Source organism: Dermacentor albipictus, chromosome 3 (genome assembly GCF_038994185.2).
Source record: "Dermacentor albipictus isolate Rhodes 1998 colony chromosome 3, USDA_Dalb.pri_finalv2, whole genome shotgun sequence".
Lineage (NCBI taxonomy): Eukaryota > Metazoa > Arthropoda > Arachnida > Ixodida > Ixodidae > Dermacentor > Dermacentor albipictus.
Window position 1 is genome coordinate 49,820,450 of NC_091823.1, and position 1,101,264 is coordinate 50,921,713.

General features: G+C 46.5%; 19 protein-coding genes, 3 long non-coding RNA genes, 1 other non-coding gene and 1 pseudogene across 37 annotated transcripts; 11 read left to right on the forward strand and 13 right to left on the reverse strand.

Annotated features, from left to right (window-relative positions):
- Window positions 1–6,691: 6,691 nt before the first annotated feature.
- Window positions 6,692–18,121, forward strand: LOC135898124 (acid ceramidase-like). Its single transcript, XM_065426872.2, has 13 exons — window positions 6,692–6,946; window positions 8,861–8,901; window positions 10,795–10,879; window positions 11,576–11,659; window positions 11,787–11,865; window positions 11,966–12,040; window positions 13,480–13,525; window positions 13,633–13,777; window positions 13,992–14,046; window positions 14,583–14,749; window positions 15,826–15,999; window positions 16,814–16,870; window positions 17,812–18,121. Exons 1-13 carry the CDS (start codon window positions 6,878–6,880, stop codon window positions 17,899–17,901), a joined length of 1,167 nt encoding a protein of 388 aa, XP_065282944.1. The 5' UTR covers window positions 6,692–6,877; the 3' UTR covers window positions 17,902–18,121.
- Window positions 12,806–12,936, forward strand: LOC135898221 (U2 spliceosomal RNA; annotated as a pseudogene).
- Window positions 18,122–20,116: 1,995 nt separating the features above from the next.
- rdgC (retinal degeneration C) lies at window positions 20,117–372,999 on the forward strand. Of its 3 annotated transcripts, none has more exons than XM_065426871.2 (15): window positions 20,117–20,368; window positions 285,801–285,928; window positions 301,978–302,074; window positions 308,637–308,803; window positions 313,327–313,488; window positions 323,002–323,168; window positions 331,185–331,221; window positions 333,290–333,439; window positions 334,194–334,256; window positions 337,484–337,669; window positions 353,582–353,727; window positions 356,306–356,412; window positions 358,958–359,124; window positions 360,839–360,923; window positions 368,251–372,999. In XM_065426871.2, exons 1-15 carry the CDS (start codon window positions 20,341–20,343, stop codon window positions 368,568–368,570), a joined length of 2,010 nt encoding a protein of 669 aa, XP_065282943.2. In that variant the 5' UTR covers window positions 20,117–20,340; the 3' UTR covers window positions 368,571–372,999. The 3 variants fall into 3 exon arrangements, with proteins under 3 accessions (XP_065282943.2, XP_065282942.2, XP_070391522.1); XM_065426870.2 differs by lacking the exon at window positions 20,117–20,368 and adding an exon at window positions 132,346–133,459; XM_070535421.1 differs by lacking the exon at window positions 20,117–20,368 and adding an exon at window positions 283,804–283,931.
- Window positions 23,666–27,300, forward strand: Atox1 (Antioxidant 1 copper chaperone). 2 transcript variants are annotated; one of them, XM_065426818.2, is made up of 4 exons: window positions 23,666–23,791; window positions 26,153–26,182; window positions 26,718–26,793; window positions 26,902–27,300. In XM_065426818.2, exons 2-4 carry the CDS (start codon window positions 26,171–26,173, stop codon window positions 27,036–27,038), a joined length of 225 nt encoding a protein of 74 aa, XP_065282890.1. In that variant the 5' UTR covers window positions 23,666–23,791; window positions 26,153–26,170; the 3' UTR covers window positions 27,039–27,300. The 2 variants fall into 2 exon arrangements, with proteins under 2 accessions (XP_065282890.1, XP_065282889.1); XM_065426817.1 differs by lacking the exon at window positions 23,666–23,791 and having other exon boundaries at window positions 26,026–26,182.
- On the reverse strand, window positions 42,533–90,157 carry LOC135898121 (PDZ domain-containing protein 8-like). The gene is made up of 24 exons (XM_065426868.1): window positions 90,062–90,157; window positions 88,571–88,755; window positions 86,157–86,275; window positions 85,495–85,573; window positions 85,334–85,426; window positions 83,202–83,378; window positions 82,227–82,307; window positions 81,188–81,392; window positions 79,672–79,781; window positions 78,099–78,185; window positions 74,536–74,618; window positions 73,944–74,025; window positions 71,191–71,251; window positions 63,989–64,095; window positions 63,198–63,335; window positions 62,023–62,129; window positions 58,368–58,550; window positions 52,479–52,566; window positions 50,807–50,901; window positions 50,584–50,621; window positions 50,479–50,501; window positions 47,937–48,047; window positions 43,925–44,110; window positions 42,533–43,130 (listed from the first exon to the last, which is right to left on the reverse strand). Exons 2-24 carry the CDS (start codon window positions 88,718–88,720, stop codon window positions 42,900–42,902), a joined length of 2,634 nt encoding a protein of 877 aa, XP_065282940.1. The 5' UTR covers window positions 88,721–88,755; window positions 90,062–90,157; the 3' UTR covers window positions 42,533–42,899.
- On the reverse strand, window positions 130,789–174,022 carry LOC135898125 (uncharacterized). Of its 2 annotated transcripts, XR_010563267.2 has the most exons (4): window positions 173,921–174,022; window positions 169,163–169,317; window positions 136,690–136,783; window positions 130,789–131,078 (listed from the first exon to the last, which is right to left on the reverse strand). It is a non-coding gene; the product is annotated as an uncharacterized lncRNA (long non-coding RNA). The 2 variants fall into 2 exon arrangements; XR_010563266.2 differs by lacking the exon at window positions 136,690–136,783.
- A 5,907-nt stretch (window positions 373,000–378,906) lies between the features above and the next one.
- Cpsf73 (cleavage and polyadenylation specificity factor 73) lies at window positions 378,907–385,840 on the reverse strand. The gene is made up of 2 exons (XM_065426869.2): window positions 384,190–385,840; window positions 378,907–379,505 (listed from the first exon to the last, which is right to left on the reverse strand). Exons 1-2 carry the CDS (start codon window positions 385,807–385,809, stop codon window positions 379,032–379,034), a joined length of 2,094 nt encoding a protein of 697 aa, XP_065282941.1. The 5' UTR covers window positions 385,810–385,840; the 3' UTR covers window positions 378,907–379,031.
- Window positions 385,841–390,959: 5,119 nt separating this feature from the next.
- LOC135898120 (serine/threonine-protein phosphatase 2A regulatory subunit B'' subunit alpha-like) lies at window positions 390,960–396,324 on the reverse strand. Its single transcript, XM_065426867.2, has 2 exons — window positions 396,147–396,324; window positions 390,960–392,650 (listed from the first exon to the last, which is right to left on the reverse strand). Exons 1-2 carry the CDS (start codon window positions 396,181–396,183, stop codon window positions 391,329–391,331), a joined length of 1,359 nt encoding a protein of 452 aa, XP_065282939.2. The 5' UTR covers window positions 396,184–396,324; the 3' UTR covers window positions 390,960–391,328.
- Window positions 396,325–396,827: 503 nt separating this feature from the next.
- LOC135898118 (uncharacterized) lies at window positions 396,828–415,223 on the forward strand. The gene is made up of 4 exons (XM_070536596.1): window positions 396,828–396,880; window positions 396,981–397,084; window positions 408,983–409,089; window positions 412,765–415,223. Exons 2-4 carry the CDS (start codon window positions 397,050–397,052, stop codon window positions 414,093–414,095), a joined length of 1,473 nt encoding a protein of 490 aa, XP_070392697.1. The 5' UTR covers window positions 396,828–396,880; window positions 396,981–397,049; the 3' UTR covers window positions 414,096–415,223.
- A 5,001-nt stretch (window positions 415,224–420,224) lies between these two features.
- Window positions 420,225–453,457, reverse strand: Septin2 (septin 2). The gene is made up of 11 exons (XM_065426863.2): window positions 453,279–453,457; window positions 452,730–452,856; window positions 450,315–450,428; window positions 448,728–448,809; window positions 444,542–444,682; window positions 442,218–442,335; window positions 439,984–440,073; window positions 439,753–439,849; window positions 435,486–435,697; window positions 431,325–431,414; window positions 420,225–426,639 (listed from the first exon to the last, which is right to left on the reverse strand). The coding sequence occupies exons 1-11, from the start codon at window positions 453,306–453,308 to the stop codon at window positions 426,460–426,462; spliced, it is 1,281 nt and encodes a 426-aa protein (XP_065282935.1). The 5' UTR covers window positions 453,309–453,457; the 3' UTR covers window positions 420,225–426,459.
- A 212-nt stretch (window positions 453,458–453,669) lies between these two features.
- On the forward strand, window positions 453,670–796,613 carry rg (A kinase anchor protein rugose). 2 transcript variants are annotated; one of them, XM_065426861.2, is made up of 55 exons: window positions 453,670–453,958; window positions 571,633–571,737; window positions 572,222–572,348; window positions 572,671–572,771; window positions 575,634–575,729; window positions 577,318–577,439; window positions 578,705–578,831; window positions 580,612–580,731; window positions 581,578–581,724; window positions 582,278–582,331; window positions 583,379–583,519; window positions 585,525–585,667; window positions 587,626–587,734; window positions 588,075–588,233; window positions 590,087–590,255; window positions 591,323–591,465; window positions 593,714–593,811; window positions 594,977–595,069; window positions 595,503–595,611; window positions 596,056–596,137; window positions 596,624–596,747; window positions 597,781–597,973; window positions 599,590–599,919; window positions 600,257–601,878; window positions 603,324–603,477; window positions 604,615–604,795; window positions 604,929–605,077; window positions 605,640–605,744; window positions 609,309–609,591; window positions 610,933–611,060; window positions 612,444–612,584; window positions 613,583–613,799; window positions 615,199–615,325; window positions 616,876–616,984; window positions 617,903–618,218; window positions 620,139–620,285; window positions 621,448–621,584; window positions 737,591–737,708; window positions 760,390–760,492; window positions 761,398–761,513; window positions 762,168–762,280; window positions 763,172–763,432; window positions 763,519–763,671; window positions 763,995–764,067; window positions 767,706–767,723; window positions 779,312–779,406; window positions 782,985–783,074; window positions 783,172–783,349; window positions 784,374–784,454; window positions 785,591–785,746; window positions 786,244–786,417; window positions 787,120–787,218; window positions 790,243–790,439; window positions 792,119–792,270; window positions 793,413–796,613. In XM_065426861.2, the coding sequence occupies exons 1-55, from the start codon at window positions 453,800–453,802 to the stop codon at window positions 793,501–793,503; spliced, it is 9,135 nt and encodes a 3,044-aa protein (XP_065282933.2). In that variant the 5' UTR covers window positions 453,670–453,799; the 3' UTR covers window positions 793,504–796,613. The 2 variants fall into 2 exon arrangements, with proteins under 2 accessions (XP_065282933.2, XP_065282934.2); XM_065426862.2 differs by lacking the exon at window positions 767,706–767,723.
- Window positions 685,712–687,598, reverse strand: mab-21 (nucleotidyltransferase mab-21). The gene has a single exon (XM_065426860.2). It carries the CDS (start codon window positions 687,474–687,476, stop codon window positions 686,379–686,381), a length of 1,098 nt encoding a protein of 365 aa, XP_065282932.1. The 5' UTR covers window positions 687,477–687,598; the 3' UTR covers window positions 685,712–686,378.
- Window positions 796,614–801,355: 4,742 nt separating the features above from the next.
- Window positions 801,356–804,911, reverse strand: LOC135898114 (putative nuclease HARBI1). Of its 2 annotated transcripts, none has more exons than XM_065426859.2 (4): window positions 804,595–804,911; window positions 804,339–804,481; window positions 802,800–802,968; window positions 801,356–802,257 (listed from the first exon to the last, which is right to left on the reverse strand). In XM_065426859.2, exons 1-4 carry the CDS (start codon window positions 804,790–804,792, stop codon window positions 801,598–801,600), a joined length of 1,170 nt encoding a protein of 389 aa, XP_065282931.1. In that variant the 5' UTR covers window positions 804,793–804,911; the 3' UTR covers window positions 801,356–801,597. The 2 variants fall into 2 exon arrangements, with proteins under 2 accessions (XP_065282931.1, XP_065282929.1); XM_065426857.2 differs by having other exon boundaries at window positions 804,339–804,484.
- An 18,984-nt stretch (window positions 804,912–823,895) lies between these two features.
- On the reverse strand, window positions 823,896–858,987 carry LOC135898113 (uncharacterized). The gene is made up of 6 exons (XM_065426856.2): window positions 858,765–858,987; window positions 850,907–851,012; window positions 842,618–842,703; window positions 834,298–834,399; window positions 828,104–828,160; window positions 823,896–825,808 (listed from the first exon to the last, which is right to left on the reverse strand). The coding sequence occupies exons 1-6, from the start codon at window positions 858,840–858,842 to the stop codon at window positions 825,605–825,607; spliced, it is 633 nt and encodes a 210-aa protein (XP_065282928.1). The 5' UTR covers window positions 858,843–858,987; the 3' UTR covers window positions 823,896–825,604.
- A 39,364-nt stretch (window positions 858,988–898,351) lies between these two features.
- On the reverse strand, window positions 898,352–958,279 carry Graf (GTPase regulator associated with FAK). Of its 2 annotated transcripts, none has more exons than XM_065426855.2 (26): window positions 958,030–958,279; window positions 954,672–954,767; window positions 950,353–950,414; window positions 942,213–942,284; window positions 941,341–941,442; window positions 937,806–937,916; window positions 937,670–937,712; window positions 936,963–937,024; window positions 935,605–935,667; window positions 933,215–933,284; window positions 932,098–932,195; window positions 931,864–931,901; window positions 929,477–929,615; window positions 927,191–927,230; window positions 925,662–925,799; window positions 924,384–924,471; window positions 923,285–923,343; window positions 920,870–920,975; window positions 919,329–919,488; window positions 914,200–914,382; window positions 912,205–912,364; window positions 906,352–906,471; window positions 902,065–902,110; window positions 901,935–901,979; window positions 901,772–901,851; window positions 898,352–900,205 (listed from the first exon to the last, which is right to left on the reverse strand). In XM_065426855.2, the coding sequence occupies exons 1-26, from the start codon at window positions 958,181–958,183 to the stop codon at window positions 900,114–900,116; spliced, it is 2,427 nt and encodes an 808-aa protein (XP_065282927.2). In that variant the 5' UTR covers window positions 958,184–958,279; the 3' UTR covers window positions 898,352–900,113. The 2 variants fall into 2 exon arrangements, with proteins under 2 accessions (XP_065282927.2, XP_065282926.2); XM_065426854.2 differs by having other exon boundaries at window positions 935,593–935,667.
- Window positions 958,280–958,478: 199 nt separating this feature from the next.
- Window positions 958,479–969,914, forward strand: Noa36 (zinc finger protein 330 homolog Noa36). 2 transcript variants are annotated; one of them, XM_065426852.2, is made up of 11 exons: window positions 958,479–958,632; window positions 958,751–958,873; window positions 958,964–958,983; window positions 959,090–959,160; window positions 959,309–959,388; window positions 960,352–960,478; window positions 960,796–960,900; window positions 962,639–962,685; window positions 965,546–965,663; window positions 968,100–968,204; window positions 969,733–969,914. In XM_065426852.2, exons 2-11 carry the CDS (start codon window positions 958,754–958,756, stop codon window positions 969,891–969,893), a joined length of 954 nt encoding a protein of 317 aa, XP_065282924.2. In that variant the 5' UTR covers window positions 958,479–958,632; window positions 958,751–958,753; the 3' UTR covers window positions 969,894–969,914. The 2 variants fall into 2 exon arrangements, with proteins under 2 accessions (XP_065282924.2, XP_065282925.2); XM_065426853.2 differs by lacking the exon at window positions 958,479–958,632 and adding an exon at window positions 958,664–958,682.
- Window positions 969,915–969,920: 6 nt separating this feature from the next.
- Window positions 969,921–1,047,561, reverse strand: nompC (no mechanoreceptor potential C). 4 transcript variants are annotated; one of them, XM_065426850.2, is made up of 28 exons: window positions 1,046,491–1,047,561; window positions 1,045,188–1,045,289; window positions 1,012,993–1,013,091; window positions 1,010,681–1,010,797; window positions 996,933–997,340; window positions 994,840–994,938; window positions 994,660–994,758; window positions 993,485–993,586; window positions 990,611–990,712; window positions 990,256–990,354; window positions 989,684–989,815; window positions 989,447–989,575; window positions 988,457–988,573; window positions 988,208–988,306; window positions 987,454–987,654; window positions 986,175–986,273; window positions 985,909–986,010; window positions 985,707–985,811; window positions 985,510–985,611; window positions 984,837–984,935; window positions 984,604–984,720; window positions 981,728–981,835; window positions 980,939–981,136; window positions 978,431–978,529; window positions 978,022–978,129; window positions 974,419–975,781; window positions 972,410–972,520; window positions 969,921–971,554 (listed from the first exon to the last, which is right to left on the reverse strand). In XM_065426850.2, exons 1-28 carry the CDS (start codon window positions 1,047,559–1,047,561, stop codon window positions 971,409–971,411), a joined length of 5,733 nt encoding a protein of 1,910 aa, XP_065282922.2. In that variant the 3' UTR covers window positions 969,921–971,408. The 4 variants fall into 4 exon arrangements, with proteins under 4 accessions (XP_065282922.2, XP_065282923.2, XP_070391523.1 ...); XM_065426851.2 differs by having other exon boundaries at window positions 969,922–971,557; XM_070535422.1 differs by lacking the exons at window positions 1,012,993–1,013,091; window positions 1,045,188–1,045,289; window positions 1,046,491–1,047,561 and adding an exon at window positions 1,010,861–1,010,960 and having other exon boundaries at window positions 969,930–971,557.
- LOC135898110 (uncharacterized) lies at window positions 998,530–1,004,364 on the forward strand. Its single transcript, XR_010563264.2, has 3 exons — window positions 998,530–998,625; window positions 1,002,009–1,002,930; window positions 1,004,009–1,004,364. It is a non-coding gene; the product is annotated as an uncharacterized lncRNA (long non-coding RNA).
- LOC135898109 (uncharacterized) lies at window positions 1,007,755–1,009,239 on the forward strand. The gene is made up of 2 exons (XR_010563263.2): window positions 1,007,755–1,007,974; window positions 1,008,884–1,009,239. It is a non-coding gene; the product is annotated as an uncharacterized lncRNA (long non-coding RNA).
- TRNAS-CGA (transfer RNA serine (anticodon CGA)) lies at window positions 1,021,088–1,021,160 on the reverse strand. Its single transcript has one exon. It is a non-coding gene; the product is annotated as a tRNA-Ser (tRNA).
- A 9,463-nt stretch (window positions 1,047,562–1,057,024) lies between the features above and the next one.
- Window positions 1,057,025–1,058,387, reverse strand: LOC135898073 (iripin-3-like). Its single transcript, XM_065426816.2, has one exon. It carries the CDS (start codon window positions 1,058,341–1,058,343, stop codon window positions 1,057,147–1,057,149), a length of 1,197 nt encoding a protein of 398 aa, XP_065282888.2. The 5' UTR covers window positions 1,058,344–1,058,387; the 3' UTR covers window positions 1,057,025–1,057,146.
- A 2,727-nt stretch (window positions 1,058,388–1,061,114) lies between these two features.
- On the reverse strand, window positions 1,061,115–1,062,472 carry LOC135898106 (iripin-2-like). The gene has a single exon (XM_065426849.2). The coding sequence runs from the start codon at window positions 1,062,430–1,062,432 to the stop codon at window positions 1,061,233–1,061,235; it is 1,200 nt and encodes a 399-aa protein (XP_065282921.2). The 5' UTR covers window positions 1,062,433–1,062,472; the 3' UTR covers window positions 1,061,115–1,061,232.
- Window positions 1,062,473–1,077,579: 15,107 nt separating this feature from the next.
- LOC135898105 (iripin-3-like) lies at window positions 1,077,580–1,081,413 on the forward strand. 2 transcript variants are annotated; one of them, XM_065426848.2, is made up of 3 exons: window positions 1,077,580–1,077,706; window positions 1,078,773–1,079,644; window positions 1,080,661–1,081,413. In XM_065426848.2, the coding sequence occupies exons 2-3, from the start codon at window positions 1,078,785–1,078,787 to the stop codon at window positions 1,080,977–1,080,979; spliced, it is 1,179 nt and encodes a 392-aa protein (XP_065282920.2). In that variant the 5' UTR covers window positions 1,077,580–1,077,706; window positions 1,078,773–1,078,784; the 3' UTR covers window positions 1,080,980–1,081,413. The 2 variants fall into 2 exon arrangements, with proteins under 2 accessions (XP_065282920.2, XP_065282917.2); XM_065426845.2 differs by having other exon boundaries at window positions 1,077,586–1,077,751.
- A 9,239-nt stretch (window positions 1,081,414–1,090,652) lies between these two features.
- Window positions 1,090,653–1,097,783, forward strand: LOC135898072 (iripin-3-like). Of its 3 annotated transcripts, none has more exons than XM_065426815.2 (3): window positions 1,090,653–1,090,748; window positions 1,092,762–1,093,638; window positions 1,097,458–1,097,783. In XM_065426815.2, exons 2-3 carry the CDS (start codon window positions 1,092,770–1,092,772, stop codon window positions 1,097,768–1,097,770), a joined length of 1,182 nt encoding a protein of 393 aa, XP_065282887.2. In that variant the 5' UTR covers window positions 1,090,653–1,090,748; window positions 1,092,762–1,092,769; the 3' UTR covers window positions 1,097,771–1,097,783. The 3 variants fall into 3 exon arrangements, with proteins under 3 accessions (XP_065282887.2, XP_070392698.1, XP_070392699.1); XM_070536597.1 differs by lacking the exon at window positions 1,090,653–1,090,748 and adding an exon at window positions 1,090,776–1,091,215; XM_070536598.1 differs by lacking the exon at window positions 1,090,653–1,090,748 and adding an exon at window positions 1,090,776–1,091,197.
- Window positions 1,097,784–1,101,264: the final 3,481 nt, after the last annotated feature.

Below are 1,101,264 nucleotides of genomic sequence, written 5' to 3' on the forward strand. Positions count from 1 at the left end.
TTCTTTGTGAGTGGCAGGGAACACTTTCAGAACTTAGCGTCCGTTCGGTTGTGGTCCTCGGTATTCAAAAGCTGGAATGCTCTCCCACACCTACAATCGAGTTCAAAGAGCTGCAACACTGTGCCCGTGATCGACGGGTCCCCAAGACTGTAGGGCAGTGCCGACGTACGAAAAAATTGTACAGCTAAACACCGTTCCAATTACTGCTATTGATTAAGCCAATTTTAGAGCGCAGCTCTTTGGCGTTCGTTCCTGGGTTTCGCGTCGTCGTCGGCGTCGTCGTCGGCGTTGTCGTCGGCCTCGTAACCAGCGCGCCAACGAATCTGCTCCGCCGCCGCGCATGCGCGCTGTTGGCTCTCCGGGCGAGGGAGGATGATGGAAGGGAGGAGGAGAGACTGTGGAGGAGGGCTGGCTACACAAATGGCTCTTTGGCGTCCGTTCCTGGGTTTCGCGTCGTCGTCGGCGTTGTCGTCGGCCTCGTAACCAGCTCCGCCCCCCTTTCAGCCCCCCAGCGCTAGCAGCGACCGACTGATACCGCTTTCGTGAGTCCGCTACTGCACTCACGAAAGACGTCGTGCACTTCCTGCAACTCGCATTAACCGTCCATCGATCCACACCGATGTTAGTAGTGGGGGACTTTAATGTTGACATAAAGACAAACAGCAATTTCCTAACACTTATGCGGGAGAACATCCCGTTCCTCTCGCTCGTAACGCGTCCCACGGCTGTGACAACCTCGCGAGGCACTTGTATAGATCTCGTCTTTGAGAATCAAGCATTGGTGTACCAAGTCGAACATATATCAGTCTATTTCTCCGACCACAAAGCTTCCTTCATGACTGTCAAGAACTGTTAGTGGAGTCTTTGTTAAAGGAATACGTGTGAAAAATAAAAAAAAAAATCTGTGATAGCGCATACATGTGTTGCTCGATTTCTTTGCCTCAATCTATCGAAAAGGTGAAACAGCTTATTTGCTGCGCTCAAATTTCGCATTAGGAAGTAACGTAATCGTCGGTAATTTTTTTCGTGTGTCGTCGGCACCGTCCGTGACTGTACGCGTGTTGTGACTCCGGCAGAGGGCCCGCAACGGCGCTGATACGTCGAAGATGCGTTCACCACGTGGAGGACGGAAACCATAGACCATAGTTCACCAGCAACCGCACGGAACTCTTCCTGCGCATTGAGGGCGCCGGTGGCGCCCGTTCTTATTATCTATGGCCATTATGCGCCGCATATCATGTGGTGCATGCAACTGGAGTAGTGAAAAAATATTCTGGGGTTTTACGTATACTCAGTGCATGGTACTTTGGTACACACATGGTACACACACCAGTGCATGGTGTGTGTGTGTGTGTGTGTGTGTGTGTGTGTGTGTGTGTGTGTGTGTGTGTGCCCCCATCGAAATGCAGCAGCCGTGGCTGGTAATGGATTGTGTGTGTGTGTGTGCCCCCATCGAAATGCAGCAGCCGTGGCTGGTAATGGATGCCACGCTCTGGGGTCTAGCAACGCAACACCAAATCCACTGCGCAATGACTACGCTGCGAAGGCGGGTACAACTCGATTAATATGGCCACTTATACAGGGTCCTGGTGTTAACAGGGCGAAACGTGAACGGGACACGAGACGAGAAGGCGGCACCACAAGCGTCGACTTTCAACAACGTCTATTTTGAAGCACGCCTCCTTATACCATTGCCCACACGTGTCGCAGTCACGTGATTGCACATCAACAAACCAACAAGCCCAAGCTGCTATTCTAGGAATATACACGATGTCCCAGCTAAATTTAGCCAGAGTTTAAAAATATGCTAATGCCACGTAGCTGGACAGAACCAAGGTAATGTTTGCCGTCGCTTGGACACACTCAGATTCTTTTTTCATTCCACCTAATTACATTAGTCCTAATTAATTACCTCAAATATTATAATTAGATGAAAAGTGTCGACGAGAAAATTCTAGAGCAACATGAAAACTCCCAATAGAACTTTCTGTTGCTCAAGACGTGCTACATGAAAGTTTTTCCGAGCGTGAAAGAAGCTCGCGAATACACGCAAAATGCCTCGAGCGGCCACTCACGCGGCAATTTTTCGTGCATTTGCGTGCTTAATTTCTTTCACGCTCGGAAAGACACTTTCATGTAGCACGTATTGAGAAAAAGAAAGCTGTATCGGGAGTTCTTCATGTCGCTCTAAAATTTTCTCATTGACACTTTTCGTATAATTATAATTGCGAAGTTGATTAAACAATTAAGACTAATTAAGTAATAGGTGGAACAAAAATATCATTTTAATATCTCCAATACACGGCAAACAATACCTTGGTTCTGTCCAGCTACATGGCATTCCCATATTTTTTAGCTCTGGCTAAAGTTAGCTGGGACACCCTGTGTAGAACGAACGCACTACAACGCTACAATCAGTGCTGAACAGTATCGAAGATACATCTACCTAAGATACTATCTTAGATACTCTTTGGATATCTTGTATCTATTTCCGATACACAAAATAATGTATCGTGCATCTTAAGATACTGGGGCTGTCGCAGGCACGTACCCAGGGGGGGGCCCGGGGGGGCCCGGGCCCCCCCCCCCCCCGAAATAAAGTGGCATACCCCCCCTCCCCACCCACGCCACCGCTCCTAACACATTCCTAAAGCGCCACCAGATCAATGTTGAGACTTCGCAGCTGATCATCGGTCAGCATTATGCTGCCTTTTTCACTCCTTTTAGATGGCGGTATTTATCGCCATCTCTTGTAATGTGAAGGACAGTTTTCTCGTAGATTCCGCACCCGCGTGATTAACGCGAGATGCGTTCAGTTGTCACCATCTATTCAACCGCCACGCGCGTAGCTGTTGCTTTTGTTAGTTCAACCTTCTTTGTTTAGGCTGATGCTGGGACCAGGATAGGGATGCGGCCGTTACTCAGCTGGCCTGCACTCTCATGGAACGAGTTGCGGCTGGAGAAAACTCCAATTTCGTTTAACTTATCCCTTTGCTTCATTATTTCCTTGAGTTACGGCTCGCCGCGACGCTGTCAGATGTCCGGAACCATACAGACGTGATATGGGTTAGGTAAGGTGGGAAATAAAATAATGTGCAAGAGCGTCCATCATGGAACCCTGCAATAACACTTAAACCCATAAGCAAGATGGGTTTAAGCAACCCATCCTCGCCCGTTACCTCGTCTGTTTTTCCCTAACTGTATAGCACTTTTCCTGCAAAATTGGCAACTGGAAACAAAAATCGCAAGGAGTTGAGAAATTAAGCGATCTACTAAGGGAGAGAGCCAAGGCAACAACCAAACTGCAAGCAAAAGCGAATAATAAGAAAGTTAACCGATGTTTATGAGAATATTTATGGATCAACATCTTTTTATTTAAAAAGGAAGTAGAGAAAAAACGCCGCCAGAAGTGGAGAACAATTGTTTTGAATGACGCTTCTACAGTTATCGGTCGAACTGCCTCACGTAGCCACTTCTCTGCTGTGCTTATGTGGGTGTTTTTCTAACCTTTCGCGGTGAGCGCAGTACGTCTAGAATCGCAGAGTCCTGCGCTCTACGCGGTTGTATGGGACTGGCGGCCGCACAGCGTTACGCAATTCGCGGAACTGTCAAAACTGATCGACAAGGCGAAAATAACTGATATTCGAAACTATAACATGACAAAGACTGAAGAAGCCGTAAAAAATGAACGCAGCCTGAAATCAGTAAAAAAGAAACCTGGCATAGGACAAACCATGATGTATGCACTAAAAGATAAGAAGGATAATATCATCAGCAATCTCGATGATACAGTAAAAGCAGCGGAAAAATTCTAAGCTGACCTGTATACAGTACCCAGAGGAGTCACGATAGTTCACATAGAAACAGTAATGAACAGGATACAGAAACTCTCCTATAACTAGCGATGAGGTCAGAAGGGCCCTGCAAGACATGAAACGATGAAGAGCGGGAGGATAAGGTGGGATAACAGTCGATTTAATCAAAGATGGAGGAGACATAATGCTTGGAAAACTGGCGGCTCTTTATACGAAATGTCTATCGACTGCAACGGTCCCAGAAAACTGGAAGAATGCAGACATTATACTAATTCACAAAAAAAGGAGGCGTTAAAGAATTGAACAATTATGGGACCAATAACTTGCTCCCAGTATTATGTAAAATATTTACCAAAATAATCTCCAATAGAATAAGGTTGACACTGGATTTTGTCAACCAAGGGAACAGGCTGGCTTCAGGAAGAGATACTTTACAACGGATCACATCCATGTCATCAATCAGGTTATCGCGAAATCTGCAGAGTACAATAAGCCTCTCTATGTGGCTTATATAGATTACGAAAATGCATTTTATTCAGCAGAGATACCAGCAATCGTAGAGGCACTACGTAATCAAGGAGTACAGAACGCTTACGTAAAAAGCTTGGAAAATATTGCTACATGCGTGAGGTATTTGTTTGAACGAGGCGCGTAGGCGCCGTCATTCCAGAAAAGAGGAGGAAGAACGAACTGGGCTCGCGCTGTGAATCTAACCGGTCAGCGCATCAACCGTTGTAAATATAATCTGTAAATAGTTTCTCGTCTTACTGACTCGTCTTTCGCGTTAGAATATCGATCTACAGCTACCTTAATTCTACACAAGAAAAGCAGGGAGATACCTATAGAGAAAGGGGTCAGACAGGGAGACACAATTTCTCCAAAGCTATTTTCTACGTGCTTAGAAGAATTCAAGCTATTAAACTGGGAAGGCTTAGGAGTAAAGATCGACGGCAAATATCTCAGCAACCTTTGGTTTGCCGATGACATTGTTCTATTCAACAACAATGCAGACGAGTTACAACAAATGATTGGAGACCTTAACAGAGAGAGTGTAAGAGTGGGGTTTAATATAATTATGCAGAAGATGGAGGTAATGATAATTAGCCCGGCAAAGGAACAAGAGATCAGGATGGCCTGTCGGCCACTAGAGACTTTTAAGGAGTACGTTTACCTAGGTCAATTAATCAGAGGGAACCCTGATCATGAGAAGGAAATTCACAGAAGAATAAAAATAGGTTGGATCGCATACGGCAGACATTGCCAGCTCCTGACTGGAAGCTTACCATTATTATTGAAAAGTAAGGTGTGTAATCAGTGCATTTTGCCAGTGCAATATGTCCAGTGCCAATGCATTTGCCAGTGCATTTTGCCAGTGCATATGGGGCAGAGACTTGAGAACAAGTTAAGGACCACGCAAAGAGCGATCGAACGAAGATTGCTAGGCATAACGTTAAGAGAGAAAGAGAGTGGTTTGGATCAGAGAGCGAACGGGTATAGATGATATTCTAATTGACATCAAGAGGAAAAAATGTAGCTGGGCAGGTCATGTATAGCGCCGGTTAGATAACCGTTGGACCATAAGGGTTACAGAATGGGTACCAAGAGAAGGGAAACGCAGTCGAGGACGACAAAACACTAGGTGGAGCGATGAAATTAGGAAATTCGCGGGCGCTAGATGGAATCGGTTGGCGCAGGACAGGGGTAATTGGAGATCGCAGGGAGAGGCCTTCGTCCTGCAGTGGACATAAAACAGGCTGGTGATGATGATGATGATGATGGAGGGGGTGGGCCCCCCCCGAATAAAAATCCTGGGTACGTGCCTGGGCTGTCGCAACATCACCGTGCGAAACTGTAAACATTGGCTGAACTCCGCTTCTAAAGCTCATGCCACTTAATCCACCTAAATGAAACCAAAGGCGGCAGAGGCATCGGCATTCTTCTATCTTTCCGCCAGAGTTCTCCACTGAGGGCAGGTGGAAAAACTCCGCAGTACTATTTGCGCCATCGTGGAGAGGTTTCTTATTGATGTTCGTGTAATTAAATGGCGACCCCCTAGTTGGTCAACAAGCAGGACAGCGACTCCCATCAGTTGTAAAAGCGACGAGCAAAAACCGCTGACGGCGCAGCGTATGAAAAGCTTTCATGTTAAGCAGCTAAAGCAACCCCAATAAACTTATTCGGAATAAAGATATTACATACTTTGAACAAGACAAATATCTTGAGTTACTAACATACATTTCATTCAAATGAAACAAGGTTGGTCAGAGTTAAGAAGTTTCCAAGCAAACGTTCTACGCATACGCGTTTGCTGCTACATTATAGATATTTGTAGATGTACCGAAATATCTTAAGGTACAAATGGAAAGTATTGTATCGGAGACAATATATAATTACGGCAGTATCTTTTATCTGTATCCCAAATACTTGTTGCCCGAGTATCTTGTATCGTATCATGATATATAATTCCAAAGTATCTTTGCCCAGCCCGGCTACGTACAATTTCCAGGGCTGCATATCGCGGCATAGAATTTAGTATAAGAGCTCTCCGCAACACGGTCATTGGGCATCTTAACATGTACTGACGCCGGGCGATGTAGCCCGAGCAATGCATAGGTCAGCCTACAGCATAAGAACGCGTTTCATGTCGCAGCTTAGAAAGGACGCATTGGTCACTCGACATGCACATGATACTTGACACGCACGTGATGACCGCTCGCTGGACGAGACAACGCGTTAGAAATCGTGACAAGGCTCGGCCGTCGCCGCACGGCTCTGGTGTTCGAAGTTGTGCGGGCTTAAATTAAGCGACCAATCAAGGCATCCGTCCGTCGCTCGTGCGTTCTAGAAACACGACACGCGCGCCAGCTTTTGTTTCGCTGACAGTCGAGCACAAGTGAAAACAGACGCGGTTTCAGCGACAGGCGTGATAGCCGGTATCGAGACGAGAGACGCCGCGGGCGCGTGCGCACCTTATCAAAAACGGTTGCACTGATTAACAGCGAGCCTTGGCCTGGAACAAGTTGCGGCCCCCGCTCGCTCAGCCGTTCAGTGTCCACCGCGATATGGCGCCCCTCCGTCTGGTCGTCTTTCTTGTGGTCCTCGGCCTGGCCAGCGCCAACGATGCCGGCAAGGTGAGGCTTCGACGACTACTGCGCATGCGCCAGGCCGCGCTGGCTCGCTCCGTGGGTTCGCGCGTTTTTTGTGACGAACGAGAAGCGCACGAGAGCGACGTCGCAGCCCAACGGGAAGGCATCGCTTTCGTTCATCTGTGGATCATCTATTGGAGGCGTGCAATGTGTTCAGGGAACCTAGACGGATGCACTGCATGATCCTGCACCGTTCATCATAGCCATACGTGATTTACAGTGTAGGATCACGCCAGTATTCCTCGCGCGTAGTCTTACGATCCTTTGCGCGCGTTAGGCCTAACGAACATCGATTGTGCAAGTCTACACCGTGAGCTTGACGGAGCCTTCCATTTCGTCGCTGTCGCGATCACACGTTCTGCTGCGCAGCTGTGATAAAGCATGTTACATCGTTAGCACATAAGCCAGACGAGAACACATGGCTCACTTAAGTGTTTTATATTGAGTCAAGCGTGAAGTGAAAACACCGTTTCGCGCGAGGAACGTCGTCAAAGGAGCCTCCCTGCACACAGTCCCTAAGTGAGTGTTGAAACGAGCCGGAAGTGCCAGTGCTACGAATTCCGTCTTTATCGTATAACAATCAGCACATGAAGAAAAATTGAAGAGCCGAATGTGGTGGTCCTGCTGGGCTCTCGTTCACGTGCAAAATAAAACATGGACAAGGACAGGATGGCCCTGCCCTCGCTGTGTACTTGATTTGGTGCGAGGAAAACTAGGGGGAGTATCGGCATTGCTTTCTCTACTGAGTCCTGCCAGGATAGATAAGAACTCGATTCCTAAAGAAGAGGAAAGAAAAAACGAAACTGCAGATTCCATTTACTATTGTTCAAAGAGTACACGGCGCGATAACGTCTCCATCGTTGCCTCTACTGAATTCCTGCAAAGCGCGCGTTTTCCTTCTTTTTCGTTCTTTTTTTCTTGTGCATGAGTGCGTTGTTGTTTTACGTTGCATTGAACTCGTGCATCTCTCAGGTCTCCTGTATTTAGTAATCCTGAACTGTAGCAGTTTAACGCGCGGGCTTGAAAATTAATATGCAGATTACTAGTGCGGTTGTATGTTCAGTAGCCTGTCGACTCAATATTTCGTCTTTTTCTTCTTTTTCTTTTTGGCTGTCGGCCTTTTTGTTATAGTGAACGAGCACATTTATCCGGGCTAAGTCGTCACTTCACGTCACTACGGCAGTTTATGCGCGTGCGCTTCCACATACATGCGTGGCCCGTGCGAAGAAAATTATAATGGTTGCAGTTAATTTGTCAGTCATTCAGAAGTCGTCAGCTGAGCTCAAATTAAGGGGCCCCAAATCATGAACAGCTAAAGTAAATCTGCATAGCCGCTAGGCAGCACATGTCCATGAATTTTGGACATTGCCTCTTCGGAGATCTGGTGAACTTCACCGCAATGCGCCAGCGTAACTCGATGGGCAGCATAAATGCTGCGATTGCTTATCCGTCTTGCCAGTCAGCCAGGTAGAAGTGTAGCAGAAGCGTAATGCGTAACCTTTTTCAAAGCACAATGGACGCTACGCATGCAATACTCGCACACGCAAAAAAAAAAAAAAGCACTACCAAGGTAATTTATTTCGCGAAAAATGTGTGTGGGCAGAACACTCAAACATGAGGTTTTCGAATCGGCCTCTACGCAGGAAAGTAGCACCGTTACATCAACTTTTACTGAAGCAAAAATTACTGGTCCATTTTTTTTTCCGTACAATGAACAGCTCCTTTTCGCCATCGCTGCTGCCAACATGTTGTAATTGCTATATGTCAGAATTATTTACTTCTCTATATATTTGTGCGTTTATTAAAATTGACATATATCGGAAATCGATCACTATGTCCACAGCTCGTGTACACTTGATTGCTGCCTCTGATTTTCTTGTTTTGTTTTGTTTGTCGCAGCGCAACATCAAGTGTGAACATGGTTTGGAACCACTAAATAGGTAGGTGATAAGTGTTAGCCATCTTTAAAACAAATAGCGAATATATATGTCACGAGCGTTTCAAAGCAGCAGTGCGACCTTTATTGCAACAACAGGAAGAATGATCTGTAGCGCTTTCTCGAATGAGGTGTTGTTAGCATGAGGCGCAGCATGGAGGGACATGAAAACGCTCATATTTATTTGCATATGCGACTATACGTTCCCATTTTACAAAAATTTGCACGCATGAACTTTTAACAGATAAGTAAACGGTCTGACGTCGTGTGGCATCCGATCGGGAAGTCTGCGGCAAGTGCACGTGGGTCGGATGCCACAAGCCATCGATAGCAGCCATAAGTTTTATACATGCTATATTGTCGTATGGACCTAAGTTTCACCTAACTTGAGCCAAGGATTTAGGAAAAGTGGTTAACCGCAGCTGAATGAAACCAACGTCATATATTTTACCGTCATGTGGTGCTCCTTAGCGTATACTTATATACCGCTATATTAAACTAAGATAAATTATGCAAAAATGTTAATATTCACCTAGGGCCAAGTGCGTTACGTTACGTTGTAGAGGGGTACAGAAACTACTGATCCAATTTTTTGTCGCAACGTGCATGCTGCGTGACAGACAGACAGACAATGAACTTTATTTGATCCTGAGGAGCTTCAGCGGAGGCCTCTATCGGGGACCCGCGGAAGCCGCTGGCCGCGTTCAAGTCGGGGCAGGAATACCGTGATGTTCCGTCCTTTCTCGGGCCCTCTGGATTGCCTCTAGTTGTGTCTGGAGCGATGGGCTCCGGAGTGCCTCTTCCCAGTCGGCTTCGCTGGAGAGAGGGCCGTTAGGTAACGCGGGGCATTGCCAGAGCATGTGTGCTAAGGAACAATAGGTCTCATTACAATCCGGACAGCTTGAATCGACGTCTGTGTAGATACGGCTGAGAAAGCCCAGCGAAGGGAATGAGCCCGTCTGGAGCATTCTAAGTAAAACTGACTGAGACCTGTCTAACTTCGGGTGAGGAAGAGGATAGGCCCTTCTGCTACGCCGATAGTGAGATGTTATCTCGTGAAAAGTAAGGAGCGGATCGTTCTGCTGGATTTCATCCTGTCCCCATAAGGCCTCCATGCTGCGTGAGAATTTTTTTTTTTCAGCGTTTAAAGAAATCCAGCAAAATATGAAATAAAGCCACGTGACTGCGTTCGTGCGCTATCCTAGCTATTGCATGTAGCGCTCTCAACCGTGCTTCGAGCGAAAGAACCGTGCGCACGGACCGTGGCGAAGTGGGCGGCCGAGGCATCGGCGTCACAGGGTCACAGTGCGTCAGCGTCACCGTGGTCAGCATCTTCGACGGTGGCACGCGGAAAGGGAGCGCCATCGTCCCTGATAAGCGATATAGGCTCGATGCAAGGTTGAGAGGGCGCTGCAATACGACAGTGCATGAGCGCACTCACGCTGTTTTATCCCCTTCAACTGCCCAATATAAACATGCCGTAAAGCGGCTAAATGGGAAGCCGCAATTTGTTTACTTAGTAAATGGGTTGCTTTGTCCTTTCTTGCAAATTATATCCGCCTGTAGTGACGTAATTAACTTTTGTACGCATCTAATAGAAAAGAAAAAGAACAGTGTATGCTAAACGGCGTTGTGAGGGACCGAAGCATCGGCTGAAGGGGTAGCGATGGGTGCGAGAATATACATTTCTGGGCACATATCAAAGCTGACCACATTGAAGCGTTTTCCAGGAAACTTTGGCATGCTCATGCCATATTGCTGGTCGGCCTACGATTATCTTTTTTTTTCTCTCTCTCTCTCCATCAATAAGCAATGTGTCAACTAACGTGCAAGCATACTGCGCTCGAGTCCATGCACCGGCACGCTGCAGGAGCTATATATTATCTGTCCATTGCAGCTCTTTCGTGCCGTCCTTCGTCATAAACCTGGATTTGCCACCGCGCGAACGATGGGTCGAAGTCGCCAAAGCCAAAGAAGCAGAGGTAACCTTCGGAAACCATTCACTTTTGTGATATTGGGGTACGGACGTTTCAGAGTGCTTCAGTCGCGCTTCGAAGGCCGTGGAGCTTCACTGCGAGCGTACAGGGGACTCCATTGGTGATAACGAAGCGCGACTGCCACTTTTCGACCCGCGTATACGTAATAGAGCTTTAAATTTGAATTGCACAACCTTGGCAGCGCTGTATGTCAAAGCGCTCTGAAAAGAGCGGTTGAATACATTTTCTTAGTTTGTCACAGCTCTGCCGAGTAACGTCGCTTGAAAAGCGCCAGCGTCTGAATCTGTAGCGTAAACGTTTTTGTATCCTTGGTGCTGGTTCGTCCCACGACAAATCGTTGATACCGACAAATGAAGTTTTAGGTCCCCGCTTCCGTAACCGCCAACCTTATTCGCTGGCTGGGTAAATGTGCCTCGATCAGCTCCTCGGCCATATTATGCACTGCTAGTTGTAGCAGGCCTTCAGCGGACGTACTCGTCGGCAGGCACATCGCTTGCTTATGTGCCTTTCTGATGATATTAAGCTGATTTTCTTTAACTCCGTCGCGTGGAGTAGTGCGTATGGAATAGCGTAAGTTATTATTTCGGAGCACCCAACTATGGCAATTCTATTAGTGAGTTGCATGGTTTGAAACGTTTAACCCTGTAACTTAATCTTTAATTACATGTGATACGATTTCAGGTCTACAAGATGCACGAAGCTCTGAAGAATTTGACTGTGAACATCCTGGGCGACAGAGTTCTGAAGCTGATTGACTCAGTTATGGTATCGTAAAACCTTTTTCTACGAATATGGCTAAAGGAACCACAAACTGGGCGATTAGAGGACTCAGAACAAAGGCCACGTTTAAAGCACGCGTTCAACTCGTTCCTTCTTTTTTTTTTCTGCTCAGCCAAGGCTTCTCAGCACTTTGCCCTGGCAATTCACCGAAGAGATGAAGTCACTTTCAGAAATAACAGGTTTGCCCTTAGGTAAGCATGGTGTTGATGTTCGTGATACCACCTTTTGTAGCACCGCGATGTTTTTAACTTGAGAAATCCACTAACAACTGCTTTACTCATTTTTTTAAAGGCGAAGTTGTTCTGTACAACGTGTTCTACGAATTCTTCACTGTATGTACTTCCATTGTTGCTCAAGATGCGAACGGTGAGTTCGACTTTGCTAAATATATCCCTGAAATCTGCCGTTCTGGACTTGTACGCTGACAGTAAACGTCAACAGTGTGTTTCCTTTCTTTTTGCTTTTTTGTCGTTGGCGCACCATAATATGTTGGTTTGATACGCAAAGGGACCTTATAGATATGACTAACGAGTTGAACATGAGTGATGGATTACACATATTACAAATGGGTTATGCTCACTGTAGACGGAAGTTGGTCGACCAGAAAGGATGTGCGCATAAAGGACGCAAAAAGGCCACTGAAATGTTTCCGCATCGCAGATTTTACATTTTCGCACTACACGACCTCATTATCCTCTGTCATCAAGCGCTTGGCTGGGATAGCTTATGAAAAAATATTTATGGCACTAAAGATAAAAAAAAAATGTCCTACTGGGCAACGGATTACCAGCGAAGTTTTTTATACTGCGTACATGGGCTGCACACGTAATGAAATCATACCTTTAAAAAAAAAAACGGCACCACACTACGCCGATACAAGCGCCGCCGCGGTCACCGCACCTGCCATGCATCTGCCGCAACCGCTGCTGCAGCGGCGCCGGCACCTCCGAAGCGCGTGACGTACGTTGTAACCAAAGAGGCAACGTGCACAGGCGCCGTCGCCACTCTCTTTCCCCCTCTCATTATTCGTCAGCCCGGACTTAAAACAAATAAAGCGCATGAAGGTCAACTTGCTACATTGAGCGCATCTTCTGATATATATATCATGTTTCTCTTACAACGCAACGGCGAATTTATGTGGTTTTACATGGACCCGAGGTATTAAACTTATTTTTGCAAGCTGGCGGAGTGCTTGAAGTCTGCTTCACCTCCGCCGCGGGTCGGCCCGGTATTTCACTAGTTTCGGGATTGGCCCACGCATGCCCACGCGTTAAGCCGGTCAGGGTACTCACCCCTCTCCCATGAACGGCCCGGTATTGGACAATCTCCGGGATCGGCGCACACATTCCTGTCGCCTATATACGGACATAAGCCGGCCATGGTGGGAACGCATGCGGAGGTTGCATACAGGGGCTAGAGGTAAACAGTTTCGCTGTGAAAATTCGTGACGTCCCAACGACGTCAGGTTTGCTGCGGTTTGGGCGCGATGGAGACACAAAAACAGAAGTTTCTCCTTCATTTTTATTTCGCTTCATTTGTTCCTAGTGATCCATATTTTTCCGACGCAGCAGTGAAGTTATGAAACAAAAAAAATTTCATGTCGGTACGATTTAGTGCGGGTGTCCTTCTAACCAATGAGCGCATCCCTCTTGATGTAAATGGTAACGTGTGCCTCTGTGTTGTGACAAACCGAACGTCGATGTTGAATAAGCGATCAAGGAACATTTTTTTTTGTTGCGTATGTTTTTATTTCAAAAAAGCACGCCTGTAAGCAATCTTCTGAGACGTTTGTTCCTCTCTGCTAGGTGAGATATACCATGCACGAAATATGGATTTCGGACTATTTCTTGGGCAAGTACCTTATTTTTGGACAGAAAAATGTTCGCATGCGATGCTCTTAACCTCTTCACGTCAGTTACTCTCAAGAGAAGTAAGTGTTCTCGCCCTTGCTTTTGCAGGTGGGACTCACAAAACCACACGTGGGCCATGACGGAAGTGTTGAGGCCGACGGTCATTAAGCTAGATTTCCAGAGGTCGCAAAAAACGGTGTTCAAAGCCGTCACCTTCGCGGGATACTTGGGTATCTTGACCGGCGTGAAGCAGGTACACAGATTGCAGCTGCCTTGCCACTGCAATTTACAAGCCGAATAACTTAAATGTTACTTTTTTTTGCTTGCCATGATTCATCGTTAGCTTTACGTTTTATTTATTGCAACAAACATTGCTTTAAGTGTAACTTATGCGACTTGTGCTGACGCTTACGGCGTCCACGAGTTAAATACTATAGTCTACATGTCCTCTTATTGCACGTTTGCAGGGGGCGTTTTCGATGACAGTCAACGAACGGTTCCAGCTGAATGGGGGATTTATTGGTGAGTTTCGCTTACTGCCGCAATATATGTCAGAGCTAGCTTCCTATACTCTGAAAGCTGTTGCTTCGTTTTGAGCCTGACGTGAATGGTAATGCTGCCGTGAACATTGTCGCTCAATGATTTGTTTATGCGGTTACGTGAGGATACTTCTTGCGCCGAAATAATCTGTGCAAAAGGCTGGTCCTAAGAACGTGCAAGAAATTGTGAGAGTTCTAAAGAGCTTGCTGGTCCACCATTAAGCAGCATGCGTACATTCAAAGATCTCGAGCTCTGCTACCACGAACGCGACTTTGATTACGAAGTGACGTTTTATGTATACATGGACCGCGAAACATCATTTTCTCAAGTTGGCTGAATCAGTGACCCCCGGCTTGCCAGTCTAGCCTCGCTAGTCTAGATGTACAGTTGGACGACTGTTTATCCCCAATGTATACCTACCATAGCGGGTGTAGGCGGATTGCGTAGGTGACGTGCAGCTGACAACCATGGCGCATACATATAACGTATACAAAAGCGCGTGAGAGCGTGCTTTGCAGGACTGCTGGAATGGATCCTCGGTGACCACAGTCAGCATTGGGTAGGCTTCCTCACCAGACAGCTGATGGAGAACGAGACCAGCTACGACACGGCCAAGACGATGCTTTCCACTTCCAAGCTGATTGCCCCCGTCTACTTCATTCTAGGAGGCACCAGGCCAGGCGAGGTAAGCGGACCATGCATGGTCGAACGCCCTGGTGCGTTTCGAATGTGCCTGTTGACAGGCTTCAATTGGAGTGCGCGGCAGCGCTGTACCGCTTCTTTATAGCTGACCATTGAAGCGTAGAGATCTGATAAAAAAAGGTATTTCCTACTGTCAGACGCCCAAGGTCATCCCTGTTTTCTTTTAATTCATTTTTTACATTTTGCCCCGCATTAACGAATGTCAGGTGCCATTGACAAGCGAGCCCACTGTAATGTGCACGTTGCACGCAACGCTGCACTGGGCAAAAGTATCTGTTCCCTCTGTTATGGTGTCTACCTCTGTCTCATTGCTTTGGCAAGAGCGATCTTGGTAGTTATGATTACAACTGAAGTGCATGTGGCTCCCCCAGTGACAATGAAGCTTCGGCACCACTATACATGCTGCAGCTATCCGTCGCTTTGGAACGTTGAAGACACCGAGAAAGCCTAATCAGGAGAGGCCTGAGCTCCAGGAATTTTGCGCGTCTGCTGATTTGTTCCGGGGCCCATTGCGCAAATCCCCCAGCTTTTCTTGTGGCTCACCAACTTCGCTGAATAAACGCAATGGATTTAAAACTGCGCGCATGTCTTAAACGTAGCCGCTGAAGCCGTGACCTGTCGCGCTTCATTCCTCGCTTAATAACAGAACAAAAACTACTTTAGACAACGAAGAGAAACATTACACACGTAATTTTTGAACTTTTATACGAACATGTGAGGTTTAAGGCTTGCAAGACGCGCTCGCGACAGTCCATGGCCTTCAGTGCGGCGGCGCACGCCATACCACCGGACCATGCAACTCCGTAGACAGCACAAAACTTGCATTCCCTGACTGTAAAGTCATCTAGGAGGCCGGCGTTACTATATATATATATATATATATATACACACACACACACACACACGCCTGCCCTTTGAAATGTATAAGTATTCGGCATTCCCTCGATCGTGTCGTCACATCCCAGAGCGCACACGCGGTTACTATCCTTCGTAAAAAAACATACACTGGCCGCCTTTCGGGCAAGTGTCTGTGCTCATGCGCGCGCACATTCTGGACAGGGCGCCATCATCACGCGGGACAGGAACAGCGACCAAGCGGACGTGTACACGCTGTCGGACGCCGCGGACAAGTGGTTCGTCCTGCAGACCAACTACGACCACTGGAAGCAACCGCCGTCGTACGACGACCGCCGCGGCCCCGGAATGCACTGCATGAGGAACCTGACGCAACAGGTATGTGGTAGGCATGCATACGGCGCGCGCACGGTGTCTGGGGGGCATGCGGCGGACAGGCCGTGAGCAGAGCGTACTGAAAAAAAGAAAGAAAGAAAGAAAAAACGAAGAAGAGAATAAGGTATTCTGTGGCAACTGTATGTATTCTGTATAGTAGTAGATGTCCTCTAATTCCTTGCCCTGCGACGCTCAAGAAACATGTAACGTATACCACGTCGGAAGCCCGCCCACCCCTTTGTGCACCACCTGAACCACCTAGCTTTTCTCGATGCTACACGCGTATGTTATATCCGATGCTACACACCCGCGTGTATATACGCAATGACAGGAGGTGTTCACTGGAGCAGAGCCTCTCGGAACAGTTCTCCGGCTCCAAATTGAATCTGGCGTGAACCGCGGCCGAATCGTGACCCACACTTTGGGAAACAGTGCTTAGGAAAATTAAATTCCGAGGCTATATGTGTCTGCAAACGCGATATGATTATGAGGCATGCCATAGTGGGGGACACTGGATTAATTTTGACCGCCTGGGATTCTTTAATTAACGTGCGTCCAATGTACGGTACACGGGCGTTTTCTGCATTTCGCCCCTATCGACATGCGGCCTCTGTGCTGCTTTAGAAAGTGCGCTCTGCTTTTGTCTCTGGTGTAGCTACACGTGAGTATTTATGCATGCGTAAAACGAGACTTCGGTGTATTTTTGTGGCATGCATGTCTTGATCATGACATCTAACGTGGGCGTCGCTAAGTGGCCATCCACAGCAGCGCTCACGTACATGATAGCGCTCAGAATAATTCTTGTTCTTTTTCGCAGAGCCTTGGCTTCAGTGGCCTCTACGACGTCTTGGGCACAAAGCCCGTTATCAACATGGTAAGAACGCCGCTTTTGCACGCGTCCTGTGTTGCAATGCAAAATGTCCGAAAATTTTGAGTGACAGAAAAAGGAAACCGCTATTTCTTTCGCTTCCCTTTTCCAGGAAATTTTAGAAAATTTGACAAAAATATAAACTCCAGTAAAAATAGCTTACATTTATTATTCCAGGAATAAAAATGATTATCCTTAAACACATGCGATAATTACGCAGAGAACGGGAAGACATAATGGAACGAACGCCTTGTTCTCTTCTACGAACGATTGATAATATGATAAGAGGAAAAACAAAACGTCACTCGGTGCTCGAATCACTCTCGCTGGACACACTCGCATTAGGATCGATCGTGGCTGCTTCCGCATTCAAACACGATTGCACGTAGACGAGTTCTAGGACGCGTTTACTTTTGACTCTGTTTCGGAGCTTGGTCTGAGCGTTTCCAAAGGAAGACCAGTTTCATTCAGAACTGGCAGATGGCGAAGGTACTTGCAGCAGCCTAGAAGCTACAGGCGTAAGCCGCTGATTAGCGCAAAGGCCTTGCCACCAGCTTGAAGCTTCCACCTGATTCGCAGAGTCCCAGACGCCAGTCCTGGACCAAAACCCAGAGGCCGTCCTGTATAACGCTACGTTTGAAAGCTAGCTGCGCTACGTTCTCAAAACCAAACTGGAAACATATAGCAAAGACTCCTGGAAACCGTGCTGTTGTTTTATTGTCGACGTCGTCGCTTTACAGGGTCGTATGCACCACAGCAGAGAATGTTAAGTACAACTGTATGTAGAAAATTCACTGCTTTCTTTAGCACTTTCTCTATGCTGAAAAACAGCAACAACAACGAAAGAAACCGTTTTGTTTTTCCGGTCCTTACATCTCTAGTGCTCCTGTGTCACACGTCAGAACGACGCTCTGACTGCTGACGCGAAACTGCCGGTTTCATTTCAGCTGACCGTCTACGCAGCGCTGATGCGTCCATCTACTGGCGAGCTCGACGCGTACCTCCAGTCCTGCAAGCCCCCGTGCCCTGCATGGTAGCCGTGGGTGCCATAAAACACGAAGGATGATGGCGGTGTTCTTCCGCTGATGACCTAGCTCAGTGAAGAGACGCCATTGTTTCTGTAAATACTCTAGTTGCGTTGTGAGTGATTTCGGGAAAAGGAAGATAATTGAAACAATAGAGGCCGTCTATTTGACGCTGTGTTAATTTCGGGAATGCGTGGAGTGTGGTAATGTGAATAAAAATAGAATCGGCCCATGGCGCGTTCTACTTCTGACGGCTTCTGGGCCAATATAGCGCCAAATTTGCTCACTCATGATCTCATGGTCATGGGACTATAGGGAAGGAAATGGCCAGTAGTGATGACATGCTTTACCGAGAATAGGGTGTCTTTGGTAGACTCTCGTGGACCTGAATGGGCCAGCACTCGCAAAGCAGTTCGCACGACATAATTATTCGTAAGAGAGCGCAACCTGCCAATCGCGCAGCGAGCGTGTCGTGCAGCCAAATCAATGAGCCATTTACAAAGAGTTCTTACGAACGAAAATATTTGTGGCTTGTGCGCACGTCGCAATGCATTGATTTTTTTTGTTTCCTTAGAGTTATTTGGGCGCACAATAACGTATGTTCGCGAAAAAAACAACAACAAACATTTAGACTTGAAGCAGAAGGCATGAACATGCACGTCGATATCGTGAACGCACCTAACTTTTTTACCAACTGTACGCCCACGACCACACGGAAGCGATTGATACTTCCAACAACTGTTTTTTCTATGCCATTGAAATTATTGGAAAGAGGCGCAAGTACAGACATACAAACGGATTCAAGTTGGCATGCTTGAGAGATAGTGCCAGAGAGGTGCACTTCTTTTCTTCTACATTTAGTGCAAAGGTAATGGCCTCTAAGATGACTGGTCTAGCGCAAATCTCGGAGGCTATGTATGTAATATTCAGGCTACTTGACATGGGGTGCTTTGTCATGACTTTGCCTTTAATCTCGGACGCCATGAAGTGGAGGCCCACAGAATATTTCTCCGCTTCTTCACAGTACATTATATTTTAGGATGATATTCGACAGGACGAGAGAGAGAACAAGCTTGGGAAGAAAAAACATTGCCCAGGCACTCGGTACAATGCTTAACCATTGAATCTGAAACGTGTGGCCTCGGTGTTTATCACTGGGTTAATCACGACGGTTCATTAAACGACGGCTTGGTAGGCTGCCAGGTCATCGGTACGCAGTTGCTGCTTGCGCCCGGCTGTACGAGCGTATTCTTGCGCCCGAGCCGCAGCATAGGCACGGTGTAGACGAGCTCGTTCCCGGTTCTGCTCGCGGCGTTGCTGATCGAAAGCTGCCTGCTCCACAGGAACACGTGTGACACGTGGCCTACCCATTTCGGAGCCGGAGAGAAACTGCAGCGTGCGCGCTCGGCTGCGACGGAAAGCAACGAAGTCACTACTGGCGCAGCCACTCGCGCGCCTCTCTCTCTCTTTTTTCTCGCTTGCGAATGGGGTTATGCCGGAGGAGTTTTCGGCGTACAGGCGACAGACGGACGGACGGGCGTATCGGCGAGCCATATATATCTTCGCTGTAAAAGTGTGTGTGTGTGGCGGGGGTGGAGGGGGGACTTGTTCCATGTATCGTGCCTGTCCTTGCAGTATGCAGCCAGTCAAAAGGAGGTCGCTTGCCTGTTGGGCGCGAAAATTGCAAAATATTAGGGAGACTTAATAATTGCGCAAATCACATAGCATTATTGGGGGCGTCTCCACGGCACACTGCTGCCGCATCATTGGGATGCTGAGTTTTTAGCTTGTCTTTTCGTTCTTTTAGCGACTCGTGTATCGTGTCATGTATAAGGGCATAGAGCAGACACAGCACCATTTTGTAAGCTATTTAAGACACGAAGTGAGTCTGATCAGTGCAACCGGAAATCAGTGAATGTCATTTCAATGCATACATTCATGTGTATTTCAATAGTGCTGGCTCAGGTGTCCATCTATGCACTTCCGGCGACTGCATCTATTGCCGCCTGCAAGTCTTGCTAAATGTAATCAGAGCATTAAAAATCTTTTTCTCTAACCTTCCCTACATGCGCGCTCACAAACATACACTACGCACGCACCACACCTACCAACACAATCATCATGTGTAACGTTTCGTTACACTTTGCATAAGTGATATGAAAATAAAGCGACTGTAGCTGAGATAAAAGGAAAAAAAAAAGGTGCTGATTCCACGCACAATGGGAATCGATGTTATGCGAAGCATTTTGCAGGCAGCTCGCTATGCAGCATTGTTCGGGATCCGGCTAAGCATTGCCAGGTTGACCAACATTTTCGCGTAAATCCAATTTGTGTGTGTCTGTGTGACGCGAGTACAGTGAACTAGAATTAACGCCTGTGCGTGTGTGTGACGACAACAGCAAGGCGACGGCGGTAACGACGATTGAATCATTTCTTTGAACGATCGCATTGATGGGACCGAGCGGCATGGAGGTGCGAGGTGAGTAAGGAAAGCAGAAACTAAAGGCTCACTGGCAGCTGCAGCTTGTAGTATCACTTAGAGTACGCAAACAGGTGACTAAAGCCTGGGTCCTTTTATAGCCATTCTGAGGAGTGGTGTGGTGCCGTTGCTGCTCGCCTTGGTCGAGCCGTGGTAACGCTGCCATAGTGGTATTCGATGCAGCATCGTCGTATTCGGACGCTAAGTGCACACGTAGCGCTCTTTTCTGGTATAAAATATCAACATCGAATCATCAGTGCGTATAAACTTTAATGTACTTTGTACCACTTCTAGAAAGTCATCTGTTGTGTGCTGCTGTACTATAAGTCAGTCGAGAACATTCAATTCTCGTATGGATCCATGTAAAAAAAGAATAATAAAACGTGTTGCACTTGCCCGAATACTCTTGAAGTGTGAGAGGGTGTGTCACGTAGGATCGAGGTACGCCTCAATATTTGATTAAGCGTCCTGGTAACGACAAGAAGGGCCGTGCAAATCCGGTACGAGCATTGCAAGGAATGAGGATGGCTCCGGCGCACAGAAATCGAGGCGCGTGTAAAACTCTTCATTCGCTGTTTTAACGGACGCAACCGCAACCCGGTTTTCTGCTTCCGAGATGCCGGGGTGTTCTTACTGGTGCCACCTGGCTCGAGCGCAGTTACTTTCGTGTTTGAACGCATAAAACGACGTTTCGTTAACAAAGTAACTGGAACGCCAACGCATTTCTCCGCAGAGTTCTGGAATTAATATGTCGAAACTGGTGCCACCTTGAAAATTCGTTCCAAGTGGATCCGCCTTGCGAACTCCACGGCTAGAATTTGTAAATTGCAATATGGACCATAAGGTAATTAGTTAAAACACAATTAGTGATTTTTCGTTAATTAGTTGATTGTGCATTTCATTTTTTTTGTGCAAGTAATGTCCGTCTCTTCGAGTAGAACAGCTCATTAAATTGAATTGTGCTATCTGCCACAAAGACTTGTTAATTTTTTTTCAAGTGTTCGCTGAAACACCCGCTATACGGCGCTCCGGTGCATATGTGCCCTGCCTCGCGCGGCGAGCTGCGAGATTAGAAGGAAATTGTAGGTGAATAATAATTTAAAAAAAAAAAAGCTTCTTCGGCTCCTGCCATCTGTCCGAACAGTTCTCAGGTTTTTCGCTCGCTCACAGACGTTGTTGCAGTGGATCTAACCTCCGTCCCTATACTGAGATAGATAGATAGATAGATAGATAGATAGATAGATAGATAGATAGATAGATAGATAGATAGATAGATAGATAGATAGATAGATAGATAGATAGATAGATAGATAGACATACAGACAGACAGACAGACAGACAGACAGACAGACAGATAGATAGATAGATAGATAGATAGATAGATAGATAGATAGATAGATAGATAGATAGATAGATAGATAGATAGATAGATAGATAGATAGATAGATTCAAAACGCTTGTAGTTCGCACAGAATGCTTCGCATTAACATTTTGAAGCGAGAAAAATAACAAGAATAACCATTGTTTATGTAAGCAAGCGTGGTAAGACTTTTTCATCGGGCGAGGAGGATAGGGCGCGCGGAGAGCCTTTCCTCCTCTCTGGCTTGGGCGATCCGGCGCGTCGTGCTTGAAAGTATTGCTGTCACGTGCTGCGGAACGATTTCGAGATGTTTTAGATCGTACTTTGTGAAATTTGCGCCATGTCCGTTCATATAAGGACTTCAGGGCAGCCTTTCGGTGCATCGGTAACTACAGTAGGCGGACATATCTCTTGGGGGCGCAAAAATGGGACGCGCTTTATCAGCCTTGGTGTACGCACATTATCAGTAGCGGTGTGTGTATGTGTTGTGAACTATTTTGCTTATATCAGTTTTAATTCAACAAAGAAAACCGGCGTCTCTGTATTAGCAGCATGAAATGGTAAATCTGCTCACTATCTGATCGCTTGGCGTAGGGAGTAAAACGTAAAGCATAAGAGCGCATGCTCGTGCACGGCCAACCTAAGGCAACCACGAAACATCTAAGCGGCAAGCGCTATCAAACATTTGTGATGCACCGGCATCGTTATCATGCATTTCAAGTCTAGTAGGCTTCAAATTATCATATGCCTACGCTAGCCTTCCTGCATGAGGCCGATCGTGCTGCTCAACACAGCGATCACTGCCACTGCGGTTGGTGAACCAGCACGATACATATGTAAGCTGTGCGCTTCGGCATTGCCTTTTTGGCCCGTATACAGCCATAATATGAGAAGGATCGCATAAAAAGAATGCGATGCCTATTTTTGAGGACAAAATTTTCGTAATGCGTGTGAGTGCGTCCTAGAGAACGGAACGAAAACAACCGAAAAGAAAATTCGCTTACCATCCTCTTTCTCGAAAAAAGAAGAGAAAACGGGCTAACGCCGCAATGCGACCTCGCATAGTCACGCCGCACAATGTTTATGAATATATAACCGCTGATGCCGCATGCTTGAACCATGCGGTATATAGAACGAAGAAATGTGTAATCCAGCACCTACCAATGCTTAGGACGCCCGTGCAGTTCGTAAACAGTCCCTTTGCTGGACAAGCTTAATTCAGACTAAGGTGTGCTGCTATTACTTGCCAAATTTATTTTATTCAGGGGCGGAAACCTCATCCATCGAACCAAGTAGTCACGCAATGTAACCTGCAGCGAACAGTTTGAACGCTTGTCAAAGTATAGCATCACAGCTCCTATCGTAGCAGAACGGTACCCACGCTGTTACGATCGTCGAGTATGTTTCATGGGTCCTAAACCACAGCTTATAAATACAGGATAATACTGCAATAAGGTCACATTAGTGATTGGAACATTCAGAAATACGCAATTGATTTCCGAGGCTGATCGTAGGCTCAAGTATGCGCGCACACATCGCGCTGCGTGTTCCGTCCACCTAAACGCCAGCAGAAATTCCGGCCATGACGCCTAAAACCACTTCAGCATGCCTCACAGAACCGTTTACCACGTAGAAGACGCACGTCATACTAAACAGACCGCATGACCGCGAAAACAAACGCCGGAACCTACCGCCGAGCGTACACCTGCCATGCAAAAGACCGCTTTCACCAAAGCCAGTATGGCGCTGCTCATAGGCGGCACCACTGCGTTCACAATATGGCGGCGCCTACGAAAAAAAAAAGTGCGAGTCGTACCGGCCCGTGTCGCGCTTTGAAAAGACGCTGAAATGCTCTCGCCGCCGTAACTTCCTCAGTGGAGGGCACGCTGTCGTCTGCTTGCATTGCGAAGAGTTGCGCAAGGAAGTCGCATGGGTCTGAGTCAGAGGGGGCGCCGCGTTCGCTGCTCTCTCCGTTTCATTCTGCGAGAGCCGGTCCACCCTGGCACGCGTCATTCGAGCACGGGACTCGGCAAAGGCCCTTCGCATTCGTGGAGAACCAAAAGGTAATTTCCGTTCACTTACCAATTAGTACCTTTCAACGTCGAAGCAGTTTATCAAAATGTGTGTGATTGACTCGGATAACGCGCAGTTATAGTAATTTGCCATCGATTTTCGTTGAGATTTGACAGGAATATAATATACAATGTCTGTCTGATGCATCACATGAGACACTTTTTTTCTTGTTTTTAACGATTATGCCGAACTGTTGCAGCTCCATGAACTTCATTACCATTTAGGTCTTTGACAGTTAGCGGGTTGGTTGTCGCGCACGAGAGGAAGATTTATTCATTGAATCATGTAGTAGTACATGCATGAGTGCATGTATATTGCATCGCGTAATTCACGCAGTGGAGTTAAAATATTCACGCAGGTGATCATTCAGTTTGCGATAATGTTATGTAAAATAATGGGTGCACTAATATTGCTTGGTGTTGCTAATATTACCATGCTATGAAAATAGTAATTTTCACAGCCCAATAAAACCTTTCTTTTTCCACGCAGTACTCATTCTGCTATAGTTTCGATATCGTAGTTCTGCTACCTTAACCTACAGTCGAGCCGGAAGACACTGCGTGCATAGGTTATTCTATCTGCCCTCACTTTCTTAGCGCAAGTTCCAGACTGTCTCTGTGTCATTTACGCGCATTCTTGTGAAACTGCCTGTTGAGAGTTCTAAAGCCAAGGGGCGTGAATGAAGTGAACTAGGGTGGTTGCATGGGCTAGTTGGTAATTCATGATCAAAAATAACGTACAGCGCAAAGGACAAGGACAATTATGAGGAAGCTTTAGCTCGGGCCCAGTTCCGATGCCGCCTATTAAAATACATGTAAAAACTCTGAAATAACCCCTTGGCCGATTTTAACTAAATTTGTTGCACTTGAGACAGAAAGCTTTAAGCGTAATTTTGATTTATGGCCTGGATGTTGCCGTAAATAATGGCCGTAAGTCGGCAAGTCTGAAATAAAATAGAAGCACGAAGTTTACAAATTCGTAGCTTTCGATCAAGAACAGATATCACAGTTCTGTAAACTGCATCCACTAGAGCATCCAAAGCGAACAAATTTGATGTATCATTTTATATCTTACGCGAATTTGTTACATTGTTTGCGAGGGTTTCGCAAAAGTCCTACTCACATATTAGTGGTGTATTTGAGAGCCGGTGTATAATACGTCAAATTTGCCCGCTTTAGAGGTAATATTTGATGCAATTTACAGAATTGTCATGTCATGTTTCATTACCGAGCTACAAAGTTGTAAACTTGATAGTGTCGTTTTATGAAAATGTACGATTCTGAACAATACTTATTAACAGATTGATGGCCTAAATCGAAAATTCGCTCTCAGTAGTAACCAAATTCGAACTTTTTCTCTTTAATTCAATAAAACTAATCAGATTTGGAGCTGTGGTTGCCGAGAAAAACGACTTCTAAACGTATTTAAACGTATTTCTTCTAAACTTCTAAACGTATTTAAATTTTCCTATTAAGCGTATTTAGATAGGAACCCCCGAGAAAGCTTCAGCTCGTGCCACCGTGGCTCGGACCCAACTCAGATGCCGTCTATTCGAATACATGTAAAACGCAGAAACGCTTTTCTGAGATAACCCCTGGACCGATTTTAATGAAGTTTGTCGCATTTGAGAGAGAAAGCTAAATTCTAGTGACTGTGCGAAGCGGAATTTCAATTTATGGCCTGAATTTTGTTAAAGGGATTTTCAGAAATTCGAAAGTTCGGAAAAGATAGGATCACAATGTTTACAAATTAATAGCTCTGCATGAAGAACAAATATCGTGGTTCTGTAAATGGCATCCATTAGATCATTCAAAGCGGATAAATTTGATATGTAAATGTTTATCTTACATGAATTTGTTACGTTGTGTACAAAGGTTCTGCAAAAGGTGCATTTGCATATTACTAAATTTTTTTCAGATTCATGTGTAACATATCAATTTGGCCGCTTTAGATATACTATTAGATGCAATTCACAGAGTTTTAATATCGTTTTTTATTGCCGAATTAAAGAGTTGTAAACTTGATAGTATTGTTTTCTGAAAATTTTCGCTTTTTGCCAATATTTTGTAAAAAATTGAAAACGTTAAACAAAAATTCAAAACAAACAGTCACTGAATTTTAAGTTTTTCTTTTAAATGCAACAAACCTCATCAAATTTGGTCTAGTGGTTGTCGAGGAAAACGAATTCGCCTTTTACACGTATTTAGCAACACCCGAGCTAACGCTACGAGCTGTGCTTGACGGAGTTCTGATTTTGCGCTGGCAACACTGAAAGAGCGTCTTTTTTGCTTTCTTTTCATCTCAAATCGTCACTTCTCTCCGTGTCTTCGCTGTACCGGCCGTATTGTCAGCTGCTTCGGTCACGGAACATGGCATCTCAGGTACGCGCGTTTCCATAGATCAAATGTTACATTCCTACACGCGCTGTGCGCATATTACGTAGTCCTAACTGCCGTAGGTGGCCATACGTGCTGGCTTATAAACGTGTCTGCATGCATGTTGTACTGCAACCGCTGGCCTTTAGGAATTCGCGTCTCCAAGGATGGATATAAGTGTGTGTGTTTACGTAACTATATCAGGAGTTACACAGCGTTTCGAAGCCAAGCGTAGTTTCATTTGCGTGTGCTGTAGCCACGGGCGAGCGTAGTTGGCACATCGCATTCCTGCGTGGGAATTCTGAGGCGTTGACCCATGGAATGCGTATCGCGTAACTGTACATTCGCCGATATGTACACACGTAACTGCAGAGGCTGCGGCTGCAGTCGCTCTGTCGTTTGCATCAAGTGGCATGCTGTTCGGATGAGCTACGACGATTGTATGGGAATAATTAGCTCGCGGCGCTTGCTCGTGGAATTTCCAAATTCCGCTGCATCTCGAACGCGTCGCAACCAATCTCATTTCTTCCCCCGCGCGCAGGTGCACGAATTTCACGTGGAAATGACCTGCGAGGGTTGTTCTGGCGCCGTGCAGCGAGTTCTCGGAAAGCTAGCAGGTAAGATGAGAGGAAAAAGAAAATTCGTGGTTGGGGTAGGGGAAACAATGCTCCTTTTGCGAGGAAAACGGAAGTGAGTAACTCTTGATCTTGCTTTGATTTACGCAGACCAAGGCGTGAACAAGGTTGACATCGACTTGAAGGAGCAGCGGGTCTTTGTCGATTCAACCCTGAGTTGTGAACAGCTGCTTGAAGTTCTGAAGAAAGCTGGCAAGACTTGCTCGTACGTTGGTGTGAAGAAGTAGGCGGGTCCACGGCGGCAGTGGTGCGCTGTCGAGTTGCAGCGAAGCGACTGACAGCCGTTGCCATGTGTTGACCAGAGCCTTTGTCAACTGTTTGCGAGCGTTTGTCTTACTCTCATAATGTATAAACCAGCGAGCTTTTGATTACCTACCCAGTTCCTAAGCTGCTATGGCCTGTTTTCGGTGTATCAATTTGTGTTTCGACTAATTATCCTGCTTTTTCCTCCCGCTTGTAGATGTTTTAAGAAATAAACGTACCTGTGCATTTCGCTTGTCCTTATTACTGTGTAAATATATCGCTTTCGCACCGACCATTCCGTATACGGCACAAGGCATACACATGGAAAACTTGTATTCGTGATACTGACGCGTTCACTAGCGTGGATACTTTGAATACATTGAGAAATTTTGCATTGATACCGATGTTTTAGAGGGCCTCAGTAGAATCGTCGCACCTGTGACCATGCATGCATTTCGTAGTAGCCGCGAAAATTTGCTGTACAGCTGAACACACACACACACACCTCATCTAATTTTCTGCCGTCCTCGAATACGCTTTCCTTGGCACCCATTCTGTAACTCCGACGGCTCACCTGATATCTGCCTTACGCATTACGCGGCCTGCATAGCTCCATTGTTTAAATGCATAAGCATTTCTATGCCTACCCAACGAGGAAACCCGTCCGTCCGTCCGTCAATTAAGACGAGATCGCTTTCAAGACAGGGGCCGCAGTGAGCGAATTGACCAAAGTGCTGCCTCCCGTATCAACGCGAACTAAGCGGCGACTCGAAGCTACCATCACTCGGCACACACTGTCCCCATCGCAGATTGGTTTCAAGATAGAAACCGCGCGGCCGCGCCTACGCAGCCGCCGTTTGAGTACTGTTGATAATGGTTCGCATCGAGAGGAGGCGATGCCATCGACCATGTCTACGTAGGAGGCCTACCAAACGTGACACTGTTCAGTTGCGTCACGTACAACAGCACGCATCGGCATCAGCCAAACGCACCATCATATAACATGAGTGAACAGCGATGTTGATGATGCTGATGATTATTTATTTATTTATAACAATACCCGCAGCCCCCGTAGGCATTACAGGGGGTGGGGGGGAAGAGAAAAAAAAAGGAACCAATAAATAACGCAGGTAAAACAAAACATGTGCCCGGGACACACTCTCTCTCTCTCTCTCTCTCTCTTCGGTGGGCTTATTTGAAAATACCCCGTTTGAGAGAATCGTTGGGGGAAAAAAAAAAACATTTTAAACGCTTCAGTTTTGCAGGCTATTTCTTTAATCTTATTTTCATGGTCCAGCCGTTGTGAAACGTAATCAGGCTTGGAAAAATATTTCCGGGTGTCTATACCTGTTAGAGAGTGGAATATGTTGTAAAAAAGTGTCATTAGGAGACATTCCCCGCGTTGCTGTAGTGGTTCCCAACCGAGGCTTTCTTTTGCTCTTGAAACACTGAAATCCCTGGTACAATTTGAACAAACAAAACGAACGGCTATGCTACGGCTATGCTTTGAATTCTTTCTAAACTGTTCACGTCATGTGCCAGTCACGGATCCTATGCAGCATAAGCATGATCCGGAACGGATCGGACATTTATTTGCACAATGGTACGTTTGTCTCAAGTGGCAATTTTTGCATTTCTGCGTAGGAAACATAGAACGCGGCATGCTTTAGTTGTGATATTGACATGTGTACTTGTTTATCTTTATCGGGTGACCACGTTTCACCGCCTAATATATGTTATCGCACAGCGCAGGACGCGCCTGCATGTATGGAAAGTTTCTGGAACGTTATCGATGGTTCCATCCGCTGTGTGGGGTCGCCGAACCTTGTCTAATCTAATTGCATGTATGCGCGACGCGAATAGTGTAGAACTTTCTGGAAGACACGCGGGTCCCAGCGATTACTCTGGAACATTCGACGGCTGGTGTATAAAAGCCGACGCGCTCGACCCGCTGATCAGATTCCGACGACCGCCGATCGTGTCCCTTTGAGTGTAACTTGCTTTTGTAGGCACAATTAAGTTCGCCCAATAAAACGCTGGTTTCGCCATTCACCCGTTTGCTTTCTTCACCGTCACTACCACGTGACATCTGGTGGAGGTGCTTGTTCGTTCATGTACTAGATGACCCCGTCAAGCCGTGAACCGCGCCCGGACCGCAAAGACAAAACCAATGTCGTCCCGGTTTATCGAGCAAGCCACCGAGTGCAACAGGTGCCCCCGGAGCACGGACACACAGTGATAGCGGCGAAGACGGTCGGCGATCGTCGAAACATTTCTCTATGGTCGAAATCTGATCTTCCGGTCAAACGCGTCGGCTTTTATACATGAGTTATCGAAGGCACAAAAGTAATCGCTGGTGCCCACGTGTCTTCCAGAAAGTTCTACACATTTCGCGTCGCACATGCAATCAGATTACACAAGCTTCGGTGACAATAACAGACAGCAAATAGAACCATCCATAACATCCGAGAAACTTCCTATAGATGCGGGCGCGTCCCGCGCTGAGCGATAACAATTTCTTATGCTCCTTTCCATACATGCAGTCAACGCTGTGGAAGCTACGCAAGAAATTCGGTCAAGAAACGTTGTCACTCTGCGCGTTCCGTTTATGCTTCGCTGCGCGCGAGCAGGCACGTGTGGTTCCTCGCGATGAGTTGGAAAAAAAAAAAAAAAACCCCGATAGGAACAACAAAAATAAAAATGAGCTAAAACAACGCATTAGCAGCAGTACACCACAGTGCGTTTGTTTCTAAGGATTAAAACTTGTTTCACTCAATACTGAGCCAATATAAGCAACTGTTGCGCCCAATTGCGGTAAAAAAAACATCAAACTGCATCCAAGTGCGAACGAAGCCACTTCAAGAAGTCTCTCTAGCTTCCACAGCGTTGACTGCTATGTATGGAACAGAGTATAGAAGGTGAAAAGCGGTCACCCGAAACAGATAACGAAGTACACGCGTCAATATCGTAAGACCAGCCCAGTTTAAACACAGGTTTAATGGGGGGATGCGCCAGCGTAATCTGGTGATCATTACTTCTGATTGTTTTGATGGACAGCACTGCGTTTGCCGCGCAAATTTTAGGTGCCGAAATTCGGTCCATGACGTTATTGTTTCAAATTATATCTCCGCGTATCAAAAATTTTCGATATCTAATTGCTGTTATCTGTGCCACTACTGGAAGAATCGATATTATCGGTCCATTCAAGGATTCTCGAGCTAATGAACTGGCCTTTTCATTTAAATGTAATCCACAGTGACCTGGTACCCATAATAGTTCTACAAAATTGAGCTGTTTAGGAACTAATGTTAGGACGTCATTAGGGCTGTTGAATTTTCTAAACATTGCTACTATTCGCCTGTTCTTCGCCGTCTCATGCTAGTCTACATCTATATACATCTATATACATCTACAACATTTTGATACTGCAACCGTGCTTCTCCGTTTCACGATTCTTTCGCGGCGTTTCTCGCTATTATACCAAACACAGCAGCATGCGGCGACGAAACAGCAGGTGATTAGTAGCAAATGCTTACGCATCATTTAGATAACTCCGACAGGAGACTCCGCGTGTATTTTTTTTCTTTTAATGTCAAACAGAACATCGGCTATTCTTGTTTGCTCTCTTATCCACATCGCTCACTTCCTGTCTCTTAATGTTACGCTTAACATTTTTCATTCCATCGCTCTTTGCGCGGTCCTCAACTTTTTGTCGACCTTCTTTGCTAACCTTCAAGTTTTTGCCCAATATGTTAGCACCGGTAGGAAGCAATGATTGTACACTTTACATTTCAACGACTGTGATAAGTTTCCAATTATGATTTGGTAATGCCTGCCCTGCGCACTCATTTTTGTTCTCCTGTAAGTTTCCTTCCCATGATCAGGGTTCCCTGTGTGTAATTGACCTAGATAAGCCTACTCCTGCACATGCTCAAGAGGCTGATTGGCGATCATGATGCCAGGCTACTTCATGTAGTACCTCTGCTGTGTTCTTGAAGCGTCAGCTGGTGCCGATTGTACTCCTACGACGCGAGTTTTCTTTCTTAAATACCTGTCGCGGTAGCTTTGTGGCTATGACAGTTTCTATTTACACGGCAGTTTACATTAAAAAAAAGAATACTCCGCCAAGGGTGTCCCTTATCACCTCTGCTATTTATCATTTAGGTTCAGTGGAAAGAAATCGGACATTATGGTGTTCAACATGTCTGTGATCATATACACAAAGCAGGGAAACAAAATCCCCAGGGTTCAGTACAAGAATAGCTAAGAATGCAGATTAAAGAGGAGAAGGATTACATGGAAAAGCAGGAACAAGTGCTCAAAGCGAAATGCAAGAGAAATGCAGCCGTAATCAAACATAGGTCGTCATGGGGGCACGACAAAGTTGAAGTATGGTACGAGACGTGTGGAAATGAATTATGGTTCCTGGACTTGCGTATGAAACCTCTGTGTTGTGTTTAAGATCCGAAGTGCAAACTGAGCTAGCGATTTGTCAAAGGATTGTTGGAAGGCTATATAGCTTAAGGGGCGCACGAAAAAAAAGAAAAGCACAACAACAACAACAAATAAGGCAGCGCAGGAAGTCAAATACTGGAGGCCCAAAGCGAAATCTGCTTCGAAAAACGACTGAAGAATATGACGAAAAATAATGCGTGGCTGAGGTCTTTAGTTACATATGTACACATAAAAAAAATCGACTCACAGTAGAGGAAGAGAACAAGAAAAATACGCGGTAAAGACTAAGTTAACAGTGGGGACGGAAAAAATGGCCAAACGTAAAGTTAGAGAGGCAAGCACAGCATACTGGATAGGATAAATGTAAACGTTTTCGAATGGCATCCGATCAATACATTTAAATTAATTTCCCACTCGTAGTCTACATCTAAGCTAAGTAAAAAAACAACACAGACGTCGCAACTTTGGTAGCTATATCGCCTTTGAGGTGTTGCAGCTAGTGCGTAACCAAAAGCGCATGACATTCCAACAGGTGTTTTAAATCGCTACAGATATACTTTACCCGTCTCTGTAAAATTATTAATTTATAATGCCTTATTCGTGTCTCACATACATTATGGGCATCTTGTATGGGGCACCACAACTGAATGTAACTTGAGTAAATTATTTCGTATGCAGAAGAAAATAATACGTGTCATCGCTAATGTACCGTTTGCCGCCCATACTGAAAACCTGTTCAAGAAATACAACATTGCGACAGCCAATAAAATCTATAACTGCAGACTATTGCGCGAGTATTACTTTAATACCAAACGTAACAATACTTTACTTGTAGAACTTGCAAATCTATCCCTCAATTCATACCGTTATTCAACTCGTACACCTGAAGTCTGGAAGGTTCCGCGCTCCAGAACTAACTACTGTTGTCAAATGTTGTGTAACAACCTTCCAAGATTACTGAATTTATACGACAGAGCAGGCTTCAATTTACAGGATTTATCACTGTCAGAATTTAAAACTCTATTGCTTTCACTTCAGAACACGTTTGTTAATGATTAATAATGTGTGTTATGTTCCTCTTTTTTTTGTCTGTTACCAAGTGTATATCATTTATTTATTTCAATGCCGCAGTGTGTTTTGCATTGTTATTGTGGAAACATTTCACTGTTCTTTCATATATTATATAATTGCAATGTTTCATGGCCACTAGATAAATGTAATTTATATGGCGCTTGATGTGTAACCCCATGCAGCCATATTGTACCTAAGGGGGTGAGGTTACCTCAAGCCGCGTCTGTGCGTCTTTTTTCCCTCATCCACCTCCATTTACCACTCCTCTGTACATGTGTGTGTGTAAATGGAAATCAATAAATCAAATCAAATCAAATCTCGCATACAGCGCTGCTGCGATTTCGCAAGGAACGAGTACAGGTAAACAGGAAACGAAACGCCGTTCATGTAGGTTTCGCAGCTCTGTCAGCGCAGCATCATTACAGGTCTGCAGGGTTTCTTCGAGATGTGCATGGGCGATCTCTCGGTTACATTGCGGAAAAAGATATAAAAAAAAAATGTGAACGATTTCTTATCGATACGCGATGACGGTGCCTGTGAAGAGCTGGTCATTCGGCATGAATGAATGTGCTCGCAGGCTTTCTTTAACGACACTTGTTGTTCACGGGCTTCAAGGATATAGTGACGGAGGTGTGTCTGATCAGATGGCGCGCGCGTCACGAATGTGTTGTATACACGGCCGGACTGCAGTATGTAGGCGCGCGTGGGCCCTTCAGCAATACACCTGGTAACGAAGCGTCCATGGGAGCCCATACGTTCAAAACATGGCGGTCCATCGGCGGTTCATGGGGGTTAGCGCCATTTGTACTTGGTGGGAACACTTCCGGCGGAAAAAAAAATAATGTGACGTCATGTCCGTTAAAAGCAGAAGTGACGTCATTTAGTTTTCGGAGGCACGAAATTTGTTTTGTTGGCCTGCCTTTGGAGTTATACATTAAAATGCCCCGCCATTCGACTTGATAGGCGTTTCGAGCTTTCAGCGCGGAAAGCGACGCAGGAAAAGGCCAGCCGTACGGTTGTCGAAATCACACCCCTGCACGGAACATACTTTCTTCGGAGGCCGACGAAAGCTTTAGGTGTGGAGTACTGATCCTATCGTCGGATGCCAAGCCCGTCGGCCAGCGCAGTCGCACGAAAACAACTACACATTTATCTGGTGGTCGTAACTCTCTAGTTTTGACTACAGATTAAGAAGCGATGGAGCTACCCGCGTCACCAAATTTAAACAAACTTCGACAAGCAAGAAAGCACAACGTGTGAGGTGGGCGTATTGCAACAAGTGAACTTTACGAGCGCGCCTCTCTGCTCATTTCAAGACGTGCATTGCATTGCGAGGGATAGTGGCGCCACCGCCCGCTGCAACGACGGGCGCTAAAAGGAAATGCATTTATTAATAACAATAAAATTAAATAAACTTGTATTTTCTTAACTCGTCACGGATATACAAAATTGACCAGGAATTTTATTTTCGTTGAATGAATCTAACTGTGTCTCGCTTGAATTAAAAAAAAAACGCCTTTTTCTTCCCCAATGTTTGTTTGCTCCAAACATAGTCGCGCTTCAATCGCTGCTCCCATAACCCCCCTTGCTGATATAGGTGACAATTCGTACTGAACCGCTTTTTGCCCGAAGCTTCGCGACCTATTTGGATCGACCTTGCCTTCAGTGCGGCCGTGTTGGCGTGTTCGCGAATGCACGCGAGCACCTGGGTTAATAATTTGAGACGTATACGTTGAGACACGCATAGCCGGCGCATGAGCTCGACACGGCGCATCAGGTTACGGCCGACGACTGCGTCGGCCGCTATCGTTGGGATTCGAGTGCTGCTTGTCGTATTGGGCAGAAGTTCGCCCAATAAAGAGCTATAGTCTAATAACTCGTACTTTTGGCAGTGCTTGGTTCTTGTCTGTCCCTACAAGGAGACAATGCACAGCATACCAATTAACTTGGCTTCATGTTTTCCACGATTGACCCTGCAATAGGGAGTGCGCGCCCAGTAGCTTCAAGGAACGACGAATGTGCGGTTGGGTAGTGTGACCATCTCGGGTGTCTCGAAAAAAAAAAAAAAGAGTTAAAATTTCCAAGCTGAAATCGGCATTCTCGCTATCAAGGCGTCAACGTGGAACTACGCCGGGCGACTCCTGAACTTTGACCTGGAACACGGTGGCGCAGTCACAATATTATGCTGCGCGCTGACGGTAAGGCAATTCAGTGCATTTTTGTCGGCTTTCGTTGTCCTCGCACCTTAATTCCCGTCTGTTCAGGCGTACAGAAACAAAGGGAAAGCTGGGCGCTCGTATAGCCGCCGTCGCCATTGCAGATGCCACGAACGGCCACTGGCCACTGGGCGGTGTCCACGTGTCTCGCAAGTACTGCCAAACGCGCTTGCGATTCTTGATAAAGCGGTGCTCGTTCGCATTGTGCTCGCCCGACCGACCTGGTACAGTTGCTATCGTGAGGTGTCTGCTTTGCATGCGCGCATACCGGAACAATTGCCTTGGGGCACGCGGCGCTTGCGCCAATCGGCCAACGACACGGCATAGACGAGCGAATGGCGCCAGTGCATATGCGTGCTTTCTGTGGTGTTGCTTTGGAGGGTAACTGAAAAGTACACAAACGACTCGTGTCTCCAGCTTTACACGCATTTTCTGTTGCCACAGTGAACAATAGGGTATAGAGTCGACAGGTTTTCATGCCTATTTCTGGCACTTTCTTCATATTTTTTTTTTGCTTTGCATACTAAATTATTGAATGTATATTGTCTGAGCTGGTACACCTGCGATTTTTCTTAAAGAAGAAGAAAAAGTTAACAGCTGGCGATTATGGGTTGTCCACTTTCAAAGGGAATATCCAATTGATACAATAGAGCTTATGTAACAGCAACGGTTCTTGATCAACTATATAGATGAACAAGGGACGCCTCAGCCTGAAGGAGCCTTTGTACAAGGGAACTTAACGATCAATCGCAACGAAATTTCAGTTGGGCTAAATTGGCTATAACTTCCTATAGCGTATACGCTCAAAGTAATCTTGGCAAAGCCGCACGACTGATAATTGTCTAATTTTGTTATTAGCAGTTCTTAAATAACGGCTGTGCAGACGACGCGCGCACCTTGCAGCAAAGCGGTAGCAATGCGGATATGGCGAACGTTGAACGGTACGCAACTGTCGATTCCTCAGTTGCGCCATGTTGCGCCTAGGCAGTCAGGCGCATTGCTCGCTCATAATTTTCGAGTTCACGGGAGTCTCTCTCGCCGTGCGTTCTCCTTGTTTCGCTCGTGATTTCAGCTGTTGCAAGAATGGAGACGCGTTGCGTGGCCGTCGGGTGCTCGAATACGTACTCGAGGACGAGCAATGACTATGCAGTACGCAACGCTGAGTAGAGGAAGGCCGAACACATCTTTCCTGTCCCATCTTTCAGAGCGAAAGCGTGCACCACGGCGCAGCAGGCAAGTGCGACACGGACGAGCCAACGCGCACAAAGCATGTGAACTGCAGTTGACGAAGCTACACAAGCTACATTTCAGCAGCACATTCACTTACCCATTAAGATTTGCTTGGAAGACGCTTTCTAGGGCGACTATAAGTACTATATGGCGCGATTGCGCACGAGAACCAAAGGTAACGTTCAAAGGTAAATTGTATTCTCAAGAGATCATTTACGGTAGAGCATGATCTCTTGAGGTGCATACGTGAGATATATCGTGTACAGGCAGATCCGCCTGACTGGTTGGGTAATCTTGATGAATTAGTGAATTTCAAGAAATTTTAGCTTGTCACGTTGGTCCAAGTAGTCCAACGTGTTTTTATGTATGTCATTTTGTGAATAAAGAAAAAAAAAGCAGCGGTGGCGTAGAGGTAGAACACCCGCCTCGCGTGCAAGAGGTCCGTGGTTCGAATCCCGGTGCCGGCAATTCTCCACCGGATTTAAACAAAAAAATCCGCGTGTTGATAAAAATTGCACAAACAGGCCTGGAGTGTGGCCTGATCCCGGTGACCAGAACCGGTAACCCACTCCCTCACCAGAGCAGGATTGGTCACCCTGGTGCAGTACTTGGCCACAACCTCCTATATGAACACAACAATCAAACGCCGGCCCTCAGTCCCCAGCAGCTGCGAAGCAACTGACCACGGCGGCGGTCAGACCTGCAACGCAGCAGAGGGTGCTAAGAATCACTGGCTCCGGACAGGCCGCCAATGGAATATGAACCTGGCAACGTTTAACGCTAGAACGTTATCTAGTGAGGCGAGTCTAGCAGTGCTATTGGAGGAATTAGAGGGAACTAAATGGGATATAATAGGGCTCAGTGAAGTTAGGAGGCCAAAAGACGCATATACAGTGCTAAAAAGCGGGCACGTCCTGTGCTACAGGGGCTTAGCGGAGAGAAGAGAACTAGGAGTCGGATTCCTGATTAATAAGAATATAGCTGGTAACATACAGGAATTCTATAGCATTAACGAGAGGGTGGCAGGTCTTGTTGTGAAACTTAATAAGAGGTACAAAATGAAGATTGTACAAGTCTACGCCCCTACATCGAGTCATGATGACCAGGAAGTCGAAAGCTTCTATGAAGACGTGGAATCGGCGATGGGTAGAGTGAAAACCAAATACACTATACTAACGGGCGACTTTAATGCCAAGGTAGGCAAGAAGCAGGCTGGAGACAAGGCAGTGGGGGAATATGGCATAGGCGCTAGGAATAGCAGGGGAGAGTTATTAGTAGAGTTTGCGGAACAGAATAATATGAGGATAATGAATACCTTCTTCCGCAAGCGGGATAGCCGAAAGTGGACGTGGAGGAGCCCGAACGGCGAGACTAGAAATGAAATAGACTTCATACTCTGCGCTAACCCTGGCATCATTCAAGATGTGGACGTGCTCGGCAAAGTGCGCTGCAGTGACCACAGGATGGTAAGAACTCGAATTAGCCTAGACCTGAGGAGAGAACGGAAGAAACTAGTACATAAGAAGCCGATTAATGAGTTAGCGGTAAGAGGGAAAATAGAAGAATTCCAGATCAAGCTACAAAACAGGTATTCAGCTTTAACTCAGGAAGAGGACCTTAGTGTTGAAACAATGAACGACAATCTTGTGGGCATCATTAAGGAGTGTGCAATGGAAGTCGGTGGTAACTCCATTAGGCAGGATACCGGCAAACTATCGCAGGAGACGAAAGATCTGATCAAGAAACGCCAATGTATGAAAGCCTCTAACCCTACAGCTAGAATAGAACTGGCAGAACTTTCGAAGTTAATCAACAAGCGTAAGACAGCTGACATAAGGAAGTATAATATGGATAGAATTGAACATGCTCTCAGCAACGAAGGAAGCCTAAAAACAGTGAAGAAGAAACTAGGAATCGGCAAGAATCAGATGTATGCGTTAAGAGACAAAGCCGGCAATATCATTACTAATATGGATGAGATAGTTCAAGTGGCTGAGGAGTTCTATAGAGATTTATACAGTACCAGTGGCACCCACGACGATAATGGAAGGGAAAATAGTCTAGCGGAATTCGAAATCCCAAAGGTAACACCGGAAGAAGTAAAGAAAGCCTTGGGAGATATGCAAAGGGGGAAGGCAGCTGGGGAGGATCAGGTAACAGCAGATTTGTTGAAGGATGGTGGACAGATTGTTCTAGAGAAACTGGCCACCCTGTATATGCAATGCCTCATGACCTCGAGCGTACCGGAATCTTGGAAGAACGCTAACATAAAAATAATTCATAAGAAAGGAGACGCCAAAGACTTGAAAAATTATAGACCGATCAGCTTACTGTCCGTTGCCTACAAACTATTTACTAAGGTAACCGCAAATAGAATCAGGAACACCTTAGACTTCTGTCAAGCAAAGGACCAGGCAGGATTCCGTAAAGGCTACTAAACAATAGATCATATTCACACTATCAATCAGGTGATAGAGAAATCTGCGGAATATAACCAACCCTTATATATAGCTTTCATTGATTACGAGAAAGCGTTTGATTCTGTCGAAACCTCAGCAGTCATGGAGGCATTACGGAATCAGGGTGTAGACGAGCCGTATGTAAAAATACTGAAAGATATCTATAGCGGCTCCACAGCCACCGTAGTCCTCCATAAAGCAAGCAACAAAATCCCAATAAAGAAAGGCGTCAGGCAGGGAGATACGATCTCTCCAATGCTATTCACAGCATGTTTACAGGAGGTATTCACAGACCTGGATTGGGAAGAATTGGGGATAAAAGTTAATGGAGAGTACCTTAGTAACTTGCGATTCGCTGATGATATTGCCTTGCTTAGTAACTCAGGGGGCCAATTGCAGTGCATGCTCACTGACCTGGAGAGGCAAAGCAGAAGAGTGGGTCTAAAAATTAATCTGCAGAAAACTAAAGTAATGTTTAACAGTCTGGGAAGAGAACAGCAATTTACAATAGGCAACGAGGCACTGGAAATTGTAAGGGAATACACCTACTTGGGGCAGGTAGTGACGGTGGATCCGGATCATGAGACGGAAATAATCAGGAGAATAAGAATGGGCTGGGGTGCGTTTGGCAGGCATTCTCAGATCATGAGCAGCAGGTTACCATTATCCCTCAAGAGAAAAGTATATAATAGCTGTGTCTTACCAGTACTCACCTACGGGGCAGAAACCTGGAGGCTTACGAAAAGAGTTCTACTCAAATTGAGGACGACGCAACGAGCTATGGAAAGAAGAATGATAGGTGTAACGTTAAGGGATAAGAAAAGAGCAGATTGGGTCAGGGAACAAACGCGAGTTAATGACATCTTAGTTGAAATCAAGAAAAAGAAATGGGCATGGGCAGGACATGTAATGAGGAGGGAAGATAACCGATGGTCATTAAGGGTTACGGACTGGATCCCAAGGGAAGGGAAGCGTAGCAGGGGGCGGCAGAAAGTTAGGTGGGCGGATGAGATTAAGAAGTTTGCCGGGATGGCGTGGCCACAATTAGTAGATGACCGGGGTTGTTGGAGAAATATGGGAGAGGCCTTTGCCCTGCAGTGGGCGTAACCAGGCTGATGATGATGATCTTCAACATATTTCGTGTGTCTCTACGTTGGACGCGCCGAAGTAGACTATCGAAATCCTTTCTGACACAGCGCCAGAAACGAGCAGGAACTACATGCTGTATTTGTCATGAAGGTGAACGCGACGCGGCGGCAATCCATGCAGGAATGCAATGCCGCCAGAGCGAAATGGGCACAGGTTTATTACCGCTGCAGTCCGGCCTGTCTGGCCGTGAGTTTACGCTAGAGTGTACTATAGGCAAACCTTATTCTAGCACACTCTAGTTTACGCAAAGTTAGCACCGAGCCCCTCTAGCGGGATGTGCCAAGCTTCAGCTACTTATTTAGCAAGCAAGCAAGCAAGCAAGCATGCCGGCATGCCTAGGGACAAACGCATGCAACACGCGCAAAGAAATTTCTCCACCGCAGTGCCTAGACAGTGATATATTCAAGGACCAAAGGCCCCCAAATTCTCTCTCTCTCTCTCTCATCCGCTCTTACTCGCGCCTGCGCAGAAACGTCGAGCGCCTCGCGAAACGCAACGCCCCGGTGTACTTACTAGCAATTGTGAAAATGCTTCCCGGTAAAGATTGCTGTTGCGCAAGCTGCCACGGCGACGGCAGCTTGTGACGTGGGGAGTGGCATCACTAACCTTTCGTATATAAAAGAACAAGCCTAGTAACTGATTTCATTGTCGTTGCAGCACCGTTATGTGTAGGTAACGCATAGTTAAGACTCCAGGGGAGCAGCATGAATAAGAGGAGCGGCAAGGAGAAAATTAAATGGCGATACGACCAGCGGCGGCGTGCTGTCAAAATTACCATTACTCCGTTTACTCCAAATAACCATTACTACCATTACTCTAAAGCAATGAAGCATTGCACACCCCCTTCAGCAGTTGTAGTGATGGTTTTCAACAACTTCGCTGGACATGCAGGGCTGGGATGGTCACTCGATTTTTTACGGTGCCTTTTTATCGTTACCGAAGTTAATGACTTCGATTTGCCCGATGTATATGAGTTTGCGCACCGTGACATCGCGTCGATAGTCCACAGATCACAGGTTTAGGCCAAACCGAGCTCCACGGGCAATGATTAAACAGGCTTGTGGATTCGGAGAGTGTACTGCGAACTCGTGTCTTCGAGTATCCACCTGTGTTTGCTTCTTGGAAGGCTCGGCTTCCTGCAAGCCACCGAACGTCCTGCATGCGCGCCACAGGTTATCGTGCAAGATGTCTTGAGTACTTTCTCTCCTGCCCCCCCCCCCCCCCCCAAGATTATGTAGAGCAAGTGGGCCATCGACTGTAGTAAGTGAACTTCACGCTTCTCTCTTATCGCTGTGAGCGTGAAGGCTGACTGATAGCTCCCGATCAACAACTTCGTTGCAAGGCTATAGGATGCATGCATGCTTGTGCCATGTTTGAGACATACCGCCGTGATCTGAAGCCGTATGTTTTGAGCGGCTGTAGCATCGCTTCAAGTGGTTGGGGCTTCCCTCTATATACGCGCTTTAGCTGATATAGAAGGTGCACGTATTTTATATTTCTTTTTGTATTCGTGTTCTTTGGGCAGAACGTCTTCTAAACCGCGGAAAAAGAAAATGCGTGCGTAAACGTCAAGACTTCTCAGCGGTTGCTTTTTTTTCTCTCTTTTTTCTTCTTCTTGGGAATCGGAAAGGCGGCGATCAAGTTGGCCACGGAATCGTGCAATTGAGGCACTTGTTTTGAGAACACAATGCCACCCCTTTAGGAGAGTATAAGTTGGCTTTTGGTATGACTAAGAAGGAAATTACTGGGCTCTTATACACAAAAACGATCGTGCACTGTTCGTGAGAGCGGGTGCCAGCCAATCGTGATGAGGGAACTATCGTTAACGAAGGCGGGCGGCCGATGGTAAACAGCCCTTGCAACCGAAAAGCATATTGAATTCGGCCCTCGAGAACTACGCATCTATGTTTGCAGGCGTATAAGCTAACAGGGTAAGTGTCGATAAATATGGCAAGACGTCTTCTTGCTCGTCGTCCTCTGGCTCATCTTAAGGCTTGCGTGCGTTGTGACAAGTGTGATCTCTCTTGGAAACTTGTACATACCTAATAAATATTGCCACAAGAACGTCTAAAGCCACAAGGCACCAAGACTAGACGAACCCATGTACTACCCATTCCCATTCTCATAATAGTTGGACGATGGTAGGGCCGGAGTAGTGACCTTGGGCAGGAAACTGTTTGGCTGACGCCGCTATAAGTATTTCGATCCTGTCACAATCATCTTGAAACTGAGAATGGACGGCGTTTTCTCTCGTCGCTGCAATTTGCTTAGCTACCTAGTCCGTAATCTGCGTTATCTTTTTCTCGACAGTATACGCGGATATTCTTGTACACAGCGTCAAAAGCCGCGGATAAAAATTAATAAATTTTATATGATTGCACACCTTGTGGAGTGCTATTCGACAACGTTTGTATTTGCTTTTCGAAATGTATTCAACATAGCAGCTTAATTTGTATAGTACAACAATATGGTGAGCGCACTATCGCAACGTGGGCGAATTTGAGGAAATCAAGTCACAGCCATGCGTATTCAGAGTCACAATTTAAGTTCGATTGACAGTAGCCAAGAAGAAAATTATTCCTTATAAAATATATTACCTCTCAAAATTCGCAATTGTCTAGTCGAGCAGTGGACGAATGGGTTGCTCACACGATATCAACAGTCGTCTTGCAATTTTCCCCTCTATAGCTTTGACCAGTTGACCACTTACAACTTCTCATGCTGGGAATTATAGCAGCTTTTATACAGAATAAGATGACTCACGCAACACTCTGATGACAATCACATCGTTGATATATAGATACGGTGGTAGGTATAATGTTTGTGGTTGTTCGAACCGCGGTCATCACCTCATTTACCCAGGTAAAACTTTTAGCATAAGAACTGAGGCGACACACGTTTCAGTTCGAGCCATTTATACGGTCAGCATGCAGCCAGTAAACAACTGCCACAATTCAGATTCGAGATTCAAAATCATTAGCCCTGTTTCGTTTCAACAGCCGAGCTACGGGGCTATTCGAAGTCTACGCTATCCAAACTATAAAGCATGTAACGCGAACGCTTACGGCTGCTCCTTTGCGAACGCGACGTTGTTATGCATTAATGTGAACACTACGTCGTTCCACTGTTTCCGATTCAACGCTGAAGACTCTATATGTATTCGACGAGGCTTCGTCATGGCTAGTGATGTCTAAAGTGGGCGAGTGTATATTTGGCCGCTTGGTGGGGAATGTATGTACATGTGCATGTGCGTGGGCACGCACTGCTAGGCGGGGGCCTCCGAGTGCCCCGAGCCTTCGTGCTCCTCGTAGATGTGCTTGAGGCCCGACGCGTAGTAGAGGAGGACCAGGTTGAGGCCCTTGAGCCGCTGTTCGCACTGTTCTAACAACGGGCGCAGCGCCTGGCGCGTAGCCTCGTCCGGGGCTTTCGTGAGCTGCTCTTCTAGCTTGTCCTTGCGCTGGCGCTCCGCCTCGTAGGAGACCTTCACCCTCTGGTACTGCAAGGCCAAGGAAAAAAAAAAAGCCCGGTGTGCGATACCATTGGCGCGCTTTGCAAACGGAAGTACGGTTATCCGTGAATATAATCGATAGTACGTCTGTTGCATACTGCCTCTTCGTAAATTCGCTCGTAACGCTAAAGCAGGTACTAATCATGTACCTTCAACGTATGCATGGTGTCCTGGACGCCATGCGCCGAGACAAAGAGGAAATCCGCGAAGCTTTTTATTCGTGCGGGCGTAAACAAGTGTACGTTGTCGACAGCCAACGGAAGCAGAATTTCTCTGTTCTCGCACTTAAGCAGATTGCACTATAGTTAATTATATAATTATATAAAATTGTTATTCTTCATTTACGGCAAATATGTCAATACTAAGTTTTAGAGCACGTTTGAAAACATCAGTTCCTGTTGTTTGTGGCGCGCTATTTCTAGAGCTTATGTTTATTTACCCGCGTTTTAAAGAAAGTCCATTGTTAAATCTTCGTTTCTGTTGCTGCCATGTTTGCAGGCAATAGCAACAACAACAACGACGGCGAAGACGACGACGATTAAAGAACGCTGATCCGTCGTCCCGCTTCTGTTTAAAACCTTGATGCATGCTAACGAGGATGATCTATATGCGTGTACATGAGCCCAATACAGATTTGTCTGCGTCTGACCATCACTATCCTTTTGCACGCAGTTATAACGCCCCTTTCTCAACTGGCTGCCCGTGGGTTCGCCACAGCGACCGCTTATAGTTGAAAACAGGCAAAAAATAAAAAAAAAACGCCTCGAGGCTGTCTCGCTTACGACGTTTCTGACGCGCTCCATGCGCGCCTGTGGCTTCAGATCGCTGTGCATGTGTTTGGCGGCGGTGACAGCCTTGGAGAAGAGCTCCATGCCGAACCCGCGGTGCGACAGGTGACGCAGCACTTCTTCCAACCGGCTCGCGTTGTCGGTCATCTCGAGCTGCTTGAAGAAGTCGTCTTCGTACTGCTAATTAAAAGGCAAGGCGCGCGCGACAACCGAATACATTGAAAGGAACCAAGGAACCAAATTTTTCGTTGCTTACATAATAACCCCATGCAAAGTCAACAGAGAGTGAAGTAAAAAAAAAAATAGCTGACGATTACGATACTCCCTATTGCGAAATTTGAGCGCAGCTCTATACGTGCTTTCATTTCGCGATATAGTGTGGCGCGGACATTCTGTCTCGTGCGGCGCGTTGCAAACAAAGCAAAGTGTGGCTAGGCTGCCTCGCTAATCGGAAGATCGCGAGAGGTAGCACGTGGGTGACGCGTGCTACCTGTCTGCGGCGGCTGCACAGCAGCCGCCGCAGACAGACCTCTGATCACGCATGCAGCGCTGCGTTTCCATATACGGTATCGATGGACGCGCTCGCCGTATTCCTTAACCTTATCGCTGACGTCATCGTTGAACAGACGAGGCGCGCTACTCTCACGCTTTCGCCATGCCCTCCTCCTCCGCTTTCCGCCTCACGGTTCCGCAGCACCGTCCTCCTCCACTTTGCTCCTCGCGCTCTCTTCACGTTCGCCGTCTTTCATCCCCAGTTGCGCTCAGCGTTCGCTCTTTCATCCTTCGTTATCTCGGTTACGCCGAGGGACGCTGACGGACGCCGACGCTCAACGCAGGAACGGGCGCTTAAAAAAAAAAAGTCAAAGGTCAAAAAGGAAGACGCCGACCACAAGAAGTTTCGGCTCCCATACAGGAGCTCCCGTGCAACTACCAATTGCTTGCTCTTTTGATGGAAATGTAGGATGTTGGAAAGGGGAAACGAAACTTGCGCGAAAAGACAACTTGCCGTCGATGAGAGTCCAACCTACGCCTTCCGCATTGCGCATGCTATAATTCTAGCATCGAGATACAGCGGCAGCCGTCCCTCCGTCGACTTTCTTATGTATTTGTGTATGCATGCTAGATCTAGCTCTGAGACAGTGTGTTAGCCAGCGCCACTATAAGTCATGCGGGAGGATGTGGAACATCCCTTAAACAGCGGACTTCTACATTTTACTGTAAGTAACAGTTAATTTTTTTTCCTGCGCTTTCATCGGCTTCACTTTCTGTTGGCTTCATGCGAAAAAGTATCGTGCTCGAGCCTGTCAGGTCGGTGATGCCCCTATACAGAGCGACGCAGAAATCAAAACAGGACGCGTAACCACCATGACGTGCACTTTCCTCACGCTGATATACGTCGCGTTCGGGCGGCCCAGCAGACCTGTATTACGTGCGCGCGCCGTGGCTCACGCAAATGCACTATTACGTTCTGATGCAGCTGCTATGGCGTCCCTCTGCACGTTGCCGCAGGGCCATGAGCTCCTTCCGATTCCCAGGGGCGGCGTTAGTATGCGAAGTTCTTTACTAGAATAGAAAGCTGGGTGATTTGGTGCGCATTTATTTTCTCGTAGATTTTAGCCTGAGCAATCGACAAGGGCACAAAAAAGAAAGGAACACAAACGCTGTCCTTGTGTCCGTGTGTTCTTTCTTTCTGACGATTGTGCGTGAAGTTATTCTTCGCCGTATGAGGGCGAAACTGGGGAGTTGACCTAACGAGGGTGACATGATGTCAGCGACTCGATGATGATGACAACGTAAAGGACAGGGTGGACGCATGTACACAGCAGACCCTGCTTCGGGCGTTTACTGTTGTACTAAAAGCGGTCGTGTAATGGTTTTTGGGCCGCACAACGGCGTATTTCACAACACACTGTAAGTGGTCTACTGCAAATAGCCCCCATATTCGTCTGTTTACTGTTCTCTCTCTTTCGCTCACTCCCTCTATCTACTCTCTCGTGTGTTGTTCACGTTTTAACCCACTACTTCCATCCATGCTTGTCGATGTTCAGGTGTCTGCCGCTAGCTAGACAGTTACGGTGCGGCAAGCACAATTCTGATCTCTATTTGATTCTGGTTAACCTCCCTGCCTTCTTCTTATCTCTTTCCCTCCTGATCTCTATTTCGTTTATTTCAAAGCCGCGAACAAACATAAATATCACAGTTTGAGAATTAAAATTTATGCGAAACCAGACACAAGATTGCCCCAAGGCGAGAGAGGTCTAGACCTTGTGGTTGAGCAATGTCCATCGCAAGGATCACACCACGACTGTAGGCGTGTATTGGCCTAAACGAGGGCTGTCTCTGGATTTTACCTAGTTCACTTTGCGAACCACCTGCTCACTCATTTTATCCTTCAAAGAGGCCATAGGCGTAGGGAGTCGTGTAACATATATATTGCGTATTGCTTCCTCCATGTTCACGCATTACAAGCAATAAAGACTCGGGAAAACCAACACTTGTCCAAAATAAATCCGTTCGTTTTATAGTATGTATCTAATTTTAGCGTCTCCGCTGTATGAAGGCTACTCTCGCACTTACCCGTCTATCATCTCAGAGAAAGCGTCATCTTTGAACTGTTCCTCAAATATATCCATCGTTTTCTACGTGAACAGTTATTCATATGTCCGCAGTACACATCCAGTCGCAAGACAGGGCTCCATAGCTATGCAACGCAAGTAATACCTTTTATTGCGATATCAATTATGTGGACCATCCAAAATGGGGGCTCGCTGCGACGGTGTCTTTCGCGCTCGCGAGGGAGGAAAGTGGGAAGGGTGGGCGCTGTCTTCTCACGCGCACAACGGGGCGATCAGGGGCTCGTCAGGAGGGGAGGGGAGAGGGGGCAGGCTAGTGCGCATCTCCTCTTTTACTCTAGCTGCGGCGGCCGCGCGCGTCCTGCATGTCTTGGAGGCAATCTGCGCTGGGTTCGAAGTCTAGCCGACCTCAGATAGCTGATGGCTTCGTGCGCGCTGTGCTCACGCACCCCCCCCTCTCTCTCTCTCTCTCTCTCTCTATATATATATATATATATATATATATACAAGCGGGAGGTGGCACGAAGAGGAATTCGCTCGACCAGCTCTGCTGCCACTTTTCATCACGCCAGCGTTCTGACCGCGAGCGGTCATCGAGCGAGATGTATCCGCGGTTGCCTGTGCGCGCGTGATAACGTGCTTGATAATTCAGTTTGAGAAATTTTACAACAGTTTACGCAGCTGACAAAACGGATAACCTTACTTCGTATATGTCTAACAATTTGCTGTCGGCAAGCAGTGCTTCGCCTGTCGAGTCAAACTACGACTTTTTCCGTTCATTTCTGCTTCGCATATCGTAGCAACGGAACCGACTTCCCGCGGACGTCTGTATCAGTGATAACCGCTACTTCAGTGAAGCTTTAGCTTAGATTGTTTACAAATGGAGCTCCTCTGCATAACTTACGTACACGTACTGTTTTCTGTTCATTTGTTTTATACCAGGAACTCACTCCCCTCTGCAATACAAATCGGCTTTGCGAGTGCGATAAATAAATAAATAAATAAATAAATAAATAAATAAATAAATAAATAAATAAATAAATAAATAAATAAATAAACGTGGCAGCTTTAGCCCCCACACCTTTCTCACAGCATAGGGACCGCCAATCTACTTCTAAATGTTAAATTAAGCCATACGCAAGGTACTTTGCCGAACCATGCGACAATTGCAATACATTCGCTAGTTTTCAGAGGCCGAATTCACAGATCTCTTCGCTTGTAAGTGCTCTTTGCCAGTGGCTGGCCGCTTTCACTAATGATATGTCTGGTATCGGGATTGGCTGGATTTTGCTGTTACGATCAATTCCGTTAAAAGAGCTTTTTGGGAATGCATGTACAGGTGGGCTTTCCTGTTGCCCGCGGGCACGAGAAATCGCTCAATAGCTTTGGAGCCCAAACACGTACGCGTGCGACTACGTGGCATGCATGCTTACCGTTGGCAAAGGCTGCACCACTGTCGTCACCGCTTTTGTCTTCGGAACGGGTGACTGGGCGGGCCTTTGGGCCTTGACTACGTTGGCGAGTAGTCGCATCTCCTGTTCTTCCTGCGTGGTATCATCATCATCATCATCATCATCATCATCATCATCATCATCATCATCATCATTTTTATTTTCACTCCTGAATACACAAGGTGAAAAAGGGAGAGCTGGAAAAAAGACGAAATTTCTTCGGCTTGACAGAGCTCCCGTCTCCCAGACAGGCACGGTAGCGGCTGGTGTATCAATACAATCACGCATAAAGTGTGGATATAAGAGTACTTTGAACACAAGTAGATGTGTTATATATAAATGCACAGAAGTGTCCAATAGACACAAGTTACCATCAGGAAACGCTGGTGTGTAAATACAAAACACGGAGGAAGGAAGGAATTAGGAAAGAGCATTGCGTAACACGACTGAAGCCGAACGCATACAGGCCTAACACGTGGTCGTCACGTCAGAGCGCGCGGTAGGTTTTAGTGCTTCCTGGTCTGCAGGCAAAGGTGCCGCCGGGCAGCCGAAAAACCGCGCCCCTATTAACAACTACAGGGAACGAAACAAGCCGGCCGAGACACCGAGTCTCAGAGGTCACACGTTCGGCCGATACTCTGAGAGAAAAAAGCGGTTCGCTTGCCAAGGCTCGCTGCGTGACGTAGTGCTCTCTCCTTGCTTATTTCCTTCCTGCCTGATAGAACGCACAGCACAGTGTCCCCAATATCACTTTTGTGTCAGCAGCAAAGTGTCGAACCAAAACTTTTTAAAGTGCAGCTCTCTTTGCCTCCTCTCCCCGTCCGCGCGCACACGCACGCACGCACGCACGCACGCACGCACGCACACAAACACGCGCGCGCACGATTATGCAACTTGGGCCACTGGGAATGTGACACTGAGTGCGTGAACATTCTTGGCCAATGCCAAAGAATGTGTACGTGCTACAGGTGCCCGGAGTTGACGAGCTGAACAAGAGGAAAGAAATGAACAAGTCCGACAACAGAAAATTAGAGTTGCCGTGGCTACAGAGAAGGGAAGTAGCCGCCATCAAAAACAGTCCAGCGTACAGAAAAAGGTGAAGAGATCGGAATGAGACGAGAACGTGCATCAGCCCGGGAGTCTGGCGCTACGGAGATGTCAGGAAAAAGCCGTTAACAGAAAATTGAAAAAGTCTGCTACACGTGAAGTGGATAAGAAATACCCAACATAAGCAGCAGAGTATGCAGAAAGAAGTCAACAAAATGGTACCAGAGCATGCATTGAACAAGGAGCGCTGGGCTGTACATATGAGTAAAGAAGGCAAGACATTTCAGTAAACATAAAAAAAAGCTTCGCTAATAACCTATTATTATATATGCGTGGAAGTTGCCGATAATTTTTTTTCATTCCGGTTTTCATTTTGGTGCAGCGAAAATGGCTCAGTTTTGGTTCAACTACGAAGCGATAAAAATAACGGTGCAAACGAGTTTGACCCGACTAATGCAAGATGCTCCTGAGCTTCGTGGAAAGACTGAAGCGATCTTCAATTACCCCTGTCTTGCGTAAGCTATAACCAATCCTGTGCCTGCAAATTTCCTAGTGACGGACTGTAACTGACGACGTGTGTGCTGTGCTATGTGTTCTCTCTCCTCCCCATTATTCATCCCCCCATCTCGCTCCCATGTGTAGGGTAGCAAACCGTTAGAGCTGAACTGCTTTACCTCCCTGTCTTTCCTTCTCCACTTTTTCCTTCCTTCCTTCCCAGTTTCATCACAGCACCTAAATCATCTGCCGTTGCCAACTGTATGTTTCACTTCCCTTAGTACCCATTAAAAGACCAACGGTTAAGTTCTGCGCATTACTTGACTCGCTCAAGTCGGCTTCTTATTACAATTATACAATATCAGCTACTACAGTTTGCGCTCTAATCCGCACAACCCTTTTGCTGTACCTTATACGTACATCGCTACCTCTATCATTTTTCGTTTCATCGCTCGTTGTGCTGCCCTTCCCCATTTTCGGGTGATAAATTCTATTACAGGTTTTTATTGTACAGAAAGTTGATGGTTACCAAATTGAAACAGTCACAGATTTTTACAAGAAATTACCGGGAGACAGCGAAAAAGCGAGAAAGCACTTCTTGCTTTGAAAGGCAAGAATAAATTGTCGCGATAACTACAGTTGAGGATGCATGAAATAGAAAATAAAGTTTGATTTCTTTCTGGGGAGGGGGAGGGGAGAGAGGAAGGGGGCGCACTGAGAGAAACCGCACCCGCAAAACGCAGCTTTCGCGCAGCCAAAAGAGCTCGAAATTATAAATACTGCACAAACTCGGCCCAGAATTATGGTGAAAGACCGCACCTCTGGTAATTTCCATGATAATAAGCTGAAACACAAGTCGGGGACAGTTAGGCGCGATATGGGACAAGCTCATCAAAAGCAGTGACTGGACATATACAAGCTGAAAAAAATAAATAAAAAGAAAACATAAACCAGAACAAACTAAATAACGACGTTTTCTCACCTTTGTGCTAGTTTCATGAACGCCTGGAATCAGGGGAAAAAAACGTTATATATGCGCAATCTCCCTTCGTAAAAAGATTTCAACATTAATGACAGGCGCGCTCACCTCCGACGGGCTCTGCCTCTTCCTCTGGCCACATTTTCCTGAAATGCGGGAGGAGTCATCAGTGTAACGGTCTAGCGAAAAAAAGCATTTTCGTTAAGGCGACCACGTACGACTTCAAGAGAGTCCCTGGGAAGCAGTGAACGTGGGAGTGAGTTTTCAATTAGACAGCCTTTTGTTTGTCAGTAAAAAAAGCATGTGCGCGTTGCGTATATTCTTCGCTTACTGCTTGCATAAGGTCAGCTGCATGGCCTTGTGGTGGCACTTGCTGTGGATGATCATTCTGCAGACCTTGCAACGCATTCCCCTGCTGAGCCAGATCTAATGAAGTCCGAAAACCAAAGAAAAGCGAAACAAGGAATGAACCTCTGCTGCAGAGATGAGTATATGAGCATCAGCTGTTGCATGTCCTATTCTGTGAGACAGCAATCAGACATAGAATGTATAAATAAAAAAAATCAAGTTTCACCCGAAAGGGACGCATCGATTGCGATAGCAAATTTGTGGACAGCTATACGAAGTAAGGACAGTAGCTTTATCGGCGGTATAAACTTGGAAACGTAGCCATACTAACTAAATTAAGAAGCACGGTGTGACGCGCGCACGCACGCACGCACACACACACACACACGCACACACGCACACACACACACACACACACACACACACACACACACACACACACACACACAAAATGGACAGATCTCACTCGATGACTGTCGAAACTCGCTGTCAAAACACCGCAGTGACGAAACGCGGCAGCAGCAGCGAGCGAATTGACCTTCGTGCTGCCGCTCGCATCAACGCAGCGCTGACTCTGTACCCGTCACAGATGGCTTTCAAGGTACAGTGGCCCGGCAGCCCGGAGTAGAACGCGTCCCCCCCTTCCTCTCCTCCTCTTGAAGCCTTGCGCGCGACAGAAGACGGCGCGCTTCCTCCTCGCTTTCCTTCGTTGTGTGCGCGAGCTTTAGCCGCGATCGCCGCCTCACCCTCGCACGTTTTCACTCGCACATACATATACGGAGCGCGGCGACTATTTTATCGCCCTTGGACTTCACACAGAACCTTACGGCAACGCCGACGCTGACGACAGACATGCGCCTGGAGTGTCCATATAATTGCTATCGCAATGAAAAGGAAAGAATGTACTGAGGTATGTAAATATGCACACAATCTCGTATCATGCTACTTGGGCATCTGTATGCTCACACGGTACGAGACTTACACCGTCCAAAGGATTAAGCAAAGTTATAACAAACAAACAAACAAACAAACAAACAAACAAACAAACAAACAAACAAACAAACAAACAAACAAGCAAGCAAGCAAGCAAGCAAGCAAGCAGACAGACAGACAGACAGACAGACAGACAGACAGACAGACAGACAGACAGACAGACAGACAGACAGACAGACAGACAGACGGACGGACGGACGGACGGACGGACGGACGGACGGACGGACGGACGGACGGACGGACGGACGGACGGACGGACGATAGATAGATAGATAGATAGATAGATAGATAGATAGATAGATAGATAGATAGATAGATAGATAGATAGATAGATAGATAGATAGATAGATAAACTTTACATTGTGAACTTGACTATCGACGATCGCTTCGTTTGTTCTTAAAATTTGACGACGTCGATTACCTGCGACAATCTATTCTTACAAGCTGTGTATACCTGCCCTCTTGGCGTTGAGGCGATGTCTTTTACGCTCTGTATTCTGCGCTCAGTCTGCCGGAAACTCTTGGAGTCCCCTGCTGGATACAAGACTACAAACTTTATTGAGCTCAATGTTACCCGCCAGCGAGGCAGCGTCGCTACCCGCCGTCAGTGATGATAAACAATTTCGCGACTGCTTCTAGTAATCAGTGTGGATAACACGTACCCTGTTGTTGCAGAACTTGCAAGTCGTCGCTTTCTTAAATATGACATCCTCGAAGTCGTGAGCCATGGACTTCATATCACCCACGGGCCTGCTTGCAGATGCGATAACGCGCACACTGTCAGTATTTCGAAATGATCGGGAGGCTTCATTGCAAATCGGAGTTGTAGAACAGGACATGCACGAATCAAGTTATTGCAGAGACTGGCTCTCGATGAGCGTGTTTAGCGATCACGATTACCAATCAGCGTAAGGTGTGCGTAGCTTCCACACTCGATACTTTTACAGCAGCAGAGTGAGTTAATTTTCGTTTTGCTTCAGGTTTTTATTAAAGGACTGCTGGTGAGTAAAGTGTCGCGTGTGATGTATGGTGTCGAAGAAAGCACGAATTCACATTGTATTACATAAATGATAACTTCGACCCTCTCGTCTAAAGCAATGAAAGCAGCCAGCATTTTTCATTTCTCAGTTTGTTGCTTCTTAAGAAGCAGTTGAGGACATTCATGCTTCCCAACGATGAACAAAGACGGTTTGTGCCGAATCATACGTCGATGTCCATATTTCCTGCGCATCTGCACCTGGCGAGTACTCCTGCGCTGGCCAACGGTGGACAAAGAAAAGCACGCACATTGTGCTCCCCGAATAATTTATACCTATCTAAGAACGATGTACTCTGCTTGGCTAAGCGCTAAACGTACGCTGAACCATGGTACGTAACAAACGGAGATCCCGCGTTCCGTTTACAGGCGCGGTTACCGCTCACTGAGAATGTGACGGTATTCATTAGCGACTGCAGTGTTATGGCTGCAATAAGTCATGCAGCTGAACTCGTTTATATACCTCCTCGAAGGCATCGTCCTTCCAGTTCTCCGTATTTAGCTTGTTTATCCAGTTTTGAGCAACAAGTTGACCTAATGGCCTTATTGGGAACTTCACCCGAAATGTTGATTCCGCGGAGCCTATTAAAACAACTTTTCTGCCATGGAACACAACTGGCATGGCCAACTTCAGAAATGCAAGCGTCTCTTCCCAGGTGGCCGTAGTTAACCAGCACATGTTCATCGTCTATCCCTATTCTCGCACACAACGCAAACTCGTGAGCCGCAACAATCTGCTAGTAGGGTATACGCCGAATGAATCGGTAGTTATTCGAACATACGTGCGAACTTTTGACCACCCGTTGTCGCCTCATACGCTTGAACTGTTTCGTGCCGAACCGTTATTTTTTCAGTTCAGGTTTGGTTCGGGTTCAGGTACGTACGTTCTGAAAATGTCGGTTCGCATTCGGGATCAGTTCCACCCAAAACTGCGGTCCGGGCACGGTTTTCGGATCGTGTTCGCGGGTTCGGTTTGAAATCCTGTTTACAATAACAAATATAAACTCCCCAATATAGTAGAAAATGCATTTAGGTTTTACTCAACACAGAGAAGTGCCTTTTGAAAGCACGTGACTTGAATAAACCTATTCAGGTCAAAGAACTTACGTAGCCTCTCACACTTACACGACATTGTAATCCCCCATTGAAATAGACTTCACTTCAAAAGACTTCACAATTTTTTTTTATTTGCGAGTTTTTTCCCCAGTAGCGCCCTATGCGTCTACAAATTATCCCTTCTAGAAGGGCACGTGCCGTAGTAGCCGTAGTCGCCGTAGTAGCCGTAGTGAAGTTTTAGCGGTCCACTATTAGAAAAGAAAGGTAGTAGTACTTACTAACTTCGGAGTAGTAACTGCTTGTCACATATGCTATTACCTTGCTAGTGTATTTAGTAGCGGAAAGGTTTGCAACATTTACTAAACCTTTGAATTAGTAATAGCCACTGCCCAGTTACCAACTGCAGTTAGTAATAGAAGGAATATGTAGTGTATATACCTGTTGTTTCTAAATTTAGACTGACAATTATTTTTAAATTCCTGCTGCAGATAATACACCCCTGGCTTTTCAGCTAGATTACATACAAGGGCGTACATTTATTGCTCGGCATATCGTACCAGAAACCTAGATAATTCACAAGAATGCATTTATTAAATTTTTGAAGTATGATGATTGTAATGCACACGTTGCACTCACAGGACCGTAGCCTGTTGGAACAAATATTCCGTTGAAACGAATTGTGTGCCCAGCACTGGTTTTCGGATATGTGCACCCAAAAGTGTGCGGCAAAATGCATTCGTGTCCATGTTATACTCCTCGTGCAGCGCGGATACCAGTGGATCACAGGGTGTCGAACCGAACCGGAACTGAAGCTTCAACCGGAGCTGAACCGTTATTTTCAGCCGAACCGAAGCGAACCGGTATGTTTTCTCTCATCGTGGTACCGAACCCGAACCGGGAACATTTTGGAGGAACCGTTCCGAACTGGTTCAATCACATGTTCAGCCCCAGAGCCATTTTCGCCGAAATTCTACGAGCGTGCGGGCCACTGCGCTGACGAGAATAGACGGCGTATAGTGTCAATTCATCGCGGCGCACATTTGTGAAAGTCATGTTGCTCGCCACTGTAATCTCAGTGGCTGACTCAACTGTACGCACTGTTGGCGTGTACTGTCTAGACCTATTAGCAGCCGTTAATGGATACGACATACTTATACTTCGCACCGCAGAAATGGCAGTAGCAGCGAAGTGCCCGCCTCCCGGTTGCAAATTTGTGATCATCGCAGTTAATGTACCGCCTCATTCCCCACTCGAACTATTTCTGGACAAGGTTCAAGTTTGCATCACTCACACATCGCGCACTCATTTGTAAACATTGCCGGCGACTCCAACGCCGAACACCGACTCTGGGACCCGGCTGACGGATGTACGCGTGGTGTAGAGCCATCACAACTCGCATCCGCCAATGATCTCGTATCAATAACCCTCGATCCCAACCCAGATTTCAATTGCACGCTGCTCCCCCTGGATTGATGGCACGTATGCATCTCTTGCTCTCGCCTCGTACTGGTTCGTTAGTGATTCAAAAAATTATTGTCATCAAAACCCTCAATTCTTTCTTACAGGAACAGAATCTTGAATCGCCCTATAATTATAATTGCTCCCAGTTGGTTTAAAAAAAAACTCCGCTCATTCTTAAGAAGCTCTGGAGTTTTCTGTTATAAATTTTATAGTAACTTCGAAGGCTTGCATTCAACTAATTTACGACCAGTTGTTCCGCGACCAGGTGCATGGGAGCAATTCCTGGTGTACGCCAGATTTGACGATTGAACATGAACGCATCTGACCAATGCGCAGACGTTTAAGGAAATAATGTGCATACGTAAAAATATAATGTGTCTACTGATATTACGAAACTGTTGACCTCCAAGCGGCTTTGCACACCGTTAAGGTGGCAAAGTATATTCGGCCTCCCATTACAAATCCAATTTGGAAAACGGCAAGCCACGCAACATCTGCCATTTGGTTTTACGCAGGGGAAGAGTGCGCCCCTCGCCTTGCACGCTCTCCCTAATACATTCGGGGAAATTAAACGTTAAAAGCTACACGCGTGACTCATATCCCTTGATTTGAAAGGTGCCTCCGACAGTGTTTTGCATTCTACAGCACTACAGTTATTCAGATCTCATAACTGCAAAAAATTACAGGGTCTCTTAAGATCTCTATTAAGAGGTGAGTGGCGAAAGCCTCCTCTTCCTCCTCTTATCATTAGCCTCTTTCTCTTTGCCTCTTCTCTTTCTCTTCTTTCTTTTGGTCATTACTGCTCACTACTAAGCATATTTAGTCATTTGGAATCAATTGTGGTCATTACAAGCCGTCGTTAGACATATTGGTCATTTCGTAGTCATTACAAGTCATTAGGAGTCATTTTAGTCATTACGACTCATTACTAGACATTCCTAGTAATTTCTAATCAATTGTGGTCGTTACAAGCCGTCGTTAGACATATTGGTTATTTCGGAATCATTAGTAGTCATTACAAGTCACTCTTAAGCTCTACCAATCTCTGTTATAACGTTATCATTCGCTAACTGTCCCTGTCAATTATTTTTCACTCTTTAATCTGTCTTTAATCTGTCTTCATATGGCGTGATGACGCTTCGGCGGGCACTCCGGCGATCAGATCTGCTGACACAAACTTCACCACGAGCCTAGAAAGAGTTTCGCCTTAATAACTTTGCCATCACTTAACAGAGCCAGCGAGGCGCAAACCACACCTTCAGCCGGAAGTCCTATGGGCTCGCTAGTAAGTCCTCTACTATGAAATATTATTACTCATAGACTTTTATATCTCCCCTTACCACGCGGCGTGTGGACACAGGCACACGCCGACGACAGGTTAGGTTGTCATTTCCGCAACCAACCGCTCTGATCAAGTAGCAGGTGCCCACGCAAGGCACTCCTGTTATCTACGGCTGGCGGAGTCGTGCAAAAGTCACCTTCAGCACAGAAAAAAGAGAAGTCATGCTCTCTATACTTCCCCAAGAAGCCATGCCAATACTTCTACCTGAATTTGCAACACCACTTTTCCTTTGAATAACCCAAACGTCAACAAAAAATAAAAATCCACGGCTTTATTTTGTATTCGAACCTAACCTTTTCTGAACGCGTAAACTACCTCAGGCCAAAATGAGAAATCATTTGCTCCCGTTTAGTGCTCATATTTCTTTTTCAAAAATTCATTATTCTGCAGCCCTAGTTGACACTCGCCTTTTATATTTATATATTTTATATTTATTTTATATTCGCATTTTTTTGTACCCCGCACCTCCACCAGTGTCGCGGTGCAACGCGGACAGAACACAGGGAGACGTTCTTCACGAACGACAGGACAATTTGTTCAAAAACAAACAGAGCAGAGACACGTCTTCTTCGTCATCACCCAATCTCACTTTGACCCACTAGGCGGAGTCCGTTAGTGTTCCCATCGTCGTCGTCGTCTGCATATAATACACGCCTCAATATGCATCGTCCCTTTTGGTAGACAACGTTTCTGACCCCTCAGTTCACCTGAAATCTCGCATTCATGCACAACGCACGCTCCTACTCACCGTCACAGGTGCGGAACTTGCAGCTATATTTATATGCTAGCAGAATGCAGTTGTGAGTCAATCAGTCCAGTCGCCTCACTCGTGCTGTCTTGTTTTCGAGCTCGGTATTCAGCTATGTACCAACTAGCTCAGGAGCCCGTTTTATTATCTAACTACATGTTCTCCTGGAACTAGGCGCCATATTAAAATAATATGACCACGTAATACACTGGCAGTTGACACTAGATTACATGTTCATTTTCAACAGTATATGAACAGTGAGCGCGGGGAACTCGAAGAATCTAACGAAGAAAAAAAAATTGGAGACTGGTATCGCGGTAAACTACTGCCACAAAGCTCACTGAATGTGCAAATTCCGACCCCGACATACAACTGTGTATCGCGCATAATACTTTTTGATAACCTTTTCAAGTTAGTGTCCGTGCAAAAGAAAGCGGTTGTGACACAGCTGATTGCTAAGGGAAATACGTTTCTCTAAAAGCATCGCACGTCTTTCAACCGCGCGAATGTTTATTTTTTTTCCTTCTTCGAACAGGAATGAACCGGTTCAGTATGCTGCGAACCGGTGCGAGCCGTTGGTATTTTAACGCGATAGCGTTAAGGAGCTCGTGTCGCAGAAAAGCCGGTGTCGTCGGCGTCGGTGTCGGCGTCGGCGTCCGCGGCGTTGACCGTGAGCGATAAATCACTGCAGGCACTTTTTTCCCTTCGAACAGGAATGAACCGGTTCGAACCGTTGATATTTTTGCTCCGGAGCTGAACCAGAACCGAAGCGAAAAAAGCGTGAATCGGAATGCGAACCGAATTACGCACACAATTCGGTTCGATACCCTGCTCATAACTGTTCTTCGCAATAAAATATGACGACGACAGAGAAATCCACGCGGTCGCGTACAGCAGCCGGATCTCACCGCATTTGGTCGCCGGCGAGGACAGGTCCCGCGGGCTCATCGTCCCTAGTATCGCGGGTGCGCTCGAAGCTGAGCTGGGAACCCTTGACCTTGTACTCGCCCTTGAACAGGAAGCGAAGCGTTATGTCGCCGTAGCAGTGACGCGGGTCGAAGCCCGACAGGGTGGCGTACTTGTGGAACTCCCTGCGCAGCGTGCACAACGCCCGAAAGTCAGGTCTGCGGAGTTTCCGTCGAACCGCTGTCCCGTAAATACTATCGCTGATGGGATGGCTAGCCTTGATGTAAAGGGCACAAAAAAAAGAAGAAAAACTAAATCAGTTTTGATTAATACCGATCTTTTATTATATTTTCATTAATTTCACTTAAAGCGTTGATTATTCGAAGACAAAAGAAAGGAGAAAGTTCATTTTTTTTTGCATATTGGTAGTACGTCAGTGTAACGTCACGGATTTCGAAGGTCTTCTTTTTCGTATTAGTGCCGTTGTGGCTCCGTAAATGTTCATGAAGTTTGTTAAAGTCAGTATTTACTTAATTTAGAATACAGTGTAGTCCGCCTCTACCAATAAAGAAAAAAAGACATCAACTACAGGGCCGCATAGGAGATGCTATGAAAGTTTATGACGTCACGGCGACCTGTTGCGGGAACTTCACGGTGGCGTCGCCACCTTTCCTTCGTTTTTGTTAGTTACCGTCCCTCCTCTCATGGTAAGAGCGGCTTCCTAATATTGTGGTAGAGTAATTTACTAATACGCACAAATTTATTATTCTCTTTAGCGTCCTTTGACACCTTTCATGTTGGGGAGCGGGCCCAAAATCATTCTAAATAATACTCGACGTAAACCGCTGCCGTGGATAAAGGAGAGGCATGAACTGAAATACGTGAAACCTTTGTAAAAGAAAGAAAGCCACTGGAAACATGAACGTTGTGCCGCATTCCAAAGCTCATAGGAAGCTTCAATAAATTGGCTAGGGCGTTACGCTGCTCAGCTCAAGGTCGCGGGTGCGATGCCGGCCGCAGTGGACGCAATTCGGTGGGGGCGAACTTAAAAGAAAAAAAAAACGCTCATGCACTTAGATTTAGATGCACGTTAAAGAACCTCAGGTGGTCAAGATTATTCCCGGGTCCTACCCCCCCCCCCCCCCCCTTTCTACGGTGCGCCTCATAATCGGATAGTGGTTTTAACACGTAAAATCTCATAATTAAACCTTTTAGGCAGCTTTTAGGCAGGAAGTATAATATGGATAGAACTGAACATGCTCTCAGGAACGGAGGAAGCCTAAAAACAGTGAAGAAGAAACTAGGAATTGGCAAGAATCAGATGTATGCGTTAAGAGACAAAGCCGGCAATATCATAACTAATATGGATGAGATAGTTCAAGTGGCTGAGGAGTTCTATAGAGATTTATACAGTACCAGTGGCACCCACGACGATAAAGGAAGAGAAAATAGTCTAGAGGAATTCGAAATCCCAAAGGTAACGCCGGAAGAAGTAAAGAAAGCCTTAGGAGATATGCAAAGGGGGAAGGCAGCTGGGGAGAATCAGGTAACAGCAGATTTGTTGAAGGATGGTGGGCAGATTGTTCTAGAGAAACTGGCCACCCTGTATACGCAATGCCTCATGACCTCGAGCGTGCCGGAATCTTGGAAGAACGCTAACATTATCCTAATCCATAAGAAAGGGGACGCCAAAGACTTGAAAAATTATAGACCGATCAGCTTACTGTCCGTTGCCTACAAACTATTCACTAAGGTAATCGCAAATAGAATCAGGAACACCTTAGACTTCTGTCAAGCAAAGGACCAGGCGGGATTCCGTAAAGGCTACTCAACAATAGATCATATTCACACTATCAATCAGGTGATAGAGAAATGTGCGGAATATAACCAACCCTTATATATAGCTTTCATTGATTACGAGAAAGCGTTTGATTCTGTCGAAACCTCAGCAGTCATGGAGGCATTACGGAATCAGGGTGTAGACGAGCCGTATGTAAAAATACTGAAAGATATCTATAGCGGCTCCACAGCCACCATAGTCCTCCATAAAGAAAGCAACAAAATCCCAATAAAGAAAGGCGTCAGACAGGGAGATACGATCTCTCCAATGCTATTCACTGCGTGTTTACAGGAGGTATTCAGAGACCTGGATTGGGAAGAATTGGGGATAAAAGTTAATGGAGAATACCTTAGTAACTTGCGATTCGCTGATGATATTGCCTTGCTTAGTAACTCAGGGGACCAATTGCAATGCATGCTCACTGACCTGGAGAGGCAAAGCAGAAGAGTGGGTTTAAAAATTTATCTGCAGAAAACTAAAGTAATGTTTAACAGTCTCGGAAGAGAACAGCAATTTACAATAGGCAGCGAGGCACTGGAAGTAGTATGGGAATACATCTACTGAGGGCAGGTAGTGACGGCAGATCCGGATCATGAGCCAGAAATAATCAGAAGAATAAGAATGGGCTGGGGTGCGTTTGGCAGGCATTCTCAGATCATGAACAGCAGGTTGCCATTATCCCTCAAGAGGAAAGTGTATAATAGCTGTGTCTTACCAGTACTCACCTACGGGGCAGAAACCTGGAGGCTTACGAAAAGGGTTCTACTCAAATTGAGGACGACGCAACGAGCTATGGAAAGAAGAATGATAGGTGTAACGTTAAGGGATAAGAAAAGAGCAGATTGGGTGAGGGAACAAACGCGAGTTAATGACATCTTAGTTGAAATCAAGAAAAAGAAATGGGCATGGGCAGGGCATGTAATGAGGAGGGAGGATAACCGATGGTCATTAAAGGTTACGGACTGGATCCCAAGGGAAGGGAAGCGTAGCAGGGGGCGGCAGAAAGTTAGATGGGCGGATGAGATAAAGAAGTTTGCAGGGACGGCATGGCCACAATTAGTACATGACCGGGGTTGTTGGAGAAGTATGGGAGAGGCCTTTGCCCTGCAGTGGGCGTAACCAGGCTGCTGCTGCTGATGATGATGATGATGGAGGGAGGGGATAGAGAGAGATCTTTAGCGCTTGGGATGCAACCTGAGGCTGCCCACACGTCCTCAAGTGAAATGCCGCCATGTATAGCCGGAGGCTTTGTTTTTTATAGACGAAGGCTGTACTTAAGCTAGTGGGGAGTGTGTAAAGAGGAGGAAGCTAACAAAAGGACACAGGCGGAACGGTACGAAAAAAAAAAGTCATGCGGTATATGCATACCTCGTACCTTAGGGAAATACGGATCTCCGATGGTATAGCACACATCATTGTTGTTCCTACAGCACCAGAAATATTTATAAGAAGACAATTCTAGAAGATGTAGTCTCAATGTTAACTTCTGAATTGTAATTTCTTTCTAGGTGAGAAAGGGTAAGATCGTTTCATAAGTGGACGAAACAAAAAATCGCGTAGCGCACAGCGTTCAACTATCTTTCAGCCCGTTTGCTACAACACCCAATATACTATGCTTTCGGGATAGTATATTACACATAGTAAATTACTTTGGACTTTCAATCTTCCTTGTTTTAATAGCGATTGGGAGAGAGTCTAGCGAAGGACCTTTCTGCAGAATAAAGGTTATACACTGACGTTAGTTCAGTTAAGTTTATCCTGTAAAACTAGTCACATTAAAAACTAACGGAAATGCGCGAACGATCGTGGTCGCTTACTTGGGAACCCGAGTGAAGTGGGGACACAAGAGCTTGACGACTTCACCGTGGTAACCTTCGGTGGTCTTGAGGCATTCCTCCAGCACGTGGGATACAGGGATGGCGGTCTGTGTGCGGTAATTATTGCAAGGTTTCACACAACGCCTTTAAATAGTTATGTAATCTGTATGAGTGCTTCAAACTTAAGAGATAAACAGCACGCAGTGTGTATGCATTCGCGCACAACGAAGAGTCAAATACGAATGAAAGCGGCACTGTTCAATGGTTGTTTTTTTTGAAAGCGCCACAAATTAGTTGTTTCCAGGACACAACAAGCCAACGAGCACCCTTTTTTTTAACGTAGCTAGTTCCTGCCAGTAGAAAGGCAGTGATGAGTTATTGTTAAAGCCCCCACATAGTACGACTCTTGAGTATAAAACAAGGCGGCACGAAAAGGCAGAAGAACAGAGGCTAGTTCACATGTAATAAGATGAAAAAGAAATCAGGTCTTAGTTCTTGGTGCCAGAATATAATTATGAGTACAGTGCCCTACCAACAAGCCCACATTTACATCCTGTGCAACAAAGCACAAATATATATCTTATCAAGATCAGGAGGTAAAGAATTTGTTACGTTTTTCTTTTCTGGTAAATGAAACAATCATCCGCAAAAATACATATTTTGAAAGTAATATGAGTGGGAAGATCAGGAATATACTTCGCAGTTCACAGTTGTCGCGCGTCCCATATGCACTATGCTAAGTTTATTAGAACTTTTTCACCCGCCGTAGTTGCTTAGTGGCTATGGTGTTGCGCTGCTAAGTACGAGGTCGCAGGATCAAATCCCGGCTACGGCGGCCGCATTTCGATGGGGGAGAAATGCAAGAACAGTAAAGTACACTGTACAACTGCTACACCTCGAACACTTGCTTCACGTCACGCGTGTACTTAGATGTAGGAGCATGCTAAGGAACCCCAGCTGGTCAAAATTAATCCGGCGTCAGTCACTATACGGCGTGTGTCACAATCAAATCATGGCTATAGCACGTGAAACCCCACAATTAAAAAATATTTCTCTACTTTTAATTATCATATCTTAAGTGCTGGCGCACACTACTGTAAACTTCACAAAGTGTTTTGCCCTGTTTTCGGTCAACACGACAGAGAGAGTAACGGCCCGCTCAGCCGCGCACTCACGTATCCGAGCATGGTGTCTATGCGGGGCTTCTTGACACCCTGCTGGCTGATGATCTGGCCCTTGCTCCAGACGCCGACGTTGATGAAGCGGTAGTGGTTCTTGACTTCAAAACTGAACGACTCCAAGAAAACGGGCTCCTACGAAAGAATTTGGTCGCGCGTTAACTGTTATACACCGTGAAGACAGTGTGAACGCGAACTGCCGCGAGGAGACAGAAAAGGAACATTATGACTCAACACACACGTTGGGATCTATGTACAGCACGTAGCTTTCGTGTAGCGGTTAATTACATGTTCCAAAGCTGTTCATCTGTTCATCTGTTCGTTTGTTCAGCTGCACCTCGTCTTGCAGCGTATCGATTACGTACGGGCCCTGCAAGACGCGGACGCCCCACCACTCGTCCCACGCGACCCAAGCGACCGCGGCCAGATTACACCCCCCCCCCCCCCAGGTATAGGTCCAAATTTCATTACATTTCACCGGTAGACTAGCCGAGATAAGCTGCTGGAGACCCTTATTGGTTAGCTCTACTAGTCATAGCTGAGCCGTGAGGGGGCTTTCACGTTTCGCTGCCTCAATGATTGGCTCCCTTACAAGGCACATCAAAATCCTTGCGAGGATATATATGGTGCACTGATATCAGGATCAGCCCACTAGGTCGCCATCTTTGAGTTATGTTATTAGACTGTCTCCGGAATCGATCCAGTTCAATTGGCCAGACAGCCGTCCCACGCAGAGTGGGTGGAAGAACGAGTGAAAGCTACGCTTTGAAACAACGTACGAAACGTACTCGGTTGGAGAGAACGTAGGTGGTCCGTTTTATCGGGAAGCCCTTGTTCTTGGCTCTCATGAGAATGGCCGCGCTGTCGCCCCTCTTCTCCGGCCGTTCGTTGGTGTCTGCGCCGTTGTCGCGCATGGAAAAGTCGGTTCGAGTAAACGGCACGTATTGCATGTCCAGCACTGGCATTCTAACATTAAAAGATGAGTTAGCGCTTACCGCTGCTTTGTTCTCGCTCAAATCTCGCAACAAAGCCGGGTTTCTTTCTTTCTCTCTTATTCTTTTAATGCCTCTCTCTTATTATTCTTATTGCCTGGATCTTTAGGGACAAACAAACAAACAAACAAACAAACAAACAAACAAACAAACAAACAAACAAACAAACAAACAAACAAACAAACAAACAAACAAACAAACAAACAAACAAACCAGACTGAAAACTATTGTATGCGCACTGTGTCGTAGAATAAACGAGCTGCTGCAGAGATGCAAACTGGTTTCGCTTCCTGCTGGTAACTATGGTCAATGGCAACCTCACAAATTTGCCAGATGTAAAGATGTGCCAGTCAATTACGTTACTCATTTTCGAGACGCCACTGCGGAGGCGGACTTCCTTTTTTTTTTTTAATATGTACGTCCTTGAGAACTGTGGTTAGGAGCGCTGAGGCCCAAAAGACACGTGTAGTGCGATTTGTGGGCTGAACTTCTGCTGAATTATCATATTGACGCCCAGCACCAAAAAATTCATATGAATCTGGCAGTGGTACCAACTTCAACGTATAAACTTCAACGATGCGTACTCAGCACAAAGAGAAATAAAACTGTTGCGAAGTTTGAGCGACAACAAGGCAGTTTATTTAGGATAAACACACACACACGCCGCTGTGTATTCACCATGGAGCACTGAAACTGCAATAGTCGCACACTGAAGGTACTTCAACGTCAAGTGTCGCCGTTTGACTGCCGTAATAAGTTACGACGGCATTTGACTAAACCTGCTCCGCCATGTCAGCATGTTGGGTCGCAAGAGTAGTTAAAACATGTTACTCATGATGCTACCGAATGAGGGAGAGAACGCAGGTGAGCATAAAAATTAAAATTAAAAAAAAGCCGAAGGTTGAAGAATGCAGGTGCGTCTTGGTGAAACGCTAGGTTAAACTTGAGTTAATTTAACCTATCGATAGAATTGATCGAATTCCAAAACGCAATGGAAAGATCAATAGTGTCTGTTGTGTATAAAGGCGGAGACAAAAATGTACCTAAAAGTTATCGATGGATATCCTTCATACCTATCTTTGCTAAAATATTTGAAAAAATCTTAGATTGGCGGTGTAACAGTATTTTTGATCATGATTCAACCGTTCTCAGATTTGCAATATGGTTTTCCTAAGGGGTGATCGACCGAATCCGTATTATCAGACATGAAAGAACGTATCCTATAAAATATTCAAAATATAATAATAAGTATAGCCTTATTTATTGATTTCAGGCAGGCATTTGATTCGCTCGACAATAAAATATCGGCACATAAGTTATAAATTTACGGAATATGCGGGTAAACATCTCGCTTTAGTACAGTGTTACCTATTCGGGACACACAAATCACCTTTGTTACCAATAACAACAGGTGTACCGCAGGGAAGCGTATTGGGACCGCTTCTGTTCAACGTTTACATAAACACAGCATTGTTAAAATCGATTCGACTGTAAAGTTCGTCATGTACGCCGATGATAGCACCGTCCTTCTTTCAGATCCTGACACGAACTCGAAATTGAATGTAACGGAGTACTTAATAAACTTGTTAACTGGTCCCTGTTTAATTAACTTGAAATTAATTCCTTAAAAACAAAAGTTACGTGTTTTCAAGCCAAAAACAAGGTAATGAGAACAGAACATGTCATTAAATATGGCGATGATCAAATTGAAATAATTGAGAGACATACACTGCTCGGTGTAGCATTTTACAGCGAAGCTGTATATTTTTCAAAATTTTCAATGGATTCATATACTTCACGGCTGTGTGAAAGTCTGGTGTCAGTCAGTGGTGCAACATCGTGGTGCCGTAGGTTTCTTCCTTTCAACGGTAAAATTAAAATATATTATGCATTCTTCGTTTCTCGAATTAATTATTGTAGCTCAGTCTGGCTAACAACAGCTAAATCAAACCTATGAAATATTCTAATAATGCAAAAAGAAAGTTATTCGACATTTTGCGGCCTTGAATGTTATGAATCTAATCTGAGCGCTTTTCGAAAATTGAACACAGTTAGCATAAAGAACACGTATGTCTATTGTGTCACATCGTATTTTTATTATTTAAACCAAATCTTTAGGTAGATATAAGAAAAAACGGCCGCCTTACGTTAATATAGACCTGTTATAAGTACGCGCAGCATGGACAGGTGGTGTCTATCACATTTTCGTACAGACTACAAACTACAAATGTTACAGCGTAAGCTTCCTCCAATCCTAAATAAACACAAACAAACACAGTACACGCGGAAACCTCAGTTGCGAGCACTTTTTGTGAAAATTCTGTGATAGTTGTTTGATATATGTCACTTATATTTGTATCTGTTTCGTGCTTCGGTTTCATATAGTTCTTGCTTTGTTTCATTTTTTGCTGATGCTGACTCTGTTAGCAGCAAATTTGCATTAGTACATCGGCTTCTTTTTGCATTTGCTTCTTGCTCGGTTGCTGTAGCTGCCTTGTAACGGCTGTCGGTTGTCAAGCTGTCTATGCAACTTTTAGCCCAGGTAGACATCCACTGCTATATTGTGAATGAATGAATGAATGAATGAATGAATGAATGAATGAATGAATGAATGAATGAATGAATGAATGAATGAATGAATGTGCTTCGCGTAACAATGGTTCTCACGCTAGATTAAATCTGCATAATTTTTTGTCGCAATCATTGCTCAGGGGAGGGCACTTTCGGCACCATGTTGGCGGAAAACCCCTTTCTAATTTTCGAAATTTCAGTTCAAGTCCGGTGAACAGATGGCTTTTCCAAACCAAGTGAAGGGATGAAGGGGTGAAGGGAGTTCCTGGTATTGCGTCGTCCTTGGAGTCTTCAAGGCCTTCCCGAAAACGCTGGACCACAGTACTTTCAGTTAAAGCATCCTTAAACTTCCACGGGCCTTTTGTAACATCTGGTAAATTTCGGCACCATTCTTGTTCAGTTTCACACGATATTTTTTAATGGTCCTTCGTTCCGTTTGTTCGCTGATGTTGCACAAAAAGTGGGCGCATAAAATTCTGCCGTGTCACACCAGTCCGCCAGGTACTAAAGGACAACCAAGTCCCTTTGAGCGGAGAGAGCGGCACCGTTACGCCCTCTCCCACTTTTTGCTGACTCACTGCATTAAACTTTCGGGACAGAACGTCTGCAAATGATATACCCAATCTGGACGCCATCGCCAAAGGCGCTTTGAGTGTTGAGTGTTCATATCATATCCTTTGAGTGTTCACATTGGAGCCAGGGCGTCACATATATCTCACGCCTGAATGTTGTCTCAAGCAAACTTCGTCCTCGGGCTGCTTTTCTAAATGATATTTTTCAATGTAACTTTTAGAATGCATCGCCGCCTTGCCAGTTAAGAAAACATAGGAAGGAGTTTTGTTAAAGGTTGTCTTTTATTCAAGTACGCTCGGGAACTCTTGGCAAATCAATTCGAAAAGCTCGGACTAATAGTAAAAACATGGCCTTTGGAACTTTTTACAGACTGCGAATTGCTTGCTTGAGCGCTCCTCTGTTCGTTCGTTCGTTCGCTCGCTCGCTCGCTCGTTCGTTCGTTCGTTCGTTCCTTCGTTCGTTCGTTCGTTCGTTCATTCGTTCGTTCGTTCGTTCGTTCGTTCGTTCGTTCGTTCGTTCGTTCGTTCGTTCGTTCGTTCGTTCGTTCGTTCGTTCGTTCGTTCGTTCGTTCGTTTGTTTTTCTTATTTTCTTTACCTTTTCCGTTCTTGCTGCCGCTGCTGTCATCAACCGTTAAAAATTGAAACCATTATGAACCCGTGAACTGGTTCAAACCGGTTCGAAAAATTATATTTTTGTTCCGGGGCTGAACCTCAGCCTAACCGAAAGATATGCAGAAGCCTGAACCCTAACCAGAACCAAATCCCGAAACTTCAGTTTGACACTTTGTGTTTGACTGAGGCTGAAATTTGTTTGTTCAATATGTTAAAAGACGGTTATACATTGCATTTTGAAGTAAACGCAAACGGAGCCTCGAAACATATGTATTGTTTTCCTGCACAAAGAGACACAAATAGGGGAGACTAGTGCCAATTGCATGTAGTCAGTAAATTGAACCTTCGGCATCGTGAATTACACATATGAAAATAAAAGGATAATTTCTAGTCGTAGTTCCCCTCAACCTAAATATGTGTTATTTGCCTTTTTTTTTCATTGTTTAAACGCAGTAGCTAAAAAAAAAAAATCTTAACCTCACGGCCTCGAATCCATCGTGCAAGGACATGTACATGCCATGCCAAAATCGCGTCTAGAATGCGTTCGAGGAATATTAATTGCAAGACCAAGTCTTGAGCGAGGCGATCTTTAATAAGCGCTTGGAATACAGCCTGGGTATCACTTGGGCTTGTGCAATCTATGAGCCCTTTGAGTCACGAATTTCAGCGGACTGTTAACTCTTTAATGAGTATATATGTCTTTTCCGGAAACATGGTGCGGATTTAAAGAAAAAAAAAACGCTTTCGTATTATGAATACCAAAGACACCTCCGGCCACTCTTCATAAGTACAATAGGTAATTGATTCTCAATATTGCGTTGTCATAGATGATGCACTGCTTCGAGAAGTGAAGGGAAATGTTTGTTACTTATTCGCAGTGCTGCACAAAGCGACATGCCCATCTTCTTGTCAGATCTAGCAGTGCCTCTTTATAACGTCATCGTTTGGGATTACTCTCTGCACCGAACATTGTTTCTCGTTATCAAAGCATGACACTTGTGTTCAGCGCGACGGAGGCACTTTTTTTTCTTCTGTGCCGTCGCTACTCAGAACAAGCAAAAATCATTCTCATTCCCATAAGACAGCGTGACTGAAGGGGCTCAGCCGATCACTGTTTCTTCCATTTTTCGGCTCCCCAAATCTGCCATATCGCCAATACCGCACAGCCCACTCGCTTGGTTTAATTAATCGGCAATATTGATCTGTGTTTCTTGTGGCGAGAGAACTAAGGGGCTCGATTTTTGGTTAGTTACAACCATAGAAGCAGACAGACAATGACGCCAGATAGGTCATAATGAAAACTAATTATTTGAAACGTAGAAATAATAAGGAAAATGGAAAGCGGTCGAAGAGCAGTCGAATGGCTAGTAGAGAGAGCGGGGGAGGGGGCAGTTGAAGGATGAGTCAGCTGGCCGATTTATACGATTGTGAATGCAGGAGTGCACGGACAGCTTGCTGTCTGCTCCAGAAATTGGAGGCGCCAGCAGCTTCCCCACCACTTTGCAACATCCACGCGTACCACACGGCGCCAATCTCGGAGGTAGTGCGAATCCATTTGTATTTCGTTGAGCATTCGGTTGATGGCGCCACCAATGCGACACAGCTAAAGACACAGCGCACAGCTTGAGGGTGTTCGAACGAACCGCGGAAATTTTCGAAGTAGAAGAAACGAATGTTTGCGATGTTCAGTTGCTTACCCTTTACGGGTGTTGATATAGCGAACATATCGAATCGAAACAATACGAATATTCGAGGAAAACGACTGTAGAATATCGAACCAAATGCTGAATATTTTCTCATTTCGAAACAAATTGGATTACAAAAGTTGCGTAAGGTCCACTTGGTGAGAGAGAGAGAGAGAGAGAGAGAGAGAGAGAGAGACTGATTTACAATATTTGATGCATTTAACGGTATTTACAACTGAACTTCGAGTCAACCGAGCAGACTGTAAATGAGGAACTGGCGATTGTACTTGGGGCACAGTGACAACGACAGCTATGGATCACTAGAGCACAACTTCAAGGAATGCAAACAGGGCGAGCTTACCCAAAGAATAAATTGCTTTGCCTAAATCTAGGAAAAGAAAAATTCATATGTCGTGTAAAGGCGAGGAACCCTTATAGAGTAACTGGAAGTTGTTCGGCAGAAGTTATCTACTCCAAGCGTTTACTCAGCAACCATAGTTCAGTCAGACGCGGCTTCCTCGCATACATTTGCGGCTGCCTTTGTCTCTGTAGACATCACTGATCGTTATCATATTATACGTGAACGGAAACTAGTATTAGACAACTTATACGAATACTGAATTCTCAAATAGAATACGAATCGAATAGCCAGGGCTATTCTATTCGTATTCGCAATTTCGAATATCCCCACATCCCTGTGTTCCCACATCCCTAAAATTAGAATAGAAGATTATTGGTCTTCTTTTATCAGCTGATGAATTTTGCATAGCTCTGCAGCGGTAACGGAGCCTTTTACGTTGCTTCATCCCGACGTAATGCGCAAAAGTTTTCACATAACCGCACGCCATAAGTATAAACGACCGGGTACTGCGTCGTACGCGCCGAGCAGCACGATTTCTTGCGCAAAAAAAAAAAAAAAAACATGTGCTGGAATTACTTTATCGAATATTAATTACGTCCCCCATACTGTACATTTCGTACCCTCGTCACCTTTTCGGTGATGACAGCTAGCAGCGTTAACAGACGTGAGACGGTGGCTCATCAAAAGCGGCATTTTGAATAGAAGGAAGAAATGAACCTTCCGTTTTGTATTGTCGACTAGAGCGTGACGCAAAAGCCTCTACCGTTGCGTGTGTGTTGTGTATGGCATGCCGTTGCTGCCACTTGTAGAGTGGTAGATCATCATCGACGAGTAATAGTGGTTTGTACCCGCATTTCACGGTTAAGTTGGGCAATATGTTGTAAAAGCCGATTCTTGCGAACATCATTGCTTTCGTAATTTTCACCAACGGCGCACAATTCGCGAAGCTCGGTGACGCGACCAATCGGTGCTCGTGTGACAACAAAACTTCAGTTTTATTGCAAAGTGTTTTTTCCTGTTCGGTAAAATTTAGTTGCCGCAAATCACCCCGAAACCTTAATGTCGGTTCAAAAAATAAAGCGTAAGAGAGCACGCTAAAGTCAATGGCCTCATTATGTCATATGGCGGGTGATGCGCTTAATTCTTTGGCCACCATATTAAGCAAGTGCATATTCACTAGAAGCGCGCGCACTTACTTAAGTCGGCAGTCTTGTTGCTGATCTTCGTTTTGTCGTCCTGAGTCACTGTGTGCTCTTCCTGCGCAGACCACCACCAATAACACTCGCGTTATCATGGAGTTAAGTTTTAGTGGCGCTTAATGCCAGCTTTATCAAGAGTTCTGGCCTTTGTCTGTGTCAAAAGCTTTAATGCCTACCGAATGATTTGGCAAGCAAGATTTCAGGGCTACAACTGCACGCCTGATTATCAGACGCTCAGGAAAGTAAGAAATGCCAACCATCCGAAGTTCGACCCAGGTAGCTTCACACCGACGAGGTTGCTAGAGAGGCCCTAGCGTGCGCCAAAACTACGGGTTTCATCGAATAAACGCGACTGACTGTAAAGAGGCGACCCCGAACATCAGTCGGCCGTCAGTGACCCCTGTGCATGCACAGCGTAGTATCTGAAGAGCTCGTAAATTTCATCACCAAAAAATTGATGGCATCAAAATACATAGGGAGTCATACCCTCGACATTTGGTGGAAGCCGAACCCATGACCTTTGGCGTTAATTAGGGCGAATTTAATTAAGGCCTTCGACCTTTGGTGGGAGTTGAACTCCCTTGGAGATTTTGGCGAACCGGCGATATCTGCAAATGTCTGCAAATTAAGTACTAAATAAAATATATATGCATGGACTATAGCAAATTCACTACACATTAATTGCTCTAAAACCAAGGCTGCACTGTGCCGTGCGAAATCCAAGTTATACGAAACGTCTCTTAAGCTAGCGCTTAATAATAACGAAATTGAATTTTACCTAACTTCTAAAACTCTCGGTGTTCTCTTTCACGAACATATGACATGGAATTGCCATACTGAACACATAAGCCATAAACTTTGCAGAATTTTAGGTGTGTTGCGCCGGTGTCAGAATATATTGCCTGTAAAATAAAAATTATTATTATATAACGTTCTTTTTTCTCACTCATATATTGTTAACTGGTTTGGTCCACAGGCTCTAAAGCATCATTAAATAATCTGGTCGTGCTGCAAAAATATGTGTTGCGGTGCGTTGAAGGTGTACCACATAACGCACACGCTGCTTCATTATTTATAAAGTATAGAATCTTAAGAGTAAACAATTATTGCAAATACCAGCTTTTAAGTCAGGAATACGCAGAGGAAGTACCCTCTTACGTACTTTGGCCGATCTGCAACCAAATCCGGCCATTCGCCTCACTCGACATACAGAGAATTTGTATGTACCATGTCCTCGTACTAATTATGGACTGCAAACATTACATTTCTGTCTTCCGAGTTTACTGAACGAGTTGAAATTAACAATTGGACGTTTATGTATCTCGTCCAAAACTGATATACTACATAGGATGTTCTGAATGTGCCATTCGCGTAATATTAGGTCTTTTTTGTGATGGTTAATTAGTGTCATGCAATTATATTTTGCTTCGTTATTCATTGTTTTTTTATATTTTAGATACTTTATTTTACGCTTTGATGTGACGGGCCACATGCGCATTCCATTCGCATTGTCGCTCTCCGCTGCCTGTAATGTTGTAATCTTGTTTCCCGGTTGACGGGGCCAGTCATGCTGCGAAACGCAGCTTTTTTTCCTATCACACCTAACCACGTCTATGTGCATTCTTATGTACCTGCCATACGGTTGAATAAACTCAAGCTGACATCTCCAAGTTGGATTCCAACTGATATCGTGAAGGATGAGATTCGAACCCATTGCCTTTGGTGTTAATTAAGACGAATTAAGTTACTTAAGCGGCAGTTAATTCAGATAGAGTTAATTTAGGCACTCGAACCTGCGACCTTTGGTGGGAGAAAACAGGTAATAGGAAGTAACAGCGCCTTAGAATGAAAATGTCAAGTAATGTAATGCAAGTCTCGTGAGCGGGCAGGCTTTCGTCTTCATCTTCTTTAGCGCATGTTGAACTGACTGTCGACTTTTGCTTTTGTGAAGCGTTACACTTTGCACCACAAGTTACACGCCGTTGCGTTGTTGAAGCCTGTATCGCAAATAGTATCTCAAATAGTGCGGACGGAAAAGGTCGCCTTTCAAAAATGTCTTCGCAGCTATAACATGTCACAGCTAAAATTAATGATATCCATGACATGTTCTCCACTTACTAAATTCAGGGGAGGGAGGAACTGTTCGTTTTGTCATCTTTGCATATACGAACGGGTGCTGGGATGTCTTGTAGCTCACGTAGGGACACATAAGGATCTCTTGAGGTTTCTGTAAGGATTATTGTTAAGAAGGGCTGGCAACGCTGTGTACACCACGCACGCAGTGGCCTTGAAACCCTTCACGAGGCCTGTACCTACAGCGCCGTACACAATTAGGAACACCTCATTATAGTATTTGACTTGACATGACCTTACATATATATATATATATATATATATATATATATATATATATATATATATATATATATATATATATATATATATATATATATATATATATATATATATATATATATATATATATATATTAATAAAGTATTAATGTGCAAATCTTCGTTCCAAGATTTGAGTTGGTTCGAGGCGTTGTATACTATTTAGGTGTCCCTGTTAAGAGTAAATTATTCTGCGTAATTATTTAAAAAAAAGAATGATGGGAATGTGACCGATGGCACAAGAACACCTTCCGAGCGAATTTTAAATACCGTCCGCACTTTTCTGCGTTACGCAGCAGCAAGCGCTGATATTAGATTGCACTGCATGAGTCGTGACCACACGTAATTTCAGCGCACGTGTTCTGGCGGCGGCGAGGAGCTCAGTGCCTTTAGCTTGTCCCACTTGAAATCCTTTTTCCTCTCGACGTTGATGACGACCCTGCAATGAGCGTTCAATAATAATAATATTTGGGGTTTTATGTGCCAAAACCACTTTCTGATTATGAGGCACGCCGTAGTGGAGGACCCCGGAAATTTTGACCACCTGGGGTTCTTTAACGTGCACCTAAATCTAAGCACACGGGTGTTTTCGCATTTCGCCCCCATCGAAATGCGGCCGCCGTGGCCGGGATTCGATCCCGCGACCTCGTGCTCAGCAGCCCAACACCATAGCCACTGAGCAACCACGGCGGGTAATGAGCGTTCAGTTCGTCGGTTTTCGCGGAGGCGAACGTTATGTTCTGCTCTCACGCGCACGAAGACACAAGACACAAGCACGGGATAAGGATAAACGCATGTTTACACAGCTCGTGGGCTTTGTTAAGTATCGCCCCTCACAGAGTACAAAAAGAAATACGTAATTGAATGCACGTTGGCTGCCTGCCAGTTTTCTTCTGCATCGAAGCAGCAAGCTACAACGACCATACAACGACGGCTAATAGGCACTTACTGCTCTCCGGCTTTGGATAGGACCTTGGCTGCTTGCTTGAAGTCGACTATTCGAACTCCTTCAATGGCAGCAATCAAGTCTCCCTAAAGACAGTGATAAGAAAGCAGTCAGTCTGCTCGCACATGCTTTCAAGACACTAATATAACGATGCTAGTGCCGCGCACCAATTACATACCTAGTTGGGAAATGCAGTGCAAGGGAGACAGGGACTAGGAAAACGTGGAGCACTGGACGAGCGCTGATTAGACAAGCGCTGGTCCAGTGTTCGGTGTTTTCTTTGTCCCTGTATTCCTCACGCTGCATTACCCAATTAACAATGAACCCACTCGCCCAAATTAAACTTCTGCTTGAATTAGATACCGACGTTATTTTTTGTTTCCTCGTTCCATCGCAAGGAAGCCTACTGAGAGTGAGAGCCAAAGATTCCTAGTGCAAGCAACGAGGAATGAAAAAAAAAAGAAAAAAGGAAACATGACTATTGCCATAGCCTGCAAGTGTTCCATGCTATATGCATATCAGATATACAGGGTGGCTTTCTTTTTTTTTCTTTTTTTTTGCGGCACCAAACGCTTTCCATAGCAGATAGCACAATTCTAACCCCTGGTCTACATCACTCGATGAGGCGGCGATTGCTTCTACAAGAAAGCAAATTAATAATTACCATAATTACGCTGAATAACTTTATAATTAATAATGTTATGCCAGCTGTATTTTAATCTATGAATTGTAGCTAATGAGTTTGTCAAGCGTATTCACTTGGAATGAATTCTGAGGACCGCACCTGTTTCGAGATATTAATGTTCGAAGTGTCCGACGGAATACATTGGCGTTCCAATTATTGTTGGGTTTCAATGCATAAAACAGCATTTTATTAAAGAAAGTAACTGGAACGCCATTGTATTTCGTCTGCGACAAATCTAGACCGTCAACACGTGGTGCGAGCGAACGTAGCGGCGCTCACACCGCGAATCTTGAACGTTGAGAAAATCACATCGCACTTAATCTAGGCACCCAATCTTGTTACGGCACAACAGGTTAACCACGTTCTCACATTGAAGAAAAGGCTCAACTCCGATCCGGCATTTCGATTCCGGCAGTTTTCCATGGCATTGCTCTCGGTTTCGCGCAAGCACATACCTACGACACATTAGCTGTCACTTGGAAAACGAATGGAATCACAGAAGCACGCTTCCCCGCAAAACATTCATATCTACAGTGAAGCTAACTTCGGCGGACTTCTAAGAACGTACAGAGCCCCCACGCTACGGCAAACACCTCATTAACATTCAAGCCTCAATCGCATCCAGAATCTCGAATCAAAAGCTGCAGATTCACAATCGTTTTATTGCGCAATAATGCAATAACAAATCTCCACAGTCAACTGATCCGACTGCAGGCCAAGACTGTGTCGATAGATATGCACGGTAGGCGTTACAGCACTCGTTTATGTCACGTAAACTGTAAGAGATATCCCTGTTTGTTACGTCAAACTGAGCACCAATCAGGTGCTTCGTCTAAGCGTGGACGGCCTTATACTTACATCTAATGGGGGTTCACACATACATTCTATGCCGGTTGAATAGGCGGACGCGGCTTCAGTAACGTAGGCGTGTTGAACACGGGCAGCAAAATCTTGGTGAACCTTTCCACCTAGTAACATTAAACATGCCGTTACTATCGTTGGACACAACTTAGAATTACCGATAGGGCTTCGAATTGTTATTATCATTTCTAGCTTTTTGTGTTCACCCTTTCGGTTTCCGGAATACAGCTGCGCTCATGACGTCGGTGAGACGAAAAATCTTGTGTAACAGATGACTGATCTGAAGCTGATCTCGTAGCTAACTCAAACGAAAACAAAGCGAGAGAAAAAAAACATTACTCGACATTTTAAGCTGCTTTGAAGCCATAAGTGTGTAAATGTTAGCGCCTGGTACGCATCACCACAGGAAATTGCGCACATGAAATCCAAATCGGTCAGTCAATCTCTATTTCATCTCTAAGGGAGAAAGGGCGATTGCGGAAAAAGCTGCCTAGGAACAGCTTGGCAAAGCCAGGTTCTCCCATGTACAGCTCGATGGCATCGAGCCGCCTTCTATGAACATGGCCGGAACAAAAAAACAAACAAACGAAAAAAAAAACAGAGATGCCGACAGCATGTGCTGCGCTCGCACATGCGGCATAAATAAAATGCGTACTGCCTTTCGTACAAGGTGATCTTGGTAAAAACGGAGAAAAAAAAACATAAGTGAGCAAAGAAGTGCAACTGGCAACAGATGCAAAGCACAGGTGTATATGCCTTGCGGTAACAAAAGCGAAATAAGGAGCTAAAGATAACAAAAGAAAGAGATAAGAATCACTCATTCTCTGTTTACAAAACCGATAAAGAATTAGAACGTATTCAGACCATGTTCTTCTCTCATAGAGAATACAACTGAAACGAATTGAAGGCCAGTCTCGCATAAACCGTGTCACAGAAACTTGTCGGGTAGGAAAAAAAGGCTGCATATCAAACGCACTTAATTTGTTAGGTGTGGCTAAGTATAAGTAATCTGATTGGGCAGATTGCACAGCCCTGTGTTTCTATAGCGATATATTGAGCCTTGACACAACCCGTTGGTTACAATGGACTTGGTAGTATCGTACAAACGAAGAACACATTTCGGACATTTCGGACATTTCACGATTTTCGCGTGGGTGGGTTACGTGCTCTGGATCATTGGAGTGGCTGGATCTTTGGAGTGGAGACCTTTGGAGTGGGTGGCTACATGAGCAGGCGTAAAGTAAGAGGTCCAGTATAAATTTAGATGCCTCGCTAGTACAAACGTTCGTGCTTTTTGTCGAGCTTAAATTTGTGCTAAAATTGATTGATTTCAACATTTATCGTGCCGTAAATGTGCCTAAGTTTGCCTTTTCAGAAAATTCTGGGGCCAAACTGAGAAAGATCTTTTTGTTCGTATGTGCTGCTGGCTATTGGCCAGCCGCCTTCGCTAATAATATGTCCATCATTTAGGATTGACTCTTACGAACAGTTTTTCCGTACGAACGCTTTTGTGAGTACGTGCCCTGTGGCCGAGTTTACAAACCCTTTGTTTCGGAAGTGCTCATCGCCATTGGCCTGTCGCCTTCGCCAGTAATAGTATTACGGGGATGCTGCCTTCGTTCCGTAACTATGTTTCCAGCTTTAGGATTGGCTGAATATTTTTTCTCGCGAACACTTCTGGCGTAAGACAACATTCACCGCACTCCAGAAGCTGCACATATCAGCGAAGGCGCTCGAGCAATTGCAAAGAGCAGCAATTAATAATAATAATAATAATAATATAGAAGAGAGAGAGAGAGAGAGAGAGAGAGAGAGAGAGAGAGAGAGAGAGAGAGAGAGATCTTTGCAACTTGGGCCTCTGGTTCCGAAAGGTACCCATTGTGTGGCTGTTGAAGGTGTTGCGATTCCATTTCATGAGTATAATAAGCTCTCATTTGCGGTCACTGCAGTCGTAAAGATAAGAGCGACTGACGTTAAAGACTCCGTGAGGTATTCGAATGCATGGTTACTTCATACTTACCTCCATCAGCCCGCCGGCGGCGAGTGGAGAGTTACGAGTGAGGCTTTCAACGTATACGACTTCGCGGCGTCTCCCTTCTACCGTTTTCTGATATGCAAAACGAAAAGAACAGACAAAAATCATGAGAGATGCGGAGTTGCATTTAGCATAACGTGAGAACTGGGCACAGATTACGCTGACACTGTATACACGTTGCTATTCCTGTGATATGCAATACATGCATTTTTTTTTTTAATTCGCGAACGCTTCACGAGTTCATATCATACACTGAAAGCGTGGAGCTCGGGAACTGCGGAAATAAGGTCTATGAAGACCGAGATGATCGATTCAGTGATAAGTGATTAAGCGATAAAGTCGCTTTACTTTGTCACTTAAAACTTCATTGTGTATGTTTGCGTCACATAGTTGATGATGATAGGTATATACATCGGTGGCGCTCCTTGGCTGATATAGTTATTTTTGGTTCGCCGCTTGAAACAAATGCCTGTCCATCAAATCAAACAAGAAGTCCACTAAGCCTTTGAATGTGTAACGAGTCAAGTTGAGCGTTGTTTTTTTCACGCCGCATACTTCAAATACAGTGCTCATTGGGCGAAAACTAGAGAATGCTCTTCTCGTGTAGTATACAGACTGCGAGAGAAAAGTATCCGAACAAAAATGCCTTCAAACAAAAATGCGTTCAAACAAAAAACCTTCAAAAGACGCAAAAATGTGGCCTGTTAGTTGCATAAACCATCTGTATAAACCTTAGGAAGCATCTCATGATGTTTTCTGGAGCGCGTTCACTTGCGGATAAAATTTACCCCGAAACGAAAGGCAGGAAACATCCTCGAGCTTTGAGAATTCGCTAGATTCAGATAATTATACAAAAGTTATAGGCATGCAATGCTATTGAATTGACTGCATAGTTTCCTGCTTTTTGTTTCCTTATTCATAATGAATGGTGCCCTACGAACTCTGTCCCTATACTTAGAATAGGCAGCTCACGACATGGCTGCGAGGGCAGACAAATTCTATAGAAGCGCCAACATAACTTGTGACCGAGACCCACAGTGTTCTTCTATATCAAAATACTTAGTACTGTCTTACTGCTAAGCCTTTCAGGTTTTCTTGGTTAAGTAGTCTGACACAAAATTCGAAACAAATGAACCTGAAGCAGGCCGAAATTTAGGCTTAGCGCTGATCCCGACCTCGAAGCCTTATCTGTCTCCAACGTAAAGGCGCTTTCTTAATGCGAAAAAGACGCGCTTTGCATTGGAGTTTCGTTAGGCTTAGGCTGTAGGCCTAGTGTGGTTGGTCTCTGTGATGCATGGCGGCGCGCTGGCACATATAGCACGACCATACGCTATATATGTCAACCTGCCGAATGGCTCTTAACGCAGACATACGCTAATTACTCTATCAAGGCTCGAACATGTGTGTGATAACGTTTATGCCGGTATTACGGTTGTATTCGTGACAACGCGAAAAACCTCAGAAATATAGCAGCCATGCGAGGTTATTTATTTATAATTAGCGCCGATTTAAACATTGCAAGACGCGTATATTAAAGAAATATTTGAAGGGTTCATACGTTCCTGAATTCGACTCCAATGGCTACGCCGACCGGCTTGAAGAGTTCGAGGCTGATGTTCTGCCACGGCGTTCCCAGCACTTCGTCCATGTCGATCCACTCCAGCTCGTCTGTGGCGGAGAAATGTAAATTGCTCCCTTTGTGAAACGGCCCGTGTTCGCAAAAGCGCTTTGTGCGTTAAAGTGGCTCGTAAAAGACAGGCGCTGGCCAAATGGTGATAGCAAACATATATTATTAACAAGCACAGACGGCCAATGACTGGGTGTTTTACGAAGAAAAGCGTTTATGGATTTGGTCAAAGCTACCTTTCTTTTTTTCTAAATTCGAAGGTTCAGAAGGTACAGACTTTCGTGGCGCTAAAGGATAAACGTCACACACACAAAAAAAGTCGACTTGACTAGTTCTGATGATTGGTACGAAGCAGAAAAGCAGTAGCTGTGTAGAACCGACGGGAAAAAGAGAGAAATGTTTAGAAACAGAAAATTATTTGAACCTGTGAAATATAAAGGTGATTAGAAGCAAAATTTAGGAATATTGCCATGGCAAAAAGGGTCGACGTCTTTTTGCAATATATAATTCAAGCAATACGAATAAATACCGACAAAAATCTGGTTCACTTGAGGAAACTGAAAATAACATTAGAAATTTGTGTAATTAATCCCTTGAGCATGTAAAGTTTGCGCAAAGCAGAGGGAGTACATTCATTAAGAGCGACTTTCTTTTTCGTCACAAGTAATCAGCAAGCGAGGAAGCTCATCATGTTTATTCTCGTGAAGGCAAACAGAACGAAAACAACTCTATATACTATACACTGGACGCGTTCTCTGAACTGAAGCCAAGAATAATCTTATCTTTAACAAAATTAAGGCATGCAGCATCTCAGAAAGGTGGCATGAGGAACAAATATCCGAACGTGGAACTTTTGAAGTGTTATAAAAATGGCTCAATTATCATAGAAGCTTTTTTGTCATATGTGGAAGCAATCGTCGAGTGTTTAGGTGAATTGGAGGGAGCTTGTGACACTTCAAGCACCCAAATTCACAATCACGACTGTTCAGAGAATGACAACATATTATTCGGAGAATATTTACATGGGGGCCACCAGTTAGCTGTAAAGATGCGGTACAGAGACGTAGTCACAGATTCCTTGAACTTGTGGGCTTTTGCGAAACTTCGGGAAAAACCACGGGGCCCGTGTTCACAAACGCTTCTTACTGCTAGAATTGTTCGTAAGAGAAAATTTCAGCCAATCCTGATGCTGGACATATTATTAGCGAAGGCGGTTGGTCAATAGCAAGGAACACCTTGTGTACGAACGAGTAGCTTTGCGATTTTGGCCGCAGAAATCGGTGTCACAAAGTCGGCATAACTTGTTCCATGCAGTGTTGCTGGCACTCACGTATGTTTACACCTTTGTTCTTAACCATGTCAACTATCCTTCAAGTATTCTTGATTATTGTAAAAATCACTGAACCAGGAGAACTTTAAGAAGATTAATGGCATCGTATCTCCTTACCCAGAGAGATCATGCAGTACAGCTGGAAAGAGCCTTCGCAGAGTACAAGTCTGGAGCACTCCACGACGGTTATCTCGAGGGTTCCGGTCTGGCTCAACTTCTCGTGGTGCGTGGAAAGAACGCGAAGTTCAGGGATCAGGAAGAAAGGCTTGATCGCAATCACGTAAGTCGGCAGGTTGAACTTCGAGCGAAGCTTGCGTCGCACCTGTTTTTCAAGAGGGAAACGTCGTCACCGGAAGCCGCGCGAATCGTCAAACTGAAATCTTCGTTTCTTTCTACGTCGACCACGGGAGAAAGACGATTGATTTTTAGACACACTCTTCACTGCGACTGCAATTAAGGCGTCATCGCTGTATTGAAAGTCGGCTGGTTGAATTTGGAACGAAGATTGTGTTGCGCCTGCTTTCAGAAGAACAACGTTGTCGGGCCGCAAACTTCAAACGAAAAGGTGTGCTTCATTTTGAATCGAATGCCGAGCGAAGTGATTGTGGTTAAAATAGATTTTTTTTTTACGTAGAGCATAGTGAGTTCGATGGCACAGCATTCGCAAGTAAGTTGCAGGCTCGAAATGTAACGCGACTTTTGACGAGAACTTAAACCGCTGAATCATGCACAACTACCTAGCCCAATCTTTGACTATAAGCTATAGAGCCACGTTTAATAACGTACTCGAAGATACGGCGTTATTACGTTTATACGTATGCACATACATTGCACACCTGTCGCTAAATCGTCAATGGCAAGTCAGCGCTTGTCCCGTCTCGTTTACGACCCTCTGTTGCATTTGCGCTGTTCGCGTTCAGTATGGATTACAAATGAGCCCAGTCAGCCACCTTGCTGAGTTATGTCCCTATATGTCACCGCGTAAATATATATAGCCGCAAGAAGTGGCAAGTTACAAAAGTAGGCTTCTAATTTGAAAAGCTAAACTTGTGGATTGGGCACAATGGACACACATTAAGAATTCTGTGAAAGCCCCAGAAAACATGAGAGTCGCCTTGTACACAAAGGGCGTTTCTTAACGCGAGCGCGCACTCACCAGTCCAGTCACCGCTCTCGCGAACTGCGGATAATTTTGGCCTTGAAGCGATGACTCTACTGTTATGGACACCTTCGGTTCCTGTAAAGCCCAGAAAAAAGAATGCACGTTCATCATTGACTTGATGGTTACGTCACTATGAATAGATACATGTAACCCTGCCCTTGCATTCTGGCATCGTTAAGCCGGGATGAAGTACGGCAGGGTGGGGCGTAATGACCGATGACAGGCTTTAGTTTGCAATGCCACGCCAAAGTGTTCGCTGCTTCGTGAATAGTTCTGAACAGCTTCGCGTGCTCGAAACCTAGTCGGGCTGCGAAAATCTTGTGCCGAATTCACGCAGCTTTTCATTCGTGGCTGCAAACAAAGCTTCGATATATAGTTGATGGCTGCGCATGTCACACCTTTTGCCACATCCATATTTTTTTTATAGTCACTCTTCCCAGCTGTCTCCTTCTGCTGCGACTCTACTATACTGCTGGAAATCGGTATACCTTCTTTCCCACGTAGCCTGCTTTCAGATACGAAACATCATGCGCATATGCTGCGTCACAACATCAGCTCAAATGGTCAGCACCAGCTTCGCGCGCAGAGTGCCTAAATTCTCGTATATATATTACTTTATGGCTCTCTTGCTTTGAGAGAGAAGAAAGGTACTATAGCGTAGTGGTTAGGCAGATTACGGAGTGGTGAATCGCGAGACTACGGCGATGACACTCGAGAAAGGCGGTGTAACGTTGCTACCAACTGCCGCGAGATGCGTTCAAGAGCAACGCCTCTTTTATAACGGAAACCTTGTCCGAATTAACGTGTGCAGTCACGCTAGAGCGCTGATAGCCAATGCACTTCAACGGGAAACACAGGTGACGATTAGTGTGAGAGTATAACGTTATTAGCTTGCAGTTACGCTGTTGTCTTAAGAGGCGTTGGCGAAGAGTGTCAGTATCTAATTGGCGCGTCAACGATGCAACTGACCTCGTACAAGGCGAAGGACCAGTGGGTGTATGGCTTCCGGGAAAATTGCAGGCGGCCTTTGGCTGCTAAGCGGTTTACCTTGATGACCACGGACGCCTGGGCCCCCACGTTGAGCTCCGCGTCAATGCCGATGGAGAAGCCGCCCGGATACTCGAAGCTGCAGAACATGTCCAGCTCCTGCAGGTTGACGAGGCGAGAACGTCGTATGCGTGATGTGAAACTATACAGGTGTCTCGATTTCGCGTTCCTGGAATTAACGGCAGCTCACGAGAAACGCCACGTGCCAACATGCGCGCACTGTGGAAGCCTAACACATTTTGCCTCAAGAGGACCGCGACTTCCAAGCTCAGCTGGTATACGTACTCAGCGCGCAAATTCAGAGATAAACAGTAACCGTCCATTGGCGTTAATACCAACGGCAAGAAAAGCGCGAGATTAATGGACACGATGAGACCGTGTAGTGCGGAGGCAGCCAACAAACACCTGTTTGTTGGCTTCTTATGATATGACTATATATATATATATGCACACACGGGAAGCACCCCACTGTGGCAATAGTTGTTATGCAAAGCATGTTACAGGTGGCTGTCCAACGAAAATGGACCAAAATATTTGCATAGGAGGAGCATTTGTGTGTGTAAATTACGTGTGTTTGCGGCGATAGCAGCAAGGAGGCATCGATAGTATGACGGCAGAAGGGGCGCAAACACTGACTTGTTTGTGCCTTCGGCGAGGAAACATTGCAACCTGTGCCAATACCGAAGAGGATTCAATGTTGGGAAAACGCTCTGTTTCATGAGCAACCGTGTTGCTGTGAACGAGATGCGCGCGACGGACCGTAGTAAGGTCGGCAATTATTTGGCGCACGCGGCTTGTGTCCTCGCTTGTTTTAAGGAAATTGTTCCTATGCCGTATAACGCAGGCGACGATCGCCTAAAAACTTTATTTAGCTTTGGTAGGGAAGAAGCCATATGCACGTGTCTGTGGTTTAATAAATAGAGCATCGGGCTTTTTGTGCTGGGCGACACGGTTTAGATCTCACCATCATACTCGTTTTTTTTTTCTTTGATAAGGCTCGGAACGATGCGAAATAGGAACCTCCCTATGGTGCCTCGTGTCAGGCACATAATGTTTCGCATTAAAAAGCCAGTACTTAATGCAAGAATGCCAAGGCAGTGGGCTCCTGATCAAACCGGACATAACGCACTGGGGGCGTTCTGCCACCTGCACTGGTACGTTGCAACTTATTTGCACTCGTGAATGAAAGTAGTTCCGATGCGTTTTTGTATAGCGTGCAAGGAAATTTGTACAATGTTATGTAGGGACGGGGACGAAAAAAAAAAAAAACAATACGCTGTCGCATCTCTACGTTGAAGTAAAAATGCCAATCTCTAATCACAGCTTTATAAGTGTTGACGCTACAGTAGCGGTTTATCTGTATACACTGTAAGATAATTCACACCCTTAAAAGTGAAAAAGGGTGTTCATTTATTTTACAGTGCACTCTAGGACGCGAAGAATGCCGTTCACTCGGGATGCCTGCCTTTACAGGCACCAAATGTGTTAGTCTCATTTTAGTGCTCACAGCGTATTTTGGGGTAGAGTTTTATTGACCTTTCTGCTCAATAAAGCCTGGCCTTCTGACCTAAGACGAAAAAAAGAACGATACGTGAGGCCTCTATGTGAGTCTATTTATCGCTAAAGACGCGCTTGTCGACTACTGGCGATAAGAAATCAAAATACACTTTTATAGACTTTCTTCCAAATGTTCGAGCTAAAGTTGTAACGAGCCTATAAGACTGTTGTCAATGTTTACTCAAAGGGGCTTCTTTTTGAGCGCAAGAGCGGTTATCCCAGAGCCCGTTAACGTACTCTCCACGACAAAAAAAAAAAAAAAAAAAAAAAAAACGCGAGCGAGCGAGAGAGAGAGAGTGCGACGTGACAGCAGTAGCAAAATGACGAAGTTCTTATAAATTTGAACTTGTGAATTTGTAGGTGACAGCTTAATGCCGTTGAGGCAAAGGGAACTGAGTGACAATAACTTGCAAGGACTATACCATTGGACTTTTTTGTCTGCCGGCCGTACGCCACCGCTTAAATGCCTGTGCGCCATATTCGAAGTGCGTACTCACCTCGATTGTCTTCCAAATCTCATGCAAAGTGACACTTTCCACTGCGATCTTGTTGACGCTCACAAAGTCGTTACCGAAGTCAATCTCTCGTATCTAAAGGCATAAAACAGGGAACGTGCTTTAGTACGTTTGCTTTCTTGCACTTTCATCTCGATCCTAACCTGTAGTTTGCTTAAGACTTTGCTAGCGGGACCACGAAGAACCGCACGAAAAGCCTTGTTTATTTTCGAAAAGGAGACGCTGAAAAAAATAAAAGAGAAAGAGAGGAAGGCGACAGAAGTTAGACGCACGTACGACAGCGTTATACTTCTTGCTTCGGTACGCGAGATCTCAAAGAACCCAAGAAACGCGTTTTATCGATGCCCTACGCAGCTCATTTCTTTCCGAGGCTGTCTGCATCCCAGTAAGTTACAACAAGAATGCTGAATAGTCAGTGTTCAAGAGACAGTGTTTTAAACCTTGGAGTCCTGGCACCAGGCCATTGGGCCTTGGAGCCCGTTACAATGTATGTATGGGAGGAGGGACCTTAGTCAGGCAGAGTTCATCTGCCTTTAGTCCTTCCAACCCAGGCAATGTATGTCTGAATGAACAAACTGAAAACTGAAAACTGAAAACAAAGGAAGCAATCACAAGATATATCAGCTTTCCGGCGTAGCAATACACGAGGCTTCATCGACGAAACAGTATGACTGAAACATACACAAAGGCCCCCAGTTGTCACCTTACTATCCTTGTAGACAACGCTAGACACAGCAGCTGCGAAACGTCGGTCCAAAATTAACGCAAGTGAGTTAGGCTTTCTACGCCTTGTCGGTTGACTTACCGACGAATCAGAGCAGATTCTTTCCACTCCCTGAATAGAAACTGGCTAGCGAGGTTGGCCACGAGCAATGTGTCGCGCTCTTTTTTCCAGTCTTCAGCTTTGACGGCTTTGAGAAGTTTCTGCGTACCAGAAAATTCAACCAGGAATTTTTTTCTTTTGCTTCAATACAAACGTACGAATTGCACAACCACGAATTGGCGTATCGGGAACATTCATATCTGGAAAACTTTCAGACTGTTTGTTGCCCATTGTGAAATTGAGTGGGCTTGCTGCAAACAAACAAACAAACAAACAAACAAACAAACAAACCGATGAAAGGCCTGCACTGGGAAAGAAATGCCTTGGTATAGTGACCTAGTGTCATCGCATGCCGCTTGCCTTGTAAGCTCATGTTTCATATCGTATGGAAGGTTCTAAAGCAGTTTGTGGTAGAGAAGGTGAATCTAGAGAGCTTGTGGGATATGCATGCGCATATCCATATGCGTTTATGATATACCGTTTATCCGTCTAAACTTACTGTATTGCTTTACTTTCCAAACGAGAGTTGACGACACGTTGATGAGTCACCTTCACAATACTATACACATGATTAATAAATATATTTTTTTTCGATTAAACATCCCAGCCTCACTTAGCAGCGTTTATATGTCACGAAATCATGACAATGAGTTAATTATGATATGATTATCAGTTCAGAGGGTTTCCGGCGACCGAAAACCAACCTTATTTTTCAGGTTGTGCGCAGAGAACTGCGGTTCCGTTATAAAATATACGACAGCATGGGTTTCCGTAGTTGAGGAGAACGCCAAACGCCACTGAACGGTATATACGTCGGTATGCCTTAATTGTGCATTATTTGATTTCCCTGTTGCTTGTCATCAGGCAATAAGCGACATTTTATTGTGGACCAGTTTTGCACGAATATAGATATAGATTTGTGTAATATATAGAACATAGAATATACATCAATACGAAATTCAAATATGCGATTAATGGAGCGAATCTGCACGCGTAAGCCGCGAAGAAACACATGCCGCTGTTTTCACGGCTGCCGTTGAATCCCCCGCTTTTTGCTGCTGGCAGTGCAGAGAGGCTGCAGCGCGTGACCTCACGAAGTTGAGGCTGCGCTGTCGTCGCATTCCGTGCGGGCAAAAAAACAAAAAACATATTGCCCGGCGCGTGACCTCACGAAGTTGAGGCTGCGTTGTCGTCGCATTCCGTGCGGGCAAAAAAACAAAAAAACATATTGCCCGGTGATTTTTTATTGCAGGTAAGGCTAATAGACATGGCCACATTTATAAAAGTTACCTTGCAAAGGTTGGCGTTCATTGGGAAGAGGGAATCTTGAGTGGTCGAAGAATAAATGTCGCTTGAGACAACGTTTAGACAAGGGTGACAAGGCAAGGGTGACCAAGTGCTGATTATTCGCAAATGTTTTTTTTGTTCAAAGCGGTGAATGGCGAAGAAGGAAAATGTCAACGTAGTCGTTTGTTATTTCTGCTTGTGTTATGTGCGTGTTTGTTATGCAGGTTTCTTATACGATTTGTCCTGGAGCTGCTGTTCGCCACAGCACCGGTATCCGCTTATTTTATTTTATTAGCAGAGACCAACACTACCAACTTTATCTAGCGTATCAAAAGGTAATTAGGAAATGATGATGAATACAGTAGCAGATTACTCGATAAAATTAGCCCTCGTTACGTCTGAGTACAGAATTGTCCGTGGCGATCGTTCAATTGACATAATAAATTGTCGCTGCTCGCTTACTGCGTCGATATATGTTAAAAACGATATCATTGTCGTTGAAAGCAACTCAAACGTCTGATGAAGAATACACAAGATAATGACTATACCATCGTGTCAGGCTTTCTCCCTGACACGCTGGAGTAGGTGCTTATGAGTTGTAACAAAATGTTACCTGCTCCAAATAGAGCGTTTGCAGTGCGTTTCACGAGATCTGACACATCTTAAAAATGGTGATGGGCGCTTGCTATTCATTTCGGGATGTTGTAGCCTTCTCGAAGCAGAAGGCAGGCACGTAAGTTCCTGTAATTCATCATACTGGGAACTTCTCAAGATACGAGGGTTGGACGATTTGGTTGAATTTCCTTATCTCGAAGATTTCCCGATACACATTAATGGTGGGGGGCTTGCTACGTCATCGAACGATTTTTCAAGAGCTCGTTCTTGGCTTAGCGCTTTTCATTCGCAAGTGCTGTGTTACATTGCCTAGCCGCTTTTGTCAATATTATGCCCAGCATCAGGATTGGCTGCAACTTCCTCTTACGAAGAGTTTTACAGCCGAAGAGCTTTTATGTGAATACGGGTCATGCTCTTCCTGGGTATATCGTACGGCACGACCTGCGGCTGGCACGGCGTGCTGCGTGTGTATGCAGCACGTGACCTGTCTTCACCTGAGGTATGGTGGCTGGCGCGTACTTCTTGCCGACCTTCTCGCGGGGCAACGCGGGTAACGCGAGGACACGGAAGATGTAGTAGGCCTGCACCAGGAGCACGACAGCTGCGCCGAATAGGAACCAGAACGCGAACACGGCAACCGCCATCGCGGCCGCACTTGCAGTGTACACGCAGTCGAGACCTGCGCACCGTTGCCGGCGTCAGCACCACATTTTTTTCGGTCTCGTTTATACTGTGAGTGACCACGATTCGGGCACATTTAACAAACGCTAAAAACATGCTATACGAAATTATTTTTGAGCCCACCGATATGCTGTCCCTCAAAGCCCGTGCTTATAGCTTCGGGACGTTAAACCCAGATAATCAATCGGTCAATCATACAATCGGTTTGTTCAGATTGCGGAGGTATACGTCCGGTGGCTCCACGGTGGGCGATGAGAGACACCATAATGGATAACTCTGTATTGACTTTGACCACGTGAGCAGCTAAAGTTGAGTACACTAACGTGTTTGCACCCGCATCCATTTGAATGTGGCAGGGACTCTAAGCCGCGACCTCGTACCCAGCAGTAGAGTACTGAACCCACACAGCCATGGCGGCGGGTACTAAAAAAAACGAACGTCTCATGGTCTGGTAGGAGAATAATCAACAAAATGGAAGACTTTAGCGATTGCATCACCACTCCGTTTTTCGTGATCCTTTTCCGACACATGCAGCTTGATTAACTTTCAGTTCTGTGAAAACCATTCCAAGGCTTTTGGTTTCGTATATAAAACCGAAAAAACGTGAAAAGGATCGCTGCAGAAGTTAGAAAAAAATAGGGTTGGGGGCATTTATATGTGGCTTAAAGGCTTACGAATGCCGAGCTGTTCTAAAGGGACATTCATAACTCCCGCCGCAGTTATGACATCTTAGAGTCTTGAAGTCTCAGCGCCTTTATCTATAGACAGGTGGATGTACCGGGTGCTTTAACATAAAAAGAAGCGCCTAACCGATATGCGAACAACTACCGCAGGAAATGCGTTAAATATTGAGCTCTGCATGCCGGCGTAGCGGCTCTAGTGTCGTATATTCGTCGTGACACCTCCTCCGGTTTCGCATTAACAAAAGCAACAATAGACAGCACTGATCTTAGCATTGGAGCCCCGTGTAGACGCTAGCACACTACAATCTTGGCGCATCTATTAAAGACGCCGATGCGAGCAGTCGCACGCCCTATTCAATCTAAATAACTCTCTCTTCCAGCGCATCATTGCACCCCAGAATTCACAATGTAGCAAGGCCTGATTCTTCAATGCACTGTCATGCAGCTGCGGTGAAATGACTGAAGATGCTGGGCTTGCCATTGCATCAAGCGTTGCATGCCACCACATCACGTCACGCGTGCGCAGACCAAAGCTTGAAGCGTTATGCAACCACGGGAAGGCAAACAAAGCGCTGTTGCTCTTGCAAGCAGTCGCTATATGACGGCATTGACGTTACTTACGCTGCGGTACCCGTTCGGCGAAGCTACGGTACTTGGTAGCAGCTAAGGCGGATACAACCCGTTCGACGGGTAGTGAAACCGAAGCACGAGACGGGTCGCTTCTTCTTCTTCTTTTCTTCTTCTTAACCTACAAAAATACGACAGATCGATATCAACAGCGGGGGAGCAGCCAGAGAGATATGTAAAGTTTCTTATACAAATTTAGGGCAAATATAAAAAAAAGAAGAAACAAGAAATGAGATGCGAACGCCACGTCTGAAGCCAAGTGGCACTTGCTAATTGACAGCACTTGCCGTCTTCGTCAAAATGGACGCGTGCCGCCACCACACCATCTTTGCAGCAGGCGACCTCTTCTGCGGGTAATCGCAGAGGCTCACCATGCTGGTTGATCCCAAGAGTCGTCACTTCGGCTAACAAGCATTGCACCCTGACGTTGTAACGAAGCTTTGTACGTCAACATTGTCTCATACTCGGGAATGTGGCAAGTGTGCGATCAGAGGAGACAGTTAACACTTTTAGAAACACAGAGTTCGTTCAGTTTTGTATGCGCACTTTCATGCGTGCCTCCAATTTTGATGTGTTTATTTCTTTAAAATTATGTTCAGTGTACTTTTTGAAAAGCTGTGATACGAAATCAATAATTGCACGACATCACGTCCTGTCTTGAAGTACCTTCAGCTAGCTGTCTTTATTTTTTTTTCGATGTAGATCATTCATGATGTGCGTTGGAACGAAGACTCTTATTTCATCAGACTGAAAGAAGCCATTCCTGCGAACAGTTAATTTATTCAAAACTTAATTAGATGTCGGCGCGTATTTCTGCAGAACGCTGGCGCTCCCGTCATTTCTGGGTGCCTTGCGAAAGCGGTTTGACTTTCAGGAAGAAAACTGGTCTGAAAATGACAGGAATGCTATTCGCATTAAAGAGAGAGAGAGAGAGAGAGAGAGAGAGAGAGAGAGAGAGAGAGAGAGAGAGAGAGAGAGAGAATACGCAGAAGGCAAATTAAAGTGATGTGGACCGCCTTGATCACTTTGGACCACACCACTTTATCGGTGTTTTGGTCTTTCCTTTCATTAATATAAGTTTTGATACGATCCTCGCTGACATATGCCCCTGATAAAACAGACAGTGGAGTGCGAAAGCGGTCACTGAAGGCGTGAATTTCCTCGGATGCGGCGGCGTACAATTTACTACCTCATTATGGCGACCTCCAGCTTTCACAACGTGGCATATAAGGTGTGCATTCAAGTGTGCTGACAGTGCGTGCTTTCAGTATGATGAAGTGCGAAGGGTCAAATACTTATTTTGGTGAGGGCACTATATTGATTACGAAAGAGTAAGATTGAAATACTGCATACAAAATAACGTTAACGTTTGTTAACCGTATACCAGCATATAGTTACCGCTTTATGGACAACTTCGTATGGTCTCTAACCACAGGGTGTCTACAAACCGGGAAAACTGGCAATTATCAGGGATGTTGAAGAGTCTGGAAGTACTCAGGGAAAACTCAGGGAATTTGTGCTTCTGTCAGGGAAAATTAGCTGCCATTTTATTGAAAGGGTACGAAAGTCGCTGTAATTCTGGCTTGAGTGACACAAAGGAATCGTAACGAGTCGTCTTTGACGCCGTGTCGTCGTCTGGAGGAGTTGCCAGTGTAAAGTCAATAACCGACTTTCCAGACGACCTATAATTCGCACGACTTTGCTGCACCATCCCGTACCCCATAGAGTCAATGTACAGGAATGTCTGAAATTTCGGACGCAAGAACCCTTCGCCGTCCGATTTTCCGAACATTTTACCGTGATCGCAAGTCCGAAACAGCATTAATCACAGCAGTGCATAGAGGAGACACTGACCAAAGCCACCACCACCGCATTTTTTATTATCTCGCTGCCTCGAACCGGCGCTCTCGCACGCAGATCCGCTGGCAGCCGTAGCCACTAACGCCGCAACGCTAGGCATATCTGCTTTGACGTCCGCTATTAAGCTTCTTGGCGTTCTGTGCCGTGTTTTTTCATTAAAAGAATTCACCGCTGTCAGCAATGGCACCAACTCCGCCTTTGTGGTCCGCGCGATTGGCTTCGAAGTTTGGAAGGCACGGCGCGTTGCATAAGCCGGTTCCCGAAAGTCATGTTCACCTCAATACGCATTTGTTACACGGTGAAGCATATGCAGAAGTATTGCGGTGAAGCAGAAGTGTGGGTAGGGACAATTCTCACGGCACGCAGCTAGTATTACTCCTTAATTCCACACGAGCGCACCTGCCATCTCCTGTCACAGTACGAGAACCGATATCCCTAATAAGTGTTTGACAGGGCTTCGGAGCTGTTTCGGATGTGCCTGTGGCGACTTGAGCTCTTAAGGGCAGTGAAAGACATGCATTCATTTTTTCGAACTGCCCGATTTTTCGGACGTTTTCGCAGCCCCTAAGGTGTCCGAGAAATCGGACGTTGACTGTGCAACTTACCAAGAGGATGTTTCAAACGGTCCGCGGGGCGGACGCGTGGCGCAAGGAGGACGAGAACAGGAAGGACCAACATATTGAGGAATGAACGGGAAAGGAAGCGTGCCGCCGCTTCGTTGAAGGAGCTTGAGCTAAAGAAAACAAAGTGTTGGCTGATACTGAGATGCAGGTGTCCCTCTGTTCAAACCAAAAGAAACTCTTTAACGCAGCAAAACGCAGCACTGAGACGTTGTGAGCGGACTGAGAGTATGTCAGGACACATCGTTCTCTTGATAACAGCGCAAAGGGACACGAACAAAAGGAAGAAACACGACAACATGCCACGGGTGCCCGTGTTGTCATGTTTCTTCCTTTTCTCCGTGTCCCTTTGCGCTGTTACCAAGAGAACGATGAATCTTAACCAACTCGGCCACCTTGCTATCTTGCTTCAGCATATGTCAGGACAGTTGAGGTTGACTTACCAGCGGTTGAGAGAGGATTTCACTTGGGACAAAGTTCGCGCCTTATGCCAATGAGCTTGCTATTAGTTGTTAGGAATGGCTCATGTTCGAAGATATCTGCTTGTGTATGCATATCCATTTTATTCGTATTTGAGAGTGTTAGACTCGATTTGCAATAGGTTTTACCATTTTTTGAAGATATTTTATTAGCTGTGCACTTTACTAACCCTTATCCAAAAAGGTGAGGCGTGCAAACAGGACACAAGAGAAGAGAAGTGGGCAACACGAACGCTGCGTTCGTGTTGCCCACTTCTCTTGTGTCCTGTCTGCACGCCTCACCTTTTTGCATAATGAATCCTTACCAACTAGCTCAGCTTTCTGTCGTTACTAACCATTCCTTTCTGTTTTCTTTTTGAATAAACTAAACACCACTCCTTAATATCCAAACTGGATTAAGTCGTTTTTCTTGTTTCTTTAACATACTTACTACAGAGTGAAAGCATTGGGTGACATGGTGTCAGCCCGTCTTGACATAAAACAGTTTTGTGTCACTCAGGGAATTTCGCAAAGGCACCCAGGGAAAACCTGGAAAACTAAGGAAATTTAGAGATGTCAACTTGGTAGGCACCCTGAACCAACATTAAGCGTCAAAGTGTTCTTGGTGAGACTGTGGCGGTATTAGATGCCCAGTGCTTCGGTCTCTGTGTGGGCTTCATTGCACATCAACAGTAGAAGCTTCAAGCCTATTTGCGCAGCCGATCACGTCATGACAGATTGAACGCGATCTGCTTTCTGCACAATCGACCGAACGCCTGAAAAGACCATGACAGGTTGTTCCGCGACAGAGGGGATCCACGTCAAGCAGTGCAGAGGACATTACTATATTTCCGAGTTAGGACCCGCTTTCCACCTAAAGGACGACGACAGTAGCGTTTTGGTCTGGCGTGATCGCAACTTGAGTGACACAAACTTCGGAAAGAACAGCCGAGATCAACGTAATGAGCTGGACACTTTGTTCATTTGGCTGCATGTCCTATTTTGGTGCAGCGTGCCGAATGTGATCTATATAAGAGAGCGGGCCTTCCACAATGCGATAGCTTACTGGTCGCTTTACATGTCAGGCGCTAAAGAATAAAAGTCTCTAACTGACTCGAACATTCGCGACCAGCGGCACAGGCTACCACCGTACTGTGGCTGAGAGACACATGACAGTATTGTTGGGGGCTGGGGTCTTTAGGGTGACAACTCAAGAAACGCTATCGCTTCTCTCACACTCATAAAATGGGGCTAGACTGTGTGCGTGTGTGCGCATGCGTGTACACCCACTGTTGCGACGCCAGTTACTTGAACTTCGGCCAGCGTTACTACTGGGTAGTGTGTCGGGGTCGGTACACCGCAGGCGTCCGGGAGACTATCGCGACCAAGCAGGGGCGAGACGATTTCTAGTGGGAAACTTGCACTATGTATTCCACGGTAACGAAGTAGGAAAGAAAGAAAAGAATACAAAAAGATACATTGCAGGGCCACTTAAATAGGCCCACTAAAACCGTAGTCAGGATATTGCTCATGCCAACGTCACATGGTATGTACTGAGTCCGGTCAGTGATTGGCGGCTGCTTCCTCTCTCCTATAAGGTGTTGCACGTGTGCTCGCCTTCACGTGGAGTAACCCGTTGGTCCCGTTTGGTCTGAGGAAGGATGGCCTCCCCTTGACTCGCACAGTTCGCAGCAATGTGCGCAGAAGGGTCCGTACTGTTCATAGAGTTCAGTAATGTGGAAAGTTGAGCTAGTTGGTGATTACTCATCATATCTCGGTGGTGAAGCGGCGCACTCACAAGGACAAGGCGAAGATACACAAGAATATGTGTGTCTAGTAGATGTTTGCAGCGAGTGTCGTGTATTCTTGTGTGTCTTCGCCTTGTCCTTGTCAGTGCGCTGCTTCACCACCAAGGTATCATAGAGTTCACTCGCACGGTTCATAGAGGAGGGCCTCCCCTTGACGCGCACTAACACCGAGGGGCCCGTAATCACTGCGGGGCGCCTGCCACATCGGGAGCCACCTGAGACACCCATAGGAATTTGGGATCTACCCTTCGTTTCCTGATTAGGCATGACACACACACACACACACACACACACACACACACACACACACACACACACACACACACACACACACACACACACACACACACACACACACACACACACACACACACACACACACACACACACACACACACACACACACACACACACACACACACACACACACACACACACACACACACACACACACACACACACACACACACACACACACACACACACACACACACACACACACACACACACACACACACACACACACACACACACACACACACACACACACACACACACACACACACACACACACACACACACACACACACACACACACACACACACACACACACACACACACACACACACACACACACACACACACACACACACACACACACACACACACACACACACACACACACACACACACACACACACACACACACACACACACACACACACACACACACACACACACACACACACACACACACACACACACACACACACACACACACACACACACACACACACACACACACACACACACACACACACACACACACACACACACACACACACATATCGATTTGCAAATTGCACGCATACAACAAAACATATTGCACCAACTTGCCTATTATAATGGCGAGTTGGGGCTGTATGACTTTCGTACAAGTGACTTTTCGTACAAGTGACGTACAAGTAGAATATTTATTAAATGAAAGAGAATTAAACGAACGGGTTGGAGATGAAGTGTTGAGCATCGTCGTTGCGTATACCGACCGGGCTGCATCACTTCTTTAGCCGTGCATGCATTTACGTCGGGACGTCGGTTCTCCGCCGCTGTCTACGAATTCCGACAAATATTCTCGATACCCGTGCCCACCGACGTACTGCTGCGCTTATTCGCTGCTTCCACAAGGCGAACTGAGCTTGCTGTAATATGTGTGAACGACGATCGCAAACGTCGTATCGTGCGTCGTAATGAACGGCAATTTGGGTGCTCCGGTTTTTGCCCGATCGCCTCCTGATGTTACTCGAGGCAGTGGTTACGGCAGTTGCGATAGCACTCTCAATTAAACAAGCCGTGCTTGCGCTACGGTCGTTATTACCAGATTGCCCGCTCGCTAGCAACTTTTGCAATCGGCCGGCACCGTATAGCGCCCTCCGCCTTTCGCGTGTGCGTCGTTATAATTGATCAGTCGTATTTCTTCTCCCGAACACGGAATTACCATTTCGCTGTCTTGTTTGTTCCGCACGTAAAGACGTTGCGGCGCTGTATGCCCATTTCTGCTGGCAAGGGTTTCCGTACGGCGGCGTTCACCACGGAACGTAAGATGTTGTCTTCGCACTTGCAAAGCAAAATAATGGAGGCCATGTGCCAAAGTAGGCGTGATCTCGAGGTGATTCATTATTTGCACACCAAACCCACGCAATAAATCGCGCATATTGCAGAGATAGTTGCTGCCATAACGACTATTCAGCTTCATCTCGAGGAGCTCCCATCACCTTTGTGTGTTCTTGCACTCCAATAACACCGTCAATAGGCGAGTTTACACTGATTAAGGCTTACGTCGGGGCTAGTCGGAATAGCATTATTGGGATACAGCGCTGCACGTGTTTAATGGACACACAACTATATCGCTCACTCGTTCATTATTGTGTTCTATGTATAGTTGTGTGTATATTACGCCTCTGCAGCGCTGTGTCTCAATAATGAGCTATGCGCTGGTAATTTTTAACTTATTTTGTTCGTAGGCCACTTGATTCCTCCGTCTGCTGCGCGCGAGTGGAAGGGAACGCACAACGACTGAGACATCAAATGGCCAATCTCGATTGCTTGGGCGACGCCGTCACGTTTCGTGCATTGCAGCGCCGAATGCTTCGCGTCGCGTGTTTGTTTTGCCGCTGCGCTCGTGTTAACGCGCTGCAACGCAAACGATCATCCTGCTCACCCCTCTGCCAATGGTGCGTTCTCCTCTGCACCTCTACTGCATCCTCTAACTCTTTGCACCCCCCCCCCTCTCTCTCTCTCTCTCTCTCTCTCTCTCTCGTCACACCTCCGCTAGCCGCTTGGTGAGCGCCATCGTGAGTGAGCTTGTTAGCGCAGTTGTCTGTGCGAGCCTGATTTATCACTGCGTCGTCGTTGGCCGGCTGGTGGTAGTGTTGCAAAAGGCGAGGCTTAAAACACCTGGATTTTATACAAGAAATGACAACTGCCGGCAGGGCCTCGTGGTTTGCGTCAGGAGAAGCATATCACCATTGCGCGCGCCTCACGCGTAGCGTTGCGTGGAGCGGGCGTGTAACATTAGGTGTAAAATCAGTTCTTCGCATCTTGCAAAGCCGTTCGCTCCTTGCGTTCCCTTTGCGTGAACCAGCGGCGAAGAGCCCGGCAACTGAGATGAGGCGGGTCGCCCTGTGCCGATCTATGGAGCTTTGCGATTGTGGAAGCTATGTAAGGACGTTCGCTGATTGGGTGCCAACGGAGAACGATTTCGTGCGCGTAAAAGTTAGACCTTTAGCACGGGTATTTCATCAAATGCTCATGAAATAAGGGCCTCGGAGAGCACTCAACAGGCGTAAAACTCGTTTGCTAATCAGTCCAGGCCTTTGGCGCTTCGTTCTAGTCACTTCATGTAAAACAATGGCACGCTAGCCTCTAAAGACACCCGCGCTATCTAAGCGGATCGTTGGGACAGGTATCGCTTTGAGAGCCCTGGCGGTAGTGTTATTACGAATTCAGTTCTACGAAGATGACATGTTCACGCATACTGTTCGAAACGAGGTATCGCTGCTGCTTTTGTAGCTATATTCTTGGGACATACGGGCTATGTTAAATGGTTGCCGTACCATGCGCATTATATTGCGATATGTGCTTTTATGCGAAGCATATTACGAGGGCTCAACTCAGCTCCTCAGGCGCAGCGGTGTCGCCATGAAACCACGTGACACCGTGACGTCACCACAGAGGAGAAGTGGCTTTGGCTCAACTCTTGCAAGATGGGCTGGGTGGGAATCGAACCAGGGTCTCCGGAGTGTGAGACGGAGACGCTACCACTGAGCCACGAGTACGAAGCTTCAAAGCGGTACAAAAGCGCCTCTAGTGAATGCGGTGTTGCCTTAGAAACGAGCTGTTTCTAAGGCTCAGGCGTGCGTCGCTTGCTCAGGCGCACATTTCGTTGCCGCGCCGAACGCTGCGTTGCTCGACGCTCACCGCGTCCAATGCGGGGCGTCCAAGGCGAAGCAGAGTAACGCATGAGTTGTTTCTTCGTCTAGCCGAACCAAATATAGCCAAGCAACAGCAGTTCACCAAGCTAAACAGTGGTTCAACAACTAAAATAAAGGCTAGTATGCTTCGCATCCTGGGCTTAACCTTACCTAAGCCACAGCCATTTTTTTTACAGCATTGCGTTTCGAGTGAGAGTGTCGCGTCTCTTTTTATAACATGTATGCCATATAACGGATCTCGTCAAGATATTGGCACTTAATTGAAGTTATCGGAGAAACAACCTAGGCGGAAGCCGCATACATACCCTCGGCAGCGCAGATACAGGGCTTGCATCGTGTTCGATGAGAAGGCGTCATCTTAGTGAAGCCATCACCAGGCTACCATTTTTTTTTTTCGGAGTCAGAACGCTGTATACGAGCAAAGGCAGTACCGGTTTCAATCGAACAAGCGCTCTGGTAGATATCAACACCTTTCGAGCTTAATGTAATCCTCAGGGATTATTAAAACTCTCGAAATGAGGGTTAAACATGGAACAAGCAATTGCTCATTTAATCGAAAATTAACTTCCAGTACTGCCGTCGTCCTTACAGTGCACAACAACCGCTTTCGTGCATCGTTGAAGTTTTCACACCGTCGTCCTTAACGTAGCGAAATTCATGGATAGGTTTTTCTAAAACCCTATTTCTATTATTCGGCTTTCACTTGCAGCTGCAACAGTACCGTGACCCGTATCGTGCCTGTTCTTCGATGCCATTTTCGAAAACGTGAACATGACAAGCTTGTTGTGGATTTCACTTCTTCATGCCCATCTTTGCCACCTCCTTGAGCGACAGGCCTTTGTGCAGGACACCCTCACGACCTAGAAAATTGAGTTCCTGGCCCTTACTACCACTCCTTATCAGACATCCCGTGCGGAAGAAATCTGTTTGTGTACTTGTAAAGACGTAGTTGAACAATGCCTGAAGGCAGGCATACAAACAAACAAACAAACAAACAAACAAACAAACAAACAAACAAACAAACAAACAAACAAACAAACAAACAAACAAACAAACAAACAAACAAACAAACAAACAAACAAACAAACAAACAAACAAACAAACAAACAAACAAACAAACAAACAAACAAACAAGCCCAAAACAAATCAAAAGAAAACAAATTCTCATTGATAACATAACGCTGTAAAAACTCCGCCTGTTTCAGGTGTTTCAGGCGCTGTCATACTGTGAAGAAAAAAAAAATCAGAACTGTCCGCAAGCAATATGTTGGTCACCCCGTCACCCACATAGTTGTATTACTAGTTATATTAACTATATTCACAAATTATATTAAAGAACATTGTGTCGCTTAATATACTGGCTATTGCATCAATGTCACCACAAACGCACTATGCGGAACCATAATTTCGTCTACACTGCACGGCGAGCTAAAACTCTATTATGCTATTTTTCTGCCCTTCAAGTTCATCTGCAACTCAAAAGAAAAACAAAGCTCACAATGTCGAATTGAATAAACAGCACATGGGGTTACATGCAGGCCTAGTTTTATGCAGACTTCCTCCAAGTACCAAAAAATGTGTTGCAGTACCACATTACATGGAATTGTGAATCACAACCGTTTGATAAAACACGCCACACAATGGAGCGATGGGAGGCATAGCTAACCAGCTCAGACCTGGCGGGACGTACAACAGTTCTTCATAAAACAGGTCAAGTGGGGGCTGAGACTGGTGGGGCCTCTGTACTAAAGGGGCTTGGTGAGCAATAAAAATTATCTTTCTCTCTCTCTCTCTCTCTCTCTCTCTCTAAATAGGGCTGGCGATACGATGGGATACAATATTAAGTGCCAAGCACGAAGAAAAGGGGCCACTATACAGGGCGGAGAAAACCAAGAATCTTCTTCGGCGCTGAACCATTCCTGTGAGCACGGCTTAGCCACGTCGTGGTCCTCCAAGCATCGTCGATCGTCGAACAGGGAAACAAGAATATATTATGTAAAAGCAAACTGCTGCGACGCTGATTGCGTCTTTACTCTCCTTATCCACGTGGGATCACAATTGAAATACAGGCAACTGCAAATGTAGTCCGCAGCCGCAACGGACTAAGTCTCCGCAAAACGCGAGATTTTTGGCGAAGCGAGGGTGAAAAAGACGGGCGATAAATTTGCTTCCCGCACTTAACCACCTCCGTCCTCGACTAACGCCTCAGATAGAAAAGTTCCCGAAAGCGTCGCATAAAATAATTTGTCGCACATGATGGTTCGAACGCGCTCTTGTGCATATTAAAAGAAAGCTTCATTTATCGCACTCTTTTGTCTTTCTCGCGGGACTGCAGCCCTCGACGATGGATTCTCCAAATGAACGCTTAGTCGCGGACCGCTGTGCGTAGTTCCTTCCGAGGCACTCAACTTTCCTTGTCAAAAGAGAGGCTCAGGTGGGCTTTTGAGACGTTCGCTGCAAATGCCGGCAGAACGAAGCCTTCCGCAGCGGCTGTTGCCCGGCAGGACATTAAATGACGATGACCAAGTGGGATTTTCATCTGCACGAACGGTCCCGACTGAGCTATTCACTGGTGTTTCTCTTATTTTACGAATGAAATGACACAGCTAGTCGAGTCGTTCCAGCTTCGCAAACTCGGGCTCTTGGTTCTTTTATGACTGTCTGACGACGTGCACCGCCGCCTCCCTATCAGCTTCTCATCATCTTTCTTTCTTTCTTTCTTCTAAATTTTTTTTATATTTCTTAGTGCTATCTGATACGGTCTTATTCGTCCTTTTCTCGGTGTTGGCTGTTCCCCGAAGTCGACGTTGGAAGCTCGTTTTTATATATCTCAATTTGACGTTCGGCGTAACAAACTGGAGACAGTGGTGCAGTACGAGAATGGGCAATCGAAGTATGGATTTACTTTCAGCGACATGCGTTGCTCAGCACGTGCGACTTTTTCGCTTTTAGGACGTGGGAATCTTTAGAAGACTGTCACCCCACCTCGTGCTCTTGCGCCAGAGTGTCTGTCTGTACAGCTCCTCCTATTGGCAAGAAGACCTGCACTTCTAGAGCTGTGACGTTGAGAGGAAAGATTGATAACCCGTACATTATTACGCTGTTAATTTCTAGAAAATATTCGCAGAATAGGTTACACTCACTGAGTTGAACTCGTGCGGAACGAGATTTAGACTGTATAAGCGTTGACAGGGGGCGCGGCGGGCGCAGGCGGCGCCTGCGCATTCTGTGATCTTCCGGCCAAAGCATGATTTTCGATTGGAGCTTAGGCATCCCTAGGCGACGTTGCAGAGCTCACATGTGTTCCGCTATCTAGCAGGTATTCGACCGTTGCGCTTTTCCTGTAGGTAGGAGACGGGTGTTCTTCTATCGCCCCCACCAGTCTTCGCGCACCGCCGCTCAATACGTGGATGCACTGCAGGGCAGCAGCTCCCGTTTTTGCTACAAGGCCCTCGGTCATCCCAAGTAGCAAGCTGGCAGTAGTTGCTTGCTGCACTACATGGTGATATTGTACAATTAAGTAGCGCAAAAGTACACGACACTCTCCAGTGTCTGTACCTTGTGCCATGCCCTCTTGCTCCGTTTAGTCAAAGCAAGCTGAGCTCAATGCTACGATGAGTGAGAGCTAGCTGGTTCAGGAATACACTGTGCTTGGCTAGCAGCTATAGGTGAAAAAAAAAAAAACAGAAACGCCAATTTTTCTTCGCTCAACCAGCAGGCAGCGGGCCCTAGTAATTGTGGTGGTTGTGGTGATCGTGTTCAGGTTCCGGCAGCGTCATGGCCTATCCTAGCCCATCCGTGTCATGGTAACAAGCACACATACATAAGCACACATACACTAAGTTCCAGCAAAATAGCGCACTAGCAAGATTTTCGCCTGTCGCCAAATAAGTGACCGAAGGCTAGTGGTAAGGGAACCGGTGCGACAGGAGCCCGACAAGGAGTGACCAAGAGACAACGAGACGGCGCAGCATCCGCGCATCCTAAGTTGTCGACCACTTATTGCTGATCCAGTGAGTGCGTTCAGCTTGTCACGTGCATGTGCGACATATACGCCGTCCTATAGGAAGGTTACAGTTCGCTTCTTCATGTTGCTACGGGGGAATAGAAAGTGAAGATGGCGCTTTAAAGGGAGGTGTCTGCGTTTTCTTCCTTGGTCGACCGTCTTTCATTTACTCTTCCTGCGATGCAAAAGGTCAGCAAAGGACGTTATAATATCGGAAGGAATAGAAAAATTACTCGTAATGAGTGGCTCCACTTGACGTCACAGTTCTCCCAGATGATAGTGCGTTAAATAATCTAATCTATCGAATAATGTATGTATGTATGTATGTATGTATGTATGTATGTATGTATGTATGTATGTATGTATGTATGTATGTATGTATGTATGTATGTATGTATGTATGTATGTATGTATGTATGTATGTATGTATGTATGTATGTATGTATGTATGTATGTATGTATGTATGTATGTATGTATGTATGTATGTATGTATGTATGTATGTATGTATGTATGTATGTATGTATGTACGCATGTATGTACGTATGTATGTACGCATGTATGTACGCATGTATGTATGTATGTACGCATGTATGTATGTATGTATGTATGTATGTATGTATGTATGTATGTATGTATGTATGTATGTATGTATGTATGTATGTATGTATGTATGTATGTATGTATGTATGTATGTATGTATGTATGTATGTATGTATGTATGTATGTATGTATGTATGTATGTATGTATGTATGTATGTATGTATGTATGTGATAGCAATGGTTATCTTTAAGGTTTCATGTTCCCAGCTTTTATTTTCCCCACAACTGAATCTGAAATATACACACTATTGCAAAAATACTAAAAAAGAAACCTTGGAGGACGCCTAAACTTCGCCTTTAAGAGTGGAATGCGATAGCATTCAAAGATCACCGACTGCTTCTTACGCTTCCCGGCAACCGCAGCTTATGTAACCGTAATGTTTGACGGGAAACGTTGGCGGTGAATTCTATGCACGAAGGCGAGCTTTCTGGTAAAAACGCGGCCTCTTGCGTGGGCCGATCCCGGAGGATGCGCCCATCCACGCAAAAAAACAAAACAAAAAACAATTACGTCATTTTCAGGTTTCTGTTATTGTTTCACACTTTTAATATTGCTAAGAAACAGCCACTACAGTGTGGCTGCACTGAAGAGGAGGAAGACGACGTCTGAGAAGATTTAACTGAAAGGCATGCGCAGGCGGTGTTTTGTTGCTTGACATTTCTTTGTAGCTGTCATTCTCAAAATTCCGATGAATAATTTTGTGAAAAATGTAAGACAAGGTATGCGCAACTTTAGTGATAGAATGGTGTGGCAGTATAACACAGATATACCGCCTGTCATATAGCAAGGCGTGGCATATGCATGCACCTAAATACATGCGGCAATTTTCGCTCACGGATAACTCCGTCGGCGCCTACACCGCATTTTATGCGGCACCGGGCCGTTAACGCTGTTGCGTTAACGAACGAACGAATGATCTTAAACAAAGAACAATAATTTCTGAACTGTGCATGCGGCGTTGATGAATTAAAACATCGGCCTGTTAAAGCACTTGCCCATATTCAGATAGATCAGTCGCTATTGCAAATATCTAACATAATGCTTAGTTCTGGTATTTTCCCTGATGATTTAAAGATCACAAGGGTGTCGGCTATTTTTAAGGACGGCAATAAAATGATTTTAATAATCAGAGGCCAATCTCTTTATCGCCTATATTCTCTGAAGTGGTTGAGCAGGTCATAAACTTACGACTTTGTAATTATTTACTAAAGGAAAAGATGATCACAAACCAACATTAAGTCCCCCCCCCCCAAAAAAAAATCTGCTGAACCGGCCCTACTAGATATTAAAGAAAAAATACTTGACAATTTTGAACATAAATTACTCAGTTTAGAAGGCTTTATTGATTTGAAGAAGGCTTTCGATTCACTTGTTGCTAAAATTTCCTAAACACAGAATTATAGGAATGACTTTAGAACTAATAAAAGGTTATCTGAGTGATCGTCAGCAATGTACTGTGGTTACTGACACTAAATCTAATATGGGTAAAATAACATGTGGCGTCCCACAAGGGTCAATCCTAGGCCCTTTGCTTTTTATTTATTTATGCTAACGACATTCCTAACATACCATTCACAGCCGACATATTTCTATGCGCTGATGACACTAATGCATGTATTCTTCCCTGGTAACGCGCTCATTCTCCTTGAACAACAGGCAAAGCTTTGGTTGTGACATCTACCTGACTGGCTCGAAAATTATAGTCTAGAACTAGACACTAACAAAACGTAATATGTTTTATTCTGTCCACGTAGTAAGACTATCACGAGAGAAGCTGACATGACTTTTGAGGGGCGAAAAATTGAACGTGTCACAGCACATAAATAACTTGGGGTACTTATTCAAGAGCACTTAGACTGGTCCTTGCACACCTATTATGTCCGTTGCATGTATTTCATGATCTACGGGTATTATTTGTAAATAACGACAACTGCTTTCACAATGATTAAAAAACAACTATATTTCACAATAGTGCATTCGCATGTCTGCTACTGTCTTCTTGTATGGAGGATTACGACTAAAGCAAACACAGATAGAATTCATGGCTTGCAAAAGAAAGCTATACGACTAATAGAAAGAGTATCACACAGGTTTCATACGGCGTCTCTTAAAAAGAAAAAGAAAAAAAGAAACATGGAGTACTAACCGTTAGAAACGTCGCGAAAAAAAAATGGTAGTAGTTATCTACAACCAAGTAAAATATAATCCCTCAGGTCTTTATTCGGAGGCATCTTGCGAGAGACCACTGTCACAACTTACGCCATAAGATTCTACTATTTACAGGACAGGAAAACCACGAGCCAATTACGGCGCCGGAAAACTAAGCTATCAGATTACGCATTTTTTAAAACCAACACATTTCTGTAGCTCCTTTGATTGGGGAGATCGGCTCATACCGTGTTTTTAAAAGAGAGGTACATTCATATTTATTAACAATACAAACATAAACCTTGTGCCATGTTGTCTAAAAGTATTCGCTGTTTGTCTATTTTACACTTTGTGTCATTTGGAAGTCGCGAAAATAAATCTTTCGCTGTCATTTGCCTGCATTAATATTGTCATCTTTTTGGCTCCACTTGTACAGTTTTTGTCACTCAAATGTAATAATTCTTAGTTACGTATATTTATGTTCAAAAGCGTTTCTCTACACAGCTACTCGTTGTGTCTTATGCTGTGTTTTTTTCTGCACTGTTATAGCTTTTGTGAAATTGTAACACTGAGCTTTGCGTCATTTTGGTGGTGAATATGGGCTTTCGGGGAGAAGGAGCCGCCCTGACCGGTTTTTCTGCCTTTTCGTTGGTCCCCTAGGCAACTGTTTATGCTTCGTCCTTCGTTGCCTGAAATTAAAAACTTCAAACTTCATTAGCTGCCGGAAAATTCGACAATGGGTTGGAAACTTCGCGTTTTTTTTTTGCTTTTTCCGACACTAAACGCTGCTATGATCTTACATTACTTTCTTCAGCTGTAAAATAAAAAATAAAATAAAAAGTAATAGGAAAATAACGTAGTAAACGTATAAAACGTATAAAACGTATATAACGAATAAAAGGTATAAAACGCATCAAAAACGTAGTAGTTTAAGGGAAACCAAACAATAAAAAATGAGATTCCAAGCTCCGGAGAAGAATCAGCAAGAGACCGTCTTGCGAGAAATTTGTCTCTCATTGCACTTTGGGCACAGACTAACTTCTACCCGAGCGGCCCGTTAACGACCTTCCAAGTTCACCCGTCCTAATTCCTTTACTGACCGGTTCTCTACTCATTAAAACGTTTTCGTTTTGTTTTTCTTTTATTCAGTGCGTTTTAACTCGCGTCCGATAGGCTAACTTAGAAATTAATTAATAAGGAACGAGAAAACAATTCGCTCCAACTGCATAAGTGAAATAAAACCTCGCCATGTCCTCGGTCAAGAAATGGGGCAGCCCGGGGAGGGGAGTAAGGCCTTAAAAAGAAAATGCAGTCTCCATTAAAAAGTAGGCAGAGCCCATATCATGCCACGAAGGAGCAAGCAGCCGAACGAACGTTTATGCGGCTGCTCGATCGATCTTTAATTCGGGCTGTAATAAAATCTGATAGCGTTCCGCCGGCAGCACATTTCTTTGTTCGGGGCTGCTGACCGCAGCCTCCGGCAGGATGGCCGATCAATAGGCACAGATGTGCTCAGCGGGAGACCACGAAACAAAAGCAGAGCTTCTCTAGAGCGCGCTTCCCAATCTGTATATTCGGCTAAACCTCTCCCATTCCCACCCTTCCTACTTTTTAAAGCCACCCACCCGAATCTTCCCTTTCTCCCGCGTCACGCTGTCCAATCACTGTCAGTGCCAGCAGCAACCGCGCGAGCCACATTAATGAGCGGTGATCGGAGTTATGACGTCGCTTCGGCGAAATCAGACTCACTGAACACATATTCATTTTACTGGCGCAACGACTTAACAAATAATCAACTTGGTATAGCTCGAAGCTGTGAAATATAATTCATACTTGTTCTCGCAGTCACTTCTTAAGAAAACCATCTGGATACATCAATGTTGCAACTATATAAAGCACTGTTTTTGGGCTTCCTGCGGTACAGCTTACCTGTAATAGGAAATACTTGCACCACGAATATTCGCAAACTACAGAGCGTGCAAGCCCAAGCACTCAGGACTTGTCTCGGTCTTCCCAAAACTACGTCATCGATTGCGACAGTGGCCATAGCCAGAGACGCTCCTTTGACAGTATACATTGATACAGATGTCCTGAGAGCGCACATCCGACACCTGACTCGGATTCCCTCACACCATCTTGCTTGCTTGCCTGCAAAGAGGCCACTTTCAACCTTTGCTACAACTATTGCAAGACATCAATCGTACTTGCCATCAGGATTTACGCCCGCTACACGATTGTCAGATCCATTGTGGTGTCTGCACCGGCCGCAAGTTGAACTGACAATTCCAGGTATCAGAAGGAAAGCTGGAGCGCCATTGCAAGCTTTGAAACAAGCAACTTTGGAGCACATTCACAACGTGCACAGATTCCGCCAACATGTATACACAGACGGTTCGGTAAAACTCAACAGCTCTGCTGCTGCAGTCATATTCCCGGCACAATCTGAGGAAATCAAATTAAGAACTTCATGTGTGACCACATCGACGGGTGCCGAACTCGCGGCGCTCCGTGCTGCACTTGATTTCATTAAGCAGAAGCCACCGCAACAATGGACAGTCTTTAGTGACTCCAAGGCAGCCCTTCAGTGCATACGAAGCCCAATGCGCCACGGACCCAATGAACAACTGGCCTCAGAAATTCGGCACATATATCACCAAAGCTATGACAAGGGACACAACATAATCTTTCAGTGGCTTCCAGGACATTGTAACATCAGCGGGAATGACCACGCCGACAAAGCCGCCCGTTCTGCACATGACAGTGGTCAACGAGTCTTCATTCCGCTTTCGCGAACAGACGCTGCGGCTCAGCTGCGATTGATGTCCCGTGAGTGTACTTTGCCCCTGTGGGACTCGAATGTTTTCACAATGTGTCGGTTGCGTTCGTTGTCTCCGGACATACGGATGCACCTCCCGCCTGGATTACCCCGACGTGAACAGACTATGCTCTACCGTCTGTGGCTAGGCGTTGCCTTTACAAACGCCTATGCTTTCCTCATAGGAATGGCCAACAGCCCCACGTGCGACACATGTAACATCGACGAGACGCTCGCACACATTATCTGTGTCTGCCCGCGATACAGTGCTGAGAGACAAGTGATGTGCAGAGTGCTGGACCAGTTGGACAATCGTCCACTTTCAGAACTAAAAGCTTTAGGCCAATGCTCCGAAAGAACATCCGCGTTGAAGGCCTTACTCGCGCTAGTAAGGTTCTTGCGGTCCGCGGGGCTTCACGACAGACTCTAAGAATGCCGCCCCCTACCGCTCTGTAGTGTACGCGCTTTGTTCGTGCTTGTCTCCCTTTCTTTCTATCTCCCCCTTCTACTCTGTTTCTCTTTTTATCCCTCTTAACCCTTCCCCCTGCGCAGGGTAGCCAACCGGAACTACCTCTGGTTAACCTCCCTGCCTTTCTCTACATTATTTTCTCTCTCTCTCTCATCTGGATAGGGCCACTTGCTTCTTTATTTTTGTTTTCTCCTAATCTGTACATGCATGAAGCGCCTCAAACTGACGCGATGCATCGGTTCGCCTACGCGGAGTGTTTCTTTTTATACGGGAGGCTTTACTTTAAAACAAGCTATTATAGTTAAGCCCCTGCCATTTTCGGATATATGTCTACGTAGCTGGGTGGACATTAGCAGCAAGAAAAATTTCCATGATAGTTTCACTAATTGCCTAAGGTGTGTTAAGAAGCGTTTATTTGCTAACTTTAGTACGCGTGTTCTAACTGCGATGTTGAAGTTGAGGAGTCCTGAAATCATGTCTACCAAGCAGAAATCCAAAGATTAGCACCACTAGCGAGATGTCCGTCCCAAATACCTGCTGAAATGTCTTGGCATTCTACCTAAGATGGTCCCAAACTTTTAGATGCACGCTTTTGGGAAAATGTTAACTGGAACACCAATTTATTTCATATCACATTTTAAGGCTGCACACATTGACAGTTGTACTAATTTCATACATGGTTTCTACTCCGCAGCTTCAATTTAGCAATTACACGTGCTCTAAAATTAGTAAATAGGAAGTTATTTCGCATAATTTAGTTCATTAGTGAGGCTATCGTTGAAGCTTTTCTCACCACTAATGTCCGCCTAACCACGCAGTCTATCAGCTAGAACGGCCAGGGTCTATCCCTGACCGGTAAAAAAAAGAAATGTTTTGTGTAAAGAGAAGCACCAGTTGTGTGTAGCCCATAGGCTACGGCGGGGTATCTCGTTGCCTGTTTCGGACATTGGATATAGGAATTTGGCAAGAGGCTTACGTTTTGTTTCACTAATCTGAGGCGCTGCAGTGGAACAGTGATGTTCAAAGACCTGGAAGAACGTGGGATTCATTACGCTAATCTTTATGACCGACTATAGCATTAACGTCAGCGCTGGAGAATAATCCGCAGCTGGCGTCGGCCTATCAGAAGTGCGTCAAGCGAAGGCACATCTCGCTACGCAGAAAGGCGTTAAAGCGCCGTCTGTGCCTTGTTCCGAGAACAGTTTCGGGCGCAGTTCTGCGCGCGAGCTCGTCTCACTTATACTATAGCCAGTTCTGCAGCACATTATTGTGAAACGGAGTACGCTTTATAGGTAACTTAGCGTGAAGACCCCGTAGGCTGCATACCACGGGCTTGCATAGCTTCCGAGCCGCCTATTCGAGGTTTCTCGCTTTGTACGTGATACTTTGTTACTTTTGTAAGCATCAAGTAAACGTTTGTGAAAGAGATCATTTGAGTCATCGGGAAACCTTGAATGCAGACGGCCCTAAAGTTACGCTTCTAACTTTCATTTGTATTTGTAAGGGAGGACGAGTGCTTAGAGGCGGACGTTGCAGGAATTACTGTACACTGCTTCATTGCCGGGGTCTCCGCAAGCGTATTTTGCAACCCCCCCCCCCCCCCCTGTCACCACCCCCACCCGAGAAAAGGACGATTTTGGGACGGGAAAGGCGGGGAAGGGGTACGGCGATCAGTGTTAGTAATGAGAGGGGGGTGGGGTGCACTGATCCTCATGCGATGGAACCAGTAAGGGGGCGCATCACCCACCGCGTGGTCTCCAATGGCAGTGTGCTCCAATTTCCTGCCAGCTTGCCAAGCTGCTGCGAGGTTCCAACGTGTCTTCGCAATTACATGTACATCCACTACGCGTAATTGCCGTAATCAGATCGTATACTAGTTGTCGGCAATTTAACGCGATCCGCTTCGCTAGCCCCCGCCTTCCATGCTAATAAGATGGCGTGAACGCTTGGCTGCTCTGCTAGAGGGTGCAACCCTGACGCGAAAACAGCGAGGTTATACTTTAACCCGCGTCATTCTCAATTATTCCACAAATTTTTCTTAACAATCGCCTGTTGCAGACAGCGGTGTTCCCTCCCTTCAGGTTTACTGCACATAATTGTGCGTCAAAATGCAATGCTTGGTTATCCAGTTATCTTAGATTCACTAATGAACCTACCATTTGGGCACATTTGCAACTGCGGATGTCTGTACTCTAATTTTGAAGGTCCACGTCAGTGAAATGTTCCTAGAAACACATTGGACTTCCACAAAGTCTTGTCCTACATTGCGTGTGAGATGTTTTCGCTGCGCCGAACTAATCAATGTACCTAACCTAAATTCTAACTATACGTCAGAAATGTTCAGAGAGGCAGAATGATAAGAAAGCTGCATCGCGTCCCACACTGTACGCTTCGAACCACGTCTGCTTTTTGTTTGGTTGTTCTATAGCATTGACAGTATGATTTAGTAATAGGGAATGTCTGTCTCTTTCTTTTCTGTCTCCATTTATTTCTGAGTATTGGAGATTTACTTTCTTATTAGAGGTTGATGATTAATGATCGAGTTCCTTGAAGTGGGTGTCGGCTACAGACGACTGCAATGTGTCAAAAGACGAAACGTTAAATAGAGCGTAAATGAGCGAACTGACGAAACTAATCAATCTTGCACAAAGGGCCTCATATTTCTACGTATATTGCGCCTGTAATTAAAGCGTCGAGCACAATCTCTGCAACCTTTGTTCGACTTCTGTTTAAGCTTTCCGTGCGTGGGCCTTCCGTCATTATCCTAAGATTCTTAGCCCGTATTCTTGAAATCATTTTACTAGGGTTGTGACGACCCATGTTAGATCCCCTGTCTCCTTGATCTCCGACCTAAATTAATTCTTAGCAGTGTCGCCAAAATTGTCGTGTCTTCTCGGTTTTCTCGACTAGCCAAATGTCGCGCTTCTCGTTTGCAAAAAAACGAGCAAGTCGTAGCGCAGCAAAACTTGTCCCCTCATTTGCATGAGAGCGTCCGAAAGGTCACGGCGTGGTAGCAGGTGTGCTTGCCACGTCGAGGGTTGGGCCCTCAGACAAGCCTCCAGCCTGAAACCATTTCGCGAACATCCGCGAACAGAGCCTGCCCGTGAAAGGAACGGAAACAAAGTTTCCGACAGGCAAAGTTTTGGGAGTTAATTTGCAGCCGCACATGCTTATACGTGCGTGCGCTGTTTTTGGTTTAATTTCGCTTGTAGCTGTTTATAGTTCGAGGCTACGCAAAATTTTGTAGCGCCCGACCCTTAGAGCTTGTGCAACCCACTCGCTTGTCTAAGAATCTCATATTCGCTATTTATCTCACGCCACTACACTTGGCAGTGCAGAGCGTATAAAAACTCTAACCTGCAAAACTGGGTCATTCGCAAGAAACAGTCACCCATTACGCTCGCACCAACGCATTCAAATTTAGAATATACTCAAGCCATCGTCGTCATACTGTCATCGTCACGTGATCTTCGTACCATCGTCACTATTTCAGAAACGTCGTGCCATATTGTCGTCGTGCCTTGTCGTCGTCATATCGCCTAGGCCGCTCCATCGACGTCATTCCTTCGTCATTCGATCGTAATCATGCTGTTGCCAATCAACAGTAATTACGCCGCCGTTGTGACCCACCACGTGATGTCATCGTGGTCGTTCCACCATTATCATTCCAGCTTTGTCATCCGATTCCTCTCCCACCGTCGTCGTCAGGCCATCAGCGTCATGCATGCACGTCTTGATCATTGCCAACCTTGGCGAGCGAGTGCCATGGGCTGACAGCAAAGTAATGGGCGATCCCAGAGTGTGCATGACGCGTACAGCCGAAGCAGCCGAAATTTCAGAATGACCACTACAGATTCTAAATAAAGCTCTCTTCCGCAATACGGCGTCTCACTACATGCTAATCACATTGACATCGACAGTCATAATGAGATGGGTTCTGTGGAATTTGTTTTCAATGCGAAAGTATTGTATGGCCCATTGAGCGAAAAGCCATGGTAGTCGGCGTGACCTAAACGTAATACCGAAAATGGCCGACAGCGCAAAGGGTAAAAGCACGTCAAAGGGTGCTCCGATTGACGTCACATTTCTCAGGGACGTTCCTGTAAGCAAAGTAAATTAATTACTTTGAAAAGAAAGTCTGATAAATATCGGTGCGGGTGCGAGACGAGCACGCTCCCCCAACGCGACGGCGGAGCCACGGTTCTGGCTGATTAAAGGTGTGTCTAGTGTGTGCGTCACTGGCACGTGACGTAAAGGCGCAGCCAATGAGGAGGAGGTGGTACCACGTCATGAGTGTATAACATGAGCGCGTTCAAGGCGTTCCGACGTTTACAAGCGGCACAATACTTTCGCATTCCCACACGTAAGCACTCTTGTCTCTGCCGAATTTTTTTTTGTCTCTACATATGGTTTGCCTAGTACTCTCACAACTGTAATAGCTCAATAAAGCGCTTCGAAGTATGAAAACAAATGAAGACTAACTAACTAACTAACTAACTAACTAACTAACTAACTAACTAACTAACTAACTAACTAACTAACTAACTAACTAACTAACTAACTAACTAACTAACTAACTAACTAACTAACTAACTAACTAACTAACTAACTAACTAACTAACTAAACAAATAAGCAAACAGAAATGAAGCGTGCGCGTTCTGAAAATCATGACTGTGGTGTTATGTCGGCAGCCAATGTTCTCATTGAAAACCATGCGCACCCTTTCGAAAAACAAAATATGATTATTCTAGGCGTAGCCCACGGCCGCCATTCAAATTTACGGACTCCCAGTGTCTCGACATGACGTCACCGCTCAAAGCGCGCAGGCTTTCTCTTGCATAGCCCGTGGTGCTGTAGGTCGCTCGCCATGTGTGTCATGCAGCTCGCTTTCTTCCAGACTTTGTTATCACTTTACCTCCCCCTCCCCTCTTTCCCTAGCGTAGGGTATTCAGTTCAGTTTATTTCTTTAATAAGGAGACATACATGTTTACATAAGTATAGAGAAGGAGGTCCCAGAGCATGTGGCTGAAAGGGGACCTCCTGACAGAAAATATATACGTTAAAGGAAATACAAGGCATAAAACAGCAATACAGTAGTCACTATGAGGAAGAATATTCAAAGTATAAGTACAAACTGTAAAGTAATATAAAGTCAATAGCTAGTCGTACAATTAAAACAGCAGTTTAGGGCATTCGCAACATAACAAACCAAAATACTTATAAAGGCTATAAATGAGAGAAAAAGAAAACTAAAGAAAAAAGAAAAAAAAACGGCAAGGAAATGAGCAGGAGTGAGGTGAATAGCTTAGATATGTGGATTATTTTGGATATCTAGTAGAAAAGTGAATAATGTTTTCTTGAAGCAACTCAAAGAAGAAGAGTGCTTGACATTTAATGGGAGGCTGTTCCAAGTGGATAATGCTGCGAAATATCCAGATTGTTTTCCATAATTAGTATGTATTAGTGGCAAAAAGAAATTGTTGTTAGCTGCAAACCTTGTGCGGTTCAAGTTAACCAAAGTAGCCGTAGAAAATATATTTACTGGAGAAGGATTACGTATTACCTTAAATAATGTTATGGCTAATTTATATTTAACAATATTTTTTACTGAAAGTATTCTGTGGTTGAAAAGCATATCAGAAGCACTGCAGTTGTATGAGCTGAATGACAATATCCGGATGGCTTGATCCTGCAAATGCTGTAGTGGTGCTATATGAGTTGGATATGTGTTACCCCATGCTGTAATGCAATAAGTAAGATGGCTGTGAATAAAAGAATAATACAAGGTCAGCAATGTTGGTTTGCTAAAACAACATCTAGATTTAAGTAAAATTCTAATACCGGGAGAAATTTTGCGCTTTAAATAGGCGATATGCTTCGTAAATTTTAAGTTTGAGTCAAGAATTATTCCAAGAAATGAGCATTCATTAACTGCACTAACCGCATTTTCCCCTCTAGTTAACCTCCCTGCCTTTACCCTTTCCTCTTTCTCTCTCTCTCTCCAGAACGTCAACATGCGTGCAGTTCTCAGAGGCAAGCGCGGGCGTATTTTGTGCATTGAAATGGTCCTCGTAAATAAAGAAACAAGAGACGAAAATGAGTAAGAAAGACTAGCATAAATTTGTGCAAGGGGAATTTCGGTGACTCGATGTGGTGAATGCTTTTAAGTTTTCACTGCTTCTATTCATACTTTGCCTTCCAAAAGGTAGACAGCAAAAAAAAAAACGTATGTTTATTAATTGTTTTCTTAGAATACATGAGTGGAAACAACGCTTGGATATTTGTTTTAAACAACCTAAGTGCCACGTATATATGTTGAGCAAAACGCGAACAAGATGAAAGCAGGAACGCGCTTTGCCCATAGTTTTGAATTTTCATTTACCGCATTCTACTTGTTTTCTACGTATATGAGTTACCACTTAAGCTGTAATGTTCCACCTCTTCTGAAAGCCATTTGATATACTGTAACAACGCATGCACGTTGACGGCATTTGTTGCTGTTGGTAAATAGGTAGTATTATAGTAGGCTCTTTATTTGACTTTAAAATAAAGGAAATGGAAATAAGAAAGTTACTGCTGTCCGCACTGTAAATTGCTATTACTACAAATGCTGACACCTGAATGGAGGTGAGCAGTTGGAGTGGGTTTAAGGCCTAAGAAGCACAAAGAGATCATTCGAGACAGTTGCTGCTTCGACAGGGAGAAATCGCATGTCGCACGCATCGTTAGGAAGGCTCTTGTTCGGTGTTCATTGATGGACATCCCTATAAAAAGAACAGCGTCCCGTCGGTCAATGAAGACTGGTTCTATGGCAGACGACAGGCATGTGGCGCTTAGAAACAAACTCATAGAGCTTACGACGAACCAGGACAGTTCAGTCTTTATCAGGAGGTTACTGTGTTTTTAAGCTGACAGATTATATTTTTCTTCCTGCGTTATATCTACGCGAGAAATAAGAAGTGAGTAAGAAAAGAAAAGGAATGCCGAGACAACGCCAACTCTGTCTGCTTAGAAGAAGAAATCGAATCGAAGGAAAACTGATCGATATTGGAGCGCCGTAAATGGGTGCAGGCCAGCGCTTCTTTGTAGCTTAAAGGGACACTAAGACAAAACACTAAATCAGTGTAAACTGATAAAGTATTGTTTGAAAACTCTATTGTTAGTCTCGTGATAATAGGTTGATCAATAGAAGAACAAATGAACCTCAACGTTCTCTCTTATTTATTGCGCGCCGAAACCCGAACGCCGGTGTACTGTCAGTGTGACGTCACGAATTTCAAAGTAGTTTTTTTTTTCATTCAGACCTAGCTCGCTGAGTAAAAAATTCCCGAAACTTGTCATGTTCAGTCCTTGGCTCATTTAGAATGCAGTGTAGTCCATTTTTACAGATAAAGAGTTACGCAAGACTCGTATCTGCCCGTCAAAATCCTTGACGTCACGGAATGCTGGTGGGGGAATTTGAAGGCGGCGTCGCTACCTGTATTTTGTTTTTACGCCTTTCCTGGCTCACCAAGCTCCTCGAAGTAAGAGTGGTGTTCGTGGTATTGTAGAAGGTTAATTTACTAACACATGGGAAATCATTTCTCTTTTTAGTGTATGTTTAACACGTAATTATATCCAGGGCGTAGCATGCATGTGTCGCGCAGAACAAAGGCCTAATAGCAAAATGTTATAAGAGAAGGAGGAGGAGGAGAAGTCTTTCAGTGAAGACCATTTTTTTCCAGCTTGAGGGCGTGTGAGTCCCATAAATTCAGTGCAAATGAGAGAAATACTAAAGCAGGAAGGAGCTTGATCGACATGGCTATAAATTTTGCGCCTTGACCTGGTCGCTGTGATGTCCTGCTATTGAATATAAGATGTCGCGGGTTCGATATCCGCAGTCTGATGAAGGCTCATCATTCCAAATAGCCTATGACTGAGATTTTTTGTACGCACTAAATATCTCTGTCCTCTTCGTGGATTTGTCGGCTCCAGCAGAGACAACGATGTTTCTATTGTTATGCATATCGGAGCCCAATTGAGCCTCGTAATAGAGTTCGGGCCATATATGGCTTATGTCGATTTCAATAGTGCTAATGAAGCGCTTGAAGCGACCTATTGGAGAAATTGCAAGAAATAAGGGAAGGAAGAAAAAGGATATTGTTGATTTAGACCTAATCTCCGTGAGTTCGAAATTCATATTTAGATCATCTAGGTAACGTAATATGTTCTGCTGTGTCGGTGTTGTGTAGTCGAATTCTTGCCGGTCGTCAGCTATTTCCGCGAGATTGAGCTTTGTGACAAGTTCGAACATCGCTGCAACGTTGTTCTTTCCTCGTGACAGCTCGCGCTCTGAGACGATGTGTTGGACTGCACCGTCTCCGAGATCGGCCCACATTCCTCAGTATACCTTCCTCGTAGCAGCCAATGCTCCGTAGAAACTGTGCGACGCTGTACCGCTTTCATGATCGGCTGATCGGCTCAGGCCGAACAGGTTTCAACGTTTCATCGCCGTAGTGCAAATGTCATTGTCCTTATAACAAACACCACATGGCACATCCTTATAGGCCACGACGCGTAGTACAGCGTACAATGCGTGTTTCTCTCGACTACGCTCGCCTAGTACCCATGTAGAACCCAACAATCGGCATGTCGTAAGCTCGCGTCGAAGCGACCGGAGCAGAAATCATGCCGTCGGCGTCACATGTTCGTCGTCACCCGTCGCGTCACTGCTGTCGCGACACACACGCTCGCGTCAGACACACAGCTGCCAGACTTGCGCAAACTCGTTGGTCCCCCTGGCAACGCTTTGCGTGATCCCGAACGATGCTTGGTGGCCAGATACTAGCAAGATGATTCGCATAACATCGATTCCCACGGTGCGCGGGATTCGCTTTATTCTCTTTTTGGTTGTTCAACGACCACGTGAAGAAGCCGTAAGTAAACGAGCCGCCCCGCACACGCCTGACAGCGCTGGGCCTCTCTGTGGCCGCGATCTCGCTCTTGACATTTGGCCCACCGCAGGGCAAAAGAAAGGCCTGCGCAGGCTGCTCGCAGTGGTATACGAGTAAAACGAGCTGGCCGGCATCAAGGGTACCCGTGGGATGCCGCGGAACAACCAGTGGATCCGGCTCCTTCCGAGGCGGAAGGAGAAGAGGAAGAAGCTGCACACACACGTCGCGGTGGCCGCTGCTCACTGCGCATGTGGTGTGTACACGCTGGCCCCGGAAGCTCTGGGCATCGGCAGAGAGCCGGAAGTGGGGGGAAGTAGGCCGCCATTGACGCGCGCGGCAGCTCTACGTGAGCGTATGGCGCCATCCCGTCTTTCTTCTACCGCGAACGCCGCACGTTCGCAGGACCGCCCAAACGTGCGGCGCCCTGATCTGTTCAGCCCTTTTCTTGCGTTTTCCTTCATTCTAGAGGTGTTTCTCTTCGAATCACTCTGAAGTGAAGTCTAATCGGGGAGAAATGTCGTGACAACTCGTGCATCGTGACTTTGCTCGAGTTGTGACGACTTACTTATTAGACTTATTCGCCGGGTTTCTTCACCACGATGGCGTCCTGGTGCTGGGCACAACGTCGTAGGATCGAGTCTCGCGGCCTTCACGTCCGCATTACTAGAAGAATTAAGTGCCGAAAAAGGATAAAAACAATTGCAAAAATGAATGAGTGGGGAAGAGGAAGCACGTGTGCTTGGATTTGGGTGCGCCGTAGATGGAATGGAAGCGGTCGAAATTAAATTGTTGTCAGGGACTGCGGCGTCCCTCGTAGACAAGCAAAGCAGAACAGCATATTTCGCAAGCGCCATTCAAAGTTCCGATGAAGTTCGCCCTCCCGCCCGAAGAACATGTCGCATGTTGCATTTAGAGAGAAAAATAGTCCGCTAAGTTAACTGCTGCGGTACGTATCTGCGGCTAGGATTACACCTCCCTAAATACGTTGCCATACGAAGGCTCCCTTAGAGAACCAGCAGACAAGCTCCGCTATGCACGGTATAGAGCCCGGCAAAGTTATTGCCATGGGTTGACGACTACCTCAGCGTCGAGTAAGCGACAAATGATAGACTATTGCGCAGTAGTTATCACGGATATCTTTCTCCTATATAGTTGGTAAATTTTCCAGTTTCCGTTCGAGGTCACACTTTTGTTCCTCGGCAGCCTGGCCGACGTGGAACAACACTGCATTTGGGCAGTAGAATTGTTGCAAATCGTGGTGTCTCGTGCTACCATAGTCTGCATTCAGCCGTGACCTTGTAAGAAAGGAGCTTGCTTCCCTCAGGGTTGTTACAAGCCCATTGTTCAACCGCATAGTGGCTTACGCTTTCCACTGAGTTAAGGGAAACCCACATGCAAGCGCTGTCCCGCGATTCTCTAGATAATGGCAGAACTTATTTGGCGTTACTGACTGCCTAGCAGGGGAAGTAACATAGTTTATCCTACGATACGGCTGGGTTGGGCCTTTCGTTCTTACGGTGCATTTTGTTTTCACTCCTCGTGATCGATGATAGATGATCGCTTTAGTGGCGTTGTGTGCAAGGAGGTGGAATCACGCCCGCTGTCACGAAGGAATGACGCGCCAACAGCGGAGTGCGTGGTTTTGTCCTCTAATTACGTTCTAATAAATTGCTGCCGTACGTGTATGCGATCGCACTCACGCACGCGCACAGGTACGCGCAACACATTCCCCTTACACGCGCAAACACTCTCCTACAGGCAGCCGTCGTTTGATTAAAAAAAATATTTCTCATATATTCATGTGTGTGCCTGGAGTATACGGAAGCGACCGTTATTGCATGTGAATGTCCAGCGGAGTTTATGCGAAGAAAAGCTCCTAACTTCTGACGTTCATGCTGATTGAAAATATGCGATATTCCAAGGGGTAAATTTAGAGCGACAGGTGTAACGTGCACCGCTTTATCAATCAGTTGGCGCAGCTGCGCTTTCAGCAAAGGTTTAATATTCGAGCCGCCGTTGTGGCATCGCGACCGCGCGATACGCGATCAACCGAACCACGATCTGCTGAACTGCGGGTGCCCTACTCAAACCGAACCGGTGCGTACATGTAAACATAGGTACTTACCATCTTTCTCGTACTGACAAAACGCAACTGCGTCAACCAACTAGACTGTAGAAAGCATCATCCCGAGAAAAAGCAGCGAAGCAACAGGAACGAAGAAAGACAAAACAACGTGCGTTGTCCCGTCTCTGTGCTCTTTTTCTCGGAACGATGCTAAACCAAGAAATGCAGCGTCGCACTCTTGTACAGCAGAACAGCAAGTGATTGGAGGAAAACGCGCATAACCACCAACGCCTCATTCTCTTCTAGGCGGCGCTTAGAAACTCCATGTCCTCGAATCTTAGTTCTAAGCCGTGTTCGTTGCTTGCCACCTTAGGTGACCAAGGCGACCATACTGCTTTGCTTTTGCGTCCTTCCGGTAGCGGCGTTCGGTGTGACATATGAGCCATTAAGCGTTGCCGGCGTTTTCTATTCATCACGCTACGTGTGGCCTCCCCCTTCAGCGTCTCCCTTATTGCTCTGTCTTGTGCCCATAAATTGTCTCTCTATGCAGACAAAAGTTTCGAGGCCATCAATCAAGTGGCCCTTGCCCGAAGCTCACTTTGTTGGCGGCAATATATGGCGTCGCTTGACCGAAAGTGGTAAGAGCGGGTGCTTTGTCGCTGATGAAGCGGAAAAGGGCAAAAAAAAAAGAGAAAAACACGCGATCAAATGACAGCGTGCTTTATTCTAAAATTAAAAAAGGCGAGAATGCGAAATGAGAAGGGCGGTAACGGAGCTCGAACGCTGTTGCTTCCTCCGCAAAAAAGCAGAGCCACGAAGTGCTTAAGTTCGGGCAATCAACGACGCCGCTTGAATGTAAATTTTCTGCCTTCAAGCGCAGTCATTTACTTGAATTGCTTAAGTTTTTCGAACGTGGGGCCCAAACGAATGACATCGAGGCCGGACGGCCCAGCTACCAAAATCGCCTTATTTTCCTTCTTTCGAAGGACGCTGAAGTGTGGCCACGCAGAAGTTAAGAAATATCCTTCTGTAATCAATATATATGCCTCCATACAGGCCTCAATATCACCGAGAAAAATCTGTCTCTCTGCCTCTCTTTATTTTACTGGTTTAGTGGTCCGCAAGTCTTCGAGCGGTGGTAAGGTCTGTTGCACCATCGTGAACGAGCCAGAACTTTCGATATGCAATTTTGGCGCAACGTCACTTGCAGCACGCCGGAAGAGAAGGGGGAAGGGTTATTATTGACAGAAAAAGTTGGGGAGGTCAGTTGCATATTATTTATTTATTTATTTATTTATTTATTTATTTATTTTACTTCTGCTGAGCTCCCTATCTTGGCGCGATCGAATTCCGGCACGGCGGCCGCATTTCGATGGGGGCGAAATGCGAAAACACCCGTCTACTTAGATTTAAGTGAACGTTAAGGAATCTCAGGTGGTTCAAATTTTCAGAGTCCCCCACTACGGCGTGCCTCATAAACAGATCGTGGTTTTGGCACGCAAAACCTCATAATCTCATTTTTTTCGGAATGTTGACAGATAAGACTAAAAAGGGAAAGAGACAGGAACGTGCCAGACAATGGTGACGTAATGTTTCAGTCAGGCGTACACGCGTAGTGTGAAATTCGCGCCACCGCAGTCATTATCTTGGACTAAAACAAACACGCCTTAAGGTTATGCTCGTTGCGCACGAACGTACCGTTGTTCTGTGATAGTGTCCTCCAAGTGCTAACGCTGTGTTGAATACTCCACTATCCACCACTAGAGCTGTCAACACTGTCAAAATAAAACAAAAGTGGAAACGACGTCCATGGTCACGGCGGTTCTTTCGCTCGGTGCTGCGTTCAAGTTTATCTCTTGTGGCGTCGAATCGAGGTGTTTCGTCGAAGCCGAAAGGCTCTCTGTGACCGATCAAAATAATGTGATCTGTCTCGAGAATTCGCGCGACCAAAGCGCGGAAATAGTTGCGCTGTGCGTGCAAACGCCCATTCTGCCTGGCGAGTTGCGTCAGGTTTTCTTTCTTTTTTTTTATGACAAAGAGCCTTTCAATCGAGCAGAAGGTTAAATAAGAGAAGTGTTTGTACGTATTGGGCTTCTACGAAAAGGCTTTCCACGGTACTCCACTGCTACAGGTACGATATTTGACTATTTTAGACCTTCATATAAGCAACTCCGCACTGCGACTTGTGTTGCAGTACATCACATAACATTGCCCAATATATGTTGGCAGTAACGCCTGTCATGCTTTCAGTAGCTAAATGGGCATATTGTGCTTTGATCGAACAAGGCTAAAGACTGTAAAGTTACCTGGTCAGTGTGCCTTGGGAAAACAAGTGAGAGTAGCGTTTGTGAGTCGGGGGGCACCTTTCTCTTTAGTTAGCTGGCCCGTGTGATAAGGTCATTTGCGTCCGATGACTATCGCTTGTTCGTTTTCGCAGTACGCAGTGTTCCAGGTAAGGGTCGCACTTGGGAAAACACACACACACACACACACACACACACACACACACACACACACACACACACACACACACACACACACACACACACACACACACACACACACACACACACACACGCGCACACGCACGCACACGCACACACACACACACACACACACACACACACACACACACACACACACACACACACACACACACACACACACACACACACACGCGCGCGCGCGCGCACACACACACACACACACACACACACACGCGCACACAGCAAAGGTTTACTCATCGGGGGGAAGAAAGGCGTTGTCCTGAGTGGAATGTTTTGAACAAACCAGTACAGTTTCAGTCAACTTTTCCCAATGCGCTAGTTTCTTGTGCATGTCGCTCTCCATTGCTCGCCATTTGATTCTTTCGACAAATGGTGAATCATACATTGCTGCCTTTCCATAGCGTTGACGCGCATAATGGAAACAGCAAAAGTATTTCTACATGTGTCCTCATCTTATTTTGGGGGTTCGTGCGCAGCAGCATCACGACGATTTGAAAGCTACGAGGCATGCGGTGATAGGAGACCCTCTTTCGTTTCGAGCCTGAACCTGGATCGGCTAGTGCTTGGCGCGGCCGCTAGGTGGCAAGCGATTACTTAGAGTCGCGAATAGGCCTTCGTTCTATAGCTACGTACCGACGTTTATTTACAGTACTAGAGTACCGTTCCCCACCGATCATCGGCTCAGAAGGCAATGAAGGCACTTTTGTGCTTTCTCAGACGTCTGGTTTTGCGCGAGCGGCTTTAACTCAAGTACTGTCCGTACACGTCTCTACACCTTCTCTCTTCCTTCTCTCTCTTCCTGTTCTCCCTTCCCCCAGCGTAGCGTAGCCAACCAGACCCTTGACTGGTTAACATCTCTGCCTTCCTATATTCCTCTCTCTCTCTCTCTCTCTCTGATTTATGCAAGGCGTGTCATGCAATGTTAATGCGTACCAATCCTGCCGCTTATGTTCCAACTAAGTTTGACGATGGTTGCGCACGCCACCAGTTTACTTTCTCATTTGGGCTTCAAAACGTGCGATCCATGACTCATCACTCACCAGAGTTGTACTTTAAATGTGCGCACAATATACAGGCATTACCTTCTTTAAGTACGGACGCCTGCTACTGCAGACATGTACTTTGCAGGTGCGAATCTGTGATAACTGAGGGCATATTAAGCAATCACGCATCTGTTCCCTTTCTTTTTATTTTTTGTTTTGTTTGCGAGGTTACGTACTGCTTATACGTGTGACGTGTAAAGGTTCTTTGTAGATTAGATAGATGATTTTGTTTACCGTCGTTCACTGACACGTTTAGGAGATCACTCATACTAAGTAAAGCAAGAAACCAGAGGTAATCTTCTGGGTATAGCTGTAAGGCCGAATAAGCAGAAAAACCCAAAGCTCGAGAGGTGTCTCGGAAATTGAAGGGTATTAATGTAAGTACAACCAGTCGCGAAAGATTGTCTTCGCTGCGCTAACGAGAAAAGCCAGATCCCTCATTAATTGTAATTGGTTCCCTCGTCAGAGAAGAATACAGCAAAATCAGCCCGTACTTATCCGCTTAAATTGCCGCTTTCTATATTTACAGCCGCTTTTGGGCGAGCCGCGGGTAATCTGGTATCTTTAAAGCGATGTCCGGACACTGTAGCTGAACAGTGAATTTTTAAAGAACATAAAAGAGAATGTGAAGGCACAGCTTCGTCGAATCCGCGGAGAAACGTCTGACTATAGCACAAAACGCTAAAACGCTTTCTATCAATAAAGAGAAGGTGTCCTTGGTCGAACAGTTTCTGCTGTAATCTGCCTCCCCAAAATTAAACTTTCCACTTTCCTGAGCAGTGAAAGGCCGAACCGAAGCAAATGGTGATTATAATCCAGAAGTTTAGCGTAATGAACGCGGGGTGATAAATGTCTTGGGAACGATAGCTAAAGCAAGGCTGATAAGGGAGGAGAAAGACGGGAGAAAGGGCAGGGAGGTCAATCATGAATAGAAAATCCGGTTTGCTGACCGGCACTGCTGCACGGAGGAAGGGGAGGTAAAAAGACGAGAAGCGAATGGAGGGACGCAGAGTTCAGTCACGCAATTATAGCCGGTCACGATCACAGCTCCCACCAGTCAGTGCTAAAGCCATTTGTGCAAGTATGTTACACTTAAGAATCATGCCTTCGTCGCCCTTTGCTACAACGGCTGGTGAGGTCGGCATTCAGAAGTCTTTCGCTCCAAATCAAGGTTGAGACAAATCCAAGAGCTACCAATATCCTCTCGAGTACAATATTATTGTGAGCTCTACTTATATTCAAAGCCTGATCTTTAGCTCTACTTGAACAACGACATTCGTGTATGCTCGTATGATAGGTGTTCTCATTCGACGCTGTTTTATTCGAACAGTGGACGTGAATTTCCGTTACATAACGCGGGTGCATTCGGATGGCTACCCGTGGTTAGTTTTTTATATGTTATTTGTTAACTTGTACACACTTACGATTTTTGTAGAATTAGTATGTTTGTGGTATGGGTGCGCGCGTGTTATTAAGAGAAACGGGCGACCTCAATTTCTTAATGATGTCTTGGAGTGGTTGGCTCTATGGTAGTCTACCTTCACATTCACCTATACAACAACAACAACAACTTGTCACTTGGCAAACGAAACAAATTTTACGCAAATTTGTTTCGTTCGCCAAGTGACAAGGAGTAGCCGGTGCCACCATAAAGGCGCCAACCTCTCCTAACATTCACTTCAACAACAACAACAACAACAACAACAACAACAACAACAACAACAACAACAACAACAACAGCAACAACAACAACAACAACAACAACAACAACAACAACAACAACAACAACAACAACAACAACAACAACAACAACAACAACAACAACAACAACAACAACAACAACAACAGTTCACATTTATAAGTCTTTTTTACGCAAAGAAAGCTTCAAGTTTTACCCATAACACGGGTATCTGGTCCAACTACGACGTAAACGGCACAATAGTGATGACGGCACAATGATGACGGGGACGACAGCGACAGCGAAGAAGGCAACAATGGCGATGGCAGCGCCGACGTCTGTACGACCAGCGCTGACCATTCGATGAACCCCAATCAAATCCTAACTATGGGTAAATGGCGCTTTCTGGCGACTTGTTCTGCCAGTAAAACGTTATGATGACACTTCCGCCACAACGTATTCACGAATTTACCGCAATCGCTCTAAATAATTGCGCGCAACAACGTACGCTCTCGATGCTGACGGCGCGAGTTCAAGCAAGGGGTGGAACGTCTCGTTTAGTAACGTGCGTCGCTGCTGGGAGTAACCCAGTCGTAAAGACTCCTAACGTGTCAACTTAGGTGCGCGGCTGTTATGCATGTCTTGCAAACCACATGAGTACCAGGGAAGCCATGGGAAGGAGTCAAATAGCGGCCGGCCTGTCTTTCGGCACGAGTATACTTACTGCTCGTATACTCGGAGCTGTGCGGCATGCAGGCTCTTCAAGGAACAATAGGCGCGTATTATCTGTTAACGAGCAAATATGTTTATTCGTTGCCCAAGCAGTCGCGGACGTTGTCCGGACGGTTTCCTCTCGCTCAAGTTGAACTGGGAGGAACGTATCGCCTCTGCACAAACACATGGCCTAGATAAAGCAAGGGCTCTCTTCTGTCCGTTGCATTGCGTTGTTATATTTGTCGAATCGAGTAGCCAGTACTGGTGGAGCGGAGGCGTGCGATATCAGGAGCTCTAAAGAACGAGCGTGGTGCAATATGCCACGTCCCGTTTCGAAGGAAATCACTATTATCATCAACTGTGAATAGCGATATGGGCACGCCGTCGTGGTGTTTGCACACACCTCACTTTCATTCTATGTGAAAGCGTATGCGAGAAACCACCGTATATATATATATATATATATATATATATATATATATATATATATATATATATATATATATATATATATATATATATATATATATATATATATATATATATATATATATATATATATATATATATATATATATATATATATATATATATATATATTGACACGTGTACTTATCTTTATCGGGCGACCACGTTTCACCGCTTAACTGTAAAATCGCACAGCGAGGGACGCGCCTGCATGTATCCGACGTTTCTGGAAAGTTATCGATGCTTCTACCCGGCTGTCTGTTGTCGCTGAACCTTGTGTTATCTGATTTCATCGCGTAACGCGAATGGTGTAGAACTTTGTGGAAGGCACGCGGGTCCAAACGATTAGTCTGGAACATTCGACGACTGCTCTATAAAAGCCGACGCGCTTGACCCGCTGATCAGATTTACGACGATCGCCGACTGTGTTCGCCGCTCTCGTTGTGCTTTAAGTGTAGCCTGTTTTGTGGGCACAGGTTCGCTCAATAAAAATTAGTTTTTGCCTTTCACAGTATTGCTACTGTGTTCTTTGACGTCACGACCACGTTACAATATATATAATCACCAGCGCTCCTAACCGCGGTCAGAAAACCTTTCGGGGAGGCACAGATTGTGCTCGGCTCTATCTTGTGAAGCCAGATTTCAGGGCCACTCTCGCGTTATCTCACGCTGCCTCCAACGTCATACCCCCGCGTTCGCTGAAGCGAAGCATTCGTTTTGCTTTGACGTTCACGAAAGCCTCCTTTCACTGAAAAAAAAAAATATTGGGTTTTACGTGCCAAAACCACTTTCTGATTATGAGGCACGCCGTAGTGGAGGACTCCGGAAATTTCGACCACCTGGGGTTCTTTAACGTGCACCTAAATCTAAGTACACGGGTGTTTTCGCATTTCGCCCCCATCGAAATGCGGCCGCCGTGGCCGGGATTCGATCCCGCGACGTCGTGCTCAGCAGCCTAACACCATAGCCACTGAGCAACCGCGGCGGGTAAATCCTTTCACTGAAACACGAAGCTGCAGAAAGCACTGGCCGCGATGTCTACACGTACGTGAACAGGGAACAGACGATCGGTCATGGTTTGTGTCCTCGCCCTGGCTTCATTAGATGCAGACGACGGCTTAGCAGGCAGAACGATAAGCAATCGACCATAGTGGATCATCCGTCATCGGTGCACATATCGACAAATGTGCCGCTCCACCCCTTCAGGCACGCGGTTCTTGGTTGACTTTCGGAGTACCGGGCAATATAGTACACTCTTATCGGGATCGGGTGTTGTGAGCCTTTCTTTCTCTCTCCCGGCATTCGAGCTATGTCACATTTTGCCACTGGATGCGGGGTGTCGCGGACTGAGTTCTGCTCAATGCTCCGCCAAATTGTGTGCTACAACGCCAACCTGCTTCTTTTTATGCTTTATGCTCACTGAACGCGGCTTCTTGTATACAATCACGAATAGGGCTTCTGTTCCGCCTTTGTGACCTCGTGGATTTGTACGCTTAGTTTACTGAATGTTGAATCATTAATTTCTGCTAAGGGCTGGTTACAAGAACATATAGAAACGATGGTATATAGGGTGTCCCAGTTAACGTTAGCCAAGCTGTTCAAAGAAAAAAAATGATTAAAAAACACAGTGCATGATAGGACTTGAAAACCTGTGATCTTCGGTCGCCAGAGGCCTGACGACCGAACATCACAGGTTTAAATATCGTACCTTGCACTGCGTTTTTCATTTATCTTTATTTTTTAATTTAAACAACTTGGCTGACGTTAGCTGGGACACACGGTATAGTGATATAACAGTGAGGGCTAACGTCAAAGCTTCAAGCTTTCAGCTGTTGCAGCGGAAGTTGAAGCGGGAGCCCGCAGGTGTTCGCAGACATGGTCACAACGCTCGACAGTACCGCGAAACTTTTGACAATTGGCGCTCCTACCCCGCTTTAAACTTTAGTTCATGTAAAACAGTTTCTCACGTTGTTTACCTTTCTTTGTGCGCAGAAGAGAGTGACAGAAAAACGATAGAATCAGAAAAAAAGTGATCAGCTTAATCAGAAATGAGTCCTGTTTCTGTTCTAAAAGCAGGACTTGCGGACACATGGACAGGACTTGCAAAGCAGGACTTGCGCAGGACTAAAAGCAGGACTTGCGGACACATGGACGAACACAAAAGTAGACAAACATCGTCTGCTATTGTGCTCGTCCTGGTGCGCAAAAGTGGGCTGCTTTTAGAACAGCGATGTCCAACGAGCTAGGCCAACGCTATCTCCTCGGCTAGACCTGTTTGTTATCCTGCACGGGAAAACGGGGATAGAAAGACAAAGTGAAAGAAAACACAAAAGCAGGAAGAACTGCTGGCCTGCCGGCAGGCAGGCAAGCGAATTATTTGGCCAGCAGCCTTCAGAGCACGCGTCCAGAGCTAACACTTTCCTGACATAATATTGTTCTTATAGTTGGCGACTGTTGCGTCCGTCGTGCGCAGTACATATTACTCGCACTGCCACGCGCTGTAACGCACTGTAACTGGGGCAGGTACAAAGCATCTGTGCGATTGGCTCGCGGCAGCTGAAGCTGTCACAGGTGGAGAGGTCGACGATCTCGTTAAAGGAACAATACCGATAGTGTAAGTGTGACACACTAGGCCACGCACGGCGAAGCAGAGATTCTTCACACCGGCGTAGTTGTTGCTCCGTCTGGCGCATAGAAGAGAGCGCTTCCTACTCAATACGGCTGTCGTAAGAATAAACATGCGTCGTACGGGGAGGCTCGATCGTTGCTTGCCAAAGAAAACTCTCGTGCAGCGAGGCAGCGCGGAGGAAGGACGCGATTCCCGAGACTTTTTGTGTGCGCAGATTGAAATGAAGAAGGATTACCGCGTAGTGGAGGCGACGCTGGCATGGCTGGGTTAGCGAGTCAAGTGGTTGCTGTCAGTTCCCATTTCGTGGGCCGCGGGCCTCCCGCAAAACGGAACTGGCGGCGCTTAGTTTAAACAAACGAACCCTTCGGCGAATCGCGGAACACGTGTTTCCAAGCGGCAGCATCCGCAGGCCCTGTATACATATAGCCGCAAGAAGAAGAAGAAGAAAAGAAAGAAGTTAAATATTTCCGAAGTGCATAAAGAATTGTTCATCTTGTATGTGTGGTACGTCGTCATTGTCATATACTCGCATATTGAATAAATCAGCGCAAAAGGGAGAATCGGACAGTTAATATCCTGCCCCCCTCTTTTTATGGCGAACTCGACGAAGCGACTTTGAGAAAGCAAAAAAAAAAGATAAAAAATCATGAAACAGCAATAAAGAGTAAATTACAAATCGATTGTCGACTACATTTGCCATTTATGTACCCGGGAGAAATACTAGAGGAAAACGGTTTTATCGCTAAAGAAACGCCGGTTTCACATGTGCTATTTTTCCCTTTCTTTCTTTATGTTTTATAGAGCGACAGGATGAAGCACATGAAAAAAGAAATGGTTCAGAAGCTGAGACTACGAAGATAGGCATTCTAAGCTGTATAGCTTGTACTATTTCAGTTCGACCACATTCCTTCCGTCGCAACGAAACTGTCGAAGTGTTGCAAATACGAAGTTTTAAACATGCTGTACAAATTGTTTTGGCATATCAGGAAAGGTAACGCAGCCTGCCGAAAACCTGGCCTATTACAATGGGTAGCATCTAGTGTTATACTACAAGGGAAAGCTTATGTGTTACTCTGTAGTTGTATCAAATAAAAGAAAGAAAAAAAAGCAGTTATAACACCAAAGATCCGAAGCCTTATCCTCCGTTCTTGACTAGCTATTGCAAGTTACTGTGATGTAATGCAAGTAAATAAAAATTGTGTTTACAGTCTAGCCCCGTTATAACAAACTGCTTCGTCGTGCAAAAAGTGTTCGTTATTGGATGATTTCGTTATGCTTGCACTTTCCCTCAAAGCAGCTCTTGGAAGAGTCAAAAGTCGCAAGATCATTGTTTCACAACTGAGAACAACGCTTACAGCATTTTTTCTCTCTCATTTCTGCTTTAAATGAGAAATATGTACTTTATATATTAGAGAGAGAGAGAGAGAGAATGTATCTTATTGGACTAGGTGAGAACTTAGTCAAGTAGATAGTAGCTTTTATTCTCACCACCTAAATCAACGTTGTATTAATTCAAATAATTATTGCTATATTATTAATAATTAACGTCTACACAATAATGGCACCACGTTACATGTTGCTGCCAAAATTCTGAGTGGTGATGGCGTCGCCTGAACTTCGCATGCCCACCGCATGTTGCTTAGCGTCGCTAATATCTGATAGCGCTACGCGCCAGACTTTTTGACCGCCTGAAACGTCAACTTTATTACTTCTCTCCTATTTCCGCTTAACTTATCGCTTGCTTGACGGTGATACTCCCTTCGGCAACCCGGTTCTCATGGCATCGCAGTCCTCATGCTCCCAATTAAAGGGACACTAAACACAAAATTATTTTACGCCCCCTGTGTTACCCTGGTGCAATACCCGTCCCCCCTTTAAGAAAGAAAAAAAATCTCAAAAGAAAAGAAAACACTAAAACACTCTTATCGTGAGAGGAGGTTTAGTGAGCCAGCAATCAGTCGTGGTTGCTTAGGGGCTGTGGCTGTGCTTAGGGGCTGAGCACGAGGTCGCGGGATCGAATCTTGGCCATGGCAGCCGCATTTCGAGGGAGGCGAAGTGCGAAAACACTCGTGTACTTAGATTTAGGTGCGCGTTAAAGAACCCCGCAAGGTGGTCCAAATTTCTGGAGTCCTCCACTACGGCCTGCCTCATAATCGGATCGAGGTTTTGGCACGTAAACCCCCATAATTTAATTTCTTTAAGCCAGCAAAGAGGCAATAAGACAGAAAGACGTGTGGCGACGCTGTCTGGAGGTTCCCGCACCAGTTCGCAGTGATGTCACGGATTTTGGCGGCGTCTGCGGGGGCCTAGTTTTTTTAATCGATAGGTATAGACTATATTGTATTGTCGAAGAGCCACAGAGTGAATATTAGGTAGTTTCAAAAATTTTACAAAGCCCACAACGTCCCAGAGAGAGAAAGAGAGAACATTTATTTGAACCATCGAGGTGGTTACTCTTGAGGTCGAGTGGGTGGTGCCCTCATTCCAGGACTCCACTGGCCATGGCTGCTCGACGTACTTGCTGGACGAGAGCTTCCTGTCCCACCAGGGTATCGCCGGTCAGCTGTACCTCCCACCGCTCAAATGACGTGCATTGAAATTCGTGGCGTGACACTGCCGTACTGGCGCTGAAGTACGAGCACAAAATTAAAGAAGTAGAACTTTTACCTTCATTTTCTTTTCTAATATTCCAGCCTGTAAAAGCGAAATTAACGGAATTAATGTTTTGAAAATACAGTTTATCAGCGTAAGTTATTGTAGTGTTTCTCTCCAGTGTCCCTACAACGCCAGAATGTTCGGCGCGTACGCTAAGTGACGCCCAACGTTGATGATTCAATGTTCGATGATAAATACTCGTCTGCATTGAACACGCTGCACAATTCAGCTAACTTTCGGGCGTGCAAGGTAACAGGCCGTCCTCTGCGCAACTCAGTAAGCATTATGCCGAAGCAGTGCAGTTCATTCTGTTCGCTTTAAGAGGAGCGGCATGTCACGAGACCGTTTTAAATGGCAGGCGCCCTAAGCTTCGCGCAATTATTATTGGACGATGAAAAACTCTTCGGACTAAGTGCAAGCTCCCTATAAGCGGGGGCGTTAAATAAATTGGCTCCACTGTGTCCACACTGCACATCGATAAGTTAAACAAGTTGTCTCCACTGTGTCCACACTGCACATCGATAAGTGATTAGGAAAACGTAAGGCATTTAATCAAACAAACAGACAAAGAAACGAATCCAGCGCACACCGACATCAACCACGGCACAAATGAAACGTTGTTTGGCTGGGCACATTCAGTGTGAAATTACATTTCGCTCGTGCGGATACAGTTCCAAGTGAAAACAAGAATGGCACAGCTTTCACTAGAACTGGAAATGAACAACGTAATTAGCGAACCGTGGAACAGTGAAGAGGCTATCCGAAATGAAAGAAAGAAATACGCGGACGCATTGCAAGCGGTACTGCTTCACTTAGCAAAAAAAAAAAAAACAGTAACAATGAAAGGAATCGAAAGAAACACTTCGCCACGGCGCCGTTTATCACCCAGAGAAGAAAAAAAAAGTTTGAACGAGAACTTGGAGAAAAGCGCCACTTCCAGTGCGGTGCACTATCAAATTGTCCGCGATTTCTAGTCTCATTTAGCGCTCGATTTCAGCGCTAACAAAAGCCCGCGACGAAAACACGCGAAAAGCGTTGCGATCTCAGAACGGGCGTGAGAGCGCAAGCGGATGAGCGAAAGATGCGCGCGCCCGCACAGACATTTTTTCTCTCCAAGGGCGCCCACTTTTCCACGAAGACGAAACAACAATCTTCGGCCCGGCCCCAGCAGCAGCGGCGGCGGCAAGCGGCGCGCTCGTTCCGAGCGTCGTCTGCTTAGCGCGAAAACGCGCCGCGCGGAGGCGCTATGCGCATGCGCGCTTCGAGCCCGTCCGGCCTCGCGCCGTTTTTCGGAGCGGCCGAGCAAGTGGCATCTCAAACCGCCTGCGAGCGGTGCTTCACCGAACACGTCGATCGCCGCTTCTCTCTCCTCAAGCATGTAGTGAGCGGCGGCACCGTCCTCCTGCGCGGACTTTTTGAGTTTGGTTCTTTTCTTTAGGTCCCACGTTTTTGGTGAGAGAGATATATATCTTTTTTTTTTCTTCCCTTCCGGCATTCTGTGCGCGAACTGTTCCAAATCCAATCTCCTCCCCAGCAGTTCCTCGCTTGCCTTCGGTTCTCCCAAACACCGTGAGAACACGTTATTTATTACCCGCTTCCCGCGCGAGTTCTTGTTGCGAGTTGCTCGCACTCTCATCGTGTCGAGACAAGAACGAGCCAAGAAAGTCTGCTTACAGCGCGGGGCACCCACCGTCGTCGGAGACCACCACTCGCAATCTCGTCAGAAGGTTTCGGGATCCCCATCCCCAGTGGACAAGCGGCCGCATCTCTTGAGTGACGGGGCTTGCGACGCGCCGTGTGTCGTCTTCGCCGCTTCGCTTCTCTACCGCGCGAGTGTTCATCCAAGCGTCACGCTTTCCCGCGCTACGCTTCCCGTGCCGGGAATGTCGTCACTCCACGCGGCGCTCCTTCACTTCGCGCCCGCTCGGCGCTGACAACGCACGGACGCACTCGTTATGCTCTTCGCAGTCGGCGACGGCAGCGACGCTTGGAAGCGTTGATACGACGTCGCCGCCTCCAGCGACAAACTCCGAATCGCCGCGAAACCCAGCGAGCGTGCCTCGAGTGTCCGCCACCGCCGGCACGTGTGAGGCGCCCGGCCAACGTCGCTCGTGAATTCGAGGCGTGCTTTGTTGTTTCTCCTCGGGGGGTGGGAGTGTCTGGTGGTGCATCGGAAAGGAGAGGGGGGGTCCCTGGCCCCGCGTGCTGTTTGTGTGGAATGCGCCCTCGCATCACTGTGTGAGAAGCGGGCGAGCGGCGTCTTATCACATTCGCTGTCCGGCGCGCGATAAGCGAGATCTTCGTCCCCGAGGTGAAGACAGCTTTCCAGGCCGGAGGAGAAATGGGCTGCACGGGCACCAAACAGAGCAGCGAGTGCGATTCGGTCGAGAGGGCCGAGGTCATGGGCAACGCCGAAAGGGGTGAGTGGGCCCACGTTCTTGACGTTCACGACTCGAACAGTGCGCTCTGCCATTGTTTCCGCGAGGCGAGTGAGAAGTTCTTGCAGTTACCGCACAGGTGCGGATTGTGTTAGTGATTAGATCTCTTTAAGAATGGAAATACCTTTCTTTCGTGCTTTTCTGTTCCTTTATATCCTTGAGTACTCGGTTGCGGCAGGCTTACTTTTCCGAGAGTAACCCTCACCGGCGTAACCAATTTAGGAAGAAAGTTACGCGACATACTGTTAGACAACTGTCAGCGTTCTATTCGTTCTTTCTCTAGTTTTTCCAGCCGCTATTAGCGATTAATACGCCTACCACTTCGAGCGCTCAACATTATTAAATTAAAGAGGATTTGCATAAAAGAAGAATGCTCTTAATGAGAAGAAATAGAATATTGTGGCGACAGTTGGCGCATACACGATGAAAGCCAGTCGCACGTAACTTACGGACAGTAATTAAACTGCACATGCCGTCCTTGAAGCAGCAGGTAGAAATGTCACTCCTCTGACCATCACCTCAGCTGGTCCTAACGCGTTGTAGTTAGACCACAGATCAAAAGCTTCCGAAAAACCACCGAACTTCTGGTGTACAAATCGACGCAGAAAAAAAACGAAGTTTGTTTCTACACTTGTAAGGCATTGTTCGTTTTTTTTTTTCCGTCGAGTAGTCATGAATTTTACGAAAATACATGGTTATTATGGCTCCGCTTGATGCGCTTCAGTTTATGTGCAATAACTAACGCGATTATTTCCGGGAACACCTTATCATAGCCGAAATTGATGGGCGGTAACAGTGAATGTTACGGATTATTTTGATACCAATTTTTAAATCTTTACATCACCAGACTGATATATATATATATATATATATATATATATATATATATATATATATATATATATATATATATATATATATATATATATATATATATATATATATGCACTCGCTCGGAAATATGAGCTTCGTGAATTCAGTTTGACAAGAAAAGAAGTTACCAGACTGAAGCCAAAAAATGCTTTCTTGCCCTGCAACACAACTGATTTATACATCGCAACTTACCTAAGGTCCATATCGATGCAAGTCTATTGAACGTACGGTAAGCGTACTAAACACTGCACCTGTTTTATTAGGTAATACAAAAGCGGCTCAGGTGTCCTCAAGCTCCCTGAAAGCCGCTGATGAATATTCCTCTCCACATCGCCTAGTTTTGTTAAATAATGGTTTAGAGTTGCTCAGTCTGCCTGACTATTTCGCGAGTGATCAATGTTCATTCTGATCGCACTGTGACTGTTAACTGACGCCACGAAACGGCAGTTGGATTTTCATTCCTCCCAACAAGCTCGGAAAAGGTTCCTGTATGCTTGCGTAGATATATTCATGCCATTCTACAAATATGTCTAGGTGCATCTTCTGCCTAGGGGTACCTAGCGTCCACCAAAAACATGTGCAATTAAAAAACGAGTAAAAAAAGAGTTTACTTTGGACATTAGTTGCTTTCGTTTGGGGCCATTGCATATTAACATTTCAAATAAAAGGCGTTTTGCTTTCTCCATTTTGTAGTTTTCCTTTTTTTTATGTGCCAGCCGAAGCGTTCCCTTTTGAAGACGACAGTTCAGGTTTATTCGGAGATTACGTTAAGATCAGAGGGGATTTCGAACTAGGCAGCGGCTTAGAGGACACGTTCCTTTTGAAGTGTTTTGTGCCTTTGAATACTTTAGGGAGGAGTAAAAACTTCAGCGACGACCCCTGAGCGTGAGCAGTTGGTGCGGGATTATATTCTCGTGGAGATGCGAATCTCACGACCAAGATGATATGAGCTACGTAGGCGATGAGGAGCTCCCTGCACCTTCAGGGTTAAGCTGTAGACAGCAAGAGAGAGATAATAAGGAAATAGCAGGGGCCTTTCAGCTGACTTAACCGGATTGGCTGCCCTGCGCTGAAGAAGCGGGAAAAGGGAGCGAAATATAAGAAGAAAGATAGAGAGAAAGTTCAAATTGTGCGCGCGCACACATTCAAAAGCGTCCATCGTTAATTCAATCTGCCATATACACTTTCACAGACATACAGACAGGCAGGCAGGCAGTCACAGACATACAAGCTGATGGACCTTGAGAAGAGCGGCAGGTAAACGCTCTGTGATATCCTACATGCTGCGTGTTGACTTTGAAGCCAGGCGCTCGCAGTGAAGATTAGAGCGGTGCTATTACGACTGTGTTTGCGGTGACGAAATCAAAGATGCACCTTTGGTGACATCAGCCATGTCTCTGCGATAAGTATTTCGCTTCGCGGGTACCCCGAGGCGCCTCTCTATAGCTGTATTTCTTTAACGAGTTCGCATACGTCGCAAATCGGTTTTCTCGTTGGAATCCCACATCTACAGCTCCTTCGACGAGGTGGCAGTGAGCCAAGTGCCACGGAATTCAGGTCGGACGCACAGAATGAAATGCGCGGTACTAATTCGAAATGCTAAACTGGCAGCTCCATACCCTCGGTCGTCCTGGCGACGGACCGAATTTGTGTCACATTCCACCGGTCGTTTTTCCGTATCGTTCCGACGTGTCCTCGTTATTGTTGTCAGTTGCGGCAGACCGCCGACAAAATAAACCAATACCCTAAATGATTTCTATATATTTATTACGAGCGCCAGTCAGTCTAAAACATTCCTTCAAGCAAACAGAATGACCTCGATACCGAAAGGAAATTTCATCTAATAGGTCGAACATTGGTGCGACCACAGAAACTCTGAAAAATCAATAGGTGCACAGTGACTTGGTTCACTTTGATTCGGCATTTAGGGGCTAAAAGAAAACGAGCCAACGTGGAAATTTCATTCTTAATGAAAGAATTAAATTGAATATTTTCAAAAAAGAAGAAGGAACGAAGCCCATAGATACCCGGCGCACAAATTGGAATCTATGTGAAAAGAATATTTAGTCAAGCTAATCAACTAACGGCCATGCGTTCAATTACGTTTAGTTTTATCCCCAGCACGAAAACTCACGCAATGTTTGTGTTTATCCAACACAAAGCTTAAAACTTTAGTATGCATGCGATTTAATGTTTAAGCACTACGCTGCGCTCACTAGCTATGCCGGAATGCATACTTTAAATCAGGCGGATGCAAGTCGACGCAGCGATGTCACGGGGGCGAAGACGATGACGGGTGCAAGCACAGACAAGTACGACACATATATGACTACACTCACTTGCGGATTCTCTTTCTCTTGTGGGCCACAGTGCCACATACGCATTCTGCAGCTGGGATTGACCAAGGACGCGCGAATACCCATTGTCGGATGGCTAAATAAAAGAAAATCGTATAAAGCAAATAATTCGTTCAATACGTTCAGCGCGCTATTCATTATAAGAAGTCGGTGTGCTATGAAACGACATTATATATTCAGGTTTTATTTAGGAATTAATTTCTTTTATTTCGCAGAACGGAGTTTTGCTTACGGGCAATGCTTTGTCGGTCAGCAAACAAGGGCTTGTAAGCCGGTTTTCTGACATTTGCAGTGGGCCCACATATAAAACATTCGCATGCAATATATCCACAAACACATCCGCGGAGATAGCGGCCGACCGGACAGCAACAGCAGCCACGACAAACCTGGGCGGGTAGGCCAAGAATACCTCATTTGACATACCAGGGAAACACGGTCATGCGACGTGGCACGTGTGTGTACACATGGCGAAAAGGTTCCGCATCATCACGGCGATGGCTTGAAGGAATGCCTCTGGCGTCTAATAATAGCGTTGCTTAAATCTATATCTTTCTTTTTTTTATTTAATGTCGCGCTTGATGACTTTCTCCGTTCAGTATACTCTGGGTGACCTGCGACGCTCACACATGAAGGTGTCTCCAAGAGACCACGAACTACGTGAATCACTGGACGTACTTTAATGTTCTGCTCAAGAGCACTTCCGGTCACGATTCCTTTTCTCGATGTAGGTTACGTTAGGTTAGGTTAAGGTCACCATGTCAGTCACCGTAAAAATCAGACCACCTGAACAAGAGGTCCTGGATACGTCGCGTCTCTGGGCAAGCCCACAGTAGGTGTTAAGCATCGGATGCCTAATGTGGCAGATTCATTAGTCGAATTACCAGTGGCGTCACACGACCAGTCCTTCGTACCGGGATTCTGGATGCTGCAGTGAAACTCTCGGTAACTTGCTTACACAACAGTCACGTATCAACAATGCTCTCTTTGTTTTGCTAAGCATGTTCCGCGTTCTTAGTCTTACGCGAACTTCGCTCACCGAATACTTGTTCCCAAACGTTCGAGCCTCCAATGGATACGAGGCCCGCAGAGTCGTTCCCGAATTCTTTTCGATTAGGGAGAAAGAGAGAGGGGAAATACAGGTTTGCTTCGGCAGGACGCCTGTATAGCTTGCTATACTCCTGGTCACTGCGATGATAAATGAACTGAGGCGCACGGCGCATAACAGACACGTATTATACACTCCACTCCCCTATGCGGTGCTCGCACAGAGAATGTCTGTGATGCTAGTAGCATGTTTCGCTGTGCCTTGTCCATTTTTTCAACATTTCTTTGTTTCCTTTTCTTCGAGCAGGCGCAGGTGGTTGATAATAATGTACCTTATTGGTGTTTCTCTTCTACTTCTCTTTCTCTGTGAAGTGGCTGTATAGTTCTTGCCACATAATATATATAGGGATAGAAAGAAAAAGAAACGGATGCTCGCACTTACAATAAGAGAGATTTACGACACAACGGTGTGTACCGCCGCATTTCCTATACATCCCACAGCGTCACGGCATTGCACAGATCGTGTGCGCGCCGCCTATACAGCAATATACAAAATAGTAATGATAATAATAACAAATAAGAACCCCCCGCACGAGTTGGCGAAACAAAAGCTCAGTGGAAATCCAGTCGTACAGTTTACCGTACCTTACGTTGCATACACAACTCACCGAGCGCGTGCACGATCGCGTGCCGCGACTTCGCCGCCCAGCAAGTTTCTTTACAAATGGGTCACTTCGCTCAGAGGGGGGGAGGGGGGGTAGGAGGGGGGGGGGATGTATAACAGGCCGGAATACGGGCGCTGCCCCGCAACACAGCAGCCACGCGTACCACCGTCCTCCACGGTGGCTCACTCTGCGCGCTCCCGCAACAGATTCATTCGTCCCCTGGCGTTGACCGCACGTGCGCGGCGGTGGGGGAGGGAGGACGGGGGCCGACCATTACCGCACCTTTGGCCACCGCCGCCGCCGCCGTGGCCGCCGTTCTTGAGCGATGATGTCCCGTGCGCGCACTCGATAGCATCTGGCAATTATTGCGTCTGCGCCACTCGGCGCGCGAAGCCTTCAAGCGCGCCTTCATTAAGACCGCTGTCGTCCGATTGCGCAAGTCGGCGCGTACGCAAGACGACCGCTTTTAATCATTCCCGCGGACGTACGTATACGCATACGCCCGTCTGTCGCCGATACCGCCCGCTTACAGGCTTAACGCGACCCGAGGATGGAAAGATAAGAGCAGCCTCGTTTTAGTGCCACCGATAAAGACGTGTACGAGATTTTTCTTTCTTTCTTTCTCTCTCTTTCTCTTTTATTTCTTTGGCCCCGTGGCGGCTCACGCGCGGCGGGTTCTATATATATATATATTTTCTTTCGAGCGCAATGAGAAAGATGAATTTTCGCGAGGCAGCGCGTTATATATATAGCGCACGTGAACAACCATACTCAATAAGGAGTCGACGACGTGGCCCGCGGGATTGAAGCAAACGAGTAGAAGAGCGAAGACCGTTATTGGTATCGTTAAAGACGTCTATGAGTTTTCCTTCTACCGTCGATGCGTGTTGTTACAAACCTCGATCTCTTTTATTGCTTTGTTTTGCCTTGTAGAGCCCGAAAACTATATCCCAAGGCAGTGCATATAGGTGAGCGCACGCGAGCCAATTTTGGAGATGCCGTTGTCGTGGGGCGAATCCAGGGTGTTTGGCCAGGGTGATGCCCTGTTACTCTTCCATCTCTGTGCTCTGGCGAGCGTCGGTGCAGATTTACCGCACCTTACAGGTGGCGCTCGGGTGGAGCGATTGCCGGCAGCTTTTGCGAGGCTATATATTCGCCCGCAGCTAGCGAGACACCCCTCCTCCCTCTCTTCTCATTAGCCGGATGACGCCGTATACGAAACTCTGGCCGTGCACTTATTGACGCGGAGGACGTCGACAAAGTAAAGGCTTAACGTCGCAACAACGCGTGCGGATGGGGCGGCTCGTCGCGAGCACTTCTGGCACCTTGCAAAACGGCTTTACCTTACTGTTTAACCGCCCACGCAGTGCGCACGCATACCATGGGGTGCACAACGTTATGTGCATGCACAGACGTCCATAAACTTCTGCCTATAGAACGTACGCTTCAGCGCAGCGCCAAAGTGCCCTATACGAGAGTACACAACACTAAAGCAGCGGCGGGGTTAAAGGAACAGTGACGAATGCTGTGTGACCTTCACGTCAGCTATATACGCCTGCTGCAGACGCCCCCAAGTATTGTCTCTCAAAGCTATGGGGCAAAACTCAACAAAAAATTGCATGCTTTGCTTCGCAGCGCACCGCTTAGACGCTTTTCGCAGAAGTGTAGATGTCGGCGCTCGTTAAGGTGTTCGTTCGGGATGGTTGGCACTGCATAGCTTACGACTGACAGCACGGAAAGAATAAAGGCGAACCCAGCGCATATTGAGCGTTGGCTCCCAGCTGAAGTTTAGTAGCGCACTACCCAAATATATACGAAGAAAGAATATGCGGAAGATATTCTTGAAACTTGGACTTCTCCAGACATTGCCAGGACGTCGTTGTGTACAGTGCAAGCTTTTTTTTGTTGCTGTTGCGCGTGACATAACTACAAAGAACCGACAGTGTGAGCGCATTCGTACCTGACAGAGCTGGGCATAGGTACTTTGCAATTGTATCACGATACGATGCAAGTTTCTCCGGAAACAAGTATTTGAGATACAGATACAGACTACTATCACAATTATTGTATCCGATACGATATTTTCCATTTATACCTTAACATGCTTCGATATACATTCGCAAATTTCTTATACATCTATATGACGTGGCAGCAAACGCGTATGCACAAAAATATTTAGTTGGATATTTCATAACTCCGACCACCTTGTTTCATTTGAATTAGATGTGTTTGTATCTCAAACTGCTTTTGTTTTTCTTGCTCAAAGCATAATATTTTAATTCCAAAATAATTTATTGGGGTTGCTTTAGCTGCTTAACATGAAAGCTCCTTATACGCTGCGCTGTCAGCGGTTTTCGCTCGTCGCTTTTGTAATTGATGGGAGTCGCTGCTCTGCTTGCAGACCAGCCAGCGGGTCCCCATCTAATTACAAGAACGTCAATGAGAATAAGCCCCTGCACGATGGCACAAATACCGCTGTGGAGTTTTACTTTGTCTGTAAACCTATTACCGTTTACTCAATACCAGATCACCGGACAGGTGTACAGCAGCAACAACCCTAGTAACGACATTTCCTGTGACGCATTGTCTATACAGAGAGCACATAAAGCTGCAATGACATTTCGCATTCTACTTATATCTTCTGGCGTAAAGTGTTCGTTAGCGTCACATTCATTAACGGGCAGTCCTTTTATGAGTTTTCTTCAACGAGAAAACTTCTGGTGCTTGCGAGCAACAAACAATCACGTACACAAGATAGCCGCCTCATGCGCAAGTCTCCGAGAAGCCGCGCCATCCGCGCTTTAGTTCACAATATATATATATATATATATATATATATATATAGAAAGAGAGAGAGAGAGAGAGAGAGCAAAGTTAGCTGTTTGAAGGATGTCGTGGATGTAAGCTTATATATATATATATATATATATATATATATATATATATATATATATATATAGAGAGAGAGAGAGAGAGAGAGAGAGAGAGCAAAGGTTCACAACAGCCAAGCTTACATCCACCACATCCTTCAAACCCCTGATTTGTGAAAGCCACTAGACGCAAGGCAACCTCATTGTTGCATTCTTCAGAGAAACTTCGATAACGAAACTATAGCGGCATCAAAATTTACGCGAAGGACACCGCACCCGATGGCGTACGCAGCACAGTACGGTGGCTACGGGCAAGTGTCATGGCACCGATGGAAGTAAAAAAAAAAATAGAGCAGGAAAGGTCGCATGCGCGCAGACGTTCGCGCGCTTGATTTTGTCGAGACGGTGCGAGCACTACCACATGACTCTGTTCCACCAATAGGGACGCGCAGACCTGAACGTCCGCCCTCGCTGAGGGGCTCTGGCGGAAAGATGAAAGAACGTCGCTGCCTTTAGCTTTATTCAGGTGGCATAGTGGCAGCAGTATCAGCTTCAGTAGTGGAGTTCAGCCAATGTTTATAGTTTCGCAAGGTGATGTTGCGATAGCCAGTATCTTGTATATTGAGATATACGATGCATTCGTTCATTTATCAGAAGTTCAGATACTGATACACGTCTTCCCAGACGTATTACGACGCAGATAGAGGATGCCCAAAGACTATCTGAGATGGTATCTAAGATGCATGTATCTTCGAAACTGCCCAGAACTGGTATCTGACTACCTTTGCTGTTCTTTTATTATTTATTGCTCGCGCTTAGGTGTGACTGCCTATTTCATCTTCCTTTCTTTCTTATTTTCTTCTCTATTCCAGTAGGTTTAGTTTGTCAGATCCAATACAGCTTTAATTGTTGTTTATTAGATGTATTTCGAGAATAGTTCGTGTCCGTAGGTGGCGCCAAGTACTCTTCTCTTGCAGGATGGGGCGTGTGTTCGCTGCGGCAAAAATAACGGAGACGACTCGGAACGTCCCAATGAAATGGCAAAATATTCACCCGGCAAAAACCGCATAGGGACGTCCATTCTCCAGTATCGTTGGGATCCAAAGTAGATGGAAGCCTTAATTGGTCAGCAGTCGAGATAAGCAACAGACATTTGGGCATCGGTGGGCAAGAAAAAAAAAAGCAGGGAATATATTGTAAGAGCCGGAATGGTTACTAGCATAGGTAATTCTACAATATAATGACATAGGTTTTTATGAAGAGAGATAAGATCAAGTATAGATATGAAATATGCTAGGCTGTAATAGATGTACACTGGCTGTGCCACGCAACTTTTGCCAAACGTTAAAAATTATGCAAGTGCCACGAAGCTGGGCAAAACCAAGGTAACGTTGTTTGCCGTCGCTTGGAGCAACTAACATATTATCTGTATCTCGCCCAATTACGTAACTAGTTCTTATTAATTAATCAGCTGCTCGAATATTATATCCAGAGCAAAAATGTAAATGAGACACCATCCTGAAAAATGCCCGATACACATTTCTGTCCCTAAAATACGTGCTACACAAATGTTTTTTCCCTAGCCTGAAAGAAAGCCCGCGCAATACGGTGAAGCTCCGTGAGATTGCGCGTGGCACTTTTTAGAATTGGTGAAAATAGAAAAAGATACAGATACATATTTGTCACGTCTGCAAATAAACCTTGGTTGGAAGTTAGAGGTCGCGCATGTCGGTGCGCGTTTTTTTCAGACCTAAAATGTCTAATGGTGTGGACCAGCCTATACGAGGTTTTTACAAAATATGCAGACTTCAGTAATTACTCCACCTCTTAACTCATTAACTGTGACAGCAGTACACGCTCTCACAGCGGAATCCGTCACGTTATCAGGAACAACGTCTTCTCTGCGATGCGCACTACATCGCCTAAGATTCGTTACAGTGCCTCCTGCTGGGGCCTCCATAATAAGTGCACACACACCGCCACTCTCCGAGTCTGCGTGACGTACAAAACACTGAACCAATTACCAAACCCCAAAGCTGCGTCATAGAGGGACATAGAGAGAAGTTGGGAGGGAAATGAAAGGAGGTTAACCAGGCTGAGCCCGGTCGGTGACCCTACATGCACTGGAGAAATGGGAGTGAAAGATCAGAAGGAGACCGCAAGTGCACGAGTACGAACACTGTGTAGTGGTATTAATGGGCAAAGTTTTCTTTTGTTTGCCATATAAGGTGAACGTTATAGCTCAGGGTGAACGGATCGCCTGACGACCGCAACGATGGCGTAACGGAAAGGGCACACAGACGGGACGGGCGTACAGGCATTGAGAATACAGATTCCAGCTCTGAACCGGCTGCCGCCGTAAAGGGGAAAAGAGAGAGAGGGTAACTAAGAGCGCGTAGTGGAAGGGGGGGGGGGCGCCCAGTCAATTTCAGGTCGCAATGCGAGTCTAACGAATCACTCTCCTAACGTTCTTAGAACAGCGAGAAAAGCCCACGGAAGCGCGGTCTCAACTAATGCACAGTTTACATTCATGAAGGCTCAATGTTTGTGTTCCGTGGGAAATTCGATTTACTCTGCGTAAACGTGTAATAGGGTCTACCCGCGAGGGAAATCGAGCAATTGTGGAGTCTTGCGTACAGGTGTGTCTGTCTATTGCATTGTTTTTTTTTTTTTTTACTGCCGCCAGTTTTCATTACTTGTGTTTATTGATTTTTGCTATACGACGAATTGCCTTGCGCGAGGCGAGCTTCCGTTGCTGTCGCTCATCGTTCATCCGAGCTCCAAATGTTTCGTCAGAGATAATTAAAATGGCGCCGAGTCCAGACGGCGCAAAAACACGCGCGAGACCTTGCCGCAGGCTAGGCGGTCCTCTCTAGGCAATACGCTTAATGGAATAGCCAGTGAGCCCTAAACCACAAACTTGAGGTTAGTCTACTAGCCATGCACCGCAAACTGCAGCTGGCTCGAGCACTCACCTTGTTGCACGGTGTTACGTAACGATAAAACTTATGTTTACTCGTTGCGTCTTGTTACGATCTTCTAGAATGCATAATATTACGTTCCCATCCCGCGTACTTTCAAATCAACTACGTCAGGTGAAACAGCCAATTTAGATGGAGAGAGAGGGGGAAAAGTAAAGGAAAGACTGGGAGGTCATCTAGACATTCGCCCGGCTTGCTTTTAACCCCCTGACTCTTCCCTCTCCACGCAGAGAGAAGGGATTAACGGATGGAAAGAAAGAGATAAAAGAAAAAAAGAAACACTAAAGCTGTCGCATTGTTCGGAGGTGCACGCCGAAACTACAGTCGCTCACCCAAGCGTGCGTCTCTGTCGCCTTTAACGCGGCCGTGGCTCGCTGAGGTCTGTCGGCTTCAGGAACTGCAGTAATTCAAAAGCACACCGTATAGGAATAAGGTCGGAAAACGTTGAATGCCGGCTCCGGCTTGTGTGGCCTTGTCGTGTTTGTTTTATACGGATAGTGTTCCATAGCAGTTGAGTACAGTCGGTGGTTACTGCGAGGACGTCATGCGACGTTGCTCACGCCGGCTGCTATCCGCGCATTTATTGAGAGTTGCTTGTAAATCGTCGAAATCTAACAAGCATTTTCTCTCGTTTTGGAATTAGGCTTTGGATATCTCCGTCACGTTTGTCGATTCCCAAGTGTCTAGGTGGACCGAGTGCAGGCACAATCGCAGAGCTTATTGCGCCCGTCTAAGTACAACGATTCAGTCCCATGTTGTATACTTACATCGCGCCGTGATCTAGTCGTATTAATATCCAGTTGTTGTGGAGAAAGACGGGGAAAGGGGGTGTTATCAGGGAGTCGACAGTTTCAACCTTGTGCCTGAGTTACGCTTAAATGGATAAACTATGAAGGCTGAATCACAGCTGGCATGTGAACTACGAACATTTCCACTATGCAACACGAGCTATTAATTTTTTTTCATTGCGTAATTTGCCGACTCTCCTAATTTTCTTTAAGTGTTTCTTCTTTTATTATTGAAAGCCGACTCTCGCAAAGTACCAAGCACTATCCACGAAAGAAAACAAAGACGAATCGAACACGATGAAATTGTCAAGCACTGCAAACGCTATAACAAGTCGCAAGCACGCGGTTATCGTCACCGCAGGTAAGAGCGTCGGAACCATGGTCTAGACATTTGGTGCAGTCACCACATCACACTGAGAGAGTGCCATACACAGTGGCGTAGCCAGGGGGTGGCACACTGGGTGTAGGGCATATGTAGCCAGGTGTTCAGGGTGTCTCGATGTCAGCGCCATTTCTCCCCACGGAGAAGCGTGGCATCGAGGGACCCTAATTGGGTGGCCCACTGAGCACGTGCGCCCTCCCACGCCCACCCGAAGGAAGGAAGGAAGGAAGGAAAAAATGGGAGACGGAAAGGCAGGGAGGTTAACCAGTGTAGCTTATCCGGTTTGCTACCCTACACATGGGAGCGGGATGGGGGGATGAAAGATGGGGAAGGGAGAGAGAGAGAGAGAGACAGAGCACATACGCCCACCTGAAATTTCTGTGTTAGTATGCAGCCTGCCCAGCGATCCCCCCCCCCCCAACCCTTTCACCTCCCCCTCTTCATTTCCGGTCAAGTGCGTGCGCACCTCCCTCCCACTCTCCCCCTGAAAAAAATTTCCAGCTAAGCCACTGGCCATGCAAACCTTGTGAAGTATAAGTGACCACTGAATTGGAGCATAAGCATAATAAGTGGTGATCATAACGCGGGACTGGCATTCAAACCTCCAAACTCTTTTCTTCCTTCTTTCTTAAATTTTATATGTATAAAATGGGAAGGTATGTTTCTTTAGCTCTGGCTATACCGAACTCAGTCACCCACAGGTAGTCCATAGGGTCATTAAGCAGTCCATTAAGAAGTTGCGAAGTCGCATGCCTCAGCTTATCAAGGCACTGGCACAGTCGAGTACAGGGTAGCAAACCAGACGCTCGCCTGGTTGACCTCCCTGCCTTTCTTCTCTTTGTTCTTTCTCTCTCTCTCTTTCGGTGCTAGTGTCCGTACATGAGACAGTCATTGTGCGCTCGTGTTCGTGCGTGTATCGTGCTTTTTGATATTTTGTTCTTGATGTCTTGTTCTTTCTTTTCCTTTTTTATTTTTGCTTTAGTAACAAATTTGAGATTTTGGGATAGCCGGCTTTGACGAATAGCCTACATTTCCATGCTTATAAATCAAAACATTTTTTTTTTGCGACCATCGTTGGGCGCGTCGAACAAGCTGCTACACAATTATCAAGACTGGGGACGCCAGCCCGGCCACGTACTCTACTCCGGTGTCAGCGAGGCGCCAGTCCGCCTGTGTTAGCAGAAGAAATGCGAACAGCGCCGGCGGTGCTCTCGAAAGGAGTTAAGCAAACAGGAAGGAGCAGCAGCTGGCCATCTTAGGTAAACGTGTGCAAAATATCGGCTGTAATTTGCATACTCGACGCTGGCTGTGTCTTTTAGCCTCGTAGCACACAGCATTGGGATCGTGATGACTATAGGGGGGGGCCGTGGGCGCACTAGAAGAGGAAACCAGACGATGAACTCATGCGGGCGCGTCTTAAAAATTAACTAGTTGAATTATTATAGCTCGTGTTGGGCGTCTCAAAGGTGAATCGCAAGAAATGAGAGACGGCGTAGCGGAAAGCTCCGGGTTAACTTTGACTGCACGGGGTTCTTTTAACCTATGTATAAATTGAAGTACATGATGGTTTTCTTGATTCCCGGCCCCTTCGGTATGCTGCGGTGAGTCGAAAGCGCGACCTAGTGCTCATCACATTCAACATGTACAGAGTACTCCACCACTAAGCCATCGCAGCGGAGAAGTGATAAATCACGTGAAACAGCTAGTCTCCATGCTTTTCCTATGCGTACGTTACTACTGACACCCACGTTAAGATTGAAGAAGATAACACGAATTTATAATTACAAGAGAGAGAGAGAAGAGAGAGAGAGAAGTCAATATGCCTTTTTCGGCGCCTCAACCCAGAGTATCGCCTTCTGGATGCCGCCGTAACGACACCTACGTTAAGCGCGTGGGGCAGTGCCCCTTGAAAGACCATGCCGATGCCTTTCAGTCACCCCACACATTGCACCGCAGACTCCTCGTCGCCACCTTAACTATTTCAAAATTACTCGACCTATTGCTTGACCGGCCGTTCTAATGCCTCAAAAACATGCCGCCAACGACTCCCCCTGAATACCTCCTAACCTTTCGCATCCCCAACACGCTCCCAAGCCCCCGTATTTCTTAAAGATTTCATTTTTCTCTTTCTTTTTCTTTCACCCCCTCCCCCCTTTGTTGCGTCTTGGTACGGCCCTGGCTCCCCCCTCCTTTTTTCCCTTTTTTCCCTTTTTTCTGCTTCTATTTCTTTTCTTTCCTCCCCGCGTGCCCACTCTCACGCTCTTGTCCCCTCGTCTTGAGAATGAGGCTCACAGACGTCGGACGACAGCGCCTGTTCCCTCTTGTAATCTCTCTCTTTAAAACCAGCCGCCAGCGACAACACCCGCACGTGACGTCACTGCACTAACCCTTTAAAACTAACACGCCGAGGATGACGAGGCCGCCTTTGACGAAGATAGGTCCACCTATCGAAACGTTGGCCAGCCTGTCTGAGGTACTCCAACCAGACGAGCGTCTGGTTTACACTGAGGATAAGGGAAAGGGAGTATAGAAAGAGGAAAAGAGGAAGAGAGTGAGCATTGAGTGCATGTGGGGAGATGTAGAGGCACACTCCAAGTAATCTCTCAAACCGGCGCACTTCAAGTGCTGTACTAGTGGCACGAATCGCCTTTTGTGCCACTGACGGACGCGGCCACGTACGGTCCGAGTATCTTCGACCCAGCGAACGATGTCGAGTCCATTTGGTTTAAAGTTGTCCGGAGAGAGAGGCGTCGCACATCGTAGCGAGGACAGTCGTATTCATTACGTATACTGGCGCTGACCATACTTTGCACGGTCTCGAGGGCTGTCCGCCACAGCGGCCCGTCAAGCGCCAGTCAAAGCTTGTAAACCGGTCCGAGTGCTATTGCATGAGCGCAGACGTCATGACGTGCTCCCACTTACCGGCGGTATATAATCACTCGCTAATGTGTCCCGTGCTTTTTTCACCTTCTCGGCCAGCGCGAACGATAAGGCGGGCCTCAATGAACCGAACAAGCCCGGAAGCGGAGGCCAGTTTCTCCGCAGCTAATCGCAAATTGCCGCCGCCGTCCGGAATGCACGACGACTGCTGCTCTTCGCGCGGGGCTGTCGTAAACACGGAATAATTGCGAGCTCGTATTTCAGCCGGATGCCCGGAAGCTCGCCTTGCTCACCCTGACACAACGTAACCTGAAAATCGCTGGCTGCTGCCATGCCTTCGTGACTGCACGTAATTTACTGCGGCCCTTTTGCCGCCACGTGTGTAGTGTATACAGCGGGTTCGACGCTTCCACGGCAATAAATCTGTCTTCCACGAAAGTTCGTGGCAAAGTTAGCGCATCGTTCGCACATTGTACGCGCGTGCCGCGAATTTGCATGTACCTGCCTATACATGCGCCCCGCGGTGGTGATTAGGGATGCAAGCTCGCCATCCAGCAGCAAAACGATGCGCAAATGTCATCGCGCTGTGTACACGGAAACGCCCTCCCGCACCGTGCCGGCGTGGCTCAGATGCCGCGGGAAAGCGTCGATTGAGTTAGCGGTGGGCAGGGCTGTAAGTATAAGGGTTGCATGCCTGCGCGCAAACTCGGAGAAAACAGAAAAAAAGAAGGAAGCCGTAGAGGACAGCGATACTGGCGGCACTACCAGCTATATTCCGGCCTGCTCGGCCAGCAGTGGAAGCCTGGCTCATCTATCATCATTTGCGAGGCTGCGACCGCGCCAAATCGGCCGTGCGCCCTAATCACTGACCACGAAAATCGGCCGGCTCGCCCGCTTCGTGAGGAGGCGCACCGCTCTACCCACGTCCCGTTCTACGCTACCGACATCGCGCGTCAAGGCGATGCGTGCCCCTCGTGCGTGCGGCCATCTTCGTCGTTTACCCGCAAATCCGGCTTAGTAACGGGCAGTTCTGTGCAGCTCCGTTGGCATACTGTGCCCAGTCCTTGCCGATCAGATATTTTATGTGCCGTTTCGCAATAGTAATAATATATTGGAGTGGGAACTACCAGCGTGCTACGGAGCGGAAAACTGGGATCGAGACAGCGGTGGAGGCTGCGCATGCAAGCCGGCCCTCTAATGCGCGCGAGTACTGTATACGTGGCGCTGACATGGGCACCATCCCTCCGTGACGGCGCTTCTGATTGGCTGCCGCCAGGTGCGGCTTTCACGGGAATTTCACGTGACTGCGAAGCTAAGTATAAGCGGCGGCACGCACGTCAGCTCCGCGGTCGTTCAGTGGCTAAGCTGTTCTGTTGATGAGCGCGAGGTAGCGGGTTCGTCTGCCGGCCGTCCTTACATGGCGGCGAACTGCAGAAACACTCGTTTACTCAGATTTAGGCGCGTGTTAGACAACCCCATGGTAATCAAAATAATTCGGAGTCCCCTGTTATGGCACACCTCCTAATCAGATCGTGGTTTAACATGCATGTCAAACTGTCAAACTCAATTTAATCTTGCCCCCCTCCCTCCCCCTCCCCCTTTCTCTCTCTCTCTTCTTTTGGTACTGTGACATTGACATTCTCGTATAATGCTGCGAACGTGTATTTTGCCTTTGTTAGCTGAAAATGTTGCTACGCTGCAGTTTTACTGGGACTTTCGGCAAGATTTTTGTAAATTTTTTCCGCGGCTAAAGATGCTCCGAGCAAGCGGTTCCGGGCCTCGAGTTATCGCGTGGCGTGAGCGGAGACTCCGCCGAGAGAAGCAAACACACATAATGGGGGGCGGTCTCGCGTGTAACTCTCCGCGCGCCCGTCGCCGATGTGCAGTCAGTTCGGGTGCGCGCACACAGGAAGCGTTTTACCGTCTCGAGATAAACGCGCGTTCCCCACGATAGCACGCGCGGGCGCCCCGACTGAAAAACACCTCTGATCGGTCGGTCGGCGCAGCCGATGAAGCGCGTTCCGTCGCGTCCGATGATGCTCGCGGCTTGTCCGCACTTGCGAGGCAATTTAGCGCGCAATTTACGGCGGGTTGCTTATAGCTGACCGCGGGAAGGTACGCTTGCCAACGCCGCGAAGTGTTTACATTAATCCCGACATCCGTGGGCGCATTTATGAACCCGATCTATGGGGCGATCGTCTCGTGCTTGCCCTTGCGCATTGGCGTGCCCGATCACGGGGTGCTTGCGTGGTGATAAATTATTCCTTTTGCTGGCGATAGCAGATGGGGACGGGGGGGGGGACCGAAGAAGATGCGAGAAGAAATAAGATCTCGTTAACGGTAATTTCGACAACTCGCATTTGCGCTGCCGCCCATTCCGAGCACAGAGTGTATCTGGGGAGCCTGCCGCTCGCAAATTGTAACAGCCTTTGGTGAGGACGTCTGACTGTTCTTTGAGGTGGTGTGTACGCTAGAGACGCTTCGATCTCGATATCCTCGCACGATAACCACCGCCAAAGAATGTCGCCATTGCACATCGACCGCTCGGTGAACAACTCGTCGGTAATCGAGTGAGGCGTACTTATTGCGCCTGTGTTTGTTTATAAAATTAAAGAGATAAGAAAAGCGAGAAGCCTGTTCGTATCTTGAGGTATTCAGCGTGTTGTAATTAATGTTGCCTCGTGAATGATGGCCGTTTTAATGGGGCAGTGCTATTTGGGGCGATATATAGCGTCCCCAATTTGAAGCCATCCACTTAGGGTCTCGCTGTACTCGCTATCGGGTACTTTGGCCCAAAGCGTTTAAGCTCTCAAACTGTTTTTTTTTTCTGGGTATTTCTTCCAGCACATGTATGCCACGAAAATTATTTGACGCCACCGCAAGGCGGCCAACGTTGGCCTGAAATTGTTGTAATAAAATTAAAGTCCGACGCTGCGCAAGGTTGATTTCCTTGAATTTGTGCTTGTTTATAGTACCGGAATCTTGGAAGAACGCCAACATAATCTTAATCCATAAGAAAGGAGACGCCAAAGACTTGAAAAATTATATACCGATCAGCTTACTGTCCGTTGCCTACAAAGTATTTACTGAGGTAATCGCAAATAGAATCAGGAACAACTTAGATTTCTGTCAATCAAAGGACCAGGCAGGATTTCGTAAAGGCTACTCAACAATAGACCATATTCACACTATCAATTAGGTGATAGAGAAATGTGCGCAATATAACCAACCCTTATATATAGCTTTCCTTGATTACGAGAAAGCGTTTCATTCAGTCGAAATATCAGCAGTCATGGAGGCATTACGGAATCAGGGTGTAGACGAGCCGTATGTAAGAATACTGAAAGACATCTACAGCGGCTCCACAGCCACCGTAGTCCTCCATAAAGAAAGCAACAAAATCCCAATAAAGAAAGGCGTCAAGCAGGGAGGTACGATCTCTCCAATGCTATTCACAGCGTGTTTACAGGGGGTATTCAGAAACCTCGATTGGAAAGAATTGAGGATAAGAGTTAATGGAGAATACCTTAGTAACCTGCGATTCGCTGATGATATTGCCTTGCTTAGTAACTCAGGGGACCAATTACAATGCATGCTCACTGACCTGGAGAAGCAAAGCAGAAGGACGCGTCTAAAAATTAATCTGCGGAAAACCAAAGTAATATTTAACAGTCTCGGAAGAGAACAGCAGTTTACGATAGGTAGCGAGGCACTGGAAGTGGTAAGGGAATACGTCTACTTAGGGCAGGTAGTGACCGCGGATCCGGATGATGAGACTGAAATAATCAGAAGAGTAAGAAGGGGCTGGGGTGCGTTTGGCAGGAATTCTCAGATCATGAACAGCAGGTTGCCATTATCCCTCAAGAGAAAAGTGTATAACAGCAGTGTCTTACCAGTACTCATGTACAGGGCAGAAACCTGGAGACTTACGAAAAGGGTTCTACTTAAATTGAGGACGGCGCAACGAGGTATGGAAAGAAGAATGATCGGAGGAACGTTAAGAGATAAGAAAAAAGCAGATTGGTTAAGGGAACGAACGCGAGTTAATGACGTCTAGCTTAGTTGAAGTTAAGAAAAAGAAATGGGAATGGACAGGACATGTAATCATTAGTGAAGAAAACCGATGGTCATTAAGGGTTACGGTCTGGATTCCAAGGGAAGGGAATCGTAGCAGGGGGTGGCAGAAATTTAGGTGGGCGGATGAGATTAATAAGTTTGCAGGGACAACATGGCCCCAATTAGCACACGACCGGGGTAGTTGGAGAAGTAAGGCCTTTGCCCTGCAGTGGGCGTAACCATGATGATGATGATGATGATGATGATGATAGTAGCTCATGTTGTTCATTAATAGAGATGTACATAGAAGACGGGCTGCAGCACATGAAGTTCACGAACATAAGCAGGCACCGAAGTACCGAATAAATGAGTAAACTCCAGGTGTTACCAAACGAGCACTGCTTTGTCAAGGAGTACTGAAAGCATACGTGAACGTATTAGCAAATATCTACATGTTTACATACCTCCATACATCTACATACCTCTACATACATCTACATAAATATTCCACAACTACTTTAATTCTTCACAGGAACAGCGGGAAAACACAGATTAAGAAGGACCATCAGGCAGGGAGACACAGACACTCCAAAGCTATTCACCGCAGTTTTAAAGAAGTATTCAGGATGTAAGGGTGGAACAGAATAGGGATGAATATTAATGTGCGACGCCTGAGCAACCTCAGGTTTGCAGGTGGCGTTGTCTCGTTCAGCAACGCTAGAGATGGCTTGCAACTAGTGATTGAGGGCCTTAAATGAGGAAGTGTAACAATAAGTCTGTATAATAATATCAAGAAGACCAAGGTAATGTTCAGTAGTCTATAGTAACATAACAATAACTCGTAATCGGCAGTCGTTTTCGATAATTTTTGCAAAAATAGGTTTATCTAAGCCAAATAGTCACAAGGTGCGCGGATCATGAGAACGAAATCTGTAGCAGAATAAAAATGTGTTGGAGGGCGTCACAGCAGGCAGTATACCAAGTCATGACCGGCAGCTTACCGCTGTGCTTGAAAAGAAAAGTTCAGAATCAGTGCATTCTGGCGGTACTAACACACGGGTAGAATTTGGAGGTTAACGAAGAAACTTGATAATGAGGTAAGGACCGCTCAACCAGCTATGTAAAGAAAAAATGGTAGGTGTAGCGTTAAGAGACAGTGAGGCAGGGGTGGGGATTGGAGAGAAAAAGGAGGTAGCCTATATTCTAGCTGCGATTAAGAGGAAGTAATGGAGTTGGGCAGGTCATGTAAGGCATAGGGTAGATAACTGGTGGTTCGTTAGAGTTACAGTATGGCTGCCAAAGGAAGGGAAGGCGTTGTGATAAAACGAGGAAATTTACAGACGCATGATGGAGTCAGCTGACGCAAGCAAGAAGGAATTGGAAATCGCTGAGAGAGGCCTTCGTCCTGCAGTAGGCGTAAAATTGGGTGATGATTATGATGATGATGATGATAGCTACCAAACGGGAAACATCAAAGTGTGTGCAGTGCACACACACACACACGCACACGCACGCACACAACGTGCGATCAAAACAAGGATCCACAACGTTTCCAATATAGGTCGTGTTGTGTGACGCAAGCGCAGGTGCACGGCGTCAGGACTTCCGAGCACGTGAGCAACCCCGTTCTTCTCACGATGCTGTCAACGCGCACAGGAGCTTTCGATTCTCCGAAGGCGCCCGCCATGAATTCATATGATAGACACGTGAGCAGCTGCGCGTTCACCGCCGCTGACGGGAGGTTTTTCGGACGAGCCCTGTGTCGACCACGAAAAGACGCTACGCGTACAAGCCGTAGCGGCAGCGAAACTCGAATCCCCTGGAATTGTACACGCTTTGCATACACCCTACATGTGCGAGCTCCGATAATTTCATCTTAAAGGTGAAGCTCTGCTGCCGCAAATTGTTGCGTGTGTCAGCATTCGGCGCCTAAAAATGAAGTGGTGTTCGTTGCGCCGGTAGTCAGAATATCATGGCACTGTGGTGACATGATATTCACAACACTCGACGAGAATTTCATGGCTAAATGGCGACAATTATATTCGAACTACGAGGTCCGCACTTACTGCTATTCAAGAGAAAGATAGAGAAAAAAAGTGAAGAAAAGACAGGGAGGTTAGCCAGTGTAGAGAGAGATTCTTGGTTGGGGTGAGAAAGGTGGGGTTAGGTGCAGCGTGGTAACTGTCTCTTAATATAGAATAGATGACACCTCAACCACACTGCACTTTAGGGAAGGTTAGCCAGTGTAAGTACCGGCCGGTTATCCTGTGCTGGGGAGAGGGCCAAGCGTCATTCGCACGGCGCTCGAGATACTTTGGATGTTGTTGCCGTGTTTCATGGAAACTTGGTCTCTTATCGCAAACTTTATGCTCTTCTTCTGTTATTTAGCATTTCTTTTCTTCTCGTCGTAAAAGCACACAGGTCACCAGAATGAGCTTGAAGGTTGTATGAACGAGTTATCGCGGTCCCATCGGACAACGGTGTGCAATCGACTATATTATACCATCAGCTGGCTAACGCCTGTCATGCATACAAGATCCGGTTCATGCATAGCCAAACTTGCGCCGAAATGAGCTTATGATAGCGATGTGCAAAAGAGGAGTGTTGTATAGAGTGCTGCCATATTAGTGCTTCTCTTCCTTCTCCCACCTTTCAGCTTTACGGCCGTTCTACACCATTGATTCGTCGTCCATTTATATCGTACCTATCACCTGAACGTCCCGAAGCAAAAATTTTATGAACGGTGTGGGGGTTCCAGCAGGCACAGACGCGAGCACGATAAAAATAAACGCACAGGACAACGCTGGTTGTGCGCGCCTCTGTAGCTGCTCGAACCCACACATGGCATCTTCATCATGCACCAACTGGGCTAGCAAGCCACACTACCAAAAATTTAATATTTAATGCAGAAATTTAAATCGCATGAACGTAAACACCGCTGTTGCCTGGCTTTCGAACGGCAGCCCCGTTTACAGCGCCGCGCTCTCAGCCAACGCGGTTACAAAGGCGAGGGATTGACGCCCTCCGGCTTCCCGACACACGTTCACAGCGGGGACGCGAGCCGCCAAGTCAGGCATGCATGCAACGTCGAGACACGTGTGGACACGCGTTCCCTCCAAGGGTGCGAAAGACAATGACAGCAAAACGGGTGAATAACGTCAAAAGAGCCTGCGAAGAGAGAGAGCGAGTTAGAGAGGAGGGGGGCGAGGCACGAGTGAACGCAGCACAGCCAGGAGAGCAGGCTGTGTGCGTGAACAATAGCGGCGTGATAGTCGGTAGCGTCAGCCAGCGGGCCTGACGCCTCGCACCGGCCGAGCCCTGAAACTGTCAAGCGGCGGCGAAACTGTCCGGCAACGGTGCGGAATGCGCGCGGTCCGGATGCGGGCCTCCCTCTCGCGCCTCTGTTGACGTCGTTGTCGCCGCCGCCGTATCGGCGGTGCCGGCTGCTGAACTGAGCCTCGCGAGCAGGCGCTGCAGAAGCGGTACGCCGCGCTGGTCGTGGCGGCGGTGGTCCGTCTCTCGCTCTCGTCTCGAGTGCCGCGCGGGCCATAAAAACGGCTTGCGCGCAAGTCGTGAAGCAAAACGGATCTCCTTTCGAAGCCCCCGGGGTCCGATAAGGAGGCGGGGGGGGGGGGGGCGACGCCGCACAGAGCGGCCCGACAAAGCTGCAAACGCGGAAGGCCGAGGCATATACGCTCCCGCGGCTTCCATATAGGCGAGAAGCGTCGACAGGCGGAGGAGTGGCTCGGCGAGGCCCGTCGTCTTCTGCCTGCCTACCACTACACATGATACCGCGCCAGCGCATTTCGGCGGCGCCGGCGTCAATCGGCAGCGTTTGCGGAGAAACTGTTTGTCGACTCGACGGGCCACTCCCGAAGTGAGGGCACTCGTCTCCGAGAGCCACCGCCGCGGCTTTATGTCTTTTCATCTTCCGTCGGCCCGAGAAATACATCCGCTCTTCACCGCTCTTTCCTCCCCCCTATATAGAAAGAATGTTGGTAAACAAGGAACGGAATGCACTAAAGGGAGCCCGGTCGCTGCTGGAGGACCGAACAATGCACTGTTATACGACCTCTCCCTATACAGAGAGAGATGCAGAATGAGGGCAGACTAAAGTGCGACGGAGATCCCAGCAAAACAAATTGTGGACGAACAAAGCGAGCGCAGAGCTCTTCGCTTCCGAGAGCGAATGCCGACGACTAAATCGACCGAATACAAGCGCGCCGCTGAAATACGCATCTGCTCCGTAAACGGATGATTCGTGGCATTGCCTTTATTATACGCAGCCGAGTGTTGTCGGTGCAATGAATGAAGTAACGACGTTGCTTACGTTACAATTGATTCCGTTGAATAACGTTTTCAAATTGCCTCCTCCTCCTTGGCTGCGTATAGAACACCCCCAAAACGCTTTGCTATCGATGAGTAATGAAATCGATACGCCTTAGATATCCGCCTTTCCACTGACGGTGGAAAGTCTGCCAAGAGCCCTTTCTATACCAGTGTCTTCATGGCCGAGAATTTCTCATTGAAAATTCGAATGTTTATATATACTGAGAATTCAGCTTTCTTAGCGATTCATGCTTTATCCTTGCGCTGTGTAGCAGCCCCTTTCATCGCCACTTTTGCCTAGAGATTTTTAGGTCACCAAGCATCAAGATAAAACCTTGTGATCTGCAAAATGATGGGGCACGACCAACGGGGTTCCTAACCCTGTAGTAGAGCTGGTACCGTTCATGCGCACGCTATGAGGACGCGTTTTGAGTTCACCGGAAGTCATAAAGCATAATTGTGACTCATTCGTACGTTTCTGGGATCTGTCTATTGAAATTATACTTTTTGTCAGAAGATGAGAGCACTTGCTTTCTGGGACCAACGATAACTTCAAGCCTTGGTGATAGACGTTCTATAAAGATTTACAAACGCTGCGCAGGGAGCAGTGCCGCCTTATAATACCTTTTGAAAGTACAGTCGCATTACCTATGCGCTTAGGCGCCGACCTTGTTGCGCTTTTATTTGCTTCTGATTGTTTGTATATTGCACTAGTTCATTTCTTTCTTTTTTACCTCTTGTACCTAGTTGCTTTTTTATCATCGTTAAGTCTTCCTTGGCGGGCTAAATGGAAATTTACTTTGATGTGTTAGATTTCTACTCAGTGTTTTATTGTGCTGATCGCATGTGATGCTAGAATTGTTTTTTTTTTGCGTTACTGTGTTGCTGTGTGCTGGGTTAGAGAGGAGAAACATGTCGCATTAGAAGTGTTTCAAGTCTGTCACTCTTTTCATTCCGCGTTTTTTATCCTCACGTCGTTTCCTGCCTTATATTCTTACGTTCAACTCTTTTGGCAAGGCAGGCAGCACAAGCTGGACAGCATTTGAAATACAATCAATCAATCAATCAATCAATCAATCAATCAATCAATCAATCAATCAATCAATCAATCAATCAATCAATCAATCAATCAATCAATCAATCAATCAATCAATCAATCAATCAATCAATCAATCAATCAATCAATCAATCAATCCTTGCGAAATTTGACCTATATACTTGAAAGCAATAGTAGTGTAAAAATTCAGAAAGGTTTTAGTGAATGGGCTCGCGAGCTATATTTGATCGATTGCTATAGTTGTGCCTGTACCACCGTGAGGCTGCAGTCATTAAATAAATATTTCGTCCCGGCATTTCCAAGCTGCTACTTGTAGTATAGATGTGGCACTGTCCAATGCACCACACTGGCCACGCTGAGATTTGCTCAAACGCCGTCTGGGTTCCAGCTTATGACGAGAAGTGCACCTGCACGTACTCGAACAGAGGCGTGCGGCGGAGTGCCGCGAGCACATTTACGTAGGGACATTATTGTTCCGCTCGCGTTTCCCACAGGCGGAGTTCTTCGATGCTGGTCATGTGCGGAACCCGTTCACCGACGCGTGAAGAAGGCTCGGCCAGACGCCGCTTGTGGTTGCGGCTGCTGCTGGACTTTTCTTTTTTTTTTTGCGCTGTCACGTGTGTGATTCACCTACAAGTGGAGCCCCGGTCACCTTGGTCGAAAACCCGCTCACGCCATTCCCGGTACCGGAGGCGGACAACGCATCGCGAATCGTAATTATAGCCGGCCGTGAGCTGTGAGCAGAGCAGTGCATATATTATGGGATTTTACGTGCCAAAACCACTTTCTGATTATAAGGCACGCCGTAGTGGAGGACTCCGGAAATTTCGACCACCTGGGGATCTTTAACGTGCACCTAAATCTAAGTACACGGATGGTTTCGCATTTCGCCCCCATCGAAATGCGGCCGCCATGGCCGGGATTCGATCCCGCGACCTCGTGCTCAGCAGCCCAACACCATAGCCACTGAGCAACCACGGCGGGTCAGAGCAGTGCAGGATGCGTCCATGCAAGGGGTGTTTGACGCTGCCACATACGTGCAGACGTGCCTGCGCAAATCATTTCGTGGTGTACCTTTGTTGCTTGATTAGTGGTATGCATAACAGAGTGCGCTAAGAACACCGCGTGGAACCGCCGGGATGTTAAGACACACGAATAGTAACCCGTCGATCCGTAGTCCTTTTCACAAGTTCGCAATGCAAAATTTAGGGTCGTTTTCCATTCATATTTCTGGGATCATTAGGAAGGTCATCATCTCGGCTGCTGCTTGAATATCACGCAGCATCTCTCAAAGGAGCTTTCGGACAATTAAGGCGCTCATTGAGAGTACACTGAACTTATTGTATAAGTGAGCGTCGACCGCGCATGCTAATAAACGCACACAAATCAAGTATTTCTCAAGCATATAATAGCACGTGCGCAATACCATCTTTCATTTCTGTTTCTGTAGTCCCAATATTATCACTGACATAATATCGTGGCCAGTATGATTGCTAATATATGCTGTCTTTTCGCGCTACGCAGGGTGCGAAATATTGCGGTTGTATCTGCCAATTCGCTGCCCATTTATGCATCAAGTTATCCCGATGTTAATGTATATCGACAAGCTTGGCTCAGCACATTACTGAGCACTTAGTGCATAATAGATGCCCGCTTCGTCGCGCAAGTTGATGATTCATTACGTGGAAGCTTCGGAGAGCCGCGCAATAGCATAAAATTTCGCGCAACCTTGTGAGTTGCTGTACCGCCTTGATGAAAGACTGTTCGACATCTGCTCAAAAAGGACTGCGAGAAAAAGAGTTGCTTGGAAGGGGCAGAACCTGCGTGCGGAGAGAGAGAGAGAGAGAGGGAAGGAGAAAAAGAAACGATAAACGCTAGAGCACCATATGCGTGTAGCAGTTAGAGACAAACAAAGGAACAAAAGAAAAAAAAAACAGTTTTATTGATGCCCTGAAACAAAGTACAGAAACAATACTTTCCGACGTGTGATGTTTTCAGGATTTAAAAAAAAAACGTTAAATGTTTGCGCTAACGAGTGAGATGAAGAAGTGCATTTGTTATATGCCTGAGGGCCTAGGGTGTATGAAGGACAAAATTATGTACAGTAACAGTCGTACTTAACCCAAACATGTCTTAAGTGCCTTTTTGCTTTTCTCGCTGAGCAGAAGGAGATCGCTCGTTAGCGTGCCTGCTTCAGTGTACTAGTTTAACGCGTACTATTTGCAATGTTTGCTCCTCACTGTCCGCGTTCGTTAAAGTTAAGCCGCTAAATAAGTCTTGGTCGACCGGTTAAAGCCTGTCGGTGGCTGCGCTCTTACATAAACGATTACTTGTCGTTCGTCGTGAGCAATTCAAGAAATTCTAAGGAAAATAATAACTGTGAACTACGTGACAGGAGCTCCAGCGTCCTCCATTCACAGCTTGAACTTCGCGGACCGACCACAGACTACAGTAAGCATCCGTGCAACACTCGCAAAATCTCAGCCGACAGTCACAAAGCAATTCGCATTTTCTCAGCTCGCAGCCAATGCTAATGAAGGAGGGCGTTCTGCTTTTCTTCCTTTATCATTATTTCTTTTCCTGCGAGTCGGGTTCAAATGTATGTATGCGCTGAGGCCACACGCAACTCGACGCGTCCTCGCCGTTCGCAATTCTCGGCGGGCGGATCTTGAAAGGAAGCCGGTGTGCGGCCGCGAGCAGGTATCTCACCGGGGCAAACACGACGAGACGCGGCTGGAGTCGGTCGTTGCAGGCGGCGGGCGTCTCACAACGATGCGGCCCCTCTGGCGCCGCGACTCGACAACGAGCACTTCCGCAGCCAAGGACGTACGACGCCGTGCACGCGCCAAAGCTGCAACGGCTACACGCGCGCGCTCCGCAAGTCGATTCTCCCCGCGCACGTTTCTTTGCCATCATCGTTTGCGCGGCAGTTTGATTTTTTTTTCATCCCCTTTATTTCTGTACGGATCCTTACCACCCTCTTCTCGAGCGTGGCAGACCGCCACCGCCGCTTCAAGTCGCTACGTACGGCGAGCTACAGAGACGCGCGCAGTCAGCGGATCGAGGTTCCAGAGAAGCAGAGAGAGAGAGAGAAAGAGGGAAAGGGAGACATTTATTGCCGCATAAAGATGTCGGCCCTCTCAATGCTGGGAGCCGGCTACTCGGAACCTTTCGATCCAAACTGATGCGTGTCTTCATTAACTGAGGAAACAACCGGACACAATCAGGTGCCACAGGATTGGGGTGGGTGGGGGGTGGTGGTGAAAATAAATAACAAGAACAAAACGAGAGCTCGAACATGAGATGTGCTTGTTCAAGTTGTACGATGCGCGCAGGTTAGAGCGACTGCATTGCGTGAGTGTGGTCGTCAGCCACCTTTCCTAGCCTTGGCCTGTACGAGTGACTTCATTCACAGCTTCGCGTTGTCGGGTTTGTCGAGCGTCAAGGAAGTGAGCGAGCTTTGTGAAACGCCCTGATCGGGGAATGCTGCTGTTGCGTCGCCCGAAGGGGAAGAAAAAAGTTGAATGCTTAGGGCTTCTTTTCGTCGTCAATTTCAACTGCTTAGCGAGATACAAAGTAGTCGTGGTACGTGAAGCGCTGGGCCACATCTTACGGCTGCAGCACGTACACGCAAATCGTCGCCTATACAGGACGTGGCTAAAATTGCACGGCGTGACACATTGCCGTCGTGGTAAACATTACTTGGGAGCTTTACGCAAGGGAGCAACGCTGTGGTTATGACGCAATTCGTATAGCGGGAGGCTGCTTCACTTTACGAAATGGCGCATGTGGTCCTCTTGTGGGTTCGTTTCCGAGATTTCGTGTTTAGTAACATTTCTCCTACGCATTCGCAAGTACCGCACGTATGGAAGAGCGTCATTGAAGTCAAAAGTCATCATCGGCAGCGTTTTTTTTCTTTTTTTTTCGATGGAGATCGGAGAAAGTTAGAGCAAATCACTGAGGGAGAGCGTGTGTGTATACGTGGTAATAACTTCAAATGATGAGGCCTTGCATCATAAATGGACAGCTCGGCTCTAGAGGACGTCGTATTATAATCGCCAAGGTCTACACGATTACTTGTCCTTATCACCTATAGGACGTTTACTCTACTAAGGAGATATGGGACCTGCAGGTTTTTTTCCTATTTATTTCTTTTCTATTCTTCTGTCCACCTGCTTCTGGGGTCTTTCGTCTTATTCGTCTCATTGCTTGCATAGTAGCATGTAGGTCGAATATAGGTCGGCTAAGCATACTGCTTTTCATTCTAAATATATTTCTCTCTCTTGTAATGGAGGGCTCTAAAATGATTTTGGCCTTATGATGTTCTTTAACATGCATCGCAATCTTTGTGTGTGAGTCTTTTCACATCCGAGCACGCCGGAATGCGTCCGCCGAGCTAGCAAATTGAACCCGTGAACTCGGGCCGATTCCACAAAGCTTTCTGTTCGTTAGGTGCAGTTTTTCATGACATGATCGCCTTCGCTAATAATATGTCTTACATCACTATTGGTTGGCACGGATGCCTTAGACGTAAGAACGTTTTGCGAATACTCGTGTTTATCGTGTGAATACTCGTGTTTGTCAACATGCAGAGAAAGGGCAAAATTTAAAACGAATTTTTTTTTATTCGGCCTATGGCTGGACACGTTAAGCTTTCTCATCGAGGATTTCCTCGAGTTCACGAAGGTTTGGTAAATTTCGAACTCTGCGCACCCTGGAGGTAGGATCCATTTTTCCCGCGGGAGTTGGTCAGGAGGGTCGTGGGTATCCCGTTTGTGTATTTCCTTCTTTTTTTGTTTTGTAATGTGTTTCAGGGAAGGACTTTCCCGGAATAAGCGTATGTTATTGAGCTCAGAAAAACGCTGAGATCTTCGAAACGTTGCAGCATTTCAAACGTTTGGGTGCTTAAGCGTGCGTCGATTAAGTGACAGTAAAGGCGCAGGAAAGCAAAGAAACGTTTGGGTCGTCGAAAGGCCATCCTACGTTCCTTTAACCAGTGCGCTGGGGCTTTTCTCATTATGCCGATATTTCCGCACTCAGGATACATACATTTCGCAGCGATGCTATTTGATATGGCTGGGGCATTTCCGTATTCCGCGAACCCGCGAACTAGCTCGTGCGTTCGTTGTCGTCGTCCCCTTCCACAGCTGGCTCCGTTGTCGTTCATTGCTTAAGGGGGTACGAGCATTCATTGGCAAGAGGAAACTATCATTGTCATCATCATCAACTATCATTATCAGCAATCGCTTGAGCATCTTCTTCCACAGCTGGCTCCGTTGCCGCTCATCATTCCAGCGTACAATTTCATTTCATTTCTGTCGTCGTAATGAGGAGGCCGCGTTAATTCTTTTTTTTTTTTTAACAGCGAAGCTGTTTACTGCTAGGTTCTCGCGGACCTCGTCTCCGTGGACACAAACCAGCAATTTTATGCGAAGCATATTACGAGAGCTCAACCCAGCTCCTCAGGCGCGGCGGTGTCGCCATGAAACCACGTGACACCGTGACGTCACGACAGAGGAGAAGTGGCTTTGGCTCAACTCTTGCAAGACGAGCTGGGTGGGAATCGAACCAGGGTCTCCGGAGTGTGGGACGGAGACGCTACCACTGAGTCACGAGTACGATGCTTCAAAGCGGTACAAAAGCGCCTCTAGTGAATGCGGTGTTGCCTTAGAAACGAGCTGTTTCTAAGGCGTGCGTCTCTTGCTCAGGCGCACATTTCGTTGCCGCGCCGAACGCTGCTTTGCTCGACGCTCACCGCGTCCAATGCGGGGCGCGTAGTCGCTGCCCTGTAGCCCATTGTCTTACACCCCTTGGCGGGTCGACGGGAACGCTGTCGCGTTCCACTCTTGAAGGCGAAGCAGTAATGCATGAGTTGTTTCTTCGTCTAGCCGAACCAAATATAGCCAAGCAACAGCAGTTCACCAGGCTAAACAGTGGTTCAACAACTAAAATAAAGGCTAGTATGCTTCGCATCCTGGGCTTAACCTTACCTAAGCCACAGCCATTTTTTTTCATACGTAGACCGATCCCGAAGGTAGTGCAATACCGGGCCAACCCCTGGCTGAAGTTGAGTTCGCCATTAAAGGGCCCACGTTCACAGCTTTTCTGGTCATCCTTCTTCATAGAGTGGAAGGGCACTGAATATTTATTTACGTTGGCATGCACCATTGCTCAAAGGGGTATGAGCCATTCATTGTCTTACTTGATGGACGCATTTAATAACGGTGGTGATACGAGAATGTGCGCGCATGCGTATCGTCACGATCACCACGGATCAGGACAATAAATATGTTCATACCTTAGTTCAAAATTCCATGCCACGTCTTTGTCGTGTGCTAAACAGCGTTAATGGTCATCCACCTTCACATCGTGGAACGGCTCATGATTTTTTGTCTGTGAGTTTTCCTACGACCAACTTAACAGCCGCATTCATCGTTTTGAGTGCACGGCAATAGCGCCTGCCCTGCCTTCCTCAGCTGCCCTAAGCCGTACATCCATGTGAGCGCAGCGGAATCGGATGTAAGGGAATAGGAGGTCGATCTGGAAGTTGAGTGTCCTTAAACATATTCTGGAGGCCATGGGAAAGTAACTAATGTGCCCCTCCTTCCAACACGCACCCAGAACTTCCGACATCCTTGGCTGAGCACACCAAAACGTAAACAAAATGCACGACAGACAAGCGAGCCCGCAGGTCTTGCTGGCTAGCACTTCAACCGTCTCGCGGGAGGCAGCTTCAGGAACTTTGCTTTTTGGGCACGGAAACAGTCCGGCAACTTCACCGCCCCTGGTGCGTCGTGGAACTCCATTTTCTCGCTTCGCGCGAGCGCGTTGGAGTGTTCCGCGTTTTCGTGTGCATAGTGCACCGGCATGGCACGAGAGCTGGAGCGGCCCGGACTGCATTCGGTGCAGTGGCCGGCGCGTGGCATTAACGGTACCCGCGCTGCGTTGAACGACTGCGGGGTGAAGGGAACGAACAGGTCCGACCCACTTAAGCCCCTGCCCGACCACGCGTGTGGGCACCGCCCAGAGCCTGGCGTTCCTCGTTCGGCTCGACACTTTCTCGCCGCAGCCGCGGCAAAGTGTTTCGCCATTCCCTTGGCAAACACGCCGTCGAAGAAAGAAGCCTTCGTCGAAGAAGGGGAAAGAAAAAAATGGGGGTGGCGTTTGTTTTCTTCGCGAGAGTGTCCATTGATTTGCCCCGCCGAACGAAGTGGGCCCGGAAGAGGACTTTTGTTTCGATGGAGCGGTGAGAGCCGGGCCCCATTCTGCCAGCCGTTGCACGGGGTCGCGACGCAGTTCCTTCAATCGTGCCGAGGGCGACGCGTGGATTCGATTCTCGCGCTCAAGGCTGTCACTCTGCAAGCAAGATAAGGAGATAAACTCGTCGACTGCGGTACTGTGTAAACATCAGGCGCTGAAGCAGGAACGCTACAGCAACGTAGAGAACGCGCAGCAAACTTCTGTAACGCTCGAATCATCTTAAGAAGGTCGGAGAGCGCCAGAGGAAAGCAATAAAGACAATGTACTTATCAAACCGCGCAACAACCATGCGGCCATAATTGTCCTAGTCTTTGCCTGTGTATATATGCAATTATTCATTTTTGATATCGGAGAGATGAGCGCAATGTAAATGGGGACACGGCCATAATGTGCTCTGTACTGATTGCGGAAGCAAGGGGAACGCCCAGATCGTTACGACTACAAAAGGATAGAAAGTTGGACGAGTTGGTATGGCAACATGATCTTGGATAACATGATCTTGGGTAACATGAGCTAACATGATCCAAGATGGCGTTGCGACTGCGCCACTGCGATCCATTGTATGACGCAAGTTTTCACATTTTTGTCAGCAGCTATATTAGAACAGCTGTAAACTAGAAGATCTGGCGCGCTCGCCGTGTTTCATTCATTCTTTTTATTTTATTTTTTTAATTCTCTGTGAGCAACGCAGTTTGCTCGTGCAAACAAAATGAAAGCCGCCGAGCGAGAATTCGTCTGAATTCACGCGAAAACATTTATTATGGTTTTAGTACGCGGTACGCTATAAGACTGCACCTCTGCAGTTTGTCCCTGTGGAGGCGCTGCGAAGATCTCTTCTTCAAACAAAAGGGGTTGTCTCTGTTAAGACTGTTCGGCTGAGAAATGCAAGATATTTGCCAAGGGCTGCTTTGTTTCGACTGAGCAAACGACCGTGCGTCCCACGCGAGAGGGATTTTGAATGCGTCGGCTCTTGTTTTATCAACCAGCCAGAGCAAGGCAGTCGGTTTTCATGCTTGGGTATAGTGTACACGGGGTAGTCGACTTTTAACGATATTCGTAGGGCCAACTGAGAAATCGCTTTCATCGCATAGCGCCAAGTGACATGCAAGGAGTGTGGCAGATTAAAAAAAAAAAGAGAAACCCTGGTCTCCTTTTGTCACATTGTCCTTATTTCCCTGCTACTGAACGAAGAGAAGGATATAACCACGAACTCGCTCAAACCGACATTTTCATTAGAAAATCACAAAGTCGACTCTGCATTTGTGCAAGTTTCGCATTTTCTTTATTCTATTTTTTGGTGGGGGGAAGGAGGGGAGGAGATGGTGGAAGGGAGCACTCATGGGGCATGGGAGGTAACGTCAAAAATGTTTGCCCTTTACACTTGTTTACTCGAAAGGCTATTTACTTAAAATTCATTTTTCGAGTTCGGCATTGTGTCCAACCTGTGAGCACACTTCGACCATCTAATTTGTATTTGCAACTGTTTTACAACTTCAAGGGCTGTCTTAAGGACCACTGAACACTTGCGTCGTGGACATTTCCCGGCTTTGATATGCACCCCACTGAGGAGCTTATAGCATCCCGCTCGAGGCAGGGTTCAATAAGACTGTAAGTAACTTGCGTACCGGTGCATATCGCGCACGTGCATGTGTGCGCGTTTCTCTCTCCCTTTCTTTCGCCGCTCACCATTCCACACGTGGCGTCCGCACGCAAAGCGTATCTCTAGCTCCAGATGCCATTAAACTTGACCTCTCTCTTCGAAGTGGCTATCTGCTGTTTCTCTCTGCTTGAAACAACATTTTCGATTAAAAGAAGCCACAGGCTGCTAATCAAACATAAAGAACAGAGAATTTGCATAAGCTAAATAAAACGACGCGTTAGCTATAAGCTGTAGGCACGCTGAACTTTCCTCTGAAGTTTTCAGATCGGTTACGTGGTAGGTGGCGAACGCGTATCTGTTTGTGTGTCGCATTCAGTCCCTGCAAGAAGGCTTCCCGAAGGCGTTCGAAACGGTGTCACATCGCTCGCACAATCACGGAGTGCGGTCACGCATCCGTTCGCGATGCGTTGAGCAATTTCGGTAGAGCTCGGTTACGTGGAGACTGCGCTGTATGTACTTTATGGCGTCCGGTGCGACGATATTCCCGCAAGAAGACCTTGGCATGTTTCGAGATTGGTCTTTGCATTTTATACATGTTAAATAACCTCGTTCACCATTACGAGAGCCAATGCCGGATGCCGGTGATCGGGTACTCGCTGTATGAACGATATATCGCGTTATGCCGCGTTGTAACGCAGTGTATAATAGTACGGAAGGATTTAGCCGCTCCTTTCATAAGTTGTTTTCTGGTGATTAACTTACAAAGTAATTCCTCGCAAAAAGCCATATTTCCACAATATATATATATACGACGTATTTACTTATTTCGGCTGGTGAACCAGCCTTCGTCAGAGTAGAGTAACGCATGAACAACCATACACAGCTTTAAAAAGCACCGTATCAAGAGCAGAGGACACACTATCTGTGCTGACTAGAACTTACACTGCGCATCATAAATCATTATCAATGACACGCACTTTGGAATACAAGAATGAAATGCAGATGTGTTCAGGATGCAATATATACAAACGTGACTCTCAGGTAAGTGTCAGCGATTACCATGATTATGCGTAGCGAAAACAAAACGACGTACATATAAAGGCGTGATGTCTAGAACATTGCATCTCTAAGTGCAACTTCGAATTATCCAAAAATTGAGGTGTTAAGCGTACAACTTCAACCCACATACATCAAAAAGCCACATGTAAGAAAAAACAAACAAACGTTGAAATTATACATGTACATTGTGTGGGAAGTGTATATTTGTGCTAATCTAAAGTTAGACAGGTTAGTTTTCCTTTGTTTTCATTTATTCCGGACGAGGCAGTGTTAAATTTATGAATGAGGTAAGGCTCGCGAAGCTCACGGTCATCGCTGGTTCGGAACCCCGATTCGAGTATGGTTACTTCGAGATTATTAAATAAGTTGCCCAGCATGTTAACATGTTTCGAGAGTGGTAGGTTTGGTTGGGATTTGGCATGCGATCTGTGGTTGTTAAAACGGATCCGGAAAGGTGCTTAAGTCTGGCCTATGTATTGCATGTGAGAAGCGCCGCACTCGAGCAAGTACACTACGTTACATGAATCACAGTTGAAACTGCCTTTAATTGTGAACATGACGTATATATATATATATACGTATATATATATATATGTACATATATATATATATATATGTACATACGTATATATATATATATCTGCACTGCTCAAGTTCCTAACATATACGGGCCCACAAAATAGACCGTAAGACCGCATGCATACTCTGTCACTGCACTGCCTAGTCGGTTTACTTTTTGTTGCTCCTCCCTCTCTCTCTCCCTTACCCCTTCCTATTGCTGCAGGGTAGCCGACCGGAACTGCGTCCGCTTAACTTTCTTTCCGTTCCAGATTTCATTTAATGCGCTGCGGTCGGGTCGGTTACTCGCGTCTCCTCCTTGAAGGGTTAATATTGCGGCAGAAGAGCCATATTTTATGCGTATAAGCGTAGTGCTACTCGCGATAACTAAATTTTGGCGGATCGTTTGATATACACCAGGTCGCGACCGCTGGTTCAGTAGGGTTAGTATAGTTGGTCTGACTGAGAATAGAAGAGGGGGAGAGGAGACAGGGGGGGGGGGGGTTGAGCGAACAACAGTAACTGGGACGCCGCGGAAGAGCGGCCGCACATTAATACCACCCAGTGCTCGGTTATTTGTAACGGGCGCGAACATCTCGGCACAAGCAAGGAAGTCGCGGAGTCGGGCGGCGCTTCGTGCATTCCAATTGCGTCATCAGTATGCGGCTCCCGAGGCCTGTTCCGGAACTCCGTCCCGAAGCTCAGCGCTCCGCCGCTGTTGCCCGCGTTCAGAATCATTTCAATTTAAAAGGTCGCCTGGTTTTTAGTTTTACGCCGCGCTAAGGACTCGCGGCTCATATTTCTAGGTTAAACGTTTCGGTTGAGAAACTTTTGACTCGAGACGCACCACGCAACGGTAAAAAAGGACGCGATCAGCGATAGTGGACGTTTTGATGCGTCCTTTCCCAACCGCGGGATGCGCTCACCAAAAAGCAGTTGGCAGTCAAGTCTGCGACCCATTTACAACTGCGTCTCCGTTTCGCAATTGGGATCGTAAGCGCCCTTCTCCGGAGGGTCGCCATGTGCATCGCATGTGGAACAGGCGCAGCTGAAGGAATCGTTGACAAACCGCCAGTTGCTGCTGAAGAAAGAAAGAAAGAAAATATCAGATAAAGAAGAAACCGAAGAGGCTGGCTCTTCCGTAATGGATGTAAACATGAAATGGCTACCGCCAAAGCAGAGAGAGAGAGAGAGAGAGAGAGAGCAAGGAGAGGAAAGGCAGGGAGGTCAACTAGACGACCGTCCTGTTTGCTACCCTACACTGGTGGAAGGGAAATGGGGAACAAAAAGAGGAAAGTGGGATAGAGGGAACACTGTGTGCTCAAACAGCAAAGCGCCTGGAAATGAGTCAAGTCCAAGCAAGTGTTCTGCCAATACTTTAGGCCGTCGTCATTCTGCTGTCTGAAGCAGACTGGTTGAAGATGATACTAGCCACAATCTTAAAATGGGTGCAGTGCATGGTCGCAACGCCATGCCCCACAACACCACACCACGCCCAACGGTGTGCACTGGTCCCTATGGACGTAATAGTTTCCTGTCACAGACAGGACCTCATTACTAGTGCAGTCTCGGTCAAACAGTCATCCGCGGTGCACCGGACGCTACGGGCACTGGCGGCGTGCCGGACGCGTTGGGAACCTCACGGACCGCTGGCTTTGAAAAAAGCACAGGCAACTCTGTCTCAGCGCCAAGAGATGACAATCAAGTGTATAGTGCCTTGTATCTGCCTTTTGAACGTCGATATCGGAAATGACAAGTAAAACTTTAGCGTACTAGAAGTTGCAGCTTGCGTGATACTGTGAGCAAACGTACGGAAGAACTGGGAAGCAATAGTTCTTGTAACTTGTTTGGGAAGTAACTAGCGTATGCAATGCGGTATTGACAGGTCAACCGGATGATCTCGTTTTGTTCTCGCAACTTACCCAGATGTCCCCGTTTGAGTGTCTGGATAACGGCTTTGGCTTTTGACTCAAGGTCACTTGAAAGTCGCCGACAATGGGAGCTGAAAGCATTTCATGCTTAGAAACACTAACCGTACTGAAACAAGATGCGTAAATTTCTCGTTTCAGTGTGGTTAGTGCCAATTTCGTGTTTTATTCTTTTCTATATGTATATGCAATGTCGTTTTTGTTTAGCGAGACAATGTGGGGCAGTCTTCTTTCAAATGAGAGGTTTGTAACACATTTGCGTACTAACTAAAATGAGCGCACTGCTAAATTTGTGCATTAATTCAGTTGCGCGAGCATTTTTTTTTTTTTGCCTATTCGGACAACCCTTACCCTCCCACCTATCATACTGCTCGCCAACTAGCCTTCTTCCGCAGCTATCTTGCTGCTATTCGACTCGCTGATTCGAAAGGTTGCCTACCGCTGCTTGGGACGCTAGAGTCGTTGTGATAGTCGCGATGATCGCGCCTGCAGAAGCAACGCCCCATAGTAGCCAGTTAAGTCTTGGGTGGTGGTAATAACAACTTTAAGATATTCTGCTCAGGTGGGGTCTGGCAAGCCCGAGTCTTTCAGCCCAGGCGACGAGGGCTTGCTGTTTGTTGTCTTTGACCTGGCGTTCTCAGGAGCTCTTCTCACGTTTGCTGTGAGGGAGCTGGCTGGAACGACCTTGGAGGGGGTAAACCCTCGCACCGACAAAGAATGCGTTTTGGGGCAGCCATTGTTTGATTTGTGCACTATTATCCATCGCCCATTGATAATTATGGCCAGCCTACGTGAGCCGGGGAACGAATTAGTTTGGATTCGACGCAAGATCGAGGCTTCTGGTCGCGTGAGGCTTGCGTTTGGAGGCGGATAGATTCACCTTTTGTCCCCGTCGCGTTTGTTATTTCGTGCTATGTCGTCTGTGCATAATCCATGGGATCCGAGTCTAAGGGCCTCGGGCTACCCAGTGGCCTCGGGCTACCCAGTGACTCGGGCTACCCAGTGCACCTCCTCACTCCCTGAATTGGTGGGGACCCATACGAGTTCAATTGCCTTTCCGTTTGTGAAGTCCCGTAGCACTCGTGCCCCTTCGGAGCAACTGTATTGACACGGCAATATCACGCCACAGTCGAACAGCGCTATATTTTGCATTCAAACTCCACGTCATACTCTCAGGTTCATTTCGTTCTTCCTTTCATTTTTTTTTCTCAGTTTCACTTTTCGTCTTCGTCGCCTTTTGTTCGTTACATTGTTCGCTACAGCCAGTGGTGCACTGGAAGAAACGTTACCGGTCGGCATCCGCGGGTGGCATCGTCAATGCCCTCGCGAAATCTACAGGCTTGTCGGGAGAGGAAGAAGCGGGGAACGAAAGACAGGCAGGTCAACCAGAGACACGTTCCCTTTGCTACCCTACAGAGGGCGAAGGGGTTTAATGTGGACACAAAGAAAGAATGGAGAAAGAAAGAAGCAAGGGAGAAAAAAATCTTGGTAGCCTACGAGATGCTTGTCGCGGTACACAGTACTGACACCTGTGCCGTCGGACTTGACGTCGCTTTCGTACTCGCTTCTCTCTGCAGCAATGTCAGCCTTGATAGGACTGCCCCGGAGATACTTTCTTGTGCTTTCCGCTCTCTTTTCTTTTTTTCTTTTTTTGTCATTGCCTTTTTATTTAGCTGGCGTCGACGCCTTCGTCATTGGTGCGTGAGGTAAAAAAAAAAAAAAAAAACAGCAGATCACTCGTTTCAAGCCGCAGGCACCGTCTCACCGACGCCCTGCGGCTCCTTGCGCACTGTTCTGCCGTCTTTGCTTTCGGTGCCTCTCCGGTTCTATAAGGACATCCCCCTTAGCTCGTTATGCACGGTCGCCTGATCCTCGGGAATGGTTTGGTCGAGAAGCTCTACACTGTGAATAACGCCAATGGCAACAGAATGCAGTCCCCCTGCTTCACCGTCAAATCGCGAAGCGTCTCTTCTAGCCTACTTTGCCGCCTGCGGTCAAATTATTCAAGTGCCTCCGCCTCGAGCGCTCATCACTTCGTCCTTGACTCGTTCCATTGTTCGGATCCCACCGCTCCCCACCAAAGATGCAAAGATGCCCGACAACCGTCGGGTAACGTTAACCTCGATTTAAAGCGGGCATATACGGTTCACCGCCATTCCTTTGGTGGTTTGGTTTTCTTTTACATTCCGGCAAACATTTTCATTTATTTCCCTACATCCGCTGTGTACACCGCCGTATTCTGCGATGCGGCTCGTAGCGGTATGTTTTTTCGTTTTCTTTCTAGCGTCTGTGCAGTTTGTGTGTAGGGGAAAGGGAGAAATGACGCATTCACAGAATGGGACTGCGAGTGGTTACAGAGGCCTTCCAGATAAGACAGAATGCCGGGTAGAATTTCTGAACCTCGAGGACATAGCGGGCAACGTTGATGAAATCTACAGCATTAAGGAGATGGCAACAGTCATCATAATAAAGTTAAATAAAGAGATACAGATTATAGGTAGTACAAGCATGCGTTCCAAAGTCCAGTCATATGATGATGAAGAAATATAAATTTGTGGGGATGTTGAATTAGCAATGAGAAAGGTGCAAACTCAGCTTACTGTAGTCATGGCGATTTCAATGCAAAAGTTGGGGGAAAGAAGGCTGGGGAGCAAACAATTGGCACCTACTGCATCGACTCTAGGAAGACTAGAATTTGTAGAATTTGTTGAATTTGCGGAAAGGAACAGATTTAGAATGACGGATACCTTCTTCCTGAAGTGCAGTAACAGGAAATGGACCTTGAAAAGCCCTAATGGAGAAAGAAGAAATGAAATAGATTTCATACTCTCTGCTCATCCCAGCACAGTGCAGGATGTGGAAGTGTTAGGTAGGGCTAACTGCAATGATCATAGGTTAGTGAGGTCGAGGATTTCTCTCAATTTGAAGAGAGAAAGAGTAAGATTAGTCAAGAGGAAACAGGTCAACCTACACGCAGTAAGGGTAAAAGCAGACGAATTCAGGCTGCTGTTCGCAAAAAAATATGCAAATTTACAACAGAAAGACGAAGGTAACATTGAGGTACTTAATGGATCTGTAACTAGGCTAATTCTGGGACCAGCAATTGAAGGGGCAGGTAAGGCACCAAGGCAAAGAGTATGTAAGCTCTTATAAGTAACAAACGATCTAACAAAAGAAACGAGAAAACATGAAAGTGTCTAACTCAAGTGGTCATATAGAATACGCTGAACTGTAAAAACTGGTCAACGGGAAGAAAGTAAGGGATGTTCGCAATTATAACGGGGAAAAGATTGAGGAGGCAGTAAAAAATTGCCGCAACAAGAAATCAGTAATAAGAAAACTTGAAATATGACAAGACAAGGTGTATGCATTGAAAGACACCCAGGGTAATGTCATCAGCAATTTGCGATATAGTAAAAGCAGTAGACGAATTCTATACGCACATGTGTAGTACCCAGAGCAGACACGCTACTTTCATTGGAAGTCGGGATGAACAGGATACAGAGGTTCCTCACATAACTAGCGATCAATTTAGAATGGCCTTGTTATACATGTCCCGAGTAAAAGCGCCAGGAAAAGATAACCGTCGATTTATTCAAAGATGGAGGAGATATGAGGCCTGAAAATCTCGCGGCCCTTTATACGCACTGCCTCACGACTTCAAGTGTACCAGAGAAATGAAAGAATGCCAACATTATACTAATCCATGAGAAGGGAGACGTAGAAACGTAAAGGGATGCAGAAATATTCATGTACCTTGATTTGGGTGCACGTTAAAGAACCCCAGGAAGCCAAAACGAATCCGGAGTCATCCACAACGGCGTCTCTCATAACCCACTCCGCAGTGTCGGGACATTATTAAACGCCACAATTTTAAAACCAGCGCAGCACTAAACAAAACGACAAAGTGGAAAGCATTCAGACAAACGCTAAACTCATAATTGAAGCCCGCTATTATCAAACGGCAAAAAGGACTGTTCGCGTGACATATCCACAAAAGAAACAACCAATATAATCTTTCTTTCTTTTTGTTTATTGTAATTGCAAACACCTGCGGCCTGCTTTTCAGTCGTTGTCTTTGTTTTCTTTGAACCCACCCGTCGAATCGCAGGCTTTGTTCTCATACATATAGTGTGAATTGCGCGGAAGTGCGCCTGGCACTACCATGCCCGAGTGCAGCTGTGTACCGTGTACGCAGCGCATGCATTGCGGGACTCATCTGCTCACGATAGTATGAGCTCCTCCGTGTATGAGTGCCCGGGCCAAACATATTTATCTTTGTATTTAATGTAGCTGTGTTTTATTGTAAGCTGGTACTGCATGATAGACTTCGTTGGTTATACTATAAGCGTAGAAATCACATTAACTACGGATACATATATTAAGTTATACATACAAATCTGTTTTCTCTCTCTGGTTGATCAGACGTCAGAGGGGTTGCTGTGAAAACGTTTCCAGAACTTGATCAGGCCTTACCAAGCAGCTTTTTCCAGTATATAATTGTATTCATTAAAGGGATAGTGAATAAAAAATTTGTTGCCGAGATTCCTGTCTCCAGTGATAGCTGTCGCACCGAGAGCGACCAAAACAACACTCTTTCTGAGGAGAAATGAGCGAAAAGTAATTATTTTTGTGAATATTTCTCAAATCACAGCACCTACCGGCCTCCTCCGAAAGCTCTGGCAAAACCGGATATCACGTCACGCTTACCCACCTCGAGGCCCATTGCGAGCGATCGTCCACACTAAGCGCGCGAAGGGGCGAGTTGACGTTTGCAGCAACGCGCTTTTTAACGCGATAGCGTTAAGGAGCTCGTGTCGCAGAAAAGCCGGTGTCGTCGGCGTCGGGTGTCGGCGTCGGCGGCGTTGACCGTGAGCGATAAATCACGGCAGGCGCTTCATAAATAAAAAGCAACTTCCAAGATTGGCCCGGCGGGAATCGAACCCAGGTCTCCGGAGTGTGAGACGGAGACGCTACCACTCAGCCACGAGTTCGATGCTTCCAAGCGGTGCAAACGCGCCTCTAGTGAATGCGGTGTTGCCTTCGAAACCAGCCGTGGAAAGTTATACTGCGGTGTATATCGGTAATTATGAACATGTAACGTACAGAAGTCACAATTACACGAGTTGCGAAGTGCCTTTCCGCTGCATTTCTTTTGCGCTTTTCGCACACGCAGAGCCATCTTGCGGCAAACACAGAAGACCCCCTCCTCTCAATGTACGGCGCTGCCCCGACAGGAGGCGCGCCGCGCGCGCATTGGGACCGCTGCCAGGCGCGTCGCGGGACTCCCTCTCCCCTGACGACGCTTCGCCGGGCTCCCGGTTTAGATTACTATCTATCTCTCTGCCCGTGCCGATCACGACGTTTGGCTGGCGTAGATCGTTTCCCCTCCGAGACACCGAGTTCTTTGGTTCGTTTCGTTCGCTCAGGCGCACGTTTCGTTGTCGCGCCGAACGCTGCGTTGCTCGACGTTCACCGCGTGATAGGTGGGCGCTAAGTCCGATGCGGGGCGCATCGTAAGTGATTGCTGTGCCGTAGCGCATTGTCTTATACCCCTTGGCGGGTCGACGGGAACGCTGTCGCGTCCCACTCTTGAAGGCGAAGCTTAAGCGTCCTCCAATTTTTTTTGTTCGACCGTCCTATTCGTACCGCTTCCTCGTGTGAGCTGTTCGAAAACCTCGCCTTTCATCTCGTGGATTTGTGGTTTGATGTGTGGAGCAGCCGTGTCAACGCCGCAAAATGCCGAGGGTCTGCTGTGCGCATGTGAAAACGGCCGGCAGCGGTAGTCTTTTTCTCGCGTACTTGTTCACCCTGTAATTTGGCGCACAGGTGCCGTTTGACCGTAATATGTCGTTTGCACGGCGTTCTGAGCCAGATGTTTGGCCAATTCTGCCAGAATGAATCGAAATCCGCATCGTCTAAAGCTACGCAAAAAAAAAAAATCGCCGACATGAGATCGGTGACGCCATCTCGTGTGCACCAAGCGAAGGGGTGCTCTGCTACGATGAAACAACGGGACGCTGAAACCGCTGCGCATGTACTCGTTCACTCTTTGAATAACAAGACGCTCCCTGCTTACAGAGGCGCATTTCAGTCGCTGCACATGCCTGGCTTCAATCTTCACCCGTTGCTTAATCGCATCTATTCTCAAAACAGCTACTTGCGCACATCAAGCACCTGCCGCGCGAGAGTCGGCAGCCGACTGTTATGCTCACGCCGCCGGCCACACCTGCTCCGATGGCGTAGGTACAGGGAGGTCTACACGCGTCAATATCTTCAACGATTTCTACAGTTTTTTTTTTTGTACAGTGTGTACTCACGGCACCTGTATTGTGCATTGGTGGCTTTCATGTTTTACGCGCTAGCAGCTACCCATCCAAGCGGGCGGAGCAAGCCGCTTTGCGCAGAACGCAGAGTAAATTCCTTACGTCGCCTGACATTGCATAGCCTGAGGCATAAGCATCCTCGCTGTGTTGAAGCCAAACATGGCAAAGCGTTTGCGTGAGCGAATCACGCTGGGCGCACCGCCACGGATGCAACACTGTCAATGAGGCGTGCGCCTCTCGTCTCGCTAACTCATTCGTGACAGGTGCGAACTTGCGATCCGAGCCGCAGGAATCGCGTTTATATCTAGTTTACACCTATGATGCCGCCCCTGATCTCTCGAGGCGAACGCGTGTACATGGAATGCACAGTCTAAACACCACTTTGCTGGTCCAGACTCTCTCGGCACCGCGGAGGGGGACTGCTGCAGCGGGTCGTCGTCAATTTTGCTTGACGACGCGGACGGATCGTAGGCATACGCCTTTATCGTTCGTGGTCGTTCAGTAGGCCGCTCATCCAAGTCGGAGTCATAAGTTCCGCTCATGCTATCGCTCTCACTAGAACTTTGCATTTTGCACTGCGCGGCGCGAGGAAAACAAAACTGCGCAGCCGACATCTCGCTCCGCGGCTGCTGAGGGTAGGTGTGACGTCAGATCCGCCGGCTTGTTGTCGGGAGCGCTTTGCGAGGGACGCGGTGGCCGCTCATAGAGAGTCAAAAATAAAGCCATCCGCTCAAAAGTAACCCGAATAATGACTATATACTATAGCAATCGTGTCTTAGGAATGCAATTGTGGGTCTTTCTCTATATTCTTCGATTTTTATTCTGTATCCCTTTAAGTGAGAATCTTGCCACGCAGATAGCAGGAGGTGCCGTAATCGATGAGTGTGCGCTCCTCGAGCCCCCACTCCCCACCCCCGTCACCTGAGACGGCATCGGGCATTCTTTTTTCCCGTAAATATTTGAATGTCGTAGAAAAAGGAATACAAGTTAAATGAACCCTTACACTGCGTCAAAGCAAGCAGCTCTGTTCAGTGCGGATTCCTATGGGGTGTTTGAGGTTCCCATGTTGTCATTTAGTTCACCGTCGTTATCGTCATGGTTCGTGCAGAAACACAACTTTCGCGCTGTTTGCGTACTAACTGCTTATCCGTAACTTCCCTTGCCGTTTTTTATTTATTTATTTTTATTTTTATGGGGGGTGGCAGGGGGATGGTGAGAGCGCTTTAGACGCGTCCCTTTGAAATGCCTAACTTTCTTGCCAGATGATCACATAGCTAAGAAATTGTAAACGATACTTTTGTAAAATGCTTACTCGCAACTTCATTGAAAATGATAGAGCTGCAGGCGTGCCACTGCGATAATATCTTTTTCTCAAAAGCGACACATCTTTTTTATTTCCTTCCGCTTAGAGAGTTCTATACCGAAAAATAGAAAGGAGAAAGCTTGCTTTACAAAAGAAAAATGCTTGCAAGAGGAGGAATTTGACGCCTAAAGCGTATTAACGTGTTTGTACTCTTTTTCGTTCTTGCGCTTGCCTCGAGGGCAATTCACCAGCCAAGAAAGCCCGATGGGAGAGGGGGGGAGGGGTCTCCTCTCCGTCTCTAGTGTGTTCCTTTGCACGAGTTGACACAGTCTTTCACTGCTCTAGTTCGCTATCAGCAAATGAAGCCACCTCCCTAAATTAGTCTCCGACATCACCAAGGCAATCATGATTATTCATGAAGTCGAGAAAGCGGCTTGGGAACGAATATATGCAGCAAGGATATAAAAATCAACCCTTCCTTCGCAGTACAGCTTTGCTGGTTTGCGTAAATACTTTGTGACTCAAACCCTTCTTTTTAATCTTTTTTTTCTGTGTGCGTGCGTTAGCGCGTGCGTGAAATACGTGTCGTGCAGTGATTGATGTTTTAACTCCCTGGAAATAACACTAAACGCTCTTTCTTGCTTGTATTTACGAGTGAATGTTGGCGGTATTTATTCTAATTGAATGCTTTCAACTCCCCAAGATTGTCGTACGCGCATAACTTTTCTTGGAAAACTGACAACGGCTTCACTATCTCGGTACAGTCTCTCACGATTAAATTCTCGACAGCTCGTTCGTGCAGCCTGCATTTCAAGGATTGACGCTTGAGTAGCTGTCTCCCTAATGCATTGGCTCCACATGCAATTGTCCACCTATCGTGTATATTGAATTAGATGCAAACATTAACTTAAATTATGGGGTTTTACGTGCCAAAACCACTTTCTAATTGTGAGGCACGCCGTAGTGGAGGACTCCGGAAATTTCGACCACCTGGGGTTCTTTAATGTGCACCGAAATCTAAGTACATGGGTATTTTTCGCATTTAGCCCCCAGCGAAATGCGGCCACCGTGTAAACATTAATTTAGTCGAGCATTAAGGGAGTGCATTTATTATACCACGTCTCCTTCTATGTGGTTGCTCCCATACACCATAAGACACAGTTTCAGACGCAGCAAGCTGCAGATTCTACCGAACTTCTCTCGCCGTGACGCAACTTTGCTGTACCGCCACTGGTTAGGGGTGGCTTTTACGAAAGCCTACTCGTTCCTTATTGGTGTGTCCGACACACCGATTTGTAACTCGTGCAAATGTGAAGAGACGATCGAGCACGAGTTGTGTTTTTGTATACTCTCTACGAGATCGAACGCGACGTTCTTTGGAGCGTGTTAAACCGATTAGATAGCAGACCAGTTTCAGGGACTAAGATTCCTAGACCATGGTCCTACGCGTCGCAAGCTGGAAAAGCGACGCGGGCGCTGCTACGCGTCATGAAATCGACTGGCCTCAGTGACCAAATCATAGGCGTGAAGTTATAGACAACCGCACGTGTTTTCACTCATAGTACGTTCTTCCCTCCTTCTCCTTTCTTTTCTTCCGTACACCCCCTCCCCTGTGTAGGGCAGCAAACCGGACGTGTGTCTGGTTGATCTCCCTACCTTTCCTTCCTTCTTTTCCTCCTCCTCCCTTAGACGCAACTAGGTACTTCAATGGACTTCAGGAAAGCGGGACGGAAAGAAATAAAGCAGCGAGATCAGCAGATGCACGAAGAATGAGCCTACACACACCTTCTTCACTCTCTGTAAATCCCGTAACCATTTTCCAAAATATTTCAACATAAGCTCTCATTTAGACCCCTATCAAAGAATAATTGCCCAGATTGTAGTTGCTGGTCTAGCCTATTCTATGGGAATTAATAGCTTGAAATCTTTGGAATCTTTGGAAGCGTTAGCGGCTGCGTTGCCGTTGCTTCTGTGAATTCAGTCCAAGGCATTTTAGCGCGCGATATTTGATTCGATATCGACTTTGACTACTAGTGCACCACTGCCAACTATATAGTGTTTCACGCAACTGCACAAAGAAAACGAGCGTCTATGCGCAACTGATATTGTTACAATGAAGGCAACGTTCTACGCCAATGAAACGACAACTAAGGCTCGCTGTTTGCAGATGTAGAAGCTTAAAAGTAAATTTTTCTAGTATTGGAGAAAAAAGAAAAAAGAAGAAGTGCGCAGTAGCAGAAGCGTGGCAAGAACCAATGCTGCGCTGTTCGCAGGTATCGACCACGCCGCGCTACAACGTGCGCGACGACGCGGGAGGTGCGGCCTGTGCAGCGAACCGTAAAATCCCGAAGCCCATCTTCCTTTCAACCCTTTTATCACCTCACCCCGGTACAGATGGGCCATGGGGTCCTTTTACTGCAATTAACGTCTCTGTCTTTCCATCTCGTCATCATCTGCTCTCTCCGAGCCAGCGGTTCTCCCTAACACCAGTTAAGGTCGACATTACGGGCAAATTCGTAACGTCCGTGTATGCCACGTCAGAATCCCCGATGTGGACGCAAGAGGGGCACCAGTGTCCACTTCGACGAGCGCGAACGAATATGGCTAATCCTCGCGCGCATCGGTGTCATTCGCTATTCGGGCCTCTGCTACCTTTCAATTACCCCGGAGCGGACAGAGTTGTCGAGAGAAAGTATGGCTGGGAGGAGGGGGTGTAAGGAGGCGGAATCCCTGAACCATGTGGTCGCGTACAAGGTAAGAGTCTGCGGGAGACTTATGCAAGCAGGAGGCAGCTCGTATAAACAGTATAACGGCACGATCGCATCGTGCCAGATTCGCGAGAAGCCCTGTATCTCACCGCCGCTTTTTGTCATCGGAGGAAGACGAACACACTGGCCTTCGCTGTTCTTTGGAACTCCAATGCAGGGCTCCGGGTGTCGCACCTATTTCGGATAGACCCAGATCGAGTTTACCGGAAAAGGGGAATAACCGACTTGAAAGTTCGTCAACCCTAGCTGTAGTGCTGCCCACACTGCTTTTGTTGAGTAATGAGGTGCCATACTGTAGCTGGAATGTAGCGACCGCACGGAATAAGTGAAGCTCAAGAAGAGCACAAAAATATGCGGTTTCTATTAAGAAAGTACGGTGATGTTAGAGTGCTATCGCTGCGAGCTATACAACCTGATCATATATCGCACTCGTAGGTCCTGCAAGAAACCAAACAGATCATTGTGAACTAAATCTGGGACCCAACTTTCTAACGATTCATTTATTTTTCCATAATTTTCGACCCTTCGTCATTCGTAAACTGCTTGCGTGCGTGTGAATAAACAAAAATGTGCGCCAGTATCTGCTAATAGAACTCCGTATAAAAATTTAAAGCAGCCGTGGCCACTTCACCCGTACGTAGGTGTAGCGTAAGAGGAGGCGTGCTTTTACGGGGGTCGCCATTAACTCGATGCTTTAGGGCATTATATCAACTTGTTCGCCTACGCGGATAGCTTCCTTCGTCTGACAGCAAAATGATAAGGTGCACAACCCGCTTCTTCGCAGCGCTTGCAAAACTCGAGCAACCGTACACCCCTTAAGCGTGTTAGATAATGCTGCAATACACTCCCGTTGACAGCGTAATAACTGGACTTCAAGAAGCGATGACCGAATGCGCCATTCCGAGAGAAACCACACGTTCCTTTCTTTTCCTTCTTTTTTTGAAGACCTCAAACGCGCTGACTTTTTACGCACTGTTCAACAGCAGGAACCAATATCGGAGAATCAATCAGTTTAGCGATGTAGACATTTATTTTGAACATATGGTCATATTACACTTATTTCTGTATATATATAGGTAAGAGAAATCGCGAAGCACAGAGCGCAAAGTAAAAGTGCCTTATTCCCATCTGTTTCTTTCAATTTTTTTTTGTTATGTAGTTTGTGTCATCCTTTTGTAGCGTACTGAAGGTTGAATTATTTCGGTTCGTCTAGGATGTCTAATATAAAAGGGCCTGATGTCTGATAAGATGTCAAACCATTATCTGACATGTCGTACATCCAGCACCATTTAAATTTAGACTCTGAGACACTCACGCTTTCTTTGGTGCATGCGCTTTCTTTCTCGTCTTTCTTTTCCATCTTATCCATCACACCTCACCCAGTGTAGGCTGGTAAGCCGAATATGTCTCTTTATCTCCCTTCTTTTCAATAACATTTCTGTCACTCTCTTAAATAGAACGTTTTTAGAACAAGCTGAATAAAATAACATTACTTGAAATTCCCGATGTACCATCCCACTCTCCCGCTTTCCGCGCCGCTGTTATCTGACTAAACACTCATTTTCTTCCACGTCTGTAGAATATTGGCCGTTAACGTATTTCGGTGGTTTAGCCAATCTGTTTTTTCATGCTATAGTCTTAACTCCCTTTTATTGAGCGCTAGCTGTTTTACGGAAGCGCAATCATTCCCACCACTATCTTTATTTCGCGTCTTTTGTTCTAATCTCCTTGGTTAGATTTCGTCGTTAAATATATGATTCAGGACCTTGAGAAGCATAAGAGCGTTAAGCGACCCAGAATTTACTAGAAAGTCGTTGCTATCAGTAGTCTTCTAAGGGCACGTTCCTAACGTGTGAAAACAAGAATGAAGAAAAAAGAAAGGACTGGTTCTAAATGACAAAGAGCGTTGAAATAAGAATTATCTGCAAGTAAGAAAGGATGAAACAAGGAAAAAAAGAAGGAGCGATAGACACACACTGTAAGAGCCCGCTCGACAACCAAGTGGACAAGTCCGGAAGTAGTATGCCCAGAAGCTGTCTAGCGAAGTCACTAAAAAGAAAAATTGGGAACAGAGTAAACACCGAAACTTCGCTCTACAGTCAACAGCAAGTAAAATTTTAAAACTCACTTAGGTTCTTCCGGGTCTGCACTAATATGCCAGTAGAAAGAAACCAAACAGCAAGTCTACATTCGCCACTTTGTGTGTTAGGAACAGTCAACAGAGATCACTCGCATGAAACAAGAAGAAACATCACGGAAAGTGATGTTTCTACTAACTACTTTTTCAGACGAGTTATTCGGCTTTCTTTTTCTCGGCGTGCCATATAGTGGCTGTACTGCAAGTCGCGAAATGTGTACAGTATTGCGCAGTCACGATCACCTTTCGAAACCACGCTGGTATAACGCAGTATATTTCTTAAGGGTATGTTCCCGGCAAGAGGACCATTTTCCCACGAGACAAACATCTACACTTTCTTTAAACAGCCTCCCTTTCCTTCCTTATCGTGTATCTCTCTCTCTCTCTCTCGTTCGCTCTTGTGAAGGCTGAAGACAGCGCCTACAATACCAAAGTTCCCGATTTGCAAAGCTCTTTAGCGTGGAAGCAGATCGGGACTGGTCTGAATGTTAGATGCTGTGTCATTGGTCTAAGCGAACTGATCAACGGAAGGGTCCCGCAGAGTTAACGCCTTGGTGAATTCAGGTAGTATGGATGATATCAGGTTAAGTTATCACAGTACTGCACAGCTTTATATAGCAGGTGTGTGCGGGTGAGAACGCGAGTAATGATAACCGTCTCGTTCTTTGGCGCGTAAATTGGATGACTTCATGCCCACCACCGCCACCAGCTCCAAGCCTTCGCTGCCCGTTACTCAGAATCGCTTCTGGCACAAGACCACAGACTCTTTCGAAAGGAACAACCAGAAATAGAATTAAAGATACGTAAAAGAGGAACCAAAAATCGCACTTTGGAAGCCACCGGAAAGGTTCATCTAGAGGTCGGATCAGAGAGATGAAAATTTATGGAGATTCAGTTAGGTTATTGGTTGGTATTTCTCTTCAACTCACCTAGCCAAACGAAAAAAAATATATAACGATCAGATCAAGCTTCTCACGTTCTGAGCACTAGGCCTCGGCATCAGCTAATCGATCCCAGCTCCGATTATGTTCCTCTTAAGCACTTTGATCCGCTTAATCCTAACAAAAAATATATATCGATACATAAATTTCGCTTTGACGTTATAACCAGAGAATGCAAATCACGTAAACTAAACCTAACTACTTGTGGGATGCGGAAACTTCGTGTGCCGTAAGTCTTTCTGCTCCAACGACGCATATTTCTTCCCTCGCTTATCCCGTCACAAGGACACCGCACAGAAAATATAGGAAAATGAACGCGACGCAGGACGCTGTCGTGTCATTTGTTCACGGGTTTGTTACTGTCTGTGAAAGCTGTCGCAGTAATGAGAAACCACCAACTACTTTAGCATAAGGCAACTTTATTATTGCATTTATTTGTTTCTCTTCTCGGCATGACCGGAGAACTAATTCCCCTCCCCCCCGCCCCCTTTATTTTTTTTATCTCTGGGACGAACGGTTTCTTTTTCCTCATATAGAGTCACGTCTCCCACAGAACGCGTTGACCTTGTCTTTGTCAATTCTTGACGACGGGTGATCGTTACTTAACTGAGTGGTTACCAAGACACGCGAGCAAAAAGCATAGGGAAGAGGAGAACAAGACAGAGCGATACGATCGCGTTATGGGGCAACGAATGAGTGAATTTACGGGGCTAATAGTACCGAGCGAGCCAGAGTCATATCCAACGTGTGGCATCGAGTCGTAAAACTTCCAGTACCTTTTATTGCGCCAGAATTTGTAGACAAGGTGTTTCTTTTTTAGCAGCACCAAATTTATTAAATATTGCCTATGGCAGATAGCACAATTCTAACCCTCGATCTACATTACTCGATGAGGCGGCCATTGTTTCTACGACACATCAAAATTTTCAACGGAATAATTAACACAATTACGTGGGTTAACTTTTTAATTAATTACTTTAACGTTACACATTCCCATCTACAAATTATATCCGTTGAGTTCGCACGGCGTATCCACTTAAAACGAATTCTCTGGACAGCACAAGTTCCGAGAGATTAATTTTCAATGTGTCCGTCGAAATGCATTGTGTTCCAGTTACTTTTGTGCTTCAGTGCATAAAATAGTAATTTCTTTAAAAACTAACTGAAATGCGAATGCGAATAATAAAGCCTCTGCCGAATTTAGACAAGAAATATTGTTCTGTAGCAGTTCGTACAAATCGATGAATGAAAAATCTTTAATTGGAAAGTATACTATAGGATTGACGTGCGGCCTAAGAGCGCGGTTATTTGGAAGGGGCTCACAGCGTTCCGACCAGTGGCCTAGCCAGATTTTTTTTTTTTCAGAGGTTGGGGGGGGGGGAGGGGGAGGGGGGAGTAGGTTGCAAGGAACTTGACTGGTGGAGTGGAGGGTGAGGGGTGAGGAAAAGGTGACTAAGCAGGCTCCATACTAACACAGAAATTTTGGGGAAGGATGGGATGGGGGTGGAGGGGGGAGGCTGTGCCACCCTTTCGATACGCCATTGGTTCAGACCACTGTTCTCATCCGAACCGGTCGCTGCTGGACCTAAGCACGAAGAAATTTATTCCCGTGGCGTGCCCGGAATGACAGTTGTCAGCGGAGCTTATTCAAAATACTAGCTTGCCTCGTTCCATCCATATTGGCGCTTCTCACGGTAAGAGACGCACGTCTCTGCAAAACACGGCCTTGAACAAGAGGACTCTTCAAAGCGTCGAGACTGCAATCAGCATACTGCGCACGCAGTCCGTACTTTTACTGCCCTTTTCCTACAGGCCTTATCTATCGCGCTTTTTTTTTGTACTGTAGAGGAGGGTCGAGGAAAGAGCTGCCGCGACCATATAGTTTATGCCGGATTCAGGCGGCAACGGTGCCTTTAGTCCCAGGAGTGGCAGGACTGATGCGGCCTCAGGCCGGGAACTCAAGTTTTATACGCCGTATATCTTCTGCTTTAGTTCTTTTCACAAGAGTCGCGTGCTAGGCCGAGTTAGCGGTCATCTTTGTCGGCAGTGCACGTGTCGATGGCGCACGACCATGGTGTCCTTCATTTTCTCTGCGCGTCTGTTAAATTATAACCAAGGGGGCAATTGTCGCCCACCCCACTGTAGCACATAGCTACAATGGAAACATATGCGGTTTTCCCATAAAGAAAAAAACGTCCGCACTGGGCTTAGATTGTAGCTGCATGCTACAGACGAGCGGATGACAATTTTCCTGAGCCTTCTTCCATCTTGCGGGTTTCTCTACAACTGATCTGCAATATTCGGTGTCTCAGTCCATCGATTTGCCGACTAATGCGGCCTTGCTGTGGCGATTTGCTAGCCTCCTGGTTAGCTCAGATGGTGGAGCGACGGCCCTGTGAGGCGTTGTTCCTTGGTTAAAAAAAAAGAGGACCGTCCGCATGCGTGCCTGCAACACCTTATATTTCCCGAGGGATCAGTCATAGCCCGCAAAGAAACTTCACGTCTCCTCATCGAATTCTTAAGAGAGACTGGTTTGATGGACATATGGTGAAACCCTTCAGCGGTATTGTGCGAGACGCTCGGGCGGAGCAATTGCCGGCCTTGATCGCCAGGCTAAGCCCGCCCGTTGCTACGATTCTCCACCACCACCACCACCACCACTGGGTTCAAATTGCGGAGAAGGATGAATTTTTCAACTGCGAAGCTTTCTTATGAGAAACTCGCATTTGTTTGCGGGTAGCTTCGTGCAACATTCACGCGGAGAACAATTTTTCGTTTCATGAACCTTCTTCGACCTTACGGGCTTCAGTAGAACTGATTTGCCGTAAATTATGAAGACTCTGTAGTGGTTGAAGCCGTGGAATTCCCACCCTGAAGGAGATCTGCACTTTACGTTTACTTCTTGAGGGGAATGGGAACACACACTAAACCACCACAAATAATGTCCTTGTCTACGAACCTTGCTCCTTGGCAACCGAGAAACCGTGGTGATAAGCCTGTGATGCGGAGCAGGTGCAACGTGACCTTCTGGCAATCGTGTCGCACTGCCACATGTGCTATATAAGCACAGTTGCTATAGGCTGAGGGGAATGGAGGTCCGGGAGGGAAAGATATCCAAATGTGCTAACACAAGCGGAGGCGCTTTCTATATATATATATATATATTTTTAGGTGCAAGGAAAGTAAATTTCTCCAGGCGAGTCCAAGAACGCTGGCTCTGACTTCTGTACGCAAGTTGAAAAGCTATATACCGAACGAACACAAGGCTTTCAAGAACATTTAGAACTGCATTCGCGCCGATATCTAATCGATACAGTCGTCCCCGTCGGGGGTGAGGTGGGGGGAGGGACTGAGAGTGCGCTCAGCTTTCGAACCGGGCAGCGCGGAGCCAGAAGGAGGGCCTTGTCGCTTCCGGTTAAGACAAACCAACTTCACTTCCCGAAAAGAAGATAAAAATAAATGGGATGCGAAAAATTGCTACGCCGTTCAAGCGCGAATAGCAACGCCACCCTCTGCTGCAAAGCTATAGGTGCGCAGAAGAGGTGCGAATCCACCCAGAACGCCTGAGGCGCGTAGTCTTTTTCGGTTTCACTCGAAATTTCTCGGGAGCGCACCTTCCAGCTTTTTTCTTCTTTTCTTCCTCATCGTTTCTTTCTTTCTTTCTTTCTTTCTTTCTTTCTTTCTTTCTTTCTTTCTTTCTTTCAATTTTCTTATCCGCGTACAAGTTCTACGGTGTCGCCTCCGCTAACCCAAAGGTATGTGCTCCACCCTGGGCGGCAGCTCCGGCGAGAAGAACTGTTTTTACGCACTGCGTGCCTTGGGGGCGCTGGATGCGCGGCGCCGCACGTGTGCCATTGCGCGAGAAAAGGGGGCGCTTGCACGGCCCAAAACGGGCAGAGAACCTGGAAGGCGTCATCCGTAACAAGCGTTTGTGCGCCTCAAACTGCTCCCATATATTTGCGCTTCGCACTATCATCCACACCGTTGAAGTTGCCGGCCGCAGCGCATAACCACGGGCCACCGTTGAAAAGTTCGCCGGTTGCCGCCTGTATACGCTCATTCAATTATGAAAACTCGGCGAAATAAAACTGCCTCACGGCCAGCCACATCCCGACGTCGTCGATTATACGCGCGCTTCGTGTGTCTGGAGCCGGGAGCTATGTGGTTATCGTGGGGACAAACTCTGGACGTTGCGCTGTACACGTTTGCTTCCTGCGTTGAAATGTGGATTGGTTCGGAAGGAAACACCGCCTTCGCCGATGCGAGCTACGATGCTACTTCTTGTGTTCTTGAGGACTAACAAACTTACGGAGGGTCTGCAAATAGGTTTACAGCGCACTTGCGTATTTTTACCGGTTGCGTTTGAGTACGCCATCTCTCACCCCTTGGCTGGATTAGCAGGCCGGTCCTTCTGCCAGGCTTATATCACCATCTGTCACCGTTGATAAAGGCAGGTGGTGAGGAAGGAAAGAGATGACATGGATGGATGCAAAACTTAAAGCGAGTATATATATATGTGTGCAGAAAGCTGTCATCACTCAGTTCATGATCCTGGCGACATGAGAACTCTGGTGGATTTATGCCGCAACCGGTTAGACAGCTAGTAGTGGATCGGCATTTGTACTAAGTGCATGTTGTTTTAATCACCAAACATACTTATAGAAACACATTTGCCGCCTTGTTGTATAGCTCTATGCTACCTTCCTCTCAGTATCCTGCTTGTGATTATCTTCTCTTTCTTATTTTCTTCCATCTTCCTTTCTTTTTCTATAGAGGCGAATATGTGTTCGTCCTACGCCTGCGAAATTGTGCGCTAATGTCATTGTCTTCAGACGGATGAATGCGCGTGTTCTTCATGCATATTAATTTCCGGGGCTAAAACCGTATACGATTAGGGGGTAACCGTTCTGATTCTCCTCAATTTCCTTGCCTTGTCTTGTTTACTATGATAGATTTCTCCCCGTTCTACGTTTAACCGTGGCGTCATTAACGTTTATTTGAAGGACGATTAAAACTGCGCTAAGTAAACGAGGACAAGCGGAAGGAACACACAGCACCACGAGCGTGCCTTCCATCCGCTCGTCCTCGTTTTTTTTGCGGAGTTTTAACCTTCCTTCAAGTATGAACTACCTAGCCCTTGAGAACGTCATAATAAAGTACCTTCCTACTAACGTTCATCACAGCAATGCGGTCGCCGACATTTATTGGCAAACGACACCAAGAAGTGATAATGCTCACGATGATGCTCATGGTAGTGCTAATGATAACCACGGATCATGCTTTGTTCAGAAAATCGTTATTTGCAGTTTTTCATTGTATTTTTTGTTGTTTTATTTCTTGTCTTCTGCCTTCATAGTTTCTGTATTAGCGTTTCTTTTGTATAACTTTCTATAACTTACCGTTCCTTTGTAGCCACTCCCCCTCTACAATGCATTGGCGTTTGAGGGTGGTTGAAATAAATAAATAAATAAATAAATAAATAAATAAATAAATAAATAAATAAATAAATAAATAAATAAATAAATAAGCCACTTCCTCTCAAAAACAAATATCTCTATTTCTCATTTCAACACAAGTATATTCAGCTATGTCCGCAAATGTTCACACGGCATTTAAAGCTTCACTCAGAAGTTCACTTGCTTCGGACGACAATTTCGGAAACGGGTTTTAAGCGAGTTCGAGCATGCTTTGCGAGGTTTATCAGCTTGTAGCTCATCGCGTTTCACACCCTTTTCAGTCCTTAAAACACGCACCGGTCGCGGATATCTCGTTTACACTTAGGGTTCGCAACAGCCTTTTCGTTTTATTTCTTTTTCTTTTAAATGTAACCTGCCTCTGTTGGTTTTCCTGTGGACTTCCTCGCCCGAACGAAGGACGGGACACAATGCAAATAAATACAGCAGAATAACGCTGTATACCGTTGTGTAAAAAGTATATAGAGGTAGAAATGCTGCGTACTTTTCTTTTCCTTTTTTCTTCTTCCTCTTTCTTAGGGTTATTAGCGACAAGATCGAAGAGTCCGTGCCGCTGCTACCGCGGTGGAATAGACTAATGACGTATGCCAGACTGGGAAAAATGTCGCTCACAGGCACGTTTCCGCTTCGTTTCGAAGAGTATTCTTGAGAGTGACGGGGTCGCTGCCGAGCAGTAGAGGAAAAACAAGTAAAATATATACAATAAAAGAGAGAAAAACGAGTGAGGTGATCGTGAAAGACAGGCAAGGACGAATTTCGAAACACGATAGAGCTCATGAATATCGAGCATAAAATCTGTGCAGGATCACGTTCCGTTTCCGGGTCGTTAGAGTAATGGTGTTAGCTAGTTTTGCGAGATATACTAATGGCATCTTCAACTGGGTCATTTAAAAATCCACATGCCCCCCCCCCCCCCCGCACTATAGAAGTCGTGTAAGACAGCATTGAATCTGTAATAATAATAGGGTGAGTAAACTCTTAGTAGCGGCAAACAGGATTCTTCATCGTCGTTGAAGCCAGCGTTCGCCCGCGTTTAATCCTTTAGTTACTGTTTCACGAGTCCCTGGAATTACCCGCGGAGCGTTCTGAAACGACCACTTGAAGATGCCATACGCCAGCATGCGACGAGTGGCTGTTTTACACGACCTTCGGAGCAATCTCGGAGCACTTTGACACGATGGCTCGAAGACGATATATGTAACTGCCCTTAGCAAGTACCACGTGAAATGAAGACACTCCCGTAAGGGGGGGGGGGGGCTTCCCACCGTCCTCCCACTCTCCCTTCCCTTGGTTAACCGACGCGCACAAAGGAGAGCGCTGTTTTCGAATCTTGCTGTAGTGCAAGCTTCACGGCGTGACGCCAGTGCGTCCTTACGTCTCGTTGTGATCTGGTTCTCGGGCTCGTGGTTTGGACTCAGGTGTAACTCGAAGGGACGCTTGCCTACGCCGCCGGGGAGCCTAAAACATGGTACAGCTGGACTGCGCTACACCGGGGCGTCGCGCTAAGCAGGCTAAGCGTGCCAACGCCGTCGTCCGTATCTATCGCCGAGAGGGGCCTGTTGGTGAGGAGATGAAGTCGGGAGGTTGAGGGACACGAGAAGTGGGTTTATTTTACACAACTAGCTCCTTATAGGGAAGCACGTTCCATGTCGGAGGGCATTACATGTCAGCACACACACACTGGACCAAGGATGTTAGTTTTTAAAACAGTCGTTTTCTCTAGGTAACTGTGGTAACTGCACGAGGGAATCTGACGACTGTGTCTCGGCCAATCATAATGATGGAACTGTTCGCAAAATCGCACCCATGGTCACAGCACCTTGCTGGGCTCCGCCTATGATCTACAACTTTGGAACCAAAGACGAGCCAGTCTGGAAATTGTTAAGAATGGCGAGCTGCAAGGCAAGATTGCCACCCAGTTACGACTGGGGGACACGACGCGCATCCCCCACTGTTAAGAATGACGAGCTGCAAGGCAAGATTGCCACCCAGTTACGACTGGGGGACACGACGCGCATCCCCCACTCACCGTCGCTGCAGCTAGGAGGCGTTCGAAGAAGCGGCCTTTGTGCTGAAAACCGCCTCCTTCCACCAGCCCCATCGACATTGTGACGGAACGAGTTCGGTGTGCGAACAATGGTTCCGGAGTTCTCCAGCGCGGACCTGATCTGATATGCATGAACAAGCTGCCGCGGGAAAGCCGTATTTTGGTGCTTCCCATGCCTCGGCCAGCCGCAGGACAACGAGCTACCCACGATTGGCACCGAAACTTCCCGGAACGGCACCCCTCCAACGCCGTCGTTTGCGCATCGGAATGTGTGTGCCTTTGTGTATGTAAACTGTTCTGTGGAGCGGCAGCAAGTTGGCGATGAGTAAACGGAAAGTCGCCGCCTCGTATGGCTGGCGGACCGAGTATATAAAAACTGTTGTTGTGCGAATGCTGGACACTTCTCTTGAGCAGTCATGTTAGACTGATACACTTCTCTCATGCAGTCATGTTAGACTGATACACTTCTCTCATGCAGTCATGTTGGGCTGACACTCTTCTTTTTCAAGCAGTCATGTTAGACTGATTTAATTTCTGTAAATAAACCCATATTCCTCGTTCTCGATGAGAAGCAGTTCTTCACTTCATCGACGTCCTCAGCGTAAATAAGTTGGACGACGGCATGGGCCAGCTACCTTCGAATTCATGTCGTACTCCAATCTTGGCAAAGGACCACGAGCGATGGGATTGAGCCCCCAATCCTGACAAAATAGGGATTCACGTTTCTTCTGTGAAAGTCGTCAACACTGGTTCCTTGCTCTCCGTGACGGTCAGCTTGTGAGGGTTATGAGACGGTGGTTGTTGTCGCTTTGAAGTGAGCTTGTTTGTTCGCACGTCACAGTCTGTGTAGGGCCCCGCCGCTATCTATGAGGGCGCTGAGGAAGGGGTTGACTCGTGGGGAGCCCCAAGGAATGCCCATTGCCGTTTTGGGACGCAACATCCTGTACTCTGCAGCCGGGACACTGCATTTTACGGGAATATAAGAAGGGAGCGCAGTATTCGAAAGAAGAAACTAAACAGCAGAATCAAACGACAAACTTACTAGTGAGCTATAGCTACCGCTATTTAAAGAAGAATAATAATAAGAGAAAAGACAAACTCTGTGCAACAGTTAATTTATACGTGTAGCGTCAAGATAACTTACTGTATGCTCGGAATGATTATCGGAGAGTGTCATGTAAAATGAACAAGCTTGGCTCTTTTTTGGATCGCCATTTATGATGACGAACTTATCGCAGCGTGAAAAAGAAAAGCAAAGAAGAAACATACAAGCCAAGAAAACGAAACGCAGGAAGCGAATAGGGTTGGCCTAAGCTAAATACATTTCTCCACGCAAGGAGTCTCCACCTAAAAAGCCATGTCGATATCTGAGGCCGAAAAACAGTGGTGGCGCCTCGGCTTTTATTTGATTCAATGTCTCTTCTTAAGGAACGAGTTGCTCGCCCTATACGCGCTGGGCACGAACGTAACGAGTGTTTGATGACGCAGCGAAGATTTCCCGCACGCAAGGAGCAGCGCGAGCTCCGGTCGAAGGCGTCGCCTCTTGTCGGGCTACATTTAAATGAAGTTTAAACCGCAAAGACAAAAAGAGAAAGAAAGAAACAAGCGCAAGAAAGCACTTTGAAATAAGCAGTGCGAGAACGCGACGTTTAAGAACTCGAAGGAAAAAAAAAAGAAAAGAAAATGTGCAAGATAAATGAAGCGACTGAACGGGACAGGTCGTTGTCTAGGCAAATGGAAAAAAAAAATAGGCGCTGGCACAAGGAAAGAGCGACACAAAGGAAACACGTGCAGGACAGCAGAATAAAATTGGTCGTGTCTTCGATCGCCGGTCTCAAAGAGCTCTGCGTGGATCGGTATCGATAGTTCACGGCGCATTGCGTGGACATCCGTCATGCAGAAACATTTTCGGCGCATGTTTGTAATTCGTGAGGTTGGTTTGGATAGGCGAGAAAGGTTTCAGGAATAGAGGTACGCTCGCAAAGTTCTTGTGTTGAGTTACCGAGTTATTCTTTCGCGATCCCTTGCCGTTTATTAGGGAGTGGATAGACGGAGAACGATAAATTAAAGGCAGGCAGTTTTAACCAGGAGTGAACCTAGTTGGCTGTCCTGCACTGTTGGCGGATAACAAGGAGAGGCACGTAATAAAATAAGGAGAGACAATCCAGTGTTAATGTTGCCAACGTAGTGAAGGTTTCTAGAAGAGAGGGGAAATCACGCCAGTTGGAACACACATGCTAAAGAGAAAGAGAGAGAGAGAGAGAGAGAGAGAGAGAGAGAGAGAGAGAGAGAGAAGCAAGGAAAAACAGAGAGGTTACGTGTGTCCGGTTTACTACCATGCGCATAACTTTTTGAGCGTCAATGTACAGTGAACCCCAAAAGATTACGGACAGCGTATTCTGGTAAAATATTTAATTTGCGAGCAGTCTGTGACCGTATCCAGTGAAACGGTACCACACGATGTTGCTCGCTTAAATACCCTAGAAATCCGAATACCAGGGACGCGTTTTTAGGATTCGGAGACATTCAGCTTTTTCTCAGCTTCCGCGGCCTGCAATTTTTTATGGTCGAATATAGGTATGTATAGCTGCAGACATCTGCGAAAATGATTAGCTATGGGGCGCCGTCCACGGCTTGAGGCGGAGAGCGCCAAATCAATTTCAGCCAGCAGGTGTCAATTATTTAATGCCCATGTGTCAGTCTATATTAAAGGAGCGTTCTCGCGTTCTGGCCCAATCGTAATGCGGCCTCTGCATCGAAAGCGCAGCCTCGCCCTGAACTTGCGTGCGCTCAGCCAAGATAACCTCGCAAAATAATTTGAGTTCCAGTTCCAATTATGAGTTTGAAAAGCACCTTCTGCAATTTATACTTACTAACATAAAGACCAAGCGTTCGACGTAGATTCTTGAAACAGCTCACGTAGCAGGTATTATTAGATTCCGAGCACGCGCACCACCTGGGACGGAAAGGCATAGTGTTTGTGGGCCGTTACGCGAAGAGCCAAAGCAAGACTGACATCATGCGCGTAAATAATTATTACGTGTTGAATAATGCTTTGCTCGAAGCGTTTGAATCGCGAGCTGCATAGTGAATGGCCTTTCATATTGCACGCGGCACCGCATTCCGGTCACATTCAACGCACGAGAGAAGAGGACAGCTTTCGAGCTCCACCCTATGCTGAACTCCTTCTCATGCAACGCAATTCTGCGTCGTCGAGTTAGTAATTGAATATGCTGTCGCTCACAGAAAACAATGTGGAACGAACGTGGAAGCCATGTCGGTATTCAGGGGCCGCCAACGGTGAAGCGTTCCATACAGAAATAGACAGTTTTGCGGGTCGGTTTGGGTTTCTACAAACACTTCTCAAAAGACAGCGGCAGGAGGAAATGAATGCAAAGGTCAGCGTTGATTGCCAACTGGCATTTCATTGAGCTGAAATGAAAACACGAGCAAAACCACGCTGGCTCCTCCATCGGTGATAGAATACCAGTATTTTGTTCGGACCTGAGCAAACAACCGTTATTAGATATGAGCAGTCAACGGTCAACATTACTAAAGGAGAGAGAGAGAGAGAGAGACGTTTATTATACGAAACAGTGTCCCGAGAGAGGCCCGGTATCACCCTAAGGTGGGAAGGCTCCTTAGTCCAGGAACCCTCTGGCTTCGACTGCCCTCTTGGCCCTGGCGACGAGTTGTCGTTGGTCTTCCAGGTCCCCGAGGGTTAGCTTGGCCTCCTACGTTTCGAATAGGTGGCTTGCTTCTTGTGCTCGTTGTCATACAGCGTTTCACATCGAGCTTTATTCACACAATAAATTTTATTTCCCAGCGTTTTCGTGCAGAATGAATTATTTATATATGTCAAGGGCAACCTAGTTACACAGAAAATTTTCAATAAAGCGACTTGAAGGAAAGTTTCTGTGATGTACCTTTCTGCATATTTTCCACGACTATCATGATGAGGAATTGTCGTGTTCATGAGCATTACGCACCACCCACATTCAAAATTTGTTTCCATCGTATCTGTTTCTTTCTGTTTCAAAGAACGAAGTCTCTACAATGGTGTCTTTCTTTGCGCAACGCCCATAATTACACCGAAAGCAGGAGCCTAAATATGTCACCACAGGCGTAACCATGCACGGCATCGATAACGAGCACCTAGGACGTCCTTGTTTTCTCACTTCTACGTCTTGGGGAATTGACAATCTTTCGTCGCTTCTTTTGCCCATATATCTAAGAGAAATATGGAATTTCTCGGTTTCCGTCGCCGTGTATAGGTTGTCAAGAATAGAGCGGTCACAAATGCCTCAGTAAAGAGCGAGAAAAAAGGCGCAGCACGCTTGCGAATGGCTGATTGGTTTTATCCGGTTGTGTACACTAAAGCTTCTCCTCATTGCGGTAAGACAGAAAGAGCGGTAAGACAAATATTGAGTTGAGCTAATATAGCAGACTTTAATTCATAAAATTGCAAACAAGTCATTGCCTTACTGGAGGCTTGGTGTGACAGACTGCACAGTGCGGTTCACTGTCAAATGAAACACGTGACTGTTCAACAAGTGCGAACTTCTCCAATAAGTGCACAATCGCCCGGCTTTGTAGCAGACGACTTGTAGCTGGCGGCGCTGGCACGTTCTACACACCGGCGCGGTGCAATGGCGTAAAGCTTCAACGGGCACTTGCGGCTACAGCGCCGGCAGTCGCACACAGTGGAGCGTTTAACAGTTGAACGCACTGTACATAAAAGAAAACGACGGAAGACAGCGCCCCCTTAACAAAGCCACCGTGGTTCTCGTAGCGTCCTACATTTTTCTTCGTGTAATTGTTCGTTTATTGGCTATAATATTACACTAAACTGCATCTTAAAATAAACGAGAACACACAAGAGCAACTTAGAGTATTGCTTGCACAATAAGGTTGCGAAGGGGCGAATATGTCGCGGAAATCGTAAGTCATCGAGACGTCATGAACGCTAAGTCAGACGCCAAATTAAAGAAAAAAAATGAGGTTGCCAAAGAAGGCTAGACCAGCGCGTCGTATATATGTCGAAAAGGCCGCGACTGCGGGGCCTCTCAGCGCCCACGTTTACAACGAAGTCACCGCCCTGCTCACTTTCAGTCAGCCGGCCCTGTGCGGCCGGGACGACGCTCCGCTATTTGCGTGGCTACGCTTCTGTGAAAACCAAAAGAAAGAAAAAGTAAGAGTAAAAGAAATCCCGGTGCGAGGAGAAGGCGCGCGTGTTGAGGCGCTGCGAAGCATGCAAGGGGGACGCGAGACTGTGGTTCGGCGCACCGCTCGTTTAAAGGTCCGGTGGTCGCAGCGGCGCCCGCGGAGGGTTTTTACGGCGCTAGCCTCCGTCCTTTACGGCAGGTGGTCTTGCGCGCCGCCTAACGAAGTGCGTCCCGCTCAGCTCCACTGCTCGGGCGTTTGCGGGTGTCGGTCCGCAACGACCGCGCTGACGCCATCAAGGCGGCGCCCCCGACGCTATGTCGTTCCGTTCCCGGCGAAAGGCGGATATGTAGTATTTCCGCCGCCTGCACACTGTACGCTCGGGTCAGCTATGTTTTTTTTTACTATTATTTCTTTTTCACCGCGCTTGATTTAATTCATTCTTTCTTACGCTTCGCGAGTTCTGCGGTGGCCCAAGATGATCTGCATGTTGTGACCTTTCGATCTTTTAGGCAGTTGAGGGGTCCTGTTCGTTCCCCTCACTTCTTTCCTTTGCTAGAGTGAGTGCTTATGAAGTGATAACTGCATGGAACGCGCATCTATTACGTATTTTAGGCATCCTGACGCCCGAAGTCGACGCGTAGATTTTAGGCCTCACCATATGTACGCTCTGTGATGCCGGCCAAAGCATGCACCGTGTAGGTTAAGGGTTAAAGCGGAAAACCCGTGGCCTTAGAAATTAGGCCACGTTGGCAGCGTGGCTGTTGCGCAGCCTGTAATCGACACATTACAGCACCAGGTGACGCCAGGCCGAAAGAAAGAAAGCGTCCGGAAATGCTTTCCACGTGATTGTCGCTTAAAAGTGACCAACTCTCGTTATTTCACGCATGCGTGTTGACTCACGCCCCTCTTTGGCTCCATTCGCGGAAAGCCGCAGGCTGCAGTGTAAGTAATAATCCTCAGCGATTCCTGCAAGCAGTCGCTTGAGAAACACTTTCCAAAGCCCGCGCAATTCAGTCGTAAAATGTCACCTGAGATACGGAAACATAGCGGAGGTGTAACCGAGGAGCGTTACCGAAGCGCATGTAATCACAGTTTAAACGGCAGCGCTTTACGCTCGACAGTATGGAGTACAGGAGTGTCGAATCGAGCCGTTGTTTCTGAAGACGACCTCAAAGGGCGAATGGCAAATGTGCCGAGCCTATAGGATATAATCTCCCCATTTCAACAAACTCTCCCTCTCTCTATCTTCATCTCTCAAGTTCACGCGCATTTTCCTGAATGACAACAAACAAACAAACAATTAAATAAATTAGCAGCAACCCTATGGGGCTGTTGTGGAGGTCCCTGTCGGAAATCCCATAGGTGTTGCCTGTTTACGAGCACTTCATTCAGTACGGCCATGCCAATGAACGCCCTGCGGGCACCCTAATGGAAATTTAGTGGCGAGGATATACAGCGCTGCGTGAAGTATAGACCTTGGAGATATCCAGGGGCAGACCTGACAGGATTCTTTTTTTCCTCTCCCTTTCTTTGTGTTCCGTTTAAGTATGGTCTAACCCATAGAAACAAACGTGTCGGAAACGCGCTTGCGACGATTGAACGTAACAAAAATGTAGCCATCAAACCGTATAGTGATCGCGTGGAACTAGAACACTTATTCATGTGCGGAGCTGTCATTCTCCTGCAGCGTAATCAACGCAACGCACCTCGACCAAAGCATCAAGCGCTCGCATCGTCGCATATATTCTTTTGCTGCCTCTCTCTATCTCTTCTCTCCATCTTTCATGCCCCCCATCCCACTCCCATGTTTAGGGTAGCAAACCGGTTAGGCTAAACTGGTTAACCTCCCTGCCTTCCTTCTCCACTTTTTCCTTCCTTGCTTCATTCGAAACGCTGCTCGTCATGGGCGGGCGGATTGAATTACGTCCGATGAATTTCGATTCCGAAACGCCGCTTTTGTGCGCGCCGAAAGGGTCGAGTAATAGCGGCGAGCGCGGCGTTTTAAAGAGGGCGATATCCCGGCTGGGGGCACGCGTCGTTTACGCAAACAGTATAACGCTAAGTTCGTTCGAAGAACTCGAAAAAAAAGACAGGAAAATAAGAGAAGACATCTCACGAGACTGTGCAGTTTCTCAGTTTTACGAATAGCGCTCAACGGCTGCGCCCTGCCAGATTACCAGTTACACGAGGTGCGCTGGCCGGCATTGTTATCTCGGTCACCACGTCTGTACTCCCGTGCTATCGGCCACCTGAGCGATGTGCTTTGAAACTGATGTGTTGAGCATCAACAAAAAATTGCGAGATAAATTGTATGCTCCGGAAAAACGCCCGCTCTCATTGGCAATATATATATTGGGGCTATATTTAACAGTTGAAGTGCAAATGCGCGTCGTTAGTGCCCTAAAAGAATTTTCGGAAGCGACAAGAATTACGGGTTAGCTAGAGCCTCTTAACATGTCCCCTGTTAATTATGTCACGCGGTTACGAGCTGCGGTTGCGAAGTGTCTTTTGATCTCGTTGTTTATTACAACCTGTGACATATAACCTTGTATTGTATTGCAGACTGTGCCTTCTTAAAATACAATAGAGTTGCAAGTGAGTGCTCTATGTTCTTAAATGACATTAATTGCTATGCAAAATTTTTGTGCTGTGGTGTCGCAAATTTTGCTAATTTGAGCTTGATGCGAACGCTTTGTTTCCGCTTTCGGAACACTGTGTACCTCTTATGTTGATATTTTATCTCGTTTGTGTATTTATTTTAACCGGGCTGATTTTGAGACGTGCACTGTAGTTTGCCTATAAGAGAAGGCGTAGCGAGCATCACCTATAATGAAAAGGCTTGGCCTGACAGTGCCAACGTGGGAGCGGCCCGCCTTGGCTTGAGAAGTCGAGCCTCCAGACCTGATTACAATAAAAGTTTTCACACACACACACATCACCTATAATGCCAACCTCTCCTATACACACATCTCATTAATGAAGGTTTAACTTAATTAACTGAAGTTTAATTTATTTTAGATTCGTTCCTTCATGCTGCTGCACCGGATGTTTCGACCCCGTAATATACTGACAAGCCTTTCCCGGAGTACAGCCGCTCGATTCAAAAATGGCCGTGTATACTGGGCACGAAAATAGGCGATATCTCCGTGCGCGCTCGCTCGCGAACCATTTACACTCTTCACTCGGGACCTTGACTTCTTCCTCAAGACCTCCCGAAGTCTCACTTAACCTTAGCCCCCACGTTGGGCGCCGGTTCCTCAGAGCCACTTCGTGCAACCTTGCCCCGAGAAGCGAGACCGTTCGCGGCTCGCGGGGCTCTCGCGGGCGTTGCTTCTTTCTCGTGACTCGACGTCGTTGCCGCCAACGCGACCTTTCTCTCGCTTTTCCTCCCGCCAGGACAGCGTGCGCCTGTCCATTTGGCCTGGCCATTCTCTTCTCGCGGAGCCCTTCCGCAACGCAACTCATTGTCGTCCGCGCAAAAGAAAAGCGAATCGATCGCTCCTGAGGTCGCCGCCGCCGCGACGGTCCTTGGCGGTCGAGTATTCATTAGCAAATCCATGGTGCTCGCGAGGCGCCGAATTAAGCGCCTCACGCGAGGCGCTGCGCGACGCCACCTTGTCGGAGGAGTTCTTCGTAGCTCGACTAACGTCAGTCCGTCAGACCGCTTCCGCGCGGTGCCGGAAAAGTCACCGCACACTTAGCCTTGACGGTAACGACGGCAGCGTTGTGTGACGTCAGCTTGTCCAGAATCATTAACTCGCCGCTGAGCTGCTGGTTCTTAGCGTGTAAACGCCTTTACATTGGTCCATTTCAAAACACTGATTGAAACGCACGTACAGTTAGTCGCAAAGGTTTGCAGGATCTCCAATGCGTGGCGGATCGACGCAAAACTGCATTGCTGTGCCGTTATACTGTCACACAGCGTTGTGTCGAGGCTCCCGGCACTTGCGCGATACTTCGGCGCCAGGCGCGCTTTGCGCAGCCTCGACACCACGTTGGGTGACATTAGACGGCGCAGCAGCGCAGTTTCGCGTCGCTCCGTCAAGCATTGGATATCCCGCAAACTTCTGCGGCTGACTGCACACACAAACGCACTCACGCATACCTGCGTGAATGCGCGCGTGAACGTTATTTAGTCAAGTATTTGTCAAAAGCGCTAAGCGCAGTATCAGCCGGTGCGTAGTTTGACTACTGGGTGCACCGTTGCCAAAGAACTGCTACACTAAGTCACTCTGAACGAGCGTCTGAGTACATAATGTAGTATGTAAGACTGGCTGGCTATAGGTATGTGATACGATGGCGACTCTAGCAAGCAAGCAAAGAAAACAAGGGAGAAAACAACATGGGACACGAGGACCAGCAGTGTCAATGACGGAATGACGCTGGTTTATAGGTTCCCTGCCTCCTCCTCTTCTTTGTATTCTGTTTTCTATTCTCTTGTCTTACCACCGAGTTCGCTTTGTCCTTCCTATACTCGATGATCTAATTGAAGCCGGAGAGGAAGTGTCTCGTTTAGCCATCACATGCTGCCTACAGCCGGATTATGTATTAGTCGACGAAGTGCACCTTGACGGCCCTATTTGTTTCCGCTACTTGACTTTGACGATAAGCGCTAACCGTGCCATGTGCAGCGAGCGCGTACGGGCACCTTCCCTCACAGGAGGTCGGCATTCGCGTCAGTGCTCTGAAGGCTACACACCCACTGAAACATCTACCGAATCTGTGTTCTTCCGTGTGGCTATCACGCTCGAGAAGTGGCTTGGACAACGGCCGTAATGCAACCGCGGCGTATACGCATGCGTCGCTCAGTTGCGGCGAGCAGATCGAAATGCCTGCTGCAGGTGCGCCCCAGGCAGAAATGTGTTCTATTTAAAAGCCGCCCAAACAAAGTATTGGCCCTCTCCTCTTTCCCACCCAGCACTCATCGACCTCGACCGTGTATCGCTGGCCGCGGATGGCCCCCGCTAATGCACTGTGTCAAAAAGAAAAGGGGGAACAAGAAGAAGATGCAGGACATGCTCTGTCTTCTCTCGTTCTTTTTCTTTTTTTCTTCGTTTTCTCTAAACGGTTATTCCTCAAGAAAATACTCGAACAGTAGATGGCAGTGTAGACATTACTGCGCAGTCGGTGCTGGCTCTTTTTTTTGTGTGTGTGTTTTGTTTTTCCTCAACAGGCGAGTCGTGAATGATTGCACCCAGCACGGAGCAATAGGCGAAGTGGCTACCGTTTACAGAAAGAAGGAAAACAAAGCAAGAACACCGCAGCTACACTCTGACTATTTTTCACTTGAGCCCAGATATTGCATTCGTGTTTTCGGTCGGACGGTCGGTCGGTCGGTCGTATTCGTTGTTTGCGTGGCTCATTTAATCAGGTTCATTAGGATCTGTCTCAACAAAAGATCCTGTAAAGCAGTTGTTGGCATTAAACCAATGTCAGCGCGCCTTTGCATCCTTAATACGTTATTACTGCGTGGCAGAAAGAATAAACTTTATTATAACATACACTTTTGTCTGGAGCTTTCGGTTTGCGCATAGTAGAGGTGTGGCTTTCGTATGCATGTGTAAAAAAAATTCTGAAATTTTCCGTAACTACGTGGACCATCATCAATCCAGGTTCTGACAGGACCGATATTTGACTAACGCTTCTTAATGTAGAAGATCATGACGGTGTACTGCAATACTGACACTGCTACCGAGTACAAGTAATCGAATAAGCCCTCATGGTGTTATCAGATCTGGAGGAAGGGAGAAGTAAAAAGGGAAAGTCAGACAAGTTAACCAGGCTGCATGAGCTCAGGTGACTATCCTGCTCTCAGGAAGTGGGTAAGGGGACTGAATAAATCAGAAGGAGAGAAGGTCATAGTATGCATGCGCACACACGCAATGAAGCGTGCAGAGGTTCCGTTCGTCAAAAGCGGTCATACAGGTTAATGCATCTCAAAAAAAAAAGAGAAAGAAGAACGCAGAAGCCAAATTACGGTCCCCTGATAAATCGCACTGACGAAAGAAAATCGAAAACAGGAAAAGAGTGAGCGAGATGCGGGTAGCTTAATTCAAAGCGCTGTCGCGAAGCAGTCGTGGTGATACGAAATCTTAAGTGTGAGGCCACTCCCACGGAACGGAGTTTCGAACACCCCGCTCGAGCTATACATATGTATATATATATAGATACGTGTGGTCGCATGCTCGCGCAGCCACTGTGTGCGTGTATCATTCCACGCCGGGCGATGCATATGTAGTCAGGCAATGCGTCGCATTCTGGTCGATCATTCGCGGTGGCCCGTGTCTTGTGGGTCGCTCGTTCCAACCCGAAACGCCGGTCGACGCGCCTCGGGAAAATGCGGTATTCGGAGGAGTATTTCGCTAGCCGCGCTACCGCCGCCAACCGCACCTTCCTTTCGCTCAAGGCCCGACAGGTCTTGGGAAAGAGCGCGCGAAGGCTGCGACTCGTGCCACTTTGACACGTGCCGCAAGGCCCGTCAAGACTCGCGAGATTCTCTCTTTCTCTCTCTCTCTCTCTCTCTCTCTCGGCTCCTTCCTCTTCCTTAAAGAGCAACTTGACGAGTCTTCTTGGTTGCACGCATCGAAGCGCGCGTCATGTAAACACGGCTTCGGGAAAAATGACACGATGACAATCACGAGATGATTAACTATACGCGTTTCGCCCTCTGGAATGCGTACGAGCTGCGGCAAGGGGTGCATGTGTAGAGCTGTCGGGCACTACTCGAATCACAAGTCTGGAACAAGTCCAGTGGCACCCGTTCACGAAGCTGTCTGCTCCGCGGCGTCTGTTCGTAAAAACTGACTCCGGCAAATTCGAATATCTGACACACATCTGTATCATTAGCCGAAGTTGGCTGACCAAAAGTAAGTGTACTCCTTGCAAACGGAAAACTTTGCCAATTCGTCTCCTGTAAAGCAGCTATCGACATTATTGTTTCCCGCGCAATATATACACAACATTAGGTGATGATAGACTGTCAATTGTAGTTCCTACACTCAGCTGGCGCTACTATTCGGCACGCGTTTCGGCAAAGAACACCTTTCCACTCCCTGCCACTCGTGACAGGTAACCTACAGGTATATTATTAGCCAAGGCGACCGGCGAAGGACAAATCATCCCCTGAAAAACTGCGTCATTTATGTGCTAGGAGGCGAATTTTCAACATTTCGTTCGTAAGATATGTTTCTCGTTGGCCAGCTGCCTCGACTAATAATATGTTAGATATCACGATTGGTCAGCACCTGTTGTTACAAACTACTTTACCTTGAGAACTGGGCCGCGAATTTGCAACGATGCCTTTCGCTCGATTCGATTCTATGCCACTCTTACCACCCACCGTTATCGGCTGGCTGATGGAACAGCATGGGAAAAGGCATTGCTATAGCGTAGCGACGCTGGGGCCGAATTCACGCTGATTTCTCGTTCGTAAGTGCTGTATATCTAGCGTTAAGCGGTCGCCTTTACTAATGAGATGTCCAAGTTCACAAATGGCGGACGGCTGTTCTTTCGAACTTTTCCGCGAATGCTGTCCCTGCGCTGTTGAAAGCGGATTCAGAGCCCGCAACAACGACAGTATTTTTTTCTTACGAGTATCTTCTGCGATTCGCCTTCACCGAGGGTCTAGTGCCGTTCCAACGCCACTTGTCATTTCCGCCAATCCGGGAATGCTTTTTAATACAGAGAGGTTTTATGATTACGGTTCCAATGGAAAATAAAGGGTGGGGGGGAGAAAAAGAAAGGCCGGGGTAGGAGTATTTTGCAATTTGGCAGTGGTTAATTTAATTTACCGTCCTTTTTTTTTTTGATCCCCCGTCTTGCCAAGTGGCCGATTCCGGCAATAAAGGTGGCACCGCGGTGTCCGAAGCAATGGAAATGAAGTTTGAGAAGAATGAAACAAAAAGGAAATGGATCGTTATATATATATATATATATATATATATATATATATATGATTGATAGCGTATAACATTGAAATGCAACACAAATGCTATGAGAGAGGCCGCTCTGGTGGAGCGCTCGTAATTAATTTCGACCACCTAGGGTTTCCACGTCCACTCAGATCTCGATAGAAGAACGCTTTATTCTTCCTTTATTTATTTATTATTTTTTTTTTATTCCGTCCCTATCAGGAAGCAGTTTCCGAGTCCGGGAATCCAAACCGCTATCTCGTGCTCAGTAGCAAGATGCCACGGCTACCTGCACCACTCGAGTAGCTCCATTTTTCTGAAGACACTTTATAACAGCTATCGATAGCTTAGCTGTACGTATATTTCCTTACCTCATGCTATACCCGCAATCCCTCATATTTCGTCATTGCAAACGCTTTCGCTTGGACCTGATGCAGCGCATGCGGCGCTTCCGATAGGTGGATAGTCACGAAGAACGATGTCCTCTCGCCGTCCTTAATTTCTATTTCGCCGGCAAGCCACCTGCAAATCATTGGCGGGTTTTGCTTGATGCGTTCAAACAGGTTCGCGAATAGCGCCTCTGGTATTCGGTGAAGGGACAGCCAACGTCGCGACTTGATATAAAGGAAACGAGCTGTCTCAAATCACTTAAACGAGGAACAGGACGAAGCTTTATTTTTCAGTGCACTCCACTTGAACCACAGATAGTGGGAATTGTAGAGAGATCGATCAATCTATGGCACCCTGCGTTACGCACTTAGTGAATAATAAGGATCGTTAAAAGAAAGTTCACGAGCGAATAATCGATTTCGACATTTTTTTCTGCCCTGTGAAGAGCAATGGTCGCGCCGTTCTCCCTCTCCCTTATTATTCCCTTGTGCAATAAGCGAGTAGAACAAGCAGTCACGCCAAGGTCATTTCTGAATATGCAGAGTGCCATGTAGTGCTTGCGTTGCACGAAGCTATTCTCTTTTAATGTAAGTCTCGATTGGGGCATGGTGGGCATTGAAAAAAAGAAGGTAGAAAAAACAAACTATACATGTACGGGCGAGACTTCGGACATCCTGTTCACATTCTGCTTCGCTTCTCTCGGCCTCGCTCGAGCGGCGAGCTCCCTAGCTGGGCGATCAGGCTGCCGTCGACGTTGCGGTCCCGGCCGCAGACAATGACGACAGAGCGCATTAGGAACGCGCCGCCAGACCCCGTAGTGGCAGATTCGCTGCATTTCACATTGCTCCGCGCGCCTAATAGTTGGCCGCCCTAGAAGCAGTATAGGCGCGTAAGTGTCTCTAGCGCTCAGTTCAAGATGAGAGAAAAAGAAGAAAAAAAAGAAATGCGGATAAAATGGGCAAACGTTATACTGTACAGCGCTAGGGTATAGCGTAATGAAGTCCGCGTGTCGTTGACCACCGCGACAGTTGCGCAATCGTGGCTGCAGTTACGGAGTCTGCTTCTCTCCGGACTATTGGCCTTCAAACTTCGAGCGGCTGTTTCCGAAACACCGCCAGTGGGCTGCGCCGCTCCCAAAAAACGCGCTTTTCTCTTCATTACTTTCTTTTTCTATCCCTCGAAAGCTTGCGACAGCAAAGGAACTGAGGAAAGGAAGGAAGGAAGGACGTCAGCACACGCAAAGTCCGTCTATCGCACTTACGCATTTACGTAGTCCCTTTCGCGCACCACACTAACTTTAAAGTGCAGTAAGCTTACCAAATGAATCCCGAACAATGGTGCAGAGTCTTCGAGAATATCGGAGGTCGGCAGTTGAGGCAGTCGGCTGTCGTTCGCCAAAAACTTTAATCGTTTTTCCTCGGTGGCCCCTTTTGCATACCAGAGAGTCTGAATATATAAAGTCAGTCAGGAGAGGGTGCTGCTACTTAAGCGATGACGCGGCACTTCTCGAGAAGGCTTTAGCGGGCAATTTATTCTTCATTTAGGCGCACAGGCGAAACCGTCGATGCCAGGCTCCAGCCGCGCGCAATCCAACGACAATGCACACTGCGCGGCAACCTAGTCTGAGAACGCGTCAGACGCCGTCGGAGCGAGTCGAGAAGGGCGCCGACTTTTTAAAACTGTTCTAAGTGTCGAACGCTGTCGCGCCGAGAGGGCGAGAAGGAAATGGGGAAGGGGGCGAAGCACAAAAGAATGCGGATCGGCCGCTTTTAATTGAAGGCGCCAATCTCCGCTGGCTGCCTCTTTGGTGCTGCCTTCTCTCCCTGCGGTTCCGGCGGGCGCGGCGCGCTTAATATGCATGCGACGACAAGCGATCCGGGCGGCTGCTTGTGTGCGGCGAGAGAGCCGGCGGTCGATCTTTTGTCGACGTTGTTTGCTTTAAAGGTTTTGCGGCGCTCCATATACCGGACACACCGATGGCTTCGTGCGCGTGTATACCCGCGAAGCCAGTGGAGCCCGTTCTCCCGTCTTCCGCTCGCCCTGGCTTGCCCTATCCCCTTTGCTAAAGAAAGGCCGCCCGTTGCCCAGCAGCTTGATAAGCCGGCCTGTCAGACCTCCTGCTCGCCTTGATTAGCTGCGCGCAGCCTTTGCGTCCCACTTTGGACCTGTGCGAGAAGAATGCTGTCATATGCCACTCCTAAAATAAAACAAATTAGAACAAAACAAAACAACTCCTGTTTTAGATTCTGTTCATTTCTTTCTCTTTTTGTCTTCCTTTTTTTTCTTTTCCTTGTGAGGAGACCAGTCTTCTGACGGAGACGAGTCTTCCTCTCTCCTTTCTTTTTTTTGTTTTTTGGTTATGTTGGTGCCCATGCCACAAGCAAATGTCGCAACGGGATAGACTCGTGTATAAAGCGCGAGAGAGGGCTCTCTTGTCTCTCTTAGTCACTGCTCAATTAAAAGAAAGCACACAAACGCGACCAAAGGATAAGCACGTGTCTCACTTGTTATGTAATAAAACCGCGTGTCGCTGCAAAATGCTGTACGACCAGAGTGTGCTTCAACATATACCTTCAGTAATGCCGCCTGAATGCTACCACGTCAAGAAACCTCAATTTATAATTTAGCTACGGTTTATTGCCATTTCACTGACGGGACAGTCTGATTGCAGAGAAAAACTATGCTAAGACGTGAAGCTCAGTGTCTGCGAAATTTTTTTGTTCATCTGTATCTGAATTCTCTTAAGTTTCTACCATATATCTGTAGGAGCGCGTCGGAAACGAGGGCAATGCCCTGGAGACCCGCCAGCGGAGATTACTTTATTGCGAGGCGAGAGAAAACAAACATTCCGGCTAGCGCTGACCGCACGCTCAAGCTCGTCCGCTCACACGCACGCACGTACGCCGCAGGCACGCCGCACACACACACAAGCACGTATGTTTACAGCCCGCAACTGCCCTCCTCGCCGCTATCGTATACGGAGTCGCGCGTCGTAGTCGGCTTGCAGTGGGCATGAGAGAGTTAATGAGCACCGAGGGCAACCACTTCCGTCACGTCGTTTCTAGTGCACGTCTCCGAGATCAACGCCTCGACATCAACAAGCAGCCCGTCGAGCAGGATATATATACTGCGGAATGTCTCTTTTCCCGCCGATGCGTGAGTATATTTGATGGTTTCACGTACTGCCCTCCTCGCTGCAGCAACGACCGAAAAACCTGAGCTACGCACTTTCGTGGTGGTTCAGTAGCTATAGCCTTCTATATTGCTGAGCACGAGGTATCAGATTCGACTCACGGCATCGGCGGTGGCATTCTGATAGCGCGGAACACGAAAACGCTCGTCTACTTATGTTCACGTACATGTTAGTTGGGCGTTCAATACGGTGTCCCTGAGCGCCCGCGTCCTGCTTTAGGGCCCGTTACAACCTAAAATCAATTAACCGCTTTGAGCATTGGTGTAACTCAAGAAGGTGGTCTATAGTCAGGAGACGACGCTGGAATACCAGGTCATCGCTTGGAAAGGGAGTGTGTGCTTTAGATACTGGTTGCCCCCTCTGCTGCCTGCTCTGGGGCGACCCTCATCGTCATATTCTTGTCCATACTGCGCGCCGCAAAAGTTATAAAGGGAACACGGTTCTCTGACCAAAGTATACAGACTGCAGCGCAATCCTATAAAATCAGCGAACACCGTAAACTTGTATGAGAAACAGTAACATAAACAGAACGCGACTCACGAAGTTACACGAAATAGTCAGATCTCGAGGCCATCTCTCATATATTTTTGGTGCGCATGGCACATTGCAACACACGTTGTCGCCAAAACACGGGTCCCCAAGCGTTGTACCTCGGTCGTCTATACGGGCCAGTGACGTTTTGTCAGCGCTTGCGCAACCGTCTGTTTCGCCCGAGCGGTTCGCTTCACGGCAGGCGTCAACGCACGAACGATTTCACGAGAAAAGATACTGAGAATTCGCAGCGGTACGAAAAAAGTACGACTGAGCCAGTTGAAACAAAGGCCATAGATGTGCCTTCTGCGATGACCTTTGGAAGAACCATGCTTTGTCTTGTAAAGCGCGCACATTGGAGCCGATTACGATTGGGCTTAGTGTATATTTTCATCTCACGTGCTCGGGTGTTCGTGTGTTCAGGGTGCGTACCATCTAATGTTTCGTGCAACATATGTGACACAACATTTCAGGATGTGAGCCAGGTGAAAGCTTCACTTTCTTATCAAAGCCAGAACTTTCCTCTGGATGTTCCGATTTGAGATCGGTCACGTACACACATGCCTTTTGGAGCGTGTTCGAGTTTGGCAATGCCTGACTTTGGATGTTGGGTGTCATCAGCGAATGGTCGTCCGCTCGAGTTACTTTTATTTCGCCGGAGCTCTCGTCGTCCCGTTTTATTGCGACACGAAAATCTTGGCACTTTTCCGAGACTCAGATAGGAGGACCATCGCGTGCTCAAAGAGCAAAACGGCCGACCAGCTACATCGTCGCGCAGACTGTGACGGGATGGTCGTTGAACCAGGGGTCCCCGAGACACTCTGACGGTAGCGGTACGGCAGCTTTTGCTGGCTTTAAGGGAATCAAGAGCAGCACGTTTGCGTAATTATGCAGGTCGTCCCGATAAATAGACCACGCACTCACTTTTAGAGAATTTCGGAGGATTCTATAATTTTATGAAACGAACTTTTCGTTGCTACCATTTATATACTTATCCGAAGCCCTAAGCATTTTGTCGTTTTGCCGAGTTGGTTGATGAACAAAAATAATTACCGGACTTATCAGTTACCTATTGAAAGATGGAGATCTCAGATGGAAAGTTCAAGTGTGTTGAGGAATGCTGAAAGTGTTTTTCACAGGCTAAGTTTCGTGCACTTCTTTTTTAAGGCCAGAAAAGTAGGGCTCCAATAAAGAAAAAGAAATGGTCCATCTAACAGAGCTCTTGGGCCTCGCATTAAGCACGTTTTGTGAACTGAAAGAAAGAAAAAGAAAACAAGAGAGAACTACGGAAAAGTTATCTCGTTAGAAACACTCTTGTTGAGCGTCGTTCAATGTACCTCGTCTACTGACAGTTCGTCCATGAGGTGCTTGCTTGCTTGCTTGCTTAATTGATTGATTGATTGATTGATTGATTGATTGATTGATTGATTGATTGATTGATTGATTGATTGATTGATTGATTGATTGATTGATTGATTGATTGATACAAAGAATGACAAAACACTCGTGGCAAGGTTAAATAAATACTGCCCACATACGGTTCGTGTTATTCGCGTTGACCGGCTCGTCATTCTCTTATGTTTTTTCCATTGGCATTCGATCGGACGAGGCTGTAAACAGGGTAAAACAACTACAGAATGATAGGAGTGACAAGGGTTACCAAATATTAGTTGTAACAGTTCAGCTCTTACCGTTTCTTTCCTAGTGCTTTCTCAGCACCTAACCTTTGCATCTAGCCTTTCTGTTTAAATCACGCATCCGAACTGGATCTAGATGCATGCATGACGAGACTACGGCACACATTAAATTTATTCACGTTATTAAAATTATTACGTCACTTTAACTGCGTTGTTCCTCAGTGAACAAGTGTAGCCCTGGGGTCATAAAAGTGGATTATTAAAAACACAGCTTCTACCTCCCCTCTCCCACACTCCCCTCCTTTTTTTCTTTCTTAATCACCAGTTTCCCGGAGACCCTGTTGTAAGTTCGCAAATCAAAGTGCTGTTCTAAACATCGTAGAGTCTCGCATTGTCATATTCGGCAGTCTTGAGGCAATCAGAGCTGGAAGGATGGCGCGTTCGCCATTATGGCAGAATTCGAGAATCTCCAGAACACTCTATCCCAGGGTTCGTATTCACAAGAAAAAAAAAATAAACGCAGATCCCACGCACGTGTGGGAATCGGTCATAAGTGAGGTTCTTTTACTTTCATACCACATTCAATTATTGTTTAATTAAATTGTTAACCCAAATGCCGACACAGGTTGGAGTAATCATAAGATAAGCTTCGAAGATCACTGTACATACACAAGCGCTGCACAAATCCGATTTGAAACAAGATATCCGCAGGTGTATTAATAGGAGCATTGCACCACAGATTCCGAACGCCACAAGAAACAACAGCTGTGCCATACAAAATCACATTTTCCGCATCATGCACAAGAACTTAGGCAACATCACGTTGAACCATTTCAAACCATGTCAGAATACGCGTGCCGCCTGCATCAGTGCACAAGGCAGCTAATAACGTTAAGCATGACTACACAGAATAATAATGGGCCACTGCCGATATTTCGAACTCTTCTGGAGAATCAGTTTTAGTTATGGTATGGGGCAGCACATTCCAATTTTCAATCGTTTTTTTGGAAAAGGGGGATTATTTAATGCGTCAACCTTTGCAGGGATGGGCATATATTGGTTTTCGTGGCTAGATCTAAGGAACCGTGAAATTCGTGACATTCTGTGTTGTGACGCAGATACTGGTGACCCACCTTTGAGGGTTAAAATTGAAGCAATTATGTTTCATTGAATAACTAAATTTTAGTGTAGCCACTTTTCTTCGCAATGAAAACTGTGGTAAGTTTACTTTAGTTAGCATTTCAGTCACTGAATCCGTGCAACTATATTTAGATATAGTAAGTCTTACTGCACGCCTCTGTATTTTCTCCATTTCGTTTACTTCGTTCTTCCTCCATGGACCTTAATTTATGCTAGCATATTCCAACGCGTGACGTACGAATGCCAGATATGCAGTAAGTTTAGCATCTCGGGGAGCAAGTCTAAGCCTATGCCTTACTGACCGAAGTTTAACCTCTGCGGCGTTACATAAATTAGTGATGTGTTTTTCCAAGATAAGTGATCCGATATTGTAAAGCCTAAATACCTGAAGTGACTCATTAATTTTATTGGTTTGCCGTATAGCTTGTAATTGAAAAGTAACACGCACGTTCCTTGTTTTTCTATACTATTCGCGTGTAGGCAGCTTATTTCATAATTGATTTTCATTTTTCATCTTGTGCATCAATCGATGATTGCTTCTAGTGCTGAACCTAATTCTAATTGTTCCTCATGACCTAAAATTTTAGAGTATGTTAAGCAAAGAGGGTTCGTTTATTAATGAACAATGATGTTGCTATTAAGGCCATTGTTCATGTTATTTATATTTCCTTTCACTTCCGATATTGCGTTCTGTTAGTAAGGTATGATTGAATCCACTTACCTATCTATAAATTAACTTCGAGATCGGCTAGTTTACCAATCAAGTCCGAGTAGGAAAAGTGGTCGAAAGCTTTTGATTAGTCTAGGCAAATTCCGTCTATATTGCTTGTTTCATTATTTCCTGAGAGAAGTTGTGTACTCTTTCCGCAGGTCGGTTGTTGTGGACAATCGGCTCCTGAACCCATGTTGGTTAAGAATAAGTATGCTCCAACTGTCAATATACATGTAATGGAAAGTGGTCTATAAATTTGTACTCTGTGTTTGTCCCTAGTTTTATGAACTGCTACGACTTGCGCCATTAACCAATCGTGCGGCAAATTAAGCTGTTCAAGAAGCACATGGAAATTTATCAGATAATACTTTGCGATCAATTCCGCGTGTCGTCGCAAGAATTCATTAGGGGTACTATCCGGGCCAGGTGATTTTTCTATTTAGCTTCTCACTCCAATGTCCGCTCTGGTCCTACTCTTTTCACTTAACCTTTTTCTCCACTCTCATGTGCTTGTGCTGTCGACTTTCGCTTCTTGTCTCTTGTTTCGCTTCTATATTTAACCACATTCCTAGTGATACATACCCTTTCTGGGGCATTGACCAAAGATGTTCATATGGGCAGTTGCACATACTATTGAGATCCAAGTTGTCTGCTAGAGCAAATACCCAGTGGCACACGCCCAGTTGCAAATACCCAGTGACACCCAGTTGTTTTATTATAACCAAGGCTGCAGCAGCAGCAGAAACAACAGCAGCAGGAAGAGGTGGAGCTAAGTAGCAGAGGCAGCGGACGGTTCGCTTTAAAGAAAAGTACTTTCATTAGAACTGTTCGTAAGAGCAGATGCAGCCAATCGTGCTGTTAGACATATTATTGGCGAAGGAGGCCGGCCAATGGCAAGCTCCATTAGCGAACGAGAAGATTTGTGAATTGGAACCCTTATACACTGGCGACTTGTCTGTCCCTTCTCGTTTCGTTACTTTTTTAATGCTTTCTCGCTGTCGATCGTTATAACGACAAATTAGTCAAGGACTGCGACGTGAAGGCTCACGTTGGTAACGAAGCAACACCAAGGGACGTCGTTAGTATAGCAAGGTGGAGCGTCATGGTCCCGCCTAAAGGCCGTACAACTTCTCGCGCGTCGCAGGAACAGCGCCTGTCGTGACAGCGTCCTCCGGTGTCGAAGGTTATACGAAAGGAGTGCCATTCTTTCCGAACGTGTCGTCCCCCCGCCCGAGAGATGGCCGGCACCATCTCTCCGGCGCTGGCATTGGCTGCCGTCTATCCGTGCCAAGACACGTAGAAATGGGAACGAGTGTCACTCGACTCCCGTGGGAAAAAGCCAGCTGGCGCCGCCGGCCAGTTCCGAGCGGTCACTGTGAGTGGTGTCTGTCCAGTGGCGAGCGAGTAGATACGTAACGGCACTTTGCCCGCCTATGGCCACGGGCGACACGCCATTTTCGGCGCCTGCAGCTCCATCGACGCAGAGAGCGTTGTGTACCTGCTTCCACATCCGCATGCGCAGACTTTCTCCAGTTACTCGGCCTTTTTCATTTTATACGTATTTATTGACCGTCGACTGGTTCCTTGGGAATTCGGTGTAAAGTGGATGGGTGCGCGAAGCAATTTAGTAAGGGTTTCCTGCAAATCCCAGCGACAGATTCGGTGCCTGCGGAACAAAACCCGGAGGAAAAGCATAGCGTGAAGTACAACAAAACAACGTGTAAGAAAAAAAAAACTTGGCTACATGTAGTTCCTAAAAGTTCTCCGGCAGTAGAGTTCTACGGCAGTAGTGCAACGCTTCGCGTTCTTGCTAAAACTAAAATAGCTTGAAGTAAACTGTCAAATTTAGCACCGGTATATACATATCGTCGCGAGAGCTCGTTATTCCTGGCAGAAAGCGCAGGGGAAAATTCACGCAGAAACTCCTCTGGGAGTTTTCTAAGTATGCGTAAGTATTCTGCCACTTGCTCATCTCCGCGACGCCTAGTGTCATTATCAACGTTATGAAACTTGATCGGAAAAGTATAAACCCTTATTAACCCTTATCGATCGTTCTCCACATTGTCGGACTCGATCCGAGCCGTATCAACCCTTATCGGTCGGTATCAACCTTATCGCAATCAATCCGATCCTTATTAGCACATATATCTCCTTGCCAACCTTATCAGACATGATCCGACCGTTATCAACTCTTATCGGTCCCTGAATTGCTATGACCAGTAGAAGCCCATATTGTTCTTTAGAACATTATCCATCCACGTCGAACCATTTTCAACGGTGATGGGACCCATATATAACTCCTAATCAATCCTTATCATCTTTATCAACTCATTGACTGCTTATCTATCTGTGTTACGAGACGCGAAGTGCATGAGCTCTCAGAAATAGGTGGCATTTCGGTCGTTGAAGGAATGCCCCAACGGAAGGCGCATCTGCGACCACCGAAACGCATCGGTATCTGGCGTTTTTGGCATTCAATTTTCGCAATATAAAAATGTTTTCTGATGTCTACAATGCTCCAAGTCGGCTCTACATGTGGTCCCAGCGATGGCGTTTATTCCACCATCCCCAAATCTTTCTATAAGCTGTTCTCCTTTGACATTTGTTTCGCACCGCCGGTACAACACATTCACATGGTTCAAATATATTCACGTTCCATAAGCGTGGTTGTTTAGCCCAGTTGGTAAAACACTCAGCTTCTAAGGGGTCGTAGGTTCAAAACTCACCACCGCCATTATATGTCTTTTCGAATTTATTCTGTTTTATGCTTTATTTTCTTTGTAACGATTCGTCTTACGGGACAAACGCACGGACGGACGGGTTTCCTCGTTGAGTACGCACTGAAATGTTTGCGCATTTAAATATCAAGGTAGCCTATTCCTTATACGATTGACTAATGAGAAAGCAGGAAAGGATCAGGGATGGCACAAGCCATAGAGGAAAAAAACAGTCATTAAAATTGATCGGTGGGCGGAAAACTTCAGAATAAACGCAATGTTGAACGGTGTGTCTCTGGCGTGCCTGACGTTCTGGTATTTCGTTACTTTTCTTTTTGCTTTTTGCTTGCGCTGGTCGAAAGTGACGTTTGTACGCTTGAAAATGCACCGATTAGGCGGATTCTTTGGCATTTTATCTCCCCCATGCCCTTACTAGGAAAAAATTGAGACTATTCCGAAACTGTTGTATATATTGCCCAAACTTTTGTGCCATAATTCCTCATTCTAATAGTACATGTGTTGCAAATGAGAGTTTGTAAGCGTAAGACAACATGGCCATCCGAATGTCTTGTCCAAGTTTCGTCTTCATCGCCTTTAAACTACATTCCGCCCCTCACATACACGAGTATATTACGTGTGCAGTCCATGCTATAATGATGAAAACTCCTCCCGCCAAAAAAGGTTTCTAGTGTCGTTGTTTGAACGAGTAACAAAAAAGAAGGAAATACTGATTTATTTATTTTATTCATTTCCAATACTGTTTAGCCTTGGGGGCTGTTACAGAGTCGGAAAAAAAAACATTTCAGACATGCTTACACAAAAAGTATTTCCAGCCTTTGCTAAAACAATTTGGAAGAGTGGCATCCTGTGAACACAGGGTGGGAGAAGAAACATTTCATTGACACTTATACACGGACAATTTCTGGAGTCTGCTGAAACATTTCGGCTGAGTTGCATCCTGTGAACACATTGGCGTTGACAATGTCTGTTCCATTCAACAATGGTTCGAGTGAGACATGACAATTTCAATGTGTCAACCCTTGGTGTGTAAGGCTGAATGGTAAGGGGTTTATTGGTACGAGCTGGCACGCGTACTGGACACCGTGGATACACGTCTCTACCGTAGATATACGTGTTGGGCGTCGCAGATATATGTGTTTTAGAATAAAAAGCACAAATGCCCAGAGTCAATCGTACGCGCTAATAGAATCGCAAATTTCGGCGAGCGAGAATAATGAACTGACGCTTGAGCGAGCGGAAACTGGTCTCAGTGAATATCCGCACAAACTGGAAAGAGGAGTGCGGATCGAACACAGAAATTGATGACTGTTTCTTTTATCTAAATTTTTAATAGAAGACGATGGCGCCTTTATGGCGGCACCGGCTGCTCCTTGTCACTTAGCAAAGAAAAAAAATATGCGCAGTAAGAGTGAATAACGTCAAAATAGATGGCACTATGTGGAACACTAGATGTGTAAGCACAATATAGTCCTACGATACACGAACAACGACGTATTGTGCATGAGATCAGTTCATGTGTTCTTATATAAAGTGAAATATATTGCGTGGCCAAAACACAGTACTCAAGTAATTTACACATGGCTCAAAAAACACGATCACCACATAAATCAAATTTGAGCACAGAACAACGTTTATATCACTCACTTAGTTTATTAGGACAAACTGACTTTTAATATATCCCCGAAATGTCTTTCTCTTGGAAAAGCTTTTGCGAAGCAAGACGCGCTTTTTTCTAAAGACCCACTGTTGGTCATGGACCAAGTATTAGTTTTAGAGTGAATAGTTTATAGTGAATCGTGTGTGTGTGTGTGTGAGAGAGAGAGAGAGAGAGAGCGTGTGTGTGTGTGTGTGTGCGTGTGTGCGTGCGTGCGTGCGTATGTCTGTGTGTGCGTGCACTCGAGGAATTAGCTAAGCCCTCCCAGAGGGGGACGTCACGCTGCCCACGCGAGCCTCTTCTTTCAGCTGATGCGCCGGCGGAGCTACGCCGGCGCACCGGGTCCGCAGGCCGCGCGTCTGTGGCCGGCGACACATTGCGCGTGCGGGAAGATAGCGCACGCTCACGTCCGCCCAGCGCGAGGACCGGAGGGCAACGCCTATGGCGGCCTCGGCCGGCAGCCCCGAGGGACCCATTGCGGCGCAATCTGGGTCAGCGCCGATCATGTGCGCCAGCCACTCCTCGTTGCCACCACGGCCGCGGTGGGCTTCCCCTCGTGCCGCCCCGGGAAACGAGCCCGCGGCGGGAACGCCTCGATGTCTTCTCGCCGCCGCCGGCTTTCGCGAAACCGCGATTAGACGGCCTGCGTCGGGGTGTCCCGGATCGACCAGAACCCCGCAGGGGGAACCTTAGCATCGACGTCACCGCGTCCGCGCTTAGCTGAGCGCAAGCCTCCGGCGGGCACCACACTTCGTACGCAAGTTATTTGAGCAGAATGCAACAGAAGAACGCGACATACGAAGAAGTAGATAACGGTGTGACAAAGATGACACAATGCCACTTTTTACCAACCTCCGTAGTGTGATATACACGGTCATTCTTGAAGAGAAACCGAGCAAAGCCCTCGTTCCGTCGTCTTCGACTTCTCTGTATGTTGCGTCTTCGGTTGGATTCGTCCCAGTTTATTCGTGCACCAACGGGCCTGCAGCTCATCTTGTTGTGTATACGCAAAGTTAAGCCTGTCGTGGTTGTTTAGGAAAGAGCAGGATGCCTGATGAAGTGGGGTTGAGGAGAACTCGTGAGTGACATGTAAGCAGCTGTGGTAGCGATAGACACAGAGCGCAGCCAAGCACTTCGCCAGACGCTGCGGAATTTGTCTCTTGAACAGGGTATGTGACAGTCACTCACGCACTTCACGCAATAGGAACGGTTATTGACTAACGGCAGCGCTGTCAGTCAGTAACCGGCCTACAGGCGAGCTGGTACAGCGCAAAATCTTAACAAGAGAATGTGCTCCCATCTAATGTTACTGCCTCTGGCTTTTCGCGCATGCTATGCGATGGCTAAGGTATCATATTACCTTGCGGCAGCAGAGAATACAGGATGTCCCACGTAATTTTAATAAAACTTTAAAACTATGCAAATGCCACGTAGCTGGACAGGACCAAGGTAATGTTGTTTGCCGTCGCTTGGAGTTACTGAGATTATCTTTTGGAATTCTGCCTCATTACATAACTATTCTTAATGAATTATTCAACTTCTCAAATACTGTAATTTCATGAAAAGTGTCAATGAGAAAATTGTGTTACATAAAAATGTTTTTTTTTTTTTTCGAGCGCGAAAGCATCTCGCGTCTACGCGCAAATTTGCCGCGTGCACCTGCGTGGCCGCTCGAGGCACTTTGCGTGTATTCGCGGGCATCTTTCACGCTCGGAAAAACACTTTAATGCAGCACGTATTGAGCAATAGAAAGCTGTATCGCGAGTTTTTCATGTTTATGTACAATTTTGTCATTGACACTTTTCATCCAATTAAATATTTGAGAAGTTAATTAATCTATTCAGACTAATTATGTAATTACGCGGAATGCAAAAAATAATCTGAGTATCTTCAAGCGACGGCAAACTACATTAACTTGGTTCTGTCCAGCTACGTGGAATTTGCATATTTTTAATATTTTATTACAATTACGTGGGACATCCCGCATATTGATATGGCTCATTGGCATTCCATTTGCATGGTGCCTGCACATCATTACTCCGCTTGAGGTATTTATATCTCACGAAATAAATGCAAATTTCTGGTTGATGTGCAAGAGCTTAGAGATATGTTATCACTTTATCTGCATGCTGCTATAGCGACGACCGCCAGATAATTTACAGCTCACATAAGCGTAATGTTACCGTGACGCATCTGTGAGAGCGCCTCTTATTCCGAAACGAACACTTCTAAGCCGCAGCCCAATCTTGCCTTGGGTGCAAGTTGCTCTGGCTTCGATCTGTGAGCTCCTACCAGCATCGCAAGATTTTTTTACGAACAAGTATTCGTTATTGCAATGAACAGTGTGACCGGGCATGAGAGCAAGAAGAAAGGAAAATATGAATGTACTGAATTACTAATGATCAAGTATCTATAGCCTACATCATATTATATATAGCCTTCACCACAACCGTCTCATGCAACTAACTGCCTGCCACTATCCCTGCACAAACTACACCGCTCCGCGAGTGCATCTGGCAGGGGCTGACACACCCTCGAGGCACTTGCATGTTCTGCCCATGGCGCGTTATATGCACAAAATTTTAGCGTCAGCGCTGCCATTATATACTATTAGTGTTGTAGCGCTTCATCGTGTCAATTAAAATTGTGTTCTATACTCCGCAGCCTTGCGAAGAGTTATCATGCTTTTCTGGACACGTTGCCACTGTCGGATTTGCCATCGTGCTGTCCACGTTTGTCTATCAGAGGGTGCCAGAGTCATCATTTAGTGCTTCCTTTCGCTTCCTCCCCCACACCGTGCAGGGTAGCCCCAACAAGAACATTCTGTTCAGCCTTCCTGCCTTTTAAACCCTAATTTGGTCCTCTTGCATTGAGTTTGAAGGAGGAATGCGATAACACGGCGGAATCCTCCATTACTCAAACCCGCACTTGGTGGCCAAGTATCCCACATACCTCCATCACTCGCCCACTCGGCCGTGAAGTGTTACGAGAGGCAAAACAGCTGCGCCCGCTCTCGGGTTCCCACCGCTGCGCAGCGAAACCGCGGAATGCTGCTGATATAGGCGCGGCGGCAGGAATTTGCGTACCCCGTGGCAGGCTGTGAGGCCGCGCCGAGGCCGTCGGAGCTGCCCCATTAGCGGCTCGTCGCGTCCACGTTTCTTTGCTCGCGCTTGAACCGCAAGACCTGCGCGTGCGGCAGCGCGCCGCGTCGTCTGTGAAGCTGTGGCGACGCGTGCTATGCCCACACGTGGCACGAGCCGACAGCTCTTGCCCTGGCTTTGTGATGACGTCCTCATTAGTTTACCGCGCCCCTTTGCCTCGGCAACTCGCTGCGGCCGAGTCTTCTAACCAGCGTCGGACGCGGTGACAGCGACAAATGAAAGAATGAGAAGGACGTAATGGTAACCAAGCTTTCTTCCTTTTGAGCGACGGGCATGTTTTAGCGCGAAATGACCGAACGTAATAACAACGGCCATAAAAATAAGACGACATGACTCTGAACCAATAATGTGGTCGGGTGTAACGCGCTTCGAAGACAGAACACCATGCCCACTGCGAGGCAAATCGTGGAGACACTGACGTAAATCTCCCTTAGAGAAGAGTGATGGCGTATGGAACAGAAGAGAAAGTATAGATCTATGGAGTGCACGAAAGGATGTTCAAAAAGCCGCGGAGTTGGGCTGGTTCGCCTTGATTTCGAACGACACGTACGTTGAGGTATACAAGTGAATAGAACTGTACAATATACATCGAAGACGACACACCCATCTGTGTCATCTTATTTTTACTTGTCGACGCGCTAAAAACTGCGGCGCAGAATGTGCGGTGGGCGAGTGCCATTGCGCACATCAAGTGCCTGATAACTTATCTTCCTAGCGTCAGTAGATGTGCTCTCTTATCCTAGTCAAGGAGGGTGTAATCACCTGTTCAATGCTCTTTCAGACCCTCAAGATTTTCTAAAACATTTTAGCGTAACATCTTGCTTTCGTTCTTCTCCTCCCTTTCTCTCATCGGGCACAGCCATCTTCTGTGGCATCATGTTAAGAGATTCCAAGGTACGGCGAGGAACTTCTAACGGTCCTTTCTTTTCTTTCTTTTAACCGTTTTTCGCTTGTCCCACACCGGCCGACTGTCTTCGGTGCAACTGTTCGTCCCGATTTCGGCTATAGAGCCAAGCGGGTCTACCTCGTAGCGCACAATAGGCTCGTTTGGAGAGAACGGCCTTGCTTTCTTCGACGGCGGGTGGTGACGCGCCAGGTCTCGAAAGTCGAGGTCACCTGCGCATCTGAGCGCAGACCGGGAAGAAAACGAAAAGCCAGCCCGCGCCTGGCCAGTATTAAATGGCTTTTCCGTCGCGGCCGAGACGCCGACGAGATGCTGCGACGCTCGGTCTACTGGCGCGGCAGCCGAAGTCGGCGAAGCCGCGCACTCGCTGTCTCATGACCGCGCAAATATGCTTCGGAGCTCGCATTTCGGGCACGGACCTGTCGAAGCTTTCTGGCCAGAGCCATCCCCTGACTAAATCGCCTCACAGGCGTGCGCGTGTGCGCACTTCAACACACTTGTATGTGTGTTTGTGTGTGCATTAGCCTTCTTTCCTTCTTTTTTGTCATCGTCTTTTACTTATTAGTTTATGTAAAGGGGCATGATGGGCAGGGGCTAAGCTATAGCTACCACTGAAGCCAGCCGAGCGTCCAATAGTCCTTCTGGACTCAAGTGAATGCGTTCGACTCGAATCGAATTTCGAAGTCGTCCCCCAGAGGGTTTCAAATGCCCACGTGAGTGCTACAGCCAATTCGACGGCGTTTCACGCTAGGTGTCTGCGTCTTCCGCCGGTCGCTCAAAAAAAAAAAAAAAAACAAGGTAGAAGTGGGCCATGCACTTGCCTAATCCGAACCTTTTACGAAAGGTCGCATATGGCGCGACGACTCAGCGTTCGCTTTCCACCTGCTTTTTTTTTCTATTTTATTTTGGTAACTGACCGAAAACAAAGGCGGCTTAAAGTCGGTGCGCGTCTGTAGTGGGGTCGCTCCCGAAAGCCTCTTTTTCTTGGATGGCCTCACTTTCAAATGTTGCGCCATAGGTGCTGCCTCTGCGCAACGCCTCATCGTCCCCCCCCCCCCTCCCCTCTCGGGCACTCTGCCTGTAGGAGACCGAGACAGACCAGTGCTGGCAGTTGACAACAAGCACCCGCAACTGTGAAAGCTTCAAGAAACTAAATGTGCGCAGAAACGAGGACCATAGCTAGGGGCAGAAATAAAACGTACACAGCGGGGCATGGGCTTTCGTCCATTGGCTTTCTTTCTTTCTTTTCTTCTATTTTTCCTTTCTATATATGCTTGTTTTGTCATTCCTGGTACATTGTCCTCGCTTCGCGATGAAGTAGCCGCGCGTTTTTTAATGCTGGAGGTTTAAAAAGCTGTTTCCGGCAAACTTTGTTTGATTTTTCGCCGTGTCACACAAACGCGGGAATGTTGGTCGTGATAAAAAAAAGAAGGAAAAATAATAATTTGAAAGTAATCTGAATGTACAAATGAAGAAATTACACTTCGCTTAACGCTGCGTCCTCAAGCAGGATACCCAATATTCCGCCATCAATTACAGCTGACATGGTATGAATGCATGCTGACTTCTTTTTTATGCGCGAATCTCAACTTATAGCTTATTAGCGTTCACATAATTACCTGTTGCGATGTCAGCCAATTGCGTAATTACTGGTCTATCAGCCGCAATTTTTTTTTCTTCAGTGAGGCGGCACAAATGTTCCAATAATGCAGGTTTTATTACCAGTCGGGTGTTCTCTTTAAAAGTGGACGATACTGTACATTTCACCATAGTTCAAATGCGCAAGATTCAGAGCAAAGCAAGTATATCGTGTACACACAGCTGCACGCGTCGTGTACAGCTGGCGTAAAAGACTTACGGACAGCTGTAATTGGAGATAAAGAATTGATTGATTGATTGATTGACTGACTGACTGATTGATTGATTGATTGATTGATTGATTGATTGATTGATTGATTGATTGATTGATTGATTGATTGATTGGTTGATTGGAGCTTGTTAGGATTGCTATAGGACGAAGACAGTCAGGCAAGTGATGTAAAGCGCTTCCACAGTAGCCTCGCACTGACTGTGCTTGCGAAAAAACCAAGCGCAGGTTCCGACTAGCGCACGTTCGAGTTCTGCGCGAGTATACGAGTGTCGCATCTAACGCTGAGTAAGGAAACCCTCGCCGACGTACGCACGCACGCAATGCAAACGAATAAACAAACAAACAAACAAACAAATGTACAAAAAGACAAAGGAATGACCGCCTCTACACAACGAGCCGCTAACAAGGCTCGACAATCCCATTACGCCAAGCAACTCGCTTGCATTTCCCTCTCTCCCTTGCCACTCATAAGTTCCGACCTCGGGAATTTACTGCTCAGGTCCCTGTGCCTCTCAGCACAATCCCGATGATAGAAGGTCGCTCGCGTGTTTTGCTCGTTTTCTGTATGCGACTCTTTTTACTCTCTCGCTGATTGATCAGTTTCTCGTCGAGCTCCTCCGCGGTCCTAGGCCTCTGGAGATCTGGTCACGGGAACCTGTCACGGGGTTCCCGCGCCCTCGCGTCATTGAATTTGGCGCAGCATTGGTCCGGCCGAAAGTGGGGGAATAGATGTGTCAGGACGTTTTGGTCTTGAAAGACAATGATTCAGTGTCTACATATTGAACCACGGCTTCTCAGCTTCTACGGCTGTCTTGCCGTTGACCTCGATTTGTTGCGGGCTGCTCTCCACTTTACCGATGGTTCAGTAACCTTCCTTCGTTTTCCATGTTGTCTTAACTAATCGCGTTTGGATGACCAATACGTTGGAACTACACAGGTCATGCACTTAGTCTTCATTTCGTTTACTTATACACAGGGTGTCCCAGTTAACGTTGTTAGATATGGAGCTGTTTCCTGCGATTACTTCGAGTTCCCCAAACCACTTCGAGTCGCAGCACAGCTAATTGAGGAATGCCGAAGCAGGAAAGCGCATTCCAGAGGAGCGGCCGAGCAAACAAGTTTAAGGCAACAAGTTCACGTGCCAACAAGTTCGTGCGCCGCCGGGATTAGCAGGTGGGCTTCGGACAATGGAGCATGAGCAGCCCTCCCCTTCTCCTCGTTAGAAGTGCATTGCCAGTCTGCGAGGCAAGACCGCAGAGAGCCGCCAGGTGTGACACCGCGACACGGGCGCCTACCATTGGCTGAAAGTGGCGTCATCGGAGCGGACTCTCCCACTGGTCAAACATGACGTGACTTACAGTGCTCGAAGGGTTTATAAGAAGCCTTCCAGAGAGACCTGAGCATTCTGGGACATGCCCTGATTCCCTGATTCACCTCTCTCGAACTTCTTGCCGCGGGCCGCAGCGTCCGAGTTGCTGCCGGCCCGTAATGACTGTACGAATGTTACTTGTCGCTCACCTCCTTGTACATAATGTAGAATAAATCCTCCCAAGTTGGGTTTTTCATCCCGAAGTCCCGTCCTCCAACCCCTACATCTGGTTGGCAGCGGTAGGATCGCCTCCGAATGCATCAGCTGGTGGCAGCGCTACGCATAAACCTTCGTCGTGAGGGATCCTAAGGAACCGGGAAGAGCGAAGAAGAGAGAGCCTTCGTCGAAAGAGGTCCGAAGAAACTGGGAGTAGCGAAGAAGGAGCGAGCCTTCGACCCAGGGAGTCCGGAGGAACCGGGAACAGCGGACGAATGAACCGGATGGCAGGGTGCTGTAACCGTAAGTGAGCGCGTGGTTTTTTTCCTTATGATTCGCCAGACTCAAAGGTTGTGTGTTCAATTTTGATAGTTCTGGGAATCGGGAATTTGTTGCATTGTGTGTTTGCACAAATTAATTAAGGAAAACAGTTTTAACCACCTGTCGGGGCAGCTGCCATGGATCTTAGAAGGTTGACGAGGTTAGACTTGTTGTTGGTGTGCGACGATTTGGGAGTTGAGGCGGACGAACGGATGAAAACGCCAGCTATCATAAAGGCGATTAATGATAGTGGCAATGATGGAAAAAGCATTGAGCTTGCTTGGGAAGTGATACAGGAGCCACGGGAGCGTCAGCGTCGTGTACGTTTGCGAGAGCGTCGTGAACTTAGGAGTGAGCGTCAGCGTGAGGAACGCGAGAATGAACGGAAGCATGAGCTTCAAGAACTTACTCTTAGGTGTCAGCGTCACGAACATGAGAATGAACGCAAACGTGAGTATCAGGAACGTGAGCGACAGCAAAAGTATGAGAGAGAGAAGGCAGCACTGATCAAAGAGATACAGCATTGTGATCAGTTATTGGCACAGAGACAACGGCTGTCTGAGAATTCGGCAGGTAGTACAGAGCGAAAGAATGAGGAAGTGTCTAGCGGACTTTCGCCAAAAGCCGACGAGAAGAGTAGTGCCTGTGAGATTGGCTGCCGATTGATAAGTGAAGGGAAACAGCTAGCTGCTAACGATGCCTTAGTGGCAACAGAGGCCGTTAATGGCCAGAGTGAGAGCGACGAGGTGCTGTGCCAACAGATGACTGTGGAGACAGCTAGGCCAGCTGCGAACAAATTGGCGCAGTTACCGAGCGTGTGCGTCGCTGGTAATGTTAGCGAGTTTGCTAGCGAAGAAAAGGGTACTGTTGACGCGACAGACGCGAGCACCTATGTCAGGTCAGATCTGCGTGCAGAAGTGAAGTGCGAACTGAGCGATGCAGTTGAGAATAGCTCTCGGGGTGGCGAGCTCCGTAGCTCACGAGAGAACAACTGCATTGTTCAGGGATCGGTGCGGCTCTCCGCCAGTCTAGATGGCCTAGATAGGGATGATTCAGTTAATCATTCGGACTGTGCGCGTGAGACAGCGATCGATACCGACGGGCTGTGTGCCGATGCACAGCGTGAGCTGGGCAATGCAGTAGAGGGCAGTTCGCTAGAGTGCGAGTGGTCTAACTCGAGTAAAGCCTGCTGCATTGTGCCAGAGTCGGTTGGGCTGTCCGCCAGTCGAGGCAAAGTGAGTGTTGATTTAAATGTAAATAAATCACTCAGACTGTGCGGGTAAGAGACCGATCCGGGCTGACGAAATGTGTACCGGCCAGCACGAGGCACGAGAAGGCGACATGAAAGCTAGTGCAAGGAGAAAGCGCCGTAAAAAGAAGCGCGGTAAAGACCGAAAGACGGTAATTAATGTAGCGCCGCCAAAGATGGCGAGAAACCCCAAATGGGCAGGGCGCGAGGAGAAGAAAGGTGCGGTCGTCACTGACGATGTTGACGCATCCTAAACGAGCGAGCCACAGGTCAAAGGGGGACCGCGAAGAATGTTCTGCACGGACGCGGACAAAGGGCACGAGGCAGTTAAACTCCTCGTCGTTCCGTAGTTCTTTTCATAGCTCAGCGTGCAGTTCGAAGAAACGCAAGGTGGCAGGACGAAACCAGGTGGGGAGTAGCGACGCGGTCAATCGAGTTCGTGTTGAAAGCGGGGCGGGAGGACGCAAATTGGCAGGAGACCGTAACGTCTTGGGGGAGCTGATAGTGAATCAGCCCTTTTGTTGTCTCTCGGCAGCCAGAGTAGCTTTCAAACTACGCCCACCGCGGGTTCGACTCAAAGTATGAGTCAGACGTAAGCGTTTGGAAAGGGAGGCCAAGAGCCCTTCCGTAGAAATGAAGTATTTTTTTTTTATTTTTGAGCATCGGAAAGTTTTCGTGATTTGAGACTAGGATTCCTTTCAATATGTAAACGTATGAGCTTTGTTTGTGTTTTCGTTCGAGAAGCTCGAGATTTGAAAGAGGCGTTTTAAGTAAACATGTAGTCTCGCGAGATGCTCATTAATAAGTAGATAGGCTTTTTTTTTGTGTGTGTGAGTAACCTGAGGGTCAAGGTTCTTGTTGAGAGGCCTATCGTAACGCGCGTGTGTTTTATTTAACCTTCTTTCTTTTTAAGTGTTGAATCTTCTAAGGTTAAGCGCGTAGATTTTCAGTGAGCGCATGATTTGCACGGAGAAGCGTTCTTAGTTCCATTAGCGCGTGTCCTGTGTGGACGGAAGGAAGCAGACTTTATGACTGGGTTGCTAGTGTGTGTGGAAGGCAGCCGTATTCTGACTTCTTTAGTGAGCGTGCGTGGAAAGAGTTAGTAGAAGACGCATCATTTTGAGGGTTCTGCGGAGTGTGTAAGTCCCGCATGTTTAATTGTTCGTTTACGTCACGTGTCCTGTAGGACTTTCAGGGAAGAAACGTGAGTAAGCGTAAATGAAAAGTTTGCCTACAACGCAAGTGCGCGTTTTGTTTAGTGACCACAAGGCTAGTGCGCTTGTGATTACGCACTTGTGAGGTTGACCAGATTGCTCAGTGGCACCAATACGTGCGAAAAGTACGCCACTGTGATAGATTGGAAACATGCTGTTCGTGTAGTTAGGCCACTTAAGTTATGTTCGGCTGTTTTCATTTGTTGTTTGCATCGTCAACGACCCTTTTGTTTTGCAACAACAATAGTACTCTGGTCTTGTCGGCAATCGAGGAGAAATGGATAGCTGTTTGGAAGGGTGGTTGGAACTGCTTTGTCAAAATTGGGGAAATAAAAGATCAGGGTTCATTTTGACTCAGTAATAGCCTGGCGAGTCAGGGGTGAAGAGCCTGCGCTTACACGTGGGGCAGCGCTGTGTTGTTTTGTTTGACGTCTGTTCTCCAGGGCCAAGGATCCCGAGGGTTGTCAAACGAGGCTCGACCCCAGTACCCTGCAGCTTCTTTCAGCGTTCCTCATGGCCAGCGAATTGAGTTCACCGGCCATTCAGAACAACCGGGGCGAGGACGAGCTGTTAGATATGGAGCTGTTTCCTACGATTACTTCGAGTTCCCCAAACCACTTCGAGTCGCAGCACAGCTAATTGAGGAATGCCGAAGCAGGAAAGCACATTCCAGAGGAGCGGCCGAGCAAACAAGTTTAAGGCAGCAAGTTCACGTGCCAACAAGTTCGTGCGCCGCCGGGATTAGCAGGTGGGCTTCGGACAGTGGAGCATGAGCAGCCCTCCCCTTCTCCTCGTTAGAAGTGCATTGCCAGTGTGCGAGGCAAGACCGCAGAGAGCCGCCAGGTGTGACACCGCGACACGGGCGCCTACCATTGGCTGAAAGTGGCGTCATCGGAGCGGACTCTCCCATTGGTCAAACATGACGTGACTTACAGTGCTCGAAGGGTTTATAAGAAGCCTTCCAGAGAGACCTGAGCATTCTGGGACATGCCCTGATTCCCTGATTCACCTCTCTCGAACTTCTTGCCGCGGGCCGCAGCGTCCGAGTTGCTGCCGGCCCGTAATGACTGTACGAATGTTACTTGTCGCTCACCTCCTTGTACATAATGTAGAATAAATCCTCCCAAGTTGGGTTTTTCATCCCGAAGTCCCGTCCTCCAACCCCAACAACGTTGACCAAGCTGTTCAATTACAGCAGCAAAAATGATTAAATAAGCATGGTGCAAGATGCGACTTTAGAACCTACGGCGTTCGGTCGTCAGATCTCTGACGAGAGAACGCCGTAGGTCTTATAATGACATCTTGCATTGTGTTTTTTTTATCTTTTTTTTCGTTGAACAGCTTTGCTAACATTCGCTGAGACACACTACATATAGATATTCTAACTACTCAGACTCTGCTCATGGTTTCGTGTAGGACCACTTTTATGCTTTTGTTGTTCTTGCGCAAGAATGCCGATGGTTATAAATGATTTCGATGCCTCATTTTGCCATACTAGTATCTCGCAATTTTTTTTTATTCCTGCGATAAATGGTTTATTTTACAAATATTCCCAACAAAAAACTTTATAACTTGCATAACCTCCTGCTCTCGTGACAGCAGAATCATACACTCATCTCTGATACGATTCTTATGTTAGAAAATTCCGATCATGTACGTGATAGCTCAGATTCTGCTTGGGGCAGCTCTGTCAACTTCGTCTTCATTGACGTTATAACTAATTCATTGTGTGGGTATATGCTCCCTCGCGTGTGTCACATAAAAGCTTTTGCCGCGGCATGGGTGAATCGACATGACATTGACGACGAGATGTACAACCACAAATGTACAAATTTTCGGAGCGAAAATTTTCGCGAGATTTGAGAAGTTTAAATTCTCTTTTTTTTTTCATCTTCGCAATGAAGTCTGAAATTTGGAGGTACATTGCGACTGTCGCATTCAGATGTATACACTCGACGATTCTCTTCTGTGTGCGACAAGGTATCCGTGACAAACCTCATCCCTCCCCCCTCGCCCCAGGGGGGGGGGGAGGGGGTTGTGCTTGCTTTGAAGAACTTTGACAGTCGGGTTCCGCGTCACTAATAGAAGCTTCACGAGTGCTGCTTCTTGTCCGAATTAGTAATCCACACGGCTTTCGTGTGTATTCCCGCACTGATATTTCACGTCGTGTTCTCGAAAAAACTTTGTCCGAGGGTGTACACATTTTACCTACCAGAATGCGCTTTGTATGTTTCACGAATGACCCGCCGTGCTTGCTCAGTGGCTATGGTGTTGGGCCGCTGAGCACAAGGTCGCGGAATCGAATCCCGGCCACGGCGGCCGTATTTCGATGGGGGCGAAATGCGAAAACACCCGTGTACTTAGATTTAAGTGCGCGCTGCATAGCGAACTAGCCATGGATGTGATTGATAATTGTGGAGGCTGTTCGACGCGGCGTCACTTTAATTCCGGCTGCAGAGTCGAAACTCGGCAGAACAACGTGCGTAGTGTACTGTGTTCTACTTTAGTCTTTAGATTTGTCCTGTTGCTCTTCTTTTCCTCCCCTTCTTCCTATCTTCCATTTCTGTATTGCTGTCACCTCCCTTCAGAAGAGTAGGAAGGCGTTGTGCCCCTTCCGGTGGCAATTGCCTGCCTGCTCCTCGCTTTCCCTTTCCTGTTAACTGTTTATATGTGTATATGTGTTCAAAACAAATAATAACAACCCCAGGCGGTCGAAATCTCCGGAGTCCTCCATTACGGCGTGCCTCATAATCAGAAAGTGGTTTTGGCACGTAAAACCCCATAATTAAAAAAAAAGGTTCACGAATGTTCCGCGAATAGCTTCAAGACCACTGGCGACGTAAAAGGCCCTCAGCAACAGGAGTGGACTCATCGGAGCGAGTTTTCGCAGACGGCGAGATTTACACAAACTCGACCGCGTCCGGCGTGCACCTGGCGAACTTCCTCTTCAGGACGACGCGCCGAACTCGGGTAGCCGACGTCCGTTTTATCCCGGGGGAAATCACGTGGCGTGCCCTTACCTCGCGCGCGTCTCAGCGCCAGGGTCAACTAGCGTTGCGGAGCCTAGCACGCCCACACGAGAGGCCACAGTTGTTTCGGAGAGCCTTTGTCATTTCCGTCATTGCTGTACAGGAAGCTTCGGGATCCCCCCTCGGCAACAGCAGTGGCAGTTCTGCCAATGCAACAGGAGCTTTCGTCGAGGAGCAACAAAAGAAGGAGGGAAGGAAATAGAAGTCCGAATTTGAGCTTTCCTCAGCGCTCAGTTCAGTTCGCTGAACAGTGTTTGAACACTGCCCAATTGTTCAGCGTGTTAAAATTTAATGAAAGAAAAAGGAAGAAGGAGAACAAATTCAAGGGGCTGGATTTGCTGGAGGCTTGTTTTGTTCTTTCGAGCACTTAGGGAAGGCCACATTTGTATTATTTTTGTCTGTCTGTTTCTTTGTATGTTTGTTTGTTTGTTTGTTTGTTTGCTTATCTGTTGGGTCGCAAGCTGAACATTGTTACCGTTTGTGCCACAAATCAGTCCTGCAATACCACTAGCTGCTCATTTACAACACGTTTTTTCTAATCTAGGTGCGTGATTTGCGACGCACGCGAAGAGTAACTGCTAAACTTCGATAAGCCAATTAGACTCGCTAGCGTCAACAATCAGTTAGTGTGCCGCAACCTGCCAGACGGTTCCGTTCTTACGTGTCTTGTCTTAACTAACAGGCAAACCATTCCTTGATTTAATAATCCTCGCAGTCAGGTGGTCACTGCTTCGCCATCTGCACTATCGTGGGAAACAGCGTGCAGATCCAACGCTCATGTTGGAGCCTATGCGTGGCGAAGATTTCATCAAGCGATCAGTTAAAACTTCAAAGCTAAATGCTACGCGCGCAAGTGTTTCGAGTGTCATCGTTTGCAGTGTCTAATCTCAGGCAATGTGTAATCTCATGCAATGTTTATGTTTTTGAACTATAGCGCTCACTTAGTCAGGTGGCTTTTAGTGCCGCCTTTTGCCTTGGCACCAAGACAAATTGAGCGTTGTTTTTTAAACAAACAAACAAACAAACAAACAATCTGTGTCGAAATGTATACAAACAGAACTTCATGCGGGTGTACACTGTGAGACTTAGACGCAGCGATGCCACAAGGACGAACCTTATGTTTGATGTTTGTTCGGGGAAGAATAGTAACGACATGTGCATGAGCAGGTACATATCAAAGCGTTCGATACAAACAAGCATTCAATACATATCAACGTACATTTAAGGGCTCTACACGCCTTGTGTCACAGTGGTGCCAAAAATGGGTACATACCCCGCGGCCCACTAATGTGGTAGCCCAAATATAGGAAATATAAAAAAAAATCAAGGAAACCCTGAAGAATTATGCGTTATTTCATTAAGAGAATCTACAGCGACGATGTTAGACTCTAGTTGGTCGGGATTTTTTCATGTCCGCATCCGTCAGTGAAAATGTGGGCGGATTCCGGCGGCAGTACAGGGCCAGGAGCCGTGGTTTGCATCCCCGTAAGGCAGAGCCTTCGATCACTCAGCAAAGTTTAGAGAACAGTGCGTACATTCTTTGTAATCACGTATACAACGTACAGAACAGCATGCGTTTCAATAAAGAACAAGCACAATATAATCATCAGAACCCCATAATTGATTATAAGCCGCTCCTGATAACAATGCGAACATGATAACAATGATAACAATGCACGTAGCGGTCCCCGCATACGTTTTCCGGTAAAGATACTGTTGCGCAAGCTGCCGCGGCTTGCGACGTGGGGAGTAACGTCAATAGCCTTTCATATATAACGGAACGAGTCTAGCAATTGATTTCAAAGACGCTGGAGCGTTTCTTGAAATGCACCAGCCTGTGTGACCGCCTGTGACTGACTCAGTGGTGCACGCTTGAGTGCGTAACAGTGGACACTCTGACCTTCTCTCTATCGATCCTTCTCCTCTTTCAATTCCCTGTCCCGCTTCCCCAGCTCAGGGTAGCCTACCGGCCTCAGCCTGGTTAACCTCCCTACCTTTCCCTCATGGCTTATCTCTCTTTTTCTCATTGTTGCAGCACCGCTATGGGTGGTGGCGCGCTGTCAAAATTGCAATTACTTCCATTACTCTAAATTAGCATTAATATCATTGCGCTAAAGCAATAAAGCATTGCATACCTCCCTCAGCAGTTGTAGTGATGGTTTTCAACAGCTTCGCTGGCCATTCACTTTTGCAGGGCCAGGATGACGAGTCAATTATTTTTATTATATGATGTTTAGATGTCGCACCTTTATTTCGCGCCATCTATTCTTTTTTTCACGGTAAACATGCAAGCAATGAATGGGAGGAGGGGAGGTATTCTGTAAGTGTCCACTTAGTGGACATGTCCATTTAGTTTGCTGCTGAAGTGCTGATCATTTGGGCCAAAGTAGGCATCAGAAGGGGAGAAGCGCCCCCAGCCAATCACTACTTCAGCAGCCGACGAAATGGACATGACCACTAGGTGGATACTTACGGTATACGCCCCCACCCCCCGCCTCCCTCCCCCACAAGGCCTGTGTGCTTTAGAGATACTTATGAGGCGATGTTATGCTTGCAAATCTAATGCGGTGATATATTGTTCGACTGAGCGGACCAGGGATACGTTCACTCGCATTGCTTTGTTGGCCACCACGCAGTCGTTACATATAGGCTGGTGACAGTGCCAGGTGCTGCCCAGAATAACTGACAATTTAACAAGCACGTTCTGTTTCACAGACCTGTACTTTGTTCTAATCCACATTAAACGCTTGTGAACGCTTTCGAAGCCGCCGTTTTCCGCGTAACTCCCTAAATATAGCTCCCCAGTCCATTCACTAAAACCTTTCTGAAGTCTTACACTACTATTGCTTTCAAGTAGGTAAAATTCAACAAATATTGATTGATTGATTGATTGATTGATTGATTGATTGATTGATTGATTGATTGGTTGATTGATTGATTGATTGATTGATTGATTGATTGAGTGAGTGAGTGAGTGAGTGAGTGAGTGAGTGAGTGAGTGAGTGAGTGAGTGAGTGAGTGAGGGAGGGAGGGAGGGAGGGAGGGAGGGAGGGAGGGAGGGAGGGAGGGAGGGAGGGAGGGAGGGAGGGAGAAACCGACCTACCTTAGCATCTTAAAAGTAACTCAGGGTCTGTGCCATAGGCAGTAATAGAGGGCTTCAGATTTACTTTCGCCGCGTGGGGTTCCTTAACGTGCAACCAAACTTCGATGACCGAGGGCTTTTCATTGCGCATCCGTCGGCTTCATACAGAGGCTCCTTTTCACCCCTCTTGATTTTCGTTTCATTTATTCAAGAGCCACAAAAGGAGCGTACGCTCCGCCACTCGCCACGGGCAAGGCCTGCGGGGGTGGCGGCGTCGGGCAGACACTCGCATCCACGGCACAGTCAGCTGCAGCATTGTTCCTTTCAAATTGTGCCGAAAGATACCCCGCCGGAGGCGCCTTCCCGAACAACAGAGATCGCATGCGGCGTTTCAGAAAAGCAATAATTGCGCTCTCAGCATACATACATGTAGGAGGAGTCGCTGCATCGGCGAACTATACGCGGCAACGGCGATACGGCAAACTCCCATACCGACTTCCCTACGCTGTACTTTCCCCCGTGTCATTTGCACATGGCCGCCAACAAAGGTGCTAGGCATATTCCTCACGGCTTGTTCTCAAGGTTCCAGCACTTTCTTTTTTCATTGTTTGTTGTGCATAGCACCGAAGACATCCCTCGCACACCGTATACCGCCTTGAAACAGCCCGAAGCATGAAGAAAGAAACAAAAATAAAAAAAGAAAATCAAATAGAAGAGCTCGCGGTCGATTCATCGTCTCGAACCGATTCGTACGCACTCCGACGATGACACCCGCTGCCGGGATTCAAGTCTTCCTTTCTTTTCTTTCTTAACCATTTGCGCACGCCCTCACACGTAATTCGCTCCGCTTCCGCCCCATGCGCAGAAAATTAACCTCCTCAGGCCCGCAGGCTGCAAGGTTCTTGCTTTCCTTTTTGAGGCGGGAATAAACGAGAACGTGATGAACTCGTTTTCCTTGTTTTCAATGGGAACGACGAGATCCTTTAACAAGACGGCCACGCTTTCCTGCGGAGCGAGATCACCCTTGGGATAGCGCTATTGTTGTAACGCGAAGGCTGAACCTTTTTTTTTTTCGCGCTTCCGTAATTATGCTCCTCACCTGCCCGAAACACTTGACCCTTAAGCAAACAGTCGGAAACCGGTTCCTCCTTTGTTCCCCAAACTTGTTCCCCATTTAATCCCCGCGCCTGGCGTGTTATTCGCGTGGGAGTTCGGCGACTCATCCACAGCAGCGCGCTGGGCCCCCATCGTTATCGCCGGCGTTGTAACGTGCCTTGTTTCGCCATTGCTGACCGGCGTGCGGGAAGCAATATATTGCCTTGCGTCACGCGTCCTTATTCAGAGCGTGCGATTTATTAATGCCCCATCGCGCTTTATCCTTCTCATTAAGAACTTCGCCAAAGTTTCGGAATTCTCATTCTTGCTTTATTGCCTGAGCGCGCGGGTTCCCGCAATGAATCTTAGCACTGTGTTAACTCCAGCGTGCAAACGAGCTAATGGAAAAACCTGTATGACCGCATCGACGGTAATAGAAACTCAACTGCAGAAAAAATCCGGCTGCGTTCGCAAAACTTTTCGTTCCCATGTGTTCGGTGCCTGTGGCGGGCCTTCGCTAATAATATGCCCAGCACAGGATCGGCTGAAGTTTTCCCTTACGGACAAGTCTTACCGTAACACGTTTTTGAGGATGCGGGCCCTGGTGATTCATTTAATAAAAGATAGTAAAGCCAGTTCCACGCAGCAAAAGCCGTTAAAACGGCGAAACTGGTGGTCGTTTTCTCAAATTTGAACTCGTGCTTAGCGCGATTTTCATGAAAGTCTTTTGTCTCGTTGTCCTCGTTTTGCTATAGATTCAGCTTCGGTTCCGAATTGCGCGCACTCTTCAGTTGCGCGAGGTTGTGACTAAACCACAGTCTGTCACACACCTTGCAGCATGGCCGCATTCACGGTCGAGGAGTTCTCTCTTGAACCGTTTACCGGCACCCTCCGTGACAGGAATCTCTCTGCGTCGACGACTTCTCGGCCTCCTCCTCTCGAAGTTGGGGGTTAGCTTGCCTCCACCGGCGCTTGGCTTGCGCTTCCCGTTCTCGATCCTCGGCGGCAGTGGCTTCCCTCCGCTGGCGCTTTGCTTGTGCTTCTCGCTCTCGAAGCTCAAGATCTGCGCGATGTCGGCGCTGCCGCTCGCGCCGAGCGGAATCCATGGGGCGAAAGAGCACGCGCCGGCGAAACACCTGCTCCTATACCCCTCTCCTCCTACCTCCACCGGCGCGCGCTCTGCCCCCTGCCCACGCTGCGTGACACCGGAGAACGGACGGCGAAGGCTCGACTTAGAACAGCTCTGCGGTTAAAAGCACTAACGCGGTGATGTTTTCATCGAGCAAGGTGTTCCTTTTCAACAAATGTCCACGCGGGGCAGTTGTCACATACTTTGTGGGGAATTCTGACTGATGCTCCGAATTATGTCGCCAGTGACGACTGTCGCAGTGTCTGTGCTTCGATGCTTCAATTTCTCTGCGCGCCATTCTCTCATTTTGCGCACAATGGGCCGAATTTACAAAGATTTTCGTTCTGCTTATTAATATTGGCCGACCGCCTTCGGTAATAATATGTCGAGCATCAGTACTAATTGGCTGAAACTCTTTCTTGCTAACGATTCTAGCGCAAGAGGGTTTTGCAATACGGTCAGTCAATGCTCTCATATACGTATACGTAACCGCACAAAGGGAGCGAGGATGTCACTGCCAAAACAAACCTGAAAGAATTCCGCAATATTACGGGGCAAACGCACGTACACACGCGCGCACGCTCTCTTTCTGCCTAAGAATAATGCGTGAACGTTTCCACAGAAGTACGGCACGGGAGCGCATGGCCAGCCACCAATTTTCTGCCAATATCTTCCGTACTCGCTATCGCTCTTTCGAACCAGTAACGCCCATGCAAGGATAAAAGTTCCTTGAAGGACGGCCTACTTTAGCCATACTAACTTAACCCGCCATTGCCTTGTAATTGTGACAACCGTTGACTAATTTTGTACGCTGCATTTCGCCTTGCTTTTCTTTCACAGATGACTAGCTCACTCGTCAAACTCTCTCTTTATCAGTGCCCATGCTCCTTCTCCTCACGTGCATACTTCTTAACTCAGAGTTGTTTGGCTATGCCTGTCACGTTCTGTTCGTCTAGAGGAATTGAATTACGTTCTTCTTTACTTTAGCTTCGTAGGCAGCGGGAGAGGGGAAGAGTTTGAGCATTTCCTCACGAGATGTCAAGCTACCACGTGTTTCCCTGCAGTTCCTTACAAAGTGCGTAGTTTATGCGTTCATCGTGGAGTTGTACCTCAAGTAATATATTTAACTCTTTATTTATTTTTTCCTGTTCTCTCCAGCTTCAACGCTTGAAAGAAGACTAAAAGTTATTTCTTAAAGTTATTTGTTATTTAAGAAGATTAAAGTTATTTCTTATTTCTGACGGTAAGATCAACGCTTTCTGCGTTGACCTTACCATAACTCAGTAAACTTCTTGGATTTTATTTTTCGTGAACTGCGGTTATGAAGGGTTGGCAACCCACGAGCACTTGGTATTCTCTAGAGACATCACTCAACTTCAGGGGGACGGGTGAGGTCACAGTGAGTAGCTCTGGCTCCTACAATTTGAGTCGTATTCCAAATGCAGGGGCGTTTCAGCGTTGTGGTAAATAGCACCGACACGCTGTGCACAAAGCCTGCAGACTCCCCTTATCATCTTTTGCTTTGTTCACAACAACAGCACGACGACGACGACAACAACGACGTCAACAACAACAACAACAACAACAACGACAACAACAGCAACAACAACAACAACGATAATAATAATAATAATAATAATAATAATAATAATAATACCCTATTGCAAAAACCAGCGTCTCCCAGCGTCTTCCAGCGTGAAACCAGCGCGCTTTTTGGCGCTGGGTCGCACTGGGTACGCTGGCACTCGCTGGGACTCACTGGGACACCAGTGAGAACGCTGGATAAGAGCTGGGTCACACTGGAAGAGACGCTGGTTCCACTGCCATGACGCTGGGGCGCACTGGTTTGTGCTGTACAGGCGCTGGTTCTCGCTGCAGTGCGCTGGTTCGCACTGGAAACTGCGCTGGTTGTGTTTGTGCCGCGCTGGTTCCATACGCATGGACGAGCGCTGCTGAATATTTAATACTTAATTTATACAATTTTATCGCTTGATACTAGTCTCTTGTCCCAAATAATGCTATATCTTGGGGTTATAAAACCCTATTTCGTGTCCCAGCTTGGAATAACGGTGCGTGAGCTGCCCATGTTTATTCATGCGCACTTGAAACTGAAAATCACTTTCGCTTTTTTTTATTTTCCCTTTGGACTTGGCGGATAGCTAAATTCTTGAACGAAACCACGTAAACGCAGAGGACGCCGCGTTTTTAAGTAGTTCGCACGTAACGTATGACTGGGAATTGTCGCAGTGTTGTGGAGTGGACATGAAATGCAGAGGTCGTTCAGACGCGCGACGGACCCCGAGTTCGAAGCTTATCGCTGAATGATATTATCGCACCGATAACAAAGCTGATGTGATTCGTGCGCTTCCACTTTCCCTATTGTACTGAAAAAAGTTTTGAGGCTAAAATACGCACTTCTTAGCTTTCGCTAGCTACCCGCGCCGAGATCGGTCCCCACCGAAGCTTAGGCCTAGCGTATCAGCCGAGTCCGTCCTCACGCTATCGGCGCGTCTAGGCTCAGGTATCAAGAAATATAACAAGGATAAATCACTCTATATTTAAGCTTTCGCATCGGTGTTCTTAAGTAAACAATTTTTTCATGTGTACAGTGTCAGCACAAGAAGCGATGACCGCTGATGTGACGCGTCATAAACACAGGTATATGTGCTATCGCCGAAGGCTCCCAGCACTAGCCTGCGCTTCTCTGACGAAGATATATGACTAGACAGGCGTGTTGACTGAAAGGCATCACTGAACTAAGGAAACGTTGCACATCCTTTGCGTGAAGAACAAGAAACGGCTATCGAAATCGGCAGAAACAGCCCATACACCGTCCCGGGTCGGCGGTTCATTTAGGACTTTTTTCGAAGTTAAAATAGCAATCGAAAGTGAAAATCGATGTTCTGGAACTTCCAAGCATACTGCTGAATACGGACAGCAACCTTTTCTTTCTGGTACAGGCGTGAGTTTTAGTTGCTGGGCGATAGCGCATCAACCATGCCTGTACAAGACGTAGCTTTGCGAAACAAACTGCTTCTCGGCTTTGACATGGTAAATTACGCTCGTGTTTCCGTCTGCTGGCGTGGCGTAGTGGTAAGGTGTCGGGCTTCGGATCTGTAGGTCGGACGTTCGAATCCTGGTCGTAGCGGTTTTATTTTTGGCGTTTTTTTTCCTTTTTTTTATTGCACTAAAACGCTCCTTGTTGCTTTCTATATTCAAAAATATATATACGGCGTCCAGGCATCGCATATTTAAGGCGCTAGAGCTGTTTTTCGCGCGAGTAGCCAGTGCCTCCCAGCACGCTGCGCGATCCCAGCGCCCCAGCATCCAGCGCGCTGCACTGGGCCCATAATCAGGCGCACTGGGTCCCAGTGGCACTGGGTTTTGCAATAGGGTAATAATAATAATAATAATAATAATAATAATAATAATAATAATAATAATAATAATAATAATAATAATAATAATAGAACCGCTTTAAAGACACTACAGTATGGCGCCAACAGGAACCCATGGATTCATCGCCAATGCTGAACTCGACTACCTTCTCTACCTCGCCTGCATGCTGGCACAGGCAACCGTTCAAACCGTTTCTGATTCGGTGGATGGTGCAGATAACGCGTGCCTTTTCTCGCTGCGCTCGCTTCATCTACCGCGCCGACCACGCGACAACAGAAAACTCCGTCGCAGAGGCCACATTGCATCTGCTGTCTGCAGTATTTTTCTTTTAAATTTCTTTTGCCGGAAACGTTCTCGCTTTCTAATCAATTCTGCAACCTCTTAACGCATTAAAAACATATTTAGCTCGTGTACGGGCGCCTATACTTTGTAAAATGAATGCTGTATCTCCTCGTTCGCAAAAGGATTTAAATTGATTGCTGCCTCGCGCAGCTGACAGCGTTCGCCGGCTCGGTGAAAACACATCGAAAAAGGACGCAAAAGGAAGGAACAAGTATTGACGATATACGGTGCGTGGAACAAAGAGGGCGTGGTTGTTTATCCCTGTGACGTGACCCCACGTACAGTTTCTGGGATGCTGCTGGCGTCAGCTTGCCAAACTGTGTTGCGGAGGGCGTTGTTTCCACGGTCACGGTCAGGTATGCGTCGGTTGAGCTTTTGCAATTTATTTAGCGCAACTCTGTCGGCATCGGTTCGCCCAGAAATGCGGGGGAAAAAAAGGAACTGTAGCGGTGAACTAGTTTTCTCCGGTTTCCCGCAGTGTTGAAGGGGCCAATAGGTATGCGGGCTGTTATGCTAGACTGCTCAACTTGCTTGTTCGTCGGGTTTGACTTTGCAAGATGCGTGAGTGAAATTAAGGCTTATATGCGGAAAGCGTTGAAGATACATGTTTGCACAGAAGGTTGCAATAACAACGAGAAGGAAACGCTGTCCCGCGCCGCTGACACGGAAAGACACGTGCAACTGGCAAAGAGGAATAATAAACGCATAATTAACGAAAAAAAAGAAAGAAACGGAGCAAGAACAACAGACCACCGTCACCGTGCACAACCACGTATGCTGTAGTTTTGAAACCCGAACACATGTCCGTACTGATCAAAAAATACTTTCAGGACAATGAGAAGTTCTCCGTTGTAGGCCTCCGGCCAGCGAGAGTGTATAACGTTCCATTCGCACTCAGACTAAGTGACTCAGGCGTTCAGGCGCACAGAAGACTGTAAACTCTGAGAGCCGCACATAGTGCACGAAGCAAATTAGTAACGAGTGATGGGCGCAACGCGAGCGTGCCCGTACCATACCCTTCACGGCCCTGTCCTAATTCGCCTGCCTTGCGTACTGCACCGGGCCACGCACTATATACACAGGACCACCGCAACTAGGATAGCGAGCGTGAATGGAGGACTTCGCGGCTCTAGTGGAAGTGCACTCGTAACAGCCGGATGCAGCTCTCCAGGCGCGGCACGCCGAAACGGATCGAGTGCCTCTGTTTTCTGCGCCACCCGAGATTCGGGCAAGAAGAGGACAGGCACGAAAAAAGCAAGACGCGTCTCGCCTCTACAGAGCGGCGCGTCCAGCGGTCCGCCGGGAGCCCCGTGGTCAGCAGCCGTGTTGATCTTGGCGCTTCGGGCACCGGCGTGTGTGTGTGTGCGCGCGCGCTCCTCTCCTCTTCCCCGGCACCCAAGCCGACCAAAACAAACAGACCCACCCCCGTCGCTCGACCAGTTCCGCGTACTCCTCGGCCCCTTGCTTCGCTTCGGGTTTCGAGTCGTTTACGGCGATCCGGACGCGCATGGCTTCCCAGCGTGCCACGCTCGCGCTGCTGTGCAGTGCGACGCTGTGCAAGCCGGCCGGAGCCAATCACGAGCGGGCGCGAGGAGAGAGCGCGCGCGCGTCCTTTCGTGGGTTTTCCACGTACAGCTTTCGGCCCCTTGCGGTCACCTAGAAAAAGGGTACGAACCTTAGACCTGAGATTGTTTGCTTTTGCTCTGCGACACCTCTCGCCGACTTCAATGCTTCTTCGTTTCCCCCTCCCGCTGTCCATTTTCTTTCGTGGCTGCGAATTCGTTCGTCCGAGTTCGGTGCAGCAGTGCTCGCGTTATTCGACCACTGACGAGCAATCGTGCTTCGCCTTTTCTCTTAAATTTCCTCGTGGACCAGCCTGTGAATGAGCTCCTTTGCACAGTTATAGCAAGCCCACCAACGCTGGGCTTTTTGTTCAGTGGCGGTATAACGGTCGTCGCGACGCCATATAGCAAACAAAACATTGCAAAGGACCAGGGTGCAGAGAAGAGGCAAAAAAGAGACCTTGCAGAGCATTTTTAGTGTCCTGCCTAGTTTCACGTGCGCATTCTTCTTTGTGTGGGCTGAAGCAAACAAAAAATGAAACATGTGAGCCCCTTCACATAGCAAAAGAAAAGTGGTAAGGTAGCACCTCAGTATACAGCATAAAACAATATTATACCGAGTGTTTCAGCGAACGATTTGAATTTTTTTTAATTACCTGTGGCAGAAAGCAGAACTTTAGTCCATGAGCTGGTCAAATCAAAGAGTCGGGCATTGCTCGCACAAATAATTAAAATGCATAATCGACTAATTAACAAATATTCGGTAATTAAGTTTTGAACAAGTTACCTTGTGGCGAATATTGAAATTTAGATATTCTAGCAGGAAAGTTTGCAAGGCGAATGCACTTGGAACGAATCCTCCGGATGACATCAGTTTTGAGATAATAATTGCCGAACTTTGCGGAGAGATGCATTGACATTCCAGTTACTTTTGTGGTTCAACGCATAAAACGACGATTTCTTGAGAAAGCAAGTGGAACGGCAGCGCATTTTACCGCAAGTTTTAAGGGGCATGTCTCGTACATGATGTCATCCACGCAATTCTATTCAACTGGGTATACCTTGGAGTCTCACCCGCAAGAATTTGTAAATTACAATATGTGCCACAAGGTAATTCGAAACAAAATTAGTGAATTTGTATTAGTTAGTCGATTATGCATTTCAGTTTTTCTGCAACTAATGTCCGCCTCTTCGACTAGACTAGCTCATCGACTATAATTGTGCTGTCTGCAACAGGCAATTTTTAAAAACTTTTGAAAGTGTTCGCCGAAACGTCTTGTATGCGCTGTCGCATGTGTATGTGGCGTTTCACCTGTGTGAGTGCTACTAATTGCGTTCAATACGCGGGTCCGCGAGCCCATTATAGGGCTCGGTTATCATGTTGGCCCACACTCTCGAAGTGTTTCGTTCGTATGATAAATATAGTGTTCGTTTTTACTGGCTACTTCGCAATCATCTCATTGTCTTTGACTTTGTCATTGACTTTATCTCGGGAACCGTGCAGATACGAACGGCTATTCGTACTGAGATAAAGCAAATTCAACCTAACAATGAGCATGCAGATCGACAGGTCGACGCCACGGCGCCTAATTATATGGTGCACAGAAGACCGCACGCTCAACTGGTCTCCGAGAAATCCCCGCATGAAAGGAGTTAATCGCGTCGCAATCGTAGACGGCCGAGCGGATCGGTAAAGGAGCGGATGATATCGTAAGCCCAGCAGCGTATGAATGGCTTTGACTGGTGCATATTGAATCTTTCCCCGACTCAGGCTCCATGGGTTGGTTTGGGACCGCCGATAAATGACACCCTCACACTTCTGTCCAAATTAATTTCAAGTCTACATGAACACGCATCCCATTATCAACTCCGTTCCAGCGATGTTTTCACAGACTTAATGAACCGGAGCCACTAGGCCGGAGGTCCAACCTCCGTCTCCCGATTCCAGTCTTTAGGTGCGTGCAATCGATCTGAATGAAGCCAAACAAAGCGGCGCGCCTCATCAAGGGGCACGCCGCTTTGTTTGAATTTGCCCCGAGCGTGTTAAATTCAGACAGGCAGATGTGTGGACAATAGAGGGCAGCTGTGTTGCATGCGTTATCAAGTGGTACAGGTAAAATAAAATCTAGCCTAATCAGATTAAGTGCACCTGCAGCTCTGCAAATTTCCTCTCCCCTCCACGCCGTTGCTGTGGAGAGAAAAATTGCTTTCATTTTTTTTTCAAGATTTGATAACACAAGATAACTGAACAGCTTCGGTGATACCATGAACTCCGAGATCGAACCATGTTGAGCTGCTGCCGCGCGCGTGAAATCGGGTCCCGTGATTTCGCAGAATTGAATGGTGTAATTCTGAAAATTCGTTATTGGCAAGAAACATTTGGTTGCTTATTTCGATATAATAAACATCCTGAGCATCGTGATCATAATGAACAACGGGATGCTCCCACAATTTGGGGGAAACTATTTAGCGGATGCCTCAATATGGCCGGCCTTCAGACGATCTCTTTGTCACACCAGATCGTTTATGCTATGGTTGCATTTTTTTTTTAAAGCCAAGAATCTGTGAACCTGAAAAAAAAAGCCTCACAATCCACTGCTGATTTTCAACAACTGAAATGACGCAAGGATGAGAAAAGAAAAGGCTATACGAGCGCAGGTGTTTAATATATTTTATTTCTGAAATAGGACAGGCTTTCAAAAATTGGGAGGCGATCGCAAGGTCTTTGTGGGAGTAATCTGAGTACAAGGAAAGAGCGTATTCGAGACATTCACGATACACCGCATGTGCAAGACTACTAACCACGACTACAAGCAGTATCTACCAGTATATCATCCCGCAAGACTTAACGCTTCCTCACCGGCATTTGCGTCTGGTTATCTCGGCAGCCTCAATGATCACGCACTAGTTCAGTCGGAGAATCTGGGGATAAACTCGAGGTGTGGCCGATTTCTGCCGTACGGTAACGCAACCGCAGGGAACCCAGAATGATTACTGACGACGTTGTGCATTCGATAGTCCTGCTCCAGAAATCGGCCGTTGGCACGCGAGCCCCAGTAATGTTCACGTGTTCTCTCCCACAACAGAAGAAATTTAAGTAAACAATCCCCGCAGCAGAATCAACAAATCGCGCCTTTTGCTTCCCCTGTAGCCATTGTTGTTGGTCCCCAAGACTACGGTTGACCTGCTCGCGCCTTCACCTTTCCTCATTTAGCCATCACATACGTGCCCATCTCACTTGGCTGGATCCACTACCAAGTCCTACACGGCTAACGATCATCACATGGGACGTTAGGGTATCTCCAGAGGAGGCTATATGTCGATCATCGCTGGGCACAGCTGAGCAAATTTAGCCAGGCGGGTCGATATCGTTGTCGAGCAAGCGGCTGAGCGGCATGCCCATCTTCCAAATAGAGCTCTTCCAAAAAAAAAGGAAAAAGAAAAGAAAAGCAGGACGTCGGAACATTTCGTGGGGAGCCGAGCCCGCGAGAGGGGTCCAGGAGTGGAAGAGGTGCTGATGATTTTGCGGTCGTCACACAGCACGCAGCGTCTGTCGGCGGCATGGCGGGGCGACCGCGGCGAGCTTATTTGCTCGGCACTTGCGAACGCCGAGCGAGGGTGGGACGCGGGTGGAAGGCGGAAAAAGCAGGCAGCGCCCGCGTAGCAAGCGCAGGATCTCTAGAACGCGTACATGCTCGTCTGTATACTGAAGAGGGAGATCGAGCGTTCTGTGGCCTATACCTTTCTGCGGTCTGTGGCTGCCTGTCGATGCTCGTCGGAGAATGTGGTCGCTCGAAGGGCAATGTGACTGAAAATTATGGGCGAGTTGGTAATGATTCACGACTAAACTGGAGCACATTTGGTGCGCTATAACGTAAATCTATTCCGAACCTTTCTATTCCAATTGTGCAATCAGTCCCTCCGCTATTGGTCAAAAACTTCTTTTAACCACCCCCACTTCGCCTGTCTGTCACGCGAGGTCACGAAAACCGCGATAGCTCCCCGTCTGATATTACGCGTACACACTGATTATGCCTTATTGGACCGAAAAAAAAAGAAGAATAGTTATTTCTGAGTCAAGGCCTTTTCGCCATTGGCTCGGCTATTGGTCAAAAGTTTCCGCGCTCCGCCCACTTCACCTGTCTTTCACGCGACATCACAAAACTCTGTAAACTCACCGCGTCAAAGTGACATCTACGTTAAAGATGCATTAATAGGCCGAACAAAACTGAATTTTTTTTCTGAATAGCCATAGAGTGCCCCGTTACGAAAGGAATAAAATATGGCTGCTGGCGATTGTTCAGGCACTGGCTACTCGCACCTGCCAGAGAAGCTGCGTTTATTTGCGTACAACAAAACTTTTTTGCGTGGCCGTGTAACGTTTTCAAGCATTTTCAGCACGTTTACGGCCTCGCTCTGCCAACTCTTCTTTGCTGAGGATCCCTTTTAGCGGCATTCTTAACCTCCCATTGCATGCTGCCGCGATTTTCGACTAGCTACCTCAAGCCAAGTAAGTGAAAGCGGACAAATCGCAGACGCTGGCGCCACCCTCTTCATCCTGTTATCGATTTTCAGTGCAGTAGCTCGGCCCCATCAAATCCCTCTCCACTTGAGTGTGCTCTTTGCCTCTTGTCACCCAATTAGGTAAGACAAGCCGTTCACTGTATGTAGTGTTATTCGTTTCTAACGCAAGCAGAAGTAACCTTCTATAACCGAGGAGCGCGTTTGATTGGTCTGTTCACACAACCATGCGAGTGACCACCCGATGCTTGCGTCGGCAGTTACACAAATTTGACATCAGGAGATTGTAATGAAGACATATTGGAATAGTTGTACCTTATAGCGCCCTTGTTTGCTTGTTAGCCTTTTACGTTGTCTGTCGTCATTCTGCGCGCTACAGTCTAGTGTTTGAAGTCCGAGGCTAGAACTTTCCACAGCAGCAAGTCCGTGCGTTAATGTTAAACAGCTACGAGTAGGCGCGTTCATTGCACACTCCGCGGGGACCACGCTATATAACCGCATTTGAAATGTCTTTTTCTGGTTGCACGTGAAAAGAAATACCTATGAGACCGCCATTTCATCTGGGCTAACATCGGCTTTATCGCGCCGCGTAAAACGTCGTACGTGCATAATATGTATGCGTGATACTTTGCGGCAAATGCCTCTGTGAAGTTCCATGTGGTTAGTGTATTCAGCACCAGAGCTAAAAAAAGAAAAGCAAGAGTCCTCTGTAAATAACAGTTACTCACGTAATCTTGTTCGAACCAGCCGGTCTGTATAAATATGACTGTATTTTCTTTTATTACGGTTAATTTCTTGGCACTGCTGCTGCGGCTCCACTTTCGTTCTTTTCAATTACTGTCCGGAGTCATCTCAAGGATTTACGCTATGCGTTCTTTGGAGCAAGTCGCTCCTCTTTCCAACGAATTGGACGTTAAGATGACACAGGTTGTTCGTTGCTGGCCTGTCCAGTCGGCTCTCTTCCACTTCTGGTGCTCTGCTTCGTTGTTGTTGTTTTTTCTGAATGAATAGGCCTTTGCAGCAACCTCTCCCCCCACTGCAAGGAAACAGCGCCACTAAATACCAGTCTGCGTTTCGGTTGATTGTTATCCCTCGCAGCGTTGCCCTGGGACCATCCTTAGGAAGAATAGGACGTTCCCTATAAATTCGGCCTTCGGCTTTATTGTCGTTATTTTACTTTCTATCTGCACTCGAGTTGCTCCGGCGAGTGTTCGAGAAAAGGCAGCCATGTGCGGAGTAGCACCAGCGTCCTGGGTGGGCTTAATTGCTTCCTCCACGCGCGGCTCTGGCAGTGACAGGTGGCGCGTGGCTGCGGCTAACGACGACTCACCTCGTTTGCCCTCAACGCAATCAGACTCGGCGAGCGTCTCGATCGTCGAGAGCCACATGCAGATAGATCCTTCACGAGAAGGCGTCCCAGTCACCTGTTCTTTGTGTGCGCTCCCAATTCGTCTCCCTAATGGATTTGTCCCGCAAGTCCAGCTCCGTTTTGCGCAAACGAATGGTGTGTCGCATAATGACCCAAGCACACACCTACGGAGCCAGTAATTTTCACGGACTGTCGTGAGCTATGGGAAAGGGCGCGCGCGAGAGCACGTGGGTTAGTTGTGGATTAGATGGGGAGAATGGGGATTAGTCCCCAAACACGGCGGCCAAGTTCAAAGCAAGAGGGGAGAGTGTTGCTGCTATGTCGACTGCCGATGCCCACTTCAGGCGAATATGTCTGTAGTTGGCGACAACAGATTGAAATGGCAAATGCACCGCAGTCCGACTCTATGCGAACTTGTATAGATGTGCCAACGAAATATATTTGCGCGTTTACACGACGTCACTTACGAGGCGACCTTCCTTCAATATCGACCTCTCTTGGGGAACTATATATGTTTCGGAGATTGGAGGTACATGGAGGGCAAGTTACAGTATAGTCTTGTTGGCGGAGCTTGTACAGAATCTTTACGTTTTCACCGATCGTAGAGGGCCTTGAAGAATGAAGCCCACTACGCTGCTCTGCAACAAATAATAATTGGTTCACGCTTTAAGTTACAGGCTAGGTGTAAAACCAAATGTTCATATTACAATTTTACAAGTCAACGTTCGAGGCATATTACGAGCAAAAAGTAGCATCTGTTGCCATCTAGTATACGCTCGCGCGTGGCATATATTGGAACGACACGAGGTATTAGAGGGGATCACAAATCCAACGATGGTAAGCCGGTGGGCGGCTTTGGTGTTTAACCGCTTTAAACAGCTATAGCTGCACTTTCATGCCATGGGAATACCCATGACGCGACAACTGCATAAGCTATCGCATATGGTGATAGCTTGTGCGAAAAATGAAAAATGAACTTTATGTTAGTGTATTTCGTTGGTGGCACACGTGTTCAAGCCCAGCAAACACGGAACGACGTCACGGGCACGTTCTTGTGGACGCGACGCCGCCGAAACAGAGCTCGCATTCTGTTGCTACCCTGAAGGCGGACAGGGCGAATCTCTTTGACGCCTCAGTGTCGCGAACGACAGGTATGTGACACGCGCTCCTGGCGGGCCGGCATGGTACGTGACAAAAAGCCGAAGCCTTGCGCGAGAACGAGCGGCAAGGAGGAAATGACAGCTGTTACTGCAGCGTTCCCTTCCATCTGGCGCCCCTCTTGCACGCGTAGCACCAAAACTTGTCGCACGGCTTCAGTTAGTGTTATAGATTCGCTCAGCAACGTGAATGTCGCGGGACGACTGGCGCTGCTGTAAGAGTGAATTAAAAGACGTGCGGAACAGGGCGGAAAGTTACTGTACAGCGCACAGCCTAAATTTACGAACAGGAGATGAAGGAGGAACACGACGCCTTCCTTGTGTCCTGTTCGTAAATTAAGGCTGTGCGCTATGCAGTAATCATTAAGCAACAGGCTTGGAGGAAAGAGCTGTCGAAAGACAGAAAATTTGGCTGTAGAATGGGCACACGGACTTCACCAACGACAACCGCGCATATATTGGGATTATTATTTAAGATCCCCAACCACATAGAACTAATTAAGGTGTTAGCTATAACACATTACCTATGTGCTTGCAACGTGGCTGCAAACAACAATGCACCAGTCTTAGCCGTGTTCGGGTTACAATCATGTTAAGAGCTCGGCTGGCGTTATCTAGGACAACCTCTATAATGACGGCGTCTGCGTAATTTTAAGATATCATAGGCGCTGCTATTCCGGCATTTCGACCTCGAATGTTTATTCCAATAATTAGATAGATAAGTAAAGAAAAAGGAAGGAAAGGATAGGGAAGGACACACACACACACACACACAAACACACACACACACACACACACACAAACACACACACACACGCACGCGCACGCACGCACGCACACACATACACGCACACACACACGCGCGCACACACGCACGCACACACACACACACACACAGTGTGAAGCAAACATAAGGCGCTGTAGGTCGACCTCATCAACGACAGATGCGAGTACCTAATGCACTACCTAAAGGTTCTTTCGTTCTTTCCTTCGTTCTGTATTTCTTGCCGTCTTTCCTTCTTTCTTCCTTCCTTCCTTTCTTTATTTCTTTCTTTCGTTATTTCATTCATATTCAGCCATTGCATCTTTGCTTGCTTACGCGGGTATGAGCCATTCCGGATGACGATATTTTTTTTTTGCATCACTGATTTTTTGCATCACTGGACTAGACGCCGCTTTTTCCGGGTATGAGCCATCGCAACGAGCCACCGAAAGCTATCGCCTTAAAATTTAGTCGAGTTGTGTCCAAAACGGAGCTGGAGAACATATTTGTCAGTCTCTCCGCCGTTCTGAATCGAGGAGCCGATTTTACCAAGATATCAGAGGACTGCAGAAAGAGATGCGCAGGGATATATTTTCTGGATACGGTTCTGAACGGGAGCAGCAAGGAGTCGGTGGATGAAAGGGTATATGGAGAGTGAAGAAAGGAAAAAAAAAAGTACGCAAGAATGTCTACCGTAACACGATCGTTCATCTACGGCAGCCGGCTTTAAAAGAAATAATAATAATAATAATAATAATAATAATAATAATAATAATAATAATAATAATAATAATAATAATAATAAAAAGTGGCTCGTAGTCTAAAGCAGAAAGGCTCCCGAAAGGGTTGTTTTGGGAGGCAGAGGGGGAGAAGCATGACGGACGAGGATCGTATTTGGAGTCCGAGACTTCTTTTGGAATCGCGGCGAGCCCGGCCACCTGCCGTCTCGCCCGATGGTCGAGCGTTTCCAGCGCATTTCCGATGCCCAACCGGCGGTCGGCGATATCTGAATCTCTAGCCTCACGCGAGAAACGCGCAGAAAAATAAGGGGGGCGAGAGCGATAACTCGGCTTTGGAGCAGTGCCCACCGCCTGCTGCACGCCTCTTGGATGATTCCGTAGTAGTATGTATTTATGCGCTATTGTGAAGGAACAGCAATGACAACAACACGTAACGTCAAGCGCACGTAGGCTGCATCCTGTCCTGTCCAGCTACTTGCATTTAGCTTTCTCAGCAAGAGGGTTACATCGGAGCGCGCGTGAGGCTTGAAACGGCAGGTTCACGCGTACTCGACGCTATAGCACCTTGCGTGGACTTCAGCGTATCGCGTCGTCCTGGCACGGCTGCCTGAACAATCTTACATATATAGCATGTTCAGTTTTTCTCCTTTCTGTTTCCACCACCTGAAACCACCTAAACCACCTGAACCACCTGAAACCACCTGAAAAGCTAGACGCTTTTCAGGTGGTCACTCCTGCGTTTTCTCTTTCTTTTCTCTCTCTGCCATTTGTCGCGCAGGTTAGAAAAAAGCTCGCATCTTTTATTTATTACATTCTTTTTTTTCTGTCGACAAAATGTTTTTGATTGGTCTGAGCTATACGCGATGATGAGCGCATACGAACATACGAAACAAACGTACAAAGTGACGAAGGCGGTCAACCGTCCGAGAATCGTTTACAACTCGCATGCAGGTTGAATGGAGCAGTTAGTATAGGTTATGCAAATACGCTTTTCTTTTTACGAGCTCTAGTGACGTGCCGCCTTTACGAGAATTGTTTATTTATGTGCCCAAAAACAGTATACATTAATAAGCCTTCTAATTTGATGCACAATGAAGATGAAAGAACAGCGCTGCACTGGGGAGTCCGAGTGAAGGGTGCGCTCTGCCTTTGTCTTCGACTTGCCATTTTTTCTTAGTGCGTGAGTTTCCGAATGCAAAAATGTTATTGCTCACTTGAAAATTGAGGCAGTAAAGGTCTTTTGCAGATTAAGTGTCAAGCTAGGTGCCGATGTTTTATATTTTCTCGATGTAAATATGGACCACCGTTGGAAGTGAGCATTTTCCCATCCTTTCTTCATTTCTTTTCTTTATTGACTCGAATAGTGCGGGGATTTTCGTACTCGCGAATAGTGCCGGCTACACCCTGTTGCATGGGAACAATGAAGATATGCCAGTTAAGCAATGAATACGAACGAGCGGAAACAAGTTTCGACAAACAACATAATAGTAAAGCACTTTTCGCTCCTTATGGCCGTTATGAAATGTCAGTACGTTATCGTTTGGATAATATTCTCTTTTATCACAGGCTATCACGCAGGCCTTTTGACGGAATACATACACAAAGCACTGGCAGTACCAGTATAGTAGCAGCCTGTTTACTCTTTCGTGAGCAGATCCGTAAAAATACTATATAAAGACGATATGCCCCTCATAGCCGCGAGATCTACTAGCTCCAGCTGAAGGCCTTCCTCTGGGCCATTTACTCCTTAACAAATTGCTTTTTTCCGAGCAGCATTTTGTAGTGCTTTTTATTTGTTTTCTTCTCGTTGTCCTGTTGTTCTTCCTTACGCGAAGGAATCACCTGCACCGTAGAAAACGGGCGGGAAGCCTTGACATTATCGTGACGGTATAGTGGACGACTCAAGGTGCTACGGTATTAATAACAAACAAACAACAGAGCGGATACAGAGCCAACGGGGAGTTGTGAGCGGCGTATAGAGCAACGTACAATCAGGGAGAAAGACGACGAGGCTCTGTGGCTCCCGGACGTCGGGGGGCCAATCAATTCGGTTCGCCAGAGGTAAATGTAAAGATGCCACGCAGCAAAGCAAGAAATGTCGAAGGAGAAAACACGCTTTGGCTTTCGCAATCAGTGGTGAAGACGGCGAACCAAGTAGCATGAATAGAGGGGCGCAGCGGCAACCCTACTTCCTCTTTTTTTATCTTTTTTTCTTGTCTCCCACTCTTTGCGCACATTTATCTGTCCACCGCGCACCGACTTCTGATCTTGGCGGAATAGCTTTGCCTGTACCGCTTCCCACAACCCTTCTCTTCCCCCTTCCTTTCGTAGAGACATTCGGGATAACGGCACTCCCCTCTGGCAGCAGTATAGTGCTAGTCGCATCGAGCGCATATCCGACGTGTTCCGAGAGAGTCGTGCGCTGGCGAGCTATACCCGGTTCGAGACTTGTACAATTTTCGTTGCAAGGGGGTTCCTGTCACAGTTATATAGACTGCTGCCACTGCTGCTGCTGCCGCTGCCTCTTGCTCTGTTGCCCGTAAAGATGGTTTCATAGTCTTACAGCTACAATTCGTGGTCTGACCTGGTCGTCAAGGACGAGATGCGCCAACTCCCGTCGTTTGCCTGGCCGGACCGTTAGCTTCGGCGATGCAGAATGGACATTCGCTGCCACGTCGTCGTCCCCTTCCTCACCCGGCTTCCTCTCGCTGCGAGTTCGCGCGACGTCACTTCTGCTTCTCGACGGCCAACTCTCATTCTGGTTCTCCGGGTCGCGCTTGCTATTGCGGCCTCGCGGGTCGCGAAAGAGGTGGTCTTTCTTCTCGCGGTCATGGTTGACGAGGTGCACAGCGTCGGCAGAGGCTGGCGCTTTGTGGGTCCGAGTTGCGACGGCGAGCCTCCTTCGCGTGCCTATAGGACTTCCGATCTGAAGTCCGAAATGCGTGCGGTGAGGCGAGGCAGCAGGCACACGCGACCCACAGCGAACCGTCTTGTGATCGAAATGTTGCCGCTTCTGCAGATGTGTCAATGTTTGAAATAACGAGGTTTTGGCGACTATTATTCGCGGAAGCAACGGCTCTTCTCGCGTTTAACTCCATTTTCGTGAGTTTTTTTTACACTCGGCGATGGAGTAGGTTTATCCTCCTCGTGCTTGATCCGAGAGAACGTATAGCCTGTTGGTAAAAGCGAGAATTTGGGAAACAAGGGTAAATGTGAAAGATTGGAGGCAAGGACCAGCTAAAGCACTGGCAGCACATCCTTTTCTCTCAGCGTGTTGTTTTCCTGCGATTGGAACAACATTCAATCTTCTGTGACAGAAGGCGCGCACAGCGCATCGGAGCACTGACTGCGGCTGTGGAACACTCGAACCGATTCAGATAACCAGGGAAGCAAGGAAAAGACGTTAGGTAACACAAATGCGTTGAATAAGATATATCTAAATATGAAATAAGGAAGAAAGTGTGACAGCAAGACTCAAAAGGAGGAAGGACCGTGAAATAGGAGTAACGAACCAGACGACATTCGATTTGCGAAATGTGGAGCGGCAGAAGTGCATTCATGTACTGAATCCCTAACTTGAAGGCCCAGCGGTCGTTTCCGATTTCCTAGGCTCAAACAGAGGCCGTGGGCCGGCGACAGCGATCTCCACACCGAGCTCTTTTTTATTGTCTGCGTATTGTATACTTCCATCGATTGCATCAGAACTTCAGAACACTTCCTGCGACAGCGCGGCATGAAGGAAGCTCTCTTTAAGACAAACCTCTTATGTCTTCAGCCTCCGCGGAAAACTTGTTCCCATCATCCCTGAGAGCCTTCGGGATTTCCCCCGAAGGCTATCAGTCCTTGCTTCCATGTCTCTTGAAAGTGTAGCTGTAGCATGTTGCATGCAGCTGGACCTGGCCAACTCAAGCAGGCTAGGTGACCGCTGTCCCCGCCACGTTTCAAAGGGGATGCAAATAAATTCGTCATCATCAACAGCAGCAGCAGCAGCATCGTATCATATCACGGGTCGACGGATGTGGCATGTGTGCCATGTAGTCTCGATACCTGTGTTTACCCTTCGGTACGCGTTATGGCGCCTCCTCGCAAGGTATGGCAGTGCGTGCGCTACCGGAAACGGAGCTCCCATGGAGGCGCTCCTCCAGCTTACGCAGTGACTGCGTTGCGTTTGCCGCCCAGGCCTGTGGCTTTCTAACTAGACGATTAAGTAGGGTACCTTCAAACACGCCACACCGTTTCTGTTTCTGTGGCGTTCTGTTTCTAAGCGCGATGTTGCGGGTTCGATATATACCCACCCCCGACGATCGCATCTGATATGGGCGCAAAGCAATGACGCTCGTGCACTCAGATTTCGGTGCAGGTAGGAAACGTCCGTCTAAATGATGAAATGTACTTTAAGCATAACCCGGACGATATTGCATGGCCCTTAATGTTTTCTGTCGAATTTCTCAAAAATTTCACCAGAATTAAAAAAAAGAACGATTGCTTGTAATTTTTTTTTTGATAGAGAGACAGAGGAAAGGGGAAAGGCAGGGAGGTTAACCAGAGGGAAAGATCCGGTTTGCTACCCTACGCCGGGGAGAGAAGGGAGAGGGAGGTAAAGTGATAACAAAGTAGAGATAAAGAAAGAAAGGAGCATAGACATACAATCCCAGTGGGTCACTGTCGTCGCATTCTGTCACCGCACAGCACAGTTATAGCACTTGCAGAGGCAGATGCATAGAGTGCTGTTGGAACCATTGATGACACTGTAGAAGAAAAAAAATATCAGTTACAGACACAAATTAGATTGTTGTATCTCTCTGGATGCAGGCACCGACACCCGAAACGCCATCCCCACGGCGTCTTCTGCGACCACGCAACGTGTGCAGTCCCCGTCATACTTAACCGTAACACACCTTACACACATCTGTACATCAGCTGCGGAGGGCGCTCGAAATTTTTAGTTAGCGTGCATGGAACGAGCGATCTTTAGTCAGTCTTCCTTCTATAATGCGTTGTACGTTTACTTCTTACAACCAGCATTTGTCAAAGTGAAACCGCTATTATATGTCTCTTCATTGTTTTATTTAAGTGTGGGGGTGGCTGATTAAATCTAGTGAGTTGCTGTTTTGCACTCTTACAGTAACAAGAGCGAAAGACAGCAAGTCACTGTAATAAGCAATTAATTATTGATAATTTAATTATAACAGCAAAGAACACGCAAGTAAAAAAAAAAAGCTGCTTGCAAAACAGTTTCCCGGGTCCCGGAGGCTCACTGACGGTGACAGTACCACGGTCGCGAGGAAAACAACAAGGCGCATTTCGACACAAAGATGGCATCCCTCGTGTCCGAGGGGAATGAATAGTGACAGTGAACAGCGATAAATGCTGCAAAAGTTTTCACAAGGCACGTGGTGACAAGAACAAGGAGATGCAGCAATTATGGCGGCCGACCTAAGATGCAGCTTTACTTCGAGAGTCGCCCAACCCACTCGGAAAGCAGCCCCGTCACACGGCCGTCGGAGGAATTGTCTTCATCTTAGAAAAAGAAAAATAGGAGGCGACAAGGGCCGTCATTTCCAGATGGCCAATATGTGTAGGTTCGCGGATGTCAAAGACTCAAGGCTGACATCAAGCGACGCGGGCGTTTTCCTTGAGTCTGATGTAATGTAGTCTTATAACAAAAAAAGAAATGTGTGCAAAAGATCGAAACATTTAAACGAAAGAACCCAAACCAACGCTTTTCTGACATTTTACTGATCTTTCCTATAGCACCAGTGTCGCTATAGAGGCAGGCGATACTTATGAAACGCCGGGCGTTTTTGTTGGAGTGAGGTTTAGCCACAGCACTCGCGAATATTCCCAACGTTGCGCCACCTAAGCGACGCGTGGAGCCACGGGCGCTTTCACTCGCATCGTAGCTTAGAATTGCAGATGCGCGAAGCGCAACGCGCGCGCGCGTGGTTGTACGTGTAAATGCAAATGGGCTCGTCTACGTCGTGTTGCGGTGCGTCTGCGAACTGTCGACGCAGAAACGCGCATTTTGTATTAGAACGTGGCACATGATATTAGAAGGCAAAGTACTATCTAGTTTTCGGTGCCCTGCCACGTGTGAAACATTTAGTGGAGTGGCTGGGGAGGCGTGACAAATGCTCGCAGTTAGACGGCCAGTATTTTAGTCATAGGGCTATAAGCGGTTGGAATCAGAAGGTTGAAATCACTCAGCCATTTGGTTTTGTCACCGCTCCATAACTTGAGGTACCCTTATTGAGAGCATAAGAGTACCGGCATTGAGTGCGTATAGGGCCAGAAGTACGGAGCAGCGTTTTCACGAAGTTGTGGGCAAAAAAGTCTCCTATAACAGTAAGCCAGCTAGGGGACATGATAGTCAAAGAGAATGATACCAGGGGCCCTATAACGTAAAACTATTCCAATATGTTTCTATTCCAATTTCCTGACGTCAAATTTGCGTAACCACCGACGCAAGCACCGGGCGGTCACCCATAGGGTTGTCTGAACAGACCAATCAAACGCTCTCCTCGTTCATAGGACGTCCCTTTTGTTTGCTTGAAAAACGAATAACATTGCCTACACTGAGCGGCTTGTTGTATCTAATTGGCTCACAAGAAGCGAGGAGAACGCTCAAGTGGAGAGGGATTCGATGGGGCCGAGCCACTGCACTGAAAACCGATAACCGGATGAAGAGGGTGGTGCTGGCGTCTGCGATTGGTCGGCTTTCCCTTACTTAGCTTGTGGTGGCTGGTCGAAAATCGCGGCGGCATGCAACGGAAGCTTAAGAATGACGCTAAAATTGACCCTCAGCAAAGAAGAGTTGGCAGAATGAGGTAGTAAACGTGCCGAAAGTGCTTGAAAACGTTACACGGTCACGCAAGAAGTTTTATTATACGCAAATACACCCATGCTCTCCGGCAGGTGCGAGTAGCCAGCGTCTCCGCGATCGGCGGCAGCTATCTTTTATTCCTTTCGGAACGGGGCAGCCTGCGGCTATTCCGAAAAAAATTCAGTTTTGTTCGGCATATTAATGCATCTTTATCGCGTACACGTCACTTTGAAGCGGTGAGTTCGTGCGGTTTTGTGACGTCGCGTGACAGGCAGGTGAAGTGGTTGCAGCCCGAAAACTTTTCACCAATAGCCGAGGGCTAATGGCGAAAAGGGGTCGAATCAGAAATAACTGTTTTTCTTTTTTCTGTCAAATCATGCATAATCAGTGTGCACACATCATATCAGATGGGGAGGTATTGCGGTTTTTGTAACGTCGCGTGACAGACAGGTGAAGTGGAGGGTGGTCGAAAAAAGTTTTTGACCAATCGCGGAGGGCTGATAGCAGAATTGGAATAGAAAAGTTTGGAATAGTTTTACGTTATAGCGCCCCAGATGTCCAGGCAAAGAGCATGAATTGTTTATGCATACGTGTTTATGCATACATGTTTATACATGCATGTTTATGCAGGATTTTATGCATACAATGCTTAAGAGAAGTGTAAAGAATAGAAGACATACGATTTATATATACACAGTGGGGAGAAGATAAAAAAAAAGGAAATTTACGTAATGAAGACTACATTATGCTATCTCTTGATGCAAAACACGAAATGTTATAACTAGTAACGTGTGATAAGCAGAAGGATACAGCAGTGCCTCTGAAATCAGTCTCAAACATTTGGGCAGGCACAAGGCATGATTTAAGCAACTAGATTGGAGAAGACTTTCCTCACAATGTTGTGAAATACACTCTACGTGCCATAACGAAGAGAGATCGAAGTCACCGGTGAGGAGCGCCTATCGGCACACGGAGTGCGCCAAATCACGAGCCTCACTAACGAGATGATTCGGAAACACGGCATTCGTGGATCTGCTTAGTGACCCGCTTCGCCAAGTCTTTATTTTTTTAATCGACAAACATCTCCCAGTAATGTAAATGAAATTAAAAATAAGCATGTGTACCCGCGATGAACGCTATAGGTACGTCGTTCTCTTTAAGCATTAAAATCATCAGCTTCGTTATCGCGTGCCGCTGCAAGCATGATCTGAAAAGGGTGTTTCCAAACATGCACTCACAGAGTTTACCACCGCCCTTTTCTTTCTTATTTTTTTACACGTCCTGCCACTTCCTTGCACTCTCTAGTGCTCGTTTCGAGACGATATCCAGGCATGCCCGGCCTGAAATCACCTCCCCTTCTCCCCTGTGTCGATGCATGCTACGCATGCTAATAGAAAGCAAAGCACGCAACTGCGCATCGCGATGAAGCCCCAAGGGATTCGGAGCTAAGCACAGAAAAGGAAAAGAAGCAAACGTTGCGAGAAGTGGCTTTCGTTTTGGCTAGTCTCGTCTTCTGTTCTTGTTGCTGACTACTTGTGTTCCGTGTCGCCGAACACCGGATCGCGTCGAGCCGTCACGACAGGTCTCTTCCAGGGGGCTGAGTGTTCCGCGAGCCCGTTACCGGGCTGGCCCTGCGATGCGAGGCACGCGCCCAGTGTGCTCGCTCTCGGCTCGTAACTTCCAGGGTCGGGCCCGGGTCGAGGGGCACCGTCACTTGGCTGCACTCCCAACAGCCGGCGTGGTGCGAAGGGGTGCCCCGCTGGCTCAGCAGAGCGCCCGCTTCGGGCCGACTCGTTAGGCACGCCAGTCTCGCGTCCGGCCGCCCCCCCGTCGGGTGCGTTAATTTGCCTCTGACTCAAGCGTTCAGACGCCTCGATTGCCGTGCGTGGCGACAAACATATGCTCAGACGTCGAACGCTGCCTTCTGTGTCAGCGGGTGCTCGAATTAGGAACGAGTGTAGTGGTGCGTCAGGCTGAGGTTTCTGTACGTGATTCGCGTGGCGCCTCTACATGCGGCCAACGTCCTGGGTAAACGAAAAATATAGCTGGCGACGGCACCGTGCTAAATGCTCAAAACAAGGCATTGGAGTGGCTGCCTGCGCTGTTTAGACGATCACAAACTGACACGAGCTCTTAATTTGCATCAACGTTGTACGCCAAAACGGTGGTGTACAAGCTTATAGGTTATACAGATGCACCTCGAAGAGCCCCGAATTGTTAGAAATATAGTTATTCTATATGCTACCAAAGGTTTGGGAGCCATATGCAGTAACTCTAGTCAGAAATAATCCTGAGTGCATCACTGCAGTGGCTTTCATGCAGTTTTTGCTTTACGGTGTTAAAATCAATCAATTCTCGTCATTCTCCTTACCATCTAAATAATCAGACTTTCTTTTTCTAGCAAGTTCTTACAAAGGAGTTCTTGAAGCAGGTGAAACTGGCAACAGCTTAGTCGCTTAAAACGTCACTGTGATCTAGAAAGAGTGTGTTGCTTGTCAGTATTTGCGGTTCCAAGTTTATTGCTATACTCGGTGCATTGCGTCTGAACTTAAATGTTCGTTACTCATGCGCGTATGCATCTTTGAAAAGACGTGCGCTCAGGACAAGCTTTAAAAAGAAATGAATGCTTAGTATCTTCCCTCTTGGACGTCAAACTAGGCTACCCACCTGTTTTGATGTCCAAGCTCACAGCACTGCATTCATAACGACGTTTCTCAACTCAGGGTAGCTGTTTGCGCGTTTCCACGACATTCGAATGTATCACCGACGATTAGGAAATTTCGGGCACTTTAGGTATACATATGGGTGCCTCAACGTATACGTCTTTCATTATTTGCCTAATTATGTTGAACCAACTCAAGGACCAATTCCTCTCAACGGAAGTGAAGCCAAGCCCAATGTTTTAGCTCCTCCACTTGCAGCGTACGCTGGCCACATTGTTTGAACATTCTGTGGAACAAATGCTGACCGTGAAAAGACACTCGGAGATGTCAGACCATTGCCTGACCAAACCAAAAACTATGCGGGGTGCATTACAGACAGTAAAGATTCCAAATCCCTCCTGCAATACCTTTAGGTAACTGGCCTTTACGCTCTTATTAACGCGACAGCGTTAAGGGCCCAGTGTCGCAGAAAATCTAGTATCGGCGTCGGCGTCCCCGTGAGCGAGAATTCCCGTGTAAAGTTAGGTATATGTATACGCACGCATGCTATAAGACATGCAGTATATGCAGGTTATATTGACACACCATTCTATCAGTAAAGTTTCTGATACCTTGTCTGACGTTCTTGACAATGTTATTCCTCGGAATTTTGAAAATGACAGCCCACGAACGAACGTCTTAAAACAAAACACCGACAGCGCATGACTTTTATGTTAAATCTTCTCAAACTGAAATATTTGAAGCGCGAAACAATAGCAGAAACCTGAAAATGATGGAACTTTTCTGGCGCGGCTTTGCACTACCTCCGGGATTGGCCCAACCAAGAGGCCGCGTTTCTATCAGAAAGCTCGCTTTCGTGCATACCGTTCGCCGCCAGCGTTTCCTGCTAAATATTAAGGTTACATAAGCTGCAGTTGCCCGGAAGCATGAGAAACAGTCAGGGCTCTCTGAATTCTATAGCGTTCCACTCGTAAAGGCGAAGCTTAAGCATTCTCCAAGTTTTCCAGCTTTTAAAGGGACACTAAAGGGAAACAAAAAATCAGTTTAGACTAATGGAGCATTGTTTGAGAACCCTGCAGGCAGTCATTTCAAATAAATAGTTTGATTATTAGATCGGAAAATGAAGGTCCAAGTATCAGCATTTGAATTTCGCTCCGCAACCCCAGCGCCGGTACTTCAGCGTGACGTCAGGGATTCCAAAGTATGTTTTCGCATTTGGGCCGCGTTGGCTGAATAACGGTTCCCGAAACTTGCCATATTTAACATTTGGTTCCTTTAGAACACAATGTAGTCAATCTGTACCGCTATATATCATTAGTAGGCCCTTGAACATGCCATCAAAATCCATGACATCACAGCCTCCTGGTGCGGGAACTCAAGTAGGTGTCGCCACCCGTATTTCGTTCTTGCGCTTTTTCTGGCTTACCAAACGTCTTAGCGTTGTAAGAGTGGTGTTTTTGGTGTTGTAGAACGGTAATCTACTGATGCAGAAGAAATCATTTTTCACTTTAGTGTCCCTTTAATTATTATGCCGTGTGACAACCCATGCGAATGACAAATGAAGACTTCCTACAATAAAGTTCCACGCGTAGTAAATATTTATCTCCAACTCCGCTGGTTAAGTTAAACATGACCTCAGTATAATAATAACAACATGGAGAAGACGCGAAAGTAAACTCGTTTTTCCTAAAAATAAGAAAATAATTTCGATTTCTTCTCAATAGCGGACGCTTTTAGGAGCAGTGTTTATTCATAAACCTTCTTAATATCTGATGAAGGAAACCGTACACTCTAGTACACTTATTTCTCTACTATATTTAGAGCATAGAAGGCATGTTTACAATTCCGGGCCTTACGGGAAGACATTGCAGTTGTTTCTCAATTACTCACCGAGACGCCTGCAGCATACGGTCTGTTCTACAGGAGAAGAAAATGGAGTCGTATCGCACAATCTCGCGCAGCCTGTCTCTCCTGCATCGTCAACAAACGACAGCACCAAAATAAATAATACTGGCATTCCTTCGTCGTACGGCGTCCTCGTGCAGCCCTTTATTGCGTTTGTACGCATTACACGATGCGCGCGCGCACGCGCACACATTCCCTTATATACACCGATCGTACACCGCAGCTGCGTCGTTGGGAAGGCGGAAACACTCCTTTTCCTCACAGGAAATTCCATGCATCGAAGTCGCAGCCTAAGAAAAGCAGCTTTGCCGCAACAAGAACCAGGAACATACTTTTCGATTGAAGTGCTGTTTAAGTAAAACGGAATATGGTTCATAATTTTCTCGGGCACTTTAACAGCTTATGATTGTTTGCTTATGGAGCAATGCTTGCCTCAAGAAAACTAAAGTGCCCCCCTCGGCGCCTCACGGGGTACTCTTCACGCTGCTTTCTATGAAATCTTGTGGCCCGGGAATCATTCATGATGGATTGATTATGGGAAACCTTGGGACTATGTGAAATCATGTTCTGCTCTATTTTGTTGCGTATGCTAGCTCCACTGAGCTAATGTGTTTCTCACGATTCTTTTTTCGGTTTTCAAATGAAGAGTTGTAACCTTCGTCGCACTGAACCGACAATGCGTCTCCTTTCTTTTACTTTCCTTTCATTAGAAACGCAGCTTAGTTCCTATACGTACACTCCCCAGTCTGTTTCCTGCAAGGACAGGGTCGAGGAGGGCCCCACGTTCGATCGGCCTGCACAAAAGTGCTCGTGTACCGAGCCGCACGCCCTCCTGACAAGTGGGCGTCGGCTGGCGGCAGCCGGTGCGTTGTTCGCCTGAAGGGTTGCCGGGACGGGCCTGGCGCGCGCCAGATTGGGGCACTTCTACGGACTCGTGCTCCGGCATCGGGCTTCAGGCCACCCCAGAAGCGAACACAGGGCTTGCCCATTTGGCCACACTGACGAGAAGGGGCCCTTATAAATGCACCTGCGGTCCGAGGTCAAGGCGCAGTGACAAAGAAAGAAAGAAAGAAAGAAAGAAAGAAAGAAAGAAAGAAAGAAAGAAAGAAAGAAAGAAAGAAAGAAAGAAAGAAAGAAAGAAAGAAAGAAAGAAAGAAAGAAAGAAAGAAAGAAAGAAAGAAAGAAAGAAAGAAAGAAAGAAAGAAAAAGGCATGTCGGTACAAGACCTAAAGCACGGTGCCCACATTTGAGACAGTTAACCGTGATGGTTAAACAGCTTTCATTGACTGCAGTGGTGACAGCCCGAAGATCAGCGATTGCTGGGTCATGGACATTGCGGCAGAAGGCTGTGTTACATAGTTCCTTAGTTCAGGAACGGTCGAAGTCGGATAGTTGGGCATTAATTTGGACATGTATTTTTTGCACTCTTATCGCCTTTCTTCTTACGTTTCCGAAAACTATAGAGTACAATTATAGGGGTCAGATTTCAGTTGGTTCGAACCGATAAGTGAGCAAATAATCGAAAACCCCAGCTTCCATTTTTTCCCGCAAACTTTGGAACTTAATGTACGGTGACGTGGCTGCTACATTAGTTATACGTTATTTAGACACGACGCAATTAAGAAGTGATCACGCAAAATTCAGAATACATTCTTTGAATGTTTGGTTTGTGCTATCTTCTGAATCGTCGACCTTTTCCTCGTCAAAGTCTCTATCCATGGTCTGTCAGGATAATTAATGTAAAGAACATCGAATTCTGAGGCCTTAAGAAATCTAGAAGCGCACATCTCGTCTCTTGCAATGACGCCACCTGTTTATTGCTTATTAGCTCGTGTGTCGATAACATAGCGCACAAAACGCTGCTCCAGTAGCGAGTCGTAACAGAAAACACCTATCACGGCTGTGATTACTGTGCAATTATGGCGCAAGTATTTGTCTTAAGGTGCACATTTCTTTATTGTCTTGTTCCGATCTTGACTTCATAAACTGCGGATATCTCTTTATCATTTTTATTTTGTTCGCTGCATGTAACTGAACCGCGTTTCTCAACGAGCAAGCTGTCGTTCTGCGCTACAGCCACTGGCAAATTCTTTACACCTGCTATCTAATTCAGCATTATGCCGCACCGCTCCCGATTACGGGACATAGGAGAGCGCATTCGGCAGCGCATCACGCCTCTACATAGAGCAACGTTGAAAATCTTAAGCGTTGCTTCTGCAGTACACACATCGCTACAGTGCTTCAGCCCGCTCGTAGTTGGGTTACATCGTGATACGTATCTTCAGCGCGCACTACACAGCCCAGCGTCATGTACAAGTGCCGATTTAAGTCATCAGTCGAGGGACTTAGAACCTAGAAATGTCACCCCCGCAGAATGGCCGCCGCTCTCCAGTTCTTTCCCCACGAGATGCTCTCAGTTAGCGGCGGGATCCGCGCGCTAATGCGATACACGAGCGAAGCGGCGGGGCGACTTGGCACACTTTCAACAAACGCTGCTACATTTTAGTGCGAGTCGCTGCGACCTTGAGAGTTCTTTTTTTTTCTCTGCGATTATTCTTTCTGCAAACTGTACCCGCCTGTCTCTACAATATATCTCACCGCCGTCACCTGCACGTATTTCCCCAGCACGCGCGCCTGCTTTGCAGACGGTGCGCGTCAGCTTGGCAGCGCAGTCATCCATACAGCGATCGCCGTACGCGAAGTGCGCCTCATAATAAGCTATAGCGACGCGCAAAAACGCTGACAGAAGATGGCGCGGTGGCGCGAACAATCTTTTTCAGCCGAGGAGGCTGCACTGAGAGCACGCCTGGCCGCCCGAGATTTGTTCGCCTTAAACGCGTCAGCGGTCTGGCTCGGTCGTCGCGCTGCCGAAATAACACATAGTTGTTTAGATGGCGCGACGAGCGTAAAGACTGTGCAGAAAGATGCTTTCTTTCCTTCTTTCTTGCTTTGTTTTCCTTTGTTTGTTTGTTTGTTTGTTTGTTTGTTTGTTTGTTTGTTTGTTTGTTTGTTTGTTTGTTTGTTTGTTTGTTTGTTTGTTTGTTTGTTTGTTTGTTTCAACCGCGCAAAGTTCCTGCGCATTATGTGATTTTTCGGAGCGAAGCTCTGAGTACTGGTCGTAAGCTCACCTTCGACGCAGACCCTTGAAAATTTAGGTGGCTAAAACAGACGTTGTCTCCTTCTCACGGGCTCTGTGGGCTGTATCGTTTAAGGACAATGACGGCCTTAAGTCTGCCCTCGCCACGTGCTTCAAATATATAGAAACGAGGAGAACGAGATAATATTTTTGACGCGCCCATTAACAAGAGTGTTCTAATTTTTTTAAGTCCCCCAATCGAGAGGCTTTGCCATTGTTCGCATTAGTTCGCAATAACAGAGCAATGACACTAAAATACGATGAACTACAATAAAAATAGTCATGAGCCCGACGCCGCATCCGCCTAATGCTTTCGGCCTGCATGAAACTGCCCCTGTGTCCCGAATTACCTCGCACAGAAATATTCTTTCGAAATCATTCTGTGCCAGCGAAACCTTTCATCCTGACCACTGTCATTATTTAGATGGGGTCTATTTTAGAACAAAGACCGCTTCCAAAGCTCTGAACTGTGATAACTCTTAATATGCGAATGCTAGTTATGGTAATGTGGCGACCGGCCTTTGGCTCTCTGTCTCCAATGACAGTGTTTTACAGTCATTCGCCTTAAAAAGAACACCGAGATGTTAGCAAGTCAACAGTTGTACTACACGGGCTTTGAAGCCATATTGCCTCTCCTGTGCAGTCATTCCTCATGCTCCCGCAGTTGCCGAATCATGCTCGACGCCGGCAGGGGCCACAGTCTATTCCTCTGATTCGAAATGTATGTGCGTGGCTTTGAAGACTAACCGCAATCAGCTGCAGGCAGGAAAGAAAAGATATTGACCGAGCCTTCGCGCAAGATTCGATACTGGGTCCACTGCGCTTGAATCCAACGGTCAGACGCACCGATAAAACTCTCGTGGTCGGCCTTATAGTGGACGGCTCAGCTACCGCCTCCTTCGGTGATACAACCGGCTCCGTTTCTTCGTTGAGTACTGCGGTCTGCAATTTTTTTTCTTTGCTTATGCGCGGATGAAAAACGAAACAAAAAATGGGCGGTATTGTTTAGATACTCATACGCTTACCGTAAAACTACACACATAACACAATGACGGCGTATCATAGACGTCTTGTACATTTTTCAAACCTGAACTTGCTTTCACAGATACGGAGGCCGTGTCCGAGTGCAACTGTAGGGGCCACAACGGTGACAAGATAATATGGGGTGTACTGGTGTGTTTTCGTGGAAAACAAATATTTAAAAAGTTCTATACGCCGCGCTCACTTCTATTGTAATACGGCCGTCTGTGTTTGTCGATTGTTGATAAGTCGCAAATAAAGGCGAATCCCGGGCGCTTTCAGTTCAATATGTCCTCTGGGCAATAAGAAACAAACAATTGATATCTCTATTTGATGCCCAAATCGTGCCTCGAGGGCTGTGGGATGTCTACTTTAAAGTTCGCAAGTGTACTAGTCTCCGAACACTCTTGATCGGATTTCGGCTCAAGTACCCACTCTAAAGAAGAATAATTCGATTCGAAACTCGGGAGTTCTTACGAGCACATACAATGTCGCCAGAAAACAAACGACGCTACAAAGCTGAAAGGACCGACATGAAAGATAGTGCGGAAGGGCAGGATCTCATAATCGATACAGCTATAGTGCGTCGTTTTTAACGACGTACCCACTCTGCTCTTTGACAGTACTCCTAAGTCTGTGCTTGTCCATCGCAGGAATGAAGACGTTAGACGTATTGTGGATTTTTTTTTTCATCATCGAAGATGGGAGATGGGTTCCTCGCAGTAACCAGAATCTTGCCTTCGCAGGACAAGGGCTCTCAGTTCACTGAAGAACAATGCCACTGGAGTCCAATGTGCATGCACGACCTCGATACCATGACAGAGGGAGACAACAACTCTTCGAACTGCTCCTTGTCTGAGCAGTTGACGGGTGGCTGTACCGTATTGAGAAGCAAGAGCTCTGTCTGGCTAGCTCGAAGCACATAGTTACTATAACGTCAGCCTCTGATGTTGCACAATTGATTGATTGTTTGATTGATTGATTGATTGATTGATTGATTGATTGATTGATTGATTGATTGATTGATTGATTGATTGATTGATTGATTGATTGATTGATTGATTGATTGATTGATTGATTGATCGCTTGGTCGGTTGATCGAACAGCAGAGAAACATGTTCGTGCGGCCACGACGACCAAGGATGTACTATACCGCCTACTACTCGATTGTCACAAGCACACTGCACATGACAGCGCCTTGAACAAGAACTGCGTTTAACTGACTCACACTGGCTTATTTCACTTGCCAATTTATTAGGCACATGGCCATTAAAAGTTCATCGCAAGCTATGGAAGCACTTAAACGCTTCTTTAAAAACGCCGTCATTTGTGACAATTATTCATTCTACTGCGTCGTGAGAAATTGCCTCATTTGTGCATCTGAAAGCGGTGTAGATTAGACAGCCACGGGGCATTGTTTCAATGACACTTTCCGAAAGAAACTTTCACTCTTAGTGTGTAAGACGCTTATCTGTTTAAGCATTACCTAGTGAATTTATTTGTACTTAAATTGCTCATCCTTTATAATCAATCAAGCGAAAAGGGGTAGCTGGCGCCGTTTTCTAGCGATGGCTCTGTTTATTTTAAAAGCGAAGCTTTGCGAACCTTGCCGGGTTTCGTGACCGTTGCTGCGGCCTGACTCTGAACTGTGATTGAACTGTGGTGAACTGTGATGAACTGTGAATTGTTTCCTCTTAAGAGGAAAAAAGCGGAATCAGGAAAGAAACAATTTATGATAACTCAAAGGAAAGCTCACTACTTTTCGAAGCTAGAACGGGATGCCTTAGAACACGCACCTACAAAGCGAGATATAAAAAGGAAGAAGAAGCATGTGCTTGCTGCGGTAAAGCTGGGGGAAACAATGGAGCATGTTTTATTAGAATGCGAAGACGTCTGCCCAGCGGTCAGTTTAGGCACCACTGGCCTCCTTGAAGCCCGTGGATTCAGCGAGAGAAGTGGAAAAGTAAACATTTCCGCAATAGAGATTAGTAAGAGGCGATAGGAAGATTGGTGGAAGAAAAGCAAAGAAACGACAAAAAACGGAGACGTACAAAAGCACAGTTCGCAATAGGGGTCCAGAAACTTTTGTATGGGAATTCATCGTTAATTCGTTTTCTTTTTTAACATAGGTAGGACATTAGGCTATAAAATAACAAGAGCTTGGTGGCGCAACCCACCACCCCGTTCCAAAGGGAACGCTCATAACATGCATCCACATCCATCCATCCATCTGATGTGCCGGTCATGTGGGGGAATGAAAAAAAGGAACCAGAAAGCTCCCCTTCGTGCATCCTCGACTGCACGGTAATGAGAAACGTTTTCTTGCGGACGGGATAGATTCGAGTTGTGCAATTCGAATTGTACGTATGCGCATGCTGCCTCTGAAACCATGATCCGTCATGATCGGTTCAAGGTGTCCGTCGTACTCGCTAGTAGTCAGCAACTGCGCTTATCAAAAGGCTCGGTATAATTTGTGTGCGCCCACACTTGTGCGTGCGTGCGAGTGTTTGTGTGAGTATGTGTGATCGCGATTCTTCATGCACTCACGCATAGCTTCGCTGTAAGATTCCACCTCGTTGGATCTGCTGCATTTTTAACTCAAGATGAAGAAAAGACCGACAGACCGACAGACCGACTGACCCGACCGACCGACCGACCGACCGACCGACCGACCGACCGACCGACCGACCGACCGACCGACCGACCGACCGACCGACCGACCGACCGACCGACCGACCGACCGACCGACCGACCGACCGACCGACCGACCGACTGACGGACGGACGGACGGACATGTGCATAAACAGCTTTGTGCTCATATCGCGGTAGGATTCATTCTCGGCATTCAAGCATATTCTGTGCTCTAGAAAAGCGGTGAAATGCGCACAGCGTCACAAACTACGCTGGAGCCCTCTAAGAAGAGCTAAAATTAGAATTCTCCGCTCAAAACTTTGCATACTGCTTGGCGCATTCTATGTTTTTCAAGCATGGATATATAAGGACGATGTCGCTATGTTCAGCAAAGCAGGCACCCGCTGTCTCTACCCCCGTCTTTCTCGTGGCAGAATCGCATCTGTGCCCTTACGTTTCCCTCTAAACCGCATCGATCGGGGTTCAGTCGTTCTCGCTTTTATAGCCGATTAAATGTCTCCGTGTGCCGATTCAGCAGACGTCGATGCCGTTCTTGCTTACTGTCGAATAAGTGAGCATAAAGAATCCGTTAAGGCACTCTTCGCCATGAGGGCGCTTGAGAAAGAGATAAGGTGAGGCTCAAAAAGATTTGGAATGGAGGCCTCGATGACCCGGTCGCACAAAACCATAACGTTTATTTTCAGTCAAATATAAAAACATCTTCATAATTACTACTGCGCAATAATACCAACTATAACCCAATTCACCGTTCTCATAAAAATGTCAATTCACATGTTTCGCCTCCACCCTCAAATTTCCCATAACAATTGACAAATTTGAATGTATACGCGTATAGACTTTGAGAGAAATGACCTCCTTATTAAAGACTGATGGGTATCGAAAATAAAGCCATGCAAGCGTGGATCTGGCCAGCCAACGGGCCTAATTGACTACGGACTGAATTTACAAAGCTTTGCGTTCGTGTGGCATACTAGCCATTGACCGACCGCCTTCGCTGACGATATGTCCAGCGTCAGCATTGGCTCGAATTTTCTCTTACGAACAATACCGGCATACGATATTTGTAATACCAGCGTAAGATATTGCAATCAGGAGTTGGCTGCAGTGAGAACTGCTCCCCCAACTCCAAACTTCATTCTCCTCAACAGCCTGAAATAAAATTACTAGTCTGAACTCGAGCAAAAGCTGCTGATGATGTACCCTAATCGAAAGTACACGCCATACGATCTTTGTCGTTATATCGCAACCTATTCGCTGCGTTCCTGCGCGTATGTTTCCTCCATTACAGAGCTAATAACCATCGAATATATAGATAGACGCACAGTATTGTTACAGTATTGTTACAAGGCCTTTGGGATACCAGAAATTAAGATACGTACTCTGTTGTGCTTCGGACCGAGTGTATCTTGTGTTTGCCGATGTAATGCATCATTATTAGACTATAGAAAAGTAAACACGCCACGGCCAGCTTGCCAAGGCAGTTCCACTTCACGTTGATTAAGTACGCTCCTTTTAACTGCTGTTTGCTTATGCAGCTACAGCACGTGGAGCATCATGGACACCCTTAAAGACTTGCACTAATTTATTCGGTAACACCGTTCCAAAAAGGTAGAGCAAGTTACTAGCTAATTGAATGCCCCTCCCGATAAAGAAGTTTGTCTAAAGGCCTTCTGAAGCAACGTCTCCGCTTATAGGCTACTGATCTAAATTTCGTTTCCCGACCACCTTGTTTGCGTCACATTAGTGTCGCGTGCCTGCGGTGCAAGGGAACAAACACCTCGTCGGTCTCGCAGCGTTGCTTATCTGAGAAACCAAGCAACCCAAAAGTTTTTTATTATCCCACTGGCTTAACAAGCCCAAGGAACTACGTTCCTCAAGAGCTTTAGCGTTGCCTCCGAGCTATCGATGCTGTAATTGACTCTAAAAACAAGTACATCACTGGCAAACCATATTGCTAACCCTAAGGCACGCTATACACCTCTGGGCCCGTATTCAAAATACTCTCTTAGGCAATGATTGTTCGTAAGGAAACATGCAAGCCAATCCTGGTGCTGGGCATATTATTAGTGAAGGAAGACGACGAATGGCAAAGAATATTTACTAGCAAAAAGCTTTGTCAGTTTGGTTTCTGGTTTTCAAGGAGATAAAACGTATTCCTTTGGTGTGGATACGGTAACCTCCAAAAGAGCCGTTGTGTGTGGGCAACCGGTTACTCCCGCAAAAAGAAGTCGTCAGAACGCCATTTGTTCTTAGAGGGTAGGTCATGTAGACATCAAGCAATACAAAAAGCAAGCAATGATGACGTTACCACGCGCTCAACGATAGCAGACTCAACACTGTGCCAATAATAACAAGCGCGTAACACGTCATCAAATGCGACGAGCGAGAGGGCTGAATATTTTAATTCGCGAGCACCAGTTTGTCGTTCCGTCCATTTCGGAGCACACTGACAATATCCGTGAGTCTATGGTCCCTACGACGACTATACGTGTATATACCTCGAGTATCCGGCGCACTATACGGTAATTACGTCGCGTTCACCTTATCGTCGTCTATGCGCAGGCGTGCAAGCACGCACAGGAGCTGCCTCATGCCTCTGTGTACACGTAAAGGCGACGGCGTTTCACCGAGTCAAAGATACTCGGACCGTGGCCACACCCGTCACTGGCTCGAAAAGCGATTCGTGCACTAGTGCAGTACTTGAAGTGCACGGCTTAACAGACCGTTTATAGTGTCCTTGTGTATGGTGTCCCTCCCACGCGTACTCAGTGTTTACTCTCTCCCTTTCTTCCGCTTTCTATTCCCCTTTCCCCCCACCCCCAGTGTAGGGTAGCAAACCGGATGCTGTTCTGGTTGACCTCCCTGCCTTTCCTACCCTTGTTTTTTCTCTCTCTCTCTCTAAAGGCGACGATGAAAGATTTCTCGCAATACATATGCCCACTACTACGACAGTTGCAACCAAAGCATCGCAATGACGCACCCGTCGGCGCTCGCGAACTTCGCGAACTTCGTGCCGTTCGCTCGGGACACGACCTCGTGGGTCCCATCAGTCAGGCAAAGACGCTCGCGGGCCTTTTGTTTGCGCCGCATCGATCCCTCCACCTTTCGCGCACGTCTTGGGTGCGCTTGCGAATGCGAAAGCGGTTGCGTGTCAGCCGGTGTCGGTTGCGTGTCCGTTGCGTCTAGGGGCACCCTGGCTGTGGGTGACCCGGTGAGCCCTGCACAAAGGAGATGTATACCAGAGAGCACCTACATATATCACCGCATACTCTGTCTGGGTATACGCCTTATTGGTTGCGCAGACTGTGTGGAATGCGAGGAGTGCTGTCTGTATGAGGGCGCGCATTTACCTTTTGTGCGTCCATTGCAGACTGTCTGCCCAGAACTCCTCGTATTTTCTGCATACGCTGAGATTGCACAACGGGACATTAGACGCTCTCGGAAGGATCGTTCAATAACTATAGAAGAGCACATTCCGATATTACGAAAAATATTACGTATAGACGCTGCCGCGTGAACTCGTTCAAGCCACTGTTCCCGGTCATGCCAGTCTAAGGCTACACGCTAACGGCCAAAAGCAGGTTGCAGGTCCAATGTGCTACTGCTCAAAATGGCAAGGCGACATTTGGCGACGTTTATATTCACGATTTCAGGATTGCGTTCTCTGCCGCAGGTCGGCACATAACTACTAACTCCACTGAATAGCACTGGTTGAAACATTTACCAAAAAATATACCTATATGCACGTATGCATGTACATATGCTCTAGTACCAATCCATGATATGTATATACTGGAGGTCGGCAATCACCAGCGCAGTATTTGGCGAGTTCGGACAACCAAACTTTGCCGTGAATGGTTATCCTGAGATGTAGACCAATACTTCGATGAGCCCAGCATGTTGCAAGAATATGCACTCTCCGTACAAGCGACGCGCCCCCGCAGGAGCAGTCTCTCCTTCACCCGAAATTCCGAAAACCTTTCGTACAGAATGTGAGCGCGGAAGAGAGATGTGAATTAGAGAAAGAAGGAACCTATACTTGCGCGCCCTGTGCACGGTTTCCGACCCTCAGTATTCGTGTATCGAAGGCCTCCAACAACTCGCTTGAGCTTTGGAGACGCGCGTTCGAAGGTTATTTACCGGTACAACTTCCGATATCGTCCCTTACGCACATCACATATGTTTGCATTACTGGCACCTTGCACAAAGCGTCTGTGGGAACGATGCTGTGATGCTGTGTTTGGCTCTCCATTAAAACTACGCTTTGGCGAAGAAACACGTCCGAGTGCTCTTGTCTCTAACTGATTTCCTCTGCCTCTGTTAATGAGGTAAAGCGGGACGAAAAATACCGCATCTGCCGAGTTGCTTTTAAACCAGGCACTGCTGCCTCAAGCTCGGCGCACGTGTCGTTCATTTCAATACATGAAGGTATACATATCACGCTGGCACTGCATTAAAGGAAGCCGCCTTAAGGCCTCTTGGTGGTTCTCGATCTCGCGATGATCAAAGCGCAGACCCCCCTCCCATTCAGCGTGCGCTCTCAAGTCTTCGCGTTCTCGAAAAATCCTGTCACGACCGCCCGTTGTCCGTGGTATACGTTTCGAGCGCTCTGCTGAATTTGGCATTTCGGGCTCCACTACGTAGTCTCCCACTCGCACCCGCCGCCCCTTTCTATGCGTTAACGAAAGCATGCAGAGCACGCCGGTGATCGCGACAGTGGGGTTTGACGGCGCATTCGTGGCGGCTCGTTGACGATTGCAGGCACGTTCTAACCGCGCGCGCTCACAAACATAGCGGTCTCTGAAGCAGATGTCGCCATTATGTATACACACTGCGGGAATCGGCATCGCGGAGCTCCGAAACCGTGAAGATGTTGCCGCCAACCGCATCCTAGTGAGGGAAACTGAAAAGATGCGAAAGGGAGCCAGGTTAGAAAATAATAATCGAATGCTCTCGACAGAACTATTTGCGTGAAAGCTGCGTGTTTGTTTTTATGCGAAGCATATTAACGTAGGTTTCGGGCCTTCGCGCGACGCCCGGCGGTGGCCACCATTGACCCTGAAGTGGGGTCACGTGACATGACGCCACGTGATGACGTCACACAGGCTGCAGATGGGGCCTCATATCGCGCCGTCGGACGTCGCCCGGCGGAGGCCTCCACGCTTCGGTTCGCGCCGTCGCGCGCGACGCGGCGGCGGCGCCACCATCGCTGCATCACGTGATATGTGACGTCACGCCAGGGATGAAGCGGCGCGCGCCCGCCGTCGCGTCAGTCTCTGTGCCCGCAACCGCGCCAGCGTCTTTGCGCCGGGCGTGTATGCGGTCAAGATGCCTCCAAACGCTAAGGATACGCTAAGGTTAAGCCCAGTGGATGCTTCGCATCCACTGGGCTTAACCATGATAAGCCTCCAATTTTTTTGTATTTTTGATTTTCAGCTGTCGTGTCCCACTGTGGTGTTTGTCTCATACATTGGGTAACGGGTCGTTCAATTCGTTGTGGCTTGAGCACTGTGCCACCGCCTAACTCGAATTTGAAAGGAAGTTGTCCGGATCATTATTCGCTCTTGCAGTCTCTGAAGCACGACCTATCGGCTTACGTAGAGCGTCTAAAAAAATGTGACGTTCTTTTTTTTGTGTGTGTGACCCATATACTATGAAATGCTATAAAACTTGATTGCGAGAGATGGGCGCTGTGGGAGGGAGTAACCCGTGGGCTCAAGAAAGAAAGTGCGAGTTCTCGAGCTTAAAACCAAAGTTAAAGGCTAACCTATCCTTCTCTATTCTTATGCTTGGCCGCTCTAGAAGAAGAGCGTCCGACCATGTTGCTTTGATCACCCGAACCATTGAAGAGAAGCTTTTTTTGCCTCTCCCCACACTTTATTTCTTTACTTATTTTTTCTTGAAGTTGCTGACAATTGGACGGTATACTCTAGAAATGCGAGACAGAAGAGGCTATGCCACGACTTAACTTTTAACGAGTTCCTGCCGCTTACAAGAGTTCCATGCATAAAATGTGTCGTCATAGTTATATGGCACTACTATTTTGAATATCCTGTTAGACAAACTATAGTTCTCACGAACGTTCCTAACCTCCTCTGTTTTTTTTTTCTCCTGCCTTTGCTTTTTCGCTTCGCTAGTCTTTCCGTCTTTTACCTTATCCTTCCCCCTGTACAGGGTAGCAAGCCATAATCTTATTCGGGTTAACCTCTCTCTTTCCCACCCCGTTTATCTCTCTGTCTCTCTCGCATACCTAATTAAGGAACGAATTACGGCACCGAATGAAGTGCTACTTTTTTTATCTCTGCATCGAACGCCTGCTTGGACACTCCTCACTGGTGTGTGCAATTTATTAGTTTTGTCACGGAATAAACCTTAATAACAAGTTAAGCTGCGGTCCGCACGATTGGTTTGGTTTGCTTTTCATGACTCTTGTGCGCTTCCTCTTCTTCTTCCTCCTTTTGATCGTTTATATTACGTGCCAAATGAGTTGCAAGCGAGACCAGAAACCGCATTTTTGCGAGTATCATTTGCCTGCTATCCCATTCGTAATTTATCGTCCACCTCGCCGAGCCGCTGAACCTGGGGCGACGCCTCCTGCGAGGCAGTGAAGATCAGAAAGAACGGGAAAATGGCAAACAATTGTTACAAAATTCGGCCCGGGTCCGGTAGAGGGAATAACGAGGCGAGAAACGCTAAACCTCTCCTTAGTTTGCGCGCGTGTTAAATCACTCGCACAAACAGGGTAGGGCGCGTGTAGTTAGGGAATGCACACGGAAGCGTCAGCCAGAAAATAAACGAACGGGCGCTCCCAGAAGCCGGGCTTCAACTTTCGAAAGCTGAAAAGATGCCGTTTAAGCATGACGGCGGACTACGCGCGCGCACGTCACCCCCTTCACGAGATGGCGAAGGAGGCTTCAATCACGCCGCGTTGTTCTGGTTGGAAGCGGCCCTACACCGGGGCGGGCGTGCAAAATTTCACGCGGGGATATAAAGCAGCACGCGCCACCCATGGTGGCGTCATGTTTACTTTGATAGGAAGGTCGAGAAAGATCGGAGATTTGTGCGGATGCGTTTGCGTCGGCCGTTCGATTGTTTTCTTTTTCTTTCGTTCTTTTGCCCAAATAAAGGAAGCGAAAGTAAGAACAGAGAAGGATGAACGGTGGGGTATGTGGACGAAATATTCAAATGAACAGACGACAGGAATGCAAAGAACAAGAAGTATCGGGAAAGAAAGTGGGAAAGAAAACGGGATGGAAGCCGAGAATACATTCAAAGAAAGAAAGAAAGAAGGGAAGTATAGTCAGGGAAGTAAGATAGGGCAAGAGGGAAAAAAAAAGAGAAAACAACGAGGACTGAAGAAAGGAACGACAGAAATAAAGCTAAGAAGTCAAAGAGAATACGGAAATGGGGAAGAGAAAAACACGAAATAGAAGCAGAGGAGGTAAGGGCGAGAAAGGGAAACAGCGTGCGCTCATGTAGCCGCAACTCTGCAGCACCGCTCGCCCTTCCCGTTCTGCCTCCATTTGGTGAGCTGGGGAAGCAAGAACGAACGAAGGGAAAGGCTCTCGCCTACGTCGGCGTGGTGGAACAGGAGAGCGAATCGTCCTATAGCGGCTTGCTGTGTGGCGTTGCCAGAGCCGGGAAAAAGCTACGTGGAAGTTTCGGGCGGGACAGCGAGTTTGGTCGATGGGGAATCGGAAAGACGAGATCTCGCTATGCGGTAAGAGCCGGGTCTTCAAGACGGGCTCTCCAATTGAAAGCTACCAGCGGCATGTCGTGGCTCTCCTCGCATTGTTTGCAAGCTATAAGTGGAGTCTCCATAATAAAGTTTTTCATCCATCCATCCATCCATAAGTGGAGTCTCCAGAAAAAGACTACGCGGACATAGACAGTCGTCGCTAAAGCACCACCGCTTCGTCGGGGCGGCGCCAGGCATGAAACTTTCCCGGTCGCGTATGTGTGTGTGTTAGAGAGAGAGAGAGAGAGAGAGAGAGAGAGAGAGACGCACGACCAGGCTCGTAAAAACAATATGAAAATCCCTCCAGTATCCCTCCACCTAACAGAACAGAATATTGCCTGGCAGAACCACATCTCCCAATTAAGCAAAAGGAAAATATATTCTGGTAGAGTGCACGTGCTTGCGTACTTGTAATCATGTATACCAATGTTTTCATAACATGCGTTTCTGCAAATCCAAACTCATACATGTTGACATTTTCCCCAGCCAAAAACAGTTATCGCTACATTAAAAAAAAAATATAAGTTAAGAATGTCAAACTTTCCAGCACTGGACTCTCGGTCTGGAATGTTTGCCCAAGATGATAGAGCTCCACGCGATCGTGTTTTCTCAACACGGAGTTGGCGTCTTTCCTCGAACATCTAACGAAACGAAATAAAATAGTGGTCATAACAGAGAGAAAGCCGACGGTTTCGAAAACCTAAAAGAAGAAAGCGAAAGAAATCTCGCTTCAATACAATAAAGAATCTCTGTTGACGTAAGCCTTCTCGGGTTTTTCCTTTTGTCGCACTGCTCTGAAACTCATGTTATCCTCTTCCATGCACAATATTTTGACAGCGGTTAGCACTCGCGAAATTGCCGAAAACAAGCAGTACATTTCCGTTGAGAAGTGACGTAGAGCTACGGACACGGTATACACTACAGTGGCGCGAATGAATTGCCAATCAGCTCCCTGCGTGTATGAACCGTTAAGTCCACACAATGTGTCGTCGGTACGCTAACTTTTTCTGAGAATGACAATACCGTTTGGCAATCTTTATCCGACGTGGCTCACAAGGCTCTGTTTTCTCGATATATGATATACGGCCGGCTTGTAACGCTTTATCTACGCCATTTTCTGCGTGCTTTCCAAAGAATTCTCGTTCACGAACAAACTGTCCGAAAAAAAAGCTCGTGCTGGCTGTGGCACTTCGGATTTCTTATTCTGTAATCCTCAATACAAAGGCACCGAACAGAAACTTGGCAAGTCAGCCTAATTAATTGTCCTGGTGGGGCCTAGTTAATGAGTTAATACGAAAGAGAAAACACATTAACGTGCGCACATTAGGTCGATAAGCAAAAGAAAAAAGAAGTCACTGTCCTACGGGAACTGAAATCGATTATTACGAAAAACGCATACGACGAAGGAGCGCTAGTACTTTGGGTCCGGCTTTATTAATAAATGAGCGGCAAGACATGAAGGTACCGAGGCATTTATATCTGGTTGCCTAAGAACATTTCTATATAAGCGATGACGTTATGCAAGAGTATCCTAATGGAATTCATGACTGCTCTTGGCAAAAGAATGGAAGCATATCCAGCTGTTACGTTTAGATGGTTAGGGGCCGAAGGTTAATCGTATGCTCTGTTCATAATAATGTCTTGTATCTTTCAAGACAGTCGCTAGCATTGTTATGCCGTTACAACTCGCTTTGCAAGAACAGTGCGCAAAGGATAAGAAAATATATTGACCTCGCCTGTGGTTTCAAATGGTCCATAAACAGATAGCAGGAAAGTTTATCATAGGGACAAATAAAGGGGAAAGAAAGGCTGACGGTGTCACTTCAAGGGATTCGCCAAGCTTAAACTGTAAGGTTAAAATGGCACGGCATCCACCTTCACAGGGGCAAGCTTGTTACGCAAGGCTCCCTTGTCCGTTACGCTTACCTTTCAGCGAACTTGAGAAAAGCGCAAGGTGAAAGAACTTTCGCTCAATAAAGAATTGTCGCACACCTAAATGTCGCAGATATCTACAAAATGACATATTTGAGCCTTCTCTACTGTCGGTGACAACCTAAGAATTACAAAAGCTGGGCCCACGAAACTGCAGTGAAGCTGCCCTTCATCTATGCAAGAGAGCCGAGACAGCTGAAATCCACTTACAGCTTAATCACTTTGCTGTAGTAATGTAAGTACCAGGCCAATTGGAAAATAAAAGCTCGTTGTTTCAAGCTGAAATATTAACTTTCACTAAGCACTGATTTCAGGATCTTCCATAAAATTGGCCCAGATTTTCAGGTTTCATCCTACAGTCAGTGACACAAAGACAAATCTGTACAAAGAGCCTTTTTAAGCACGCAGAAACGTTTGAAAAATCAGTGAAGCGGTTTTACGTGCGATGCGGTTTAATCCCGATCTGATTATGGGGCACGCCCTATGGGGGACACCGGAAGTTTGGTCCACCTGGGATTCTTTAACGTGCGCTTAAATCTAAGCACACGGGTGTTTCGGCATTTCGCCCGAAATCGCCGATTTCGCGAACGAAATGCGGCCGCCGTGGCCGGGACCATAGCCAATAAGCAACCACGGCGATTGACGTCGTGGAAATAAGCAAACCAATTGGCTGGCGCATCTATGCAAACTATGTTTAGTTGCACAGAGTACAAATAACCTTTTATTCTAAGGTTGGTCACCGGCTATACAGAAGCAAACTTCGTAGTTCAGGTATTCGTCCTGGTCCGAGGAGGAACTCGGAACCTGAAAGGCCGGCATCGATCCATCTTTTTGGAGCTATTGCTTCGCGGTTTCATATAACCACGCAGACGGTCGCACGAGGTCCAATTAATCGACAGCTCGTAGAGTTGAGACAGAGAGAGAGAGAGAATGAAGAGGAAAGGCAGGGAGGGTTAACCAGATATGATTCTCCGGTTTGCTACCCTACAATGGGGATGAGGGATAGGGGTTGCAAATATCGAACGATGAATTAACCAAACAAGTTCCGCGGAAACTCGCGACGTTTCGAACCTGACGTAGTGGAAGCAAATTCTGTTCAGTGCCTCTGTATTTTGTTCCTTGTGCGTTTTCATCGTCGTTACGTTATTTCTTTCGATTGTAGCTTCCCTATATTTCTCGACTGCGATAAATCGCCAAAGCGGATAAGCCGGCCTTTGTGTTCGTCTTTTATGTGTTCCACATGCGGTTTCGCGTTGTGACACCCATCCTTAAAATAGCCAATTCGAGTTTTCTTTTTCTTTTGTTATTCCAGAAGCGCGCACTCTCTGTTGCCGACACTGCAGAGTCGGTCCCCGCGTTCTCCCTGATTGCCATTTGTCTCGCATTCAACAGTCGTATACGCGCCTCAAAATAAATGTGCTACTTCCTTTATTGATTGTCAGAAAACATGCTTCGAATGCGAGTCGGCGCCAAGGCCACATCACATATGTGCTCACCATGGCAACCGATTTTACAACATTACCTCAGCGCAAACGGCATAGGTGAATCTGTCGCCACAAAGACGCATCCTTGCATCGCAGAGTGTTTACATCGTTTAATTATGGAATGGCAAGTTCGCCCGTCGCGCTGCCGGATTGGCGCGAGTGCTTTATCGCGTGCCATGTGGGCCCAGTTGATTGCGTTACAACACACGTGCGCTTACTGGAGACGGAAGCACTCAGGCGGAGCGCTATTCCCACCGACGGTGCGTTTCTTTTTTGCATCTGGAGCGCTATAATGTAACGCTGTTCCACATTTCTCTGTTCCAATTCTGCAATCAGTCCAGCAGGATTGGTCAAAAATTTCTGGGCCACCCCCACTTCGCCTGTCTATCTCGCGACGTCACGAAAACCGCGAGAACGTCGCATCTGATGTGATGTGCGCGCACTGATTATGCATGATTATACCGAACGAAATAAAAATAGTCATTTCTGATTCGACGCCTTTTTGGCCGTTTAGTACTTTGCCATTGATCAAAATTTTTCGGGCTGCGCCCACATCGCCTGTCTGTCACGCTACTTCACGAAACCGCGAAAACTCACCGCGTCAAAGTGACATGTACGCGTGAAAGACGTATTATTATGCCCAACAAAACAGATTTTTTTTTCTGAATAGCCGGAGGCTACCTCGTTCCGAAAGGAATAGAAAATGGCTGCCCGTCGATTGCTCTGGCACTAGTTGCTCGGAGCGGCCGGGGAGCATGGATTTATTTGCGTATAATAAACATTTTTCCTTGGCAGTATAACATTATTAAACCCTTTTGGCACATATACGACGTCACTGTGTCAACTCTTCTTGGCTTAGGATCCGTTCAAGCGCCATTTTTAACGTTCCTTTGCTCGCCGCCGCGATTTTCTACCAGCCACCGCATGTTAAGTAAGGGAAAGCGGACCAATCGCAGAAGCCAGCACCACCCTCCTCATCCGGTTATCTCTCACCTATAGCATCCCCTTGCCCCTCCCCCAGTACAGGGTAGCCAACCGGAGATAATCTCTGGTTAACCCTGTCTTTCCTTTGCCTTTCTCTCTTTTCTACTTTCACCGGGCTTGCTCGGCCCTATCAAAACCCTCTCAACTTGAGCGTGCTCCTCGCCTCTTTTCTGCCAATTCTATGAGACAATCCTCTCATTGTAGGCGATGATATTCCCTATTAAATAAAAAAAAAGTGGTCTCCTATAAACGAGGAGCGCGTTTGATTGGGCTTTTCAAACAACGCTGCGGATAACCGCCAATGGTTGCGTTGGTGGCTACGTAAATTTGACGTAAGGAAATCGAAACAAAAACAGATTGGAATAGCTTTACGTTATAGGACCCCCTGCACTTTTTCGTCGACACCGAAATCGAATCGCGTCCAGAAGTATTCGCGACTTTATTCGGCACGACTCGTCAATATGGTGTCGTGTAGGCAGCAAAAGAACACACGGAATGACCGTATCACTGCTGCTCGAAAAGACGTTTCTTCTTGCAATCAGGCAGCAAAGGAATGGCAGTTATGGACGTGGTTTAACCCAAGAAGAAAACCTGGGCGATGGCATATGCGTCAAGGTCTATTGACTATCTAGAATACTGCTCCTACGTCAGTCAAAGATACTCGGACCGTGGCCATACCCGTGACTGGCTCGAAAAGCGATTCGTGCACTAGTGCAGTACTTGAAGTGCACCGGCTTAAGAAACCGTTTATAGTGTCCTTGTGTATGGTGTCACTTCCACACGTACTCAATGCTTACTCTCTCCCTTTCTTCCTCTTTCTATTCCCCTTTCCCCGCCTCCAGTGTAGGGTAGCAAACCGGTTGCTGTTCTGGTTGACCTCCCTGCCTTTGCTATCCTTGTTTTCTCTTCTCTGCTCCTACGGCCATCGCAGCCAGAAACCAATCCCATGATTTGATCCATGTACTTTCCAAATACAATGACCCAACTTGCCCAACAACGCATCCTGCTAATCCCATGACGTTATGCAGAATATCAGTCACCGTAACCGCACAGCCACCGTAGTAAGAATTCATTCATTCATATAATAATTTATTTAAATGCGAGCGTGTAAGTAACAGTGCATCACAGAATAGTGTTTTGTATTTTGGCAGAATGAATCTAAAAAGCGTTTGCGAAAGTGCCCATATTCGTTAAGTATAAGTAACGAATACCAGCGTTGCAAAACAGCTTTAAGCGATCTGTCTTAAAGTGACACATGTGTCCAACATTGAGTGGTCATGCGCAGCATCGGTGACTGCTTCACCGACTGTTAGTTGCCAGAGATTCAGGTCTTGTTAGATACGGGGATTAGAAAGACGTTGTTCGGCTGTTTAAAGCCGCGGAACCTGACTATCGCGTGCAGTGTTCTTCCACTGTTTATTCGTGGTGTTCTGTGCTCTGCTATACTCTCTGTTCTTTTTTTCTCCTAATCTTCTTATTTCTTCAAGCAAGATAACCTAACATTTCTTTCAGGAAGCAAATGTTACGTTGTCTTTCATTGTTGCTATTGTGGTGGTTTTGCGGTTTTTCTGGACCAAAAATAAAGAAGCAGACACACACAGGCGCTAGCGCCTGTGTGTGTCTGCTTCTTTATTTTTTTTACGTCCTTGTGTTTTTCGCGCTACAAGAAAAACTGCAAATTTTACACCAACAAGCCCAAATATCTACAGTGATGGACTTTGTGGTGGTATTTGTATCTTTTGATGTTCGTGCAACAACGACAACTACAACGACAATGACGCCAACAATGCCAGGGTGTACTTTCACTGTATACACTCCCCTTCGTCTATATTCTTTCCATTCCTCACGTTTTCTGCGCATTAATTTTTCAACCTTGCATAGAAATCCACTCTCACTATCTTGTTATAGTACAAGTGTTCCCTAATACATAAGATTTCAGTACTTTTCGTTGCGCTTTCTTACGAAGCAGACTATGAAGTGTATGAGTAGATACAGAAGCTATACTTCTCGGTCATTTTGTGGTAAATGCAGCCAAACAGCATTTTTATTTACACAATGTGCGAGAGTAAAATGTTGCAACAGTAATGAGAAAGCATTTACCGTACAACGACTAACGTATAATGGTAGAAAATAGTCAAATGATAGAGTTAATACTGGCATAACGGAATAGCATCGCATACTTGACTGTTCAAAAAAAGTTGCTGTAAGGAATTTAAGCGTTTAACTGGACCCTAGAACCGCCAGCTGTGCTACCGTTACGGTTGTTCAAACGCATTTATCTATCTATCTATCTATCTATCTATCTATCTATCTATCTATCTATCTATCTATCTATCTATCTATCTATCTATCTATCTATCTATCTATCTATCTATCTATCTATCTATCTATCTATCTATCTATCTATCTATCTATCTATCTATCTATCTATCTATCTATCTATCTATCTATCTATCTATCTATCTATCTATCTATCTATCTATCTATCTATCTATCTATCTATCTATCTATCTATCTATCTATCTATCTATCTATCTATCTCTTTTTTCACTTTTTTTTACCTTGCTACCTACGACATGTGTGTAACACGTAACTGTTATATGAATGGTGTCATCTGCGCTGCTGAAATCGCACTACAACTTTTCGACCGTTTAAACATGAAAGACACGAAATTGAGGGTAGTTGTATTTTGCATATTTGGCCGGTTCTAGGTCTTCCACCACACTATTCAACACTTGTGTCATAGGTGCATACGTGAAAGTTTGACGGCGCTGTGTTTTGTGGGCAGTATCAAAGCACTTAACAGAAGAGCGAGATATTTCCGAAAAGTTCATGGCACCAATGAAATTAAATTCTTGGCCTTGCGAAAAATATACGCCCCGAGAAGTATCTCGACATTGTGGCACTTTTTCACGGCGGCACTGAAACAATTTTCTTTCCAGCTGACCTTGTAGAGATCCCAAGTGCCTCCATGCAGAACACGCGAAGATTCATTTGCTTGTTTAATTAAACCTCTAACTTTACTGCCCTACTTTGGGAGAAGGGAAAGAATATGGAGTAAAGTGCGAAGGGCCTGATACGCCTGGCCTTCTTTGGCGCACCCTGTTCATTCCCACAGGTGTCGAGCTACGAAGCTTTCGTTTCGGTAGCCATACATAATCGCCGCACCCACATACTGGAGTAGAGTACTGAAATGTCAGTAGTGACAATTGATGCCACGAAATCCAATTTCACGGAACGTTGCAGCGTGTTAACGCGTTCAGAAACGTCACGGGACCGGAAATGTGTGCAGGCCGCGACTTTGCGTAAAGTGGTGATGAACTGGGAGCTGTAGCTGACGTGGAGTGTCTTCTGTTACACCGCACCTGGTATAGCACGCCACGCCTTCAGCCAGGAAAACATCTCCACATTTTCATTGAAGGCAGCATCTTTCTCTTCTGTTGCACCTGATATCATGGCCTGTGTCCGTATTATGGGGACAACTGCAAAATGTGTCCTCCGTTGGCTCGGCAGGTTTGCGTGGACGGAGTCCCTATAGGAGCAGACGCGACGTCGACAGAGGTAACTGCTGCAAAGCGCTGCCAGAGGGAGCAGCAGACACACGTAGATCTGTAGCAGGCACACATGCACGACACGACCGCACGAGCGGCCACGTGACCATGCGGGATGGAGCATTCACTGTTGGAGACGCTCTGGACAAACTCTTCGCTGAACGTTTGAGCAGTTTTGACACAAATTCTGCACACTGTATTTCACAACAGCTTTCCTGCAATAATGCGACTACCTAAGTGATCGCTAAGAGCTTTGGACGGGCTCAGTAAAAGGGCGAGCGAAAGGCAACAGTCACGTGGCTGCCATTCTGCCGTCCGCACTCTATACGGGGATGATCTACAAGAGAGTCTACAAGAAAAGACACAAAAGTCTAGAGAAAACCAACCATAGTCTGTAAGGGAACTTAACAGGACCTGCAAGAGAAACTTTCCGAAGCGAAATGAAATGAGGGGTATGCGAGATATCACCCCACCCACCTTGCTAAACCTCCCAGCCACATTTTAACTTTCACGTCACTGGTATTTGCTTTGCTGGCTTGTAAACATTTAAACTTTTGTAACGATAGTAACTATAGGCGCCGCAAAGCGTACCTAACGCTCGCTGGCTGCTTCCTTCGTCCTCACCCTTTGCCCTGTTTCCCGTCTCGTAACAAGTGTCATCACAATACCGCTGTTTGCAGTCCAAAAATTCCTGGGCTGTCGTCCAACTGATGTTGAGCAAGAGATTAGCCAAATGAAATCTACATGCCACAGTTGGTCAAGAATTAGTAGGAAATCGCTTGTGCGTCTATAATGTATTTTCAGTACCAGTTACATAGCTGCCAGATATTACGCTAAAATGAGCGCCAAAAGCCCCCGCTGTCCTTGCGGGGATGAACGCCATTTTCTTTCTTCTTCGTGCCGGCAGCAGCGCTAGCTGCCACTTACATGGGACGCAAGTTTGAAGCGAGCGTGCAATGCGTCAGCAGAAATCGTAAATAACGCTATTCTTTACTCTCCACGCGTGCATTCATCGGCGAAAAACGTGACCGTAAGATTACACAGACAGGACGGCCATAGCCGTAATTCTCCCATATGGCCACAGATGGCTCAGCAAAGGAAATGGGCGGTCATTCGAGGTGAATGGGCTTCAGTGAGATGCAAGCGGTAGGCGCAACAAACCGCAATACCCCTGAGAAAAGAACATATCCCACATACTTCTAACCTGTACTCGTATTTCAAGGGGTTGGGAGTGAAGGCGAGGCTGCTTTACAATCACGTCAATTCACTCAAGACTCAGCATGCTTGGGGTCGCTCATTTATTGCCTCACATGTCCGCACCACACTCCTTCCACGCAAACACTGACTATTCCTTGACTCACACCTGGAATGAAAGCAATGGTAAGCTATATGGTAGAAATTGTTGTTACTTGTACACTGCTGTTGCGCGTCTTTGGTGGTAGGTGGGAGTGCACAGCCGTGTTTTTTTTAACTACAGCCTAACATACAGCCGGAGAAACGTCACGGAGTAATTACGATACCCTGCATAATTACTTTGGACATGTCCTCATTTCGAAGTCCACTAGCTACTACGCGCTCCTTTTATCGATATAGAAAGACCGTACAGCAGTTCATTTATGGCTCTACCCACTCCTGATAAATGTGAGCGCAATGATAACAAGTCCGGTCGTGATTAATTCATTCCATACTGACTGAGTATTGCTACCGAGAAGCACCTATGGACCGGTCGCATCCGAAGATAAATGAAGATTTGCATATATTTAATAGAAATGCTGGGGCTTCTCTGCAGCGTATCTACTACCGTTTGTACTTTGGGAAAGCAAACACCTTGTTAGGAATTAATATGGCGCGATAGCTCACAGTTTACATCGATAATCTCTTACTTTCAGGAGTGTTATCCTCCCAATAACTGTTGTGCATTGTCCTTAAGCTTCGTAATGTCGACTCGTGTGTACACGTCGACGTCAATACACTGCCTCAGCAGTTCAGCCAAAGAAACTGCATTTCTCTCTCTCTCTCTCTTACCAGGAAGGCACGCCACTATGAGATAACGACAAACAAAAGCCATTTCTGTAAAGGCGCCGTAGAAAGTAAAACGCATATCAGTCGCACTCGTGAAGCTCTGCTACATGTCGGGTATCTTAACGTGAACAGGTCCTGGAGACTGAAAGCGACTAAGTACGTTAATGGTCAGTTTCCAACTCATGCACCCTCGCTGGCGCATTCCTCTGACATGCTAATCCACTGCGAAGTGGCTGAGGAAAGCGTTTTCTCAGAGGGGAAAGTGCTCGCTTTCTTCCGTCGTATTTTATTTTATTTATTTATTTATTTTATTTAGAAATACTGTCAACCCTCAGTTGAGGGTCATAACAGGGAGGGATGTTACATATACGTTCATACAAAACAGCCAAATACAAAAGAAATATGCACATACACTACAGTGTCCTACGGATACAATACAAGATACTATATACAGACTGTAAGGCATGTATTCAAATGTTCAACCAGCTGCCGCACGCACACAAACAGAAAAAAAGGAAGAAGAGAAAAAAAAGAAAAGAAAAAACACTTCACAATATCCGCGTGGTACAGTTTTAGTAAAGAACATTGATTGCATTTGTAAACAATGCAGTATCAGAACTGCGAACAATTTCTGCAGGCAGCTTGTTCCACAGCTCTATTGAATCTGGGAAGAACGAACAACGAAAGGCGTTGGTTCGGGACAAGTACGGTTTAATAGCTTCACTATGACTTAAGCGGGAGCTCAGTCTGCCTGGAGGTTTTAAGTACAACTCTTTATTAATTTTTATTTCACCATGAATTATTTGAAATAACGTTTTTACTCTCTGCTTCTTGCACCGATCTTCCAATAGTTCAAGACCGCAAGACTTTAACATCGCCGAAACTGAGTCTGTCCTTCTATATTTCGAGCAAATAAAGCGCAGAGCAGTCAAAGAGCAGTCAAAGCGCACTCTCTCAAGTAAGTCGAGAGAAAGTTTGTCGGAACCTTTAAGGTAATCCGTGCTTATCCTTTAGACGGCGAGGGATTAGGCAAGCTCGTGTTTCATTCACGCGGCACGCTCGCACCGCACAGCGCACGGTGCACTAATCACGCTGCATGGACAAATAGTTGCCGCCAATCCGGCTGCTCAGAAGTCGCAGCACGCAAAGCCCTGGCCGATGTAGTGTCTGATTTCTTGGTTCTTTTTTCTCTCTCTCTTTCCTTTTTTTTTTCTTTTCTTACAACAGCAATCAAGGCGGCCCTGCTCATCCAACGCTGGTATCGCCGCTACCTGGCCCGTCAGGAGATTCGCAAGCGCTGCTCGTGGAATATATTCCAGAGCCTCGAATACGCCGGAGAACAGGATCAAATTAAGGTGAGTCCTCCATGCTGCCCTCTCCCCTTCAATGTTGTTTGCGCGCAGAGGCTCAAGTCTTCACGCTCTTCACTTAATCAAGAAGACGAGACGCTCGTGGGAAGGCTTGAGCCTTACTCGAGCTGTGTGTTTACGTATTCGCGAAGATTAGCGCTCGCCCGTCCCTCCTTGGTGCATCGGTGGGTAATCTTAGCGCGTCACCGGAACTCCGGTTACGGCGAAGGCAAGACTGGGCCTTCAGCCTTCAGCGGGGACGCCACTGCCTCGCTACACCTCTGTGAATTTTTTAACTGCAGGTGCCCCGTGAGCGTTTTAACTGGATACCTAAGGAGTTATCCAGGGAAGTTCTTCAGATGCTTCAACGTCGTTACTCATCTTCTATTGTTTAGGCTCCATTGGCGTGGCAGAAAGCACTTAAAAAAAATTACACGATGGGCGTGACACAACCGTGCAGCATGCCAAGGGACAAGTAACTTTGTTACAAGCACAAAGAAAATACGGGAGAAGTGAGGGGAGCGCTTCGGCGTGGTGCTAATGCATCGACAGGTTAATACATGAATTTGTTACGGGGACTTGAAGAAGTTCTCTCCGCCAAAGTGACCTAGCCATAGCGAGGCGTTGTTTAATGCACTAGGAATTCTTTGCCTAATTCAGGCGTATTCAGCCTGCGTATCAATCAATCAATCAATCAATCAATCAATCAATCAATCAATCAATCAATCTACCTACCTACCTATCTACGTACGCAGTGACCCAAGTTGTGTACGAGCCATGGCCGCTATAGTCGGCGACTACATACGACTTACAAGCTTTTGTGCGCGCACACTCCAGCTAAAACAAAATTTGCATCCAATTAGATTCTCTTATTTACCTGACGACAGGTTGTTTCGCCTGTTTGAAAGAACTATCTTCCCTGTACGGTTCAGCCTTTGTGTCACTGGTTTCGGGAAGAAACCTAAACGCCTGGGCACATATTATAGGGGATCGAGTCACTAGTCAGCCATATGTAATATTTTACATTGAAACAGCTAGCTTTTATTTTCTAATCGGCCTGCATTTACATTAGCCGACCAAAGTCATTAAGCTGTGAGCAGAATAGTGCAAGTCACCTTTCTTTCAGAGGTGAAGAACAGGTGTACTACATTTTTATGGGTGGAGCTTCTTTGGAATTCTTAGGTCGTCACCAACTACGGGTGTGTGCTCACGGCCCGGATGGCGTCGTGGTCGTCCCATGGCCATCATTCCAGCTTTGTCGTTTTACTCACGCCCTGCCGTCTTCGTCGTGCCTTCCACGCCAACCCAGCGACCCAAATTGTCTAGTAGCTTGGGCAACTGTAGGTATGTGCTTGGGGTCGCGATGCCGTCGTGTTCATTGCATCGTCGCCATTCCAGCTTGATTCGTCATTCGACTCCCGCCGTCGTCGCCGTCGTCGTCACTCGAGCGGCGTCGTCCGATCCTCGTCACGCCGGCGCCTTCCTGTCATCGTCGTCACACCTTCTTCGTGACACAGCCGTCATCACCCCATCGTCGTCATACCCTCGTAGTCATCTATCTCACTGTCCTCATTCTGCCGTCGTGCCATCGCCATCATTGCGTCCTCTTCATACGCACAGTCATCGTTACGCATTCGCTGTCATATACCATCGTTGTCATGCCATCGTGACCGTTCCATCGTCGTCGTTCTAAATGCGTCGTCGGACACTTGTCATGCCGTCGTTGTCACGTCATCGCCGTCACACAGTCATCGCCGTACCTACTTTGTCGTTATTCTATCGTAATCGTGCGGTCGTCGTTCAATTGGGATTATACCGTCATTATCATGTCTTCGTCTTCATTACGTCGTTGTGAAACGGCCGCTGTCATGCATCCTTTGTCAAACAGTCATCGATCACGCCACTGTCGTCACGCGTTCGTTGTCATCGCATTGTCCTCATGCCGTCATCAGGGCGCTGTGGTTGTTACACTATCGTCATCGTTTCAGAATCACCACCTCATCGACGCCATGCCGTCTTCGTCGTACTGTTTTCGTCGTTCCATCGACGTCATTTCATCGTCGTCACTTCGTCGTCGTCATACCGTCGTGCTCAGGGGCGACCTTCGCAAGTGAGTAGCATAGCAAAGTGGGTCGATACTGTAGGCAGTGCGTGTCGCATGTAGCCGAAGCAAGCGAAAGTCTCAGAACGACCACTGAGTATTTTAAATGAACGTGATTTCAGCAATAATGCGTGTCGCCACGTTGCTTGAATGCAAATCGCATTGCCGTCGACTGCCGTCGCGAGATGGGTTCTGTCTAATGTTTTATTAGATGATTGCAAGTGGAACTATAATTCCTTCCTGCCAATATCCAACTCTCGCAGAAGTGAAGCGACACAGGTGAAACAGTTCGAGTAGACTAACGCGATCCACCCGTATAGCTCCGCTAAACAAGTATTTCGCGTTTGGCTTGTTCTGGGGGAGGGCGGTAATAACCGCGAGCTCTCGAGGAGCCACCCAGCGCGTTCGCTGTACAACTGCTGACCAGTGCTGCGAGAGAGAGCGCACGCACTCTCATTAGACGCTGTCGGCTCTCCTCCACGCGGGAAGCGATGTTGCTGGTTACGAAGTTACGCGTGGGCTACAATTTACTCGTCTACAACGCGGGCCTAATTACCGCGCAGCGATTACGCCCAAGTCTCATTAACGAAGCTGTGCCTAGCCAATCAGGCCAAGCCGTCGTCCGGCAGTTCGAAAGTGATTTCTGTGCTACCCGCATACGCGAGGCGGCCGCCAGCCCACGCGTGGCTATCGGGTCAAGCCTATCCTCGACGCTGTCCGGATCGTTTGACGCGTCCGCTTATTAGGCAGCCTCGGTCGCGACCGGTTTTTCCGCGGCACGCTTTCGGCACGTAATTCATAGGCGTGGGGGCAAACCTCTCTGAAGGCAGGCACGTCGCTTCCTCTTAGCTCTGATGTTCCCGCAGCGGCCGCTAGTACGACGAGGCAAAACTTGATGAAATAAAGCCCGCATCTCGCATACTCGTATAGTTGAGCGTCCACTTGAGTGCTGGCAACACGCTTTGCCCATTTTCAGAATCCCCGTTTCGCATCGAGTAGAACGAAGAGAAGCAGAGAGCTTCTTCCAGGAGAAGCCACGCGTTGCAGGAATGTTTGACGACTGCGGCAGCCTGAGATGCTTCAGGCTGTCGCAATCTGGTCTTCGCGAAGAAAGAAAGAAAAAAAAAGAAAGCTTATCTGCGATGACCGAGTTGCATAGTATTCGAAAAGTTCGCGCTAATACTGACGGATCATTTCCCGCGCTAAGCTGAACGGTGCCGAGTTCCTTCTTTTCGTATAGTTGATTTTCCATTGGTCCAAATGTCACAGCGATGAAAGTTAACCGGCTGCGCAACGAGTGCATGCTTTCTTCCTGCGACAGCTCTATACTTTCCGTCAATAATGATTGCTACCAGTGCCCGCAGTATGCATTGTTCAAAGACGCTCATTTTCTGCTGTGCTCATCAGTTATACGACTGGCCTCTGCTAGTCCAGACAATTCTGCTACATCACGTGACATACGTACCATATCTAGGGCCTAAAGTCAGGGACATAGCCGTAGCTTGGGGAGGCCTTACGTGGGAGTCCCTTAAATGTCGGTGTTGGACGGGTCATGCAGGAGGCCATGGTCCCAAAATTTTCTGGGGCTGAATACACCACACTTCTCCTTCGTAAGTGCTCTTTTCCATTGGTCGCCCGCCTTCCTTAATTTAATGTGCATTATCATGATTGGCAGGAATTTTCTTTTACGAACGTAACAGAAAATTGTTACGTAAGCGTAAGAGCTTTTCTTGTTAATACAGGCCAGGTTCTGTAAACGGCTTTTTTCTCTTTGTTCGGGAATTTTTCCCAAGGCATGTGTAGCAAAAAAAAAGTAAAGAAAAACAGCGTCAAACAAACGCAGGCATCCTTGTGCTATGCAAGTAATGAGTCAGATCATTTTTGTGTCTATTATCGAACGGGTATACTTGTCTGGAACGTTACGATCTAGTTCAGCCTCCCTGAGCATCTTGACCCATATTCACGAAAAGCTCTTACGCTAGGCGTCCGTCTCGTTAACCTCGTTGCCTTTTCTTGTTTCTCTCTATCTCTATCTCTTTCTTACGCTAGAATCGCATGTAAGAAAAAAAATTTCAACGAATACTGATGAAGCTGGACGTATGCTTATCGAAGATGGCCGGTCAACGGCAGAGAGCACTTCTGAACAAAAAGCTTTGTGAATTCGGCTCTTTGACCCAATATCTTGAGTACCAGGGTTTATCGCAAACGGTAGTTAGGGTCCGTCGTAAAAAAAAAAAAAAAAAAGCCGGGCTTTTCGGACACAATGCAGTGTCGTCATTTGCAGATCTTCTGTCATCAAGTTTTATGTCATCAGATGGTAAGCCTCTGATTTTCGTACTATATGACCTATCCCACAACCGGCATTTTAGAGTGTCTTCTGTGCTACAATGTGACAGTTGGCACTGTTCTCCATTTAAATCAGAAATGAATAGGCGTTCGCAAAAGCACCACGTATGCGCCAGCGACGCAGTCAGGCATCCTCATGTGGAATAAGACCTGGTAAGAATTGTACTTTAATATATGGGATCATAGCGGCGCCTGTTAGTGAAATCCAGTGCATTTCGCTTCCTTAACGTTGTGATATGTGAACAAACAAAAAAGTTAAGGCACCGTTTTTCGTCCGTTCTGGACAACATAATCGTAGTGCTTTCGGCTTTTCCGTGTACCGCACGGGCAGGCTGCTTTGTCGGCACTTTCATAGACTCCTCAATACACTCGCTATCTTCGAGCAGCCACATCTACTTATCTCCAATATTGATATTCTAATGTTCATGTCATCTGCTCCTCGGCAGCTTTGCCACTTACTCCCGCCTCACGTTTGCACAGATTGACTTTTGGCCTGTTGCGGTGCACCAGCCTGGGTCAGCCAGAGGCTTGCGTGTGGCGGCGCGGCATGCTTAATTTGGGCGCGGCTCCTTGCGCTGGGGAACCCTCCGATGTTAGCCGCGTGACTGCATAGACTCATCTACGCGTTGCGCGGTTGGTTCGCCTTGAGCGCAGCGTAACGTCAGTTTGTTGCTCCACTAAAACCTGAACTTCCTATTACCAGCAGCCTGTGAGACGAGTCCAAGCTTACCTTAGGGCAAACTTCAATTTGGTAACACCATTAACGAAGAAACAAACAAGCAAAGCGAATGCAAGCGCGGTGGCTCCGTGCCTACGTTTGTTCCAAATTATCAAATTTGGTCGGTGTAGAAAAGAAAGTGAACTCAGGGTCCAAGGCACGGCTTCGGAGCGCGCGTGCGCGTCACGAACTTTGTGTCCCCTGCCACGTGACTACCAGGCGTGCGTGCCGCCTGCTGGAGCAGCCTACAGACGGCGGATTTCCAGCTGCACGCAACAACTCATAAGGTGGGCTGTGTGTGTGGGAGCAAGCACAGCTGGGCGGCCGCACGCTTTTCACCAATGCGAAGTGTACAGCTCGCGTTTGCGTCAGCGATCGAAGGAGTTTTCGGAAGAATTCTGCGCCTTTAGAGCCGACTACAGTCTGGATTCCGGAAGACGATGTAAACTGCAAATGGAGGGTGGCGGTGAAAGGGCAGGGGGGGGGGAGGGGGGGTTGAAGCGCAACTGGCCTTTGAAGCGAACTGCGCACGTCATCCATAGCACGTGGCGATTTAATGTGGGCTCGTTTCTTGGAGCCTACAAGGGGTGTGCAACTGCTTATTTTCCTTCTGTTCACCTTTTCACGTGGACGTGACGCTACGTTCCCGGCCTTACGAGGCGTGCTGAGCTTCTCTAGAAGCTGCCCTGAAGAATCCCTTTCGAGACACACAGGGTGACGCGCAGTGCAGGCGCATTCGTATATGATCGCGCGCTGCAGCCTATAGGCCCCAGTTGCATAGCTTCCACTCCAATACCACACTGTCGTGAAGTGGAGCCCTAGTGTAGTTCTCATCACACAGGGTATTGTGTCGGAGGGCTGCTGTAGAAGCCAACGTAAAATCTCGCAGGCGTTCTTGGTCGTCTCGATGCGGACCGTTGAATGCGTTAGCGCTCTTACTTGACGCTCTTCCAAATTTGTCAAGTGCGTATTGAGGTTCGGTCGCTGACGTGCGCTGCGTAATACTCAGAGTTGGCCACTGAGAACACGATAAGTGGATTCGTAGTCGTCGCCTACGTGCCCTCTTCCCTCGCCACCATCCAAGAAGAGGCGGCTGCACGTATAGGAGGACACAGTGCCCCTGGCCATGGCAGCACACCCCGACGACAGGCTCTGAAGTATTCCACTTTCGATGTTGAATTGATTTAAGGTGCCCTGTATATTATGAGTGGCACACATACACGTAACGTGCATTTCGTCTTGTACTCAAACTTATATCAATTCTATGAAAACAGACTTGAAAAATGTTCATTAATGTTTGTCTATCCACCGGAAACATTCAGAAAGTCACTAAGAAAGAGTAGAGTTACTTAGCAAGCATATGTTCGTTGGTGTAGCGCTGGTGCCACATGAGGAGAGTGCCGGATGTAAATGCCATTATTGACGCCGGTTTCGCTTGTTCTTACTCCTCATGAGAAGCGGACAACGTTCACAATATCTCTATGGAATTCACGCATGAATAATGTATTGTTAAAACAAGTGAAGGAAGGAAAACAAGAGGTGAAAGGCAGAAAGGTTAACTAGATGAAGTGTCCAGTTGGCTGCTCTACACAGGGGATGGGGTAAGGGCAGAAAAGGTAAGAAAACAAGAGAAAATACAAAGAAAGAGGGCATCAATTCGCATATTCTATAGTTTTTCAGTGAGTCCAGTATCCCTTAAAAAGCACACCAGCACGTTTAAGACAGTTCGGGCCGACGTCGGCTGGGCCTGAGAATTTTACCTTCCGTAGAACAAGTGAATGCACTCTATAATATATGGCACTAGAGAGAGACAAAGAAATTATATGAGAAAGGCAGGGAAGTTCACCGGAAGAGCTTCTGGTTTGCTATCCTGAACTTTAAGAAGGGTAAGGGCGAAAGAAAGATAGAAATAATAGCGGAGAAATAAAGCAAAGCGCCTCTATATAACACAAAATGACACCTATGAGCAGCACCTGCAGAAAGGATTCTACGTTTTGTTTATCTCTCTGCGTCTCTCACGGTTTTTTGAACAAAAGAGTTGAATGCAGAAGTACCTACCTTATGTTTACTGCGGTTAACTATAGCTGCAAAACAAAACCTCAACAGTGGCATTGGAGACCTTAGAGTACTGCATCGTCCACGTATTTAACAGGGCCTTTTGTCGCCACATATCCACGCTGTTCAATCAATAGCTAGTGCATACACTCCAGAGATATAGAAAACAACGCACAATGATCGGCTTCTATATGAGTCGCAGTAAAAAAATGGGCTCCGTCATCTGCGTATGTCATCATCCTCCCGGTGCTGCGTCAGTGTGACTCAAGATGTTTGTATCGTTTTGGTTGGAAACAACTGTGTCTACACAGAAACGTGCCATTATACAAAATGAGTCTTGCCTGATGATATTATGTTTCATGCCGCACAGCCCTCGCAGAAAAGTAAAAAAGTACGGTGGGAAAGAACTTTCTTAGTTATACTACATTTGTAGCGTTACCACAGTCGCACAACTGGTAACACAACTTCACCTAGACAAAGCGGGAAGCACGCAGGCAGAGAGGTTAGCTGGAATTTCACGAGGCGAAAATGCCACGGGACATTTTAAAATGACCTCCGAGACGAACCGTGACAGACCAATACGTATACGCTTCGTCCACCGAGCTTACTCCCATCGCCAGCCTTTGTCGCCGGGAATAACGAAAAACGTAAGGCCAATCACCGTGCCTCTATCCAAAGGTACGCAACTCAACGAAGAAGAATGCACACAGTGTTGCCGGCACCGCTAAGCCTTCGCCAGCGAGCTTACCTTCTCCCTTTGCGACTACAGCCATCATTTTTTTTTACTTTTCAGCGTACGCACTTTACATCGGGGAATGCACATTTCGAAGAACTTTCGAAAAGTGCAATGGCCCGCTTGTGACTCCTTGGAAGCAAGCGTCCGCATCCTAGACTGTGTTGACTTATTCATGAGGCGGGTGTCACTTCTTTCTCTATTGTTTCTTCAGAAAATCCGATTTGCTTCAGCTCGCAGAAGAGCGCGGCCATGTTTGTGTTTGTCGAAGACAACACGCCGGCGGGCGCACTGCACACTCTCGGGGTCGGCTCTGCCGACGTGCAAAGAGCTTCGTAAGGAAGCCTCCCTGCCATTCGCTCACAACGGCTTTCGTGAACTTCCAGGAGCGCCGTTTGTCGCGAGCTTGCTGTACCTGCTAGAAAATTGAGGCGGCCCACTTTCCGGGAATATATGCGAGGCCTCGAACGCCGGCAGAGTTTTCTGAAGATGTCTTCGGCAAATCTGCTCGCCGTCGCTGGCGCCACGGCCTAGACTTCTCTTTCCTAGACATGCACCGACCGTGCTTGCTTTGTAAGCGGGACCGCTGACGCCTACGTGCTCTCTAATGGTGTACCCGATAGCATGAATTACACCGGGGCAAAAAGAACATCGAGTTTATTCTGAGAGGTTTTTGTTGAACCCACAGGCTCGCGGAAAGTTTTGTGGGGTTAGGCAACGGCCAAGAGCTTTGTGCCGCTGTCCTATTAGCATAGACGACATTACCCGAAGCGAAGGAACTCAGACAACCGAGTTTCTTTTCTTTTCCTTTCTTTTTGGCATAAACTAGTAGTACAATACGTCCGACGAGCGGCACTCAAGCAAATATCTCACAAAAACTCACAGACTTCCGCCGCCAAGGTACGGGAGTGGTGGCGCTGGCTAACACTCCCAGGGCAGGGGCGTAGCCAAGGGGGGGGGGGCTTATGGGGCTTCAGCCCCCCCCCCGAAATTTTTTCGTGCTGTCCATGCACCGCAGACCAAAGCGACCCCCGGCGCCGGAAATCACTCTGGATTTTGTCTAGAATGTCTTTTTGACACTCGAAAAGACAATTAACCGCGAAAATTGCAAACTCGGGCTGGATTTCGTGGCAACGCCCATACACGGGGAGTCACATAACGCCAAGCAGTCCCATCCGAGCACAAAGTTTCAAGGGCGCTTTGATGGTGAGTGGGCTCGCCGCAGCATCTCACTGAGGCCACGGAATCTATGGAGCGCATGGATATCAATTGCGAAACTTTATGGGTATAAATCTCATAAGCTCTTGATGTGAAAGCTGCATTGACATTTCCAAAGTTGTGCTTTAGATTTTCAATTGCGGAACTTTGTGGGTTTAATGTTGTTATAAACATTTGACGCCAAAGGTCTATTGAGTTTTCTAAAGTCTTGCATCGGAACATACAACGAGACAAGCCAAATCAACACACTAGCAGACGCGTTGATAAAGCAGGCAGCGAGGTCCAATGAGACGAAGCGTTGGGGTGGTTCATTTGTGCCGTCATGTCACATATAAAAATGTCAACATTTTTTTTAACCTACGCCAGAACAGCCATGTCAAGACACTAAAGCCAGCCAAAGTAACTACGCTCTTATTTATTTTTTCTACTTTGACTTTTATTCGCGAGGACACATTGAGCCTCTTCAATTTTTGTTGTTGTTGTTGTTCTCGCTACCCCACCCGCGGGCTGCCAGAGCCAGCCAGAGCGCATACGTTTTTCTCGTATGGCCCCGACCACCGTGCGGTGCACTTCGGTGCGCGTTCGGTTTGCTCTGGCCGAGTGGATTTTCACCTGACAGAGTTTTGGACGCTTTCTGGCTAGCAGACGAGAAAAAAAAATGGTCGCTCGCCGCCATCACTGTGGGGACTCGAAGGATTGCACCGCATTCCTTGAGCGGAACCTTTCCGGAAAGTCTTGTTTCGCTGCTGTATACTGAGCAGTATGCGTATGGTTCTCAGTGGACCAAGCGTCTCATGTTTTCTTCGGTATTCCTTCCGTAGCCCCATTAGGTGCCCGAAGTAGGCATTCAATTCTGGCCAACATACTTTCCTATGCGTTTTTTTTTAATTTCGGTGCCTCCGCCTCACAGAAAAAGAAATACATTGTTGCGGCGCAGCGAATTGTCGCATGGTGAAAGTTCGATTTTGATACTTCTTTTGCGGAAAGTAATGGGCGACGGGACGCTTCAGTTGCCGGATACGTTTATTATATTATTGCGAAAGCAATTATATGGACACTCCAGGCGCATTCCTGCCATCGCCCTCATGTTTCGTATGAAGTCCAAGGGTGATAACATCGTGACCACGCGCTGCATGCTGTATGTGCGAGTGAAAGCGCAGGAGGGGAGGTGGAATGGGTGAGCCGACGATGGTGGCTCAGTCTTGTGTGCGCAAAGGAGAAAAGCGGGGAGCAAGCGCGCCGCCTTCCGTCGCGCGCAATACATCGGGGGGAGTGGACGGAATGGGGGCGGAATCTAGGATTCTGTGAATCTATGATTGTGCAACATGTTTATTTGCCTTGTTTGACGCATTATATACAATTACTTCTTCTTACATACATAGACTCATTGGAGACTTATACGTATACTTAAATATCTTGTTGCGAGGTTTAGTGTATACATGCAGTGAACTTTGTTTCCAGTGACACTTTTTTGTCCTTTATCAAGCATTTGTATATCCCATTGTATCTTTGCATTTCTAATGTACGAGGGCGAGTCAAATGAAAGTGAGCCTACCCTAACCGCGCAATAATGGTTCGGTTCATTATCTGCGAGGCATGCGCGTTGGAGAACGGCATGTCTCATTTACAAAAGTGACACGCAGGTGTGAAGATAAATGTTCTTTAACGCTCTCATACACTGGGTTGAATATGGTTGCGTCACATAATGGACACTTCAAAAGTTGAACAGCTCGGTGTCGCGAAGTTTTTGACAGCTGAAGGTGTTTCCAAAACAGAAATTTATCACCATATGACTGCCGTGTACGTTGAACACTTCATCGTTGGCGCAAACGGTTCAAAGGACGTTGCAAAGACATTCCAGGATCGGGCCAAAACCACCGTGCAAGCTCGGGCCCAATCCGACGCGGCCTATTCAAATACTTGTAAAACGCAGAAACGCTTTTCTGAGATAATCCTGCTAATCGCTTTCATTGAAATTGGTTGCATTTGAGAGAAAAAGTTAAATCCTAGTGTCTGTTGGAAACAGAACTTCGATTTAGGGCCTGAATTTTGTTTAAAATATTTTGAAAAATTCGAAAGTTTGAAAAAATAGAAGCATGACGTTTACAAACTAATAGCTATGCATGAAGAACAGATATTGTGGTTCTGTAAACGGCATTTATTATCACAGTCAAAGCGGACAAGTTTGCTATGTCAATTTGTATCTTACGTGAATTGGTTACGTTGTGTACAAGGGTTCTGCAAAAGCCGTATTTCCACAATACTAAATTTTTTTGAGATTAATGTGTAGCATATCTATTTTGTCCGCTGAAGATGTACTATTAGATGCAATTCACAGAAATGTGATATCATTTTTCATTGTTGAGTCACGGAGTTTTAAACTTAATAGTTTCGTTTCCTAAAAATTTTCAATTTTGGCCAATTTTTAATAAATAATTGACCACATAAATGAAAAATTCGAAACCAGTAGTCACTAGAATTAAACTTTTTCTTTTAAATGCAACAAACCTCCTCAAATTTCGTGAAGTAGTTGCAGGGAAAAACGAATTCCCCTTCTACATGTACTTAAATAGGAGCACCCGACCTAAAGCTTCCTCCTGAGGAGGCTGAGCTGCAACGTGCAGCTATATATATATATATATATATATATATATATATATATATATATATAACCGGACACCTAACCGGACACATCATTAACTGGGACTCGGCAGCCATCATCGCAACAGAAAAACACATATCTGCCCGTATGCTTTTCGAATCATTTCACATCCAATCAACTAGACACACGATAAACAGGACGCGGGGTAATCTTCCCGAGATGTACACACGAACACTGCGCCACCTCACCTATAAATAGCCGCGCGCCCATGCTTACATCTTCATTGTGATCAAGGGACCCGTACGGGGCCCGAAACGTCGGTTCTTTCTTTTTTTTTCTTTTCATTCTTGGCGTGTGCACGTTTTTTTGGCACCAACCTATATATATATATATATATATATATATATATATATATATATATATACATATGTTGGGCCAGTGGCGTAGCCCCCCCCCGAACAAAATTTCTGGCTACGCCACTGTCCCAGGGTTCTACTAGGAAACGTTGAAATACCCAAGAAAGTGGATGGGGAAGCGGCGCCGCGGTAGCTCAACTGGTTGAGCATCGTACGCAAAATTCGAAGGTTGTGGGATCGTACCCCACCTGCGGCGAGTTGTTTTTTCGTCCACTTTCATTACCATTAATTTATCCTTTCTTTTTTTCATTTATTAAGCACAAGTAATTTCCCCTATATCGTCCTTGGTGTCAGCGTTTGTTGGCTTCTTATGATACACTAAAAATCAGGGCACATAAGAAAGCACTGATTAGGCTCAAACGGAGGTACATGAATTTAGGCACTGAACTGACGAAGTCGGGTAAAAAAGAAATCCCATAGAGTGAACTTATTGTATATAACCACTCTACCCAATAGTTTCCGAGAATATTGGTCGCCTCTAGAAATATTTGGAGGGCCAGTAACATTCGTGTTTGCAATGAATATGTTGGCCGAGCACCTAAGATCTTCCTGAGGCTGGGTGGCCTGCGGTCTAATGCCACTAAATCACGTGCTATTTTTTTTCCCACGGGTTTTTCGTGCCTCCGACACGACATCCAATCCATTCACATTTATGGAAAGAGGAGACAATTGGCAAGACAGAGGGGGGAGGGTTAAATGAGAGAAGAGTGATGTTGATGACCAAGGAATGAAACTTAAGCAAAGCGACGCACCGTTTCCGACATTACTTTCGCAGAAGCGATACGGTCCGCGGAAGCACCGCTAATTAAAGTCGGCGCTTGCTTAAGCACATCGTATAGTAATTGTATGCGTCTCAGGGACCGCGACCCACTTTCAAGCGCGCACATTGGTCTCCAAGCATTCAGGAACGCAGAAATATTGGCTACAGAGCCGGTACTTGGTCGTTTTTGCTCCCTTCTTAGGCGAGTTATCGTAGGACCTTTCGTTTCTGTGGTCCAAGGTAGTCGAGCTGCCCGTCTTTCCGTGTTATTCTTCCATAACATCATTTCTTTTCTCTCATTTATATTCTGCGCTCTGCCTCCTTTCGCTGTTGTTGCCGACAAAATCGTTCAGTGTTTATTTGATGTTGTACGTTTGCCTGCACGTCTACACTGACGAAGCAGCCTGCTCCGCATGCCCAGCCGTGCAAGTGGACTCACATGATGACTTCCGCGCCGGCCCCTGCTGCTGCTACTGCTGGCGCATCCAATATGCATGGCAGTGGCGCGGCCGCAGCCCGTGAATGCGCAATGAGTGCGGGTGAAGGAGGAGGAGGGGACGAAGGGGGCAAGAGGGGTTAGCACCCAGGACGCCTGTCATGTTCGCAACGAACCTTCCCTCCTCCCTGACTGTCCGTTTGCTGTCTTGCGAACTTTCGTTAGGGTAGCCAACCAGACGCATTTCTGGTTAACGACCCTGCCTTGTGTCTTTAACCTCCTCCTCCTCCTCCTCCTCCTCCTCCTCCTTTGTTAGCCGAGCCAAACAGCGCCCGGCTAGCCGGTCTATGTTGCGCTCTTATGCCACGCTGCCTTCCTTGGTGCGGAGGTATAGAGAGATGACTGCTTTCCAAAGAGCAATCGAGCTGCTCGCCCTGATCACCTGGTGCCTGCACCTTCTTCCCACTTCTTCCCTACCTCTCCTTTCTTTTCTTTTCGTCTCTTAAACCCACTCCCCCCGTATAGTGTAGTAAGTCGGACGTGCGTCTGATTAACCTCTCTGCCTTTCCTTCCTTCTCTTCCTTCTCTTCCTCCTCCTCCTATGGCGTGCGTGAGGGCGCGAGCGGTGCTGTTGCTAAGCGCAAGTTCGCTGGTACGAACTACTAACAGCGGCTTATGTAGCTTCCTTTTTTTTTAATTTCAAACAGATCAATTTAGAAATCACATTGAGTACATTGCACGATTCGGCCTCGAGAGGTGGATTACCCGGAGGAGTGGCCGGCACTGCATGCACGACAAATCGCGACGGGCATTTAGCTAATTGCGGATATTCACTAAATGACTTTTCTTGTTAATCACATTACGGTACAAGTTGCAAGTGCGAAATTTATGCCAAGCTATGGTGAAGTCGAGTCAGCTTACTATAAATCATAGGACTAGCAACACTTTCGATATGTCTGTCCTCAAAATCTGCTAGATCGATCCGAACTGCTAAAGGGACGCTTTTGGTACATTGCAAACCGGGACAGCCAATGCATTTTGCGGTACATTTTAATAACGAATATCTCGATAGTGGTGCTAGTCTGAAGATTTTGTTAAGCAGACATGACTTGACGAAAATTTAGCAATAACACCCAGGGCCCTGAAGTAACAAGTTATCAAGAGTATTATTAAATTTTTAGTAGTGTACTCGTACATTGCGATTTCTCATACGGGCGATCTGGACCCAGGAAATTTCTAAGAAATCTGTTCAATCTAGAAGTAGTAGTTGTAAACTGTATTTGTTACACGAGCAGGCGACTTCACCTTGAAAAAAAAAAGTAAGCAGTGGGTGTGCTCGCCTTTACACTGATGGCGAAAGTATAATAAGCACTCAGAGATCTTGCCGTGCCTTCAGTTTCATATGAAACGTAAAGCATTAGTAGATGGACTGATGCGTAGAATCTCCCGTGCGTGCGCGCATGGGTCGTGTTCCCACAAGCATACTGGATATTAGGAGGAAGCTGTTTCGGATCCTCCACATATACCTCCGCGATCCACCAGAGCTGGAGTGTAGACGTTGCGCTGTGTGGGCTGGCTTTGCCTGGGTGGGCTGGGATGGCTGATACGCAGGCTAAAGTGACCTGATACACCTCCCCACTCCCCCCCGTTAGCATTGGCTGTATGTGTTGGGACGAGCTTCAGACTCTACCGCACTTGATAATAGATCCGTCTGCACGCATCAACGTTCCTCCCTCGCCTTGTTGCTGGCACTTCGAGGAAAAGAGGCAGAAACATCACGTGACTGCGCTATCTCATAGCAGTTCGAAGAAGAATTATTAAAAGAGAAAGAAAATGTGTTTTCTGTTTTGTTTTTGTTGATCTTTTTGTTTTTGTCATCGTCGGCGTTGTTGTTGTTGTTGTTGTTGTTGTTGTTGTTGTTGTTGTTGTTGTTGTTGTTGTTGTTGTTGTTGTTGTTGTTGTTGTTGTTGTTGTTGTTGTTGTTGTTGTTGTTGTTGTTGTTGTTGTTGTTGTTGTTGTTGTTGTTTAGATGTTATGGAATAAGTAATTGACTCTCGGTCGAGCACTGATCGAGTCAGTGGTGGTTCATCCTCCGTGGGAGCGTCAGCTGACGAATATCAGAGGCAGAGACCGCGGTCAGCGTCATACCGGGTGGCTTCATTTTTATGGACGTAGGTTATTTCGGGACGTCAGCTGATAAAACATCGCAAACGGGTGCTCCTTCCAGAAATTAATTATTGGATCGAAACAGTGGTCCCTGCGCAAATTTTGGACACGTACGAAGATACGGACGCACTTGTACAGAAATCAGGACAACGTTCATTTGGGCTAGATGGTGCATACTTGAATAGGAAGGAACAGCGCCAACTAAGACGATCACAAGTGGGGAGAACGACACAGGACAAGCGCCATTCTGTGTCATTGGCGCTTGTTCTGTGCCGTTCTCCCCACTTGTGATCGTCTTAGTTGGCGCTGTTCCTCCCTATGCAAGTTTGTACAGAGATGCACGTTTATTATAGATTAAGACATTTACTCTCCCATTTGCGATCTTTTGCCGCTTACTGACCTCACAGTTCGAGTATTATGTCTGGGATTGTGACGCTAGTTTGGTTCTCAGCACAGTTTTCGTGTACTGACGGACTCTCTTCTCTTTTTCTCTATTTTTTGCAGTTACACAATTTCTTTCATGACCTCCTAACCCACCTCTCCAACGTGAAGCCCTCCGTAGCAGCAGCAATATCAAACAGCCCGGCGCAGTCTCTCAGGGGTGAGCACATTCATTGCACTATAAGAAAGATAACGAGTGGAGGGGAATCCAGTGGGGAGCTAAATAGATAGTCCATCAAAAAATAGCCTATTATTAAATTTATAATCATTTTGTTAATATTTCTGCTCATTGTGCATGTACATTCGGCATTTGAGCCCTTATATTCACCATCTTTGTTCTTCTGCAATCATGCTTTCGGACTCTAGTCTGCACTCAACTGTGCTAGCAATGCCGCAGTTACTCTGGCTGCTAACTTTGAAAGCCCTTGTTCTGCTAAGTTCTTTCACACTGTAGAAGACAGTGACGTTAATTATTCGCGACCGAACGCGGTTTCTATACTTAAGATGGAATGGTTAATGCCCATTTGTCGCGTAATTACCTAGAGCTATACGTCTCGATTCGCGGGTCATACCTTGCTCATAGCAGCAGGAAAGCGAGAAGGTTGCGTGGTTCTAGCTCGTGAACTTTACTTAACGAAGAGCAAGCTTAAAATTTACGTAATGCACTGCAAAATAATTTACACCCTTAAAAGTGAAAGAAGTGCGTAAATCGGTCTATAATTCACGCCCTTCATCCTTTTTGGGTATAAGGTTGTAGGCTATAGAATTATTTGGCCCTTATTCACTTTTAAGAGTCCAAATTATGTTACAGTGTGTGGTGGCTAGAGAAAAGGATGCACTTTTTCTTTTTCTGCTCTGTATTCCGCTTTTTTTTAATTACTTCTAGGCTCCCGGTGCAGTCTCTAACTATGGGACCCTTGTCTGTATATCATTTCTTGTAACCAATTGTTATGAACGAATAATAAACTGAAACTGAAACTTAAGGGCTGATTCCGCTTTTTGACGCTCGCGGCGCAGCAAATCAGAGGATGAAGGAGCGTCCCAATGTCCAAATGCAAGTGCAGTATGACTGTTGATACATCAATAAACTCGGTAACGCTGAGAAAAGATGGTGAGAACTTTGTCCAAACCAAAAGCCGCACAAAGTGAGCAGAAAAAAAAAGAAAAAATAAAGCCATGGTGGCGGATTTAGTATCCATTCGAAGTGTGAGGGGGCGAGGTTGATGGGCGACGCAGCAGCAGTATGTGGACCGCAAGGAGTACGCGCGGCGGGACCCGATATCGAGGATGCCATTCGCAGTTATCGCCGAACTCTGGAGTCCATGGACTATAATATGACGGAGAGGGAAGTATGAAATATGCTAGCGTAGTTACAAGTGTTACGTACGCCACTTTCAGACTTTTTCATTCTCGGTTTCCTTTTTTTGTTGTTCTTATTCAATATTTATTATAATAAAGTGGGTAAATAAATGTAGCCATAATTACCGTATAAGGTGTCTAGCCCAGGTATTCCAAGAACGCACATACGCATGCCTACGCGAGCGCGTGAGCATGTGTGAAAAAGAAAAAAAAGAAAGTAGCGGAGAGTGCGTGCATCGAGGCAGCCTATATAAGAAGAAAGTGCAAGAAAGTGCAGCGCCACCCCGCGAGAGAACTGACACTCCGCGGCGATTTCTAAGCGAATCTTTGGTATAACTTCGAATGGAATCAGGGCGGATTCCTGAAGCGACTCCTCGCCTTAGTAATATAGTAGCGTTATACTGAACAGCATTTGGCTCCTTCAGTCGAAGGGCCGCACTGCCCTCCGCTCGGTAAAGTTGCTTAGATGCTTCCAGTTGAGGCCTGTTTTGTAAATACGGGATTAGTCTGTTCATCTTGTATTTCTTATTTCATTCAGATAAAACAGGGGAGATTCATTTCCAAATATGACACTGGAAAGAAAAGGGAAAGCTGGAAGGCAGGCAGGCTGACAAGGAAGGGGTCCAGTTTGCTGCCTTCCACATGGCCAAGAGGGAGAAATTTTGCATAACGTGAATCGAAGGGAAAGCTTTGAGCAGGGAAATGCAAATCGTGCGCGAAAATCGTAGGCGGCACGCGCCATCACTGTCACAGCCTATCTTGCAGGCCTTTAGCCCACAGGCGACATACCAGCGCGCTAGTGTAGCCTCCTCCTCCTCCGCGAACTTGAACTTTTTTCAATTTGTGTATGGCGTCCTTAAGCAGTGCCTGCCCGTTCGAGCACTGTATAGCTAACTGTGAAAATACTTACAATGTCGTGTCACATCGTTCTTCGTTGCTTTAGCTTCTCTTGTGGTGGAACTTGGTCGTAAAACATCGCTTCCTTAATGACTATATGCAGTAAGAAGCACGTAGGAATGGAGGCATGAGGGACGATATTAATTTTTAATTCGAAAAGCCGCTTTTAATATAAGTATAATAGCGGACGATAAATGTTTCACGACAATACGTATTTCCTGTCCACTTGTTACATGCGCGTTCTTTTCCTTCGATTGTGAAACGGCATAGCGCTGAGGATTAGCCAACCACACGAGTCTTTCCCGTGAGCTACGTTATTGTGTTATGGCCAGGTATATTTCCGCTCCAACAAAGCATGCGTATTAATGCAGCGTCATAAAGCTCCTTCAATGCGAGAGACGTACAAGACGTCGTGTTCCGAAACTTGCCGAAAAAAAAAACACTTTTAGTATGTGAAGGACGCGGCTCTTTCTTTTTTCAACCACTTTCATCGTTGTTGAAAACGGTAAAAGGCGTTTTCGTTCAGGTAGTATATAAGTGCGATTGGTGACCGGAAATGATGTCCTCCACAATGGGCCTCTGGTTGCCTCACAATGCCGAAATGCATACCCGCCGATTTACGGCCTTAAATGAAATCACAGGCGCGCTGTCATGCCGGATACAGCGAGAGCTCATTTCTCTGCCTTGGGCTTTCCAAGCGAAACGCGTTTCAGCTTCATGAGCAAGCGCTTCGCTGTTTGGCCCTCATTCGCTCTACCTTTGCGCCATCAGCCAATGACGCACGTTTCCAATCAAATGGCAGCTGTGCATACTTTATGGTGTGTTGCAACTCACCACGAGGCAGAGGTGCATTCCTGCCGCGACATAACGCTTGAATAGCGTTTTAGTTTTGGTTATTATTATTTAGGGTAAAGACATAAATAGACACAACAAAAATGAGATCAAGAATTGCGAGTTGGAAAAAGCCACCGGAAACGCGGCAGCACCTGTACCACACTCCTTGTAGTCTAGAGAATTAAGTGGGGCGCAGACGGGAGGGACGAGAGAAATGTTTCGTTCTTTGAAAATTTGCCTAGGTAAAGCACTTCTGTAATTTACATAATGCAAGGGTCAGGTAAAGGCCGCGGGTCGTGTTTTCGAGACCGAAGAGGCCCACTCTAATGTGCGTGTGTACAGTCGCAATCACCAGGGCGCTCTGTCGCCGCTTTATCCTGCCAGATAATCGTGTCAGCTCGCCGAGGGAAGAGTTCGTCAATCTATTGTTCGTCCCGCCATTCTCGCGTTTAAGCTCCGAACACTTTCGAAAGTCGAGAAAAATTGTTCGATGGCCGCCATGTACAGAGTGACCCGCGTGCCCGAGAAACCGCGGGTACAAAACGAAAAAAAGAAAAGAAAAGGTTGAAATGTCTTGCGCGGCAAAAAAAAAAAATAGATATCTGCGTGCGTTGGCATTGTTTTGGCGATACAGACTTACGTTCTCCATCAGCTACAATCCCCCGCGTCAGCAATAGAAATTTAAAAAAAAGTAAGCAGCGCTGAAAGAAGCAAACAACAAAGGTTTCGCGAGGGAGTTGAGAGGAGCAAATTTATTAAACGACCTGGAAGCTCGCGCTTCTCCACTTCGTTGCTTTAAAAAAAGAAAGTGGGCGCATGTGCACTTAACAAGTGGATGTTTTTGATCACTAAGCCACCCTGTTTTTCGTTTTTACCTTATTGTCCTTCGCACTCTAAGTTCCCAAAATGGTATTAACATTTCTTCGGACATTGTTCATTTCTAACACCATCCCATTAGTTAAAAATTTACTTTTCACTTTTACCGCGTAAAATGGTACGTAAGCCCTTTCCCGGTGCTTTTCGGATCATCAAACTTCATTAAGCCAGCACAGCAAAGCTATCCATTTCATGTTGCACTGCTGTTCTCTAAGGTTAAGTTAATTCTGCTAAGTGCGTGACCACTTAGGCGCCGTATGCGTCACCGCTAACACCATAAGGAGCTTGCACTTTCGTTATGGAGGTTGAATGCCTTCCATATTAACCTCACCAGTGTGTCTGTCATAACTTGCACATCCGGTGGACGTGTATGCAAAGCATTTAGATACGCGGCACAGCGACTCCTGCGGTCCTCAAATTGGTATCCGTCGCAGTGTGAGAAAACACGTACCATTTATAAGGAATAGCGAGGCCGTTGCTCTGTAATGAACGGAAAGTGAGAGGCCGACGCTGCAAGCGGTAATGTGGAGCCATCCAGAACGTGTTATAAGCAACTGGCGGTGAGGTGGCCATTGAGACTCTTCTGTCGACTAAGAACCGCTGCAGTCACCGTTGCGCGGTACATACATATATCCCGTCTCAACAATTCCGTGCAGTGTAGCCAAAGCTGCGGTTGGCGTCAGCCAACCAGAACGGAGAAAAAGAAGAACGATCGTAAATGTCCGCAAATGATCACCCTCCACTCTTCTCCGACTGAATTGAAGCTTCGCGGAAGGATTAGTAGCGCACAGTGGTAGCTCACGCAACCGGCTCTCGTCGCGAACTGGCTGACTCGTGAGTTAGACTTTGCCGCACTACACGAAGCGTGTGAGGCGTAGCATAGGCATAGCGGATCTGCGAGCCCGATAACACACCTGAGGCCGCCGCTGTGGAAAATCACTGGCATCTACACCAGGCGAATGCAGCTTGTGGACATGCAAGATATTTCTCGTAACCGCGCACCAATGTAGCTGCTTCCGAACGACTGCGCAGACTACTCTGAACGATGTCAGACTCCGCTATTTGAGCACCTCTGATTGGCTGTTGTTGGGGTCACATCCTCCCTGATTGACTCCAAAGAATATGGCGCAATTCAACGACATTTAAAAGTTTTAGATCGTCCATAACGGCAGCGAGCGTTCAAATTTGTCTCAATTCTTTGAACTCATCGCCGTCTGCAGTTAAAAATACAGTCACGGCCGCTCCGTGCACTGAACGTTCGTTTTCTTTGTTCATCTGTTTATTCGATAGTATACTCGTACGCTGCTTGTCTTTGATGAAAGCTGCAGCTCCAGGAAGCACCAAGCGCTTGGACCATCAGTCAAAGTAGTTACGGTTTCGCGTTAGCATCTGTGCAAGGCTCTGCTCTGCTATCGTCCACATCATCCAGTGGTGATAAACAAGGGATGGCTAAACTGAAGCTCGTGGCTGCTAATTTTCCACTCCAGTCTCGTACATACAGCATCGGTCCACCTTTTGTCTACCTAGAAACCGTTCACAACCTTGTCTATCGGCCATTACGGATACATTAGGGTAGACAACCGGAATTAGCCTTGCATAACCTTACTGCCTTTCTTCTTCTCCCTCCTATCTCTCTGTCTTAAGCCAGTCTCAGGAACGGGAAGCGATAGTCTAAATATTGTGTTCAAGCTTAAATCATCTGACAAATACAGTTTAATATACTGGCATGTGCGGCAGTCGACTGTTTGCTTTGACTCAACTTCTCAACATAAATTTTCTTATTCTTAGAGGCCTTTTAATACGTCACTCTGGACACCATTTAACGGTTCTTTGTATAGAGGGAAGACGCCAAATATTTCACGTTTCTAGCAGAGACTTCATTCAGTAGGTCGATCGATCGATCGATCGATAGATAGATAGATAGATAGATAGATAGATAGATAGATAGATAGATAGATAGATAGATAGATAGATAGATAGATAGATAGATAGATAGATAGATAGATAGATAGATAGATAGATAGATAGATAGATAGATAGATAGATAGATAGATAGATAGATAGATAGATAGATAGATAGATAGATAGATAGATAGATAGATAGATAGATAGATAGATAGATAGATAGATAGATAGATAGATAGATAGATAGATAGATAGATAGATAGATAGATAGATAGATAGATAGATAGATAGATAGATAGATAGATAGATAGATAGATAGATAGATAGATAGATAGATAGATAGATAGATAGATAGATAGATAGATAACGTTCTTCCATCTCATAGGTTTCATGGCTGCAGCACTGGAACTGGAACGTTTGCGTGTTGATTAATGATACCGCCCGGAGTAAAACTGTGCGTAGACAGGAGTGGACCGGTGTTCTGTCATTTCTTGTCTTCGTCTGCCGCGTCTCTCAAGCTGATTCGATCTCCAAAGTATAGCGGCTAAATGGAATCATCGGTAGGGCCGGTCTTTACCCCTTTCAAGCAAGAGTGATTTGTCTTTAGTTGTTTCTCGATTTTTCTTTTTTTTTTTTGAAAGCAGTGAACGCGGCCTATTGTTGGCATTGAAAGAGATTAATGGTGGTAGCGATGGCAAACGAATCCGTCATTAAAGCACGCCGCTGCTTCTTACGAGAAGGGGCGCCGTGGAAAAAGGGCACGCTGCTTGCTGCCCATCTGCACGTGGTTCGGAGGTGCGTGCAAACTAAACACGATCGGCGCGCGCACGCGCGCGACTGACGTTGAGCAGGTCGGCCGAAAGAAGTGGAGAAGAGCGAGCTGGCGGAGCAGGAGTTGTGGCGCAACACGAACCCCGACGAAGTGGTCATCGAGGAGGCGTACAGGGGTCCACACCTGCGGCTCCCGCTCACGACGAACCAGGTGGACGCGCTCATACAGGGCTTCAAGGACCGCAGGGTGAGCACCGCGTGCGTAAACTCTTACTCAAACGAGCACCCGCGAAAGTCCCGAGCGGGGCTATCGATTCACGAAAGACGATGTGGCCGTGAGCCTGAAACAACTGTGAAACTGCAAAAGTGACATCAAATGAGTATTTATTTGTAGCCTCGTGCAACATTAGTGGTGTTCGTAATACCTTAAGATAAGCAGGCATCACTTACCCGTTCGTTACCTATTGATTTGTTGCCATGTTTGTTGCGAGTGATTCGTGTTTCTATTTGTTATCTATGTTCGCTATATTTCTTGTTGTAATTGTATAATTGATCATTACTTATTGCGTTTGTATCTCTTGAATAAGGAGTTATTGTTTCTCCGTTTATTAATTTTTGATTTGTTGCCATGTCAATTGAATGTCAATTACTGTTTTGTCTGTCTGTCTGTCTGTTTTGTCTGTCTGTCTGTCTGTCTGTCTGTTTGTTTGTTTTATCCTGTCTCGGTCCTGAGTTCGACCGATATTAGACATAAATAAAATATACAATACATAGTGGAAACTTGTCTTATCTCTCGTTAGTATCGCTGAGAGAGAGAGAGACAAAAGGGAAGGAAAGACAGGGAGGTTAGCCAGTGTAAATACCGGCTGGCTACCCTGTGCTGGGGAAAGGGGTAAAGGGAATAAAAGGAGAAGGAAGAGAGAAGGGAAAAAAAGAAAAAAAGAGAAAAAAAATGCACATAGTAACGCGATGTTGCGCGCAACAATAGTCAAAGGTATCGCTGAAGCTAACAGGTAAATCAGTGCGTGATACCAACGAGGAACATTGCTCTTTAAATCGAATTGAGTGAGATGAAATGCATGCTAACATACTTTTTGTTTCTGTACTATATCGTCACAGGCTTGTGGAAAGCGTCCCTCCAATTTCGAGCCCTGGCACTTTCAGTGCGGAAAGTATTCCACTATGTTCCTATATCCACACATACGAGGCGGTCGTATGCACTTTGCAGTAAAAAATAATCAGTACAATCTGGATCAGCGCAGTCATCTGGGGGTCTTCGGTGAACAACACCAATTCTTGTAACTCTGTCTGTGCCGCAACAATGCTCACACGGAGTAGATACGTGCCTCACTGTTGATACTCAGTTGGCTATCGGCTCAAAACAATAGCGTTCCCTGGCACGGCATCCCGAGGGCCTCGTGTGCTCTTCGTAACCGGTTGCGAGGAGATAAGGGACGTGGGGCTCTGCGAAATGAAACGTAGTTTAAGTTGGAACGTGACGCTATAGCCTAGAGTGCAGTAAACCCTCGGCTCATTTAATATGAAGCCGAGAGCAATATATAGCCCACCGCTGCCGTTTGCTGCTCTTCGGACTGTAAAACTCAAAGGAAGCAAAAAAAAACAGGAGCTACATTACATTTGAGTTCCTAGGTTTCGTAAAATGGAGACAGAAACTTAAGACTTGCTTTTTTTTTGTAAAAACGAAACTGGAGGAGCCCATTCAGCGACGTCTGCTTTTTGACAATTACCGCGGTTGCTGCGCTTGGCAACCTTCCCGTTTGACTCGGTTGGCCTCTGCCTCTCTGCCCTCAGGCTATGTTTTTTTTTTCAACCATTCGAAAAAATATATATATATAGTGCTGTGCACGGCAGGCGTCTTCGCAGAAACGATTTGAGCATACTTTTTATGTTTATTTACGTAAAGCTCAACCAGAAATGTGCGCGTTTTTTTCATGCACGCTTGGTTGTGAATTTCAACACCTTTATTGCCAGGTTCGCGGGTCGCACTTAAAGAAAACGTACTCACAGCGACTCCGCTTAACAGCGATTACAAAAGTAAGGTTAAACTGAACGTTACGCTGCTCGCATGAATTTTCGTCGACGCAAAGAACGCGTTGTGTTGACTCTTTTATATAATACTGCGCATACCTTCACACATATGACCTTCTTCTCTATTTGACTTGTCATCAAAAGGCACACACATGGCTTGCCTACAAAGTGCGCGAGCTATAGACGACGTCGTGCTTGCGAGTTGGTGACCCGCAGAGGAAATATGGGAAAGGGGTGGCTAGGGAACGCTAGAAAAACTTCCGAGACACATTCGACACTCGACACATTCGAATTGTCCGATGCCTCAATTGGGCTAGAAGGCTTTCTCGCCTTTGAGCACTTTCTTTTTATTCATGCACCCTAAGGACGCGAGAGCATTACATTGAGCGGGGGATGGGTAGGGAGGAGGGGGGGAGGGTAGTTTACATTATTGAAGTCAATACATAAAGCAACGCATACACAAAGAAAAAACGTTAGCACGAACATTTATAAACTATTATAAAAGTATAATGCTCAAGTAAAATAGAAAACAGAACACTGAATCTGCAGCTAGCTATAAGCTGAACATTCATGTTGTGGGGATGCGCGACCCTCGCGCCTCCCCTGATGTTTTTCCCGCATAGCGCGTCTCCTGTGGTCCCGCTTCGCCGCGTGGCCTGCGTGACGTCAGCGCGGCCGATGTGGTTAAAGCGCAGTCCGAGAGATGGCGCTAGTGTTGCGCTGCTGCGGGGTTACCCTCGGCGGGAGAGACAAGGCGCTCTCTCTTGGGTTCCAGACAGGAAGCGGGACGGACGTGCCGCACGTGCAGCAACCCTCTTCCCCGGCGGGTCGCCGAACAGCGCGGACATTCCGCGCGCGCGGCGACCGATGCATCTGCGAGACCGCCTCGCGTGGCCGCCTTCGAACGCGCTACGATTCGCGTCACCATACACGCGAACGACCAGGCGTTGGGATCCAGCATGGGGCGAACATATTCGCTCGCGAGGACGCGGTGAGTCGGACTTCTAGATTTGTCGCGCGCCCATCGGCATGTTTTGTGGATAGCAACTCGGCTAGCAGGCATTGATGTATGAAAGGTGCAATAAATGCCCTTGTGATTGTTTGCACTACTGTGTTGTCGTTCCTTTGTCCCAAGAGTACGGTGTGAGATATCCCACATCAGACCCCACAATGTCAATAAAATATACGTAGTGTACAGTATAAGCAACACAAGCAATATTTAGAATTTCCCATCGTTGAACCATCACTTGGATCACTTGTCGACACATTCGAATTGAATTCAACTGTTACTTTTCCTTGTTCTCCCATACTTCCTGCACGTGTGCCCATTGGCCATGTCATGCTGAATATCGTATGTACATTGATGCTTTAGGCACCAGCAGCGACTGCGTATAACACGACCGGGCGCAAGAAGAACTGGCGATCGAAGCTCAATCTCGCGCGCGAAATGGAGGAAAGTGGGGAGGCGGCTCGAGAAAGAGGGAGGGCTTCTACTCCGTCAGCAGCTGCGTACTTCGAGCGGCGTCGCGCGGTCGCGCGCACCCTATATTGAAAGCGATCGGCAGACGGCTCATACCTTTGTGCGTGCTGTTTTCTCGCCGCTGAACTGGCTAACCTCCCTGTCTTTCCGTCCGTTTCTCCTCTTCCTCGTTTCTCGTTGTTGTTTGCGTTGAAGCGATAGACAGCACGAAGGTCACTCCGCTCGCTGCTGCTGCCGCGCTTGCTCACGCCAGCGTTTTGACAGCGAACGTCCGCGGTCATAGAGTGTGATGTGTTCATGTCTGCCTCTGCACGTTGACACCATGCTTCTTAGTTCAGTTAGCAAGCGAATGTTCCCATGTTTATATGGCCGATAAAACTACTATCCTTACTTAGTGTAACCATATAGTAATTTGATATTGCAATTGATGCTTGTCCTTTCGGGCGAAACTGCGACTTCGTTAAGAAGAACATACGGCTGGACTCGTCGGTGCATGTTAATAAACCACGGAACTTCAGCGTGAAAGTCAACGAGTACAAAGGAAAAGGAATAGGCACCTATAAGCGGGACGCGTAAAGTGTCCCGTATAAGTTATCGTGTGGCGGTGAAGGTCGGCGTGTGGCGGCATGCTCGGTACAATATGTCAATAAAAGAAAGCCAACAACGCAACCTGCGTGCGAGTCCCGACTTTTTGCTTTGAAACGTAATTCACCAGGATTATAATATAAAGAGTTACCTTGAGTATACCTCACTCAAATAGGCAACAACTTCATTCGGTGGTTTCTTCTTTTAGCCAGTAATCCGTAATTCTTGTTTCTCGTGTTGCTTCGTCTGCCCCTGCTGCTAAACGAGTGGCCCGAGCAGAAGCTGAGCGCTGCCGCCGAGAGCACCTTGTCCTTCAGGCTCACATTTTTTTTTGCCATAACATACCCTGAATTCAAAACACCTAAACAACGGCACTCGAAATTCCCATTAGGAAGTGTCGTAATCGTCGGTGATATTTTTTTTTCTTTTTACTTAAGAGGTTCGTGCTTCTAATAAGCACCATCCATCTGGTTCCTTCCTTCACGATTGATTGATTGATTGATTGATTGATTGATTGATTGATTGATTGATTGATTGATTGATTGATTGATTGATTGATTGATTGATTGATTGATTGATTGATTGATCTTTATTGTAACACAAAGTTCGCAAGCACTGGGCGGCCTTAAATTCTTCCCACTCGATGCCGCGCGCAGACGCTGCACGCCCGGTACGTGCTGCTGGTGCTGCACGAGGCGCGACGCTACCTGCAGACCAAGCCGAACGTGAGCGCCGCCTCGACAGCCTTCGCCAAGCAGATCACCGTGGTGGGCGACCTGCACGGAAAGCTCGACGACCTGCTCACCGTCTTCTACAAGGTGGGTGCGCGAGCGGAACAGCTTAACGCGCCGCGCCCACGAACAATCGCCCTTGCTTACTTATTTGAATCGTTATGGAGATGAAAACAAATAGAGGAGTGGTTGGAGTCACCGATTCCTATTGACGGCTTATCACTTGGTTATTAATATTGGGTAGAATAATAAAGAAATTACAAGAAACAAGAAATAACACTCATATGAAACAACAAGATGTTTTCAAGGTGGAAGTCTCTTTCGAAGAATTTCAATTGAAACAAAGTCCTCGGATATATGAGTTACAATAGGCTGCACGCCAGGATGAGACGAAATTCAGGCATAATTGACAAAATTGCGCAATGTGCTCCGCAGTCAGTAACAATAACGTGTGTCAGTGTCTTCCGGTATGCGTTGAAGTGATTTCACTGCTTTGCGATGCACGTCTTCTCAAGGCCATGTCTTTTGAAATCCATCAAACGGTGTTCCTTTTGCAGGTGGTTTGGGGGGCTGTCTATGTGTAACGATGTAACGTTGTATGTGTAATGATATGTGTATGATAATGATGTATGTGTAATGATGATGTGTAATGAAAGTAGAAGAAAAGGTAGTATACACGGCCTTCGTTCGATGTATTCAGTAGTTAGGTGTAGCCACTGCCCGCGTGAACAACGAAATCAGAGAATTGTTCCCCGCGCCATAGAACTTGGCGTACCAAATCAAAAGCCGAAAGTAATGCAGCCCACGAAATTACTCTTAAAAACGTGGATTTCAGTTGCAACTACTTACTAAGCGAGTACACTCTCTAAACTTTTCGAGCACGTTGTGTCGTTGAACTTAATAGATCATTTTCAAACTAAAGCTTTCGTCCACTAGTACGAATTTCGACGCCTATCATTGCGTGAGAGACAGATCACTGAGTTCATTCACGACATCCTATAATCCATCTTGATGACCAAACACAAATATACGAGGATTTCTTAAACCTATCAAATTCATTCGACTGCATACCGTACACTTATCTTATTGCGAAAATCTGTGATCGTCTTGGCTTACCGATGCTTTATTGGCTTACCTGCTTCTCTCGGTTTTTACCTCAACTGGCGTGTTCAGTTTACATTTGGCTAACGCAAAGATCCTCCTTTGAGTGATATGTATACGCACAGCGCTTTCCAAAGCGCAGTGTTATCACTGCTGATTTTCCATTATCGACAAAAAGCTGAGGGATACCAAGACAAACTTAGCACTGTTTCCTGACGGCTGAGTTGTCTACTGTGCTCTCCGCTGAGCTGATAACGTCGTAACTTTACATAATGACACCAAAAATTTCGCTACGCGGTGTGGAAAATGGCATCTGAAGCTTTCAAATTTTCACTCCATGACTCTTGCACGCAAGCGTACGACTCTCTGTATACCACATACCGTTTCAGTTCCCGTCACCAAAACGTCGTCGCATACGAATGTTAGCGGGTTTTAATTTTACACTCCTAGCCATATTGAAATGATATTTAAAACTATTTGCTTGGAGGCCTCACGCACGCTCGGTTATCTGTCACGAAGCATGTCGTATGTTGTACGATAAGTTAGAAAGTTTGCGTATAAGACGCACGCACTAAACTTGAATATGCGTCTGGCCTTTGGCACACCTCTCAAGCGTCGATTACTAACGAATTAAACAATGCATAATCATACCGTCTGATTTATCGCTTCTGAATGTGATCCGATATCTAACGCAACTGCAGTGAAAAGCAGCCACAACCTTCCATCGCTTCAATTCCACAGCAACATCTCCTACCCTCTACCTCTTAAATACACTTTCCTTATATATATATATATATATATATATATATATATATATATATATATATATATATATATATATATATATATATATATATATATATATATGTTTGTGTGTGTGTGTGTGCCCTTGAGCGCAGCTTCGTGTACAGACCAGGCATCTTTTCCGGCGACTGTCCAGCGTCATCACTTATGAAACACCCTTGCTTTTTTGTTACGACAGCGTCTACATCCCTTCGCCGTTAACACAACTCGTTAAGTGTTCATACCCTCCTTCTTTATTTACGGCTCCTTCTTTTTACATTTCATTTAATGTTGTTATTGCCTTACAGACTCACAATGCTTCGGTATGTCATACACAAGGTCATTCTTGTGCTTCTTGTTTACTCGGTTGATTAACCACTGAGTGCCACATGTGTTTCCTTATTACATCTTTATTGTTTCATCTACACCTGCTCTATATATATATATATATATATACTACCTTGCTGCTCGTCAGCGCGTCTTACATTCGTCGGCGGCCTTCGGGCCTTAGAAGCTACAGTGAATGGAAGGAAATGAAATGCTATACATAACCGCAAGCATGTCGATGCCAGGGCCTGCTTTCACAAGAATGCTCTTGCGATAAAGCTGTTCGTTAGAGCAGGCGCCCACCATTCGCAACGCAATTCTTCGTGGGCTAGGCCCCATATAGCCTAGAACTCTCCTTTCAGATCGCGGACGGTTGTCAAGCTCGTTGAGGGTGATGGAGAGTGTCCGCGAAACCAATGGCAGTGAAAGACGAGGTGCACAAGCACCTTATCACAGACATGTGTTTAGAAAACACTTAGAACTGTCTTTTATGTCAATGCGAAAAGCATTGACATATGAGCCAGGGGAGGGTAGGGAACCTCGGGCACGTGCCCCCCCCCCCCCCCCCCATTTCTGTGCTGGCATGCGGCCTGGTTAGCAAAGAAGTTTGACAACAAATTAAGGACAGCGTAAAGCTATGGAACAAAACATGATAGGCGTAACGTTGAGAGATAGGAAGAGAGTGGTGTGAGTCGGAGATCAAACGGGGGTAGCCGATATTCTAGTTGATATCGAGAGGAAAAAATTGGCTTGAGCAGGCAATGCAAGGCGTAAGGCAGATAAGCGGTTGTTTCTTATAGTTGCATAATGGTTTCGAAGGTAAGGGAAGCGCAGCCGAGGACGGCAGAAAATTGAGTGTGGCGATGAAATTAGGAAATTTGCACGCATTAATTCGAATCAGCTGGCGCAAGACAGGGTAATTGGAGATCGCGACATCAAAATAGGCTAGTGATGATGTGGCCTGCCCAGCCCCCCTCACCTTTCCTGTTGTTAAATGCGTGCTCAACACGTCCCCCCTCCGCCCCTGCGAAATAAATTTCAGGCTACGGCATTGGTAGCCAGTACATGTATGGCAGCCAGCCGGAGACTATTTGTAGTTAACATTCTTGTCTCCCTTTCCTTCTCTCTCTCTCTCTTGGTAGAGCACATGTACTCGTCACGACAAAGGTATATTTAATAGGAAGCTTTACCTCGGGGGATCCTGTCTAAATGCATGGTAAAGGAGAAATCGTTTTCCTCGGCAAACACTACACCAAATTTGATTAGGCTTCTTGCATTGAAAAGAAAAGAGTTAAAATCTAGTGACTGTTGGAAGCGTACTTTTGACTTAGACCGTCACCATTTTATAAAATATGTGAGAGCCGCAAATTTACAGGAAACGAAACTGTCATGTTTCTAACTCTGTGCCCCAGTAATGCAAGATGATATCGCAATTATGTAAATTGCATCTAATAGTAAATCTAAAAAGGACAAAACTTATGTATTATATATATCTCTGAAATGCACTACTAATGTCTGAGTAGGACTTTTGCAGAACCCTTGTAAACATTTGTAACAAATTCAAGTAAAATATAAGTTGATATATCGAATTTGTCCGCTTTGGATGCTCTAACGGGCGTAGTTTACAGAACTGCGATAACTGTTCTTAGTGCAGAGTTATGGATTTGTAAAGCGCGTGCTTCTATTTTATTTTGGACTTACCAATTTTATGCAATTCTTATTTAAAAGTTCAGTCGTCACTAGCTGGAATTTACCTGTGTCTTTCAAGTGCCCCAAACTCCATTAAAATCGGTCCAGGGGTTACCTCTGAAAAGCAATTACGCGTTTGGCATCGGAGAGGGCCCGAGCAACAGCTTCCATTTAACTGCCAGCGCTTTCACGCCCCTTCTGAGCTCTCCTCCGTCAGTTTCCCAAGAAACCGAGTAAATGGCAGGCAAATAGTCTGGAAGTGAGAGCAGACAGAATAATTTATGCACGCAGTGTCCTCCGGCTAGACTGTACTGGCTGCCCCGAGGCGGTGGCCGCGGTGACAAACCGCGCGTCAAGCCATAGCAACTAAAGGCGGTGCCATAAGGCGCCTGGTCCCGCGCGACCAATCAATTTTTCATCCTCGCCTTTGACGACAAGCGACGCAGAAAATGTTTCCTTCCCCACCGGTTGAGCCTTCTCTCCCCTGCCATATGCGCTGCACGCGCGGCGGCAACAGCGTGTAGCCGACAGCGCTAGCCGACAAGCGCAGGGCATACTGATAAGGGGAAGTTCGTGGTGTTTTCAAACAATATCGCCAACAAGATGGTCGGTACAGACCTAGTGTACACGTGTCTTGCAGAAAAGCTCGCAGCATAGAGGAGAGAGCTCACGTGGGGTGGAGAGGGTAGCCAAGGCGAGAGGGAAACCACTCTCTCGCCTTCGACATCAAAGCGGTTTAACTATGGAGGGGACCCTTTAACGCGTCATTTAGTTTGAACCAGAGTCTGTTCCTCGTGTTTCCATCAATTTAGCGCTGCCTGTAACCATAGGTCAAAAAATAGATTGTCAAATGAAGGTTATTACAGGGCGGCAAGACCGCTGCTGGGCGAAACGCTTCTTTTCTTTTCTCTCTCTCTCTCTCTCTCTCTATCTTTACTGCGATATCAATTATATGGACACTCCAGCCGCATTTTTGCCGTCGCCGTCGCAGTGATCTTCCATATAAACTACAGGGCGATAACGCCGTAGCCGCGCGTTGTGTGCTGTATATATGCGAGGGAAAGCACGCGACGGAAGCCGACGATCGCGGCTCAATTTGTCACGCGCGAGGAGACAAAGGGGAGAGCAAACGCACCGCCTCCTGTCGCGCGAAAGGTCGTGGGAGAATGGGAGGAGGGGGGGGGGGAGGGGGGGTCGGCTCCAGCAGCAACTGCGCATTTCGCGATCGGGAGCAAGGGGAACTAACGATCACGGCTCAATCTCGCGCGCCCTATGTGGAGGAAAGCGGGGAGGCAACGCGAGAGGGAGAGGGGGGGGGGCAGCTTCGACTCCGCCAACAAATGCGTACTTTGCACGGCCGCGCGCGGTCGCGCGCGCCGTATCTTGAAAGAGATATGCAGACGGCCCATACCTTTGTGCTCGCTGTGTTCTCGCCGCTCTTGCGTTGAAGCGATAGACCGCACGAAGGTCACTCCGCTCGCTGCAGCTGCCGCACTTTCTGGAACCAGCGTTTTGACAGCGAGGGTCCGCGCTCATCGAGTGCGACGTGTTCATGTTTGCCTGTGGCCGCCGACACCATGCTTTTTAATACAGTTCGTAAGCGAATCTTTCCACGTTTATACGGCCGATGAAACTACTTTCATTACTTCGTATAGCTGTATGCTAATTTGCTATCGCATTGGATGCTTCGCCTCTCGGGCGAAACTGCGACTTTCTTCAAATGAAAATGAATTGAAGCGATTTCATCGCCTTATCATGGTCATGGCTATATATTGTAAAATAAGAAGAAACGTGACAGGTTCAAAGGTTAGCCAAAGAGAATAAAATGAGGGCGATAAATTGGATTCATGCGACACTAAAGCGTAAGCATTAGCTTTCTTCGTAGAAGGCGCGGCGTCCATCATTACCTTTAACTATTCAACACAGAGAACACAAACGTAGCCACTAACGCAACTGTCGGAGCGGGCGACACGCGTCCGGGCTTGACCGGGAGCGAAGGTAGCCACCACAGCGAAGGGCTGACGGCTGAGCGCCAACTGGGGTCCGCATTCCAGCGCGCCGCGCGCGACGCCACCGTCAGGTGCCTCGTCCCCTTCCACCTGCGTCAGCCTCCTCTACGCTCCTCACCCTTCTTTTGCAGTACGAAAGCCGATAGACGGTTTAGCGTTCGCGTGACCGTTCTATGCAGACGCATCAAAATAAAGTCCGTGTGTAGCCCTGTAGACGCACTTGAACATAAAGACAAAAGGCAGCGACAGGCTGCACCACGCACTAAATTGGCATGTAACATATACGCGTTTGTTAAGTTCCGAATACGTACACTAGACCACGATGCGGGCCGATACGAACAGGCCCACGCAAGAGAAAAATACGCAGCTGACGTGATACACGCACAGAGAAACGGCAATAAAAACAGGCTTCATCACACGAGACGCACAAAAATTAGCACGGAACGCATGCTACACGAGCGCACATAAATGCAAATGATAAAAGAGGGTTGCGACTGCATAACTGTACCTTGTGTTTCATCTAGAGAGTGCTCGTTAAGTATTTATCTGTCCTCGAAAAGCTGTTCAGCTGTGTTCAGTCCTTTTCTGTGTTCTGTTTTCGATGGCCAAGGACAAAGGATACCCACATACCTTTCTCACACGCAAATAATTCTTTAGTTGCACTTATCTACCACATTCAGTTCTTTAGCATGGCGTTTAAAGATGAATTAAATTGTTGGACAGAGAATGAATGTCCAGTACGTGACCGCGGTGTTACGTGCAAAGATGATATCCCCGTAAGTATATATAGCACCAGGGCACCAGTAGATATAGCACCACACTAACAATGCCGTAGTTCCTCCTATTTCACACTGCAAATAAACGCACAGAACAAAGAAATGAACCAGCGACCAAACAAAAGCAAATCTAACATTGCTTTCGCGCAGCGCCTCCGGCTTTCTCCACAGTTCTCGACACAGCAAGCTCATAAGAAAACATTTCTTATGGACTTATAGTGACGGAACCTGTCAAATATTTATCCCGTTATCAACTTAGCAACCAATTTATGCCACTTATATGAACTTGCCGAAAGTTCTGCCAGCGAAATATGACGCCAAGCTGCGCCCTCTCTCTAGCCTGCTCTGACTCTCCGCTCGCAGTAACAGAAGCGCAAAAGTTCGGCGAAAAAGTTTCTTCCTAGACTTTATATATTTTTATCATTTTGCTCCTTCTTTCTTCTTCATATTGCCCGAAAACCGTCTCCACGGAACAGCCTTCGATTCCGATAGTTCCACAGTCTCTATTGGAGAAACGTTGTGGGACCGAGCGAGAAAAGAACGAAGAAAACAGCGAGGGAGCAGAAAAAGAGGGAGAAGGAAAAGGAAACGAAAGAAACGTCAGGCTGCGACGCTAGCCTAATTTGGAGCACCGTTCCGACAACCTCACTCCCAGACCGTCCTTCCAGCTCCGTTCTTACCTTATAGCACACAGCTCGCTTTGCGCCGGAGGGAGTCAGCCGCAAAAGGAGCGCGGTTCCCTTTGGCCTTTGCTTTTTTGGCGGGACCTGTTCCGCGGTCTGGCGTTTGGCGTTGATTTGTTCGTTTCCGAAGCTCCGACGAGCGCGAAAGAAACGGACGGAACGGTGCGTGACAGAGGGGGGGGGGGGCTTCCGCTATTTTCTTTGCGCCTGACCGGCTCTTATTTCGTTATGAAAGGCGGAGGTGATCTGTGGTTTGGCTCGCTTCCCTGATGTCGCGGTGACAGTTCCGTGGTCTCGTTCCCTCAGATTTGTTGCACTATACAGTTTTGTTTTGTGCAGTTCTGTCTTTCACACTCGCGTTGTTTGACGGCCTCCTTCGAGAACCGATGGCCATTTTTCCCTCAACAGGAAAGGTCTAGCCTGGCGCCCGAAAAAAACGCAGTGATGAGTGAAAAGGGACGGGGACAACAAACTTTTAATCAACGCTGTTTGCAAGAACGACGGTTGGCCTTCTTAATCATCTGTCGGCGGATGAAACAGGGTTATGCTTTTACGTATAGGCGCACTTTTTGTGTAGGCCTTATTCCATCCGCGGTCTCTCTGTTGAGGCAGCGCACAAAACATTGCCGAACCCGGGCGTCAGCGAAATAATGGATGTCAGTCAAATCGGCAGCGAATCCCGGACACGGATTAGACGGGTTATGCTGCAGCGGGTTAACCGAGTGGATAAAGAAATATGATGAGCCCGGGCGTATAGCGAGAGCAGCGGATCGATATTTTTCAGCCTTTGTTCGCGTGTGTATGTGTAGAACAACAAGCGGAACAATGTTCAGGTCGGCGTGACATATAATAGGGTCCCCGTTCAATCGGCGAGCTGATATCGAACCAGGAGTAACGACGGAGAGTCGGAAACAAGAAAAAACTGGAGAACGAAAATTCTGTAGCCTTCTCTGTCGTTCTCTTGCGATGTCAAATGAGTATCTGCACGGTGGCATTCGTGTATCCTGCACTCGCCTAATCACGGCTGCAGTGACCCACAATAATATTCACAGAAAATGACTTAGCTGTGAACAAATTACATTTTTTTTTTTGACGAAGATGGCTCGTGGTCTCAGGAAAGAAAGATTGGTTGGATTAGCTTCGGGTTAGCTTAGCTTAAATTCTCTTCGGGTGTGAGAGCGAACCTTAATCTCCTGCATGTATCACAGTCGCCTTTGTCGTAATAACGTGTGTCCTCGCCAGCGTGCGCCCCTAATACTTGCAAAAACGTGGACATCAATTGTCCTCACCAGATTGGCGCCTGCGGCTGGGTGATAAACCATTACGCATTTCTTGTACGAACAACGAAGCGTCTATCGTAGAAAAGCCCCGCAATTTCCAAATATTTTGTACATATATAAGACTAGCACTGGGAAATGAGCAGCATATAAGTAATTGCTTGAGAAGGTGTTGGGGCCGTATTTCGTTGCATTTCTTTTCTCATCACCCTTCACGCCGAGTGGCCGATCCCGGAGGTATGCGGCGGTTCGGCGCCGTCCGAGCCATGAAGAAGGGCGAAACGAATGAGAAATTCAAATGAACCTTTACAAAAGACGTCCCGAGGTTTCCTGCTCGCTTTATGGCCAGTTCCTTTCCGAAGTAGACATATGCTCGACACTTATTGACAACCTATCTGTCACGTAAGTGTCATTAACGCAGTAGGTCATCTCCGCATGGCGATCACACGTTGTCACGCCAGATCGCTGTCATGAGTGACGGACGCCAGAATGCCGGCCAATAAGAAAACTCTATTACCCAAGATAATTTTTTGTATGACAATGCTGTGGGGGACACGATTCGCAAAGCTCGCAAAGTCCGTAAGAGCTGTCTGTCATTGGGCGGCCGCCATCACTAATATCAAGTCTAACGTCACGATTGGGCAGCACCGGCCTGCTTTTACGTGCAGTTCCAGCGCGAAAATGTTTTCCGTGAATCATCATCATCATCATCACCCTGGTTACGCCCACTGCAGGGCAAAGGCCTCTCCCATACTTCTCCAACTACCCCGGTCATGTACCCCGGCTCCAACTACCCCGGTTCCGTGAATATGGGCCGTAAACGTTTCCTTTAGAGCCGTTGCTTACGTCGCTCGAACGCGCGATTGCGTTCACGAGCGCGGAAAGGGCGTGCTTGTGTGCGCGTGCGCGCAGCGGCTGCGTGTGTTGTGATCTTTCCTCGGTGGCGCATGCGCAGAACGGCCTGCCCTCGAGGGATAACCCGTACGTGTTCAATGGGGACTTCGTTGACCGTGGAATGCACTCGGTCGAAGTGCTCATGCTGCTGCTTGTCTGCATGCTCGTCTGGAGGGACGCCGTCTTCCTCAACCGGGGAAACCACGAAGACTTCAACGTCAACCTCAGGTGCGTTAACCTCAGCGCTATACCATGTACCTCTGCTGTCGAAAAAAAAAAAAAAGCGGTCCTCCGCTGGCATACCTAACGTTGAAGTGTTAAAGTAAACCTTTAAATTGTCTTGCTACGTGGTCGCACTGCGGCGCCACGAGATGAATTACGGCATTGTTCACTGCCCGCTCGGCGACATCTCGCCTCTGCTACGGATGGCGGCGTGCCTTTTAATTCCATGTCCGCCCGCGGTTTGGTAGAATTCGCAGGGTAGATGCGAAAGCGTATTTGTCTTTCCGCAACGCCAATTTTTAGCATCACATATAGTACATAATGCATATAGTCGTAAGGCCATAATACCCAAATAAATATAAATATAAATAATGTCATTTGTTAGTTCTCGTAGTCGTAAGAATTTTCTGTCTGAAAACTGTGCCCGTCCGTAGCGATATAACTCGAGTGCACATGTGCGGTCTTTGGGACGGCTGTAAAGCGTGTCTTACAAATATTTGAGAGCTTATCTTTCAGCACGTTGCATCTCTTGTCCCACGCCCTCCTTCTAGGCCACCTTTCGTGTCACTCCGACAACCAGCAGCCATTTCTAATTGTTTACTTCTACCTTGTAGTATGGATGGATGGATGAAAAACTTTATTAGGGTCCTTTAGGGCGCGCACTAGCGCGCAGCGGGCCGCTCCCACGTCGGGACAGAGAGGCCGAGTCTCTCCGCCGCGTCGCGGGCCCGTTGGACAGCCCATAACTGTTCTTCGAGGTTGGGGCTGTGTAGGACCGCATCCCAACGTGAAGAAGTGTTGTTTTTATCGCTGTGTAACGCGGGACATCGCCAGAGCATGTGAGGTAAACTCGCTAAATCATTGCAAAGTGCACATGCATTTGTTGTTTGAATTTCGGGGTACACCTTGTGAAGAAGTAGGGGGTTTGGGTAAACCCCCGTCTGTAGAAGCCTGAGTGTCAAAGCTTGAGGTCTATTGAGTTTGCAATGTGGGAGGGGGTAGATCCTCCGAGCCAAATAAAAGTGCTGAGTAATTTCGGTGTAGGATGAAGGAGAGTCCCGATTGTCAGTACCCCCAGCGTCAGGCTGCCCGGTAGCTACGCGGTTGATGATCCCTCGCGCAGCTCCGTGTGCCGACTCGTTGAGGTTGGGCGGGGCACCCTCGATCTGTCCCATGTGGGCTGGAAACCAGATCAATGTGTGTGGCTTGATCTCCTTGCTTCCTAGTATCCTTAGGGCCAGCTCGGATATGGTACCTTTGGCAAATGCCCTAACAGCTGATATGGAGTCACTGTAGACTGATGTCCTCTTGTCGTCCAATAAGGCCATCGCTATTGCAGCCTGTAGAGAGAGAGAGAGAGAAGGGAAGACGGAAAGGCAGGGAGGTTAACTAGACTGAGTCCAGTTTGCTACCCTACGCGTGGGGAGGGGAATGGGGAATGAAAGAGAAAGAGAGAGAACTTAAGTGTAGGTTGTCTATAGGCGGGCACTCAAGTCCGTTGCCTTCAGGTAGCGAAAAAGCGCTCTAACTGCTTTTTGGGCCAATGAGCTGTGAGGCCAGGCTCCCAAGATCTTCGCTTCCGTGAATGGCCTGTCATCCAGTCTATTTAATGCACACTGGAGAGTCTCACGTTGATTATCGAAGCGAGAACAGTGGCACAGAAGGTGACTAATGGTCTCTTCACACTTGCACTTAGCGCACATTGGTGAATCCGCCATTCCAATGCGGTAGCTGTAGGAGTTGGTGAATGCTACTCCTACCCACAGCCGACACAGCAGTGTTGCGTCACGTCGTGGAAGGTTCGCTGGTAATGTAAGTTTTAGTGATGGGTCGAGACTGTGTAAACGACACTTAGAGTTCTGTGGTGTATGCCAGCAACCTAACGTGATTGCACGAGCAAGACTGCGAAGCTCTCTTGCAGCGTCGACTCTGGATAAAGGTATAAGGACTGTCGGTGAGCCAGCCTGGGCACGTCGGGCAGCGTCATCGGCGAGGTGATTACCAACGATGCCACAGTGTCCCGGCAGCCACTGAAATATGATGTCATGTCCTCGTTCAGATGCGCAATGGCAGGTTTCGTTGATTTGTGACACCAGCTGTTCATAATTGTCACGTCGTAAGCTTCGCAAGCTCTGGAGGGCTGCTTTCGAGTCACAAAATATTGCCCATTTGTTGGGCGGTTCTTTTTCAATGTATTCGACAGCAGCGCGAAGAGCGGCCAGTTCAGAACCGGTAGATGTCGTTACGTGAGAAGTTTTGAACTTGATGACGACCGATTGAGATGGTAGAACAACGGCACCCGTAGAATTTTCGGACACGGAACCATCCGTGTAAACATGAATTCGGTTAGCATATGAAAAATGTAGAAGTTCCATTGTGGTCTGCTTGAGAGCCGCGGTGGGCAGGCTAGCTTTCTTCACTATTCCTGGAACAGTAAGGTACACAGGAGGCTTCTTCAAGCACCACATAGGGGATGGCGTTGTTGTTGCGGGTGAGTGCTTCAAAGACAAAGAGTGCCGGTTAGCCGCAATCGATCTGGAGAACGCTGCCTTGGGTCTTTTCTCAGGCAAGTGAGCGAGATGGTGGTCAGGGACTCTTGATACATGGCGAACATGCGCCCGGAGTGTGTCGATATCTATATAGGTCCTTATTAGGTTGTCTCTCGCGAGGGCAATTGTTGCCACGGTTGAAGCATTTCGAGGTAGCCCCAGACATGTTCGAAGGGCTTGGCCTTGAATGCTCTGTAGGACATGGATGCTAGTTTTGTTAGCATTGGACAGCACTGGTGTGCTGTATCGCAAGTATCCTAGGAAGAGCGTCCTGTATAGTTGAAGCATAGATGCCACGGATGTGCCCCACGTTTTACCGGCAAGAAACCTTAGTATATGGGAGATAGAAGTAAGCCTCTTCTTCAAGTATGAGATGTGGGGGCTCCATGAAAGGTCTCTGTCTATAATAACGCCTAGGAATCGGTGAGTTTTTGCGTACGAAATTGGTTGGTGGTCAATAGAAAAGGGGTACCAGGTCATGGGCTTGTGGGTAAATGCGACTAAGGCGCACTTCTCGGTCGAAATGCTTAGGCCTTGCGCACGCAGGTACGATGATGTTAGAGTCACTGCTTTTTGGAGCCGTGCACGCACCTGGAGACGTGTAACTGCCGAGGCCCATATGCATACGTCGTCAGCATATATTGAGAGGTTCACTGTATGCGGTAGAACGTCGGCAAGGCCAAGGATTGCAAGGTTGAACAAAGTGGGGCTAAGAACCCCACCCTGAGGGACGCCACGATAAGTGTAATGGTCAGTAGTTCGGCCATCTGCACTGTGCACAAAGAAGGATCTTTTGAATAGATAGCTCCGAATCCACCGAAACATGCGTCCACCAATTCCATTATTTTCCAGGGCATCAAGGATGGCTTCATGCGTTACATTGTCGTAGGCGCTTTTCACGTCGAGGAATAGTGCAACCGGTATACGCTTGTGGTGTTTTTCTTGTTGTACAGACGTGACTAGATCGATGACGTTGTCAATAGACGAACGGCCTCTTCTAAAACCAGCCATGGCATCGGGGTATACGTTGTGGCGCTCAAGATACCATTCTAGGCGGGTGAGAATCATTCTTTCCATGACCTTCCCAACACAGCTGGACAGCGCAATGGGTCGGTAGGACGCTAGGTCAAGTGGCGACTTTCCAGGCTTCAGGAGTGGTATCAAGCGGCTGGACTTCCACCGCTCAGGAACGACGCCATCAGTCCATGACTGGTTATAACATTCCAGAAGTCTGCTTCGGCCATCTTCACCTAGGTGGCATAAAGCAGCGTAGGTGATGCCGTCTGGTCCTGGCGACGATGAGCGCCTGCATGAGGCCAGAGCAGCGTCCAATTCCTCAAGTGAGAAGGACACATTCAATTCCGGGAAGCGTGTCGCAGGAACCTCACCCAGAATTTCGCCACTGATGGTGACCACACTGCCCGCAGTCTTCACACAGAAGTCTTCGGCTATATCGACCTGTGAGCGGCCTTGATAGAGGGCTAGGGATGAGAATGGGTGTCGTTGCTGTGGAGATGAGCCAAGGCCGCGCACCGTCCTCCATATGATAGACAGTGGCTTGCGGGGGTCAAGTGATTCGCAGAACGTCTTCCACCGTTGTTCCACCAGCCTGTCCATACGACGTTGGATTTTCTTCTGTATACGTCGAGCGACTCTAAGGTCATGAATTGACTTCGTGCGCCTGTATCGCCTCTCGGCTCTTCTGCGAATGGTTCGAAGTCGCTCAAGCTCCATGTCAAAATCCGTACGTTTTTTAGCGGATGTAAATGTGTACTTAGACGATTCCAGTACACTTGTAATAAGATTCTCAATGGTGCCGGTAAATCCTTCTTTGCATGCCTCTTCCACCTTTGTCTTATACGTTGACCACCTTATATATACTTGTCGGGAAGTACAAGAGGAGAAGCTTCCGAATCCAGTGATACTTAAGTAGGTGGGAATATGGTCACTACCATGAGTCTCGATGTCAGAGAACCATCGAACAGTTTGATCAAGTTGCCGTGACACCAAGGTCAAGTCTAAGCAACTGCTGTAGTTCGAACCACGCAAGTACGTCGGACTGCCATCGTTCATAATGCTAAGTTCATGGTCGGAAGCAAATTCCACAAGTTTCCGGCCCCTCGAATCTATTCTGGAGCTTCCCCAAGCCAAGTGATGAGCATTAAAGTCTCCCGTGATAATCCAGGGTCCAGTAGTCGCCGTCAGGATGTCTCGCAATCGGTCGCCGTCGAACCGACTATATGGGGATATGTAGGCGCCGATAAGGGTGAAGGCCACTTTATTCTTTGTAATGCGGAGACACACGTATTGGTTTCCATCATGAGGCTGCACGGAGTGGGGAATGTAAGTCAGTTCTGACTTACATTCAGATACTACAGCCTACAGATACTACAGCCTACTACAGCCTACTACAGATACAGCCTACAGCCTACTACAGATACAGCCTACAGATACTACAGCCTGTAGTATCTCTACATAAATCACTGCCTGAGTCAAATAGAAGGGCACAAACGAGATAAACCGCGTACGCAAACCAGCAGTAGCAATAGTATAAGACAGCGTTCTCAAATTCCATTGCATAGGGCCGTGGACTTCAGGAACTTCATAAACGCAGATAAATATTTCTGGGCGGAGTTTTTGAGAATGCATGGCCTAGCGCCTTTTGCTCTTGTGATTGGACGAATGTCCAATCTACCCAGCGCTGTGCGCTTCACTTGCCTCTCGGCATTATGTAGCGCGCACAGATACAAGAAGTTATGTGAATGTTTCGTCACAGCTGCATGTGTCGCACATATAGGGCTGTCAGCCATTCCAACGAAGAAGGCTTAGGGGCTAGTAAACGCGGCGCCGAGCCGCGAATCATCCTCCGCGAGCTTTGTTAACTGGTGGCAACGCCTTCCGTCCTGCCTCCTCGTCGCGTCTGTCGGCGCCATTGGATCACTTTTTTGTATTAAACTAACAGCACCAGTGCCCACCGTAAACGCAAATCAAACCGCTTCCACATCGACCATGGCGTTTTGAAAAGTGCCCCAGACCCGAAGGCGAAATAAAAAAAAAAACGTTACGAATGGCTCGCTCTACTCGACGGCGTATTGATGTACCGGTATCGAGGGGAGAAAGAAGGAAGGAGAAAGTGAAAGGAGGAAAAGAACGAGACGTAGACGCATTGGCCGAGACACATGTCTCTGCCGTGGCATCTTCGATCGTTCCGGCTGGCGTAAGTGGCATATCGAAACCATCGACGCACAGACATCTGGCGTTCTACCCCAGGCGTGGCCCCGCCGCGTGATGACCGTGTTCGAACGTGCGTCGGGCTTCCAAACACGGCTTTCTTTTTTTTTCTCCCCTCCTACTCCCAGCGGTGGCCTTGCGGTGACGAAATGCGTTTCGCAAATCATAGCGGATGTGTGTCTCGGCAGTGACAACAACAAAAAAAGCAAAAAAAAAAGACTGCGTTGCGCGAAGCACGAAGCCCTTGAACGAGGGAGGCGGTGTAAAGGGGATGTAAGGTATTCCCGAGGTCCGAAGAAAACGTTCAAGAAAATAAGAAAGCGACCCGTATTTTTTATGGGATTCCGGGCGAATTCGGCCTGTCGCAGCTCTGTTCGCGCGTACATATGATATTGTCGGGCTGAATTTGACGGCGTTTCACTCTCAAAGGGCGTCAAGTCCTCCGAAAGCGGAAACACGGAGGCCTGCACTGAGAGAAACACGGAGAGAAACGTCAAGATTTGACGGCCGTTTAAAAGTTCCATGCAGCCCGCGGCGTACCGAAGCCCCCGTTTGTCAGCGAAGGGGGGCGTTTGTTATGAGCAACACGAGTGAGAAAGCCCCCTGTCGAAAGAGAGGCTGGTGGCAAAAAAAAGAAAAGAAAAAGAGAACTGTGAAGCGGTTGTGTTGAAGATGCGCAGAAGCCTCGCGCAGTGCTCAAGGCCTCGCCGTGCTGAAACAAGAAGTCTGCTTTCCTGTTTTATATGAAGACGTCTGAGCTCTGCGACCGTCTTTGAATGCGCAGTGAACGCTCTTGTGTGCGCGCATGCACGCATTACTTGTTCTTCTTTTCTTTCTCCATTTGCTTATTTTTTTCCCGCCCGCTTCCTCCTGTCCCAGTGTAGGGTAGCAAACCAGGTGCAACCTAAATAACATCACTGGCTTTCCTTTTATTCATTTATTCATATATTTATTTATTCATTTATTCATTTATTCTCTCTCTCTCTCTCTCTCCTTCTTCCATCGCGCATTTGCTTGTCCTCGGTGCCTTATTACCATAATCCCTCATTTCAATTCGGCAATGACGAAGCGCAGCAAATCGATGGTATCTAGCGAGCGCGGCGGGATTCGTTAGCTCGAGGTGCCAGCCTCCGAGATCTCCGTAGTGGATTAACTCTCTGCATGCGCTGAAGGCGAGGCTTACTTAAGCGCAGCACAAGTACTGCAAACAGCTGATATCTTGCGCACGGCGTACAGCTCATATCTCGCGCATTACTGCGTTCCGTCGTTCAAAAAGAAAAAAGGAATAGAATGAAACAAGTAACGAGAAAAAAATTAATTATTCGCCGTAATGAAAGCGCCTAGTATACGCAGTTATACGCATGCACGAAACACGCACATTAACACGCGCACACTGGCATCCAGATCGCGCTTCATTTAAGTACGTGGATGCCAGTACGTGTCACGTCGCGTGATTATCTTCGAGTTTTGGGAGCAGTTGTAACACGTGCTATATTCCCCCGCACTTTCTTTTTGCCTTGCATAACCTAACGGAGACCCTGCGCTATTCTAATCGAACTGCTTAGTTCAATCACTTTACAAGGAAATGCAAATGCTTAACGATACCAGTAAGAATCCGCGTAACGTCGCTGTATCGTAACCAAAAAATAAAGAAAAGCTTGTAGCCCCGCAACGCATGTTCTGATAACGCGAACACTTTCGCTTCCCATAACATGTTTATCGTTCCTGACAGACGACACAGTTTGACGGAATCAGGTGCACATGGTAAACCCGCGCGAAAGCATTTCACCGTGATAAGCGTATTGGATAATGGCGTGCATCTTTTTTTCAAGTATATTATTCTTGTTCTGGTAGTTATTTCACATCTTAAGGGACAAGGGAACAATTACACATGTATTTAATTAAAAAAACAGTAAATCACGTCTAACGACGTTGCCAATTTCATTGCTGAGTACTAGTCACTTCCGACATGAATCACATAGGCTGCTCACAGCCAGCATAGTGACATTGCTAGGGTACTCCTTGCCTCCCGAGACTGTTATAGCCAGGTTTTCACATTGTCACATCTCTCAAACGGCCACGAACATATCACCTATTCGCAGTTACCGCGCTGATTTGCACAAAGCTGCTAGAGCAGTCTAGGCACGCTGCAGGTTGACAAGTCCTCATTTCGGGAAACCGCCGACTTTAAAAGTCTAGTTAACGTACTTGCCGTTGACGTTCTCTCTTTCTTTCCACTCAGGTATGGATTTCTCAAGGAAATAATGTTCAAATACACAGTAAGTACCTTTGCCCAGTTTATTTCTTTTTTAACTTGATACCTTTCCGAGTTTGTCGTTTTCTACAAGGGGTAGTATACGCTTAACGCTTGTTTTGGTGAAAACCCTCTGAGGCAGCCTTACACTGTGATGCATAGATAGCTCTTACGAAATGACTCACATGTGCGAGTCCCTTCCAACTAGTCCGCTCCACTGCGATTCCTGGCACGGGCATATACCTTTGCGTTGCTTGTAGCTCTGTCTAGGAAAATAATTTTGGTGGCGCTGCACTTGAAGCTTTCGTAGAATATGTGCACTCAACAAGTGCCGGAGTTTGAAAAAAATGTTTGTGACATTGTGAAACGTCTCACCTGCTTTTGTCCAGTCGACAGAAAGTGCTGCGATTCACGCATCTGCGCGTAAAGAAATACATTCGGAGGGAAGGTGTCGTTTCGACTATTACACAAACCACAAAAGCCGCTCTATGCAAAACAACAGATAAATTCTCAGAGTGGCCTGATGATAAAGTATCTCGGCATATCGTATCGTGCGCGTTTCTATTTTTTCTTTCTTAATTTAGCGAAATTTTCAACCATATTCGTATATTTTTTTGTGAATTAGCTAGGCCAAAGTCTTTACGTCATCTACGTTCTGAGATAACCCATCTTGCGTCGCTCTTTCTTCTAGTATTCGTCGTTATGTCTTCCTACAGTGTTCATTAAAAGTATGGGTAATCTTTCGAACCATTGTTACCAAAGCATATCTTCCATTACTTATTTCGGAAGGCAACTTCCCCGCACTACAGCTTTTGCTTCAACGCAGCAAGGGTGCCCGTCCTAGAATCGATGTTTCGGTACAACGTAAAATTCTAACCACTAGCAAGCGCTTACAAATGCGACGTGTACGCGCTGTGGACACATGGTAACGTAAGCAAGTTGGTTGAAATTTCCTTTCTTTCATTCTATTCTTGAGGGGGGGGGGGGAATAGCCAACTTAAAGAAACCAAGAAAAATGGCCAAAATGATGGAATAAACTAGCGCTTGTGCAGCCATATATTCTACCTTATTTTTTTCCTTGGTGTGTTGAGGCAGTTTATAACCTTTAAAATTTACGCTGTAGACAATGCAAGCCAGCTCTACTTCATTTTCATATCTAGAACGCAACAAACCGCCATGCTTGAAGGAAAATAGGTAACGTGGTGAAGGTGTCTTGTATGTTATCGACAAGGTTCATAGTGGTTTTATATACAAATATTCACACACGACAAGTTCCTTTTCTTTTTTTACTCATAGTTTTATTCGCTTTTGTAAATTTTCAAATGCTTCCTCGTTTTCTTTTTGTAGATATTGTATGTTTGATAATGTATTCTGCTTTGCCACCCTTGGCGATATATATCTGGAAATTTGTGTCCTATATGTCAGAAAGCTCGTAACATTTCGCTCTTCGTTTACCTTATCTTTTAGTTATTTTTATACACATATATCGCGTATCACAGAGAAATATCTTTCTGCTTGAATGGGTTCATTTCACCAGGTGTCATCGTACCTCAGTTCATTAAACAATTTATCGTTGTAGATATATACGGCAAGGAATGCTTGTTGACGGCGTCGTCTACACGCGCGAAATAAACCACCTGTTGAAAGTCAAGCGTTTTTCCTGCCGTCTTCTCTTCATTCGTTCATGTATAGTGTGGTATATCCGTTAAAGATAACACTCTAATATGCGGCTCTCATTTTGCTAGTGCTCTAGCGGAAAGCACCGGATAAAGCTATATCAATGCACTGCACAAAAATATATATAAAAGTGCCCGCGCAACCAACCACAACTCAACCGCTGCAAAGCCGGGCGATTGTTTGCACACTTGGCAGAGGTAAAAAGTCGCACTTGCTCTACACCCATGCGTTCCCCTTAACAATAGACCGCACTGCACTTTCTTTCACTAATACAGGGTTTATATATAGTCTTTCAACCAGAACCAACCAGCCAAGTTTCCGACACTCACACCTTTTTCCAATATCGTCCAAGTCTGTCAGCTAGTCGACCAGCCCCCGCGCTCACACCCACATACTTTCTCTGCATTCTGGCGCAGCGGCAGGCCTCCAAGATCGTGCAGCTGACCGAAGACCTGTACAGCTGGCTTCCCGTGGCGACGCTCATCGACAACCGCGTCTTTGTCGTTCACGGGGGCGTCTCCTCCGTCACAGACCTCAAGATCATCTCTGCCATTAACCGGCATCAAGTAAATAAGACTACACACGCCTATAAACATAGATATATGCTTAAAAAGAAAAAGGAACAGATCCTATAGGTCCGGCCATTGACTTATCGGAAGAATATGCAGATGGCGCAACAGTTAAAAAGGGTTCTTTTCTTTACTAACGATTGCCTATATATATATATATATATATATATATATATATATATATATATATATATATATATATATATATATATATATACATATATATATATATATATATATATATATATATATATATATATATATATATATATATATATATATATATATATATATATATATATATATATATATATATATATAGTCCATAGAGTTCTACTCTGGCGCTAGTGTTTACGGAAGCAGTGCAAGCATGGTGGTTCAGCCGAAATGGGAACAATGGGTAGCATACATAGACGTCCAAGCACCGAAATCCGCCGTGGTTGCTCAGTGGCTGTGGTGTTGGGCTGCTGAGCCCGAGGTCGCGGGATCGAATCCCAGCCACGGCGGCCACATTTCGATGGGGGCGAAAGGCGAAAACACCCGTGTGCTTAGATTTGGGTGCACGTTACAGAACCCCACGTGGTCGAAATTTCCGGAGTCCTCCACTACGGCGTGCCCCATAATCAGAAAGTGGTTTTGGCACGTAAAACCCCATGATTCTTAAATCTGATCAATGCCTAGTGCGTCTTGTCACGTGTATATCGCCAAGTTCACCGCATGCGGCAGCCTTCAATCAATTTTTCCATTGCAGTTCGTGACGGTGCTGCAACCACCGCTTCACCACGGTAGCTACAACGCCAACGAATGGAGGCAGGTGAGAGCGGCACTGCACGTGACTACGGTCTGCTCGCGTCTTCATTCCCTTTCCCTTCGGCCTTTCAGTTCTCCGCGCTCTGGTTAAAACAGTGTCGCGGAGTTGCCAGCTCTCCAAATTCTGAAAACTGTGCGTTTTCAGAGTATAATCGCAGCTCATACAGCCAGCTTTAGGGTGATATGCCAAAGTTAAGGTATGTCTTAAGTTAAAAGACGCCATAGAAGTGTAAGTGTTACTTTATTTTACTTCTCGTAATAGGCTTTAGGTGCAAACTTTTACTCAATTGTGCTTTTCACACCTATCATTACTTGCTACAAATTTAAGGTCACCTTAGATGGGGAGTCCGCCGTCTCGAATCGATCAGCTTGAATTTCAATTAAGGGGGCTTGAGCTTCGCTTTTAAGAATGGAACGCAATGGCATACAAAGATCCCTGACTACTTCTCGCGCTTCCCGGCAACTGCAGCTTACGTAACCGCAGTGTTTACCGGGAAACGCTGGCGGCGAACGCCATGCACGAAGGCGAACTTCCTGGAAGGAACGCTGCCTCTTGCGTGGGCCGATCCGGGAGGTAGTGCACAGCCGCGCCAAAAAAATTTGCATAATTGTGAGGTTTCTGTTATTGTTTCTCACTGTTAACATTCCAGTCTGAGAATATTTAACTTCAAGGGCATGCGCTGTCGGTGTTCTGTTTCATGACATTTGTTTGTGGACTGTCATTCTCAAAATTCCGACGAATAATAGCTTTGTCAAGAATTTAAGGCAAGGTATGAGCAACTTTAAGGATAGCGTGGTGTGGCCGTATAACCAGCATAAACCGCGTGTCATATAGCAAGGCGTAGCATAAACATGTACCTAAATACGTACGACAATTTTCGACGTCGGACGCCAACATCGGCTTTTCTGCGAAACCAGGATCTTAAAGCTGTCTCATTAATATAGGTTTTCGCCATCGACGCCGCGAAGGGCTTGCTTCTGCAGCATCCCGGGTTGTCCCGGAATTGTACTGCCGCCGAGTTTGTCCAAGCCTCTCCATGTGGGGCTCCCCAATCAATACGAAAACTAGCGACGAAGTACTGCCCTAGCCCTACAATTCATGTTTGATATCTTTGTGGGTATGTTCTGAAGAGGTTACACTAAAATTGGGACCATTGTGGATAAAGAAACCTTGCGAAACGCGTTCCACAGGACACATTATGCGAATCGTGGTTCGTTGTATAGCGTTTAATTAACCGCTTTACTAAAGTTACGCTTCACAGAGATTCCAACGTGTACGTTACATCTGCAATATATTCAATGAGAATAAAATTCTTGGCATTCTCGGGACAGTTTCTTTTGCGTTTCAGTGCAATATGCCTTTCGTTTTCGGGTAAAACCCTATAATTCTCGGATAAGTTTTATTCAAATCTGGTTATAAACACGATTTCTTCCCGATGTTTGCCCTTTCGCGAAGAGCAAGAATAAATGCAGGTGTCACAAAACTAATGAACCCTGCCCAAATTATGTAAAGTGGCCAAGATACGTCATATTGCTAAAATTGTTCGTAATGATGCATGCTTCCTTTTCGCTTAATACTCAAGCGAAAAAACGGCATATATGATATATCCAGTGCCTTTTAACTAATGATTATATGGCGCATGCCGCAATTTATGCATTTCAGCCGGTGCGTTTGCAACCATATCCATTTGAAATTAATTCTGATGATGGTACCGACTTCGACAAATGCGCCGTTTAACTTGCTGTTAAAATGAATTATTGTCACACTTAGATTTCCTGACAAAACGCCGTTTTATGCATTGAAGCACGAAATTCACTGCAATTCCAATGTATTTCATCGCCCATTTTTGGAATGAATGTATCCAAGCTGTGGTTATTTCGAGAATTCGGTGAGCCTTGCAATCTCACTGGCACTTCATTGAGTACACCGTAATATTTTCAGTTAAAGGCTTAATTAGTAAAAGTTTGTTATTCAGCAAATCCTTCATTTCCAATGCTTGTGCAAGCAATCTTCGCCTCGGGGAGTAATCTAGTTCAAAGATACGAATGGTGATATCTGCCACAGACATTTTCTTCTTTTTTTTTAATTCTATATAGTCGGTAAACACCATGTGTGTTCTTGTCAGTGATTCCTCACCGGTTTTCCTCTTTAAAGGTGTTGACCAGAGACGCCGTGAAGTCAAGTATTTATTCGGACAGCAACGTGAACGTAACAGACAGCAACGATTCAGTGGCTTCGCCTTATAAAGGGAGCATGGGTGCAGCCGAGGCATGCGATTGGCTAGCGATACAATAGCACATGTGAACAATGACCGCGTGCATCAGATACGCGGCACACAGTGACAAGAGAATACGCTTGATAAACGTTGCACAGATACAACAAAAGGTAACACCCGATCTTTACACCGTACCCCCCCCCCTCCCAAATTTTTAATCTTCGGAAACGTATAGACGATGCCAAAAGCCGCTCTGGGCCACTATGTTGTAGCGATGCCTTATGCCTTACTCTATGCAATTCTTATCATCCACCACACACGGCCGCCTGATCCCGTTGATAATGTGGGCAGACCGTCACTCTGACCACTGGCCAAGCGCGAAAAACCTGAAAAAGCATAGAATCGGGAAAAGGCATCGCTACAAAATATCGGCCCTGGCTTCTACATCGTTGCCTGCTGAGTACAAAGAACACGAGAATGCAGTTGAATCCCGGTACAACGAAATTCACGGTGCCCGAAAAAAATATTCGTTCTCGCGGAACTTCGTTATCACAAAAATTTGATATGAAACGCAGAAATAATTGCCCAAGCAGCAGCACTTGTTTCGGTTTCGATTTCGACCGCGAAAATTTCGTTGAAGCGGAAACACTCGCCAAAAATGGCTCGTTGTGCAGTGAAACTTAGGGCATTAATTTCTATGGGATACTGACGGGGAACTAAGAATAATTCGTTCTCCCGAAAATTTCGTTGTAGCGGTATTCGTTGTGGCCGGATTCAACTGTAGTCTTATGATATGACAGGCGCGGAGAGGTTGGCATGAAGAGCGTGTGCCTGGCCTGCTATACTGCAATTTGAGTTAAAGGGCAAGGGGAGCACGGATGAGAGTGTAGGCGGACAAGGAATGATGAAATGGAATTTAATACTCATCGCAATGCCCGTCATAAAATTGTGATCCGCATTCTGTGTGTCGTGCGTCGGTCACGCAACGCGCGACCATCGCGCCGCGCATGCGCAGTTGGTGGACCTGCTCTGGAGCGACCCGCGGCCCCAGCCCGGCTGCCGCCCGAACGAGATGCGTGGCGGCGGCAGCTTCTTCGGGCCGGACGTGACGCAGGCGTTCCTGCGGAAACACAAGCTCGACTGGATCATCCGCTCCCACGAGTGCAAGCCCGACGGCTTCGAGTACACGCACAACGGAAAGGTGCGTATTCGAGCACGCTCGATCCCCGTGGGCGCAGAGTGTACTATAGCCGCCTTTAGTTATCTTTCAGCCATCGAAATTTTTCTGTCCGCCTGTAGGTGGAGCTTAGGGCTGTTGCGCTTTGGGAACCCAGGTCCAAGTCCCTCCATCGAAAACGTGTATTTTCTTTTAAAGCAAATAGCTTTCTTTGTCTCTTTTCGGTCATTTTTGGGGTTGGTCGGAGGTCATTGAAGATCGATGGTCGGTGGTCGGGCACGGAAAGAGAAAGGTTCGTTCCTCCGTTTGTTTTCTTTAGTTAGCCCAGCTCTCTATCGTCCTTTCGTTTGCTTGATATATATATATTTGCTAAGTAAACAAAGCAAACGATAAAGACGAACTTCGCCAGAACCAGCGCTCGTCCTTTTCCCATTACTGGATCCTCGTTCTTCTTTGCGGATTTAATTTGAAGATGGACGCATTAGGCTCGTTCCGGCGTGGCGCCGGCGATCTCATCACGGCGGTGTCTGGGCTCAGCTAACAAGGTACACTACACCTGCAGATGCGTCGCGAACCAAGAATAACGTGCTGTTGGTTGGCGCGGTCAGCCGCGCTGCAGTGTCGTATATGCACCGCGTGTGGCGGCAGGCGCCGCCCCCTTCAATGATTCACTCGCGACCAACATTTGGCGCCGCCTGCGGTCGCGAGGCGCCTCGTCGCCATGCGTCGTTGCGACGTCTCCGCATTTCGGGGCACTTTGGACAATGAGCTGCGCTTTGTATCCAGGCCACGGTGGTCGCGAGGCTGTCACCTTACCTAAGCGAGAGTATCACAAGAGCATCAACGTTCTTGCTAGCCGCCCCAACTTTTACTGTTAATGCGACAGCGTTTACAGAGATCGCTAAGTGCTCTGCGGCTTTCGTCCTTTGCGCGAGGCGGGCCATAAAAGGAAGACGGGAGGACATAGTTATTGCCCGTGGTCCGCTCGAAATGATCGGGGGTTCTCACACATTACACAAAGTATTCGGCGCTCGCGGTTGATGGAGTAAGTAAAAACGTCGCTATTATATTAAGAAGCAACCGGAAGAGAGGAAGCGAGAGGGGTAGGAATTGCAGTTTAGGCGGTCGCTCGTGGGCCACCGCAGACTGACGATCTTCGGGGCTGTTTCTTCGTGAATGTTTGTTCCATGCGCCATACCGAGGGCGCGCGCTTCCGGAGCTGGTTGTGGAGACTTCAGGTCTGCCGACCTCAGGAAACTGCAGCAATATGGACGTATGGAGCTCTCGCGACGCATGTGGCCATGGCCTTAGCGCCTCTATCGGTCACCGTGATGGGTATTCAGGCCAGGTGACATAACGGGGCGCAGAGTAGGAGGCACTGATGTCACATCCTTTCATTCGTTTCATCCCTGAAACTCCTTTTTTTCTGCGTAATGTACCATGCCGGACTGGGTCTGGGTTGAACTCCCTGCACATCTCTCTCTCTCTCTCTCTCTCTCTCTCTCTCTCTCTCTCTCTCTCTCTCTCTCTCTCTCTCTCTCTCTCTATCTATCTATCTATCTATCTATCTATCTATCTATCTATCTATCTATCTATCACATGGCACACACGACAGCATATCGCCGTCATCATATGCATTGTCGTCAGGAAGAGGGGGTGCGTTAGAACGCTTTCGGTTTCGAGTACACCTTTTTTTTTTTTCGGTGTGCTGCTTTAAGTGATTCTCTCCGCTGCATTATGCCCTGTAGAGCTGCTAATGCAGTGGCGATGTACAAAGCTGTCGTGTTATTCTGCTCTACAATAACACGGAGCGCGCTCGGCCAATTAGGGCACTCGAATAAATCGCACGTCTCCATTCATTATGGAGACTGCGACGTTTTCACCCTCGTTGTTTTCCTTTCCCCTTTCCCCGCTTGTCCGACGCGTGTGCTGCACAGCGAGGCGCCGTCCCGTTCCTTCCCGCCACCGTCTCTCTCTTCGGGTCTCCCGCCGCTGATTCTATTTGGGCGAAGACACGGCCCGAAATCTTCGGCCTCTCCCATTCCAAACACGCGCGCGCGCTCACCAGAAATTTGCTTTTCGATGAATTCTTCGTCTCTGCGAGTTTAGTACTAAACTTGGCGCGCACATGACTCGGCGCCTTGCGGGATGGGAACCCTGGGCGGCCTGCCTGGGCGTTAATTAACTCGGTGCTCGAAGCGTGTCACAGTTCCGCCGTCTACACATCACCGCGTGCGATTTTACGTCTGAGCTCGCGCGACGAGTGCGCGCACCGCATGCCCGAGCGAAGATGCAGTTAAGTCTGTGCATCTGGGAAAACGTGACCCAGCGCCCGGGCGCTGTAGAGACAGTGGCAGCAGCGGCGGTCCTGTTTTACGGCCGCTCAGCGGTTGATTCATCCCCTCCCGCGTATTTATAACCGGCGCGTTTGCCACCGTAATTGCGAACTCCTCGTCGTCCAGAATCGCGAGCGAGCGAGCGAGAGCGAAAAAAAGTGGCGGTGATTTCGCTGGCCGCGGAAAGTGTGCATCTCGTTCGTGGGCCGCACATATATTATAGTCGCTCGCTCCGCTCCCTGGCAGAACCTGAAACTTTGAAAAGATTGAAAGTGTCTCGCTTATATGGAGAAAGGAAAGCGCACGTGCAAGAAGAAGAAACAGGAGCGGAAAGAGCGCATTCTCTTCGTCTTTCAGCGGGCGCGCGCCCGTATACATACCCAGAATTAAAATTAATCTCACCAGTGCCCTGTTTCGTCGTCCTCGTCTGTGTTTTTATTTATTTATTTATTTATCATACCCTCAAGGTACGGTTGTACATTGCAGAGGGGAGGGGCAAAGTAAGTAAATACAGAGGCAAATCACAAAATAAGAAAGGAAGGCAAACAACATGGCAAAAAACATCGTATACAAAATAATAATGGTAAAAAGAAACTTGTGAGCGTGGCAAAAATACATGGCATAACAAAATAAAGAAAGGAAAGAACATACGATATAAAAATACAAGCCAAAATGTAAAAACAATGACATAAGAGCAGTTATTATACAGAACAAGCAAACGCAACAATAATTTATAACATGAAGCTTTGAAGTGTGTTTTTAAAGTTATTGGTGTCAATAATGCTTGTAAGTAATGCGGGTAAGTTATTCCAATCTTTGCTCGTTTGGGGAAGAAATGAATATGAAAAGCCGACGGTGTTGCAGTGCGGAATGTTTACCTTTTGGCGGTGGTCTAAGCGAGATGAAATGTATGGTGGGGGTTGGACAAAGATAGAACGTAAATATGTGTTATGGTAGTAGATTTTATGGAAAAGACATATGCGAGATATTTTTCTACGGGTTGATAACAGCGGGAGGTGAAGGAGAGCTTTCATGTTAGTGACACTCGCAGTTCTTTGGTAGTTGGTGAGAATGAAACGGGCTGATCGATTCTGTATTGCCTCTAGAGACTGTATGAGGGTGTCATGACCGGGGTCCCATACTGATGACGCGTACTCTAGTTGTGGGCGAATGTAAGTTGTGTACAGTAAGAGTTTTAGTGATGATGGTGCTTGAGAAAATTTTCGACGAAAGTATCCTAGTGTGCGAGTGGCCTTAGATGTTATGTGATCAATGTGAGTTTTCCAGGATAGATTGCTGGCAATGTGAACCCCCAAGTATCGATATGACGTTACACATTCTAGTGGGATGTTATTTAGCGTATAGGTGGGGCAGATGACGTTAGTACGAGAAATCCTCATTGTCTTACACTTTCTAATGTTTAATTCCATGCGCCACGTACGACACCACTCATTTATGTTATTGAGATCCTCCTGAATTAGTAGAATATCTGAAGAATTAGTTATTTTACGATACAAGACGCAGTCATCCGCAAAAAGACAAATGTTCGAGGAAACGTGAGTGGGCAAGTCGTTAATATAAATTAGGAATAATAGAGGACCGAGCACAGACCCTTGCGGGACGCCGGAGTCAACAGGAGCTAAAGGTGAGTTAGCGTCATTAGTGGTTACAAATTGAACACGTGATGTCAGAAACGCGCGAATCCAATTAATTATGGAGGGGTCTATGTTTAGAACGCCTAATTTATGAAGAAGCAATGCATGGTTCACTTTGTCAAATGCTTTAGAGAAGTCGAGAAATATACAATCTGTTAAAAATCCAGAATCTAAATTGGCATGTAGGGCATTAGTGAAGAGGATAAGCTGAGTGTCACAAGAGAAGTTCTTACGGAATCCATGCTGCATAACTGTGAAGAAGTTGTTATTTTCAAGAAAATTAACCAGATGCGTGTATATTATATGCTCCATAACTTTGCATGGTACAGATGTAAGTGAAATAGGTCTATAGTTGAGTGGATCATGGGTTGGTCCGGTTTTGTGAATGGGGATTACTTTGCCAATTTTCCAATCGTACGGTAAGGTGCCAGAGTTGTAAGATTGTGAGTAAATGCATTCTAGTAGGATTGAACAGTATTCCGCTGTGTTTTGTAAGAATATAGTGTTAATTTCATCTACCCCACATGATGCTTTAGGTTTTAAGTTTTGTATTATGGCTTTGATACCAGTTGCGTCGAAAACGATGGGATCCATGAAATGGTAGTTAGTTGATTTTATCTCAGGCATCGGATCAGGGGTCTGAGGTGATGAGAATGACTGAGTGAAGGTATCGTTAAGTACAGTAGAACACAATAGGTCAGGTACTGGGTCCCCAGAAGTTGTTAGCAATGATATTCCAGTTTTATGGTTGTTTCCTCGTATGGCTTCCCAGAAGCGTTTTGGATTAGTCTTCAATAAATTTGGAAGTGTACAATTAAGGAATGAAAATTTGGATGACCTTAGGGCTTTAATATATGAAATTGCTGCGTGTTTATATGCTAGCCAATGTGTCTGTTTTGAGGAATGTTTCGCTGTACGGAATAAACGTTTTTTCCTGTTTGATAACCGATTAAGATATGTGCTGTACCATGGTGCTTTATTGTTGGCATAGACCAGTGCTGTTGTTTCTTTATTCTTTTTTTTTCGTACGCTCTGCTCTCAATATTTCCTGACACGCGCTCACATAGATTGAAATTGGTAAATCCGGCGCATTTCCCTTTCTTCTTTTCTTTCTTATTTTGTGGAGTGAGATGATCCGGGACAAGTTATGCGCGTATATTAGAAGAATAAGATGGCAAATTGCAACGTCCATATTACCACGTGCCTTCTTGTGTCTAGTCGCGCTTGATTTGGCAAAGTGTATGAGGAGGCAGAAGAGAGCACTGCGCGACAAGTTCTATGCACGCACCTCGTCATTGAAGACCAGTAATTTAGGCTTTCTTTCTTTCTTTCTTTCTTTCTTTCTTTCTTTCTTTCTTTCTTTCTTTCTTTCTTTCTTTCTTTCTTTCTTTCTTTCTTTCTTTCTTTCTTTCTTTCTCTCTTTCTTATTTCTTCTTTCTTTCTTTCTTCCTTTCTTTCTTTTTTTCCTTTCTTTCTTTCCTTCTTTCTTTCTTCCTTTCTTTCTTCCTTTCTTTCTTTCTTGCTTGCTATCTTTTTTACGCGTGCCGTCGATTTGCGCGTGCCGACAGCGATGGGTACGAAGCTTAAGTCCATAGAGTGCCGCTTCTCGCTTAGAAAGTAAGGTGCTGTTTTTACCTCGCATTTCGCGAGCGTCCGACGGCCAACAGCACCGGTCACTTCACTTCCGTCATGACCCACTTTTTTCTAAGCTTCAAGTTCTGAATTCAGCCAACTATGATAATTTACAGGCAGATTTTACGCCGACTCTTGTCAAGAAGAAGAAAAAAACATAAACACTTTAATATGGAACTGCAATTTAGGCAAATTGGTTAATTCTTCATTTTGATATTTAACAGCGCACAAACACGGGGACGGATAGAAAGAACGGCACACACCCACCGGCGCTGACTCGCAACTCAGCGACTCAGCTCAGCAGCTGCGAGTCAGCCGGTGCTTGTGGTGTGTGTCGCTCTTTCTATTCGTCCTCGTTTTCATGCGCTGTTAAATATCAGAATAATGTGGAACGTGCTCTAACGCGAGCCTTCGATGTGCACTCCCTAATTAAATTTTAATTAAGTTATGAGGTTTTTACGTGCCAAGACCACTTTCTGATTGTGAGGCACGCGGCGGTGGGGGACTCCGGAAATCTAGACCGCCTGGGGTTCTTTAACGTGCACCTAAATTTAAGTATGCGGGTGTCTTCGCATTTCGCCCCCCATCTAAATGCGGCCGCCGTGGCCGGGATCCGATCCCGCAACCTCGTGCCTAGCAGCCCAACACCATAGCCACTATGCAACCGCGGAGAATGTGCGATCCCTGTTCCAAGAATTGGGCAGAAGGTGTGAGCCGAATCAGGAGTGCAAACCCAGCAGAGGAACGCGGCAAGTCGCCGCTTCGGAGCGGGATCAGCATTCCCACAAGCAGGAAGCACGTCGCTACCAACCACTCGACCCGTTCTCAGAGTTAACCCTTACTCCATCTAGCCCTAGCCCGACTTTATCATCGTCGTGACCGTCAGCCGACTTAATTTTGTATACTACAGGACGACAGCATCAACCAGAGATTTCCAGTTACCGTTGTCCTTCGCCAGCCGATACCAATCCTATGCCTGCGAGTTTCCTCATTCGCTCGCTCCGTATAATGGTTTGAAGCCCTCAACTGTGTTTTCCTGCCCTCAGAAGCTGTTCTGTTGCTCTAACAAAACACGGATACGGCGTTTGACTCCTGAGCACGACGTCGCGGTTTGTTAACCGGCAGCGTTGGCCGCATTTCGATGGAGGCGAAACGGAAGAAAAGCTCGTGTATTTAAATTTGGGTACAGGTTGAGGAGCCCCCAAGAGGTGAAAATCAATCCGAGGAGCCCTCCACTATATATACGGAGTCTCTCTCACAGCCTCGCTGTTGCTTTGGGACGTTAAACCCAAGGAATCAATCGCTCAAATCTAAGAGACGAACATCTTTTTCTGCGTATTACACAACGTGGCCAAGTTCAAATTATGTCCAAGTCCAAATCAGCATTCTTAAACGGATAGTGAAGCGAAACACTAAGCTGTATTAGTAGGCTATGCATCTGGGGTTAAGCAGCCACTTTTATTGTGGCTGGAAGATTGGTAAGCCTGATTGGTCGCCCAGCTAGCTACTGTATTCCAAGCCTGAAAAGGCGCGAAATACGAAGGACTGGTGGCGACACCATCTTTCGGTTCCCAAAGCAGCTGATATCACAACTTCTTTCACACACAACCACACAAACATAAGAAGGGGAGGGGGGTAGCCGAGGGGGGGTGTAATAAATGAATGCTTATCAGCAAAGATGAACTACATTGCATTTTAAAGGAAAGAACGAATAAACTCATTAGGTTTCAAAGAGACATTTACTGCGCCAAAGTGTTAAAGGAAAGAACGAATAAACTCATTAGGTTTCAAAGAGACATTCACTGCGCCAAAGTGCGACATTTACTGCGCCCCCCCCCCCCCCACCTCTCACCAACCCACCCTCAAATAGGCGATAATACCTGTACTTTCAGATCCGTAACAAGGTGAAGGTTGGCTTTTATTTACTTGAGTGTAATATTCAGCGGTGTTTCTGTCATGTGAATGAAAACACTTTTTTTAATAATTCTTTACCAGTTTAAACGAATCTAGTCTTGCCATTTACTGTCTCTTTAAGTCTCGCTATAGAATAACGCGACTACCCGCGCTTTCTCTGTTATCTATGCTCTTGTCTTCCCGTCTCTTAAAGTTAGGTCTAATAATTTCCTTTAAATCGGTCGTTGCGCGGTCCTTAACTCGCCTTCAAGTTTCTTTCTTTTCCTTCGAGTATAGCTTGGTCCCCCCGATAGTTTAGTACCGGCAGAATACAGTGATTATATATTTTTCCTTCGCAAACTGATCCAAAGAAATTGCGAAGCGGGGTGGGCGCGTGCCAAAACCAAAAGAGCTTCATTCTGCATCTTCACACAGGCTTACGCTCGGCGTGTGTGCATGACACCTCGCCGAGTATATGCGCGTCTGTCTCGCCGTGATGAATTCACCGGCAAGTTAGTTTTCACGAGCTTTCTCCGGCAATACCTGTATGAAAAGGGCCTGCGCCGTTTTATTTATTTGCTGACTACCGTACGCCGCAGGGTGCAACCCGTACGAAATAAAATTGAAACAAGAGAGCTCTACTTTCTCAGACGGCCCAGCTGATGAACGTCTTTGATGACGGAGCGTTACAGAATTAATTCGTTCTCGCCACGCTGCAGCCTCTCCTCTTAGAAAGGCGGCAAATTATAATATTTCAAAGAATACTGGCACTTCGTTAGGCGCACGCATAGGCCTCCGTTCTCAATAACGAAAGAGACACGCGACCAGCATCGTTAAAGCTCACGCCCGTGTGGTGTTAGAAAACAAGCTTACAGTATCGGTTTGAAGAGCCGCGGTGCACGGGTGGGCTGTGCGCGCTGTTGTATTTAATCAAGCGTCTACCGTGCGCGTGTTACCATTGCGAGCCCATTTGGTAGAACGACAAACAAACACACGTTCCTGGGCTGCGTTCCAAACAGCTATTCGGCTACACATCGCAACGCCTGCGTTGTGGGAAATAGAAGCAAAAGTATTAAACAGCGCGCGTGCAGCAAGAGAACCGAGCACGCCGCGCCACTTCGCCTTTCCGAGGCAGCGTCTGCCTCGTTGGGCGGTGGCTTTTTTTTAAACTTGCAGCAGCCAGGCAGAGGCGGACGCTTAGCGCGCCTCTGCGTGACGCCCGCAGAAACGTTGGAGCCAAATGTGCGCCCGGGGAGCCAGAGCGAAAACGGCTGAAGAAGGGGGGCGTCCTCGTTGGCCACCCGTTTCACGGACAGCTTCCGCCGCGCATCTCCTGGAAGCGATAAAAAGTGCACATCGGGCGCGCGCGCAAGACGGCCAAATTGAAGGACACTTTTCTAACTGAGGAATTTTCTTTTTTCTGTAGGCTCTTAGACTCGTACGAACGCTGCTCATCTTGTTACACATATTGAATTAAAAACTCCACCAAACGTCGAGAGAAAAATTGTAGGTTGTCCAGTGAAGCAGGTTTCGAGCCTCTCTGGCTGGCTTTTCTGTAATGAGCTTGTGCTCACTGTAGAGACATCCTGAACTTGTTCGTTAGCAGGTGCTCGCTAACATTTGCTCGCACGAAGCGTATGGTCCTAAGTTTCTGAGCGAGGACATGGCATTATTATTAAGTGGCTGCCGGGACATTGTGGCATTGCTGGTAACCACCTCACCGACGACGCTGCCCGACGTGCTCATGGTGGCGCACCGACACTCCTTATACCTTTATCGAGAGAAGACGCCGCAAGAGAGCTTCGCAGTCTCGCTCGTACCATCACGTTCGGTTACTGGCATACACCACAGAACTCTAACCGTCGTTTATACGGCCTCGACCCATCACTGAAACTGAAATTACCAGCAAACCTTTCACGACGTGACGCAACACTGCTGTATCGGCTGTGGGTAGGAGTATCAATCAGTAACTCCTACAACTATCGTTTTGGAATGGCGGACTCACCGATGTGTGCTAAGCGCAAGTGTGAAGAGACCATTAGTCATCTTCTGTGCCACTGTTCTCGCTTCAGTAACCATCGTCAGGCTCTCCAGTGTGCCCTGAATAGACTGACTGGACGATAGGCCATTCACAGAAGCAAAGGTCTTGGGAGCCTGGCCTCACAGAAAGCCATTCAAGCACTTCTTCAGTACCTGAAGGCAACCGACTTGAGTGCCTGACTGTAGACATCCTGCACCTAACTTAATGCATGTGAAAGTGCGATATAGATTCATGTCTTCTCTCTATCTCTGTTTCACTCGGCCATCATCCTCCCCACGTGTAAGGTAGCAAACTGGTCTCAGCCTGGTTAATCTCTCTCTCTCTCTCTATCTCTCTCTCTCTCTCTCTCTCTCTCTCTCTCTCTCTATCTCTCTCTCTCTCTCTCTCTCTCTCTCTCTCTCTGCCTCAGGTAAAAAAGTTCGTAGCTTCGCTGCCACTTCCATCAGTTCTTTTCGTCAGTTCCCTAGAGGTAACAAGAAATTCGCGTTTTAAATCGGTACTTAGGCTTTTCAGAAAGTAAAGGCAGGGAACGTCATCTGACTGAGGCTTGCCGTCGAAGACGCGCATTCGTCAATTTCTTCAAGAATAGCACGCAATTCGAAGAAACATAAATTCTGGGGCTTTTCCGAGAATGTAGTACAGGCGGTAGCCATCAGCCTTTCGTAACTTCGTGCGCAAATCGCAGCGTTCCCACGTTATTACTTCGGTAGCAAACCTGCACGACTGCAGCTGCACTTAGATAACCTGTGACAACCTTTGGATTGCTTCTGTTATCCCTGAGTTTCGCCTCCTGTGCAACTTCAGACAACGGCCTTCATGGGAGGCCGCTCTTCGGGACACTTGCTCGGATGACGAGCTCTGGCTGGGGGACCGCGCTTGCCTAGAGATGTCGGCCAGGGGGCTCCCGGACGTCTAGGGGCCCAACCACATTTAAATAGATCCAATAAAGTTTTATCCATCCATCCATCCTATAGTTCCCAGTTAGGAGCACGCGTAATGCTTCCAATGTACTGCCGACCGTCTTGCTGCAGCGTCAAAAAAAACGCAAGTTGGCTTCCCCTCACACAATATCTTGTTGCTGAAAAGTCAGCTTTAAACCTGCGTCCGCCGCAACGTGCAGACGCATTCGAAACCTCTCGACGGTCCGACATGCGGACCAATGGAAGTTCAGCATTCCCGAATTTCTTCCGATGCCCATCTTCGCCTAGACTACTCGCACAACTAGAAACAATTTGTTGCCCTTTCTTCAAGCACAGTTTCTCGCGCATGAATTCGCTGTGACTGTGCTGAGCGTTCCGCGTAGTCCTTAGAGGCTATACTTTCCTTTTACCCACGCGATAAGGCGTAGTTGACACAACTAAATGGCGCCAACGACTCCATACACTTCATGTCATAAAAAAGAAAAACGGCATGCCGGGACTGAAGACGAAACTATAGTGCGCCAGAACCAGCTCTCGCTCCCTTCGGACTCCTGACTCGAGTAACGCATACGCTTACTTTCTTCACCACTGGTCCCTGTTTTCGTTGCATGCAGCGGGAAAGTTCCCGTCCTTTCTCTGTTCCCGCAGACTCGGCAAGGCGTATACGTCACTCGCGCCGCACGTAGTGAGCGCGAAGGACGAGTGCATTTCTTTTCAGTAAAGTGAGAGCGAGCGCACTTTTCCGTCGAGCGGCGCGCGCGCTTTCCCGCCAATTACAGCAGCGAGCGAGCAGTTGTTTGCCGCTTTTCAGTCGAGAAAAGGTGCGCCAACCACCTTCCATCCCCTACGTCGCCTTCCCTCGTTATCCTTTTACTTCCTTCATTAGGTGAGCCCTTTTCTCCCCTTCTCACTTTTTTTAATAGTGCGTCGCATTAAAACTGCTAATATCGTGCAGTGTGCTCGAAGCTAACGAGCTGACGTCAGCCAATCAGATTAATTCTCGAGACTAACCGCACCGTGAACGCAGCAAAGGTTCGCGAACAGCAGTCGCCTTTGCTAGCTCATCGTGAGCTATCTCGTTCGTCTGGCACACAAACAATGCCCTAACATTCAGCGTTCAGAGCACTTTACGCTCGAACGACTGTTTCCTGTTCTGCGAAACGTAGCAGTGCACGGTTTTAGTGATGCATGCCCTTGGAATTCTCTGCGCATCGGGGCACACCCGTTCCCTGGCTGCCGCGAGCATTGCGAGGCACTTGTGTGGCTGCATTCGGCTTTTAAGGGCGCGCACGCCGTTTCGTGAGCGCTGAGCTTTAACTGGGTGACACAGAATTCTCCGAGGAACGCGTGAGCAGTGTGGGCTCGCGAACCCTCGCGCAGTTGAATGTGATGGAGACAGGACGAGAGTGCAGGAGACGCCGTGTAACGTGCGTAGTACTTCTTTGACGGCGACGGGTTTTGCCAGTTCAGCTGCGCCCGCGTTCTTTTCAGTAGCCATTCACCTCGCGAAAGGCCGGTAGGGTGTGTCATCCGTGTTCTCTCAATGTAGCATATGCACACGGAGACAAAAAACACACGCCCGCACCCGCAAACACGCACGCAAACACAAAGACGCACGCACACGCGCACAAGCGCGCGTGCGTATGTGCAAAGAAACGAAGCATTTGGCATGTGGACGATCTTATATTCTGTAACAGCTGAAAAAATTCAACTTAATATGGCTCTTAGTATGTAGCATTAGAGTGTACACCCCTTTTAAATAAGGTAATTTCTTTAGCAACTGTGCGAGCGCAAGTTTTACGGACACGACAGCACGGACCCGCAGTGTTCTAGTAAAAAGAAACGTAGGACAAAATGATGAGGCACACGTCCTAAAAGATGAAACATATTTCTAAAAGTCTCCTTTGTTTTTTGCATGACATCAGAGCTTACAGTGACAAATCAGCACGTACTTGAGGGTGGTCAGGTGCCGGACAATCAATATGACGTGGGTTAGGTTAGCAACTTCAGCCTGCTAAATACGCTTCTTACGAGCCCAAAGCTTTCTCTGTGCCGGCCACTTGATATTCTCAAACATAATTAGCGCACGCTTGTGCGTTATATCATCGGGCTCCCATAAACGTGCCGCAGAAAGTTCGAAGGCAAATGTACTCTTCGTTCACCATTGATTCGACAGCTCGGCGGCACCGACGCAGTCGTGTCTGAACGGCACTCGGTGGCATCTCCGCATGACTGGGTGTCTGGTCGCGATTGCTGGGAGTGCGTTGTTCTGTACCGCAGCCGCCGAGTTCTTTGTTCGCTCGTCAGCAACGAATTCGGCCCACAAAAGACTCTTCGTCAGCAGGCCTTTGTCGAGTTTTGTCGTTGCCCCACGTGACCATACTGTCGAAGAATGCAGCGCGCGATGTTACTAGGCTCTGCACTCAAAATCTTGTCCATTGCCGTTCGGTTAAAAGAAATGTGAGGAAGAGACCGAGAGAACCAAGACACACAGGTGGGGAGGGGGGGGGAGGGGGGGGGGGGACTGTCTCTACCCTTGCTAACGCTAGGGCTCCTTATGTTATCTTTCAGAAAATATAGGGTAACTCTCCCGTACTGAGCAATCTCGATGTCTCCTGTAGCTCTTTATTTTTGTCGAGTGATGAAAGTCTGAAAGAACATGCCATTGAATAGCTGGCTATTCTAACTTTATCAGTGATAAATCCTCCACGGCGAAAGAAAGCGAAACCAATATAGCGTCACGTAAGCGAAAACCGAAAAATAAAATTTAGTACCCTTCCACTCTGCAAAGAAGCAGAACCAGCGAAGCTGTATTGGGATGACTATATTGACAACTACACTGATTTACATTGATTGCTGTAGAATTGCTACATTGATTAAATAAAGATACATAACTTCGCGGTTTTTATCACCTTTTACTTTGTCTCCTTCGTTACCACAGTCTTTGTGGTCGCTGTGGTACACCGCGATCGGCAGTACTGCTATGCTAGACAGGTTCTTGACAAAGGGTAAATCTATACACGACCGGTGACGCGTGGTCGGCACACTGACGTCCGCGTAGCACTCAATTCCAAACCATTCCAACAGGAAGGATACAATCCATTTGACGTGGGGGCGGGCTAGGTGGACGTTCAAATCGACGATTGGTGGTTACGCTGTTGCGTTTTATTATATATGCGTTTCGACCCTCCAATGGCAGCAAGGGGGCGCCGCAATCCTACGTTTTCTAATTGGCCATTAAGATCATGGGTCATCACATATGGTCTATAAGATGATAACATTCAGAGCGACCATCGCGACTGACAACATCACGCGGAAATAGTAATGCGCTTTATACATAGATGGAAGGATGATTATATTCAGAGCGACCGCCGCATGTGGTCGCGCCGGAGGAGTTTTCGGTGTACTGGCGACACGCGGACGGATGGACGGACGGACGAATCGGCAACCCATATAGAGCTTCGCTGTAAAAAGCGGAGAGAAAGCGCCTTGTGGTGTCCATGCTACTTCTCTGTCCTTGCGTTTCGCGCAACCTTCACTTTATCATGAAAAGTTAAGAGTGGCACGGCTGAGAAATGTAGTCCTCGGGCAATGCGCTCAGACACACACAAAAAAAGTAATAACAATAATGTTTTAAAAAATATTGCAGAATATTTTTTTGCACCAAACAAGAATCCATCCGTAACGTTGCATATATTGACACTACACACGACACTTCTGTCACACTGGGACGCGGTGCCGGGCTTTCAGCGTCACGGCACAGTGGCAGTGTGAGATGCGTTCCGGGAAACCGTGCGTTCTCTGGGTTGAATCGATCGATTTCCGTCCACTGCACTGATGCGCGTTTCGTGTCTAAACGTGCTTGCATACATTACTCTTGAGGCGACAGCGGCCGTTATTATTATGATCAAGTCGAAAAAAAGAAAACATAACGCAGAGAGTTACGAGCCACAACAATAAAAAGGGATTGGTCTTAGCAGCAGAGCACGTAATATACGCATAATGTCAGTAGCGTTCCTTGCAGCCGCAAATGTTGCGCTTCTCCATATAGATGTTACCACATGTCCTGTTCGATAAAAACATCATAATTCTAGAACTGTTCAGTCATGTGACCCACTCCTTCTGCCGGTCCCGCATCTTTGTCCTTAAATCCATTTTTTTTTTCCTTTTTCACTTTCTCTTGCTTTCAGGTCTTCGGCAACTTTTGTTTTTTCTTCCTTGCCGCATCACAAAGGCTGAATTCTCATTGATTATACTTTCAAAAACGCTTTCGGCTTTTCGTGGCGTAACATTCAACATTACGTATATTTCGAGAGACGAGTGTCCCGTCTGTTGGTTTGTCCAATTAATGAATTTGCACAGAAATTGATATGCTCAAAAGCGGTCAATGGAGAGTACGTTCCCGGAATTCGCGGGAATGGAATGAAGGAGCTACAAGGATAACAACGATTCGCGTTAGTGAACGTTCGCGCAAGAATCTTGGGGTGCGATCTTAATTGTACGCGTTCCAAAATAGAACGGAGGCGGTCCGTTCCACCGAGCCGCACACGATTGGTCAATTTGAACCGTGACGGACGCCATGACGTCACTTGTGACGTGATATCTGCTGTCAATCAGTCCGTGTTGTCTGCTATCGAACGAACGCTACGGAACGGACCACCTATTTCGTGAAATAAAGAACGGACCACCTCCGTTCGACTTTGGAATGCGCACAAGATCGCACCCTTGTTGTGCGTACCAAAATCTAAAGGTAAACTCGATTAGTTTATTTCTGCATAGCCAACGCGCGCATACCTTTTTTTTTTTCATCCAGTGGCAAAGGAACGTTTATCTTCGGTGACTACGCTTAGCTATGATTATCGGCAGAGTATCAACGTATCATTGAGGGTTGCGCAGGCTTCAACCGCTTCGATTTTTAAAGCTTCGCTTTAAAAAGCAATGTGGAGTTCGAGCGTAGTGCTTTGCAAAGCACCAATTAATTTCGTGGCGCATTTAGGGCCACATACATTGTGATTGGTGACAATTTCAGAATTTCTATACAAAGTGCCTTCGGCACCGACCAGATTTATTTTGCCATTTAAAGTGCGCCTTAACATGATATATACTTAAGCAAAATAACTAAACGTGTCATTAATAAAGATAAAAAAATTATAAAGTAAACGACATTTAAACTTTACGGCGATTCTCGCACACTGACGCTGCTGTAAATCTTGGAAGGCGAAAACGCTTCATGTGTTCGAAATCTCTTCATTAAAGCGCCTGTTTACAAGGCAAAAAAATAATAGAGTGAAAAATCAGGGCATGGTTCGTTTTTCGTTCTTGTGTCGTTTCTTTTCCCTTTATTTTCTTTCTTTTTTTTCCTTCTTTTGTATATGTGTATGTGCGTGTGCGTGTCAGCGCTGCCGCTCAATAAATCTCTACAGGGATATGGGCTAAGAAGCGCGCAAACTTGTCCGCAGGTGCTGACCATCTTCTCGGCATCCAACTACTACGACATCGGCAGCAACCGCGGGGCGTACGTCAAACTGGTAGGCCCCAAGCTGGTTCCGCACACCGTCATGTACGTCAGCACGGCGCAGACGCGGAAGGCCACCATCCAGCAGAGGTACATATGGACCATCTTATCCGCACTGTGGCAGCAATGTATTTGTGATCCCAGAAAACTTTCGGTATCAGGTTCGGTGTTGGCACCTGAGTTTGCCAGGAAAACTAAGTTTGTTTTACAGCGAAGCTGTATATGGCTGACGCCGAAAACTGACGCTGACGCCGAAACTCCTCCGACGCAAACCCATGCGCATGCGCGAAAACATAAATAGAAGGAGAGGCGTGCGATTGGCTGCGCCAGTAGTGACGTCGTTGCTCTCCGTCGCAGCCGAGCGCGCGTGGCAGTTTCTCTCAGGCTCCGAAATGGGTATGCCACGAGTCATGCGCACTCCTGAGGAGCAGGCAGCTTTCGATCAGCAATGCCGCGAGCAGAACCGGGAACGAGCTCGTCAATGCCGTACCGATGCTGCAACCCGGGCACAAGGACAGGCTCGTGCAGCCGAACGCAAGCAGCAACTGTGTAGCGAGGATCCGGCAGTCTACCAAGCCGTCGTTTAAGGAACCGTCGGGATTAACCCAGTGTTAAGCACCGGGGCCGCATGTTTCAGCTTCGCTGGTTAACCATCTGTACGGAGTGCTTGGGCGGTGATTTTTATTCAACTAAATGGATATGTTATTAACGTGTTAGTACAAGGAATACGCACCTGCATAGAGCTCATGTATGTAGTTGGCTTTCTTGTGCGTTTCCGTGTAAAATTTATGGAACAGCGTTTTAACCACGCAGCAATATTAGTGCGAAGCTGGACAACCGCGTTTGGCGCGTCGTAGGCGCCAACATCGGAAAAATCGGCGTCTACGTCAACATCCAAAATCAAATTTGAACTGCGCACCACGGTGATGTTCAGTAGGAGGAACGTTGTGGGCGCACGACGCCTTCGCATGCAGTGCAAGTCATTGAAGAAGGAGCGGAAGCTCCGCGAACGCGATGTTTGATTGCTAATAACTCTGTTGATGCAGAACCCACAGAAGTACTTCCTGGGGCAAATTATTTCTCAAACAGTCTCATTTAACTTCAAATGCAATTATCCGCTTCCGTAAAATGTGGCTCAGGGCCCCTTAAAGCAATTTGAAGCTGGAATAGACAGTGCCTGATTCTATAGAAGTACGGCCAGCAGACTGGAGAGAGAGACAATTAAAGAAGCACGAAGTGCAAGTCGAGCATTGTCCGTGTGCACTGCGTGGTCTTCTGTTTGAGCTCCTATAGTCCGATGACAGTATACTCGTATAAAATTCTAATTCTACGCTCGGTCGGCTAACGAACGTCCAGGTTTGCGTGTACTGTTTTTAAGTTCTCAGCTATCTTGAGTTGCCAGTGTTTAAGACATAGTGGTGGTATTAAAAATTGGTTCGAGTGTATTCAAAAATCTAGTAAGCACTGCACCGCAGAATCCGGATTATGCTTGCAAAATAATCTGTACAGGGTGTGGCCACACCCTGCACGGGATATTTTGCAGTGCAGTCAGAAACCCAATCTCAAGGTATTGCGTCTGGAGGGATCGGCCGCTCGTCAAAACGTGCTGACACTGCCGGTCAGCTATCGTCCCTACATTTTTGATCGAGAGCCATCCCGAGGGGGCACGTATACTACATATATGTAGGATCACGAAAGTCAGCATCATGTAACTCGTAAATGCGCGGCCTGGCTACTGCTGAAAGCCAAGGGCTCTGTTAACGCCTGGGCCTTTTCCCTCTTTTCTCTTCTTTATACCTCCTTCCTTCCCCAAGGCGCTGAGTGGTGCTTCCTAAATGGTAGCATAAAATAGCGCCTCTTCCTCTTCACAATCACTCTCACTCCCGAGGTAGTGCGTGAGCACAATCTGCTTCCTGGGGACGTATTCTGAAACGATCCACTTCGGCGATACTATCGCCGTTAGGCGCGCGCTGATTGGTTGGTTGAACAAAATCAAATTACGTAGTGCTCAATCAGCCGATCAGCTCATCCGATTGTGCTAAAACAGCCAATCAGCGCGCGCCGATGGTGAAGGCGTGGTCAAGGCGATGGTATCGGCGAAAGTGATCGTTTTAGACTACGGCTCTTGATTATCCCCAGATAGCAAATTGCAGCCCTTGTGTCTAGTGAACATGGCTCGCTAACATTTCTTCTCCACTTGTACACGCATGCGTCCACTCCTTGCATTGTAACACGGAAGAAGGAGGAAAAGAAACTTGCATAGAGACATGACATCAGGCAGCTAGCCTCGGCGAGGCAACCTCCCCTGGCGCTGCCATTCCTTTCCTTGGGCGCTCATCTGTGCGTTGACTATTGCGAAATAGGCCCTATGTGAATACCGCACGTTTGAATGCATTGTTTTGTTAGTGGTAGCTCGTAATGACCCCCTCGCTACGATGGGCCCTCGCTACCAGCTTTCCGCTCTGCTCTCTCACATACTCTCCGCACGATCGGCGGCTAGAAATTACCGCTTGCCAATCACAAAGTGAGGGCCTATTTCCCCGTAAGCCTTTCCATTATGTTTATTTTTTACCAGGCTTCAAGACTGTCAATTGAAGCTCCCTCCTAGTCAATTTCTCCACGCTTTGTAACAAGAGCAAAACTACTTTGTGACCTGATGCGTTTGCAGGAGCGGCTACATCGAACACAGCGCGCTCAGGGAGCTCAAGCAGCACATATATGCCTGCCAGACGCCTCTACGGGCAGAGTTCCACAAGTACGATCCAGAAGGAAAAGGTGACTCCTCTTCCTTTGACACGAATTGAAACCCCGTGCTCAAGTCACGAAAACTTTCCCGGGATGGAAAAGAAAGTAGGCCGCGGCACAATGAATTTTGAAGAAATATTTGCTTTACTAATATTTGGTATCGGCAAAATAGCTAGGCTAAACGACATTCGCCGATGATGAACTTATATGGTTGCAGTTGTTCTGCGCCTTTCACTGCTACTAATCATATATTTGACGAAAGACCGCGTACTGAACTTGAGCGTCGTATAAGGTTGTGTAAAGTAAAGCTTGAATAAAACAAAAGGAAGTTTAAAATTTGCTTATGTATGTCGCAATCCTTGCTTTCAATTATCAATATTATGTAAGTGTCCTCCTAGAGGACTGTGTTGAGTTCGAAGTGAGGAAGAATGTCTCTCTGGGATCCAGCCGTATCGCTTGCGAGAAACCGGCCAGGCATTCGCGCCGAACCCCAGGTAGAACCGCACAGAAAGCTTTGCTTTGAGAAAGTAATTATACGCTTGAAGGCGTATATTTGTTTCAGCGAGGATATTAATCTACCATCTGCTGCTTCATTGCGTAATTCCGCAGACAACAGAGCCGATCACCGGCACCACTGTAGAAGTAGTTCAGAAATGGTCGCAAATACCTTGCCACGGCTAATAAATTCTTACCTAGAAGCCGTCATTGACATCCATACCTTGACGCCATCGGAGCTCATCTGTCTGGTGAAAACTACCATTTAAATCGCCATGATTCCGTAAAACCATATGCATTCAATTAAAGAAATGTAATTTATTTCATGTAACCCACTGTTCTTTATTTTTTTCATTTCTGAAAGTGTTCTTTGCCACCGGTCTGCCAATATGTAAAGGGGGCCAGGGACCACTCAAGCTGCCAATAAGCAGCTTTTACCTTGGCCCCCTCCATTTGCTTGTAAATGGGCACAAATAAAATGAAATGAAATGACTATATATAAGTAGATATGCTATATGCATGCTCTCCTGTTTTGTCAACTATTCCGTTACACAGCAGCATCAGCAGCAGCCACGATCCGCAATGTCTGCGGGAGGGTTAACGAAGAACGCTTCGCTTTACCATGTTCAGGAGAACAATAGGGATTAACAAAAGGAAGCAAGAGGTATGCGCTTTCGTGGTCGATACAGGTAAAGTTGTAGCACTGGTCTGCTTTGGTAGGTATAAGGTCGTACGAAACTTTACGGTCAAGATAAGGATCGACGCTCCCAGTGGAGCAGTCGCCGAACGCTTAAATGTGAGGTTCGCGTGCCGTCGCGACTCGGTGGACGCTGTTCCATGCTAGCGCGACATAAATAAGTGTCCGAGCCAGCCAGACGTCGTTGGCGGCGTGTTCTCAGTCACAACAGCACGGAGAGGCGCACTCGGAAAAACGGCCGCTCGTCGAGCTGCGCCACGTGGTCGATAGGCGAGCGACCCGGCCGCTGCCATCTTCTCTGGCCCTCACGGGTGTCGTGGTTGTGCAATTGCCCGTGCCCGTTGCCTGTAGATGTAAACAAAGGTTATCGCCGCAGCTCCGGCCAAAGCAGAGTCGGGCACATTGTAACGAGGATTTATTGAGAAGCCAAGAAAAGGGTCCCTGCAGGCTGGCGTAGAGGGATGCGATCCCTCCGTTACAAGACCTAACTAAGAAATAAAGGAAAAAAAGGTAGCGTCTTCTATATCAGCTGAGAAGGGAGGAGGAAGCGTATTACGAGTGGAGCTCGCTGCCGGTGGAGGGAGCCTGGCAAGTAACTTGTGCCGATCGCTCCACCGAAGCGCCTTTCCAAATGACTGACATGCAGATCGCTCAGACATGAGGTCACGTAGTCACAAAGCGTTTTTTTTTTTTACTTTAAGTTAGGTCCGCCTGCGATTAGCCATGCGTGGACGTGCCGATCATGAGCAGCGGTCGCGGGGAACGCCGGCCAACAAGAAAAAGCTCTTTTAAACTGCGTAAGAGATGTGCTCCTTTAAAGACGAAGTCTTTTCTTTGTTTCTTGGGAGTTACTTTCACTTTTTCGTATACGGTATATGTTTTCCTAACCTCTTTCGTGGACGGACCCGAAAATAGTGCAGTTTAAATAGAAGTACCACTGGGGCCACTGGGTACGTGCCTCTTAGTATGTGAGTGGGTGTATGATGACTATGATGACGATAACTATAACTGATGGTGATGATCATGATGGTCATAATCATAATGAAGATGATCATAACTTAGGATGGTGATAGCAGATGACAGAATTTTGGAAGGCGATTTAACGTCTAGTTGACGTCGATCAAACTTTGTCGCTGTAGCGCGGCTCTCGCAATAAATTGTGGGATCTATAAACCTCGTTCTCACCCCCAACTCACTCAGCAAGACTTCGTCTTCCATCGACGTCAACTAGAGGTTGAGTCACCATCCATAACTTTCTTTCTTTCTTTGGTCAGACCCTTCCGCGAACGGTGCAAAACGACCTCCCGCCGACTTACCTCGATCGGTGTGCCTTCAAGCCATGCTCGCTTGCGCGAGCCCTATTAAACCGCCGTTGTCTCGCAGGTCAGGTGAGCCTGTCAGACTGGTGCACGGTGATGGAGAACGTGGTCGGCCTGCATGTCACGTGGCGCATACTGTGCCCCAAGATCGCTCAGTGCGATCCGGTCACCGGGGGCGTCCTTTACGAGTCCACCTTCGACGAGTACGCGCTCACCAACAAACTCGCTCAGGTCAGAACATGCAATCGTCCTTCTGGTGGTGCACAAAGCTTCTTTACAATTACGCTTAAGGAAAAGGCGGCAGTGCTGTGGCCATTATCGGAATACCAATATGAGAGGGGTAGGGGGGTTCTTCAGAATAGCATCTTCATAGAAAAGCCACAGCATACAGAAGGCGCGCCCGAAGAACAATATATTGTGGCTGTAATAGTGGTTTAGTGATAGTGCTTGCAGAGGCACGAATTGGCAACAGTTACTGAGCAGTGCACAATAGCGTTCAAGCGAAGGCCAACTTTGAGCATTGCTTACAAATGAAAACCTTCGTTTGGTTGTATGACTGTGGTTGCAGGGTCATGTGAAGAGGCACATTGCGATGGAAGCTACTTAGCGCAGTCGTTGACTCGAGTACCTGAGTCACTAACACATCAACACAGGCACTCAAGTATACAGTTATACGAGATGTTATTAGCCCCACTCGGATCGCCATATTTAGGAGACAAGAAGGTTCGCCGTTCACTGCGTGCCAGTTTCAATAATATCTACCCTTTTTTTGCTTTATTTCTTCTTCTTTTATTTTTCTAGTCGTGTAATATCTAAGCGCTTATGCTAGATGTGTTACATGGAAGCAAGCTGTACTGCGAGAGAGCCATGGTTTGTCTTGAAGGCCCAGTTCCAATAAAGCATTGTTTATGCACAGATTGCCGTGTCTTAGGCCAAGTCACCTTCAGAGACGCTTAACGTTCCCCTGTATATTCGGCATTCCCTAGGTAACGACGGCTCCCTTGGAGATACTCGCATGGACCGTGACGCAACACTTTTACCATTTGCGGTATTGTCAAAAAAAGTCACAGTTTCGCCCGACAGGCGAAGCATTGATTGCGATAGCAAATTATTACACACCTATACGAAGTAGCGTGCACTCGCGGGCACTCATTGTCAGTACGCTGGCGTGATGAAAAGCGGCAACATTAAAAACACAGTGCACACGAAGCCGCCGTGCTATATCCAGCCGCCTGCTTTTCGAACCCAGCGCAGATAATCCCCAAGGTAGAAAGCGCGCGGCCGCACTCAGCAGCCGCTGCTAGAGTGAGAGATGCTCACTAGCCTTCTCTCTTCCCCTCCCCCCCCCCCTTCTATGGGGGCGAAATGCAAAAATATCCATGTACTTAGACTTACATGCACGTTAAAGAACTCATGTGGTTGGAATTTCCGGAGCCCCCCACTACAGCGTGCCTCACAATCAGATCGTGGTTCTGACACGTAAAACGCCATACCCTCACCCCCTGTCCTGGTGCGCCCACATCTCCCCGCTACCCCTTTGCGCGCGTGAGAAGACGGCGCGCACCCTCCCCGCTTTCCTCCCTCGCGAGCGCGAGAAGACACCGCCGCATCAAACCACCATGCATATCGGCTCACTCTCGCAAGCTTTCGCTCGCACCTACAGCAAACGGTGCGCGGTTGCAATGTTATCACACTTTGTACGGAACACCACGGCGACGGCGGAAATTCGCCTGTAGTGTCCACACAACTGCTATCGCAATAAAGCTACGTGTTTTTTTGCCAGAGAGCTACTGAAACCTACCTAGGACTAAACAATGCTTCTAGTGCTCGTAGCTATAGGCTGCGAAACCGTGTCTTTATTTGAACAAAGACGCTGTCAGCGTTGAACTTTCAGTATTTATTGCTGGATGAGACTTCCATTGAAAGCTCTTCTGTTCATTTTCAGAATGGCCCGACCTTCCTCGAGTCGCTGTACAGAAACAAAGACAGCTTGGAAACAATATTCAGGATTATGGACAAGGATGGGTCCGGTAAGTCAATCTACAAATCATGTGTACGAAGGAACGACTATGTTGTGACGTTCGCGACTCACGGCGCAAACGACTTGGCAGGTTTCTAATTCTTGGCACGCTCGAAAAGATTAGTTACAGAAGAGTGCGCTTTTCGAATAATGATGAAATTAATCTTCACGCATCGTGAAACCAGGAGGCATACTGCGCAATGCAGCGTCTTCTGACATGACTCAGGCTGTATGTTTGCTTTTGACAGCTTCATATTGAAATATTGTAACACAAAGGAAAGAGACGCGTACAACTTTTCATCGGGCGAGGAGGAAACGTATGGCAATCGGCGCGCGACGAGCTTTTCCTCCTTTCTAGCCTGTGCGAGCCGATGCGGTGCTGCTTAAGTATGTTGCCGTTGTGTGGTGTGGAACGATTTCGGGGTAATTCAGTTCTTTTGGTAAAATAGTTTTGTGACGTCAGCTAACACAAGAATGTCGAGGAACCATTCCGCAGTCTGGCTGCAGTGATAACTACAGAAAGCGGAAGCTCTTTGCTGCGAAAACATGCGACGTGCGTCTCCAGCCATGGCGCGTGGTTTTTGGAAAAATTTGACTGCATCGGCTTCTGCTCGACGAAGACCAGCTGCATCTGCATGATTGCCACCGTGAACAGGGGAAAGAAATAGTCACCGATGATTACAACACTGCCTAAAGCGAAATTTGAGCGCAGCTCTATACGTGTTCTTATTTTACGATATATTGTCTGGCGTGGTCAATCTGTCTCGTACATCATCATCATCAGCCTGGTTACGCCCACTGCAGGGCAAAGGCCTCTCCCATACTACTCCAACAACCCCGGTCATGCACTAATTGTGGCCATGTCGTCCCTGCAAACTTCTTAATCTCATCCGCCCACCTAACTTTCTGCCGCCCCCTGCTACGCTTCCCTTCCCTTGGAATCCACTCCGTAACCCTTAATGACCATCGGTTATCTTCCCTCCTCATTACATGTCCTGCCCATGCCCGTTTCGCTTTCTTGATTTCAAGAAAAAGAAATGAGTATGGGCAGGACGTGTAATTTTATTTTTATTATCATACCCTCAGGGTCCAATGGGCATTACAGAGGGGGTGGGTACATGGTGTGGGGTCTGATGTGGGATATCTCACACCGTACTCTTGGGACAAAGGAACGACAACACAGTAGTGCAAACAGTCACAAGTGCATTTATTGCACCTTTCATACATCAATGCCTGCTAGCCGAGTTGCTATACACAAACATGCCGATGGGCGCGCGACAGATCTAGAAGTCCGACTCACCGCGACCGGAAGCGAGCGAATATGTTCGCTCCATGCTGGATCCCAGCGCCTGGTCGTTCGCGTGTACGGTCACGCGAATCGTGGCGCGTTCGATGGCGGCCACGCGAGGCGGTCTCGCAGATGCATCGGTCGCCGCGCACGCGGGATGTCCACGCTGTTCGGCGACCCACCGGGGAAGAGAGTTGCTGCACGTGCGGCACGCTCGCTGTCTCGAACCCAAGAGAGCAAGCGCCTTCCTTTCGGCGCCCAAGTAACTTCGCGGCCGCGCAACACTAGCGCCATCTCTCGCACTGCGCCTGTACCACTCGGACCGCCGCGTATGCGGCGAAGCCGCACTACAGGAGACGCGCTATGCGGGAAAAACATCAGGGGAGGCGCGAGGGTCGCGCATCCCCACATCCCCCCGACCTTAAATCTTATTCCGGCGAAACGTGACACGGTCTAACATTAACCAGTGCTTCGCGAACAGGGTGATACATGCAACAGTGGTCGCGCTGAGGAAATGTCTACACGCTGTCCATAACATGCGAGCCGACTGTTCTTGGGTACACCGCTGGCGTTCGCCGGTCACAGCAGCAGCTTTGTAGACTCGACGGCACGATTCCAGGCCAGGTCTCCGGAGACGACGACGACGCAGTAGTCGGTACGAGCAAGCGTCGCTCGCGCCAACTCGCCCTGCTGGCGGGAGCCGCAGTAGCTGTCGGTGACCGCTGTCCGCCGCCGAAGGTTGTGAGCTGGACACAGGAGGCCGCCGAAGTCGCCGCGCCGAACTGGCCACAGCATCACCATCGCCCGGGGTGGCTCGATCGTAGTCCGGGCAGCAGCGCAGACGATGTGCAGGTGACGGCAAACCAGGGGTGACTCCAATCACACTGCGTAAACTCAACACACTCGGCAAACACTAAAGTAGTGCAAGGGAGAGGAATTATGCATGCGCATCGCCCACGTGGTACGATGTTCAACTCGGCTAGCAAAAGATCGGGCAGCAACTCAGATGCTGAGTTCACGTGAACGAAGCTCGCTTCCTTGAGTCGAACGAGTAATTTCAATTCGTGCGAGGCTAAATAGAATGAGGGAAGCAAATTGCAACGCCTCAACGCCACGGTCCACCCGGTTGTGTCCCTCCACGTGCGACAGGCAGCTTCGTAAAGCCTTAGTCTTAAAGCGTCGCTACCCTGACAACAACCGGCATCCAAAAACAACACCCAAAATGGGCGCAAAACAGGCAGCCGCGAGGAGACGTCAGCTCTGTGAGGTGGTCCTACTCCGCTCGGTGCACACAGCATCCGAGTTGACGGCGCCCACCGTCCCAGACGGTGTCGGAGCGCCCGGTGCCAGGCCGCAATACCAGTCAGCCCGTAGTGGCACCTGTGGCCCGCGGCCACCCGGCTCCCAGAGCCGCGACTTCATCCGAGTCAAAGAGATAGAAGAAGCTATTTACATAAGAAATTCGGACCACCCACGAGGCTTCCGTACTCACTCGCTTCAGGCTTGCCACTGCTCCGCGGGCGCTCAGCCTCGCTCTCCCAGGATGCAGACCACGTGGCTCTCGTACCAACGAATGCCATTAAAAAAAACACTTGCGAAAAGGCTTAGCACGTTGACATGTTCAAACACACTACAACCACCGCCGCCTCGCTCAAGAAAGCACGCCGCTGACGCTAGCGATCAAAATCCACGCTAGGCCTACGCTTCGGTTCAAAGAAAGGTCTCGAACGAAGCAACACGTAAAATTATCGTCCGATGCCCCAAGAGCCCCACGTTGGGCGCCAGATGTGGGGTCTGATGTGGGATATCTCACACCGTACTCTTGGGACAAAGGAACGACAACACAGTAGTGCAAACAGTCACAAGTGAATTTATTGCACCTTTCATACATCAATGCCTGCTAGCCGAGTTGCCATCCACAAACATGCCGATGGGCGCGCGACAGATCTAGAAGTCCGACTCACCGCGACCGGAAGCGAGCGAATATGTTCGCTCCATGCTGGATCCCAGCGCCTGGTCGTTCGCGTGTACGGTCACGCGAATCGTGGCGCGTTCGATGGCGGCCACGCGAGGCGGTCTCGCAGATGCATCGGTCGCCGCGCACGCGGGATGTCCGCGCTGTTCGGCGACCCACCGGGGAAGAGAGTTGCTGCACGTGCGGCACGCTCGCTGTCTCGAACCCAAGAGAGCAAGCGCCTTCCTTTCGGCGCCCAAGTAACTTCGCGGCCGCGCAACACTAGCGCCATCTCTCGCACTGCGCCTGTACCACTCGGACCGCCGCGTGTGCGGCGAAGCCGCACTACAGGAGACGCGCTATGCGGGAAAAACATCAGGGGAGGCGCGAGGGTCGCGCATCCCCACAATGGTTTACAAACAAAAAGCATTCAAGCGTATAATACAAGGGCAAGATAAAGAGACAGTAAGAGCAGCAAAATGAAAGGGAAAAAAACAGCAAAATTCCAGTCATTTTAAAAGATAATCTGTCACAGCGGTCTTGAATGATGGCGCATCGGCTAAGGTGGCGATAGAAGAGGGAAGGCGGTTCCACTCGGAACAGGTTTTCGGCATAAAAGAATGCAGGAACAAGTCAGTGCGACAAAGAGGAACAGCTACCTTATTGCTGTGATCGATACGGGAGGATAAGTACACTGGCTGCGAAATGAGTTGCTGATTCAATGAATGTTGATGGAACACTTTGTGGAATAAACAAAGGCGCGAGATGTTGCGTCGAGTTTGAAGGTCAGGAAGGGTAAGTGACGATTTCATCTGCGAGACACTAGCGGTACGTGAATAGTTCGACATAATAAAACGAGCTGATCGATTTTGAAGGGATTCTATGGATGGAATGAGAGCGCGGTGTGCCGGATCCCAAACTGCACACGCGTATTCGAGTTTCGCACGAACGAAAGTTTGATAAAGCATTAATTTTAGGCGCTGTAGAGTTTGGAATAAATTGCGTCGGAAATAACCGAGAATGCGATTTGCATTACCTGTGATGTAGTCAATGTGAGTATGCCATGACAAGTCATCAGATATGTAGACACCGAGATACTTGTAGGCAGACACGCGCTCCAGTCCGATGTCATTAATTCTGTATTCTGACCATATATATGACTATGTCTCGTACGGCACGTTGCAAATGGAGCGAAGTGTGGCGCGACTGCTTCGCTAATCAGGAAGCGTATTTGCAATTGCTAGTAGGTACAGAGGAGCGTGGCACTTGCGGACACGACGGACGTTTGCGCGCATGCGCGACTAAGAGCGGGTGCGAGCGAGGAAATGTGGGGACTTTTGCTCCTTGAATATACGACTCTGCCTAGGCACTGCGGAGGAGTTTCTTAGCGCGTGTTGTATGCGCTTGTGCCTAGGCGTGCTGGCAGATGTCGCGGGGCGCGGTAGCGCTGAACTTAGCATCGCAAGTTGGCGGCTCGACGCAATTATATGTATTCAATCGTGTTTTTTACTCATTAAAAGAACGTGACATTATTTCGCATAATTGGCGGCGCCTCCAGGACACCAAAGCGGCAACGGGGACATATAAGGTAGAACCCGGACTGGTACGTGGGTTGGAGCTCGCCAAGGCCTGCGCGTGCCAGGAGTATATAAGATTGGCTGCCCGCTGTCGTGTACAGCCAATTTTTTATGCGAGTACCCCCTGGCACGCTTCGGCCTCCGCAGCCCCAACCCACGGGCTGCCCTGCTTCCGTCTTTGATCCCCCCGCTACCGCTTGGGTGCCCCGGAGATCCTGCGCCGCCTGCTTTAACTCAACCTCAGATGCTGTCCTGAGGCCTCCGTTTGCCGGTTACATGTGCACTCCTGGAGCAGTGCTTGTAAAAAATGCAATCTATCATCGCGACTAAAAAAGCTACCCGCGACTTATACAACAACAGTCCGTACCTTGCCCCATCAGACACAGCGATCACCAAATGGGGCGTCCGTGCCCACTCCCTAACCGCGCGGGCAGCCAGCGGCGGAGCAACAAACCGGACCGCACTCCGCAATGCCGACATACCTAGGGGACAAACGCATACAACACGCTTTCAAGGAGCAAGGCCCCAGATTTTCTCTCTCGCACCCGCTCACTCGCACCTGCGCAGAAACGTCGAGCGCCGCGAAAAGCGCCAAGCTCCGCTGCACCTACTAGCGTTTGTAAAAACCCGGAAAAACGCGAGAGCCAGCGCGTAGGACACGCGTTGGCGCAATTCACAGCAGCAGCCGCCGACGGACGGACGCGCGGACCTCCCAGACGACGCGCGCTAATCTGGCGTCATCTTGTAGCCATCGTCGCACTTCACTTTTCTTCGTAAACTTCCAACATACCCTCCTCCGCTTTCCACTTCCTCTGCACCCTCCTCTTCGCTTTCCTCCTCACGTCTTTCATCCCACTGCGCTCCGCGTTGGCTTTCATCATTCGCTGGCTCGTTCACTCGGTTAAGCGCTCGCGTCCACGCGCCCATGCATGCGCAGACAGTGCGGCACGGCTAGTACGCGTCGAAACGCGGCGCGACCTCGATGAAGCTCTCTACCGTACCTACGCTTGCGGGCGCGTGAGAGCTCGCGTCTGCCGCGCCTCGCGAGGAATGGCGGCTTGCATCCACAAGGGCGCGCGTTCACTGGGCTCACTCATAGACGCCTTAGCAGACGCCGCTTTGCACTTTGTGACATATCACGAGAAGCCAACAAACAAGGACGCCAACGCCCAAGGTAGCCCAAGCGCGCGATGACAGAGAGGAGTCCACGCCCCGAGATCACTCCGAGTTTCGACGAGTACGAGCCATGCCGTACCGTCTGTGCATGCGTTAACGCGCGGACGCGAGCTTGCGCGCGTTGTGACTTGCACTTGTGACGTGGCGTCGCAGCCACTGGCAATGGAAGCTTAGGTGTCGCTTCCCTGCTACAGCCAAAAGATGTGAGGCTTTTTCACTCAATGAGCCATTTGACGCTTTAGCATCAAAAATCGTTTTTCCAGCATAGATGACATCACATTATACTAAGTAAACTGTACCAACCCGAAAACAACCACCAGCAATTGCCACAGAGCCTATTCGCCAAAGCTAGTAGGGTGGCAAAACCAAATAGCTCATAGATTTTGACAATGCATATGCAATATGGCGGCACCCTGGAATGAAGATAATTTGTAGTTTGCAAAGTCAATGCATTGCTCAAGTATACAAGTTAAACACGGAACAGGCACGGCGCGAAGACGGACACAGCTCGCGTTTCTGTGTTCTGTGTCATTTCTGTGCTTGTGTGATGGTTGAACCATGCTAAATTCATATACCCACGTTTTGACTAAAAATGAATAAATAAAGAGAAAACAATCTAACCGCTTCAAAAGACAGCGAGACTAATTGGCGTAAGAGGAGCCTGCAGTCAAGTTGGTTGATTGTTTGTTTCAAGCAATATGGCGCAACCCATCGAGGGATAGGCCAGGAATCAGCCCAGGGCCACGATTTTGTAGCGATGCCTTTTCCAATGCTATTCCTTTCCATGCTTCGCCAGTGGTCAGAGCAACGCTCTGCCCGCGCATTATCAATGGGATTAGCTGGCCATGAACAGTGGATAAGAGTGGCATAACAGGCATACAGAATTGAGCAGAAGGCATCACTTGAAAATCACGGTCCAGCAAGCGATCATGACTTTCAAACGGTGGCAGAGAACACGAACGACAAATAGGAAGGCATCAAGATCATCACAAAGGACCTTATTTTGTGATCGTCTTGATGCCTTCCTATTTCTATGTTCTATGTCGCCATTTGTAGGCCATGACAATTGAACTAGCCCAACAATACATTCTGACCAGATCGCGAACTGATTCCTTGAGCAAACTTGCCCTATTTCATCGCCATTATTTCAGAAGTGCCTCATCATTATAACCACGGGGCTCTAACTGGACATCTGAATACCATGCCTGAACCTGTAAACATAGAGTCGAGATAAGTGTGAGATAGAACACCCATGCAGTAACAGTTGCGGTCGAATTGATCATTTTGAACCATTGAGAAGCTACCAATGTGTTAACTTCTTGTGGAAATGGTCAACTCGCAGGGCTGATCTCCATGGAGGAGTTCAAGGACGCGTGCGACCTCCTGTCCCAGCATGCCAACACACCCATGTCCGAGGAGCAAGTCGAGGAGCTGGCAAAGAGCATCGACATCAACAAAGATGGCTTCATCGACTTCAACGAGTTCCTCGAGGCCTTCCGCCTGGTGGACAAGAGGCCGCTCACGCCGCCGCCAGCCTCCAAGGAGAGCAACGGTGCACCATGCAACGGTGTGGCCAACACCGCGCCCGTGGCCACCATCGACGAAGACGAAGACACCGAAGAAGAAGAGGATGAACAGGAGTCCTACTGCACCAAGCTCTGAGGCGACAAGATGCAGTGTGTGGGTTGGGCGATAGGGGCTGTCTTTTATAGCCAAGGCCCTCCGGGACTCAATCGTGATGAAGGGTGTGCGCACATTCATCTCAACCATGGCCACTGTTGGAACGAACACTTGTTGCTGGGCTGATCCCACCGCCAGAGCGACAAGTTCTGTCATGCAGGCAAAAACGCATTGCCTGTATTTGTTGAGAACATCTTTTGCCACTTTTGCTGTCTCACGCCCGACAATGCAGACATTCTCTTTTCATGGGGAATGTGGGGAACGATGCCCTAATGTTGGAAAGAGCTGGTGCCACATCCAAGACAAAGGCTGGAAAGTTGCAACATGCAAAGTGAAACTGCCAGGTGCTAAATTGAGCTTAGGATTGTTGTAACATCATTTGTGCAAAAAAAAGGGTGGGCAAATTATTTCCATTTCGTTTGGAAGGAGAGGAGAGGGGGATGTAGATCATTACAAATCGTATGTGTAAAAGCAGGACTTGGCATTCCATATCTAGTTTTGTTATTTATAAAAACAGGTAAACTAAATATGACATGAAATCCTGCAGGATTTGTGAAATAAGATACTGAGCTAGCTTCAAACATAAATTATAGCACTGCTCTTCAGCCAATGAGCCTACAGGCTGGTCTTAGGTCCAGCAAAACTAGTAAAGCAGGTCACAGCATGAATGGAAAGCATAAGACAAGTAGTAACATACATACAGATGGACAAGCAGGCATGTCCAGCTATGCAATAGAAGGAATCTGCTGCTATTTCATTGGATGCGCTATGCCATTGTGACATTCATTCATGCAGGATAGTGCACTATTTACACCTATAAGCTCAGACCGCAAAATGGCTCCTGGCCCACCTGTAAGAGCTGAAGACAAAAGGCTAGCTGTCACATTGTTTTAGTGTTGAACGAGGCAGATCTCACGGACGACTTACTTTTTCACTATTTTACCACTGTTTTCAAAGCGGGCACAGCAGCCTCTAGAAAGAATTGGGAGTCGTCATCGTCGCCATATTGGTTCTTACCTTTGGCCAGAGCTCAAAGGAAATGAATATGCCAGACCTGTGCTGATGACAAGAGCGTATTTCAACCTGTGCGAGTATGTGTGGAAGTCTGACGGCCGTTCTTAGCCAGCAAAGTATGTTGCTCGCCTATTTTTCTTTCTGTATATATTTTCAAAACAGCATTTCACGAGCCTTACTGCTAACTTCTCCCCAGCCTCAGCCAAAGGAACAGGAAGCTCTTGGAGTTTCTTAGTTTTGATTTCAAGCTTACATTCCTGCATTGCCAGAGAATAGTAGTACCAACAAACCCGTTAGTTCTCCACTAAATCCTTACAAAATATTACGATGCCAAAGCAGCTGAAATCTGCAAGTTTGAATCTGAAGAGCACATGAAGCCACGTCATGCAGTTAACCTTCGTGGTATTTAATGAAGTAGACCAATGATGTATTGACTAGAGCACACCGCAACGCCTCATAATGTGAGTAACACCTTCTGTTCAAACACCGCGAAGTGGTAATTTTGGGGATGCTACACTACTTCGCATAATGTGGGAAGAGCTGCAGTAACAATGTCGTGATGAAATGTCAAAACACTCGCACACCATATACTGCTTCAACAGCTTAGTCTGATATGTGCACAACAATATAACTTGGAAACTTAGGGGTATTGCTTCCTGTTTCAGCAGCTGGTGCCACTCACCTTGCCAGACAAGGCAAAAGCCACCAATGTATTCTGGGTGCTTAGCTCCAGCCTGGCTTACCCTTTAATCCATTCACGTGGCTCTTCGCCACCCTCGAAGCATGAGACATACCATTTTCTTACACTTGCTTTCTTTAATATGAGACCAGCCAATAAATTTCAAAGCCATTATGCACGTGACTGGACCTGTCATCAGGTCACATGCCAGGACATCCTAGAAATTTTGTTGCCCCGAAGATTGAGAGAGACAGTACTCCAAGTTTTCCTGACCTTAAGAACACCAGTCATTTTACAGGATCTCAACAAGTTCTCGTGACTGACTTTCTCACTCTCGAAGTGGCTTTGGAACTTCCGACAGACTGTACATTGAATATGTTTAAGGTGCTTTATGGGCTCAGCAGCACACTTAGTGGGATAGGGGCAGTGCTTCATTGTGGGACTGAAAGCTCCTTGCTGCATTGATGATTGTGCTGACGGAAACTAAAGAAGCTTTGTGCAAATATTGGTGTCATCTGTAAAGGCTGAACTGCCTCTAATGAATGCATGTCTTAAATGTGCATGTAAGGTGATAATCTAGGCGGCTTGTAGAATTTGCTGCATTAAATAAGCTTAAATTAAACGGTTACCTATTCGGAGAACTCAGGCTTTCACTTCATGTATGTTAATGAAGAGCACAAAACAACCAACACAGGCAGCGCCTGTGCTGGCTTCCTTACATGTTTCTTATCCTCAACAATTCACAGTTACAGTGAGTACAAGTGCATCTTTGATTGCCAGCTGGGAAAAGTCAGCATCTTTGTTTTTTACTTCAGTACTTTTGCTGCATGCATGGCCCAACAGGTAACGTGCGGGGGCAAAATATTGTAATAGTTTGACAGCGCCACAAGTTTCGCATGATTTTTATGCAGAATATGGCAAGCATGTGCCTATATGCAGGGTCATGTAAGGGTCACTTAAGATTATCAGTTGCTTCACAGTGCCTGTAACAGACACTCAAGTGCAAAATGTTATTTCGCGACAGTGTCCTACATAAGGCACAGTATTGGGGCACTTGTACGTAATATAGGGAAATTTGTTAAGGTGTTGCGTGTCAGGTCTTTATGGTATGCATCTGTTTCTAACCCCAGCTCTATTCACATTGAGTGTGCTGGCCGATCCAGCTTCATGTGTATTCATTCAGTTCACAGGAGCTGTCACCACACCTTCGAAAGTTGGTGGAATCAGCTCAGCGAGACGTTAAATGGCACATTTAAGATCCTGGGATGTGGAACAAAGCAAGCTTCCACCCATTTTGGGGGCTAATGTTAACGCATTAGGCTTTTCACACTCATGCACACCGCAAGCATTGTTAACATCGCTATGTTTCAATGCCGCTCTGACTCTCACCACAAATCAGCCAAGTATGTTTCACCTCACTCCATTCTCACGCTTGTGCCATGCATCTCCTATATGTTGCATCCTACAAGAGAGACTTCTGAAAGTCGTCCTATTGATCATACTGTCCTTTTCACGTGCGTATACTAACACAATTCAATTGCCGAAGCACATGTAACGCTGTTCTTACAATTGCGCACTAATTATTGTTCCCATGTTGCACACTCCGCACTTATGTATAGCTGTGCCTCGCTGCAATGTGTGTTCTCAAGTGTGCTTGCACGCTGCGTTCTGTCTGGCGACTGTTTTCTGTGCTTGCTGTGTCCATGTATATGTCTGTATGTGTGCACGCATGTGTACCATCCCTGCACTTATACCATGTCTTATGATTTTACCAGCTGGTTTGAAACGGTGGTCCAGAGACTGAAATAGAAGGCATTCGCCTCAGGGTCCAACTTGCTGCCGAGCTCTACTCGAGATTCCCGTTCGCGCACTGCTCTGCATTTTCTGTCACTCCAAGGCCGAAAGAAAGCTGGCCGTAAAACCACCGGATGTTTCCATGCCAGACCTGATAAGAAAGGAATGTTATGTAATCATGGAACAAAGTGAAAGGGCAAGCAACCACCTTTTACAAACTATTTGCCTACTTGGGGGACATTCAAAAGACATCGTCAGCTTCATCACGAAATGCCATGTGGGGTGGCAATTTTCTTTTTATGGCTCTCTAAAAGGCGAGATGTTATATTATCTTGCTGGGCAATATTAAAGAGATTTAATATAGGACATCGCGGCCTACAATACAAGGAACATCCGCTGGTTTTGCACTGACAAGTGCGCATTTGTTTTCACTTTCACATACGCGCTTAAGCTGACCTGATAAATGCAACTTATCTCCCAATCGCCGCAGCCCACACAGCCTTCACGATTTCGTGATTTATAATCTGTAGACTAACTGCACACATAGTCACAGCACTTTATCTCTGCAGGAAAAAAATTTATAGGCATAAAATACAGGCAATTTAGGCCTAAATAAGGTGACCACATGATAAAGATGCGATGCCTTTTTCCTTAAGACAGACGTACAGGCGCGTCTATGTTTGCGCACATGGTTTACACGTTGGCGCATGATAACGATGATCTGCACTCAGACCCAGAGGTTTTGGAAACAAATCAAGTCCATCAAATCAAAGCCAGCAGCTAGGGCACTTGCTTACCTGCTACTGAAATGAATGGCCACCAGTTAACAGAAGAATGTTTCATATTGTGGTGGCAACTTCGTGTATGTCTCTTAATTTTTGCTTTTTTAGGAACCTTGAAATAAAGCAGTAGCTTATGCACAAACATATTGTCCACTGTAGTTAGTTCAGAATGCACACTTAGTGAGTACAGAGTTGCTGAATAATCGCACATGCTTAGCTAATGCTATATGGAAACGAGCATTGTGATCCATGTTTTGAGTAAGCAACAGCAAAAGAAACACGAGTACTTCACTATGACGGCTTCATTTTGAGGTTGTCTTCGTCGTCTTGGCTTAAGTCCTCTAGGAATTTCACAACAGAAAACATATGGTGAAACACTAAAGAATGACGCACGAGAATTCCTCTGTCAAATGAAGGCTGTGAGGGCTGTTGCCTTCGTGTGAATCTCGTGTCTGTGTGATAGTACCCTTTGTTGAAAAAGATATACTAGTACTAGGCTCTATTACACTCTTTTTCAGCACTCTTCATGGCATAATGTAGCTTCTTTAGATGTTGCCTTTTTTTGTACCATCACGATTACACAGCTGAATTTGCACATTTCTCACTGTGTGTGTCACGGCGCATATATTATAGGTAATGCCACTTTTTTCGCCATGCCATTGTTCTCCACTATTGTTCCTCATTCAACATGCGCTACCTCCGTAGCTGCGCCATCTAATGCTATCAATGCAACAAACCCGGTGCTCCTCAGCGGGACGCACATTTGTTTTTGACTGTTCCTGACATTTGTGCTATTGTATCTTGTGTATGATATGAGAGGTATAGCCCCCCTGATAGATTAGCAAACATTAGAAGGTGTAGTGCTCCCGAAATGTATATTGTGTAGAGTCCGCCAAGTTGGACAGCCATATGTTTTCTTTTCTAACGACTGCGTGCCAAGCCGTATGCATAGCACAGGTTTCAGAATGCGGCTCATTCTTCAGAGACACATATAAGGCCGCGGCCTGTTGCCTTCGTACTTCAGAAGTGTTCGGAATCCAGTAAAGAGGTTAGAAATCAAGTGGTAGAAAAGTAGTCACTCATCACATGCTCGCTGAAATGTGCTATCTGAATGCTCGCCTTATCGTCGTCACTCTAAATCAGTGCTCCAAGATGAAGTGTCAGAGGTCACAGTTGCGTGTGTGCTAGCTAGGTCCATTTAGATGTGTCCATATACTATCCACAACTCTGTTACCACATTGTTTGAAGAAACAGGTATGTCCCTGTTTCTATGCAGCTGTGAGAACAGACAATTACTTTGCTTACGCTCTTGTACAGATGTTTAATAACTTAAGCATACGACCATGAATGGTATTAACGTATATATTATACTTCATCTTATCTTTTCTTGCTTCTATGTCCCATCTTTTAGAGCTTAATTCCCAAAGCATTTACTCATTCCAGCTTGCCAAGCAGCCAGATGTTCCGCTAATATTGCCATTCCACAAATATTCTATATACCATAAGTGCTGTGCTTTAACATCGGCATTTAGCACACCCTTCCTATACGTACATTCTAATCAGTGGCAGCAATGTTGGATGAAGGTGCTAAACAAAATGAAATAGTGTTCGGGGAACCACTCGAACCTGCGAACGCACTGGTGGCATGCACACTGACAGCACAGAACTGGTTAAAAGTATGCAGGTCATGGGTGCATCATCATGAAGAGAAAAATTTTGTCTATTCAGAATTTCCACAGATATTTATCTTCATAAAGACTCTAGTCTTCAAACAGCTTCTATAGGCCCTCAAATCTTTCCATGAATGGGATCAATGGTCTGCTAGTCCATGTACAAGGCCAAACATATATACGGTCCAGGGGCGATATTCTCGCACGATCACTTTTGGAGATACTTTCACTTTTGTGAGCTCTCACGAGACTACCGTCAGACGCTTTCAGGGACTATGGACTACAGTGTTCTGGCAATCAGCACGCCAGGAACGCTGTCGCTCGCGGATGCCAACGCGTCAAGAACTAGTATCATGGAATCTCGCAAAAGTGAACGTGTCTCCGAAAGTGATCGCTTGAGAATGTTGCCCCAGTAGACAGCTTGTGGACTTGTGGTCTTATGCTAGTATCCATAAGATGTCTATATTATGCACAGGCAAAAGTAAATCTATGGGAATGGAAGTGGTGGATTTCTTGTTATGCTGTCAAGCTTATCCCCCCCCCCCTCCACCTTTTCATATTACTCTATAAAGACCACTATGTCCTCCACTATGCTCGGTGCACACAGGAGTAACCTACTGCACTTCCTGGAGGCTGTTCCATGCAAGAGAGGAGTGACCTGCACTCTTTCGACAATGACTGTATGCCAGTGATGGCTTGTTGAATCAGAGGAGGGAACATGCTCAAAGCTAGTTAGACCAGGTGGTAAAGATACCCACCCGCTTGAGTGGCGTGCTACTTCGCACCGACAATCGCTGTGGCAGGCCGGCGACGCCAAAAGCTCTATATGTGAGCTCCTGTGTTTCCATTCCACATTTTTTTCGTTGCCCTTACTTGATTGGTTGCGGATAATGGCAAAGGTGTGTGCGGGGGCCATCGGTATCGAGTATTCGATAATTCCGTGGTACTTAACCTAAGTGTCGTGTATGAGGTCAGCCTCGGGCGCAAGTCATGCTTTCGCCATTGCCACATGCACCTTTCTGCAGGCTCAGCTATCTTGCACATTCTGCATAATATGCCGGTTTTCACCAAGCTAAAGGTTTCTCTGTTAATTCTTTTTTTCATTCCTTGTGGCATTCATCAATCTTCATTTAGAAAAGACTGTCTCAGCCTTTCAAAATCGCTATATGAATGAAAGAGCAAAGGGTATATTATATAGTATTATGTAGCATTAAGGCAAAATCAAGTCAAGTGCACCTCTTCAACAAAACTTTTTGAATACCGGGTTGAACACATGCCTCAGGCAACGTCTAGAGGTTTTCTGGTTTTCAGTGCATACATTACAGCCCCAATTTGCAGTCTGCAAGTTGCTAGCAGCAGTGTCATCAAACTACGCAGTCCCTGGTCTTGACCAATTCCAAAAGTACCGTCAAATTATGAGGACATGGCAAATATCCCCAAATTATTTTCAGTGCATCACTGTTTCTGGCAGTCCTCTTCACTTGATGTGTGATCTACTGCACATTTCTTTAAAGATAGTCAAGAATACAATAGTGACAATTGGTAGCCTATACAAATGTAAGGTTATAAAACCCTTATGAATAAGGATGAAAGGAATACCAAAGAGAATCTTTGCCATGTACTTGCTTCGAAGTGGCGTATGTAACACCATATATTCTTTCCCTTTTTCTGATCTGACGCAGTTTTCTGGATGTAGGTCGACATGTCTCAGCAAAATTCCTTCTTGGTGCTATTTAGCTACCTTCTTGAAATATTATACAGATATAGCTCTAGTCAGATGCTGTCATATGGTACGAGCTTGAGCCAAACCACGCCACTTTAATGCTAAGTTTTATAGCGATTTGCCAAACTATTTCAGTCCTGCGCAGTTAGCTGAGTTTCGCAGAATAAATTAGTAGACCATTACAATGAATCAATGAATGCCAAGATCAACGTTTATAAAATCAAGGAAGGGGGTGAGGTGTTGAGGGAGACTACAATGCTCGTTTTGATCCAAACGTAAACGTGACACATAGCTCACGGACATAAGCTTTCTTAAAGAATGGCCATTGCTGCTATTGCACCATGTGTCACAGGGGCATGGGATCAATTTGTAGAAAGAGCTGCACATTGATACTGCTTTGCTATTTGTTTTTGTTAGCCCAAATATGAAAGCGCCGGTTTAATAATGAACTGAAGTGCACTGGCTGCGGCATGTTATACGTGCACAGAACCACTGGAAGCATGGAAAGTGTGCCGCGATGAGACACAAGTGTGTGACCCAAGTTTCCTGCTGTGTGCACATCTGTATGTACATACATCTCCCCAAGTTAAGCCAGTGAAGTGATACTGTGGTATGCACTATATGCACCCACATCCAGCACAAAGATAATAAACTTGTTATTTAAGCATAAACGTCTGACGTTTATCAATCAATGTCACAGAGCAATATTTTTCCATGGAAAAAAACTAAGCATACACAGTTGCCACATACCAGAAAATAACGCAAGGCACAAATTTTTTTCACGTCTTGATTTTGCCAATTCAGAATTTCTGTAGATATCTTAGCTTCACATCTCTAGAGATATTTAGTATTTTCATAAACAAGACACTCATGAATGCAATTTCTGTGTTATTTCCTGCCACACTAAAGAGAACACCACTGTGTAACTATTTATGCTTATTCTTAAAGCTGCTGAGTTATACATGATTTTTTAAATGGCACACTGTTTCTATATTTAAGCAAAGTGTACTCTATTCACACTGAAGATGCACACAAATAATGCAGCTGGCATTTGGAACATCACTGGCTGCCGAAACAAATGCTTAACCTCACTGAGGCCCTATTTTATGGAAAATAACAGCCCATTCCAAAGGCTCTACCAATCGCAGAAAGGCATAATACTCTCACCGCAGCATGCAATGTGAAGGCATAATGAAGACATCATGCACTACCCATTGGAGAAGGCAGAATCTGTGCTGTTCTAATGCTGCACAATACTGAACAAGTGTAAACTTCTTCTACAAGTTGTTTCATTCATTCTTCAGCTTTGCAATCTTTCTACATATTGTCTTGAAACATAAGTAATTCTTTTTTGCCTTCTTACCTAAGTAACCACTTTCTTTTCTGATTATATTCCAATCCGTTTACTTAGTGAATAATTTTATAATATTGACATTCACTTATAAATGTAGCAGTTCAAATCCTCGGTGAATGTTTTTGTTTCATTGAGTATTGGCTTAGCTGGAAATTGCATAGTAAATGAAGCCCTTCCTTTCCTCTTGCTCCATGTGTAAATAATGGAAACAAGTTGTTCAAACGAAAGATCCGGCTCTCCAACGGTACACTCAATAATGTATTATGACCACCAAATTTCATTGTAACATATGAAGCCACTGCCTGCAGGGAATATGTCGCAACTCACAAGCTGAGCCAGTTTGTGTAATTGATCTGCTGTCACCCTTCACATTTCAGAGAACAATGGTGACCAACAAACAAGCCGTGGCCACACCAACAAGTCCTCTATATTTAGCATTCATTCAGGCTTGCAACAAGGTTGCTGGACAATGACATGCGCAACTGTTTCTTGACTGCAGTACCTAACCATCTAAGTACAATCACTGATTGTACAAAGACACTCGCATTGACAGAATGTTCTTCAATGCACCTCATGAGTTACCTTAAACAATTAGTCATAAGAGGTTCTTGCACCATTAATCAGCACAAATACCTATGAAATTTCCTATCCTCGCAACTCAGTGGCTTGCAGCTCATGCAGCTAGACCAGATGCACTTCCATGGCTTAAGAGAAGTGATTAAAACAAAAGTAAAAACATGTAAAAACAGTAAAAACAAACATGCACACAAGCTAAAGTATTACAGCAAGATGCATGCCATTAACTACATTGCCTTTCCTAGACAGTAAAAAAATGAGAGCAACAAGCAAGACACCACCTACAATAAGTGTGCCTCATCACAAAGCCATAAAGAACGTCCTTATTTAACACCATGTCTGAACCAGTGTGTGGCTTTCAGAACTGCATAATGGTAACATTACCATGACTACCTCCTTTGAAGTGGGCAGCCAGTGGCTTTACCACACAATGTGGCTTCCTGACTCTTAGACTTATCAACCTATGTTGCTTCAAACCATCTTAGTAGCCCACATATGTGAAGTTCCAAGGACTGGCTGGCTAGCCAGGATGGAGTGTTTGTGGCCAACATTTACCATAGTCTGGTAGAAAAATAGTGCCTTTCAGCATCAAGTACACATAGCTGATACTGAGGGTGAGTGTCACACATTATGCTAAGGATTATTTAAAAGCACAAGCTCATCGCTTTACGAGAAGATGGCAGAGAAAAGGACTTCAAAGCAGCACTCAGGTCAGTGGAAAAAGAGTTGAACTAAGCACAAAAAGTTTAATGTTGAAATATTATTTACTGGTATGATGTGAAAATAACATCTGATGACACAAGAATGACGGAGAAAGGCAGTCAAGCTGCATTCAGTCCAGTATGTGAATATCACACCTTAAGTGGCGCCATGGAGTTGTACAACTTTGTGACTGCTGTTGAGACAATCTGTTGCAAAACGTCATCTCCTTCACATTGAACCTCAAGGCTCCTCAAGTTAATGTGTGCACACCTGTCATTGACAGTGACCATCATACGTTCCCCCTTGACCACTTTACCCACAGAGTCTTCGCCAAACATTTCAGCCAATGTCTCCATGAGGCACTCTGTGAAATGCATGCGGTCAACCTTCACCAGGGTGGAAGGCAGGCTTTTGGCAGGAACCGCTGAACACTGTGCACGCAGCACAACTGTGATGACAGCATCTGCAAACAGGTCGTTGACAGGACTAGAGTTCCACTCCAGAACGACCATGCTCGGAGACTCTTGGACGATTGTCACTTTTCCAAACACACGCAATGCCTTTTTCGAACCTTCCACGATTTCAACGTCCCCAGATAGCTGATTCAGAAAAAAGTGAAGCATCTGTAAAAAGAAAAGAGGGAGAGAAAACATTTTCAGCTTAGTCCTTTCTTTATTCACAATGGCATTATAACTAACATGTTAAGTTGCACATATGTTTTTACTGCTCCATAATTTCACACGTGCAGATGACTAACCAAAGCAGCAAGATGTAGTTGATAAGATGTAGTTGAGAACCGAACGTAAGGGTCTGCGCATGCACAGTAGTGTGGCCCCTAGTTCTTGCGCAAGCCACTTGCATCCCCTAATGTAAAACTGACTAATATGCCGATCAATGAAAATGAACACGTTAAAGCCAGTCAGTTGTTAAGTTAGATACATTGGCAAGGCAAACAGTATTCTGGCTATATATATTTGCTCTAAACAAAACTAAATTTACCTGACATAAAAAAAAAGCGAGCTCCCATGTAGGCAAGTACAATAAGGTACAACCAAAATATGAACCAACTTAGAGCAAACAAGAATGCATTCTATCGTTTTTGTTTTCACCAATATATGTAATATCATCATGGTTTCATCTTGTATTCTTGCTATGAGGCCTATACTATCTTTGGCAACCATGTAAGTAATGAAGTGAGAACATGCTCTCAAGTTATTACTTGCAAAGGGGTGTTCTTTCTACTTGTAATTCTATGATGAAGGTTGACATTAAGCTTTGCTGGTATAGCATTGAAACAGGTAGCATAGCTCCAAGTGCACTCATGTTGCGTCCTTCCTTCACATCCCCATCTTATTAAGCACTGACGAGGCGTTACAATGAAATTTATTCTTCGTGTTTCGGTTCTCTGTGACTGTGCACACAATATGAAGGCACTCTAAGATGTTCTCTGAAACTACAAACCTAGAAAAGTTATAGGTGCAACAAACCTCAAAAGCTTTGAACCAACATTATCAACCTTTAAATTCAAGTTGTAATTTGGTAATTCCAGCTTTCGGTGATGTTGCCAATAATATGGTTTAATGATATTCCATGTGCACGCTCACAGAATGGTTGTTAAATGCAAAGAAGTGCATAAAGGTTCTCAAGTGAAATAGAAATTGCTAATAACCACACACCATCAGTGCACCGTGCAGATAATCTGACACATACTCATGAGAACATTATCCGTTGGCATAAAAATGACAGGCAAGGGCTGTGATTTTTGTAGCGACGCCTTTTGCCAATGCCAATGCCTTTCGATGCTTTTTGCATTCGTGAGTCATCAGGCAACCCTTCACCCTTGGCGGTGCATTGAACACGAAAGGCATCGAAAGGAATCAGCATCGAAAAAGGCACTCCTACAAATAGCAACCTTTAGCAGGCTACATTTACCAACATTCAGCCATATTAGGTAAAAACTGGATTTAATAAGTGTGCCAAGCAGAAATAATGAATACTAAATTACAGATTATACATCATTTTCACAAGAGGGTGTTTACGTCCTGCCTCGCCAAAATACAAAAGGCATAGCTGCCGAGGCCACGCAGATGTTACTGCATATTCAGTTCATCACTTCGAAGCGCTCTGAGAAGTGGTAGTCAAAATAGAGTGGTTGAAATTGGCAATTCCAAATATGTTCCGATGGTTCTCTCAGAGCATCAGCCTACAACTCAAAGCCCTGCAGACTGACTCAAATTCAAAGTGAAAGCGCAGATGAGATCTGACCGAGAGGGAGTCACACAACACTGGCAGCCACTCCTGGCAACCGGTGAGCTACCAATACTGCAGTGATGCCTAACCAGCAGTCTGTCATAACAATATTTTGATGGTTGTGATGCTATGGGCTGCTTACATCCTGCAATGGCTGCAAGTTGTACCATGTTGAAATAAATATGGCTATTGACAGCTGGAGTGCCTTAGAGTTTACAGTGGCCGTGTGGGCACTGCCGCAGCACCACAAACTAACAGTGCTCTGACATTGGGTAAAGTGTTTGATTGGGGCACCATGTCCCACACATGAATTGCAAGCAGAGGATCGAGGCGAGCAACCGAATACGCCATTCAAAAAACTAACAAGGAATCTGGGTCAGTACTTGAACACCTCAATTAGTTTATAAGTGACATATCTGTGGTGACACCCAAGCAAAAGCAAAAGGGATAAAAGAGCAACAAGAGCAAACTGCCAAAGAGAAAAACAGGTGTAATGAAACATAAGAAGTTGGTGCAAGGCATGCATTGTGTACAATCCCTTATCCTGAGGACACAATTCTTGAGCAGGCATGTGATCTCTACGACTGCCTTCGTTAGCTGGGCTACAACATGCATCGAGGCTTCAGAGAGTATTCAGCTGGGCACTTTGGCAGCTGGAGACATAAAGCAGAATTTTACCACTGCGTGGTGTTGCACAGCAAGTTTGACCGGTGCACTTAAGAAATAGCAAAAAAAGCACAAATGGTATATGAAAATCCCTCATGTGCAAGCTTACCAACTCTATGTTACCTACTGATGAAAGAATCATAACTGTTTGCAGTTGCATAAAGTTAACTAATAAGTGCACCACATGCACTGCGACCTCTTTTCTGTTTTTGTGTTTTTCATGCTTTCCTTACAGATTTTTGTGTATGGTCTTTATCAATCACCATTCCTTCCCCATTGTGTCATGCATGCTCCAGAATAAACATAGTTTGGAGTAGCACTTGTGCACATTACCCTAACCTCATTCTTTGAGTCTATTTTGCATTAAGAGAAGAAAGAAACAAAGGTAGGTTGGTGGCAAGTTGGAGCAAGCAAAACACTCAGTAGGAGCTCGTCCACATTGCACCTCTCTGAAAAATAGCCTTTTCGATCTTTCAGTCAACCAGTGCAGCATTCAAAGTGCACTGCCTTTTTTTTAATGCTGTTTGGCCTATGCTTGCTCTGCATGGCAGCACTTGATCCTTGGTGTTTGCACCACCTGCACATGGCATTCCGCTCTGCTTTAACAATATTAGTCTTTTTTTAATCAGTACTTTAAAACCAACTTCAAGCAGCGTAGCACTTCTGTCACTATCTGTCCACGCTCCTCTTGAAACTACTTTCTGTGTTGCATAAGTGATCTTCCTTAAGAAAAACAGCAATGTCGGATTCTATAACGGAGTACTGACACAAAGCTTTTGTCTCATTTTTATTGCTTTACTGGATAGCCGTCGACCAAATGATTATGTTATGAAGCCTTAATTCCCCAAGAGCATGACAAGTAATTAATTATGTTACTTTTTAATGTGACCAGTTAAAAACACACACCAAGTGCAGTGCAGCTTCATACTCTTGAAAAAGGGGACACATCCCATCATTGAAACCTGCTGTGGTAATCTTGCGGTACTAGGTACCATTGACACATATACACACACACTATGGCAAACCAAGTCCATTCAACACTTGTTAGGAAAGGATAAAAAAGTAGAGGTTGTCCCGCTGTGGTTCCAAGAGAAATGAACAATCAGGCACATTTGGCAGCTCTCAGCGACACAGTCATTGTATGGCCTTCAACCATCACACCTGCATGCTCTTAAGTTGTTTGTGACTGTGATGTGATGAAGCTTCTTTTTCAAATCAGCACTGCACTTGATGCAACAGTTTGTATAAAAGCTGCTATAATAATAAATCATGGTGCTCTGAAGAAAGCAAGGCTTGGTACTATAATAATGAAGTAGACTGCTGTATAAATGAGCAGAAAAAAGCAGGACACAAAGTTCCAGGCAACTTAAGTGGTCTTTTAACATGGCCGATTGGTAACAAATTTTAAATTTCATCTGGTGAGATTCCCCTAACATAAACTAATATAAAATTCTTTACAGCATAAAATGGGCCACAAAATTCAAACTACTTGCACAACTTGAGCATCCCTTGCTGAGTCAGCAAGAGGAACACACAAAATAAGGCCTCTCACCAGGTTTGGGCATTGCAAACAGAGTAGGGCCATGTGTGGATCATGAGCTGACAATTGTGTCTGCAAAGTATCAAACTGCTGCACAATGTGAGAACAGCTGAAATATTAGACGAAAACTTGTGTGCTCTTATTCTAGAGGTAGCCCCACTTTATGTGTCTGAAATGCCACCGATTATGGCGCATGACTTCGGTAAAACATCCAATGCTGAGCATGCGTAGCCACACTGGAAGGGTGCTGCACAGCAGGAAAAGGGGTGGAGCTTGCAACGTGATGTGGTCCCTCAGCTCTGTTATAGGCGAATGCTGGGAAGAAATGTCACTTTCGGATGCTAGTAGAGGCAAAGGGAGAGGGTGTCTGTAGGTAGTGAAACTCGCTCGCGGGCAGCATGGTAACACATTTTGATTTTTCCTGTTTCCTTTAATAATGAACCAAATTTGAAAAATTGTTGCACTGAAACGATCCCCTGAATGACGCTTTACAACATCTAGTGTACAACTAAAATTTCAAATGGGGTCTGGTGAGGGGCCCTTTAATTTTGTTGTGGCAGATACACGTGCAGCTGTTTTTACAATGTGGACATACAAAGCTGCTCCAATTCTAGCCACTGCAAATTACTGCAGAGACACGAACTGCACAAAGAAACCAGCAAAACCTTTCCAGGGAAATTATCCAAAATCTGAATTCACAAAGGGACGGCATGTCAGTTTCACACTGACTATAAATCAGCAAGCCAAATTATAGAGGAAATTAGGCCACGACAGCACCGGGCGGGCACAGGAAGATATGCTTTCTAAAGGCACTCTGATGCATGTAAGCAAAACAATTCATTATAACATACCTGGAAAGAACCTGTGTAGCTAATGCTCATTCGCTGCCCCACGGTGCTCATGACCATGTCCGTGTACTTGCCAAGGTCAGTTGGAGCCAGTAGGTGGTAACTGAAGTTCCGTTTGACCAACACACCTGAAAGCGGATGTCCTGGCTCAGGCGGCTGCACAGCAAGTGAGCCCATCACCTTCGCAGTCTTTTCACCACGGAAGTGAAGTTCAACAGCTTGCGTGTTGCGTGGGTTGTGCACCTCAATGCGTGTCTCCAAATCATCCTCGTACTCGCGAACGATGGCCGCCTTCAAACGTCCCATCTCATTCTGTTCTCCATGCACGAGAACGATGTGCGGCGGTTTCAGTGTCCGAATAAACTCGCTTGTCTGCTGGTAGTCAGTGTGTGCTGAGAACGAGATGTAGTCCACACTCATCTTGAGTGGCAGCTTCTGGCCCACCATAGTGGTAATCTCTTCAGGCTCGGAGAGAATAGTTTTGGCCAGAGTTCCTTCGACGCAGTAACCTGCGATGATTACGCCATTCTTCGGGTCCGTACACCAGCTCTCGAAAAGCTCACGAGACAGGCCGCTCTGCATCATTCCCGGGCTCGCCATAACGACGCACGGCCCGATGTCCTCAAAGTGCTCAATACTCTTCAAGTTTGAAATGTGCTTGAACACGAACGGGTTGTTGATGGTGATCTGGCGTCGGATGCGCTCGTTCATGGCGTTTACGTACGTCTGATAGACGGCCATGCACTTCTTGGCCAGCGATGACGCGTAGTAGATGGGAATGTCGTGAAGCTCTGGGTGGTTGGACCAGTACTCATCCAAGATGAGAAGAAGCTCTTGTGCTCTACCCAGGGCGAACACAGGTATGAGGCAGCGACCGCCACGGTTGACGATATCGTGCACAAGACCCGTAAAGCGAGCTTCCCGCTCCTCACGTTTCTCGTGAATGTGAGTGCCATACGTGGACTCGATGATGAGCACGTCTGGGTGAATGTTCGGTATTTCGGCAGCCATCAAGTGCCGATCCTCCTGCCTCGAGAAGTCACCAGTGTAAAGCACCTTGACACCGGCGATTTCTATCATGAACATTGCAGCTCCCAAAACGTGGCCCGCGTTGTAACACCAGAAGCGGATCCCGTTCACGTCCTTTTCTTCATGAAAGTTAATTGTTTCAATCTTCTCCATGCTCGATTCCAGGTCCGATTCGGAGTAAAGCATTTGCTCGGTGCCGATGTTGCTCACTTTGATGTAGTCTGCGAGCAGCCACCGGTAGATAGCCTTCGTGGCATGCGTCATGAAGCAGCGACCTTTGAAAGTGGTCTTTTGCAAAAACCAAGGCAGTGCGCCACAATGATCTAAGTGGAAATGGCTCACAAGTAGCAGGTCAATTTCATCAGCCTCAATGAGATCAACATAAGGCAACGCATCCAAGCCGGACATGCCGGGGTGTATGCCGCAGTCCAGCATTATACGCTTGCCCTTAAATTCAAGCATAATGCATGACCTCCCTACTTCTTGGCCGGCACCGAGCGGTCGTATTAACAGTAGGTCACTTTCCTCAGCAGGAATTTGAGAATCTGCTTTTCTCTTCGGGCTGTCCACCGGCGTGTCCATAGAGGCAGCCATGTTTAAACAAGGTGGAATCTGCTAGCGCTCATCGCGCTATTTTGTGGCGACGGGCAATCACCGAACTACAGAGAAGTCAGTTTCGGTTTTGGTTATGAGGGCCTCTGCGTGCTGTTATGCGTCTGAAGAATGTAGCTGCTTGAAAATAATTGAATGATTTCACAATTAATGCATAATAATTAAAGATATTTAGGAGGAGTAGAGAGGTTTTGAGCTCCCAAACACATAGACTACGGAAAATCGATGAAATCCTGCGACTTCACGTTGTAAATTGCGTTCTTATATTCGAGACACTTTTAAACAATGCTTTGCACTTACCACTGCTTTGTTTTTGCTCAAATACAATGGCAAGATAGTATCTTTCGGTCCTAATGGTTCAATAAACGCGCTTGTGTGAAGAATTTTTCAGTGCAGTTCCCCATTTTTGTATTTATTTTGTTTTGTAATCTTACTCGTATACCACGCTGCTAAGATCTTGTTTAAGATCGCAGTATTTAAAAATAAATAAAAAATAGGACATTATGCAGATTCTACGCACTGTGAAAATTGATGTTATTCGAAGCACTTTGCAGCTATAGACATCCAGCGTCGTTTCGTTTGGGGCCCTGTAAAGCTCCTACCAGATGGGCGGACGAGCGTGTATATGACGACAGCAGCAAGGCGACGACGATAACATGACTATTTTGTAGTACTTCGGCGAAGAAACGTTGTCAGGTGTGGTGCCATAGGCCAAAACATTAATCTCATCCAAAGTTAATTTCTGTAACAAATATGAAAAATTAGATTATGGGGTTTTACGTGCTAAAACCACTTTCTGAATATGAGGCACGCCGTAGTGGAGGACTCCGGAAACTTCGACCACATTGGGTTCTTTAACGTGCACCTAAATCTAAGCACACGGGTGTTTTTGCATTTCGCCCTCATCGAAATGCGGCTGCCGTGGCCGGGATTCGATCCCGCGACCTTGTGCTCAGCAGCCGAACACCATAGCCACTGAGCAACCACGGCGGGTGCAAACACGAAGACACTCAAGGCGTGTTTCTGCCGTCGCCATCACCGTGATGTTCCGTATAAATACCAAGGGCGATAACATGGTCGCCGCACGTCGTATTCTGTATGTGCGAGTGAAGGCGTGCGAGGGTTAGCCGACAATGGCAGCTCAATCTCGCGCGCGCAAGGGATGTAAGCGGTGAGGAAGCATGCGGTCTACTGTAGCGCGCAAAGCACTGGGAGGAAAGGAGAGAGAGTGTGTGTGTAAGGAGGGGAGGGGGAGGGGGGTTCTACTCCGGTGGCTACGGCACGCGCGGGCCCTATCTTGAGGAGGAGATCTGCGAGGAGGAGAGAGTTCGCCGTGCACTGCGTTTTCGCCGCTGTTAGTGTCGAAGCGACAGGCAGCCCGAAGGGTCAATTTGTTCGTTGCTGCTGCTGGGCTTCCTCACTCCAGCGTTTTGACAGCGAGTTTCCGCGGTCATCGAGTGAGGTGTGCAAACGTTTGCTTGTGAGCGCGTTCTAACAGCTGTCTACTAATTTGCTATCGCAATCGATGCTTCACCTTTCGGGCGAATGATCAATATATATATATATATATATATATATATATATATATATATATATATATATATATATATATATATATATATATATATATATATATATATATATATATATATATACATACATATATATATATATATACATATATATATATATATATATATATATATATATATATATATATATATATATATATATATATATATATATATATATATATATATATATACACGGTGCTGACTGCAATCAGCACCGCGTCCAACTTCTCTGTCAAAATTAAACTTTACATGTAGCACCGCCAATGTGGTCTGTCTTTTTGAATGTACTACCTGCAATCAACAGTATATTGGTCAGACAGCGACACCTTTCAAGATACGATTGAATAACCACACGTCACACGAAAAAGCTCTTTTGAACCTACCGTATCCAATCATGTCAACGTTCCTGGTCACTCTTGCAGTGACTTAAAAGCGACATTATTAGAATAAGGCTTTCGCTCACACCGCGACCGGGAAATTCATGAGTCCTATCTTAATTATAAGTTTAATACCACCACCTGAAGTATAGATGGAAGCACTGGCAAAAATCACGTGCTTGCCTTCTGATTAGAACATAGTTGTTATAGTAGACAGGAAATCCTTTGTAATTTGACCACGACGCACGTAAAACGAACTTGCTTCGTGCTTCTTTGAGGGCGAGGACAAAACGTTTCCTCGTCCGTGACTCATCGAAGTCATCCATGTGTTGCGTTCTGTCCGGGTGTTATTCCCCTGTTTCGCCAAAAAAAAAGAAAATATGTATTTTAGTTATTTGTTATTTTTGTTTTCGTATTATCACATTGTTTGGAGCTACATGTCCTTTTCTCACGTCTTTTCCCTTACCAACACTTTGGGAACGAACGCCTTCTGTAGTCTCGTTCACTCCTATGAAGGCCGGGCTAACGACGGAAACATTAGTAAAATAGTATTGTTGTTGTTAAACGTACGTGTGAGTATTTCTTTAATCGCGTATATATGCTGCTTGCGTCAAAGTGGCATGAATAATTTTGGAGTATCGTTCAAGAATGGGCGCGTGCTACTGCCACACACAGTCAGTGACCCAAGAACAGAGGTGGGCATACAACTTCATTTTTGGTTTTCTTCCCTCACCTTCGCCCTGGCCACAAAAGATTTATCCGCCGTCCCTCACCCTCAATGTCGAAAAGGCTACTACCGTTCTCTTACCTTCGGTTTGTTATAATTTCAAACAAATCATTTACTCGTCCCATGGGCTTAGGTTACAAATATGATTGCCTGCCGTATGTAATTTCAGTTGCCCAAGAGTGCCACTAAACCTCAAGATTAAGCCGAATCCGTAATGCTCGCGAAGCGACCACCACCAGTATTATACCTGCAGATTTTTCTTTCTCTCTTTTTTTTGTTTATCTATTGGCAGAAAGCGCTATTTTTAACGTAGAAGTGAAAATGCGAAACAAGGCGCAGCCCGATATTCCCTCAATCGCAATAAATCACTGAAAAAATTGACAGTGGCTTAGCTCGGCTGTGCTAGGAAATACGTAGCGAAAGCTATAGCACAGCATGGTTAGCGTTGGTTAATCTTGATTGCAAGTCCAGGATAGTCTGGTTGTCTAGCTATGTTGCGGCGTTTAGCCAGTAGTTCGGCGCGCTCTTCGTCTGTTTCCTGGGTGATTCGTTTCCTTTTCATCTCATTCCGATGTCGATTCCAGGCCTCCTCCTGCTTGTCAGAATTGTCGCCGTCCATAGTGCCGCCTCAACTATGGTTGCGGCGCACTAAAGCTCTCCTTTTCAATCCTCCGACATGTTATCAGGCATGCGACGCAGCTGGCGAAGCGAGCGGAGGCGAGCGCAACGACGAGGAACGCGTGTGACGTCATACTAAACGGCGGTGGCAGAAAGGTGCGGCGCTGCGCAGCGGCGGAACACCTGTGGCTCGGTGCTACTAGTGGCGCATGCGCAGTGGTGACTAGGGAGCGAGAGCGAGAGAGAGAAATATAAGCGGCAAGGCGCGCGTTGTGACGTGTGTGCCTCCTCGGAGCCCCGCCACGGCGAAATCGCAAGTTCGCGGCCAGTAAAGCTTTCGCTTTAAAAAACACCGTCGTATGCGCGCTTTCTCACAGGAGAAGGGTTTTTCTAAAGAAGTGCACTGGCTTCGCTACGTGAATTCAATTGTAGACAGTCCAGGCAAACAGCTGGGCACAGTGTTTGATTCAACGGCGTGGAGCAAAAATGTGATTGTGTTACGAAATTTGAGCGAGAACAAGTTTGCGGCAAACGCAAAATCTCTTAGAGTTGTTAGACTAAAAATTCGATTGATCTGGCTAACCTGACGACAGTTATACGTGCGACGGCTTATGGTAAGCATATTTTAGAAGTCACTCCAGGAGAATGTGAAAGAAACCGACCCATAGCATACTTAATTTCTTACTTCCGTTATGCCGTGTGGCCGATTAATGCGGAAAAAGAAATCACGTTTTAAAGCGTATAGCATTCTTTGCCGAGTACCGCAGCAATTTTGATGGCAAAATGGTGTCTCTAACGCAAAAAGCGTGACACCTTTATGAATGCATAGGACTCCATAGAAAATGCATGGTGTTAGGGTGGGCGAATCTGAATTTTTGAGTGGGCTAACCTAAACTTGGAAGTTATGTGGGGGTGGGCCAGCCTGAATTTGGGGGTGATATGGCGGTGGGCCCACCGAAATTTCGAGGTGATATTAACTTCACATTTGGAGTGGACCAACCGAAATTTTGGGATGGGCAACTTGAATTTGGGAGTAGGTCAACCTAAATTTGGGGGTGATATGAGGGTGGCCCAACCTGAATTCGGGGGTGATATGCGGCTGGATAAACCTGAATTTGGGGGTGATATGGGGGTGGGCCAACTTAAATTTGGGAAACCGGCAACAGCTAACAGCCGAGTAAAGAACGCTACGCATTAGAACACAATTCTTTGAACTTCTGTAGCTTTTTCTTCTTGAAAAAAATCCGTCTTTCTAAAAATAATTTATATTCTGATATTATCTGTAGAATTTTCACATTACCTTGCCTTACCCCGTCTTGTGAGTTTTATCTCCTCCCTTGCGTTGAACCGCCGGCGCATTGGCCAACCTATTGTGGTGGTGGTGATAAACATTATTGAAAGGGGGAAGGGTAAAGAGGGACAATAGGTTGGGACACATACCCAACCTATTGTAGTTGGTAAACGTCATGAACTTGAAGAGGGGGCACACCGGGCACGTGCTTTCCTCCGAAATATCTGTGAACCGGGACTCCGCCTGCCAAGTCCCTCCTCCTCCCCCCCACAAAAAAAAAGAAGGGGAGGGGAGAAGAAAAAGAAATACAATCCTGGCTATACGACACTGCACCAGGCCTCGTGCTACCCGGCGGGTGGAGGAGCTGGCGCTTGATGCAAAATGTTTTAGAGCTTGTCACTTGTGGACCCGTACAACTTGCGGACTTACTCAATGCACATGCAGCAATGTTCTAGGAAGGTGGAAATCTTTCCGCCACAGTGCGATAACGCCTAAACAGCCGAGGAAATCCGCAAAGGCAGTTAGCCGAGCAATAATCTAAAACATACAGAAAATGTTCTTTATTTCCCCGGTGTTTTCTTATTCACTCTGTCTAAACAAAGACCTGCTTAAAATGCAGGTGTACCTTTGCAGAAGGCATCTTCACATAGTAAGTTAACTTGTTTGCAGAATATGTCTTATCAAATAAGCATGTGGGTAACAATGAACAATTTCAACAAGCACTGTTGTCCCCATCATCGCTGTTCTATTAGTTGCGGCGTCACAAAGGAGTGGCGCATATGCACTTGAGTCAAAGTCACACCACTTCGCGACCTGCCTTCTCATCCTTCATGCTATTTGCGTCACGCACGCACGACTCCGCCGTAAGCCAGCCAGATAGATGAGAATTTGTGCTCGAATGAGGCAGACTCCAATTAAGGCAGGTCGTCATCGGAGGAGTCATCCTTTTCGCCTTCTTCCATGAGAAGACTGAACGTCGACTTGGCAAACTGATCCCACTGTGTAGAACCATTGCGCGAGCGCTCTGTGTCGAAAGGGTCGAAGACCTCGTGATGAATGAACTCGAACGTGTTAATGAAAGTGTTAAAAAACACAGAGGCAAGCGCACACCGTTTAAGGTCGGACAGAGCGAAAATGCTAGATGACTTGGGTTTCACCAGATCAATCATTTGTCGATAGACGTCTTCGAAGGACACTGGATCGTTCATAAGCAGCGACACGCGGTCGTACTGCTCATGGAAGAACGTCTCGAGTTCGTACATCGTGATTTTACCGTCGCCATCGAGATCTAGCCGGTTGAACCAGTACTCTATGCTCCTTGGGTGCGACTTGTCCTTCTCAGCAAGCAGGAAGACGACGAAATCAACGTACGTCATAGCTGACGTGCTCAGTAAGTCAAACACTCGATCGATTGCCTTAGGCACTAGGGCGCCTTTTTCGTATCGCGTCAGGTCTACTCTGTTTAACAGACGATCGTTGTCCTTGTCTAGTGAGTTGAACATTGTGTGAATGACGTAGGCGTCTTTGTACGAAAATGCTCCTTCCACGTTCATGAAGTCGTTGTGGAGTTCCAAAGCGTCAAGCTGCGAGAGGAAGTCGCTGCGCCGGAGCTCTGCCATGCCGAGGCGCCACGTCCACGTCTTTCCGACCTCGAAGAACAGTCGAGCAACGACGGTATCAATGTACACGCTGTGTGACCTGGTCACTTCCTTCAGAAACGCGAGTCCACTGTGGGTGTCGATGAGGTCCTGAATGAGGTCCCTGAAGTCACAGGGCTGCAGGAAAGTACGACGGCCCTTGGTCAGCACGAACACCGCCTTGGACAGTCTGTCTTTACCGGCGACTTGGTGCATTTTGCGGCAGAACTCGAGTATAGCCTGTCTAGTGGGTGTCTTGGAGATGGCCTGGTACATGGGAAACTTGAGGTACAGGGGCAGCCTGCAGACCTTTATGATCCTCTCCATGTCTTGGGGTTTAAGCTGGCGCCGTCCGATCATACACAGTTCGGCGGACACGTTGGCGACCAGGTCAGAGTCTACTTCGGTCGAGAGCACGCTGAGGCTGGCGACTAGGGACGCTGCCCTGGCCACTCCTCCACCGCCACCCCCGCTGTCGTCCTGGTCGCCGGTCTTCTCGGCGGGGCCGCCGGCGCCATCGTTCGGGTGGGACGCCATGCAGAATGGCGTGCGGTGGCTGCATTTCAGGCGGTGTACTTCGACCTCCACGGGATGAGGAGCTGCGCACAGATTAAGATGACAGCTGTAGCGAGCACACTGAACTATCGGACACGCTTACCGACTGGCGGTGAAAGGTTAGTGATATGACCAGTAGCGCAACAAGAAAATTTTTCCGTTTCTGGCTACACCACATCGAGCTGGGGGCGGGGGAGGGGGGTGTCTTTGACCGGAGACGGGTAGGGTGATGGTGGGGCAGGCCGCATAATAACACACAAGTTTCGGGGAGGGGGACGAGTATGTGCCCCCCCCCCTCCGTCACCCTGGCTACGTCTCTGGACATGACACATATACAACTGCTTGCGAGAACATGAAAGTGGTAGGATATAAAATGGACTGCCTAAAAAAATATTATGGCCGCATATTCACCAATTAACACGCATGCAGTGTTAGCGGAATTATTAGTCTATGTTATTCGAAATAAAACAGCAGGCGGTCAGCGCATAAACCGCTTCCTCACTGAAGAAGAAGGGCCGGTATACTAAGTTCACTGCAATGGGGAAGGAGAGCTCTCCGTTAACAAAGTGGCTGTATAAGTATTGCGCGTTAACGGTCTCAGCACGGTGCTATAGTTTTAAGGGCCCCAAGATAGCAACGTCATTTTTCTTGAAATGAAACTCAGAAGCAGACTTTTGTATTAATTTTATACGTGCGGATGTCATCCGCAACGTGCCTAAATCGTCTCCTAAACGTTTTCCAGGTTAAAAATAAATCAGAAGCGAAAGTTCATAACGCTTGATCATCGTAAAAAGGGCCGGACTTTTTTTCTCTACCTCAGCTGGCTGGGAAGCAGAACTTTGTTCGCATGTTGCGCATGTTCCACCGTACATTGTTTCCAACGATAACGGCCCGTGCTTACGCACGTCACCTGTCATGTACATCACGTTTTCTGGGCATGTAGTCCGACGTTCACAAAGACCGGGTCCGTTAACGACGCTGCGGCTTATCCTGCGGATGCGTCTCGAAACTAAACCTCCACCGTGCGTCATGAATTTCATGAACTGTACAACTCTGCTAGGGAAATTGTTGAGGCGCGTATGATTAATCAGCATGAATACCTACAACGAACTGGCCGACAGGCTCTGTGAAACCTCGGAAAGGCGCTGACCGACAACGCCCTCACTGCGACCATACGAATACCAATAAACGTGAGAGAATGCGTTCGCATCATTGCCATCACACGCAACGTGCACCATAAGCATAACTCACTGCGTCATTCAGTGGCGTAGCTAGGTCGTCTGGCACCCGGGGCCCAAGGTCTTCTGTCACCTCCCACCCCCCCCCCCCCGGGTGTAGCCGGTGGAAAGAGGGGTGTCTTCAGACGTATATGACACCCCCCCCCACCCATTGGCCCCTTTCACCCGGGGCCCACGGCCCCCCGGCCCCCCTGTTCCTACGCTAGTGGCGTCAATACGATCGAGCACAAGCCCTCCAGCGCCGCTACAGCGACCAGCCCCATACACTTTACGTGGATGCAGCCAAGAAACTTCATAGTTCAGCCCACACGATGAGCGTCGAGGACAGCAACTTGCAGGAAGTGACCCAGCATTCTTTTGGAACACAACCACGCGTCGGCATCGGTAGAGGCGCTCATTGTCCTCGCCATCGTGTCACGCCCAAATGAAGACAGTGTAATCGTCATTTCGGACTCCCAGGAGGCAGGTAGCAGTTACTTCTGAAGCCAGCTCTACAGCCTATCGTATCTTCCCCAACGCGCCTTCCCTCCCACAGTACACAACATATAGTATGGACTCCTCCTGGTCACGGTTCCCTCAAAAGAAACCAAACGGGCTCACGCCATTGCCCGAGCTTATATCTGGGTTCCGCACAACGGAAAGTGGAGACCACATAGAACAGATATCTCTTGCAACACTACCGCCTGTCCCGCAGTCTACATCCCCATCCGCATAAAACCCTTACTCTGGAGGTCCAAAAACAAGAAAGGGGCTGGCAGATGGAATGGCACACTGTGGTATAAACTTTTTTAAAACAGGGTTGAAGTGCCTCAGACAGGCTGGCCAACGTTTCGATAGGTGGACCTATCTTCGTCAAAGGCGGCCTCGTCATCCTCGGCGTGTTAGTTTTAAAGGGTTAGTGCAGTGACGTCACGTGCGGGTGTTGTCGCTGGCGGCTGGTTTTAAAGACAGAGATTACAAGAGGGAACAGGCGTTGTCGTCCGACGTCTGTGAGCCTCATTCTCAAGACGAAGGGACAAGAGCGTGAGAGTGGGCACGCGGGGAGGAAAGAAAAGAAATAGAAGCAGAAAAAAGGGGGAAAAAGGAAAAAAAAAGGAGCAGGGGGGAGCACGGGCCGTACCAAGACACAACAAAGGGGGGGGGGGGGTGAAAGAAAAAGAAAGAGAAAAATGAAATCTTTTAAGAAATACGGGGGCTTGGGAGCGTGTTGGGGATGTGAAAGGTTAGGAGGTATTCCTCCTAACCTGAATACCTCCTAACCTTTCACATCCCCAACACGCTCCCAAGCCCCCGTATTTCTTAAAAGATTTCATTTTTCTCTTTCTTTTTCTTTCACCCCCCCCCCCCTTTGTTGTGTCTTGGTACGGCCCGTGCTCCCCCCTGCTTCTTTTTTTTTCCTTTTTTCCCCCTTTTTTCTGCTTCTATTTCTTTTCTTTCCTCCCCGCGTGCCCACTCTCACGCTCTTGTCCCTTCGTCTTGAGAATGAGGCTCACAGACGTCGGACGACAACGCCTGTTCCCTCTTGTAATCTCTGTCTTTAAAACCAGCCGCCAGCGACAACACCCGCACGTGACGTCACTGCACTAACCCTTTAAAACTAACACGCCGAGGATGACGAGGCCGCCTTTGACGAAGATAGGTCCACCTATCGAAACGTTGGCCAGCCTGTCTGAGGCACTTCAACCCTGTTTTAAAAAAAGTTTATTACTCTGGAGGAGGCAGTTGCGTGGCGGAAACTGAAAACGGAAAGCTGTCCTCATCTAAGCCTCTACATGCCGTACAACCCACATTATATACTCCCACAAGTGTCCGCACTGTGGAGAGTATGGCTCGCTCACTTGGCCTTGCCCCAAGGCTCCCAACCTACCCCTAATCGCAAACGCAACCCCCGAACACTGAGAGGCTGCTCTGTCCAGCTCAAACCCGCGTGACCAGCAGCAACTGGTTTGGCGGCCCGGGCGGGCGGCAGCCTTAAGCAGTCCCCTCATTAGCGCGACACTGAAGCAAGGAGAAGCAGAAGCTCTCATCACTCGTGTCTTTTCATTTCCTTTAATAAATGTTTTATCCTCCTCCTCCCGAGATGTACGTACTTCATCCCAACAGCCAATAACGACAACGAGCACGAAAGTGACTTTTGAAGTGCCGCAATAAGCCCTGCTGAGAATGTTTCGATCGGCCCGCCGCCGCGACCACGAGCGCGTATACTGCAGGGACGACGAGCGAGCCGTGGTAATTTCGTCTGCCGGGTTTCACGGCGAGTCTCAGGGCGAGGACCCCTCTTACGGCAGGGTGTCGTCCTTACCGTCGTGCAGCAGCAGCGGGCGGGCGGGCTCCGACATGGGAGGCGCATGAATGCAGTGCTGGAGAGGCGCTTCGGCGCGGTCAAAGAGTTGGGCCCCCGGCGTGCCTGGGGTCCAGCCCTGGCGCGGCCATGTCGATGCGTCAATGCTCGCGATCCACGCCCGTCGAAAAGGAGGAAGATGATGATGATGATGAGCCTTCTATACATGGCACGTACATCCAGCAGGGGATAGACCAAGAATCGGCGGGTTTCAACACAATGAGTTTTACAGAAGCGAATGAATGAACAGTCATTTGCTTCATCATCTCTGGCCATGGATGCGCGACGGACGGTATACATACTACAACACAGTAGCCTACGTTAATATAATCTAACAATTAAAAAAAGGTAGAGTCATTTCGCGTTCGCCGTTGCTTTGCTTTCGTTCAAATTTCGGATAAAGATCGCATTTTCCAATCCGCTTCGCTCAATACGAGACTCGGAATTTTTGTTTGTCTGATTAAATCGGGGGGGGGGGGGAATAATAAAAAAAGCACCACTCTATGTGCACTTGTTTGCACCTAAGTCTGTTACAAAAATTGTACGATATCCACGATACGTTTTCTAATCAGTTTATTTTTTCTCCCCTCCTCCATTTAACCGTCGAGTTCTTGGCAAATTTTCGGTAGTGGGCAAGCGCCATGGTAAAAGGAGCAAGCACGCAAGGCGAAAGCCGACCAATTTCCAGGCCTGGGGCAAGTATTCTTACTATCGTGCAACTACAACAATAATAACATTGGAGAGAAAGAGAAACATTTAATATCTCAGATGTCTGGTTTGGTGTTCGTTGCCCAGGATCGCCTTGGTTCAGGACCCACAACTGTTCCAGGCGAAGAGAGCTGCTTCAGAGACATTGAATGGCCTATGTGCGCCTTTCGGTATCTGCATGGTATAGCACGGTAACGTTTAAATTAATTTAAAGTTACAAGTAACCTAAAGCATAAAGGTTACTCCGTTCTAGAACAACTTGATTTTTGTGTTTTTGTTCATTTCCATCACGGCTAGAGGTTACATGTGTCGAATCGGCTATATTGAAGGTTACTTCAACGCCAAATGTGTTGTAATCTTTAGATTGTAACCTATAAATAGAGTGTCAAGTCGTAGTTCAAGGGACGTACCTATTGTGTGAATTGGAAGTATACTGATTATTGTATCGTGTTGCGATCCCGATATGGTGTTTTTAGCCGGGGCTAACCTGTACAATGTGGTGTGCGGCGGGGGACGGAGTCAGGTTGGACTTAAGATTTTATTGATAACAGTCGGGATGTTTGGTTTCGCAATGTCAAAAAGATTTAATTTTGCGCGAGCGCATGCTCAAGTCAGATAGCAGAAATTCATTGATCAACAAATTAGAGTGCATACGTGCCATTATAATCTAATGACAAGCCACAGAAACAATGAACATACATCGGTGAATATTGTGGCGAACGATGTTGTGGCATGAATTATAACTACGGTACAGTGTGGTGGAAAGCCCACCGCTACCACTGCAGGCATTCTAGGCTATGGTATAAAACGTATACCTGCACAATAACTAAAATCGGAGGCATTATGGTGGTGGAATATACATTTGTACCCAATATTTTTTTCCCCTTGCGTATCAATGCTCCCTTTAGTCGCGTTTGTTTAATCTTCTGAAATGTTACGCCCTTTGACAGCGGACGCACACTGAAGGGCGCACGCTGGTGTACTGTATAAAAGCTCTCCGATGGACAAAATAAAAGCGTCGAGCAGGCCGAATAACTATTCTGTAGGGCGAGAAAGATGTCTTGTACATAAGACTTATTGTACACTGCAGCGGAAAGTAATATGCCGCCAAGTTTTTTTTCTTTTTTGCATTTTTAACATGTAAGACCAAGTGGTTCTTAAATTGCAGCCCCTCCAGTAACGTCTTGTAGAGATATGAACCTGCGTTCACGGCATGAGGCCACAATGGCGGCCCGCCAAATGATCAGGGAGAAAATAGTACAAACGAACAGCAACATCTCTACACTATAGAATACTGTAATTTTGATATATCGTTCTGTGACATTTTGAGGGAACTGGAGCTTGATTACTATTTTTAGTTGCGCTAGATGCCTGGCATAATCAAACGCGCTTCAGCCAAACATGAGCGCAGTTTCCTTGAGCTTTTGTCGGGTTACCTGAGGTCAACTATCAATGGATGAAATGACATGGTTTTCATACAGAGGGCTGGTATTGGTATCGGATCCAGGGTGGCTCCCGTCCTGAGAAGCATTTTTTTTTTTTTTGCACACGTGGATGTGGCATTAGACCGACGACTTACTGGGTTAGCCATGATGACATTCAGATATGTTGATGATTTTCTGGTTTTAATTGACAAAGACGACTCTGCCAGCAAGATGGACGAATTAATAGATCTTTTTAAGGAGCTTGGCCAGGGTCCGAGGCTCACCTCGGAGCAAGCCAAAAAGGATAAATTACAATACCTAGACCTCATAAGACCACGTTTCTTTTATTAAATTATGGGGTTTTACTTGCCAAAACCACTTTCTGATTTTGAGGCACGCCGTAGTGGGCGACTCCGGAAATTTCGACCACCTGGGGTTCTTTAACGTGCACCTAAGTCTAAGTACACGGGCGTTTTCGCATTTCGCCCCCATCCAAATGCGGCCGCCGTGGCCGGGATTCGATCCCGCGACCTCGTGCTCAGCAGCCTAACACCATAGCCACTGAGCAACCACGACGGGTTACGTTCCTTTTTTTTTAGATGACCTTGTTTGCTGGGAATACTTACCCCGCTCTGCCAAGCCCCTGTTGAACTTTAGCGCAGTTCATTTCAAAGTACTTAAAAAACGTCATTTGTATTTCCAGACTTCGCGCTGCCTGGTGAATTCATATGTGCATACAGTGGGTGAAGCGTTTGCACATCAGGTACTCAGGATGGAGGAAGCTGGGTACCCGGGTAGCTTAGTATCGGGTAGCTGTGAAAAGTTCATTATATGGATGAAAAACTCGAGGAGGCAGAAGGTCGCAGGGAAGAAGCAGGAATAAAAGTGTGGTAGTTGTACCCTATGCACACAGCTTGTCACACGGCCTCAAGAACGTTGCAAGCCGTCATGGGGGTGCAGGTTCAGGTGAAGACACATTCAGAAAGATCCTGATCGTCTGCATGCGTAACTTACTGCAATCATCATCATCATCATCGTCATCATCAGCCTGGTTACGCCCACTGCAGGGCAAAGGCCTCTCCCATACTTCTCCAGCAACCCCGGTCATGTACTAATTGTGGCCATGCCGTCCCTGCAAACTTCTTAATCTTATCCGCCCACCTAACTTTCTGCCGCCCCCTGCTACGCTTCCCTTCCCTTGGGATCCAGTCCGTAACCCTTAATGACCATCGGTTATCCTCCCTCCTCATTTGCCATAATTAATTTCCTGTCTTCGACGTTTACTTGCATATTGCCCATAACACGCCCTTTATGTTCGCCAGTTATAAACAAAATATGTTGTTTAGTTCACCGAAGACATCGTTGAAACCGAGTCGGGGCGTGTGATGACGCCTGAAAATATGGAAAGAAAAACTGCTGCTCAGTAATTATTTGCAACGCTTCACCTGGTCTAGGAACGTAAAAATTTTCTCGCACATTGCAGTTACCATGTCCCCCATCCGCTTTCTACAAAATATAAACCTGTTGTAAACTACAGCTATATGTCGGGACACTGGGAAGCATAGCTGATAGCGGCCATATTACACGCTCTAACATTTGAATATATTTTTTTTACAAAGGCTATGTTTGATTCAACCATACTTCGCACAGAGTTTCCATAGCGTACCACCAATTTTCGCTAAATTTGGTCTTGGTGGCTTTTACAGTTCTACCAGCTGGGCCGCGAGCTCAATTCTTCAGCACTCGTTGGGCACGCTCATAACACACCAGATTTCTCGCATGCGTTTTTGTTGCGAAAGCTCCAATTACGCATGTGTGTTGAACGTCACCTACACTTCACCCATTAACTTGTTCTTACTGTCACTAAACACAACAAATCTGCCCCCTTTATTTCATTGAGGGCACTAGGTGAAACTAATATTTCACGCATGAAAAGTAAAAAGAAACAGATAAGGGTTCAATAATTATTCTTAACGCTTCTAATTAAGCCAGATACGTTAACACTACGCGACACAGTGCAATTAAAATACTACCTATTCCTTCAAAGTATAAAATACCTGAAACGCAGAGTTCGCTTAATGGGACATTGGGAAAACTAGCTAATAGCAGCGACGTGGTACTTTAAACGCCTGCTTACAATTCTTTTTAATTAACACTGTATTTGATCAACATGCATTTACCATCGCACATAACCTTGGCGTATTCTTCCCCTTATGTTCGCAAAATTTGACCTCAGTTGTAATTGTAATTATGCCAGCGCGGCTGTACAATTTTTACACCGCTCATTAAACAGTCTAATAACGCTATGGACCACTTGCCTAAGTATTCTACTGGAACATGTGCATTTAACCCACCCATTTCGAACATTGCCTACACATTGGCCATACCATGCCCCTAATTTTCCCCAGATATAAACAAGAAGCCTTGTTTAGCTCACCGAGGACAGTGGAGAAACAAACTACGAATATCGTATGATGCACGAAAACACACGAAAAAACAGGGTTTGGTAATTATCCGCAACCCTTGCATTCAAAGCAGGAAAGTGAAAGTTTCGCAACGCATTGACTTAAAAATTTTCTCTATTTTCACGGAATGCCAACTCTCTCTTGTGCTGTTGTTTTAGGAGTCTGGGAAACAAAGATTAGCGGCAATATGACACTCAGGTACGCTTCAATGAGTAATTTTCTATAAAAGCTGTGATGAACCTACACAAAATCAAAATACATCGCTCGTCACTCAGAACACTGCTTCGTACTTCGAATAAATATAAACACCGTGGCCCGCATATTTTACCGAGAATGCTGGGAGAAAACAACTAAATGCCGTGTATAACGCATAGAAAGCGACTATTCAATAACTATATTTTCAGATCACATAAGCAACCTACATAGTGAGAATTTTCGGTAAACTTCACCAAAAAGTGACCCTCATTTTTTCGAAATACGAAATAGCGGCGGTTCTTTTTCCTGTCCGGTAGCAAGTAACACTTATTTATAAATAGCCCGAAAATGAAATGGTCAAAGTCGGAAGTGACACGTGCCTTTCGAAAAAAATCAAGTCAGTGTTATTGAAACGGTTCTGCACGTTCGAGCAAGGTCATTTTCATGAGCATATCTACGATAACCATTGCTTACATGATGAAATTCGACAGTTATATTTGTAAGATGTTTGATTAGATTGTTGATGGTGATAAGATACTGAGACTGCAACGCTACGTAGGCTATCTCCAGACAGATATTATAGTTCCAGCATTTGATAATGCAATGATTTCATGCCGTAAGGCACACCCGTCGTTGGGCGCGACTGATTATAATACTTTATCCGGACCTCCCCCTCGCCGACAAGTTAAATGCAGCGAGATGATTGCGTTTTCGAATACGGAAATAGCGTTCCCCAAAAAATGGGCATGATGAAAGTTGCGCAAGCTGACATTTGTTAGGGCGGGAACTGCCCAGCGTCAGGCCTTCTCCGGAACGCGTGCGTGCACGTACGGCCAATCCCGCGCGCCTTCCGCTACAGGGCGTTCACAGAAGGCACAAAGGACAATCCTCGCTGTCCAAGTAGATATGCGTAGTAAAGAAAAGCATTACTTATGTGGCCACTCTATTAAGAAATAAAATTTAGCTTCAGCTGTAGTTGGACTTTCCAGCGTGCAGCCGAAAGGGCTCGCTTTCAAAAGTGCACCCCGCCCCCCACCTGTTAGATACGCCTATGACAGACGAGACCGAGAAACCGAAGCGTCTTCATTACGGAGTCTTCGAAATGAGTGTCCATGCACGTGCGAAATTTGAAGCTGATAGAATGGAGACAGCGAGAGAGTGAAAAGAAAAACGGGATAGGCAGGGAAGTTAACCAATTTGCACCTGGTTTGCTACCGTATACACTGGAGGAGCGGGCACCGGGCAGGAAAGTAGAGGACAGGAAGAACAAGCAACATTTTAGCGCATGCGGCGCACAGTCGTACCGGAATACAGGAAGGCATACCGCGAAACGATGTCTTGTGAAGCAGTGATTGACCATAACGCACTCAAATAGTTTTGATGCACGAATATTCTCTTCGATAGAGAAGGTATATACGAAATACTTTGTTTATGATAATTATTTTGCTAGTAAGTCAGTAAAGTCACAAATGAATTAAATGTGGTCAGTTATAGGAAATGAGATTGATAGCATATATTTGAAAGAGTAACTTTGGGACCTCTTTAAGGAAGGAAATAAAAGCTGTGAGCACTTAAGCTGAACAGAGGACGTCTTGCAAGATCGCGCCACCAGTGCCACCAACTCGTCTATACTATGGAGCCTATATGGAGCATATGTGCGCATTAAGGCTCCCTAATGTCTGCATCTTCCGATAGTCCATTGTGCGACTGGAAAGTACGTTTCTTCTGCGCTGAAACATCTAGCTTACGCCTCAGGCTCTGAGCTTGTCCGACAGTATACCATACGTGAGAGTACGCGATGGTGGTATATTTGGGGACACGATAAGGCGGACTGGCTACCGAGGAACATTCGGCCACAAAGGGAAGGCTTCCATTGTACGGTTTTGCGTGTCCCGGCCACGTGAAGGAAGGGGAAAGCAACGGAGCACTGGTAGTGTTCGCGGACGGTTGTAGCACAGTAAGCGTGATCCGGACCATTGATCCAAACCCTTGGGCACATTGTCCTCCCTTCTCGTCGGCACATCATTGCACCGAGGCACGAGAAGTCAGCTCGCACAAGGGGATTTTTTTCTTTTTGCCGCGTCATCTACGGGAGCGCGTCGCTCTGGCAACGTCCGCCGTCTACACAAGAAATGCGCTGCTATTGTGTCATGTTTCCCATGGCCATGCAAGGATTTCCAGTAACCCCTGGAAGCCGGGGAGATCAGACGCTCGCCAACCCGATGAGCTGCGGCGGCGTTCGAGGTAAGGGCGACGTATACTCAGCGGCCGTCTTCGTATACTTGGGCAAATTAATGTAGTTGGACTGCTTGATGTCCGATTGCCTGCACATCTAAGGGTGTGGTATATTTTTCTGTCACTTGCAAGCCAACGCGTGCTACATTCTATCGACCCGGAAGGGGCAGGGCGCCCCCAAGAAAAGAGAAATGCAAAGAGCTAGCGGCCTGTGCTTGCTATCTGGCCTGCTACTCTGCACTGGTAAGGAGGAAAGAGAACGATTTGACCAGGTAGCAAAGGAACCATATAACGTAATACTATTTCATTCTGATTTTATTCAAATCTCCTAACGAAGTATACGTAATCGCCGACGCAAGCTTCGGGCGGTGACCTGCACCATTGTTTGAACCGCCCACCCAAACGCTTCTCGTAATGCTTCGGGAGGTCCCTTTGTTTGTTTTGAAAGCAAATGGCATTGTCTACCTTGACAGGTTTTCCTTAACTAATTGGCTGACAAGAAGCGAGGAGACGCAGAAGTAGAGAGAATTTCGGTGGGTCCAGCTAGCGTTACAGCGTACTAGAATTAGAGTACACTGTACTAGCATAGTGAAAGCAGATTACCAGATGAGGAGGGAGGTGCCGGCTTATTGGTCCGTTTCCCTATGCTTTGCTTGAGGTGGTGCGGATCGGAAATCACGGTGGCGTGCAACGCAAGGTTTAAAAAAAAGTTCACCGACGATTGCGATACTCCCTAATGCGAAATTTGAGTGCAGCCCCGTATACGTGTTTTCATTTCGCGATGTATTGGCTGGCGCCGACAATCTGTCTCATGTGTCACGTTGCAAACGGACCGAAGTGTGGCGCGACTGCCTCGCTAATCTGGAGATCGCGAGAGCCAGTGCGTGGGTGACGCGTGGGCGCGTTCACAGCAGCGGCCACAAACAGACTTCTCAGACGACGCGCGCTACTCCGGCGCCATCTCGTAGTCATCGTCACCGCGCTATGCTTCTAATGCTTTCGTCATACCTTCCTCCGCTTTCCGCTTCCTGGTTCTTCTGCACCCTCCTCTTCGCTTTCCTCCTCACGTCTTCCATCCCCCACTACACTCCGCGTTGGCTTTAATCGTTCGCTGTGCTCGTTCGCTATAGTTACGCCGCCGCCGCCGCCGCTCGCCGCAGGAACGCGTGGGCCTATAAAATGCCGCTCGATCAGCGAAGAGTTGGCAGAGCGATGTCGTATACCTCCCGAAAGGGCTCGACAATGTTATATTGCCAGGCATCGCTCTGCCAACTCTTATATATATATAATGCATAGAAATCCACACCCCGGTGTAGCTCCAAGTAGCTGCAGTACCAGAGCGATCGGCGGGTAGCCATCTTCTATTCCTTTCGGAGCGCGCAGCCTCCGGCTACTCTGGAAATAAAATAAATAAAGGAAAGTAGAAGAAAAGGAAAAAAAGGAAAACATGAGTTTTGTTCGGCGTGTTAATGCATCTGCACTGAGTACATGCCACTTCGACGTGATGAGTCTCCACGGTTTTGAGACGTCACGTGACAGAAGATCCACCTTGTGGCAGACAGGCGAAGTGCGAGCGGTCAGAAAAATTGTGATCAATAGAGGAGGGCTATATATAAAAGGCGTAGAATCCGAGAAGAAATTATTTTAGAGCGCAGGTCTTAATGGCCCATTCCTGCGGTGAGCGTCGGCGGCGGTGATGGCATAACCGAGCGAACGAGCACAACAGCGAAGGATGAAAGTAGGGTGCCTCGATGCCCAGCACCGGCGCTGGCATCGTCGTCTGGCATCGTCGGCGCTAGCATCATCAAGATAGGCGACAACGAAGTACAGACCACATGTGGCTTCACTGATGAAGCGTTGAAAAGTTTGGCCTGCATTCCGTAACCCGAAAGGCATGCGGACGTATTCGAATAGGCCAAAAGGTGTCGTGATGGCAGTCTCCGGTATATCCGCTGGTTCCACAGGAATTTGATTATATGCCTTGACTAAGTCAATCTTGATAAATATGGTTGTTCCAGAAAGAGTGGTAGCGATAGAGAGAGAGAGAGAGAGAGAGAGAGAGAGAGGGAGGGAGGGGGGGGAATATATAGGAAGGCTGGGATGAAGAGTGGTAGCAAAGTCGTGAATGTGCGGAAGCGGGCACCGGTCGGAGGCGGTGCGAGCATTCAACGCACGGTAGTCTACACAAGTGCGCCAATCTCAAGGGTCACGCTTCGACACCATGCGCAAGGCAGATGACCAGCTGCTTGACGAAGGGCGCATGATGCCTAACTGCAGCATGTGGTCAAATTCTCTGCGAGCTGTGGCGAGGCGGTCTCCAGCAAGGCGTCGTGGCTTGCACGACAATGGAGGACCCGTGGTGACGATGTGGTGCGTCACAGTGTGTCACACCGGAAGTTCCAGGTTGCTAGGTTTGGTAAGTTCAGGAAATTCACTGAGGATCGAGGCAAATTCTGATTTTGGCGAATGCGGAGGTGCTTGCGTAGAGGCGGACAGAGGTGCGGAGAGGCTGCACGGAGAGGCTGGCCGTACAGTCCGCAAGTTGACGGGAGCGGATATTCACGTTCAAACCGAAATGGGTAAGAAAGTCCGCACCTATAGTGTGGCGAAGTGCACGTCGGCGAGGATGAGAATCCACCAAAATGTGCGACGCAGACCAAGTAAATGGTGAGCGAGCGTTGGTCATATGTTGCGATTGTGAATGTATTCACAGCTTGCAAAGGCGCAGTCCTCGGACAACGCTGTCGGTCGAGGCGGGAGGCAGGAATGACGATCACCATTGCACCAGTGTCCACTAGAAAGCGACGTCCTGCGATCCTGTCTGTGACGTAGAAGAGGCGGCTTCGCGTAGCGGTTGTCACGCGCCGCCATTAGTGACTCGCTTCCATCTTCCCTGCTAGCGACAAGGCTGTAGATATTTGGCAGCGCTGGCGCCGAACCTGGTGTGGTACCAGCAGCAGCCGTCGGAAACGTGTCTTGGGCGGGAACGCGAGCGTGAGCCACCCCTAACCAGTCGAGAGCGATGAGGCGTGTACATCTGCATTGCTGCCATGGCGTCCATCAGCCGGCCAGTTTTCTCCTCGAGGCGAGATTGCCGGGCCTCGAGGTCTGATGTGACAGTGGTCGAGGACACTGCGGAGCTTGCGCCGCAGTAGTCGTTGACGCGGTCCGTGAGCTCTGCCAGTTTGTCAAGAGGCATATCATCCGCAGCTGCCATAACCACGACAAGTGTCTGAGGCAACTGCTGCAGAAATAGCTCACGCAATAGTGGAATTCGGAGTCTTGGGTACGGTCGCCGAGTAGCTGTCGCATCTGATGTAATAGCTGTGACGGTCGGCGATCGTCAAGTTCTTCCGCGTTTAGGAGTTGCTGCAAGCGGCTTCTCTCGGACACGGTTTTGCGTATGAGCACTGTGGCCTTGAAAATGTCGTAGGGTACGGCCGGATGTGGGGCTCTCATGATGTCGTCGAACTCATCAACCACCTATAGGAGGAAAGTGCTGAGACTACGCGCAGGTACATCACGCGTCGCGATGTGATGTGCCGCAGATCGAAGAGGGCTTGTGTGAACCACACGGCGGGATTCTTCGGCCAAAACGCCGGCCAAAACGGCGGTAGCCGCACCTGGGCATTGGAAATGGCGTCCGTGGCTGCGCTGTGGGCAGGAATGTCGGCTGTCACTGTTGACTGGGGCTGAGGAGCCGGGGCGTCGTTGCTGGACGCTGTATAGTGCTCGTTTCGTCTTCCATCGAGTGTACTTGCTACGTGCGGGTCACCAGGCTATAGGAGCGCGCAATGTGTCCGCTACAGACAGACGCGCGCACAGTGAAGAGAGCAAACTTTTAAGTGCTACCGCCGGAGCAGCTGAGCGGCGGTAAAACTGATCATTTATTGTATACGTGCCTTCCGCGCCGAGGAGGCCGGCGCTGCAAACATAAACCGCTCATTGCGCAGACGTTCACGGTGCTGGGGGCGAAATCGAATCCTCTACAATAGGGCTCCTCTTTTTTTTTTTCTTTTTTTTTTGCCTACACTTGGTGCAGGCTCGTGAAGGCGAGTGAAGTGCCGGGCAGATGCTATGACGTCGTGTGCTGCACCTGGCTCGCTGGGCTGTAGCCAATTAAAGCTGACAGCGCGTTGCCTTCTGCACCAGCAGACGAAAAGCGCCTGACTCCGTACTTCGCCTCACTTCGCACTTACTGACTGCGTACATGTCCTCGGCTTAAACTAAACGCCAATCTACACAACTGCAGCGAAATACATCGCGAATGCACAGTGCACGAAGACAACTTCTATATGCGTATAATATGGCGGCGGAGTCTGTATCAGCCCGCACCATCCGTAAGTAAGACAATTTTATCTTCTTGGAAGGTTAGCTCATCTTCCTCTGTGACTCATGGTCCCACCAGCACTTCACTAACGTCCTTGCAGCGACTATTCACAATCGTCGCTACATCAGGGCCGACAGTCACAGACAAAATGGCGCCATGCATTTTGCAACAACAGCCTGCTTGTTTATCGTCTGCGGCTTACACTCATCGAAACCGCAGTGTAGAAAGTGCAGTTTTCATGCTACACCACGGCTATAAAAAACAGCTTCGTGTAGGTGGGCGGAGCTAGAATTTTCTGCGCCAAGTGAAATGAATGGCGACTTCCTGTACACTATAGCAACACTCGCGTAGCCAGTGTAGGTAAAAAGAAAAAAAAAAGATAGCTGGTTCGACGCACTGGCCCAGCCAACGTAACCGGACGCTGCCAACGCACTCCGAAGCGCCCGGCGTCGAGGGACGCTGGCCCGCGTAAACGCCAGCTGGGGCAGAAAACAGACACCCGCGCTATCATTACCGAGGTGACGCTGCGCTGGTGACTACGAGACCAACCGCGTTGACGTACTACATCCACTTATACGCACATCGCCGAAGTTCCAACGCCCATGGAGACGTCGGAGAACGTTCTCTGCAATTGCTGTGTCCAATTCTCTTCGCTTCGTCCAATTCTCTTCGCTTCGCTGGTAGGTCATGCATACTGGCTGAAAGCGACTCGGGCGTTCGCTGCGAAATTCCAGATATTGGTTGCGGTATGAGCGGTAGTGAACTATAGGTTAAACGCGCTCTTGGTTCATACGCGGTACGTATCGAGGGCATTGGGTTCCGGCTCAAACATGTAGTCCCACGATTTTTTTTTTCAATAGAGCTCGCAGGTTTATTTTATAAAGCGGAGGAAATTATTGAACAATAAGTTGAAACTTGAGAAGTGCTTAATGAAACGTTTCATAGAGCACTAAACTTTCTGAGCACGAGAGTTCTCCCTAAAATTTAGGACTGGTAAAGTTGATTAACTTAATGTGTGTCTGTGTACACGCGTGTGCGCGCGCGTGTCTGTGTGCAAGTGATATTTCACTGTTCCGGCAGAGCCTTGACAGTACAACAGCAAGCGCACAGATCGTGCAGCTGTTCGTTCAACGAGGCACATTTCAGCGTCGCTTCACTTTATGTTTGCCGCATTGACGCGAACTTAAGCAGCCAACTATTCTCAGTGCTAACTGGCCTTGGATGATTGTATCTCTTAAAAAAAGAACGAGCACGGAAATAAGAGTCAATCACCGAATTTAAACCCTCTGCCTATTGCTGGTTAAGAATGCGCGATATGAAAAAAGAGCAAAAGAAAGCTGCTTAAATCAGCGTTTATACGGTATTCCGAGAAAATTGAGCCCGAGACCGTATAACAAGCAAGAAACGGTTAACTCTTTATGTCAAAGCACTTCGTTGCAGGAAAGCAAGATGCGCCAACCGAGCCATCAAAAGGCTCGCACTACTGGCAGCGGCCCTGTCTCTTGCGCCGGCAGCGTACTTCCTTCTTCATTTGCTCGGGCGCAAAGGTAAGTCGGACTCCGCGCAACACAAGTTGCATACACAAATAGTGGGACAGTGTTCGAAGTACACTATATACGTACTAGAAGGTGAGCTGGGAACAGCATTTAAACGGTTTGTCCGTATATTGTTTGCGTTCACTATTTGTCAATCACGTGTGCTTTTCTGGGATTGAAGGCAGTTTTGTTGTGTTTATTCCTTTTCTATCTGTTCTTACTCTCAAGTTTGTCTGCAGCGAGAGAGAAAGGATTGCGAAACGATTTGCTTATATATATATATATATATATATATATATATATATATATATATATATATATATATATATATATATATATATATATATATATATATATATATATATATATATATATACGGTTAAGTGTACTCGGTTTTCTGTTTTCAAGAACTTTACCTGCTCTCTTCCGGTGTTTACACGTGTTTATTCATGATTACGTTGTCTTCCTGAAATTTTTGAGGCCCTTTTCATTAATGTGATGCACGATGGCCGCCATTTTTTTTCCCAGTGGGCGCGACATTACCGTACTAGTAAAAAAACAAGCATAACAAGGTTTGACGTAGCGTGGTCGTTAAACACATGCAACCGGCGTCTTAAAATTTATCAACAATTTTACTGAGCCGTGACGTGATGGTTGCAGTAAGGAACCTGTTTGGACGTCATTAAACTCTGTAGAAAGTGTAGGCGACTATTCGCATTGCCTCACTTAATTAGCAGTGACAGAGAAAATAGTGCTGCATATAATAGATTGCAAAGAGATTTTCGGGCTGCTTGGTGTGCTGGTTGCGTCGTGTGCACACGCAAGCCCGGATGCAACGCTCTATTGAATGGCCCCTATTGCATTAACAACCCAGGTATAACATAGGGACAAACCTGGTTACAACAAAGTAGCATCGAAAGGAACGCTGCATTCCTCATATTTTATATTTGCTATAATCGTAGAGATGGACAGACTTCGGTAGAAAAATAATAATAATAATATATGGGGTTTTACGTGCCAAAACCACTTTCTGATTATGAGGCACGCCGTAGTGGGGGACTCCGGAAATTTTGACCACCTCGGGTTCTTTAACGTGCACATAAATCTAAGTACACGGGTGTTTTCGCATTTCGCCCCCATCGAAATGCGGCCGCCGTGGCCGGGATTCGATCCCGCGACCTCGTGCTCAGCAGCCTAACACCATAGCCACTGAGCAACCACGGCGGGTACTTCGGTAGAAAAATACACTATATACAGGGTGATCATTTTTTAACTTTTACGGATTTTTTAAAAAGTAGCCTGTTCGGATAACATAATTCTAGTCCATGAGTTGGAATTTCCAGAGAGGCCAACGTTACTTCCACGGAAAATCGAAGCACGTATTCAACTAATTAACAAAATAGCACTAATTATCTTCTGAATTAATTACTTTTACGGCACATATTGCAATTTACGAGTTGTAGCTAGCGAGCTTGCAAGGCGTATCCACTTAGACTAAATTTCCAGAATGACGCCAATTTGGAGATATGCGCCATCAAACTCGCCGTAAAAATGCACTGTTGTACCACTTAATTTCTTTTATACAAAACGCTCTTTTATGCGTCGAAGCACAAAAGTAACTGAAAACGCCCATCTATTTCTTCCCACACTTTGGGAAATAATATCCCGCAACTGGCACCATCCTGGAAATTCATTTCAAGTGGATATGTCTTGCAAGCCTACTGGCTACGATTCGTAGGTTGCAGTATGTGTCGTAATTAGTTAAGAAGTTAGTGAATTCTTTGTTAATTAGTTAAATATGTGTTTCGATTCCTCGCTCTAGTAATGCCCGCCTCTTTGAGTAATCCAGCTCAAGGACAAGAAGTATGCTATTTGCTACAGGCGATGTTTAAAAATGCCATGAAACTTAAACATGATCACCCTGTATACATGGGGGCTCGGGCGAAAGTCATACAAACCCTGGCAATGTAGAAAGGTAAAATCAGGCTATAACCCGCCTTTTATTGTTAGTGACCTTAAGATTACTGGGGAGGGTATGGCTTAACAAGGAGTGGTTAGCTAGGAGAATATAGTGAACGACAACGATTGCGTAGATATGCATTAACAATTGGAAACTGAAGAACGGTGCTGAACTTGGGGGCTTTTTCCTACATTATTAGGCATGTATTTTTCTGTCTTAAGCAGCGCGGCACTTTTTGTGGGAGCTCTGCATATTTGTGCATGCGTCGCTTATGAATTTCGTATACGTGCAAATCTGAGGTGATCCGACACCCCTTCAAGACAACTTTCGCAGAAAGAAAGGGTAAATAATAAACAATCGGAGATAATGACCACACCACGCAGTGACGCTTTAGCTGGCTTCATTGAAATTATAATTTTAAAAAATTAGTTCAATATAAAAATAAGAAACAAGAATAACTCGCTATCTAACCGGACCTACAACTGCATTTTGGTGTTGTTAGAATAGTTCAACTTTATTTCCTGGGAACTACAGTAGAACAAACAACACGCACAAACCGCATTTTACTGAAGGTTATCATTCATTGCTAACATGTTTACGCCAGTAGATAAGGGAAATACCATCAATCATTGTAATAAAACTTCGCTTTAGATAGTTTTTAGAACAGGTTACCAATGACCTACTATACAGTAACACAAATGGATGACAATGAGGATTATATATATATATATATATATATATATATATATATATATATATATATATATATATATATATATATATATATATATATATATATATACATGAGTGGCAGAGCATTACTTGCATGAAACGATGAAATCAGAAAATTTCCAGTAGTAGCATGGTGACGGCTGACAAAGAACAGGTAACTGAGGTAACTGGTCATCGCTGGGAGATATCCTCGTTCGGTTTCAATGGACCCAAATATGCTTATGGTGCTGGTGATGATTCGCCAACTTGCTCTAGCGATTTAAGACTTTGTCGGCGATTTGCTGAACATGCACTGACGGAGCTACTGTCGGTTTTGGTGCAATAAACAAAAGGCGATTTCTTGAAAAACAAATTTTCAAAAGTTGTAAATTATTCAAAACAACGATGAGGCAGAAATCTGAAGTTTCAGTGTATCCGTCCGGTCCCTTTGCCTATGCAATATGCGTTAATATAGCCACACAAGTTTACCAATATGAAACATGCCTAACAGTGCTTGGCGATGTTTATTTAGCACAGCACAGACGTAATGAAGGCATGGACGGGAGCAGCACCTTGTGACGTACTATGTTCAGTCAACGCGCCCAGAATTATTGCAATGTCTATGTTCCTTATCTGGTTGTCGGTATAATCGTCGGGAAATTCGAGCACATTTTTCAAATGGAGGAGATGTGCAACATACGAGCGACTATAGTATGTCATGGTCCATCTCAGCGTCAGAGCTTCACCACAATAGCTGTCGTGCCCGGATAGTAGTAGTAGTATAGTTTATTATACATTCATTAGGGTATAAAGAAAGAAAGAAAAAGGCCGCGGGAATCGCAACTTCCTCACATTTCGGTGGGCACCTGCACTCCCCCGCAGTCATAGAGAAGATAAAAATAACGAGAGAAGGGACGGGAATGTGCATTCCGGTCCGAGCTTATAGCGCCTCCGCAGTGCTAAAGTTTCTCTAATTGCGAACCTGCGCAATTTACGTACCTCTCCGTTTATCGCAGCCAACAAGTCGCCGTACACGTGCCAAAACCGAAACCACGGAAACATCACAGCCACCATCCGAGCGTTCGACGCTCGGCTCGCCGGAAAGCTCCGCGAAAATGACTCCGGCCAGGAGACGGTGTACGAGGACGACGACTCGTGGGTCCGAGTTTTTCCGCGCACGTACGTCTACTCGGCTTACATGGACGACACGGAGCCGCACAACTGCCAGGTGCGACTCGTCGGCGTGGTGCCGAGAGACGCCGCCCAGCATACGGTGGCAGTACAGTGTTGGCTGAGCGTCGGGTCGGCCGTTTTCGTGTCCGAGGCGAGCCTGAAGGTCCTGCCCGAACACCACGATCTTCCGTACGCGGCGGCGTTCTTTCTGTGCCCAGTGAAATTCCCTTCCGAAGTGAGGAACCAGCCGAACATGAGGGTCGCCCTCGGCACCAACTGGAACATGACAACGCCCCAGTGGTTCAAAGTGCACAACCGCCGCCAGCGTGCCCTGAGGTTCTGCTCCGTCTGCGTTCGTCCGATAGTGGGTCTTTACAGCGCGCTTGCTTCGATCACCGAGTTTGTAGCCTATTACGTGTCTATGGGCGTCGCGCATTTTAACATCTACCTGTGCAAGGTGCCGCGGGAAGTGGAAGTCCTGTTGTCGCACCTGCGAGACCGCGGCAAGGTAGACATCCGACTTCACCGGTGGAACCTGCCGTTGGACAACTATTCCGTATTGGAGTACGGTCAAATGGCGGCTCTCCAGGACTGTCTTTACCGCTCCAGACTGACGTCGGAGTACGTCCTTAACGTTGACTTCGACGAGTTTCTGGTCTCCAAGACGAGGAACAGGCTGACCGACGCGCTACTGGAAATCGAGACCTCGGTCGGCAAGAGCTCCTTGGGTAGTGTTTTGGTTAAGAACCAGTTTTTCTGCTACGAGTATCCATACAATGCGGCTTACCTCCACCAGAAGCCGCCAATGCTCACTCGTATCCTGTTCTTCCGCGAAGCCAACGTCTGGAAGCATCGCGAGCGCTCAAAGTACGCCGCCAGAGCGATAGCAGTGGTCGCAGGCGGAGTGCACTTTGTCTGGGAGCACGCGAAAGGTGCGAGAGAAGTTGCCATCTCCGAGTCCGTCATGGTCATGCACCACTACAGGTCCTGCTGCGGCGTCGAGAGGAGCAACTTCTGGGGCACATCGTACCGGGAGTTTTTGGGCGACGAGGACGCGGTCGTTGACAAGTCGCTACACGCGGTTTCTGCGAGGCTTGTTAATTCGGACGTGATCGCGTCCGTCAAGGAACTGATGGAGGAATCGACAACCGAGCCGCCCCTCTACACCGACTGACGCGCAGGAATTCCTACGTTCGATTTCAAACAACCGCACGCACGCGTTGACCGCGCACGTCAATCGCCTTTGACTCGATCGGCCGGTGCGTATGCGCACCAAGTGGAACTGTGTGCGTGGTGGTTATACAGTGGGTGTTTATTATAGCACGGTGCGGGCACGGCGAGTCTATATGTAACGCCCTTGCGACATGCAAGCATATGCCATTCTCTTGCACGCACCATCTGGGCTTCGCATCAATCTGTAGCACAACTTCTGTAACCTCTCGGAGAACACTTCGTCCAACATTATATTGCGCTGTGTGAAACCGGACGCTGCGACGCCGGGCGTGACGCAACGTCTAAACTACCCCGCAAAGGCGTTCCTTGCGAGCCTCGCTAATCCCGGAATAGGTGTTCTCGTTTTACTGCACAGTATAAACGCGCGTGCTCGATGCTTTCGCTGTACTTCATTTCATAATCGCAATAAACCGTAAATTATGACCGCGACATCTAGGCTTCACGCACATAAACGCGACGAATAAAATACTGAAATTTGTCGGTCAGGCTCATGTGGACGCAAACAAATCCTAGTCAATAATATACCCGTACCACCACATGTCGTCCTTCGGTGCACTTATTCCTTCCCCTTTCACTCTCCGATCGTAAAATAGGAAGCACAGCTGTGATCATTCTATCAAATTATCAAGCTTGTGTGCCTATAGGAGGCCAGACGGCTATAGTCTCTACAGCTATAGCGGCAACATTCCGGGATCGTCGCCGCACACCTCTAGCCACGGCGTGACTAAGTCGACTGTGTGTGAACAACAATACGTGCGTCCTCGACTCTCCGCCGTTGCCGCCGAGTTTGACGAAGTCGCCATTGTAACTAAACGGGCTCGGCGGACCAACTATTGTTACTGAGCCGCGAGAACTTCTACTGACACCCCTTCCCACGCGCCAACCAAGACGCCAGACAATGGGCGGCTGGCGGGCGCGCTGCAGTTCGGGGAACAAATGTCCCTACGGTGCCTCGTTCTCCCCTACGGTGCTTAGACGGCCGTTTCCGTCACCTGGGTATCGGGAGAGGACCGAGTGTTTAAAAACCGCTGTTGTGCGGCTGCTCGGGACACACTCTCTCAAGCAGTCATGTTAGACTGATGTACTTTCTCAAACAGTCATGTTGGACTGATATAAATACTGTAAATAAACCCATATTCCTCGTTCTCGATGAGAAGCAGTCCTTCCCTTCATCAACCCTCAGAGTGGATAAGTTGGACGACGGCATGGGCCAGCTACCTTCTAATTCAAGCCCGACTCCAATCTTGACAACATATCTCGAGCGATGGGATTGAACCCTCAATCATAACAATGTCTACATATAACCCTGCACAGTTACTTCGATTCAGCCCGTTCGCCAAGGTAAGTGCAAGAACTGTCGAGTCAGTTAGGCGATGTGACGCTGCAGGTGCCACTACACGACCCTGCATAGCTGCGTTACCTATGGCGCCAACTTATTCCAACATGGCGAAAAGACGCCATCATGGAAGAGCGGTACAATATATATATATATATATATATATATATATATATATATATATATATATATATATATATATATATATATATTGCTGGAGTGGAGATGCTGTCTCAAACGTGAAGCCGAACCGCCGCCGTCTTACCATAGGCAAATAGCGGGGAATATACAAAGCACTTTCTTCTCCATGCTATTTAAGATGCTTAATTTAGCCGTACAGATATCGATGGACGTCTTGCTTTCTGTCATTGGTTTCATAAGGAAGCCCAAACGTTTCTGTTTCTTTATTCAAATTTTATGGCACACCATGATATCAGTACGCATCCAAACGTCACATTTTGGGCAATAACTTCCGAGTACAATTTTCAGGTACCCCTAGCATTTGCAATAACTGACCAAAAAGACGTGAGCTGTGAGAAGTTTCAGCTGCCGCGGCTTTCTTTCAGAGTAGAAGTATAGGGAAACTCTGGTTTAACCTGTGCTGGTAAGAAACTACGGGGGCTGTCACTCCAGCTTTTTTTTCTTATTTTTTTAATCTCCTTGGGAAGAGCGTCGCTGTTTTTAGGATTGTAGCAAAGATGCCCTTCAATGAGCGACGCATATTTTTTTTTCTATTTGTGAATTTACACGCACAGTCATTTTATCGCTGAAGCCGAACTAGATAAAGTCACCGAATTCAGTAGCAATTTCACCCAATATGATGGCGAGACGCCGCGGATCCGGCCAGAGGGCGGCGGCGACGCTGCCGTGATACTTTAGGCTCGTCAAAACATACGAAACATGGTCAGGTTAAGTTGTACCGTCCAGATTCTGGCTCGATCTACTCTCGTCAGAGCCACGTTTAAAAAAAATGGGTGTGGTTTAACTCTTGTAAACCTAATTATCACGAGCGAAAGGTTTGTTTGGCTTGATTTTGCAAAGACTATGCACACAGTGCTCCATTATAAAGTTAGGCCACAAGGTACTTCAGCATACGTGGAAAGGTGCAAAGGTTCCAGGACTCAAATTTAGAAATGCTGTTGTTTGCTTGAAGTCAGAGGTACAATAATGACTCGATGACAACCAAAGGTCAGTGAGACGCCTCGCATTGGGCACTCACTAAAAAACTACAAATGAAGCTGTACAGGGCGATACGAGCTGGACAAACTTTGCAGTGAGGGAAGGTCACAGTAAAATTGATTTTGAAGAATGAATGAGGAATATGAAAGAAAGTAAATGGGTTGCAAGGGTGTTGAAGTATTTGTACAAGAAAAATATTGACTCGCAGTGGAGTCAGAGAACTAGGAAGCTTACCTGCAAGTATGCGGCTGATATAGTAAGCAACATGGCAACAAAGAATGTTAAATGCGAAGTCAGTGAGGCTGAGGCAATCTCCTAGGTGGCGGCAATGAAAAAGAAACCAAGTATGAGTAACTACGTAATAGGTAAAAACAAATTCAGGAGAGAAACATAGTATAATAACTAAATGGGCAGCACTTTACTTTTCAAAGCGAGATCAGGATGCCTTAGAACACGTAGTCATAAAGTGAGGTACACCAAGGAAGAAGCTTTTGTTTGGTGCAGCAAAGCTAGAGAAATGATAGAACACATTTCATTAGAATGTGAAGATATCTACCTGGCTGCCGATTTAGGCTCCACTGGCCTCCTTGAAGCCTTTGGGTTCATGCTTAGCAGGGTAATTAAATATGTTTGCATCAGAGACTAGTAAAGTGCAGTTAGAGGTTTGGTGGCAGAAAAGTAAGGAGACCGCGAACAGAGGCGTGCCAAAGCAAAGTACCCAATTATGGCTTGGAAAGTTTGAGGATGGAAATTTTCGGTCTGTAAAAAAAGAGAGAGAAAAGGACACAGGCGAGACATTCGGCAAAATAAGAAAAAGAACTTGGTGGCGCAAGCCATCGTCTCGTTTCAAAGAGGATGCTCATAGCATCCTACCATCCATAGACGGTTCGCTGAAGAAACTCGACATGGCAAGCAACGTTGGTAGGACTGCGATTTACGTCACGGAATTTGTGCGTGTTATCTCTACTCTCTGGCTGGGAGTGGCGCTTCCTTGATAGGGAGGGACCATGGCATGTCATTTTAAATTTCAGCCATTTTCGTAGGCGCACAGTAATGTAATATTTTGCAGACACTATCATCAGTGCATGAAGTATGACCAAACCTGGTGAGGGGCCCTTTAAAAATACCCTCAGCAAGTGATTAATAAATCATTTACACTTAATTAGTAGCAGTGGATGGAGTTCCTGCACATGTGGTTTTGTTTGGTCATACACAAAATGATATGTTGGCAAAGTATTGTGTCCTTATGCAGTGCATATGGACACAACAGACTGATTTCATCATGTTCAGATTGCATGCGCAAGTGGCCCTGTCGATGCCATGACAAAATTAGACCTCAGTGCTTTCTTGTTGTACTTTGGTACAAGGGAACATTGAGCCTCGAGGGGAATGCTGAGGACGGTGCTATTGTGGATTTTTCCATTGCACTTTAGGGGGAAATGGAAGGTGCCTGCTCAACCCAATTCCTATTGCAGAATACTTTTGTTATCACTTCCCTCTGTTTGATCTTCAAGGAACACTTGATAAAATACTTTTTGAAAACCCTGTTGTCATTATTTTACAATTTGTCGATTATTACATGAGAAAATGAAGCTCAAGGTATAATTTTTGGAATTCCACACCAAAACCCCCACACCGGTACATTAGGGCAACATTGCAGATTTCAAAGTATTTTCAAGTATTTGTGCCGTGCCAGCTCAGCAAATTCACAAAACTTGCCATATTCAGTTTTCGGCTGCTTTAGAGCACAATGTAGTCTATCCTTACGGCTAAAGAATGGGCCTTAGTAGATGTTGCCAAAATCTGATATCATGGTGAGCTGGTATGGGAACTTCAAGGCAACGTCGCCACCTGTCTTTTGCGCTTTTAGATTTTTTCTGGCTTACCAAGCATCTTCTCACAGTAAGAATGGTGCTTTGGTATTGTGGAAGGGTGATTTACTGATACAGAAAATGATTTCTCTTTAGTGTCCCTTTAAAGGGAAAGCAGGTCTTCCATATTACACACACAATGCACTTAGTTTTTCAGCCAGCTAAGGACAACTATACTAATGGTATGCTTTGCGGCAGCATAGTGAAACTCTGCGTAGAATTTGTCTACTATTGGCCTCGAGCTTCACCACTGGAAAAGCTGGCGCCACCATCGGCGCGATGTGCTATTAGGGATCACGTGGACATAGTGGCCGCATTGGCTGCTTCGGGAGCACCGAAGCGAGCTGAAAACGATAGTTTAAATTCCCTCATACACTGGGGTCCTCATTTAGTGGCGAGATTTTCCCGCTTCGAGTGTCTCCTTTACAACGCTTGAAAGCACTACAACATACAGTGGCTGCCTTTGAAGGCGCGCAACATGGTAGGCTACTGCTCGGTGCCGCAGTGCCGGACGTACGCAACGGAGCCCGGTGTTAGCCTTATTCACACGTAGCCGCAGGACGAGAAGCTGCGTGGAGCTTGGCTCGCGAAACATAAAACCGGAAAACAGTCATCGGCTACAACTCGGATATGCAGCAAGCACAGACACTATGAAGATTTCTGCTACGGCGCCATGTCTGCGATGTTCGGAAAACGCGCACTGAGACGCTCGCCCAAGTCCGCTGCCCGAATAATATCATGATGGTTTGGTCTATGAACTTGTCGATGCTATAGATACTGGCAAGTTCATTGGAGTGGAAAGGGAGCGATAAGAAGCACATAAAAAAAGCATGGCATATGGTCATGTTTGATTTATGAATTAATGCACTGGATTCCAAAAAGAGAGAAGCAGTGGGAAATCGCACGCTGAGAACACCGATAAACATACAGTGCAAGGCAACTCGAGAAATATATTGAAACGTCCAAAAATTTAGAAAAAAAAAGATTGAATTGTCGCGACGGCACATTACAGTCTCCGTAGGTATCGAAATCTCTTCAATGAAATTATTTTTGAACAGCTCTGATAGCGCCCACGCAACAATGGTTGCTTGTATACTGTCAAATGCTCATATTCTGCGGCCTAAAACTCGTGGCACGGTGCGAAAACGCGCACGCGTTGAAAGCGAAACAGTGCACGGACAAGCATGCAGACGCGCAGTCGGTTGTTGCGAATCTGTGCCATCGCTGCATTGAGGCTTCATTCTATTGCGCTCCATTTAGTTATACAAAACCCTATAAGAACATAGTTCGCCCTCAGTGTTTACCTACCTTTCACGCAAGAAGCCGGTTCGGGAGACTCCATCGCGGCGACCGCGCGCAGTGGCATTCATTGTACGTATTCGGCAAAGAGATGGCGTCTAAATGATTCTATGCTTTCAGTTTGCCCAAGATTATTATTTAGGCACTAAAAAACTTCTCTCATTTCGAAAGTACTTACAGAAATGTCCGGGAGAGCTTGTGCATGGCGTTTTCAGTGAGCGCTGACAGGAAAACCTATGAGGAGCACGCTGCGTGATCCCTCATGCTACGCCAGCGAGACGCTTCTGATAGATGGAGACTCCGTAACTCCTCGCCGCGAATAGCCCCCAAGTTGACATGCACTAATATTTAGCACAGTAGTGCCTTGAACAGATAGAAAGCCATGTTCTGAGAGTTCCTTTAATAGCACAGTTTATACAGTGACTAGGTATGAAGCACACAGGATGACACAGAGCACAAGGACCAAGGACACTTAAGATCTGCAAGATAAATGCAAGCAGAATTTTAGGCTTTTAAATCTCAAGTTATATAGCTGGAGATTTTCCTTTTGTTTTGTACAAAAGTATACGTATCAGTACCACTCACACTCATGGTAGCAACACACGACCGTAAGGGAATGTCAAGGGAGATGAAAACAGTTTGTGAGCAATCTCCAGATAAAGTTTATACAAGCATGCAGTTCAGTGTATTATAAAGGAGACATGAAAAAATTCTACCTCTGTTACAACACATTTCTGGAATACCTATGTTAAACAGTACATCGTCCTTGTCCCAAGTTTGGCAAAACACTGAAAAACTATCAGGTCACTGTAAACTGTGAACCAATGACATTTTCAGCAACTACCATATGTTAGAACCACCTGCTAATGTTACAAAGGGCGAACTTTGATCACTTGCAATACAATAGAAAACAAATTGGACAATATCCAGGAGTGATATAGGCATTGATTAAGCGACCACAGAAAGAAAATGTCAGAAACCACAGAAAGGACCTCTGAATCATGATTCCTTTAAAGCACATATCATTTTTCGCGTGCAATGCTGAAAACACAGGTGTGCTTCAATTGAAGCTGTAAACTTGTCTGCCTTCATACCGCTTCACACAAACAAAGCAGCTGTGAAAACCACCAACAATGTACGCAAGGTCAACAGTCACTAAACATACACATTTCATGTGCAATCAGCTGTCTACCTGAGCCTTATAAGTGCAATCTGCACTAAGTGGACTACCTAGATTAACTGGTATGGCCACACGCGAAATGCAGGACAACGCAAGTGCACGTCCCATCTTCTCCACTGCAATTCAAGGTACCTTAATCCACTCAGCACAGATCACAACGAAAAGCGGGTGGTCAATCAATCATTTTCTGGGATATTTTCACCCTTCTGTGGCATAATATCCTTCATGATACCCAAGTGATAGTATGTACTATTCTGTCAATGTACTCAACTACACAATGTAAAAATGATGCTGAGCAGAGATGCACGATTCCTTTTAGGCGATCCTATTTGGCAAGACTAGCCAATTAACGAACACCGAAATAAAAAATCTGAGGACGCCTAAGCACTTCTTATGAGCTGTGAATGCAAAAGCATTAATGTCCTATTGAACGCCACTGAGTGGTCCTTCTAGTTTTGCACTGCGAGTAAAGTTTTTGAGTTTTGCTGCAAGGTATGTTATAGAGTTTTGCGATTAAATGGTGTGGGTTATTTCTTTTTTTTTTTTGTAAAGTTTCTACATTAGCATGTTGGCTGTAGGCCGCAGTCGCTTCGACAATATCGCTGAGAAATCAAGGACGCTGTATGCCACTGAAGTTCTGCATGACAAAACCGAGGAAGCAGCAACTGCCACCAAGGCCTGCAGGCCCACATGGCTGCTAAGCCCAGTATGGGCGAGAAAGATAGAAACCAGGCGCCACCTTCCGAGACCGAGACGGCGGCACTCTCATGCGCATGTCACTCGAGAAGCCTCACCGACGACAGGTCGTCTTGCCCCGCGGTGCCGCGTCGCTGTATCTGCTCCGTCGAAGTGCAATGGTGACGTGGTGTCACGGCAACGTCCTCTACCCTCATGCAACACCTTGTGCGATATCGCAGCAGGTGTTCCGATTCGCCCACTCTGCTCCATCCAGATGGCACTGTGACGTGGAATCTCAGCCAATGACAATGATAGCCAGAATTGATGAAAGGTATTCACCAATGAGCATATAGCTGTTTGTTACAGCAGTTTCCCACTGCAAGTGCATTTTTACAGCACACTGCTGCTGCAAGCAGCAGACATACTTTGTCCCTTGTGCTTTATATGTTTCCCACAGTGCGCTTGTGGAGCTCTTGGATTGCCACACATGATTGGTAGCAAACATACCATTCTAAATGCCCTGAACTAAGTTAAATGTAGCAAGAAGCACAGGCAACAATAGAAGTGCATAGCGAAAGAAGGATGCTGCTTACTTTGAACTGCGCAATATGAAAAATTTGTAATTGCCAGTGGTATAACAATTAAGTAGAAAATATTTGATAATTGGCCATTTCAGATAATCGGCCTTGCAGGAAAGTCTATAGAATAATGCTCTTTCTTCCTCTATGCCAACCTTAAGCATACACAATACAGGCAAGGTTTGTCATTCATTTTCAGCTCTCATCAATACCAACGTGTCACACAATACAAATCGTACCTGTCAAAACGAAAGGGTACAGCTGAGAACTTCAATGCATGAACACCAAACCAACACTGTTTTGGTTGTAGCCATGCTGAGCTCACTGTCTTAACCATGCAGTTGAATTTTCACAACTGACCTCGCACCACATGCCCCGCACCAGAAGGGTGAAGCAAACTATGCCTATTTCTCACATCACAATCAGCCCAGTAATTTTGCCGCCAGCACTTTTTCCACATGTGAACCTCTGCTGTTGCGTCAAGACAAAGAGGCAACCAACATTATGTAACAACAACCACGCTGGTACTTAGTAAGCATAACGCCTTGACTTTCTCTTTCTGAACTGTGGTATAGGAAGTTGATCAATTTCACTATGGGTTTTCAACATGCTGCCAACCATTCATTCACATAAAAATGTATCTACAAGGCACACTATTCCCTGTATAGCTTGAAGACTACACTTTGTGTTTGCCACGCTTATGAGTAAAAATCAAAAGTAAGTGGTTTTGTCAGTGCTCTTCTGAAGGTTTACAAAACATGTTTCGAAACACTGACTGATTACTTCTGCTTTATCTTAATTCAGCGCGACAACAATAAAGCTATGACTTGATATATGACAGTACATGTTGCAACAACTACTAGTTCACATAAAAATAAAACAAAACCAGTGAAAATCTGAATTTTTTTTAAGTGAAGAGAGAGTTAAGGTGGGCTTGATCTAGCAATTCCTTTTGCTTGATTCTATTCCTTTCTTATCATTCACTGCTCATGATTGGCCAATCCTGATAACATAGGTAGAGCATTGTGCAGACCATTGACAAAGCGCAAAATGGATTGAGTGCAATCGTTACGTTAACCAGAGCCAAGAATCAGTTCTATAGCAGAACACCAATTCCATAGACAGACCTAATATGTCAGACTCTAAAATCATATGCCAAAATGGCCAAATTCTAAAACTCACACGGTGAAATACAATGTTTCCATAATGAACATAAATGATCCTAGTGTTTTTAAAAATTAGCTATCAAGCCTGCTGCAAAACTACTGTATGATTGGTTATTTTTCCTGCTTTCTTTTAACTTTAAATGTGTAACCTGCTCTCTATGGTTATTTCTTTTTTTTCTGTTATTTCTTCTATGTATGCCCCCTCCCTCATGTAATGCATTTATACCCTGAGGGTACTGCAAAATAAAATCAATCAATCAATCAATCCTCACAAAGGAACACTTACTACATCTTCACATAAAGGGGGCAGCAGATTCCTTTCAAGATGTCTTAGTTCTAATGACTGAGGGAAGGGCTCAAGTGAAGGTCACTAAGCACACAGTTCTTTTATTTCCTCCCGTCTGCACTTTTCCCCTCCCTAGCAAAGTAGCATGTAGGTGAGTACTCCTTTGCCAGCAAACCTTTCCGTTTTCAAGTCAAGAGCACTCACTCTCTTATTTCAACCACCTGGCTCTTTAATGTGTGCCGATATCTCTGTATTCTGTCTCGCTGAAGTGTGGCTGCTTCAGCCACAATGCGAACCCGCAACCTCCAGTTTGGCAGCAGAATGCTACTGTCCCTGGCCAAGTGTACGAAGGACACAATTGATTAGTCCCCTGGATATACTCCTTGTGAAGGACCCACATAAATAGTATAAACATAAGTAAGTCACTGTGCGTCTCTTGTCCGCATAAAAGAAAACTGTTACTGGAAACTATCCTAACGTAAAACCTACAAAAAAAAACTCCTGCGGCAGAACGATACAACAAATGAAGCAACAAGTCTTTGGACCTAAAATGGCAAATTCCTGCTACATTAAATTCCCGTAGCTGTTGCCACCTTGCCCACTCATAAGTAGGCAGTCTACACAGCTATAATAATTTACTAGAACATAGAGACCTCCTCACCTGATGAGGAACTTAAGCAGCTAAAAAGTAGAGTGTCGCCTACCACAGCAGCATGTACAAGGCAGCCAGTATAATGCACTTCTAGCACTGGCATTGCAAAGTGGAACCGTGTGCTGTAAAATATTCGATACCCGACTTCACTACTACTAAACTCGCTTCCATGTTAGGGATCAACACAGTAGAACATGAAACAATACAAGTTAACAATAAAAAAATGGCAGTTGTAAATAAAATTCAATTTGATCTGAAAACACTCCATGTTTGCATCGGTTTTTCTGCAAGCTACAGCGTATGTTAGCCTTTGGATGCACACTGCATTTGCCTAGAGCACGGTACACTCATACTTGAGAGCTTATCAGCACAAGTAAACAGCTTTGAGAACATGGAATAAAGAACTCTCAATGCTAAAACAAGAGAATGGGTTAAGCTCTCATCAAACCACATGAGTTCAGATATTCTGAGAAGAATTACTAGCAGGTTCAACCTGCAGAGGTGCAAGATATGCCATTTAGGCAACACATTGCTACATCTGCTAGTGCTGAGGAAGTTCTCGCCTTCTGAGACAACCTCACGATTGACAAGGTGCAAGCAACAAAAGCTATTTAAAGAAAAGAAAAGCAATGAAAGGTACGTAGGAAGCATACGGTAGCCTCTGTTGATGTGGCACTCGTTATTTTCACCATCACTTCAGATTTTACCATGCTTTTTGAAGTTCCTACAATTTTGTTCGTCCCGCCAAGCTTAAGTTGACACATTCCAACTGGACTAAAAAGAAAGGAAAATTTGAAACAAAGTACATCCAGCCTGCCACATAACCTGCATTGTCTTAGTCCAGCTGAAAAGCAGCACTAGTGCCAATCTGGTTCAGCTGCTCTAAGGGGCTGGAGTTTCACAGAAAGGATCATACTCTCATTTGGTCACTTGCGGGGATAATTTCATTTTTGTGCGACGCAATGTCAAGTGCAATGCTTTGTTGGCAAGATGGGCACCCTGTCAAAGCAGCCAGGAACTACGCCACATGAAAATAACTGTGATGGAGAAATACGCCATTCTTTTCTAAAGGTCCACTTCTGCTGGCATAGCCAACCAAACCACACTGAAAGTTGTAGTTCCCAGAAGCTACTAATCAAGAATATGGCCACAGGTTCACATGCCGTAGTTGAAACTTTGGCCGACGATGGATGCCACAGCATTCACATTTCATATGTTGATACACTATAAGATGACAAAGGAAAGAGCATATATGTACATTCTGCAAAAGGAAAAAAATTCGAAACAATTCTCTCTCTCATGGATCTGTGTGATGATGTATAGAAAAACATGAATTTACTCAGTTGTGCACTTGTGACAAAGTCACAAGCTCCAGTTAAAGAAAACTCTAGCAGCTTACGCATTTACAAAAAAGGTGCTCACAAGTATAGTCTTACCCTCATTTCAAGAAAGAAAAAGAACACAAATTATTTGGGTTCGTTCAGCCTTCACTGTAAGCTGCTTGTTTCCAATGCGAACCACTTACACTGCACCAGTAAGCTAATATCACTATCAATGTGAACCTTTCCAAACCATTCACTCTCCACCATTGTAAGTTAGAAAAAACTGCATCGTCACTGACCGTTCAACCTGTTAATGTTGTCTAAGAACAGACATGCCATTTCATCAAAGAAGTTGCTTTCACAAGACAGGGCACTGACAACATTGCACCAGAGAGAGGACGGCACGCAAGGACGCTTTGACAAGACTATTAGAGTCGGCCATGAGCCATAGCTATGCCTCCTCCTCTCTTTGATGTGACATGCGGGATGAGACGAACTTGCCGAGGTTCACTTCAAAGAAGCAGCACTTACAAAAGAGCCACACCAACCGCGTTGTTACTTCGCACTCTAGAAAGACAGCACGCGAGGACATTTGGCAACATTACCAGGACCTGCCAACAGCCGCAGCCATAACTTACCCTCTGCTTGACACGATGGTGAGCAGAACAAAGAGCACACCCCAGAGTTTCGTCAAGCACCCTTGGTTCCCTTGGTGACAAGCAGAGTGGCGTGATGTGCCAGCCTGGTCTGAGCAGACATCACTTCTTCTTGCTTTTGCCCAGGGTGAGCGTGTGAGAGGAGTGGCTCTGCACCTGCTGCACCAGGGCTTTCTTGTCATTGAGCTGACGAATTTCGTCCTCGAGCCGTTTGCGCTCTTCTTCTAGCTTCCGTTTCTCCTCGGCGTGCTGTTTCTTCAATGCGTCAAACTTGGCGTGCAGCTTGGGAACGAAAAATGAAAGTGGTCGTTGAAAACTTTTGCAGATGCGAAATATCTGAAATCTAATTTTGTCCGTTGCAGAGTGTGACAAGCCTGAGAAAATATTTTTTAGCTGCACATCAGTCCCACGTGAAGACCACTTATTGTAGTAAAGACTACTTACAATGAATTCTGATACATTGAATTGTGGCCTATATTAGACTATGTTAACACACATTAAACAATGTCATCAAAGTATTACAGCAAAGCTAGAACATAATGGAAGGCTACAGTGTGAGACAAAGGATGTGCACAAAGTACACAGACACAGCGCTGACTTTCAACAAAAATGTTTTTTGCCGGTACACAGCTAGTTTCAAAGCAAACACTAGGCAAAAAAAACAAGATCACCAATGTGCACAGAACCTGCTTGTACCGCTATGCACCCTGGCATTTGAATCAAGGTAGGTCAGCTCTTTTGCACATAAAGCTATCAAGGGACAACTGACACAGTTACGTCCAGCACGTGAAATTGCGACAGCCTCGATAATTTCTCTAGTAAGGCTTGATTTTCTCCTAGATATAGCAATCTTGCATTTGTCGAAGACAGGTTTGCACCCACAGTCGCGACAGTGCACGCCTGGATGACCTTGAATAGTGTTGTTAACATTGTTGTGGTGTTCCTTAAGTTGATTGTTAATGCATTGGCCGATTTGCCTGATGTAGACTTTACCACATGAGATATGTAGCTCATATACGACACACTGGGCACACTGCGTCTGTGTACTTTGTGCGCCTCCTTAATCTCCGTCGGTTCTCGCACTGTAGCCTTCCACTATGTTCAATCAACAAGCCCAACTAGTCATTTTGCTCAATTAGAACATAACTGCCTACAGTAGAACCTCATTCATATGTTCTGTAGGAAATGTGAGAAAAAACATACTAACTGGGAAAACGTAACTGGGAACCCGAAGCCACTAAAAATTTTGGCAGATTCAGCTGTAGCTGACATTTATGTAAGGGAAGAGTTGTGTGAATCCTTGTGGCACAAGATGCTGACCCACATCGAGCTGGTATGGCCCGAGCGGCCATAGACGTGCATTTTAAGATGGCGATTGGGAAACCGAAATGAAATTGAGCTGGCAGGTGACGCCAGAGTGTGATGCTGCCAGAGCGTAACATGACGCTCTTGCCTTACCTGCAGCAGGGTACATGTGTGTTTAGGTTACCCGACTAAAAGCATGCAGTACACTTCCAGTTGTACTACACCATGTACACTGTAGCAGATAGGTTGTGAAGATGCTTATCGCAATAGGGTTGGCAGAAATACAGTTGAACCCGACAATGTCGAACCCATTTACATCGAACAATTTCTGAACACGGTATAGTCACAATGAGCATATGTGGCAAAAATTACGCTCACACAGAACAAAAATAGCAGCGACTCCCAATATATGGAACGTCAAGCGGTGCAAAAGCGCTCCTAGAAGTTGGCTTCCCCTTGCAGCAGTGGGGAAACCCGCCGACATATCTTAAAGGTGGTTTAGCCCGGTGATGCGGCTCCATCCACCCTCTCTCCCTACCATGACCGCGCCGCATAGAACAAGTCAGCGACACGCCCTGCAAAAAATGATCCTGGCCTACCCGCAGCGCTTGCTCAGACAGGCAATCAGAGGCTCTTGTGCCTTCGTCGTTCAAGATCCTGCAAGTCCGAGTTGCCTCGCTGTTTTTCTCGTTCATTGTGTTTGTGCCTTGTGGGCCTTCTCCTACAGTGTCGCCATAATGGCTAGCGTGAAGCGGCAGAATTTGCCTTTTGCCGTGAAGCTCGAAATCATAAACCAAGTCAAACGCGGTAAAAAGTCGTATGTTAGGGCTAAAGTAGACAAACGCCCAGTGCCCGTGGCGGCCGACGTGTATGCATGGTCGTGTACAAAATGTCAAGGTGGCCGTGTGCAAGTGGTTCATCCAAAACTGCTTCAGACGTGCCGGCTTCCGCATGCCTGGTGACGACTCTGAAAATGTTTGCGAGTGCGACGATGCCATTGCCAGTGTCGCTGAAGTTTGGAGCGAGCCGTCAGAATTTCCGGAAGCCTTTGACAGATCAATGGTCAAAGAGCTTGCGAGTGTGGATGATGGTGTCCCGACCACGGGTGAGCCCGAGAACGAGGACTACATTGCCGACATCGTACCGAGCACAAGTGAAAGTGGGCACAATGAGGAAAGCAACGACGATCCTTTGCCCACATCCGCTGAGGTGATTGGTGCTAGTCCAGCGCTTCTGCGCGAATGTGGAAGGTTGCGACCTCAACTGCTCCGACTCTTTAGTCAATGTAGAGAAGTGCGCGCTGTTGCAGGCAGCGAAGTTGCCCAAGCAGAAGATACAGGACTACTTCATGCGAAAACTAAGCTCTTTTCCTTAATAATGTGCTTTTATAGATGGTACGTGCTTTTATGATGTCCAATTCTTTAGCAGGGTTATATCGGAATTGTGCCCTGTATCAAACTGATTGAAGTTTTTTGGAAAGTTCGATATAACCGGGTTCGACTGTGGTGGTGAACACAATGTGCCATGACCTGCGAGATTTGCTGGTACTGGAATAGGAAACTGAATGCGTGCCGCCGTTTTCACGTGACATGGGCAGGTAAGTACAGTTGAACCTGACTATATCGAACCCGTTTACATCGAATTATTTTTCATATCGAACAATTTCTGAAAACGGTATAGTCACAATGAGTATATATAGCAAAAATTGCGCTTACATCGAACAAAAATAAGAGTGGCTCCCGATATATCGAACAAGTGGCGCAAAGTGCCTCCAGAAGTTGGCTCCATCCAACCACTCTCCCTACTGTGACCCCGCTGCATCGAGCGAGCCGTTGACACCCTCCTGCAAAAAATGATCTTGGCCCGTCCGCAGCGCTTGCTCGGACAGGCAATCAGAAGCTCTTGTGCATTCGTCATGCAAGATGGCACAAGTGCGAGTTATCTTGCAGCTTTTCTGGTTCATTGTGTTTGTGCCTTGTAGGCCTTCTCCCGCAGTGTTGCCATGATGAAGTGGCAGAATTTGCCTTTCGCCGTGAAGCTTGACATCATAAATCGGCCGAACGTGGTGAGAGGTCAGATGTCCCCGCAGTGTGCAAGATTCCGAGGAGCACTGTCAGCACGATCTTGAAATGTAAGGGGGATATTAGGGCTAAAGCGGACAAACTCGCAACCCGGAACCCGTGGCACCCGACGCGTACACATGGCCCTGTACAAGTGGTTCATTCGAAATTGCTTCAGACGTGCCGGCTTCCGCGTGCCCATTGATGACTTAAATTCTGATGAGCGCGATGAAGCCGTTGCCCGTGTTGCCGAAGTGTGGAGCGAGCTGTCAGTTTTCCGAAAGGCGTTGACGAATCAACAGTCGAGTTTGTGAGTGCAGATGAAGGTGTTGCGACCACAGGAGAGCCGAAGACGAGGACTACCTTGTAGACATCGTACCAAACACAAGTGAAAGTGGGCACAACGAGGAAAGCAACGATGGTCCTTTGCTCACATCCTCTGAGGTGATTGATGCACGCGCACTAGTCTGGTGCTTCTGCACGAATGTGGAAGGTTGCGGCCTCGGCTGCTCCGACTCTTTAGACAATGTAGCGAAGTGCGTGCGTCACAGGCAGCGAGATTGCCCAAGCAGAAGAAAATACCGGGCCATCTTCTGCAAAGCTAAGCTAGTTTTATCAATAAAGCAATTTTATAAATTTCATATGCTTTTATGAAATCCACTTCTTTAGCAGGCTTATATCGAATTATGCCCTATAGCGAACCGATAGGCATTTTTTTGCAAGTTCGATATAGCCGGGTTCGACTGTACTGCAAGGATGCTGCTGCAGCAGCTGGCTACTGCTCTAGACTGTGCGCCCCTCACACGTTTTCTAGTTTACATTGGATCTAGTGGCTGAAAAACATATCACACGATCACAGTGCGACAATGCACTTAATGTTGGTGAGGTTAGATTGTTTTCTGGGACTGTATCAATCGGTAAAAAAGAAGCGTAATGTTATAAGTAATTCTTTATGTTCTCGATCATGAACGTTAATGCTGGGAAATCGTACGAAACAGGACCTATCAATGAGGTTCTACTGCATGTAGTGAAGCTCCACGTACAGTAGAATGACGCACAGCAGTGGCATTGAGTTCTAACGAATTAATTAATTCCTGATTGAATTCCAACACTTTGTACGGCAAAATTAATATTCATGCAAAAAAAAAAAAACTTCGCTCAACAAACGCCCAAGGCCTCGGATGCACTATTTCTACACGAAGTCAACTTCAGAGTATCTGCTAGCCAGAAAGCCAATCATTGAGCTTATGCCCCACATTCAACAAACTCGCTCTTAGCTGCCATCGGCGACAAATGTTAAGAAAATCCAAGTGAATGCAACATGCAGTACCTTTCAGTCAGCAAAAATTGCTTGCAAACGATTTGCTGCAGAAACCGAACATACTTTGTAGACGTTTTGGCAGCTTGTGTGTGTTAAATAGCAGTGGGAAGAGGGGGGATGGGGGTGGAAGTAGTTTGGAACCTTTAGGATTGAGTTTTCAAACCTGGAATCCTCATCTATGAGTTTAAAAGAAATTGGGAGATAGTTGAGCACATAGTCTGCTATGTTTGGGTGGAACAAACCAAAGTGCAAATTTTAAGGTGCATGTATGGAAGACATACCTCCTTTTCAGCTTCCTTGAGCTCGGCTTCCTTGTCCTTGACCCGAACCACGAACATCTGGCGCATTTCATCCTCTTTTCGCTGCAGTTCCTGCACAGATGACAACAATATTTGAAATGCTGCTGCAAGTTCCGAGGAAACTGGGGGATGATACAGAGATGAGTACCGAAGTCATTCATAAGCCCTTCAACATATTGAAATAGCTCCACGCATTGCTCTGCAATCTGTGAGCCTCCTAGTTAGCTCAGATAGTTCCTACTGCACTGGAAAGGAGTTCGTTACAGTATGAATTTCTGGACTGGAAAAAATTTGCTTCAACTGTGAAGCCTTTCCGAGGAACCCATGTGGTTTTTCTTTGTAGTGTTATGCTACTGTCGTTTGGATGACAACTTTGCCTTAAAGGTGCACTGAGCAATATGAAAGTAAACTAGCTGGTTTACGTCCTTTTCTGTGCTGGTGCTCATCTCTTTCGTTAGCCTGCAAAATTCGACCAAACTTCTGATGCAGTGTTACATACCCTAGACTTCTGTTTATTCAACCCCAGTTACCACATTTGCCTCATTCTAATGTGCACCCAATTTTCGCAGGCTTAAAGAAATAAAAGTGCACCCAAACAAGATTTGCCTGAGTGTAACAAGCTCCCAATTTATAAAATAAAATATAGCGTGTCTCCATGTTCGCAACCAGAAAAAACAAGACGTGCAGAATTTACTTTCATAGAAAGGAGGAACATTTTTTTTAATGAGCTTGCAGACATGACGCATTGTCTCTTGCACTTCATTGGCCACAGATACCAAGCATGCAGTTGTGGTATTCTGGAGTGATCACATTTGGAAATACTATTGTCACTTTGCAAGCCTCTACATCGAACTTGCCGAAGTGTGTGACAGCACTCCTGACACCGACTGACAGCCGATTGCACCCGGTGAATCTGGTGTCGAGTCGTGTGACATCTCACAAAAGTAGTATCTGCAAAAGTTATTGGCCGAAAATACTGCCCAAGATAGTAGTTGAGTATAAAATGAACCGACATCAACCTTTACAGCATCGTATTCTGTCACCATTTTGTGATGACAAGGGTGCTTCATCCGACGGCGTGTTGTTGCCAATGCCGCGAAAGTGGTTTTGGTTTTGAATCCAATTGTAAGGTGCAGGCAATTTTCAGACACATTTTCTTTGAAAAAAAGGTGTGCGCTAGATTTGGGTAAATACAGCAATTCATTTTTTCGATTAATTCAATCTGGACAGAAGGTCCCAGCCCGCACCAACACATTTCTATGGGCCCAAACGTCCGTTATTTCGATCCCAACATTGGCTGTAGCTGGATAACTCGAACTTGACCAGACAGCATTTACGCACGTAACCCTTACGGTGACCCCAATGAAGACACCTATAGTGACCCCTTTAGTGGCAACATTCCTTGGCAGAGTTTAAGGAACTGTGAATGCGTAGAACACAAGTCGGTTTCTCGCCAAAAATGTATACTTTCAGACTGCCCTAGGAAGGTTTTCAAGCAATAATGATAGCGTACAATGTTTGATTAAGTTACTTGCTTCTAATGTGTACATTCTTCTTTTTAAAGAAAAATGGGCTGAAAATTGCCTGAGCGGTAAACAAAACTGCATTAGCGGCAATCATATGTATTACCGCACAACACAACTGCATCATGGCAAGGCTGACTTTAGGAAAGCGGGCGCCATTGTGCAACACATATTAGACCCCTGCCATTCATTCTTTCTTGCTAAAAAAATTATACACATTAGATTTTTGATTTCTTCAAGAGCTTTAATGTCAGTTCTAGGTTAGCTTTTTTTTTTTTTACTTTGTACGCGCAGAAAAAGGCCACACGCTTGATTCATGGCGTGCTAGAATTGGGCAAATACCATATTTACTCGCATAATGAACGCACTTTTCCAAAAAAATATGCGCAATGTTGGAGGGTGTGTTCATTATGCAAGGTAACATTTTGAGAGATTTTTCTTTTTTCCACGGCCACCTCTAAAGAGAAGTCTGTTTTGCCCGAAATGCGAACCATCGATTGCGATAACAAATGTGTAGACAGCTACGCGAAGTAAGGATGTGTAGTTTTATCGGCCGTATAAACTTGCAAACATTCGCTTCAATGCAAACTGAGCGGCGAGAATGCAGCCCGCACAGAGGTATGAGTCGCCATCAACTCGGCCGTGCAGTGCGCAGTTGAATACGCAGTTGCTGCGAAAGTACAACACCACTGTCGCCCCCCTTCCCCACCTCTGGGGCTTTGTGTGCGACGAAAGACTGCGCGCAAGATTGAGCCACGATCGTTGGCTTCCCTCGCGCACTTTCACTCGCACCTACACCATGCGGCGCTTGCCGCTGTCAACAAAAATGTGCCTGGAATGTCCCTATAATTGCTATCGCAATAAAAGTTGGAGACACGGTATGATTCGGTGTCCAACACCGCGTCGGACACAATCGTGCCCGCCGAACACCATATCGGACGCCGATTCGTATCGTGCGTCTCCTACTTCACGGCAACAAGTTTAGGGTGTGATCATTAAGCAAGAAAAAGAAAAAAGCACACTTCTTGATTGGAAAAGTGGGGGCTGCGTTCATTACGCAAGGATAATCAGATCAATTTCGTCAGTACCGTCAGGTTCAAATTGCCAGAAGTCTACTGTGCAGGTGTGGCCACAGCTAGCGGGAACATGGGAGCCCGTGGCATCACTCTGCACAGCCCCACCACAGGTTCCTCATGAAGCCTTGTGGCGCAGGCGCAATCAAAGAGATTGGCAAAACCCGCACGGCTTGTCTGCAATAGTTCCTCCCCTTCGCTGCACATGCTGGTATGCCGATTGCACACATTTGTAGCCCTGAGTTATCAAGATTGCATCCAGGCACACAACATGTGTGAGGAACTATAGCAGACAACGCGCATGTGCTGCAAGACTTCACGAGGCACTGGTGGTGGCGTTGCGTGGAATGATGCCATGGGCTCCCGTGTTCACGCTAGCAGTGGCCACGCCACACCTCTGCTTGTTTCAGTGCTCTGTCAGATGAAATGTCAGATAATGAATGGCTTATGTAATATAAATTCCAGGGTTGTATGTGCCAGAACCACGATCTGGTTACAAGTCATATCATAAGAAGCCAACAAACACTGACACCAAGGAAAACATAGGGGAAATTACTTGTGCTTAATAAATGCAAAGGTTGTGGGTTCGGTTCCCAACTGCGGCAAGTTGTTTTTTCATCCACTTTAATTTCCAATAATTTATCATTTATTTATTTCATTTATTAATCACAAGTAATTTCCCCTATGTTGTCCTTGGTGTCAGTGTTTGTTGGCTTCTTAATGATAGGACTAATAAAAATCGGGCCCCTCGGTTAACCCCCTTTCTTCTCGTTTATCTGGTTATGAGGCATTGTGTAGTAGGAAACTCCGGATTAATTTTGACCACCTGGAGTTCTTTAGTGTGCACCTAAGTTTAAGTACATAAGTATTTTTGCATTTTGCCCCCATTGAAATGAGGCCCCAAAGGCCGAGATCAAAACTGATACCTCGAGTTCATATCCCATATATTGAAAGACTTGAAGAATACTCAGTGTTTGCATCATTACCATTTTCTTTCAAATACTAAGGGTTTGGCTGAAGGTACTACAAAATGCAGCCCCTGGCACATGTCTACCTCAGCAAAGCTTGCAATTCACCTTTTTAGGAACAAACTTTTAGCAATACTGCTGCAACTCGCCCTCTTTAGCCACACTGGCTGCATATTTTTGCTTAGTCATTAAATAGCAGTGAATCACCAAAGTGGCAGTTTAGGCTACTATGTTTCATTTTGAGGCATTAGCCTTCAGTACATGCTCAGTTGCAAATTTTGTTTTAGTTTCATGTACTCGTATTACATCCACACTTTTCTTTTGAAGCGCTGAGTGATAAGCTTTAGATCTCCAGAGTCTACACCTCATAAGCAAGCTTTTTATTAGTTTCACATTGCAAATGTGTTAAAAGCGTATTTTTCTTCTGGGCGCTCAGTTATAAGCCGTAAATCTTTAGGCTCTTAATCTCATGAACAACTCTACCTGGTGCCATTTACAAGCTTCAAAATTCATTTACCATACGGCAAAAATCCTTCCTATGCAATCTAGTAGCAACAGATGCAGTGCTGCAGCACTCACAGTGAGGTGCTCTTGCCGCTTCTGTTCGTAGGTTTCTTGAAAGCTGATCGGCTTGTTGTCGGTGCCGATGTCTGTGAAGCCCATCTGCTCCAATCGCATGCGCCGATACAGTTCATAGTGGCGCGTGTGCGTCTGCTCCCTCAGGTCTTCCATGTTTGTCCGCAGAAGCATCTCACGAAGCTTCACAAAGTCGCAGTGGTTCTCATTCTCCACTGCAACGAGAAGTCCCAGTTCACATCTAGTTCAGAACACAAAAGCTGCATGTTCCCATAGGAGTCTCAAAAGTGCACTAAAGCCATTGTTTATCCTGGCTAGAACATTAAATAAACATGTCCTCAAGATTTGTCAGCATTTGTTCAGTGCAAAGGTATGACATACACCCCTGCCACACTGGACAGTTTAACGTCTTTACATTCTAATAACATTCGGTGCAACGAATGCCATTTGACACGTGGCAGAGCTACACATGCAAAATTAATGCTATTCGGTTGCGATATCAATGGCGATCATTTAAGAGAAACTGGCAGCTGAAGTGAACAAGCTGGGTATGAATGTTTGTTAAAGCAATCCATTTATTTTCAAACAATTCTGAGGCGTCACTTGACTAAAAAATGCACTTTAATAATGCATATAAACATTCTATTTCAGAATGTCTGGTCGCCATAAGTGAAGACAAGGCCTTGCCAGCATGGTAGCCGCTAAACAGCAAACCAACAATTTGGCTAACATGGCGGCACTGCAAGAGGACGCTTTAAGCTTCACCTGCTACAACTGAGCACTGCAGCAGCTGAGGCGATTAGTTACTGCATACTTTACATTACGAGCAAAGAGTGGTTAGACCTTCAAGTAGACCCACAAGAAAGTACTGAAAAGAAATTGAGCAGTGCATTCAAGCAAACTCGTTCACTGTTGCAGCTATGATGGCTACTGCTCTCACTGCTCACCGAGAATGTTGGACATTTCAAAGAGTCAGCATTGGTTTCAAGATCCTCTGCGAAACCTCGGAGCAAGTCACTTCAAGCAAGGCTTCAATGTGTCACTGAGTGTTCACAATGTGGCCAACTAGCAGAGCGATGACACCCAGATGCTACTGAGGTGGAGAGTAACATTTTGTGACAGCCTGCAATACAGCTTTTTTTCGCGAGTTAACACCTTAAAAATGCAAATTATATAAATGCAAAAGATTGCCTTTTCTATGCACAGCTGTCAAGTGACAAATGCATTATGTCTTATTTTACTGTCTCTGGAGTAGAGAGTAAACATTCGCTTTAAGTGCAAAGCCAAACGAGTTCTTAATTTATTCGGCTGCGAAAGTCATCAGATTCGAATGGCGTTAGTAAATACATATTCCTGTGCAGCAGTCAAATAATACAATTAGATGCTAATGTCACTAAATTTTGATGGCATTAAACTGTCCTGTGTGACAGTAACATTAGTCACCACAATAATCACAACAGAATAATGGCGGATTGTCTGAAAGGATCAGCAGCACATCGTCACGTCAGCAGCACAGGAATCCTGTGCTGTGCCAGTAAGCTCGAAGGTCATGCTCTGCCAAGGGCTATAATGGCCCTAGGAGAGTGAGGGCCACATAAAGAAAGCAACATGCTTAAAAAAATAGTCCTATCAGAGCAGTGTCAATAAGTTGTTCTGTAGGACCATCCAATGAAATTGGCTGAACTACATATTTATGTTCAAATGCAATGCAACTGCCTTAACATCAATGGTCTGCTTGCAATTTGCCCATTTTACAAAAAGACTTAGGATGCCATTAGGAGCTGGTTCTGTATTTCCAGTGGCGATGCCAATCTTAAATGGATTTGTGTTGTTTTCTTTTATGAAGTCTTCGTTTGTTGCAAAAGTGCAGCACTTTTCCGTATTTCTCAGGCTTTCTTTCAGGCTTGGAAAAAAACATATGTAGCGTGTACTGAGCAACTGAAAGCTAGATCGGAAATATTTCGGAATTGCCTACAACATTCTCATGGCACTTTTGCTCTGAATTATCATATTTGAGAAGTCGTTTAATAACTAATTATGTAATTAGAAAAAATACAAAGAATAGTCCAACTTGCTCCAAGCAAGCGCAAAAAAACCTTACGTTGGTTCTGTTCAGCTATGCGATACCTCATACTTTTTAACTTTGGCACAAGTTACATGGGACATATAGCATATTATACAACAGCAAAGGAAGTGAACATAGAAGTGGGGAATAAAGAAGAGAATAAAGACATGGACTGAACAGCAGGGGCCAAAAATGTAAGCATCAGATCACCTAGTCCTGTAAATCTGTCTGAATATCCATGAACAAGACTAATAATGTCTATAATTACATATGCTTTATGTAATTTTGTTACAGCTGGCATTGTCACCATATAGAATTGGAACTGCTCTATATGTATATTAACAAACTCGTGCAAGTTTTTCCAGATCTTCGGTATAACTTACACTTTCAATCTGACACAAAGCCAATGCTCCTACTTTATTACAAAAAAGTGGCTCACATGATGTTAAGTATAGGTATCCCTTAAAGGGCCCCTCACCAGGTCTGGCCATTCTGAGCTGACAAGCACAGAGCATACAATGAGCGATAACGATCGTGTCTACAAAGTATTACATCGCTATGCGCCAAAGAAAGATCTGAAATTTCAAACCGAACGCTGTTTTCCCTTCTCCTCGCGGCCGCCAGACTCCAAGCCGGAGGATCACGTACTTGTGCTAGTGCGCCTACTCACACGTGTTTGTGCTGTGGTGTCTCTTGTGCTGACATGCGACTTCGAGAATTATTCAAGTCAACATCTGTTATCTGTGTAATACGTTGCTAGAATAGACGAATTTATGCTTAGAGAAACAATAAAACACATAAACCAAACATCTGCATGTTTTTGTTTTACTTCGCACTGCAGCAAGAGAGATGTAGTTCAGTTTCGTCTGCTTGTTCCCATGTGGTGCAGTTGCATGTGCAGGCACTGAAACTAATAGTTTTCTACCGTGTGCCTGCACGGGATCATGCTCTGTAACCACTTGTGTCTGCCTCACTATTCGTGTATCACAGGCTTATACCGCTAGTCAGGTGTCCTCGAGCACAATGCACAAAATCGTATGCTGTGCGAAACAAGACAATCACAACAGCTCGCACATGACACCATCAGCAGAAATGCACCGTGCCACGAGAAAGCGAGGAAAAAAAAAAAAAAAAAGAAGGCGAGGCCCGTGACATATGCGTTATGCAATCCTTGAGGTCCAGTATGGGAGAACACAGGGAAGGAATTTTGCTTGCGGAGGCTAGCGGGGCAAGTGGAGAAAGATATTTGCAGTGAAGCCCGGCTCCTGAAATCATGGGTTTGCAACACTGAAATATTTCTACCTCGACTATCAATGAGCCGACTTGAAAAATTTTTGAGGCAGAACACTCCCTAGAGGACACATGACTTCCAGCATATAAACAAAATTTCTTATGGGGCCTGGTGAGGGGCCTTTTAATGAACGATCAATCTGAAGGCTTTCATTCCTACATTATAGAGAGACCCTAAACCAAAAAATTGGTAGAGCTGTGTTCAATAAATTGCCCTTCTACAACAGCAACGAGCCACTCCTACTAAGCCAGAAAAGATGCAAACATGAAAGATGGGTAATGGCACCGCCTTGAAGTTCCTGAACCAACTAGCCATGACTTCATGGATTGATGACATCTCCTCGGGCCCAGCTCAGCTATGCATCTATCAGTAAAGGGGGACTTCACCTAGTGTTGCCATTTTAGCAACGAAGTGGCTACTTTTCTGGCTACCTTTCGTTTTTGGACCTCGCAACCCTGGCTGCTATGTGCGTCTGTATAATAATAGTGTTTCCGCTTGAGTGGATGACTTTTTGCACAAAAACTATCTCTGGCAATGCCACACTGTAGTGTTGCTACGTTCTGCCTGAGCAAGGATGAGTAGACAACTGCAAAAATTAAATTCTGGGATTTGACATGCGAGAACCATCATCTGATTATATGGAGGACTCTGGATTGGAGTAGACTCTGGATTAGTGGGAGACTCTGGATTAATTTTGACCCCCCTGGGGTTCTTTAACGTGCTTCTAAATCTAAGTAAACGAGCGTTCTTGAATTTCATTTCCATAAAAATGCAGCAGCCACAGAAGGCATCGAAACTGCAACCTCGAGCTCACCGGCACAACGTCATAGACACTAAGCTATCCAGCGTGTAGACTAGGCCCCCCAAATGCATCAGCCTCTCCACTGAAGTCGAGAATAGCGATCTTGGTTTACCTTGAACAGTTCCCCAAGGATACTGGCGTGCTCGGACCATCTTGTTTCCAACTCGGACAAAATCTGTGCTCCCTACGACAGCCAGTGGAACGTGGGCCTGCAATTTCATTACAAGACACACTACACGAGATGCTTGCACAAGGACGGAAGTGGGCAAGAGGCTCATAATCAAATAGCACACTGAGGATGAAATGGCAATGCACAAGATGCAAGGCAAGGAAGCACACTTACATTCATGCTCTGATTTAGTTCGGCCGATGATTCATCGTCTGTTGGGAACTGGTAAATCTGAACTCCATTGCTGACGAGCTCACTCATTATCTGCAAGTCAAGACGAAAGATTAAAGTCACTCAAGATAGCTACTAATGCCACGTAAACTTTAGCAGAACTTGTTATGCAGAAGCATTTCTGTCACAGTGTTCCTCCAGCATACGGCAGAAATGAAAGATTCATGCCAGCTATCATATCTGATGTGTTAGCAGTGTGTTCAATGGGGCTGGTTGGTTCATCTTTAGAATAAAAACAGGAACAGCGCAACACAGGACAAGCGAGTAAACAGGACAGAGCGCTGACTAGCAGCCAAATGCTTTATTTGCAGAAGCAGCATAAGCTGCTTCTGCAAACAAATATGCTGCTTCTGCAAATAAAGCATTTGGCTGCTAGTCAGCGCTCTGTCCTGTTTACTCGCTCGTCCTGTGTTGCGCTGTTCCTGTTTTTATTCTAAATATCTGATTTGGATGTGCTTTAGAAGCCTCAAGGGTTCTTTATTTGCAGAGTTCAAGCAAAGTTCAAAAGTACGCGTGAATTAAGCACATTTACCTTTTGTTAATAAATGCAGTATTTTCTGACAGCATTGCGGATAGTTTATAAATAGCATGTTCCAAAAGAACTGCAGTACAAAAGCTGGTTATAAGGCTGGTACAGGAGCCCACTGGGAATGACACAATGAGAAGTTTTCATGGATTGTCACTTGTTAGGCTGTAACAAGTGTGACACAGTTTATCAGAACGTTATACTTAACAGTGAATAAATTATCCTCAAAAAAATGTTTTCCCACGAAAGTGTTTTGTCCCGAGGTCCATAGAAATCCAGTGCGCAGTACATACATCTCGCAAATTTCTTGGCTTCCCTAATAGATGGTGCCTCTTTGCCGTATTGTAAGGTAGTGGCAGCTGGGATGGGGGACACTTGGAGAATGGTAGGACATGGAGGCGAAAGGGTGGGGTCGCCCATGGCAGAGGGGAGGGGGGATCGCTAAGAGCAGATTGAAAGGGGAGGCGAACGAAAATCGTGCACTCGCATGTCTCTCGTTTTCATTGCACGCTCATTTTCAACCCAGAGATGCTGCTTGCCAAATACATATCTGCTCACCTTAGAACAAATATGAGCCCGTACACACAATGCATGCGTGTACAATTAAGGAATACATACTGTGTCCCGTGACAACTGATCCTTCTCACGCTTGTTATGCTTTACCGCAACACTTTCACGTATGCTTCAGAGCATAAGATTGCTGTATTGAGGTGAAGCTGACTTTCGAGAACCGGCATTATGGACCGCACCATTCTTTCCTAGCTTCAAAGCCAATCGCGAGGGCCACAAAGGCGGAGTCGGTGCCATTCCTGACAGCGGCAAATTCTTTCGAAGAAAAACACTGCACTCAACAGCAAAAAGCTTAATAGCGAACGTCTCTTGTCTTGCGCTCTCCCAAACAAACGAGAGCAGCACGCAAGGCTCCTCACGTACGCGCGCAAGAATCAGATGCGTGCGTACGTGGCGGCCGCTTACGCACGCGCGTTCGTGTTGCGCTCTGCACATGCGCACTTTGCAGAACGTAGCAATCTTACGTACGCATACTAAAACTGTAATCATTTGACCATCTGCGTCCGTGGAAGTTTCCATTTATTGTCTCGGCATTCCTTCGCGGCAGAAGCGAAATTTCGTTATACTGAAATTGCACACAAACCCACTTTGCTATATTGAGGTTCTAAATACATGGTGTCCTATGGCAAGAGGTTAAGAAAAGTTAAATACTTCGTTATATTGAGAATTTCATTATACCGAAGTTTATTATATCGAGTTTTAACTGTATATCCAATGGACTTACCGTTGCGTCAGATGTATCTACGACGCCTGGTAGCCTCCAGGGTTCTGTTACAGCTGTGCAGCAACACATGCATTGCATGCTTGCTATCGTTATTACTTCGTCCTTCCAGCAAAACCAAATAATAAAAGACTGTGCATGTTTATAGACTTGCTATTGTGATGTGCAAGAGGGCTGCCACTGCTCCTAGAATACATGTTTCCCCTTTGGGTCACGACAGATTTCTTTAAAAAAGGGTGCAACGAATTTTCTTCTCTCTCTTAGGATTTACCAACCCCTGTGAAACACTTACGCAGGGCCTCTGGCATAACCAAATATAACTGAGAAGAGGCTGGTGTTGAGGAAAGGACAAAAGCTCACCTTAATCTTGAACCTTTGCAGCTCTGTCTTGGAAATGGTGTCAGCCTTGGCAATTATGGGGATGATGTTCACCTTGCTGTCCAGTTTCTTCATGCATACCAGGTCAATGGACTTGAGCCTAAGGTCATGTGACAACAAGAAGTCAGTAAATGACAGCACTTGGCACTCAGAACCTGCATAAGCATGGTTTCAGATTCTATTAATTTGGTTGTGTAGGTACATATTTACATCACAAAGCACACAAATATACCGTGTTTATGAACATATACTGCATACTGTACCTAACCATCACAAACCCAATTACAGCCTTCAGAAAAGATGGAAGCACATGAATAAAAATACTTAATGGAACAAGCCTATAGAGTTATCGGTACAAAGAAAACTTCCAGGAAGAAATCCTAATGAGCTTTAATGCAAAACAGAATGACAGGAGAATGTGACAGGACAATGCGCTAGTCGCAAATGCTGAAAGTACAGTTAAACCTTGATATAACGAAATCAATAAAACTGGCAATTTGCTTCATTATATCGAGATTTCGTTCTATTGAAATTCGATCTTTTACGCAAATAAGTACAGTCGCCAATCAATTTTTCTTACACGGAAAGGGGCAGCAGAATTTTCCGAGTTATTGGGCAATATTAAAAAAAAAAGCAAATTTGATTGAGAAAGCAATTCATTTTGATAAAATTTGAGAGCCTGCGACGAATGATGCGGTCTCATGCCCCGTACGTCGACGATATCTTCTTGGCGGTGCGAATTAAACGAAGCCAGCCACGCTTTTACGTGCACTCCGCCCCCGTGGCTGATAGCATAGCTCGCACTGGGATGACGCTATCAGGAAAAGTGCCGGCAGCTATGAGGGAATGCTTCGACTGCCTGTCGCTCCAACAGGTCATCGAAACTCGAGATTATGCAACCTCCAATACTAAACGCTTGGTAAGACTGCTCACGTGGTGCCACGCCGTCTGTCTTGGCACGGCCACTCTTTGCATATGCGGCAGATTACCTTTAAAGCAGGGTGCGCGGCTGCGTATGCGCTCAGTTGCACTTAGAGCCATGTAAATGCGCAGCCACAACTGAGACGTATGAACTTAACCCCCTTCCCCCCCGGCCCCTTGTGCACGCTTGATCGCGTTACTGCAATTTCGCTCCCCTCCCCTTTTTTCACTGTGCTCGCTTGGGAAGGCAGCACTTTCGAAGCCACCATCTTTCTTGTCTCACCCTTGCACATTTTCACTCACACCTAAAGTGCGCGGGGCGTGAAAGGATTTTATCACACTTGGATTTTATACGGAACATGATGCGGCTCCATTTGGGCAGTCGCTCTTGTCACACAGTGTGCGATTTGAGGTGTGTTTGCAAACAGCGGCTCGTAATTAAATACTTTGACCATCTGCGTCCCTGGAAGTTTCCATTTGTTGTCTGGGCATTTCTTTGTGGCGGCAGTGAAATTTCGTTATATTGAAATGGCATACGAACACATTTCATTATGTTGAAGTTCTAAATAGATGGTGTTCTATGGACAAGAGGTTATGAAAAGTTGAATATTTTGTTATATCTAGAATTTCGTTATTTTGAAGCTCTTCATATCGAGGTTTAACTGTAGGAACTTGTCTTGTAGCCTTCCTGTGTCATTTTGTCTGCATTACAGCTCATTATGAATGTGCAACAATTTTGCCCATCAATGCAGCTTGATCCAGGCGTAAGTTTGTTTCCAACATTGGCATCACCACTCATTTATCCAGGCAGTGTGGGGCCTGGATTAATTTTATCCTACAAGGGTTCTTAAGCGCCTAAATCTAGCGTTTTTGCATTCTGTCACCACCAGAAAGTGGCCATGGTTGCCAGATATTCACCTCATGGCCTCACGATGAGCAGAATGTCATAGCTATTGGGCCACACCACAGCAGCAATGCGTGCGATAATTGAGCACACCTTCACAACTAGGCATTACAGTTGAAGCCTAGTAATGTGGCAATTTAGAAGAGTGCAACTGCCAAGTGTCAACACATACAAAAATAGCTTATATAACTGAAGCAGAATTCAAAAAGTAACAGCAGCAAAAACTTGAACATGATACATAAAAGACCAACAATGCCATGCAATATTTTTATATACTCGGCAATAAACATACAAACCTTAAACTCAGAAAATTTTAGGGCCTTTAAGAATCGCAAAACGCATTTAGTGAAGAATGTTGCAAGCTCTTCAAACTCAACTGTCAACTAAAAGTAAACTTGGCCCAGTTTTTATGGGACGCCTGAGGGAACTGCCTCAGAGGCATGCACCAAACCAGCCTTTCGCTAAAGTCAGCATTTCTTACCCATGTCCTGTTGGGCAAATGAAGTAGAGGCAAGCATGGACACGGGTATCGTGGTACAGTGACAGACAGCGCTTGATCTTAAGCTCTTCCTGAAGGTAGTTCTCAAATTGGGCATTGATGTAGTCCACAATGGCCTTGAAACTGTAAACAGAAAGGTTGCAAAGAGTAGGGAAAAAGAAGGAAATAAAAAACATTCACTAATTACCGAAAGCTACCCAAGGCAGCAGCCCCTACAGGACCCTGTGCAAGACCTTAAACAATTCCACTTTCACAATACGTATGCTAGTTGGTTATGGTGTGAAATGCAAATAGCACAAATTGCAGTGTCAACCAATCTACATTCCATCTTTAAGAGCACTCTGCTCCCTCCATGAAACCTAGGTTAGAAAAACACCTGTGCAGAACTGGAAATATCAAATACAGAAACCAGAGCAAGGCACCTGTGATTTTATGCTCCCCACTCAACGCATCTGGCATGGCTTTCAGGAAATGCCTTCAGTTGGGAACATAGTAGGCTCAAGTTCAGGCCCAACAAACAACAAATAAAAACCCAGCAACAGCGACTGCTGCAGAAATGAGCATGGCACCTGAAAATAGTGGCTACCATGCCACCGGACAGTACTACCTACGGATGAGCCAAGGTCATTTATTTACATCACCTAGAGTGCTTCATGTGTGGTCTGTGGTTAAAAGATGCTAATGACATTTCATACTACCACAGCATGTGGTAGACGAGTGCTTAAGGGTTGTACAGGGTTCCCCGTCATATTGAGCACAAGGCGAATGAAATGCATTGAGCCAACTCCCTGAGGCTGCCTTTGGTGTCTCCTTAACCCACAGAGGTTAACCTTTAGAGCAACAGTAAATCAGCTGACTCCCCTGGTATCTTTCAAAACTCTACATTCATTTGTTTAAATCGAAACGATTGGTTATTACTGCAAAAAATGAAGGGCAAACTTTCTTTTTGACTTAGTGTAGCACACAAATTGAACAAAAGGGCGGAGGACAAGTAATGTGGACAACTGCTTAAACTTTCCCTTTTTACTTTGCTTTGAGTTTCAACTAGGGGTGGGCAAATATTCTAAGTTTCAAATGGAAACAGAATATTATGCACTAACTATGCATTCACATTTGAAAAAGAAATATTCAGTATTTTCGAACAGAGTAAAACCCTTGTCAAACCATACCCACCTAAACAGTAGTGTCATTTTAAAAGCAGAAAAGTCAGATACCCGACTCAGCAGCCATTGAACATAATGAGTTTGGTATCCACATAAACCATACGAGCTTATTGCATACGTATAGGTTAAAACATAGTGTTTCCACTCTTTATCGTGCAATCACGGCGGTGCGTCGTCCACTCCAACCAGAGTGTACTCTTCTGCGAGTACACTCCGCTTGCGACATTTAGATTTGGGGAAGTGTACTTAAATCTGAGTGCACTTTCCGGAAGTGCACTTAACTTGCCCACTTGACAGGGGTATAACCCTTTTGTTGAGCAAAGTGAATAAATACTGCATGTTTTTGCCCTTTCATTGCACTCTCTCCGAGTTCCGTTTTTGAGAGGTAAGTGCTAATCTCATGAGAGGTGATCTCATGCTATCTCGGTTAAGCAGTACTGCCGTTTAGAGCGTACTTTTGCCGAGCTCCAGCCAACTACAGTTAAACGAGGTTTCACTGTACTGATAACTAACCAAATATTTTGCAACAACGGACTCTCAAAGTCTTGCCACTGTTCTCTGTCAGCTAAACAAAGTATCAAAAATCATCAGAAGTGAGACAACAAAAGATAACAATGTAATGCTGATACAAAACGGGTAATGCAAGCTTTGTTTTCGGCTTCACGGCAGAAGCCTACATGGCAACAGTGATTTCTTTTTTCTTGTGGTATGTCAATGTTTTTGGAAGTCAAGCCATGTGGTTGTTTTACCATTTGTTATGCTTTCCTTACAATGAGCTCATTTACACGTGTTTACGGCACACAAGTGCACACAAGGTATCTATTTTTTTGTACAACTTCTGATCCTTCGGTCGAAAGATGGTAATACAGCCGCCATTTATCCTTTGAATTCTTGTTTGCAGTCAGGTTCTTATAATGTTGGAAGGCTATTCATGAAGTTTTTTTGTGTGAAAGTTATATTCTGTAAAAAGCCGATCATTTGTTTCTAACAGTTACGTGTCTTTTTTTGCAATAGTTGGTACAGCCGTGGTACCTAATTATACCGAAATAAGTATTCTTGTAGTAAGTATTTGTGTCCTCCTTTGATACTTGACTATTTGATACTTGATACTTACTATTAGCACTCGATTCCTATTTGAAAAAGTTGATATTTGCCCACCTCTAGTTTCAGCCTGTCCTTTGTTCAATTTATGTGCTATTCTAAGTCAATGGAACGTCAAGTAGCCCACAACTGTGCATTTCTAAGTTCTTTTGATGATTCTGCCCCAAAACCTCAGAGGCGATACATCAGTATTACGTCACAAATGTGTGTGTTCCTGTACATGAGCCATTTTGGCAGAGAAATACTTCCCAAAACTTGCTAGGTTAAGCTTTTTGTTACTGTAGTTACTGTTACTGTGTATGTAATGTAGTCCGTTAACAGTAAGTAATTAACCATAATCCAGTGGACACTCTAAATCCAGGACGTCACAAGTAGTTGGTGCAGGAACATTGGGGCATCACTGCTAACCACTTCCCTTTTGAGTATCTCTTCTGGCCTGCCGAAGTTGTTTCTCGCACTAGAAGTTGTCAGTTTGCTTTTGCAAAAACTTAATTTACTAGGGCAACTTAACATTCAACTCTTGTGTCCCCTTAAACAGCGCAAATTAGTTAACACTGAATTGAATATTGGGGTTTGACATGCCAAAACCACAATTTAATTATGAGGCACATCGTAGTGGGGGAGTCCGGGTTAGTTTTGACCACCTGGGATTTTTTTAACATAAACCCAATGCATGGTACACGGGCGTTTCTGCATTTCACCCTCATCGAAATATGGCCGCCGTGGCCGGTATTCAATCCCATGCCCTCGGGCTTCGTAGCGCAACACCATAGCCACTACGCCACCACGGTGGGTTAACATTCATGTTAAAGGGACACTAAAGTGAAAAATGATTTCTCCTGCATCAGTAAATTACCGTTCTACAACACCAAAAACACCACTAAAAACACCACCAAAAACACCATGATAAGACGTTTGGTAAGCCCGAAAAAGCACAAGAACGAAATGTGGGTGGCGACGCCTACTTAAATTCCCGCGCCTGGGGGCTGTGACGTCTTGAATTTTGATGGCATCTTCTAGGGCCTACAAATTATATATAGCGGTACAGATCGACTACATTGTGTTCTAAAGGAACCGAATATTAAACATGGCAAGTTTCGGGAACCTTTATTCAGCCAACGCGGCCCAAATGCGAAAACATACTTTGGAATTCCCGACATCACGCTGACGTACCGGCGCTGGGGTTTCGGTGCGAAATTCAAATACTGATACTTGGACCTTCATTTTCTCATCTAATAATTAAACTATCTTTTTGAAATTACTGCCTTCAGGGTTCTCAAACAGTGCTTCATTAGTCTAAACTGATTTATTGTTTCGCTTTAGTGTCCCTTTAACTATTTCTGTGTCAGTGCGCTATGACATGCCCTATTCTTTTTTGTGTCATGCGATTGCTGCTACCAGAATTCTGCTGTTTAACAAGTTGCACTCCTGATTACTAGGGCACTCGTTTTTTTTTAACAGTACAGTCCTTTCAGTCACAGTATCTGACTGCTGACTTAAAAGATTTATGTTTGTGGTGTATTCTATATTTTGCATGACCACTGTGAGCAAATCTGGAAAATTTAATGACTGCGCTTGTTGCTATCACTGCTGCTGGGTTGTGCTTTGATTTAAAGGTCACAAGCTCACCTAATGGAGTGTTTACAGCCTGTCCATCACACATGTGACAATGTTGGTGCTACTGTGCAACATTATAAGAACAGTTATGCAACAGCTTAGTGCCCTCTGTGGCTCACTGCTTGCCTACAAAATTGCTATATTGTTGAGATAATTTTACTTATAGAAAAGACTTGCAAAAATGCACAAGGCAATTAAAATAATAGTAATTACACCAATTCCCATGTCCACCCAGGCAGCTGTCATGTACAGCACAAGACAGACAGACCAAACATTAAAAAGCAAACCTGTCTTCCTTGTTGATTTGATCCCCATAGCCAACAGTGTCCACAATTGTCAGCTTGAGCCTGACGTTGCTTTCTTGCAATTCTGAAAGATGCAGCATAACCCTCATAAGTACCGAATGAATACTTGAAGCTAAACATTTCGACAGAATTGCCTGTCTGGTTGGGAAATTGATTAGAACTTGAGACTGACTGACGAAACGTCGGGCTAATAAAATTCAGTTATTTGGTTGGAGTCAGTCTCAAGTTCGAATGAATACTATACGATTCTAATACAAGTGAATCCTATACAAAAGATATGTACACAAATATGCCGCAAGACATCTCTGCATAACACTTACTGCGGATGGCAGATGTGCATGACAGAAACATACAGCCAAGTTAGAAACTCTGTATACAGTCCTTCATTACATAGGTCACTTCGTAGTAAAGAGTGTGCACTGTACTGCTCACAATAGAGTAGGCTAAGCCCGCTCAAAAATAAAACCTTTATTTAACATGAGTTCAAGAAAAACTTAGTGAAGTAAGGTACTAATATTTTTTGTGCAAACTTTGCTTAGCAGAATATGAGACTGCAGCTGACATTATTGTGCCAATGTTTAGGGAATGGTTCACAACATAACATGGGAGTGACGTAAGGTAAAGCTGCAGTTCGTCGAAAGCTGCTATTGCCTCCCTTGCCCTCAAAATTCTTGGTTTGTTAACAGGTTCATCATTGTTGCCTTTCTTGACATTCGTATCCTTTCCATCCCGAGTGCTTTTGAAGAAGTCGTCGGTCGTCAGTTACAATTACATCATCCCATCGTCATCCACTGCGACGTAATTGTCAGCTATTGCACTTTGTGCTGTGCTACAACACTCGGCGAACGAGTTTAACAAGTACTGGAGCAGTGCATCAGGACTTGACACACGATTCATCGGCACGCTTGTCAAGTGTGTTATTAGTGCTGTAATTAGTGCTAGAGCAGAGGGCAGCTCAGTGGCGCCTGCGGAGAGCAGTGGTGGCACCACTATGTGATGTTCGTTGTAAAGCAACAATTCGGATGTCAGGTATGTCTAAATCTCTCCATTGTGCACGCCAATTCATTGTAGAGGAGTTTACTACAATACACATGAAAGGTAGGAATTAGGCTGGGATATATTTAGTCCTTCGCCATACAAGTCATTTCGTGTCGAGGCGATTGTTGTAGAGGCATTCAACTGTGCTAAACGGTGGGGTTTAGCACCGCAAAGTTCCACAGTGTGATATGAAGGATGCCAGAGTGGAGTGCTCTGGTTTTATTTAGACCATCAGGGTTGTTTAATAGGCACCCAAAGCATGGTACATAAGTGCTTCTGCCTTCCGCCTTCAGAGTACAGTCAGAGATAGAGCTTGTGACTTCATGTTCAGTATAGAAAAATGACGTTGGGTATTTGACGGCTGGTACAGAGAAATACGGTATATACTCGCATAAAACTCTATTATGAAGCAGTACATAGGTTTCAGAACAAACGGCTTGAAGGTAGCAAGTGAAGCCTTATTTGAACTGCTGTGTCACACCAAGTACTACTGTTTATGTTTTTACAATGACTTGATGAATGGATACTTACCAAAAGTCTTTGGCTTCAGCACCACATTGGATAAGTTGTGGGGGCTTTGCGTTGTTTCAAATGAACGATTGAACAGCGACTCCATCAAGGTTGACTTCCCTATACCAGTTTCACCTGCAAAAAAATGGGTGCCAAAGGACAAATTAAGTCAAAACTGGTTCCCGAAACATTAGGCGTACTGACTGATTTGTGGCAATAACCTCCAAGCATGCCAACCCTCACTTTAGTGGCAATCCTTATCACAGAGATGATCTTAAGATAAGGAATTTTCACAGATAGCACTTCTTTGAAAAAGCGAATAACACAATCATTGATATACACTGGAGTCATTACCCACTTGTACGTGGAAGAGCCATACCTTTAGTTGCACTACCTTAACTTGTAAAATTTGTACCTGCTTGCTTAGTTCCTTAAAAATTTGCTGAATTGCTACCACACACAATGACAAGGTACTCACTCCTGCCAACAGTTAAAATACCATATTTTCTGGGCTGCAAGTTGCAGTTTCTTTCCCTCAAAATTTTCCTCAATACAACGGTGCGACTTTTACATGCCTAAAGCCTTGCACGCTGATATGACCAGTATGAGGGTTGTTTTCCCAGAGCACCGCATGCTGCAAAAGGAATGCAAGCAACATGCCTACAAAGTTTCTAAATGCTTATTCGGAAGCTAGCAATAGTGACCCAGCAATGCTGCTGGCTGCAGTAGCTGAACTTTACGACTGCGTCATAGGATGAGGACTTCGCATAGAGTGAAAGAAATCTTGAAGTTTTTTTTTTTCTGAAATTTTGCAGCAAGCGTGAAATGCTGTGCACTGCAAAAGCGTACATTATTACGCTTCATCATGCCAAGCGAGTTAAAACAGACAACTTATACACCGGTGTGACTTATGTACCAATTCTTTCTATGAAAGTTGCAAGAAATGGGGCGTGCAGTTTATAGAGGTGCGATTTAGAGTTCGGAAAATAAGGTATATGCTTCTAAAAGAGGTAGAGTTCTGTAAATGTCTCCCATCTTGACAGCCAAGGAAACCATTGTTATCAAGGATTAAACACTTCACATTTGCAGCAGGAGTCAGGCTTGATGCAGCACCAGCAATGAGTGCTCACTAAATCTGCTTTATTTGCGATACTCATGCCCAATTAGCTTTATAAAAAAAAAAAATACATTTTAACAGTGAAAGTGGTTTCACAACAGACAGATATACCCTGTTGCATGTGCCAAGTGCGGGCTAACTTTGCGGTATTTTGCTGCTGAAAATGCATTCGTGCAAACTGCAGAAACAATTTTTGTTTTATTACGTTAGGGTTTGTTGCAAGGCATACATATTAAAAATTTGCAATAAATAATAAAAAACAACTGTCATTCAGCAAAGCTCCTACAGGAGGGAAAAAAAGTGTGCTGCCTCAAAATTTCCCACAGAACAAAAAAGAAATAATAAAAAATGTAACAAAGAAAAGAACCATTTGAGAACATGTTCAGGAATCGATGAACAAACGAGCTACTGCCCTTCAAAGAGGCAGCTGCACTGTTTACATCTAGCCGTGCCTTAGTGGCAGCTTCTATGCATGTGTAATTGCTTTTCTTTCAATCATGTGACTGTGTTCAGGGAAAGGAAGCCTCAGAAGCAGATGAAAAATAAATGTGCAAGCACGGCAGTAGTGCTGGTGGCGTCATCTGCTACCCAAGCACATCTTAGTGGCACTTGGTGCGACTGATTCTCTACTTTGAATTGCCATGTTTTTGACAGCACTTCTGGCTGTGTGTCCAAAGCAAGAAGACTGCAGTTTATATAATGCTCACAATTCACAGGAGAGGCCACGCTCATAGTTGCCCTTTCCTTTTCATTGACCCAATAGCTAAACCACTGAATTTAGGCTACATAAAAGCACCACTGATATTTATTTTAGTTTTAAGTGTAGGGGCTGCTTTCAGGTTTTGTTCACAGGAAAATGAAGCGCTATGAGACATCACACAGATGCCACAATAGTGCTGCCACCATACCAAGAAACACCAGCATGCTCAATTGTATATGTGAATACAGTACATCAGATGTTAATGTTAGCCCCTTAAAACACATGACAGTGTCTTCAGATACGTATTGTGTCATATCACACAGCCAACGTTAATTGTAAACAAACTTGTGGTACAACAGGCTGGCTTGTATGTTGAGCCACCCTTTCCCAGGAACAAGAAATTGAAAATAGGTCAATGTCAGGTTCACTTCATGTGACATTACTGCTTAGATGGGTTCAATTGCTTTAAACTATGGCACCTTCCCCCTGAAGTCTTCGCCGATCATGGCTCTCCGTGTATAGCTGCTGTAAACCTAAGTTGAATCAGGAATTAGCTTGTCTAAACATTAGTAAATGAAAACAACCAAGTTTCATCACAGCATTCGAGCCCTGCGCTCACCTATGCAAAGAATGTTGAAGTGGAAGCCCTGCTGCACGGATTTGCTAACCAGCTGTTCAGGGAGGCTGTCAAATCCGACATGGCTCTGCAACTTGAGTGTGCGAATGTGGTCATCGATGAAGTTTCCCTGCAAAAAATGAGCGTGTCACAGTGGTTTAGTTAGGAGAGGGGCGAACAAGGTAAGATATCGAAATAGTTCGTGCGATGAAGTATCATCTTTGGCCCTAAACTTTCCAATTAGGTTACATTTTAATCATCGCAATCTCTATTTAATACGAGGCCGGATGTTTATCTAGCCCATTTCCTGCGTGCCAATTACAACGTTCCCGGTTGCTCCGGGCGTGGCACCACATGAGTCAACGCCTACAGGTGCACGTTTCGCGCGCGGTACAACGCTTTTTTGAAAGAATTTCATCGTACGAAGCGCTGTCATAACAACAAAAGTCAACGGGTCTGCCGTTAGCTCGATATCTGCGCTAGGCTTACACGAGAGATTCACAGGAGTATCTTGAATTTTAAAATTGAGAACAGACTGGGTGCTCCACTTACGTTGGTCTGTTCGACTTCGGCCGCCGACATGGTGCTGAAACAATTGTTTTCAGCTTTGCTGCTGAAAGCTGTACAAGGACAGAGACAGAACGCTTTGCTTTTACTTTTGACAGATGCCGCTTACAAGCGCCAAGCTAGGGTTGCGATCGAAGCGCCGCTGTGGCGCCGCCTTGTATCTTCTGTAAGTCTAGTAGCGCCGCCACACTCGAAGCGTACACGCCCCAAAATTGCAGGGCCGCAGAAAACTTTTCGTCAAATATTTGCTACAATTTGTTTAATAATTTTTAACTTACTGCACTTATATGAAAAAATTATAAGTTATTCTGCTAAGCGCAAGTAATTGTATTGTTTAGATGTTTTAGGTACGTTTTTTTACGACGACTGCGAGTCTATTAAAATGATCCACTTAGCTTTAAACATGGCGAGAAGCCAGGGTGGGAGTGTACGCCTTTTCGGTGGATGTAATGTCTCGTAAATTGTTTTCGCCTCTTTCTGTGTGACAACATTCCCGTCGTGAAAGCATGGATGTGCCGCCAGACACAGCGATGGCCCAGGCCAAGCGTCCCGAGGATGTGATTAAGATGCCTTTGAACGACAATCTGAAATTCGCCGTACTGATCGGATTTGTCGAAGTCGGCCAAGTCTCCAACAAGGAGGTGGTAAACACCGTGTTACACTTGGTGAGTGTTCTCTGTCGCCGCGCCGCGTCTCAACGCCGGCATTTCTTGTCAGTCGCTTCGTGAAACGGATTTAATCCGCAATCTGCGATCAAATTGGTAGCAGCATACGCTTCAATCGGCGTAGTCTACTACGCTCGTGAGCGTGAGATCAACCGAAAGCTAAGCTGCGCATGCTTTTCTTTCACGTAAGCTGTGTGTTTAGTTTACGATTATCGTAGATGGTACAATGAAAGTGAAGAGGTGAAAAATAAAAATGCAATATTTGAGCCGAGGATGTTCTCGATTGTTGCATTATCAAGCTCCTATCATCGCCGTAAGAAAATTGCCGCGATCCTAAGTCGTCGCGGCAACGGCTTGCCGTAAAGATAAGGAATACTGCTATTCTCGAAGTATTCTCCTTTCGTCACATGATGTCGATGTTATCGCGGGAACCTGTGTTTCTGCGGCATTTTTTACTTCGCTATCATACTAGAGTAATTTTCAAGCAAAAGAAGTACCTTGCAGTCGGGATCATACGCAAACCCCTGCTGGCTGTTTCTGGTGCACAATACGGAAAAGGCAGGCCTGCAGACTTTTTTGAGTGGCTTTATTGCATGTGAAACTATCAGTCTGTGAGTTGCCAACCAGTGGTAACCGAGTTGCTAACCAGAGGGGAGGGAGAGGAAAGGCGCGGCTGCTTTTACTGGGCTTTCTTTTTCCTCTCCGCACATTTAAGTAAACATGTTTTGCTGGGTTTGTAAAGACCAGCAAAGCTAGTATCACACATTCCGAGCGCTCACTTCACACGTGTTCGCCTCTTGTACCTGCAAAAAAAAAAAAAAAATTGCATGGCAGTGTCCTACTGTGGTCAGGCTGACACGGAGAGGGAAACATGGGCGATCATTTTTGCTGTGCGTGCTCGTCGAAGCGAACGTGCCATGTCGCCTTTAAAAAAAAATATAATTTATTAGTAATCTTGGCCGGCAGTTTCAGGTCACTGACTACAGCCAGCTGCGTAGCGTCCTTGTTATCTCTCTCTGTTGAACGCGGCGCAAAGCCTGCGTGCACTTAACACAACGTGGGCTCGAAGGAGGTCACTGCCGCGAGTAAAGAGGTGTGTCGCATAGGTTCAACTCAGTGCGCCGGAATCTGTGCCGCTCTTAATTTAACGTGGCCTGTCGAGTCAGCGTAATCGAGCCAGTGATCGACGTGGCGAGGAGTTGAAATGCGTGGACCTTCCCTAGCGATATATCCCACGCATGGGCTGACGTTTTATCGGCATTATATTTATCGATTGTTCTCGCAGCGAGACTGCGATGATGTTTTTCTTTTTTTCTTCTTGCCAACCTATAAAAACAAAAAGACAGATAACGGTCGCTTTCGCACTCTTGAAGAGGCTGGCGAACTTGTGTTGGCCGAGGCAACCGCAAATTTCTTTGAATTGCGGGTGGATGCGCCGTAAGGTGTCACCTTCTCTCGTGCTGTGGCGTACGTACATGCACACACCAACCTTGTGGCAACAATGTAAGCGAATTCGTCATGCTCACTGGATTATTTTTGCAGCTCTCACGCGAGCGCCGATGCGCACCTCGCAGTCGGACTTCGAACCGAATCCTGATAACCTGGAGTCTTCGCTGTTCCACTGCGAAATGAAGTTAATCATAATTTTTTTTTCTGAATCCACGCAGTAGGTTTATTGCCGACGTATTGCCTGCTCATGCGTTGTTTTTTCCACACGTGGCCTTGAACCGAGCCGAATAGGCAGGTAATGTGCATAAGAAATGTGCAGCGGGGACATCTAGGCGTCTGGCTATATAATGGGTGCTATCGAATTCTCGTCTTTTCCGCTCCCATTCACCAGTAGACAGACACGCAGGGTACAGAAAAAAAAGGTGAGAAGCCTACATCGTGCGCTTTTGTGTGCGCCTATTGTTTTACGGACAGACCCTTGTACGGTGAGGAATTCGGTATCCGATATCGATATAACGTTGGGAGTCGCAGCACCTGTTGCTTAGCGTGGTTGCGTTATCATGTGGACACCCACACGCGCCGTCGCTAACAGAAACAACTATCCGTCTAAAAGCACGGCATACGGATATGGTTGCAGTGAGGCTCGCAAGCATAGATGAGTTTCAAACGCAGGGGCATTGCAGGGCTTCGTGAAACACCTGCAAATTGCTCGCCCGTGCCAGCAGTTCGCGATCATTGCGGTACAAACAGAGCCCGTCGCGTTACGTAACCGGTGCCAGCTGCCGTTGGTCAAGTTCCGACGAGCCATTATCTTGTAGAGATAGAGATACAACTTATTTACGCGCTTAGGATCGCAGAAGGCAGGTCGACTAGTCTTTCACTGTGTGTAATAATATTAGGTACAATCGACCTCAAAACTTTGCGGGACATGGTATTTGCGAAAAAGCTGAATTTCCCTCGAAGCATGAGCGAATAGCCTCGGTTGAATTGAATGTTTTGGTTTGCATTAGCCATTACGACACACACACACACACACACACACACACACACACACACACACACACACACACACACACACACACACACACACACACACACACACACACACACACACACACACACACACACACACACACACACACACACACACACACACATATATATATATATATATATATATATATATATATATAATGTTGCACTTTTATATTTTCCTAAAAAAAATCTGGAATATACATATGAAACAAGACATAAATACAGAAGGAGGTCTCATCGCCAAGAGACTGGGTGCGAGACCTCCTGTGCATAAATGCTTCGAAGAACAATAAATTTACAACGAATGAAATAAATACAACACTACAGTATTATTCAATAAACAGTACGTAGCCTGAAACAAAATTATAATGTGAACTCTATTCAACAGATGTGAACTCAAATTAGTGGAACCTTCTTTTGTACCTGTAGACAATGGACTACATAATGAAACGGATGAAAAACAAGCGGTGAACTTGCCGTAATTAGTCCTGGGCTATAGGTAGGAAATATGTATTTAATGAAGCGAAGCGGGTCGATGGAACACGAGGGAACTGCCTGTAATGCAGCAAAGGAAATGGATGGAAGCTTTCTAGTCACGTACCAATAGGCTATAGAAAACAGATGTTACACTCTTGCACTATGGTCTCTGTTAAATTAGAAGCGCCATATGGGCCTCTACAGGGCAGGAGTTCGCTTTTGTAGTGGAGCCCGTGTTTCGTAAGCATTTGTAGCCGATTGCACGTCTCCTATAGACAGTAAAAATTGAATTTGCTCAAGTTCGCGCTGGTCGAAACAAATTCGTGATGGTAACAAGCCCTTATGGAATGTAGATCTTTTTGTTAGTGTGTACCACTCTCCCGCAGGCTGAATAATAAATTTTCGAACGGTGCGCATTTTTCAGAATTTAAACGGACACTAAAGGGAGAAACGATTTCACCGCGGTGTTAGTCTACAACACCAGAAAACGCCGCTCTCTGCAAGAAGAGGCGGATTCAAAGAGGCTGCCAGTCAATCTTCGGTCAAAGTTCGGTCTGAAATCGACTGCGTGCTCTTTTATGAGTGAAAACCCCCACACGGAGGGGAGGATTGTTCGTAATAATTTGTACATACGCTCTCGAAACGCAGGCGGATAAAAGCAACCAACCGTGGTAAAAATAAAGTTGCACTTGATATTATAAATAGTCACAGAGATTTATCAAAGTAACACGCGTTCATGAGCATCTACCGTTGTTTGAGACATCGTTAATGCAGCCTAGACTTCGTATCGTAAAATTATACAATCCGAGAGAAGATTCTTTCTCTTCACTGCTGCTGTCATTTAAATATTATGTTGCCGAATCGACCAGAGCTCCAATTTCGCGTAGTTTTATCGAGTAAGTGTTAGGAGCGCTGGAGCTATAGTCTCGACGATACCTCCAGTCGAACTTTCATTTTTCCAGGCACCTCAGTCTGTCATATATTGCCGAATCTGACTGACAGTTAAAGTTTAGTCGTCATTTCAGACATTGCTTGAGGTTGCTGGTAGAATAATTTGAACGGAAATGTTTACCAATGTGTAAAAAAAAAAATACGTCGATCAAATTGGTCGATTTCAGAGATGGGTTTACGAACTACTGCTTAAACCGAACTGAAGCTTTCTGCCTATAGTTTGACGCCTATATGGATATATCTATTTCTCCAACTAAAAGCTGTCTTTTCGTTTATATCCTTAGTACGCTCTCTCTCTCTCTTTTAAAGAAAAGCCATTCGGTGAGATGCCAATTGGTATAGTAGTCGCTGGGGTAAACCTTCCGATCGCGCTTGTTTGTGGTAGCTGTAGCCTAGAACGCAAAAGAGAGAGAGAGAGAGAGAGCACGTTCACATGTGTTATGCTGTGAAGGGATTCCCGGAAACCATTATTGCTGCATACTCGCTGATCGTCTGTGGGAGCCCGGGAAAATGAACGTCGCACCTTTTTTTTTTTAGAAAGGGCGCGCAGCTGACCTTTTTCGCGCACCTGAGACGAGAGTGCGCAGTTGATTGATTGTCGGCGTAACGCAAATGAAGCTTCTCTGGTGTTGCAAAGGTCAGCGGCAAACAAGCAGACACGAAAGGTCAAGTTCACCTCGCGTGTGTTGTGGTGTGTTTTCTGCTCACGCGCGCCTTATATATGGTCTCACCTCGGTCGCGTGCCCCGTTGATCAAGTTCGTACTGAGTCGCAAATTAACTGGTTTACTGAACGAATTCCTACCTGTGCGTAGCCACCTGCCCCGGGGATCGCGTCGAATTCGGCGTGGGCTGCGAAGTAAGTCGGCGAATTTTAATGGGAGAGTAAATAACGCTGATGTCACACGGCACACTCTCGGTCCCGATCAAGCCCGATCTAAATGGAAACTCTCGACCGCGATTGGCTCCTTCCCGCCGCTTGCGCGAAGGAGCCAATTGCGACGGAGAAATCCGATCCCGATCGGACTCGATCGCGATCGAAAGTGTGCCGTGTGACGTGCGTATTAGTGACCCTTATTGAAAGCAAAATATTGACCGTAGACCAGCCACCCGAATTGCCGAAACGTCATACCATGTCAAGGAAAATTAGAACTCGGGCACGTTTATTACGGGTCACAGTGAGCACAGTCGTACCTAAAGGAAAAAGAAGTTGAATTTTAAATTAATTAGTAAGTGATTAATTAGTAATTGGTTTACTGAGCTATACACAGTAAAACTTTACTTCAGCGTGTCAAAAGCGCTATTAGAGGTTTTGCGTTAGCTTTTGAGTTGTCAAACTTAGCGTATCAAAAATGGCAAATTGGGCTTTGTGGTTTTAAAGGGCCACAATATAGAAACACTAAGTCAGTTTGTACTGATAACCTATTATTTCACACAATTTCACAAATTTCGCGGTGATAGGTTGAATATTAGGAGGCCCTGCGTTTTCAGGCTTGCAGCGCTACCCATGCATTCTGCTCAATAAGTCTTCTCATTTCGTTCCTTTTGGTGCGGCCGGTGATTTGAGAATAATCTTCTTTTCAGGCGCTATCAATATAACGATAAATACCCCCACATCCTGTGTTTCCAGCTTTTAAGCAGTCATTGAACACGTCTTCACAGTTTATTAGTAACAGGGAATCGCTAACGCAAAACAAGATGTATATATCCAACTCGTACTAACTCCAATTGGCTTTCAATTAAAATTTCGGTAAACATACATCGACTAATCCAAAATTGATCACTAACTCCGTAGCCATACTTCCTCATCGCTGGCGCAGCTCAGGCTATAATTCTATTTTCTTTTATCGGAAAATATTTCACGTTAATGTTTAGCCAGGTTAACTTATACAATTTTGTTTGATTAGCCCTGACGCAAGCCGAAGCTTTTTCTTATATATAGCTTCAACTTATGTCGATCTTTACGACGCCGCCACCGTGTTCCTGCTTTGGTGTAGCCATGGTCACGTGATTACCTACTCCGTGATAAATAGTGTCCGCCTCCGCTCACTGAGTCCGTATCGACTGCGAAAGGGGGTGCTGTTGCATGATTCATGTGGGCATGCGAAACCAGAAACTGCTGCTTGCGCAAAACAACCGTCTCTGTAGCACTGACGTTGCGCAATGCGTGGATGGCACACTGCGTTGCGTGTCTCGTTTCTTTCTTTCTTTCTTTCTTTCTTTCTTTCTTTCTTTCTTTCTTTCTTTCTTTCTTTCTTTCTTTCTTTCTTCTTCCTTTTTTTTCTTTCTTTCTTTCTTTCTTTTTTTTTCTTTCTGCAATCATAGGATCACAAAACAGCTGCTTGGTGCCGTGGCGATATCAGTGGCGAAGCATGTTTTGTTCACGAGTGTTGTGACGTGCTTTTTCCACAGTACACCACAACAACGGAAAATTTTCCTCGACACTGAATTCGAGAAAGAAAACAAAAAAAGAAGTGGAAACGAAATATATGGAAAGCGGAGCGCACTCTCCCGAGTATTGTCTGTTGAGCTGCGACTTCCTTTGTCACTGGTAATTAATTCCTTCGGATGAAGACAGATCCTCCATTTTTTTTAACAGACTGCAAAAAGTAGTTTTCTTGTGAACTTACACAGTTACTCACCTGTTACTAACCGTAATTACTCAGTTGTCGAAGTGCAGTCGAGCCAGCTGACACGCAACTATAAGCGCTCAGAGGTTTGCCCGATGAAAACCGCTGGTTCGATATATGGCCGCTTCCGTGTGAAAAATGCGTGACCTTTTTTTTTTATTATCGATAGTTATGCACGCCTTCTCGTTGTAAGAAAGAAGGGAAGAAAGAAAAGTGATAATAGGGCGTTCGAAACTTCCGGCGGAGTTTGCGAGCATATTAAAGCAGGAAATTAGAGGGAAGGGGGGACATGTACGCCAGTGGGAACGCAGCCGACTTCCGCGTCTTCTGTATTCAGGCTCACGATGGAGCTAATGTCGGTGCAGTCGTGAAGTGCCGAACAAAAGTAATGCAGAGCGTCCGTTTCCCGCCGCTGAGCGTCCTAACCGAGTATCTGCAGCATCCGTCATACCGAAGGTCTGGGAAGGCGGCCGCTCCCACTCGATCACCTGCATGCAGCAGTCCCTTCTCCCGACGTCGCTTAATTCTCCATCTGCTTGGGACGCGCGGGACGCTTGATCAAACGGCACGCAAATGGATTTCTATATGCGCCATGTATTACAGCCCGCGGAGGACATGATGCGAGTGCTGTATACGTAATGCGAAGCTGGCATGCAGTTGGGTGTGATGTTACATATTTTTTGCCACTGAGTTATACATGTTGTTGCGCTTACTGCGACCGCTGCCATATTGAGATACCTGCCTTATACGCTTAGCAATGTGCCTGCAGATCTGTTTCGACGTGCAACTGTGCTCTACACCTGTCTGCTTAGGTGAAGTTCCCGTTCGCCGTTACTTGCCCTTGAAAACGACTTGTTTGCACTAAAGTATACAATATATAGACTTCCTCGCCCGGAATTCTATCAATATCAGGAGCTATAGCTGTCACGTGCAAATGCCGCTTTGGAAGAAGGAAAAAAAATCTTTGTGGTAGTCACGCTCAAGAGAGTTCGTAATTACGTTCGCGACAGGAAAAGTGTGCCTGCCTTCGATCAGCGAGCGTCAACAAAACTCGCGCGCTTCAGCTCTGAAAACTCGCAGCTTCGATCGCCTGTCCTTGGGACACGTAATGCTGGGTTTGTGCGTGAAGCTTTGAGCGGTTCCGGACAGCTGACATGTATTCTTTTTTCTTGGGGAGAGAGATACAGTTAGTTACATTTAAGGGGCTTTATCCATATTTATCAGCGTCTGTATAAAGTCTACTACGGTGGCTGCTGCGTATGGCGCTGCCGCGCGCGGCCGCCCGGACCCTATCAGTCATTTGCGATGAGTACGGAGTCTATAGGTGGACCTAGGACTAATAGCTACGTGTGCGCTCTGTTTTTGACCCTTAGTTCGCGCTGAAGCGAGAGGCAGTACGAAAGTAAATTCGCTCGCTGCTGCTGCCGCGTTTCCTCACTCTGCAGCGTTTTGACAGCGAGTCTCCGCGGACATGGAGTGAGATGTGTTCATGTTTGCTTGTGCGCGCGTGAAACCATGCTTGCTAATTTAGTTAGTAGGCGAATGTTTACGAGTTTATACGCGTCCGATAAAACTACTGTCCTTAGTTCGTAAAGCTGTCTACTAATTTGCTATCGCAATCGATGTTTCACCTTTTGGGTGAAACTGCGACTTTTTTTCAAGTGTTATGTAATAAGGCTTGTTGTTGCACTGTATAAGCGACACAACTATTGCAGGGGCGCACAGTTTCGCAATTCTGCGCGTAAATTCTAAGCAAGAATTTAAGCGCGGCGGCCACGATTTTTCAGTTATTTCCAGTCGAACATGACAGCAGCATCGGGCGAAGCGGTTGTTGCCAGTGTCGAATACATAATAAAGTGTTAACAAGAGAGTACGAATCCTCAGCGTCCTCCTGAGGAGCGGTGACATGCGATTTCACCGGATTCTCATTTATCTCATTCAATGTATTCAAGGACGCCGCGGCGATTCAAATACGATTTCTGATACCATAGGGAACCATCTTTCAGATGGTGTTATTGTCCATGCTGCCATCTACTTATCTATACCGTGTAGTGTGCATGGTCAAATTCGCGTGGTTTGACGTCTTGCCAGGAGCTTTTATGACAGGATGTAGCGCCAACACATTTTACGGCGCCAGTTGAAGATGTGCGTGTGTGCGCACATATTCTGGCATGTATGTTCGCATGTGTTATAACATATTTCAGCATTTCTGTGGAGCACGTGTTGGACAATATGTGATTTTCGAGCGCCTCTGCGCGGTCAGGAAGGCCTGCTATAGAGGTGAACGTCCATAGCAGTGGCATGCGTGCGCAGCGCAAAAGACGAGTACTGAAAGGAAGAACACAACACATGTGTTCTTCCTTTCAGTCCTCGTCTTTTGCGCCGTGCACGCATGTCGATGTTGAATCACCAACTCGCCCAAGCTTCCACCTTATCGTTGCAGTGCACATTATCTCGGACAAAGCGAAGAATTCATAACGCAGAGGCGAAAAAATTGTTAAAAAGTTGTGGCAGAAACCATCGTAGATCGTTGTAAATATCAGCTATAGTTTTCTGAGGTGACCCTGTCTAGATCTCCACACCATCCTTTGGTTAACCTGGGGCCGTATTCTGAAACGATCCACGTCGGCGATACTATCGCCTCGGCGATAGTTCGCCGTCACCTAGCTAGGCGCGCGCTGATTGGCTGGTTGAGCAAAATCGGAAGACGTAGCTCACCCGATTTGCTAAGACAACCAATCTGCACGCGCTTGAGGGTGGACTATCGCTGCACCCGAAGTGGATCGTTTCAAAATACAACCCCTTATGTGCATGTAATCAGATCAGTGAGGACGCTATCGGTGCATAGAATCTAACCTAACAATCAAGACATTTCGATACAATAGCCGGACCTTGCGCCGAGCAACATCTGCATAATAATAACAAGTAATTCATCACATTATATAGCGTGTGATATAGTGATTCACGACGCGCGCTGCCGGTGAGGCGCTAAGTCAAGGCGTGATCTCGGTGACGTCATGCCATGCGCGGCTACCCAACCAATGAAGCGCCTCTTTATGTCCTCCAGCGCACTTGCGCTTCCTTCTCTGCTCTTCCGCTCTCCTCCTCCTTCTCCTCCACCTTATTTGTTACGCTCTTTAATTTTTGCCCTGTCTATAGTAATTATCGTGCATGCGAGAAGATCGTTCGCTTAAGCATACGAAACGCGTCAAGTAGGCAAAGATAGCTATAGCTATAATAAAACTGATTTTACACTGCTTCGACACAGTGTAAAAGTGCGACGAAAATTGGTGGCACATAAAAATGCCCTTAAGGCTTCAGGAGGATGTTACGACGTAAAACTAGGACGACACTGTTATTTTTTATATACGTGTCGTCCTCACGGCGCCGATTTGCCGTAATAATAATAATAATGCGGCCGAAACCGTGAGAGACGCAGTGGCAGCCGGGGTTTTTAAAGGTATGGCAGCGCCCCATGAAAGACTGAAATGGTTTCTTCGGCTTTAAAAGCTTTCGATTTTATTGCCTTCGTCCCCGTATCGTTCCTTCTGTCTGTTCAAGCGTCCGCTCAAATTTCGGCACACGCCATCGCGTCCCCGTTATTGCGCCGCTGCCCGAAACTGTGCCGGTATTCAGATCGTGTCGTATACTCGATGTACCGGCGGTGGCGTCTAGGTTTATTTTCTGCTTGCGCGGTTCAAAGTTATACAGTCGCTTTATTTGCCCGTGTTCTGTTTTGCTTCACTTCTTATATGGTCGTTCTGCGGTGCTCTCGAAACGGAATTGAAGTGCTTGCTCTTATGTAATCGCTTCGCAAGAAAGAATTTAAAGAAAGACGTCGACGTAGTACACGGGCAAGCGATACGGGAGGTATACACCGAATTTGTTTGTCGTGTGTGCGCTCGAGCTTAACGTGTGAATGAGCACCAAGCTGCTTTTCCGACTGAATGGACCATACATTTTGTCGAACACTTTTGCACGGCTTGGCACGATGGCTCGCGCTTTAGTATCTCTGTTGGAATTGTGTAAGTTCCGTTCAAACTTATAGCGAACATCGAACTAGTATTTGATGGTATTTGAGCGCAGATTACAGCTCAGATAAGACTTGTGAAGATCTGAAAATTGGGCTTCCATCGGCGAGGAGCAGATACGGCAACCACCATAGCAGAACGCAGTTGCGTTTTCTTTTTATGTTTACAGATTACCGACAAGCTCCCACGCCGATGCGCTGTAATGTCTGTCGCAATTCTAAGATCCTGTTAAAATCAGTGACCCCTCACTCGAAGTGAAATGTGGAGTGAATGCATATTGCATATTTACCTGTATATTTGGTTACCAGGTTGCATGCATAAATTTCAGGATTAGAGTGTGCGAAATTGTGGAAAACTTTAGCTCTCAATCGGCCGTACGGCCGTGCGCACTCACTCACTCACTCACTCACTCACTCACTCACTCACTCACTCACTCACTCACTCACTCACTCACTCACTCACTCACTCACTCACTCACTCACTCACTCACTCACTCACTCACTCACTCACTCACTCACTCACTCACACACACACACACACACACACGCACGCACGCACGCACGCACGCACGCACACACACACACACACACACACACACACACACACACACACACACACACACACACACACACACACACACACACACACACACACACACACACACACACTGAAGAAAACTGACAGAATATCTGTCTCCCCATCCTCACCCAGGATTGAAGAGTTATGTCGTTTCTTCGTAAAAGTCACAGTCCGTCTCAGCGTTTCATATGCACGCATAATCGTAATTGAGCTCGGACGCGTACCTGGATGCTAGCGTTGAAATAGTTCAACAGCGCGCCTTCTATATGTGCCCTTGACGCCCCTAAGCCAAAACCATGTTCGCTCTTTCCTCATATGAGTAAGCCTTATCTGCTGTTCAACGTTGGTCACAGCCAAATGGCGCTGCTGTGGAGAACACGCAGGGATACGGGTTCCTGAGGAGCACTGGATGTACGGCAGTTCGCTGGGTATGGTTCATGATGATGATGATGAATATAGTGTTTTGTAGCGCAGGGGCCAAGTATGACCAAAGAGCGCTAGTCTAATGTGAATGTGTTCAATGTGAAGCTATAAATTACGAACAAGGGATGTGACAGGGCTGTAAAGGGGCCTAAAAGACGGTCGCTGTCTCGCGTCTGGAGTGCCTTTCATTTTTAAAACTTAGGCTCAAGTTATGTGGGACAACCTGTATACTGCGGCGCCCAGATGCCTTTCACGTAATGCTATGTTCACACTACGGTCGTAACGCGCGTAACAGCTCTTTTGGCGTATCGAACGTAACGGCTGTAAAAAACGTTAAGGCAGTTAAGCCGGCACCTTTGTTCACATTTACTGCTGCTTAAATTACGGCTTTTACAACAGGCCAATCAAATTTGGAGCTGCAGAATCGACGTCACCAGCGGTCCAATATGGCTCCTTCCAACATGCGAGCGCTGGCCGAGATCGAAGAAATTCACGCTCAAAACAAACTTATACTCATGTATTCAATCGCCCAAAGACGACGAAGGCGACGCAGAAGGGTTTGGGTGCGGCAAGTATTTCTCGACAGGGCCGCGGACGGCGATTTTCACAACCTTTTCGCCAAGCTCCGAGTTGGTGACGCTGCGATGTTTCATAACATCATGCGCATGTCGCCCCAGCAGTTCCGCTTCCTTGAAAACCTAATGAGACCACTCATCGAAGTTCGGAGCACGCATCTGAGGCCATCGATTTCCTCGGCGGATAAACCAGATGAACTGAAAACAGTCTCGCAAGGCGCACTGCAAAAATTTTCACGAACACAGCCAATCGTGCGCACGGAATCGCGGAATGGCACTTCCCGCGCCCGGAGCGTTCTGCAGACGGGATGACAGAAGTGTCGTCACCGGTTGTTGAAAGCCGAAAGCTTATCGGTCATTGGCTGTGTCGCAACGGTCGTAACATAACAGTCGTAAATGTTGCCGACCCTTTAACACTCTCACCCACGATTTTTGCGAGAATTGCGCACGTTGGTACCTTTACGTTCGCAGTCTGAACTAGACGCATACGCTTGTTGCGCTTCCGCTTACGTATGTTACGAAAAATCGGCGCCTTACGAACGTAGTCTGAACATAGCATAATGCGCATATTATAAAAGCCGAGGCGCACGCTATCGCCGCCATCCACCGACGCTGCCTCCTGCATATGCGCGACACTGAGGACACTGCGAATGTTTGGTTGCCATTCGCCGCGCGTCGCTATAGCGCACGTATGTATACGTATTTCATAAGCGCTGTTTGTATGCGGTTGCCCGCTGCCGCGGCCGGATCACGCTATCGTGCTTTCCCGGTGCATTTGTCATTCGGCGCTCGTGTGGCGCTTTGTTGTTGTCGCTGTTCGATGTCACGTGAGGGCTAGGAAGAGAGAGAGCGCTGCTTGAAATAGGAACACTGAAACTGTGACGCTCTGCGAAAGCCATCATATGGGGAACATAAGGACGACGGATAGGAAGGAATACATATATATTGATGTATATTTCGCAAAACAATAAAAAAAAAACGGAAGAAGAAGCAATGACGTAAAAGAACGCATTCAGTTCTGCGTGATGCAGGAGCCACCACAATTAATTTGCGTATTTGTTCACTATTGTCGAACGGGCAAAGTCGCCTTCAACATTATGCTTGAATTTGGCCTCCCTATACAGCATCTCGTGCATAATATCACGAGTACCACGGCTACAGCCATCGTATAGGTGGTGAGTGTCCGCCGTAGGCATGGAGCCGGGCGCTTCGGTCACGTTGCAGGGATTTCATATGTAGACCCTCATGCCCACGTTACTACAACTGTCGGGCCCGACCCAGACCGAAGCCTCCGAAGACAGGCGTACTAATAATTAAAAAAAATTAAATTGTGGGGTTTTACGTGCCAAAACCACTTTCTAAATATGAGGCACGCCGTAGTGGAGGACCCCGGAAATTTTGACCAACTGGGGTTCTTTAACGTACACCTAAAGCTAAGTACACCGGTGTTTTCGCATTTCGCCCCCATCGAAATGCGGCCGCCGTGGCCGGGATTCGATCCCGCGATCTCGTGATTAGCAGCCCGACACCATAGCCACTGAGCAACCACGGCGGGTAGGCGTACTTATAATGGCGGACACAAAGGAATGGAACGACTATAATTAAGCGTAAAGTGAGAACTGGTAATGCGTGAATTGGTATTCAAATGCATGATAAATTTGCGTGAGGATCGGAATGACCACGATGGTCCGCAGCACGGGGAAAGAAGGAGAAAGGGGAGCACAGATGATCTAGAGAGCGGGATGTCGGGAGGAGGAGGAGGACAGGTGCACAACTCAGCAGGCATAATACGAAAAGTTTGCAGCGCAGATTGACTAAGGGTACGTTCGATTCGCCTGCACCACTTGAACCAGTTCACAAGGTGCTGCACCCTGCCATTCGTTTCAGCGGTGCAGCAATCACGCCCGCAGAACCACGACGTTCGTTTCAAAAGGTGCAGGAAAGGTGCAGGGCTGGTTCATGATTTTGCTGCACCCGCTCCACTGTCGGTGCCGACTTGGTGCAGGCATACAGGTGCGAAGAAGCGACGCAGCAGACGACGCAGCACACGGGCGCGAGCACCGTAAAAAGCCCGCTTACACACGTGTGATGCGTCTACGCAACTGTAGTGTGTATTTACGCCCCAGAAACCGATCATACCTGCAGTTCAGGACCTCTCAAACTTACGTACTCCGTGCACATTAGTCTGACATAGCATAACGTCTACACCGCGTCTGCACCTTTGCATTCGTTTCGAGTGTTTCGCTGGTCCTGCACCTCCGGAATCGAGCTGCACAGTTTATGAACTTCTCGTGAACCGCCGTGAACTGGTTCACAGTGGTGCAGGCGAATCGAACAGACCCTAAGTGTTACGCTTGCAGTCCACCAAACACGGGATGTAACGTATAACTTCTGCGCAACATATTCCCGTTTTGTTTAGCGTGCTCAATAGCTCTTGGCGGAAACGTTAAAACGGACAGTAATGAGAGGAAAAGAACGTGGATGGGAGTGGGGGGATTGGTCAACACTTTTACGGCGCCTGTAGACACACTCAGAAGCCTGATAGCCGCACTTTTGATCCGAGCGCGCTTACGGTTCTTTGTGCGTCCCTCATAGGCTGCGTTGCGTGTCAGCGTTGCAGCGACGTGGTGTCTGCAGCGCGTCGCTGTGTATACCGCGCTTCCCGAGCCTAAAAACGCGCGCGTTGTGTGCGCGCCACAGCTGCCGCCCTCGGGCGGCGACAGCGCCGGGGCTGTTTTATATTCCATTTGTGCTTTCTTTGTTTTTCTCACTCTCTCTCGCCGCCTTACCGATGCTGCAGCAGCAGCGCTTCCGCCGCCGCCGCATCTCTGTAGTATCAACGACCGTGCGGGAGTGTGCCGTTCCGCACGAGGCACATGGCATATGCGATTGCGCGTGCAGACGGACGTCCGAGGGCATCCCACTTAACGTCGGCCAGGATATATATATATATATATATATATATATATATATATATATATATATATATATATATATATATATATATATATATATATATAAAGAAGCAGTGAAGACAGGCTGCGTGCGAGATACTACCCAGCGGTGTTCCGTCGACAGTAGTTTTCCGCAAACTGGGGCATTTTTCTTTTCCGCCACGCTATGACTGATCAGCCACTTAGCCAAAGTCGCCTAAACGAAGTAATAGTTACTGTTCTAACGCCTTCAGTTCAAACGCCGAATTTTTCTTCCCAGTTGACGTTATAATTTTCAGAAATTGCCAGCCCCTGCTACTTCTTTCTTTTCTTTTATTTTCTTTTTTGAGTGGGCAGCCGCTCGCGTCGCGTGCGCGTCAGTAGATGCCGGTTTGAAACTAAACTCTACGAAATCGTTGGCTTGGTGACAGGGCGTGAAAGTGACAAGGCGTCAGTCTAACTGCTAGCTGCTGCTGCCAGCGAGCAGCTGCGGCACACTATACGACTGATAAGTGATAAGATATACCGTTGCTGCTATCAACAATCCAGCGTTCTTCCAACGGGTTACCGACACGACGCGTATTGTACCGGAAGACGTACTGTACCTGCCGGTGCACGGCCAAAGCTTCCATAGCGTCAACGTGAATGCGACGAAAAGGTGCCGAATCTGCTTGGCAGACTGAAGTCTGCCTGTCGAATCCGTGCAAATACTATAGGGCTGGATGTGTTGGCCTCCCTGCACGAAGTGGTTTTACTCAAGCTGACGCGACTGAGCCTATACGCTGTTTATGTATTTCGCGTCTAAAGCGGACGATGTACCACACGTTTGCAAATATACTGGAACTTTGTCTTGCTATACACCGATGCTTCTCGGAGAAAGTCACTGGTACATTTAATTGACAGATGTCAACAAGCGGAACTCTTGCATTGTATCTTGTGTCAAGTGTCCCGTTCACGTTGCGTCTACCACTTCATGCGCCGCTCACTACAGAATGCTTCCGCCGATCGCAGCGAGCAAGTTAATATTTTTTTGTGACTGTTGAACTCCGAAAACTTGGGAGCAGCGGTGCGTTCGACTCTCGAGGTAAGCTGACGCTCTTCAGTGCTTGTGTATTGAGGAACTTTGCGTTGCGGCGTTATTTCATTCCAGGTGATTAGCAGCCAATGTCCATTACCTTTTGTATCTGCTTTTTCTCCTTCTTTCCTTTTCTTTCTTTAAGTTAGTGTGCCTCGTTCACAGGTCTGATTGCTACTTTTTTTCCCCCCTTATATATATATATCCCAGTATATGAGCCGGGGTGGTTTGGGCAGGGAATGGTTCGAGGTTTCGTTCAGTCGCTGGAATGTGAGTAAACGCGACCACCGCGCGAAGGCGGCGGGGTGTGTTTCGATCGCGAACGGCCGTGTTCCGGGCGAGATGCCTCGCATGCGCCCTTGTACCGCTCGCGCGCGCGCAAACGGTGTGCACGCATATGTGTGCGGTGTCCCTTGTGAAACATTCTTTGCATTCTGGCCCGCGGCTCCGAAGCAGTGGAGCACGAAGACCCCGTGCGTTCCGCTATGGGACGTATCCGCAGCCAATATGCGGCCTTCCTTTCTTTTCCCTCTCTAGCTGTCTCTCTCTCTCTTTCGTACCGTCTCACACGAGAGCGAAAGCCGTCGCCATTCCGGTAGGCATCGCTTGCACGAGAGGCGCTTTGTATTCCGTGCGGAAGCCGCTGGATCTCGAAATTGCTGGTTGTACGTCCGCTGTGATTTCGGTGCCTGTGTGTGTGTGTGGGGGGGGGGTGAGTACGCGCGCGTGTATGTATGTATGTATGTATGTATGTATGTATGTATGTATGTATGTATGTATGTATGTATGTATGTATGTATGTATGTATGTATGTATGTATGTATGTATGTATGTGTGTGTATGTATGTATGTATGTATGTGTGTGTGTGTGTGTATGTATGTATGTATGTATGTATGTATGTATGTATGTATGTATGTATGTATTATGTATCAGGGGCGTAGCCAGGGGGGGGGCTTATGGGGCTTCAGCCCCCCCCGAAATTTTTTCGTGCTGTCCATGCACCGCCGACCAAAGCGACCCCCGGCGCCGGAAATCACTCTGGATTTTGTCTAGAATGTCTTTTTGACGCTCGAAAAGACATTTAACCGTAAAGATTGCGAACTCGGGCTGGATTTCGTGGCAACGCCCATACACCGGCAGTCACATAACGCCAAGCAGTCCCATCCGAGCACAAAGTTTCAAGGGCGCTTTGACTGTGAGCGGGCTCGCCGCGGCATCTCACTGAGGCCACGGAATCTATGGAGCGCATGGATATCAATTGCGAAACTTTATGGGGATAAATCTAATAAGCTCTTGATGTGAAACGTGCATTGACATTTCCAAAGTTGTGCTTTAAATTTTCAATTGCGGAACTTTGTGGGTTTAATGTTGTTTTAAACATTTGACGCCAAAGGTCCATTGACTTTTCTAAAGTCTTACATCGGAACATACACGAGACAAGCCAAATCAACACACTAGCAGACGAGTTGACAAAGCACGCAGCGAGGTCCAATGAGGCGATGCGTTGGGGTGGTTCATTTGTGCCGTCATGTCACATAAAAAATATCAACATTTTTTTTAACCTACGCCAGAACATCCATGTCAAGACACTAAAGCCAGCCAAAGTAACTACGTTCTTATTTATTTTTTCTACTTTGACTTTTATTCGCTGAGGACACATTGAGCCCCTTCATTTTTTTTTTTGTTCTCGCTACCCTACCCGCGGGCTGCCAGAGCGAGCCAGAGCGCATATGTTTTTCTCGTATGGCCCCGACCACCACGCGGTGCACTTCGGTGGGCGTTCGGTTTGCTCTGGCCGAGTGGATTTTCACCTGACAGAGTTTTGGAAGCTTTCTGGCTAGCAGACGAGAAAAAAAAAAAGAATGGTCGCTCGCCGCCATCACTGTGGGGACTCGAAGGATTGCACCGCGTTCCTTGAGCGGAACCTTTCTGGAAAGTCTTGTTTCGCCGGTGTAGGATACTGAGCAGTATGCGTATGGTTCTCAGTGGGCCAATCGTCTCATGTTTTCTTCGGTATTAATTCCGTGTCCCCATTAGGTGCCCGATGTAGGCATTCGATTCTGGCCAACATAGTTTCCTATGCGTTCTTTTTTTCATTTCGGTGCCTCCACCGCACAGAAAAAAAAAAATACATTGTTGCGGCGCAGCGAATTGTCGCATGGTGAAAGTTCGATTTTGATACTTCTTTTGCGGAAAGTAATGGGCGACGGGACGCTTCAGTTGCCGGATAGGTTTATCATATTATTGCGAAAGCAATTATATGGACACTCCAGGCGCATTCCTGCCATCGCCCTCATGCTTCGTATAAAGTCCAAGGGTGATAAAATCGTGACCACGCGCTGCATGCTGTATGTGCGAGTGAAAGCCTAGGAGGGGAGGTGGAATGGGTGAGCCGACGATGGTGGCTCAGTCTTGTGTGCGCAAAGGAGAAAAGCGGGGAGCAAGCGCGCCACCTTCCGTCGCGCGCAATACATCGGGGGGAGTGGATGGAATGGGGGCGGAATCTAGGATTCTGTGAATCTATGATTGTGCAACATGTTTATTTGCCTTGCTTGACGCATTAAATACAGTTACTTTTTCTTACATACATAGACTCATTGGAGACTTATACGTATACTTAAATATCTTGTTGCGAGGTTTTGTGTATACATGCAGTGAACTTTGTTTCCAGTGACACTTTTTTGTCCTTTATCAAGCCGTATTTTCGCATTTGTATATCCCATTGTATCTGCATTTCTAATGTACGAGGGCGAGTCAAATGAGAGTGCGCCTACCCTAACCGCGCAATAATGGTTCGGTTCATTATCTGCGAGGCATGCGCGTAGGAGAACGGCATGTCTCATTTACAAAAGTAACACGCAGGTGTGAAGATAACTGTTCCTTAATGCTCTCATACACTGGGTTGAATATGGTTGCGTCACATAATGGACACTTCAAAAGTTGAACAGCTCGGTGTCGCGAAGTTTTTGACAGCAAAAGGTGTTTCCAAAAGAGAAATTATTCGCCGTATGGCTGCCGTTTACGTTGAACACGGCATTTCATTGACCACTGTGAAGCGTTGGAGCAAACGGTTTAAAGGACGTTGTAAAGACATTCCAAAACCGGGCCAAAGCCATCGTGCAATCACCCCCCACACAATTTCAAAGGTTCAAGAGCTGATGAAACAAGAACGGAGGATAAGCATCGATGAACTGGCAGACCGTCTGAACATCAGTCACGGTTCGGTTCACGCCATAATTCATGAGCTTCTCGGTTATCGGCTCTTTGGTGCGCAATGGATCCCCATGATTTTGATCCATAGCGAGAAGACGGAGAAGTTTCGCGCTGCCTTGACTCATCTGATCGGGTATCACAATGAGGATGACGACTTCTTGTTTGCATTTGTGATCGGGGACGAACCTTGGTGCCACTACTACGAGCCTGAAACACGACGGCAAAGCTTACAGTGGAAACATTCGAATTTACCACGCCCAAAGAACGCAAAGGCCATCATTTCCGCTGAAAAGGTGTTGTTGACTTTTTTTTCGGTCGTCAGGGTCCATTACTGATAGAATTTGCTAAATCTTGAGAGGCTATCAATTGTTTCCGATATTGTGAAACGCCAGAACGGCAGTGTGTCGCAATCAAGAACGAACAACGTGGAAAATTGACGAATGGGGTCATCTTGTTCCACGACAATGCCTGTCCCCACGTCGCTTATGTGGTTAATACAAAACTGGCAAAGTTCGAGTGGGAAACGCTGCAGCATCCGGCATACAGCTCAGACCTGCCACCTTGCGACTTCTACATTTTGGGGCAACCGAAAAAAGAGCTCAAGGGAACCAGATACAGACTTCTTGAAGCAGCAACCCAAGGAGTTTTATAAGACGGGAATCACGCGACTCGTTAGTCAATGGGACAAATGTCTAAATTCTCATGAAGACTACTTTTAAATAAAGTACCCCGTTGTTGGCTCACATTAATTTGACTTGCCCTCGTATATCTTGCAGAATTCCTGCTTTTTATACGTGCCCTCTGTTGCGACTATGATTTCGGTGCAATTACTCACGATACACGATCGGTGACAGCTGCTCCTGCGTAATACATTAAAACAAATTACAGCGTCATTGAGATTTTTCACTGGCCATTGCATATATACAAGAATTTAAGCACGGTTCTTAAATGACAAAGTTTCGTTAACATATTTGTCCTCAACTTGTTCAGTTCATTGCCTTTTAATTTTTCATATCAGTGGCATGCACTGCTTTCCTGGTTTCGAACTGATATATTTCTAAAGTTCGTGTGATATTTTCTTTACTTAAACAGACAAAATATGGAAGCATTGATACCAGTTATTATGGGCAAAATTTTTGGCACATACGAGTATCTTCTTTTATGAAAAAATACATATTTTATTGTTTTGACTGTGCGTAGCGTTCAAGAATTCGTTTGCAGCATCTTTGGCAATAACAATGCAGTTATTATTCATGGATTTGACCCCTTGACAAATTGTTTAAGAGGAAGCTTTAGCTCGGGCCCAATCCGACGCGGCCTATTCAAATACTTGTAAAACGCAGAAACGCTTTTCTTAGATAATCCTGCTAATCGCTTTTGTTGAAATTCGTTGCATTTGAGAGAGAAAGTTAAATCCTAGTTCTGTTGGAAACACAACTTTGATTTAGGGCCTGAATTTTGTTTAAAATATTTTGAAAAATTCGGAAGTTTGAAAAAATAGAAGCACGACGTTTACAAACTAATAGCTATGCATGAAGAACAGACATTGTGGTTCTGTAAACGGCATCTATTATAACAGTCAAAGCAGACAAGTTTGCTATGTCAATTTGTATCTTACGTGAATTGGTTACGTTGTGTACAAGGGTTCTGCACAAGCCGTATTTCCACAATACTAAATTTTTTTTTAGATTCATGTGTAACATATCTATTTTGTCCGCTGTAGATGTACTATTATATGCAATGCACAGAATTGTGATATCATTTTTCGTGGTTGAGTCACGGAGTTTTAAACTTGATAGTTTCGTTTTCTGAAAATTTTAGAATTGCCCAATTTTTAATAAATAATTGACCACTTAAAGGAAAAATTCGAAACAAGTAGTCACTAGACTTAAACTTTTTCTTTTAAATGCAACAAACCTCCTCAAATTTGGTGAAGTGGTTGCAGGGAAAAACGAATTCCCCTTCTACATGTATTTAAATAGGAGCACCCGAGCTAAAGCTTCCTCGAACAAAATTTCTGGCTACGCCACTGGACCCATATTATATATATATATATATATATATATATATATATATATATATATATGGGGCCAGTGGCGTAGCCCCCCCCCGAACAAAATTTCTGGCTACGCCACTGGTATGTATGTATGTATGTATGTATGTATGTATGTATGTATGTGCGCGTGCGTGCGGGCGTGCGCGCGGCGCTTGGAGAGAGAAGAAAGTTTTCTGGTGGAATTGCAAGCCGCTGAAGATATTACCAGGGTATCGCACTTATCAGAGATTGTGTTTTCAACCGATGTCGTTTCCACATATTACAATGTTTCCAACCTATAATTTTCATAGTCCTCTCCCCAATGAGTCTCAATACCGACTCTGCAACGCTCAGCGATACTCGGAAGCGCCACACGGCTGCCGGCACTTATATTGCGCCGCCATTGGACGCCGTGGACATCGGCGGATATGTTGTGGCATAAAATGAAAGCGAGGGAGCACTGTGACTGCATTGCCCTTCACTCCCCGGGCGTTATCGATCGGACAGCGCTCACGGACCACCGGTGACGCAAAAATAATTAAAAAAAAAAGAGCATCGGCTCTCGTGGGGTCCGATTATACCGTTTGAATGACATAATTTCTGCGTAGTGTATAATCTTTAAGAAGCTTCCCAAAGCCGTCGCCCAGCATTTCAACCAACCAGGTCATAGCTTTGATGAACTTAAACTGTACATCCTACTGTCAACCGTTCTTCGCGAGACAGAGAATATCGAGAATCGTACCTCATTTATAAGTCGAAGACATTCCGACCAATAGGCATAAACTTTTCAAAGGGAGCCTTAGAATTTAAACATGACCTAACCTAGGCAATGTTGTTTGCCGTCCCTTGGAGATACTTATATATATATTGATACTGATATTGGAGATACTTATTTCATGCAGCGTATTTAGATAATTAGTCCTCATTAATTAATCAACTTCTCAAATGTTACAATTAGATTAAATGTGTCAATGAGAAAATTGCACAGCAGCATGAAAAACTCCCGATGCAGTTTTCTGTTGCTCGATAAAAAGTGTTTTTTCCGAGCGTGAAAGAAGCCCGCGATTACACGCAAAGTGCCCCGAGCGGCCAGTCGCGCGGCAATTTTGCGTGCATTTGCGGGATTATTTCACGCTCGGAAAAACACTTTTATGTAGCACGTAGTGAGTAAGAGAAAGCTGTATCGGTAGTTTTTCATGTCGCTCTACAAGTTCCTCGTTGACACTTTTCGTTTAATTATAATATTTGAGAAGTTGGTTAATTGATTATGAATAATTATCCAATTACGCAGAATGTATCTCCAAGCGACGGCAAACCTTGGTTCTGTCCAGCTACGTGGCATCTGCATATTGTTTTCATGTATTCCCTCGGCACAATATACAGGCGCACCCTCTATACTGTGCCGAGGAAGGCATATTTCGCCTTGAAAAAGACGTCCACTTGTCATAAACGAGAAGAAAGGGGGTTAACCGAGGGGTTCGATTTTTATTAGTCATATCATGAGAAGCCAACAAACACTAACACCAAGGACAACACCAGGGAAATTACTTGTGCTTAATAAATGGAATGAAGAAATTATAAATTAATGGAAATTAAAGTGGATGAGAAAACAACTTGCCGCAGGTGGGAACCGAACCCACAACCTTCGAATTTCGCGTGCGATGCTCTACCAATGCGATGCGATGCGATGCTCTACTGCGGCGCTGTTTCCCCATCCATTTTCTTGCATATTTATGTGTACTAGTAGAACCCTGGGAGTGTTAACCAGTGCCACCACTCACGGACCTTGGCGGCGGACGTGGAACGTCCTTGCTGCCGCAGGCGTCACGAGAGCGTGATCTTTTTGGGTGAAGTAACTGGTGAATAAACCCACATATGCTACCTGAAGGCATCAATGTTGCCGGATTGGAGACCCTCGTTTTTTGATCCACTTTAATTTCCATTAATTTATAATTTCTTCATTCCATTTATTAAGCACAAGTAATTTCCCCGGTGTTGTCCTTGGTGTCAGTGTTTGTTGGCTTCTCATGATAAGTCCACTTGTCGAAACTTTGGCTCCAGCTTTTACCTTGTTCTCATTTTGCTTATCGTCCTGAAGAATGACGACGTAGCGTACTGTCGTCTGTTACCGACGTGATGCTGACGCACTCGGGTCTCCGAAAGACGACTCCGTCGGTATTTCAACGTGAAACGAGCGCAAAAGTGTCGTCACCCGGGTTCGGCGTTGTCACAGCCTTCATTCTTCATCCGACCTCTCTCAAACATTGTCTCCCTCCCCCTCCCCCCCATTAATCATCCCGTTCGTATTAAGTTACCTCCCTTCAGACGATCACGCAGCTCATCTGCTGAGCGCTCTATGTATCTGCCAGTTGGCATCCTATCCAAGTGAAAGGGAGTCATTCAAATGTAAAAGAAACGTCGTGGTAAAAGTTATAGAGACGAGCTAACCACACGCGCACGGGTAACTGAACATCCGCGCGCATTCCGCAAACGGCAGCCGCAGAAGCCCTCGATGATCCCAAGGCGACCGTTCGGAGAGCGGGCCCTCATTAAGGGGGCTATAGCTTCTCGCATTTTCGCACTCAGGCGGGCCTCAGAACTGCTGCGACACTGCCAACGCCTCGAGCAATCGAGCCAGCGAACACGGAGTGCACAGCCATTCGCAGTTACTCGGCGTGTTTCCTATCCCCATCTATATCGTAGATATACCATACATAGCGTAGTAGCAGCTAGCTCGTATGCTACTTTACTGCTGCGACCTCGCGGTTCTCTGGGTCGGTGAGCTTCCGGATAATGCCCTCGCCAGAATCTCTCCGGCGCATCCCTTCTCGGTGTGTTTAGTTGGGGGTAAGGCCGAAGAAAGGCCACGGTGCGTTTGCTTGCGGATTCTTGCAGCTGCGCCGCGTCAGGGACGGGATTGCTGCCCTAATCGCGCTTCCTCCGTCGCCCGCGACGGGTTCATGTGCTTATGCGTACGCCCGCGCAGACGTCGGCGCTCGCTTTGTTGCCTTGTTTGCTCTCGGGCTCCGGAGCGCCGCGTGGGATGATGCCGCGTTCGGACTCTGCTCTCACCCTCGCTCGCCTCTTTCCACGCCCGTACTTCCCACCTAGGCCTTTCGCCGAGGCTCTTCCTGGCTTGGCGTGTACGCTGTACCGCTGGGCTTTCGTGCGTTATCTCGCATTTGCCGCCTCGGGCCGAAACGTTGGCGTTGTGCCGTTATGCGTTGAAGTATATGCGAGCAGGTGTGGGCTCAAGCCAACGCCGCCGCGCCTTGGGTGGTTTATTACGTGCGCTGCTGCTCTTCAGACGTCGGCTGCACTTGCTCGCTCTCGCGTGCAATAATGACTTTAGTTCGCGGGTCTAAGGAAAAACTGGAGTGGACGGTCAGGAACGTTGTGTGGGATTACGCCTTTTCTCTATAGGCAAGAAATGTTTCTGCATCCGGATGCGCGAGGGTCCAAACGTATAGCGCGTTTGAAAGATTTCCGGGCCCGAAATATCCGTCACCGTTTGTATGATATCACACATGGCGGAACCCGAAATGAATCGGTGTTCACCAGTGGCGTAGCCAGAAATTTTGTTCGGGGGGGGCTACGCCACTGGCCCCATATATATATATATATATATATATATATATATATATATATATATATATATATATATATATATATATATATATATATATAATATGGGTCCAGTGGCGTAGCCAGAAATTTTGTTCGAGGAAGCTTTAGCTCGGGTGCTCCTATTTAAATACATGTAGAAGGGGAATTCGTTTTTCCCTGCAACCACTTCACCAAATTTGAGGAGGTTTGTTGCATTTAAAAGAAAAAGTTTAAGTCTAGTGACTACTTGTTTCGAATTTTTCCTTTAAGTGGTCAATTATTTATTAAAAATTGGGCAATTCTAAAATTTTCAGAAAACGAAACTATCAAGTTTAAAACTCCGTGACTCAACCACGAAAAATGATATCACAATTCTGTGCATTGCATATAATAGTACATCTACAGCGGACAAAATAGATATGTTACACATGAATCTAAAAAAAAATTTAGTATTGTGGAAATACGGCTTGTGCAGAACCCTTGTACACAACGTAACCAATTCACGTAAGATACAAATTGACATAGCAAACTTGTCTGCTTTGACTGTTATAATAGATGCCGTTTACAGAACCACAATGTCTGTTCTTCATGCATAGCTATTAGTTTGTAAACGTCGTGCTTCTATTTTTTCAAACTTCCGAATTTTTCAAAATATTTTAAACAAAATTCAGGCCCTAAATCAAAGTTGTGTTTCCAACAGAACTAGGATTTAACTTTCTCTCTCAAATGCAACGAATTTCAACAAAAGCGATTAGCAGGATTATCTAAGAAAAGCGTTTCTGCGTTTTACAAGTATTTGAATAGGCCGCGTCGGATTGGGCCCGAGCTAAAGCTTCCTCTTAAACAATTTGTCAAGGGGTCAAATCCATGAATAATAACTGCATTGTTATTGCCAAAGATGCTGCAAACGAATTCTTGAACGCTACGCACAGTCAAAACAATAAAATATGTATTTTTTCATAAAAGAAGATACTCGTATGTGCCAAAAATTTTGCCCATAATAACTGGTATCAATGCTTCCATATTTTGTCTGTTTAAGTAAAGAAAATATCACACGAACTTTAGAAATATATCAGTTCGAAACCAGGAAAGCAGTGCATGCCACTGATATGAAAAATTAAAAGGCAATGAACTGAACAAGTTGAGGACAAATATGTTAACGAAACTTTGTCATTTAAGAACCGTGCTTAAATTCTTGTATATATGCAATGGCCAGTGAAAAATCTCAATGACGCTGTAATTTGTTTTAATGTATTACGCAGGAGCAGCTGTCACCGATCGTGTATCGTGAGTAATTGCACCGAAATCATAGTCGCAACAGAGGGCACGTATAAAAAGCAGGAATTCTGCAAGATATACGAGGGCAAGTCAAATTAATGTGAGCCAACAACGGGGTACTTTATTTAAAAGTAGTCTTCATGAGAATTTAGACATTTGTCCCATTGACTAACGAGTCGCGTGATTCCCGTCTTATAAAACTCCTTGGGTTGCTGCTTCAAGAAGTCTGTATCTGGTTCCCTTGAGCTCTTTTTTCGGTTGCCCCAAAATGTAGAAGTCGCAAGGTGGCAGGTCTGAGCTGTATGCCGGATGCTGCAGCGTTTCCCACTCGAACTTTGCCAGTTTTGTATTAACCACATAAGCGACGTGGGGACAGGCATTGTCGTGGAACAAGATGACCCCATTCGTCAATTTTCCACGTTGTTCGTTCTTGATTGCGACACACTGCCGTTCTGGCGTTTCACAATATCGGAAACAATTGATAGCCTCTCAAGATTTAGCAAATTCTATCAGTAATGGACCCTGACGACCGAAAAAAAAGTCAACAACACCTTTTCAGCGGAAATGATGGCCTTTGCGTTCTTTGGGCGTGGTAAATTCGAATGTTTCCACTGTAAGCTTTGCCGTCGTGTTTCAGGCTCGTAGTAGTGGCACCAAGGTTCGTCCCCGATCACAAATGCAAACAAGAAGTCGTCATCCTCATTGTGATACCCGATCAGATGAGTCAAGGCAGCGCGAAACTTCTCCGTCTTCTCGCTATGGATCAAAATCATGGGGATCCATTGCGCACCAAAGAGCCGATAACCGAGAAGCTCATGAATTATGGCGTGAACCGAACCGTGACTGATGTTCAGACGGTCTGCCAGTTCATCGATGCTTATCCTCCGTTCTTGTTTCATCAGCTCTTGAACCTTTGAAATTGTGTGGGGGGTGATTGCACGATGGCTTTGGCCCGGTTTTGGAATGTCTTTACAACGTCCTTTAAACCGTTTGCTCCAACGCTTCACAGTGGTCAATGAAATGCCGTGTTCAACGTAAACGGCAGCCATACGGCGAATAATTTCTCTTTTGGAAACACCTTTTGCTGTCAAAAACTTCGCGACACCGAGCTGTTCAACTTTTGAAGTGTCCATTATGTGACGCAACCATATTCAACCCAGTGTATGAGAGCATTAAGGAACAGTTATCTTCACACCTGCGTGTTACTTTTGTAAATGAGACATGCCGTTCTCCTACGCGCATGCCTCGCAGATAATGAACCGAACCATTATTGCGCGGTTAGGGTAGGCGCACTCTCATTTGACTCGCCCTCGTACATTAGAAATGCAGATACAATGGGATATACAAATGCGAAAATACGGCTTGATAAAGGACAAAAAAGTGTCACTGGAAACAAAGTTCACTGCATGTATACACAAAACCTCGCAACAAGATATTTAAGTATACGTATAAGTCTCCAATGAGTCTATGTATGTAAGAAAAAGTAACTGTATTTAATGCGTCAAGCAAGGCAAATAAACATGTTGCACAATCATAGATTCACAGAATCCTAGATTCCGCCCCCATTCCATCCACTCCCCCCGATGTATTGCGCGCGACGGAAGGTGGCGCGCTTGCTCCCCGCTTTTCTCCTTTGCGCACACAAGACTGAGCCACCATCGTCGGCTCACCCATTCCACCTCCCCTCCTAGGCTTTCACTCGCACATACAGCATGCAGCGCGTGGTCACGATTTTATCACCCTTGGACTTTATACGAAGCATGAGGGCGATGGCAGGAATGCGCCTGGAGTGTCCATATAATTGCTTTCGCAATAATATGATAAACCTATCCGGCAACTGAAGCGTCCCGTCGCCCATTACTTTCCGCAAAAGAAGTATCAAAATCGAACTTTCACCATGCGACAATTCGCTGCGCCGCAACAATGTATTTTTTTTTTTCTGTGCGGTGGAGGCACCGAAATGAAAAAAAGAACGCATAGGAAACTATGTTGGCCAGAATCGAATGCCTACATCGGGCACCTAATGGGGACACGGAATTAATACCGAAGAAAACATGAGACGATTGGCCCACTGAGAACCATACGCATACTGCTCAGTATCCTACACCGGCGAAACAAGACTTTCCAGAAAGGTTCCGCTCAAGGAACGCGGTGCAATCCTTCGAGTCCCCACAGTGATGGCGGCGAGCGACCATTCTTTTTTTTTTTCTCGTCTGCTAGCCAGAAAGCTTCCAAAACTCTGTCAGGTGAAAATCCACTCGGCCAGAGCAAACCGAACGCCCACCGAAGTGCACCGCGTGGTGGTCGGGGCCATACGAGAAAAACATATGCGCTCTGGCTCGCTCTGGCAGCCCGCGGGTAGGGTAGCGAGAACAAAAAAAAAAATGAAGGGGCTCAATGTGTCCTCAGCGAATAAAAGTCAAAGTAGAAAAAATAAATAAGAACGTAGTTACTTTGGCTGGCTTTAGTGTCTTGACATGGATGTTCTGGCGTAGGTTAAAAAAAATGTTGATATTTTTTATGTGACATGACGGCACAAATGAACCACCCCAACGCATCGCCTCATTGGACCTCGCTGCGTGCTTTGTCAACTCGTCTGCTAGTGTGTTGATTTGGCTTGTCTCGTGTATGTTCCGATGTAAGACTTTAGAAAAGTCAATGGACCTTTGGCGTCAAATGTTTAAAACAACATTAAACCCACAAAGTTCCGCAATTGAAAATTTAAAGCACAACTTTGGAAATGTCAATGCACGTTTCACATCAAGAGCTTATTAGATTTATCCCCATAAAGTTTCGCAATTGATATCCATGCGCTCCATAGATTCCGTGGCCTCAGTGAGATGCCGCGGCGAGCCCGCTCACAGTCAAAGCGCCCTTGAAACTTTGTGCTCGGATGGGACTGCTTGGCGTTATGTGACTGCCGGTGTATGGGCGTTGCCACGAAATCCAGCCCGAGTTCGCAATCTTTACGGTTAAATGTCTTTTCGAGCGTCAAAAAGACATTCTAGACAAAATCCAGAGTGATTTCCGGCGCCGGGGGTCGCTTTGGTCGGCGGTGCATGGACAGCACGAAAAAATTTCGGGGGGGGCTGAAGCCCCATAAGCCCCCCCCCTGGCTACGCCCCTGGTGTTCACAGAAAATGCGTGCGAGTAATTACGCATTGCATATACTTCAGCAGGGTAAAGTTGTCGGCCAGTTGGTGAGACATAGTGAGTAAAGCCGCTACAGGCACGGGACGGAGTTAGGACCGCCCTGTGTTGTCGTCTCCCTCCGTCTCGTGTCTGTAGCGGTTTTATTCACAATTGCACATACGTATACGAAGTGCTTTTGGAAGACGCAAATGATTAGACCGAGAAATGCGCTCTGTTGTAGTCTTCGATCGGGCATGTCTCAAGGACTGCGATTATATGGAAAGGAGGAAAACGGTCAGACCTCGTGCTTCGCTATATGTACGCTACCGCAGTGCGACTTCAGTTTCACATCTCGGTGTGATGCGTGTGGCTCCCCCGCGGCGTTAATGCCGAGCGGTCGCAGATTAAGCGCGTGGCCGGCAACATCGATGTCCGCCACACGTCGGCGCGATCAATCGCAACCTCACATCTGCCATTCGCGGTCGTGTTCTCTAGTCTGATCGATCGCGTGTTCTAATCGCGTTCCGGCGCCACGGCTCGCAGGCCTGCGCGCTTGCGAAGCTTCGTGTCCATATGGCAGGCACGCGAGGCGGACTCGTCACGGTGACACGGTTCCGAGTCTGCCGATCTCGGTAATGTGTGTACGTATACACGTAGCTCATGGATCGACGTTCCAGTCTTCATGTCATGCACGGACCAGCAGTCGCCTGAAAGGTCGTCGTATATAACAGAGCCGTCTTTCGCGCGAATCCGCACTCCTTTGTATCCGTGCTCGGTGATTGTCTGTATTGCGCATAAAATGATTAGATTACACGGGAAATGAGACGTGCAGCACATGTAGTACTCGAACAGTCTTGTACAGCCGTGCTTAGTTGCTTGCTTCTAAATTTTTTGTTTTCGCTTGTCAGCGAGCGAACGTGCTCCGCTGAAGCGTTTAAACAAATGATTCGATTGTCAGTGACGGCATGGCGCGGATCGAGACGTTATGAGGAACACGGGGCATGCCGAAGGCCTTGAGTCGGGGAGGCATAGAACGACGGGCGTTGAAGAATGGGCGGACGCCGGAGACTGCTCGCCGCACTTCATCGTTGTGAGATAGATGCACTAAAAAGAAGGACGCCTCCTTCGTCCCCCCCGACTCTATGCGGCTTCTTCCGAACCGGTCGTCTGTGAACCATCGCCGACGAGCATATCGGACGACGTTTAACATTTGCTAGGCATCGCACGTTCTTCGAAATTCGCGTTCTCTTCGTCGCTTTTTTCGTTTTCGTTGCCCGGCTTGCGGGACTCGACCGCTGTCGCACGTGCCAGCATTAGCTAACATGGCTTTAGTTCGTTCGTGTAGTACCGTCTTTGAACAGTGATCAGCGGAAAGCGGTTGAGCTGTTTATTTCAACCCGGGAAATTAGGGTGCCCGAAAAAAAGAAAGCTGTTTGCATATATCTTTACATAATAGTTTTGAGGAACACTTGAAGTTGTTGCAAAGTTTACATGAATTTTTTGATTGATTGATTGATTGATTGATTGATTGGTTGATTGATTGGTTGATTGATTGAAGTCATGAAGGCCACAGTGGCTTTGGAAGACGCTGTATACTAAGAGGGCGTGACATTAATTTTCACCACAAGGTCTTCTTTAACCCGCACCCAAAGCTTCGTGCGCGAGCGTTTTTGTATTCCGCCCCCATCGATTTATGCGGCTTTCGCACCAAACAATCTTACCCGCGACCTCCTTCTCGGCAACAGAGGCTGTTGTCACTTAATTTCTATAGGTTACAAATTACAAAGAAGAATTCGTTCTCATGCAGGGTCATAATGGAATCGCGTGTTGGCGTCAACTCATCTACCAATCGCTTATAATATTGAACGCTGGAAACGAGGGTGTTGTAGAGTTACCGTCGCTTGGTGCAACGCCACTTGAATGCAGAAGCCTTCGTATATAAATCGAAACTCTCTTCACCTCCAAGATTTAGCGTACTTTGAATATGAGATGAACCAAAAAAGGGCAAGACGTAGCTAAGGATTGCAAGAACATGCAGAACATGAACAAGCAGGAAACCAGTTCAATGCCATAACGGAACAGTGTCAAGTCGGTCATTATTGGTTACCTCTATTACTTTTTTTTAATGCGATATCTGCTGTGCAAATCCTGCATTGTAAATGCAAGCCTTGTATTGGATCACGCCATACAACAAAGTTCGAGCGATAAAAGTCATTACGATAGCCACCCTAAATATGGTTTCCAGGCAACCGGCACATTTATTTGCGAGCAGCCAAGCCATATATATTGCAGTCTTCGCCATCATGCAACTCGCGCTAGTCTGCTAGGCGAGGGAGGGCCCGTGCACAAAAGAAGCACTTAAGCCACGCACGTTTTGTTTTGGTATTTGCCTCTTCTGAACTGTGTACTGCATTAATGTTTTGAATTATTTTGCTAATTAACGCAAAGCTGGAGTATGGGGGCTTTTGCAGAAGCTAGCGCTTCTTTGATAGGCAGCGAGTTTTCGCTTTCACAAAATATCTGTTTCTTTATAGTGCACAATCAAAGTAACGTTCGTTCGTTCGTTAATAATTCGTTCGCTTGTTCGTTCGACTGCTTAGAGCTTCGAAGACAGCTCGCGCATTCACTCCAATGCATGTATACTCGATAATATTAAATTATGGGGTTTTGCGTACCAAAACTAGTTTCTGATTATGAGGCACGCTGTAGTGGATGACTCCGGAAATGTCGACCAGCTGGGGTTCCTTAACGTGCACCTAAATATAAGTATACGGGTGTTTTCACATTGTTACGGACTTTGCACCGCTGCACCACTATTACGACTTTGTGGTCCCGTAGCGCTCGTCACCCGTTTCGTGACAGAGCGTTGGTAGCGAAGACTCCGAGCCTGGCGTCGATGAGAATAACAAAAGGGACTTTATACATTATATACAGGTTATCATACAGGACATGAACGGGTCGGCACTGGGGCCGAGTGCTCACAACAAACGCGACTGTTCTCGCACGACGACGTCCGGCGAAAACGCGTGACACATCTCACCCCAGTCGGGAGCGACACTGTCTCCCGGTGGGTCGGCGGATCCTTCTTTCCGAGGCGGCCTCCTCGCCGCTTTATAATCCCCGAGAACCATTGTCACTCAAACGGCCCAATACAAAGTCAGCACACGACGGTCGTCCGAGGGGTCCAGCGACCGTCCGAGGGAACCAGCGACCGCGCTGGCCACCCGGTTCAAAGTTCGCGCGCGCGGTGACCTCCAGGCAAAGGGAGGTGCGGCGCCGGGCTGTCTGGCACACGCTGACACGTCCGAACACGCTGCTCGCCGAGGCTTCTCCCGCAGGACAGCGCTGCCTGACGGCTCAGCATCTTGCCTTTTCAAGGGAGAATTTGGGCGCTCGCAGGATAAATTCTGCATCTTGCAGATTCGGAATCCGGGCTTGTGGTAATGGCACAACAGCATCCCCGCCCTCAGATAAGGCGCCGGGAAGACGAGCTGCCTCCACGTGGCTCGGATGCCAGGCGCGCACGTTCGTCAGGCTCGTCCAAGTTCACGTCCAGTGTTGGGACGCCAGGTAACTTCACGTGCCCAGGTCCGACTCGCCAGGACAGGAGCTCTGCTCACCGCGTCGTCGCCAAGGCACCTTGACCAGCTCCGCTCGGGTCGTTCCTAAGACCTTGCTTCTCGCCACTGGTCCCGCTTGGTCGTTCTGCAGCTTGCAAAACCGACCGGCAAAAGGCAACACCCAACACGAACAAGTGCCCTCTGTCTCCCGTCAAACACCAGACAAGGCCATAATCCAAATCAACCTAACTAAATCGCTATCCCCTTTTGCTCCCGCTGCAACAAGAGGCAGGTGTACGATCTAGCACACAAGGCTCAAACAATCAGTTTTCAAATTAACAACGCAACAGAATAGACAAGGAACAATTATTAATCAGCAATAATAATTACATATGGAATGGTCCCCTTGAAATCACTTGGACCGAAAACATACCACTGAGGAAGCAAATGAGGTCATTCATTTTTCCCGGCGATATTTTCGCGGAATCCGAAGCTGCTTATATTTGCGACCCTGCTTATCCGTGTAGCGGCGGTACAATAAGCCAGATTCCTTGCCAAATGAAACCCTCTTTTTTTTCACTCCCCGTTTGACGCACTTCCTCAGATCGGCTAGTGAACAATCTTCCTGTTGCTCGCGAATCCGAGTCTCCCTTTCAACTGCAGCCTGCTCCTGCCAGCTGGCGGAAACCGGAGCGAGTGTGGAGCCCGCGTCGCCTAATTGCGGCGTCGCGTCTCTATCGCGGCTAGCACTGCACGCGTCACTCCCACTCACCTCCAGGACCCGCTCGCCTAGGCCAGCCTCCGAGCTCTGCCTCTCCCGTGCCTGCTCACCACTTAAGTTACCTTGATCGGTCCGTGTGCCGCACCGCTGTTCGCTCACCGACGCTAAGTCAAGTTCCCTCGACAGCGGGCGCGCTTTGGATCTCGGGAGGGCCATGTACGCCACGTCGGCAAAGAATGATTTGCCCTGATCCCTCAGCAGCTGCTCCGAGCTATTTGAGAAGAGGTAGGAAAATTGCTCCGGGAGGGCGGCTGACACAGCGGCTTCGGTGTTAAGTTTCCCAAACTCTCCTTCAATGATAACCGTTGCGATCGGTAAACAGACACTCTCCTTCTCGGCCACTTGCCGTATCCTAACGCACTCTCCAGTAAAATCACTCGAGGAGACGAAAGACGGGTGAACAACGTCCATAGTTGCTGCAGAGTCCCGCAGTGCTCGGCACTTCTTGCCGTTTACCTTAATTTCCTGCACATAGGGCTCCAATAGACGTATGTTTTTGTGAGTTTCCTGTATCGTTGCAAAAGCAATTCTCTCTGGGCAGCTTGCAGCGATGTGCCCTTGCTTTTTGCAATTGTAGCAGGTTAACGGTTTCCGTTTTTCAAAAGAACGCGTCATTTCGTTTCGCTGTTTCGGACCATCGTCATCATTCTGAGATGCATTCTGTCCTTCCCTTACAGTTTCTTTGGTAAGGGATTCGTCGTCCCGAAACTCGCGACGCGTGATTTGCTTCCGTTCGTCGGACTTCCCGGAAAACCAATCTCTCCTATCAGCTTTTTCTACGCGCACTGCCTTGCTGTGCAAGCTGCGGCGTGTGTAATACTCTTCCGCTAACTCTGCTGCCTTGTTTAGCTTAACATCCTTTAGCCTATCTTGCAGCCAGAGCCGGACATCCTCATCAATGCAACGGTAGAACTGCTCCAACGCGATGCATTCGACGATTTTGTCGCGGTCGTCGTAAACCTCTTCGCCCTTCAGCCATTCCACCAGGTCGGCTTTTAGACGAAACGCGAAGTCAACATTCGACTCCTTACCCTTTTTTGCATACCGGAACCTCTGCCGGAAAGCTTCGGGCGACAATTTGTACTTCCGCAGTAGCGCTTCCTTCACATCACTGTAGCTCTCAAACGCCTCTTTCGATAAGCAAGTTATTACGTCTGATGCCTCCCCAGGAAGCAAGGCTAACAGATTCTGTGCCCAAAGGGATCGCTCAATGCTATTCCGTTCACACACGTGCTCAAATTTCACGAGGTATTTGGCCATATCCTCTCCGACGACAAAGGGTGGAAGTTGATCGCGTATTCTTGGAACGTTAGAAGTGAGACTAGGCGCCGGCGATCTATTTCGGGTCTCCAACTCTTTCATTTTAAGCTCGTGCTCACGAATCTCTCTCCTTTCCTCCTTTTCCTCCTCGCGACGTTGCTGTTCTCTCCTTTCCTCCTTTTCCTCTTCGCGACGTTCATTGATACCCGCCAAGGCCTCTGCGGCTTCCTCAGCCGTTACGTCCCCAGTCCTCATGACCTCAAGGATCGCATTCTTTCTTTTGGTTGAGCCCAACTCAATGCCCAACTCCTCACAAATTTCGAGAAGTTCCTTCACCTTGTACTTCTCCATCGTTCACACTGTCCTCCTGCTGTTTACCCTTTTTGAATATACCTGCCGTACGCTACTATAACACTAGTAAGACATATGCAAGTATATCACACACTGCCCTGTTTACCCCCTCAGCATCCCCTGGTTTTCAAAACACTCTTACTAGGCTTGAAACACACAAGGTTATCACAATGCAACACCAAATCCTTCCCTAAGCTACTATAACCTGTGTCAAAGAAAGTCTGGTGTTTGAGGTAAACTTCAGGCACTCACCGCGCCGAGGTAGCTGATGCCGGTCAATCCCGTCGCTGCCATCCACTGTTACGAACTTCCAACCGGTGCCGCCAGTGTTACGACCTTTGCACCGCTGCACCACTATTACGACTTTGTGGTCCCGTAGCGCTCGTCACCCGTTTCGTGACAGAGCGTTGGTAGCGAAGACTCCGAGCCTGGCGTCGATGAGAATAACAAAAGGGACTTTATACATTATATACAGGTTATCATACAGGACATGAACGGGTCGGCACTGGGGCCGAGTGCTCACAACAAACGCGACTGTTCTCGCACGACGACGTCCGGCGAAAACGCGTGACACATCTCACCCCAGTCGGGAGCGACACTGTCTCCCGGTGGGTCGGCGGATCCTTCTTTCCGAGGCGGCCTCCTCGCCGCTTTATAATCCCCGAGAACCATTGTCACTCAAACGGCCCAATACAAAGTCAGCACACGACGGTCGTCCGAGGGGTCCAACCAGCGACCGCGCTGGCCACCCGGTTCAAAGTTCGCGCGCGCGGTGACCTCCAGGCAAAGGGAGGTGCGGCGCCGGGCTGTCTGGCACACGCTGACACGTCCGAACACGCTGCTCGCCGAGGCTTCTCCCGCAGGACAGCGCTGCCTGACGGCTCAGCATCTTGCCTTTTCAAGGGAGAATTTGGGCGCTCGCAGGATAAATTCTGCATCTTGCAGATTCGGAATCCGGGCTTGTGGTAATGGCACAACAACATTTCGCCCCTATATATATACTCGAGAATATTCTCGCAGCTGTGCGGCCTGACTGCAGCGGCGCATGGTGCGTTCTTTTGGATAGCCTATGACTTCGTTTTAATGCTTCATTCTTGTTGCACGTGGGTTTGCCAGCCCCGTCATATAGGCCTAACTCGCTTGGAAAGCCATGGCAGTACTGTAACCCGCAAGAGCAGTGAAAAGGAAGCTCCGAAGTGCTCTGCTAACCATGGTGGCAGCTGTGAGCGTCGCATCCGTTGACGAGTCGTGCATTCCGTTGCACCTGACTCAGAGCCTGAGAGAGAGAGAGAGAGAGAGAGAGAGAGAGAGAGAGAGAGAGCGCACACTTGGGGAAGCTGCAGATGCGGCTTTCTCTGTTTCATTATTTTACCTTTGACTCCTCCTCTACGTTCCGACGCCCATCCTCCTCTGGGCCTTGTCGCCAACCGAGCTTGGTTGAAACGACGGAGGAACGTTTCCTCGTTGTCCAGTTGCGCAGATGTACTTACCTTTAGGTCTTGCGAAATAGCGCGATAAGCGAATACGGCATTCGTTGTTCGTTCTGTCCGAGGTCTGTTGATAGATAAAGCGCGGAAATCCGCATTCCGGCTTGTGCAAAAAGCGCTCGAACGCGAGCGGCAGCAACATACAATAACGAGACATTGGGAAGCCTTTGGAGTTACAATTTGTTCTGACTGTGCACGTGTCCAGTGGCACAACGCTGCAGCTGCGACGCCGCTTCTCTCTCTCTCTCTTTCTCTCTCTCCGGTGTCTACAAATGTGCGTGTGTGCGCGAGCGCACCTTCGCGATCGTTCACTGTTAGGGAAAACACTTAAATATTCTTAATACAAATTCGAAGTTGCCTACAAGGAACGATTAGGTAAATTTACATAATTGAAACATTAGTCTGCAGACATTCGGGTTGAATTCGAACATCTACAGTGCTGGTGCGCTGTTGAGATGTTCCTCGTAACGTTGAAAGTGCCTCGTATACATTCGCCGTATTATATACAGTACACCACGAGTGCTTGCTTTTAGCCCTTGCGCGTGCTGCGGTTGTGCCATCCTCTCTGCTGCTTCCGACGCTGTTGACCGTGTGCTGTCAGCGACGCGGGGCCTGTGAGAGGAGAGGGGGCTCCTCTCCGGAAGTGGCCCGTTACGCGTCGATGGCGCACTTCCGTTTGGGCGCGCGCTGCATCGCTGCCTCGTTGTTGTGCGTGCGTGTGTGTTTGTGTGGCTGTGTGTGGCCTTCCTGCTGTCGTTCCCCGCCGGCTTTGAGCCGAACTGTTCCTCCCTCCTCCCCCACCCGCCCCCTCTTTTTTTTTCTTTCTATTCTTTTTGACTCCTTTGCCGCATCTTTATTTCCTCTTTATTTGTACCGGCACGCAGTTTGCCTTGCAGCTTCAAGTGTGGGGTGAAGGGGCTTTCGTGACAGGCCTTTGCGGTCAGGCTGTGGCGCGCGTATACGGTATAGCCAAACGAATGCAAGCCTGACCGCCGAAATCCCATCACGAACTTCACCACCGAGCGAGGGTTCTTGCGAGGCCCAGCCTTGGTTGCTTAGTCGCTACGGCCTTACGCTGCTAAGTACGAGGTCGCGGGATCAAGTGCCGGCCACAGCGGCCGCATTTCAATGGGGGCGAAATGCAGAAAACGCCCGTGGACCGTCCGTTGGGTGCATGCAGTGTTAAAAAACCCCGGATAGTCAAAATTAATCCGGCGTTCCCCCTCTACGGGGTGCCTCATAATCATCGTTTTGGCACGTAAAACCGTACAATTCAATTAATTTTTTCGTTCTTGAGGCCATTCGATCGGTGATGAATTTTGGCGTTATCGTTCTACACCTCAAGGCAGGCAGATATGTGTCTGCGAGGAGGTAGCCGGCGCTGGATAGCATTCCATCGCTGTCTGGTTGACTCATCGACGTGCTTCGACTCATGCATCGCTTGATCGAAGATGCGCGAAGTTTGCTATACACGTAATTTATCGTAGCTTCCACGACATTCCTAGCGCCCTTCTATTGTGGTTCGGCGTGTTGAGTCGTACACGGTTGCGTGTAGTGTCAGTTTTTCGTGCCGTTGTGGCGGGAAGCTGTTTGGGTCTGGCAAGAAACAAATAATGAAATAAAATGTAGGAGTGAAATATAACGCTTTCTTATGTGCAGCCGTATCGACGAAGCTTTTCCTGACGTTATTTACGTTTTGGGCTGGCTGCAGTTTAAATCTTGCTTGGTATCGTGCATCACACTCAGCGTGTGAATAGACTAGCCTCTGTAAGTGGAACAAGGAACGTCGCTGCACGGGACTGTATTTAAAAAAAGAAAAGAAAAAGAAACAAAAACGCGTAAAAGGCACCAGCACAGAAACTAGCGAACATGTGACGTCGCTCTTGATATTGTGTATTTCGGGGGTTAACTATCGTCGAATATTTGAAAAGCATGTTAAACCCTTTGTGACTCTCTTAAGTAAAGAAGGCACGAAGGTAAAAAAGAGCAATAACAATGAAACCCAGGCTGCAATCATGTAATGAGTCCGTTCCAATGTTATTCCTTTTCACACTTCGTCAATGTTCGCCGCTGACCACCGAGATCGGTTGGTCGTGAACACTGAATAAAATAAAAAAAATTGAATCGAGCAAAAGGGATCCACATCATGTCGGCTATATTTTGCAAAGTTTCGTACAAAAATTACTAGAGTTAACTCTGGCGCCACTGTCTTTCACATACCGCGCGGACTATGAGTAGTACGCGACCTTCGTGCCTGTGGCTTCACTCGTTCTTGCGCCGGTATTTTTTTGCACTCGCAAGAAACTAAAAAAAGACTCACGTTTTTTTTTTAAAGCAAATTTAAGACAGGAAGAAATCACTTTATTACCAGAAATCACGCATGAAAATTCACGCAATTGTATAAGCAAACTCTTTGAAGACCAGCTGAACGGATTAAAAAGAAGCCCGTAACATTCAGTGTAAATTAATGGCTTAACAAAGTTAATTGTTTAGCATGGGTTCGACAAAGGGAAGTGTAAGTTGATGCTGAAACGAAGGCATACATGACAGTAACCAACTTCACAAGTCTCTTCACGTGCAGACCCACTTCATGACCAGCTGCTTGTGCTGGCTTATAATTAGCTCACGAAAGGGCCAAATTTTCTAGCACTCTTGTGTGATCATTGTTTTGTAAATTCACGCTATGTTTCCCAAGTGAAAGTGGTAACCGCATCTTCCTGCAAACAAGTTTCTTTGTCTGTGGACTCTGCGGTGGTGTGCTGAGCGCATAGCCGCGCCTTTCGCACTTTGTGCTTTCACCTAGAAGGAGCAAAAAAGAAAGTAACGTACGAAAAAAACAAAGCTCACCAGCCATGATAGCCACTTTCCCGGGCCCGCTCTAGCAAGAGCGAGAGTGTCGGCTTCTGTCCCCTCCTGTTCTCGCCGAAGCCGCGTCTGCGCAAAGTTCAAATTGCTTGAACTCAGCTGACTCGGAAGTTAAGGAGGTGAAGAAAAATATGCACAGACGATTACGATACTCCCTAATGCGAAATTTGAGCGCAGCTCTATACGTGTTTTAATTTCGCGATATATTGTCTGGCGCGGGCAATCTGTCTCGTGCGGCGCGTTGCAAACGGAGCGAGCTGTGGCGCGACTGCGTCGCTGATCGGGAGTTCACGAGAGGGAACGCGTGGGTGACGCGTGAGCGCAATTCACAACAGCCGCCGCAGACAGACCTCCGCTCACGCAGCGCTTTGTTTCCATATAGAGTATCGGTGGCGCGTCATCGTTAAACGGACGACGCGCTCCACTCTGGCGCCATCTCGTAGCCATCGTCGCCGCAGAGCCTGTCTTGCGCGGCACTACGCTTTTCTTCTCACGCCTTCGCCGTACCCTCCTCCTCCTCCGCTTTCCTCCTCGCGTTCTTTTCGCTATCGCCGTCTTTCATTCCCCGCTGCGCTCCGCGTTGTTTCTGTGATCCTGCGCTGTGCTCTTTCGCTCGGTTACGCCGGGGACGCCGACGCTCGTCGAAGGAATGGGCGCCTAAGAGCTGTGCTCTAAAATAACGACAAGGCACTAAGTCTACGAGCACATGCATATGGATGATGATGGTGCTATATGGGTTTCATTGGCGCAAGGGCCAGGGACGACCAACAAACGCATAATCATTCGGAATTGGTGTATCTATATAATGTGGTATTTTATTGAAAATTACCAGTTTGCTAGTCGCAAAACTGTTCAGCCAAAGGGGAAAAGTTTAGCCTAATCCACGTATTGTCCGTCATTCGTATCATATGCTGACTGAACTGCAGTTCTAGTACGCTCAAACTGGATCGCTGTGCTAGCAGCTCCCATTGACACTCGCTAGAGTTCACCCTCGTAACTTTTGTAGGAAACGCTGCGCGATCTTATTCAATTGGGTGGCATGTGACAGCCAATATATATTTCTCAGTGGATCGAGCTTAAGTTGCGAGCTTGTCTTTTATGTTTTCTTTTTTTCGGCATGTTTTGCAAACCTTCTCACTTTTCGCTCGTTTCAAGTTCCCAGTTCCCGGCCCAACCTGCCCGCTATATACCCCCATCGCGGTTTCTTTGTCATCGTGGTGGCCTTTCCACAAAATAGCCGAAATTCTAATCTCCGCTTTCAAAGTTTCCTTTTCGGAGTGCCAGCGATCGCCGAAGGCGCACCAATCGAGCTGCGACGCCCCTGTCGTTAGCGTATCGAGATAGCCCCCCCCCTCCCCCTCCCCCCATTTTTTTCCCATTGTCCTTCGCTTGTATGCGTGTCGTCTGCGCGGCGTGCTGTACGGCCTATTACAGATACGTTTGTTGAGAACTCGCCTTGGGAACGCGTGATAATCGCGGCCTTCTCGCTCGTCGGGAATTCATTCCCACCGTCGGGGGGACCCTCCGGCCGGAGCAGCCGCGTATCCAATTGTCTCGGCACGAGTGGGCGCTATCTGAGTGCGTGCGACAAAGCCGTCGCCGCGTGTCGTCCTGTTCCCGCGCGGACGAAGGAAATAATGAACGAGTGTGATCTTTGGTAGCAGCGCGTGCGAGCCCGGTGATATGTCCTCATTAGCATTTGCTTACGTGTGCGTTGTTCGTGTGTTTGCTCGCGGCTTGTTTGCCTGTTCGTTTCTTTCTTTTGTACAAGATGTCGTGCCCTCGCCGCTTAGTGGATTTTACGGTTCCCGCAGAAGGCATTCATCACGCCCCGGCTTGGCTTCGGCCTCGCTGCGGCCTTATTAAAATGAGCGTACTGTGCAGTACAGAGAAGCCAACCGGGCATTTAATCGGGTTAACCCTTCTGCCTGTTATCTCTCTCTCTCTCTCCTTCTCTCAAGCTTTTTTTATGGACTTGCGCGCAAACCACATTCTCGTGGACTTGTCCTCTCGCTTATGTAGACAAATCGTTAACAAGTCTATTTTGTGTGGTTTGTTGTGGCTGTTTGTGGGAAGCCTGTAGACATTAATGGACATAATTTTAAAGCCATAAGTCTACGGGGTGTGTGTGAACAAATCTAGTGTATTTGAATGTTTGAATGCATTTGCGTTGCTACTTGTGTATAGAAAATATGGTAGCTCTGTAGAAAAAGTGAAGTACTTCACAGAGAAGCTTGTATGGGCTAGCTACAGAGTATAGAAGGATGGGTTCGCGCGAACGCGTGGCGCGGCACGAGGAGGCTTCACACAGACAGAGGCGAAATCTAGGTTGGCAGGCTGTAGCAGTGCTTTCGCACTAAAAGGAAAAAAAAAAAAAAGAACGCATGCACACTTTCCAACTCAGGCGGAAGTTGAGGGAGCTCGTGTACGGGAGAAACTGTGTGACGATTCTTTATTACTGTACTTTTCGTATTTCAAGTCGAAGGCAGGAGGAAAACGGGGTCGCCTATGGGTACTAAACAGATGGTTTAAATCCTTCAGATATTACGAGCAATGATGACCTTAGCATGAAGAACTCGTACTTCATAGTTCTCACGTGAGGTCGTTTTTTTACCTGGTGAAGTTCGGGGAAATGGCGAAGTACATTGCAACTTGGTCTTGCAGTGGACATAAAATAGGCTAATGATGGTAATGATGGTGGAGGTGGTGGTGATGCTGATGATGATGATGACATTGCAACTAGGCGCGCGTACACGTGATTACGGGAGCGTTTATACCGGCCACGGCAGCCACGTTCCGACGGTGGCGAAATGTTAAATAAATAAGAAAGAAAGAAAAGAAAAAGAAACCGCGCGTGTAGCGTGATTTCCGTACAGATTAAAGGCACGCTAAACGGCAACATAACTTCTGTATCAGTACATTGCGCTTCTGCATAGCACAGCGCCACGGCGAACTTTAGGAAGGCACTGACTGCACAGGCTTGCGTCACTTTCATCATTAGAGCAGGCTTGCTAATCCAGGAAACACGCAAAAGCGGAGGTATACAGACGGTTAGCGACACCTTCTTGAAGTTCGCCGTGACGACATGCATATTGAAAGCGTCTGCGTGCGCCTTATAGTTAATTATTTATTGGTAACGAAGGACTACATTGCATTCTATGGAATTAAGCGTAACTGAACCGAGTGAGTTTTGGGAACTATTGCGGCGCCATAAATTCCCAAATAAGAGGAAGCCATATTGAAATTTGTGACGTTGCACTGACATACCTGTGCAGGCGCTGAGTTCTCCGGAGCGAAATTCAGAAAGGTGACGCTTTGACTTGGTTAGTTCAGTAAATTACGTTAAATATACCCGGAGGGGGAACGTGTTACATACGGGGTGGTTACATGATAATTTACGTGAAGATAACAACGAGTCATGTTAAGTAGTGCCCCAATACAAAAAAGTGTAGTTTGTACAATGAGTAGGCCATTGTTATATACACTGTTGAACACGACAGCAAAAAACGTAACTATAACAATGACCCATGTTAAGTAATACAAAAATAAAAAAAAGTGTGAGCAATTCTTTTACACTGTTCACTTCCAGGTGTTCCGTCAGATGTTGCAAAAATAAAGATGTGCAATTAATGGCAATGATTTCTCCGGGAGGGCTGTTCCAGTCTGTGACTGTTCGAAGAGAGAAAGATGATCAGAAAGCAGTGGCCTTATCTGCAGTGACGCAGTTTCAAAGGATTATTTACCAGTCTCAAGTTGCATATAGTTTTGCTTCTTATCGGGTCCATCAAAGTTGCCACTGGGCCTAAAATGAATCCGTAATCAATGCTGCTTCTCTCGCGGACCGCGTTAAACCTGACCTTATGCAACATTAAATTCCATCTGTTAGCACTCTCAGCTTATGCGTGCCTATCACTCGGTGTTGCCATCGCGAATAATTTTTCTTGTCGCCGGCATTGGAGCGCTATAGCGTTGCTTCTACTCCTTCGCCTGTTAGCTTGCAAAAGCCGTGCTTTAACGTTAGACGACGACCCCATGCGGACGTCTTTATCTTTTGCGTGTCTTTATCTTTTAGTCTTTATCTTTCTTTAATCAGCTAGTGCTTCTTCACAGAACCACCGGCGGGCTGTCCGTTGTATGAGAATATCTTCTGCGCCTCTAGAAAACAAAAAAAAAGGAAAGAAAGGAAGGTAACCGAAAACTATCTTACAGCCATTTTTTAAGTTGTCTCATAAACGCCCTCGCACTAAGATTAATTTTGGACCTCGTTAGGCTCATCATCGTGAGCTCTTAATGACGTACGGCGACGATAGCGATATCCTTTCCGATCGTAAAACCAGCCACAGATGCGTACTTACTGCATACGTTATGTGCATGTATTTTCTCGGCGGTACACTTTGGCGGCTCCTCGTCGCGCCGGAATCGCAAGCAAATTAGTCTGAGGGTATGTATAGACCGTTTCGCCGTCTCCTAAGATGCGGGGATGAGTCACCGAGCGCACTGCACAAAGGCGATCGATGCACTGCAGCGACGTCGTGCATAATGTAAGCTTTTTTTTTCTCTTTTCCCGCATGTCTCCACATTTTGTCTTGCTTTCTCTCTCTCTCTCTCTCTCTCTCTCTCTCTCTCTCTCTCTCTACTTCTTTTTATCGAAATATCGAACGAGATTTTATGACCGCTTAACCTCTCTCTCACAGCCGCCGCTTTGCAAACATCGCTGTCGGCTAAAGACAAAGAAAGAAAGAAAGAAAGAAAGAAAGAAAGGAGAAGAACGATATTCCGCAGACACCATAATTACCCGCGGACGCGTATTCAGGCAAGCGGCTGGCGCGTTATCCACTGTAAAAAAAAAAATATTACAACCAAGCGTGCGCGCTGTCCTTGTCTCTGCTTCAGTTTTATATGTACGCTTGCACTTACTTTACTCCAGCGCCGCGTAACGGGCGTCTGTAGATCGCGTTCTCGAACTTTGCTTGCCGAGGGAGAAAAATCGAGAAACGGCAGACATTCCTCGCGTGTTTTATGAACCTTGTCTCTCATAGTCTCCTTTTTCTGTGCGTGCGTGCGTGCGTGCGTGTGTGTGCGTGTGCTCGCGCCGCTGTAAGTTCACTCTCAAAGTGCAGCTCGTTAGGCCTCGTCTGTGACGGCAGTATAGTAATCGTCCTGCAGGATGCGATTCGCGCTCGCTTCTTTAAGCGATTTGTGTTTCGTTGGCAGGACGCGCACGTGTACTTTTTTTGAGGAAGTGAGAATGCTCGTAAACATATGATGAGGGGCAGAACACGGCCCGCGCATTCTATTCCTGGACATCTCGGCGGCCAGAGTTCACCGGTGGTCGTGTTTGAGATGCTTATACACCGCGTTTCCACGCCTTCAGTGAAGTTTACTTCGCTGTTGCCGATTTGCGAAAAAAAAAAAAACGCGGTGAACGGACATGGTGACGGCCGTGAAGGACGTGGCGAAGGCCAAAAAAAAAAAAGAAGAAGAAGAAGAAGTAGAAGAAAGAAAAGAAAACGGAAATGAAAGGGGTCAAGTTAAATGTCAGAGGAGCAACTGTTCAAGGGCTGCCGCTCGTTTGCATTGCTGCGTACCCGCATATTACGAGAAAGCTTCATATTTCGAGCTATCAGCAGATTGCTGTTACAGATGAACAGCCATGGTATTACACGTTATGCAGTGAGGAACAGCGGTCGAGCAAGGATACCATCTCGGGCTGGAAACGAAGTTCTGACAAGTTGTAGCCCCGGCACAGACAAGTCCCATTGTTGAAACGTTCCTTAGCAAAAGCGCACATGGCATTCAATCGCATCGTAACAGAAAGTCTGTTGAATATATTAAAACTCATAGAAATGCAACATAATTCATAACAGAAACATTTCATAACAGAAAGTCTGTTGAATATATTAAAACTCATAGAAATGCAACATAATTTCTATGACGATTTCTGTAAGGGAATCGGCTGGACCTAGCCTGTGACTCTTTCGACCACTGACCCTCTGTCTAGTTTGAACGTTTTGCGGTTGGTGTAGGATAAAAAAAATGTTATATCTCGTAAATAGGCCAGTGGAACGGATGCTAACTATCACCATTATCACTAAATGAAAAATAAGATGAAGAAAACTATTGTCCTACTTTTTTTTTCACATTTACCTCTGTGTGTTGAGTAGTGTAGGCAGCCTCTCGTGGGCCTTTCCATTTTTACATATATGGAGAACACACACTGACACCACTGCAACGGCCACAACGTCGTGCAGCTGTCACGCGCTGAAAAACGCAGCGCGTTATATCGGCCCACTTATCCGCGGCAACCCTGCTGAAGCAGTGGATCGGAAAACAAATATGGCGTTCGCGACGTCACGCGAATGCTTTTTGTAGGAGGCTGTAAGGGCTTCTCTTTAGCAATCTTGCAACGACGGTATGGTAGCATGCCAAGTCAACCTATAGTTTCCATGTGCGTCTATGTACAAGTCTTTGTAGGACCTCATACTGTGCATTGTGGGCCGTATGCATCGTAACTGAAGCTAAAATAAATGAAGGAAAGAAGGGAGGAAAGAAGCTTCTGCCCTTAGAGGAATTTCTAGAGTATATATATGTTTTTCAGAGAGAGAGAGAGAGAGAGAGAGAGATTAAGTAAATCACATAGGTATGCTACAGGATTTACATACACCTATATAAAGCCCATATTAGGTAAATGCTGTAAGATAGTCAACGAAGAGTCTATAAAGCTACGACCTTACACATCTTATGTGATGTCAGCTTTGGCCTATGCCATTACACCATGGTTTTAAAGTACGATCGCAGGAACATTGCGTGTAATTCGGATGCGCGAGAAGGTGCGACGAGTACGTAGTGCGAGACGGGGCCTGCGAACGCGTGGCGCACGTGAGTCGGTGCCGCGCTGTCTCGGTGGTGTAAGGTCTCTCCCATTGTCTCCCGTGAGCCGCTGCCCCGTGACGAGTCGTTCCCATTGTCCGACTCGAAACGCGTTCGATCGTTTCGAACTTGGACGCGGCCGCCATCTGCACGGGGTTGACGACTTCCGACGTTCACCCGCGCTCTTGCCGACGCAGTGGGTGCTGCAGCACATGGGAAATTCGGAGTCGCTTTTTACGGTCGCTTCTGGCCGAACGCCGCAAGATGTACGCCTTCCTTCTTCCGGGGCGGCGATCGACTTTGTTCTTGCGCTTTGCTGTAACGTCGAGGGCTATGAGCGCGTTAGCATTTATTTATTTATTTACTTCGCGCCTGCAATTTATGTGTCTGGCTGAGTAGCGCTTTGCTCGCACTGCGGGCCTTGTTGCCTGTCTCGTTCTCTCTTTTTCTTGCGGGAAGATATAATGTAACATATATATGGCCGGCATTGTTCTTACGGTCCGTTCTTTCTGTCGGCTAGAACTGCTCCCTGGCGTCAGGCCAAGTGCAGAGTCCGCGCGTCCGTGAAACGTGCTGGAAGGCTGCAGCGGGTTGTTGGCCTGTTCCCGCCGTTTAGGGCCGACACATCTCGCAGAATGTGTGTATCCGTCGTTGCAGCACCATATCTTTCTCGGGCGGCGGAAGCGGCCGATATATGTGTATGACATCTTTACGGCCGGTGAAGGCTGCCGATGGGATATTTCATTCGGTGATGCTGACAAAGACTTCAGTACATGTGCGCAGTTTTGAATGAAAGAGCTTGAGCGCATACGGTGTATGATTAGCGAACGAAGCACAAACTGAGCGTTATTGTACGTATAAATTCAAGTAACGTGCACGTCACAACAGAGGTGCCACTGAGTTAAAGAGCGTCGTGTATACTGTTGCCATAGCGTGCCAAGCGCAGTTAGCTTGTGCGAGCACATTACGCATTAGCGCGACGTATACACTACGGAATTCGGTAGGCAACGTAATCTCGCGTCGTCAAGGTCTTCAGAGCAATCGTAAAGCGATCAAGCTAGCTGTGTGGCAGAACGCAAAAACGCATTCGTGCTTCGGGGCGTTCCCGTTGTGTCAACGCGACTTCTCGAAGCGACCACTGCATGCGAGGTGTTTGGGTTCATTGAGGTATCACTTGTACCTATAGCTATCCGTTACGAGGGGCACCTGCGCGTTTTGCGTTTAGGATACGAGAAGAGGCGTGTGGGTACATTGGCGCTGTACCGATCAGAATGTTTCGCGACTGTTTCATTTTCCTATACGGGCATTGCGGATACCGACCGCTTGGTCTAGCTTCGGGAGAAACCGGAACTCATCCCTTATGAACGCTTCCTTAGATGCTCGAGCAAAAGGTCTGCACGCAATGTTTGTCTTCGATGTCGTTTACGAATGCCAACGTTCCCATTAAATAGCGTGCGTTTGAAAGAATCTGGCATATATACTCCATCTCACAAGTCCTTTGCAGCCCTGCCGAAGGTACGAGCCGTACGCAGGCAATATCCTTGCGCAGCGGACCACAGTTCCGGGCGCAAGTATATCAGTAATTACGGGATTAGAGAGTCTAGTTTCTGCTTGGCACATGATACATTCCAGTGATATGTGACTTGTTAGGACCTTTGCGCGTGGACGTTGTATACGGCGTATTTAGCAGCATCTCGAGGGACATTTGGGCTTTCCTATTGGCTAAGGAGTCTTACAGCTTCCACAGTGCTATTTGGGTACACCATAACAGTGCTGCGAATGACTTGTGTGAAGAAGGATAGATGGGTGCTGCCCGTGTACCTCATTGAAATGTATTTTCGATACACATTCTCTGTCTTCGCGCACGACGACAGAGCCAGAAGCAGGCGTATTTTGTTACGTATACATATAATATATAGGTGATGAGCGAAGCTTTGCCCCGCCTACGGCGGCACTGGAGCATGGGGATGTTCGTGTTTCTGCTTTCGAGCGCTACGATACCCACTCATGCAGGACACCCGCATGTGTATGCATTAGCATAACGCCAGCGTTCTTATTTCGGGTGTAGGCGAAGGCGTGTGGTGGGCGACGCGAATACGTGGTGCGTCCCACAAAATCTTGCTTCCTCGTGTTCTGGCACGGTTGCCACTATACATGGGAAGCTTCCGGTGCACCTACAATAGTATGGTTGCAGGAATGTTGGGCCGATCGAGAGACTGCGTTTACATTCATTTGGATTCGTTTCAAGGCCCTCTGTTGTGGGTGCAATGTGCGCGGCTTGGCTGTGTCTCCCTTATTGCTTTAAAATTATTAATCGTCTTGGGTCATGCCGTGTGAGTGCATGTAAGAGTTTCATGGGTGCTGGTTTGGCGTGACTGGATTGGTTGCGGGCATGCCATCGCGCATCTGCGGGCACGCATAGCCGTATTTCTCAGGATTGCTGTCAGAAGGCGTAGCACTTCTAGCGTTTCCCGTATGTTTCGGTCTCGCAAACATGGCGTGAATCGTGTTCGCCATGTTGCTTCCATTTACTTGCCCGAGACTTATGGCGCGCGCGTTGAGTTTGAAGGAAGGCGCGAACTATGTTGTGCACGTGTGCTGATTTTCTTTCTTGTTTCTCTCCTCCGCGAGTACAGCGTCTGCTCACCACGACGAGCATTCCAACTGTGCTCCCTGGGCACGGGAACGTCTCAGCTGCAGGTGGCCGCAATACCGGCAAGAGCGATATATAATGCACTACGAGAAGAATGCAGGCTAATCGTATTCTGTTTTATTGAATATATCGCAGCAGCACCGCGTGAACGTGGAAGTGTATGCCACCGGGTCCTTCCCTTGTTCCGTCGCTCTTTAATGTCTCTCCGCATGCCGTCGCCCTCTATAGAGCTGGCATCGCGAAACTACACAGACGGAGGAAACTGCAGCAAAGCAAACGAATGATATGTCAGGTTCGCCCATATATAGTTCGGGGAAATCAGTTAAATGCGCCGTGTCACGCAAAAGGACTCGTGTTGTTTCGAGCAACGTTTCTCATCTTTGCTCGGACGATCTGCTCGAACAATTTGCCCGGCCACACCCAATCGCTAGACAAAGGGGAGCCGGACCAATACGAGGCTCATCGTACGCGCTGAACCGTGGTCGCCTGGAAATACTTTTGTGCGTGTGTGCGTGTGCGTGCGTGCGGGCGCGCCAGCTCCGACGTTGCAAATTAAACACTGAAAAGTCCCGATGAAACATCTTGTTGAACTAATGGCACGCGCTCTCTGTTCTTGTGCCTTTTGCTCGACGAATCCAATCCGTACTCGAATTTATAACGAGACAAGCCTCCTGACTGCAGCTCCACTCCGCGCGTCGCATCGTGACGTCTCTCTCCGGGTCCTTGGGTAAAGGCGCAACCTTGCGCAAGGCCCGTCCGCCATCTGACATACTGGAAGAGCAGCAGTGCCATGTGCGAGCATCTGTGACCATCCCCGTGTACGCCTACTCTTTCCCGTGCGCAATTGCCGCGAGATTAGATAGCGTGCGAGACCGACGCCTGGCTAGATAAGTAGGACCGCGCACTCCGTCCATGACGTACGCACGTATATATTGAACGAGCGGGAGAAACGTTTCTCGGACCGGCGGGTTGTCTCGTATAGCTCCCGTCTCTATCGTGGGGTATTTCGGTCGGTCGGTTATGTGCCAAGGCGGAAAAGTCGTGAAGCTCCTTCTTCTTTCAATCTGTCGTCGTACTTTGCTTCGTAATTGACGCTGCATGACGAGCAGACTCATAAAAGCTGTAAGTGTAACCTGCCGGGTGTGATCTGCTCTGCACACACAAACTCTTGCGTACTTCTTGCAACTCATCATCATCATCATCATCATCATCAGCCTGGTTACGCTCACTGCAGGGCAAAGGCCTCTCCCATACTTCTCCAACAACCCCGGTCATGTACTAATTGTGGCCATGCCATCCCTGCAAACTTCTTTATCTCATCCGCCCACCTAACTTTCTTCCGCCCCCTGCTACGCTTCCCTTCCCTTGGGATCCAGTCCGTAACCCTTAATGACCATCGGTTATCCTCCCTCCTCATTACATGTCCTGCCCATGCCCATTTCTTTTTCTTGATTTCAACTAAGATGTCATTAACTCGCGTTTGTTCCCTCACCCAATCTGCTCTTTTCTTATCCCTTAACGTTACAGCTATCATTCTTCTTTCCATAGCTCTTTGCGTCGTCCTCAATTTGAGTAGAAACCTTTTCGTAAGCCTCCAGGTTTCTGCCCCGTAGGTGAGTACTGGTAAGACGCAGCTATTATACACTTTCCTCTTGAGGGATAATGGCATCCTGCTGTTCATGATCTGAGAATGCCTGCCAAACGCACCCCAGCCCATTCTTATTCTTCTAATTATTTCTGGCTCATGATCCGGATCTGCCGTCACTACCTGCCCTAAGTAGATGTATTCCCTTACTACTTCCAGTGCCTCGCTGCCTATTGTAAATTGCTGTTCTCTTCCGAGACTGTTAAACATTACTTTAGGTTTCTGCAGATTAATTTTTAAACCCACTCTTCTGCTTTGCCTCTCTAGGTCAGTGAGCATGCATTGCAATTGGTCCCCTGAGTTACTAAGCAAGGCAATATCATCAGCGAATCGCAAGTTACTAAGGTATTCTCCATTAACTTTTATCCCCAATTTTATCCCCAATTTTATCCCTCTCAGATGAGCATTTTTTTCCTGCTGTGCTCAAGCAAGAAGTGCCATATCTCTCCAATCAACTCTGCCCGAGATATCGAGAAGCTCGGGCCTGTAGCGCCATGCTTCTTGTGCCACTAAGCACGGAATACCCGCCGCAGTGACTCTGAGGCTTTGGCGTTCTGCTGGCCGTGCGGGAGGTTGGCAATTCGTTACCCAGCCGAAGCGGCAACGTTATGATAGTGATGTAATACACGAACACGGATGTGCCTAGTTTTGCTTTCCTGTTAAACCACGACCACTCGACGGGAGCTTCGTACGGCCGTATGTTTAATAAATTCAGGCTGTCCGAAATAATGCGGAGCAGTATGGCCGCTGTGTTGCTTTGGGCCGTAAACACTGGGAGTCATTCCATCAACTTTATCGGCTGTCTTTCCAGCAATTTAACGTCCGTCAAGGCTGCGTGCTTTATGATGCTTCGTCTTCTCTCTTTTGGGAGGCGTCAATTGGCTTGCCCGAAGGGAGTCCACGGCTGCTCGTTGCAAGCGCGTGGCCTTGTGAGCTTTGATCTGACGGCCGTGGGGAGAACGAAGGACGGCGTGCGATGTAGTCGCTCAACCGTTCCTCCGCCTTTGGACCGAAGCGAAGGCCTGTTCGATGCGAGAAAGGCGCAATATCGCGTTTCTACGCAGGTGTCGGTTGCCGACAGCGACCGTTTGTTTATGTCGTTCAGTATAGCGCTCGATTACCGGCGAATACGAACTCAGTGCAGTTGAAATGCATCGTATAGAAGAAAAGAAGGGGGGGGGGGGGGAAGCAGAGGATAAAGTTTGTGTTTCTCTTGAGTAGGAAAGCTATAGGAAATAAAGTAACTCAGATAGACATAAAAGACTTGAAGCCAACCTCTTCGACTGTTTCCGCAGTGTATACCGTGGAAAGTTAATTATGCTCCGTGTACTTTTATTTAATCTACTTATCACGCTTGTACTACCGCATGGCAACGCGCCTGACACGGTAAGGCTATAATCCGCGGGCTCTGATCTGCTGCATTTTGGCGGACAGTAAGGTTTACCGCACTGGCTGTGTGTATACGATGGTACGGCGTGGCTAAAACTGTATTGTCCGCGAAGTACTACGCATGCATAATAAACCACGGCATCAGTCCTTGCTCTTTCTTCAAAGCGGGCGGTGTTTGTCTCATGTATAGTACTTTCCCGTTTCCGTTCTTTTTTTCGCTGACAAATGCCTCCGTCTGCAGGCCGTACTGTATACGCTACAAATGTTCTTTAAGACAAAGGATTACGTCAGCGTTGAATTCGCATCAAGAAAGCTAACGAGGGAAACCAGGTAAGAAAGCATGACCAGCCAGGGTGAACGCGCTGTTCGCACACATTCTCGTCTCCCAGCACAGGTGGCCGGTTGTTCCTGAAACGAAAGCGCTGCATACATTGTACTGCACGCGCGAGAAGTTTAGTGTGGTATGTGCTACGCTCGGCGTTGACCTTCGCAAGGGTGCATGACGAGCGCGTTCGCGGTTGCTGCTGCAACTGGGCGCGCTGCCGCGCTGGATTAGCGGTTGATGAGTTCTTCTGTGATCGCGACCTGGCGGGGTCTCGATACCCAGTAGCTATACTGCCTTGTTTTACGTGGTGTGCGTGGGACATATATTGCGCATGTGTAAAGAATGTGCGCTTGGCCAAATAAATCAGAGAAGTGTAAGTTTTCGACCGTTAAAATTTGGTGACGAGGCGCTTACGTATACCCACGGAGCCAGGGAATGCAGCGCCACCTCCTCTCTTGTTCTCGCTCTGTTTTTGAGTAGTACCTTCTCTTTCTGGTCAACTATTATGGGTCAGCGCAGAAACCTCATCTGCTGAGACTGATGCGTTCTGTGACATCCCTTTTTATTTGCACGTCCTTACTGCTTACAACAGTGATTATATCACTCTGCGTTGTTCCGTCATGTATAGAAGAATGAGCCATCTCATGTTGAATCGTTGGCGGTGACGTTGTCTCAACATGTTCGGATAATTTTGCTAAGATTAACCAAATCATTCGGAGTGACCTATAACACCCGGCTCACCCGCCGTGGTTTCTCAGTGGCTATGGTGTTGGGCTGCTGAGCACGAGGTCGCGGGATTGAATCCCGGCCACGGCGGCCGCATTTCGATGGGGGCGAAATGCGAAAACACACGTCTACTTAGATTTAGGTGCACATTAAAGAACCCCAGGTGGTCGAAATTTCCGGAGACCTCCACTACGGCGTGCCTCATAATCAGAAAGTGGTTTCGGCACGTAAAACCTCACAATTCATTCATAACACCCGGCTATGGACGTGAATTACATGAGACAGACGGTCTTTGACCTCCAGTAACAGTTTCAATGAGTGCTAAGTGCGAAAGACGTGCGCTGAATTTGTTAACGTTAGGCACAATGTAATCACTGTATAGACATGCAGCTGCTGGTGTCGTTCCTTTGTGATAGTCGAGCCTGCTGTCTTGAATTTGATACGGACAAGATACGATTGCCGGGTCGGCGACTCTCGGAAATGTGCGCCCTGCTTCGACGCCGGTCGAATGGTATGCATGCGCTGCTACTTTAAGCTTCATCCCTATATAGGTAGTACTTAGGTAATGCAGAAGTTATTGCTGACTGAGGTAGCCCCCTTTTTAATTGTTTATGAAGATGTGCTGAAACTTTCCCGAGTTCTTCAGAGACTGACTTCGAGGAACAAGGTGTGCATTTTGATAAACAGTGATCGAACAAATGAAATGTCGCTGAAGTCAACGTTCAGACAAGGGGATTTATGGACTGCTTACTCCATCTTACCGTGAACCTCTATCTCGCGAGGCGACTCTATATATATGTATATAAAAACGCACAATTTCAAGCGCACGTTTTAAGAAATTGCTTACTTTACAAAATTTGCATTGCCTGTTTGCGGGCTGGACGTGTTTTTACCGTTCGAAATTGTAGCGATGACGTACTTGCAACGCCAATGGCCAGTGATTTGAAACCTGGCGCTAACAGGAAACAGCGACTGACGCAGCAGGGTCAGGTGTGGCCAGTCGTTTGGACACGAGTTCGGTCTCGTCTGCTCTAGGCCGTATGCAGCCTATTCGCTTCGTATTCCCTTTCATTTATTTTCTCTTTTTATTTCAATTTTTTGTGTATGCGCGTGCGTGTGTGTGTCGTTTGCTCATTACTATATTTTACAGTCAAGCAATGTAACAGCGTTCGATACACAGACACAAGAGTTCAGCGCACCCAATCACTTACGTGTAGCACTAAATTAAACGATTCCCACCGCGCACCGAGGCGCGCCATCTTCCTTCCCGCCTGCTTTAACATAGTCCCGTTCGCCGCCAAGATAGTGAGGGCAATGTCACCAGTTCCACGCGAATCCACGTGAAATGTGTTGAAGCCTAACACTGTAAACATTTTCTTAGATCGAGAACGACGCTGTGCTGAAGCAGCGCAGTGGTACGGGTTGTACATATACTAAGGCGTAATTGATGATGTTCCTTCGAGGGCGTTTGTACTCAAGAAACGAAACAAGTCAGGAACATAAAAAAACGTCTTGTAAGTGCTAAAATATCTTCAGCTTCGTAAACCGTGCTTTTATCGTTCCTAATTAGAAGCATCGCGAATGTGCGCAACTGTACTTAATTAACCTTTAAATCTGTGTAATTACTGTTGACCCGCGGCGCCTTTTGTCGCTCGTATAATTAATTAGACTCTCCTGCAGAATCCTGGACACACGCACTTAACTCGAATGGCTCTTTCCCGGGCTCTTTATTCCCACAAGCGTGGCCTGCAAGGTTTAGCGCAGCTCTCTCGTTAACATAAAGTTAAACGAGCCCGTACACACCAGCGGCCCCGCTTTGTTTGACGACGTGGAGGACGAGGAGGTGTGTTTGCCCCCGCAGCTGTTTGATCTTGCGCGTCCCTTTCTCTGTACATGGGCGCTCGACGGCGACGACTCGCTTGTACGCCGTGCCGCGCGGGCGCGGACACAGTTTATCCGAGCGCTGGAACGGTTTAACCGGTTGGTTACTTTCTTTTCCCGCCGGCGGGAGCGCTGAATAAATGGAAGGCGGGGGTAGAGAGAGAGAGAGAGAGAGAGAGAGAGAGAGAGAGAGAGAGAGAGAGAGAGTTGTGTTCCGTGGTGTTAGCGCTGGCGCAAACGGTGCTGTCCAAACTTGCGTTTCTGCGGACGCCATTGTTTTCTGTATACCGATTGTCAAACATACCGTGCGTAGCTTTGGGCATGTAATACATGTTATGAAATTCATAGAACAAAGGCGTCTTTCTTTCTTTCTTATAGCGAAACTTTCTTTGTGAAATCGGGCGCATTTGATGCTGTGGTCAGTGTTTCGAATGGGTTACTGCGGAGGTTACATTTCTGCGCTGCGGAGATTACTTTTCTGCATCAATCTGGAGCCATCTGTAGTTCGGCATTTCTGTCCACTGTTCAGGTTTGTGCCGTAAAAGCCATTCGAATTGACGTATTTGCTGTTCTAAGGTTACCGTGGCCTCCCAGTAGCTACGGTAAGTGCAGTGGTTGTATGCAGGGTGCCCTAGTTAATTCTAGCCAGAGTTTAAAGGTATGCGCGAATGCCACGTAGCTGGACGGAACAAAGGTAATGTTGTTTTCCGTCGCTTGGAGATACTCAAGCTATATTTTCCTTCTGTCTAATGAGATAATTTGTCTAAATCAAATAATCGATTCTCTAATATTATAATTAGATTAAAAGTGCCAATGAGAAAATTGTAGAGCAACATGAAAAGCTCCCGATACAGCTTTCTGTTGCTCAATACGTGCTACATAAAAGTTTTTCCAAACGTGAAAGAAGCCCGCGAATACACGCGAAGTGCCTCCAGCGGCCAGTCGCGAGGCAATTTTGCGTGCATTTGCGGGCTTCTTTCGCGCTCGCAAAAACGCTTTTATGTCGAACAATTTTCTCATAGACACTTTTCATATAATCACAATATTTGAGAAACTCAATAATTAAGACTAATTATCTAATTACGCGGGATTAAAGAAATAGTTTGAGTATCTTTGAGCGACGGCGAACAACATTGCCTTTGTGCTGTCCAGCTACGTGGCATTCACATATTTTTAAACTCTGGCTGAAGTTACCTGAGACACCCTGTATACTTTGTTTGACATTGTCTTTCACTTTTTGAATGTAGTACAAGGTGTGCTGCAAAGCGTCCGGTCGTTTGTTTCTTGCCTAACGCGATCGTAGTTGCTAACTTCGTCCTTAAGGGCGCTTTCAGATCGAAATAAAATCTTCGTTAAAAAAAAAAGTTTTTTTCTATCGGAACTTTTCGTTCAGTCATTCCTGTGCTGTGTGTAGAAATGTAATCGCAATCTTGGTTGGATGATCAGACCGTAACCCGAGCCGCGTCGTTGCTATAGTGCTGGTAAGTAGGGTTCAAGGTCAGCAGACTCTGGTAACGGTGCCCGTACAAATGTCAGCGTGCAGTGGAATACCGTTTCTCCCCGTCCGGGTCGTAAAGACGACTCGTCTCCCCGTTTACGACGAAGCTGGGCGTGTATATCTACACATGCTGCAGTGCGTGGTCCTGCTGTTCGTCGTGCGTCGTTTCCTCGTGCGTCCTTGGGTTCTGCTAACGTAATGACGTCTTCCGTTTGCTCGTGGTGGGGCTTTTATGGAGCCGACCGGGTTGCGGCTCGCTCGATCGGCTTTGGTCTCCCCGCGTGTCTCGTCGTAGCATTGCTTTTGTCGCCTCCGATGTCTCCATGCCGCTTGATTCTGACCCCTTTGCGCCGAAGGCACATGTTCCCTGGTCGTCTGCATATATTGCACGACCTGGAAATCTTTGCTTAGGTTACCGGTATATAGAGCGACGTGCGTGTTGTGCGCGTTTGTAGGGGACATTAAGTAAGCCACGCGCTGAAAATGTGTTTCTGGAAGACAAGGCCGCCGCTTCGATTTACGGATACGGAAGCCGTACTTCGGTAGGGGCGGAATGTAAAAAGGAACATGCTCCTGTGCTTGGATTTGGGTTCACGTTAATAAGCCCGGGCGTCTAAGATTATTCCGGAGCACTCAAATGACATATCTCTCTCTAGGCCGAGGCGTAGCTTTTGGACGGTAGTCAGTCAAAACCTGTTTCGGTGACATGTTGGCAGGACGTGCGGAAGCCGGACGTTTGGTTTTGTGGGCCGCCGCTGCGAATAGATCGCATACGATATTTATTTTCTGTTGCGAACTTTAGTAGGTTGAAATTTGTTCCGTTTAGTTTTCCTGCAGGTTGAATTTCATCTTCTGGGCCCGTATTTGCAAAAACGTTGTTGTGCTAGAATGGTTCGTAAGCGTAGGTGTCAGCCAATCGTGATGTTGGACATATAATTAGCGAAGGTGGCTGGCTAATGGTAAACAACACTTACGAATGTAAAGCTTTGGGAATTCGAACCCTGATGGACACAATTACGACGCCGATTGAAATGTTAACGCAGGAGCTATGGGCTTTTGGTGCATGCCGTGCAGAGCTTACCTAAAAGCGATAGACTGGAGATTCCACGACCAACTCGCACTGGTCATGTGATCGTATTAAACTGGGACCATAACATCAAGCTTAGTAGTACTAGGAAAGCTTTCGTGAGGACTAAAATATCACGAATGAGCCCCGAGCATTTGGTTCATGTAAACGCAGTCTCAGCACCTGATGGCTTCCGCCATTAGAGCCAAGAGACACACCGTAGGGGGAAGAGCTCCGGATTAATTTTTTGACCACCTGTACGCAGATCTCTGACGTGCGCTTGGAACTCGACTACACGAGCGTTTGTAGCATTCCGTGGCCCCATCGGAATGTGGCCACTGTGGGTAGGAATCGAGCTCGCGACCTCGTGCTTAGCGCAGGGGACGCCACATAGGGCAAACGGGCAGGTGTTAGAATTAAAGTGCACGTGAACACAACTTGAATGTCAAAAATTGCTCCGGTGGGCATCTGCCGCACCATTGTAAGACCATCGCCACTGCACGTCGCTTCTGAAACAAACGGAAGTTTCTTAAGAAAATCCCACGATAAACTGCAGAGGGAAATACTAGAAGCTTACTTTGCTTGTTTGTTTGTCCCGTGCCCAAAGCAAACTCGGGCGTACAAGTAAGCTAAGCTTGTCAATCAGGCAGTGGGCACGCGCTTAAGCGTAGCTTAATTCTGTCGCCTTCCAGGATAAAAAAGAAACATTACATTTCAACATGGTAATGTTTGGTATAGGAGACGTGAAGGTACTGAAAAGCACATATGAAGACACAAGTGTTTTTTCACTAAAACCAGAGTTGGAAGCACCGCTTCATGTGGGTCCGTGTTATTCATGCGTATGTGTTATTTCGTCATTTTCGCGCTAAATTGCACGAGTCTCGGCAATCACCAGCTGGCCAAAGACAATTTGTGCCGTTATCACATAGCAGCTGTCTCCACCGCGCCCTGCGGTGCGCTTTTATGTGTCCAAGGAAGACTATAGCATGTCCTCACCATGGCTGCAGGCAGGCCCTTGGTCTTTATTGAGGTAGAGCAATTCTCTGTTCGGGAAGCGCCATTCCTTCTTTCGTATATTGCTGTCACGCCTTCAGGGGCGCAGTGCAGCGACGCGGTCGAGGTGAGCTCGTAGATGTCCCCTCTTTTCCTCGTCTTTCCTCTCGGGGCAGGTGTGCCCGCGCTTGTCGCGAGAGGCAATTTCAAGGGAATTGAAAAACGCTTACGCGAGGGCTCCGTTTCCGAGAGATAACGCGGTGGCCTTTCCTTTCGACGTTCCCCCCTTGGCGCTGCGCCCGCTGTACGATATCTACCCTCTTCTTCTTACCGATCGATTGTCCTTACGGCTCTGCGGGACGCCTACGTTTTCTGTTCTTCTTTCTTTTTTCCCTCGATTCCCCCCACCCCCCACCCTCTTGCTGTTCTCGCTTTGAGGTGGGAGGCGAGACGAGACGGTGAGCCGAAGAAGGGGAACTTATGTGCTTTTCCGGAAAGCGTTTGATCGGTACCTGAGAACGTCTCGGGCTCGTGTCATACGGGTGAGATTAGGGCTTTATTAATGTCGTTAATGCCAGCGATCCCATTCCCTTGCGGCGGCGCTGCAGTCGTCCGCGACGTGAGCCTGCCCTCCCTCGCGCTAGCGACACGTTTGACGCATTTGACGTTTGACACTTTTTCCATCCAGCGGTCGTGGTATGACAGATCCGCGCCACCGCTGCGAAGTTGTTGAGGCATTCACTGTTAGCGGGACATGTAAATGCTTCCCATGGTAACGAAAGAGCTGCGCGCGTGTTTGGCTGTGACTTCACTCGGGAAACGGCGACAGCCCGCGCGTTTGGCTGTTGTGAATGAGCGATGCCTACAGCGATCATCTTTCGTTCAAAACGTGCATATTCAAAAGTAAAGCCGGCCGTCTGCACTCGGGCGTCGCACTCTAACGTCGCAGCCTTATGCCACGTACCTAGCTAGCCGCTGTTGGAATAGTACGGGGGTCCACACCAGGTGCCTATTCTCCAGTATATACATCCTTCTCCGAGCTGTATACCTTGTGCCGCTGCGTTGGTTCCGCAGAAATTCACTCGGGACCAAACGGCGCTCTGCTCATTTATCAGAGCCGTTTACCTATTAACAAGGCTCTGTTTAGAGCCAATAAAACGGTTACGACTCTTTTATTGTACTACGCCCTTATAACTTGAGAAGCTGGTTAAAAGCCTTAAGCCCGCAGTGATCGTAGACGTTTACTACTGCTCCTCTGCGAAGCCACGTTAAGTGCCTCCGCTGTGCTCTTCCGCTTCTTAACTATAAGCCCGCCGGTACCTACTGCAGCAGTATCGTGCGTGTGCGACCAGTCCATAAAACAGCTTTACCGAACGGGGGCAGACGTGCGTGCACGGGAAAGCGCACACAGGAGGCTGCGGGAAAAAGCACTTGTGCGCTCTCTGCAAGCGAGCGCACATTCTTGTTGCACTTGCCTAGTTGGCACTGCTTATCTCGCAGCGGTATGCTCCGGCGACAATCCAGCCAGCCCTTGTAGGCTTTTCCGTCAATAAAGCTTATCTCCCCCCCTGCGTGTATACGTGAATTTCTTTTTTTTTTCGTTTTCTTCCTGTCCCGGCGAGACGCATCCAGTAAAACCTGACGGGCTACTCGTAAACTCTTTGACAAAGGGCGCTATAATCCTCGCGACGCTGAGAAACGCTACGCGCAGCGATGTTTTGTTTCTCGCGTGACTTATTTTGTTGTTGTTGTTGTTGTTGTTGTTGTCTTCCCGCTGTTTGTGACAGCAGTGCACTGTTCGAATGCGCGGGAGCGACGCCGCGGCTCGTTGCCCCATTCGGCCGCTGTGACTAATCACCCTGATGGATGGGGCGGAGGCTCGAGCGCGCACCTCTCGCGCTTCACACGCACAGCTATAGTCCCAGCGTGCGCCGTGTAAATTGCCGTGTCTCCGTTTTCCTTTTTGTTTTTTTCTTTCCCGCGTCTGTTTCTTCTGGACCCTCTCGGTTTCTGGCGCTGGCGCGTGCGGTCTTTCGCGCGACCCCCCGGCGCTCGCCATTCGTCACGGCAGCGCGTGATTGCGGCGGCCGCGCCTACCCCACTTCGCCGCCGCCGCCGTCGCCGCTGCTAACTGCCGCTGCTTGTGCTGCTGCGCTTTCGTCGCCGGCCGCGCTGACCGATAGCCGCGTGTTTGGACGCGCGCTGCGTCGGACGCCGACGTTGTGACCTCAGTGCGGCTATAGCTATTACTCGCTGTCGCTCCTTCCGCTTTTGTTTCGTACTCCACCGTGCGGCTTTTTGTTTGTTTGTTTGCTTGCGTGTTTGTACATACGCTTCATTTCTTATGGGTATGTAGTTGTGTCTGTACGGTTGTTCTCATGTTTGTATGTTCGGTTGCGGCTGTGGGGCGCGGAGTGCTTGGCTGGCTCGACGACGCGCGCCTGCGCGCGCTTCCCTGGGTTTGTCTTTGCGTGCTCGCGCGATGGTTGCTTCCTTGTGTGTGTGTGTGTATTTTACGTGCTCACGCGCCTCCTTTGCGTTGCTGATGCCGCCGCCGCTGCTGCGTCTGCTGTTCGGGCGCGTCACGCCCCTCGATTTCTCTTCGAGCGCCAGGTCACGGAGACCACCGTTGGCGCGCCGCTGGGCCTGTCGCGTCCGGGTCTCGTTTGTTATTTCAAGTCGGCAGCCGGAACGTGCCCCCCCTCCCCCTCACTCTTTCTGTCGACGTGGCTGCGGGCACCCTCTGGGAATGGCAGAGCGTGCGCGCGAGATATGCTTTTGTTTGTGGCTACCATTGTCATTGGCTTTGCGACGGAGGTGGGGGTACATAATGTAAAAAAACAAAAAAAAACGAAAGAAACTGAAGAATTACAAAGAAACAAACATGATAACGTCATTACGGACAGCTAGGAATGCATGAATGGTTCGATAGTCGTTGCGTTCGCGCGCTTGTAGAATTGATAATGCCGGCGCGCGAGGCACGCTCCGTTCAGTGGTTTCTCACAGGCGCAGACGTTGCAGTCGCGGTCTTCCATTGGTTTTGTTGGGATTCAGTGTTAACAAAGGGTAATAGAAGATGAAAAAGTGGCGCGTTGTTGCTGTAACGCATTGACATGCAGTTGACCTTCCTCTACACCGCACCGTTGATCTAAGCCTCCTTGAAGTGTGACTTTCCCTAGTGTGCTGAGTGCTTGCGGAGAAGCACTCGAAGTTGTGCGAGTGGGGAGCGGACAACCTTGATCCCCGTAGCCGTTTCAAAGAATTTATTTCGGCTTTAGTTCTGTAGCCCGACCGTCAGTCTAATTTCAGACGGGTATAAATCTAAAGAAAAAAAAGCTGGATTCCTTTCTTCTCGTTTCCAGAATGAACGGTTCATTTTTAGCTTAGCGAATTCGAAATTAATTTTTTTTCCTCTGCTATTCGCAAAATTACAGCGCCGCCTTTGATGATCGCCTTCTGCCGATCGTCGACACTGCGCCCGATCAGCTTGGATTTCAAACGCTCTGCTGTTTGGACGAATGAGAACCGTTTGAAGAATAAAAACATATGTGTAAAATACCGTGGCGGTCCGAATGCAGCGACTTGCTTTCAGTTTTATATAGCCTGCTTAGAGATCCGCATCATTAATTAGTACCGCGTGAAAATCTTCCCCGGCTGATTGGAACCGCTTTTCTGGCGTCGATCGACACAGGGAGGCTGAGGTTTCTTTCTCACTTTCTTTTGCCTGTTTTTGCTTTTTTATTATCTTTACTCCAGTAAAACGGGTCTGTGGAGTCTGTTTTGTTATCAGCAGAAATGCTCTCACTATAGAAGCGTATCAAAGTGGCGTGCCAAACTGTTAGGAGCAGTTTGCGCCAGGAACAGTGTTCAATTTTTGCCGTTCTTAAGTCTGTATAGTAGTAGAAGTTTTTCGTAAAGGACCTTTTCAAGAATGTTTTAATGATGTGTCTATTTTAATGGCAAATTTTACGTGCCGTCTTCCGTTACGACTGTTACCGTGGGTGTTTCTGCAGCCAACTGCGTAAGACACTGCGATGCAATTAAGGTCATAGGCTACGCAATGACGTTTGTTTTTTTCTTATTTGTCTATCAACGTGGATATCGGACGTGGTCCTTCGCAGCTTTCCTTATTTTGTCCTCGACTTTCAGCAAAGAAGAAAAAAATGCAGGGATTTGCCCCCCCCCCCCCCCCCCCTCTTCGTTCTCTTGCAGTTTCTCTACGAGGCGCGCGAATAGTTTCGCGAGGAAGTTGCTCTTCTTTCCGGCATAATGAACTCTACCATCAGGGCGACACGGGATCAAGCACCAAGGAGGGGTCGCAGGGCGCGAGACGGCTTATAAAGCATGCAGGAACTGCGCAATGCAGCCCGTGGGAAATGCGAGCTGGTACAGACATGCACAGACATACAGACCGCTTGGCTGGACTGCGCGCTTTGCGTTTCTTTTTTCTTCTTTTACTTGGCACCAGCGTCATGATTTGCCAGTCTCTTTTTATAGCGCGCCGCCCGCCGGCACATAGAGCGACAAGGCAATTGCCTGCGGAATGTCTTGGAGCCCTGCTTCGTCGTTCCGTTCCGCTTTACAAAGCACCTCGGTGCATGTATAGCGTGTCCCGAACTCGTAATACCGTCTCGCCCCGGCGCGCTAGCGTGTACGGAGTAATGCGTGCAGCCGTAAATGTGATTGTCGCCGAAGGCCCTTGCGCGGTATGGTACAGTTTTGCGACGTAGTGGTGCTCAAGCAAGAGAGAGGGAGAGTGTTATGTGTTGTGTGTGTGTGTTAAAGATGGAGATAATGAGGGCGCGCTTGCTGCAACCTTGCGCGATGAACCACTCCACGTCTAACTGCCGCCATTCTCTTGCATGAGAAAAACATTTTGTTTATAACGGCTACCCGGGTCTTCGTGAAGCCGCTTTTGCGTTCCGATGTGTGGCCTATAACCACACAATGTTCGGTAAATAAAGTGAATTTGAGCAGCGGTATAGCCGCCGCGTCGCAGCTGTATAGAAGCGCAGCATACGTGGACACCCGAATAAAGGCGGAACTGCAGCGCATCGCTTTCTAACCAGCCTGCTATAAGAGCTTATAACGCGCGGGCGCGCTGTGGCGTGCGCTCTTGCGTTGATAAGGTTCTGTGGCGCATGCCCTGAGCCGGCTGCGATGGCGCTGTATATAGAGAGAGCTTGCTGCGCCGTTACCGAGTGCATCGTCGCTCCCCACCTCCCCGCCCCACCTTGTAGCCCCGACGCGCGCGTCGCAGCTTACGGTCTTGCGCGCCCTGCGTGTTTAATTAAGGCCCCGCGGCGCGCAGCGGTGCAGGCCATTGATTTATTGATTGGCAACCGGCCAGGAGACCCCTCGGCTGAATTCTTGGAGCGCACGCGTCGAGCAAAGGACGCCGGCGATGCGCCTATGCCGTGGACTGCGCCGCGGTGTTCCCGACTGCGGGGCCAAGCAGCCGGCGGGCCCATCAGCCTCTTCCTCCGGCGTGTGTAGTCGCCTCGCTAATCAGGCTGGCTCCGTTTATCGCTCCAATATGGGGGGCAGCCAGGGGGCGAGCGAAGAGGAAGGGATCGAGCCGGGAGGTCTCTTGCTTCATTAGCGAGTTTCGATCAGCGTACACTTTCTTTTTCTTTGTTTGTTTCCTCTTCTTTTTTCGCGTGCGACAAAAATGATGGCAAGAACAGCGAACCAGAATATCCTTAGCAATGTATAAACATATGCGAAACTTCTGTAAATCAATATATCGCGCTTTTTATAGTTTATAACGCCTGCATTTTGCGAAATATTGTGTATGCAGTGTGAGTGCCCGCTACCGGGAATCCCCATATTTGTAGAAGAGCGCAGCACAGCGCCATATAGCCGTTGTCAGTGTAAGAGGATCCTCGGAGGTGATCCGTTCACGAACGTCTCCACCGTGTACGGCGTGGTATAGGCGAACTCGGTTCTGACACCACGGAGTCATGCGCACAGGAGGTCATCTTGGAGAATAGAAAATGGGCCGCGTAAGACGCGGAACTTCATACTTTTTGTTTGCATTGCTATACGAGCCTGCAAAGCAGGTGTTACAGCAGAGGTTAGTAAACAACGTGCAAAGTACACATCGTAAAGGCGAAACCTGTCCTCTCATCCCAACCTCCTTTTCCTTATGCGTGTTCAACATCGATCCGACTGCGAGAAAGCGGGAAAAATATGCTAGTTCTCTGCACAATCGCTAATAGGGTGCCTCAGGGCTATGTCTTTTGTCTTGCAAGAGGGCTACACAGTCGTGCTTTCCTCTTCCTCTTTCCACTTATTTTTATGTCGTATTGCTTCAGGTGTAAGGCGTAAATAGATGCGCATACGTTAACTGGTGTATCGCTCGAAAGCTACTTTACCGTTCCGCCTATAGTAAACGCGTACGTTTCTCGGCGCTCGTGACCATAGTTTTTTTATCTGCGCGAAAGATGGTCGTTTGTCTTTTTGTGCCTGATACATGAAATCCTTATGACGCTGAACGAGCAAGGACGGTAAGCGCCTTTTGTGCACTTACAGAGTGTACGTAAGAGGTGCTTCAAGCAGCGGAAATTGTTGTTTTAAAGAAACTGCTTGTAGTGAGCTGTAGTGTGTGCAATCTTTATACTGGGAAAACACGGGTTTCATCATATAAGAGACTCAAGAGATAAGGCTCTTGAAGCCCCTTTTCAGACTTGTTCACGTGGCAAGAGGTAGCCAATAAAGATTACTCTGCGCGTTAAGGACAAGAACAACAGAAAGAATCAAGTGGTGCACTCATGGCGCTCATAATAAAACCCGATTTCTTGTCACTTAGCGCGTGTGCATCCTTTGTTTCTTTCTGTTCTTTTCCGTGACGCGCTGCGTATCCTCTATAGGTTTGTAGTCCCCAGTTCCGTATTATATGCTTGACCCGCTCCCTCTCTCTTAACTTTCCTTTCCCCCTATAGAGAAGAAAGGTGGAATAAAATGGTTGCGGCTGTATCTTTCTTTGTTCAAACGTGCGTGTCTGGTGTTAATGAGCAGCTCCACACGCTATTGCCGCGCGATCCTTGTTCCACGCCTTTTCGTTGTCGGGTCCACTGCAGCAGCCGATGAAGCGGCGATCGAAGTACACCGAGATGGGGCGGAAACGGGAGTGAAGCGTACGACGGCGAGGCGGCCTGGTCGAATGCGCCGCACTGTAGGCCGTGGTCCCACGGTTTGCGTGTACCTCGTCGTCCTGGTTTCAAGGTCACGGTCGGGTGGACAGCGGCTCCGACAGGTCCCGCGCGGCGTCCGGTTGGGCTGAGGTGCAATAGACGGCTAGAGCGAGAGCAGAGAACAAAACGATCTTCCGTCCTGCCCGCCCGTTTGTCGTCTTTACTCGGGCTGTCTTGTCGTTAGGACATGCGGCAGTTCGTCGCAAGCATGCGTCAGGCGTTCATGTGTAGACTATCTGGCGAAGTATGCTGTTCCTGACCGTGTCTGGACAGTCTGATATACAACACACGCTTTAAGTCTGAAGCGGGGAAAATTGGAGTAATTGCAGCGATTGGTCCTTTAGATAAATATTTAGTCTACCAAGGAACTTCACTGAAATGAGCTGCGTGTCGTGTGTGAATCCCGCATTATACGAAATGAGTCGACTAATGGTTTGAACAACTGTCCCTTTGCCGGAGCTGCTGAATGTGTGTGACGCTGCTTTCTTTTGTTGCTTATACAGAGTAATCGTGCGCCATGTTATACGGGGTCTCCGCAGGATCTGCCGAGAAATTGGCGGCAATCGCACAGTGTTGGAAACGTACGCCACGATTTGGTGAAAGTAGTGGACACGGTTTAAATCAAGAACGCTTGAGGTGGCCATGTCACGGCACCTTGCGGTCACTCTGCATTCCACTAGAAGTGCTTGCTTATTCATATCGTATCCACGGGACAGGCAAGCTATATGTGACCATGTCCAGGAATCTTGGACATGGCCACTTCGAAAATCAGTTGAACTTCACCGCAATACACCAACATAACTCAATGGACAAATAAAAAAAATACATTTCAAAAGATTGGCCGTTTCAACAAGTTCCATTTAACTACGTCGAGAGGGTATTCCTTTCTAATAACATACGAATTTACGGCACTTGTCCTAACTTCACTTTTGCTTTATGACAGTGTTTTGTTCAGGACCAAATCACTGCTATAACGCAGCATTAAGTTCCAAGTGTCGTAAATGCGTAGGTTATTAGAAGGAAGTACCCTCGACGTTTGTAACAACTTGTTGAAACTAGCTCGATTATTAGAAATATTTTCGGAAGTGCTGCTCATTGTTACGTTGCTGTGTTGCGGCGAAGTTTAAAAGATTGCTAAAGGGAAATGTCCAAATTTCTGGGTATGTGCCTGCACGCCCTACTTAGATACAGAACGCTGTGAGACTCGCGCTCTGTTCGGTGGTTGTTGCTTCTTGTGCAAGCGCCCGAACTGTGTGTAGGTTAATACTGAAGATCGTCATCGCGTAACGCCTGCCTAAGCTGCTGTACCGGCCCGGTGGGGCAGAATTTGCGAAGCGACCGCATCGCGGGCTTAAGAGCAATGTCTGCGGCTTGTCGCTGTTTTTAGAACTACCTTTGCGGCAGTGTTATCGTTTTAGACGTCACGCATTCGTCACAGCATAAGAAGACCCGTTAACCGCACGCGGGCTTTGAAAGGTCAAAGAGCACGCGATGCGGTGTCCTTGCAGTCGTGCTGAAGGCGTGGAAGCCTTGCGCCGTTTTTGATGACTGGCTCGCTGTGTGGCTTCCCTTCAGCCAGCGGCGTGTGCACGCCCCCTTCCGTGACGAAGCACGGATGTGACTCGGGTATAGAGATCGATGCGTCCGGGGAAACCCTGTGCGGCGTTCGACTGATGCGACGTGTCCCGGCCTTGTACCATCGCGACGACCAGAGCGCGCGTCTCAATGCACCCTACACGTAGGTTGACGAATGCAAACGCTTTGACGCGTACATGCAGTTATGCAGCGCCGGATAATTGCCTTCACATTTTGGAAGCTGGTACGATTTATTTCGCCTTATTATCGTCCGCCGCCTCAGGGCGAGATAATTCTGATAACTTATGCGGGGTGCTGCCCGCGTGTCTGTGAAGTACGAGATGGAATATAATCGAAACACAAGCGTTACGTTACCACGGCCGATATTTCGCAAAACAGAGGCTCGGAGTCGGTTAGTAGAGATACGAGAACTATGAACGGGTGCCACAATAAGAGGAAATGGAAGGAAGGAACGTTACCGGATGCTCGGGGCGTCTGCTTTTAAGCGGCGCATAGGTACATCATTGCTAAAGGTCCTAGCGAATCTCTTGCCGATTGCAGCTGGATAATTTTGTTGACTGTATAACGCCGGCTTCGTCTATAATTTTCTCTCGTACCTGTTTACAATATGCATGCGCAGCTCTCAGGCGGCTAGTGGCGAGGTGGGCGGAAGCATGTTATATGCACGGAACAACGAACACTGCGCACCGTTATGCATTGATAACTTGTTAATTTCTAGCACGGTAAAAAGTTGTCAAGAAAGAACGCCACGACGTACCATTATATGCCAAGAGAAGGCGAGCACAGTAGAAACAATCACACATATTCGTTTAGTGGTATAGTCCTGCCTAATATGTGCAACAGGTAGCGCGTGCCGCAGAGCATTGCGATAGGAAATCGCGTGCCTAAACGTTAACGGCGCCCCGCCGCTGTTCTTTACTGCTCGCATCGCGGAAATTTGGTTAGAAACAGTTCGCGTCTCGCCATTGCAACGTACATCGTTTTCCATTTTCACCTAAATTCTTGCCGCTTGTAAACTGCAAGGAAGTGATCAGCATGCGTTAAAAGCTATATCGCGTGGCCGTTCATTCTTTTTTTTCTTTGAAGTATCAGCCCGTGTGCTTCCATTCGCTCGGTCGTCTGTTGCAAGCACTTGGCCAACCTACGAGATAAAACCGCGTTATTTGCACGTGGAGATTTTGTACTACCATGCTGCGGACCTATCTATCGGCAATCTCCGCCGTCCGTTTCGATCCATCATACGGCCGCCCCTTTGCGCGCGTAAGGCCGCAGTGAAGCTTTCTTTTGTTGCAACCGCATCGGGACCGAAGCTGATAGACGCATCTGAGGTAAAATGAGCTGAGCGAAAGCGTGTGTACGCATACGTCTAGAGCTGTGTTTGTCGCACTGAATGCATGCAATCTGGGATACCATCAACATGGCTGTGGTTCGTTGTGCAAGAACGCAGCGAACGACTAGTCCAGTTGAGCGACCCCCTCGGAAAGGGAGACAGTCACATATTTGCCGTTAAGAATTCATTACCGGAAGATATGATCTAAAACGCGCCAGACGGTGATACAACAGCCGCCGGTATAGTGGACGTGAAGCAGACGTTCTCTAATTGGCACTGCGAGATCAGTTGCATTCTGCTGCCGACCAAAAGGTCACGGGTGTGATTCCCAGCTACGGCCGGCGGCCGCATTTTGGTGGGATTGGGATGAAAAAAAGAAAAGGGTATGGTCGTGTACTTTGATTTAGGTTCTAGGAGCCTGGACGGCCAGAATTATTCCGCAGTCATACGTTCCTCATAGTCCACTGTATACATATTTGGGAGCGGGAAGCCACGTCATTTGGATCAGCGCTGTTCTCTCTTTTTATTTTATGTCGCGCAGATTTGCGGCACGACGTGTGAAGAGTACACGCGATCAGTAGCGAAAGAGGATCTGTGGCCTTGACAAGTTCCTGCCTTCCCCCGATCCTTATGGTGTTAATGTCCTCAAGTCGCAACACAGTAACGCGCGCTTGAGGAGACTTCTAGGGCTTCATGCATCCGTGACTGCATAGTCTCCCCCCCTCTTTCCACATACGCAGAAGACGTCTCCGGCGAGTCTCTTAAACGTTCCCATTTGATTAGCTTGCTTCTTTGAGGACGAAATGGCAGAGTTACATGAGGACAAGCGCCATCTTGTCGCCTCTCGTTTTAACTATTCGACTCCGAACTCGCGGCCGCGCTTCTAGAAACAGATCGCATTTTCCCAGCCGAAGTATTTTCTTTTTTTAAAATTTCTTTCCCGTCTTTGTTGCTTTTCATGCTCTTTCATTTTCTCTCTCCACAAGGCATTTTGTCACTTGCGCATCGACGACTGGTATATAACACTAACCGGCGAAATTGCCATATAGGGCGCCGCGCAAGGCGCAGACTGCAATCTAGTTCCTATACACCGAGCTGGTGTAGCGATATTCTTTATGTATACGCCCCCCCCCTTTCCCATTTTTTTTTCTCCGCTGTACATCCACTTGACGAGATTCATCTTTCTCTCGCCTCTGCCTGTGCAACCGCGACCACATATCTTATGCACGTAGCTCGCATATTCATTCGGCGCGGCGCCGTTCTCGCAAGGCGGTGCCGACAGCGGCAGTGGCAGAGCCGCATAGCATTCCGTGCACACAGCAGGGCGTACTAGACCCTCGCTCCGGCTCAGTACACGGGGCTTCGTAGCTGCCGTCTTTCCCACCTGTTCCTCTTCTCTCTCTTCTTCTTCTGTCGCTCCTCTCGCCCTTCATTGGCGTATTCCGCTCTTGAAAACCCTTTGGTACCGTCCTGATTTTTTTCTCTCTCTCTCTCGGGAGATTTCATTCGCCTGGGAAATCTTCAGCCGTTACTTTGGAGGCGAGAGAGGAAGGGGCGAAGTTCCGAGTATACGGGAGGCTAGGTCGATATATAAGTGACTTCGCCGCCCGCGGCGAGCTTATATAGCTGCTGCACGGCAGAAAAATAGATTACCGGAAAGGAAAACGGATGGGATGCATGCGAGGAAAGCGCTTGAATTCCCTTGGGAGAGGAAACGAACTCGCGGGTGGCGGCGGCGGAAGCTACACAGCGTTCTTCGTGGCGGCGCTAGCTCGCTGTATAAGTATACTTCATTATGTGCATTGACTCTCTCTCTCTTTCTCTCCTCCCCCCTCTCTCTCTGCACATTGCTGTTTTCGCGGCTTCTCTTGCTTGCGCGTATGACACCGTTTCGTCGTCGCTGTTATTTTATAGTAGCCGCGCCGTTGCTGCTGCTGCGTGCTCCGGGGATGACTAATGGTAGCGCTTCACGTCTTCTCGTGCTTCTTTAAACATTTTTTTTCTTTTCATTCTGAGTTACACTTGCTTACAAATGATGCATGGCACACGGGCTAGGCGTTATATATCTTTTAAGCCATCGGGGCGATCTATATTTAACGTTTATCGACTCGGGTTGATGAATCCTGCCATCGCATCGCTGCCGCCTTGACCTCGAGCGCCCATGTGCACGGTAGAGTCGAAGTGAATATTTAATGTCTGCATAAGCGGGAAATGGTGTAGCCTTATTTGCCGTTTATAATACAGTAATCGTCTGGAAGGCAACTGCAGTCAGCGTAGGAATAGCTTTCTCTCTTTTTTTTTTTTAAGCTGATGATCCTATACATTTTCTTCGCCCTGCATGCAGCGATACAAAAATGCGGCTGCGCTAATGCATAGCAATGCCCTCCTGAGCACGCATACCGATGCGTAGGCTAGTGATTTACGTGAAAGGCTGCATTTCTTAAAGTGGCATGTGGCGTTTCCCTATATGCTAAATGCGCGGCTGCGCGTCGTAGGAGTGGCTTACGGAGTCTCAGTCTCGTTAAGTATACCCGTTTATTTTAATACCTAAGTCGGTTTACTTTGTTAACCGCGCTGTCCGTGTCCCTGCTCTAGTTATTTATCAAGCAAGTAGTCGGTCCGCGTTGACCGCTTCATCGCTGTCTCTTACTTTTTGTTTGTTTGCACCTTTAGGATATTTGTCAGAGTAGAGCCGTTGCTAGGAGTACGCTTACGAAATTGTCGTATACGTACGTATTAAGCCAAAGCTTAGCAATGATCTTCACTGACAGCTTCATTATCATTTCAACGTCACCACCACGTCCATTGCAATACGAAGGCAGCTTTCAGCGACTTCCTGTTATTCCGGTCCAGTGACTTCATCGTACGCCTGATATTTTCTTAATTTCATACCCCCCCCCCCCGCCACCCCCTTTTCAGTAATTGTCTACCTTCCTCCGACTACTTTCGTCATTTGCATAGCCCTGATTCACTGCCTGTCCGGTCGACTCTCAAGGCAGACACTCGCCTTTTGTTCGTCGCTGTTTGTAACGCCCAGACCGCGAACGCACAATGCCCCTTGAAGCATCGCGTCACATCCTCGTAAACGAATCCTAACAGGTCGTTCGGGTGTTTCGAGCAGGATGCGTGGGACTAAGGCTTCTTTTATTTCACGCCGTTTATACGCAAGAGAGAGAGAGAGAGGGCCTATTTTGCGACCGCCGTCGCCACCGCTTCGCGGATACCTGCAGAAGAACAAAAAGAGAAAGGGAAGTAGAGGAACGCTTGAAGCCGAGCCGGTGTCCCGTAGCGCGGCCGATCCCGCTGCGTTGTAACGAGCTCGCCCTTAAGTGGCTATTGTGTGCGAGCCACAGTGAAGACTGCCGTGGCCGGCGCTGGCTACACTCCCTCCTCCACCCACTTCCGTTATATATATCTACGACGTGTGGCGAACTTTAATGCCTCTTTCTTGTCTGCCGCTCGTTTCCCTCGTGCCGTTTCCTCCCTATTTTTTTTCCCTCCTCTCCGCGAGACGTGGACGTTGAGGAGGGAGGACAGGGTGGACGACAGCGCTCTATAGCGGCGTGTCTCGTCGAGGCTGCACTATAGCGCGCCGGGCGGGTGTTATCCGCGCTGCCCATTACTCGGAGCGGCTGTGACAGCCGCGGTGGCAGCTCGCGCGCCGACCCCATACACGCACGCGTAACGGAGGAGCCGTGCGCTCGAGTGGCACTTCTCCTTCCCTCCCTCCCTCCTCTCTCTCTCTCTCTCTCTCTCTCTCTCTCTTGTGTCGCTATTACGTCCGTGGGCTCCGCGATATAACTGCCGTCGCCGTGGCAACGCCTGCGCCGAGTGCTCTTTCTCGGTTGCCGAATGACTTCGCCTCTGATCGTGGTGATGGACCCCGGGCAACCGTGACGGCCACCGAAGTGCGGCGGCCGCGGCACCCGCGTTTGCTGGACTCGGTCGTATTTTATTTGCTGTCCTTTTCATTTCCGCCTTCTGTTCGCGCTGGAACCCTTGAACTAAAAAACGAAAACGGGATACGCCGACGATTATGGTGGCGATGATAAAGGGGATCCGATTGAAGTGATGGCGAAGTCTTCACGATGGGATCGTCACCAAGTGATATATATATATATATATATATATATATATATATATATATATATATATATATATATATATATATATATATATATATATATATATATATAGAGAGAGAGAGAGAGAGAGAGAGAGAGAGATTTTTTTGTTGTGTAGTGGTATTTCACGCCACGCCAAGAGCCGTTTGATATCTGCTGTCCAACTTTGTTCTTTTTCTCTTCTGCTGCGTTGTGGCCGCATTCAGATATATACTGGATTGGAAATCACAGACGCGCGTCTGCCGAGTTTTAGGTGAACGTTAAACAACTATATAGGTGGGTTGAATGAATCTGGAGTCTTCGTTTGCGCGATGACCGAAGTTTGCATGCGTACCACGCACCCTGAGAGAGTTCACGTCGTGCTTTATCACTGCCTCGTGTCGCAGTTCGATGTTGAGAGGCGCGCTGCAGTTATTGCGAACAAGGTACACAGTGCAATTCAAAACAGGCGGCTGCGAGGGAAATTCGTCTGTTTAGTTGGTTTCGCCGGCACACGTATATTGAAAGTTTATGCATGCCTTATCCAGCCGAAAGACCTCAAGCGACCTTTTCACGAGTGATTAGCGCTCATCAAGAGTGCATACCGTCATCTTTTACACCGGCGACAAAGCCTTCATCTCCCCTGTGGTGCCTACGACAGCCTCAAGTGAATTTTGATATTCCTGGAATTACAAAAAAGTCCAATCATCCATCGCCGGCTCTGAAGCAACTTACGCTCCTATTACTAACCAGACGTATCATGACCGCATACATATATATACCGATGGTTCGACCTCACGTGCCAGCTCAGCTGCCGCATTCGTCGTTCCAGCCAAGACGGTTACAGTTCAATTCAAATTGTCGCACACGACTACATCGACATCAGCAGAGCTTGCAGCTCTCCATGCCGCTATGATGTACGTCACCGAAGAGCCCACAGAGAAATGGGTCGTATTTTGTGACTCTAAGGCAGCCCTTCACAGCATCAAGTCTGCATTACGTCACAGAGTATACGAGCAGATGATATCTGACATCAGGGAAGTACACCACCATGCTCTGGAAAGAGGGCACACCATTACATTTCAATGGATTCCTGCTCACTGTGGCATTGTCGGCAACAACCTATCAGACAAGGCTGCCCGGTCTGCCCACGAAGATACCCAGACGCGTTCCATACCTTTGGCGAGGTCTGACGCTGCCAGGGAACTTCGCCTACATGCACGCAAAAAGTCGCAAGAACTCTGGAGTTCAGGTGCCTTCAACTGCCGATTATATAAACTGGACCCCATGCTACAGCTACAAGTGCCATCTAGCCTTTCCCGCGGTGAAGCAACCTTGCTGTGCCGCTTGTGGCTGGGAGTAGCATTCACAAACTCATATTCCTTTCGTTTGGGAATGGCCGAGAGCCCGATGTGCGATTATTGTGGGTGCGAGGAGACCATCGAGCACCTATTGTGTACTTGCCCCCACTACGATGTACAACGCCTTTCTCTGCAGGAAACTTTACACCGACTAGACTTACGACCTTTCACCGAGTCAAAGATACTCGGACCGTGGCCACACCCGTCACTGGCACGAAAAGCGAATCGTGCATTACTGCAATACTTGAGGTACACCGGTTTAAGAGACCGTTTATAGTGTCCCTGTGCATAGTGTCCCTCCCACACGTACTCTGTGCTTACTCTCTCCCTTTCTTCTTCTTTCTATTCCCCTTTCCCCCACCCCCAGTGTAGGGTAGCAAACCGGATACTCTTCTGGTTGACCTCCCTACCTTTCCTGTCCTTGCTTTCTCTCTCTCTCTCTCTCTCTTATGCATGCCTTACACAAAACTAGTGCTTCACCGAAGCGTGTTTTGTTCTTTCGCTGAACGGTAAAAACATGAATACCTACCGGCGTCTGCCTGGAAAACTTCGGGAACATTGGCCTCGTAATTGAAAGCAGCGATTCGATTCGTCAGTCAGCGACATTATTCGGGGTCGTAAGATTGGAAGTGTAGCCTGATTTAATTTGTTTCGATCGGTGAAATGTGATGTCCGGTTGGCTACACGTTCTTTAGCCTCGAGACCTCAAGCCTTTGTCCCGAGCGGCGTTCCATGCTTCAGATTCATTTTTTTTGTCATTGTTCAGCGCGCAAATTGGAATAAAACGACATTTGGTTTATCTCATGCGCCACCAAATAGGCCATCTTTTCTTAAAATCTGTTACTTTTTCTTTTCACATTCATCGCGACTGACCGCTACGCAACCGCGGCGCCAGCTCGTTTCGTGAATCGCGTAAGACATCTTCGCCGCGCAGCGCCTGGAGTCGGTCGAGCGAAATCATCTGCAGTTGCGACCCGGCGACCCTCTCCGCCCCGTGCTCCTTCTAGACGACCGTCGTTCATCGCGATGGATGTTTCGGTCCGCTGCCCGCCGGCAAGCACGGCGGTAAGTCTCTTCCTGCAGCGCGGTCTATCAATGGCGGCGACGCGCAGCACACAATGGGAACGGCGACGTCGTCGTCGCTCTACGCTGCCGGCGCTGAAGGGGTGGTGGTGGCGGGTGGCGCGCGAGAGGAGAGCGGGCGCAGCGCGGCGGTTAGCGCCAGCAGCGCCCGGACGCCGTCGGCCGCGCGATAAGCATCCGGTCCATCCGAGAGCCCATTCTTCCGCGTTCACTCCATTCTCTCTCTCTCTCTCTCTCGCACGCACGAACGCACGCACAGGGAGCGAGCCCGCACCCCTTTTTTTTCCTAGCCCGAGTCTTCACTGCACCCCCTTCCGCGATACGCGCTCCGTTCGAGTCGCTGCTTTCTTCCGGGCGATGTCTCGCACAACGGAGTTCTCTTTCTTTTTCCTCGCCGCGCCCTTCCGTTCTCTCGTGTTTCCCTCCGGAAAGCGCCGAGATCGTCTCGTTCCCGGAGCTTCTCTTCTCATTCCTTTTTTTTCGGCCACTTCGGAGAACGCCAGGCGTCCACGTTGCGCGCCGCAAATGCTTTCGCGGGGTCGGCAGACAACCGGCTTGTTAATGCGCTTCAACGGGCCACCGACGCGCGCGCCTTCTCTGTTTGAATGTTTGCGGCTCCTAACGACGTTGACGACGTGCTCGTTCATGATGGCGTGTAGCACGCCGCAGACTCGCTTCATCTAATACTTATGAATCAGCTCGCCCGGTTACCCTTGTTGTCTTGATGAGCCGGAGTGCTGTACTTTCATTGAAGCGATAAATCACGCTCCCCGAGAGCAATGCATTTGTCATGAGTATGAACGCATTTGTCGTCACCCACGGAAAGTTAGTAATCGCGCCGACGGAGGTTTGGTCATTTGTGGCAACGCGCGCGTGCTTCCGATTCTTTCGTCTTCAGCGGTGATGCAGCGGTGAGTTGCATAAACTGGAGATCCTTACTAGGTGCCCCCGGTGGATTCGAAGTCTGGAGGCTGCTATGGCGGCGGTGTTTTAGCTCAATCCTTGGCTGTCGGCCTTTCCTTTTACAAGACTAAATCAATGTAGATTCGCCTCCACGCATCAATTACCCGTTTTATAGGGGAAAGCCACGGATTCACTCTTTTAATGTGAGTTTTTAATCAGTCTTTTTACGATTAAGCATTCTTTAGCGAGTCCCATGAGCCCTGTCACGCGGAAAGTGTAATGCCTTGTATCTGTGTAGAAATGCGTAATTTGCGAAGACGTTTAATCGTTATAGTAGTGTAAATGCAGATGATTGGTAGCTTTGTAAGCAACGGAAAACAATTTAAACCGTGAAAAAATAAATTCAAATGAGAATACTCATAGAGACACATGAGGCTCCATAGAAAATATGTGGGGATGCTTATTGTAGGGGGTAGGCCAACTGAAATTTGGGGGTGGGTCAACTTAAAATTTGGAGGTGGGCCGACTGAAATTTGTGGGTTGGCTAACTTGAAATTCGGGGGTGGGCCAACCTAAATTTGGCTGTGGGCATACTGAAATTTGTTGGTGAGCCCACCTAAAGTTTTTTGGTGGGGCCACTTCAAATTTGGGGGTGGCCCCATTTAAATTTTTGGGTAGGTCAACTTGAAAATTGTGGTTGGGCCAACTTGAAATTTGCATGTGAGACAACTTAAATTGAGGGGTGGGTTAAGTTGAGAAGTTCGGGGCTAGGGAGTGGCTCAACTTACATTTGGACCACTTCCACTTTAAAGCCTAAGCATTCTTTATTACCGGAAAGGCCATGGGTAGACGCGCACAAGCTAGGAAGAGGAAGTAAGGAAAAGCGAAGTCTCAGCCGAGTCAAGCAATGCTTACGAATCAGTAGACAATTCTCAGAATTTCTGTAGCTTTTTATTCCGGCTGTCGTGCAGAGCACAGGGGATGTATTCTGTAAGAGTCCACCTGGTGGACAAGTCCATTTTGTCTGCTGCTGAAATGCTGATTGGTTGTGGCGCCTCGCTGCCGTGGGTGCGCAGCCCAGCCCAGCCAATCACAATATCAACAGTAGACGAAATGGACTTGTCCACTAGGTGAACTCTTACAGAATACGTCCCCACGTCAGCATGGTTGCGGTGAATTCAAGCGTATACGAGTATAGGCGTTGACTGAAAATTAGATGAGCACATATATCTCTCAGATATAACAGCAATAGTGTGCGACGTATCCAGAACTAGTTTTAATTACACTTATATGCGCTGGCATAGCGTTGATACCACGTGCGTTTGTATTGTTGAGACATGATACGGTCTTACACGTGACATCACACGTCAGCACAACACGCATATATTCTCAATTATACTGTGTCACTGTGCCGGCTCGTTAGAGCTTCGTTCAGTTTTATTCTGGTGCGCTGTCACCTGTCGTACGTGGTAGTGAATTGCTCCTGCAAAACTAATTATGTCACGCATACTCCACCTTCCGAATCCTCTGAATGCACTCGTGCGGCATTAAGTTGCGCACTCTGCATTTCTAACCCTTGTTCCGGCTTCTACAGGCAGCGCACAGTAATTGGCGTCAACGTAGTCCTGCAACCGCGGAGGCCGCGCAGCTACGACCTTCGTTCCTGCCTCCGAGCGAATTCAATGCGGCAGTGTTGCGGGCGTTTGGTTGGCGCGTGCATGAGTGCCCCACTCTGCACACTGTACACGTGCTCGGGCCTTTATTGACTAGTTACCAGTCCGTAAAAAGGAAGAAAAAAAAAGAAACAAAGGAAACTGAGTGCGAGCAGCGAAGGCAAGGCTTTTCACAATAGCAGTACGCTGATAATGCGCTTCTTCGCTATCCAGAGCTTTGAATCATATTCATCGGCAGGAAACCTTATAAAAATTGCCAGCAACTATTATCCTACCAAGAGATGAATTCGGCAAAAGGAAAAAAAAAAAGACGAAGAAAGGAAAAAGAAGCTGATGCCAGTGGGACAGGGAAGTCACGGGAACTTACAAACTTGAAACGATCAACAGTGGGTACAACAGAGAAAGCCTCAGCCCGCACCTCTATGCCTATGATTTTTGCGTAATTTCGTTGCGTACGCATGCAGGCTCATTGGCGCGCCCATCGGGCACTGGAAATGGCTATCCCTTTTGCCTACGCACCAGCACACACCAACACGTCCGCTAGCGCCGCCGCATCTTCGTGACGTCACGTTCTACAGCTGCTTGTCCATGCTAAACGGGCAGTGGTGGGCGCCTTCTTGCACTTGCCGGCTCGCCGAGCTACGCGCGCCGAGCTCCCCTCCTCCTCCTCCCCTCCCCACACACATTCCCACCCCTCCAGCTCCAGCCGGGACTCTTGGCGCCGGCATCGATCCCACAGCGGGAGCCCGCGTCTCGCAGGCGCCTGGCTGCAATCCCCCCCTTCCCCTTTCCCTCAAACGCTCTTTCTTTCGCTTTTCTTTCTCTCCAGCAAGTGCTCCCAGTCTCCTCTCGCTCACTCGCCGTTTTCGCTTCATCTTCCTCGCTTTGCTTTGCGGCTCTCGCGTTTCTCTCTGGAAGGAGCGCTCCGCCACTATCCCTGGGCTGCTGCGTGGGATCGCGTTTTCTACATCGACGAGTTTCTCGCTCGCTCTCGTGCGCGCGCGCGCGTGCGTGCGTGCGCTCTTCTGCATATACGACGCTCCGGTGTTTGCTTATCGGTTCTGCAGCCACATTTTCTTTGCTCTCTCGGGTTATTTCTTACTCATTTAGAGCTTTTTGTCACTTCCAATTTGGCCGATTTATTCAAAGTTGCCGCCTCGCGCGCTGTATCGCGTTCCTGGCTTTCGTTTCAGCTTCTTCCTTCGTATCTCTATGTTCGAGGCGGCCGCTCTCTACGCTTCTGGTGCTCCCCCCCGCCCCCCCGTTTCTTATTCCGCCACTTGCCTTATCAAGCGAATTTCTTGCTCTTTTGCGCCCCTTATACGCGTCACCGAGATTCCGTCGCTTGCCGCACATTTTGCCCCAATTTGCATCCCCGAGTTTGAACGCTTCTATCTCTCGTTTTCTCCTTTTTTGCCCCCCCCCCGCGCTGAGAAGCCCTTCCCATCGCACCGGTCTGTGTTATCCCTTTCTGTCCTTACACCCGTTGACGTCGGCAGCCGAGTTTTCCCGAAGCGCCGACGCTCCACGTTCTCTTCCCTTTGCAAACCTGCCTACTCTGCTGCTGCTGCTGCCGCCTCGATAGTGCGCAAGATTTGCTGAGAATTTTCTTTTACGTCGTCTCGAACCTTGCCTCCATGTTTTTTCTTGCACGTTTGCTTTCCTGCAAGGGGAACATATACGCGCGTCGCGCGAGGTGCTGTTTACCCATATTTTCGCGCTGACTGCTTTTCACACTGACAGCCCTTGCATAAATTTGCGCTGACACAGGCTTCGTATAGAATGGGGCGTATTGAGAAGGTAGAATGTGTACAAAATTTCACTTTAGGTGTTTCTATGCGGGCGAGTTCCTCCGCCCTTTCGCGTCAGCACTGTCGCGCTCTTAAGTTCGCGTACGTTGCGCGCTCGCGCCCTGCTTTCGTTCCACGTTTCCGCGCGGTTGTGTTACAAAAGTCTATAGCGGTTGCGTCGGACCTTTCCCACGTTGAACGATAATGTCATGCTGAGCAGTGCAAGATCCACGAAATTTGGCGGCATTGAGAACACCCGCGAACCCGTACTGCTGATATTGCTTCCTTTCCTTCGGAATATCTCGGATGTTTGAGCTGAGTGAGACGACTGTAGTGACTGCGGCAGATAACTCCCCCCCCCCCCCCTTTTTTTTTTCCCACCTGCTATTGCGGCATATTCTGGTGGTCGTTCTGGTGGCATAGCTAAAAAGGTCACGCGAAAGAGCAACTAAGCTTCACTGCTAGCATAAACAGACTCCACTGAGGATAAGGAAGCACAACCTTCATTTCCATATTGGGTTATTCTTGAAAAACAGCTTTGAATCAGTTTTTCACCACCTTCGTAGCACCGGCCAGGGCTCCCTGAAGCGACTACCCGAACATGCCATTAGAACCATTTCTTCGCCCTTACCCCGAAAAATGCGTTATTTATAGTTGGCTTTGCCGCTATAAGAAGCTGTGTGAGGAGAAGCCCGCATTATTGTTTGTCGTATGACAAAGTGCAGCTTTCGTGAAACGGCAAAGGTCGCTGTCGCGCTCATTCGCGAGCGATGGCTGCAGGTGGCGCAAATTGCGGTAAGCGGCTTTACATTCAATATTGAACATTCGCGTTTCCCTGCTTCCGTGTAGTAAACGGTTGCGTTAAAGGGCCCCTCACCACGCCACGTAGCAAATTTTGGTTCTACGCTGGAAGTTGTTACGCGCCAGAGAAGGGTTCTACCGCAATAATTTTTTCACATTAGTTCTTTCATAGCAGAGACAGAAATAGTTGAAGTGCTGGGAAACCATTATTTCTGGAGGCGAGCGCCACCGCCAACATAAAACTCCACTCTCTCCACTTGTCACGCCTAGCCTCCGGAAGCGAAATTCCGTATCAGCGTTCTCCCATACCGGAGCCGGCGGACCGCGTCACGAATACGTCACGAGGCCCGACTTTTTCTTTCTCTCTCGTGTTTTTGCCGAGTGGCGGTCTTCAGGTGATGGTCTCGCGCGTGAGCTGTTGCGTTTGTCTCGTTTAGCGCAGCAGACGATCTTGCGCGCTCCGCACGTGAACACCTTGCTCTTTAGCGGCACAAGTCAGTGCCACAATCACGAGCACTGAAGCAGGTGCGAGAGAGTGAATGACCATGATCGCGGCGCTGGAACACGGTAGAAAAGGACGTAGTTTCGTTCTCTGCGCGTGCGACTGCACAATGCGGAAACAAGCAGACGAAACGGAAATACATCTCTCTTGCTATGGTACGAAAAAAAAACAGGAAAAAAAGAGACAAGCGGTTGTATGTTTTATTATTTCCCTATAAAGTTTAATTCGCCTATTGAAGCAACGGAATAAACAAATAAATGATGTTGCCTTGAATAATTCTCGAAGTCATCTGTCACTGTGAGTGACGTCACAGCACGGCAGTGTAGGTAGGCGCACTTGCGCAGATGACGTCGCCTCTCCGGCTTGGAGCGCGGCACCCGCGAGGAGAAGGGCAAGCGGCGTTTGATTTGAAATTTAAACTCTTTATACGGAGAGTAGGGATGTAATACTTAAACCACGATCGTTAGAGCGCATTGTATGCGCTGCGCTTATCATCTAAATATGGCCAGACCTAGTGAGGGGCTATTCTATGATTGCTTTCGCAGTTTCCAGACGCCGACGTACTTGTTAATTGAGAGACCTACCACCAGATAGTTGCAACACGGATGTTCTTGCATTATCACTCAAGCGGATTGATATCGGAGATTGAGCTGTGGGGTTAGCTGCTCTCGGTCAACCTTTGACGTGCGAACCAATGTCAAGCTCGAGCGCCCAAGCCTCGGGTAGAGCGAAGCGAACTGATTGACTCGCGACACCATTCGCCTCGTAGTTCTCGGCAATAGCTTGGTCTGCCGTGTGCAAAAGCGCTCACGTTGCCGTTACTTGGCGTAGTGGCATTGGCGTTGCGTTGCTAAGCCAGAGGGGCGCGGGTTCAAATCCCCGCTGCGGCGGCCGCATGTAAAACGCAAAATATAAAAGCGCCCGTATGCCCTGCATGTGGGTGCACATTAAAGAAGGCCAGGTGGTCAAAAATTAATCCCGACTCCCTCACTACGGCGTGCCGCATAATCATATCGTGGTTTTGGCACATAATGCCGCAGAATTTAGTTTAAGTTACCGCTACAACATTAGCGCTACAATTACCACTACAACATTACCGCTACAACCGCTATAATAACCAGAAAATGAAGCTTAACAAAAATAACGGGATGCTTGGTAGTCCGTGTCCATTGCCTCGCATTAACAGCCTCCTGGGCAGTATAAAAAAAAAAACCGATTTTCCGACAGCGGGCGGCAGGCGAACTCCGCCATGCGACGATCATCCAAGAGAGCAGGCGCAGATGGCCCAGCACAAATTTAGCTAAAGCAGTATCGAGACCGCTTCGAATATCATCGCGATCCACCGAACGGATATCTTGTGCCTTGCTGTTTCGCTCTCGTACAGCCAAATATACCTTCCATGCATACTGCAAAAACTAACGAGAAGCATGCGAAAAGTACCTTTGCGCAAACAGTTGGGGCTCTCCGGAATGTGCTTATCCTGATAGCAACGCGATTTGCCTCACATATCAATTAAGACTTTCAGCGCGCACGCCCGACGTAGCAACATGCAACATTGAAGATGCAAAAAAAAAAAATTGTCACATCATATATACTTTTGTCAAAAAGAAAAGCACAGCAGGGTTTGCGTAACGTACATTTAACAAATTCTGAAGTATACATCGGAAGCTGCAACATTCATGTTTGCCAGCTATTGTTAGGAAAATTTGATCGTCCGAAAATCAGCCACGTGAAGCAACGCAATACCCTACACGTATACAATTTCTTCTTTCCTTTTTCGTTTATTAGTACCTTTGTTTTTTTTAGTAGACAAGTATAAAACGGCGTTAAGGAGGAGCAGGAAAAGAAGAAAATACTCCGTCGGTCGACAGCAGTCCTAATTTAGATGGGACAGTTGCCGGCCACCATGAGACAATGCGCGGTAGCTGGTGAACGATCCGAGTTCGCCTGCAACTGCGCATAAGCCGGTCATGGCACTGCCGTCTCTCTCTCTTTCTCTCTCTTTCCTATACTGAGCGTGAACGAAATAGCAGGCTTACAGAAAGGAAGAGAGTAAACCAAGTGAAAATGAGAATTGGCGTGGTCGCGCCAGCGTATATGACCGACATCACTCCACGGTGCCGGGTCCCGTGTACTGGTTCGAAAAAATGTGGGAGCTGCGCCGAATCTCCAATTCGAAAAAGCGAAGGCTGCAGCAGGCACCTCCTACAGCCCTCCGGTCTGCAAACAAAATTTGGCCCCCTGATATCGGCTGGTGAGTCACGGCATTGTAAGGAACTTAGAGTATGGGCGGGGATTTGCGTTTCGCGCGCCCTCAACGTGCGGTCCTCCCTGTGCAGCGCCGACAGATGCCTGTCAGCACGGTGGCGTTGGTAACCTTGTTTCGAGCGGACTTCTGAGCTCGAGATCTTGTTTCGTCGACGGGCACGGCTTCCGCTCCTGTCCTTTTGAACAAAGAAACGACGTCGAACATTGATCTGAAACGAAAAAGAACAGGTTGAGAGAAAGAGAGAGAGAGAGAGAGAGAGAGAGAGAGAAATGCGCCGGAGAACGCAGCGTTCCCGTCTCTCGGAGAAACTTATGGAACGCGCAGCCTTTGAAAAACGACGCGGGCTGTCCCGACGCGCAAACTTATGTCGCCCTCCCTCGCACTCAGAATTCATTTGCCTTTTCTTTCTTTCTTTTTCTCTCTTTCTTTCTTTCTTTCTTGCTTGCTTGCTTTCTTTCTTTCCGTCCTTCCCTCTTTCTTTTTGACGCACTATCCGTTAGGTTCCCAATTTTCTTTAAAAACTTTCTTTTCGCTTTGGATGCGAGTTAGGTATAGTATTTTCGCTTTTCAGTATCACGTATTCTTCTTACATTTTCTTCCAGTTACCTTTTTTTTTTTCTGTCCTCGTCGTTCTTTCGAGCGCCATCGTCTATGTGGCGGGTGTTCTTTCCTTTATTTTCCCAATCATCTCCGTTTTCTTCTTCCTCATTCTGTTCAGCCGAGTCCCATCGAATAGTTGCCGTTTTCGATTTTCCCGCCATCCCGTTGCTTGCCCCATCTGCGTTCTTTCTTTCTTTTTCCCCCCGAGCGTCCCATTTCGCGTCCAGCAGCCAAGCGTGCACTTTCTTGTGGCGAGGAGCCGGCGGCATTCGGGGTCCCCCCGGATTGATGCGGGGCGCTCATTGCGACATAACGCCGGCGGCCCGACCGGCTGGTGTTCGTGTGTGCGTGCGTGCGCTCTTGTATAGTATATACGAGAGGAGGTAATCGTGAAATATGAGCTGAAAAACTGCCCCACCCTCTCTCTCTCTCTCCCCCTCTCCCCCCTCTCTCTCTCTGGGATGTAGAAAGATGTCTAGAAAACTAGAGAAGATGGAAGGGAGGGAGAGGGCGTAGCACGGGCTGCTGCGACGTGAGCTGTCGCGGCTGTACGTTTACCGCAGTGCGGCTAACGCCGGCTGAAGATGGACGACTACGCGAGCCGCTTTCCGGGCGACGACGCGCCTTTGCTGGACGCACCGGTGGCCGGCGACGGCATCTGCGCAACGCCGCGGGGCTCCCGCTGCTGCCGTGCGCCGGCTGGACGTTGCGCTGCGGGGCATGCGGCGAGCCTGTTGAGAGCGCGGTAGCCTCGCCGGCGGCTGCGCTGGTCCGCCCCCGAAAGTGTGCCCGCTTGCGAAAGCGATTCGTCCCTGAACTGGGCGAGGCTACTGAACTCGCCCTGGCCGACGTGAAAACACCCGAAAGCGAAATATTGAAAGAAGCGCTCCAACCCCTTTTGCGTTGACCGTGCAACGTTGGGCGCTCGAGCGATCGGACTGCTCGTCGGCGTCGGGTTAATTTAGGTCGCTTTAAAAGTTTTGTGGAGCCCGCTTAAATAACTCGTTTTGTTCCGTTGGGCAGCCGAAAGGCTGCTCGAGGAATGAAAGAAAAAAAAACAAAATAGCAAGAGAGATATATTTGGGTCAAGGTGATGCATCGCGATGCAATGCAGAAAACGCAGAACGAGTTTGTGATTGTGTTTTATGTAGACATGCCTGACCGACGCTGTTCGAATCATGCCTAGGAAAACCTTATGCCGCCTTTGTCAAAAGGTTCAATTGATGTAATGCGCCCATGGTAGCTTGTGTAGATTGAGGTTCTCCTAAGCCCCCGGGTATATTGACAAAAAGATATGTACACGCACTCCGTAGCCGTCTCGATCTGTTACTGCGGCGTCTAAGCGAGCTGCTTTTTTCATCGAGCCAGTCGCATTATGTATACCTAAAACGTAGGTATCAATTCCACACGTAACCTGTAACCCCACATGTATATTTTGACCTTGTAGGCGTGCTCTATTTGATGAATATGTACCATGATCTTTCTTTCTTTCTTTCTTTCTTTCTTTCTTTCTTTCGAAGCCTGCCGTGAGTCTCGTCCTCGACGCCATCCGTGACACTTGGCGTGCCTTCTCTCATTTGTACCGTTAGGCCTTGCGTTATAGAATGCTACTTGTTATCGTGACGTTCACCTTCGGGAAAGCCGGGTGCCACGTGCGCGCGGTTGAAACGAAGGAAACGCCGGTGCACTGCGGGGCGCCTTTGTCATGTCTGCCGGGTCTCTTGACTTCCCGTGTAAAGGGGGCGCAATCCTTCCTGAGCTGCGCGCCATCGCACCTAGCCACTCTTTCTGCCTGCCCCCCTCCGTCCTGCGGCCTTACTTCCTGCTCGCTTCGCGCGTACAATGCATTCCATGCACGCGCGCGCGCGCGCGCGCGCACACACGCACACACACACACACACACACACACACACACACACACACACAAATATATATATATATATATATATATATATATATATATATATATATATATATATATATATATATATATATATATATATATATATATATATATATATATAGCCTCCTGCGTATATAGCCTCCTGAAGGCGTAGGTCGCTTCCGGCGGGGTACGGCAGCGGCCACTGTGTATTGTCATGCATCACACACAAAAATGTGAAAGGGAATACTACAGTACTAGCGCTTAAACAGTGCGCTTGTTGGGAATAAATAAATGGTTGTCTAGTCCCTTATGAAAATGGTTATGTCCTTTATGTTTACTGTATGTTTCCCGCAGTTCACATGAGGAAATATCCTTTATGTTTCCTCCATGTTGAAATTTGGCCACTGCTTTTATGTTTCCTTCGTGTGTCCTCCCTTTATGTATCCCTTATGTTACCGTACTTTATGTTTCCTCCATGTTGAAATTTGGCCACTGATTTTATGTTTCCTTCGTGTGTCCTCCCTTTATGTATCCCTTATGTTACCGTACTTTATGTTTCCTCCATGTTGAAATTTGGCCACTGCTTTTATGTTTCCTTCGTGTGTCCTACCTTTATGCATCCTTTATGTGGCCGCAGTGACTAAATCCTGTATTTTACGTAGACATGCATAGATGAAGAGTTCCGTGTACACATTTTATATTTATAAATTTTTCCTGAGTTAAAAAGTTTTGCATTGGTTTTCATTGTAAGGTTACTGTTCCCTACATGATGCAGCGCATGGATTGAAACTCTGTTATGGCACAGAAATTCATGACAATTTGTTCTAAAATTGCAAACTAATTAGCCTTCATAGATTATTTCAGTATAACACTTGGAGAACCACTGTACGTTCCTCACTGCAGTGCTGCTGTTCTAGTTATGTCTTTGTGACTAATATAATATGTAATGTTTGGATGGAAAGATCAGGTTGGATCAGTGCTTGCACTTTTAAAAGAAAGTTTTGACTATACTTTGCAAAAGTTTGTCTGAAACTACGAACAGTTTATTGGACTATCTGAATGTTACTTCAGTTTGCCACGTCTGCTCACAGCAGACCTCTGGAATGTGTTGCTTGGGTGAGAGCTCACAAGGCACCTGAAAAACAAAACAAAAGCCAATCTTTTTCACTTATTCAAAAATATTCATTTAAGCAAGAACAGCCTGGCCTGTATGCACACAGCGAAGAAACGTGGAGAAGTCAAAAACAGATCATAAAAACATCAGGGCAACACAGAAGCTTTTAACTAATTGTTTGAAAGAGACTGACCTGCCAGTCCACTCAGGTATTAAATTGCTCACAAATTTTTTTAAACATTTCTGCAGCAGCTGCTAAGTAGTACATGACCTATAGGAGTAGGCAACTGGCCAACAAATCTTTGTGTGCCTGCTTGTACAGATGTCTCGTAGTTATATCTCAAGTGGTTACACTGTTATATGGTAAAATTCAGGCGGGAATAAAACCAGCCGCAAACATCAGACTACATGGGAAATTATCACCAAAACTTAAAGATCTAGTAAATCAAATGACCAATCGATTACGAAGGGTCTAAAAGCTAGACCGCGATTTTGTAGCGATCCCTTTTCCGATGCTACTCCTTTGCTCATTGATCTGACCGACATTCCGCTATCGTTATCAACTATAACAGCCAGCCGTGAAAGGTGGGTTATAAGAGTGGCAAACATCGAGCGCAAAGCATCGCAAGCAAATCGCATCCCTTATTGGGCAGTGCTACAAACCACTGTCTTTAACAATCGCAGGAACTCACATCCCGTTCTTCGGATGAAAATATTAATGAAAACGAGCGTCTGATTGAGATGCCTCGATTAAAAAGAAATTTCGCTGTTGTAATGTCGGTCTACATTTGCCCTACAATATAGAAGACAAATACACGAGCACGTCGAAGAACACAAACAATGCAGACAAGTTCTCGCGAAGCTGCACTTCAATCTGAACACTATCAATAAAGTAATCTTCACACAAGCTAATACCTGTTCAAGTGTCAAACATCGCAGTCGCGTGCCAACTCGCGATGCCCGTGACACATCGACATCCATTACAAACGTAACTTGCGGAAATTCATATCTACGGAAGAATTTCTTGCCGGGAAACTACCGAGAAAACAGTAACTTTCAGCGTTTAGGTAAATATTTGCCCATTAAGTCCCAACAATCGGCGGTGGTAGCACATCACTCCATAAAGCAAGTAAGCGGTAAGAAATGATACATTTCACGGAAACTCCCCTCGTGAAACGCTTTGCTAAATGTGCACAGCAACATGGTCAACGTACGCTCAGAAAGTGTTCTGTTGTCGTTCCACAAAGCTTACTACATGAACCAAAAGCTGCGAGAATGCGCGCAAGCGTCAGATCTGCTTACCTTCAATGTGGTCAGCAAACGGCTTCTTCGTCTCGCAGGCACCACGCGGCGACACTCTTTCCAGCGCGAACACTGTTGAATCGCCGATGAACACCAGCGCACGAAAGCACAACTGTCAACAAATTCTTTCACGCACCATAATTCGAAGCCACAGTATCAGGTATTCCACGAGCGAACGCGGACAGGCGAGAACAAAGGCCGCTCGGACGGGCGCTACACAAGACACTGGCGTATCACACGAAACATAAGGCGAACTAATGGCGTTACACGAGTCCAGAGGTTTCCTGATGGTTAATGCACACGGTACGGATCACAGTTTGTTTAGGCACTTCGAAAATATGATTAAATTACTGTGTAACGAACACTCTCACCGCTCACAGCAAAACAACGTGACCCAGCTCACCGTCAACCGTTACACTGCGGCAGCGCCGCACTGCGGTTAAAACGTGAATTTAGCCTCCGAGATCTACATTTTTCTTTAGGGCGTGAATTTTGGAAAAGCACGGCCTTCGAGATTTAAAAACGTCGTTGCTGGAAGGAAGGCTGGTATTTAAACACAAATTATTGATTTTAAAGTGTCTTGGTGCGCTGCCTTGTTTTTTTAAAGTATATGCAGAGATTTTAGACGAACTATGCGCGAACGCTTGTCCTGTGGTTTGTCGGCGGACACGAGCCAATCAGCGCGCATTATGTGCTGTTCCGTCGCTTGGGATGACGCACGGTGTGCGGGCAGCCGCGAGAGCTGTGACGCCTACCGATCAGAAATTCGGAATTGCCACACATATACACGCTTCTTATGGTGCCCAGTGGCGTGTTTTTGAGAATGTCAGGCTTTATCTTGCATAGGTGGCACCATATTTGCTCGTAGCGTAAGGAATGAAGGCGACAAAATGTGGCGATAGCTGGCTTGCAGCGGCAGCGGAACTTCGGCCAAAGTGAAACAGGCGTACTGCTTGCATGCTCGCGTAATCAAATACGGCCATACTCCGCACACAACTTTCATACTTAGCCAACTCACAATTATAAATTGTTCAGTTGTACGCCCAAGCAAGCATTTACGGGATCCGCGCTGCCCTGCTTCTACGCGTGCTAATATCGACACAGCAGTTACTCGTACTTGTGGTCAGCGCGAAAGCGACACGGACAAAAGGAAGAAACACAACAAGACGGCGCTGTTTCTTCGGAGTGTTCCTTGTTTCCGCGTTGCTTTTGCGCTGTTGCTAAAGGTACGATGAATCGTAACCAACTCGCCCACTATATGCTCTATGTTACCTACGTGTGTACTGAAGTGCACACCTAGGTAACATCCTGCCGTAAACACAAAGGACACATCCTACAAGAATTATAATAAGGGTTGTTTTCTTGGACCAAATGAAAGCATAAGTCAAGATTTAGTACTTACAATGACTCTGCTGAGTGTATCAATGCCTGTCACACAGTACAGATAGATCTGCCTATATTATATGTAAAGACAGTTGTTATGTGCACTCTATGTTACCTACATGTGCACTCAAGTGTACACTCAGGTAACACATAGTGCACATCCAGTTAACATCCTGCCGTAAACATAAAGGACACATCCTAGAGGCATAATAAAGGTAACTTCCTCGAGGTATACGTTAGGATGAGTAAACACGTAGTACACACAAAGTTCACATCCTGGAGGTCACACAAAGGACAAGGAAACATAAAGGTCACATAGGACACAAGAAGGAAACATAAAGGAAACATAAAGGCAATGGCCATTTCCATAGGGGGTTACTGATAGCAAGCTAAAGAGAACAGTGAGAGGAAGCGCAGCAGGAAAAAAATCACCGATCAGTTTTCACACAACGAGACAAAAGCGCGGCGCAAACTGATCTTTCTTTTTTTTTTCGCGTGTGTATATAATTATGATATTAGGGCAGGTTTTTTAAGAGATTCGAAGATTACAATATAAAAATTTGCTCAGGCGACTGAAGCGAAGTGAGCAGCAAGTGAAACGCTTTTCTTCTGTTTACGCACATAAGTTGTGTATATTTTAGGAACATTCTGACGCTTAACTCTTTTTTACATTCGCAGTTGGTTCTGTAAATGTTTGAATTTAGAATTAATTCCCTGTATCTGCCGCCAATATTCAGAGATGATATTGAACAAAAGCCTGTGGCCATCGTTAGGCACGAGGCGTGTCTTTCTTTTTAAGGCGACAGCGCCAAGGGCCCCCGTGTCGCATAAAAATCCGGTGTCCCGCGTCCAGCGTCGACCGTCTTTTACGCGAGGAATCATTCCGAACCACGCATACCCACCTACTGTTCTACCACCAAAGTTGCTCGTACCTTGTCTTTCATTGTTTACAAAGTTATTCCTCGGAATTATGAGAATGACAGCCCACAAGAAAACGCCATGAAAAAAAAAACACCGACAGCACGTACCTTTGTGCTAGGTCTTCTCAAACCGAAACACTGAAAGTGCGAAGCAGTAACGGACAGTCGGCCCACGCAAGAGCCCGCGTTTCTACCAGAAAGCTCTGTTACCTCTCAACACCACAAAGGCGTTAATTGGACGATTGGCACGCGTCAAAACCACTACCCCTTCTATCCAAACGTAAACGCAACGTGGGCACCGACCATTGAAGGGTCCTACGAAGGGAGATCGCCCCACCATTACCTCGGAACCTGAGCAAAGTATGAAAAGGAGGTAACCACGACAACGAATTGAGAGGCGTAGTTAATTAGACGGTTAACACAGGTCAAATCACCTCCCATCCCTCAGCGCTTATCCAGATGTCAACGCAGCGTGGACACCGACTTTTGCAGGGTTCCACGAAAGGTCCTCATCCTGCTCTTTACCTGGCAGCCTGGGTGAAGAAAAGAAGGGGGGACAACGACGACGAACGGGGTGTCGCCCTTTGCTTTCTTGATTCCAAACAAGTCTCTTCGGAGGCGGAGTTACTGCGGGTTATTGCGAGCATGGGTGTGGTATCGCAACGGATCCGAGTCGACGAGGGTAATTTGCTGCTGGACAGCTTTCAGATTCCCTAGTCGACTAGCCTAGGGAAAACGACGGTATTAAACGGAGACATTTCGAGAGTGGGGACAGAGGGTCCTGATGTGAGTGTGGACGTTTAACTTGCTCCTGCATGAAGTGGGCTTACGTAACTGGAGCCGTGTAACTAAGCTAAATAAACCCTTTTCCCTTCATTTTCTACAACCTGACGTATTATACGATGGGCTTGGTGGATTACACGTCCCTAAACGCCACGCCACTTTAGCCGCAACAGCTCGCCTTCGTGCGTAGCGTTCGCCGCCAGCGTTTCCCGGTAAGCATTACGGTTACATAAGCTGAAGTTGCCGGGAAGCGTGAAAAGCAGCCGAGGATCTTTGAATGCTACTGCTTTCCACTCCTAAATGCGAACCTTAAGCGTCCTCCAAGTTCTTCTTCCTCTTCTCTTTATTTTTTTATCTTGTTGTTTGGATTCTGGGAAGTTTCCGCATGGGGACCCACGGTTTGATATGTTTGCTGTATTCTGCAAAGACGGTTAGAATTATGCATCGATTCATCATAAATAAGGCTGCATTACACTCTGTCTGGTTACTGCTTTTGGTTGTGATCGCGCCAGTTGTCTTTCAGCCGTGGCTGCTCTGTAGGCATCGCCAATTTTCTGAAATATACGCAGTCACTTGCCGCAAAAGTACGCCATAAATGCATTCCGCGTGTCAACCGCCTGAGAAGGTATCCGGCACAGACCTCTCTACCCACGGGTTTTTGTGCTAATGGCTACGGAGTTTTGCTGCAGAAACGCGTCATACGGACTTGATTCCGGCCCTTCGCACCAGGAAATTGACGGTGCCTAAATAAATAAATCAGTAAAACAAAAACTCCCTTGTAGGTCGCAAGGGGTTCAGTTGCCGCCGCAACGCCTTCTCACTCGTTATTCGAACATACAAGAGACTCGCATGTATAGTTAGCTGTAGACTGAAACTTTGCTCTGACTGCGTATGCACGATGAAGCGATGAGTTGCATCTTGTAGCGAATACCTTTTTTTTATTAAAAAAAAATCCCGCTTCCGGGGAGTGTTTTACTGCAATTTGTCCCAGCACATTCGTAAACAAGGTTCGTTCTCGACTGCTCACATTTTGATTCTAATTACGTGAAATACCACATAAATAAAAAAAAAAACAGTAGGATATTGTAGACTCAGGACCTTAAGAGCTTTCAGAACTGCAGCGCGAGAGTTCTGTCCGCGCTGTGCCTTATAGCCACACTTACACGTACGCACCGCTGTGCGAAAAATTGCGTAGATTACGTAAAGCTCGTTTTCCTGCAGTCTCCTCTGCGTTTGCTTGCTTAATATGGCCGTTTATCTTCATGGACATTAGTATGGGCAATGCAATGAAGCTACATTAACTGAACTAAACCTCCCACTCGCCCCAATGGCTCGCATGGTCTTTCGGAAGATATATTGGCAGTGGAGAAGACGTAAGAGAGGTTGCGTCATTTGCGCAGCGGTGCTTCTTTCTTTAAATAAAGTGCGTGTGTGTGCGCGCGCGCGTCCGTGCGTGCGTGCGTGCGTGTGTGTGTGTGTGTGTGTGCGTGTGTGTGTGTGTGCGTGTGCGTGCGTGCGTGCGTGCGTGCGTGCGTGCGTGCGTGCGTGTGTGTGTGTGTGTGTGTGTGTGTGTGTGTGTGTGTGTGTGTGTGTGTGTGTGTGTGTGTGTGTGTGTGTGTGTGTGTGTGTGTGTGTGTGTGTGTGTGTGTGTGTGTGTGTGTGTGTGTGTGTGTGTGTGTGTGTGTGTGTGTGTGTGTGTGTGTGTGTGTGTGTGTGTGTGTGTGTGTGTGTGTGTGTGTGTGTGTGTGTGTGTGTGTGTGTGTGTGTGTGTGTGTGTGTGTGTGTGTGTGTGTGTGTGTGTGTGTGTGTGTGTGTGTGTGTGTGTGTGTGTGTGTGTGTGTGTGTGTGTGTGTGTGTGTGTGTGTGTGTGTGTGTGTGTGTGTGTGTGTGTGTGTGTGTGTGTGTGTGTGTGTGTGTGTGTGTGTGTGTGTGTGTGTGTGTGTGTGTGTGTGTGTGTGTGTGTGTGTGTGTGTGTGTGTGTGTGTGTGTGTGTGTGTGTGTGTGTGTGTGTGTGTGTGTGTGTGTGTGTGTGTGTGTGTGTGTGTGTGTGTGTGTGTGTGTGTGTGTGTGTGTGTGTGTGTGTGTGTGTGTGTGTGTGTGTGTGTGTGTGTGTGTGTGTGTGACAGAGAGGGAGCGCCCACCGGACTGCTGCTTCTGCAGTGTAGAGGACGCCGCGAATGAACCGAACTAAAGCTTAATCTATAACGTGTGGTGACGCATGCCGTCGCTCCACGAACAAAACAGTGGCTAGAGATATATATTCTCTGCATTTCCCCCCTCACTAGCTGTCTTTCATCTTTTCTTTCTCTGCGCCACCGGGCGCGCCTGACCGCCCGCTTGCTGCTGCCGCAGTCGATGTTGTGTGCGTGCGTCTGTATGAACGGCACCTGCGTGTAATCGTCCGCAACTCTGCGCCGTACGACGGCCAAGAAAAATAATGGGACGGTCTACGGGGGCACCCGTCGTCTGTGCTGTGCACTGCGCCGGGCCCATCGATCGCTCAGAACCTCCGTAATACCCCCATCCCCCCTGCCCCCCATCTTTTTTTCTCTCGACCTCCGGTCATTCCAGCGAAGGCTAAACATTAAAAAAAATAAAGAAGGAAGGAAGATAAGACAGAAAGCCAATTTCTGTCTGCGGCCCGTACTTCTGAATCATTCCTCTTCGTCTTCCTAGGGTCGAAGAAACATTGAAAAAGAACTTGCTACGCAGCAGTGGCTGCGATGTATCTATCGGGCCAGCAGCAAGCGCTGTGGTAAATGCAGCAGAAATTCAGCAATATTAGGCGACAGGTAACAAGATACGAGTGCGGTTCCGGTTGTCTTCACCGTCGTCGTTGATAACCTCTTGAAATGGCAAATACTCGTGGTGGGAGGGGGAAGGTTAGCGCCGGTAGCATTTAACAAGTATAGTAATAATAATACAAGGGAAACGGGATAGAGTAGGAAAAGGACTCTCTGAACTAGTAAGCAACCTTGCAGCAGTATCAAAATGAAAAAAAAAAACGCTTAGGCCAGTGCAACGAAGGAATATGAGATAGGGGATATTACAAATTCTGCGCACTAATTTTAGAAATATAGCAAAATGCATAAACCTTGTTTTATGAAACCTCTCACGGTTCATCGCGTGTGCACCAGTAAAGTGGTCGACATTTCAAAATTATAGTAAACCAAAAAAATTTAAATAGCAACAGGCCGTAAATGCAGTGACGGGCCATTTTTGCATGCTGAGTGGCCGGAAAATCTGTGCCACTTAAAAAGTTTGAATTATCTGTGTATATGTAGGCTAATTTTGGTGAGACGAATTTCAGTTTAAGCAGAAGAGGTAAAGCGTGCTCTGAGGTGTGAGGTTGTCTAAAAGCTTGATTAAACTTTTAGGTACTGCATCCTCAAAATATCATGGGCTAAGTTTTATGGTAATCTATTGAATTGGCACCTGCATTTGATCCAGGCTGTATCTCTCCGATTAGCCTACTTCTTTTGCCTGGCTCCACAAAGGGAAAATCGCGCGGCTTCAGTTAAGGCCTTCAAATACTTTATATCCGGGGCCAGCTGCGGGTGTTCCCACTTCCTACGCCTTGACAGTGTCGTTAGGGGAAACAAAAGGCTTTCCTTCGACTAGAGCAGCTTCGCGGTTTGCTGCCGCCTGCATGGCAACAAGGTCTTCTTTTCTATCTTTTAAAAGTTTGTTTTAGTGAAATGACTGCATAATTCTTCGAATTGTACGACGTCTGAAATAGGCATCGTGTTTTCGCGCACGCCGTGCGGAGATGCGCTGGAGGACACGGATGATTACTAAGACACATAAACACACATACGGCAGCGCATATGTATACGCCTTACTCAGAGTCTGTTTATTTTAGCGCATCCCCGCTTAGCATGAGTTGCCACTCACCCCAAGAAACAGCAGCCTTAAAGTATTTTTCGGACACTCTTCAGCGACGGCTGCTTGTAACCTACAGAGTTGTTTCCATCCATCCATCATTTATGGCCGCATTTATTTGTGTTACAAATTAATGGGTGCTTTCTTTTTCCCGGTTTATTAAGTTTTAAGCCTGTCATTCCTTGCAAGAAAGTCAGTCTACGGCGTCTGACTTTCTGCGCTCGTTTAGGAGCAAAATACAGCTTTGCTTCACTAAAATTGCGCATCAAGCCTATCAATCTTGCCTGCCCCGTTCTTCCAAGGAAAAAGAAGAAAACAAAGCCCGGCTGTCTTTCTCTTGGCGCTCTCGAGTTGCATGCATCCTTTGCTCGCATGACATTGGTTCGCACCTTTTTACGTGTTTCCTTCTTCTTAAATCTGGGAGAAAGGGTGCTTCGTGGCACGAGTAATAGTTTGTAACGCCTATGACATCTTAATAACGCTCTGCGCGTGAAATGGGCGTTAGGAAAGAGGGGAATTGAAGCGCGCGAAAATAAGGGAGGGTTCAGAAGAAGGGAGCGATGTCGAATGAGGCGTTCCAAAGTGCTGGTTTGATCGAGCAGCGCACTTTATGAACCGCGCCTTCATTGCAAAAGCGAAGGCAGCTCTCTCAAACTCCCCAACCCCATCTATGCCATTCTCTCTCTCTCTGTCTCTCTCTCCGTCACGTCGAGGCCGTCGAAGGCTAAATGATTTACGACATCGCTCGGGCGAGTTCGTTTTGCATGAAGCCGAGAACGACGACCCGCACCCTTCGTTTTCATTATTATTCTTTTTTTTCCTCTCCATTTCTTCATTTCCTTTGGGTCGAGGTTTCTTTCGCGAGGGTGACTCGCACCTACCATTTACGGCGCCTTTTTGAATGCCAAGAAACACCGTATCTCGAGCGCGCGAGAACGTTTCTACGGCGCTCGGTATCACTGTTTCCCCCGGCCTTATTTCGCCAAAATGGCTTTCCTCTAGTGCCGCGCCGGTGGAACATTCACTTTGCTCGAAACCAACCCGTGAAAGTGAACCGAAGCAATGATAATAAAGTGTGCGGTGCACTCCCGGCTAATGAAATTGTATGAATGAGCTCTTGTGTCCGTGCAGGAACATTCGTATGTATGCAGAGAAGCAGAAAATAACTGCTGTTGCCAACGGTTATTGTCATGGAGCCTACAATGAGCCTCTTCTTGTGTCCCCAGATGAAAGGAGGGCGCGGCTTAGGAGAGGTGATTCCGGGGAGCAATTTCGAGCGGTGCCACCCCCCCCCCCCCCCCCCGACCACCCGTACCACCTTTTCCTACAGCCTCGCAACCTTCTTTCGTCGCCGGCAGCGAAATGCCGCCGCTCCAACGCTGGGCAAACACGGCAAGCGTGCTTTCCTGCCGAGGCGGAAAGCGCGGGGAGAGGCGTGCTTTCCGGGGGCTTTGTCTAATAAAGAAACCTTGGCCTGTGTGTTTGCTGGAGAAGGGAAGTCTGCTGCAGCGTTTAATGGCTGATATTGAGTCTGCGTAAGCTGTCTTAAGCCGGACTCGGCTATTATTTATGCTCAGGCCGGTAGGGGATTCGGCTGCTTTGTTTTTGCTCTGCCCCCTCATATCCGCATCGTATGTGTTAGCTTCAGTCTTCGTCGCCCGCCTATAAGACGATTTGTTTGTTCTCTCTGCCGAGGCGTTGGTCTCGTACGCTGTGTTATGTGCAAGTGCTACAGGTTAGCTATATTTCTTGCACCTCCCCTCCCCGTTCTCTGTGCTGCCGTTACGTTAGACTGTTGATCGCATATTGTCACATTGCCGGTGGCTACGTGACCTACTTTCGCATGTCCTTGTGGTTGGCGCGAGGTGTTTTCATGATGGGAGAATTGTTTTCGCGTGTTTTCCGAGGCGGTTTTGTTCGTTACGTCCATTGCCCTCAACCATATACAATACACGATGCTCAATTTTCTATTTCATTGTCGTTTCACTTGCTTAGAATGATGGCTTATGTGAGATACATCGTCCCAAATAGTAGCTTTGTCAGAAAATATTTATTTGGTGCTGGATACACGAGCTTATCTAGTACGGGGGAGGTACTTGTTTTCTCCTTGGTGCATTTTGGGGAAGACCGTGCGTTTGAAAATGCTAGTAGTAGAGTATCTTCAGGCAATCATTTCCCCTTTTAACTTTGATAGTTCTGAGAAAGCGGCGCGCAAGACAAACACGTATGACCCGCAAGAAACTATGGATAACCGACGAGACCATTTGGACGCCGTGCTTTTGACTTGTAGTTGTCAAGCACTATCCTGCCGCTCACTGTCCAGTGTAATTGCAAGGAGGCATTTTGACGGCGCTGCCGCTTTGTGTTTGCCCTACAGCCGGACTTGACTGTAGTTTGACGGACAGCGCGAGATGGCGTTTCTGACGAACTTTCAGATTTCGTTATCAACCGTTTTACTGGAATTTTTCCCTTTACCTTCGAGCGAACATCCCTTTCTGAGCGCTCTCACACGCCTCGACCTGAATGTCTTTGTTTTTTTGTGTATTATCTTCTTTCATTGCGGTTTCAGGCGGATTAGGCCGCACTTGAAAAGCTCGACGTGTGTAATCAATTTCGTCCTACCCCGTTTCTGTCGCGTCGAGCAGCTGTGATGAAAGAATGAAAAAAAGGGAACAATCCTGGAGACCACATCCACGTTGTTCCTTATTTCGTTTTCTTTCTATTCTTGCTTCTGTTTTTGGCTTCGATGCCTGCGGGCGACCCGTAGCAGCGCAGACCAGCGGGCCGCGTAATTAGTTTTCTGCGGGGTCAACGCGTCCGTCCGGTCAACTTGATGTGGCGCGGTTGATGCAAGGCGGTCCGCTCGCTGAAGTTGAATCTTGCTGGGAGGCATATATATCATCTTGATTCCGTCATATAGGCGTTCGTGCGCGTCTTATGTGGACATTGCAGAGATTAATCTGGAAGCGACGTGGCGTTGATGATAGAGGGCGACAAGAGCGCGAAGAAATTCAATCAAAAAGCGTCCGTGCTTATCGCGTGCTGTGCGATGCTATTGCAGGGATTTGGCTCCCGTAGCTCCGGTAAACCGAAGTTGGCGCGTGGCCTTTGGTCTTCTCGGGTTGTGCAGGAGGATGTAACAATCAAGCACAGCAGCGTTGTCGTTTGCTGCTGGGTGAAGATGGCGTCGTCTGCGGGACTTTAGCGGATGTGTGAGACGGAGTAGGTGAGCGAGTGAGCGGCGCGTTGGAAGGAAAAGTAACCTGTAGAATGGCTGGGTCGGTGAGTGAGTGAGTGAGTGAAGGAGTGCGAGATGGAGCGAGCTAGCAACCACGTTTTCGTCTCGAAAAGAAGCACTGTCGACGAGAAGACGAGAATAAATCGCTAAACATGAAATTAGCTTTTGCGCTGTGCGACCCTAAGTACAACGATGGTGACGAAGGAGAATGATTTATGAGAGCGCCGAGATCTGTGTAAGGCACAGGTTCTTTGCATTGTTGCACTTTCTTCGCCTAACCTAAATGACCTTGCTTCTCTTTCTTTTTAATGTGCCTCGAATCGCGTGTCGAAGAGCCTCAAAGAGCCGCGTGTGCTTCATTGCTTCATCTGAAGATAACACACTGTGTCGCTAACAGCGATATGACATCCCTTGTTGGTGCCTCATTTTAGTGTTTTGGGCTGAATAAGTATGACCTGTTTCCTTCTGGTTTTTCCACTTACGGCTTTAAGTAGTAAGCATATTTGTTCGCACAGCTCGTCTGGCTAGGACGGTCTTTTTTGACCTCGACCAGATGCGTCAGCACTGATAATTGAAAATGCGAAACTGAAATATATGTAAAAAGTCGTCAGTGCTGCAGATAATCTCAGTTTCCGTCTTGACACTTAGTGAAAGTATTTGAGTAAAAAAATCAGAGACGGAAAATTGAAATGACAGTGAACGTGTTGCAAGATAACATGCAGGAACGGGAGGCCGCATTCTATAGCTCTGTCTTGTATATTTCCGTTTTACTTTTGTTTTGTTCGAGATATTGTCTTAACGACAACATCAGTGACAGCCGTCTGGCAACAATCCACTTAACGCTGTCGCATCGGCAGCGGAGGTACCTTCGTGAGCAGGCTTTTAGACCCGTCGTTTTCACTTTCCCACTTAAAGAGCAATTCGCTTTGATCGAAGAAGGGACGCTTCCATTTTAAAAGCCAGGTCCCATGAATCAATACGAGAAAGAAAATAAAGCCTCTTTCAGGTGCACTGTCTGTCGTAACGCCGCAGAAAACAACTTGGAAGCACCGCGGCGGCCAGTCCGCAGCTTGTTTCATATCGTTACGCTTCTTCTTCTTCTTCCTCTTCTTCTTCTTATCTTACGCTACGTTTGCCTTGTCACTTCGAGTATTTCCCATATGTCTAAGCTGCTTTTGTCAGACAGTTGTAAGAAGGCGACGTCCAGCAACAACGTCACTTTATTTTACGTCAGGCCGACGTCTCGAACTTCGTTCGCTCGTTGTTTTGCTTGTCTTTGTCTCCGTCCACTCTGATCTTACATGAAAGGAATAGGTATTGCAGTTGCTTTCTTTTCTGGACAGACAAAGGGAAGAGACAGAGTGAAGCGAAGGGACGTAAGGGAGCGAGCGCGCCTTAACATTTATCGCGTCCCCACTTCTCCAAGTAAAGTGGCACGATCGAAAGGACAGAAACGGTTTTTTAATTAAGAGCTCAGGCAAGAAGCGTCCAATTACGTTTCTTCTGCGGCGGCTCTGCGCTTGATTCGTAATTACCTGCGATGCACTGCTCATACTAATATCCGCCGCACGTTCGACTGGACGGAAAGAAGGAAAGCTCGGTTAATTATCTCTTGCTGCTTGATGGGCAGAGCGATAGCAGAGCCGAATGCGGAACTGACGGAGAGAGAGAGAGAGAGAGAGAGAGAGAGAGAGAGAGAGAGAGAGAGAGAGAGAGAGAGAGACGGAACCGCCCGCGCGCAGGGATGAAGAGGTGGGAAAGAGTGGCGTGGGATGTGGAAGGGGATTTTTCTTGTGGCGAGATGGTCAGCCGCGCGGGCACAGTTGCGTTCTTGGCGATGATCGAGTCGTCTTTCCTGCGGGCTCTGCGTTTCCGCCATGGTCGCCGAGTCTCGACGAACCGACGGCGCGATTGTGCTTGACTGCGGGGCTTCTTTCTCGTGGTGACCCCTCGCTTGTCATGAGCGCCGTGTTCTTTAGGTAAATCGAGGGGTGCTAGCCAGATCCTTTTGCTTGCGGGGGTTTTTTGAGGCGCCTCTCGGCAAAATAAATATACAGCGAGCTCTCTGCCGCGAACCTACCTCGAAAAAGAAAATAATGATGAAGGAACGAGAAATAGAACTTTGTACACAGGAAGTGGAGGAGGGAAGGAGGGTAATATTCTTATCTGCGCCATTTTCTCGACCTCGTCTTTTCTGCTGTACATTTTTCGCTAGTCACAGGGAACTTTAATAAAAGACAAAATATGGGGTTTCGCCTGCGAAAAGCACGATATGATTATGAGGGCCTCTAACTCTAGTTCGAAGGAAAACTGCCTGGATATTCATTTGGCGGTACGTAAAGCTAGGAGGAGGAGAAGGAGGAGGGAGGAAAATTCTAAAGCTTCTTTGTAGCAGATACACATGAAGACGGGGATGATGACGACAGATGATGAGATGAGCATTTCCTTTGAAACGGGGCGATAGTAATATCACCAAGCTCGTTCTTGAAAACTTTCGGGTGTACTTGAATTATTAAATGTATTTATACTCCAAGCCACATTATCCATTGTAGAAAGTTTGTTTCACTGCGTGTTATTTCTTCCTTTCTACCACCAATTTTCCTTTTGCTAGTCATCATAGCACTTTTATTTATGTTTACTTTACTGTCCTTAAATCTTTACGCCTTGGTCAAGCCTAATGCTGCCGCATTTATCGCTGGAGGGATGCGGCATTATAACAGGATGTACTCAATAGTTTCTGCACCGTATCCACAGGCAGTAAATATGAAACTGACGGTAGCTAGCGACAGAAACAGACCGTGCTGCTGTGCGTGCAGCTGCAGTCTCGCAAGCGCTTGAAGGCATAAATTAAAGGCTCGAGATTGAGTCACGAATGGTATATATCTTTCTTCTTTTAAATACCGTACGACGGTATTACGTCGGTAAATAGCTTTCTATCGTGTATTGTCATATCCGGTGAGGATATGACACAATAAAATCAGTAACGCTTTACACTGAACGTACACATCACACGCATCTATCATGCGTCTTCCTCGTCACGATCTAGCCGCTTCTTCTCGTTTTTATTTGGTTTTAATGACCGAGCTCGCCTCAGCTAGCCGAGTTCCAACATGTAGTACAAGTTAAACGTGCGCTCATTTCTTTATCTTTTGCTTGTTAGTCTGATTAGTAGTCGTAATCACGTGCCGCCTAATGACTTTCTAAGTGCAATCTGTATACGACCCGGGCGGCGAGCGAGGAGGGCAGAGCGCATCCGCCGCGCGGTGTTCGTCGGCCCATAGCCCGCGCCGAGGACCGCGTTTCGGTGGGGGAGCGCCTGCTAATTGAGTCTTCTTCTCCTCGCATCGTCGTCGGAGCCCAACGAGCCGGGTCCTCCGGGGTCCCGTTAGGGGCGGCCACGCTCGGCCGAATGCTCTCTGCCGCGCGCTCTATGTGGAGCGGCCGCCGGAGAGGGCGAGAGCGCCGCTTTGCCCAGCGTGGCGGAAAGGGCGTGCTCCTGCTGCCTTCTCTCGGCGTGTGTTTTTTTTTTCTTTTTCTGTGTCATTACCGCGTGCGTGTGACTGTGTGCGCGCCATATTGTGTGTTTCCTTCACCCTTCGCGTTTTCCTATGCATCCGTGTGTGTGCACGCGTGTCCGTTGGTGATGTAAGTACCTGGCTGTACGAGTTTCTCAGGGATGCGCGTGGTGCAAGTCTCTCTTCCTTGATATTACAGGCATCACGGAACGTTGTTGAGTATGGAGAATGCCGCTTATTCACTCTCTCAATAATACTTCTTCTACTCTCCGTGCGTGCGTGCGTGCGTGCGTGCGTGTGTGTGTGTGTGTGTGTGTGTGTGTGTGTGTGCGTGTGTGTGTGTGTGTGTGTGTGTGTGTGCGTGTGTGTGTGTGTGCGTGCGTGTGTGCGTGTGTGTGCGCGGGTGCGCGCGTTTGTTTGCCATCTGTTTTCAATCGTTCTGCTCCTTCTTTTTTTTCCGCACCTTCCTCAACTTGCAATCATCAATCCACACGCGGTGTCGCTTTTGCTCCTGCAGACGCAACGCGCGTTAGTTATAGGCGCTGTACCTTACGCTTCTTACACAGACGCTTCCTTTTTTTTTGTCATTGCGATGTTCAGTGTCTGCGACGACGCCCCTCTCTTGCCCACTCACAACCGCCCCCGCTCTTCTTCATCGTGATGAGCAGCGAGTCTCCAAGGCTCTTGTTGCGGTCGGATTTGACGGAGACGACTGTCTCTCGATGTCGTTACGATCGTGTCCGCCTCGTTACATTTTGCTCGATTCGCGCTGCCTTCGATAACCATATTGGTCTTGTTAGCGGTAGAGTAAGGATAGAATTCCGCTGTGATTGCGGAATTCCACGAGAAATTGTGCTTCTCTGTGTTCTGTGCCATCCTGAACTCTCTTTTCGTTTTTGATCCCCAGGACAGAAACGAAAGAATAAAAGTAAAAAGTGAGGAAGTGTACAAGTTCCATGCTAGAGTGCCTCAGCAAGAGCAAACTTTCTTGTCATCTGTCTATTGTCAACGTTGTTTGCTCAACGCTGTGCTCGCCCGAAAAGCCAAGCGTACAACGGGTGCAGTCGGACGCTCCGGCGGAAAGGCCGCTTGGCCCGATATTGAATTCCATCCGGTGGTCCTTCGGCAACGTTTGCCCGACAATCACACGAATCGATGTGTCTGGTATCCTTTCCCCTCTCTTTGGTTTCGACCGGGAACTTCGTGTGGATTCGTTATATGAAGTCCGAGAGAGCAGGAAAGCACCAGTCCCGTTTCTGGGTATTCCAGGAGCGTTCTGGCGGTTTCTGCGCGGCATGTCTTTTGGGAACTGCTTCCTTCGTTCGATTTCTTGTTTAACCATATGGTGCTGGATTTGACTATTTTTTATGCCCTCGTTCTCTGCTTCTTGCAACACACTCTCCCTGTCTCGTGCATTCCGCTTGCCAGGCATAGCAAAAATGCTGAGCCTGCTGGCCACATAACTCACTACAGCCTGGGCCATGACAGGTCCGCCGTCTGAGATGAGTAAATAACGGACATAAATATAAGCTGCGCGCTCCCCTTTTGTCCGGACTCGGTCGGGCTCCCGATGATGGGGGTTTATTGCGGACGGCACATCTCGCGAACGCTCGGCGCCCGCCGACTGCGCTTCGCGACGAGGCTCGGAAATTAAAGCGCGCGCTTAGGAGTCTCGTTCCCGGCCACGCTGGAGATGCGTTGCTTTGTTTGAATTGCCGCTGTCCAGCCGCGGTGAATTCGAGAGAGACATTCGCGGAAGAATCTGGGACGCAGGAGGAAGTGGGGCATAAATTATTCTCAACGCTGCAGCTCTGATAAGCGCATACTACAGTGTGCGTGCGTGTGTGTGTGTGCGCGTGTGTGTGTGTGCGCGCGTGTGTGCGCGTGTGAGTGAGTGAGTGAGTGAGTGAGTGAGTGAGTGAGTGAGTGAGTGAGTGAGTGAGTGAGTGAGTGAGTGAGTGAGTGAGTGAGTGAGTGAGTGAGTGGAGTGCGTGAGTGAGTGAGTGAGTGGAGTGCGTGCGTTTTAGATGTGGACTGCGCAACGCTCCGCCGTGTGCCCTTGCGACAGGTTGATCACCATGGGCGCGACAGTCGGCGAAAGCGCCTGAACGTGTCTCTAACCCGTGAGTCACTGAGCTGGACGTGCGTTTTGTCGAATTCAGCAAAACTCCAGTCGCTGCTTTCGTTTCTTTTTTTTTTTTGTCGGCCCTTGAATGTGCCTAGGCACATTGGGCACATGTTTTTATTTTTGGAGGTGTGCTACCGAGCGGCGCCTGTGAGAGCAGTTACTCCACTTTGACCGCCGCAACAACAACCACATAGTGCGGAAACTTATTCCCTTGCGCTGACAGTCGTGTCCAGTTTTCATCTTTGAGGGGTGCTGCTGCTTGGCGACGTGTTCTGCTTGCAACACACTGCAGAGAGAAAAAGAAAGGAAAAGCCGCGTTCTCGAAACGAGCATAGCCGGTTGCGAAAGCGAGTGGTGCAACACGCACCCTCGAAGATGTGTCGGTCTGCTGCTTGGATCCGCTATAGAACAGGACTCGTCGAAACAGCTCTTGGGGCGGTAGAGAAATAAACTGATAGAAATGGCGCCCAGCAGCATCCTCGGTTTTCGCCATCGCAACACTCCATGCATTTCCTCTCCACTCAGAAACTCGCTTGCCGAGGAGCCGCGAACGACACCGTGTTGCCTCGGGAGCTCAAGGCGCAAGCGTTTCTCCTTGAAGGCTTTCTTTGATTTCGAAGCGACGGATAGAAAAAGGCGACCAGGCTTTGAGAGAGGTAGCGGATAAAAGAAAAGTCTTTGGGGCTGAGATGGACTCAACAAAGTAAGCACGCTGCGCCATCCGGAGAAAAAAAAAAGTTTTGTATTCCGAGCGGGAACGACGGGCAGACAAACACTCGCTGTCTACTGCCTACGTACACTTGCGTTCCGCGCGCTTCTGTTTGTTTGGTTTGTGTTCCCGTCGAAGTCTGTGCTTTGCCGTGTCTGCATCTAGTTTCCCCCTTCTCGGGAGGAGGTGCGCTCCCGCTTTCCACTTTGCCCCCCCCCCCTTTCACGCTTTTGCTTTTCTCGCGTTAAAAAAAAAAAGCGGGAATACATTGCGTCGTCCTTCTTCGACCTTTGCGCCTGACGCACCGCGAAATCCCATAGAGTCGGCGTCACGCTTATGGCGCGATTCCGCCGGACAGTTTTTTCTTACTTTGGAGTCTGCGCGTGTCTTTGGCGCTCGTAGTTGCGAGCGCACAGCAAGAAATACGCACAGACATGCATGAGGCGCATAGACGGGTGAAGAGAGGGTGCGAGCGGAGCTTTAAAAAAGGTGTAAAAAAACATTCTCCTAAAAGATCGGTGCGCGCTTTTAGAAAACTGTGTATCCTAAACCGTAAATAATGTGTATGTCCTAAACAGCGAATAACCTTTTAATATATCGTTTATCTCGTAAATATGTGGCGCGGCGCGCTACTGCACTTCAGATATCTTGGAAGCTAACATGTGTAACTTTTTTATTTTGCCCTGACATAATGCTTCCGCCACGACGTCATTGTATTGCGCAGCAAAATACTGTCTGTGATCTGTGCTCTATAAAGGAACTACTCCCGCAGTTTTCGCTTTCATTGCTTGTCGGAACAGCTAAATCTAGGCCCAGTAATTGTTTTGCGCGCATTTGGTTGAGCCTCAAAACTCGGACTTACTTTGCTGGCACGCTAAGCATCGAAGCGTACGGCATTTGCATTACCGGTTTAGATTAAGCTTCGATGGTTAGCTTCCTCGGTTTCCGGCCGTTTATATATCTGGCGCTAATTAGCCTGAAAAAGAATGACGTAGTTCGGGTATTTAGCTAGCTATCTTCGTTATTTGTCCTTGTTATGCGCATGTAGAATGCTTGGATAACGTGTATCTATGAGGGCATATATCTGACAATATGCCTTCGACGTGATTTATCTAGTAATGCAGATTTTTTTTTTTGCATGAAGTTACCTGATACACGCAAACTGTGCGGCGGCACGCAGTTTTTTTTTTTTTTTACGAAACCTACCCAACAAGCACCATCCTATCTTGGATCCCCTGTTCATATTCAGAATCGTAGCTCTGCGTCAACGCTGAGAGAACACCGTTGGGGGCAGACGAGAGAGAAAAAGAAGAGCGTTCCATTCTTTGCTTCGGCTTAAAGATAAGGGAAGGTGGGTAAATTGAGTTTTCGATGCTGTATTTATATTGACGTAAGGCTCGACGCCTTCCACGTTCAGCAACATTGCGTTCTCTCCCACTTTCACCTTACCGCTCAGCGCAGAAGGCGTACACAACGTGATAGCTTCACGCTTCACGCTCCCGTGCTTGTGTTTTCTGCTGCGACCAGCTCTTTCCCGCCCATCCTTTTTTTTTTTATCTTCTGGGGTTGCCCTACAGCCACTTATCAAAAGAATCACGTTCCGTATCGGCCGCGGCCTCGGGAGAAAAGACGGACTGACGCTGTCTCCTGTAAAGCGTGCTTTGCCTGAGAAGCAGCTGCGTATTGCGAGAAAGCTGAGCGCGCGTGGGCCGGACTGCCTTTGCAGCGAGGAATTAAGGACCCAGCGACGTGCAGTAACTTCGTCTTGATGGCTGCGTTTGATCTTATTGAGCCGCGCGTGAGATAGTATTTCCTCGATCTAAAAAGTTTAATGTCTTATTATACTTTATTTATCCTATTTTGCCAGAAACTTGCAACTGTGTGTTGTGACGCTTGTTATATTGTTGTTTTTTCGTGAACCAAAAGCTGCGCAACAAGCAAGACTGGCGTACCTTTACTTATTTCATTGCTTAATTGTATTGTGCTGTTTTTTATCTGAAACCTAACGCGCCACAATGTAGAAAGACACCAACTTTGTTTCTGCGAAGACCGGAGCAATGCTTTTTCACGCTGTTAGTGTTCCAATACTGGTTGACTCAAGCACATTTGGATCCTTCTAAAGTTCAAAATGTCGATCTACCTTTTCTTCCTTTCTTTTTTTTTCTTTTGTTACGCACGCCATTTGATCCATGAACCCATCAGTGGGCCATCTGTGGCGTTTCTCCTAGGAGGAAATTTCATTCCCCGCCGTTTTTTGCGTGCAATGTCTTAAATGAAGTGGGTACTGTGGCAGCAAACACAAGGGATATATCCCAACCTACCTCTATCTCTTCCATGCCACCTCCGCAATGGTAGGCCCCCACGCTGTTCGCATTCGCAACTGAAATGGTCGGCACCCGAAGCAGTAGCATGCAGCAGCGTGCAGCAGCACCAGCGTGCAGCAATCCGCCTTGTATTGGCCCGGCTTGATCCAGGCCAGACCAGGCGTGCCGCGGGCGCAATCGTCCCGGGACGCGTATACGAACGTTAAGCCCGCGCGGATCGAACTGCAGGGGGAAGATTGCCCTCTTGTTAATCGAAATGTAGGACCTTCCTCCTAGGACTCTTCCGAGTAATCCGAGGGATGGCGGCCGCCGCTTCCTTTCATTCTTAATTCTTCTTTCGTTCCGTTGTCTCTCCCTATTGCAGAAAGAGGGAGCACTTAATTTCGTCTCTGCCGTTCGGAACCTCGCGTGCGCGGACACTCGTCCATTCAGCTGCGTTTGTGTTGATTCTTCGCGGCCCTGCAGTGTTACGCTGCGCCATCTCCGTCGCCGCGCTGTACAAATAAATAGAACGCGCACCTCGCTCTCTACGCGCCCTCTCTCCGGTGCTACTTTCTTCGAGACGGCGGCGTCTCCGCCGCCGGTGTAAGAGCCCCGTCTCTGCATTTTTTTTTTGCTTCATCTTCTTCAATCCGCAAGGAGGGAAGCTACCGCGAACGACCGTGTGATTAATCTTTCTCCCTCTTTTAATGCGACAATTTTTTCTCTTCCCTCCGTTTCGCGGAGGGCCTGCTGCCCTTTTCCCGATCGAGCTGCACGGCGTGGGCCGTGGAGTGTACGGAACAGATCTCTCCTGTCTTTGGGAAGGGGAAAAAAAAACGAAAGAAAATCGAACAGACCAAGACAAGGAAAGAAAGAAGTTCCAGAGCTCTTTGCTTTCTCGCAAGCACCGTGTGTGCACCCGTCAAGTGGCGGGCTATACGCGCGCGGTCGATGCGTGTACGCTATCTCTCAGCGGTTTTTCTTTGCGCTGTTCAATTGTCGGGGCTGCCGAAACAGCAGCAGCGGCCTGATTGCACTTTGATCCGTCGAGGCGTGCAGCGGCGGCGGCGGTGTCGTTCGCTCCTGATCCGGACATCTCTGGTGACGCCCAGTCCCGTATATTCTCGAGCGTGAAGGGGAGGCGAGGGGAGCTTACGCCTATTCCACAGGAACTCGGGAGATGTCCCCGCGTGCTCGGTACTGCAAGGGGGGAAGGGGGCGCTATCGACGCGTACAAGCCAGAACAAGTTTTGAACGCGTCCATTTCTTGCGCTCTCACGCGCACCTCGCTATAGCCTTGTGAGGCCGTTGGAGCCTGATTCAATCTCTCGCGCGGAACTGCAGGAAGTGTTATCGACGGGTTCACGCAGTAGAGGTGTGGTGGCCCACCACAACCTCCCGTAATAGAGTTTAGGTTGCGTTCTCTTTCGTTCTCTTTCGTTTCTGTTTTTGCAGCGTTCGTTTTTGTTTACTCTGCTGGTAACGCACCCCCCATTTGTAGGTAAGATGAGATAGTGCAGTTTGCGGATGTTGCAGGAGATAGATACATTTTTTTAAAAGTAAGTTTAGATAAGTTTAGTCTGTATTTGTGGTGGCGACCGTCAGGGAATTCGTGATACGCACAGCATGGCGACAAAATTAACAAGATTACTGTTTAAATATTACGTAACAGTGTTATAGAGCACATAATTTAACTGGAGAAAGAAGGAAAAAGAACAAAGGTGACATCCTCTTCTGTTTTTCTAGCTCCCTTTCGCACTGTGGGACAGCAAACCGCGAAAGCTCGTCTGGTAGGTTTCCGCTCTCAATCTTTAATGCAGACAATGCTGAATTTGCACGACCGTGTAGTGCAAATGTAGTTTTGAGAACATTTAGGTATAGTGGGACCAGCGTTGTCAAGTGTCCTCATTGTTGGCACTGTCGCATAACGCCGTGGCTAACGGTAGTCTTCAAGCCTCCTTCATTCAAATCAGCCGTGCGATGCAACTGTGTATTTTTTGTTCAGTTTCGAACCTTTACTCTGAAACACAAGACAGGTGTCAAACAGATTTTGCTTCAAAATAAATGCAGCAGATACAACGAGTTGGAATCTATTATATACATCCAATCTTTGTGTGAGTGCATAAAGAGTCGAAACACGACTTTCCGTTTATTGAAATGTCTGCACATAGTTACACGGGAGGCTTTATTCAAACATTTTGGAGAGGCTACTGTCATGCCGCTGCCGCGGAGGCTCGAAGGCGAGCTCTCTGGATTTTATTGCTTGCTCCCGCACGGCCGGCGCCGCCGCTGATGCGCGGAGGCGAGCGCGATCTGGTGGCGGTGCAAGGAACCCAGAAGCGCGCGCGGCCGCGCGTTCTCCGCTGTGATTGGTTGACCTTATTCGGTTATAGAACAACCAGGCCGCAGCACCTACGGTCACGAAAACCGGCGAGGTTCGCTAAGGAAAAACTTCGCTTTTAAAAAGGCACTTCTCATTTACGGACTTTATTGGCTCGCGGATGACATTAGATGCAAATCGGCTCGGTTGACTGCGTAATGTGTGCACTTTTCTGCGCAATTGCGCGAGCTGTCTGGGACGGCCGGAAAACGCGGATATGGCGTCATACATGGACGATTCAACCACACGTGTGATTTTATATGCGTTGCGTAGCTCGCTTTCATAGAAGTAGGCCTTCCTGTATTGTAGAAGATGACTTAACTGGCATCTGTCGTGACTTCTTGAGAAGAAATGATACAAGCCTATAAATTTGCGGATAGACAGGCGCACCGATATGCGCTGTGACCTTCTTGCCACACTGGCTGCACGTCTCCTTCGTGCACCGTACCCAGAAAACCTTGGACACGTAACGCTTTTCACCTATTATACTGTGGTCGCTAGCCAGCTAAGAAACGCATTCTCGTCACCAGAGCAGCTATGCAAAAACTTGGCCGATGGCAGCGTCGCGTGGTACATCGTCTCCCACAAGTGTACAGTTAAGTGCACCGAATGTCCAGACGTTGAGTAGTTCTTTAAAAGGACACTAAAGGCAAATACCAAGTCAAGCTAAAGTGATAAATTAGTGCTCGAGAATTTCTGAGGCGTCAATATTGTCGCGAACTAAGCCTTAATAATCGAGAAATTGAAGTAAATGCATGGCATGCTTAGAGACTCCCCCGGGACATTCAAGTACTTGCCCAATGACGAAAGCACTCCTCAGTTAAATTCTGTCATGAGTACTGAACCACTCGTTGCAAAAAATACCCTTGCATTGTATTATAAGTCGAAATCAAATGCTAGTTGTCCAGTTCTGTTTCATTTTTAGAAAAAAAAAAAGGACTCATTGAAATTACCATTGACAACAACGCGGGCGGTCGAAACGTTTCGTTTTCGCTCTACTCCGCAGCGTCCACGCTTTCCCGTTTCAGTAGTTTCGTTATCGCATAGTGCTGCGCTGGTTTCGCTGGCTCGCGAAACCCGCACAAACTGCAAGTAGTAGAGAATTGAACTTCCGTGTGATATCGCGGGATGCCTGATGGTACGCCCACACTAGCGACAAAAACGCGCGCGACACGCCGCACGCGGCAAGCGACCGCGCGGCAGACGCGTGCGGGCAAGTCCACAGTCGCGTTTTGCGGCACGCGGCAGCGGCCCGTGGAGTCCCGCGTTGTCTCGTTCCATTCGATACTTCTCGCGACAACGCGCTCTCCGTTTTGCCCATTTCGTCTTCCATCGGAACTGACTGTGTTTTTTTGCGCCACTGCCGGCCACGCTCAGGCATGTCGGATACGGACGAGGAGCTACTGGCGACTGTGAACACTATAATACTTGTTTGTTCTTTACTTGTGCGACGCCGACGTGCCAGACAGCGGACGAGAAAGTTTTGAGTGCGGTACAGGGACACTGAGGGCCAGGCGCGCACTCTGCTTCCCCACCTTCACCAATTACTCACCTGTCATGCCAAACTGCTGTCCATAATGTGCCAGCGGTTGGCGCGCAGCTCCTTGTCCGACGCTCGATTTATCATAGAGGTACGCATATCCGCGAACGGTTTCCGAAAACGCCTCCATTGCGAGGCGAATTCTTCGTCGACGCCTCAGTGGCGGTGTGGTTAAGGCTTAACAAAAACAGCCCCCTTGACTGGAAATGGCCTCTGAGATTTTACGGCGCGCGTGTCACTGTTCAGTCTCAGAGCCCATAGATTATGATTCTTTGCTTATGCGACAGGTGGCGCCACAACAGCGCGGCTCGTAAAGCGGCTCGCTTCTGATTGGTGGACGTTTCGCGTCTGCCGCGAAAAATGGGTCTCGCACCCATTCGCGCGTTTGCCGCGCGTTGCTGCCGCTTTTCGTGAATCTTGCCGCGCGCGACAGCACCGCTCGCCGCGCGCGTTGTGTCGCGCGCGTTTTTGTCGCTAGTGTGGACGTACCATGAACGGTCCACGCCACTTGACCAAAAACCAGCTGCAGCGGTGAGTCCACCGCTGCAGCTGGCTCGTCTTGCAGCTGGCTCAGCTGGCTCCGTCTTGGCTCGGTACCGCCGTCTGTCGGGCGCTGTTTTACTCACCGACGGCAGGCAGCAAAGGGTGGTGATGGCGTTTGCCACGTCACCACTCCCCCGTTTGGGTGGCGGGAGATTTGAATTTAGAAAAGGGTATTCGGACCCTTCAGATGCGATTTCCTCGTAAACCAAGTCTTTTCTTGGCACGAAACAAGGGTTGCAAGGTTTCTAGGATAGTATTTAAACAGTCCACGTCGACTTTGTATTTGCCTTTTGTGTCCCTTTAATGCTTTCTTGACTCTGGTAGTACGTGGGTGCGAGGGTCTTATGCAAGTTCCGGATAGGCGGATGTGCGTAAGTATGTTTTACCGCAGTATAAATGTGTGATGCGGTGAAGCACGTTGTACCAATCTTGTGCTTTATTGAAGCATATTAATAGCGGCAGGGGTGAACCTAGCAAGTAGGTTTAGTCCATTGCGTTCCCTAATTAATTTGTTTCTTGAGCGCTATATATACAGATCCTGAATCATTCTTAAATGTATCCGTGTTTTCGGTATGACAACCTTGTTGATAGTAGTTACTTATATACAGTACCAACAAAAAGAAAAGAATTGAAAAAAGAACAGCATAATCCAACTGCGCGTATTAGCCCAACGCGCTGCTTAAAACGAAAACGGATGACACCGGTCGCTCTTTTCATGTCTTGTACGTTAATATGGCTACAAATTCACCTCGTCGCCCAAGAAGTGCAGGAATGGCGCCGACCGATGACGTATGGGGCGAGAGTGCAGTGCACGGTAGTCGGGAAATTTCCTCCGGGACACTCATTGCGTTGACCGTGGCGCTGGCGTAGCTAAATTTTCCGTCCGAGAAAGTGGAGCCGGAGACTTGCGCGGCTTATCTCTTCACCGGGTCGTCAGTTTTATCGCAATTCTGTACGCTTCAGTATTTTTGTTTTGTTCTTTCTTTTCGCGCACCCAGAATCAAATAATTCAGCGATGTCGAAGCTATGGCACGTACACTACTGCCGCAGCCGTCTCGGGAACGAGAGGAAAGAGGAATGTCTGCGTGATTTGCTCGGCGCCGAGAGTCCGCCGCGCTGGAGGAGTTAAATTGATCGCCGTTGCGCCTCGCTTGTTTCGCCCTTTGGATTAAGTGGACGGCGGAGAGCGGAAGAAACAGCAGCCGCAAGCGACAACAGCAGCAGGAGACGAAGACACCGAAGAAGAAGAAGAAGAACCGTGGGAGCCGACGGCGTGTCTTTGCGCCGCCAAGGCGACGCGCGGTCTGTGTTCTCGGGGACAGCGTCGCCGCCGCGCTAATGAACGAGCCTGTCGTTCGCGCGCGTAGTAGCCCTGTGTTGCTTCAGCTGCGGGGAGCGCGCTCGATCGGCTGTTTGTTCGCCGCATCGATTGGGCCGCCGCCGATGCTTGCTTTGGTTGCTCGCGCGCGCGCGCGCGATTGCTTGTTGTTTCTCGGCCGGCGATTGCGCCCGTTTTTTTTCTTATTTCTCTGTATATTTATATATATATATATATATATATCCCGTTTCTCCGAAACCGTCGTCGCTACTCTTTTTGGGACGATCGCCCAGTCTCGCTTTCCAGAGCTGGGCAAATGACCCGTGCTTTAGTTCGGCCCGCTCCGTGCCCTTTCTCCCCTTCTGTGATTTCGGCTCATCTTTCCAACGCGAAGCACGGCGAGTTTTGGAAACGGATAGCCTCTCCTTTATTATCTTAGTTTTCCTTCTTTTTTTTTCTGGCGATGTTTATTCGTGTTGTCACCGGTGGGAGCGCGCTCTTTACATTACCCCCTGATGCGTGCCTGTCACTCGGTAATTGCCTTTCGAAATTTGCGGAAGATTGAAATCAATAAACTGATTTTTGAATTCAGCGCTGTCGCTAGCTTTTGTTTTATTTTAGTTGAATTTTTCTGCGTGATATGATGATGCCGAATTTTGATGTCGAAGGCATGTCGCTAAAAAGGATCTTAAAAAAATTTGTAATGTTTTACGACATTACAAGCTGCAGGGTTGTGTTATGAAACTCGGCCTGAAGCGTAGATGAACATGTATTTCAAGGTATGGCATGTTTGTGGTGTATTGCATTTTTATGGCACTACAGTTTCCCACTTGTGTTATCAGAATCTTCGATCGTCACAACATTTTTAACTTTTGAATTTGGTTGAGATTTTGGCAAGAAATCATGTTTTAGGAGGAAACATATACATATCAGTGGATCAGCTAGAAATTTTGTTTCGGGTGTGCTGTACGAGAGGAACTGCCACAATAGAAAAAAAAATATTATTTGACCGCGTGACAACACGTCCTTGCGCCGCAACAATGTCTTTTGGTTGGACAATACGAAAGGAAAGGAATGAAACAACGAAATGCGGGCATTGGCCGCAAGTGAGTATTTACTTTGGGTGTCTAATACCATGGCCGAACGACCGACCGTATGAAAAGAAATAGCAAGGCTTGGTCCACAGAGCATCATGCACATTTTGCCCATACACCGGTGAGACGAAAAAGAAAGAGGCACAGTATTTTTTCTCACCGGAGGTGGTGACCTCAGTCGTGCCTTGGGTGATTGCAGAATGAATAGAAAGAGAAAAAAAACTGTGAATGAAGAGGCAAGTACAGAGAGAGAGAGTGTGTGTGCGTGTTGAGAGTGAGTGTTGAAGTTATGAGGGGGCCACAGGGCCATGCTTGTGTACAGGCCATCAGATGACAGGTGCAGCATGTAGGCCGTGCTTGGGCAGGTCCCAGGCTGAGAGCGGCAACATGTTTCCAAACAATTTGTGTTTGTTCAGTGTGATAGGGTAAGCCATGTTGCCGCCGTACTGCAGATACAGAGGTGGCGAACTCTTTGTACAGTTTGAAATGACATTCTAGACAAAATCCTAGGAAGGTTTCCAGCACAGGTGGTTGTCTCGGTCGCCGTGCATGACATTGTGACAAAATTTCAGGGGGAAATGTATGTAATGTACATAGATGTAATATACATGTATGAATGTCATACGGACACATTGCCATACTAGCCACCTGCAATGTTGCCAAGTGTCATAAGTCAAGCTAATCTGTAATATTTCAAGAATTTTATTTGTAGTGTATCATTTTTAGACTGACTTTGTCATTTGGACAAAAGTTTGTGCAAGTAGGGACGAGGCAAGCCATTGCGCTCTCCTGTAATCGTGTTTAAGTTGTGATATCTTTTGTTCCTGTTTTTTCAGCGTTATTGTTTCTGTTTACTTTGCTAATTACGGGGCACCTCTCTTTAGCAGAAATAGTTGTGAAGTTTTCAAAATTTGCAGAAAACAGAGACATGTTTATCACATTTTTTGCGGTGTTGGACGCCAGGAAAGGCGGGATCTGCATAGCATATATAGGCGCCAAATTAGCAAGATTACTGTTTGACTGTTACATACAGGATAGGGTGTCTACCAACCGGGAAAACCGGGAATTTTCAGGTATTTTGAATAATCTGGAAATACTCAGGGAAGCCTCAGGGAATTTGTGCTTCTATCAGGGAAAATTAGGTGTTATTTTATTGAAAGGGAACGAAATTAGCGGTAATGCTGGCTGGACTAACAAAAAGGAATCTTAACAAATCTACTTTGACGCCTTGTCGTCGGCTGGAGGAGTTGCCAGTGTACAATCAACGACCGACTTTCCGCACGCCCGATAATTCGGACAGCTTCGCGGCACCACCACGTACCCCATAGAGTCGATGTATAAGAATGTCTAAAATTTTGGATGCAAGAACCCTCCGACGTCCGATTTTCCGGAAATTTTGCCATGACCGCAGGTCCGAAATGGCACTAATGAAACAAAGCCACCACCGCCGCCATTTTGATTACCTCGCCGCCTCGAACGGCGCTCTCGCACGCAGATCTACCTGCAGCCGTAGCCACCACCGCGGCAGCGATAGGCCTAGCTGCTTCGACGTTCGCTGTTAAGCTTTTTGCCGTTCGGTGCCGTGTTTTTCATTGAAAGAGTTCGCCACTGTCAGCAATGCTACTCCACCTTTGTGGTCCTCGCTATTAGTTTCGAAGCTCGGAAAACACGGCTCGTTGCATAATGCTAGTTTCTGAAGGTTATCTTCGCCTTAGTACAATAATCTTACGTGGTGAAGCAAACACGAAAGTATTGCGGTGAAGCATAACAAGCGCGGAAAGGGGCATTTGTCACGTGACGCAGTATGCATTCCTTAATTATACACGCGTGCACTCGCCATCTCTAGTCACAGTAGGAGCACCGATATGCCTAATAAGTGTACTGGCAAGCATTCAGAGCTTTTTCGGGTGTGCTTGTGGTGATTTGAGCCCTTAAGGGCAGTAAAAGACATGCATTCATTTTGTCGAACTTCCTAATTTTTCGGATGTTCTCGCGGCCCCTAGAGAGTACTAAAATCGTACCTTGACTGTGCAACTGACCAACAGGATGGTTCAAATGGTTCGCGAAGCGAGCGTGAGTTGGAAGGAGGACGAGAATAGAAAAGACCTACGCATTGAGGAATGAACGGGAAAGGAAGCTTGCTGCCACCGTTTTGAAGAAACTTGAGCTCAAGAAACAAAGTGTCGACTAGTGCTGAGATGCAGGTGCCCTCATCCAAACCAAAATAAACTCTTTCGAGCAGTAAAACGCAAGGCTGAGGCGTTTTGCGCGGGCTGATAGTATGTCTGGACAGTTGAGGGTGACTTAACAGCTGTTGAGAGAGAATCTTACTTGTGACAAAGTTCGGACATCTTCCAATGAGCTTGTAATGAATTGATAGAAATAGCTTGTATTCGAAAATATTTGCTTCTGTATGCATCTCCTTTTTATTCGTATTTGAGAACGTTCGACTCGATTTGTAATTGCTTTTGCCATTTTTTTAAGGTATTTTCTTTGCTGAGCATTTCACTATCCTCCCTGCCCTTTCCGTTTTATTATTGCATAAAATAAGCACTACTACTTATCATAAAAGCTGGATTATGTCGTTTTTTATTGTTAACATGCTTACTAGAGAGTGGCAGCATCGTCCGACATGGTGTCAGCCCGCCTTGACATAAAACAAAATTCTGTGTCAATCAGGAAATTTTGCAAGAACACCCAGAGAAAACCTGGAAAACTCAGGGAATTTGGAAATGTCAACTTGATAGACACCCTGTACATAGTAGCCTTATAAGGCATATATTTTAATTGAAAAAAGAAAGTGACATCTTCTGTTTTCTTGCTTCCCTTTCCTACTGTAGGATAGCAAACCATGGAAGATTGTTTGGTGGGCTTCTACTCTTATTGTACCCTTCTTTGTCTTTCTTCATTATTCTTCAAGCCAGACAATGCTGAACACATGTTCACATGGTAGAACTCTTGAATCATATGAACACGCATGAATCTCATTTACACACATAAATCAGTGTTGCTATCATCACATGCTGAAAAAGTACCTATATGTTTGGGTGTTCATATGGTACTGTTGAGAATACCTATTTTGTCTAGGCATCTGACATCAAACAATACTAACAAAGAAAAAATATAAGCTTAATTACTAATATTGCTAATTGAACAGATGAGTTGGAGAAAGGTCTGCACCACATTTTAATCTGTGCTGCTTAAATAGCCAGCCTTGTGCTGAAGGATTGTGTTATAAGCATGATTGCACAATCTGCAAATTTAGCATCTGGCAAATCAGTTCTGCGGAAGCTCGCAAGATGGAGGAAAGTTCATGAAAGAAAAAAAAGAATTGCCATCCACTCAACTGTAGCATGAGCTAATAAGCAAACCCAATCCTTTTTCATCTATGCTTAAGACCGAGATAACATAAAAACAAATAATTTTTAATTCCTCCCTTTCAACCCTGCAGTTGCAGGCTGTAAAACACGACATTTTCTTTCTGAGAAATAGTGTGTTTCCTTCGCAGTTTTGTGCTACAGTTGGGTAGACGACAATTTTACCGTTTCATAAACTCGGCATTGTAGCGTCTATAATATGTTATTTATGTGTCATTGCTATAGTTATTGTTTTCTTTGCGCCCTTAATCGTTTCTTTTTTTTTCTTTGTTGTTGCAGCTTGTTGGAGGCGAATTCGACATGGAGCTAAATTTTGTAATCCAACATCCCCAGAATATCCTTCATATGTTAGATTTATTGGACCACTGTCCATCCAGCCTACAGGTGAGCTTCAAGTTGATTGTGCTTTGACCTTCTTAGACTCTTACATCATTTTATGATACAGCACATCGTGTCAGCATACCAACATAATTGCACCTCTTTTAAATTGCAGAGGAGTATGATACACATAGCAGCCCAGCGCAAAAAGAAAAAAGAGCAGGTTTTTTTGCTTGCATGTTGAGATATGTTACTCTTTTATTGAACTAGGTCATTTTCATGTTTCGTTTCCTAGCTGTGTGTGAATACGATCTTTTTAATGAAGAAAATGTAGTTCAAATTGCACTAACTTTGTTTAGAACTCTAGTTCATCAAGAATAAACATGTCATAAAGTTATTCTTCATAGATTGCTTTCAGTGTTCATCATAGCCAAGGTGTAGCTTTAAGACACTCAGGCACATAAACTGTTTCATTAATCGCAATCTGTAAACATTGATGTAAATACAGAATTTTTTTTCTTTTAATCTTCATGCATTTTCTTGCTTACAGGCTGAAGTGTGGAGTGTATTTATTGCTATCCTTAAGAAAAGCATGAGAAACCTGCAGGCGTGCACTGAAGTTGGACTTATTGAGCATATCCTCCAGAGGTTCTCTCAAGTTGAAGAAGTTGTTGCAGGTGGGTGGCTTCTTGGCAATGACTGAGACTGGGTGCATTTCACTGATGTCTGTAAAGTGATACACTGCCTTTTCAGAATGAGAGGTTGTCTCTGTTAAAGTGTAAAAGCCCATTCAATTCCACTAGTGTCCTGATCACGACAGTCTTCTTTCGCTTTTTTTTGTAGAAGATTTATTTGTAATTTCCTGCTTTTTGAAGCTTTACAAAGCTGTCAAAGCTTACTAAGTTATATGCAGGCTCGCATGTATATTTTACCTGTGTTAACTGTCAACTTTTCATTTAGTGAATATGAAATTCACAGCATTCTCTGCTTTCTTTTCAGATCTTGTCATAGAAATGTTGGGGGTTTTGGCAAGTTACAGCATCACAGTGCGAGAGCTCAAGTTGTTAGTTGGGTGCATGAAGGCCACCGGAAACAAATGGGTCAGTCACTGCTTCAGCATTTCTTTTTTCCTTCTAGTGATGTTTAGCTCACTAATCATTGCTCACTTAGCTTCTGCTCAATTCATGGTCCTTGAGCATTATGGAGCATTACAGTGCATTATGGAGGTAGAAATAACAGTGTGCAAATCCATGTCGGGCTGAAACAACTTTGTATTTAATGTAATTTCTTGTCAAAACTGCAAAATGTGCCACAGGCCTTGTTTCTGTTTCTGCTCTTGTAGTGGACATGTTAAATTTATTTTTCTTGGCACCCTTCATTTATTTACACACTGTATGGTTCCAAATGCCACATGTATTAGAGACAGGCAGTACATTTTTGTTTAGACATCAATAGGTGTTTTCCTCTGTCAATTGTGGCACTGACTTCCATAAAGATATACTTTACTTCAGTGATCGAATATATCATAATTAAATGTAGCTACATGATATTGTTTCACTGAAAGGGCATGTTTTGCATCACTGCCCTCTCACTATTTGTCTCTCTGCTGCTGTATTTGTCTTTCAAAGTTATGGTCACATTGTTATGCGGAGCTCATAGTTCCAAAGTTTGTGCATATGCACACTGGGCTAGTTTTATGCAGTCATGTTGGCAACCTAACCATTTCATTGATTTTAATGTTGTTCCAGTAATGTACCACCTTGGAAGTCATTAGAAGCTACGTCAAAATGAATTGTAGTTTTGATCACTCATGCATGGTGAAAGTTGCAGCACATTAGTGACAGTGAACGAGACAAGAACACAGCTCATGCAAGACTAGGTCTCAGATTAGGGTTTCACTTTGAAGTTGCTTCTTGTCTAATAATTCTGTCTCAGATGCTTTGGCTGGCTCTTATGTTGTACTGTGAGTACACTTATTCTTGATGAAAACATCCGAGTTCAGTCACCAATTAACCCTTTCCCTATCGCAAAAAAAAAGAAAATTTTGCCAAATTTGCTGAAATCTTTTTTCGCTCACTTTGTAGAGCTTACTTTTCTGAATAATGTGACATCATTATTTTAATTTAATGGAGTTCCTCTATTTCACAAATTGTGTAAAAAGACAGTTTGACGAAGGCTTTACTGCATGTCCTTGGTGTCTTGCAAGAAAAAACGTTTTTGCAGGGCTCGATACACAATGGATAAAGAGAATACGAATAGAAAATAACCTAAATGGTGCAAAACATGCACATGAATTGTGAATACCTTTCCGCAGTTCCTAAAGCAGTTAGTAGGCCGTCTTCGTATGGCAGACTTCGAAGCAAGGCGTGGCACAGAGGCCAACTCCACCCTGTTCAGACTCTTCAGATGATAACACATCACTTTACGTTTCCATGCAAGACTCTACATAGCTGTTTTCCAATGCGGAGTCATCAAAATACTTTCCTTTGCGCATGCTTTCACTGCCTCGTGTCTACGCAGCAGCCATGTTTTATGTGGGGGTGTCAGAGGTGGCAATATAATGAAAGGTAAGACACAAATGGCACAACATGGGCACTTGTGGCTATCTAGTGTCAGGAATTGTAGCTAGATGCAATAGGGCTAGTATATTGGTCATAGGTTCACTGTGTGACAAATTTTTGTTTATGACGACTATAGTCGTGACTTCATCTTAAACTTTTTTGTGTGCAAACAAACGTTTTGCAGGGAAAAAGTTCCAACTAGGCCGACTCGCAGTTATGCTTCAGTCGTGACTTGTTGCATTGGTGCAAAATTGCATGACAGCTATACTCGTCAACGGGAGGCAAAGGGTTAATGCGCAGGCTAACAGTTGCCTTTGATTGACTTCTTCAGCACACACTTATTTGAGCAGGAACAGTTCCGCATATTTTATTTACTTGCTTATTGTTCCAGTCCTTTAATGGTATAGGGGCAGAAAATAGTCATGAAGAAGCGGTAAATTGCACTAAGCAAAGTACCTTTGCTGTGAGTAATCTGAAACAGGACTATGAAACAGCTCATGAGTTTGAGCATTCACAGTATTAGCAGGAAGACTATTCCAAATGCACTCTCCTGACAGAAAAAGAAATAACACTCTAAAAGGGGCGATGACACCAATCTTTCCAGCTTGAATTATGCTATGCACGTTAAACCGTATGCATCCTGCAGCAAGCTGGCAAAATTTGAGTGCATTCAGTGCAGTAGAAAATCGGTATGTGAAATTTTCTTTTATATCACAGTTTAACGGTACAGCAGAGTGAGAGCATTGACAGGTGAATAAATGAAGTGTGCTTTGCTCAGTCAAATGTGCTCGGTATGCATACGGTTTCGTTTTTGCCTGTTCGTCACAAAGGTCAGCTCAAAATGGTTTCTTCAGGCGTTCTCTGGTTTTTGCTGTTATTATTATGCGAGTGAAAGAATTGCTGTCGCTGTTGCAGGCACACTGCAAGAGTGACACCTTTGCTGTACTACTGGGCGCCATAGCATGTGGAGCAAGGAGAGTCTGGCGTGGTGTTTAGTTTTGGAAGGTTTCTGAGTCACTTAATGGCACTCAAGCCATGCCAAAATGGCAGTTGCTGTTAGTGGGAGGGGCTTAGAGGCAGAGATATCAAATTGAAATTTTGTGTCTAAATGTGTGCCAATGGCCCAGTTTTCTTCTATGTATAATCATATTGGCACCTCTGATCTCAGTTACAATGATAAACGGTGAGTACATGGACGACCAAGTTATGGCCCCTTCAAGCACATCACTTTGCATGTAGGCTACATTCATTAGTGGCTGTATCTACTGCAAATTCATTGATGTAGAAAGTCTGACCCACAAGAACTAACCCATTTCTCACACAGTGAAAGAAATTATGCTTTCTTTTTACTTTTCTCTGCTTGATAAAGCATTGTCACTTCAGCAACTCTCTGTTTTTCAGCCCAGGCACTCTGTGAAGCTGATGTCCGTCCTCCGCCAGATGCCCCACAGGCAGGGTCCAGATTGCTTTTTCAGCTTCTCCGGAAAGAAAGGGGCGGTGAGTACCTCAGCTCAGACATTGGCTGCTTCTTTTGCACATCTTGACAGTCAGTAGTTGTCAGAGCAAGCTAATCTTATTCCGTGGCAATGTTGTAAATCTAGCTATAGACCTACCAAAGCCTCATTTCACCTTTCATGGAGCATGGACTTGGACTCTATGATTTCACTGGGCTATGCTTGGTGTGCCCATCTCTTTTCCATCTGCATCATCACACATCACGCCCCTCTTTCTCCTGCTCTTCTGGTTAGCTGACTGATGTAGCTGAAGTCATCACTAGAGTATCCCTCTAAGGAAAAAAAAAAAAAGTGCGGAAGAGGGTTACAACTTACTGACATACAGACTGCTTTGGTGTGTTAGAGTAACTTTAGCGCAGTCTCGCACTTAAGCCTGTGCATTCGTGCTGCCCATTGCACCCAGAAAAAAAAGGTTGCTGACTGTTCCTTGTTTTCCAGGTATTATTGGACATTAGGCAACCTCATTGTCATATATTGTTAGCCATATACTGTATTCAGCTAGAAATAGTAGGAGAGATTGTCCTTAGGAAGGATGTAATGTCGCATGAAACCACTGACCTAACAGAGGCAACATAAGACAGCATGTATAGGCATACCTTTATATTAAGGTGGAATATAGTAATGAAAATGAATTGTTGCAAAAAATAATTCTGGCAAATTTACAATATTTGCTGAGCTCTAGTATCAATGGAACAGATTATTTGACGGCTCTTGCTCTATCACTCTGTGCAGTCATTGCCCTACAAACACTCTGGCTTACTGGTATAGCAGCTGACAAGCTACAGTAGAAAACTGGTGACAAACAATGGTAATAACGACCTTAACTTACTATAGAAGCAAGCCTAGCCACTAGACAAGGCTGTTGGGAACCCCCGAGCCAAATATTAATCCTATGCATGCAACAGAAACTCTACAGGGTAGCTCAAAATACTGCCTGCCATATTCTTCAACTTTTTTTAAGTTTGTGTCACGTATTGTGTTTATTGTGATGCACCAATTAGCATAGCAGCTGTAGGTCAGGTCGCTTTAGATGTTGCCACTTAGCAGTGCCTTTTGGTAAAGCGATAAATGGAGAAAGATCGTTACTCATAAGGCAGGGGCGCCATCTGGTGGCAAGGAACAGTATCACTGCACTGACACCATGGTATCTTACATTGGGAAGTATGTTGAACTGATCTTAGAGACGGTGATGATGCCAGTGCTTGGTGTGATCACTGGTGAAGCATGACGGCCATCATTTTGCATAAGTGCACAGCTTCGAGCACAGCATAAATAAAAATATGGAAGTAAACAGTGCAAGAGTATAGCAGGGGCAGCATTTGATAGTCATTAACTCGTAGCCTTTTTTGGAAAAGATGTGTGAGGTGGTAGTCGGTGAAAGGGAAAAAACAGTGAGCTTACATTCTAGCAATATAGCCACCCAAAAAATGCAGCAAGTCTTCTCCTCGGATAAATTCCAAAATAATGGTGGGAAGCTTTTTTCAATATTTAAACCAAGAACGTTGAGCTCTAATTAATAATGGTTTTAATAATTTGTCATACTATAGATGCTACATCTCTACCTCTTGCAGGCGATTGCACTGCCGCCATTGGCACGCTGGCCATATCAAAATGGCTGGACTCTCTACACGTGGTTCAGGCTCGACCCCATCAACAGTGTCAGTATAGAACGGGAAAAGCCATTTCTCTATTGGTAGGTTCTCGCATGGGATGTGGTGCTCTTGTTTGTCTTTATTTATGTGTTTGCATAATTAACGAATTCATCAAGCATATTTACATTCTGCCGAGTCAAAGGCATACGTGCCAACACTTAAGATTTTATGGTAAAATGCCCAAATTTTAGCGCTCATTTACAATTGTCGTATTGACATAAATATTTTACGATTTTTCATCTGCATGTTGTGTAGGGCAATACCAGTTTTCAAGAAGACAAGTATAGCCCCAGAGTGATTTTTTTTATGGACTAATATTTTGTGCCCATTGATTGTACAAACCTATATGCAGGGTAGCTACATCATCTAATAGACCCAGTGTATTACAACAGCCATATCTTCGACAGCTATTACATGAATATTTCATTAATAAAGTTTATCTGGATTTCTGCATGTCTGTGGCACAAGTCATTTTTGGTGCAACGATATAGAGCAGAGTTGCTGTTCACAGCATCTCTACAGAACAAAGTCTGTGAATCTTTAATCAACAGTCAACATGTTGAATAATCAAACAACTTTTAGTAATTTTTCACCAAATTTTAGTGCTTTTTTCGTTTGCATGTCGTGTTTATTCACTATTCAGATTGGCAGGTTTGTAAAGGAAAATAGTGGGCAAAAAGACCTTTCCAAGCAGGCTAAGACTTTATTGCTTTTGTTAATTACATAGTGTATTTATCAGCACAGTAGCACATCTAGAATCTTACTATAAAAATGAATGCGACACCTACTCTGCTTCTGTCAATATACGATTGATGATGCTTAGAGCTAAGCTAGAATAGGCAATGAAGCTGGGTTGAGCCATCATCTTGTTTGTTTCATCTTTATGAATCCTGTCTCTTGGTTCTGGAAGATACCAGGTCATTTGGCAAACACTGTAGTTATTAAAAATACAATATTCAAGACAGAAAGGTATTTTTTTTCTGACAGAAGCATATACAAGCTGCAAACATCAGAAGTTACTCTAGGATCACTAATAAGCACTGAAATAAAATAGATTAACTGAATAACCTGAATGAAGTTTTTATCAGGTGCATTTAGCACACATGCTGTACAAGGGAAGTTAAAGCAGATGAGTTGTCATGGCAGGTGAGGAGTCCTGAGAGGAGTTCTGAGACTAGCGTCAGTCTCGAAATATTTGTTCCGAAGACTTGTGGGGAAAATTAGTTAGTTTTCAGTGATCTCAACCAGACTGAAACAACTTGATCCTTCTCTGACACTTTGATGCCTTTTATAACCCTCCGCATAGCTTCCGGACCAGCAAGGGTGTGGGTTATTCGGCGCACTTTGTTGGTAACTGCCTCATCTTCACCTCCATGAAAGTCAAAGGAAAAGGCTACCAGCATTGTGTCAAGTATGAGTTCCAGCCAAGGAAGGTAAGCGAAGCCTTTAGTGGCACATTTTTGTTGCCACTTTTGTACAAGTTGGTAGTTTCTGCTCTTAAAAAGCTTGTGCAAAAGTGCGCTTGCCTTGTGCTACTCTGAAATAGTTAATGCATTTGTGTGCTTTTAAAGGAAGTATTTTTACAGGTGGCCTTAAATGATAGTACAGATCATAAATCAGAAGAAAGCGGGTTAACCGAGGGGCCCGATTTTTATTAGTCATATCGAAGGGTGTGGGATCGTTCCCCACATGCAGCAAGTTGTTTTGTCATCCACTTTCATTTCCATTAATTTATCGTTTCTTTATTTCATTTATTAGACACAAGTAATTTCCCCTACGTTCTCCTGGGTGTCAGTGTTTGTTGACTACAGATAATACTAAATCATGTTAAGATGATGCAACCAGCTTTAAGTTTCCCTGCGTAACTTTAGCAGAAAAAGGTAATGTGTATTGACAGAGGAACTTTACTTCGAACTATCCTTTTTAAATTTTTAAAGTCTATCTTAAAGTCTATTTTTACGTCATTTATTTCATGATTCGTAGTTGTCTTGAGCTGCATTTTACATGGAAAAACAAAAGCAGAGAACAAAACAAACAACATATAAACATGCTTCATGAGTTAAAAACACTCGGTAGTTTGAATTTGCATACCGTATTTGTCATTCCTTACTTTTTTTTTCCATGCAAAATTAAATGGAGGACAGCTTGAACGTGTACGAACTAGCTCCAATTTCTTGTATTGCCGATTTTACTATATTTTTTGTTCGTATATACATATTAGTATTTGGGTCCCTTTGTTGCTGTAGAAATTCATAAATATGGCCACAAGTTTGATACGCCTTTGAATGCAACATAACCACTTTCTAGTAATAAACATTTGGATAGGCAAGGCCATAAACTTATGACCTAGTGTAGGAGTGACGCAGGAGCATCAGAATGGTTCTCTGGTGAGACTGCAGTGACAAAAGGACAAAGAACACACAGCACACAGGACATACACAGGCTTGTGTGCTTTTATTTAGTTTTCTTTTTGTTCTTGTTCTTGTTGTTTCTGTGCTGCATTCTCACCAGATAGCTATGGACCAACCTGCTTGTGTCGAACTATTGCTCATTCAATTTGGCATTTCTATAGGTCTTCTGTTTATTACCAATGTGGTGTACCAAGCCTCCAGTCATAGTAACACCAACATATTTGTAATTCATTTACTCTAATTTTCTTATCTAGCCTAACTTTCAGTTACTTTCTTAGTCAGCTGTAATGTTGTCATTTGGGACTAGACTGTTCTGACAAGTTTCTTGCAGTGAGTTTGCTATGTTCCTTTACATTGTTATACTAATCAGACTGTTAATTTTCAACGTGATCTGAAGAAAGCCAGCAAGTCTATTCTCTATAGCGATGCAGTGTGCTTTCTTAGTAATGCAGGCTTGTAGAGAAATATTCAGTTGAGTTTGTGCTTTAAGCTTTCAAGGCATCTGCTACCACTTGTGTAGAAGCTGTCAGTATACTTGCTGGATATCTTGAAGGTTCAGGCAATTTCCTTGAACATTGTCTAAAAATGGGCACATGGCTTGAAGCATTGTTATGCAGAGTAGAATGTGCATAGTTTAGAATTGTTAATTATGGATTTAGTTAAGTACACTGGCTGTAATTTTTCAAGAATTAGCACCTTTCATAATTCTGATTGAATAGTTACTTTAACAGCCTTGCAACTTATTGCATACGGTAACAGCGAATGGGCATTGTCACTGCTATTTTGTTTCCTTTGTATGCAGTGGTATACCGTGGCCATAGTGTACATCTACAATCGTTGGAGCAAGAGCGAGATCAAGTGCTTTGTCAATGGCCAGCTAGCATCATCCACTGAGATGAGTTGGTTTGTCAGTACCAACGATGTGAGTGTTGACGTCATCTCTCAGCCTTTCTCGCACGTCTATTGACCACATGCTGAGAGCTCTAAGCTGTCCTGCCATCTTGTGTGCTTTTATTCATTACTTGTTCTTGATGCAAGACAGCTATTTCTATTTGGCCTTGTATTCCCTGGCAGCCGTAGTTCCTGAGGTACTTCGTCCTTCCTCGTGTTTCTTTTTTTCTGTTAGTATATCTGCACAATTTTAATTCTTTTTTTTTTATGCATACACACAAGGAACAATTCCTACTTAGAGCAATTCCAGGCACAATTTGGACTGATGCCTGATAGCATCTGCATGGAGGCAATAAATGGCAGATAAATCATGTTTTCCAGTGGTAAAAAAAGTTCATGAAGAAAAGAAAAGAGGCAGGAAAAATGGCGGTACATTATATGGTCGATCAAATAGCCTGCCCTTTTCTTTCTAGAAAATGGGGAGGGAGGTATTACACAGTCAACCAATTAGTAGTGCTTATTTCAGTGTAAGATAAATATATTTAATGAACGGTCTACAATAATACTATATTAATTGTAATATATTTAATAAATAAGAGGTCCACTGGCGCTGCAATGTTTCCAGTACTGTATGCACAGAAAGGTATGTAGTGAGTCATAAAGACTAAGGGTCATACATTTTGTGAATGTGAAAGAACTCGCAAAGAGAATGTGCTTGACAATGTATCAAAACAGCAGATGCAGCCAGCTCAAAATTTGAACATGCACTTGCTTCGTGCATTCAGTGTTCATGAAAGCTCAAGTGTTAATGCATGAAGAGTGGGCACCGTTTCTGTTTTCCATACCTTTTAATTTTGCCACTTTCTTGTTTCTTCAGCCTTTTGACAAGTGCTACATTGGAGCAGCTCCTGAGCTCGATGATGAGCACGTCTTCTGTGGCCAGATGTCAGCAGTGTACCTGTTTTCCGAAGCCTTGACTGCTCACCAAGTGTGTGCGATTCATCGATTGGGACCAGGCTACCAGGCAAGCCCTCTTTGTGCTACCTGAAAACAAAAAGACAAAATGAGTATTATTGAAAATTTAAATTTGTGTAGTAAAGTAAAAATTAAATGGATGCAGAAAAAATAATCTCGGGAAAACATGATCTGTCATTGTTTTATAAAACAGTACATTAACTTAACTATGTAAATTTTTCATACTAAAGGCCACATGTGTGACACGTCATGTACGTTGTGTAATTTACGTTGATTATTGGCACCATTTGGTCAATAGTGACATTGATCTCGATTAGCAATAATAATTGGCTTTAATATTATTGTAAGTTCATGTATACAAGAAGCTGACATGTGTTTATGTGTCCCTGAAGTAAGTGGGTGAAATAAAAGAAGGCATACTTCCTTTCTTTATGTATTGGTGAATCCCGCTCATCCAGATCACTGTTGCTTTTATTAAACATTGCCTATTGTCATAGACTTTTTTCTTTTTTTTTTCTGAGGGCAGTGGAGCTTGTTGCTGCTTCATGTGTTTCAATGGAGCAGTCTCAACAAATTGTGTTTTTTTTACATTTATTTTACAGAGTCAGTTTCGATTTGAAGGTGAAAGCGTGGCTCTGCCTGAAAGCCTAAAGCGCGTGAGTGCCATTCCATTTTTCTCCACCTGCACAATTTTTTTATAAGTGTCTACGATGCTTGCTTTTCCTACCTGCAATGCTTTATGCAACAAACTGCTATAAATGAATCAGATCAAACTGCTTGCTGCTGCAGGACCACTATCTCATCGTTGCCAGCACAGCACAAGAGAAAATACATAGTTAATATACATGGGTAATCTATTTTAATGTAAAGATATTTGTTAAATGTCTCCCTCGTTGGATATCACAATTCTGTCTCATGAACTGGATTACTTGAATAAGCAGACACTATTTGCAAGACAAATTGCAGACTTATATTAGCTGATTAACAAATTTTTACTAATGAACTTTTAGTAATCACTTTCGTTAGTCATTAACAGTGTAATTGAAGCCAAGCAGTAATGAAGCAATATTCATTTAGCAGAAATCCTGTACTTATCAATAATTTTGAGAAATATGTTTTCAAATTATTATTATTTTTTTTAATGTGCAGAAATAAGAAGGTAAGTCTCTTCAGGACCAGCTATAGTCCAATTCAAGATCAGTAGCAAATTGCATCAATGTTCCATTTAACATTTATCAGCACTCTCCAGTGTACAATAATGGTAAAATCTGCAACACAGGTGGCACATCTGAGACATTCACATGTTGTAGTTAGCAGTAGGGTTTCTTTGTTTTCTTTCTTCCTTTTTTTTTGTAATTAGGACTGTGCTCATACCGAGACAGGGCATATGTCCTCCTGAAGCAAGCAGCATAGTGAACGGTGCTTGCACTGGAGAATGCTTTCTTTGTGTCCTAGAGCGTACTCTTGCTGGTTTTACCACTACTAAGTGTTATAAAGCATTGACATGCCGTCATGTTGATGCTCGCATGATATTAATAAAGATCTGAAAGGCTGTATAGATAGGGCTACCTAAATCTTGAGCACAAGGCTCCCTCCCGCACAGGCTATCGCAGTCTAAAAAATCGCATGCCTCCATCACCACTTTTAGATTGGTAACAAGACTACAGTGAATGCCTATCTTGTTCCTTTTATTTTTTTAACAGGTGCTGTATGATGGCAAGTTATCCAGTGCACTTGTGTTCATGTACAATCCGGTTGCCACAGACAGCCAGCTGTGTCTCCAGGCAGCGCCCAAAGGAAATGTCTCCTACTACGTCCACACTCCGCACGCCCTGATGCTGCAGGTACGGATGCTAGTCATGAATGCACAAGCTGCTCCTGTGCTGTGTCTCACCTCAGTATCGCTGAAGATATTATTATCACTCCTGAAACCCTGCCTTTTCCTACTTTTCATGCCACACAAAGGGGGCATCTTGTTGCGTCCTTTGTTTAATAACACATATAAAGAAGCCCTGCATTACTTCCTATACAAGCTACAGAACGCTTTCATATCATAAGAAGCCAACAAACAGAGACACCAAGGAAAACATAGGGGAAATTACTTGTACTTACTAATTGAATGAAGGAAAGTATAAATTAATGGCAATGAAAGTGGATGAAAAAACAAACGCAGGTGGGGAACGATCCCACATCTTCGCATTACGCAGAGCATCGCACATGCAATGCAAAAAGGTGGTATCGTTCCCCTCCTGTGGCAAGTTGTTTTTTCAGCCACTTTCATTGCCATTAATTTATCATTTCCTTCATTCAATTAGTAAGTACAAGTAATTTCCCCTATGCTTTCCTTGGTGTCCTTGTTTGTTAACTTCTCATGACATGATTAATAAAAATCGGGCCCCTCGCTTAATCCCCTTTCTTCTAAGAATGCTTTCATAGTTTTTTGAGAAAGAGAGAGAGCATTTACTTCTGTTTCTTCACAGAAAATCGAGGCAAAGGTAAAGGCTGTTATGCCTGACGTGTCTCTGACCTAAGCAGAAGGAAAGCATCAGTGACTACATGAATGAAATACATACAGTGGCAATCAGCAGTTTATATAGTGTATATATAAGGCACCACTTCATTTAGTATAATTGTCACAATTTTGGACTCTTGGTTTCCATCTCTCTCCCTTTCTCTTTGACCAATGGCATCAACACATTTTTATGGATCTCTACTTGCTGTCCTGTTACTTTGAGTCATTACTGTATTATTGTTTACTGCAGACAAACAGCATGACCATAGTCGATTAGATATTGCATTGGACGAGGCTGTCTGCAACCATACTTATGCGTACTTTGCGCATTCTTTAACACCACTACGAAAGTGGTCTCTGAATATAATAAATTCTTAAAGGTATACAGATGACAAAATTTTGAAACCATTCTCTTCCTAAAGATATTTTGCATGCAGCCACATATTATAAATCGAAATTCAGAATTCCGCAATATTTAATAATTAACTTACAGAAGGATATTTCACAACATTGTTTCCTTTTCTAAGGCCCATGGAACCTATAGTGATTGACAAGCGTTGTGGAATTTGTAAGACTGATACGAAAATCCACTGAAGCACGCGAAAGTTGCTACAATTGGACATGATGCGAAAAGTGAAAAACTGAAATGAGTCTCCTGAGCAAGCAAGAAAAACAATAAGGCAGTGAGACACTTCACTAAAATGTGAACATAAGGTAACATTCAACGTTCTCTTAATTGCATTCACTCATTAAACATATACTCACCCCATGCACATTTGTACAGCGCTTACTACTGGGTGAACACCTAAGCTGCTTTCTCTAAATGGTGCACATTGCCGTTTGTCACAGTAGAGTGTGTAGATGTGTCTATGTGACTTGATAGATGCTAAGCACCGTGATGTCTTGCATATGCAGCCCCCCACATCGTGGCCCTTTCATTTGTGTGTGGTAGCGTTTGCTGACTCCACTTTTTTTGTGGTAACCCTGATAGCACCATTGTTGATAGTGTGACCTTGCCTCCCTAGCGTCAGAGCTGTTATGCGCACCACCATTGTTCCATCTGTGAGGGGGGGGGGGGGAGCATTTTCATACTAGCCGATTCACTTACGATTGCCACCAGCTAGAGCCAAACAACTTGCATATCTTGAGGTGACAGTCTGTCCTGCAATGACAGACTGTCACCTGTAGCAGTTCGGAGCATCATCAGGAATTGCGCTCTCTGATTAGCAACAGCATTTCTTTTTCTGTCATGGTAAGCAGGAAAGGAAACCAAAGCTCGAACTGTGACGTCTGTATGTCTGAAGAGTGATGCTCATTCCCACGTTCCTTTCATGCAGGACGTGAAGGCAGTGACCACGTACTCCATCCATAGCACTCTCAACTCGATTGGAGGCATCCAGGTGCTCTTTCCTCTTCTTGGCCAGCTGGACCTGCCCATGGGCTTGGTGCCTCTGCAGGAACCCCGCAGGCCCAGTATCTGGTATGTGCTAGTTGGTGCTTTCCTCCCTTATACTCCAAGGTGACTCAAAGGCTATGTCATTCTGCTGGTCAGCATGAGGTCGCAGATTTGTGTCCTGGCTGCTGCAGCCAGATTCTAACAGAGGAAGAATGCAAAAGTGCCCATGTGCTGATGTTCTTGTGCATGTTTAAAAACTCAAGGTTTTTGCACCACGTGTATGTGCATGTATGTGCATGGAAGTGCGTATCCGTGAGTCAAAATGAGCAGTGTACCTTGTAATCGCAGGCAGCACAAGTACTCATCAGAGTCAAGGATTGTGTGTATTGGAGACAAGGATCTAATAGTGCATTAATGCCATTTGAGATATTAATATCATTGTACACTTACGGAATACAAAAGAAAGAATACTTATCAATTTTTAAGTGCATCTGGTGATAGTCAAGGAAACAAGGTAGCTCCCTTTTTCGATTTATTGAAATTTGTCATTTACCAGTAGCCCTGAAAAATTTTATATGCTGTACTGAATGCTTCCATGTTTCAAAGTCGGAAAGCAAGAATTCAATGTATGTCCTCATTTCAGTGAGTGCGCATGTGTGTTTGCATGGACGAGCATAATGTGAAACAGTAAAAGAAATTAACATGGAAGGGTTTATGCAACCTGGACATTACACTTATTGTAATGTATATTTCTGGTATAGTTGTTGGTTCAGATTCATGGAAGCAATAGTGTCTTATTTATTTGTTTATGTATTTTTTTACCTAAATAAAATTATCAATGTATACAGAAGAATACACAAATTCAATAAAAACGAAAGACAGCATGAGGCCTATAGAATAAGGGCAAGTGATCACCATTCTGTTTTATTGTGTAGTTAATTAGATTCATGCCGTTTTATCTTCCTTGAGTGTGTATCGCCAAGAAAACCAAAAGGTAGTCAATATGCTGTCACTGCTGCATGTTGTGCGATGGTTAGCAATTACAGTTGTCTCTTTCTGCCTAACTTTCATTACTGTACTGAACGAATTGTGCGACTTACCTACTCAACCAGCAATAGATGAGTGAAGTGCCACATTCAATTATATTTGAAGTGCTCTTTACTGAAAAAATAATAATTTAACATTTTATGTTATATTTTCCACATGTCGTAGTCTTACTTTGCAGATACCATCCTACCTTTCTGAGCTAATATTGAGACTATTCTATTGAGGCTATTCGCTTCTTTTTTGTTTTCCTGCATTTGTCTGCTGGATGGCAAGGAGTGCTGTTCCTAGCATATTAAGTGTAGCAAAGGAGACCATACTCCAATAGTGGAGTTATTTTTAACATATTTAACAGATCTTTTGCACTGCAGTGCATCTACACGAAGTGAAAAAATCTTATACAACTTTTTTTGTACTCTAGTTGCATAATGAAACTTACTGCCAGTGGCATTTCACCACCTTAGACAAGAATGTATTGTTCTTTCTCTGCTCCCAAGTCCACTAGTTGGCCTGTTCAGTAAATGAGGGATCACCATTTCATATAAAAGCTCAAATGCTTTAGGGAAAAAAAGAAAGGCATGCAGATGCATTATGTGGTGTCCACACAATCTTTTTGGCTCTTGTGGTACCTTAACTAGTTCACTGTTCTGCCACTGGTTTTTGCCGGGTATCCCTGCTGTGTGGCTGCGAGTAGCTAGGTATCTGTTGTAGTTTGTAAGTTTCTACTATTCATGAAAATCAATAGAAGTGAAATTAATAGAAGTACTGAATTGCCTGTGATTGGCTTGATGAACCTTCAGGTGCACTTAATCGCCATGGTCTGCAACTGCACCACTAATGGACTGCAGCACAGCCGAGTCATGTAGCAAATGATCCGACAGTAGGCCATGCTGCCCAGAAATCAGAGCTTCAAAAAAAAAAAAAAGTGTTCAGTGAATGTGTAAACTGCAACCTGGATGGCCCTTTGGTATCTTAAGAACTTTGGGATGTTTTTGCAGTGCAACGCTGATTGGCTTCATCTGCGAGATGTGCGAAAGCAGCAACACCGTGCAGCAGCACATGATCCAGAACAAGGGCTTCTTAGTAATGAGCTACCAGCTACAGAGGGTATGTTGAGTCTGCGCTCATACTACAGCATTTTTCTCCCTCTTAAGATGTAGTCCCAAATGGTTAAGCGCATGCATTGTTTGTAACATTCTTAAGGTGTTATTCTCTGTTACATGATGCGACAGGCACAGCGCTTCTGTGTGTGTGTGTACAAACCAGCAAATGCCTGCTCCTTGTCTTTGTGTCTTGTCCCAGGACTTCTGTTTTGTCCAGCATATGGTATGCTGGCTATTCCAAGCATTGATACTACTTTAGCAGGCAATGACAGATAGGTGCACAACGTTTGCAGGCATCTCGGGACTTTAGCAGGCAATGACAGATAGGTGCACAACGTTTGCAGGCATCTCGGGACCACATAACAGACGAGGTTCTGCATTCCTTCCTCTCGCTGACCAAGCACTTGCTGACAGTGTACAGCAGCAATGGGGAGCTGCTGCTCAAGCACCTCCTGGACCACATTCTCTTCAACCCAGCTCTGTGGATCTACACACCAACTGCTGTAAGTGTCCTTTTGTTCTTTGCTCACAGGCTGTATACCAGCACAGCTTTTCTACATCTCTTGATAGGGAACTACTGCACCTTTAAACACACTTGCACATACTCTCATATATGTCTGCATCAGCAGGTAGTGCAGAGTGAGAGAGAACTTTGTGCAGATTAGTAAGGTTGCTAAGGTACGGAAAGGTCGCTCTTTCTTTTCTTCTCTTTTTTCCATTTCACCTAAGACAAGTACAATTGATTGTTCTCCTACAATTACTTTATAGCAAGGATCAATTCAGAGATTTCTTACTTTATACACCCCCATCGTTTACAAACTTTGAACAAGAGCTGTGCTTAAATGCTCACTCAGAAGAAGCAAAATATGTGCAGGGATGACAATAGTATTGTGCAGTCTTTGTACATTCACTGAATGTCTCTAGGATCATGTCCTGCCAGCAACGCAGCCCAATATGTTCACATGAAGACACCTACATCACATTAACAAAGGTTGTCAAGTTATTCTAGGTGAAAAATAAAAATACACTTGATTGGCCAAATCAATGGAAATAATGCACCTAGAATTCTGAGTTTCTGTAGATGAATTGCTCAAAATTTCTATGGGTAAGGATCCTGTGGATACCATTGAATTTGTTGGAAGGTGCAGAGCCCTGTTTATGATTCCCTCCTTATATGCAATGCTTCTTGGGTCCTGTGAGGTTATTTTAAGCCCTTCTATACCCTGTTTCATACATAGCAGGCAGCGCTGCAGAAGCTACACAAGCAGTGCGGTCATAGAGGTGCCACTGTGCACCTTTTGCAGGGCAGTTGCTTTTTATCTGCAGTGTCTTCTAGAGAAGGCCTACTTCATTTATTACAACCACAGATTGTAGAGATAAGTTTATGCCGAATCACGTATGACTTGTGCACGTTTGTACTTCCAGTATAGGCAAAGTACTATACCTTGGTCGCGAGTGCAGGTGATGCACTGTGGCTGCTGTTCACAGAAACATGTTGCTCCATTTGTTTGGGCGTACACCTACGTTCTGATCTCCGGCACCTTTCATGTACTAATAAGTATGACATATTTTGCGGCATAAAAGCATGAGTCTTCACTTCACATTGAATTACATGGCGCATACCTAGATAACTGTCTTTGATATTTGGAGCATGGATGTGAGAATTTAGAGAAGTCTCTATGGCCTTTGTAGCGTGGCTTGCTGTGTAGGAAATAGAGTGTAGATCGTTGTTTTGATTTCGCGATATGCTGAATCTGAGCTCCTAAATCCGAATGGGATGCTTATGCAAGAGCATCCATGATTATGATGTCATGTGTTGTCACCGACAAGAACATTTCAGCATGCCGCCATCTGTGAATTGGGAAAGAAATGCCCTGCACACAGAGTTTCCAAAAAGCGGGAACACTCCAAGAAACTTGCGTAGATGCATTGGTTGAGGCGCAAAAACTGCAGCTGTCATCTTTGCAGTAGTTGCTGTTTTACGTGCTACCATAATATGCGAAACAGTTAGGCTAAGAATTCCGAGTTTCGAAAATGTGTGAATGCAAATAATTTTGTTTTTTCGTCAGGCACCCATTTCAGTTTTTCGCAGTAAGCCCACAAATCTCTCCTAGCGGTAGGAAAAGGTGTAAAACTAAGTTTGGATGTTTTAAATACCCGTGCAGTTCAGTTGTTTTTCTTCAGCCAGAGCAATTCAGATTAAGTTCCTCTACTGCCCAAAAGCAGCATAACCACCACACTAACGGTGATGGGAGGGCAGCCATAGGCAGAGCAGGAAGGAGGGTGAAGAAATGGAGGTGTCGCATACCAGCATAGGTGTAGGTGCACTGTGCCTTCATATCAGTCTCTCTTCCAGGTGCAAACCAAGCTGTACGCATACCTGGCTACTGAGTTCCTGGGGGACACACAGATCTACAACAATGTTCGGCGTGTGAGCACCGTCCTGCAGACCATGCACACGCTCAAGTATTACTACTGGGTCGTGAACCCCCGCAACAAGAGTGGCATCACCCCCAAAGGCCTCGGTCAGCAACCTGGGCTTTTTCTTTGCTTCATCCCTAATCCTGTGTCACTGTTGCGTCTATTTATGTGCATGCAGTTGAACATTGGTACATTGAATTCTGAAATACCCTGGAATTATACATATTCATTTAGCATTCACATGAAAGCCCACAAAGCTTGCAGGAACTTCCATTTTTGATGCCAAATGACATCACATCATGGCATGGCACAAGTTATCAGGATTGCATGATTGTTTTGATGCCCTTTTTCACCTGCACTTTATGGAGGGGGTCATCTCATTAAAACGGATAGTTAGTGTTCCAGCTGAGGAGCATACCTTCTTTCATATTTATGAAATTATCCAATTGTTGTGAGTCAGTTACTGAGCAAAGACTTTATTGGAAAACAAGCTATTGACGGGTGACCTTGTAGTTAGACAGCCACGACCCCCTATGCCTGGGCGGCTTCTTCAGCTCTCTTGATGACCTTGACCTGCAGGTCAGGGTTGGAGCTAAGCACTATGGCCTCCCACTGCTCAGTATTACTTACTTCGTGATTTGTGTGATTTTCCACTGGGCACGACCACATAATATGGGTTCAATTGCTAAAAAATAGTTAGCACAGGACCCAGTGATCGTAGAAAAAATAGCAAATGAAGGTCTGAAGATAGCTGGCTGGTTCGAAACTGCAACCACTAGCACTAGTCTCAACTTATTTACTATATGAATATACTCCGGCTTCAATTCTTCAACTATGACATGATTCCTGAAGTGTATATGTAAAATATTAGTGTAGTTTTTTTATTAAAATATGAAGGTCATCAATGATAGCCTCATAATTTCTGTCTTCTGGTACAAACAGTGTGTTCACAAAAACAGAAACTGTTCATTTCTTCTTCACCGATTCTAAGAATTACTGAGTCTTTGTTAAAGCACTTGGTATAAGCACCTCTTTATTTTGTTTTATAAATTTTTTTATTTGTATATAGTTCTAAATTAACATGCCTTCAAACTAAACCTATCCTGACTGGAACTCTTACTTCTATCACGCATGATATTCTAATATTGCCTGATCTCTTCCCCTTCCCCAGATGGTCCCCGTCCAAACCAGAATGACATCCTGGCAATCCGAGCCTACATGCTGATCTTCCTCAAACAGCTAATCCTCAAAGGCAATGGCGTCAAAGAGGATGAACTACAGAGCATCCTTAACTACCTTACCACTGTGCACGAGGTACCCCGATCCCCAGCATTCCATTCAGGCTTTATAATAACTCGTATGTGGTACGCCAAGCGTGTTGATGATTTGTTTTTCTTGTGAAAATATTGCATCCCTGAAATCTTGGAAATGATGTCACGGTGCATGAGGTACTCTGATAGAGATCCCAACCATTTCGTTTGGGCTTTACAATAACTTGTATGTGCTGTGGCAAAGGCACTGATGAGGCTTGTATCTGTTGTGAAAGTATTGTGTACGCGACACATTAGCAGGTTATATAGAGTGTTCCAGCTAACATTAGCCAAGGTGTCCAACGAAAAAAACAAAAGAAACACACTGCAAGATTAGCGACAATTGAACACCATAGGGGTTATAATTGTATATTTCACTGTGTCCTTTTAATGCTTTTTTTTCGTTGAACAATTAGGCTAAATTAGCTGGGACACACGGTGTAAGAGAATGCTTTTACTTGAGGCTGAGCCGCACTCATAAACAAGTGAAATGCAGAAATGCTCTTTGCTCTTATTAGGCAAACACTGAATTTGTTTAAATAAAATTTTTTGCTGTTCGAAGTTAAACTTTGCGTGTTTACTTTTTCTGGCAAATAGAGAACACCCACGAAATTTGAAAAGCACCATATGACTGCGCGTCCATTTGCACAGGATAACAGTGCCATCAAGCAGTCTCGGTGAGAAAGCAAGCTGTTCATATGTTACTGGGCCAAAGGGCGGCCATAACACCAGGCATGTTCTTTCCATGGCACGTGAACAGCTGGCAGCAATTATTGCATATCAAGATCAAGGAAGTGCACTGCCCTGGACAGCAAGCCTGTGATGGACAACTTGCTTTTCCACTCAGACTGTTTGATGGCGCTGCTATGTGTGGTATTCTTCATATTTTGCAGGCTTTCGGTATTTGCGGGAAAAAGTGAATGCACAATGTGTACCTTGCTGTAAACACTTCATTTTTATGTCTCTCATGATTCTCTGCAATGACCTAAGTGGCATTGCACATTTAGAGCAACAGTTAACCCGTTCAGGGTCGATTTTTTTCTCCGTATGTGACCGCCCAGGGTCGATTTTTTTAATTGCAGATTTAAATTCTTCAGAGGACTCCCTTTTCGAAAAAATTTACCATAATTTTCCTAGGGTGACCGTGAAGTGAGAAAAACATATTTTGTGTTGGTATATATATATATATTGTTTATATATATCTATATATGTACTGTTTATTCATGAATGACAACAATACAATAAAAAAGAAAATAAACTTATAAGAATGAAAAATTTGATGCATTGTTATATGCATAGTGCAAGGCTTAGAAAATGCGCACATGAGAATATTTCTCAAGTCTCAAATGTCCCTGCTTTTGCACTAATATTTGCGTCCATAGCATAATCGAACTGTGTAGGTGAGCGCACTCAAGAAAACTGTGTGGTTGTGTGCCCGTCAAAAAAAGCAAAACGTGTGACAAACATCCGCTAATCTTCATCTTATCACCAACCAGAGGCGATTAGTTTTCACGAGTCTCAAAAAAAAAAAAAGAAAGGAAACACATGCACGGTGGCATCCTTCGTATGCACACCCCTGTGAGCAATAAATGAGCGAGTAACAGGCGGTCACCCTTTGAGCGATTAGTAACGAGATAGCGATCAGTTTTGTGAGTGCAAGAAGCCAAAATCGGCTGTGGAACAAAACTCAAAACTAACCGCAGCCCACCCACGTGCGTGCCAATTCACGAGCGGTGGTATATAGACATGCCGGAGCAAGCATGCTAGCTCTAAAGCAAACCATGCAGCGAAAACTGAGAGGGAGGTGCGAGAAAAAAATTCCCTGTATTCCTGCATAGTGGCAGCACATGCCAAGGAAGAAAAAATTTGGAAATTGGTGCACTCTTTAAACGTACAGATGGCGCTGTAAATATACAGCATCGACCATTGTGGACTTGTTCGTTGTGCCATATATCTACGTCATTGACCCTGAAAGGGTTAAAAATTTAGCTAACTGTTTTTGTTTACGAACTGAATGCCATTGATAGAAATTACTGATGGTTTTGCAACAAGACTCTAAACGACATGCACTTGGTCTTACGTAGAATGCTCCATGTGTTTTTAAACAAGGTGGATGGAAGCTGGGACATCCTTTATAGTGCCTTGTTGGCTGCCTTTCACTGCATAAAAAAAAAATGCGTTACACTCGAACTGTTTAGACATCAGCATGTTCGTCATTGTGAGCTCAGAAAGGAAAAAAATTATGCTTGCAGGATGAAAACCTTCATGATGTACTCCAAATGCTTATGAACCTGATGGCTGAGCATCCGGCATCTATGGTTCCAGCATTTGACTGTAAGAATGGTGTGAGGTAAGAGGACTCGCTCTTTTCAGGCTAGCATCATTGAGTAACCCTGCTGCAGCATGTGGTGCATAACGACATTCACCTGAGATGCATAGGAGAATTAAGCAATAGGCCTCCTGAAACAGTCTTTACGAACACCTGCACAAAGCACAGTGTGCATTGGGAATATGGGCTGAAATTGTGCTAAAAAAATTGGTGTTATTTGCTGTCCAAATGAGCAAATGTTGCTCAAGAGTAGTGCATTTATTCCTTAGAAGGCGAGGCTTTAAAAACAATTGATGCTAATCAGCAGATTATGAAGATTATTAAATTGGAACAACATTCTGAACGAGCACTTAGCATCTTCCCTAACTGCACATAAAAAGAAATAGAGAAGCACGAAATGCTTCTTTATTTTAAAGCTGCCACTTGATGTCTTATTCCATGTGGCATGGCCATAATGATGGCTGCTGTAGTGGTGTGGAAAGCGGTATTGCTATGGTTTTTCAGGCTATGGGAGTAACAACAAAGTCCACATGTTTGTATTCTGCACACAGCGTGATAGCTGCACTGTTATTAGGGCCAAAATGTGGTATGTAGTGTCGCTACTTTAATCAGTAACAACATGGAGCAAGTTATATCTTTTATTAAAGAGTGGTCTTTGTACTGCACAATACAGTCACCCTCACACTGGGCAACACCATGCTGAAAATGTGTTGAATATTGGCTATATTGTCGCTGAAAGCGTGAAGTCATTTGTAGCTTAAGCCTTCACTGCAAGCTTGAATGTTGTAGTAGTCCTTACTTTAAAAAAAATAGAACGGTTTAACTAGTGCACTTGCTTGGCATATTGGCAAATTATACTGCCTGTTTAATGACTACACTCACCTGGCTCCCCTGTAGAAGATGTGCTTAGATTTTATGTATGCTCAACAAAGCATTTTAGTAAGTCTGCTATATCTATTATACCTATTGTTACCAAAAATGTTTATTCTTTGTGAGTAGGCAAATAATGTAAACTTTGGTGCTACATGTAGTGCACTCTTGCTCTCTTACTATTAACCTGAAGGGATGTTATCCCAACTGTTCTGGGGAAGAAAACAAAAAAAGCACCTTTTCAATTTTGTTGACGCTAACTTCTCTTGGTGTTTGTTGGGGGCAACATCACAGTGTGTCACTGATTTATTTTTAGGGCAATCTTCAAACTTTTGGGCTCAACAAATGAGAGTATACGACTCCAGGCTCTGAAGCTGCTCGGCTACTTCCTCAGCAGAAGCACGCACAAGTAAGATAGCAATATCGATTTTGTGTAGAGTTTTATCGCTTGGTCATATGGGTTCTGAGGTCTTGGGGGATACTTGGCCTTGTGGGACCTCAGCCAGTCACCACCTGACCAGCTCAGGTAAAAAAATGTTGCTTCACTTTAGACAATCTTTCCTGTGTTCAAACGACCTGCTGTACTTTAGGTTAGGTTAGATTAGGCCGACTCACCGGCAATGCAAAAATGTTGCCTGCATTGCATCTTATGAAGGCACATTGGCCCGATGCAACCTATCTCAGGTCAAGGGGCCCTTGTGTTTTTCTGAGGCTTCTCGTGCATATACTTCACTTACATAAACTTAAGACACAGTGTACCTAAATCTGCAGGTACCGTTCACCACCTGCCAAGAGAACTTAAAAGAAATTACTGGTGTTGAAATGTGCCCCTGGCTTTTCAGACGGAAGCATGACGTGATGACTCCGCACAACCTGTACATGCTGCTGGCAGAACGGCTACTGTTGCACTCCGACCATCTGACTATGGCCACTTACAACGCCCTTTACGAGGCAAGTGCTAGGCATTTAGGTGTGCATGCATACTTGATGATATTCCACCTTTCTGGTTGAACCAGTTTACTTGATGTTGGCACTTGTACAAGTTGCATGGTGACTGGCACTTTGGTTTCACAAAACAATCTTCTCTAGAAGTCATTGAGACGAATTGCTTGTGGAAAATCAGCATCAATTACACAGCCAGATTTTTAAGCTTTCATTGATATTTAGTTTCTCTTTTAGAACATATAAAAACGAACTTGTGTAGGTTTCTGCAATTCAGTGCAAGAATGACAGTGATTCAGTGCGAGAATGACACCTTCAGTTGCAACATTCGCATACATTGCGACTACATGGACCTATGGACCTACAAGTATGAATGTGCACATTTGACGTTGTAATTTTCTTGTATGCGTAACGTTGTGTCACTTTGGTGTTGTGTTGATCTTTTTTGTGCAGATGCTGACGGAGCACATATCCAACCAGATCCTCTACACCAAGCACTCAGAGCCAGAGTCTCACTACCGGCTGGAAAACCCAAGTTAGTTGGCTGCTCACTTGTTTCTGGACAGTGCTTCCTACATTAAGAATGACTGTCAAGTTTGCCACTTTTTCATAAGACAACCTGGCATGGAGCCTTTCAAAATCTTTTAATTCTGGCTGCATTGATTTAACAGACAGCTAGAAATACTTCATCATGGAGTACCTTTTCTTTAAAGAAGAAAATTTGGCAAGCAACCAATGAGTAAATTATAGTGCCCAGCCAGCAGCAGAGCATGCTAGTGAAAAGTGTGGCAACCATCATTTGTCAGTCACCTAATAACTGCCACAGGATGTGATAATCACTAGGTGATTTGTGTAGTGACATTGGGGTAATTATTTTGGCATGTGCGAGTAAATTGGCTTCTCTAGTTATGAAGCAACAAAAGCCAGCTTTTCTATTGTGCAGCTAAACATAATTGTTAGACTAACTGCTTTAATTTGCTTTCCTGCCCTTCTGAAAACCTTGCTTCATTTTCCGATGCAGTGATCTTGAAGGTTGTGGCTACACTAATCCGTCAGTCAAAGCCATGCGAGGAGTTGATTGAGGTGAAGAAGCTCTTCCTGTCTGATATGACTCTGCTGTGTAACAACAACAGGGAAAACAGAAGGTAAGACGAAGTTACTGTATATGGTGGCCGGACCATAAGTCACCTGCTTATTTTTTACTTGAGTGTTAAGCTGGTCCTCATGCCATGGCTTTCTGTAGCATTCTATGTCGCTGAAAGGATGCTAATAAAGTTTTCAAAGACAGCGTGACACAACTGGTGCTTTGTGAAATGGCGCTAAATTTAAGGACCAACAAGGGCAGAACACATCCTGCATCTTGCTCCTTTTGCAATATGCTATCATTGGTCAGGCATTTAGCTTTTAACACATTTACAAGGTCTGAAAACCTGTGAGAGACCAGTGTTCTCAATGTGTAAAAAAAAAATAACACAAAGAAAGGGCACATGGAAGTATTATGCAGTTCTCCATATGCACCAAGGAAATATCCGCTTGAACAAAATAATTTTACAGTCTATAACATTTTCTTATGTTCAAAAACCACAATGATAAGCATACGTACAGTCTGAGTGGTGTGTTTCAAGCTTAAACGTGCAACCACTGATTAAGTGCCAATAAATATAAATTTAAATATTCATTTCTCCTGAGAACAAGTAGTTATTGGAACGCCTTACCCGTAAATTCCCATTGTTTGCAACTGACCACGTGACATATTTTGTTGACTGTATCATTACTTCTGTTTATGACCCTTGTGAATTTTTCTATCTTCACTTTTGGTTGTATGTACTTATGTTGTAACCCTCTCCTGCTTGGATATACGTCCGCAGTATCGTCAAAATAAAAAAAGAATACATGGAGGAATATAGGCTTTATCTCCTTGTATCATAGTCAAAAAAGCCTCTGAAGCTAGATAATGTGCACATCCCATGTGGAGTTTATCTATATCATCGTTAAAGTAAAATTACTTGCATGTGGCGTTGCTTTTTCCTGATGCCTGCTGGAAGAGTGCTCATTTGTGCCTTGAAAGCACTGGGCTGCTCCTGAAATTCCTGCGAAGCGCTACAGTTACATTAGAATGAAGTCACTAACATGCCAGATGGCGTAATTGTGTGTGATTGTTTTGTGTGAACCTTTCAGGACAGTGCTTCAAATGTCCGTGTGGCAAGAGTGGCTGGTGGCCATGGCATACATACATCCACGCAACGGGGAGGAGCAGAAGATCTCGGATATGGTCTACTCCCTATTCCGCATGCTTCTCCATCATGCCATCAAGTACGAGTATGGAGGATGGAGAGTTTGGGTCGACACACTTGCTATCGTTCATTCCAAGGTCAGTTACACACGGTTCTTTTTGAATACTATATTCCTCTGCATAGTGTTGCCTTTATGTGATAGTTTTTCTGCATTCTTAAAAGCATTTAACTTTCCATACACTTTAACTGGTGCCGAATGTTTTCAATTTTTTCTCCTTGGCCTTACTTCTCAAACCATGCATGCTTGCTAGCAAGTTGACACTCACTCTGTGCTGTCGTCCTTGGCTGCGTACAAGCATGTAAGCACAAGGCACGACATACAGCTTCTTACTAGGAACTTGCCTGTATTTGTTGTAATGATAGACATTGAATAAAATATTATAATATATAATTAGAACCAATAAATCGGTTAATTTATTAATCAAATTTGAATAATTACATATGTATGTGAGCTAACATAACCAAAACTGGTGCTTTATGTGCATAAACTTTGGAGAAAAATTTGCTGCAAATTGACAACAGTGGCCTTTACTATCATGTCAGTGACAGACTCAGCTAGTGAGAATATCAAGCATGTCAAACACACTAAGACACAGTCATAAGCTCAGCTGCTCAGCTGTAAAAAGTCGGAGAAGCTTGTTAATCTTGGAAGGATTGAAAAGTGGGCGAGTTGGAACCTATCCATTCTTGGGCAGCGCATATAAAAACGAAACACGGGAAAGAATGAACAACAAATGCTGGTTAACGTTGGCTGTCAAAAAGGAGCCCGAAGAACTTGTTAGTGTCGCTGACAATCTCATCACAGAATGTGCGAGCCTTGTTAGCATTTCCACTGTTTTTATTCAAAGCCTGTATTAGCAGCTACAGCAGAGACTGCATTTGTTTCTGTGCCCAATGAGAGTGCAGCGCACATGGGCATCGTCTTAGTTAGAAGATTGTAGCTCAATTTGCCGCTCCTTCCGTGCTGTTGAGAAAGAGAAGCAGCAACGTTGGTGCTGACTCTTGCCTGATTTTACTCATGTGACCTTTAATTATTATTTTTTATTATAATAATTGTGATTAAAGCATTGATTAAGTGGAAAGTTAATCGATGAATTGCCCAGCTCTAATTTGTTCACGTTCTTGTCTGCAGCCACCAGTTGAGTGAAAAAAACAGGCTAGACTGCAAAGAGAGCAAACCAGATAGTTCAATTAAGAACATAGTCTTTGTACTAAGCAGTATATTTCTCAGAGGTAAGCATTTCTAGAAAGTGGTTCTTCAATATCCAATGTGAGATTCTGTGTATGTTTAGTTTGGAAGCTGTTGACTGATTGTTGCAGGCAGTCCTCGTTGAAACAAATCCACCTTATTGGTTGGTTGAAGACATACTTAATTGATACTCTTAGCGCCTAGTGGCAATAGTGTTGGGCTGCTAAGCACGAGCTTGCGAGATCGAATCCTGGCCGCTGCGGCCGCATTTCGATGGCGGCAAAATGCGAAAACACCCATGTGCTTAGATTTAGGTGTACGTTAAAGAACCCCAGGTAGTCCAAATTTCCGTAGTCCCCACTACGGCATTCTTCATTCATAATCAGATCGTGATTTTATCATGTGAAACACCACAATTTAATTTTTTAAATATTCTTAGCTATGATAAAGACAAGTCCATTCAGAACTGGTTCATTCAGGACCTGAAATTTTTTGATCCTGCAGGTGTCTCTGGAAGAGTACAAGCTGCATTTTGCTCAGATGTATGAGCACTTTGACCAGCGACGTGTGGACCACATCACTGACCCTGCTGTGCGTCGCAAGCGACCAATTAGCACTATTTCGGGCCTTGACCGGTGTCCACCACCAGAGTCAGATCTCCCTGTTGCTCGCAGGGTATCTGAAGACCAAACTGTAGCCACCAGACCAGATATTGTGCAGGTCAGGGAAGGGCTGGGGGAAGAGGAGGAAGAAGCCACCAGGGGGACTGTGACTTTCCCGTCCATCGTACCGTCCACACCAAGTCAGCTGCCAGACCCTGTGCCGTCAGATGATGTGAGCAAGGCCACTTATAAGTTTACTTGCTGTACTCGCAAAAATAACGAGAGTCACTTTTGTTTAATTCCCAGCCTCAGAAGTTATCTTGCATCATATTCAGTATCAAGCTTCAGCACTGAGCATCTCTCTACATGTACTGTATGTCAATGCCATTGGCAGGACACGTAATGCATAGGGCAGCTAACTGGTTTGTGTAACTTTTAGAGTTACAGAAAGGGTGCGATGATGATGACTATGATGATGATGATGGGAAGCGCAACTGAGTGTAACGAGCCACTCATTGTGAATTCCTTCTGTTGCCTTGCGTCTGATTTTGTTAACATTTGTATTGCAGGTTGTTCCAGTTGTTGAAATCTCTGAAAGCCCAGTGGATGTTATGCAGCCAAATCAGACTGTTGTCTGTCCCGATGTGATTCCGGTCCAAGAGACTATCTCTGGCAAGTCTAGCCTTGAAGAGAAGCGCACCCCTGCAGAGGAAGATGCATCACCCACCCAAGAAAATGCTACACGAGAGCCTGGAACTTCCCCCGATGTTGTTCCCCACCCCAGCGACATGTCTTCTGGCAAGGATGTTCAAGAGAATTCACCTGAGCATGTTGAAAAAAATCTACCAAACACATTCACCGAGGATCCATGCTTGGCAGATAGGGAGTCTTCGGTTGCCTTGGGAGATCAGGTTAACACTGTTCAAGTTACCGCAAGTGCAGATTGTAAAACTGAAGAAGGAGTGAAGGAAGAATGTGCAGAACCGAATGCTGTCTTAGAACCTAGCAAGGAAGAGGACCCTGTTTTCACGATTGAGACATCTGCAGATAGAGATGAAGCAGGAGGAGGGGAAGTATCAGCTGAGTGTGATGTCTTTGAAGATGCCCAGGGTGGTGATGAAAGTGAAACCTCGGAAGGCACCTCTGCGCTCCCTGACGATGGTGTGGACAGCATGGAGAGAGACATTGCCAAAGGAGAAGCCAACGAAGTGTTGTTAGAAACAAATGCAGACAAGTTGGAGACAGCAACAGCACAAGCTGTGGCGGAGCCATCAAACACCACTGATGGGACCCTGAGTGCCGAGATTGAGCAATGGGAAGTTAAGGGTGACAGCCGGTCAGAACATTCTACATCTGGCTCTCCTGTGAAGTCTGTTGAGAGTAGTGGTGGTGGTGGTGGTGCGGATGCCAGCAGTCTTGAGGAATCGGCTGGAAACAGTCCTGTTCCCCCAACGCAACAAAAACTCATAGTGGCCTCTGAACAGTTGGTTAGCCACCTTCCTGCTATTGTGAACCCCACTGAGGAAGTGCCATTGCCACCACCAGCCATGGATTCTGAAGTGTTGTCGTCGCCTCAAGAATCACCCATGCACCCCAGTGTTGGAGTTACCGATGATGCCAGCACGGTGAGCAACATCAAAGATGAAATTGACAGCAATGGAAACTGCTGCACTGTCTCAGGCACAGCAGACAACGATGGTGGGGATGACATAGGTGATGAATGCATGGAAGCTAAGCGGACTATGGCACAAACAAACCTGCTGGATGGGGAAGGAGATGACACAACAGCAGCAGCTGAGGCAAGTGGCATCAGCACCATTGAGGCCCAAGTTGAGCGGCAGCGCAAGCACATGGCTGAGATGGGGCTGAGTGATGCGCCTCCTACAGAAGGCTCGGGTGAAGATGACGACGACGATGTTTGCGCGAACAATGCTGGACTTATTCGTCGTGCTCGTAGTGCTTCGCACGCGTCCTCTGCTACTGCTGCTGCTGCCGAGAAGGTGCCACCTTCAAGACCCAAGTCTGTGGAAATTGCCCCTGCTGGCTCGACTGCCAGTGGGAGGCAGCTGTTCAATGCCGGGCCTTCACGTCCGCCGTTTCGCATTCCAGAGTTTCGTTGGTCACCCATCCATCAGCGTCTCTTGTCTGACCTCCTTTTCTCCCTCGAGACAGACATCCAAGTGTGGCGCAGGTCAGTAGCTCATTGATTGATTTTAATGTCAGAAAAAACTATGTCTGCTGTGAGGCATGAGGTGGTGAAGTACCCTTCATCATTTGAGGCCATGCAAGGTATTTAGCATATGTTCAAGTGTTTTGCCCCCTAGTGCTTGGTTATCATGGCAAGAAATCAGTGGACCTTGTACTCGATAATAAGACACTACAGTTGCTTAGTCGATGTAGCAGATAGATGTCAAATAGGCCTTGTAGTTAAAATGCAATTGGAAATAACCATTATGCAATACAGTGACATCTTTCACTGTGGTTGATTATCAGATAAAATCTTTACAGTTGAAAGCATGTTTATCTGTGCGATGACCTGTCCCTGTGTGCAAATATAACTTGCTAAATTGTGCTCATCAAAGCTGGCTTCTCCACAGTAAGGAGCTTTACTAGGTGAAGTCCACTTCGTCATTCACATTGTTTTACAGGTTATGATAGCCTGTATATTAGAGATGTTTATATGTGTGGGTAACCAAGGATGTTAACATGACGAGAGTAAGTGCCATTATAACTTAATAAATGGTAAATGAGCAAGGGCACGCCGGAAGGGATGCAATCTGAACAGTTTTGTTTTTGAGACTGATGTTCAACCATTTGCACTTTCAGGACATTGGGTACAGGCATTTGCCAAATCTGGTGATCTGGTGATTCTTGACACAACCTGTGGTACATTTAATGCAGGCTGCATGCAGTTCAAATAATAATAAGCTAGAAAACAAAAGTCAGATCAGCTGCAGTCAGAATTCTAGTAAATATGCTGCATACAGTAAGGATAGGGTTAGCAAGAGGCTTAGTAAATAAAAGCATATTGTGGCTGAAAGAGAGCAGAATGCCTAATTAGTGGAAGTAGAGTAAATACAAGCTCACCTTTTGGCAAATTCACTGCATGGCAGGTCAGAAACCTAGGCAAAATGGGCCTGTGCTTCTTTGGTGTTGGCAGGATGCGCATATTAATCTCTTGATAATGAGCAGTGACAAAAGCAGTTACCATGGCAGTGGCTGTAGAAGTAGCTGATAATTGAAAATGAACACAATGTTAATGCCTCCACTTGTCAAGTTTCAAGAGCAGAGCTCCTGAGGTGCCTTGCATTTCCTTTGCTATCATGTCATATTGACAAGTTGGAATTGGCTTCAGTGTGCATCTCAATAAGTAATGCAGTTGTCAGTGGTGCTATTTGTAGTGATAGCCTTTGTTTTATATCACTGATTGTTTTCAAAGTACATTGTTGGTTTGTAAACAAAAACATGAAAGTAATAACACTTCTGCTTTAGGATTTCAGGACCTATGTGTCAATTTCAGAGAAATTTATTTACTCAAGTTTCCAGCCTGCACCTCCCCCCTCCCCCTCCCCCTTTTTCTTTCAAGGTGCAGTTATGACCAAAAAAAGCCTTTGTATCCTTCTTTTTCTTTTGCAGCCACAACACAAAGACAGTTATAGACTTTGTCAACAGTGGGGAGAATGCCATCTTCGTCATTAATACAGTGCACCTCATCTCTCAGCTAGCTGACAACATCATCATTGCCTGTGGAGGGCTGTTGCCTCTGCTAGCATCTGCAACTTCTCCAAATGTAAGCTGTGGCTTTCACCACTGTCTGAAATTGGAATGGACATTGTAAAACAATTACTTATTGGATACTCTGACTGTGCATGCCATTGGCTCTTTTTTTTTTTGCACTTGTTGCTATTTGTGGCTCAGTTTTTATTGTTTGTTTATTGAGTCTGTTGCATGCTTGTTTGATCTGCTTCAGCACTGATGGCCTTCTTTCAAGCTTTGTTTTGACACGGTGCATAGAAAAGGAGAGTAGTATGCCTTGAAGTATTTGCTGGTATGCCTTACCATTGAAGTATTTCAGTTATATAAGTACAATGTGCTCATTGCATCATGAAATGTGTGGAATGCTATAAAACATTACCATTTTCTCAGCACCAGACTTGCAGTTTAGAGCTAACTGCATTCACAACATACTTACAACAGAGTGGAAAATGTACTTAATAGGATACACTTCCTTGTACCTTATATATGATATAATCCTACAAATTATCTGCAGATAGTTAAGGTGGTGCCTAGCCAAGATCTCAGTGCCCACGGAAAGCTTCTAGTGCTTAATTTTGCTCTCAAAACTGCAAAAAATGAGGAAATATTTTGATACACGTTAATCGAACCGGTTTGGCTTGATTTTATTGGTGATTCAGCAACTGTATAGAGATGTCTGTGAATAAATATAGTAGAAGGTTTTTTTAATGAACAGACTTATCAAGATATCAATTTCTATGTAGTAAATATAAAGTTTCATTAGGCATCCTTGATTTCAATCTGATTTCCGAAAAAAAAATTGAAGATCACCAGATTTGTCAAGGAGTTGCCGAAATGTAGATCAGAATGAAAGATGTGAATGAACAACATGTATATTGTGTGCTTATTATGACCACTGCTTTTTCACTAAAATCTTTCCTATGGGGCTTGATCATTGATATGCTACTTGCAATATTTCTGTGCGTAGTTCTATAAACAGTATTGTATAATGAGCAACTTTCAGCTTCCAGCACTGCTGCTTTTTATCAGGCTTATATCAGTTCTACTTCATTATCCTGTTCAGTAGCAGTACATTTACATGCAGCGTTATGTTTGAATCCGAGCCTTGGGTTGCACTATGTCCATGTCTTCTTTATTGAACCTTGAGCATATTTTTCTTTAACCCATGCAGCATGAGCTGGACGTGATCGAGCCAACACAGGGCATGGCTATTGAGGTTGCTGTAGCATTCCTTCAGCGGCTGGTCTACATGACTGATGTGCTGGTCTTTGCCTCGTCTCTGAGCTTCTCAGACCTGGAGGCTGAGAAGAACATGTCCAGTGGAGGCATCCTCAGGCAGTGCCTCAGGCTAGGTGAGGTTGCTGTTGGCTTCATGCACTTGCACATGCACATGTCTGGGGGTTTCTCACATATCAGGGTTTCTCACTGCATGCTACCTCTTGCACATCATATGGTGAGGTTGTGTTGTGTTTGTGCTGGTTGCAGTCTGTACAGCAGCTGTTCGCAACTGCCTGGAATGTCGGGAAAGGAGCTGTCCCTTGACACCTGTGACACCACAGACTCCCACCACTAGGGACCCTCTGCGGCCTAACCCAATTCACGCACTCATCGGTGGTGTGCAGCCATCAGCTAAGGTTTGTCCACGCTGTTTGCTGGCTGGTTGTTTGATGGTAATATTTTTGTCGACAATGTGCGGCAGATTCAGTTGCCCTTCTGTCTGTGGTGAAAGCCAGCATAAGAGTTGTAAGAGTAGGGGCACTTTTTGGTGGGAAATGCAGCCATTTACAGAAGATGTTGCATTCTTGTCTTGTTTATCCATACTGAGTGCTTCATTACCCCTTGTATTGTATAACAGAATGTCTTATTAAGTTTTTAATTCTATTATCTTTCTTTTCAATATTGTAGCATGAAGGCATAAGGTATTTGTACATTTTTTTGTTTGTGATAGCAATTGTTTGATGTATCTTTCTCTCCAGTATTCTCTTACCCCATTTTGATTTGTCCAAGGAACCTCTTCAGAGCCCATGAACACAAGCTTAGGTCATGATCGCTGTTATATTCATCCAAAAGATCAACTTCACCAGCAGTGTTCATATTCATCAATGTCATCATCACTTTGTTACCTTGGGGTCATTGCAGACTCTTTTTTTCTTTTGCTGTGGCTCTAGAATGTGTCTCTCCTGCTATGCTCTGCAGAACATTGTGGAAAATCTTGGCGGTCAAAGCAGCCCCATACGAGACCCAGAGAAGCTGCTGCAGGACATGGATGTGAACCGTTTGCGAGCTGTCATCTACAGAGACGTATGTCACCTTTGCTTGTACCATTTGCACTAGATTCTCGCTGTTGGGGTAGTGCTTCTCAAACAATAGCTAGTTTAGAATTGGGGACCTAAGCACTTGGGGGGCCCATGAAAATAGGGGGCACGTGCGCAGAACCCAAGCCTAATCATGGGTTTTGTGTTCGTGTTGACTGAAGACCTGAAAATCAAAGAATAGCCTAGGGCACAGGGTCACCCAAAAAGCTTAGCATAAACTAACATGGCAGCAGCCATCGAACTGATGCCTCTCACCTACAGTAGAATCTCGATGATACGATTACGGGTGATCCGAATTTCGCGATGATACGAATTTCAAAAGTGTTTTGGATGGTCTACGTTATATAGAATACGCTATGATTTGGGATCATACGAACAGTTTCTCAAGCCTTCGCGGATGATACGAACGCGCCAATGACCGGCACACGCGAGCGGGGCGACGCGGCTGGTCTCGGAGGGGGAGAGTAGCCACCACGGCTAATGCGCGGTAGCTGGCCCTTTCCACGCCCGCTTCCCTTGCCCTCCAATCTCTGCTGGCTGAGCGGCCACTGACCCTCCTCTCCACACCGGTCTCCCTTCACCTCCACGTCTTTTCAAGCCCGCTTCCCTTCACCCTCTGCCGGCCGAGCGGCAGCGGCCACAGGCCCTCCTCTCCACACGCCTCCCTTCACCTCCACGTCGCCGCCGCCACCCATGCCGCCGCCGTAGCGTAAAGTGCGCTCGGCACATGGCTCGGCACGAAACCTGCCTAGCCAGGGCGAGTCACGTGCCTGACAACTCTGCGTCGCCCATTTCCTGGCAGCCATCGGCGTACGCTAGCTTTTTTTTTTTTTTTTCGCTACGCCGCGCTTTCGCGCAGGGTGACCTGATCTGAAAGGAAAAGCCGAATCGCCATCGCCATCACAGGAAGCTGCGCGCTGCTGCTGCATGCGTTTGTTCAGTGTTCGCTGCTGCTGCTGCCCTGTGCGTTTCGATAACTACGCTGCAACGTGGACTACCTGAACCTGACGGGCGGAAGTTTAGTGCGCGCGGAAAGACCGAAGCGTTTGCTGTTCGACATGTCGCGAAAACGGAAGGCCCTTTCGTTTAAGGAGAAAATTGAAATACTGAAGAAGGTCGACGACAACCCGAAGAAGAAACGTGTCGAGTTGGCGAAGGAGCTAGGCATAGCACCGTCGACGCTGTGCACCATTGTTGGGCAGCGAGACGTTGTGATGAAGAATGCCCAGCACTTCGGTGTGAACGTCAAAGAGGCGAAGACGGCTACACACGTGAAGCTGGAAGAGGTCCTGCTGACATGGTTTGGCGAAGTGACAGCGGCCGGCGTCAACGTGGACGGCAAGGTGCTACGCGAGAAGGCGGACAACATTGCGCTTTCCCTGGGAATCGAAAATTTCCAAGCTTCCGGAGGATGGCTGCATCGTTTTAAAGAGAGGCATGGACTTGCCTACAGAGTCGTTAGCGGTGAAGGAAAAAAAGTCGACCAGTCAGCTGTCAGCGACTGGCTGAGCACGCTGCCGGCGCTGATTTCGGACTATGCACCGCGCGACATATTTAATGCTGACGAGGCGGGCCTCTTTTTCAATTTACAACCAGAGAGGAGCTTGTGTGTGAAGGGCCAGGCTTGCCAGGGCGGCCAAAAAAGTAAGGAAAGAATCACCGTCCTTTTTTGCGTGAATGCCGACGGCTCAGAGAAACTTCAGCTTACCGTGATAGGCAAGTCCAAACAGCCGAGGTGCTTTCGATCGGCAGGACGTTTACCTTGCTTTTATAAAGGTAACAAGAAAGCATGGATGACAGCGGAAATTTTCCGCGAGTTCCTCACGATCCTGGATCGAAAAATGGCTGCAAAAAACCGAAAGATCTTGCTTTTCTTGGATCAGTGTTCGGCGCACCCAAAGGAAACGACCTTCAACAACGTAACCGTAAGGTTCCTGCCTGCCAACACTACCAGCCATTTGCAGCCATTGGACGCTGGAATAATTCGGAATGTGAAACATCATTTCAAAGGACTTTTAGTAAGGCGTCTCCTGGCAAAGATTGATCGCAAAGACGAGAATTTGCGGATCAGCCTGCTCGATGCGTTGCATTTTTTGGCCATGTCCTGGGATAATGTGACCTCGGACACTATCGCGAACTGTTTTCGCAAATGTGGGTTTAAAACGGGACGGGATGCGGCTCCGACGGGAGAAAATGAAGAGCCCGATGAGGACTTTATTGAAGGCTGGGGGAGTCTACAAACTGAAGCTTCCGCACACGACTTCGTCACCGCGGACGACAACGTCGCGACCTGCGGGTTAAGATCAATTGAAGAGTTGGTCGACGAAGTGAATGAAGTCGAGACAGAGAGTGATGGTGAAGACGCCGACGAGTGCGATCAGCTGCCGTCGACGTCAGAAAGCCTTAACGCGCTCGATGTTCTGCGCCGCACCGTAAGTGCCGGCAACGTGAGCGACGAAACCGCTGCACGATTTTATGCCTTTCAAGCGTGTCTCGTCAACGACCTCGAGGGCAAAAAAGTGCAAGCGTGCATAACTGACTTTTTCGGCCGGAAGTAGCTGTGGCCAATAAAGTTTGTGTTCATTATCATGTCGAGATTGGCTTGTTTTGGCTCATACGAATTCGGGATGATACGAATTTTCGCGTGCTCCCGAGGAATTCGTATCATCGAGATTCTACTGTAGCACCAAATCTGACCCAATTTTTATTAACTCATTATATTTGTAAGAAACAAATGATGATGACGTAGGCCATCACTTTCGTTCATCTCACATGAAAAAAATCCAATAATAAATCACTACTTTTTTTTATAGCGGTTGTCGATTCAAGAGCTCGTAGGCCTAAAGGGATAAGGTTTTGGCTGGCATACTAAAAAATAAAAAAACAAAGTGTGCATGCCGAAGGTTTCCCATTATTCTTAATCGATGATTCAAGATGGCAGAAGTGCATACACAAACTTGTTCCAAGATTCTTAATGGTAGCCCCTGGTTATGAAAAATCTCCTGCACAGCAAGGACATGCTTAAGTGTTTATTCGTCTTCCTATTTGTATTTGTATTGCAGTATCCACAAGCTTGTTAAAGCTGTGCTAAGCAACATTTTACATCGTCTCAAACATGGTATGCTTAGACAGATGCGTTCTGCAAGGGTTGATGAATGATGCACCTGCACTTTCTAAAGTTGGGGTAAAGAAGTAATACAGTTTTAGGACGTTTCTTTTTAAAAATTAGGCTATGCCTTTCCTAATATGTCTTATTGTTTTCATTTCTTATAAGCAGCAGCTCATCTTTTTCTCGTAAAGCTTTTTGTTTTCACTGCAGCAGCCCATCAGATGCATGGCCCAACACTACTGCATTTGCCTCAGTTCTAAAGCTCTATTCGTCCTCCGCACCTAAGGACTGCCAATGCAAGGCAACTTGGGAATGTGGAACTTTGGTACACGTAACATGCCCCCTCACCCCACTCCCCCCCCCCCTCCCCCAAAAAAGAAAAAGTGTCTTGGAAGAGCATGACACTGACTGCTACTTTCACTCCTTGTCCCCGTTCCACAGGATGAGACCAAACAGGCGCAGTTCCTGGCGTTGGCTGTGGTTTACTTCATCTCCGTGCTGATGGTGTCCAAGTACCGCGACATCCTGGAGCCCCCTTCGTCCTCCTCCTCTTCCTCGTCCACTTCCTCCTGCTGCTCGCAGCAGCCACAGACGCAGCAGCAGCAGCAGCAGCGAGCTGCAACTGTGGTTCCCCCTTCATCATCTTCAAATGTCACTCATCCCGCCCCCATGCCGCCCTCCGATGGCACAACAGCCGTGCGCCTTACTCAGTCCCAGGCGCAAGGTGACTGTCTCCTGACCCCCTTTTGCACATTGAATTTGCTGATACACCAGACAGCCACTATTTAGCATTAATTCTTTATTTTTCACATACATCTGCATCAGGAGGGGCTATAGAAGGTGCTACATCATCTGCTTTTGGTACCCCATAACAAATATCCTCTTCTTTTCTATAGTCTGCTTTTGGTTGGTGCAGCCCTTGTTAAGATTTGTCATAACGTGGTCTTTAATGCCATAAGCCTACATTCAGTCTGCACACATTTGTACATGGGGCCAACCTAAACTTTCCACTGTGCTGCATTTTCTGTGCCTCGTGGAATTGAGACAAGCTTCCTTGAATTGTCATAACAGTTTATGCACCCGCTAGCTCAGCGGATTGTCATGGGAAAATGTGCAAAACCACCTGGTGAACATCGCCAAGGGCAGTCGAGCAAACAGCATGTACCAATCAGCTAGTGCGATGCATATGTGGATATTCATGATGACGCTTGTTGTCGCGGGACTGCAACCATCAATTAAACCTACTAGAGATAAAGCAGAGCACAACAGTGAATGATGCGACTTCGGTTTATTTCTGTGGGCAAGGGCACAACCTGAAAGAAGACACACAGATGCATGTCACAGTCACTTATTGGAAGATCACAAGGTCACATGACCACCACAAGGTCACACTACTGCAAAAGTTTGGCATGCTAATGGCTGGTGCGTTATGGGAATTGTGTTTCATTGGTTCACTGTACAGCTTTGAGTGCAGTAAAAACATAGAAAAGTAGGAAAAGGCCATGTGGGTGTGCTAGTAGGTATATTTGGTTGTAGATAACTCAGTTTATAGAAAGCACAGTCACACCTTTTTGCTAAAAAATATTTGTGAGATGTATTATACCATACCAAAGACATTTTAGACCTTCCATAAACGTTGTTGGCTATCTGTAGTGCATCACTAGATGTGTGCCCTGTGTATAGATTTATGTGGTACTAAAGATAAATTACAACACATGAACACATGCCCTGTCATTCCCCTGTCCCCAGCTTTTTAGTTTCAGAAATGTTGCACTAGATAAAATTGTAAAACCATCTTCATGTGATCATGTTGGATGCATGTAACAATACCTGATTTTATTTTCTTAAATCACTGCCCAACTCTGTACTCCTGTACTAATGGTTTACTTCTTACACTCAATTCAGTCAGCGGCAGTTGCTGCTGTTGGGCTCTTGCTTTTTTCTAGTGGGGCTTCAAATGCATCTTTTGTCCAAGTTTCTACTGAATGCAGAGCATGTCATAGGTAAACATGAAATAAAATCGAAACATATAAACTACTGTGATCTCTATTCCATTATCATGCAGCCAATGAGAAGGCGTCCGTGCTATGGTCAGACGGTCAAGACGGGGAGCGGGATGAGGTGATCGTGGTCGAAGAGATGGACTCCAGTATCCTGGCCAACATTCACTCCTCTGCTGCCATCATTTCCACAGTGAGTAGAGGTCTTCTTTTGTTTTTGTTTTCACTACATTTTGCCCCTTAAGAATGCCGAAAGATCACTCAAGTAAGCAAGCAATGTGCTTTATTGTTGTGGATGACACACATGCTGAAGAGTGAAAAGGTTTCATAAAGCCAGTTTTGGCGTAAAATGCACAACTTTTTTTATGTTAAAAGTTTTTCTTCATTGAACAGTGGCGACCGGTACCTAGACATCAACGACTTCCATTATTGACTGCTGGGGCAAGATTATAACCACGATGATGGCAAGCCATGAACTGCATTTACGTCAAAGCAATGTGGTGCCCAGATGCCTTGCAATCGCCTGTTTTTCTTTCATTGCTCAGTCAATTAGGATGAAAGGTTCATGAAAAGATGTAGTTCCATATAAATCATTACTGTGCAGCTCGATAGATTCACTAAGTTACATGATGAAAAAGCTACCGGGGTTTTCACATGAAACTTAAATGGAATGTTACAATCAATAGCACTTGCGTGCAATTCAGGCAGCATGGGAGTGATGAAAGCTCGCTGCACAGATGTGCATACAAAGTGTGGAAACTCTTTTTGTGCAATTCACGCGCACTCAAAGTGATGCACTACGGTACACTGCTTACAAAAAGCAACGAACAGGGTTGCAAAGCGGAAAACCCAATGGAACAAGCCATGGGGCACTGGGATAGGAATTTCGTAATAATGCGTATGTTTAGATGACAAGCTCCCTTCTTGCAGACTATGCACTGTAGAGGCACCAAAAAGACATATTTATTTATTTATTTATTTATTTATTTATTTATTTATTCATTCATTCATTCATTTATTTATTCATTCATTTACAGGTGCAGCTCTTACGCAGTTGGGGCCTTTACACAGTAACATACAGTACTTAATGAAAAACTACCCATTCTCTCCTAATTTATGTCTGTTGAAATTTGCAAGGTATATTTTTTTCTTTGTAGTCTTGCAGAAAATCGCAAGGTGCAGAGTTACCCAGAGTAGCCATGTGTGTCTATTTCCTTATTGGGATGCTGGTGTTAGAGGGACACGTAGATTGAGGACATGTCTGTTTGCATCACTGCACATTTGACCAGCCCACATCATCTGTAGGTTGCACTCCAGCGCCAAATTCTTGCAAAACTTTGTGCACTGGCCATCTGGTCAACTCGTTTCATATAGTGACTGGATCAGTCTGCTGACGGTCACTGGTTGGATTTCCAGAACAGGACAGATTTCTTTGTCAAACATGTGGCTTGCCTTTCCTGGCTGCACACCTGTTACGATCCACGGAGTGTGTCAAGCTGCTTCATAGCATTGTTTTGCTATTGAAAGTGTTAGCCAGATCTTTCCTTGTAATTCCCATTGTCTTCTCGTCACGCAGTCTCCAGTGCCAAACCCTGCCCACCCTGTAGCAGCCACCACCTACCACCATGAAGCGGTAAATGGATCAGGGGAACCTCTGGACAACTACCAGGCTACGATCCTCGTGCCCCAGGAGCCAGCACTCAATGGCCTCAACAAGGTATGGCCCCAGAATGAAATTGTTGCCACTTTGTGCGTGGGAGTGCCTCTGCAGTGCTTTTTGCCTTCGAGCAGGTTACAGTGAAAGAGCTTGGGCTGGAGTCTGTACCATACAAATCCTTAAGAATAGCATGTTGCGTGTCATTCTTCCACTTTATTTGTTTTTGAACATGAGTTCACAGTTTCAGGTGTGAAAAGATTGACGTGAGACTTGTTCACATGTTTGCTGCAGCCTAAAGGATGTGTCTGTGGCAAGGTCCATGCACTCGCACCATTCACGAACAGTGCACCCACAGCTATGAACAGTTCAATCCTGTCAGAGAAATGAATGAGCTGCTGCATGCAAAATGCATGGAACATGTCGGGGGAGTGAAGCGGGAGCCAGAATAGGTTGGATATGTGCAGTGGTGGGGCACAGAAAAGGATAGCAATGACCAGATGGACCAGGTGTTCAATCACCAGATGAGGAAAAGAAGCCCATAGGTAGTGTCGAAACACACTGGACATTCTGTCATCAATCATATCTGGCACCTGTCATTTGCATATTGTTACCCTCTCAAGCTGATACAAATTGGTATTTTGAGAACTGGCTGTAAGTTGGGGGCAGTAGAATAAACACTGCTTTAGTTGTGCATTTCAGCTCGTGTACAGTGAGCTGCATTATAGCCGCAGTGTTCTACTGGGATCTCACAGGCCATGCAAAACGGTTGCACATGCAGAACTTTTTTACAGAGTTATGAAGTCGGATAGCACTTAATCATAATGGAATACTTTGCATACTGCTTATAAAATGCCATGAGCAAGTAATACCGTAACACAGAGCTGTACCTAAATCTTTTTCTCTCCTGTCAATACTTTGTGCCATAAGTATTCAAACACCGCCTATGGCAGCAATTTAGTAAATATTAATGGGATACAAAAGGAAGCCTATCATGCTTACTCCTGCTTGTGAGTGCATGTTAAGTGGTCATTTTCAACTCTGCCATCTTTTACATGAAGGTGCCTGAGAGCGGGATGACGCCAGTGGCTACCAGCAAAATAGGCGAGGAAAGTGGGCTGGCACCGAGCGCACGTGAGGCGAGCCTGACGCAGAAACTGGAGGGCGCGCTCGGCAGCGTGTGCCCGCTGCTTCGTGAGATCATGGTGGACTTCGCGCCCTTCCTATCGCGCACGCTCGTCGGCTCGCATGGGCAGGACCTTCTTGTCGAAGGCAAAGGTGAGCATCGAGTCTATTCAGCATGCTGAGAACTTTTGCCGAGTTTGTGTTGGAGAAGTCTCTAAGAAGCACAGTTACAAAAATGTTCGCTGCCTCACCTAAGCGTTTGTGGGCCGGCAAATGAAGTGCGTACAGTCATGGACAGATTAGCCCTTTTTTTAGTCCTGTGTCAGGTTCCTCAGGACACCAAAAGATATTGGTTCTGGACAGATGTACACTGTACAAGAGCCCTAGAATCAAAGAATATTTTCTGAAATAAATCAATATGTGTTGGTTCACAGGACTGCTTTTTATACATGGCATCCTAAACATGCGAATTCCTTCCTCACCAGAACAACTGCAAAGTGGGCAAATTCACATGGCTGCAAAGGGTTAATAGCCAACATGTTAAAGCTAACTATTAGAACAGGATCTTGCTTCCAACTTTTGCTACTTCGTAATATCTTAGCACCACTATGGCTTGTATGTTTAATTTATGGCTAATACATTTGACTTCCATTAATTCAATCCTGACGGGACTGATGAAATTGATCTAATTATTCAGCATGTCAAATTAAACAAGATACAGAAAAACATCAGAACACACCACTGATTAGTCTGGCAGTACTTGCCCATTTCTAACACGCCCCAGAATAAAACATGAGCCTGCTTCCTATGTGGCCAACGTAAAACCTAATGTAGAGATAACATTAAAGCTCCTAAACAAAGTAGAAATATATTGCACGCCCTATTTCTTAGCAAGAAAAAAGAGTCTAATATGTGCTGCACCAAGGCAGCCAGTTTTCTTAAGTCAGCTTTGCCACAATAAGTTTGTGTTAAGCATACAAACGCTGCAAGGACGGTTGTGATATTGTGTCTACTTGTACCATGCAGGCAATTTTCCACCGAATCTTCATGGAAAAAAAAAAAAAGAAAGCCATGGATTAGAATCGGGCAAATACAGTAGTCAGACATTGTGAGCTACGGTTATTGCTTGAAAATTTTCCTATGGCAGGCCGGAAACTAGTGTTTTCGGCGGTGGATGATGTATGTTCAATGCATTTGCTGTCTGCTAAGGTATGTGGTGCTGACTGGTCAAGTTCGAATTATCTGGCAAAGGTAATTTTTAGGATCGAAATAATTAAATTTTGGGCCCATAGAAATGCTTGGGCACGCTCGGGACCTTTGTTTAGGGTCGAATTAACGGAAGTTTATTGTACCATGTTTTATTACTAGATGCATAGTAGTTCAAAGTATGAGTCTTCAAATTATAACACAAGAGAGGCATGCTACTTCATACTCTTTAATTAGTGCTTCACTTGTCTCTTATAATGCAATAATATATGTAAGTGTGTCATGTTATGGCAGAAATAATCAGGCCCTGATGTCTTTGCTTTTCCCAACAACCAACCTATGGCAGGGCTTAGCACGTTCAAGAACAGCACCTCAGTGGTGGAGCTAGTGATGCTTCTGTGCTCCCAGGAGTGGCAGAACTCACTGCAGAAACATGCTGGCCTTGCCTTTATCGAGCTCATCAACGAAGGAAGGTCAGTACAGATATCATGTACCTTTCTGCACTTGCAGGAAAGATTCATCTTTGGGTTTTCTTTTCTTCTTACCATAAGCTCAAGACAAATGACATGCCAAGTATTGAGAAAAAGAAATTCTGCAGAAACTATCTATGATGATTGTCAATGCAAGCGAAAAGCTGAACCCTTCAAGAAAGTTATTTGCTTTATTAAAGAAAATATGCGCTTGTAGGCATGTATGTTGCGGTGACGATATTTAGGTAGTGTTTCGAGTTTCATTGAATAATTATTTAGTGAATAGAGCTGCTAACCAGTGCATCAGAGGTGGTCGTATAGATGGTGCGTCTTATAAACTATAATACATAGTTGGCTTTCGGTGATGAACATGCCCTGCAAAATGCTTTTGCAAGATATGTGCCCATTGCAAGTCCAACCACCACAACCAACCTTCAACCACCATCTAAGAAAATAGGCGAAAGAGCCAGAGAAAGCTATTCACTTTAATAACTAGCTGCTTTAGGAACACTTACTTTTGGGTAATGCTAATATCGTGCAAAACTGCATTTTCTGAGCAGTCTGATACCCATGAAAATAAACGTCAGTACAACTCATTGTGGCTACTCTGGCACATGTGAGCAATTGAAACTGGTGTCATTCAGCTTGGCATGTGGCCTCTTTCTGCTAAAAAGATGCAGAAATATGTGCCATGGCTGCTTGCCTTTGCAGCTATTATTTTTTTCTATCTTGTTCAGTTGCAGCTGCCACATTCTGCCACATTTCAGCAACCAAATAGCTTTTGACATCAATAATCGTAAAACATAATATTGTCAAACCCAACTATATCAAACCCATTTCCATTATAGTATAGAACTATTTCTAAACATTTTGAAGCTTCAGCAAAAAAACATAGCAAGAATGTACATTTAACATTGAACGAAAATCTTGTCCACACTCAATAAATAGAACTCCATGCTGCGCCAAATGGCTCTGTAAGTTGGGTTTTCTGCAGGAAAAAGCTACAACCACGCATGCAGTGAAGGAAGTAAAAACAAAAGTTTTTCTTCCACCGCACCGTAGTGAAAGAAAAAGTTCTTTTTCCATGCATGCGTGGATGCATGCATGTGCATGTGTGTGTGTGTTTGTGTGTGTTTGTGTGTTTGTGTGTGTGTTTGTGTGTGTGTGTGTGTGGGTGTGTGTGTGTGTGCGCGCGCGCGTGCATGCGTGTGTGTTTATTGTTGATGCTGATGACCACTGAACTTGTTTGATCTGTTGACAGCCATGTGGCAATGAGCATGTGGGTGTCCAAGCACACTTTAGGAAGTACATTGGAAATGGCAACCTTGCAAAGAGTTTCACTACTTCTGTTTACAAAACTTACCAGAGGACTTCAAGACAGCCTGGAGTCCATTGAAATGTTCTTTTTAAGCAATTTTTAACATTCGATAGGATTACACAATAGATGATAGTTGGATATTTTCTCTCGCTCCATTATCATTGAAACTCATTGGTGGTATATATGTTTGTTTGAACTTATGCTGTTTTGTTTTTTTTCTTTCAAATGTGCTCAGGCTGCTTTCCCACGCCATGAAAGACCACATTGTCAGGGTGGCCAACGAAGCGGAGTTCATCCTCAACCGCATGCGAGCGGACGACGTTCTCAAGCACGCTGAATTTGAGGTACCTGTTGCTGTGTGCTGTCGAGTTATTTTGTCATTCACCATGTGGTGAAATTGGGCATAATAGTACAGTATTACACATGCCTGCCTGCATTTCTCTGTGCTTCTGCCATTCTTTAAGCGCATGTTTGCCCTGTCGGCATTGCCTACATTTAGAATCGCGCTTCGTCGGCCCTTGCCGTCTTTGTTCCATTAACCGGGTACCTCGGCACGTTTCTCGGAGGGCTGTTTTGCTCGCTTTAAACGTTAGACGTTCGTTTCTACGTTCACGAAAAGCTGTGGAAGCAGCACGAAAAATAAAAGCGGGGGCAATTTTTTTGCAAGAAAAGGTGGTATTCTTTCTCCACTGCACCCTCGAAAAAAGCATGGGGATTGCACCATTTCTTCAAATAAACGTGTGCATTCATTTCTGAATACTCGGTGCTTTTTTCCGTGCTTTTAGACATTTACGCGTTTGCGGATGCGTTCCCAGCAAAGGTTGGCGACTGCTTTTGTTGCATTTACGATTTTCCATGAGAATAAGATTTTTTTCAATATTACGATTTTATCGGTTCCTTGAGATTCATTGTATTGAGGTTTGACTGTATATGTCATAATCTTCTTATCTGCAAATTCGTTCTTTGTGATACTTTATGCACATGTAAACAACCACCACTCTTTCATATTGCTTGAACAAAGTACTGATGAGATGCTGACACATTCTTACTCTTTTGACAAGGGCACAAGTTTTCGCTGAGCAAGCTTGCCCCTGATTAAATGGGCTCCCACTAAAGATTTCACTTCTAACTAAACTTCAGTTCCTCATTTAGTGCCCTGCATGATCCATGACCATGATATAATGCTACCAGTGGAAATTGAAATTTCCATGTTCTAACTAGGTGTCAGATGTGTCTCACGGTATGTGTCCTATTTCTCGCAGTCGTTGTGTGCACAGACTGCTGTGGACCGCAAGGAGGAAGAGATGATGTGTGACCACCTTATCACGGCAGCACGGCGTCGTGATTCCCTAGTTGCTGCACGGGCACTTGAGAAGGTGCTGAACATTCTGACCAACCGCCATGGAGCTTGGGGTCAGAACTCCAAAGGGAGCTCACATCGAATCACAGAGAATGGCCAGGTGGAGTTTCTCCGGCTAGATGCTTGGGAAGATGATGCGCGACGCCGCAAGCGGCTTGTGCGAAACCCTCATGGCTCTTGCCATCCTGAGGGCACTCTCAAGGCAGCCATCGAGCATGGTACGTGCAATTAAAAGCTTTGCAATTGTGGTAAAAAACTTGCGTGCAGTACAACCGTGCCGTGAATTCCTCGTGAATATTCCTCGTGAATTTTTTTCAGTCACAACATTGTATTAGATGAAGTTCTGCTGAATTTCTAAGCGGTCCTACTTTTTTGTTATGGGTTGTTTGGACAATTACGTAATTTTCTGTCATGTAATGTAGGGTAGAACAGTGTGCACACGGTTTTGGAAAAAAAAACACGAGAGAAGACATACTACCTGGGAAAACATACGAGTCGAATTCGCTTAAAAATTTTGCTGCCTCAACTGTAGTTGACATCTACGTAATACGAAGCATTGTGTGAATCACTGCAGCACAAGACACCAACATGAGCTGAGCTGGTGGGGCCCAAGTGGCTCAAGATGTGCATTGTCATTTTTGCGGCTTCGACAAGCTTACACTTGTGCACCTCGAACTTGGCCAGGTTGAGCAGCTCCTTCAGTCAGGCAATTTTGGCAGGAACATTTTATGAGCCCATTTGGTGAGAATCGTTGCAACATGAAAAACTGGCTCATGTTGAGCTCGTGAGTCCCGATCAGTGCAATACACCCTTTGTTGTTTTTCTATCATTTAGTTTTTTTAAACAGCAACAGGAAACCGAAACAAAATCAAGCTGGTGGGCGACGTCAGAATAAAATCCTGCCAGAGCAATGCGTGACACTCAGTTTGTGCCATCTGCAACAGGGAACAGCAGCACGCTTCGGTTATCGCCTACATAAAGCATGCAGTACACTTCCAACGGTGCTATGCCATGAGCACTGTGAAACAGACAGGTGGAGATACTTATTGCGATAGGATTGGTAGCGATAGCTGTGGATGCGACATGTGATGATGCGAGGACATTTGCTGGTACTGGAAGGGGAAACCGAATTTGTGCCGGCATTTTCACATGACGTGGGCAGGCGTGTACTGCAGAGAAGCTGCCAAGCCGGGCACCTACTGCTCTCGATCGTGCATGCTACGCACTTTTTCTTGGATCTAGCAGCCAGAAAACATATCATGCAATTGCAGTTTGGTGATGTTCTGAACGTTGGTGTTGAAAGATAATGTTTTCTGAGAACGTATTAACCGATACAAAGGAAGGATAAGTGTATTGAGTTGTTTTTTGCATTTCCAAATGTTGGCGCTGGGAAATTGTATCAACCAGGTTCTACTGCAGTGGCATATTTATTTATTTATTTATTTATTTACTTATATATGTATATGCTGTTGAAATTCTGCAGGCCACTTATGTGTGGCCCTCACACATGTGGGTACAATTCAAAGATGTATTTTGCACAGAATATTTAATACATAACACCATCATAAAGCTACAAAGAACACTCAAGGCAAGATTTAAAAGAACAATGCACATTAAAACAAAGGGGAATAAATGGCCTTTGTCACACACACACACAAAATAACACTGTTACTGTTCATGAGTACTTGTAATTGCTCATTCATGTGAGTAGAGGTGATAAACTGTGTGGATAATGATGCCATGTAATTCTAGTTGATAATTGTTGGAGATAAGATATGAGATCAGGACTAAGATTACAATGCCATAGTAGGTATAGGAATTTCAGTCTTCAAGTTTATGCATGTTTTAAGAAAGGCAGTATTTTTGCATTTCAGATGAACACCATTTGTTGTTGGTCTTCTTATTCCTCTTGTTTGATGATCAGATTGACACTTGATAATCGGCTCTGGCTGTTTAGGTCGATAGTTGATTTTGTTCACAATTGCCTGTTGGCAGTTGATCTTGTTAGTAGCGAATCATTAGTGGATCCTGTTGGTGTTTACTTGCATAAAAAGTTGATGCGGTTGACAACTGAAACTGTTTGATCTCTTTGTAGTCTTGTGTGTGGCAATGAGCATGATGATGTGCACTGTGTGTAGGGGCCCCCGAGGATGCAATCTTGCAAGCCCGTGAAGAGCTCCACCGTCAACTGGCCATGACTCGGCGGCAGCACCAGCTACAGAGCACTGACCTCTTGGATGACAGCGACTTCTGGGACGACAAAGACCTCGACTCCGAACTTGCAGGTACTGAATGGGTCATAGAATGATTTCCCAATGCACAGCTGTTAAAGACTAGCTGTATGGGTATTGTGTCGCTACTTAATGCACACTTAATCGCTCCTTTATGCACACATCATGCGTTGTTAACATTTAATCACCCCATATTTTGTAGCCTTGTACTACAATTCGGGTGGATGCCAATTTTTTCCCTTTCATGCACTTACCTCCACCTTGCGGGCTTCCACAGAGCTGATTTGCCGTATTCATTGTCCCACTGCCTCGAGTTGTCAAATAATTCGCCCTCGCTCTGTGATCAGCTAGCCTCCTAGTTAGCTCAAATGGCAGAGTGACCGCCCCAAAAAGCTATTGGTCCCGAGTTCGAATCCTGGACCAGGACAATTTTTTCTTCAACTGCAAGCTTTTCTTTCTGAGAAACCCGTGTGGGTGTCCTTTGTAGCTTCATGCTGCAATTCGGATAGATGTCGATTGTTCCCTTTCATGTACGTTCCTCCACCTTGCAGGCTTCTGCAGAACTTGTTTGCTATATTTAGTGTCCCAGTGGTTCGAGCTGTTGATTAATTCGCCCTTGCTCTGCGATCAGCTAGCTTCCTGGTTAGCTCAGATGGTAGAGCGACCACCCCGAAAGGCGTTGGTCCCGGGTTTGAGTCCCGGACTAGGACGAATTTTTCTTCAACTGCGAGGCTTTTCTTTTCTTTCTTTCTTTTTTTTTTGAGAAATCCATATGAACTTCTTATATAGCTTCGTGCTACAATTCGGATGGATGCAAATTTTTCCTTTTCACAAAATTTCGTGCTAGACATGTCCTTCAGTCGATTCTGAACCATTAACCGCAGGCTCGTAATACCCTTGCACGCACGCCTATGAGAAATCGCTCATCCAGATATCTATGGACACTGCTAATTCACTTCAACTGATAAGGAATGGGATTACACCAAAGCACAGACCAATCTGGTAATTCATTCTCTTCCATAGTTTTGTCATGCATGTTGTTAAATATATATTCATATTAAGTAACACTACTCTATAAACAGAAAGTTGGGATGGTGGTTACCAGCAGTGCGACACTTGGCAAAAGGTGGGAGTGTTTTTGAAGCTGTTGCACTGTATTTGAACAAAAATTAAGTCAGCTGTAGTAAAGCATGCAATCATTCCCTCCTCTGTGCAGGGTCCGTAAGTCTTAGCACGAGATGTCGTCTGATAGCTCCAGGAATCATTGCTCCAGGCATGCTCTCCATCACCCAATCTGAACTCTTCTTCGAAGTGGACGAGGATGACATAGAGTTCAAGAAGAACGACAATGAGGTAGGGAAGTGCAGCTGCATGAGTTTCTTGCCCGTTCTTTGCATCTGTTATGTTGTATATTCATGTATCAGAATATACTGTTCGATAGTGGCTGGAAGTGTCAACATCAACACTTCCATAAGATAAGGAAAGGCCATGGCTAACCTGTTTTAGCCTGACAATTTATGCAACTTCTAGTTTGACAAGTTAAAAATACACGTTCTCAGAAGAGCACAGAAGTTTCATCTTATTAGGTGCAGTTGAGCAAAGTAAAAACAGGAGCTTTCGTCTTCATGTTCCAAAGTTTTAGCACAAGGAAAGTTGGGTGCAGCACACTTCTGGCACATTATATATGATGAACATATGCCCAAATAAATAAGTGTGCAGTCTTTTTTTTTTTCATTCTTGTCCTTTTATTACTATCCTATGAAATTTTAACCTCAAAAATTGTACTAGGAAAAAGAGTTATCCTCTATAGATGCAGCACATTTCAACTATCAGGCTCTCTACCGCCAAGGCTGCCATTGTCACTGTTCTCATGTAAAATGGGTAAGCTGATTGTTGTGTAGGGCCTGATTAGCCCACAGCCAAGCTAATGCCACACTCAGTATCAAAGCAGCAAATGTTTTGCTGAACAGTAGATTGTAAGGCTGGCATGCATTGGACTATGTGACATGTGCTTGATGTGGAGCTCTCTGGGTAGTTGGAACAGCAGAGAAGCCGATCTCCAAAGAGTGGAATGCGACACCTTCAGCTGGATGACGTCCTTTCTTTCCAGTCAGACGCTCTTAAAACTGAAATTCAGGAGCCCTGTGATGCACAGCCTCAGGAGTTCACATCTCCCATATGGTACTGGCAGCCTCAGAAAATCATGTGTGACATACTAAAAATGAATTTTCAGTGTGCCACAGGGTTTGCATGCCGTGTGCTTATCCATGGCTTATGTGTGCTAGCTGAGAAAACAGAGCTTCAGTTTTGGTCTCTGCTCAGATACAGAAGCAGAGAAGGTTCTGAAGCATGCATATCTTTCATATGCATGATTAACTTGTACCACTTTTGACCATACTCTTGAGAAGTTAAACCATCTTTTCTTTTGTCGTGTGTGAATTCACATTATACATTAGATTCCTATGGCAGTAAACCAACTAACATTGACTCTTCTTTTACTTCACTGGTATTTTGTAAAAAGGAGGAGGTAATAATGGCAGCTTAAAGCATTTACCTAATTAGTGTGGTACTTGCTAATAAACATTTCAGTACTATGGGGGTGTATAGGAAAGGAAGTATACATACACCAAAGTGTAGCTATTACAGCAGACAGTAAATTAAAATAGATAGCAGTAATGTAAAAGAAAAGGGAAGAAATAGTGACAAAGGCCACTCTAAGGTGAGAAGAATGTTAACACTGATAAAACATCTGCAAACTACCAACAATGGCATATCAGTGATAATGTCCACCATAATCTACTTGCGCTGCTCACTTGCACATATCATTTGCATATTAGATACGGATACAAGCAGTTTGCATTGGCATACTGTATTTACTCGATTCTAATGCGCCCTTGATTGTAACGCGCACCCGTTTTCCGTGATAAAAAAAAAGTCCTTTGAAGTACCGCGCACCTCATTCTTTCATACAGAAATACAACTTTCTTTCATTTGGAAAAAACAAAAGATGTACTCCCAATGCACTAAAGTTGCGATAGATTAAAAAAGTCGCAGTTTTGCCTGAAAGGCGGAGCATCTATTACGATAGGAAATTAGCAGACAGCTATACGAAAAGTAAAGATAGTAGTTTTATCAGCCGTATGAACTTTTAAACATTCGCTTACTAACTAAACTAACAAGCATGGTGTCACGCGCGCACAAGCAAACGTGGACACGTCTCACTCAATGACCGTGGAAACTCTTTAAACGCTGGAGTGAGGAAGCGCGGTAGCAGGAGCGAGGGAATTGACTTTAGTGAGGTTTCTCGCTTCGACGCGAACTAAGCGACGAGAACACAGTGCGGTGCCCCTAGATGCGTCGACTCTTGTCTCCCTCGCAGATCGCTTTCAAGATAGGGGCCGCGCGGCCGCGCAATACGTATATAGCAGCCGCCGCTGTAGAATGAAATGCCTCTTCCTGCACGCAAGTTTCGGGAACTCCTAACGGCCGTGATTCGGCCCGACTTCCGTCCGTCTCCGCACACGTGATCGCTTTTCTTTTAATTGCGACATCATGATGAACTCGGCATGTCTTTGCAGTCAACACTTCTATGCTGATAGAACAAACGTAGAGAACAGGAAGACAGACGGTGCACTAACCTGAGCCAAAGGACGCATTGTCTAAGTACACGTACTACAGCACATGGAGAACGCTGCGTTAGCTAGGCTCGAAGCGCAAACGAGGCGGCCATTTTTAAATGCCGATGCGGATGTGGTAACGCAGATTCAGGGTCGTACTCGATTCTAACGCGCACGCAATTTTCGGACCCGTTTTGTCGGAAAAAAAGTGCGCGTTAGATTCGAGTAAATAAGGTGCCAACTTCACCTTCCTTCACATGTGCAAAACTGCCTAAGACTAAGGACAAGAGCGCCTTTCAGTATTTGTGGTTCTTGTCCCGCTGATTGGAACCGTATTCAGAAGGCGACAGTTGGCATATCTGCATGCTGCTGTCTTGCAGAAACAGGTGGGTCAGTATATGCATTGGCACGTGTGTTTCATTCCGATATGCTGCGTGGAATTCTACTGAAATCTATCACGCTCTACGGATTCCGTACATCACTGAGGGTGCTGCCTTCCTGAAAAAAGGGCATATTTTTGTTCTGTGCATCGTTAACGCATGGCAACATTGTACTGTTTTAGCAAAGTAGACAGCAATGGAAGAAGACAAATAAGAGAAGGCTAGTGCCAAATGATTAACTATGTAGTACGGCTTGTATAGGCCACGGACAAATGATAAATGAACGGAATGATACTTCGTTCATTGTCTCTGCGCGCTGTATAACTGTAACATACCTAACTGTATCAAATAAAGTTGCTTTAATATATCAGCCATTTTAGAGTTGTGTGTTACCAGTTGTGAGGGACATCATTTGGATGTCCATTGCGTTTCTTGCCTTTGCATTTCCTGTTGCCTTTTTCGCACCTGGGTGTCGTGCTTTGGAGAAGCTTTGGCTGCTCATGCAGCAGTCAGCACACAACTCGGATTGATTTTTCCAAAATGTGGTGTTCAAGGTGCCGTTACATCCTCCTCAGACCCGAAGGTAGCTGACGGGTGTAATTCAAGTCAGTTCTTAGTACCGAATGGTACATTATAAATGCAAAAGACCCATCGCATTGTTTAATTACCGCGGTTAGAGGCTGAAGGCAGCATCTTCATGTAAGTATCAAAAGTAGCTGTCTCCTCATGTTTCTTGGTATAAAAGCAGTTCTCATTGTCTCATCGTCTTAAGCACAGAGATGAAGTTGTGGCATTTGATGGTGGGTTTGCATGTCGATGCTGCTTCCTGGATTTCCACGTTAACTCGCAGTATTGGAAACGCACTTCACAGGTGATTTTCCTTTTTATGAGAATGCACTGCTCTAGATAAAATTGATGCCAGTTTTTCACAAAATCTGATGGCGATAACGGGCTTACCCAACTTCCATTGAGTATGCATGCATCCGCCTTTATATACGGGATGAAAATTTTGTGTAATCAATCCCGAGTTATTTCGACAGAAACTAAAGACAAGGTACCCAATTGGGTATCAAGGCACCGCGAAAGATGTGAGGCTCGCTTACTCTATTTTCTTCTTCTTTTACATTGTTGGACAGTAAGCTGACACATTTTGCTTGAGAAAAGCAGAGCACAAAAAAAAAAGGAAACGAGGAGCAGCAGCAGACGAGCGCAAATATGGCCGACATGTGGCAAAGGAATTTAAAAGTACACCAAACAGTTTTGTAAAGCCATGCGCCGACAGGCCCACGTTAACACAATTTTACGATGCATAGTGTTACCGTGGCTAGTCGGGCTTCGTTCCTCTGCCGGGCAGACCACAGGGTCAGCACTTCTCTGCGCTGCACCGAATCATTGCCGTAATTCAATGTTAACACAATTTTACGGTGTATAGTGTTACCGTGGCTTGTCGGGCTTCGTTCCTCTGCCGGGCAGACCACAGGGTCAGCACTTCTCTGCGCTGCACCGAATCATTGCCGTAATTCAATGTTAACACAATTTTACGGTGTATAGTGTTACCGTGGCTTGTCGGGCTTCGTTCCTCTGCCGGGCAGACCACAGGGTCAGCACTTCTCTGCGCTGCACCGAATCATCGCCGTAATTCAATGCAGCACGACTGCGTGCAGTATCATCTTCGCCGCGCCGCGTTTGGTCAACCGCGGGCTGCCTGCGCAGTCACGCCGGACCTGTCCGACCCGTCACGGGCGGCGTCTGGAGCGACGTGCACGCGCGTGTGGTCTGCGCGGCTACAGCGCCGTGTCGGACGACGCCGCTTGTCTTTTGCGCTCGCAGTAAGCACTCGCGCTTGCTGGGCGCGCGTTCGTCGATCGCCGCGATGCTGTGGAAGCGCACGGTCGGTGACCCGGTGTCACGCGCCCCGGTAGTTCCACTAGTTTGGGCCGTTCTGTGTTGAAGACGAGATTGCCGACTGGATTTTTGTTTCCGCGAACCCACGCTGGAGTCGAACGCAGCCGAACTGTGTGTAACCGCAAGTTTTCCAAGGCCGTACTCTACGGCGTCCATCGAAGTACTAGTCGATCGCAAAAGTTTGCGGGACACGGTTTCTACGACAGATGTGAACTTCTGCTCTGTCAAGGCATGATGCTTCTAACATAACGAATCACTGTCTCAAGTATTCGCGGGAATCCGCGCTTTTTTCTCAACTCCCCTGTCTCTTAAACTTTTGTGACCAACTGTCCGTGGAGCGAAACTGCTCAAGAACAAACAGGAGTATTGGCGACTCCTTTTGCTGGAGTGAGTGCGTGCTCCGTACCCAACCTCGTTCTCGAGAGCTTTGTACACCGTGATGGACTGGCGTTCCTCTCTATGGGCTCACGCTCTTTAAACAATTTACACCCTTTAGGGCTCATCTTGTCCCACAACGATAATGGTCATCTGTCTTTTCCGCATTTTCCTTTTTCCTTTTAACGCTGCGAGTCCGGTACGTCCAAGTCACGAACGGCTTGCGCGTTATCAGCGTGACACAGCATTGTCGACAGGAAAGTAGCGAGCGCTGAGTTTCCAAGAAAGGGAACGCAAGCGAGGCAGATGATTATTGTTGTGGGACAAATATACACCTCAAAGGCTGCAACTGTTTTAAGAGCGCAAGCGTAGTTTGTACCAGCAGGGTGTTAATAAATATCACTACCAGTTAGTCCTGCAAAAAGGAGTTTTCGGCGCGCCGTGTATGGATCTTCGTCCGCACTAATATCGAAGTACGCTGCCACTTCCTACGTTTACCGTTCAAATACTCTGCGTAGAACCACGCTGGAAAAAAAAAGGAAAAGAAGGAAAGGAAGAAAATGTTGCTTTAGAAACGTCGTGCCCAAGCATGTTATTGTTGATGCAGATGAGCTTAATTTTAGGCTTCATTTACCTAACAAAGAGCAATGGTAAGCCCTTCGACGCTCAAATAGCGTTGCTACCATTGGCGTGGCCAAAGGAGAGACTGTCACGGCATTGGTCAATGGTTGATTTGGTGAAGCGCGCTCGTGCGTGTAAACAAAACGCCTGAGACAGGGCGTTTTCTCTCTCTCTGACGCGGTGTGCTCGCCGCCTTGACAGCGCCTACTTGGCAGCTCAAAGTGCGGAGGCGCACTTGGTTTCCACACAGGGAAGGAGGATCTGCCCCGTAAGCAGAAGCGCATCGCGGAGAATGACGTCAGGGCCTATCCTAATCGACGCAGTGAAAAAAATAGAAGCAAATAGCTAGCCAAAGCAGATGACCAGACTGATGTGGACACCGCACTCGTGTCTAAGTGTTAACTCCACACTACGGAACGTCTGCTCCCGCGCATATCGTGGAGCATGGAAGTCGGTGGGGGGGGAGAAAGGTGTGCTGACAGTATTAGCGCGTCCAGCTTCCTCGACTACAGCTAACGAGGCGAGGATACTCTCTGGAAAAGACACCTGACAGCGAGGAGCGAGCTGAGACGGGAGTGCCGAAGGCTGGGGGGTGCCGTAGCGAGTAGGTTCGAGAGAAGGAGGAGGATGGCGACGGCGTTGACTGCCCGTCCGTCAGCCGCCGCCCGCATCGCGCGTCGCTCGGCCGAGGCGTCCATTTGTCCGTCATGCGGCGCCCGAGTGGACGGCAGCCGGTGCTCAACAGCTCGGCGGCTTCCGTGGCGTCCCGCTCACTCCGTCCGTCGCCGCGGCGATGATATGATTGACGCCGCCTTCGGAGTGTTGTTCGAGCTCGGCAGGCCAGGCGATCCGTGCTCCTGTCGCGATAACTTGCATGCACTGCTAAAATAACCGCTACCGAGTGTAGCACGGTGTGTTTGGCACGTGCAGCCTGTAGACGGTATTCCGAGTGTCCTGGCCTGTGGTTGACTTCCGTAGCTGTCACCGCGTTTTTGATTAAACGAGCTTTCTTGCTTCTTGCTTGCGCTTGTTTGTTTGTTTGTACTTGCGTGTGCGCGTGCGTGTTGCGCGGCTTAATTCGAAGAGAACGTATCCATTTTATTAAATAAATGGTGTCTGGAGGCGGCATACATGTGGCGCTAGTGTATGGCGTTGATATATGACTCTTCGACGTCATCAGTATGCTCGATCGCTCATCACTGCCTATTCTTCTCTAACGGATTGCAAAATGAAGGCACAGCCACAAGAAATAAGCTACTAAGGTTCGCGGTCTTCCCCGCCTTCTCCACGCATAGCTAATGCGAGACTATAGTACTGCGCTAGTACAGCAGTCGGCTTGAAACGTGTGGGTAGGACCGCTCCGGGTTTGCACACATGCCTTGCTACATGCTATTTCTCGGGCTGATGCCGCGGAGCGTTTTCACAAGCAAACAAGGTGAGCCTACGGCGATAGTAACCTTGCAGAGTTTGTTGGTCCATTATACCCATGAATGAGCCAAGGTCAAGCACCACAAGACGGCGGATGTGCAGATCACAGTGTACAGTGCCGGATGGAAAACGGACACGCTCGCCCGGTACGACGTGCGTAAATCTATATCGTCTGTTAGTCAGGAAAAAAACAGTATTGCAGGAATGAGCTTTAGACCTTCATGGGATGAGAATGAACTCTAGCCCTGTAAGCGCAAGTGAGCTTGAGCTAATTTCGCGACACGGATATATGGCTAGTAAGGACGGGCAATCTAAAAACAAAGGTATACTCGAGAAAGAATAGTTATGCTGCCCACTTTCTCGTTTCACAGCGAAGCATTCTTTGGCTCATTCGGAAACTTTGCGGTATGTACAGTTTTCTGCTCGCATTGTTTCGGGTCTCCCCAATAAAAAAATATGGAGGGCGCCGAAGCTTCGCCTTCAAGAGTGGAACGCGATAGCATTCAAAGATCCCTGACTGCTTCTCACGGTTCCCGGCAACTGCAGCTTACGTAACCGCAGTGTTTACCGGGAAACGCTCACAGCGAACGCCATGCACGAAGGCGAGCTTTCTGGTAGAAACGCGGCATCTTGCGTGTGCCGCGGATGCGTGGAGGCGAGCGCCATCAGGGGAAGTATTCTGCAAGAGTCCGCCTAGTTGACATGTCCATTTCGTCTACTGCTGAAGTTCTGATTTGCTGGACTGGGCCTGCGCCTTCACAGCAGCAAGACGCCACAGCCAATCAGAACTTCACAAGAGCAGACGAAGTGGACATGTCCACTAGGTGGACTCTTACAGACTACCAGAACACCTCCCCTGGATGGTGTTGCAAGGAACCGGGCGCACCGCTCTATGAATGGTAGAAACGCTGGAAAAAGGTTTTGTGTTTCAGTTTCCGCGTAACGAAAGTATGTTTTCTCGTATATTCAAACTACAGTCCGACGCCATCATATCTGTAGGTTGTGTGTAGGTCGTACTTTTTTAGGATTTTTGTGACTCATCTTACTTTGAGAAATTCAGTTATTTCGGTAGCGTCTAGCGCCTACGTAGTTGGGTATGCGTGGTTCGGAATTGACATTTCGCTCACACGATGGTCGATGCTGGACGCGACACGCCGACGCCGGATATTCTGCGACCTCGCGTTAAAATTTAAGCGTCCGATGGTGGGATCGCCCACGCATGCTTCTCTCGTGCGAAGGCACGTGCGTGCACGCCAGTTTTCGACCGCAGACAGATATACCAATGTGTTTCGCGTCGAGTATCAATAAGCGGAGCGTGCTAGTTCCTCCCACTCTCTGCTCGCAGCAGTTAGCGCTTTGACACGCTGTGTTACAGCACCACCTTAATTGGGATCGACCCGCATTCCCCAGGCAGTCCTTCCTTAGCAGCAGCTAACGCTGCGTATAGAGGCTGTGCATGCGAAATTTTATACCGCCTTCGGGATCGATCCAGCTCGTAACGGAACGTTTTGTTGCGTTTCCTCACCGGAGCGGGGCCAAAAAAAAAAAGTTGTGCCGTCATAATGTCGTCGTTACTCGCCTCACACCCTTACAGAACACGTTGGTTCAACACGCTTTGCAGAACACCAAATGGTGCTAGATATAACCTGTAATATGTGTCGCATAACGTTAATACCCACAGTGCGTGGAATTTGCTTTTCTCTCTCTCTCTCACACTCTCTGAGAAACGTGTTGTAAGTGCTAGTCTCGGTTTGGCCCTGCTTATTAATTATACCCAAAGCAGTGACCAAGGCCGTAACCAGGGGAAGGATTAACGTATTCTGACAACCCCTGAAATTATCGAGGATGTGACATATACTGTTTAGCGCAACGTACATGTGTGTTGTTATAAGTAATGTCAAAATATATAATATCTCTGTACTGTTATGAGATCTGATGTGCTTGATTCGCGCGCAGAAAAGTGATTGAATATTTCCATATGGCCGCCGCTGTCTCCGCAATGCCTCTCCCGAAAATGCCTAATTCCTGGGCACCGTTCGTTCTGGTGGTTCACGTGCGGAACGGCGAATGCGAGTGGCAGCCGTATTTTATTTTTATTTTCGATACTATACCAGTCTTAGCGCTACCAAAGCAGGTGGGAATTGTTGCTTTCGACGTTGCTGTACATCTGCACTCGTTCTTGAGGATTTTTTTTTCTTTCAGTGCGCAACGACAGGCATCTTTCCGGACGTAAGGGCACGAAGCTGAGGCTTAGCTTAGATTCTTGGCGAATATGCATGTGCTGCCTTTGTGCTGAGCGTCACTATTTCGACTACACTCAGCAATAACTTCCATCTCTGCACCACTTTGAGTTTGGACGAAAACTGCGTTGGCGTGCTCATGCATGTATCCATTTCTTTAAATATGCATGTGCTGCCTTCGTGCTGAGCGTCACTATTTAGACAACGCTCAGCAATAACTTCCATCTCTGCACCCCTGTATGTTTGGACGTAATTTGCGTTGGCGTATCGATTTCTCTATCGCCACATCCCGTTTCATTGCGCCGCTACTTCACCGTCACGTGCCAACGGGTTGATCGCAATTTGACCGGATGTGACCTTCTGACTGGACTGGACTGCGCGGCCATTCTATCCGCGATGCATTCAACTTCCGCCTCGTGGACCGCACGGTTGCTCGCCCGGCGCTGACTGTGACAGGAGTCCTGTTCCAGAGATGGAGGCGGCGCGCGTACGTAGCACTCCTCGGAGGAGCAGCCGCCTTCTCTGGCGCCAAGTTTGCTTTGGAGGCGATACGTGTAATCAGCGGCACCGGCGCGCTTCGGTGGCGTCACCCGGTGCACGTGCGCGAGCGGTCTGCATGCGGCGCTCTCGCTTGCCTGCTCCTTTCGCGGTACATCGCGCGCGGGGAGGGGCCGGCGACTGCCGGTCCACTTCGTGCGATGCTGCCCGGCCGAGTGGGCGCCGTTTCGCATGCGCCACACTCGCACACGCTCGCTGCGGTGGCGGTTCCTGTTGCTCTTCACCCGCGTTACGCGGGTGATTGACTGCTGCGCCCCGCTCGGAGCTGGAGCGGTCGCCGGGAGCTGCGGGCGCCTGGCCTCCTCCTTCCCCCCCCCTCCTATCGTTTCGCTCGTGATGGGCGCCTGACGCCCTAAGCGCCCGTTGTCACGGCCGATCACGGAGCGCTGCGGCCACCGAGCGCCGTCCACCGCTGGCGTTCTGCGGTGGTGGTGGTCCGGTTTGGGCCGGACACTCCCTCCTCCACCCCGTTCTCCATTCTCTGTCGCCCTGTCTCCTTCTGTGTACTTACTGCGAGCTTCCTTCTGTGCGTCCCGGGACCCCTCTCAGACGCGCGTCGAGGGAGAAAAAGCTAGGTGGAGGCTGTGTGTGAATTGTCGTTAATACGGGTTGCGCGTCGCGGCTTCGGAAGTTTCACCCCACCCGCGCCGTAGCGAAGTCTCTTTCGGGCGATTCTCCGCCGTATATTCCAAGATCTGCACATAGCCGGCTATATCTAACAGGGCTGGAGTGTGTATAAGTAAGTAAATAAATAAATAAATAAATGAATAAATAAATAAATAAATAAATAAATAAATAAATAAATAAATAAATAAATAAATAAATATGGTATTTGTGTGATAGAGGTAGAGAGCGATTACTTGAAGACAAGCACGACTGACACAAGCGTGGAAACACAATCCTCGAACTACGCGTCTGCGGGTGGCATCTTGAGGGCACTACTCGCCAGAGGCTATATATAGCTGCTGCCGTTTGGTCGTCGGGTAGAATGCTGTCGTGTGTGTACGCGCTGGAATACATAAGAGGCAGCGGGGGCATCCTTGCATGGAAAGCGGGCTCCGCCTGCGGACCATTAATCAATACGTTGCTCTTCTGGCGCCGCAGGACCACGTACGTAGTTGTGTGCGCAGGCCGAGAGATGCTATAGCGAGTGCCTACCTGTGAGGCTGGCGCCGCCTTCGACGTCGGACATCCGTCCGGTGCGCGACGTCCGTCGGGTTGCTCGCTGCGCCGCATTCCGCAACTCGAGCGCGCTTGACCCGTGCCCCGCGCTGAGGCGGAGTAAGCGCTCACGTAGGTCGGATGACTAACGAGCGCACGCCCGGAAAATCCATTTCACGGCGGGCCTCTTCATACTTCGGGGGTCGCCACCGATGGTCTCGCGACAGCGACCCGCGACGTGCCGAATGATTTCGGTTACGAGTCAATTCGGTGTTGTTTGTCTTCGCACTCGTTGTGCAAGCTGTCGGTTTTGAGACGAATCGTACGTAAATTATTTCTGCTGTTAGGAACTCAGGCGCGCGCGTAGCATTTGCATAGACTAAGAATGTTGACTTTTTTTTTTTTCCCCTAGTGAACCAATAAACAAAATATATGGAATTCTGATGCGTGTACGGAATGCGACCAGTGTAAATGCCGCGAACTTACAAGCAGAACACGCGGGTATGCTGCCACCATACTCTGTGCGCCGCCACGTCTCGACTTTCGTGTTTGTGTCCGTCATATCTTAACCGTGGCGTGCGGGGTGGGCACTAACCACCGGACGTGCGCCTTACAAGAAACGCCTATATAGGAACGATTGTTGGAGAGGAAAACGCAGCCAGTGATGTCGGGTTCGACCTATTCAGCTCGTCATGTAGACAGGGTACGGTCGAATTATGAATTCATGAAATACCCTGTGGGTATAGTGCATGAAGAGGCGCTTCTGGACTGCTGTAATAGTCACTTTGGGGCACGTTGCCCCCCCCCCCCTTTTTTTTTCCCTCCATGCGAAGGATCCGCACACGTCTTTGGCGGACAGAGGCGCGGGGAATCGAAAGTGGCTCTCTGCCCAGTTGAAGTTCCGCTCGTGGCCGCTCGCGTCATGGAGCAGTGTACGAGGGAAGCGCTCGGTGTACCCCCACCACGGGTGGCAGAAAGGTGAGCGGTGGCGTGGGGAGGGCAGGTCAACAACGAGAAGACGGAGCATGAAGAATGGGGCCCGCTCGCTCGCCTTGTCTCCCGGTGCGCCTCCACTGGTTCGCCCCCTCTCCCCCTCCTCTCCTCTCCCCCTCTTGTGTTTGTATACAGTCATCCTTGCTGTAGCTCGGCGGCGACGACGTCTGCGTGGACGATGGAGCGCACAGACGCCCACCACATCGCGAGCACGCCGCATCCGCGTTCCCTGACTTCATGCTCGCTCTTGTCGTCACGTGTTCCGGACTGTTCTCGCCCCCCTGCGCCTTCCGCTGCGGTGTGCTCGCACCGATCGGCTCAACGTCGTGTGCTCTCTTTGTCAAAAGTTTCTGAGCCACTCCGCAGTGGACAAGAGCTCTAGCCTGGCCCTGTTTCAGGATAACCTGCAGCACGCCTATAAAGAGCTCCGTCTTTCGGAAGAGTTAGGAGTAATGACCCTCTCAGCATTTTTGACCCTCACAGTGCATGGCCCGGCAACATACACGTATAGCTCTGGTCACGTGTGCGGAGTACCGAGGCTTATGACAAAAGCTCTAGCTGTGCGCTTGAGGCACACCGGCAAGCCTACCAACCCTCTCTCCTTCTTCTTTTCTTTCTTACCTTGCGCACCCTTATATCAGCGTACCTATTTTCACCGAGGTTTGAATCACTTTGAACTTCTTTAGGCCAAGGAGGAGTCAGTGAACTACTTACCACGAAAAGGGGAATCGGACGCGTGGGTGACGCAATTTTATTTTTATTGGTCGACTGTCGAGAGGAATGAAGAAAAAAGCGGTTAAGTCGTTTTTTTTTTTTATAGGCCTGTAGCCATTAGTTCAGGAATTTAAAAAATAATGGCGAAGCAATTTGTGCACCGTTGTAGAGAAGCTTGCCTTCGGGATCAGGCTTCGCTTTCACATGACTTTGAGTTAATGGTATACACCGTATTTATAGTATGCGCGTCTTTATTTGCCCACTTCCGGATCAGTAGTATTAACCTTGTTAGTATTGCGTGGTTCGGCAAGCATTTCTACATAGTCATGTACAATGATTTTTATCGCATTCATGCAACTTTAAAAGCATTCATCCAACTTTAATTATACCATTAATTCAACTAATCTCTCAAAAGTTAAGGAGCGTAAATACCTAGGCGTCACATTGTCACAAGACTTACGATAGGATTCTCATATTCAATGCATCACATCATGTGCACTAAAAAGACTGCTTTTTCTAAAAAGATGATTACAGCTAGCACCACCAGACACAAAGTTACTGGTCTATAACACACTTATGAGACCCATCATTATGTACGCAAACACTGCTTGATTTCCGTATAATAAACTAACAAGCTCAAAGGAGTTCAAAGGAAAGCGCTTAGAGTCATTTTTTAACAAATTTAACCGAACAGATTCGCCCACAGAACTTAACATCTTAAGCAGAACTGCTTAAGATGGCTGGATTACTTACCATAAAAACCGGGCGAAATTGGCACGCTTAAAGCTAATGTACCAACTATTACACATCCACCTAAATATGGAATAGTCGCGTTATATTAAGCAATCCACAGCAAGAACTACCCGCCAGAAACACTGCCATACCCTTGATTCTTACAAATAATTCTACACCGATGCCCTCAAATTCTCTTTTTTTTTTCAAGAAATCAGAGAATGGAATAGCCTGACCCTCTCCATTACCACTAGCACATCTTTAGCCCGTTTCTCTAAACTAATTGAAAGCGATTTGCTAGCCTCGCAATTTTAAAACAGTGTTATATTTTTGCCTTTGCGCTCATATAGGTCAATTGCCTATGTCATTTTGTCTGTGGAATTTACTTTTGTGGAGTTTGTTGTATGCCTTAAGTCTCATTCACACTAGGCCAACACGACACCGATTTCGGTCCGCCGTCTGTCGGCGACAGCGTTATTTCCTTCGTGTCGGCGACCCCGACACGAAGTAAAAAACGCTGTCGCCGACAGACGGCAGACCGAAATCGGTGTCGTGTTGGCGTGAATGAGCCTTTACAGCCAAAAATTGGACGACATTTGGTTGTAAAATGTTTCATTTTATTGCCTTGTACTAAATGCCTGTCTCTTCTTTGTCCTTCCGTTGTAATTCCTATTGGGATTGACAGTATGTATAAATAAATAAAAAATAATTACGGGGACCTATGAGGCTGCACCTAAGTTTAGCGTTTACTGCAGTTACGCACAGTTTCAAGATTGGCTCGCTCCTTTAAAACAGCTGTACTGCAATAATTACTGCTTTTAGGTTGGCCACTTAGATCGGGGACATAACTGGGACTCCTTAGGATAACCGCGCGGCTTAAGACGCAACGTGCACGGTGTTTCCTTTCGCGAAGCTCTTGCCACGGATTCCACGCGTTGTACGTGGCGGTGTTTCCTCGATGTATGTACACATAGGGAGCCTTCGCACGCACTATACACGCGCTATACACGCGCTATACGCGCACGCCCTGCGATATATAGAGAGCGCGTGCGCGTATATGAAAGCAGTGCATGCAGTGCCGGCTCCAGGCAACGCCTCGGACTTCTATGGATACCACGGTGTGGACTGTATATAGTATGTAGCGTGTGATGGGAGAGACCTCCCCCAGCAAACGGAAGACGGAGGAGGCCCTGCATCCATCTACGCCTCCCTCCGCGCGCCGCGCGCGTGCGTTTTTGCGTCGGCGCTGCTGTCGCTGATGAAGTGGATCGCCGCGATTGCGCGAGCGATACACGCTCGAGACGGCGGCTCGGGCGCGGGCACGCAGTCCGCGCGGAGAAAATAGAATAAAGGCTGCTCGGGTCACGGCTCGACGTGACGTGAAGTTGATGAGAAGTTGTGTACACTCGTCCGTGATAGATGCGTTCTTTCTTTTTTTTTTTTTTTCTTAATGGGGCACGCGCATGCGAGGGGACGGGCGCCCTCGCAGCTGTACGTTTGCATGGGCGCTCAGATACACGGGGCCCTGTGTATACCTCTGACTCTCTTTCGGTGGCCCGGGCCCGTGGGTCGGGTTCTCTCGTATCGTTACTCTACGGAGCCACGCCCCGGGCCCCGCTTGGATGACTCTAATCTGTTCCTGTCTCGTTTCCTTCTCGGCGTGCTTCGCATGTTTGCGAGCGCAGCGTTTTGGAGCACGGGCGGTCTGAACGAACTACGCGGAGGATGAACGACTTTGAAGATGATAATGGAGAGCGGCGCGCTCCGTGCGTTCACCGCGCGTATCGTGGCAACTTTTTGTTCTATAGCAACCGTAACTCGGGCCACCGTCGTGATTTCCGCAAACGGCCCGTACTCTGTGCACGTACGTATTGTAGGAATGAGAGCGCGGCGCAATTGAGGCCTCTCTACATCTGTCATTGTATGCTTGCCGGGCTCGCTCTGTGTGTTAGGCGATATTCTGTTTCAGTATAATGCGGCATTGACGCATGGAGCAGCTGGCGTCAGGCCATTAGGAGTGCAGTTATGCCAATGCACGTGTCCGTGTGTCCAGAGTATACCCTGCTTCAGAGCGCGGCCTCTGAGGTCGCGGAGGCCGTGTACAGACCGTCTCGTGATCGTTCTATAGAGCTCCAGAGCGCGCTTCGTAGAGCGCCCGCTCCAGTGCCTCATTACACGTTTGTTATATATTTATTTATTCATTTATTCCAAATACCTTCAAATGCAAATGCATTGTAGAGATGAGTGGTTACAAAGGAATGGTAAAGTATTCAAAGTTTTACAAAATAAACAGTAATACAAAAACTACTAAGGCAGAACACAAGAAATAACAGCAACAAAAAAAACAGCTTGATACAAACAAAATGACTCGCAATATGGCACAGTTAGTTACAACGAAAAAATGCAAATAAGGATTATCTGAACAAAACATGATCCGTGACGGAAACAAGATTGGTAGGAAGGTGGCTCCAGTCACTTGGGGTGTTCGGTATGAAAGAGTAGAAATATGTTTGTGCGAGAGGTTGCATACCCTACGTTACTTATGTTGTCAGCCCGCGATGAAAGGTATGTAGGTGGAGGAATGAGCTCAGCGTGTAGATGATGATGGTAGTCTTTCTGAAGTAAGCATAAGCGAAAAACTTTTCTGCGTAGCGATAACTGAGACAACGCTAAGATGACTTTCGTTGCTGTTATGCTGGATTTACTAAAATAATTGGCTTGTATGAAACATGTGGCGTTATTCTGGATCAGTTCAATTGCACTAATAGGGTTATCATGTTGTTTCATTATATACCTGAACCTCAAAGCGTGATCGGTTGTGGAAGGCAACACTCGCTGCTCTGTCCGCGAACCTGACGTCACTCTTGCAGGTCTCGATCTTGCAGTGGAACAAATTTAAAAAAAAATGGGAAGAGCTTGTAGGTTGTAGGGAAGGGGGCGATTGAGAACTTGCATGAGTAGTCGGGCGTAAGTTGTCGTGCCTGCAAAACGGCCAGTATTCCGTGTGAGGTGACAGGCTTCGCATTGTGTCGCTCTGAACGGCAAGTCATGCACAAAGGTAACTTTGGTACCCACTCACTCTCTCAATACTTGCCGTCAAGCCTTGCTAGCTGGATTAATGGAGAACATGCTTTGTTTCTGGCACCTATGGTTGCTGTTATTCCTGATGACGGTGGCAGAGGGAATCAAGCGTACTCGGCTCGTAGTCAACCTACGTGCCCTATACTAACTTTCATTGCCATGCATATATGACCGTCGTGTTTATGAATATAAACAAAAAGTTGGAGGACGCTTAACCTTCGCTTTTAAGAGTGGGACACGATAGCATTAAAAATATCCCTGACTGCTTCTCACGCTCCCGGCAACTGCAGCTTCTGTAACCGTAATACAGACCTAGGCAGCTGGAAAAGAGGTTTTTGTTTGAGTTTCCGTGTAATAGCATTATGTTTTCTCGTATATTCAGATTAAGATACGACGCTGTCATGTCTGTAAGTAGTGTGCAAGTCTTGCTTTACGAATTTTCTGAAGCATTTTACTTCGAGAAATTCATTTATTTCAGTAACGCCTATGCGCCACGCGGAGGGCCTGCGTGGATCAGCATGCGTGGGTCGGGATGATTTTTCTTATGCGAACACCGACGCGGGATTCTCTGCTGCACGGGGCCGTTAACGCTATGACGTTAATAAAATAATATTTTGCTGTTGATAGGAGAGGTGCGCTTTATGTTCGTAATTTCCCTATTTCCCATATGTTGGCGTATGTTGCTGAAAAATCGCGAAGGCATACTGGCAGGTGAGACGCCCATCCTTCGCCGACTCGCCGTGCGCTGACCGTTGCGAAAATTCAGCGGGCAAGTTTCAGCTACAGCGAGGTCTAAAGTCGAGGGACACGAACCATGCAGCGTAAACGCACATGCATGGGTGCATGTGTTGTGTTGCACCGATTCAAGCTGTTTTACATGTAGCACAATCTAAGTCAAACTCCAGCCCCTGCGGGCGGAGACTGCCTTGGAGCAAAAGCTAGCACTTTGCTGGTGGCGCTACACGGCGGGACACACGTGTTGCGCGACTACCATGTATCCTTCGACGAGCTTGGACGCGTGCTGGCGTTCGACTGCATATTTTACACTCTGCGCCTCAGATTCCTGTGTCTTCGTGGCCCGGCACAGTCTATAAATTCCATTATTTTTTCAAGTTCTCGAGTGTACATTTTCTAGATTCACGTCAGGTAATTCCTTTGGGCGATTTTAATTGTGTGCTCGATTCGGACGCAGTTGTCCAGTGCTCCGGTAGGGCCAGGCCTAACTGAAACGCCATAGGGATAGGAAGCTGGGTGGCCTGGCGCAGCAGTTCGCACTTCTTATAGCGCGTATGAACTGCTTCACGAAAGCACGTATGTTTAGACAACGTCTCGGCGCATCACCAAGTAGGATATAGACAGAGCTTATGTACCGCGGGGTCTAGCAGGTCATGTCCGTGTTGCTGGAGTACGCACATGCATGCCTCGGGGCTCAGCCAACGTTCGGACCCCCGCTCCGCCCCGTGGGGGTCCCCCCCCCACCCCCCCGGACAAAGAAAAAAATGTTAGTACAATATAGTTATGCGACTGTATGCCGACTGGTGTTGTTAGATTTCCGATGCCGATTCAGTGACGCAACCGGGCGCAGCGGCCCAATCTGCGTGTCTCCACACGGGTACGAGTTGGCGGACTCTCAGCAGCCTCTCGAGGAAGCGTTCGTGAACGTTTTGCCTTGGTATAGCCAGGGGTATCACATTGTCGACGCGCTTTCAAGAAGAACAAAAAAATCACCGCCCCTTCCAGTCCGTGAAGATGGTCGAACAGCGAAGCTGTGTTAGTTACACCGAGTGTTACACCATGCAAGTCAAACTTCGGAAGCAGCCTATATTGTAAATCTTTTGTTTCACCATTCTTTCACCTCATTTTCGCGTTCGCGCGCTTCACGTGGTGACCATGCTTGAGGAGTGCTTTTCTTTGTTTTGTTTTTTTTTCGGTTCTCCCAGTGGTTATTATATATATATATATTTTTTTTTTGCGTTTCAATCGTTGGGCACTGTTCGCTGGCCGCAAACCGCCAGCATAACATTAAATTCGATGCCGATCTGGCTCGATCGCCGGAAATGCAGCGCGTGACACCCGTATAAGATTCGCGTATAATATAGCATTCTCACAGGGTGGGAAGGGGTCACTCGAACCCCTTTCTCCCTGATGATCTCTTCTTTTCCTCTCCCGCTAGGTCACGTGGCCCCTGTTTAGCGAGGTCCGACACCGACGTCACAGAGTCCGCAAAAACAGCTTAATCATTTATTTGTGGCGACGCCTTGTCCGCATTGCCATTCATAGAAGGCCGTTGTCTCGACGAGATGTTAGCTCCAGCCTGTGACATCCGTTGCTTGACCTCTGTTGTTCACTTCGTCTCGACCTTCCAGTGAGCCTCTAGTTTCGGGTGGCTTGGATATTCTTGGTGTCTTCGCCTGTTGTAGTGCGTTGCACAAGCTTACTTTTCAGATAAAATCGCAGCACTTCCGCAATAGAATCACGCGGCAAACATGCAAGTTCGAATCGGTGTCGTAACATGCAACTTCCCAGAATAGGATCACCAACGTTGCGTATGCCGGAATCGAGCACGCGATAAGTGTCGAGCCTTAAAGCGATAACCTTTAGGACCCCGTTGCGCCGCGATCACGGGGTAAGCGGCGTTGAGCGAGTTGACCGTGAGCGGAACATGTCAATCAATCACACAGCGGCGCGCGCTCTCTACCAATCACAGCGCGGCGTGCCGCGTTTCTACCCCCCGTAGCAGCGGCGGCGCTGGCCGGGCGGGGGAAAGAAAAAGAAAGAACCAGAAAGCTCACCTTCACGCAAGCGTGCCCCTCAAGCGTTTCCCGGTAAAGATGATACGGTTTCATAAGCCGCAGTTGCTGGGAAGCGGCAGCTGTGGCATACGAAGCAGGGAGTGACGTAACTACACTTTCACGTGTATTTGATCGCGCTGTGTGTGGCGCGTGTCCCGTTTTAAATTACGTGTGTGTGAAGCACCTGGTTTATACGAGTCAATGCATACCCACTTTTGTCCTAGTTGCAGCCGTAGCTACTTGTAGTTATATGACGCACTTTTACCGCAACAGCGAGTATATAGTTTCGCTGTAAATTGACGCGTGGGACGGCGTCGCAACCCCGAGTTTGCCAGGACGCGCGCTTGTGCAAACCGCCGCACGCACATTAGAACAGCGTATATACTTCGCTCGGCGCTGCTCAATTCAAACGAAAAAACAAGCTAACGAACATCGGTGGCTCGCGCAGAATCCGCGGGCAAAGTCATACTTCTTTCCACTGCGAGCCTTCTATCGCGGTTGTCCCTGGCGTCTCCGCGCAGGAGCATTTGTTTGCGCCCGCTGGAACGGAGGGACTGCGTGAACGCGCGTAGCGGAAAGCCTTCGGTGACCTCTGCTGGCGCTGCGGCGGCCGCCCGGCCAGCCGGCGCCGCTCCCGGGGTGCGCGACATTCAAAAAACGAAGCGACTATACTGTAGCGATGAGACGAGGTGCTGCTCCGTTTAGGAGAGGAATGGCGTGTAGTCCTCCTCCCCATCTTCACGTTTACCCATACAGAGCCACGGTGTGCGTGGCGTAGTGTACTAGAAAATTATAAAGAAAAAAATGCTGCTGAGAGAGAGAGAGAGAGAGAGAGAGAGAGAGAGAGACGCGCTCTCTGTCCCGACACGGAAGAATAATGTTCCGATGCGACGAGAGATGAGTTTTACTACTCTGCGCGCGCTTCATTTCGAGGCCCATAGGAGCGCTGAATGACTGGCTAGCGCGAAGCTCTCCCTCTCCGCACTGGCGCACCACGCAGCCGCGGAGCCCTCCGGCTCTACTTTTTGCGTTGCTAAATCTGTGCAGCCTTGTGGAGTCTTGTGGGGGCGCTATAGGTAAACTTGGTCAGTGCCCCTAAACCACACGCCACTTATATAACCGCGGGGTCAGGCGCTTGCTTGCATCCGCGTGCATATTGCGCTGCTGAGCTCGAAGCTTGTTGCGGATTCGATCCAGCTGCCGCGGCGGCCGCATTTCAAAGGGTGGGAGGGTGGCAATCTTGGGAAATGTAAAAAAACGCTCGCGTATACTTCTCGGTGTACGTTAAAGAACCCAATGTGGTCCAAATTAATGTGGAGTCGGCCACTATGTGCCGCGACTCATAATAATGTCGCGGTTTCGGCACCTAACGCCCGAGAATTCTTTTTTTTTTTTTCGCGTCCTGGACGTGTTGCGAAAGTGAACCGACGCTGACAATTAAGCATGGCGGAATCTACGAAAACACGAACGCTATTGGCACCGCAGCTTGCTCTTGTCATTGTGTCCATTTCATTCTATAGTCTGTCGGTCGATCACTGCGACGTCACGGCTCAAAACGCCAATGCTGTTGGTCATGTATAGCTATACACCGTTACCGGAGCTATCTCACGTACCAGTTTGCTAGCCGACGATTACTCGACTGCCTTGGCGTTTTTTGCATTGCTGACCGTCGGGGCCAGTCTGTATGTAAGAATGTGTCAAATGTAGGTGTAAACTCAGTAGGTGCCTTCTGGCTTTGTGTGAAAATTTGTCGTTTAGTCCGAGGGCTACATTACCGCCAGTCTGCTGCCATATATGCAGAAGGCCGAGAGTTGCACTGTCGTAAGCTGAGCACCAGTCGTCGTTCACCCTGTGCTAGATTGAAAAAAAAAAAAATCGTAGGCTTCCCTATATGTTTGCGCGCAGGCCACGAATCGCTAACTCACATTATGTACACAAACTGTGGTTGTCATAGTATACAGGAGATGTATAATCAGATCGGTACCTGGTTGGCTGACCCCATGCTTCACAAGATTTCCGAAGGGGGCGTGTGCGCTACATTTATCCTCTCGACTTCGATCTTCAAGAAACGCTTCATTATGATGTCCCTTCCTGCGCCTTCATAACTGGGCGCTTGTCCGCAACATTAATTAAAGCTGGGCTGTTCACCTGAAATGAATGATTAGACGCAACAAAAAGCTACTCACGACCGTATACACGCGAAGCTGGCTTTAGTAACGCTAGAGTTGGTTCCACTCGTACGGATACAGTCTATCCTCGTTTTTATAATCGACTTCTACCGGTAAACATCTCCCCCCGCTTATTCACTGCACGGTTTTCGCCGGGCAGCGCATATATGTTTATACCTTCTCGAACCGGACGGTGCGCGAGAGGAGCTCTCGGCCGAGAGGAGCCGGCCCTGACGCCGCGGGAAACCGAGTCCCCGCGCAGGATCGCGGCGAGAAGGAAGCGAAGAGCGATCGCCCCGTCGAGGCCTGTGTACACACACTGCGCGCCCAGCATCTGGGAGGGGTGGCAGTGGCGGCGGCGGCGGTCGGCGGTGCTGGAGGACGCGCGCTGTTCTCTTCGCGGGAGCCAATTAACAAATGGCTTCCTCATCTCCGGGGTGGCCCGTCTCGAGACTCTTTCAATTACGGCGTCGCCTCCCCTCCCTCTCCTCCCTTCCTTTACGTTCCGAGTCTCGCCCCAAGGTGTGCGCGCATGTTCCTGCTCGCTGCAGAGAAAGAAAAAAGAAAGGGGGTATATGCGGCGACGAGTTTGTGTTGTTTCGCTTTGTTCACTGCGTGGAAAAAAAGAAATGCTACGCCGACAGGATGGATATCCCAGCTCCGCCTCGCTCTGCACGCGAGCCCGCCTCGTGTGTGCCGTGGACACGCCGTGAAGAAAGCACACGTCATCACGTTCCGTGTTCTTTTGACTGGGCGGGCGTTCTTATCTTTGGTGCTCGTAGCTTCTTGTAGGTGAGTCACGTTGTCGTGTGCGAAACGGCCCCGGGTTATGAACCCAAACGACTTCGCTGCGTTCAGAGGCTGGTCTACTTTTTACGGTCTGTTGGTGACGTACGGGACGCACAGATGTAGGGCCCGCGAAGCTCGTTAAGTCGACCGTACTGATAGATTGAAAGACCCGGCGAAGCTTTCAGTTCAGTATACTCCTACACATGCTGCTCGATGAGTACTGCGGTCGTAAGCGATTCCTTGCATGTATACGTCAGTAATTGCTGTCCCGTGAATTCAGCATTCCTATAGCGTCGAGTTCGAAATAAACTCTGGAAGGAAATGAAACGAAATCTGACGATATTTACCGAACAATCTCGATGATATATGGCGTGGTGTTCGCGTGGTGGAAGGCGCAGCACCGTCGCAGCCTGCGGTGTGTGCGATCGGCAGCGGCAGCCGTTGTTATGAAAGTCACTCAGAACCCCTGAGCGGCAGTATACGTCGGTATATACGAAGAAATTAAATTTTGCGACCTTTCTTTGGCGGTGTGAAGGGAGAGTAAAGTGGTTAATACTTTTCTCTCTTTTTCTTTTTTTGCATAAAACTTGTTATCCTCTTCCGGCTAATTGCTCAGTTTTATTACGCTTTCCTGACAGGTTAATAGCGCTGGAATTGCATGTTCTCACGTCAGCTCGCCCTTGATATTTCTTCCCATGGTGCATGATCACGTGTGTGTGTGTGTGTGTGTGTGTGTGTGTGTGTGTGTGTGTGTGTGTGTGTGTGTGTGTGTGTGTGTGTGTGTGTGTGTGTGTGTGTGTGTGTGTGTGTTTAGTGTGTGTGTGTGTTTAGTGTGCAGTCACGTGCTGCGAGCGAAACACGCGTGCAGCATTGAGTGAAACGTGATCCGCGGCATAGCCGTAACGCCCGCCGCGCCGCCAAGCTTCGTTGCAACCACAATGGGCCATTCATCCTGCACATCACTTCAAACGAGCTGCGCGCGTGTTATATAAGCCTGCATGCCGCTCCGCCCTTCTATAGGCCTATAGCCCGACTTCGAACGCACCTGACCTTGCATGCTCCCTCGACGCGACCCTGCTTGCAGGCGCTCTTGGCGAGTCCGCGGCGACATTTCAGCGCGCAGGGCCTAAGTGAAATTTCTCTTTAATAAATGTCCCGCACACCCTTTCCCTCTTTCATTGGCAACGAAGATCGGGGCAAGCATGTTTCGTGTCGCGCACGCGTGCATGCATGCACGTGCGTTGACGCGCACGGGCCCGTGGTGTATCATCGGCTCTTGCTTTCTTTCGCGGCGTTCGGTGCATCGTACGTATAGTCCGTGCCCGCAAGAACTGCCCCGGCCGGGTTCGGTGGCGCAACAAGAGTGCATGCTCGCTTGCTTGCTTCCTCGTTGATTAGCAGCCATGATAAATGCCCGGCTAAATTGACGCCGAGCTCCAATATAGACCGGAGCTGCATTAATTGGGACGCCGCGCTTAATTAAAAGCGCAAACGAGTTGCTCCTCTCGCCAACTGAGCCAGGTATAATGATAATACCGCTCGCCACGAAAATAAAATAGAGAGAGAGGGAGGAGGCTGTATACGCTCGCCGTATAGAGTATAGTATACTATGCGCCCGTGGGTTCTTCTTCCTATCTCCGGTACTCATCTGCTGCTGCTGTTGCTGGCCTGTAGTGCCTCGCTTGACCCTCTAATGGTTTTCTCTCTGCTTGCTTCGTTCGGCGTGATTCCTCCCCGAGCCGCCTCCCTCCCCACCTGAGGTTCAATTTTTTTTTTCTTTAACTTCTCATTTCGCCTCTCATTCGCAACAACCACGTCTTCATGAGCTACGGCCCGACTCATGTGTGTGCGTATGTGTGCGCGCCACGCGGTCATGGGATCTCCCACCCACTTTACCTCCCCCCCTACACTGCCACCCCCCCCCCCCCCCCCCCCTCGAGCGTGCTCTAAGCGATGCCTTCTCGTTAATCGGCTTTCTTACCGTGCGCGCGCGCCTAGGGACCTGCGTGCGTTGCAGCCCACGACGCCAGATTTCGTGCGCGGACCCGAGATGAGGCAGGATGTGCTTTCTTTCTTCGGGTGAATTTTTCTTGCTCTCGTTGCTGTCGTTATTATTCTTACGACGTTAATGACTCGCTCTCCTGGGGCCATATCGCGTGGCTGATTAGCATAAAAATGTCGTCTCTAATGGCCTCCTCTGATTACTTTTGTCAACATGTACGCGGGAGTCCGTGTTGGTCGATTGTTTGGTGCAGGTTCGCACCCCCTTTGCGCTCGCTCTCCGACCTGTTATCCAGGGTGCGCACAAAATGAAGGTCCTGCCGCGGTTTACAGTGCGCAAGCTTGTAAAGAGGGGCGGCTTGTTCTTTATCTTCCCCCTTCCCTTCCGGCTTCGACGGCACACTGTCGATTCCAGAATCTTTTTTTTTTTATAAGTACCGACGTAACATTTTTTTTTTGCGTTGAATGAAGGTTCTAAACATCAAAAGCCTTGAAAAAAATTCTTGCTAGCCTGAATAATTTGCTGTAATAGCTTTTGAACGAAGCACTTCTGGCTTCGCTTCTTAGGAAGTGTATGTGTCACGACGCAGAATGTGGTCATGTGCGAATGGGACATCGCAACGTTTCGACACTCGCTTCGCCTCGCTCCGTTGTGCGGCCCGATGTAGCAGCACAAACACGTGAAAAAGAAAAGGCTACGAAAATGCGGAAACAGCGTGAATTTTTTTTCTCACCTGGACATGCCGAAATGTACTATATGAAGCGGGTATATATGTCGCTTAGATGCGCACGAGTATATACATGGTCTATTCGCTTCCCAGTACAGGCAGTGTACGCGGTCGTCGCTGCTTGTTGTTCCCGGGTGCGCACGATCTCCGCGTCGGCGACGCGGGGATGTCCCTGCAGTAGCCGACTTCATCGAATATAGTTGCCCAACCTTGTAATGAGCGGGGCACGTTATCATTAAATGAATCGCGCGGGGCATTAACGTCCTCCCTCGGCCACTTATGTAAACTAGGTGTCCCGTTCTGAACGCGTGTATAGCGCAGGGAGCAACCAGGATTGCTTCCGCGCCCATGGCGAAGAGTCATCGCGCCCTCGCATAGGTATATACGTGCGTTACGCTCGCACTGGCTGATTTTGTGTTTTCTTTCGCGACCGTCGCTTATTACGAGCGCATAGACCTCGGTACGCTCTGCGTCATTAGCTGTACTTGCATGCGCTTCCTCGGTACACCTCCGAGCTTGGCGGCCGGTGGCTTAGCGCGCGGAGCTGCAGTGTCGGTTACACAATCCCGATGGGAGGACGTCATTCGGCATAGGCAAACGTGCTGTGCGCATGTGCAGTTTGGGCTGTTCTGGCATACCATCGACGTATTACTGTAAAAGATGTGAAAGGCGTCGCTGGTGGTGTCTATTTGTGATGCTGTATACTCAATCATGGCCCTCTAGAAACATTTTTTGTGTTGCACGACTCTTCCCTTCAAAAAGGAAGAAACGATAGAAGGGGAAGTCGCATAGATACCTGCGCGACAGGTACATCGCTGTTGTTACGTTTAAACTTTCGTTTACGTTGTTACGTTTGGACTCTTAAACCTCGGCGAAGGCTCTCAATCATTTCACATGCAACAAACGATTGACGACCTAGAAAATATCGAAGTAGGTTTGAATATGTAGAAAACTAATGTGATGTTCAACAGCCTGACAAGAGAAGGATAATTCGTGATTGGTTGTCGCCCCCTAGAATTTCTCCAAGAGCACGTTTATCTGGGCCAATTAGTCACAGGGGAGGCGGATCATGAGAAGCAAATCTACGGTAAAGTGAAAATTGGTTGAAGCGCATACAACAGGCGCGTCCACGTCACGGCTGGCAGATTGCTGTTATCTTTGAAAAGTACATTCACTGCGTTCTACTGGTATAGTAACATATGGGGCAGGAACCTTACAGGTTAACAAAGAAGCTTGGGAAGAAGATGTATGGACTGTGCAACGAGCGATGAGACAGAAGGCAGCAGCAGTGGGGGTTAGAGGGCAAACGGAGGTAGGCGATATTCTAGTTGAGATTAACAAGAAAGGAAATTGGGCAGGCCACGTAATGCGAAGAGCAGACAACCGGGGGTCTATAAAAATTTAGCAATGGGTGTCAAGGGAAGGAAAGCCCAGTCGAGGACGACAGAGAACTATGTAGTGCGTTGAAATCATGAAATTTGCAGGCATAAGATGGAGTAAACTGCCGCCAGACAGGTGCAGTTGGAGTTCGCTGGGAAAGGCCTTCGTCCTGCAGTGGGCATAAAACTTGATGATGATGATGATGATGATGATGATGATGTCCGGGGTAGTCATGACCGTGACTTGTCACGACATGGTGTTAGTGTTTCTGTGGCCGGACTTCCAAGCCCGCCACTGAAAGCAGTTGTAACAAATATCGACGTATGCTAGCACAGGATGCTCTAAACTTAGTTCCGACGCGTTGTATCTCGGCGTCCTTTTTAGTGCGGGTCTTCGGTGGGGCATAGAAGTGCCGATGACGTGCACTAGACGACCAGCGTTTTTATTCCGTCGTGCTTAAAGTACACCGCTCTTACCTCCTGGGAGGCAACGAGTTGCCACCCTTTCTGGTGTTTGAAGTGTACACGCATGTGTCCGTGGTCGTTCTCCCTATTTCCTCACGTTCGTTCTCTTCCTCATCGCGTCTGGCTGGTGACGCATTCTTTCTCCGGGGGAGGGCGCTGCTTCGCTTTCACGCGCAGGCGGTGGCGCGCGTCCAGCCGCCATGATTGGTCGCGCTTGGCAGGTGATGCGGCGCGCGTCTCCCCCCAAAGTTCGATCGGCGCGCATCTGTCGGCTGGGGCTCGTCTCTCCCGGCTCTTCCCTCTGACTCGCGAGATGACTCGCCTCGCACGCGTCTCTCCGTGTGCGCTGGCCAGCATGCAAGGGTACTTCTCGGCGGGCTTCCTGGCGGTCGTGTGCATTGGTTTAGTTTTAAGAAACGCCAAGATCGCCTGGTTGTTAGACAACGTAGTTCAGCGGAAGTATGTAGGATAAAAATAGTCCCATTATTCCAAACTCTGTCGCAACTGGTAGAGGGGGCTTCGTAAGCCCGGCAATATATACTCGCAAGTTGTTATCACGGAATGGGGTGCTCCTTGGGTTTCTGTTATATATATCTTCACATGTGAAGTTTCATTTGAGAAATCAGACTCAACCGAGGCTGCTCTCTTTTTGATACCGCGTGATTGCAATGTGTTGTGTCGCACGTTTCATGTCCCTCCAATAGCCTTAGTAAAGAGGTAAAATGAGCAAGCAAATACTCCCGCCATATAGCGCCAGAGAGAAGAAAAAAGAAAATAAAGAAAAGCAAATTGAAAGCATAGAGTCCACAATGGACTGTTTTCTCTTCAACTTGTGTAAGCACTGTAGATACACTTCGTGTCTCAACGCAACGACCGTGGCATTTTATTTTAGATGGTGCAAAGGAGAATTGTCTCGTTTGATCATTAATGGGACATTCATGGGGTTCTTAAGGTTTGGTGTCCTGGATTTTCTCACAAGCAAAAACAATAAGGCGTCTCGTTTTCGATCTCCGCGAGGGTTTGCGCTTGCATACGGCAGTCGCATGCTAGTTTACGTTGATAATCGTGTCTGCTTGGACATTCTTTTTGGAACCAAGCACACCACTTCCTTTGTCACCTCAGATGCTTCAGTGACCGAAGCGGGCAGCGGGCCTTCTGAAGCGTTTTGCCTTCCATAACCCTTTCTAAATGTGACTCACTGTGATCCTCCTTTGCCTCTCATCTATTGATGCGCCATGTGTTTCATTCAAGCTTACTATCGACCCTTTCACTGTTTACTAACATTGGCCCTGTACGACTTCCGGTTTTTCTCACCGACTTAGCCCGCTAAATTTAGCGACAAAGAAAAGCATTGGTCGCTATATCAAGTAGGAACACTGCGTTAAAATCTAAGCCCGCAGATTTTCAACACTTTTCCTCTGTACATAACGACAATTTTACAAGTCAACATTACCGCAAGTTATACGATAAATTTTATGTGGTAACATTAAGGCGTAATGCGCATGTCTTTTTTCTCAAAACTTAAAAATAGACTTTCCGCACAGTGGAAGAACTTAAAAACGCGCTTTGTGTTCCGGCGCAGCATACTGATGAGGCCCGTGAACGGAAGTTCCTTGAGGTCGCTCTCTCGCTGCTGTTATCACGCGACTGAAAACGTCTATAAGGAAAACGTATTGCGTTTAACCACTATGGGAACGATAGCATTCGGATCGGAATTCGTTGAATCGGGCGCTCTGCCATACAGATTCGCTTCCGAGCCTTTATGAGTTGTAGTTTTCTTCTGCTCGGATCTCTAGTTATCTCGTACCTTCGCGTATGCATGCGACTGGCTCAAGCAACTGCGCATATTTTTAAATGTTTTCCCAACCCGCCCGCGGCCGCCGCGTTTAGATGGGGCCGAAATGCAAAAACGCCCGTGTCCCATGCATTGGGGGCACGTTAAGTATCCCCTCGGGGTTCAAAAGTAATATAGAGTCCTTCACCACGGCGTGCCTCACAATCAAATCGCGGTTCTGGCAGGTAAAACCCCAGAATTCAACATGTTTTCAGATTTTATACAGGCTTCATCAGTGTCATGGAAATGATATGGCGCTGCCGTCGGTAGTGGCGATTATTCTGTCGGCTCATTATCGGCGTTTACGAAAAAGAAACTTACTCTTCTGTAAGTTCGCCGTGCCTTATACAACGGGTGTGGCGTTTATGGCTGCAGCTTAACTCGTGCAGTAAAACGTTTTAGTAGTGTGTCGTGACTGCACGTACCATGGCGGAGAAAAAGAAAATACCCGTCGAAAGTCGCGTCGCCCGCGAAGGAATCAGCCAAACCAAAGAGACGGAAACTAACGGAGTGGCAACACTAGATTTTGTTCTTGCTAAGCTTGTTTCAAATGACGTCCGGACGTAGGCTCTCGCATTCATTTTTCCCTTTCCGTAGTTTAGCTAGCATCTGGCATGTAAAGTGAGGAGCGCGTTATTAGGCAGTTGGTTAAGAACATCTCTACCGCGAGCCAACTGCTCAGGGTAGTAAAAGATAATTTGCTGCCGCAACGCCGGCATATCTCGATGGGGGTGGACTGCAAGAGCGCTCGCGGACCGTGCACGTTAAAGAAAACTCCATGTCGTCAAAATTAATGCTGAGCTCTCTACTACGGCGTCCCTCAAAACACGTTTTTACAGTTTGGAGACGTTAAACAGCACCATTTATTTTAAATTAAAAATGTCTTTTGTTGTTGTTTTGTAAAGTGCGCTTTACCTCACGAAAGGTCTTATTGCAAAAAAGCCAGACTTCGGAAACATTGTCTTGAAAGTATGAGGCCCGTGCTCGCGTTCAACGATTTTCGTTTTTTGTGGTCTACTTTCCGTTTTATTTGAGAGCAGATTCGGCTCTCTTCTGATTTCAGTAAAGCCTGTTTACGAGCGCACACACTACAAAGAAAATATATGTTTTGTTTTTTTTTTTCCTTATTTTGCCATTGAAACAAGCTGCATCAAAATCGTTTGTGCCGAGTCCTGAGTACCGAACCTTTAATCCAGCGCGTGAGCTGGTGTAACATTTTTTTTTATCCAATCATATTTTGATCTCGCCTTAGAGCGAGGCCTGTTTTTTGCTCTGCTACGTGCTGCGACCAGACTACAACCACTTGTCCGCCTGAGTCAGAGGCCCTCTGCCCCGTCTCCGTTTTAAATAAAAGACAAATTGAGAGAGGTGCACATGGGGGGTGCTGTGGAAGCGGGGTGATTTAGTCGGTGGCGGGGGACGAGTGAGGTTTATGTTTCCCTAAAACAACTCTCCTCGCCTTGCCCAGTGAATATTGATCCCGTGTCCCCATACGCGCCATCCTCTTCCCGAGCGGATTAAGTCGCATTAAGGGCGGATTACGAGTTGGGCGGGGGTGGGGTTCCCGAAAGCACCTGCTCGGGAGATTATACTCGAGCGGTGTTTGGTTGAGAGGGTCAGGAAGGAGAGGGGGGGTTGCGGGATGGGGGCGATGTCAAAGTACGTGGAGGGGCGCGATTTCCGATCGGCCTCCTCTTCACTCTCTGCACGCGACTCTCTTGGCGCGTGACGGCAGGCGTCGTGGGGTTCTGTCCCTCGCTATTCTTCACTGCCCTCCCCCTCTCCCCGGCCAATCACGCCCCCTCTCCCGCATAGCGCGTGCCGCTCGCTTCTCTGCCGGCGGCGGCGTGTGCGCCCTCTTTGTTTCCTCGTTACTCGAGGGTGATGTAAGCCGGGCGTTGCGTTTATACGTCGTGTGTCCCGAAGGCAACGCGTCGTCCATCGGCCCGTAATAGCCACGCGCTCTCTGGCGCCGGTTAATCCGCAGCCCGTTGGAGGCCCAGACGCGTCGCCCAGCGGTGCAGGGTAAACTGAAGGCGACGCCTTCGCACGGCGACGTACCCGGGTTGCGTGCGGAGGCTTCCTCTGAGAGATCCCTGGCGGCGGAGAACACGCGCGGAGATTTACTCGGTTTGCGCGTCGATGCTCTCCGCGGTGTACAGCGGTTGCGTGTTGCATGCAGACCGCGGCGCGGCGTCCTTCTTTGATTTGCAGTCCCTCGTGCTGGCTTTATTCTTTGTGCGCGTTTTTTGTTTTCGATAACAGCTGCGTAGTTTATTACTTGTGATTAGCTATTGCTTATAAGTGGGTTCCGTTTGATGTACTCTGACCGAAAACGTCTTTTGCTATGTTTGGATCGTTAGTGACGGAGGATGTCGCCGGCTCGTTTTTGGCGTGAGCACTTTAGGAAGGAACTAGTCAGCCTTGATTTTGGACGTATGTGGCGGCGAGCCTATGTAAAGTGACAGGCGACGTCCTTGACAAGCCATCTTCATTTCTGCTGCAGCTTCGTGCCAAGAGTAGCCCCTATAGCCTTGCGAGCAAACAGTGAGTGCGTAACTTAATTGTTTTGGAAAGCTTTCTTTTTGCCCTGGCCAATACACGGCCGTTCTCTTGACCCAAGCTAGCACGAACGACGCGCCACTTTCCAACTTTTGCGGATTGCGTGGAAAGATGCGTCGTATTCTTAATTCGCCTTATGAGTTGGGCACCCTGTCCAGTCTGAACACAGTTGCACATCAAGAAAAATTGGAACAACTTGTTCGCCTTTATTTCTGGCCACAGAGAGTATATTTGTACAAGAAGGATCGATGGAATGCTATTTGAAGAAAGGAAAGAAAAAAAACTAATATCGTAGTTAAATAATTAGCAATTTGTTTGACGAACTATCTACAACTGAAAACTCGCTCCAACGTATCAGAAACGCTACAATAGGCCGCGTGGAAATCTTCCCGCGCTTAAATTTGAAGTTGTAGGAATCAAACGCGGCGTAGCAGAAATGATACGTACGGCATTACAGAGTTAAGACGTGGTTTTTTTGCTTTGCGACATTTGTGTGTGGGAATGCGTTGCACACCACGTAGCTTTGCACCGACTTGCCGCGAACAGCGACCGATTAAGGGATAGAATCTCACGGCGTTCATTTTCAAACAGTCGGACAACGACACTTTTGTACAGTCGGGAGCAAAAGTCTAGAGACCACGGCGTCATCATTCTTTTTTTTCTAACAGCCGTACAACGCCGAATTACCTCAGTGCATTGCATCGCGGTAGAACAGCGTACGTAGGCTGTACCACTTGATGTCAGCCCACATGCATAGGTTGCGATGAAGAAAACATTTTTTTTTTTTGTCCGTGGTTATACTAGACATTTGAACATGACTGTCCATAACGGATCTGCCTCTGCTGGCCCTGCCGACAAAGAACGCCGAATACCCGACGTTTTCGGTGCATATACAGCATTCGGCGACACCCCCCCCTCCCGAGATGCGGGCAAAGGAAAATCGCTGGTGTAGGACACGGTGGCCTGCTTTGAATTGAGTGCGCTAAGGACAACGCCACAACGATATACCGTGCTGTGTTCGCTGTAGTGAAACACCGCTCCGAATAAACGCATTTGCTTATTTCGATAGGCATTATAATCTGCTATTTAAGATATCTGCATGCGGTACAGATACGACATCCTAGTGCATGTACTAGCGTATTACGAAACACTGTCAACCTATAGAAAGCGCACTGTGTGTAGATATAGCGAGACGCGACATACGAGATAAAAAGAATTCATGAAACACAGCTTTAACAGTTTATAATGAAGTAAAAAACACGGTGTAAAATAATATATGAGGTAAACAAAGATTTATTAGGGAAGGATGCGTGTTCCTAAAGAGCATGCAGTGCACTGTATTACAGTTTTTTTTTAAACAAGTGTGCGTCACGTGTAATAAACTTTGTGCTCAAACTGTTGACTCCGAACGCTAAATTAATACCTGATCCGTACTTACCTTTGCTTTAGCATCTCGGTAGCTAAATGAGAGAGAAAAACCACACCATCCGTTGGTACTCTATGCGCATTTCCTATCAGAACAGGAACTAAGAAGTAACTTGACGAGGATTAGCCTTGCGGGAGATAAACGAGAAGCTTCTCAGGGCGGACTTTGATATCTTCCTATATCCGCCGTTCTTTGTCCGGGACGGCGCTGCAGAGACCACGCGCGCTTTTCCCGCGTCACCGAAGCCCGATTAGTCCGCCGGTCACTTAGTCCCTGCGAGACACTCACATTTGTCGTGCGCTGCCGCTAGAGAGTGCGATTGTGAGGAGGAAGAGGCGCTATTTTCTGCAGCCCTTTAGGGAGCACGACTCAGCTCCTTGTACCAGGCCCCGTACACTCTCAAGTTCAACAAATGGCCACAGAGGGCGAAAAATCAATCGAGGCGCGTTTCAGCGTAAGCGCGCAAGTGGAGTTACTGTAATTTGGTCGAATACTTTAATTTGTGCTTTCTCTGCTAGGGGCGCTAAACATGGTGAATTTTTTTACTTTACACAAACCATTGACATAAACAATCGAGGTGTCTAAAGATGTTTTGTTACCTCAGGCAAATAGGCAGTTGATTTTTTTTAAATTTGATTGTTGAAGCTGCTTTTTAGTCATAGCGTCAAGGTTTTTGTACTTGATTAACCACCGACAGCCGACAGCCTATTGGCATCGATGTGTTTCCTGGCCGTTGGCGTTCGAATACTACGGCGGTAAAACATTTTCGAAAGCATGCTGGTTTCGTCTGCGAGTCATTACATAGACTTGCTGTAAAGAGGTCTACTCTTGGCAAAAAATAGTGCCTCATTTTGTTTAGGCGTTGATTATCATGATAAATGCGGCGGAGGTTGAGGGAGTACGCTTGAAGGTACGTTTTTATGCCGTTGATCTCCATAACACCGTAAATACGCAAAGCGATGCCATAGAACACCCGATCATTGTGTGTTCTCCGTCATCGCTTGTTTGCTGTACGCCTACTAATTCTTCATTTCTTCAAGTGTTGTATCCTCCTTTTGTCCTTGTTCTCTTGTGCTTCACTTACAGTATGTCGTTCCGTCAGCTGTAATGCGCATTTGCAAAACCCATACGTTTGATAAGACGCAGTGGTTGTCATAATTTCACTACACATGTATTAAGCTGGCACATATATGGTTCAGATACAGATGCCTGTATGCGGACTTGCACGACGTTGATGCGGAGATTAGGATAATTATGACAGAGGCAGCTGACGGCCGTAAGCTGTTGCATTCTTTCCGCCAAACTACCCGGCCTGGTAGTGCTGTAAAGATGCTGTATAAAAGTGACACGCGGTGACAGGGAAATTATTATACTTAGCAGCCGACCGTACGTTTTGTAGCTTAGGTCTTCTTTCTGGTGCGTTTGTGCTACCCTTATTAATGAGCCATTTCTTGCCTATGTTCTTGACTATGTAACCGCGTTGGTGTGGATGCGTAGACGTGTGCTTTTTGTTGTACTTGTAAAATGCAAATAAAATATTTTCAGGCTTACTCAATCTTTGGTGTCGTGTGCGTTTATTCCAGTCGAGGCCATCGTGCCACCTGGAAACCGCATTTTGTCAGTAGCCCTACACGAAATGCAACAGCTGGAGCGCGGCGGCACAACTCGGCGTAACGGCGGCGTAATAAACGAAAACCCGCTCGGGATGCCCTTAAAAGTCAGTTCAGAGTGTGCCTTAACTCGATATGACTCAGCGCTACATGTATTCTGCGCCTCGATCGTGCTCCCGCCAGTTTGGTTGCTGTGTGGCAAACGTAGCGCCTACTTAATATAGGCGCTACGTTTTCTACACAGCAACTAAACTGGCGGGAGCACGATCGAGGCGCGGAAGCCAGAAACCCAGTAAAGCCACAGAACACCTGGTAAAGCGTGTGCAAAACCCCGTTTCCGTTTCCTGTCGTACAGCGCCACCCGTGGTCACATACTTTAGTTCACGACGCCACCGCTACGCTTATTTCCGTAGCACTGTGGAAGGTACAGTTTCCCTTCTCTAGGTTTGTATAGGTGTTCTGTGCTTGTACGCTGCCGCACTCGTCGTCCGCTTCGCGCGGCTTCGGAGAGGAGGATGAATCTCCGGGCCGAGTGAGAGGGGGAAAGGCAGAGGGGGGTCGGAAAGGATATGTCTCCAGACGGCGGGCGTGGGCCAGCCAATGGCGGGGCCTCGGGCCCGATCGATAGCACCGCCTTATAACGTCACGAAGGAGTTTCACCTATCCACCGCGAGGAAGTCTCCCGGCTTTATTTATTGCGCGGGGATCCAGCGCTGCTTTGGTTATGTATCCCGTTGCAGGAAAGTCTTGGCCGCTAACCTTAAGTTTCCTTTTTTTTTTCGCTCTCTCTCTCTCTTCGTTCGCGACGCCGAGGAGGAATACAGGAGTTTTCTAACCAGGGGGGGTCTCCTGTTGAGTTGAGACCGAGAGACGTTGATGCGTGTTATTCTCGGGGCCCCCTGTCCCTCGGCGCCGCGCCTTTCACTCCCGACACCTATATATACGTACAACCACGACAGCGGCCGGCGTGATGCGACGGTGCGCTGAAAGACGAGCACAGCGGCTGCCTTCGCTGCATGCGTGCAGGTGCGACATGAGTGACGCGTGCATGGGCGCCCGTTGACGCGTCCTTCCCTGCACTCAGCAACGGCGCCGCCGTCGGTGTCTTTTTCTCCCGCGCGATTCTTCGAGAGCCTTCGCGAAACACGAGAGGAGAGAGGCCAGCGGACGTTGTGAGCTACGCTTTGTTGTAATACTATGAGAACACCGTCTGACAACCGGTGGAAGATATGGACGCACCAGCGGACATCGGCAAGGATGCGGCCGGAACGCGATGTATACTTTCGGAGCCGAAATCTTGCGAGGCGCCGATTGGGCTGTCGAAGGTTGGGCTTGAATTCCATAATTGGCGGTGTAAAAATTCAGTTGTATCTGCCCGGACTTCACCAAAACGTTTTTTTTTTTTTTTTTGAAGCCTTATTTAGCGTCCCGTATACTGTTAAAGCCAACAGCAATACGCCAAAATTGAACTGAACACTTCCATACATTGCGAGCTAGTCCGCAAGCTACTCCGGAGCAGAGCCGTCTGCTCCGGACTTACTGACTGGTGTAAGTGGAAATATCGCCTTAAGATCGCTTGCTGATGCTATGATACTCTCTCTCTCTCTCTCTTCAAGGGAGTATTTTCGTGTCTGCCACTTCTGTGATGGTAATACGAAGTGTTCTGTTCTGTAACGGAGGCAAGACATACGTGTTTCTCACGGCCATTGTAGGAAAAACGAAGCGTTCTTGCTGTTGCTCACAAACTTGGTGCTCGTCAAGCTGTATGAACTCCACCGTTTCCTGCGTCAGTGCGAGGGAGGGAAAGAATTTTTGAAAATAATTCCGTTTGAACAACAACCAGCCGCCTGTTGACGCTCGAGCGGGCTGCCTTAACGCGACCGCTTTTACGATATATAGCACGTTTCATCTTTCTATACGCAGATCGTCTTAGTTCTTACTAACAAGATGCAAAAACTCCCAGCTTCCCAACACTATAGGTCCACGATAGGAAATATGTGGGCATGGTTACCCACGACTATATGCATACGTCCGTATGACGAGGATGTGAAAAGTAAAGTGTTTGCTTCGTTATACCGATTGTGCCAACGGTACACCATCAGCACATATTCGCTGCTTTGCCGACCTTGCAAGTGTTGCACAAAAGCACATACCCCAGGTTGCGAACGGCACGTCAGTCGTCGAGCGTGTCTCTGTCAAGCGCGACCACCTGCTTCGAAGCCATATATCTATGTAACGATACAGGAGTGCTCGCACCTGCGCTCTTGCCGATTTTGTGTACTGGCGTTCAGCATTACTTCAGTGGCATTTCTGGTACTGCTTGCTTATGTATAGGCAAGTGCGTCATTTCAGTTCGCACGAAACAGTCAAGCCTGAGTCTGGGTTTCGGCTCAATTTGCGGGAGATCAGAATCTGTCCAGAATCGGAAACCATATATCTTTCGGGCCATCATTGGCATGTCCTTACTTTGAGATTGCCCACTACATATATTGCTCACCTCCCACGGTGCCAGCAGATACTGTGGATATACAAGGTGTTGTTTTTGTTTTAGCTGCATCAAATGCTTTAAAATTAGAAAAATGTAAATCACGGTAATGTTATGTTTACCATTCGAGTGTACAGATTGGTGGCCTGTAGATACAAAGCAATTGCCGTAGTTACGTGCGTAGTTAGCGAAGTTATGGTAATTAACTTTCTAATTATCATTAATAGGTGGCTACAGCAAATGAGTACTTTGGGGCCCCTCCTCGTCACTATCTATCCCGACGATTGAATATTGATTAGCGAATTCATGTGGGAGCTACGCAAACAATTAGTTCCCCTTGGCAGGCTCCTTGAAACCGAAACTGGCTGGAAAAGAAGCGTCTGTGCCGTCGATGTCGCCGCCCCCCCCCCCCTCCCGCCTTTCGTCACGTCTCCGAGGTCACCGCCAGTCCGGCCCGCTAGCAGCTTGCGTTATCTCGTTGCTGTCTGCGGCGTTGGCCTAGTGCTTCAATGCCGGCAGTCCGCCAAATTTACTTCGTCATTCCTTTGGGCATCGTGTGCCGACTTCAATCGACGAAGGGCCGTTTCAGGGGCCCAACGGAATGACGAAGCAAATTTGGCGGACTGCCGGCATTGAAGCGCTAGGCCAATGCCGCAGACAGCACAGAGATAACGCAAGCTGCTCGCGGGCCGGACCGGCGGTGACCTCGGAGACGTGACGAAAGGCAGGGGGGGGGGGGCGACATCGACGGCACAGACGCTCCTTTTCCAGCCTGTTTCGGTTTCAAGGAGCCTGCCAAGGAGAACTAATTGTTCGCGTAGCTCTCACATGAAATCCGCTATTCAAAATTTAATCGTTGGGATATGTAGTGTCGAGGACGGGCCCCAAAGTACTCATTTGCTGTGGTTACCTATTGATAATTAGAAAGTTAATTACCGTAACTTAAGTAATTACGCACGTAATTGCGGAAATCGCCATGTACCTAGAGGCTGCTTATCCGTACACTCGAATGGTAAACATAGCGTTACCGTGATTTATATTTTTCTAATTTTAAATATTTGGTGCAGCTAAAAGATAAACAGAGAAACTGCAGATAGTTCTCCCATTCTTCCAAGAGACTTAATTTATAGTGAAAGAATGTATTATGAAAACATTCTCGTTAGAAAAAAAAAGTGGCTCTTTATACACAGCTTGTTTTAAGGTTCCTTGCATAAAAAGTCTGAGTCAATTTAGTTCAGCAATGATGCCAAAGCCCGACGTATAGTTTTATCGTATAGTCCTTGTGTACTACAGCGCCCTTGTATTTAATCTATGTGTTATGATGCTATACTTCGCTGATAATTAAGTTTCTTGAACCGATTGGACAACCAGTACCGATTTCTACTCTTTCACTTGCACTTCTGTTTGCTCCACCTAACTCCGCAGCTGTGGGTGAAGCCCAACTCTAGCTATTGGTTAAATACACGTAATGATCGACGTTCGAATGCCCCATCCGGTTGTGGCTAGTAAACATACAATAGCCGTTAAAAGCTTACTGTGTACGGGATGTGGGGAAAAAGGACTTCACATCCTAGAAACCTCGGCATTATAGCGTATAGAATTGATAATGACTTCATGCATTTATACGTGTGACCACCTCGGTGTTGTCCAATCATTTAGAGGCTTCTTGCCTGAACTGAGAGGGAAAAAAAAGATACTGTACCTTACCTCGAAATCCTGGCCCCTCGATCTTACTAAGCTGATGAATTGTCTCCACGAGGCTGTCGTGTAACGTGGCGTTTATACTTCCTGGTGTTACCGCTTGCTTCCTGGTGGCGCCTGGCGAGGTTTTTCGATCCGCCCGTGCATGGACGGCGGACGAGCACTCGCCGTCGTTTCGCCGTCGTCCTCGTCATCGCCGCGCGTGCGTGTTCTCCTATAGTGCGTTGCTCTCCCCCGCTTTGCGCAACTCTCCCCCCCCCCTTACATGTCCTCCCCTGTGTACCGACTCCCTCCCCTCGTGCCGTCATCTCGCTAATGGACATGTTGTGCGAGACCCTGCGGCTCGCTCTATGCTGGCTGCGCTTTTGTCGGGGAGAGGAAAAAGAAGGCCACTCGGAAATCTATTACGGGGGCCGCCGCCCTCTTCTGCGTCGTCCCTGGGGGGAGAGGCGTCCCCGTGTAACGACGGCAGCCGCACGCGTCCGCGCTGCCCTTAAAGTGTGCATAGACTGCGCGGGACCGCTTTTGGCGATGAATATTGCAGAGAGAAGCCACCGGCGATGAGTCCTTGCCGCGAGCGGTTCGTTTATCCGTTTTTATTCGTTTATTTTTTTTTTCCTTCGAGTCGGTAGGAGACTCGCCTCGCCTCCTCGTTGTGGTGTTGCTGCTGCTTCCGGGAGCGCTTGACACCGATGTGTTCGGATGTTCGATCGGACGTTGGCGTCCCGCACGCATGCACGGTCGCCGCCCTCTGTTTGGCGGTCGGCTCGCGCGTGCATACTATACGAGGGGGCACCGGTATTTGAGAGCGGACACGTATATGCGCGTACGCTATGTCTCGCCTCTTTTCACGAGCATGCGCATTTGCTGCATGGATCGCCATCTTGAGCTCTTCTGGCACATTCACTACGATGTATATTGAAGGAGGGCAGGTTTTAACACTTACGCAGTCGTGAGCAACGTGGAAGGGATTACTGTATTCGCTTTTAAGCAAAGGTTACTCCTGGTAACCCGACGTGTGAATTTTTTAACAAGCAGGTTTCCGGTTGAACATGTTGAACATGTGTTCGGCCACTACGGTTTCTTGGAACCAATTTAATTGTTACCGTTCCTATTACTAGAGGGGGGAGGGGGGGAGCACACGTGACTGTGAGACCCGCCATGGTTGCTTAGTGGTATTGGCGTTGCGCTGCTATAAGCACGAGGTCGCGGGATCAAATCCCGGATGCGGCGGCCGCATTTCGATTATGGCGAAATGCAAGAACGCCCGTGAACCGTGCAATAATTAGGCACACTTTAAATAAATTTAGGTGGTGAAAACTAATCCAGAGTATTCCACTATGGCGTGCCTCAAAATCAAATTGTGGTTTTGACGCGTAAAGCCCCATAATTTCATTCCGGTCACGTGACTTGTGAAAGGCCGCGGTTCTTCACTTCAGCGCTGCGATTTGTGAATCGTATAGCGCTGGATTCTGGAGCCGCGGTTTGTCCTGTTGAAAATTGGCAGAGTAGTGTGACGCATGCACCGTTATACGCACGTGAGCAATGCATGGCAACTAAAATTTAGAAAATAGCTCGTCAGTCTGTGTGTATGTATGTATGTGTGTATATAGATAGACGGGCGGACGGACGGACGGACGGACGGAATTCAGCGCGCAGGACCCGCCGTAACATACGCAGGAAAGGGACGACGAACTTTTAGGAATACTTATTTACTGAACGTTTTCGACTGGTGGACCAGCCTTCGTCAGAGTATAGTGTACTCTCAAGAAGGCTGGTCCACCAGCCGAAAACGTTCAGTAAGTATGTCTTCCTAAAAGTTCGTCGTCTCTTTCCTGCCTATATATATAATGTCGCTTCCTTTTTGGTCCATTCACACATGTCTCCAGCTTGAATTAAAGGAAGGAATGCTCATTCCGCACTCTATACGTATATCATAAGAGCATATTACACACACACACACACAAAAAAAGAAAGATAGCAGAGCTAGCTAGGTCAGCAGCACGGTTGCACCGTGGTCAGTAGTGAGCTGTGTCCTTTCGACACATCGCTCGCATGACTTAATGCGTGCTTAGTTTCTATGTTGATTAATGCCATTGTTCATAAAACATGGCCCATATTAGTTTACGCTGGGATGGAAAACGCAAGTCGATATTATTGTGCGGGTGCGGTGGATAGTATTTTTGCGGAACCTACTACGCGCGTTGAGACAATTTTCTCATACGTATACCCGCAGGGACCGTTACAGCGGCGTTCGTATATACTTGTTTCCAACGGGAAAAACGTGGCAGTCTAGATGACGCGTACGCACGAACATTCAACACGCGTGTTCGTGTGTTCTGTCGGGCTTCCACGTGTTTCATCAATTGCGCTGACACCCCTTTCCCTCCCCCGACATTCTTTATTTTTAATTTTTTAGGGAAAGTTTTTTATGAGGAAAGCTAACGAAAGCAGTGCCAACTGACATGTCTTCCAGTTCTTCGTGAGAGGCGAGCGACAACAGCTGTGTAGTAACAGGATGCTGGGCCTGCTATGCTTGCGTCAGCGACATTTGCTTTCTCGCGGGCACATGCTGTGCAATAAACTGCTCCACTAAGCGTCTCTGTCAGTATATAGTGGTTAGGAGTTTCAGCAGAGATAAAACGGCGTGTTGTTTTCGATGACTATGTATACCGGGTGTTTCAGCTAACTTTAGCCAGAGTTTAAAGGGGTTGGGACACCAAATTTTGAGGCTATAAAAAGCATGTTGTAGGCTGCTTCCGTATGCAAGGACACCCAGAACGAGGTATCGGACGCTGCAAACATTTCAAAATAATTTTAATTCAGCTCCAAAAAGTCATTAAAAACTCCTTCTCGTAGTCGAGACCCATCGCTACCGCGGCAGCTACTACGTCACAGAGGAGGAACGAAAATATTGACGTCATAGCACACCAGCACAAAAACGTGACGTATGATGAGTAGCGATGAAATGCCGATTACGGAGCCTGCTGAGCTATGCGACCGAGCATAACCTCCACTATGACCGAGCTACAGGCATATAGAAATCCTTTCTTAATGCAAAGAAGGGGTAAGGCGTGCAGACACGGACACTGGAGGAGAGAAGTGGACAACACGAACGCCGCACGGCGGCCCGCGAATGGCAAACTGCGTGCGGCGAGTTGCCGTGCCGACGGGCCTTTGCACGTTTGAGTGTAAAACAGTAGCCGGCCGACTCCGAAAGGGACCAGGATATGCGGCGTTCGTGTTGTCCGCTTCTCTCCTCGCATAGTCGCATAGTTCGGCAGTTCGGAGCGGTCTCTCCTTCGCTTGGCCTTTCTCAATAAAGGCCCGTCCACGTTACCGGCACGGAAACTCGCCGCACGCCGTTTGCCGTTCGCGGGCCCCCGTGCGACGGCGGTTTTGTTCGCGAACGGCGAGATTTCCTAGCCGTAGAGAGCACGGGCCCGGGACACATTTGTGCGGCAGCCGTACGGCGAAGCGGCCAATCAGCGTCCGAGGAGTGGTCACTCTGTGCACCGACGGCAGCTTCACCGCCTCTGATCGTTCGGCGCCGCCGATATCGTGGCTAGGCCTTTTCCGGTTCACTTCGAAGCTAAAGCTTACGGCGCTTCGGGATGAATCACCGACTCTCACAAGCCGCAATATTTTCTTACTGTTGCTGTCGCTCTTCGCAATAATTATAATAATCGCGACATGCACTTCGAATCGCCAGTTGACCTCTGCTGGCAGAGCACGCGTATGCGCGAGCAGACGACGCAGTATAGTTTTACGTCACTATTTTTTGTGGCCCACGTGACCAAGCCATGTTGCGTTTCCTCCTCTGTGACGTCATAGCATCCCCAGGAGCCCAGAAACCGAAACCGAAATCGCTCGGTATAATAATGCTATTATTAAATTATTTATCGGATATATATGAATCCCGCTGTGTGTATCGTGCTCCCTGAAGCATGACGCAACGTTTGAATCAACAAACGCATGAACGAAAATTTTGATGTCTCCACCCCTTTAAAGATATGCCGATGCACTTTAAGACGACGCGACCAAATGCAACGTTGCTCACTTTTGTATGTAGTTTGTCCCGCTATGTCTCGTATTTTGCTTAATCATATAATTAGTCAAGATTAATTAACGAACTTATGAAGCAAGGAAGCTAGGGAAAAAATTCAAATTACGGCGCCTTGTATATAGGCGCCGTAATTCCGCAAGTGCTGGCGGCGAACTTGAAATAGCTAAGCTACCTGTTTGAACTATGCACATGGGCGCAGGAATCTGACCCGCAGCCTCGTCCTCTTAACGAGTTTGCGAACACGTCTTCCCTTCACAATTCGCGTTTCTAGTCTGAAAGGCTTCTTTTTTTTTTTTTTTTTGTCCCCCTAATAGGCAGTGCTGAATTCGCTCGACTTGTGCAAGCGTTTCCACACGGCTGCCCGTATTAGTAGATACCGTGGAGAAGAGTGCCGAGTTGATGCGTGTGCGTCATCGCTGCGTGGGCGCCGCGCCGTTCCCTCCACTTCAGCGTTGCCGACGGTTAACGGGTGCCCCCGCACCCACGCGAGAGAGAGCGCGCGCGCCGGTAGCGCGCCGCGTACTGCACTCGCTCGCACGTCAGTTCGACGAGAGCGTGCAGCAGCAGCACTCAGGCCGCGGGAGTCCCTCTCGTTCGGCAAGCGCGCACGCGACTCTCGAGAGAGTGCGTGACCGGGACCCATTCGGCTCGCTGAAGCCGGCCGGCGCTGCTGTTGCGGCGCGCACACAAACGGCGGCAGAGAAAAGACGACGGGCCGCGAGCTCGAAGCGTGATGCCCCGACTGCACACTCCACCCCACCACCGCACACACCGCCGTTATTTAGAATGGCTGCTGCTAAGCGAGCACTTAGTACATACACAACGCTCGATGTTATTGTATATGGAGCCGCGCCGCTGCTTCTTCGTCTTCTTCGTGATGTGTATATGTATGTCTCTCTCTTATTATTATTATTTTTTTGCTATAGTGTCGTTCCTTGCGCGGTGCTTCCCTTCGATTTCTGGTGGAAAGGCAGCGTTGAATCTAATCGCGTCGTGTGTGTCGAGTGCCCATTATCACGTGTCGCAGTCTGGCACGCGCTCGCTTATGTAACGATGAACGTGACTCACTGCATCGCTGCGAGACCGAGTCGGAGCGCTCATTGTTTTGGTTCGCACCGCGGGTACCTACCGAGGTCTTTCAGCCGTCGTGGTGTTTGAAACAGGCGAACGCTATGAAGATATGTGTTGAAGGGGCGTGTACACGGTGGTGTCTAATGTGAGCTGTATTACCAGTCGCCCGCGGAAATTCTCTAGAAGGAAGACGAGCGTCTTCCTTCCCGGCGATGTCGGTTTAGTAGAGCGCCATCGTGGGTGGAAGTGTTTGCTGGTGCGTGTGGTCAAGAAGTCCGTGCGTGGTGAAGCGGTATAGTGTGTGACACAGCGGGACGTCTATAAATGTCGACCACGCCGCCTATTCTGGGCGGCGCAAAGCGCGCTTATAAATCTCACTGGTTTGGTATAGGCAACCTTAATCGGCTATTTCAGAAGCGCCGATACGCGCCCCTCTGTGTAGCTGCATTGTTATCGGTATATGTTTTCTTTGTATGTACAGAACAATAATTGTCATTCTGTCATTTTGAACGTTAACATTTTCATCCGCCTCACGACTAGGTAACAGCTATAAAGTGCATTTCGACTTTCTGTTTTCTTTTTCTGTTTTTAGCTCGCTGGGGCTGCTCGTTCTTCAAACAAACATGTGTTCCTGTCGCTGACGTTGAGTTGTTTGTTTGCTCATTTAGGCTTGTCAGCATTCGTGTTTCTTCATATTGTATTACTGGCAACAAGTGTATAGCGAACCGATGCACGCCCTGTGAAAAAACGCAGTTTTATCTACGTGAATTTACAGCGCGGAGTTACAAACATTAGCGCAGCACAGTAAATGAGCTTGTTATATACTTTGCCATATATGGTGTTGCGCAGTGACTTTGGTAAGATTAATTTGTCGGAAATTCTACAGGCTGTGCATTGTGAACGGTTTTCGTAGGGCAAGCTGCTTGCTTAAGAAACACGTCATCGCTTTGTGCTTTTCCGCCGGTCGCTCTACGGACGCAGTGCTCGCTGCAGGGTATCTGAACCGAATGTGTTGCTTTACGTGAAACCCACCGGCTTCCCAAAGGTACCCTTCTCGTTGGCTCGATTCGCCACCGCAGCATTCTTTCTCTATTTTACTGCTGCTTTGTATATTGCAACTCCTTTGTTTCCCTCTTATCTCCTGCTTCCTTTTACTTTATTCTCTTTGATTTGTGTGACCTTTATATTGGCCGTCGGTCATACTTTATTATTCTACTGCATTCTTTACCTGTTGTAACGACGTTTAATCAGTATGCTATATGATTCCTTACTCCTGCTTCTTACAATTGGATTGCGCATTGATTAATTATGCTGCACAAGGGTGAGGTACTCTTCTGTTTTTTTTTTTGTTCGTTTGTGCCCGTTTGTGACCGTCTATTGCACCGGTATAGCTTCCGCATATCCCGTGCCGAGTGCTGTTGCACACGAACTTCGTATAGATTGGGCGTGGTCTCCACGCGTCTATATACGTTTTATGCTCTCGTGAATGTTGTATGTCGCACGGCGTCGATCTGGTCAGTGAGAACGCACCCGTCGGCAGAGATAGAGTCGGCAGCACGCGGTGCCGCGCGCGGCACTGCACCCACACGGGAAACGTATGTATACGTACAATCGTTATGAGCCGGACGCTCGCACGCCGCCGTCTGTGCCCAATCGAATATGCTAACGAGGTGGTGGCGGCGGCGTCGAGCCGCTTCAGCATTGAGCTCGACCGCATCGAGCCGCGGCTCCCGTGCTTTCTATATAGCTTACCCGTGGCGGTGGCTCGGCGGCTACGTGACGGTTCTGCTGCTGAGCCCGAAGTCGCCGATTCGATTGGCCGCAGCGCGGCCGCATTTCGACGAGACTCCATGGAGTGGGGAGAACGCTCGTGTGTGCATATTTAGGTGCACTGTTAAGGAGCTCCAGGCGGTCAAAATTAATCCGGAGCCCTCCACTACGGCGTCCCTCGTGTAACCTTTTGTGCGGTTTCGGAACGTTAATAAACGACGCCGTATAGTTTAATTTCCGTCTCGTTGCAACTCGCGGGCCCAACTGCGGTGCCTTGCGAATGGAATGGAATGGTACACAGGAATATGTGGTTGATGTCTTGAGTCTTTTCTTTGATGTTCTGCGAAGGTCTCACCCCCATTCTCACTTCTCTTCGTATTCTCTCGCTCTCATTCTTTTTTTATTATTATTGCTTTGTCTCTATAGTCTTCAATCATGTCTTGCAGCATTGCTACGTTACGCAGCAAGAGTGTATATCGGCTGTTTTAACTAAACCGTAAATGCACAATGACGAAGTGACTGCGCTGTCCCGTATTATCACTTTGTCGTTGTGTGTTCGCGCTTCATAGTTTTAATAGTGCTGTGCCAACAACATCAATCCTCCACGCTTGCTAACTTTATGCAAAGTTATCATCAAAATTATTGACAGGACAAGAGAGAGAGAAGAAAGTTTTGCCCTACTTATGGTTGACTGGACAGCGGCAGGATGTATTGATATCGTAATCTCATCACCTTGTTTAGAAATGCGGCTCTTAGTTTGTGCGTGTTCCCCGCGGATTTCGCTCAAGTCAGGACATGGTCAGGACGGAGTAACGATTCATTTGGAACTTATGAACTATCGTACGTACATGACTTGGCTGAGTTATATATAGCTCTTATCTAGGACCCGCGCTAATTAATATCTGTTGGTTAGGTGATCGAATCATGTATACACATGCACACTTGGCTGAACGTTTCTATTTGTTTCCCATACACAGTTCTGGCAGCTCTGCGCTTAGCGTATGTGGTTGCTAAGTGTGTATACACGGTCATGTTGAAGCACGTAATGCGGACACTTTTCATGGTACCCCAGCCATACGAGTCATTTTCGATCGCGATCAAGCTTGATAGAGATCGAATTCCTCGATTGCGATTAGTAGTTTCCTTCTGCAGTTTGCACAAAGGAGCCAATCGCGGATAAATTTGATCCCGATCGGGCTCGATGGCGATCGAAAATGCCTCATGTGGCTGGTGTATGACTCGCCTCATATTTTCATCTATACTCGTCTCTCTCTCTCTCTCTCTCTCTCTCTCTCTCTCTCTCTCTCTCTCTCTCTCTCTCTCTCTCTCTCTCTCTCTGTAATTTGTGTAATGTGTGTATGTGTATATGTGAATTGCGTTGTTGCGTGAGTGCGCGTGTTGAGCGCGGTATTGACCGAGTTTCGCCCTTTGATGGATCTTTACCGCGTACCCTCTTGGGTGCACGCTCTGCATGAATTTCAGAGAAGCTGAGAGTCTGAATGTTGTAGCTTTATCAGAACTGCATTTACTCCGATGGACGTGAAAGAAATAATGCTGTCACTTCTTTTTTTCTCGTTTCTTGCGGCTTGTAAACGACAGCTGATACTGGCCGCGGTGCCGCTGCTGAGCACAAGCAAGGTCATGTGTTCGATTTTCGAGTGCTATGGCCGCGTGCCCACAAGAACGAAATAAAAGACCCCCGTTTATATAAGATTTAAACGCCTATATATACGTACCTAGGAATGCACGTCGGACGGCCGGTGACTCCGCCGACGGAGAATATGGCAGCTTGCGCTTCGAACGAAACCGTTTCGAAGTGAACCGACTCGCGTCAGCGGGACTATTTCTTTAGTCGCGGAGGCAAACGGCTGCCGCGCTTCGCTCATCTGGGAGGGGCCTCTCCTGCCTTCTTAAGCTGTACGCGACTATAGTAATTTATACTGTATACTATATTCAGTAGTTGTGTTTGGTTTTGTATTGATGAAGCTTACCGCAGAGCGCTTGCGAAGATGTTTGGAGAAATAGGTTAACGACGTATGGCAGCGATTGTTGTTGTTGTTGTTTATTGTCGAAGTGGCGTTTACCGCTGTCGGTACGTCAACGTATATACATTTTCGTCGTTTACGAACGGAGACAGACGAGAATGAAGACGTCCCGTGGTAGCTTTCCTGTTGCAGGCCCTTCCGCGTTAGCGCGCTCCCCTTGGAACCAGATGATAGGAGGCCGGCTATATACGGGACGCGAAGAAGTTTTCTCGCGCTATTCTTCGTCAGAACGAATAAGGAAAACCTCAGCCTGGAGCCAGTGTCTCGAGAAGGCGCGCTCGTCTTCGTGATGGCGCTGGCGAGGACAAGTTTCCGGCCTCAACAGCCATCCCTCGTTTGCCCACTAGCTGTTTCCCTAACTAAATAGTGTGCACGCCATACAATTGGAACTCAACGGAAGTTGTATAGAAAACAATACATACTCAATAGAAATTCGACAGTATTTCTATGACGACTCGCGTAAGGGTTTGGCTTCAAGTCTCCACGTCCCCCTGAGCCCTCCGTCTTGCGAATAAATGTAGTGGCCAACTGGCTGTTCGAGCTGGAAGCATGACGGGTATTGCGCATCATTTTACAAATCCGCAGGTGCATAAGGGAAATGCCTCCCACTTTAGCGCAGCACAAAACGCGTTTCTCTCGTGGGCGTGAGCGCCTCGGCTTGTGTACACGCTGTGGTGCGGAATCACGCGGACGAGTGGCTCTTTTTCAGCTGGCCATGGGAACGAGAATTGCGGGCCTTATATATCGGGCGAGTGACTGCGGTTTTACCGCCACGTCGTCGTGTCCCGGCCCTGGCGTCGCTCGTGTGCGACTCTGCGGCATGCACGTGCCGTTGTCAGGCGAGGGGCCCAAAAAACAGGAGGGCGCGTCAGTGGCGAGGCACTCTGACAGGACACGTGCGTGGTAGGCCCGGGGGTGTGCAGTGCACGCAGGGTCGATCCGGCTCCCCGGTACCTCGACAGGCTGGTGTACTCGTCGACTTGCACTCAACGGCAGCTCGCCTGTATGTGTGCAGTATTTGCGTCTCTGCTACAGTGGTTGTAAGTGGTTGTTTATTGCCCCTTGTGAATGCCCCAGGTATAGTTGGTGGAAAGATGGCTATCCTTAAATGCTATACATGCATGTGCACAAAAGCGACAGAGTATGGTGCTTTAGTGATTTGTTCACGAATCCCCAAAGCGTATGTTTGGCAGCAGTGCAAAGGTATTAGAAAAAAAAGAAAGAAAGAAGAAGAAAAGCGAGACTTTGAGACACTGCGCTGGAGCATCAACGCCGTATTTTCACCTTATCGCTACCTCGCGACAGTGACGAGAAACCATGCAACTAACCCATTAGTTAGTCCTCGTGGAACTGTTAATACCAAGTACGGTTCGGTGGTGAACAAAATAAAGAAAGTTCGCTTTATTCTATTGCACATTAATCACTTCGTTGCGCCGCAATCCCGTATATTGGTATGCCGCTCCTCTGCTTGTTGCAGAAACGAAATAAAGAAAGAAATACAGCTGCCCGCGGCGTTGATGGATCCGCGTATTATGGGCACCGAACTTGTGAATAGTTGCATTCGTCAAACAATTGTTCTTTTTTTTTTTTGGCCCCCGTTTTACGTTTGCTCTAGCATACATATATATTTCTGTTGTAAAACTATTGCCTTGCCACCTGTTCAGCGCATTCTCAACCGCAGCCGAGCTCCGGAGGGCGTCTTCATGAGCCGCATAATGGAAAGTGATGCGTTGGAAAGTTGAATCGGACGCGAGGGATCTATTACGGGGAAAATGATTTGCGCGTCCCAGCACGTACAGACGTTCGAAGCGATCGGGCGTTTTCTCAATGCACACAGTCGCCTGCATACGCTTCCCTCAAGACGGATCGCCGTACAGCAAAGCGGAAGGTATACTTCTCCCCCCCTTCCTTGCACGAACGGCCGGCGAAACCTCGCGCGGAGGTCGTCTAGAATTTCTTATTAGGCGAAGCGGATGAGCCGGGCGCGCGCGTTCGTGCCCTCGCAGATGTCCACATCGTGCCGAACACAAACGACGCTTTCCCGCACCGTGGCCGTGGCTCGCCGCTTCTTCTTGCTGCTGCTGCCGCTGAGGGTTGGTTCCGCGGGCCTCGACGCCCACGTCTATATGTGCATACGCCGTATACACCCTGTGTACACGGTTCCACGCGCCCAGTTTATTATTATTTTTTTTAATATAAGAAAGACTGGCGTCATTTCGTTTTCTTGAGTAAGCGGGTGTCACGGCGCCCGTGCGTGCATGCTGTATGTGTCTCCGTTGTCGGTGATTTGTTGTCGAAGAATTTCTTTCTTTCTTTCTTTCTTTCTTTCTTTCTTTCTTTCTTTCTTTCTTTCTTTCTTTTTTTTTCTTTGTTACGGAATGGCGGGGCCCCTCCGCCGCTGAAGAGTGGCTGCTGGCATCGGCCGAGGCCCCACGCTGTGTTGTGCTATCACCTGGCTGATTAATCGCGCCACGCCAAGGCCTTTCCGCGAAGACTTCCCTTCCCCGCCTCGCTGTTGCGACACGACCGAAGTCCACGGAGGCTGTGTTGTCGTTGTAGCCTTGTTTCGCGCGATGCTGCGGCGTTACCTCGGGTTGGCGTTCGTGCCTATGTGTGTGTACTGTACCAACATCAATTCCAACGCGAAGAATTCGAAACTACTCCAGTGCGTTGTTCCGTCTCTAGACCGGTTCACCTGCAGCACTTCTAACAACGGCCTAACTCGGACCACAAAACGTACACTTCTAACTGCTTTATGCTTAGAAATCGTCTACAAAGCGATTGAATGTCACATTTCCATGGCATAGACTTACGCATGACAGGCGTTCTGATCAGTTACCTTCCTGTTCGCCTTTCAATTTATGTCATAATGGCACGCGTGTGTGTGCATTCCGGTGGTTGCTGCACTATGGTATAGAGACTGAGATGTTCCCATGTCAATTCAGCATCGGTGCTTGTTTGTCTCGGACCTGGTAGCGCGACCTGCCGGCTGCGAACGTCCTTTCGCTGTGGTTTGTTGTGACGCACGTCCGCTTTACGTGGAAAGACAGCTGTTGACCAGATGCGTGGCGCCGCCGAACGGTCGTCTCCTGTAAAGGCACCGCTCTGGTTACCTGAAGTGCCCGGCGTTGTACGAGGGCATTGGTCATCCGCTGAGTCTTTTAACCGTGCGTCCTAAATCTATCGAAAAGAACACCTGCCCGATCCTCCGTGGCGTTGGCGGTAGCCGCATGGCTACTGACTGCCCCGCCTGATACTGGCACCGGTGCAGTTGAAGTCTGATTCGGGAGCCAGAATACCAGCAGGACGTAAAGGTCGCGATTCGTTGGGGGGAAAAAAAAAGAAGAGAAAAAGAAACTTCTTGGCATCTTTCCCGTTTCGGACCCTTTGTGCCGCCTTCTCTGCGGCGTTTGTAGGCGTTACGTGTACTCATTTCGTGTGCGTGAAACATCCGCGTGCGACTGCGGTGCTGTGTCGCAGGGAACGTCTGTCTTTCGGGGGGCGGCAGTCTCTCCTCTATTGGCTGCCGCCGCAGAAGCGGGCGCCGCTCCGCCCCCTCGGCGGATGTCGCGGCGCGGGCCGATGATGTTTATAGCCGAGGCGGCACTCTCAAGGCCCTCGACGACGCGAGGACATCCCGCGAGAACCGCGTATATAAATTCCCGGCGTGAGACAGAGCCGGCGGCGAGTGTGTGTGTGTTATGTAGGTGCGCGCGTGGTGCTCTCTATGCATATGTACGGTTACGTGTCACCTGCCCCGCCGGCGGCATACCGGCGATGCTCTGGCGGTCGCGGCTATGGGGTTCGTGGATATTTCGTATTACGTTGCGCTTGTTACGTAACGTAAATTGTTTGCTGCGCTGCCGCGATGACCAGGCGGTTCGATGCAAGAGGAAGAGATGCGGCGTGCCACCCTGCCAGGAGCACAGTAACCGTCTCGGTCAGGGCGGACAGCTGCAGAACTGGCTCGAAGAAGATAACCATCGGTCTACGTAGGACTAACCGAGTTTTCGCTGCCACTATAGCTTCGGTGATCTCTCGTCATCATTACGTGGCCGATGGCCGGTGTAAGAAGGCCGACGTTGAGAATGTGATATCAGAGCGACGCCTCCTTTCGGCCGTAATGCTTCTTCGCCCGATGGCGCATACCGCGCGTGGGCCGCCCGCGCCTCAGAAGTGCACCTCCCCGCGCGCGGCTCTGAGCGATTTCGTGCCGTGGAGCCGGCTTTCCAGGAGGCGACTGACGTCGTCTTATCTTCTCTTCGCCTCTGTCGCTAGCTCTCGTCGTTCCGAGAAAGAGAAAAAGAAGAGAGAAAGGGAGAGAGAAGAGAAATGCTGTTTCTTAAAAAGAGCGGGAGGGGGGTGGGGTAGGGGGGGCATGCGGGGGAGCTGGCTGCATGCCGCACGCTTTCGTCGGCACAGCGGCGACAAACTGGCAGCGATGAAAATGAGATAACGAAAAAGAGGGCAGACCTGACGGACCGTGCGTTTGGCGGGTGCGGTGTGCGCCCTTTGCCAGTTTAGGCTGCCCTCCTTTCTGTCCTTACGTTTTCTTTTATTATTATTTTTTATTTTTCTGATCGCGGCTGTACGTGCGTTGCCAGGAGCTGACCGACCGGCAGTGCAGGCTGAGAATTGCGCGGCGACTTGCGTCGAGTCCCTCGAGGCCGTGGACTGTGTTCGTTTTCTTTTGATTGTTTTGGACTTGCGGCGTCTATCTGTGTGGCAGTCTGTCCTCTGCACTTAGATAAGCGGCGAATGTCAAAACATGGGAGAGGCGCATAGGAGCAACAGCGGAGCGCGGTAAGGGAACGGCGAATGGAAAGAGCGCAAACTTGAGAATTCGAGTCGCTCATTTGGGCGAGCGACCTGTCGATCTCCCCGCTAAGCTGGATCGGCGAGACAGCCGAAACCTTATATGTGACAAGTTTACTGCCGGTCTTTCCTTGTTTCTGCTTCGTGCATTTTGCACCGAGAACCCGTGCCGTATCTGTAGGTCTCTTTCGCTTCCGATAACATACCAGTCTGCCTTAAAATGGCAGCCGTGTCGGCACCAAACTATATCTCCACTTAGGCGCGCGAGCTCCTCGCCTCTGTGCGTCCTTCGTTATAACTGGCCGTGACACGCCGCACTGTATGTCTCCTGGCCTCGCGCATGCGACATGGTTCGCCGACGAGTGTGTGAGTTGGGATGTTGAATTTAGCGCCGATCCAGACGATGATTTCGCTAGTTAGTTCACCGCTTACCATAGCGCGGTGCAAGCATCTGTCGTTGCTGCTCTCCTAAATTCACGTGCGAAATGCGAAAACACCCGCGTACTTAGATTTAGGTGCACGTTAAAGAACCCCAGGTGGTCGAAATTTCCGGAGTCCCCCACTACGGCGTGCCTCATAATCAGAAAGTTGTTTTGGCACGTAAAACCCCATAATTTAATTTTTAATTTAAATTCACGCGTTACGTGACGCCATCGGGCAAAAAAAAATGAAAAAAAATGAAATAAATTACATTGCACATCCGCCCACCATGGCTTTGAGTGGCGTTGGCTAACACTCCCATGGTTAGATTTACAGTAAAAATAAGTACCCAAGTGGACGGTTTGATAGTCGCCGCCGTAGCACATGTTTGTAATGCAACGCGAGCGCAAGCACACACACATCTTCGTTTCTCACGTGTGTAGCCACCTCACCGTTGTCGTCATCAGGTCGAATTCAAGCTGCTTTCGACGTCACCGGCGCTGTTTCGACTAGACTTTGGAACGAGCGACAGCCGTGCGTTCACTCCGTATGGGCGAATGTATATGTACACGGCAGACTGCGCGTGCGCTTGGTTATCGAACAGCAAGGAGCAGCCGCCGCCGCGGAGCGACAGAATCGCGGCCTGCACATGCGCGAAATCCGACGGCTGCACGTAGGCAGCGGCGCCGATCTCGTTCGCGAGTGTATGTGGGAGCTCGGCCCGCGCGCGACGCTTTCCGCGGCGCGAGCGAGGGCCCTGACCCCGCCCTGCCACTTCTTCGGCCGTGCGCGCGCCGCCGGATCGATTTCCAGCCGCAGCGCGCGCGCGTGTGTTTAGTGTATATACGTCGAGCTGTCTGCGTCGTGCCGCCGCGCCGCGCGCTGCTGCAGGCCTCTCTTGTTCCTGTGTGTGCGCATGTGCGCGCGCGCACAGCCTCACGTGTGTGCAACATTGCTCGGCGAGTGGGTTGGCATTGCGGGCGGGTCGATTCACGCTTTATTTTTCATTTTTATTCTACTGTTAAGACTAGACAGGTATACGTGACTGACGAGGACCTCACGGGCCACCGTGCATGGGGCTGTTATCTCGATGCAAACAGTGCAGTGCATTCCCGCGTCCGATCAATCTGTTGATATCTTTCAGCGCCTTTTAGTCCACTTCAAGGTCGCAGTATAATGCACTCGCGCATTCTTTTCGCTCGATTCTATTACTTTCTTATCACCCACCGTTCACGACCGGCCGATCCCGTTGATAACGTACAGGGGGAGCGCGAAAGGGGATAGTATTGAAATAGAAATCGTTCCATTAACCCTGACGATGTTGGAAATTTTCCTCTGCGTATACGATAAACTCGGCGTATAGATTCTTGCTGCGCGGTTTGAATGGCAAGCGTACTATTTGAGTTTGCCGTGTTTTGAATCCGGTGGACTCATATGCATCAGATATGTATATTCGCAGTGTCTTTGTTAACATCGTCCTGGTATAATTTCCGCCGCAGTTCATTGCCACGGAATGTATGGAGATGGTCCCTTGCTGCAATTTTGGTGACTTGTAATATCTGCAAGGGAGACAGCTTCTCAGCCCCTCTAGTTGAGCGTATATTCCGTTGTGAGTACAGTACTCATACACGAGCCTCGCCGTACGGGCAGGAAATAGTCCTTGGTTGCCACGCGTGCGGTAGCTCTGAAAAAAATGTGTGACACCGCTGCGTGCCGACCTTGTCACTTTTGTAGTACAAGGATGCATGGGGCCTTCGACGAAGCTCTGCATGGCTGATCATCCCGAGCACGTTTTAGAGGCACTATACATAGTGAGCAAGATGCAGCAGCTGGTGTGAGCTATAGTGTGCGTGCAAGAAGTGGCTCTCCCATTGATTAGGATCCGCAATTGAGATTGTGAATTTGATGAGAAGAAGTACAAAAAAAAAAAAACTTGAGTTTGCGCCTGGTGGTTAGTTCAAGTTTCTCTTCAAGGCAAGTGCTCCTTCGAAGCGTCAGATAGCAAACAAGGCGTTGAAAGTAATTGCGTGTATTATTCATCCTGTTTTCGAGATTTGCTTGCATGCATGCCCCGTTTAACTCTTTACATACAGATGCTTTTCTGTATACACTACATCCTCATTGAGAGCGCTCTTTGCTTTGAAAAGCACAACTTTGCCAAATAACTATACACCATGTAAACCGACGAGCGCGCGCTGTTGACTGTCCCTTCTCTCGTGTCCTGTTCTTTTGCGTTGTTTCCAGTCAATTAATAGAACCAACCAGTCCGAATGCGTGCGCTTCTGATGGCCGAGGAGTTGTGCTTCCCGCGAGCCTTGTGACGCAAGTTGCCTGTTAATTATCCCAAACGCTGCATTTTAAGCCCCGTACGTGTCGACGAGGAAAGCCCGACGGTTAACGATTCTCACGCGTCTCCATACGGAGTGAACGTGATTTCCTCGTGTGTACTATATATATACACTCTACCGCTCCTAAACATTAAGGTTGTCATTACAGTTAGTTCTATCAATGACGCTAACGGCGATTGCGTCCGTGCATGCATAATATATATTTCTCGAACATGTGCAACCCTCTGGTATACGGTCCGTCTCGTCTTCCCGCTGCCGAGGACGAAGTTCTACGCGGGAGGTCTTGCGTGCCTAATTTCATACGTTTTTTTCTTTGCATTCCTGCAGTTCCTCGTGTTTCTTCATAATGTTTTAGCTCGTGTAGATCATGTAATAAATCCGTGTCTCTATTCCCTACGTATATATATACTAAAGACGAATGTAACTATATATGGCACTGTACCCTCTCAAGCAATACGGAAGGGGACATCCAAATTGCCTTCAAAATGCCGTAGTATCTAAATACACGTCCTCTAATAAGTGTGTTCGATGAGACGAAATGTTCGACGGGAACGCTTCTTGTTACATGTTACGATGTCACGTTGGAATTCACACATCACGAGTGTATAATCTTTGCTTAAAAAATGAATTCGGTGTTTGTAATTTTGATCACGACCGCATGCGCGTACACAACTAGTTCGAGCCGTTTTCTTTCTTTCTTTTTTCGATAAAAGTGTTTCCTTCGCACGAGCGCTTCCAATGCCTCATATATTTGTTTGCACTGGGCGACTGTCTGAGTTGGTTGCAAGATATATGCGTGTTGTGAAAAGCATATGTGCATTTATGCATGCTGTTAAATCGGTTTGCGCTGGTAACGCTTTTTCTTGGTTCCATTCTATTCCTTTGTCTCCAAAGTGCACCTTGCTGTGATTTGGATTCCAAAATTCGCCGCTCGCAAGCGTCGTCTTGAATGCATAATTTTTTTGCAATGCTGTCTGTTTGACACAGCGCGTCGTCGGTCGCATATTGCAGAGCACCGTGTGCAAAAGTGCGGAAAGTGCGCTTAACACTTGTGTCCCAGAAATATATAGTCTGCATGCACGTACAGCAGCTGTTGCCTGTTTTGGTATATATGTACACGCGGATTCGGCGTGCTGTGTTCGCAGTGTTGTTCATTATAGTGAGTAGCAGCCAGCGCATACATGCATGCATGCGTAATTTCGTGCATGTTCCGCAATGACGTATACTATAAAGCATCCCTGCACGTCAGTCTTTTTTTTTTTCCGTCGCGTTCGTTCCTTCGTTGCGTATACAGCGTGAAGGAACTCTTGTGTAAAACAGAGCTGAACTCTCCTTCCTGTTGGTTTCACTTCTCTGACGTCATTGCACTAACGTATGCACTGTATCGCAAGGCAAATGCGAAAACCGTTCACGATAACAAGCTGCGTGCGCGCCCTTATAAGTGGTCCGGTGCGGATTATAAAGCACGAGAAGGGGACTTCCGCGATATTGGACTGCGTACACTATTTGTCGCATTGTTGTCGCTGCCTCAAGCCATGCGTAGTACTACTGCTGCTTGCGTTGTCGCGTATCTGCGATTAAGTTTACGTTTTTAACCAATCGCCTCTGGTCTTCCAGGTTCACCCTCTCCCGCACTTTCCTTCCGCCATTCGTGGTGCCACTAGCGTTTCGGTCTCAGTGCACGCATAGAATTCTGTTCAATCTGATGCTGTACAGCCCGCAAACGACGATTGTAATCGTCCGTGTTTTTGCTTCCTCTATATAGCGTCATGTGCCTGGTATACATTCCTGTCGAAAATGCTATTGTTCCTATGGAATTCGAGACAGTAAAGAACATTAACAGAGGTGAAATATGGAGGAAAAGGATGGTAACTGTTGTTGTGGAGGCTAAAATTTTTCGCTAAAAGGCGTAACATTTTAAGAGTAATATATGTAGACACGTTCCTTGTATATATCCCTCGTTCTTGTGCTTGTGAGCATATCCTACGCCGTTCGGTGTCCTCGATCGCCCCCCCCCCTCTTTTTCTTTCCTTTTTTTTAATAAACAGTAGGTAGCAGCCCAGTATGATGCGTCAGCGCAGCATCATTTTGCTCAAACCCTTATCATGCAGTTCTCGTCTCACTACATAGTACTGTGAAGTGCGCGCCCTCTGTAATCGTGTGGCAAGAAAGCACAGGCGTTTTGTGCGAACTCCGAGCGTTTTCAATTCATCACATCTATAGTTTGTTTTAAAGAGACTTTCTCTTTTTTTAATTCATTTGGATCTGAGGTCAGTGCAAGTGTGAAGATATGAAAGGCGGCCATTCATTACCATTTACACCAAACACCCCGGAAGTTGTCACGAGCGACGGCAACGTGTTCGTTTTATAGATGACGGGGCCGCGGTCTGAATTGCGCATTTACTGCGTGAGAACATCACGAACATCAGTCTTTTATTGTGGAAAAAATAAGTGCGAATTTTTTTTTCGACTTTTATTTTTTAACTCTCGCGTTTCACAGCTGCATTCTCTCGCATGGGCAGCGCGGCACGCCGTGTGTGAGAGGGTTCCACGGGGCCCGTATATTCAGAAAAACACTCTTACGTTGAAATAGTTCTTAAGAACGAATACCGGCCAATCCAGCTCTGGACATACCATATTAGTGAAGTTGTCCGGCCAACGGCACTGAACACTTGTACGAAAAAAAAGCTTCGCGAATTCGGATCCAGAATACTCTATATAGAAACATGCGCCGAGTGCCCTATTCTCGGTCAATCACTTGCGGGCATATTTGCCACTTTTTTTTTTTTTTTGCGTGGAGTAACGTTCAGCGCAACAACCCTATGGAACGGCAGTTCGTGCTGTCCGCTGCCTTATCCAATGAACGCGCATCTGAAAGTGATATCCCCGACGGTGACCGGTAGACAACTTCGCCTCTGCTGGTTAAAATTAATCATCCGTAGTCCCCCACTAAGGCATGCCTCATAATCACATTGTGCTTTTGGGACAAAATTACGCTCAAGTTTAGTTTTAGTTTTACGCTCAAGTTTAGACTACAAATATTTTCTGTAATGTTATCTCACGTGTGTCACGCCAAATATGCCATCGCTCTATCTTGTATCAGGTGTTGCCGCAAGGATATCTATAGGCATCTATATAGAAACTGCCCATACTGGGTGTTTCTACGAAGACCTTAACCAATTTTTAAAGCTCGCTTGTGGCGAACAGCTAATTTCTAAACTTTGAGCTATACAAGTCCATATATATATATATATATCCATACTCGACTATCTAACGAAAATCGCTAATTACCTTCTTAATTACTTTATGGCGCATATTGCAATTTACAAATGTTAGCCGGTGAGTTTCCAAGGCGTATCCACATGAAACGAATTTTCAAAATGTCACCAGTTTCGAGATTTTAATTCCAGAATTATGGCGACTAAATACATGGACGTCGTCCCATTCACTTTCGTGCTTCAATGCATAAGATGGCGTTTTCCTCAAAAGGCAAGTGGAGCGACAGTTCATCTTTACTTCAAGCTTGACTGCGCTTATATCGAAACCATCCTTCGTGCCCGCTCCAAGTGGATGTGCCTTGCAAACTCGCTGGCTACGATTCGCAATCTACAATTTATGCTGTAAATTAAGTAAGAAATGAGCATTTTTTAATAATTATTCGTTATGCATTTCCATTTCTCGGGCGAGGTATGGCTCCCCCTCTTCGATTGGACCAGCAGCTCAATGACTAGAGTTGTGCTGTCTGCCACAGGCACTTTTCAAAAAATAGCGAAAATTTCTCGCAGGAACACCGGGTGTGTGTGTGTGTGTGTGTGTATATATATATATATATATATATATATATATATATATATATATTGAAAACACATCGCAAACTTGAAAACTACAGTCGGCAATTTGCATTCTGAGCTGACAACGAACTGAAGTTGCTATATATATATACATAGTCAACCGCGTGTTCTGCGTTTGGCTCTGTGTTTTCGTCTTCCTTGATATGTATTCCACATTTAAGTTCTACGGGCTCCCCTGATTTGCCGCATCGATGCGTGGTATACACAGTCGCCGGATAGCTCCGATACCGTGTTGGTTTTGGGGAACGCGTGTAATGCATGTGATTCACTGTCGGCGTGCACAAATTGAGTGGCGGGCGAGTCGAGATAAATGAGAACGCGTATGTGTCCGTTTCCATGTTCGCAGTATTTGTGAATTGACGCGATTCAGCAGGGGGCCGGACGTTCAAAGCTATATACGAGCGCGTGTAGCATGTTCAGCGCGCCCGATCGCTTGACGTCGAGTGGCTCATGCATTCAATGTCAAATCGGGCGCATAAAAATGTCATTTCTTTTTACTTTCTCTGTGGTGTTGTGATTTCGCATCATGCCGACGCTATTGTCATCCAGGGCTGGCATTCACAGAAAACGTCTCCTATAATATGTAAGTGCCCTCCACGATTAGCCATGTCGGCGCGGATCGACTTTTTTATGCCATGCTATAATGTCTGTCATGAGTGGCAGGCGCCCGAACGCCGACCAGTCGGGAAGCGATTTTCTGCAAAGTGACGTTTTGTGAATGCGCACCCTGATTTTCTTGTGGTACATCGCGTGTCACTTGCAGATTAAATTTGTTACGGCGAACGCAACCAAGCTATACTCCGGTATGGATATATCTATATTTGAATCAGGATGCGAGTCGCACCGTACATACGGTTAACGAAAGAGGCACGATAACATCTCACAAGACTTGCAAAGATAGTCTTGAACGTATTTTTTTGTCTACAATACAGAACGGGGAAAAAAATGCTTTTTCTTAGCTTTGTCGAGTGCGTCGATAATAACAGCTGCATCACAGTGCGAGTGCGCTCTGAACGTTCGGTTAAGACGCATCGAGGAGCTGTCGAATAAGGGATGAGAACTGTGCAGCTTCAAAAAACGATGCGGCTTAATCGTTCTCACGTAACCTGTACTTGTGAGGTGTGCAAACATGGCGCTTTTGCTCTGCGCACGCTGCCGTTGCCTAAGTCAGCCGGCGCCCCCACCGTATATATGCCCCCGTGCCACGCGCCATGACGGGCGAGGCGGGAGGATGCTCCGCTGTTATCGATCCAAGATGGCTGGCTCGTGTTTCGCGTGGGTTGTGGTCACGGCGCGCTTTGCTGGCACGATCTCCTCATCGTTGACACCTTTCCTCGGGCACAAGGAAATGCTTTCAAGGTTGGAGCCTCATCCAGTGTCGTTACCTCCGAAAATTTTGGCTGCGTGGCATTTGGCTATAGATCGAAATGCTATTGAAAGGAGCTGTTTACAGCTGGAGACAGAGGAAATCGCGTTGTGAATGCCACTGTACAATTGCCGGTTGTGTTTTGTAGTTAACCTTAATTTTGCCGTACAGTTTAAACTGAACAGGACATGTTCTGTTATATGCATCGCATGCAAGCCAATGAGAACTCGTATATTAAAAGTGCTTGTCCAAATATTGTGCTCATGTTATCTCTCTTAAGCTGATTCATTCAGCACAGTGTAATTCGTGTCTGATTATAGGTTCTTGCGACTCTAGACGTCTACACACATTATGTACGTAAATGTGCATTGTTATTATAATGTGTAATTCTACGCGTTGTGTTTTAATAATTTTAGCAGTGAGGGATCTAAGTGTTCTATTATATATTATGAATGGACGACCGTAGCAAGATGATGTACGCGTGAGGGCTTCCAAGTTGAATTCACTATACCCCCTCTCTCTTCCCTCTCTCCCGCACACTTCAGCACACAGTTCATTTGCACACATTCGCGTTCTGGCAGTGCGCTATACTTTGTTGCACTATGTATATATGCATACCCAGGCGATGAGGTAGCCTCATAAATCTTACGCATAAAGTGTATTAACCGTAATTACACGGGATTGAATATATCTATATGAATTTCGCTTCGTCCTCAGCGCCTAGTTTTTGCTCTTCATTAGAATAGCAAGTTCCATAGATGAATTTCTTGCTTTTATGTTGAAGATTGCATTCTTTGGGATGGCACGTCACTTGATTTTGGCTTGCAATTGGAATGTTTTCTTTGTAAGTGACGTCTACGTATACTGTAATCTAGCTATATATAGCTATAACAAGCGTTGTATGCTTTCTTTCACGATTCTCCGAGAAAACTTCTATTTCAAAAATTTTGTCACTCTTGCCTCGGTAAGCCCTGAAACGCACACAGGTAATGTGCAATATAGATCTTTTAAGTACAAGCTACTATGGCTACAAATTTGGCTTGGTATATGAACCTGGTCTCTGTGGCTTTCCGGTGCATTTATCGCGACTGTCATAAGGAAATGTAGCGTCAGTATAGTTCGCGCACGTGACCACGTATCAGGAATGCCACAGTCGCTTCCACCCGTCGCTTCAGCTCTTCGACACGGTAAGAGGCTGCTCCCCAACCCTTTCGTGTTAATGGTTCGAAGTGTCTCAGCGAATGATTAAACAATGCAGTACTTCTTTAGAAGTATGACGGCAAAATGAGGCGCATATATATATCCTCCCTGGGTTAAAATGGAGACGAGGCATTTGACTTAGTCAAAGTCCCTTGATGAAGTTTACCCATGGCAATTCACTGACTATTTACGTCATTAAGAAATGTCACTAGAATAGTGGCTAGGACTTCAGAGTTGTCGTTAAGGTGACTGAAATCCCGCTAAATTTAGCGACTTTCTCGCAATGTTACCAACAGGGTTTTTGAGGCTGCATATAAATTGAAAATGCCGCGGAGTTGCATCGTTATATCCTTCCCCCGAACGCGACGTTTTCTTCTTCATTTCTCTACGTCTCCATGAGTTTCTCCTAATGTTCAGATTTTCGTACTGAGAGATCTGTTCTCATGCATGCATGTGCGCCTGACTCTGGCTACTGCCATGGCTTTCACATTGAATCGCATACGCGTTGGGAACACACCAACGTAAACGTTATCGACCGTGGAGCCCCGTAATGCTTCTCTAAACGGCGTGGGATGGCCTGTGTCTCATCCGTCACATCGTGCAGAAAAACGACGACACAGGCACTATGCGGAACTCTGCACTTGATACGAAGCCCATCGTGGAAAGTTCGCTCGCGGTGAACCCGCATTTTTGATCTATCGCTTTTGAAGGATGTATATACTTTCACTTCGGCATGCCATCCCGTCTATATCGCGATTGCTCACGGGAGCCGCTTGTACCTGTCACTCCAAGGCTAATAACCCTGGCACGGGAACTGCGTCATTTGATTTGTCACATCCGCTTCCGCGTGCATATGTATAACCTATCGGCGTACACTGATATTGACATCCCGGTGAGTGATCGATCGATGTTATGGCCTCGTGCCTTGCCTGCATGCGCTTCGTGAAGTATACAGTATACATGGGTTCACGAGCACGACGATGCCCCGCTTGTGATGGGAATTAAAAAGGCACAGGCGTATGAAAACAGAGGATTCGTATTCTAGCAAGTTTTATTTTTCATTATATAGTATTTCTTTTTCTCGCTTTTCTTTTTTCTTCACAACAAGTTTGAAAGATGCCAACACGACAAACACATGTAAGGACAACAAAGAATAAAAGCTGTTGCACACTTTTGTTTTCCCTAGCCTTTGAACGCACGCTTGCACGACAAGAGAGAGACGTGGTCGGACAAAATACTCACGTTCTAGCTAAATGAGCTATATATCATGGCACCAATGAATGCGGCTGTACATCCTGCAGTAACGATAACAGGCATGAAGGTGAACTGGGATATAGGTAACAGAAGATGAATGAGAATGTGCTTTTTCAACCAGAAGCTGTGACGCCACTGTTGTTATTCTGTGAAGTCTGTGTAATTAATTCATTGTTCGTTCTGAAGGAGACGCGACATACTCGCATGCTTGCTTCTTCCGAAAGAGTTCGCTAAACGGGAAAACAGCTGCACTGTACACCCGCATGCGAACGCAGTTTGGCCTGAGTGCGCAATTGACGTAAGTAGGTCGAGCGCAATATGCTAAATGTATACGGCGATTTTAAAGCTGCAAGCCTTCAGTTACAATTAACTCGTTCAGAGGGGTGACCCTCCCAGACGTGTGTGTATATATATATATATATATATATATATATATATACGAAAGAAATCACCTTGTCCCTCTTGTTCAACGAAAATTAGTCTTCGCTGTTGTATAGATGGGGGAGCTGCCACGTCCCGCGTGTTGCACATGCTATATATACGCATCACAATGACACATCTAAATTGGAGGGTTGTCGCGTGAGCTTCATGCCTGCGACGCACTGTTCTATTTTCCATTCCCATATATGACGCTGTCATGTCGCGACGCGGCTGTGTATATATATATATATACATATATATATATATATATATATATATATATATATATATATATATATATATATATATATATATATATATATAATATATATATATATATATATATATATATATATATATATATATATATATATATATATATATATATATATATATATCCAGACAGTGTTGGTATAAGTACACGGGCTCTGAGTATGTTAGACTGTGGCTGACTGACAGGCTCTCGGCAGCTTGTATAGGTCGACGGCCGGGACAAGCCAAGTGATAAACGATTGACCGGTATCAGGTGTAAACATGCCAAGCTATAGCCTCAGGTGTTGAACTACATATTGTTTAGACGGTATATCTATACAGCGCACTGCTACGACAGATGTAAGTGTAATGATGCGTGGCAGCCACAGTTGCTGCTGCAGTCTCGCTCTTGTTTCGCCGTAAGTGAAAGGCCAACATTTTTCGTTGCCGATTTCTGCACGGTAGACTAAAAGCACGTTTCGTTTCTTCTGGCGATGTACTTAAGGTGAATACAAATTAGTATATTTCTCTGCATTGCTCTCTAAGTAGTTTTTCGGCAATGTAGAATAGGTTCAACGTTACACTGAGCTATAGCACGTGCATGCCTTCTGCGCCTACGAACTATAGGAATTTTCGCATCAAATTGTTTCTGGAACAGCAGTTATTCCTGGAGTATTACAAGGCTGGATAGAATAAATTACATCATATATTTCGGCCTACGACAATGCTATTAGTCGTTTAAAACTAAATGTTAGATTCACTCTTGATTTTTTTTCAGTGCTTGCGTAGTCTGTCCGGTCGCTAACATCTGTCGTATAACATCATTAAGGACATATCCCACTGTAGTGACTCGTCTATTGCATGGCATCGTCCTTGCGTTTATTTTTGCTAAGAACGACACTCTTCGAAAAGTATAAATCGAGGACAGCTCAGAAATGTCACACACAGACAGTCAGCGTATACACATGCGGCCTCTCTCGGTGACCATGGTAAAACTATCGAGCCTTATCGGGACTAGCCTGGTGAGAGACCACGTTTATACATACATCTATATAGCACAGGGATGCGACTTCGACAATAAATACCTACAGCGGGCGTGCGGAGCGACTACTCTGAAGGTTGGAACAGAGCGCGATGTCCTTCCTGCAGTCGTCTTGGTCCATTCGTTGCCGTTTCGCTGGTCGCGAGGTGGGGAGCACACGCACACAGCGCTGCTTGGCGCCGCGCTACGGCCACCGTTGCATTTTAATGGCCCACCCGCGGACACGCGGAGACACTGCGTTGAACAACAAGAAACCGTATGGTCATCGCACTCCGGGACACACGGACACCGCGCTGGGGTCTGAGAACGCGAAACCGGTCGGGGACCACTGCGTCCGGCAGGTTGGAGACATGTCCCGAGTGGCGCACCGTGGGGAGCGCGCTGACCAGGGGAGTGGTGGGTTGCACGATCACAGGCTCTTCATTCGACGGCCCTATGCGGCGCCGCCTGAATGTACACTTTATGTTAGCAGCGTCTTCAGTTCAGAGCTTCTCCAGCGACCTGGGATTCGTGAGCAGCTCGCGCGTGAGCCTCCACGTCTGCTTGGCCGCGTTCTCCAGCGCCCCGGCCGACTTTCCCTTGAAGAGGTCCAGGTGGGGCAGGAAGTAGTGCGGGCAGCGGCGGCACTGCAGGCACGAGATGAGCTGCAGCAGGATGCCGTTGAGCCGGTCGCCGAGGCACGCGTCGTCCCACTCGAGTTCGCGCGGGTGCTTCTCGCACTCGTAGAGCAGCAGCGTCTTGAGGTGGTACGCGGACACCGGGTTTCCCGGCAGGTCCAGGTGCCGGTCGCGCAGAGTCTTGAGCACGCTCAGGCAGCGCCGGCGGCAGCCGCCGGACAGGAGCCTGTTCTCGGCGTCCAGGAAGCAGAGCACCCACGCGTCGCCCTCCATGGACGACTGCTTGCCCTGTAGGGTGGCGCACTCCTTGGAGAGCAGGTCGAACCCTTCGGCCTTCACCTCGGCCACCAGGTTCGGGTTCGGCCATGGGATGTGCGCCACGGGCCAGTGGGCCGCCGACCGGGGCCAGAGTCCCGCGCAGCGGAATGCCGGCGTGATCTGGACCACGTAGCGCTCGCGGATCCGCAGCCGCACCTCGCTCGTGTCGGCCAGCATCTTGACGCTGTCGCGGTAGCTGCACTTGTCGCACGCCTGCGCCACGAGCGTCTGGAACCGCGAGCGGATCTTGCGCGCCGAGAGGTAGCCGGAGGCGGTGATGAACTCCACCCAGAGCGACATGGAGCGCTTGCGGCCGTCGCTCAGCTTGAGCACGGCGCAGCCGGGCAGCGTGCCGTCGTCCACGAAGTTGAACACGCCCATCTGGTTCAGGTAGAGCACGGCCTCGAACTCGGTGGGCGATATTACCTCCATGCCCTCGAAGTGGCCGTTGCAGTCGTTCAGCGACGAGATGAACCGCGGCTCCTGCACCTCGACCTCCTTGAGCACGTCCTGCACGACGCGGCACACCTCGCGCAGCGTCTTGGCGACGCCCGCCTTGCGCGTCTGCACGCGCTCGCCGTAGAACTTGTTCAGCTGGTAGAGTAGCTTGGACTGGGCGCCCATCATGTCCGACGGAACCAGCATGGTGCGCCTGGGTTGCTGGCCGCGGTGCCGCGAGCAGCCACGAACTCACGCGCCTGCTGCTGCTGCCTCTCGTGCGTCTCCGGCCGGCGTGCTCGTCGCGCTGCGTTTCGACATGGAACGCGACGGCGGGAGGCAGCAGCGATCGCGGCGCGGGCGAGGCCTGCCTCTCCCGAACGACCGGCCCGCTCCGCCCATGACTCCGCCTCCGTGGCTGGCGCACAGCCGCCGGGGGTCGCACTCCTCCTCCTCCGCCGCCGCCCGTGCCGCGCGCCGGACGGCCGGCGTTGCCGCTGGCGCGCTGAGCGCGGCGCGACGTGGTTCGCACGCCTCCCCGCCGCCACTTCGCGGTCGCGATAGGGCTCTGCTGTTCGCTGCCCTCGGCTAGGGCTCCGGCTGCTGGTCAGTGCAGCCTGGGGCTGGCTGTGTCTATTACCTGGGGATATCCGTGCCAACCGCGTGTCTCATCAGTGGCCTTGCCCCTTTCAGTCGCTCCTTCAAAAGTGACACGGCGTCAACTGTCGACGGATGCCAAGGTTCCGTGTTGATCACTGGCAGCATGCAGCATTCATATTCGCCAAGTCTGCCAATGAGCAGGAGCAGCAAGAACGGGCGCGTTCTGGTTTCGGGCCAGCATCATCGGTGCACGCGTATAATAACCGGAAACAGCCTGCATTGAATTCAAAGACCGCATTGCATCCCCGTTTCTGCATCTGTTGTCTTTGCAGGAACGGCGAAAAAGAGAGAACACTGCCGTCGTACACCATGAGAAGAGGCTTAGTGAAGCCAAGCTTCTGTTGGTTGGCGGACGTCGTGACGCTATTACCGCACAGCGTCGGCATGCTGAAATGGCTTATAAAAAAAAAAATGGCTTATTATAGGTACTTTGTGCTCCAAACTGTTTCGCTTCGTTCACTTGTCAGCGGCCTTCTGCTCCTTATGACGGCAATGTAGACACTTCTGCAACGCCACCCTGATAAAGACGCTCTCGATCAGCACATAAGGGGTGCGATCTTGTACGCGTTCCAAAATAGAACGGAGGTGGTCCGTTCCACCGAGCCGCACGCGGTTGGCCAGTTTGAACGGTGAAGAATGCCATGACGTCAATTGTGAAGTGATATCTGCTGTCAATCATTCCGTGTTGTCTGCTATCGGACAAACGCAACGGAGCGGACCGCCAATTTCGCGACGGAAAGAACGGACCGCCTCCGTTCGAGTTTGGAACGCGTACAAGATCGCACCCAAGGTTTCCCGCCACGCCAAGGCGTGTATTGCATCCAAGACGCACTGCTATACTCATTGGCGCCGTATATGGACTAAGGATCAAATTCAAATTGTTTTTACACCCGAACAAGCTTTCTGAAACAACTTGTTAGGTGTCTTTTATGAAATGCGCAACTTTTCATATTTTTGGGCCGAACACGTGACAAAATTGCAGTTTTTAGACTTTGAGATCATTGTTCTCCAACATTTCATGGTTGTAGCATGTAAAAATGTTCCAGCTAAATATTTGGCCGCAAGACTACCTAGAATAGTTAACAGAACAGCTTAGGATTAATCTGAAGTTCTCGTTTTTAAAAATCACGGGAATGCCCCAATTTGCTTTTTTGCTCGCACTATACATACATAAAAATCAAGTTGGGGCCTACGATCGCGAAGAAGAGTGCGTAAAGAAGTACTATATTTCTAAGTTAATGACACGGAATTTTCACTTTCTGTGAATTAAGATTATTTTTTGTGTGATTTTCTTCTCGTACATCATGTGTATACTTTGCTTTAAAATCAGCAGAATTCAAATGGCGCTCAGGCGGACAAGTTTTTCTTTTTTTACCGCATGAAATATTTTGAGAGTACGTTTCTTTGAACCTACTATAAATTGCCCACAATTTAAAAAAAAATAGAGAGATAGAAATCGGAGAGGTTGTATAGTTCCTGGCTGGTGCGCTTGTGAATGACCTCTCTGCACGTACAGATTGTCAAGTAATATTGGCATACGGGCCTACATGTTACATGTTATGATCGACCTGTCAGGTGTGAGAAGCATTCAGACGGGCTTCCCAACGTCAACATAATTGTCCTCTCTCTCCTCTGATTCGACGCCACCTCGTTTTCCACGAACTGACACAAAAGGATAGAAGCAGAAACCAAAGGTCAAGACGACGTCACCCCTATTCCCCGAGCTGACACTAAGGATGGGCAAAAGGGAAAGACAGGCTCCGGAAGAAGACGGCAACGACGACAGGAACGCCAGAGGTTATTTAGGGCTGTGCTGGCCCACGTGTCAATAAGAACCGCTCGAGAATCAGACGAGAATCACTTCCATGTAGTCATCTTCCCATCTGACAACTGCACCAATGAAGTGAATACAATCTTTTCTACTTTTTTCATCATCACGATGCCTGGCTTCGTCGTTTCCTGATCCTTGCGGTGAAGACCCACCTCTCACGCTGTCGAGATTATATCATTACCTTGAAGCACATGCCCTATGTACCACAGATGCGCTCCTTGTCAGTATACATTGTAGTACAAAAAATGTAATTGTATAAGGGAACGATATTGTTTTATCCAGTTGGATTTAACCAACGTTCTACTGCACACAATTTTATTTATGGATAATATTATTCGTTGTAAATTGGGCAACCACCGCAGTCATTGTACGTGGGTAGAAAACCTGTCTCCACGTTGCGCACAGTTTATATGGCAGAAAGAAGAAAACATGTCTGTTAACATGTATAAGAGCCGGAATGTTTGGGGAGAGTGCAGAAAAAAAAAAACGCTATATGCAATGTTTTATATTTAGGTATAGCTCTCGAGAAAAATCGAACATTAGTGCGATTAAAGAGAATTCAACTGATCTTGCTTGCTGAAGAAAGCTGGGCTCCACGTTTCGAGCAGTTACACAGAATTTCAGATCTGTATCACCGCAGCTTTTGTTTACGAAGCGACAATTTCTATACGTGAGGAAGCGTATAAGATGATCATTCGGTGCGCTCTAAGAGGAAGCGATTGTCCTTGCAAGCAGAAGTATGCGTTCTACACTTCGAGCAGTAGCTCGTGCAGAACCCTTACACCCGGGAAACTTCACCCCTGCCTCTTTTGGCACGTCAACAAATTCAGTAACCTGCTTGGGTCAGGAGAAGAAATATGTGTATCGAAGGAATCCTGACAAATTTACACACAACACCTGACTGCTTCTGACCATTCATAATGCGCAAGCTATATCTGGAGGGGTCCTTTTCTTCATTTGGATAGTGTTCTTTACTAATTCATCGCTCGGGCTTTCTCGAGTTTCTTTTTATTTTTTATACAGTGGTGTACATAGCGTGCTTCCTCTTTCAACGCTACCAGGGTGAAAAGCTTCTGTGTCGGTTCATCAGAGTTGCCCACTGTATTTCTCTTATATAGTCCTACACACATCAACTTAAAACAGCTTTCGCAAGCACTTTATCTCCATGGAACCGAAATGAAGATGCAGTCGGGGTCATCGCCACGTCTCTATAGAAGTCCCTGTCGTTATGGTCAGATGGCACTCGGCACCCATAGGATTAAGAGCTTGGAATACGTTTCACTCGCTGTGTGGTAAAGAGCCCTCGTGGCGATTATTGTTGCCTTTTTTTCAGCATAAATTGCTTTCCACCACCGCAAACAATATCATTCTTATATGGTAACGCTGATAAGCATCTATACTCAATCGAAAAGTTGTATAGACAACTGGAGATATAATGTCTTGCTTCATTATAGGGAGCCCAGATATTAATTTACATCTGCCAGAACGTACTTGAATCACTGACGGTGCGGGCTCTCGTGAGACGTCTGCCATAATTGTCTGGGTTTAGCTCTGTGGCAGCAGGTGATGTCACGATATTCAGAGATACACCGGGTGTTTCTGCGAAGTGTTTCAGTAATTAAAAAAAAATTATCTGTGGCAGATAGCGCACTTATAACCTTTGAGCTGGACTGCCCAAACAGGGTAACATTATCTGGGTGAGAAATCAAAATGAATAATTGAATAATTAACAAAATTTCACTAAATATGGTTTTGCCAATTACTTTACAGCGCATTATAGATTATGGCCTGGGAGATAGCAGGGAACATCCAATCGGAACAAATTCTGTGGATGACAACATTTTCTATATATGCACCATCAAACTAGCTGTAAAAATGCACTTTCGTCTCACTTTATTTATTAACAAAACGCAGTTCTATGCATTGAAGCACAAAAGTAACTGGACCACCAACGTATTTCTTCGCAAAGTTCGCCAATTAATATTTAGAAACTGGTGTCATCCTGCCAACTGGGGATGGGAAGGAAGTGAATGGGAAAACGGCGCCACGGTAAAGCTCAGTTGGCAATCATCGCACGCGTAATGCGAAGACATTGGTTCGTATCCCACCTGCGGCAAGTTGTATTTATCCACCTTAATTTCTGTTTTATTTATCGTTTCTTTATTTTAGTTAAGAGCTGCAGATAATGTCCCCTGTGCTGTCCTTGGTGTCATTGTTGGTTGGCTTCTCATGATATGACTAATAAAAATCGGGCCTCTATGCTTCTTTTCTTCTCGTACGTAGTATGTTTTCACCTATAGACGCAAGAAAGCTCTCTTACCATTCGGTTATGCACACTCAAAGATTGCAAAAAAAAAAAGGGGGGGGGGGGGTATTGCAAGGAATTGTTCCGGCAATGCACCGGAAAAAAAGCTGTCACCAGGCTATTAAAAGTAGCTTTGACATACAATTCCAACATTTGGAAGCCACAGGGTTACCTCAGCCCCTTTTGAACGCGGTGGCCGAATCGCTGCTTAAGAGGCTTAAGAAAGAACGTACGAAGCTGGCAGATGTTGGGGCAACTTAACGTAGAAAACTCGAAGTCATGCCGTATGTGCATAAAGTGAGCCATGGAACGTCAAAAAGGTTGCGGCCAAGCAGGGAGTAAGCGTAGTGTTCTCCGCTCCTTGCAATCTTTCGGGTCTGTGCTCGCGCATTTCTCGATGCGGGCCAAGGAACCACGTTTGCACAACGCAGCACGAAAACCGTTTCACGGCGTGTGTCGCACGGGTGGTGTATAAGTTCCCTCTCACATGCGAAAGAGTTTGCATAGGCGAAACCGGTCGATGTATTAATTGACCGCCTGCGTGAGCACCACTCTTCCCTGCAGGGGTCCGATGACGGTGCAAACTTGCCTCGCCATTGCAATGAATGTGGCTGTTACCCATTGTTCAGTTTATCAGGTGACGACTGCATTAGTACAACCTCGGTGCGTTTAATTGATAAAGAATTTGCTTCTTTAGGTTGGTCACGATAGATGTCAAATCTTGTCTCTTCAATGCTCTGTGATTAGTGACGTTGCTGTTGCGCATGCTCTGCTGGCCTTGCTAGGACTATGCCGTTTCTGATAAAGCTCAATTGATCGACCAGTCGTTGTGGTGTGGACATTTCTTCTTGTCCTCTGTCTTTTGTGACTGGTCTTTCTCTTGTAAATATATGTGCCAACTGGCCCGTATGTCAACCCTTCTGGGATAAGAGTCACAAAAATGTACCAATGAAGTGAACACAATCTTTTCTACTTTTATTTTTCATCATCGCTATGCCCGGCTTCGTCGTCGTTTCCTGATTCCTGCGGTGAAGACCCACCTCACCCGATCGAAATCGTATAGCACCACACACACGTTATGTGGATGGTACTGGAGGGGTGAGCTTATCTCGGTCCCTCTCCCCTTCAAGAGGACAGAAGTAGTGTCGTGTGGTATATATGCTTGGAAGGCATGGGCAACTGTTGCATCTTGCTCAAGTTATGGTCTTAGAGTATTTTGCAAACTTGAGTCATCTTTCGACCCGGAACATGGGGTACATGCATCACTTTATGTGGCACCCGGCCGGAACGCCTTTTAATCAACTCGCGCTATATGGCACCAGCGTTGCCATCCGTGCACATTTAGCGACAACGTTGTAAGAAGCGTTGTCGTGTGCTAGAACCTCCGTGTCCACCGCTTCATTAATGTACGCTTCGTCATTCACAGGTTCATTCCGTAATGGAAACCGCCGTTGTTCCTTTCGCTATGCGCCATACTTTCTCTTGGGGCTCTTCGCAGACCTTGCGCTCAAATGAGCGATGTGTTCATGTGTGAACATCGTTCACACATGTGTTCATCGTTCATGTGTGAATACCCATCGCGTGGTGTTCAACCTGTATAATTTACATATACCTTTACACCCTGCCCTATTACCCTATTATTGGCAGATGACCCGCTAGTGCCATTTTACTAGCTTGTTCGACTTTTTGGAGGCAACTTGTTACTTACACCAATTATAATGCAACGCAGGCTTACCTGCTTTAACGTTGCCTTTGCTTGTGACTGGCGCAGCATGGCCTTTATAGTCGCCTTTGCGCCATTAAACACGAATTAACCGACCAACCATCGTGGTGTTGTGATAATGTGTTGTAATATAAAGCAGACGGTTAAGGTTGCAAAGCGACGATGCAGAACCGGCGCCAAGACGAATAAAAGCGTATATGGAGTGTACAATATCATGATGCTTACATTTTATATACATGTCGGCCACACCGTCTTCATTCTTAGATTGCAACTGCCTTTTTTACAATGTCCCTCCGTGCAACTTCCGTCAATAACAACTTCGGGAATTGGACCCGTATTCATAAAGAACAGTTCTTACGCTAGAATTGTTCTTTTCGTAAGAGCACAAGCCAGCCAGTCGTGATGCTGAACATATCGAAAGCGACTGGCCAATGCAGCCAGCGGCAAACATGTAGCGTGCACTTATACGAATGAAACGCTTTATGATTTCGGCCTTTGGTTATTTGCATTAGATCAACATGAGCAGCTTGCCCTTCATCCTCTGTCTCTGTCGAACCGCCGATATATATATATATATATATATATATATATATATATATATATATATATATATATATATATATATATATTCAGTGCATGAAACGACGTTTTGTTCACAAATTAACTGGAACGCCAATGCATTTCTCCGCACAGTTCGGGAATTTATATCTCGAAACTGGTGTCATCTTGAAAATTCGTTCCAAGTGGATCCGCCTTGCGAACTCTACGGCTGGAATTTGTAAATAGCAATGTGGGCCATAATGCAATTGGGTAAAAACTTACTTAGTGAACTTTTATTAATTAGTCATTTTGCATCTCAATCATTTGTGCAAGTATTGTCCGCCGCTTCGATTAGACCAGCTCATGAACTAGAATTACGATATCTGCCACAGGCAGCTCTTAAAGATTGTTCAAAGTGTTTGCTGAAACACCCTGTATTTTCGTGCCATGTTTTGCTGATACTTGCAGCCTTGTCACTCAACTTGCAACCCTATACATGTCGCCGTATACATACAACCTCATAGATGCTTTCAGCCTTGCCGCACTCAACCTTGGCACTCACGCCAGGCTGCATGCCTCCACAACGCAAGCGAAATGGCCAAGCAGTTGAGCAAGTCACAGACAGCATCAAGCTATGAAAACACCGCTTAAAGTGGGCAGTGCAAGAAAACTTGTCTATACTGCGCTTCATCTAAGCGATAAAAATGGTATACGCGGCTCCCTGGGGAGGCTTACGCGTTTCTATCGACCACAAAAGCATGAGGGAGCGAATTCGAACAGCTTTTATTTCGTAAGAGCTTTCGGCGACTGTCGCTAACATATAGAATACGTCAGACATATGATTCGCCAGCACCTGCTCTTACGTAGTACATACAGTTGTAAACTTAACTCTTTTTTTCGAATAGGAGCCAGAGGCTCTTCTTCACTACGGCGTCATCTCTCGAGCGCGACAAGCAGTCTCAAAACTTACCCGATCACGCGATTGCAGGTATATCCCCGCGTATACTGCGTGTCCCTCGACGTCAAAACTCCGTCAGGCGATATCTCGAGCGTATATGTGGAGTCTCGTATTTTCCACTCCAATGCAACATTATATATTTTCGAAACAAGAGTTTGAGTGCATCGTGCCCCCTTGTGTGTACGGCGCACATGTGTACAGCTAGCCGAAATCACTTGGGTCTTCGGCCACCGTCGACAGGAAGTAGTATATATATACTTTATTAATACGCTCAATCTGGCGGCGAAGCGAGCGTGTTGTGCGTGAAATCGTTCACTAACTCCGAATCACCGGTTTCTTCCTGGCTCCCAAACGTCTGGTAAAGTCATTCGATGTGGAGTTAATTACGACTGTTATACGAGCGCGAACTCTTGTCTTATCTTGGAGGCAGGCGCTCGTGAGCCGTGGACACGGGCGCATGGGTACATAGTGCACGGCGTCACTAACACAAAGGGCTGTTATACCGCCCTCTGTTCTGTAGCGTGAACCTCCACGCCAGAGGAAATTATTTCCACTGGTGCGGTGCCTGCTTATGTCCACCTGACAGTCAACCTAAGGATGCTCGGATGTATGCAAGGTTTGCGACTGCCGGCTCAGCTGGTATCCTCGTCCCCGCCTCCCAAGTGCCGGTGACGCTTTCCTTTCACACATAAGCGTCGTCGCAGTGTTGTGTACCTGGTGGGCGGGTAGTTCGCTACGCCCCCTACCCCCCCTACGCAACAACCACCCCCCACCCCTTGCTCTCTATCCTTTAGTATTATTATTTTTTAAAATAAAAACGCACCGCGCCACCCTACTTAGCTCAGAATTTTTCCGTTGGCCGGTAACCCTCGTGCGATCGTCCTACCGCAGTTTTTTTGCACGAACGGGTTATCTCGGTGGGCGGAGCGTCCAAGTTTGCCAGCGACGCCTATTTACAACCCCTTTCTATAAGCCGACCCCCCCCCCCTCCCCCTTCGTTCCCCCCTCGTTCCCACCTCTTCTTTGCTGCAAGTATAGCAAACGCCCACAAAGCGTATAACAGCCTTGCTGCTGTGCCAATCCTTTGCGCAAGAAAGTGGAACGTTCCGCTTCTTTCTGCGCTCGACACTTCAACCTCCCCCCCCCCCCCCACTTCCGACAACCCTCTCACACACACACACGTACGCACACAGCCTCACTCCACTGCAGATCGTGCTTTTCCGCTCACGCCAGCATCCACAGGCAGCTGAGCGTCTCCGACTATGCCTTGCGAAGAGTTCACATGTTTCCGCACGCGCAGCTTCTCAGTGCAGAGCTCGTGCCAGCTTGTCTGTCTCCACTCGTTCGCCTCTGCCTGACAAGCTGCAGGCTGTGCTCTCTGCCACAGCCAGCGGTTGAGCCCTTTTAGACCATTCCGCTGACCAATGCCAGGGTAGTGAAAGGAAGTAGTTTCTTTGGTTTAGAAAAGGCGTACGACACAACATGGAGGTATGGTATTTTAAGGGATTTAGCGGATTTAGGGATCCGCGGTAGAATGCTTAAATGTCTTGCTGATTTCATGTCCGATCGAACATTTCAAGTGCGTTTAGGAACGGTGCTCTTCCGCGTATTTATTCAAGAAAACGGTGTACCTCAGGGATGCGTATTAAGCACAACATTGTTTGTCGTGAAAATGAACTCGCTCAATAATGTAATTCCATCCTCTGTAATTCTGCGCTCTTCAAAACAAGTATAAAGATTACATTGAATTTTATACTGATGGCTCCAAAACGAAAAAAACACGTGGGTGTGGGGCCGTAACAGAAAATTGTGAAACAGGTATTCGACTACCTCAGCATGCCTCTGTCTACACAGCCGAAGTGTACGCAATATGGACGGTAGTTCAAGAGATCACTGCTGACAAACTTTAACACTATCACTGAAAACATTGAAAACACTGATTCATTAAGCGTACTGAAGGCTCTACACATTAAATCCCAAAGTGAACCCTTGTTAGGCGATATTTTGAACGCATTATCGCCAAACAAATATGGCAGATCAATTAGGCTTTGCTGGGTACCAAGCCATGTTGGGATACTGGGTAACGAAGTAGCGGATAAATGCGCATCAATGGCAGCTTACAAAAACATTCAAAATACAGCACTTCCATATAAAGACAGTGTCAATGCGATTCGGAAGGTATTACGAACTTCAACCGGTGCCACCAGTGTTACGACATCCAACCGGTGCCACCAGTGATACGAACTTGTACCGCTGCACCACGATTACGGCTTTGTGGTCCCGTAGCGCTCTTCACCCGTTTCGTGACAGAGCGTTGGTAGCGAAGACTCCGAGCCTGGCGTCGATGAGAATAACAAAAGGGACTTTATACATTATATACAGGTTATCATACAGGACATAAACGGATCGGCACTGGGGCCGAGAGCTCACACAAACGCGACTGTTCTCGCACGACGGCGTCCGGCGAAAACGCGTGACACATCTCACCCCAGTCGGGAGCGACCCTCTCTCCAGGTGGGGTCAGCGGATCCTGTTTTCGAGCGGCGTGTTGCTGCTTTTATAATCCCCGAGGCCCATTGTCACTCAAACGGCCCAATACAAAGTCAGCACACGACGGTCGTCCGAGGGGTCCAACCAGCGACCGCGCTGGCCACTCGGTTCAAAGTTCGCGCGCGCGGTGACCTCCAGGCAAGGGAGGTGCGGCGCCGGGCCGTCGGGCACACGCGGACACGTCAAAACACGCTGCTCCGCCGACGCTTCTCCCGCACGAAGGCGCAGCATCTTGACTTGTGAAGGGAGAATTATGGCGCTCGCAGGATAGATTCTGCATCTTGCAGATTCGGGATCCGGGCTTGTGGTAATGGCACAACAGCATCCCCGCCCTCAGATAAGGCGCCGGGAAGACGAGCTGCCTCCACGTGGCTCGGATGCCAGGCGCGCACGTTCGTCAGGCTCGTCCAAGTTCACGTCCAGTGTCGGGACGCCAGGTAACCTCACGTGCCCAGGTCCGACTCGCCAGGACAGGAGCTCTGCTCACCACGTCGTCGCCAAGGCACCTTGACCAGCTCCGCTCGGGTCGTTCCTAAGACCTTGCTTCTCGCCACTGGTCCCGCTTGGTCGTTCTGCAGCTTGCAAAACCGACCGGCAAAAGGCAACACCCAACACGAACAAGTGCCCTCTGTCTCCCGTCAAACACCAGACAAGGCCATAATTCAAATCAACCTAACTAAATTGTTTTCCCCTTTTTTTCTCCCGCTGCACAAGAGGCAGGTGTACGATCTAGCACACAAGGCTTAAACAATCAGTTTTCAAATCATCAACATAACAAAATAGAAACAATTAATAATCAGCAATAATAATGACAAATAGAATGGTCCCCTTGAAATCGCTTTGGACCGAAAACATACTACTGAGGAAGCAAATGAGGCCATTCATTTTTCCCGGCGATATTTTCGCGGAATCCGAAGCTGCTTATATTTGCGACCCTGCTTATCCGTGTAGCGGCGGTACAATAAGCCAGATTCCTTGCCAAATGAAACCCCCTTTTTTTTCACTCCCCGTTTGACGCTCTTCCTCAGATCGGCTAATGAACAGCCTTCCTGTTGCTCGCGAATCAGACTTTTTCTTTCAACTGCAGCCTGCTCCTGCCGGCTGGCGGAAACCGGAGCGAGTGTGGAGCCCGCGTCGCCTAATTGCGGCGTCGAGTCTATATCGCGGCTAGCACTGCACGCGTCACTCCCACTCACTTCCAGGACCCGCTCGTCTAGGCCAGCCTCCGAGCTCTGCCTCTCCCGTGACTGCTCGCCACTCAAGTTACCCTGATCAGTCCGTGTGCCGCACCGCCTTTCGCTCACCGACGCTAAGTCAAGTTCCCTCGACAGCGGGCGCGCTTTGGATCGCGTGGGGGCCATGTACGCCACGTCGGCAAAGAATGATTTGCCCTGATCCCTCAGCAGCTGCTCCGAGCTATTTGAGAAGAGGTAGGAAAATTGCTCCGGGAGGGCGGCTGACACAGCGGCTTCGGTGTTAAGTTTTCCAAACTCTCCTTCAATGATAACCGCTGCGATCGGTAAACAGACACTCTCCTTCTCGGCCACTTGCCGTATCCTCACGCACTCTCCCGTAAAATCACTCGAGGAGACGAAAGACGGGTGAACAACGTCCATAGTTGCTGCAGAGTCCCGCAGTGCTCGGCACTTCTTGCCGTTTACCTTAATTTCCTGCACATAGGGCTCCAATAGACGTATGTTTTTGTGAGTTTCCTGTATCGTTGCAAAAGCAATTCTCTCTGGGCAGCTTGCAGCGATGTGCCCTTGCTTTTTGCAATTGTAGCAGGTTAACGGTCTCCGTTTTTCAAAAGAACGCGTCATTTCGTTTCGCTGTTTCGGACCATCGTCATCATTCTGAGATGCATTCTGTCCATCCCTTACAGTTTCTTTGGGAAGGGACTCGTCGTCCCGAAACTCGCGACGCGTGATTTCCTTCCGTTCGTCGGGCTTCCCGTAAAACCCATCTCTTCTATCTGCTTTTTCTATGCGCACTGCCTTGCTGTGCAAGCTGCGGCGGGTGTAATACTCTTCCGCTAACTCTGCTGCCTTGTTTAGCTTAACCTCCTTTAGCCTATCTTGCAGCCAGAGCCGGACATCCTCATCAATGCAACGGTAGAACTGCTCCAACGCGATGCATTCGACAATTTTGTCGCGGTCGTCGTAAACCTCTTCGCCCTTCAGCCATTCCACCAAGTCGGCTTTTAGACGAAACGCGAAGTCAACATTCGACTCCTTACCCTTTTTTGCATACCGGAACCTCTGCCGGAAAGCTTCGGGCGACAATTTGTACTTCCGCAGTAGCGCTTCCTTCACATCACTGTAGCTCTCAAACGCCTCTTTCGATAAGCAAGTTATTACGTCTGATGCCTCCCCAGGAAGCAACGCTAACAGATTCTGTGCCCAAAGGGATCGCTCAATGCTATTCCGTTCACACACGTGCTCAAATTTCACGAGGTATTTGGCCATATCCTCTCCGACGACAAAGGGTGGAAGTTGATCGCGTATTCTTGGAACATTAGAAGTGAGACTAGGCGCCGGCGAGTTATTTCGGATCTCCAACTCTTTCATTTTAAGCTCGTGCTCACGGATCTCTCTCCTTTCCTCCATGCAACGTTCCTTCTCCCTCTTTTCCTCCTCGCGACGTTGCTGTTCTCTCCTTTCCTCCTTTTCCTCCTCGCGACGTTGCTGTTCTCTCCTTTCCTCCTTTTCCTCCTCGCGACGTTGCTGTTCTCTCCTTTCCTCCTTTTCCTCCTCGCGACGTTGCTGTTCTCTCCGTTCCTGGTCGCAACGTTCCTTCTCCTCCCTTTCCCGACGTTCATTGATACCCGCCAAGGCCTCAGCGGCTTCCTCAGCCGTTACGTCCCCGGTCCTCATGACCTCAAGGATCGCATTCTTTCTTTTGGTTGAGCCCAACTCAATGCCCAACTCCTCACAAATTTCGAGAAGTTCCTTCACCTTGTACTTCTCCATCGTTCACACTGTCCTCCTGCTGTTTACCCTTTTTGAAAATACCTGCCGTACGCTACTATAACACTACTAGTAAGACATATGCAAGTATTTCACACACTGCCCTGTTTACCCCCTCAGCATCCCCTGGATTTCAAAACACTCTTACTAGGCTTGAAACACACAAGGTTATCACAATGCAACACCAAATCCTTCCCTAAGCTACTATAACCTGTGTCAGAGAAAGTCTGGTGTTTGAGGTAAACTTCAGGCACTCACCGCGCCGAGGTAGCTGATGCCGGTCAATCCCGTAGCTGCCATCCAGTATTACGAACTTCAACCGGTGCCACCAGTGTTACGACATCCAACCGGTGCCACCAGTGATACGAACTTGTACCGCTGCACCACGATTACGGCTTTGTGGTCCCGTAGCGCTCTTCACCCGTTTCGTGACAGAGCGTTGGTAGCGAAGACTCCGAGCCTGGCGTCGATGAGAATAACAAAAGGGACTTTATACATTATATACAGGTTATCATACAGGACATAAACGGATCGGCACTGGGGCCGAGAGCTCACACAAACGCGACTGTTCTCGCACGACGGCGTCCGGCGAAAACGCGTGACACATCTCACCCCAGTCGGGAGCGACCCTCTCTCCAGGTGGGGTCAGCGGATCCTGTTTTCGAGCGGCGTGTTGCTGCTTTTATAATCCCCGAGGCCCATTGTCACTCAAACGGCCCAATACAAAGTCAGCACACGACGGTCGTCCGAGGGGTCCAACCAGCGACCGCGCTGGCCACTCGGTTCAAAGTTCGCGCGCGCGGTGACCTCCAGGCAAGGGAGGTGCGGCGCCGGGCCGTCGGGCACACGCGGACACGTCAAAACACGCTGCTCCGCCGACGCTTCTCCCGCACGAAGGCGCAGCATCTTGACTTGTGAAGGGAGAATTATGGCGCTCGCAGGATAGATTCTGCATCTTGCAGATTCGGGATCCGGGCTTGTGGTAATGGCACAACAAAGGCCTTGACGTCAAAATGGCAACGCGATTGGGACAATTGTTTAAGCAACAAGCTACATCTTATTAAACCTGTAATTGGCGAGTGGAAATCATCCAGTCACCAGCAACGGTTCTACGAGGTGATCTTGTGTCGACTTCGAATTGGACACACACATCTCACCCACAATTTCCTTCTCTTACGGTCATGCACTTACTCTTACGGTCATGCACATCCTAATAACATGTCCACACATCGACACACTGAGACGGAGGTTTTTACACAGCCTGTATAATTTGCACACTCCATTACACCCTGCCCTAGTACTAGCAGTCCCATTTGCTAACCTGTTCGACTTTTTAGAAAACACTTGTTATTTACACCAACTATAATGTAATGCAGGTTTACCTGCTCTAACGTTGCGTTTCATTTGTCTTGTGTCTGGCGCAGTATGACCTTAGTTGCCTTTGTGCCATTAAACCCAAACTAACTAACTAACTGAAAGGAAGTAGTGAGAGATAAAATAACTCGCGTTCTCTTATTTGGAACGCAGCATGTCGGAGCGGCTCTTCTGCGAAATGTATGATCACACTTTGTGCCAATCCAGTGGATGGATGAATGCAAGCCACATCGTGTGAAGCTGCAGGGTGTAGTTGAGGCTCTCACTAAAAAGTAGAGGAGCACCTTCATAAATGCCGGTGACACCGCGTTCCTTGTTTTTCTTCTTCTTCATTTACAGTTCGACCTGTAGGTCGAGTAGCGAAAGTACTTTCTGACGGTTGCATTATGTGCCTGTCAGCTAGGGTCGACCGGTACTTGATAGCATAGTTTTTCGAAGAAAAAAAGGACTATAATGATAGTATCGGCTGAACATTTTTGCTCGAATCAAGGCGTCGAGGTGACGGAGAATCCTACAGATAGTCGCTCGTAGTTTAGTCAACACACCCCTACCACTGCCACCATGTGCCTTAGAATAAGACAGCATCCCCATTCTGAACTGAAGGGAGATTCAATTTCCACCGTGAACGTAATTTTTTTTCTTGGTTATATTTTTTGGAGCATTCGTAAGGATGAGCTGTTATAAAAACTAAAAGGGCAATAGTATAATTTTTCAGTACTTACTCAAAATTAAAAAAAAAACAATTGTGGTTACACACTCAAGTTCAAAAAATACTGGTCTGTCATCCTTTTTAGCATTTTCGTCGTGTGCATGGCGCCCTTCAATGAGAGTTCCTCCATCAGAGGACACCGTGGAAAAACCCGGCTGTACGCCGGTTTGTTCATGGTTCAATAAGTGTGACCTCCAATTATATATCGGACTAATGTTTTCATTGCGGGAGCACTGTCGCCCGTGCCTCCCAGGTCGCACCTATGCCATCGCATTATACGATAAAAGGCGCTCGTATTATGAGTGCTAGGATCCAAAGCCGATGGGACCTTTAACGGTCAGCGGTCGAGATAACCAAGAGAGCTGTATAGCGTATTCCTGGGGGAAAAAAATAGGATATCTGTATAATGTGAAGATTTGTGTTTTGGTGAAGGGAGAGAGGATATAGGTGGTGTGCGGGACGCTGGATGGCGGTAAATGTGGTGAAGCCGGATGACTATGTGTCGCCGCCCCGATTTAAAAGTGTTGCCACTAGACATGGTCATCATCATGCTGGTTCATATATGCATCACGCCTCCGCGTTGTGTGTTTATTTATTTACTTTCGGTCTCCAGTTAGCCAATGACGTGGTGTTGAATAAACTTACGTTGAGTATTAGTATAAGAATCCGAGCTGAGGGGCGGTGGCAACTACACAGTGTTCGACATTTTGTCAGTTAATCCAGGCTCGTGCATCGCTATCGTCGAAACATGAACAGAATCACTGTTCATTTTGCTGTCTTGAAGTTTTGCCGAGTGTCAACTGGCCTCCTAAGGCACTATAACTCTTGGAGATTTTCCATGAGATGTCCATATATAGGTAACGGCTGGAATTATGAGAGGCTCGACATCAATGTATCCAACTCCAACAGGTTTCTGAAGCCATGCCCTTGTTTTGCTGATTTGCTCCTCATTATCTTTCTCGGCTGTTCCACTGCAGACGTTTAATAGCCGGATTCCTTGTGAGTGGAAGCACCGCACAGGCATTGCACAGCACTATACGATTATGAGAGGCTCGACATCAATTTACCCAACTCCAACAGGTTTCTGAAGCCATGCCCTTGCCTTGCTGATTTGCTCCTCCTTATATTTCTCGGCTATTCGAGTGCAGACGTTTAATAGCCGGATTCCTTGTGAGTGGAAGCACCGCGCAAGCCTTGCACAGCACTACACTCCTTGTCAGACGTAGCAATAGTGACCAAGTACGAACGCAACTCGACAGAGAAATTAATCTAATAGCCGCTTCGAAGATTCGCGCTTGCACAAGTAGGAGTTTTGCCAAGGCATATGTAATATAGCCGCGTTCATAACTTCGCTCGGAGCTTTGTGTTTACCCTCGAAAAAGTTACATGTCCAAATGACTGTATCGGGTGTCAGAACGCCAAGCGTAAAGAATACACGGAAAGAATACAACGGAATTGTGCGTCAGTGGGATCGAACATGTTTCGTGGCGCTTCTAGTTTACATAACGGTTCCAGAGACCTATTTTTCTCGCGCTTTGGCTCTCTTTATGTGTGCACGTGTGTGTTTCCGATTTGAAAGCGCGCGACCTTGTTGCGCATCGATAGCTCGTGTGGGCCGTTTCACGCTATATCCACGCGCCTTCCGCACAGCCTTCCGCACAGCCTCTCGCACAGCCTTCCGCACAGCCTTCCGCACAGCCTTCCGCACGGCCTTCCGCACGCGTATACGGATGTGTGAAAAATTACACATGTCGCACACAGCTGCACAAATTTCACTTTACACTGGGTCCGCACGAACAGTGTAAACCGAAATTTGTGCACCTTTGTGCGACACGTGCAGTCTTCCGCACCTCAGCACGCGTGCGGAAGGCCTTGCGGATTGAGCGTACCCTCTAGCAGCGTCTTCCCTTCTCGTCATGCGCCGCGTGAAGAGCAGAAATAACTGCACCGCTATGCGAGCGGCGCGCTGTAATGACAGGAGAGCGGCGGTGAGGGCGCAAACAAGAGGGCCCTCGCCACGCGACACTTCGCGGGGCAAATTAGCAGCCCGTTATGTGACGCGTGCGCTTGCCAGCTTGGCCGAGATGCTCTCGTGACACGCACGCACACGCGCGCCCGCTCGTTCTCCCTTTCTGTATCGGCTCGCGGGAGCGCGGCTATCAAAACTGTTCTGTGGTGCCTCTCCGCGTACACACATACGCACGCACGCACGCACGCACGCGCACGCAAACGCACACACACACTGCCAGCCAGGCGCCCCGCGCTCTCTCTGATCGCTGTCCGCGCGGACCGGGAGAAGTGCACGGTTGCAGAGGCCGGCATCACCGTATAGCCGATCGAGAGGGGGGCTCAGCGGGAGCACGCCCATGTTTGCAGAGCCCCCCGTCGCGATCGCTGCGGGTACCCCACTCGACTGGATCCCCCCCCCCCCCTTCGCTCGCCTGCCCCCTTCCCCAAAGCGATACCCCCCACCCGTCCGCTTGACCCCTCGTTCCGCCGGGGCAGCATGCGCCGAGCACGAATTCCCCGCCGCCGAGTCGCCTTCGAACTCGCTCACTCCCGTTCGCTTCTGCTGCTGCTTGCTGCTGCCGCCGATGCGCCCGCGCTGGGCAACTGGGCGACGCAGTGCGTCGAAGGCAACGAACGAACCAAGCAAGGCGGCTCGATACTCTCTTCGAGGCGGAGAAACAACTCGCAGGTCTGTCTCGTCGTATTGCGCCTTCCGCCTCCTCCTTCTGCCTTGGTGTCCGAGCGCGGAAACTTCGGCTCGCCGGTGACCCTGGCTGCCACCCTGCGGGGCCGAGTAGCTTCTTGTTGCGTCAAGGCCTCCGTGGCGCTCGCCCCCCCTCTTAAACTCCCTCCTTGCTGATCTGTCTTGCCGAGCCTAAGACAAACAGAAGAAAACGACGCGCTCGTCGATCGATTCTCAACGCTCGAAACCGGAGGCACGCGCACCATGCAGCGCGCCACTGCGTGCTGCGTATGATGCGTCGTGTTCGACTCCGGGCAAGAGCTTACGTTTTTATGCTTTTTCATCCGCGTCGCCCAACGTATCCTTGCTTAGCTGTACGTAAGACGATTATATTCTTCTTCGGAAGGTCGCGGGAATCCCATCTGGAGGCTTTTAAGATTTGGCGTTTAATAGTTCTCTAACTGGAGCTAGTGCCGAAAATATGTGTCAGCACACATCGCCAAACGTGTCGTTCATCGCGCCTAGCGTTAAGCAAATCATTATCGCGTAGTTAGGAGCGATATATTTCTCTTTCCTCATTTCTCTAGACCGTAAATTATATCACTTCTGTCTTCTTTGTCGTCGTCTACCATTGCTGTGATGCGCAAGCAACCACGTGCGATAGCGCGTTAAAGCATAAGTTGACCCTTGACGAGCATCACGGAAAGGTATGCGCCCGCTCTTATGTATATATAAGTCGTCGTGCGCTATACTATCAAGGCCGCAACTATGACCCTAATCAGCTGGCGATCGCCCTGTCTTAAACATCGATGCATGGTTTTCTCTACATGGTACAAGTAAGTATAGGCACTGCAAATCCGTGCACCATCCGATCCTGCCTGTATTCACTGACCGTTTGTAATTTTTCTCCTTGTGATTCCTTCTGAAACCTGCGCGAAAGAAGGGCACGCTATTTTCACCACCTTCACCTCTAATTTGTTCTCGCTGTATACATGAACAGCTCCTATACGGTGTTGTTGAGCCAAGTGCCACAGAGCGCTCTCCTTGACACTTCGCCCTTCTTTAACTGTCTTCCTACGTACTGCTTCTTATTCTGTACACCTTCCCTCGTCCTGCAAAGAACACTCAGAAAAAAAAAAACACAGTTCGATGCATACACGCGCATCTACGAGCAGCAGAGTCAGTGACATCCAGCAAATATCAACTGACAAAAAGGAGGGAAAAAAAGAGATGTGTCTAGACAAGCCGCTGAGCTTGCATGCGGGGCGTGCGCATTTGCGTACGTCGCCTCTTTCTTTTTTTAATCCCCGCGCACCATGTACATGCTCTGCAAGTGGTAGCCAGTGCTGGTGTTGCCCTTCTTCGTCCCGCACAGGTGGGCGTGTCCCACGTGCACCTCGGATGCTGCGACGGCGCGCCACGCGACCACAAAGGAGAGGCGACCGCACTTGACAGCGCGGTGGCATCGTCGGGTGGTGGCACACCGCTGCTCAAGCCTTCGCGCGCTACGCGTACACGTGCGTGCGCTGGCGTTCTCCGAAAAAACCCCTCTGCTGCCGGTGCGCCCCCCCGCTACCGTCACGACCCACACCACCACCACAAGCGGCAGCAGCCTCTGCACGCCGGCTTCCTTCCCATCGGTGTTCAGAGGCGCGTGCATGTTTAATGCATGCTGCGGTCTGAACACGAATGTATATATGTGTGTGCGGAGGATGCTCTCGGCGTTGGCTGGGATGAAAACGCGGTTGACCGAGAGAGAAGCCCAGCTGCGCTTCGTAAGACACGACGCGAGAGCTTCGTTTTCCTTATTCTTCGAGGGTGCGGTCCCTGTCTCCTGTGGTGCGCTAGCTCTGTTCCTCGTTATCAGATTTAGAGAGAACGCAAACTAAGGAGAAAAAAACAATTCTCGGAAAGGGATTTCTGTCTCACTTCGCGACATCTACAATGGCGAAGAGCCGACTTGGGGCCTACTGATCGCTGTTGATTAATCTCAAAACATTTCTGGTACTCTTACTTGCAAGACGATCTGATTGGCATAGCGCAATCTTTTCGCCCGGTTGCGCCGTGGCCCGATGGTTAGGACGTCCGGCTGCCTTTGGGCTTGGCTTCTATCTTCGCGATGGCGGTGGACAAAGTTTCGTTTTGTGATCCTCTCCGCGTCGTGACGTCCATATATATACTCCACGTAACTTCGAACCTTCGAAACTTCCGCCTTGTAAATTCGGCCAGTTAACGTTGTCATTCGCGCCGAACTCGGTGCAAGGAGCGGACGCCAACTGCAGAGTCATACGTGCGTTGCACGCGTAGGCTCTCCGCTGCATGCGAAAGAAAAAAGGTAAGAGAAATGAAGAAAAGCCGAAGCTTCGCATGCAGAGAATTATGTTGTTTACCCTCGGAGTGATAGATGCCTAGATATTTATCTTATCGACCCGTGGGGGGCTCTGCATTTGCCCCCACGGTTTCGAAGGACGAATGAAGGAACAGCAAGAAAGGCAGCGAGGATATCGCGCTTGCGCGTGCGGTCAGTGGGCTCCTCCTTTCCCTCTTCGGTATTTACGCGCGGCGGCGCGCGTATATCTTCTCCGATTATGGTTGGCGAAAGACAGCGCAAGTGACACGCACGCCTCTCCGATCTCGCGGACCCCTTATACGTGTATATAAACGGGCGATTAAGGGGGGCTCATTGAGCTGGCTACATTGACATCGTGCGAGCCGCCCCTCGCCCGTCGCCTCTCCCGCTCCCCCGCGAAATTCGCTGCGCTTTCGCGCGCCGACTGGCCTCCGTGTGGGTTGCATGGGTGCGCGAGCGTCTCTGTGTCGCCGGGCGCCCATTCGCGCGGTATAAATCTCTCGCGTCGGCGGCGGCGCTGCGGGAAGAGACGGGGGCCATGTCGGCTGGCGACGCCGTGTGTCTTGGAGGCCCGGCGTCGATGGCGACGCTTCTAGCGCGCGCCGGTCCCGGCGGTCTCGGCGGCGGCGGCGCGAGTGATGAATATCCGGTCGCATAAATCAGGCTGCCGCTGCACACAGCGGCATCGCGGTGCGCCACTCTGGTCGCGCGGAGACCCGCCCCGCTCCTTTTTCTGCGCGAGGGTGAGAGCCGAAAGTGGGGGAGGGGGGGTGGAGGAATGGGACTGAGTGCACGACGACTGCACGACGCGCGTTCCCTTTATTTTGAGCTCGGCAGACGCGTGCAGGACGTGGCATGCATCGCTACGCGGTCTCTTGTCGCGCGTGTTTCTGTGCGAGGTGTTGCAGCGGTATGTAGAAGCATATGCGTGGTTGAGAAGGGGGTCCCGTAAGTGGCTTTAACACTCACGTAGTCTCTAAAACAGCGACCGGCTGCTAAACTGTCTGCGAGGATACTGGTCGATTGGCCTCGAATAAAAATCGATCTCTGCGCGGCAATCCGTCGAACAGGGATGTTGGCGGGCTGCTAGGCTGATCGCGCTGACTGAACTCTTCTTCGGAATTTTCGCCCGTCCTGTCGTATGTGTTATTTTGGTCTTCGTCTCTACATAGCTGTTTTAATTGCGAACACTGTCAAGATCAACCAACTCGCCCAAATCGCAGCATCTTTGAATATGCCCTGAGAGCGCGGTCCTCATGAGGAACAGTGCTTCGAATTGGACTTGCAGTGCTGTCATGGGGACTCGAGTCTGCTTTGGGAGCGTTGACGGCGGCCTTCGTTCACACACGGCTGGGTATTAGGTCGACTCGGTGTATACGCCGCTACAGCGTTTCGAAGCTCTTTATCGTTGGAGATAAGTGAACAACACCCGGACCGCTGTGCTGATTTGCAGTCAGAAGCCCATCGACTGACTCGGGTTGCAATTTTGTGCTGTCGAGCCCGAGGTGGCTGTCGTCGACGTCGGGTATCGGCGGAGGAACAAGCGATGGCTGTGTTATCGCCGATTGCAATGCAGCGTTGTTCGGCAGCCGTGACACACCAGACGTCAGTGCTAGTCCGTGGTGCGATATGCGACGCGTGATTACCTCGCCAACAGAATAAAGACTGCTTGCACAGGAAGGGCTTAGACGGGCCAGAGAGGAGGTCGCAGGTGGCTGCAAAGGAGCGGCTCTCTCTTGCGGCCGTTGTGCGCCCCTCGGCTGTCTCTGGCGGATGTGGAGAGTTCCCATTCTGGGAGTCTCTTCGAGGCGCGTCCGTCGCCATCTTGGCTACTAAACCGCAGGACCCCAGGCCGGGTCGAGTTCGCTCCGTGCACATACCGGAAACACTTTGCGCTGCTTAAGTGCTTGGCTTGCCTCTTTGCTCAGTCTGTGACGGTATCTTCGAGTACGTGTCGCGGCGGGTGACAGTGCAGGCGTCCGAAAACGAGCTGCGAAGAATCGAGGAAATGGCGCAGGAAGGAGCTCCTATATAGGAGATGGCCATGCTCAAGACGAAGGCCAGAAAGCTATGACGTGCTGCCGTTGCTTCCCTCTGCGGATACCTTGTCCGATATTTGCTTCGTGAGCCATGCCGGATGTGAAGGTCATCGCTGGGACAAACGAGACTTCCGCTCCGGTCATGTTCTGTGCCTACATGTGCGCTGCATCCCCCTCCATATTAGCGTCCCGTGTATATATATAGCCCACACACTTACCAAGCAGTCACGTTTTATGGTACGCACGAGAAGCATCGAATAATGTATCGAAAAATGTATACGTCCTGAAGTGGGTGCAGTCCATCACCTCATACATTCAGCATAACATTCTCCTTCAGTGTTCCGTTATGTAGGACCGCACGATCAGCTCCATACGTGCTACTCCTCTTCATAGTCGACCATGTTATGTTGTAGGCACTGCCAGAAGGAAGAGAGACTTCTCAGAGTGAAAAAAGAAAAGAAAATATTCCCTCGTTAACTGATTTCGTGTTGTTTCTTTACAAAGAGACCATTTAATTGTTTCGTCCCGTGCAGCAGAGAAGCGACATGTGGAGCCTCATTACATCTATTTCTAGCCGAGCACTTAATCGTGGCACCTCTTCCAATGTCTGCGCTAAGGAACCGGTACGCCAGGTTGTTTAGGCAAACGGCGGTTGTTGTGCACATTCGCTTGCGTGCGTGCATGTGAGCCCGGTGCTCGCCGCTGTCGTATACGTATACATACGCAGAGATGTACGGCCGTGCCGCTCGACCTGCAGGGACGCCGGTGTCCGCGCGGGTGAGCGCATCTGCCCGCCTCGTACAAGGAGCCATTGTATCGCGCATCTGTCTCCGCGAGAGGAATTTATCGGCCCATTTTCCGCGTGGTAGCGGCGTTGGCCACCCGGCTGCGGCGAACGGAGAGAGAGAGAGAGAGAGAGAGAGACTTTACGCTGACCGAACACCGGCGGCGGCCGCGGGGTTTGCGGCGAGCACGCGCGTGAGCGCCAGCGAACGCGAAGCTGCGACTGTGCGGTGGCGTGGCTTGTGCCTTGAGACACCGCGGCAGCTGCGCTGTCGGTCGTTTGCGGAAAAAAAAAAGAAAAAAAAAACACCGGCAGCTATAGCTTGGCCGCGTATACGGGGGGACGGCTTGGCAATCTTTTGCGGGATCTGTTTGCCCCGCGGCGAAATTATGCGCGCATTGTCTTTCGACCGTCTTTGAACGCGCGTATATGCGCACGTGGCCGGGTGGCGGTGGCGCGCGCGCTGTTTTCCGCAGGCACGGTCCACCGAAGCAGGGTGTAACAGTCGTCGAATGTTTTGCGCGTGACGTCGTGCGTCCTTGCGCCAGATGCCACGCGCTCGTGTTGCGTTGAAGGTCTGTAAAAAAAAAAAATTAATCACTGTTGTCGTGTTTATATCGCGCGATGCGTGAGTGAGCGATGAGTGTCGATGCGTTGGCTTACCTGAGTGATTGACCATGTGTTGGGTGGGGAACCAACGTTGGCCAGCTAGGAGAGGAGCAACACCTCTTTTAGTGTATAGAACTAAAATATGCCGACACCGTCGTTGGCTGTATGTAGCGACGGTGTCAGCGTGTGTCGCCGACGCTGAGTCTGTAGAACTGAAACATGCCGACACCCGTAGGGAGTCCACGAAGGTGGCACGACATTTTCAGTGACATAACAGACGGCATGCCTGCGTTGATGGTTGCTTTAGACCGGTACGCCCATATTGAGCTTCATACAATTACTAGAAAGAACTCTGACGTTTTAGTGTCTAATCTATACGGGAGCTGCAATACACAGCGCTTGGCCGCGGCCATCACCGCTATTCCTCCGCCATATATACCTATATAGCGTGAAAGGAGCCTCGCATAATATCTTATTCGTTTTTTTCCTTCTTTTTAGGCTCGGTTTTCGGCAGTGCCCGGCGCGTCCGCCTGTGGTTTTATGACGCAGCCGGCCGCACGCTGATCTCCGATGTCGCCCCTCTCTGAGCCACATTTGCGTGTGTCCCAACAGGCCCATTTACGGCGCCGTAAAAGCGCCCTTACACGATAGAATGTATCGCGAACTCGTCGCGGTATGCACGTTTCAAGTGGACCGCCCGCGCATGGAGTCTTGCAGGTTGTAAACATGCACGTTAATGGCCGTTTTAACGACACATTATGGTGATACTGATATGTGTATACATGCAACCAGGTGGCATGTGTTGAGGTTTCTTGTCCTTGTACGTTTCCTTTTAGTGTTTCTTTGATTGCTTTTCTTCCCGTATATATGTGTCAGTCAGTCGACGTCGCGTCTTCCAAGCGATCAACTCTTTGGTTGCCGCGAGAAAAGTGCTCATTTTCAGTGGTCTTACACTGAAGCTGCTAGCCTCTAGTTGGTGGGGATTTTTTGTGACGCGCTAACCCCAAAAAACGGCATCTAGCAAAGGGGGTTCGTGTTTGAGTTTTCGCGTAACAGAATTATGTTTTCTCGTATATTCGAATTACAATCCGGTGCTATCACGTCTGCAGGGTTGTGCGTAAGTCGCACTTTACGATTTTTCTGACACATCTTACTTTGAGAAATTCAGTTCGTTCAATAACGCACTTGCTCCAGGCGGAGGGCCTACAAGAATCAGGATGTATGCTGTGCTGACGGTACCGCCACCTAGCTGCCGCGGCCACTTAGACAGACCTCAAACAGCAGCTGGAAAAGAACTATCTTTCAGTTTCCGTGTAGTAGGTTTATGTTTTCTCGTATTTTCCAATTAGAAGCCGGCTACATCACGTCTGCAGCTCGTGTGCAAGTCGTACTTCACGCGTTTTCTGACGCAATTCATTTTTATGTTCTAACATTTTATTTCAACACGTATTAGTCGCAACGTATACCGCGATGCATACAATTATAGCCTTATCACTGATGTCTCGAATGAATGTACAGCAGTAATAATTGCTCAGACAATATATTTAAGAATTCTTACGTGAAACCTCAAAGAAGCACCTCAAGGAGTCCACAAATGAAAGTAATGATTTGCAGTGTTTAGCTTAAGTACTGAGAGTAAAATACATCCGAAATATACAAGATCTGATTCCTAGTTTCCAATTTCTTGTTGGTTAAATCACGCAAAAAAATTATTATGAAGATTTGTTGGCGTGAACACTCGCTCTAGCGATGCGAAGCCATGCGGGAAAGCAGTAGCTTCGAAAATGTGAAAACGGGCAAGTTCATATATAGTGTAGGGAGCGTTTGTTTTTGCTAATTGCAGCCTGTACCTGGTACGTTCTTTTAATGCATTCTTTATACGCTCGCCAAACACGGCTGTCAGGCCAGGGAGCATGTAGAAGGCTCCTCATACTTGATAATTTCGTTCGATGAGCTTTTCTGTACAGGCGAGATTGTCTAGTGCGCGTTCAGCTTTCGCTGGAGCCTCCACATGCGCATTGATCAGTTCCTGTGCAGCGCTTCACAGTAATGTGGAACGTTGCACAGTATTGTACAGCAATGAATAAGGGCACTAGCACAGGCGGTGTTCAAAATTTAAGAGCTTATAGACAGCTAGCCAAGCTTTGGTCGAAGGTCTGTCTGTAATCGACCGCGTGCTCTTGTGTGGGTGAAAACCCCAACACGACGGGAAGGATTGCTCGTAATAGTGTGTGCATGTGCTGTCGAAGCGAATATGAATAAAAGCAACCAACAAGGGGAGGGTGGATAAAGGTGCACTTGATACTTCTGTGTCTTGCACTTCTATGTCTTGCGCCTCTATGTCTTCGCTGCTGCTGTCATTTGAACATTGTCTTACTGAGTTGACTGAAGCGCATATTTTGAGTCTTTTTATTGTAGAAGCTCTAGGAGGACCGGAAGCCAATCTCAGCGATGCCTTCGAAGTTTTATTTTTTGCAGACTCCCCAAATCTTCTAAGAATTGTCATATCTGGCAAATAGCTAACGTTCACTTGTTCAGTTGCCAGAGAGTGCATGATGTTGCTGGTAGAAGAATTCCAACAGAAGTGCAAAACAGCGCGTAGAAAAACTGTCGATCGAATTGATCGATTTCCATAGACGTTGTTACGAAAGAGTTAATACATCGTGAATGCATCCGCCGCGTGGTTGCTGGGTGGATGCGGCGTGCGGCGGCTGCTGAGCACGAGGCCGCAGGTTCGATGCCCGGCAGCGCCGATCGCATTTCGAGAGGGACGGAACGCAAGAACGTTAGCGTATACCACGTGATTCGAGTGCACGTTGAAGAACCAGCTGGCCTCTCATATAGCCCGTCAATTTCGGACTTAAACTCCATAATTTAATTAACGCTGAGAGTTCGCTCACTCGCTCGACGCGAAGGTATAATCCTGTGGCTAGGTCATCCTGGCGCAGTTTTTATTGCTTTGTAGGCCCATACTTATAGCAAACGCTATCGCCGTTCAGCCCTTTCTTGTTTGTTCGATCAATATGTAAGAAGCGCATGACATATACTTGAGGACAAAGCTTCGGAGGTGGCATTACTGCACATATAGCTTCTACACGATTACAGCTTCCGGTTTGATAAAAGAAATTAAACATCATCCATGAATCATTACTGCCTTACCTACGGACCAAAACCGAGCCGCTATATATATATATATATATATATATATATATATATATATATGAGAGAGCAAAAACCGCTGCTCTGAAATTGATAAAAACAAACAGGAACGAAGACGGAAGTTTTAAAAAAAAGAACAAAAGGCGCGACGCTGCGTGTGTGTGTGTGTGTGTGTGTGTGTGTGTGTGTGTGTGTGTGTGTGTGTGTGTGTGTGTGTGTGTGTGTGTGTGTGTGTGTGTGTGTGTGTGTGTGTGTGTGTGTGTGTGTGTGTGTGTGTGTGTGTGTGTGTGTGTGTGTGTGTGTGTGTGTGTGTGTGTGTGTGTGTGTGTGTGTGTGTGTGTGTGTGTGTGTGTGTGTGTGTGTGTGTGTGTGTGTGTGTGTGTGTGTGTGTGTGTGTGTGTGTGTGTGTGTGTGTGTGTGTGTGTGTGTGTGTGTGTGTGTGTGTGTGTGTGTGTGTGTGTGTGTGTGTGTGTGTGTGTGTGTGTGTGTGTGTGTGTGTGTGTGTGTGTGTGTGTGTGTGTGTGTGTGTGTGTGTGTGTGTGTGTGTGTGTGTGTGTGTGTGTGTGTGTGTGTGTGTGTGTGTGTGTGTGTGTGTGTGTGTGTGTGTGTGTGTGCGTGCGCGCGTGTGTGTGCGCGCGCGCGCGAGTTTTGCTACCAACAGCTAGAAACAAGATGGCGATTACAATTATGGCTCTCATGGTGGGATATACGTTCGAACTCGTGATATTTAAACTGCGAGCCAGGGACCGAAGTCACAAAAACCATTCGTTGAAAGGGTTGTCTACACCTTTCGGCGGCCGGCTACGATAACTATGTGCCTATTATCGCGATTGGCTGGTCTGTTTTCGCGATACGAACAGTTCTAACTTAAGAACCTCTTTCGTGAACACAGACCCAGACGTTTTCATCACTGTTATATGCATCTCGAGACACTTTCGGTGAGGCACGCCACTTCGCGCGCCATGGACTTCACACGTTTCTCGTGGAATACCGTGAGTGGCGTTGCAAGTGTTGTGACACTATATGCGCAAAAGCGTATAGGTTAACTTCTTTTTGATGCACGCCAAAGGCCTCGTGTGATAAATGATAAGTACCTGAAACACTTTCCATAGAGGATGTCAGTGAATCGGCAGTCTGCACACATCGTATTCTGTCGACACACTGTAAATTACATAAACGCGGTGTAAGGTGCCCGCGTAAACGCGCTTATCGAAGAAGTTACATCTCGTTCGGGCTCTAAAGCAAGTTCTCTCGCAATATCTTCGTCCTTCCATCGCACGATCATCGCAATTAAGTGCTCAATTATGCCGACACACGGCGAGTGCCTGTGTACGTAATATACAGGATATATAGGAAATCGGCACAATCGCTCAGCACGTGGGAGACGCGTTTTCGTCTTACTTTCAGTCCTGGACCAAAGTCGCGGGATGCCTGCCCTCGTGGTTCGTTTTCCCCCGTACGTGATCTGCGTGTATCGACCCGCTGCCGGCGTGTGTATAGGCAAGTTCGCACTGCATGCGCGCCGCTTCTGTCGACCACCGCGCCCGCGGCCAAGCGAGACAGCAGCAGCAGTGCCTGCGCGGGGCCTCGCCCGGTGCGTATACTTGCTGCTTCGCCCCAGAGAGCCGTAAATACACGGCGGCGCGAGCCGAGAGCGCGCCTGAGCTAGGACTGTCATCGAACCTTCTGGCTTGCCTATCTCGACGCCCGATGCGTCTTCCGTGCTCGCTCGGAAGCGCGCTCGTAGCGGACGACGATCTCCTTCCCTCCCGGCTCTGTCAGGAAGGCGATTATCGACGGAGGTGGAAGGGGGGTGCGCTGAACGGCCCGATGCGCCGAATTCGGCCTCTTTCGCTCCCTCCTCCTTTCTTCCTCCCCGACGATTACCCGCGGATATGTACTCGGGCTTGGCTGCTCGAGCTGCAATCCGCGATTGTTTGTGCCTCGGTCGCGTAAACTTTTTGCCCGAGAAACGAGCTTTTCGCGGAGTAACGGACGGCAGAGCGAAGCGATAAATACTGCCCCGACGCGCTCTTGCTCTCGGCGCGTTGAACGTTTTGGCCGGGCGCCGGCCCTGGTGACGGCGCCGTGGAATCGGCATGAGGTCTCATGGTTGGTACGAAGGTGTGGAGACGAGGGATGTGAACGGAGAAATCGCTCTGCGATGTGTGTGCACCTCAGTTTTCATTTGCGAGTCGTGCGCAGGGTTGTCGGCGCATTTTGGGGTCGTAATCAAAGCGTTGAAGTGGCTTCTCCGCACGCATGGTGTCCTTCCTTTTGACGATACATCGCTTTCGGACTCCGCAGTTGGATCACTTGCACTCCATATACTCGGGGCGAATGCTCTTGAAGCGGCTCGCCAGAGGTGCTGTATAGGCTTGAGAGAAAGCTTATGTAACGTCTCGACCAAACGGACATGATTGCGTGATTGACGCGTGTACGACCCGGTTGGGTCGTGGGCACGTATTTACCAAGCAGTTCGCACATTCTATATAGCGGTTGTTATAAATAATAGGCGATTTGATCAACGGCGAAATGTCTTGAACGAAAATCTGTGAATTCGGGCCCTGTTTACTCCTGCCACTATCCCGCTTCTTTATTTTTTCTCCATACAACCACGAGATGGTTTGATGAAGCATATGTGCGTGTATATGATGTGTCCGTCCTTAGTAGAACCCAATTTCTGATGTTGTGCGGACCGCGGCTCGGGCATTCTTAATCTCTGCGAGACGAGGCGTTACTGTAACTCCGCATCTGCACGTGACCGGGCGCACCCGCGGGCGAGGCGCTGTACACAGGAAACTGCATTCTTATGAATAGTTTTCGTCATTTCCTCGACGTGGCCATGTGTTGTATGTGCACCGGAAGTAAAACTATATTCGTATACACTTTCGTTCCTTGCATGCCGTGATGCACTTTGGTCCGTTTTGTGCGGATCCATTTGTGCTAACACAATGATCGATTGTCATGCCGGCTCCTCGGACTGTGTGAGTGCATAATGACATATTGGTATATTGAGATGTACTGTCTTCGCGATTACAGTTTTACTGCCTTATGTGAATTAAGTCATACTAAATTCCTATCTTCTTTCGTCTCCACTTTAGCGATTTCGAAATGCTGTTCTTATTTTACAATAGGGGCGCGCGAATAGCGATTTTTCAGACCGAGTACGAACCGAATAGTGCCAGAAGCGGATCGAATCGAATAACAAATAGTTCTAGAATATTTTTTGAATAATGAACAGCCGTTATCAAAACGATGTTACAAAACGATGTTCAAATCCTATAGTATTCCTAAAGCTGGCAATTTTCTGTCTTAATACATTATGAAGCAGTATTAATTATAAGCACAAACTAAGTATTGGGAGCGTTAGGAGCAAATGAGTAGTTTAATCGCATGCACAGGGCGCTTAAGAGAGTGCGATGATCGCGGTGTAGCCTGTAAAATATGGCTACCTAAACGACTTATATAGCCTGTTCCACTACCTAAGTTCTCATGCTTTCTGTCTATATGCTATTCCCGCGGTGGTGAAAATATATCGTAATCTTGCTCCACATTTATATTTAATTGGGCGAAGTGAACGTTTTGAAATATTCGAAAAGTATTCGAAAGATAGTCGCATTTGCGAATAGTGACTATTCGATTCTAAGAGCCTATCGAATTGCATACTATTCGATTCGTTATTTGAAGATTTGCAATATTCGTCCACCCCTATTTTATATTGATGTCGTATTTCTAATACTGACTAGTATGTTGGTTGCACGCTGGCGTGAGGCAGAGGATGCTCGCATGCCTTCGGGCTTGCCCTAGAAGGTCGTGATTAAGTTTGAAATGCCAAAAAAAAAAAAGTAAACGGCCAGCGCTGGTAACGGGTTGTTTCGCTAGAAGGACATCACAGACACCGATGTCCAACGGCGAAACGCGGTGTAGTATACAATGGCTTGTTCTAGACTTTTTTTTTTTCTTCCGTTTTGTTTCCTCTGGGTTCAGCGGCGTTTGTCACTTCCGGTTCCAGTCGCGCGCTTGACTAACTGCCTTCGCGAGCTGTTAACGCTACACTCTTCTCTCCCCTCCCTCTCTCCCCCTCTCTCTTTATCTCTCTCTCTCTCTCTCTCTCCAGTTCTTACGCGCACGCTAAAGCGCGCCGCTAAGTGTCGCTAATTGGTGACGAAGCAACTGTAACGCTGCGGCGTGTGTATAGGGTTTCTACCAGGTCGGAGTTGTGCCAGCTGCGCTTTGAGTCTTACACTTTGCTGCAGTTCTTTTCCATTCCACAAAGTGCTTTCTCGCGCACTCGCGCGTGGGAGTTCATTCGGTTGAGCGCCCGTTCCGCGAATAGTGCATGGCTCTATACACCGGCGTTAAGCTGAAATGTGTAGGGGAACCGTGGTCGGGGTCGGCCAAAAGAGGCGCCGAACGCGTGTGGACGCGCTTCGGAAGAAGCCGGCTCGGGTTGCGGTGTCGTGGCATGAACGACGCACTACTCAGCCGCGACTCCGCCGTCTCCGCGCCCCAGGATGTTCCGTGCAGCGCGGTGAAGCCCGCACCCGCACCGCCGAGAAGCTGCGATGTGAGAGGAGAGGTCAATGGGCCCGCTTCCAGCTAAGTAGTCGCAACGCGTAGGTATTGCACTGGTTTCGCCTTATTTAAACGGCGCACTAGTGCACGCAAGTATATGCAGATCGGGCATGCGTAAACCTATAGAACTGGCGAGAACGCATGCAGCCTAATTTGAATCGGCCTCGAGCGCGGAGCTACTTCGCAGGGATTCGAATTCGTGACCACGGTGACTCGAAGAGAAATTCTCCTTGGCATTTTTCTTTCTTTTCTTCGGTGAGTGTAGGGCTTCGTCGTACAGTCGTGCACCGCACTGTCGTGGTGTGCGCTCTCCGCGCTTCGCCCACCGCGCGCAGCGGTCCGCTAATGACCGGATCTGCACACACGTGGTGGCGTGAACGTCGCCGTGTCAGCACCCGATACGCGCTCTCCGGTGTACTAATTGCCTGCCCGCCGAGTTGGTCCGCTGATGGACGACTTCCGAAAGACGACGACGACGACGCGCTCGCGCGAACGCGCCCCGGGTGAGCCTCCGACTTCGTGTGCACCCAACTTTGACGCTTTTGAGTTTATACGGCGCAGTGCGCAGCTGACGCCTCTTGCGTGGACGCATTTATGTCAACGTTCTCAAGCAGACTGTGTACACGGCCACTAGGTGTGTTGCGCGGCCTGTTTTGTTCAGTCTCCGACCCTCATGTAAGCGGACCTATATATCACTCTATAAGAAGAAAAGAAGGAAGTGGGGTATTGAGGTTACTCCTTTAGGGATCGAGAAACTGACCTGCCACAACGATTCCTCCCCTTAGGGGTAAGTGCGAGGGGCTGTATTGTTACTCCCCATGCGGTTACGCAACTGTTAGTCCTCCTTCGAGGACTAACAGTTGCCCATTTTTGATACTCCTCAATGGAGTAGCGGTCATTCTTTGCGTTGCTCCGCAAATGTGGAATTAATGAAGTCAGGTACCTATACCCTGATAAAAATGTTGCTGAGCTGAAAAAAAAAAAGTGCCTGAAAGTAAGATTCGAACTAACGTCCTCGCGGCCACATGTCAGATGATATAACCATTTCACCAGGGCAGTTTTGTTTTCTTTATTACCTTCATTAGAACACCACGCAAACACCTACAAAGTAGGTCGCTTGGTGCACATAAATAATATTAGATCATTTCGAGAGACTGTACATATTTAAAATGCCCTCAAAGAGGATATCACAGACATCAAAGTGTCAAGCTCCTGAAACCACTCTGGCGGTTCAGTGAACGGCAGGTACGTTGACAGGATAGGATATTGAGACAAGGTTAAGCATCGGAACACAGGTGCGGCAGTATAAAAGTGACTCGGTATTTTGTGTATGATATGCGGAGAGAGTCACGTTGAGTGTACTTGCAACCATAAGCGACTGCGAAAAGAAATCTGCCCGAGTATGTTTGGGGTGATTTGAACTGAGGCACTATACGCGATGTATACGTGTAGCGAGCTCAAGCGGGGCCACCAAGACGACATAGAAGGACAATTTCTCTCTCGCTTAGCGCGTCCCATTTTAGCTACACATCGATTCAGTTAAGTTCGTAACCTCCTTGGAACGGAAGGAACTTAGGTACTATTGACCAAGGAAATACAGCAGTCTATCGATTACTTGCGCGTTTAACGTGTATCGCTCACTTATGGTGTGCGCACGAAGGGCATGGCTCTTCACATTGCAGCTTTTAGTTCACGCAATTTACTCACGAAGAGGCAATGTGCCGCTTTGCATGTAGTTCAGTAGACAGTGCGCGAACTTCGAACTATTCACGATTTCTATTCACAATTTATAGGCAATACCGTTTTCGCCGCATTACTCCACGACACGGACGAAAACGGCGGAGTGCGTGGGGAGTAACTGTTGTCGTTCGTCTTCCCGTTGCTCTCTTTTCGACCAGGGACTTACGGCCAGGGACTTGCGCACTTACTCTCCGAAATTTGCACACGGCGCGCGTATTCATGCAGCTAGTCCCTTGAGGGACGAAATCGCCCTTTTTAGGACTAACTGTGCAGTTACTCTCGTTTTCCCCGATATTTTCCTTAGAGTGTAGCTGCTGCCTGGGGCGATAAAGCTCGCTGCATACTCTTTCATATAAAGTCTTTTCGCGCACAAGCAGAAGACGCAGAACTCTGAAAGGCGGCACTACATGGCGAGACGAGATAGGAACGAGCACAGATACCCTACGCTATAACAACTTTGTTAGCTCAATGTCTGTGCACTCCTTTCCCATATTGTCCCGTCTTCGAGCGGTGCTTTTCGGTGTTCTGCAGCGCGTCTTCTGCTTGGGAGCGAAAAGTCAAGCTGATGAGGCAGATATGAGAGGCGGAAGGCCTCGGCCTCCTGCTTATTATCCTTTTCCATCAGTTTGCTTCTGGACTTCTCTGTAATGTATTCTGATTTCTATTATAAAAGGGAAGATGTTACGGGTCAGTAAAATGTGTAATTCTAAACGGTTGCGCAGACTATCCGCAAACTAAAAACAGAAGTATGCTTTTTTTTCTCGTTATTATTATTATTTGTGTGTGTGTGTGGGGGGGGGGGGGGGGTCTCGCTAATTTTTAAGTTCGGATTCAGTATTATACTACCGCGAATGCTGAGCCGAAGTCAGTGTCGATAGCAGTCGATAGTAACAGCGGATAGAAAAAGTCCTTTCAATGCTGCGCATGTCTGTGCAAATCTATAGTTTCAGTTTCAGTACATACATTTTAATTCTGTGCAACCGCTCATTTCGTCGCGGGGCATTGCCGCGAGCGCACGGACAGTACGGCGCAAACCCGTTTCCGATATAGCTCACAACTGCTGTCGCAACTTGTGAGAAATTTTTCGCGCGAGTTTCGGCGGGCTTTTGTTTATCTTATTTATCATCGTGTGCACGTTCAGACTACATCTATAGTTGGAGAAGACACGAGTCGCACAAACTACAGCTGCGCTTAAGCACCGGCTTTATCAGTATATAGTGCCCTCATTTTGCGCTGCGAACACAGCGAAGTTCGCGTCAGGCTTATAGTCGTATACACTCGGTTCGCCAGAGCCATATAGCGCGCGCATATCGCGCAATTACTTAACTGCAGGCGTCCGTTGCCACGTCGTAAACTGTACGGGGCACTTTGCGCGGTTAGAGGGAGAGAGAGCGAGGAGACGGAAGCTTCTCGTTGCATGCACAGCCGCCTATACAGTCTTCCGAAGTGCCAGCGTAGGCCAGACGCTCTCGCAAATCCTGCGCGCGCGCGCGCGCGGCTGCCGCACGTGCGAGCATATCGTCGGAGATCAAATATAGTAGCTTTTTTACGACCGCCGTCGCGGTCTGCCCCCGGGCTCCTTGTCTACTCGCGCATCGCGAAAAACCGCGAGTTTTTGTGGGAGCGTGCAGCAGAACCGCGCGGGCGCGCCTTGTCGCGCTTGCGAAGCAAGCGTGGGAAACAGCTGTTCCTCGCCGGCAGCTACGGCGTCGTCTCGTCCGATGCGCCTGTTTGTTTGCGCGCGTCTCATCCCTAGTCTTCTCGAGCACGCGCATCTCTACACAGCCTGCATGCGTGGCTCGTGAAAGGTCCTTCCGTATAGGGCTTCGTCCGTTCCGGAGAGCGGGAGTGGCGTGTTCGCGCAAGTACGTCACGCTTGTGAATGAGCCTCCTTAGGGCGACCGTTATCGGCGAGACGGGAGCCATGCGCGGTCATGTAACCCGTGGCCTGACTGCCTGCAGTGGCGCACAGACACATACAGGCTGCACCCACGGTTCGTCGAGACAGTAGCGAGGTCGCAAGTCGCAAGCAGCTACTGTATGTCGTACGCCTGCTACAAAACCGTGCACTGTTACAGAACGTACCGCTATACGGCTGTCTGACGTAAACAGCTGGATTCACGCAGCCAGCCGTGATTGACTGGCGGTGGCGCAGCGAGTGTCGAGCACATCTTTTGCAAGGAAGGTGCCCGTGGACCGACGCCTACAGCGATAGCCAACTATACGCGACAAGCTATAGGTTACCGAGTTAGCTGACACCGGAATTAGCTTTACCGGACACTGCACAGTTTTTTGTAAAGGCTCCCTGCGGCTCTCAGTCAGTGGACCGGAGCGTGCTTCCGCGACGCGCTACAGACCGGTGTGGAGGTCCCGCGGAAGCTGCCTTAAAGCACAGGGCGACGATGCGCGCGTTGTGTCGTGCTCCCCCTCGTCTGCTCTCCTATCCGGGCACTTGACGATCTCCAGGTGGAAGCGCTCGCCCGGACTTGGACCCGCTGTCGGAACGAGAGCAGGGCTTCCTTCCGGTCTCCTTATCTCCCGCGTGTCTGCTTTCAGATAGGCGTGGCCTCATGAGGTCCTAGTCTGCCAGGTCTTGGCCCACTAGCGAATGATGAAAGTAAAAAAAGAAAATTCAGGAAAGTATCGCTCGCTAAAACAGACGCGGCTCAATCACTGGCTGTGTTCGTCTTTGGCTCAGATTTTTGGGAGAGGAAAAATGCGACCGAAGGAGTTTTCATCTTCCCTTCGCACATAGGTGCGCTGACTCAGATTTTTCTGTTCGGAGCCTTACACCGATCTATTCTGTGATTATGAATGTCCTCGGATGGGTTGGTAGGCTTCAGTATTTAGTCAGTCTATACATATCCCATACTATACATGCGTATATACTGGTGGTCATTTTCCAGAACGCCTGCCCTTCGCAGCGCCAGTCCGCGTTCATACATTTATTATGTCCGCAGCAGCGAGCACGCCCGAGGTAATGTTCCCTCCCCTCTTTCTACCGCGGAGAGAAAGGGAAGCCAAAGACCAGTCTGACGACAAAGCTTGCGAAGCGCTGGCGCCATCCTCCGCGAGAATGTATGCACCACACGCAGCGGCAGCGGAGGGCCTCCCTCTCCTCCGCGCGGACGGGTCTTTGGCGACCATCGAGGCCGAAGTAATGAAAGTGACGTGCCGTCTGGTGGGCTGCCGGAGGATTAGGTTTCCCCTTGGGCCCCGCCGGTGTGTGTATGCATGCATGCGCTGCGGCCGCTTTTGTTCCGCCCGTCTCCCGGCCTCGGCCGGCCGTCCACCGTGCCCCCTAGATGCTGGGCTTTATAGCTGCTGCAGCGCGCACAGTCTGACTCGCTGCATACTCGTGTCTGTGTCTTTTCCTTGTTGGCGGAAAGTCAAGCGGTAGTCGATGGAGGCATATAGACGCAAGAAGACGATAAGGCGGCTCCTGTCCCGTCTTTTTGTTTTCATATTGCCCCTACCTTTTTTTTCTTTTTTGGTATGTTTTAACGCTTCTATGCAACGTATCCTGCTATCTTATTTAAAAAGAAAAAGGGAGGGGGACCTTTTTCAAAAGCTCACAAACCCGGAGAAGCTATTCGGCTCTTCTTATCTTTTCTGTTCGCTCACCCTGCTTTCTATTGGTTGATCAGTCTCCTTCTCCCTTTCATGTTATGTGCATTGTTGCTTATTTGTTTATTGTGTAGACTGATTTGAACAAGTGGACAATGTTCTCAAACGAGCAGCGAGCCAAAATGTATGGTTTCCGTTCTACCTCTCTTCCCTTTCTTACCTCGGGTCCCGTCTTGTCGCGCCGTTTGTATCGGCGTACGGTTTGATGGACCCTTCTCTGCCGTGTACAGCACTCGTTGTCCTCTCTCTCGCTTTCTATCGTCGTCCCCGGATCGCGGTGTTTTTGGCTGTCCTCACGACGGCACGTCTTCGAAATCACTCATCCGCGTAAACCGTGCCCCCTTCCTTTTTTTCCCCGTCGTCGGGTCTTGTCATCTTTCCCTCTGCCGCCAGGCGGCTCCGATCGTTCTGATCGGGGCGGCAGCGAATCGCTGGTCGGTCGAGCGGAATGCCTTTCAAGGAGCGCGCGGTTCTCCAAGCTATGAGGGCAAGTGGAGTAACCGCGCATGTAGATATTTACGTACGTACACACATGTTTCTTCGGCGACTTGGCAAGCGTCAACGCTACTCACTGTTCTCTCTTCTCCGCCGCGCTCTCGACAACAATGACCTCGACCGCGCGTATTTCTCTCAACTCTCGGCTTCACCACTTCATATAGGTGGGTCACCTAAGTGCACTCCACGCACATACGACTCCCAAAAGGTGTCAACACCTTATCGGCGGCGCTTTGCGCCTACTCGCCGAATACTACGTCTCACCCACAAAACGCGCGAACGCCCTGTCTCTATGTGTCTTGCGCGGAGGTATACTACAAGCTTGAAATCTGAGCGTATGCGCCGAGCGATTGCGCTCCGACGCCTGCGAAGAAGCGCGGTATCGGGGGCACCCAAAGCATTCCTCGGTCTCACCCCCGCGGCGCCTCCTCGCAACACCTCCATTGTCGCGATTTGCACTCGCGTATGGTCCTGTATTTGCACCAACCGGCGAGGCGAGGAAAGGACGAGAGGCACCCAGAAAGGAACAATGAAAAGCGAGGGTGTTCCAGCGACACCTTGTTCACTGCGGTTTCCGCCTCTCTTTGAGAGAGCCGTATCGATTGCTCGCTCGATCGGGCCGCTCGCCGACAATGGGCGCGTTGTTGTGCTCCCGGTGGAGTGGGCCGCGTCGAGTGGATCCTTGAGGTGGAGGCGCGCACGCGCGTTCTCGTTGAGAGCTGTTTGCACTGCTCCATCAAAAGGCGGCTCCCGAACTACGTGCAAACACGCCGCCGCGGCGGCTTTCACGCACTGTCGCCCTCCGTGTGTGGCTGCAGCCTCACGCTGCGCAAAGGCCGCGAACGAGTCGTTTTCACCCCTTCTTGTACGCCCTTTTTTTTTTTTTTCATTCTTGCCTTTGCGACAATATGCCGCGTCTGTAGCGTCATACTCCTTCCGTGTCTGTTTTTATTTTTGTTTCGAACCTCCTTGTCTCTGACTTGAGGACAGGCGTTTATACGGCCGCACTACATTCGATCTTCAAATGCTTCCTCGCTACGTACGCAGTTCGTGGATTCCATAACACTCATCTGGTCTTTGATTCACTTAAGTCATTAGTGCTTGTACCTTGCTATCTCGTGCAGTTTATTCTAATTTGAAACGCATATAATATATGTGGAATTCTGCATTTTGTTTAAATCATGGTGTGCTTGTTCGCAGTTCACCCCGACTCTTTCACATCACGGACAACATACGGGGTTGTTGCTTATATCGTACTCGCACTCAGGCCGAAGACTACCGCTGGCGTGCATTCCAGCAAGCATTCATTAAAGCGCGCTCACATTTTCCACGTTCTTTTTGTTTTGTTTTTAGTGGGTAAAGAGGTATGGCGCTGTTAATGCCGGCAGTGGCTCCAAAAATGACACTGTCGCTGGAAATGCTACAGGTTACTTCTGCCAGATGTTGTTATTTTGGCGCTCACTGGAAATGTATTGTGGCACGTAACTTAAATTGCGAGAACGTATACATTTAACGAAGCGCTCTTCTTTTCCCGTGTGCGCCAGGAACGATGTTGTAGTGACCCAAAGAGGTGTGCACATGTCTTTGGCTGGACTGTATAACACGTGCGTCGTGGAGTTAGGGATGGACAGATATGGTCTGTGTTTGCTCAAAAGTGAGATACGAAAAATTCGCTGTTTAGTGACAAAGGGTTACAGAACCCTGTGTCACATAGGTTACAGAACAAACCAAAACAGAAGTCCGGGGGACACGACCTTAGACTATATACACTTCTCGCCGAAGTATATATGCTCAGTGGCTTGCTTGCCTTCGTCATATGGCGAGATAGATCGGGATGCCACGGTTTCAACTTTGTTCTCGACTTTGCCTGCAAAACTTCGCTTCAGAGACCTATTGGGACCCTCGCTTGGCGAAAAGATATTATAAGTGTCATCGCCTCTGTAACTTGACGTTGGCGTGACACCAGGTGCATCGAATCTGTTCAAACTAAGCAAAACGTTCAATTGTTCCCCTTGCTCGTCGTTTGCTTCTGCGGGCACGGTCAATTGGAACTCGACGCCACACCCTGTATACCTTGGACGCATAACCGTATACGTGGAGAAGGCGCGTAACACAGCACACCACACCCGTTGTCCGGAAGCAATGGATGCGGGAGCTGTGGCGATTAGCGAACCCCCCTCCCCCCCCCCCCCCCCTTCCAACCCATTTCGCTGCCTCGCGCTTAGCTGAAAGCCGATTACGGAGGGGTTCACGCGAGTATAGCGAGAGAAAGATGGGGTTCAAAGCGGCATGGGGTGTTTGCGGGGGGACCCGCAGTGGTTCTGTTGCCACAAGGCGGCCCCTCTCGAGTGCAGCGGTCAGTATCTCTTCCTATGCACGCGGTGATTGCGTCAATATAGCCCGGTTTTAAGATCTCGACGTGTTTGCGGAGGGCGGTCTGTTCGGCTCGAGATTACAGAGCTATAGGGACTACAACTCGTGATCGGGGTGCTTACGTTCGTGGCCGATCCCGACGCCCCGTTCTTTTTAACTCGTGTCAACTCGTGTTCTTTTGTGCTCGCATTCGTTGCTGCACTAAAACGCCCTGTTTGCAGAGCGTCGAATCAGCTGGCGATCGTCTAGCTCGTATATAAAGAGTCGCGTGTACGTTAAACGGCGCCTCTCGCGAGTTTATACGAACAAGTGGCTGTGTAACGGCAACGGGACGCATTTTTCAGTCGCCAGACGGAAGGCTGCGTTCTTTCTCTTCTTTTGCCTGTCAAAGCTCTTCCATGCCGTATTTTGTTACCGTCACCGTTAAAGTGAATCGGAGTGCGTGCCTGGCGAGGCCGTTCCACCGTATAGCGCCACAGCTGCAGTTGTCTCATAAAGCATAGCGTAAAACATAAAACGTGCCATGCGGTATACAAAGAGCGCAGTTCAACGCATATATAGCGATAAGCTAGCGGCTGGACTGTCAAACTATTTTATTCGCGATTTCTTTTCTCCCTCGACTGAGGTCTGAAAATGCGACGACAGGTGCTTGGTGTGACGCCGCCGTATGAAATATTTTACTTGAGACACTGCTGTCAGCAGCCGTGCGACACTGTATACTGGACGCGTGAAGAATTGCCCGCAGCTACGCGCGTGCGCGACTTTGACCCTGCACGTGTTTCCTTTCGTTGTTGAACTCATAACCATGTCGAGACGACGCGGCATCGGAGAGAGACGGTGTACAGACAGGCAGTATGCAGATATTTAGATGGACATGCAGCGGGCGTCCGCACGGATAGTATAATCACATCATTTGTTGGTTGACCGATCGAATGCCGACTTGAGACGACTTAGCTCGTATACGTATAGGAGACTAGTGCAGATCTATATACTCGTGTTCATAAAGGTGCGCCGGTTGTGAAGAGTTTAGTTCATCGCGATCACGACCGCTTATACCGGCCGTCTATGCAAGGTTCCTACGCAGTTTGTCATTGCTACTTTAAATTAAAAATAATTAAATTATGGGGTTTTACGTGCCAAAACCACTTTCTGATTATGAGGCACGCCGTAGTGGAGGACTCCAGAAATTTCGACCACCTGGGGTTCTTTAACGTGCACCTAAATCTAAGCACACGCATGTTTTCGCATTTCACCCCCATCGAAATGCGGCCGCCGTGGCCGGGATTCGATCCCGCGACCTCGTGCTCAGCAGCCTAACACCATAGCCACTGAGCAACCACGGCGGGTGTCATTACTACTTTATAAATCTATTCAACCGAGAGGCGAAAACTAATACCTCGCGCACAGTTTATGCACAGCCGTCGTAAGGGTTTATCCTTTTAGCTATGTTAAGTGTACACGTGTACTCTCCGCAGACAGACTCGTTTTAGCAAGTCTATTAACAAGTCCGTTGGCCCATACACTTCTGAGTGGGTTGTTTGCAGAGTCTGTTGACGTTATCCGACAAAAACAGGAAGATCATAAGTCAACAGGCAGTTTGTATACTCTACAGACTTGCCAGGGAAAAAAGAAACCTGGTGAATTTTCAAAAATAATTTTGAATTATTATTATTTTCTCTCTCTCTCTCTTTTTTTTTTAATGGCTTGAGCAAGCTGGCACTCATTGCCAACTTTCTCATTAGGTTTGGTTCCAAGAGTCGCTCGCTATAACTCAGAACGTGCTCATTGTATTCGGGACACGATTGTAATATATTCATGAAGTAGTGGGTTCGACTGCCTGCCTCTTCGGCCATATTCTGATGGGGGACGGAACGAAAAAAAAACGTTGATGCACCGCTGCGCTTTTGGCGCATGTTCAAGAACCCCTAGATGGTCTAAATTAATTCGGAGCTGTCTGCTGTATAGCATCATGTGGCGTCCCTCATAATTAACCCACTGCACAGTTTCTAAAAGTTAAACCACAGATTTCTTTTATTTTCTTTACCATTCCAGCTCCAGCTTGGTGAGAAACATTAGTCAGTGTTTGTCACCTTTTGAAGTTGCTTCTGCACTTCACACCATCTCTCATTTAAGCTTCGTGGCGCTCGTCTGATATCTTCTGTATGGGGCGCTAACCTCTCTCTCTCTCTCTCTCTCTCTCTCTCTCTCGCTCGCTCGCCCTTCTTTCTTTCTACGGGCACTTGAAGCCGATAGCTTGCCTATACACTCTAACATTGGACAAAACAGAAACTGCGCATTGCGCTGTTCTATATATGATTGATTCGCTGCCGGCGCATGACGTATATCCGACCCGAATGAATAATCGCGAGCTTCCATACTTTCCGGAAGAGGAGGAGGGGGAAGAGGAGGGAGAGGGGTGCACGTTCGTCTTGACCAGAACGTAATATACCAGTTGCCGCGCGGTTAAGATTCACTGCGCTTCTCGAGCGCGATTTTTCTTTCCGAACTCGAGAGCAAGGTAAACTGATCCCGTCTCTCGAGCGTCGCGATTTCTACGCAAGACTAAGAAGAGCCCCCCGGGAGAAGAGAATCGCTTCCCCTCTTTCGGGCTATTTGGAGGCGAAGAGAGAAGGCATATGGGCAAGAAAATATTCCGGTGGTCGTCGCGCGCGCAATTCCCTGTTGTTTCTGTTTCGCTCAACCAAGTAGGGGGCGATGCAGGGGCGAGAGATAGAGTCGCAGATTGGGCGTCGCGTCCCCCTCTCCTTCTCTCTCTCCTTCCTCCCGCGGTGCATTCTGTGGTCGCGCAGGCAGCGGCCGGCGCCTATACTTCTCCTGCTCATGAGGCCGAGACTAACAAGGGGAAGAAGAAGACGAAGAAAGACCCTGCGAACTTTTCTCTGCAGCGGGATGCCGGGCCCCGATAAGGGCTCGCGGCTCATGCATGGGAAGGAATAGCGCGGACGACGTGCCTTGTCTTTCTCGGTTCGCCATTTCTTTCTTTATTTCTTCATGTTTTTTTTTCTTTCTTGAGCTCAACTGCACCCGAGGTGCAGTCAGTCTTTCGTCGTGGACACTGAGTCCTCCTCCTCGTCGTCTTTTTTATCTGATGAGCCCGCGCCGTTTTTCAGCGGCCCTCGACTCCGAGGCTGTCCCCGCAGCGCCGATGTGGCAGTGTCCGTGCGAGCGCAAGTCTGCCCCAATCGTCCAAACATACATACGCCAAACGGCCTCCTCGTCCGTTAATTTCCTCTCTCTCTCCCTCTCTCTCTCTCTGCGGTTTCGCTTCTTCTTCATCTTCTTCTTCTTCTTTGTCTTTTACAATTTCGAGATTCTAAACTCCATCGATTCCCGCGGAAACGTTCGCTCGTGTATAGGGAGCTGCATATACAGACGTGCGTCCTCTTCTCGGCGTGCCCGTCTCAGTCTTTGTCTCCGCGCTCGATCGGAGAGCGTTTGTCTTCCGACGCGCTCGGTCATCCGATCGCAATGATAGGAGCTCCATCGTGGCGAATTTACGGTTGACTTATCGGAAATGCATACAAACGAGGAGCGCGCTCATGGGAGCTCGCATGCGAGGAGATGCAGCCGGCTCTCCATCACGCTTGGCCTTCGCGAGTGGCCAGCGTCGACCGTGTTCGGGTGTATACTTCTGGGACCTAAGCGGTGGCACTTAGCCCCCCGATGTATAAGTCTGTGATGACCGGACTGGCAAAGGCACCCGGGAAAGAGCAGTGTGATGGCGCGCGCCTTCCCATAATTAAATACTGTGTTGTTTGTTTGGCTGAGTTTGCTGATAAGCTTCTGCTTTTCTCGGTCGCTTTTCCCATAATTTGGTATGCAGCTTTACCGCATACGAACACGTTCACCTGCAGGTTCGAAAGCAGGTTGTGGGCTGTGCTGGTTGGATCTGTGCGAAAGTTCCTTTAGTGGCTTTTTCTGGTGTCATTGGCTACGGCTTGCTCTCGCTACAAGCGCCGACTTCATACGTGCACGCACTCGTTCGTGCGACTAATGCGGACAACTTTTCTCAGAGATATTCCGTCGACCTTGCGCATGCGTCACCGAACCTGCTTGCTGGGATGAAAGGGGGTCTTGTTCAACAAGAACAGAGCAGCATTGCAGTAATCTGGTAATATTGTTGTTCGACAACTACTTGTGCGAAATTGCTATAGCAGTTTTTTTTTCTCGCTATCCTTTTTCGTTTATTGCTCCTTTTCACGTATGTAGAAAGAAAGGGAAATGACGGTAGGCGTTAAATATTATTGGTTGGAAAATATCCTGCCGCCGAGCAGGTCGTTTCCTGCAGATGATCCAGTAATGCTCCGTGCACCTATCAGGTGCCATGGCTCACAGAGGATCACCGCATACGCGCCCACACCACAAGCGAACGTGTTCGTCATGGGTGCAGGGCTCAGTAAAAAAATTTAGGCGGGTTTTGTGGACGACATATTTGCCGCGAATAGAACACATGCGCACAAAAAGAAAGGTACTTTGACCATGGCACGGGCGGCGTCCACGTCGTCGTCAGTATGCGTCTTTATTTTTGGGTATGTTCCATTCGCTGCGTATGTGTGTTTCAGCACATACCGACTAGGCCAGGAAGGAGTTCTCTCGAGGTGGTCGTGGTGGTGAAAACTTTTAATTGCTGCAAGAGAGTTTGGGAGCCACAGAGTGGCCCCGCTACATGGTCGGCGTCCCTAGTCCGGGACATCGCATGACAATGCCCCGTCTCTCGCCCGTTTCACCAGAGCCCTTTGGGACTCAAGCGAGGAGCAGTTGAGGAGGGCAGTCTCCCATGCCTCTCTAGAAGGGGTAGGGGAAGGGGGGAGGTGGGGATTTTGAGTACATGCCCACACCATGTGGAAGATATCACAGGTCTCCCCACAGTGCGGGCATCGCCCATCCGTGTTAGGATCGTAATGCTTTAAGATTGCAGGACAGAGCAGAGTACCTGTCTGCAGGCGCCTTAAAGTTCGCTCCTCCGTCATACTCAGCCCCTTGGCAGGGGCCGGGAAAAGGCGGTGGTTGTCGCTATAATGCGTTATTATTTCCCTGAATCGCAGCAGCGGCTGGTTAGTCTCCGAGCCTGAAGAGCTGGGATGAGGAGCCCGGTAAATAAGCGCTCGGGCAGCCGCGTCAGCGGCCTTATTACCTCGTACGCCCTGATCGCCAGGAGCCCAAATGATTCTTTTCGGTGTTGGATCAGTGGCAGTCCGTCTTAGACTGCAAGCAGCTAAAGGGGAGATCTCCCCAGCCAAATAATGATCACATGCTTTTTTTTTTTTGAAATTGCAGGATCGCAACGCGAATTCCACCAAGCGAAGCAGAGTTCGAGACGAAAATGCTGTGGATTGCACGTTTGCTCGATAAGAAGGCATTCCTCGTTATTCAGCTACCTTTTCGCAGCTCCTCGACGGCTCCACGCACTTGATACTTCTGAACTTTTATATATACTCATCAGTTACCGATGGTAAAGAAAGAAATTCTCTAGTATACATCTCCAAAGCTTCCGGTGGTGCCACTGACAAGAAGGCGCTTATTTGTTTCTCCATCGTGTTATTTCCCACATACTTCTATGTAATGGTGTACGTAATAATATTTACGCCAGGTGTAGTTCGGAGACGAATGTTTTATTTATCGGGCAAGTGGAAGTGGAAGAAAACATCAATTCGCGCAACTTTAATAATTTCCCGTATCTCGGCCCGAGTACTTAAATTTGCCCTGCATGTTCCTCCTGCAGCGCACTTTATTCCTACCAATTTTCATCGTGACACGCCTGAGACACGTACCTCTATAACGGCGCATTGTTGAGTGTACGAATAACAGAATTTCTCCCAACGGCGCCTTCATTTACCTCACACACATTTTCCTTTTCCACGCATGCGTAACATTAATTCCTTTCGCACACGTGCGCAACATACCTTCGGATATTTCATCGCGCCTGGCTTTAATGATGCTCTCAATAAGCTAGTTTTCGTCGACACTTGAAGTGGGAATTTCGGAGCGGACATCATCTTGGTGAAAGCCAGTTGGTTCATCTTTAGGGTAAGCTGGAACAGCTCGTCTGAACAGTAACAAAGATGCAAACCGAAAGAAGTGATGCGTTGTCCTTGTTTAGTTACACTATATATTTCGATCGGCTTATCTTGTAGCGGACATTCTCCACCGCATTTGTATATATTGGGCTCAAAAATCTTCATTTGCGTTCGCTTAGCCTTCTTCCGGTATTACAATATGAAATCGCGAGACAAATCGTTAGTTTTAGTTTGTCATAGTTTTATTATGCAATTTCGAAACGCCATATTGGACTCGCGAGGTGTGTGAAGGCTTCGGCTGGCCGCGTTATACGTTTCTTCGCTAGATTGTTCGTGCTTGTAAATTATAACAACACGCTTGTAGCGTGCAACAGCTTCCCGGTCCATTGTGCGTGGGAGGCAGACAGTGGTATTACAGCGCGTGCACGCGCACACGACTTCTTCAAGAGGTTCGTGCGTCGTCTTTATCCGGGGCTAAGTGTAGCTTGCTGATCTGTACATATACATCCGTGCACTATAGTGCACGGATGCATGCATCTGTTGTTTTGTGATGTTCAAGCGCCAGAAATGCCACGGATTCACGCGAAGCGAAGCAGGGGTTGCGACGACTTTTGCTCCAACGTCGCGTGGTCCTGTCCAATCGCACATGTTGAGAGGCGAATATCTGTATATAGTGGGTCCCGCTTTTCCAGCGTCCGCCGCAGGCCTCTCTGGCGGCGTCGCACGCGCGTGCGTAGCGTTTCTCTGGCTAATGTGATTTGGATGGGGATTCGCAATCGAATTAGAGACCCCGCTGTATATCGATCACGTGATTGCGCCCTTGCGCGCGCCGCCCACTGGCGTCGGGCCGCGCAGAACGGCGCCCTAAACGGATTAGTGCGCGCGGCTAAGTGCGCGACTCGTCCTGTATGCGCGCGCTCGGTCGAACAACGGCTAACGGCGACCCTTCCCATTTTGAGTTTCAAGCGTGCGTGCTTCTGTACGGCAGGGGCGCCATCGGCGTGGGGACGTAATGGACGCTTGCCGCCGGGCAAGAACGCGCGTATACGCCGAGAGACGCGTCGCGGCGCGCGCCGCTGGAGGCCCCTTGCGGAGTGGTGCGACGGCCGCCCCGCCTGGCGCACGCTTCCTTTCCGATTGGATTCGCTTGATGCGCTTCATCCACGGAGGGGCTTCGTCCTCTGATGTCAGAACAGCGACGGCTTGTCCGTTCTGCGCAGCTGCCTGAAGCTCCTCGCGATTCTCGCGCGCTCGTAGGGCAGCCACGATGCAGCCGAGCGTGTCCCATTCTTTCTTCCTTTCTTTTTCGAATAACATCTTCGCTTTCTGAGTTTGGATTCGGTTATAAAATGGTTAAAGTGTGTATTGAGGGTGGCCTGCACGATAAGATTAAATTATCATTTCGGTCGCCTCTCTAAGTGCGGTATAAGTACATAATTAAGCTCGGACTGTGGCTACTATTCACTTCGCGTAGAACACAAGACAGAAATGTTACATAAATGAATTCCCAGATTTCTGTGTTAGACGATGGTAGTTCTGGGGAAACGTGAGAAGCCGCTGCCATTCTTATGTCCTTCCGACTTGCTTCTTGGGCCGTCGACACTGTTCCGAGTACATAGCGCATGCATATATATACATACTCATTTTTTTTTAGAGCTTTGCAGACTGCGCAGCCCCGTGTGAAGCCTGTTTACGTTCTTGCAAACATCCGCCGCCTGCCAGACTATCACATATCGTTATTGTTCTTTATTCATTTCATCGGCTTCTTTCCGTCGTTCCGCGGCCGTGCACGCGTGAGAAAGCGAACACGCAAACGTTGTTCATATCGCAGTGCGCGCCGTACGGCGCCGTTCATTCGCATGACGCGCTGTAGTCTAGAGATGGACGCGGCGCTGAGTGGGGCTATTGTAGACCCCCCCCCCCCTCAGTGCCTCAGCGTGTGTGTGTGGGGGGGGGGGGGGGGTGTACCGTATACCGTAGCTACCGCGCGCGGGATATGCGCTCGCGGGACACCGCCGCCGAGGGAGTGCTGCCGCCCGGCGGGTGGAGGGGGGCTTCGCTGCGGGCGCCGATGAACGGGAACGATTACGCGCTGCGCAGGTTCCAGTTACGATTGCTATCGTCGCTGCCGCCGTCCCATATGGAGTGCCTAATGAAGGCCCGCGAGCCCGGGACTATGTACACGCGTGCGTCGGGGGACAACACCCCCTAGCTCCGCGGGTCTGCTTGCGGCTGCTGAATCGTTGCGTCTGAGTCGCGTGCTAAGTTCGGAGCTGTGGGCGCGATAGGCGGAGCTTCCGCTGTAGCCGCGGCCGGGGGCCAGATCTGGCCGCCGCATCTCGAAACTGTGTGTGTGGCGCGCGGTTCCAACAGAGTAACGCCACCGCGACGTGTTGAACGTTTCAGACAGGCGGAAGAGGGACGGAGTACGTATGGTGGGGAGCATGTAGTAGGAATTAAAATACAGAACGCGGGTGGTGAACACGTTTTAACGCCTCCCGTGAAGTGGCGGGCCACCGGTCCGGAACATCTATGCCATGCGAAGGGGCTGCGCCCTCTACGGCGCCGGGCGCTCCGCCGAGGCTGTCATGTGCCTATAGTACATGTAATCGCGCTTCCCCGCACGGTTCGCGTGCTGTGCTACAAATACACGTTTCCAGGAGCAAGGGCGCGATGTATACGCACTTTGGCGGAGCGCGCGCTCGTGCCGCTGATTGATGCCCCTCCGCGATTAGAAAATTGCCGCACTGCTTCCTCTTCCTCCGTGCATCACTCGGCAGCCGCTTCTGCCACGCTGCGTGGGCGACGGAGCGGGGTGCGGTTGTTCGCAGCGCGTTTCAATCTGCGACCGGTCACTGGGGAAAATGAGCGGCCGTCGCCGCAGCACAGCCCCCTTCGGCGGCGCCGACGGCTTGTGTCTCACGCGTACGTGGGGTGTGCGGGATCACGGGAGGGCTTCGTTTATCTCCATTCTGCTCTCTGCTTGAGCTGGCTTGGCCACCATCATTCCGCTTTCCTTACTGTCGTGCCGTCGGTGTGCTATTGTGGGCGCTTAGTGCCCGCCTGGACACGCGTTTTCCGGCCTACGTGCACGATCATAAAATGAGTATGTGACGTATGTAGGATAGTTCGAACATCGGCCTGACCGCGAGCAGAGGGAACGCATACGAACTCGTCGCAGTTTTAATGGATGGCGCCTGCAACAGATCTGCAATAAAGTTTGCAGTTCATTATCATCTATACTGAACCTTTAGTTGCTAATCATGATTCTTTTTTCTTTCTTTTTCTTTCACGGTATCCATGACGACAGTGCTTCGAAAATTCGCAACTGTAAAGGAAGTAACGCGAACGCTACCTCAAGGGCTGTTTCTTCAGAAATAGCTCTACGTATTGTATAACGCTTGTAGCTATAATGTTCGCTGGGTGTGCGCGTGGTCGTTTACGTACTTAACCTGTGCAAGGAAGTCCTTCTTTGAGCGTCCTTTTCAAGCAAGTGCACCTTTTTCATATCCTTTAATTACCGACGTATTACCCTTCTCTTTTTTCTTGGCAAGACTCTGAAACTTAGCTATGTGCGTCACTGGAAGTACCTATAATTATTGAAATAGGCTAATTGAAACACACACACACACGTATATATATATATATATATATATATATATATATATATATATATATATATATATATATATATATATAGCCAGCGCCACCACTCGCAAACCTTGGCGGTTGGCACTAACACGCCCAGGGTTAGTTCTTGTTGCAAAACATTCATACCCGAGAAAGTGGATGTGAAAACGGCGCCGCGGTAGCTGAGTTGGTAAAAGCATCGCGCGCGTAATGCGAAGGCGTGGGATCGTTCTCCACGTGTAGCAAGTTCTTTTTTCATCTGCCTTCGCTTCCATTGATTATCATTTCTTTAATTCAATTAGTAAGCACAAGTAATTTCCCCTATGTGGTCCTTGGTGTCTTTGGTTGTTGGCGCAGGACAGGGGTAATTGGAGATCGCAGGGAGAGGCCTTCATCCTGCAGTGGACATAGAATAGGCCGATGGTGTTATGTAATCCCACGACGCGTGTTCTGCCTTCTTTCCAGGAATTGCAGTCAACGCCACCCGTAGTGGCGCATTTGTTGTTATGACTGTGGTGTCGCACTGTGCTAGTATAGCTTCAGCAGAGCCCTCGCATTGACACATGCCTCGACGTTGCCTTGTGTGCGCAGGCGATCAAGTACTGCGACCACGTGCATGGCAAGTGGCACTTCTCCGAGATCCGGGCCATCTTTTCGAGGCGCTACCTCCTGCAGAACATCGCGCTCGAGATCTTCCTGGCTTCACGAAGTGAGTGCAGCTGGCTTGCAGTTTGTTTATATTTTTGTTTGTCACATCATTGTTACAACTATAGCGCTTCACATCGCCGGCTGATCAAGTCGGGGCATGCATGCTCATATAATTACTTTTTTTAAGAATCCTCGCAAACTGTACCATGCCAATCTCCCCGATTTGGAAAAAAGAATAGATAGAGCTCTCCTTTGTAATTGCACCTCTTCCGTTACTGCACTGGCTTTTGTGAGATTGAGTCGTCATTGCTCGTGTCAGAACACCGTTGTTTGCCAGGGATTCGGCAATTCTTGGTGCATTGCAGCTAATTAAGAATATAAAGGGGCATCCCTTCTGAAGAATTCCGGTGAAACCTTTGAACCGGTTTCCCTATATATACAAAAACGCCTCACTGTTCGTAAATGATCGACGTTTGTAAGAACTCTGATGCGCAAACGACATAACAGCCGCGTTAATGATAGAGGCGCGATATGTTAGCGTGAATGTTTAGCAAAGCGCTGTGTAGGATACGTTACTTACTACATGTGGCTAGGCATTACACGTTCAAGTTCGACGATGGGTCGAACGTTCTCGGTTTGAAAACAGATATAGCTTGGTTTAGTTAAATACGGAATTGTGACATTTGCTTTGGGTTCTCCGAAAATATCACGTGTTTCCGCAAAGCCGATGAGCGGTAACGGTCGCTTCCTCCTGACATCATTGCATGTAAAGGAGAATACCCTCTTATGATTTGCCCTGATGGTTCATATACTAGTTGACGTCACCATACCGCCACGCGAGCAGCTAAAAATTGCGCCAAATTTGCGCCAAATTGGATAGCGGTGTTTGCGTCAGCTTTGAGGCGTTCTTCTGTATACGTTTGCCTCCTCATGGCCGCTGGAGACGTATATAGACGGTAAGTGTAATTTGTAGGGGCTAAGAGAATTCACCAATCACGCACGATTACTATTCTTTCCTACCTTGAGAAGCTCTTGGACTTCACATTTAGTACAAATACATGTAATGACGTTAGGGCCAGACTTGCAAACAAGGTTCGCAAGTCTTGCTTTTCCCAAGCTGTCATTCTTTCGGTTGTCCGCTTGTCTTCTCCCCACCACAGTTTTTACAAACCATTGCTTCATTGGTTATCGTCGAATGTTATGCGAACATGCAAGCCCCTCGTTGCTAGAATTTATTTGCATGCATGAAGAAAAAAACATTTCAATTGCCCTTAGAAATACTTTTAAACGAAGTTAGAACATCCAAAATTAGTTTCACACCATTTGATAGGCACTGATTGTGTTTTGTGGGCTCGTTATGAAAAACTGGAATGAGTGTCTATTGGTTATCGTCGAATGTTATGCGAACATGCAAGCCCCTCGTTGCTAGAATTTATTTGCATGCATGAAGAAAAAAACATTTCAATTGCCCTTAGAAATACTTTTAAACGAAGTTAGAACATCCAAAATTAGTTTCACACCATTTGATAGGCACTGATTGTGTTTTGTGGGCTCGTTATGAAAAACTGGAATGAGTGTCTAGCACTTTATGCTTATATATTTTTGTATTTGCACATTTTCGCACTGAGCAAGCTGCGCAACATATATGACCACTGCAATTTTCGCACCTGAATGCACTGCGTGAATTTCTTGAAGCGCTCACCCTCCTTGTAAACTCCGCGTGCAAAGTTTCCTCATTATTATTTTCTTTTTCAAAGTTCGAGATGGTGGCACGTCGACATGTTTTTGTCGTTTGACTACACATGACGTCAGAATCGGGCTCTCTCGCTTAAGCGTACGATTCGGGTTTAGGAGTTCAGATGTGGTATATATGTCGCAAAGTCGCGACAGTATACACTTAGAAGGGGTTAGTTCTTGGCAGTCTCACATGATGCACGTATACCCTCAGAATTGATCGTGCCGCCTTTGTGTTGACGAATGGCCTGACGAGAATGTATGGCGGAGAAATACTTTGCCGTGGGCGCCGTAACTTATTGGTCACGGCTGTGAAGTAAACTATATTTCGCGGCAGTAGAGAGAAGCCATCGTCGCTCAACGCTTCCAGGCGGCCTCTTTCTAAAAAATTCAACGAACTGCCTCGGTGATCTGATGACGATACGCTTTTATACGGCTTGGCACGGCTGGTAGCCGCGCTGCCCATTCGCCGAAATTAATATGGTCCTTATCAGGCACGTACCCAGGATTTTTTTTCGGGGGGGGGGGGGGCACCACCTTCATCATCATCATCGTCGTCGTCGTCATCATCATCATCATCATCATCAGCCTGTTTTAAGTCCACTGCAGAACGAAGGCCTCTCCCTGCGATCTCCAATTACCCCTGTCCTGCGCCAACCGATTCCGACTATAGCGCCCGCGAATTTCCTAATTTCATCGCTCCACCTAGTCTTTTGTCATCCTCGATTGCGTTTTCCGTCTCCTGGTACCCATTCTGCAACCCTAATGGTCCACGGTTATCTAACCAGCGCATTACATGACCTGCCCAGCTCCATTTTTTTTTTCTTGATGTCAATTAGAATATCGTCTATACCCGTTTGCTCTCTGATCCAAACAACTGTCTTTCTGTATCTTAATGTTATGCCTAGCCATCTTCGTTCCATCGCTCTTTGCGTGGTCCTTGCTCTCAAACATCTTTGTCAGTCTCCGACTCTCTGCCCCATATGTCCGCATTGGCAAAATGCACTGATTGCACATCTTACTTTTCAGTGATAATGGCAAGCTTCCAGTCAGGAGCTGGCAATGTCTGCCGTATGCGATCCAACCCATTTTTATTCTTCTGTGAATTTCCTTCTCATAATCAGGGTTCCCTGTGATTAATTGACCTAGGTAAGCGTGCTCCTTCACAGTCTCCAGAGGCCCACTGGTGATCCTGATCTCTTGTTCCTTTGCCCGGCTATTTATCATTATCTTTATCTTCTGCATATTAATATTCAACCCCACTCTTACACTCTCTCTGTTAAGGTCTCCAATGATTTGTTGTAACTCGTCTGCATTGTTGTTGAATAGAACAACGTCATCGGCAAACCAAAAGTTGCTGAGATATTCGCCGTCGATCTTTACTCCTAAGCCGTCCCAGCTTAATAGCTTGAATTCTTCTAAGCAAGCAGTGAATAGCTTTGGAGAAATTGTGTCTCCCTGTCTGACCCCTTTCTCTATAGGTATCTCCCTGCTTTTCTTGTGTAGAATTAAGGTAGCTGTAGAACCTCTGTAGGTATTCTTACGCGAAAGACGAGTCAGTAAGACGAGAAACTATTTATAGGATATATTTACAACAACGCTTGCAGCGCTGACCGGTTAGATTCACAGCGCGAGCCCAGTTCGTTCTTCCTCCTCTTTTCTGGAGTGATGGCACCCACGCGCCTCGTTCAAACAAATACCACACGCATGTAGCAATATTACTCCGCCAGTTAATCACAGAAGCAAACAAAATCATCGTCATGCGGCCTTATCAAGATGGCGTCGTGCTTGATAGCTCCGGACCGTCCGCTGTTCTTGAAGAGTTTTTCCATCGGCGGAACCAATGAGGTATGCAACAGACATGGACAAAGTGTACGGAGTCTAAGTATATTTCACTCTTCAAAAGTCTGCGGTACAGTTCTTTTCACTGCTGAGCCGGTTTACTCATGAAACTTCACTGCCAACTGAAGTGAAGCTTGACAATAAATAGTTGCAGCGAAGCAAGCATTTCAGTTCAATAAAGAATTAGGCTTTCGTCATTCCACTGTAATAGGCGAGGGAAAACGTGTAAAATTAAGCGCTAATAATTTTACTTTTTTGTGGTTACCGCCTTATTTGGGTAACAGGAAAAGTTTGAAGTACGGATTATTTGCAGCCTCGTGAAGGCTGCTGGTTGTAAATAGGGCGTGGGCGAGGCTTCACTGTAGACTTAAGTTGTCTCCGACTATAGTAGCATTTTTTTGTATTAGCTCTGCAAGAATTACAGCGAAATATATATTTGCGGAACAATCACAGTTCTTTTGGATTCCTCGTTTACTGCTCCAAGTGCGAAAACGACTCGTGTAGTTATTTGGGAAGTTGCGTACCGCTGTGTGGCCGCCAGTCCCATACAACCGCGTAGAGCGCAGGATACTGCGATTGTAGACGTACTGCGGCCACCGCGAAAGGTTAGAAAAACACCCACATAAGCACAATAGAGAAGTGGCTACGTGAGGCGGTTCGACCGATAACTGTAGAAGCGTCATTCAAAACACGTAATTGTTCTCCGCTTCCGACGGCGTTTTCTCTACTTCCTATTTAAATAAAAATATGTTGATCCATAAATATTTTATGAAGCAACGGTTATATTTGTTAGATTTGTTGTTAAATTCGCTTTTCCTTGCAGTTTGGTTGTTGCCTTGGCTCTCTCCCTTAGTAGATCGCTTGATTTCTCAACTCCTTGCGATTTTTGTTTCCAGTTGCCAATTTAGCACGAAAAGTGCTATACAATTAGTGAAAAACCAGACGAGGTTACGGGCGACAGTCATCTTGATTATGGGTTTGAGGGTTATTGCAGGTTTTTGTGATGGACGCTGTTTCACATTATTTTATTTCCCGCCTTATCTAACCCATATCACGTAATATTGTATATGATTCCGGGCATCTGGCAGCGTCGGGACGAGCTGTCATTCAAGGAAATAATGAAGCAAAAGGAAAAGTTAATCGCAATTGGCGTTTTCTCCGCCCGCAACTTGTTCCACGAGAGTACAGACCAGCTGGCTAACAGCCGCATCCCTTTCGTGGTCCCAGGATGAGCCTAAACAAAGAAGGTTGAATTAACAAAAGCAACAGCTATGCGCGTAACAGTTGAATGGATGGTGACAAATGAACGCATCTCGAGTTAATCTCGCGGGCGCCGAATCTATGAGAAAACTGGCCTTCACATCCCAAGAGATGCTGATAACTACCGCCATCCAAAAGGAGTGAAAAAGGCAGCATAATGCTGACCGATGAATAGCTGCCAAGTCTCAACATTGATCTGGCAGCGCTTTAGGAATGTGTGAGGAGTGGTGGCGTGGGTGGCGAGGGGGGGGGGAGGGGGAGGGTATGCCATCTGATTTGGGGGGGGGGGCCGGGCCCCGCCCGGGCCCCCCCCCTGGGTACGTGCCTGGTCCTTATATAGGACCGTGTAAGCTGCAACTGCTGCGACTACAGAATGTGCAGCGATGGACGACTAGCCTCAGTCGCCTTTTTTCTCGGTCGCATTTTCTCATTATATTGTTTATGTGTGTGCTATACAGGGTGGAAATGTATAATAAAGTGGTGATCCTATAGACCGGCGCTGTTACTCCTATGTCGGACTCATCTCTTGTTTATTAAAGCATTGTTGCGAGCATAGAGAATGCCTTAATAAGTCGCACTTTCCTGGATAAATCACTAAGCAATGGCATAACCCTACCGTGCCCGGTGGCTTGTAGTTATTTGGCACCAGTTTACCCGCATTAAACTTAGTCACACTTTCAATTTTAATTCGCGGCCGAAAGGTTGGAACGCTTTCTTCTTTTCTTTCCTTTCCTTTTTTTTTTAATTCGGCACGCAACTATATGAAGCTATAGGCATGCATCTGTAGGGAAAAAAGAGAAGATATAGCAGCACTGTCGCTCCAGCGGCAGCTGTATCGCTCCTAAAATAGTGTAACGTACAGTTTGCAGCCTCCCGATCCGCGCGATTGTTGCAGGGCTGTGGGAGGGAGCCAGGACACCACGCGGGCACCCGGCAATCTTCTCGCGCCATCGCCTACATACTCTTTCATAGCTGAACCCCTCTCCCGTACTTAGGTTGCGGTCGGTTCCTTTGGGAAGAACGTGGGGGGTTGTACAGAGGGGAGGGGTTGGGAGGCAGGGGGAGGGTGCAGCTGTATAGGCGTTGATTTAAGGGGCGCGCCTTTCTGTCGCGGCGCCGGAGATGCGAGCTCCGCGCGAAGCGGCGAGATTTACGGCGCACGCCGGGCGTCGTCGCGTCACCGTGTCGCGCACACACAGACGCGGCCGCCGTCGCGATGTGCGACCCTGCCGCGTTGGCCGAGGCTTGGAGCTAAAACGTTGACCGCTAGCTCACCGCGACCTGCTGTATACGCGGTGCAGTGCGTGTGTGCTTCTTCAGTGGTGAGAGTTGTGTTTGCGGCGTGCTGGGCATGCGGAACGGCGGGCCTTGCCTCTGAGAACAACAGGCATGGCGTGTCATTCGACGTGACTGCGCTCCACAGAATGGAGAGAAGCTTCGCTCGGCCAGGGTATCGCGATGTCGACGCGCGATCCGTGAAGGCCTTTCCCAGCACTCTTGTCCGCACGCGTTGCACTTCACCTAGCCATCGTATTGCGTCGCATAACAGTTAGCTCCTATGATCTCACGATTGCGTTTATATGTGACAAAGAATAAAATGCAATTGCTAAGGCGATAGCGTTAAGAGCCACATCTCGCAGGAAATCCGGCGTCCGGCGTAGGCCGTCTTTTCGCGAAAAATCAATCCGAACCATGCCTGTTCTATATATGTATATATGGCTCTAAAGTTGCTCATACATTTTCTTTTACGTTCTTTACAAAGTTATTCCTCGGAATTTTGAGAACGGTAGCCCATAAGCAAATGTGAAACAAAACACCGACAACGCATACCTTTTATTTTAAACTTCTCAGACTGAGATATCAAAAGTGCGAAACAATAACAGAAAATCTGCCCACGCAAGAGGCCGTGTTTCTACTAAAAAGCTCGCCTTCGTGCATAGATTTCGCCGCCAGCGTTTCCCGGTAAACATTGCGGTTACATAAGCTGCATTGCCCGGGAGCGTGAGAAGCAGTCAGGGATGTTTGAATGCTATCGCGTTCCACATTTAAAGGCGAAGCTTAAGCCTCCTCCGAATTTTTAACTGTAGGACCTATAGTCAGGGGCGCAGTCGCCTATGTGCGTTCGGGCATAAGGTTTCGCGCAAATGGCAATAACTCTTGTCTAACCTCTAGCACACGATATTGTTCGTAACTGCATGTCCTTGTATAGCGTACCGCTACAAAATCAATTTCCAGCCGATCGAAGGAAATTCAATGTTCGTGTTTGATCGGGCAACGCACAGGAAGCACACGGTTCGCGAGTTTGATGCGGACGGTAGTTCTGCTCATGTTCTCATTTATTATACTATCCCAAAATCTGACATGCTATACCAAGGGTCAGTATTCCTCAGTGTTGTTATAATCACTCCGCGTGCACGAGTTCTGTTGCCGTGCCCTGTTCCGCGGCTTCCGTCGCAGGCCTCGTGATTTGAAGCTTTGGGCAGTTAACGCACTATATTCGTAAGGATTTAGAACAACAGAGGTTTTACAGAGTTTCTATAGTGCACTACTATACAACAGTTCCGGTCACGCGCGCAGTCGTTTCCGAACTCTTTAACAAAAACCGTGTATATATATACGCCGGCTAACCACGTGGTAAATTAATGGTTTGTTCCCGTTTACGTGTCGTGGCGCTAAACGGTCACTATAGACGGCCCTTTTAGTTCGTTTATAGGACCTAGAAAGGCTGTCTAATTTATTACTTTAGGGGCGCATTCTTTCGCGCCGTTAATTTTTTTTCGGAAACGTTCTTTCTGGCGCTTGTATAGAAACTCTCTTGCGTGGGCTCCGCGTTGCCTAGTTATTGCACAGAGGAGAGGGGGGGTCTATCAGCTCGTGGTGTAGTATACACATGTCGTAAACCAGCGCTTAAGTGGTTGGTTAAAACCCCGGCGCGCGCGGCCCGAACCCGGGCCGGCCTGCACCGCGGCGCGGGGCCATCAGTCAAGCTCCCCGAGTTGGCGGATGCTGCCCGCTCGTGGTGTTTACGAAAGTCGCGCGACTATACTATTCGTCTCTCGGCTCTGCGGCAGCAGAGACGAGTCGCGCGTGCACCACTATACCCTACGCAGCTGTGGCACTCGCAAAAGAGGCGCGGGTAAACAGGCCCGCTCGGAGAGAGAGAAAGGCTGCGGCGGCTGCGCCTTTTTAAGAACGTCGGCCCTTGCAGGAGGAGTGGAAGAACGCGGGAGCCTTGAATGCGTAAAAAGTCGGGTTGAATAACGAGCCACGCTGGAGATAAATAAGGAACGCGCTGCTTATCATCCGTTCTCGCTAAAACCGTGCATTGTCGTGACGTTTGGGGAAAATGAAGTATGTTTCTAAGTATGTTTAAAGTATGCTTCTCCGTTGCTGAAGAGAGGAAATTTCCGTTCTGATTACCGCGTTTTCAGTATCTGGAACCGTTGTTGGTGCGTGCTCCTTACATCCGTATTCATGTAACGCGTACTCCCCGTTTCCATCCTCGTAACACACGCGTGTACTCTATGTCTTCGACCTCCATTCCTGCTGCGTATACTCCCATCTCGTTACCATCTCGGCGGGGCATATATACTTTGTGTCCCTAGATCACATCCTTGTAAAGTGGTTCTCCCATTACCGTCTCCTATATATCTCGCTCCTTGCACGGTCGTCCTCCTTGTTGCACTGGGTCTCTTACCGCGGACCTTTCTCTGCATGCGTTGTCGTCTTGTTACATAGCGTATGTTTGAGCTAATTGCGCGGGGTCAGTCTCTGATTCGCGGGCGTCCGCATACGCTGGGCAATCGCGACGCCCAGTGATCTGGCGCCCGTGGCGTATACCCGCCGGTTACAACCCGTTCTCAGATAACTGCGCGAACGTACGGCCCTGCGATTTCTGTTCCTTGTACCGTTCTTGGTATAGGTCCTCGTCATTTCCTGATGTCATTGCCTTTTGTCGTTGGTCGCACGCCGTTTTCCCCGGTATCAGTCACCGCGCAAGGCTGATCGAAAATGGCTGGAATCTGGGAAAAAAAAGGACCTTATAATCATACGAACACTTCATTGAATTCCCTTCGTATACTCCGCGGCTGCTGCGTCTTTCCCTGCGATGCACCGATTTAGTGCGACGACTGCAGGCGCAGCACACGTGCTGCCTGCAGCCTTTTCGAGAGCAAAGCGTTTCGAGCCGCGAGCGAGCGGGCAGGAGGACCGGAGGCGGAGCGACAGTTCTTTGGCAGTCGTCGCGACGCGCGCGCGCGCTCGTTCTCTGCTGCGCCCTAACGTCTCCGCGCCCGAAGTGCTGGCGCGACGGAAGACGAGAGCGAAAGAGAAGACGCGCTGAAAGGCAAACACACATAACGCGCATACTTTTCGCCGGTGCGGTTTCGTGCGGCGTTTTGAAAAGCGACGGCGTCATGCCGGGCTTCTCCGCAGCGCACTTTCTAACGTTCCCTGGGGGTGCCGTATATATATCCCACCAGACGCGGTGCCTCCCCGTCCCACCATCTTCGCTCGCCTGCGAGAAAGTCGTCGTTGTGTGCACTGGGTCGGCAGGCTCGTGGATACTATATGGCCGGTTGGGCAGCGGTCATATGCAACGCTCACCGCTGCATAGCATCTGGCCGGAATATGTTATTACACGCGAAACGTTCAGCTAACTGGCGGGCGTGGGAAAGGAGGTATACCTGCCTACCCTAACCCTCACTCCCGCTTTTCCTTCCTTCTCTTTACGCCGCTTTCGGCGGTCTGTAGTATCTTACGTGCTCCACTTTTCTAAAAAAGAACAGACGGAAAGAAAAGAGAAATGAAATGTGGCATTTCACTGGAATATTCGCTAAGTGTTCCTATTAAGTGTGACGCTGGCTGCACGTGCTGTGTAGAACGTATTGCTTCTTTAACTATAAGGGCACCTTAAGGGCGCGTTTCAAAGCGATTGCGTATACTGCACCAACTCCCTGTCGTCACCGTCGAAGGCCTCGTTGACGGATGTGCAATAGGGGGATACGAAAGAAGCTGCCGCCGCCTGTCGTTGCCATATCGCTCTGCGCTGCATGGTCCATATAGGTCGTTTGGACAGTCGTCGCTTGTCAGCAGGACGCGTCGAATGTGTCATGTGACGTACGTGGTCATTGCCAGAATTTGCCACGTTAGTTCTTTACTTGTCCCAGCATCTACTTGACAAATAGTACTTCTTATTAACCTTCCGTTTATTCAGTCTTAGCGTTAGTTTTTGCAGGCAGTATGTATCTTAGAGCACGTGCACGCAATATTGAAAATGTTTGCATCGAAAACTCGGTAGTTCTTGAAACGAGCTAGTGTAGGACGTATTGTTTCCGTGACCCCTTTCTTTTTTTTTTTTCCCGAGCTCCTTAGCTGTTCGTCACGCTGCGTCGGGTTTCTCTAACCAGTAATCGCCAAAGCAGCATGAAACGACACCCTGCTATAGAAGACGTACCGAAGCCTCAGCGCCGTTTCGAAAATATTAATGTTGCCATGTTCGTATATTACCGCTACGGGTTTTCATAATCCCACCGTCCCGTTCTTCGCAGCGTATCATCAGGCAAAAGACTGAAAGTGCGTCATATATAGGAGAACTCGTTCGCATGCAGTTAATGCACTCTGTCCTAACAGAACGCGGGTGTAGAGACTTTAAATTCGGAGGAATACGCGAAAGCTGCGAGTTGTAACAATAATTTCGAGTTCTCATCAACTCGTTATAAAACGACATTTCACACTCAAAAGAGACGCATATTAAAACGTTTACCCCCCTTGTTCTTTGTATTATTTATTTTTGGAAATGGCATCCAAGCCCACTTGCAAGAAGTCCGATCTCGGATGATTCGAATTTCTGTTAATCCAAACAAACCTCAAAAGCCTCTGTGCTTTCTATGCATTTTGAAACCGCTTCATTCGTGCAAGTATTGCTGTTAGTTCAAGCTTTTTGGCTTCATGAGCAAAGCAACTCGGCTGAAGCAGCTAGGTGGGTTCAGATAAGCACCGGTCACAGGGCGGTCCCTTATATTTATTTATTTCAACGAAATCTTTAATCGATATGGCAGAATCCTTAATCGAAACCGAGCTTATTTTTTCAACGCACGCCTTTGTTCTAGCGTGATTTTTTTTTTTTCTGAGACAAGGTAGAAAATGCGGCTTACGCAATTGCGTACTCTGTAAATTAGCTCTCTTGTCACGAATTTCGGGGATTTTTGTACGTCCTAATGCAGACATTTACGGCATTGTGAGATCACTCGAATATCTCGCCCGCCCAACCAATCTTCAAGCATTTTTTAGACACCTCAACCGAAGCACACTTTATAGGATAGCTTGGTCGTCGTCACCTGAAGGTGGCGCAGTATACGCTGTCGTACGCAGTACCTGAAGGTGACGCAGTCATTGCTGCGCAGTACGCTCGCCAAACGCACGCGCTCTTATACGCGGCCTTTCAGCCCCATTACTCGCGTCGGCGAAGGCTGCCTCGTTTCGTGGCATCGGCGGAGCTTCCGTCCGCCGTTTTCTGTCGCGGCGCTCGTCTTCTCGGGCCGACGGAAACGCGCCGAAACCCGATAGCCGCATCGTTGTCGCCGAGCGTCGTGCCGAGCTCGGCTCATTGAGCGCCACAGCTGGCGCCAATCGGACCGTGCCCCGTAACTTAGACGCGCGGGGTAAAAGCGCGGGCGCCCTCGCTCCTTTTTGCCGGCGATTTAGAGGAAGGAGAGGTCGCTGTATCCCGACACGGGGCAGGGAGGAAGGAATGCCCCGCGACGACAGCGGCGCAACTCTCCGCGCGTTTTGCATTTCTTTGCCATTGTAGCTTTAAAAAGGTGGATGGGGCAGAAGTCGGCGATCCCGGCGCTGCTGTCGTTTAGCGCCGCCCTCCTTCTCCTCCTCCTCCGTGAATATGATTGAGAGGAGGCCTTGCCTTTCGACTTGATGCACGCGTTCGCTCTCTTCCGTCTGGGAAGTTGCGTCGACGGCGCGTACTCGCGAGATGCGTTGATTTATGGGTGTGCACGACCAGTTGTTTCTGCGTATACGCGTCGATCGTGCCTCAGTCTTCGTTTCTTAGGCACTGAATCGCCAAAATCGCTCTTGCTTTAAATATGGGGAAAGTGTTCCGAGACACGATATCAGTTCAGTTTATTTCTTTTATAAGGAGAGACACATGTTCACATAAGTATACAGAAGGAGGTCTCTATATCGGGCTCTATGAGGCGAATGCGTGGTGGTCTGGCTATTTACGAATTTACGTGTAAGTGTCACTAAATGTTCCAATGGCTGTACTGTGCCGCAGACTAGTTGGTTCACACTGAAAAAAAAATTAGCGCACTGGGCGAAGTACGATAACAATATAAGGAACATAATTGTGTATTGCGTTCTGTACTATCTCTCTCGTACCTTCTTACACAGACTTGATGCGAAACCTGATTGCGGCTTCATGGATGACATTTGTGAATGTTTATCATCAGAGTGTTGAACTTGCTTTCACCTTTGCGCATCCCTCTTGCTCTGTCATCATCATCCCTCCTCACATCTTTATGTCCCCGTTCCCCCTCCCCCTGTGCGGAGTAGCAGGCTAGAGCACCTTAGCTCAGGCCGACCTCTCTGCTTTCTTTCAATTAAATTATCTCTCTCTCTACACATTTTGAGCAACGCGTCACAAAAACTGTTCACTATGTACCAAGTAGTCGGCAACAGAGTGCTTCTGCAACATATATAGTCCTATAGTTCGATGGATTTTTTTCTATGACACCAGCTATGTTCTTTTTTCTATGGCACCAGCTCCTCCCTTTCTCTTTTCTTCTTTCTTTCTTATCTTTCTTGTTGTTGTTTTTTTGGCGGGGGGGGGGGGGATTTTTCCTGTATACATTGCCAAATGCATGAAGAAGGCAAGAGAAGTGTCAGTTACCACAGCAGCAGTCACGCCACGACTATATGCCCAGCTTAGATGACTGAGTTAGAGGACTTAGATGAATGAGTTAGATACGCTGTCATATTTAGCGGTCGAGGTATCAAACTGCTGGCCGCACTCAGACGGTCACTTTGAGTTCATTTCAGCCCGAAAGATGGCCGTCATTTCAAATCGGCCTATATAGTGCGCTTCCTCAATTTCCTGGAGTATGTGGTTCAATATTTCCAGTTCCGTGCATCCGGAGCAGCTCTGTGCATCTTCGACCGTTCTCGAAGCATACGTGCGTCGCTGCCACATACCTTGCGCAAAATTATTGATTATGCCACGCGTGAAGGCCGGGGCCACAAAATGACGGTGACGGTGTACACGAATGCCTCCAGTGCATGCCGTCGGGTGGCTATGTTTCACACCTGCGCATATCTTCAATCGGGCGCATATAATCCACGTAAGCGACAGTACTGCATATAGTTTACCGTTGCCGATTTCATTTGTGAGCCTTCCGTGCCTCCCGCAATACAGCTGACGTCTCCAGGTGCGAATCTGGGGCTGGATTAATTAGGCTTTTAGGTCGCAAGTGCTCTTTGCCATTGGTCGGTGACCTTCGCTAATGATGTGTCCAGCACAAGGATTAGCTGGAATATGTTCTTACGAACGGTTCTAGCGTAAGAGCTTTTTTGTGAATACGGGCCCTGGGGCTGAACTCACAAAGCGTTTTGTTGTTAAGAGTCCTTAGCCATTGGACGACCGCCTTCACTAATAATTATTTATGTTCAACATCGCAATTGGCTGAAATATGCAGTTTTAGTTTAAGAATAACTTTTTGTGAATACGGACCCTGTATTGCAAGCCGGCGTAAATGGAATCAATCTTAAAAGAAAAAAATTTAATAAAGAAAGAAAGACATCCGCCCTGATTGTGGTTACGTGTTCTGTCACCAATAACGACGACTTTTCCTTACCTGTCGCGTTGTTTCTGACTGTGCACTTGAATGCCAGTTGAGCAGATTTCAAAATTACACAGCGTGGCCGCTTTCGCAAATCCGAAGGCGTATTCGCAGAACGCTATAAATAATTTGACCGTAGGAGGAATTTCTAGCCAGTCCCGATGCTGGAGACAGTATTAGCGAAGGCGGCCAGCCGGTGAATGGGTCAGAGCACTTGCGAACGAAAAGCCTTGTGAATACGGACCCCGGTGACTACAAAGTCGAACGCGTGCCAACAATTGGGCCCGGCTAACGACTGTATCGTCGGCTGCTTGAGCGTGAGAGATGTCCCCCGTTTTAGTGCGGTATTCGCTGCATTTGATGCGGGTAGGGTGCCACCGTTTTGAAGAGAGCTCCTTTATCACTTCGTGGGCCCTGATATGCTACATATTAAGGGACGCGCTATGGCAAATGTAACGTGCACGCCATCTTTCGGCCGAACCTTCGCGCGGCCGGGGTCACGCGTGTAAGCGATGGGACCGGAAAGAGGATGGTGCTCACCCGCGCTCGGCCGAGAACACCGCAGTTCCTGCCTCGTGCTGGGATCGCGGTTTCCACGGCGCGGCAATTAGTCGCGGCTCGCTGTTGTTTATAAAAAGACACCCGCGCGGAGTGGTGGCGTCCTGAGGCTTCGCCCCACGCACCTTCCCACACTGTGACATCCCAAGAAGCCGCAGCACCCTCTCGCCCGCACTCCCCAGATGATTTGGGTGCCGTGTTTACGCGGGTATAGTACGGCGTCGAGTGTGGTCACCTGGAAGGCCGCGTTCGGAGTTGACGTGCAGGGAAGCCTGGACAGCGAGCGATGTGTGTCGGCGTAATACTCGAGTGTGTGTGTGTGAAGTGACTTTTAAAGAGAATGGAAGAGATAAGTGTAGTGCCGTAACTGACTGTCACAAGAGGACACCTCAACAGCACTGCACGGTGAAAGGGGTGTGGGGAGAAAAATATGGAGAGAAAAAAAGAAGGCGGCAAAAAAAAAACGTAAGCGAATGCGGGGCTCAGAGCCGCGCTCTTAGTTGCGTCACACTGCAAAAGTCAACTAGTGCCGCAAGCGCGCTCTTGACGATAGACGAGTGGGCTGCAGGAAAAAGCAGCGTGTCGCAAGGCAGTCCCAAACGCCGATATGAGGAACACTAAATCCGTGCGCTCCACACTGAAAGCAGGACAGGGAAGCAGGAGGTGCCCGAGCGTCTCCACATCGGCGCAGTTGCTGCACACGGGACTGCCTTTTCCCTGCAGCCTGTGTAGTCAGGCGACAAATGCCAGCGGTCATCGAAAATCTGTCCTTGTGGAACTTGCCGAGTTCTTAGTCGCACGTGTGATGTGTCCGCCCTTCCACGTGACGCAGTTGCGAGAAGCGTTCGCGCTGCACGCTGTAAGGCAGTGATACAAAAATGAAAAGAACGTCGTGTAGGAAATTTAAGAACATGTGGTATAAGTATCGCAGGGAAATAACAGTTTTGCCGATGTTTCCATGGGATGGCGGGCGGTGCAAAAAGTCGATTTCTTTTTTCGAAGGCACAATTTTAAATGCAATATGACATTCTAAGTATCGGGTACTCGCTTCAAGCATAATTTGCGAAATAAGAGGTAATATAACCGAATTTGACTAAGCTCCGAAGGTATATAATGCGTCGAGTGCGGTGCGGCTATGCGGAACAGTTTACGTGAGAGTAGCTTGAAAAGGAAGCTATAGCTGGCTGCCTAAAGTTGCGGCTCTTCGGTACATCCCGGAAGGGTGGCGCGTTTTCCGCGCTGCGCTCAGCCCGCGGTGTCTTTCACGCTTTCTTTGCCTCTTCCGCCGCGCGCTTGTTGCGATTTCGCGCCCGAAGTCGCCGTACGCATACGCACCATTCTGCTTCTGCCGTGAAGGCTTGGGCGGATTGGAGAGGTTGGGGGCGGCGAGCGTCTGGGGACGAGAGCGGCCGCTCGTTAATCCACTTCGCCCTGGCTTCTTGCTGCGGAACGCACGCCGACCTCGGCTTGCTCCCTCAAATGTGACGTCGCTTTCTTGTCGTTCGTTCTTTCTCCGAGAGCATGTTGGGCGAATGTCGCAGCGTCTGCCGGCTGCAGTCCGTCACGGCGCATAATGCCCGCGACACTGACGCTGTCTCTCTTCTTTTTTTTTTTTTTTCTCCTTTAACCGCGAGGATCAGTTTCGCCTCCAGTCCACGTTGGCTGCCCTCCTGCTTCGAATGTAGCGGTGTATTTACATTCTGAAGCACTCGAATGTTTGGATAAGCGGGGAACCAAAAACGCTCCTCTCTTCAGTCGTCACGCTCTTTTTTTTTTTTTTTAGATCCTTGTCGTCGCCGTTACTGTCATCTTCAGAGCAGGCTGCGTAAGTTTGCAGAGCCTTTAGAGGAGGGTAATGGGAACAGAAACTCTCGGCAGAAAGTTTGCTGCCATCGAGTTTATTTCGAAGATTCCTGTTTTGCCGAGTGTCAGCACATATTTGTCAGACATGCAGGATGTGGGCGCCGGATGTGCAGCGTAGACTGCTTAGGAGTTTATCAGCTTTGGAGCGGCACCGAATAGAGCACAACGTTTCCGGACAGACGCTTTGCATCCCGCAGAACTAATTGTGTAAATGCAGCCCGCTTGTGGTGCGCTTCCTTGAATCATGGCCGGTACAATGTAAGTATTCATTTCGCTCCATTCTATTCCTTTCTAATTATCCACCGTTCACGGCCAAACGATCCCAGTGATATAAAGTTCGCGAAGCGCCGCTTGAACCACTGATAAAGTGCGAAAAGGAATGGCATTGAAGTAGAATCGTTCTGTTATACCGGGGCCGCGATTTTGTAGCGATGCCTACTCCCATGCCATTCCTTCTCGCTCTTCGTCAGTGGCCAGGTCAACGCTCCACCCGCGTTACCGGTGAGATAATATCGTTATCAATGAATGAACAGTGGATGATAAGAAAGAGTGGCATAGAGTCGAGTGGAAGGCTTCGATATACGAAATCGCGGCCGAGACCAGCGCGCAAATCGGGCGGCGCGTCAAAGATGCTTCTTTGCATGACACCGCTGCTTGTAGGCGAAGCCGATGGGAAAGATTGTCTATAAAGCATTTTCTAAACCCTGGATTCTAATAAACTCGCTCAGCCCTCTGTCATTCGAAAGCGATTAGTGTGGAATGCGGTTGAGTGGTGGCGAGAAGCCGGTGTGTACTAAGGAAAATAGAGAAGATGAATGAGATGAAGTGCGAAGGTTATCCGAGCCTTTAGGTTTACGATCCGCCGCCAGCCTATCTAAGTTCACTTCACGAAAAAAAAAAAGCGTCCTTCAAGAGCTCAATGAGAACACTCTTGCGGTGTGGTTGCATATGGCAAGCAGGTTGGCCACATAGACGCTTACGCGTTAGTCGAGCTTGCACTGTATCGCGTTATCGCAAGATGGCGGCTTCTCTTGAAACCACATTCATTGCCGAGCCAGACTCCGAGCGTGTGATTTGCCATAGACCGTGCGAAACAGCGCACACGGAACATTTCCTTTTTTTTATTTTCGGGCAGTCCACGCAGCCGATCCGCGCTGCTCCTGCCTCCCACGTCGCTTTCAAGACTCGCGATCCCCTGCGCGGGTCGTGCCAGAGTCCCTCTGATCACGGGGCGAATCACTGTGATTTCGCGCACTGGCCGGCCGCCCCCGTCGTCAGCGACTCGGTTCGGGCCCCCCCTCCCTCTTCGTGCTCGGTCCCTCCTCGGTGTTTTGCGTTTTGCCGCTGTAGCCTGACGCCGGTCGAACGGTGACAACGTTCATCCCAACTACGCCCGTTCGTTCGTGCGGCCATTGTCAAGAACGAGTATGGAAAAGCTGTTCTCAAGTTGCTTTTTCGTTTGTCTTTCCTGTTGGCCCGGTACCTGTTCCTTCTTTTGATGTTTTGTCCATTGTAAGCTTCTTCGCTTCGGCTGTAGGGTTACGAAGTGACCTTCACCCGTTTGTCTTTTTTCTTTCCCATTCGTACCCGTTTACATTTACTGAAGGTGAGCGTAATTGTTTGCTCGCTGAAACTGTTGACTGCTTGCTCACTGAAATGAAACTGGGACATGCATTAAAATTTCGATCGCAGTCACCATGGAGAATGTTCACATGCAGGTTTTGTTGTGTATGTCGCTCCATTTCACTTGCTCCAGAGTGAAAAGTGAAAAGCTAGCATCATTGTTGCTTGCTTAAATGCTTAGACATTTAGCCGCTATTGCAGTGCAGGCGGCGAACGTCTGTAGTGTTTTCAGTTGTATGTGAACGTTGAGGCCGTCGAAAGAGCCAGCTACTGCTTCTGCGCCTGGAAGAGTGTGCCAGTGTAAATTCCCAGTGCAGCTCCGCATTTTTTCTTGGCTTTAATCTTTGTCGATTTCTCCGCTTGTTTCTCTCTCGGACACTCGGTAGTATAGAGTTCCATGGCAGTTTGTCTCTAACCAAAAAGAGAAAGAAAAAAATATTTCTGTTATAACTGCTTGAGCAGCACGGTTAAGCCACCGTGGTAGATAAAAGGCCTTCCGGATTGTGCGGAAGCGGTAGACAGCTGTTCACTGCCTCCGTTCGCGCGCTTCTACGGTATCCAGCGGTGTCTCACGATGCGTGAACGAGATCCACGAAGCACACCGCGCTATCCGCTGCACAGTCTCGGCTGTTTTCTTCGCAGACAGCCAAGCCGCCGCTTTGAGCTCCGAGATGCGCTCACAGCGGCCGATGGAGGAGAATGGGTGGAATGAAGGGGTGTGCGGTGTGTGTGAGGCTGTGTGTTTGTGCAGGAATGAGCGTGCTTCGAGGGGGGCTTGGGGGGCGGGGGCGCACGAGCTTTCTTCGTGCTTTCTATCCGTCACGGCGTAAAAGGGGGGGTCGAGGCACCCAACAGAGAACGCGGCAGGAAGGGAGGCCTCCCTCGTCGAAGATGAGAGCGTGATGATCGCTCCGAGGAGAGGCGCCCGTCCGCGCAGTGTTTACACAACGCGTCACGCCCGTGCCCTGGCCTCACGCCGATAGTGCCGGCTCCTCTCGGCGGCGGCGGCGGATCACGGCGGCCTTCCTCGCTGTGGCTCGGCGATGCCTTGAGCTCTTTGTGTGCGCGATATATTACCGTATTTGCTCGAACCTAAGCGTCTCCCCCCCCCTTTCCCTTTACTTTGTTTAAATTTAGTTTTTCATGTCCATGGTTGATGATATCAAAATGGGGGAGCACCGGTTCTTAAGATTCGAAGCAAATAAGGTAGTCGACCATGCCGAAGTCGGGACGAGGAAAATTTTAATGTAGAGAAACTGAACACGGAAGCAGTCCGTAATTATTTAATATATGATATGGTCATCTTGGTACTAATGTGTTACATGCTTGCCGTCGCCCACGGTTTTGTAGTTTCTCGCTCATACCGTCTCTTATCGCGGCGCCATTCGCGTGGCCGTTCGAGCTGCTCTCTCCAACTGCCGTCGGCATCCAGTAACAAGCTGTCCCTCGTTTTGTCGAGCCTGTTCGCGACGCCATCGGCATTCGTAGCGCATGCTTTCACCAGGGGTAGCTGTAGCGACGTCAGCGTTTTGCAGAGCACGTGCCTTCAGGCCGTCGTATTCAAGGGCACTGGTGAAGCGGTGCAGCGCTACTGGCATTGACATATTTTGGCATATCATCCTTTGTAACATATATTTTATGGTCATAGCACACTACACTGATCTTTGTCATTATCTTAATACTTACATATTGTTACGCGCGTTACAGCGAATGTTTTTAGGCCACTATGCACCCACGTCACATCTGTACTCCTTGTCGTTGACCTTACCATCGATTACATCATACCATTTCTTGACGATCTTTGGTCAACATTGGCCTTGGCACCTTAAAACCGCATGGATCAACATCGCGACGTCATATTTTTAATAGTGCGTGCACCGCGACGTCGACTCGAACGGTGACGTACAGCCCACACTTGCAGAGCAAGAGGTATGCTCGTAATTTCATGCGCAGCCTTTCTTTTTTTTCTTTTGCTGCTGCTGCTGCTGTCACTCCCTCGTGAAAACAGGCGCTTGGCGACAGAGGTGTTTCCGTTCTGAGTGATGCTTAAGTTTGAGAAAGTGCGATATACAGTGCCGAAGACCACGTGTACTTTCTCCATGGCATGGTTTATACTGTCTTCTTTTGGTGACGCGTAATTTCATATTTGCCGTCCACGCATGCTCGCCTTTCCACAGGTGTTTGTTGTGTCAGACCCTCGGGAAATGTTTGCTGAGCAATGGTTTTGTTGGTGTTTGCTATTACCCATAGATTTGATGCACGAACTTCTCCGGCGGGTGTTTGCAATTTGGTTGCCGTTACTGACCAGTTTCGAGTTTGTATAGGGCTCAGCTTTGATTTTATGTCAAACGACATCGATGAGTGCCTGAATTTTTTTACTTTTGCTTATCCAGTATCTTCGCTATTGGCACGGGCACACCGCCGCTTCACCGTTATCTCTGTATATGATCAGCCATTGGACGAGACGCATAAAAAAGAACTGGAATCTAACGCAAAATAAAAAAATGCAATGTTAGGACCCTGCTTTCGTATACAGCAGCAGCTTTTAACAAGGCTGTGAAGGAAATTTGTAGTATGGTATACGTGATTGTCTTGCAAAACGCACTGCTGCTTAGAATGTAAGGCATACACACGTTGAACATCTACTCATTGGTACGAATCTAAGCTTTGCTTGTCACGTACTTAAGGGGACGCAGTAAAGAGAAGTGTTGAGCAGTGTTAGTAAATTACTCTCCAGCATTAGCAAAGCGTCCACTCTTACCGTGAGAGGAGGACATAAATATATGGTCAGCCAACGAAGGCGCGGAAACAAAATACGGGTGGCGACGCCACAAGGAAGTTCTCGCATTAATGCGCCGTGACGTCATGGGTTGTGACAGCGCCTACTCGGGTTTGTAGAAATACAGAAATACTTCATTCTATTCTAACCACACCAGAGTCAACCAGTGTCTATATTTCTGTGCTGAAACAGCCAAAAGGCGGGACATTTAACGTCATTGACGTCAGATATACCAGCGCTGAGGCAGAGGCGCGATGCCACAACCATGCTGAATTGTGCGTGCGTATTTGTGTGCGTGTGCTCATGCGCATGCGCGTGTGCGTGCGTGCGTGCGTGTGTGTGTGTGTGTGCGTGCGCGCGCGCGCGCGTGTGTGTGTGTGTGTGTGTGTGTGTGTGTGTGTGTGTGTGTGTGTGTGTGTGTGTGTGTGTGTGTGTATTTGTAAATTTATTGTAAACTTCATCACGACAATGTGCGGCGTACTTATTGCGGTAAGCTGCAGTTTGATATCGTAGTTATTTCATGATACGCACATATCAGACTTACGGCCGGCACGGAGTTCGGATATCGGTTTAAATCACGAAGATCAAACGTGTAATCGAAGTGCTAATTTCTATTACTGTGGCTCATATTCGATTTAACTGAATGTAACATTATTGTCTAGTACACGCTTTCGTCTTAAACTCCGGTGAAACATTTGCCGTTGAGAAGCTTCACTTGCGTATTCGCTTTGTGTAGATGAGGTTTTTTGCCATTCTGTATAATGCCTCAGAAAGACAGTGTGTTGGCACGGCTTCGTGAAACCGCTATGCCGTTTAAATTAAAGTGATCGTGTGCATTCGGACGGCTCGCCATCGAGTGGATGACCCTGTGAACGGCTCTATTTTAGCCGGCTGTTAAGAGCCGTGGTTTATGTTTTTTTTTTTTTTCGAGAAGAGCTGCTTTCGAGAATATCACTAACTCAATATCACTAACTGTAACCATGTACGTTATGGCGTTAATGAAGTTTGACGAAAGAGACCTGTGGCACTTATTGCTGTAATGTGTGTTGTATTGTTTCTATACTTTTTCATTTACTAAGATTATGATTACTGAATTATGGTGGGTGATTATGTATTTATCGTCCACTACACGGACTAAATTACTCTTTTTATATTCCTGCATTAGCCCGTTGAACTGTTTGTCGTTCTACTCGCATAACGTTCATTTGCAATATGCGGATGTAGTATTTATTATCCTGCATCAATTTCAGCAGCTCACTGTATACCTTCTTTTGCAAGATCTCACAGGAGGCCTTCCCGAAATTTCATGCTTTCGAACTTCCTCCCGAATTCATTTCCTTTACGCATACCGCGAAGGAAAATAAATACTTGAGCTTAACTTAGAAACGTGTGTTGTTGATGGCACCAAGGTGGAACGTTCGTTGGGTAGCAGCACCGCTATTGTAAAGTTTAAGAGAGTTAAATAGGCACTGACAATGATATTTCCGACTATGCCTTTTCTTTTTTTTTTTGGGGGGGGGGGGGGTGACGGACTTCCTAAACCTTTATATTCTAAAAAGAAAAAGGGACAATCCTCAGGGCACCGTAAATAATTTAATATAATAGCTTGCTTACATTCAGTTTTGCTTTCCTTTCTACTGTGTGGTGACGTCACGACACACTGTGAGGTCACGTGTGAGCAGGAGATCACGTGGGGGTCTCGACGTCTTGGCACTCGCTCCTGCTCGCTCGATGGTCTTGTATACGCCGCTATATTCGTTGCGAGGGGCTGTGTGTGTGTGACTGTGCGTGTCAGCGAGCCAGAGTGTGTGTCAAAACGTCGCAGTGCACTGCTCCCACGTGACGACACGTTGTGTCTTGACGTCACCATCTAGTAGAAACGAAAGCGAAACTGACTGTAGGAAACGTATTATATTAAATTGTTTAAGGCGCTGTGGTGAGGCTTAACAGTACATTTTCTGAGGTTTAGAGCTACCGAACTCTCATTTAAAGCAAAATGAAAAAAATAACAATAAATAAAGACTCGCAATTATTGTGTCAGTATTCCTTTGAGACAACTTTGCCATGTTTAATGGTTTTGGCCGCATTGCACCCCTTTCATGCGCGAGTGAAGCGTTTCTCGTCGCGCTTGTCGTCGTACTTGTCGCCGAGAGAACGTGCATAATACCAGTGCGTGAAAAGAGCTGCATGTGCTCTAACGAAGCCCGTCTTTCTCTCTTTTCTTTGTGCAGCCTCCATAATGTTCGCATTCGACAGCCAGAAGACGGTGAAGCGAGTCGTCAAGGCGCTGCCGTGCGTCGGAGTGGGCATCAAGTACGGCATTCCGCAGACCAGGTGGGCCGGCTTTGCGCTGCGTTCGATACCCCGAGTGATGCAAGGACTCGGGCTAAAACGAAGCACGCCCTTGCAAAAAATCAGTAGATGATAGTCTGCTGCATCTCAGCAGAATATCTGTTAAAGGCACCAATAAGTCGACTGAGCGACAAGATATTTTCTATAAGAATGTTTGTAACAGTACGTTTCCATGCTGCGCTGCGCTGCAGCATTCTTGGCCGGGCACTCAATATACTTGTCAAATATATATCTTTGTTGCGTTCAAGGAATTCCTTAGATGGCGTTTTGAGAAGCACCGTCTATAGATAAAATCTTGCAATAATTTGCACATCGTAACCCGTATCTGCTGGTAAACAACTGTAATGTATCCAAGACGAAACACAGTATCTCTTCTAGACAATAGAAATAACAAGTTAACAGGTGACGTGAGAAAAACAAAAAGCGAATTCGTAATTAAACAGATAGGGCAACTCTTATTGTCATCGTAAAGTTGTTTTTGCCGGTCAACTGAAAGGAAGGGCTGAGAAACAGTACACACTGAGTATACCCTTTTCTCCGCAATTAAATTAAAAGTAATCGCACAATAAACATACGAAGGAAATACGCATTTATAGAAACGACGGGAAGAAAAGCGGACGATATTTTCACAAGAAGGATCGTCTTGTCGAGATATGACTCGCCGTCTCGCACAGTGCAATCGCTGTTCGTGCTTTCATTATATATATATATATATATATATATATATATATATATATATATATATATATATATATATATATATATATATATATATATATATATATATAAAAAAGTACCATATGTCGTGTAGTATTCGGATAGTATTTTGATATCCCGTGTGTACGTGGCTGACGGTGACCGCCTGTTGGTCTCCGGCGCTGCTGCAGGCGTGCCTCGCTCATGTCTCCGCGGCAGATCTTCCAGCAGTCCAACATGACCCAGAAGTGGCAGAGGCGGGAGATTAGCAACTTCGAGTACCTCATGTTCCTAAACACCATCGCCGGTACGTGAACCGTTCTATCTTAGCGTTGGTGCTCGAGTGAAATGTGTGCTGCATCCGAACGCGCTTGCGAGAGCATTCAAAGAGCGTGTGCAGTTATGCTATATGGTTTTCTTTTTCTTTTTTTGACGAATACCGGGCACCTTTTGTCGTTTTTTGTCAGTCTATGTGGACCAACTTCTTTAGTCTATCGTGAACCTATTTCGCTTATTTGATTAATCCGCTCGAGCTTTCGCGAGAATGCAGAAATAAGCTATGTATTTACGTTCTCCTATCCTTTTCTCCATTCTTCAGTAACACGAGTTAAGCAGAGGGTAGCAAAACATTTAAGCGTTGAGTATTCTAAACGTCGCTCCCATGTCTGGCACAAATGTCTTGGCAAGCGGCTTCTGTTGGTTTCATTAATAACTTGCAGTGGACAAATGCGGCTTGCTTAAGTGAAACCTGGCCCACCAATCCCCTCGGACCGTCAGAATTCGAGCACTCTTTCTCTTTTGAACAGACATATTTTCGGATTCCTTGACGCGCTTTCGCCGAAAAGGAGCAACCCACTCTTTAAGCACACAAAGTTGGCTATAGATCGATGCCGTAACTAAAGCGCTCTCTGTTGCGACGAGATTTCGCGAACTGCAGTCTGCGTGCATCCGCCATCTGCAGGGCGCACCTACAACGACCTGAACCAGTATCCCGTGTTTCCGTGGGTGCTCACCAACTACGAGTCTCCAGAACTGGACCTCAGCCTCCCCAGCAACTACAGGGATCTGTCCAAGGTAAGTAAATCTTTGTATCCTCGGGCACTGTCTAAACTCTTCTAGCATGCTACACAGTCGGCCACGGCGCTATATCAATGAACGCATGTTAACGAGGTGCGTTCCAGCTTAGAGAACACGCCTCGATAGCATGCAGTAATAAAGTAGAACAATTACATGACATCGTGCGATAAAGTGATTAATGACTCCTCATGCACATTTGTGTTGAAAAAATTCGCCGGCAGGTTTTCATATCGGATTTAAAGGGACTGACAACTGGCCAGAATGTGTTATGAGACGTTGATGGAAATGAAATGAGCATAATTTATAGTGATTAGAATCCAGCTCGTTGTTCGCGATTTAAGTAAGAATTTTAATTTTAAATTGGCAAAGAAAGTCTCAAAAATCAGTAAGTGGCAAGGCCTGGCGGTAAAATCTTCGTATTTCGGATGTATGCTATGAGATTACTGCACGAAAGTCAACTATTATTAAGTAGAGCATAATTGCTTAAGGTTGTAGTTGTATATTATTAGGCAACCGTGCTTTATTCTATGCTTCGGAAATCGAAAGCGCTTTGCTGCGTGGACACGCAGTATTCCCCTCTATCCCGCTTTCCTCTTTCTCTTCCCCCTTTCCCTTCCAAAGTGTAGGGTGGTTAACCGGACGCTCGTCTGGTTGACATCCCTGCCTTTTCTCTCTTTGCTATATCTCTATATCTCTCTTATGTAATGTCACCTGGTACATTGCGCAATCCTTCTATAGTTTCGTACTATACGTATACGTGCAATGTCTCGATATCGATCGACTTCCACTGCGCGAGCTCTGCCGAAGCTCTGTCGAGTGCAGAGTGGCTCTCTCGGGTCCGATGCGCGGGACCGGACCGGACTGACGACGTCTCCGCGATATGCGCAGCCCATCGGCGCGCTGAACCCGAGCCGGCGGGCGTTCTTCGAGGAGCGCTACGAGACGTGGGAGCACGAGGTGATCCCGCCCTTCCACTACGGCACCCACTACTCCACGGCCGCGTTCACGCTCAACTGGCTGGTGCGCGTCGAGCCCTTCACCACGCTCTTCCTGGCGCTCCAAGGGGGAAAGTTCGACCACGCGAACCGCATGTTCGCTTCCATCGCCCAGTCATGGAAGAACTGCCAGCGCGACACCTCCGATGTCAAGGTGCGCCGCTTGGGTCTTGTTGGTTGTCCTCGGTCCGAGTGTCTGTGCGACAGAATTGACGGCTCTTTGCCTTCGAACGCGTGCAGGAGCTGATCCCGGAGTTCTTCTACCTGCCCGAGATGCTGGTGAACAAGAACGGCTACCAGCTGGGCCGCCAGGAGGACGGCACGCCCGTCGGCGACGTCATTCTGCCCCCGTGGGCCGCCTCGCCCGAGGAGTTCGTGCGCATCAACCGCATGGCGAGTAGCTGCGTCTCTCTGTCTCACTGTTCACATTAAATTTAAACGTGAATCGTATGTACTCGTAAAAGAATAAGTTGCATTGTCTGCGTAAGCAAACAGCGCGGACTTAGAAAGCTCCTTGTCCCGCGAGGGATCACCACCGCGACTGTTTCGCGAAATGCAGGCACCGCGTGTGGGCCTTTTTACCTCTGCTACCTTCCAGAGTTGCCGAATATCGTTATCAATCTTGTCGTTGACCAAAAAAGCAGTTTCACGAGGCGGTGACGCGCGCTCGATCCAGTGTTTTAATTCGCCTATGCGGTCATTTTCATGCTCCGCAGGCCCTGGAATCCGAGTTCGTCTCCTGCCAGTTGCACCAGTGGATCGACCTCATCTTCGGTTACAAGCAGCGGGGTGAGTCGTCTATCTCAACATCAGCAAATGTGGTGAAAAGGAATCGTTGAATTTCCAACACGCGTCATCTGTGACGTTTTCCAATCCGTCTTCTCTTGCGTCCTACGAGAAGCCGATCGATTTTTCATATCCGCTATTGCCCCCAGCCCCCCTTACCCCACCCTGAGGGCTCCCAGACGACGTATCGGTGCGACGAGTCGAATTTATGTTACAATTGTTACTCGGCGAGTATCCGCACAGAACACCTATACAAACTTAGAGAAGGGAAACTGTACCTTCCACAGTGCTACGAAAATAAGCGTAGCGGTGGCGTCGTGAACTAAAGTATGTGACCACGGGTGGCGCTGTACAACAGGAAACGGAAACGCGGTTTTGCGCAGTTTACCAGGTGTTCTGTGGCTTTACTGGGTTTCTAGCTGGTGCGCCTCGATCGTGCTCCCGCCAGTTTAGTTGCTGTGTAGAAAACGTAGCGCCTATATTAAGTAGGCGCTACGTTTGCCACACAGCAACCAAACTGGCGGGAGCACGATCGAGGCGCAGAATACATGTAGCGCTGAGTCATATCGAGTTAAGGCACACTCTGAACTGACTTTTAAGGGCATCCCGAGCGGGTTTTCGTTTATTACGCCGCCGTTACGCCGAGTTGTGCCGCCGCGCTCCAGCTGTTGCATTTCGTGTAGGGCTACTGACAAAATGCGGTTTCCAGGTGGCACGATGGCCTCGACTGGAATAAACGCACACGACACCAAAGATTGAGTAAGCCTGAAAATATTTTATTTGCATTTTACAAGTACAACAAAAAGCACACGTCTACGCATCCACACCAACGCGGTTACATAGTCAAGAACATAGGCAAGAAATGGCTCATTAATAAGGGTAGCACAAACGCACCAGAAAGAAGACCTAAGCTACAAAACGTACGGTCGGCTGCTAAGTATAATAATTTCCCTGTCACCGCGTGTCACTTTTATACAGCATCTTTACAGCACTACCAGGCCGGGTAGTTTGGCCGAAAGAACGCAACAGCTTACGGCCGTCAGCTGCCTCTTCCTTACGGGTGTCATAATTATCCTAATGTCCGCATCAACGTCGTGCAAGTCCGCATACAGGTATCCGTATCTGAACCATATGTGCCAGCTTATACACGCGTAGTGAAATTATGATAACCACTGCGTCTTATCAAACGTATTGGTTTTGCGAATGCGCGTTACAGCTGACGGAACGACATACTGTAACTGAAGCACAAGAGAACAAGGACAAAAGGAGGATACAACACTTGAAGAAATGAAGAATTAGTAGGCGTACAGCAAACAAGCGATGACGGAGAACACACAATGATGCATCGGGTGTTCTGTGATATCGGTTTGCGTACTTACGGTGTTATGGAGATCAACGGCATAAAAACGTACCTTCAAGCGTACTCCCTCAACCTCCGCCGCATTCATTACGATAATCAACGCCTAAACAAAATGAGGCACTATTTTTTGCCAAGAGTAGACCTCTTTACAGCAAGTCTATGTAATGACTCGCAGACGAAACCAGCATGCTTTCGAAAATGTTTTACCGCCGCAGTATTCGAACGCCAACGGCCAGGAAACACATCGATACCAATAGGCTGTCGGTGGTTAATCAAGTACAAAAACCTTGACGCTATGACTAAACAGCAGCTTCAACAATCAAATTTTAAAAAATCAACTGCCTACTTGCCTGAGGTAACAAAACGTCCTTAGACGCCTCGATTGTTTATGTCAATGGTTTGTGTAAAGTAAAAAATTCAGCATGTTCAGCGCCCCTAGCAGAGAAAGCACAAATTAAAGTATTCGACCAAATTACAGTAGCTCCACTTGCACGCTTACGCTGAAACGCGCCTCGATTGATTTTTCGCCCTCTGTGGCCATTTGTTGAACTTGAGAGTGTACGGGGCCTGGTATCCGTTGCGGGCGTAGGAACGATGGATGCTGGGGGGAATGCGCGCGCCATCTCTCGTCCGCAGACCGCACCGAGCCGGGCACTGGCATCGCGCAGCAGTCGGGCGAGCAGCAGCAGCGCGGCTGCCCTCTCCTACTACGCGGTCGCCCGAGGTGGCGGCTAATTAAAATCGTGATCGCGGGGCGTGGCTCTGTTTGCGTTGCGGCCTCCGCGTCGTCGACGACGTCTCGGCGGAGGAGACGGGCGGGGGGGGAGGCGCCCACGGCGGCCCGCGCGTAACTCGACCTGCGTGCGTGCGTGCGTGCTCGCGGCGTTTCGCGATGAACGCCGGCCGGCTCCCTGCTCGAGTTTCGATTAGGCGCTCGGCCCATGAGCCCTCGCTTAATGGGCCCGGGATACGTATCCCGCCCCGTCCCCACGCTCACCGTGCGTCGCTTGTTAATGACCTTATTCGTCTTGGGCGCTGCTCATCTTACCCCTGTGCCACCCGGCTAGCTCGTAGTCCGCTGTCGAGCACTCGCGACCGGCGAGGGCTTATAGCATCATCAGCGCGCCGCTGCGTGGCCCCGTGCTCTCTCCCTCTCTCTCCGTTAATCTTTGTTTCTATTTCAACATAGGCAAGCGCGAGAACAAAGGGCAGAATGCAGAGCGAGGATGCCAACTCTTTCCGTCATGGAGGCTCGGCTGGCTTCCTCCGCACTCCGTCTCGCTGATTGTACCGCGCCAACATTCGCCTGTGTATACGCGCAGGTATATGTATACGTGCGCAGTGCACGTCGTGGGAAAGATGGAAAACAGCGCGCGTTTTGTGCGCAGAGGCGCTGCGCAGTGTGGCCCCGCCTTTAGGCGGAGTACGCAAACGATTCCTTTTAGTGAGGTGCCTCGTGGTGCAAGCGCCTACACAGGTAGCGTTGAAAGATTGGGAAGCGTATACGAAACGTTGCGAAAGGAAAGGAGTTGCGAAAGAAAGAAGAGGTGAGCCACGGCGCTGCGTGGTGCTCCCTTTATTTTGACGACGTTTCTCCGTTCTGATTTGTTTCGTCGTGCCTCCTTTACCCCGTGCGGATATAGCTTCAACGAGAGTTCTGCAGCGAAAGCCTATAGAAAGGCTTGCGAATAGTAACCTTTTAAACCGGGTCGAATGCTAATCGAGTAATTCTCGAACGATAAGACAGCTTCTTTCATTACGGTGCTCGAGTTCCGTGTAGAGTACCGCCGTGAGCCTGGGCACGTCTCTTTGACCACGCAGACGAGTGCCCCTGACCGCCTAGCTTTCATGCGTGCGAACTATTATGAATAGTTAGACTACACGATTTTGAGAGAACACTATCGTTAACCGTATTTTGTGTCCTTATGTCATTGAAGGCCGATTATTTCTCTCTATATATCCAACCACTTCATATCGTGCCAGTTGTACGCACGTTGTTCGTATATGCATAAAATACAAGTGGTCACTGTATCTATTTAATTTAAAAGCGTTATACCAGTGAGCAGAAGGAATCAATCGTCAGCTAAGATAACGGCCCGAAATTCAGGTTCTCTCGATTACCATGCAAACTTGTCGCGCGATGATTCTCGCTTTTGATCTGTTTTCGGTTGCCGCAAGCGCTTGTTGCTCTTTGTCTTGCGTTTTACATTTGTTTGTGTTGCCTTGTGTAACCCTTGTTTGCTTTGTGTGCTTCTGTTTTATTCCCTTGTGGTGTCTTTAGGTCCCGGCAGGAGAGCGAGTAAGTTTACGCTTGCACGCGGCTTGGCATTTGGGAATGAAATTGTGTGGTGGTGGAGGTGAACCTATGTATAATGGAAAATGTCTTTGTGATACTTTGTGATACTTTCTAATGCGCGCATCGCGCGACATCTCCGCGAGTCTGAGTACTGTAGATGAACGCTGACGTTCACTGTGTTACCGTTCGTATCGCTGTAGCAAAATATGGGCAGCTGTGACATAAGGCCTCACGGCAATGCAAATGGCCGAAAGGAAATGCATTTTGAGAAGATGCATTGCTGGACGAAAGAGTTAGGATTAATCTTTAAAATAAACAGTGCACACGAGTAGTACATGTTATCGCACGGACGAATTATATTATTATGATGTTACCGCGATGAAAAGCAACGCCGCTATCTCAATCGCTAAACAACTTGATTCTCCCGAGGAGGTAACTTTCGCGAATGGTTCAAAAATTACAGGAAAAAAAAAGTGAATTAGTCATTTCACACCCGGGGGGGGGGGGGGGGGGGGTTCATTATTAGCGCATCGGATCCTTGCATCTAGCGAAATTTAGTACCGGTAAATTATTAAGGCGAAAGTATTAAGTGGCTCTCGTTGCACGATGGCCTTGAAAGAAACGCAGCGTCTATCGAGCGGTACAAAAAGAAAAAAAAAAAGCGTCACCTTCTCCGAGCGAGCGGAGGGGTGGAAGGATAAGGAGAGGCGCGCACACACTCCTAAAAAAGTTAACACCCTTTTGGGGCGTATCTTGTCCCACAACAATAATCGCCATCTGTCTTGCTCGCGTTTCCTTCGCTCTAAAAAACGTTTACACTCCTTGGGGTGTATATTTGCCACACAACAATAATCGTTTTCTGTCTCGCCCGCATTTCCTTTCTTGAAAACGCTGCGCTCGTTACTTTCTTGTCGAGAATGCTCTGTCATGCTTATAACCGCATGCTGTTCGTGACTTGGAAATACCGGGCTCGCAGCGTTAAAAAACAGTAAATGCGGGCAAGACACATGACGATTATCGTTATGTGGCAAATATACACCCCAGAGGGTGCAACTGTTTTTATAGTGTTTCTTTGACGCTGCGAGCCCGGTACTTCCCAGTCATGAACGGCACGCGCGTCATCAGCGTGACGTAGCATTCTCGGCGGGTAAGTGGCGAGCGCAGCATTTTCAAGAAAGGGAGCGCAAGCAGGGCAGATGGCGATTATTGCTGTGGGACAAATGTACGCCCCAAAGGGTACTACTGTTTTTCTGTCTGCAGACAGAAAAACAGGTGTTGCGTCGCTGACGTCATGCGGCGGCGGCGGTTGTGGCGGCAGTTGACTGCGAAGCGAGAGAAACGGCGATGGAGGACGTTTGCCCGGGACCTAGCGGTTTGCGCGGTAGACCTCAGAAGTATACACAACGTCTGACACTCTTAGAAAAATTTACACCCTTTGGGGCTTATCTTGTCCCACAACAATAATCGTCATCCGTCTTGCCCGCGTTTCCTTTCTTTAACGCTGCGAGCGCGGTACTTCCCAGTCACGAACGGCACGCGCGTTATCAGTGTGACGCAGCATTCTCGACAGGAAAGTAGCGAGCGCCGAGTTTTCAAGAGAGGAAACGCAAGCTAGGCAGATAACGATTATTGTTGTGGGACAAATTTACACCCCAAAGGGTGCAACAGTTTTAAGAGTGTAGAGTGTTTCTTTGACGCTGCGAGCCCGGTACTTCCCAGTCATGAACGGCACGCGCGTCATCAGCGTGACGTAGCATTCTGGCCGGGTAAGTGGCGAGCGCAGCATTTTCAAGAAAGGGAGCGCAAGCAGGGCAGATGGCGATTATTGCTGTGGGACAAATGTACGCCCCAAAGGGTGCTACTGTTTTTCTGTCTGCAGACAGAAAAACAGGTGTTGCGTCGCTGACGTCATGCGGCGGCGGCGGTGGCGGTTGTGGCGGCAGTTGACTGCGAAGCGAGAGAAACGGCGATCGAGGACGCTTGCCCGGGACCTAGCGGATTGCGCGGTAGACCTCAGGAGTATACACTACGTCCGAGGACGTTCGCCAAGCGCGAAACGAGATGCGACGTGCGAAGCGGTGGGAGCAAGGCGTCGCGACCGCGAGCGTTGCTTTGCAGCGTAATTGTGTTTGGCGTGTGTTACACATTTGTAGCACTTACTGGCTGCACGATTAGGTAGTGCGTTAAGTGCTCGCATGTGTCGTTGAGGAGGTCGACCTATAGAGAGCTACACGTTTGCTTCACGCTGCGGCTCGTTATGTCTTGCAAGAAGTCTGACCCCTCCGATCGTATGACTTGATGCATTACCAAGTGTGCAGCAGGCTTTCGCATTCACGTGTTACAGGAGTGTAACACGCTGCCGAACTTTTCCTAAACTTAAAATACTCGGTAAAGTCGTTTACACCCGAAGATGTAGCATCGGATCGCCGGCCGTCGCGGCCGCATTTCAATGGGAGTGAAATGCAGAAGTGTCCGTGTACTGTGCATTGGGTGCACGTTAAAGAATCCCAGGTGGTCAAAATTAATCCGGAGTCCCTCGCTATGGCGTGGCTCATAATCAAATCGTGGTTTCGGCACGTAAAACCTGTGAATTTAAATTTTGACGCCGTTTACAGTATCTCCAGTTGTCCCGAGGAAGTTGTGGCGATTCTCTGACGTCGTCACAGCTGTCATGTTCTATGATTACGGTATTGCCTCATCGAAAACTGCGCCTTTACTAAGCCGCTCGCGTTCAGCAGGGCAGTGAGAGCTGTGAATCACATGCGTTCCAGTGTGGCGTTCGTGACGGTATGTGCAAAGTATTTGAGTATAGTGTGTTCGAACGAACGTTAACTGCTCTTCACTTTCTTTGTACCTTGGACAAGTTAGTTAGTTAGTTAGTTAGTTAGTTAGTTAGTTAGTTAGTTAGTTAGTTAGTTAGTTAGTTAGTTAGTTAGTTAGTTAGTTAGTTAGTTAGTTAGTTAGTTAGTTAGTTAGTTAGTTTTTTATGGTGTAGGATCAACTCGAGAAGCATCGGTCCCGTTGTTTATTTACTGCATACTGGGCAAATCCGGTCCCGACTCGGCGCCCGGACCGCTTTAACATGCCTATTGTTCTTGACCAGACGTTCATTTTCATTCTCGCCTCTACTGTACGAAACTGCTGGTGCGTGACGCCTGTCTGCGGGTGCCCTAAGCAATTTGTCGACGCTGTCGAGGCCCCGTGCGAGCCTCGGCGAAAGAGTGGCGCCGCGCGTCCGGTTCGGCTCCTCCGCTGCACGCTCGCCCTCCGTGCTCGCGCAGCGGGGTGTCGTGGGGAGGAAGCGCGCTTAGGGGGCAGAAATCCCCGTCGGGGCCAAAGTATTCCGCGCGGCCATCCGTCTTGGTGGTTTTCGGGGGGCATCTCGCGACCACTGCAGGACCGACTCTTAAAGAGGCTTTTGCGGTGGGCGCGGTCACATCTCCTTGCTGCGCATGCGCAGTCGTCCGGCACTCAGGTCATTGCTCTCCCTAGTCGACTCGGAGCGACGTTGCCAAACGTTGCCAGAAGTCGCACCAATCGCCAGTGGCAGTGCATCCTTTAGATCGTGTATACAACGAAACATCAGGTCAAATGTAACATCCGGAAAGTATTTTTGTTTGGCAGGGGCGTTCGGATAGGTTATAGATGGAGCGAGGGCATTCCGATTTTGTATAAACTTTTTAAGTGTCAGCACTGCAATAGTTGGTTGGCGGGTGGGTTGCGGTATAATATTTTTAGACAGTCCACGTATAGCACCAGGTTCAATGTGCATGTACCACATTGAACTACATCTTTGTCGCGCTCATCGATCAGCGCGAGCGCTTGGTGGCGCTAATCGTCGAGTGGGGCTAAAATGCCCTGTTAACGTACTTGAGGAGGCTTTATGTATAATTGCATCTTCTTGTGACCTCCTTGAGTAACGTGGGCATTTATGGCCTATTGGAAATGGTTCATTATAACTTAAGGATAGCGCAACAAACCAGGACATAGGAAGACAGAAGTAGGAGCTTGCGGACTTTTTTTTTTCATATTTCATCTGAGCTTGTCCTGCTTCCGTTATATATGAACCTCCTTGACTTCCTCCTGGCTTCCGCATTTCCTCTCTTCACTTTGTCGTTGTTTCGTCGCACTTACGTGTTAAAAATTGTATACTTTCAGTTTAAGAGAGAGGTGCGCGTGGCGCTGTAGTCAAAACGGATATATTTTGCCCAGCCTTATTCACACGGTCCTCTGTCTCCCTTTTGTTTCGGTTGCGCTTACGTCCGCATGTTTCGTTCACCCTTTGCGCTGTTGGGCGACTGCTTTTCAGTCTGTCTCGGGCGCGCCACTCCTGGGCCCGTCTCTCTCTCTCTCTTTCTCTCTCTCTGGATGTCTGTAGAGAACCAGCGTGCCCACGTGTCACACAGTTTTAAGCAGGGCCCATTAGGAATCAACCTGCGGGTCGCCGCTTCTCGAGCGGTGATCGATTAAGCGCGCTGCCGAAGCCAGGAAGAGGCCAGCCGTGGTGGCGCCGAGGGAGCGGCATACGTGTGGCATGGCAGCATCACTAGTTCCGTGCAGTGCGTGGCATTCGGGGCAGCGCGGTTTGTATACAGTCACGCCCCGGTAGTCGCGCAACGCGCTGCACCTTCTCGTGGCCTGCGCGTTCGAAAGGATTTCACGGAGCTTTCTTTGGTGACGCGCATTTATTGAAGTATTTAGGTGGTAAAGATAACGAATAACGCAATCGTCTTGCTCGCAGCATTGTTTTCTTTGTGCTGTATAGTTTTGCGCCAATTTGCGCATTATAGGTGGCTCATTGTGTAAAATGCCTTGTGTCGAGGCTTGTTTGGTTCATGTGAAAAAAAAAAACGAAAAAGCTATGTTTGCCGCGCGCACCGTCGTAGCTGCACCGTCGGAAAAACACGGCGAGAACGCCCGCCGAAAACAGCCGAAAAATAGATGGTGTCGCCCTCTGCATAGAGTTTCCTACAAAATCTTTTGCAGGAAACTCTATGCACAGCAGGATTGCAAGGCCCTGCAGATCTCGCTTCTTTTTGATGGCCCAGTGCGCATTTGGCGTAGGCTTTCTTTCTATCCTATTTTCTAGACGTACTAGGCAGGCATGCCGATAACGTGTTTTACTTTACAATGCAGGCCCTCTAGGTGCAAAATCTGAAGATTAGCAAAGCGGCTGTAAGCATCTTCTTTTTTTTAATGAACAATATAACTGCTTGTTTGAATTGCAATGAATCGTACGTTAAATTGCCATATCGCGAGACCGTTATAAGATCAGGACAATGATTTTCTTCATTTTTGCGTAAACAATGGGACATAGTTGAAAAAGGCTCATCAAAAGCGGTGTACCTGCGTTAAAAATTTCCTCAATACTCTTTGTAGATTGTAAGAAACGCTAATAAACCTGCGCAATCGCTAGGTAGTGTTGTCATGAACCATCTAAGCCAAATTATTCCTTTCACGTGCAGCTGTGAGTCCAGAATTTCGCTTGAAAGGCTGCCCGATCTTTACTTCAACTTTTCGAAACCCTGCCACATTTTCTTTTACGCATAGGCGAGAATAAACATGGTGGCTATTGGGCGAATTTCTCAATACCCTTCCGACAGAAGTAAAATGGGATAAATTTCATGATGATGAGTGATAGATAGCATCCCCATTGAAGCACTGCGGGCGAGGGTGCCAAATAATTGCCTATCCTGCGTGAGATACTACATACGTCTAGCATTCTACACATCTCACACATATAGCACATATATTTACACATCTTACACATTCTACACATAGCATTCTACACATCTCTGCTTTATCTCGTAAAATTACGTATGTTGAACTTTGAACTTTATTGCTTAGCTTTACATGATGCAGGAGAGCGAACAGAAAAAGCGTATTCATGACAGCTTGACAGAGCCGCGGGTCACCCTTTACTGTCAGAGGCAGCGCACAAAAGGGACAAGGTATATAATGCACATAATACACAATAAATACATGCATATAGCACATGATAACAAGTAGCCGCAGAACTTGCGCGCATGCTAAAGACAAATAACATAGAATGTAGGTAATTTGGATGAATACAAGCTACATAGAGCATGTAAATGTAGTATATGAATGCAGTGTAGGAAACGAAACAAAGATCCAACTAATAGAAATATTACACAGAAAGCAACATAAACACCAAGAAAAAAAATAGTGTGACATCATAATAAAAGGAGGAGTTTGCAATATTTATCAACGTTATATATACATATGCTATTTTAGTAAATATTACATATTTCTCGAAAAGAGAGGGTTTCAATGTTCGCTGCTCTACTGTGTAATGTGTTTAATATTTGAGGAAGTATGTTTTGTAATGTTCGAAAGCCGTATGTAGTTCTGAATGTAGCAACCATTCACTGTTCAACGTTGTGTGTGTGATACATGGTGACATTTTCTTGTAGATTCGCGATTAGTCGTGAAAATGTGTTTTATTTTTATTACTTGTTTGAAGACAATGCAAAGGCGATAGCCGTACATTTTGGAAACAGGCATGACAATATATTTAATTAATAACTTCTGAGTATGGAATCTTGATGGCACGTCATTTTCCACAGCACGTAAAACCTCTTTTTGAATTTCAGGTATTTTGTCTAAATTCTCTTTAGTCGTTTAGCCCCTTACCAGGTGACAGTAGTTAAGCATGTAAAGTTAATATGTTGTATACTATCATCATAACTCTGCATGGTAGTATTTGACGATTCCAGTATATCAATTCGACGATTTGCGACAGTTTGTTTTCGAGAAGAATTATATGCTCATCCCAAAACACGTTTTCCTGAACAACTGCAACTAACGATTTAGTATTGCGCACACTTTAAATGGAGCTAGACTGAACAAAAAATACTTTCTTTGTAATAGCATCTTTGTTTTTAGCATGCAATATGATCGCTTTCGTCTTGGCAATTTTTATGCTTTGGCAATCCGGATGGTTTAATCACTGACATGTTATGACGGTATATAAGTTCGTCTGTAGTTTCTGTTAAAAATAAGCTAGTGTCGTCTGCATAGGTTATGAATTTAGCGATAGAAGCGGTTGAAACGGTCCCGTCCCCATCATTCCGACGTTTATCTTCATCTCTGAGCAGTTATCACTTCCATTAGATATAAACCCCAGTGCTTTTGCAAGGCAGTCATTTTCCTGCTGTTCTGGGATATCTGCGCATTCCACCGTAATCTGCAGAGTCGTGTACGAATTTTTTTTCTGCAGCAGACTCGTGTTACCGTGCTCAGAAAATTTGTTTCTATATGTATCAGTCGTCAGACAGCCAGCTTGAGTCCCCAAAAAGCAAGACGCTATCCTCTGCGTTATCGTCCAAAATTTATTTTTATTGCCGCCCTTGTAAACTCCATGCTCTTCTGTTTGTTTATTTGTTTCCATCATCCAATTTAACGTCTCCGTTTCTCTCTCTTACTTTTTTTTTTTTTTCTACGACTCGGGATCGCCTTCTTATACTACCAATCACTTTACTTGCTTGCTGTTTACGGTAGAGGTGATGCCCGTGCTCTCTATAGCCGTGCATTTCTTATCCATGTTTCCAAGTCTTTCCTCAAAACTAATTTCGCTCCGCGCTTTCGATGTTGACGAGGAGGATGATTTCATTTGACATCCCCTTCAGAGCAGGGCGGCGATAAAATAGTCATCTAGCCTGCTTGAGCTAATCAGGCTTTTCTACGTCTATTGCAGTCTAGCAGTTTTGCCTATCTCTCCTTTTTTGTTTGTTTGTTTGTTTGGTACCCGCTTTGCCATTGCAAGCATTACTGCAGGGCGGAGGGGGGTATAATTCAAGAACAAAACACTTTTATTTCTTAATTGAAACCTCTTTCTCTATATCTTACAGTTAGTTATCTGTGCCTGTAACATGGAGGCCTGTAACAACTCCGGCTCCATTGATTTCTTTCCTGCGTTCTTTTCGCCCACCAATACTGTTGGAGCGGTCGCGCCATCTGGAGAGAGAGAACGACACCACTGCGGTATGGGCGGCGTTATTTTCAGTGTACCTCTGTATGGCAGGAACACTAAGAGATGCAACTGAAGTCGCCGCGCGGCTGAGCATCGGGAAGGAAGTTTGGCAAGCGGCGCAGTGAAGGGGGGAGGCGGGGCACGCTGAGCACGTGCCTCCCGCCCCTCGAAATTTTATGATGGAATGTGGCCGGCCCAGTTCCCTTCCCCCCCTCCCCCCAAGAAAAGAAATATTCTGGCTATGCTACTGCTGGCAAGGGCTTTATATGCGTTCCATAACGGCTTTGCCGCTGTACACACATGTAATTGGTGAAGCATACTCGTATTGACACTTTCACTGCTTTTTCGGTGCCCTGGAGATCTTGCGCCGCCAGCTTGTATTCTCAGGCGCTCTTCTGGGGCCTCCGTTTGCCGGTATTATTGTTGTTTTCGCATATAAAGGGAACTCGCCACAGTACAATGGCGAATTGCGGTGAAGCGGACTAAAACACATTCGCCATTATTCGCCATTATAGACACTTGCCGGAAATCTTTGTTACATGTTGGTCACAGCACACAGCTTTCAGTGCAGTAGGAACGACGAAAAGGAGAGGAAGGCTGCAAGGGCATGGCAGTGTCAGCAGTGCGAATGGTTCGTAGGGAGATGCTCCGACACCAGACCACAGCAGACATATTCGACAGTTTTCATAAAAAGGCGTTGCATGGCCTTTTTAAAATGAGGCAGAACTGTTCGAGGAAGTAGTGGCGAACATGGCTATGTTGTCTCTCTGGTTTTTATATATATATATATATATATATATATATATATATATATATATATATATATATATATATATATATATATATATATATATATATATATATGGGAACTGGCCATTTCTTTTATTGCGGTCAATTATGTGGACACTCCAGGCGAATTTTTACCGTCGCCGTAATGCTCGGTATGAAGTGCAAGTGCGATAAGATCCTTTCGCGCCTCGCGCGTAGTGTGCTCTAGTTGCGAGGGAAAGCCTGCGAAGGTGAGCTGAGATGGGAGTCTTCCTGCGCGTCCAATGATGGAGGTCGCGTGATCAAGCGGGGGGTGGTGGGCGGGTTGAAGGCAGGTGAGCGCGCGTCTTCTCTACGCCGGATGTGGCTGTACATGGCTGTCCGTGTGGCTGAGCGCATACACGGGCACAGGCTACGCGCCCAATCTTGGAGGTAAACCGCAGCGGGTGCAAATAAGGGCGAGCCGACATGGCTGGTGCCTTAACGCGCACTGTGTTCCCGCACGCCTAGCGTTCGAAGTCCCGTACTCGCAAGTTTCCGAGAAGCGCTGAAGCGAGAGGCTGCACAAAGCGTTCACGCATCGTTACTGGCACTCTTCATCACGCCAGCATAGTGACAGTGAGCGTTCTTGGTCATCGAGTAAGATCTGCTCATGCTTTCCTGTGTGCGCGTGATATCATACTTGTTAATTTAATGAGTAATCGAGTGTTTACTACAGATCATACGGCCCATGAAACTGAAAGCTTCATTTCGTGTTGGTGTCCAGTACTTTCCTATTACTATCAGTGCTTCGCCTTTCGGGCGATACTGCAATTTCTTTTTCTCGAATGAGTGATCATTTGCAAAGAGAAGGAGACCTTCAGTTTTCTTTTCTAGGCCGCTGTGACAATAATTCAGCACTAGTGTTCATAGTCCTCAAGCATTGCAGAGGCAGGGCCTGCGCAATGATTAGGTTAGCAACGAGAACATAAAATGCAGAAGGCATAGCCGAAAATGCTTGTACCTGTGAAATTTCCAGGATGGGTCTGCTCTGAGTTAGTTTTATTTTTTTATTTTTTTGAATGAAAACAATGCATCCTAGAACAATCACATGCTTGGTCCATTTGTTAAGCAATGTATGGGGTTTTACGTGCCAAACCCACGATCTGATTATGAGGCAAGCCGTAGTAGGGGGCTCCGGAAATTTGGACCAACTGGGGTTCTTTAACGTGCATCTAAAACTAAGTTCACGGGTGTTTTCGCTTTTCGCCCTCATCTAAATGCGGCGGCCGTGGCCGGGATTCGACCCCGCAACCTCGAGCTTAGCAGCCCAACACCATAGCCACTAAGCAACCACCTCTAATTCTCTAAATGATTTATGTAAATCATCTAAGTGATTTATGCGATACTGACTTTGCATGTTTGTCATGTTTTGCATGCACTATATTACTTTTGTTTTCTTTCGTTTTGCTGTTGTGTCTGTCGGGTATATTGTCAATTCCAGGAATTGCGCTGATCACTGTATTTCGATGAAAAGTAAGAGCTTTCTGTCAGAGTTACCAGCCTGAGAGCTCAGCCACTAAGCGACTAAGGTGAGCGAGAAAGCCCGCTTCTCGAAGGCAGGAGGCGTGTTGGAATAGCGAGAGCGTGAACTATGCGCACAGAAAGGAAATGGGGAGGTGGTACTGGCGTGGGGTCCGGCTACTGTATGGCTCATCAGGCTAGCTTTAGTTCCCTTTTCAAGTTTTGGTGACTCGTACGCTCACAGTAGTACCGATCACTGCGGGTTAGGGCTTATAGCGAGCTGCCAGGGCCTTGTCAGCCCGGTCGCATGCACACCTCTAAAGGGCACCGAGTGATGCGCTGCAGAAAAACACAGCATTACCGCAAGTTAACGAAGACAGGTTTATTTGCCTTAGGATGGCACCCAACACTGCACAGGCAACCGGGCCCGAGCGGCACGGGTAGCAAAGAGGCTCCCGCGCCAAGAGCGACTACACAAAAAAGATGCTGCTAGCACGTCGCTGCGGGAGGATGGCTCCCCATGATACTCCACTAAGAGAAATGTGTCCCTGCGACTATACTACGTACTTTTGCGGTAACCAGCGGATCAGGTCGTGAGAGCGTAGAGCAGTCTTCGTCAGCTTGAGTCTCCAATGAGTACGGCTCGACATTGCGGTCACACGCAAGCACCAGGCACCAAACTGTGGCTTAGCATTTGTAAAAAGGAGCAACACAATATATGTGTTCACCGTAGGTGCAAGGCACCGTAGACGAGCTCAATTTCGAGGGACCCCCAAGGGGCCTGTGGGCAAGAGGAAGCAATGTGCACACACCTCGCGCTGTCCCGTAGATGTCTCTCTCTCTCTCTCTCTCTCTGCACTAGCTCTTGCGGTCGCGCCCCACACCGGTTGCGCCGCCCGCGGCTGTCACAGCGAGAGTCAATACCGCGCAACTGTTCCGTGTAACACTACCCACCAGACCCTCTGGGGGGAGAGGGGGGAAGTGACGGTTCTGTAACAGCCCGGCCATCACTCCGTCCCGCAGAGGTGGGAAAAGGAGAGGCGCAGCGAAGGCAGAATAGCCAAAATGCTAGGTGGTTCCCACAATCCCCATAAAGTTCGTGGATGTCATTACATTATGCCTCTTTAGTTCGTGCTATAGTCATGAATTTTCTTCCCTTTCTCTTCTCCTTTAACCAAGTTGTCAAATGCACCGTCCCCTGCCTTTACTTGCTCATCGAGTTACATTTGTGGTCGCATTGTACATATGCGAGTTTTTAGGTATTTCATAGCGCATGCTTTAACTTTTGTGCAAATTGTCACGTATGTACATGCCTTTCTGCATGCAGGTCCAGAAGCTGTGAGAAGTACCAATGTGTTTTACTACCTGACCTATGAAGGCAGCGTAGATCTTGAGAACATGAAGGACACTGTCATGAAGGAGGTTAGTGTGTGCACTGGTCAGGTCTTCACACTAGTGTTCATTGGCTGTCATAGTGCGGCTGCGTGGCTCTTGTCGAGTGTGCAGCCGGGCTTCGTGACCACGCTTACATATTGGGGCTTACTTCGTTGTTCTACGTGCTTGGGTTACCTGATATTTACGCGACACCGGTGGGAGCACTGACGGTTCTACCTAACATAAATGAATTTGGCCGTTTTGCTGTTGCCTGTTTGCTTCTAATTTTTTTTATCTGTACTTCAGAGTTTAAAGGCATTCAGACTTTCTTCATTACGGTTGACTTCCTTTAATTCGACACCGGTTAATTCGATCCCGACCGAATGGCCCGGCCGGCGCCCATAGATTTCTATGTGCCCAAACTTCTGTTATTTAGATATCAGTTGGCCTTCGCCGGATAATTCGAACTTGACTTGTCTTCACCGCAATACAGCCCTGTTATGCGGTGAAGCGTACCAAGAATGAAACAAGGCCACTGTCACGCATTTTTTTTTTTCTTTTTTTGAAGGGTATTTAGATATCTGTTTTAAAGTCGCGTTCTGAGGTACAAAAAACGGAGCGCGCCGGGAAAGGGAAACAGCAGCGCCGGAGGCAGCTACTGAGAAAGGGCGACTGAGCGCAATCGGAAAGTTGAGGGAAATGTCAGCGGCGGCGCTGAAGGGCGTTGAGGGAAAAGGCAACAGCGGCGCTGGAGAAGGATATGTCAGCAGCAGTCCAGTAAGGTCTTTGAGGGCAAGCGTGGTGGCGGCTCTGGGGAGGATGAAGGAAATGTCAGCAGCAGGGCAGTAGGCCCCCCGTTGAGGGCAAGTGCGGTGGCGGCGCTGGGCAAGAGGAGGGAAATGTCAACGGCAGCTCCCGTAGAACGTTCTGGAAACGGCGGCAGCACGCTCGCCTTGTATACGTCGCCATGTGGGCTCAGAGTTTTATTCCACATCGCTATAGGTGACATCGCACCAGTGCCTAGTTGCGGGCGTGGAAGACTGAGGAAGTATGCCGCGGCGGAAGAGGCTAGAGCAGCTCTAAATGCCACTCGTCGTAATCGCCGTCGGGAGGAAGCGGCTATAGATGAAGATGCGGCAGCGGTCCGACGAGAGCAAAATGCCGCCCTCATGCGATGCAGGCCCTCTGGGAATGCAGAATTGGTGGAGAGAGAGAGGCCACCGGCGCACTTGCAAGAGGAGCCGCAAACTTCAGCAGCAGATCAACAGAATGTCCAACTAGGCTTTTGCCTTCACATTCTTAGACAGTTCTAAGCATCCTCCGTAATTCTCTTTTTTAATTATGCAGGTGCGCACGTTCTGTCTCTGGCCACAGTACAAGCACCGAAATGCCTAATAAGCATACCAGCAGCCATTCAGAGCCGTCTCTGACGTTACTGAGGCGATTTGAGCCCTTGTTTCGCTCGCCATACGCATCTCGTATACGAGACAGTTAACGGGGCCTATTATGCGTTCCTTAATTATACGTGTGAAGAAAAACAATCAGTTTTTTGGCAAAGCTACCGAAAAAGAAGGCCGTAAAATGAAAAAAGAAAAACTCAGTCGAAGGGACGTTTAAAGCCATTAAAAGAGCGGGGGTCAGGCTAAAACTCTTAAGGCCTGCCAGTAAACTTATTTGGCATCTCGGTGCTCTTACTGTGACCGGAGATGGCGCATGTGCGTGCGTAAATTAAGGAACACGTGCTATGTTCCGCAACATTGACACATATTCCGCTTGGTATGCTTCGCCGCTTAGCGCAGCCGCATTGCGGCGAAGGTAACCTTAAAGGCAATATGGCCAAGTGAATCAACGGCATGTTTCGTTTTTGTTGTTTTTTTTTGTCTATTTCGACCCGCTGGGTAATTCGACTAGCTTCGTCCGTTTCACCAGGATCAAATTAACGCAAGTCGACTGTACAAAAATTTTAATTTGATATACATAGATCCTCTATCCATGAGCCCTTCAGCACAGCCAGATTTCTAAGTCGGCATGTACTGGAACTTTCATATATACCTGCAACTTTCATCAGCGATGAGAGCGGAAATTCGGAAGACATCAAAATTGTTGTTTAGCACAAGGTAGCGTGTTCATTGCATAAATGATGACAGCTGGAACTTGGCCATGTTTATTCTAGATTTTTGAAAGGCTAGGCCACATTCCTGGAATATACTTTGCCATCTGTACCCATTATAAATGGTATAAAGAGGAGTGTAAGAAGTAAATTTAATAAGAAGCAGCGAAATTTTAGGATACCTTGGATGAAATATTTCGCTTATTTGTACTTGCTTTTAGAGTCCTAGCCACGCATTGGCCTGAAGTCACCTGGTCGCACTGGGTGGCAGAATGTAGAGGTATGTTTGGAGCAGTAGTGCCAGAGAACTACTCGGGAGGGATGGACAAGCAATGGCAATTGATAATTAGATCAGAAAGAGGGTGCCCACTAAGCAATTAACAGTGAAGGGGAACCAAAATTTTGGAAAATTTGTAATTTTATTATTTGAAATTATAGGACCAAGAAATGGCAGACTGATGAAAGCAAGGAACAGGCAGCAGCCCTTACTTGTCCCACCTTCCTCTGTATTGTTCTTTAACAGTGTGAATTCTAGTCTGAACATACATGAACTTGCCAAAATTTCAGTTCCTCTGCAGTGATGCATGCATGTCTGTCAGTCGGCATTAGTAAGTGTTCTTCTACAAGGTTTAGACAGCTAAAAAAAATGTAGTGTTCTATACAAGCTCTGCACATGTTCTGCATTCTGGCCTAGGTGTGCTTGTGAAACATTGTGTCTGCCTGAAAAAAATGGCAGAGACTGAATATTGAAGGAGTAACAGTGAGATTTCAACAATGCACTGATATAACTCATGGTGTAAGAGAGTGAAGTTTCTTAACAGCTTGTCACACCAGCTGCACATCTGCAATGGTGACAGAAATTTATTGTGATTCAGGCACAGCACTCTCTGTTACTGGTGGTAGGTATAGAATTATGTCCAATGATCGAAACATTGTTAGTGAACTGCCCCAGCTTTTATAGGGGAATAATTTCACACACAATTATTTCATCCTGTTCATGATCTGCGGGCAAATGCCTGTGCATACTTTAAAAGCTTGAATGACATGTTATGCTTATAAAGCCAACAGATAATAATAGCACTCATCTTTTTAAAGCTTGCTTTGAATGTGCGCACCTTTTCAGGGTTAAGTATGCACTTTATTGACGAGGATTTAAGTTTAGACACACCACTAAAGCAGCAATAAACTTGGCACAGTAAATACTAACAAGTAAAACATTGTTTCTAGTGTCACAGCGAGTTTGCTGTTGCCGATTTTGCTTGCTTCAGGAACTTGTCTATGTAAACTTGCTCTAAGCAGGTACCCCGCTTTTGCCCTTTCACCGTCAAAGAACTGTCAATGTAGAGTTCCGAGACGGACTAGCAATACTTTTCCCGCGATTGGTATTTTTCATAAAACTTGACTTGACATTCATAAAATCATAAATCAATCCCGAATTTGTAAACTCAATGAAAAATTCTGTAAAGTTGGCAAGTATGTAACTTGCAATCCTTTGCTTTGTCTCTCTTTCTGAAAGGCTATTGAGAACCAGATCAAGAACTTCGGCCAGACTCCGTCGCAGCTTTTAATGGAACCACATCCTCCTCGCAGCTCAGCGATGCACATTGTAAGTGCTAGTAGAGCAGTAATAAGTGTTCTCAGAGCAGGAGTGTACGAGTGATGTCGTGCATCAGACTGATGTGCTTCTTGACCATTTCGTACAGAGCCCAATGATGTTCTCACCAGTGACGGAGGAGCTGTGCATGATTATGAAGTTCCTGTCCAACTCGCCCATCTGCCACATCTCGGCCAATACGTACCCACAGTTGCCACTACCTTCCGTTGTTACTGTTACCTGCAACCAGAACTTTGCTGTCAACCGGTGGAATTGCAATTACTCTGGTATGTGCTCATAGTGCTTAGTTCTTGTTAAATGCTTGCCGCTTATAGGTCAGTGTCTAAGCATGTGGATGCATCCCCCCTTCATTTATATATTAATGTGCTACCATGGCAACTTGGTCAGAAGTGTCTTGTTCGAGCAGCCATTGTACAAACACATGTCAAGTAACACTGAAGAACAGAAATGTGAAATGAACAGAAAGAGAAACTACTGCAGCTACCTCGAACCTGTAGAGAGAGGATGAAAGAAAATACCCATTCACGTGTGTTCTGTTCTGTTGATGGCTCATGCAACTTCTGTGTTAAGTTGTTGCAACCGCCTCATTTAGTTGCCATGGTATCCATGAGAAGTGAGCAACTATGGTCAGTGAATTAGGTTGCCAAGAAGTTAGTTCTTGTAAGTTAGAACTTGTCCTTGAGGCACAGAAATAAGAGAGAATGGATCATGGTCACTGATTTAAAAAGCATGATGGTTCTCTGTATAAGCATAAGCTGCTACTCTCTTGCAACAGTCTATTGTAGTGTTGCTTCATTTACGGCAGTCAAAGGCAGTAAATGACAGCATGACACCTCAGTAATGCCACAATATCTAATTGACAACATGCAGCTCTGCACTTCTAACCTAATGACAGACCTGACATATGTGTTGTGATGGGCAAAATCAGCAATGACCTCTGCTTGAAAAGTTAGTTTTTTTCTTAAATGTATTCTTGCTATTTGGTCTCTTGTTAGCAATTCAACACTGCACCATTTAAATGAGCTTTGGCCATGAATTCGACTTAATAGAACAGTTTTCCATGAAGTAGGGTGTTGTGCTTTGATGCTAGCAGAGGCTGGTGGCTTGCACTGCATTCAAAGAAACCACAACTCTTTAGTGGGCATGAGCCAAGCACACCAGCCATCTTGCAAATTATACTGAAGAAAAAGAAAGCTGTATCCAGGAAGAATCTGTGTGCATGTTACTATTGTTGGTGGTCATTTTACCACTAATATCACTTATACAGCTACCTGTTTACCATTCTCGCAGCACCCATGCATTCACCAACTTACTCTGACTCAAACCAGCCACAGGCCAATCAACTGCCCCTCGCCATGGACCCTTTGCTTAGTAAGTGACACACTCTCTACAGTAACTGTAACTGAGTTGGTTTTTTTTTTGTGTGTGTATGCATAGCCACATAGGCTTAAAGCTTGGTTGTGATGGTGCTTTTTGTTGTTTAGACAGTGGCACAAGTCAAAATTTGTGGGCAGCTGCATTTCTTTATCTTTTACCTGATGTACAGCTGACCACACAAGTTTTGAAAGCACGAAAATTTCAACAAGTTCAATTTCCTTATAGCTGCGCCACAAAGTGTAATTTAGGTGAGCGGTAAGATGAATGTATGCAGAAGTGTCTACTGTACCTTTTAAGAGGTTAAGGTCGGGTGTACAGGCTATGACAAAATGTTGTTTCTAGTTGGATTCTGTACTCTGGACACAAAAACAGTCAGCATTACTGTCAGCTTGAAAACTACACAGCAACCTTCATGCAGCTTTGATAAAGAACTTTTGCAGCAGTAGCACAGGTACAGTGCGTGTTAGCTGAAGCAACTTAGTTACCCTGAGTACTTTATTATTTGCATATTAGTTGACGGCTGCCCGCGCATAAAACCACAACGTGTGAAGTCGTAATTTGAGTGGCCAGTGGACTTGCAGGTTATGAGTGGATTTGGGACGGTTGCTTTTTTTATCATTCTCTAGTCACCTTGGAGTTCCTCTCTTTAACTATGGTAATTTCATATATGTTTTGCTCTTCTTAATTGTATTTCTTTCCTAGCAGTTTAGTTAGCTTTCTTGGAATAGCTCAGCCTAAAAGATCTCATTATTGTCGTAGTAAAAGATTAGCAAAGTGACATATGCTTACAAGAATGCAGTGACTAGGCTAGGACTTTACGATCTCCTGTCTGATGAACAGAATTCACTTGTGTACTGTCTGGCCATCACAACCATTTTTTCTTTTGTCTTGTATGAGCTTATTATGACATGGGAAGTTGAAAGCTACCATTGCTTACGAGGTTATGTATATACCTGTGTGCTCACTGGCATCGCTAAATCTATAGCCAATGAGAATTTTCAACTCCAGAGCTTTTCAGTTGACTCAGCTTACTTACGTGTAGGCAGCAGATCTAAAAGCTGGCATGGACCATAGTGGAGACGGAGTAAGGATACAAACTTTCCTGAACAGCATATTGTGGTGTCTTGCAGTGATGAACGTGGCACCGCATAAGCGGCACCTGGGTGACACGTTCAGCCAACACGTGCGCATGCGCAGCAGCTGTTTCGTCACCACAGTTGACAGCCGGTTTCTCGTCGCCTGTGGTTTCTGGGACAAGAGCTTTCGTGTCTTTGCCACTGAGTCAGGTCAGTGCTTTTGTGTAGTTACTTTTTTGAAGCATAGCTAAAGACTGGCCAGTAGCGTGCTTGCATCATTAGGGTAATAGGTGTGCACAGATGCACCCACGAGAGGAGCAGGAGTCTCAACGTTACAGCAGCATGTCCTCTTTCCCATTTATCCCTATGAATTACCAGCTAGCTGTTGCCAATTAAAAGTGCCGAATGGATCCACCAAAACACTTAATCAGAAATAGTGGAGCAGAAAACTTGTGCGCTCGGGCACTCTTAGCTGAATCAGCAAGCCATATAGTAACGCAGTATTTGGCTGTATTACCTGTGTTTAGTTATTCATTGCTAGCATCATTTGTGCATAAAGCATTCTTTAAAATAAGAGTTCATACCACGACTAACTTGAAGTGCTGCATTCAGTATGGTACTAACTGTAACTAAGATATCCAGGGTGTGGCAAGCAATTATCTGCAATAACTGAATAACTAAGAGTAGCTTTAATTGTTTTATTGTAGCCAAGATCATCCAGATAGTGTACGGACACTTTGGTGTGGTGACGTGCTTGGCGAGGTCCGAGTGTAACATCACCTCCGACTGCTACATTGCATCCGGCTCTGAGGACTGCACTGTGCTGCTCTGGCACTGGAATGCCCGAACACAGACCATAGCTGGAGACAACGCGAACCCTGGTGAGTACATTTTATTGCGGACATTCCGGTGCTTGAACTGCAACATTCTGTTAAGCTAAAATGGTCTTCTATCTAAATATTGTTGCCTTCGACCTGCCACAATGGCTCAGTGGCTATGCAGTTGACTGCTGATCATATTGTTGGTGACATTCCAGTGGGAGCAAAGTGCATAAACGCCTCTGTACTTAAATTTGTGTTCTTGTTAAACAAACCCAAGCAGCCAAGATGAATTCAGACCCTTGTTCTACATTGGCTCAGTGTATATGGTAGTTTGCAGCACAGTTCGCAGATGTAAAAACCTTATCAATTCATTTGGTGCCTTCAATGTGTTATCTGTAGTGGGCACGTCAAAATAATTTGCTACGTTCTTTTATACTTTGCTCTCTGTGCTTACAATTTGAACCTTGGCATGTTCTGTAACTGAAGTGCAATGTTATTCAGTGTTGTGCTTTCAACAAAAAAGAGAAAGTTGTTTGCTAGATATAATTGTCTTAGTGACATCTAACTGAAAGAAAGGATGAGGATGTTGAGATGATGATTTGGTCTTGCTGGATTCGAAGCAGAGCACTAATAAGGCATATTCATTCTTTTAAGAAATCATAAAAGGCTTAAGTGAGTATTGTCTAAAATCATTTTTCTCACAGCACTATTGCACTGTTTTAAATTGTAGAATGTGCATTCTCTGTTTCACTGTCATTCCAGACATCCCAACGCCACGAGCTACCCTCACTGGTCATGAGAATGAGGTCACCTGCATCGTTGTTTCTGCTGAACTTGGCCTGGTCGTCAGCGGATCGAAATGTATGCAAAATTCTGGCGACCTTTTTGCTAAGTACCCCTGTGGACCCCAGAAAAGTAACTCTATGGCTGTCATTTGCAGGATGCAGCTCTCTGACCTTTCACACTCTTGCTTCTATTACTCTGCCTATTTTCTAATTTGCTTCCCCCTAGTTTTTAATGATGCATAAAAAAGCAATGCTAAGTGTGTGTGTGTGTGCATGCGGCCTAAAAGTGAAATGCACAGTCTCCGTGCTTCTCTCAACACCTTCCTTGTTGTGCCCTTTTTTTCTCTTATTGTCTGGAATTTCCTCATCTACTTGCGCCTGGAATTTTCGCACCTACATAACAAATTCTGCAAGTGCACAACTCAGCCTATCATGCTGCCCATATTTGACTTTACCTTGTGGTCATGAAAACAGAAAATAGTTTCAGCTTGCACCATGTTTTTCATGTTTCAAGCCCTGAGATACTTCTTGAACCTGGTAAATTAATCCAAACCAATTGTTCATGGCATTGTCATGACATTCAAGGCTCAGTATTGTTCATATTTAACCTGATAAATGGGCTCATCCAATGTTAGACAATGCTGTCACGGACATCTGAGGCAGATATTATTTAGCTTCATTTAACTAAGACATTACAATCTAGCGTGAAGCTTAATCTATATCGTGTTTTGTTGCCTGCACATTGTTTGCTCTTTTTTGGGGGTCATGCATCCTTTGGGACTGTTGCTCAGGTGCTCATGCATTGTGCCTTCCCAATCATTGTACTTGTTCTGGATCACAAACTGAGAGACCACATCGAACTGTGCACTGAAAACCAGCCATAACTGGCTCAGGCATGCAGGAAAAGCAAAACATGGAAGATGCAAGGCCAAGAAGTTGACTACAGAAGCTAGCAATAGTAGTAGTGATGTTTCAACTCCCATACAACTTTGTGTAGGAACAGTTGAGTTCATTGTGGTTCCTTTCCCTACCTGAACACTCTCCTATTCTTTCTATCAAAGACCCATAAGGAGAGAGGTTTCTTTTAAAGGGACCCTGAAACGATTTTGACAATCTTGTACAAACATACTGAGTCGTTGGAGTAGGTCCTTTTGATCATTAATTGACGCATCTAAGTGCTCCACGTAAAGCCTGTAATTTATTATAAGGTTTTAAAAATGTACATCGCTGCCAGTCGCAGCACACTGCTCGGCAGAATTTTCAGCCGCCCCTACCCATGTGACATAAATCACCCAATTGATGTCATTAGGGCGAGCTATCCGATTGGCTGCCCAGGGCGCACCATGGATAATTTTTCCACCTTTATGGCGAACAAATGATGTTCGTAATAGTTGGAATGTTAGTTAAGTTGTTTCTATAAAAAGAAAGTGACAGAAAGAGAATGCACAAGAACAATTTCTCACTACGCTTAGGCACTTCCGGCATGGAGCAAGCATCGTATTGCGTTAGAACATGCTCCATTTTGACGAGAGCCCCGCAGTCAGAGTCGGTCTCAGTCTTTTCATTTCATTTCGTTTATTGTACCTTCAAGGCCCGAAGGCGTTACAGAAGGGAGCGGAACTATATACAGAGCATGTGCAGATAACAGGGCATAATAATAACAAGCACGAGCATTATGATTCGACTTTGTTGCATTGTGGACTGCAAACGTAGCGACTGGCAATATGTCAAGCTGCGACATCATGTCCCTCTGCAAGGCAGCAGATGAGCGGACTGGCTGCAGCGCATTAGACTGCCGCTATCCGATCGGCGCCAGGATTAGCGCGTTTGTGGCTGTCACTTTACATCGGAAGATTACTAACGCAGTAGCGTTTCACGAGTCCATTATAAGGGTGAACGCAAGCGCAAGAGGACAGAGCCTGGCCGCTTAATCGTGTAATTTCACGAGATGAGCAGAAACGTAAATGTGAATGGTATGCATGGTGCAGCCACCTGGTGGCACAGAGCTCAACCACACACAGTAGCAATAACGAAATATATTCTTCTTTGCTGCTCGTGTACATTTTTCGCAGGAGTGTAGTCGTTTACACGTTGTTTTTGTAAATGTTTAAAATGTTTTACACTTGGTTAGAGCAACATCAGCTCATTGTTTGGCTGGTTAAGCTCTGCGCCAATGGGTGGCTGGACCGTGGAGACCGATCAGGCAGCTCACGTATGTCTACGCTAAAGTTCCTTCATCAGCTTGAGTTTATGCCTCCACTGTTCTGTCGAAACGCCCAACTCGCCTGTGGTTACCGGAATACCAGACACGTTCGGCGCTGTGACAGAATGCTCACAACGCACGCTGCTTCAATAGCTCTCGCTTGGTATCGACTGCCAAGCAGCTGGCGGAGAGTTTGGAGAGGCTTCGCGCGTGCGCTCCTAGAGAACCGGAAGTCGACGACACGACGTGCCATCATGACGCAGAGCCAGTGAAGGCGGAGCTTAGCCCCGATCACTCGGTGAACGAGTTGAGGAGAAAATGCATGTCTGTAAAGGAGGGTAACTTGTAATCATCCGTAACTCTCCTAATACGAGATGTTTCACACAAATTGTGGTGCGAATGATCAACTTTAGGTGTACCCTATGTGTCTATAAAATTTGTCCGAACCGTTTCAGGGACCCTTTAAAACTGTATGACAAAAGTTGTCTCAATGCATTGTGCTTTCTTCACACTAACAGCATTCTTTGGACTTTAGTGTTAAAAAGTATGTAAGCTTGTCATTGCTATCGCTTAGGTCAATAGAACAGTCAGTTTTGCAATTGCACAAGTCTGAATTGATCAGAAGCATCTATATTCTGACACTCTTCAAGAAGGCAGTTTATCTCTTGCGCTCATCTGCCATGCAATAGAGCTGAAAGCTGTTTTGGAAATGAAGTGTCATCAATGACTTGCACTGAAAGCTATCAAGCAGGAAGCTGCAGCAAATGAACAAAAAATGTAGAAAAAGTATGTAAAACTAGTTGCAGATCTCAAAGAGCTGATCTCTTGTGTGCTCTCCACCATCTTCAGTTGTGTTTAACACTTTTAGGCCTAACATATCACTGCACTCACCCGCAGCTGGCCCGGTGCTAGTCCACACAACCAGTGGTGACTTGCTACGGTCCCTCGAGGCACCTGACCGCTTCGGCACCCCAGAGCTCTGTGCCCTGTCACGTGAAGGCATGGTGGTTGTCTGCTATGGTCTTGGCAACCTCTGCAACTTCACCATCAATGGCCGTCGGTTGCGCTCCGAGTCCCATCACGACAACATTCAGGTGTCATGACAATTCCAAATCTGAAAAGAATGCTTGCATCAAAATTTCAATTTTCACCTATTTACACTTGTGATGATAGGAAATGACATCCTGGGGCGATATTCTCAAGCGATGACTTTCTGTGACAGACCACTTTCACACAATTTCACGTGACTCGGCACTGTACGTGTCAGCATATACAACAAACAGCATTCTTGGAACTGTGCGAAAATGGTTAGCTTGGCACAGTGCTACTAACACTGTCAGCCATATACCCTTGTGCGTCCAGTGCGGAGTCACATAAAATCTTGTGAAATTGACTGCATCCCTGAAAATGATCATTCGAGAATACCACTCCTGGTTCACAGAACTGTTGTTAGAAAGATAAAGAGCAAACATATGTTGCAAATACTGATATAAGTGGCATAGTGTTAAACTATCAAGTATTTTGAAAGCACTAAGAATGTCTGATATCAGAGCTTGATTTTGCTGTACGCTCCTTTAGATGAAACGTTTTCATATCCTAAGCACATTGCTTCTTAAGCTGAACAGAGAAATTAAATGCATTTATAACACACAGCTAGAGCAAGGTTGCTGAATGAAATTTCATTGGCATTTGGCTCTGCGTGCTGTCCAAGTTTGTTTCAAAATGGACGTGGCGAAATGGTACCATTCCGAAGTTGTTGAGCAACCATATCCTGCCTACAGTTTGTCGAATAGTTGAACCTACAGTTTGTTCCGTGCCTTGTTGTATGTCTCACCCTTTTTCTTGATGTGAGTCATAAGTCAGCCTTGCACAACTTGTGCTTTGGTACCGATCCTGTGTGGACAAAAGCATGGCCTAAATCTCCAGTGCCATTTTGTAGATCACTGAGGACCAGCATGTCAAACAGGGCATATGTGTTGCATAAACTAAGTGTGGCCATGCTATTAATAAAGTTAGAGACTGGTGGTTACTCAGTATGGGATGCTATCAGTGGAGTAGCCAGGAATATTTTTTCCTCGGGATGAGGACAGGAGGGGGTGAGGGGGCTGGGCAGACGACGTGGTGAACAAAATTTTAGGGGAGGGGCTAGCACCCAATGTGACCCTACCCCTTGCGCCCCTGGTTTCTGTGAATGAACCTTATTTGTGAGCTTTCTTCAAGCGTATGTGACTAAGCAGACTAGTTAAGTCAGCCTTTCAGTTCACAAATAGGAGTGTCAATTGCGTGAGGGTGTGCGCATGCACTGCATCACTGCAAACGGCTCTCGTTGTTTGTCTTAAATGGGACTGCCCAAAAGTAAACCTATTCAGAACACTGCCTTAGCACCTTCATTAACTAATGAATTGTTATGACAACAAATAATTGTCTGTAATTGTCACTGCAGGTAGGAATGGCGTGTTAAGACCATTTGTCTGTTGCTGTACTACTACACCACCACCTAGCCCTTAAGAGCTTGGGCAGATTGTTTACCATTTAGTTACTTGCCATGCTTCCTTTAGTGTATTGTACAAGCAGTGGTGCAAACTAGGGAGAGAGAGAGAAAAACATGGTGATTTAAACATCTCACAACATTTTTACTCATACTGTATGACTCATAATCTCATAATATGACCTCACTGTGCTAGGAACACAGGTAATTAGCCATTCAGCCATCTGATGCAAATAACTACTTGTGGCCTCGGCTCAATTCCTGGCATTGTCTGACTGCTTGCAGTGTCTGACATTGAGTCGCGATGGCGAGTACATGGTGACTGGCTCGGAGAGCGGCGTGGTCGAAGTATGGCGTTCATTCAACCTGGCACTGCTCTATGCCTTCCCTGCCTGTGAAGGTGGCGTCCGGTCCCTAGCCCTGTCCCATGATCAGAAGTAAGTGGTCTTACAGAGTTTGCTGATGAAAAGAATACGGCTTTTCCTCAAAGTCACTCATCATGGGAAACCAGTGCTGAAAGCAACAAAGGGGCAGAAACCTCGCATGCCCAGTGTGTGCCCTTTTTTTCCTTCCGCCCGGCATTGTCTGTGGGAAGTGATCCGTACAGTATGTGTAACGTGGTATGTGTACCTGCAGTACGTGTCTCCTTTGCAATTGCTACCCCATCAGCGCCGATGCCCCGACAACAACGGAAGCTACACTGCTGTAAACATGTGTATAACTTCTCCTGTGATTGCTGCAGTAGATGTTCTTTTTTCGCATATTTTACTCCAAAGCCTGCCAAGGGGAGCGGAGCAACCCCATGTATAGCATAGGGGAGGTGGTTAAGTAGATGCCGTTTTAGCAGCCGCAGGACTGATAAACAATGACACATTCTTTTATTTAATGTGTTAATGACATGTTGATTTATTGTAAAATATCCATTTGGAGGTTTGCTTAAGTTTATTTCCATGATGGGCCAGAGCATATGCAGAGTGGGTCCAGGTGCCAGGTACTGTTAAGATCGCCTCCCATTGTTTGTAGCTCCCGTTTCCCGATAATGAATGCAAAACAACTCATCCACGTTTCAGCTTGTTTTACAAACCTAAGGCATGCACTAAAAGACTGGCTTTCTTTGCTCTCATTGTTTTTAACAGTATCAGATAAGCTAAAGCAAGAAATGAAAAGAACAAGAAAAAGCTTTCATATCTATGTGCAAATCTGAGCAACTCATGCATAAATACAGGGAATCTGTATAAGGGAAGTTCTCACATACTATGTAAATCCACTACTTAAGGTATACTGGTGAATTTACAAATACCTTATTAAATGTGGTGCAGTTCCTTCACTTTACGCTTATTTATATTTGCGCTCAATACTTGTATACTCTTCACAAGATCCGATGCATGTTCCTGCATCCTTCACCAGCTCTACTGCACCAGCTCCACTCTGTACAATGTGCCTGTGCCTCTTCTATTTTGGCCGCACGCTTACATGATATTGCCTCTAGAAAAACATTATGGAACTTCCCTATATATAGCCTTGCTGTAAAAGGTGACGATGGAAACATGGTTAATGAACTGGATGAACCTTGTTGCAGGTTCCTGCTGGCAGGGCTGACCAATGGTTCCATCTCGGTGTTCTACATTGATTTCAACCGATGGCATCATGAATTCCAGCAGCGCTACTAGACAGCCATTTTTAGCGTGAACATTCTCTCCATCAGACAGGGAGGATCTGTTGTCATTCCAGGTTATAATGACATTTGCTCAAACAGACAACTATCACCGAAACTATCCTCCCCTCACTTCCCTTCATTGCACCCCAGTTCCTCGCAGACTTCCATACCACTGGCTTCCCTGGCTCCTGCAAAGTGATCAAGAGCACGCAGAATGAGCCATATGAGACAAGCACACACGTAGGAGGCAGCATGCTGCCAGCACAGCAGTAGCAGGTTGTCCCCTGTGCAAAAATACAGTGGCTCTCTGCATTTGTGCATCGCGTGTTGGGGTTCAATTATTAGTTGGTATGCATTTGAGCAGTGGCAAATATTGATATGGCAAAAATGCTTATCACCCCTGCGATGACAAGGTACGCTGTCTGAGCAATGTTTTCTCATGCCCAAGCAGTGACGCAAAGCATCATAGTTCCACTATGTATTCATAGGCATCGGCGAAGCAGCAGCTGCAACAAAGCTTATTGGCCCTCCCCACATTGCAGGAGTCAACTGGTGAATGTTGTCGCAGCCTCCTATGGATTTTTTGTGCTTCTTGGTGAAGGCAGCGCAAAAAAAAAAAGTGAAGTGTGTCAAACATGCACGCAGGATCGTGGCCCCGGAGAGCTATTGTGCTTGCATGGTTTTTAAAAAAATGCACTTTTGATCAGCAATCCATCCAGTTAAGATATAGCTGTTGTAGTATGTGCCATTTCTGTTACCCCTGAGGCAAAGTCACTGTTGTAAATTGTTGCGGCGCTGTTGCGTGCGAGTGAGGTTAAGAGCAGTTTATATATGTTCTCCTTCATTTACCGAAGCTTTGTCTTTTCAAGTGGCTGGAGCCATAGGGTTTGTCAAAATTGCTCTGTAGTTTTCATTCGTAAGCTACCAATGTATGAATGGTCCATCATGCCCTTATGTGCAAAGAGGAGAAGAACTGGCTTTTCTTATTTTCTGAAATGTAAAATTTGATCTTATGAGTTTTCTCTTTATTTTTTTGATACTACACCCCTCTGTGTCACTGTCTGCAGATAAACCAGGCCCGACTCAAGCAGCTATTGTGATTGATTTTATGAATTCACTTCGTGTCATTCTTGGCCCTCTGATTCTTTTTACCGGTAATGAAAACTTCAAGTTTCCTGTGTTTCTTTGTTTGAGCTTTGTTGCCTTTCCGGATGTGGACAGCATTGAAGGGCAGCATTTCTGACATCTCATTTTAATGTCCTGAGATTGACAGGTGTCAGAACAGCTCGCAAGTATACAAACTATACATATATACATAAATATATATACATACAAATATATATAGAGACAGAGACACACACACATGCATACTATATATATGTAAACATAAGCACACAAGCAGCAGCTGCGTTAGTGGCATGATACGTCCTGTTTTCCATTTGTGTAGGCTGCGTCGTTTTTATAACCTTGATTAATCCATCCCAGAACCTATGAACATGAATGCTGATAAGAAATACTGCTCCTGCCATTTTTGTCCATGTCCAATCAACCAGGTTCAAAGAGCTGTCTCCGACTGCCCTGACCTCAAGGTTGAGACCATTTAGTTTGGTCGCTCTTTGTGTTTGCGCATTTCTGGACACTTACAAGGTTCAGCAGAAAGTTGTCATCTGTGCAGTGTATCTTAACCAAACATGTTCTGCAGTTATAGCCAACTGCTATTTGCCACAGAAATTCCCAGGTCAAAGCATGAATGGTTGGAGTGGACAAAGCAATGTGGTGACCCCATGTTCACTACCAGAGGCTTATAGAAGCCTAAGAATTTGCTGTACAGTTATGGCAAAGTTTTACTCATTGTCTTGATGGAGCTGCCTAAATCCTCTAGCAAGCATTCGAATGTCGCTCATAGTTCATGAATTTGTATTTACCAGAGGAAAACAATGCTGTTTGCTGGGCCATAGAGAGAAAGTAGTCGCACATAGCTGGCAGAAGTCATGTGATGCTCGCTGGGACTTTGTATCTGTGCCCCCATGACGGAGCATGAGAGAGCAACCTGCTGCAGAGGAAGATTATTTTGCAAAATCCTGCAGAAGATATGAACTCAATCTGAATCAGTCAGTGGAAAGCAGATTTTTCACCACCAGAGGAAAGCACCTGCTCTAGATCAGTTAGCGAACTAACCATTAGATCAAGCCTGTGGCTGTGGCTCCAGTACTGTCACATTGCTTTACCATCTGATCTCATTGAGACTGCTGTGGCCTAAAAATTTTTGCTACAGATAGTATGTGGTTATGTAATGGCATCAAGCCACTTCAGGAATAGCAGGGCAGGTAGAATGCATTGCACTGAAAATTCTTACTAAGATGTTTCCAGGGTGTGCATTTTCAGCACATGCAGTGTGCAGGTGGCTGCTTCCAGGTTGGCATAAAAGTTGTTTCTTTATTGTGCAGTTGTAAATCCTGCCATTTAATGAGAGAAATTCGCGCATACACTGCGACCATGTCAATTCTAGTCAGCCTTAATTGCAAGATGGAAGATCACTGATGTGAACGGACTGAATGTTTGCCTGTCGCCAGATGAATGTGGTGCCCATGTACTTAAGGGAACATACTGTGCACTAACTTGTGCTGCAATGTGAAAGGTTTTTTTTAAAGTACATACTGGCTGCAGTTCAGATGTACAAGTTACTGTTATCTTTTCTATTTCCCTGACCTGCCTTATATGTTATTGGTTCAAGTGCCCCCACACCTTTTGAGTTTTCCCCGTTAACTCTTGTGGCATCTGAATGGATTCTGACATTGGAGTGCATGTGATTTTTGTGTGCAGTATTTTGTTCTTGTCTTACATATATAATTATATGCATATACACATTTGAAAGGTTGTGCTGGTTGCCTGGTGTTTTTTTTTTTCTTTCTTTCTTTTCCCAAGTGGAATTTAGTGGTGGTTGAAAAAGCATCTAGATTTTTGCTATGTGCTCACTTTTTGCATTCCTTTTTTTGCAGCTACACTTACTGTAGACAAAGCTTTCATTTAGGAAAAGACAATAAGATATTACATTCCATTGAGCTTACGGTTATGCCAGCCTGTAAACATCGGTAGAAAATAAAACTATGAATCCAATATCAAGCAGTTGTTTGTGTATGTGGACAAGCACCTTTCTTCCTATCACAACACCTCCACAAGTTGTCACAAGTTGTGGGGTCACATTCATGCCTCTCTAACACGCCCCAGGACATATGCCTAGCTACAGCAGAAACATTTGTGGCATGTCGGTATATCATGAAAACTCGTCAACATGAAAAGCACTGCAGCACGAACTAGGATAACAATGATGCTGTGCTTGCCGTACTAGCACAGTATACATTGTGCTATGATTGCACTACGACAGTTAACGAGAGAACAGAAACTGCATTGTTTTGTTATCGAGAACAGAAATTGTTCACAGTGAGCTCAGTTAAAGCTTGCATCTAATAATTTCTTTTGTGACTGCAAATAAGTCGGGAATTAACTGTCAACAGATTTTTGCTTGCATGCCCTGTACCACAAATATAATCTCTGGATAGAATGGTGGTTCCATCATATAAAGCAGAATGAAAGAAGTAAAGAAGAAAAGAAAGAAAGAGAACAGCCATGTCAATCCATTCTTCTTGCAAAACATGGTGTCACCATTCCTTAATTCACAAAGAAAACCTGCATTCCAGGTCAAATATTGTTGCAGGTGATGCATGCTTCAGGTCAATTCTGGATTAAATGAGCCAAGAATGTACCCAGATGTGCTATTAAACTGAATGGAAGTGCTAACCTTATGTGAAGCTAGAGCGACAGATTAGTGCTGCAAGATGTGCAAACCTTTACACTTACTGCAAACAAAGCTCTTGTAAGACACAAGTAAATGTAAAATTAGACTGGTGCCACCACCATGACTTAAACCGGCTTCCAATAACTTGCTATGTCCTGCTTATAATTTGCAAACAGTAGTTGATCATCAATAATAAATAATAGGCACACATACATTCAGCATGATGGTAATGAAATTCAGCCAATTTTACCACATTTCTCTACTGAAAGAACTTAATGACGCCATTCTTGCACACTTCTTCGTCAATGCTGTTTGCATGAGTGTGACAACCTTTCCCCGTTTCTTAGCTCTAGAAGTTTTAAAAAATTAAATTATAGGTATTATGTGCCTAAACCAGGATTCGATTAGGAACCTTGCCATAGCGGGGGACTCCAGATTATTATGCGAAGCATATTACGAGGGCTCAACCCAGCTCCTCAGGCGCGGCGGTGACCATGAAATCACGTGACACCGTGACGTCACGACAGAGGAGAACCGGCGCTCCAACTCCCGCCGTCGCTCGCGGCGTCGCGCCCCGCATCGGACGCGGTGCGCGTCGAGCAACGCAGCGTTCGGCGCGACAACGAAATGTGCGCCTGAGCAAGCGCCGCACGCCTGAGCCGACGTTATGCGAAGCATATTACGAGGGCTCAACCCAGCTCCTCAGGCGCGGCGGTGACCATGAAATCACGTGACACCGTGACGTCACGACAGAGGAGAACCGGCGCTCCAACTCCCGCCGTCGCTCGCGGCGTCGCGCCCCGCATCGGACGCGGTGCGCGTCGAGCAACGCAGCGTTCGGCGCGACAACGAAATGTGCGCCTGAGCAAGCGCCGCACGCCTGAGCCGACGCCGACGACACCGGCTTTTCTGCGACACGAGCTCCTTAACGCTGTCGCGTTAAAATAAAGGCTAGTATGCTTCGCATCCTGGGCTTAACCTTAGCTAAGCCACAGCCATTTTTTTTACCCACCTGGGTTCCTCCATGTGCACTTAAATCTAAGTACACAAGTGTTTTTGCATTTCACGCACATTGAAATGCGGCTGCCGCAGCTGGTACCGCACCCGCGCCCTTGAACTCACCAGTGCAACACCATAACCACTGGGTTACCATTCCAGGCATCGCTGGAAATCTGCTGGCCGTACCCTGTTGCGATATTTTAGAGACTTAAAGGGGTACCGAAAAGAAAATGTCTTGTTTTTATATCTTTATTGGACAGCTCTGGACCAAGCAATTACACTATAAGGCCTCAGTTCCTTGAGGGTGCAACAAAGTAATTACATTACATTTTAATGAAGACAGTTCCAAACATGCTCGAAGAGTAGCATGGCTTTGAATGTGAAGCAGGAGACTAGCCATGTCACCAAAACATTATGTGGCAGTCTTGCAGTACCAGAGACCACCAACAAGTAGGCACACAATGGCCATGTTGCCGAAAGTTATGACCATTGATCACTCAATGCTATAACAGGGGCAAGAGGCTCCCCACTGCATTCCCAAGAGAAGGACGCAATAGGAAGGGCCAATTTGACAGCTTTTGTTGACATGTTTGTTGTATGGCCTTCAGCCACACTACCGGGCTGACTGGCGGGCACTTGAGTTGTTTGTTGTACCACATAACAGCCACCTTCAGTTTCAGTGTTGTGAATAGCCTCCCATTACATGTCTGAAGCCACACTACACTTCAAGCACATTCTGTACAGCCATACAACATAAAGGTCATTTCACTTATTTTTGGTGTTCTTGAAGAATTGAGCTTTATACCGTAGTATGGAGTTGACACCAATCTAAAGAAGCAATAACTTGGACACGAGATTTTTCCGACATGCTAGAGAAAAGCTCAACAGCTTTTATTGCTCAATCCTGTTCGCAAGTTCAGGAGCATAAAAAGGCAGTAAAATCATGAGTGTACTACCATAAAAACCCGAGCAAGTGCCGCTACCTGTGCAAGCGCCCCCTCCCATATTTAGTGATTTGAATTTGGCCCAACGAGAAAGCGGAGGAGGGTATGGCAAAAGCTCAAGAAGCATAGTGCTGTGCAAGACGGGCTTTGCAGTGACATGGCTACAAGATGGCGCTAGGGTAGCGCGCATCATCTGTGTGGAAACAAAGCGCTGCATGAGCAGAGTTTGCGGCGGCTGCTGTGAATTGTGCCCTCGCGTCACCCACGCGCTGCCTCTCACTCGCGACTGTCTCGCAATCTCCCGATTAGCAAGGCAGTTGCGCCACACATCGCTCCGTTTGCAACATGCCGCATCAGACAGATTGTCCGCACCAGCCAATATATCGCGAAATGAAAACACTTATACAGCTGCATTCAAATTTTGCACTAGGGAGTGTAGGGCTTAGTGTGACCACCACCACTGGTCAACGCAGCAGTACTGCTTGCTGTGGGAATGCCACAAATTGAAAAAACAATCCTTAGGTCCTTTTCTGGCCTTTCTGGTGCCTCCTTTGTGCACCGTGATTTCAACAGGGAGCTCCAGGTAACGTGAGCAAGGTAACAGTTGTCGATTGGGGAGGTCTTCGAGGGGCGAAAGTGCCAACATGACAAGAGGCGATTGTGCATTCCGAGAATGGAGGGGGGCTTGCCCATTGTGTGCCACCAAACCTTTTCAGAAGCTTCCATTCAGTCAGCTTCACACGGAGAGCGACTGGGAATGGGCAGTGATGGAGCCTTTCTCCTTGTTTCCTTACGCAACTTGTACATTTTGCTATACTGCATAGAGTTGGTGAGCCTATGCAGCAAGCAGGAGAGAGAGAGGCTCTATGTTCATTCCAGACTAGCGCACATCATCAGCCGCTATGTATAACTAATTTTCGAGCTGAAGGTTGTTTAGGGGCCCTTTAAATAAAAAAAAGCCAGTGGTCTGCCTGGAGTAGGGTTGGTAACATCGATGAATTATTAATCGATTAAATGTATCCCACAAAATGATTGATCTTCATTGATATGCACCTTTGATTTAATCAACCTAATCGGACCTGTTAGATTACATTGTGTACAGGTTGCCACTGTTGCATGGGAAGGTTTATGTGGACTAGACCGGTCGCTTTGTGAACATTAGATTAAAGGAGCCTTTGTCATCATTAAAAGTTACTTGCCATTGCATTGTAGAGTGTGTGGGTGTGGGTGCCCACTGATAGGGGGCAGAAAAAACTGATTGTTCGTTCTGGCACGAGGATCACACCACAAGGGAGCTTATGGAAGCCTTTCATATTGATCAGGAAGGGGAAAGATGTGTTAGCAAGCCACCTGTCGCTCTTAGTAATAAAGAGTTGAGATATTTGCAAGAAAGTGTATCACGGTACATTTTCTTAAGTTCGAAAAGGAAAGTCTTCTATCGGTTTTATTTTGTTTTTGGTTTTTGCTATGGCGCACTGGTTTGTTCCACGTGACGACATACTGGTTTATTCCACATGTGGTTCGACACTTACCAGAATGGTTCCTGTTGCACATGTACAGTCGCATAGTTGTTGCCCTGTCGGCCTGTATTTATCAATGTGGTTTTCCCTGAACTAAACTTCATTTGTGAGTCAGCACCAGTGTCGTGTACCTTTTTGCCCAAGTCTGTCTGTTTAGCGCTATTACTTTTCAAAACACCACAGTTAGACCAAACACTCTTCCCAACTTGCTTTGAAGTGGCAGCATACTAGCGGAGGAAAATAACAGCAATACTACTAGATAGCTATAGGATAACAGACTGGAAATCCATGCCCGATACTGCGCTTAGAAGTGGAACAGGATTTTGAGCACAAACATATAATATATATATATATATATATATATATATATATATATATATATATATATATATATATATATATATATATATATATATATATATATATATATATATATGGCCCAGTTGTGCTATGCACAGTGGCATTAGGCAAGTGCTAGGTCAGGAACTAGGTATAATGCAACTCTCTCTTAGAGGCTTAAATATATTAAAAAGAGTGACCAAAGAACATCTACACTTTTTTTTTCAATGACAGGCAGCACCAGTGCACATGAAAGACATATAAAGTAAAAAAAAAATGCAAAGCAATGTGTTAATTTCATATTGTGTGTGTAAATGAAATAAAATATGCACAGGATTAACAAGCGTCGCAAAGTCCTCTGAAAGCCTTTCTGCTCAACTATCAGCTTAGCTTTCATCATAATCTTTTATGTGTTTCGCTGCATGTCATTACGACACTATAAACATCCATACGCTCACTAACGTTCCGTATTTACTGTACAATTAGGAAATTTACAGCAAAAAGAGCAATTATGTGATGAAACTTTGAGCAAGTTTGTCTCGCTTCAAACTGCCAAGCTCCCTCTCGTCTTCTTCCTCTGCCTCTGTGTCTAACTCGCTGCATGCGCTTACAAAACCACTATCGGTGTCCAGGCACTCAAAATCCAGTTCAACATCTCCAGCTTGCACACAGAGATTATGGAGAACACAGCAAGCGATGATAAACCTGCGCATCTTGTTTGCTGTCACAAATTCCAGGAAGTGCAGCTGCTTGAATCGCTGCCTCAGGAGCATGAAGGTGTCGGCAATCTTGGTCCTAGTTTTGTCATGTCGCTTGTTGAATACCATTTCAGGAGTTTCAGCGCAGTCTGTGGCATTACTGTCATAGGGGGTGAGCAAGTATTCGCGCAGTGGGTAGCCCCCACCACCCAAAAGGTGGTACTTGTCCTGGCACCAGTACGGAAGCTCTTCAGCTAAAGGTGATGCAAGGAAGACACTTTCTAGTTCAAAATCTCCAGGCGGTCCAACGAAGACATCCATAAAACGGCAGCTGCTGTCACATACTGCTTGCAGAATGACAGATGCAGAGCCCTGCCCATTGCTTGCAGATGCTCTTTGGGAGTGGGCTGGACTGCGCGTATTGATGCGCATCCCTCCAATGCAGCCAACAACTCCAGGAAAGTCGGCAAGCTGCATGGCACAACAAAGTGGTTATCACTGGCTGCACTACTGTTTCATAATAATGGAAGGTCCTCAAAGTACTTTCTACCCAAAAAATCGCAAAACAGGAGCGGTTTGACTCAACACCAAATATAGTGAAACCCTTCGAGTAAAGTTGAAGATTGAATTTAATTAATAGCAGAAATCGGGTCTCAATGTTTTCTTGAAAGGCTGAGAACTTATTTGGATGAATTTGTTTGTAAAACGGACAATTAAGTGAACTCGCACCAAAATCTCATGAAATTAGTTTTTTTATCAAAGGCTAGGCATACGCAGGCTGCCAGAACAGCAAAAACTGCTGGTGGCAATTCACCAGCATGTTTTCATCATGAGAATTACATTTAATTTTCACTGTAATAAATCTAATATTGTGCCCTGCAATAAAAGTGATATCAGGTGAAAAGCTTTCCAACTTTGGAAGCAACCAATATTAGCACAAAAAATTGGAAACCAAGCTCGAAGCATGCAAATGATAACAGCTTAGCCATGCAAACAGCCTTGTTTCATCGCACCTGCTCAAAGCCGTCTACGAGTGAGTCCAGGTCTTCAGGAAAACATATTTCTTTTGGAAGGAGGCTGCACAAGTAATCTAGCAACCTCTCCGTAATACCATGAACTGTGCTTTCACTTATGCCAAAGCGAATGGCAACTTCTTTGATGCAAACCTTGTTGGTAGCGTACCTGTAACACAAAGTAAGGCATATCCCATTGCTAAGTGCTTAGTATCTTTCTCCAATTATGCCACGCTCTTGAAATGAAACTGACAATGCTTCTGCTTCTGCATCATGAAGGCTTTTTGGTATAGCACAACTAGTACATGGACTCAGAGGAAGAATAAAACACAGACACAATGCTAACCTCCAACAACTATTTTATTTCTGGGAAAGAACAGCACTTATACCTCCTGCATTTTACGTCAGACATACATCTATTCGCAGAGTTAAGCAGTGAAAGGAAATAGTTAAAAATTGGTAAAACAAACCAAACGATCACTATTATCACTGGATGACGAAGGTGGATGATGAAATTGTTGCAATGTGGTTTTCTTGCCCTTCATTGCCATAAGTGTGGTTGCGTTCCCCACTTTCAAGATACAGTTATCACCGGAAAGAAAATGTGCACTGACTCACAAGCTGGTCATGGACCCACCTAAATAATGAAAGTACTCACATTGAGTCGTACAGTAAAGCAAGTGTCTCAATGACACTGTCAAAGAAAGAAATTGATTTTCTATGCATGTGTTAGTGACAATAGAAACAGTTTGCTTTGCCATGTTGTAACTATTGGCGCTCATTTTTTAACACTCTGACCGGACATGTGTCTGCGTGGGAGATATAAGTGTCATTCTTTTCCGTAAATAAAATCTAAGTTGGAAGTTAGCGGCTGTATGCGTGTCCTTCTTTTTTTTTCTTTCTTCCTCAGCAGGTATGTAATAGTTGGGCTACACCGAAAAGCCTTAACTCATGATGGAGTACCAACAAGCCCAAATCTCAACACTGATTGACATGCACGACCCCTGTAACACGGGATCACGTATGTACGTGACGCGAATCTTTATTCACACATATATCACAATGCTAGGGATGTAGTGAAAAAAAAAAAAAAGAAGCCTTTCGATTTGATTAACTGCTTCTTCTGCCTTAGCTCCAAAGACACATGACATGGGTTTGTACAGTCATATATGAAAAATCAAAATAGTACCAGTGATGGTAATACAGCAACGTGCGAAAATACATAACTCACTCAGCAGCTATGTATTACACACACGCGCAGGCACACAGAGGAGAGAGAGACGAGTACAGATTTGGGATATGAGGAGAGTCAAACCCCATGCCACACGGTGCAATTTCTTTCCCGATCGAGTCCGATCGGGATCATATTGCTCCTTTGCGCAAGCTTCAGATGGGAACTAATCGCAATCAAGAAATTCGCTCTCGATCAGGCTTGATCGCAATCGAAAGTGCCGCGTGTGAGTGGGGCATCACGAACAATGACCGTGTATATATAGCAGCAATACGATTAGCGCAGGGCTGCCAAAACAGAACACTCACCAAAGAAAGCAAAGAATGTGTTCTTCGGGGCTTTTCTGCGGACATCCACCGTGATCAGCACGCGGGACATAGAAACTTGACTGCGCGTACCGTTCAATGAGTAGCAGAACGACGTTACGACGTATCCGGAAATCCTGGAAGAACTGCTTCACGGCAATGGGGGAATGGGCACAATTATATTGAAAACGTCAAATGCGTAGCGCTCAGTAACAGTTACATGAGAACTGAAATGAAGTAAATTTGTGTGTGAACTTGCCTCTTCGTCTGAGTATTTTAACAGAGCTTTCTCGACGCATTCACCCAGCCTCAGTACGTGAGTTTCATTGGCGACACTCAAGAGTTCATGCAGTAAAAGTTCTTCCTCACTGTCGCTACTGCTACTACTACTGCTACTGTCTAGAATGCCCGTTACAAGCGTCGCCACGACGGCGCTTAAAGCACGTCGTTGGTCCATGCTAGCCGATGGTCACATAAAATGTAAACAAGTGCACATGGCGCGTTTTTCAAAGGAGGCGTTGGAAAGGCCGTGACATTCCCATAAGACCACCAACCGAGTATCGCAGCCGACGCTAGCACCACCTGGAGTCTAACGGTGATTGCACTGATACCAGAAAAATTTTCACCTGATAATAATAGATAATGTTATGAATATTATTCATATACAATCTAAATTTAAATATGATAGGCTACGTCTGAATAATTTCCAGAGGCTTCGAAAGTTAAATGTGTATCGAAAGCGCACGCCTGTACGTGCTACCTGTGCGCCTGTATATGGCCTCGAGCTCCACCAGTGGAAAAGCTGGCGCCACCGTCGGCGTGACGTGATAGGAGGGATCACGTGGACATATCGGCCGCGTCGGCTGCTTCGGGCGCGCCGAAGCGAGCTGAAAACGAGTTTAAATTCCCTCGTACGCTGCGGTCCTCATTTAGTGGCGAAATTTTCCCGCTTCGAATGTCTCCTTTACAACGCTTGAAAGCACTACAATAGGTAGTGGCTGCCTTTGAAGGCGCGCAACATGGTAGGCTACTGCTCGGTGCTGCAGGGGAGAGAGAGAGAGAGTAAAACTTTATTAATATAAATAAAACAAGGCACGATGGTTGGAGCCCCTATTCCAGGGCCCCACTGGCACGAGCGGCTCGCTGGGCTTGGTCCAGAAGAGCCAACTGGCTCTCCCGACCCTCGTCCGCAAGCCATGCCTCCCACTGCCTATTCCTCATTAGTGGATGTTCGTGTAATATGGGACTGTCTATGTGCGGAGGCCTCCTGGGACACTCCCATGTGATGTGTTTTAGTGTGGGTGTGTCTGTGCACCACGGGCACTCGTCAGTGAACCTCGTGGGGTGTATTCTGTGTAGGTGGTGCAGGTTGGGGTATGTATTCGTCTGAATACGACGCCAGTCCCTCTCCTGTTGGCTGTTTAAATCGGAGTGAGGATGTCCAAAACGTCTCCGCTCCTGCCTTTGCTGTAGGAGGATGTCACGAGAATTCGGTGGAAGGTCATCGCTAGGCCATGCCGTTGCTCGGACGTTCAAACCTCGAGCAATACGGTCTGCCCTAGCGTTTCCTGCCAGTCGCTCGTGTGCCGGACACCAGACGATAGTGTGGTGCCCCTCCAGTTGAGTGCCTAAAATTTTGATTACTGATTTGGGTGCCGTTCCTTGCAAAAACAGGCGGCAAGCCGCTTGTGAATCGGATAATATGACAGCCGAATTGGTTTGGCGCTCGGCGTCCTGAATGGCCAAGGCGATGGCTGCAGCCTCTGCCACGCATGCCGAGGCGGTTTTGAAGGATGCCGTTGTTATGTTGTTGTTGCATGTAGAAACTATGCTGAAAGTGTCTGAGCTGGCTCGACTGGCATCCGTATAATACACCCCCGGTCCCATGCCGAAACGTTTGTGAAGGGTCTTTACCCTTGCTCTGCGTCGTCCGGGATGGTACTTGGGGTGCATGTTTTTGGGAATTGGGGCCACCGCGATGTGCGATCGAACATTGCGGTCTATCTGTGCCGTTTCCTCTCCGCAATACTGGGGTCTCAGGGGAAAGCCTAACCTCGCCAATACTTCCCTGCCCTGAGTTGAAGAACAAAGTCGTTCTTTCTGGGCATATAACGTCGCGACTGCGTACTCGTCAAAAGTATTGTGCAGGCCCAGTCCCTCGAATCTCTCTGTGCTAGCGCATTCCGGAAGACCAAGGGCGGCTTTGAAGGCTTTTCTTATTATTGCGTTTGCCTGTTTATTCTCTTGGTTTGTCAAGGCCTGATATGGAAGGGCGTATGTGAGTCGGCTAATTACGAATGCGTGAACCAGGCTGATGGTCTCTCCCTCAGTTAGGCTGTCTCTGCTTTTTGCCACTCTCCTTATCATTCTGGCCACGTTTCCTGTGACCGCCTTTAGTTTTTGTAGGGTGTGAGATGTTCCAGCATTCTGCTGTATCCACATCCCCAATATTCGGAGTGTCTCCACTTCACGAATCGGCGCCCCGTCGAGAGTCAGAGTGAGCGGGACCCAGTCCTTCTTTCTTGCGTATTTCGCACGCACTCGAATGAATTCCGATTTTTCGGGTGCGCATACCATGTCCGCCGCCCTCGCGTATTCCACGACTGCGTCTATGGCCTTTTGAAGGGTTTCTTGCTTGTCCCCGTAGGACCCCTGGTGAGCCCAGAACGTAATACCATCGGCATATATCGCACAACCGAGATTCGGGTGTTTATCTAGCTCCAGGGCTAGCTTTCTCATCCCTACATTGAAAAGCAGTGGAGAGAGTATAGCTCCCTGAGGGGTACCTCTGTCGGGACAGTTGAAGGTGTCGGACCTCGTGGAGCCTAATCCGATTGTGGCCGTGCGGTGGCTGAGGAACGAGCGCACGTAGTTATAAATTCGCGTTCCGCAGTTCACCGCTTCCAGTCCCTCCAGAATAGCGTGGTGGGAGATGCTGTCGAAGGCCTTTTTGATGTCCAATGCCAATACAAATTTATCTTCCGACCCTCTGTTGGGGTGCAGGACTTCGTGTTTTAGTAGTAGAAAAACGTCCTGCGCTGACACGTGGGGTCGGAAACCGAACATGTTGGAGGGGAACATGTTGTTTAGCTCTATGTGGTTCGAGAGCCGGACCTGCACAACCTTTTCAAAGAGTTTCCCCGCGCACGACGTTAGGGAGATGGGTCGAAGGTTGTTGATGTTACGAGGCTTACCTGGTTTTGGAATAAGAATAATTTTTGCTTCCTTCCATTCTTTCGGAAGGACGCCGTCCTCTGTCCAGACCGTGTCGTTAAAGAATTTGGTCAAGCTTTTTAGCGTGTCATCACTTAGATTGCGAATCATTGCGTTCGTGACCTGATCTACCCCTGGGGTCGTGTTTTTCTTGAAGGAGTGTGCCGCTGCGTAAACCTCTTCAAAGGTTATGGGGGCGTCCAGTTCCGGTTGGTCCTGACCTTCGTAAACGGGTTTGGTGGATTGCCCGGTCGGTACAGTTCCTACGTATATCTCTTTAATTTTGTCTATCATGTCAGCTTCCCGGCCTTCAAACTCGTTTTCAAGTAGCTTGAGTGTGCGATTCGCGACTGTTTTTGTTCCTCCCGGGTCAATCATACTTCGAAGAATGCGCCATGTTTTCTTTGTAGTCAACGTGCCCCGAAGCGAGTCACTGAACTGACGCCAATTGCTGTCGCTTAACTTTTGTGCGTATTCGTTAGCTTCCTGCGCTAGCTGAGCTATCCGTGTCCGGAGTTTGCGATTAAGCTTCTGCCTTTTCCACCTTTTTGTGAGGCCTCTCCGGGCTTCCCAGAGATGCAAGAGGTGACGATCCACGGCTGGAGCCTCCGTTGTCGTTTCAAATGTTTTTGTGACCCTAGAGTGAATAACTCGGATCCGCTCGGCCCATTCTCCTACGTCTGTTATGCTGCCGATTGTTTCCTGTTTTTCCCGAAATTTGGTCCAGTCGGATAGCCTTGCCTTGCCAATAGCTCTTCGAATCCTGGCTGCATTAACCGATATGCTTAAGATATAGTGATCGCTTCCTAGGTTTTCACCTAGGTTCGTCCATCGCATCTCACTTTCGTTGTTGGTGAACGTGAGGTCGGGGGAAGTGTCGTGGGACACGCTGTTCCCGATTCGCGTTGGGAGATCTGGTTGAGTTAGCTGGAAAAGTCCGTAGCGCTCTACAACGTCTGCTAACAATATGCCCTTGGGATTGTCTCTATTGTAGCCCCAGTTTGAGTGTTGTGCGTTAAAGTCGCCTAATAATATTAATTTGTCCCTACCTTGAGCGAGTCGCACCGCGGTGGCCACCACGTTTTCAAAGTCCGCCTGTTTTTCTCTGGGAGAACTGTAAACGTTGACAATAATTGTTTTAGGTTTGCCCCTTTTCTGCGGCCAAATCGTGATTATCTGATGCTGAATAGGTTCCCGAAAAGAATAATTTACGCTTATCGTGACATCCTTCTTGGCAAAGGTGGCTACATGAGGGTAGTCAGGGTGAGCATAAAGCTCGTACCCTTTGAGTTTTGGATTTTGTTTGCCTATTTCCTGAATACAGATAACGTCGGGAGGGATTGGCGCCGATTCTATGTAGTGCGTGAAATTAGCCAATTTAGTCCGTAGCGTGCAGCAATTCCATTGCCAGATTTCAATGTGTCCGGTCTTTGTGTTGTTTGCCATATTATCCATGGATATTACTGTCGCTATCAGTGTGCTCTATAGCTTTCGGTGTCCTGGTAGGAGCTCCCGGACTTTGACTGACCCTCTTTCGGGGGACAGCCGCGGCTTTTGTTTGCACATCCTCTACCATTCGTTTGAGTTTGTGTAGCTCTGCAAACATTAGTTGCATGTTTTGTGCTAACTGTTCCAGCGTTAACGAATGAGCGCTGGAGGCGGTACTTTGTTGCAGTGATGTCTGCGGTGGTGATTTGGAAGTGTGGTCTGCAATTGGTGTGGGTTGCTGTGATGTGCTGTTGTTTGCCATGCGCTTAAAAGCTTCAAACTCGGCTCGTAGCTCGGCTAAACTGTTTCGAAGTATTTTGTTTTCTTCTGCTATTTTCTTGTACTCTGGGTTTTGTGTGATTGGTGTAGGTGTATTCTTAGGATTGGCAGTGGGAGATGCGACTTGCGCCCAGCTCACCTGATTATTTTGTGGGGTGCTGCATGCCAGTAGGATCCCTGGTGACTTGCTTCTTGGGGCCTCTTTCTTTTTCGTCTGATCTTGCTGCTGAGGCACCTTGGGTCGGGATGCCGAACGTCTCCTCTGGCCCGGCTGCCCGGAACAAGATCGGCTCCTCGACGGCGAGCGGGTTCTGGAGCGGCTGCGACGATCCATGGCCGGAAGGAACTCCAGCTCGGAGTCCTCGTCTTCGGTGGCGAACCACCGTAGCTGGGTCTTCGTTGGTTTCTTTGGCCGTGGTCTTGATATCTGCCTGACTGGCTTTAGTCTTTTGGGACATCGGCGGTCACCCGTTGGATGATCACTCCCACAAATGGCGCATTTGGGGGTGCACGTGTGTCCATCGGCAGGCTCCCGCACCCCGCACGAGCGGCACACATGCGCGTCGGGCTGTGGACATACGTCGGTGCGGTGTCCCACGGTGCCACAGGTACGGCAGAATTGTACCGCATTTCGGTAGGGTGTGCAGAGTTTCTCTCCCCCGAAGTAATAAACACACCTTGGCACTCGGCTGCCGTAGAAGGTGAGCAAGGCGCTTTGTGATTCGCCCATCATTCTTGCGTCGATCAACTCCAGTCCCTGCGTTCGGATACGTAGGTTCGATCGCAGCACGTCAGAAGGGGTGTGTGCTTCTATCCCGTGGATTACTCCCCGCGTCGTGTCTTCTCCTGCCGTAACGTACGCATTGACCGGGTGTTGTCGTCCGTTGATGTTCAAGGATTTGATGGCTTGCATGACCTTGGCCGTATCCCGATTCGGGGTGGATATCACTGCAATGTTCGAGCCTGACTTGATTCTTAGAATAAAATCGTTGTCAGTGGTTCTGTCCTCGCACCCCTCCATGACGGCTCTTGCCAGTGCCTGACTGGTAACATTCTTGAGTGGTAGCCCTTGGTGTGGTCTGATGACCACCTTCAGGTCACTCTTCGGTAGCGGCGGAAGACGCTTGAGTCGTGGGCGCCCGCGATGTGCCATGGGTTTAGACGAGTTGGTAGTCGGACCTGATGGCAGTGCGCTTCCTTGCGCGGAGCGGCGCTGCTGAGCGAGATTTTTCTTTTCCTTCAGGGAAAGAACGCGCTCCCATCCGGCTTCTGCGGTCGTTTCGTTGACCACGGTAGCGCTTTGCATGTTGTTGTTGATCTTGGCTGCCTCATTGCATTCGTGGTGCGGTACGTGTTGCATCACCCACCTGAGATGCAGTGAAATCCATCTGTTCTTCAAGGCGCGACGTTGTAATAAGTCGCGGGTTCGATGTCGCAGCCGGAGTTCTTAAGGCCGCCATGTTCAATTGCGCGCGCGCCCGCCGGCGCCGCTCTTTAACTGAAGGTAGCTCGCCACGTTCTGAAGGTGGAAAATCGGCCGTAAGATGCCGAAATATGGTCCGACTGACCTGCAGTTGGTCTCCACAGGCGCCGCACTACTTCTTGGAGATGGTGGTGATCGTTTCGGGCCGGTCCCAGAAGGTGGTCCGCCCGAAAAACCAAACATGCGTAGCCCGATGTGAGCGCAGCCGTTTCGAACGGCCGGTGCTGCAGGGCCGGACGCACATAACGGAGGCCGGTGTCAGCCTTATTCACACGTAGCCGCAGGACAAGAAGCTGCGTGAAGCTTGGCTCGCGAAACGTAAAACCGGAAAACAGTCATCGGCTACAACTCGGGTATGCAGCAAGCACAGACGCGAGGAAGATTTCTGCTACGGCGCCCGGTCTGCGATGTTCTGAAAACGCGCACTGAGACGCTCGCCCGAGTCCGCTGCCCGACTAATGTCATGACGGTTTGGTCTATGAACTTGTCGATGCTGTAGATACTGGCAAGTTCAGTGGAGTGGAAAGGCAGCGGTAAGAAGCACATTTAAAAAAAGCATGGTATACGGTCATGTTTGTGTTATGAATTAATGCATTGGATTACAAAAAAAGGAGCAGCGGGAAATTGCACGCTGAGGACACCGATAAACACACAGTGCGACGCAACTCGAGAAATAGTACTGAAAGGTCAAAGAATTTAGAAAAAAAGAAAGACTGAATCGTCGCGACGGTACATCACAGGCGTCGAAGTCTCTACAATGAAATTATTTTTGAACAGCTCTGATAGCGCCCACGCAACAATGGTTGCTTGTATATTGTCAAATGCTCATGTTCTGCGACCTAAAGCTCATGGCACGGTGCGAAAACGCGCGCGCGGGGAAAGCGAAACAGTGCGCGGACAAGCATGCAGACGCGAAGTCGGTCGCTGCGAATCTGCGCGATCGCTGCATTGAGTCTTCGTTCTATTACGCTCCATTTAGTTATAAAAACGCTATAAGAACATATTTCACATAGTTTGCTCTCAGCGTTTATCTACCTTTCACGCAAGAAGCCGGTTCGGGAGATTCCATCGCTGCGACCGCGCGCAGTGGCGTTCAATGTACTACGTATTCGGTGAAGAGGTAGCGTCTGTAAACGATTGTGTGCTTTCAGTTTGCCCAAGATTATTATTTAGACAGTAAGAAACTTCTCTTGTTTCGAAAGTACTTACAGAAATGTCCGGGAGAGCTCGCGCGTGGTGTTTTCAGTGAGCGCTGACAGCAAAACCTATGAGGAGCGCGCCACGTGATCCCTCATACTACGCCAGCGAGGCGCTTCCGATAGATGGCGACTCCGTAACTCCTCGCCGCCAATACCTTTGGTAGCACCCCGTGGATCCCCGTGATCTTGCTGCGCATGGTCCGATGACCTGCCTGATGGCTTTTACTGATATGACCGACATGCGCGCTGAACAACAGACAGTCTATCATCGCCGGAGTGCAATCTGGCAGCACTGACGGCACGTGTCGCATGTTCGTGCTGCACGATGGCATCATCTACCGGCGCAATATCAACCCTGACGGCCCTAAGTTGCTCCTTGTACTTCCTTGTCATCTGTGATCCGTCGAACAACTTCACGATGCACCGACGGCGGGACACCTTGGCGTTTTGCGTACGTACGACCGCATACGGCGCCGGTTCTTCTGGCTGGGTCTCTACCGCTCTGTACGTCGTTATGTCAACTTGCAAATTGTGTCAGGGCCGGAACAAACCTCCCCTGCCACCTGTCGGACGACTCCATCCAATTGAAGTTCCCTCTGAACCGTTCTTTCGCGTAGGCCTTGACCTGCTTGGCCCGTTTTCGACAACTAGAGGGAATAAGTGGAACGCCGTCGCTACTGATTACGCGATAACAAAGGCGTTGTCGATTAGTTGCGCAACAGACGTCGCCGATTTTCTCCTCCACGACGTCATTCTCCACCACGGTGCACCTCGACAGTTACTTACAGACTGCGGCCGCTCGTTCTTATCTCGAGTTGTCGACGACCTACTCCGCTCTTGTGCTACTGAGCACAAACTGTCCACCGCCTACCACCCACAAGCAAACGGTCTTACGGAACATCTCAACCGAACAATCACAGAGATGCTGTCGATGTACGTCTCCAACGATCACCGCGACTGGGACGCCAAGCTGGCCTACGTGACGTTCGCGTATAACTCGTCCCGACATGACACCGCAGGATATTCACCCTTTTATATCTTGTATGGTCGCGACCCCACATTGCCGTTTGACACCATCCTCCCTTGTGTGCCACGTGTTGCAACTGAGTACGCTCGTGAAGTCATCGATCGCGCTCACATGGCACGTCAAATCGCCCGATCTCGTTTATTAGCCTCGCAGGATACACAAAAAGAGCGTTATGAGCGGTGCCATCGCTATGTTAAATTCGCACCTGGTGCTTAGGTGCACCTTTGGTCACCATGTCGTCGGGTTGGCCTCTCCCAGAAGCTACATAGGGCCTTATATGAAGTCCGACGTTAACGACGTAAATTACGAGATTTCGCCGCTACAGTTTGATGCATCCGCAAGTCAGATGCATGTTGACGTCGTGCATGTTTCGCGACTAAAGCCATACTTCGCTCTCAATTCTTCGCATACCATGCGCCGAGATGGCGCTTCACCACCCGGGGGTCCTGTTACGCAAGGATGAAAAAAGAGCGGAAGAAGAAGATCGCGGGACGCTGGCTGCTGCATGTTGTTGGTGGTCAGCCATCTTTACTCTGAGTCATTTTGTATATATTTTGTATATATTTATATATATTTATATAAAAATATATAAAAATATATATTTTTATATATTTGTATATTTTGTATTTTGTTATATTTGTATTTTGTATTATTTATTTATTAAATGTATATATGTATATATATACATTTTGTATATTCTAAATACAATCTTCTATACTCCCAACATCCCCGTAACAATATCTTGTCTTACCTTCTAATTACAGGTGCCAAATCTGAGGTCAAGCAACATTAGGAACAAGCTACATTGTTTGTGCATCAGGCTGCCGAACTGTCTAAGCCCGCTTCCTGAATCATGAAGTGATCAATGTGTGTAAAAGAAAGCAAATGTCTAAAAGTGGCATTAGAAACATTTTGCTTATGTAGTGGTGTTGATTTATCAAAAATTCTTTGAAAACTTTGGCCACTTTAGCGCTTCATTTGCGTGATTAATCATGCTTTATGTTAAGCATGGCTTTAACATGTGTTATCATTTTTGTGGCCTTGCCAATATTTCAGTGGTGCTATGGTGGGTTGTAAGAAATGGGCCATAGGCACTGCTGCTGTGGGTACAGCCATTCTTTTTTTCAATGTTGCGAGAATTAGGAACATTCCCATTAATTTGTCCATCTAACAAGTATCAGGAGACATTCTTTTATAATTAATACTACTGTGGAAAGGTGTATTGTGTTCCTAAATTCATGTGTGCCAGACATCCATGTAAGAAAAGCTTCCGTGGTAGTTTTTCTGAAGTCCTTGATATTCCATCCGCAAATCTCGAACAATGTTAACTAGGTAAGGAAAATGATCTTGGGTCTTCCCAGACTATCGCATGTGTGTAGTGTATGCCGTTTCTAGCCAGATCACTGAAGCTCAGTAACATTTCGTTGGACAGTTGATCTGGAAAGAGACACTCTGGATTGCAACGTTATGACTGAATTTTAGCGTATAGAGACTACTTAAATGTTATCTTTGTGCTAGTGCTTCTTCTAACAATAGTGTTCCCGCTGTAAATCGGCAGGTTTGGACATCTTGCTGTCATTTTTGCAACTAATCCCTAGCCCAATGAACAAGTGCATTTCGACACAGCTTTAAGATGCTGACGCTTGCAATGAGTGTTCCTGCGTAGGAGTGCCGTCACTTTTTAAGGAGCTTTCGATGGTTTGTACGCACGTCACCTTGGGCCCTAAATGACCTGTTACTCAACAAATTGCTTTACTAAATTATAGGGCTACATTACACAAAGATTGACTAGGAGGTGTCGTACCTTGCTAATAAAAAATCTGTTTATTCAGGAAAGCATTTTTTAAACGGCCACACAATGTCTCAAAATTTTCTTACAGCCATTTTTAAAACGGCTATATGACGTTTTGCAAGACATAACCGCTTCTAAAACGGCTACAAAATGTCTCGCAACACGTCTTATAGTCGTTTTTAAAACGCCTACAAGATGTCCTGCAAAACTTGTTTTTTGGTGGTGCATTACACGGTCTTCAAGACGGCTACAAGACGTTCTAAGACGTTCTAGAAAGTTTGGTAAGACATCTTCAAGATGTCTTAAGCATCTTGTAAAGACGTCTTGAAGATGTCTTATAAACGTTTATAATGATTTTCAAGACTTGTCTCGGTGATCTTGCCAAGACATATTGTGGACGGCTAACAGACCAATGTGTTTTCGGTGGGGTGGTTTCCTCGCTTGTCTAATCATGTTATCACAAATATTCGGCCGAGTGACCTAGCTGTAGCCATGAACCTTTGACCATATGCCTTAAAAGATTTTGGGCCGAGAGAGAGAGAGAGAGAATAAACATTTTTATTGGGCCGAACCACTCATATGGTGGCCAGCGAATCTGTCGATAGTAGGTCGAGCAACTATGGCCAAACTCCACGTCCGGAAACATTCTCTTGAATTTGGAATTCGCCCCGGCGAAACTCGAAGGAGGTGGCAACTCGCACTTCTGCCGCTTGGGCGCAGATTCGAACGACCTAGCTTGACGCTTACGAACGGCCTCCAGTGCGCGATCTTCATCGATAACTAATGGCGCTCGACGCCGACAATTAGACTCTCGCATCTGCTCTCGCTGACGTTATTCGGAGGCAAATTCATTGGCCGCATTATCCGCTTTCGCACGGGTACGTTGTTGGTTGTAGTCGCGTGTCTGCTGTCAACGCCTCTCCTCGAATTTGGCTTGTTCGGCCGTGCAGTGCACAATATGTGGTCTTCCCACATTTCCCATTTTAGTTGGGAGTTGTAACTGTTGCTGTGGTCAACCTCTGCAATGCACAATCCGGTTCTTATACAGCGCGGCGGCTACCGTGACGCACATCCCCATGTTTTCCCGCCACAACTACCGCGCCGTTGTATTAATGGAAGACGAAAACAGACGCAGGGGGGGGGGGGGGAGCAACGGCGGCCAGCGAGGGTGCACCCCCCCCCCCCCCACTCCGCAGGTGCGGCGCGTGGTGAAATAGTGTGTCGTTTCTTCTCGGCTGCACTATCGTTCGTTCTTCCCTATTCGGCGCTCGCGCCGCTATCTTTCTGGTTCACTTTCTGGACGTTAGCCAGCGCAGATACACATACGAGAGCATGCGTGCTGTTCCGCCATCTTTTTTGTTCACTTTACGTATGTTAGCCAGAGATAGCCCCCGCTACGGGACCGCGCATACAACTCATCCATACAGGTCCGTCAAATAAAGTTTTTCTGTAAAAAACAAGATGGCGTTTACGAAAGATTAATTGCACTGGATGAAACATGCGCTCAAAATTATGACACCAGAAACTAAATTTGAGTCTGGGCAATGATAGCACTACAACTCACCACCCTAAAAGACACATGCAAACCTCAGCTAGCAATGCGATGCTGACCGTTTTTGGGATCAGCAATGAGTGGCGATGACAGATTTCCTGTTGCAAGGTGTCAACGTAATGGAGACCTATTACGCTAACTTGCTGACAAAATTCGGAGATTCCAACAAAATCAGCAGATGCACTGGCATGCTGTCAATGGCAACCTGCTTCTATTGCAAGACAATGCTCCTGCTCACAACTCACATGTTGCACAAAAAGAAGCAACCTTCTGTAAATATTAAATTCTTTGCCGTACCCCATGCTTATACCCCGACTTTGTGCATTAAAATTTCCCTCTTTCCATCTATGAAGTTATTTCTTTTAAAGCAGGTAGTTTCCTGATGATGACACGTTCATCGCCGAAATCAAGTCATGGATCCAAGGCCAATCTGCAAGGTTGGTATCTGCAGCTGCGTAAAACAATGATAGAAGTATGTGGCTCTCAATGGTGCAGCTACATAGCAAATAAATAAATAAATATGTCCCAACTTTCGTGCTCCTCAGCCCAGCGGAAGTGGTTCAGGGGAAATCTTCATTGAACGCCACTCGCAAGTGGAAGAATGAGCTCAGCGCCAACTTCGATTTGCCTAATCAAATGAATGTAAAGCGCAGAAATGCTCGAGACAATCGTTGGACCGACTTGAATTTGTTGCATTTGAGAGAGACAGTTGAATTCTAGAAACTGTCGGAAACAGAATCTTTATTTAGGACCACATACTTTTTACAAGAATTGGCAAAATAGGTAAGCTCTAAAAAATTCACTGGCAATTTACATAGCACCTCGTTCAGGTCCCGTTGCAGTGTTGTTTAGGAGCTCACAGGACACACGTCCTCTTCTAGGAGTGAAGTGCAACTGTCAATTGCACCACACACACACATATGCACACACATTTGTTTTGACACCCCCAATACTAATGCAATAAAAAACGAAGCACAATGTTTACAAATTTGTAACTCTACACCTAAGGCAGATATAGCAGTTCTGTACACTGCATCTATTGGAGCATCTAAAGTGGACCAATTCAATATACAAGTTCACAGAAATTGTTGCGATGCTTATGAGGGTTTTATGAAAGCTGTACTCACAATTAAGAGGTACATTTGAGCGCAGAGTATATATACAGTAAAAGCTCTTTAATTCGAACCGCAAGGGGAAGCCGCTTCAGTTCGAATTAACGAAAGTTCGAACTAACGAAAATGAAGGAGGGCAACATTACACTGCGATTTGGAAGCAGTAGGGCATGTCAGAAATTTGGCGTGTCAGACAGTGATGGCGTGTGCCGCGGGCACACGCCATCTTCAAGTCGAAGCTCTGGGTCCGACTGTGCCACACCACCGATGTCCACCGAAACGAACGTTAGCCGAGGCTTAACACCATCACAATGAATCGCGACGGCCGATACCTCCTAAGCTGAAAACAGAGGTGCACAACCGACGAAGACTGCCGAGACAAAGACGCTGAACATGTGAAGGTGGCGAAGGCCCTGATTCGTTGGTTCTTGATTGCAAGCGCAGCTGCGACGTACTTGATTCGCTGTGTTTTGGAGCTTGCCGTGCCATCTCCGCACAACATTAGCAGCTGTACAAGATTTGCAAAGCCTCCGAGGTTCGCAACGGGCAAGAAGCCTCGGAGGTTACATAGAACGGAGAGGCGGCAGCCGCCGCTGCCTTCTGGCTGACCCCGCGTCGGTTAGATTTTTTTTCCGGTTCTGCCTTTTCTCGGCGTTCTCTCCGTTTCGGAGGCAATACAGCCTTGTGTGTAGGCAGTATAGGCGCGTTTCTCTGGCCGTGTGCCAGGCGAGCGTAGTTCGAATTATCCCTGAGGGAACCTTCTCGCGTTCGAATTAACGGACATTTTTATACATAGACTTCTGTGGAGCTTGGCCGGACCAAATCGTGCAGTTCGAATTATCCATAAATTCGAATTATTGAAGTTCGAACTAACGAGCTTTCACTGTATATATATATATATATATATATATATATATATATATATATATATATATATATATATATGTTAAATTACATCAATTTTGTAAAAAAAAACATCGTAAATAAAAATTTGCTTCCTAAAATCACAAGACTTTTTCTTTTTAAGTGCAACAAACCTCTCCAAATTTAGTGCAGTGGATGCCGAGCAAAATGGTTTCCCCATTCCCACGTATGTATATATATAGGAGTTCCCGAGGTAAAGCTTCATTCTAATACTCAGCACAGAGAGAAGCCCTGACTGACCTCTCTCTCCGGCAAAAGCTGGTGGTATAAACTATGGCAGTACCAGCGATGATCTGAATTCACGCAGGGATGATACCATGGAAGCATAGAGGAGGTCCTCCACAATGCATTTGCAAGCCGATGTAGCAATTACAATACTGCCCAGGATATGCATGAACAAGTGGTCCTCATAAATGATGTCAGCAGACAATGTCCCAAATACTCTGGTGCATTATTGCACAAGGGCACTGGACATTTTGTCAATATTTTATACTTAGTTGCATCTAGACATTGCACTTTTCTGCGATGACATCTGTAACTCTTTCATGCACAGTTTATTTTGCGAGTAAAACTGAACTTTATTTAGAACATGGTAAACATCTGGTAAGAAAATGCTGTTCTCACAACAGATTTTTTTTTTCACTCTTCAGTCGGAGAGTGCCCACCATGCACTAAGGGTCTAACAGTCACTTTTGATGGAGGCCAGCAAAACAGACCCAGCTTTTTAGCATAGCACAAGGGTACATAGCATGTCTTGCATGTTCATGTCATCCTTGAAGGTTGGGGTTCTGTACAGTTGTGAGCAGCCTCGTCTAGAGCGCGGCGACAGTGCTCTGCGGTAGAGTTACTGCATATACAGTAACTCTACTCTGCGGTGCAAATCAGCGCCACCTAACGTTACGCTCTGGGTTTGAGATAGGCTTCCCGCGCGCATGCGCGGCAGAAACAGAGGCATGCCTGCTCATCGCTTCCTTGTACAGCCACCGCCTTGCGAGTTCGTTTCGTGCCGCCAGGGACGCGCTGCCTGCAATTGTGACCCTTTGACGGCGGCGAGGGCGTCGCTATGCCGCCGTGTTTCACGAGTGTAACGAGTACGGCCAGGCAAGCAAGCGCGAGTGATAGCAGATCACCGCGCATTTCTGCACAGGCACCACTCGCCGCGGCCATAATGTCTTTCGGCGTGTATCTGCACTGCGTATTTAGCTAAGGGCCACAGCCGACGAAAATAGGCGACGAAAATAGACACCAAACAACCACATAGGCCCAATTCTCGCACTCTTCGCCTGGTCTGCGCCTGAAACGCGCGATCACCCGCTATCACTAGGACGTGCTTCAGAAACGCGCGATCACCCGATATCATTTGCACTTGCTTGCCTAGCCGCCCCGTGATACGCGCGAAACGCGTTGGTTTTCCGGCCGCTGTTACATATCGTTCAGCGCGACCCTGGCGGACTGAAGCGCAAGCACTGAGGCCGAGAACCCACGAGCAGGCACCGCCTTATTTTGGCCGCGCATGCGCACGAGACGCATAGCTCAAACCCAGAGCGTAACGTTAGGTGGCGCTGACTTGCTCCGCAGAGCACCGTCGCCGCGCTCTAGACAAGGCTGCTCACCACCGTACTGTAAACAGCACACCTCCACAAAATCCACGTTTTGGCTGCTTCTTGCAGTAAAGTGTGTGTATTATAGTGCAAACATAAGGCTTTGATTTCATCTAGGGCTACCTTACTGATGAAGCCTCAGAAAAGAACACACTGCACAAACGTAGTTGGCATGTGCAATTTTCACCTTTGCCGAATGTAGGCATTTGTTAAGGACAGCCTTAAGAAAAAGTTGAATTAGATGTCACTTGGATTTGTCTCTGTTCTTATTGGTAAATGACACTCTACTGTACAATAAATGGTTTGACAGTGGTGAATATTGTAGAATGGACTCCATATATAAGGCACCTTTGCAATCATGAGAGGAACATAATCTTCATAAGCCCCGTCAGGACACTCAAACAAAGTGCGAAGGGCTGTAGTTACTATACAGTAACCACGTAAAAAAAAAATTACCTTATAATCATGCAAATACAATTTCTGATTGTTCATTTGTACTGGAATCAACCTTTTAAGCTTGCATGAGCAAAAGCAATGACAAAAATTCCATTAGAAGCCACCGATGATTGTTAGACAGCGCTGGCTTCTTCAATATAACCTGGAATTCTGGCGCGTTGCGACTACAGCATGCAACTTCTCCATCTTGGCAGACCAGAAGCATCCTAGATGGCGGTGTGTGTATATATATATATATATATATATATATATATATATATATATTACAGTTTTCAAGTGCACGGTTTGGCACACAGCATTTTAAATCAATATGTGCAGTTCTTTGTCAAGAAGCTGCTTAATAAGTTCCACAGGCCACTTATGCAGCATTTTATATAAACCACCTAAAGGACAAAACAAAGACAAGTGGGTAACACACACTGGAAGATAGTCGCATGATACACAATGACTTGCATGCCAAAGCAAGAGGAATTGAATTAGCGCCGTAGATCCCCGCCGACTGGGCAAAAGAGTTTGGCACGATACGAAGTGACGCGCACCTACTGATGCACTGCCCTGTCAAGTGTGCATCTCTTCCTTAGGTTATACAGTCAACGTCCATTAATTTGACCCCAACAGGATCGACAATATTGATTGAATTATCCGGCAGGTTGAAATAAAACAACATTCAGAAAAAAATGACAAAACACATTGCAGATTCATTTGGCAGTACATGTTCAATTCTAATACGCCTTTAAATCAAACGCGTGCCCACTTATTACGAGTCCAAATGAGAAAACAAACGTAGAAATTACATTAATACTCTTAAAGTAAAAAAATTTAAAGCACATCCGATGTTTCAACAAGGAAATGGGCAAGGATTTAATATGTGTTGAACATTGGCGGCCAGTTTAATAAAGTCAGCTTCACCGCACAGTTTTTCCGTGTTATGTCAACATCCGTGCTATGCGGTTAAGCATACAAATGCCGCAAAGGTGGTTTTGTGTCAGATTGCACCATGCAGGCAATTTCTGGCATATTTTCCAGAAAGAATGCAGGCGCGCCTTAAAACCTGGTACACATCCTGATCAGATCTTGTGAACTGTGTCTATTGCTCGAAAAGCTTCCCAGGGCATGCCTAAAATAAGAGTTTGCTGCTCTTTTCGGGACATAATACAGGTCAAACACATGCATTCAGGGTGTCTACCAAGTTGACATTTCCAAGTTCCCCGAGTGCCTCTGCAAAATGCCCTGGGTGTCGCAGGACTGTTTTATGTCAAGATGGGCTGAAACCATGTCGCCCGATGCTGTCAGTCTATAAGCATGTGAAAAAGGATGACTTAATCCAGTTTGATTACAGTTTGAATACTAAGGAGTTGTGTTTATGTTATTCAAGAAGAGAACAGAAGGGAGGGGTTAGTAAAATGCACAGCAAATAAAATGTTTTCGAAAAAAATTGCAAATCCAGTCGGACATCCTCAAATAAAAAGGAGATACATACAGAAGCAAATATTTTCGAATATGAACTATTTATATCAACATTTAGCAAGCTCAGTGGTAAGAGGCCCGAACTTTGTCACAATTGACATTCACTCTCAACAGCTTGCAAGTCAACCTGAACTATTCCGACTTACTCCCAGCCCGTGCACAACGCCTCTGTGTTTCCCTGCTTTAAAGAGTTTATTTTGGTTTGGATGAGGTACACCTGCATCTCAGCATCAGCCAACACTTCGTTTTTTTTGAGCAAGAGCTCCTTCAAAACGGCGGCAGCACGCTTCCTTCCCCATTCATTCTTCAATGCGTAGTTCCTTTCTCTTTTCGTCCTTCTTCCGTCGCTCGTTCGCCCAATGAACCATTTGAAGCATCTTCTTGGTCAGTTGCACAGTCAACGTCCGATTTTTCGAACTCCCTAGAGGCCGCGAAAACATGCGAAATATTGGCCAGTTGGAAAAAATGAATGCATGTCTTTTACTGCCGTTGAGGGCTGAAACCGCCACAGGCACATTCGAAAACGCTCTGAAGGCCTGTCGTACACGTATTAGGCATATCGGTGCTTGTACTGCGACAGCAGATACCGGGTGCACGAGTGTATAATTAAGGAATACATACTGTGTCTCGTGGCAATAGTCCCTTCCCACGGTCGTTATGCTTTACTGCAATACTTTTATACTCTTTTACTCTTGGCGAGTGCACCTTTTTTGGCAACGATATGTTTCCTCGCCAGACGAGTTTTCGTCAAACACTTGACTATTTTGCGTATGCTTCACCAAGTAACATTTGTGTACAGAAGCGAAGCTGACTTTCAGAAATTGGAATTATGCAACGCACCGTGCTTTCCCAGCTTCGAAGCCAATAGCGAGGACCACAAAGGTGGGATCAGTGCCATTGCTGACAGCAACAAATTCTTTCAATGAAAAATCCGGCACCCAATGGCAAAACGTCGAAGGAGCTAGGCCTAGCGTTGCCGCAGTGGTGGCTATGGCTGCCAGCGGATCTGCATGCGAGAGCCGGTTTGAGACGGTGTGGTAATCAATACAGTAGCAGTGGTGGATGGCTTTGACTAATGCCGTTTTGGACCTGCAGTCATGGCAAAAGGTCCGGAAAATCGTATGGCGAAGGGTTCTTGCGTCTGAAATTTTAGACGTTCTGATACATTGACTATGGGGTACGTGATGGTGCCGCGAAGCCATCCGAATTATCGGGCATCCGGAAAATCGGTCGTTGACTGTACACTGGCAACTCTTCCAGCTGACGACAGGGCGTCAAAGACGATTTTTTACGATTCCTGTCCATTACTCGAGCCAGCATTACTGCGACTTCAGTTACCGTTTAATAAAATTGCAGCTAATTTTCCTTGATAGGAGCACAATTTCCCCCAGGTTATCCCAGACTACTCAAAATCCCCAAGAATTGCCGGTTGGTAGACACCCTGGCATTGTCCCCTAAGCTACACCGAGGCACATGCTGCCACTAAAGGGGTCACCATAGGGGGCAGGCATGTGTACGCCGACTGGTCAAGTTTCAATTATCCGGCAAAAGATAATTTTAGGATTGATACAACAAATGTTTGGTCCCATAGAAATGCACGAGCAAGAGCCGGGATCTAATTAACCAGTCAAATTAACAAAAGCCTACTGTTATGGCTTCACCAGCGGCGAGCGCAATTGGAGGCGCTAAATTTTTCCCTCTCGCTTCTCTCCGACATGCATGCAGCTGTTCCACCCTTGCACTGCTACAGACCTGACCATGTGCTGAACAATCGGATTGTTGATACAAAGCTAATGCTTAAAACTTTTCTCCGACTTGCCTCGTTTGCTATGGGACTGGTAGCTACAATTTGGCTCCAGATGTTATGTGCACCAAAAAGCATTCAAACTATTTTTGTGTGACACAAAGCAAATGCCGAATGCTAGAAATGCACAAAAAATTATCTAGCCGTTACGAAGACAAAAAGATTTGGGAAACAGATTTCCATTTTATTAATGTATCAAATAAATGCAAACAAAGCACAATCTTCGTGCTTAACAAAGAATTGCTTTGTAAAAATAAGTTGTGGTAGCTGCACCACACAAAAATGCATAAAATGGCAACCTCAAAGGTTGCAGAGAGCAAAATGCACAAGGAAAATAAAACAGGGACATGAGTACGTTCATGAAAGAAGAAACAACAACGCAACAGACTTGCATTTACCACAACTTAAGAAAAAGAAAAATTCACATCAAGTGGCCCTTGATGCCTCAACAGTGGCTTCACAATTCAACAAGTGCCACTGGAAAAGCATGGTGTAACATTTCATAGGCTGTTGTATGTTACAATACAAGTACGCTGTAACTGCTGTAAGCTGGACATTGCAAGGCACGTCGCTTATGTAAATAGGGCTCCCATTATATTCAGGAGCTTACAAAATTCTTGAATGATGCCAAAGAAGTAGAAGAAATCCAAGAACTCTCATGAAAGACTAGAAAATCGCAGAAATACAAGCGCAAAAAAGTGCCGAGGCAGAGTAGGCGTAAGTACACTTGATGTTTCAAGCAATGAGAAGTGTGACATGCAAGTTGTCGCCTGCTGCACTCAAATGTGATACCAAATAAGCACATTAAAGTTAAATTATGTACAATCTACGTGCAAATATAGCACAAATTATGAGAAAACATATCATGAGAAGCCCCTTTCTTCTCTTTCTTAAATTATGAGAAAAAGTATGCTTTGAAGTGACAGATTCAAGGTCACATCACAAATTTCAAGAGCTGTTGCAGATTATAGTTACATGATAAGCATAAAGTGGAAATTCAAATTTCACGCAATGCAACATTGCCTAATACGATACCAAATAAGCACTTTAAATTCAAATTATGTAGAATCTACATGTAAATATAGCACAAATTAAGACAAAAAGGATGTTTTCAAATGACATTTGTGACAGGACCTTCAATCTGACAAGAGCTGTTGCAAAGATAGTTCCATGATAATAAGCATAAAGTGGAAATTCAAACTCGAGTCAAGGCAACACTGCCTAAACAATTTCCCAAATAAAAAAAAAGGCTAAAACAAGTAACAAAGTGATCCCCTCAACCCAAGAGGGTAAAATAAAAGGAAAACCAAAACAATGTCAGGGGCAAACCTGAACTTGTACTCTGTGCAGTGGGAAATATATGCTCTGCTATACAGCACAGCAATAAATTTGAATGGACCCAGTTTACAATTCTCTGGAATGTGCAAATTCGGTTTAACCTGTTTGCAAATTGCACATTCTTATTTTTTTCACCGAGTAAGCGGCGGAACGAGTACCATACACTTTTTTTCTTAAGCTGAGAAAAGAGCTTTAAAATATAGTTACATTATTGCAGCTTTCAATGGAATTCGTGAAGAAAGTCGTTGGCTACCCAAAATTTTCCTGCATCCGCCGCTCAAACTTCAACAGCTTCCAAACCAGACTAGAAGCGAATGAAGATGCACCGGATATCCACCGAGTGAGGTCAAAACAAAAAAAAATAGTAACCAATGGCAACAATAACTGCCTTTGGAAAGTGCAGCAGGTACAACTTCAGCACTGCAGAAAAAATGTCTGCAAGCAGTCACATGGCCACACAGCAGCTAGCTGTGCAGGCTTGCAGCTGGCACTACAACAACCTGTAAAACACTGCCGCTGTTCAAAGTGGCCCTTTTACACCATGCCCATCTTGCCATCAGGTGCAGATGGTTGGTACTGTGGCTGGTACTGTGGCGGGGCATCAGGGTATCCTGGCTGTGCCACATAACCACTGGGAACCAAAACAGCACCTTGAGTCATCATACCCCCCTGTCCTGGGTTCTGGCTGAGAAAGGCCAACTGCTTGTAGAACGACAGCACCACCATGAAAAAGTAGATCTGTAAAAATAAGGGCCCAAATGTATGTATAAATGATTTGGCATGGAAAAGATTGCCGTCTTTAGGGGTGCCACTCCACTTTAAAACAATATATTTTATTTATGGGCACATTTTGATCAAATGCACCACCTGTGTATTTTGACATGATTTCAATTATGCAACTGATTTTTCTGTGTAAAACATCACTTTTAAAATATTAAGAAATTTACATAAATTGTGTGGGCTAGCTTAAAGGTGAGCTCAGTATCAAATTCTCGTTATGAAGAAGGCTGGCATTTCAAAAGGATATTAAATGATCAGACTCTGAAGTGCTGCAAGAATAAATGTTCTAGACGATTTGGGCCTAAGTTATACTAAGTCAAACCTTTTAAAAGTAAGAACCCATAGTAACACCCAGGACAAATTATTACTTCAAAATTTCTGCGATACAGTCTACGCTCAAATTACAATGGACCCACGTACAACAGACTTTCGGTTCTAACAGACCATATTTCAGCACTGGATTGTTCTACCTATTAATGCAACAATGTTCACTTTTAATGGACCACCCTACAACGGACTATTGGCTACAGCGGTCGAAATTAGCAGCAATTTGTTTCAAGATCTGGTGCACAAAATGAACTTTTGCTGTGTTGACACAAGCTGACAACTGACTTGCGAGGGTCAGCTGATGATCGCGGCTCAGTATCATGCATGAGGGGGAGGCCGGGGCGGAAACCCACCACCTTCTTTAAGGCTCGATACATAGGGGGGCGGGTATACTCTGGCGGCTGATGCTTGCAGCGCAGCTACTGTATCTTGAAAGTGGTCTGTGATGTAGACAAAGTGCGCCCAGTGCCACTTCGCTTCGTATGCGCTGTGCTTTCGACGTTCGCATTGGAGCGAGAGAAAGCACGAAGGTCAATTTGTTCGCTGCTGCCGCCGCACTTATTTTGCTTAATTTGCTATCGTAATCGATGTTTCGCCTTTCGGGCGAAACTGTGTGGGGATGCGAGACACTCACACGTTCCCTGATACATTGTTTTCCTGCATAGCTCCAGTCTCCTGTAATCCGGCTTCACCGTGTGGCCTGGGGCCCATGGTGGTCGGTGTGGTTGAAGCACAGTACGAGAGATGGCGCGAGTGTTGCGCTGCTAAACGCCGCCTCAACGCGGGGTTACTTGGGCGCGGAAACGAGACGGTGCTTCCTCTTTGGCTTGGAGTCGGCAAGCGACGCGGACGTCCTGCATGTGCGCCAATCCATCCTTCTGCGAGAACGTCTTGCGAGGCCTTATCAAACGCGCCACCGTTCGTGTGACCGTACGCGCGAACGACCAGGCATTGGAGTCCAGCATGGGGCGAAGATATTCACTCGTTATCCGGTCGCGGTGAGTCGACTTTCGGGAATAGGCGCGCGCCCTTCGGCATGTTTTGTGGATAGCAACTCGGCTTCAATTTCAGCAGGCTTATGAAAGGTGCAAAGGATCTATGAAAGGTGCAATAAATGCCATTGTGACTGTTTGCACTAGTGTGTTGTTATTCCTTTGTCCCAAGAGCACGAGTGAGAACCACACAACCGCGACTTTTTTTTTTTGTTTACTTTGGACGTTCGCCACTCACTTTTTGCAATAAAGTTGTTAGACATCGTGACGAAAGTTTGGGAAGCAAGGCATTTCGGATATTATGTACTTTGGATAAAATGGGCTTTTGTCGGATTATCCGGATCCATTGTAACAAGAGTTGATTTTCTATTTTAGGCCTTCTTTGTAACTTTCTTCACCTACCTTTCTAACAAAAATGAATTATTGCAATAGTGTAAGCAGAACAAGAGAAATCGCCACTCCAAAACCGCAACAAAAATGCTCTTTTGAGAAAATGAGGAAAAGTATTCAACATGTCACGGTGACTATGACAAGGGCTAAATTGGGCAACGCATAATAAGGCTCTTCACTGTGTTATGGTTATTACTTACTTAAGCAGAATAGTGCTAAAAATGCATTAAGACAAAAACGTGCTCCAGCATGTGTAAATATAGAACTTTATGGCCCCTTTCCCTTTTATACTAGGAACACAAAGTAAATGCGTGCCTATTGCAAAATGCTAGTATCAATGTATCCTGTTGTCCCCTGCAAGCTACTGCAACATGGCACTTGGTTGTCTTGCATTCAGCTTGCTGAACAAAAGCATGACTTTCTCCCTGCATAACTGTGACTGAAAAAGCCCCCAAACATGTACTTGAATGGCTCTGTGCTCAGTTAAAAAAAATGGAAGGGAGACAGATATGCATGCTTTGCATATGCTGCAAACCAGCCTTACCTGCAAGGCCAGGGAAAGCATGAGTGAGCAGAGGAGTACAAGGAATTGAGTGGCACCCTGAAAAAGAAGCCAAGGACAAAAGGAAGGTCACCCCAATATCATGAGCATCTGTACCAAGAATATAGTGTTAGGCACAAGGTGCCAGGAAAGCATACAGTGCTTGTGTATCACATCAAATTTCATAGCAATCAATCAATCATCAAAGCAGATGTCAGCAAACAGCAAGTTACGCTATGAAATAAGTGTTGGCTCTTTAGATTGCCAGAACTATACAAGGGATGTTACAAGCTTCTGTATATGCACTGCTCAAAGTTGGTAATGCAACAATGGTTGCCTGGTTTCTAGAAACAGTAACTTAGATAATGTTTGTGAAGTCTACAGTGGGCTCTGATTATCAGTGACACTTGTGCCATTTCAGAGGCTACTAGAAAAAATAAAATTTTACATACTGGATGATTCAGTGACAACTAGTCTCTAAAAAAATACTTGATTCAAGACAAGGCAAGTGTTGCAGACCAAGCACTACTGACGCGCCCGTGCATTGTGTCAGGTATTATTTAATAAAAATTATTTAGTCATCTTACTGGCAATAGTAACACAAATTCTGATACCAATTAGTGATGAAATCTTGGCCACAAAACATTATCTTCTAGCCTCAAATGGCATTTTCAATAATGGGAGTCAGTCACTGCTGAAACACACCCTGACACACCCCCTATGCAAGAAAAATGGCAGTACTTTGTGCAAGAGACTTGACCAGCCAGAAACAATCCATAAACGAGACATGGCAAGCAAAGACGTTTCGCACTAGCTTCTCATGATGTCCTATATTTGACAGTATCTGCTCAGGACTAGTTAACAGTTTATAGACAAACAACGATTTCATTGCATTCTTAATAAGGCCAAGGACTGAACCAACAGTTTTTTTAGATTTCTTCATTAAAAAATAACAAACACTTGAAAATACAGCCGAACTCCTTTCCGAACGATTGAGTTTCGTGGAAGGTGGTCATTACATAAATAATTTGATATATGTGGACTTGCCCTTTAGAACATGAAAAAATGAACACCAAAATTGATGTCAGCAGCTACAGTAAGCTATACCTTATTTACTTGCATAATGATCGCACTTGTTTAATGATCGTGCCCCTGAATTTTGTCGTCAAAATTAGATTTTTGTTCTTTTCCGTGTAATGATCGCCCCTTGAGCTTGCCGCAGCGATATGTTGTGTGCCAAGTCTAGCTAATGATGACCGTGCTTACCATCTGTCGAATGCTGTCAAATGCTACGCGAACGACTCTTCAAGACATACCAAGCGGTCTGCACGCAGCAAACATTCTAAGCAGATGCCCCATTTCATTCCTTTCATCACTTTCCGCACTTCCATGAAAAAAAAAAAAAAAGAGCTACAGTAAAACCTCGTTAAACCGTACCCGCTTAAACAGTAGTTTCGGTTTAAAAGTAGTAAAGTCAATTCCCCCACTCAGCGGCCATTGAACATAATGTATTTTGTATCCGCATAAACCGTACCAGCTTATTGCGTACGCATCGGTTAAAACGTAGCGTTTCCACTTTTCGTCGCGCAAACACGGCGGTGCGTCGTCTCCATCGGGCGGCCCGGCAGAACAACAAGCCTCAGAGATCGGTACAACGGCCTCCAAGCGCCCTGTGCGTTTGCACGTGAAGCCGCATCAACATCAACATCATTTCGACGCCGCATGGACGCCGTGCCAGGGAGCGTTGTGGCGTCGTGCAAGCGAGGACTCGCGTCATGCCGAAGCTAGGATAAAAAAGACGCCGGGTGCTCAGCATAGAAGAAAAATTAGACATCGTCCGTGTTACCGAACGTGACACGAAGAACTCGGAGCTGGCCCGCGACATGGATCTGCTGTTGACTACAGTGTGTGGCATTTGGAATGCGAAGTTGCTCGGCAGCGCTGCTGAGACCGCGAAGAGATATGTCGGCTACGAGGATCGACTTTTCACCATCGTTGCCGCTGTTGTTGCCGAAGTGTCAACTAGCGACAGTGATGAGGACGACACGGAAAGCGACAGCACGGGCTGCGCGTTACGCCAGCCTCATGAATGCGATCGTCGCAAGGAGAACAGGGGCGCGATAACGTAACTATTCCAAACGAAAAGTTTTCCGAACTCCGGCACCCGGCAATGAAAAAGGCGCCCCGGGACTTACGCAGCACTGCTGCGCGCGTGCACGGAGAATAGGTAACGCCGACGAGGAATCTGCCGTGCGAGTGTTTGCCGAGAGGAGGGGGGCTGGCTGAGAAGCTGGCACGCAGCTTCAGTAAGTTTGAGGCCGCTGTCGTCGTGCTAGGCCGCCGCGACATCAAATGAAAATAACACTTACGTCCCGCGAAGTGAATAAATACAGCATGTTTTTTCCCCCTTTCATCGCACTCTCTCTGAGTTCCGTTTTCGACAGGTAAGTGGGCGATCTCATGCTATTTCGCTTAAACAGTACTACCGTTTAGTACGTACTTTTTCCGAGCTCCGGCCGACTACGGTTTAACGAGGTTTCACTGTACAACCAAACTTGCCTTGGCTTTATTATTTGTAGGCTTTATAATGGTTGTGCTCAACGACAACAACAACAAAAAAAGGCGCCTTTCGATTCTTCTCGTCTGCACTCATGGGCATACAACAAATCGCAAGCGGCAACGACAGTAGTCACATTTGCACTGATACATTAGAAGTGTACCCTATTCACACAGACACTTGTAACACAGCTCAGATATTTGCCCACCCTTAGCGGAGACGTGCCATATTGGGATAGTAGTGAAGACAAATGCCACAGTTTTCGCAGCATGCCCGCAATGTGTATGTCACTGGCAGCCAAGCGAGCCCATCTCCGTTTCTCTCCCCTCAAAGTGGACATGGCTATGCCATTGCCGCAAACTTGCCGGTACTATTTATTACTGATATGGAAGAAACTGTTTTAATGCATATAATGTACTTACGAGAAGAAAAAAAAATCGCGTTGAGCAAGTTCGGCTTGCTCCACTGGCCGCCATTTTTATTTTGGTGTCTCACACTGTTACAGCGGCAGCTGCCTGTTTTGTTGACCTGTTGTCATCCCACAGCAAATGTGCGATGAAAAAAATTTTTTTCTTTTCACGGAAAATTTATCCCACATAATGATCGCACCCCTGAATTTGCATCAATTCTTGTAACAAAAAAGTGCAATCATTATGCAAGTAAATACGATATGTAGCACAATAACACAAGTTCCACAATTCTGTGGAATTTCTGTCACTGTGCTACATACTGTACATGGGGGATTTTTCCCATGTCCTCTAATGGCGGCTTGTGGGGGCACCTCAGTGTCATCTATATCTCATGGGGCAGACTGCTCAACTGTGGCTTTTTCGGAATGGCGTACTGTTATGCACATTAATTTTTGGTGGAAAAAATAGTTACCATACATATTGTAAGAACTTTTATGCCCATACATAAACTTCTGGCAACGTTACAGTGTCAAATACAGTAATACCATTTCAGCATGCACTGCCATGAAAGGCAAAATGACCATTATTGTTCACGGATAGAAGCAAACAGAGCGTGACCAACATTTTCTATGTTCTAGATTCATTGTCTGTGCATTCAGCAATATTCCCATGAGAGGTACAATGGATGTACAATTTTCATGAACTTGTGTTCGCCCCGCGAAATGTAGCTGCACTGTATTCGCACGTAAGAACTCTATGGCAATAGCAATCAGTTCCAGCACGTATTTTGGCCTCACCTTCATGACCAGTGTGAATAGTCCTTTGGTTACAATTCGACACCACTTCAGTTTGAAAACTGGATTTTCAGTGTTTCTTTTTGTTTAAGGCACCTTCCTGCACCTAGCTCCAAACAAATTAAAGTTTTTTTTTTAATGCCCAATTTATACGCAATGCAATCTAAAGAATAATCCGGCATTGTAGCTGTTTAAAATAGCACCCAGTTCCAATCCATTGTTATGTCGAACCTGTGGGGGCAGCTGCTGCCATTTCTTTTCTTCAAGAGCTTGTTGTACAAAGCCTGTCCCAGAAGTATGTGCATTATGTTAAATAAAAAGTTCATTTCAAAATCTTTCAGGTATAAATGTGGTGACATTCAAAATACTCCCCCATCAAACAATACACTGGTTCTACCTCTTATTCCATTGCTTGAAGCACCCTTGGAAGTCCTCTCCTGTTAAGCACTTTAGCAGTGATGTTTCCTTTTGAATTATCTTCACGTCTTGAAATGTTTCCAGGTTTATATGGCCAATAAAACTGCTATCCTTGCTTTGTTTAGCTGTCTACTAATTTGCTATCACAATCAATGCTTCGCCTTTCGGGTAAACCTGCTGACTTTTTCCAATCAATCCAACTTTCTTTTCATCACAACTTTTGCTCAGGAGTCGGCGCTTCCAGCACCATCTTGGCATAAACCTTTTTCATTTCCAAATTTTCAGTGAAAATTCAGTGAGTGGGCAACTTTCCTAAACCAAGTGCTTAAGACATCATTTTGACAGTCCTTTAGCGGTGACTGGGAATCAGAGTGCATATGATTAATATTTTCATCTTTGGGGTTTGCTGACCTTGGGGGCCTTCACAGCCTTCCTGAAAGCACTGTACCCACTTCAATTCGGTTTCTTTTCTTTAGGGCGTCCCTTCGGTGGGAATTTTGAATTGATTAATTTCTACTCTATTCTTGCCCAATTTCACGAGAAATTTAATATTTATCTTTTGTTTCATCTTTCTCTTGATCTCCATTTCAACAAATAAAAATGGGTTGCACATATGCACAAACAAAATTCTGCCTTGTCACAAAGCAGCCTGGCTCGTAGAGAGGTAAACCAGATCCTTCTGAGTGGAGCAAGCAAAAAAGCGGTGCTGCTGCACTCTCCCACTTTTCTGCTGACTCACTGCACGAACTTTATGGACAGACTTCATATGTTCTACCATATATTACAATCAGTGGGTCTTGAGTGGATTCTGGATACGAGAGTGAAGCATTCTAGTCAGTAGGAAGTGCAAAGTACTACTCTACTGCAGCATATCACCACTTCGCAAAGGTCTGCTTGTTACGGCTGCGGACATCAGCCACGTGACACTGAGCACACTGACAGCCGAGAAGCTACGTTTTCTGTTTCACTTGGGCGTAAAAGTTTGAAAGGTAGAATATCGTCATGACCCATATTAGCAACACTGTACATTAAAAGTGACGAACCGTGATTTCCGAATAACAGTGTAGTTAACTCTCAACATTTTGCACATATGCACAGTAGTGAAGCAAAGCGAACCAAGCTTGAGAAACTTCCATGTAGTGACCGATGGGGAGCTGCACAAAAGCCACCACCTTCTATGCCTTCCTCATGGTTTCCAAGATTGGGCAGACCATAAACAACCCGATTTCAGAGGATATGACTACTTAATGGTTTCTCAAATCCAAGTGCAAGACTCGCTCACTCATCCTGGAGGTCATATCTTCATTGTGGTTGGATAGGAGCTGGGTGCATGCCTCTATACAACCAGTTCAGTCGCCTCCTTGTACTTCGTAAAGTCTATTACAATACTTTTTTCACGTTGTGGGCACCCTCTCTTTACTGAGACTAACTTTGAAGCATTCATTGTAACAGTACAGAGCTTTAAAATAGTGTATGTTATATAGCTGGGTAGCTATATATATATATATATATATATATATAGCTAGGTTTCGCTAGCCAGGGTAAAAAAGAACATTAAATGTGCTGAAACGTGGTTGTTATAATGAATCAATTGTTATATCTAGGGTTGTTATAAGTAGGTCCGACTGTACATAATGGCGATGCAGTTTGCATGAAAAATTTTTTTCTGCCAAATGAATGCATGAGTGCCAAAGGATAGATTACCAGACGAACCTGATACATTGTTACTCTTAGTGTTTCAGTCACTTAGCCTAAAAGAATAGTCCGCAGTCGAACCTTGTTATATATTATTTGTTACGTGAAGATATTGGCTATATACATATTAGATTTATTTTGTTATATCCTGTAATTTGTTATACCAGTGCTCGTTATATCGAGGTGCGACTGTTGTTGCATAAACGATTTACTTTTGCTGTTACAGTTAGGAAACAAACAAAAAGGTAATAGAGGTGACAATAAATAATTGTATGGAACATAATAAACCAAAGCATGTTCTCTGACAAGGGAATATGCACTCACACTGGCGACAATTGCAATAATGACAATGATGATAGTCACAGCCTGGACGAGCATCAACAGTCCTTCAAACACCAAGTATGGGAGCAGCAGGTGTCGTTGGTCCTGCAAAGATAATCAAATAGCTCAGAAGACATTCAAAGCACAAGGCATCACTAAAAAATCACTGCAGTAGCGGACTTGAGAGCATTGAACTGATTAAAGAAACAGTAAAGGCAAATACTAAGTCGATTGACGCGGATAATTTAAATACCATTCCAGAAACCTCATGATGCCTGTTTCATGCCAACATTTAGTTAAGAAAATTGCATCTGAAGGGCCCAAATACCTTTGGCGCAATTCAATTCTCTCTTCACCCAACCAGGGAGTGGTGACATTGCATACACCATCACTGCCCTTTGCTGCTGTCTGTGAGTAACAAGGCACCTGACAGACGGTGATACAGTTTTTTGCGAAAAACGCAAACTAGCGGCCATGGAGAAACCTAGCCAAGACACAGCAGCGGGTTCGCCGCTGCAGCTGCTTTTGGTTAAGTGGTGTGGACCGTTCGGGCATCCCGCAACATCGCATGGAAGTTTGTGCGAGTTTTGCGAGGCAGCAAAACCAGTGCAGCACTACGTGATAACAATGCTACCGAAACGCACAAGCGCAGAGTCGAGCGAAAATGAAACCGTTCGACTGCCCTCGTCATTGTCAAGGCTAATGTCAACGAGTTCTTTTATATAAAAGTGAAATAGAACTGGCCAAGTAGCATATTCTTCAGTCTTATAATGTAATACTATGATGTTTCTATGACGAGTGGTTGGGTACTAATGACAGAATTTAAATGAGCAGCGCCTTCATCACTGGGCAAGTACTTGAGTGTGCCAGGGGAATCTTTAGTTGTCTTCTGCATTTACCTCAATTTCTCGGTTACTAAGGCTCTGTATGCAATAATATTGATTCCTTATTCTCAAGCACTAATCTGTCACTTTAGCTTGGCTTAATATTTGCCTCTAGTGTTCCTTTAAGTACACCTGCACAGCCTGCAGCCTGCAGGCTTCAGGGCATGAGTTGAGAAAACCATGTGAATAGCAAAGGCACAGCTAATATGTGGTAGTCAAACATTCAGCTTGTTTAGTTCAGTATTATGCATAGCTCTAGGGCATTGATGATGCCAATTCACTCACTGCACTACTAGGATTCCCGAAGTTGACCTTTAAGAACAGTAATTTGTGACCTCGGCCAAATGACGCAGGAGACTAAGAACAACTTCTGCATGCGTGCACACAGGGCATACCTTTATAAAGTCGAATCTTGATAATTACAACTTGAAGGGGTCCCAAAACTTTTTCAAATTAAAAGGAGGACTTGTTCTTCAGTATTCATGCACCATTGCACGATGCACGACCGGTGTGAGTTGTGAAATATCACAACGCATGAGAACCACGAAACTGCCCACACCGGCCAATGCTCGATTCCTGATAAAAGCAGAAAACAAATGTTCAAGGAGCAGGCTAAGCTGGCGCCAGGCTGGCTGGGCTGGCGGTGCCAGCATGGAGAACATCAAAAGTGAAAGTGTCATGAGGGAGTTGCGAGGAAGGGCGCGAGGGAAGCGTATTTGCTTTCCTGCCAGCTTGCTGGATAGCACTACTTACCTCTGCTGCCTACTGAAACCGAAGCAGCAGAGCTGCTGAGGCCAGACTGGGCCTCTGCTGCTGTTTGCCTCTGCTAGAGTATGCTAGACAATGGTCGAGTGTGCTGAACAACCCTTTCCCGCTGAGGTGCCACGTCTGGAAAAATTGTGTGAGGGCGCTGCGAGCGAGCTGGATAGGACGGAGACCCGCTACGCAGCATATTCAATGCAATTTCACTGTGGCCGCTGAGACCGATTTTGTGCGCATGCTCTTATAATGGTGCTTTATTTCAACTGCAATTTTTTATTGACACCTCCATGCTACGTATACATATTTGAGGCATGGGTTATACAACCTGACGTTTTCAGTCTTGCTGTCATTGTCAAGTGCGTCGTTTGCTAGGGAGTGTGCATTCATTGCGCAGACGCTGGCGGAGGCCCAGTTTTTCTCTCTGAAAGTCTGTGCAGTACAATTTTTTATGGTTTTACTTGCTTTAATGCGGCCGTGACTCTTGTCTGGCATTTCTGGCATTTTACGACTGATGATACAATTATAAGGCACCCTGCTATGTTCTCACCAGATGGGGTTCTTTAACATCCACCTAAACAGAAGTAAGTACACGAGTTTTTCCATTTTGTTCCCATCGAATTTCACGATCTGGTTTGTACCCGTGAGCTCGAGTTTAGCAGCGCAACACCATATCCACTATGTAGCCACTAATTAGGCTACCACCTCGCTTTTTACAGCGAAGCTGTTAGCTCTTTCGTTGCCGTGAGAAAATGCTTGTTTTTTATAGGTCGAGGAAAAGAATTATTTACCACTACAAATAATATTCCAGCACACGTTGCAGCATAGCGTATTGTGCATAATGAAATGCTCTTTCCAAAAACATACGTTGCCAAACAAAAAGTTTTACTACGTAAAACAAAAATTCTAGAACGTGCCATTTTTGCTGCCAGTTGATAAAAGCAACAATAAAAAATTATGATATTTACAAAAAGATTGACATCAAAGGAAATTCAGAATATACATTTCAAAGATAAATAACCCAGAAATAGTGTGAAAAAAAAATGCCTAGTACACCACCGTTCTTAGGATACAAAAAAAAGAAACTAAGACCAGTTCATCACTCATGCCATGCAGTGAAGCAGTTCCTGGATTTTGTGAAGCATGGGTGAACTCCGCACTTTTCCCACAACATGTCTGGTTTTTGTTCTGGTTTTTGTTCAGCTTTGCAGTCCTCATAGCACATTCTGCAGTTTTGCCTTCTCAGCATCTTCTGAGGATGGTCTGATGAGAAGTCTAAGGAACTTACTTCACCAGTTCATCTAGAGTCATATACCTCTTCCAGGACCGATCAGCGTAGCTGGGCAACTACAAGATGATGCAACCAAGCATATCTGTTTGCATTTTCGCAGATTGTCTTTAACAACTCTGCAGAGTAGAGTAGAAATAAATCCCACACTGGTTGTAAACTGTCTTGCGCTGATCTGTAGTGTTCGGCCTAGATGTGCTACCGGTGGCCTTCTTGGTAAGTTTCTCTGCTGCCAATGGCAGCACGTCCTAACCAAACGAAGTATGCACACTGAAGATAATCAGTACAGCTCTCAGGTCGTGCAAAAAGATTGGCAGATAAGTGCGCACAAGGAAGGAGACCGCTCAAGGCCATAAAGGAAACCCGCCAGTGAACAGCTGTGGATGTCTCATGCTGAATCAAAACACAGTCGCTGTCAGAGCTTGAATATGCTTTCCTGTCATCTTCGGAATCATAATCGAGTCCTCATCACTAAATTGAAGTGCAGGTGCAGCAGAGTTTCCAGCACAATGCTTTTCTTGCGACACAGCCGTGCGGGACGACGCCATGGGAGCTACTTTCGATAACTGTGCAGCAACACCGGCAGTGCCTCTTGCCTGAATGAATTAATATGTGGTGTTCATTGGCACAAGGGCCAGATATGGCCAAAGAGCGCTATTGCCGTGGTAATGACTTCGCCGTCTAGTTATGCGTTCTATGAAGTTGATGTCACGTGGCTGTAAAGGGGCCTTAAAAGTAGTCGCTATAAAGTGCATAAAATCTATCTGTAATAAGATTATGGCGATGACATATGACGTGTACTATGAGCATTAAGATGCATTGCAAGAGAATGAGACGATGTATAAATTATGTCATTCTAAAATTGGCTAGAGCCCTATTGCCTCGTTAGAGCCCTTGAAACACAAGGGCCAGGAGGCATGTGCTATGCAAAACAATTATTGCAGCGGCATCCTCTGGAACGAGGATGCTCTACGAATTTAATGGACTTACAACATGTAAGATAACATCCTTCAAGAAACAGAGGACTGCTTTGGTGTTAAAGAGGGGCTCTTAAGTGCCCCTTGCCTGGAATTTACAAGAGAAGCAAAACCGAAACTCTTTGAAATTGGTTGAAAATGCCAGATCCAGATGTTGGACATGGCTGGACCTTCAGAAATACAATTTGGCAAAATAACACGACTTGGACTCATAACCAAAGCTCACTAGTGAACAGTTGGCATCACTTTCTGTTAATTATCACCACTCAGCACTGTTGGATGTACGGCAAAGCCAGTGATACAATTTAATTCTTGACTTGCTGGGAGTTATGTGATTACAAAATTTTGATGCTAGTGCAGCGTAATCATGAGTGGCATGCTTTTTACTGGAGCGCAGCAGACGGTGACAGCCACGCTTCTTTTCGTTACAACATGTGCACATTAGTTCACAAAAAGGTCTGCCAAAAATCACATCGCCGAAGCGAAAAAATTTACACTGGTTTTGAAAGTTCAGTGCCTGTAATAACTATTGGATGGCCTTAAGTGGATAAGAAACAGCTCCAACTTGTCAAAATCGGCGATCTAAAGCATCGATCACCAGTGATCAATTTGAATAGGCGTGGTAACGAAAGAGTTAAGGGCTACTTGCCCCAGGATCATGTCCGTGTGTTAATACAACACTATCATCACGATTGGCTCCAGCGTCGTCTTCTTCCAAAGCTGGTTCGGTGGCGCCCCTTGGCGCTACCGCGCGCACATGCTCGTGCCAGTGCTCCCGCGTTCATCATCATTAGGAACGCGAAGACTTACCAATTTTACGGCAAAGTTGTTAACGGCCAGTTCCCCCGGGATTGTGTGTAGACACGAGAACTCCCCATACCTGGGTTGATCCCGAATATAGTAAAATGCCGGGCTGACCCGCGGCAGAGGCAAAGAAGGCATGAAACACTCCCCATTTGTGGGCCAATCCCGAAGCTAGTGCCATAATGGGCCGCCCCGCAACAGAGGTTAAGCACGCGTTAAGCACGCCATATACATTATTTACAAAATTTTCACGCGCCTTCGATTGTAATGCGCACCTGTTTCGTGACTTAAAAAAAGTCCTTCACAGTACTGCTCACCTCATTATTTCATACAGAAATTAAACTCATTTGGAAAAACAAAGATTTACTCCCAATGCATTAAAGTTGCGACAAATAAAAAAATTCGTAGTTTCGCCCGAAAGGCGAAGCATCGATTGCGAGAGCAAATTAGTAGACATCTATACGAAAAGTAAGGATAGTAGTTTTATTGGTCGTATAAACTTTTAAACATTTGCTTACTAACTAAACTAACAAGAAGCATGTCAAGCGTGCACAAGCAAACATGAACACGTCTCACTCAATCACCGCAGAAACTTTTTATCAGAATGCTGGAGTGAGGAAGTGCGGTGGCAGAAGTGAGTGAATTGACCTTTGTGTGGCCTCTCGCTTCAACGTGAACTAAGCAACGGGAACAAAGCATGGTGCATCTAGATGCATAGACTGTCTCCATTGCAGATCCACTTTTAAGATAGGGGCCCCACGGGTGTGCCTACATAGCAGCCGCCGGAGAAGAACGCCTCTCCTGTTTGCGCCAGTCCCGCACGCAAGTTTTGGGGACTCCGAACGCCCGTGATGCAGCCCAATTTCCGCCCGTCTCCGCACACATGATCACTTTCCCTTCAATTGCATCATCATGATGAATCCTCGGCATATCTTCACAGTTGACACTGCCATGCTAAGAGCAAACGCAGAAAATGGGAAGACTGACGGTGGACTAACCTAAGCATACACACTACAGTGCATGGAGGAAGCTTTGGCAGCTAGGCTCAAAGCGCGTACGACACGGTCATATTGAAATGCCAATGGCGATATGGTAAAACAGATTTAGGGGTGTACTATTTTAATGCGCAGGCACATTTTGAACCAGTTTTATCGGGAAAAAAGTGAGTATTAGAGTCGAGTAAATACAGCACGTGGGGAGATACTGAAGATAGTGCAATGCCGGGCCGAGCCATGGCAGAGGTGCAGCAGGCGTTAAGCATGCTATACGTGGGCCAATCCTGGAGATAGTGAAATACCAAGCCAACCCGTGGTGGAGGCGCAGTTCGTCATTAAGGGGCCCACATACACAGCTTCGCTGGTCATCTTTCTCTACAGAGCAGAAGGGCACTGAGCGTTTCTTTTTTTTTTTTAGTTTCTTTTCGTTAAGCATGGACCGGACAAAAAGTTCCCACGTCTTACAGGCCAAAGATTAGCCTATATAATGGCTACTTAAAACTGTTTTCAGCACCCGAGGTCCGACTGCAATAAAAGAGCCCGTACCATTTACTCTGCATTCTGTTATGCAAGGAAGACAGAAACATGAATGGAAAGCTACACTGCAGTTTTTTTCTTTTTCGATAAGAATACTTCCCCTAAAATTGAGTACAGGGCGCCGGGATTGAGTACTGGACTGGAAAACATTATTATGTTATTGCAGGACGCGCTTAGCGCGTAGCGGGCGTCTCCCACGTAGGGACCAACTAGATGTGGCAGATATGTTTTATTTGTTTGAAGCAGCAAGCAGGAAGATTACACATGTTTTTCCGTCTGTATTTCAAGAGTGATGGAAAACTATATGCGTAAAAATACACATGAGAGATACACGCTGCTTGAAGAACAAGAAAAATTTTTGTTCTCCAAAGAGAACCATACAATAACACAGCAGAATGAAAGCCGACGCTGCGGCCGCAATGCACACGCTAGCACCGGGAGGCATTAAAAAAAAAATGAAATAAAGAATAGAAAGGAAGGTATCTATTTTTAAGGCATAAATACGTCATTCATAAAGGGAAAGTCAGACATCCACCCAATAGTAGCAATTGCTACAAAGGAAGCCCATACGGGTTCCTCGAAAGAAAAGCCTCAGAGTTGAAGAAAAATCCACCTTAGGGGTTCTGCAAATCTCCACGTTGCGGGTTTCCGCAGAGCTACTATGTCAAATAGATGTCAAATGCAATTGTAAACACCGTTTGAGAGGTCTGAATGCATATACCAGCGTGCCAAGTGGTTCGAATGACCCTTCCGAGAAGTTTCGCCAGCAGTTTCCAACGACGCAACCTTGATGTCACCCAATTCACTTCGATTGCAGCGCCGCCACAGTATTTTTCATCGTCGCGCACCTCACTGCAAAGTCCGCACTGCCCCAGTCGCTTGTCCCACTAAACTGTATTCTAATACACTCCACCTCTGCATGTTCGCGTGTTTTTTCCTTCGTCTGCTGACAGATCAGTGCTGTGTTTACCTTCTTCATCCTGCGTTCTAACGCCAGTCATGCCTTGTTAAGACGACAAAGTCGTTACCACTGATCATAACCATGTTGGTGTGCTCCCTTCAGTTGCGGCGTCGCCACGTCCAAAGACAAGGAGAGTGAGGTACTGGGTGTCGCCTTCGCGTCCCTGTATTCAGGGTCTGTATTGTCATACAGAATCAGATATGACGCACTGTTTCCAACAACCTTTCCATAGGCACGCCTCAGTTTAGACGCATCATTGCAAAAGAATATATATATATACAATAAATTTTTTTTAAAAACATCTGCGAGCAAGCGTCGACGCAAGCAGACGACAGTGTGAAACAAGTGGTCCAGCAGACATGAGTATGAATAGAGTGGTTGGGCGGATCCGCATGATGCTAGTTTCCTGTGTGTACGTCACTGTAGGGGCCCCTCTTATGGGTCTCCTCCATTTGTGGCAAGCCACGTAAAACTGGCCCAGGACTGATCCCTCCCGTAGTGCGCGTTTAGCCATCGCTAGTGTGGCTGGGGCATTACGGTGCAACGCAGAAACGGCGACCTTGCCATTCGAGAGGGTGAAATTTCCGCCACGTTTTTCTTTTTTCTTCTTTTTTTTTTTCCTCACGCGGCGTTGAGGAGTCTCTCCTAAGCCTTTCCTCTATGGCGGGGTCACAGCAACGCTAGTCGGAGGCGCCGCCGTGTGATTTGGCGTGCTGCTGAGAACATTGTCGGAGCGCGGTATGTTTGAATTAACCATCGCAAATGCTTGCCCGTTCGAATTACCGGTCATTTTCACCCATTAGAATACACATACCTTAGAAGGGACCATGGCGTTAGTCCGAATAAACTGGATGTTCGAATTAAGCGTGCTCGAATTAGAGATTCGACTGTACATAACTTGCATGCTAATGCTAGTGTACTCAGTGTTGCTTTGCGTTACTGGAAGCTACTGTAATATTTATGTGTATTATTTGACCAAAGGAAGTTAAGTACAAGATTGCAGTATGCTGACAGTATTTATCGGTATTAATGTGACAAAACAAAGTTCCACAAAATTACAAAGTATCAAATTACACCACACTGACAATTTCTGCAAAACGGTCAACAATAGAACTCACAGTGTAAGCTCCCCTGATGCAAAGGCAGGCTGCCACAAAGCCAATGGCACTGATGACTGCATAGGCTACGAAAAGCCCATAGGTCGCTGAAAAGACATAGCAAGGCAAAAGCATACAACAATCTCAACCATAGAACACACATGACTTCATACACTGTTCACGGGAACAGGTTGCCTGCTAGCAAGCAATCACGCCCCTCACGTTCCCTATAGCAAGGAGCAAAAGCACTCAAGACAAGGAGCTCACTGCTTGTACCAGTGCAGGGGGGCAGCCACAAATGTACATTCTGACATATACTCAAACCATTATCATATTGGATATAAGATATATATATGGAAACAGCAGTCTTGTGGCAACATCCTACGATTGTCAAATGGAAACGCGTCAGAAAAGTTGTGTTGCATAGATAAACAAAAGCAGGACCTCCGGCTGAAACGTCAGTAAAAACATATCATAATGTTCAGTCTTTTTTATTTCTTTTTTGAATCATATGTATATACATATATAACCTCTAATAACAGTTGCACTTGAAGAAACTTTGTGCGACCTCAAAGAAATGTTCACTGAAGTGACGACCTTATATGTGTATAAGACCTCATAGTAGGACACAGTTCAATTTCACAGCCAGAGTCCACTCAGGTGTTTTGCGGTGGTGTAATCTGCCTTCACGTAAGTGTCTTATACTTCACTATCATTATCACTCCTTTGCCTTTCTGAAGAAACTGCAGCCTCTTCTTTTTTTTGTGCTTTTTTGTGTGCAAGTTCGAGTATAAGTGCTGCTGCACACGACTGCTGTTGATACCGATTTCAAGTGAATCCGGCTTGGCCTCATTTTGGTTGCTGAGTGAATTATACAGGGTTTCCCAACTATCATGCACCAAGATTTAAAAAGAAAAAAAAAAGCAATTGCGCTACTCAAAGAAAACCTAGTGCATATGTTTCCAGTACAATATAGAGTACCCGCCAGTTACTTCTTCGTTACTGAGATTTAATAATATAATTGTAATTAATTACTTAAGTTGAGAAGCAGTCCTAATTATCGAAATGTCAATCAGGCATTTGTAGATGCCCCCAAATGACAATTAAATGCAGCAATTTCCCCAACATAATTATTACATATTTTTTTCTGACTGGTAAAGAAACTCCGCAAAATATGAAAAATACCATACGAGTGCCCTCCCACCCAAATTGTTAAGCAGCGCCTTCAAATAAGCTGATTGAAAGCAACTTCTTTGACACAAACCTGAAGAGACAGCACATCACTTTGATAATGGTACGGAAGAAGCACCAACAGCAGGTTTCCCGGCTTCGCAGCTATTCCGTCCTCTCATTTCTACGTCACACTTATTATCCATCTTTCAAGACAGATCACATCGATACCAAAAGCCCCTTTATAACGCAGCCAAAGTGCTGCTATGACCCAGCACGAAGCGCAAGAAGCAACGCAATAAGAAAGAATGTTTCAAAATTCCAGCTCTGCTTGCACCGCATCAAAAGAGTGCATGCGCAGCGATATTTCGTGCCAGAAACTTGCTTTGGACTAAAGGCAAATTAAATTAATGGTTTTATTTTTCATGAGAGTGTATGCACGCTGCAAAATTAGGTTTATGGAAAAAAATAGTAAAAGTGAAATAAACAGACCAGGAAGCAACCCACATGCAGAGAAAAGGCAAAACCAATGTGTTCAAGAAAGTAAATGTACCACTTCTAACACCTGTGCCATATGGGCACAGAAAATGGCATAAACTTCCTAATGCCTTATTATTTAATGTCATTTGCGTGGTGCCACATGAGCAAAACAAATAACAAATGGCATTTGCCTTAATGCCATTCGTCACCGAAGACCAGAACTCATTCAACTGAGAAATGCATACTCTTGAGGCCATAGCTTGCTCAGTGCGGTTTACTTAAATTATTTGAAACGACGTCCTATTTAGCTGGAAACAAATTTTTCAGGTGTTTAAGCCATGCAGCACACACAAACAAGCACATCAAGTTTTGTATAATGCAAAAAAATAGACAAAAAACACGAGAAGAGATGCTGGTGCAAGTGGAGCTGTGTTAAATGTTGGCAACATGCACACAGCAAGACAGCAACAAACTAAACTAGCGGCACTATAGTATGCTTAATTCTACATTTCACTAGCCTTCTAGGCAGGTTAAACTTGCAAATGCATGTTTATATTTTTATTATTACCATAAAATTTCATGCTTCAGAAGACGCTGTTATCGGCATCATTGGGTCAAATGTCATTAAAATTGGACATGTGGCAGCTCTGCCAAAAAAAGTTTCATTCAGGAATTCAAGGCCCTAACTACTGAATGCCACTTTCTGTGCACATGTGGCATGGGTGTAAATGTGCCAAATTGGCAATTGGGATGTCAGAAAAGAAGCACCAGCTTTCAGTGTGCCCTTACTATCTGTGTATTCGTAAGCGCTGTTGAACGCCAGCTGCCACCTAGAGGACGTATTCGAATAGGCTTTCTGCAGATATGCAGTACTCAGTCCGCTTTATCACATCATTAGTGGCTTTCTTGATGACCGACGCTGGAATTCTATGGCAGACATCCATTATCCTTTCCTTGAGCTCATCTGAAGTCATCTAGATAATGTAAACAAAATCTTTCACATAACCCCAAAAAAATAAACCGAGTGGGGAGAGGTCAGGTGACCTAGCCGGTCAATTTACAGGCCCATGCCTTCCAATCCATCGCACATTAAAAGTTGCATCCAACCAGTTTTGTGTTCGGCTGCTACTGTGTGCTGGCACCCAACATCTTGCTGATACCACAGAAGTGGAAGACGTGACAGCAGGACTTCGCTAAGAAACTCATCCACCACTCCAAGAATTTCGTCCACGTAATGCAGTCCAGTCTTTGTGTGATCGAAGAAGATGGGACCAATTATAACGCCGGCATAAATTCCGCACCACACACTGGACGACCACTGGAACTGGTGCTTAATGCGCTTTACCCAGTGTGGACTGGAGTCACTCCAAGTGTGCATTATGCAAATTTACCTGGCCATTTCTGCAAAAATTGCTTACTCTGTCCACATGACGTTGCTAAAAAAGTCCGGTGACTCATTGGCTTCTGTGAGGACCCAATTCCAGAAATCTAGACGATTCTACAGCTCCCTATCTTCAAAGCATTAATGCTGGTTAAGGTGGTGTGGGTGAAAGGCTGAGTGATGTAGAATCCTCCGAACTGATGACTTGGAAATAAGTACCTAGGCGGCCACGTCCTGCACGCTAGCATGAGGTTTTAAGGCCATAAATTCTAGAACATCTGTGTGTAGGCTAAGACTCAAAATGGAGTCTTTCACCACTGTTTTTGGAAGTTGCCAGTTTGTCTCATGTTTTTATAATTTCTGATGATTGCCGATGTGTTTGGTCTACTGCCAGGCTTCCATGACATATATATAGTATGTGGCCTTCCTCTTGATGCCATTTGCAGCTCCCAAGGCAAGGATGATCTTTGCCTTCTGCTCATGGGGACATGGGGACAAAGACATGGGGACTGGGACAAAAAACGCACCCTTAAGCCTTTGCATTGACATTGCCAATTTGCTTTTGTAGCGATAGGTTCTGTGGCAGAAAAAAAAAAAGGACCACCCGTGGACTCTATCTATGCTAAGACAACAGATATCACAGCTTGTTCCCAACAAAATATGCGATGTGTTACTTCAGCTGGGGCACGGCAGATAAGGCACTGGCTCGATCACATTGTTGTTCTTTATTTCCTTTATTTCATTCTGGCTGGAGGGAGCCTGTTCAAGGGCGCTACTTTATGATGCGAGTAGTAGCACAGTCACGTGGTATTTTTCATATTTCGTGGGGTTTATCAAGTGTAAAAAATTGTATCCAATTAGTGCGTCGCTGAAAATACTGCAGTTAGATGTCATTTGGGGGTGCCTGCAAATTCCTTGGTGACATTTTGATAATTAGGACAGTGCTTCACGAGTTAAATAATTAATCACAGTTACGTAATTAAATCTCAGTAACGAAAAAATAACTGGCAGCTACTCCACTCTACTGGAAACAATACGCACTAGGCTTTCTTCAAGTAATGCAATTGCAATTTTTTATAATTTTAGTGCACAATAGTTGGAACACCCTGTATACATTTGTGATCTCTGCATGCGAGTAGCGATGTTTCCATCTGATGGATGTAAATTATTAGAAGAGTTTTTTTTTTTTAATGAATCGTTAGTACTGCTTACTGGAAAGAGAAGTAATACCGAAAAACATATAATTCACGTGCATTTCTCACGCCATTGATGAAAGAGTCTGCCGAAAGGGTCACTGAAATCGGTAGTTTTTTTTCACGGCCAAGAAAGCACGCAAAGCAATTTGAAGCCAGGGGAACATACCGCAACATATTCATTCTCAAAGCATAGGCTATCCATATCTTTATAAAGTATTGTTAATAGGCTACCTGCTCTTTCAAAAATATATTAAACTTTTTCCTGTGTACATATTTAAGTATATTCTGGATGTATACGATGTTTGCAGTAGAAATTTAAAACAATGTTGAAGTGAGAAAATATGGATGAGGCAGCCGCCGCTGGTGCTTCTAATGCGCTTTCCCTCCTATTTTCAGGATTTGCAGAAATAAAATGAAAGTATGAATTAAAAGTCGTGCACGTCCGCGCCAACATTGATGCAGTAAGCTATTGGCCACAATGAAATATTAAGTCAAAAGGCAGAGGCAACTCAATAGAAACCTCAAATGATATGGGTGACAAAACTCTGGTAATGACATTTTAGGGTTGGGGGGGAGGGGGTGTAGCCTTTGGCATCGCCGGGACCCGAACGCCCCGGAACACCCCCCGTAGTCACCCCCCGTAGTTTCGGCACCTATGGGCTTTGCATTGCCTGATGTGCTTGGGATGGGATCTGACCACAACAAAGTACAGTCTTTCCCTTGATTTTTCTTGTTCCATTATCTAATGAATGATGTATGGTCTCGAATGTAATGCACGCATAGTTACACACCACCACGATAAACTATGTTTACAGCTGGCTCTACCGGTTTGAATGACAGGGTCAAACAACCTATGGCTTCAGTTCCTTCAGAGCCTTCTCAAAATACAACTCGGAATATTTTCGGTCACTTTCACGCGCACCGGCACCAGAGACGTCGGCGTCTACAGCCAACGGCATTACTGGCACTGTGCCAAGACAGCATGCTTTGAAGCTAGTCATTCTGGCATAACCGTTTTACGACATTAAAAAATTGACCCCGCAGCTTTCTGCATCGTAATGAATTCTGGGCAATTTCACTTCGAAAACCGAAACGCCTTCAGGCGCCCACGAGTGGCACGGCATTTTACGCTTCACTGTCGCGCGAGCATGAAGCAGGCGTCCTTTATCAAGCCGCGATCTCGCTGAAACACTGCGGGCTCGCATGTTCGCTACTTCTGGGCGCAGCGCATCGACTGATCGCGCCGCGCCTGCTCATAGGTGCCGATGAGCTTGCACAAGGTCACAATTAGCACGCTGTGACCACATTGATGCGTCACTGACAGCATCCTTAATAAGGGAAAAAAAAAATCAAAAGACCAATTCCCAGCCTACCGCTGCTGCGCGAGGCCTCAACAAGGAGGCAGCGAGCTGCTCGAGCAAGTGCGCGCAAGCGGCGATAGAAAGATAAGCGGGAAGCACGGCTTTCACACGGCGTCTGGCTCGGCTAGCAAGCTGCCACTGGGTACAACACGAGTGCCTGGGCTAGGCTGCTGACACTGCCCCGTTGCCTTAACACGACAACGTTATGAAGCAGCTTTAGCTCGGGTGCTCCTATCTAAATGCATGTAAAAGGAGAATTAGTTTTTCTCGGCAACCACCGCACTAAATTTGAGGAGGTTTGTTTCATTTAAAAGAAAAACTTAAAATCTAGTGACTGCTGGTTTCGAATTTTTTTATGTAGATGGTAAATTTCTAATTAAAAATTGGCAGAAATCGAACATTTTCAGAAAACGAAACTAAAGTTTACAACTCTAACACAGCAAGCAACAACAATATCACAATTCTGTGAATTGCATCCCATAGTATACGTCTAAAGTGGACAAAATTGATTATGTTACACGTGAACCTAAAAAAATTCAATAATATGGAAATACAGCTTTTGCAGAACCCTCGTACACAACGTAACAATTACACGTATATAAATTGACATATCAAATTTGTCCGCTTTGAATGATCTAATGGATACCGTTTATAGAACCGTGATATCTGTTTTTGATGCAGAGCTATTAATTTATAAACTTTTTGCGTCTATATTTTTCGAACTTTAGAATTTTTGAAAATTCTTTTCACATAAATAAGGCCACAAATCGAAATTCTGCTTCCAACAGACACTAGAATTTAACTTTCTTTTTAACTCAGGCAGGGGTGCCCTTTATCCCCGCTGTTGTTTATGATGTACATGGTGAGGATGGAGAGGGCGCTAGAAGGAAGTAATATCGGGTTTAATCTCTCATACAAACAGGCGGGTACAGTAATAGAGCAGCAACTCCCAGGTTTATTTTATGCGGACGACATTGTGTCGCTAGCTAACAAGCAAACTGATTTGCAACGTCTGGCTAATATCTGTGGACAGGAAGGCAATGATTTAGGTTTTAGTGTTAGAAAATCAGGTGTTATGGTGTTCAATGAAAACAGTGAAAAGACAGTGGAGATACAGGGCCAAGAAATACCTCGGGTAACAGAATATAAATACCTTGGTATATGGATAAACGAAGGCAATGGATATATGGAAACATAGGAAAAAGCCATAACAGTAAAAGGGAAGAGAAATGCAGCCATAATGAAGCACAGAGCGCTATGGGGATACAATAGGTACGAGGTCCTCCGAGGTATGTGGAAAGGTGTAATGGTTCCAGGACTTACTTTTGGAAATGCGGTTGTTTGCTATAAATCAGGGGTACAATCAGGACTCGACAGGAACCAAAGGTCAGTGGGTCGCCTCGCATTGGGCGCTCACGGGAAGACTACAAATGAAGCTGTGCAGGGTGATATGGGCTGGACTAGTTTTGAAGTGAGGGAAGCTTGCAGTAAAATTGAGTATGAAGAACGGCTGAGGAATATGGAAGAAAGTAAATGGGCTGGGAGAGTGTTCAGGTATCTGTACAGGAAAAACATTGATTCACAGTGGAGGAAAAGAACTAGGAAGCTTACCAGCAAGTATGCGGCCTGTAGGGTGGACAACACAACAACAAAGGTCAAGCGGAAAGTCAGAGAAGCTGAACTAATCTCATGGGTGGCGGCAATGTAAAAGAAACCTGCCATGAGCAACTACTTAAGAGGAAAAAACGAAATCAGAAAAGAAACCATTTATGATAACTCAAAGGGAAGCTCATTACTTTTCGAAGCGAGATCAAGATGCCTTAGAACACGCACCTATAAAGCGAGATATAAGAAGGAAGAAGAAGCATGTGCTTGCTGTGGTAAAGCTAGGGAAACTACGGAGCATGTTTTATTAGAATGTGAAGACGTCTACCCAGCGGTCGATTTAGGCACCACTGGCCTCCTTGAAGCCCTTGGGTTCAGAGGGAGCAGTGGTAAAGCAAACATGTCCGCAATAGACATTAGCAAGAGGTGACTGGAGGATTGGTGGAAGAAAAGTAGGGAAACAACAAAAGACGGAGACGTACAAAAGCACAGTTCGCAATAGGGGATCAGAAAATTTGGGCGTGGTAGTTCATAGTGTTTTTTATGTGTCTTTTTTCATTGTTTAACCTAGGTAGAATATTAGGCCGTATAGGAGCAAGAGCTTGGTGGCGCAACCCACCGCCCCGTTCCAAAGGGGACGCTCATAACATCCATCCATCAATCCATCGCGGCTTTTCCTACCAGAAAGCTCGTCTTTGGGAATAGCGCTCGCCGCCCTCGTTTCCAGGTAAACATTACGGTTATATAAGCTGCATTTGCCAGGAACTATGAGGAATGCTATGAAGGCGAAGCTTAAGTATCTTCCAAATTTTCCCAGGTATTTTCGAAGTCGAGATTTAGATATCCGGAGTCCTGCGCAAGAACTTTTGAGATAAGGGGTGAAAAACGTGAGTTAGAACCATGGCCAGAAAAAAAAAAAAATTTAATTTGCCCAATATTTCGAAATAATAGAGTTCCTGGTAACGAGGGCTTCAATAAATTTGTAGTGCTACCCATAGAACGAATACTACGGCATGGAGACAAAGGAACTACCAGCAATGCTGAAATGCCCACGATCTACGTATCTACTTCAAATTCGCAAAAGCTAAACTTCAATATATTTCATATTTATACTCACACTTCACGGCATCCCGCAGCTCTGGGAGGTCATCGTACATCTCCAAGACTTTGTCAAAGTTTGCGGAGACTGCCGAGTAGGTCACCAAACCAATTGCAAAACCAATCTGCAATAAAAAATTCCCAGACAAGAATGGAATTGAGTCCTTTCAGTACACATTCCCGCTACTAATTATATTAAGCATAGGCGCATTCAGATTCTATGAGCAAGAGGTTGGAATTCGGAAGTATTCTCTGTAGATATTTCAGCAACAATATTACAGTGGGGGGTGCGCAAATATTTGGAACTTTCGAATAACGAATTGAATAGTGTTCTATTCAATTCGAAGACCTAATTGAATAGTCACTATTTGCAAATGCAAATATTTTCATAGTAACTTTAGAATATTTTAAAACATCAAAAAAAAACATCATGCACTAAAATTAAACATAATATTGCAGCAAAAGTATGGTAAATTTTTGCACCCATGGGCATAGTATAGACAAAACATAAGAACTGGCGTAGTGGAGCAGGCTGCATTGCTTAGGTGCAGAGGTGTAGCAGGGGGAGGGGGGAGATTATGGGGTTTCAGCCCCCACCCCGATATTTTTTCGTGCTGTCATGCATCGCCAGCCAAAGCAACCCCCGCCATGGAAATTATTCTCGTCTAGAATATCTTTCACACTCAAAAAGACATCTCAGCGTGGACACTGCGAACTAGGGCTGGATTTTGCGGCAACACCTATGCACCGTGAGTCACATAACGCAAGGAGCCCCATCCAAGCACAATCTTTTCAAGGGCATTTCGATGGCGAGTGGGCTCGTCGCAGCATCTTGCGGAAGCCGCGAAATCTACGGAGTTCATGGATTACAATTTTGAAACTTTATGGGTATAAAGTTCTATAAACTTTGATGCGAAAGGTGCACTGACATTTCCAAAGTCGTTCTTTAGATTTTCAATTCTGGAACCTTGTGGGTTTAATGTTGTTATAAACATTTGACGCCAAAGGTGCATTACGCAAAACAAAAGTGAGGCGTGCAGACAGGACACAAGAGTAGAGAAGTGAACAACACGAACGCCGTTTTTTTTTTTATGGTTGAAGAAAGCCGCACATCATTTGAACTTCCAATGAGACGACACGATTATGACTAAACCACGACATGCTTCTAGCGCGGAACATACATATCGCAATTAAGGAAGCTAACGAAGCAGGATTGTGCAGATAAGTAGGGGAACATGGAAAAGGGCTCAGAGCACACTTCTCTACTCTTGTGTCCTGTCTGCACGCCTCACTTCTATTTTGCATAATGAATCCTTACCAACTAGCTCAGCTTTCTGTCGTTTTTAGGTGCATTACATTTTCTAAAGTCGTACATCGGATCATACAACGAGACAAGCCAAATCAGCGCACTATCAGACAAGTTGACAAAGCGCCCAGCAAGGCCTGATGAGACGAAGCATTGTGATGGTTCATCTGTGCCGTCATGTCACGGAAAAGAACATCAACATATTTTTCACCAGCGCCAAAGCATCCATGTGAAGACACTAAAGCCAGCAAAGGTAACTACGTTCTTATCTATTTTTTTTCTCCTTTGACTTTTATTCGCAAGGACACATTGAGCCTCTTCAATTTTCCTGTTCTCACTACCCGCGGGCTGCCAGAGCCAGCAAGAGCGCATGCGTTTTTCTCGTGCTGTCCCGACCACTGTGCGGCACACTTCCCTGGAAAAGTAAATTTTCACCTGACAGAGTTTTGGATGCTTTCTGGCTAGCAGACATGAAAATGAAACAATGGTCACTCGCCGCCATCACTGTGGCTACTCCACGGATTGCACCGCGTTCGCTATGAGCGCAACCTCTCCAGAAAGTCTGGTCTTGTCAGAGTAGGATGCCGAGCAATATGCGCATGTTTCTCTGGGGACCAAGCGTCTCACGTTTTGTTCGATATTCCGTCGGTAGGTGCCCAAAGTAGGCATTTGATCGTGGCCAACATGCTTTCCTTTGTGTTTTTTCAATTCGGTGCCCCTACCCACAAAAGAAAAAGACATTGTTGCGAAGCAGCGAATTGTCACATTGTGAAAGCTCGATTTTGTTAGTTCTTTTGCGGAAAGTAAAGGGCCATGGGACGCTTCAGTTGCCAGAAACTCATTATATTATTGCGATAGCAATTATGTGGACACTCTAGGCGCGTTCCTGCCATCTCCCTCAAGTTCTGTATAAAGTCCAAGGGTGATGCCATCATGACCGCGCGCCGCATGCTGTATGTGCGAGTGAAAGTGTAGGGGAGGGGAGGGGGGCATGGGTGAGCCGACGATGGTGGCTCAGTATTGTGTGCGCAAGGGAGAAAAGCGGGGACGAAGCGTGCCGTCTTCCGTCCCGCGCAATTATCAGGGGGAATGGAGGGAGGGGCGGGGTGGGCCTTATGATTCTGTGATCTGTGATTTCGCAACATGTTTATTTGCCTTGTTTGGAGCATTACAGACAGCAACTTTTTCTTAGATACCCAGATTTATTGGAGACTTATAAGCATATGCAATTTTCTTGTTGCGAGGTTTTGTGTATACGTACAGTGAACTTCGTTTCCAGTGACACTCTTTTGCCCTTTATCAAGCTGTATCTTCGCATTTCTAGTGTACGAGGGCGAGTCAAATGAAAGTGAGCCAACCCAGCCCGCGCAATAATGGTCCGGTTCATTATCTGCGGGGTATTTGCTTAACACACAGGCATCTCTCATTTACAAAAGTGACATGCAGGTGTGAGGATAAATGTTCTTTAGTGCTCTCATACACTGGGTTGAACATAGTTGCGTGACATAATGGACGCTTCAAAAGTTGAACAGCGTGGTATCGTGAGGTTTTTGACAGCTGAACGCGTTTCCCAAAAAGAAATTATTTGCCGTATGGCTGCCTTTTACGTTGAACATAGCACTTCATTGGCCACTGTGGAGCATTCGAGCAAACAGTTCAAAGAAGAACGTGAAAGTTGCAAAGACGATCCAAGACTGGGCCAAAGCCACCGTGCAATCACCCCCATCATAATTCCAAAGGTTAATGAGCTGATTAGACAAGAACGGAGGATGAGCACCGATAAACTGGCAGAGTGTGTGAACATCAGTCGTGGTTTGGTTCATACCATAATTCATGAACATCTTGGTTACTGGCTCTTCTGTGCGCAATGGATGCCCAAGATTTTGAACCACCGCCAGAAAATTGAGAAGTCTGGTGCTGCCTTGACTCATCTAATCTGGTAACACAATGAGGGTAACGAGTTCTTGTCTGCAACTGTGGCCGCGGACGAGTCATGGTGCCAGTACTACAAGCTTGAAACACGATGGCAAAGCTTACATTGGAAACATTCGAATTCACCACGCCAAAGAAAGCAAACGCCGTCACTTCCGCCGGAAAGATCTGGCTGAGTTTTTTTTTTCTCCCCCCCCCCCTCTTGATCATCAGGGGCCATTACTGATCGAAATTGCTAAACCTAGAGAATATAAATCGTTTCTGGTACTCTTAAATGCCGGATTGGCTGCGTGTTGCAATCAAGATCAAACGACGTGAAAAATTGACTAATGGGGTCATCTTGCTCCCCGACAATGCCCGTCACAACGTAGCTGATGTGGTTAACACAACACTGGCAAAGTTCAAGTGGGAAACAATGCAACATCTGCCATACAAGCCCTGACCTGTCCCCTTGGGACTTCCACGTTTTGGGGCAATTGAAAAAACAGCTCAAGGGAACCTGATTCCTGTCGGACGACAACATGAAAGTTAGTTAGACTTCTTGGAGCAGCAACTCAAGGAGCTTTACGAGACAGGAATCACACGGCTCATTAGTCGCTGGGTCAAATGTCTAAATGCTCATGGAGGCTACTTTTATATAAAACGCCTCATTTGTCATATATTCGCACTGGCTCACTTTCATTTGCCTCGCCTTCATATATTTTGCAGAACTGCTGCTTTTTATGTGCGCTCTCTGTTGAGACTAATTTCAGCACAATTACTCACAATACACAACTGATGATAGCTGATCCTGCACAATACATTGGAACAAAGGGCAGCGCCACTGAGATTTTCCCCTGGCCATTGCATATGTACAAAAATGTAAACAAGGATCTTGAATGACAGTTTCATTAAAATATTCGTCCTCAACTTGTTCATTTAATGGGCTTTACATTTTTCATAACAGCGGCGTGCACTACTTTGCTGGTTTCGAACTGATATAGTTCTAGAGTTCGTGCGATATTTTCTTTACTTATTAAATAGACAAAAAACAGAAGCATTGATATCAGTTACTTCAAGCACAATTTTTGGGACATACGAGCATATTCTCTTATGAAAAATTACATGTTTTGCTTGTCTTTACAGTGCGTAGTGTTCAAGAATTTGTTTGCAGCATCTTTGGCGATGGCAATGCAGTTATTGCATGTATTTGATCGCTCAACAAATTCCATAAGGAGCAGACCGAGCTGCAACGTGAGCCTCCCCCCCGAAAGAAATTTCTGGCTACGCCACTGCTTAGGTTGCCATACTTTACAGGCTATACAGCAATCGTTAGCACACTCTGAAGAGTCCTGTGCATGTAAATAAACTACCAGTTTGCTCCTAATGCTTCATTTGTGTTTTTAATAAACAATGCTTCATAACGTACTATGTAATGACAGAAACTTGCTAACTTTAATACTAGGATGCTAACATTGTTTTATAGTAATTTTGTTAATGGTTGTTCATTCTTCAAAAGCTATTTGATATTCAATTCACTTCTGTGACTATTAGATTTGTATTAGATTCGGTCTCAAAAGTCCCTATTCCCACACCTCTATTACAGAGCTTACAGCCAGCAGTAGCTTCTGTGCTTTCTGGTTAATAGCTACTGATGTGTCAGTGAGATTAGGCGCTGCAAGCGGTATGTGCTCCATCTATACTCTGAAGAAATTTACTGCATGAGTTGTACAGTGCTGCAGCATGCCTCTCGTGCAGGCTGGCACATTCGATTGCATGCTCTAGGTACAGCAGCATGTCCCCTTTTTTTCCTTCACAAGTAACCCCACTTTGCGTAAACTTATATCCATTCGGGCTAGCATATTTGTTTATCCACAATTTAAATATTCATTTACCTGCAATGGAGTCTGCTAAGCCAATTGGAAGCAGCATGCTTATATAAAGGTTACTCAGCAACAATAATCACATGCTGCGACATAGGTACCTTGCAATAAAAAGCTAATAACAAAATTATTTACTATTTGTTGCATTCGCTTACAGTGCGGGAGGTGCACAGAGTCAATAACCAATTCAATTCCATGTCGCAAAGCTGTAGCGGAAAAGCTCTGGACTAACCATGACCCGTTGGGGCCTTTATTCCATGTGCAAGGCTAAGTTCACAGGAATTCATGCATTCCAAGGCTAATGAAATTTAGCTACCTAGGCTGAAAATCAAATGTGCAGCCCAGTGTTTAACACGAGGAAGCTACAACGACAGTTTCCAAAGTGGGCAAAATGCGAACAGGAGGGAATGCAGACACAGAAAGTGATGGTGCAACAAGCCCAGAATAAGCCAACTAATCTGCACAGTCACAAGAGCCGCGTCACAATTTGCCTTCCGTAACGACCTGACACAGCTACGTCACTTCACCACTGTAAAAGAAGTACTCCTCATGTAATTTTAGAGTATGCTAAAGCTAGCTCACATGCAAATAAATACTGGTTCGATGAAGTACTTGCATTCACCTTTTCGGTACCTTTGTTTTCTGTGAAGCACTTCAATACAAACGTTCAATCCAGGTTCTTGTACGACTCTCTTTGCAAACATAAGGGGGGAGGGGGAATAAAATGAGAGCCCCTTAACTCACAGGCTGCTGCAGATAATTGGAACTCTTTCATGGAAGCAGCTCCAAATAGGCCTGATAAGAAAATAAAGAGTTGTTTCTACTTTAGAACCCATAACGTGAGAACTCTGTTGAATACCGCCACCATGGTCATTCTATGTCCCCTGCATGATGGACTTTCCCAGAGATCTCTGCCAGGGTCTTTGATTAGCCAACTACATATTATGCCCTACAAATTTTCTAATCATATCAGCTGTTAATCCGCTGCCACTGTCATCTGTTTCCTTTCTCTTAGCACCAATTCTGTTGCTTTCATAGGGCACCAGCTATCTGTTCTATGCATTATATTACCTCGCCAACTCCGCGTGTTCATCTTAATATCACCTATGGCATCTGTCTGTGCCGACTCTCTAATTCATACTGCAGCTTTATAATTACATCACTGGTTATCAATGCCACTTCCTCTTGTGCAGTCCTTAGCTTCCCAAGTTTCCTTTTTTTATCATACATATTTCTACTCCATGAGTTAGTTCTGGCAGGATGCATCAATTACATGCTTTTCAGGAACAGCGCCATACAGTGCTGTTCACAACTTGAGAATTCCTGCCTGTGTGGTTCAACCCATTTTTATTTGTTAAGAAATTTCACTCTCGTCATCTGGTTCTACTGCGATTACATGGCATTGACAAACAAACAAGCTCCTTGACAGTTTCAAGATGCTGATTGCCAAGTGTTACTGATAGATACGCATATAGGTGAATTACAACATGCTGGTGTAATGACGTATCACACAACCACCACTGCACACACAAACAAATACTAAGGAAATCTACGAAAGGCCTTGCATGAAGTTTTTGTAGCCACATAAGGCCCTTGTTTTCATGTTTTTCTTTTCTGTGCATCACACACAAAGCAGTAAAACATTAATAGCTAAGTTGGTGCCATAAAAGAAAAAAAGTAAAAGATTGCTCTGAGAAACAAGCTTTTTCTCATACGCGAAGTGCGTGATGTTTCTCGGAAGTGAAGCACAGCACAGTACAACGCTGAAAACCAGCCTACACGCAACCGTGCGCAATACTTCGAAGGGTAAGAGTCACGGATGGGGTTGAATTAACGCCCTCCACAAATAGCTTGATCGCTTTAACTGGACAGCACATACGCTTTAAAACTGTGCGATTCGTCTATCTCAGGGCACTAGTGACAGCTCGGAGCAGATTGGACGACGAAGCAACAACGTCGTTTCTCGGCCAGCGCCCATAACGCGCGCCCGCCGCGCCTCCCGAAGCTCGGTTTACCAGACAAGTACAAGAAAGGCTAGGCGCGAAGGGCGCGACGAGCCGGATGGAGCAGCGTGCTCCGCCTCGTGAAAATCGTTGCACGCCGTTGCGCAACCACTTGTGGCGGCCTTCAACTGCAGACTGGCGAGCAGGGAGAGCGGTACAGTCCGAGCGCTTGCAATACGCTGCAATGTTCGAAATGCTCAGAACGTGCATAGCAGTTAGGAGACGCCGGGATGAACGCCGCAAACTACTAAGAATGCGAACGACGCTAGCTGCGGCGTGTTCTTTGTGGATACAAGGCAAGCGAGAGCATTAAGGCGCGATTATCTAAAGAAAACAAGGAGGCTGCACGTAGCGCGTGCCGAGACAGACTGAGAAAGGAGGAAACACCAAAACATCAACCGTGACTATTTACGCAGAGCACGCCGCGCGCTGCTACGGTTCACCCGGCAGCGTGGCGTTTACACTGAGGAGCGAGAGGCGTCAGGTTGCGTCCAAGGCAACGCCTACAATGTTGACGCTCAAATACACTACAGTGCCGGATTACTGGGGACATATAAGGGCGAGGAGGCGTTTCGCGACACGGTGTAATCACGTCGGAGGCTAACATGTTTATCAGTTATATAAACTTTGACAAAATGGAAGGAGAAATAAAACATTTCTTCAAGGCAGTACAGCTCCAACAGACGACATACAAGATGGAGGCTGCTGCACCTCCGCATACTGCTGCGACGCTCCCGAAGCGCACTTAACGCAGAATGCACGACAGCCACTCACCACACTCAGAATTGCCAGCACTTTGGTGCCAGTCCTGACAGTCATACAGCCACAGCAGCAATGGGTAAAGTAAGCCATGATGAATATTTGGTCCGGTTGATATTTTCTCGACAATTTAAATTGGCGAACTCAAACCAAAACACTCGTTCGTACACGTGCGGCAACAGCTACGCCCCGGCTTCTCTGCGGCAGACAACACGGTCAGGGAGAGCACGGGGAACGGGGAGAGGAAAACAAACATTTCTCATAGCCTGATGTAAACGTGCAAGATTGAGTTTAAGTATAGCTGCGCGCCCTCTAGAGAAAGGAGACGCAAGAAACAGCGTACAACGCGGTCTGGAGCCTCCGTGATTGCCGTCGCTGCCATAAAGGCATGGTGGAAGGAAACTCTTTTCTCCATACATAAAGGATCAACCAAAGCGCATTATTTTCCTTCAATAATCAACATTTGCCTTCTCAAACGTGCCGACACCGACAGAATCTCGTAATGATCACAAAGATATGTTTGTGCTTTTCTTAATGCGAATCATTCTTCGCCGTGCCAACTCAGTTTTTGGCGAGAATCTAAAATACGGGTATCATACGGCGTACATTTGATCCGGATGGAATTCCTCAGTCGTGATTGGCTCCTTCGCGCAGCTTGACGCGAAGATCTCCAAGAGAGTGCAGTAACAAAGAAAAAATGGCTGTGGCTTAGCTAAGGTTAAGCCCAGGATGCGAAGCATACTAGCCTTTATTTTAACGCGACAGCGTTAAGGAGCTCGTGTCGCAGAAAAGCCGGTGTCGTCGGCGTCGGCTCAGGCGTGCGGCGCTTGCTCAGGCGCACATTTCGTTGCCGCGCCGAACGCTGCATTGCTCGACGCTCACCGCGTCCGATGCGGGGCGCGTAGTCGCTGCGCCGTAGCAAAGCCACCTAGAAACAGTCTCTGTAGCACGCCGCAACCTTCGCTTCTCATTCCAACGAGCAGCTCTGTCTCCAGGAGGCATCTCACCTCGTGAGTGTCTAGCAGAGGCAAGCGCAGCTGCTTATATACCGCCGCGACGCCGCGAGCGACGGCGCGAGTTGGAGCCCCGTTTCTCCTCTGTCATGACGTCACGGTGTCACGTGGTCAGCCTTGAAGGCGACGGCGCGAGTTAGAGCCCCGTTTCTCCTCTGTCGTGACGTCACGGTGTCACGTGGTATTGAAGGCGACACCGCCGCGCCTGAGGAGCTGGGTTGAGCTCTAGTAATATGCTTCGCATAAAAAATGAAGAAAAGAAGAGAAAAGGGAAAACAAGTCAGTAAAAAGAAAGAAACCTTTGTTTCGCTAGTCATAGTACATTACTTCTGCCCAATTTAAATTAGAATCTTTAGGCCCCAAAAGAAAGTGCGTAGAATTGAATTACACGTCATCTCACCATTGCTGTCTTTGCATCAAAGGCCGGGCATCCCTTGCTTTAGATTTGCGTTCGTACTTGGTACAGCGCCAAGGTCCGCACCACTGTGGGAAGCCAGTGCGTGGCCTCCGAAATGCGTGGCGCGCCGGTGCGTGCCAACGCCGAGAAACGCGTCATGCGGCAACCGGGCTCCTCTCTCGCACGTCTTTCTACATTAAGCATTATTATTTCCTGTAGAAGTAATGGGCACTTCATTGAGTAACTTATATCAAGGGTTAGAATTGTGCTGTCACAGGCAATTTTTAAAAAATTTTGTGAAGCTAAAGAAAGAAAAGACATCGTGTAAGTACAAACTCGTCTGAATGTTATATTCACAGAAGCGCCTCGAGCTTACTTACACGGCGGCGCCAGTGGCGTAGCCAGAAATTTCGTTCGAGGGGGAGGGGGAGGGGGGGGCTCACAATGCAGCTCGGCCTCCTCCTAAGAGGAAACATTAGGTCGGATGCTCCTATCTAAATACATGTAGAAGGAGAATTCGTTTTTCTCGGCAACCACTTCAAAAAATTTGATGAGGTTTGTTGCATTTCAAAGAAAAACTTAAATTCTAGTGATTGTTTGTTTCGAATTTTCGATTTAGGTCGTCAATATTTTATTGAAAAGTGGCAAAAATCGAAAATTTTCAAAAAAAACGAAAAAATGAAGTTTACAACTCTGTAAATCAGCAATGAAAATTGATACCACGATTTTGTGAATTGCACATAATAGTACATCTACAGCGGACAAAATTGATGTTACACATGAGTCTCAAAAAATCAAGTATTATGGAAATACGGCTTTTGCAGAACCCTTGTACATAACATAACCAATTCACATAAGATACAAATAGACATATCGAATTTGTTCGCTTTGAATGGTGTAATGGATGCCGTTTACAGAACCACGATATCTGTTCTTGATGCAGAGCTATTAATTTGTAAACTTCGTGCTTCTATTTTTTTCGAAGTTTCGAATTTTTCAAAATATTTTAAACAAAGTTCTGGCCCTAAATATAAATTCCGCTTCCAACAGACACTAGAATCTAACTCTCTCAAATGCAACAAATTTCATTAAAAGCGATCCAGGAGTTATCTCAGAAACGCGTTTCTGCGTTTTACATGTATCTGGATCCGGCGCGTCGGAGTTGGGCCCGAGCTAAAGCTTCCTCTTAAACAATTCGCCTAGGCATCAAATACATGAATAATAACTGCATTGCCATTGCCACAGATGCTGCAAACCAAGTCTCGAACGCTACGCACTGTCAATACAAGTAAAATATGTATTTTTTCATAAAATATTATACTCGTATGTGCCAAAAATTGTGCCCAACGTAACTGATGCCAATGCTTCCATGTTTTTTGTCTATTTAGTAAGCAAAGAAAATATCACACGAACTTTAGAACTACATCAGTTCAAAACCAGCAAAGTAGTGCATGCCGCTGATATGAAAAATGTAAAGGGCATGAAATGAACAAATTTAGGACAAATATGTTAATGAAACTGTCATTCAAGATCCTTGTTCAAATTCTTGTACATATGCAACGGCGCCAGTGAAAAATCTCAATGACGCTGTCATTTGTTCCAATGTATTACGCATGAGCAGCTGTCACCGGTCGTGTATCGTGAGTAATTGCACCGAAATTATAGTCGCGACAGAGAGCACGTATAAAAAGCAGGAGTTCTGCAGAATATACGAGGGCGAGTCAAATGAAAGTGAGCCATTGCGAATATATGACAAACGAGGTACTTTATTTAAAACTAGCCTCCATGAGCATTTAGACATTTGTCCCATTGACTAACGAGTCGCGTAATTCCCGTCTCATAAAGCTCCTTGGGTTGTTCCTTCAAAATGTCTGCAACTGGCTTTCACGTCATCGTCCGAGACGAATCTTGTTCCCTTGAGCTGTTTTTTCGGTTGCCCCAAAATGTGGAAGTCGCAAGGCGACAGGTCTGAGCTGTGTAGTGGATGTTGCAGCGTTTCCCGCTCGAACTTTGCCAGTTTTGCATTAACCACATCAGCGACGTGGGGACGGGCATTGTCGTGTAACAAGATGACCCCATTCGTCAATTTTTCACGTAGTTTGTTCTTGATTGCGACATGCAGCCGATCCGGCGTTTCACAATATCGGAAACAATTGATAGTCTCTCAACATTTAGCAAATTCTATCAGTAATGGCCCCCGACGATCGAAAAAGTCAACAAAACCTTTCCGGCGGAAATGACGGCCTTTGCTTTCTTTGGGGGTGGTGAATTCGAATGTTTCCATGGTAAGCTTTGCCGCCCTGTTTCAGGCTCGTAGTAGTGGCATGATGGTTCTTCTCCTATCACAATTTTAGACAAGAAATCGTCACCCTTATTGTGATACCGGATCAGATGAGTAAAGGCAGCGCCGAACTTCTCCGTATTCTGGCGGTGGTTCAAAATCTTGGGCATCCGCGCACACAAGAGCCGATAACCGAGATTTTCATGAATTATGGCGTGAACGGTGACGGTGAACCCAGCCGTGACTGATGTTGACACGCTCTGCCAGTTCATCGATGCTTATGCTCTGTTCTTGTGTCATCAGCTTATCAACCTTTGCAATTTTGTTAGGGGTAATTGCACGATGGCTTTGGTCCTGTCTGGGATCACTTTTGCGACTTTCACGTCCCTCTTTGAACGGTTTGTTCTAACGCTTCACAGTGGCCAATGAAATGAAATGTTCATAGTACACGGCAGCCATACGGTGACTAATTTCTTTTTGAGGAACACCTTCAGCCGTCAAAAACCTCACGGCACCACGCTGCTCAACTTCTGGAGCGCCCATTACGTCACGCAACCATTTTCAACCCAGTGTATGAGCGCATTAGAGAACATTTATCCTCACACCTGCATGTCACTTTTGTAAATGAGAGATGCCTGTGTGCTAAGCAAATACCTCACAGATAATGAACCGGACCATTATTGCGCGGGCTGGGTAAATGAGATATGATATGATATGAGATATGAGATATACTTTTGTAAATGAGATATGCCTGTGTGCTACGCGCAGGCCTTGCAGATAATGAACAGAACCATAATTGCGCACGGTGGGTAGGCTCACTTTCATTTGACTTGCCCTCGTACATTAGAAATGCGAAGATACAATGGAATATACAAATGCGAAGATGCGGCTTGATAAAGGGCAAAAAAGTGCCACTGGAAACAAAGTTCACTGCACGTATGCACAAAACCTCGCAACAAGATATCAAAACATACGTATGTCTTTAATAAATATACGTATCTAAGAAAAAGTCACGGTATATAATGAGTCAAACAAGGCAAATAAACATGTTGCGCAATCACAGATTCACAAAATCCTAGATCCCTCCCCCATTCCATTCACTCCCCCCGATGTATCGCGCGCGACGGAAAGCGGCGCGCTTGCTCCTCACTTTTCTCCCTTGCGCACACAAGACTGAGCCACCATCGTCGGCTCACCCATTCCCCTCCACCCCCCACCCCCCCACGCTTTCACTCGCACATACAGCGTGCGGCGCGCGGTCATGGTGTTATCGCCATTGGACTTTATGCGGAACATGAGGGCGACGGCGACGACAGGAATGCGCCTAGAGTGTCCACATAATTGCTGTCGCAATAATATAATAAGAGCATCCGGCAGCTGAAGCGCCCCATGGCCAATTACTTTCCGCAAAAGAAGTAACAAAATAGAACTTTCACCATGCGACAATTCGCTGCGCCGCAACAACGTTCTTTTTTTTCCCCCCTTTTGTGGAGCGGGGGCACCGTAATGAAAAAAAACCCAAAGGAAAGTATGTTGGTCACATCCGAATGCCTACTTTGGGCAACTAATGTGGCTGTCAAAGGAATATCGAAGAAAACACGAGACGCTTGGTCCACCAAAAACCATGCGCATACTGCTCGGTATCCTACACCGGCGAGACAAGACTTTCTGGAGAGGTTGCGCTCAAGCGAACGCGGTGCAATCCGTCGAGTCCCCAAAGTGATGGCGGCGAGCGACCAGCCGACCAAATACGGCTGCTGGACTGGGCTCTGAGGGTCGCCGAGGGCCACAAACTCCCGGACACCCTACGCGCTCCTGAGCCCCCTCACAAGTAATGTTGTAAAAAGGCTCAGGTAATAAATTTTAACCACCACCACCAGCGACCATTGTTTCTTTTTCTCGTCTGCTAGCTAGAAAGCGTCCAAAACTCTGCCAGGCGAAAATGCACTCGGCCAGAGAACACCTAACGCGCACCGAAGTGCGCCGCGCGGTGGTCGGGGCAACACGAGAAAAACGCATGCGCTCTGGCTGGCTCTCGCAGCCCGCGGGTAGCGAGAACAAAAAGATTGAAGAGGCTCAATGTGTCCTCGCGATTAAAAGTCAAAGCGGAAAAAATAAATAAGAACGTAGTTACCGTGGCTGGCTTTAGTGTTTTCACTGGATGCTTTGGCGCAGGTGAAAAAAAAAAAATGTTGATATTTTTTTATGTGGCATGACGGCACGAATGAACCACCACAACGCTTCGTCTCATCGGGCCTCGCTGCGGGCTTCGTCAACTTGTCTGATAGTGTGGTGATTTGGCTTGTCTCGTTGTATGGCCCGATGTACGACTTTGGAAAAGTTAATGAACCTTTGGCGTCAAATATTTATGGGAACATTAAACTTACAAATTTTCACAATTGAAAATCTAAAGCATACGCTTGGAAATGTCAATGCACCTTTCACATCAAAAGTTTATGCGAACTTTATACCCATAAAGTTTCGGAATTGACATCCACGCGTTCCGTAGATTCCATGATAGAGTATTCCGCGGCCTCCGCGAATGCCGCGGCGAGCCCGTTCACCATCAAAACGTCCTTGAAACATTGTGCTCGGATGGTGCTGCTTGCGATATGTGACTCCCGGTGCATGGGCGTTGCCGCAAAATCCAGCCCGTGTTCGCAATTTTTGCGGTGAAATGGCTTTTCGAGCGTGAAAAAGACGTTCTAGTCAAAATCCAGAATGATTTCCGGTGCCGGGAGTTGCTTTGGTCGGCGGTGCATGGACAGCCCGAAAAAATTTCGGGGGGGGGGGGTGCTGAAGCCCCGTAAGCCTCCCCCCCCTCTCCGTGGCTACGCCCCTGGGCGGCACCGCTGAATCATTTGTATAGAGTGCCCAGAGGGAAGCGCCAGAGAGGTGGCCGGCTGCATACAAGCCCCACACATGACGTTTATATGCGGTGACAATACGGTGTGTCGTTACATTGCTTCATTATTGTTAATTGCAACGCCTACATTCACCGTGAGATGAGTCCTACCACAACTTTTCTTTTTTAATACTGAAATACCAACTGTTACCTAGGCTTGGCGGTCGGCAAGATACGAAAAAGGAACGTGCCCTAAGTGCTCGGCTCTTTTGGCAACGTCAGATGCTTGACACCTGCTCTGGATGCTGGACAATCAGATTGCAAATAAATTGCTGCAGTTCCTGTATGATGCAGAGTTAGAAGCTCTTGTTACTCCCGAATAAAAAAAAAATGGCTGCGGCTTAGCTCAGCTAACCCTGGATATGTAAAGTGAAAGCTTGGTTTAGCCTGGTTAAGTCTTGGTCCCACTTGGTTAACCTTTGATTTAGCTGCGATTATTCTACTTAGTTATACAATAATCGTTAAGCCAGGTATGACGGCTGTGGTTAGGTCGGTGTCTAGACCGGCGTTTTTTAGATCTAAATACGTTGGGCTAGACATGACTGTGATTAGGCTTGGGTAGACACGCATCGTTCGACGGTGCGACGCCTGTTGTGCCACAGGGAAGCGTTGCACAGGGAAAGCGCAAGTGCGAGACATGCAAAGAGACACCGCGAGCAGGCGCAGCGTCCGAGCACAAATGGACAGGGCGCGAATGCGGTCGCTACAGTGATCTCGATGGTGCGACGCCGAATTTGCATTCCGGACCCTCTCCAGTGAAGCACTTCGCCGGGCGATATCCGCGGGGTGGTCAGACGCCGCTGGGCGACGACGACGCAAAGCCTCCTGCTCCCGCTCAACGCTCAGAGAAGACGGCCCGGCCTCGCTCTTATCCATGGCCAAGCTCGCAGTAGCGCGCCGCTGCTCTTAAATTAGCCAGGCACGCGGTGAGTCACGTGGTCAGGCGGCGGTTAGCGCACGCGGCGGAGCCGGATCTCATCAGCCACGGTCATGGACGTACTGGCTCACTCCACCACTCCATGCAACTAACATTCTCATGTCGCTGCTTATCCGGCACGTCAAAGAGGTGTTGGGTGAGGACTGGTAGCTGACCGGCCAGGGGTGTGCGCTGGACGCTGGCGTAAAAATAAAAGTTTTTCTCTGTCCCGGCGCGGCGAGTCCCGTGATGCGTTGCCAAAGCTACGGCGCAGCTGCGGTCAAATGAAGGTTAAATTTGCAGCGAGGGTGAAACTCGGTTCGACGAGGTTAGTAAAGCTTTCGCTTTAAAAAATTCGGCAATGACACTTAAGACTGTTTACGTGCGGAACTTTGGTGAAATGTTTCTTTCCGCGTGTTCCTTGTACGCGCAAGCTCTCGCCTGCGTTTTAACTGCATCTCGGTAAGGCCAAATGAAAACGCGCCAAGCATCTCAACGCGCTCGCCTGCCCACAAGGAGTTCATAACTCGAAGGAGCGCGGTATTCAATCGGATAATAATGCTCTTTATTTTATCCACTCATTTTATACACTCATGACGTGGCGCCACCTCCCACCCATTGCCTGCGCGCGCGATGATGTCGCCACGCACACGTTTAGCCAGCCAAATGGCTGCCACGTGACGTACGTGGGCAATGACCCCCACACTAAGCCAAAGCCACCTAGAGACTAAGCACACATTCGTCAACCAGGGCAAAGCCACCTTTGACCAGGGTCGTGGAGCCGCCGTGGCGTCGGGGAAGCACGCTCGTCTTGCACTTAGATCGAAATTCGCCTAGTAGTATTTTCAAAGGCATTAATTTACCTTGTTTACGGGAACCTCCCTGATAAATTTGACGTCAATTTGAGTTCTTTTTATGTGGTTTTACTCTTTGCCGTCGGTCATTTTTGATACCATTGTCCGGTCACGCCACCGACTACAACGCCGGATTTTCTCGTAAGGGAGCACATAATGATTTCGCGTTTAAGGGACCCCTCACCAGGTCTGGCCATTTTGAGCTGACAAGCGCAGAGCATACATTGCGTGACAACGATCGTGTCTGCAAAGTATTGCATCGCTACGCGCCGCGGAAAGATATGAAATTGCAAACCGAACGCCTTTTTTCCTTCTCGCGGCCGCCGCGCTGGTGTTGGCTTCAAGCCGGAGGATGACGTACTTCACTCTAAGAACAGTTTACACCCTTTGGCTTGCCCCTTCTGCCACACAAAAATAATCGTCATCTGCCTTGATGCGTTTCCTTTCTTTATCGCTGCGAACCCGGAACTTTCCAGTAACGAACGGCACGCGCGTTATCAGCATAGAACAGTTTACACCCTTTGGAGTGCCTCTTCTGATAACGCGGGGGCGGGGGATGAAAGATGATAATGCGGGCGGGGGATGAAAGATGAGGGGATAGAGGAGGAAAGGGAGAGTAGGTTTCAGGCAGCATACACCAGCATCATCCAGGGGCTGTAGCAGAGGCTAGACGGGGAGAGTGGAGAGGGAGTCTCGCTATGCAGTGGAGCCCGCCTGCTGAAATCACGCATTCGCGGCACTGAAATATTTCTATCTATAGGCTATTATTAGCCGACTTGAAAAATTTTTGCGGCAGAACGCTCCCTAGACGACACGTAACAACTTCCAGCGTATAACCAAAATTTGCTATGGGGCCTTGTGAGGGGCGCTTTAAAAGTGGATTACATGCAGTAGACCGTTGCAGTAACAGTTGTGCACGTTTTTGTTAGACATATCATCACAAAGTACTGCCGCATTAGCCTCTATAGCTACGTTATTCGTATACGGACTCTACCATCGTTGTTACACGTCGATTTGCAGAGCCGAGACATAGGGGCTAACGGCCGTATTGGATTACGTGGGTGCGCATGCATGAATGACCTTATGGGCCTCGTGCGTGTGTCACGGTCGCACACTACAATGGACCCATGGTATCGTCTGGTGCCCCGGGCACGAAGGCCTGCGGGGCAACGAAGAGCTGGACTGCGCAGCTCGAGGTCTCACTACCCGAGCGGCAGACCACACCGTTCTTCAGCCCCCGACAGACCGACGAGCGACCCACGAGTTATTAACGACAGGTCAACAAATACTACAGGACCAACGGCTCGGAAGAATGCAATACGCTCCCCCACACAAAGCTCTCAATAAACTCCAGGCAAGGGATTGGCGCCGCCTGCAAACTAACACATACCCACACTTGTCTCGTCTACACGCAATCTACCCAGACAGTTATACGTCCCGAACATGTCCCTGGTGTAGCAACCACACAGCGACACTCGCGCACATAACACACGAATGCACCGACCGTCTGGGCGACGCAATTTCGCCACGAGTCACAACACACACACTCACTACGTGGTCTTGGGAGGCGAGGCTCTCCGAACTGGACCTGGGAAGCCAACTGGCGACCCTCGACCAGGCCCGGCGAGCCGCGATCGCCAGTGGAGCCCTGTCAGAGGGAACCACCCAGGAATAAACCGCGCAACGGTTTCTGCAATAATAAAGTTTCTCCTCCTCCTCCTCCTCCTCCTCCTCCTCCTCTCCGGAGACTTCGAGCCGGGGCGGCTTTTACACTATATATGTTCATTTTACGCTTTATATTCGTTCGTTTTACTTGGGGTCGACCGTGAAGACAATGTCCAGTGTCCGAAGTGATCCGCTCTTTCGTCTGCATCTGATGCCCGCCATCTACTTTGGACGTGCCCTGGGACAAAGACAGTTCGCGAAAGTTTACTTAGCGGTGCGAAGTTGGGAAGTGACCAACCTGAAGACTATGAACGACGGCTTATGGACAATACATTTTATAAGTCGCTTTTGCAATATCTGCATGGAACGGGCTAAATACGTTGGCGGGCTAGTTGGTTAGAATCCATGGTAGAGTGTATAAGCGCGACAGTACAGGGGACGTAGGAATAGGACATACGTGTATCTGTTTTTTTCCTACGTCCTCGTACTGTCGCGTTTATACACTCTACCATGGAACAGGTTTATATTATGCTTATACTTATTTTCATTGTGACGTACGTTATGCCGCGTAGCAACCCAAGTGTTAAAAAAGAAAAAGAATGCACGGCTAAAACAAAATAGCGCGTTTAGAAAGTACCAAAGATAGACGCCGAAAACGGGGAAGCATACAAACTGATTAAGCACAATACGTACGTGTATATATTATCGATTATTTGTCATTTCAATTAATGCTCACAATTTGTGGTATGTTTATTGATCGCCCTTGTCGTGCTGTGTGTATGTGTTCTTTTCTACAGCAGACCCAAATAATTGCCCGAAACTCGTGGTCGCGTGATGCCCGTGCTCACGTCGCCACATGTGCGCAACGGATCTAGTTGCCCAACGTTGCCACAGCTCATGGCCATACTGGAACTCGCGCACGTCCGGTCCGGCCGTATATAGTGATACAGAAAAGACGACAGAAGATGACAGAAGGCGGTGGTCCCGGGTTCGAGCCCCGGACCAGGACGAATTTTTCTTCAACTGCGAGGCTTTTCTTTCGAGGAACCCGTAGGGGTTTCCTTTGTAGCATTTGCTACGAACGGGTGGATGTCTGATTTTCCCTTTATTAATTACTTCTCTCCACCTTGCGGGTTTCCGCAGAACTATTAGGTCAGAAGACGAAAGTGTAGAGGAGAGCACAGGGCGCGATCAACGTGTGTTGGCGTCATCTTAGAACTTACATTGTTCTTAAGTGATGTCGTATAATTCGGGCAGTAATAAAGTCGCTGCCCACACAACTGTTTCAAGGTTTATGAGAACAAGAAGATGCGAACGAGGTACTGAATGCTGCGATCTGTGCGAAGTGATCCGTGAATCTGTGCATCACTGCATGTCAAAATTAGATTATGGGGCTTTATGGCACGCCGTAGTGGGGGACTTCGGAAATTTGGATCACCAGGAGTTCTTTGACGGGCAACTAAATCTAAGTATACACGGGTATTTTCACATTTCGCCCCCATCGAAATGCGGCCGCCGTGGCCGGGATTCGATCCCGCGACCTCGTGCTTAGCAACTCCACACTAAGCAACCACGGCGGGTTGCATCACCGAATGTGCCTGCAAGGATGGAACCGTGTTATGTCGGAAGGGTATTTCCAAGGTTCAAAAATGCGTGCAGAGAAGTGAAGACGATATGTAAAAATGAACTCGTGTCTGAAAGTATAAGGTGAAGAAGCTTTGTTTTCACTAATGCTGCTAATAAACCACCCTATTCCCCCGCACTCGAGCGGAAAGCACCATATATAGTTTAAGGCCAAGGAAAGATGCTTATTAAATTAAACTCGATCCTTAGTTCAATAGAGTTTGATCATCACTTGCAAAAAGTTGTTCATTGCATTCTGTTTGATTTCATTTAGCGCGCGGCCGTCGTCTACCTGCACCTCTGAAATGATCGCTCAGAATGCGGTGTCCCTAAGCACGCGTTCATCTCGCGACCACGTAATCATGCAGTGGAGCGGAAAGCAGCATATATAATGCTTGAAGCCCAGGAAAGATGCTTATGAAGATTAACTCCAATACTGCGGCACAACAATATACGATTGCGTACCGAGCTCAGCACTTCGGATTGTCGTCCGCCTCACATGCCACGGATAAAACCCTCGGCATTGGTGGCTCTGTTCACTCGCCGTCCTTCTACCTGTCCTCAGGGCTGTGTATACACACGGGAGCCATATGCAGTGACACTATAGGCGTCCTTGACTCATAGCCGTCTAACTGCGCCTTCGATATGCTCGAGACTCTACACAGTGCCCTACTACGCCGTTTTATAGAGTGAGCATATTCGAACGGCAGGTGAACACATCCAGGTGAAGAGTTTTTTGTGACTCTGCATCATCCAGAAGTACGGCCGCATGCGAAAGCTTCACGGTCCTATACTTCACGCCCCCCCCCCCCCCCCCAATATAATTATGGGGTTTTACGTGCCAAAACCACGATCTAATTATAAGGCACGGCAAAAATTTTGCTGATGCGTTTTATCTTTTGTGTTTTTGTTTGTGTATAACGTCGCTCGGCAATGAAGGAGACAGAAATTGAAGCGCGGCGCTCAAGCATCGGACAGCTGCGTTTGAGAAAACCGCTTGATTCCGCCAAGCCCTAGATAAATCTTAAAGGACCTTCCTTTTAAAGACTGTGGTATATCCCATTCTGGAGGATTGACCAAGAATGGTTACATACCCAGTGATCCAAGGGCTCATACTGAGTGGTCCAAGTTGTGGCGGGAAAGAGGTTAGATACAAACATAACGCGCAATGTGTCCAAAGTTCCAAAATATAGTGTTAATTGCATTAAAATGATCGTCATTATAATTTCTGTTCTTATACGTGTATTGCTCGTTTTTCCTCTTCTTGATATATGATCAATAATTGTTCGACCGGACTGTTTGCGTGGATATAAATAAATGCGCGAACTTTGATAAGTCACGATCTTTCACTCTGTCGTTACTGATTTCTGTCTTGATTCGCAAAAAAAAGGAAAACGTAGCGTTTCGCTGGCTCTAAGCATGCGCAATCTTATGAGTAGCGGAAGCATATCATCATCATCATCATCATCATCATCATCATCATCATCGTCGTCGTCGTCGTCGGTGTGCTCTGGGATTTTTTCACAGGATCCTTCAGCTGCAAGTTTGGTGCTTGTGCTGTTCCGTGTATATTGCGCTGCCTCAATCATTTCAGTGGTATCCCATTGCGTTTCTTCGCCAGCGTATACATAAAAGGGAAAGTGGAGATGGGGAGGAAGGCATCGCAATGAAGCGCCCTATAGACAAGACATGAATGACGAAATGCACCGCAGTACTAACTGCCTGACAACATCGTAAGTTGGCCCGCGACGCTGCTGCCAACGATTGCGCCAATTATATGAGTTTATGTGCGATCGCTCTGTTTGTAAAGTTTCGAGAAGATTGCAAAATTCGAAGCGCGAGCAAGTGCTAGGCACTCCGTCTTGGACGTCAGTGTGCACTTCAACGGCTCCAAAGCGATAAGAAAGAACAGAGTGTCGGACGTGCAGCGGAAGCTTTCATTTCAATGTGACCTCGTCGGCGTTGCCCTTGCCGGATCTTTCTTGACTGAGTCGTTGCGAGGAGGCATGCCAACGCCACTGGAGGATCACAGAGGAACAGAATCGGAGCTCCCTGATCCATGCTTTGTGCGCTCTTTTAGTGCTCTTGCAGAATTAAGCTTCTGACACATAGTATACTGTGGCAGTTAACATCAGCGCTTTCATCATGGCTCGACGCAAAGTGCTCACACCAACTTTAAAGGTATATACGTATATACTATATATGCCTGTACGGGTTGATAATTTTTAAATTTTACGGACTTTTTGAAAATCGACTGTAGCAGATAACATAAATGTTGTCCTTGAGCTGGACTATGCACGAAGAGGCGGACAATACTAGCACGAGAAATCAAAACTCATATTCAACTAATAAACGAAAATTTACTATAAGTACCTTCTTAATTATTACTTTAGGGCGCATATTGAAATTTACAAATTGTATAGCTGGTGAGTTTGCAAGACGTATCCACTTGAAATGAATTTCCAGGATGACATAAGTTTCGAGATACATTTCCCAAAGTGTGGGACGAAGACATGGGAGTTCCAGTTACTTTTGTGCTTCGATGCATAAAAGGGTGTTTTGTTAAAAAAAAAAGTAGAGCAACAGTGCATGTTTATGGCGAGTTCGATAGCACATATGTCCAAACTCATCACATTCTGAAAATTCATTTCAATTGAATAGGCCTTGCAAACTCACCCACTACAATTCGTAAATTGCAGTTTGTGCTGTAAGTTATTTAATTAATAAGTTAGTTGAATATGTGTTTCAGTTTCTCCAGCAAGCAATGTCCGCCTCTCTGGATGCACTAATCCAGCTCGACTAGAATTACATTATCTGCAACACGCAATTTTAAAAATTCCGTAGAACTTAAATATGATCTGAAGAACAGCAGATTGGGCGAGTTGGTGGTTTTCCATATTGTTTACAAACAACGCTAAAGACACAGGATACAGAAAAGAAGATGGGACACATTCGGCGCTGTCTTACAACTGCGTTTATTGGAAAAACACGTTTGCTTATTGAAGCCTTATACATTAAGCGTGCGCGCATGCTCAATGTCGACAAAAACACTTGTCATCCCCAAAACATTGCCTCGTGGTCGCGGGTGAGATTAACACCACTGTTCATCCCTGTTCGAAGAGCCCATTTCCTTCGAAGATAAGGCTACGGAAGGCTGACTAACACAGCCACTACCTTTTCTCATTATGCGAAATGCTTCCGCACCTTCTCTTATACTGCTATCAGTGTGCACAAACATGACTTTTGTGTCATCAAAGAACAGTTTACACTCGTATTCGAAACAGTGCTTGGCAAGATTTGTGGATTTCTTGTCTAAATAATTCGGGTGCTCCGATTAATGCATCGGCATGTGTGCCCAATGTATGTAAGGCCAGGGCAAACGGATTTGGTAGACAACAGCATACTTACAGGGGACGGGCTTTTTTCCATGATTTATTTCACTGCCTGTGTTCTTTCCCGTTCTTTCTCTCTCTCTTTGGACAGCTGGGGTGGTATTCTGTAACAGTCCACTTAGTGTAGTGGACTGTCCATTTCAGCCGCTGCTGATTGGATGCAGCTGTACTAGCGAGGAGGAGACGAGCGGCCCTAGCAAATCAGGAACGGCCGAAATGGACAGTCCATTAGGTGGACTCTTACAGAATACCTCCCTTGCTCCCACCTTACCAAATTTATTATATAGAGCCGTAAACAAATGTTAGACGCCATATCTGGTCCCTACTTTTTAAGAAATATGTGTGAGAGAGAATGAACGTAGGGCATTACCTCTCGCTACCTTTTTACTCCTTTCAACCGGACTCCAAGTTTCACTGTTCCAAGTCGCGTTTGGAGGGTTTTAATTTCCTGAGATTTTACCCGCACATGAGACAAGGACCGAGTCCCTGAAACCGGTCTCCTTGCATCGATGTACCTGTGCCTCGATACTACTGCTCATCTTATGACGACAAGACTTCTTGACAACCATGCACATGCAGATGGGAACTATCCCATTTTTTACAAGTTTTGAGTGCATGAACTGTAGTTTAACAAGCGCTTCTCGCTCCTAGGGGAGTACTGCCAGCACAGGTGGTCTCGTTTGAAGGTTTGCTTTAAACCTAAGTATTGCAGTATGCTATGTGTTGAAACTTTATGTGTGAATTTGAGTCCGCAACCGTTTTGCTTGAAAACATCAAGAGCATGCGGCACACTTTCATGCTCGTGGCATTCGACAAGCACAAAAAAAAAAATCATCTATATACCTGAAGGAGCGTATAAAATCACCGGCCAAGTCTTTCTTCACTTTTTGTCAACGTGGCTAAGAAAAATGTTACTTAGGACTGGGGCTACCTATACACACACCAGACTTTTCCATGAATGTTTGAGGTAGAAAAACAGGATATCTAGAAGGGATCCAGTGTTAATTCCTGATTCGCTTTGAAATACACGCTCATAATTTTCCTCTTCAATGCATTCCTTAACACGCTGAAGGAGCGTGTTGTTCTGGAAGGCAAAAGAACAAATCTACGTCCATGCTGAAACCGTCCACGCTGAACCGATCTCCTCCGAATCAGGAACCAAGAGCGGGTCTGTCACATTCGTCGACATATGTTTGTTTAAGTTTAATTTGGCAGTGTCCAATCCCCACCCAGTATCAGGTAGTATACCAGGTCGTTTCCACTTGCATAGTCCAATAAGCCTTCCGTATATGCAATGATTGTGCCGACAATTCCATCTGGAGTGCGGTACCTTACAGCTACAATATATTTATGTGACACAATAGCAAGGCACCCTGCATCACGTGTTACAAAATCAAATCCAGGATGTTGGTCAGAAGTAATGCACGTTTTGATATTCAGTAACACTCCTCCAACACGTTTATCCCAGCGACTTAGACGAAACGTGTTGTAATTAGTATTCACTGTGGTGTCGCAGTCCGAATTCAGCCACGTTTCAGTTGGCATAATTATGTCAAAATTAAAACAAAATTGACCCAAGTAAAGGCTTAGCAAGTCTTGTTTATGGTAGGCAGATCTGTTGTTTAGATGGAAGCGCGTTAGTCCAATAACGTTTTCGGAAGCTGCAAGACTGTTAACATCTTCGGGTTGCGATGTTATTGTGGGCAGGAGATCTAACCGGTTTCAAGCCATCTTGGGCCACAGTTTATGTGCAACTGGGCATGTGACACTAGGTATGCGAACATCCTTGGCCAGTTTTCCAGAATGGGTGTGTACCACTGGCTGGGTGACCGGATAGACAAGCACAACAAGAGGCAAGAAGGGAAGAAATCGGCAGCAGAAAATTGAACCGGTCAGCCACAGAGAAGTGAAATAGTCGGCACCAAGAACTCCTGAGTGTGTAGAAACGAAGTGATGTGAACAGAATGGGGGGACCGGAATTGTGTACGCTCTGGTCCCATTCTGTTCACTTTCTGTTCAGATTCACTTTCTGTCTACATTCTGTCCACTCCACGATCGTAGTGTTGAGCTACAGAGAAAACACGATGTCGGCAAAAGAAAATTGAAGAAGCTGCCTGCACAGAAGTGAACGATTTGGCAACACGGTGCGTCGCTACATTGCTTCAATGCAAATCGCATTAACGTCGACGTTCCTCAGGAAATAGGTTCTGCTTAAAAAACCTAAATAGTGCCCCCCCCCCCCCAATTGGTGTTAGACCGCAACGACGCTCTATTGGTATTCACGACTGCAATCCGCGCACGTGTGGTAGATTAAAGATCGCAAATGACGTAGAGGACACAGGAGCAGACGCAATTGGTCAGAACGCTCGTAAACACACTACGCGAGGGCGAACTGGCGGAAACGCTGCAGACAGGCTCGGCTCTATCTCGAGCCAGTTGCAAGTGTCCTTGAGCCAAGCGAACGGCACAGACAGCGCGAGCCCTATCGGTCGCGATCCAGGGAAATGGTGCCCGCATGGCGTCACGTCTCTCTCCGCTTTTTTTTTTTTTTGCACCGTTTCCATTATCAGGTGCTTGTGCAGTCGCTGTGTTTGGGAAGAGTTGAGTGCGACACAGCTGGTAATGCTGCTTCCATTCCACGAAACGAGGAACTGTATTGTACTCATTCTGATTCTTTGGACGATCGAGAACGTGAGATAATTCTCATTCCTGGGATATTGATAGTTCCGTTACATTCCACTTCAATTCCGGAATACTTGGCGCGCTCGATAAGATCCCCTTTACTGATGAAAAATATGATTTACTTAGCGGTTTAGAAAATGAACGGAAGCACGGTTTTGACTGATTGAATGAGTTGAACACATCAAAGCAATAAATGCAGCGAGAAACGCTGTAACGGAAGGCCCCAGATTGACTTCTTGGAGGTACTTACATGTGCAAATATAGCACTCTACGCGAACGTTTTTACATTGCGACCGCTACCGCGGCCGAGTACCGAAGTCTCGTGATAATCATATATGCGTATATCAACGTGCTAATAAATGCAAGGGAGTCAGGTGCAGATTATTATTGGCGCAACACCGCTCGCGCCACACACACACACACACACACACACACACACACACACACACACACACACACACACACACACACACACACACACATATATATATATATATATATATATATATATATATATATATATATATATATATATATATATATATATATATATATATATATATATATATATATTATACCACAGACGCAGTCATCTCTGACAGGAGGCTAATCTAAGTCGAGAGCATTCCCAAGGGCGCTCTTTACACCCAGTTACAAATTAGGAAACGAGCTAAAAGCTGATGACGTCAACAATAAAATACCAGCATGTAGTTAACTTGCAAAACATGGTTCCGAAGATGTGCTTCAGTTATGTGCTAATTACTTCCATGGTTTTAACTCAAAGGCACATCTCACGCTCTATAGCAGCAGATATTATATAGCGGCATCTGCTCCTCTATACAACAAATAAAGCATACTCTTTTATCGTTATATACAGGGTGTCTCAGCTAACTTTAGCCTTAGTTTAAAATTATGCGAATTCCACGTGTTCTTTGCCACCGCTTGAAGCTATACTCAAATTATTACTTCCATTCCGCCTAAATATATAATTGGTCTTAATTAATTGATTAATTAATCAACTTCTCAAACATTATAATTGGATGAAAAGTGTAAAGTAGAAAATCGCAGAGCGACATGAAAAACTACCGATACAGCTTTATGCTGCTCAATACGTGCTACATAAAAGTGTTTTTCCGAGCGTGAAAGAAGCTCGCAAATGCAGGCAAGATTGCCGCGCGACTGGTGTTAGATATGGCGCCGTTTCCTGAGGCTACTTCGAGTTCCCCAAACCACTTTGAATCGCAGCACAGCTAATTGAGGAATGCAGCAGCAGGGGTGCCACATTCCTGAGGCAACCACTTGCAAACAAGTTCGTAAGCCGCCGGGATTAGAAGGGGCCCTTGGACAATGGAGCCAAATCATCCCCCTTCGCCTTTGAAGAAGACATTTGCTACCGCTGCGCGGCCGTAGCACCGGGAGCAGGTGGGTCCTAGGACAATGGAGCATGAGCATCCCCCCTCCCCTTCTCCTCCTTGGAAGAAGCGCATTGCCAGTCTGCGAGGCAAGATCGCAGGGGGATCAAGTGATCAAGAGAGGAGGACCAAGCGCCGACTCTCTTCGCCGGGTATGACACCATCGCACGGGCGCCTACCATTGGCTGAAAATGGCGTCATCTGAGCGGACTCTCCCATTGGCCAAACATGACGCGACTTCCAGTGCTCGAAGGGTTTATAAGAAGCATTCCAGAGAGACCAGAGCATTCCCTGATTCCCTGATTCACCTCTCTCGAACTTCTTGCCGCGGGCCGCAGCGTCCGAGTTGCTGCCGGCCCGTAATGACAGTACGAATGTTACTTGAGTCTCACCTCTCTGTATATAATGTAGAATAAAACCTCCCAAGTTTTGGTTTTCATCCCGAAGTCCGTCCTCCAACCCCTACACTGGCCGCTCGAGACAATTTGCGTGTATTCGCGGGCTTTTCACGCTTGGGAAAACACTTTTATGCAGCACGTATTGAGCAGCATAAAGCTGTATCGGTAGTTTTTCATGTCGCTCTGCGATTTTCTACTTGACACTTTTCATCCAATTATAATGTTTGAGAAGTTGATTAATTAATCAATTAATTAAGACCAATTATATATTTAGGCGGAATGGAAGTAATAATTTGAATATAGCTTCAAGCGGTGGCAAAGAACATTACTTTGGTTCTGTCCAGCCACGTGGAATTCGCATAATTTTAAACTAAGGCTAAAGTTAGCTGGGACACCCTGTATGGATAATAGCTTAATTATACCGCGGTTACCTACTCTATGCATTTCATGGTTACTTAACGCCATTCTACCTCATAATCTGCTGCTGCTGCTGCGCACGAGTTCGCTTCATGCGCCCGCATTTCGACGGAGATTAAATGCAAAAAAAGAAGAAAAAGAAAAGAAAGTAAGAAAAAAAAGCGCTCGTGCACTTCACCCACGGTGATGAAAGTAATTTCGGAGCCCTGTACTATATACAGCGTCCCTCATAGCCCCATTGACAGACTCGATTGATTAAGATTTACTTCAATATCAGCTGCACCCGCTTGCTCTCCGGTCCACACTGCCTTGTTACTTAATCTTTCAATATATGCACTGTTTTCCGCTCTATCGAACGTGTGTTGTTTTGGCACGTTAACCATATCAATCAATCAAGAAGCTAGTTGTTTTTTTTCCCAATGGCGTGATCGAGACGGTATATGCGTGGAATAACACTGCAAATCGAATTCGACGTTGGTCTCGTGGTGTTTTTTTTAAAAATGTGCGAAGATATCCTGTGCCTGTCAAAGCCATTGCCCAATATATCAAAAATTTGTCTCTCCAAGAACAAATCAATAAATGGGCGTGCTCGAAAGTAATTATTTATGGAGGCAAATAAAAAAACGCGGATGGCAGGCCGCCTGCTCACAGTGCAGTTTGTTCTACATATCATTCGTACGCAGCCCTTTTTCTTTTACCATATAGCATTTGAAGTGGATGTCTTCTGATACCTTGGTAAAGGGCTACAATGCTGTACACACCTCGGCAGGTCATTTCTATCATCTATAGTGTTGTACAGACAAAGGAAATGAAGCTGAAATAGCGGAGTCAGCGTGGAGAATGTTTGCGACGATATATTACATACACCTTATGGGTTCAGAGTGAATGGCGGCAAACGCAAACGATGTAAGGAAACACGCGCAAGTGGCTGTCCGCCCGGTTCCCGGAAGTGCGCCAGCACTTACGGGAAGCACGCTCGCATAGTCAGCTAGGCCTTGTAACACACGAACGGATGCTAGCGCGGACCGAGCGACTCTGCCGTCGCCAGGGGAAGCGCTAAAACCCCTTAAACTTCGTAAAGTACTGCCACGCTTTGAAGAATGCCGCCTCCTCCTCGCGCGTTCTGGCCGAGGCCGACGCCGCGTCACTATTGGCCTAATAGCATCATGTGGGCCCTCGCGCCGAGCATCAGCGCCATTTTTGCTCGAGAAGTGTCTACGGAGTGGCGAGGAGCGTATGTTGGCGCCGTTGCTATGCTCGAGCAGTGTAGGCAGCGCCACGGTCGAGGAGGGAGCGTGAAAGAGAGGAGAAACAAGGAGGAGTGAAGGCGGAGGAGGAGAGTGTCACTACTTTACGAAGTTTAAGGTGCTTTAGGAAGCGCAAGTGTGTGCTGCCCTCTGACGCACGCTGCTGGAAACGTTTTGGAAGGGTGTCGGGGATTTCGCTGGTTGATTTGCGTACCTGCGCCCATGTTGAGTGTACGTTGATTGTGCGGTTCGTGGATCGCGATTAATTATTACTGGTTTCTCCGGGACAGCATGTCGTTCACCCATCGAGTATAGTGGGTGAACAGGCCCGAGTGCGCTGTTGTGGTAACAGCGCGGCCGATAAAGGCACGCTGAGTTCCGTCTGCCGACGCGGCTGCCTTGAGTTCGTTGTCGCTGGTGTCTGCGCTTGGACATCGCTTTCTGTATTCCTTTTACATATTCACTAAACATTTCGCATATTCAAGAAGCCTTAGAGCGCAGCCTTCCACGTGGGATTCGCCAAAGCGGTGCATTTGTTTACCTCTACAGCTTCAGATCGCTGTAAGCTTCGGTTATTGTAGAAACGGTGCATCGCTGATGTGAAATAATCTCAAAACGTAGCAAAACACACAGACGAGTCAGTATGAGCGGCCGAGTCCCTTAAATAACTGCAACTGTGATCCAGACACATACATATTAAGGGCTGCTACTACTGATTCTCGCTTTTGTTTAACTTCATCATACTTACAGTTTGCGCGTGCTATAAAGTATTATTAAAGGCAACTGTGCTCAGCATAAGTCCCCACTTATATGCCATGTAGTTCTCTCGCAAAGAGGCGGATGCCATCGCTGACACCGTTGGCAACTGAGCGAGTTTATGCTGCTGTATCGAATGCACTGTCTCTCCTTTCCTGTTTGACGCAGAGGTAAACAATGCTTCTTTGGAGTTAAGAAATGTCAGCATAACAACACACACAGATCCACCGTCTACGGGAATGCGACCGGCAGCGTTCAGGTACGGTGACCAAAGTATAAAATGTTGGCACAGCGCTGTGTCGCCGCTTGCCGCTTATTGCGTACGTGCTGTGCGAAATGAAGAGTAGTTATCAAATCGCTATAGGGCCGCAACCTAACTATAAGAGCGGTTTCCTTCGTCCTGACTGCTTATTTTTTAAGTCCAGCTTCTTCGGTAGCGGGTGAACGAACTCGACGGGGTCAGGCCTAACCCAAACTTCGCTAAACAGGATCAACATTGACTCAAACTTCACGTGCACGGCTTGAGAGGACTGAAACGCGTGCATTGCAACTCCGAAGGCATGTCGACGCATTTTGAGCGCGAATAATTACATTTACAAGTGAATGAGGTGCAGCTATCGCTGCACCTATGTTGGTTCGACGGCTGATCACGTAGAGTGTGGTCAAGCTATCACGGTCGTCACACTGACTTTGTCGGTGCTGTCGACACGAAAGCCCGTCGCGTTATATGACAACTCGCACCCGTCGGTTGCGTCTTGTCGGCCTATTACGATCAAGTGGTCTCAATGACACAGTGCTGAATAGTCGGCCAATCGTCGGCGTCAGCCTCTTGTCGGTCTCGTATAGACCAATTGTTACTACGCCTTAAAACAGTACATGAAGTCAGGCACGCGCTGCCACCACCAGCAACAGTGGGCCGACGCTGCAGGAAGACTGCGTCAGCAACGTGTTTTTGAAGTGTCGCCCACAAGTAAGGACTTGTAACGCAGTGGTTTACCTCAAGTGCAACGCAGGGGTTTATCGATAAATTTGACAGCCGTCAATGCAAGGCGGCAACTACGTGCTTCACGGTGCAGTCCGGATGAAGCCCTGGCCCTTTTCTGTTTCAAAGTGGAGTGACAGTCTTACGTAGGTTTTCGGCACCGCACCGACGTCGAGCTACCAGTAGAGTTTCAACGCGGTATACATGGCAGGAGCGTTTGCAACAGCGCGCGTCCAAAAGCTTTCTTCTTATTTTTTTTTTCAGGGTACTTCCCCCCCCGATATCTGGCCGCGCGGCCGCGCGCGCGTCCCTTCCAAAACGTTTTGCGACTAATCCGCTAGGGCAGGGCGCATGCGCTGTCGCGCCGTGAAAGACGCGGATTGCGCATAGGCCCGCCAGTATGTTCCAGCTATAATATACAGTGAAGCCACTCCTAGCGCGCGCAGGAGGCAAATGCCGCATGGTGTTCCGCTCGGTTTTTTGTCTGCTGGTTGCGAGCTATAGCTACATGCGCCGATTGTTCGCAAGCGCTGAACAAAATGGCACTTTTTAGTGCAGGCTACGCTAGAACCATTGGCGCAGCCGGAATGGGTTAGAGTTCCTACCCCCGTAATTTTGTTTGTATGTACGTATATACACGTACAAATACAAGAACACACACGAACGTACGTATAGGGGATAGGACCCACCTCGATCCCCTGAAATATCCTAACTGCGCCCTTGTCTGCAACAGCTCAAAAGTTCGCGCGCAAACGCACTGCACCTTTCAACAAAAAAGCGGAGTAATGTTTTCGAGCATGCACACGAAGTTTTCTCACCGAATCCGGAATGCAGGAAAGTTTTAAGGGGTGTTTAAAGAAAACTTCATACACGTAAAATGAACAATTGTGTAAGGTCATTTTGGCTCCCGAAAGCAGTCAATTAATGATCGTCGCCAAGAGAAATATCATGCTTGCAGTTATTTCAGTGATCGTTAACAGAGCGTCATTTATATGTAACCGTCGTTCACAGCAGCTCCACGTTTTCGATATATGTCGTGCAGACACGTAGATTTAAACGCATTTCAAATGTTCACATGAGCACATTTTATGCAAGGCTTACTTTTACGATTCCATTCATACCACAGACTAGCCAGCTGCTTCGTAGCAGCAAATCTTCAAGTGTAAGAAGATTCAAGATGGACAAGCTTCTAGATCAAATTTATCTCGTACAAGGGAAAGAATGACCAATGGCTGCTGGTAGCAGGGCAATAGTGCTGGTTCTCGGAGCTTTTTTTTTTGGGGGGGGGGGGGGGGGTGCACAATTCAAAGCAACTGGAAAGGCAACAAGCTATTAAAAGTAACAAGAGCTTATTTTTATTGCACTAATCACATCAAGATGGCAAACTTGCAAAGAAATTATTCACACGTTGCAGACTGTAATACGACAGCGCATTTTTCTCGATCTCTTCCTACTACTCAGGTCATTTTACTATAACAGAGCGCTTATTAAGCGTACAGGCAGAATTACACATTCCTCACGTCGACAAACGCCGATCGAACAAGCAAGATATTGCGGGCGGTACATGTTGAAGCTATCAAAGTTGTCTTATAAGCGAAAGCGCACGAAGTTTTCACTTACCAGAAAACAATGAACATTATCACATCATTGAACGCTACATGGAAAATCGTAACGTTGAAAAAAAAAACATACAGAGGAGCGAAACACCAGGGGGCAGCGGGCAAATTGTATCCGTTAGTACTTAGTTTCTTTTTTTTTAAAATAGACTGTTCTAGAGCCGCACAGTGAGACCAATCGTACAAGCGACACAGCGAATTGGGCTTGCTGGTAAGTTAACATTCTTGGCGTATGTCTGCAGCGCAACACAGACGTGTCGTTCATTCTTTGTCCCACGTCTGTGTCGCGCTTCACATATACGCCAAAAATCGTACAAGTGAACAATCTTTTGTGCCACCCATACGCATCTCAGCGCAAGCAAGGCAAACTCACCTCTGTAAACAAGGCGAACGCATCTCGCATATCCTGGTCCCTTTCGGAGCCCCAGTTTCGGCCCATACACAGTAGCCATACCAGTCGCCGGCGCACGTCTGTCCGTCCGCAGGCACCCCGTAAAAAAAATTTTGCCACCCTTTATGTGGTTTGTGCAATTCGGTGCGCAACATCCCGTCATACTGGTATACAAGTGTCAATATGATGTGTTTCGTCTCACTTCACCAACGCCCTTGACTTAATATCGCCGAATACCGTACACACAACACAGAGCCGACGAATGCAACCAAGAATGCAGCGCACGCTCGACAGTATGCTGTCGATGGCACTAACGGAAACGGCGAGTTGGCATCGAGTCCGCAAAGTTCGCTTCGCAGCGGCGCAGTTGAAAGTTTGACGTCATTTTCCACCACGCTATAGCGCTCGGCGAATAGCGATGCGAGCGGCGCCGGAAAAGTTATGCGCAACTCTGTTTCTTGCGAGAGCACATACAGGAACACTATGCGAGATAGCGACTGCTAGGAAGTCGCTATGCGAGATAGCGACTTCCTAGCAAATATTTGCTAATATTTGCATGACAGCGCTATCAAGGCAACTATCCACAATCCCTAACCTCCACCACACTTTCTGCGCCGACGATATTACCCTATGGTGCGAAACCGGATCTCCAGGGAACGTCGAAACGACCCTCCAGGAAGGCGTCGACAACATAGTCGCCGGACTATGTTGTCAAAGCCGGACTCCAACCCAACCTTCAGCAGAAAAGTTGGAACTTCTCCTCATGAATCGAACACAATACCAAAGGAAAACAAACGCCATGATACGACTCACCTTATTAGGCAAACAGATACCAAAGGTTACATCGTGTCGAATACTCGGATTTATCATAAATCACAACAACAATGCTAATTCTAACGTTATACAATATCAAAACAACTGCCGAAATCTCACGCACCTAATGCGAAGGATCATTAGCAATAAACACGAGAGAAGAACAAGCAACACAGCTCGTGACTACGCCCGTGTATAGTAGGCTTCTGTACACCACGCCATTCCTAACACTGACACAAACACAAACTCGAAAACTCTAGACTTCACTTAACGCCCTTCACAAGGCCGCCCTGGGTCTACCGATATACACCTCAAATCATCGCCTTCAACACACGGGCCTCTTTCACACTTTCGCAGAACTAGCACAACAACACCGAGACAAACAAGTAGCGCGCTAGTCTTGTACCGAGCAAGGATGCGACATTCTGAAACGAGCAGGGATCGCTCCTATCCAGTTGACACTAGTTAGTCAAAGCCCTCCGCTACCACGCAACATTACATTTACAAACATACCAAACAATATGACGCCACACCTACATGACGGTCGACGTCAAGCACAAGCTAAACATCACCTCATAGACACCACATCATACGCGTATGCAATATATACACCTGGACAGACAGCACAGATCATCCAAACAGCTGGGTCATTTTCCAACCTTCCCAACATGGCCACTCTGGAAACTCACGCGATAATATATGCCATACAAGAAGCCTCTCTACTCACCAAGCACCAGTCCAGCAATATCAACCTTTATACCGACTCCAGCAAAGCCATTCGCAACATACAACACCGACTGTTGGAAACACACCTACATGACATCTTAATGGAATCGTGTAACCGCAAACCGAACATTACAATCCCCCTGCGTTGGGTGCCTGGTGTTAGATACGGGGCCGTTTCCTGAGCCTACTTCGAGTTCACCAGACCACATCGAATCGCACCACAGCTAATTAAGGACGCAGAAGCACGGATACCACATTCCTGAGGCGCGGCACGTGCAAACAAGTTGGCGGCCACCACTTCGTGTGCCGCAGGTGGAGCTATTCACTGCTTGACTCTTCCCGAAAGTGAAGCGAGGGCCTGGCACTCTTGCGGGTAAAGTGGGTCCCGAAGCAAGACGGCTGTACTGCGCCGTGAAAACATGGCAGCATCGCCCCCCATCCGTCTATTGTGACGGCGCATTGCAAGTCAGCAAGGCAAGACCGCAGGGAGAAGTAAGCCCTCGGACAATTGGGGACCCAGCGGCGACTCTCTTCGCCGGGTATGACACCATCGCACGGGCGCCTACCATTGGCACTTGAGCGACACTTGAGACACTTGGCACTACCACGACACTTGAGCGGGCTCGCCGATTGGCCGAAAATGGCGTCATATGAGCGGGCTCGCCCATTGGCCGAACGTGACGTGTCTTCGAGACACTGAAGGGCTTAAAAGACGCAGACCGGGAGCAGCAGAGAGAGCATTCCTTGATTCATCTCTTTCGAGCTTCTTGCCACGGGCCGCAGGGTCCGAGTTGCTGCCGGCCCGTAATGACTGTAAGACTGTTAATTGATTCTCACTGTAAATAATGTAAATAAACCTCCCAACTTTTTCATCCCGACGTCCTCCTCAACTCTTACAACTGGTGGCAGCGGTGGGATCGCCTCCAAATGCAACACTGGTCATGTTGGGATCGAGGGAAATGAGTTGGTTCATCAACGTGCCTGCGAAATTAACCTCTGGGCGCCCTCGATTCCCTGGCCAAATCCAACGACAGTGGAAGACGCTGCTATGTACAAAGAGCTAATAGCTCAACACAAGAACATAATGAAAAACCGCACTATTTTGCCCCAACCTCATCCTCCACTCATAACGGAACAAGCCTATGTCCTTCGCAAAGTTCAAACGAACACTCTTCTCACGCCACTAATCCTCTACAACTTCGTTTGGCGTATATAGCACAGCTCACTGCCCCAACTGTCGGGAAATAAGGGCGGGCACAGAACACATTCTGTACTCATGTAACACTGCCGTTACGTCTCATTATTTACGTTACCCTCCTTTCTGGAGTGCCTGATTTCACTCGGACTCGGCGGATGAACAGCGGGCCAAGCGCTCTACATTACTGGGCTTTCGTGTTGGCCTTAAATAATTTTTTTTCCTCCTCCTCCTCCTCTGAAATATGCCGCTTTCTCTCTCGCCTGCCACGCCTCCGGAGAGTCGACCCTTCTATTGGTCGAAGCGCCGTGGCCACGTGGTAGCGCGTGCGTTTTTGGTTCGTAGCAGACGGGTGCGTAACGAAATCGCGCTTCGGTTGGTTTCTGACGGCGGAGTTTTGGCGGGAAGTGCTTCGCAAGCCCAGGCGCCATTTACGTATTGCAGCGTTGCCTAGCTTATGTTGTGCTTATGGGTGCAACAACTCAGGAGGCTAGGGGAACATACTTTTCGTTATTCCATCCGGAAGAAGCAACGCCACTTGCCGAATGATTTGGCTGCACAGGATCGGCCGGGCAAACTTTGAATATGCGCGGGACCCGGCCGCACCTATGTGAGGACAGTGGCCGTTCATCAGAAGTCCCTCGTATTTCTTCGGACGATCTGGTGAGAAGCGCGAGCGTCAGCAGCCTTTCTTCGCACTAAATAACGTTCGACATGGCTGTAGTTGGAAACCTTCACTCGCTGCTACGAAAACCGTGCTTCGCAGTTCACGCTTCTGGTTCGGCAGGCTTCATTATGATGTTGTGCACATTGCTTGGCGCACTCGTTTCGTTGTAGTTGAAACCGTTGCTGGGCTCAGACACGAAAGTTGCGCTTCATACGTTAATTAGACCTGCCGTTCAGTGAAGCGTATTGCATACAGATGTGACGTGATTGCTAGATGTATTTTTTGTTCGTTTGTTTGAGTTGGACTCCGCTGACGAACTCGAGACTAAAACGGCGGTTGTCATCGTTTGAGCTCCCGCTGTTTATGCTACTCGCGGTGCAGGTCTAGCTTTTATGTAGCGCGCATTGGTGCACGTATTTGTATTTGCGGGGTTGTTACCAAAGTCGGCAGTTACTGTGCCTAGGCGCAGAAATGGCAGCGATATCCTGAGTACGCCATATCTGCGCGCATAATAAATCAGAATGCAGATATCTGCTAAACACAGCCGAAATTATATTGTGTTCAAAGATGTCGTGCAAATCTAAGCTGGTTGAAACATTTTAACGCGGATAGTTCGGGTAAAAGAAACTTTAACGAAGTGGCACGCACTGGCCCAGACCATTTTCAACGTTCGACGTTTATAAAATTGTTATGGCCACGCACACGGCGGGCTGACATATCAACAGTTCTTATTTTCGAAACTATATTTGTGAAATGCCGCGGTGTACATTTTCTTCCGTGTGGTATGGTATATGAACTTTATTTAGATCCTGAGGGATCAGTCTGGGACTGATCGGGACAGAGCGGCCGTGCCAATTGTACCATTTTCCAAAAAGTTGTGCCATACGATATCTTAATTCATTCATCTTAGGATCACTTCACCGAAGACCAATTTGAAAGACAAATCCTTAGGAATTACGGCATCAAGAAATTAAGGCCAGATGCGTTACCAAGCCTTCTTGTAGTATGAGCAAACGAGCCTTTGACAGAACATATTATAGAAGTGCCACGATCGGTTAATAAAGCTTAGAGCACACGTCTGTCTCTAAAGAAGTAAAAGGTATCCACATGCAAAGCGCATGTTGTTCCAATTTCTCTTGGCGTCGTTGAAGTTCAAATGACGCTGATTAAAAGACGCCGCTCGAGAAAAAAACACTCCGTTAGCTAACTTGCGCCCACCTCCACCGTTGACACCGTGATCGCAGTGGAAGGAGCTTCGATAAAGCAGTGCAACGTGGATCCCGGCAGTTATTGGAGTTTTTTTTTCTTTATTACCGGCTTGGAAAGTACATACAAATATTGTCAAATAAAACCGAATGTTAAAACGTCTAGTCTTTACTAAGACTGACGTGTCATGTTAAAATGGCTTCATCGAAGCCAAACTGTCCAACACTGAAAGCCAATTTGGCGGATCACTTAGCAGTTTCAACACTTCGCTTGTATAATTAACATTCTCGGTAAAATAATACATTGCTGGCCTTGCATCAACATCAGCATTGCGTACAGCCATACGAGTTCGCCACACACTTTGCATACACAATAGCATCAACATGTCCACCGGCACACCGTCAGGTTCATCACATGGCAAAAACCTTATTCCGAACGCAGTGATAGGAAGCTCCTTTTTTAATGTTCTTTGCAGGATGTCCCAAAGAAAGCCACGAGTTCGATGCTTCAAAGCGGGACAAAAGCGCCTCTAGTGAATGCAGTGTTGCCTTAGAAACGTGCCGTAGAAAGTTGTACTGCGGTGTATATCGGTAATTATAAGAAGTAAATTACAGAAGTCGCAGTTAAACGCGTAGCGAAGTACGTTTCCGCTACATTTCTTCTGCACTTGGCGCGCATGCAGAGCCATCTTGCGGCATACACAGAAGACCTCTTCATCGCAATGTACGGCGCTGCCCCGACAGGTGGTGTGCCACTCGCCTGCTTCTCCGTCTCGTTTGAGCACATTGAGGCCGTGCGGGGACCGGTGCGAGGATGCCTCAATACCCTTCGTTTAATACGTTTTCGCGCTCTCTCCCTTTCCAACTTTCAGCGTGCGTCACTCGAACCCTCGTGTTTAGGCGATGCGGCTCCTCTTTCCGCTCACAGCGCGATTCCTAGGTGCAGCGTCCGATGCGGGACGCGTCTGACGTGATCGCTGCGCCGTAGCGCGTCTGGTAAAGCGTCCCCTGCCGTGCTGCTGGCAAGGAGCCGTGCGTCTGCGTGGTGCTCCCAAGCGAGATAGAGGACGATCCTATCGAGGCGTCAGCCCCATGACCGCGTCCGCCTTCATGGCGCGTCGCGGCCCGGCTGTCCATGCTGATCACGTTTGGCTCGCGTAGATTGTTTCTCCCTCTGAGACACCGAATTCTTTGATGCGTTCCGCTTGCTCAGGCGCATGTTTCGTCTTTGTGAGACTCAAGAGCATGCCGAGCGAATGAGTGCACGGTGCAAATGGGGTGCGATAACGCTATCCACTCTTGAAGGCGAAACTTAAGCGTCCTCCAAGTTTTTATGCGCGGCATCGCGCATGTTTAACTATTGATAGTTGCTTAATGCAGAAATGTTTTTGCGCCCATTTTATGCGTGGCTTCGCGCATGTTTATCTATTGCTTGTTGCTTCATGCAGAAATGTTGATTTTTCTAAGTGCGAGGTTTTCACCTTGCATCGTTTGTAAAGGGCCTAAATCACGCCGTGTCTTATCGGAATGTTAACAGGCAAGTGCTTCTTTAACAGCTTTATTATTTTAACCTGAGGTCATCTTAGATATTGTGGTTTCTTGGGAATGTGTTAAGCAAATAGGTATTCAAAACGAGAATTGCTAATAGTTGCTGCGTATGGTATTTCTGTTCCATTTTCGCTGAAAAGTTCGCATTACATGTGGGAAACTTTTACACCTCGATGCTGTCTGAGCAGACTTAACACACCGAGTGATTTGTTTGTTTTACAACGTAGCCCCTTTTTTGCATGTGAATATTGTACTCAACTGCATTCTTTCCTATTATGCTTACACCGCAGAGGACTAAACCCGGCCTTGCTGCCAGCGCTCATCAACTTTGACTGGCGCTGCTCTGCCTTTAAATATATCATGTCGCATCTCTCTCAAGTAACATTAAAAAAGAAAGTACTGAAAAGTTCTTCAAACTTTAGCTTTGTTCGTTTACAAGCAGCTCCCTTGGGGAATATAAATTGCAAAAACTGCAGCGGTAACGACACTTCATCGGCATAAGAAGCAGAATTGCATCGGCGGTACAGTGCTAACACGCGCTCTTATGTTAACCCGTGCGTTTGATGATATTACTTTAAGTTAGCAGTGGTGGTCCTGTGTGTTTACGCTGTAGACCACCGAGAAAGAGAAGGCCGGTCCCAAGCCGGAACTGTTGCGAAACTGAAGTACTCACATATACAGAGTGTTTCAGCGAACACTTTCAAACATTTTTAAAGGTTCCTTGTGGCAGGTAGCACAATTCTAGTTAGTGAGCTGGTCTACTCGAAGAGGCAGACATTATTTGCACAAAAAATTGAAGTGTATGATAGAATATATAACAAAATTCACTAATTCAGTTTAAAGTCATTACCTTATGGGCCATGAGGTAACTACAAAGATACACCATAAGATACACCTTTTGGGATGTATATCTGCCACACAACAACAATCGTCATCTGCCTTGCTTGCGTTTCCTTTCTTGAAAACGCTGCGCCCACTACTTTCCAGTCAGCAATGCTATGTCATGCTGATAATGCACATATGCCGTTCGTTACCGGGAAGTACCGGGCTCACAGCGTTAAAAAAAGGAAATGTGGACAAGACAGATGGCGTTTATTGTTGTGTGGCAAGATACGACTCAAAGGATGTACAGTCGACCAAAAAAGTTTACGGACCACTGGATCTCAGAAAATTCAAAATATACGAGCAGCCTTTAAAAGCAGCCAGTAAAATTGTGCATCCCAATGTTGTTCGCATATGCCACAAAAGGCTGGAAATGGAAATAACAGTCTGTGTTTTGAGACTGAGGAGATATTCAGCTTTTTGTCAGATCTCTTGGTCCGTAAACTTTTTTGGTCGACTGTACACTATTTTTAGGGTGTAGTTATAAACACAGAGAAAATAAGTATACTCAAAACAAAACGTTGCGTAAGGTTTCTTTAAAACGGTTGGTATCACTTATGGAGATAATAGTCACAGGAAGGTGATTCCACTCATAAGCTGTCTGCGGGACAAATGAGTGTAAGGAGGAGGAGGATCTACAAGATGGAATACCAACTTTGTGTTGGTGATCAAGCCGATATATGTAATGTCGTGCCGAAAGAAGCTCGTTTCGTAGTATGGGATGATGATATATCTTATGAAAGAGAGAGAGCCGCAAGTGTTAATGCCGCAATCCTAACACTGCTAACTGGAGGTTAGACTTAATTGTGGTGAAGCTGGCTGACCTGTTATAGTTGGAAAATATGTATCGTGTGGAATTGTTCTGCACCATTTCCACTGAATAAATTAAATTATTTCGACTAGGAACCCAAACTGAGGCGGCATATTCGAGTTTAGTCTGGATGAGTGTTTTATAGAGCATCAGTTTGAGAGACTGTGGTGCATGTGAAAAAATTGCGTCGGCGGTAACCTAACAATCTATTAGCATTGTTTATTACGTTTGCAATGTGTGTCTTCCATGTAAGGTCAGATGAGACGTGAACACCGAGGTATTTATAGAATGAAGCACAATCGAGTGGGATGTTATCGATGTATCAGGCTGGTGAAGTGTTACCACATCTGGATTCTTGCATTGACTTACATTTGCTTATGTTTAGTTCTATGTGCGATGTTTTGCACCATGCACTGATAGCATCAAGATTAGATTGAAGAGTGGCTGTATCATAGTATTAGTTACTTCTCGAAATATTATGCAGTCGTAAGCCAATAGATGAATATGAGATGTTATACAAGGTAAGTCATTAACATAAATTAGATATAGCAGCGCTCCAAGGACAGAGCTTTGCGGCACGCCTGAGAAAACCAGATTAGAGGGAGAGTCAACGCTGTTAGCAGACACGAACTGAGAACGGCCCGAAAGGAAACACTCAAACCAAATAAGTAATTGGGGATCAAGGTTAAGCATATGCAATTTATACATTAGTAGATTATGACATATTTTATCAAATGCTTTTGACAAATCTAGAGATATACAATTTGCAAGAAAAGAACGATCAAGAATGGCATGCAGCTTATGTGTAAACGATATTAGCTCTGTTTCACATGAATAAGTTTTGCGAAAGCCATGTTGCGAGTGTGTGAAGAAGGAATTAGATTCGAGAAATTTAGCAAGATTAGACAATAAGGTATGCTCAAGAAGTTTGCATGGGATACTAGCGAGCGAAATGGGATTATAGTTCTGTAGAGAGTGCCTACTACCTGTTTTATGAAGTGGAATCATCTTTCCCATCTTCCATTCCACAGGGATGGAATCCATGTCAAGTGACGGTTCAAAAATTTTGGTTAATATAATTGAACTACATATACTCGCTCATGCTTTTCGAAAACTGATTCAAAAACTGATGCAAAACTGATCGCATCGCAACTTCGGGAAGTAGAAAGTTTCAATTTATTAATTAGATGTTCTACGCCACACCGGTCTACTGTAATCGGAAACAATGAAGTGGAATATTGGTACTGTATAAGCGCTGGCGAAACACTTGTCACTGATGAAAAGTTAGAAACAAAAACATCGTTAAGGGCAGATGCGCACTGTTCAGAAGGTATACGGTCTCCTGCATTATCCACAAGGCTTATAGCGTCATCCTCTCTTGGGTTTATGACGCGCCAGAATTTTTTAGTGTAGGTAGTGAGCATGAACGGGAGAGTACTTTCCAAAAAGTGCTGTTGCGCAACGAAGTGCAGATACATATTCATCAGAAGCGAGTTTATGCGCATTCCAGTGATAGTCACAAGGACAACGTTTCACTGATCTGTAGACACGCTTCTTTTTGTTTGATAGACGCTTTATGTGGCTGTTGTGCTATAGCGGTGATTTGTTTGAAGTCTTCAAGCGAATGGTTACATATTTCTCAAGTAAGGCTTTAACTTTGTTCATAAATAAATCCCAGTTGCTTTGAATGCTACGGCTGTCCAAGTTGGTCAGAAAAGTATCAATAAACGCACACAATTCTCTGTTGATTGCGTCAAAGTTTGCATGTTTGAAATTAGAAATAGTTTTGCTTTTGTTTTTGTACTTAGGCCATAATAACTATTTCGAACATTAAGATGAAAGGATTGCTTCAAACCTGGCAGTAAAGCTATAGTGGAAGCAAGATTGAGATGAGTGGTGAGTATTAAAGGGACCCTGAAACGATTCTGACGATTTTCTGCAAACTTACTGAGTCGTTAGAGTAGGTCCTTCTGATAATTAATTGACGCATCTAAGTGCTCTGCGTAAAGCATGTAATTTATTGTAAGGTTTTAAAAATGTACATCGCTGCTGATCCCAGCATGCTGCTCAGCGGAATTTTCAGCCGCCCCTACCCATATGATCAAAACCACCCAATTGACGTCATGCGGGCGAGCTATCCGACTGGCTGCCCAGGGCGTGCCATCTATAATTTTTCCACCTTTATGGTGAACAAATGATGTTCGTAATAGTTGGAATGTTAGTTAATTTGTTTCTATAAGAAGAAAGTAACAGAAAAAGAATGCACAAGAATAGTCTCTCACTACACTTAAGCACTTCGGGCGCACAACAAGCGTCATCTGCTTGTGTTACAACGTGCTCCATTTTGACGAGAACTCGGCGGTCAGAGTCGGTCTCGGCCTTTTTTGCGAGCACTATGATTAGACTTTGTTGCGCTGTGGATTGCAAACGTAGCGACTGGCAATATGTCAAGCTGCGACATCGTGTTCCACTGCAAGGCAGCAAACGAGCGGACTGCCGCTATTCGATCGGCGTCACGATTTGCGCATTTGCGGCCGTCACTTTACACCGGAAGATTGCAAACGCAATAGCGTTTCGCGAATACGGTATTAGGGTAAACGCAAGCACGGATGAGCTTCTGCTCATCCTGTGAAACAACACACAAGGGGACAGGGCCAGGCCCTGTCCCTTGTGTGTCGTTTCACAGGATGAGCAGAAGCGCAAATGTGAATGTTCTGCACGGTGCAGCCACCTCGTGGTACAGAGCTCAACCACACACAGTAGCAGTAACAACATGCGTTCTTCTTTGCTGCTGGTGCGAATTTTCTGCAGGAGTGTAATCGTGAACACATTGTTTTTGTAAATGTTTAAAATGTTTTACACTTGGTTAGAGCAATACCAGCACTTTGTTTGGCTGGTTAAGCTCTGCACCAACGGGTGGCTGGACCGTGGAGACCGATCAGGCAGCTCATGTACGTCTGCGCTAAAGTTCCTTCATCAGCTTGAGTTTATGCCTCCACCGTTCCGTCGAAATGCCCAGCTAGCCTGTGGTTACCAGAATACTAAACACGTTCGGCGCTGTGACAGAATGCTCGCAACACACACTGCTTTGATAGCTCTCGCTTGGGGTCGAATGCCAAGCAGCTGGCAGACAGTTTGGAGAGGCTTCGCGTGCTTGCTCCTAGAGAATCGGAAGTTGACGTGCCATCATGAAGCAGAGCCACTGAAGGCGGAGCTTAGCCCCGATCACTCGGCGAACGAGTTGAGGAGAAAATGCATGTCTATGGAAGAAGGTAACTTGTAATCATCCGTAGCTCTCTTAATATGAAACGTTTCACACAAATTGTGGTGCGAATTATTAACTTTAGCTGTACCCTATGCGTCTACAATATTTGTCTGAACCGTTTCAGGGGCCCTTTAAATCAAGGGTATTGGCAGAAGAAATTGTCATCCTGGTGGGTTTTTTTACATGCTGTGAAAAGGAAAAAAAAAAAAACGTTACACATGTCAAGAAACTCTTTTGCAAGCATCAATGAAGCATTCATGCTGGGTGCACATGGATCACACACAGTCCAATGTGAGATTAAGGATATTAAAATCACCGAGAAGGATCAAAGGTAGTGTGGGGCATCGTGACAAAACCATTAGTGACATAATGTAATTCGTTTACAAAGCTGGAGGAAAATGCGGGTGTGCGATACCAAGCTCGATAATTATTTTTTTTGTTTTTAACTTCAACAAGAGACCAAACTGTCTCAAGTTCACTACAAACTTGAATCCGCTGAGACGGAAATGTGTTAGATAGTCCAATGAGAACACCACTGCCTTTCCGCGTGGCATGGTCACAACGAAAAAGAGAGAAGTTTTCCAAGAATGGTTCATTGTCGTTTATTAGTGGGTGTAGCCATGTTGCAGTGAGTTATTATTTCAACATTACAGGTATCAATGGCTGAATTCTGAAGGTCATGTTTGTTATTATTGCTCCGTATATTACAAAAGAAGGCATGAAGCAGAGTAAAATCGTGCCTACCACCCCTCTGAATTTCCTATTAATTTGCGTGTGGCGTGCTACTCGCATGACGATCATCTGATGCCTCATCCTGCGCATGCTCTACTACAGTGGCATCAGCGGCATCGTACACATACTCATTTTTGTTAAGCTTCTTGTAACGGAGCTGAAAATGCGGCACACCACGTTACTTTCCAGCAAATTGAATTAATTTGCTCCTAATAATATGCACGGCAGGCGAGAAATCCTCACTGACGGTGATGCCTTTGTCTTTAAGCTTACTACGCCAGAAAAGCACCATTTCTTTTATTTTGTGATATGAAAATTTAACCATGATAGGACGGATTTTGTTGGGTTCAAAGCGCCCTAAGCTGTGAGCACGTTGGACTACATTATCTAATGGGCTTTCGAGCACGCCAGTATAAAGGCATCAATTACAAGTGCCTCAGACTTTGCCCATGTTTCACGCAAATCAGGCAAGCCTTGAAAAAGTAGGTTTTGGTTAACCTTTTTTCAATGGAAACTATCTGTTTCAATATTTTTTGGCTAGCCTTGATGGCTTTAACGTCCATAACAAGTTCACTTTGGCCCTTTGATGACTGCATTGCATGCATTTTTTAAATCTTTGAGTAACTGAAAGATGATGGTCATCTGTTCAGTAGGATCATCAGGCAGCTTATCAAGTTCTAACAATGCAGACTGCCTAGTACCAGGTCCTGAGTTTGTTTCAACATCACCAGATGTTAACAGCAAGAAACTTTAAAAGCACTCGGGCAACATCAGAAAGCACGATGACGTTCAAATTATGGGATTTTACATGCCAAAACCACACTCTGATAATGAGGCACGGTGTAGTGGGGGACTCCGGAAATTTGGAGCACCTAAATTTAAATACACGGGTGTTTTCGCATTTCGTCCTCGTCGAAACGCGGCTGCCATGGCTGGGATTTGATCCCGCAACCTCGTGCTTAGCAGCCCAACACCATAGCCACTATGCGACCATGGCGTGGCAAAGGTGTTGAGCGATGAACAAAAACGACGAGTTTGTGTTTCCCGTGAGATGCAGTTAGAAAGTGAACGGGACTTTTTAGATGGCGTAATAACAGGTGACGAATCACGGGTGTTCCAGTACGACCCCGAAACCAAGCACAGAAGTACAGAGTGACACACCGTGAACGCCCCGTGCCCCAAGAAAGTGAGAATGTCGAAAGTCAAGGAAAAGACAATGTTCATTGTCCTTTCTGATAAGTGTGGGGTAGTCTGCAAAGGAATTGTGCCCCTGGGACGAACTGTCAACGCCGTGCTCTACAAACAAGTTGTCGAGCGCTTTCACAGAACTGTCAAATGGAAATGACTGGAGATTGCCGATCGGTGGGATCTCCACCATGACAAGCTTCAGCCCACACCGTCTTTGTTGTGAACAGATAGGGGTTGGAACCATGCTGCAACCACCGTACAGCCCTGACATGAGCCCAGCAGGCGTTTTCTAGTTTTCAAAGTTCAAGAGAAGCCTGAAAGGTCAGCATTTCAACGATGTTCCCGTCATCCAACGGGCTGTCACAGAGTCCCTGAAAGAGGCTATGGCAGCTGACTTCCAGGCAGCCTTTGTGGCATGGAAATTGTGTTCGTCACGGTGTATTGACTCCCGAGAAGGCTATTTTGAAGAATTTTAATATGTACCAATTGGATCAATAAATTCTTTTTATCAGATGCAGTCTCATTACTTTACGAACTAAACCTGTATGTGGTACCACCTGTGTGGTTATGTAAATTGTTGTCGAAATTTCAACCCTCTCCCCAAGAAAAATATCCTTAGTGCACTAATGGACTCACTTATTACTGCATTTCTAAGTTGCATTCTTGCATTTGGGCGCTGTTATTTATAATTTTTTTTGTAGCACTGATACATATCAGCCCGTTTATTTTTAAACATTGTAGCTGCCCATCTGAGTACTATTTCAGGTCTATTACAATTTTATGAGTGCAGCCTAGAATGCATATTAGTTTCCTTGTATCTTCTGCTTTGCTCACTAGTTCACATTTATTTTGTGAAGAGGTTTCAGGAACTGGCATGCACTTGATCAGATGCAATTGAGAAACATATTTGAGATCAAATTGAACAACGTATATAGCCTGTTCTTCCAAAGTGATAAGCATTTTACATGTGTGCCATTGCATTTGTGACCATTTTACTTTTGCCTTTTGTTTCTTTCCTTGCATATTAAGTGCATTGTTATTTGCTTGTGTATTCTCTGTATAGTATACCCACTCCTATTATAAGTCCCAGGAGCCCATGGAAAAGGAAAGTGTCTGATAGTGAACTAAGAAATTGTTCCTGCACATACAGGTACGTTATAACCACTAACTTACATACTGAAATAAACTGCAAAACATCAATATTCAGCATCAACCTACATGGATAGGAGATTACATGTTACTGCAAATTACGAGTCTAAGCACAAGACAAAAATGGCTTCGATGTAATATTGTTTCTTGATTGAGATATACTTGATGCAATGACAGTTGGAACACCTATAAATCAAACAGTACATTTTTTTGCTAGTACTTTACATTGTAATCTGCTGAAAAACGAAGTGAACTAGCTGCTTGCAGTATTGAAAGTGATCTGTTGGTGGGATCCTTTACCTTGCAAGAGTTCCACATAGAAGCTGTGTCTTGCAGCAGATGGCCAGGTTTCTAGTGATAAGATCCTGCATGAAGAGCTACTTTGATATGCACTTTGCTAGGAAACACATAAATGGCTCTAATAACACTGACTTTGGACAGATACTTCGCCTTTTGTCACACAACTCATAGGAATGCTGCTTGTAAAAAAACACTCACGGCAATAATTTATTTGACAATTTTGCACAACCGTGACATCAACTTGGTCATGACAGTGAGTGGTTCGATGTTTGGTCTAAAAAGCATACATTTCGTCCAATAAACTGGCAACAAAGTCCCAACCATTCTGTGCTTCATGCAAAAGAACGAAAATTTTTGCCAACACAAAACTCACAACATCATTTCAAAGCAAAACCAACATAGAGCTAAAATGCAACATCAACAGCAAGGCCATGCAAGTCATGGGTATCCAAGAAATAAATTCGTTGCAAGAAATTCATGTATGACATTCATAGCATGAACATATGCGAGGCATGTATGCATTACTAATTTTTATGCAAAAAGAAAGAGTTGAGTAAAAATAAAAGATGAGGGCTTTAACTAGATGCTTTAGAGAAGAAAGTAAAAAATAAACAGCTATAACTTCAGATTTTTAACAAGATATGCTCTCACTATATACACCAGGCTCCACGAGTGTGATTTTGGCAACCCCACTTTGCAAGATGTGCACCACAGTTAAAGAATGGTGAAATCTGTGCTGCATTATGTACAGAAGAACAGCCACTGTACAAATACAGAATGAGGAGAGTTAATGGCGCATTGAAACACATCATTTGGCATGTTCGACATCGAGACGAACTTCACAGAGTATCATCTATTCCACAGGGCATTCAATGGAGGCACACTAGAGAGAAACAGTAAGTCAATTGAGAATGGTAGATCATAATTTCAAAACTCTAATTGTATTTCTTTGGCAGGAAAGCGCTATTATTAGCAGACAGGTTTCTCCTCTTGAATTTCATACCCGAACAGCGGTGCCATTGACACCAGCATGAATCATGAAATGTTACGTGTTTTAATATATTGTGGCTCCGTTTGTGCATGAAATGTCTGAAGAATTTGCTAGATTGATTCTTTGCTTACTTCTAAATGTGAAAGATGTATCAAAAATATTTGACATCCCAAAGTCACTAGAAATTTCAAAGACCACTTGTACTCTGTTTTTTTCATTATTTCTGGCTATCTGCAATAAGATGTACAATCATCTACCAATGTAGCTTAATTTAATATTTCTCTTTAGTATTCCTTCAGTTAATGATAAAAACATACTCTTCAACGACTTAAAAGCAAGAAATGCACCCTATTGCACTGGACATTCGGTGTGTGCATCGTCCTTTCCCTGCGAATGGCTGGCAGCAGAGAAATTGAGGTGGGAAGAAAAAGAAAACACTTTGAGAGGAAGCCAAGCAACAATTACTACTGGCACAACAAGCATTTGTACATGTACAGAGGACATGGACGACACACCACTGAGAGAGAGAGAAAACACATCCCTTCTAAACCAACATCACTGCCATTTGGGCTAAAATACGGAGCAAACATGTGCTTCTATTCAGAACAAGAGAAAATAATAACGGACCTAAAGCCACACTTCTGTTTGCCACTGTTGTAGTCAACGTGCAGGCAAAGTCCTCAAGAAAGCATGGAGTCCAGTTATTGTTTTGAGCTTCTGAGCAACTTGATGCCTTGGCATATGGAAGGGGAAGCACTGTCACTGCGCTTCTAGTCACGCGAAAGTCACACATTTTTCATTTTTTCTTACGGTCAATAAAAATATCTCACAGGTGAGTTGGAGGGCACACTGAATCACTGTAGTATGTGGTATGCACTGTCCTTTTGTAGAGGTGCTTTCATACCACAATCAAGAGGTTTGCTTCTCTTGAAGAGCTTGGCCTGTTCACGGCAGGAATTCAACATAGTTTTCAGGCACAAGACCACAGCGCCCATTCAGGTAGCCTTCAAGCCAGCCTCTCTCCCTTGATGGCCGGACTGGAAACACAAAATTGCACAGTTTAAAGCAAGCTCTAAACTTGTATTTACAAAACTGTCTATGCTGTTCCGAGAAGTGAAGGGTAAGGAGACAAAGGATGATAAAGGAACAAACAGAAAGGAAATGATCAGCCACAACACCTGACACTAAGAGCGGCAATAACTCTTTTTCATGCTTGGCATGCAAAGCTGCAGAGGCTATGTGGGTAGCAACATTGTGAAATGCAATACTGATCAGTGATTTCTGGTGTCTGGTGGGTCAATGTAACGTGCCTGCCAATGAGACCTGGAGTCTTTCCACAGGGTTGAATTTTCACACCCTTTCATATTTTTTTAACTTGTTGTAGACAAAATTTAATCCACGACAATTTTCTATGGCTGCAGCAAGACAAAAGAAATACTATGCAAGGCTTCAAGCAAGAGCAACATAAAGGCACAAGCAAAAACTAATCGCATTGAAGTTATTGGATGCCTAAGACATCAAACAAGCACATGTTGCCTTGGCATTACAATTCCAAGCAGCCTGTTCACCAGTGAGAGACTGTACCTTGTGGTTTGTGACAGCACTTGCCTGCACTAGAGTTTCACAGCCTTGTATAAAGGTTAACAAGGGTTGATGCAAAAAAGTGTTCCTGACTGTTGAAAAAGCTATTTTCTCGTAGCTATGGGGGTGCCAGGCTTGATATGTGCCAAAATTGACAGCAGCAATTTTACAGCAGTAGCCAAAGCCAGAAAAAAATGGTGTAAAGTAATCACACTAGAACTTCATTATACTGGATATGAATGTAACCATCTATATCTAGAATGTTTCTTGGCAATACCAATATACTATGAATATGTGCTTATACCAAATAAGGACTAACTCTACCTAGTACAGTAATAATGCATCTGCTAATATTGGATCCAAATAATTTTCTGGCATTTTTTGCTTGGAGTTACACATGCACACTTTTTTTATTGTTATGCAGGCAGTGTGAAAAGTCATGCTATTATTCACAGCAATCCATGCTAAGTGTGAAATAAAGTGCACCATGACATAGGTTGTCATTTCAATGATCCAGATGGTCAAACTTAATTTGTAGCTCTTATTTCATGGCTCTTATAGCAGAGGTATAATAGATCTGGGTGACAAAATTCAATTAATTAAATTGATGGTGTTACCAATCAATTTAAATGATCAATCAAACAATAAACCAATGACTACATAATATAGTAAGTGTATTGCTGCCAAAATAAGAAAGCTTAAAGCCATTTTTTTATCCGAGATTCCTTTTGCACAAGATGTCACAGCTCAAATACATGGGGAGCCTTTTAGGCTTTGCGCACTGGAAATTATGGGACGGAAACCGCATAGTGTAAAAAAGAATGTAAAAATGAGGTACACACAAGAATGCAAGCAGGGCTTTGGGTACATAAAGACACTTGGGTGTGCTATTTCTTAAACTCCCTATTGCTTTGAATCTTACTGAAGAACAGGTTTGAGGCAACGAAAAAAGCTGAAAAAGGAAAAGTGAGAAAACGTCTACTGCACTGTGAAGCAACACAGTATAAAGCTGTGCAGCTTACCATTATCAATGATCTGGTTGGGTTCGAATGAAAGTTCGGAGTTATTTTCCCCGACGCACGCGTACAGGGTCCTCACTTTTCTGCAAAGACAAGACGGTGCAGTGTTGTATTCTTTGTTTCAATATGCCAGTTTAATTTGCCATATGAAACAATGCAAGCTTACCTTCCACCTGTGTAGTGATGGGTTGGAGTGGACGACTGACTAGACCTGGACAAAAAGAGCCAATGAAATTTAGTAAAATTGAGGCATCTCACCAGCTTATGGCTCTGGAGGTGGCAATAGGTTTACTCACTTTGATGCATCTAGGACACGTGATGATGAGTGAAATTCTCTTGTAGCTGCAACAAAAATATTAGACAATCAATGTTGCATCAAAAGCTGGCTGTGAAAATAGTGTTCACATGTACACAGCACAGCAAATCTTTGCACAGTTAAATCGTAAAACTACATTACATACATGGGGACTAAAAAGAAATGTGAGTGCCAGTGCATGCTGCCTGCAAGCTTTGCCAAGCAGTCTACCAGCAGGTTTAGAAAATTGCATGGAACAGCTTACACTGCAAGCTATCTTTAGCATGCTATATGAGCAACAAGATCCCCCCCCACCCCCCCAAAGGTTTTTTTGGAATCTGTGACCAGCAAGAAAAACTCAAATTATGACAACCTGAGCATGCAGCCTGGAGTTCATAGGTGAACAGTGTGGGCCGTGAAGCCAAGCACAGAACGTGCTGCTGAACTACAGGCTGCATATTTAGGCCACGAAGTGTTTGAGCTGTTCATAGTCTTTGCAGTAAAAAAAATTCTGTGTACACAGCTGTAAACGGGAACTTAAAAAAAATTTTGAATGCTTGAATGTGCAACCTGAAATCATCAGCATGCCCTCTACCTGCCAGCTCCGAAAGTCTAGGCTGTAGTGTGACTAGGTCCTTATGTTGGATAAACCAGAAGAAGAAACATGAAATGCCAAGCCAAAAAGAAAACATGAAAGATGGCTTAGGGTGAGAGTGTCAGGCTAAGGAAAGTGAGAAGGTGTGCACTGTCAATGACCAATTTTTCGGACATGCCTGATCATTCTGATGCCTTTGTGGCACCACCAAGTACCTTAAAGAGATAATGTGTAAGGAAGTCTGAAATTTGAGACACGGAAGCCCTTTATGGTCCAAACTTTTTGGGATTTTTTTGCCGTGACTGCGCTAATTGACGTCTCAACTGCAGGAATTAATTTTGATTATCTCACAGCCTCAAACCACCGCACTCGCAAGCCGATCCACTGGCAGCTGGAGTAGTCGTTTTGTGCTGTTGTTAGACCTAACTGTTTCTTGGCGTTCATTATCAAGCTTCCTGTTGTTCGGTGCTATGTTTCTAATTTAAAAGATTAGCCGCATTTGGCAATGGCGCCGGATCCGCCTTCGTAATCCACACTGGTGAAGTTGAAGCGCGGAAAGCACGGCAAAAGTTTAAAGCATTGCATAATGCCGGTTCCGAAAGTTAGCTTAGCCGCAAAGCAGCGGTGATAATAGGTCAAGCATATGCAATGTATTGCGATGAAGCATACCAAAAAAACCCACTGTCATGGGACATAAAATGTGTTCCTTAATTATAAATGTGCACACCCACCATATCCTGTCACAGTATGAGCACCGAGATGTCTAACAATTTTACTGGAAGGCCTTTAAAGCTATTTTGGGCACGGCTGTGGCGATTTGAGCCCTTTAGGGCAGTTAAAGGCATGCACTCGTTTTTTTTTGGACTGCCAGATTTTTTTACGTTTTGCAGTCCCCAGGAGTTTAAAAAGAAAGGAAAAAACTGACGTTGACTGAATTTTTATCTTGAATGTCGCATTTCTACGGTTTCACCAATTATTATATCGCACCAAATACTACAATAAAAAAAAGAGAATGTTCTGTCCCACATGCAGAAGTAAGCTTGAGCATGATATGCCCCTTTGAACAATGTAAGCATAAACATTTTTATGGCATGCTGGCTACTATGTGATTGCTTCAGTACACGCATTTTGTCAGGGGAGGTATTCTGTAAGAGTCCACCTAGTGAACATGTCCATTTCGTCTTCTGCTTAAGTGCTGATTGGTTGTGGCACCTCGCTGCTGGGGTCGCACCAGCCCAACCCAGCCACAATCAGAACTTCAACAGTAGACGAAATGGACACGTCCACTAGGTGGACTCTTACAGAATACTTCCCCAGGTGTCTGAACACCTGGACACATAATAGGAAGCTCTCCCTACTTAATTCATTACCGCGTATAGTTATTAGAGACCTTGCTGATAAGACTTGTATTGTAGGGATATCCTGTTTGTGAAACCTTCAACATTATTGTGTATGCAGGCTATAGAAAAAGGAATTTTCATTGCATCAATACTCCCTCAAATACTAGGCACTCATATTACAAGTAGCAACAACTTGATCTTGGTGAGTTGGTGCATCTTGAGTATAACTTGAAGCAGCTCAAAGAGGACAGAGACGGGAATCAAATCGTCCTGTTGCATTTGTTTTCGATTACTGTACTTGTCTTCGCATCACTTCAAGTTACACTCACTTTACAAGTTTTGGACATTGCCAGCAATACCTGTGTGAAAGTACTATTTGCTGTTGCTTTCAGAATACATGCGAACATGAGGCCCTTTTCTCAGTGTGTTGCAAACGTTATATACATACAGCATGAACTGCCCAGTGTGCAATTTGGGTGATAGCGCTTGGCACTTAAACTGTGCGTCTTCAAGCACTTTCCTACAGTATCATGGGTCCAATTCCTACTGGCACTGGCGAGCAAAATCTCATTTTTCTTGAATTCAATGTAAACATTGAACTTTACTAACTACATATTCATTCATATCTCACTAAATTCACAGGTGCTTTCATTGGATTGTGCATTCCCCCTCTGAAACTGTGCACAATGAAATGAGACACTTTCCATACTTAAAATGAAAGTCAAAGCAAAAGACTGTATCCTTGAGTAAGCAGTCTTGTAGCGCAACGGAATTAGTGCTTTATTATGTTTTTGTTCATTCTCATATTAACTATAACATTGAATCACGGGGAAACACTTATAACAGTCACTTAACTTTGTTGCAAGTCATTCAGAATCGAGCTATTCACCTAATAACATTTTCACCTCGTAGCATTAGCGCAAATCAGCTATTACATGCACATAATATTTTGAATGTGACTGATCTTGTTATACATAACCTGGTCATGTTTATTTTTAGGGCATTAAACAATGATATTCCAGTAACCATCACACCAAAGACATCCCTTGCAAATATAAACAATACTAGATTTGCAGGCAATATGAACTTCATTTAACCCTTTGTTCGCACCAACTATGGTAAGCAGTCATTACACTTTTCAACTTTATTTATCTGAAACACATTACCATTTCCTTTAAAATTGTTCAAAGCGAACAGATTTCATACAGAATATAAGAGGAAGCTTTAGCTCGAGCCCAACTACGACACGGCCTATTCAAATACATGTAAGACGAAAAAACGTTTTTCTGATTTTAATGAAATTTGTCGCATTTGAGAGAGAAAGGTAAATTCTAGTGACTGCTGGAAGCGGAATTTCGATTTAGGGCCTAAATTTTGTTAAAAAGATTTTCAAAAATTTGAAGGTTTGAAAAAAAAAAATGAAGCACAAAGTTTACGAATTAATAGCTCTGCATCAAGAACAAATATTGCAGTCCTGTAAATGGCATCCATCAGATAATTGAAAGCGGACAAATTTAATATGTCAATTTATATGTTACCTGAATTCGTTAGGTTGTGTACAAGGGTTCTGCAAAAGCTGTATTTCAATATTACTAAATTTTAAAAGATTTATGTGTAACATCAATTTTGTATGCATTAGATGTACTATTATATGCAATTCACAGAATTGTGATATGACTTTTCATTGTTGAGTTACAACTCTTAAACTTGATAGTTTTGTTTTCTAAAAATTTTCTATATGTGCCAATCTTTAACAAAAAATTGATGACCTAAATTAAAAATGCAAAACCAACAGTCACTGGATTTAAAGTTTTTCTTTTATATGCAACAAACTTTGTCAAATTTGGTGCAGTGGTTGGCGAGAAAGACGATTTCTCCTTTTACATGTATTTAGATAGGAGCACCCGAGCTAAAGCTTCCTCTTAAGCACTTTCTTTTAGCTCCCTCCTACTTTCCTATTTGAGTGTAGTATGTGTTCTAGTTTTTAACTTTAACTTTGTTTTTACATTTGTCTTCCGCATTTTTTTTTCCCTTTAAGCTGCCTTTGTAGTTTCACCTTTTGTTGACTAATCTAAAGCCTTGTTATTGTTTAATGCATTCATCTGCTGCTTTTCTGTTCATTTACGCCTTGTATCCTAGAAACTTTTTTTATAGTAAATTTTACATGTTGCCATTGTTTGTATTATTAATTCTTGTCATGATGCACAGGAGGTCTCATTTTAGTTTCTAATTATGGGACCTCCTTCTGTATATATACTTATCATGTAATTATCCCCATTTTCGTCATAAACAAATTGATTCTGATTGCAGGAAGTGTGCCTTGAATAAGCATTGCCTTGTGCGCAGCACTCACCGGGAACTGGTGATTGGTGGCTGATGGAAGCATTTGAACGTGAGCTTAGGGACTCTGTGCTGCTGCTGTTCGAGTTCACATTGTGACTATTGTCCCTGGGCCCATAACCTCCAGTGGGAGCTGCAACAGAAGCAGGGAGAAAAATTCAAACAAGTCCAAAAGCACCTCCTATGCTTTGTCTCTGGATGAAACATAAACGACGAGTTGCTTGTGGGTTGGCTATGACACACATTTATGGCACACATTTATGGCACACAAAGCAATGCATACATGTATAATGGGAAATCAAAAAACGATCAATAAACCACCAAATGATTAGCCTGTGAGCTGCTCCACTAGCAAAGCATCACCACCGCATTAATTCTATGAGCTCGGTCATCATAGCAGACCTGATAAACAGAGCAAAACAAGCAATACAAAATGAAAAGGGTCACAGTTTCAGCTGAAAGGTGAAGCATCGATTGCAATAGCAAATTAGTGGATAGATATATGAAGTAAGGACAATAGTTTTATCGGCCATATAAACTCGTAAGAATAGGCATACAAAGCATTGTGCCATGCGCACACAAGCATACATGAACACATCTCACTCGATGACCACGGGAACTTGCTGTCAGAACGCTGAGGAAGCGTGGCAGCAGCGAATGAATTGACCTTCGTGCTGCATCTCACATGAATGCAAACTAATCCACGAAAACACAGCGTGGAGTACACTCTGTCCCTATCACAGTTGACTTTCAAGATACAGCGACCTGGACAGGTGTGCCCAGGTCGCCCGGAGTAGAATGTGCTCCCCCCCCCATCTCCCCCCAGAGCCTTGCATGCAACAAAAGACTACCTCGCTTTCCTCTCGTGCGTGTGTGAGATTGAGCCGCGATTGCCGGCTCACCCTTGCACGCTTTTAATCACACATACAGCATATGGTGCATGGCTATGATTTCATGACCCTTGGACTTCATACGGAACCTCAAGGCGACGGCAATGGCAGAGATATGCCTGGAGTATCCCGCAATAAAAAAAGTTGCACTGCATATTCAAAAAGGAATGAACAGCCTATGCAGGAGTGGTTTGCATTTTGTTCTGTGTATTTGTTTTCTTTTCTAGTTACTGTTGCCTCATCTATGTGGGTAAAATAAGTATATTTTAATGTTTCTCTGTTTCCTCTCCATAGTGTTTGTTGCTGACACACTAAGGCTTCATTAACAAATCGATTCCGCAAGATAAACCAAGGTGAGTGTATCTGCACTACTGCTTTTCTGAGTTTCCTCCCCTGAAGTTTTGGATTCCTTAATATGTTCTGCTTTTACAGTACTCCTGTGACCATGAGGTTAGAAGAATTACAAATGGGCACACGAACACTTTCGCACCACAACCACCCACTGTCCCCTTACAATATTTTAGTATTTTGCATGCATGGACCACTCACCACTGCTGAAGGATTTCATTTTGGCTCTAAGTTTTCAATAACATGGAGATAATATAAAGAAGAAAGATCTTTTTTTTCGCAAATGCTGCCGACTATGTTAAAATATACCCCCTAAAATACTGGAAGGTTATTAACCCTAATAACTCCCAGCCATTAGCTCTGTTTGATGAACAAAATCGCTGCATTCTCAATCATGAAACTGCTGAACAATTTAACCGTGCTTTTTCATCCATTTTCACCATTGAACCTGATAACATATTACCTTCCTTCCCTTATTTCGATCATGCAGTCGTTCCTGATATTACCTTTTGTCCTAACGGCATTGAGAAACTCACTGATTCATTAAAACTTAAGTCTTTGTCTGGTGTCAACGAAATAAATGCAAAAACGCTCAAAAACACCAAAACTGTAAGCGCAATCTTATGTGCTATTTTATAGCAATCATTGTCATCAGGAGTGGTGCTAGAAGACTGGAGAGTAGGCAGGATTTTTCCAGTCCCGAAAAAAGGTCCTCCATCATTGTGCAGTAGCTGCAGTCCCATTTCTCTAACCAGTGTCTGTTGCAAATTAATGGAACATGTTATTTACTCACAAGTTGTAAACTTTCTAGTATCCAATAACCTATTTCATCCTGCTCAACATGGCTTTTGTAAAGGTCTTTCATGTGACACTCAACTAGCTTTATTTTTTCACAATTTAAGTTCTAACGACGATTTGGACGTACCTGCAGATGTTCTATTCTTAAGACTGAAAAGGTGTTCAGCAAAGTTCCACACCAACAGCTACTTCTAAAACTTTCCCATCTCAACATTAATACATTTGTACTAGACTGGATATGTAGCTTTCTCACTAACTGGCAGCAGTTTGTATTTGCTAACACTCATCATCAATATGATCATCTGTACTATCGGGCATACCACGAGGCCCAGTTCTCAGGCCACTACTCTTTCTAATTTACATTAATGCCCTTTTTACTGAGACATATTCTAATATTCGATTGTTCACAAACGACTGTGTAATTTATCGACGAGTAACTAACAGTACAGATATGAACTTGCTTCAAAATGACCTCAAACATATTGAATTATGGTGTAACGAATGGCTGATGGCATTAAATACTAAAAAAAAACCTCACTAGTTTCTTTCCATCACAGACAGTATCACCAACCAGGGAAATATACCATATACGGTTCCAAAATATAATCCGCTGAATCATATAAATACCTCGGCATTATCTTTTCAACTACCCTAACTTGGTCACATCACGTCTTTAACATAACCAATGCCGCGAATCGAACTCTCAGTTTTCTACGCCGGAACCTAACACTTGCTCCCCCATCAGTAAAATTACTAGCTTACGTTTCATATGTCCGTCCTAAGTTAGAATGTGCATGCTCTCTTTGGTATACTCATCAACATAACCTATCTAACACACTTGAATCAATTCAACACCGTGTAGTCCAGTTTATTTACTCTGAATATTCTTGTTATGCAAGCGTTTCTGAACTAAAAGCCCGTGCCAGTTTTGCTAATCTCGAATCTCGACGTCATATTTCCAGACTGTGTCTTTTTAACAAACTCTATCACTTGCCACTTCAAATTTCAGCTATAATACTAGCTCATTTCCAGTCCAGCCACATTAACAACAGAAAAATTGTGTATCCACCGCTTGCGCAGACTACTGGCCATCTATGCTCACTTTTTGTGACAACTGCAAGGGGCTGGAATGGTCTGCCTGCCAACGCCATGCACCACTCTGATGCACATAAATTCAAGGCTGTTCTCGAATTACTGTTTTGTTAAACTCAGCCCATCCAATACCCCATCTCTGGGCACTTTGAGCTGTAATAAATAAATAAAATAAAAAACGTAGCAGCAGTACTAGAAAGGCTATGTTACCCTCGACTAAACACTAGACTGAATGTTCTCAATAACATGTGGTAGCAGTGACTACAAAGGCTATTTTGCGCTCTTTACTAAACACAACACTGAATGGAATGACATAGCTCATCATAGAAGCAAACCGTATAATCGAACCAAAAGAATGGTGCATTATCAAGACATTTCTTGCCTGAGACCTATCCGGAAAAGAGAAGACAGAGAGGCAGAGAGAGATAAAGAAAAAAAAGAATTGTGCATGTGTTGAATACTCTGTTGATATTTATTATGGTAGGTGCTGTCTAAAGATACCTGGTTTTGCTTGCTTCCATTAGCAATGAATGCATGTCTCTGCTATCTTCAGGTTATGTGGGATCATAATATGACCGGCATAGTTTCATAATAAATATTTATTGGAAAGAGGTTCTTTATGTGTTTGTCTTTTTCTGCATCTACATATTTCTTTGTGCATACTTAAACAAGAATGGAAGATGCCATGCCAACAAGTTGAAGCAGCTTGCTTTACCAAACTGAACTCGTAGCTCTAGCAGTGATGCAGCAATTGTGCACTTATAAAGTATATACGCACCTTCTTCTTTTCGTCCAAATTCCTTAGCACTCCTTTCGTTTGCAATTCTCCAAAGCAGAGTACCATAAAAAGTCGAATATAATTTTTTCCTATTATTAGCGTCCCAAATTTTCACCTCGTACTACATGCAAATCCGAACAAAAATTTCAGTAAGAAATTTGGGCTAGAAGTTTTGGTTTCGTTATTGCTGCATGGCTATGGCTTGGTTTCTTTATAATTGAGTGCACACCATGGCAGCACACGTTTAACCACCATAACAAGTGCAAACCACGGTTCGCGAAATGCATCTTTTTTATTGCGCATTGAAGGACCAAGATGTCCGGACCATGAAAACAGTACTCAGCTGCTTTCAAGAGAAAGGTTATTTTAGCCACACAGGACATCGGTGACAGTGCTGCCGGGAAGCAGTTTGGTGTCAACGAGGGAAGCATTCACGGATGGTGTCGACAGAAGGAAGCATGCAGCGGAATGCGAAGCAGCTTTCATGGCCCGAAGAGTGGGACATTCCCAGAAATTGAACTTGCCTTGACAGAGTACGTACGCCAACAGTGAGCCGCGCATCTAGCTGTGAGCGTGGAGCTTATGCAGGCAAAAGCTAAGGAGCTTGCAAGAGAAAAGGGGCTACCGAGCTCCGCCTTCAAAGCAAGCAAGCACTGGATTTATCGCTATATGTGTCGTGCTGGATTTTCCTTACGCTGCCGCCGAACTTCATTTCACAAAAGCTGCCCGAATCATTCAAACAGCTGCTTGTGGCTTTCCTGTGCCACATTATTTCGCTGCACAAGTCTAAGAACTTCCAGCTAGGGCAAATCGGCAATGCTGGCCAAATCCCAGTTTATCTGGAGATGCCATCGCCCCTCACCATGCACAAAAAGGGCTCTAAACAAGTTTATGTCTGGTCCATTGGCAATGAGAAAATGCGAGTTACCGTCATATTGTCATGCACAGCAGACGGATGCAAGCTCCCGCCCTATGTCGTTTTCAAGAGCAAGACAGTGCCTAAAGGTGAAGAGCTGGCAAAAAATGTGGTCGGGAGATGCCATGAGAAAGGCTGGATGAACGAGAATCTTGAGCTTGACTGGATAAAGTCTGTGTGGCGTAGGCAGCCCAGCGCACTGTTGTGGTTCCCGTCCATGGGAAGAGTACCTCTGGGAAGATATGTCCGACAAAGAACTATCTGAAGAGAGTGCGGCTGAGGAGGACAGCAAGTGGAGTGCGGAGTGCAATTTAAATAAATGTTTTCCTATCTTGTATTGTCTGTGCATAAAGCTTTTTTTTTATCCATTTTGCGTCCCACAAATTTCACCTCGTACTATATGCGGGTTCGTATTATACGCGGGTTTTTACGGTAGCATGACAGATCATGCTGGCTGAGACTGACTTCTCTGCTTTTCTCTAATGATTTCACTCTCTCTCTCTTTTGGTGAAGGAGACACAGAGAGGAAAAGCAGGCAGGTTAACAACAGAAGCCGTCTGTTGGTTACCTTATCATACAGTGGGAGAATAGAAAAAGGACAAAGAATAGTGGGAAATGGAAAGAGTATGGTCACTAAATGTACATATGAGCAGCCACTGCACAGCAACAGATGGTTGCATGGCCCTCAAGACATTAAGAATAACAGCAGCATTCCACTATTTGCCTGCATAAAAACTTCTAAGGGCAGGGTCCCAAGACTTTTTTTCTACATAAATGGTCTGCTAACTAATTGACTTAAGTCCAAAGGGAGGCTCTTTGCTCATCACATGATAGGGTCATGGCATAAAATGTCGCTCCCCTTATGAGAATCTGTAGCATACTGCACATTTCATGCACCTCCTTTGTATCTCCGACAGTGTAGGAGATACAAAATTGAAAAACGCAGCACTCTGCGTAGTGAAGATGGAGAATATTTTAAATTCCAGCATCACAATTCATTGACCTTTCCATATTGGTTGTCGTATAATATACGAGGACACACACCTGACCGGGAAGCACTGAAAGCTGTGACAGCAGCTGGATGGGACAGAACAGTCGACATCTGGCTGGCACGGATTGCTTGGGTGGCCGCTGCCAATGAATTGAATCGCTTGGCCTCCACGTGAGGCTGGGAAGAGTAGGGCCTTCCTGGGTAGACCCGCTGCTGCAAATGAAATGGCATCGTCATTGACACGAAGAGCATGTGCCACCTTATTCTGGAACAATCCCACAATTAGTACTTATAATAAAGAGATTGTCTGGTCACTTGGCTTTATCATGGGGTCCTGCCTGCAGTTTTTACTTTGAGACCCTTTCCTGTATACAACTGCTTCTGTACTAATTTATTCATCAATAAAATTGGATTGATTGATTGACTGATGGATTATTGAGGTACTAAGGGTCACATATGAAAGGGACACTAAAAAGCAACTCGAAAGAAGATTTGATTGGTAAATTATTCTTTCAAACTCAATATTCAATTCAACAATAAAATTCAACAACTGGCGGAGCAAATTAAGACCAAACTTGAATTCTGCGCCGAAAGCACAGTGTTGGTACATCACTTTGATGTCAGTGATCTCAAAGTATTTTCTTGTGTTCAGGCTGTTTTTGCATGGGAGTACTGTATTTACCTGGATAATGAACGCACTTTTTTTCCCAATATACCGAAGCAAAGTTGGGCGTGTGTGTCTATTATGCAAGGTAAATTTCATGGAAGAATTTTCAAAACAGAAAAAATTGAAAATTAGGACGATAACGATTTGGAACATGCATTAGATAACTTATCTTAGCAGTAAAAATTCCTGTGTACCACTTGCAAACTGAAACTTCACTCAGCATTGAAACCACACCTGCTGTTCAGGCCGCTGGCTGCTTGACCTACATCGTGGTTACACCAAGGAATAAACAACCGACGCGTCAGCTGTGCGAAGTTGGCACGGCCTAGACCAATTGCGCACAGTGAAACTGAATATGTGCTCCAAACAGTGATCTGTGATTGTGCCCCAGCTCATCCTTGCAGCCGCTTCCGGCCGTTTGCCATTATCGCAAGCATCACATTGAAATGCGCACCTGTTTTGACAAGCACGCAATGTGCATCTCTTTCCTTGACCGTTCTGCTCATCGGCATGTCAAAGTTTATCGGTGTTTGATCGTCGTTTCCGTTTTATGGGCAGATAAACTCAATGTCCTGCAGCAGGTGTATAACTCTACTTAAGGCCCATCACACACATCGTAACCCAAGGCAGGCATAAAAGCGAGCCACAGACACATGAATTAGAGACTGCGCCCGAATATGACCACTATGCCAACCAAGTGTTAGCCGCCCCTTCTTCACTTCAACTCTTTCGTGCACCACGCCATCCTGTGCGCGTGCTCTCCTATTACGTCAGCCTAATGCACGTAAACTGCGTATGTTGCTGAGAGCCAGTTGCATTTTTTCCTCTCTCTCGAATCTGCGAGGTGCCTTTTGGCTGGCACTGGCAAAAGGATGCGTTAAGCATTAAGTGCGCTTGCTTTAAACACACGTGCGAGAGGCAAAGATTGTAGTCTCTCTGAAAAACTACAGCATGGCCGTTCAATCATGGGACTGCGTAGTGGCAAAGTTGGGGGTGCGTTCATTATACGAGTAAGTACGGTAGTTCTCAAAGCTGTCACTCAAAGCTGTCACAATGCCATATACTGATGTACTGGCACTGTGATGCAGGTGCAAAATTCAGGAAGGGAAACATTGCCCTACATTTCCTTTGTCAATAATCAACCACATCACACCAATGAAAAACAAACTGAGTTAAAGAAAGAAAAGCTCCACTCGGCTAATTTAGGATTAATTTTTGGTGACCTTTTAACCCCCACCAAGCCCGAACACCATTCCGCATCAAAGAAAATGAAAACAAATCGTTGACATTTATTTGCGGTTATGGAAAGTGCATTTGTAAGGAAAATTGAGCAGATTTAATTAGTATGGTAATCAAGTTGATAGCCAAGTGGTACGCTTACCAGCTCTGTTAGAGGTGAGGTGTAGCCAGGGCCTTCGGTGAAGTGTGCACGTGAGGAGTGACGTGCTGACGATCGTTCTCTCAGGACTACTTCCGACGGTGTTGCTGCCTGCCCACTATCTAACGACCGGGATGCTGGAGTGGACACTTTAGCCTCTTCTTTATGCGGGAAAGCTTTGAATATCTGCACCACAGAGTTAAATGAGACAAAAGTGTTCAGCTCATTAGAAAATGCATAAAAATGATTTTCTGATGAATACGATAAGAGTACATGAATGTTGAGAAACTGCACCTTCATTGTACATGCATCAAGATTATAACGGTACTGTCTTATGTCTGCAAAATCACATGCACACTTATGTATGCATATGTTTTTCCAGGTATCAGAAGCACTGCATAGGGGAAATTATGAAAGACTGGACTTCCGTCGGCGCGCAACATTCGAAACCTAAAATTTGAAAACTGCACACTGCAAAACACAATGGCACTGCAGGGCAATGAGCATGTTCTAAATCTGTGACTATTTTTCCAGTTGCCATGCGCGTCCTCTTCACTGTTGCTGCATAGTGACCCAGTGTGTGCTATGCCTAAGTGCTGCAACATGCAGCCTGCCAAGGCACGCAAAAGGCATACGTCGAAGCTCAATCTTTCTGTTCTCCCGTAAGCAGTTGGAAAGACTGCAGGGAGCCACTTCACTGAAAATGATTTGCAATGTTTCTGCAATAAGTGTGCAAACTTTTCATTGCTGCATCGGAAAGTGAGGCCTTCAGCAGCTTTAACCAAAGGACGAAGTTTATATTCTGTGCTTACATGGTGTGCTGACTGAATATTTATTTTTCTGCAATAACAGATAGGAAAAATGCTTTTAGGGAAATGCTGAAATGCTTCTGCATTGTTCAGTGACAATGTTTAATCTGTGTACGTATACCTTGGCTCATGCATATGTGACCGATCAAGGGCATGTATTACAATATGTCAACACACTTCATTTGCAGCAAGAAAATTGGGCCAGAAATTGCCTGCGTCATGCAAAAAACATGAAATCAAAACAGCCTTCATGGCACTTGCATGCGTTACTGCATAAAATGGATATATTGTGGCTAACCTGATTTTAGGAAACAGGCCACCGTAGCAATATGTATTAGACCGTTACCCATTTTTCTTGCTAAAGAATCAGATGCGCATTGGATTTCTACTGTGTTTAGGAGATGTAATGTCATTTCTGCTTTAGTTTTCTGCTTTAGACACATAAAAAGTGAGCACGCATTTGATTCGAGGGCATCTTACAATAGGACAAATACTGCCAAATGATCAGCAGTGTGTTTTGGCGTCTTTGTTTACTGCACCTTGTTTAATTCAACTGCCGAATAATTCGATTAGTTTCGTCGGTCCTGTCAGGGTCAAATTAATGGAAGTCGACTGTATTGGTTTTCCAGATATCGAATAGAGCTTTTGTAAGTTCGCTTCAACTAAAAAAAAAAAAGAAGTTGGAATTGGAACGTTATTATCCTAAAGGGTATTAATTTATCAGTGTGAAAATGTAGAATTTTGCATAGTAATGCCGTTACATTTTTAATTTTTTGCATGGTAATGCCTGTACATTTCGAATTTGTCATTAAAGCTATGTATATTCTTTTTTTTTCTATGTGCATGAGTTGCTCTTTTAAATTTTCGTGTTTATTTGGTCTCTAAAATACACTTAAGCCTCGATATAACGAAGTAGATAAAATCGGCAATTTCCCTCGTTATATCAAAATTTCGTTGTATAGAAATTTGACCTTTTATGCAAATAAGTATAGTCACTGATAGATTTTTCTTACAAGGAAAGGGGCCGTAGAATTTTTCAAATTATCGGGCAATCAGAAAAAGTGAATTTGAATGAGAAAACACTTTATATTGATGAATTTGGAAGTGTGCAACAAAGGATACGATTTCATGCCACGTCGAGGATACCTTCACATCAGCCGTATCAATTACGTGAAGCCAGCTACGCTTTGTGAGCACTCTGTCCCCACAGCTGATAGTGTCGCCCGCACTGGGATGAGGCATTCATGAAACACGCTGGCAGCGGGCGAATGCTTTGTCTGCCTCTTGCTCCAACGATTCTCCGAAACTCGAGATTATGCAACCTCCAATACTAAACCAGCGGGAAGACAGCTAACATGATGTCGCACCGTCTCGGCATGCCCACTATTTGCATACGCAGCAGATTACTTCTAAACCAGGGTGGGTGGCTGCGTATGCGCTCAGTTGCGCCAGAGTCCTTCCATGTTTTTCTGGTCGCGAAACTCCGCCGTCACGCTATGGGTGAGGTTCATAAGCTGCCCAAAGGTGCCGCGACGTGGCGCCACTGTGGCACAGAGGGCATGGTTCGCGTACCAAAACGCATGCGCAGTTCGAGGCGAGCTGAGTAATCGGGTGCGTTCTGTGCATGTGCTACGCTATTTTTTGAGTGCTGGGCTGTTTAGTTGAAGTGGCAGGATGGGACAATGATGCCAAACACGTGTTGCAAGTAACAGCTGAAGAAGTAGAATGGTGGTATCTCTAACAAGCCATTAAAAAAAATATTGCTGTATTTGTGATGTGGCTACTTGTGTTCGTTTGAGAGTTGTTTTGCCATGTGTTATGAAATGCTTATGCTTTACACTTTCTTGTTTACAGAAACAATCGATTATGCATTCTGTATTTATTGCCATTTGTTTGCTGGTGTTTGTTTCCTGCCCCCCAATGCATATCTCTCACGTTTGATGTTATTTCTTTATGCTTATTATATCAGTGTCATGCTTTTAACAAAATCGAATTATAAAGCTTTTAACATATTGTAAATAGTTGCGCATTAAGAACCAAAATACCTAGTCTCGTCGTTTCTGCGTCAAAACCACGAGCAGCGTGAATAAGTGCTGGGCTTACTGGCGCTTCTAAACAACTGCTTGCTAAGGCAATTGCCTAATTACAATACAGCTAGTTTCAACTGCGCAAGGTCCTAACACTTCACGTTTGCCTTAATCCGTTGCTAAAAGCCGCACCGAAGATATTTAGTAGCGAAGTTTGTCTTGCATTAATCCTACCTAAATCTCATTCAGAAATGGCATCGCTTCGCAGAAAAATCTTAAGCGCACGGAGCAGCTCAATTTCCTTTTCCTTGTCATTAAGTATTCTATGATAGCAGCCCTTTGCAATAACAATTTGATTCTTTCGATCTCCTTATAAGATACTGCCCACAGTCAGAGTCCTTCTCTAGCACAGTTTAACAGAAAGTTAACAGCTGTGTTCGGCAAACAATCTGGCGCTATGAGCAATGGAGAGTTGGCGCTTACTTACTGGTAAGGGGGGTGACAGCCTATATGTTTGCATCTGGTGATAAGTGGGACCACTGGCGCTTTGTTGCGAATGCGCGGTGTTTAATTTCAGGCAAATATTAAAAAGCGGAGCCCACTGAAGTGTTGAGGTGAACGGCCATGATGTAGAAATCTGGACCGAGACCACCCGGCCGTGCACAGCGGCATCATTTCGCCCCCGGCGAAATGCAAAACACCAGTTTATTTAAATTTAGGATCATTTTAAAGACATTTAGTAGCAAAGTTTGTCTTGCATTAATCCTAGCTAAATGTCATATAGAAATGGCATCGCTTTGCAGACCTTTAGGTGCATTTAAAGACATCTAGTAGCGAGGTTTGTCTTGCATTAATCCTACCTAAATCTCATTCAGACATTTATTTACGTTTATTTAAATTTAGGTGCATTTTAAAGGATCCCAGGTGGTCAAAATTAATTATGAGTCCCCCACTACGGCGTGCCTCATAGTCGTATCCCGGTTCTGGCTCTTAAAATCCCAGATTCTTTCTTTTTTTCTTTTTGTCTGAGACCACCGCAAGCTCCATGTTATATGCGGCTTTTTTTTTTTCGTGCCGGGCGCTCATATCATAGCAGAAGACGCACTCAGGCAGTAATTTAAGCATATTCAATGTTAAAAATAGTTACGTGAAACTAAAGCGACGGTTGAGGAAGTTGAGAAAGCTAGAATACCGTGTCTGCCCCGCACACAACCTCAGCGGTAGTGGCGTTCGCATGCCCTCTGATGCACGATTGCACCTCTAGCGGCGGGCGCTGGCTCTATATGAAACTGAGGCGGCAGTTTCGTGACCAGAAAAAAAAAAAAAAAGGAAGGACTCTGGCTGCGCTTACAGCTATGCGCAGTCATGGCCAAGACAAATGCATGCAGCGCCAGCAACAACTTACCTCCCCCCCCCCCCTTCCTGCATGCTAGTTTGAGTTGGGCGAGCTCCCCTCCCGCTCTCTCTTTCGCCTTGCTCCATGAGAAGGCGGTACTCATGAAGCCATCATCTTTCTTGTCTCACCCTCGCACACTTTCACTCACATGTAAAGCACAAAGTGTGGGCCCTGATAGGATCTTATCGCACTTTATACGGAACATGATGCGGCTCCACTTCAGAGGTCCCCTTAGGGCCGATTTGAGAGGTGCACAATTTGAGAGGTACGTTTTCAAGCAGCCACTTGTAATTCAATCATTTGACCATCTGCGTCTGCAGAAGTTTCCATTTATTGTCTAGGCATTACTTTGCAAATTTCGTTATATTGAAATAGCATACAAACACACTTTGTAATACTGAGGTTCTAGGCATTACTTTGCAAATTTGCAATTTGTCTAGGCATTACTTTGCAATTTTCGTTATATTGAAATAGCATACAAACACACTTTGTAATACTGAGGTTCTAAATAGATGGTGTTTATGGACAAGAGGTTACGAAAAGTTAAATACTTCATTATATCGAGAATTTTGTTATACCGAAGTTCAACTTATATGCTTTACTTTGTTCTTTCCTTCATTTCACATTTTTGTAATTTTTAATAATGATCATGAAATAATCTCATAATGTGTATCCCCGCTGTACCCTGTCAAATGTTTTCCAAGGCCCTAGACTTACTCGTCAAGCTGCATTGTTTGTTACTTTTTGTAAGGCATCCTTTAGCCACTGAAGTGGAACAAATAATGTAAAAATTCTACCAATCTGTATTGAAGGGGAAAGAGCTGCAATATTACGAAACAAGTAGTTTTGCCATGTTTTTACTTTGCCGTAATTGTGAATGAATTTCTGGTTGAACTTTACCTTATCACAGTTTTCGATGAGGATTTCAACAACCACATTGCAGAACTTTATGTCCATGATGGCTGCCATAGTTTCCTCTTCAGGCCGAAGTAATGTTGGACCAAAGCAAACACCCAGGTTTGACACGGTCATCAAATTCGATGATGCATAGTCAGAGACCCTGAAAATTGAAGGAAAATGTGCAGTATACAAAACAATTTGCCTGCATCCTTTTCATATGAAAGCAAAGTAAACAGAACTTACTTAGACTCGCTCGCAAAATGTACTTTTTGCTTGGGGCTCACTCAGGCTCAGACTCACTAGAATTCTAAACAGCCAAGCTTACTTGGACTGAAACTCACCAAAATGCAATTCAGCTGCGTTCGCTCAGACTCGCAGGTTGGTATGAGTTTGAGGGGGTCGATTCGCGAGTGTTTGCTGACCTATGATCCTTTCACCTCACAGCCCAAAAATGTGCCCTTTCAGTGAATTAGCATCAAAGCACACATTTATCGTATATATTTGAATGATTGCAACATAAGTCTTTCTTTTTACGTGTGTGCGCATGAAAATATGAGTATGAAGGAACACCTGATGTAGTCAAAAGTTCTACTTTGCATTATATTCATGAAGTTTAGTAACGCAACAAACACTAGGCCTGACAACCTACGAAGCTCCTGGTCTTTTTTTTTCTTTCTTACCTTTTTCTTGCTTATCAAATGAGCCTTCAGCAAACTTTTAAAGCCTAGTGTTCCTAATAATTTTCTTTTGTGTCCTAATGATACCTACCGCAAATGAAAACAAGATATCAAATTGAACAGCAAATATAGTACAATAACTCTGTGGCAAGCCATGCTGAAAATGCTGTATTTTGATTTGAAACCTTCCTGCAGCCTTCAGTATCAAACGACACCACATATGCTTCCACGGCATCTTCAATGAACAAAGTCAAATAAAAAACTTGCTCACTGTGTTTTGTCCCTATGTACACCAGAACTGATTGCATAAATGAATATAGAATTAATTATTTGCAATGTTCCTTTGCTACAAAGTTCATTGACAGGGTGACTGGGTAAGGAGACACCTGTGACAAAATGTTAACAACAAAAGTCCACCATTTGACTAGATGAGTTATTCTAACCTTTGGAATTCACAGATATTGATTGATTGACTGATTTGTTTATTTTTTAATTTCTGGAGTTTCACGTGCCAATACCATGATCTGATTATGAGGCATGCCACAGCGGAGGACTGCGGATAAATTTTTACCATCTAGGGTTCTCTAACGTGCACCTAAACTTAAGTATGCTGGTGTTATTGCATTTTGCCTTTATCGAAACGCCGCCACCGTGGCTGGGATTTTATCCCGTGACCTCGTGCTTAGCAGCACAACACCATAGCCACTAAGCAACCATGGCGGGTACTACATATTCATTGGTAATTATGAAGAGCTGATCAAGAGTTCAATATCATTTCTTAAGATTTGGTTTTGACTGTGACATTATTACATTTAATTATAGGAATCAAAGCAAAGAGGAAACTGATAACCCAATCAAGCTTACTTCTGCAAGTGCCGTATCAGCAGTGCAGCCATGCGTTGATTATCAGGTGGCAGCTGAGAGACTAGCTCTTCTATAGCTGCCGTCCTTTTGGCCTTGTTTTCTTGTTCTAAAACCAAGTTCAAGAAAATGGCATGTCAGGTGGGACACTTGAGCGTGAAACACAGACTACGAGAAACACAGTAGACTCCCTTTAATATGAACTCTATTGAGCTGCATACTCCGATAGGATGAACAGTCAGCTCAATAGCCTGAAGCGATGCAGCTAAAGCAAATTATTTTCATTCATTTTCCCACAACTTCAGCAGATTCTTCTAAGCAAACTTCTGATTAGATTAACAAGTTCCCAAGCTGCCTTCATGGTCACTTTGAATGGAGCCTACTGTATTTACTGCAAACTACACTGTAGTGCTAAATTGCAATTCATTAAAAGTTATGGTCCCACAACCCATATGGACATCTCAGCATATAGCAAGTCCCACAGAATACATGTAATGAATAAAGGGAAAATCAGACTTTGTAGAATCAGATTCCTTTGTAGCTATTGCTACGAACGGGTGGATGTCTGATTTTCCGTTTATTAATTACTTCTCTCCACCCTGTGGGTTTCCACAGAACTAGTACATCAGAATACATGTAATACATGCATGCAAGAATACATGCAGTAACAGTTCATGTCTACTTCATTAAGTTATTAATTGCAAATGTTCTGGTGCTACGCCAGGATATTAGGTGCACTTGGAGAGGTTGTGACTTGCTCAGCAGTGCAATTACATAGTAACCCCTGAGCCACCGTGGCAAGTCTAATCTCAGGTTTGAAGGTTCTACTGAAAACTGAAACACTATCTTAAAACATGGGTTCACAGTGACCAGACTTGCCACAGAACCTCTCCACCTTGCTTGTCACCTTGTATAACACTATGCAATTCCAGGCTACTTAACAAAGCCATAAAATAAACTCCTTGTTAAAAAAAATGACAATGTTAGTTTGTCGCTACATTTCCTAGATGTTAAAATATGCGATATTTACATATTTACATATAATTTTGGTAAAATAAGTGCGAAGCACTTCTGTGTATCAGAAAGTGGTACTAAATTGCTTGCAATGTGAATGTTTCCATAGCTTGATCTGAGAACAACAGCACAACTTAATTTACAAACAATCCCAACTTACAATTTATAGATGAGCACCAGACCACTAGAAACTACAAAAAGAATACTATGACACATAATGGCACACTGTAGTAGTATGTCCTGCAACTCTTGCACTAGCTTAGAGCAAACAAATGAGATTTATTGTGTAAGTACTCTCAAACTTGCCTGCAAAAGGCATGCAAAAAACAGCCTCAGCACAGCAACAGACATACAGTGCAGGGCATTACAATGTGTCATGCATAACTAATTAAGGGCTGGCGCAATTAACAATGCTGAAAAATGCATGGAGGCGTCATCTGAGATTTACATGAACTATTCATCACTGGTGTACCAAACTATAATTAGAACTCTCTGCAGCATAAATAAGTCAAGGCTTACGAGCCACCATTTCAGCAGACTAGTGGTTCTCAAACTTTTGTCATGGTCTCTCTATGGATCCTGCACTAATCTTAAATACCAAAAAGCATGAAAAGAAAAGCATGCTTCGTATGCATGCTTTGTATGCACGCCTTTAAGAAAATGCGCACACCATTGTGCTTGGACTGTAGCAGGATTCGTATATGACCCTTTCCACCCTACTCCACTTTGTACTTAACACTTTCCATATCGCAAAAATGGATGAAAATAGCAGTACCGAATTTCCTAGAAATTTCTCAGAAATGCGGTGCACAGGCAGCCATGTTTCCAATGCAAGCATTTAAGCAGTCCATAATAAAGAGGAATACTACACACAAATCCACTAGCAATGAAAAGTGCAGCCACCTAGTATCATTGAAAGCTGCAGCTAGAAGCAAGCTGATGAATATACTTGTTACTGGTCCACATTGCGAGGCACTTTATTTATGACTACACTCGTCACTGGCTATGCTGGTACAAAACTACAAAAGCTTCCAGTGACTACTATATATACTCAGCAACAAAGAAAGTTAAACTTACTAAACTTTCTAAACATTTAATGTGGGTCATACATGCAAGGATATGGTAACTGCAAGTTTTGTTTTGCTCTGCCTTTGATAAACAATGCCTGTCAATGGCATGTCTCTGTAACACGTCAGCTGTGAATGCCCTAGAATTGTCTCAGCAACTTCTGGGAGCACGCAAACTAAAGTTTGAGAAACACTGCACCAGAGAATGCAGCCTGCGATGGGAACATCAAACTGCAATGGCCACTCTCTGAAGCACTACAGCCCTGCATGATGCAGGCACAGGGCGAGCTGTATGCAGCCAGCAGCGGGTTTGTTAATGCAGAGCAAGGGGACTTACTCGCTGCGCTAATAAAGGCAGTGTGCAAACGAAACGTCATCAGTGGTTCAGGCAGGTTTCTGAAAGGAGGCACAGGAAATTATTGGCTATGGGATGCACCACACGATGCTCAATCAATTGGCGGCATTGTCCTGGCATACAGGAACGCATAACTGTATTCACCTCTAGCAAATTTCAGGCAGAGGTGAAGGAAACAAAGCTTAAAAAGCAGCAGGTCACAGCATGGCATGTAGCCAAGAGAAAACAACATACTAGTATGGAGCATATGTTAATGAAAAAGAGCTGTCGACACCTTAACAGAATTTTCTTAAAGTAAGTAAAAGCTGAAGTGTGAGAGTTCTCAGAAAATCACAGCTTGAGATTAAATGCCTAGGTGAAATGAAGCACAAGACAGCATTATAAAGTATTTTTATCGAGTACACTCACAGACCTATCAACACAACAGACTGTTATGTGAAACTTGAAAAGTTGCATAATGTTCTTATGCTTGTCTCTACACAAAGGAAACAGCAAAATCTTGTAACATTTCAAAAGAGACAAAGGATATCTGAAATTCTACTGAATAAGATGACGATGCTTGATAACTGCAAAGGCATATTTGAAAGGTGACTGTTTGTACCTCAGTGTTTAGCATGTTAGTATGAGCTCCCATGATCGAAATATGCCACAGTTATGATATATGCTGTTAAGCCCTAAAAATTAACTACCATAGCCTCACAAGTGTGACTGCAGAAAAAGATCCAACAGTAAGCATAACTTCAGCTTTTATTAAGACAATCAATTTCAATGCTTAATAATGGTAAGAGTTGCAAAACTCCCTGTGCTGTGGCAACTAGGCCAGCCCATTCCCTATGAAACAATAGCGGTGCCAAAACACTTCCACATTTCAGTATATGTTCCTACTGTTCGTATAACTGGTATAGAGAAACTGACCACTACAACTCAATAATTGATCTCCCTCTGCTGAAAGCCCCCATGTATGCAAAACTATGATGTTAAGCATTAGCACATAGAGCCATTTGCTCTGCTAACATGCCCAAGCAGGTAGGTCTACACTACAAGTCCAGCACGTGCATAGCAGGCATTGCAATACACTTACCTGAAATAATTCTTAAGCGCACTCGTAATTGTCTTGACCTCCCACTCCTCGGAGTTCATGAAATCAGGGTTTTCCGTTCGTTTTGGGTCTGCAGAGTGCAAAAAACAAAAGCACCAATATAAATGATAAACTAAGAAAACACATCAATCTGCTGGTCAAGTTGTTGGTCCAATCTGTACTGTGTGCGGCAAAAAGCACAATTTGTCAAATAAAAGGAGAGAAAGAAAGAAAAAAAAGAAAGAAAGAAAGAAAGAAAAGGGAAGAAGAACTTCAACTAGCATAACGCTGGCATTTTACATGTGGTTTAAACACATATTACTGAAAATTTGACATTCATTTCTTTTCAATTTCTTACAAACCTTATTAAGTTATGGTCCACACTACTCTCTTATGACTCTTTCATCAAACGAAAAAATACAGACTGGAATGATGAATGTACAAGTTTTAAAGGCTACAAGAAAATGCTGCAGAACTTCCAAGTCATTCAACAGAGTAAGTAATAGTTTCAACTGCCTCTTTTAGATTCAAGCAAGAAATCATGCACACAACTCCTAAACTATAACCTCTAACTGAATAATGTAGGTACAAATGTTAAAGGCTTCTCTTAGCAGCCCTTGTAAGATATTTAGGTTTTTCACTAGAAGATGTAGCACTGTCCGAGGAGTGTTCTATTGCAAGAATTTTTGAAAAGGGTTTAATAGTAGCCAAGAGCGGAGCAAATGAAATGTTGCGACGAAATGTTGCGAGGAGGCAAAGTAGTCTCCTCGCGCATTCTGTGCTTCACGGAAATCCGTGAGTTGCTTGTACTGCTGTTGGCCATTCATACACTGTAGGAAGCATTCATGTGACATGGAAATGCCATTCGTGTAATGTTATCACTGTTCATGGGGAAACAGGAGAGCTGACCCTCCAAGAGCAGTGCAATGCTTTGCAGACATGATACTTTGCAGACATGATCAACCTCGCTTTATATTTGCACTAATCGCTTGTCTGTCTGCCCTGGTGCAGGGCCGTTTAAGTCCAGCATGCCTTCTGAAGAAGTACTACAATTTTACGGTAATTGAGGCACAATCACAAGAATGTTTAATTAACTGGACATTATGATCTGTAAAAGCTATGTTGCCCTTTAGCCAAAGGTAATCAAACAGAAGTGACAGCATGTATGTGAAATTTACCTTAATCTCACATTTTTTTGCACTGCACAAACATGACATCCAGAACCAGTATTCCAGTACTGCTAGCAAAATATTAGAGCTTATGAAGAACAAGAAGTCTCACCAAATGCCATCTGTGTGAGCTTGGTAACCTTTGAATTCACACCCACAATTCGATAGAGGCCCTGATCTTCCAAGCCCCTTGCCTCTATAGCTTCAATGCAGCTCCGGACAAATGCAAAGCCAGTTTCATCTAGCAGGCCTGCAAGCAAAAAATCAGCGTTTCATTAAATTTTTCCATTCACTGACAATGGGCAATCCTTGAAGTACACATAAATTTACAATGGCAACCATGGTTACACTCAAAATAACTGCTGAGGGACTACAGCGACTACTAGGTGAGCTAAATAATTAAAACAATAACACATTATAGCCAAGTGCTGCCTATTCAATGCATTCGACGGCACCGAGGACGACATTGTTTGGGATGCCAAGGATACCTACGAAGCATCCAACTAGGCTGGCTGCTCTGGCAGTACCGATGAAGATGCAGCTTGTGGCATTGACTAGCAAGATTTAGCAGCCGAGCTTACGGTAAATAAAGGTGCGTCATGTTCAAGGCTTCCATTTCTTTTAGAAATATATGGGTCGACCTATATTGGTATAGCTTTTTAGCTCTCTGCAAGTTCAATATACAGCGCTCAACCTACATTCGAGTAAATAGGGTAGCTTAAGTGGAGTGGAGACTATATTTATATCGAGGCAGACCTGGTGAAGGCATATAAGAGAGTTGGCAGCTCCTGCATAGAAAGGAGGAGAGTATGCTGCACGAGGCACACAGTGAGGGAACATGCTCTGCGAAAACAAATGGAGTGAAGTGCTAAGATTATAAGAGACAAAGCATCAAGTCAGGAGCATAAATGAGTCCAGAGCTACCTGGGTCCACCTTAAGGGTGAAACACTTGTTCAAACCGTAAAGCCTCCACAGAGATTACAGCCGATGCAATCCCACCTGGTTAATTAGTTAATCAGGCCCTGCCATGCTTTTTTTGTTATGCCTGTGACCAAAATAATTATTTTGTGTTTTGAAGACTGACAGCATTCCAGACAAAGTTGCAGAAGTGCAATTTACTGAGGAGATAATAGAGTGAAATTCAGTCGGTGTGTCGATACACGTACTGGCTTTGCTTTGCCTCGCCGCATGCTATGATTCTGTGTTTTTCCCTTTAACATCAAACCTGCAATTTGGAATCACTAGGAGTGCAACGGCACATAGCCACATCTTTATTACCCTTTATCTGTCAATGTTGGATGAGCATCACATACTGACAGCCTGCAACATGAAGCAGTTGCGTCCTGCTAACATTTCCCTCTAAATTTTTATGCTGACACTATAATGCTGCTACCAGTTGATCAATGTACGGAACCAAAGGGTTCATGTGTGACCAAAGAGTTCATGTGTTTTCATGTGTGAAACATGACAAGCAGGCATAGCTACGATGGACGAGCTGTACTTATACAAAAACATATTAGTATCAATAAAACTGTGCAGGTGAGCTACGTTTGCCAAAGCCCTGGACGACTCAAGCAAGTGCTCGTTATAACATTTTTCTACATTAAGTAAAGAAAAAAAAAAACACTAGTGCTACTCACATCCTTCCTGCCGTGCGGCTCGTCCTGGTGGTGCAGTTGTCTGCAAGAACAAAACAAGGTCTTGTCTGGTGCAGCCAATAACATCCACAAAAACATTTCCAAGGAGCACACAACAATAAACTGCGCAAGAGTTGTAAAGCAAATCAATACCAATGCAACATCTGTCCCCCGTGCTGCCAATACACTGTTAAGTAAATTGCTTCATAATTTGTTGACAGGGTGATCTGGCAACATCAATTTAGACTGTTTCTGCTCTTTTCTTGAACCCCGGTTAGCAGGCACTTCTGAATATACCGCACACCACACTCAATGTTCTGTCATCATTTTCTGGTTGATTGATTGATTGATTGATTGATTGATTGATTGATTGATTGATATGGTGACTGAATGAGTAATTTAAGTGATGGAAAGCAACACACAGGTTATGAGAGACAATGTAGTGGAGGGCTGTGGATTAATTTGGACCACCTGAAATTCTTTAATTTGCACACAAAGCATGGTGCCAGAGCATGTTTGCAATACGTCCCCATTGGAGTGTGGTGGTGTTGTTGGCTGGGAAGCACACCTGCGACCTTGAGCTCTGTAGCAGAATGCTACAGCCACCAAGCCACCACAGTGGACATTGTTTCCTCACAATTGGCTGGCCAAGTCAGACAGGCAAGTTCAGTGTCACTTCGAGCAAGTCCACTTTGCCATTAGTGCCATTTGCAGCCTGTCAGACTTGAGAAGACCTAGCGAAACTCTCTGCAAAACCAGCGAGTATGTTCATTGAACTCGCGCTCTGTGTCAAAGTGTGTGACCTCAATTACTGCACTTCAAAAATAAATCAAATTGTACTCAATGCAGGGTGACTAGTTCTGAAAGTACTTTTCTTTAAAAACAAATTGCTTTCTTTGCCCTTTTTGCCTGTTTTCATGGTTGGTAGTGGAAGATGACGGGACTTGCAATACAAAGGTGCTGAGGGAAAGGGCATTTGCTCTCACACAACTGATTTGTGGGGAGGGGCAAGAGCGAGAGGAGGGGAATGTCACGCATGAGCTCTCGTGCTAGCAAATCATATCACGAACTTATCTTTACAAATCCACATTGTCGGGCATTATTAATACATTTAAAAGAAACCATATGAACAAGAACAACAAATGAAGATGGGTTTGGGGATCCCTTGGTTACTTTCTTCTCTTCACTATTTTAACAAAGTGAAAAAAAAAAAATTAATGGAAAAAGTAGTGCACACGAGCATGCTTTACAGGAGGTGTGATGCTTTTTATAAGCCCTTGTTGACATACATTATCATACACACTGGAACCATTTCTGTGTCCATCTCAGACCTGTCGGGCCTTTCATGCTTGTCTGTCGTCACCCTGTTTTACTGGTTCCCAATATATGCTCTAGCAAAACAAATGAATGAAATATCAGCTAGACAAGTCAGCCGCTCTTCTTTGAACATAATGTAGCTGGGGAAACAACCTTTTAATATCAGCGTTACTGTTCACAATGCAGAGCATCATCAGCGCTGCATTGCTTCTTAGCACATCACTGCTGTTTTCAGATATGCGATGTGTGGGAATTGCAGTGTAATATCTCGTTGTCATATTCTTGTAAACACGGCTACTAAAAGCAACAAGCTTTCAATCACTCAATGCCTTGGCAGGTGCTGAGTACATATTTTTATATATGCCGGTGTTGGCGTCAGTGTTAGATAAAAATGAAAGATACACCACATTCATGCAGTAATAATATTGATATATAATACAATATATCTAGACCACTTGTCAAAAGGTGAGCAGCGTTCATTAGATTTGTAACACCTGTGTTAAATTAAACTTGGGTGTTTTATGTGCCGAAACCATGATATGATTAGGAGACACGTTGCAATGGGGACTCCAGATTAATTTTGACCACCTGGGTTTTTTTTAAATGTGCACTCAATGCACAATACACAGGTGCTTTTGCATTTTGTCCTCAACAAAATGTGGCCCCCCCAATGGCTGGCACATTCACAGGCTTAGCAGCGAAACGTAAAACCACTCCGCCACCAAGGCAGGTAACACCTGCGTTTATTATTACCGTTTATGAAAGGGCAAACATTGGGGAGAAATTGGGGTTCACTCGTATTCAGGAATCTTGTTTGGCATAGAAAAATATGGCATTATTGGGTTTTACCCAAAAACAAAGGGACCTAGGGATAAGTTGGCGCTGCCTTCTTTGATGTTACCCTCATGTCTGTGACCCAGATTTCTAGTGTTTTTGACTCCCTTCAAGTGGAACAGGAGCTAGGTGACTCACAGGTTCCCTGCCATCCATGGCATTGAGCCACTGTTTGCAATCGTCTTCGCTCAGCGCCTGGAATGTGTATGTCAAGCCGGGACGATCTGATGCTGTCAAGTCAAAGCAGAAGCGCTTGTCTATGCTGTCATTCATCCGTCTAAAAAAAAAAAAAAAAAAAAAAAAAGAAAGAGAGAGAGTATAAAGAACACATGCAACACTCAACTTTGATTGCTGCTAGAGCCAGAATCCAAAACGCACTCAAAGGAACTGATAAAAGGATATTCCATTAAAGGCAGTCAAGAATTTTCATACAACATATTTCAACCATTGTTGTTTGCATTTTCTAAGTAAAAAGGCTATATACAAGCATTCTCATAATTCCATATTTCCTCAGTTAGTATTCATACAGAAATGACAGAACTGACAATGAAATGAACGTCTGCATGCCCTCTATGCAAATACATCACAAAATTATGAGAGTGCAAGTAAAATCTTTCTGCAGGGTTAGGTGCATGCTGATCGCACATAAAGACAATATCAACTGCAAAGGGGTGCAAGCATGGCCTTCATCTGCAGAGCCTCAGAGTATCACAACGTAGCACCAGCAGAGTGCCTGCCTCAAGCATCAGCAATTTCCAAGGCCAGGCAAACATCACACAATGACAGGACTGTGCATCATCACAGAAGCTTTATAGTAGAAGACTATATTAACAAGAATGAATAAGTGAAGCGCATACTTATGAACTAAACTGTTTTGCATGTTTAAATATAAGTGAGGAATCTACAACAGTGTTTGAACACTTGGAGCGCATGTACAGTACTTGCTGACAGTTACTGCTGCAGAGCATTACATCAAATCGCTTTGCCAGATCTTTGTCAAGATAACATTAAGATTTATTTATTTAACCATCAATCTCATGCTGTTTCTATGAATACAAGAGAATACTTGTTGATAGTGTAGAGATTTTCCAGAAGCGTTCTAGTCAACTGAAAGTATGTGTAAGCAAACCGACCATTGTTCTATATTACAGCTGATACAAAAATTGTGCGGTTTATTACCCAGACGCTGCACAGTAAATTATGAAGAACGCCACAGCTGGCTGCTCCGGATTAATATTGAACACCGTGGAATTCTTTAACATAAACCAGAATCTAAGCGCACATGCATTTTTAATTCTTTGCTCATCGGAATACGATTGAGAATTGAACCCATGCCTTCTTGCTCAGAACACCACAGCCACCGAGTCACTGCAATGGGTTATTACCGCCATTGACATAGCACAAAACATGTCCTGAAGATGCGCAGTTCATAAAGCAACTTCAGTAACATCCATGTCATTTGCGGTCCACACAGGGTTGCCTGCTAGGAGTCAGGTGCGACCTAACCGTCACGCTGTAGCTCCCTACCCACTTGGTACTCTCACCAGCTCCCATTATTTCTCTATTCAGTTAGTAGTCATGTAAAAATTTGCCAAGCATCTCAAAGCAAACCATTCAAAAATATTTATCACAAATGAAGGAATATGACACTTGCGCTTACTATTCCGTGCATTTAGTTTCACAGAAACTCATGGCGCTGTTCCGAATCGCCTGTCTTGATCTGTTTATGTGCAAAATTGCCGTGCGACTGGTCGCTTGAGGCACTTTGTGTGTATTCGCGGGCTTCTTTTATGCTCGAAAAAGCACTTTTATGTAGCACGTATTATGCAAGAGAAAGTTGTATTGGGAGTTCTTCATGTTGCTCTACAATTTCCTCATTGACACTTTTTATCAAGTTATAATGTTTGAGAGGTCGATTAATTAATGAAGAGTAATTATGTAATTAGGAAGAATGCAAGAAATAATCTGAATATCTCCATGTGATGGCAAACAATGTTACCTTGGTTCTGTCCAGCCATGTGAAATTTGCATATTCTTAAGGTTTGGCTAAAGTTACGTGGGACACCCTGTATACAGAACAGTGATTTGCGATGGCTTAGCTCACAGATGTGAAGGCAAAAGTTGTTCGGTTCAGCTAATCTACTAGCTATGAATCTCCAATCATCGGTGGTACCTGCAAATTCTCAGGCTTCAGGTCTGTTTGTACTAGATTATTTACAGTAAGGGTTAATACATGCACATCAAACTGAAACTACATGAATGACAATCAAAGCAAAAGAATATACTAAATACAACAAAGTCAGTAAACACACTATGTGCTTTACATATATTTTATATTATGTACTTTAAACATTTCTTTTGATTATAATTAAAGATGTTACTGCTGTCATAAATAAATGTTTCAAGTGAATCGCAAATAAAGTACAGCTACAGAAATGCAAACCAAGGCATCTGGTGTAACTATTATAGGTAAATCCCACATTAAAACATTATTCATGCTTGTTAAAAAAAGTTTAGTGTATTACCTGATGCATTCTTTGAGGCAGAAGGTGTCTGTTGTTGTCTGAAACACCACACAAAGTACAAATTGAACACAATGTAAAGGTCGGCATGCAAACAAGGATGCTAGATAATATAAACCACGGGGTGCAGCAACCGTGAGCCAATTACAGCAGCAAATTACCAGTTCAATAAATTCAGTGGCTCAAGAGAAAAACAATAACATACACTCGGCAAAAATGAAGTCGGTGAGTACTTACAATTTTGCCCACTGTCTGGGAGTACGGTATCATGGTGAACTTGCGGTTTTCCTTCTGGTATTGACAGTAGTGCTTGTTCCATATTGTTGTAATGTGTCCTGCATCAAAAAAGATAACAGCCCTTTTTATTTGAAACCACGTGAGTGAAGATTCTTCAAAATGTCTGAGTATGTATTAAGAGAAATGATAAATTAACACTCCTTTCTCTTTGTGTCATATTAAATTGTAGATATTTGCCCTTTCAAGTTGCTCCTACACACATGCTGCATTTTTAAATATGTGTTTTTCATTAGGTATACTTGTTGATTTCTTGATCTCACTAACTCGACAACATTTTATGCCATTCGCAACGAAATTCCCTTCCCTTCGTAGAAATTTTGTTACACTAAGAGACCACCCGTTTTGTTTTTCGTGTATCACATGTCTTGCTTACCTTTCCTGTCACTTAATTTCAGACAGAACATTATGCAGGAGAAAGGACCAAGAAAGCTATTGTTAATGCATTAGGTATATTCATATTTTTTAAACTATTTCATCAAATGAAGCCATGCAAGTCAAATGTTCATTAAAATTCTGCTAATGCTTGTCTTGGGAACTTTCAAAGAGCTTAATAGTGTAAACTATAGGTGTAAAACACTAGCAAGGAACAATTGGAAGGTGGCTGTTTTGTAAATGCCATTTTATCCACAGTGTTGAAAGTAAGAATAACTGCATATACCAGTGTGTAAGTCTTACCTTTCTTTTTAGATGGTTTGCATGTAAATTAACACTATTAGATACTTGATTAACTGCTGAATAAAAATGGCAATTCAATACTAGTGTCCAGGTCTACAAATTATCAAGCTGTGCAACTAACTATTACAAAGCTAATACAGCTTGCATCCTACCGCTAAATATTAGTGCCATCCTTTCCTTTTCCATGACTCATTCCACCATTCTCACTTTTGAGTATCTTTTTGTCAGCCTCCAAGTCTAAAGCCTGTGCAAAAGTACTGGTAAAATGCTCCTGTCAATACATACACGTAACGACATAAGCAATAAACCCGGTGGTACCCATCATAGTAACAGTGGTATTGCCTTGGAAGCCACCCAAGTGCAGACTTGACAAAGGACTCACTTTTTTCCATGAGGAAGAGGTAACCTTGCCTAGTATACATTTTGTTTAGGCAACCAGAGTCCTGGGGCTTCTGAGGGAGGGATCAGGAGGGTTCCACACGGCAGGCCAAGTGCGTGAGCCAAAAAGAACAAAAGAAAAAGAACACATGCACACACAAACACACACACACCAAGGTGGTATTTGTGCATAACACCCCTAGCATACATTCGCATGCATGGCAGCAGCTGTACAGGCACATACACAAGCATAATGCAAATTAGGAGGGCTTGGCTGCTATTTAGGTCCACTGCAGGGCAAAGGCTTCTCCCTGAGGTATTTGATCCTGCCTGCCCTGCATCAACTGAACCGATTTTACTCCTGCAAATTTCCCAGCCTCATCGCTCCATCTAACTACCTGACAACCTTGACATAGTAGTATCGTAAACTGGGCAAGTTGATTAGTGTTTGAAGGGTAGCATGAAAATCTACACAATATGAAAGGAAGACACAAAACAACATTGTGTCATTATGTATTTTTCTTTTGTCCCATGTAGGTTTTCACGTGACTCTTCAAACATCAACTTTGACTTATGTTTCTCTTAGTTTAGTACTGATTGTGTTGCTCTCTACACCTCTGGTTATCTGTTCTTTGCATTAAATGAGCTGCCCAACTCTGTTTCTTCTTAATTTCAAGTAAATATCACTCATGCTTGAAGTTCCGTCTCATACCACCTCTTTTATATGCCTTAAACACTGCCTTTCCACTGCTCAGTACACGATTCCTTCAGAGTTTGTTGGCTTTAAGGTTTCAGCTCCATTTGTTGGTACTGGCAGAATATGGTGATTATATGTTTTTTTTTTCTTGAAGAATATTGGTAATATGCTATTTGCAACCTTGGAGTTCCTGGCCAAACATGCACCAATTATTTTTATTCTTCAACTACAACCCCTGTGCCAATTGGTCGAGATAAACATACTTTATCACTGCTCCAAGAGTCTGACTATCAACCGTATCCCAACCAAGAGGCTACTGACACTAGCATTATGAACCTGCCCTAGTGAATACTGACAACGAGGATGCCACAAAGTGAAAGCAACATAGAGGAGACAGAGGTGCCACAGCTCTAAAGCATGTCACACAGACTGACCAAAACAAATAATCAGGCATGTATGCTTATATGAAACTTAGCGCTTTCACCTTTATTTGTGCTTACTTAAGGTAATTCTGTTCTCTGTAACAAATAAAATGGTAGAATGAGTGGAAATTTTTTCTGCACTTTGAAAGCAATGTGCTGGACTGTTGAGCACTTTTTTAGTGAATGAAGCCAAAAGAGACAAAAGCTGCCTTATGACAATTTTGCAACACTGCAATTAAAATGGGACAGTTTTGCTTCCATCGGCATATCTTTATCATTCAGCAGTACAATTAATCAAGCAGGAAGAAGGCTAACTGATCTGTTTTGTTTTCAGCAGACATGCAGTAAACAAACATTGTAAACAACAATAACAGAAATGCAATATTCTTAAAACAATGCAGTGGATAACAAAAGAAATAAAAAAGCCTGCATAATATTAAACAGTCACGAGCATGCAAAATTAAGAACAAGCAAAATATTGAAAAAGTAATAGAAAGCTTTGCATGAGGTGAAATGTGTTTGAAAAAATGAAAATGAATCACAAAATGCAAAAATGTAATAAATGATGAAGTATGCAGTGGTAAACATCACATATGCATGGTGCAAAATGACAATTCTAAGTTGCGCAAGATTCTTAGTTGTGCAGGCAGTAAGCTTTTACGATGTTTTTACACATTCACTTAAAATTTTTATTTTGATGTCCATCCATACAAACGTTCAGTAACAAACTGAGATAAAAAAAGTATAATGCAAGTGCAATATTATCTGGCAAAGAGATGATAAAGTGCAACTAAGTAACAGCCAAAGCACAGGTGTTCTCCACTACAGTGTAAAAGGCCACCAGAACCTGCAATTCATCCTTGGGGAGGATGTTATGCAAACACAGTTTCTGTACCTTTCTGCCCAAAATTGAAATCCAACGAGATCGACTGATCCTTAGTTTGTACAGAAGTCATGGCCAGGTTATTTTCCTAAATTGCGAGAATATGATTAGATTTTTTTTCTGAATACACAGTGCCTACTTTGCTGCGACTGCTATATAATGAAGGGCATTAATTGCATCCCTGTGGCATTCACTGTGAATCAAACAAGCATGACAAATGAAGGCAGGAAATGCCACAAAATCGTGACTTGATATGCAAGTTAAAAAAAGAAAAAGAATATAAAGTTGGCTCAAAACTCACACTTCATCAAGACAAACCACAAGGTCGTGCATCTAAAGTAATGTGCATGACATGGGATGGATGAAGCAGCGAGCATTACCGTTGTACGCACCTCCAACATTTTCCTCATCAAGTGTTCTGCTTCATTGTGTGTTGCTTCAAAGTTCTCCCTTGTCTGCAGTCACGCGTGGGACAAGAACAAGTCACATTAACACAGCTTCAATTAGTGGACAGAGAAATGAAAAATAAAGAGATAGGTTACCAGACTTTCATACATGTGTAAAGACAATTTATCAAAGTTACGGGGCTCTCTACGTGTTTGCATTCCAATCACTACAGAGACAATCTGCGAAAATGACGATCACAGAGCCACACTAATTTGTTCTTTTCTGCATACCCTGCATGTAAGAGCAAGCAGGTGAAAATTCCATGCACACCCCACGTTATTGTTCCAACTTGAATGTCATGTTCCTGTGCAAACACAGATTCTATACACACAAGTTTGGACATCAAAGCATAATTTCGTTATTTTATGCAGTTCAGGGGATATTTACCACAAGTCTATGGTGATAGGCTTACTGAATTAAGCGTGAAGACATAAGAAGGCTTGTACGTAACATCAGAGCAAACAGTTCTTTGTTTTTTTGCTGGCGACATCACTGATACTGATCAAAATACAGCCACTTATGGATACAGGTTTGTCTGTATTGTGAGTAAAGATTAAAAAAAAAGAGCAAAGGTTTTGACTGCTGTTAAGACATAAAAAGCAAACTGATCAAATGCAGGTAGAATTCTTTAATTCTAAATCATTTGCTCTATCCAATTATTTTACCTAGTTCGAAGTTCATGTGGGTCTTCTCATAAGCAGTAGAAATAGCAGTGCCCATGTGAGCCCCAACTTGCATGCTTGGTTATCTCACCAGGAATACTTCTTGTTGTGCTAGTTGGTGATACAAAGTGCTTGTTGTCCTGTCTACTTTGCCTGGATATGTGTGTTAATTTGCATCTCTCTTGTAGCAATTGGTTATCTTAATGATGCACGCTGGTGCTTTGAAGTCAATAAAGTAAGTATTTTGATTTTGTCAGCACTGATGTGAGTCTGATTTGGCCATCATGGCTCACCTATTTCTTCCAAGTATGTGTGTTGCATTGTAGCATTTGACTGTATGAAATAATGTTAATGTGGAGTGAAATTCAACAATGAAAGTCCCCAAAGTTTGAGTTGAGAGATATTTTTTTTTTAAACTCATATTTTGGAATTTTATATGACTTCTGTTTTCTTACACCCTACTTTCAATATTCTGTGCTTTTGTAGGTAAAATGCAGTTACTATAGAACTGGCAATAGAACTCCATCAATCCTTCAATGTAATATTACACCTAATACTACATTAAACAAAATTTTTTTTGGGTGGTCAAATTGGCCCTTGGCATGTCGTGAAACAAGGAGTGTTTGTCAGTGCTAGCTCACCTTCTGAAGCCGAACCTGCAGGTCTGTGTTGAAGCTGTTGAACTCCTTGGCTACCTCATGGCCTGAAGTGGGTCAATGATGAAACAAACAGATGAATCTACTTTGACATTAACGGCACTCAAAGAGATACAGTTTGTACAACATTCCCTTGTTATGTTGTTAATAAGTATGCACAAACATGACCAAAGTAAGGAGCTGGAAATATTTGCTGCTATAAGGCACATCACCTTTAGCAATGTACTACTCCTTTTCATTGGGTGTTGAGGTGTTTGTAGTGAAAAAGACAACTTTTACCTTTCCAATGGCTGCTTTGCAAACACAAATTTATAAAATCTAAATTTTGGAGTCCACAATGAGCGTTTGATTATTACCAATAATATAGGTGAAAAACGAACTACAATCAAAGGAAACCTGATAAATGCCACTAAAAGAGACAACTGCCTGCATCAAATGAAGGAGGATGGGGGGAAGAATAGAAAATGGGAGTTTGATCATCATGCCATTAAATTAAAAGCACGTATTGGTGACTGCGTCCAGACACAATAGATGCAACAAGACTCAACTAGGAGCAGCAAAATGTCATACAAGAATTTTCAAAGCAACTTTTCATTACTTGAGAACTGCCCTAAACACTGATGTCCTTATTTTAGCACCAAATTAAAGATACAAATTAAAGTAATTTAAACCAAGAACAATGTAGTACAGACCTTGGTGATAGAAGGTCAGCCAGCCGTACATAAACCTCAGTATCTGCCAATTAAGAGAAGAATAAACAATCGGTACCCGAGCATTAACAAGTGGACTACAACATGCATGAAACGTAAACAGTCATGACTAACTGACCGTTTCGACGAATTCGGTCTTCTTGCGTTCTTGAACTTTCTGAAGGAGCAGTACATATTCTAGTGATGCTTTGAAGAAGTGGATCTTCTCCATTTCAAGCACCGCAAATACCTGCCAAATTAGGAATACAACATAAAAGCAACATCATCCACTGCAAGAAAAATTGTTCTGTTCACAGGCTAAAGAGTGCCACGAGAGAAAGTAAACTTGGCACCTTGTTTATTGTAACCGACTTGGTGCCATAAGTTTGATGTCACTGTGTATATATTTATGCGACAGTACACCCTTTTAGCAACGAAATTAGTATTCCCTTAAGAAATCTTCAGCTATTAAATTTCAGACGCACAGTGAATCCCCGCCGCACGTATGTTTCAGCATTTAGAGCAATTCCGAAACGTCAACGGCGAGGCCGTGGTCTGAGAAACGTCAGGTTGCGCGCCTTAAAGACATCCGCAGGCACCATTCGGTGACCAGAGACCCTTATCCAGCAGACAACACGCGAATACAGCGGAGGCTAAACAAAGATTCGTTATCCCGGCCAAAAGCGAGGCGGAGCGCTGTCCTTCCAACGCTAGATGTCAAGGCCACGAAAACGTGGGTGCGGGGAAGGAGGACTCGCAGTCCACAGGCGTCGCGTTAATTACAGCCTCTAAAGAGCCAGCGCACAGCAAACACGACGGCAGATCACACACAAAAAGAAGATAAAATTAAAAAGGTCCGCTGCCGCCCGTATTAGACGCGTTAACCAACAAAACGCGCGAAAGGGCGACGCTCCAAAAATGGAAGCTCTACGCAGGTCGCCCTGCTCCCATTTCACAGCTGCGACGGCACGCGAGCGTCGAACGGCCGCCACCCACTTACCTTCGCCGCGCAATCGCAGAGGCCGACGCCATGCGACGGCGGCAGATCGCGGGCCTCCGCCACGCCATCGCGAGAGAGCGCGAACGCGCGCGCGGGATTTCGCCCCGCCGAAGCTTACTTTCCCGCCTGACGCGGGAGCGATGCGGGGAAGACGGCCTTCATCATTCGGTTCTCGCTCGAAACGGAAACGTTTATCTCTCTTCTTTTTTTGTTGCTTAATTTTTTTCCCTTCACCCAACGCGTTACGCTAGACGACCGCTACGCGGAGCGGCAGTCGATAGCGCTCCGACGCTACCCTCGAACGACGCCGGCGACGCCGTCGCCGCGCAAAATCGAAACCGCCGGCGCGACGAAGGCCGGCCGGCGGCGCTGACGTTGGCGCCTATCCTTCGCGAGTTCTTCCTCTCGCCAAAGTGGACACACACACGGGCGACAACGTTGCTACAAAACGCGTGCTTGTTATCGGCGTGTTCTAAAGGCAAACAGGCCGACAATAATGCTTAGGCTCGCATATGCTTAGGCTGCAGTCAGTAAAGCGCACTTTTCAATAAAGCGTTCACGGTTGATTTATCCCAAGTTTTCGCTGACGGGGAATGACCGCAATGAAAACGTTTTCACGCACCTGTTTCGCCACTTGCTACGTATACAAACAAGAAGCCTCGTTTAGTTCCCCGAGGACAACGGGGAAACCTGCTACGGGCTCCGTGGAACGCATGGAACTACGGGAAAGAAATATGTGGAACGAATTGTGCTTTCTTTTCCGAAAGTCCGTATTAAAGCGTTTCCCGGGCCTCGTCGGTTCAGGTGCCTCATCATAGAAAACTAAGACTGTGGTGTGCACGTTCGAATAAAGTACGACGTTGCCTTACAACGAAGCGCTCAGCCCCGCCGCCAACAGTATTCCCAAAACCCCACACAGAATCACATACCGAAAAAAAAAAAAGAATTGCGGCAATCTGTGTGTTCAGTCGGATGCGAATAGCTGGTTGTAGCTGGAAACACTGGCGCACGATAGGTGACTTTTTCTAATATAGTTCCAGAGGAGTAAAGTTATCCACGTCACTGCGCCGTCGTTACGAGCTGCGAAGAGTAAAGCCTAGATGAGCTGTGTACTGAACAACGGCGTCCCGTCTCAACGACCATGTTTATGCTGGTCGACCTTGTTCGATGACGCCCTGTTTGCATAAAAAATAGAAAGAAAGAGAAAGCAACGGTACGCAGCCCGTCGTAATGGGAAGGAAGCGCGTCCGATAATGGTGATTATCGCTGTGTATCCACATGGTCTATCGACAGCAGGCCTAACAGGATTCCCGAGGCAATTGCGACTTCGGGACCTCGCACACCGCGTGCGCGAAGGGCGTGTTGGCTTGGCTGACGCGACCCTCCCGGAGGAGGGAGGGGGGGGGGGGTAGGCGGTCGACGCACTGGCTCGCGGGGCCACACGAGGAATATAAACGAAAATAACAACGGCGCGAAGACGAAACGACTGGGGGGAACGTGGGAAGCACCGCGCTCCAAGCGTGCCTCGTTTCACGGACTTGTCCTCCGGACACAATTTCGACAGAAGCGGCAAAGGCCTGCCGCAGCGACTTGTAGACCGCATCAAACGGCAGGAGTCATTCTCTATGTATATACACTTCAGGGTGTTCACTTTTAAGTTTTACGGAATCTTTAAACATAGCCTCTTGAAGATAACATTTAGGCCTTGAGCTGGATTATTGAGAGATGCGGACAAAATCGAAACACCTATTCTACTAATTAGGAAAAAAAACATTAATTACCTTCTTATTAATTACTTGATGGCGCACATTGCAATTTAGGAATTGTAGTCGGTGAGCTTGCAAGGCGAATCCACTTGGAATTAATTTCCAGAATGACGCCAGTTAGGAGATATGCGCCATCAAAATCGCGGTAAAAATGCGCTGTTGTTCTACTAAATATTTTACCAAAACGCTTTCTTGTGCATTGAAGAACGGAAGTAACTGGAACGCTTATGTATTATGTATTATTATAAATATGTCGGAACTGGTCTGATTCTGGAAATTAATTTCAAGTGGATACGCCTTGATAACTCGGCGCTATACAATTCGTAAACTGCGATACGCGCCGCAAGATAATTAATTAGGAAGCTAGACAGCGGATTTTCGTTAATTACTAGAGTATGTGTTTCGATTTCTCGTGCTAGTATAATGTCCGCCTCTTCGAATAATACAATAAGCTCAAGGACAAGAATTACGTCATCTGACACAGACGATTCTTAAAAATTCCACAATGCTTGTAAAAAACGATCACTCCGTATACACACTGTTCTTCCGCTGAGCGGCGGATCGGGACACCGCGCGGTCTGCGTGTACGCGGAGCGTCTGGTTCGCAAAAGCTCGCTCTATAGGCAGAGACCACGCTCCGCCAACTCCTCGTTAGGACACAGCATACTGCCGCTGTCGGACGTGTGAACATTTGAACGAGCAGAGCCGTTATCCGTATCGCCGCCATCGACACTCTACGGAAGCTCCCACAGACTATAGCAGGTTCTCGGACCTCAGTAAATACAGGTTCCGTTACCACGCGTGGTCCGCGAATTCCCAGGGTTACGCTACGTCCGCTATACACAGCGTGCTCGTGGTGCATGCACTTCCACGGCGGTGCGTGGTGTCCGTACAATCGCGACACTCGCCTCTTTCTGGTGCGCATCGCCCTTCTTGACGGAGAGTCCCAGGTACCGCTCCAGCGATTGGCAGTAGCGGGCGGTCTCCTTGTCGAACTTCTTCTTGCGCTCCTGCACGCGAAAAAAAAAAAAAAGTCGAAGCGCGCGTCAGAGGAGACCCACGCAATACAGCGAACTTCATTCAATCGTCTGTGTAACTGCTGGTGCCGACCACATAGCGCCTCCACCAAACTGCAATGCGCGGCTTGAAAGCGAGTGGCAGAGAACGCACGCTGCCGGTCGCGAAGGAAAGCAGGTGCGTTGCAGGTTCAACCAACAGTTTAACTGAAGACACGGAACAAACCAGGTAGACACTACGCAAGAACGCGTCCTTTTTGTCTCGTGTTCTATAAGTTCGGATGTTATAAACACGTCTTGGCCACGAATGAAGCTCAGACGAATTCCATTCCGGCCTCGCAGGTCTACGAACTACAGACGCCGGGTTGTATATAGCGTGTGCCGCGTACGAAGGTCAAATACAACCGGTACAAACGAGATAATAAAACGTGCACAGCCGTGTATATAGCTGGGTATGTGTTGCAGAGTTCTGCGCGAAGAGCATTAACCCGAGATTCCCGACATGGGTTCTTTTTGCATTCTCTGACGGCGACGACGTGCAGTGTGTCGTTGCAGCGCGTCTTGCCGCCAAATACGCAGCCAACGCGTGATGATAGGCGAACCTGCGACCTCGACGTGAGCACCGCTGCACATCACTACGGCGCATTAGCTACACCCCCACCCCGCCCTCCCTCCTCGCAGAGTGTATACGTCCTGCGCTATTGAGCCCGCGCGTACAGCAAAGTTGCAGCGCAACGCGCGCACAGTGCCCATGCCACACTCACCTTGGCCTCACCGATGTTGTCCTTGCGAAACCGCTCGATGGGCTCGATGAACGTCTTGTGGGCGTTCTCCAACTGCGGCGGTGGTATAGACGCGAGCATAAGCGTGGTTGGATGGCATTCGTAGAGCAAAAGCAACTAACCCTTTTTAAGGCGACAATGAAGATAAATATGAGGTCGGAGTAGATATGGGTAGGTTATCAAATAACTCAGTTTAACCTCAAGCCCGGTAATAGCGCGGGTGGCGACTCCGTAATGAAAATTTCTGTCACGTAAAGCATGTGCATTTGCTCGAGGCTAGTGGAGTGTTCACTAACAAACTGATGCAGGCACACGCGCACACACACAAAAGACTTAACCTACAATTTCACACCGATTTCGGCGCGAAAATTGAGAAAGGCGAATTCGGACTTCATTTTCCCGGCTAAAAATAAAGAATTAAACATTTTCTTTCTTTTTTTTAGTCGCCAAAGGATGCACGAATACATGTTTTTCAACTCGTCGTTGGCCTTCAGTATTCCTTTACACATGCGCCTCCAAAATAATCTCCATAAGGGTGTCCACAGTAGAAGATTCCCTAAACGCTAAGAGATGTCGAGTTTTTCTCCGACAACGAAAATCGCTTGCAGCATATGTGTAGGGCGGTTGTCTAGACCACACCGTTCGTGTACGTCGACGCATAAATAATTACATCGCACGACTTCAGCCATGGAAGTTTTGTACGCAGACCGAAGCAGACTAATATAGCACGAAGAGACAACGTATAGGTACACAAAGGCGTACCAAACGCCTCTCATTTCCCGCCGCCTCTATAGGCTTTCTGGAGTCCACAAAGCGCCCTTCCCAAAGCTCACGCGCCTGGCGCGCTCATAAAACACGTTTACGGCAGCGGCATACGACAACGAAACTTACGACACCGGAAAGCCATACAGATGTGTCAAGTGAAAGAGACCGAATGTTTGCTGCAAAAGAAGTGCGAGGATAAGCGTGTCACGACCCTCGGGTCACGTGTCAGTCAATCCTGCTAGTCCTTCCGCGCGACGCGAGCCTAAAGGAGTACTAACATGCTATTTTCGACTCTTTCTTTCTTCTACGTTACATGAATACCGAAACGCTTTTAACCAAAAAAGGAAAGCCACTGGCAAGCCCCAATACGCCATAAATACTTTACTATAACGCTTGTTACTACATATACGAACCAAAGGCTGAATTCACAAATATTTTCGTTGGCAAGTGCTATTTGCCATTGGCAGAGTGCCTTCGCTGATATAATGCCCAGGTACACGATCGGCTGGAATTTGTCCTTACGAACAATTATAGCGCAACAGCCTTTCTTGCTAATACGAAGCCAGTTTCGGCACCCAGGATAGGTGAATTCCTCATGACGTCACGATTGTGTCAATGACACCAGGCCTGTCGCAACGAGACCAACTTTAGTACCAAAATTAAAATATCAACGCTTCCCAGCATCCACCCTTGATAAGCGTAATCCTAATAAGTGCGATGCGGCATAGTTTCTACAACTTCAGAAATGTGTCGACACTGGTCATCTGACACATACAGGGTGTCCCACGCAACTTCTGCCAAAATTAAAAAATATGCGAGTGCCACGTAGCTCGACAGAACCAAGGTAATACCGCTGGCCGTCGCTTGGAGCAAGTCAGACATATTTTTTTTGTATTTCGCCTAATTATCTAACTAGTTATTAATCAAAATTCGCAAATATACGGAGCGAAATTCCCGGTCAACTTTCCTGTTGTTCATTACGCGCTACATAAAATTTTGTCCAAAAACGCTCAACAAAGCCCGCAAATTAGGCGAAAAGTGCCGCACGGCATTTTCTTCGTGTTTTTCGGGCTCGACGAAGAACTGTCGGCGTTCGCCGGCGCCCAATAAGATCATTAGATAGATTCAGCTCGACGTTTACTGTCCGTTCAACTCGGACCGCTATATACGCGAAAAAAAAAAGGGGGGGGGGGTCTACCCTGGATACCGTCAAATTTTACGCATCGTTATCGCAATAAAACAACTGAAACATTTAGGTGACTATCTGGTGCACTAACAACAATGACATCAATCAAACATGGGAGCAGCACGCAGAGCACCATGATCAGTAAAGGACCAAAATATTTACTGTGGCACCGCACGTCGCTTTATATTAATCCAAGCGCGGTGACTAGGAAAAAAATAAAACGCTTTACTTAAACTGATAAAGCAGTTTCGTAAGCGCGCCTCAAGGCAAAGCACCCTTATTGAATGACTGGAACACATCGAGCGGAAGTTTGCTGTCCCACGCGTTCGATCAGCAAAGGGTCCCTCAGCGCTGCAATTCACTTGACTCATCTGCACCAGAATCTCGAGTACGGCGGTTTTCTGAAGTGTGCTGCATAGATTTTTTTTTTAAAATCCTTTAACTAGAGGGAAATCTGGCGTAGCAGTCGGACAACCATAATAGAAAAAGAGATGGGTCTTACACGGTGCACAGTGATACGATTCGGCAGGACTTTGTTGAGAAAGTGCGGCTTGTTTTATTGTTCTTTGCGGTTCAGGCGTGAATTACGTGCTAGTCGCATGTTTCTCCAAAGCCGTGGAGTGATCTACGTTGACAACTACTTCATTCTCGCACGCCAATCTCGACTGTGTAGATCAGTCTCGGCCTAAGTCCGCGTGTCGCTAGATTCAGTCTCGGCCTAAGTCCGCGTGTCGCTAGATTTTGATGACTTCCGAACAATGAAGTTCACCAAGGGTGACTATCTTCGCCAATTTATGGCGTTTCCTTTACGTGTAATATGTCGAAAACAATATAATGGTATGAATTAGAAGGAAACTGAGGATAATCATGACTATGCAGGGAATTTGATGAGACAATCAATCAATCAATCAATCAATCAATCAATCAATCAATCAATCAATCAACCAATCAATCAATCAATTTTATTGTTATTTGACATTATTACAATTACAAAGGAAAGAAGGTTCCAAAGTAAAAACTGTCAGGGGGACAGGAGGTCCCCCTTGCAGTGAAGATATTTAAGCAATAAAAGTTTACAGAGGGAAACCGAGAGGTTCTTCGAAGCCAAAGAGACGAAATTTAGAGAAATGTGTGCACGAACGAAGCGCTGTACCGGAGTGGCGTGCGCAGACAGTATGACACCTCATTTCCCTCTACTAATTCTGTTACGAAACTCTATGGTGTACAGAACAGCACTACGTACTTTTTAGAAAACTTTTCTTATTTTCTCTCAATATAAAGCTCGAATCGGGAAAAAACGGTGCCGAATTAACCATGAGACGTGCACGAGCAGCGGAACGTCGACATCGCCGCTAACATAGGAAAGCGTGAAGTACGAAACGCACCGCGACACCGCCCGACAAGGAACCGCCGTACTAGGTCGCACGAGGTCGCGGGTTCAATTCCTGATCTCATTCCTGCCGCATTCCGGTGGAGGCGGAACGCAAAAAAAAAAAAAAAAACGCTGGTGTACCGTGCATTGGGTGCACGTTAGAGAGCGGCAGGTGGTCAAAATTATAATCCACAGTGCTCTACTACTACGTGCCTCATAATCAGATCGTGGTTTTGGCCCGTACAACCTTTTATTTAATTTTTTTTTATTTTTTAAGCGCCTACCGTAGCTGCGTTGCGGTCCGACGTACGATAGTTCGACGCAGAGTGCCACGACGCACGCGCCCTCGTTTAGCGGTATAGCATACTGCCACTACGTGCAGCGAGAGCACCGACACCCGCGCATCGAGGCGCCCAAGTTAGACGGGGGCGGATTCGTGCTAATCCACATACCCCCCGACCAAATTTGACCGGAGACGCTGTGGGCGGGCGTAGCCTCGGGGGCGTCGCGGAAACATGCAGCAGCGGCCACGTAAGCGCACTGGTGCGAGCAATGTACACGCGTCAGAAAGCGTGTCATTCGCGGCAGGTCTGCCGATAAGAGTGACCGCACCCCCGTGTCGTGGTACGCCCGTACGCCCACACCCGGCGTGTCTCCTGCGGTTGCACACCATCTCATCAGCGCCGTCCGATGTGCCGGCGCCTGATGTTGGAACCGTAGCCGCACAGTTTACATATGTAGCGTACGTGTCTTCGATGTTGCAAGCCATATACACTGACGGGTTGCTATTTTAGAAGTATACCTAGACGTCGGCTGCGCCTACACCGAGACGCCGTACGGATCTCCGAAATTTCAACGCCACGGGCGTTTATGCCATTTCTACTCAATATCTGCACGCGGACGCTGAGACTTAGATATATGAAAAATAATACCACGTGATAGCGCTCTGAAGCAAAATGCTATGGGCATAGAGCCATCGCGGCAGGTAGGCTGGTATTTACTGTGCACTGAAGTACGATAGCAAGCGGGTCACATGCCAGAATCAAAAAGCGCAGCGATGAAAGAAATAGCGGGTGATGCCACCTTCGGATTCCTCAGGCATGGCACTGCGACTATGCATGCGGCTGGCCGAGGTTAATTAATCGGCAAATACTAAACATGAAATTACACTGCATTAGAAAAAAAAGTGTTCAAATAAATTCTGCAGACATTATTTTTCACAAGAACGATCAGCACCCACAGAAAGAGCGCCACAATCTAGAGATATATACGCAGTCACAAAATGACGTCGTCGGTTTCACTGCCTGCTAAACGACTAACGCGAATTCAGAAGAGAGATACTGAGCAATTGAATGTATCTACTAAAGCCTCTCCACGTTCCGAAGTTCTAATGTACCCTTCAGTGCCGCAAAATAAGGACAGATTGCACATATTTGAGCACCACTAAGCGTGCACGTTGCGCTATAGTAAAACCCGGCTCACCCGGCCGCTGCTTATCATGTTGTTTGACAAGCTTATTGCGATATTTCTGCCAATTGCTACCTTCGACGGTGACTCCTATGTCGCCTCCTGACACATGTGTCAACAACAGATATGTCAGAAGCATTTTGACAGCTGAGTACGTAACACACCACATAGTTGTGTTCACTGTACAAGCTGCTGTCGAAGTATTACGCGCGTATAAAAATGCGATAGATGACGTTCCATCGTGACACCTGTGTTACACCGAGCGTCACGTCCTAGGCGCTTCCGGCAGTGTTGACTAACCTCCCTGCCCCTTTCACTCATTCTCTCTCTCTCTCTCTCTCTCTCTCTCACTACTCACGTATAGTATGCTGATAAGTGTCTTTACTTCCTGCTTCGAACATGACACAGTGGTGACGTGTTCGCACGCTACAGCTGTTAGAAGCCGGTGATGGCTGCTTCGGTGTTGCTTACCACTTTGAAATTCGAGGAACAAAATCCAAGCTTAATTCATCGGTTAGTGTCCTAGATAAACAAATATGAGCCTATGTGGGCAAGAGCAGCGCGTCCACTTTTTTGAATGAGACAAATGGTTGATAAACATTCAAGGAGTTACCAACGTCGGGACAGCGTCAACATCTAAAAGCACAACGTGGGACATTCGGGTATACGAAGGAGAAAGAGTTTAACTAAAAAGAAAAAAAAACACATTCTCCTCTACTTATGTATTTTCACCAAAACGAAGAGAGAGAGAGTAGGAGGGAGGGGGGAAGACGAGGCATGCTCAACGTTATGCTCTGCAAAGCTAGGTCTCCGCAGAGTGCCACTATAGTTCAAAGTTCGTTCCCCCGGTTCCGCCAAGAATATTTCCACACCGTGCGTCGAGAGGTGCGATCGCAGGATTTTCGGAGGATTTCACCGAAGGCTACACACAGCGTGGCCGCTGGACGTCTCCACAGCATGGCCCAACCGATTCCCAAGATCTCGGGTGCGATCATGCGTGATCTTCCCAACGCAAAACGTCCAGCGGCGTAACGGGCCACGCATACCTCGCAACGTCCTGCACGCAACGAGAGCTGGTCGACTCGAATGCGCGACCCCCACCACTTCGAAGCCCACCGACGCGCGGTATATGGAGAGACGGCGCAAACGAAATGCGCGCGTCGCTGCGAAAGCGTATCCAAATGATTTTGAAGGTATCCGGCGCCGCCGACGTTTATGCACTTCTAATCGAAAACAGTTCCACAGCGTTTCTCGCGTGGGAGACGCGAAAGGCAGCTTATACGCCACCGACCCGACAGTTGCACCGAACTTAGGAGAGACTCCCGAGAGCGCACCACGGCGACGAGTGGGAAGCGCAGATACGGCGCGACGCAGAAAGAAAGAAAGAAAAAAAAAAGCCGGCCGGTCGCAGGCGCTCGTGCCCTTGGCACCCGCGCGCTCTTTTTCCCCGCATCGGTCGCGAAGGAAATGGAACAGGAACTGGCACAACTAAATCTAGCTTTCGAGCGAATCGGGCCGTTTGGTACACATGCGAATGTCTGGTTTCCGTTAGCCGTCCGACCAGCGGCGTAATAGTGAGACGCGCGGTCGACCGCTACCGGGGCCTTTCCATCGTTCCTTTTTTTTTTTTCCTCTTTAGCACTGGCCTGTTCAGTCCTGCACACGGACAGGCGGAGTAAGATAAACAACGCGCGCGAACTCCGCTCCGGCCGCGGCTATAAGCGTATACGAGTGCCGAGGCCCAGCGTCGACGCTGCGCGCACGATAAACAAAACGAGAAACACGCGGCTACAGGGTCCCGGGAATGCACGGTTCTGCAAATGGACGCGGTATACAGAGAAGACCAACGGCAAAGAATCCGAGTCCACGAGACGGAGGCGAGAAGACTGCTACATCGAGAACATGCTTTAGGGGAGCCAATGAGCTGAAACGAACGGACCCCCTCCCCCCCCCCCCCCCCAACCTGTCACATACATCATCGCACATAGTTTCGCACAATGCGCGCGGAGAGTTGAATGACATCGCAGCACAAACGAATAAATTTTGAAGGCTAGCGCTTTCTTTTGCAAGTTGCGAGAAGAAACTAAACACATGTCGCATTTAGCCGCGTACTTTGGCTATGGATCTAAAATATTGTGCGAGAGCGAGAGTCAACTTTTATCGATGCCAGTATTTTTTTCCCCTGGATAATGTGAATAATGAATGAATGAGGAGGAGGAATAAACTTTATTAGTAGAAATGAGCCGACGGTAAAATCGTCCGAGGTGGGCGGCGTCCCTAGTCTGGGATGCCGTGGGACTGAGCCGACAGCTTGGCCCTCGGCTTACCGAGGGCCAAGCTGTCGACTCATGTCGACTCAATTACCGACTCGTGTAAAAGATCCACATGGATCGACGAGGGCGGTGCCACGAAGTCTTTCTCTCTCCCTTCTCGCGCGAGCATCTGTTCCTCGTCCATAGTGCCTCCGTCCCCACTCTACCCACCGTTTGTTTACAAGACAAACCCAACAGGGGCCATCGCACCGAGGGCGGCCGCTAGTGCGCTCCCGAGGTACGCAACCCGAAGCTGCAGTTTCGCGCAAGCAAATCACTGCGCGGCTCGATGAAGCAGCATGTAAAAGACGACCGAGCGAGCCGGAGCGAGTGCCGAAACGTCGCGATGGTCTGTTTCAATACGACCATCTTCTGCGTCACGACACGTACCCCGTTTGGGAAACGAAACCGAAACTGAAATTCAATTAAGCTCCGAGGGTTTACGGGCCGAAACCAGGTCACGATAACGAGGCACGCCGCAGTGATTAATTTGTGCTACCTGGAGCTCTTTAACGTGCACCCAAATCTAAGTACACGAGCGTTTTTTCCGTTCCGCCCCCCATCGAAATGCGACCGCCGTGGCAGGAATCGAAACCGGGACTTCGAGCTCAGCTGCGCAACGCCGGTGAAACCGAAACTGGTGCGCAGGAATGGTATCGTAGTAAGTTATTTAGGACACTCTGAGGCACGCCAGCATTTTTTTCTCTCTCTTAGGGTTTCGAGGTTGAGAACCGCCAGTTAAATAAATAAATAGAATAAAAAATAAACAATAAGAATGAAAACTTTCATGTCAGTACTCATTGACCACAACGTTACTGTCCGATGCTGCTACCGCTTCTGAGAGACGCTCTTAAGGACAATGACGGTCTAGCCATAGAGAAACTAGCAGATGAGTCGGAGTGAAAGAGGGTTGAGAAAGATTCGTTGCACGTTTTGCATCCAGGTTCCCTTTTCTCTCTGTACCGGCGTCTTCGCGTAGAGGCCCGCATATACTGAGGGGCTTGAGAAAGCAGCACGTACCATTCGGTCCCGCTCGTCTTCGATGGTCATCAGCAGTCGACCGAATTCCTTCAGCGAGCCGGCTGGAACGAAACAAAAGCGCCCGTGTCAGACACACAGAGTCTGAAAGGGCGGCACTTCCTTGCCGACCAACCGCATAGCTGTCACCTTACACCATGCCTTACACGGCGACTGGTGATGGCGGCTGCATCTGTATACGGTAAACCGTATACACCGGTATACGGTAAACCGCATTGTACCGCCTGTGCTGTTTATGTGTTTTCTTCCTACGTCCCCGTCTTTTTTGCGGTCAATATGATTTGCGGTAAACAATAGAATGGCGCAGGAAATGCGTCAGCAACTCAGGTAATTGCGAGGTTTCACAAACTCGCGCACCTCAGGCCAGCGGCAAACAGTTGTCAGTCGAGTTTAGGCGCGTCCGGGAGCAACAGCTCTTGAAACTGCCCTGAACTAAAACAGTTCGCGGATCTGTCGAGTTACGCCAAAATTTCGAATTCGCCACTCTGTGTAGCCCTGGCTGCGCGCTCTTCGATTGGTCCACGCTGCTAACGCGGCAGATTGCGACAGTGCCAGAAATAGCATTCCGACTATCAATTTCAGCGGGCTAAACGAAAGGATAGCACCCCAAATTTGCGCAGCGCTGCGATATGTGGTGAAGCGAACTGCGGGGAATGGGCACGAGCAGCACGGCGAGCCCGTCGTGTGTGGAAGGCGCCCGCTTCCGTCCGCCGTACAGTGCGCGTTGCATTCGATCTGACGTCGCCCGACCAGCACACAATGAATCGCCGCGGCGCAAGTAACGGATGATGTCCCTCTAAAGAGCTGAACTATGAGAAAAACTTCAAAAAAAGTCGTGACGATTAGCACAGGGCACGGGCAACCACACCCCGGCAGCCGTGTATGTATAGTGTACTTTGAGATACCTGACGCGCCGTCACGTCGCACGTGCATGCATGCGTCGCAGCTGTTCGTTGTCAGCATGCACACAGTTGTTGGCGAGTGCACCGCTGCAGCTCGGGGTAGTACACTGCATGCAACGAGCTTGCTTCCGACAACGCGTACGGTGGCGTACTATAGTGTGTCGCCATGCGCCGTCGCCGGCTTCGTGTCGGCCGGTACGCATCGGGAATAATGTGACCCAACGCCGCTTATTTTTCTGGCGGAAATGTGGAGAAAACATTTATTTAAGTGGCAGTTCTGGTCATCCGCCCTGCACTGCCAATTTGACGGGAATACCTCGCCGGGAACGACCAATAAGCAATACGAATGGGTCGAAAGCGGCCGGACACGCTGGGAAGGATGCCGACTCTGCATGTGCTGCTGGCCGTACAGATGAAAGCGGCACTTCGAAATCACGCAGTTTTCTTTCTGTGGCAATGTGCAACCTAGCGAAGCCCTGTTATCAGGACTAAAACTGTCTCTCCTGCGGAGATTGGCACGCGGTAAAATGACCTTTGCATTGTATGAGACGCACAACTGCTGAAACACCTCGGTTACCAGCACGGCCAGCGCCGAAGCCAGTATAGATGGTCATCATAATGTGCGGCAACTTCTTCATGAGGGAGTAAACGCGTCAAATTTTTCTCGAAAAGGAACCTGTTGTTAGGCGAGTTGGTTAAGCATCGTTACGGAAAAAATATTCCGAGCGAGAAAATAAAAATTGAGCAATAGCGCCCCTCCACACTCCCACAAAGAAGGAAAGATGATTAAGTGATGCGCTTGCCTTCATATTTTCTTGTGTGTGTTTGCCTATTTATTTCTCACTCTGATACACTGGTTAACAATATTTCGAAAATTCTTGTATGTTCACTCCAATCAGGACTAATGCGCGCGAACGCGATATTCTTTGGGGAGTAGAGAACCCATGAAGAAATGGGGTCAAATAAAGGACGCAGTTACACCCGCAAATGGTTAGCGCCGGCTCTCCCGTCGTTCTCACAGCGTGTACGTAATCCTTACAGCGTTTTCGCGTTGTCTGTCCTCCGGGGGGGGGGGGGGGGGGGCGGCCTCGGTGACGAAGACCGCAAAGAGCACGCGCGAGCCAGTGGTTGTGCATCCGTCCGATATAGAGGCACGAGCGCGTCACCGGCAGATCTCGTTACATCGCATGCCGGCTGATCGGCGACGCCAACAGAGAGGCCACCACGTTCGGGGTAACAACACACAGGCAGCAAAATCGTGGGTCTCTACCACGCTTCTGGACGAAGATTGTGGCTTATCAGTTCTCGGGATCAAGTATTAAAGCCCTTATGGCCCATTCACAATGCGGAAACGTGGCGACCGACATCAACAAAACGAGCTTTTCTGCAAGCGCTGCAGACAGTCGGTTGGCCCTGAAGTATACCGCCACTTGCCGGTGGGGAGTCGGCTGCGGGTAATGTCTGCCAAGTTTTCCGATCCACCTCCACAGCCCTCGTAATGTGCCATTGGGAGCAAATGCGGATCATTCGGAAAGTGCGATTTTTTCCTAGTCATTCACATGATTCACAACCTAATAGTAAAGATGGTAATATACTGTAACTTTTTTATTTTCTTTTATGCTTGTTTTGATGCGGTGGTCCTGTATCACCGCGTTTCTGTGGACCGTTGTTACGTGTGTTTCTTTAAATAGCCGTATTTGCGTCGCGTGTCAGTGTGCAAAGCATTGTAGTTCTTACAGACACACACATCACAAGAATATCGGGCAAAAATTATGTCCCGCCTCCACCCGAAATGGCCCTGACTAACACTCTAGGTCTAGCCCACATAAATACCCAAGGTAGTGGCTACACTGATGGCCGCCATTGTAGCACAACTGGTAGTGCAACGCACGTGTAATACAGTGGTTGTGGGCCTGGTTCCCACTGGCGACAAGTTATCTTTTTGTCTACTTTCAATTTCCCTTTTCCGTATTATCTTTTACATTTCAATTTTAAGCACAGCTAAATAACCCTATGCGTTTCTTGGCTTTATTGCCTATTGGCTTTATAATACGCACAGATATCGAAATTGCCTCCTCTGCTCGTACACGCAAGATAGCATACACTTGTACAAAATAACGCTTCAACTAAAGCCTCTACTTTCAGCATAGAACTATGCTTCACATCGGAGTGAAATGCGGCGCTAGCTGCAGTAGTGTACAACACCAGCAAGTTAACAGAAGGTCTTCGCGATGGGACTGTGACGTCATTTAGGAAGGCCGGCAGTCTCATTGAAAACCGGGCTTTGGGGATTTAAAAAAAAAAAAAGACGCTAAATGCCGCCTCCGTTGCTTAATTAAAGTGCGTACAATATTATTTTTCCAGGGTGACGTCACGGCATCCCTATTTGAAATGATTAGGATATCGACCTTTGCATATGACATCACGGCCCAATGTGCACAGGGCTCCTGCTGAAACCGAGGTTGTGATAAGGCCTTGGTTAGTTCATTATACCAAGGTGAGCTATAGTGCAAAACAGTGTTTTAGCTCGACTTGTCGATGGAAATAATGACAGCAATCGAAAGTAACGCCGTGTGGGTCTTCTTGTGTTCTCATAGGTTTTCATGCTATAACTCATGTTGTTGTGAGGTGGTGTTAAGCCCAGCAGGCGTCGAAGAGTGAACACCCGGCTCCTTTTGTAACACCACTGCGTCTTGGTACGTCAAGGAAATGATGGTGCCTGCTTTTAATCTTTTAAACTCATGCTTACTCAAGCTAAAGTAAGTAACAGTCGTTTGTTGGCGCCAATACTCAATGGAGTAAGTCTGTATGCATGTGAAGCAAATGCTGCATGTTTTTGTAAACCCAAAAGTTTGCTTTAGTAGCCCCCAAAGTGCAAAATATCTTTTAAAATTAACAACAAAAACCCCTCATGTTTGCCCACTTTTACTTATCTAACAGATACAGCGCACAGAATTGATAGACCTACATGTTTAAGGTGATGTGTTGTGGAAATTTGTTTCAAAATTTCTAAAAACTCTTCTTCATGTAAATATAAATCATGTAAATATTGGAGGCCATAAACCAAACTTTTTCTTTCAGCAGTCAGTAGTCTTAATTTTCTCTCAAATGCAATAAATTTAATTCAAGCTGGTTCAGCAGTTGCCTAAAAAATAACGTTTTTGTGCTTCATACATACATCAATAGGAAAATCAGAGTTGGCTGCAAGCTAAAGCCTCCTCTTAAGCTAGGTATCATTCCTACTGCAAGTTTTGCTCTGAATACAATGGCAATCCAAGCACTGTTCAAAGGGTGCATCTGAAGTAATCTGTAAGCACAAGTCCCAAATAGCCATAGCTGTGGTGCAATGTGGGATATACACAGCTAGCTCAAATATTGTAACCAATGAGACGCACTTACCAATCACAATTTCATCATCGGTCTGGCTGTTGCCGATGCATTCCAGCCTAAAATTTATGAAACTGTTGGCGAGGCTTCGTTGTGCCCTCGAGAGGTCTATAAAAATATAAAGAAAAGAGTAACATGCGGTTACGAGGACATTGCTGTGCCTCAGATGGTCACTCAAGTTCAGTGAAAAGAAACACACAAAGCTGACACGTCCATAACACGTCATAACGTAACACATCATAACACGTTCATAACATATCCAGAGCAATGCACGGTGCATGGGTTAGGATACCTGGACACTGGGACAACATCCCAGGCACATTTTGTTCTGGACCTGTTTCTAAGAAATGAACTCGCATTAACTGTACTGCTCTTCTAACTAAAGCAGAACACTTCTTTTCTCTTTTCTTCAGGACTTCATGCAAGCGCATTGCTGTTTTTTACATGCACGGAACTGATAGTGTACTCTATGTGTAGATGCATGGAAGCAAGCTTATTTAGAACACGTGCTCCAATACAATTAGGCTAACTTCCTTCAGTCAAGAATACAGTAAACAGCTTTTTTCAGCAAGTTTTTTTATACGGGACACGTGGATGAAGAGGCCAGCGTGCTAATTCTTCATGTCAGATTTTTAGGACATCAAGCCGAGTCGATTCTGGCACATTCTTTCAGAGGCCATTTATCGCTCATCCCCGAGTTGAGGCTTGTTGATCATGGATGATTAAATGGCAATAAAAGGCTTCTAGATAACACTTGAAACAGTAGCTATTTATTTTACTGCTGTGTCTAAACAGTGCTGACTGCATTGGGGATAAATTTCAAAAAAAATTATAGAAAATAAGATAATTTGCAGACAGCAAAGGTTCCTCAAAAGACTAAGTGAGGTGTATAGTCAAATGCTGATAAGCCATGAAAAGAATGTATGCATTACAACAAATTAAAAGCTCATCCCAATGACGTGAGCTCTATGAATTTGTGCAAAATGACCTGCCACTAGCATGGAAAAGCATATTCGTCTAACATCTCGAAAACACTGTCTTGCTTTTAAATTAACAGTGGAGTTGTTGAAATGGGCAAGCATTTGTTCCATGTCACGTGACTATAGTACGAAATGTATCTCTCCGTTCCCTACATAGCAGTCAACGCTGTGGAAGCTACGCAAGGAGTTTGGCCAAGAAAAGCTATCACTCCAGGCGTTCCGTCTATGCTTCGCTGCACATCAACAGCTTTCGCTAGTGCAAGCATGCATGTGAGGCTCCTCACGACAAGTTGCAAATGAAAAAAAAAAAAAGAATCTGAAAAGAACAATAACAATAAAAATGATCTGCCATCTACACAGTGTGTTTGCTTCGAAGAATTAAAAGTTGCTTCATTCAATACTGAGTGTGAATAAAAAACAGTTGCGCACAATTGCGACCGAAAAACACCGTACTATATCCAAGTGCGAACAAAGCCACTGCAAAAAGTCTCTCTAGCCTCCACAGCATTGACTGCTATGTATGGAACGGAGTATAGTGGCAGCAGCTGCTATGCAGTGATGACCAACTTCTGCGTATCTATGTAACTTTCGATTCTGGCGGAATTATGCGCTTCAGTGTGAAAAGTATCGTGACCATATGGTTATTAGAGGTGCATAAAAAATTGGTATAAATAGAAAGCTTAGGATTGCTTGCAAGCTATATCTATATACATATTTTTCGGTTGTGGCAGAACCAGAGAAATTGAAAATGCTAGCCACTCACATAGGGAGAAAAAAAAAAAATGCCTACCCTAGCGTGTGCACTTGTGAAGTGTTCAAAATCTTGAACAGAAAAATAATTTAACATTTATAAAAAAAATACCATTTCAGACCAAATCTTTACTGCAACACACGCAGACAATGTTGGGCGTTACTTTTGGCAGACAGCTAAAACACATCATATCCCCGCTCGGACTAGAAACTTCACACCTATGATTTAATGAGTTTAGAAAAACCCGAGCAGTAAACCGTGCTTATCGCTATTTTATCCTCCATTTCTGTTTTTCTTTCTGCATAAGCACTTTAATTAATTGGAAGTGGTAACGCTGTTCATTGTCGTCTGAGCCGCAGTGATACAGCCAATTTACTTCACAGGCAGTGTGGGAAGCCAATTAGGTTAACGTTGCTAAACACTCTAAATAAATTCCCAATGTATGACTGATGCTACAGTGGAGGGGAGCCATTATCCTATCGCTGTCGCGGTGTCTTTACGTTTGCAGAATGCATCATGCTTACGGTTGCATCACCATTTGATAAGAGCATATGAGTAAGCGGTACTTTCGATAAGATATTCACATTTACAGTTTCAGGACATAAGCGCTGTTGCTTTCTCACCCTGATATCGATTCTAATGTACTCGTGCGGCCAATATGCGGTCTTACAAATGCTTCCAATAGAAGAAACCATCGTGCTTATCACCCTTCTTTTGCTAATGACGACAAACAGCGAGACACTAGTGCCGCTCCACTGATGTGTCTTTGACATAATTATGAGCCGGCATTAAGAACTTCCTGCCTCCACTACTCGCTGCTAAGCGCTCTCGTTGCATGTATTCAAATCTCTGATCAATATGGGCTACTACAAACGTACGCGCTTATGCGAGAGAACGACGGGTGCCTTCAGCCAACTTGGGCTTTATGCTTGCTTCACAAAACGGTACCTGCGTGCGTAGACCGTACACAAATATACATCGATGCAAGCATAAGCTTGAGGTAACCAAACCAAAGGAAGTGAGGAGCAAATTATATCAGCACACTTTCGAAGTAATCGATTTCACGTGACTGCTTCACTGCGATCAAACCTGCCGATCTTTCTCCACGACGCAATTCGAAAGACGCGGCAAATGCTCAAGATAACGCTAACCGAAATTGCACTGCACTCGAGCCGTCATAGAATGCGGGCCTTCCCGTTCCAAATCATTTGCAGCCCGCGGCTTTCGTTAATGGGAACAAACTCCCGCGCGCACACTGTAACTTTTTCCGGCTAGCTGAAACGCGCGCACCATCGCTTTTAGCGTCGCTCGTTTACAACATGCCCGGCGCACACGCCGTAAATGGCATTTGTTTATCCCGTAACGGAAGGACGTGCTTCAACACCGGGTAACCCGATCTAAACGCGGCACACTCGTCAAACGACACCCAATACGAACTTTGGCACCCACAAATGTTAGGTGCCGATGTGGGTGGGTCCCTCGACGCGGCAATGAAAAGTTGGTCGGCGTCCGTACGACTTCTACTTTATTCAAGAACTTTATCGTGGTTTTCTGCAACCTTGCGTACATGCATTAAGTTCTGCTTGATACGCATATATAACGGAAATCAAGGCAAAGGGGAATATTCAGATGAACTTACTTCGAGCAGCGTTCAGCAGATCCTTGACCTCCTTGATGATTCCTTTGATTGCCTGACTCGTCCGGTCCAGCTCATTTTCGTGCGCATGAAGATTTTCGCGGAAATACGGGCTGTCGGTGAGACAGTCTGTGAACTCGAGCGGTAACAGGCCCATGATCGAGCTTAACGTGAAGTTAACATAGCACACTTCTGTTTACTGCACCATCCACACGAACCCAAGTTCGCACTCGCATTGTTGCTAAACGAGAAACGTCTGTGACCTGCTAAAGCTCAAGGAATGCGGGAAATGTTACGTTCAGTAGAGTGTTATAAAATATTATTTTTGCAATATATATATTATGTATTTTGTGTTTGTATTTGTATGATTGTGTTATAACGTACAAATAATGTATTTTGTAAGCGCAATAAACCTGACGCATGAACGCGAAACCGACAAGGGCTATCAACATTGTTATCAGCAATGGCGGCGCACTGACCGGCGATCAACAAGTGCAGCCGGTGCAGCCGCTGGCACGGTTTAATAACACGTTATTATGAACTGCATGTTTAGTTCAGAGTAACATAAGCTACTAAATCGATAGGCTTGCGATAGAAAAGAAAGGCGTAAGCTTGTTTTTAATCCCGTCACAAAAAATTCCGAGCTCTTGACCTCCGTGCGTCGCTAGCCGCACATTTCGGAAAACTGGCGTAAACTGAATTACTGTGCTTTGTTTCTACTCAGATCATGCCGAAGAAGAAAACTGGTCAAAGGAAAAAGGCAGAGAAGCAAAAGCTTCGTCAGAAAGCCATTCGCGGTAATGCGGCCAGGGTTAACCTTGGTGATCATCCGTGCAACGCCGTCATGGTAGGTTTCGTGTACTTCGTGTCAGCTTTCTGGCTGTGCGTCCGAACAAAAAATATAATAATAATAATAATCAATGTGTTATTCTTGCAGGAGTGCGACAAGTGCGCCAGGTAAACAACCTTTTCTTTTCCGATTTGATGCGTTCGTGGACTTTTGTACGAATTCTACGTGGAGCAGTGACGAGACGTTAAGCCGCGCTGTTTACTGCTGACACAGGAAGCAAAAGAACCGGGCCTTCTGCTACTTTTGCTCCGCTGTTCAACGACTGCCAGTATGCGCAAAGTGCGGTGAGATTACAGTAATTGATTCTGCAAACCAATTTTTCTTTCATGCGCAGGTGTAGCCACACTCAGTGCGCAGCAAAGAATTTGCCTTAAATAGACGAATATACTTTCCGCTTCCGTAGATGCTATAAATCGTCTTATTATTTTCCAGGAAAAATGAAATGTATGATGAAGACTGGTGATTGTGTTGTGAAACATTCAGGCCAATTCACAACTGGACTGGGCATGGTTGTAAGTTAAGGATTATTTATAAAAACTAAGCTTTCATCAGACACAATGTGCTGTGAACAGTGCATTCTTTTGCTAATAATCCAAGTAGGTCTTTAGTGTTATAAAAACGATAACGTTGCATGCATCTGTCGTGGCTCATTCCTTGTTATATCGCCAGTTTTTATTTGCTTTATGGCCGTTATAAAAAAAACAACACAACAAAGTGACTGCTTTAGACACAAACATCAGATACACACAACATGCTGTACTAGTACTAGTAATTTGTAGCAACATGTACCTCCACTATTGTATGTAACCCAAACGCTCGAGCACATTGCTTGCTTAGGAGCCAGCAGCATGAAGTGTTGGCTGAATCAAACACTGCACCTCAGGTTGGCATGCGGTGCCTATTGACAGTGGACGTACCTGCAGTGGCTGCTAGCTTTTGACAGTCCTGACATGCCTGCCTGTGGCAATGACCCAGTGGCCAAGGCTGTGCTGCACTGTTGGCTACATGGTCCATGCGCTGGCACATTCAAGTTAAATCTGATGGTGGCAGTACACGCAGTATACACTTGCAAAAAAAAAAGAAAATGCTCTTTTTAGAAATCCAAATACCATCTCATCTGTCGCTTTGCTTGATGGGGCACACATTACTTAGGTGACAAACAAGGTTAATTCAGCTACTTAAGAAAGTTCTGGACACTGAAATTTTAATTAAATGCTTCAATGTGCACATTACTATGGTGCAATTGAAACTGGTCATTAGCACATCACTTTAATAATAAAGCTGAGTGTTGCAGTTAGATACCCATTCACGAAATACACTGGCATTTCACCCTTCTTTTTGAGAAAAACTGTAAGTGCGATGCCAGCCTATGTTGCTGCACTATTTTTTTTTTTATGGGTGTCCCCAAACTTGTGATTTACTTAGAATTTCTGGGACATGGGCATGGTGTTAGCTGTGGCTGTCTTCAATTTCAGGGTGCCATATGCGACTACTGCGAAGCATGGGTGTGCCATGGGAGGCAGTGCCTGACCACACATGCCTGCACTTGTCCACTCCAAGATGCTACGTGCATAGAATGTGAGCGCTATGTCTGGGAGCATGGTAGGTGCAGAGAAAGCCACTGAAATGGGATGTACAGGCGCCCAAATCTTTAACTGGCGTGCGTGAGCGGGGACTTTTCTGGGCGTCAGCGCCGTATGACGGGGCGAGGCTGGAAACAGCCTAGCAGACGATTGGCCCAGCTGAGCGGGCTTTGTCCGCATGCGCTTAGCTTCAGACTGTTTCTAGCCTCGCCCCGTCATACGGTGCTGACACACCGAAAAGTCGCCGCTCGCGCACGCCAGTTAAAGATTTGGGCGCCTGTACGGCCACGGCCTCTTATGCTGCTGTCTCTTCACGCGGTTGCTTTGCATTCCCAGGAGGCCGCATTTTCAAGTGCTCCTTCTGCGACAGCTTCCTTTGTGAGGATGACCAGTTTGAGCATCAAGCCAGTTGCCAAATCTTGGAAGCCGAGACACTCAAGTGTAAGTCGCATTGAGATGACAGTCTCTTTTGCATTGCATGCTTTGACTTGTGGACTGATGATTGTATGAGCATTATGGTAATGTTCTTTCACCGCAACAATCAGGGTTTAATGTGACATGGTTGTCACAACATATGTTGCCACGACTGTCAGATGGCCTACACAAAGTTTATTTTTGCCAACAATAGGCTCTTCTGTTCAGTCCTGTTTTTAAAGCAGGTAGCTATAGAGGTTCACTGCACACTTTTGGGTTCTCACAGGTTGGAAAGCTTCATATTACAGGTGCCTGCAGCAAGCAAAACTTTCCTGCTGAATTTTCTATGCCTTAAGGTCGTTATTTGAAGAAAACAAAATTGAGAACTTGCTAATGTGTGCGGAAAAGTACAGTAGAAATGGGAGTTCTCTGGTCATATTCTGTTACACTACATTGAATTTTATGGTGTTTTTGTCATTGGCTGTGATGCTTTTGTGCTATCATTATCACTGCAATCAGCTTGTTGAATGATAAGAAATAGAAAATGAAATCAGTTGTTACGATATATGGCCCCTGAAACACTCTGTCTTCAGTTCCACATGCACAAATATCTCTTTAAAGTGAAGATTTCCTGGCGTCATCTTTCGACTTTCCCACTGCTGTCTTGCATGCCATGTTGGGGGCGGTTGAGAGAGTGTAGGATCTACGTGAGAGAAATGATAGAGAAGGGAAGTGCGATGTCATAAAGTATGGGTCGTTTGAGGTCTATTCTATAAAATAATAATAAGAAAAGAAAGTCTGTGGTGGCAGGATTCAAACCCAGACCCTCCAGTGCAGTTGTGGGATATAATACCCATTATATGCATATAATACCCATTAGGCCACCAACGCAGTCATAAAACGAGTGAATACCAACTTTGCCATTCTTCGATCGTAGCAACTTGCAGGGCAGCACTTGCAAACACACGAATGTGTCAAAGTGAGACATGTGATATCGCAAAACATATTATAAGCTGCATTTCCACAAATGCGACAGAAGAGTATATTGTAACAACTTTTGCTACTATACTGGACGTGCCAGCAGTTGCAGGCAAACTGGGAAATAGTAAATTGTTGGTGCAGTATGATATCTTCATGTTATTTCTGAAAAATAGTGTGCAAGTTTTTCCATGCGGACAACAGACGCATGACATGGAAACACAAAGCGGCATTAAAGAACATTGCTGTCAACTGGAGGTGGTTTTGGCGAATTTTGGAACTTGACACCGGAAACAATTTCTCTGGAAAGTGAGAACGCTAACTTTCAGATGTGCCACTGGGTGGTGCTAGCTTGCTGAAGAGCAAAGTGATGCACAACAATGCAATTAGGAAGCACGTCTAGCTTTGTGTTCTGTGTACTGCAGAGACAAACACACGTGCTGCACCCAAGATAATGTTTAGTATCACTTTACCACTGTCATATTGCACCAAGCGCTGAACAACATCAAAATCCGGGCCAATTAGCATGAATCAACGCAGACACTTAGGAAATCGTCACTAAAACTGTTTCCCACAGTGTGTGGGATCTGCATGACTTTTTTTGTCCCTTTTTGTTCATTCATGTCAAAAATGAGCCTGAGGGAGTTTGTACTGGGAAAGGGGTACTTTGTTGCAGATTGTGCCATTCAATGTGTTACATGGCAATACTGTGCAGTCCGTGGAGCAATATTTAAGGCCCTTTCTCTGAGGTTTACTTATGCTTTAATGAAATGTTCCTTCCCTTCAGGTGTCTCCTGCAATCGTCTTGGTCACCATTCTTGTTTGCGTTGCAAGGTGAGTTATCTCCCTTTAATGTTAGTGCTTAGATTTCTTGGTTTTTTACAAGCATATTGTTTGCCTAGTCTAGGCGTGCCATTGTATTCTTCATCCTTAAGCTCTTCTTGGGCACGCTCCTGCGTCATGCTTGGGGCTTCTCGAGCAGCATGCTCTTGCAAATTCATTGGTAGCTTCTGTTTTCTAGCCTGATTGGTTGCCTATCCTTCTGTTTATCCCACGACATGCCGTCTAGTTGCAGTATTTCATTTGGTTGTTGTACACATTGTGGCAGAACTCATCTCAAGATGAATGTCAATGTTACTTTCATCAGCATTGAAGCAATACAGGGGCAGGCCATATTGCTAAATTCTTCACTTCTGTGTAACCAACTTCTTCAGTTTTCCGTTACTGACATCTTCTTCACTTCTCTATAGCGGAAGGCTCCTTGCTCAATGCAAACTCTGGTCTCATTCTGTTCACTTCACTTCCTTCTCCACACTCTGCTGCTTTTGATGCGAACTTTTTCACTTCTCTGTGATCGACATCTTCAGTCTTCTGTTGCAGACTTTTTCACTTCTTACCTCTTGTTCTGCTTGTCTACCTGAGCACCTACATAGTGGCACGTACCCATTCTACAGAGCATTGGCCAAGAATGTTCACCTACCTAGCAGTTGTCACGTGCCTGGTTGCACCGTATCCACTGTCCCAGGTTGTCTATTTGGGAACATACCCAGGGGCCTAAATTGACATGAAAGAGGTCAAAAATGGAAATCATAGCGAAAATTGTGAAGTGCCCAAAGAACAGTAATTGCATTGATAATCTTATGCTACTTCAGATGGCTGGCATTAAACATGCATTTACATTCTTTAAGTAGTCAGTATGACAAAGCTTTGCGTTAGTTGCATTGCTGTCATTGCTCCTGTATAATTAGGGTCCTTTGTTCTTGGGTAAAACCTGATAATTCCTGGTTTTTGCACTCCAAACAGGTTTAAAAAAAAAAAGAGTTAAACCCAATTTGTCCCTAAGGTTTGCCCCTTCGTAAGTGAGGATAAACGCAAGGGTTACAAAACTGATGAACACTGCCCACCTTGTGTGAACAAGTGGTCGACATTTATCATATTAAACATATTCTTCAGGTATGAGTATGTCATACGCTTACTTTTCGCTAAATGCTGAGGCAAAAACTGGCACACATATAATCAGTGGCTGCCAGCCTTAAGTGAATGAAAGCATCTTGCTTCTTTAGTAGCCATGTTCACATGAACGTGACAATGGCTTATCCCATCACATTTCCCACATTTTGCGTGTGTGTAAACACTCGTAATGCGCTAGGAAATGAATGTAGTGCTAACGTTGCTCTGCGTTGCAAATGGTAGCTGTGACTTTGAGAAGGCGTTTACTCAACTATGTTGTGTTCAAAAAAAGGGTGGCAAATTGGCCTAGTTAGCATTCCATTATTTTGTTGCAAGGTGTGAAGCAGTAAAACAGAACAACAGACAAAGATGACAGGCTCAACAGGTCTAGGATGGACATAGAAATGCCTCACATGCATGTAATAATCTACATCAACAAGGGGTTGTCAGACAAGAAAAAAGCATCTCACCTCTTACGAAGCATGTCTGTGTGCACTACTATGCCTTTTTTTCCTTTATGAAATAAAGTGCATAGAACAATGCAAAGAAGAGATAACCAAACACGTCTATATTTGTTGTTTTAGTTTATGTGCTTTCATTTAAAAAATATAAGTGGTGCCTGTCAACAAGGATTTGCATAAATTATTTCAAATGACTCGCGAGCAGCTCTCGTTGTCTTTACATGTTCCCTTGAGTGATTTCGTTTATTTAAGTCTGTTTGTGTACAGAAAAAAGACAGTTGCCTGTGTTAATCGTTTGTGAAAGTTACCAGGAAAATGCTGAACCTTGGGCTGGCCAAGAGCAAAAACTCAATTTGTTCCTGGTTTACCCCTTTAAAAAATAACACCGAATTTTTACCGTCGAATTTTTAAAAATATGCTAAATCCCGAAAGCAAAGGGCCCTATGTGTAATGTGAATATGCGCGCACTGGTGGCTATACTTGCGAAAGTCTTGCGATAAACTTTCGGAAGTACAGCAGTATGTCGAGAGTTAGTCGCGAGGTGGTAACTTCTTCACTTGTAAATGCTTGGGAAGACTTGTTGTTCTCCACTTTCGAGCATATCCTCCTCCCCCAGTCCCAGAGCCTGGTAATCCCAAACAGCAAAGGGCTTCTGCCTCTAGGACTTTCTCTCTGTGGCAATGAAGGGAAAGCTACTGGGGAAGAACTCCTGTTCAAGTATAGTGCACCAAGTAGTCTGGCAGACATCGACAGTGCTTTCTGTTTTGCAGAATCAGTGTAGCTTACTGATTTTGATAGTTTTTCATATGCTAAAACACTGAAGAACAATGTGAAAAAAAAATTTAAATATAACTCTGAGTGGAGTGCATTGTCTCATTTTAATGGAAGTGCCGTTGTAAATAAGGTGTTTATGTTTTGTCTTGCCCATCTTAAACATGAATGAGACTGTGGGACTATATTCAGGAGCATTGGTCAGTCGTACATGTAGGCTCTGTAGCTCTACTTCGTTGTCACAAAGTTGTTTGCGAGTTTAGCGAGTTTTTTATGTAAGGAAAAACTGACGTCTCTCTTAGGTGGCATTACGCCATCTGATTGCCTGCATGCTTATCTATAAAGCGTTAATTTTTTTGGTTTTGTTCTCTTTCTCAGCTGCTGCTTTCCTCTTTCCGCAGCTATGCGATGATTCGCCCTTTGTCTGTTAGATTCTTTATTCATTATTGCCATCGTCATCATCCAAGCAAAATAAGTTGCTCCGGCTACATATTTTTCTCTCTGTATTACAGTCTTGTTACTGTGATGACCACGTCAAGCGCAAGGGATTCAAGTATGAGCGAAACCAGCCTATGCCTTGCCCAAAATGTGGCTTTGAAACACAACAGACAAAGGATCTCAGCATGTCAAGTAAGCATGTCAAAGAGAAAATTTTGACTGACTTTGCCTTCCGTGTTTTGGCTGATGAAGTGATACCTCTATGTGGGCCCTGATAACATGCTCTCACTGCAACAGTCGTTTATGTGCTGTCAGCATGTAATGTGACATGATAGCCATGACAGTTTAATCTTGTCATAGTGAACTTAAGGATGATGCAGCATTAACTTTAATGTTGACACTAATGCTTTTATTATGACCATACCTGACCCCAACTGGCCTCAATATTGCATTGTGAGGTCTTATCCACATCATTTAAACCGGAGCTGGCACAGCAGCACATCTGATAGCTTAATGACCACATTCGGGATTAATTCTTTGTTGCAAAGCTGAGTTGCTGAGACAATACTTACCAGTTTAGTGCGTGCTGACGAGGCCTGTGGTATGCTATGTCTATCACATTAATTTTTTAAACTTACAACTTCACAGTTTGTTCACAATTGTCACTTGCAAATGATTTTGTGATCACACAGTTCATGTGCACTGATGGCAGCTAGCATGATATTTTTGTTGATTCTGCAGACACATACAACATTACATTTATTCATTATACGGCACTTAAATGTAGGGAACACCTGTCAAACCAAGCGATGGGTTCCAATCTTACAAATTGGAATTTGAAGGCTAAGCAACATCTAACACATTTTAAGAAGATATAAAGCAGGAATAGTTATATTACTTTAAACTTGGGAAGGAATGGTTTAGGTCCATTGAGTCACTGTGTTTTAGCTATTGCTGTAATTGGTGAAAGCTTATGCACAAGCAATTTCAACACATTTTTTGTTATGTCTTGTCTGCAGGGAATGCGTTTCTTTCACATTGATCTGCCTGAACGACTCATCCGCCTTCTTGATGTAGTTGAAAAGACAGGGACGAAGAAGTAGAGCACAAGGTGTAGCGCTTGTGTTGTGTCCTTCTTTGTCCCTGTCTTTTTCAAGGCTTTTATACCTGTTGCAATACCATACCAATAAGGCTGAACATCAACCCTTTTAAATGTAGTTTTGTGTTTCTAGTGGAAGGTCTGTCTTTATCAGTCAGAAATTCCTGTAAGGGGCTAACCCACTACTGAAGCTGGTGCAGTTAACATAGAACACCAATAAACAAAGCGCTGGTCTTCTATTATTTCGAAGTATTTCAAATGATAAGTCCTGACAAGGCAGGTTCACAGGTAGATGAGGTGATCCATAGTGGTTGAACAAGAAACATCTCTGGAGTCAACTTTTCAATGAGGGGACTTATCAAGCCCTTGGCAGGACAGGTCTTTGATAAGGACAAGTCCCCTTGTCCAAACTTTGGCCCCGGAGATGTCTTTTGTTCAACTGCTGTCGATCACTTTAAGTGCTAAGCATACTTCTGGAGTGTACTGCATCATTGTTTGTTGGCATTGTTGTCACTGATGAAACACTTAAGCAGACCAACTAACACACACCAACACATAACTAACATCTACACCAACTAACACCAACACACCAACTCTACACCACCTAACATACTCTACACCAACTAACATAAACTTGCATATAGGTGCCTTTTACAAGACCATGCAGTGCAGTAACATGTTGATTTCTTTGTATTTGAGTGGCAACCAAGATGTGAAAGGCCAACACTTGTTTCCCATCAGGCGCTTTTATACCACTGCAGGCAACATGCTGCTGGCATAAATTTCCATGCCTAGTCCTTGTATTTGCATCAGGAAAGCATGCTTTGTCATTTACGCTGTGCTGCACATGTTTCATTTTAGTCGCAGAGCACAGCCATCAATACCGATGAAGTGGCTCAATGTGCTTTAGTAGATGTATTTATGCCAGCTGCCAGGTCTGCAGTTCACACCCTAATGCTGAAATAACCATATATTGTTCTCTTTTGGTGTTCCTTGCTACATTGTAGCATCAAAGAACAATGGTATCGTGGTCAAAATTTGAGGACCCAAACCAAACTATGAAATGAGTAAACGCTGTCATTTAACTTGCGTACATTGTTTATCTTTTCCTGGTGACCGTTTTTTACTAACTTCTGTTTAAAAGGTTTTGCTCACCACAAAACACACCTGCATGCATGTATTGCAACTTTTGTGAATGTTGTCAGTGCTTTTATAGCAAAGGAACCTTGTCTAGTCAGATTTTGTTCACAATGCAAGTACTGTAGTGTACATTCTGGAATGTAGGTCAGCACCAGCGATTATACTGGAATGTACGATGAATTATGTGTAAATAGCTGACAAACTTAACCCACAGATCAGATTTCAACCAGATCGCTGTGCTTTGAGTGTCGCCTATTTTTTCTGGGCACAAGCTTACCCAATAATTTGTTACTCAGTTTTGGTACTGTCTTGCTCTTCATCGTCACCACAGCATAACAATATTTTGCTTGATATACCTGACGGTAAAGTGCCTAAATATATTTTTTTAGCTCGCCATCATAATTATGGAAGACAGCAGATTCGTGATGACGATGATGATGATTATGGTACCAGCAGTGGCTATGGAGGAATTGGCTACAGCTATTACGGTTCAGGTAAGCACGGTTATGGCTCATATTGTCTGTGACATGCATAACTGGAAATGATACTGTTAGAGGTTGGAAGGTTGACATAATGAACCATGGCACTAGTACTGTGGTTTATTTAAAACATACCTTAGAGTATGTAATCATCTGAGACAATAGTATATTACTGTAGCAGTTTTATTTATAACACAAGCATTATCACATACGCACATATGGTGCCTTTTGGCTTTGGATTTTTTTTGCCTTTCCAAATTCATTTAGAGACAGCTTATAGTGAAGTTCCTTTTTTCATATCAAGACTTTAGTTATAATCAGGGCTTAGCTGTTGCATGCTTTGGTGAGGTCCATGTTTAAGTGCCTAGGGAAGGGGGTCTGTTTCTGTGGTTCTATTTGAATTTGCCAAGGCAACTTTGTCATCCTTGGCATAGTACTAGGGCTCTGTGGTTTCTTGATGTGTCTATTTTGCATAGGTATTTAGGAAATATGAGTGAACTAATAGGTGAAACAAGGAGTTGAGGTAGTGCTTATAGTTGATGGCACTCATGTCAAGTAGGCAAATCAATGCATCTCTTTGAAACTATGCCATTTTATGCAAAATTTGCATTCTTACCACATTGCTTTTGTCATACCTATTACAAATGATAATCTAGCACATCGAGGAGGCTAACTTACCTTGTGAAAGCTAAGTTTACCTGTGGAAATGTTGCTCTGCTTTCTGAAGCACTTGGTACTTGGTTACTTCCACTGTGTTGGTATCCACCATTTGGCCTGATGCTGTGGCTCTGCATTTTATGTAGTGGCAGTTTATAGGGTGCTAGTATCATCAACACTAAGCGCATGGCACCAGATTGTTTTTGGCTGGGGTGCTGATGGCTGTCATGTTTACTTGTTGATCCTTGAGGCTTCAGCACAGAAGATCCTAGTTTTTCAACTCATTTTCTGGGTTGGTCACTCCTTTCCACTTGTCTTAATCATGGTAAACCTTTGATGCTGCAACAGATATTTGTGCAGTCACAGGCTAATGAAACAACATTGTGACAGTTATAGTGCTAATGTAGAAAAATAGGTCTGTTTGTTTGATGCCAAATAAAGGTACCTTATTATCGTGTACAGTCACATTGATTGATGTGCTGCACAGCAAATTTCTAATCAAGTACAGTGGACTCTCTTTAAATGGAACCTCAAAGGATAAGGGAAATTGGTTCCATTTATCAGGAGTTCCATTTGCTGAGAGACAAAGCTGAATGCAGTTGCGTGAATACAAAACCAACTAACCTTGGGGATGGCGTTCCAATTAAGCGATTTCCATTTATCAAGATTACACTGTACATAATATCTTGCTTGCATCAAGCACTTTTTCCTATTTTGTGCTCCTTTGTTGTTGACTTTATGTAGTATGTTGGTGACAACAAAAGATGGTATGTCAGCATTTTGTCCATTATTGCCATTACATATGGCCTTTCATTTGCTTTTTCGTTGGCCTAGTTCTTAGTCTTAAATGCCGGTATGCGTCAAAGCTAGCGAATCTTGTGTGCAGGTGGTGGAGGAGGTGATGTGGATGAAGATGATGAGGAGGATGATGACGATGAAGACGATGATGATGACGATGATGATGATACTGATGAAGAGAGTGAAGAAGAGGATGAAAAAGATGAGAAAGATGAGAAAAAAGGGGACACCACAGAGTCTAAGGAATAAAATTTTTCTTGCACAATGCAACAGGAATTCATTTGTCGAAGGTAAAGCTTGATTACACGCAGGAACACAGAAAGGAGAGTAGTCTCACTCCCAGGGAACTGAATTAGAAACAACTGCAATGTTATACACAAACAGGATTGTGTAAATTAAAGTTAGAAACAACTGCAATGTTATACACAAACAGGATTGTGTAAATTAAAGTGTCTAGCAGGCTTGCAGATGATTGCATCTGTTGCAACAAAGTGTTATTTTACATAATCTTTCTTTCCTGTGTTACATTACATTGTTCGTTGCTAATAACATGTACAGAAGTTATTGTGGGATACAACCATTCACTTTCTTATTGAACTGCACGCATTCCATATCACTTTTCATGAATGGTATCTGCAGAGCTTCTCAATCAGAAAAGTGAAAAGATTAATTACACCCACACGTAATTGTTCAGTATGCAGCCAAATCATAGCATTGTTACTTTTCTTCATTTCACATCTATTGGGACATCACCACTGCAACTGAAAATACAACTCGGCCACTTACATATTTCAGTGACCTACGTAAGCTATTCAGGGAAGTTAAGGTGAACCTTGAAAGCATAGATGGGCACTGCACCGTATCTCGAACAGAATTCTTACAGCTAATGCTTTTGCTAAGCATTTAATTTTGTGGCAGGAAGGCTCTAGGAAAAAGTTACATTCATTACTGAAGCCATAATGTACACTTCAAATAAATTAATGTACCTTAATTTATCTACATTATTGTACATACATTTAAATCTCCATATAGACTGAGCAGTGTGTGCAGTCTGATCAAATATATGTTGCATTAGTAAATTGGTATATATTTACAAATACTTGTATGTAAAGAGCTATGTCCTTGTAGATAGCCTCCTTGGCATGTAATACATAGCTCATACTTGTAAACTTGTTCACCTGCTTTTGCTCTTGACATACATTCATAAAAATGTTTCTGTTCTGTTTGTAGCTGGGAGCAATAAATATTAAGCTGGGCAAAATACATGAATTAGAAAATCTTCAATGCTTAAATAGAAGAAAAAGCAATTGATCCCTTCTAGACGTATACATTATATACAAAACAAATTCTGTTAAAGCTAGCACACATTGCTGTAATTGTCATGCTTCTAAACAGACTCATTATGTGTTCAAGATTGAAACTATGTCATTGTGCATTATGTGATGCTTTTCTTCAAAACTTCTTGCTGTGTGTTTAACATCCTGAGTGCATTGTAAAGCAGAAGGAGAACTCAACAGACTTTGAGATTGTACATTATGCCACCTCACCTTCACCCAACTTGTGCAGACTGACTGCAGGCAACAGCAACAAACAGCCTCGGTTAGCTCGCTTAAAGCCTTTAGACAAGTTTTCAAGCATGGTTGATTGCTGGCAAGCACTTGTGGATGAGCTCGGAGGCCAGAAAGTGTGCCTTGTCCAGCATATGGGGTTGAGGTTAACACCTCAAGTTTGACAACTCGCCTTCATTGGCGTTTTGGGACATTTTCACTCCTTCTTGTTGCCAGCAGCCTTTTGCAAGGTCTCCACAACCGACAGTGATGCCCTGCGCACCTCGAAGTTTTCCAGGTACTTGTTCGATATGGACGGCCAGTCAACAACATTTGTCAGTTTGTTCATGCCTTGCATCATTTCTTCTGGAAAAGAAGGATGACAGAGGATTTAGTATGCCTTGCAGTACTGCACCATCTAGTGCACTGTACCATTAGGCACTTTAAAAATTCTGTAGGCTTTCCAGAAGTGGCCAGAAAATGTTTGAATGACTTATTACTGCCTGCCTTCTTGCAGTGCATGGATTACCAGCTGCACTGCTTTCACATTGCAATGCAGATGCCCTGAAATGAACTAAAAAATAATTTATAGCTTTATCTGAAATTTTTTAATATTCGCCAATCCTTAAAGGAAAGGCAGTGGTGATATAGCGGTAAATGCGATAGAAATGCATTAGTTCTTTGAGGTCCCGAACCCATGATCTAAGCCATGCTTACTGAATTGACAAGTAGTTCAGCTCACTTGACACATGTGCCTCTTCGAGGAGCAATGTACAACTGATGGTGGTTCGCTCCCACTATCAGTCGCACCACACGCACACACGCACGCACGCGCACACACGCACGCACGCACGCACACACACACACACACACACACACACACACACACACACACACACACACACACACAGTTTTTTCCACCTTGACACTTTTAATGCTAACGCATTAATATGAGGCCACCATGATTTAATTGAACATTTGTCATAGAAGAATGCAGTAATGTTACCATGCAATTACTGCCTTTGTTAGACACTGGCAAAAGCATGCCTTTCAGGCAATTAAAGCTCTCAACAAACGTAACACCATATAGGAGAGGTGACACTTGGAGAACAGGTGAGCAGTGATGACATGCATAGAATAATGCTGCTAAGCTGGTAGGCAATTGAGCGTTTCTGCTCAGTTTAGTCTATGCCTTGTTAGAAATGAATGTATGCTTACCAAGTGGCATGATCCTTCGGTTGCCACGAGCACCTGCAGCAGAGTTTGTCCTGCTCTGCGTCTGTCCAGAGCCCATGTCCTTCAGCATGGAGAGAGTGCTGCCACCTTTTACTGCGTTGGTGAAGGATGACGGTGCAGCAAGAGTGAAAGAACAAATGCCAAGAATCAGCACCCATCATGGTGAACGAATGAAGTGCATGCTAGTGCTATAAAGATGTGATTGTTATAAGGGTTTAGTTTAAAAGGGCCTTGATAGGGGGCTTGGAGGGCGAGCGAATGAAATGTGCGAGCACCGAGTTATGATTTTATGACAGCAATTAGTGGGTGGCATGTAGTGGAGCTATGACGAGTTCAAGCAAAAACTGGCGCAGTCTCCAGCGACAATGTTAGGTGACTGTTGTGGTCATGTGACGTCATAAACATTCGCGCACCTGTGGCATATACTGTGGAAATGCTCTGCCATTAAGCGAAAGAAATTCCATCGGAGCTGGTGGAATTGCAATGTAGCATGCGAAAAATAGTGTTAGTGAGTGGATTGCCATATAGGCAATGCAAATAGTTGCATTGCCAAAACGTACGTTTTGAAAGTACGTTTTTTTTTTAAAGTACGTTTGTACCGGCGGCATGATAATTCGTTAAGCTTCGAAGGAAGTGCGCGTGGGATAGTACGGGTCAAAATTTTGCTGATAACAGCCTATGCATGGTAGCTAGAACTGGGATAGAAATTGTGAGGGGGGCTGTGGCAAGACTTCATTTGTGACTGAGGAGAAAAGTTCTCACTCAGAAGCGCACATCGTGAAGATGTCCCAGTTTACATGACTACGATGCTGAATGGCTGACACTAACTGTAGCTTCCATTAAAGTGCCACATTATTTCGTTAGAGAGTAAGCACGTCTGCGTGCGTAAAAGGCCAAAAGCCTTCCTCAACGTTGGCTTCTCCGCACAATGAGGCCTCACGCAGAGAAGGCCGCTTTTGCGATTCCCTTCGCATCGCCATAACATCGAATGCGTGAATGCTCCTATCCGCAGAATGTTGACCAGCGAGGAAGTTGTGCGCCATAGGGGCGCGGGGCGCATCGAAGGCGTTGCTAGCAGATTGGAGCGAAAAAAGTGTGGAGGCGAGTTTGTGGCGTGGTTGTCGGACATGCATCTAAAAGAACATGAACATTATGAAATATGTGCCAAACACAGTTCGATGGGAGCAGAAGGTTACCGAATGCGTCAGTTGAGAGCACTGCAGCATGTGTACGAAGCCTCTAAAGGTTGATAGCCATTGCATGTTCTTTATTAATTGCCTCAGTAGGACGTGGAAAACACTTTTTTTGTTTATGAATTCGCTGATGACACAGTAACGCATCTGTTGCGCTACCCCTATTTCGTTGACGCCAGAAAAATTTCGCGTTCGCAGTCACCATGCATTTTGTCTTGCGCTTCACTAAATTATTTGCCATGCTTCGACTCGAATTACAGTAGCTGCCACGGCGCACATGCAATACCCACCGGCTGTTTGTTTATTATATCCCGCCACCGCATATTATATTATATTGTTTATTATATTGTTTGTCTATATATCCCGCAATAACCACGGGCTGTTTATTTATTATATCCCGCCACCGTTCACCCTTAAGGATTGTACACATATTCCCAATGCGTCGTATACTAAGCATTGTTTAAGGCCCAGGTGATAAAGCATCCGTTAGTGTCAACGGCAAGCGGACAACCAGATAACACCAGAAGAATAAAATCACACAAGAAGGCGTGAATCTCGGATGCAGTGACTCTTGCGGCAATTGTCACGCCTTCTCTGGTAGCGCCGAGCGCAAGCGTGCTTGGTTGACATAGCAAATTCGGAAATCTGACAGCTGCATTCTATTTTACCATATCGACACAGGGTGCATGAAGATTACCCTTTCCATGTGGCCTGCATGGTGCGTTCGCGATATTTCCTAACAGCGCCGAAAGCCTGTCTGGTCTTTCGCCAAATGATGATGATGTAGAAAGCAAGTACCTTTCTTGAGGGAGCACTTGTTCATAATCAGCTCCGGCACGAAGGTCAGGCAGTTGAGGGGCGCCGGCGCGGGTGAGGCGCGCTTCATATTGCGGATGAGCTTTGCGCGGCCGAACTTCCACTCGGTGTCCGACTGCGCCTGTATTCGCTGGTAGGTGTCCGACATCATAGCAATGAGCAGGTTGATGAGCACAACCACGGTCACCATCATGTACACGCCAAAGACCACCTTGACGATGATCTTGGCGAACGGTGGGCTGAGGTGCAGCGGCGGCATGTAGTCCGGCTCTACGAGCCCGAAGAGCGAGAAGAAAAGCATCTCGAACGTGTTGATCGGAGACTGGAACTCCTGGCCGAAGATGGGCAGCGTTATGTTGTCCCCACGCGGCGGCACGAACACGGGCTGGTACACGGCACACATGTTCAGCGAGAATCCCACCAGAAAAATGAGCAGTATGGCCAGGAACCGCATCAGGTCCTTGATCAGGTCCCGGATGATGACGGCCCACGGGCCGAACAGGTGGTGGAAGGTCAGGAAGTTGAGGAACTCGAGGAAACCCAAGAGCAGCGCGACAGCGAACAACTGGTTGCGGATGTAGAGACATATGAGCCGGTAGTACTCCTCGCGGAAGAACAGCGCCACCAGGTGAACCGTGATGGCGATCGCGCTTATGAACAGCACGACCGTCTTTATGTAGCCCAGGCCCTCGCGGTCCGATGGGCTGGTGATCTCGGTGATGAACATGCCCAAGAGCCAGAAGATCAGCAGCCACTCGTTCCAGTGGGGCACCAGGTGCGTGGACGTGTACAACGGCTGCCACGGATTGATGATGGTCACGCTGAGAACGATCACGAAGAATATGTGCGAGACCAGGTAGGACATGAACTTGACGATGGGGATGTTCGAGAAGTGATTTCCGCACACGAGCGACGAGGCGACCCACAGCACTGGACACAGCAGGAAACCGAAGAATAGCATGACGATCTTGAACGTGGTCCAGTGGTAGCTGCCCATCCAGAGCTCGGTGAGGTACTTCTGCGCCGCTGGATGGGCCACCACTGTCTTGCGCTGCAGTTCTATGAGAACGTCTAAAAAAGGAGTGTTCCGTGCGTCCAGCGCCCGGAGCAGCGCAGCCGTGTTGTTGTTCGAGGCGGCGATGGAGAGGAGCTCGTTGGCCAAGTTGTCGCAGAAGCCGGCCATCTCCTCGAGTTCCATGGCGCGCTCCTTCTCCTTCAGCGACAACAGCTCATAGCTGCGGGCCATTTTGACAGCTGTGTCGATGGGCGCCTTCGAGGCGAGGATGAAGTCCACCATAGGCCGGTTCTGGTGCACTTTGCCGGAGGCCATCAGGTCAATCAGGAACTGCAGATGAAAAAAAAAGATAGACTTTAGCGCAATACGCTCGTTTGAAATTGCCTTTGTTTTACAAATGCAATTGTCACTTACTGGAACACTAAATAAGGTATAAATAGTGTGAAAAAAAATCTCAGTGACCTTCTACTCTGTGAAGAAAGATGACCAGTGAAGCTGGGTATGTGGGCCCCTTAATGGTGAACTGCACCTCTGCCGCGGGTCGGCCCGCCACTGCACTATCTTCGGGATCAGCTCACGTGCGAGGAGTGCTTAACGCCCACTTCACCTTCGCCGCGGGTCGGCCCGGCATTGCACTAACTTCGGGATAGGCTCACGTATGGGGAGTGCTTAACGCCTGCTTCACCTCCGCCGCGGCTCGGGCCGGTATTGCATTATCTTCGGGAGCAGCCCACGTGTGGGGTGTACTTAACGCCTGCTTCACCTCCGCCGCGGGTCGGCCCGGCATTGCACTATATAACTTCGGGATCGGCCCACGTATCGGGAGTTTTTTGCTTACCACAACGACACGAAAATTTCCTTGGATGGTAGAGGTATACAGCTTCGCTGTAAAAAACTGGCTGTTCCGTAATCGAGAGTAGATGTAAGCATGAAATGGCAACCGGCAAAGCAGATTGGTTGGAGATAATACTAGCCACAATCTTAAATTGGCTGTAGTGCATGTTCGCAACGGCAAACCCTACCACGCTACACCGCACCATGCCATACTGTGCACTGGTCCATATGAACGCTGCCTAGCTAGAAGAAGAAGAAAACCGGCTGAAGGTGGCACGACCGGGGGGGAGAGAGAACAACTTTAGTGAAAATGCCTGCAGAGTCGGTTAGGCTCCCTCCACGCAGGGAGGACAAGCTTTCACCGCGACGCGGCCACTACGTCAGTCTCCGGCAACGAAAAATGATGATGATGAACACATTTTTTTATCGACAGGTAATGGGAAATTGGAAACGGGCCCCAAGTCTGGGGCTCCTATGACGCCTTCGGCGATGGCCCTTGCCCGTCGGATCAGCGCCCGGCGGACCTCGGAGGTACCGTCGCGAAGGACACCTTCCCACTGCTCTGTGATGCGGGATGCAAGAAGGATACGGGGAAGGGATGGAAAGCAAGGAGCGGTGCATTGCACCGTAACGTGCGAGGGGGGGGGGGGGGGTACGACGACACATCTTGGACAAGACGCCAGGGAGATCGAGCGCACTGTCCAGCTAGAAGAAAAGCGCCTGAAGTAGGCGCACGGCGTAAGAATATCATGTTTCCTACACCGTGAGTAGGCGCGACCAAACATCTCAGCAAATCTCGATTCTTGCTCCGTGATCTCGACGCAAGAGATCACGGGTTGTGCTGCCACTGAGTAAAGGGCTGGCTTCACGGAGCGTTCGCTGGTTCGCTTGCCAAGGCTGGCTGCGTGACGTAATGCTCTTTCCTAACTTTTTCCTTCCTCCATGAAGGCAAAGCAGCGCACCAGGCGCTTCCGGCGTCACGCCACGCTGCAGTGCGGCAAGCGTCGCACATCGAAGGCGAAGCAGCTCCTACACATGCGTCAGGCGCCACGCCACACAACAGCTCGGCGAGCGCAGTAGATCCGTAGCAAATTCAATTTCCCGGAATTGAAGTGTATGGCGCCCTTTTGAACGCCGCTATAGGAAATTACAAATAAAGATTCAGCGTACTAGAAGTTACAGCTTCAGTGATATTGCGAACAAACATTAGGAAGAAGTCGGAAGCAATGTTTTTTTGTAACTTGTTTGGGAGTAGCTAGCGTATGTAATGCAGTCATGTACAAAGGGTGGGGGGCAGTGTCGTTTTGTCATCGGAACTTGTTCGGATGTTCTCGTTTGAGTGCCCCTCTGGCTTTTGACTCAAGATATAGCTGATCGTATCTAAAGTCTTACTTCTATGGGGAATCACAATGATTTAGTTGCAATTACTTCGTTATGGTATGCTCTTTATCTTTACGGACGTTTCACTGAACTTGGTGTTGGCTCCGCCGCCTTCGTTGAAATAATTTTGCTTCTTCCCCACGCCATGTTTTTGGGCATGCGGTGGTATGACATTTTAGCATAATTCTACGGCTTGACGTTACAACTTCTAGGTACCACCTGCGCAGGCGCGGCGCCAATCAGCTAGAGCTCGCTCAACTATCATGAAGCCGGTGTGCCGCTGTAAAGCTATGCCAAAACAAGTTGCAATGACGCTCTAAGGCTCAATGAGAAAGCTATACCCAACGTATACTTACATGCTTGTCGTCCATAAGGTCAGTGGTATCGTGGTCTTTCTTGAGCAGGTAGCTGATGATGTCATAGTGACCCTCAGCGGCTGCCAGGCACAGTGGTACTTTGCCATCCTGCGTAGTGTCGAGTATGGTTTCGGCTCGTGTTGCATGTATGCATAGTATGCACGTGACGTCACACCCGCTGCTGTCGTCTGCTTCCGCTACCTAACGCCATCTTGGGGTACCTTATCAACAGGCGCGCGCATAGGCCTATGAGTTCCCCAACATGGCGCTGCCGTAAACCGGGAGTCGCGGAGTATCGTTGAATGACGTACGTGCATACTATGTATACGGAGAAGCTAAGGCAGTGCAGTTGAATGCACCGATGGTGAAAACGTTGCCGTCTTAGCAAGGCCTAACACGTTGGACGCACCTTGGTCACCGCTTTTGCGAAGGCACCATTCTCCACCAATATCTTGACGACGCCGAGATATCCGTGGCGCGCCGCGAAGTGCAGAGCTGTCCAGCCCATCTGCAAGGGTGAGTCTAGTTAGAGGACATGTCATAAGCACGGGCGATTCTCGCGGCGTTTTCAATATGTCCTAGCGATCACTAAACGATCTGATTTCACCGTCGATCGCGGCAACGAATAAATAAACGAATAAAGTGACTGACTCAATAGGAGACGAAAAGTATGTGATATCTCGGCATCTTTTGAACGAAGGCATGTCAGGTCATTTGTAGGGTCTGCAACATCGACAGCTGCAGCTATATATAGTACGGTAAGAACCATAAGTAAATCGACAACAGAGAGCCCCGGAACCGCAAAAAAGAAAAACGAAAAAACAACAATAATTACAACTATTATATTGAGAATGTACAGCATGCAGATTTTACTAGCATTCAATATAAAATTGGACTTGTTTTTGAAAGAGGCCATTATCATTATTTTTGTTGTTGTTAAAAGACCAGTCAAATCAAATCAGCTTATTTTGACATCAACAGTTACAGACGTCAAGGGTACAGGCTAATAGTTTGAAAGCTGGGCTTTACGGGGCCTGTACCTCGTTAGGTACAAATACTAGTGGCATAGAAAACTATAGTGGGGCAATAAGTACATAAATCAATGAGTACAATTTATAGCAAAAACGTGCATGTATCACATACAGGTAGTTGGCACCAAATACATGGTACAGAACGTCTCTGCAGTTAGGCGGCATTGCTAGTGCAAAGAAAAAGAAAAAGGAAATACCTAAGCAATGGCATCAACAAAAGTTTGATATTGAAAACCAAGCCAATACAAGAAAAGAAAGAAAGACGATAGAAATGCAGTAAGACGTTGCAGCATGCAAATGGGTCCTAAAAGGGAAATTGTGCACAAAGGATCAATATGAAAATCAGAAACATTGGAGTTAATGTACTTTTTTCGTTCTTACAGGCAGCATGATGCACAGTTATCGTTTAGCATTTTATACTGTTTGCAGTGTGTAGCTCAACATTTGAAGCTCGTAATTCGCGCGCGCAGGAGTATATCCCAGTCTACAGTGTTTCTTGTGTGATAAACAGCACAAAGTAGCCGATATTTGATTCCTGTCTACGTCTGAGCGTCAAAGCGAATTGCTTTCTTTGGCTATCTTGCTCTTTTCGTGGTCGGTGCATGGTTGGCGGTTGGAGGTTGGCAAAATGGCGCCGTTGTGGTGCGGCGCGCGTTTGCTGCCGAACATTAGGAGGAAGCTTTAGCTCGGGCCCAACTCCGACGCGGCCTATTCAAATGCACGTAAAACGCAAAAACGTTTTTCCGAGATAACCCCTGGACCGATTTTAATGAAATTTGTTGCATTTCAGAGAGAAAGTTAAATTATAGTGGCTGTTGGAAGCGGAATCTCGATTTACGGCCTGAATTTTCTTAAAAAGATTTTCAAGAATTCGAAGGTTTGAAAAAAATATAGAAGCACGAAGTTTACGAATTAATAGCTCTGCACCAAGAAAAGATATCGTGGTTCTGTAAACGGCGTCCGTTAGATAGTTGAAATCGGACAAATTCAATAGGTCAATTTATATTTTACGTGAATTTGTTACGTTGTTTACAAGGGTTCTGCAAAAGCTATATTTCCATATTACTAAATTTTTTAATATTCCTCTGTAACATATCAATTTTGTCCGCATTATATGTGCTATTAGATGCAATTCACAGAATTGTGGTATCATTTTTCGTTACTGAGTTAGAGAGTTGTAAACTTGGTAGTTTCGTTTTCTGAAAATTCTCGATTTTTGCCAATTTTTAATAAAATACAGACGTTTTAAATAAAAAATTCGAAACCAACAGTCACTACATTTTACGTTTCCTTTTATATGCAACAAACCTCATCAAATTTGGTGGAGTGGTTGCCGAGAAAAACGAATTCTCCTTTTACATGTATTTAGATAGGCGCACCCGAGCCAAAGCTTCCTCTTAACTGTCACATCTTCGAGACGTGCGTGTCGTCCTATGTGCTGGTTAACGGCTCTATTCTCTGCGGAATTACGCAATCAAACAACAAACACTACATAAATGTCATCACTGCCGCAATTACATGTCGTCAAGTGCACCATTCCTTTAACGAAGCGAACAAATTCAAAGCGTTCGGCTATTAGCTTACGTTGACAGTTATCGTCGATGGTTTCTGCACAACCTTTCCTCACCGGTGTTCTTCCCCTCCCCCCCCTCCCCCCCTCCCCCCCTCCCCAAGCCTATAGCTTGCTGGCTGCCCGTTTATAGCAATGTACCAAGTTGTCCAACAAACAACCCTTATAAGTTTTTTTGTTGTCGACGGCGGAAAAGGCCCGTGTCCTGTTGATGACGAAAACCGGGGTACATATACAGGTAGCGATCGTCCTCGTCATTGCACGCGCAGAGACGATCGACGTAATGCAAACGCATGCGCGTGTTGCGCGAACTGACGTTGTCGGCGGCGTTGATCTCGGCGCCCTGGCTGTGCAGCAGGCCGACCATCTCCCTCTTGCCGGCGGCCGCCGCCACGTGCAGCGGCGTGCGGCCCAGCTTGTCGACGCACTGCAGCTGCGACTCGGCGCGGCTCAGCAGGATGCTGGCCACGGCCAGGTGGCCACCTTGCGCCGCGAAGTGCAGAGGGTACATGCCCTGCACGTAAGCATCGTGCTAAACCGTTTGATGCGAACAGGACGACGCGCGAGAGCAAATGACTCGCGAAGTAAAAAAAAGAAATTGTTTTTACGGCATTCTGTCGTGATTGCAGCTGATGGCTCTAAATTATTTCGCCAAGCTGCCTTCGTAATCTTTGCGCTGCTTGCGGGCAGGCTGTAACAGCGTTCGTTGGGTGATGCATGTAGGTCGCTTCCAACCAAGGAACAGCTTGGCCAGCACTGTTCGCAAGCGGCTATAGTTCGTGAGGCCCTGTCATGCCGCGTCCAGCAGCAGTAGCAGCACTAAAAAAAAGTGTTTGCTAGGCGAGTTCGTGACCCTTATAGTATCCTATGGTGCCAAAAATTCTTTTAACTACTGGGAAGCATGTCGTGACCCGCCACAGAAAATGTACGTGACTTGTGCGTCGCCTGTGGAGCGGTTAAACTAAGAACACCGTTTGCTAATGTCAGCGACTTGTTCTCGCAGGGTGAAAATGTTCTCAGAGAAAGCTAGAGTTCGCATTATCACTAAACATGGCGGCGCATACGATGATTTATTAAAATAACCTCCGTGGAAGGAGCCGCTCACCTCTTGAAAGGTTGGCGCGTCGGCTTGTATTCCGGAGCTGTTCAGCAACATCCGAACGACACCTTCGTGGCCCGCAGCTGCCGCCATATGCAATGCTGTCATTCCGTACTGAAATGAGACGGGGCGTGCATGGCTCGACCACACGTGTATTTTGAGCTGCAAGTCTTTTTGTAACACGCAAGCATGAACAACTTTAACATGAGTGTGAATGCGTCGTCATCACAAATTATCACTATGATGAATGCGCGGCACTTGCATTGAAATGCTCGGGTTACCTGACTGGTGCCGTGGTATGCATCCTTATAGGGGTGTGGGACGACATGGCGGCTTACGATAGATGAGAAAAGAAGAGCGAACTGCTCGTCAAACTGATCATGTGAGCTTTACAAATCGCGCGGCCAGTTAATTTTAGTTCCTTCTCATCTACTGATTCCTGAGCACTTGTGATGACATGTAGTTTGATTGATGATTGGGAAAGGAAGACAATAAAATAAAGAATAAAGAATATATAATGCGTGAAAATGAGCTCGTTTTTTTCTGCGTTAGTTTGCCTTGCGGCATCAAGAGGAAGTGTTACACGTAATGAAAATTAGATTGTTGATATGCACTCAAGCAACGAACAAACCAGACGCGGAACAATGACTAAAGCCTTGTCTCGACGCCTCTGTGCCGTGTTGGAGGTGTTAACTACACCTCCGACACGGCCCAGGGAGAAAACTGGCGTGCTAGGTAATCAAGGTTAAAGAAAGGTCGTTGCGTGGAAAAAGTGTCGGTGGGAAACATACTCAATGGGGACGGTGAGCAATCTAACGTCTCGCCGAATAAGTGAGCGGATGGGCAACAGTGAAACAAAACAGCGTCAGCTTGGTCACGTGAGCTGACAGTTCAGTTATCCTATGAAACGTTCTGTACGCATTCGAATAATTCGGTATAATTCTTATGAACGTTGCACGGAATCTATACGGAATCTATAGATATTCCGTAATAATTGTGTGGAAACGTACGGAATATAGGGATATACACAAGCAGTCGAATAGCCGATAACACATGCTTGCCCGCCCTTTGCTGCGTTTATTTGTTGCTTCAGCTGGCTCAGCAAACAAGCCTCCAGCTGAATCACTCAGGATGAAAGCCACTGTTACTCTGCATTTCTATGGCAGTATACTGCATAAAGGCCGCGTGAGCAAGTGCATGGGCGAACGAGAACCGTGCCCCACCACAATTTGTACTATCATAAAGAATTGAAACATTATAGGCCCATTAACTTGCTCCCAGTATTATATAAAATATTCGCCAAGATAATCTCCAATAGAATAAGGGCACCACTGCACTTTAGTCAACCAAGGGAACAGGCAGGTTTCAGGAAGGGATACTCAACAATGTATCACATCCATGTCATCAGTCAGGTAATCGAGACATCCGCAGAGTACAATCAGCCTCTATATATGGCTTTCATAGATTACGAAAATGAATTTGATTCAGTAGAGGTACCAGCAGTCATAGAGGCGTTACGTAATCAAGGAGTACAGACCGCTTACGTAAATATCCTGGAAAATATCTACAGAGATTCCACGGCTACCTTAATTCTCCACAAGAAAAGTAGGAAGATACCTATAGAGAAAGGGGTCAGAGAAGGAGACACAATCTCTCTAATGCTGTTCACTGCGTGCTTGCAAGATATAGTCAAGCTATTAAACTGGGAAAACTCAGGAGTAAGGGTTGACGGCGAATACCTCAGCAACGTTCGGTTTGCCGATGACATTGTTCTATTCAGCAACACTGCAGACGAGTTACAACAAATGATTGAGGACGTTGACATAGAGAGTGTAAGGACGGGGTTGAATATTAATATGCAGAAGACAAAGATAATGATGTATAATCGGGCAAAGGAATAAGAGTTTAGGATCGCCATACAGCCTCTAGAGTCTGTGAAGGAGTACGTTTACCTAGGTCAATTAATCGCAGGGAACCCTGATCATGAGAAGGAAATTCATAGAAGAATAAAAATGGGTTGGATCGCATACGGCAGTCATTGTCAGCTCCTGACTGGAAACTTACCATTATCATTGAAAAGGAAGGTGTATAATCAGTGCATTTTACCGGTGCTGACATATGGGGCAGAGGCTTGGAGACTGACAAAGAAGCTTGAGAACAAGTTAAGGAACGCAGAAAGAGCGATGGAACGAAGAATGCTCGGCATAATCTTGAGAGACAGAAAGGTAGGCGTTTGGATCAGAGAACAAACGGGTATAGCCGATATTCTAATTGACTTGAAGAGAAAAAAATGGCGCTGGGCAGGTCATGTAATGCGCAGATTAGATAACCGTTGGACCATCAGGGCTACAGAATGGGTACCAAGAGAAGGGAAGCGCAGTAGAGGAAGGCAGAAGGCTAAGTGGTGCGATGAAATTAGGAAATTCGCGGGTGCTAGTTGGAATCGGTTGGCGCAGGACAGGGGTAATTGGAGATCGCAGGGAGAGGCCTTCGTCCTGCAGTGGACATAGATATGCTGATGATCATAGTAAAAGGCGAGAAAAAAATATGTGATTCGGTACACCTGCTCCTTGTAGTCGCAACTGTTCCAGAGCCAATTTTTAAGCGTGGTGCGGACCGAAAAGCACATTTTGGAGCTGGAATGAAGCCATTATTACAAATACAGCGCAAACAATTTTCGCGTTCGACTTGTAGGCGCCTGAATTTATGCCGATAGTACGTGACGCACTTTCGTGCATCGAACGCGTTTGACATGAGAAAACAATTAATTTCGCCTGAAGGAGTGAAATAGCTACATCCTTGACAAAACGTTTACAAGAACCCTTTTAGGAGAGCAGACAAGTGCTGTCGAACGGCCGGCGGAATATTATCGGTATACTTACGTCTCCTCCGTCTGGAAGTGGTTCACTGGCAAGAGCCGCCTGAACCTCCGTCAACATCTCCCTAACGAAGTCCATCTGACCGTTCTTGGCTGCCACGTGCAACGCCGTCAGCCCCGTCTGTGAGAGGGCGCAGAAAGAAAAAAAAAGAGAAACGCACTCGGTGGTCACACGAGGACACCTCTGACAGATGTGAGAAAGAAGCAACGAGAGTCCCATGCGGAGACTGCTCCCACCTTTTTACTGGTTGTGGACCAGGGCACGATGGCGCTCAGTACCCTGGCAACGGCCACGTGACCATTCTTAGCGGCCAAGTGCAGCGCAGTGTCCCCGTCCTTGGGCAGCAAAGGAAGAAGCAAACCGGAGGTCCGACACGTTAGAGGTGAATTCGCATTTGATTCGTAGCTTTGCGCGCCAATTAAACTGACAGGGCTAAAGCTCGCGCAATCCAAAGCAGTCGTATTTGTTCCGTAAACTTACAGAATGAAACTCGTGATTAGCTACAGAATCCGTTTAAGTGCGAGTGTCACAGGAAATAACAGCAGCTGTCAGTACATACTGAACAAAGTTACGTTCACATAATTAGGTTACAAACGACGAAGCATTTATTTACATTGGCCTGGTAGATTGCACTCTTGCAGGCGTGCTAAAGTATATGAAGATGGCGCAGATGCATACAAAATTGTGGAAGACATACGCAGTATAGAGAGGAAGGGTCACTTCATAGCTGTACATTAGGATGATGTATAGTTACTAAAGAACTAATAATTACTCGGTATCAAAAGTTGGCTATTCGGTTTCGATAATTCACTTGCATGGGATAAGCTATAGCATGGCAACTGAGTGATATATCTAGTTTCTTGTGAATTTTAAAGAAAACAAAAGAAATTCCGTAACGAGATCACGTACAGCATTCTCTTCTTTGGCATCGGCTCCTGCTTGAAGCAGCATCTTGACTACGTTCGCATGTCCACCGGCGGAGGCCAAATGGAGGGGCGTTGAGTCGGTCGTCTAGAAGAAACGCAAATACAGGTCACTACTTCCGACTCCTTGGCACAGTGATAGAAATGATGAGTAGACGGGCTTTTCTTGTGACCAGGGCTTACCCTGTTCCTCGAGCTCGTCACAATAGATTTGTTAAATTTCATCAATTCCTTGATGACCGCCGTGCTGCCTTTCATTGCAGCGATATGGGCGCACGTAAACCCTTTCTGGGTACAGAGAAGAGAAAAATAATAATAACATAAGGGGCGTGAAGATAAAAGGAATGCCAAAAAGAAGGAGAAGCTTTTCGGGATTTTGACTCACAGCGTTCGACATCATCGCCAGGTCCGGCTTCACCCTCAAAAACAGTTTGACGACTTCGGAGTGATCATTCTCGATGGCCAGCATCATGGGAGTCTGTCCTTGCTGTTGAGGTGTGGATGGTAACAGCAACAAGAAAAGTGTAAAGATGTTATGACGGTTAAATTCTGCTTTGTATAACTAGCGCGCTCGCTTGCTCGGTCAATAAATAAATCAATCAATCACTCAGAAAAATATTGGAGGAAAGATCTCGCACGGTCTGCACTCACGTCGTCCAGAGCATTTGTATCCGCCTTGAGCTCGAGCAGAATCATGCACACGTCCAATCGCCCTTCCGCGGCTGCCAGATGGAGCGGAGTCTTTTTGTTCTGCGAAACGGGAGGAAAGGCACATTTCAGGGTGGTCTAAGAGGACTTTGCAAAATGGTCGAAAGATGAAGGGAGAACGTGGATGTATATACCTCCATGGCACACATACACTCTGTTCCATGTGCTTTGATGGAGACTCATTCTTTAGCGTGAGCTTCGCTCGATGTCCGTGCTGTGTGTAACGGCGCAATGTTCGTGGAAGATTGAAGAGTCAAAGGGAGGCAGCGAGCATCCATGATCAAGACGACGAGAAATTCATAGCAAAACTGTATACACTGTTCCTCAAAAGTGAAATAGACACGCATCGGATAACTAAAGCTCACACGATAAGGGTACTCTGGGGGTCTCATGATGTACTCAGAGTGATCGAGAGCTTCTCAGCCTCACCATTCATACATCCTTGCCTTACAGCTCTGACACATAGCCAGGTTTGTTACCGATCTTCATAGCCTAACACTTTAATCTATGAGTGTGCCTTTTGTATGATGCATCATACGCATGACTGCATCCTGTTTGTCATGTTCATTAGGCATTGTATATCACATGTGCTTTCAGGTGTTTTTTTTTCTTTTTCTTGTTTGGTTTCTTGTTTTCTCAGATTCTTCCTTGTTATAGTATATTGTGCCCAAATATTGCATTTGTGATGAACTACTTATTTCTTTTGTTTAGTGAAACCAAAACCTTTGCAATAACGTACTTATGATTATATAATCTATTTATATTCTTTGTTCGCAAACACTACCCTATGTACTTGCCCTTCCTGTTATAATCCCATGAGGGATTGACAGTATGTGAAAATAAATAAATATCTTTTGGGCGAATTAATCCCATTACACTGCCAACCCCTCGCCCCCCCCCCCCACCCTCACGCATGCATTCAGTTTTCGGCTTTTGACAAAAGAAAAAAAAATAAAGGTGTTTGAGATACACAGATCCCTTTAGCTTTCCTGCAGACGAGAACCCATAGAATTTTTGCGTATAGGAAATAACAAATGGCCCTGATAACTAAGGGTTAATTCGACGCTTCTGAGTCTAGCCCCAGAATCTCTTATTGGTGCTTGTCTACTGAAAGTTCGCAAATTAATACTGCAGGCAACACATGGTTTGGTTTGGACGGAGGCGTTGTGCCTGCACAGGGTGCACGCAGAACGTGTCTCGTGTTAAGCGCGCAAATACTCACTAGGCTGAGGGCGTCCAGGATGGCGCCGTGCTTTGTTACCAGCTTAAGGACCAGCGTTGCGTATCCCTTCTCGGCGGCCAGATGAAGGGGCGTGAGGCCCCGCTGAGATCGCACGTTGACGAACGCCTTGGCACTGAGCAGGATGTCGGCCAGTTCCTCGTGGCCTTTCTCGGCGGCCAAGTGCAGCGCCGCCTTGCCCGTCTGCGTGTGAAGCGTGCGGTCAGGGAAACGGCATCACGAGCAACGCCTACACCGCTGTTTTTCATTTGCCTGGAAAGACAGCGCCACATTAAACAACCTTGCCATCGAATGTATCTCGCTAGCGCAGAAGAAAGGAGGCACAAGAAAGTGAACATGTAACACGTTTCGGAGCGCAAGTTTGACTTTCAGGCGAGCACCTTGTGAATTCGGTGATGTGATGTAGTGAACATCGTTTGATGTACTTGTGTTGTGGGCCAATGCAGGACACGCTAAATAACTCCATGGATGTGTCCAAGCAAAACTGCATTTCTTGTTAGCACTTTTTTCTTGCGTTCTATGTGCTTCGCATTGCGCCCTTTCTTTTGTATCTCTAGGTCAAAAGAGATGGCTGAGTACGCGAAATCAACGAGACAAACCCACTGCTCTTATCGCTCTCTCGAAGTAGTTGATTTGCCACAAATCAACAAAGTTGGCGCAGTGCGAATGCAAACTACTTGAAGTGCGTAGCAGTAGGTAAGCGGTCGCAGGTTGGAAAACCTGCAAGCCAACTCACCTCGTCGAACGTGTCCACCCGGGCTCCGTTCTGAATGAGCAGACTTGCTGCTCTCGGATGACCGGCATCGCAGGCGTAGAGCAGCGGGGCCCAGCCATTCTGCGAAGGTGGCGCGAATATGAGGGATTGAAAAACAGGATAACGAGCTTATGGATAGCTGCTTACAGGTCACACTTTTTTTTGAACCCTACCTGAGGGATTCACCACTGAATTCGATTTGGCGTCTTTAGTGCTTTATCGTCTACTCACCCTTGCTTGTTGGTTGCAAGAAATCATTACGGCAGCTGGAGGCATGGTGTCGATGATTTCCTGCAGGATCGCCACGTTCCCGGTCCTGGAGCAGTGATGGATAGGTGTTTCCATTGTCTGTTTTGTAGGCAGAAAAGAAAAAAAAGAAAGCAGAATGGAATTCGCCATTACAACCCAGTTGTGAGCAGACGCGGAGACCTGCAACCGATTTGTGTCGACCAGACCTGCGATGTTTGTTTTGCCTAGAATAAGTTCAACGACGTACTCCATCAGTGGATTGCTTTTCTTGACACTCAGATTCCGGCATGTTGTTTAATTCCGCCATGTTGACATTTTGAGCCAATAAGAGAAGGCGTAGCCACCTTGTGAGCCAATCAGTGAAAATAGGATGGCGAATTCGACTATACGGCAGAATTTGGCTGTGCCCACAACAAAACTCCTACAGATTTCCAGCTATACATGCGTATAATGTAACAGGCTCGTATACGAAGGCCTACGCACGAACTTACATCCCGCGTGCAACAATACTTTTGATCAATCACTCTTGAGACAGCAGATACATTTATAAATATGTGGCTGATACGAACCAACGTGAACGCGAAGCTCAGTGGTCGCCTACTCAAGCTGCGTCAAGCTCCGCGCCCACAGCTACATCTTGTGTGGCCTGCAAGGCCCCGACAGTGGCAGTACAGCTTACGAATCATGTCTTTAACGGTACGTAACCACGCTGGATATGTACACCGATCTGTTTCGTGGCATAGCGTCTGGGCAGTGCCTAGAAGGCGTGTCTAGGACGTGGAGCTCGCGCCTCCGGTCTTCCTTTTTCTCAGTATTGTAACATGCCTTTCGGTTGGTACACGGTTGGCTTGGCGCAAAGATCATAAAAAGGTGCCCCATTCGCCAAGTTATTGTTGGACCAACTAGGTGAAGTCAACGGTCCACAATGCGTTCTCGAAGCCAACAGGAAAATGGAACGTGGGAGAGGCTTACCGTCCGTGTCTCGGCGTTCACGTCGCCGCCATGTTTGAGTAGGATTCGCATGATGTCACGGTCCTCGGTAGCGTAGTGCTTCTGCTTCTCAGTTATGGTGGCCGCGTAGTGCAGCGAGTTTTCACCCTCCTGCGAGCCGCGCCACCAACAATTCAGTGACGTAATGCTCACGGACGCAAGAAAAGAAGCAGACAACAGTGGATTAAGCGTTGCTCGAACATGCCATGACGCGCCTACCAGGTTCTTCTGATTGGCCAGCTTCTTTTTCTCCTCTGGGTCCGAGTTTTTCTTTTCCCAGTCTTCTAGTAGTGCTTGAACCACCGGAAAATGGCAGTTCTTGACCGCCACGTGAAGAGGACTCTCTCCGTCCTGCCATAATGAATGAATGAATGAATGAATGAATGAATGAATGAATGAATGAATGAATGAATGAATGAATGAATGAATGAATGAATGAATGAATGAATGAATGCTTCAGCCATATAACTACTTACCATCCACTCGCTCTACGCACTTTAAAGCACCAGCACACAGCATGCTTTTAATCTCTAAGTTAACTCCTCTCTACTTCTTGGACCTTCGTTAGCCCATAGCAAGAAATGAAAATGCACAAATTTTGACATCACTTGTTGCTATCGATGAGTGCGCGAGAAATATTGACACAATATGCAAGCATCCAAGGCAGCAAGTACACTCCTCTACTTTCTCCCCAACCCTCACCACGCATTAAAACACCTTTGCAGGCACGTGCACAAACATCCCTGCGAGCGCACAAATCCAAACTCTGGCTGGAAGGCAAGAATGCTCACCTTGTTGAGCAGGTCGGATATGGTGTTGTCTTCTAGGAGCAGCTTCGTAGTCCTCAAATGGCCCTCCCGTGCAGCGAAATGCAATGGTATTTCTCCGTTCTGAAAAAAAAAAAGCGAGGGGGGTGGGCGGAGAGAATTTAGCTAGTGTGAGAAATACTTACAGTACATACTGGTCGTAAACACGCCAATCTAATATGCGTGGTCAGCGCGTGTCCACAAGTTTACGATGCTGGTTGTTTAAAATTAGAGCACACAAAGTGAGTCACAAATGACAATGGCAGCTGAAGCGAGTAAAACATCACACCTATCTTTTAAAATAAAAGCCGGTAACTGTGCGCCTTTCTGGGCGACCTACCGCGTCCTTTTCGTTCACGTCCGCACCGCTCTTGATGAGCAGCTCGGCACAGTCGTCGGCGTTCTTCACGCGGGCAGCGATGTGCAGCGGTGTCTCGTTGTTCTGCAATACAAGCGCATTCTTTCATTCACATACGCACCAGTGCAGCGCCATGACACAACCTCGCTACAACGAAGCAGGGCAAAACTAAAGTATCGGAGCTGTCGAACGATATGCGCACATAAGCATTCATATACTCGCCATCAAGCGGAGCATTAATCTGTGCTATAGCATAGATAGATAGATAGATAGATAGATAGATAGATAGATAGATAGATAGATAGATAGATAGATAGATAGATAGATAGATAGATAGATAGATAGATAGATAGATAGATAGATAGATAGATAGATAGATAGATAGATAGATAGATAGATAGATAGATATTAGTAGAAGTTGTTGTTAGATACTTTTATAATAGTAGAACTACTTATATTATTACTACTGCCGATAGTAGTAACAGTAACTACTACTACTACTACTACTTTCGTAGTAACTAGATCCGCCGCGATGGATCAGTGGCTATGGCGCTTTGTTTTTGAGCAGAATGTCACGGATTGATTGATTCCTGGCCGCTGCGGCTGCATTTCGGCGGGAACGGAATGCAGCGGAATGAAAAAAAAAGAGAAAGAAAGAAGACGGATCGAGAATAAAAAAAAACGCTCGTATGCCTTGCTGTGTGTGCAGAATTTCAGATGGTCAAACTGAACTCGAAGCCCTCTGCTATACGGCGTCCCTATCGTGACACCAAAACGCATAGTAGTAAATTTTAGTAGTAGTAGTTGACCATTTACGCTCTAGTAGCCGTATAAAACATGCCCATGCTTTTACAGCTACATTCACACGACGGGCCGAACGGCAGATTCAAGTCCGCGGATGAATGTGACGTGGCTGAACTGCAGCAAATCGCGCCACAGGCAGCGATCCTTGGTAGCCACTTTGGGCAGCGTGATTCGGTGGCACTGAGCGACGTCACATTTGTCCGCGGAGTGAACCATCAATTCGGTCCGTCGTGAGAAACCGGCTTGCCGTATAGTCGTTATTTCCGTTATCTCGTGCTCCTCCTTCGTTTTCCATGCAGGGCCAAGCACGAAGACCTCTAGTAATGTGACTGAATAAAAAGTAATATTAGCATGGAATGTTTAAAGTACTTCGGGAAAGAAAAGTGCCTAATGTAGGGCGGATTACATGTTAAAACCCGCGAACCTTAAATAATCGCTGCCAGACCGCTGTTTGCGAAAGTTTTTGAAAGCAGTTACAGCGTAGACGTACTACGTGTAGGCTGGGGGAAAACTAAAGCGTACATATTCGCAAAGCACACTGCTTGTCTAGTCAGTTCATAGCTCGCGCTTGTGTCTTTTTTTTTTTCGCCGTGTCGGTGTTCCTTGCTAGCGCGTACATGTTCTGTGAACATACACACGCTCCATCGATACGATATCCCAACATGCACAGGTTACAATAGTTGCATTGTCTTCTTGTGCATTGAATTTGCATCGTAGGTTGCTTCGGTAGCGTTCCGAAGATCGCTCTAGCTTCGACAGCGCCGCACAGACTTAGTGAAGCGTAGTATGAATTCACTTGCCGAAGGAGGAACCAAAGCGCAGCAACAGCAGCGGAAACACGATCGACTCGAGTCGGAAATCCTGATTACGCCCACGTGCCTTATGCCGTCCAAGGCTAGCGGCGTGTCCTCCCTTGGACAGCGTCCCGAGTATCGCTGCGTCATTCCTCAGCCAGCTGCGCCTCGTTATAGGTTAAACGGACGCGGTGGGCATTTAACGACTACAAATGGGCAGAGGGTTACCGGCATAAGCCGGCACGCCCTATAGCCCTGTATTTGCTTACTCTCTGGGATTTAAGGTAGAAGAGGAAAGGAACAGTCAATAAATGACGACAGAGTGAGGTGGTTGGAACCACTGCAACGGTTTTGAGTAGGGGCGTGCGAATATTGGAAATCTTCGAATAACGAATCGAATACTGCCCTATTAGATTCGGTCTTCGAATCGAATAGTCACTATTCGTAAATGCGAGTATTTTTCGAATACTTCTCGGATATTTCAAAACATCAAACGCATCCAATTAAACATAAAAAACTGGAGCAAAAGTAGGTGGAATTTTCACCCCCGCGGGCATGTACAGACATAAAACATGAGAACTTCCGCAATGGAGTGGGTTATGTCAATTAGGTAGCCATACTTTACAGGCTATACAGCGATATCATTCGCACTTTCTGAAGAGTCCTAGCTGTGCATGCGAAGAAACTATTTGTTTGCTCATAATGCTCCATTTATGCTTTTAATAAGGAACGCTTGACAACGTGCTATGTAATGACAGAAACATGCTAGCTTTAAGAATACCAGGATTTGGACATCGCTTTATGTTAATTGTGACAATGGTTGTTGATTATTCGAAAACTACTCGATATTTGATTCAATTCGATTTGCTTCTGGCACTATACACGATTTGAATTCTGTTCGGTTTCAAAAATCACTATTCGCACACCCATAGTTTTGAGGCCAGAGGAGTGGTTAAAAAGAAAGGTATCTTGTGGTTAGTGTGCGCTGCCTGGAACTGACAGGCACAACGTGGCGGTCGTGCAGATAACTTATACAGACGTTCGTTACTGTTCAATGGCTCGTGCACTGACTGTGAGAAGAAACTTGTCTATGCGACAGCTCCCGCGTTCTTAATAGCTCACGGTCAGTATACGCAGGCACATGACACAGCAGCATTCTGAAAGTGGTTAGGTCCTGTCCGCGGTCACTCTGTGGGCTACATAAAAGTTCCCCACATCAAAGACGCATCAGTAATGAAGGAGTAGGCTATATACTCACGGGTCCGGCCTTGAACTGGACCTGTGCTCCGTGCCCCAGCAGTGCCTCGACGACCAGCGCCTGACCCGCGGACACGGCAACGTGAAGTGCCGTGTGCCCGTCCTGCGTACGCACAAGGCACCACACGGTATGGGCCAGCACGGATGCGAGTCATCATCGCGGAATTTCGTCCGCAGGCAACGCCCTAAGCAATGCCCCCTTAGCGCATCTCTGCTTTGCTAAATGCTATGTACAAACTTGGCTCTAACTTGGAACATTATATAGGTGACTACAGGTATATAGGACTTAGACTACGGCATATTTTTTTTTTCTTGTAAAGCAGCGCGATGGACAACTCGAGAACGCGTCCGTGAGGAGACAGAACAAACCTCGGCGAGTGGTCTCGAGCGGACAAATAAAGATGTAGAATTGGGCGTTTCTCGAGATAACACGATTAATGATACTCATGCATTCGAAAGCATTACAAGACACCGCTACAAAATGGAAAATTAGCGCGGAATAAACTTAGCGGTGATGACAGTTTTCGAGCTGTCTGTGATGAGACGCACGAAAACGGCAAATTGGGAACCCTGATTCAGGTAGATTCAACTTGGAATCACCGATGGGTTAATAGCGCATTTTGAAAACCCTGAGTTCATGCCAGGGAGATATCCGCAGTCTCTCTGCCTCTCGAATGCAGTATCCAAGTATCAGTAGTGATTGTTAAAGGGAGTACCAGATTGTTTTATTGGTTGGAATCACCCAACATCACCATCGCCAAGCACTTACAGATCTGCAAGTGGTTAATGCAGACAATCGCTATATCTATCCTGACAGAAAAAAAGAAGAAAAAGACGATGCTGAAAGTCCATAAATACAAGTAAGGAAACGCCGCAAGAAACACGTAACAGATTATTTTTCATTTCTCTAATACAAGAAAGCTTACTTGTTGACAATATTCTCACATATATGTCGCCCTTGACGACTTATTTTACACGGTACGATATCGCTTGCCTGAATATTTCAAACAAGCAAAGAAAATCCTACCTTCCTGCCTTTTGTTTTCGAGTAACACCACACTATGCAATCGCAAGTTTTTCAAGCCATGTACTGCCCACATACTTTTTCAGGTAATAGTTCTTTAACAGAATATATTATAAAGAAAAGCTTTATATAGATTCTTGCGCCTAACTTACGTTCGTCTTGACGTCTACGTGTTCCCCTTTTTGTAGCAGCGTCCTGACGATGTCCACGTAGCCCTTCTGTGCCGCTGTGTGAATACACTTGGCGCCAGCCTACGAAAAGAGCCGTTCGTTGCGTCAATTTTCTGGATTGCTTGAAAAATAAAAGAAAACGTTTTACGGTTCTTGCTTCACCTTGTTCGACATGTGCAACGGGACGCCTTTCTTCATGAAGACCATGGCTGTTTCCGGCCTTCCAGCTTCAGCAGCAATGTGCATCAAGGTGCTCCCATCCTGTAGAAGGAAAGGACATATTAACGTAAATATTAAATATTAACAACGACCTGATGCCGCACAAGGCAAGAAGAATATGTCGCTCACTAGATTGCCGTGTTGGTGAGCAACTAGCGAGTACTCTTTCTAGGTTGGTAATGCTTACACTTGGATTCGTACTCACAACGTCGTTCGCAGTTGTGGTAATGCAATATTTTGCGTCCACTAATACTTTTTTGATTGCGTGCTCTTTGTAGAAGAAAGTTGATACCGTCACGACGCTCTGTGCACTTTTCCGTGAGTTAGTATTTATACACTTAAAGGAATTTTGTCGATGACGTCACCAGAAGTACGTACTGTTGGGAGCAAATATTTAGAGACCAGGGCATCAGCAAAAAGTTAAACGTTTCCTTTAGCACAGCCGTGTAATATGGAGTTTTGTCAACACCTTGCACTAGTCGAATACACATGCGTACTGTTTAGCAGACTTGATTTCAGCCCCAATGCAGTGGAAAAATGTTTTTTTTTCGCAGTATTTTTGGACTCTAAATCTATTGCTCAGCACTTTAAGCTCTGGGCGCCTGATGGTGTTAAGCACGTCCATCTGCAAGCTGGTAGGGCGCCGTTTGCAGGATTGGCTTTCTTGTTGCTCTTAGGCGACGTTACGTTATCCCTACCTTCTGCTCCCGTCATGCCGAAGAAGCAAGGTGAAGCCCAATCCAGCGAAAGATAACTTCTCCACTGCATGTTGAAACAAGGCTGACGTCACGGACCACGGGACCCTGGACTACGTAAAAGTGAGAGCCAAGGAATGCCGCCTCGCAGTCTGGCGGAGCACCGTTTGCAGGACTGACTTTTTTGTTGCTCTTAGGTAAGATCACTTTTATTGTAGCAGAAGCCATTTTTATGCACTGCGCTCTATCAGGCTGCTCAAAGAGTGTTTAGACATGGCGACGCATCAGTTCTATTGTTGTTCGAAGGCTACTAAAAACTTCGAGATTATGTTAAAACCGCTGAACAATAAGAAGCACATGGCATACTAGAGTCACCTAACCAATGTCTCTATCGCATCTTGACAGAATTTAGAACGAAGCTGCAACTTCCTGCTCCTGATCGACATGATTTCGAAGATCGCACCGAGTATTGTTCTGTTTGTCGCTCAAGCCCGTAGAGATAAATATCTGGCAAAGTGCCCTGCCCCCGCAGTGAGCGTATATTCGTACATAAAAATCTGACAAGGGTTCAAAAATAATTGTATTTTTTTCTTTCCGTCTGAAAGTTACCCGAAGTAAAAAGAAAACACGAAGAGGAATTACTGCACAAGATATAATAAATAAAGATTATTTACTTTAATACACATAACGCAGTATGTGATGTGCATGACTGAGTCGCTTCCAAATGGGCAAGATGTACAAGTTCACTGCAGTACGTATATGTGGTTGGCTTATCAAGTACTTGAACCAGATGCAGATCATATAAATGAATAGTTTTCGCGGCAGCCGGACGCCAAAAACATTACGTAATAACACCACGTATTGGGCCACAGCCAAATATTTTAGGAAATATAAAATTAAATTCTCGTATTAAGTATCTGAGTTTAAACAGAAATATTTGGTTCAGATTCGCTATTTCGAATATTCGCGCCTCCCTGTTGTCATATAGATTTGACTGAGGACACTGAGGGAAACGTTCTAGCCTTGTTGCAAGACCCGGGACATCAAACAGTTATGTGGGTGGTTGTACTGTGGCGCTTCAATCAATCAATCAATCAATCAATCAATCAATCAATCAATCAATCAATCAATCAATCAATCAATCAATCAATCAATCAATCAATCAATCAATCAATCAATCAATCAATCAATCAATCAATCAATCAATCAATTCGAGACGCGCTTGTAAGCAATCCAGTGCAAGCTGGAGGACAGGCCTGTCGCCACGCAAAAGACAAATTTGTCGAGGAACACGCCGTGTTCAAGCACTGCACACGCACGCACACACGAGCGCAAACCCACCTTGGTGCGGTGGTGCACGGACGCCTTGTACTTGTCGATGAGGAGCTCGACGACGCCCACGTGACCCAGCTGCGTCGCGATGTGCAGCGGCGTGCGGTCCTCGCTGTCGATGAGGTTCGGGTTGGCGCCCGCGTGGTGGAACAGCTTGACGGCCGGCTCGTCCCCTTCGCGGGCGGCAACGTGCAGCGGGGTCTGACCCTCGGCGTTCTGGTGGTTCACGGGGCTCTGGCACTCGACCAGGAAGCGCATGATGTCCAGGTCCCGGCGCCGCGCCGCCAGGTGCAGCGCCGTGTTGCCCGTGGCCGGGTGCACGTAGCAGACCTGCTCGCGCGTCATGGCGCCCAGCAGGTCCCGGCACACGCCGTGGTTGCCCGCTTCCACGGCCAGGAACAGCGGGATGTTGCCGTCCTGCGCGCGGCGAACGCCGGGAAAACAGAGAGAGAGAAAGATTCTTGTTTGGGAAGGAAGAAACATGGGGTAAAGTGCAGCGCAGTAACTGTCTCTCAGATGAGGACACCTCAACCGCGGTGTCCTCATCTGAGAGACAGTTACTGCGCTGCACTTTACCCCATGTTTCTTCCAGAAGGTCGCGGGGATTGGTTTGTTTCGAGCGTCGCCACGGACTCGCGAGCCACGTCCTTGTGTCGTGTGTAGTTGACAGCCGGCAGCAGCGCGGTCACTCTCGTTTGCACTCTATAGCGTACACACGATTTTCGCTGAACAAGAGGCTGCATGGGTGTAAGAGTGGGCTGTTTTCGAAGGCGCGTGCAGTGATTCATAGCAAGGAGAAACGGTAGGAAGACCGCGTTAAAACAAGTTGTCGTCGTTGTGAAAATAAAGTGTGTGACGCTCCTACAAGATGGCCTCGCCTAATTTTTGTAGCTTTTTGAACATCACTGTCTCGCCTCCTCTCTCACAGCCTCCATGTACAGACCATCCTTATTTTATTTCATAGACATTGTCACGGTGCTAATGGAATCCCTCCCTTTTCCTTTGATGTTGACCCACTCATGCATTGTCGAACACATCCGCAAAGACTAATTTACTGCTCGCAAATTAGACATAACACAGCCCGTTTGACTGTAGAATAATAACATTAATAATAATGAAAGGATGCGCGGTGTCAACCGAATGGTGCAGTTATCAGGGACAAAAAAGATTGCCTGCACTTCTATTAAACAATGGCCATCTGCCGAAGAAACAGCCTACATATATGTAGCTTCCCCGCGAGAAACCAATGTCAACCGGGTGGCTGAGAGGCGCCACGGTACAGCACGCTTTTTGGCGTAAGGATATCAAATGTACTTAAATTTCTTCGGTTGCGGAGACATTGCGCGAGGAAAAGGCAGAAAACGGAGTGTACTGTGCAAGAAATGTGTAGCCTCTTTTTTTCCCCGCTACTCACTATACGTTCTGTAATGCACCCGCTCTTTCTCTCTCGTTACTTAAACACTTACAGATTACATTCAGACGGTTTGATCGCTGAATTACGCGTAATTTGCTAGCACATTTTTTTTTTCATTTTATAGTGTATTGCAATTTTATGTCTTGTCCTGGAAACACTTCATTCTTGACCTGTCAATAGTAGTGGATACGTGCCATAGTTGATCAATTTCATCACCATCGCTACCCCTCCAGCCAGAATTTCAGGCCTCCACGTTGGTTCTTCGAAGAGGTATTTCCGCTTGCCGTGGTAAGTGTTGCTTTTTTTTTTCATGGGGATCATGACGTGACAGTCAAAAGGTGAAGCCTCGCGTTTCACTCAAATGGGAACCCAGCCTGCCATGTATGCTCACGTCTTAAGAATTTCGCATAACCACTAGTGCTAGCGGAAGGAAGGAAAAAGTGGAGAAGAAAAGGCAGGGAGGTTAGCCAGTTTAGCTCAACCGGTTTGCTACCCTACGCATGGGATCGGGATGGGGGGGAGTGCTACCGGGAATTTCAATATTGCTGGCAGGCTCCTAGGCCAATCATGAGCAAACGTGCAGCTTTGTACGAATGTCGGGACAGTCGAAACGTCTGCTTCGAAGTGCTGACCATGCCCTGGCGAACACCGATCAGGCTAGACAAACCAAATAGCTTACAGGAGCGTCCAACATCTACATGAAACCGACCGACTGGAAAATAAAAACGAGTAGGGGCTTACCTTTCAACAAAACGAAACAAAAGAAGGCCAGAGAGAGAGAGAGAGAGAGAGAGAGAGAGAGAGAGAGAGATAATAAGAGATAAAAAAAGGCACATAGAAAAATGCTGCTTCGAGCAATAACATCGAATCCTGCCAACTTGGTGTGTCGGTCGACTGTACACAGACGATGCGCGTTTAGTCATTAATTACGTCTCAAAACAACGCATATACGAGTTCTCGGTACAAAATGACTAGCAATGTAATTTTGCTTTGTGTTCGTGTGCATTGCACGTGTACACTTAAAGGTAATAGGGACGGTGTTTTAAAGTGAAAGAAATCCGTCAGAGATCATGTCAGGATGACTGTCGACGATAATGTGATTACTATTTATGCGACGACACATTGCCACCTATAAATCGTATGAGGCGTGTGCTGCAGCTGGACTCCTCTGTTGCGTTTCCTACTGGATACACTGCACTATCTACTAGCGGAGCCGCCGCGATCCACACGCGTGGTGCGTGTCTGAAAGGCGGATTGGATCGCGCTCAACACCGGAGAAATTTTAAAGGATGTTTTAATGCGTTAGCATCCTTAGGTTACTTCACGGACTTCTCGGGGGCCAACTAGCTATCTAGCTATGTATGTTTCTATCCATGTATGTTTGTATCTAATCGTCTTTCCACCTACCTGGGTCACTGGATAGGTCGAGGTGGAAGGGGTAGGTTGCTGTGCTGAGGGAACGGGGTTCGAAACCAACCGTCGAAACAACTTGGGTTACTGAGTATGTGGCAATGTGCCACTCTTCAATGAACCTCTTTCATGCTGACATAGGTCACAGTAGATGCGAGACTCGGTAGGTACCACTGTTCGAGGAAAATCTTCGACGCCGACTTGGAGGAATGGGCATGTGCCACTCGGTCTGTGCTGGACTTTCATTAACCTCTTTGGTGCAAACTTAGGTCACTGAGTATGTGCCAGGTGGTTTGTTTCTCTCTTTAATGGCGAAAAATATCCTTTAAATTTCTTCGATGCTGGGCAGAATCGAACCCACGTCACACGACTTCCTCAAAGACCCGACGTTTTAGCAGGCTGCGCCAAAAAATGCACTGGGTATGTGCTGCTTTTCAATGAAAGTCTATCACGCCAGCATTTTAGCAAGCTGCGCCATGAAGGCACTGGGTATGTGTCGTTATTCAACGAACCTATCGCCAGCTTGGGTTACTGAGTACGTGCCACTTAGTGTGCGGCAAGCGAGGGAACAATTCCCAGCGTTCGGAGGCACCGGCGCGCCACGCTTCTCATCTCGGAGGCCACGCGCAGACTTCAAGGCAGCGCCCCTGTAGGTAATGCTGGGTGTCCAGGAGCCCGGTTGCCAGATTTCTAAGCATTCGCAAGCCTCGGCGCGCCGTGCATTTCGGACGCCACGCGCAGGCTTCGCGGCGGCGCTGCTAGATGGCACTGTGTTCTTAAGGAAGCACGAAAGAGGAGTCCCGCTACAGTGCACGCCTCATACATAACTCGTTTCGACGGTGGCAACAAATTGTGTCGCTATATTGACTCAATGCTAAACTCATTGCCGTAGACAGTCATCGTGGGATGGGTTCTGCCGCAATTTTTCGCTGTCAAAGAGTGGCCCATGGCCAGTGGCACATAGCCAGGGACCCACGTTGGCGTGAAAAAGGCTCATTGAAGAGTGGCGGCACGTACCCAGTGTGACATACAAAGTTATTCATTTTGGTCCGATGGTTGTTTCCGAGACCGGTTCATTTAGCACAGCAGCCTGGTGTTGTACCCATTAGACCGTGGCCTATCCAATAACCCAAGTTGTCGTAAAAGCGGGTCACTGAGTATGTGCCGCTGCACATAGCCAGTGACCACAGGTAGCGTGAAAGAGGTTCCTTAAAGAGCGGCGCGTAACCAGCGTCACACACTCAGTGTCGCATACTCAGTTGGTCCGACGGTTGGTTCCGAAACTGGTTCCCTATAGCAGCACGATGCTCTACCCGTTATACCAGTGACCCAAGTTGGAGAGTTAGATACGAAAAAAACATGCAGACAGAGAGACATATCGCAAGCTGGATGAAGCTCCCCCCAAAAAAACTTGCTGATGATTTTTAGAACGAATGTCATTGCTGGTTTTCTCTTGAGTAAGGGCAGAGCTATATAGAAACATGAAGGAAATTCAATATTAAGTGTCGAATCAAAGCAGAAAACGCCACTCGTATGATGCCATGCCAAAGCAAGGCTCCTCGTGTTCAGAGCCTTATGGGGTCATATTAATTTACCTCCTCTGAGCTTTTACCAAAGAAGCACAAAGAAGGTGCTTTAATTACCGTGCGCGTTTCTTGGCACAAGGGGTTTCGACATTGGATAATACATCCGCGTTGCGACATCGTGTCATGTATGAACATTGTCACCATGCAGCCACGCATTCATGTACAGTCATGTACAGTAACTTTGGAGGTTGTCGCTTCGGCTATCTGTAGAAATTGACCGCCATGTATCAGTGTAACTAAAAATGGGCAGTATTTTCAACAAATGAAATTTCAGACGGCCACCCGAATTTCAACAACTTTCATTTGGCAACGTTGAGAGTTTACGCCCTTTTATTAACATACGTATTTACGGCACTTAGTCGCAACGTCTTTGCAATCTAGTAACGTTGGTCTTTGCTACGTTATGACAGAAATTTGGTCAGGATACGAACACTCCTGCAACGCAGCAGGCAAGTTGCGAATAAGTGTCGTAAATGCGCGCGTTGTTTTAAGGGCCTGACCTCGATGTTGCTAACGGAAAGTTGTTGAAATTCAGGCAGCCTTTTGAAATACGATTTTTAAAGGTTGAGTTACGCTGGTGCATCGCCGTGAAGTTCGACAAACGGGGCCACGTGGACAAATGTCCAAATTTCCCGGGCATAGGTTCACTGGCTCATCACGAACGACCTCTCGTAGCGCAGGTCTTCAGAGGCCGGTTTGACTTGACTGCTGGCGGCGTTCGGCTTGCTTCTTCGTCAACCATGGCTCCTCCCTCCGTGTCGTTGGCGCGCTGTCTGCTGATGGTCGCGCTGCTCGCGGGGCAGGGCGGTGTACTGACCTCGGCCAGCTCGGACGGTATGGCCGAGTGTGGCAATATCTGCGGCGGCTTCGTGCAGCTCATGTGCGTGGCCGAGTGCCATTGCGTGTTCTACCCGGACAGCGACTTCGGCCTCTGCCTGCCGCTCATATTCAACGAGACGAACCTGCCTGAATTGAAGTTCTTCTGAGAGGCCGCCGCTCTTTCCCCAAAAATGAGCTTTGTGTCACGACATTCCTTTGCTCTTCCTTCCTTCACTCATCACAACGCTTTCATCGCGGTTTCCGCTTCGAGAACATGCCATCCTGTTGACTTTTGTGGCTGGGAAATTCAGCCGTTGTGTTTTAACTATTTGCTTTTAATATACCCGTTGTTTTTTTCTCTCGCGGAACATACTTAAAAAAACGGAACTGTCATATATAGAACTTTATCTTTCTTTAATGTAGTCGACGTGGCTAGGCGCACATTAGCAGCCAGAAAAACAATTCGATACCAATTTCTGTAATTAACTAAAATACGCTAATCAACAGTTCTTGGTAGCTTATGCTCAGATGGTTTCACTACTGAATCACGCGTTATTTCCTAGCACCTTGCTAGCACATTTACTTTGAAAGTTTTTTTTTTTGTATAGCACTTCTCGGGTTTATGTCGCGTTACGGGAACGCTTGTTTCTTGACCTATAGCAACTGTAGTGGGTACATGTCATAGCGGAGGATTATTGTCATCACCATCATCTACCCACCAGCCAGAAATACAAGCACACACGTTGATTCTTCCAACGTTTTGTTTCCTCTTGTCGTGGTAAGTGTTGCCGCCCCCCCTCCCCTACCTTTTTTTTCTCATGGTGATCATGATGTGAGCGACAAAAGGTGAAAAGTCGCGCCCCTCTCAAATGAACCCAGTCTGCTATGTTAACTCTCCTCTCAAGAATTTCGCCTATCTGCTAGTGCTAGCGGTGAGTTTTATATCGCCGGCATGCTCCTAGACCGAGCACGATCAAGCAAACAACGTCCTACGAATTTCGCGACACTTGAAACGCCTGCTCCCAAGTAGTGACCATGCATTCGCGAACACCTACGACGCGTGACTAATCAACGGATTTTCGAGAACGTCCAACATCCACACGAAACCGATCGACTCAAAAATGCAAACGAGGAGGAGGCTACCTGCTGACAAAAAAGAAAGAAGCGGATGAAGAGAAATAAAGGGAAAGAAGGAACTGAGAAAGAGGCTACTTTATGCATAGCGACACCGAATCCTGCTGACTTGTCGTGTTGAGCGCATGTACGATACGGGCATAATTACCTATCGGCATACTGAAATTCGTGGAACGAGATGACCAGCGATGCAAGCCAGCTTTTTCTGCACGTGCAAATCGCGTGTGCAATAACCGGCTTTAGGGACTGCGTTGTAAAGCGAAACACGGGCCGGAAATGTTTAGGACGCACGACTTTGTTGGTTTTTCTCTTCAGTAAAAGAGGAATGCGAAAGATGAAGGAATACCAATATTAAGTGTGGTATTGCAGCGCAAAAGACCACGTGTATGACGGCTATTATTGGATTGCATTTATGCCAGATAGCATTTATTGGATTGGCATTTATGTCATAACGCTCCTGCCATTTATGCCAGGGGCGTTATGGGGTGGTTTAGTTGACATTATCTATGATTTCACTAAGGCAGAAATAAAAGAAATAATACGCTGCTTTAATTACACTGTGGATTCCTTTGATTCAGGGGCTTGCGACATTCTCGGATTATAAAATCACGTTGCAACGTTGCGTCTTACGTCTATACTTCACCGTCCACGCATGTACTTTGTTCGCGGCTCAATCGGTTCACTGGCCCGGTGCGAACTATATCTCTCGTATACGCTTCCAGGCGCAGGTCTTCACAGGCTGGGTTGACTTGACTGCTAGCAGCGTTGTGCTTGCTTCTTCGTCCACCATGGCTCCTCCTTCCGTGTCGTTGGTGCGCTGTCTGCTGATGGTCGCGCTGCTCGCGGGTCAGGGCGGTGTCGTGACCTCGTTGACCTCCGACGGTCTGGTCGAGTGCGGTCGTAACTGCGGCGGCTTCGTGGGCTACATGTGCGTGGCCGAGTGTCACTGCGTCTTCTACCCAGCCAGCGACTACGGCGTTTGCCTCGGGCACATGTTCAACGAGAGCTACCTGCCTGAAGTGATGTTCTGAGGGGGCACCGCTCTTGCTCCAAGAATAAACTTCGTATATCAACATTATTACGTTCTTTCTTCACTCATAATCGTGCATTTATCGCGGTTTCAGCTTTGCATGCGTGTCGTCCTGCGGCATTTTGCCAGTGAGAATGTCAGCAGTTGTGTGTTAACTGACTTCTTAGGTATAGCAGGTGGTTCTTGCTCTCTTTTTCGTTGCGGGACATAAAATAATGTTTTACAGATAGTCTACGTGGCTAGGCAAACATTAAAACAGCAAAAAAAAGACATTACTACTATAATTTCGGTGGTTAGCTAAAATATGGTAACACACTGTTGGTTATTTAAATTCAGACGGTTTGACTACTGCAATGCGCGTTATTTACTGGAACCTTTTTAGCACCTTTGCTAAAAAGGTGTCGCACAGTAAATAGAACAGGCCTCAGACATTGACACTGAGACTCTTGCAAGTTGGGGCATACCCTAGTCCCGCCCTTTTACACCGGATCTATCCCGAAATTCATACGTCAGACACCTTGCACCATTTGCTCAGACTTTGCCAACTTAGATCATGTGCTCTGGCGGTGCCCCGCGTTGCGGCGCGACGAAGATCTTACGTCGTCCAAGTACGAGGCTGCCCTTCGCCGTCCCGATTTTAAATACCAACTATGGGCAGTCCAACAGGACCGCGACGTGGTGGAGAGGCTAGGTCTTTCTTTTAACTAAAAACTGTCTTTTCTAACCCACCCGTTTGTTTCTGATCATGGTGGAAAGAGAAGTTTAATAGACTTAGCAGCACATATCGAATCGAGAGAGATCATCAATTCGTGACAGTGACATGACAAGAGACACGAAAACAGAGTTTCTAAAGGCTACTAATAGAAATGAACATACTACAAAAGTTCATATTGCACACGACAGTTTGAAGGATAGTCCAGGAATAGCATGGTCACCGGCACTCACAGAAGTTTCAAGGACTGTAAACGAAGAAAACCGTCGCGAACACAAAAGTGGTATGAAGTACACAAGTCCCTCTAATACTGCAGCATGAGCAACGGCACACGATTGTTCCCAATTGTCACAAAGCAGGTTGACCAACGTCGAAGAAACTTTTTCTTCCCGAGAACCACAAGTTCGCTGTTCAAATATCCAATGACACGCGCGAGTAGCCGCAACAGCAAGGGGTACGTGGCCCATTGTGGTCGTCCTCTCAAAGCTGCAGAACAATATCCCTCTTTCCAGATCGCAAATGCCCCAACAGACACGAGTAAGTCAATAAACCGATTCCGTCCACTGCTACGTGCGTTGAACGACCCGAGAAAGTGCGGTTCAAAAGGCACCGCAATGTTGATGCGACTACACAACTGAATAAAGCTTTTCTGAATATGGCTGCTGTCTTGAAGAATACCTTGCGCGCAGAACAACACTAGTATACCACCTTAACTACCGTTACGGATGTCCAGGCTGATTGCTTTGTTCCCTGCGAAATTACTTGTGATAGAACAAATGACACTTAAATATCCTCAGTGCAACAAATATGCGTCATCAAGAGCACATTTCTGTAAATACAAGAAACCTTTCTAACCTTTTTATACCTACTTTCCCAACCATTTGGCCCCAATTACACGTATAGTTCGGTCGCGCTAACGCCAACTACAGCTCTTTGACATGATCATCGCGTTTTCCTGGTGATGATTTCCATACTGTGATGGACAACCACAACGGAGGGATTGACCAAGAAGCAGGCAGCAGTGCGTTAAAAATAAATAAGAAGATGTGAAGAAAATAGAAGCCATTGTAAGAGTTTTCAGACTGCGTAGCAGGAGAGCGCGAGAGCACATAAGCACGTGCCGGTTTACCTTGCGCCAAAGACGCGGGAATGAAACGGACACATCTATAGCATCTCATTAACCTTAACAAAATTAAATGGTGTGATTTTACGTGTCGAAACCACTATCTGCTTATGAGGCGCGCCGTAGTGGAGGACTCCGGAAATTTGGACCACCTGGGGCTCTTTAACGTGCACCTAAATTTAACTACACGGGTGTTTTCGCACAAACCCTCTGCCACGTGGTATGGTGGTGCACAAGCGACCCGAAGACACCTCCAGCACAGCAACCGTCAGAAGAAGTAATATAGCTGAAATAACTGACCATATTATATTCAAACAAGCACTTAATGAAACATTCGTGAATTAATAACATTAACATTTCTTCGTGCCTTTTTTCAGATGTCATGTTATTGTTTGTATAATTTAATAATTATTGGCGTATGTCGAATTAGAAGTGATGTAAAGGTTGTATAGCATGTACTACTTCATATAAGGATATTCGAAGTACAATGTATATTGTATATCAATTGTTCTTCCCCCCCCCCCCCCCCCCCCCCTATGTAATGCCTAAGCTGGGCCTTTGGGGTAAATAAAGGGGAAAAAAAGACCAGTGGGCGGCTCTGCTGACGTTCGAGGACCGTGAGAACCAGCTTCGGCTGGTGGACAAGGCCAGGCTGTAGGCAGGGAGCCTCGATTTCCCGGAATAAATAGCCCCCCCCCCCTCCCCTCCCCTCCTAGAACAACACGCACCTGGTTGTCAAAATAATGTTTATTCAATACATAGAATCACTTTACGGAAGCTTCTATTCACATGGATTCCAAAAATGTGCGTTGAATCTGTAAGATGTCCTTTTCATGGCGATCAGATGGGATAGCCAGAAGGTGAAGCATCGCGATTTTGTCAAACGAAGCCAGTCCGCCATATTAGCTCTCGTCTTAGGAAGTCCACCTAACCACTAGCACTAGCGTTGACCTTAATATCACCGGCGTGCTCCTAGACCGACCATGAGCAACGTGTCGCATTGTACAAATTGCGGGTTGCTTGAAACTTCTGCTTCGAAGTGGTGGCCATGTACTCGCGAACACCGAGAAGGCATGACGAATCAAGGAATTTGCAGGAGCGTACTACATCTACGCGAAACCTATCGTCTCGAAAATGGCAATGAGTAGGCGCTTACCTGTCGACAAAAAAGAGAGAAGCAATAGAAGGCCAGAGAGAGAGAGACAGACAGAGAGAGAGAGAGAGAGAGAGAGAGAGAGAGAGAGAGAGAGAGTTAAAAGGCACACAGAAAGAGGCTGCACCAAACCCTGACGACTACCAGTGTTGAGTGCATGTACGCAGACGATACGTGATTAATTACTTCTTGGAAGAATGCACCTTAGAATTCCTCGAACGAGAAGGCCAGCAATGTAATCCAGGTTTGTTTTCGTCTGCATATCACGTGAACACTTAAATGCATTCAGGGCGGTGTTAGAAAGCGAAAAAACGTGTCGGTGGCGTTTAGAACGCACGTCTTCGGTTTTATTTTCAGCTAGGGAAGATGAAAGAGGAATGAAATTCAATACTAAGGTTTTGTCTTAAATGAGTATGCGCATGCACTCGCAGTAGCATCCCGCAACGGTAGTGCAATTCCTATTTAACCAACGTCGGCGTTCGTCTCCGCGGTGCGATAAAGAAAAATTTGCTTCTGCAAATAACTTTCCCGAATTTTCATCGTCCGCCTTTGATTTTCCGCACATACATTTACCTTGGGGCAGCCCACGGGTGCTGTACTAGAAAGTCTGAAGTATCAATTACGATACCACGTTGACGGGTCCTCCCACTGAACATTTAGACCTTGTCAGGTTTGTTTTGGCTTTATCACCTTGTGTCTATTCTGCTATTAGAGTGAATATCTGCAAAATTTCCTTTTCGTTCTCGCTTTGTCACCTTGTGTCTATTTTGCTATTAGTGTGAATCTTTACAAAATTTTCTTTTAGCATGTCGCCGGCTTCCTTCCTACTCAAGGTAAAAAATATTTTTAGAGGAAATCTCTCAAAGACTTGGCTTGAATTTGACTCTTCCAGTAGTCTTTTTATTTCGTGTTACTAAACTAGATCTCAGCCACGGGAACGTTTGTGATGCCTTCTTCAGTTTTTAGCATGAGACAAGAATAATTACCTGTTACATTGCTCTTCTTTCTTTTTTTGTTTGCGTTCACATATTTATTTACAGTACTATTTAATTACTATAAACTGCATCCTTTAGCAGTTAACATTTCGTTTTAGAATTACAAGCTACTAATTTTGTTTCAAATTATTTCCTTAATTAAAAAGAATGTTTTTTTACTTTTGTACCACCCGAACCATGGCCTCTCTTCCAGAGTGGGTTTAGTCGCTTCACTGAGGAACAACAAACCGACCAACCAACCGACCAACCAACCAAATGTCTAGTCACAGCAGAAAAGGCAACTTGTCTGAGGGCGAGGGTGGATTGCTCGTCAGGCACCTGACGTGCAGAGCCTTTATGAGAGCGTATATTACTTAACCTTATGTAAGATTTGACCAAATAGACGCAAAGAAAGTGCTCCGATTATTGTGCGCGTTCCTTGGCTCCAGGAGTTTCTATATGTTTGTGGATGATATCATCGCGTTACGACGTCTCGTGGCGTCTTATACATACATTTCACCGCGCAGCCACGTATGCTATGACCCAATGTACCTTGCTTCAAATGTTCACCGGCCCACTGCAAACAACCCGTTGTACGCTTTCAGGCGCTCGTCTTCACAAGCGGATTTGACCTGACTGCTAGGAGCATTCCGCAATTGCTTCTTCTTCTACCATGGCGCCTTCCTTGATGTCGTCGGTGCGCTGCCTGCTGATGGTCACGCTGCTGGTGGTGCAGGGCAGTGTAGTAACCTCGTTTACTTCCGAAGGTCGGGCCGAGTGTGGTGAGAACTGCGGCGGCGTCGCAGGGTTCAGGTGCGTGGACGAGTGCCGCTGCGTCTTCCACCAAGCTGCCGATTTCGGCGTCTGCCGTCCGCTCAATTACGACGAGGCCAATCTGCCCGAAATAATGTTATGAGGGGGTGCCCCCCCTTTTCCCGCAAGTAAACTTTGTATCACGAGACTTTTTTCGTTCTTCCTTCTTCACTCATCGTAACGCGTTCCTCGCGGTTCCCGCTTTGAATGAATGTCATCCTGCGGTATTTTTTTTTGTGATTGAGAAAGTCGGTAGTTGTGTTTTTACTTGCCGCGGCTACACCGCGGCTACACCGCGGCTACGCTGCGGCTACGCTGCGGCTATGTCCTTCTAGTGAGCATATAGGACTGGTGAAGAATCACCTTGAGAAACTCCCCCGTCTGTAGTACACCTCGCGATAGCAGATGTTGTTATCGGCCCCCAAACGTCTCGATTTCGACGTATGTAATCGCTAATGTGTCGTCACTTCATCCCGCGGCGTAAAAATCGTTTGCTGCCGCAGATCTCGCCGTTACATAGATCTCGTCGAATAGTTTTCACCTAACTTCGATACCTCCAATTTTCTTCCGCAAATTATTTGGGCAACGAAGTATCTCAGAACATTGTGTAAGTTATCATTGTCTTACGCAACAAAGAAACCAAGAGTTTCTTCACCGCATATGCATGGACTCTATTTATTTATTTATTTATTTATTTATTTATTTATTTATTCATTACAGCGACAGCAATTATGCAGACGTTCGAGGCACGTTCACTTCGTCGCCGTTGGCGCCGCGGCGCCGCCACCGTCTCGTTGTAACGCTATCAGTGGCACACACGCTGCTTGCATGAGGATGATTAGATGGCCTTGAGGGACGCGGAGGGCGCTTCTCGGCGTAAACGACGAAGCAAAGCGGATGCACCGTCAACGTTCAGGCGCTGAGTCGTGCTCCCTAAAGGGCTGCAGAAAATATCGCCACTTCCCCTTCACAATCAGACACACACACACACACATACATCAACGTTGCGCTCAATCGACTCCGTGGCGGAGGCAGCACGGCGTTCTGTCTTTCGCTGCTATATAGCATGAACGTTGTGCGCAGGCTGCCGGGGCATCCCTGCTGCCGTTATCTAATATCTCGCTGGTTGCTAACGGTTTGAATTGGCGGTGTCATCTTGTGCATCCTCGAGATGTGACGCTTCCAACGCCACCGGTGACGCTCATCACGCCAGCGTTGCGATATTGATGGTAGCTGCCAGGGCACTGTTCCTCCTGCTCAACAGTAATTGCCTTGCGTGCATGCGTGGCGCCAACATATCGCACACTGCTATAGTTAGACCACCGTGCGTGGAGGTCGAGAGAAAAGCTATACCTCGCTATAGCTATTAATGCGATTGGAAGGAGTTTCGCCCCTTTGGGTGAAAGTTTATCAACTATTAATTAATTTAATTAATTCGTTCATTGAGACCACGAAATTGTCCCTCTTTCGCTCTGCGCGTGGAACTTTAACGGTAATTGCGCAAATTGTTCGTGGTGTATAGAGACATCGTACGTACAGAAAGCACGCTATAGGAATACAAAATGTGTGGTCTGCATCGTGATACGCACCATGTCGGGCACCATGCGGACGTTCTTGTCGCCAGCCCGGAGCAGCAGCTGCAAGGGCACGATGGCCGCGCCCGTCGGGCGGGCACTCAGCACGTGAATAGGCAGCTGGCCCTTGGGCTGCGCGGCACGGTAGCTTTCGTCAAGAAGGGTTTGGCATTGAACACTGTGAGGCACACAGACCGCGTTTAAACGAATGCGACGGCACTTGGTCCCGTTGCTTTCAAACATTTGCAGGAGATCAATAACGCGCTTACGTGAATGCGACAGTGCTCTGCACCCTGGTGTTCACGTAAACGCGGCATTTCTTCTAGTGTATGAAATTCCTGGTATAGCTAGACATGGTTTTGAGGCGCGATATAAAGACGCCGACGAGGAACAGACATGGACAGGCGCACACTCCCGCAGCTGTTTTATATTTTTCCCGATACTTCGCTTCACATACCTTCAGGCATGCGCACAAGATCGTAAACAAATAAGTTTACATGAAAATGACACCAAGCCTAATCACATCCTATGGGCAAGACAACTAAACTCATTCTAGTAGAGAAACAACCACGGAACGCTGGTACACTGGTCTCCAAATTTTCTCCCGTACGCAGCCTCTGCTAGTTCCCGCGCAATCGTATCTCTGCTTTTTCCGCAGTATGCATGTGTTTACCAGCAAAGGTTCACGCGTGCACGCCTTGCAATGATACGGCAAATGCGAGCAAATGCGAGACCGACAAGTTGCCAAAACGAATGAGTAGAATCGACTGACACGTCATATGGCAACGCCTTCTAGAAAGAACAAACTTTAAAAGCTTGAAGCCGGGTGGTTAGAGCTCATGCATGTACCGGGGAATTACGGTGAATGAGAGGTGACGCCTAATGGTGCGTGCGATTGCAATTCTATCGGACGTTTCTACGAACTCTTTAAACAATATTTAGGAATCGTCATTTTTAATAAAAGGACGGAGACATTCCGTCAGTGGCGGCGACCGCGGGGTGACGGGTGATACGTGGTAATTGGTCGCTAATTAACAGTATGTTTAATTACTTTTCAAACATTTAGTTTTCGTGGGCTCATCGTAACTGGGAAATTGAAGCGAGCTATACGCACTAGCCATATAAACTTTTGAATCTGGATCAAATGCGATTAACCGCGGAACTGTGGCACGATGAATTTCGGCTATCGGAGCGCGCGAAACAGAAACTGGGCGGCTGCAGCGAGCGCAAAGCCACACTAGCTCCGTGCTCCTCGCTATCCTGACCTAAGGACAAGCCGACTTGGCTGGTGGCTTCATGCGCGCTGTCATTTCGCACGCCCAGTGTTGGAGGTCGCGTAACCTGTTTCGGAGACACGGTGAAGCGGTTAGGCGGTCAGCAGCATGGAAGCATTCGCTGCCTGATGCCGGCGCTGTCCATCACGCCAACGTCATGCCGGCGTTGCGACTGGTTGCGTCAGCTAGTGGTCGCGGTGATCGAGCGAAATCTCTTCACGTTTGTCTGCGCGCAGGTGACACCCCGCTTGTTAATTTATTTAGTAAGGGAACGATTACTAGAATTCATACGGTCAACAAAACTACGAATTTTACTTTGTCTAACACTTTGCTATTGCTATCAATAGCAAAGTGTTAGCAATAGCAATAGCAAAGGTGGAAACTTCGACTTTCTTTTGTGTTCCTGTTTCCGCCACTGTGTACCTTGAAAGCACTGGCCCATAACGTAACGTCACGGCTCTGAGTTTCCCCTTAAGCTTGTTATACACGAGACATTGATGGTATCGAACGCAGGATCGCTCAGTGCAGATAGAGAGGTAATGTGAGGTTGTGCTTCGGAAGCGATATACTAGTTCCACCAGCGTTAAAGACTCAATGCCACGATGTAAACGGTGGCGACACCAAATTTAGAGCGGCAGGGAAGAAAGTATTGCTACAACAAAGATTTCGTCCGCCAGTTCAGTAAGCACACACGCCGCTGAACAATTAGGTCATTGCGAGAAGGGGGTAGGGGGGGGGTATACATGCAGGGGATCCAAGCCAAGAACTCTCAAGAGGCCTTATCGTCCCCCCCCCCCTTCACCCCTCCCTCTCTAACCTAGCACACGTGAATTAACTGGTACTTAAGGAACGCCGTCGACTTAGTGACGGTAACGTTGGCTATTCCTACTAGCCTCCGGTTAGTAGAGAGCGTCATTGGAAGGTTTTGACACAGCGATAATAATGCAGAAACGTAACGCATCTTTCGCAGCAGTCAAAAGCTGCGTGGTAAATGGAAGAGTGTCTGCGCTATAGTGAGAGCCCAAGCAGAAGAAGACGAGAAAGTGTGCTTGCCCCTCCGGTGACGGTCGGGTCGGCGCGCCGGTTGAGCAGCAGGCGCACCATGTCCTCCCGCACGTGGACAGCGGCCAGGTGAAGGGCGGTCTGGCCATCCTGCACGGAGAGACGGAAGACAAGCAATTACATCGTCAGTGGCCTGATTCGACGGGGCACTGACAGGAGTGGCAACGCGGCTCCGAAAAAAAAATGGTGCCTCAATGTTCTTTGCAGTTGTTAGGGGATAGACTGAAATAGCTTTCTGTAATTGCTTTAAGTAAATAACATATGTCGTTTTTTTTACAAACTAGAAATTAGTAAGATTGATTGATTGGTTTATTTATTTATTTATTTATAGATCATATGACTAATTTGTATATTTGTGTGTGCTGACCACGCGTCAAAAATTTGGGAATATACCGGGCGAGGACAAACCTGCATGCGAGTTATTCTTTTGTAAAAACAACCACTCAGTGGAATCGGAACGAACCTGCTGTAAGGCCTTCAGGCAAAGTGTGGAAATCTCTGAGTAAAGGATAAAAAAATAAAGCACCGACAACAAGACCATATCACATGCTGCCTTGTAGTTGGTGAGGGAGGTCAGGTAGCGGTATGTAAAGCCGTGTAGTCCAAATGATGCAGGAAGGGGGCTTCCGAGTGAGAACAGTGGGGTTGCACAACTACACAGGTTCAACATTGGCAGATACAAATATATTAGGTCAAAATAAAGTTCGAACCCTTCCGCTTGTTCCACCCTAGGACCTAATAAAAGTGGTGCGACCAGCGGCCTAGATCTTCCGTAGTTCCAATGCTAACTACAGGCCTATGATGTCTCCATACGGCACTTTTGTCTATGTTCAGTATTTACTGAACCCTTACAGGAAGCGCTGCGAACCATCGAGAGTTCCTTAGTGGAAACGAGAATAGGTGCATGACACACTAAGACGTCTGTGTACCACTTTTCCCTAACCAGCAGTTGAAAGAATTTCACCTGTATCTCGAAGTGCAGCATGTGTGCTTTACGAAAACAGCATAGGTTTGTCGGTGTTATCCTAGATATATCTGATATCACGATATCTACACTGGATACAGGTGTCTTCCCTTTCACACATCAGATAGCTTGTACAGCAAGCGAAGCCAAATGACAAATGAACTTCGCGCTTTGAGGGTGTAACAAGGAGACGGGGAATTTCATTTCTACTCCATTTTACAATGCAATTATGAAACAGGAACGGCATATTCCGCCGTGATTCTGCACTACCTCCCACGCTAGTCTTGAAAACGACTTCGAAGCATGTCAACAGGGATGCTAGAGTATGCCTCGGCACTCCGCGAGCAAATTCGAGCTGATTAGCCGCTGTAGAAGCACGTCACCTAAATTTCCTTTCAACCAACCACGGAAGCACGCCAACGGCTTTCTCGCGTTTCGTTACACTAGAGGAGTAGCTTCTATCTCGTGGACTTCAATATAGAAAGAACTGACATATTCACGCATATGATGATTCGGGTGCACGGAAATGCACTAAAGAGAAACTAATTTTGGAGCGCCAACGTGATTTGCCCAGCGTGGTCGTTCGCAGTCCAACAAGTGAGATATGCAGGTCTTCGGCAACGGCATAGTTCGCAAACGAGAACCACTTGTGTACGGCGCACAACAACCGGTGCTATATCAGATATGTTTTCGGTATATATACCCTTACTGCACACAAATACACAAAGGCCGTTTTTAGCTGGCGCCTTATTCACCATCTGCGTATCCTACTGCGCATGCAAATCAGGGAGTTCACTTTGGGCGCATGGAAGCATGGAATGTCCTCAAGGGCCAATCCACCGAGATGAACTTAGTTTGTAAATTTTCTCACCATTGAAAAGTAGTGAGACACATGAGGAATATGGCGACATGCCATGAAAACGTGGAACAGGTCAATAGAAACAACGAAACTATATATATATATATATATATATATATATATATATATATATATATATATATATATATATATATATATATATATATATATATATATATATATACCCGCCGTGGTTGCTCAGTGGCTATGGTGTTAGGCTGTTGAGCACGAGGTCGCGGGATCGAATCCCGACCACGGAGGCCGCATTTCGACGGGGGCGAAATGCGAAACACCCGTGTACTTAGATTTAGGTGCACGTTAAAGAACCCCAGGTGGTCGAAATTTCCGGAGTCCTCCATTACGGCGTGCCTCATAATTAGAAAGTGGTTTTGGCACGTAAAACCCCATAATTTAATTTTAATTATATATATATATATATATATATATATATATATATATATATATATATATATATATATATATATATATATATATATATATATATATATATATAGAGAGAGAGAGAGAGAGAGAGAGAGAGAGAGAGAGAGGGGGGAGGGAGGGAGTTTCATAAAATTTTGTAAGTTAGCCTTGGCGTGCGTGGCTACTCCAGATGTAATGTACGATGAGCGATAAAAAATGAGATAAAAGCAACACAAGAAACAAGGATACAAACACAAACACACGTGAAACGCACTGGCAGGGTAATAGTTTACAGGTCGTCACTGAAGCCTGCATGCAGTTTCCAATAGCATTAGAAGTAGCTCAGTAGTGCCCACAGCAGAGGTAGAATTGCGCCGTTCTCGGAGGACGTCCTGCTCGTCGAGGCGCTTGTCCCTACTCAGGTTTAACGTGGTCTTTAAGACCACCCTTGAGGCAGTGATGTGTCTTCAAAGGCAGGAATTCACAACGAATTCTACAACATCGAAAGGACCTACCGTCACAGAAGAAGGCCGTGCAAGCGCTATTGCGCTTTTTGCGATCTACCGGCCTGTGTGAACGACTTTAACTGGAACGCCTTTTGTGTGTGTGTGCCTCCATGTGTGCGTGTTTTTTTTTTCCTTTTTTTAGCGTTTCATTCATCTCTGTCATCTTTCTAACCCCTATCCCCCATCCCCAGTGTAGGGTAGCAAACCGGAGACTCATATCTGGTTAACCTCCCTGCCTTTCCTTTTCATTCTCTCTCTCTCTCTCTCAAAGGCAGGAAAGAAGAAAAAAAAAGGAAAAGGAAGAACGTGGTTCAATATTTTGTGAATGTTGGCCACAAAAGAGTGCTGGAGTGGGAAAAGGCTGCTCTGGCGAGTCGGGGAAAAAAAAAAGTGAGCGCGTACTTTGAGTACCCAAGTACTACACCATAGCTTGAAACTACACCTGTTCTTTTTATTTTTTTCGCCGTTCCCCTCAATGTTGCGCAGTTGCTGCGTCTCGTCGATCTACCAACTAAATATGTGGCGTTGCCCTCGCTGCTAAGCGAACTTGGCGAAACTGACGCTGAAGCAGAAAACGCACGCTATAAGCCAACTAGTATACATTCTAGAAACACCGGTCCGAGTTTTATTTAGGCATAATGCAGCAATTCACTTCTATTTTACAAGTTACGAAGCAACCGGGCCATTTTGCATGTTTTGTTGCAGGAGATACAGCCGAAGCTTTCCCGCACTTATAGCGCATTCCTTCTCGATGGATGGATGAATGGATGTTATGAGCGTCCCCTTTGGAACGAGGCAGTGGGTTGCAACACCAAGCTCTTGCTATTATACTGCCTAATGTCCTACCTAGGTTAAACAATAAAAAAGAAAAAAAAAGACCTATGAACTCCCACAACCAAATTTTCTGATCCCCTATTGGGAACTGTGCTTTCGTACGCCTCCATTTTGGGCAAGCATTGGCGGCGTCATCTGCTGAAAAAATAAACAAAAAGATCGCCAGCGCCAGCGGACAAGCGCACGTATACACGTAGTACGCAACGCCACCGACGCACGGCGCGGCGGCATCTTCCGCGAACTTATTGCGCTAGAGTGCAAAGTTGTGACGCGTCCGCGGCGTGTGACGCCACGATTGACGGCGCCGCTTCGGGGCTTTTACCTCGTGTCCGTCGCTTTACTCAACGCAGAGCCGCTAGGGGATCGATACAGGCTTCGCGCGTACGTACAGGGGACGACTAGAAAGGAGAGAACACAAAAAAAAGAAAAAAAAGAGGGAAAGGAAGCAGCCCGGGCTCGCACGTGCCCAGAAGAACTGATCGATGTCGCAAGAGCGTCTACTACGCATGTAGTTTTTTGTTGCCCCATTCGTACGCCTTTTCTCCCTTTCTTTTCATTTCTTTTGTTCGTTTTGTTCTTCTTCTAACAAACTGGCGGATTTGCACTATAGTGCAATCACCGGACGAGACCGTCCCATGATGCTGCATGTCAACGAAAAAGCAGCTTTGAAGGAGAGAGAGAGAGAGAGAGATAGCGGATAGGCAAGGAAATTATTCAAAGGAAAGCCTCTCGTTTGATGCTCACGGGGACAACGGGAGAAGGGAGATAAGGATATAGCATAACAGGCATGTGTACGACAGCGTAAAACGAAACAAAACGAGCAAGCCAGCCAACCGTCCAGCCCGCAGGCAAGCAGGCACAAGATGATGGTGTAGAACAGGCGCCCATGCAAGCCAGTTGATCCGAGGAAGCACAGTGGTATATATCTTCAGAAACCCTGTTAATGTGAACTCAGCATAGGCATATATATCTAGAGGCCCGCAAGGCATATGCAATATTTAGCTGATACCGTAGTACACATCGCTCATGCAAATCTGCAGAGTTTACGCCGGCACTGCTGGGAATATTCAGAAGGCTCCCCGTCGTCTGCGCGAGGTACGCGTCATCAGTACCGCTTATTGAAAAATTTGTAACATTCGGTAGTGAAAGCAGCCCAGAGTGCCACAGCTGCCACGTACGCGAGACACTAACGCACACATTTTGCGCCGGCCCCGCACTACGCAGGAACGACAGACTTTAGTCTCTTCTTTAGCAACCATCAGGGAAGATAGAGAGAGAGGGAGAGGGAGGGAAGATAACCGATGGTCATTAAGGGTTACGGACTGGATTCCAAGGGAAGGGAAGCGTAGCAGGGTGCGGCAGAAAGTTAGGTGGGCAGATGAGATTAAGAAGTTTGCAGGGACAACATGGCCACAATTAGTATATAAAGGGGGTAGTTGGAGAAGTATGGGTGAGGCCTCTACCCTGCAGTGGGCGTAACATGGCTGATGATGATGATGAACGCTATACCATTCTCGGACGGCTTTATTCTGGGTCCTTCGCTCCACCCAAGATGTGCCGCACTATACAGTATGGGCCATGATACAATATCTGCACGACAGAGGAGTGGATTTGAGGCTGTGGCTCAAATACTTCGCTGCGTTAACGACCAGCATTAATCACACGCTCCTACTTGTCGTCATCGTCATAATAATAATAATAATAATAATAATAATAATAATAATAATAATAATAATAATAATAATAATAATAATAATAATAATAATAATAATAATAATAATAATAATAATAATAATAATAATAATAATAATAATCAATTTCCTCTTTCGTTCCTTCTTCCCCCTTCCCCAGTGTAGAATAGCAGTTTAGAACGCATAAGCTCAGGTCGACCTCGCTGTCTTTCTACAAAAAAAATTTTCCCCTGATAATCATTTAAGGGCTTTAGGATTTTACCACAAAATGCTTTAGGACTCTCGCCAATGAGAGCATAAGATCTACTCAGTTCCTGTACACTTTCACTGCGATGTGCCTTTTCATCGGTACGTACCACTACGTTCACGAGGTCAAAAAAAATTAGGAATCAATGGCGTACTGATGAATGCCTGAGAATGATCCGCGAAAAAAATTCTTTGTATGCAATGTTTATTAAGACTCGGGATCCTGCGGACTTCACTTCCTTTAAAAAATACAGAAACTGTTTAAATAAATTCCCGAGGAATGCCAAGAACAGACATTTTGAAAACGTTTTTAATAGAGCGGGAACTGGGAGCGATGTCGTTTGGCGTGAAGTAAATAAACTTCTACAGCCGGAATCTCATAATAAGCAAGAATTAGAGCTGAAAATTGATAACAAAGCTATTACGGGTGAATAATTGGCTGATAAATTTAACAAACACTTTAAATCTTTAACCTTAAGCATGCATAATATAAATGCAACTTCCTCTCTGGGAAATCCCAACACTTACACAGGTTTTTTTTTTAATGTGCAAAACCAGAAGAAGTATATTCGACCTTTATGTCCTTAAAAACAGCACATCACGCAATATAGATGGATTGCAGATTAAACCCATTAAATTTGTGCTTGTTTTGTTACATGCGCTTACTCACATTTTTAACCTTTCCTTATTAAACGGCGTCTTCCCTGCGAAAATGCAAGATGCGAAAGTGATTGTTATATTTGTCCGGCAACAAAAACGAGTTAACAAATTATAGGCCAATATCTATACTTCCTGCAATTTCGAAGGGTCTTGAAAAGACCATCTGCGGGAGAATTAAGTCATTTAGTAATAAACATAGCATCCTATCAGATGTGCAGTTTGCTTTTCCGGTATGAAATGTTTACAGAGCTTGCCTTGTTGACGCAAAAAGAAATAATTTTAAGTAACTTTGAGAACAAAATGTTAACTCTCCGTGTATTCGATGACTTTTCCAAGGCTTTCGATTCGATTAACTATAAAACCCTATTTACAAATTAAACCACTATAGTTTTCACGGGATTCCTCTTAAACTTTTGAAATCATATCTTGAGCACAGAAGGCAGTGCGCCGCAATTGGATCAAAACTTTCACCAGCAAGGGAATTAACACAAAGCGTTCCACAAGGAAGTGTACTTAGGCCGATATTATCTAATATTTATAATAATGACATAACCAATATTAGTGGACATGCACAATTCATTGTCTATGCTGATGATACTGTCCTTTTTTCAGATCACTTGATATTTCCCAAATTACAGATATGACAAATAAAGCTTTAAACCTATTACAAAAGTGGAGTAATCTAAACTCATTAGCAATTAATGCGAATAAAACGAAGGCTGTGTTGTTTGCGCCGCCACAAAGACAGCTAAACTGCAATACTGTTCTTCACCTCGACACAAAAAGGATAGAATTAGTTGATCACGTAAAAACGTTAGGTGTAATTTTTAACGAACATTTATTTTGGGATGCACACGTTGAGCGTATTATATCCATTTTGGCGAGAGCATGTCGAGTAATCTGTCGAAAACGACACATACTGCCCTCTAAGATAAAATTGTTGTTATGTAACAGTCTATTCCTTTCACATGTTAGCTACTGTAATCTAGTTTGGTGTACGCCATCGCAAGCAAACATACGAAGCTTAAAAACATTACAAAAGAAAACTGTCGGACATGTTCTTAATGCACCGTTTGATGCACATACACTCGAGATATTTCGCGCTCTTAATGTGCTCCCTATTGAATATTTCCATGATTATAACCTAGTTTTAAAAATTACAAAAAATATTTTTGGTGTAACAACAAGGCTTTCATAGGTTTGTGCAGCTTAGTCAAATCAAAGGAAGCTTTATATGAATTTAGAAAACTGGGCCAGTGGGTGTTGCCTTCCACAAGAACTAATTACAGTTTTAGGCGGTCGCAGTACCAGGTGCCGAGAGTATTAAACGTGATACATGCTTCCCATACCAAACTAAATGCTACTACGAGAAATGCACTGAAATTAAATTTGATTAACAATGGTCAAATTTTATAAATGATAAGATTTGCAAATTTTTGTCACGTTTCAAATCTTTCGCTTTTCCATCGTTCCGCATTTCTTTTTTTATGTTCCGCTGAACATTGCCGTTACATTCTGAGTAAAATTGTTGGTATTATTTTTAACGTGTATTTTGTCAGGTGTTGCTTATCATTTATGCATGATCTTTCCCCCCCCCCTCCTTTTTTTTGGATATAGATGTATGTCTACATGTACAGATGCAAATATGCATGGATGCTGGGTTGTTGTAGGTACGTATGTGGGACTGTATACAGAAATATATATGCTGGGCATTCCTCTTCACTGCAGTATATATAAACGAGAAGAAAGGGTGTTAACCAAGGGGCCCGATTTTTATTAGTCATATCATAAGAAGCCAACAAACACTGACACCAAGGGCAACATAGGGAAAATTACTTGTGCTTAATAAATTAAATAAAGAAACGATAAATTAATGTAAATTAAAGTGGATGAAAAAACAGCTTGCCGCAGGTGGGAACCGAACCCACAACCTTCGCATTTCGCGTGCGATGCTCTACCAATTGAGCTACCGCGGCGCCATTTCCCCATCCACTTTCTTGGGTATTTATGTGTACTAGTACTTGCCACTTTCTTTATTTCATTTATTAAGCACAAGTAATTTTCCCTAAGTTGTCCTTGGTGTCAGTGTCAGGTAATTAGTTTATATATATATATATATATATATATATATATATATATATATATATATATATATATATATATATATATATATATATATATATATATATATATATATACACATTTACATATATACATCCTGATGTGAATACAGATTTATGTATAATATGAATTCGTTTTGTACATAAGTACATCATTCTATTTGTGAATATGCTGCAACTGCTTGTCAAAGCAAGGGGACAGGAACCTCGGCAAGCTACGATTGTGCAACTTTTTGTTCCTTCCCTTGCATTTTCTTTTGCTGTAAAAAGGAAACTGCGAAATAAAGCTGAATGTTAAGGTCTGCTCAGATTCGGCACAGTTTCACTACTATGAGTTTTTACGTCTGCCTCCGGCAATATAGAAAATCGCCTGCGCATGCAGACGTAGCTACGGATACGGAGAAGGCGAACGCGCGTAAGAGAGCTTTAAAAAAAAAAATACAGTGATGAGCAGCACTAAACCAACCTTAGATCGAAAAAAAAAAGTAATATTTCAAAGCACTATATCTTCACTCGTATGGTGCAAAAAAGGTTGGCGGAAGAAAGGAGCCCTCTGTGTTAACAGGCGACCTATAGCAGGACTAGTAGCTCCAAACGCGAGGATGCCTTGGGATTACTGCATCATAGGCTCAAACCGCATACTTTGGAAATGAAGATCTGAGAGAAATACTCATTGCGAATCGGGTCGAGTTTCAGACAGATGTCCAATCCGAAGGCTGCAGTCTCAACCAGCAGGTTCCCGGTGCTTTTTTACCCGTGGAAGGACGCGCGCACTTGCTGTGGGCCATGCGGTGGAACACCCCGCTCGCCACTTTATCGCGCAAGGTGAGCCCCTAACGCTCGGTTTCACCTCCGTGCGACACCGTGCATGACTCTCTGTGACTCGAAAAGTGCAGAGAAATAATTTATGCACGTAATGTTGAAACCTCGTTTTCTCGCGTTCGCTCACTTGTTAAGCATGACTCTTAACTAACCTTAATGGTGTGCCCTTTTCTTTTTTAGTTCTCTTTTTGGTAACAAATATCACTCCAAATACCACGCAGTGATGGCATGCACCGGGTTCCAGTGAACGGGGACGAGCTCTAATAGTTTATATCTTCGAAGGTAATTAGTTTATCGCTCGGACGCGCGCGGTGGCGCTCTATTAACATTCAGCGTGGCGGGAGAAAGCTCTTGGCCAACGCTGACGGACGCTTTCGGTGGCCTTGCGTGGTGCGCAGTTTGCTGCCTCAGTTTTGGGGGCGCGCTCTGGCGGAACCCAACGCGCCGTCGAGCAGACCGTTTATACCTGCGGCCGGCGTCGGTGTATACGCACATGGCCGCCGTTGCGAGACCAATTTGCGCGAACAAGAGGAGCCGTGCAGGGAGTCGCTAACTTACGCGGGATAGTCGAGCACATCAGGCTGGCAGCCGACTGGCTCGCCTTCCAAAGAACGCGTAACAACAACAACAACAAATTTCAAGTTGGGCGGAAGCACACGATGGATAGCACCGTCCGATTTAGGGAATCATTCTTCGTAACGGGAATACCGTTGCATGCCCTGGTCCTGATAAAACGTGTAGCGTGTGAGTGCGTTAGACTATGCTTACACTGTACGGCAGAATGCGCGAAAATTATTTGGTATTTCCATAATGCTGATATTTTCGGAGCGCTTCTGGGGGATTCATTATTATGAGTCTACAGAATAGGAGAGGTACGTTCAGGTACTCGAGATTGTTCTAGAAGTGCCAGGGATGGTGAGCAGGATGGTACACTGCGCATAGGGCACAGGGCGGTTGGCACACGTATGCATTCGTACGACTGAGATCCTGACTAACTGCGCACGACGTCGGCCGGAGCTTCCGCTGCAGTGCCACGTTATCGCGAAGCATGCATGGTACAATCCGTGCCAAATTCGCTTCTCGCGCTAGCTGTGCTTTCTCTATTGTCACCTATCTCAAAGTTGTTTAATAATTGTCGAGGAAAGGGAAGGTATAGGATAGATCAATCAGAGCCGGCTATACCAGTACACACATATAACGTATAACACGCACACACATTTCACACAATGACATTTTATGGAAAAAGAAAGGAAAGAAGAAAGCTTCTACCGCCACTGTCACACGGATCCTTGTTGTACATTCGCGAAAACTTCAAAGCCCACGCGCTCTGCAGAAACGGTGAACGGCTTCTGCCAATATAACTACCTGACCGCGGAGCTAGCCTGTCTTCAGCACAACTCGCTATGAAAAAAAAAAGAAAAAGAACCCTTAATATTTTTTTTTTCAGACCAAGAACATGACTTAGCGGGAAATAGTTGCGTCAAGTGGTAACACACTATATAGAAAATGCTGCTGAAATGTTCTCATCAAATCGACCCATGCATGTATATTAACCTGGTTGTGAAACCGCATTCGCTGACCCACCTAAGGACGTAAAGCTTGTCCGTCAGCTTAAGGCATGTAGCAAAACTCGATTAAATAAATTGAGTTTGAGTCAATTAAATAATTGAGTTTCTAATAAATTAAATAATTGAGCCTAGCCGTGTCACCATTGGATTTCACAGCTTTCTTAACTTTTGGGGGGAGGATGGGTGTTTGGAGCGCGCTTGCCCAATGATGTACTTTGCTTTTGATCCGTGTCGACTGATAAACAGGCGCGTTTTTTCCGATAATAAACTTAGTTTGAAGTAGCGCTCGTCCTGTGTGACATTCCTTTTTGTGTCCTCGTTTTTTTGCGTTTTAAGTCTAGTATAAATGAAATAGCATGTAGAAGTGCTACTAACATGAATAACAGGTTTCAAATAGGCATATATATATATATTTATATAAAATGCTTAAATAAGCATTTCATATAATAATATGTGAAGAACAACGACGAGAGTACAGATTGCTCCTCCTCTTCTGTGATTAGTGAGTTCGTGTATAGAGATGTAAGATACCTCCAGTACAACATTTCTTTCTGTTCGACAGTACAAGAAAAGTTATAATAAAATTAAGGCCTCCACGAATGTGACTCCAATCATCTAATCGGTGTCCGTACTTCCCCACAAACGCGATATACACGCCAAATATTCAGGTCAGTTCGAGCTCAGTCCAAAGTATACAACTTAGAAGGTCGCACATCATACATTAGGGTCACAATCAGAAACGTGTTTATTTCCAGCAAATTTTTTTAGGGCCTTCCAGGTGAAATGCTGCAACATACCGCTTGAATGTACCTGAAGGCCCTGAAATGGCAGCAGTAAGTCTTCTGTCGCTACACGTACAACATACGAGAAACTTATTTGCTAGGATACACAATTACAGTGTAGCGAATCAAATGTGCAACATTTAAAGAAACATTCATCTCTCCAAATTACTTTATAGTATGTATAAAAAATCAACTACACTTAGTGAGCAATAAAGCTAAGATGCATATTGTAAAAGCAGCTATGCTTATCACAAACATTCAACTGACCTTGCATCCACTTAAAGATTATGTGGATCTCATGCACTGCAGGAACGGGTGTGCGCGAAGCTTCTTTGATCGAGGTGCTTGTGTTCATGTTAAATATGTTGACGTTATGTGATGTTGCATAATGTAGATACTATGGTACAAGAAAATTAACTAAGGTATCTCGAGAACGCGCAAATCCCACTTCCTGATGAACCTGCCGGCGGAGACTGGCTCACTGTTAAGTACGGTCGGAAGAAAACATCGACTCCCACCAATCCACCCCTCCAACCCCGACACCCATCGTTTCACCGACAACCCCGACTCCCACCGCTGCCTCGAAACGACCTCAAGGTAATCATCCGTCCCCGAGAGGGACTCAACCTTGCCACCTGGACCACGCCACAGGTCGCTGAAGGCATCAAGCTGGCATGTCAGCACCCCACTACTGAGCACGTACGGACCCTTACTGTAAGAATTGACCCAGTACAAAACATCGCTATTGCTAGCACACCAAACGAAGAGCTAGCTATGAGCATCCGTCACATCACTACAATTCACCTGGGCGGTCGAGAGTTTGCAGTCACGGCATACGTGGCGGCACCCGACAGCTCCGTCAAAGGGGTCATTCACGGCATTCCCGCAGGAACTCCCACAGAAGTCCTCCTTAACGGGCTCTATGCACCTGGCCGAGAAATCTTACATGACCGCATGCTTGGACAAACCACTGCGGCAGTGATCACATTCACTGGCAAGGCTGTACCCTTCTACGTGCGATACTACAGCGGTGAAGTACGATGCAAACCATACCGAACAACCACGCATTTCTGCCGCATCTGCCACCAAGTCGGCCACCGGACCGATGTATGCCCAACTCCAGAAGCAAACCTATGCCCCCAGTGTGGTACACGGAGCCCCACTCAGGACCATCCCTGTCACCCCCGGTGCGCCTTATGCCAGGGGTCTCATCCTACGGCTTCCAAGGAGTGCCCTGATCGACTGAAGAAGGCATCTTCGGCATCGCAAAGGACCAGCCGCCGGGACTACTCTCGGTCGAAGTCTCGGTCACGCACAGACCAGCAACGGAAGCGTTCCCGCTCCAGGTCTCGCTCCTGCTCGCGGAACCAACAAGGAGCGACCCGGAACCTCAGCGGACCTGCTGTACCGGGATCACAAGCGGTGAGCTGGTCAGCACGGCTTTTCCCCTCTCACACAGTCCACCAAGACAACACCTTCTCATCACGTCTACACACAGCACCACATAATTCTTCATCCATACACAATACTGATGTTCAACTGCAAATTCTAGCTGAACTAAAGGCAATCAGAGAAGAAAACAAACGCCTTCATGAAGAAAATAACAAACTTCGCACGCAGATTGCAGAACTATACGCGACTCGTACTGACAATCAGCATTCCACACCAGTAACCGCACCCTCAATGCCATCATCTTCGGAGCATTCTGAACCCATGATTCTCGCGGAATCAGCAAAACCGACAGAAATCGCACAAGTCGAGGAGAAAGTTGATGTACTGCAACGGCAGCTTCTAGCAATGCAACAAAGCATCCAGCAACTGGCAAGTGTTGTTGAAGAAACGCGGCTCGCAAAAGATCAGCGACGCAAGAAAGTCAGAACACTAGTACAACAGGAAGCAGAGCAGGGACACCCTGCCGATCCACCCGTCAGCCAGGACGAATAGCAAAACCAACCACAGGAACGAAAACCCACTCATAATCTGGCAATGGAATTGTCGCAGCTACAAACGCAAGCAAGGGTCTCTAAGACAGTACATCTGTAACGCCAAAACGACACCAAGCGTAATCGCACTACAGGAAACAGGCACACACCCAACTCAATCTGGCTACAACACACATACCACCACGCCTGAAAGCCGCGTGGCCACACTTACAGCTAAAACGCTCACAACCACACAACACACAATAGACGGCAGTGACGTCGACCATAACCTAATTGAGATCCTGCCGCTCCAACGAGGCCGAAAGAGCCTTTTCATACTGAATATATACAGCCCACCCAAGCAGAAGCAGGCCAAGTTCGACTACTTGATCACTAAAGCGATTGGCATAGCCAAAAATAATAGTCTGCTGATTGTAGGCGACTTCAACGCTGCTCACCAGGCATGGGGCTACACGACAGCCACATCAAAAGGCACTGCACTCCAGTGCACGATACAGCAGCATCGTCTCACCATCCTCACAGACCCCGCATACCCCACACGTCTAGGAAACAGCGTCTCCCGAGATACATGACCTGACCTCACCCTCACTAAAGGGATACAGCAAGCAGCCTGGCACAACACGGAGGAAACTCTGGGCAGTGACCACTGCATACTTGCCACCACATTGAACGTTACGCATGCACGCCACCCGATAAAAAAGACAACACTCACAGATTGGACAGCTTTTCGCAAAGAGCGAGCGGATGACTCCTCAACGGGTATTACGGATCTCGAGCAGTGGGTACGAGAGCTCCATCAAGACGTAGCCAGACATTCAAAACAGATCACACTGACCACAGACATACCGGCCGTAGACCCACACCTTCTTCACCTCTGGAAAGCACGTCGAGGCCTTGTTAGGAGATGGAAGCGCCAAAAACATAATCGTAAATTGAAACTACGTATAGCGAAACTCACGGCAACCGCGGAATTTTATGCTGGGGAGCTCACCCGTCACAACTGGCGACAACTATGCAACAAGTTGCAGGGTAATCTTAGCACGGCCAAAACATGGTCGCTGCTACGCCATCTTCTTGACCCCACACAAAGCAAGGCAATTAGCCAGCAAACAATCCAACGTATCCTCCACAACCATCCGGGTTCTGATGACGAAATCCTGGAGGAGTTGCGGGCGCGGTACATAGGCGATTTCGAACCCACACAAGGACTACCTCCAACCTACAGCGGGAGCGACAATTACGACCTCGACAAGCCGATCACTATCACTGAGGTGCAACAAGCACTCCATGCACTCACACGAAACACCACCCCAGGCAAGGATAAAATAAATAACAAGCTCCTGCGCAATCTGGATGATGGCACCATTCAATCTCTCACAGACCTCTTTAATCATCACTGGGAAGCGGGTACACTACCAGCAGACTGGAAGCACGCGGACATCATACTCATCCCGAAGCCAGGCAAACTCTCCAGCTTAGAAAATATGAGACCAATTTCACTGACTTCATGCCTAGGCAAGCTTCTGGAACATGTCATTCTCAATCGGCTTCAACCTTACCTAGAATCCAGCGACCTCTTTCCCGAAACAATGTTCGGATTCCGGCCCCACCTTTCTACCCACGACATACTTCTTCAGCTGAAGGAACAAGTCCTTGAACACGTCTCACCGCACAACACCGGAGCGATTTTAGCACTCGATCTCAAAGGCGCTTTTGACAATGTGGCTCACCATACCATCCTTACAAACCTAAGCCTCACGAACTGTGGTCGTAATACTTACAATTATATACGCGCCTTTCTAAGCAACCGCACAGCCACAATAGGCATTGGCTCACTCAGAACCCCGACGTTACCTACCCGCAACACAGGAACCCCACAAGGTGCTGTTCTATCACCCACCCTTTTCAATATTGCTATGATGAAATTACCTGACAAACTCAACGCAATACCAGGAATCAGGCATGCAATATACGCCGATGACATCACTATCTGGACCACCGCTGGCTCCGAAGGAGAGAAACAAGACGCCCTTCAACAAGCGACCGACGTTGTCCAGCAATATGCAAAATCAAGTGGTCTCCGGTGCTCCCCCGAGAAGTCAGAACTATTAGTCGTTCGACAGAAATCCCGAAGAAAACTCAATGAACTACCAAACATCACACTCATCCTCGACGACAAAGAAATACCCACAGTAAACCGCGTCCGCATTCTCGGACTCCACATACAACAGGACGGCAGAGGCGCATACACCATCCAACGTCTCAAGCAGACCACCTTCCAGATCATGCGAATGGTCAGCCGTATCACCACCAAACAATACGGACTGAAAGAAGACGACATAATACAGCTCGTCCAGGCCCTGATAATCAGCCGCATTGCCTACGCTGCCCCGTACTTGCCCCTCACTCCCAAAGAGATAGATCAATTAGACGTACTTCTTCGGAAAGCCTACAAGCAAGCGCTCGGCCTACCTCCGGGAACAGCGACACTCAAGCTTGAAGCCCTAGGAGTGCATAATACTATAAGAGAAATTATAGACGCCCACCTCACAAGCCAACGAGAACGACTAGCCCTCACACCAACAGGAAGAACAGTCCTAGCGCGCCTAGGCTACCCCACACACAGCAAAGGCCACGAACAAGCAATCCATCTGGCCCCCAACTTGCGAGAGCACATCAAGGTAGCCCCTATCCCCAGAAGCATGCACCCGGAACATCATGCCGATCGTCGCCAAGCTCGCGCAAAAGCTCTACAGACAAGATATGGCAGTCTCCCCACCACACTGTACACAGATGCCGCGCAGTACCCCCAAAAAGCAGCCATGACGGCCAGCGTTGTCGACTATAACCTACAAGAGGTGGTGTCGATGACTGTCCGCACTGCCAGCGCCCTCGTAGCGGAGGAGACAGCCATCGCCTTGGCCATCACCTCTAGTCTGACCAACGAGTACATCACAATTATTACGGACTCCCAGGCAGCTTGCCGTAGCTACGCGAGAGGTCGAATATCTTCAATCGCCCACCGACTCCTCAAACAGGCCTCCGCATTCCCGGACGTTGAAATAGTGTGGACTCCAGGACACGAGTCCCTCCGTGGAAATCAGGGGCCCTATAACGTAAAACTATTCCAATATGTTTCTATTCCAATGTCCTGACGTCAAATTTGCGTAACCACCGACGCAAGCACCGGGCGGTCACCCATAGGGTTGTCTAAAGAGACCAATCAAACGCTCTCCTCGTTCATAGGAGGTCCCTTTTGTTTCCTTGAAAAACGAATAACATTGCCTACACTGAGCGGCTTGTTGTATCTAATTGGCTGACAAGAGGCGAGGAGAACGTTCAAGTGGAGAGGGATTCACTAGGGCAGAGCAAGTGCACTGAAAACCGGTAACCGGATGAAGAGGGTGGTGCCGGCGTCTGCGATTGGTCGGCTTTCCCTTACTTAGGTTGTGGTGGCTGGTCGAAAATCGCGGCGGCATGCAACGGAAGCTTAAGAATGACGCTAAAATTGACCCTCAGCAAAGAAGAGTTGGCAGAATGAGGTAGTAAACGTGTCGAAAGTGCTTAAAAACATTACACGGTCACGCAAGAAGTTTTATTATACGCAAATACACCCATGCTCTCCGGCAGGTGCGAGTAGCCAGCGTGTCAGCGATCGGCGGCAGCTATCTTTTATTCCTTTCGGAACGGGGCAGCCTGCGACTATTCCGAAAAAAATTCAGTTTTGTTCGGCATATTAATGCATCTTTATCGCGTACACGTCACTTTGACGCGGTGAGTTCGTGCGGTTTTGTGACGTTGCGTGACAGGCAGGTGAAGTGGGTGCAGCCCGAAAACATATTACCAATAGCCGAGGGCTAATGGCGAAAAGGAGTCGAATCAGAAATAACTGTTTTTCTTTTTTCTGTCAAATCATGCATAATAAGTGTGCACTCATCATATCAGATGGGGAGGTATTGCGGTTTTTGTAACGTCGCGTGACAGACAGGTGAAATGGGGGGTGGTCGAAAAAAGTTTTTGACCAATCGCGGAGGGCTGATAGCAGAATTGGAATAGAAAAGTTTGGAATAGTTTTACGTTATAGCGCCCCAGCGTGCGCACGCTGTAGCCCGAGCTCATGCCACCCGGGCGCCACAAGAGAGGGATACGGACGCATCCATGGAGCCCGTACCTTTACAATACAACGCCATACTACAACACCACAGATTGAACAGACGACAATACCCACCTCCACACAAGACCCTCTCACGTGAAGACGCCGTAACATGGAGACAACTACAAACCAATACATACCCACATTTAAGCAGACTACACGCAATCCACCCTACACTATACTCATACAAATGTCCTTTTTGTAATGATTAAGCCTCCCTATATCACACCACATGGGCGTGCCCCAACGTGAAGGCGGCCCCGCAAATACCCAACCCCACACCCGAGCAGTGGGAGGCCGTGCTGACTAGTTCGGACCCTCGTAACCAGCAGCAACTGGTGCGGCGGGCCCGGGAGACAGCAAGAGCCGCAGGAGCCCTGGACTAAGGGCGCCTCCCGCACAAGCAGAAAGACATCTGCTTGTCCTTTCTTTTATTTTTTAAAATAAATGTTTCTCCTCCTCCTAAGGTGTCTTCTTTATTCCGACGGTGGCTTCCATAACACTCTTAGAACAGACAAAACGTCACGGTGCAGGTGAAATTGCAAGTTGAGGTGTATGTGCTGAATGTGCGAAACGTAATGATGACGTTTAGCGCCTTTACGCTACTTCCAAGGACATGATCAGTTACCCTTAACAACTGAGACACCAGAGAGTGCCCCTTTTGGGTCGCATTGAACTATCTGATCATTGTTGGTGACTTTGCGCCAACAACTGCTTCCTCCCCAAAATATCTACGGAAACGGCAGAGCTGTTATGCGTACAAAAGCACCACGACACAGGGGGCTGAATTCATAAAGCTCTTATTTCGTAAGGCTCTTTGCCATCGGTTCGCAGCTTTCATTAATAATATGACCAGCAACAGGATTGACTGGGATTTACTCTTACGAACAAGTACACTTAGAACTCGATGTAACGAAACCCGATTTTACGAAGTTCCCGATCTAACGAATAAGTTTACATTCCTCGGCAGATACCCATAGAGTTCTATGTTATCATTAACCGGAATTAATGAAACAAAATTGGCCCAACTTGATTTAACGAAGTTCTCTCTGAAATAAATGTGTAAAAAAAAGCGGTGATTTCTTTCTAATTTTGACACAGATGGCTTCTTCGAGCATGTACTCTACAGCTATCGCGTTAAAACATCTAGGCGCCATGGTCACATCCCTAGCTTTGTTTGGACGAGGTTGCACGCAGCGCCCATGCACGGAACAGCCGACTCAACACCGCCTCGGAGGGGCGGCGATGCTTGCTTTCGTTATTTCATGGTAAATGTGACAGATCACTAGATTAGCGGCAAATACAATGTCGTGGCAGCCTTTGCATGTCACTACGTTACAGTTTTAGATTTTGAAGGGCTTGAAAATTTATTTCCCGATTTTACGAACTTCGCAATTTAACGAAATAATTCGAGCGTGGTCATTACTTCGTTAAATCGAGTTTCAGCTGTATGTCGTAAGAACTGTTTGTGAATACGAATCTAGCCTTTCCCACCTCCCCGCCACTCTCTAGAACGCAAGCATTTCCAAAGTGAGAACAAAAGGTGTAAGAGGCATCACCCGCTGCGTTTACAGATACTCGGCGAGGCTCCGACGTCAAACTCTGAGATGAATACAAAGAAACTAGTTTCACATGGTGTATTTAAGCGAGTGACACAACGCGAACAACTGAATGCCACGGTGCTGCGGTAGCGTCATTTCCGTCCCATTTCTCTGGACGGCCTCCGCACATTACGCCGAAGGACAGGCTTCCCCCGCGGGGTTATGCATCGGCCACCACAAACTAAACTAGGAGGCTCCCCCGATATGGCCATCGAGTTCCTTCTGGTAAGACTACCATCCCTGAGGGTCACTGTGTAGTGAATACAGATGTGACGGCTTGTTCGCAAAGGGGAAGGGGGGGGGTCAAGTCTCCTTCGTGAGCCTTCGTACGCCCACCTCACCCCGTCATTTAATCTTCTCTCACTTATTAGACAGAAACGCCCGAACCGCTACTATTATTATTTGAATTCCAAGGCGTACACAATGTAGTAGTAGTAGTAGTAGTAGTAGTAGTAGTAGTAGTAGTAGTAGTAGTAGTAGTAGTAGTAGTAGTAGTAGTAGTAGTAGTAGTAGTAGTAGTAGTAGTAGTAGTATGACTTTTAGAGAAAAACATTTGAAGAGAAATGCGCAGCACCGTAACTCTATCTCGCTTTGAGGACACCTCAACAGCAATGCATAGGGGAGGGTTATAAAAGAAGAGAAGAGGAAGGAGGCCTCCCTAGTCGAGCGGTAAGGCCCACCGCCCGAAGAAGACCGCATACACGATGTTATCAAGACAGTTAGTACAGTACCCAACATTAGGAGAGTGCAAATTTACATGGACTCACTTAGTGCAATGTTAAGCAAGTAACAAGAAACCTACATATCTGTCAAGAGATCCGCAGACTACTCAAGTACTCACACCAAAGTACCGAGGTCCAATAATAAAAGAACGTTAAATAAAGACTTCCAGCCCTGCATCGTGCAAGAACTGCAGCAATGTTTTTGCAAACTTGTTGTCCATCACCAAGCGGTCGTAGTTTTCGGGCATGTTTGGCTTCAGTCCAGCCTTTCTTAAATTCTGAGATCGCCGGAGTTCCAGGACGCATAACAAACACGTGTCGATCACCTGATATTGTCATGGGAGCCCAATACTTGCGGCACTAGCAGACCAACTAGCTCGATCGCCTATGACTATAGGATACAGGTGCACCATTTCAGACGCCTATATCCGTTCTGTCGGATCCCAGGACATTTTAAGGGGCATGCGACATAAAACACGTTCTGCCTCTCGAACACCATGCACGGCGAAATTAGGGAGCCAATAGCGATGATAACAAAAGCAGCGTCAGAGTGCTTGTCCTGTGGGGGCTGGTGACTGCGGTGTGGCCAGCCAAGCGTGAGCACAGCGCGCTGTAAATTTTTTTTCCACCCCCGTTGCGTCGTAATGGTTTAGAGCGCAGCTCGAAGCGAGCCAACCGGTGTACTGCGGCTTCACCGCTACCGGCGCCCGCACCTACATACCGGTGGACAAGCCGTGACACGCCCTGCACTCAAGCCATACACTCAGGCCGGGCTGCGCGGTCGGTCGCGAACCGGCGCTTGGGTTCTGATGAAAGTGACGCTTTCATTTGCCAGCCGAGTCATTAGCAGTCGAACCGAAACGCCGACCTGCGAAAGGTGTCGCCCATTAGACTTACTTGGTTTCTCACAAGAGCAGGGAAATGAATGTGGGGCTCGCTTGCGTCGCCTTTGATATAAACTGGGCGATCCGGCGAAGGCGCTCTTAAGAGGAAGATTTAACTCGGGTGCTTCTGCCTAAATACGTGTAAACGGAGAATTCGTTTTTCTCGGCAGCCGCTGCACCAAACTTCCTTAAAAGAAAAACTTGAAATATAGTGACTGCTTGTTTCGAATTTTTCATTTAGGTAATCAATAATTTGTTAAAGATTGGCAAAAATCGAACATTTCCAGCAAACAAAACTATCAAGTTTACAACTCTGTAACTGAGCAATGAAAAACGATACAATAATTCTGTGAATTGCATCTAATAGTTAATCTAAAGCGGACAAAATTGATATGTTACACACGAGTCTCTAAAGTTTAGTAATATCGAAATACAGATATTGCAGAAATCTTGTACACAACTTAACAAATTCGCGTAAGATATAAAATGACTTATTGAATTCGTCCATTTTCAATGCTCTGATGAATGCGGTTTACAGAATCTGTTGTTGATGCAGAGCTATTAATTTGTAAACTCCGTACTTCCATTTCTTAAACTTTCGAATTTTTGAAAATTCTTGTAACGAAATTCAGGCGCTAAATCGAAATTCCGCTTCCAACCGTGACTAGAATTTAGTTTTCTTTCTCAAATTCAACAAATTTCATCAAAATCGGTCCAGGGGTTATCTGAGAAAAACGTTTTTGCGTTCAACATGTATTTGAATAGGCAGCGTCGGAGTTGAGCCAGAGCTAATGCATCCTCTGAAATAATGGAGACCAGGCCTATATTAAGGACAAAATTATTATTTTTTGTTTGTCAAAACTTATGGCAAGGGTGGACATCATAAATTGGATGGTACGGCAAAAAAGCTTTTTCGTTGACAAAGTTTCAGTAACAAGCCTTTAATCAATAAGCTGAATTCAATTGCTTAAACTGAGAAATAAAAGCCGGCCAGTGCACAAAACACATTGACTTAGCAGAAATCGTGAAAATCGCATGGGTTATAATGTGTGTTTCTCCAAATTGGGCGGTTTAGTATACATAGGTGTTTCATGCAGTTGGTGATTAAGGAGGGCACGCTGTTTTACGAAATACCGTTTTAGAACTTGTAAGGGCTCGCAGACATACATGCGATTTAGAAGACCTTGTGTAAGGGCCCTATGTAAACCGCGATGCGTACGGGTTCTCGGTGCGGAAGCGCCAACACAAAGCACCTGTGTCAAACGTAAACAGGAAGTCTTGAGCCGTCCTTGGACTTCAAGAATGGTTTCATTCCCCGATGACTCTAAGAAGCACTTGGAAGCGCCGAGCAAAAATGTACGCAAAGAAGAAAAGACAAGCAGACGCCTTCAAACAACCCGCGCAAAGGGTAAAATAAAAGAAGAACAAGAAGAAATCTCAAGAATAGGACACCAATACAAAAAGTAAGAAAAAAGAAAGAGCGATGGAATTTCCGAATGTTACCACATCAAGTCGCTCTCAGGTGCCCAGGGGCTACGTGATATTTGTTAGTATTCTTTACTACGTATTTCTCAACCTTTTTGTCAACTGTCATCCACAAATATGTAATATGTTTGTGTCGATTACGCCACGTTAAGATATCAGAATAGCTTTACGTATTATTGAATGATAAAAGATGCGAAAAGATTAGTTCGATTAGTTAACATTGCTTCTCCAACAGTTGTGATCGGCAGGAGAAAGGTCCGTGTAATGCACACAAGCAAACCATTTCTTATATGATAGAAACAAACAATAGCATTACAATGTGCACACAAGGATGTATTTGAGCGTTGCTGCAACAAACGCACTGACCCTCAAAATTGGTTTATACAGTACTTTGGTTCTGCGAATATGAATAAGCGCGGGTTGAAGAAGAGTAGAGCGCACGTGAATTGTCATAAACCGATGTGATTGGGATAGATTATAGCGGTGAGGCAAATTAGGAACCAGAAGTCTGTTTTTATACATTTGTTTAACTAAAACGAAGCCTCTGGCAGCTGACGAGAAATGCCATAGGACGGAGCACGCGGATGGCACCGGCCTATTTCTGTGTGGTATACGTTTTGAGCAGAAGAGTAAGTTCCAAACGCTAGGCTTGATGTTTCGTTTTGCACTCGTCCATTTTCCGACCCGTCCTTTGTCAGGTCCTAATATGCATGATGGTCACGTTCGTTCGTTGAGAAGCACACAGGCCCACCCGCTAAACGTGTTCCGCTATAAGTGTTCGCGCCAAAAGCTTCGCACACAGCCATGCTCCAATATAAGCGGCCGTGACCTCTGAACCGGTCCAACGTTACCACCACGTGGCTTCAGAAGGAATCAAAACAAACAAAAGCAAGATACTGAAAGGCCTATGGGCGCTTCCCATGAATTACCAGGCGGGGCCAAAGGCGTCAGAAAAGGGGGCGATTGCATGGCACATGTTAATACTACGGCACAGCGCTCGCTTCAGAAAAGGACTGACTAACTCTGCGGTTCCATAAACAATTGTTTTGATTTGAAGGAAACATTAAACACAAGTGGGAAGTAAAGTTGGATTGTTACAAGGCACTTCTAAATTACCAAACAGGCCAGGGAGTGAAGCGGATTGTGAATGGGGGACACACAAACCAGAAAGGAGGCGAGGTCGAAACACTGATCGTGACGCTACATTGCATTTCCCGCACTAGGTACCTGCAACGTTGTTTTTGAAAGCTAGCTGGGTCCATAAAAGCGTCAATAAAAAGAAAGATTACATTGTATTATGAAGTTATGAAGGAGAGAATATGGCAATTTACGGAAGGAAGTTTCTGGCTCGAAGGCGTTTAAAATACGTGAAAAATACTGTGAAGTCCTTGACATAGGACTGCCGTCATCGTCATCGTGCTTTGTCCTTCATTTTCCATGATAACATTTTCGACCAAATAAATGTAAATACGGCTTTGGAAGAATATCTTAGTAATCTAATGTGACTGAGTGTTTCGCCTTTGAATTGCTTTAAGATACTATATAACCCTTCATTATTACACTATTGCCATTTTTTCACCGGTAGATATCTTTTGTTAACACTAAGAGTCTGACTATTTGATGTTACAATGAAACACGTATACTCAGAAGCGACGCCCATGGTGATAATTTTCAGAACACCTCAAGTAAGTAATAGGAAATCATAGAGTGACAAGGAGAGCCTGATGATTCTATCCTGTGCAAATGGTGACGTAAGCTTTGTCACAGATTTTTACGGAAGAGTGGCAGATCTAGGCAGTACGAGACACTTCTGTGTGACATAGACCCATTAAGTTCCGTTACAAACTTCAACATTTTGCAGGAAGTTAGCGGGGGACCTGGCTATTAAGCACTCACACTTCAAGAAGAACACCCAACACGAGATTGAACACAACGAAACTGTGAAGACAAACAAATCGAGAAGCGAAGTGAGATGGTGACTTGAAGAAAAGGATATAAAGTTTGTGAACAGGGATGAAGTACCTCAGACAGGCTGGCCAACGTTTCGATAGGAGGACCTATCTTCGTCAAAGGCGGCCTCGTCATCCTCGGCGTGTTAGTTTTAAAGGGTTAGTGCAGTGACGTCACGTGCGGGTGTTGTCGCTGGCGGCTGGTTTTAAAGATTTAAAACCAGCCGCCAGCGACAACACCCGCACGTGACGTCACTGCACTAACCCTTTAAAACTAACACGCCGAGGATGACGAGGCCGCCTTTGACGAAGATAGGTCCTCCTATCGAAACGTTGGCCAGCCTGTCTGAGGTACTTCATCCCTGTTCACAAACTTTATATCACAGTGTGCCATCGCATCTGTCAGCCCCTTTCTTGTTTTTGAAGAAAAGGAAGAATTCATGCGAAAGTTTTGTTTATTACAACTACTTGCACGGGAGCAACGAAAGAGATGTGTGGTTAAAAATTTGGATTAGGCAAAGCCTTTCTTTTCATTTCATAAATTTCGCTGATTCTCTTCCACTGCCAGGTATAATATAAGTTTTGTAACACATTTTGGAAGTGTCGACCTGAAGAGGGAACGTGTGTCAAAGAAAAGAAAAAAAAGTGTTCCACAGGAACAAATAAATAAACAAATAAATAAACAAACAAACAAACAAACAAACAAACAAACAAACAAACAAACAAACAAACAAACAAACAAACAAACAAACAAACAAGCAAACAAACAAACAAACAAACAAACAAACCAACAAAAAATGAATGAATGAAAGAAAGAAAGAAAGAACCCAACAAACAGGGCCTGTATTCTGTGACGCAATGGAGTGCAGTATCTGTGACACGGAATGCACAGAAATAGTTCAGCGAAAAGAACTTAAAGTCATCCCTTAATGCCATAAGATAACGCAGCCACAACGCGATAACTAACGATTGACACTGTCCTTGCGATTTTCCAGCGAGGATGAAGATAAGTTATTGCTAGAAGTAAGACACGTTAGGAGAAATCCGCTTTCACAAGTGTAACAATGGCGCAATAGCACTTAATATCGGGACTACGCACACAAAGACTCACTGCAGGATTGAGCAGATAAATAATTTACACTCAATTCAATAAAAATGCAAAAATATTATACAGCGTAATCTGCTGTTCTGTCTTTTCATCTCCTGTCCGGATGCACCACTTTGGTGCCACGTGACTCACGCACGTGGCAGCATAAGCTGTTCACACATCCGCGTTTGCTGATCAGGGGCGTCTGCAGACCGCCAAAAGACTGCCACAGCCAGATGAGCACACGTATCGGATTTTATGTTTTCATGCGTACAGTCCATGTAGAGTCAACTGTACCATGTATAACCGGTCGCAACAATTTACGGGAAATGGAAATTTGAGGCCTGTGCGCATAGACTCGAAATAATTGTTTTGCGACCTATAAAAGAATTCATTAATTTAAGTGCGCTAAGCCTAAAAAGAGAAGAAATTCACATTTGTTGTAGAACCCGCGTCCAGTGAACTTTTGTGACCAATTGTACATACGGGAAAGATCCCGTAAAACGTGTGGTGAAATTTCAAAGGCCGTAAGTAAATAATAAAATTGCTTTGGTTCGAACCAATGTTTTCGAACTCATGGGCTTTTTGGTTGCGAGCCAGGTCTTTGATGCCTCGCAACCACTATGAGACGCTTCACTTTGCGCATGCTTCTCAGAGGGCTAAACCTGAAGCGCTTTTCAGACGGGTGTCAATTGAATCAGCACTCTCCATGCCTGGGCTTCTCTGTAAACGCACTTAAGTCTAAAATCGAAGCTTAAAGGGAACCTACTCTAACATAGAGACTATGGCGTACAAGAGAAAAGTAGTTGGGCCAGCAAGCTCAATTACTTGAGCCACATGGCCAAGCCAGCCAATTCAGCCAACCTTCAGCCAACCTCCAGTCAACCAACCATACTATCAACCACTTTCTACTTCACAAACCAAACTCTGTTTCACAATATCATGTATGAACGCGCTGCACTAAAGTACAAGGATACAACAGAAGATGTAGAACACAGTTCTTGAGCATGCCAAGAAAGAACTGGCTGGCTCACAGTGTGACGTTGCAAGCGCAGCACCTCGAAGGTGCACGATATACATATATGTATATATACACACAGGAACGTTAGCTTCACGTTTGGGGCAGTATGACGCCACCGAAGCTATTGAAAGTAGCGTTGATCCCGCTTCGTCGTAGGGTCTCCAGAGACACTACGCGTCTCTGGAGACCCTCTTCCCCTCCGAGCTCGAGCCACGCACCCACCGTCCGCGGGACATCACGACAACGGCGGCGCCGATGGCATGAGTGAGCCTCCAGTGCTCGTGTAATTGCTATCGCAATACTTACGTTTGCAAGTACAGTAGTGGACAGTAAATATGATATTGTGGCGTTCAGTGAAACATTCATTACCTACGTTCCTAAACTATTAGTAGTTGTAGTAATATACAAGCGCTAATAATAACTTGTTTTTGTATTCTGCGCGTGCATTATTTTAACTCTCTGTAATTTCTCATCTGTTTATGTGCTCATCGCAGTCTACATCACGGCCGCTTGTGTGTGTTTGTGGCTATGTTTAAAAACTCATTGTGGTGCAACTTGCATTTACCTTTTATATTGATACGTTCATGGGTGTGTAGGATTGTATGCTGTGGATTTCTGACCCTATGACGTGGTTTCTTGTCATTTTCTTACATATATTTTTTATATTGTTGTTTCCGCTATGCGAAAAGGAGTAGCCGTCACCATTATAAGGTGACTACGTCTCTTTTTTATTTTCATTTCAATAATAAAAAGAAAGAATTACTTGTAGTTTTTTCAATAGTATCAAACAGGGTGTGCGCTGCTACAGCCAAGGAGGCAGGGAAGGATAAATTTTTGTTTATTGACGGTGTCATAAACCTTGACTCGGTTTATTGAGCTATTTATTGATGGTGCCATACTGACGGTGCCAAACCTTTGACTCTGCTACATTCTCTAGTTATCACTGAACTTTCTCTCACCAGCGCGCGTCTACTGTTGACGTATTGTTTATTGTTTGCACTCCGCTTTGTATAGCCTATGCGGGTTCTTCTAATGCCGTATTTGCTCGACCAAATGTACATTGTATTCCTATATACTGTATTGTTATGTACCCCACTCCTACCTAAAGCCTGACATCCATGCTGGCAGTATGTAATAAATAGTAATAAATAGTATACGATTTCCTTGTAATACATTCTCGGAACACGCAAGTTCTCTGCACGATGGATGGGCTACGCGCTATAAATAACACAACATGGCACTGGCAGTGACTGTTCGAAAGGCTATATGGCTCCCAAACTCAAGTTTGTCGACAGACGCCAGCGCCATTCCTTCCCATAGGGGGTCACTGTGTATCACGTCACCGGCACCTTCAAACGTTCGCGATGCCCGCGATCCTTACAATACTGCTCCTCGCGTAGCCGTTGATAGTTTCATGACGGTCCGGCGGTCGGTTAGCCAAAGTGCCCGGTACTGTTGCGTGGTGAATTGCCACAACAGTGACAAAAACACTCGGGGCCTGCAGCCGCCTGTAAAGTTCTAGTTTCCCGGGTAATCGGCACGAAAAGAGACTTGCCGTTTTACTTAATGCTCGCTACTAACGTTGTTGCTTCGCCTGGTAGGTCAGTCATGAAGGTTTGCGCGTGAGGACAAGAAAATCGCTTGCTGCCCTACTTTGACGTACTTTGAGGGACGCATTGAGCATCGGCTGATTTGTACGTGCGACACGCATTGTGCTTTCTCGTGTCTGTTTGACAGCGGGCGCTTGGTCGGTGATGCTTCTGCAGAAGCAAGTTGCAAACAGTCGAGCGCTTTAGCACAGGCGCATGATTAGGGTAGCCCATTCGTAAAAAAGAATGCGAACCGTACCGTGCGGCATCTTCACTCCGCGAGTTGTGCTGCGAGAGGAGGGCAGCAGTGTTACTAATGAGACATTAACAAAATTGTCCGACCGCGGGATTTGAACGCACGATCTCTGGCACGCAAGCCCGACAGTGAAACCATTGTGTCACGGATGCACGCGCCAGACAAGCGGCATAGAGCACCCTGTCTTGCTGGTAAGCCAGCGCGTTGAGACGCGTGGCGCGTGTCGGTCTGCAGTCGCACTGGAAGAAACCGACGCAGCAGAAACACCACGAGTGCGACACGACACATGGATGACCACTGATAAGTTAAACAAATTATATATTCATTCGTTCATAGATTCATGCAATTACCGCACAGGCTTCCGAAGGAGTATTGCGTGAGGGGAGGATACACGGAATTAGCAAAAACAAAGGAGTGCAAAGAAATGATACTATGTTAGTGGGTAATGATGAAAGAATGAATATACAACAAATATATAAATGACGCAACAAAAAAAAACAAGGAGACTCAATAATATAGCGAAAATGAATACACAGAAACTATACAAATTCTAGCAGGTAAGGACGAAATATAGATGCATGATGTACTGCATGTAATTATGTCCATATAATATCCAGCCTGTTCATAACTCACTGCAAACAACATCATTTAGTCGCATAACATGCTGCTCTTTAATACTAATATTTATACTTCGAAAACCATACTATAACCATACTATAACCATACTAACCAAACGTATAAGGCCACCACTGTACCCCGAGAGCGAAGCGCGCGGAGACCTAGCTCTCTTAATCTTCGCTTGCGGGCTATTTGCACTACAAGAATGCCCTTCACGCCTGCATTCAACATTCAACAAGGATTGTTATTCTTTGAGCTAAGACACGACTTTGGCCCATAAACAAGCACTACCTGTGCATATCGCGAAACAAAGGTGCTTTTGTTTTTTTTTAGAGACACATTCTTAAAGAATTTACACTCCCTTCGGGACTTATCTTGTCCCACAACGATAGTTGTCATCTGTCTTGCCCGTAGTTCCTTTCTTTAACGCTGCGAGCCCGGTACTTCCAAGTCACGAACGGCTTGAGCGTTATCAGCGTGACACAGCATTCTCGACAGGAAAGTAGCGGGCGCTGCGTTTTCAAGGAGGGGAACGCAAGCGAGGCCGATGACGGTTACTGTTGTGGGACAAGATAACCCCCCCCCCCCCAAAAAAAAAAAAATTCTGGGGTTTTACGAGCCAAAACCACTTTCTGATTATGAGGCACGCCGTAGTGGAGGACTCCGGAAATTTCGACCACCTGGGGTTCTTTAACGTGCACCTAAAGTACACGGGTGTTTTCGCATTTCGCCCCCATCGAAATGCGGCCGCCGTGGCCGGGATTCGATCCCGCGACCTCGGGCTCAGCAGCCTAACACCATAGCCACTGAGCAACGGCGGCGGGTCAAGATAAGCCCCAAAAGGTGCAAAAGTTTTTAAGGGTGCACTGGTCTGACAGACTTTAGTCGGGTATTAAGCGTTGTGTTTTGTGCGTGTTGTGTATATTTGTTGTGAACTGTGCACACCATTTCATTTTTCAACCTATCCTTCTGGAGTAGCAGGCTAGGTGTGCCTCCAGGCAAACCTCTCCAGGATCCATTAAAGGCCTCTCTCGCTCTCTTTCTCTCTAAGCCGAAAGTAAGGGTTTAGTAGAAGCTTCTATTCAATCAAGAAGTGTTGAAGTATTGCGACTCATTGTACAAGACATGACCCCAATATTCATCAAATGACATGAAGTTCTCTCGAGACACTAGGAAACATAGCTGATAACGGCCGTATAACGCTTTCGGGCTGCATTCTGCGCCTTTCGTAAAACACGCTTATAACGTTCCCGAGTCCTTACATACGTGATTCAATGCAACGGCTACAACTGACCCACACAGATTGTACTTCGCTTACACATTACCTATAACCTTCCCCTTATTTCCCCGAATATAAGCATGTGTCTCCTTTATTTCATTGATGACATACTGGGAAGCTACATTTCTTGCATAATGCATGAAAATAGGGAGAAAATAATGGTTCGGTAATCATTTGAAAATATTTCAGTTAAGGCATAAGCCTCAAAGTTTCGCCACATTTTACACTCAACATGCACTCCAATTTTGCCAAATGTAAACACGGTGTGACGTAGATTTCTTTAAAAACTCTGGGCAACATAGCTTATAACTGCCGTATAACGCTTTGGAGCCCTTGCTTAAGAAAAATTTTCCCAAAGGCCGTATAAAGAAATGACGCTCTAGAATCTTTGCCCAAGCATTACGCTTAAATTGCTTCGTATTACATCAAAACGTCAATTTTGTGGCACTTCGAGTTATTTCAGGCCATTGGTTAAATCTTGGTGCATTGTCATGACATTGGACACTGGTGCACGCAGCATTGTCGGCGCCGCAAGTGCCAGTCATCGCCAATGCTGAACCGGTGCCCATCAGCTGGACAGTAAAGTACAGTGACAGTAAGCTGGAACGCTGGGCAAGTTGGAATTGATGCATTTTTTGAATCAGCGCGGAAAACGACGGCAACACAAAAAGAAAGGACACAGGGCGAGCGCTAGTCCTGTGTATTTCATTTTTGTGTTGTCGTCGTTTTCTGCACTGATTCAAGAAATGCATTTACAGCAATGGACACCTCTCATGAACTTCGTATAGCCAGCAAGAAAGAAACCACCGTCAGCAAGGCCGGTTTCGGGACGACTATTGAAGTATTGCTTGTTTGAATTAGTTTCTACTTCACTTGGACTTGTTTATGTTAGCGTTTGTTCTGTGAGTTTAAATGATGTAAATATATTGTAAATATTCTTGGCCAACTAACGCATCTACTAACGGATTGACCTATTAACCTAATAAAAAAAAGAAGGGAACATGTTGTGTTTCGGTTTTGGTTTGATATGGTTTGATATGCGTAAGTGCTGCTGTTCATCTTCTGTCTATAAGTATGCTACGGTCTTTAAAATAAAGATAAGTCGATATACAACAAAGCGGTGCTAAAACAAATCAGGTACCGGAAACCAGAACAAGCGCTTCGTGTGTCTTGAACCCATTCTTGCGTTTGCGTCTGCAAGCGTTTTAACATTTTCACTATGAATAACCATCTCACCCGAACCATTATGATTTTAAGTCTGTAATAATGGGATGAGAATGGCGATTCCTCAAATTCGTGTGCATTGCGGTCATGGGCGCCGCCACCACTGTTGCACAAGTACTACGGCCTGCCACATTTCGCATTGGCGTGCCAGCTGAATAGGAGTCGCGGTATGCTGTCATCTGCTATCACCAGCATAGCCGGAGCAATTCCTAAGTTGCTCCGTTGAGGATGCAATTCGTTTCATTGAAGCATACAAAGAAATTATCGACGTTATAAGGAAGAGAAGGAGAAAGAGAAGGAATGAATGCTCTCTCTTTCTTTAAAGGAGGTCACTTTAGTTCGCTTTGAGAGCAAATAGCATTTGCTTCCGTGACAGGCTTTTCTTATCTAATTGGTGGAGAAGAAGCGAGAAGCACGCAGTAGTGGAGAGGGTTTCGATGGGCCCGAGGTAGCGCTGTGAAAGTAGATAACTGCATGAGGAGGGAAGTGCCACCTTGTGCGATTGGCCCGCTCCCCCTTGCAGTGGCTGGTGGAAAATAGCGGAGAGTTGCAATGGAAAGTTAAAAATGCCACTGAAACGGATCTTAGAGTGTAAACAAATACTGAGAATATCAAGTGGAACATGCGAGTTCGATATATGAGACGGATTTCAGCAGCCGAGACTCGGAAATAACAGTAGTATTGGTTCCTACTTGCATGGTGTGCATAAACTTCTTCTAAACAAGATTAGAAGCTATAGATATAGGTATATGAGTGTGCTGCTCATTTTGAGGTTAAAAGTTTATCACGCTTCGAAAAGTAGTGCAGACTGCACAGTGGTTTACATGAAAAACCTAGAGCATGTCAACCCAGACTTGTACATTCGACTTCAGAATGTTCTGCTCTACGTCGCGCGCTTACCTTGGCTTTGGCGTTCACGTTGGCACCGAGGTCAATAAACTTGTCGGCTAAACCCACACGGCTGTCCTTGACGGCGTACATTAGTGGAGTAAATCCAGTGGCCTGCGCAGAAACAGAGAAACAAGGGTTACGGAATGATCAGCCTTGCTTCATATTTCTTGGAATTTCTACCTAGACAGGTTAAGTAACGGCTTTTCTCTGCAGATAATTAAATGATGTGCTTCTTTTCTTCTTGGAACCGCTGTATTTTTTTGCCAATTTAGCTTTTTTCCACGTGCATGCATGGTTGGCAATCATGGAAAATACAAAAGCGTGATTTTCCGACCAAATAGCATTGAAAAGCTGTTCATTCATCGTTGATTAGGACACATTATCCATTTCTCAGTGCCGCGGTCGACGCTTCCCGCAAATTCTTTTTCTTGGTGTTAAGCTAGAAAGTATAACTTATTACTGCTTGTTGCTGAGCATGTTTATTCATACTTATTCAAGTGTAACAGGACGTGAAGCCCGATAATATTACACCATATTAAGCATCCTATTACACCATTATTTAATTTTTTGGCGGGGTGTTTGTGTGTATGAGCTCGATTGTTAACACTGCATTTATAGTCTTGTATTATTGATCGGAGTGTGTGCAGAATATTTCGCTTATGAATATTTTTTTCCGCTTATGTTCGCCTATTCATGTACTGCCGTATTCATGTATAGTACAAATTGCCGAAATACTGCTGTTAACCTGCTTTTTTGTGATATATGTATTATTAGAACATTCATGTATTGTACTAATTGTTGAAGTGCTGTTTTCGACACGTCCTGTAACAGCCGACAGGCCAACAGTATGAGCAAATAAAAAAAAATTGGCGAGATAATCCTGAGTCATGCGAAATGAAAGGAACCTGTTGCAATTTTGCAAAGGATGTTGGGGATTTACATTATTGGTGTAAAGTTATCGCACAGGAGTGGATTTGTCTCCGTTGTCAGACAAATGATTCTCTTTGAGAAATTGGAATTCAAAAGTTTCAGTTCCTGCCTGCGAGTACTACAGTCACGCAATTCAGCCTCCACAATACTTAAAGCCGTGATGAATTTAACGCGCGTGATGAAAGCTTTCCGCAAAGACTCGTAAACGCAAAATAACCCGTGGAAACCCTGGGCATAATTTTCTATATCGCCAAGTATGATCAATGTAGCATGAATCCCGTCTGGCTGTCGGCCTTTTAAACAGCGGCTTAATTGGCCTCATTGAAGCACGAGAGCGATATAATCAAGTGGGGATGTAGTGAAAGCTCGCTACTGAACTCACCTCATCAGCAAGGTCTGCGGGCAGGTCTCCCTTCTCAACGTGCTTGAGCAGGGCATCCACACCGAGCCAGTCTCCCCTCCTAGACATGTTCAATATCTTCAGTGCTAGCTCGGCGTTTGCCGTAGTACCCGTCCATGTGGCCCCCTTGGGCCGTTCTTGTTCAGGTGGCTTGGCAGCAGGCGCATCTTCGGCGCCTTCCTTTTTCTCTCCGCCCTCCACAGGAGCTTCCTCTTCGCCCAGGGAGTCCGGTGAGTCCGCGAAGATTAAGTCCATTGAGGGAGCCGTGGGGGAGGAATCTTGGGCCAGCTGGCCACTTCCGGAGTCGGCCTGCGACGTGTCAGAAGAGTCCTGCTGGGCATTGGGCTTAGAATGCGACAGTCTGTTGTGCAAAAGCTTGGCGTTCATCACGGTCTGCTGCAGCTTGCTCGGCGCCACGTTGATCTTCTTGGCCGCGTCCCGCATTCTCGAGAGGACGCTGGTCTTTTCTTTGGGCTTCGGCTCCACGGCCACTACTTCGGGAGCCTGCGGCACGGCAAGTGTGATCGCTGGAGTCCTAGAGTCGCCTTCTTGAACGAGCTGGTCGGGTTGCTCGCGAATGTTGAGCTCGAGCTGAGCCGGCGTCTCTTGCTTCTGCTGTTCCTCGGGAACCGGGGTGAGCGCCTTTTTCTCCTCGAAGCTCACCTTCGGAATGTTGTTCTCCACGGGCTTGACCGACGCCGACTTGCCGGACTTGTTCGACGTCTTGCCATGCTTGTTAACGGGTAACGTGGAACCACCACGACCTCCGCCACCGACACCCGTTTTTTCCTTGACACTCGGAGGCTTCTTTCGCGGAGGCAGCGACTTGTTCTTCGTCTTTCGTCGTCCGATCGGCCCATTGAGTGTTGAAGTTTCCTTGAGCAGCGGTGTCTTGTCGTTCGACGCTGCCATATCGTCGAGCAACAACAAGGGACCGTTGGAAATTTTGTTCTGTGCGGCCGAAGCGTCTACAGCATTTGCGGCGGCGCGCAGGCCACGCCGCTTTTCGTTTGCTTCTCGCTCGAGCTCCTGGAGCAGACGAATCGGATCCATGATGGCCTCCTCTGAGTTCCATCGGTTACCTAGGCGACGGCCGCCATCTTGCGAAGGACTGTTGTCAGACGCCATCGCTCAGCGGTTCTTTTTTCTTTTATTGTTCCTGGCTATTTCAAGTACGCGAATGTACGAGCGTCATACTAATGTACCCGTTCGGCCGAAACGCGGTTTCTAGTTCATTTTTTTGGGCGATCGTTTTTCTTTTCGAGTGCTCAGGCAAGCGCGACTGGCGGGCTAGAGCAGCAAGGTCGACGGAGTTTTCAGTGCACCGTGCAAGTAATTCTTAGGTGCATGGGTATTTTTTTTAGGTTTTTGCGCCAATGTCATCACACCTAAAGAGCGTACAAAAACTTATCTCTAATGCACGAAAAACGACGGATTGCGTACAAATGTGTCCGTCCCTTGGCTAGTCTATCACAGACTTCTGCCTCAGACGTCCTTTGAGCGTTTTAGCTTGCTGCGCAGGACCAAGGTTTCCTGATTCGAGAACTTTGAAAAGACCCGTCGGAGCCCCCATCTCGCGGAATAAATTCACATTTTCTGATCGGGCTGTCATTCAGCCAAACCTACGCTTACTTTTCCTTTTTTTTCCTCGAATCCGTCGTCTCGCCACAAAGACGAATTTAGGTGCTCACACCATCACACGCACTGCACTTTTCTTGCACCCATATTTCTCGAATGATGATCGAGTCGGACAATTGGCTTCACTTGAAGAGCGCCATCACTCACGCGCACCAACTCCTGCACGCTATGACGACCGTGCTACGGAAGACCGCTATGGGACACACGTACACAAGCGCGCACTTTCCACTTCGCAAGCACCAACCACACACCGACGCCGTGTCGGCGAACGACCGACTCGAACCACTAGTTTTGAACGGTCCACATTGTTTCGCGGACAGCAGCTCGTGATCGACGCGCAAGGCGACACCAGAACCTTTGTAGTGCCAGAGGGACTCAGGGCCTTGCACCGAAGCTTCGACGACACACTGTTCTCACTGGCGTACCGAGAGACCAATGAGTCATGACGCAGGAAACTTCATTAGCGCTTTGCCGATGGCGTTCCTAGAACTGATTCGGGCCTTAGTTACGCAGTGGACGGACAGCGAGAAACCCAGGGCGCCCGTGCAATGGACGCACGACGACGCAGCGACCCTTCCATCCCGAACAGAGCGTTTGGCCAGCAGGGGTTGTCCTATCGGCCACGGGCCCCGCTACAGGCAAGAATAAAGCGGGCCCACCCATGACGTCACGGCACGAGCACGAGGGAGAGAGTGCGTGTTGCAGGCATAGTAAAGAAGGGTAAGAAGGAGATGGAAAATGAGCGACTGGACAGTCCGAAAAAAAAAAGAATAAGGGAAGGAAGAGTGGGCCTTGGCTTTTTCGCAGACAGCCACAGGGACTCGCGCTAAGCGCCCCTCCCTGGTCACCTCCTCCTTCCCCTCTTCACCCGCTTCCAGCCCGCTGTGCGTTTTATGCGTAATTTGGCGAGGACATGGCGGCGGCGGCTATGCTTACGACCCCGTTTCCGAAACCCGTCGCTGAAAGAGCGGTGGTCACGTCCCGTCGTCGGTCACGTACCTTGAGTGCGCTCGCGGCGCTCACCGCGGGACTCTCACCGCGGGGCTTGTCGCAAACCGAGAAAGAAGCAAACAATACGAGAAGTGAACGAATGCCGTTACCAGGCAGGTGAGGAGGCCTGTACGGAGGCGGGAAGGAGAGAGAGAGAGATACATTAAAAGGACGTCCGACCGTAGGAAGCAACGCGCAAAAACGGGCGGTCAATAGAAAAAATTCCCCGCTCCAGCGTCGCCCCCACCCTTTTCGGGTATCTCCTCTGCGGGCGTGCTGTACGCGCGGCTGTTTTGCACACTCGAAAGGTGTGTGTTCTTGTGCGCCCGCCACAACAAACGAGGGTGCCCTTCTGCGGACATGCTTAAACTGCAGAGCTGTGCGGCTCTGTCCCGTACCCGCCTTATAGCTTGCCGCGTCGGCGGTGTCACTCCGCGTACGCTTAAGTACTCGCTGTAAAAAGAGGCGTCCATACTTGGAGACACACCCTTTACCTTACACGGCCCCTGATGCTATAAGCATGTGTCTAGTTCGGCTAAAAAAAAGAGAGGGCAAATGGCGGCATTGTCCTACGCGGCATTGTCACCGGAAACAGTCGCCAGTGTATTTCAGTGCAATCTTGCTGACCTTGCATTCGTTCCCGGCACCTTTTCGCACTGGTACCTTAGTTTCAATTCTCGTGAAGAAGAAAAGGAAGAAAAGTGCAAACACATACACGCATGTGACGGGAGTGGCGAAAACAAGGACATCAGCGCTCTTGCTTTTATAGGGTCTTTCCATATCTTACGTCATTTCTTTGCCAACGCAAATTAACATGCAGGCTCAAGGCGGTTAATTTTGATACTTTTATCAGAAGAAATTCCAGTCTCTATTTCAGCCTCATAGATCTCCAAGAGAACCTAAGCATGAGAAAAAAAAAAACATGGCTCCACTGATGGCTCATCGTGCAGGATTTGACACCATGCATCCAGAGGCTGTCCCGTTGTGATATAAAGTACCAATTGGAGGTTTATGTTTGAAGCCGCTGAGGCCACGATCAGATGAAGACAAAATACAACAGAGCCGTGCTCTGACTACGGGTGTGTGTCGTTATGGTGGGACACTTATTCAAGACCTTGTTAATTTCTGATCCTTTAACGCGGGCTATTTTCGTAACATTTGACCACAGAAGTTCTTACCGATTTAGCTTTGCTTGTAAGATGTCTGTGACACTTTTGTGCATTTTTTCAACAGACCACAGAACAGTTAGCCAGCGCCTCCAACAAGCACCAACGACTCCTTAAACACATATTAAAGAAGAAACAAGAACAAAGGTGGTCGAAATTATTCCTGATCCTCTCACTTGCTCATGGTCCAGCTGTAAAGCTCGTTAAACGCGGCCTATTATTAGGTCGGTGACAGGAAGGCTTATTTTTACCTTTTTTTTTTCGTCGGAGGCTGGCCCTAGTTCGCGCGGCGTAGCTCGATATACAGCACTCTCCTCTGCATACAAATGCAGAGCAAACTAATGTTGGTTCGCGCGCCCGGACGCGTCTCCTGTGCCTTTTCGTAAGTACATGCACGCTTCCATTGCACTTATTGAATAAAACTTGCACATGATAGTTTTCGACAGTACGCTCGTGGTGCCATAACTCTGCAGCCACAGAGCACCTACACACATACACGAGAATATATTTATTTAAAAATGACGCTGTTAATTTTACTTCTTTCACCCTGTTTCCAGGTCGTGAACTAATACCGCTCGCTACGCTGAATTACTCGAAGACCACTATCTACTACATAATGAAACTTCCGCTGTCTGATAAACATTGAATATCATGAAATCGCAACAGTTAAGTCACATTGAAGGCGAACACCAGAACATGCGCATGCATATAGTTAAAAGAAAATGCGGGACATCCGTGACATGCGCAGCTCAGCATGGACCTATGCGATGACAGACACGAGATCAGATTACGCATATGTCACGGTGAGTGAAGAGAACCGATCATTGGCTAAATAAAAAAGAAGAAAAAGTCCATGGTCGAAGATCACGGTTCTTGGACCGTGGTCTAAGAAAACGAGCCGCGGTGAAAGAACATTATACCTGGTTTGTTTAAACGGCTATGCAAGGACGCTTGCAGTTGGCCGTGTTGTTTTAGATGATGTGCTGAAGCACTGGGAGAGGACTGCTGTGAGCGCTCCATGACTGCCACAGGCAGAAATCCTATCAGCGGGAAGGCAAACATCCATTCCCATGTAGACCAACATCGGCTCAGCACAACGAATGTCGCCCACGAAACCTAAGACAAGCACAATGATGCGAACACACGGACAAGACATGTCCTGCATGGTGCCCGGTCCGAGAAGAACAAGCGAACCTGGAGCACCTTATACGGGAGTGCTCGGGCCTTGGTGATATTCAGCACCGGGTAATCTAAGACCTCCCTATGGAGGTACGACCTAATTCTTCCGTAAACGCATTCACTCCACGGCACTGCCACCGGAGCAAAAGAGAATGCTGGCCTCGTGGATTTCATGTGGGAAACTCAGCTCCAGCATTTCATTTATCCCCGTCAACGCAGCTAAAGGGTAAAAAATTAAGAATGCGGTCCCTAGTAGTTCTTCGGCTCACTAAAGTCATTTACAAACAGTCACAACAATAGGTCGTATTGGGGGCTTTTTGTGTACCCATGCCCCACGGAAGCGTCCGAGGTGTCGCAGCTAGCATCAGAATGTTGGTGGTGCCTAGTTTCCTGATACTGCAGGTGCAAAAGGCGAGGCGTAGAAGCGACGTTTCAAGGCTGTACGATAAAGGAGCCTCTCAACCGCACGGCCCGTTACTAAGCTCACTGTGCAATGTAAAAAAAAAACCCGACATGGAGGATCCAATTTCATCCTTAGCTCAAATACGATCGACTAATGACAAACAGTTCTCGCCCAACTAACGGCTTTGAGAGTTTTTGTCCGCTTGCTTTTGTCACGTCTTCGTCGGAACACGGCTGCTGCAGCTGCGAAACCGAACCAACGGCCTCGTGTTAAGCAGCAGAATGCCATAGTCACTGAGCCACCACGGTGGGCATTCGCGGCTCATCTTGAACATGCCTCACCGTTTCCATAAGCGGGCTAACAAAAAGACGCTTGGCATCCGATGATATAGGAATTCAATGGGCACCAGCATGGTTAAATTGTACGCGGTAGTGGCGATTCGTCAGCTCTCTGATTTGTCTTTACATCAATAGGATCGGTTACATGTGATTGATTGATTGATTGATTGATTGATTGATTGATTGATTGATTGACTGGTAGAAGTAGTGTTTATTGAAGCGGTTGTTGCCTTTGTTCTGGCCTGCTCCTCAGCCCAGGAAGCCGTCGTTGTCAGCCGCCATCGCCGCCCTGTACGAAAAAAGAAAAAAAAAACCTGGTGGTCTTGACTCGTTTGTAATTACCCGCTCTTTCACTGAAGTAAGAAGGGAGCATAAATTTTGCGTTCATCACTCGAAGCTTTACAGGTCATCAAACGTCATCAGCATCGCAGTGGCGTCAACCACGTCGCGGAACGCGGCGACAGCTCTGTGCACACTCACAACCATGTGCCTAGCGCTGCTGAGGCTTTGCGGGTATAGCCACTGTCGCCGATAAACGAGCGTGGCCGTCCGTGCGGCAGCGTCATGAATAGCGATCAGGCTTCACCGTTGCGGGGCAGCACACTCTCGCACGCATACTGCTTGCAAGCCACAGCTTGCAGACAGGGTATAGCGTCGTGACTGGAAGGCCTCATTCTTGCCTCGCATAGAGCTGCAACGTCGCCGTGCGAAGCCGTCGAAGCGGAAGAAGGGGCCGACACGGGGAGGGGGGCATCTATACCATCGTAGAGCTGATTCTGCTGTGGCGTCGACATGTAGTTTTATCTGTGAGCTTAAGACCTGCTCGTGATATACACCATGAAGTCATAAGTAAACAACGCCCTAGCACCCGCTTGGCTGCTGTTGATATTCAAGGTTCTACAATATGTTTAAACGTTAATTAGTTCGCCGTACTGGAAAGACGCCATAAACGGGTTAACTTTTGCATACTATGTCGCCAACATCATAAAGCACTTTTTGGGATCCTATTAATTGTGGAGGGAGAAATAGACGGGAATAGGTTGGTCAACCAGAAAAGAAAATACATTATGTAACCTTAGTCTGCAGGCGGGAACACGGATAGGTTGAAAACTAATAAAGTCGCACTGCTTATGCATTTTTAATATATAGGGAAACGACGGTCTGTATAATAAGAAAGGTTAGGGAAATTAATTAATTAACTAAAACTGATTAGTTAGCTTTTTGTTGACTGCAGTCCCTGCAGACTCTAAGGTCGTATTGAAAAGTTAGAGCCTGTCGCGTTTCTACACAGTATCACTTGGAAGAATTCTTCTAGTACGTATGTGCTTCGAGATACCCTACTCCAAATTTTAGTTTCGTTCGCATGATTACGCACGCAACAGAGTTAGGATCGGCGCTAAGCTCCTCTCTAATGTGACGCGGCTGCTGAGTGCGGCATTCAGTCGGTGATTAGTCAGCTTGCAGAGCGTAGATACCGACGCACAAAGTCCATCCATGATCTAAGAATAGCCAGACGCATGCAAAAGAAGATCCAGCACCGAATGGACAAACTGTAGTCTGTTGTGAAGTCGGCACGTCCCATGTTCTGTGAGGTAAATGCCGCCGCTGCCACCACTGTTGTGAAATCGGGGTCCGTGCGGCCAGCGCAGGTTCTATGGATGGTGCAGTGACAGGTGCCGGGAGAATAAAGGCTTCCGAGCGACGTTGAAGACAATGAAAAAAAAAACGATCATAGTCAAAAAACTACATGGTTCAGTTTTATAACGCGGATGCTGCATATTCAATGCAGGGCTGCATCGGAGGCAGTCCTGCATTTCCTGCTATCTGCTCTGCATCATGTACCACAAGGCCAACTTGTCCTAGAAATAAGGTAATTATATCACCAGCTAGCAGGGAAAGGACATAAAATCACTTTTCAGTGGCTCAAAGGCCACTGCGGCATCAATGGCAACGAAAACGCCGATGAAGCTTCAAGGAGGGCTCACGAAGATGCCGTGAAGAAACCCATCCCCCTGTGAGAACCTAGAACAGCAGCAAAGCTTCGCATACTAGCGCGTGATGCCTCACAATCCATGTGGAACGCGTCCGCTTTTCGACACACTCGACTGCACCGCCTGGACCCATTCCTCCGACTACGCATTCCATCTGGACTATCACGAATCGAGAGAACTGTTCTCTGCCGACTACGGCTACGAGGGTCTTTCACGAATGCATTAGCTTGCGGCATCGGAACGACTGACAGTGCTGCCTGTGATAGTTGCGGCAGCGAGGAAACAATCGAACATCCTCTTTCATCGTCCTCGCCACAGCTGCCAGAGATAGCCGCTCGTGAAGGAGTTGGCACGCCTCGATGACTGGCCGCTTTCTGAGCAGACAATCTTGGAGTGCTGGCTGATGCAACCTTTACACGAAAAGGCGGTGAAGGCACTACTGAGGTTTCTCCGGTGAAGCGACCTGCTTGAACGACCGTAACGCTCCTGCTTTCCTTTGTATGTGTGTTTTCAATGTTTTTCTTCCCCTCTATCACTCTTTTCATATGTGTGAACTTTTTTCTGCTTTTCCTTCATAAATGTATTTCTGTTTCCCCTTACTCTTTCCCCAGTGCAGGGTAGCAAACTGGACATCTATCTTCTGGTTAACCTCCCTGCATTTCTCATCTTTTATCCCTCTCTCTCTTGTTTAGAGAGTATAACGGTTCAAATCTGAGCCAACCGGGAAGCGTATTCTGGTGCAGAGGCACACAAGGTTGGCAGGAAAGATACTAGAGTCATTAATGGCTTCTCTTGCCTTTTCACACTTGAAGATCGACGGATGACATTCAGTGCGTCGAATGTCATTTCGCTGCTCGTAGTATTTCGGTCCGGGACCATAAAGATTGTTTCCTTGGAAATGACAATCATTTAAGGATTGTTGTCCATGTTTGTTGTATGTGTGCATGAGTGTGTGTTGCGTGTGTGTTTTGTGCACGCGCGTGCTTGCGTTGTGTGTGTGCGTGTGCGTGCGTGTGCGTGCGTGTGCGTGTGCTGAGTGCTCGTGGTATGTACTGTGTATGCATGTATGGTCGCGCGCGCGCGCGCGTTTGTGTGTGTGTGTGTGTGTGTGTGTGTGTGTGTGTGTGTGTGTGTGTGCGTGATTCCGGTAATTCAGCTAAATGTGTCCCGCTAAATATGTTTGAAATAATCTGGTGGAACATCGAGGTCTGGAATGCTTCTGCGTTAAAACTAAGGATATTGTGCAGTAGGCACACCCGGACAAGTCATAGCTTTGTGCTGCAGATAACCTATTCGGAGCCACGTGCGCCTCTCCGCGCATGCGTCTATGGTCCCTCTTTCCTTCTTTCTCTCTTTTCTCTTCTATGTATATTTCCGAGCTGGAAATAAAGCGTCGTATTTTTGCTCTGCGAATCGGCCAGGATTTCATCGCGTAGCTGCTAGGCCTTTGGCCGGTAGAACGTAACGTGTGTGTGTGTGTGTGTGTGTGTGTGTGTGTGTGTGTGTGTGTGTGTGTGTGTGTGTGTGTGTGTGTGTGTGTGTGTGTGTGTGTGTGTGTGTGCGTGCGTGATTCCGGTAATTCAGCTAAATGTGCCCCGTTAAATATGTTTGAAATAATCTGGTGGAACATCGAGGTCTGGAATGCTAAAACTAAGGATATTGTGCAGTAGGCACACCCGGACAAGTCATAGCTTTGTTAACCGTGCTGCTTAAAGATAACATTTAAGAGAGAGGGAGAAAGAGAAGGGTGCGTACTACAGCTTGCAGTGCATTGGTGCTTATCACATCTTTCATGTTGGTGACTACAAGGCAGCCCTTCTGTGCATACAAAGCCTAATGCGCCACTGACCCAATGAACTGGCCTCAAAAATTCGACAGAAATATAATCGCAGCTATGACAAAGGACACAACATAGTTTTTCAATGGCTTCCAGGACACTGCAGCATTAGTGGGAATGACCACGCCGACGAAGCCGCCTGATCTGCACATGAAATTGAACAACGTGTATTGATTCCGCTTGCACGAATAGATGCTGCGGCTGGGCTGCGATTAACGTCCCGTGAATGTACTTTGCCCCTGACATACGAATGCACCTACCGCCTGGGTTACAGCGGTAGGTGCATTCATACGGGGACCGAATACAGATTTATACTGATAATTTGGTCTCACCAACCAGCTCTTCAGGTGCCGTGGTCATTCCGGCTACCAAAACTACAATCAAATTCAAACTTTCCCACATGACAACATCAACAGAGGCAGAGCTTGCTGCCCTGCGTGCTGCTGTCAAATATTTCCTGCAAGAGACACCTCAGAAATGGGTAATCTTTTGCGACTCTAAGGCAGGACCACAGTGCCTGCAGTTTGCCCTATATCATAGGACTCATGAGCAGCTGACATATGAAATAAGAGATCACCATCAAGCTATTGCTAAAGGGCACGGGATTATATTCCAGTGGCTACCTGGACATACCGGCACTGTTTGTAATGACCTCGCCGACGAAGCCTCCCGGTCTGCCCATCCGGAACCCCGACCAGTTCCAATGCCCTTAATCAGAACCAATGCTGCAAGAAAGCTTCATATTGTGGCTGAAGATATAACCCAGAAATACTGGTCTTCTCCCAACATCCCAACGTGTCATCTTCATAAGCTGGATCCATCCTTAAATCTACAAGTACCATCAAAAGTTTCCCGCTCTGAGCCGACAGCATTGTGCCGCCTCTGTCTCGAGGTGGCATTTACGAATGCCTACTCATTCAGCATTGGAATGGGGATACGCCCAGTGTCGACTCTTGCGGAACCACAGAACTAGATAGGAAATGTAAAAGGGCACACTTTATTTAAAAGTGCGTTTTCTTACATTGTAATGTTAGAGGCACCTTTCCATCACTGGAAGGTCCTGGCGTACCGGAGTGTGAAGGAAAGACTTGACGTATCAGAGACTGTGAACCTCTCCGATGAAGAGAACCCGGTTGTTGTTCCTGTCCCTGATGTAGTAGAGGAAGGGGTGATTCACGATGAACTTGATGGGCGGCGGGTTGTAGTGAGCCGAGAGGAGCCCGAACGAGAGCCCAGTGACTCCGGTCGCGATGGTTCCTTCCTCGTTCACCTCGACGGCCGCCTTGTGCACAGCGTCCGATATCATCAGTCGGACGCTTTCGCTGATTCCGCTGAAGTTGGCCGATCCATCGAAGACAGAGTTCAAACCAAGGGCCATCATCGCTGGCACCAAGCCGTAACGAAGGCTCATTTCAAACTTGGGCAGCTGGAGCTTGACCTCCCTAAAGCTTAGCTTGCTGCCGACGTCTTCGAGCATGTCGAGCGACATGCCGTCCCTGACTGCCGCGAGTCCAGTTGGGTTGTCCGGAAGCAGGACCACCATGCTGAACCTGTCTCCCTGGCACGGTATCTCCACGGCAGAGGCGCGATATGCATCTACTCTTGTGTGCGGAAGACGTGTCCTGAGGTGCATCGCTGGTTTGCTCACCTCACTGGTTCCAAGGTTGAGGAAAGGCTTGTCCACCGTCTCACGGGCGTTGAATGTGGTCACCCAGGTGCCCTTGAAGTATACGGCGTTCAGGATGAAGAGCACGATGTCCAGCGGCTCACCTTCTGGCAGGATACCGGATATCTTGCCCCTGGTCTTTCCGCGCACCCACGCATTAACTTCTGCCGCTACTCTCGGACCGTCGCCGTGGAAGTCGGCAGACCTCAAATCGGCGTCGAAGATTTCGCGCAGCTGCTGTTTGTAGCTTTCCGATATGGGAAAGCCCACCTGCGCTAGGACCATGTTGGCCACGTCCAGAGTGACGTTGGGTGAGGTCGACAGTTCCAATAGGTTTTTGTACGCGGCGAGCACTCTGTCCCGGCCGGTAAGGCCGAGAGCGGTGTGACCGAACACCGAATCCAGCTCGGCCTCCGAGTTTCCCCTGGCGCCGACGTAGGCCATACCAAACGCGGCGGCAATGCTGGTCGGCGAGAAGAATACATTGGACGAGGGCTCCTGGGCTGCGAGGTACTTCAGCAGGTTCACGCCAAACTGGTTGTGGGCCCTGGCGAGCAGCGTGTTGTCGTCTGTCTCGCAGTGGGCCACGGCGAGAACCGACGCGAGGAGGACAAATTTGGCGAGCATCGCGAGAGTTTTCGCGAGTGACTGGCCGTCGGCTGCGCAGACTCTTCTCTTTAAACTCACGCGCGGCTAACTCAATTTTTTTGCCTGGCGTATTTGTTCTTGTTGTGTTTCGCGACACCGACGATCTCGGATTGCACCTCACGCGAGACACTACACTGGGCGCCCGCCGTCTCAAGGGGATGAGATTGCTTCTGTCTTTGTCAGCGGCAGACGGCATTTTATTTCCTCCGCCGCCAAATAAAGCTCGTATAGGTTTGTTGCTGACGGCGACAGAAATAAAGACTGAAGGACTGCCCTGAGAAAACGTTCGATGTCGGGGGACAGTTGATGCCGCCGTTCGCACAGCGGCAGCATAATTGCAGATGTTTTGTATTCCACCGCATATCCAAGAACCGGAAGTAGGACGTCAGTAAAGATTTTAAAACGCGCATTTAGACGAAGACACACCAGGACAGACAATTGTACAGACTCGTGTAAGGGCCGCACCCCCAACTTGGCAGCCTAAAGTATGGGAAGAAAATTATTTTTTCAATCGGAGATGCAATCGCGTATGGTTCCCCCGATACCTCGCTCGCGCAGAGGCGAAATTTCCGCGCTGTGCACTTCCGCGTACAACTACTAGATAGCGAGAGATGCGCATTGACCTCTGGTGCAATGGTACATCCGGGTATCCTGGATGTGCAGAAGTCGCTGGCTGCGCCGGTACCATTTCGACCAAACGGTTCGGTCCCCTGTAAGGGCGGCACCTCGTCGGAATTGTGAAGGTGCGCCTCTCATACGAGGCTATAGGTAGTTCCGTTTAATGAGAGGTGTCTTCGAAAATACCTCCGCTACCTCCTAGATCTGTCTCAGGAGTCGGCGTGTTATTATTTTTTTTCTTTACTCGTCCCTTTGTGTTGGAATAAGGGCGGACGAAATTAAGATATGTTGCATGGTTAGTCAAGAGGAAAACGTAGACCCTCTCTCAAGCAACTCACTCCCGCAAAGCCAGATACCTGGCTGGGGGCCTGCTTGTACCAGTCGGGTAGACCGGTAGGTGCCCGGCGGTGGGGATCGAAACACGGACCTCCACCCCCCGCCAAACCCCCACCCATCACCCTTCATGCCAAGCCAGTAACCTATACTCATTGGGCCATGCATAGCTTCAGGGAACCAAAAATCAAGCAGAACGACGACAACGACATCACGTCTACGACGAACGACGACTACGGCGTGGCTACGATGATGTCGCGACAATTTCAGGGACTGCTCAACGGCTCACACATAGACGACTCGGGATCGAATAGGTTAAAGAAAATGTGAGCTTTTTCGCTACTTCCTCAGCCAAGAAAACGCAATGATGATATACGCGACATAAGCTACAAGAACTGACTGATGTAGTTTTACCAGCTATCACTGTGAAGATGGTCTGATCGCAGAAATTAGTGCCTGTCTTATGGCATCACTTCGTTTGAAAATGCTTGACAGGAGCATGCTGGATGTCCTGACCATAAAGCACTTATGCATGACACAGCGGTTCAATGTTGGGACCAATCGATCCACCCCCACGCGCGTCAAACGATTCGGCCACTTTGCTGGGATTCGATTTCATCACCGTGCACACAACTGAGGCAGAGTATAGCGCAGCGGCTTCCCTTTCCCTGTTACGCCCCCCCCCCCCCCGCTATGTTTTCTTTTCGTTTTTTTTTACTTCAAACCAGTATATTAACCTTCTGGCCGTTGTCTGCCGGGTGATCGTGTGTGGTCATTGTATGATCGAGGCCATAAATCGAGCCGCCTGGTGACAGATAGGCGACATCGCCTGTGTGGCGTAGGCGAATACTCACCGGGCGTTGGTCCGGTTACGTGATCGGCAAAGTCGGAATCGAAGATAGTTGCATTGCCACAAAGTCCAAAGCAGGAAAAAAGCAACAACTCATCCCTTTGCCGAGAAAACAGCGAGTGAGGCAAATCTAGAATTTTCCTAGAAGATTGGTCCCATGACATTTAAAAACATTTTCCTGTAAGTAGGCCGTATGCACATGGAAATGAGAACATGAAAGGAAATTTATGGCGTGATATACAAAGTAGTTGACAGGCACACCAAGGACGCTGAGTGTGCTTGTTTTTCGGTCGTGTGTGTGTGTGTGTGTGTGTGTGTGTGTGTGTGTGTGTGTGTGTGTGTGTGTGTGTGTGTGTGTGTGTGTGTGTGTGTGTGTGTGTGTGTGTGTGTGTGTGTGTGTGCGTGTGTGTGTGTGTGTTTGTGTGTGTGTGTGTCCGGAAATATAGAGCAACGGGATGCCACAACAGAGGGGACGACGAACATGTGTTCATTTGTTCATCGTCCTTTCTGTTGTGCTGTCCTATTGCGCTGTATTTCAATATGGTTATGCGTAGTGGTTGGAGATAATTTTCAAGAAAGAGGGAGAGAGAAGGGTGATCACTACAACTTACAATGTATCGGTATTTATCATATCTTTCATGTTGGTGATGTTTCGCGCGTCCTTTAATTCTTAATCGTGTCTGGCTTCTAAACGCTGTAGAAAAAGCATTTTGCAAGCATGAAAACACGCGGCTGGGCAAGTTGAAGGCTTCTAGCAATTTCGAACGAAAATAGGAGAAATTACGGATGGCAGAGGGGGGAAGTCGAGCCTTATGTCATTGCTTTGCGCACATTGATACCATTTCCACCTAATTTCCGTTCTTGGAAGAACAAAAAAAACGATAAGGAAGAAAAATAAAAAAAGCAAGAAAAGGGCATTCTACTATCCCTAATGAAAATAGACAGAAAATGTACTAAAAGGGCGCACTTTATTTAAAGGTGCGTCTTCTTACATTGTAATGTTAGTGGCACATTTCCATCACTCGAAATTGCTGGCGTACCGGTGTACGAAGGAAAAACTCGGCGTATCAGAGCGTGTGAACCTCTCCGATGAAGAGAACCCGGTTGGTGCTCCTGTCCCTGATGTAGTAGAGGAAGGGGCGGTTTACGATGAACTGGATGGGCGGCGGTGGGTTGAAGTGAGCTGAGAGGGGCACGAACGTGAGCCCAGTAACTGCAGTCGCAATGGTTCCTTCCTCGTTCACCTCGATGGCCGCCTTGTGCACAGCGTCGGATATCACAAGCGGGACGCTTTCACTGATACCGCTGAAGTTGGCCGATCCGCCGAAGACAGAGTTCAAACCGAGTGCCTGCATCGCTGGCACCAAGCTATAACGAAGGCTCATTTCAAACTTGGGCAGCTGGAGCTTGACCTCCCTAAAGCTTAGCTTGCTGCCGACGTCTTCGAGCATGTCGAGCGACATTCCGTCCCTGACTGCCGCGAGTCCAGTTGGGTTGTCCGGAAGCAGGACCACCATGCTGAACCTGTCTCCCTCGTACGGTATCTCCACGGCAGAGGCGTGATAGGCGTCTACCCTTGTGTACGGAAGACGTGTCCTGAGGTGCATCGCCGGTTTGCTCACTTCGTTGGTTCCTAGGTTGAGGAAAGGTTTGTCCACCGTCTCACGGACGTTGAATTTGGTCACCCAGGTGCCCTTGAAGTAGACGGCGTTCAGGATCAAGAGCACGATGTCCAGCGCCTGACCCTCTGGTATGATGCCGGAGATCTTGCCCCTGGTCTTTCCGCGCACCCACGCATTAACTTCCGTCGCTACCCTGGGACCGCCCCCGTGGAAGTCCACAGATCTCACATCCGCGTCGAAGATTTCGCGCAGCTGCTGTTTGTAGCTGTCGGATATGGGGTAGCCCGCCTGCGCTAGGACCATGTTGGCGACATCCAGAGTGACGTTGGGTGAGGTCGACAGTTCCAGGAGGTTTTTGTACGCGGCGAGCACTCTGTCCCGGCCGGTAAGGCCGAGAGCGGTGTGACCGAACACCGAATCCAGCTCGGCCTTCGAGTTTCCCCTGGCGCCGACGTAGGCCATACCGAACGCGGCGGCAATGCTGGTCGGCGAGAAGAATACATTTGACGAGGGCTCCTGGGCTGCGAGGTACTTCAGCAGGTTCACGCCGAACTGGTTGTGGGCCCTGGCGAGCAGCGTGTTGTCGTCGGTATCGCAGTGGGCCACGGCGAGAACCGACGCGAGGAGGAGAAATTTGGCGAGCATCGCGAGAGTTTTCGCGAGTGACTGGCCGTCGGCTGCGCAGACTCCTCTTTTTAAACTGATGCGTGGTGACCTCCACTTCTTTTTTAGCCCGGCGTATTTGTTTTTCTTGCGTGTCGCGACCACCGACGAAGATCTCGGATTGCACCTCTCGCGAGACACAACGCTCAACGCCCGCCGCCTCAAGTGTACGCGATTGCTTCTATCTTTGTCAGCGCTTCGTTTTATCTGCGTCAGTGGCAGACGGCGTTTTATTTCCTCCGCCACGAAAGAGAGCTTAGGTATACGCTTGTCGCTGACGATGATGGAAATAGAGACTGGGAGAACGCCTTGAGAAAACGGTCGATGTCGGAGGAAAGCTGATGCCGCCGTTTGCACTGCGACCGCATAATGCAGATGTTTTTTATTCCACCGCGCACCCAAAGACTCAAAGCACGGCGTCAGTAAAGATGTGAAAACACGCATTTTGACAAAAAGTCACACGAGGACGCACTACGTCCGTTTTATCGAAAGATTTATTGCCGCGATCATAGTGGACCACCACAATGTGCAGCTGAATTTATGCCTTTTCTGTTTCAGCATATGGCCATGTTATTGCTCGTGCAAGGAAATGGCGTCTATGAAAAAAAAGATTATATATATATATATATATATATATATATATATATATATATATATATATATATATATATATATATATATATATATATATATATATATATATATATATATATATAAAAGCTGGGAGAATTGTTACTCTGAACTGGCTAATGTTAATGCAGGCTTTGTGAGTGGGGCACACGTTGTGGTTAGGATCTCATCGATGGCGTGTCGTGGTCTCTTCCGATTTCGCCAACTTCTTCTATTTCGTGCCACTGCAATAAAGATTCCAACCAAAGCTGTTGGAATTTAGTAGTCGCATTCGTAAAGTGGGTCGGTTGTCTATCTTACGTATTCTCTGGAATGTGAAAGAAATGATTATATAATGGCTGGTTTCTGCAAGGGTGCAAAATATGTTTTGTCGGAACAGCGCAGTATTTTCCCTGGTTCTTAAAAAAAGGCGGTATGTTTTGCCTCTCTCTCTCTCTCTCTCGCTGCAATGCATCAATATCCCTATTCTCAGAGAACAGAGTGCTTGTTATAACCTATACTCTAAACGTGCTACAAAACACGCTCGCAAGGTTTCTCCAACTGCTTCGCACTGCCTCTGTAGGGCTTTCCGCTCATATAGTGCTTCAAGCAAATCATGCGGTTCTGCAGGGTAGCGATGTTATAACACACAAAATTAGACCGTTAAAGGCAGGATGCAGGAGTATCTTCTTTATTGACGGGTGCTGCTCATCACAGAGATAAATCAGTCCAGACTGTTTCATCACTTCTCTATAGACCTTTCGCTACAAGAAAGAAACAGATTTTTCACGAAACCAGGTATTGCCCAAATAGACCATGCAATATTTATCAAATATGAACATAAATAATTTTTTCCAGATCCTTTTATTGAAATTGGCGTTCGCTACTGTCTCTAACAAGGCTGCAGCATTTCCGGCTTCCATAGCCAACACATTCGTGCTGAGCATGTTTTGGTGGCTGGCCGGGTCATCGCTTGACTGCAACTTTTTTCGAATCCATCGTGTACTATGCGGGTGTTGATTCGTTTAACCACGCAGTCTCGTCTGATGCGATCCCTTGCATGTAATGCTTACGAGTAATAACCAGCTGTTGCTTTTCGCTGAGCTCCCTGAAAGCGTCATCTGTGTTGTTCTTCCCAATCTGTAGCACCTAACGAAACTGTCGTCAAAGCTTGACTCACCACGACGCTGTGTACAACTCAGTTAACCATTGGTTGGTAGCATTTCTGCCCTCAGAACAGTGCCCGATACATCAGGATGAGCGCCACAGTGATCTACACCATCAAATACGGCTGGGCAGGAGAGGGTGAGACGGCGCTTGTAACGGGAAACCGGAGTTATATTAGCCTACCCGATGGCCTGGCATGATATACCAAGTGCAGGGTGAAATGTGAGATGACACACATCGTGCGAACACGGACACCCCGCCGAGATATGCGCCTTAAATCTTTTCACATAGCCTAATTAGGACCTATGCCCTGAGGAAGGAAACGAGTCTTCCCTGTCGACCACGCGCAGGGGGCCCTTCTCCTCAAGCCAAGAATGTGCCACTGCTCGAAGCACGAATCGCGATGAAACTGCTACGCCACCTTCAGCGACTCTATATAAGATATACTATAAACAGCGGTTACATATGTAGAACGTTTCCCATACCTTTCTAGGGCTGGGCAGTGTATAGATACCGGAACTGACATAGCAGGTAGCAAGCAGGTAGCAAGATGCAGTCGTTTTACTTAACGCATGTTTGTAGCGCCGTTCCCCTGTCTCATTCAGTGCATTAACCGGACACAAGTACAGGGTTTCGGTGCTCGATCTCGGATCGTGCGAATCGGGTGTAGCGATGTAGCGATGTTGCTAGTCTGAACTCGCCACGTCGTTACTGTCCAACAGACTCTGCCACGGGAACGTCGAGGTAAGCACACTTTAATAGCAATTTTTTTGTTCTAAGGAAGGCGTGAACGTCGAGACGATCCCGTTTATTAAGGCTAACAAATGGGATTAAGGCGGAGAGTGGGCCATATGTTCCACAACTAGACAGTTGTACTAATAACTTTAACTTTACGTGACTGCTTCCTTACTTTTCCTGCGAACGATTTACGTCTTGCGCTACTTAGTGCGCTCGTTTCAAATTTCTGTGAACTGAGCGCAGATGTGCCCCGATTCTAAGTAGATTAAAATCATGTTTTCTTTGCAGCTTCATGAGGGCGTGGGCATGTGTTATCTTCTGTATTGCCAAGGCTGGGCTGGGTATTCTGGGCTGTGCGCCCAATCGTGTTCACACTCCTGACAAACTACACGTGCAGTCATATGACAGAAAAAATGTAATACGGTCACTGCTACCCACCTAAATTCAGAAACACGGCGTGAATATTCTATTTAATGCAACTTCGGCCCAGATGTCACAGAAGTCACTCCGTTTCGTACAGTCCTCTCTGCCATGTCGAAGTTTTGATGTTGTTCTTCAATAATGAAGTCTATGCCATTACAGTTGACGTGGTGCTCTAAAAAAATTATGTACCTTAAGCAGTCATATACGGTGGAAATAGATGCTTTTGTCTTTATTTCTTACCTTCATGTGCCATATTCGCAAAAACTTTCATGCCCTAAAACTGTTCCTAAGAACCGATGCCAGCTAATCGTGGGGAAGACCAGTGGCAAACAGCACTTACGAACAAAAATATCTGGGAAATTTGTCACAGGATTTCGGTCCTCAGCTTCCTTTCTGACAATGCTGCCGACTACAAGCATCATAACTGAAGTGAACGGAATTCTGGTGTTTTACGTGCCAAAACCACGATTTGATTATGAGGCACGCCGTAGTAGGGGACTGTGGGTTAATTTTGACCACCAGGGGATCTTTAACGCGCCCCCGATGCACAGGGCACGGACATTTTTTGCATTTCGCCCCCCCCCCTCCCCCCATCGAAGCATCACAACTGCATTCGGCATATTTCGGGACAGGACGAGTTACTGCAACGATGAACGCGACAACTGTGGCCGCAGAAATCACAGCGGAATTCACAGAATTTTAAAAGGACACGTCAGGGTCTGTTGGCTTACTTCATCCAACTAACTTATTGCAACCTATTGAAAGAAAAAATGCTTATCAGTATTAAAGCGCCAATTGTCTCTTCAGCTCACTCACTGTCCGATAGCAGAGCCATTATGAAACGAATGAAAACAACTGTCTTTATCGGTAAAACGACTCGCGGCAAACGATAGTCGCAAATACGAACGCATTCCCTGTCTCCCGTGTACGTCACACAGAACCTTTATGCTGACGTGCACAGAAAGACGAGCAGCCGCATATCACTCTAGGTTAACAGGGCAGCAGGGAAAAACCTCGCTTGAATGTTGAGCTGTAAGAGGCTCTCGAGGGCTTCACGTCAGCGCGCAAAAAACAACTTGCCGCCGCGCCGCTTCGAAGCGGATAGAGTTTCACATGGCCGCCGAGACGCGTCGTCGTGTGCCCCTTACGGTGGCTGTTGCCATCCTGCTCCTCGCTTTCCCATTTCCTGTGAAGTGTATATATGCTTTCAAACCAAATAATAATATTAATACCAATACATTATCATGGACGCAAACGTATGAAAAAAAGAAGTGGTTTGCATCGTTATGGTTTGCATCGTCAACTGCACGTTGACGAGGTATTGTTTTTCACAGTTTGTCTTGGAGGTATGTCAAAGTGCATTTGTCTCGATGCGAATCTCACCAGAAATGCAAATTACTGAGTAGGTTCCGACTTCAGATATCTCAAGCGGTTTTGTACTAGGTGCCGTAGATTAATTTCCGAGGGTGTTCGAAATTCGCCAATAGAATATAATGTTCCCGCCAAGTAAGGGTGATGTACAGAAAGAATGCACTGTTAAACATCCGCGCAAGACCCAATTTGTTGATTGCGCGAATAACGTTGTTTACCAGATTCCTATGACGTGTGGTCATGTGTACGTAGGGCAGACTGGGAGATGCATTAACACTAGGTTAAGGGAGCACTTGTCTAGCCTTAAAGGTCGCCCTAGTACGCATTTGGCAATGCATTGCCAAGAACATGGTTGCTCCCCTTGCCTTACTAGCACAGACATTTTATACAGGCATAGGAATCAAACCGCTAGGGAAATCGTGGAAGCATACTGGATAGAAAAACAAAAAGATAAATGCATCAGCCATCCTTCTGTTTCATTGTTAGATAAAGAAAATTCGCTTCTATCATCACATCTTTAACGCATTTTATTGTAAGTGGTTGTTTTTATGCACTTTGCTGTTTTTAGTATGACCAGGTGGCTTTTGTCCACGTCTTTTTATCACAAGTGTTATATGTAATATTGACGTTGCTCTTTTGACTTGATGGCGCAGATCAGCGGGTATCATATGCGCTGTAGGGTGCTCTGTTGACTAGATCGCGCAGTTCTGCGGGTATTTAAGTAAGTAGTTCTTCAAAAATAAACCAGTTGTTAGAAAGCGCTCGTCCTTGTGTTGCCCCTATTCTTCGTCCCTGTTTGTTTGCGCAAAAAAATTTTCAATATGAATATGTTCCAACTAGGCCGACTCGCAGTTTTGCTTCAGTTCCCGCCTCTCGCCTGATTTTTTATTGCACGGTCACCATTCTGATGAATGCTGGAATGAATAATCGGCAAGATACGAAAAGTAATAGCAGCCTCGGAAGATTTTATTGCTCTGTTCAGCCAAACGTTTTAACAAGTCCGCAAATATACAAGAGGCTCCTTCCCCAGTCACAACTTCTTAAGTCAAATATGTCAAATGCCGGAGGAGTAGCTGGCCTTCTGTTTCGCTTTTTTTTGTTTACTCTAGACTGCAGCAAAAGTTCCTATGCTTTCGCTTCATTTTCCTAACACATTGTCCTCAGCGTCATGCATTCGCGCGTCTTCTCGGGTAATGATGTAACCACGATCGTGCACTGAAGTTGGAAAAGAGAAAGCGATAAAATCCGGTTTCAAATATTTGTTACCAGACCTGCCACATTACTCATTGCAACAAATGTTTGAGTAGTTCGCTGGAGGAGAAAGTCAGGACACCCTGAATTCTCAGGAAGCATAGCTCTGGGCCTCATATTTATGAAAGAATAAGAAACGCGTAAAAAAAGATGTGTCCCGGAAGTAAAGGGGTTTAATTGCAACTTAGTGCTAGAGATCAGTGAATATAGTTTAAACATATCGCACGAAATTGTTCCGCGCAGTTACGCTGAAGAAAATCTCTTATGTTTTCTTCACGCTAGTTTTTATAGTTTCACCACCATGAAATACATGAATCTTTCAAAATGTCTTTCTCTTGTTCATGGCTTTCATAATAAATAAAAAAGAAAACGAGCATCTCGAAAAAGCAGGAACAAGAAATGCCACAGAAGCCATCATGACAATGATTCAGCAGAAATCGTGAGGTACGAGTGCGTTTCTATAGTGAGTTCTGTTAATGAAACAGAGGAGCAGTGTAGTAATCACTGCGACCAATAGTGACGGAGTGGAAGACCTGCGAGAACTGGGGACGTCACCCTCGCCTTTCACAGGTCCTGCAACGGCAGAATACTTGTGTGGCGCGGAAAGAAATAAACAGCGCAAAGAAAATGAGAGGCTAAGGAGAGAAGAAAACAGGCTCATACCTCTTGCAGTAGAATTACCCATAACCCGAATGTAAAACGTGTACCAAGAACCAGTCGTTTATTGTTGCTCATTCACAAATCTCATACAAATTCCGAATCTTTTGCTTGATTCCCACACATAGGCGTACCTACAGGGGGAAGGGGGCAAGGGGGGCATGTGCCCTCGTCACTGTCAAAAGTGGGGGGGGGGGGCAAAGGATGTCATTTGGCGCCCCCTTTCACTTTTGAAAGCGGGCACTGGCACTTTCGGTTGCATGCTGGAAAGCCCATTAAAACTACCATCGAAGCTAAATTTTCTTTCTTAGTAGAGTGACCACATAAATAAAGCCTTCCCTTACTGCGCGTATCCCTTCTTGGACAACGACGATTGTTTTTTGATGACGCGTGGGGTTCGCCACACCCGTTCCCATTGCCTATAACCCCTGGCACTGGGCAGCTGCCAGCCCAACAAACTGTCAGCTTGCGCAACTTGCATCATGCCCAGTTTTTTGGGACCGCTATATGCGTGTTCAATCAGCTTGTTATATTTAATCAATGTAACAAGCTGTTATAATTTGTTAGAATCAGCTTGTTACATTTAATACGCGGAAGAGTGGGAGGTCCGGACGAAGTATTATAATCATACTTGTGCTTTATAAGCAGCGCTACAAAGTTGAACCAGAGACGAGAACAGCACGTACAGAGCGCATATATCAACTGTTTATTAAAAACAATAAGGGGCGTACGTTGTGGGCAGCAAAAGCTAGATACTGATAGATCCGCTTAGTATGTGGTGTTCTCGTATCTGTAGTTCAACTTTGCAGCACTACTTTTTAATCACAAGTATTATATTCTTCATAGCTCCAACGCAAGCCTTAATCAATATTATAGTCAGCCACGCCCAACGACTGGTGTGCCTCACGGCATGATATTGTTGCATTATCGAATGCTGGAACTATTTAATGTGTGTCTGTTGCAATGCTGCAGTCTAAGTATCTTATCAACATCAAAAATATAATCAAACCTCTTAGAAGCATAGCTTTCTAATTTCATGGTGTAATCACGACTCATTGAAGATATGCTAGTGAAAGTCACCTTGATCGAAATTGCAGAGCCATTTTAATACCAATAGAACACTGACCTGAATTCTTTTTCTAAAGACGTGTGTCGCTTCCGACAGACGATTTCATTTTCAGGCTGTTTCTAAATAAGAGTTACACTATTACTTGGTGCGCGACAGGAGCAAACACAGCAGATATTTCGTACTTTGAAAAAAAAATGAGAACCACTTTTTGGTATTGTGTAATGAAATTTTGCCCTGTGTGGTTCGCTTATATACTCTGACAATAGTAACTGACTGGTCGTTTTACCATAATTTTTATGCGTTATATATGGCATTTGGTTGTCTTCCCCCGGTATCCTCGCTAAAATTTGCGGGGCACGGTGTTTATATTTATTCGACGTACGAAGTAATGCTCCGTGTGACGAGCGATATATGTTTATTCTGTGTGGCTTCATTACAGCCTTTGTGGAAAGTCACTCATTGAACCGTTTCAGGGTGTCATAATACCGCTAATCTAGGTGTTTTCTAGACTCCTAAACCAACGCACGATATACGGACGTGAAATTCCGTGAAAATAGGAAAATTTTAAGCGCAATGCGTTTCGACAGTGTCAATTTCCTGCTTTAAATGCAAGTGCCGCAGAAAATTACTATGCCCTCGTCTTTTTATGTATTTTCGTGAAATATCTTCAGTCACGAATTACGATCGACTGTCGATAAATGTGTGAAATTCACATAATTTGATCACAAGGTGCTCAATACTCCATACAGAAAGCAAGTCATGGTGGCAGAATGATTCTGCATTTTATAATCACCCAGCATAATTATATAATAATTAAATTTAATTCCCTGTACAGTCAGTGATGCTATGTTTCTTCATCGAATGTATTGAATCACCCGCTAGAATTACATGCATGGATTATTTATCGCGCACAAGCATTACAACAAGGAAATAAATCTTTTGCGATTGCTACCGAAATGCCCCACTTTAAACGTCCCGTCAAGGACGGTAGTGCCTTCATGAAAGCGGTCGTGGGAAGCGATACATATCACTCTGAAGTGAAATCGGTGTACCTTAAGGAAGCAGAATGTTCAATTTCCTCGAAGCTTAATGTTCATTGCCTATTCATTGCAACTACCGCACAGTAACGGCAAAAGTAAGTCGCGTTCGGAAACGCGTATGCCGTGACTGAAGGGGATATTACGAGATTCGTAGTTTGTTTCTCCGGTGTCCTCAGTGAGCTAAACAAGGTACCTTGTTTATATGTAGGAGAAATTAGCGGTATGGTATGGATACGGTGTAGGCAATGCAGCAAATGGGTGTATTAAATGCGCATTTTCCAGTAGAATAGGTATGCAAGTGGTCCATAGCATTATCAGTCTGTTTTACGAGAGGTGCAAAACTTAGGCGACTGAGCTGGCATAATTAAAACTACAACTGAGGTCAAATTTTGCGAACATAAGGGGAACAATACGCCAAGTTTATGTGCGATGGTAAATGCGTGTTTATCAAATACAGCGTTAAAAAATTGTAAGCAAATGTTCGAAAGTGTCGCGCAGCTGGTATTAGCTAGGTTTCCCAATAGGCAGCACTTTAAGTGCAATGTAACGCATAGTTTCACAGTTTTGGCTTATTTAGAACCGTTACCAGTAATTATTGAACCCTCATCTTTTTTCTTCTTACTTTTTCATGCGTGATATATTAATTTCGCCTTGTGTCCTCACTGAACTAAACAAGGCAGCTTCGATATGTTTGGTGACTGTAAGGACAGGTTAATGGGTGATGTGAAAGGAAAGTATGCAAGCACTCTAGAATGCTTGTGCGTGTCTATTGAGTGGAAAAAAATTGAGCCCGCTGCCCTGGAAGAACTGTAACTGTCGCCAAGACGAAATTTAGCGATAATTGGTGATACACTATGGGAACCCTCTATGCGAAGTTAAATGCGGTTTGACCAAACACAGCTTTTCCAATAAAATTCTTATTTAAGTGTTAGAGCGTGCGATACGACCGCTATCAGCTATGCTTCACAGTGTCCCGACATAGCTGTAGGTTACAACAAGTTTATGTTTTGTGGAAAGGGGAGGGGGACATGATAACTGTAACGTGCCACAAAATTTTTACGTTCGGGGTCCAGTTACAAGCATTGCAAATAATTAATGAGCCGTCGTTTTTCTTTCCCTACATTCAGGCGTCATAACACGTCCCGACGTCTTAGCTTAAGCGATGCCCTCGGTTTACTAAACAAGAATTTTGTCTATATTTGGCGAAAGAAAGGGCGCGTTATGGGCAATATGTAGGTAAACTGCGAAGATACGGGATTAATTATGTCAGTTGTAGTAAATTACGCATGTAAGCTATCCGGAGCTTTATGAATGCGTTTTGCGAACAAAGAATTTATCCTGTTGCTCTGAAAGAACTGTAAATTCAACAGATATCAAATCTAGCGGAAATTGAGTATGTGTGTGTGGGGGGGGGGAAGGGGGGGGGAGTGTCCAGATTTGCTGGACATATACTTTCACAAGGCCTGGTTGCCGAGTCAATTTTTTTTAATTGCAAGTCATTTATGTTGCTTGTGCATCGTTGCGCATAACCTCGACTGTACTATTATTCAAACTAGTGATGCATTTATGCTGTAGACTTAAACAGCAAGTAGAATTCTTTGTTCAAATTCACATACTTCGTAGCAAATGTGCATTTTTTATGTGCGCTGTTGCTGCTACTGGGCGGGATCCGGGACCACTGTAGGGTACTTGTTGCATTTTGTCCCTGTATCATCTTGAGATTTTACATAGTTGCAAGAAATAAATGGAAATTCAAATAATTTTACGGTGATTGTGATTGTGATTACGTGTGATTGATACATATGACTTTCTGTTAAAAGTAAGTATAACTGACAGACACATTTTCAGGCTCTTCAACTTATTGTGATAGTAATTGTAATATATTACAGAGACGATAAGTCAGATCGTCTGCAATTTAGCCCCCAATCCCTTCACTCCAGAAATAGCTGGTACGCTATTGTTCCTACAGCCTCAACGAAACTCACTCCACAGAGTCGCCGACCTCCCTGTAGACATAGTGGGCCGGAACACATCAGTCTAATGCAGAGGACGTGTCGCAAAGTTCACGTGCAGCATTTACCACATTTATTCGTCGCGTCATGTTGCATTCTTTCTTATACGAGAACCCCTCCCCCCTATGCATCTAGCACTTGAAGCCGCTGAGTGATAACAGTCGATGGGTGACATTCAAGCATTTATAATAATTTGAACAGAAGGCACGCTCTCATCCAGGCAGTGTTTGCAAAAACTTCATGTGACTGCCTAACGGCAAGAGAGGCAGGTGATGCAAATCTTCCAATTATGCGCCATATTACTGTCCGTTTCCATGCATACTGCACACAGCTCTGGTTTGGGATGGCAAGCACGGGGTCGCGGGATCGAATTCCGGCCGCGCCGGCCGCATTTCGGTAAGGGCGAAATGCGAAAACACCCGTGTACTTAGATTTAGTTGCACGTTAAAGAACCCCAGGTGATACAAATTACTACGGAGTTCCGACTCCGGCGTGCCTTATAATGAAATCGTGGTTTTGGCACGTAAAACCTCATATTTGCTTTTTTTTAGCTCTGGTATGACTCAACGATCGTCTGTCGGTTGTGTGATGTCCAGCGCGCTCGCACGCTGCCCTCGCGGAATGCCTAATGAGACGGCGTGACTCGGCTGCCCTCTACACCTAGCAGGCGACAATTGCGCGCAAGGGCGGCACACTGCGAAGGCTTCTGTAGTGGCTTCGACCAAGGGCTTCTGGTTCAAATCGCCAGAACGAAATCCATCACGAACTGCTGCTCTCTATACACCTGGATAGCACTTGGTGTCCGTGGCGGGACAATGAAAAACCATTAACCGCGAACCAGCGCCTACATAAGCGCACCACCCTGCCACTACCACCCAGCTATCATTGCAGCGTTAGTGTCACCGAGGCAGCCTCCCTTAATTGACTCTTCGCCATTCGTGAAGTCCGGAACGACTCTTTCGAGCTCAGCGCCCCATACGTGACACGCATTGCGTATCGTAAGAGTAAAGGGCGGTTGGTTAATCGTTTCTTTTTCTTTTCCTTTCTCTTGGCTAGGGGTACGGGAAGCCACATATTCCGGGAGGCTGATCACGAAAGTCCGCGGAGGAGCCGCTAGCCTCATTCACATGCTGAATATTTTTATTGGAGGAATTCTGAACCAGTAAATGCGGTAGCATTTCTATAGCCGTAGCAGGGTGCCTCAGAGTAGCGGTTTCCACGGAAAACTCTAAATAACTCAAGATGACAGAAAAAAAGAATCAGTTTCGGCCGTAATACGAAGCAGTGACACAATGGCTGGAGAAGAATAATGCACAGTAAGTCTGTTTGGTGCGATTTCCATTGGAGTGAGCATTCGCAGGGTGCGCGCGGGAAACCTCCTTTCGAGAAGTGAAAGTGTGTAAAAGAGCGAGCCGTATTTCTTTTTGGAAGTTTCGCCTCCCGGTGTTGAAGTAGAAAGACCGGGCTTTTTTTCCTCCTCCTACCTACGCTATCCTTCAATAACGCGAGACGACGTCAGCGTTATACAGTAAACATGGGAAGATTCCGAGCGCTAGCAGGAGACTAATGAAGAAGCAGATGCACTCAGGCTGTTTTCGTTAGGTTTAGAAGAAGAAAACTTAATATAGGACCGTCTCCGGTACTGGGAAGGCGACGTGCTAGAACACAAAGGAGGGGAGGATGCCAGCTATATCCAATACGCAAATGTTGAGCGGTCGTTCGCCAATCATGGCAGCTACTGGCGCCATCGCCCTCTCCAGAATCGTCTTTTTTTTCCGCACTGGTGAAGCATCGGCAGAGCGTCTAAGTCACGCCACATGGCCTGAACACTTGATTCGCCAAACAAAAAGCAGCAAGCACACGATGGGAAATTCGCAATCTCAGCCATGGGCAGTACGGGGAATGTACAATTCGAGCTGCTAGGAACGCATTGCGAACTTCAGCTTGGCTAAATATAGAAAACTGCTGCCCTTGCCGAGTGTTAACATTACGCTGTACCTCTGCAATTTCTAATTACCAGTGAGGATCACCATTACAATAATACCTGCAAATTGAGTTGGCATCGTACGCCATAGACCAAACGAAAACCATGAGCTCTTCACAATGTTGAGAGCTGCACAGGAAATTGCATAAAAATGCTACGTCACGATAAGGGCACTTTCTATGCTTTTCTTATTTGTACAAAGACAAGGCGATGCCATCCGCATAGGCGAGTATACACGAGCCCCATCGGATAGCAATATAAACATGTTAGACTTATTTTTCGGAATTCGCGTGAAAATCCGTTTGAAGTACAAAGCGAACAAGACAACCAAGCTTTTTTCCCTCTTGAGAGTTCAGGCCTTGGCCTGGTTCCCCTTTGTTAGGACACTAGTCTCCCGTTTATTCTTATTTCATGATGTTAACAGTCCATTCCTAAGAGAAATGTTACAACTTTGCTAATGTAACCACCACTGTCACAAATGTACAAATGACTTTCTTAAACTTTTTGAACGAGGTTACTGAAAGCTTTTATTTTCTAAAGACTCGCTTTAACCTAGTTTCTATGTTTACTCGCTCCTGCAAAGAAATTTCTGCTGCACTCGTAGACATATCTTTCTTTTTTCCCCTTTGTCGTGCACCTTACTTGGAATGCTATTACTATAGATTTACTTAAGCGTGTGTATCGAAATACCTTTCCTCCAGGAGTAAAAACTTTTTCCTTACGTTAGGTTTGGCAACCCTCCCCGTCAAAACTTGGCTGAAGAAAAGAAGCTGTTTCCTGGCATGGTCCACGAACCGCCGTTCGTGCCCGCGTGATGAAACGATTTATCGCTGTTTCGTTGACTTTAGGGATGCCGTGTTCTTCGGAGACATTCTCCAAAGTGAACTTTAACCAATATTTAGATGCCAGACCATACACAATTTGTTGATAGTTTGTTCGAATTCTCGCGGCACAATGATATTTCTTCTTCTTCTTCTTCTTGTTATTCTTCTTCTTATTATTATTATCTTATTATCTTTATTTATTATTTTGCAATTTTCGTGCAAATCATTTTGGAATTCCTGCGACGTACGGCAGAGTGCACCGGCCGAGAAACAGGGGAGTGAGGCCACAGCAACTATCGCGGTAAATAAAGAAATTAAAATAAAAAAATGCTCATTGAGTGTTTCTTATTGCCCTGACAGCAGCCTTGAACAGCGTACATTGATGCGAACATGCAAGAATGCTTCAGTCTCCGCGAAAACTGGAGATGGTTGCCGGAATAAAATAGAAAAGGAAAGAAAAAAGAAATAAATGAAGATCGAAGCAGTTAAGTCCGTGCCATTCTGCGGCTGAACTCACGAAGCTTTTCGTTTTAAAATGCTCTCTCCTCTTGGCCGGCCACCTACGCTAATGATACACCCAGCATAATGATTGGCTGGAATGTGTCTTTACGAACAAGTCTAGCGTAAGAGCCTTTCGCGATTACGGGCTCAGGAACCTAATTCGTAAAGTTTTGCATTCGTAAGGACTCTTTGTCATTGCCCGCCAGCCTTGGCTCGGTATTATTAGGCTCGCTATTATGACTCATCGATGCCTGTTTTTGCAAAATGGTATAACGTGCGAACTGCGATCTTAATGTGAACTTTGATAGCTTAATTTATGAATGAGTTTAACTACACTATAATGTGACAGCCATGTTTCTCATACGAAGACACATGGTGCTATATTACGCCACAACGCTGCAAGCACGCCTACATTGCACGACGAAAATGGCATTCAAAGGGAAAACAACGACAGCAACGCGCGAAATGTCAAGCAGGAGGCGGAGCATCAACGTTCTTCTCTTACAGTTCTCTATAACGTATTTTTTTTCTTTTTTACTATCGCTAGGCAATTGCATCTTTTGGCAGATTTCATGTACGCTTATATATAGAAGCGGGCGGAAAGTGTGAGGGGTTTCTAGCCTGTTTGTTACCCGGTAATTCAAAAATCCTCAAGAACGATAAGGCTTTGCTTGCTCGAGTCGTCGTGCACGCTCCGAAGGTTACCTTGAAACAATGGGGGATAGTTGCTAATTGCTCGAAAACAAGACATTCAAAGAACGAGGCGATGAGGCTGCAAGGCGAACCTAACCTTGCACAGAGTGCACGCAACCCATTCATTTGAATACTAAAGGTCAACAAAAAACGTTGAAATGCAGGCACACTAGTGCTTCGATAAAAACATCGCGGGATAGCTGGACATCACGACAGAGGGATCCACTAGTAGCCAGTGAGTGATTCTTGGTCATCCCAATTTTCTTTAGTAATATTTATATAGAGCTTTTAGTACGCCTGTGAAGTTACATTTGGAAGGAACTCAAACACATCTGGATACACAGAAATGCAAACGGACGTTAGATGAGCGGTTTTAGTTGAGCAGTTGGTAGCGTAACCCTTAGACGACGGAAGTAAAGCCGGAAGACCCCATTGACCTGTGGATGAGATGGTTGTAAATCACAGTTCGCAGCTGATCGCTGAAGCGGTGCACAGATAGCGCGCAGACTGACTCCAGAATTCTAACACGTCCTTTTCATGCGCCACCAGTAGCCGAAAGGGGTTGCACGAATGATCATCTCTGTGGCTTCAATGTATACGTATTTGACACTGAACTCGCCATCAGGTAAGTGACGCACGCAGGCCTTTCAGAGCTTGAAAGCGTCGTACGGGAACTTTCACTTTTGACACTTCTATAGATAAAGAAGATTGGTTGCAATAAATTACAAACGTGCGAACGTCTCCCCACGCGCTGTTTAACAGCTGTGATTGGGAGAGCACACTTCGACGTGTTCCCTCCTCACGAGGCGATGCTTTCTTGTTGCCTGAGAATCGATTCTTCGGATACGACGTGCCTTGTGCATTGGGACGGAGTGTAGGCAACACGGCGGTGTATCGGAGCGTTCAAGCCTTGAACGGTGAACGTAGAGGAACTGCTAAAAATATTGCAGAATTGCCTTCACGTAAGGATGGCGCATCTCAGTAGTGAATCTACATATTGTGCAAGTTTTCAAGCAGTGTGTTGTGTCATTACAAGTTGTTTTATTCAGCAAAATTTTGGACATATTGTTTTGCTCTTACGTGCTTTAAATTTGGCACCCAGTCGTGAAATTAATTTTTGGTTTTCTTGAAGAATTTTATGGTCTCATGAAGCTATTGCTCCATGCTGTAAGCTGACGTATTTATTTAGGCGTAGTTACTGCTGGCTGCGCCTATCCATCTTATTCTGAGCCTACTCAAAACTAAGTGAAGCCTTTTATCTCAACGCGATAAAAGCACTTGCGCACCCTGAATACCTTGCTATATAAATACACATCGTTTTATTGACTGCGTCCACGCTGTATGTCATCGGTTTTAAAATAACTACGGATAAGACTTGCGATGAGGTGTCATACACGAAGGTAACTACTTGGTTTTTTTCCCTTTGATGTTGCATCCTTGGTTACTACAGCCATATGGTGGCTATGGTAACTCAAACACGTTTAATGTTCGCTTAGTGAAGCGCTCAAGAGCTTTGTTGCTCAGAGCTCACTGCTGAGACATTATGACTTACCAACAATGTATTCCTACCGGTCTGTAAAGTGCGCCTTTTGTATATATATATATATATATATATATATATATATATATATATATATATATATAGAGAGAGAGAGAGAGAGAGAGAGAGAGAGAGAGAGAGAGAGCAGTTCAGCACATTTGTGCTTGCACGACTGTACACACGTAAGTGCGCTAGCAAGAACCCACGTTCAAAAATCAAGCTGCACATGTGCCAGAAACTTGCACGCAGCAATCTCAGCGATTAATCCGTGTCGTACGTCGCTGAAAACACGAGGGTTTGCAAAGGTATTCAGTGCCTGGGGCTTAAGCTCCCCCTACCTTTGAACCTCTCGCCAGCAGTAGCCAGCTGAACAGCGTCAAATGTTTAATTTGACTGCTCTCTTCCTGTCATGTTCATCGTGACTTGTTCCGATTTTGTTTCAGGAAATAAACACGATGAAGGTCGCGTTACTCGTCCTCACCACTGTGAGCGCATGCGCAGCGAGAAATTTTACGGGACTGCAAGCTGCCAGTAACTGCCTTGGCCTTCGCCTTCTGTCCGTTCTACCTCGATCGCCGGCACCAAACGTGTTTTATTCTCCGTATAGTTTGTCCGCCGCCATGGGAATGGTCTACGCTGTATCAAGGGGAACGACGCAGGAGGAACTTTACAATACCCTCGGCTACAGGTCGGCCCACATCCCAAAGGACCGTGTGCTTGAAGAGCACATAACCTACTCCAAAAACGTACTGGCGCCTTCAAACTCGACTGTGAGCACTGCAAACGCGGTAGTAATTAGCGAAAGCCTTCAGTGCTTCGGTGCCTATGTGGATACCTTGAAAAGAGCGTTCGACGCCCGCGTGCTGTGCATTGACTTCGATAAGAACGGAAGCACAGTCGTCGATCGTATCAACCGATGGGTCTCCCATCAAACTCGAGGCAACATTAAGAACCTGCTGAAAAGTCCTTTCCCGCGTAGTTCTAAACTGGTGCTTTTGAACATCATCTACTTCAAGGGCATTTGGCAGACCCAATTCAAGAAGTCGGAGACAATGAAATTGCCGTTCTTCAACGATGGAAAGACGCCGGTGCTTGTGGATATGATGTGTGGTCGGATTAACACCTCTCACGGATATTCCGAGAAACTTTCATCCGCGATTCTGGATTTGCCTTTTCAAGGCGGAGACTACAGCATGACAATTATTCTCCCTTCGCGAAGAACGGGCGTCAAGAAGCTGAGGCGTCTTTCGCTGGGTTCCCTTCAAGCTGCGCTGGAGATCATGGTCAGGAGAGTTGTCAAGGTGTACCTTCCAAGGTAAGTGCCTCCTTTAGAGTACGTGTGCAGGGAATATAAACAAAATAAAGCGAATTCAGCCATGAGATAGAAGAAAACGCATTCCACTAGGAAGTGGCAGTTGTGGTGATACTTATGACTATTCAAGTCGGGTGAATGTAAGTGAGGCGCGCTGCCTTAAGCTTACCTTAAGTGTTCTTACTCAAGGGTTCTACGAAAGTTAGTTTTGTCAGTTGTTATGATGAGAGGAGGAAACTGTAGTTGCTGATACGATTGACATTATGAAACCATTACGGGTTCCTGGTTTCCTTAACAAAGAAATCGTATTTGCAATGTGGCACTCATCAAGGATCCCATTTGCAGACGCACAGGGAGATTTTATTGTGTAATTGGAAATGTTGCTCGTGTTTTTTTTCTGTATTGAGGATGGGTTGAAAGGGGAGGGGGGGTGTTCGCTTGCACCACTTGCAGCGTTCTGTGCGGAATAATCCGGTGAGAAAAGAGGAGCAGTAGGCGCCGCCTACAGGCGCATTTTTTTTGCAACAAAGATAATAATATTTGGATAATAATAATGATAATTCATACAGTTAGGCTTTAGATGTCTTAAATGAAGCCTATCTATTTCTTGAATTAGACTTTAGGTGTAGTTGCTAACAGCTGTGGCCTAAAAGTCTGAATTAACTGCGATCATAAACACTAACCGCAAAATAGGCAGTTTCTATTTTTATCGTCGCTTTCCACGCTGTCGACTGCTGCAAAGACGAAAACGAGTCCTAAGTGACATACCACGTTGCTTTTCTTTCTTTCTTTCTTTCTTTCTTTCTTTCTTTCTTTCTTTCTTTCTTTCTTTCTTTCTTTCTTTCTTTCTTTCTTTCTTTCTTTCTTTCTTTCTTTCTTTCTTTCTTTCTTTCTTTCTTTCTTTCTTTCTTTCTTTCTTTCTTTCTTTTGCGTGAGCATGCGTGTCATCGTGTTTCTGCCCTGCAATGTCTCCCCAGGCTATTTGATAATTGCGCGCATCCCTTCTTTATGAAACTCAGGTTCAAGTTCGAGACCAAGTACTTGTTAAGCGGGGCGCTCGCAAAACTCGGCCTGCGGAGGATCTTCGACCCGCGCAGAGCCGACCTGTCGGGCATCGCGGGGGGCCGCAGACGTCGCCTGCACGTGGACGAAGTCGTGCACCGAGCTGTGATCCGGGTGGACGAAACCGGAGGCACGGCGGCCGCAGCCACCGCCACGATGCTGCGCAAGTCTCACTCGATCGTGCGCGTGTTCCGAGCGCACCACCCGTTCCTCTTCCTCATTCGAAAAAGAAGCGACAACAGCATCCTCTTTGTCGGAGAAGTCAACAGGTTGTGAACGACCGAAGTATCTGAGAGCACCGAGGATCTTCACCTCACCAACGCTGTGAAACGCAGTGAGAGGCTGCCGGTCAACCCTTAACCAGAACCGACTGTGTTCCCCAGATAAAGAAAAAAAGGGCTAATCCGTTCCTGGCCTATTCGTATGGGCCGCTAATACATCTGTGATTCCCGTCGTTCAACCGGTATCCCTGTAGTAATGCTGCGACGGGGGATAGCTGGGGAGACATCACGGCTAGAAAGCTCTGCTTAGATGGAACAAAGGACTGGTCAGGAATAGAAAGACAACGTGAAGGGGCGAAGTCGCAACTGGGTTATTTATTCGTAACATCATGTGCTTTATGTACAGTTCTAAAAAACAACATATACCAGAAGAAACAGGCTGCAAAAGAAAACAAACATGCGAATAAAGTCAGACAACTTACTTCCTTCTTAACGTGTCTGCGTAAGTAATTTACGCTTTTTTTGCTAGCGCACGCAGTTCATAAATTATATATATATTCTTCAACAGAGAAATTGTTGACAATTGCTCTGTTGTGTACATATCACGCTTACAGATCTATCAGTGACATGCATCTAAAACACCCCGTTAATTCCTCTTTCCGTCTGGTCAGTCGATCGCGGGATAACCTTTGTATGGCATGCTGTACTGCATGAAATTGCCGTTGCCGAGTGTAACAGATTGGAAGCCTTTTGACCCATCATTATCCATACTAAGCATTTTAGCGTGAAGCGTCCCCATTATGCAGAAATTACGAAGCTGAGATAAAAATTTTCTAATCATCTCCAAAAAAATATATCTTCAAGCTGTATAGTTCGGGACATTCCTTCCTTTCGGATTTTCTTTGCAAGACGTGAAAGTTAAGAGTGACAAAAATAAATGTGCAGCATCGCTGATTGAAGGTAGGCATGTGTATTTATCACTACTTCTTGGTGGGCTAGTTCGTTCATACATATGTAGTAAGACGTGAAAGAATGTGAAGCAGCAGCTGAACAGGAAAGTGCGTTAGGAACAAATGCACATATCTTACTATGGATGCAAAGTTGATCATTCTAAGAAACAAATGTCGGACCAAGATTCTAGCAAGATCATGACGTTGTCAGCAGCTATACTTACAGCCGTCTCAAAAGTGAGAACACCATTTTGCTCATTTAGTGCTCTAACAGTAAGCAACAGTTCTGCGTGTGGCAGACAATAAAGCAAATCTTCGAACTCACCTGAGAAGGGAAAGCCACTGGTGTACAGGCTGCATGAAGTAGGGGTCACGTATAGCTCGGGTTATTTACGGCAATTCGCCAGATAAATTTATCTTCGATTTAACGAGTTTAAAAGGCGCTCACCATACGTGACGCTTCAGAGTTATCACGGCTAGTCTCGCTTAAAAAGGAGCGCTTCTCATTTACATTATCCCTGGAAGACTGCGAGAACGTATAGGTGGTTGGAGAGTAGTAAGGGTGCGTATGAGGTCTCCGAAGCCCATTCCACGCCTCTTTTTTTATTGAAATGCATATTAGGAGAGGTGGGCGACTTTACGGTGGCACCGGCTACTCTTTGTCGCTTTGCAAAGGAAGTAAATTTGCATAACAAGGAAGGATCATGACACAAAATATGGCACTCAGTAGTACACCCTACGAATAAAGACTATACAGTCTAACAGTACATTAATGGCAAAGTGTGGTGCATGAGTTCAGTGCACATTTGCATATATACAGACATATATTTTGAAAAGCCAAGTACACAATACATTTAATTACACTGCAAGCACAGAACACAATTACACACTGCGTAAAAATCACGATCACCACATAAACTAATTTTTCACCCAGAACAACAAACGTATCACTCATTTAGCTTATTAGTATCAACTGAAACTTAGTATTTGCCTGAAATGTTGGTGTCCTCGAAAAACTTCTTTAAAGCAAGAAGTGCTCATTTCTGAAGGCGCGTAGTTGTCCATGGACCAAATATCTTTTTTAGAGTGAATGGATTTCTGTTTAAAAACAACAAATTTATTTGAAATGCCGTTCGTTCTGAATCGAGTGCACTCGAGGGGGAAATGATGCACACCTTCGTCTGGATGGCCACAAGAACACTACGGACTAGAGGCACGTTTTATCCTGTTTAAGAAGTGTCTCGTAAATGCAGTACCAAGCCGCAGGCGAGGCAGCAATGTGTAACATTTTCTGTTTTCTCTTAGATTTTCCGGAACTGACAGGTTTATGCATGGGTCTGGAAATTATAACTCCGAGTTCTTAGATTGCTGATCAAACCAGGTAGTTTTGCTGAGGCGACAGGGAATCTGTCTCAGGAGCAGACGGGCTTCACTACACAAAAGTGGAAGATTGGTTGTCTCTGCGTTATGGTGTACCCGATTCACAGCTGCGCCCGCATACGTATTACCAGGAATATTGCAGTGCCCAGGTATCCACCCAAATGCAATTAAATGGTTCATTGCGGTTGCTTTTGTATGTTCTTTGAGCGTCTCATACAATAGCAAAGTGCTCAAAGAATTTTTGTTATTGTTTTGTAGTAATGTGAGAGCGGCTTGCGAATCGCTAAAGATAACCCATTTTTTGCTAATGCTTTTCTGACGTTATGAAACGCAAACCACGCAGGATTGCAAACAGTTGTGCCACGGTAGAAGATGTCTCTCGGGATAATTTAAATGTTTGCTCTAGCGCTAAATGTGGAATGACGAATGCTGAAGTTGAGGAATTGACACGAACCGTCTGTAAACACGTGGATATAGTGGAGATACAATGAGTAAATTTGGAAGAGTGCCAATTGCTGTGCGGTTACCATGAACATGCGCCTCTTAGATATAACCCTGTCGACCGATAATTCTATTTTAGGACTAACATCCCCTTTGCAGAATTCAACTCTTGGTAATAATGCTTTATGTTCTTGAAAAACATATGAATTTTGCTTTTGTTTCGTTCGCTAAGCGCGAGGTTTAATGGATGCTTCTCGTGTTGGCTTAAGATGCTATAAATATGTCAGCATGTTTCAACCGTTCGTACGACTGGAAATGATGGGTGACGAGCTTCAGCAATTACTAGAGAACTCGAGGTAGGCTGCGGAACCCCAAGACGTACTCGCAGCCCCCTTGCCAGTACACGTTGAAGAGGCTCCTCGGAAGTCTGCGATAAACCACGGAGAATAGGTGCCAAATAAGCAATTTTTTATTCTATCAGTGCGTTATGAACTTGCAATAGTAAAGAGACTGATCCCCCACCCCCCCTACGTCGTGCCAACGAGTCGCCGAAGTACGTTTGTTACAGCATTGATCTGCTTTTCAATTGCGCAGATGTGTGATGCCCATATCAGCCGGCGGCCAAGAATAACTCCAAGAAATTTATGCTCTTTCACATACATCAAAGTTTGCCCACTAAACGTTAGTTGGAAGCTATTCATCTGTCGTCTAGTGAAAGGAAGTACGGCTGTCTTTGCGTATGAAAGACTCATGCCTCTTTCTTTTAATAAGGTGTCGACACTATCAATACACTCTTGCAGCGTTGTTTGAATGTCTTTTGGATGAGATCCAGAGGCACATATGCAGATGTCATCTGCGTACAGAGAATACTGCAGACCAGACGATAGTTCTTGGGGTAAGGCTGTCATGACACAGTTGAATGAAAACGGACTGAGAACACTGCCCTGCGGAACGCCCTGCGTGATGCTGTGATAGTTACTCTATTCTTCAATTGTTTCCATAAATATTTTTATTTTGTTCAAGAAATGTTATACCCATCACAGTGTTCGACTGTGTAGGCCAAGCTATAACATATCAGCAACGACGTGCATGTGACTTACAGTGCCGAATGCTCTTTGAATGTCTAAGAATACTGTCATTGTCACATTTTCACACATTCGGTCATGTTCGACGCATGTGACAATGTCTGATACTGCATCCATTGCACCGATTTTGTCGAAAAGCGGTGATGTAGTTGGAAAACACGTTTGTGTGTTCACACCACCATTGCAGTTGACTGCCTACCATCTTCTCCATTAGTTTGCAAAAACAACTTGTTAGACTGACGGGTTGGTAGGAGTCAAGACAAAGGGGAGTCTTTCCTGGTTTCAGCACTGGAATTACCCGAGTTAATTTCCATGAATCTTAAAGAGTCTGTCTCTCTTATCCGGATATTATTAAATATCTCGAAAAGAGCCATTTTTCCTGCTAGACCGAGGTACCTTAACATCACATACGTAACACCGTCTGGGCCTGCAGTTGTCTTTGTGCGGCATGTAGAAAGAGCACATTTCAATGTGCTCTTTTTCAATAAACTCACAGTCATGTCACAGTCACAGTCACAGTCACAGTCACAGTCACAGTCAATGCTCTTTTTCAATAAACTCACAGTCAAGTTGAGGGTGTTGTGACATAAGGCCCGCAAGAACCTTCTGTTCTGCTAGTGTTGAGCAACTTTTAAATTGTATGCAAGTTAACGGAATTCCTGGTCTGGATATAAGTTGACAGAATTCGTCAGCAACAGATGTTTCCGGAGTGCTTCGAGCTACAACAAGGGCTCGGAAAGGATGGCTCTAGGTAACTGGACCACTAAAAGATCGGTCACCTGACCATATCCTGGGAACTGGAGTGAAAAGAGATAACGACGCACAGTATTCTCGCCATCTTCTCCACGCCTTTTGCCACATAAACGTAAATTCGGGCATTACATTTTGATACGTTTGTTGCAGTGCCCCAAATGTACATTGAAGAATGCAGTAAACGAGATAATGTCGCACGCAACGTCTCTAAATTCTGCGGTGGTTTTGAATTTGAAGCCTTGCCTATGGGTCAGTGAATAGCGCGCGAAAAACACGCCTGTGACCTCAAATTAGGCGTCAGTAAAAAGTTTCAATGCACACTAATATGGGATTAAGAACACTAAAGCTGTGCGCTTATAGTATCACCTTTCTCACTAGACTCCATCAATTTATGCGAATGTGAATTACTGTTCTTTATGCACAACGGGTTTGATTCTTGAGCGAAATCATAACATATATTTGCGAAAGCTTGACGTCCATTAAAAGCAGCAGTAGGTAACGGACCAGAAATGGCTTGCCCTTGTGTTGCCTTTCTCATTCAAAATTTTTAAAATTTTTGCCCCAAACGTTTCAATGTTTTTCCGACGATAGTGTAATATGCAAAGTAATCAAAAGCCCAGAAGACCAACTAGCGTTGAACAACAGACTTATAAAAATAGGTGGTGTCAGGAATTGCAGGTGCTCGCCAATCTACGAAACAGTGTTTCCATGATTGTAACTAACTAACTAACTAACTAACTAACTAACTAACTAACTAACTAACTAACTAACTAACTAACTAACTAACTAACTAACTAACTAACTAACTAACTAACTAACTAACTAACTAACTAACTAACTAACTAACTAATTAACTAACTAACTAACTAACTAACTAACTAACTAACTAACTAACTAACTAACTAACTAACTAACTAACTAACTAACTAACTAACTAACTAACTAACTAACTAACTAAATAAATAAATAAATACATAAATAAATAAATAAAAAGAAAGACACTCAAATAATCAATACGCACTTTAGAACTTTGCAATCAAGCAAGTCCAGGAGTACGAATTTTTCAGGATATTGCACTCTTCAGATTAAGATGGGACAGAAACCTGTCATAAACCAGCGGAAAAGCAATGAATGAATGAATTAATGTTTGATGTTTTATGGCGCAAGGGCCAAGTATGGCCAAAGAGCGCCATGTCCGTGGTAATTACTTCGCAGTGTAATCATGAGTTCGATGAAGTTGATGTGACGTGGCTGTAGAGGGGCCTTAAAAATAGTCGCGCTAAAGTGCGCAAAATCTATATAATAAGATTATGGCGATGACTTATGACGTGTTCTATGAACATTAAGATGCATTTAAATAGAATCATACGATGCGTAAAATATATAAGGTTATAAGATATGCTAGAGCACTACTGCCTCCTTAGAGCACTTGAAAAACAAGGGCCTGGAGGCATATGTGCTATGCAAAACTGTTATCGCAGCGGCATCCTCTGGAGCGAGGATGTTCTACGAATTTAATGGGCATATAACGTGTAGTACGACATCGTTTAAGAAGCTGAGGACTGCGTTGGTTTCAAAGAGCGGTTCCTTACCAAGAAACATAGCCGGGTGTAGGGGGATGTAATGTTGGTAAGGAAGCGGAAAATGTTTTTTCTCTCCGTTTCGGCTTTCCGACACTCCAGGAGCACGTGGAGGACGGTAAGCCTCCCACCGCATCTACCATAGATTGGAGGTTCACTTCCAGTAAGCAGATAATTATGGGTGCAAAATGTGTGTCCTATTCTGAGGCGACAGAATAGGACATCTGTTCACCTAGATTTTGTTGGGGAGGGCCAAAAACCTAATTGTGGCTTTAATAACGTGCAGTTTATTATTTATTTCTGCGTCCCACATGCGTTGCCAGTGGTTTCGCAGTTTCTTTCGTATGTGAGGTTTCAGATCTGCGAGAGGCACCAAAGCGGATAATACAGCGGAAAAGCAATTTAGACTCTTTACTCGTTAAGACGAATATAATTATTTCCACCTTAGGAAACTAAATTGCTAACCTACAGATTTCTCGTTTGACCAACACTGGAGTTTTGGTATAATACGATGGTGTCCATGAACTAGCTACACCACAACGATATCAGAAAATGTAGAACGAAAGGCAATTAGATTTGTATACGACAAATATGACGGTTATAATATTTCTGAAGCGACTACTAGCAAACCTGCGAAAATTTGACCTATGAAGCTTTTACAGCCTTTAAATAATCAGCTCCAAATGGACCCCGAGAAATATATATCGCTTGCACAGTCAACATTGGCGAGAAATAAGCACAATAAACACATAAAAGAGAACAGACTCCACACCGTTATTTATTTCCGCACACACTACAGGATTGGAGTAAGTTGCCATAAAACTTTATAAACGGTGCTTCTACAGACGCCTTTTGAAGAAAGCTGCATGAATATACTCAGTAGCAATTAACTGAAATCAATAACGATACCAGCTTTCTTTTTATTTGTATATTTTTGCGCTGTGGATACAAAATGTATCTTTTGTTTTGTGATCACATTTCCTTTTTTTCTTCTTTCGTAACTGTTTACTAAGTTCATAAACTTCACTGATTGGGCACATACACAAGTTCTTCAGTGTGTAAAATCATTTAACGAGTTCCGAGTCCAGCAATAGCCACTAACAGAGGCTAGCAGTAGCTGGGAATAAATAAATAAATAAATAAATAAATAAATAAATAAATAAATAAATAAATAAATAAATAAATTACCGGCGTGATGAGAAGACTGGTGGCGGCAAGCCCCTTGCTATTTCCATACTGTGCAGCTCTCCCGACGCCACTATAGTTAGGCTAATGTTTTTCAGAATGCTAGCAAGTAACCCGCCGTGGTTGCTCAGTGGCTATGGTGTTAGGCTGCTGAGCACGAGGTCGCGGGGTCGAATCCCGGCCATGGCGGCCGCATTTTGATAGGGGCGAAATGCGAAGACACCCGTGTACTTAGATTTAGGTGCACGTTAAAGAACCCCAGGTAGTAAAAATTTCCGGACTCCTTCACTACGGCGTGCCTCATAATCAGAAAGTGGTTTTGGCACGTAAAACAATGCTAGCAAGTAGTTTAATATTGCATAAGACGCCACCTAAAAACATTCGTGGATATATTGTTCACAGAACGCACATAAACGCTTGAACATACCTTGGAAATGCGGAATGATGCGAGCAGTGTGCCCCTCCGCACGCAAGATTTTAAGTATACAAGTCCACCCGTCGTATTCTGAATAAATTACGAATGCTTAAACACATAGGTTACAGCGCTAAGCAGGCGAGCACGAAATGAGACACAAACGACACATATGGGCTTCTCTGACGAAAAACACACCAGATCGAGTTCACAAATAGTGACCTACGAATCATACTAAACTGACTCACTCGCTCCCTTCAGTGACTCTTTAATGAAGCTCTCTTTAGTGACATTTCATTTATGGCACAACGTTAATGCCGGCGGTTCTTGTAGTGTCACGGAGCCGTGTTTAGGCAACAGGATTTCGTGCGTCATGCTCCAAGGTGCGTTTTTCTCATCTCCATATTCGTGAGAAAGAAAAGAGGGAACTAGCGGAGTCCTTGGCTTTATCCCAAGAGCTGCGATATCATCTGTATACAATACTCCGACTTACTTGCGACACCGTCTTCGATATCAAATACAAGTATGTTCTCGACTCCATGTTAACTCCGCTTCCATCGCCAACTATTCGACCAGGAAATTTGCGATCGGCGACGCAATGTCTGCAGGTACAGTTAATCAAAATGAAAACTTCGATACTCACGCAAACGAAGCAACCAAATATGGTAGAATTGCATGAATGATGCCATTATGATTTTTTCTTCGTTTTCTCTGTGTGTATGTACTCGTTTGCGCGTCGCATGCGTGTGTGTGCGTACGTGCGTGTGTGCGTGTGTGCGTGTGTGCGTGTGTGCGTGTGTGCGTGCGTGCGTGCGTGCGCGCGCGGGCGCGCGCGTATGTGTACTTTGTGTATTGTGTATGTGCGAGACTTCGTTTGTGACATCACTCGGTTTGCGAGAAAACCGCTTCTTACTGCTCGATGAAGGTCGAACATATAAATGTGAAGAGAATAAAAGACCTTTCGAGATAGAGAATATAAGATCACGTGTCACGAACGCAGTTGACGCGTCCGCAGTTTCCCACTACGCACAGCGCGACTGCTCTTATCGCAGCCTCTCACTGTTTGACCGCAATTTGACTCATCCGGTGAACTCCAATAGGCACACCTGACAGCTCCCAGTTCCCAAAATCCTGCAAAGTATTCACTGTGCAGTTGTCCCTGCAAAATAAAAAAAAAGATAATAATAGTACACGTAAGGAGCCATCTGAAGCCTCCACAGCCTTCCCCGCCCTTCCATAGATTATTTAGCTGTTTATAAACAGGGACCCTGAGAAAGTTGTTTCTTTTTATTTTTTGAAAGGGGATAAGACCGGGCAAGAGAGACAACGACGAGCCGAAGTCGTCAAAACAGGGGCCCGCAGATTTTCAAGTTTTCTGCTGCAGCTAATCACAAGTTCAACAGATTAATTTCGTCCACCTTGGGTTATTTAACGTGCGTCCAATGTACGATACGCGGGCGCTTTTGCCTTTCACTTCCATTAAAATGCGGTCACCGCGGCCGGGATTGAATCGCGGGCCCTCGGGCTTAGTAGCGCAACGTCGCAGCCACTACGCCACCACGGCGGGTCAACATTTTGATGTGGTAGAAAAGCGGGGAGGTCAGCTGGCGAAGCTTTGCCTCTGGACTGCTACCCTGCCCAGGGGAAATGGAGAAGGAAGGCACGCGCACAATCGTCTACGCAGCCTGCGAGAATTCTACGCAGCCTGCGAGCGACGCCCCAGGCCATCGGGAATCGACGCGAGACTTGAGGGGCGCGCGCTCATGACACGTGCCGGTCGCACCCAAAGCAGCGCCACCTCTTATCGTCCCGGGAAGGAAGACCGGGCCCCATCGCCACGAACCATGCACACAGCGTCCCCGCAATACGGGGGAAATAACCACCACCCCCTTTCCCATCTCACACCATTTCACCGCAGTACGCTTTCCACTGCAACGAAGCATCCGCGAGTGGCGAGAAAGCGGCGCATGTCCGCCGGCGTCACCAAACACACAAAATGCAAGAAGCACTGGAGATCGTGGCAGTGAAAAGTACGCAGGTAAGTCGCGCGCAATGTGAAGGTGATCAGTGTGGGAAGGTGGTAGGGTTAACCAAGAATTATTTAGTGTGTTCCAACGTCCTTCACTCTTGTTGAAAGCTGCAGAAAGATACAGCGACATAATTTGTTCTTTATTCGCTCTGCAGTCTTACGCGCCTTTCTTTAAGTCAACGTCTGAGCCGGCGTACACCTATTCGTCCGGTTTAGTGCACGCGAACACTTCCACCTTCATATCACGCGCGACTCAAGCGAGACATCACACGTCTGAGCTGTTTGCCGCGCAATGCAATAGTGCGAACACGAAATCCCTTCGAAAGATTGAATGTTTTTGTTTTTTCTCTGGCGTTGACGAGTGCGAAGTGTGCGAGACAGTGCGTGTGCACGCGGTTCGTGAACTTTGTAAAAGGCGTTGCCCTTAACGCATGGAGCTGTTGGCGAGAAAAATGTAGGTACGTCTAAGCGCGCAGGTACGTACGCATGGCTAGCGGATAAATCCATTAAGCAAAGTTTAATTATTGCACATCGAGCTACACCAGTGGCTTCCCCAGCGGATCTTAAACTTCGAGTTTGTGGCTTAATTTTTTTCGAGTTCATGGCTTACTGCATGCACGACTTTTGATTATCGCACCCGTCGCTTGGATATCACTCCGCCACTATTATCGCTCCTTGATTGTAGGTATATGCTCTATATATATCCATAAATGATAATCTGCCGCTGTAACACATATTTTGGAAAAGGACTGTGATACAACTGACCTGTCCCGCAATGCAGCCGCAGGGCCAAAGTGATAGCCGACTAGTGCCATATTGAAAGTTATCCTTGTACCTCCGAGGAACATCAATCATTCCACTCGAGTTTATGCCCACGTGTGTCTCGACCCATAGAGAAAGGCGGTATTGGACTGGCATGCACTCCTTCCGTCAGTGCTTTCACTCCGCGACCATACAACTGGCCACGTGCCGCAGTTACCATTATCTTCTTTCGCCCCACCCGTTTTCTATATATTTTTCTCCAACTCCCTGCACCGTCTTGCACAGTGGTTAAGGCGGCCATCGCTGAGCGAGACAGTTACCGTGGTTTTCCTTCCACTGCCTCCTAATCAACCACTTTGCTTTTTTTATTTCCTTAAAGGCCTTCGTGGGGATATTACATAAGGGGCGGAGTCTACATGTGCAATGACAGGCAATTAGCCACTCGTATTCACTATGCATAATGAACATTCAAAGAATCGGCGAAGTTCGATGAAGAAATAACATCGTTGCATTACATGCCGGATGGTACGCTCAGTTTATACGTTGGACAGACACTCGACTACACTAGACGCCAACGCCTGGTCACGCAGTGGCGTAGCTTGGGGTTCGACAAGGGCTGCGTGCTTAAGAGTATGTAGCGCAAGCGCTATTGCTCCTGGCATGCGCTTCCGTACCTTTGTGGACGCGGCTACGAAGTACTTGTGATGACGGGTTCCATTTGTGACATCTAAAGAGATTGACGTTTCTCTCGCTTCATAAAAGACCCCAGAAGGAAGCTCAGGACCTCACGTCAGTGCGGCTTTTAGGTTGTTCTTTTCTCTTGCTAATGTATCCTTAATTTGCTTAAACATTACTTGTTTTTCTTTCTTCCTTTATTTTATATCGTTTCGTTTTCGTTATCCCATTTCCACTCGATATGTACTTATGTGAAAAGCTTGTCATAATGCAAAAAAGGTGAGGCCTGCAGACAGGACACAAGAGTAGAGAAGTGGGCAACTCGAACGCGTTCGTGTTGTCCACTCCTCTACTCTTGTGTCCTGTCTGCACGCCTCACCTTTTTTGCATTATGAATCCTTACCAACTAGCTCAACTTTCTGTCGTTCGAAGCTTGTCATAAGCGAGACTGAATTTCTCACTCTCCATTACACTCTATTTCTCCCTATCTCCCTATATATATGGCTCTCTAGCGGAGCCTAATGCAGAACAAGGCTAAATGAAGCATCATTTAAGAGGACGTGCCTTTATCTCACTTCTCAAAAGGAATCAGAATGAAGCTCACGGCCTTCTGCTTGGTCGGGGCCCTCGTCGCTGTTGCCTCCGCACAAGACGACGCCAAATTGACCGCCGCAAGCAATGACTTCGCCTTACGGCTCCTTCCGTTGATGTCGAGGTCCCAGTATGAGAACGTCTTCTATTCGCCGTACAGCGTGGCCACCGCCCTTGCCATGGTTTACGCTGGCGCAAAGGGCCCGACAATGGACGAACTGTACGAGGCCCTCGGCTACAACTCGACGGGACTCGCGCAGGCCAAAGTACTGAGCGCGCACGCCGAGCACAATCGTCAACTGCTGGCGCCGTCCAACTCGACGCTAAAGATCGCCAATGCTGTTGTTGTCGACGACAGGTTGAACGTTCTCCCGGGATACGTGAACGCCCTGGAGAACGGCTTCGAGGCCGAGCTTCTCAAGGTCGACTTCGCCGGAGCAGGCCAGGAGGCCGTGAATTCCATCAACTCGTGGTTGAGCCGGAAGACGCAGCGGAAGATCAGTGCGCTGTTCGACAAACCTTTGCCCGGTGACACAAAACTTGTGCTGCTTGATGCCATCTACTTCAAAGGGATGTGGCGCACAATGTTCAACAGGTCGAACACGGTGAAGGCCTTCTTTTTTACGAGCGATGGTCGGGTGTCCAGAGTCGACACCATGCAGGGCACAGCCAAGGCGGGATACGCCTACCTGAATGACATCGGAGCTTCGCTACTTGAGCTGCCTTACAGTGGCCTCGACTACAGCATGACGATCTTGCTTCCCAACCACATTGACAACTTCGAAAGCCTCAGGAGGGGCCTGTCTCGAAAAATGCTCAGTAATGCGGTGCGCCAACTCTACGAGACTACGGTCGATGTTCGCCTCCCGAGGTGAGTAGGTACTTAAGGATGAAACGAGAGGAGCAGTGGAACAGATGCTGGCAAGAAGTTGGGGGTCAGTTAGGTTAGGTTAGCAGAATTAGAAAATAAAGTGGAGGGAAAGTACACACTGAAAGCCTGGAAATGGTTCCGGAAATGCGCAATCAAAGAGGCCGCAAGTCTCCACGCGCATGTAGCACATCACTGGTGGTTAGCTGTTGGTGATGTCAGGTAATAAGAGAGATATCAAAATTAAATAATTAAATTCAAGGGCAACACGAGCCAGAGCCACGATTTTATTATGATTGCCACCGTTGTGAGTGACTCCGGTATAATTGTGAGCACCTGCAGTCTTCATCGTACACCTAATGCACGGTACACGGGCGTTTTTTTGCATTTCCCGCCATCAAAATGCGGCCGGTATATGATCCCGCGACCTTTCGCTTAGCAGCGCGATGCCATACGGGTTATCACTGAGCTGCGTTGACGGCCTGTTGTATTTGTCTGATGGCTTGTGACTTTTATTTGAAAAATGCGGGGACATTTAGTGTTTACCGGCTTTCTAACTTAACCTCACTGAAGTTCCACCACCATTGTGTGTTGGGCCCGAATAACCACGCTTTGGTGTGGATTCCGCTGATCCTCTCTCTATCTTGTTCAACTTTCTCCCTTTCGTAACAATTTGGTAGCGACAATTCCAGTATGCCGCAGCGTAATGCGAAGCGTTGCTGTTTGATAGTAGAGGAGCACCTGCTAACCGTGGCGATTTTATGAAGAGAAACGCACACCGCAGGTTGGGAAGCTGAAATGTTTAAATGACAGTGCATTATTAGAGATGGTGTATTATGCAGTATTTTGCTACTTTACATAGCTATAGTATGTACAATTATGCGTCTGTGCATCATTTAACATAGTTACTCAATGTCCATCGGGTTCACTGATTGTGGTTTTGACGGCGTCTTCACCGGTGAAATCACTGGTGGATTCACCGATTAGGGTATACCAAGTTCAATGTGCGTCATTGCAGAGGCCCATGCGTACTCATGGAAGAACCCAGGTGCATGCTATGCCTAGAATTTGAGAGCGGTTTTGTGAAGCGGTAAGGGATTGAACATTGTTTCCTCGGCGATCTACCGCGTCTGGAAGTCACATTGAGTGATATAGGGGTGCTTGATTGTAGCTGTATGCTCCAAATGCAATCCTAAGTCACCGTTTGAGATGCTGCGTTAGACCGCACTTCCGTTGGGACCGGTCTACGCTCGACCAGTCTACAGTCTACATTAAAAAAAAAAATGCCTAGCATCAAAAGAATGTGTACCTTATTTTACATGCACTATCACTTCTGAACCTTATTTTACATGCACTTCCACTTCTGAGCAGTTGATTTTGCAAGTTTGTGGACAGCCTAAAAGTGTTCATAGAAATTTTTCAATGCTGTCTTGATAGGTTTGTGTCCATTAACATGTAACATAGTTACATAATAAGCTACGTGATAAAGTCTCTCTTAGACATCGCTTAGTTGTATAAAAAAATAGGAAGACGTTCAAAATTTTTCAAGTCCAATCGTGATACTTATATTTTGCGCTCCTCTTTTTTCATGGCAAAATTGCACTTCTGTGCTCGCGTGTACCATGATATTTCAATCTTGGAACTCGGATCGTGCAAAAAATCCTACTACGTCTGTTCGATCACTTCGCCAGAAAAGAAAAAAAGGTAGATTTCCATAACCCTAGAGGAAGTTACTCATGTATGCTTCAACTTTGTAGTGGTACACTTGCAACGAAAACATGTGGTAAGACGTGAAAACCAATTATAATTCTGTTTCATTGCACAGCTGTACCCAGTGGTGGGCTATGGGGAGTGATACACAGTAGCCGGTTCTGAGTGGTTTAGACAGCTAATAGTTCAACAAGTAAGCAGTAATTATTTTAAAAGCACGTAATTAGCTTATAAGTTTCAAACTTTCGGCACAATCATCACATGGCCCAAATAATCTCCAAATATAAAATTTCTGCTGCATTTGGTTCTTTCACGGCAGTGGGGAAACTTTATAGGTGTTTCATACACAACGCTTCTGAACAGGCGAATATGAGGGTTACGCAATTTTCATCTACTCCCTATTAACCCGCGCCCTTCAATTCAATTCAATTCAATTTCTTTATTCACCAGAAAATATCCTGGTTGGACTCCTGGGCTAAAAGCTGCAACAAAACAGCTTGACGGGGCCCAGGGCCCAAAATATGCCTCCATATCACTCCTCAGATGGTCCCCATTTCCTCAAACTACAGACTCGGTTAATAATCTAGTTGTTTGGGGACACCGTGAGAATACGCATATAGCATTGTCAGGTGCTTTTACTCGCACGAACCACTACGTTCTAAAATATTAAACACCACGCACCATTGTGTAGTCATATAAATGTCCACATTGCAGTCACAGCTATAAATGCGGCTGCGGTGCCTTACGGGACCGCTGCGAAAATTTGTGATCACTTTTTAAAAGCTTCGTCTTTAATGGCCGGAATAAATGTTTAACTGGGCTTGTCACCGTGTAACTCTAGTAGAAAGTACAGGTCGATTCACTATGGTTATAGGTGCAGAGATCTCGTGTCTTATTCTTAGCCGGAGACTGCAAGTTGACGTTTGATAGAGCTATATTAGCAAGCCATTCACCTTTTAGGTATCACCCTGAGCTGTTGTGATCACTAATGACCTTACTTTTAATGTGTACAACAATGATCAATTTGACGCGTCACTGTATAAACAGCAGTAAGCACTACCTTAGTTGCAATGGTTACAGGCACGGGAATCTCGTGGCATATAAACTACTGGAGACAGAAGATTGCTGTCTGATAACTCTACATTAAAAGTCATTCACGCTTTGCGAGTCAGTCTACGCTGAAAAGCAGATACCTATGTTCGACTGACAAAAAGAATTATCTCGTTCGCGTATTTCCGAAATGTGTAAGAAAATCTCCTGCGTTTGAGTATGATCTGTCACGGTGGTTTCGGGGCTATGGTGTTGTGCTACTGAGCACGAGGTCGTGGGATCAAATCCCGACAGGGGTGGCAGCGTTTCAATGGCAGCGTTTCAATGGTCTCGTGCACTGGGGGCACGTTAGAGATCCTCTGGTGGTCCAAATTAATTTGGGCGCCCCCGTTACTGCGTGCCTCATAATCAAATAGTTGTTTTGACACGTAAAACCTCTGAATTGAATTCCGCCTGTATTGGGCATTCACAAAATGCGTAAGTTCTGCAAAGGGATAAAATAAACGATACTACAGATGGCAGTGTCACCAGGGTAAGAGAGATACTGAGGGAAACGCGGATGAGAGGCAGACTCCTGGAGTACTTAAAGATTTAAACCTTCTGCGCATGCTCCTGCGTGTCAGCAGTGGTCCCTCTATCCCTCTGTTCCTCTTTATATTCTTACATTCCAGTATTTCCCTTTGAGGATAGGAAACCCGACGCTAGTCTGGTCGACCTCCTTTTACCTTGCTTCAGCTTGCTTTCCCTCTCTCTTTATTTTCTTAAATTGGCTCATGGTATAGAAGACTCCGCATACCCAGTACAATAGAAAAAAACCGGCGCCTAAGTTAGGCTTATCATTCCTGAAAGCTTGATAGCAGAAGTTTTTTTTTTTTCTAAACGGCATTTTAGAATCATTGTAGCAGATTTCACGAATACGGGTGCTCACGTGCAGCGAACCACGTAATCTTAATCACGCTATTGGTCAATGCGTATGCAAACGGCGTAAGACTATTCATTACTAGCTGGTCATTGGCACGAGTGGTAGGCGCGCGATTGAAATAATTATGTTCCACCGTGCAGGTTCAAGCTCGAAAAGGAGTACAATCTGAATGAGGTGCTGGCCAGGCTGGGCGTCACGAGGGTGTTCAACGCGGGCGAGGCCGACTTGTCAGGCATCAACGGCGGCAGGGACCTCTTCGTGGACGAAGTGGTGCACAAGGCTGTGGTGGAAGTCAACGAGCAAGGCAGCGAAGCGTCAGCCGTTACCGGAGCATCGACGCTCATCGTTTCTGGCCCCATCACCTTCTACGTCGACCACTCGTTCCTGTTTTTTATCCGCAATACCAGAACGGCAGACATAATCTTCGTTGGAATAGTGAACCACATCGAATGAACAGTTGGGAATACGTGCAGTCACTTTTCGTATTTTTGTATTTTCGTACTAAGCCTGAAAAGGATCGCGAAACGAGCAAGTATGCCACGGTACCACGCGAGAGAGAGAGAGAGAGAGCAAATGATAAAGGGAAGGTAGGGAGGTTAACCAGGACTGAGCCCGGTTGGCTACCCTACACTGGGGAAAGGGAAAAGGGGACTGAAAGAGTAAAAGAAGAAGAGAAAGTCCACTGGGGATATCGTTCGGTCACTCAGTCCGGGTCATAGACGCTGACTCAGTCCAGTAGCCTTCAAATATCGCAGCAGAGCTTTTGTTGCCTTTCGTAGCTGCGATATGCGAGGCCATGGTCCCAAGATCTTCTTCAAGGTGAACGGTGTTCTGTCTAGCTGATTGAGAGCTGTGCAGAGGTCATGTCTTTCGTTTTGAAAAGATGGGCAGTAGCACAGTAGATGTTCTATAGTTTCCTCGGCACCGCAGGCATTACAGTCGGCGCTATCAGTCATTCCAATCAAAAACGTATACGCATTGGTGAATGCGACGCCCAAGCGTCGGTACCACGCGAAAAGTGCGAAAGAGTATTAGGGGAAACAAACACGTTTCCGAGATCTTTGCACCAAACTGTAGATGGCCTCGATGCTGGGCTCCGAGTTCCTGCGTTACTGTAGCATATAGGTAGGGTCCTTCGTTTCTTCGTTTTATATTTTTTGAAATTCAGAGGTAAAAATTGGGTGTTCTTTTTAACGACGAAAAAGAAAGGGGAGAAAGCTGGCGTTTTGCTGTCTGGCAGGAGATACTGGGAGACATATAATGTTTTGTTGTCTGGTAGCGGAAAGTTATGGATTTCGCTGGTAACCTTTACGAACAATCATTACAAGGCATGGTATTCTTCTGGATGTGGACGTTCTGTTTAAACAAGTTAAATCACTCACATAAACACGTAATGGCAAAATGAGGTGCCCGCAAATCAAGTGACGATCGCATCTCTAGAAATGCTTGTTGACAGGTGGTAATAATATATTTAAAACAGACCACATTACCAAAAGATAACAAATAAAGGAAGGTTTGGCGATGCCATCATTATGTTATTTTCTACACTTCTTTACCAAATGAAAAAAAAAGTAGAAAAAGTAGTGCACAAGGGCATGCTTCGCAGGAAGTGTGATGCTTTTTTTTTCACTAACGTACGTTATCGTATGCAATCAGAGCATTTCTGGGTACATCCAGGGAGATACCTGCCGGGCCTGTCGCTCTTGTCTGTTGTCGACTTGTGCTGTTTTACTTGTTCCTAACGTATGTTCTTGCAACATCTTGCAACCAAATTAATCAGATACCAAATAAACAAATCAACCACCCTTCATTGAACGTAACGCAGTTGGGTAAACATCCTCCCAGCGTCACAGCTACCTTTCGCAATGCAAAGACTCATCAGCGCTGGATTAATTCGCTTCCTAAACCATTAATGCCTTTTACACGAGCGCGACGTGTGGAAAATCCAATGCTACGTGCCATCATCGCATTCTTATAAGCGTGGCTACTAAAGAAAAAAAAAGCAACAAGTCACAACTCAATGCCTCGGACGCTGAATATATATACACACACACATATATATATATATATATATATATATATATATATATATATATATATATATATATATATATATAATGTTAATAATATGATCTGTCAGGATCATTTGGTCCCAAAAGTGAAGCAGCGTTCTCTAGTTTTGTAATAACTGCATTTAATTTAATATCCTTTAAAGGGACACTAAAGCAAAATACTAATTCAGTTTAGAATTATAAATCATTCTTTGAGAAAAATTGCCGTTAATTTAGATATAATAGGTTGAGTGTTCGAAAAGAAAACGAAGGTCAATGTTCCAATTTTTGAAACGTCAGAGCGACGTCACGGATGTCGAAGTTCTTTTTTTCATATTTGGACCACGCTGGCTCAGTAAACTTTGCTGAAACTTACCATATTTTTTTATTATGGAGCTTTACGTGCCAAAACAACTTTGTGATTATGGGGCACACCGTAGTGGAGGGCTGCGGAAATTTCGGCCACCTGGGGTTCTTTAACGTGCACCTAAATCTAAGTACACGGTTGTTTTCGCATTTCACCCCCATCGAAATGCGATCGCCGTGGCCGTCTCGATCCCGTGACCTCGTGCTCTGCGCCCAACGCCATAGCCACTGAGCAACCACAATTTACTATATTCAGTCTTTCACACTTTACCAATACAATGCAATTGATCTTTACTGCAACTTGATTTTCGTAAATTTTGTTCGGGGTGCAAAATTCGGATTTTATTGGGGTTTACCGGTAAGCGAAGAACTCCACGTATATGCACCAGACCACTAGACCATGTGCTTTCGTTCAAACCGAAGTTCCTACACAAAAATTCGCAGCCGTTACAGAGTACTTCATGTATGTTCCATTGTCAAGGTACACACCCATGGAGGAGTTCTCCTTGACTCATGCACCCCCCCCCCCTCCACGCCCTTCTCATCAAAAACCGGAGAACTACAAAGTTCACCCTGTCACCGATAACCCTAACCGTTACGTAGGATGCACGTTACCTTAAGGCGGGCGTTACAAACCGAACACAAGAAAGAACAAGAAGGACAACACAAGCACGCCGGCATTTCAATGACGTGACTCCCTACCAATTTACTCCAGGCAGCAAAGCTTAAGCAGCCCCAATTGCCGCCTGTTACAAAGGAGAATGTTACAATAAGATTCTTTTTGTAGAAAGTAACAAAATATGCGTAAAGAAGCTTTCAAATTTCAACCACAACAATGGCCAAATTACTTTGCGTGCCTCCTTCAATGCACGGTTAGTTTGGCTTCCACGCCGGAATATTTTGCGCGATTTTTCTCAACCTGTTTTCACCCCGCGAAACTAACTTGTAGCTCTAGATTAACCTCCTAAAGGTGGATAAACCTGACCTTTTTGCAAGATGCGTTACACTAAACTCAACATCGAGATCGCCTGCGTCTTAGCATACGTATCATAATAATAATAATAATAATAATAATAATAATAATAATAATAATAATAATAATAATAATAATAATAATAATAATAATAATAATAATAATAATAATAATAATATAATAATAATAATAATAATAATAATAATAATCAGGTATCAGCTGCCGGCCCCGAGCTGCCGCTAAGACCTTCGGACTCGACACACCATCAATGTTGCAACACTCTAGTTATACAGTTATACGCAGCTCCTGCGACAACAAAAAATTCAAATAGGTGTGGTATAAGTGTGCGGAACACGATGATGCCGTCATTATTTAATATATGACTAGTACCCAATAGGCTGGCCGAAGGGACTATGACGAGTGATAACCGGAAATAAAACTTCTACAGTGACAAAGAGTAGGTGACGTGGAAAGCAGAAGTCAAATCGAAAGAGAAAATAACTGCAACAGAAGAATGAGTAATCAACTTAAACGTGGTACAGACAATGAACGTACGC

What these genes read in the sequence shown, in the direction of transcription:
- LOC135898124 (XM_065426872.2), top strand. Translation starts at nt 6,878, where the DNA reads ATGGCGCCCCTCCGTCTGGTCGTCTTTCTTGTGGTCCTCGGCCTGGCC. An exon ending in GGTTTGGAACCACTAAATAG is followed by an intron (nt 8,902 to 10,794) that starts GTAGGTGATAAG and finishes TGTCCATTGCAG; the next exon opens with CTCTTTCGTGCCGTCCTTCG. An exon ending in CCAAAGCCAAAGAAGCAGAG is followed by an intron (nt 10,880 to 11,575) that starts GTAACCTTCGGA and finishes ATACGATTTCAG; the next exon opens with GTCTACAAGATGCACGAAGC.
- Atox1 (XM_065426818.2), top strand. An exon ending in AGTTCTCGGAAAGCTAGCAG is followed by an intron (nt 26,794 to 26,901) that starts GTAAGATGAGAG and finishes TGATTTACGCAG; the next exon opens with ACCAAGGCGTGAACAAGGTT.
- LOC135898121 (XM_065426868.1), bottom strand. Translation starts at nt 88,720, where the DNA reads ATGGCGGTTGCCGTGTTCGCGTTCTGGTTCCTATTCGGCGCAGCTGTC. An exon ending in CCGCCGGCGGGCTGATGGAG is followed by an intron (nt 74,619 to 78,098) that starts GTAAGTATGAAG and finishes CACTGTCTTTAG; the next exon opens with GGAGACTTGATTGCTGCCAT. An exon ending in AGAGGCAGAGCCCGTCGGAG is followed by an intron (nt 50,502 to 50,583) that starts GTGAGCGCGCCT and finishes CCCTGATTCCAG; the next exon opens with GCGTTCATGAAACTAGCACA.
- rdgC (XM_070535421.1), top strand. Translation starts at nt 283,832, where the DNA reads ATGCTTGGGGTCGCTCATTTATTGCCTCACATGTCCGCACCACACTCC. An exon ending in AAATAATGTTCAAATACACA is followed by an intron (nt 331,222 to 333,289) that starts GTAAGTACCTTT and finishes ATTCTGGCGCAG; the next exon opens with CGGCAGGCCTCCAAGATCGT. An exon ending in AGTACACGCACAACGGAAAG is followed by an intron (nt 337,670 to 353,581) that starts GTGCGTATTCGA and finishes ACTTGTCCGCAG; the next exon opens with GTGCTGACCATCTTCTCGGC.
- Cpsf73 (XM_065426869.2), bottom strand. Translation starts at nt 385,809, where the DNA reads ATGGCTGCCTCTATGGACACGCCGGTGGACAGCCCGAAGAGAAAAGCA. An exon ending in GCTACACAGGTTCTTTCCAG is followed by an intron (nt 379,506 to 384,189) that starts GTATGTTATAAT and finishes TTCTTTTTACAG; the next exon opens with ATGCTTCACTTTTTTCTGAA.
- LOC135898120 (XM_065426867.2), bottom strand. Translation starts at nt 396,183, where the DNA reads ATGTCGGAGCCCGCCCGCCCGCTGCTGCTGCACGACG. An exon ending in CCCGCTGCTGCTGCACGACG is followed by an intron (nt 392,651 to 396,146) that starts GTAAGGACGACA and finishes ATCTGTGCGCAG; the next exon opens with CTCCTCATCCCGTGGAGGTC.
- LOC135898118 (XM_070536596.1), top strand. Translation starts at nt 397,050, where the DNA reads ATGTGCGCCTTTCGGTATCTGCATGGTATAGCACG. An exon ending in TATCTGCATGGTATAGCACG is followed by an intron (nt 397,085 to 408,982) that starts GTAACGTTTAAA and finishes ACTTCGTTGCAG; the next exon opens with GAAAGCAAGATGCGCCAACC. An exon ending in TCATTTGCTCGGGCGCAAAG is followed by an intron (nt 409,090 to 412,764) that starts GTAAGTCGGACT and finishes CGTTTATCGCAG; the next exon opens with CCAACAAGTCGCCGTACACG.
- Septin2 (XM_065426863.2), bottom strand. Translation starts at nt 453,308, where the DNA reads ATGTCGGCGGCCGAAGTCGAACAGACCAAC. An exon ending in CTTCAACATTCTTTGCATAG is followed by an intron (nt 450,429 to 452,729) that starts GTGAGCGCAGGG and finishes ATTTTTTTGCAG; the next exon opens with GTGAAACTGGTATAGGGAAG. An exon ending in CAAATCAACAAGGAAGACAG is followed by an intron (nt 444,683 to 448,727) that starts GTTTGCTTTTTA and finishes TTCTGTTTACAG; the next exon opens with TTTCAAGGCCATTGTGGACT.
- rg (XM_065426861.2), top strand. Translation starts at nt 453,800, where the DNA reads ATGGATGTGCCGCCAGACACAGCGATGGCCCAGGCCAAGCGTCCCGAG. An exon ending in ACTGTCCATCCAGCCTACAG is followed by an intron (nt 571,738 to 572,221) that starts GTGAGCTTCAAG and finishes TCTTGCTTACAG; the next exon opens with GCTGAAGTGTGGAGTGTATT. An exon ending in CAAGGCAGCCATCGAGCATG is followed by an intron (nt 618,219 to 620,138) that starts GTACGTGCAATT and finishes CACTGTGTGTAG; the next exon opens with GGGCCCCCGAGGATGCAATC.
- mab-21 (XM_065426860.2), bottom strand. Translation starts at nt 687,476, where the DNA reads ATGCTGGTTCCGTCGGACATGATGGGCGCCCAGTCCAAGCTACTCTAC.
- LOC135898114 (XM_065426857.2), bottom strand. Translation starts at nt 804,792, where the DNA reads ATGGACCAACGACGTGCTTTAAGCGCCGTCGTGGCGACGCTTGTAACG. An exon ending in TAAAATACTCAGACGAAGAG is followed by an intron (nt 804,485 to 804,594) that starts GCAAGTTCACAC and finishes ATTGCCGTGAAG; the next exon opens with CAGTTCTTCCAGGATTTCCG. An exon ending in CACATTCTTTGCTTTCTTTG is followed by an intron (nt 802,969 to 804,338) that starts GTGAGTGTTCTG and finishes TTTGTGTTACAG; the next exon opens with GTACGCTACCAACAAGGTTT.
- LOC135898113 (XM_065426856.2), bottom strand. Translation starts at nt 858,842, where the DNA reads ATGGCTTACTTTACCCATTGCTGCTGTGGCTGTATGACTGTCAGGACT. An exon ending in GCTGCGGGATGCCGTGAAGT is followed by an intron (nt 842,704 to 850,906) that starts GTGAGTATAAAT and finishes ATGTCTTTTCAG; the next exon opens with CGACCTATGGGCTTTTCGTA. An exon ending in TTATTGCAATTGTCGCCAGT is followed by an intron (nt 828,161 to 834,297) that starts GTGAGTGCATAT and finishes CTTCTTTTTCAG; the next exon opens with GGTGCCACTCAATTCCTTGT.
- Graf (XM_065426854.2), bottom strand. Translation starts at nt 958,183, where the DNA reads ATGGGCCTGTTACCGCTCGAGTTCACAGACTGTCTCACCGACAGCCCG. An exon ending in CCTCTTCCTCATGGAAAAAA is followed by an intron (nt 932,196 to 933,214) that starts GTGAGTCCTTTG and finishes TTTTTGATGCAG; the next exon opens with GACACATTACAACAATATGG. An exon ending in TCATCGAAAACTGTGATAAG is followed by an intron (nt 914,383 to 919,328) that starts GTAAAGTTCAAC and finishes TCTGTGGTGCAG; the next exon opens with ATATTCAAAGCTTTCCCGCA.
- Noa36 (XM_065426852.2), top strand. Translation starts at nt 958,754, where the DNA reads ATGCCGAAGAAGAAAACTGGTCAAAGGAAAAAGGCAGAGAAGCAAAAG. An exon ending in GAGTGCGACAAGTGCGCCAG is followed by an intron (nt 958,984 to 959,089) that starts GTAAACAACCTT and finishes CTGCTGACACAG; the next exon opens with GAAGCAAAAGAACCGGGCCT. An exon ending in CAACTGGACTGGGCATGGTT is followed by an intron (nt 959,389 to 960,351) that starts GTAAGTTAAGGA and finishes CTTCAATTTCAG; the next exon opens with GGTGCCATATGCGACTACTG.
- nompC (XM_065426851.2), bottom strand. Translation starts at nt 1,047,561, where the DNA reads ATGGATCCGATTCGTCTGCTCCAGGAGCTCGAGCGAGAAGCAAACGAA. An exon ending in ACGTAGACGTCAAGACGAAC is followed by an intron (nt 993,587 to 994,659) that starts GTAAGTTAGGCG and finishes GTGCGTACGCAG; the next exon opens with GACGGGCACACGGCACTTCA. An exon ending in ATGCCAAAGAAGAGAATGCT is followed by an intron (nt 984,936 to 985,509) that starts GTACGTGATCTC and finishes TTGCTGCCCAAG; the next exon opens with GACGGGGACACTGCGCTGCA.
- LOC135898073 (XM_065426816.2), bottom strand. Translation starts at nt 1,058,343, where the DNA reads ATGCTCGCCAAATTTGTCCTCCTCGCGTCGGTTCTCGCCGTGGCCCAC.
- LOC135898106 (XM_065426849.2), bottom strand. Translation starts at nt 1,062,432, where the DNA reads ATGCTCGCCAAATTTCTCCTCCTCGCGTCGGTTCTCGCCGTGGCCCAC.
- LOC135898105 (XM_065426848.2), top strand. Translation starts at nt 1,078,785, where the DNA reads ATGAAGGTCGCGTTACTCGTCCTCACCACTGTGAGCGCATGCGCAGCG. An exon ending in GTCAAGGTGTACCTTCCAAG is followed by an intron (nt 1,079,645 to 1,080,660) that starts GTAAGTGCCTCC and finishes TATGAAACTCAG; the next exon opens with GTTCAAGTTCGAGACCAAGT.
- LOC135898072 (XM_065426815.2), top strand. Translation starts at nt 1,092,770, where the DNA reads ATGAAGCTCACGGCCTTCTGCTTGGTCGGGGCCCTCGTCGCTGTTGCC. An exon ending in GTCGATGTTCGCCTCCCGAG is followed by an intron (nt 1,093,639 to 1,097,457) that starts GTGAGTAGGTAC and finishes TCCACCGTGCAG; the next exon opens with GTTCAAGCTCGAAAAGGAGT.